Below are 1,128,365 nucleotides of genomic sequence, written 5' to 3'. Positions count from 1 at the left end.
TCCCCTGCCATGATGGTCAATCACCAAACCCAACCCCATTTCTTTTCAACCAAGCCTTGGAAAGGGCTCCCAGCTGCCCAGGATGCAGGCTGGTGACCACACTCTGTCATCCTGGTCCCCCAGCTTGCTGGTGGACCCTGAAGAGGGACTGGGCAGTCAAAGAACGCACTCTGTCATTGGGGATGGGAGACCCCCCCACCTCCCAGGGAGTGCAGACCCCATATGAGGCTGTGGCAGCAGCTGACAAAGCTCTGCAACTGGATGCATCCTCTCTGATGATTACACAGCCCACTCAGCATCATCAGGAAGGACCCAGCTAGAGGGACAGGGGAAGCCCCAGGAAAGACCCTCCTCCTCATTTCTTTCTTCTCATCTTCTATTCCTGCCCTACATGTCCTCCTCATCCTGCCCAGCACATGGAAAAGAGGCACTGGTTTGTGACAGCATGGTCCCATGGCTCCAGCGATGGGATCAGAGCTGCCAGAGAGCATCTGAACCATCCCTGATCTGCCACTCGGTGGGAACACTCCCCTAAAGGAGCTGGCATGGGGGGCAATGCCATTACCCTGAGCTGCCACCTCCTCACACCTCAGCCCCGTGTCCTCACTCTGTTACGCTGTGTTTTGCTCCCCTGCCTTGCCTCACCCTGCCTCAGGCTGTGCCAGCAGCTCACCCCCCGGGCTGCTCGATTCAGCCAAGTGCTGCGGTCTGGGCAAGTGCCAGGGCAGGCGAGTGCCGCGGGGCTGGGAGGAAGCACCACGGGCACCCTGACGCCGTTGGTGTCCCCAGCAGCGCAGCCACAGCTCCTGGGGACTTTCCACTCAGCATCTGACGGTAGCATGGAAAAAACCTTCGCAGAACGTCCAGCCTGCTCCAACAAGCAGGGAGGTGTTTGAGCAACCCCCCGTGACACTCCTGCTTTGATGGTGATGAGAGAAGGAGCCGTCCCACTGTGCTGCCCCGTGCTGCCCTCCCCACCTTGGCAGCACGCAACAGCCAGCTTGTGTTTCACTCTGCAGACATGTGCACCCTGCGGGACTGCCCCAAGCGCAGACAAGGGCTGCATTGCTGGGAGCTGAAGTTTGGCTGTGGTTCCCACAGCTATTGTTCCTCCTTCTGCCCAGCTGGAAGGGACAAAGCTGAGCATCACCCACACCAGCTGTGATAATCTGCCTTATACTTGGGACGTGGCTGTTTGCTGGGTGCAGGGTGCTGGGGACCCCCACAACCCAGAGAAGCAGCCCTATCCCTGCAACCGCCCGATCTCTGCACTGCAGTACGCACGACAGCTGGGGTGCCTTGGGCTGCCCAAAATAGCTGTCCCCTCTCCCCCCACTGCCTGGCCGCTGGCAGCTCTCCCAAGACAGCGCCCTGCGGACCTGGAGCAGCTGGAGACGGCTGCTGCCCCGCTGCTGCACTCAGCTCATCAACCCGCTGCTGGCGGTGGGGCACCCCAGGGTGGGATGGATGAGAATTGTGCTGAGGACTGAGCACCAAGCAAAGCCCTGCCCCAGTGCACCCATGGGTGCTCTGCCCAGGAGGGTGCGTGAATGCCTGGCAAAGATGCAGCCATGGAGGTTGTTCAGCGGTGCAGGTCTCTGATGATGCCCGTCTCCTCTGCATCCTCGAGGCAGCGAGGAGGAATGCTCCTCCCACGGTGCTCCATTCCGCATGACGGAGGGCTTTCACTTCCCCAAGGGACAGGATTAGAAGCAGATACTCACGCAGCCCTCTCTGCCATGTCATGCCTCTGACCTGTGCTGAAATTCCCTGTGGGGAATTCGGCCAAGAGCGCCTGGGGCTGGAGCAAGGTACAGAGCAGGGGGGATTGCAGACACAAAAGGAAGGCTGGGAAGTAGCTTAACTTCCAGTGGTTCTGAAACTCTGCTCCAGAGCATGTGCTGGCATGGTCCTGCCCAGGAGATCTTCATTCCAGGAGTCAGCGACCTGTGTACCAGTTGCCCTGGGCAGGCTCAGGCCCGTGCTGTGGGTTTCCCCTGGCTGTGGGATAGGCCGGGCCACGTAATGGGAACGAGAGCATGCCTTGAGCTCCCTCTCAGCGCCTGCACGTGTGTGCCTCCCTCTGAGCAGTTCTGCGTGAGCATTCTTCCCTTCTGTGGTATAAGTGATAAACAGAGTCGTTATTTATTTCTTCTAAGAAAATTCTGAAACAGCTGAAGTGACCTGAAGCACAGGTCCGGAGGGGCGGTGGGGCTGCAGCGGGGATGTGCGTGGTCACGTCTCTCTGCCAGCCTGATCCCACAGGAGGATTGGGGTCCGTGATCCTCCCGGAGTGGGGACGGATGCCCGGTGCCCCTGGCGCCGGAGGGCAGCGCAGCAGCCGAGCTCCCTCTGCGGACAGCTTCTGCTCACTGCACCTGGTGGACGAGCGGCCGAGCCGGCTTTTTTTCTCCCTTCAGGGCTGGTCACAGCGGATAACATCCAAATGTCCCCACTTTGTGCTGCTGGATGTCCACAAGCATGAAAACAAGTGCCTTTGCCTTGTGCCCAAGGACAAGCACCCTGCGGGGCACGGCCATGCTCTGATCTCTGTGTCCCTCTGGCCAGCCCAGACGATCGGCTTCACAGCTCCTGATGTGACTTGGCAGCAGTAGGCAAACGGGGAACAGAGGGGAACAGCCGAGCTGGGAGGGATGGCCCAGGCTGTGGTTCACCCCCGTTTGCATGGTCCCTGCGGGGTGAGCAAGCAGAGCCCTGTAAGCTGCTCTAGTCTTGAGCTGAGAAAGTGGCACTTTGGGGGGGATTTGGTGAAGGAGGCAGGGATTGTGGGATTGCCTCGTGGCAACCAGACGTTGCCTGCCTAGGATACGGAGTCCGTTTGTGGACGAGGAGCTCGCTTGGTGGAGGCACCGGGAGATGTCCGGCGGGATGCTGGGGCGGTGGCACGGCCGCGGAGCCGGCGCTGCACCAGGTTCTGCGACCAGCAGAGGGGGACAGACACCGGGCTGGGATGCTCCTCGCGGCTCGGCTCGGCTTGGCACCGATCGGTTCTCCCTAAGCATTGCTTCCAGGACGAGCAGGTGAAAGGGACGCAAAGCTTATCTCGAGGTGATTTGGGGTCAAGATAGATGCAGATCTGAAGTCCCTTCCCCTGCTGGCACCCCTGGCAGCCCTGCCTGTACACAATGCCAGCCTCATCCTACTCTCCTCGAGAAGTGCCACTGTCCCCACACCCACACCTTGCACCCTATGGTGTGTGCCGATCCCAGAAGACGGCTGGTGTATGCCCAGTGTCCAGGCTGACACAGGCTGTGCCAGGAGCCCAGCCGCCAACTCTGGATGGTGCTGGGTGTGTCTGCTGCTAAATTTAAAGGACTCTGCAGTATAAATATCCTCAACTATAAATAAACACAAAGGCTAGATGTTTATCAGGGCCTTCCTGGCAGCCTCTCTCCATCCAGCGTGCCGGGCATCCCATGCTGTCACCACGGTCCTCCCCGGGCTATCCCCTCTGCCAGTACGTGGCCAGATCCTGCTGAACCTGATGAGAACCCAAGGATAGGGTCCTGCCCCTTGCCATGGCCCTGTCCTGATCCCACGGGACCCTCAAGGGGAAGGTCAGCAGATGCTGACTCTGGCTGTATGTCAGCAAGGAGCAGAGATGGCCTTGAGCCCTGTGCTGCTCACTGTGGAACTGTCACCCTGGCATTTGCTGTGGCTGGTTCAGGGCACTGCCTGACTGCAGGACCCCCTGGCACAGCCATCCCTGGGGACTTGTGCCACTGCCATGGTAGTGGCTGACCTGCCACAGCTCTCCACTCACCCAGATCCTAGTGCAGCCCTTCTCCAAACCCTCTGCCTGAGCATCCCTTCACGAGAGCCATAGGGGAAGCTCCGATGGGGATGCAGCCTCGAGCAACACCCTCTGTGCCATGCCATGGGGTGGCAGTGGGGAATGCCAGGCACACTTGGCTGCACCTTGCAGAGGTGTGAAGGAAAACTGCTGGTACGTCAGCACCTGGTAAAAGTTCACCAGAATTTGCCTGTAGCCAGTCCTTGGCACTGGAAAACTGTTCCCGGCTGGCTCACTGCTGTCTTCCTTACCATCTGCAGCCCGGGGTTAATGAGTAGCTGCAGGGTACACAACTGGAGGGTCATTAAACAGCAGTTGAACAAGATGGGGCTGCCAGCAGCACTTGAACAAAGGGGGCTGATTCACTGTTTGCCCTGCAACAATATTTACCGTGGACGGGAGTGAGGGAATGTTTGTGTGGGGCAGGACGGCGAGGTGACACGGGGACCTGTGGAGGAAGATGGATGGACATGCTGGGGACAGGGCTGTGTGATGTCCTCAGTCCCAGCCCAGGCTCCAGCAGTGCTTAGCATGGCACCACAGGGGGCTAGGAACTACGTGACATGCTGAGTTCTGCTCTTTGGTACCCATTCTTTGCCTAGGGCATCCTCATCCACCTGCCTCTGCTGGGATCAGGAGCCCAGAGGACATAAACCTGTCATTACCTGTGCCCAGAGCCAGACCTCTGCCCTGCTAATCACACAGCTGGCCACTCTCATTCAGCCCTGCTGAAGGGGAGCAGCAGGGGATCCCATTAGAGCCAAATGATAGGTTGGGGTGGGGGGCCACTCTTCCTGGCTGGCTCCAGGCAAGCTTCAGTTATTATTAAGGTGAGGGCCTTGGTGGGACAATGTGGGAAATCAGATGTAGGCTAGTTGGGGCCCTTATGCCCTGTGCCGGCCTGGTTCCATCCTGACTCTGCCAGCGCATCCAGGCTCACCAGTAGCCCCAAAGTCTTGGTCTCTAACTGCATCCTCATCATCTTGATGTTGGCAAGGAAGGGGTGCCGGGCAGGCCATGGGGGGCTGGGCAGGGAGAGGTTATGGATGCAGTGGGATGCAGTTCCGAGGGCCTTCCCAGCAGGAGTTGGGGCTCATAAACCCCACAGAATGACAGGTATGGGAGAGACAGTGTTTGGAATAGAGAGCTGAACTCGCCTGGGTTCAGACTCCAGGCACCACAGGGCTCTATCCCTCCTCTAGCAAACAGGGTCCATCCTCACTTGCTCAGGAAGAAGACCCCGAGGTAAAGCTTGGCACAGCCTGGGAGGGGACATTCCCAGAACAGCCACCTTGGCTATTGAGGACACTTCCTGTGCGATGCCAGGGGGGTAGCACCAGCCAGGGAAAGAATTTGGCCAAAAGTCCAGAGAACGAGCATTCTTGTGCAGGGCAGCTCACCCGCAGCCATCCCAATCCAGCTCCTAACCCGTCTTCCTTATAGACTTCTCTCCTGTGCTCCAGCACCAGGCAATGCCCATTAAAGAGCAACACAGATCCTCCCAGCACGTCTTCCAGCTGCAGCGGCAAGTAAACGGCACCCGCTGCCCGCCTGGGCCTGACTCGCTGAGCCAGTCTGGCTGCCCCAACCACCCCTTGGAGCAGCAGCGGGTTTCTCCCTGCACCTCCCATGACTCACTGCTTCCCCAGAACCTGTGCTCATGGTCCCATTCCCCTACTGCCTCCCCAGCATCCCCCAGCTGTGGCATCATGCTGGGCAACACGGGCACTAAGATGGGATGCTAGAGCATAGTACACAGCCAGGGAGAGGAGCAGGGGCCAAGTTGATGTGTTGCCACAGGAACTGGCCCATCCGGATGGGGAAGAGGCAGGTGCCAAGCAGCCATCCGGGAAATCACAGCAAGACCCAACACGACTGGCCTGACAGGCTGGGAAACTGCCGGAAAAATGACAGCCTGTGTGTCACGGCTTGGAGCCACCGCTCCTGGGAGAGGCACCAGGAACGACTCGGGGTGCACCCAAGTCACCTGCTTGCACGAGAGCCCGCAAGCTGCTGCAGAGCACACACTGTGCACCAAGAGCAGCCACGAGTGACATTTGCCCCTGCATTCACCCAGAGCAGATGGAAGTGCACCGACAGCTCCTTGCACTGAGCTGTGCACCCCTGTGCACACGTGTGCACACCTCCACATGTCCTTTCCATGCTTACCTGCACATCCCAAGCGCTCTGCACATCCATACATCCCAGCACATGCTCCCCATCTGTGCACACATACCTGCACACCCCTTGCTCAGGTTTGGACATACTACATACACGGATGCTGCATCCCTGCAATGCATACCCCATGGACACCCCTGCGCTCCCACATGTCCCCTGTGCATCTCTTACCCCAGTGTGCTCCATACAGGGCAGTCAGGTGGGAGTTGCTCTCATGCTTGAGGGGTCCCAGTGCCATGCCAGGCCTCAACAATGACTGTGTAGGTTTGCAGGGCAGATTTGGACAAGTGGTGGGAAAGAGCTGCAGGAGCATGTAATGGAGTGCCCCAGGCACCATGCTGGCTTGAGGGAGATCCCCCAGCCCTCAGTCAGGGCACAAGGCAGAGCTGTGGCATCAGAACAGGGCAGAGCTCTGGGAACATCCCCATCTCCCTTGTGACCCCTTTCAGGCATCTGCTCTCTCCGCTCCTCCTCTCTGAGGCCACCATTCGTGCACATCGTGCATGACCACAAGCACTCACCCAGCCCCACTGCCAGGGGCTGAGCCTGCAGCCTATGGGAATGAATTAAGGATGCAGGTGGCCCCAAGCGGGGCTGGGCTGGCTCCCAGCAGGGTGAGGTTGCTGGCAGCACCGCCGTGCTCTTCGAAAGAGTCAGGTGCTGTGAGCCAAGGCAGAAAGTGGCAGCAAGGATGGCAGAGGGTGCAAACCCCATCCCCAGGCTGCTCAGGGCTAAGGGAGCTCCCTTGTTCCCCACAAGGCTCTTGGCATGCATGGCTGTGGGGCGAAGGTCTATTCCATGGGGTAGCAGGATCCCTTCCCTGACCCAAGGCATGGAGCCACATGGGGATGCTGGCATGGCCAAGGCTGGGCGAAGGCTTTGGCAAGGGCCATCTCAGTGACTCAGAGGTGGGAGGAATGTGGAAAATGCAGCTGGGCCACCGGGCCACGTGAGCGGCAGGCAGGGCCGGGCCTGCCAGCGCTGTGTGGCTGCCGTGCCGCGTGCGCCAGGCCATGCAGCCATGCTCAGTGGGCTGTGAGTGCTCTGCTGACGAGGCGGCACTGGGCCTCATTATGTGCGTGGGTCGCTGGGATGGGTTGAGCTTGTCCTCCTCTGCTGCATTGAGCAACTGCATGGCACAGAGTGGCCACCCACGCCGACTGCTGGGGGACTGAGTGGCGGTGGCAGATCCATTGGGGGTCCCTGGTGGCTGAACCAAACCCTCTGGGCTTGTAGAGTGGTGAGGTGTGGGGAGGGAGGACACCAGCTTCAGAACACGCCCTTGCCCTGGTGCCCATGGCCCCACCAGTCTCCAGATCCTGTTCCCAGCTCTCTCCAGCCACCATTTATTCCAAGCACACCTCATGCCACTGGGATCATGAAGGGCCCAATCCTCCCAGTATCCATTTGGAGGTGACACAGCTTCCCAGCTTCCAGCCTGCATAGAACACAGCAGGATGGGCATAGGACAGCCTTTGAGACCAGCAGGAAGCCCTGGAGCACCAGTATTGATGTGTGATGGCGCCTCCAGCCAGGGATGGAAAACACCCCAAGGAGCAGAGCACAGCAACACCGTGGAGCCCTGCCCTTCAAGTGCACCTGCGTGAGTCCCTCTGGGCAGGGTCCTGGAGGAAACAGCCAGGGGATTTAACGCTTCACAGAGAGAAAAAGGCTGTAGAGAGGTGGGTGCGTCTTTCCTGGAACATCCCAGGAGCATGGGGCAGGACCTGGGCTGCCAGCAGAGACAGCAGTAGGGCAGCTGCAATCCAATTAACCACACTGTGCAGTCATCAGGTTAAAATCGGGCTGCTCAAGGCCATCAATGCAATCAGCGGCAGAGGCCAAATTCAGGCTGCGAAACACCAGGAGTTTATTGGCATCTTCCCCTTCTCAAATGTCTGTGCTGAAGGCTGTCTCCTGGGTTGGGGCCACATCCTAGGGGTCCAGAGGGCACTGATGGACATATTTAGTGGGCACAGTGGTGATGGGTTGGGGTTGGACAAGGTGATCTTAGCAGTCTTCTCCAAATCTAATGATTCTATGAAATACTGGGGGAAATGATTGTGAGATGTTCACTTGCTTGACCCCATTCTAGCAAAGGATGATTTGGGGAGTGAAGAGCCTGGGGGAAGAGGGACTCAGACAGCATGGTGCTGAGAGCATCCCCAGCACCACAACAGTGAGGTAGCATGCGGTGGAGCCCTGGGTTACCTCCCAGTTCAGGTGCCTGAAAATCAGGGTGAAAAGCATGAGATGAAACTGTAGTGGGGATCTGGGTGTCCATGAGCAGCGAAAGCCCGGAGCGCAGGAAGCTGCAGGGTCAAAATGAGTCAGGTACAAGTCACTATGAAACAAAAGGTGAGACGCTGGGATAAGAAAGGGGGTGACTCAGAGTTTCCACATCTTCTAGATAGCGACCATGGGGATGGCAAGGGACCACTGGGACCCCTCTCACCTGGAACCAGAGCTGAAAGGGTCAGCAGCGACACTCTGAAGCCTCTGAGTCCCAGCAGCTTGAAGGGGCGATCTGTGCCTGCTGCTGCCTGTGCCTCCCATCCAGTGATGCCTGCAAGGCATCAGGTGCCGAGAGGGGGAGGGGGTCCAGCATCCAACCTGGGAACATGGGCTGAGAGCTCATGCCTTCTTGGAATCTTCTTGGAGTCTGTTTGAATGAAACAGGAGAGATTTCCCCCTTATTAGCAGGCTATTAATCACATTCCTTTTTTTTTCTTTCCTTTTTTTTTTTTCTTCAAATGAAGCTATTGCACAACAGGTTGAGTAACAGCCTAATAACAGGCTGTAAATCTCAGTTTGCTCTCCGGGAGATTACAGATGTTAATAACAGATAATGACCCACAACTCACGAGGAGCTCCTTTCAGCCCTCCCCTTTGATCCCTCTGTTCTGCCCCTCACTTTATTCAGCCCCCAGGAGGGCTGCAGGGAAATCCCCAAAAATGCAAGCAGATAGCAAACATCCCCAAGCCTGTCACTCAGCCCTGCTTGCCGGATCCCAGCTTTTGGGGTCCTCAAATGTGAACACTGATTGATGCGACCCATGGGAGCTGAGCTCCTCTAGCCCCAAATCTGCTGCTGGGGGTGTTCCCTGTCCTGTACAGCTGCTTGCTGCTCAATTGTATTTGCTTTTGGGATTTCTGCAGTCACCCCACAGTGTTGGTTGCCCCACGTCCCCCCTCCATGTGAATAATCCCTTGGAAATGCTCCCATTTTTGGAACCCACCCAGAGCAGACATTCACACCCCACCAGAAGGTGTGATGCCCATTCCATTGCAGGCTGAATACAAGGCTATGACAGGACTGAGGGAGCACCCTGTTAGGGACATGTCCCACCACCATACCAATACCAGCTCAGCCCCAGCACTGCCTTGGGGACAGGAACAGCCATGAACAGAATCCCACTGTCCCACAGATGCTCATCTCCTCTGGGGTGCACTGGTGGGAGCAGAAGGATGGAGAGACTTGTGGGCAGGGGCAGTGAGGGCAGTGAGGGCAGTGAGTCACCACCAGCTTTCCCTGCTGGGGTGGGACCTGTGACTTGCCCAGCACCTAGAAGCCACAAGCATGGCAAAATCCCATCCTCAAGGGCTCCCCATCATGCACAGAGCAGGCAGCATAGGGCACCTGGTTTCTGCCTCCTGCTCCTTGCAGGCCGTGGGGTGCTGGATCCTTCTGACATGAGTGCTCCAGGATTGCTGTGCTTACCTGCACACTGCATACACATCAGACCATATAACAGGCACCGGCACCATGGCAAAGGATGGAGCAGCAGCTGTGTTTGCTGTGAGAGGTGACTGGTGATCAGGAACCACAGGACAGCGCCCAGACGGCGCCGAGGCACAGCAGCCAGCACCCACGAGCTACACACAGGTGCTCCCCTGCACATTGAGCTGGGTCACATTTGCAGGTGGGCATCAGGAGATCATGCCGAAGTCTGGTCTCCAGCCACTGCCTATGGCAAGGATTATAGAGTGACCCAGCAAGGATATGGGGTCTGTAGGGCCACCAGCCTGCAGTGTGAGCACCCGGCTTTGGATGTGGGCATGGCTCAGCTCTGTGCTGCTCGTGGGAACAGTGCAGTGTAATCTGGGACCGTGGGGCACTGTCCTACCCATGCCTGGGGAAAGTGTTCGGTGGGACGCAGGGATGGTGAGCAAGGAGAAAAGCACTTTCCCAAGAGGAGGAGATGCTGGCAGTTCCCAGGGCATGCCTCAGGGATGCAGCAGCCGCAAACTGGCCATCCCATCATGCCAACCATCCATCCAGTCCAGCTTGACACCCCGTTAGGCAGCTGTCTCTGTCGGAATGTGGCACTAGGGCACCAGTCCTTTCCCTAGGGACACCTCGCAGAGGTGGTGAGGACAGTGCCGCTCCCTAGCACGAGGAATGCGGTCCAGTGCTGCCCCAGCCAGTTTCCTTTCGGATGTGGTTATTAGTCCTGCATGCTAATTGCAGTGTATATATGTGTGTGTGTGTGTGCACCTTCCCTGCACCATGCCCAGGTGAGCATGGGTTGGGGTTAGGGGTTTGAGGGCATCCATGGGGCAGGACCCTCACCTGCAGGATGCCCGAGATGCGGGTGACAGCCGCCCGGGCACTGATGAAAGGCGGCCGAGGGGAGCTTTGCTGCTATAAGGGCCCGGGAGCTTTGATGTGCAGAGGTCTCTGATTGCATTAGCGAGTTTAGTGCCCGCTGCTCCCCCGGCCCCGCTATCAGGCGCAGACGAGCTGCTAAAGGGCCCAGCTCGCATTCTACATGCAAATGATCCTGCAATTGTGGACTCGGAGGAGAGAGAATCCCCAAATCAGCCTCGGTGGAAGGAGACCTGGCCGCAGACCAAAAGGTTCCCGGGCGGCTGGAGCGGCCCCTTAATCTGCCCATTGATGCTCCAGCAGCCGCTGCGTTCCCGCAAATGAACCCATTTGTTGAAAGTGCCGATTCCCGGAGGTGACTCCTGCCATCCCCAGCTCTGTCCCCGGCTGGGCTGCCCCCACGTCCCCCATCCTGACGCTAATGTCCCCAGGGCAGGCGGCTTTGAAATGCATCAGATTGCGCTAACGGGAAGGCGCATCCACAAAAGACGCTCCCGGAGGATCTCGGAGAGAAATCTCCCTCCTAAGGCCGGAGAGTGATCGGAGAGCCCCGCTACCCCCCAGTGTCAGCGTACCCCCAAGTCCCCTCACGTCTGTTGTGGCCCTCTTTGCACAGGAAGAGATGGTGCAGGTCAAACCCAAATTTGAGCCAGTGTAGGAGAAATTGGGCTCCCTACATCCTGACAGCTTGGAGTGATGTTGCTGCCCTGCTGATTTGGGAAACCCGTGCTGTTCCGTGGCCCCAACTGCACCAGTCCCTAGCTCAGAATGGAAGAAGAGATGTGGGGCTGTGCATGGGGGGCAGAGGCGGGGACAGCGTGACCTTACCTGTCCAAAGATCTCCCTGAGAACCCCTCTTCTCCACCTCCAAACTTGGCCATGTTCCACTTCATGTGTGTCATGAGCTCAGTCAGATCTCATCCTTCTGACATCTCTGGAAGGGAGGTGTGGAAAAAGCCCCCCAGGTGCACCCTACATTGTAGGGAAGGCAGGAGGGGAGTGGGAGACCTCTGTGTCCCATGTGGTCGCTCATAGTCACGGCCACTTTCCAAAACAAGGAGGCACATGGGCAGGAGTGCCAGCACACAGCCACACTGTGCATCCCCACAAAACCACTTTGCTGTGCTTTGATGTCGGTGGAAAATTCCCTGTTTGGCTGGAAATCTGGGGAACCCAATGTCAGCCACACTCGGTGAGGGACTAAAAGCATGTTTTGCTGGAAAGAATTTTCCTCTCCTGATCAGGGAGGTAACATCCGAACCTTATTTTCCTTTCCAAGGTGGGACACGTGCCAGTGGCACCGAGAGGTCCTGGGTTCCTGGAGAAGCCATGGGATGCAGCAGCTATGCCAAGCCCTTCATTGGCATATGGGAGGTATTGGGGAGACCAGGGCTGGGAAAAATGGCTGGGGCTGGAGGCAGAATTTGGGTTTGGAGCTGTTAGCCTGTAGCCTGAACACACGCTGAGACCAGGGAATGGTGCTCCATGGCTCCATTGCACAGGCAGCCCCAGGGCACGGCATTCTGGGGAGCAAGGAGGGTTCGTGTCCTCTATAGTGCCCTCAGCCCCTTTGGGGTTACGCTACCATGGGGAGTGTTGCACACACATGGATGTTCCCTTTAGAATGGAATAGGGAGAAAAACTCCCGTATCCTGGCTTCGCCCCCAGTAGTGGGATGACCCCTGGCCCTGGAGTGGTTGTCGGCTTTGGGACCACATTGGAAGGATGGCGATTCCCCACTGCCTGCTTTCCACGGGGTGTGAGGTTAAGGCAGGAGAAAGCGGGTGTTCCTCCACCTGGGCCACACACAGAGTGAGGAGGAGAGCTGAGAGTGTTTGCTGGGGGTGGGAAAGCACCGGCTTTCCTCTAACCCTCCCCCACATGGGCGGCCTGCTCACAGTGAACTGCAAGTGCTGGCAAGTGGGTCCCCCTCAGAGGAAAGCCTTGCGAGAGCTTCTCCTGGAGGAACCCTGCCACTCTCCAGCCCCAGAGGAAGCTCTGGGATTGAAGGCTGAGATAAGGATCTCCCTCCATCTTTTTGGCTGTGAACTCTGCCCAGAGATGCCAGTAACCAATGTGGGCAACGTGGGACCTGGCACAAGTGTGGGTGAGCTCCAGGGCTTTCTGGGGACTTTGTGTCTGGAAGCTTTGAAGATTGATGAGCGCTTTGAGGCAACCCCTCTCCATCCCTACACACAACGCCCAGATCTTGCGCAGACCATGGGGATCTCATGCTTCCCTTGCATACGTTGTGGCTGGGCTGCCTGCAGGTGCACTGCACAGAAACCCCTCCTCTTCATCCCCTTTTGCCCAGATTTCTCTCTGCCTATCTTTGGACCAAGAACACTGGAGTTGCCTCCGTCCCCTGTTCACACCAGCACAGTCAGCACGAGCAGGGCAGGGCAGCAGCAGGCTGTGCTTTGGGTGACTCACACTGTGAAGCATGACACGAGGCGTATGTCAGGGTTTTTGGCTCACTGTATCTCAGGGCTTTCCATTTGTGAGAAAGAAAGTTTCTTTGTGAAGCCTTTCTTCCAGCACTGGAAGGGATTCTCTAACCCCATTGGCCAGGCGTTGGGGCAGGGGACAGGGGCACTACGAGTGGCTGCTGTCCCTGTGCAGCTTGCCCCGTGCTTCGTGTCCGCCCCAGCACCGCTGCCTGCCCCGGCGTGGTTTTGCTGCTGCCGCATTTGCTCGCAGGGTTATCTGCTCCACAACTCGTGTTGGTTTTGGCACACAGCGCCGGGACCACACCTACTATTTAAATACCACAGCCAAAAGGCACTGAGGGAGGAAAAAAAAAAAAAGAAAGAAAACGAGTACGAAATATTTGTTGCGGTTTGGAGATACGCACACGCACACACAACACAAACACAGCAGCTCGGCACCAGATCACTGGCAGCCAAGGAAGGAAGGCTTGGGCTAAGATTGTCTTCAAAACCACCCTGGTGGCAGAGTGTGCTGAAGGGAAACCCTTGGGGCCAGCATTAGCCCCTGCTGTGTGCAAAGCCTTCTCCTGGGCCAGGGTTAGGGAAACTGGGGCCAGGCAGGGAGCAGTGCCAGCCCTGGGCCTTGGGGCAGAGGGGGAAGGGCACGTGGGAATCTCCCATGCCGTGAGAGGATTCCCTCTGAGGGGTCCCATCCTAGAAGTGCCCGTTGGGGTGGCTGCACCACCTCCAGCCCGCTCTGAGAATTGTGCTGCAGGAGTGCTTGGTGCTGGCAGGGGAAAAAACGAGCCCCGAGCAGCCTGTGGGGTCTTGGGGACATGGAGGATGGGTGCCTCATGGGAGAGGGCAAGAACCAGCCTGGCTTTGGGCCCAGAGGCCGTAGGGACAGCCTGAACAAAGTGACAGACAGCGGTAGCACCTGCACTCGCCCCTGCCCAGCACACCCTGCCAGGAGCAGGTGGATTATCGCCACGTTCCTTTCCCCGGGCTCCTTCCCGGAGAAGTTTTCCTGATGATCTCATTGGATGCACATTTCTAAATTGTTTGCTTGATTGTTTCATCATCGGAGGTCAATTAAAGAGAAGGCAAGTTCCTGTCGCCCCGCTGCTAACCCCTTCACTGCCAGAGCCCCAGAACAAAGGGAGGAATTGGGCTTGGGCTCAGGCAGCTTGTATTCCCATTTGGATATTTCCAACAAGAGAGCATTCCCAGGAGCTGGGCTCAGCAGTGCAGTACATGGGCTGGGACAAGGAAAAAAAAAAATCCATCCTTTTGTTGTGCATTGCAATGCTACATGGTAACAGGGGGCTCCTTCCACTCAGCACCTGCCATTCCCCTCCACTGCCACTGATGTGCCCCATGCAACACAGCCACACCTGTGCGGAGCTGGGCTGTGAAACACCATGTCCCTGTGTGGAGGAGGGTGGATGAGCACAGGGATGGGCTCTGGTACTTTCCCTGGTTTAATGTGTGTATGGGAAAGGGAGGTTGTACCAACCCGCTGTGAGATGGAGTTAATTGGAGGCTGAATCCCTTTTAGGACTAACAAGAGATGAGGGATGGAGGCTGCTCATGGGAGAACGGCTGAGATTGGATTCTTTGAAGGACATCTCCAGCTTGTGGCATCACCCATGAGGGCTGTGGTGCACTGTGATTCGGGGCACCTTCCAGCATCTCCAGGTGCAACATGTACCCAACGGGGGAAGACCCCATCCATCACAATGCTCACCCCCGCGGGCACGGTGCTTTCAGCTTTCCTGTACCAGTGAAAGTTAAGCAGTGGAGGAAAAACGTTGCTGTGTGTTATAGAGGAAGAGAGGTAAAAAGGGCAGGAAATTTGCACCATGTCCATTTCCCCTTGGCCCCAGGCCGCTGCTCATTCCGGATTTGGGATTTGCGTAGGCAGAGTTAAAAATAACAGGGGTATATAAAGAAAGACTCAGAAGGCTGTGCTGGCCCCATAACAGCCCGGCCGGCAGCCCCAGCAGCGAGGGCACAGCCAGGGCTCGGGCGGAGATCAAAGTGGGATGCGGGATGTGGTCCATGGTGAAGTGTATGATGAGAGCATGGGACACCCAGCTCTGCCTGCTCTGTGTGACATGGCAAAGCACAGGACAGGTGGCTGTGCCACTCCTCAGGGTGCGCTGGCACCTGGGAACACTCATGGGAGACAGGGGCATGTGTGTTCTCCTCATCTGACATCACTCCTGACTGCCGTCCCTATGCAGCGCTGGATATCCACCAGGAGGGACCTGAGCCGGCAGGCCCATCCAAGGGGACCCGCAGCCATTGTGTCGGGGTGCTGCTGCCCTCTGCAGCCCTCAGCCCCATCCGTGCGTCCCGGTGCTCCCCGGGCTCGGGGCAGGCAGGGCGGACACAGCAGCTCGCTTGGCCGGTGCAAACGAATCTGCCCTCTGTGCCCTGATAACATTGTGTTGTTGCCGAGCGGGAAGAGCCTGCCAGCGCACGATAAGAGCAGATGACTTTATTCTGGACCCGCTCCGGATTGAATTATGCTTTAATTTCATTTTCAGTTCCTCTTTTCTTTCCAGGAGGGGAAGGGGCTTGGAGGAGATGGAGGGAGGTCTGCGGTCTCCTTCCTGGACCCTTCCCCACATGAGCCAGCTCTAGGCAGAGATGGACTGGTAGTGTCACCCCACTCCATGCCCCCAGGTGTCCCTCCAGCCTGCGGTGCATCCCTGCGGCACCACCCTGCCGGACCCCCCTGGGGCTCCAGCTGTGTCACCCACTGCAGCCAAATCTCTCTGGGCTGTGATGATATGGCCAATGCTATAGGAGCTCTGAAGTTCCCCAGAGGAGAAGGGACACAGGGAACCAATGCCACCCACAGCAGCGCACACCCCAGCACCTACGAACATGCAGGATAACCATTAACCCTTTCCTCTTGGGCCACCGCCGTGGCGCACAGCCCTTCCCTCCCACTGTTTGCTCTCCCGCTGAGCTGCTGTTTGATCTTGTCTGATGCCATCTACTTTACAGTCTGCTGCAGAGGAGCGGGAGATAATCTGTGTTTCCTAAATGGGCTTCTGTCAACAGCGGGCTGCATGCGTGCCGTCAGACTCCGGCTGAGCCCATTCACATCCACTGGGGCTCCCGGTGCACCAAGTTCTGCCGTGCTCCCCACACAGTGCTGGGAGTGCTGCCCCTCCATGCTGCCCTTCTATAAGCAATTAGGAAGCATTAGGATTTCCCCACATCTACAAGAAACATTGTCTGTAAAAGGGACTCCTATCTACTGGTGATGCCTCTCCTGGAATAAGCTGTGAAAAGTGCCTGGAAAAGGGGAAAGCCAAGTGGGATGAGAACTTATCTCCTGTGGCATCTGCTCTCACTTATCTATAAAAGTTTTGGGCAGGAACTGCCTCGCTATTAATTATTATTTGGATGAGAAACAAATAATGGGATTAGCTGGTGACTTCAACAAGACACTGTGGGGGCCAGGCCAGCAGGGTGCCCACACACCTTGAGCCTTTCCCCACTCAGACTGTGACTTTTTCAGGGGAAGGATGTGGCACCCATACACTTCAACCCGTCGGGCGACACTACCACAGCCATTGGTGGCAGGCATGCAGTGCCAGGCAGAGTCCCAGCGCGTGCTCTGGAAATGAGGGCAGGGATTCTTGGTAAAAGGGGAAGATCTGAATCGTTGTTGTTCCACGGGATTACCGAAATAATTTATTGCAATGCTCCACCCTTATAATTAAAGCACGGTGATGAAAGCAACTGGTAGGGTGGCTTTGGATCCAGCAGCGGCGGTGCGTGTGTGTGTGCGCACCTCGGGTGTTTATGTGTGTTTTTTTTCAAATTGACTCCTCGCTTCTGAGCAGGACGGCAGCAGCCCGAGTTCTTAGAAAGGTATCTTGAGATGGAAAGCCCCAGAAAGCAGGGAGACAAGCTGGGAGAGATAAGGACTATGGCTCCTTGACAAGCGCAACAGAAACCGGGCCATTCCTGGTACTGCCTGGAGGGAGGCCAAGTGGAGTGCTCTCGCAGTGGGATACACACCAAGGCCCAGAGCCCCTGGGTGGCCACCCAGAGCCCCGCATCTCTGTTCCACATCCCCACTTGGTGCACGGAGTGGGGCACGCTGCACATGGGGATGTCACAGCCTACTTGCTGCTGCAGGGAGCTCTCGTGGGGATGGCACTGTGCTGGGGCTCCGTGGGGCGAGCAGAGTGGCACGGCAGACTTAAACCCTCTGCGGTGGGGCGGCTGGAGGCCTTGCCGTGGTGCTGGCCCCCAGGAGAGCAGGCAAATATCTTGTGGGGCTGTGGGGTGCGATGAGGAGAGGCAAGCAGGCTGCCAGCCCCTGGTGTGCTTATCTCTGCTCGCACACATACCCTGCGCTCGGCCTGATGGCAGCTCTGCACTCCGGGCTGCTGATTGCACCGCACAGGGGACGCAGCCTCACATTCACCGTTACAAGAGGTGAGCGGTGTGGACGCATCGGTTTGCAGCACACCTCCGTGCTGGCCCTGCTCACTCCCACTCGTGTCCGTGGACACCAGTGTAGGTCAGGCTCAACGTGCCCCTCTACGCTGGGCTCTGTGATCCACGCTGGCACCCTCTCCACTCGCTCTGTGGGATAGGGCACGGACAGACCCAGCTGTGCGGTGACACTGACGGTGCTGCAGAACTGAGGACCCGGCTCCGCGACCCACGCCGGGACCGCGCACTCCGGGTCGGGGCTCATCGGCCGCCCTCCGTCTGGACCCGTCGAAGGCAGCCCCAAGGAGGCGGGCGTGGCCTGAGAGCAGGGGGCGGGGCTTAACAACTTCAGTTCCCAATGGAAAGCGGTAGCGGCCAACATCAATGTAAATCGGACCAATAGGAACGCAGCCATGCTGTTAACAGCTTAGGGGCGCGGGGCGGCGCAGAGCAGCGCTGCCGCCGCCGCGGGGAGCGGAGCGGAGCGGAGCCGGGCCCCGCGCGCCGCGCTCCCCCCAGCCCCGTGCCCGGTCCCGGCCCGCCATGGCGGCGGCCGTGGACGAGAGCGCGCTGCCCTCCATCTCCACCTTCACCAACCTGCTGCCGCTGGAGGAGCGGTCCGCCGACATGCACGTAAGCAGCGGGCGCTGGGGACGGAGTGCCGAGGGAGGGGATGTTGGGGTCGGGGGTGCCGGGTCCGGTGCTCGGTCCCTTCGCCGTCGGAGGGCGTTGCTGGCGCTGTGCCGTAGCGGTTCGGAGCCGTCGGGTGGGTTGGGAGAGCCGCCGCCCCGGGAAGGGGGTACGAGTGGGGGGAGCTGTGCCCCGCTGTCCCGTTCCTGACGCCGATGTTCCCGCAGAGGATGCTGCAGCAGGATGGCCCCGCCGTGAAGCGAGAGGAGGACGACTTGGGTAAATTCGTGGATTTGGACTTCATCCTGGCGCACACCAGCAGCGGCGGGCAGGGACCGCCCGGCCCCAATTACCCTTTGCCTGAGACCCCCGAGAGCTGCGGCACCACGTACGACAGCGACGGCTCCTACCCCACGCCGGGCAAGTTCCCGGCGCCGTACCCCGACGGCCAGAGCCACAGCTACGTGGCCGAGCTTCTCACCCCGGACCTGCCCGCGCACTGCGACCTGCAGCGGCGGGAGTACACGGAGCTGCGGGTGCCCGGTGGCCCCCACCATCCGCACCACCACCACTCGGCCCTGCACCCGGCCCTGTCCCGCCCGCTGCCCCTGGACCCGTCGCAGCCTTTCGGGCATCGCATCAAGAAGGAGCAGCCGGAGGAGCGCGCCTGCATGCTGGGGGTGCCTGGCGGCGAGTACCTGGGACCGGGAGGTGGTGAACACAAGCCCCCCCGCATGGCGCCGGGCCCGGTGTCGGGGCCACCGCTGCCGTACCCTGGTTTCGCCCACGGCCGCTTGGGCCCTCCCGAGGAACCGCTGCCCGGTGCCGACCCGCACCTGCTGGCCGACCTGCCGCCCCACTATGCCGTGGCCCCGCATCGCTACGCGCCCCACTTCGCCCCCCAGCCGCCCCCTCAGTTTCATGGACACTTCAGTGTTTTCAGGGAGCCGCTAAAGGGGCCGGGTCCGGGTCCGGCGGGGCTGCCCGGGCTGTTGGTCACGCCGCCCAACTCCCCGGTGCTGGAGTATTTCCCGACCGGGGGCCCTCCCGAGGACTGCAAGCCCAAACGCGGCCGCCGCTCGTGGGCGCGCAAGCGGACGGCGACGCACAACTGTGAATACCCGGGCTGCGGCAAGACGTACACCAAGAGCTCCCACCTCAAGGCGCACATGCGGACGCACACGGGTAAGGAAGCCCCGAGGAGGCGGGACGCACGGGGTTACTCACGCCGTCCCCGCGGTGGGGTCGGATAGGGGCGCGTGGAGGGGATGCTCTACCGTCTGTCCACGGTAATAGCCCCAGCCGTGGAGTATGAGGAGGATTCACGGTGTGGGGCCGGGTTGGGGTGAGCTGTGAGAGGCAGGGATGGCCCTATGTGGGGGCCGGGTGTGCTCAAGACCCTGAGATAGGAGGTGTGGCAAATAAGTACCCACAGCTGGGCTGAGGACGCAGGGAGTGGGGTCCCCGTGGTGGAAGTGTTCTGTTGTAGCCCTGTAGCAGAGCTGCGATGCGGCACGTGGCGAGTGAGGTTCCTTGGCAGGGACAGGCGAGGGGGCAGAAGCACGTGGAGGGGTTCTTGCAGTGGGGCAGAGATGGGCCTCGTGCTGAGGCAAACGAGGAAGCGATACGTTAGATGAAGGGCAGGAAGATCGGGATGAAAGAAAGGTGGGTCTGACAATGGCACACAGTCTGTTTCCTCTCTATGAAGGAGCCTAGGAGCGGTGGGCAGGGACTCGGGAGGACTGGGAAGGAGGGGGTGAAGGCATGTGGAGTGCTGTGCCCAACTGACAGCCCCTCTCCCCACAGGTGAGAAGCCCTACCACTGCACCTGGGAAGGCTGCGGCTGGAAGTTCGCCCGCTCCGATGAGCTGACCCGCCACTACCGCAAGCACACCGGGCACCGGCCCTTCCAGTGCCACCTCTGCGAGCGGGCCTTCTCCCGCTCTGACCACCTGGCCCTGCACATGAAGCGGCACATGTGAGCGGGGGCTGCAGGCGCGCTCGGCATCCCCTCTGCTGAGCGACTCCCCGGAGCAGCTCCTGCTGTAAATAGCATTGGGGAGCAGCCCGGCCCTTCTTGCTTGTAGCTGATAACTATTTTCTCCTCCTGCCTCTGCTGTGAGAGCAGGGTTCGGCTGCGTGCTGGGGTGAAGGTGAGGAGCAGGGCTATGTGAAGTCCCTTGGGCTGTTCCTGTTGCTGAGGGCTGGTGCAGCAGGGATCTGTTCCCAGAGCTCCTCGCTTGTATTTGGCATTGGCTTCAAAACCTTCTCCCTAGTCCTGGCACCCTGCAGCTCTGGGGATGGTGGTGGCTGATTCTGGCCGAGCTCCTGCTGGAGATCCATGTCCCACAACTCTGTGTTCCGCTCTTCTCAGTTGCGGCTGTCAGAACAAACGTCCTGGCCCGAAATCCCGGGGAGTGTGGGGTTAAATTAGGACTTAATCATGGGTATAAAGGTTTTGTGGGGGTCGGCAGTGCAGTGTTGCATCACACGGGGAGCTGGATGCCCTCAGAACTAGCCTGGGACCCCCTGGGTGGTCTGATCCTATGCCCACAGTTCTCCTCTTGGGAGCCCAAATGGTTCTCACCAATGGTCTGCTTTAGTTCTTCCCCTCAGGATGACACCAGGTACTGCTGCGGCTGCCTTCCCCATGCTGCTTTTTAAAAACATAGTGTGTAAAGGACAGTGAGTCCAGCTCTGAATGCCCAGGTCTCTGCTATACTTGAAACTTTCTTAGAGGGAAAAAGAGAAAACTCGAAATGAATCTTTTTATGTGCAGCTTCTGCAAAGCAAGATGTAAATTAAACAAAGCAGTAATATATAATGTTTCTGTTTTTTAATATATTTTTTTCTTCCAGCTGGGAACACAGATGAGTCTCAGCTTTGGGAAGTGCACTGTTCCTGTCTGTGTATATTGTTAATTAACATTTCTCTGCTTGGGCACGTTAGGTCTCTCGCACTCTGAAATGTTACTTTTCTTTATATGCAAACTGTTGAAATATTGTGATCTGCTGTATAATAAATAAACAAGATGTAAACATGAAAGAGCCAGGAGAGTTTACTTTAAAGCTGTCTTCTGAGAGGAGTGGGTGAGGCTGGGCTGCTTGTCAGTAAATATTTACATCGATGTTCATTTCTGCTTAAGTTAGCTGCGGAGGATCGATGGGGAACGCCCAACCCTCGGCATCCAAGCGGCATCTCCTGTGCAACAGCTCTTGAGTCACCCCACTTCCCCGTGCCTCAGTTTCCCTAATCTGCAGATGGGGCAATTGCATCTCAGGGATGGTGTGACCGGTCCTACGGTGAGTCACAGCTGAGAGGAACGGCAGCAGAAACCCTCCCGGCAGCCTTGTCAGCCCTATTGCCTTCCCTGAGTGCCCCGTCCCGCTGTCCCCTGCAGCAGGAGCGTGGCACTGGCTGTGTGCTCACCCCAGGAGCTGCGTGTGGCCGCCTGTCCCCGTGTGCTGTTGGGTTCAGGTGCTGAGGTTTCCCTGCATTAATGGGGTGACTCAGCAGCAGCATGCTGGCAGGTCCCAAGCTCAGCAAGCAGGTCTGGCTCCATCCCTCCCTCCCACGGCTGATTACCCATCATGCATACAGCCCTCCAAAAGCTGGGGCTTGTCCAGGCCTGATGCTGTGCTGGGAGCACGTGGTGCCTGGCCCCCAGTATTGCCCTGCCTGTAGTGGTGACTTCTGATGTCCTGCAGGTGGAAATTGCATGGAGTTCTGCTGTGAGCGGGTTTGGGCTGAGCCTGCTCCTTCCCATTTCCTGCTGTGGTGAGCTCAGCTGGAGGAAAGTTGGGAATGGCAGAGCAGGGAATGGCTGTCCTGGGGCCAGTACCCAGCCTGCAGCCCTTGGGTTTGCCCTGGGCAGGAGGGTGGCAGCCAGTTTGGGACTTTGCATCCTGCCTGTGCATATGGGACTCCATCAGCAGGCATTACTAACCCACTGAGTTGTCACTCATCCTTTCTACAGCTGCCTCCGCACTTGGCTTGCCCCAGTTTTGGAGGGGTGTGTTTGTGGGTTGACCACACTGGGACATAGGGGAGCTGTGATGGGCTCCTGGGGTGCTCCAATTCTGGGACCCTGTACCAAAAGATAGGGGTCTGACACCAGCAGGATGGCTCCAGCAAACTTCTGGGACTGCTGCCTCTTCCCCTTCACTCGTTCGAAATGTCACATGGAGGGAGAGGGAAAGGTGTGGGCTGTTTGAATTAGCGATGAGTCAGGCTGGCAAAGCCAGATGGGGAGAGAGTGCGTGCCTCTGTGTTTGTGTGCGTATAAGTAATCTCTGGCTTTGTGTTTTTATTATGATTATTATTTTTATTTCCAGGGGAACGATGAATTTCTCCAACCATCCCGTCCCACTGGAAAGGCTGGCTCTGCTGTCCTCTCCCCGAGCATCTTGGGAGCCGCGGTGACGGTCCGCGGCTGTTTTGAGGCTGGGCTGTGAGATCAGAGCACAAACCAGTTCTTCTTCACCTTTCATCATCGGGGCGGGAGCAGGGCCTAGCTCATACAGTGCTGCTTGGCATTGAGCTGAGGGCAGAGGATTCCATCCCAGGCAGAACTACCCGAGGCATGGCCAGGATCCTCACCAGGGCCAGAAGTGGCTGCAGTGAAAATGGCAATTGCCCCTAATTTGTTGTTAATGAGACTCAGCCTCTCCCCGTGGCCTGGGCCAAGGTGTGCTGATTGCTGGAGAAGGGTGCCTGATCCCTGCCCAGGTAAACTTGCCTGCAAAGCTGTGAAGGCAGTGAGAAAACACCCTCAGAAACACTGAGAAACACTCCATGCCAGATGAGACAAACAACCCATGCCCTTTGGCATGGCCAGCCAGAAAGTACTTTGCTGTGTCCTGGCAGGGCATACAGGGACCCAAAATGCTCCAGCAAAGCAGGTGGGACCCCTCCAGACCTCACGGTGCAGACCCACAGATTTGGAGCGCAGCTGAGGCAGCAGGGAGGGAAGCAGCAAGGCATGGAACAACAGGTCCCAGCAGTGAGGTGAGTCATGGCTGCAGCGGGGCCGGCCCTTTGCAGGCACCTGCCAGCAGGACTGGGGCCCTGGGGGGGACAGGCTTGGAGCTGGGGGCTCTTTCATGGTAAGAGTAGTAGATTTGGAGATGGCAGGAGATGGAGCTAGGATGGGGGTACTGTGGGTGGAATGCTACTCAGGTACTCTGGGGATGGGGTTTTGGGGGCAGCAAGGTGGTGTTGGATCTTGCCTCCCTGGGAATGTAAGTATGGTGATTCCACCAAGGGATGTACTCAGGGCTGGCGTCTGACGCTCACTGTAGGGTGCTGGGCTGTGTCCCGTCCCAGGCACCAGGGAAAATCCAGCAGTCAGCCCCCACATCCCCGCTGCTTGGCCACGGGGTGGGCCAGGCGCCGTGATAGCGGGGCTGTGGCTGTCACCGCACCCTTAGGAAACATTTGGCTTCAGGCACCTGAATCCATGGGGAAGCGATAATTCCCCAGCTCGCTCACCATGCCTGGACCCACACCTGGCGCTATCGTGTCTTAGTCACACACCGAGAGTTTTTCCACTGCTGGGCCCCAGATAACCTCCTCCCGCCCCATGGCCACAATGTTTGCACTTGTCCTCCTCCGCAGGTGCCAGCCTGGGGGACACGCACACCTCTGGCATGGGGCCGTCTGTCATGAACCTGCCTCGTGGCCATCTGCGGGCAGAGCATCCTGCCCTGGGACCAGGCGTGTTCAGGTGACTGACATCTCCAGCTGTGCCCCTTTGCTAACTGTGAAAGCTCCTGGATGAAGCATTGCCCCTCAGAAACAACAGAAATCCCCCGCTCAGAAAAGCAGGTGCTAAAATCATAGCTCAAGGATGCCAAATGGCCATCTGCCTCTGGGCAGATCAAAATTTGTTTTGTTTTCTAGAAGTGCTGTTGTACAGCTTCACAAACAAAGCATGGACGACCTGTGAGCGAGGTGCTAAAAGAGAGGCTGCACTGCAGCCACTGGTGATTGTCCCCCTCTACTGTGCTCTTGTGAGGCCCCATCTGGAGTACTGTGTCCAGGTCTGGAGCCCGCAGTATAAGAAAGAGAGCTGTTGGAGATGGTCCAGAGGAGGGCCACAAAGATGATCAAGGGACTGGAGCACCTCCCCTGCAAAGACAGGCTGAGGGAGCTGGGCTTGTTCAGCCTGGAAAAAAGAAGGCTGCAGGGTGATCTCGTTGCAGCCTTTCATTACCTAAAAAGAACCTACAAACAGGAGTAGAGTCAACTCTTTGAAAGGGTAGACAACAGCAGGACAAGGGAAAATGGTTTTAAGTTGAGGGAGAGAAGATTTAGGTTGGATGTTGGGAAAGTTCTTTACAGACAGAGTGGTGAGGTGCTGGAACAGCTGCCCAGAGAGGTTGTGGATGCCCTGTCCATCCCTGGAGGTGTTCAAGGCCAGGTTGGATGGGGTCCTGGGCAGCCTGGTCTAGTGTTAAATGGGGAGGTTGGTGGCCCTGCCTGTGGTGGGGGGGTTGGAGATTCATGATCCTTGAAGTCCCTTCCAACCCTGGCATTCTGAGTGATTCTGTGTACCAAGTTCTTCAGGGAAAGCAGGGCAGAGGCAGGGCCAGCCTTCCTCTGCACAAAGTGCTGGGGAAGCCTCATTTCTCTCTGTAATAGGGGAATAGTGGAAACCACCTCTGGGCCAAAGGATGAAGAAGGATCATAGAATTATTGAAGATGGAAAAGACCACTGAGGTCATCCAGTCCAAACACCAACCCACTCCCATTGTGTCTGCTAACCGTGTCCCTCAGAAATGAGAAAGCACTGTATGACAACCCAGGACAAACACAGAGGGACACATTGGCAGCACCACGTGGGACCGGCCCTGGCAGCACGAGCTTGGCAGCACGGCTGGAGGAAAGGTGTGCCCAGGCAAGCCCCGGAGCTGCTAAGACCCCGGGAAGCGATACTTGGCTTTGAGCACCCGATCCTGGGCGTTCCACAAGGAAGGAGCTCGCCGAGCGGCCGCCGAGCTGGGCGCACAGCTCGCTGCCCGCAGATCCGAGCCGGGAACGCCACCTGGCGGGAGCGGGGCTCGAACCCGCGATCGAAAAACCTCCTCGCACCGCCCTCCTCCTCCCCCTCAACCTCGCGGTGCGTTCACAAAAGGCTCCGGGCACTTCCGGTCGCGGCGTGGCGGGACCGGAAGTGGTGCTGCCCGGGCCCGTGTGCTGCTTGCACCGTCCCGGTGGCCGCGGAGCTGGAGCGGGTGAGGGCGGGAGGGGTCCGAGAAGCGGGGCTAAGCGGAACTTCCGCGGCTCTCCGCGACCCCGGCAGCCCGCTGCGCCCTCAGCCGGCGCGGGGATGGTGTGCGTGGGTCTCGGGGGAGGTGGGGTGCGAGGGCCCGGTGTTGGGCCTAAGGGGCGGGAGGTGGCTGTGTGTGGGGGTACGTGTGAGTGTAGTGTGTGTGTGGGTACGTGTGTATAGGCGTGCGTGTGCGTGCACTTGGGTCTGTGTGTGTGTATGTGATGTTTGCATGTGCATGTATCTATATGAGCGTGTCTGTGTGTTCCGTATGCGTGTGTAGGTGTGTGTGCATGCACTTAGGTCTGTGTGTATGTATAAATGTGTGTATATATGTGTGTGCATATGCTTAAATGTGTGTATGTATATGTTTGCATGTCTGTGTACCTATATGAGGGTGTGTGTATCTGTATATGTGTACTTGCATCGTGCAGCTCAGTACATATATGCACATGTGTGTTTTTCAGTGGATGTGCCACCACCAGGAGCTGCACAGTGACTCCAGCTCTTTGCTCTCCCCCTCCCTGGAGCTGGACAGGACGGTGGTGGGCAAAGGCAGCAGGCAGGCAGCGAGATGGCAACGGGTGCAGATGTGCGGGACATCCTGGAGCTGGGGGGTGTGGAGTCTGAGAACACAGGCACCATCAACAAGAAGGATATCATCAACTCAGATAAGGTGAACTGCCACAGCTAAATGGCTGCTGCTTTGTTTCCTGGGTTCTGATGGACCTACTGTGTGGTCTCTGGGGTGGATATTTGAGAAAAGATGGAGTAAAGCGCGTTCCTGTCATAGCGTGTTTATTTTCAGATTCCTGTGGTGTACCTAGACATGCCTGCAGGGCTCTGTTCCTGGGTTCCTGTAGTTCTTAGTTACTGGTGCTGTAGCATTTGGGGCAATATTTAAGCTGTAGCTGTGCAGAGAGTGTTCTTGTGAGTTAGGCCTGGACTCAGGATGTTTTCGACTGTCTCCGAAATTCTCTTGTGGGGGGAAGAGAAAAAGATGTTTAGCATCTAGTCCCCAAACATATGTAAGTAATACAAAGCAGCTCTGCTTGAGAAGACAGAGACATTGTCTGACCTGTTTAAATGATAAATACTCTCAAACTGAACAAGCAGGCTGCATGTGGGTGAGCTGTGTGCCTCGTCTTTGGGACAACTGGGAAGTGTTGCCTGTGGGAATGTGGGCAAGCTGGGAAATAGTTAAGAAAGTATGCTGCATTCTCTGTGGTAATATTCTATTGGGTGCTGTTGCCTTTTGTGTTTTAAATTCAGGCAAGATCTTACTGTTCCGTGCTTTGCAAGGTGTTGGGAAGATCAATTCACAGCTAATATTGGGATGTGGAGGTGCTTGGAAAATGGTGCAGGGGATATGAAATCCCCAGGGATCTGTATGTAGCAGAGATGGCCTCATTTGAAGTAAAGCCTGTGTACTGGATGAAAAGAACAGCCACAACAAAACGAAAAACGCCCCCATCTCCCTTCCTTACTGTCTTTGCTTGCTTCCACTGGAATGTTTAGCTCTGAAGTGATTCTGTGACTGCCTTGCTGGGAATAGAGCACATAGTTTATAATTGGGCTAATGGAAAACTGATTACTCTCCCTAATTAGAAGGTTGAAGTGTTACAATCCCTGATAATCATTTGTTATGGTAAAGTGTGTCCAGAAAGCAATTCACTGATTGGATTCAGCCTGTGATGTTGTGCTGCTGAGTGCACAGAGTTGTGAGCTCTTTGGTTGAGATGCACTTGTTTTTTGGCTAGCAGAGAGTGGAAGGAGTACTGAGAATATCTGTCTCCTTTGGAGTGGAAGACAAAATGGGGTTCTTGTCAAATTTGGCTGTCTAATGGAAAGAGAGAGGAAAGGGAAGGAAAGTGGGAGGTTTTGGAAGGAGTGGTGGAGGCTGTGTGCAGCTGGGAGCGAAGCATTTGGAATTTCTATACAGTACAAAAATGAAATCATTCCAAAGGCATAATCCATTATCACAGAGAGAGATAAGCATCAGTAATAACCGTGCAGCACTTGCTCAGGAAATAGTTCTGTTCTCAACTAGAAAAGATTCAGATTGATGTCTTTAAATAACAGGAGAACGATGAAGTACTTTCCAGTCCATTAGTGACTGAGAATGCTTTAGAAAAATTACTGGGCATAAAAAACATTTAAATCAACAGGACCAGGTAATTTGTTCTCAGGTCCTAAAAGAGCTGGCTGAGGTGATCTCTGACTTGCTGACATTAACTTTTAATAAATCTGGAAACGCTGGGGGAATTTTGGAAGCCAGTATTCAAATAGGTCACATGGTGACCCGTGGGGAACTGCCCTGGCTGGCCTTACATTGCTCCTATGCAAAGTGATTGACAAGCACAGAGAAAGATATTTGATTAGGAGTAAAAATGTACTAATATAATGAACGTGTGTAATGAAGTTGTATGGATAGGAGCTGTAGTTCAAGATAATAGCTTTTTTTTTTTTTTTTTTTTTTTTAAATGGGATTTTGAATTTTCTTATTAGAATTGACTGTGTTCAATGCAGTTATGTTATGGAGTTACTTTTACTGTCACAAAATATTCTTATTTAAGAGAGGTAGTGCTGTGGTAAGCACTATTAAAAGTAGTGACATGGTAAGTAATTAAAAAGACCAAATGTTTCGGGCTACTCAGTAAACTTGGCTCACTCAAAGTGTACCTTGATAATGCAGTACTTAATGTTACTTCTTCATAAAATTGTGTAGGTAGTAGAAGATGGATTATGTCTTAGAAACCATCAGCTCTGACAAGCTTTTTAAGGGCTAGATTGATTTGCCTGTCCTGAATTCTCAACATGAGGATAGTACATGGGGAAAAAACAAAAAGCCAACAGCAGCTTTACTGTGCGAATATGACACTTGAGACAGGAGTGAGGGTTTACTTGTACAAGTGATTCTTCTGTTAGTTTTGATGTGGGGCTGCTGTAAGGTCAGCAGATCAAAGTGTTTTCAGAAGCAGGTGTCTGAGCAGCAGTGAGTGCTATCACTGAAAGCAGGCGTGCTTTGTTGTCAGTGTCTTCCACAGGAACTGGCAGTTTTCTGGAGAAATTCAAGGTGTCTACAAACAGATAGAAATGAAGAACGTAACAGAGCTCCAGCTCTTGTAGTTTTATATGTTCCTTTGGGGATTTTGCCATGTCTGAAACTAAAATTCAAATATTTTGTTTCAGAAAAAATCCAAGAAATCTTCAGAGACGTTGACGTTTAAGAGGCCAGAAGGAATGCACAGAGAAGTTTATGCACTCCTCTACTCTGACAAAAAGTAAGAGCTTGAGTTCATCTGTACAGGTTGCAGCCTGGGCTTTTGGTGGCAGGGCAGAATCTGCGTGCGTCTGCAGTCTTGCCTTGCAGAGTCATTGCCCATTGTGCTTGGCCCACTTGCATGCCCCTCTCTTGGACTTCCCTGGGCAGTGCCTTGCCTCTTTTCTAAATGTGAGGGGTTTGCTTTGTGTATGGAGTGAGTTAGGTCCATGTGCAGTAGGCCAGTGCAACCAATGCAGTGTTATTACCTCTCTTTATCTAATGCTCTTCTTTTGTGGCTGGGAATAGCACCTGCTTTTACTTTTGCAAAGAGAGTACTGCTGCATCCTGTATTTGGCTTGCTCTGGGTTGTGCCCTTGCCTCAGAGGGTTCTTGCATAGTTTGCTTTCCAGGTGATTGTGTTCACAATTATCCATGCAGTGCATTCTGTTCTCTGATGCATGCAACTTTCAGCTTATGCAATGAGAATTGTTTCTCTGGCAGTATGTAATCATCTCCGCATCCTTTTTACCTTAGAAGTTGTGAGCTGTGCTTTAGCTTATGTCAGCACTAGAGTTGGCTTAGAGCAATTTAGGGTTAGGTGCTGCTGTATGACCAGCACTGAAGCATCATGGAAGAGCTGAGCATATTAGCATTGCAGTTTGGGAAGCGCAAATCCTGGAATAAAATTGAAATTCAGGTTTTCCCACCCTAGATATTGTGGGAAATCCCACTGTGAGTCTGAGCTCTGGCTTGTCCTGGGCTTCTTCCTGCTTCTCTTCAGCTGGTGCTTGTCTCCACCACAGGGATGCACCTCCACTGCTGCCAAGTGATACAACTCAGGGTTATCGAACAGTCAAAGCAAAGCTGGGGTCGAAGAAAGTCCGACCTTGGAAGTGGATGCCTTTCACCAACCCAGCAAGAAAAGATGGAGCTATGTTCTACCACTGGAGGAGAGCAGCAGAGGAGGGAAAGGACTACCCGTTCGCCAGGTTCAATAAAGTAAGTGGGGTCAATTTCAAACAGAAGTGAATAAATAGCAGCTGCAAACTATCCTTTCATCAGCTGTTTGAGTATCCAGACAGGAAGCTGGTTCTTTCAATGTCTGGAGGCTGAAATAGACTTGACAGTTGCATTTTAAATTGCAGCATGACTGCATGCAGCCTTGTAGCCTCAGACTATGAAGTCTCCAAATCCTCCAAGCTGAGTGGGCTCAGTATGTGGTCAGAGCTTGCCAGAGTATTTCTGTGTTACAGGGGTGCAGTTCCAATTTGGTAAGGAGTCACTGCACCGTCTAATTAGCTGCTTAACCGATGTCCTCTCCCTGATTACAGGCTGTGGGTAGTAAAATGCTCTATTCTGAGTGAGGCATTGAAGTCATAAGTCTTGTTATCTTGCCCAGTATGAAAAAATTCACTTGTAGCTTCTTGGCCAAAACGCTGGCTTGCAGCCTTTTGGCCAGATTCCAACACAGATACTGAATTATATCGCATTCCTCTGAAATTGCTCCTGTGGTATCAGTGCAGTGCAGTACCCTGTTCTTTGCATCTTATATTAAATTATCACAACGTGTTGTTATAATCTCCTGCTGTCTTTTGTCCCAGATGTATCTGCTTTGAGTGGTTAGTGCTTTCATGTGCGTACAGAAAGGAAGCTGCAGCAAGATTTATATTTCAAAGTCAGGACCTCAAAAGTTAGGATGGAGGAGACTTAGTATGCCTCCATTATGTCATTTAACCCCCTTTATGATGCAAACCTCAAGGAGGAAGGAAAAAAAAAAAAAGCATGTGATCCCATGATTCTGCAGAAGCTCTGCTTGTGTGTAACTGTATACAACATTTCAAGTTTGCAACCCGTGGAGCATCAGCACTAACAAAGCCTGGCATCCTGCAGAGTTAAGCAGTTGGTTGACCTTGCATGTTAGAAGGCTCAGACTCTGACTGATGCTTTCTCTTTTGTTGGGACGCTGGTAAGAGCCTCCTGTGGTATCTCTTCTCTGATGTCTAGGGTGGAAGTCTGAAACAGGACTCACTTAGTCAAGGCACCTACCTAGCTGTCTGCATGAAACTTTGGCAGTGCAATTATCTCTAAGACTCTACCTCTCTAACAGTTTTTGGCTGAGTTCAGACAAGTTTATCACAGGGGACCACGCTTGGGTGTTGTAATTACATGATTCTTGTTTCCTTAACTTTATCATGTACTGTGAATTGACAGACAGAAGAGTCTTCAGCAAGGCTGCAACCTACAGATTAGTGGTACAGACCTCTGCCATCTGTGTGCACCCACACAACCATGTAATATTAGGGGCAAATTTATTTGTTTTTCCCTACTTTTCTCCTGGATCCTTCTTGCATATGTGATACCTCTGTCTGTGTCTCTCACCCCTGTTAATGAGCCCACATTCTTGTGCAGACTGTCCTGTTGGTCACTCAAACTCTTTAACTCCATTCCTGCACCACTGCTCAGTTGCTTTGCCTTTTCTCTGTGCTTCCAGTTTCCCCTATGATCCATTGTGAAATGAGAACATAAAAGCAGCTTCGCTGGTGTCAGAACAAAGGCTTGAAAGGCTTGTCTTAGCCAAAATTCTCTTTCTGACTACTGTTCATAAAGGTTTGGAGAAAGAGTAGGAGAAGGGGGCAAATACAGCGCGTGTGTTGCTAGCTTCTGCTGGTGTTTCACTTGGGGATTTCTTAACTTGGAACTTGTTTTTAATAGTGGGTGCATTCAGGGCAGAAATCTGCTTTGTGAACGTTGTACAGCAGTGAGTTCTGCAGGTTCATTTTGTGTAGTGCAAAGAGGTGCTTCTGTGTTGTTCATAATTGTTATCTGTGGATTTCATTTGATGCCTTTGAGCTCTCGAGTTACAAGACAGTAAACTGTCCTTGCTGCATACACTGTTTTCCATGCTTTGACTTGTATCTGCCCTCTGTGCTCAAACATCCTTTCTTTAGAAATGGGTGGACTGTGAGTGCATGTTGCTGTTCTGGAGGTACGGTGGGTTTGTTTCTTTTTTTCTAGTCATTATTACTGTTCAGTTTGTCTTTTCACTGCTGCTTAGCATTGTGCTGGTGTTTTCACAGAACTGTCTCATGGCTCCAGGATCTTTCCTGAGCAGTTGCAGCTAATTTAAAGCCCATCATTGTGTGAGTTTGTAGTGTGAAATGTGTAGGACTGAGAGGGGTTTTCTGGGCCATTGAACCCTTGTCTCTTTCAGGCCCTGCACCATCCAGTCCCTTTCATAAACTGATCAAGTTCCATTTGCTGGATTTCCCTGCCCCTGTGCTTGCTTGGGAAGCTGTTCCAATTACTGTCTGCTCCGGTTCTCATTTCCAGGTTGAATTCTCCATGTTAAATGGGCAATTTTTTTTTTTTCTTGTGAGCCAATTTCTTTGTCTATATCAGTTGTTTTTCTTTTTTTGTTTTTTTTTCTTTTCCCATCCTGTGAGTATTCTTTGCATTCTGTCCAGCATCCTTGAAGCCTGCAGTCAGATCTCTTTCAGGCTTCCTCTACTAGGCTCCTTTCTCATCCAGTCTGAGGAGAGAGCACAAGCTCCCCACCCCATTACTCATCCTTGTTGCTCCTCTCTTTATTTGTTCCCATCTCTGTTCATCTTTTCTGAGCATTGGTCACTTGAGCTGTAGTTGGTATTCCAGACAAGGTCTTGTTATGCAACTGAAGCCCTTTCAGTTTCTGCTGGAAATCCTCTTGGAGGCTCTTGTTTGCATCTTCATGGCTGTATTGCATTTAAACTGATGGTCATCTGATGTTCAGGCTTCCCATCTCATGCGAGCTTGTCCTCTTACAGAAGACTTGCTTCCAACACTGCAGTGCTTAACTGTGTTCCTTGTGCTCAGAAGTCTCTTCCCATTTCTGCTGATCCAGCTTCAAGTTGTTTTACTGCAAATGCAAATTCTGAGTGGCGTGGCCACAAGGTGCTAAAACCTTAAGTGACTTATACAGGCAACCAAAGTAACTCTCATAAGTTATCTCTTTGAAGGAGTCCCCACTGTGTAGACTGTCATAAGTGGGGAAGCCTGTGAGCCACTGAGAGAGAGGCTGAGGAGGTGTCTGAGGACTGCTCTTTGTCTCCTTCCCTTCTATGACCAGGGATCTGTCACCTTCCCTGCTATCTGCTGCACAGGGCTGTGCTCTTTTCATGTATGTATGATACTCTTGAAAAAGAAAATTTTTCTGAAGAAGTATATAGGACATCCTTATGGTGTCTAGTAGGATGGCTTTTCTTTTGATAGAAGTAGTGCTTGAAGGCTGAGGTGTGTGCAGTGTGTCTCCAAGAGATATTCTTCACCTTTATGCTTCCGTGCCTAAGTGCTGGAAGAAAGGCAGGAGAGATCTGAAGAGGCTGTGTGGAGTTGATGAGGATGAGTTTTCTGCTGTAGGACTCAGGAGGGCATGGAGGTTTTGAAGCGTGTGTGCTGCTTACATGCATGTGATGCTTTCTTGTTTCTCTTGCAAGACCTCATCAGGCAGAGCAAAGTTCCACTGCAGGAGTGGTAAAGGAGGGAGTGACTTTAAATATTTTTGTTGTTCCTTTAGTAATCTAAGGGAGCACTATGTGACACCTGTGTTCTGGATAGAGCCTCTGCAGAGCAGTTTTAAGCAGGAAAATGTGATGTGGGTTTGACCTTTTAGGCACCTGGGATGGAGTGCTGTTTGTAGCTCTGCTGAGGAAAAGGGTAGATGAGGAAGGAAAGGCAGAGTTGTTTGCCAGGCTTACAGGTCTCAGTTGTACTGCTCTGGTCTTTCAGATCTTTGTATTTGGTGTGGATTGTGCTCTGAAAGAAGTGGGTTGTGTATCAAAGCAGGAAGTATACTGAGGAATAGGACCCTTTCTTGTCTACACTGTTGCTCCCAGGCAGTAGGCATGTCCCATCTCAATTAGAATCAACTGTCAGAGCAGCTGATGCCAAGGTATTGGTGCTGCTGTGCGAGAGGAAGGGAGGGAAGCTGGCCCAGCCTTGATTTCACTCTCACATTTACGTGGCAGTTTTGCAACCTATTTTCGGGATGTGGGCTGGTGACTCTGCCTATGTGAAGTAGGTTTCAGCCTACCAGGCAGTAGTTTGTGGTGCTGAGATCCCGTGTTGCTCCTTGTGAATTCCTCTGCCTACTTTACACTTTCTATCAGGGCTCATTGCTCAGGATTCTCGCAGTGCCTCCCTGATCCTTCATCCTTCCTGTCAGCCTGCTGCTCTTGCCCTCAGCTCCAGAATTTCGGCTGCTATCAGCTGGCTATGTGAGAAAGGTGGTGTTGTAAGAGAGCTGCCATGTTTTTCTTTTCCCTGCTTAGACAGTGCAGGTACCTGTCTACTCAGAGCAGGAGTACCAGATGTATCTCCATGATGATGCGTGGACCAAAGCAGAGACAGACCACCTCTTCGACTTGGCTCGGCGTTTTGACTTGCGCTTCGTGGTGATTCATGACCGCTATGATCACCAGCAGTTTAAGGTGAGTCCCAAGGGCCAAGGTGTTGCTGGCAGCCTGCTGTTACAGCACATGTAGGGCTTGCTGCGCTGCAAAGAGCAAATTACCCTTTATATCAACTTAATTAGGGGAAAATAATGAATTATTGGCAGCAGGGAATATTGAATTTCCAGCACAGGGCATCGCTGCTTGTTTTGTTTGTAATTAAATCCACTGTGACTTGTGTTCATTCCCTGTTGCATTTTATTAGGAAGTTAGGTTTGTCCCTGCCAGAAGAACGACTCACTCCCTGAAGATGAGGCAGCTGGGGAGTTTGTTTAACTGAGCAGGATAGGTGTTCTCTGTTGTTGTATCAGCCCTGGGAGAAGAATCTTCTCATGTTCCCTTGGAAGACTGGGATTTTTTTCTTGTGCTACTTCTGACTTGAGGTTTGACCTGGGTGCAGGCTTCCGTCATCTCTTTGGAGAAGTAATGACCATCAGTGGTCTGAAGATGCAATCCTGGTGGCATGGTCCTAAATCTCTTGTAACCTGTTGGTGACTTGGCAGTGATGTGATTCCCACAGAAAGCTTTCAAGAGCTGGAGGCTTTTGTTGCCTTCTGACATGCTTGGGTGAAGAGCATGTAACAAAGTGAAATAACAAGAGTCTGCCCAGTTGGGCAGCCCAAACACCTGTAGTGCTTGTGATAGATCATGGTTTAGGTTCCATGTAATGTTGGGCAATGAACTGTTGCAGCTGATGCCTTCTTGGCTATGGCCGCTGCTATGACAGCAGCTCAGAGGAGGCCTCTGGTGTGTCTGTCAGTTTCCTGGTAATCCTCATCCCAGGTGTTCTCTTACACCCCACCTGACATCCTTCAGCTACTGTGTCCTTATCTGGTTACTGTGCAATGTTTTGCTTAGTTCTTTCATAATTCAGTCCTCTTTTGATGTCTTCCTCAGAAAAGATCCGTGGAAGACCTGAAGGAACGGTATTACCACATTTGTGCCAAGCTGGCTAATATTCGTGCAGCTCCAGGCACAGACCTGAAAATCCCAGTTTTTGATGCTGGCCATGAGAGGAGGAGGAAGGAACAACTGGAAAGGCTGTACAATAGGACACCAGAACAGGTAATGGAGAAGAGAGTATTGTTGCCCCCAAAATTTTTATGCCAGGCTTACATCAGTGGGTGGGTAAAATAGGCCGAAAATAGGGAAAGGGAAAAAAAGACTGAACAAGAAAACAGCAACACCTGAGTATTGCTTTTTTGGGGGGGGATTTCTCATTTTTAAAGGATACAAAGGGACAATAACTAAGGAGTCTTACTCTACAGGTGAGAGAGCTGGATAAGCAGAGTTATGTCCTCTGGTAACTGCTAGTACCTTCATTGTGACACTTAACTGTTCCAGTCCTCTGAATAGAAGGAGTTATCAGATCAGTGTCCTTAGATATCAGAAGCATGTATGAAAAAACTTCTTTATTTTGAGTGTTACAGAGCACTGAAACAAGCTCCTCAAAGAGGTTGTGGAGTCTGTTACCTGGTGTAGGGAACCTGCTTTGGCAAGGGGGTTGGACTTGATGATCTCTGGAGGTCCCTTCCAACCCCTACAATTCTGTGATTCTGTTTCTCTGGAGATATTCAAAACCCACCTGGGTGCTTTCCTGTGTAATCTACTCTTGGGAATGTGCTTTAGCAGGGGGTTGGACTAGTCTCCAGAGGTCCCTTCCAACCCTTACTGTTCTGTGATATTTCATAATATCTGAATTCATTCTGGCTCCCATAGGCTCACGGTGAGCACATACCATCTACAGGTCTAAAAAAGATCCTGAGTCCCAACAGGGAGAGAATTATTTCCTTTGGAGTATAAATCTTGTTCAAAGGCTATAAGTTGGCACGCTTAGTTTTCCTCTCTGTTGAAGTGGCATAATGGTTTTGGGATTTAGAGATTAAGGAGCTGTGTGTTCCCCAAAGTTTGGGAAACTCCTTTTCTGTTAGGTGCTCAATCTAGCGATGAGTTTATGTGTGTAACGACTCTGCTTGTCTTTCCCACATGTATTGGTGTGCTGATATTAGATGTAATGTAATTACATGTCTGGGGGGAGTCAGCTTTTCATAGCACTGCATTTGCAGCTATAGCATATTTGAGCTTTTTTACCCTTTCTGTCTGTGCTCGTTCTCCTTTCTGAAGGGGAGACTGATCACTCATGATTGCTGCTGAAGGGTGGACCGTGAATGTTGCCACACAGTACCTGCTAGGTTGTAAGCTGTCTTACCGTGCTCTGCAGAGCGTAATGTGCTCTGTTAATCCGAGCCCTCTGCTTAGGCAGAGGAACTTAAAGTCAGCTGATCCAGAGCGTGGTTGTTATCAGTAGATGGCCCCCTTGCCTTGCTAGGCCTCTTGTACTACTCTGATCGCCTTTCTGTGCTCTGGTCTGCAGGTGGCAGAAGAGGAATATCTCATTCAGGAGCTCCGCAAAATTGAAACCAGAAAGAAGGAGAGAGAGAAGAGAACACAAGATCTGCAGAAACTCATCACAGCTGCTGACACCACCACTGAACAGAGACGCGCTGAACGCAAGGCTCCCAAGAAGAAGCTGCCGCAGAAGAAAGAGACAGAGAAGCCTGTAAACGTTTATCTTTTTTCTTCCTTCTTTGTGATCTGGCTGGGTAACGTGTGTTTGCTTCAGCAATTCTACTGGGATCAGGCTTTCAGCATTTTAGGGGAGAGTGGCTGATAGCTGCTGCATTCTGGCAGATATTCTTTGGATGAATTTTGGAAGTCAGCCGTTTGCAGAGAACTCTAGTATGCTCTCTGTCTCCCATTTGAAAAGTGCTGGTTTAAATAATGTTTTCCTTTCCCTACCTGAGAAACAGGATGAAATGGTGTCAGCCAACCATTCATGCCTCATGGCAGAGAGAAAAACGTCTGTCTCTGCTCTCCTAAGGGTGTTCTGCTTCTGCTGTGCAGAGTTGTCACACAGACCCATCATCTTTCACCTGCCTTCTTTTCCTGGACCGGGTTTTTCATCCCCTCCATGCTCCTGGTTCTCAGGAACGTTTTCTCAAGCTGATTCCACGTCTCTCTCCTGAGCCTCAGCTGTGATCAGAGCAGTCTTGCTGAGATGCTGTGTCCATGGAGAGAGACATGGACACACTGGAAAGAGTCCAACAGAGAGCCGCCAAGATGATAAATGGAGCAGAGCATCTCTGCTATGAGGAGAGGCTGAGGAAGCTGGTACTGTTCAGCTGGGAAGAAAGGAGGCTTGGGACAGGAGGAAAGATGGTGGGTCTTGTCAATGTCCATAGATACCTGTAGGGAAGGTGCACAGAGGGCAAAGCCAGGCTGTTATCAGTTGTGCCCAGTGCTAAGATGAGGTAATGGGCACAAACTGCAACAGAGGAGGTTCTGCATAACATCAGGAAACACTTCTTTACTGTGTGGGTGATAGAGTGCTAGAACAAGTTGTCCAAAATGTTGTGAAGTCTCCCTGCTTCAAAAGCTGTCTGTACATTGGCCTGAACAACCTGCTCTGGGTGTCTCTGCTTAATCAATGACCTCCAGAGGTCCCTTCCTGCCATTCTGTGATACTCCTGCATTATGGGAGCTATTGTGTCTCGTTTCTTTCTGAGCCAAGCTAAAGTCTAAGAAGCCCGGAACACAGATTTTGATTCACATTTGATGTTACCTTAATCTCATTTTCTGGAAAGAGGGCAGTGTGAACTGAACTAAAACCAGCACCTTTGATAGGAAGGGCTGTTACATCTCAGGTATTTCCATCTAATCACTAGTAACTCTTGTCCATCCACACTGTGATCAGGGAACACTTGTCATCATCCCCCAGAAGGTTCTGTGCAGAGAAGGGAGAGAAGAAGTGAATGCTAGAGAGTCATTGCCCAGTGAAGCGTGCCTAATAGCCACCACTACCTTAAAACTTCTCCCCAGCACCCAAGCCAACATAATGAGTACAGCAGTGCTGGGGACATTGTGCAGTGAGTTCCCTTGAGGGCTGATCTGTTAAAGCTTACCCACTTGTCTTCCTCTGAATAAAGTAGCTCATCATTAGTGGTAATGACAAAAAGGTGATGGTGGAGAATAGGACTGGAAGGATGCTGTGGATGCCAAGATGAGGGAATCTAGCACTAACTGCATGTGGGGCTGGAGCCTGTCTGCAGTCATGTACTGGATAGGCACACCGAGGTGGGCAGAGAAGCAGTTTCTGTTGTTGCACTAGCATCATTTCAACCATGACAGAGTCCATTAGGAGTCAATTACCAACCATAGCCGGGAAACGGTAAGAAAAAAATTGCATTTTAACTAAGAATTTGAATCGGGAGCTGCATCAGCATCATTTCAACAAAGGAAAATCATTTACCAAAGAGTCAATTGAGGTTGAAGCGTTTACAGCGTGTACAGGCACGCGAGGCAAAAGAACTCATTTAATTGCTCGTGTTCTGAGTGCAGTCAGAGTTGTCTCAGCCAAGCCAACGGTGCTGATTTACCTTCAGTGCTTGTGTCAGGGTGTTCAGCAACAGACTGGGGAGCAGAGTTTGGGGCATCTGAAAGCCAGCCTTCATCCACAGGAATCAGAGAGTACTGGTTTTTGGTCGCAGCCTTCTTTCTCCCTAATAATGCAGGGAGAGAGGCTGCAACCTGCTGAATCTCAAAGTGATTCCCTAAAAGTGGGTAGTTAGAGATAACTTTTTCCGTCACGGGCACATTTAGAAAATTCTTCCTGGGGCCTCTGATGGTTGGGGTGACCAGAGATAACAAAAATTTGAATGCCTGGCCATGCAGAGTGATTTGCAGGGTGTTGTCTCCGAACGAAGACATACAGGTAGCTGATACAGCAGTGGGAGTCAGTGGCAGGGAACTTGAAGAATTGAGTCACTGTCCTTCAGCATCTTTTGATGGTGGGGTGGCCCTCATTTGTGTCAGCCCTGTGTGGAATGAACAAAGAGCAAGCTGCAGAGCCTCTTGCACAGAAATGATGGAGCAGCAAGGCGAATGCTGTCTCCAGAGAAATTGGGAGATCTGAGATAACTGTTCCTTTTGGAATAATATGATTGAGCATGCATTTTGCAGTGACTGTGGCTATTGTTAGATTCAATCATGAGTATCACTGACCCATCCAGGGGGCCCTGTACTATTCTATGCAAAGGGCCCTGCTGATAGCCTGGTTTAATCACTTAAAAATATGCTCACCTGTGCTCAGCAGCGCAGATGTTTATGGGATTACATTTATTTTTTCCATTTTGCTTAAATGCAGCCGTGTGCTGTGCTGTCAGGCAGCTGTGCTAGAAGTTTACTTTCTCATATTACTATGCTTAAAATTTGAAGTGGGGAAAAGGGAGAACTGTCTAATTAAAGGACAAATGGAAAAATGTGTATGAACAGCAGGCTTCCCTGGAGGGGTGCCGTCCTTATGATCTGCACATCCTCGTTAGTGGGTTCGTATCTGTGCAGATCAGAAGTTTCTCAGCTCTTACATCAGAGAATTTGCAGATTTGGGAAGTCTTGGGCAATTTTGATCAGTGAAACGGGCCAGGTTAGACAGGGATAATAGTGTGCAAATATGCACATGGTGGTACCCACCATTTAGGGTGAGGGTTTATGCTCATTAGATGGGGATAAGGCTTTGTGGAGAGCAGTGCTTTTAAAGCAAACTAACAAAGTGCTTGAGCTCTGCAGAGGTGCCTTTAGCCCCGGTATTTTTCCCTGCGAGTTTGTTTGGGATTTTCCTCTTCCCCCCAGCTCTGACATGTGGCCATGGCAGGTGGTTCTGTCATAGGAAACAGCGTTTCCCCTTCAGATAGTGTCTCTATCAAATGTTGTGTTTTTGTTTCCTCCATCAACACATCCTGTTTCGATCTCTTTCAGGCCGTTCCTGAGACTGCTGGCATCAAGTTTCCTGACTTCAAATCTGCAGGTGTCACGCTGCGAAGCCAGAGGGTAGGCTGTTGTTCTGGTCCCGTGGGACCTCTGTTAATATCTTTCAGTCCGCCTGTTCTCCTTTTATAGCTAAAGAAAGTCAAGATCTTGCCTCTAAAATAAGAAAGGAATGCCACAAATGTGGAGACTCAGAAAATAGGAATGCTGGCTCTGTGGAAGCCAGCACATTGCCTTGCGGGGGCACCTGAGCTTGCTCGTGTTTGTGAGTGGTGTGTCCACTCGGCTGTTGGACACACGTGGCAGACACAAATGGAGCTGTCTGATCCAAACAGCTTGCAGCTAAGTGTCACAGGCCACGTAGAGCACCTGTGTTAGTAGGTGAGAAGGTGCACTTAAGGACTGGATCTTCAGATTATGGCTTGTAAAGAGAGAGGTACATAAATGCATCCAATTTTTAGCCTTTTTATTCCCAGTATGTTGCTTTGGAAAATACGTGTGGGAAAAGCACCTTTGTTCATCCTGTCATTCAGACATCTCTGAGAAAAGAACTTCCTTGCTGTTTAATCTGCAAAATTTGAGATCTGTCTCTTAGCGACACGTTTTGGGATACAAAGTCAGGTAGAGCTGCCTGGCTGGCTGAATGTTTTCAGAGGGGTTTTGATAGCAAAATCCTGTTTGCCCAGGACAAATTTGGTTTCTTTTTCTAACCAAATAAAAAAAATCCTTAGTTGCATTATTGCAGCAAAGGTGGTGAATGAGGTTTCTTGCCCTTCCCCCCCCCACTTTCTAGATCACTTTAAAGAATATTTTATGGGATGCTGCTTTTGTGTCAGAATAGTTTCAGATCTTGTTGGGAATACCCTGGGGCTGCTAATAAGAACACGTTGGGGATGATGCTGCTTTAACTTGCTGGTGTATGTGCACATTAAAGGTGGCATGCCTGTGCAAAGCCACGGCTGGGGGGGAGACCCCTTAGTGCAGAAGTGCCACCACCTACAGGTTACTTGTTTGAAAAGGGGCTGCAGTCTTGAGGAAGAAGAAAAAAAAAACAAAACAAAAACAACAAAATAAAGCCAAACCTCTGCCAAAAAAAAACCAAAAAACAACCCAACCCCCCCCAAAAAAGCACCAACAAAAAATCCAACAAGTTATGGGCCGTACTGCAGTGTGTGCGCTGAGATTTATGGAAGCATGGCAGATGTGTTCTCCAGCACTAAGATAAATAGAGTAATTTATGGAGATTGATTTAGATTTTGAAAACTAGTAAGTGATGGTTGATCTTTCTTACTTTTTTTTCCCCTGAAAGGGAGACTGAGCAATAACCTGTCAGTGATGGAACCATCTGGCAAAGCCAGCAGCCTTTTTGTGTGCCAAACAGCACAGTTCAGATCCCATCCATTGTGAAAATAGGTGCCACAGGCTTCTTCCTGTTCTCTTTAATGCTTAGAAAATGCAGTGGTAAGTTAAGGCATGGTAGTCTGCTTCAGCAACTTTCAGCCTACAGTATCCAGTCTCCTGAGATGATCTGAAGCAGCTTTGTATGCTCTGCTTGCAATTTTTGAGGTAGATGCTGGTATTATAAGGACCAATTGTTTGCAAATTTTAACAGATTGCAAATCACTGGTTTAGATGGAAAAATAGCACTTTGCTGCTTGGAAACATGAATCTTCCCTCCAAGCCAGCAAAACGAATTCATTTGTAGTCTTTAGTCAGTTGCCTGGGTTCTTTATTTAATTCTCCCTCCTGATAGGTTGACTTCCTTCACATATGGATGATGGGGAGAACTGATTGCATAAGATCAGTACCTTGTGAACTGGTGAGAGGTGCTGGAGAGCTGAGTGGTGTAAAGTAAAGCAGACAATCCATGCTAATCCAAATACTTCAGCTGTGGGATTTTCATGACAAACCCTCTCCACACCAGCAGTGTTGGATTGGTAGGAGTTGGGAGCAGGCTAGGGCTAGCAGGGAAAGTGGTGTTCAGGGCTGGAAAGCTGTACTCTGGCAACATTCAGTGCGAGGTCTTTTGTTCTGAGCACACTGGAAAATGATTCCTGAAGGCTTGTGATATCCTGCAGTTCTTTTGCCTGAAGTCTTAAGGGGTTCCTTATCTAACTGCTTCTGTTGTCATCTCTATTTTGTACTTTGCCATCATGCTTTACACCTTTGTGATTAGGTGCAGCTGGATTTTGCACTGAGAACAGGAGCTGAACTTCTGTCACGTGTCAGAAATGTATCGTACCATCCCAAGGCTAATGGCACTTACTCTTTGATTAGAGAGATTCTTTTATTTCCTGAAGATTTACAATTAGTCTGATAAGTTGAGTTAAAATTAATATATAGAAGTGTGTCCTTGAAGAAGGAAGCGGTCTGTATTCAACTTAATTTGTTCCTAGTAGTTTTAATGACGGCAGCTCAGGCTTTTAAAGTTCCCCCTGTTGTTAAAGCTTACAAATATCTTATGCACAGGCTGAATTTGAAGACTTTTTTTTTTCCCCCTAGGATTAATGGTCACTTACAGCCATTATTCTTCATAACTGAAAGTTTCTCCTTCAGCAGACGCTGAAGTGTAATCTTCTCCAGTGAGTTTGACAAGCTGCCTTCTATCACAATGGCTTCAGTCTCCTATTGTTCTCCATAGGGCTGTGGCCACGGGCAAAGAAGGCCACAGCCCCCGTGCCCTTGCTCTGCATGGGATTTCCCTTCTGCCTCCTGACAGCACAGATCGTGAGTTTCTCTAATGGCAGTGGGAAGCTGGGCATTATGAAAAGCTTCATCTTAATTCAAGTCAGCGTATTGCCTTGGTGCACTGAGAACAGGAGGTGGTAGCAGATGTTTGGGAAGGGAGTAAAGCCTTTCATGAGTTCCTTGAAAAGGAATTTTACACCTTTGCCTTTGGTGTTAGTAAAGCTGTTATGAAAATAACACCAGGAATGTATTATTAATTCTAAGTGTTACTTCTAGAAAGCTTCCTGTTATACCAGCTCTGCTCAGCTGGGAGGGCAGATAGCCAAAGAGCCAGAGGAAATGAGAGATGAGTAGGGAATTTGTATGGGGAATGGAGAGGAAGAGACTGAAGGGAAGGCAGGGAGCCACGAGGAAGGCTTTGCTGAGGGCCTGCCTACAGGGAGGGAAAATGAGAGCTGTTAATCTTGAATCCTTACCAGGATGCAGCCAAACCAACAGTGAACGCACGTCTGTGATCTGTGCCATGCATTGCTTCTGCAGGGCAGAGCTGGGCTTGTTTTGAATTCACCACTGTTTCTGTGCCATGTCGTGCTCAGCTGAACTTCAGCTTCATGTTCGGTTTAACCTGAGGCTTCATTTTGTTCAGGGCCTACCTTGGCATACTTCACTTCTCTTTGGAGTTTTACCTTGAGTTGCTCATTTTCTTTCTCAGCTTTGTCTGCAAATTCTAAGTTCTGGTTAGCTAGTGCTGCTGAATGGCAAGGGTGGTGCTTTTATGAAGGAAGGTGATGGATGCAAAAGGATGGACATTTGTCCCTATTCCTGTGTGTTTCTAGTATTGATCTGTGTCCTTGCTCTATTGTCACGGCTTCGGAAACAAAGGAACTGTAGGAAAATCTATTGAGTGATGTCTCATGTGGTAACAAAACAGAACTTGAGGGTGAAAAGGAGTTTGTGGAGATCTCAGCCCACAGGAAGGACTGCAGCGTGGTCATTCAGAGCTGGCCATCTTCTCAGGAAGGGCTTTCAAACAGCAGGGCGGCCCCTTCTGCTAACCAGCATCCTGCAGACAAATTGCCCCTCTAACCAATTAATAAAAGTAGAAGAAGGCAAATTTCAAGTGCAGCTTTAGTACCCATTGATTCAAATATTCACACTCAACAGCTTTTAAATATTTACTAGCCAGCTGAGCATTTTGTTTTTAGCACTGATTAATGAGTAAGAATTTACTGTGGTTGTAGGGGGAATGTGTGTGTGATTTCTTCTCCATCTTTTTTTTTTTCTTGGAGTATGAACTGAGTGCTTACTGCAGCACTGAGATGAATGATACTTGAGGGGAAGATGGGGCTGTGTGTGTGTTTATCCTCCCTATTTGGTCTGCCTCGCAATTAAATGGCCAAGCACAGTGCCTGTTTGCTCTGTAGCAGAGGCTGTTGGCTCTGTTCCTTGCCTGTCATTAATGCAAACCCAGACCTCATCGGCTGTGGCCATGTGAAACATCTGTCTGTCCTGTGATCAATACTGTCCCTTCAGAGGCTTAGCTCTGGAAGCAGTTCCATAAAATATCAGTTTATTTGGATTTGATAAATTTAATTACTTGCAGCAATTAATAATTTATTTGTTTTGTATTGATTGCAGTCTGAGGCATCTCGGTAGGATAGTCTGGTGGCGGTCAGCACGTTCTTGTTAGGTGGGAAAGTATATGTTTCCAGGTCTGAATTTCCCATGTATCAGTTAGCAGAATTGTGCTTGTTGCTTCTGCTAGCAGTTTTTCAGTAGTGAAGTTGTAAATTTTGCACTCTGCAAGAGAGTGGGAGAGAGTAATGTCCATGGGGAGCCTGCCAGAGGCACGAGGGGAGGATGGCGTCCTCGTTTCTGTGAGTAAATGTTATGAACAAATGGTGCAGGCTGGATCAAACTCAGGTTGTGGCATTACCGTGGACATGTTGCATTACGTGCCCTTTAATTAGGGCTAAGTGAGTGCTGCTGTGGTTCCTAATTAAATGCAAGTCTGTGAAGACTCGAATAGGATGAAAATGTGGGGGTGTTTATTTTTTAAGAGAGCAATAGGAGGATGCAACATCTTGAATGAACTGGTGAAGGTGAATCCAACATGTTTCCAACGCTGACGTTATTAACTAACCTGCAGGGCAGTGAATGCTAAATTGCTGGAAGAAAAATGCATCCCTCACCGTTTTCATCCAGCTCTGTGCTGTGCAAGAGCATTGGGCCAGAGCCTTCCTATACTCTCAGGTGGGAAGAGAGCACTCTGGTGCAGTGATGGGGTTTCTAGAATAAGAGGAGGTGTAGTCCTCCAGCGTGTGAAGCCAGGTTAATCTAGCAGGAGGACTGAAGTGTAGGGTTTGTACTTATGCACAATTGATTTGGGAATTTGTGAGGTATGTCTGACTTCTGTCTGAAAACAAAGCCTGAAATAAGCACTTACAAAAGTTAATGTGGACATGCTTTCCTAAAGTATTGTTTTATTTAGCATTGTGCCTCACTGATGGGGTGAGTTGATGGTCCCACGCCTACCCAAAGGGGTTTAATGTTACATTGCATCACAGGGATGGCATGGCACTATGATATATATTTTCTTAATTATCATCTTTCCTAAATCTCAGTCTGGCAGAGCAGCAGGCACTGTTGTAAGACACGGGGTCTGTGGCTGTAAGCTGGGACAGAGGAAGGTGTGTGCATTCATTGAGGTAGAGAACATCTGTGTAATTTCAAACTTTTCCAACTTTTGCATATATCCCTTGTAATTACCCACCCACTTCTCATTGTACCGCTTTAGTTCTGAGCAATTAAGTCCTTTAAATTGCCAGAAATGTGCACATTCATACTTGAAATTGAGTTTATCTGTTGGGGTCTTTTAAATTCCAGAGCTCTGAAGCTAAAATACGTAATATGGTTCTTTCCTTCCTTGAGTCTTAAAACCATGCAAAAGTGGAGGCTGTGTGTTCCTGCAGAGTAGAGCCATAGCAAGGAACAGGTTGACCTTCTTTCCCCATCTTCAGCCAGAAAATGCAGACAGCATTATTCACCTGAAACTTCAGCACTCCGTCTTCCTGGAAACCCACGAAACAACTCAGTACTCTAAAGGCATCCATGAAGAAAGTGCCTAATGAGAAAGTTTTCTTGGAATGCTGCTGAAATCCACAAAGAAGGTGGTTTTCAATGTCAGTGAGCTGTATTATAATGCTGCACAACGGACCTGGTGCGTAAAACCACGGTTTTATAGCTGCAGAGACACAGGTCAGAAGTGTGGAGCTCTTGGCATTAACGGTTTTAGGACAATTTTGTTGGGGGTTGGGGAAGGATGACTTCGAGGAAAAGCCTGTCTTGAATTAAAATGGAGTGCAGCACCAGGGAGGGCGAAATGTCATGTGAGATGTCCAAATAACCACTGGTCAGCCATTTAAAACTCTTGGCTTTTGGTGAGAGACCAAAACAGAAAGTTTGATCATCAGCACAGGATTTTCGGGAGTGCCAAAAATGGAGCTTTGACAAGAGCAGGACATCTGAGGTGGTCATAGAAATACAATCACAAGTGGTGTTTAGCTGAATCTGTTCCTGTAGGTTCTGCAGGCCTGCCCCATTCCCAGCACAGACCCCCGTGCTCATTGCTACCTGCCAGCTGATGATGCTGCAGGACACAACAGGGCGTTGTGTTGCAGGCTCTGCAATTACACAGCCATCATTACTCTTCCGAAATAAATACATTTATGACTGTGCTTAAAAGTATTATCATAAATCATGGAAATTGAGTGGCACACGGATACAAATGGAACGAGTCCGTTTGGGGAGGTTGTATCTTCAGTTATTTCTTACCATGTTTGTTCATTTAATGAGTTTTGCCGATTTGCAATTAATTTGCAGTAGGTCTCCTGGTCATTAGTGTGAATTAGCAAGGTTTTGTTGGCGGGATGTCTCAAGCATTAAATAAAGGCATGGAAAATCCTGTATCATTTGGAAGCTCTGCGCAGTTTCCCTGGAGCAGCAAGGCTTTGCCTCTGTGCAGGGAGGCTCTGGGGCCCCGTGCTGTTGGTCCACGCAATTTTCTGTGACTCTTTATTTATTTTTCTCCTGATACATGTGGTTCATGTGTTTAGTGCGGGTTGTTTATAGCAAGGACAGAGGATTGCAGTCCTTAAATCAAAAGCGACGTTGGTGTAATTATAAGCGCGGGCTGGTGCTGCGAACAGGGCTGTAGGGAGAAGCTGTCAAAGGAGTGGAGCATCCGAAATATAGTAACCTCAAAAATCCCAGCTAATCAGTTTTCTGACTAGAGCAATCTGTTTCCCAGGTATTATTATTATACGGGGACTTTAAAGATAATAAATAACAGTAATAGTCTAGTGTAAGGAAGGAAAGAAAAGGGCAAATGCCATTCACCTCGGAAGCTGTGGTTGCTTGCTGGAGTTCTCTGAGGAATTTCCCTTAGCCTCTGCAGAGGGCTTAGTTCACAACAGTGCCAAGAGCATCCCCAGAGCTGTGGGGTAGGCACTGAGGTTGCCCTGGATGTTGCTTTTTGGTAATGCAGAGAGAGGGCCTTCAGACAGCACCCATCCCAGCGTGCTCATCAGTAGCCAGGGAGCTGTGCTGTGACCTCGTTCCTCAGAGCACTCCAGCACATCTCTGGTGAGCTGCCGAAGGCATCAGAACAAAGAAGACTTGCTGAAGTGAGCTTGGGCCTGTCTGAGCCATACAGGACATGAAGACTTCTCTCCTGCAACAAGGCAGCCCAGCTAACGGACCCTGGCTAACAGATTATCAGCAGCATTTGAGTAATAGACTGCTCATTTAGTTGTAATACATTTTGCATAGAGAGCAATCAGCCTTCATCAGTCTTAGAGATGAATTGGCTTAGCCAGCTAAATTCTAAAGATATTAGTCTGACAGCAGCCACATAAATCATAGCATTTTCTTAATGATGGTAAAATTAAAATATACTCTTGCTTTGAGAAACCAATGAAGCCTTCCTCTTCACAGGACAGATCCTCCTGCCTGAATTGAAAGGAAGTTTAATTGATACATTTGTACACTAAACAAACAGCCCCACTGCTCTTCAGCATCTCTGGTGTTCCATTATTTGTAGTGAAATCGACTTGTGCTGTCTGTGCCTGCCCCATCCTCTGGTCTTTGGGAGCACCACTAAGGACCTTGGCTTGGTGTTTGTTGACCAGACTCCATTGGACAGGAGCAGGTCACACAGTACTTGAAGGTTTTGCCAGAGCAGTGGTTTGTGTTGCTAATAGTTCCTTGAGCTAGTGAAAGCCTCCTCAGGGAAAAGCTTGTGCTCTTCCTCGACACAGCAAACCACGACTGCTGTCTGTGTGCCTAGCCAGGTGTGAACTTTTCTGATTTCTTGTCCTCTGTTGCTGCAGTTGACTTGAAGTCCAGAGTGCTTTTGTCACTGGTGCTTGACCAAAGGGTGTCCTGTCTCTAGCTAGGAAGATGTTGCCCTCAACACCATGATGTAGGTGTTGAAATCGCTCTGAAAATCGTGCTGTCTGGATCTCTTTGATGGTCTTGTGATGCTGGGCTTTCTGTTAATGGCTTGTGCCCTAGACATCAGGGATGGCACAAGCAGAGCTGCACTGCTTGTCTTAAAAGTTTTGGGTGGTTCCTTATGGGGCAGAACAGTTCACTGGACCAAAGTCTCTTGCTCTCAGGATCATTTCACGGTGCTCCAGGCTGGCAGGCTGGCCCAGACACTGAGCCCAGGACTCTCAGGGTATAAAAATGGGACAGGGTGCCCTCTAATCCTTGGCTGCAGGGGTGGGTGGAAAAGCTGGGGCTGTGGAGGTGCAGTAGGACATACCCAGCCATAGCCGGATGGCCAGTAAGGTGTTTGGCACTGTGAATCGCCTTTCTCCTGCTCTGTCTTTGAGCATTGTCGAGGAAAGAATGTTCTTCCAATTGTTAGCGGATGCATCGCAGGGCTTGGAGCCCTGTTGTCCCTGCCATATTGTGCCAGCTGCGTTTGTGCAGCTTGTCATCTAATAAACGCTTGGTCTGAGCAGCTCGCACTCCTGCTAGAGCCCAAATGAATGCAGAGGAAGGACCCTGCTAAGTGTATGCATTCTTCCTCTCCTGGCCAGCTCCAATTCCCTTTCATAGCTCACATCTGATGCTGCCTCTCTCACCTAGCCCCTTAGCTCCGATGTAAATGTGCGTTCACACTTCCGCCAGTCAAGTAACTGTGCTCTCTCTGTCTCTCCCCTTTGTTATAAAGCCCGCTCTGTAAATGAATCCCACAGGTCTGGGGCTCAGCAGGTAAAAGGAGAAGTGAGTCTGTTAGCGCATGAGTCTAATCAGGCCGGCTAAAGCGAATAAAGTAGGGCAGCGTTGCACATTAGCCACTGTGTAAATGAGCCCTTTGATGGGCTGGGCACCGCGGGAGAGGGTTTGAAGCCAAGAAGAACTTTTGTTGTTAATTCAGTGACACATGGAAACTGTAAAACAGCGTGTCTTGCACACACACGAGAGAGAAAATAAAAGCCTTCGCGACCGGGCTTTTCAATACCTGCCCTCGGACCTAGTCTGAAAACTTTCAGCCCCTGTCTCCTTCTCTTACCACTTGATTTTCCTTTCTTTCCCTTTCTTTTTTTGTTCCCCCTGCACTATAAAAAGAAAAGCTCTGTTGCCTTTTGAACTAGACGGCTGTGAGTGAGGGCTATCTCTGAGCTGTGTGGCTCTGTTACCTTTGTGTTCCAGATGAAACTGCCGAGCTCGGTGGGACAGAAGAAGATTAAAGCCCTGGAGCAGATGCTGATGGAACTCGGAGTAGGTGAGTAAAGGGGGCACGCGAGAGAGAAAGAGACACACAGAGCTAGCCTTTGTTCTTGAGATGGGCTATTTTTTCCCCTAGTAATACAGCCAGTTTCTTGAATAACAGTATGTGAATGGTTTTTAAAATATTTTATGTGTTTAAAAAAAAAAAAAAAAAAAAAGAGAAAGAGGGTAAAAGCCAGAACAAGATGCACAGGGCTTTTTTTTTTTCTTTTTTTTTTTCCTCCCAGTAGAAAAATGTTTTAAAAGACCCTTTGTTTCTCTCTTGTTTGGGTCTTTTTAACTATCAAGAGAGGCAGCGCAGTATTAGGAAGGCAAATCTCAGCCTTGCAGGGAGAGGTACTTCTGAGTGCGTTAGTGACCATGGCACACACATTGTTCAGGGCTGCCCTGTCTCGCTTTCAAGCTTCGTTTCCTCTTAATTTACTGCTCGTGGTGGCAAGTCCAAAATGCGTCTGGGACTTTTCATCCCCCCTTTATAGGTGGCGTGCTGTGTGAAAATCTGGAGCATCTCTGCTGAAAGGCGAGTAAACACACAGCCCTCACTCTTGAACTCCAGTGTCTTAGCAGCAGAAAGAAGGGTTCACTTGCCATGGACGGTGCCCGCACGTAGCTGGAGGGGAAGCAGTGCAGCTGCTGCCCTCCATGCAGCAGGGACAGGGCCTGCAGGGCCGTCAGGTCCCGGCACGCGGTGCCCTTTAGTTGGATTCCTGATGGCTCCTTTTCCCCCCGCTGGGTCGGGGGCAATGAAAAATAAAAATCCTTATCGGTGATTTACACAAGCTTACTTACTGAGCCTGCTCCCAGCCCTGACTTCTTTGAACTTTTGTTAGTTTTTTTTTGGGCCAATGGGTCCCTGGCTTGGTACGTTGCCTCAGAGACTGTGTGCGGTTTTGAAAGCCTCCTGCAACTGGTAAAAGCAGCTCAACCCGGCTGATTTCACTTTTCTGCTTTAGAACTGAAGAAGTCACTGGGTTTGTTTGTTTGTTTTCTTTTTTTTCCTTTTTTTTTTTCCCTTTTAGGAGCAGTCCAGGGAAAAAATGGGTATATCTTCTGAATGACATTAAAGGAGAGATAGATGGAAGGAGATTAATTGTGGTATATAAGCATTTAGTAGAATGGTAGGATTGAGGCTGAGTGCCAGCTGAGCCTTGGGGAAGGATCTGAGTGCCTCTTTGAGCTCACTTTCCATGAGGGCAAGGATGGGGTTTCTGCCCTCCCACTCCCGCTTTACAAAGCATATGCATTTCAAGGGCTTTCTGGAGCTCCAGCCATGCTGTGCCTTGGAGTACAGAAAAACACCTGGGCTTCGTGTGGGTGAGCACAGTGCTAGCAGGGAGCAGTCTGTGGCCGAACAGCAGGCCACATGCTGCAACAGGGCAAATATGCAGAGCCTCATCCTTTTCCAGAACACATAGCCGTTCCTAGCAGTCTTGATATGATGAGCCATGTGTGTGACTGGCTGCAGCAGGATGCGTGCTGTAGGGCAGTGGAGGTCTGCCATTGGAACTGGACCTCTGTAGGGATCTTCAGACACAGGGTTGTAGCTCTGGGTGTTTAACAGGGCTCCTTTTTCTCCCTAGATCTCAACCCTATGCCCACGGAGGAGATCGTGCAGATGTTCAACGAGCTGCGGAGCGACCTGGTACTGCTGTATGAGCTGAAGCAAGCCTTTGCCAACTGTGAATACGAGCTTCAGATGTTACGGCATCGCTATGAGGCCCTGGCCAAAGCTGGTAGTATCGGCCCCCTCAGCGTGGAAGGCAGCCATCCAGATGGCCAGACAGGGATCGGCATCGAGGAGGGCAAAGGAGATGCCAAGGACCAGATCATTGACGTAGTAGGAGCACCACTGACCCCCAACTCGGTGAGAAGGAAGGTTGTGGGGGCAGAACAGGGAGCACTCAGGTCTCCGACGCAGATGCCGTGACGAGCACTGGGATGCTGCCCTGCTCTCCCTCCAGGCGTGCGCGTCCAAGGGAGCACAGCACGCCTTTTCCCCCAAGTCCCAGTGCTCTCTGGGCTCGTCTCCTGTGCTGGACAGTGTTCTTGGTGCTATAGGTGGGGTCAGCAGGTCTTTCTTCATCCTGCATGCAGGCAGATGGCTTGATGTGGGTGCCATCGTGGACCAAAGCAGTGAAGCTTTGCCTGACGAGAGCTTGCACCAGGGCAGCGGCAGTGATGCCAGTACAGCTGCAGGCCTGAGGCATTTTCCTCCAAGCCACGTAAGGGCTGCTCAGCAGAGGGAAGCAAGCGGGAAAAGCAGTCTTGATATGATGAGCCATGACCTGCCCAAGTCCCTGGAGTCGAGTGGTATCCTGCCTGGGGCAGAAGGCTTGGGAAGGAGAGAGGTATTTGAAGAGCTGAGCAGTGTTTCCATACTCTGCTTCCAGCGCTGAGGAAGAAAAGCCAGACCTCGGAGTTCTAGAAGCCACTGAAGCTTCGCCACAAGCCCTGCCACAGCAACCTGTGCGTGTCCATCTGCAGGTTGTACATCAGCAGCCCTCTCCTCCCTAACTCTACGAGGGCAAGTTGCCCAGCCCCTCACCCTCAGCCCTGAGGCAGTGGTGTGCTTAGAGGTCAGGCAAGGCTGCTTTCCCCTCTGTGCGCTCCCCTGGAACAGCTGAGCTGAACTGTCTGATAAACAGCTGCCCATCTCCACGCAGTGGCATCCCTGACGCCTCAGATATACTGCCCCCGGTAGCGTCACAGACCTTTATTTTCTAAAATGTATAATGTATTATTGCAGGATATTCAGAACACCTTATCTGTCAACAGCAGAGGTGACGCATTAATCTGGACTTGAGTAATGTCCTGTTCAGTTGTGACAACATGGAGTCATAAGGAAGCGTTCCACCGAGACAGGTTCATGTTCGCAAAGAAGTCTTTTGCATCTTTCTTTCACTGCATTCAATCTCACCCTTCGATGCGGTCCACAGTATCCCGGTTGGTGAACGCTTGGGGCTGCTTCGCATCACGCTGCCTTCCCTCCACAACCCTTGATGGGAAGGAAGGCGCTGGTGGCAGCGGCCGTGGCTGCAGGAGGGAGAGCCCAAACGTGTTCCTGACCACGTTCTTCCTCAGCCCCACCTCTTGGAGATGGAAACAAAGAGGTGGGCCTGGGCAGCGCAGAGAGGGTTAAACTGACCTCGTCTCTGACATATTTGAAAGAAATATAATCAAGTTAATTCACTGCAAGGCAAATTCAGTACCTAAAGGGCCTCCATGTTAAATACAGCACTGACCTTTACCGGCTGATTACACAAAGACGACACAATTAGATTAGTCCAAGACAAAAGGTCAAGCACATTCACACTGTGACCATTTTATGCTACCTTTAGAGGGGGGAAGAAATTACCTCCCAGCTGGAGGGGTATCTGCATGAGGAGGGGAACGGGACCGCTGTGCCGCCTTCTGCGTGGCTCAGGTATGTTTGGGGTGTCAGACAGATGCAGGCACCGTGCTTCCCTCTACCTTCCCTGCACTTCTGGGTGCTCAGGCAGTGTGGGGGACCAGCAGCCCATGGCCCAGAACCTGCTGTGAGCTGGCAGGATGTGAGCAGGTGTGTCCCGCTGCAGTGCTGAGCTAGCAATGCCAGCAGTGCAAGCAGACAGCTGTTTGTTGAGCAGGTGTTTGTCGGGGCATTCCCAGCCTGCCTGCTCAGCAGCACGATGCTGCCTCCCTGCTGCAGCCCTGGCCCTGGGTGTTTGTTGGTGATGCCCTGCCCTTTGCCAGGGCTGCTGCAGGGGTTTAAGCCGGCTGTGCCAAGCTGGCTCTGAGCTCCAGCCTGTGCTTTGCCACTGAACTGCCTCGGGGAGAGTCGAGTGATCTCCCTGCTTACAGATTGCTCCGAGTTAGAGAATCCCTTTGTGCTGCCCGTCCGCGGCACTCCATGTGTTGGATTAAGCATGGATTAGTTCAGTTCCGAGCCAGCTGCTCCCCTGAAGCCAGCTTTGGTTCCCCAGGGAGAAGTATCTCGCTCCAGATGTTGGAGGGAGCGAGTGGCAAAGCAAGGAACAGGACGGCGAGCCCCATGTCCCGTATCGTGCCCCACAAGCCTCAATTCCTTTGCAGGTGTTGGCAGGGCTGGGTGAGGGCGCAGCAGCCTCCCGAGATCCAGGCTGTCAGCGGCTGCCCCGTCCCTCCTCGCGGCGCTGCTGTCGGCGCTGTGTCCCTTTAGGAGCGGCGTCCCCGGGGCCGGCGGGAAGCCCTGCGCCGTGCCGCCTGCCCATGGCCGCCTCGTCCCTGCCGCGGCTGCCATCCCCCCTCCCAGGGGCCGCGGTGCCGGCGCTGACCATGAAAGCCGAGCCGGGATCCCCCTGGTGCTGACCCCGGTAGGGACTGTGCTCGGGGCCTTCGGGAGGTGAAAGGTGAGCCGAACTCGGAACAAATTAGTTCCAAGCAGAAGTTCAGCCAGTTACTCCAGATTGGATCCTTTGATTTCCGCAACTCAGACTCCACTCAGTGATCTGTAATGAGTGACTCTCAGAAATCCTCACATTGCAGCACTTTGTTCCCGAGCTCACAAGTCAGCCCATTAATGGGTAAAGGAAAAGACCTTGAGTCTAAGAAGTCTCGGGTTCAGAGTCAGAATTATTTGACTTTTAAGCTTCCTTTATCTGAACTCCTGCTGACTTCTTGTTTTCTGAGCCTGTTTGAAAGCTAGAAGTTACATTGTTAAGATCAAACATTCTCTCTTTCCAGATGGAGTTACAATATCTGTCTTTTATATATATATATATATATTTTAATATATATATATATATAGTGTATATATACCAGGGTGTATATATATTCCACTCTTTTTTTTTGTTGTTTAATCGCTCTTTCCATTAAAAGAAACTAGACTTGTAGGCTCTTGTAAATTATAATGTAAAACATTTTTTTTAACCAGACAGTTCCCAATTTTGCCCAAGGCGACTGGAATAGCTGCGCCGCAGAAGGCAATAGGAAGGTGATTAATATGAATTTGTGACATATTTGAAAGATGGGTCTTTTGCCATATAAAGATTATCAAACACATGTGCTCTTCCCCATTAATTCCGCAGCCCTCCCAGGAAAGCCACAAAGCCCGGCTCCTTTGTTTCCAGGGTGGGTTTTTGTTTTTAAACGTACCTTTTGGTCCCCTTGATTACCACGTATTTGATTTTTATAGGGCATCTGTTCACACTGCTGCGTGGGTTCTCAGGCCCTTTTATTTCCCCGTTAAGCGGATCCCGTGAAGGCAGCCGTGCCAGGGGCTCTGACCAACCCTGTGTGTGTGCTGTATTTAACTTGTAGCCGTGCAAATTCCACCCTCTGTTTGCCGTCTGCCCGGCACGCAGTGGGGCCGCAGGGCCTCCCACCTCGTGCTGCTCAGAGCACGGGGACCTGCAGGAGGAGAGCAGGGCTGCCTGGCCCGTCCCGGGGTGCTTGGTGGCAGGGCCGGCCTCTGCCTGCAGTACAGAGGGGGTGGTTCAGCGGGGATCCCATCCCAGTGTGGTGCAGATGGCTCCATCTTGCCTTGTGTACCTGGATTCAGCCCTAAAACTTTCCCTACTCTAAGTGATGCTGGCTGTGAAGCCAGCTGCCTTGGTCACCCCATGTTTTACAGCATCCTGGGTGTGCTGCAGCATCTCTACTATCACCAGTAGTGGTGGCTGGGGCTCGGGCACTGCAGGTGCAGGTGGCCCCAGCCGTGTGCTCCCCCTGTGCAGAGCAGGCTGCCCACCCTCTCGACCCCTCTGTGCTGCCTTTCAAGTGTAACTGGCCATCGATCCGCCGTGACAACGTCCTCTGAGTCACATTCTCGCCTGCAGGAGTAAAGGGCAAAGGCCAAGTTCTTAGTTTTCATAGAAAACTAATTAGACGACTCCATCGAAAATAGCTCAATAAAGCTGATTGGGGGCTGCACAGAGGGAGCCATTAAAGCCCCCGTGACCTTTGCTTGGGTTGGGGCTGCCCCTTCCCTCCTGGAGCTGCCCGCTTCCTTCCAGCTGCTTGGCAGGTTCCAGCAGGGACCAGGCTGCAGTGCTGTCCCCAGGGCTGCCAGGTGCCCTGCCAGCAGTGTGACTCTGCGTCACGGTGCTGCACAGCTGGTGGCTCAGTGCAGTGCAGCTCACAATGGCCCTGATTGATGCCCGGGGTTGAAGTTGATGCATGCCGAGGCTGCAGGGCAGGGGAGGTGACAGATGCTGGCGGTAGCTTGGTGACGGCATCACCCTGCTCTGGGCATTGCTGGGACGCAGCTCAGCTGGGATGGGATGGTGGCATCCTTGGGGCTGATCCGTGCAGGGGGCACACAGCACGTGGACAGCTTGTCCAGGCCCTCAAGCGTCCGAGGTGGTGGGAGAAAGGGACGGACACCTCATGGTGGTTGTGCTGGAGATTGTGATGGGGCAGCGCTCCCATCCGCAGCCCCAAAGCCCGCTTTGGCACATGGCACCCATAAAGGGTGAGCTGGGTGCCGTACCCCCAGGGAGGGCAGCGGCTGTCCTGCTGCCCTGTCTCATCCAGCACACCCCGTCCCAGCCCACTCCATCCCGCATTGCACTCACACATGCATGGGCACAGCCTGGGCTCCTTTACCCCCAAACTTTATTCATGTGGCACATTTACAGCAAGGATTGGAATAACTAGACAATGAAAATGCTGGGTTTGCATTATCGGTTGGTTTAACTGGAACACCACACACCATGCAGTCATGTACCGCCAAGTTCAGTGCCTGTATTGCCCTTCTGGCTGCCGTCACCGGCTTCGCTCCAGGCCATGCACGCACGGGCCCGGGGCTGCAGCCTCCCTGCAGGTCAGCACCCGGATGAGGGCTCCATTCAGCAGGGCCCCGGGGCTGGGTGACACTGGGTGACACTGGGGTTGCACGCCCTCAGCCTGCCCCGTGGCTGCCCCCGACTGCGAACCCACCCAGCCAGAGGGGACGCGCTCGGCAACTCTCAGGCAACAAGCCAGCTGCTGCTGAGCATCCGCGGGGACCCGCGAGGGGCACGGGGAGTGCGGGGACCGCGGGCACGCGGGGGCTGAGCCTCAGCATGGGAACCGGGGGAGCGGGAGGGGAGCGGGCCGGGGGACCTGGGCCGATTTACAGATCCCCTGCTCCAGGTACCTGTGGGTCGGGGCCAGCGCGCGCTGGCACGTCCACCGCCGGCAATGGACGCGGTGCTGCGGCACACCTGGCCCCGGCGGAGCTGGGACGGGTCGGTGGTGCTGGGGCAGGGCTGGGCATCCCACCCATCCCCGAGAGGCACGAGCGGACGGGACGGGGGCTCTGCACGCTGTCACCTCCCCCCTGCTGCCCGCCTACCCACCCGCCGGGCCCCTGCCCCACTGAAGGGAGCCCTCCGGGGCCCCGCAGCCCGCACCAGGGCTGCCAGGGGCTCTGCAGCGGAGAATACAGGCACTTCACCTTGAACATAAAGAGACGGATTGCGTTTGTCACATACAGGAGTCAGAGAGGGGTTAGTGTCGATTCAAAAAGAGGGGAGAAAGGCGCTCGGGGAGAGGCTGGGGCTGGCGGGGAGGGCGGGGGCCGTCTCGACACTGCTGAGTCTCTAGGAGCGCGGCGTGGGCACGCGCTGCAGCAGCCGTCAAGGCCTGAAAACATAAAACCAGCAAAAAGAAAGAAGGGAAGGCGGGGACGGCCCATGCCGGGGACGTGGTGGCTACGGGGCGGGAGAGGGAGGAGGCGGGGTGGGGCGCGGAGGGAGGGACGGAAATCGGGAGCCAAAGAAAAGAACAAACTACGAGTCTAAAATGTGGTGCAAGCGCCCTACGCGGCTGTCCGCTAGCATGGCATAATGTCCGGAGCAGCCCAGAGAGGGAGTCACATCAGGTCTACACAGATTTGCCTTCCCATATATACAACCTCTACTGGAGTAACAGCTGAATTGAGATTTGTGTCGGTTCCTCTGGCCTCGGTTGCCGTTTGAATGCTAGAGCCCGTCCTCCCCGCCTCGCCGGCGCCGGGCGCATGCAGCCCTGCCTGGCCTGCCCTGGGGATCAAAAGGGTTTGGAGGTCTGCTTGAAGATGAAGCCTCTATGGGCCAGTGTCTTCATGATGTTGGCGATGTTCTTACAGTCATCTGCGGAGAGAGCACAGAGGCACCGGGTTAGAGAGGGTCTGGCGCAGTGACGTCGCCTGGGCTGCGTCCCCAGCTGGGCTCCAGCTCCCCAGCCGTCTCCCTGCGAGCCCAGCGCCCACACTGCCCCATGGCCGCACCAGGGATGGGGCTGCCCCACTCAGAGCTGTCCCCATCATGGCCTCAGGCTGCCCCGCTCACAGCTGTCCCCATCGTGGCCTCAGGCTGCCCCGGTGCCACGCAGCCGCGGTGCTGACAGACGGCCGGAGCGTGGGGAGGGGGCAGGCGCTGCCGTTATTTACCTGGGACTAAACGCAGGCACCGTTTGCTAAAATAGAAGCCGGGCTTAAATTGATTCCTGGTGTCTATATTTCATGTTGAAAATTGGCTTGTAAATCCATGTTTTGATCTATGAGGGCCGTCTCCTTAAGAAAAAGCAAGAGTAAATGTGTAATTTCTCCCTTGACAGCACACGGCACAGAGGCGATCCTTCTTCCCGCTCCCCTCCGTTTCGGGACAGCTCCACTCGTTCCGATTACCACTCTTTCTTCCTCGCCCCACGCCTTGATGTCTCCATTTCATTACCGCGCGCCCATTTATCAAGCTGTTACCGTAAGGGTGACTTTGCCCACTTGTGTGTGGCAGCGGGGCCCGGCCGGCGCGGGGAGCAGTGCCCGGGGAGGGGGCGCGGGCTGAGCCCCCCTCTCGCCGCCGCCGCCGGATGGATGTTGTGGCGGAGGGAAGGCTGCATCATTACTGATGTGTAAATGATAAAGAAGCCTCCACATCCATCTCCCAACTGTAAATCCAGGGAGTGCTTTATAATCAAGCTACAGCGATAATAATGTGAAATTAGGTCTCTCTATCAACGGGAGGAGGCCTTTTAATCACGGCTTAAAGGGTGCAAACGCTGTTTATCATAATTGAACTGTATCCGGGCTAATTGTGGCCATATTTCACTGTCTAGGAGACAGCAGGCTGCCTGCTGACAGTGCCTCGTGCCGCATTGAGACCCCGCGTGGCCGTGCCGTGCCGCTGCCAGGTGCCGTCAGCCGGACTGTGCCACCCTGCTGTGCTGGTGGCAGGAGCGCTGTCACCTGGCATGGCCACGGGCTGGGGGCACCTCTGTCCCACGGCCCCGGAGCTGCTGAGGATGCTCCTGATACCGGCATCCCAGCCCATGGGTGGAAGATGCGGCGTCCCCGTTAGCTGCACGTGTCCCTGTCACAGCCACCGGGCATCGCGGAGACGCAGGGCACTGCTTGGGAGATCTCACCATCCCACAGCTCAGGGACAAGGTTTGCTCACAGCATCCCCTCCTCCGTGTCCCCGTGTCCCCAGTCCCTCCACCCATGCCCGGTGGGACAGCACGGGGACACAGCGGCTCCCTCCCCCTCCGGGCACCCTGCGGGGTGGCAGCCCCAGAGGCACAGCCACCAACACCATGAGTCATTTTGGGAGCCTCAATCCAAATCAGTGCGAAGGTAAACACGCTTATTATAATTATCCATGTACAAAAAAAATCAACAACAGCAGAACAACTTTCTAATATGCAATTACAGCCATCTATTGATTTTACAATGTAATCCGCTCCGATTGATTTAATAACACAATTATAGGCTGGCTCTCGGGATATTAGAGTGGGAGATTTTCATAAACTCCAAAGCAAAAAACTAAGCGGCTTTTAAAACAACACAGTCAGATGGCTGTTTGGGGAATTATTAGCAATATGAAATCCTCTAAATCTGGCCGTCGTTACCTTGTGGAAGGAATTTCTATTACAAAAATGGCAATCGACAACCTAAAAGAGCACGGACGGGATTGCTTTGCTGCTCTTTCAGTGCTTAATCCATTGCAGGCCACGGGGCTGGGGGCAGGGCCAGGGATGGGCAAGGGGGCAGGGGTGGGGCTGGGGACAGGGGCAGCCCCGTTGTCCAGCTGCCCCCCGGGGGGGCACACAGCCACAGCAGGACCCAGAGCCCCTGCAGTGCCCACACGGCACCGCTCACCGTGTGTCCCGTTGGAGTGACAACACACAGGCCCCAGAGCCTGCTCCCCATTCCCACTGCCCCATCTGCAGCCCTGCGGCACTCACACACATCCCCACACCCACTGCCACCCCCACGGCACTGGGGTGCCCACGTGTCCCCATGCCCAGCACTGGGGAAGGCAGCCCTGCACCACTGTCCCTTGCTCTGCGCAGCCTCCTGCGCCCCGGCTCCCTCCATGTATTCCCGACTTTATGGGCACATTTTTCTTGTCAAGCTGACAGGGTTGCTAAGTGGATTTCTCCCTGATATGCGGACGGATTATCACATTACTCCAATGTCCTACACAAACATATTACTTTATATTCAATAGCTCTAATGAATATAAACTGCTTTTTCTTTTTGGGGGGCGGGGGGTAATCTATAGATTTTTAATGAGGGCACTATTAACTCCCTCCTCTTTAAAACAGACTTAGGTGCAGCCTCTGAGTAGAAAATCAATGGTGTTATTGTAGGAATATTGTATATTGATATTGTAATAATAAGATGCAATTGATTTAGGGGTGTTTCGCGCCGTGTAGGAAGGGGTCAGCACGGGGTTACCCGGCAAACGGAGCGCGGCTGCGCCGTGCTGTCCCACACTGCGCCGTGTCACGTCTTGCCATCACCCACTGTGGGCATGGGATGGCCGGGGCCAAGCTCATCCCGACAGCTCTGCACTGTCCCCACATCCTGGCTGGGATTGCAACTGCTTGGCACCGCAGGGTACAGGGGCCGCTGTGGCCCATCTCCATGCCCCCATCGGGAGCGAGCCCCGCACGCCCGTGCTGCGGCTGGAAGACGGATCACCCCCCGGCCCGAGCTGAGCAGGTCCATATTTAAGCTGTCCCCATGCTTTATGGTCTGTACGAGAACTGATGCTCAGGCGACCGGGGGCCATTTGTCAATGTTCTAATGGCAGATTACTGTTAATGAATAATATCGCCGCTCCCTTTGTACAACAGCTCCCTGCAAAGTGGGAACAGAGACGCGCGACCACCGCCTCCCCGCTGCCGACCCCTGGTGACGGCCAGTGGCCCCGTGACCTGGCAGCCACACGGTCCCCGTGGCCCTAAGGGGACCAGACACTCCCCAGCTCTGGGATCAGCAGGATGCGGGTCCCACCGCAGGGTGACCTTGGCAAACGTCACAGCCCAGCTCTGGGTAAGGGCAGGACATGTAAGGGCAGACGGCCGCAGCAGTGACAAGGACAGGTTAGGGCCACATCACCCTGCACGGTGCGGGGTCGGCGTGCCCCAGCTGCTGGCAGGTGTGTTATGAGGAGCTGACAGCGACGTGCAGAATATTAAGAATAACTTACCTCATTATCTGCAATTACGTTACTGCCACACACCTCATTTCTTCACGAAGAAAAGGAAATTAGCTTTATATTGACTTCATCCCACTGCCTCTCCTGGCTGCCCCGCCGGAGAGCCGCTCAGGATTTGGAGACAATTGGTGCCTCGCTCCATCCATCCCCTACCTGTTGCCATCCCTGTGCTGGGGGATGGGGTGCCCTTCCCCGTCCCAAATCCCACCCACACCACGGGCACCCTACAGCTGCCGGGTCCCTCACCTCCCGTGCCCCAGGGCAGCACAGGGGGCATGCAGGGGATGGGGACATCCCAGTTCTGACGTGGCCAAGGACCTCCATTTGCCCTGCGTCCCCATGAACGGCCCCAGACAAACCACGCGAGCAGCCCTGGGAGGGCTGAGCGATACAGGGAAAAAGCCAATTTCATCTTTATTAGGAGGAGATTTCTCTTTTAGTAATAAGCACACTTCAAATAATTAGCGTGTTTTACGTAATAATGAAATTATGGAAATGCAGGCCACTTATTCAAACAAGTCGCCATTACCATATTTTTAAATATTAGACTTAATTAGAGTTTATCACTTCAGAGAAGTACGAGGAGTGGAGATTTTTTTTCCTTTACAAAAAAAATCCTCATAAAGTGTTTATTAAGAGCGGGTAAGAAGGGGATAATGATCTGTTTGGAAATTAAGGCAATCAAACATTTAATGCTCTGCACTCCTGTAGGCAAAAGCATTCAAATGAGTCAATTATACATCCATTATCCAGGCACGATTAAACAAGGCAGGACGGGGAATTTGTCCTCCCCATCACACGATTGTCGCGAGGACTTATGTCCACTTAAAGGCAGCTAATAAAACACCCAACTTGTGGGAAGAGAGGAGGGAAGGAGCGGGGAAAGGGATGGGGTGGGAAGAAGGGGGACGAGGGAGCGGGTCAGCGGGAGCGCCGAGGGGAGAGGTGGGAGATCCGTAATGATGCGGCGGTGTCTGCATCCCAGCCCGCCATAAATCAAAGTAATTAAGTTAACATGAAAATCAACTTCGCCATCCCGTTAAATTACGGCATTTGCATATTAGGACTCAAATGAAGTAGGTGCTGGCGAGGGGGAGGAGGAAGAGGAGGAAGATTTGGGGGGGGGGGGCGGGGATCCGCGCTCCAAAAAGGCGCCCATTTATTACGGTGAATAACTAATTCCAGAATTTATAGCGCTGGATTTTTGTTCCCGTGCCATTTATATTACAGAAGGAAATTAAGGGGCGGGCAGGAGGCTGGCTGGACATCTTTCTGCGTTATTGCTTGTCTGCCATTTGCAAATCATTATTAATTGTGGCCCGTGTCGCTGGTGCAGCAGGGCAGGGTGCCTGGACAGCCGGAGCAGACACACATATCTCTTCATCAGGACCCCAGCCGCTAGCCCTGGAGAGCCAATTACCCCTCCCTGATTGGTATCAGATAAGGAGGGAATTTTTACAAATTAGGGAATAAATAGAATTTCCACACGTGGAGCAGGGAGGGCTTGAGAGGCAGTAATGAAAAACGATACATCACCATCAGCCAGACAACCCTATTCATACGCCGATGCATTACGCTCACTACTCATAATCCCGCCGGGTGACAGACAGCCCGCGGAGCCGCCGGCCGGCCAGGATGAGGGGCAGCGCCGCCAGGATGGGGCCCCAAACCGGTCCCAAAGCCCCGCAGCTCCCAGCGCCGTGCCAAGGGCCATCGTGGACTCGTTAAGGTTGGGAAGACCAATCGTGTCATCCACTCCGACCCGTGCCCACCAACCACGTCCCGACAGGATGCTGTCGGCGGACCTGGAGCCAGCAGTGCAGAGATGTGGTGCGGCCAGCACGGCACGTGGGGTGCCCAGCCTGTGCCACGTCCCCAGCCCGGAGCTGAGCGCCGCAGGCAGGTAATTAGCTCTCCCTTATGACAAGCACGTCACCAAACAAAATGCTCGGCAGGAGATCAATCTCGCCTGTAAGTCACGCAGCCTTTAATTTATTCAGCATACAATGTCGCTCCACCACTGCCTTCCTGTAATTTATACCGTACACTGTCGTGTATTATTTAACTCATCTGAGTGTTTTACAGCTCGCCTGAAAGTCACGGTGCAAAATAAAGTCACGGCCGGGGCACAGGGCAGGTGCAGCAGTGTACAGCCTGGCCCTTTGCTCCGGGATGGGATGGGATTGTGGTGTGCCTTGGGGATGGGTGCCAACTTCCTGCACAAGTTCACGGCTCCGGGTGGGAATGGGAAGAGCAGGCCGGTGCTGAGAGCAGCCCAGCGAGATTCTGCGGCTCTCCAGGAGCTCCCAGCCCCAGCTGCACCACAGCCAGAGGAAATCCCGGGCACGGGAGGCAGCCAGGACACAGCTGTGGCCACCCACGAGATGTCCCCACACCGTCCCCTCTGCACAGGGACAGGAGCGTGTGGGGACGGTTCACCCGGAGCTCGTCTTTGGCCGTGCAGCCGAATGGAAACAGTCGATGATATAGAGCTGGATATTCTCCGTGGGGAAGGTTAAAACCTCTGTTCAGTGTAAAGTTGCCATATCTAAGCACTTATGATCACGATATTTATGGCCAGTTTATTCCAGGCTGTTAAAGGCAGCAGTAGTTATCCGCAGATAAAGGGAATCGGGCTCCCCTGGTGCCTCCTCTCCATGCACTGAAGGCAGCCAGGTGTCCGTGGGCACCGTGCCTCTATGGGGACACAGGCGGCACGTCCCCCCTGCCACCCCCTGCCCCACACCGTGGTGCCGATATCCCTGCTGGGATTGGGACCCTAATTAGGGCGAAATTTCAAGGGAGAAATAAGCGGGTTTGTGAAGGCGCGTTCCTGCCTGTGAGTGACACGAGATGTCAGAGAAAGGAAATAAAAGGCGAGGATGCAATCCCAGCTCTGCCGAGACTGTGCGGCGAGTCCTAATGGAAAGTTGTGCTGCTCTTTAAAGCTCGGTCAGATGGCCTAGTTATTGCTTTAAAAGGGCCAGAATCAAACCGCCGCGCCGCACTCCAATCCTTCAAATAAAGCGAGCCGTGCTTCTGCGGGTCCGGCAAGCAGAGCCGTGCGATTACACAGAGAAGGGCAGGTCTCTTTATCTTGGAGGGAGACCTACCTATTTTTAAACATTAGCTCCAAATCACCAGCTCACCTCTTTGTCTCTCGCAAACCCTCTCTCGCCTTCTGGAGGAGAGATCAAACGCCAGCCCTGCTGCCATTGTTTCTCTCCCAGCGAGATGGATGCGGGACTGTAATCTTCCCACAAAGCCGTGCGGTTCAAAGGCATCAAAAGTGCTTATTAAAAGTCCTAGGAAACTAATTTAATAACACCCCAAAGGGCCGGAAAAAACAGAGCTGGCAGCTCCCGGAGCAGCCTGGCCTGCCATGCCACGGAGCTGGACACCAGACCTGTGTTCCTACATGGGTCCCACGGAGCGGGGCAGGAGATGGAGAGGAAAGCTCCAGCCTCCCGCTCACCCTGCCCATTAGCGGGGCTGTTTTACTCCGGATCATTAAATATGTATATCTTATTACACGCCTTGTTACAGTATTGAGCTCTATTGACTGATAATAAATTCCAAGCATCATCCCGGTCATAAATTTATCTGGAGATGATGAAGACTCAATAATCTAGTCATGCAGATAATATGATAGGGCCTTAAAAAAGATCATTACATTATATGTCAAAATTAAAAGTGAAATACACTTTATTAACAGTGTTTCCACACTTGGGGCCATTACTTGTTATATCCCCTCCTGCCCTCCCAGCCACCAACCTGCCATGCCTTGGGCGAAGCATGGATGAGCCAAGGCAGCTCTGCGCTGGGCAGGTGCCACCAACGGCCATGCGTTTGGGGACAATGGACACGGCGTGCTTGGGAACCCGCAGGTGTACCCGAGCCACCCTTCTGCCCAGTGCCTCGTGTCCCTTCGCTCCCACTTCCATCCCTTGGCTTCACAAGCAGGTCACAGCCACTGGCACCACTCCGTAGCCCTTCTCCACGGCACACTGCTGCACGGCTCCCGGCTCAGCCTTCCCCCCGGCCCCTGTCCCCCTCCCCAGCCCAACAAGGGGATGGGCAGCGGGGGCACGCGGATCGATGCCGCGACACAGATCAGCTGCTGGGAAAACCAATCGCGGATCAGATTGAAAGCGACTTCTGCGTGTATCTCCCCAGCTCCCGCTACAATAGATTGGCTGGAGAAATCCGATGGAGAGAGGAGACAAAGGGGGAGGAGATGGGGAGAGGAGGAAAGGGCTGATAATGCTCCCTGCCACGGCCGCTCTAATCTGTGACAGCCCGAGGATTTGCTGAAAACCATTATCACATTTCTCTCCCTTCTCTTGTCCCTGATAAAGCCCCGGCTAATCTGTTTGTTGCAGGTATTGAGAAAACGCATTTAGCGAAACAAGGGGTGTGCGTGCGCTCGGTGCGTGCCTATGAAACATTTCCCCCGTGTCTCCAGCAGCAGCGGGGAGCAGGGGGGGCTGCTTCAGGGGCTGATTTAGGCGGCCGCACTGGGTGTTGGCCATGGGCACATGGTGCCTTTTGAAGGTTTGGGGAGTTTTCTCCCACGAGAGCGCCCCATCACCCAGACTCATTCTGACCCCATGCAAAGCCCCAGGACATGGGGACAGAGGACAGCTCTGGGTGCCCCATTTCCATCCAAGCCCTTCCCTGGGGATGGAGGTAATGCAGCGAGAGCCTGGACTAGGGGCTCCCGTCTGTTACAAACAGTTCTCGTGGAACATTAATTACAGTAATTTAGCCGTGGAACACTAACTGCAGCCAGTGCAATAGCATTCAGTACATTAGTGGCTATAACCCACTCCTTAAAAAAGACATTTGGTTACTGACAGCTGATACAATGAGTTGTGAAGCATAACCAAAGGGAAGGGGGGGGGAAAAAAGGTGAACTGGGAGCAACCTGTGTGGTGGTGTGGGCAGGATGGGGCAGCACCCATCAGGGCACCCATCACTCAGGTGGTGGGGAAAAGGGCAGCACTCAGTGCCCGCAGTGCTCTGAGTGCTCCCACTGGAGCCCAGAGCCATCCCCAAGCCCAGCGGGCAGCAGCACAGGGCCGCATCTCGGCACGATGTCAAACAGAAGGACATTTCCTTCTATCTCTCAGTCACCGCCCCAGGGCACAATCCACCTCCATTCAATCTTTACTCCACTACACATGTTTCCTTTCTAGCCTCGGATTATTTTTTATCATCAAATTACTGTGACGATAAGATGGAGGAGATGCGATAGCGAGCAGCAAACCCCCGCCGCCGCCCCTCTCCATCTCCCCCAGCCTTGCTCTGCGTGGGGCTTCGTGCCCCCTCCGTGTGGATATCACGGCTGGGACTGAACCACAGCCAATGGTGCCCGATGGGGCAGCGGTGGCACCCAGGTGGCACCCAGGTGGCACAGGCAGGGGATGCACGGCCACGCTATCAAGACCCTGCAGGCATGATGAATCCTCCCAGTCGCCTTGTTTGCTCTACTCTGCAACAAACGAGCCCCTTCCCGGCCAGGGATAGCTCATCCGGAGGAATGCTCTTTCAGGCCTCTCTCCCTCTAATCCCTATTAATTTAAATAATGCTCAGGCACTCTCCTCCAACTATTTATTATTTATCAGGTTTGTTTATTTGTAGCTAACAGGTAGCGCTCAGCATGCGTCCCTGGTGCGGGGACAGCGGCCGTTCATCACCCCGCTCCCCCGCCATCCACCATCCGTCAATTACTCCTGCTTCCTTTAATTAGTAATGAGGACTAATATCTCTGCCTGGGATGGTGGCTGGAGCGGAACTTCCCTCCGGTGGCATCAGAAGGAATGAAAAATAAATACCTGTGCCGGGCTGCTGCTCCGGGGGGAGCTCCCTGTGCATCCCTATTGGGGGGCAGCTCTGTGACTGCCCCTGCATGCCAGCTCCTGCCCTTGGGTAGAGCACATTATAGAGGACACGGAGGTCCCAGCCTACAGTGTCCCCTCACGGTGTGTCCCCGACACTGAGCTCTGCCCCACCAAAATGAAATGCCCGTGAGATGCTCCAGTGTCTTCTCGCAGACCCAGGGAGCTCTGCATCAGAAAGTACCACCCAGAGCAGCCTAATAGTAAAAGCAGCACGCGATATAAATGGAGCCCCTTTGATTTATTGACTGGGAGAAGTTTTTACACGATAGCCCATTAAGACGGACGGCTCTGTTTACAGCCAGACCATCTAGCTATAGGGACCCTGAGCTGGATGCTGTGTTTTGCTATTGCTCTTCAGGCAGACATCTCATTAAGGGCAACAGCATATGGAGCTCTCTGGATCTATACTTCACGAGCCCTGGGGGAGGTTTTTACCATTTTTAATAAGTGGGCAAGGTTAGCAAACCTGCAACGTGCTGACCTCGCACCATGGATCCCGGAGCAGCGCCGCGAGCGGACGCACCGGGAGCACGCAGGATTCCATAAATCACCACTCCATGGGGGAAACAGAGGGGTCCGGCCCCCAAAGGGGACCCAGGGCCATACTCATCCCACCCAGCTGCAGGGACACTCAGCACGTGGGTGGCTCAGCCACAAAGGTGCTTTAAGGAGAGCGTGTTAACGCAACAGCACAGGAAACGAAACCCACAGGCGGCTGCTCCCCGGGGATTACACTGTATTCAGTAACAAGGCTGTGCAGGAGAACATGTGTCTCTGGCAAAGACCTACAGCTCTTCTGCCACCTGACAGAGCCTGTGGGAGCAGCTGGGTGCCGTGGGCTCAGACAGGCAACAAGCACAGGCTGCCAATGGCTCTGGTACGCAGCCATCACTGCAGGGCAGGGCTTGGGCACACCCTCTGCTCCCAGCTCCATGCAGCAAGCATGGAAAGCCTCCGGATGTCCCCAGGTCAGAGTTGGCTGACATCCACCGAGTGTTCTGAAGCACGGGGATTTGTGTCAGGTCTGGTGCCTGGCTCAGAGCACCATTTGCAACCTGATACAGCAGCACAGCATGGCCCTGAGGTAGCAGTGATTTATGCCAATGCGCTGCCCTCCCCACATTGCCTTCTGGCCGATGGAAGCCTGCAAATGGGACGGTTTCCTTTAGGAAAGTCTGCCTGGGTCTGGTAAGAGGCAGGGAAGGAAGAGAAGGACAAATGGACAGGCAGGGCAGCGTGTTTGGTCTCTTTCTGGCAATTCTCTCACAAACAGTCTGAGCATCTTTGAAATGAAATTTTGTAGGCGATTAGCTCACAATGTGAACTTAATTGCTTTTGGTATTTAAAAAACCCCATTAAATTAAATGGCCGAGATATTGAGGCTTAAGCAGTGGCTGCTTCCAACGCACAGTAACTACCAGCCTCATTACAAGGCCGATTCCAGCCGTGCACGGCGCAGACCCATGCGACGTGACCGCTCCGGGCTCCCTCCCTGCGCCCAGCATGGGAATTGATCTGGTCCCATTTGGTGCAGGTACCCTGCACCTCCCCATTGCAGCTCTGGGAGCGATGACCTGCTCCACACTGAGCTCTGTAATAGGACAGAGCAGCAAACGGCTTTCACCTTACTTTACTTGTTTGTTTAAATTATTTACACTCCTTAGATGCAAGACTGCTGTCCAAAAGGAGCATCCTTTTGGCTGCTGCAGCTTTAAAATGACTTGCATCCATCACTCAATCGCTTTCAGGTCAAACATGCGCTCCCGACTTAATGACCACATTTCCTCAGCAACAAATCTGTCACCGCTGTTTGTTTAAAGCCAACAATCTGTAGGAGCACTGTGTGCAAGGATTGAATTAACTCAGCATCTGAATGACTGCAGCGCCAGATCATTCAAATTGCACCTTTCCTAAGATCTTCCCGCAATGTTAATTAACGCTCCGTGCGCGATGGACAACGTGCACGAGGCTGCGGGGAGAGCAAAGCTCAATCCCTGTGGCCACGGGGCTGTAGGAACCAGGTCCTGGCCTGTGTGCACGTGTGTGCACGGTGGGGTGGTGGGGGGCTCCAACCTACCCCAGTGTTTCCAAAGCACAGTGGTTGCAGGGATTCTCCACGCTGGATGCTTGACTCACGCTGGTTTGTTTTCCCCAGGAAACATCCAACCCAAACTGTTAATACACTGCAATGAACACGAGTGAAAAATATGTGGCTATTTCCTTCAGATTCCAGCTACGTGTTGCTCAGAGGGTATTTGGTACGTGTGCGCTCAGATGCTTTGGAACAAAGCCTTCAAATCTGTCAGGAAGGTGATTTTGGGAGTGTTGGGGATGGATTTTCCATCGGAATGTCAGCAATGTTGGGCACAGCCCTGCCTGCAGCCCCATGCTCCCAGCGGCAGCCCCACTGGCACTCGGACCCAGCACCTGCATGGGGAGCAGGGATGTGTGCTCGATGACTTCCCCAGGAAACAGGAGGGAGGAAACAGCTGTGTTGGAAGACTTTGGGACCAGGAGCTGGGAGAGAGATGAATCCAGAGGAAACCGTGATGGGGAGCTGGTGGGGCTGGTAGAGCTAGGGGACACCACAGCAATGGGGGATGGGATCAGGACAAGAAAACGAGGACAAAGAGCTGAGATACAGGTGGGGAGTGGGGCTCATCCAAACCCAAATGCACAGATGTGTCCCAGCCCTTGCCGACACGGCAGCAGTGCCCTCGGTGCAGGCCTCCTGTGCACGGCAGCCACCATGGCCCTGTGGAGCAGTAGCTGTGGGGTCCTAACCTGGGGGTTTACAGTCCCCCCCAGCCTCACCTCATTGCGCTGCAGTTAATTGGGGCACTGCTCTAATCTCTACCTGCCATTGATTTCAATTCAGCTCCAATTTTCTTCTTTGACCTTCTCTCCTCCAGACCCTGCTCACAAACAGAGCACAAATCCTCAAACATCCCCTTCACTTTTCCCTGAAAAATTCCATTGCTCCCCAACCACCAATGACTGATGTCTGTTTGGATGTGATGTTTGGGGACAAACACCTCTACCCAAATGGACACCCTGCCCAGATGTTCCCATTCTTGGCTTTGGCATGGGAAGGGAAACAGTGATGCCCTGAGACCACCCCAACCTTACACTCCTCACCTTTCATGTACGCACTGGATTGGAAATGGAATGGAAACAGCACCAGCTCCCGAGGTGGCTTCCTGATATCTTCAAGGTGACCGTCTCATGCATGGGGAATGAGCATGAAGAACTGTTGGGTGTCCCTAAGCCACATCAATGCTCATACATGCTGGGAGTCATGCTCCCTTCTTCTCACAGCTGAGACCACCTCAAGGCAAAAAGAGTCCAAGAGACTTCCAGATGGTGACCTTCAGGATGGCTGCCTGCTGTCCACCTAAACATGAACCCCTGAGCCCCAGCCCGGCAGGGTTGAGATGCTTCAAAGGCAAGCTGAAAGGGAAGAGCTAGGGGAAGGCCTCCCCTCCTCCACGTCCCTGGGGCCATGGATGGGACACAGCCACCAGCAGCACCCAGCTCCCCGGTGCCACTCTCTGTGCTGTGATCTGGAATGGGAGCAGCCGCTCAGAAGCGGTTAGGATCAGGTTGCAATGTGCTGGCACTAATGAGCAGGAGACAGGGGGCTGCAGAAAGTGATTGGGAGATGTCCACCAGCGAGACGCTGCCAGTGCCAGGGGCCATGGAGGAGCTGCCACTGGGGGCATGGGATGGGAGAGGCATCATCCTTCAGAGCTCATCCCCTCCTGGCACCCCAAAATGGGTGGGGAACCCCTGCCAAGGCGCTTTTCTCCAGAAATCCTGGCTGCCAGAATTCTAGCCCTCCTGGGGCCCTTCTTTTCCTGGCAGCAATTCACTATGTAAAGAGGCTGGGTATTTATAATTATGCTCAAAGTGGCCACTTTGAAAATCTATATGTCTCTAGGCTCCCTGTACATCATAATGTCAACTCTGCGAATGGAGGCATCCATCAGAGGCCTCACATCACAGACCTCGGAGCTGTGATAAACACTTGGGAAATGCTTGCTGAACCCCTTGTCCCACTGCTGCCCGCTGGGGACCAGAGCTGCTCTTTGTGGGGTGCCAATTGGGCTCCTCCAGGAGGAACAACGCCAGGTGAGACATTGACCAGCGATGGGATGAGCCACCCAGCCAGAGCCTTCCTTCCTCTCTGACCCCACTGGGAAGTGGGACCCAACGGAGCCATCCCCCCGTTCTGTGTCACCTCCTCGAGACGTGGGGCCGGTGTTGGTTCCCACAGAGCAGAACACTGCTCCCTGCTGACCACACAGGCTTCCCTAACACTTTGCCCAGGCTCTTCTTAAAAATTTATTGCTCTGTTGCAACGTGAAAAATAAGACAGAGAAGTAATCATTAGTATAACTATAACTCCCCGTGCAATAGCCCCACTTGTAAATTGAGATTTATGATTGCAGCTGCCGATATTTTAGAGGCCGGTGCAAGCAGCAGTGGCAGCACAGCCCAGCTCCACGCTGCCCCGCCGCAGTTACAGTTTATCACAATCTGCAGAGATTATTGCAATGAATAATACACAACGGGCTGGCAGTGAAGAACTATTCCCGATCAAACGTTTCTGTAAACAACTGAATAAATAATATTGCTCAGCCCCTCTTTAGAGCCCTCGGAGGCCCAGGGAAATCTCTCATTACTCAGCAGGAAGGCGGCGGGGGGCTCAGAAGGGAGGGACGTGGGGTCTCTGGGCACCGTGGTGGCAGCAGTACAGGGGATCCCAGCTGGGTGCCAGCACTGCAATGGGAGCGGGGCTCGGTGTGCTCCAGTAAATGTCAGTAGGTAATGTGACACACGCAGGAGCGTGTGCCAGCGGCTGTGGAAAGGGCATTTCTTACACGGCTGGAAGGACAGGGTTCAGCTTGTAGCCCGGGGTTCCCCCAGGCACACTGAGCTCCGGCTGTGCCCACCCATGTTGCCTCACTGGCACCGTGTCTTCATCCAGTGGGCAGTGTGCATAGATCCCCTTCTGACCCACATCACCCTGGGATGCCTCATGCAATACCCAAACCCTGCGATGCCCGCTCTCAGACCAGCAGTGGGACGAGGACACCCCCAGGCAGGACTGTCCCCCCCAGGACAGATCCCTGCTCCCCGTGCCCAGCTGCAAAGGACAAGGGATGCAAAGCAGTGAAGTTTGCTTCCCTGCAGTGCCTGCTCTGCCCACGCCTGTGGAATAGGCTCCAATTAATCCCCCCTCAGCTTGGCCCGCCCGCTTCATTACCTCCCCTTGATGAGAACCATCAGTGGGGCCTGTATGATTTTGCTAATTAGCCTCACTTCGTTTATCATTTCCATTTTCTCCCAGAGACGCTCGGCTTGCTGGGCGACAGCTTCATCTCCCGCTGAAACAATGCGGCCCCTTCTGTGCCCGTCTCACTTAGCGCTGTCACCGCAGCCATTATGAAATTGGGGTTTCATTTACACACTAATTAAACATTACAGCTTGTTCACAATTACAACACGGGGATGAGGAGGTAACTAATTACTTAAGAAATGAGCTAACATTTATCTCTGGTTCCTCCCCCACAGCCCACCGAGGTTGGAAATTGTTCGGTAGCGACGGCCTCCAGGCCCACGTACCCCTTAGGGCTGTATCCCTTTGAGGCTGTGTCCCCTTGGGGCTGCGTTCCCTTGGGACTGTACCCAAAACCCAGCCCCAAAGGGATACGAACCCTGTTCCAGGGATGATGGGGCCACAGCAGAGCCAATCCTGCTCCAGGAGTATGCAAGGGATGGGGGTCTTCATGGGCAGTGCAGACACCCACATGTCCTCCATGTTCTATCTGGTGATGGGCAACTCATCTTGAAAAAGACATTTTCTTCAGGGAGGAATTAACATTTAAAAACGAGAATCATTAGGGTAAATAAAGCAGGCTGTCACTTGGATCGAAAGGCAACACTGAGTATGGGCTCAGGACGCTGCCATGCACCAGGAATCAGGCGAGGGGAGGAATAAGGAACCCATGCTTGGCCTGAGCCACAGAGCGCAGACAGGAGATGGATATTCAGGTTGGATACTAGGAAAAAATTGTTCCCCTAAAGATCTGTGATGCACTGGCACAGGCTGCCCAGGGGGTTGGTGGGGTCACCGTACATGGAGGTGTCCAAGAGATCATAGAATCATAGAATCATAGAATCACCAAGGTTGGAAAAGACCTTCAAGATCGTCCAGTCGAACCGTTCACCTATTCCCAATAGCTCCCACTAAACCGTGTCCCTCAACACAACATCCAGCCTTTTGATGTGGGGATGTGGCACTGAGCAACGTGGTCAGAAGTCATGGTGGGGTGAGGTGGGCTGGGTTGGATGATCCCAGAGGTCTTTTCCAACCTTGATGATTCTGTAGTTGGATGGAGGCTACAGGCAGGAGATGAGGCTGGAGGCTGAGATGGAGGCTGCAGGCAGGCAATATCCAGAGTCATTCATGAAGGGAAGAGCAGCAGAGAAAGGGGGAGATGACGTGGACTGTCCTGGGACAGCTGGGAGGCAGCAGCTGGGCTGTATGTCCATCTGCAAGCCAGCAAGCAGGCTGGCAGGAAGAGAGGGCAGAATGCGGAAGGCCACCAATGCATTGCCTAGAAGCTTCTGCAGGCACTGTGCTGCTGCTGGGCTTTTGAAACACATGAGAGTCCCCCCACAAACAGCCCTAAGCAGTGGAAATGCTCTCAGAAAAAAAAACCTCGTCCAGCACCAGGCAATTAAGGTTCTTTTGCAACTCTTAACCCGTGATTTTGAGACAAAGAATTTGGCCTTGGCATAATTTGAACTGCTAATTGCTTCCCTGATCCGCAGTCAGAGAACTGAGATGAAGTCTGGGCACCAAAAAAAAAAATAAATCACCTTCCCTGTTCGGGAGAAAATTCAGAGCTGCTCTCTGGGGGGAAGGGGATGCTCTCTTCTTCCCTTGAAACAGCTTAAAAAATAATGATCAGGAAACAGTTAAGCAAAAGGGGGGTGAACTGGTGGTTGGAAAAAAAAAAAATTCACACCACTTTATAATAATAGTAACAACTCATTCCCATAGTTTTATCCTTCCTGTCTTTAGCCCACAAAAAAAAAAAAAAAAAAAAAAGGAAAAAAAAAAAGAAACCCTAAGCTAAACTACTGACACTGGCTGGGAGCTTAGAACTGCTGCATCAAACAGAGCCCTTGAATCTCCTGAACATAATTGTGCTGCCCTCTAACCTCAACCTTCAATCAGTGCAGTTTAACTATCTCATTTTAGCCTACAGGACACACCCCTCTGCTAACTAGCAGCCATATTCTTCTCATTAGGAGACTGCTCTGTACAGGAGCATGGAGGCAAATCCGTTGTCTCTCTTTTTCTCTCTCACTCTGCTGCTCTTGGTTGTTATATGTGTACTTCTGGAGGGAAAGAACACGAGCAGAGGGCTTGGCGGGTGCTGGAGATGGCCCAGCTGCCAAACTCTGGGTCCCATGGGTATGGAAATAAAGCCACACTTGTTCTCGTGTGGAAATGCACAGCGTGCAGGCACGGCCCCACTAACCTCAGTGCCAGGCGCTCGGTGCTGGAGGTGCTCCTGCTTTGCTCCCTGCATGCAGCCAGGGATGGGCCCTGGGGTGGCAGTCCTGGTCCTGCAGGGCCAGGTGGGGACAGGCAGGGGACACGCGTGTTCCTGTGCCAGCACTGTGCCTGGGCAGGCAGGGAGGCATGGGGCAACATGCTGAGCTGGATGGGGCTGTACACTGCAGGAAAACTGTGTCTATGTGGGGAAAACTTGTGGAGGGTTGCCATGTGCTCTCCATCACTGGCGAGCTTTGCATCAAGTCACTGGCAATGGTTTCTTCCATGCCTGAAGGTCAGCTCAAAGCCATGTGGGAATGACTCAAGATGGTTCTGCTAGCTGCCTGACCTGAAGGGCAACACATGCCCTGATGTCACTGGAGTACAGGACACTGCAGCTCGGTGCCTGCAGTGTGGACCAAAGCACCCACCCCAATGGTGGCTGTGACCTTATCCCCTGCCTCCCCACCCAGCCAGCACCCCCAAGCCTGCAGCACCCACCTTATGCCTCTCTGTGGGTTTGGGTGATGCAGAAATCATAGAACCTCAGAACCACTGATACTGGAAAAGATTGCTAAGATCATTCAGTCCAACCCACCCCACCATGCCCACTAACCACATCCCTCAATGCCACATCTCCACAGGTCTTGGACACCTCCAGGGATGGTGACCCCCCCACCTCCATGGGCAGCCTGTGCCACTGCATCACCGCCCTTTGTGAGAAGAACCTCCTTCCTAATATGCAACCTGAAATGGCATGCAGTTTTCAGGCAGAGCAGATCCCTCTGAGCTCACCCAAAAGCTCTAAAGGAGCACGGTCAGTGGGGCCGGGCAGCAGCTGGGCTGGTACAGCTCTGCCTTTGCCTTGAGATTTGGGTGTTGGCATCCTGGAAGCAGGATGTGCACAGGCAGGGACGGATAAGAACACAGCTCTGGATGGATTTAGCTCGGTGTCTGTCCTCCCCGCCCTGCAGCATCCTCCCCATCCACACCTCATCCCTGGGTCCCGCTGAGTTATGCCAGCTATTAACACACTCCAAGTTCGTTATCTTAAAGAGGCCACTCAGGACACGGGGCAGCGATCCTTAAAGCAATTAATGCAATCCTTTGATTTCAGGGGATAATGTAGGAGCCGCCGGGCTGCCTTAAAGAGGGGACTGTCAGCACCAGAGCGAGGAACAGTCACGGGTCAGAGCGTCGCGGTGCAGAGGTACCCGTTAGCTCTTAACAAGACACGGGGGCAGCTGCCTTGGCTGGCTGCTGTCAGAGCCCTCCTCACCCAGCCCAGCTCCCTTCCAGAGAGTGGAAAGTGGCAATGCAGGGCTTCGGCTGCTGCCCGGGGGCGGCCCAACCCGTGGTGATGTGATGCGCCCACCAAAGGCATGAAACTTTCCTTTCTTTCTTTCCTTCCTCGTTTTTCAGAGCACAAGTTCTCTCTTGGTGAAGACTTCTGGGGGAGGTGGAGAGAAGCAGGAAGCCAAAGAGAACCATCTCGCTAGTCAAAGCCTTTAACAACTATTTTTAATATCAGGCAGAGGAACAAGATTTTGAAATGAAACAGCCTGCATCGCTTTGATGGGCGAGCGACAGATCTTGAAACAAGGTCCATTCCCTCCTCCTTCACTAACTAACAGCCATATTTCTCTCATTAAAGACAATCTGGCCGTATTTTCAAACTTCTTAACAAGGCGATCACCGTAATTTGAGATTTCTATTATCCATGCTCCTATTACAGCAGTCTTTTAAGCAGCCTTTTTTTTTTTTTGCTTTCTTTCCCCGATTTTGTCTCTCCCCTCAGACTGCCATCAGTGGTAATGACGTGCAGGAAACAAGAGCACCGAGAACCAGCTCTTTTTTTTTTTTTTTCTTCTCCTTTTTTTCCCCTTCTTTTTGGTACTAGCTCGTGCAGGGGGCAGCAATAAGGAACAGAATAAAAAAGCGAAATGAAGTTTGGTTATCTCTTATCGGGAGTTTGGTTGTTAATCCGCCCAGGAGCTCACTCGGAGCCCACGCACCACCTTATCTCCCCCGTCCACCACAGACCCCCTCCCCGCGGACCCCCGGCTCTCCCCTTCCCGAAGGCGCCCGGCCGCAGCCCTCCCTGCCCCATTAGTCCTTGGCTGGGCTCTGCCAGATGGATGCAATTTGCATAATATCAGCGGCAGAGGCTGGCAGATCAACCGGGGTCAGGCTCTGACATCTCCAGCACAGTCTATCTCCGAGTGCTAATTTGGACTGCATTGATCTCTCTTTCTGATTTCTTTGTCATTTACGTCTGCAACGGTTTGACAGGAGATACAGAGACAGACAAGGGGGGAAAAGAAGGGGAAGGGGGGGGCCAGAACAGGAGAGAAACAAAGATTGTAGTTACAGATGTCTTTAAGGGAAAAAACAGATTAATCCAAGGACTCCTCTGAGGGTCGCGGCTTTGAAACATCCTAATTATCCCCTTCTTATGAATTCCTGCACAGACTTAGAGGGGGGTCTTGTCAGGGAACTCAGGGGAATGGAAACTTGTTAAATTGTGGTGCAGCTCTCCGGCTGGCTGCTACCCCTTCCCTTTGCACCTCGCAGCCGTGTCTCATTAGGAGAAATGGGGTGGTTGCAGGCATCCCTCCGCACCTCGATGGTGGCTCTCGTTAGGGCCAGGAGGAACGGGCACGGAGCTGTGCTCACTGCCCTCAGGATCAGGAGGTGCTCCTGAGTCACCCCCCATCCTGGCAGCCCAAGGGGATGGCAAGGAGGACGCTGCAGAGCAGAGAGAGCCACCAAGTAAGGACCGTCCCAGGGCAGGCCGTACCACCCGGTCCCCAGCAGTGGGTCAGGGACACGCAGCTTGAAGTTCAAAGACGTTTCCATGCTATTAATTGAGATGTTTATGTTCATTAACAGGAAACTCTTCCCCACTCACAGGTAACAGAGGACAAGCTTCGTCTGGGACATGTCGCAGAGAGACACTAAGGCACCAAAGAATCCATGGGGAAATCAAAATGTCACTCAGTGTTTTACGTCTCTACTTTCTACAGAAAAAGCTCTCTGGAAAGTTAATCATCTTCCCAGGCTTCTCACCTACCATATGTCTTCCAGTGCGTGAGGCTGTGGCACAATGCACCAAGTGCTGCTTGTTTCAGAACAAGTGCCTACAGGAGGAATGTTCTGCAGGACAGACAGACAGCCAACAGTGGGGTGGTCCTGAGCCAGCGCATAGGGCTCTCTGCAGTGCAGGTTAATTCAGGCCTGCAAGCTCCTGCTGTTGGGACTGGCTGGTTTGTAACACAGCATCCCTAAATCACACCCTCACCAGCCCCTCCCGCACTCCCAGTATGCCAGCAATGGTTTGGCATGAGACGGCAAGGCACTGCAGAGCATGGCATCACATCACATGGCACTGCATCAGGGCTTGTCCCGAGCAGCCACAGCCCTGTAACTACCTCACCTCCACCAGAACACCAGGACTGCTCCAGCAACATCCAGCACAGCGGGGCCACAGTGCACCGTGCCCCTGTGTGCCATCGACTTTGGGCTGGGTAGGACAGAGGGGTGACTGCAGTCAACACAAACACTCAATCATCCTTCCTTTCTTTCTTCTGTGCCTCCTTTGTTAACTGCAGGAAACAGCTGAAAGACCTTGAGTTTCCCATTGTGGCGTGTATGGGAACAGAGCTGCAGTGATCAGAACATACCCCCCGCTGCTCCTGGGGAAAAAGGGAGAGCAGAATCTTTTCTAAAAAGGGTTTACGATTAGAAGAGTGTTCTGTCACTCTGGCGCGCAGTAATCCACTGCGCCACCAAGTCCCTTCAGAGAGATGTCGAAAACTTAAATGACTGAAAGCAAAAGAGCCCTGGCTCAGGTTCCTAGGCAGCCAGACATCCTAATTATCTTTAGATCCACTCCCACATGGAGGGGAGAGAGCACACAAGAGTAAAAAAAAAAAAAAAAAAAAAAAAAGGAAAGAAAAAGAAAGAAAAAGAAAGGAAAAAAAAAAAAAAAAGAGGACTGTCACATTGCTTTTTTCTTTTTTTAAAAGCCCGTCTCCGCTCCCTGCTTTTCCAGCTGTGACACCTCTCACGGTAGTTAATTAGAACCATGTCAGCACGTTAACGTGCACTGACTGGACACTGACAGACCCTGACCGGCCAGCACGGACTCCTGTCCCTCCCACAGGGCGTGGGACCCCACTGTCCCCATCCCCGTCCCGCTGCGCTCCCTGCAGCACGCTCTGCCAGCCGGGCGCAGTGCCTCACCGCGGCACCTGTTTGGAGCTGCCTGACCTTTACCAGCACTAATTCAGAATGACACCCCTCATTTGATGACATTTCTGTTTATTTTTCCTTAAGTCTCTTTTAATTATTTAACTCCCAGTCTTTTCTCTTTTGCCTCCGGCTGCCTGGCAGAGGGAGCCCCGTTCTGTCCATGGCAGCGGCCCCAGGGCAGCTCCCAGTTCTCTGCTCAGCTCTGCCATCGGTTCCCCTGGCGCGAGGACGATGCCGTGCCCACGGTACTGCACTGGCAGAGCACTGCCTCTGCTGAGAGCCAAAGGACGGGATCTGCCTGCTCTGTCCCCAGAGCCACACTGAGGTTGGGGTGAGAGGTGGCTAAAAGCAGAGGGGAGTGTCACAAAACGCTGCCCTCGTCCCCTTGGTTCATGTGCCAGAGAGAAGCACAGGGTCTTGGAGCATCCCGAGAAGAAAGGAAAAGGCGAAAGGAAAGCAGGCTGAAATGAAGCTGCAGGAGGAGAGTGGGTGCTGACAGCTCCAGGCACCATCCGTGTGCCCGCCCCGCACTTAGCAGGACGCGGGCAGGGCAGGGGCACCGCGGGCGCTGGCAGCCGGCGGCAGTTAATTAGAATCGTGTCACTAAGTAAATGCGCTCTGACTGGACTCTGACAGACGCTCACCTATGACACTGGGGGCCAGGAGACAATCCACATCAAACTACTGCAGTGTGACCCTTTTAACACAAAGAGTAAACTCACTGCACGTCGAGTTGAAGCTCATTAAAACTGTCTACTCTGCGAGCATCCCATTAACCTCACTGTTAAAAACACGCAATTCCTCTTCTTCTATCCGAGGCCTAATTAATGCTCTGGATCAGGAACAATATCACGCCCTAACCTTCCGAGATTTCCAATCAGTAAATGAAAAGAGAAAGTCGGGGTTGGGGAAGCGCGGGTGCCTGCAGGGCTGCGCACGGTAGGGCTGCTGACCCCCGGGCTGTGGGGCTGCTCCCCCAGGCTGGCACGGCCCCATGGCACAGAGCAGTGCTGCGGCCCCAGGACCATGCTGACACCGTCCTGAGCCCATGGGTCCTGAGATTTGAAACGGAAGAATCTGCAGGCTGAATTCTGAACTTTCACCGTGCTTTGCAGGCAGCCAATCCACCACAGGTTAAAGCAGAGAGGGCAAACGAGAAATCAACTTGCACAGCAGCGGCTTCTTCTGCACATTTGGAAACTTCTCCCTTTTCTGAGTGTGTTTTCAGTTCAATAGCTGGCTCGCTCAGAGCCAAGAATCAACAAAGGCTTGTAGAAAAAGAAGAATGTCACCAACAAACATTATTTAAACCACTTATGGTTACTCCAACAGAGCATTCTGATTTTCATCGAAAAGCACTATGGCTGAAATCATGAGCAATCTTTTAATCCTCACTTCTTGAATAACTAACAGTAATGCACCATTTTTCTAACATAATGACAATCTAAAAACTAAGAGTAAAGGCTTACTATGTTACATTATTGATTAAAATAAATGTAGAAAATATACTGCATTAAATGTAAGAAAGAATAACCAGGTTTAATCCCTGGGAGAGCTGAACACAGTCTGATAGGTGCTGGTCAGTAAAACATGACCTTTCTTTAGGGAAACAGTTAAAAACAGTGTGAATATAGAAGAAAATCAATTACTGAAAGCAGGTGCCCTGCTGGCTGATTTAAATCTCAATTAAAACCTGTGATTTTAATCATTCTGATTTATATCAGTCTCTGCAACTCCATAGAGAGACGTCGATGTGAGAGCAAGGCTGCACCACTGCCACTGCAGGGATCTGCTGCCCTAAACTGCACAGAGCTCCCTCCAGCCATCAGGGAAGCCCCAGCCATATTTCCCAAGGGATGTGGCCCTGGATTTCCACCAGGCTTCACCATGAGCTCCCTGCCCGTGCGCGGCAGCTGCACAAGGTGAGGCTCCCATATAGGATCCAGCCCTGAGGTTCCCATACTGGAACCAGAGGGGAAATTATGCATGTCTTTGTTCAGTTCTCAGCCCTCCCTGGTTTGCACACTTTTGTACACCAGCAACCATCAGAGCAGGTGTTGACCCCCACCTAGGGCAGCCCTGGGGACCCCAGTCTGCCCCCCAACTTTCTCAACCCTGCTGCACCCCAGGACCCTACAAAGGAATAATGAGACTCCAGACAACACAGGAGCATTTCCAAAGCCACAGCTAGGTCCAGGCTTGCTGCTATGTAAAGTAACAGGCAAGCAGATGTGCTGAGCTGTTCCTAGCTCTTTTCTTGAGACAGCAGCCCTGGAAAGTGGGCATGGATTGGGCTGTTCCAGGAAGGGAGGGGCAGCCCAGGGCAGGAAATTCTGCAGGACACATGCCTGCTCCAGGACAAGGCAGCAAAGCCTTCCTAAAGGACTGGAGTGGAGAGGCAGGTGAGCAGCACCTTTCAACTCAATCAGACAGAGACATACCTGAGCAAGACAGCACTGAGATAAACACGGGCAGAAACCAAGAGCAGACAGATGATACTCTATAACTAGGGAAGCTTTGTCAGAGTAGGAGATGACAGCAACAGAGCACTCTCACCATAAATAAAACAAAAGATGAGGCATAAAACAACTCTGCATCCCCCAGAGAGTCTCTAGGAAAGATTCAAGCCCCAAAAGAAGGCAGAACACAGCTTCTACAGTCCCAGCTTGCTCCCCATCACCGCCAGTGTGGCACACCAGCAAGGCAACTCTGCTCCCAGGCAAGGAAGCAAATTTTAATGCTACCTCTGTCAATAATGCAACCAGATCCATAGTTCAAAAGGAGCTTGCTAATTAAAAGCTGGTGAGCTTTAAATAATTCATCTCCTTAACTTGGATTGATTGGAGAGTTTAATGGTTAGAGTCTTGAAACAATATTAAACAGCCTCCTCAAGGCCCAGGTAGCAGGTGACTTTTCCAAGTAAATCTTACCTTCTTGCAAACTTTACTTCTCTCAAGTCACACTGGATGAAGGGCTGGGAGGCAGAGGGAAGGCAGACACAAGGCAGGCAAGTGTGATGCAGCCCTCTGAGGCACAGCCTGGTGAACCTGGGCCAGAACCCTGCTGCCCACATATCCCACAGCCTGCACTGCCCCTGCCCCCAAAGACAATTGTAGTCCTCAGAGCATCCCAGAGCAGGGAGAGCTCCCAGCTCAGCACTCATCCCCTCTCAGCTGCAGCACCCCTGGAGCAACTCCCCAGGGGGACTAAGAGCCAGGATGCATTCCCCCTTTCCAATCGTGTTGCAGGCACAACCTGGTGCTTCTTCCCTTCTGCCAGCCAGAGGCCATGCAGCCCTCTGGCTGGCCTTCAGCAGCTCTTGGAGCCATGGAGATGGGCAGAACACAGCACTGGGTCACTTACCTATCCCGCTGTGAGGCCTCCCTATGTGCTGTAGGTTCAGTCCTTTGTTCATGTCTAAGAGTCCGTTCTTTGGCCAACTCCCCATGGCAAAGCTGTACGCCTGCAAGAGAGAAGCAGAAGGTCACAGGTTGCATGGGGCACATGAGATACATTCTGGAGGGCACACGTGTGTTTGTGTCCCCAATATTCAACACAGATCCAGACACTGCCCCTAAAGAAACTTTCCAGGAGGTGGTGCAGGCCTGTCCCACTTCAGAGATGCCCAGGGCCTGACACTGAGGCTAGCACAGGAGTGTCACTGTGGGGGTCCTGAGGCAGCCCCCAGCTCCATGACTGGGTGTTTTGGGACTCCTACAGCCTTTGGGCTCTTCACCTCTAGAAGAAACCCCGCTGGGCCCCATAGAGCCCGTAACCCAGCCAGAATCTGCTCGTGCCCCACAGCTTCTTGCAGCAGCACCCACTGCCCAAGTGGCACAGCCCCACTGGACAATAGCAGTGGGAGAGCAGGCCAGCCCCGCACCATGCATGCAGCCATAATTACAGCCTGAGAGCCCCCTATCTCCTTCATCTTGAGGAATTAAGCTCACAATTGCATTGTGAGCCTTAAGAACAGCACGTGGGCTTAGCACAACTCACACAGTGCTATCTCTGCTGCCGTGAGGGCCATTGTCCCCAGATGAGATCAGGTCAATCCCGCAGCGCCTATCTCCCTCCCGCAGCGGGGATCATCACTGCATACAGTCACTGCATGGAGGAGCAGCAGGACTCCAAAAGTAAAGCCTGCTTTTGGGGCTGCCCCCAGTGCCCCTGCTCCGCTCCCTGCTGCATGGCTGCCCCATGGGAGCCATGGCTTTGGGGCTGGGAATTCACTGCTGGCCTCCGTAACGGTTTACGCTGCCTTGTTGCTCCTGCCTTAGCAAAACAGAGGGCTCCACGGATAATTAATAGACAGCATTGCTAATCCTGTTGGGAGATGATTAGCAATTAAAACTCCTAATTAAGTCTATGCATAATTCACTGAAATTACACTTTGTGTGTACACAACACGTTCAACAAACACGCTCTGATAACTTCATTGCTGGGATTGCTGGTGGCCGTGTGTTGGTCGGGATGCTGTGCCCCATACCCAGTTCTGGGGGTCTGGGTGTCGAACACAGCAGCTCTGCCTGGGGCTCCTGGCTCCCTCTCCTGGGCTGCAGCGGGTGAATGCAGAGCATCAGGCTCCTGGTGAGGAGAACCGTTCCAACATCATCTCAGCAAAGCCACAGCCATGCACAGGGTAAGGCTGCCTTAACACCCATCGGCCAAGCGCCTCACATCCTTCTCACCTCCCTCCTGCTTAAAATTGGGGTTTATTGCTGCGAACAGAACAAGAAGCCCACACCTTAGATCTCCCAGATCAGCACCTCTTTTGCATAGCACTTTTGCTTTGTTAATCAAGGTCATTTGGTACAGCCGCGCTACCTGAGCAAACTAGCTAAGCAGCCCGGCTAGAAGTTGGCCTGACCACTGAAGGTCAAGTGTGCACTTATGCATATTCAAAGCTGTCTGCAGGATCGATTGGGTTTTAATTGTTTTTCCTGGGGTTTTGGAAGGAAGTGCCAGGGGCATTGATCGGTCCGGCTGAGGCCGCTCACACTCGGTGCAGTGACTGCTGTCACCTCGTGGGCAGGCAGAAAGCAGCCGGGCCGGGGGAAGTGCAGCCAGCCTGGCCAGGGAGGAGCTCTGCCAGTGGTGGATTGTATTCGAAAATAAAGTTTTTTAATTAAAATTGGCAATTCTGAGCCGCCTGCCGGCAGCAGCCACACAATCAAGAACGAAGAGCTTTGCTGTTTAATATTTAAAGACAACGTTTAATCTTTAAATAGGAAAGTTCTTCTTCTGACTGTTAAAGTGAGCACCCGACACAAGGTCCCAATGCCAGCACCAGTGGCTTTTTGCCCTTTTTGCCAGGAAATCACACCCATCTGTTCCTCCCTCACTGGAGGGACCAAGCAGAGCCCTATGAGGTGAGAGCAGCACCCCGCAGGATTTTGTTTTCATCTCCATTTGAACTATACAAAAAATATGGGTACCTTTTCCAAAAGGTCTCGTAAAATATTTTGGGTCAGAATTCTGATTCAAATACGAACTCAGCCCCTCTGATTGGCTACCCAACACCAAAACAACATGCCTGCAGAATCATTTTCAAGCACTCTGAACTCAGTTATTTCCATTCCAATCCATTCTCTCCCTTTATTCCTGATTCTGTTTGTAATTCTGTGAAGGCCGCATTTACCTCCCAGCCAATGCTCCTCTGAAGTCAGATGATTATTAATTATATTTATTTACTTACACAATCCCATAGGCATACGCAGCACTTCACAAATACTGCCCTGGGTCACTCCCTGGCGCAGGGATCTCAAAGCAAAGGTAAGCAGATCCTCCTTGATAAATGGGAGCTAAGAGCAGCCCGACATTAGACATCTATTTCCACGCATGCAACCAGCACCACAGATAATCCACATCCCGTTAACAGGACTGGGAATAAGTCCTTGGGTAACTCACACCGTGCATAACTGCAGGATGCTCAAGCTGGGGGGAAGCAAAGCAGGGAGGTGCTATGGGACAGCACTCGGGGTACAGTAGGCTGGGGCATGGAGATGCTGTGTGCTCCCTGTACTGGAACATGCCAAGCTGATGTATGGATCCAAGTGGGCTCAATGATGCCCCATCATTTATTCACAGGAAGCACTCAGCAGCATTCAGCAGACACCTTACAGGGGCTGGCAGTGCCATGTTCCCTGTCCTTTCTGCCATGTCGATGCCATGACCCATCTGGTGTCTTTAAACGTTTAACACGCTAACTGTAATTTTAATATTCATATGTACCACGCAGGGAGAAAGTACTTCCTTTCAGAATAATCCTCCCAGGAGCAAAGACACGGGGTGGGCTGAGGAGATACTGATGGATGGGGATGGGAAGTAGAGGGAGAAGGACCCCTATGCACAGCAGCCCGCGGATTGAGGCTGACCCCTGACATCCTTGCAACAGAGAAAATGACTCTGCGACAGCAAAAGCATCTTCTTCCCCTCGTCATGTCAACCGCATGCCCAACATAAGCATTTCCCTCGAACCCACCTCATTCTGCTGCTTCCATGATGAGATGTCAGGGTTTTATATTACTTTGTGTGTTGGAAGGAAAAAGGAGGTCGAGCCTGCAGCTAAGCGGGATTTGAAACAGAGCTTAAAGTGTCCTTGGTGCCACTCTGTCCTATGGCTTTGGGGCTGAGAGTGCCTTTGGGGCAGTGGGTCCCTGTCCATCCCATATTATTGCTTGCAAGCTACAGGAAGGAGGGGAGCAGGAAATATCTTGCTGGGATTCCTTGCCATGCAAACTCACCAGCGCGATGAAAGGGCAAATGAACACCACCCAGGCCAAACCACACAGCTTGGCTGGGGCTGAAAACACATACATGGGAGTAGGTAAGGAGCAGGAGGGCGAGGAGGAAAGCTGGTCCCCCAGCACTCTGCAGCACAGCATCCCCTGCAGCCTGGCCGAGGCAGGCAAGGAATTTCCCCCATGCCGCACCAGCCCAGGTGCAATGTGTCCCTGTTAAGCAGTTTAGTCAGCAGGGCTGCTGCATTCACAGCTTTTCAAGTGTTTTTAAATCACTTACAAAAGCGGGATTAAACGATCAGGAATTCCATTTAATAGGACAAATAAAGAAATAACAATCTGCTCCATCGGCCCTGTGAAAGGCAGGTTTGATTTAAGGGGAAAAAAAACGTTAAAAAAAAAAGTATAAAAGAGGGAAAGAAAAAAAGGAAAGGGGGGTGGAAAAAAAGGATAATGTGTGTTTACTCAAGCAAAGAAAAAAATATTTAAGTGATGTAGGAGAGAAGATTGCGGTAACTAGTGAAGAATAACATCGTCTGCTTTGCTGTCAAATCACACAAGAATTTCAGTAATAGATTCTCATTCTGACACTCAATTCAATTCGAAGGTGATCCTGCTTTATCCCAACACATCAAATATTAAACACTCGTATTAGCCAGGGTGCCGTCGCTTTTCCCGGCTTAGACGCGGCAGGAAGCTTTTCCCCTACTTTCTCTCACCCGCTATAATATTCTCAATGTTATCTAAACATGCCTTCATACACTGGGGTTCTTTATCAATCCCATTTGGGGAGGGAGGGGGGTACTTAAAACGGTATTAGTTTGGGGGGCTTTTATTATTATTATTTCCAAAGCTTTTCAATTTGGTGTGGAAACAGCTTAGAAAAAAAGGAGGAGGGAGGGGAGGTGGCGAGAGAGGGAGACGGAGCGCGAGAGCGAGGGAAAGTATAAGAAAGGGAAAAGCAGCCAGCAGCTCTTGTTTGACTGATGCCTTTCAACAAGGGCAGTCTAGCTTGTCAAAGCCCGGGCTCGAGATGAATTGGCATATCTATTCAGCCTGCCTCTGGATGTCATGCAATACAGTTTCATATTCCCAGATAAGGCATGATAAGCAATTGCTGCCCTGACACCGACTCCATCCATCCCTGCCTTTCTCTGCGTGCGCCTGGCTGACTTACGGGGCTCTGCGTTGCATTTGCATCAATACAGCAGCAAGAGGGGCTGCAGAACTCACCAGTAACCCCCAGCCAGCACCCTGTATCGATGGGGACTGCTTCCCACAGATCCCAGCCTGCAGCCTGTGTGTTTTCTCCTTGCTGGAGCAAGCAGCCCATGCCATCAGACTGCTGTCCACGAGAGCATCGTAGCACACACACAGTGCACACACCCTGAAACTGTAGTACTGCTGATGTTGCAGCACTGCTTGGACATATAGCCTGGGGAACCTGCAGCTGGGCTCTGACACTGTCCAGGGAGAGCCACCACGGGCCCAAACGCCCTGCAGCACAAGCAGGTAAGGCTTTCCTGCTTCACAAAGGGAAACTGAGGCACATGGGCCTTCCCATCCAGAGGTGTGCCCGAGCAGTCTGTCTGCCCACAACCCAGCAATAGCATGCACATTCACTGCTCTAACTCAGTTTCAGGAGGAGCAGGATGGATCCAACCCACAGCAGGAGCCCTGCAGGATTAGCAGGCGCTGGGGCTTGTGCAAGGCCTGCAAGCCTGGCTCCACCATGTCAAAGTGCCAAGCAGTTTAGGCTTCACGTTCCCATGTGTTTGAACAAGTCTCTGCCTTGCTCCCAGGCTGAGGATTATCCCGGATAAAATGTTCTCAGCTGCTGTGTGCTCTGCGGATGGTGACGTGCTGGGTTAAGGCCTCTGGGACCTGGGTCCAAGCCTTGGGTTGGGGTTCAGGAGAAACAAAGCCACGGCTCTGGGTGACTGCAGGGCTGGGAAATAGGACTGTGCACACAGTCGGGGAGCAGCAATGCTGGAGGTGGGCTAGGTGAGGAATATGACATGAAGCCAAACCCAGCAACGTCTTCACCCACAGTCACATCCCCTTCCAGGTGGCTGAGCAGGGACCAGTCAGATTCTCCTCGGCTGCTCCTGGGAAAATGGGAGCCAAGGCGGGGAAGAAGCCTGCAGTGGGGCTGGGACACAGGCACAGGCTGGCACTACCCTGAAATCAGACCATCAGCTGCTGCAGATGTGAGCACAGAGATGAGTGGGGCACTCTGCACACATATCTCCCTCCATGGATTTCACAGATCACAAGCCACCAAAGAGCTGCTGTTTGGCCGTGTTGCACGAAGCCACTGTTCACCACCTCATTCTCCTCCTCCAGCCCCCAAACACACATCCCCATGATCGAACCCCACACCCTGCCAAAGCAGAGCTGGCTCCAGGTTCACTGTCAAAACACCCAATCCCTTTCGAAGGGGGAATTTTCCCCCCTCGATTTCTATTTTTACACACACGCACGCTCGTCTCTTCCTCGCTCACTGTTTAATTTCCGTGTGAGAGGGAAGCAGGTGCCCGTGCTCCCGTGAGCTCTCCCTTCTCGAGGCTTTTTTTTTCCCTTCTTGGATCCTGCCCCATTAGTTTAGTGCCCAGCCATCTGCGACGTCTCCTGTAATGCTGTCCCCCTTGTGTACCAGGGAGCTTTTCCATTAGCGCCTTTAATATTCTGACACCTTAGCAGAGGCTGCTATTACATTCAAACACTGATCGCCCTGTGAAATTACATCGCAGGGCTTGCTAAAATGGAATTGTGTATAATCAGGCTCCTCCATGCACTGTCAGTCCCATCACAAATACAACGTAAAGCAGGCTTATGGATGGGCTTAGCAGCTGCTACAAGTGTATTTTTTTTTAATAGATGAAGTATCCCTTATTTAAAGCATTTCCTTAAGAAAAAAAAAGAAAAAAAACAACCAAGAAAAAACCAACAAACAGTGAAAGACAAATCAACAGCTGCTGCACTATGTTAACCATATCGCTGGTCTCTTAAAAACATGTTATTTACTAAGGTAGCTATCTGCTTATCTATAACTATATCAAACAGAGAAGGAGGATGAGATAAAGATAGTTAGTTAAACAGACAGCCGAGGAGATATCTGCCACTGGGAAATAATAGCTAAATAAAAAGTGCCATTATGTACTGCTGGGGAGGAGGGGAGGGGGGACCCAGCGCTCTCCCTGCGCTGCTCCACAGCACGGTGCTGCCTTCAGAGGCTCCAGTTTGCAGGGGCAGCCGTGCCCCACACACAGCCCTAAAGCTCCACATGGTTGTGTCTGACAAACGTGGACCGGTTCCCCAGCTGTTTTCTGTTTCAACTAAGGCCATAATGGGTTATGACAAAAGTATTTCAGGTGGATGCAGGAATGGTGCGTCAGAGAAATGAGCTCTCCAGCTCTGAGCTGAAAACACTGCCCCTCACCATGCCCTAAAGGTTATGCTGTCTGTCTGCTGTGAGATGTGACAGCACATCGCCTGAGGGAGATTTCCTGAGGCGCTCTGACCCTTTTGCCATCTCCTCCGAGAAGCTTTTGCAGAAACATGAGGCTGCAGCTCATTTCCACACACCTGGTGGGAGCCAGCCCGGATCAAATGTGGTGGGAGCAGGCGCTGGGAATCGGCCTGGGGTACAAACTAACACTCTGACATTTCCCTTCATCCTAAATCAGGATGGAAAAGCCAAAATATTGTAACATTTCACTGTGTGGGAATGGTTCTGCTTGGGAAACTCAAAGCAAAACCCAGCGACAGAAATGCTGCCCTCTGCAAGGAGCAATCTATTCTGGCGCGAGCACTGATGTGACATTTTGACTCCAGCTTTCCCAGTGCAAAACAAAGCCATTTGTCCACAGCAGACATGCACACAAGTGCTCTGGGTGCTTTCGGAGGGCCATATCCATTGATGGTCATGCTACTGGGCACAAACACGCCAGAAATCATACAATCACAGAATGGTGTGGGTTGCAAGGGACCTTAAAGCCCAGCCAGTTCCAAACTCCCTGCCGTGGACTGGCTGTGACCCACCAGAACAGGCTGCCCACGGCTCCATCCCTCCTGGCCTTGAAATAAGGAAGTCTGGGACTGTGGAGGTCCAAGGACAAGTATTTTGTTCTTACAACTCAGGCCCTGTCAGATGGGAAAGAAGCAGGAGACTGATTGATCCTGCAGGTCCTTCTCACCAGAGGGGCATGGAAACCTGCACCCTGCAGCTCCTTACCTCCTCTTCCCAGACAGCAGACTTGCAGAAACAGAAAGCAGCCTTCACATTTGAAATGAGTTTAAGCTACAAGAGGGTAGATTCAGACTAGATATAAGGAACAAGCTTTGTATAATAAGACTGGTGGTGAGGAACTGGCACAGGCTGCCCAGAGAGGTGTCCCTGGAGACAGCCAAGGTCAGGCTGAGCACCTGATGTAGGTGTCCCTCTTCACTGGCATTGGACTAGATGGCTCTTGAGGGTCCCTTCCAAGTCAAATGATTGTATGATTTGGCCCAGCACCAACTCAACAGAACTATGGGACCTATGAGCTGCAAGGACTGAATGAAGTTTCTCAGCACTCCCCCAGGACATGAAGCCACTCAAAGGAGACAGAGCTAGAACAGCAAGAGAAAGAGGGGAGACTACAAGGCAAAAGGCACCAGGGAAAAGATCAGTAAGGATTAGGAGGGCAGTGGCCACATCCCTTGCCCACGCAGGAGGCCTCATGGCAGTGGGGAGGGAGCACTGAGGTGAGTTAACAAGGCACTGCCTGCGGACGACACCTGTCTGATCAAAGGCAGAACTCACCCTGGATCATCTGCACAGCAGCTCTTCCCGTGTCTGTTGACTCAGGTCAGAGTTACAGCTGGGGAGGTGAAAGCAGAGGTGGCTCTAAGAGCGCTGATGGGTGCAAGCAGCAGGCAGGCGGGGGCCCCGCAGTGTGGGAGGCAGAAACAATGCTCCCTGCTTTCGACAGAACAGCAAACAGCAACAATTTTACTGTTCCACTTTTAACTTGCAACATCTTTTTGTTTTCAGGACAAGGGGTGCAGGATGCAGAGGCGACGTGAGGACGGGGCACAGCCAGGTCCCTCTCACCCCTCCTGAGTGCCAGCAAGCCATGCGAGCACACCCGCCTGCCCTGTGCACCCCAGAGAGCTGGCAAACGAGCTCCAAACCAGCCCACTGCTTGTAATCGCAGCCAGCCAGTGTGTGTGTTACGCTTGAGTTGATGGCTGGTGTTAAATTCAATGCCTTGAGTATTGATTTCCTCGCACATCCAGGACTTTGTTAAAGGGTTAGCCGTGAACTGAGATCAAAGGGAGGTTAACTCGTTTCTCATAAGTGGTAAAGCAGACCTCTAGCAAAACTGGGCTCCAGGTCCCCTCCGCAGAGGATGCTCTCTGCATGTTGTTAGCTCTCCCGGTCGTCTCGAAAGCCAGATAAAGCCACAAAGCTGCCTCAAAGCAGGGAGATAAAATGATCCTGACAACTTCGCATGGAGCCAAAGCTATTATGAGTGCACACTGGGGACCGGCAGCAGGGGTCAGCAGGGGATCTGTCCCCACTCCACAAGGAACCGGTCGCCTCACCTAACCCAAATGGCAAGCCAAATCCCTGCCACTGAGGATCATGAGAAGGGGGAGCACTCTCAGAACTGGAGCTGTCTCACTCTGCAGGCACACAGCACCCTCCTGGCCACAGCCAGGTGACAAGGACACTTCCCCTTGAGCCACTGCTGCCATCTTAACCTCTGGGGCACTCATTTGCTCCATTTTACTTTGCTCCTTTCTAGTTTTTCCCTGCTCATATTCATTCCTTGCACCCACATCATTCTGCTTTGCCAAGGCAGTAAGAGTTAAGTGCACAAATAAGAGGACTGCAATGGGGCTTTGGCTTTTCCTCCTTAATTTTTAAGGTATAGGAGGCAATCTGGAACCGTTATCACTACCACTAATGAATGCCCAGAGGCACCAAGAAAGAAGCACACATTTCAGATCAACATCTGTCAGCACTAAGAGGTGAAATCTCAAAAATACCTGAGCTACTCAAGAGACTGGACTGCACCTCCAGAGAGGCTTAAGCACCCAGGTCACTTGTCCCTTACGTCATCTGGACATCAGTGCTGGCCCTCAGCCCCTCTCCTCTCCCAGCGGTCAAACAGCTTCAGCTGCAGGCAGTGCAGCATGTTCTGCCACCCTTGCCAAAATGAAAAGTGAGCCCCCAAATGGCAATGTTCCTAGTGTCATTTCCTTTGTGCTGCAACATCTATAGGGCAAGAACCCCAACACAGCCTCCCTGGGTGGTGAAATCCTCAGTTTTGTTCCTGAGAACAGAACCACAGAATCAGAATATCCCATGTTGGAAGGGACCCATAAGGAACACCGAGTTCAACTCTTATGGCCAGGGTTCTCTGCGTGAGATAAACACTCATCCACCCCTCCTCCCAGATCCCTGCCACCCAGCACACCCCTGGCAGCTGATTTGTTTTAAAGCGAAAGGTTTATATCAAAGTACTTAGGGAATATCAGTACCCAGCATACCAAGTGCTGAAGATTTCACTTAAACTCTCAGCATCTGTGTATCTCAACTAAATTAAGCTATTTGCTATAAAAGAGCACAATGACAGTAATGGAATAATAACAGCATTAATAAAACACAACAATCCTCGAATGAGAAGCGGACGCATCAGCTAGCTGCAACCAAGAGAAGAAGGCTATTTTAAAATCACACACAAAAATCATCTGGGGGTGGAGAAAACCAACAAAAGCTCCGAAACTCAGAGGTCAGACTGAAATTATGTTTTTAACCTCGAAAGAAAGATGCTTGCCAGAGCCTTCCCAGCCACAGCACTCCCACACCAGCTGGAAATGAATTTCCACAGCTCCTGGCAAAGCAAAGGCTCACAACAGGAACACTGACCATTTCCAGTGGGGCAGAACTGGATGCCTATCTGAAGCAGGAGCGCCCCTGAAGCATCAACAGGGTTTGTAGCCCAGCTCCTGGGACAGATGCAAGGGGCAATGCAGTGCCAAATGCATGAAGCCAGCTGCCTGCACACCATTATGCAAACATCCAGATGTCTCCACGCTGCCATTTCCTTCTCAGTTAGAAAATTCTTTCTCCTTTGTTTTAGATGAGGGTCAGGATAAGCACAGCACCTTGTTAGTTGAGCCCCATTTTGAGGGTTGCACCATTTCAGGGCTAGGCACAAGCCAAGCCCCAAGCGCCCCAACTTCTCTGAAGGTAATGTCCTGTCACTGGAGCCCATTACTGGGGAAGGGGACTTCAATTCCTGCTCATTTCCCAGCTAAGAAGCTCCAGGACCAGCAGCATAGCACAGTGCTGGGTCTTGGTGCTTCCTTTGCTAGGATGTTGTGGCAGCCCACACCGTGTCCCAGCCAAAAGGCAAATATCTCTGTGCCAAGGTCATCCCTGTAGCAGAGCCCACTGCAGCTCCTGCCAAGGACAACGCAGTACAGATATCTGCTGTTCTCTGTGATACCAGAAAAGGCCTCCCCAACACCTGAGTGCAGGTTCCTACAAGTCCTCCTCCCTGTCTCCTTGGCTGCTCTATCAACTGCCCTGTCAACGTGGCTGACCTACCTTCTCCAGCTGCTCCATCACCATGGTCCTAACCTGACCCTTCCTAAATTCCCATGGAGAAAAAGCCAAGGCAGAAGCTGCCTAAAATCTGAGCAGGCTGCAAGATTCTTTGTTTTCATTACGATTTCCTCTCCTGATGCTTTTTTTAAAGGCATTTCTGTTCTACCCCTCAGAGGTGCTCCTGTGATTGAATGAAACACGACCCCAGGCTCCAATAAGTGTATTTCAATTACATCTGTCACCACGTAACAATGTAATGATATATCATGTGATATTAAATCCATGGTAATCATATCAGCGATTTTTTTAATAGTGCACTAATCACATTATTACATCTCAATAATTAACAACAGAAGGCCTAAAAATCTGGATACAAAGAGGGAAGCTCGGAGAGTCCCAGCTCTTGCCTGGAGCAGAGCAGAGCAGGATGGTGAGGGAGATGATGTCAGGGCATGGCATGACCACGGGCAGAGTGCTGGGCACGGGGATCCCGAGCCACTCCATCCCCACTGCGCTTCAGCTCCCTTCCTGTTGCAGCCCGGTCAATCTTGGAGTTTCCACATCACAAGCTGATCTGAAGAGAGCCTCATTACCTGCCTTAAATCTCCAGCCAAGCACTTAGCTCTTAAAGACGGGATTTAAGAAATATTTGACTGATCTTTTCTCTCCTCATTGAGTTGGGCTTCTCTGAACCAATTCAACCTGTGAAGTTGAAATACTGAAAGTGGGAGGGGATGGAAGTGCTGGCGATCACACTGTGCCACATGCAATATCCCTGACTCTCCACTGGCCCTTCCCAAAGGTTCAGATCCTGTCTGACCTCCCCAGCCACCACCTCCTTTCCACTGCAGGAAGGGCATGGGGGGATTATAGTTCTTCAACATTCAGACAGCACTGTCTGCCGTGCCTGGAAGTGCAGACTGATTTCCTCATGTCCTCTTCCATGTACATCTTTCTCCTACCCCACTTTCTACCTCTTCTGTCCCCAGGGCTGTGCAAGACAGGCAGAACTCTGGCTGAAGCAGAGCAGTTGGACTTTCTCTCCTTCCCCCACTCCCTTCCATTTTTTTTTTTAATTTTGTCTCAGAAGCCACGATCCTTTAAAGATGTGCACGTCTCATTAGCTCTACCTTGACAATCATTACCATTGCCGCAAATGCAGGAGGAGAACTCAGCCTGAGCGTGGGGGAGTCCATTACCTCGCAGTTAAAGGAACACGGACAACTCTGGGCTGTCTGCGGCCCCGCTCCCACTTCTGGGCAGGCTCTGTATGGGCAAGACCATACCCCGGTCCTGCAGGCACAAGCAATGTGCCCCTATTCAACACTTTGCATGTAAACGTCATGCAACATCTCACTTCAGCAAAATGCTCCTGTGCTGGACCACAAGAGCCCACCCAGCTGCAAAGCAAGCAGCTAATCCAAATGGGTATGGCAGAAGTCACACACAGGCTGAGGACCACCAGGACGATCCCAGGGCAGGGCACAGCTTCCACGTATGAATGCTTGTCGACACCACTGCAACAGGGACAGGACCAGAGTTGTGAACATTGCATTCATCAACCAGCTTAAAAGTGCAATGTCCCCTTGTAGTGGAAACGCTAAGTCACAGCCTGAACCAGTGATAGAGCACCTGCTGGGAAGGCAGGGCCAACCCAGGGCAGCTCAGGTGTAAGCAATGCACTTGAGTGACTGGAAGGGGTGGATCCTGGCTCCACCCCTTCCCAGCCCTCATTTAAGGGCTGGCAGGGGAGAGGCAGGGGTGGCTTGTTAGAGATCCCTGCTTACCTGGGGTCTTTTAAAGGTATGCAGCCTTTTTCCCTTGTTTTTGTGTCTGTGGTTGCTGTACTTGGGCTTACACTTGTTTGCTGGAGCCTGGGACTCTGCTACTCTACTGTTGTCACTGTGTTTTCCATCACACTACAGTGTTATACTTCTCTACTTGCTGGGTGTGTCCCCAGCTTTGAAGGCTTTGTAGGGTGTCATATGGACCTAAGTGAGGAATGGGCTCCAGTGGGTGAGGGTGACTGTGGTGATGGATCTTCCTGGCTGGAGTTGATGGGTCCTGTTCATTTCTCTGGATGCTGCCCTGGTTCTTTGTGCCTTGCAGGCTGGGAGCTCTTCGTGCTGCTTCCTGCAAAGCCCTGGTAGGATGCAGTAACACAGGGCTGCGCTTCAGAGCTGCGCTATGAAGAAGGATCCTACCTACACACCAATGAGGCTGTCCAAGAACTTGACAGGACTCTGTTTGAAAAAGATGTTGAAAGAAATGATCTCTTTAAGTGCAATGGGAGATATTTGTCTCTGATTTACCCTTGGCTTTTTGCTCTGGTTCAGGTAGGAGCGGTGTGGGATGGCTGGCAGATCTGAGAGCATGGCACGCCCCAGCGGGCAAAGCGAGCAGTGCGGAGGAAGGCGCGAGTCAGTTTGGAGTGCTCCCCATTTATCAAACTCACGCAGCCCGCCAGCAGAGCGAGTCTTTCTATCATTACAGCTCTCAAAATCCGATTCATACCACTAATCCTGCCTTCATTCTCCCAGATTAATAACATCTCTTTCAACCTTCACAGTGTGATAAATAGACAAAGAGAGAACAAAAGGAGAAACAGAAGTGAGAGAAAGAGCCAGAGCAACTCCACATAATAAAGAGAACCAAGAAAGGGGAGAGGAAAAAAAAAAAAAAAAAAAAGGAAAAAGAAAGGGGAAAGAAAGAAGCTGGCACACTTGACTCTGCCATTTACTTTAGCAGATTCTCCCCAAGAGCTCCCTGCAATCTTTAAAGAATGTAAAACATTGCTCAAAGAAAAGGCTCGTTAGCAACTCTGACCAGCCCAGGTTTGCTGGAGATCTTTTTGCTTCCCGCCTGGGCTCAGGCCAGCACCGAGTTTGTTGGTTCCTTTCCTGCTCCTTCTCCAGATTCAAGCACCAGTATGCATCTACTACCTCCTTGCAAAGGCTTCATGGAGGATGCTGGGGGGTACTCAGCAAGCCCAAGATGCTGGCACTGTCACGGGACCCTCACATCTGCAGAATCATTAAGGTTGGAAAAGACCATTAAGATCACTTCGTCCAGCTGTCAACTGATCCTCACCATGTTCGATGGCCATGTCACTCAGTGCCACATTTCCACAGCTCTTAAATACTCCAGGGATGGTGGCCCATCACCTCCTGGAATATTCAGGAGTGAGGCCCATGACCTGGGCTTAGGATGGGGATGAAGAGAAAGCCACAACAGCAAGTCCAGCAGATGTGGCACTTGATGCTATTTATTTACCCAGAGTGTGTCCATCGAGCTGGAGGCAAAGAGGATGATAGCAAGGGAGCAGCCCTACTGCACACGGAACACTGTTGCTTGGGTGCAAGGAACAGGGTGGTGGCAGCAGGTGCCCTCCTAGCACTACCCTCTTTGACAGGAGTCAGCTGAACCCTGGGGCAAGCTCAGCTTGCAGACCCATAACACAGAAAGCTAACTTCTATCCCCCCAAGCAGCACAGCCCACTCTCATTGGTGCCAGCTATGCTTCCCTCACAGTACCAAGTGCAGCCCATGCCACCACACTGAGCACAGAGGAACAACTCCAGACCAGGATGCTGCTCTATTGTGGCTCTGTATTCACAGCCCCCGTGCAGAGGCTGGGCTGGCTTGTTGGTTTTTTTTTTTCCCCCCTTTTCTTTTAAACTGCTCTATATTACTCCAGCTTTGAAGTACAGAAAAAAGCAACACTCAGTGTGGCTTTTTTTTTTAAAGCTACCTTTATCAGAGCAAATCTTTTCCCTCTCTGCTGTGTCGCTGGAGATAGATATCAAGCAAAAAGAAAGTCTCCTCTTCTAACAATGGATTTCCCTTCCCTTCTGAACTTCAAATAGAAAACTCTTATCTACAGCCACAGTTGACCAGAAGAAAAGAAAAGAAAACAGACATATGAACTGAACCCAGGCTCTCTTTCTATTTACTCAAAAAGGTTGTGCTGGGTTCTTCACGGGGAGATGCTCTGAACATGTTTATAGCACATATTTACTCACTTCACTAGCCATCCCACTACCATGGAAATGCACCTGCTTTTTTCCCCAGAATGATTCTCTTCTGAAATCCTTTCTTTGCTTGGTGAGCTGTATGTACCAAGGCCATCCAGCACAACAAAGCCTACACTGAAAGCTGGAGTCCATGAGAGCTCTTCAAACTCAGCTAGGAGCAGCAGCAGTGATGCCCCTGGCTCGTATAAACCATCCCATCCATACAGTGAGAGTTCTTTAAAATGACAGGATGGATGGCAGGTCAGAGCTCGCTGGCTCTGCTCACGCAGGATACCAGCTGAACTCCCATCTAATGTATGTCCAGGAAGCCACTGCAGCCTTAAGCCCTGCCTTTCTCCCTGGGGCAGTTCTGTTTCTGCAAAAGCTGGGCCCTGTGGGGTACAAGGGGGGGATCCATCACACCCCTCCTTCCCCCCGAGCTGCCTGCTGACAGATGCTCAGTGGGATTGGCAGAGCACTGCGGAAGCGCTTTATAATTCCCGCTCCTCTCCTCCCTCCTCAGCATCTCCTGGGAGAGGCACGATGATGGACGGTGACATAAGTGACTGTTCCCAATCAAGGTAATGTAAGTAATGACAGCTGACGTGATTCCTGGAACGCGCAGGTGCCGTGCGCCTTGCCAGAGCTGGCAGAGGCAGGAGGCTGGGGCAGAGCCTTGGCCAGGTGGGGGGAGAGGAGCCCCAGAGTGGCTGCACTGCCTTTGCACCCCCGCCCTTCCCTGTGGGCCACCACAGAATACCCAGAAATGGAAGCGTTAAGTCAATAGCTGGAGCCTGTCCTCTGACCCCAAGGCAGCAGGGCTGCAGCAGCCCCAGCACACGCGCACACACATGGGTTTGCAGAGGCTCACAGAGGGACAGCCTTGTGTGAGCTCCGAGCTGCATCCCTCTCCCAGAGCCTCCAAATTAGTAGGGAAATTTAACATGCAGAGAAGCGACCGATTAATAACCCAGCATTGACTTAAGAAGACCTTGAATAATACATAGCGCTTGTACACGGAAGGGGAAAAAGTCAAGTCCTTCTGCTTGTCAAGTGTATCCGCCTCCCAAGCACCGACACTCCACGAGCAAACCTAGCTGCCAGCAGCTCCAAGCTCCTCTTCACAAATGCCTTTTGCTGAGATTAATGGTCTAACTTTGTGCCAAGTTAGGCTGGCAGTTGGACAGTTCCAAGTACGGTGTTGTTTTAAAGGTAATTAGCACTGCTTGTTAATAGAGTCTCTAAAGCTGCCAAGAAGAGGATGAGCACTTGCAGCCCACAGCGCGGTGCACGCCGCTGGGTGGGTATCTGGAACCCATGAAAAAGGGTCTTACCATGAGGCCACCCCAACCCCATCTGCACCATCCCAGCAGCTCGGCCACATTGAGCTGGCCCCAAGAGATAAGACTGACAGAAGCCCAGCTACAGGCACCAGGCTCCACAGCACCACAACAGCAGATGAAGCCACAAATGATTCCCACCTGCAGCCTGATTTCAGCATCTCTGCACTGCTCCAGCAGTTGAATGGCAGCTGAGTCACCCTTCTGTGCAGCCAGTCCATGAGATGCTGCGTGAATCTAATGCCTGCAAAGCAATTTCAGAACGGAAAGACCTAAAGAAGCACTGGGGCTGAAGCCTATGGCCAGGAGAGATGAGACCTTGTTTTTGTTCCAGTCTCACAGCCGCCTTCTAACCCATCCATGTTGTCACTACACAAAACATGTTGTGTAAGATAAAAGGTCAGCAACCACATACAAAAGCATTTACACCCAGTGTGAAATACAAGGGAGAAGGTGCCAGAAGGAATCAGGATTTGTCTTTTTCAGATGTAAATGAGGGGCAGCTAGAAGCAGAGTTCCAAAGATGCATTTTAGCACTGAAAACTCTTTCTGCCAAGGGAACATGTGATAAACAGGCTCAATTCTTACAGTTTGATTTCCTGAGCAATAAGCACAGAAACTGAGCCCAAAGAAAAGCTCCGTATTAGCAATAAAATCCAACCATTCAAATAAGAAAGAAGAGACACCCAGACCGGTGCAGACCTGTTTCCGGAGAGAATTTTGGCTCCCCAACCCTTTCACACCCCGCAGTGGCTCAATGGAAGAATTCTTAAGAAGTTGCAAGTTTGGTCATAATGTGTAAAAAGCCCCTGAAATGCGACATCATTTACTCTTCTGTGGTATTGCTCAGCAGAGCTAATAAATCTTGCATGAGCAGAGCTGATTCTAATTTTCTAATACGAAAAGGCATTTGGATTGAGAGAGAAGGGAAGATAAAAGTGATTGAATCTCCAATAGCCCAGAGTCAGTGACAGGAAACATCCTGATGCGGACCCTGAGGAAGAATGGCTCCCTCCCACCCCAACATCCCATTCTCCCTGCTTTCTGCTCGCGACTCCCCTATTGACAGGATGTGGTTTTAAACACAGTTACACAAGTTATCATTTCTGCCTTCTGATCAATCTGAATTTTCAGGACGATTACCCTCTTAATCAATGATTGCTATCAGCATCCCCAGTTCCTCGGCGGCGCTGCGGGCAGACGGCGCACAGGCAGTGACGTTGGAGGAGGCTGGGAGCTATGAAGGCCACTTCAAGGAACATCTGATGGGAAAGATAAGTGGAGGGAATTCAAAGGGATGTTGTGCAAGGCACAGCTAGGCAGGAAAGATCGGGATCTGCTGAAGGTACCACTAAATTGGAAAATAAATCTACTGAAACTACAGTATGAGTAGTGAGGCACTGAAATGGGTTGTCCGGAGAGATGGTGGATGTTCCATCATCGAAGGTCAGGATGGATGGGACTCTGAGCACCTGAACAGCAAGAGTTCCTCTTCATTGCAGGGGAACTGGGCTAGAGAGCCTTTAGCAGTCCCTTCTAACTCAAACGACTTTATGATTCTATGAAAACAATGAATTTGCCATCTACCCAAACCAGATACCTAAGAGCTATCTGTTGTGAGCACTCCTGCTCCTGATGAAGCTGATGAGCTCCATTTCCAGAGACTGAAACTATTAAAAGCAAAAGAGAAGTAGGCTTCAGCCATCTCCAAAGATGTGGGATTTTATGCATTTTATTTCCAGAGAGTGTCACCAGAATGCCCCTATCACTTTCACAAAGCAAGCCCTCACCCATGGCAGAAATATCTCCTTCAGCCACCAATGGTTGCTCTCGGAGGATACAGGCACATCCTCAGTACATCATTCCGCCCCAAAAGTCACTTCACCACATCCCTGCATCCCTTCCTCTGGGCACTTGGATCAAGGAAGGGGCTGCTGGGCAAGGAGGGAGCTCTGGGAGAGGGGAAAACAGCTGAGCTCCCGCAGACACAGCAGCATGGTGACAGCGTGGTGGCCTCGTGACTGCGCCCAGCAGCTCGGGCTGGCACTGAGCAGAGGCAACGGGTGAGGCTGGCAGCCAGCTGCCTTTACAGGCTGCTGCTGGCTGGAGGAGCTCTCCGAGAGCACAGTATTTCACCAGCTATTTTACATGGAGAATTGCCGATCAAAGATATCCCCACTGTGTGCTCCAGAGCAATAAAAATAAAAAAAACCCACAAGAAGAATTCTTTAGGCGGGTAATGGGCATTTTATTCCTTTTTATGACACTAAACATAGGCAGCTGGCATAATTACACCACAATAAAGGCATAATGTGCACCTAGCAGAACAAACTCATACTTTTGATAATTAGGCAGAGCAAACACAGTCTGGGGTTCAGTCACACGGATTCACTGTCTCCTGATGCTGCCAGGGCCCCGTCCCTGCGGTGTGCCAGCTCCACACCCATGGTAGGATTTAGAGACCCTATGGGAGAGCTGAGCAAGCAGAGCATTACCTGAGGGCAATCCTGCAAGGAAGGGATGGCCACGGAGCTCTGTTACCTGCAGCCCCACGCACCCATCCTGCACCTCTCCTGCATGTAGCTCCTGGTGATGGAGCCAGGGAGTGAGAGCACCAACTCTACACAGCTTGATCCTAAAGAGTGACCCAACAAAGGATGCAGCAGAGCCAGCTCTGCAGGGCCATACTGTGCCCCGTGTAATGGCAAAAGGAGACTCACAGCACAGAAATGCTGAGCCCCTTTTGGGCTTTGCACCAGGAATGTGTTCTCCAAGGTTCTGTGCACCTGTGAGTCCTGGTGCCAACGTGCAGGGCAGCACACAGCAGGCAGCGAGCACACCCCTCAGGCAGCTGCATGCAGCTCTGACTGAGGAGTCCAGCCAAGGCGGAGATCCTAAATGATCTCTGAAATATTAATAGCATCAATCAGAGCCAAGCCAACAGAGGTTACCACACTGGGAAAGCACCGAGCAGGCTTTCCTGAAGCTGGCACGAGTCCATGCACTAAATATCCAGTTTGTTTAAAAATATAAAATTGATGTCCCTCGCCTCTGCCTTTCAACATCACGTGAGAAGTCTTCAGTGGCCCAGAAGGGAGCCCGGTACCATAGCCTGGCTGTGGGGCTGCGCAGACCACATGCACCGCCATCCCCAGCTCCCACCTATAAAACCACAGAATCATTACAGTTGGAAAGGATTGGTAACATCATCTGAGCCCACTGTCCCATCTCTTCTTTAGAGCTCTATTTCCCCATCTTTTCTCACCTCTAAGTAAGGAGAAAAACACTTGCTATTATACTCCTCCATGACTTTATAGACCACATCAGGCCATGACACTTTGACTCCTGCTCAGGAGCTCCCATGCCCCATGAAGCCAGCAGAATATTCACATCTCTCACCCAAGGGTGTCCTGGTCTTGGAAGGCAGTGCCCAGGCTGTTGGAAAAAAGTTGCAAGACCTCACGGGACTCCCACTGCAGGCAAGCAGAGAATTTAATCTCAACTTGCTTAGAAGCCTTGGGGCTCTAAGAGATTTAATTAATTAATTTGATGAGTATGAAACACTTATTAATATACAAATTCCATCTCCCCTCTCCCAGTTCAGCATATCTCACTGCTTTCATACTGAGCCCAAGGGAGGCAGGGAGGCACATCTCCCTGCAAACAAGGCACAAGCTCCTGCAGCCACACCAGCTGGGCAGGACAGCAAGCACTAAACCATCTGATGTTCTAATCCCCAAAGCTTGCATTAACCTCTCATCCCTGTTCTGGAGAACTCCAGAGGCCATTTTCATGCTCCTCCATGGAGCTTCTGTCCTTTAAATGCACAGAGATGAGTGCACAGCTCTTTGCCCAGGTACCAGGTACCCCTGCTGCACTCCAGCTGTGGGGTTGGGACATAGGAAAGCAGCAAAGGCCACCTTCTGTGCAGTGTACCTTTGCTTTCCAGCTCCTTTGGACCTGCAATGCAGCAGGATGACTGTAAGACATCCCCTGCCTGTAATCCCTTCTCCTCTTGCTCCACTACTGAGTGCATGGGTCAGGCTGCCTGCTGCAACACGAGGGCACACGGAAGGCTCTAGTCGAACCCAATGGTTACAGCTCTGCAGCAGAGCACACAAAGCCAGATGGGAACTGCAGACAGATGTTCACATCCCGCAGCAGGGAGAGGTGCAGCCCTGCAATATGGCACAAGGGCTGCACAGGGGCCTCAGCAGCTGCCACTCCTCCCACCCGCAGGCTCCAGCAATGTGCAGGCAGAACTACAAACACTGACATGCCTTCAGCTGCTTGCATGGTGATGCTTCTGCTTACAGTTCCAGCTAGCTGATGCTCTGCTGAATTCTGAAGTTTCAGCTGTCCATTGCCACCACCCAGAGCAAACTCTTTTCTTCCTCCCTAAGGACTTCCAAAGGACAAGGGAAGCAAGAACTACTAATTTTTATTCAATTTTGTGGGAGTTACAACTTATTTCTGTTCTTTCATGTAGTCACACATTTTATGGCCAAAAGGAATTATTAAAGTCATCCTCTATTTTGCAAGCCAGGAAACTTAGCTCCTTTCCGAGGAACTAAGCCCAAGAAATTACAGTAACCTCTGGGGATCACAGCTTTCCCATCTGTTCCCTGGTAAGTCCACACAGACACATGCTTCATGGAAAACTGCTCCTGAGATTTTAGGATGCAATAGTGGGAAAGAAAAAGAAAGAAAAAAGAAAAGAGTAGGGAAGCACACACAGCCATTCTGAGTTAGACCGAGACGACCACTGCTCTTTTCTACCCCCCTGGGATGGGCACGCGTGCTACCACAAGTCATCCAAAACCAGTGAAGCCTCCAGGCTGTATCTAGAGCCCGCCTCAGCCGTAGCAAGAGCAGCTCCTGAGACTGCAAGGAAAGGAAATGAGATGCGAGGCTGGGATCATTACTTTGAAACTATAAGCTCATGCCACTGAGCCAAAGCCTGTTATCCTGACATGGGTCTGTGCCACCCCAGCAGCACTGATCATTTTCCAGCTCTGGTCCACCCGGGAGCCCAGCTGCAGCCATGGGACCAAAGGGCCAGATCTGCAGACTCTCCCAGATGCCCTTTCCCGTTCAGACAAATATCCTCACTCCCTCCCTTTGATTTAAGAGTTCCTCTCCTGGCCCTGACAGTAAGGTATTTCTGTCCCACAGATTATAACTCACTCTGGGCTATTATTCAACTCCCAAGCCCTGGCCCTGCTGCATTTAGTCCAAACATAATATCCTTCATGCATATATTATCTGTCTCCCTATTATCTGGAATCATTTCGGAATTAAATTTCAGTCCTGCAATATTGGCTTGAAGAGCGGCTCGCTTTATGGGCTAGTCAAAGGTTAGAATACCAATCAAAATAACACTGCCGATGCAGAGAGACATTTTAATATTCCAAAACCCGGTAATTGTAAAAGGACATAATATTTTTTCCCTGATTACCCCAAAGGCAACACATGTTAACAAGGCGAGGGAGAAGAGTGAAAGAAATTTCAGAGTTCAGACAGCCGCACGACAGATTTAAAGGAGAAGTCATGCACGGCGGTGGCTCCAGGCCCGGCAGTGGGAGGCACCCTGCCCACCTCAGCCCCCATCGTCCTCCCAGAGGCAGCCCAGACGCCCTGGATCCACCAAGGGCAGCCTCACGCCACGCAAGAGCTACACTGAGATGGATGCAGCCAACACTCACCAAGCCCAACTTCTGCTCAGGCACTGAGCCTGCCCCACGTTAATCCTTCTGAGCTCGAGAACCTGCCTCAGCCCGCAGTAAGTTGTTCCAACAGTTAATTATTGCTTCTCTAAAATCTGCACCTGAACTATCTCTTGCTTGGATTACAGGCATTGGAGCTGCTTAAGCTGTTGTTCTGCCAGGCTGATGGAGCTTCTCACCACCTTCAGGCTCTCCATGTATTGCCCGGGGACTACAGCCAAGACACTCATACACCCTTCTCTCTGGTATCCTAGACAGCTTCCAGGGCCTTTGATGTACAGAAAGTGTTCTCATGGATGCTGCAGTTCTCATCAAGTCTTCCCATTGCCAGAATCCCTACTTTCTTCTCCATCATTTCTGTGAGTCTCTCAGTGTGGTCCAAGCTGTCCCAAACAAGGAGGTGATCCAGCCCCGCTGCTCCTACTCAGCATGCCCTGCTTTTAAACCCAATGGCATCAATCTTCTGGATGCAGTACCTACACACTTTATAAAAAATGATTTTTAAGTTTTCTTCCAAGGTGTTGATAAAAGTGCTAAATACAAGAGGCCTGAGAAATAGATCCCTATGGGGCCCCACTAGGAAAACAAGAACTCCATGATGATTACCCATTTACAATTAAATGCTAGGAGCTGTCAGTTCGCTCGTTCTTAATCAATGTCATGTGTGCCATGTTGATTTTGTATCACTCTTGTTTCTTCATCAAAATGTCATAAGGTACCAAGTCAAATGCCTTCCAGAAGTATATTACATTGACATGGTTACCTTTATCAACCAAACATGCAGTCTCATAAAAAAAATATCAAGTTAGTTTGAAAAAGATCTAGTTTCCATAAATCCACATTGATTGGCATTATATTACCCTCTTTTCATTCTTTATTAATCATCTATGATATCTGGCTTTTCATTACTTTGCCCAGAATTAATGTCAAGCTGATAGGGCTATAATTACTTCATCGGTCATCCCATTTGCCCTTCTAAATTACTGGTACAACATTAGCTTTCTTCGAGTCCTCTAGAACTTCCCCCATGTTCAAAGACTTATTAAAAGCAACAAGAACAGTTGAGAGGTTCTCAGCCAGCTCTCTGAAAGCTCTTGTAAACCAGCTATGCAAAATGCCAACCTAAAGCAACCACTTATTGTATCGTAACAGCATCTTGCTCACTGATACGCCATCCTCTGCCTTTCAGTAAATACGGAGCAATGCATTTTGCTGTTAGAAGCAATCTTTCCATTCCCTTCCAGCTATGAACCAATGCCATTGCACAGACACTTTTCTTTCCCAATTTTCACAGAAAGGACATCCTTACTTCCCTTACCACTGGAGCTGTGTTTCTACTTTTGCTTCCCTTCACAACACCTAACATTGCTGCCTTCTGAGAGACCTATTTACTGAGGCCAGGAGCTCCAGAGCAAGGGACAGGGGGCTAAGAGAGCACAGCTCCCATGAAGGCAGGCAGGACAGGGTCTCAAGCACCAGGTGCCTGACTACATGCCTAATGCTTCAGTTGTGAAACACTGCCTGAGAAGTCCTTCTCTGTCATTTCTGACCTTCCTAGGCATTTTATATTCCCTATAGCTAGTAACTCAATCAACAGGCAATTGATAGCCATCACACACGCACACACTTAGCCCTCAAGAGGTTAACTTTTGGAAGTAACTTTCAGACATGTGTCAAAAAACAGCCTATTTCTCAACTGCATCCATTTTAATGTTCTTCATCCAAAGCACTCATGGCACTAATACCAAGTGCCTAAGAACTCCTTCCATCCCAAAGGCACAAGGAATTGTTAATTCAGAGAAGAGACAAAGACTTGCTAACAGCTTTTTGTTTGTTTAGAATGTGTTTACTTCCAGTTGCCAAATATTAACAAAAACATCCTATTACATCCTTCCTCTGTTGTATTTCACAAAGCCAGTAGATGACAAAATATTTGTCCATATGTATTAGCTGTTTGCTTCCAAGCTACAGAAACCTGCAGGCCACTAAAAGCTGGGCCTGGAAAACACCAGCCCTGTACTTATCCCAGCATGGACTTTCTGAAGTAACCACCATTTGTGTACCTAAAGACATGTGGACCTCTGTGAACAGAGACAAAAGATGGTCAAACGGGCCTGGATGAGAAAGGGACAGCCCTGGCTCTGCAGTGAGTATGAAGATTGCCTTCTTTTTTTTTTTCCAAGTAAGTATTATTTGAAAAATAAGGAATAAAACAAATCCTTACACGTTCCATAAAATATTCCTCAGTTTTCTTATAACTACATAACCTCCAAAGAAGAAATGGAAGATGACAACACAGATGCTCCCACAACCCAATTCTGGAACCAGGGAACAGCCTGTGGCTCTGTGCCAGCTCCCCACCAACAGTTGTGCTGGGCTGCAAAAGAGACCATGAAGGCAGACTAGGGCAGGGGCCTCGTGTCAACAGTAGGAGAGAAACTGGCACCACTTTTTGCTCTTTCACAGAAGAGAAGGCTGAAGTTCACAAAAATGATAAGGTTTAAAAGAAATGAAAGGACATGCATCTTCACACTACTGTGCATAAGCAGAGTACAATTAATGCATAATTAAATAGCAAAACTCATTGCTGCAGGATGCTCTAGAAACTGAAAGCGTCAGCAGATTCAGAAAAAGAAACAAATGGCAGCAGATGCAGCAAACACAGTGGGTAACAGGCACAGGGTCAGGGACAGCCACCAGTCCCAGTCTGAAGGCAATGGCTGGGAACCAGAGCAGGCTGACCTGACCCACATCTGCATGTTGCACTGACAGCAGTGGCTGCAGCAGAAGCTGGCACAGTGAGCCACATCAGCTCCCAAAAGAGCCAACAGCACAGACAGGAGCTGATCCTGGTGCAGCAGGCATTCACAAACCCATCCCTGTTACCTGAGGGTGCCGGTGGTGTAGCAGCCAGGTGACAGGTGCACAAGGGACACATGCAGGCAGGATGGTGGCTCTCACGTCAGATGGTTTAAGGGGACAGCTAAAATGCTGCGGCATTCACAGAATGGCTCTGCTTCCTGCAGCCCTCCCTCCGTGCTCAGCTCATCGAAGGGAAGAACATGATCAACTCTCTGCCCCGAGTCAGCTCTACCCTGACAGCTCACTAGAGATACACGATCGCTCAGTGACATTAAAAATGTCAGCAAACACCGATCAGGCTTGGCAGCAGGGATGTGCTACCAGGCTGGGGGAGGCACAGGGCAAGGTAAAACTTCTGCAAACTCGGTCAAGTGCATGAGCAGCTTTTCTCCCTTTGTCTTTCACAGGAGGCTCTAGCTCAGATCCAAGACATCACGGCAGCAGGCAGGATGGAGCTCAGCATTACCGGCAAGGCCAGACCAGTTCCAGAAGGTTTCCTGGTGCAATACAAGTGTGCTCCATGTGCATGAGCAGAGGAACATGCAGTACGTTTTGATGCTGCATCACTACACACAGAAACAAACTACGTCTGCCTCATGCACGCACCTGCCCAGCATGTCCCTGGATTCTGATTTGCAGCTCCCAAACTCAGTGGGATTCTCTCATTATCAGTGGTCACAAGCAGAGACCCAAGTAAAAGCCAACAGGATGCAGGTGGGACCGTTCTGCAGGAAGCTGCTTTCAGTCACGCATGCCATTTACACTCAGATGAACCGTTTTCTCAACATCTGGAAGATCCAAGTCTCCACATTATCCATGACCTAGAAATTAGCAGTTTCACACAACCCCCAACATCTTCACTTCATGGATCAGGTCAGAGGCACTAGGAGGTGTTTCTAAGTCAGGAACTTGCCAGAGGGAGGAGAAAAGGGGCCGCCTGAGCTCCAAGGGAGGAGCAGGGGGGCGAGTCACCCGTCCATCCTTATTTGTCTCATGCTGGGAGCTCAGACACAAGAAACTGAGACTGCTGGGTTCTGCTGCTTGCACAGGATTATTTATTCAGGCTGGAAATGCTCTCTGATAAAAACAAACACACCTGCACAAGGACAAGCAGACACAAGCCCCAGCCCGTGTGTCCCATCCTACACTCTTAGTCTGCAACCCCTGCAGCCAGCTGGGCAGGGGAGCATTCCCATGTTTCCCTCTGTCCTTCAGCCCTGTGCTTGGTGCTTCACCAATGCTCGCCAGTCTTCAGCTCACTATCAGAGTTTATGCTGTAGCTCAGTGCATAAACACTTGTCTTGAAGAACGACTGCTTGTCTGGTCTGCATTACAACACATCACAGCCCCTGCTATACTAAATCCTAGAGCCTTGAGCTATGGAAAAGAGCCCTAAGTCATCCATCCATAGACCCAGAGGAGGAGCACAGATGGATCAACCTACTGCTGAGCAAACATCATGGGACACAGGATTATTTTTTTTATTATTATTATTCTGAAGCCATCAACCTGCTGGTTATGTAGCTGCTATCCATTCACCGGAAGTTTAGTGAACTTCAAATGGCGATCATTAATGGTCACTGAACTGCAGAATGCCCCAACGTGCTTTCAGATTTCATTTACCAAGGACCAGCAATCAGCCAAAAGATTTGCTCTGACAGCAGGGAAATACAAGACCCCTTGACAAGTTCAGCCGGGAACGTGCTGCCAGCATCCCTTGTTCAGCTCATGTTCTCCCCCATTTGATGGAACAGATCATGCAAATTGTCCTTCTGTGGCTGCTCAGCCTGTCACTCATGCTTCCATTTAAAACAATAAATAAATAAAAAGAACAAAAGAAAAGCCCATAACTACAACAAGCTGTTTACAGGCAAATTCCACTTACTGAGACCCCTAATTATAAGGAAAAGGCGCAGAAACCCAAATAAAACATGAAATTGGATGGGGGAAGGGAACCCTACTCACTCCAAGGTTTAATCAGAAGGACCACCCCAGATACGCTTTGCACAGATCCCAGCCTCCCCAGCCCTGCCACAGCTGGGTATCACGTTCGTTTTTTCTTTCCACTCCCATTTGCCACTTGGGGCTTCACCATGTTTTTCCATGCTGGTGCATGGCAGGCTGCTCCTTGCCAGTCAGAGATGAAGCACCGCACAGCAAAGTGCAAGGGATTTTGCTCTGCAACTTGATCGCTGGTCTCTTAGGTGGACATGCTGCTGAGACAGCACAGCACAAAGGGAAATGCTCATTTTTATACCAGCATATTTGCCCACTTATCAACCAGAATTTTATCAGAAGGAAACCATGCTCCTTGGAGCCTTATATGGCTGCAGACAAAACAGAGTGAGCAGAACTAGGATCAACAAAACCCTTGCTGGTGAGAGGCCTTGCAGCATCCCACTATTACATGGAGACACTGCACTGTGCTGCCACAATGGGTTTCTCCCCAGCTGCAGAACATATCCCATCAAGTACAGTAAGACTCTATTAGAGGAGATACAATAGGAGTCAGAGGACTCGCTGAGACCAGCTTCTGAGAAAATAACTCATTTCAATGCAAAACAGCAGTAGTTATTAGACACCTCCTTAAGAGGAAAGAAGGAAAAAAAGGGGGGGGGGGGGGGGGAAGACAGAGACCATGGCAGCTTGCACAAAAGTACCTTTTTCAGATTAATCCACTGTTTGAAGTAATCAGCAACCGGCAGCCCTAAGTACTGGCATTGTCCTGGTAACCTGTAAGAGAGAAGAGAGAGCAGGTTTGATTCAATTACTGTCCTGACAACACAAACTCTGTTTTATTAAGCACATTTCACTCTGAGATGGAAGAGCCCCTCCAGCCTGCAGCAGCAGGCTGCACATCAGAAAGGACAGCAGCAAACAAACCTCACGAGAGCACAGCTTGGCTGAAGCCTGACACACACCCAGCCACAGCCAGGCTGAAGATGCAAAGAGCTGCACACTGTCCTACTGCAGGTTTGAGCAGCATTGGCCAGATCTGCAAGCATGAATCTTTAACCTCTGCCAACAGGGCTCACTGTATGGGAACAGAGGGACACCAAAAGCCTGGATTTGGAAAGTGGCTCCTTCTGCACAATGCCAGCCAGGCAGAGAACCCTGCTTTGCCCATGGATGAGGAAGGCTGAGAAGCAAAACCAGGGCTCCAGCTGTGCTAGAGATGAGTTATAGGAGTCCTCTCCAGCCAGTTTGATCCAATCAGGAGTAATTGATGAATCTTGTTCATTCACGTACTGCTGAGCATGCCTGGGGCACTGGTCACAGGATCTTTAACTGAAGCAAAGGAACATCCCAAATAAATATGTCAACTAAATAAATGACTAAATTAGACTCATTTGTGCATGTTAAAAGCCACAACCCCAGGAATTGGCTTTTGCAAACAGAGGGGGTGGGGAGATCTCACAACTTCCTTAAACATGTGGGGACTGCAGGGGAGGAGGGAAGAGCCGCAAGTGCCAGCATCAGCTGCTCCAGCATCTCAGCACACATCTGTCCAGGGCAAAACACAGAGAACCCAGACTGGACTTGAGATTCAGGACTGAAATTCAGGAACAAATTCTGAGCTGAGTGCACCACCAGCCCCTGTACGGTAGCTAAGAGCTCAGCCTATCTCCAAGCCCTCTGATTTCCAGGGCAGCATCCCTTCAGATCTAGAGCAGCTGAACTATGAAGAAACCAAGGGGGGATGCAGACAGCACATCTGTGGGTAACATGAGATTCTGTGTATCACAGTAACCAAAGGAGCGCTGCTACCTAATTCCTAAAGGGAAGAAAAGGACAAAAACTGGCAAATATATTCAAAGGAATCTCCCAGAAATACGTGACCAATGCAGCTGCCAGGCCCAGCCCCAGCAGTGAGCTGCCTTTGTGAGCTTGCTTAGGATGAGGAAGGGAAAGACTGTGCTAAAACCAAGCACCTGGTCCTGTAAAGACATACATAGCCTCATTTAGGAGTGGCAATTTAAGCTATACAGAAACATTTAAATAAAGAGGTCCATAAGAATCTCTTCTGTCAAAAGAATGAGCTTACAGCAGCAGAACCGAGCCGATCTGCAAGGTAAGCAGCACAACATGACAGTGTGCTCTCATCTCTTGGCACAGCTCATCTAATGCCAGTACCATCACAACTGAATGGCCATCACGTAAAAGTCAGCCTGCCCTGTGCCATTACCCATGTCCATGACACCCCAGAGCTAAACAGACATAACCAAGCCCAACCAGCATCCTAGGAAAGCTGCTTTCTATGAGGGCCAAATGAAAAAACATCACAAGAAAAAGGAACTATCTCAAATAAATGATGGGTCTAACAGGGGAATCAGCTCAACCTCTGGGACTGCTCACTTTAGCTGGAGAGGACCACAAGAGCTGTTAGTAAGAAATGTGTTACTAAATGGTTTCCCCTTTCAGCCCAAGAAATCTTCATTAATACAGCCTTCAACCTGGCTCCAGCTAAAGGAATAATTCTCATCTCACCTAACATTTAGACAGGGCTTAGGACAAGCCAGAACAGAACTGTTCTTGTTAGCCACACGAAGTGACAGCTAACCACCCAGTTCAATGAATGACATGAAAGCATTTCCATACCCGTGGGATCAAAAAGGATAGGAAACAGGACAGCTTGGTTCTTCTCCCACCCTGAGACTGATGGCAGTAAGCCCAGGGCGCTGGACAGTGGGACTTTAATTGGAGAAAATAAATGTTCCAAATAAATATGTCAACTAAATAAATGACCCATTTTTGCAAACAAGTAACAACCCCAGAAACTGGCTGTGGAACTGTGTGACCTAAGGACATTCCCCCTCCCCCTCTGTGCTTCTGCTCCCCTCATTTCACATTAGCACCAGAGAGACTTTACCAAATTTTTAAAGCACTGGCAGCTCCATATTCATACCATAACCTGGGCAGGTTGTCAGCCTCCGCTTCCTGAGCTGGAAGATTCAGGTCGGGTGGCCCCAGGCTATCAGGGAGACAGCCCCTGAACACCTTGCCCTTACTGAAGTACAGCCCTGTGTTCTCGGGTAGTCCAGGGCTGCAGAGGTCTCGGCATAGACATGGGGATCTGGGGGCTCTCATTGCACCGAAGGCAGGATCCAGGAAAGCACTCCTAGCTTCAAGGTTGTCACCTACAGTGGGTCCGTGCTCCCCCAACCTAGGGATCAGGCAGCAGTTTCTCCATCACCTTCTCCAGGTTGGAATAGGCATGGCAAACCTGTGACTCTGCTGGGGAATAAAACTGCCAAGGCCTTTAAGAAAGCATCTCCATTTATTAGGATCACTGTTGATTCGAGCAGCTCAGCTGGACCAAGCTGGACCAGGCGGTGAGCAACCTACCTAGCTGTAGGTGACCCTGTTCAATTGTGGAGGAGTCAGACTTAGACAGCCTTTAAAGGTCCCTTCCAACTCAAATTATTCTATCATTTGGCAAACAGGCCTTATGCTCAATATGGCTCCTCATCTGGTAAAATTCAATCTTGATGAGTAGAGCGGCTGTGCTCAAGCAAACAGCTCAGGATACAGAATCACAGAGTCATCAAGGCTGGAGAAGACTTTCAAGACCATCAGGTGCACACGTCAAACCAACTTGCCAAGTCCCATCATTAAACCGTGTTCCTCAGTGTCACATGCATGTATCTCTGAAATACCTCCAGGGATGGAGACTCCTCTGCTTCCCTTGAAATCAAGTGAACAACAAAGATCCCACCATGCTTCCAGCTTCTGAATGAAGTCTCGCTGCTTCCTCTCCACAAACAATCTCACCAGCCAACAACTGCGCTTCAGGCACTTGCCAGCAAGAAGCCTGAAAATGGCTGCAGGATCCTCCAGCCTCCACTGCAGCTCTGCTTAAACCTGCACTTCCATTTTCAAAGAGCCCCCTCATCCCAGGCTGTTTTCCACCCAGCCCTGGTCCTCTTCATGCTGTGAGGTAAACAGGGGCTGGAGAAGAACGGGATGTAAACGGAAAGTGAGGTCACCTGACTGCATTCCTCCCAGTGAAACCAGTGAGAAGCGCACAGCTCAGCGGTGATAAACGGCCTTGCTTTAGTTATCACTTCCCTTAAGTTAAGGAGAGCAGCCTAGTGATGGATGGGCTGGAATTCGGTTATCGGGGAAGGCTGTCAGCCAGAGTTGCCTATCTCCACACACATTTAGCAGGGCATCATTATGCGATGGCATGGAGTTAAAATATGACCAAGGGTATTGAAAGTAAGAGAGAATGGGATTTAAAAAAAAGAAAAAAAGGCAAATTGAGCAACAATAAAGGAGCGTGAGGCAAGAACGTTATCGTACGAGTGACACCTTTTATCTCGGTCTGGTTAGCTAGAGCAGGGCACAAATTGGTCCTTCCTCCACTATTGTATCCTCTTGTACAAACAGAGGCAGATAAAATGTGTCACCGGTGCGATAGCATATCAATTTAACCCTAATTATCTAGGGGGTCAAACTAAGAAATAGGGGTTTCTCATTTCAACAGGTTCCTCCGCCTCTGCTCAGAGCCACCACATTAATATGGAAGGGAGGGTTGGCCATAATTGATTTCCGTCACTCAGGTGGTCCTCGTGTATAAAAAATTAATGCTTGATTCTCCCAACTCATCAGAGCTGGTTAACGTCCATCTGCTTCTGGGTTCAAGATGTCAGGAGACAAAGAAATTGGGCCACTTTCTACACACTGGGTGTATTGATATTGAGGCAGTTTAAAGAATAAGTCCCTCTTTGGGAAAGATAAAGGGACATTAAATCTTGATATTTATAGACCTGGTTGTAGCTTTCAAAAAAAAAAAAAAAAGAAAAAAATCACGCACCGGAGACCTCGAGTTGGAAGAGATGCAGAACATTTTAATTGCGGCCCAGCCAACCTCGCTGCACCAAGCTGCCAAGGAGAGGGCAAGCATGCTTCTGCTCTGGAAGTCCTCTGCTGAAGGAGCATGGGAAGCTTCAGCGGAGATGCTGAGATGTGGCAGCACAGAGCAGAAGCAAGGTGTCACCCAAGGGAGTAGGACAGCTGCCAAGAGCAAGGCTTGGTCAAGGGCTGGATTAGCCCCTGCCAGGTGACTGCCTTCTCTGCGCCTCCATCCCTCTGCCTCCATCATTGCACTTCACAAGCAGCAGCTGTGCCAAGACAATACATTTGGAGAGGGTTTGAGAAGCCCTAGGCTCTTGCAGAAACCCTGAGACAGGTGCCTTCTCTTCTCCTCTCCCCCCCCCCATCTCGCTCTGCCTTCCTTCCACCCTCTCAGTTCTCTCAGCCACCCCCAAACTTGTCACAGCGCAACAAGCCTACGAGCTGCACATCAGCTTTAAATATCAGCGTTCGTGAAGCGGGGACATGAGAGCAGGGAAGTGGGAACAGACAGAGCCAGCCTCCATCGCCTGTCAGTGAGCACTAATGAATTTCAACACCAGCAGCCATTGCTTCAGATGGGCTGGCGAGAGGAGACGGAGTTGCAGTGAGGAGCCTTTGCAGGAGCAGCCTGCCTTGTTTCAAAGCCCCTCTGTTAATAAATGTCAGAGCTGAGCTGGCTGCAGCCCTCATACTGGGATGAGTGGTTTGGGGGTAGGGGGGGACAGGCAGCTGACAGCATGCAAGTACTTGGGCTGGCACGGCTCCTCCTGCTGCACTCCCAGATGGGAGCCAGAAAAAAGCCCCAGAACCCAAGGGGCACACATCCACTGTAGGGAATCAGAAACAACCTCCAAAGGAGCCACAACTGCAACCCCATCATCACCCAATGCCACTTGCTGGGGTTGGAGCTACGGAGAACAGTCCCAGGGTCGGGCAGAGGGGTGCAGAGGCACCCAGGCACTCTGCCTGTACTACTGGCAGCAGCAAAGGCTGATCAGAGCAGTCTGCCCCTCTGCTAGCACAAATGCATTCCTGAGGCAGCAGCAGCATCCAGCACAGGGCACCACATGGCAACCGCACCGATGCACAACATGAAGGTCAATGCAAGTCTTCTTTACAAATGTCAACCTGTCATCTCTGGATATTAATGAGGGCTGACCAGCAGCTAAAATGCATCCATGCTCCATTAGTAATAAGAGAGCCACAATGCAGGAGAAGAGCATACACCGAGGCGTGCGGAGGCTCCGCAGGGCCTGGGGAGGTGTGCTGATGCACAAAGATAACAGAAGCCACTCTAAGTACCCAGTGAGGGAAGCAGGCTGCACACAAACCCCTTCACTGGAGAGCGTGTTAGTTTTTTCCATCAATCTTTAATTGGATTAGGGTAATGAGGCCAAAAAACCCAGGCTAAGCAGCGAGGCTAATACCTGGCACTCTCAGAGCTTCCTGTCTCTTTCTGGCCAGCACTGCTTTCCCTCTGTCCCGCTTACATTTCCACCTAGGAAGCCCCAAAGGCTCACCATCACTTGCTCACCCTGCAAAGTACGGCGTGCCTTGCACTGCCATCAACCTTAATGAAACATGAAGGCATTTAGCACCATGTGAAATCTGGCCCTTTTATGGGTTTCTGTCTGTGCGTCAGCTCGATGCTGGCAGAGATGCTATCTCAACATTAAAAGCAAGGCTGTAACACAGTAGGTATTCAGCCTCCAACAGAAGATGTTCATCAACAATTGCACACACATGATGCTACAATAAATCTATGTGCTACTGCTTAACAGCTTCTCTTAAAAAGATTCATAGCTCTATTTACTGGGCCTGATTCTCCTGCTATACATGTGGGAGTAAATCTGGAGTAACTCTACTGCTGTTAGTAGGCAGCCAGTGGGAATAAGTAGCCATGAAAGTAAGCTACAAATGCAGCCTTTTGATTTTAAATAACCACCTAATTACCATGCAGGAAAGCAGGACTTGCTGGTTTTACAGTTCAACTGAGGTTAGGGGTGCAGCAGGCAGAACCTCCAAGTTCTCCATATCAGCAAAGCAGCATTCAGGGTCAGGGCAAATGCTGCCTTCCAGCAGGGAGGAGGGCTGGGGGGAGTTGCCTTTGGCAACAGAAGGGCACCAAGTTGCTCCCAATGAAAGAGAAATTGGAAAGTCTCCAAGGCTGAGGGTCACCTCCTCAGCCGTGAGAATCTGACACTATATAAAAAACTTTAAAACAGATTTTTACATGCAGGCTTGCTGCAACAGATTGGCCACTTATAACATCACAGAGTACCTTATCAAGAGCAGTGTACAGTCTTAGCATACTGCGCACCTCTGGCACAGGCATGTTCTTGATAGAAGTCACCAGCCACGACCACAAGCTGCAGGTGGGGAGTTTCCCATCTTCACTGTACAGGAGATAAAGCGCTGGGACAGAGAGGTGGGGAACCTCCTCACTGCAAACACACTCAGAAAAGACCCCAAGTGAGCTGTCTGAGCTTGAAGTCAGCCCTTCTTAGAGCAGCAGGCTGGAATAGAGATCTCTATTTAAATGATTCTGTGATTCATGCTGCAGTGGAGGCCAATTAGAAACACAGAGCGTGTCCTTCTTGTATCTATATAGCCTGTTAGGGAGTGTTTCATACAGAGCCTTGTCTCGTAATCGCCTGGTCCTCTGCATACAAGCTGGCTGAAGAGGCTGCACTCAGACTCCTGCTGCAGAGCATCATGTCTACTCCTTGATTAAGGCAGGGCACATGATGCAATGAGTACATCCACAATGCATTGTGTCCAAACCCCCTCAAAACCCAAACAGGCACAAAAAACTGAACTGAAATTAAAGGTGCTTCTCCCCAACTGCACAGTTTCCCACTGGAGTAGCTCCCCAAAAAACTGGAGCATGCAAAACCCAGAGCGAGGTGCTGCTCAAGGGCAGAGCATGCATCCTGTTCCAGCTCCCTTCCCGACAGGCAGGAGAAAGCCTTGTCTCTCCCATCCCTTGCCTGTCCTCACCATTTAGCTCGTACACTCTTCAGGACCAGGGCTTCTCTGCTATGAGTCATAAACTGTTTAGTGCCTAATGGTAAAGCCTATAGACGCTTAACATAATACAATCATGTCACTTAAAGGCCATTAGTCTCCAGTCTGAACAGCATTTTTCCAGTCACGAAGGAGAGCTGCCAGCTTGGGAAGGCAGAATAAGGACGTGGGTGGCCACATGGGTCACCGGATCCACAGACACCCAAATGACTTCTGTGATTACCTCCTCTTTCTCTCCCCACAAAGGGAAAGGAGGCAGTGGGATGGGGGTAACTCCATCCCCTCTGCTGATATATAGCTGAGCATTACATGCATGACAGCTCCGTGTGCTTTCAGCACAGGCTGTGAGCACAGGACGCCCAGCACCCTGAGAAACAGGGGCTGAGCACAGGTTTCTCTGCTGTTACAGATCAGCTCTACACAAGGGGAATCCACTTTGGGTTTCTCCTTCAGGGAGAGAGCCTGCTCCCCACCTCCAAGCACGAGCTGCCATTAGTATTTGCTTCAGCAGAGACAAGGAGCAGTGAATCCTCCAGAGCAAAGGACAAGTGCAGCAATTAGGATGCAGGGGCTGCGGGAGCTGTTTAACAGCCCGACCCAGAGGTCAGTGCCGCCAACTCCCAACCCCTGCATAAATATTGTATGAATCAGGGAGAGGGGCTGTTACAAGCCAGCATCAGCCCTCCCCCCTCCATCACCACTCCGCATCTCACTAGATGTGCCAGCAACATTATTTACAGATGTGACAGTCAGGGAAATCACTTGAGTAACCAGGGGAATGGGGAAGAGGGCTGCTCGGCAGAGAAGGAGCCTGTGGCTGCAGTCTCACCCCCATTCTCCAGCTCCTTGCCTGGGTCAGAGGCTGCCCAGAAAAGCTGTAGATGCCCCATCCCTGGAGGTGTTCAAGGCCAGTTTGGATGGGGCCCTGGGCAGCCCGAGCTGGTAGGGAGCAACCAGCCCATGGCAGGGAGGTTCCAACTATGTGATCTCTGAGACCTCTTCCAAGCCATTCTATGATTCTGTGATCCTTATGGACCCCCTACCAACTTGGGATATTCTATGATTCTTACTGCAGGGCAGCCACAGCTGCTGACGTCTCTGCAGATTCCCCTACCTGCTCTGTTTGGCACCAACCACCTTCTCTAACCATGACCTGCCCACTGTTTGCCCTCTGAAGATCACATTCACCTACAGCTCCAGTCCAGACTGCCACCATCCCTACAGCATCCTGGAAGGTCCTCTCCATCCTATGTGTGTTCTTTTACTGGAGATGGCCATCAGCTGCGTACCTGTTATTATGCTCTGCATAAGTGCAAACCTGCTTTCAGGATCTCTGAACCACTGAAATCAGCAACTGCTGAGGACAAGGACAGGAGCAATTCTCCAAACATACATTAGCAGCACAAAAATTCCTAAGGGCACACAGCTAACACACATCCCTGCCCAGGGCAGTCACAAGGGCTGCAAGATGGGGAGCACAGCCTGGATATACTTCGGTCCCCAACACTCCTCCAGAAATGCTTCTGCTGCTCTGTGGTTGGCTGCTGAATGCAGGGCAGAAGCTCAGACTAATCATTCTCAGCTTTCCTGAGCTCACTGTGCAATTAATGGGCTTAATTATTGATGGCAAAGGCAGGGAAGGAAGGAAAGAAAGAAAAAGCCAACGAGAAGAGAATGACGTGGGGGTGGCGGGCGCCAAAGGTCTCCAAAGCTCCCCTCAGCCTAGAGCAGAGACAGAGCCCCTAGCTGCTCCGCAGCTCCCATGGCCCTGCTCTAATGCTCCCTGACATGCCTCTGAAAGCAGCGAGCTGTTTGCAGTCACCACCGTGATTTGTTAGTAATTATTTTCACGGTGTCACATTGCTGTCACTCTCTTAACAAAGAGACAGGCAGCCCGAGGCTGCCTGCGAGAAAAAAACAGCAGAGAAAAGGAAGTGTCAGGCACCCAGGGATCCTCTTTGCTTCCTGGGTTTCATAACCAGAGTCCCTACCAGCTTCTGAAGGAACTTCTGAGGAAAAGTGGCAAGTGAGAATCATTTCCCATCCAGGTCACAGAAAGAGGAATTAATTACTGAGCCTCCTCCTAATTTCACATTATCTATATAACTGGTGCAAGACCCCGGTGCTTAAACCCGCTTAAGTCACCAATTTCCTACAGCAAATGCAGAAAACTTCAGCAACTGACAACTTTCAGCTTTCTTCTTGCAAGCTCTGAATTCTTTCATACAGTCTTGCCATTGGGCTGAGTTACCCTGCTGGCAAATCTTACCTCCGCCGACCGGCTTTGCATGCGTTAACCCCTCCACACCAGCCTCATTCATTCTGTCACACTGCTGCGCTCCGTGTGTCAGGAACACTCCACTTGGCATTTCCCAGTGCCAGGGATCTTGGCAGCTTCCTCACACCTGAAGCTCACAACCTGATGGCTTGCCAGCTCTGTTTTCTTGCAGACACCACAGGGATTTGACAAGAACCTCCCCTCAACCCACCTCCACCCATCCATCTCCCACCTGCCATGCGACCGCAGCCATCCATCCTTCGGCTAACGTGTCACTCAGATGTAATCACTCCTTTCCCGTAACTGCAGAGCCTGCTCGGGCCCCCGAGGAATGGAAGCTATTTCGGCACCCGAAGTGTCACACAACATAAAGACAGAGAGATGAAAGGATGAAAGGCTCAGACACCTGGCCAGCCAGCCCTTAAAGCACCCTGTGACTCTACGCAGAAAGCAAGTGGGCTTCATTCAGCGCAATCCCGAGTCTGAATTGCATGAGACAAGCATTCTTCCTTGACAGCACACCGAGGTCATTCCCTGTGTCGGCAGAACCTGGGCTATGGAAATATTAAGCCTCACTTTCTAAGCAAAACCCTCCCACAATTAACTGCACAGAAGAGCACTGACTCAGAGGGCAGCTCCTTTTCAGGGGTCCTTTTAATAATCAGAAACGGCACATGCATGCTGTGAAGAATTAGGATCACCATTGGGAAGCTAAATGGCCCATAAAATGTAACCGTTCTCCTCAGCTTGGGGAGTATGGTGAGCTGGAGAAGAGGGGCTGCAGCCTTCCACCTTGCCTGGCCGCACAGCACGTGGCTATGTGCTAAGGATGGAGCTGAGCCCAGCCCTGGCTGACACTGGCACTGACAACAGCCCAATGTGGTGGAAGAACTGAGCAGGGACAGCAGAGATGACCAAAGGCACCTGCAGAAGGAGATGAAGGGTCACTTGGAATGTAAGTGCTGGGCAGATGGAAGGAGGAAGCCCTCAAAGGAGGCAAAGAAAGCTGAAGGGTCCCAGGCAGGACAACAGGTTGGGCAGCATGAGCCTCCCACACAGCACTGCTGGCACGTCACACTGCATCCTCACTCCTCTTCCCCCAAGTCTTCACAAGACGCGCTCTTCAGGGTGACAAACACACAGGAAAAGGGAGCTCCAACATGGAATGGACTTAGCTCAAAAAGTTATCTGCAGCTGTGGTGTCCCACACTCACCCAGACATCCACTCCTCAGGCTACAGAAAGTGGCTGGACAATGCACATGAGAATACGCTGGAGGGAAAATACCAGGGATGACCTCAAGATGGCCCAGTAGGTCTGTGCCAGCCAGGAGCTCCAGGAGGAAAGGGACTGAACCCATCCAGGAAAATGGCTCCCAACAGGAAACAAGCATGCAAACAATTAAAATGCTTTCAAGAAAGCCAGCGAGTTATGCCAAGCTCAACTATAACAAAGAGGCTGCTCCTAGGCTAGCAGTATTTTTCCAAGCAGGGCTCTCCAACCTGAGCAGCCATGATCACACTACTCCCAGCAAAGCCACTGGGAAGGCAGCAGTGATGACAACACACAACCGCCTTGCTTTTGCTGGGAGCTCAGAGGAGCTGAGATCCAAAGGGAGACAGCTGACATTTCAGCCCCAGCATGAAACACTACAGCTGTCTAGTGCTAGAAAAATTAAGCTTTTTGAAGCAATAAGGAAAAGTCACAACCGATGAAGCTACTCTCATGCTGCACACACCTGAACTCAGATGATAGAGTCCTCCAGTGGTGTCTCCTTAACCGTCCTCAAGTCAGCCAGCTTTCTGACCCCTCAGGGCATGGGGTAACCATGAAGTTGAGTTGCTATCAGAGGCCTTTCATATTTGCAGAGAAGGCCAGGGATGCTTTTTACCAAATATTCAGTATGGATCCATTGGTTTTGAAGCTGTTTTGCCTAAATTCATTATAACGCTGGACACAGAATTCACCTTAGAGATTTCTATTGCAGAAGGAATTATTTTTCCCTATATATGATAAGATGATACTGAGACGAATGGCTTGCATTCAGTCCAGTATAACTGTTCAAATAAAGCTTGCATTACTTTATCCAAGTATGGAAAATCCACCTCTCCATTTGTTACCCCACCTCAAGGGTTCATTGCTGGAAATGAAGTATTTCATGCAACGCCTGTCTCATTTTCCCCTACACCATAAATTTATTTCAAGTTTCTCCACCAACTTCTTTGACGCTGATTCCCAAGCAGCAGCATCCATGCTCCACAGTGTGCATCAGGCGTCACAGCTCAATAAATCTTTGGCAACTACAGCCCTGACTATGACAAACATCTCTGCTATGACGCACCAGGCAAGCAGCAGACCCAAAAGTGATAGTCCACTGTATGGCGATCCCTACGCAAAGATTTCATGTCCAAAACTTAACACAAAGGCATTCTCACGGTCACACATCTCAGTGCTGCTCGCAAGAAGCCTCATGCAATCAACACATTTCAAACAAAGGCAGGAACAGGAGACAGGTGGGGAACCGATGCAGAGGGATAACAAAAATCAAGGGTGCAAAACTGATTTTAAATAAGCATTGTACACTCTTATTTTTAAGGGGAAAACCTTAAAAATCCAAGATTTATTTTGCATCACTGATATCATTTCCTTTAAAAACAAAAAGCTGGCCTGCAGGGTCACAGAAGTGAATGGGGTCTGTGCTGCTCCCTGTAAGTGCTAGAAGAGAGCATGCTCATAAGGCTCCCTTGCTCAGCTCCGGCAGTGCACTTTAGGATGTAATTACATGAACAACTCCATCAGCAGAGCTGACTCAAAAGGTTCCTGACCCTGGATATTCAGTCCCATCCCTGCACTGCAGTTCACCATCCTCTTCTTGAGCCAATGTAACCACGTGAAAGGATATACCATAGGCTTGGTCAGCAAAGCAATCTGCATTAAGGTAACAAAAAAGCTAATCCAAAGATTTTAGTTGGAATTACTGTCTTATTTTTAAAGGCAAATTACTACATTTCTGTCACCAGCTCTTCCCTCAAAGCCACTCTCTAAACCTAGCTTCTGCAATGCCGTCACCTAACCAGCTCACCCTATGCCTTCTCCTGCCTCTCCCCACAGCTACCCATGCAGTACCAGGCACCCAACTCAGGGGCTGCCTGCAACTTCTGCTCCATGCAGAGACTGCCGACCCTCTTCTGTTACTGTGATAAAGAAGAGCACACGTAAAGGACACCAACACCATTGATTCTTCATCTTCTTCATGACCTAATGCTGATCCCAAGCCAAGCCATAAGGACAGAAGGACAGAAAGACCTACCTACTGACACGCTCTGAGCTGGTATCAGAAGGCAAGTGTCCTCCCAGTCAGTGCCACTTGCACAGGAAGGGCTAAAAGAGTAACACTGAATTAAGCAGTGGTATAATTAATTGCTCAGAATTTACTAATGTGCAACCTAGGAAGAGCACCAAGGGCTATAAACATTTCAAGATACTTCACAATGTTATATCACCGCATTAGAGAGTACTAGCATTTTAACACTTGTTTAAGAAAATAAAATACAACTGAGCAGTAGCTTCCTGTAAAGAAATAAATTAGCGCATTGTAATCAGCCACAGTAAATGCAGTACAAACATCTTCATACTGCAGGTACACAGAGCCAAGTCTACGCATGTTTTTACTCTTCTGCTGCATTTGCAGAATGATCCAAACCTGGAAGGTTTAATGTGCTCCTGACATTAAGGTGCAGCTCTGAGGTTCACCAGATGTGGCTTCAGCTCCTTTCCCTGCCTCTGCCTATATGTACGATGCACGCGTGACCACAGGCCTATCACCTACCTGCGCTGCGTCTCAGCTCTGTAGCAGGAACACACAGTGAAAACGTTCCTTTGGTTGCCAAGATTAATTCACATTGTGCTTACAGAGCGGGCAAAATGGTTCCACACACACAGAGGGAGGCAATCTGACATTTCAGAAAAGAGAAACCACACTAAAGAGCTTACAACACAAGGGCTCAACCTCGGCAGACTCCGAGTACCCTCTTTTTCCACTAAAATCATCTCCTGCAGACAGCGGCTCCCTCGGCCCTTCAGGGGTACGTTACCTTCACCACTCAATGCCACATCAATGTGATTTGTTTAACCACCAGCAGCAGCTCCACCTGCGCGCAGGATGAGGCTCTGGCACTAAAGCTGGGTCTGAATCTGGCCCTGGAGCTTTTCAACTCGGAGGAGAGCTCCTTGCAACAGGCTGAAGGAATCCTCCCGCTGTGCCCGAGGACCGTGTGCCTAACGAGGCTGTATCCCAACTCATATTTTAGCTTGGCAGGTCTGGTGCTCCTTTCATCTTTTGCTTCAGGTAGCTCTCTTTAATTAATAACATTTCTGTGTCGGCACAGGGAACTTTCCACCCAGAATGAATGGCCTTCTCTCATTAGACCCACGACTGTCATGATGTATTCAAGAGCAGGAGTGTGATTCATTCCCTTGTCTGGGAATGAGGGGTGCTGCTAGGGGGTGGAGGGGAGAAGTCTCTGTAATGAGTGACTGATATTTGCTGAAGCTGAGATGCGACTCTGTCGGCTTGAACTGCCTTGTCAGGACATGCCTTCAGAAAGGTGATGTTCCTACTCAAGAGGTTTTCCTCATTAAAGAAATTGCATCTTAACAAGAGGGAAAGGGAGGGGCGGCAGGAGAGCTGCTGTCTCCCCGACTCCAGCCTGGCTCAGAGCTGAAAGCCGGCAGCCAGCAGCACTCTGTTTCGGAGCCCTCTCTCTAGCAGCAGCAGCCAAATCTTCCAGCAGTGACTTTCCTTTGTGTTTTGCTCCATGACCATGACAAGGCTATGAGTAGCAGGGCAGAGGACCTCAACTGGTGCTCCATGAGCCCTTCCCAGGTGCATGTCCGTTTCCTGGCTCCTTGTGACTGGTGCTCAGAGGGAAGCCACGCAGAAAGAGCTCTGTGATCTACCAGGAAAGCTCAGATGTTCGAGAAAAGTCAAGTGCGCAGCCACAAAGCACCTCATTCTCTGAAGACTCCTAAGACAAGCAGAGGCTTCATGGGTCCTTTAGCAGCTGAGCGTCTATCTTGACTGCTGCTAGATACCCTCATAAGAGCTCTGCACCTTGGCAAATGCTGTTCCTCTTGCGCTTTTCTCTCAGCCGAGTACTATGCATGCTGCAACTCCTGGCTTTGACAGGTTATTTACCCACCTTGTCCCCACATCCACCACTGGATGGTGACAGGCTGGTAGGTCCTCCTCTGTGACCCAGCCAACACCCCAAATTCAATTTGCTCATCTGTGTGCCTCCCGGTGCCCTGGCATCTGCTGGAAGCACCCACAAGCAGACAGGCCTGTCCAGAAGACATCATTCCCCAGCACGTGTAGAACAGCACATGTGGACTGAAGCCAAGCAATGCCCAAGTCATTGCTGGAGAAGCCAGGAACAAAGCTGCACAGTTTTCTACCATCAGCCAAGCTAAGGACAAGGAATTACAAACCGCACAAGAAACTGGTAAGAGGAACACAGCTTGCTCCAGAACTCATCTAGAATCCAGTGGGAGTTTCACCATGCAATGCTTCCAGGAACATGTTCCTCCAAACTTGGACAAGCAGCACCACCTCCCCTCTCTGTCCCAGTACCTTCAGCGCCAAGCGCGTGGACTCCACTTGGTAGAACAGGGCATCAGCACCACTGCAAGTCTTTTAGGGAAGCACAAGGTAACTCCCTGGAATATTTCCTAGATGTTCCAGCTCTCTGAGAATGCATCTCCCTGTCTAAGCAGCCTCGTTTCAGCTCTGCGCCTTCCCTCTTTAAAAAGAGATGCTCAGTTCTGCTTTGCTAAACCCTATTTGGCAATGTGTCTACACACACGCAAACTTAATTAGTTTAGGAGGGAGACTCGGCATTTGTGGTGACGGATAAAAGTAATGGGAAATGAGACAAGTCAGAGCTGGCAGGGAGTCCTCACTCAAGCCTCATTCACTGGCATGGAGCTAATCAGATGTGACGCTGCACGCTGCTGCACCCAATCGGTGGCGGAGCAGTGCGATGCGCTACTCGCTGAACGGCTGCAGCCGGGCTCCCCGTATCTGTGGTTGGAAACATGAAATGTACTTTCTGCTCTGCCCTGGAGACGCTTCAGGATTGAATTCTGAAGTTAATGGTTTAAAACATTTTTTTAAAAGGAAGAGGGAGAAATGAACCACTCACTGCAGCCTCATGGCCAGGAGCGGAGTGTTCTTTTCCAGCTGACTAGTGAGGCACAGTCCATGCAAAAGACTGCTGCAAATGGTGAATCAAGTATCTGGGCTCCAGAGCTGCGTGTCCTGCTGGCTCAGCTCACCCCACAGTCCCCACGGCTCACCAGAAACAGGGCTCATCTTCACTATATTTCCCCACTGTCGGCCTCTGATGAAAGAGAAAAATGCAGAAGGTTGTCTATTTCATACAGACACTGAGTTATGATGCCATTATCTGGAAACCTTGTTAGCCTGGTGTGAAGGGGATGGAAAGATGGGCTTTGAGACATAGCAAACCACAGTTTGTTCCTCACAATCATCACCAAAAGCAGTAAACTGGACTCTCAAAACAACAACAGAGAAGGAAAGCGCCAAGAAAAGAGAAGAGATTGGAAATAGATGTTTAGCACATCCCTGCAGATGTCTTTGTGTTGGACTCTAACAAACGCTTAAGCGCAATTTACAAAGAAAAACACATTAAACCAGTGACAGAAGAATTGGCAATATACTCATGTTCAAGTTCTGGTCATGGCCCCAGCAGAGTCCCAGCAACTTCTGACTCAAAAGAGCATGGCAAATTCCTCATCTCTACTAGCGCCTGAGCTGCTGCTTCGATCCCCGTATCTCATGCCTCACTAATCATACCATGTGGAAGCAAGGAGCTGCCACTCTACAAAGACCACTCTGCAGGGAAGGAACCGGTGCTGATTGCTCCCTGGCTGTGCGCAGTTTATTTAGGCTTCCAGCTTGTGGAAACCAACGTCACAGTGAGCACCAAGTAACACTACTAACGAGTTGTGGATGTCAGCTTAGCTTCGTATGTGTCAAGTCCAGGCTTTACTGATGTGATAACAACAGGAGCCTTAACCCAGCACTCTGAGGAAATGAAAAGCTGAAGCAAGTTTACAGCAATCCAGGTGAATTCAGCGCAGTATGATAATACTCTGCAAATATCTTACAGGTTAGATTAATTTCATTCACTTCTTCAAAATCACTTTCCTGGGTTGCTGGTCTAGCTGTTTACATGGGACAACATGCACATACACCAGCACTTGTAGACCTCAGCGCAGGTCCCCATCTGGAACTCTCTAGATGCCAGCCACCCCACTCAGGAACATGACCTCAGCGATACAAAAGACCAATGAAGCATGTCAGACTTGGCTTGTATTCTTTTCCCAAAGACTACTTTAATTCACATCCAGTTAACGCGCCAAGATGACAGGGACAAAGGATCTGCATGCCAAGTCAGGTAAAAACTACTGCTTGATTTGAGTGTTCAGAAATGGAATTTCATTTGTATGCTTAGGGATGATCATCCCCTTGGAAAACATGTTGGCTAAAAACAGGAAATATCACAAAGCCCCAGTTTAAACCCTTCTCGGGGTTATGAAAGGATTCATTTGCTATAGAGATTATCCTGGGCAATGATCTGGCACTATGCCTAGCACCTACCTGTCTTCTTAAACAACCCTCCACTCCCAATTATGCACGGCGAACAACGATTTCCCTGAAAAATAAAGACTGGGGACAGTCGGAGGCTTGTAAGGACAAAGATATCCACATTACAGGCAAGCATGGAGCAATAAAGCCCAGAAAAACCTCCCTCCCTTTCCATACTCACATCACTTTCAAATCCCAGTCTCCACAGGTCACAAAAATCGACTTGACGCTGGGATCTAAGAGTCCTTCCTTTGCCATCCATTCGTCGACCCTCTGAAAAGAAGGCAAGAAAAGGGGATGAGTTTTGCAGAGACAGGCCGAGCCAGAACAGTTAAACTCAGATAAGCCGCTTGCAATCAAGTGAGAAGAAAATTGTGATCTTATCCACCTCTCTCCCTCTCTCTCTTCTCTTTTTGCTTGCCATCTGAACAACAGCACGTTTGGACCTTTGAAGATTTCTGATAGGAGACATCAGGCAACCAGAGCGGAGATGATCTTATCTGGCACCACAGCTGCTCTGCTCACAGAGGGATGGAAGTTGTGCAGCCTTAACGGGACAATACAGCTGCGCTTTTACCTGGCATTCCTGCACTTCTCCTCTCCCTGCACCAAATGGGCTTGTAGGGACCTCAACCTGTCCCCCTTCAGCCAAGAAGAATGCACTTATTTCTTGAAGCACTCCACTGTGATCTGGGCGAGAGCAGGAGAAGCCAAAGCGGGAGGCTCCACAATGGCCCTCCAGGCATCAGGCTGTAAGCTAAAGGGAATGAGGCAGCCAAACAAATCTGAGCAGGAGCTTCTTACTACCTGTTTGAATATCCAGGATAACACAAGCATCCTGAGACGGTGTCCCTCACTCACAGCATTGCTCACACACTCCACTCCACAGACAGGATATGGGAGAGAGAGAGAGACAAAGAACTGGGTACATCTGAACACTGCAGCAGTCACAGCCAAAGGCAGGCATCCCACCTTCCACTCCCAGGTTTGGTCTCTCCTTGTTCCTTACAATTCATTCAGCTTGGGTTGCAAGTGAGCCCATATTCCCAGTAAACTTCCCACAAGAACATATATTCTGGATCCACTTCACAAATGGGCCACAATGATCTGCAGGATGCACACTCACCTTAGGGAGCAACCAGGCAGAATTAACCTAGGCTAAACCCCCTAAGAAGACATTCATTCCAACTAGGACAGCCCTCCTGGGAGCAACCACCCCAAAGCAGAACACTCCTGGCCCCATGAGCACCTGCACCTCCAGGATCTGGCAGCAAAGCTCCCGCTGCAACCCTGCTGAACTCTTATGTGAGTGCCCATGAAGTGCTGTCTCCATGGAGGATTTTAAAGCCTTTAATTTGATTTCTTCACATAAGCAATTGTTACAATTATTCTGATTAGGAACAATTAGGTAACACAGCAGTGGAAATCCTGACAGAGACAATGCATTGAGCAGCAACCTGCAGCCTGAGAGGGCTCTGCTTGGGGAGGTTTCCTTCATTATTTAACTACCAACAAAAGCTATTGATGGAGAAACACTTCCAAGCTAATTAAGCTCTAAATGCTGTAGGAATTCAACATTAAGCAGATGGCATTATTAGGGCTATATCTGCATTTGCAAATCCTCCAGATTAGATTTTAGAGGCATTTTCCTTCAATGCTACGTGTATTATTTAGCATTTAAATAGGTAGAAAAAAAATAATTTAATAAAATGCTGAGGAAGAGGAAGGAAAAAAGACAGAGCTTCCAGAGCAGTCGTTTCAAGCAACGCCTCGGTCCTTTAAAACTGGCTCAAGGAAGAATCGCCTCTTCTCCTATCTACTGGCAAGAGTTTGGATATCTTGTCAGTACCCTTGACATGAGCAGCTGGAAATGACAGATCAATGGTTCAATACTCTCAGCAGTGTGTCACCGACGTGACAGCAAATGTTATTCTAATGAAGCTGTAATCATAGTCAAATTACGCGGTTCGATTCTCAGCAAGGGGAGGGTGCAGGGAAGGAGATGAAGAGGAGACGACAGGACCAGAGGTCAGAGTTCAGGAAATAAAGGTTACTCTGCTTACCTCAAGCACTTGCTGGAGGCTCGGCTGCCCATCCACCATGCCTTGAATAATCCCAGTCAGCTGAAATGAGAGACAAACAGAGAGCAGCCATCAGAGCAGCACTCAAAAGATCATTAGAAAGGTCTCCTCTGCTGTCCATCTCCCTGCAACCAAAACATGCTCCTGTGACCTGCGTGGGTGCTGTCGAGGGATCAGCCATAGCAGAGCCACGGGCAAGGGCAGAGCTCCATCCCAAACACAGGAAAGTACGGGGCTCCTGCCCACCCACCCCACAGAACAATGAACTCCCAATGGGGCTGGAGGCACTCGGGGAGCAGCAGTGCCACTGCACGGCCTGACATGGTGTCCCAGAGCTGCCCTTTCCCAGTTATTCCTGTTCTGATGAGCTCTACTGGGGGCTCTGGGCATGCCCCTGGTACTGGGATGAGACCACACTATCACTCAGTGGGAGCTGCTCGGAATCCATTCATTCCCTGTGCTGGGCAGTAAAGCATTGCAGCAGGATGGCTTGGCTGCTGAAGGGTAGGCACATGCACAGAGAGATGTGGTCTCATGGGCCCCCACCTGTGATAGCTTGAGGCACACAGAAAGCAGATAATTTTTCTGTCTGTCTTCCAACTGACAAAACCGTCTTTTAACATATTGAATATTGGAGGTCAGTAGCTTGCCATCAATGCACCCAAGTAATTAAAAAAATCATTATTATAACAAGTGCACACTCCAGTATTTCCCTTCATCTGGCACTTTGCAGGAGACCAGCATGGCCTCCTGCACAGATCGTCTCAGCATAAACCACAAGGCTCTGCTACAACATGGCAGCTGGCAGCAGCTCTGCTGCTTTACTTCTCTGTTCCATTGGCTGCTTGGTTTACAGCACTGAACTCAGAAGAAGGGGAACAAGAAAAAAAAAAAAAAAAAAAGATTAAACTTCAATTAAACTGTAATTGCATTTAATGAATACCAAATACCTGACTCGCTGAATAAGCTGCAAGTGAAAAGATTATTTTCTCATCGTGACTTCCGTGGAACGGTAATATATAGCTTTTAGGGAAAGTATTGTAATTTTAAGAATGCAGAGCTCCTCTAGGTGGGTTTCTCAAGTTCATCAAGTCATTATAAGGTGGAATTTTAAGGAAGTGTAAGGACACAGACACTCATATCCTAGAAACTGTTTTCATATTAATCTGTATTTTAATTGTATAACAGCTGCTGCCTGCAGACTCCCCATATTCTAAGAGGCAAATAGATTTAGGAGATTAACATGCAGCTCTTCAAAGTGCTTTTTAAAGCACACTGGCTGGCTTCTTCCTCTCCTCGCTGCCTCTCCCCACACATCTGCCTGGCACAGGAGGACAGAGCCAGCCTGACCGCAGGCAGTGCCTGAAGGATAGGTACAATTCATCACCAAAGGAACTGCTCAAAGGGGACCAGCTTTCTGCTCTCCCATCTTTTGCCATCTTGTCTGGTCTCAGTTACATACATCACCTGCAACACCCACCCAGGTGCATTGGCTTTCTGCAGTATTATCTGATCTCACGCTTCTGATAAAATATAAAAACATCAAATTGCACCACTGTAAAGTTTCACTGGCGATTCCAAGAAGCACATGGTATTTGGGAACATAAACAAGCGATAAGGCATTTATCTTTCTGTACTTTTATTGTCTGTTCCTTCAGGAAAAAAAAAAAAATCAATAAAAATTAATCGTAAAAAGAGAGCAAAGTACCATGAAAAAGCCTGAACAAGCGCCTCATGTGTAGAGGGATCCTGTCATTTCAGCTCCTGGTATGAGCTTTCCTGGGCATCAAACCACCTGTATCTTTCAAAAGGGCAGGAGGAGCTTTTTCTCCCTACTTTCTCTGCCTGACACCAGAACCAAGCCTTATAGTTCGTGTCCTGCCAAGAAATATGGAATCAGAGCAGGGCAACAGAAGAAAGCAGCTTGGAAGGCATGCTCCCAGCAGTGGTGTGGGAGGTTGGAGGAACCTTCTGAAGCTGGGGTTCAGCTCAGCCACCACAAAACCTAAGCAGAGAGATGCCCTGAGGGTGACTGCAAGCCCTTTGTCCTTGCAGACACCCTTTTCATGTTGCTTTCTTCAGCAAGAGGAGTGCGAGAGATGCTCCAGACCAGAAGAATAACGTTGGGTGGCCCTGCTGAGCCTCACACACACACTCCTTACTGAGCAGTGCGATCACCTTCTGGCAAAGCAATGGATAGGGAAAAGGAAAGCAGAAGCAGGGCAGTCAGGTTCCCGTGCAGTGTCAACACTGCTGCTTTTGCACCAGAGTTTATCTGAGAAACCATCGTATTTCTACTCTAAGACAGTTTGCTGATTACCTAAACACTTGTCTCTGGTGTACAATCTGATAATCAGGCCTGGTCTTTCTTTGTAGACAAAGAGGCCAATAAATCTCACCCTTTGTAAGTAGAGGTGCCTAGACAAAGCCCTTTACTGGCATTTAGCAAAATGGATATTTTTCAGGCAACAAAAACCAGCTCAAAGCTGATGGTGAACGCTGGAGCTGTGCAGGCAGGGGCTGAGCTGGAATGGCATATACATCACAGCTGGGGCTGCTGCTGGGGCTGCTTATGTCTCCCAAACCCCAAGCGTCTCTATAGGGCCTCTGCAAAAAGCAGTGCAAGAGATAAATGTATTGGGGTGGGGAAAGTTGCAACAGAGGAATTGCTAGGAAAGGGAATGTCAGTAGGAGCAAATAAGTGAGATGACTTCTCTAGAAATCCAATGACACACAGCACTTACCTTCCAGGCCTTACTCTAGAAGGGAACATTGCTCTTAGGTGCAAACTGTGAGATCTATCACAGCAGACATCTGCCTCAGCACACGTCCAGCAAGTCTCCTGTGCATAGGGGCAGCCCAAGTAGTTGTCCAGCCTTATCATGTTAAAGTTGCAAAAGCACTTCCAATTCAGCTATAAATGTGCGAAAACAGGGCCTTCTGAAAGCCCTTCTCCTGGAATAATGTTCTCTGAGCTTAGTTTTTATTTATTTTTTTGCCTCTTTTAGTTTAAATAAAATACCGTTGGCTGGTTTTTAGCTACAGGAGAAAGAAAAAAAGAAGTGTGTGTGTATGCATATGTTTTAACAACATGCAAATATGGCTGGCTGGTCTTAAGACAGCTCCACTTAACAGACAGGAGTCACTCGGAAACAGACACTACATGTAGGATAAGCTTGTCAAAGGAGAATGCAGTCAAAGAGAATGGAGAAAATACCACAGTGCCAATGGTGCTGGATGACAACAGGAGGGAACAAAAAGCCTGGATACCCTAAGCCCACAGTCAGTGCTTTAGTTGCTGACCTGGATAACATTAAAACAGTAGAGGAACAGGAAAAAAATCCAAAGCAAAAAGAACTTAAAAACTTCTGTGTTGATGCTCTCTGCGACCTCTCCCATCAACATTCAGAACAGCAAGATCCCAAAGAGTTTACATGGAGGCTGCCAGTGTTTTGTAGATTACACAACACAACAGCAATGCTTTTGTTTTGTGGTCACCTAGGAATACGTTCATTAGTTTAAACAGAACCAGTGTCAGCTATCAGGTCATAACTGAATGATCACAACTCACGAACCCAAAGAGAGACCTCTACACGCTGCTACAAAGACATAAGAAGATCCCCTTCTTCATAAGAAGATCCTCAACATGAGGCAGGACACTGTGAGCAGGGGGCCCCAACCCTGGTGCAATGAAAACCTGCTCCCCTTGGGACTCAGAGAACCGGGGAACCTTTGCACTTTACCTCTGTACAGAAGGGCGTAAGCTGGGGATGCACCACAGGCTGAACATACATGTGAAAGGTGGATTCAATTTCCATCGTCCTTCCATTCAGCTTCAGGATAGGGAATTCGATGATCTCCTGAACGGGGCGAGAAGAAGAGAAACTGTTCATGTAAACCAAATAAACAGAACCCCCAGATTTAGCCAAGCCCAACATGAAGCTCCATGCTAGGGTACAGGAGCCCAGGAGAGGTGAAATTAAAGTCACAAGGAACGCTGCAGTGGGAGGAGAGGGACTGGAGCCCCCCCAAACCACCGCCATAGAACACAGCGCAGCAGCATCCCCTGCTTCATTTTCCTCTTTGCAGACAACTTATGCAGATAGGGAAATAAAACCGTTCTTCATCAGAAGAATGTTCAATTATTTGAATAATCAACAATCAAAAATTTACATGGACCTGTTAATAAAAAGTTTAAACAAATCCCGTTACGATGGATTTCACAATCATTAAAAAATATACATGAAATTAAAAAAGCCAACCGCCGAATAAAAGCGATAAAATCCTTTGTGTTTGCAGCCCTCCTTCTTCACTCCCTCTCTTCCTTCCAGTTTAATGCAAGAGGAGAAGCGACAATTTGTTTGGTGTCTTTAAAGAATAATTTGTCTATGTTATTTAATAGAGATGCATGGCACCGAGGTTCTGGAGTGCAAATGAGCCTGCTGAGTGATATCCACGCACCGAGCCTCTCAAATCACTTCTGGGGAGAAACGGAGAGGGGGAGAGAGAATAAAAAAAAATATTGCTTTTTAATATTCAAAAACAGTTTGCAAAATTTAATCAAAGCAGAGCAAAAGCTAACATTTTTACCACTTTGACATTTTTATTAGCGCTTTCATAAATTTTTAAAACATGAATGGAATTAGTTTAACAACAACGAAAAAAAAACCTGCCTGAAAACATCTGGAAGAGACAAATAAGAAATAATACAAAAAAAAAATTATATATATATATATATATACATATATATATAAAAAACTCCTGTGAGTAAAATTAGCATGTAGAAGTGCAGTCACTGCAGAGGAACTAACACCAGTTTGGACCCTGACTGCAACCCCTGTGACCTGCAGAGGGAAATTAATGTGAGGTCATATGTGTGAGTTGATGACATCATGATGCAGCAGTGGGTGGGTAAATGGAAACAGCAAATAATGTAAATAGAGGAAACACCCAGTGTATCCCCGGGAGGAGAGGTATCTGGCCCTAAGCAGGATGTGCTGTGGGGGGCACGTGCCTGTAGGTTGGAGAAATGAATGGAACCAAGTGTATGCAGTGCTGAGTGCACAGAGGGAGGCAGCGGGCGGTCAGACAGCCTCACAGGGGCAGCTGTGCGCACAGAGGAGCTTTGGGAGCATCTCTCCCTGTGCTGTGCTATCCACTAAAGGGTCGGGAGGCCCCAAGGATCCCACTGCTGAGAAGGGACAGCGAGGAAGATGCAGAGAGAAAAGGGCTGAGCGCTGCCTGGCCGCAGCCAAAGGCACTGGCCACAGCCATGTGGCATCCCCCATTGAACTGGAGAGAGTGAGGCTAGATGAAGACACAGCTGAATGGGGCAATGGAGCACCCACAGAGTGTCCCTAACAGCCATGGCGTGGTGGGATGCACAAAGGCACTGCCTTCCAGCGCTGACAGCAGGAAGCACTGCCAGGAGGGTCATGTTAAAATAGGCTGAGGAAATAAAAACTAAATGCTACTAAAAACGTGGAAAATTTAACAACATCCAGCGTTAGCACAGGTCTGGGGAAGCACACAGCCAGGCAGTCGGGGTGGGACCTGCAGAGCAACTCCAGCTTGAGAGAACGAGCAGCAGCTCTTCAGGGCTTATTCGGTGCGTTTTTAAGCAAGTGGTAAAGGACTGTTCCCCAAAGGCTGTTTATCTGCACGCTTCCTATAGTGGAGATTTTTCCAGGCTCTGGCAGTGTTTGCTCCGTCGGTATCTAAGGCAACAGATCCCGGCCCCATGAAATCAGCCCCACTCCTCAGTAACAACGTTAGCCAGTCCTGCAATGAAATTTAACCTGTGACACTGCTGTACTTTTCATTTAAACTTTCATTTGGAGAGAAGCAGTGTTCGGAGACCCTGCAGTTTGTCCTGCTAATAAAGACAAGTGTTGGGACCTTTAAAGGTGCCATTCATCTTTTGCCTTTATTAAATTCAATTTTCTTAAGCCCATGATACATCATGAAATTAAGAGTTGACATTCCTGCAGAAACAAAAATATCTATCAAACATAAACAGAAAGGGAAAGAAAAAGGAGGCCTCTATTACCAAGAATTTATGGCTTCAAGTTGATCTGTTGCCACTTTTCTCCCGTCCTCTCTTTTTTTTTTTTTAACAAGCATATGGTTTGTTTTAGATATCCAAAATGTTATTACAGATCTACGATTTCATTAGTAATTATGATGAAATGGTGAGCCCTAACACATACACACACACCTCCCAGCAGCCTGGTAACCTCCATCCCTACACCCAGTGCTTTGGCCAGGTGAGAAAAGGAACAGAGAGCAGCACAGGGAACCTAAGGCAGAGCCTCGCTGACGTCCCCTCTCCCTCCCATCACTCTGACCATCCCCGTCTGCCTCACACATTACCATCTCCACCACCCAGCACCCTGCTTGTGCTGCAGCAATGCCGGGGGGGCCCACAGCCACGAGCTCCCAGCAGAACAAATGCCCCCATTTGAATTCTGCGAGCGCCGCAATTAAGGGCTTTTATTTACCACTGCGAAGTAACTTGAAAGGAAATCCGGGATTCAAACCGCCGGCAATAAATAAGCAGCTTTTTATTTTCCTTCCCGCGCGGTGAAAAGTTGAATATGGTTTGTGTGGGGAAATTCTGCGCGCGGCGCCCAATTACGGGCATTTGCATTTATATTGTTAGAACACAGCGCTTCCAAAATCAATACTAACGCGCTTACAGAGACACGGGCACCCTGTCCCTCCCTCTGCTGCTCCCCAAACTCTGCAACAATAGAACCTGCAGCGCCGCAGGCTTGCACGGATCCATTACCCAGCCCGCACTCTTTACAACAACCTTGCCTTTATGATTTCGTGGTAATTCAAACAAATCTATGTGACAGCTGGCTCGGATTTGCCTTGTTTCTTTAAACATTCCCTGAGAAGAGGTGCTGGGTGCCAGCAGCGCAGCCCGGCCGTCCGCAGGGCACTACCAGCAGTGCTGGACTTCCCTTTCAAAGGGATCTGAAAAATTCATGAGGCCATGCAGAACCAGTGCTGTAAAACCAGCCTCTCCCTGCCCAGCCGCCTTAAATACAGCTCCCATCCCTGCTGCACCACAGCACAGAGGGCAAGATGCAGCTCTCTCAATTTTCTCGACAACTAAAGCTTTGCACAAGCAGGCAACTACACCTGCTCAGCATCTCCTTAAAGCAACGACACCTCAGCAAAGAAAGCTGCCCTCATCCCACAGCAGAACTTTTGCAAAGCTGCCCTCATCCCACAGCAGAAGTTTTGCTCACCGCTTTGATCCAGCAGGACTCGCACACACTCTGTGCCCTGCTGATCTCCCTGGGCCTCAAAGCCCTCTAACCCACGTCAGCTGAGGACAGGACATACTCTGGGACGCTGATTTATTTATTTGAAGAAGACTGTACGGACAATTCCATCCTAAAACTACCAGGGAATAATTTATCCCTTATACCCACCCCCATCTGTGAAGAAGTTTAATAAACACGAGAATAAAAGATGCCCATAAAAATCAGAGCCTACTATTCAAAACGCAATAAAAACAAGCAGATGTCTTTGAGAGAAGAGGATTTTTTCCGGTAGGGAAAAGCATAAAACATCCTCCCAAAGACCACACTACACCTCCAAAGAGGTGCAGGCAGGACAGACGAGGGGGTCCCACGGAGGGGACACAGGCTCAGCACAGCTCATTTCCTTCAGCCATTTTTTTCTGGTCCCCTCTTGAAAAACAAAAAGTCGTTTTATGCACAAGAAGCTTATTTCTTAAACAAACACTCGTGGTTTTGATTTACACCACGGGCTGCTCCTAAATAATTTATGGCGGGTTAAATTTATTGCACAGCCCTGGCCGGCTGCAAATTCGAATTGCCAAATAATTAGATTTTAGGGCAATGCTTATAAATTATCCGCCGATTTGTCCGGACTTGTTTGTCAGTTGCTTTGTGCTTCGGGTCATCTTTGGCATTTCGCTGTTTGTGTTTTAATTGCTGATTTACACTTTGACAGATGAGAGTTGATGCCTCCAAGATCCGGGTGGGTGCAGGGGGGTGGCGAGGAGCAGGAAGAATCAGAGCTTTTAAAGGCCTGCGATTCTACTTTTTTTTTTTCTCCAAGGCAATTAAAATGGAAAAGGGACACGGTAAGGACAGCACTATCCTTAACAGGTCTGCATCCTCCGATTCCATCCTCTGCCTTAATTATTATTTTAACTAAAGCCCTTTCCAAGTGAGCAGCCTCGCACTGGTCCGCAGGGGCAGTAGTTGAAATGACCTCAGAGGTCTCTTCCCTGCTTCTAAATCTCCATTGAACTGACCAAAGCAAGTGCCACAAAGGTGATGGGGGACAGCGAGGCTTCCGCTGGACCAAGGCTGTGCTGACATCCCAAGGATGCTGACCGAAAATCAAAACACGGGGGCACATGCAGGAGCGTGGAAAGATCATGAAGCACCAGGAGAAGATGTGAGGGCAGCTTCTGCTCCCTGATCATTGGATATATCTAAAGTTTTTTTTTCCTCTCCTTTGTTCTTAGGATAACCTCACCTTCTACCCCCAACATTCAGGCAGCGGACCCTGATACCAAAATGTGGGTTTCCTCAGCTTGGAGCAATCTTTCAAGTCCTCTGCTGACACCAAACCCTGCTCAGATTTGCAGGTGCTTCCTTACAACTGTGAGGGTGAGGGACCATTTCTCTTTCTTTAATAGAAGCTGAAATTTCCATCTAATCACATGCCTCCAGGAGCTTGGGCTTTAAGAGACATCCAGTTCGTGCACCTGCCCGAAGCCATCAGCATCTGCCCCTAAATCACTGCCGACTTTGTCTCGGCTGCTTTTACAGACTCCAATAAGAGAGACTCGCAGTCCCCAGGCACTCCATCCTAGTGCTTCATTAGTCTTATCAATGGAAAGTTTTCCTTAATGCCTAATCTGAATTTCCCTTGCTGTTGTTTAAATTCATGGCTGCTCCTCCTCCCCACAGCAGACGCAGCCCAGAACGCTGCATCTCCCTTTCTTTTAACAGAAGAGCTCGCCATCCACACCCCTGACACAAGCAGAGCCCAACGCGATGCCATTCAGCCTGTGCTCACACGTGTGTTGCAGATCCCTGCTCACACTCACCCTCTCTCTTTGGGATTCTCTTGAAACTGTCTCAAAAAATATGGAGTCCAAATTGAAAATCTCCAGCTGAGGTCCCTCCTTACAGGACCACAAATGGAGCATCTCAAACACAGCATTTCACCTCTCAACTTAGGGCTTGTTCCATTCACGCTGCTGTGCCTGACTTTTTGATAGTGGGCTCACAGCCCTTGTCCTTCCACCCCAAACAAATCTTCAGTGGCCATTTGCTCGCAGACTGCTTCCTGCCTCTCACCATCACCTCACCTGTCAAAAACCACTGGTTTTGATCTTTGTGTTTTTTTTGTGGGTTTTTTTTTTGCTATTATCTCCTCAGCTACATGCCACCATCAAGAATAAAGCAAAATTCCCCCCTCTTACCACACCTGGGATGCAAAATAGAGACACACCAACATTTCAGCTCACCTCTTCGAGCATTGCTGACATATACTTAACCACCCAGAAAATCCCCACTGACAGACAACAATTCAAGACCAAATGGAGGGAAGTCAACACTTGAACCACGCTAAAAACAGCATGTACGAATTTTCAAGTATTATCCATTACAAGTTGACAGCTCCACTATATATCGATATATAAAAACAGATAGATAGATAGATAGGTGGGAGTCCACTCCCTGCTGCTACAGGCAGCTGGCCTGCACATCCCCATTGCAGCATCATCGAATCATTTCAAGCTCCAACCTCTTCACCTGCTATTGAGCAGCACAAGCGATCGATGTTCTCAGCAACACTAAAACATCTGGGCTGGGCAGAAAGGGCATGTTAGTGCATGTAAATGAACAGCCAGGGTTTTACAAACATCACAGCTAACTGCTGGTGACAGCACACTTCTACTTGGCATGGAGAGGAACTAAATTACATAGCTGAGAGCTATGCTGCCATTTGATGAGTGCCCAAGCCCAACAGAGGGGATGAAAGTGGGGGACTTGGGCATCTCCTGCAGTCTCCTATTTATGGGGATGGTTTGCGCAAAGACAGCACAGACCTCAGGACCAGGAACCTGCAGTGCAGCATCCATAGTGCCACACCAGGGAAGAGTAAGCATGGCACCATCCCTTACCTTCAGAAAAGTGGTGCCACGTGGTGGCAGCACCCCTAGCATCCTCCATACCTCCATCAACTGCTTTAGGGCAAAGCAAAGCCACCTTTCAGCACCAGGCAGCTGACTTGCTGGTTCAGGAATGCGCACAGATCTTTTCTTTTCAGGGTGACTGCAGCTCAACTACTTTCCGCTGTAACAACAAACCTACTTAACATGGCAACTTGTCACCCAAACCATGTGAGATGTTTGCACAGCTAAGGATCCAGCCATCAAACAGCACAGGTGGGAGCTACACAAGGGGAAGGGCAGCGTGATGGACAGCTTCAAGGTGGCCGTCCCATTGCTGTCAGTGCCCAACCACGAGCCAAGCAGGTTGGGTCAGGTTGGAACTGCAGCAACCAGCCACCCCAGCATCTGGTATTTGAGGCTCGTTGCTATCACAATGCTGAGTTTGTATCTTTAAGTAAGAAACTGCTTTGAATTTTGTCATACATCAGGTGTCTTGCTTGGTGGTCTGTAGGCTGTGCTCTCTAGGAGATCTGGATTCAGGCACTGTTTTCACGTTATCTAGTTCACCAGGTTTTAAATAAATACAGGTAATTCTGCTGCCCTGTCAGACTCACACGGGTCACAGCAAGGCTGTCCCTACTCACTGCAGGAGTGAGGGAGGTCTCCAAGGCAGGATGGCTGCCCCACAGAACGCAGCTTTTGTGGGTCGCAGACCCATACCAGAACCCTGTCTGCCCTCCTCCGACCCCCACGTCCTTTAAAATAAAGACATCATTCTCAATAGTGGCCAAAATAAGATTTCACAACAGTCCAGTGGAACTGCAATGAGGCACACGACGTATGGAAAATATGATAAAAAGGAACTGCATCTCTTTAATTTCAGATGCACATTGAGTTAGGGATATTTATGTGCTCTTAGCAGAACGTGTAACGGCTCAGATGAGGCAGCTACAAGGCCTCAAAAAGTTTCTTCAAACAACTGCTTGAAAAATTAATGTGAACAGAAAAGCCATCGAAAACAGCTTTTCTATGAACTATTTCCCGATGCTTGGAGAACTTAAAGCATTACAACATAAGAAGAATGGCGTACCAACAGCCATGTAGCTTCATGATATAAAGGGTACAAAGTAAGCCATAATTGGCAAAGAGATGATAAATACATATTTTTTTATTTACTTTTAGTAAAAAAAGAAGAGATTTGAAGCGATTGTGTTATGTGCATCTTTAACGGCATTCCTCTAGAAATAACAGTTAGAGCTGAATTGAGGACTATGTGTTTAAAAGCACACCCAAGCCTAAGCTGCATGAAGACAGGTAATTGCAGATTAATATGCCACTGTAATACTTATACATGAGAGTGCTGAGTTAAAGTTGCCATGGGAAACAAGGCTGAATTTCTTCACTTTTCAGCAATTTGCCATCAACCTCAATACAGGTTTTGGCAGGTGATTTCTAACGCACTGAGCTCAACAGCTACACAAGAACCATGCTAGCAGAAAGTTGCCGCAGGGTGATACCCAGGTAGAACAGGCAGAGACCAACACATCTCCATTATCAGCCCTACCAGGGGATGGGAGCAACCAGCTGCCTCGTGAGCCACCTCTGGCAGTCCTACTCTGCCCTCTGTAAATCACCTCAAAGAAAGACTGGCTCTCATTTGTTCACGTGGTTTTGTGTTGCAATCATACCTTATTTGTACACTTAAAGATAAATTAGTAACTGAACATCTGCATATTCGTAGTCTCGATGATTGCAGTTTATGTTGAAATGGTGAGCAACATTCTGTATTTATTAACAGGTGTGTCCAGTTTCGCTTGACATTTTTAATTAAAAGCACACGCACAAAGAGTCAAACATTAAAGGAACTTAAAACAAATAAGATACACTAAAGAAAACTACTCAGATGTTTTTGTATTTAAACCATGCTGTTTAAGTGAGCGAGGAAGGTTATCATCTGCAATTCATTTATTTCTCTGCCGCTGGTCACAGCCTCCTTTAGCAGAGATCTGACCATGTCATACCTTCAGAGAGAGAGGGAGGGGGGCATTTCTAATTCCCAGCTGATCAGCAAATCTGAGTGAACCCAAGACATGAAGTCAAATACTTGAAAACCTGACCTGAACCAACAGTACCTTCACCACTGCCAAAAGTTCAGCAGTGGAACAGCTTCTACCACCAGCAACTTCCCTCAGGGCAGGGCCTGATGCCCTTCTGCACCACCTGGCAGCAGGCACACAAGCTTAAAAAAATATTCGTTTTTCATGAAAGTGTTTTTATGTATTACAGTAGAGGCTGACATCCCACGTAGGGGCCTAAATTCAAATTCAGGTATGAAAAGCTCTGATTTCTATGATTCTGTCAGACTTTTTTTTTTTTTTTTTTTTTTTTTTAAACCTTTAAGAAAATCATCACTTTTCATCCACTTGGCAGAAGCTGAAGACAAGCTGCAGGGCTTGCTGAGTGAATGGGACACAGCTCCTCAGGGCACTGCCAGCACAAGGGTACAGGCAGCTGCAGATCTGAGCCTGGGCAGCTCCTCAACACAGCACTGAAAGCAGGGGCCAAGATAAACAGCTGCATGTGAGGACAAAGGAACAGAGGAGCAAGCCTCCCACTTATTTGTGCATCTTCACTTGCGTATCTAAAGTACCATACGTACCTACCCTTACGAGCTGACAGCGTACATAAACAGGCACTTAAACTGTTAAACTCTTAGACAGCAGGGGAAAGAGAAAGCAGCAGAGCTGAGGCTGATGGATGAAGCAAGCTGCCACTGCTGCAGGTCCAACTCCTGCTTGACACTGCTAGGCACTGGATCAAGTTCCAAACACGAGGTAAGCTTTGAAGAGATGCAAGGGAGCAGCCATAAACATCTCTTACTGCCAGCCCCTTGCTGACCTTTGGCTGGTTAAAACACTACATGACACAGGCTGTGCCTCTATTATTCCACTTTTCCTACTTATTCATCTGGGGCAATGCAGATAAACTCTCCACCTTCTTTTCTGTCTGGGATGGTCTCATCATTCATAAATAAATCTGTAAGCCAACCCTGCCCTTTTGTGCATTTAAACATGCACTTTGATTTGGGGGCATATCTGCTGAAAGCTATCAAGACAGGGAGATGACAAGGATGCAGGCTGATTGGCACGCTCTGTGCCACCAGCCCTGAGAGCACCTCTCCTCTGCAGACAAAGGGCAGAGACCACAGAAGTGGTGAAGCACAGGGCAGCTGCCACACAGCCAGCAGTCACACCACAGATGGCTTCCCAGGGGAACACTGTTGTCCTTGACTCTCCTTGATCCCCTTTAAAGATGCTGTGCCACAGAACCTTGGAGGGGACCGGACAGCATGAAAGAGGATGGAAACGCAGGAGCTCTGAGTGAGAAGTGAGACGAGGCTGTCAGCTGCAGAGGAGCACATATAAGTAAATACAGAGGAAGGGGGAACAGACGTGGCAGTACATACCTTGGCATAGAGAAAAAGATAGCTCCTGCTGCTAAGGAGCTGGGATGTTTTGAAGAGTAGTCAGTGAGAAATGTGAAGTGTACCGCACAGTACAAGTGTGCTCTGCCAGACTTCCAGGCTGAGCTGGCTAAATTTACAGCTATGACTACCCACTGAATGTAACTTGGATCACGGCTTAGCTCTTTATGCAGCCTCCTCATCAAATTCTAGAGCATTTGGATTTCAATGTATCACTTACCACACTTCTATTTTGCCAGTAAGGAAACAAAAGCAGAAGAACCACGAGGATCACAGCTAAGATCAGAACCTGACCACTCCCAGGTCCGCTCTCATATTGCATCTCCAAAACCTGTGTGCCACTGCTTCACTGGAAAATACAGCCAGGAATACCTTGCACAAAAATCAACATCACTGAAATACACAGTGCCGTTTGCTCACTCAGACATGTAGCCCTGCAACGACCAGAGCAACAGCCACGTCAGTCAGCAAAAAGGTGAAACATAGGTAGGGGCATCAGCTAATAAAGGCTTTTTTCTGTAAAGCTGCCCAATTCCAGCAGGCAAATTCAGCCTTTTCAGTGACACCGATTCCCATGCAGTAAGAGCATTATTTATTTGTCAAACTCATTTGTTTGTGAGGACATGAGGGCCTGACAGCCCTTACAGCACACAAGATATGATACAGACAGGCACAGAACAGAGCAGACAGAAGAAACAACGCTGAAGAACATCTCCACCTTAAAGGTGCAACAAAATATATAGCGGATCTGCATTGGCCCAGGCCATTACTTTCTCTGGCAAGGACTTGGGGACAAAGCTCCTTAAAACAGTAGTAATCATATTCCACTCATGCTCCTTTTTACTGCCAGCTGTAAACTAGCTCCACATGCATCATGGTTTTGCATCAAAATGTGCACGGACCAAGCCCATATCCAAAGGGACAAGGTAGATCCAATTTACAGCCTTGACAGATCTGTGCACCCGAGGCTGAGCGTGCAGGAAATAGCCTTACATCTCACTTGGAGAGCGGTTACAACCACCAGCAGAGCGGGATGCAGAGCCACAACAGCCTCCCACAAAGACCCAGAATACAAGGAGAGAATGTGCAGTCCTTTTTGTCATGAAACAGGAGGGATGGGTGGCACTTGAGAGGCCTACATCTGATCCCAACTCGCAGCCCTCCTTTGGTAGATAAGCTCAAAGGAAGCCACAGCTGCACTGGGAAGCAAACCCATTGCACCAAGCCACCTCAGTAAAGAGATGCCACACTGATTTAGTATGTTTGAAGCAAAGCAAATCCAAGTAAATCTCAGACCTGATGCACGAATTAGCAGTAGCATTAGTATGAGTATTAGTATCAGTACGAGTAGTATTACTTTTTGGTACAGAGGAGGGTACAAAGTCTGAGTTCAGCCTGGACACTAAGAAATTCTGTCCGTTACCAGCCCAATACTTCATCTCTTCTTTTTTGGCATTTTTTTCCCATTTAAGCAGAAAACCTAGGCCCACACTGCTGATAATTGAACATATATTTAACTAACTTACTCTACACTATGATGGAAGAACTGGCTGCAGAAATACATCCAAACCTCACCCAGATCTCTGCGTATCTCAGGAGGCCAGACACTGGCAAACCTTTCTGAGCAGCTCTGTTCCTGTCTCATTACACTCCAGAGTGAACACCCAGGCACGACAATTTCAGCACCACCACACAGCTCAAAACCATTGTTCTCTGTTTAGAAACACCATTATTCTGCACACACTCATATCATCCAAATTGTGTTTTGCTTTTTTTTTTTTTTTAATAAACCATTGGCTAATAATAGACCTTTTCCTTACAGAATCAAAGGTTTCTGAGAGCACTCTACTAATGCAGGTTCCCAGTCAGCAATTTTCAACCCCCCACCACTTCAGGCAGACAACAAGCATACATGACTAAGTAGCGTCTGTGATAACACGTGTTATCACTTCCATGGTGAAAATCAGGCTCCTTCATTTCATTTCCATCACAGCGACCTGGCACTGCTGCTTGAGAAAGCAGGAGCTCTGGGGGAGCAGCAGTAGAAAGAAGGTGGGAGAAAACAAGGAAAGTGAGCTATTCAGTACTGCATCTTTTCTTTCCATCTCTCAGAATGGCAGTATCAGCTTACAAGCACAGAATTAACAGCGTCAACTATTTACCTGAGGATGAATCTGTGGTTTATCACATGTGGCCTCAAAATCCAGCACTAAGAAGTAGTGATATCTCTGTGGAGGGAAGGATGACATTGCTGCCATGGAAGCTCCAAAGCCGTGGGACGCCAGTTTCCTGCTTATGATGGAGCCGTACCCTTTGAGAAGAGCAGCAGGGAGGAGCAGGCACACAGCTTGTCTCGCCCTTGGAAGAAAGTGTTGGGGAAACTTTGCTGCTCCAGTATGGAGGAGTGCTATCATTGAACATCCAGAGGCATCTGAAACTGAAGAGAGATTCGTGTTACTCACGCGCTCACATCTCAGCGCTGTCAGCACCGCTCCATCGCACTCTGCCAGGGGTTTTCCTTGTGCTTCCCCATGTGGCTTCCAGCACTGCCAACTAGAAGCAGCACAGCAGCCTGCACTAAGCACTATGGATGGAGCTCAAGGTAGCCCGAACCACACACACCTCGAGATCAACCCTCTGCAAACAGCTCTAAATGAGAAGCCACAGACAAAACAACAGCCGTGGCTCCAGGCACCACATCACACAAACCTGCTGAGCCTTATCACAGCACAACACAAACTATTAATGCTTGAGAAGCTCAATCCAAAACCCACTGAAATTTCCAAGGAGGCTTTTGCCTTTTTGTATACAACACAACTTCTAATACACAGCAGGAACTGAAGGCAGCAAGCACACCTCAGCACCATGACCCCTCAAAGCAGCCTATCAGTCACACCGAGACCTCCCTGCTCCTACAGATCCAGGACAGAGGAACTGACCGTGACAATGCCACCAGTCCACCCCGCTAAGCCAGCACACGGGCACCCCTCCAGCTCTGCTGGCTGATGGCAGCCACATCATCCCCCACACACAGCACAGCCTCTGTGGGGTCGAGGACACGGGGCACTGGCTCTGGGCACAGCCTGAGGTCCCACCCAGCCACGTGTACTCAATGCACGGAACGGGAAATGGAGCTCGCAGCCTGCGCACAAATGCACTATTTGCACAAAAGACAGCATTTGCTCTTTCCCATCCGTTAGTCCATCAGGTAAATAATGCACGTGCCAAAACACACACTTAATGAGGTAAATAATACGCCTTGAATAGCAGCTAAATCTGTATTTACCTGCGAGACCAGAGAAACTCGGAAGGACCAGATTAGGAGATAATTGCGGCTGAGCAGGTTGTGTGCTTCGGGTAAACACGCGCTCTGCAACCTCCCCTTACAGGGCCGGGGCCAGAGCAGCACCAGGCACAGCACAGCTGGGAAGCAGAGGTGCTGCGGGGCTCCCAGCACTGCCCACACTGCAAGCCCACAGTGTGAGCACTGCCACGCTTCAGAGCTTCCACATTCTGGGGGGCTGCTCGCTGTGTTAGTGGTGTGCCAAGCAGCAGGTACTCAGAAAACTGAAAACTCAAGTTACAAAAGCATAATAAAGAGTTTCCCCACAAGACCAACGTTGTATTTATCCCAAAGGGGCTCAAGCCCGACCTATTGCTTTTCCATCTACAGCTTTTACCATCATTAATAAATGCATTAATGCACAATAGCAGTTAGTCACATTCACTTCTAACCGCCTCAAATAAGAGATACTTAAGGTGTACGTGCTTGAAATTTTCAGGCCTTCAGCTATGAATCTGAAGGTCCATCACTGCAATGTAACATCTCAGAATACAGCAGCATGTAAGTTAGTCATGGCAAAACCCGGCCTGTAGCCTGCTGCATAAAGCAAAATATACAGTTGGGATGGGGGAGGCAGGCAGGCTCCAACCCCTATATCAAGCACAGGCAATAAAGCACACCACGCTGTCCACCTACACAGCAAAATCAGCACTTCCCTCATGCATCTTCACCAGCATGGGCAGGGCATCGAACACGTGCAGTGTGAATCTTCAGGCCAGCCTGCAATGCACAGGCACTGTCAAACAGCTGGCATGGAGAGTCAACCAACACCTTCCCAGGCACTCCGTGCCCATCTGAGAGGGAGCTGAGCACTGAGCAAGGTGTGCAGGTGGAGCATTCCGTGCCGACTGCCCTACGCAGACAGCATATGAACAGGAGCAACCCTGCTGCACAGCCTGCACTCAGAGCCAAATGAAGTTTTAACTGCCTGTTTACCCAGCCATGCTCCTGGTGCCCTGGGAAGACCTTACATCATCTTCTCTGGGAAGGTCAGAGTGCCTCCGAGCACAAGATAGCTGTTGAGCAAACATGCTTTATTAGAAGTCATGTAAAGCATTTATAACTGCTGTGACGATGCGAGGCACGAGTAATTATCCCTTATTTCTCCCCCCTCTAAACAGGCAACAACCCAAGCAGTGCAGCTTCAGAAACCAGAAACCCTGCTCTGCGCACATAAATTCAGGTTGCATGATCCCATTTCCACACCTAAGCAAAAAAGCACGCCTATACTTCTCATGCACAGAGGGTGAGATTATCATCTCAGATAGTGCAAACTGCCACATCTGGCATCCACTCCTACTGGGTTAGTATTTCATATCACACAGCTCCAATTCCTTGCAGATATGTATGAAATATAAGGGGACCGTGAGCTGCAGCTGGACTGCAGGAATTGTTTTGACAGATTGTACACAGCCCTAGGAAAACGTGACAGCACGTTACAGTTGCAACACCCAATAACACAGGAAAGGGCCGTGTCTGGTGGGTTTCAGCTGAAGATAAAGTTAGCATTAGGTGCTGTGGAACACCTATCCACCAACGGTGAGATAGCAATGAACCTCAAGCCTGGGAACTTGAGCTCAACAGGCTCTCTGCAATGAACATGAATTTTTTCTTACAACTAAATCTAATTAAAATCCTGGCAGCAAAAGAAGACATCTCTCCTTGCTTCTAACCCCAAAATATCCCCCACCGTAGTTGGAGAGAAAAGAGGGGAAAAGACAAACTGTGCTTGGGTTGCCCCACCAACCTTAAAGGATGTATTTTAGAAAGCCTCCACTTACAAGCTAAATGTAAAATGATTTTATCACAGCATATATATATATATATGTATATGTATACATATATAATACAAATTTAGAAAGAACTAGAGACCAATGCAAACAAAAATTGGAAAAATAAGAAAGAAAAGTAAGCAAGGAAGCTTTGGGAGTAATATGCGCCAGTTTATTTCCCGAGCAAAGCCCAGGCACAGGCAACGACGACTGCTGCTCTCTGGCAGACAGCTGAACTCAAGGCTAGAGCAACCAAAAGCAGTCCAAGATGCAAGTCAGACTTGTCTTTTATTGCTGACTTATGTTCATAAATATAAAGGATAAAAAGACACAGCTATAAAGATGTATTTTAGAATAACATTGCATACGTTTAGCAACTCCTGGAACAGAGTATGATAAAAAGAAAAAAAGCAGGACTTCCAATTTGGGAGCTGCTCAAATGTGTACTCAGAGGTCAACTGTGAGACCATATTTCAGCTGCATGAAGATGTAACTGAAGAACAATAGAGAGAACTTTATAAAAAACAACAGCATTAACCTAAGAGAAAATATTTCATTGGAGGGACTGGAGTCCAAAAAATGACACCACCTGGCTAGCCTGGGAGACAGGAAAGAAGGCTCAAGCACAAAACCAGCTCAGCTTATCCACTGCTGTCCAAACTCACAAAAAAAATAAAATACAATACATACAGTAATACAAACAACAAAACACAAAGCTTTTACAACCATTTTAATAATGTAACACGATTGTAGACAGGTAAGTTCTCTTCCTTAACGTGTTAACCTCACAGCATCATCCCTTGACCATCACTCCAGCATACCTTCATTACAGCGCTCCATTTCTGGCTGGGTTTGTCTGCAGCACTGCTGGACAACCAAACCCATGTTTCAGAAAACTCATAACGTCACTTTCCCAGAGCACTTGGGATGCTCTGTGTTGTCCCAGCATTACCCATCAATAGCTACAACTTGGTATTAATCATCCTGCTTTGCAGAACTGTGCCCAGACTCTGCCCACTGTGCACACAGAGGTCCCTGTTCTCAAGAACTTACAGTCTAAACCCACATGTGATGCAGTGGAGGATAACAGCAAAGAATGAGGGTTCCAGGGCAAACTACTCATCTGAGAGAGATGCACACCTCAGTGGTTGAATTAAAACCAACCTGCTCATCGCATCACCCTGCCTGAGCATTACAGGAGAAGCAAGTGAATACAGAAGGGCTGATTACGAGATGGAGGGCGTTCCTGGATTAAGAAAGTTCTCTGCCATTCCTCAGCTGCCATGGCAAAGGCCTGAGACACGTCAAAGCACCAGAATCTCTCAGAGTGAGAGATGCAATGGTTTGGGTGATTTGAGGCAAAGGGAAGTCCTTCCTAAGGACACCACAGCCTATGAGGCTGGAAAACCAACCCACCTTGGCAGGTGGTGTGACACGGGGACACCTGCACCACACAGACCACCCAGAAGTGCTCCCGAAGACACACAGTACAATTCCACTTTGATTTTATTAGGCCACCTCTGCCAGGCAACCCACTTTCGTCACCTCCTCGACTGGTCTCTTAAGACAGGTTTTGCTGGGTATTTTTAAACCTTCTCCAAGAGTAAGTGAGGATCGACAACAAGAGCTAAGCTGAAGTTGGAAGAAGCTCTGCTAGGTAAAGGACTGGTCACTTACAATAAACGCAGAAGAGAAAAACGACAAATATTAAAACAAGCAGCAACAGCAGAGATGCATACAACAAAAGATTGGCAAGTCGCAGCAGAAGAGCAGATTCAGCATCAAGGAGTAGAGTTAAGAGATCCAGAACCCTCAAGCCCAGTCTTCCATCTCAGCATAGGAGCCGTAAGAAAATGCCCTGGGGTGAACCTAGACACAGCAGGGTTAACCAGCCCAATAGCTCTCAGAGGCCAGAAGGAGGCAGGCCCATATTCCCTCTCGCTCTTATTCTCCTGCTGATCATCTGACACCAGCCTCGAGCTAGTCAGGCCTCGCTGCGAGCAGATTCAACCACAGGAACCCATAAAATGGCTAATGCAGCCAGAATAAAACACAATTAAAACAAGATAGTTTCCTGCCGGCTTAGTGAGACGAAACAGCCTGGGGATGGGCTGGAAGAGTGCCAAAGCTCTGAGGAGGGGATGCGCCCACACTGGCAGAGGCAGGAGGGAGATGAGCCAGTAGAGCTGCTCAGCCACGCACCTGACCACGTGCTGCCTACAGCTGGGATGGCGTGGCAGGGCACACAACGTGGAGAAGGCATCTTGGCTCTGGTAGCATAAACACATAAAACGCAGAAGTCGGAAAGCCCACTGGGCCATCCTGTCTGAACCTCATGTAATGCAAGTCATAAAGTTCCCACTTCGTTACTTCTGAATTGAGCCCAAAGGCTCGAGCATCCTTCAGAAAAAAGTTTCTGGCCTTGAATGGCAGAATCCAACACAGAGGCTCCCCACTACCTTCAGACTGCTCGTTCCAATGGTCAATCAGTTCACTGTATAAAACAACAATTTTAGTTTTCATCCAAACTTTTCCAGCCCTGGATTTTGGAAAGAGTTCTGAAATTTATGGCATTTCAGTGCTCCCAGTGCCAAAAGTAAGACTTGTAGCTATGCCTGCAGTCAGTAAAAACTACTACTGCTTACTGGCCTAATTTTGAGGAAAGGAGAAACACCAGGCTGGCCTTTGTTTAATGGAATCTAGCACGCACAATTACTTGATTTTCATACACGAGTACCTCAGTTGCTCAAACCACTTAAACAGCTGCACACCTTTCTTAGCTGAGAAAAAATGAATGTGAAAGTTAATATTTAAGAGTGCCAAACGAATCTCAGCCCAGATGCAGGGAGCCAACGCTGCCATCGCTTGGTATACACTCACAGCTGATCTTCATAAATGAACTCTACAAGTGTTTTTATTATTATTGTTAACAATGACAGAAATCTGCAACTCTGCCCAAGGTCTGCCCTGTTGGATGGGCAAATCACAGAATCACACAGAATCACAGAATGGCCCAAGTTGGAAGGGACCTCAAGGATCGTGAATCTCCAACCCTCCTGCCATGCAAGGTAGCAGCTACAAGAGGCTTTCCAAACAGCCCAGTCTCAGCAGCCCCAGAAAACCAGCCAGGGAAGTTGTTAGGAAGATAAAAATTAAAAAAGAAAGCACAACCACAACAAATACAACCAAAGTTATTAATTCAAAAGAAAAAAAGCTATTTGGGAGTGAGGTGTCATTACTTGTGCAATGTGTCTGGAAAAAGCACAACCATTCAGCTGGCACTCAATCAGCATAGGTAGCACTCTTAGGGGAAAGTTGCCAAATAGGATCTGGCAGCAGCAGCCAGCACTGCTGCTCTAGCACACGCTTCATATGCAACAGCTTGTCCTCTTCTCCCCCCATTCTCCTGCTTGCTGTTGCACCATGCTATCAGTCTATTACACTTAGAGTAAAACACCAGCAGTCGCTAGGATGAACGTTTCCAGCCACAACATGTGCTTCAGATCCAGAGACAGGTGAAAGCCACACAGCCGCCACGTGGTCTCCCATGTTCTCCCACAAGCACAGCCACCACAGCCAGCCCTACACCTGAGCACCACCTGCAGCCTCCCTGCCCTTTACTGGGAGGAGGCCAATGGGTCAAATACAGCAGCAAAATCTTCATGCATTTCTGTATCTTCCAGAACTCTACTTCCAAAATTTAAGGGGAAAAAAAAACTAAAACAAAGGGATCCATTTGCAGAGCAGAAACTTAAGGTCACATAAAATCACTTCAGTGTGTACACAACCCAAGGACTTCTTTATTTAGCATCAGACACATCGGCATGTTGGGTTTTTCACTTCTATTTTTTTAAGGCTTTAATGGGTTTCTTCTGGATTTCGGTAATACTCAAATCTGTTTGGCTACATATTCCTTTTTTTTTTTCCCCTTTGGAAAACAACAAACATGCTGTTCACGTAGAGCAACTCGAAATTTGAAAGAAACAAGAAGCATAGAAGGGCCATGCTTTGAAACAAGACAGGAATTGAGTCCACGCAGTAAATTAACATCAACATTCAGCAACAAAAAACAGAACTCAGTACTTCAAAGAGAAACAAAAATATCTGACATCCAACTTCCCAAGCCCACACAATGAAGAGTAACCAACTAGATCTCTAAGGCATTATTTATTTTAAGAACAGTTCATTCTAGGAATAATAACTCATATGCCAACTTTATACTAAAGCGATGAGATGCCACAACGCCTCAAAGAGCAATTCAATGATAAAGTAAAGTCAAGTTACCATTCAAAGTTATACCTATAAACAATTGCCTGGCAGCACCCAGTGGGCCATGGCCTGCTCTGAGCCCTGCACACCTCTCCCAAGGCACAGCACAAGCACTAACCAAGCGGAGAACCCCCTGCTCCCTGTGCCGCAGCTGGAAGAACACTTAAGAGTTCAGGCCAAGCAGCAGCTATCCATTCATCCATCCACCCACTGCCGGGACCAAAGCTCAATAAGAAAGTGGAGCAAATGCAGAAGAGGTAAAATAAGTGCCAGACTTCAGCAAGTAGGCCAGCAACGACCACATAAATCCACAAGACACAGACTTGCAAACGGCATAACACGAGGAAAAAGGGACATCATCATTTCACGTGCCTCACTTTAGAAAAAACACCTGTAATGGGGCAGCAGCAAAGAAAGAACGGGAGAAAAAAATCCTACTGCCAGCAAGGGACGAAGCAAACAGCCCCAGCAGCCCCTCCAAGTTCACTTCAGAGGCTCCGGGTCCGAAAGACGGCCGCTTCTATCCCACCAGAAGAACCTCCACCCTCCCGCCCCCCACCGCCCTACCCGCCCACCCCCACATCCCACCCGGGCTCGCCCTGCAGCGCACGCCGCTTCCCCTCCCGAGGCTCCGGCAGCGGCCGCTCCCACCCGGCCCGGGAGCGCTCGAAGAGCAGCGAGGAGCGGAGCCGGAGCCCGGCCTCGAGCGGCCGACGCTCCGCCACGCCGCCCCACGCTGGCCCCGCGGCCTCCCCGGCCCCGCCGCTTCGCCTCCCCGGCCCCGAGCCGCGCTCCCCGCCCTGCTCCCGGCCGCGGTACCGCCTCATCCCCCCCGCAGGCCTCGCCGCCGTCGCCGCGTAGGACCGGGCCGCGGCTTCCCCGGCAGCCGGGCCTCCACCCCCCGCCCCGGGCCAGGGCGGCCCCACGCCTCCCTCCGGGCCCGCCCGGCCCCCGCGCCGGCCCGGCCCCGCCACCGCCCGCGGCCCGGCGGCGCCGCGCCCCGCTCCCGTCCCCCCGCCCGAGCCGGGGCCGCCCCGGGCCGGCCGTGCCCCCCCGCCCCGCACGCGCTCCGCACCACGAGTCCCCAACGCCGCCGCTCACCTCCGCGCACTCTGACCCCCGACCCCGCTCTGAGCGGCGGCGCCGCCGGCCAACCACAGCGCCGCCTGCCGCCGCCGGGGGCGGGGCTTCCTCCCCACCGCGCCCTTCTGCACAGGCGCAAAGCCGCGGCCGCGGCGCGGGGCACGCCGGGGGTCGTAGTTCGGCGCTGCCGCGCCGCCCCCCTGCCCGGTCCCGCCGCGTGGCTGAGTCTCGGCGCCGCCGTGTCACCGTGCCCGCCCCCCTCTCGGGGACGGCTCCGGCCGCCGCCGGCCTCACCGCCCTCCCCGCCTCCTGATGGCACCGGGGCGCCTCCTCGCACCCCGGGGGTGAGGCGACGCTGCGTCACCAGCCGTCACCCTCCTCCCCAGCGGCCGCTTTCCTCGGGTCCCCAAGTGCCCCCTCCCGTGTCCTCCGCAGGGACCGCCGCGGGACCCTTTTGTCTCGAAGTCCCACGTATTTCCCCATTTTGTCACCAAAAAATGCCTCATGTCCCCACTGCGGGTCCCCAAGTGCCACCTCCCATGTGATATAATCACAGAATCATTAAGGTTGGAAAAGACCTCTCGCATCACCCAGCCCAACCCCAACCCACACGCCCACTGACCACATCCCTCAGTGCCACATCCCCATGGGTGTGGAACAGCTCCAGGGACGGTGACCCCACCCCATCTCCGGGCAGCTGCATCACCGCTCCATGGGAGAACGAATTGTTCCCAGTATCCAGCCTGAACCTCCTGCCCCTGCTGCCTGCACTATTGCTGATACAAGCCGGGATGCTGTTGGCCCTCTTGCCCACCTGGGCAAACTGTTGGCTCGTGTTCAGCCTCTATCAACCGACAACCCCAGATCTTTTTCCTACACACAGCTCGCTGCCACTCTACCCTAAGCACATCTTACATCAGCTTGTTGGCTCTTCAGGCTCAATTTCTCCTTTTTTGCTCTGTCTGCAGGCTTGAACTTCAGAGGCCTGAACCGTGTCACACCATCAGCAAACCATTTAATAATATGAAGAGTTCCTTTAAGTCCTCTTAGATTTGGCATCTCTTAGCCTCCCTCCCACACAAGCAAGCTCTGCTTCTGAGCTCAGCTGTGCTTCTGCGATTTGTCGAGCCTTTGGTGACTGATGTACAGCTTGACAAGGAGCACAGAGGAGCAGATATAGGGCTTTTCCAGTGTGGCGTTCCTTGAGGGATCTGTAAGTGCCCTCTGCCAGTCCTTCCTCGTCAGCGATGGGAGCTGGCAGTGATGTGCTGGAAATGAACCTGCAGCCCCAAGGCTGGAAATTTAGGACTCACAGCCTGCCTGCGAGTGTTGCTAGTAGGATGAGAGAGGAAGCCTTTCATGGCTGACCTCTAGAAGTAGCAGTAAAAAATATTTTTTTCTCTGTCTAGACAAAAAATCAATGGCTCAAAGATGTGTACAGGTCCCTTTTTCATCAGCCAAGCCTGTGCTGTTTCCCAGGCTTGTAGGCAGCGTTTCCCATTGCCCTTTCTGTATAGTGGGAACTTCTTTCCCTCACTGAGGTTTGAAATAAGGGGGGAGGGGCACATCTAGCCCTGCTAACTTCAGTGTCCCCCCTGTATGAGTCTGTATGAGTCGTACCTCAACAGTGTGGGACACCAATGCAATTACCATCACCAATCGCACTTCCAAAGAGTTCCTTTCTCCATCACAGCTCTCAGAATCTGGAGAAGGACCTCTTTGGAAGGTGTGCCAATCCCACTGTCTCAGTGCCAAGGACCAGCATAGCAAGCCTTCCATCAGCCCAAGAAAGGGCAGTAGTTTTTCAGCAGCAGGTCTAGCATCTTAATTGCTTGTCGTACTTTAGAGGTTTTGGGATGGCTACAAGCAGCACAGAGGAAATAGACTGGACCCAATTTGGCAGTCCCAGTCAATTCTTCAAGCTCCAGATGTAAAGGTCAACCCAAAGCCTCCAGCTGTGCACCCCTTTTGCAGATGGATCCCCAGTGCAGCAGCATGGTCCAGAGCTATAACTTTAATTTGCTTTAGGAACCTGACAGCTCCCTAACAAAACATCACTTTGCTCTGCACAGCTGTGCATCCACCTCTGGGCTGACGGATGGACGGGGCTTTGAGAAGAGCAGGGCAGGCGAGGCAGGAAAACGGGACAAATCCCACACACTGTACACTTTTTAACACTGTGGGATTTTATAGGGTTATGGCATTAAAAGCATCGCCTCATTTTAAAGCCAGCTCCTTTAGTTCTGTTCAGTCGCTTGTGCTGAATGCAACTTTAAATGCCTTGCAATACAAATGACAAGTAGTCCTGTATCACTGTTTTCTACTTAACAAGTTAATAATGTGCCAATCCAAATCCTTCAGTTACTAACGCCACCGGTGGGACTCATTAAGCAACGTGAACACATATTTAAGGGAATACTAATATTCACAATGTACATTTTTATATTCATGTTGTCATTCTTGAAACCACAGTGCAGTTCATGTGTTCTGCTAAAACATTTGTTTGCAGAGGATTGCTCTCTCCCCTTTTCTCCAAACACGTTTTCTGCCATTGTGGTGAATGATATTAATGACAGCTTGTCATCATGGAAAGCTATTCCTAGCTGTCAATTAAAGGGTGTTTTGAAAGAAAGCAGCTCGTTCAGCCCCATGGGAGCAAGTGTGTCTCATTGTGTGGCAGTGACCCCCTGATGGATTTGGGAACAGCAGCTCGGTGCGGTCAGGAGGTTCACACACACAGCACAGGGCTCGTGGGTGATAAAGACACAGGTTTTAAAGGTGCTAAGGTCTTCAGCCTAGGAAAGGCAAAATAGGATTTCAGATCATAAAAGCCATCCACACATGGGAATATCAGCCAGAAAAGTTGTCCTAGGGATACTGAGTGCGTTGCTCCACCGTCTAATGTGATTTGCCACCCAGCATCCTAGTCCATTTACCAACATCCCCCTATGGATTCATTGGTTTACTTGTCTGCACTGACCTGGCTGAGCGGTTCCTTCAGGTCTTCTCTTCCTGGAAGATGGAAGACCTTCTCTAATTCCCAAACAACACGCATTCACAGCTAGTTTGCACTCATTTGCTCTGGCAGGATGGGCCTGGCTTTAACCTGGCTTTGCTTCATTTGGTGTATTTCTAGGTAGCTCTCAGATTCTGGTTGTCCTCGTCCTTTTTGTTTCGTGTGGTAACAAAACCTGTTGTTCTCATCTCTCCTTGCCTTCCCATGTCCTACACCACTTCAGCAGACCCCCTCTGCACCTGTTCCAGTTTCAATTAAATTTTCTTGATCACAAGTGCCCAGACTGGAATGTGGTATTCCTGAGCTGGGCTCCAAGGCCTCATACCATATTTGTCACATGATCCTATAAATATATTTCATATAAACAAGCTTGATTTCTGTTTTTCCCCCCTCAACAGGGTGGTCCACTCTCAGGGCTTTCTTGTTTTTTTTATTTTCCTAAGCACTCCTCGCACAGTAATAAAAATGTACAGACTCAGTGGGGATCTGTTTTAACTTCAAATGTGCTGATTCAGTTCAAAAACCATTAATTCAGCCGGAATCAGGGCCGTGGGGTGGAAATCCCTTTCCAGTTAAAACAGAGGTGAGAGGGACAGCCTTTGGCAGGCTGAGAAATAAAGTGCATTGAAAAGCATGGCTCTGAGGGACACGGGTTATGGGCATGGTAGTGATGGGTTGGTCCTTGGACTGGATGACCTTAGAGGTCTTTTCCGAGTTTTGATTCTATGAACATATCAGGGGGTCAGAAAATGGGCGCTGACTGAACTGCATTAGCAGAGCATGAAGCAGCTCTGGGTATCTCAGACCAGCACTGGGTTCTCCAGCCTGTGTTTTGTTGGGTTGGATTAGATGATTGCAGAGGTTTCCACAAGACCCCAGGTTGGCTGAGCAGGCATGATGCTGTATGGAGTTGCCCAGACAAACCGGTCCTTTCTTCAAAACAACCCTGTTATTCACAAGCATCAGAGGATACGCTAAAATGTGACGAGCAAACATGGAGCTGTGCAGTCTGTGGTCTGGATGGATTACAGGAGTTAAAGGGCGTTGGGATGTGACAATGATTTGTAAAACAGATAAACACAGGGTTCTTTGTAGAGGAGGCATGCTGAATAATCCCATCCGGTGATGTGCTGGCACAGGCTGCCAGCAAGGTGGTGGGGTCACCGTTCCTGAAGGCATCCAAGGAAGGTGGAGATGTGGCACTGAGGGACATGATCAGTCGGCATGGTGGCATGCGTTGGGCTTGGTGTTTTTAGAGGTCTTTTCCAGTCTTCATGATTCTGTGGTTCTATGATTCTCTGATCCATTTCCCAGATCCTCGCCATTTCCAAGTCCCAGCTCCATGTGCTTCACTTTTCCTACACATAGCCTGGCGTGAGCTGCTTCCATGCACACTGCAAGCAGTCAGTGCACAGACCCACTTCGTTAGCACGTGGCCTTGTTGAGGTGCTGACGATGTGAGTGTGGGCTGCGTGTGGGTCAGTGTCTGGTGCGACCGCTGCAGGCCACCAGGCATCTGACTAAAGGAACGCTTGGCTGAGCCAGAGCATCAGGAGAAGTTTCTCCAGGCAGCGATGCACTAAACGTTTGGACCCAAGAAGTACAAAGAGGGACAAGCAGTGATGTCAATTTGCTAAAGAAATAAAACCTTTTTACATCATTATTGTGTATCATAAAAGCCTTGTGCTCACGCTGTATACTTAATCTCGATATTCCAGTGCCATCCACAAAAAAATGCAGGCTTAACCCTCACAGTTTATATTGTCACCATAAACGCCGGTAAAAAAAATATTGTACAGTTGGGTGCAGTTTATTCTTTATATTTTAATGGCTATAGCAAAACTCCATCGCTAACTAGTAAAAAATAAAAATAAAAAAAAATAAAAAGCTGAATGTGTTTTACTGCTATGCCGTCATGGGAAAGCTGTATTTCAAAGTGAGGGCATCAGCACCAACGAAACGGGACGTTTTTAAGCATTTTAAACATTTTTAATGGGACGTTAAAAAAAAAAAAAAGCAAAAAAAAAAAGCATTTCAGCAAAATCTTTTTGCCAGTATTTTAGCTAATAGGGTTGCAGTGCATAAAGGACGCCTGCACAGGCCACCCAATACTGAGGGGCTGCTCAAGTGTCTTGAACTCAAAGTGTAAATGGAAAAAACATCGAAAATTAAGCGTTTCTCCTGGAGGAACAAATTGCTGATAAAGCAAATCTCCCCACAGGACGAGCACACCTGCTGGAAGGTAGAGACGTTTTTATGTGGAGGGCTTTAACGTGAGATAAAATGCTTTTCACGGGCCGTCATATGGAAGACAGCTGGCCAAAAATAATAATAAAGGAATTCCTGTCCCTTGGGAAATCCTGCAGTTGCAAAAAATATGGTTTCTGACCTGAGCTGGGGCAGAAACTGCAGCTCTCAAGGTTTGAGGTTCTTTTTGTTTTTTTCATTTGATGACATATTCCAAAATCAAAATAGTGCATTTCTTTTCACTCTACCACTCCAGCATTTCTTATTACATAAATCTGGAAGTCCCAACCATGCATTACACCGCACTGCTACATCTCATTTTATTGCATATTACAGAGGCAGGCGGAACCTCCGCCCTTTTTAAGATCCCTTTGAGAAGGGCTGAGTTTCTCCATGAAATTGAACACCCATGCCTGAAAGGGCTGTCACCCAGCCCTGCTGCCACCTTGTCACTTGGATCCTTGCTGTGATCGGGGAAGTGGAGAAAGAAGGAAATATTGGACCAAAAGAGCTCCTGGCAGCCCTCAGTTCTGGAGACCTCATGTTTTTGGCCAAGCACTTGGACCAAAAGGGGTGCAGAGGGTGAAACAATGCTGTCAGGAGATGAATAAAAAAGGACACAGACGAACACTATGGATGTTTTCTCAGTAAAAGCTTGGATAATATCAACACGTGCTAGGAAATGTTTCCAGTTGCTCTGATCAACATTTTCTGATAGAAAACTGGTCTGCTGGAAAAACATGGACCTGCTCTACCATGAAATCTCTTCTGTTCATTATTTGGACTCGAGCGTGATGTTCAGTGCTAGGCAGCACCTCCTGGATCCAGCCTCCTCCAAACAGCCCCAGAGCAATTAACTAATAACCTGGCCAGCCCTAGCTGCTGCCCTTCCAGCTGTGCTCTCCAGGTCTGTAGGGTATTGCCTAGATTCCTGGCAATTGCCAAGATTCAAGGCATCCCCTGTCCCTCCCACACTCCCAAAGCCCACCTGAGCTCTGCAGAGCATGGTCCCACAAGCCTTACTCTCTTCAGTCTGCACTGCTTTGATTTCCCCATTGCCTTCCCTCTGTTTATTCTATTTTCTGCCTCTTTGTCTTTCCCCTCCAGCGCTTGGCGTCCCTCTTTCCTTTTCCAGCCTCTCTCTTCCTCCCCTCATTTCCCCGCACTCGCTCCGTCCTTCCTTGCTTTCTTCTTTCCTTCCTTCCCAGCCCTGGTGCTGGGCTTTCTATTCTCTCTTCTTTCCTCCCTCTCTTCCTCTGCTGTCACCGGAGGCACCCGCAGGGCCAGGGTAGGAAGGACGGTGCACAGAGGTGGGAATATGCAGAGAGGCATCAAAAAGTGTGGCTGGGACTGCCAAAATGCATCACACACACTGGAGGTAAGAGCAAGCTCTGGTGTATAATGCTCTCCCTTATCTCCAGTGCTACTGACTTTGGTCTATTTAATTTTCACTTTGATTTTAATATAGATTTATTGAAAACAACAGTTATCAAAACAAACTGCACTGGCAAATTGGTGTTCGTCTGTAGCTGTACAAGCACCTATAAAGCTGCCAGCGTATGAAATAAATGGTGCTATATGGGAGGTCAGTTATTGCAATAGAAGTTCCCCAAGGATTTGCACCGGGCAGTTTAATATTTTTCTTATTACCCTCTTCTCTTTTCCACTATTTATGCCTCGGTTTAAATTTAAAACACACAGCCATCTGCTGAGACAAGCCTCTCTGATAAAGCCAACCCTGGTAAATTCTTTCAGCAGTGCTCTCCCCTACTCATGTCAGTAAACACGACGCATCCTGCTCAAAGGCAGGTGAGTGGGGATAGACAAGACAAGTTTTCTTCCCAAAATGTCTCGCCACCCAGGCCAGCTCTTTTTGTCTCTTGTTTTTGGACTGGCTCACCTTTACCACATAATTTTTCATGTAATAATAGAGTGGGTTGGGTTGGAAGGGACCTTAAAGCCCATCCACCCCAAACCGTGGACCACCAGCTCAGGCTGACCAGCTCCCATCCCACCCAGCCTTGGGCATCTCCAGGGATGGGGCACCCACAGCTCTCTGGGCAGTTTGAATAAAAACTCCTTGATAAAACAGTGGTTAAAACCACGTTATTTAACCTCGTTCAAATTCCACCCTACGCAGATCATACCCTCCTATCCACGGGTTCCTCCCTGCAAGGACTGCTAAAAAAGCCAAATCCAATCAAAGCCCAAACCCCTTCATCAGGAGAGATAAAAGGGTTTCTGTACCACTCTCCACACCAGGAGAACACAAATCAAATAGCATAACTGTCAAATGAGGAGACAAGGTGTTTAAATGCCTATAGAAAGAAGAATTCTAATTACGGAAACATCTATAATGTAACTAATATTATTTACATTAGAGAGATGCTAATCCAGACGTGGGTTAATGTCCCTGCTCCTAAAACATTAAGTTTAAATAGACAAGAGACAACGAGAGGGTGGAGGGAAGCATCAGTATGCTCATTCCCTCTTGAAGGCAAGGGGTGGAGGCAAACTCCTCGCTGAGAGAGTGGAAATGAGCCAAGATGTGCAATAAGAAAGGTGAGTTTAGATGGAGCCAGAGAGAGCAAGTGGCTTGCCGAGTCCTACACAGTCTGCCTGGGATGGTGGTGGGTGATGAATGGAAACAGTGGGTGCCACAAAAACATCGTTCTGCAGCAGGCAGTGCTTGGATGTCAATGGGTCAGAATAGGTGGATGTGTGTTGTCCTCATCGAACTGTAAAGGTTAGAAAAGGCCTCTAGGATCATCCAGTCCAATCCCACCCCACCATGCCCACTGACCACGTTCCTCAATGTCACATCTCCACAGCCCTCGGTTTGGGCATGCCCAGTTCAGACCATTTTCCTTTTAGAATCATGAAGGTTGAAAAGACAACTAGGATCACTGTGTCCAAACTAAGATCATCTAGTCCATTTGGTGCAAATTGCTGAAGGGCAGAAAGATCAAGCATGATCTTCTATAGCAGTTGCAATGTCTAATCTAGCTCTGATATCCTTTTAGGGGATATTTCTTAGCCCATTCAGAAACTCTCTATAATGGGTATCAGTCCCAAACAGCTAAAACGAGGTAAAAGCTGCCTGTGTTTGGGGGGAAAGCTTCCACACTATCTGGCACAGGACCCAGCAGATTTTCCAGGTCTCTAGCAACAGTTCAGCACAAAAGGGAAAGCCGACAGACAAGAAGCAGAGCATTAAAAAGTCTGAATGACACGTGCAGCCAGATTGTCTGCTTCGCTGACAATTGATGCCATCCCCATTACCGGGAAAATATTGTAAGCATGCTTCCATGCCTCTCTGCAGCTTATTACTGCAGATAGCCAGTGTTTCTTGTCATGGCTCCTGGCTTTTGTGAGCTGGTGTAAAATGGCTTGCTGTTCCCATGCCCGAATTTACTGGAGGAGACAGCTGAGCGCGTGCCTCGCCAAGCATCCCGTGTGCGTTTGGATGCTCCCAAGTAGGAACTGTGTTATAAATGCCATTCTGACAGCTCAGCTACCCCAAACCTGTAAGCTGGCACTGCTAAAAAGGCCATAGTCACTAGAGAAGCTCACTGAGGTCTCACGGCTGAGGATCAAACCCATACCAAGGGGAGGGCATCCCACCAAGGAGATCTTCTGAGCTTGCAAACGAGAGCGCGTGGAGCTCTGCAGATGCTCCTCTAAATGGGATCATTGGCAGCAAGTGTGTGACACAAGCACGTGGTGGCATATCTTCACATCCCTCTCACAGTTTCCACCTGCATTCAGAAGTACTCCATAAGGAAAGCAGGCAGAACAGGGGATGGGAGAGAGGGAGAATCAAGCAGAACTGGAGGCTGAGGGCGGGCATCACCGTGAATCACAGCAATTTCCTCTGATCCTGTTTTATCATTAGGGGTGGGAATGTAAAAGATGCAGAACCTGTGTGAACAAGGTCAAATTAAATCACATTTCCAGGCTGGGGAAATTACTTTTGCCTGCAGCAAGAGAGGTGCACAGCACCAATGAAGGAGGCGAGGTTCATGCCACCAGGCATGCTGCATCCAGCTGATGCACGACAGAGGGAATTTATAATTAGCCAACTGAAATATATCCCTGCAGGACTATGGGGGAGGGGATGGTCACACCAATTGAATGTGTAAGAGAAAGACCAACAGAGATCCACCTTCAGACGCACTCCTTATGGAAGACAGCTTCTCCATGTCTCCGTGGGCATGCATTTCTGTCTGAAGAGATGACACTACAACCAATGTCCACTACCATGCATTGATGTAAGAGAGACTGGGGATGTCTTCAGGGCAATTCAAACTTGGCTCAGCTTTGAGAACATAAATGAGAGCACTCAAATCCTACCAAAGCTCAAAATTTCCCACAAGAGCGTCTCAGGTCTGTGTGACACCCCTTGATCGAACCTTGAGATTATTTCTCCCTGGCACAAGCTTAAGGGAGGAAGAGCACCTATGATGTGCACAGGAGGCTTGACGGAGTAGAGTACTGGAAGGATGCATGGAAAGGAGTCTGATGAAAACCAGTATAAGAGCAGAGGACTAAAAGAAGCGGACATCTGCAGGGTTCCTATGGACCTCAGCAAGGGGTGTGATATGTGGGGCACTAGGGCTGGATAAGGGAAAAAAAAATACAAGCTAAAGCTACAGCTGGGCCAAGAGAAAGAAATTTTGAGTGTATCAGTTCCTGAACAGATTCATGTCTGACAGAAAGCTCGCTTGTTGCACGCATTTGCCTGCTTTAAATAATTTACTGCTAGAGTAATGTGAGCTGGATTAAAGGACAAGAGAGGGGCAAGAAAAGGGGATTGGAACTGCTGGTGAGAAGTGACTCGTGAAAAAGACTGGCAGAAAGAAGACATGCATTTCTGGGAGGAAGATGGGTAATTTCCCAGGAGGGAAACAGGAGAGTACCAGGCACTGAGTCCTGGAAAGCTGCAGAAGAAGCCTACCGTGGGAGGAAATCAGCCAGTGCTTGGATCTGTACAAAGAGATTGTGGCCATGGCCTCTTCAGCCAGGGGAGATGGAGCTCTGGAGTGCATCACCCTGCAGAGGAACAGAGGGTCCCAAGGAGGAGGGGTTTTTGGGGATATGACAAACTCTGCATCATTGGTAGCTGTGCACAGGGCTGCCGTGTTGGGCTGCCCACCAGAGCAGCTAAGGTTTGTGGGTTTCAATTATACCACAACATGGCAATGGTCCCAGCGTACACCACTGCTGGCACTGATGTCAGGGCTGATGCTGTGCCAGAAGGAAGTGTTTTCCATTGAAAGAAGGCACAGGCATGTCCCACATCACCTATGGCATGTGGCTGATATCTAGTGAAGCTCTTGGGCAAGACTGTCATGATAACCCTCAGCATCCTGAACTACACTGCAGCCCTGTGTTACACAGCATTGTGAGGAATGCACGTAAGGCATGTTTACTTCCAAGAACATCCTGTTTCTATTACTACAGATGTGCAGCTCAGGATTAGCTTCTCGGACAGCATGTTCTTGGGCAAGAGCAACTTGTCTTTCTTTTTGCTGTAAAGCACCGTTTCAGTGTACGTACCTGTAGCAGATATTAATAACAATCATGCTGCACTTGGCTGCTGCAAACTCTGACTGATGAGTGCAGCCCTAACTCACACAAGTTTCCCATTGATTTTAGCTCATGTTAGGCTCAAACTAATCACATGAGCGAGCTGCCTGAACAGCTTCCTAGTCTGTCCTGCTCTGCTGTGATCTCCAGGCCAAGAGCAATGGTGGGGGTCATCCAGCTCCCCATCGAACAGAGCTGGTCCGTCTCCCCAGAACAAACCTCACGCAGTCCTTGTGCAGTCACAGCAACCACAGACATGTGCATATGAGCAAAGCACATTGATGGGTAGGCAGTTGGACTTGATTATCTTAATGTTTTTTTCCAACCCTGGTGATTCTATGATTCTATGATTCTATGATTCTGTGATTCTATGATTCTATGATTCTATGAACACGTTGCTCTGCCCGCGTACTTTCCATAAACCAAAGCCACTGCTCTGAGCTGCTCTGGACACAGCTCCACCTTCTCATGGCTTGCAAGGCACAGTTCAATGCCTTTGCCTTAGTTGTGCTTGATCCCATTAATGACAAAGATGACAAACACATATGCTTTGCCTTTATAGCTATTTCACGCTTTGACATGATCCCGGGCAACTCACCTATGCTGTCAGAGTGATGGATGGAGCACAGAAGGGGGCTTGGACAGGTGTAGCTCCTGTCACAGGGAAATATTTTTCCACACCATTAGCCTGTGGAACTCATAGCAACAGGATATCACTCAGAGAGGGACTCAGAAAAGCCCTGAAAAAGGAGTGAGTGTACACTTGCTTGTATAGAAAGCAAGTGTCCAGGGTGATGGGAGCAAACAATAAGAATAATCAATAGGGAAGGATGTGAAGGGTGCGAATCACACAGGCTTGGCTGCAACAGGTCTGGGGAGAATATGTTCCCCAGCAAAAAAGTCATCCCAAGAGGGCCTCGCTTGTGGCCCTCTACATCTTAAGAAGGGGCTATAAGAAAGAAGGGGACAGACTCTTTAGCAGGGTCTGTTGTGATGGGACAAGGGGAAGTGGTTTCAAACTCAAAGAGAGAGTATTTGGATTGAATATAAGGAAGTTCTTTACAATAAGATGGTGAGGCACAGGTTGCCCAGAGCAGTGGTGGATGCCCCACCTCTGGACACACTCAAGATTAGGCTGGGCAGGGCTCTGAGCGTCTGATGGAGCTGTGGGTGTTACTATTCATTGCAGGGGAGTGGGACTACATGACCCTTATGGATCCCTTACAACTCAAATGATTCTGTGATTCTCTTAAGATGCTCCCAAACCCAAAGCTCCATCCTCACCTTGGACACCCTCACTGGTAGGACCGGAATGAGCCATTACTCCACGCAGAACCTTCCTTCAAGCTCATCTTAGCAGGCGCAGCCACAACTCAGACCGTGGCTTTGAGGAAACAAATGGTCAAATCCAGCTGGGCAGAGGTGGGATGAGCATCCTGGCCCCAGCATGAGGGCAGGGCAGGTGGCACACTGCTGACAGCCTGGCTGTAGCCAGCAGAGGGCATGGAGCTTGCATGGAGCTTACACAGGCACTGCAAGCCATGGGTGCCTCAAAGCACAGCTGAGACAGAATACTTGATTCGGGATAATCCATTCATGCGCCCATTTCCCTTCCTCCGCCCATATTGTGGATGAAAGGTGCAGTGAAAGCCTGAGTCTGGGGATGGTTCCAGAGGCTGCAGGATGTGGTCACACAGCTACCAAATTCCAGTACTTTCTCCTTGCATCGGGCTCCTCTGCAGCAGGGTGGTTGTGGACAGGCAGCAGGATCCCATGCTGGCACATCCATACCCCACACGTTCCCTAGTTGCTGCTAGAATGTATCATATATACCAATTTTGGTTATGAAATGGAAGCTGGAGGACACGATGACAAACGAGGAGTCGTGCTTTACGATTTGTACACTGATGGCCATAAGGAGCCAGCAGGCACCGCTCCCGGCGTGATTTGCACATAGGCTTGACTTTATGTATTATTGGTAATCCTATTGAAATCTGCATGCATAAAGTTAAGTGCATCTAATCAACTCCGTAGCTTCAGATTTGTATATATTAATTTAATTCCGCCGTCAGTATTTAGAGCAGCTCCTGCAAAGAGCAGTTACGGCGCTGCGACGGAGCGTAACGACCTCAAATTTTGTTTTAATATTAAGTGCAGAAAAAATATGAAACGGAGGCACCCCTTATTACTCTTCAAGGCAAACAATGAGCGCGATGTTAAATGAGATGCTCAAAGTTATTTCGGGGTCCAAATGATCAGCACTGAATGTATGTCATTGGAAATTTTTCCTGTGGGCCTCTGTGCATAGCGCAGCTCCATGGCGGTGCGCAAGGCCGTGTTTATGGATCCATTTTCAGGATCAAAGCCCTCATTAGTAATACGGATTAATGGTAATTACAAATATAAATAACTTGAGTGTATCTTCTCGCTTTCCTCTGAAGACGTTTCTCACAGAAGGCAGCTAGATGCCAGGCTTATTCCTTAAATCCAAACTGTATTAAGTTCTCGGGTAATAGTGCGGTAACATAAAGTTACATAAAGCTGTGTTATTATTTTTCAGGCCTCAGAACACAGAGCTTGATTCTCAGCTCGCATTAACTGGAGCTCAGCTCTGGATTCAGATCCTTTTTTCCATACTGAGGAAGTGAAAATTTAAAAAAAAAAAAATCAAATTGCTTTTTGGCTAAGAACAAAAGTAAGAAGTTGAAATTGGAGGGATCGTTTTTCACAATGTTGTAAGTACCAAAAATACAGCCTTATAATAAAAGCACTTTCTTGACCAAGATTCTGTAATTGCTACTATGAAGCTGAAGCTCAAGTTGGACTGCAGTGCTCACAAGCTGAGCATTTTCTCCAAATCCTTGGGAAACAGGGATTGCTTTAATGCATTTTCCTGACATGTGTCGCAACTCTGATGTTATTTAAACATGACCAATCCGTATCAACCTATGGAATATGCACCTCAGTCCTTAGCTGTTTGGTTGTGTCAGGGTGGGGCATGCTGCAGGACCAGTGCCTTAGGAATGTGTGTGGTGCCCATTCCCTGGGCCATGGCCACTAAGGTGATGGCCTTAAGTTGTGCCAGGGGAAGTTCAGGCTGGATATTAGGAATATATAATTCTCCAAAAGAGCAGTGATGCACTGGCACATCTACCCAGGGAGGTGGTGGGGTCACCATCCCTGGAGGTGTTCCAGAACCGTGGGGATGTGGCACAGTGGGCATGGTGGGGTGGGGTGAGATTGGACTGGGTGATCTCAGATGGCTTATCCAACCTCTGTGATTCTGTGATTCTACGAAGATAGAGACAATTTCAGTGAGAAATAAAGGGAAGAGGAGAAAATGGAACACAGAGTGAGGTACGGATGGAGCAGCTTCAGCGCACTGCAGGAGCAACCCTGTATGGGCCTTCCCATGTCCCAGGCGTGGACACCTCTCACCTGGAGGAGCTTTCACACCACAGGGCAGCATTGGGCAGAAACAACCTACATACCTCAGCAGTGGGTTGCTGCTCACCCCACAGCCGTCGGGTGACTGAAGTACATTGTCCCTTCCTCTGCCTCACGCACTGAGGACAGCCCAAGCGGTTGATGATGTTAATGGAGAAGACTTCTATTTGTAGCCTGTGCTACGTAGTATGGTCATATTTTGGAAGTGGCAGTGCAGAATTAGGTAAGAGCTGGCACTGGCTGGATTATTCTATTTTTAAGAACAACCCAAAATTATTTAGCAGTTGGTGAGTAAAAACAAAAAGGTTCCCTCCTGGGTGGAATAAATAAGTCCATCTTCCCAGTCCCCTGTGTGCTTCACGCAAAACAATAAGGCAATAAGGTCTTTCATCTGATCCCCCATTTGAAACTCACTCTTCCATTCCATGCAGCAGGCAGTTTTGCACAGGACAACGCCAGGGAGCATTAAGCCAGTTCTATGCATGCAGCCATAGGGGCAACACTGACAAGTTCACGATCTCGGGGATGCTCGAGGTGGATTTGGAGGTGCTGCTCCCCCGGGTGCCGGGATGCACGGCGGGGGGTGCGGGAAGAAGTTCTGTACCCGAACCCGGGGGGGCTCCCTCGCCTCCCGTTCGAGGCTGGGGCGGGGGGGGTCAGGGCTTCCCGCTGCGGGGGATGCTGATATTCGGGATGCAAAACACAGCGGGTGCCGGGAGCTGGGTAGAGCAGCGCGGAGGGGCCGGGGGGGTCACGGCACGCCGGGAGGGCAGCAGTCCCCCTGCCCTATATTTGAGCAACTTCGGGGGCTGCAGGCGGCAGGCGGGTGGGCTCCCGATGCTGGACTGCATTTCCCATAGTGCCCGAGCGCCCTAATGTATGCAGTGCTGAGCCCGGCTCGGTGTGCGAGTGTGTGTGTGCGTGTGTGCGCGCGTGTGCGCGTGTGTGTGTGTGTGTGCAGCCGGGAGTCCCTCGGAGAGTGGAGGCTCATTCACTGATGAGAGCCGGCACTGAGAGGCAGCACTGCTCCTTCCCTCGCACCCCCGGCGCCTCCCGCTCCGCTCCATGCAGCAGCGGGGCCAGCACGCCCGGGACTGCCCCGCTCCCCGCACCGTGAGTACCGGCACCGGGCAAACTTCGCAGGGCAACTTTCCCCCCTCCCTCCCCGACTCCCCGCTCCTTCTCCCTTTCCCCTTTCTCCTTCCCCGGCCCCGGCGAGCAGGGCTGCTCGGAGGGCCGGGTGGGCGGGTGGGGAGCGGCATGGTAATACCGAAGGGAAAGGCGGATAAAGGCTCCCCCCCCGCCGCCTCGGAGAGCCCCCGGCCGCCCGGATCCGCTCCCCTCCCCCCGGTGCCTTTCGGGGGGGACCGGCAGCCAGCAGGGGGATCAGGTGCCGGGGGCCCGGGGACGGCGCTGGGCGGGGGGACCCGACCCGACCTGGTGCGCGGAGCCCTCGCTCCGAGATCTTTCCCTTTTTAACTCTTCTATTATTATTATTATTTTTCATTTCGAGGGGCAGCGCGGCGAGTTGTTTCCTCGCTGCCCTCCGCTGCGATCTCTCTCTCTCCGCCGTTGCTCCGGCAGCAACGATTTCATTTCCCAGCCGCTGCAAAACAAAAACTTTTTCAAAGGAAATAAGCAGATCTGCTGCCTGTGCCACTCGCAGACCCTTCACTTTTTTTTTTTCCTGATTTTTTTTTTCCTTTTTTTCTCTCCCCCCCCCCCCCCTTCCCTCCCCTTTCTGTTTAAAACACGCGAGCGTTTTTCTTTTGCAATACAAGTGCCCGCAGCACCGCCGGGCTCTCTGCGCGCCGAGCAGCCGGAGGACCTCATTCCCTCCGAAGCTTTCCTTTTTTTTTTTTTTTTTTTTTTTTAAATAATTTATTTTAATTTTAATTTATTTTTTTTTTATCACCGGGCAAACTTTTCTAGTTTTTAAGCCGTCCCCAAAATGCGTGATCCCCGATCGGAAGAGTGATTTGTCCGCCGGTGCCTCTCAGCTTAAATTCGGCCGGGGCTGAAGTTTCGCCCCCAGCTCGGCTCCTCCATCCCCGGCGTTTTTCCTCCCCTTCCCCGACCGCCTCCAGGTAGGAGCCCTCCCGCACCGCTCCGCTCCGCTCGAACAAAGGTAGAGTCGCTTTAAATTGTCGCCGTTCTCCAACGAATGCGCTAAAATTACTCCACGTGTCAATCGCGGAGCGTGGAGAGCCGCAAAGGTGAAGGGATTTGTGCGTGTTTTCGCTTAGAAAACTTTCCGGATCGTCGAGAGCTCGCAGGGTTTTATTTCTTTTCGCCGGCTCTAGAGCAGGGAAGCTGTAAATAGGGGTGGAAGCACGGAAAATAATTCCTCACCTTCAGATCTAAATACATAAAAACCATCTGTTTGACCACAATGAAATCATTAGGAACTGTCTACTTAAAGAGTTGTGTTGAATGCTTATCCTTCCACACAGGAAACGTGGATGGTAAGTGATTGTTGCAATAAATTCAAACAACTCCGCGGTCATCCCCGCGTTTGATGATCTGTGTGACCCGGGGCTTTGAGGAGGGGAAAAAGTGGTAGAAAAAGGAGCACGGAACGGGTAGGGCAGGGCGGGGGGCGGGGGGAGGGTGGGCGAGGGCAGCACGACCGAGCCGTGCCGAGTCGGGCTGTGCCGTGCCGTGCCGCGCCGAGCCGAGTCGGGCCGTGCCGTCCGTGCGGGGCTGTGCCGGGCTGAGCCGTGCCGGGTCGGGCCGTGCCGAGCGGAGCCGTGCCGTACCGGGTCGGGTCGGGCAGTGCCGTCCGTGCAGGGCTGTGCCGTACCGAGCCGTGCCGAACCGTGCCGAGCCACACCGTGCCGTGCCACCAAACACCTGTTTAATTTACCGCCGCCCACATCGGACCCGCGGGGCAATCTCTAGGCTGCAACGTGGGCATCGCCCCTTTTGATTTTATTTTATTTCCTTGTATTGAAAAACCTCTCCGAGGGGCAGCGAATACTGGAGCGGGAGGAGTGGGGCCGGCGGCGGAGTGGGGCCGCTCCGGGCTCCGCGCTCCCCCCGCGGGCGCCGGTGCCGTTCCGGCTGCGGGACGGGGGGGCCGCGCCGCGCACAGCCGTAGGTAGGTGGTTGGTTGCTTTTTTCCCCCCCTTTTCCCTCCTTTTATTCTTTTACAAAACCCCAGGCGCTTCCTCCCCGCAGTCCGCCGCAGGGTATCCCCTCTCCGCCCGGGGGCTTCTTTTTTTTTTTTTTTTTTCTTTCTATTTGTTTGTTTTTTTTTTTTTTCTTTCATTTCTTTCTTTCCTCCTTTCTTTTCTTTCCTCTTTCTTTCTTTCTTTTATTTTTTCCTTGTTTCTTTTTTTTTTTTTTTTTTTTTTTTTCCTCGAAGAACTTTGCAGCCAAACAAACCCCACGGAGGGGCAGAGGCCGCGCTGCCCTCCCAGCCGGTGCCTCCCGGGGCCGGGACCAGCGCTGCCCGCTCCGCTCCACCCGGCCCCTCCGCTCCGCTCTTTCTATTTTATTTTATTTTATTTTATTTTATTTTATTTTTCTTCCCCTCCTCCTCCCCCCAAACCGATATTCACAGCAGTGGACATATCTCACGCGTTGGAAAAAATTAACTGTTTTTCTTTTGTATCTTAATCCAGTGATGAGAGCTCTCCTTTGTTGCCTTTCGAGCTCGCATTTGTTTTATTTATTATAAGGAAATCCAGTTCGGTTCAAATATATAATCCATTTGAGCACTTAAATCCCCAAACAGCTGGCATTATTTTGTTTTATAATCTTTGGCTTTTCTGCTCAGAGCATATTTCTAAATTCCTACTTGACATTTATGGGGAAAAAACTTTTTAATGTAAATGGATATTGCGATTTTTTTCTGGGTCTCTCCTCATTTAAATGCATCATCAATTTTCCCGTGTTTCCTTTTGTTTTTATCTTTCTTCCCACCCACCCACCCCCTTTCCCCCCTGTAACTTGTTAATTAATTTTTTTCCCCCTATGAAAACTTTGTTTCTGGAGGTAGAAAAATGTTAATTCGCCCCATTATTTGTATCTCTGACATTTGGAAATGGTTGAGAGACCACAAAAATGCAACCTGTTGTAGGAACCCAGGGCGGTGCGTTGTGTGTATTTTAATCGATAGCAGAGCAGTGATTTAGGAAGAGGAACTCCGAGTGGCATTTTAGAGTAAGCTTTGCAGAGGTGGTGGCTGTGTATGCGGCGTGCATGTGCCTGCATTTGTGCTCACCGAGGGGGTTATGCTTGCAAGCAGCTCTCCCTCCTCATTTCCTCACTCGCTGGGGTGATGCCTGCGAATTCCGGCTCTGAGCCTTCTACTTTTATCAGACTTAACTAATTCAGAGCGGTGTTACAATCTCCACGCACAGAGGAACCAAAACCGAGGCGGAGAGAACTGATTACAACTCGTTCCTTGCTGGGAGATTTTATTTTTATGGTTCAGAGCCATTCAATTTGTCTTGGTGGTGGAGTGTTATTAGCAACACACACAATTACACAGGTAATTTGTGTACACCTTAACCAGGGCGGCTTTAAAAACCCATAACTATGCAGATAGGTAACCATTAAAATTTTATATATTTATATATATGTGTGTGTTTTCATAACCTTGATACTTGGTGGGCAGTTCATGCGGCTCCATAGATTGATCTCCACCCCCTCCCTCCGCTCCTTGTTTAGTTAATTCAACAAAGACTTTTCGCAATCTGTTTGGAGTTTGTCTGATGCCGTGGAAAAGTAGCTGCTGATTTATTTGGTTGCTTTTCGATTTCTGTCTGCAGCCCGTCTTTTCTCCTCCTTTCAGCGGGGATGTCAGCTGTTATTACTTCCTATTGATCCCTTTGCAAAGTGAGAAGTGAACTAAAATTAATGTCAATTCCACTGCTCGGATCAATAGCCGGAGTTATTTTAATCTGGATTTGCGCGAGGTGCTAAATTAAAAAAAATCAGCATAGAGGCAGAAAAGCAGCAGTCCCTCCCTGTGCCCGCTGCCTGCCCGCCACCCCGCGCTGCAGCCGGCCCATCATCCCGCCATCCAGATTTTCTTAATTAAGGAGGTCGGTTAGTTTTCTTCTTTTGGGTTCCGTATTTAAACCGATGACATTTTGACATCGGGAGTGTATTAACGAGAGATTTTCATAATGACCGCTCTGCCGCGGTCTGATCTGCACACGTTGCTGGGAAAGGGGGGGGTTAGGGGTTGGGGGGAGGCACTGGGGAGAGAAAACGAAAAAGGAAGTGGGGGCTGAAAAAAAAACAACAAGAAAGAAAAAGAAATTTGGCCGGTGAGATATGGTAACGTGTTGATTTATTCCTGGCGTAATGAAGTTTGCAAACGAATAAGCGGCCGCGGTGATTCACAGTATCCTACAGGAGTGTCAAGTGTTGCAGCCAGATTACTAATTTATGAAATACGTTTAACGTAGCGGGGTGGTGGCACAAGTAAAAATAGAAAAGGAGGCAGAGGTGGCTGCTTTGCTTTGTTTCTCTCTTTCTGACTTTCTTTTCTTTTCTTTTTTTTTCCTGGAAATCCATATTTTCCGTGATCGCTCGGTTTCACTTCCACTGTTTATTTCTGAGGGTGGTGGTTCCTTTGCAAGCGTCCCTTTAGATACAGCTCTGTGCATACACGTGTGCACCTACAGGGCCCTGCGAGCCTCCAGCTATGCCAAATTTCCCAGCAGAGGTGGTTTCCTGGCCACGAGCTTCCAGGAGCACTGCATGAAGCGGCAGAGCAGAGGGCTCAGCGCTGAACTGGGTGCACTGGCACCATTCTCCCCATGCTCTCTGTGGCAATGCCTGGGTGGGAAACTTATTTAAAATCTGGAAGAGAGCAGCTTCACTTGTGCAAGATCCATAATGCAGTAATTCAGCACTGAAGTCCGAAGGGGTGCCAAGGAGAGACGATGCCCACTTGTTTTTGCCATCGATACCCATCGCTGGGTGCAGGATGAGGGAGAAGGAGCAGCATTGCCGTGCTGTGCTGAAGGCACGGCTGGCTCCGTGCGCTGTGTTAACTCAGGCTCCCTCATTCACACAGCACAAAAGGCACTCCATTAGGGAGACACTCTTTCAGTAAGTTTTATTTGAGATGTTTGACCCGCTGGATTTAAGAGGCACAATTTGTAACAGCTTTTTATTATTATATGATTTTTCTGGCCCTTTGAGCTCCGGCGGCCGGGATATTGTTTCGGAGTTATGGTCCTTGTGTTTCGAGCCGGGCTGTGGGGCCTGAATGGCAGGCAGCGGAAACTTGAAAGAAAGACACTAGATTGATTGGGGGAGAAAATAACAAAGCAAAAAGCCCGAGTGAACTCAGGGGGACGCAGAGAGGAGCAGCTCTTCCTGGGAGGCTCGACGAGATGCAAGTCAGAAATTTGGTTAACATTTTCCTCTAAATGTTAATGGCACATCCAGGGCAGTTTACAAATCTACTTAAGAGTGAGTGCATTAGGAACTAAAATTACTGATCCATTCTCTCTCGTCCCTGACCCGAAAGGCAGACGTTTGCGGAGATCAGATGGCAGAAGCACCCATTATGATTTTAAACATTGTCAGAGACGCCAGGCATTTTATTGGCGAAGTCTCTTCTTTTGCTAACAGGGAGAGTGCCTGTGCATGTTTGTGATGATGGATCACGCACATGCACCCATACAGACTCATTCATACACCCCATGGCCTGTAGGATCACATTGTAGGATCCTACGGGTGCGAGTATGACCTGCAGTGTATGCTGTCAGAGTGAGGGAAGACACACAGCTGCTGGGTATGGCAGTGGGTACGGCATTAACACGGCTTGTGGTGACACGGGTAACGGTGCACAATAAGTACTGCTATATAGTTACACACGCACACAAGCAAATGAGGGCTGTGTGTATGTGTGGGCATTCTGGAGTGGATGCAATTAGATGTACATGCCACTTTTCCCGTATCAAATTCCAATTATCATTTGGAGTTACCATCCTAATTTCAAACCGAAGCTTGTTTATTAGCGGGTGATTAAATCTGCGTGCTGCTCTCCCTGCTTTGCCTTTCATCTGCCTGCGCTGGATGGCACCCTTAACCTGGAAGGCCAGAGCTGCTCCCAGCAGCGTGTGAAGTTCTCTATTGATTTCCTTGAGCGAGCGGAGTGGTGGGACCCACACCTAACACGTAATCTTCTCTCTTCTGTTTCCTTGCAGCGTCCGGAGGGTGATGACGCTCCAGTAGGTTTTCCAGCCCTCGCTTTGCTTTCCCTCCAGGGAAGGTCGTTCCGCACACGATCCCGCTGAGGAAAGACACTCCGATGGACTTACACCGGGCCGCCTTCAAGATGGAGAACTCACCCTACCTCCCCAACCCGCTGGCCTCCCCGGCGCTGATGGTCCTCGCCTCCACCGCCGAAGCCAGCCGCGACGCCTCCATCCCGTGCCAACAGCCGAGGCCTTTCGGGGTCCCAGTCTCAGCAGACAAGGACGTGCACATCCCCTTTACCAATGGCTCCTACACCTTCGCCTCCATGTACCACCGGCAAGGCGGTGTGCCGGGCGCCTTCGCCAACCGTGACTTTCCTCCCTCTTTGCTTCACCTCCACCCCCAGTTTGCACCCCCCAACCTGGACTGTACCCCGATCAGCATGCTGAATCACAGCGGGGTCGGGGCCTTCCGCCCCTTCGCCTCCAGTGAGGACCGGGAGAGCTACCAGTCGGCCTTCACGCCGGCCAAGCGCCTGAAGAACTGCCATGACACCGACTCGCCCCACCTGCGCTTCTCGGATGCCGACGGGAAGGAGTACGAGTTTGGCACCCAGCTCCCCTCCAGCTCCCCTGGCTCGCTCAAAGTTGACGAGACGGGGAAGAAGATCTTTGCGGTGTCGGGCCTCATTTCAGACCGGGAGACATCGTCCAGTCCTGAAGATCGAAGTGACAGATGTAAGTACCTCCGTTGGCTTGTTGGCGTTCCTCTCGTTGTGCGCGGTTGAGATACCCAGCAGGTGGCTGTCCTTGTGCTGAAGGAGGGGACGAGCAGCCTTTGCTCCCTGCCGCCCCGCAGCATTGCCACGTTTCTTATAAATGGACAGTGACAGGTTGCAAGGGGAGGTGCTCTGGAAGGAAACCTGCCTTTCAGGCAATGCTGACCTGTTGTTATGTGCAAAAAAGTGTCTGAGCCCCAGAGGAGTGATATGGGTGTTATACATCAGTAGGTGTGAGCAAGGCTTCATCTGGAGACTTCCCCAGAGCTTGTAGGATATGCACCTCGAGCTTTGGGGTTTTTATCCCGATCTTTTCTTTACACATACTGTTCTTGTAGCAAATGCATCACCCCCAGGGTTTGTGCCTCAGGTGGGGACACTGAGCATATTCATGGTCACCAAGATCCCTCTTCAAAGCATAAACCCAAGTCTGTTCTTTCAGATCAAAAAACTGCATCGCAAATAGGTTGTGTGTGTTTCCCACATTGGTGGCTTGGAAGGTGAAGCTCTATGGCTGTAGCTCCCCAGTCACCCCTCATCATTCCCTGCTAGCACAGGGACAATGTTCCAGGGATGGGCTCCAGGGCTTTGAGCAAGGCAGGTACCCCAAAAGAAGCACTGAGTTATGGTCAGTTTGCCTCTAAGAAGCAGTGAGTTTGCTGCTATGCGTACGCTCCTTTGTTCTGCTGAATTTTCTTCCTAGAAAACAATTCTTTTTTCTGTTGTTGTTATGATTACTATATTTTTTGTGATGAAACTCTGCTGCCCTGCTTCCCCCTCTCCCTTTCAGGCACGATTTTTCCTCTCCCCTTTATGATGCCGAGGAGGTAATAGAGACGTTGTGGCTCTGCCTCCCCTGTCGGTGCAGCTTCCCCAGCCTGTCTCCTTGCATTAGGCACCGCGCTAACTTACCGCCGCTAAAAGGCATCTGCCTAAACCCCGCGTACCTTTTCAATAAAAGTCATCATAAAATCAACCTGCCTTGTAAATCCATCGCTCTTTGCTTTTGAAATATGCCGCCAGTGTGTCTTTTATGTTCGCGTTCGCAGGGTGATTCCTGCTGAAGGCAGAAGCTCTGTGTTCCGTGCATTATTCTGCATGGGGAAGGCAGGTGGGATCTCAACGGGGACGTTTTATGTCTGCTGCATGGCAGAGCAGAGCAAAGGCGACATCCCCAACCTTCCACCAACATTAAAATTCTTGCGTAACTACTGGGGCAGTTTACACTAAACATGTCTGTTGTCTCTGTATCGTATTTCCATCACATATAGATGCTGCACCATGGAAACTCAGCTCCATTAGCACCACAGGTTTATCTGTCGCCCAATACGCGGGATGGGAGTGTTTGCTGTAGTGCCATTTACACGTGCGTGTGGTTGGCCTTGCTCTCTAAGTGTATACCCAGGGATTGTAGCCTCCGCTTGTTGGGCCATGAGGATCTGGGTGTGCCTGTGTGATGCGGCCGTGTGTCAGAGCAGGTAGGAGACTGTAAGCTTCTGTGCAAGATGCAATAGGGCTCCTACCAGAGATGGCAACTGTTGAACATTGTCTTCAACCAGCATCACCTTGCCATGTCCAGTGGGTGCTGTTCAGGTTTGCAAGCTCAAATTTTCGGTTGTATTTTTCAGATTCCTGAAAGCATTTGTGTTACATGGGTGGTGAGCTACTATGGTTGCACTGCAGAGTCTTCTGTAGCACTGCATAGGAACCTTTTTTGGATAGCTCATTAAAATGTTTATTTTTCTTCATAGCCTAAACGGCGATTTTTAAAAAAATGAATTTATTGCAATGTTTTAATATTCCTGAAAAATAACTTCATGCTTGAGATACTTTGAAACACAACGAGAATCCAAAGCTAGGCATTTCCATCTTGGAATGATGAAGTGGGTCTCTTTAGTCCTGTGCATTGAGGGAGCAGATCTTCATCCTGTTTTCACCCATATGCTGAATTCAGTGAAATGATTTGGGATTTGTCACAACCACTGACACCTGACCCTGTGTGATATACTTGTATTGAAGTGAGAACTCATGCAGCAGCAGTGGACCAGAGCTCGTGTCCATGGGATGCTCTGAGTGCACGGAGGTGAGGTGGTGTTCCTCATCATTCAGCAAACCAGCCTGAGGTTGGTCTGCTCAAGCACAGTGCTGTGAAATGCAGGCACTGAGGGCACCCAAATGATGCACAAAAGCAGAGACTTCCCAGGGAGCAGCGGCCTCACTGTGTGCTGGATGGGGCCCTTCTGCTGGGTGCTTCTGAGAAACGCGATGCCGTTTGTTAGAGTTTGGGGGCTTCTTGTAAAGCATGTGTTAAAGACACCGAGAGACGTATTTTATGGGTTTCCTTTAATAAACCCACGACAGCCGAGATTCCTAGAAGGAGTGGAAATTAATGGTGTGTTTCTTTCTGCTAAAGAGATCTATAGCTCCGTTTTAGAATCAGAAGAAAAAAAAAAAAAAAGCATAAACAAAACACAATAAAAAGACCCTTTTTGCTCCTAATAAAACCCATCCCCATGGCCTTCTGCATGAAGCCACCACCACGTCACCTTTCCACGAGGTGATGGGCAGAAGCCTGCAGCCTTCCCGTTGCTTTCTCCCACTTGCTCTTCATCTTGCATTTGCCATGACCTGCTGGTGTGTCAAAGATTTGCAACCCCTCAGCCACAGCTTCCATCCCATCAGAACCTGCTCCTCCGGTCTCAGCTGCTGCTGTTGGCTCTCACGCAGCTCCAGGAGGGGAGCTCTATGGTGGCATGCCTTGCTGGGACCTCAAATCCTGACCCCAAATCCCAACTCCAAATCCTGACCCACTGCAGCACGGGGATGGCATCGGCTGCTCCATAGGTTTTGACAGAAGGAGCTGCGAAGGGCAAAGTATGAGCATTATTAATACAGTACAGTTAGTAGAATATTATGAACTGTTATAAATCATTACTGCTAAACTACAGTTATTAAAGGAAATGACCAAAGTGCACTTTCTGAGCCAGGATCTCCGACAGTTAAAGCGTTATTTTATTATTTCACTTGCTAACTTGCAAAATTCAGGAGGCAGCGGCAGTTTCCTGGTTGGGCTGTGATGGTTGCATGAGGAATTGGGAGACGCTGGAGGAGTGGGCATGCACAGCAGGAAGCAAGCACGGGATTTAGTCATTGCTTTTCTCTTTCTCTGACAGCTTATAGGTTTTAAAGGAAGCAGACATTCCCCTCATGCAGGTGCCCTGGGCCCACCAAGGCCACCAAGGTCTTTCTGGAGTTCCCATAGAAAACTCAAGCGTGAAGGTGCTTTGGAATTGTCAGCAGTTGTTATCTGTGTGGTATCATTTAGACAAGTCCCATTAAATGCTAGCAGCAGTTCCATTCTCTCCTCTTTGTTTGCCTTCCAAGGAGCAGAAAACAGACATAATTATATTTTACGTGAGACTCTAAGATTTCCTCTCATCTCCTCCTCTGCTTAATATCTGCAGCTATAAAATAAATTCCATTTGTGCATACATGGTGTTAGACAGAGGTAAATAACTGTCATTCGAAATCTGCCTAACCTTAATCTGTACTGGGAGCACTATAGAGCACCGTATCCATTTGTATAATATTAGGCTTTATTTTTATTATGGATTTCTAATGCAAATTCATAGCAGGGACAAAGTTGTTTTCTGCTAATGCTGCACTCCAAGGAAAGCGGCTGCTACGAGTGAATGGTGACAATCTCTATGCAGTGGTTTGTGGTCCTCAATCACATCAGTATACCTGGGGGGCATTTTTCATCCTTGCTCTTCAGGATTAAAAAGCAGATTTGAGGACTTTCGAGGACAATTTTTGGCTATGCAAAACAACTGGGACCAACAGTTGGTGGGACTGGTGTGGCACTGGGTTACACACATGAAGCTTCCCTGGAAGCCAACCTGGAGTCAGAGTGCTCTGATTGAACACTGACAGTGACATTTGGTGCAAATCTGTGGCTGTGATCTTGTTTTTTGTCTTTCCTTTGGAAAACATAGATGGTGGCAGTGATAAACTGAGCGTCCTTTGGCCACCAGCATTGCTTTCTCCTTCAGCCCCTTGCTGGCGTCTTGAAGTGTAGCAGAAAGCAAAGCTGGTAACTTGGAGCTGAGGTCTACTTTCTCACCGCTATTTTAGGGAAGAATGTGTTTTGTACTTTTCCTTGTCAGTGCTGGGCTCGTGGTGCACAGCTGTTTGCAGCGGGAAAAGGAAGGCGCTGCGTGCCTCTGCATCCCTGTAAGAGGAAGAGCTGGAATCCGTGTCCTTGTTTCCCGCAGCAGCATGGATTCTGGGTAACTGGCTCCAGGCAGAGTGACACAGCCCAGGATTTTTTAATTCAGAAAACACAAGAGCCTTGATGCATTTTGCTGGTGCAGTCCTGCACACCCGCGTGTGCCCTGTGCCCTTTTGCAGGGCCAAAAGTGCATCTCAGGTCTGCCACAGTGAGCCCACGTCGCTCTGTTGGGATTTTCAGGAAAAATCACTTTGCTTCTAATTAAGATAGTTTAAATTTTAGAAGTCTCAACCTTTTCATCTGATTTTCGTGTTGTTTCCCTATAGGAAGCAACTTGCAAAGCCATTTAGTATGTGCGACTGTCTGTCCTGTAGCATCCCTCACTATAAGGGAACATAGGATAGCAATCCCTCATCCCAGGCAGCCTGCTCTGACACTGGGAAGGCATACAGAAGGCTCTGCACCAAAACACAGCTCTGCCTTCTCCTCTGGCCTTGCTTCCAGTATGAGAAATATTATGGGGAGCTTCCCCCTAGGGCTTTAGGAGAGGCTCTGCAGAGTGCTGGAGTCCCAGTTCCTCCTCTGGGCTCAGGGCAGGGGCTCACTGAGCTGAATGCCATCCTGGTGTCTGGAAGTCTCTCGTGGGCTGGAGGGCATCTTGTCCCAGTGTCACAGTTGGCAATGTGGATGGCTTGGGAAAATGTGGACAGCAGGTGAGCAGGGTGCAGCATCACTGCCAAGGGGCCTCAAGTGCCCTGCACAGAACCCACTTCCTTGTTGGGTTCTTGCAAACCAGTTTCACTTCCCGCTACCAACCATCGATTGGAGGTGAGCCTCCAGTACAGCCCTCAGCCAGGATGGCTGCTTTCCCCCTGAGCACTTCTCTTAAGGAAGCAGTTTGACCACTGCTCTCTTTTATTTTTTTGGCTTGAAGATGAAGGAGAAGTTGGGTCTGTAAAGGGCTGAGCACTGGGACCAGCATGAAGTGGGGAGCATGCTGGAAGTCTGGGGTGAGGCACAGCAGGACGCAAGCAGTCCGCACACCAGGAGTTAAACATCATCAAGCTCTGCAGAGGGAGTGTGAAATATAAAGGGGCTACAAGTTATTTCTGTCCTCATTTGGCCCAAAACTGAAATAAGTGTGATGGCAGTTGGATCAGGACTGGAATATACTGGAAAAATGGAGCAGTGAGAGCGTGCAGATCTCTGTCTCCATCCGCCAGAAGCACTGTTCCCACTGTCTCATTATGTTCCCTCTTAAAAATGAAAACGCCTTGACTGTGGAAAGAGAGGGAGATGGTGTCAGAGCAAGGCAGGGTGGGGAGAAGGGCTGTGAGCTGGTCTCACTTGGATGTGCCTGAGATGTTGTGCTGCCTGGGGAGCTGTGCAGGGCGCAGCCTGGATCAAGCCTTGGTTTATGCTGTATTTCAAGGAAGAAAGGGCCTTAAACTGGGGAAATGCTTCCTTTTGGGTCCTCTCTTCAGGAGCACCGCAGGGGCACACCATCTTCCCAGGAGTGGGGGGTGCCCTGTGGGGCTGGAGAAGGTCATGGTGTCAGTGAACACCATCGGGGCCGCTGTGTCCGGATGGAGCTGCACCTGGGCAAAGAGGCAAGGGAAGTCCCAGTGTGGTGCGATGGGCTCTGCAGGCGGGGAGGGCAGGAGGGGGCTGTTAGAAGGCACTTGCAGGCGTCACTGTGTACTCAGGTGGCTCAGTGATGTTCGGGTGGTCCCAGAGCCACACTGTTTGCAGCTGAGGAAATGTGCTGCAAGCTGTTCATATGCAGATTGTTTTACTTCTGTTGCTTGATGTTGGGATATGGAACGCAAAGGGCACAGCCGTGCCTCCTTCTCCGTGCCCCACGGAGAAGGAAAAGGGAAGGGCTGCCTGGGCACTTCAGCTTGGGCTCTATTGACCTTGGACAACAGAGCCATTCCTCATGGACAACATGAATGCAAGGGCTGCCACGTTCCTGTGCACTGAAGGTGGTGGCATTCCCATCTCAGAGGTGCTCAGAGCTGCCTGTGTTGCTGCACCAGCACTGGAGGGATGCAGTCTTGTTCAATAAACACATCCCTGGCATTCGTTCTGAATAAACTTTTGCCAGACATATAGCTGTCTTTCTCATGAAATTTGGGTGAACAGCTGAAAACAGTGGCTAGGAGCAGCAGAGAAAGAAACGGGGAAAATTTGGAGTAAGGTAGATAAAAGTGAGAGATAAAAGAAATAATGCAGGGAAGGATGAGTAATCGACATTCTTGGAGTCGAAGCACAGGCTCTGGCTTCCTTCCTGAGCAGTAAAATAAAATTAAAATAAAAAAAAAAAAGTCTTTAGAACAACAAAACTCTGGACGCGCTGGTTTCCTTCCTGACGGGCCCAGCCTCGTGGTGTTTCGATGAGTCCTCATTGGCAACTAGGGCTGATCTAAAGGCCAAAGGCAGAGAGATTGGGGGGGAAGGGAGAAGGGTTTAACTCTTAGAGCCCTGCTGCCAGAGATTTGCAGTGTGTGGGTCCTGGAGCATGAGCAGTGCTGCTGCCATTGGGCTGGTATCAGCTGGCACATCAGCCCAGTGGGCAGTGGGGATGTGTGAGAGGCAGGTCGGGTGCTTTGGGCAACTCGTGTTTTGCTGTGAGCTCTCTGAGGCTCGCCGCTCTCTGCAGGGTTCCCCTCTCTGAAAGGTCGAAGCTACTTCTTAATTCCCAGCAGCTGACAAAATATTTATTTTCAGGTACTTAAAATATTATAATTTGAAGTGGAGTCCAGGGCCCTGGCTGGAGCTGAGCTTTTGTACTAACAGCCCCAGCGAAATGACTTTTTCCTCCTACGACTTGCCAACAAACGCTCGGAAAATAATTGTGGGACAGTCATCCCTTTAGTGAGCAGATCAAGAAGATTTGAGACTTGCCAGAGCCTTTCAAAGGGCAGGCCAAAGGTTCAAGTTGCTGCCAGTTCTATTTGTCTTAGCCTTTATACTTACTTTTGTGTCATTAATTTCATCAAATGCCTGAGGGTAAAAGGCACCCAGCGGGCTGTTGCTTGTGCCGAGTTCTTTGGGTGTGCTTGGACACCTCTTGGGAAATAAGCCCGGCTTTTTGTGCAGAGCGAGATTAAAGCCAGTGCACACTCAGGAGACCCTCACTTACCCCAAACCAGAGTTGTTTCCTTTCTAAGGCCCTTTCAGAGGAGGTTGTGCAGGGAGAAGTATATATGAACGATGCATTGCACCTACAGGACCTATAGGGATCTTCAGAAATAAAGCATTGCAATAAGATTGTGTCAAACCACTGAAATGAGGGCTGAGCACGGAGAGGTGAGCAGAGCATCTCGGGGCTGTTGGCCTGACTTCCCATCGCTGTCTGCATCCCAACAGCTGCTTTCCGACCCTTCCTGCCCCAGCGCAGCCAGCCGAGCACGTTAATTTCTCAGCAGAAGTGTTGTAATCATTAGGCAGCTCGTCGGAGGGATCAGCAGCACTTAACCAGATGTGAAAGACGCAGCTCAGGGTCCCCGTTCCCTCACTGGGTTGCAGCCAGCTGCCTCACTGTGCCTGCTTTGGTGCCTGGAGGGGCTGCAGGAGGTGCCCAAGGCCAGACTGGATGGGGCCCTGGGCAGCCTGACCTGGTGGGGGACAGGGTTTGGAATGGATGGGTGTTAAGGTCCCTTCAACCCAACCCATTCAGCAATTCTGTGACCTTGGGCTGAGTCATCCTGACAATTCTTATATATAGTAAACTTTTATATACACACACTTGCAAAGCGTGTTACGCTTAAAAAAATCCATATACAAGTTATAAATTTATGGTTACAGAGAGAAAAAATCAGCGAGACCGAGGTAGCAGACAAGATTTAAAAGTGATACTGTGTTATGCTGAAAATCCCAATGCATCTTTGTGTGTGTGTGTAAATGGTAAATTCTTCTCTGAATTCTGGGCTTGTTTCTTAATGTGCATCACGTAGCAGAATAGCAGTGTGGACACAGTTGCAAATACGGTATGTGTTTTATTGTGAGCATTACGCTGCATAGCAGAGCGCGGGCGCTGAATACCGCAGCCGGTTATATACAGCTGTAAATGGAGCTACCTGCTGTTCTGCATACAGCAAGCTGCCTATTTATGAGTAAATACCAGCCTAGGTGAAATAACAACAAAACAGGAAGCTGCATTAAAGACTTCAATGTTTAGAACCAGTTTGCTCGAAGCTCCCGGGACTGCGCTGCAGGGAACAGCCCTGCATTTTTTGGCATTAAGTCTTTTCCATCTGATTTTTCTCATTCTGAGAGTTTAAGAGCCTTTGCTTAACTCTGCTGCTCATCGGAGCGTAGGGTAGTAATTCAGATGTGTTTGCAGGCAGGGTGAGAGCGGGGCTTTGGCTGAGGGAAATGCACACGGACTCCTGCCTCGGTGCAGCTTCAGGGTAACGTGTGGGGACACGAGTGCAATCCCCGCGGTGCCACAACTGGAGCTACAGGCACCGGGGCAGAGCGAGAGCTCCAAAATGAGCGATGCCTTCTGAAATACCGGCGTGTTTAACCTAGAGGGAGCTCTCCTACATGAAGAATGCGGCTTTGCCCGAACAGTTTTCACCATGCACACCCTTAGCGAGCTGCTCCGAGCACACCCGGGTACCACACTGACGTGGAGGGACCCACAGGCCACTGCTGCTCTACTGGTAGAAACTGATGGAGATTTCTCCTGGTGATAACATTTCGTCTCTTTTTCCTGCTCCCCGTGACACAGATGAGGCAGGGCTGTGATGTTTTGAGGGTTAGGTGAGCTGGTGTTTCCTTTCCTGGAGGCTAGATGATGCTCAAGGTGACCAGGGTGGATGATGTGACCATACAAGTTCTTCAGCCCTCGTGGGTCCTGTTCCCAGAAGACACAAGAGTGCAGAGCGAGGATTGGCAGTGTTCGAGGTGCTGGAAAAGAGGGCTTGAGAGAGATAAAGCTTGGAGAGATCATGGAATCATAATTGAGTAGGAAGAGACCTTTAAACGCTGTCTAGTCCACCTCCAATGAACAGGGACATCTAAATCCCTATCAGGTGCTTAAAGCCCCATTCAGTCTGACCTTGAATGTCTGCAGAGGCAGAGCATTCACCACCTCTCTGAGCAACCTGTTCCAGCATCTCACCATTTTATTGTAAAAAAAACTTCCTTATATCCAATCTAAATCTCTCCTCTTTCAGTTTGGAACCATTTCCCCTTGTCCTATGTCAAGGATGGGTGCTTTTCTGTGTGTTGTTTTTTGATGAATTTGGGGAAGGAAAGGACAGGCGTGAGCTGAATGAAAAAGATAGTTGGAAAGAACTAAAGCACATTTTTCATCTGATTCTTAAAGAAAGTTAAAGAAAGGCTTTGCACTAACTTTGTGCATGGCTTCAGTTTGTAGTATGTTCTTCATTTTTCCATACAGAGCCAGAAGTGGCATGGGTTTAGTGGGCATAATGATGATGGGTTGCTGGTTGGACTCAATGATCTTAGTGGTCTTTTTAAATCTCAATGCTTCTATGATTCTAAGTGGGAGCAGCAGAAGCAACTTAGACCCAAACCCCTTATTTGATTAAAAAAAAAAAAGAAAGGAACTGAGATTGGAATAAACACATTCCGTGGGGACTTGCACTTCTCTCCATGTTTTGGATGATGCCCATTCCACCTCTCCATCTTGCTGCCTTTGCTGTGTGTAACACTATAATGTGATGGAAAGTACAGCAATAATAGCAGGGTAGCAAAATCTCTGGCTTTGTAAATATAGATGGGCTCAAATGCAGCAGCCACAGACAGAACAGACAGAACAGACAGAACAGACAGAACAGACAGAACAGACAGAACAGACAGAACAGACAGAACAGACAGAACAGACAGAACAGACAGAACAGACAGAACAGACAGAACAGACAGAACAGACAGAACAGACAGAACAGACTTTGGAATGCCTCACATAGGCAGGGATCTCCAGTAAAGTACCATTGCCTCCACTGCCAATGCTTAAATGAGGTCTGGGAAGGAAGGAGTGGACCCTGGCTCCAACCCTCCCAGTCACTCAGGTACATTGCATGCACCTGGGCTCCCCTGATTTGGCCCTGCCTTTCCACCAGGTGCTCAATCACCATTTCAGGCCATGACTTGGCATTTCTACTGCACTGTTCTAATCGAGACATCACACCTGATCTCCCTGTCCATTAATGTGCTGTCCTCCGGTATTGCTTCTCAATAGTAGAGTGGCACAGAAGACCTTGCAAATCCTGCATCCTGCTAGATGCCCAAATCACATATTTAGAAATGATGCCAGTGCTGGTTTGACGTGTGTCCTGTGACCACGGATGGTCACAGCCATTGACTGAAGGTGACAATGCATGGCATGAGGGCATGGGTGTGAGCACAACCCTGCTGCCCAGGTGTGCTGCAGCTTAGAGTGCTGCTCCTCCACCGTTGTATCCACGTCCTGCTTTCCTGAGATGGGTTGTAACCTATGTGAGCATCCTCTTCCTCACACCCATTCCCTCAGTGTTAGTGCTGTGGGTGTACCAAAAAGGCTGATCTGTGTTAAAGGAATTTGTCCAATGGCAGACCTCTGAAGGAGCCTGTAACAGGCAATTAAGGCATAAAAAATATTTCCATCGAGTGAGCCCTAAATAAATGCTTGTCACCGCTGATCAGAGTTGGTTTATTTCCATGTGTGTTTTCCTTCTTTCTTTTTTTGTATAACTTACAGCCCTGTAAATGCTCAGCAGCTGTTAATATGATTCTGTCGATACGTTTACCATGGTGATTTGGCTATATTTGGCGAGCGTGTGAAGAAATCACTCACCGGTGAGAAGGAGGAAAGACAAGCTGTCGATAGCGAGGGAGAAATGCTAATAACCCGGTGACAAATCATTCCTGGGAATCTCGAAGGGTTAAAAAAAAGGGGCCGCGAGGAGTGAAGGTGACTCATTGGGAGCTGCAGACACCAGCTGTCATCTCCAGCTCCTCCTGCGCTTCATCACTTCACTTTTCTAAAGAAATATTTTGTTCTAATTCAAACAGACCCAGGCTTGTTTGTTTTTTATGAATTATTTACTGGGGAGGAGAACCTCTCGAGGTATCCATCTTCGCTCAGGAATAAGTGGACGTTCAGTGCTTTAAAGTGCTCCATCCCCTCCATGATGAGTCTTTTTCATTCAACACCTACTTCCATGCAGAATAAAGGCCAGAAGGCCAACTCCAGCGTTGGGTGTGCAAGGAGGAGCCCAGTAGACATTGGCCTCATCCAACTGATCTCGTGCCATGGGACTGAGACATCCCAGGGAACACTTGTGCCACGGAGACATGAGGGTTCCCTGCCCCTGAGCTGCTTCTTGGTGTGTTCCTGCAGCTCAGTGTGCCCAGATGTGCTCCTTGCACGCCAATAGCTCTTCCAGTGGCTACAGGAGCTTGTCTGATATTTTGCAGTCCCAAAAGATCTGATCCAGCGGCCGTGGAAGTAAATAAATGGAAGAATGTGTGCTACTTGGACTGGGTATCCGATTAGCCCCTAAATGTTAGTTGATCTGCTTTGGGGTTATGACAGACAAATATTGCCCCAAGGTTACTGCTACAGGAATAATCGATCTACCTGTCTCAGCCACATCCAGGCTGCCTGTCATCACTGCAATAACCAGTTACACGTTACATCCTGGGAACATCGTGCCTGACCAGACAAGTTGCCTTTTCTTTCTGTGGTCTGAGGCCAGACAGTACCATTTTCAGCATATTTATGATCATTCCTACTTGACACTTATCTGCTCCACAGGATATTGCTACTTGACTGCAATGTCCTCATTACAACTACTTAGGTTTAATTCATAATTTTTATTTATTTCTTTATTTTTATGGAATAAATAACGCGGCCTGCCGATAAATGGCTTGGTCCTCCAAACAATTTAGACAGACAAAGTGCCTTGAGTGTGATTTAGCTTGAGTGGTGTAAGTCGCACGCTTCTACAAGCTTCAAAATGACAGGAGAGATAATCCCATCAGGCAGTCTGTAAAACAGAACAAGTCTGGAGAGTGGTTTTCTTGTATACAATTACACTTAGAGACACAGAATTAGATGGAAGGGGATTCGGGACCTTGGGAGGCTGAGGAAGGCTGGGTCCTATGTGCAGATAATATAGTGGCACAAAGCACAGCGACTTAGGCACACTTCTTCCCTTCATTCTTCTGCAAAATCTCCTGACTCGGTGTTGATTTTCTTGAGATGGTGTTTATTTAAATCAAGATAATAATCTTCCAAATATACCCTAAAATTATACGGCCTTATAAATCCTGTCATAATATATTCAGTAAAACTGTCAGGTGATCATTCTTAATGTAAGATGAGACCTTTTCATTTCCATCCAGTCAGTTAGCACTAAATTAACTCCTTGGAACAGGCTCAGAGTCATTCATTTGAGTAAATACCCCGGTTATTTATTGAATATACAGAAGTGCTGTCTGTGCCGGGGCTGGGAGCGAGGGCTCCTCTTCCCATCCCAGCTTTGGTGCTGGTCAGCAGGCAGCTTGGAACCAGTTGCCTAACTTGTATGCGTGGAGCTAGAACAGGATTCTGCTATGGGATTGCTGGATGATAACTCAGCATGCATGAAAACTTCAGTGACACCCATAAAAACAGAATCATTTGAGTTGGAAGTGACCCTTAAAGGCCAGCTCGTCCAACTGCCCTGCAGTGAACAGGGACATCCACAGCTCTGTTGCCTGCTCAGAGCCTGGTCCAGCTTAATCTTGGATGTTTCTGGGGATGGGGCAACTAGCACCTCTCCGGGCAACCTGTGTCAGTGCTTCACTACACGTGTTTTGCTCTGAAGTTTGGTGCAGCCATCAGTTGGCTCACAATGATTCATTCCAACCATAGGCAGGGCTGCAAGCACCATTCCTAACCCACTGCTTCAGCAGTGACCCAAGAGTGGGGATTGCTCAAGAGCTCATGGACATTCAGACCTAATATCCTGTATGGAGCGCCATATTCAGCTTACCCAACAGGAGAGCCAAATAAAAATAAATGAATTAATGAATCAAATCCTGATGGTCCGGATCCAGGCCATAAGGAGACACACTCATCCTGCACTTCTGGGAGATCAAATTCACTGCACAGATCAAAGAAAGAAGAGGAAAAGCTCTTCAAAAGTCAGGAAACAAAATCACCTTCACCTTCCTTTAAAGGAGGAAAGTTACTGGACTGCAGCCTGAAAGACCCAGAGCAGCAAGCATTAAAAGGAAGCGCTCAGTCGGACAGGGCTCTGTCAAAGGTGAGGTGCAAAGTGTTGGCAGTTCCACGTGGGAGTCTGGAGCTCAGAGCACAGCTCCCAGAGAGCCATCCCTTACCCTGCCACAGGAGCTCTGTGTCCCCATCCTCTAGAAAAAAACTAAGAATCATAGAATCGTTTGAGTTGAATGGGATCCTTAAAGGTCATCTAGTCCAACTCCCCTGCAATAAGCAGGGACACCTACAGCTCCATCAGGTGCTTCATCCATCCTGATCTTGAATGGTCAACTGGAAAAAGAGAGAAAGCAGCTCCCCACCTAGAAGAAAGAGGAAGAAGTGACACGGGGTGTGTAGGAACACGGGGTCACTCGCACAGGGCACACAAAGCCAACTGTGCATGGGGACCCAGGTGCCAGCAGTACACCAGGGTTTAGACAGAGTGCTCAGCTCTGTCTTTGCAGTCCAGTTGACCTGGGGCTGTTTTCGTGCCTAACAGGGATTTCGTGTAGTTTGTTTTGTTTTAGTCTGACATTGTTTAGTGTTTAAAGGTTACCTGGGTTAGGAATTTTACTGTTGTATTGATTGGCTGGTTTCTTCTGTCGTGTCACTGGAGATGAGAAGGAATTGAGAAAAATGCTCCCGATTCACTCACCAAACATAAGAACTCCACAGACTTTTTCCTTCTCTGCTCTTCCTCCATCTGCTGCCAGGTGCTGTGTGGGGACCAGTGCTGCAGACACCTGGTGACTCCAGAGCTTGCGGCACAGGCTCTGCCACTCACCTCTCGCCCCGTCAGCAGAGCTCTGGAAAGCACAAATTCTGCTGAGATTACGTTATAATTTAAGGCAGTGAACATGTGCTCTGCTGGCAGCTGTAAAGATTCATATCATAAAGTTTTACAGTGGAACGGTTTCTGTAAAAGCATCGTTAGAAAGGGGGAATCGTGCCCTTAATTCTTACAATGTATGGGGCTGCCTGGCTTGATTTGGTTTTAGCAGTGCTTGGTGTGACCCTGTGCTGCCATTTAAAACCTGTCCTTCCTTCCTTCCTTGAGGCTCTGATGCTTCAGTGCCTGGGGAAGAACTAGAGACGCTGAAGAGCTTTTGTGTCCTCCAGGTGACTGGCGAGGTTAGGGATCCTACAGGAGTTAACAGAACCCATCATATCATGATGTCCGTGGTATCTAACTGGGGTTGCATGGACCTCAGCTTTGCATGGTGGTGGGTTCTTTCGGTTTTTTTGGCTCTCAGGGAGAAAGATGTCTTGGTGTGTGCCCTTCTGGTGTCATAGAATATAATCATAGAGTCATGGAATCATTAAGGTTGGAAAAGACCACTCCGTTCATCCATTCACCCCAAACCCCCCCACTATGCCACAAAGCTGGATTGGTTTCATTCTTTCAGGACACGACACCAAGTTCTGTCCCATAATAACAGTTGTGTCCAAAAGGAAACATCACCACAAGTTGCTATGGATTCCAGCACCATGCACCTCCATTAACACAATGGCATTGCTCAGGGTTTGTGTGGGAACCCTTCACCAACCTGAGTTTGGGCTGACACAGCCGGTGAGAATCTGCAGCTGCTGCACGAAAGGGGAATGAATTAAACATAATATGAATAACACAGTCAATACAGCAGCCATGAGTTGTTTATTTTTATGTTAAATTCAATGCATTTTTGTCGCCCTCATATTTTGAGTGATCAATAGGGAAAAGATTTTCATATTAACAATACTCAGCTGTATTGTGGAAGCGGGGGGAAGTGGGAGGTTTTGGCAGCTGGGCCGACATGCAAGGTTTTTGTCATCTCTATGGGACGTGCAGCGAGCAGTTTGAGATTATGACTAAGCATCACAGGTATATGCATTTGCCGAAAGATCAGCAGTGAAATCGTTTCCAGTATTCCCATTCCGATGGTTATCTCCAGCCCTAGCAGTTAGCACCCCACTGGGGAACGGGGCTGCAGCAGAGCTCTGTGCGCTGGTGTTTGCGGCGTTGCAGGAGGAATGCACCGCAAGAACTCCTGGTTCATCTTTCAGTTTTATTTATAAACCAAGCACGGCGCAAACTTAGTGCAAACAAAGAGCCACAGTGCAGAAGGCATGGCATTGTGGGCTTTGATCTGAGATGGAGGGCTGTGTTCTGTTGAGCTTTTCAGCTGCGTGGTTGAAACCAAGAGAGGAATTCAGAAAAGGGGGAATGTTCCAGCTCCAAGTGAGGCTCTGTGAGATATTGGCAATGAGCTTGAGTAGGGTATGGGGAAATCCTTTCAGTATCTAGAGATGGGCTGAAAGAAAGAAGTGGTCAGATTCTTCAGCACTGCTGTGACAGGACAAGGGGAAATGGTTTCAAATCAAGAGAGATTTAGATTCGGTATAAAGAAAAAGTTTTTTACAATAAAGTGGTGAGACAATGGAACAGGTTGCCCCATTCCTTGAGACATCCAAGGTCAGTCTGGACAGGGGTCAGAGCACCTGGTGGAGCTGTAGGTGTTTCTGTTCATTGCAGGGGTGTTGTATCAGACCCTTAGGAGTCCCTTCCAATTCAAATGATTCTGTGGTTCTATGCAATAGGACCCTCTTGGCCTTCGTCTGCAAATGGAGGGACAGACCAGGGTTCTACGAGTGCTCTGGTAAAGGGCACTCCATGTGTTGTGATGCAAGCAATTTTTAGCTCTGCCTGGCCAAATTTCTTTGGAGCCCTATGGTTGGGTTTTGACTGGGACACAATGGCCAAGTCTTGTGATGCCAAACCTCGCCCTCGGTGGGTGCGTAGATGAGCAGGATAGTTCAGCACTGCTGAACTTTGCATATGCATTGGTCCAGGTCTGCAGGGCTCAGCACCAGGCAGCCCCAGCCCTGCTGGCTCGGAGGAGCAGATCGATAGCAGAGGCGGGTGATAGATGAGGAGAGTTAGGGATGGATAATCTGCTGAATTTACATGACCCAGGGTGGTCCGGGAAGGCTGTGAGACTTTCAATAGGAGACAGAAGTTGCCTTAGTTTCCAGCTGCTGACTGCATTTTAAAAACATTGCGGGGTCTGTTTGGGTGGGTGGAGGAAGCTGCCAATTGTGAGCAGAAAATGAAAAGAGGCATGTTTGCTGCCGCGCTCCCGAGGAGGCTGGGGGCTGCCCCCCCATGTGCAGTGCTCCGGCTTCCCTTTGCTCATGCGTTGGGAAATGCTGGTAGGACTGGTAGTGCTTTGCATAGATGGGTGTTGTGCAGAGATGTGGGCTTGCTCCATAGGAAGCATAGGGTCTCAATCCAAAAATCTCTTCATTTTCAGCGCTGAAGTTAGCAGGGATGTTGTGAAAGCATGCACTAGCAGGTAATAAGGAAAGGCAAAAAGCTGCACTTTTAAATTAAAAATAAATAAATAAATAAAACATTTTCCAGTCCCACTGATACAGGAGAGTGGAATTTTAGAGCTTAATCCTGTAAAACATTGCTAAATGCCTTCTGCCAACAGAGCAGAGCATATGCCAGCAACAAGGCTCTGTGAGGAAACTTCCCCTGAATTGAGGCCACCCTCTGACTGTTTACAGTGGTGTCTTCCCTTTGTCTTTTGTCGTTTGATCTCTCCCAGAAGCATCTGGTCTGGTTTTGCTGGAGACACCATGCTGGGCGTGTTGAGCAGAAAGGCTTTTCTGCCCCATGCAATGCCCCAGGGCTCAATGAGGTGCCCCAGACTGCCCTGCCGGACAGGGCACTGTATTGAAGCAGAGATGCTTTGGAAGTGTTTGCAGGTGCCCAGCACTGACCTTCCCACAGTTAAAATAGTCGCCATCCAATGTGTGCAAGCAAAGCAGGCAGTATGATCCCATTGCTACTGTCATTACTGCCACAAGCTGATCCTGCCCCACAAGCGTGGTGTTTCCTTGTTATCAACAGCTCTGGGCAGCAATGGAGATGCCCAGTTGTGCACTGACATATCCGTGTGCAAGCACAGCATGCATGTCACCCATAAAGACGTCAGCAGACAGATATCTGGGCACACGTCGCTAGGCTGGGCTCTTTGTACACTGGTGTTTATTGAATGGGCTTAACACAGGGCAAAGTTCCCTTTGCTTTCTACTTCCCGATGTTTCCGGGAGCAAAATGCCCTGCTGGAGCCTCACTGGAATGGCCAGGTGGATAACTTCAGGAAAAAACCCCAATCTTGCAGCACTGCTCCAGTTAAGGAATTAGCTCCTCTCCCTCTCTCGCTGTCAGTTTGGTGGCACCCTCCATGCTCTGCGTTTTAATTCCAGTCTCTAATCTCAGCCGCTCCTGTGATAAATTAATTGTAATGATAGAGGCCCCAGTTACGAGGTCTGCACCGTTTGCTTGTAATCTGAGCGACAGGTTTAGGGCCTGCTTTATTTAAGATGCAAGGGTAATTACATGGGAGTTAGCATATGCAGGCAGGGAGATATGATTCATTCTCCCAGCGACGGCCATGACACAGCTGTTTGTCGGATAAAATAGAGGAACCGTGTTGTTACAAAATGTTCCCCTTATTATACCTCATTAAAAACAAGGCTGCGATAAGTCAGACCTGGCAATGAATAAAATGTATTGCCCCCTGTAAAAGCTGATAGGAGAGGAAGAGGGGCTTCCAAGCAGCCTCGGGTCATTTATTTATTTTCTGTTCGCTTTCACTCTCTGTGTTCTTTCTTTTCCTTCATATTCCTGCCTGGAAAAAAAAAAAGAAAAAAAAGAAAAAAAAATAAAAGAAAGAACATTCCTTTTCTTTCTTTCTTTCTCTCTTTCTTCCTTTCTTTTTTTTTCCTTTCTCTTTTTCTTTGAACCTGCCCCAGCCCTCCCCTCCTGGGAGCAATAGCAGATAAGGCAGCGAGCGGCCAACGGCAATTAGCAGAGAACAAAAGCAGAGATTCGTTCCCATCGGCCCAACGCTGCCTCTTCACCTTGCCCCAGTGCAACAGGCTGGAGGGTGGCAAAGAGGGCGTTAAAAAAGATAAATTCAGCCAAAATTCCACGTATGCCAGACGCTGTGGGTTGCAGGCGTTTCTCCTGGATTATTTAATATTTTGACTTCAGTTTTAGTTTTTCTTTTAGAGTAATTCCGAATTGGCGTCAACAGCGATCGCTGCCGGTGCTCTGCGGGGCTCTGCTTTGGGCAAAGTCACTGACTTCAGCAGAACTGCAGCCCGGCAGCTGTGGCCTTTTGGAGCTGTTTGTATGGGCTGCATTAAACCAAATGACGTGTGTCTTGTTTTCTCTCCCAATTTTTTTTTGTTGAAATCTGATCAATACGTTCAGCTGCCTCTTCTCAGCCCACTTGCCTCTCTTTTGCGTATGCTGCTTTTTTCCTTCCCACAATGGCTGGGGTGAATGAATAAGGCTGATTGATAGATTGGCCAGTTTATTTTTAACTTAAGCTATTAAAGGAGATTTATAAAAGCATCGTAATCCTCTCTGGATGGACATCTAACTTATAAACACCGTGACGCTGGACTAATGAGACACTGAGCTGTTTTTGAAAGTTTGATTCACTGTCTCAGAAGTAACTTTCTAAAGTCGCAGGCAGCGAATGAGCTACTGGTGCCCAATGAGATCCCAGTGTGTACATGGGATCCTCTCCCATTGCCACACCAACCCAAATTGGTACTGGTGCTGCCAGGTGGTGCCTGTTCTGGGGGCAGATTTTCAGTGTGAAAGTGACTGCTAGGCTAGGGGCAAGCCCAACGTGTGGCAGTAATGGTGGTAGCAGTGGGGTCATGGAGCTGGTGCCTCTTGCATTGCTTGCACACATTGGATGGCCACTGTTTTTAGCCCTCATGCAAGAGTCTATAGAGTTGTCATGGATGTCAGTGATGCTGACATCCAAGTATTGGGATGAGACCAGCACATTTTGAAGGCTAAAGGGAGGAGTAGCATGCAGTGCAGAAGCCCTTGGACAGCTTTTCCTGAGTTTAACACAGTTTTGGAATAATTAAAGGATTTTAAAGATACATTATTTTACCCGAATTTGGATTAACCACACGTTCTCGGTCTGCCTGAATTGTCTTCTAACCTCTCTTTCCCTGCACTGATCTCTACAGTTCTCCAATCCTGAGTAGATTTTATTTCCAGAGCTGTGATGAAGTGTCCTACTTCCAAATAAAATCCCAAACAAACAGGAGTAACAGTTCACAGAATAAGCCTCTTCCCCCTTGTAATTTACTAAAATTAAAACTCAGTCAGGCTGGGCTCACTCTGGATTAGAGTATGTCATTGCTGAGGGATGCGACTGTGTTTTGCAGTCATATCACCACAGAACACCACAGAGCACTTAGTGTTGCTTTGGGACCATGGGGTCACGGTGCTGGTTCATTACTTGCTGCAAGGATCAGGACTCCTTTGCTTTACCATCTCCCCTTCCTAATATCTCCCTTACCAGAGCCTGCTGACGGACTGGGAGGAAAGATTTGTCCCCATGGTGAGTTGGAATTTTTTCCTTATTCCATAACAGCAGTTGCCCTGCTAGACACATGGGGACCTTCAGGGATAGCCCATGTTTATCAACAGCATGAGGCCTTGAAGCCCAACAAGAGCATCATTGCCTTTGAGAAATGCTGCCTTGGCTGGAAGGGATGGGTGGAGGTATCTGCCTACAGAACATGAGAAGGACTCGTGGACAATACATAGGATCATAGAATAGTCTGAGTTGGAAGGGACTCTTAAAGGCCATCTAGTCCAACTCCCCTGCAATGAACAGGAACACCTACGGCTCCATCAGATGTTCAGGTCACAATTCAGTCTGACCGTGAACATCTCCATGGATGGGGAATCCATCTCTGGGCAACCTGTTCCAGTGCTTCACCAATCTCCTTCCTGCCAGAGGAATGCAAGGACCAGGCATGGCTTTAAGAGGGAATTGGCAACTATTGAGCCAGAGAGGGTCTGTTTGCACGGAAAGGGGCTCACCACAGCCGGAGGACCCTGACATGTCCCCTCCAAGGAAAGGCAGCTGGGAGCTCTGCAGGGTGGGAGGGGTTAGAGATCACCCACAAGCTGGCTTGCATAGAAATTCAGGGCAGGGGGCTCTCGGAGAGGCAGGTGAGTAAATCACGAGCCCTTGCTCCATCCTCTCTGGGCCCTTCTTTGTGAGCGGCACAAAGGCTGGGAGTGTTTTAGTTTTGGTGCGTGCGGGAGTGTTTTGGCGTGCGGATGTCCCCCGGCCCAGGGGGAGCAGGGCCCCCGTAGGGCTGGTGCCCCTTGTCGCAGCCTCCAGCAGACAATGCAGGGGGTGGGCGGGGGGAGGCCTTTGTCTCCCTGTTTTATACACTCTCTTTTCAAGGTGGGGAGGAGGGAGAGGGGCTGAAAAGTTTTTGAATTTCAATCAGGTTTGGCTTTGAAAGCCTTTGGCTTTTGTTGCGGGGAAAGGAGGGGAGGTTTACATTTCAGCTGAGCCTGGTGGATGGGCGCTGGGGAGGGGATGGTGGTTTTAATGACATCGGTTTGGCTTCGGGGCTAGTCAGCCAAAATAAAGTGTCATCTCAGCACTGGGAGAGCACGCCGACATGGGGGAGCGATGGGATGTTGCTTTCTCAGGAGCTCCGAGAGGGGCACATCCATCTGAAGTGCTGGGTGTGAAGCTGAATGGTGCGTCCCCGTGTGTCCCCGGCCACCCGTCCCCCCCTCGGTGGCAGCTTTGACTTGCGTAAGCTGGTGAAGAATGGACCCACCCATGCCTAGAAATCCGCCTCCTCCCTCCCTCCCCACCCCTTCTCCCCTTTTCTGAGAGGTGAAATGGAGCAGATCCCACGGGGACCAGCTGCCGCCTGCCCTGTGCTGTAACGTGGGATGCCCGGTACCCTCACACTGCATAGCCAGGTTCTGGTGTTCCCAAGGAGGGAGCAGACTTTGGAGCAGCCTTTGGGAAGTCTCAGTTGGCCAAACACCATGGTTGGTGCCATGAGATTGGAGATATTATGGCACCATGATGGAATGATTCCCATCAGCCAGCTCACACCATTGACACCCCCTTCCTAGCATGGTGTGACCTCATAATGGTCAGCCTTGTCCAGGGGGAGGTCTGGGCGAGAAGAACTCAGTGTGCTGCAGTTTGACATCACCTTGCCATCTCCTTGCCTTCCTGCCCATGGCAAAGCCACATCCCACATCAGCCCGACACCGGGGCTAATCCATACCAGAACCTTGGCTGCATGGGATGGTGCAGATGGCCCTTCTCTTTTGTGTGCTACTACCCTTGGCTCCCCATTCAGCTGCAGAAGAGCTCATTCTCCTTTGTTTTGAGTAGGCTTGTTTAAGAAAAATGCGGTTGTGCACTTCCAAGAGCTATTCTCCAAAGGCAGGTTGTTTGCATGCACACCTCCAATATTAAAAATCAAACGCTGCTCTCTTCTCCTGACTGGGATGATCAGCTCATGGAAAGGAGAAAAAATGGTTTCATGCAATTATTTTCCATATTTGATAGAAATCCTTAATTCTAGATTATCCACCCCAATTCCCAGTTCCCGTAGAGCAGGACACCCCCTGTTTTACAGAAAACAGAACTGGCAACCCTAAGTTTTGAATGAGAAGTGTGACGTGTTCCAAAGATGCATGGGCAGCCCATGCACGATGCGAGACCAATGTGCCCATGGCAGAGAAATACATTATTTCCCTTCAGCATCCCTCAGCAGCCACAGAGCAATGGGAAGAGAGGGTGCCAGGGACAGACTCACCCTTCCCCTCACAGCCTCAAGTCCTCCTGACCAGCACTCAGAGGGCTCAGGTCTCAGAAAGGGAGGGGGAGAAAAAAAGCAAAAAAGAGAAAGCACAGGGGCCAGAAAATTCTCCATTTGACCATGCTTTATGCATAGTGCCAGAACAGAGGACATGTGAGCCTCTTACAAGTGGAGATGTCTGGTACTATAAAAATGTAAAGATCCCATCTTTGTTCCTGAAATGTCAGAAGACCCACAGCTTCAGACCCGCCCCAGGACCTGTTCCTGAGCCTTATTTCTATAATTTGGGAGGAACTTTCACAATATAAAGAACTGTTTGAAATGAACGGCGTTTCATCCAGATTTTTTCTTTCAAAGTTATTTGAGTCTCTTCACAAATTGAGCTGCTGAAGGAGATCCCAGCAGGGAAGAGTCAGGCAAGCTTTCCAGCAGCCCCAGCATTGCTGACGACCAATCGGGTCAGTACGACCTGTATGGGGACGGGTCTTCTGCTGCCTTTCCATGTCATCTTTGAGCATTTCTAGGAGTAATTCTGCTTTTCCCCCAAACAGTACTTCGTGCACAACATAAATAATGTTTTTTTACAGTAGTCATGTGATATTGCTACTTGGAATGGAGTTTACTTGGTTCTTAAAACTGTCAAAGTTCATACTGAGAAATAAAGTGGCTTCTTGGTGTTGTTGTGATGGTTGTTGCAGAGGAGATGATCAAGTTTTTCCTTATTTCAGTCTCTGATGAAAGCTGAACACCTAAGCTGGTGCTTGGTATGGAAGCATCCACGTCCACCGTGCCCATACTGAGCCAAAACAGTGTGGCTTAGGAATCAGTCAGAAAACAGTGGTGGTGGGCAGGAAGGACTGGCTGTCCCTTCCAGGAATCCCTCTGACCATGAGCAACTTTGGGATTGATTGGAGATTCTTGGGAAGATAGCATGAGGCGTCCTGTTTCCAACCCCATCAGGGGGAGAAAGCAACAGATCTGGGGTGAAGCAGCCCATCTATGGAAACGTGTATCAGCATTTAGAACCAGAGCTTTGGGGCCAATGTTGGCTCCCACTGGAGCTGTTTGGGCATAGTGGTGAGAGGCAGAGGAGGATGAGTTCTCTTTGCTCACATACCTGAGCCATGGCAACTTCTGCTACCGTACTTATGTTCCTGTTTGTTTTTCTGTCTATTTATGTTTCAATTTAAGAGAGGTGCCAGAGGATGAGATCCCACTTCTGGCCCCATTATACTCCCAGCTCCCACAGTGTCACGCTGGGGCCAGATGAGGATCTGGCCCCTGCCACCGTACTCCTTCTCATAGGGACTTTGTGCTATAAGGATTGCCCATGATCCCATGCAACTCCGTGCTGCTTTTCTCTTCTTTCTTAAAACCCATCTAATTTTTCACTCTCCAACCCATCCCAATCCCGGAGGTGCCACCCAGAAATAAAAACACATCCTCCTTTCCTCCAGCAAAGTTGTTTTGCTATGCACAGGTTAAGGCAGTGCCAGCTCCAGGCTCGGGAGATCCCCCTGCAACCCCCTCTTGCCTCGCTCCGTCGCCGGCAGCTTTTTCATTATTTATTTAATGTCTTGTACCGTAAATAATGGTGACTTTATGGTTATTAGGAACGGGTTAAGGTACATGCGGGCAGCACCAGGCTGCCTTCAAAAGGAACAGGCCCGGCATAAAATGTTGCGATAATTGCTTTACTGCTGAGTGCTTGGTCTTTATTTTGTGTCCGATTTGTCTCTTAAGCCAGCGTAACATTCTCCCCGCTGCAGGAGAATGCAGAGAGCAAATTGAAGGTCTGAGCGTGAACAATGCAACATGGTGCACTGCTGGGTTTTTCTTTTCTCTCCTCTTTCTTCGTTCCTCTCCCGACCTCCCTCCCGTCATCCCTGATCCCCTCCCCCTCACTCTCCTCTCCCTTGCAGCCCCTCCAGCTCTGGGCCTCCCCGTACCCCACAGGTGAGATCCAGGGGACAAGACACCACATCTTCTGCTAAAGCACAGCATTATATACAAATAAATGCAGATAGATATAAAATGTTGGAAAGTCCCTTAACAGCAGCAGAGGATACTCCTGGGTGCTAAGAAGGAAGTGGAAAGGAAGAGGTTGTGGAGGCAGGTGTGCTTTTAAAGAGGTGATGGAGTGTGGTTATGGTTTGTGTCACCTTCTATACCTGGTAATTACCTCGTTAAGAGTAATTAGATGTGGATATGTGACTATATTGAGGTGGAGCTTCCCAGTCCTTCCAGTTAGCCAGATCAGGCAGCTGTGGTTGTACCACAGGTGATGGGATGATCCTCTGTTGGGTGCATCTCACATCCCACAGATGCACCCACCAGACTTTTCCCACCTATGCATGGAGCCACCTGGATCACTCTCTCATGAGTCTTTATTTTTGGTAGTGCCAGTGTTCTACTGGACTTCAGTTCTCCAGCCCACAAAATGGCCCCATCGACCCAGCACTGAGACCCTTCACAAATACTCATGCAGCACCAGAGGGACAGATCTGCCTGTCACAGAATCATAGACTTGTGAAGGTTGGAAAAGACCACTAAGACCATCCAGTCCAACCATCAACCCACCACCACTGTGCCCACTAAGCTGTGTCACTCTGGATCACTCTGTCCCCTCCCCAGAAGCTGCAGTTTCTCATCTCATCTCTGCTTGTAGAAAAATTCTTGTTCATTGACATGATCTCATGGATCCTCCTGGCTCTGCTTCCTGGGGGTGAAACCTCTGCTTGTGGGAACAGCAGTGTCCTGGGACAGGGTGATGGGCGCTGGTGATAGGTGGCACCCTCCCACTCACTGCTAGTTGTTTGGGGCCAAGGCAATATTTATTTATGAGAGGAAACAGGGCAAGGGAGGCTGAATGCAAAGGAGCTTGCAGCCTCTTCCAGACAGCAGTCCTCTGAGATAGGCTAAATATCTTTTATTTGAGCTCAGACCTTTCTGTTCTGGCTTTGCTACCTGCCTGGTGCATAAAATACAGCCCTAAACACCTCCCAGAGATATGTCACCTTTGAAGAAGTTTTGGTTTGACTTTTGCTCAGGAGTTAAGGTTTGGCCATTGTGCCCAGTGCTAGCAGGCTGAGAAGTTGGTGTGTGCAAAAATTGAACTTCTTGCTCTGCTGCTCTTCCTGCTTTAGCCAGAGGCACTGTGCTTACTGGGAATTAAACAGTTTTGCCTTCCCTGGGCCTCTGCAAAATAGCTTGATTAGTAGAACAAATTATTACACAAAGGAAGGGTTTGCTGGGTTTTTTTTTTCCCTTTTTTTTTTTTTTCCTTTGCAAGGAGAAAGGAGTTATTTTAATCAGAAAGTGCTAATCATCAATTTGAGCTTGGGAATCAATGGGTTGTAGCCCTGGCAAAAAAGAAATCAATGCTGAAAATCTGACCCGTAGACGGGCTTGGGCCCCTTTCTCACACTCCCACCTGCCTCCACCCCCCCAGCAGCACTGGGTAATTAATAAGGCATAAGGGGAAATATGAATGAATTGGGCTGTGCGAGAGAAGGACGAGCAGGAGGAAGGATTTGCTCCGTGTATCTGAACGGCTTTAATTAGCGGTGCCTTAGTCCCTTTAGCAGGGCTAGCCATTGGGGTAATCCAGTTAAAGAGGTGCCTTTCATCTCCACCGGGCTCCGAGGGATGGGCACAGGGCATGGGGAGCCAGGGCAGCACCGAACCCCAAACACGATTGTTCCTACAGCCTGCTGCCTTTAGAAACAACCAACACAGCCCAGCTCCGGCGCAGACCTCTCGCTAGCCGCGAAGTCAGCGGTAAAATGGCCAATGTGCTTCTCCAGGCTTAATGTGTCCTGTTTTCTGACCCCGAAACGTTTTCTTTATGAAAGGATCAAGTTGGGAGCATTGTCCCAGCGCCTTGAAAAGAGCTGCACAGAATGCTCTTTTGTGTTAAGTTGCCTTTTTTTTTTTTTTTTTTTTGAGCCACTGCCTGCTGTGTTTTTTTCCTCCCCCTCCCTTCTGCGTGGTGGGGGGAGAGGCTGGGATGGACAGTGATACAGACAGAGACTGTCTTGATGAACCATCTGTGCCACAGTGTAATCCAGTGGAGCTGAAAAATTAAACAGCATTTTCAATTAACTTTCTCACTCTGGCGCTTTTTTTTTCGCTTTTTTTTTTTTTTTTCCCCCTTCTTCTTCTTCTTCTTGGGTACAAGTTGTACTTTAACCCCTTGGAAGCCATGGGAAGGCAGTAATGAGGGCCAGCTGGGGCAGGGCAAGCTCACACCTGGAATGAAAAGAAGGGGGTCTGCAAAACACAGCGTCCTGCCCAGGTGGGAGAGTGGTGCAGCAAGGCTGTGAACTGGGAATAAATGGGCCACAAGGAACTGCTTGCTTGGTTAAAGGAGCGCGTACTCCTTTAAAAAATGACAATGGCTCTTTTGCTTACTCTTGTTAATGTAAGCAAGGATGTTTCCATCATCCTGTTTAAGTGGTTTTTTTCCTTCGAGTGTGGCAAGGAGTCTCAGGGGTTAACTCTACACCATCTATAACTATTACCTTTTTTATCAGTTTTAAGTTTTTGTTCCATTCATCTTCATTTCATTGCCTCCCACCAAGAAGGAGTTATTTTATTAAAGCTGCTCCAATTCTGCTTCGTGTCCGTTGTCATGACCATTTTTGTTTGTCCTCTACTAAAAACGCATCAAGGTGTGGTTTGGGATGGTGGGGGTCCTCCATGTGAGCACTTCTGTTTGCTGCAGGGCTGGCACAGGACACCATGTCCCTGCTGTAGGGACATGCGTGCTTGATTAATATTGACCCCAAAGCTGTTTGCTCCCTCCAACACCCATTGCTTTGCTGCTCAAAGCTGCTCACAGAATCCTAGAATCACTATGGTTGGAGATGAGCTCTAGGATCACCCAGTCCAACTGTTCACCTACCACCAGTATTACCCACTGACCACGTCCCTTAGTGCTGCATTTCCATGGGACTTGGACACCTCCATGGACGGTGACCCCACCACCTCCCTGGGCGGCCTGTGCCTGCGCATCACCTCATCATGCCTCATGAAGACTTCTCCCAGCTTGCTCGGATGCCTCTCAAATATTTCAGTGGGCTTTAAGAGAGCAGCTCACTGTCAGTCTCCTGCTGTGACTACGGCTGATCCCATGCCTTTGTCAGTGGCAGTCAATAAGTCCTGATAACTTGCTGGCCAGCCCTTGAGCCACCGTTTCACTGGGGCACTGGGGCAATTCCAATAAGGAAGAGAGCACTTGCCTTTGCAGGAGGTGCTCCCTGCTGGTGCAGCAGGGCTTTGCTCACAGGTAGCACCCCACTGCCTGTATTTTACCCTCAGACCTCTGGCTTAGTGGTTGCAATGATACATACACTGCTTGTCTCCTATATGCCACTTTATGCAGCTGTGTGGCTGAAGCAGCCCTTGATTTGATTGAAATAAAAACAAAAGGGGGCTTGGAGGAACGCGGGGCAGTTGGCAGACGCAGGCCCTCCTCTGTGCTGTGCACACAGGATCACATAAGTGACAGCTCAGTGGGCTGCTGTGGGGTGCTTTCATGGCTCTGGCTGAGCCTTTCGCTAGGGAAAGCCAAAGTGTCCGTCACTGCCCTCCCAGCAAGCCCCCCCACGCCTTTTCTTTTGCTTTCCCCTTTCTTTCTCTCCCTCCCTCCGCAGAGGAATGGGCGAGACCTTTGCATTCAAAGGGAGGATGGCTCTGTGAGGTCTTACTGAGGGTGGAAATCACTTTAGCAGAGATGATGTTTCTTTGTTTAGGGGCAAATCGCGCCCCTTCGCCACTGCTGCGGAGCTGCCAGATGCTGTCATCTGCAGGGGGTCCCTGGAGAGGGGTGCAGGCGGCACAAGGGAAGCAGGAGGGCTGGGGATGGGAGGGAGCTGCTGTGTAAATGGGATACAAAAGGAATGTAAAGGGGGATAGGAAGAGATTTGTGGTCGGCGCCTGGGGAACTGTGGGTGAACAAGGGCGTGGGGAAGAAGTGCAGGCAGGAGGACGGAACATGAGCTTCTTCCTTGTGTCTCTGCATCATTGCGGAGAGTTGGCTTTCCCTGGGAGTTTTGGTCCCAGTTTCTGCTTTTATGTGATGCTCTGCCACACACTCATGCTGCTTCCACATCCAGTCTTGACAAAAGTGGAGCCTTAAGTGGTACCCGGGGAGCTGGGATGGGTATGGCATTTCAGTGTCTTTGCTCGTTTGCTTCACTGGAGCTACTCTGACCATATTCATAGAATCAGAGAATCATGTAACCATTAAGGTTGGAAAAGACCTCTCAGAACACCCAGTCCAACCCCACCCCACCATGCCCAATAACCATGTCCCTCAGTGCCACATCCCCATGGTTCTAGGTCACCTCCAGGGATGGTGACTCCCACCACCTCCCTGGGCAGCTGTGCCAGCTCATCATCGCTGTTTCTGAGAAGTTTTTCGTAATATCCAACCTGAATCTCCCCTGGCACAGCTTAAGACCATCACCTCTTTTTCTATGTGATAGGGTTAGGTCTGGGTGACCCACAGAGTCCTCCCTACACCCTGGCTGGGCTGAGCGCTTCCTCTCTGTCCTTTTGGCAACCTCACAGTTAAAAACTTTACCAGTTTCTTTCTCTCTCTTTTTCCCTTCCTTCCTTTTCAGAGTTGACAGGGGCAAAATAAAGGCTTTATTTTTTTTTAAACAATTTTGTTCCTTCTGGGAGTGATGGAGCGAGAGTGAGTGAAGATTATAGCTCTGTGTGCCGAAGACCTTCATAATGGGGGGAGAAGCAGTGACATAATGGGAACCTAATGGCAGTAATTGGCCCTGGTTTTGACAGGGCCTATATCACGGCTCAGGAAAAAAAGAGATGTTTAAAGTAAAAATTTACACAAAATTATACGGTTTGGGGGGTGAAAACGGCTGTTTGGTTTTTATCTCTCATTTTTTTCCCATTCCTCTGGGGATGTTGCCTCGTGCTGTGTTTGTGTCTGTGTGTGTTTTCATGTCCATCACTTAATCAAAGTCAGGATGCGGGTCCCTGGACAAGAGCCGGGTGTGCAAAGCGCGGACTTGGGCAGTGCTGCTGCTGCACTTCCTGCAGTACACTGGAACACAGGGAACACAGGGAGGCTGGTCCCAGGCTCAGAAAGCATGTGCTTGTCCTGGTGTAAGAGGTGCGTGGAGTCACAGAACTGTAGACTCGTGAAGGTTGGAAAAGACCACCAAGATCATTCAGTCCAACCGCCATCCATGCTTATAGCATGCATGGTGCAGCTGCCTAGTGACAAATGGTGTGTTGCTTCACCTGGGTCACAAAGCTCTTCTAAAAGATATTTAGATGTTTCCAGCATGCTCCAAGTTCTAACTTCCTCTGCCTTCAAGCTGCTGGGTTTGGCACAAAGTGCTGCTGAAAGTGTTTGGATGCATGTCCACGTGTTGGCTTGTTGTTTGAAGAGGTCCTAATTATCCCTATTTGGAGCAGTATAGTCAGACAACAAGCTTAGTGCAGGATCAGGGCAAGCGTGCCTGGGGTCTGCTGTTACACCTCCCTGGGAAGGGATCAATACTCATTTGGACAGCTCAGAGAAATGGCTGATGTCAGAAGTTGCCATTCCAGCATGGCTGGGTGAGAAGCCACGTGCTTTGTGCTGTGTGTCATCTGGGTGCTCAGCAAGAGCAGATCGTGGGTGGCCCACTCAGATGTGATGCTTTAGGAACAAATCAGTGTGTCTTTTCTAAGCTATGAGCAGCTGTCTGTTCTTCAAACCAAGCAGCTGGAGAGCAATGACAGAGGCTCTGTGCCTGCCTGTGGAGTCCATGCAGCTGTTTGCTATTCCAACCCAAAGGCAGAGCAATGGTGCATCACCCATTGCTGAGGTCTGCGTTTTGCAGCCCTCTGTGCCCTCACATCTCCCTGAGGAGGAGAAGGTACTGAGCTCTGGGCTGGAGGTGGGAAGCAAAGTCCCAACATCTGAAGTGCCGAGCCTGAAGGCTGAGAGCTGCCATAACCCTTCCCTGCAATCACTGTGCCTCCCTGTGCACCCCACCATCAAGCTCATGTGTGTGTGTATGCACAGGCACCTGACCGACCTTAAACAAGTGTGCAAAACTCGTTTGCCTTCCCGGCTCAAATACAGCGGAGCTGCTGGAGACCTCGGGGGCAGGGGGAAGGCAACATCTGTTCAAACCCAAACAGTGCCTCTTGCTAAATGGGCTAGAAAGCTCCTGCGAGTGGGGTCCTGGGTGGAGGCTCCAATGCTGGGAATGTTTTGTCTGGAGGGGCTGGGATCGGAGGTGAGTGTCCATGGGGGCTCCCACATCCTGCGAGCGAGCCACATCTGGGGAAGTCGTTTGGCTGGTGCTGATGGTTCCCCAAGCGCTCCTGGCTTTAATGACTCGTGATGCCGCAAGAAGTGGCCCTGTAATGGCCATTCCATGCTTGGCCAAGGGGCGTGTGTGCTGGCCCCACATTGGAGTGTTTTCTCATCCCCATTGGGGACCAGCACCTTCCGATCCCCCAGCGCCCCAGGGCAGGGCCACCTGGAGACCTCAGTTCCTTCAGAAATGTCCTGGGGGGTCTGCAGGTTGTGGTGAGGTGTGCTGCTGGTGGAGCCAGGCACTTGTTCTGCTTCTGCTGTACCCATCATCAGCACAGAGGCAGAGATGCAGACCCAGGAGTGTGTACTCTGTAGTCGGTGTTTTGGGGCAATTCCCCTCCAGCTCTTCCCCCACTCACTAATAGGCTTGGGTTTAAATCCCGTCTGCCATGGCAGATGTATGCCAGAACTTGCTGGACTGAACGTTGTCTCCTGCTGCCTGGTGGTGCCCTGTGCCGTGGTGCTCACATGGCCTTTCAGTCCAAGTAGCATCAATATGCATGAAAGGGTTTTGTGGGCCCCAACCCAGTTTCTAATGGCATATGTACACAGTGATGAGTCTCTGCTCTCTCTGTGTTGTCAGCCTTGGCACAGAGACTGAAGCCCCAGAATGGAGTAAGGAGAATGAAGTTGGCACCATGCAGAGGGTGCGTCCTTCAGCCTTGGGGACTGCTGCTGTCCTGCAGGTACGCTGGGCTGTCCTACTGTGCTGCTTCAGTCTCTTAACACTAAATAGCAGAGCACAATGACTGAGCACCCAAAGTCACACTCTGTGCAGTGTTCTCCAGGCCCCAGGTGCAAGAAATAGGATAGAGATGGGGTCATTGATATGCTCCTCTGGTGCTTCCATGGAGCTTCTTCTTGGCTGTGCTGGTTTAGGGTCTGCAGCAAGCTGTTCCCACCCTTGCTGTGGTGACAGTGGCCAGTTGCATGTAAGACAGTAGGGATCAGAGTACGTTTGTATTTCTGGTGCAAGATCCAGCACTACTGTTCCCATCTTCCTCTCCTCCTGTGCAGACCCTGCCCCCTTGCTGGGTTCTCTTGTGCTCTCCCACCCCACCTCTCCAGACCCTAAGAAGAAGGCTGCATTTCACTCTCAACCCAACCCGACCCAATCCGACAAAACACATCCCAGCTCAACCCAACCCAACAAAACACAATCCAACACAACCCAAAGCCCATCACCACGACTGCAACAGGCTCAGAGCCAGGACAGTTCCTGCTCAGCTCTGGGTCGTGGCATCCGGTACCTGGTGCTGGCAGCAGTCTGTCCGCAGTGCCGGGGGGAGCAGGGAATGCCTCCCCCAGCCCCTTCTCAGCGAGCGCTCATAAAGCTGCAGGTGTGGGATGTTTGTTATTTAGTCTACAGCCTGGTATGTGACAGTTTCTTTTCTACTCAGAGTGGTTTCAGATAATTAGTACATTACGATTCCCCCACCTTGAGTGGGGGAGAGGGGAGGGGGGCAGCCCACCCTCAGACTACTTGTAATTTCACATCCTGTGTTTTATGGACCCGAACTGTTCGGGGCGGGGAGTTGTATGGGGGGGATCAGAGAGCAAGCAGAGAGTCCTTCCCCCGCCATCACCATCCACCAAACCCTGGGGTTGTTAGGATAGCCAAATGTTATTTGGTACTGTTGCAACCAACTTCATTCAGCGATGTTTGTTTTCTTTTCTTTTTTTTCTCTTTTTCTTCTTCCTTTAAGCATCGGATGCCTTAGAAAGGGAAGAATGAAAAACAAGATGCTCTTTCTCCCAGCCTGTCCATGCTCCCCTCTCTCCCTTTTTATTACACGCTTATCGCTTCTTTCCCTCCTGCTTTTGAAATTGATTTCCTTTCCTTTCTCCCCTATTCAGGGCCTAAACGCTGAATGTTCGATATTTCATTTGAGGCCGCTAATCGCATTACCACCCTTGACGTTTTACAGATATCATATTATGGGCGCAAATTTGGCAAATTATTAGCGTTGTAATGTATAGCTTGTCAAAGGTATTTAAGACACTAAGAGCCCTGGGCTTATCGGGGTTAGCAGAGAGCTCTCGTTGAGCTTTTGAAATGCAGAGAGCGGGTTATAAAACACACTGTGACTCTCTTTTCAGCTTGTAAAAAAAAAAAAAAAGAGTGCGAGAGAGAGAGAAAGGAGGGGGAAAAATATCATCCGTCTATCAGGGGCTTCCAGGGCTGATAACAAGCAAAATTCTTCTCTGTGGGTTTCACTGGAAATGTGAGAAGCTTTTAAAACATTTCACAAGCTGTCTGGGCAAGAGGAAAAAATCTTTATTGAAAGGATGTAGCAATCTTTTTACTGAGGTCTATTTATCTCCTGGGAACAAGCTGTAAGTTGGAGTTCCCCTCTCGATCACCAGAGTGGTTTGAGAAGAGGGAGGTGGAATGGGGTCCCCTGGTTGCTGTCCCATCCCCTGCGCTGGGGCACTGGGTACAGTGGGAACAGCGGGGTCTGGGAGTGGGTCCCCATCTCTCCTTCACCGCAGTTAGCCGCGATGTTCGCCCTGTGTTCACCCAAGAACATCAGTACATGATGGCTGAGGAGGAGATGGGACGCTGGGTGCTGCACTGGAGAAGTGGCCCTCTTCCCAAATGAGCTGCTTCCTCTCCAATCAGTTTATTAAAATGATTCAAAGTCCCTTGAAAGCCCAGTGGGGGATCTGCGCATTCCCTCTCCGTATGTGCGCGAGCTTCTCCCTCTCCTTTCAGCCAGGGGAGGAGGGGGCATGGCAGCGCTGGGTCACAGTTTGCTCCCAATATTGTGATGCTAACAAGCTGCGGAGTTCGTCAAGGCAAAGCAAGGCTCTGGCAGTCCGGGGAGGGGTGCCAGGGCTGATTCACACCCCGCTGGCAGCAGAATGGATCTCATGCGTCTTGTGATGGAGGGAGACAGGCAGAGCCCCACCACCGAGAGCTGTCATTCCTGCCTCCTCTTGACAAAAACAAGCCATAAATAAGTAAACGCTTCACAGCCAGGGGTTGTGTGTGTGTCTGTGCGTGTGTGTGTGTGTGTGTGTGTGTGTGTGTGTGAAAGAAAGGGTGGGAGAAAAGCTGCGTGTGAAACACCCCTGTTGGGAACCCCATCTCACAAGGGGGAAAATCTGTGTGATTTATGCCGCTGAGTCTCCGTGCAGGGAACGTATGCCTCCCTCTTGGCTGCTCCAAGTGCTGGGAAGCACAGCCAGTGTGTGCTGGGCAGTGCCTGCACAGGGCTGTGTGAGGGCAGGGTGGGATGCTGAGGTTGGCAAAGCTTTAAAAGTGACCGATGCGTATGCTTGATTGCATAAAGATGTGCTGGGAAGGTGCCTCACATCAGAGCAGGATCCCAACCCTGTGCGTCTGCACATGTCCTGGGATGGCTGTGTCATGGATTTGTCATCCACCACTACTGAGCTGAAGTGTGGGTCACTGTGATGTGTGCAGCTCTTAGGCATCCTCTTGGCAGCTTTCAACCTCCTCTTGTTTTGTGGCACTGTGGTGCAGAGCCAACATGCAGAGCACTGGCTGATCCTATTTGCTTTTTTCTTCTCGAGTTCCTGAGTAGCTGAGAAGTAAGATGGGTTGCACATCACTGCTTTCCACTTTTCTCTGACCAGGGGTTTTGTAAGTGTGTCTGTTGGAGAGCAGGACATAGTGTTCTTCCTCTGGACAGTAGAGCAATGAACTACTAGGATTTGGTGATTGCACTACATTGCAGAGCTGCTAAGCTCCTCTGTGCCATGCACAAGTCTGGGGGATTGGAGGGGCAAAAACAGCTGGGGCCAGCAGCACTGGGAGGTGCTGGGCTTGCAGCGTGGGATGCTCGATCGATCGCCAGCAGTGCTGGGGAGGAGCTGCAGTGGGTTTGGGTAGGGCTCTGGGCTGGGTTTGGGTAGGGCTGTGGGCTGGCTTTGTCTCTTCTGACAACTTTGCTTCATTGTGGGCACACGTGCCAGGCAGCCCTTCCTACATCAAATGGAGCTGCTCTTCTATCTCGTATGACTGGTTCCACCTTAGGAGTGCTAGGATAAAGGTGCTGTCTTGTGCTCGGGTGTATTTTTCTGAATGGAAGTCCATCCTGTCATTAGGTCTAAGGCTATGGGAGATTCCTTTTGGCTCCTAAGATTCACTGAAAAGTAATTGTTCACACGTATCCATCTACTGGGAAATTAAGGCTTCCCCCAAGCCTCTGCACCACTAGGAAGGAGAGGGAGGAGGTGATGTTGGCATGCGGATAGAGGTGAGAGCCTCAGATGGGTTTTAGGAAGGGGCTCCTGGATTATGCGCTCTATGCTGTGGTCCTGTCCCAGTGGGGTTGCTCTGGATTTCTCCCACTCCAACCGGCAGGAGGAACTTGCTGGTGCTGGAGAGCTCTGCACCCCGTCTCCCTGATGGGAAGAAGTTTCTTTGATTTGAGCATGGAGCCCCGGGCTCCCTTTCCCTCTCAGCCTCCTGAGGATGCAGCATTCTCCCTCTCTCTCATACGAAATGGCGCATCGGTAAGTGCTACTTAAGAAAACACATGTTCTCCCCCTTGAAAGCAGCCCCTTCACTCCCCCCTCACACCAACACCTTTCTTTATTCGACCCAAACCTCACCAAGGGGAATTTGCAACAACTGCGGTGATAAATCCGCCCGCAGATAATTGGCAAGAAAACAACACTTGTGCAGTATATAACGTTTTATGGTTGTTTCATGTACTTTATTATAATACTAATGAGCAGTTATATATCAGGAGCTAACTGCACGCCGGATTAGCTTGTTAGCATGATATGAAACGGCAGAGCAAATAGTCCAGTCCCCCTCACCCGCACGCCCTCCCCCTACCTCTCGTTCCCATTTGCACTGAGTAATTAGTATGCAAATTAGACCCCGGGACCACACAAGTTCTAGTATATTACAAGGGCTTTATTATGCTCTTGTGAGTAGATGATGGAAGCGGCCCATGACAGTGTTTATCTCACTACCTCTCTCTCTTTTTCTCTCTCACATACATTGGCAGAGAGTAAACACACACTGAGCTGGGCCCCGTACCATTATGATTCCCTGAAGATGCCACCAGCTTGCCTTTATCCCGACGACCGGAGTTAAGAGCCTTCTCTGGAAACACCGTAACAATGATGTTAATAATAATAATAACCCTGATGATGATGGTGGCGGTGCTAAGGACAGCCTTGGCTCTGGCAGTCATGGTGATGGCTGCGGCAGCAAGAAGGATCAGACTGAGCCAGAATGAGCTCTTCATCACCTGGGTTGTGCTGTGGAGTGAGAGGTGGCCTCATCTCCCAGCCCCATGGGGATGTTCAGCCCTCCTGTAAAACATCTCGGGACACAGTATGCTCACTGTGTGATACTCAGATCGAAGCATCCTCCAAATCTTTGGTGGCTTCCAAGCTGTTGAGAGAATAGATCTCAGCTGAATTTTGCCTTGGGGTTCCTTTCCTTTTCTCTTTTCTATATATCTTGTTTTTTGTTCCACTTTCTCTTCTTCCCAGTATTTTTCACTGATATGGTCTCTGTCTTCATAGAATCACAGAATCATTAAGGTTGAAAAATACCTCTAAGATCATCCAGCACAACCCTAATGCAGCCCACCATGCCCACTGAACACCACAGTGCATCACTGCTTTTTCAGAGAAGAAATTTTTCCTAATAACCAACCTAAACCTCCTCTCTTCCAACCATAGATCTGGTGGACAGACAGACCACCTTGGAGACAGGTGCTGCCCGTTTAAATAAGGGTGCATTATACCAGCAGCACCCCCGGTCCGCTCTGCCTGCATGACTCAGACATACACAGACTGAAGTCATTCTATGAGTGCTGTGCTGGGGAACATGGTGCTGAGCCCACCAGTTGGGTGCCCAGCACTCTGTTGAGCCAGCAACTAGTGGTCATTTCTGGTTTACATAACCGTGGCCAATGCCAATCTGGTCACTTGCGTGCGAATGCGTAGCAGGGTCATGTTTCTATCCCTGTTCTCTTCTCCCCACATCTCAGATTTGCTGACATTGAGATAGCCCTTTGGGTTGACGCAGTGAGCTCAACCAGCTGGGGTGAGTAAATGGAGGAGACCTCGGTGAAATCTCAACCCACCACTCAGGCCAGGCATCTCCATAGGCTTACTGAGATCCAGGTCCAAACTCCTGCCTCCTCCCAGTCTTCCTTTCCAGAGGAGAGAGATCCCCAAATCCCAGAGCAAAAAAAATTGGCTGCATTTGTCCTGAGCGTAAGCAAGAAGGGGAAAGTCAGTAGAAGCGGCGGTTTTTGTAAAGCGCTGAAGTGCCCCACACATCACGCCCTGACAGGCCCTGATGTTAGCTCCCGGAATGGATCACAAGAGACTCATTAGAAAAAACAAATATTATCACACGCTGAAATGATTTATGGAGAAAAATGAAAAATTTCGTGTTGTTGCGTTCTCGCTCTCCCGCTCCCCTCTGCTTTCGCTCAGGGAAGTTATTTATGGCAGCGGGCCCTTAACAAGAGAAAGGCGAAGCGCTGAGCCGCCGCTCCTGCAAACTGCCTGCATTTGATTTTTATTAGCGAGTTAAAACTTCCTTCTTTTCACCTCCCCCCTTCCCCTTGCTCTCCTTTATTATCCCGGACTAACTGAAATGCATTTTAATGCCTACTACTTGTGCTTTTAATAGCGATCCCATCACCACCCCAGCAGCAAATAAAGTGACATTGACAGGGAGAGGAAGGCCTGACAGACAGCCCGGCAGACAGGAAGGAGTTACTGGAGTTACGGGTCTGCACGGCGCCTACCTTCCAGTAACCCGAGAGGAGGTTTATTGTCTGCAGAGCGAACGCAGAAGGAACCCGGGCTCCCCGCTATTGGCAGCCAGTGGGCCTGGGGATGGCCGTGTCCCTTGTCCCAGGAGAAGGGTGCAAAGGGGTTCTTGGATGCTCTTGGGGTGCTCAGGGCACCCCATGTGGTTCATCAAGTTTGTATGTTCAGATCTACCCAGCGGCAATGGGGATGCGTCCCTGCTCCTGCTCTCGTGGTCTTGAGTCTCCAGTGCTTTTGTCTCTTGTGGCTTTTGCCATGAGATTCAGGGCACTGTGCTGCATTTCCTTTGAACCCTTGGGCTCAGCATGTGGAGACCCTGTCCCAGCCATGCAGAGTGGGTTTGTGATGGCTTGGTGAGCATGGTGTTCTTCCCTCTTCGCATCTTATTTCCTCACCTCACAGACAGGAGGAGATGCTGCCCTGCTGCTGGTGCTCCCTGAAATCCCATCACTCTCCAGTGGGCTCATGCCTGGAAGTCAGTGCCTGTTTGAGGCAGGGAGAGCCACAGAACAGGCCAGCAGTGCAGGTACAGTACATGTCTGGGAGCTTTCTCCAGTCTCCAGGAGCATCCCTGTACCAGCATCCCAGCAAGAGCTCCTTTACCTACATGGTACAGCTTCCTAAGGGGACCTGGAGCTTGAGGCTCACCATGCTGCCTTGCAGCCTTCCTTTTGGGTTCAGATGGTGTACAATCACCTGCTCAGTCCCACCCCTGCCTTTCTCCTCCTGGCCACATCAGCCTCTTTTTTCCCTCACGCCAATGAGCCATTTTTCCCTCAAGCCAACCCACTCACCTCACCGATGCAGAGCTCTGCTGAGCACCCCCAGTGTCCAAGCCGGGAGGCAGCCTCCCATCCCATACCCGCGTTGCTAAGTGTCCCTGGGGCCGCATCGGCTATGCCCCCCCCCAGAGACTCTCTGGGTGGCTGGACAGCCCATTCTTCCCCTGGCTGCTCCCCGACTAAGAGTCCCCAAAGCAGTGCAATAAGCTTTCCGGAGCGATGGTTATCGCTTGGCCTTTTCCTCTGCTTCCTCTTTGTGCGCAGCCTTCCACGTGCGTCAAGCCCAAGGGACCCCCCAGCCCCGGCGTCCCTCCCCAGTGGGGCCCTTTCAATGGGGCTGGGAGCGAGGCACGGGTTAATGCCCGCTGACACCTGCAGCTCGGCTGGTGCTGCTGGCTGGAGGGGGAGCGCGGGGGGAGAGGGGATCGTTGGTGGCTTTATTATGAAGAGCTCAGCGGGCCTGGGGCCTTCCATTGTCCAAGTGGCAAATAAATAAATAGAAGAAAGCAAGTCTTCCCTATGGCTCGGCAACGGGAGGTTAACAGCTGGACATGACATGACAAATTGGGCGGGTTTTTTTTTCTTCTTTTTTTTTTTTCTTCTGCAGGGGCCAATCGCAACAGCTCTATATGGGGAGGGGGAGGGATGGGACAGGAGGATTGCAGGGTGAGGGTCTGCACGGCTGTCAGAGGGGCTTTGTTTGGGGCTGGCTGCTGACCCGGGTTCCTCACCTGTGGATTTGAGAGGGTTATCCTCCGGGAGAGCATCCCCAGCACATCTGATCCCTGCATTACCCTACATCCAGCCCCCGTCCCCGCAGTGCTGCTCGGCCGCTGATAGCCCCACTCTGAAATCAGCCCTTTAAAGGCCAATAAAACTGGGAATTCTCCAGCAGGAAAAGCAGGGAAATTAATCAAATTGTGGATCTGCTGTGAATTACGCACTCACCTGCCATCTGCCCATTGAGATGGCTCACCTTTCCCTCCCTGCCTGCATCCCCTTCAGCTTGCGGCAGGAGGGAGCCTTTATGGCTATGCCTGGAGCCCTCACCATTTGTCGTGGGCTTAATAGAAAATGTGTTAAACATACAGGAAATGGCCCAAATGTTACCAACGGGTCTAGTTTGCTTGATTTGTTTCTTCTTTTTGGGAGTGATGGGAGATGGTTGGTTTGGTTTCAAGACTGTGGGATGTAATGGCAGCCACCTTGTCCCAGAGGTGGATCTTCACCTGGTAGAAAGGGGCTTGTGAGCCCTGTGTCTCCAGAGAGACAGTACCTATGGCTGAGCATGCTGCTAGTGGCTTCTGTGGATTTCATCCCCACTTGGAGCCCCCAGGAGCTCCCAGAGCATCTCCCACCAGTTGGTGTTCCCAGGAGGGATAATGGCAGCTCTGGAGGAACCCCTTGTGCAAGCAGTGTGCAAATCAGAGCTGCTCTGCAGCCCTTTCTGGGGTGTCTCTGTGGGGCCATGACTTGCTGAAGGCTTTAGGAGGACAGAAGTTTGCTGGGTGTGGTTCAAGGACTCACTCTCACTGGGGCTCAGGTTGCACTGAGCTCCAATGAATGTGGCCATGGAGAAGCCACTCACTCTCTTCCATCCCATCTCTGCTCTTGGTATCAGAGGAAGGCCCTCTAAAGCAGCAAGCATCGCCCAGCAGACATAGCCTGGACAGCGATGGAGCCATCGCCATGACTGTGATATAGAGAGGCCCAAAGGAGCTGGTGCCATGGTGGGTGGTCAGGAGGGAGACTCTACAAACCCCATCAATCTCCTCCTCCAGCTCCCATGCATCTGCTTGCAAAGGGAGGAGGAGGCAATAACCTGGCCATCCGCTCCCCATTGGTGCCGTGGGAGGCAGGAGGGGGAGGAAAGGGGGAAACGCCAGCCCCGATCCCTTGGCAACTGCGGCCTGAAATATTAACTGGAAGAATGCACCCAAGCATTGGCCCCCAGGCTGGCCTGCTCCTGTGCTGCCTCCTGGGGGGCGCGACGAGGGAGCAGCCTGTTTGCACAGCCCAAGTGTCAACTAATTAATAGGACTTCATAAGAACATTTCCCGGGCTGCTGCCTCAGGGGGGGGCTGGGGAAGTGCCCCACATTTCCTGAATCCCCAGCTCTCTTCCCCCTGGTTCAAGGGGATTGCTTTGGTTTGCACTGGGAGCAAAGCAGCGCCCCCAGCCTCTCCCAGGGACCTCTCCATCATGGAGATGTGCTGTTATTTTCCCAGGGCTTTGAAGGCCCATTGTATTTGATGATGCGTGTCCTACAGCCGTTCCATGAACATCCACACTCTGCTGAATTTTTGCAACCTGTTTTTTGTCCTCTGAGGCGTAGTTGAGGATGAGTAGCTCCCATCCTGTGGTTACCTCAGATAATGGGGAAGATGCTCCCAGGGAAATGAACGCACTTCCAGTGCGTATCTGCTGGATAGATACGCATCCCCTCCCAGCATGTGCATGGTTTCCAATAGAGTTGACATCCAATGGTGCAGCCATCAGTGAGAGGTCTTGCTCATGCATCCCTCCTTGTTCTTCAGGGTCATCTTTGCTCCTGTTAGTCACAGAATCATAAAATCAGTAAGGTTGGAAAAGACCACTAAGATCATCCAGTCCAACCATCAACCCATCGCCACCAGCTCACCGCAGTGTTGGCAGAAGGCATCTCTCTGAGGCAGCCCCAGGATCACCAAGGGCTTCATGGAGAAGGGGCTGGAGATCCTTGCTCTGAGCATCCCTGGACTCTGGGCCTACCTGGCTGCGATCTTTGAACAAGCCAATAAATGAAGTGTAATAACCAAAGCGGTGATTGTTTTCCTCGCGGCAGCGGTGGAAATCTCTCCCCAGGGAGCACAGAGCTTCCAGCCTCAGGTTTTAGATCACAGTCCCACTAACCTTCCTATCCCCTGGGCAATAGTTTACCACTGCTGCCCTCGGAGCTAGGCACTATTTATTATATATACTGGCCTCTGTGTGTGGCAGTGTGTTCGTAAAGGCTGATTGAGCTGTAAGGAAAAGTACACTCGAGGGGAAGGAGGAGACAAATGCCTGATGTGGACTGCCCTAAATACAGCTGATAGCCTCCGTGGGTGCTGCCAGAGGGTGCGAGGCGGTCATCCGGACATGGTCCCAGTGACACAGAGCTCACAGTGACATAGCATCACACACATCATAGCTAACCCTAATGCCTCAAGTTGGAAGGAATCCCCAGGGATCGTTAGGTCCAACTCCTGGCCCCACAGCAGTACTCAAACCCAAACCCTATGACTGAGAGTGTTTTCCAAACACTTTTTGAACTCTGGCAGGTGAGGCCATGGCCACTGCCCTGCGCATAATGGTTGGCACAGATGTAGTTGTTCTTCGCTGGGGCAAGGGAGTGCTACAAGATCTTTCATTTTCCAGGAATCTGCTCCCTCCCCCTACGTTTTGCTTTCCTATATAATATTCCATGCTGTAGCCTATAAATGCTGCTCTGAGCCCACAGCCTGATTGAATTTGGAAGCCTTTGTTTACAGATGTCTGGCTGTACAGGGGTATTTATTGAATTTTCCATGAAATGTTGCTCCTCTAATGCTGTAAAGCATAAGCTGCCCACATCAGAGGAGCTGCGTGTTAACGGATTGGGTTACGCAGAGATGATTGCCCTGTTTCCCTGTGAGGAGAGGAAGGTGGGTTCTGGAGCCCATGTGGGATGGACGCTGTGGTCAGAGGGGCTCTAGGGGGACCCCTGGGCCTTGAGAAGAGGAAGACTACCTGTCCTGCACCACTGCGTGCAGCTAGGGGCCGGGATGTGCACTCAGCCCTACAAGCAGAGCGATGTCCCAAGAGTCTCAATAGGCAGAGCAGCCCATTGTAGGTGATAGTCCGCTGATGGTCTGATGCCATGTGTGCTGGTGGAGCTGGAGGTGGTCTGATGTTGGGCTGTTGGAAATGCTGCAAATGGTTCAGAAGATGGATATCCTCAGAAGTTTTTTGTGCTTTTGTTTGAGGCTTGCAACACTGGGGCACAGCCAAAAGAGTGGATAATCTTGTAACATGCCCTTCTGGTTGCCATGTAACCATGCTCCACGTTTCCTTGCTCATCTGATCTATCCATCCAATTGACCCCACAAGCAGAGGACTGACATCAGCAAAAGAAATGGGATTTTTTTTCTTGCAACATTTTGAAGGAGCCCCTCAGAGCATCCTCTGACCTCAGTGCATCACACATAACCTCTGTCCTAGAAGGGAAGTGAGGGAGAGTGTGGTCTGCGGAGGACGTGTCTGGGACCTTGCAGCAGTAGCTGGAGGAATGTGTCTTCCTTCCTCATGGGGGAAGAGTACAAAACCATCTTGCAAAACGCTGGGTCAAGAGCCCCAGGATCTCTGATGTAAAATAAATGGTTCTCGGGAGAGAGCATGTGTTCACCATGTTAGAAAAACAAGCCCCCTGCAAACAGCACATACCAAACTCTGCCCGTAGGAAGGGACTTCAAGGGTGGACAGAAGGAGCAGTCCGAGCATCAGAGCCCAGCCTGCCCCCCTAAACTTGCTGGACTTGCACACAGCCCAGGATGGAGGCAGGAGGCTCGGGGGCTTGTTTTCTCAGATTTGATTGGTTTATTTATCCTTGGTCCAGGCTCCCATCTGGTCCGACTTCAAACAGGAGTTGCCGCGAAGTATGGAAGCCACCAAGAGAGATTCTGCAAACAACGGTTGTGCAAAGTATATAAATATTTCTGGACATAAAAATGACTTTGTCTGAGTGGGGGTGATTTTGGGCTGGGATGAAAGTTCCATGTCCTGAGGAATGGCTGGGGGCAAGAAGTACACACTTATCATGGATTGGTGTATGCAAGGGCAGAACTGAGTGCCACTGCTACCCAGTGCTGCAGGGAGAAAAGAGAGCAGTGGGGAAGGCTGTATGTCTAATCTGTATTTCATGGTGTGCATAAATATGCACTGATTTGGGGTTCCAGACCAGGATCTGGGGTTTGTAACTTACCAGAAAATCCAGCATGGCCCACCTCACAAGGGACCTTCAGAACACAGCTGCTGTGTTTGGAAAGTTCGATGCAGCTGCTGGACGTGAGCTTTAAACTGGAGATACAGGGAAGAGGCAGCAGCCTGTTGCACAGCTTTAACAGCAATAGGTGTGAGGGCCAGAAACCTTAAGCATTGTGGAGCTGCACTGCTGGTGGCTTGAGAACCAATTGATGATTTGTTGATCAAATCACAGTTTGATGGCCTCCCTTCAGGGAAGAGATGAAAGGGAGAAATGCCACCCAAGGTGGTTGCTATCAGGTCAGATAAAGAAGAAGCCTGAAGCAGGTGTTTCTTGGGTTGGGTCCCATTCAGGCTGAATCCTATGGGAACAGACCGATAGATTCAAATCCAGATGGTTGGCAGCCTCACGGATGATTTAACCTCTAGCATGGAGATGTCGTGTCCCCCATGCTGAAGCTCCCCAAAACAGTTGACCTGGAGGGCAAGGGGAAGTTCACTGAGAAGATCCCCCAGAGTCAACCTCATGTTTTTGGGATGGAGAAGGGCTGAAAAACGCCCCGCTTGCACGCAGCCCTCTGCAGCTCCCAGCAGCAGCTCTGCAGCAGCCCTCAGTTAAACCTGATCCTTCGCTTTAAGGGCCTGCCTGGCACTTAGTGGAGACCATAAATAGCGATTTATAAACGATCTTCACGCCGATGCCTCTGCCGCTGCTCAGACATCAAAGTCTATAATTCACGCCCTCCCGCGTCCTGAGCCTCGCAAAAGCAGTGCCTTTGATGTCCCCCCCCTTGGCTACCTGCACGGGGCTGGGCTGCGGGCATCTGCGCGGCTTGCGGCCAGGCGCCAGGCGTGCTCTGCGAGGCATTTTATAAGGTGTCTGCTGTCATTCAGCCTGTTCCTGAGCCTGTTCTCCCCTTCGGCAGGACAGCTGCGGAACAATGGGGGCTGGCTGGGGGGAGCTCGCTGGGGGCAGCGGGCAGAAAGCACCTGGCCTCTCCTTCTCCCTTCCCCCCAGCACCTGCAAATTAATGGAAACTTCTTCCAGTTGTGCTGCCTGTGCTGTTTAACAGGGCTGAGGGAGCAGAGCCAGCCTCACTTCCAGCAATGGAGAATGCTCCCAGGACTCTACATCAGGCCTGCTCCTATGGCAGGGTGTTGGAGTATCCCACCTCTAGCGCTGCAGTGCATCCTGTGCTGCTCCTCCTGAAACCTGGAGCTAGCTGTGCAAATGCTTGCTGCAAGAAAGGCACTTCTCTCTTCCCACTACTTGTGAAACTGCAAAATAAAGGATCCACGTTAATCACTGAGGTCTGCACAGTGCAGGTGTCTGTGGGGACGTTGGCTTTGGGGCAAGTGTCCCTGAGCACATCTCACCAACTTCACAAGGCCCTCCTCTTTCTCCTGCCTCTTATTCTTTGACCCTGTGGTTGTGGGAGGTATTTTCAAGATGTGAAACGAATGCATGTGCAGGTCTGGGACAATGTCTGGAAACCAGTTGCCAAGGGTGCATGATGGTGGTATCAAACCACTGTGAGAGGCTGCCACCTTCATAGAATCATAGAATCATGGAATCACTGAGGTGGGAAAAGACTTCTGAGATCACCCATTCCACCCCACCGTGCCCACTGCCCACATCCCTCAGTGCCACATCTCCACATTCCTAGAGCACCTCTAGGGACGATGACCCCACTGCCTCCCTGGGCAGCTGTGCCACTGCATCACCGCTGTTTTTGAGAAGATTTTTTTCCTAATATCTCTTCTACTTCAGGCCCTCATTCTCCCAACAAGGGCAGCAGGTCAGGCACCAGAGCTGGACATACACTGTTGTAAAGCATAAAGTAAACTGTCCATAATAAAGGCTACTTGGTGCGGTGCAAAATATGATGTCTTACAAGCCAGACATTGAAAAGTTGTTAGAGGTATTTGGGGTGTTGGGAGGATTTCAGAGAATTTTGCAGCTGGGATAGTTGGTTGTTCTTTTTTTTTTTAAGGGAATGTCCGTAGAAATGTATTGAGAGAGTCTTGCAGGTGCTACGGGCTGTGAGTGGTGGAGAAGGAGCATGAATCATGTCACCTGGCTCTGTATTTAATCATACCAAACTGGTTTGGTTCTCCAACAAGTCAACATATATTATCAGTGTAAAAAAAGGCATTTTACAGGGCTGGGAGTCTAAATATCATTTATAAATATTTAATTCTACAAGTGATCTTTGCAAAAGAAGGATAGCTCTTCATTATCATACCTGTGTCTATTGAAATATCACCATTATTTATCATCTACTGTTGGTGCAGCGTCCTGCCTGGGGCCTGAGGAGTTACTTGGTACTGGAGGCCACTGTGGGACATGGTGCCAGCAGCTGTCCCCACCCTAATGCCTGGTGACAGGAGCTCCTGGGAACATTGTGCCTGAGCTGGGGGCAGCCTCATGCCACCAGGCTCCTTCTCTTTACCAAAGCCACCAGAATCATCAAAATCCTCTCTGCTGGAGAGTTTGGTGGAGCACACATCACCCACTGTGCCGCGAAAGTACTCCATAATCCAGCTCCTGCTACAGCTGCGAAGTGACCTGTGAAAAGCAGTGACTGCCTCCCATCCCTGTCCCCATCCCTGTGGCTTTCTGCCTGTTTAATCTCTCTGACATTCAGCCCAGCTTTGCCCTGCTCTGTTTTGACTCCTGACAAGCCTTTCAATTTGCTCTCCTCTCTGAAGAGCTGAGAAGCCATTGATAGCTCTCCCCTTGAATTATTGAATCTCAGAGTCGGGTTTCGGGCCCGGGGGAGCAGCCCCACACACACAGGGCATGGAGGTTGGCCATCGATCGGCAGAGCTCAGCAGCAGCTTGCTGATGGCACACGCCCAGTCCTGGGTCCCTGGGTCCCCAAGCTGATGGCTGTGCAGTCAGAAGCATCCTTGGACCTTGCTCTTCTGCAACATCCCCAGAGGTGTTCAAGAAGCATGGAAATGTGGCATTGAGGGTCATGGTCAGTGGGAATAGTGGGGTGGGTTGGGGTTGGATTTGGTGATCTTAGATGTCTTTTCAAGCTTAATGATTCTATGATCCTATGATTCTTGGAGAAACAACTTCGTGTCCCCTGGAAAAGATGCAGTGCTGGACAGTGTCCCATATAAATCCTGCTGGCACTTTGTCTCTGATGCCAGGACTTTCCTTTAGTCACCATGTCATGGGCTGATTACAGAAGAGATACCCATTTGCACTGCAAGTAGCCTTGGTGTTTTCAGATGTGGATGAACTTTTTTCCTTCCCATTTGTCACTGCCATCCCACATACCGTGAAAGGGAGCTGGGATCCCTCACACACCAACCCCAGCCCTTGACCTCAGGAGAGGGTGGATGATTTCTCCATCCCTTCCTTTCCCACTTAGGGCATTTATCCCTCTGTGGTCCTTCCTAAGAGGCCAGCAGGATGCAAGGGCATGACAAGAGCTGGCCTGAGAGCCAGAGTGCAAATGTGTTTTGGAGCCACGTGGGGGGAAGAGGAAGGGCAAGTGTGGACTTTATTAAGTGATAACACATCTGCAAATGAGATTATGGGAAATTTTCGGGGGCACCGCAGCACTGATTGGCTGGGCAGAGCAGGAGAGGCTATGTGGGAGCATGGTGGAGCACGTGCAACCGGATCCCTTCCATTAGTGTGATCAATAAGCCACCGTGTGGGGGTGGCGGGGGTGTTGGCAAAACTGCATAAATACATATGCGAGAAATCACATTACAGCCAAGAGATCTGAGCACAACATGGGTAACCCTTTCACCCCAGCACCCAGGGTGCAGGGAGCATTAACCCTTTTGGGGCAGGACATTGAACGGGGTGCTGAAGTGGTGGTTGACATGCTTGTGGCTTGGCACAGCAGGAGGAACCACTTCCCACACTCGGCTTCTTGCAGGCTAGATGTTTCTTTGCCTGCAAGGTCTCCACCCCATGGTGATGGGGGTAGTGGCAGAGGCTGCCCAGGGAGGTGGTGGGATCACTGTTCTGGAGGTGTTCCAGAACTGTGGGAATGTGGCGCCGAGCAGGACGTGGTCAGTGGGCATGGTGGGTGGGTTGGGGTTGGACTAGCTGATGTAAGCGGTCTTTTTCAGCCTTAATGATTCTATATTTCTATGATTCTATCTTTCTGCTCCTCCAAGTTCTTGAGAGAGATGCACTTTGGCCCAGAAATATGTCCTCACCTTCACATTCCACATAAATATGCCAGCTGAAGCTCAAGCAGGACTATAGTGCCACTTGCCTGTAGTGTGGTCCCGAGCCCAAGGATCTTGCATCTCTATCTCTGCACAGCCCCTCTTATCATATTTCCAGCCCCCACCCCCCTCGCCCCCAGCCCTTACAGTCCTGTTTTGACACTTCTAATTAGAGGACATTTAACACCTTGTTTTGCTTGGGCCCCTCTTTCGGCCAGACAACACATTGATGGCCTCTGACTTCTCCCCTGACCCCAGCTAACCTGGCAGCTCAGTGCTCTGACACCACTCTGAAGCCATCCATCCCATCCCATCCACTGAGCTCCCCCCCACCCCACTGCCCACCCCTGGGGCCTGGGGTGCAGCAGGGCCAGGATGTGGCATTTCCCTTGGTAAGCGCTTTCCTGGATGTGATTTAGAGCACTGAAGCCAGAAGAGAGAAGGAAAAAAACTACCCTGTAATAAAGTCAGCACTCTGCTTATTAAGGGGAAAAGGCTGTGCTTTACTTATACTAACATTAATTAGACAGATATATAGGGAGCAAGGAGGCCTCCAGGAGATTTATACTGAGCTTCTGAAGATGGATGTGAGGACTGATAGACGGACAGACGGCAGTTCCTGGAGCGTGCCAGCAGTGGGATTTAGGGGAAGTGGCGACAGGGAGCCAAAGGACAGGTGGTATAGGAGATGCAGCAAGAGGCAGGAGGGGATGCCGGAGCTGCCCAAACCATTTGGGGGTGGCATAAAGCTGGAAGAAGGAGCAGGTGGGGAGGAGGTTTCTATGAGCATCCTCACAGAGGAACATCCCTAGGGAGGAGCCTGTCTCCCTGCCCTGCTCCTGGCTGCAGTGGCAGCAGAGGTCTTAGAGCTAGAGTCTGTCCTTCATGGTCCTGACACCTATCATCACCTGCATGCCATTATCTAATTGAGGAGACACTTGAAGCTGCTTATTTTTACTAGGAGACTTTTCCCTATTCCCTTTCTCACTATGTTAGTGCAATACTTTCCTACCTCCCCCAGCACCAGGCAGAGAGAAGTCACCCTGGGTTTCATTACCCCAGAGCAAAAGGTCTCTTTGTTAACATCTGATCAGAGCTCCATCATGAACTCTTAGGCTGAGTCTGCTGCAGGGAGACATCCATGGGCTGCATCCAGCTCCTGTGCCTTCCCTGTGCCCATGGGCTGCATCCAGGCCATCAGCACCTCATTCTGCTGATGCTTTCTGGTCTGGATTTCTTCATCCCACACAGGCAGGGCCCCCTCTGACCTCCTCCTCCCAACCTTGGTTAAATACAGCAGCTGACTTTGTAGGTGATTAGTAATAAAATTTTAACAAGCATCCATATGAACGTCTTTTTGTCACTTTTATGAGGCCATTTACAGCAGGGAGATATAAGAGCACCTTAAATCTCCCCCTAACGGCAAGGGTCATGTTAAGGGGTGACACAGCAGAAGGCCTGGCGTGTCCCATGCCCACTAGTGCAGGAGATTCTCCCTGTGCCTACAACAGGACAAGTGGCTTCTGGTTGTTCTCTTGGCTGAGTGGGGATGCCCATCTCCTTCGGGGGCAGGAAAAGCAAATGGGATGCTCAGGCTACAGCACAGAAGAGGGATGGGCAGGGCAGCAGGAGGGCAGCTCCAGTCTTGCAGTGGATGATGGTCAAACAGTGGGGACAGAAAACAGGGAGAAGTTCCCCAGGTCCCACGCTGGCTTGGTGGCACTGCCCAGAATAGAACCCTGCTGTCCCCACGGCCACCAAACCACACTGCTGCACAGATGCTCCGTGACAGCCCTTTTGTGTGGGCTCTGCTTCCTGTGCCAAGAGGGCTGCATCGAGCACAACCTCACTGAGGCTTTTGATACTAAGAAAAAAAATCTGCAGCTTGCCGACTGAGATCTGGGCAGAAGTTTGGGTTTGTTCCTTTTTTTAGTTTTGGTTCTTCAAAGAGAAAAAGAAACACACCTTGTGTGGTGAAATTGAAAAACAAGGAAGCAAGATGGGTTTCCTCTGTGTTCAAAATGAGTTCTTGTTTGTTGGGAGCAGTGCCTGGTCCTTGCTGGGCAGCCTCTTCCCAGACTGCACAAAAGCTGCAGGAAGAGGCACTTTGACATAAATAGTTGACATCATCACCAACATGCATTGCAGCAAGCATCACCAATATGCATGGCCATGAGCATTATCAGTGTGCATGCCGGTCGTGGCACTGAGCTTGCAGGATTCAGGAAGGGTTTGGACAATGCCCTCAGTCACATGGTCTGATTTTTGGGTGGTCCTGTGTGGAGCCAGGATGATCCTTGGGGGTCTCTTCCAGCTCAGGATGTTGCATGATTCTATGATAGTATGAGCTCTGAGTGTGGCCAGCAAGAGAAAAGAAACAGGATGGAGCCCAGGCCCTGTGCCGTACCGGTATTTGTACGGTATTTGTGCCTGCATCCCTCTGTGCATGGCTGCACGCTGCAGTGTGCTATGGGACAGCCTTAGTACCCAGGTGCTGGAGCGGGGGCAGCAGGGACACAGGGGCAGCCCCGCTCTGGGGTTTGAGCCTGCTCTGGCAGGAGGTCAAAAAGGCAAAGTTTCCTGGGAGGTGAATTATCAGTGGGAGCGATATCGGCAGGTCAAGCACATTGGTGCTGGGGTAATACAGTTAAGGTGCAGAGCCTTGAAGGGAGCCCGGCCAAGGAGTGCAGCATTAAAGCAATGAGCCCAGCTTAATCTGCCCCAAGTGAGGGCAGTGGGGTCTTTAATATTGTGTCAGGCTTGCAGGCCCTTGTTGGCGGGTTATTCTTCACGGCAGCTAATGCCACTGGGCTAACTGAATTAGCCCCTCCTTCCGCGGGGTGAGCGTGGGGTTGCCGGGAGGGCGATCGTGCCTCGCAGCTGCAGGGAGAGCGAATGATGGCCTGGAAATTCAATCAGGTGAGGAGCTGCTGCCATCCCCAAAGGACAGGGAGCAGCCAGATTGGGGAGGAGAGCCCGGGACGGGGACGCTGGTGACCAACTCCATGCTGTGCCCGGGCAGGGGGTCCTCCAGGAGCCAGTCCTCTTTCCGGGCAGCATCACACCTTGCTCAGTGATAGCTGAGCACCCATTGGGTACTGAGACCCATGGGCTGTCTCGGCCAAGGTGGGTGTTCAGGTGCCACTCTTGGCACATTCTCGGTATCTCTGTGTGGTTGGAAAGATCACCAAGAGACTGGCTGGTCTGAGGAAATGACAAGTAGGACTTGGTCTTGGCTTTGATGTTGGGTCAAGCCACCAAGAGCCTGCACTGTCCTCTATGTAAAGCCCTGTGGGATCGTGGGACCACCAAATCATAGAACATCCCAAACTGGAAGGGACCCATAAGGATGAACAGGCAGAAGGACTGCTGAGGGGCTAGGGTGCATCAACATCCACACCAACACTCCCAGGAGCTATTCGCTGTCCTTTACACTAAAAAAACAAAATCAGAACTTTTCAGGCATTAGAATAGAATAGAATAGAATAGAATAGAATAGAATAGAATAGAATAGAATAGAATAGAATAGGAATAGAACAGAACAGAATCATTAAGGTTGGAAAAGAAAACTAAGAACATCTAGTTCAACTACCAACCCATCGTCACTTGGTTGTTGTCTCCAAACCTCTCACCTGGGTGTCAGGGCTGGGGACCACCCTGCCCTGAAGAGCTGGGCTGCTCAGAGCACCCCCCATGGGCACAGCCCCATCTGCCCTGGAGCTGGAGATGCTATCCCTTCATCCTCACTGGTCCCCATTCCTCTCCCAGGTGCTTCTTTGATCTTCAAACCTGCCCCAGCTTCCTCACCCCCCTCCCTTTCGTTGTTATAAATGGGGGCCTTGGCTGCCTTTAAATAGTTACATCTATCAGACAAGCTCATGTCAGCCATAAATCCTGCAGTAATGATGATTTTCTAAGTAGGTCGACTGGAGCTATTTCCGCTTCAGCCTCAAGTTACCGCACATGTCCCCCCTGCCCCCCCAGGGCCTGGCAGCCTCATTTGTTGTCCCCTTAATTGTCATTTCTCCCATGGGCTATGGGAAGGAAAAGGGCTGGGGGACCCCTCTCCCCCCCTGTGTCCTTGCCGTGGAGGGCGCTTCAGAGAAAAGCTTCTGGGGGGAAGATGGGAGATGGAAGATGGAGGAATGGTTGCAGCAGCCCACCATATGGATATCCTTACGCCATGCCCCCGCCACCACCTCCCCAGCTGCACCCAATGTGTGAAAGCTGTAATTGCAGGTAATCCCCCCACACGGTGCATGGTTTGAATTTGGCAACAACAGGAATGTTGAAGGGAGAAGGGGTGCTGCACAGGGCCAACATCTGCGTGAGCCATCAAGGCACATCTGGATGCAGCTGCCTGTGCTTGGCAGCCCCACTTGGCCCATGGGGTCTGAATACTGCCCCCACTAAGGGCAAGGATGGGCCTCCTTTAGGCTGATACCGCTGCAAACTCTTGCTGCTGGTGAGTGCAAGGGGAGGGGTTGCTCTAAGCAGCGTCACATTTCCTCCTAAATGTGCCTGGTGTCTGCTTGGGGCTGACTTAGCAGCATAAGCATCCTCTCCCAGTGACCCACACTACCCCCCAGACCTAGAACAACACCTATGACACCCATAGTGCCCCAGCAGAGCATCCTGACCTCTCTCAGATGCAACTACCCCCCAAGGCTTCAGCTAACCCCATGGCTTCCCTAGGGCAGAGCAGGTGTCATAGGCATTGTCTCTTTGAAAATTAATTTTCCTGTCGATTTCCTTATTTCTCTTAATTGATGAGGGCCACGCATTCGGCGCGTTGCCAGCGGCACCAGCCACAGCCTCCCGTAGGCATCGGTGGAGCCAACAGCACGAGCACAGAGGGCTGGGGAGTGTAATGAACTCTCAGAGGACTCGTTGCAGCTCAGCCCGCGCTCTAGATTAGCTGAGGAATCATCTGGCCCAGCTATTAACTGTCCCATTTAACATCATAAATTATTAACTTAATTTTGAGGAGGGTCGGTGACGGATCGCGTTGATTTTGTCGGCCTCTCCATGCAGGCGATGCCTCTGGCAGGGCCTGGGGCAGTGCCTGTGGGAGGGTATAGGTGGAGGGAGAGCATCCTCGCTGGGGAATGAGCAGCTCTGCCTCAGTTCCCAGCCCAGCAGAGGGGATGGGGACAGTCAGGGCAGGGCAGTGAGTACGCCAGTGTGAGAGATGTCCCTTGAGGAAGAACCCAAGGAGGGAGAAATATGGATTTCTTGGGTAGAAAAGTTTCAAACCATTCATAGCCTTTTTCCAGATAATTGGGCAACAGAAAATTTTAGGATGTCATCTTTTCTTCCCCTTTCTTTAAAAAGAGAGATGCTTGCAGAGCGTGGCAGCGAAGGAACGCCCTCCAACCAGCATCCTTTTTTTAACAGCATGGAAAAAATTCCAAGCCGTTTGGCTTGTCACAAACCAAACAGCCCTCAAGGAGAGCAAGCTCTGAAAACCCTTGTAAAACGCCTCTTTCATTCTGGCTTTTTGGAATGAAAGAAGACAAAAAGAAGGACTTTTTGTTCCCCTGGTGAGCAGCTGTGCCACTCAGCACCGCCTGTCCCTGCGCCCCAACGTGTCCCAAAAGTGCCCCAAACTCACAGCACCACTGCAATTTGAAGTGCCCAGCGCTGCACCCCTGCAGCCTTGCTGCTCCCATCACATCCCTGTGCTGAGCCATTCCCCACGTGCAGAAGCTGCTCTCGCCAGCGGCCACGCGTTGCCCGGTGCACGGATATAAAATACAGCGCCCTGCCATAAAACATGCACTGCTAGTCTATATATTTTGCAATCCCTTTAAAGGTTTTTTTTCTTTAAACCCCTCACCCCAGCCCCCTCCCCATCCTCCCCCCAAAAAATTATTATAAAGAATTATTGCCATTAGTACGTCTTTCCCAGTGAAAGGAGAAAATCGCCTCATTCATAATTTATACCCTCAATTACTATTAATAAAGAAATATTTCAGCAGAAAATCGCCTGGGAAAATTACACGTAACATTGCATTAACATTCTATTTGAACATTTTCATCACATTTGTTATAGAGTTAATAAGAGGGATATGCTCCCCTGACTTCTTCATGAAATTATGGGCTGCCTATGATAGTTTAATCTTTTAGACTTTATATAATATATTCACTTTACTAATTGAGCTATCCAAGGAGCAGTTAGGGATGTTCTTAAACGTGGAAGACAAAGTAATCAGGGCCGTGACTTCCTGACTAGTGGATCTTCTTCCGGAGATGAGGAGCGCGCGTGAGGAGCGCACTCAGGCCCATGTGTGATGTGCAGCTCCATGGCCCTTCCCATGTCGTAGAATCATAGAATCGTTTGAGACAGAAGGGACCCTTAAAGGTCATCTAGCCCAACTCCGGCGCAATGAACAGGGGTGTTTACACCACCTCACCTGAGCTTGGGACGAATGCAAGTGAAAGATGGAGGAGGCTTTCAGGTTGGTGAGGTGTTCCCCAAAAGCCCTGTTTGTGTTCTGGAGCAAGAATGGGTCTGGCAGACATTCCCAAGCTCTTCTTTCACAATGAGAAGTGCCTGACATGTTAGGTTTCTCAGGAGAAATACTTCCTGTGGACAAACTTCAGGGTTAAATTCACCCCACCCACAGCCATCCACAGACTTTATCCAGATGCAGAGCAGGGCTGGGGTGCACAAACCCTCTGCTCCCTGGAAGCTCCTGCCATGCATCGTGTGAGTTGGACTCAATGGTCCTTATGGGTCCCTTCCAACTTGGGATACTCTATCATTCTATGATCTCAGTCTGAGCTCACCCCAAATCTGCTCGTGTGACTCCCAGCCCACGTCAGCAGCAAGCCAAATAGTTGATGGAAAGCCTTCATGCATTTGGATTCATTAGCTGGGGCTCTATGAGCAGCAAAGGGACGCCTGGATGTTGCCAAGTGAGCCCTGCTGAAGGCACTGTGGGGTGAGGCAGCCTGGGAGAGCAGAGTGAGTTGATGGGTTGGTCATTGGGGGAGAGGCTGAGCTCCTGAGAGCCTGGGTGAGCCCTGAGCCCTATACTGGGGAAGAAAATGTGGTGTCCCCTTGTGCCATCACTGGAGCACTGAAGTGGGCAAGCAGCAGCCGGGAGTGCCACTTCTCCCCATAGCCCCCAGTGGCTCTGCCCAAGGACGGGAAGCACAGGCTGTCGGGCTCAGAGTGAGCAGGATGGGCCACGCTGTAAACAGGACAAGGCTTGTAAACAGCTCCAGCTGGGATAAATTTAGCCTATTGGGGCTGCAGCCCCGGTGCAGCAGGACACAGTGTCAGGGCATTGTCGAGGACAGAACGGGAGAAAGAAGCTGAATAAACAAACACAGCTTGTCTTCTTTTTTATTATTTTTCTTTTTGTGTGTGTGTGTGTGTGTGTGTGTGTGTCAGCATTGTTATTTCAGCCAGACAATTGCCCTGCAGATCGAGGGAACAGACTGGAGTTCAAGCAAGCTTGGCTCCCAGTGACTCCCTTCTCACTCTGTGCTTTCATCCTTGTGTTCAGTGTGTCCCGTACCGGTGCGCACCAGCATAAAGATGCTCCATGTACCTCCCTGTGCTGTCTCACAGGGGCCTAAAGGGTGAGACCCCCTAGTCTGACTTTGGCAGTTGTGCAAAGTTTTGCTTCCCCTGCATGCACAGCCCAGCCTAGCGCCAATGGGAATCAAGAGGCATGGCATACTCTGTTCACATTTGTGCATGGCTCCGTGAGCAGCTTTGGAGGTGTGCTCCTGTGCATAGGGGATGCTGCAGAAGTGGATGTCTGTGCAAAACTTGAGAAATGGGGATCAAGACATTTCCCTGACAAAATCACTCATGGCCTCAGGAGCAAAGGGCATGATTGGCTCTGCCAGTGCTGCCCTGCCAGGACCCAAGTCTTCTCTAAAAGCCATAGTTAGAGGTAGCTTTATTTTCACATCTTAATTTTATTTTTCTCACATCTCTCCCTGACACACACACACACATACACACAACGCACTCCTATTGGAAAAACGATTTTAATACCCATGGTGCATTGTCCTGGTGTGATATAAAATCCAATGACATGTGGCATTTGGAAAAGGTCACTTCCCCCATCAGGATTCATTATCCTGCCTCAGCCTGGGAAGCCATGGGGTTGCCCCCGCCTCTGCAGACCCCTTGCCCCCTCCCCAGCTGCAGGGTGTGCAGGATGAGGGGATGGCAGGGCAGCCCCTGGGCTCTGCTTACTGGCATCCCCAGAGCAGGAGCAGCTCCTGCAGTGCCCTCACTGCACACGGCTGCAGAAGGGAAATGTTCCCCTTCCTTGTTTCACTTGTTCAATTTTGGAGCGGGTGGGTTTGGGGAGTGCCCCGCGGTGTCGATGCTCACCACCAGTGAGGCAGAACTGAGAAGAGAAAGTGGAGCAGCCCGGCAAAGCCCAGCTCCTTGTTCACACCAGTCAGCTCCATACTGTCTCACCAGTGTTTGCACTCCCAAGAAAGGTGTCCCCTCTGCCCAGGCTGTGGGGTCTTTGCCCTCTCTCATAGGTCGCTGCTTAAATGTGGTTCCTGGTGAAGGTTACAGGGGATGCAGGGCTGGGGATGCTCACAGTGCTGTCCCATGGTATTCTCAGGCTTTCTTCTTTCCTTGGGCTCATTTCTGTTTCCCCATCCTTATCCAGTACACAGCCACCTCCACGGCCCATTCCCATCCCAGCCCAAAGCAACTCCCTGGGAAGGACATGGGAAGAACGAGCGTGGGGTGGTGCATGGTGGACACAGCCCTTTGCAAGGGGCAAAGCATCCCATGGGGCAGGCAGGAGGACTGGGACTTTGCACCTCCCGTGAGCTCCCTGGGGCCAGACTGTCACCTCTGTCTTCCCATTCCAACCCGCAAGAGAGTGGGGGCTGCAGAAGGGCAGAGGCTGGGGCAGGAGCAGGATTTTGTCCAGGGTTTGTGTGCTTTTTTGCAGCAGGGAGCAGAGCTAGATGCCTGCTGAAGATGACTTTTCAGAGTGCTGAGGGTGATGGTGAGCGTAGCCCCTTCCACCATATAAACACCAATGAGTTATGGGTACCCCAGCCTCTAATTATGCAGTCAGCCCCAAATAGGCTGTGTCTAACGAGGCTGACAGACTAATATCTCAAGAGCCCTTAATGCGTTATCATCTCTTGCTGTATGACCTCATATTTATAACTGCTCTGGTGGGAGGTTGAGAAATGTCCTTCTCTCTCCCCAGCCCCCTCCCCAACTTTCCTCCCCCCCGGAGCAGCAGCTCTTCAGCCTCATCTGTTAGGATCAGGAGGAGAGAGGCGACTTCTCTCCATCCATCATGGGCTGAGTTCGTGCTATTAGATGATTAAAGGCATTTTTTATAATATTTGGAAGAGGCTTTGAAACATCTCTCAAACAGGGTGATGAATGCCCGCTTAACCCTTTCCTGGCCAGCGGAGGGGCGGTTGGGCAGCACAGTGACAAGGTGTGATTCATGGGCACCTGCAGGAAGCAGGGAGGACGTGGTGGTTTCTGAGGCTGCAACGGCTCCAGCAAGAGGAAGCAGTGCCTGTCCTCTCCCTGGTGCTTACACAAGAGGCCCCGGGGGGGCCGTGCACACATGGCAGAGCTCCCTGTCCCATTCTGCACCAGTGCAGCTGTTCCCTTGCCTCCTTCTCTCCATGCCCAATCCCAGTGTCTTGCTCCCATCTGCCAAGTCCCATTCCCATAAGAAATCAAGAGGCATCGAGATCCTTTGCAAGGATGCATCCCTTCCAATTTGGGGTATTCTGTGATTCTATGATGTCATGGCCTTGCTTGGAGTTGGTCAGAAAGACGTATGGGGATGATGGCCATGGGTGACCTAAAGCCTATTCAACACCAGATGGGTGACATTAGCCATGCTGTGTCCCGGTGGGAGTGGAGGTATCACACACTGGGGAAGGAACCCCCTCCTTTACTCACAGGCACAATATTTCATAATCCCCATTTCTTGTCGATTGATTGCCAGATAGAAGCGACAGCCAAAGAGGGCCCCAGGCGTCTGCAACTGCCACTCATCGTATGATTTTAACTCTCCCCCTCTGTAAGTTTGCATTCTTTTCTTGTTGTCGTTTTTACCTAAGTAAGTCTTTTCCTCCCTTCTCCCCCAAAAATGGTGCTGAGAAATCCCTCTGTCCTCCTCAGTTTGATGTTGAATGTACGAGTAGCTGAGAAGGGTTAATGCATGATTAAGAGACGTTTTATTAAAATGGTTAATCTGTCATTAGAGAGTCCAAGAGATCAATAGATTTCTTATAGCCACAGCCTACAATCATCTTTAGCACCGCTGACTGTGGGCTTAAGACCCCAAGCAGCATGCTAGGGACTCCTGCCACCTCTGTGTGCCCCTCTGTGGTCCCATTATCCCAAAGAGAAGCAGTCTGGTCACCTCCCAGCTCCTGTCCCAAGATGCTGATCCAATGGATGTTGCTGGTGATCACAGCTCCGTGTCCCCTTTGGGATGCTCTCCCCCTCCGTGCACCCATTCTGCCCCTGGGGGTGCTTGCTGTGAGCTGTGCTCTGCAGATCCCATGACAAATCCCAGAGCCACCAGGATGCTGACCCCAGCCGCGCTGTTTAGACGGGCTGACAGCAGCACAGCTGAGCCAGAGCAGGCAGGAGGGCATGGGACAGCATCCCAGGATCTGGGAAGCGATGGGTCCTGTTGGGGCCACCAATATAACTCAGTGAGTCTCGTGCTGGGGGTGCTGGTTGCTCTGCTCCCTGTGGACAAGATGGTACATGTGAAATGAAGGTTGAAAATGATGTAAGTTCATCCTGTTATTTTCTGCTTCTCTTTCCTGTGCTCATCCCATTGCCTCGAATAACCCGGTCATAAATCCTAGTGCTCCTGCCTGCCCTGTGTGTGCATGCCCAGTGCTCATCCCTCCCACGTGCTCACCATGGGGTTAGGGGGAGATATTCCAGACCCTCTGGGTCCAGCCCTCTCCTTCCCTGCCTCAGTGCTTATTTCTGGGCCATTATGTTCGACAGGGAGAATTTGTTTCTGTCCAGAGCAGATGCCCGGACAGTCTCAAACCTCTGAGGATTTATCATCCTGAGCTTTTGTTTGTAGGTCCGTGGGACCCCTCTGCCCCATAGCCGAGCCCAGATAGCTTTGCTGTCTCCTCCAGGAGACTCTTGATGAGTGGTGAGGCATTGGTGCAGGCTGCCCAGGGAGGTGGTGGGGTCACTGTCCCTGGAGGCGTTCAAGGGACGTGGCACAGAATTTTAATGGGCATTGGTGGCGATGGGCTGGTGGTTGGATTTAATGGTAAGACTCGATGGTCTTAAAGATTCTATGATTCTATGAGTGGGAATGGTGGGGATGGGTTGGGGTTGGACTGGATGATCTTAGTGACTTTTTCCAATCTCTGATTCTATGATTCTATGAAAGCAGGGCAGTATAAACTGTGTATGGTGATGTCCATTGCACGAGCTGCCTGTGCGATTACACAGGGGTGGTGATAGTGAGGATTTGGGTTCTCCTCCTGCCCTACAGCCACCAGGATGAGGTGTCCCAGCATCGCTCTGGAGGCCATCAGAGAAAAGCAAAGGTGTGCAGGGCTGCTCCACCACAGCCCCACTGCCCCGTCCCCTCCCAGCCACCCACATTCCTCCGCAGCGCCGATGAGGGGGCCAACCTTTGGCACCTTTATTGACACTCCCTGAGTTCATACAGCGACTCTACAATCTTTCCCTGAGATTATTAAGAATTAATTGATCGCTTTTATATTCCCCCCAGTACCCAGTGCTGCTCTGCGACAGGCGGTGGGAGGAGGCAGGGAGCAGGGAGGAGGGCGGGGTGTGTGTAAAAAAACACACTGATAAATGTTAATTACTCTTTTACAGCCCTTGTCAAATTCCAAAGCAAGTCGTAAATTCATTAAACTCTAACGGATTAAGCACATGCAGCTTATTTAGTCGCCATAAACAAGATCATTTGGATGTTGATTTTCCCCTTTTTATTGCTCCAGCAGAAAAGGGGAAAAATCAGATCAGGGAAGCAATTGGTGGTTACCAGGGAGTCAGAAAAGTTTGGATTTATGTAATATCTTGTGTTGTTGTGTTGTCGCTCTCTGGCAGCTCTCGGTATCTCCCAGTCCTCAGGCTGTGCTCCATCTGGCCAAGCCTGCATGGGCAAGGCAGGGAGCATAGAACAGAGTCACGGGATCATTAAGGTTGGAAAAGAGCTCTAAGATGGTCCTGTCCAGCCTTCCACCTACCACCAATGCTGCCCACTGACCACATCCCTCAGTGCCACATCCCCACGGCTCTGAACACCTCCACAGACAGTGACCCCACCACCTCCCTGGGCAGCCTGTGTCACTGCATCACCACTCTTTCTGAGAAGAATGTATTCCTAATATCCAACCTGAACCTCCCTGGTGCAGCTTGAGGCCATCCTCTCGAGTCCTACTGAGGGGCCGCCCCTGAGTGGGGTCAGGCATGGCAGAGATGTGTGCCACGGTGGGGTTGTGCCGGGCTGCCTTGCTGGCATGCCCTAGTGCCAGGTCTCCAGCAGTGGGATGTTCCCAGCTGAGCCCAGCAGCAGACAAAGGCACGTGGGGAGGGACACTTGCTTCCACCAGCAACACGGGGGGAGCCAGACACCCACTGTTCTGAACACAGGGACAGGACCCAAGGTCTGAGCCCTACATTGCTGCCAGCCCACTCTGCACGCTCGCCATCCTGCACTTGCACTTGTTAATAACGCAGGCTGACCTCCTGAGCAGTGAGAGCGGGGAAAGGAGAATGAGAGGAGGGTCATGGAGATTAATTAATACTCAGAGCTCTAATTATGAGTTTCTTCAACACCGGGCTTCTAATGAGGAACAGGCACTGAGACAGCTCTGCATCCTGCTGCCCCACTGCCGGCCCCGCTGAGACATCTCCTGCATCCCAGCAACGCTAGGGGGATGCAGCCAGCCCTGGCCACCTCCAGCACATTGTGGGAACAGGGGCAGGAGGTGGCCCAGAGGGACCCTTACAGCCCTGCAACGTGCAGGTTAGGATGCTTCAGGACCTGGCAGCCCCCCGTGATCCTGCACAGCAGACATGAGCTACAGGCAGCAGAGGGAACTCTACACCCCTCTCTGAGTGCTCTCTAAGCAGTAGCTAACAGCCACTAGCTAATAACTTTATGGCTTCAAAGTAGCTCATTTATCATGCTGAAGTTTGTTTATGCACTAGTTATATGGCGCACTATAGCAGATCTGTGTTTGGCTGATAAATTCCCAATGACAAGCAAGGCTACCAAACAGGACCCACTGAGTCCAAAAGACCAGTAGCTTTTTCCTGAACTCTGCTTTCTGAGATAAGGATGACTTTTCCCTCTTTTGTTTCACAAGGAGAAGGGGGAAAAAAAATGACAACTTGCAAACTCAAAATAAAAAAAAATAAATGAATAAAAATAAAATCCTGTTCCAAATTGAAATTCTTGTTCCAATATAAGTTTCCCATTACTGTGGTTTGTGTTGTCGGTCAGAGGAGGAAGAAGGATGCCTGGGGAGGATGGGGAAAGTGACACACACAAGCCCATACCAGGAGATTTGGGTACATGCAGAGGGAGCACAGGCTCCTAAAGATCTGGATCATAGAATCATAGAAGGCCAGAGTTGGAAGGACCCATGGGCATCGCTGAGCTCCTGGCTATCCTGATGTCCCATGGATGTCCCTGGGAATGGCATAGCTCAGTCCCTTCTGCTTTCAGGAAGCATGTTTTGGGGGCAGTTTGGCAACTTGCTGGTCTTATAATGTTTGCCATTATTTTTTCATTGCTTTTTATTGTACTTGTCAATACTTTGAGGTTGTGTGTGTTTTGTTGCTGAGCACAGCACAGCTGCTCACCTGTACTGGGTTAATCACTTGAATCCTGCTAATAATAATGACCTTCACATTCTGGCTGGCTCTATCACAGGAGCCAAACCCACTTTGCAAACAGTGCTGAGCTCAGTCTTCCAACTCCATGCAAACAGGATGGGTCAGGATTAGTGCTGCTGCAGCAGTGGGGAAACTGAGGCAAAAAGCAGAGAGCGTGTTAGGCTCTGCTCGACCTTTACTTTGACCACCAGGTCTCACCCCGCTCCAGTTCCCATGGCAGCTTCCACAGGTCTCACCTGGGATGCCTCTGCGAGGGATAAATCCAGGACATCCCAGCCTGCAGCATCCCTCTGCCTCTCGGCTGCTACCTGTCGCACCCATACCTGTGCCTGTCCCAACCACGCAGCTGCATCTGTTGCTGCATGTCCCGGTCCCGCAGGCTGTAAATACTGCCAGTGTGTCAGGGAGGTTGAGCGGTTTATGGCTCAAGGTCAGGCCCATGAATCATAAAAAGGTGTCGGAAGGAGCATTAACTCCTAGCCTTCGCTCAGCCGCTGTGTGGTTTCAGGCGGGGCCCCGGAGGCAGTGATTAAAGGGTGCACCTTCCCCTTTCTGTTTTACGGTAAAAGGAAAGCAGTAAATTAGAAGCCCACAGGCTGCGGCAGGCCAAGTCCCAGCAGTGCAGTGCCTATGCAAGGATCAACCCTGAGAGCCCACGGCTGCCCCATGGCACAGCCCTGGGCAGGACCCGGCCCCTCCATGTGCCCAGTGGCTCATCCTCAGCTCATCTCTGTCCCAGTCATGGAATCACAGAATCATTAAGGTTGGGAAAGATCTCTAAGATCACCCAGCCCAACCCCAATCCACCCCACTGACCACATCCCTCAGTGCCACATCTCCACTATTCCTGAACACCTCCAGGGATGGTGACCCCATCACCTCCCTGGATGGCTGTGCCACCGCATCACCGCTCTCTCTGAGAATAAATTGTTCCAAATATCCAACCTGAACCTCCTCTGGTGCAACTTAAATGTCCCTGTCCATGGCAAGGGTTAGAACTAGATGATTTTTACAGAGCCTTCCAACTCAAACCATTTAATGATACCATTGTGGGATTCCTGTTCAGGTCCAGACCATGGGGTGTGCGGGGCTGGGGGGACGTGGGTGACACCCAGAACTGCAGGTCCACCCTGCAGGACCACGGCAGGGGGAGTGAACGTAAGCCTGCCCCCAGATGCTGCCATTTTCTATAGCTCATCCACGGCATCGCTGTGTTGTGTCCCAGTTAGGGTTGCCACCGGTGCGCAGCGGTGTCCGCAGCGCCCAGAGGCTGCGGGGGCCCAGCCGGCCTCGGGTAGGGCTGCCACCGCCTGCCGGCTGCCGGTAATAGCAGCGGCCGCAGGGACGCGGCGGGGCCGTGCCTGCCCTCGGAGCTTGGAGCGGAGCTGGAGGTGAACTGGGTTGCAGGAGAAGCTCCGCGTCCAAAGCTGGGGCGAGGCATCGTTTGTCTTTGCAGAGGGATAGAGGGAAACTAGGAACTTGCGAGGAGAGAAAGTGCTTCTCCCTGCCCTAAAGAACCCAGCGTGCTTTTTCCCCCTGGGGAATGGCATGGCGGAGGCCTGGAATTGACGGTGCTGCCAGCACTGATGGATGGCGCAACGGAGGGAGCAAAGCGGGTCAGCAGAGCAGAAAGGAGCGCAGACAAAGAGGCAGCGTCCCCGGCTCCCAGCCGAGGCGGTGACACCCAGTGCCGGCGCGGTGCCCACAACAGCCCCGGCTCTGTTGCACGACGTGCTGGCACAGCTGGGGTACCTGGGTGCGCCCCGTGCCGCTGCGCTCGCCCCAACAACGGCAGCTTTTCTTCAGCCCCTGCACAAGCTGCCATTGTTCAGACGCTTCCCTGAGGTCCTGCTGCTCCCAGGAGGATTTTCAGCGTCTCGGAGCTGCTGGAGCTCCACTCGTGTTGATAAAATGGCCAGGTTTGTTTTCTTCAGGCAGTTCCACAGCAGGACACCTCCCAGCAGTGCTGCCGTGCCAGCCCATAGCCACCCCTGCCTCAGTTTCCCCACTGGTGGCTGAGGTCCCTTTGCAGATGTGCTGTGAATCCGGAGATGTCAGAGAGCCCTAGTCTCCAAAGCCCCGCTGCTGAGCGTGCTGCCCTGCTGCTCACTGCTCCTGCAGCCACGAGGAGGAGTGCAGGGAAGGGGCTCAGCTTCAAATCAATGTTGAGTGCTGTGATACGAATCTCTTATCGCTATTGTCATTGTAACGGCTGGGACCAAAATGCTGGGCTGAGCGGGAGCCAGATCTCAGCGTGGCTGGGGGTGAGGAGGAGATGGGCACAGCAGGAGATGGAGTCCCAGCCTTGGGAGTGCCCCAGGTCCTTCCCAGCTCCTTTCGAATAAAAAAGTTCCTGATGGCAAGGGTGGCAGCAGAAATACAGGACTAAAGGAATAGGTCCTGCATGCCCAGGCCATGCTCAGGGTGGAGGCACATGCAGAGGGGCAACCCTGAGGGCTGACAGTGCTCACCAGGGACAGGGTGCTCCCACCTCCACTCCTTCCTGCTCCCACCTCCACAGCCTCTGCCCCATCTCCCCCAGCTGTTCAGAAACAACTTGGGCATGCAGTTCTCATAGCTGTGCTGGCATCTGGAGATACAGGAGCAAATGGGCTCTGGACCAGAGCTGGGGCCTTTGTTCCCATCAGAGCCCAAAAGCAGCTTTTCCAGTGGATAAGGCAAAGGGTGCAGGCAACAGCAGCATCCCAGTGCCCTGATGGATGCGCTGAGCAGCAGTGCCATTCCTACTGAGCCAGCAGACAAGCTTTGCATTTAACCCCTCATACTTGTCCCCTATATTTTATTAACAACTGTTGATTGGGATCCCAAGGTCATCCGTCTGTGCAGAGACACAGATAAAATCTAACAGTGCTGCAATCCCCTACATCTCCAGGCCCACCAATCTCTCATCTATCTGCAATCTGTCTTCCACCACACTTGTTTCCAGCTGCTGGGCAGCTCTGAAGCTGTGGTTCTGGATGCAGGTTGCACGGTTGATCAGCCTCGGGGAGCGGATGGTTGGGGTGCTGCCCCATAGAGGTGCCTCAGGGTTTGGGCCATTTAATTCCAGGAAGAGCACCCTGTCAGGGCGAGTGAAATTGGCCTGATGCAGGATTTATTAGTGCTTCTTTCCCTCTGCCTCCTGCTGGGTGCTGTGCTAAGATCCCACGCCGCACAGTCATCTTGCTAAAGCTAAGGGGAGCTTAGTGCTTAAATGGTTTTCTTGCAGCTGCAGAGTTCAGTGCTTGCCAACAAGCTGAGACTCGGCTGAAGTAACAAACAGGGCAGACGGAGGTGGGAAAGCAGTGCTGGGCAGTGGGGAGCCCACGGGTGTCCATGCACCATGTGTGATGCATATGGGCAATGCAGGGGTGTCGCATACCCCTATCCATGGCATGGAGACTAACTCAGCTCCAGTGAGAGGTGCATCTGTCCCAGCTCTAAGTTTAAATCTCTCAGAAATGCTTTCATTAAACAGAACTAACGTGAAATATCAGAGCTTGCCCGTATTTTTAGCCCTTGCTCTTCTGGCTCTGCCAGCAGTAGATCTGTACACGTGAGCACACTTTGGGCTCGGCATTAAGCTGACCGCTCCGGCTGTACGTGCTGCTGGGACACTGCTGCAGTAACCAACCGGCTCTGCAGATGGGGATAGCGGAGCTGGGAAACCAGCCCCGACTCCAGATGGCACCTCGGGAGGAGGCCCTGCGGCAGGAGGGCACCTCGCACCCCAGCACGCTGCAGTGATAGCAGACAGGGCTGCCCCAGGGATCCCATGGGTCGCATGAGTCAAGTGTTCCAGCAGGATCCGGGGGAGAGCAGGGTGGTTTTATGGGTAGTGATGGCATTTGCAGCCCCGCAGGCTGAGGCACTGATCCCCAGCTAATTGCCACAAGATCCTGAGGGCAGCGCTGGCCCCATCCTGTCTTTGCAGCACTCTTGGCTGACCCACGTCCCATGAGTTTGGGGTGGCTCAGCATTCCCTTGCTGGTAAGGTCTTCAGCAGGTGTCACTGTGGATTGAGACTTCCCTTCGTGGGAAGGGCCGGAGATTGTCCCTTTGCCCCGCTCCTTTCTCTCTCCCCCCACTGCAGTATCACAGGCGGCCCTGCAGCACACCCCGCATTTTTTTCCTATCACCTGCCACAGGCCCCGCATGTTTCCATTTAGCCGACATAGTGGAAAGCTGTAAAACATGTGTCTGCTTCCCAAGGAGGGAGAAAAAATGACTTCAACAGCTTGGTCCAGTTAACAGCTCAGGCTCTCGACTCCACTGTTGGCTTGGCAGGGACTTTGCTGCATGCCCTGCACTAGTTGGACCAAGGTGTGCATCTGGAGGGAAGGGTGCATGGAGCAGGATATTTTGGGGATGGGCTGCCCCAGGGAGCGGTCAGCAGCAGTACTTTCCACCCCAGTCTCCATGGGCTCCTCCCAGCGCAGCTCCCCATCCATCCCATACATTTACCTAACGCTAATGAGACGTATTGATTGGAATGATGGGATTTGTAAAGGTCGCAGGGTTAAAGTACATAAAACCAGCCTTTCTGGAGCTGCAATATCAGGGCCGATGGGTCTGGTGGGAGAGATTAAAGGCCTCGTGCTGCAAGAATGGAGAGAGCTGACAGCAATTACATTTCAGATGTGTGCATAGTTATAACTCCTTCCCACAAGACAGGCGGCTGCGTCCCCACACTGCAGAGAGGGTCTGCAGCCCCCAGCTCCCTTCCAAAGGGAAGATTTTGATAGAGCAGGTCAGGGAATGAAAGGGGGAAAAGAGAGGCTGGCGTTCTCTTTGAAGAGGCGGTACCCTGACCCATCCCTGTGGCTGGGCTTGGGTGCCTGTTTTAGTATTCCTAGCTAAGATAGCATAGGGATGCTGTAACAAAATCACATCAGTGACATCTCAACTCCTAAAACACTGCAGTCCCTTTTGTGAGAGCAGGACTCCCACTACTGGTAACGAGCTGGCAGCTCATTAGAGGCACATCTGTCCCCTGGGAAAGGCCCTCCATCCCCAGCAGCTCCTGCATGAGGGCTGGGAGACACACAGCCCTTCACCCCAAACACTGCAGGAGAATGGAATTGGTTGGAGGTCTGCCCCACGTTTGGGTCAGGTGCTTGGCAAGCTCAGTCCCTCTTGCTCAGCCCCAAGCTGCTCCCACCAAAGGGACCTAGCTGCTGGGGACCCCCACTCAGCCCATTGTTCCTTTATAGCAGAGGAAACACCCATCTCCATATAGTTCAGGCATCCCCAAGCTTGCTCTGCCTTTATTTATCCCTCCCACGCACTCTCCTTCGCTCTCTCAGATGGTAATGAGTGGTTTTCACTGGGAACTAAATGAAGTTGATTGCCCACTGGTGTCTGCCATTAGTGGTAATTAGTTAAAACATCAGAGTATAAACAGTAAATTGGCTCTAATAATTAATACTAGCACTCAAGCATATGAGAGACACAGAGACTGGGAGAGAAGCAGCGGCAAGCTTGTAAAATCAGCTGGGGCTGTTTTAATTAAAAAAGAAGGAATGTAAGTAACACAGTATTGGAAAAAGGACAAAAGCCATCAGGATCTCACTTGTTAAGAGCGTGGTGGTGTATCTCCGGGAGCTGAGCTTGGATGAGGGCAATGCAGGAGCTGCTTTGCTCTCCAACATTGGCTTTGACCTCTGGGTTCCTTGGGGAAAGAGGAGCGTGGTGCTGCCAGGGCATGCAGATCCCACAGAGAAAGGTTGGGTTTTCACTTAGAATAATAAGTTTTCTCCCTGTTTTTCCAACGTTTGAGTGCGTCTGCCCTTCTGATTGCGGCTTCCGAAAACCATACTTTGAGGAAAAGCTCACTGCCCACCCCGAAGTGATGAAACACTAGCAGTAATGTTGGGGCTGGTGCTGAGCCCCAGGGTGGCAGCAAGGGGCAGAAGTGTGGGGCAGAGCTCAGGGAGGAGGGGGGCTGTGTGCATATGGCTATTAATCATCCCCGCGTGCGTTAACCATGCTAATGTCGTCAGTGACAATAGCCCATCTTGGCTCTTGATTTAGGGTCTGTGAACGGAAGCCGGGCTCCTGGGAGTAAATGCGTGAATCCTCCGCTGATACTAAACCTTCTAATAAATCTCACGCACACCAAAAAGCCCTGGGCACTAAATCCCAGAATCCGGTAATTGAAACCCTTACAGCTCTCAGAAAAAAATTTAACCGGTGAGTGGAAGCGAGTGGATGTTTGTACAGAATATCCATCCTATCTGCACCTGATTATCTCCGGAGGAGACAAAGGAAACCCCGTGCTCCCTCAGTGTGCACTTCATTCCCTGGGCTTAAATAATCCTTCGGGAAATGGTAGTGTCGGTGTTTGGGGATGCTGTCTGTGTGTCATCACCCCCAAAAGCCACTGGGGTCCAGTTTGCATCCCTGAAGGTGTTCAAGCACTATGGAGGTGTGGTACTGAGGACATGGACTAGGGCAGTCACAGGCATAGGCTGTTACCTGGACTAGATGGTTTTAGTGATCTTTCCAACCTTAATGATTTTCTGGTTTGGGTTGGGGCCTTGAAGAATTCTGCATTGTTGCCACGGCCTGCATAGTTCTGCCTGTATATGGTGGAGTTAGGGTTTGTTTGTTTGTTTTTGCTTAAAAAAAATATTGTGTTGGTGCTTTATTCTGGTTTTAATCTCTGTCACAGACCATGCTTCAGTGCCTTGGCAGGGGACTTAATAAATATAGTCATTTGGATAATGAATGGTGATGATCCAGGTGGGACTCAGAAAAGTCGTAGGGAAGGGATGCAGGGGGGCACATGGCTACCCCTCAGAGGCAGAGGACTGCGTCTGCCATAGGATTGTCCCCACTGGGGCTCAGGGCTGCTCAGCCCTCTCACCAATGAGCGTCCTGCATTGTGGGAAGGAGCCCGTCGCACCGGGGGTCCCTTCGGACTTTTATGAATTATCATCAGAGATCACCTTTGCTGTCCCCTTGCCATCCAGTTGCTCTCCCAAGCCTCAGCAGCATCCCTCCCCACCGCTGTGCACTCTGCATGCCACAAACCCATCACAGCCCTTTTTGGGTGACCCCATGCCAAGCTGTGAAGGACGTAGAGCACGGCCACCCATGTGCCATATCTCCCAACCTATGATGGGCCCAAACACTGGCATCACAGGATTCCCATCACCTCCCTCCTCTTTAGCCATTCCAAACCTGGAGGGAGCCCAAGCACCCTCGTTTCTCAGGTCACCGCTTGGCTAATGGTCTATTAATTTGTTCAATTGTCCCCTGTGAGACAAACTCAATTTCTGCCCGAGATTCCTCCCTGCCTGTCGACGCGGTGATGGATAGGATGAGCGGCTGTCACTGCTGGCCCCAGCGCCCGCTCAGCTCTCTGGGATCTGCATCGCCTTACGCCCACAGATCCATCCTCAGCAATGAAAAATGGCAGAAATATTTAAGGACAAATAAGGTTTACAAACCCAATTTAAAATTATTACGGGAGGCCCCGGCTGCAGATAGGCCCGAGCCGATTCACAGCAGCAATCAAATCGAATTTCCTTATCGTTGTATTATTTTAGGGTGTTATCTGGCCCCATAATGCAGTTATAAATTCAATTTCATCTGCGAGCGTTCATTGTTTACTGTCGCCTGTTTGCTGGGGAAAATGTAAACACTTGGCGGCCCTCGGCTGCAAAATTAATTTCTGGCTGAAAAGAGGAAAAGGGAGAAAAAGTGGAAAGTGAGAGGAAGAATAAAAAAAAGAAAACAACAGATCTGGATGTGGGATGGACGGACAGACATGGACAGATGGACGCGGACAGCCGTCCCCTCAGCTGCAAAAGGAGGAAAAATACGCAGTGACCTGCTAGGGCTGCCAAGGGAAAGTTGAAGGTCTCCCATTAATTCCAGACTAAAAATGACAAATTCATCTTCTACGACAATTAAATGAAGTCAGTAATTGATGCTAATTGATCTTCAGCCGAGAGGGCTCTTACTGCCTGGCTGTGCTCTCCTATGCTCCATCCCCTTCCCATCTCCTCCCTGCTGGGCGCTGTCCCCACTCCATGGCTTTGGATCGCCATTGGGGACATCCCCAACATGCAGTGGCTGTTCCCACCCAACAGCCCCGCACATCCCTAGCTTCAGGGCTTTGCCTTTCACTTTTTCTTTTTGAAGGCAGGTACCAGGCCTGGCTGCCTTAGCGACAAAGGATTTATAGCCTACAGCTGTGTAGGTTTCCACTTAATTTTTATAAGCCCAGCATAAGAGCCAGCGGGGGGTAAAGCACACTTGGATTTTCTCTACTTAAAATATTACAATGTTAGCACTTTTGCTTGAGCCCTGAAAAAGGGGCAGTGGGGGGGCTAGATGCATGCGTGTGTTTGGGTTTTTTGGTGTTTTTTTTCTTTTTTTTTCTTTTTCTTTTTTTTTTTTTTTTACGAGAGCCCTTTAATCTCAAGCCAATATGTCAAAATCAAATTAAGCCTTGGAAGGGGAACGAGCTCAGCGTGCCAAGCGCGCTCGCTTGGTTGTAAATGTGCAATTGTTTCTGGGAGCTGTTATGAAAGCACCGGAGCTGCTGCCCATTAAGGGACTGTGATGTCATGTCCTCCTGGGTAGCAGGGGATGGACCTGCTGCATCCCTGCTTAGGGACAGTGACATCCATGTGGATGGGCTTTGTTGCAAGCCAAGCAATGATAGCACCATTAATGTCGCTGGTCTTCACTCTAGCCCACATGGGATGATGATACAGAGCACAACAGGGATGCTGCGTGCCTGCTGCAGGCTGCTTTTCCCATCCCCTTTGTGGCAGTGCTACCAGGCTGTGCCCCATGGCTCTGGGCGCAGGTGAATGGCAGTAGGTGGAACCAGCATGCAGGAGTTGCTGGAGAGCAACGGCGCTATTCATTCTGTTCTGTGGTCTTTATGGGTCTCACTAAATCCTTTGTAACGTACTGTAAATAACATTTATAGCTGGAATGGGTGTTTTACAGGGGCAAAGCAAAGTCCAGCTGCAGAGATACAAACAGATCTCTGTGTGCTGAGGGGAAGTGGCCACAGGGCCGTGATAAGCCCCCAGTTTTGGGGTAGGAGCATGGCTCTGGTCTCTTCCTTTCTCTTCCTGGCACCAATGCCTCTGTGTACAGTCATGGTTACAAACAGACCCCTGCGTCTCCTCCCCATCAGTGCATTAGTCCATTTTCAAAAAGCAAATAAATGGCTTTCTACACATCATGCAGGGGTCAGCATTCAGGGCACAGGTTAGTGATACATGCAGGGAAGCTGAGGCAAAGAGCCTTGCTTCAGAGCAGGGTACCAATGCTCCAGCAGAGCCAGGAGGAAATGCTGTGTCTGTTGTGATGCTGGCCACAGCAGGCATGGACCTGTCCATGTGGATGGGAAAGCCCAGAGGTACCAGAGCATCCCCTGTGTCATAGAATCATGAAGATTAGAAAAGATCTCTAAGCTCACCCAGTCCAGCCCCAACTCATCCCCACCATGCCCACTGACCACGTCCCTCAGTGCCGCATCTCCACAGTTCTTGGATACCTCCAGGGACCGTGACCCCACCATCTCCCCGGGGCAGCCTGTTCCATGTACTGCTACTGCATCCCACTAGTGCATCCCAGTATCAAATCCCAAGAACTGCATCCCAGTACCGCATCGCAACACCGCGTCCTTCCCCTTATCCCTGCAGCCACCCTTAGCAGGGCTGTGCGTAACAGTGGTCCAGCTGCCCAGCAATTCCCAGACGTGCTGTGCTTGCTGTTTTCCGGGAACCAAGAGGCCTGAGCAGAGATAAATAAGTGATACAGACATCTCCGCACTAAACACACATGACGCTCTCCCTCCGGCTCCCCACCCACCCACACAGTTCTATTAATCCTGACAAATTATGACGTACAGACGTGTAATGCAAACTGATTCATCATACATTCAAATCTGCTGTGCAGGAGCAGCGGGAGGGCAGAGGCAGACAAGTGTATTACACGGATAATGTATTTGACGTATTAATAAAACCAGCCGCATTGCTCAATCTGGAGAGAGGGGGGGATGCCGATACATCATGACAGATCACATATTGATGGAATCCAGATGTTGGGAATCATAGTCTTGGGGCCTTTCTTATATTGACTAAAGGTAAAAAATGCGGGCTGTCAGCACATTAAATCTCCGCTCGGCGCGCGGAGGCTGGGGCAGCGTTATTTATTCCTGGAGCACGAGGACGCTGCCGCCTGCATTCCATATCCCTGCCCTGGGGCATAAGGAGGCAGGAAGCAGCCTGAGCCCTCCTGGCCCGTTTTCTGGATGGTGTTGGCATGATGGAGACCCACCGGTGCAGTTTCAGTGCAGTGTTAGCAGTGATGCTGCTGCTTCCCATGTTTTGCTCCCTTTGGACGGTGATGCTGCTCAGCTTCATCCCTCTTTTAATGCTCAGTCGGAGCCAATCATGAGTGGTTTGGGTGGATGCTGCTGGGGAATGCGAGCATTACACATCTACTTACACGTAAGGGTGTATCCCTGTGATATTTTTGGAATTTTTCAGAGAAAGATACTGTTACTCTTGCTTTCACGGGTAAAGGTCACCATGCCAGTAATATCTTCAACTTCTATTTTACCTCACAATATCCTTTTAAGATGAAATCATCTCATTTCAAGCCTGTTTGGATTGGATTCTTTAAAGGCCACTTGCATTCTTGAAGGCTGACTGACTCCAGCATGCGTGCAGCCAAGTCCACTGGGTGCACATCTACAACACCCACTGTTCATGCTGAGGGAGGCACAGCTCTGCAAGCCCTGGTGTGGTGCCCTCTCTAGCTCTGTGGCACCTTGCTGCAGTGGATAGGGAAGGATGTCTGACCATGATGAGAGATGAAATGATCCAAAATTCATAGAATCATGAAATCATTATGGTTGGGAAAAGCAACTAAGATCATCAGGTCTGACGATATACCTGTCACTGCCATGAGTTCAGATATGTAGAAAGCCATGCAACTACTTGCATGGTATTTCCCCTGTATCAGAAAATTAATCAAAAAGCAGGAAGTGAGTAATTTAGGGAAATACAAAGCAGATGTTGATACATCGATGTCTGCCTGAGGGAAGAAAGCCTCAGCTTCCCCATGAGGAGACAGCAAAGATCTAAGGTGAGAAGTAGCTCTACTAAGAGAAAGGCTCGATCCTTCCACAGGAGTCATTCCAACAGCAAAGCTGTGGGACAAGACCCAGCAAGGTCGTTTTCGAGATGGAGAAAGGCAGCTTAGAAGAAATATAAATTGCAATGAGTGAGCAGGACGTGAAAGCAGGGAGGGCTTCTCAGATGGGGAGCGGGGGAGAATGATGGAAGGAACGTAAGAATGACAAAGCATGTCGTTCCAGTGGAGTGCAAGGCGATTTGCTTTAGCTCATTAAATACTGCAATAAAATATTAATAGTTATTGTCCCTCTATTTTTTGTAATTATCCTTGCAAAGAAGGATCTGCTGCGAGTCACTAATGTATTCCCAGCAGCGGGTTGCTTTTTAATACGGCGGTGGCAGTCAGGGGTGAGGAGGGGGTGGAGTGGAAGCGTTTATGTGTGGCCAGCAAATAGTTGTATGATTGGGGTCATTAGAGAACGGTGCTGTCTGCAGCAGGAAGGGGCAGAGGGGCTGTGGGATGGGACGGGGGCCTGGGGACGCATCCGAGGGGTCTGGAGGCCATGCTGGGTGTGGTGCTGAGGACAGCTCCAGTTCCCCCCATCGCATGGCCGCTTCAACCTCCAGTGCCATGCCATGCGGCGGCAGTCTGTCCCAGCCATCTGCCTGTCTGTCTGCCCAGGCTGGCGGTCTCCAACACCAACAGTGTTGGTGCCCCTGCATCCCACGCCCGTCAGCCGGCCCTGGGGAGGGAAGTGGTGCTGACAGGTATCTAAGCGAGGCAGAATTAAGGGAAATGATAATAAATGTAGATGGTCAGGCGGGGGAATGAAATGATCCATCTTTTGCATGTTAGCAGAGAGGTGTTGGCGGCCCCCCCGCCCCACTCCTGTTCAATCAGGGCCTGTCAGACCTCCAGCGTGCTGGCATTTTTGTGAAGAATCTCTCAGCTAAAAATTGTTGTCATTCCTATTTCCTTGTTATCAGTCGGCAGCACCTCGGCAGAGCCCTGAGATTAACGCGGAATCACCGGCCGAGCATCCATTCCCGAGGAGCCCTATCCATTACGCCGAGCTCGGCGGGTCCCTCCCGCCTCACCTCCCACATTCATCATCTTTAACGCTGACAGCCCGGCGCAGGCCTTTCAAATTTATCTCGCCGCGTCCCGGGCAGGGTCTATCCGTCAAACTGCACGAGAGGGAGCGAGCCGAGCACAGGCTCCTTTCCCCGGTTTGTCGGGGAGGAAGAGGGGGGGACCAACCTGCCCGTGTGAGGGACTCGGTAAAAGATTGGTCCGAGATACACAATTAATCATGGCTCGCATCAATTTGCTTGATTTACTCCCCGGAGGGAGAAGGGGCGTAAACACGGCGTGTGCAGAGGCAGTGTGGAAACATAATGTGTCTGTCTATAGGAAAAACATTAACACATCATCCCCGTTGTGGGTGATTGATGGGGGAACGGGAGAGGGACAGCCTGGAGCTGGCAGGGTGACAGAAAGCTGGGAGCTCATCGGGGGGACGGGGGAACCATGGGACCGTGCCCAGTGCCTGGCTCACCGTGGGCCACAGCTCCAGGTGAGGATGGGCAGAGCATCTCATCCTCATGGTAATGCAGAATCCAAAGCAAAACTGCTGTTGCACACCGAAATCTCCATGCACACTTGACACTCTCAATGGTGTCCCAACATTGCTTGGCTCCTTGGGATTGGGGCTTCATGAGGAACTTTTCCTCCTCACCTGAAAGCCAGAGAATCATAGAATCATAGACTCACAGAATCACCGAAAGGACAGAACCACAGAATGAATAGAATCATAGAATCATAGAATGGTTTCAGTTGGAAGTGACCAAGGTCATCTGGACCAATCACAGTGAGCAGGGACACATAGCACTGTGTCTTGGGGAGATCCATCCACACGCAGCTCATCCACAGTTCCCATTGGTAGCCATGGAAGTCCCTTAAGGCTCAGCCCCAAGCACCACACTGTGCCCTCCTGGATGGCTCAAGCAGAGAGAAGAGGTTGAGTTTTATAGTGAAAGTTACAGCTGCATTTACAATCCAAAAAGATCCTTGTGAGCAGCTGCAGGGCAGAGAAGGAAATGCGGAGAGGGGGGGATGATTTCATGTGTCCTTCCCTCATGCCTTGCAACTAAGGATCTTTCTCCTTCCCTGCATGAAGAGTGCTGGGTCCGTACACTAAAGCCCACTTTAGCTCTTGGGTTAAACATGGTCAGAACATGGGAGCAGGACCCTGGGGTCTCAGCCCCATATCCTCCATGGGGAAGGCTCTGTTGGCATAAGAGACGTCCATGCGGATGCCATCTGCAGTGCATGGGGTGGTGTGTCCAATGAGGTTTTGTTGTTTCATCTCATCTTGTGGAAATTACCCATAATTTTGTGGTGGCTGTTTAATATATATATGTATGTATGTATGTATATGCTGGGTTTTACAGCCCATTTTTATCACCTTTTTATTATCTCGGGTCAAAAGCTTTACTGGGTTGCATTCAGGGAATTATGCAAACTAAGAGAAAATACCATAGCAAAACTATAGATTTTCTCATTAAACTCTGCTTGGACATGTAGTTATTGTAGTAAAACTCTAGTAACTATTACAGGCCCTAATATAAAATTATAGTTTGACACCTCAGTGCGATTGGCCTTGCACTGCAGTTAATTTAACCCCTTTCATCCCACACTAGAGCCTTTTGCTGTCAGTAGGCAAGACAGTTTGGGGACAAGGAGAGACAAAGGGGTGCCAACCAGCACTGCAGCCCTGGGAGGTTTTACTACCAACTCTATGAAATCCATGGCTTTTTCTTCCTCATAGCTCCCTCCAGCTCGGGTGTGGGCAGGATCCCACAGCCCCAGGTGGACAAAGCCATAGAGCAGCATGCCATGGGGTCTTGGCGCCCAGTGGAGCAGCCTGCCTGCTTTGCCCATAAATTGCTCTATTCCTACCAACTGTTATTCTCCCAGTCCTGCTCTGTGAGCAGTGGATTTAAGGAGCGGTAAGCATATTCAGCAACTTAATTATCTCCGACCAGATTTTATTCTCAATTACACTCAAGTAAATCTTGAACGATTTCATTCAAGTGGAGGGCGTTCATCCGCCCTTGTAAGAAATAAAATTGGGGGAAGCATCACCCGTGCACGTCAGCAAATCTCTGCTGCTCGCTCTGCAGCAACAGTGGGAGCTTTTTGGCACAACGAAGGGAGCGCAGCATCGCGCTTCCTGCCAGCGCTGGGGTGAGCACAGCAAAGCCTCGTTGGTAATAACCTGGGGTAGTGTGACACTCCTGCAACTTCATTCGAGGGAAACACTTAATCATATTTATTATGTAAACACAGCTTGCCATGCCCCCATTAAATTATTAATAGTACCATTAACATATTTACATATAAATCTTATAGCAATTGATGGAAACAGCTTGAAGAACCTCGCACTAGCTCTCCTTTTATAATGGATTCTCTCCTGCAAATACCCATTTATTAAAGAGACAAAATATTAATTTTTTGTTCAGTGTTCATGTCAGAAGTGTCACCTTATCCTTTTTGCAAATTGCCATTTACGCAAACCCTACTGACTTTGTATTTTCCCGTCTTAAAGAATGGCCTGTTTAAACAGGAGCAATTAAAGGGGATCAGGGTACAGATATTTCAGTCATCTCAGGATTTTTTGGTTAGCGATCCAGCTGATGGGTTCTGCTACTCATTCTTCTGCAAACTCTTTGTCTTTCCCAAGCAGCCCGGCCCACATGAGCGCTCCCCATTAGGCTGCACTCTGTAATTCCTTAATGCCTTCCAGGTAGCGGTATTCCAGGGTGGTTCGCTCTCAGCACTGCCAATTTTCACAAGTTTATCACAAGGCTCTCAGGGTTTTTTCTCCTAAAGTTTCAGCCTCTGCAGTCAAGCAGTGATATAAGAATCTTGGCTTTCGTTTAAATAAATAGGAACGGCATGCTTCACGCCTGCAGGCAGGGCAGAGAGCTGATGTGTGCTGTGAGCAAAGCCCTCAAAGTGCAGAAACCAGAAGGCAGCGAGGGAGACGATCAGAAAGTTGAGGAGCCACAAGATAATTGAGTTTGAAAGGGACCTCAGGAGGTCATTTTGGCATCGAACCTCCCTTCCTTCCCAAGTATTTCACCATCAGCCCTTCTTATGGTAATACTGAAGCCAAGGAAGGAGGAAAGATGCAAAAAATAGAGCTTTTTCCTTCCTCGTTAAATGAGTGTTCCCCTAACCCACTGCAACCAGCCCTCGTGTGTGCTGTTACAATTGTCTCTACAAACTCCCTCTGATTTTTCAAGCAATTTCTCACGAAACAGGCACTTTCAGAAAAATCATAAGAAAGCAATCATTTCAAATTGGTCATTTGGGACTCAAATTACTAATCTAATACATTTTTTATTGAGGGTTCCTGAAAGGTTCCATAAAACACCATCGGCAGAGCTGCCCAAACTTGCCAGCCTCTGAGTTTGACAAATCGAACCCAACAATCCACTTTGCAGCTCAGCTTTAGGGCCCACGGAGCCACCGCCGCGTTTATATTTCTACATCAATAGTGCCTATTTGGTCAGAGTTTTAAATTCCCTGGGGTGGCGTATTTTGACTTTATTTATTTATTTATTTATTTTGCTTGGGCTTAGGCCGGGTTTTTATTTGGGGAGGACGGGAGAGGAGGCTCAGGGCTGTTCTGGAGGAGACGCCACCACTGCTCTCCACCCCTGACCCTTCCCTGGGCTGCTCTCACCTCTCGGTGTCCCTGCATGGTGTTGTCTTTGCCCCCAGGACACGTCTGGCTGGCTGTTTGCTTTAGTCAGGGGCCGGCAGCATGCCAACACGTCTCCGGGCTTGGATGCGGTGAGGCGCGGTGGTGCCAAAGTCTGGGCTGGCCGGCACACCGTCCATGTACCCAAATAAGATGGGATCACAGCCTGAGGTGTTGGGGCCATCAAAAACATCCACTGCTGAGCAGTGAATGAGGGTCGGGGAGCGGGAAGAGCAGTGGAATGCTTGAGGCAGCATGGGGAAATGGGATGGCTACAGTGACCACCATGAAACCAATGGGGGTAGGTCCCCACCCGTGGCCAAGGGACATTTTCCCATGACAGCCCCATCCCCTGCATGTGGGAAATGCCATTTCCCAGCCTCACACTGTGCACCACTCCCCAGGGAGGGGACACTCTCAGTGTGAATGTCACCTCATGCAGAAGGGTCGGCACAAGGCTCACACGCCACTTCAATCCCACTTAAGCACTGAACACTGGGGTGAAATTAACTCCCTCTGCAGGATAAGCTGAGCTGAAATCCACATTGGGCCACTTCTATTAGCAACTAAAAAAAATATTTTCCCTCCTCAGAGTTAAATGAGCCAATAGTTCAATCACAGAGCAAAAAGGAGCAATAGAGATGGGAATGGTAGGTGCCTTAGTCGGGCATTGACAGTCTATGCAAGGAATTGCAATAACTGGGCTCGCCTGTTTTCCGTGTTTAGCAGCAATGTTATTCAACAACCTATTTGCAAATGCCATCTTCCAAAGTCCTTTTTTCCCCTCGTTAAAGTTGCAGCGATAATAGGGCGATTACAGTGCAATAAGCTAAGCGCGATCCATTAGTAGCATCATGGCTGTTTTTAGATCTTAAAAAAAAACAACACCAAAGCTGTTTAAGTTTTCTTATTATGCACATTAAAGGCAGCGGTTCAGTCTGATCAAAGACAACACCACCCCTGTGCTCCCCCCGGCCTCCAGCCCCGCATCTTGTTCCCCCTCTATTCATTAGTGGCCACAGCTGTGCAGGCGGCCAATTACTTGGGAATAATAAGTACATTTTGCAGTAAATTAAATATTAATTAGTCCTTGGCAAGTTGTTTTTTGTTGTTGTTGTTTTCGTTTTTTCTCCTTATTTCCTTCCCTCCACCTGAAAATAGTAGAAGGGATGTGACAGTACCACTGCCTGCGTTGGCACGTGGGTGACAGTGGGGAAGAGCTGTGGTGTGATGGAACCTTGATCCTATGGACAAGAGCTCAGAGGACAGACTGACTTGTTCATTGGAAGGGGACAGAATTCTGGGAATCTCAAGGAGCCCAGAGCCAGATGGGTGGTTTTGGTGTCCACTTGTCATCATAATTCAAGGTTTAAAGACCTGAGAGCTGCAGAGGTTGGACAGAGCTTGGCACAGAAAGGAAAGGAGAAGATGCTCTGGTTTCCCACTGACCCCTGCCTCTTTGGTCCACTTGCCCAGCTCTGGTATTCCCACTTCACTCACAGCTCCGTGAGCTGTCTTGTGATGCACTGTGCACTATTTCAACCCTTGATGCTCTCAAGTGCCATTAAGTGCTGTTTTTTTTTAAATGCAGTTTGACAATATGCAGGTTAGGTTTGTGTTTTATTTACAGCTTTTACTTGGGGACCAATAAAACCACAGCTGGCTAATGTGAGATCTAAAAACTTGCATCTCACTCTTTGCCTGGGATATCTTTTGTATGGTAAACTATTTATTTGTGTTTCATCTTGTACAAACTCCCCTTTCCACGCTGAGAAGCTGAGAGCTCCAGGGGCTCTTTGAAGACTATTTGCTATAGGATAGCAACTGGAATTCTCTTTAAACATATGCGCCGGCTTTGTCCTACACCCGGCCTCTCAGTGTCAGCACGCGGCTTGGTGCACATTTCCTGTGCAAAGACAACATTTGCACGCTCCCCTGGCAATTGCGCTCACAGATCCCTCTTGTTCAAGCGTATCCCATCATTTATTCCTGCAAGCAAGCGTGAGCAGCGGCCGCTCCACGTGCCAAATTAGAGGCAGCATCAAAGCCTCTTTAGAGCTGTGGATTAGGGATGATGTGCTCAGGTACGGCGAGTGCAATGTGTGGCATTAGAACGGTGTTTTCCTGATCTCTGAGCCCTCAGGTTCTCAGCAAACAGTTAAAACACGACAAACTCTTCCTGGAAAGGGTTATTCGGCAGAAGGGTGAGATGAATGCATGTGAAACCCCAATGCATTTCAATGTCATGCCATTAGACATCTCCACCTATGAGCATCCCCTGGATGCCGACCCCAGTGCCAAGGGTGAGGTGGCATCGGGCGGGTGACACAAATCACACTAAAACGCCAGCAAGCCACCTCGCAAGCATCTGCAACCCTAGGGTCGTGCTCTTGCCATAAAAAGGAAGATGAACCCCAGTGAGATGGAAGCGATGTTCCCAAGGATGCCTCTGGGAGGGAAAGATCAAGAAGCACTGCTGATAATGGCCTCAGCTGCTCAAACAGTCAAAATAATGATGGGGTGGGAGGGTGCTGGGGATATGGATGGGAGTCATGTGGTGGGTGCCGTCCCCTTGTAGCCAGGACATGCGGCTCTTCTCCAAATCCCAGTGGCAGTGTTCTTTGTATGGGTGGGACAAGCTCTAGGATGACAGAGGGAAAACATTTCCTTTCTCTCTGGAGCTTTTTTCCTGCTCTCTCCATTTGCATCCTCCCTCCTCCAGTGCCTCTCTCTACTCACCAGGCTCTTGCTCAAGGTGAATGGAGGGCTTAGGGCAGCAGTGCCGGTGGGGAGGGCTGAGCCAGGAGGGGGCTGCACAACAAGGTGGCCTGATCTAGTGATTAAACAAAGGGATTCAGCCAACATGTGTAAAATTAAGTGATCAAGAGTTGATTACAGAGTGCATTGATTGTGTACTGATGGATTAAACAGAGTCGTGCTTGGGATGCGATTTTCCGAGCCGGGCACGGAGAGTGCAGGCAATTGACATGTTGGCCAGAAGGACCCGCTTCTCCCAAGCCCTGGCTTTTATACATTCTCCGGATAAATCTGCAGAGAGGCCCGTGGAATTATAATCGATTATCCATTTCTCAAAGTCACTTAAGGGCCCTGAGCTACAAGCTAAAGTGCCGGTGCTGCGAAGAGGCATTGGGTATGCGCCGGCATGTGCAGGTGCTGGCGCGAGGGGAAAATGTGGCAATGACCCTGCGTGCTGCAAGCTGATGAATCTATTTTCTTGTAGGAAATAGTTTTGACAGTTCAATATCTGTGTTTTCGATGTGTGCCCCACACACCCCCGAGGGAGGAGAGGAGCTGCAAGCTGGGGGGAGGGAGTGGGTGGGAGGCAGGGAAAATCTCTGCCCCATCGTTGTCTCTTCAAATTGCGGGCATATTGGCGCATTCCCAACCAACTGGCTGCCCTCCAAGCCAAGGGCATGGGAGCTGCATGTGCTGCGGGTATAACTGAGCTAGGTGCTGCATGTCACCAAGAGGCTGGGGCTGTCCCAGGGCTCCTCTGTCACTGCCAACAGTGAGGGTCCCACTTGCAGATTGCTGCTGTCCCCAGGGGTGCTCCCAGCTCCTTCAACAAGGACACAGAGGTGCTCCTGCTCATGGCTGTGCTCTGATTTTGGTACATCGGAAGCAATCAGGGCATGGAGCAGACCCTAAACACTGCCTTGGATAGCACTTCTCAGATCATCTGTGAGCTCCCAGCCGTACACTGGGATGTCCCTGCAAAACTCCCACCTTTTCCGTTTCCCACCATCACTTTTCGTCAGCAGAAGACAGCTCTTTGCTCCAGGTCTTTCCATCCTGAGAACCACTGTGAAGCACGGATTATTGAGGCACACTTTAGCAATGCAGTGGAACACCTCTTCCTCTTCACCTCATCCCACCAAACCAGCAGCCACCCCAGCTCAGTGTTTGAGGGACAACAAGTGCCCCTTGTACCAAATGGCCAGCATGGCAGGATGTCACCAGCCTGCCACCAGGGATGGCATCACCCGTCAGGATTTCCGGTGTGCAGAAGAGACCGACTCTCTGCTACTGCTCCCTGTTGCCCTCATTCCATCCATCTCCAGAGTAACGGGGCTGTCCCCAGCCCTCCTCTTCCTCTCACCCTCCCGAGTCCCTGTCACAATCTCCCTTCCCAGCTCGAGGTGGCCTGCGCTCCTCTCATCGAGGATTCATTGTCTTGTCAGCCTCTAGTTAGCCAGCATGCGTGTGAATCATAAATTACCCCGCCCGGGCCTCTGCTATGCTTCAGCACAGACAAAAAAATTGCACTCCATCACCGTGTCTCCCGGCTTTTAGTGGTATTGATCAATGCTGCTCCCTTCCCGCCCCCCCCCCCGCTTTTCATTTTAACCGAGCCGGTTAAGTGCAGTATCTTATTTTGTGCTGGGACAAATGAAAAGAATATTAGCAAGGGCTGAAATATATCTCTTTTTTATCTCTCTGCTACTTTTTTATTGAATCTTTCTGAGTAGGTGGCTTTCCGCAGGATGACAGCCTCATGACAGGCTCCTCATTAGAGCTGAGACAGTAATTGTGATGCATTTCCCTGCACGGCCTTTTCACTTCTCCCCCCCCTCCTTCCTTTCCTCCTCTCTCCTTTTCCCCTGATTTGTAAAGTGATTGGATGTACAGACTCACTCAGTTTCTTAAATTATTGCCCGGCTCCATCCATCTTTCTCCATCCCGCGGTGGGCAGCCACGTTCCCAGCAGACGAGCATCCAGGGGGGAGGTGGCTTTTGGGGTGGAATCCTGGGATTCTGGGGATGTCCCCAGGAGCCCCCCAGAAGCACGGTGCCCACGAGGACAGGACTGTGCCTCCCTTCCAAGGGCCATCCCTGCGGTGTCACATGGAACAGCTCCCACCAGGTGTCTGGCAGCAGCGCTGTGCAGCGTTGCAGTGTCCAGCTCACAGCTGCAAGAGCCTCTCTTTTCTTCAGAAGGAAATCAATATTTCAGCAAGTTTTCAGCCTTGGATCCTGCCTTAGATTTTTGCTTAGCCTCGGGAGAAGCAGGTGTATTTGCTAAGCTGCTCGGCTGCCCAGCCCCTTACCAGGGACCCTTCAGGGGCTGTTTGGCTCTGTGCTGCACCCCGTTTGCTCATGGGGTCTCTCTGTCCATCTGTGTTCTCCTATCTCCTCCACACAAACCCCTGTCCTTCTCTCTGGAGTTCATAGCAGGAATGGTCCCATGCCATGTGCTGTCCAAAAAACCCAGGTACCTGGTATGGCTCAGAGAGGTGACTCCTGTGTGGCAAGGAGATGCGCAGTTCTCCCCATGCTCCCTCCCTATATGACCAAGTCATTTTTCCTCCCAAAGCCACTCTGTTGCTGTCACCGGTGCTCTTTGCTGACCCAATCCACCCCCACCTTCATCACCACTGCTGTCATCTTCCCCTTCACCGCCACTTGCTGTCATGCCATCGGATGCCATGCAGGCTCGCTGGAGAGGAGCAGGCTTTTGGCTATTTCCAAGCTAATATGGGGCTTTCTTTGAATTATTGTTTTTTGAGCTGGAAGGAAAGGAAGCTTGTCACACGAGATATGTGCTATCAGTACACAAATAACAGCCGGCCCATCATGGAATGGAAAATAATCGCCATGGAAGCTGAGCAGAGGGGGAGCCAGGAGGGATTATTATAGCAGTGGGGCTGTCAAGAAGCCTGTGTCAGCACTTCCATTACCACCCACCTGGCTCCTACATGGCCCCAGAGCAGTGTGCGGGGCCCCAGCGCGGGGTCATTGCTATTCAGGAGGGTTTCAGATCAACCAGCTGTGATGGGTGTTAAATGATGGAGTGGTTAAGAGGGAGAGAGAAAATGGGAGGATGAAATGGAGAGAGGCGTCTCCAAGGAAGAAGAGCTGTGGACTCAGACAAGTGGAAAACAGTCTGAGATATTGGGAAATGAAGAGTTGGGAGGACAGGTCTGATGCTCCTGGGGGCAAGGCAGGAAATGGGAAAGTTTTAGATGCCCATGAGGAAGGACAGGGCAGTGAGAAGATGCTCTGGGACGTAGGCAGGTGGCCTAGGGAAGGGCCTTAGTGGAAGACAAAGCATATCCTCAACAGCAAGTGCGTCCCCATGAGCGTCTCCTGATCTAGGGTCTGTTTGTCCTCTGCCAAGGCTGGGAGCCATTCACACACAGATGCCCTCTGACGGAACCCATGCAGAAATTCCTCCACGCAGGGGTGCGTCTGCACGTCAGGCGTTCGGCTTTAGGAGCAGGAAATATTTGGTTTCAACACTTGGATTTCAACATTTCCACGGAGCCCAGGAGACTGTGCAAGCAGCAGGAGCTGCAGATCTGCCTTTTCATCTCTCTGACACTGGCAAGCAGGGGCTTGGCGGGGGGAGTGCAGCAGAGCCGGGGAGGGTAAACATGTGGAACCAGAGAGCGGTGGGGAGGGAGAGGGGCAGGAAAACAAAAACACAGCTGCCAAAAAGAGAAGCCTGAAAAGAGCCATTCAGGGTCTCCCAGGAGAAGTCTTGGCACAGGGCAGGGCAGGGAGCACTTGCTGCTGGAGCAGGCAGCTTGGGGCCTGCATCTTTCATTTCACCATGGTCAGATGCCCTCTGGTCCAGCTGCATGCACAACACAGTGTCCTTGGCTGTTCCTGAATATCAGGATGCCCAGCACCAGAGAGTGATGCACGGAGTGTTCACATCTCCCTCTGTCTCTGCACTGACAACTGAAACCTGAACACTCCAGATTGCCATTCCACCACCCAGCACCACCAGCATGGAGCAGGGTGCCATGGGATGGGCAGCATGAGCGAGTGTGGGGCCATGGGGCAGAGCTGAGATGGGTTGTGTAGGTGTCCTGCTGGCATGGAGCCATCCCCTCCCCTCTGCTGTCACTGTTACTTAGCCTAGCGCCTGCTAAAGTGCGGCTGTCAACCCTTGGGCCAGGAGCCGGGGCTCCTCTGTCTCCCACTTTAAGCACGAATGTGGCAGGCTGTGTGTCAGGGTCTTGGCTGCATGGCCAGAGCCCAGATCTCCTGCCCCTCTTGAAGCCTTTCCTGTAGCCTGAGCTCCAGCCTCCCACACTTGCTGGAGTCAAAGGACCTTGCCTTGCTATCACAACACCAAGCAGATGCAGGGTGACAGCTGACATGACACAGAGCCATTGCAATATCATTTGTGTAGGTGGTAGAGAAGGCCATTGATGCTTATTTCTCCTGTAGTGGAATGCAGTGAAGATCCTTCCTATAGTCTGAGATCCCCCCCCCAGTTACCCCAGATGTTGAAATCTGAAATCATCTGCTTAGGAACACTTGCCCACCAAAGATCCTTAAACAGTAAGCAGGAGTCCAGCAGCAGGTTCCCAAGTGGAATCCTGGCTGCACATCCCTATCCAAGGCGCCTCCTACCGCTGCCACTGTGCTCCAGGACTGTCCACCATCTCACAGCAATCACGCGAGAGAATACCACAGACACCTGCAGGTCAACCTCTAAGAGCATCCCCATCCCACCAGTGCAAACTGTGGGTGGTAGGGGAGGATGGGAGGGCCCTGTGGTGGTGGCTGGGACAGGGAGTATGGATTCAGGGTAGGAGGACAGAGGGCAGCCACTTCCCTATCCATCTGCACACACCGCAGCGGGAATCCAGCAGGATTTCCCGTCCACTCAAAGGCTGCCTGTTTATTTTGGGAAGGAGGCTCAGACAGTTCCATTGTTTTGCTGTGAAGCTGGGGTTATAAATAGCAGGTGGTCGGGGACGCTCCTGGGCTATTTCAGCCCCTGCTACACAAAAGTGGAAAAGCTCCAGCAGGAAGGTGGAATTACTGAAATGCCGACCTTTCCCGCAAGGGTCAGCAGGAGCTGCTTGTTTGGATTTGGTGATTTCTGGGCATTATTGAAGAGAGGGAGATGCACCAGCTGCACAGCAGCATGTTTCATCCTCCCTTCTCCAGCAGGCATTAGGGATGCAGAGCCAAGGGATGTGCCTTGGGAGCAACTCAAGTCCAACTTGGGCTTTTCCTCTTGGGCCTGCATGTGGGAGAGCTCCCAATGGACAGAGGTGCTGGAGAGGCAGGGGAAGGTCCATGTCACTGAGCTCTGTTCCGTGCCTCAGTTTCCCTCTGTAGGGAGGCCAAAGGAGAGGGTTCTGCCAGGCACGTGCACTATGTCCTGCTGGAAGGCAAGGATGAGCCAAGGTGACTCCAACTCATCTCACACTCTTCCTCTCGTTAAATGCCTGCACCAGGCACTTACAGAGAGCAGCAGGGCCCCAGTAAAGCTGCTCACACCAATGTTTTATACTTCAAGAAGGTCTATTCCTTTAATGGGGATTCATTTAACTGGGCTCTGCCATCGTTAGGAGCCATAAAATGGCACCTTTTGGCTTCTGATTGGAAGGCCACGCTGCACGTAGCCCCTCACATCCAGTGCTGGCTGCTTTATTGTGCATTACTGCCTCTCACTCGGATTTAACCAATTTGATCCATGTCTAATACATAAATAAATAATCCAGCAGGAGGGTGGCGTTGGATGACAACAGGCAGCTATAAAGCATGTTCCTCTGCCACAGCTGAGCCAGGCTCCGCACGCCCTCTCATGAGCAGAGTTGCTAATACAGCTGGGAGAGGGGTGCGGGCACCCCTGAGCTTTCCCCTTTTATTGAAACTTCATTGTTTGCTTTCGAGTTTTATTTTATGTTAAATAAGCGCTCTATATTCCTTACAGAGGAGGTAATAAAGTTTCCAAGCTGAAGGAAATTGGCTATGGAGTGGGGAAACCTGGCAGGGCTGGAGACGAGGAGGGTGGTGGTTGGGGATGAAGAAGGGGACAGCCGTGCCTGCATCTGGGGGCGAACAGCTCTGCTCTTCGGGGTCCTGACCCCCAGCTTCAGGGACATCACAGAGAGTTTAAATACTTCTTCTAAATTAGTTAAGAACAGAGAGAAATGCTGTGGCATTTGGCTCTGAGCTGCGTTGTCTGCTCTGGAAACAGGGGAAGCCAAGGCTGCAGAGGAACAGCCCAGAAATGGGACTGCTCATAGAATCATAGAATCACAGAGTCATTAAGGTAGGAAAAGACTGCTAAGGTCACCTAGCCCAACTGCTGACCATCACCACTATGACCACTAACCACGACTCTCAATGCTAGTTCCTTCCCCTGCTAAGTCACCGGGATGCCCTCATGCCCATCTGCAGGACAGAGCTAGTAACTGCCTGAAAGAGCACGAGAACTGGGGAGAAATGGGGGCACTCCAGAAGAAAACTGGATTCCAGACCATGCCAGTCCCCTCTGTGTCTGCTGCTTAGAAGCAGAAGGGATGATAAAATCTGCCCTAAAGCTGTGCCCAAACCAAATGGAGCTCGGAGCAGGAAATGCTGCTTTTGGCCACTGCTCCAGGACTGAGGCTGCACAGGAGCTAAAGCTTTATCCCCTCTTTTCCTTCCCCACAGGCAAAAAGAAAGCGACATTGTTTGACAGCCAGGCTCCCATCTGCCCCATCTGCCAGGTTCTCCTACGCCCTGGAGAGCTGCAGGAGCACATGGAGCAGGAGCTGGAGAAGCTCACCCAGCTGAACATCAGGTAAGCAGCCTGTGATCATAGAATCATAGAATGGCTTAGGTTGGAAGAGACCTTAAAGATCATCTTGTTCCAAACTCCCTGCCACGGGCAGGATTGCCAGCCACTAGATCAGGCTGCCCAGAGCCCCATCCAGCCATAGCAGAGGAGAAAACGACATGCAAGCAAAGAAAAACAGCGAGAGCTGGTACTTGCAGCATGGCCCCATATTGGCTGCATGGGTGCTGTGACATCTGGGGTGCATCCTGCAATGGAGCAGGGTGGGAGCTGCCTTCTGCTCCTGATGCTTTCCCCTGCATGGCCAAGTCCTCCTTTTATTAAAAATAATAATAATAATAATAATTGCATTTTAACTGCTAGCAGTTATTTAGGAAATGGCTGCAGCCAAGGGTTGTCAGATCCCTGCCCCTGCCTTAATAAAACTCAGCAGCCTTGGAAAAGAGCGTGTTTATTTCAATTATTAATTAATTCCCCGGTCATTAAAAGGTGAGGAAAGGAATCATACCACCAGTGAAAACCTGAGTTACGTCACCAGGTGGTAGGAGAGAAGGGAGGGCTCCTGTACCAATGTGTGTGTGCACACCAGGGCAGGGGGCTTCCCATGGCTATGGGGAGCGTGGAGGAACCTGCCCCAGCTTGGCTGGGCTCTGCCTTGCAGCAAGCCAGAAATGCTCAGAAGGGGGAGAAGCAGAGAGGTCCGAGGGAGCACCCACGCGGCATCATGTTGGATCCTGGCACCACACAGGGAAAGAGGGGGCAGGGAAGAGCCCATTTATCCCCCGCGCCACCCGCTCCCCTCGCGAGCGTAATTTATGGCGTCATTTGGGCCGCATCCAACTTAATAAAGGGCCACTGCAAATTACTGAACAGGTTTAAATGAACAGAAGCAATTAGCGCTCCGAGGAGCCCATCAAAGAAGTTGGGCCAATATCAGAGCAAAACTGAAAGCGCGAGCCAGGCACGGAGGACGGCTGGCGCGAGGCGGTGATGGGAAGGTGGCGTTTAATGGGAAAGGAAAGGAAACCCTAAATCATAAAGCGTGACAAGGGCCATTGTGGGCCAGCTGACAAATGAAAAAGAATGGCATTATTCGTTTAAATAACAGCAGCAGTTAGAGAGAAGACAGCTCTCCCCAGCTTGCCCTCGCTTCTCTCGCCCGCTCCGCTCGGCCATGCAGGCGGTGGCAAAGAATCAGAGGTCTTGATTAATTATTAAATAACGACTCTGCGCTTGGTGACAGATAAGGCTCAATCCAGGCTACGGGCCGTGACTCAGCACAGGGATAGGCTGCCCACTGCAGCAATGGGCAGGATGAAGGTGGTGGGATGCTGGGCTCCATCCCTCAGGTGGCCCCTTCTCCTGCTGCCCCAGCTCTCGCCGGGAGCAAGAACACATCAACAAGAGGAGAGAGAAACTAATAATGATCTCAAATAACCCAATAAACATAAAAATAAAATGTAGGCCTATAAACGTGACGGGCACCGGCAGCCCTGGCCGCTCCCTGCCAATGCTGACTCGTTACCGAAATGGCTGAGCAGCTGTTACTTATCAGTCTGATGGGGAGAAGCGAACCAAGGGGCTGCTTTCCAAGGACCCTTTTTTTCTAGATTTAAAGAGGATGTAGCCAATCGTGGTGCGTGCTGTTAAGTTTTAATAAACCTTAATGATTTGCAACCAAATCATCAATTTCCAGCACTAGGGGTTAGGAAGGCAGATTCCCTCCTACCTGCTGCGCCTGCAGCACTGGGGACTCACAGCTCCAGGGATGCTGCACAGACTGGCATCCCCCAAGGCAGAATGGCCATTGGGTTGCATTGGGTGCAAGCAAGATGCAAGGCTGCCCTGGGGCCAGATGGAAAGGGAAAAGGCTGGTAGGAAAGCAATTTGAGGGCTGCCTTGCACTGTTGTCTCCATTTTGGGGGTTTCAGGGGCATTGCTGGAGCACATGCTGGAGCTCCAGCAATGGTGGAAGAGAAGGAAGGGAATTCCTCCAGGCTGGAGCTGCAGTAGGAGAGAAGTGAAGACCTACCCAAGCGCTGCCCATCCACCCACCTGAGGTGCTCCACACCAAGCTGCAGGAATGCTTTTGCTGTCCCCGGGACACAGGGGCAGCCCTTGGCATGGGCAGCACGGCGGGCACCACCCGGCTGAGCCCCGCACGGCTCGGCCAGGCTCTCTGAATGCAAATTTCATTTCTGAGCCACTGGCGCTGTTTCAAGAGCGGCAGCCTCCGAGCCCTTCTCGGTGTTACATATGTAACAGCCTCATTGAACTTGACATGTCAAATTCAGGCCATTTGTGCAAAATCTCCCTTTAATAATACCGTTTCATTTCGCTCAAATGAGACTTGAATGCATGTAAAATGGAAAAGGATATTTAAGCGCTAACATTAGGCAGATGTCTTGCCAGAGGCCGATTGAATATATGAGATTTTGAAGTGCTTAACACGTTTTCGGTGCTCCCTCTTAGAATATGTCACCTGGCTTTCTTTTTTCTCCCCCTCCTTCCTTTTACCCCCCCTCCCCATTCTTTAAGTGAAGGGTATAAATTGAAAGAAAACAAAACTACAAGCCTCGGTTTTATGGGGTTTAACTCTTGCGGAGCGAGACTGTTGGTATTCCTCCTCCTAAGAGGAATTACCTCCTGGCTCACCTTGGTGGAGCGCAAGCATAGCACAGCAGGGAAGTGGTGGTGGGAGGGATGCAGTGAGGGGAGGGATGCTCTGCTCACTGCATCCATGCAATGGGGAGAGCAGAGGTATTGGTCCCTAACTGAGCAGCTAAGTAACACCAAACTAAAAAATAAGAAATAATGACTGCAACTCTCTGCACACATCACCCCAAATATGTGAATACTCGTGTGCATGAAGCCTGGATGCAGGTCTTCTTGATTCACATCCACCTGTTTTATTCCTCATGCGAGCACCTATAGGTGAAGAAGAGAGGCAGCTTTGGGGTTATGATTTGGGTTTGAGGTGGGAGGGCCACTGGGGATTCCAAAAGGCTAAGAAAGTCACTTTACAAATATTACAGTTGCTGAGTCAACCGCTGGAAGATTGGGACATGTGCCTTTGGGTGAATTCTTTTTCAATAGCCTGATGCGCTGCTCTTGAAAATGCAGTGCTCTTTTAAAAATGTATTTGGCAGGGGGATTTTTATTTCCCTGCATGGTAACTAGCAGGTTCCTCCTTGCATGGCCAGCAGCAAAGTTGTGCCTCAGATCTGTGATTTCCCCTACCCATTTCCACCACTCACTGCCCCTGGCAGCTCTCCTTGCACCTTTTCACCACACTCTATCCACAGGTGACATCCCTGCATGCACCTCAGGAGCTCCTGATTCCTCTGGTGAACTTTCTGGCATGTCCAGGAGTAATTTCTCTTCTGATTCTCTTGAAAGAGCCAAATGTGATCCCAGGCTATGGGACCTGGGGACAGGTCAACCCACTTCCACACAAACCAGTGTCTCTGAGAGACGTCTCCAAGCACCAGGAGATGCAGCCTGGATTTCACTAAAGTTTGGTGGCCTTTTTGATTAAAGTCACCCTATGCCAACACCTGAGGGCGTATGTGATCACATGCCAGCAGCTTTCAGTGTTCCTCCTGGGCAGGTGGGATGCACCCAAGCAGTTCTTACTGGCTCTTGACCCTACTCATGCACAGGGAACCCTGTGCTTATGTTCTGCTGCACCGGATGCACTGAGCACCATGCCATGCAACAAGGCCTTCCCCAAATGGCACAGGGAGGGATGAGCAGCCATACTGCCAAGCCCAGCAGGATGAATAGAGAGCATAAAACCCGAATTAGCTCTGTTGCCATGTGTCACAGCACGGTCATGGCTCTCGCCCCACGTCTCTTCGATTTATGCTGCAGACTTTAACCTGACAGCCAGGTATCTTGTTCAGTGAGCACTGCAGATCCGCCAGTGTCTGAATGGGGAAGATGGTATGCACTTTGTGCTGAGAGGGACTTCTTTCCCAAAGCTCCATTGAACTGCATACTGCATCTCTTCCTTACATCTAGTGGCCACCTGGGAGCACCGGGCCAAGAGAAATGGCACCCAGGAAAAAGCACGCTAAGCCCACGGGCATTTCCCTCCCCCTCCTCAACTTCTGCTGCTCTTCCTGCTTTTCCCCCCTTCTTTTTCTACCTCCTCCTTCTCCTTTCCCTCCTGCTCCCCCTCTGCGTCCCCCTCCCTCTCTCCCCACCCCCCGGTATCAAGGCGACATCTCCAAGCCAAGTACTTTTAATTTCGCCCGTGGCCCTTGCTGACACGGTGGATATGCACAGCAAGTTAAATTCCCGCCTGATCAATAAAGCAGAAGCAGTGTGTCCGACTGGTCGATATTTTTTTATCTGTCTTCAGCCCAGTCCTGCTGATGACAGCCCCCTGCGCTTCAGCAAAGGCACTCAAGGGCATCGGGCTTTGGCAACACAGCTCTTTTTTTTTTTTTTTTTTTTAATTTAAATGAAAAAAAAAAAAAAAAAGCAAAAACTAGATGCCTACCAAAAAAAAAAAAAAAAAAAAAAAAAAAAAAAGTTCACAGAGTTTGGCCTTTCCTTAATAACGTTTTATGATTTATCTTAATTTTTAATTGAAAAAAATTTGCGAATTAATTGATTTCTGGGACTTGCCAATTAACATTGTAATTGGGTGCATGATAAATTTCGAGGGAGCGCCATTTTTCTCCTTCTCCCCCTTGTCACCCAGGAGGGGAATCGCCAGGGCAGCGCTTCCTCCCCATGCACCCCCCTTTTCCCCGTCACTGCCCTCCTCCCCCTGTGCTCCTGTATCTTAAAGAAGGAACAAGAAAGCTAATAAAGTCATGTTATTAGAGTCTCGCCAGAGGTGACCCCTGGAGGCATAAATCCACGCTTGGAGATGCTGGGGACAGGTGCTATTAAGTGCCTGGCCATACTCTGTGCAGTGGGATGGTGCCTCTGGGCTCCTTATCCCCCAGCAAATCACACTGCTGGGATGGGGTCAGTCCATACAGCATGGAAGGTTTGCCTCATCCCCATACGGAGTGTCCCATGCTGCTTATAGAACTGCTCCGTATCAGAGCACAGTTCAGGGATCTGGTAGCCAAATTGGGGATGCAGGCACATCTGTAGGTGCCCGGGAGCAACAGCTGGTGAGTGACGCTTGGACAGGACGTGGGACCAGCTGTCATGCTGTGCCATGGTGAGGCATTTTGTCACCCACCAAATATCCTGCAAGCACCACCTAAAGCTCACATGCTTGGATGGAGTTTTGTCATGCTGTCTACCCACCCCGTGGCTGTCCTTCCTTCCCCACCTTGTGTGTACAGGGGGAAGGATGCCCACCCAGACCCATCTTTTCTGCACCAGAAAGGCTCAGAGCATCCTAGGTCCACACCTACCACTCTCACTGGTGGAGAACCTTGGGAGAAAGGAGGGAATTTATGAGGAGAGAAGGCTGTTTATTAACTAGTGAATGTGTGCTGTTGATGTAGTGGATTTATCTTCTTTCTCCTCCCTCTGATTTGTGTCTCTGCCCCTTGCCAGAGCAGATTGAACACAGGCAGGTGGGGCAGGTGCCTGTCCTGGTCCTGCTTTGGGTTCCCCATCCTAGCACATCCCTTAAGGATGCAGAGCAGCCCCATGACCTGGTGTGAATGCATTTCCATTCTTGTGGACCAGACATCTCCTCATCCAAGCAGCACTCATAAGGCACTCTGAGTGCTCCTGGCAGTGCTGCAGGCTGGCAGCACCCAAAGCCCATGCCCTAACCCCAGTGTCTGAGGGACCCATGGGGAAGAGGAGGAGGCAGAGGGTTGCAGCACTCGACAGGGGGCCCAGCACTGGGGGCTATACACAGAAACCAGAGGTGAGAAATAAATCCTTGGCCGGTGATTTTCCCTTGAGCGATGCATGCCTTCTGCAGAACCTCTTCTGAACTGCCATGTGAGCTGGGAATAATTAAACACTCATTACAGCCATGGTAGCAAAGAGCCCCCCGGATCAATCTCACACATGACCTTTCCCTCCAACTTCTCTCTTTCCAGCCACCTCCTTTTCAAATAGTGAAATGTTTCTCCATCCACCCCTCACTCTGCATCACCCTTTTATTACCCTGCTGAACCCCATGAGCAGGGACAGGGCAGGCAGAGGTACCATGTGCTGGGGTCCCCTGCTCATGGCAGTTTGTGTTCCTGTTGCATTCCTGCTGCAGTGTCACCTCCCAGCTGGGCATTGGGGTTTGCAAATATCGACTGGGAGAGCACTCCAGGGGCTTTGGCTGTTTTTTCCATCGCTCAGCCCCTTTTGCCATAGGATGCAGAGGATGTTTAAATCAGTATTTGGAGCAGGTTAAACACCCCGGTGCCTTCCCCCTGACAGCACAGATCACGTGTAGCAGCTCCGGGGAGCTGTCACCCACGGCTGGGTGAGGGTTTGGCCTCATGTAGTTTAAAAAAATATATAATCAAACCCTCATTTCCTTATTTAGGCTTCAAGTGACACTTCCACTTATTTAAACTGTCGTCCACAAAAATCCAATTCCCTCTCTGCCCAGCTGCTGCTGATTCCCTGCCGGCATCTGCTCTGCACAGCTCTGCTGCTGCTACTCCATCCCGAGGCTGGGAGCCCGAGCTGCTGGAAATAAATTGTGTCCACTGGATTGTTTGTACAGAAATACATCAGCTGGCCGCAGCGTGCTCCTGGCTTTGTGGGATGTCACATGGGAGCTGGCCACGCTGCAGCTGGGGCTGTCACATCCCGGGGGCTGGTGAGGGTGTTTTGGGGATGAGATGCAGGGATGGGAAATAGCAGGTGCGTGCTGGCCTCTATGCAGCGTTGTGAGGCGTGAGCACAAGCATCCCTGCAAAGCCACCAAGCTTCTGCATGCATGGCATCACAGAATTATAGAATTACCAAGGTTGGAAAAGGCCTCTAAGATTATCCCGTCCAACCCCAGCCCACCATGCCCACTGACCACGACCCTCAGTGCCACATCCCCACGTCCCTTGAACACCTCCAGGGATGGTGACCCCACCACCTCCCTGGGCCTCCCTGATGCCAGCACATCACCGCTCTTTCTGAGAAGCTTTTCCTCACGTGCAGGCACATGGGGCAGGAACACGGGCTCCCAGCTGGAGAAGCAAAGCCATCGGGGCAGAGCCAGGCTGCCCGAAGTACTGCCTCTTCCCAGGATGTTGCCTTTCTTATTTGGTAGTTTGGGGGGTGAGGGTCCCTAAAAGGCAAAGAAGTTGTTTTGCTGTAATGAACTAGACAAACAATTCCCCAAATAGATTAAAACTAACTGTAACTTATAAAAGTGGGTAGTAATTATATTTTATTAGCTAGCAAAACACCATTTTTTTATTTCGTAGGATAATTCTGTGTAAATCACCTTAATTAGAAGTGTCAGAAGAGCCTGTGAATATCGTACTTAGTAACTAATTTCCTATGTACAGGTTATAATTTAAAACACATGGATCACTCGCTGAGTGGAAATATGCTAGCCATGAAATAATGTGGGGAGTGTTGGGGTTATTACTATGTAAATGTGTAATCATTTCAGACCACTGCAGCCTGGCTGGGTGATTAAAGAGAATCCCGAGGTCTCCAAAGATTGTGCTCTCTGCGAGAGCCTAGAGCAAAAAACTTTAAAAGGCACCGAAAAGTGTTTGAACTTTAAAGGTCTTGATTTCCCTTTTACCATTTTTAATTTGTCCGCGGTGTTTATGGACGGGAAGGTTCCTCTTTGCTGACGGCCCTTCCACTCACAGCCTCTTCCCAGCACAACTGCTGTGGAGCAGATCTAAAAGTGGTTGTCAGCACTGCTCCTCCCAATGAAGAGCAGTACAAACAGAGCCCTTCCCCATCAGTCCCAATGGCAGACCATTGACTGACCAAAGAATCTCTTCCTGGGAGCTCCACTTTCCTGGCACTACAGCCATTGCTGGGGGGAATTAATGAGATTCTTCCTCTCAGCCTTGGAAAGGAATAATTTTAAACACCTTTAACAAGAAAAGGGAGGAAATGAGTTGTTGTTGTGGGTTGTTGGTTTTTTTTGTTTTTTGTTTTTACTTTAACCCAATGATTGGTTTATAAAAGAAAAAAAGCGTTGTTTCACACTTTGGGCAATTCAGAAAATGGAAACATCGTGGGAGGTGGAGGATTTTAAGCTCAATTTTGGCCATCATCAAGGCTGAACAAGTTCTATCTGGCATGAAGGCAAGAGGGAGCTGAAGATGGCATTTATGTCCCAACAGAAGTCCCAATTGCTCGTATTGGGAACAGAGATGGGAGCGAGCAGCAGGGCTGTGGGACCAGCGATGGCCAGGCTGTGGGATGGGATCGGCAGCACACCATAGGCAGCAGGCACATTGGATGATGGTTGTGATGTCCTCAAAACACGCAGCACTTGTTCATTCTGAGCATCACGCTCTGGGTATGCTCATGCAAAAGCAGCACCTCACTGACCTGAGGGCCTGGAGCAGTGCTCTGCCATTTGGGGTGACTCAGTGGGGAGAGATCACCGCGGGTGTCACCTCACTGTGGGGCGGTGGCACTGGGAGAGGAGGGGACTGTAGCCCCGGGAGAAAACACCTTCCTCCATCCCTTCTCATTTCATAACACCCAGCCATCTGCCAAATCAAGGCAGATTAAAGCCAGCCAAATTCAATTTCTCCCCGCTGCCACTGCAGCTCGGCATCTGGGGCTAAAGTGTCCCCGACAAAGCGAACATGACAGGCACATTGCTTTTTTGTCACATCTAGTACCATGTTGATCTTCTAAAAGTCTCATAAAAATTTATTGATGTCTCCCATATTGCTGTGATTGAGAAGAAAGGAGCGTGTGTGTGCGGCACGGCGCGTGCAGGGGGGGGCACGTGCGTGTATTAATGCTCCTGAAGTAGATCTGATTTGATATGTCTTGTTCTATTGTCAGCATCTGTTTAGCGAGGCTTTTTAATACTTTCTGGCTGCCGATCACTCATCCTTAGCCTGGGATGCAGGCTTGCATACAAATTTTGTTATTAAACACAATTCCATCCCTCCCTTCCCAGCCCCCCCCCCCGCCCACCCATCCATCCATCACCTCCCCAGGCTCAGGGCATCCAGCCTGCGCCGTGAGCACCGGCACTGGGGCTGGCAGCATATTTCAAGCTCCTTTTGCCTGCTGCAGGTGCTTTGCATTGACAAATCGAATCACGGGGAAATCATTTATTTCCTAATGCTGTTTGCAGCATGTTAGCGGGAGAATTTACATGAGAGAGATTACTTTAATAACCAAAAAATTACAGCGCGGGCCTCCCCGCCATGTCGGCTTTGATATGTAATTGTTTCAAGTTTAACCTGTCTGGAGGGGGGAAGGTGTTATTAAATCTGCAGCATCTCCCGCTGGCGAGGGCAGGCAAGGAGGAGCGCTGCTCCGGGGACCTCCTTCCCTGCTAAACGGGGAGCAGACTGGCTTCACAAATCACTCCAGCCTGCGGCGGCAGCGGCAGCAGCGGGGATCTTCGTTCCCCTGCTCTTTATACTGATTTATTCCCCCTCTGCTTCCCATCCTCCTGTTTTATTGTGCCTGGCCCCATGCAGTGCTCACCACCTTCCCTGTGGCTATCATCCCATTGCCCCTATAGGCTCACTCCCCATTTTTCCCCAGGGTGGAAGAGCTCTTTGCTGTTGGAGATGCCTTCCAAGAGCTCCCCACAGTGCCTACTGCAGTGTTTTCATGGCTCTGACCCCATTCTCTTCTCTTTTGGCAGTAAGAACTCCATCCTGAAGGATGCTATGGCTGCAGGCACCCCCAAGGTAAGTGAGTATCTCTTGAAATGTTTTTCCCTGGAGTGATGCACTTTATTTCCCATCACCTTCCCGTCCCACTCCACTTTATGTTCCTTGAGGATGAGACCGTCCCAGGAGCCAGGCTAGCACAGGGAATGCTCTTCCTGTTCCTGCTCCCCACCACATCCCGTGCAGCTGAGGAACGCTGGAGTTGAAGGACCCAGAAGGCTCCAGGATTCCAGATTGTGTCTAATGACAGCTAATGAGAGCTGATCACACGCATACTGAGCTCAAACTGTGAAATCATGCACGGGAGCTAAGGGGCCAGAGCCATATGCCAGCTCTGGAAGAGGGAAGCGGGGCCACCTCTAAGGGATCAAAGCACACCCAAATCACTAAAAGACCATTTCTCAGATGGATTCCCCTCCCAGTACCCTCCTCCCATCCCCTCGGCTCAGCAAGCCCTGCTTGCCAGGAACAAGATGTATCATAGCATCACTGCAAAGGGCATCTGTTAATTAGCTGCCCTTAAGATGATGCTGCAGCAGGAAGGATCAGTGCTTGTGCAGGCAAGTGGCTCCAGGCCTTGCTTGCCTATTTTTTTCTGGATGCTTTGGGTATCTTTTGGAGCAGCTGGAATGCAACATGGGGGTCACTGCCTTGCCAAGCACATAAATACCCTGCAACCCCCCAGGCCAGGGGCTGGGAGACAGCGTGCTCCTGGGATATGTCCCAGGCAAACTCAAACCCAAAGAGAAAATAAAGACCCAGAGGGAGCGTGGTTGCCTTTGGGCATCCTGAAGGAGTGAAAGGCACCTGCAAAATAACGTCTGTGAGGGAGAGGGACGGGAGAAAAGACAAATGAGCTGTTTGGAGGTATATGCACCACATGAGTGGCAGCCAGCAGATAAAGAAGAAGGTCCATCTCTCGGCAGGGCTGGGCTTTTGAAGTTTCCATTGACAAAGAATCCCATTTGCCTTGAGCAAGGGGATTAAACTGGGACTGGAGAGTCGTTCTATGTAAAGGAGATCAATCGTCCCCTGTCACCACATGGATCTTTTCCCTTTGCCCGTCACGTCTGGGCCTAAGAACATTAACTTCAAGAAGCCACGAGAGCAGGGAGGGAGAGGGTGAAATCAGGAAATCTTTCATTCCCTTCTCAGAGAGCTTGAAAGCCTCTCAGCCCAGGAGGATTCATTATTTCTAGGTGGTTTTTGCTGGGAGACAAGTCCTGTGTGGCACGGACAGGTGATGTGCTGACCACCGGGTGAGCTCGGTGTTAAAGTCCTCTCTGTCACCACACAGGGCTCAGAGGATGAGGTGCGAGCCAAGGCTGCTCCTTCCCTTGTGCCCATCGAGCCATTGGGATGCAAATTCCCTTTGAGAAAGCCCATTCCTTCCCCATAGTTACCCCAGCAAACATCTCTCCCTGCCGGTAGCAGTAAGCACACATCCCTCACTTCCTGCTCTCCTGCCCTCAAGAGCTGTCACTCACTGTGCTGGGTCAATTTTCATGGCAATATGTCAAAGAAAATCCAATCACTCAACATGGGATGCGATGAATGCAGGATTATTGTATCAAGTTCTTCTATTATCAGGGCTGACTGAGGCACTGACGGCCAAACAAGGGCTGCGAGATGGGGACTGCAGACAATCCGTCTGCCCATGCAGCAGCAAACTGGGGAGCTCCAAAGTGCTGCCTTCGTCCTCATGTTGTTGAGAGCCCAGATAACTCCCGCATGTGTGTCTGAGCTTTGCAGAAGGCAGAGGTGCAAAAAAAAGTGCTAAAAGACCACCTGCTTTGCTGTAGAAGAGGTCTTCCCCATGCATAGGAATTAGAGAGAGCCCTGGCTTCCCTGTGGCACTCATCTCTGATGACAAGCCTGAGACATCAGGATGGATGGGAAAAGAAATCCCATTCCCCAGCACGAGCTGGGTGTTGGTCAGTAACCTTTCACACCATTTTGGGTCCTCATGGGGAAGTCCAACAGCAGAGCCACTCGGGAGGGCACGTCCTGGAGATGTGTCCCAGTCAGCCATCCCCCAGACCTCTCTGAGCCCAGAGTGTCTATGCAGGACTTCCCCAAAGGCTGACTGTTCTGGCTTGTCCTTGAGAGGTAATGCTGAGAGTCTTGCACCCCCATGTGCTCCCAGTTACCTGAGAATGCTTTTTGCCACTGTCTGGCTATGACTCTCCCTTTGTGGGTATAAAATCAGAGAACTGTTGGAAGGGACCCTTAAAGGCCATTAGTCCAAATCCTCTGCAATGAACAGGGTCACCTACAGCTCTATCAGGTGCCCAGAGTCTTGTCCAGCCTGACTTTGGATGTCTCCAGGGATGGGATCCATTACCACTCTGGCCAACCTGTTCCATCATCTCAGTGGGACATTTAGGGAGATCTCTCTCCCTAAATTTCAGTGACTTCCTCTTGGCCATACATGATGGCAGACTGCCTTTCCCACCAAAGCCCAGCTCGTGTGCCAGCTCCCACCACCAGCAAACACTCCGGGTGCTCCCAGACCTCCGCTGTAATCCCCCACCCACCCTGCAGTTTTACAGCTTGGCTGAGCAGTTTGAGAGAGAATTACAGCACCTAGAGGGAAATTTGACCACTAAAGCCCTCCAAGGAGAAAGAGCTTTGAAACAAGCGAGATTTGGAGCCTGAAACCCTGACAGAACGGCTGTGCTAAGCCCTTGCCAGCTGCCTGACTGGAGATGAAATTTCTAGCACGATCATTTAACTTCTCCATATCATGTCTGGTGGTAGGGGCAGGGGCCAGTGTTGGGGCCCCAGGGCTTTGACTCCTTCTCTTGTGTCATGAGCTCACTGTAGGGGCTTGGGAAAATCACGCTCCTCCCTGTGCAACACCGATTTACGAGGAAGGATTAAAAAGCCAAATCTGAATGCCGTGGCAAGGCTGCAGCCAAGGTGGGGACATGGGAACAGCCTACAGATCTGTGAGGGAGGGGAAATTACCTCGGGTGCGTGCCGGCTGCCAGCTCAGGGTGACGAATACCAGAGCCACTCCAACACAAACCTCCAAGAGGTTATGTGCCATAACACAAATCAGCGCTGAACAAAGCCCCTCGCTTTGCTTGGGCTGAACATCTGTGCTGGAGACACAGCACTGGGCAGGAGGAGCACGCACGGACTTGGTCTGGAGGTCGTGTCCCAGCTCCAGAGCACAGATCTGTCCCCTCCATCCTGGCTGTAGCCACTGGTGGCTCAGTGTGAAGGGGTCCCCTATCCTGTGCAGTCACATCACCGAAATAAATCAGCAGCTCCCTGCTGACACTGTTATTTCTGTTCACTATTCACATCTTTCCCATGTTGAAGCTTTCTATCCCCAGTTCCATCCCACCCAGATAAAAGCCACCACATAATTTCGCCTTTCGCTCGCCTGGCAGCAAATGTGGACCCTCCAAAAGCTTCTAGGAAAGTCAGCTTTAATAGTAGCATCTTTTTGTCAGGGATCCTCCAGCAGCAGCATAACAAATGGTGAGCAGAGGGAAGGAGGAAAATCGCAGCCAGGCCTGGTATCACTCATTGCTTTCGGGTTACAGTTCCCAAGTGATAACAGCTATTAGCAACACTTTGACGGCTTCCCTACCGTGGAGGGGAGGGCAGGAGACAGAAAACATGTCAAGCCATCACCTCCATGTTAAGTGATAAGTACCTATTTAGGCGGCAGAGTTAAAGCTGAATGCATCAAGCAGGGAACACTTTGTGCCAAAATAAAAAAAATAAATAAAAATAAAAATAAAAAAAAGGTTATAGATACATAGAAAGCAGGGTTGGGGTATTTGTTCTGCTGACAGCAGCGGTGATGGATTGTTTAAGAAAAATAGACTCCCCATGTTTTTCCAGGGCTGTCAGAAAGCCGGAGCCCAGCAGTTTAATACCCTCGAATGACCAGACTTGAAAGGGAGCGGCATGTCAGCTGGGCTGGGTCCAGCTTCCATCCCTTTCTGCGTGATGGAGGCAATGCCATGCACCTTTGGTTGGTGCCAAACCTGCCCAGCACCAAACGAGGAGAGGCACAGCAGGAGGGGCCGCAGGAAGGAGCGAGCGCATGGCTTGGACAAGATTGATGGCCTCGTTGCCATTAAGAAAAAAATTAGCCGGTGGCGGCTATCATATTAAAGGGTGAAGAAGCCGTGAATTATTTTCTTAAAGATCTTATCACTTACAATGATAATTTTACCTTCCAAAAGGCCACTTTTAATGAGGCGAGCCAGGCAAAAAGTCATGATTTAATGCCAGATTTTTTTTTCCAAACACATTTTACTGCTTTTTTGTCCATGTTTAAAAAGCGCCGGTGACCTTTTTTTATTTAGCTTGCCCCAGGTGTAATGCTCAGGCTGATCCTCTCAGGGTTTATAACCTCCGCAGAGAGTGCCTTTACCCAATGGAGAGATGATTTAAAGGGGAGGGAGAAATATGAGGCTGCACAGCCGCTCACACATGTGTCCTCAATGCGGGGAGCTGTGGTTTGCCAGGGAAGGGGCAGCAGGAGATGAGGATGCTCTCTCCCAGTAGCTCCAATCTTACACTGGCAACGAAGGCAGCAAGCAGCCCCTGTTTTGGAGTGAAAAGTTGGAAGAGGGCTGGAGGAAAAATGCAAAGCTGCCTTCACCTCTACAACTGTCTTCCCAGATGGTGGTAGTGAGATGGAGCAGGGCTCTAGCACTGCCTCTACTCTGCTCAGTGCTACCAGCTTGGCCACAGCCACTGGGAAACAGCCCCAGTGCAACAGTCTCAGGGGAAAGAGGCCAAAATCAGGAAGGCAGAGAAGCCGGCCAACTGCATTAGTGGACTTGATGCCCTTTAAGGTCCCTTCCAACTTGAACAATTCTGTGAAGTCACCTTTTCCTCCAGCACCTTACCCAATGCCACAGACCTTAGGACTGCCTTTCCCCTGCCCCACGCTGTCCCACCAGCATGGGCCAAAAGGCAGAGTGTGCCACATCGCCAGGAAACAAGAAAAACAGATGAAGTCAAGCCTCCTAACAGCAAAGGGGAAGTGTGACTTGGCATCACTAACGCCGTGTTTAACATGCCGGCGAGGTATTTAGAATTGAAGTGCTTGCACACAATTTAAAAATAGACAGTTTATTAATCTAAACTGCAAGTGTATGTAGAAGAGGCCCCAAGATTGACATCTTTGGGATTAGTTTAGCCCTGCGTTTTTCCAGAGGTCATCGCCATGGTGCTCAGGAGGTTTGTGGAATAAATGGGGCCGGCGTTCTTCCCGGGACCACACGCTAAAAACTAATACATAACGTTTAATTTACTGTCTCCATAGCTAGCCCAACCATTTTTCACATAATAATATTGGATTAGAGCTACCAGGAGGCTGAGGGGGGAGAGGGAGGTGGGAAGGATCTGTCTGTCTGTCGCCAAAGAATGGGGAGGTGGGTGGTTTTTCCCCTTCTCTAGACTACACTGGAAGACAAAATGTATTTAACCCTCCCAGCTCCGCGTGCTTGGTTTATTAGTGGGGAAAGGGCAGCAACACTGCTACAACTGGGACGTTGTTCTGGAGCCCTACTCAATGCCCACACTGCCCTGCTCTCCTCTCCAGGAGGGCTGTCAGAGCCCAGGGATTGCCTCCTGCTGACCAAATGGATTTGTGTGCTGAGTCATCCTTCCACTTGCTCGTATCTTTACCAAAAAAAAGCACATTTTTTCATGTTTCATTTCAGCCCAGAGGCAAATGTTGCTGGAAAGCTTGCCTTTCTCCGAGGTATTATGCTTTTTAATAATGTTGTCACCACACTTGACCTGTCCAATTCAGATGATATCTACACTTCCCTTCGCAAACATACACATCTCCGAGCAGTCATTTATTGTTGGATCTTGCCAGCTGATTCCTGGAAACAAACATCTGGAGAGCCAAGCTTACAGTGTATATCTTTTACAACGTATTGTGCTACATTTAACCTAGTTTAGTTAATTTCGATTTCAAATTAGAATTTTAAATTGGATTTCCCCCTCTAATTCTTCCAATAATAAACTTGACTCACAACTCAGCATACATTTTTTTAAATGCTGTCAAACTCCTGCAGCAATTTCTCCTCTCAGGTTCACTGCATGTAGAATTTGGACTTAGCTACTGTTGACTCGAAGTTTATCAGCGATTTCTTAGGTCTCAAATATCACTGATCTTTTTAACCTTCTAAAAGGCCTTTTTTTTTTTTTTTTTTTCATGTGCTACTTATTAAAATAAATAGCATCGTTACAGAATGAAGGGTGGCTGTGCTGCCGAGGTGCTGAGAGCTTTAATGCAAAGCTGCTGAGAGATTTAGTGCAACTTGCAGAGACAGATGAGCACATGCTGGCACTGCTCCATGCCAGCACAATGCTGCATTGCCATATGGTTTTTGTGGATTTCTGGGGTGTTTTTTTTAACCAGGGGACTCTGCTGGATCCCCCATGGCATCTGCAGGGCAGTGCATGGCTGTGCAGTGCTCTGACACTGCACGTGCAAGATGCTCTCCAGCACAGGAGGGGCACACGTTGAGCAGCACTCACTGGTGTGGCTATTTCATTTCCTACACGGGCTGGGCAACCTCTGTGGTCCAAAGATGCATTCTTGTAGCTCATCTGTCAGATGGGGCAGCGGACGGTTGATAGGAGAGAAAGCAAATTTTTAAGGCAGTTCTCATCCACTGAATCACTTTAAATTGCACATCCAGGCTCAGCTGGCCGTCCCCTTTGGGCTGTGCTTCTAAAACCAGCAGTGCATGTTGCAAATAGCATCAGCTCGACCCTGTTGCTCAGCCAGCAGACCCACCGGCCTCTTCCAATGGGATCACTCATCACTGTCTGAAGGACGGTTGTCCTTTTGTTGCCTGATGTCACTGCACTGGGCTATAGCAGGCCACAGCCCCGCAGCCCAGCCCCAGGCAGGGCAGGCGATGCACAGCATGAGAAGCACAAGGCCAGCCTCACATTGCTCCCCATGCCCTTGAGGGCAGCTTAGTCAGGGGCAGAGCATTGGACGATGCTCACAGCATGAATTTCTCCTTTCTCTCACAGTCAATTTTGTTGTCGGCTTCAATCAAGCGGGAAGGAGATTCTCCAACAGCATCACCCCACTCCTCGGATGACATCCATCACTCAGACAGATACCAGGTAAGTAGGCAGGCACCGTCCTTGCTCTCCGCTGTATATGGGAGCCAGCTCACCCCAGCAGCTCTCCATCAGCTCCGCATGCCTATAGAGCACCTTGTCCCTCACGTGGCCACGCAGGCGTGCTTTTGTCTGCACAGTCCTCCCAATGCTGGCTTTCAGTCATAGCTTTAAATCTTCACAGAGCTTTCTGCTGCGCTACGTTCATCATCTCTGCCGTTGCCATGGCTGTGTTTGTCATTACTTACTCCGTGCTTTGTGAAACTTTCAGAGAAGTGATTTTTTTTTGGAAAGCAGTGAATGATGTCAGCCTGCAGCAGGCCAGAGCTCTCCATTTCACTGGTGTACTGCTGCCCAGCAAACGGACTTGTGATTCCAACTTAAATGTTGGCAGAGCAGTGCCACCATGTTTTATAACCCTGCAGGTTATATAAAATAAATAAATAAATTCTCTACCCAGAGGAGTAGCAGGTTTAGACCTGCTGTGACACACTGAGTAAAAGCTCTGGGAGACAGAGCAAGAAAGGAAGAAGAAGGCAGCAGCCAGAGTGCAGCTCAGCTTGTTGGGGATCTGTCTGTGGTTTGTGGGCAGGCTGGCACACTTGACACCTGCTCAAGACACATCCACACTGTTTGGCTGCAAGCCTGTGCTCAGCCACTAGCTTCAACAAAGCTCTGAAAGGCAACAGGAAAAATAATGGTAGTCTTTAGCACAGTGCCGAGCATGCCTTCAGCTACCATGGGGAGAGGCTGGGTGGGCTACAGCTGTATTTGTGTCAGGCATAAATCCACCACCCTATGTGCCATTCTACCCCTACACCCTGTCCTATGCCCATGGCCCAGTGTCCCTCACAGTGATGTCCTGTGCCCAAGGTCAAGCCGTTATACATCAGCCACTCGACACCAGCCCAGTCTGCATTAGTGTCAGCAGAAAGAGAGCTGATGACCATTCTGTGGGCCTAGCCAGCCCCAACTAAAGCACGTGCTCTAGAAGATAGGTCCTATTAATAGCAGCAAAAAATGTGCGCTTACTGCCCATTATTCTGTCCTCTGACCTATTTATTGGTTATATTACCAAATAAAGACAGATCCTCCATTGTTTGCTACATACTCTAAGGTACCCTTCAGTTCTAATGTTGTGTCATATCACGGTCACTTCACCCTCATATGAGACCTGGTACAAAGTAAGAGCAGCAAACCCCACAGAAGATACAGAAATGCCTAATACAGGCATTCCTGCTCTCTTCCCTGCTTGCTTTTTTAAGGCTAATAAATAAATAATGTTCTTTCCAAAAGGGTGTGCAATTGCCTTTTGCAATGTCCCCCTTTGCTCAGGAGCACCCCTCCCACCCCACTTCTCCAGATTTCAATCTCTGTGAACTTGGCGGTCCCTTGCAGTCCTCTGTTCCTATAAATTTTTATTATGTCATACTTGAGGACAAATATTCTCAGCAAAAGCCCCCTCTATGTGCTGAGTCTAGTGAGTCTCTAATGTGTTTTAAGTTTGTGAGTATATTTTATGGAGGGTTGCAGCCCTTAATGCAAATGCGTAATGGGAGCTGTAAGTCTGCACTGCAGGGAGAAAAGACCTCTGGGGCCTGATTTTCATTTATGCCTATGCTGGCTGCTTTATGCTCCTCAGGCAACGTAAAGGGACCTCAGAGTGGGTGCCAGGATTGTGTAAAGCCTCAGCCTATCCTTAATAAAGCCACAATATGAATGAGAATTCATTCTTCCTGGCTTACCAAGCGAAACATTCAGGAAGCAGAGCAGAAGACTCTCGTGGTGACTTTAAAGCTGCAAAATTTAGCTTTCCGTATGCAGAGGTGTGCTAGTATTATGAATGCCTCTTGTGGGGATTTAATAACAGCAAATATTCATTGTGTTAGTAGCATGCTAAGACGGGAATCATTGGAGTACACATTTTCAGAATCCCTACGGCTTGGTTTTCTTAGTCCTCATGCTTATTTACCACGGGGACACTTGGGGAAGAAGGAGATCTGTGAGTAGGAGCGCTGCAGGAATGCTGGCTTGCTCAGTGCCTTCCTCCACCAAAGCCTCCTGAAAGACAGCTTAATTAACTAAAAGGGTAGAACCCACAATCAGCAGCTTTCATTTTGTAAGTAAGCGCCCTATTGGCTAAGGACCCCTTGAGTCCAGTTGCTCCTGGGCTCTTATTGGCCCTGTAGCACAGGGTGCCAATTGCCCCTGGGTTCTGATTGGCCATTTGCCCTCGGGTTCTACTTGCACCCGATCTCTCATTGGCCACTCACGCCGGAGTCCCACTCGGCCCTCATCTCTAATTGGCCAAACCTCCCTAGTTTCCTACCGCCGCTGAGCTCTGATTGGCCGGGGCTCGCCGAACCTTGCTGCCGCCTGTCGGTTGCCATGGGAACTTCCTCTCCTCTCCCTGCCGTTTTCCCGGTGAACTTTCACCCGCTCGGCGGCGGGTCACATGACCGGGGCCAACATGGCGGCGGCCGCTGGGGGCTGATCGGCGGCGCCTGCCGGGCCGCGCCGTATCCGCCCGCATCCCGGGCCACGCGGGGGGAGCCGCCCCGGGGCCGCCGCCTCGTCGCCCCGCCGGCCGCCCGCGGCTATGCAGAGCGGCAGGAGGGGGCCCGGCGGCGGGGGCCGGGAAGAGGTGGGTGCTGGAGTTGGGCCGAGGGGGGGGGGCGGGCCCGGGGCCGGTGCGTCGTCCCGACGATGCGCGGGGCGGGGGGACCGGGCCTTGTTTACGAGGCGGGGGCGGCTGTTGACATCCGGCGGCCGCGGGCCGGGGGCGCTGACACGTGTCCGCTCTTGTCTCCCCTCTGCAGACCTTCCTGCGGGTGCGAGCGAACCGGCAGACCCGGCTGAACGGTGAGTGCGGGCCCTCCTCCATCATCCCGGAGCGGCCCGGCCCCGCTTTCTGCCGCTGGGGTCCCCGCACGAACCCGCGGCAACCCTGTTCACTCAGGCTCCTGTGGCACTGCCCGGGTCCTGAGGAAACTTTACAAGTTACAGTGTGAGCATTGCTGTATCTGACGTCACCTTCCGTGGTTTTGGGTTCTTGAACTCCCGGTTGCAGCCCGTGCGTTACTTTTATGCTTGAGTTTCTGCGTGTGGATAACAGCAAGTAGACAAGGTTATCTAGTGAAAAGTGCTTTAGTATTTAGAAGTATTTAGAAAAACTTTATTTAGGCTGGAGCTGAAAAGCTTCTCCCAGATTTGGAGGAATTGGAACTTTCCTGTACAAAGTAGCAATAATAGGTCATCTGATTTTTCTATGGCCTATATATGACCCGTGTATCTTGTATGGCCTGTAGCCAACCCAAATTGCAGTGTTCAGATGCTATTCAGGTGCTTAAGCTGCCAGGTGAGGCGTTAATATTGAGCTTCCTGCTGTGGTTGTGTAGGACAGAGTGGGGTTTTAAAAAAACTTAAAAAAAAAAAAAAAAAAAAAAAAAAAAAAACCAACTTCATCTTAACCAAATAACAAAAAGCTTTAGATTGTACCAGTACTGGAATAGTTTGCTTACATTTGAAGTACTGCTTCTTGTATAGTCTTCTTAAACAAGTTGAAGTTTTATTAAGTTACTGACCCAATGTCTTTGATAAGAAATACTGAACTGAATTCAGAGGTGGCTTGGAGAGTTTCAAATACGCACCCTGAGGGCCAGAAGCTCTTGAAGGTCTGTCAAGTCATACAACAAAGAGATGAGTTGCCTTGTATCAATATCACATAATTGTTGGCATGTGTGCTCACATCCACACTGCTAGATGAGCGCAGCGAGCTGCCTGTTTGCAGGCAGTCCCCTTTCCTGACACAGACTTCAGATGACTGAAACACACTCAGGTGTTACTCTGCAATGACTTGTTTTGTGTGACAAAGGTCTCTGGAGTCAGTGATGTCAAACTGTTTCTTTATCATTTTTGGATAGTTCAGTCTAAGCTCACACCTTCTGCCTTTTTTCTGGCCAATAATTTTATTTAACAAAAAAAGTCTGAACGAGGCTTGTGAGGTTCTTGGCATTGTGGAGTCCTCCAGGATGAATGAAAGCTCTTGATGACAGCATGCTCTGCTGAACCAGCTCAGCGGTGCTTTCTGCTTTTGACTTTAGCCTGAAGCAGGACTGCAGCACAGTCAGTATGTGCTGCAGTCTGGGACCTGCTTTGGGTTGTTTTTGTGAACTGAAGGGGCTTGTCAGCTGAAGGGAGGCTGCTACTTCCGCATGGCATTTGCATTGCTCTCGCTGAACCTTCTACTCTTTTTAGGAGTACAGTGAGCAAAACTAACAGTCATCATCCAGATGAGGGCATTTTGATTAAATAATACACTTATAACTGTAATTGTTCTCTTGTGTACCTTAGCAGGACTAGGTCCAGAGCTAGGGAGCTGGATGCAGAAATATTAGCTGCAGTTCTTTGGTCAAGATGGATTAGAGTTGGCTCCTCCTCACCTTATCTTTTTATGACTCTTGATTATTACTATTCCCAGAATGTGCCCATGGTGATACCTGGCTCAGTCCTGAGCAGTTAGATGAGCATTCAGCTGGGTGGCTGGATAGTGTATTCAGCTGCTGTCAGTGCTTATGACCACCAAACTCTGCCTGCTTTCTCATTTGCTCCTCCGCATTTGTACCAAAATAACTTATTCGTAAGCTTCACCATGTTATTGTTAGTTAGTTAACCAATATCGTTCCAGATGGAGAATGCTTGAGTGCTTTGGAAAGAAAAGCTTATTTATCTATATCCTGTATTTTAACAAGCTTCTTATCAATCACACAGTTTTATAGCTTGTTCTGTGAGAATTATTTCCTTATCCCTATTGGTTTGCATGGACAAAAATTGTGTAGGACTTGTCCAAGACATCTGGCATTCTGCTTCATGTTCTTATTAACACATAACATATAGAAAATGCAAACTTATGTTAAAGAAAAACCTACTATTTCACTTTTTTTCTATTATATTTTAAAGGTTCTTCTCAGTGTTGCTGTTACCTGTTTGTCTGGCTGTCTCTGTAAAGTTTCTTACCAGCTGAGCTTTAGGATCACTTTTGGAAACTCCCCCTGTAAAGAGGGATCTGCAGTGTTTGCTGTTCTCCCACATAGACCTTGACTCAGATCTCAGCTGCCCTGGCTCTTTGTGCCTGAGTGGCCTCTCAGATTTTCTGGACATGTTTCATCCCAGTGTGGTCACTTGAGACAGAACAGGAGCTAAGGAAAGAGAAGGTAGAGAAAGGGATGTGTTCTGTGAGCCTGGGTGCAGTGTAAATAAGACCTTATGTGGTTCACATATACTTGGTCCAGAGTTCTGATTCTGTAAGTCAAACCTTTAACTTACCTTGGACTGTACATAAGGTAATTGTAAGCTCTGTGCATAAGGCATTTGTAAGCTCTGGAGCAGCAGATTAATGTTGTCTGTAAGACACTTGGTCGAGTGTTTTTGTATCTGAAGTTCCCTGTCAGCCTCAGTGAGTTAATCCAGCACCTTTCACCTGTGCTAACCTCACTTCATGGGGTTGTGTCCTTGTGAACTCAGGCATATGAGGTGCTGATTCCTGGTGTAGCTATCTGTTAAAGAAAGCATTTTGTTCATTTGCCTTTTTTCCCATGTTGCTAAAGTCAAAACTTGAAGGCACTCTGTAAATTGATGCTGAAGGAGTTTAATGCTGCAGGTCTTCTTAGAGGCACAGTTATGATTAGTGTACCAGAGCATGGATTCAGCAGGTCAAGTCTGTGCCATCCTTGGAGAACAGCGTCAGGTGGAAGATTGCTGAAAATTATCTGTGTCATCGAGACCCTTCTGTGAATTTGGCCTTTAGTGTTCTCTCTCAGGCAGATGAGCAGCAAATCATACACAAGGTCTGAAACAGATTTATTCTTGACCATCTGTTTTCCTGCTTTAGCTTGTTCTTGAGGTGGCTTTTTGTACTCTGTCATAGCTGTCTTTTTTCCCTTGGATCAGATGCTCTTGGGTAAGTCGATCAGCCACAGAAGCTCTTTGTGATGAGTCCAACAAAGTGTAAACACTCCTCAAGACTCTTGTAGTAGATTTGTGGAGAGCAGGTGCTACCTCTCATGCCTAAATATCTCTGATTCACATTTAGGGGTATTTGCAAAGTTGGCATTCTCAGTAGAGCTGCAGAATGGGTCCTCACAATGATCTTTGTGGTTTGTTGCTGCACTCAATTCACCACAAGCACACCAAGTGCTCCAGTAGCTGGTGATGGGTGGGGGAGGGACAAAGCTAGGTGATTTTCACTGGAAAGGAGACCAAAATGTTTCCATTTAATTTGATTGGCCTGCCATTGCAGGAGCTGCTAATGATGTCTGCATGGGACTCGGGGGACCACTCAAACTGGTGGAGGGAATCATAAGAGATATTGCGAGTAACTTAATCATCTCCTTGGATGCTGCAGGAGAGGTTTGTCTCGTGTCCACTGCTGGATGCACTGGAAGAGCACTCTGGGTGTAATTAGACAGCCCCATCCTGAGGGTGGATTTCTGTTTACTGGGAAGCGTGGCGGTGAAAACTAAAACCCATTAGCTTTCCTTCCAGGAAATTTTTCTGAGCCAGAGCATAACCTAATCCTCAAGCATTAATAATTCTTAAGCCTAGATGGGAAGAGCTGTGAGAAAGACACTCGGTCCCTTCCACCTGCGGAGGGTGGCCTGGCTTCCTCTCTCCCCTCCTGTGGGAAGGCAGCAGAGATTTGGAAGCCCAGACTGCTTCTGCCTGTGTTTTTATCTCGCTGATTTACAAGAGGGAATCACGGTTTTTTTTCTTCTTTCTTCTCCCAAGCTCCTGCGACAGGAGTGTAGGGGAGAGGGATTAGTGAGCTAATTAGAAATGATCGCATCTATCAACACTAATTAAGAATCCTGTGGTCTTACTTGCGTGTTCTTTTGAGCGGTTCCCCTTCGGGACAGCACCACAATCACCCCCTGCCTTTGGGGCCGCTCTGTCTCTGCCGTGCTGATTGGAAGTGATGGCAGGGCTGCGTGTCGGGTATGGAAAATGTGGCTTGGGATGGGCTTTTGAGGCTGCAGCAGTCCCTTTGGTTTTCTGCTGTCAGCCAGGGGCACACCGGGCCTCTGTGGGCACCACTAATGACCACAGAATGAAAATGGCAGGGGATTTGGTTTCAACACTTCTTCTGTCCAGTGGCTTTTTCACTTGTGACACTGGAACTACGAGGGCTGCTTCGCCAAGGAGCCACCTGCTGAGACCTACCAGAATATTTTAATGCTCCTTCCTTCCATTTCCCTGCTTAAAAACAGGGTGAGCTGAGGAACAGGTGTCTGTCGCTAGAATAGAGAAGGCTTGCTTTCTGTCTTCCTGCATTTTATTTTTTTCTGGTCAGGTGAGCGTTTACTGGAATACAACTGAGTCAGTTTCCAGCCTGCTCTCTCAGGGAAGAAGCCCTGCTAGGGGTTGTAGGTGCTCCCTGACCCGGAACTTCAGAAAGCTCTTATGCACTGAAGTACAAACCAGATAAGAGTATGGTTAAACACTATCCCTGGTAGTAGTATTATGCCAGCTTGGAGGGGTTGGTTTGGGGGCTTCCAAGTGGGGAGATAAAGCAGAAGACTTTAGGGGTCATTGTTTTAATTAGAAGTGGAGTATAATTCATTTGGGCGCTCTGAAATAACACTTGGTGATTATTGTTTGCTTTTGTATTGACTGGGAGTCATGCAGTTTACTTCTGGAGTAAAAGCTGACGCTGCAGATTAAATAACTGGCTTAAGCAGATAAAGTAGAAGGGAAACTACCAAAACATCCTACCAGAAATACTGAAGTACAGACTGTGAAACTCCAGCACCAGATGAAAGCAGTGTGCATTTACTCAAGAGAGCTGCTGCTGTTCAAAGAACTGGGTCTCTAAAACACTCCTGCTCTGGTTGGAGCTGTCTGTTATTGTAGGAGAGTTGTGTTTGCAGAATCCTTTTTATGATGCCAGGAACACAGGTTTGTTTTGAAGGATTTTTTTTTTATTTTTTATTTTTTTGGCAAATCTGCTTGCTTTCAGTGAGGAAAAGCAGTGCTCCAGATATACGAAGCCTTCTTAATACTGGAGTTTCAGAGCGTAGGGGAAGGTGAATATTCCTAATTCTGAATGGTGGGAAAGCACATCCAAACCCAGAGATTCCTATGTCCAGCAAAGCCAACAATAAAGCCCTGTTTCAAGGCTGGTGGTGTGTTCAGCTCCAGCTTCATCAGTCACACGATGCTGTGAATGCACAAATCTGATGTACCATAGGGGACAGTTGACACAGACTTTCCTGTACCCTGGTGTGGTCCTGGCGTTGCAGCACCTTTCTCGTTGTCTGTGGCTGCAGAGAGCTGTTATCTCACAGGTTTTGTGGACAAGGCTTTCAGAGCACGCTGCAGCACTCACCATGTCAGGAACGATTTCTGCAGCTTTTTGGTGGTGTCATCTCTCATTATCACACGGGCTTTCCTTGGGCTTTTCCTTGTCTCTCATTCAGAATTTTGACCTTCCATATTAATTAAATAGGAACTTTCCTGCAGCCAGTGATTGAGTTATTCAGTAATACCTGCCTAAAGCCATCATAATAAAGGACAGAAGTTCTATTTAATGCAAATGATTTGGTTCCAGATGTTTTGATCACATTAAACGATGGCTCAAATTAACCAGAGATCATATTAAGCAACAGGCTACCTTGGCTGCTTTTTCTAATCAGCGTGATTCCTAACATGTTTGTTTCCCAGAACGTGCCCTGAAGAAGGCAGTTTCTCTATACATTAGAACAGTGAAATAAAAATAACAGGGAGAGACAGAAGCTGTCTGGGGTGGGTGCTGTGTTTTTCACAGCAAGGATCTTTCCATAAATGCTACCTGCTACTAAGATCTGCTTGTGACAGTTTGGGAAGGAATCATTTAGGGCGTGCAGGAGACACTCCTGAAAGTGGCTGTCTTACATAATTTGTCTGAGGCCTTCTGGGCACTGCAGTGGCTTTCTGTGGTCAGAGCAAGTTTCTATGTAAGGAATGGATGGATCTACAAACTTGACATATCTTCCTTTTTCCTTTTTTTTTTTTCTTTCCTTGCTTTGTCCATGCAGCTCGGATTGGAAAAATGAAACGGAGGAAGCAAGACGAAGGGCAGGTATGTCCCCTCTGCAACCGACCTCTGTCAGGATCCGAGGAGGAGATGAGTAGGCATGTGGAACAATGCCTTGCAAAGGTAGAGGCGCAGCAGGATCGCCAGCTGCCATTCCCTTCTCCCTACTCTCAGCTTTGTCTGACTTAACATGGGGCAAACACTAACACTGTTGAGCTTGCAGGCAATGCTAACTGTCTCCCTGAGATCTGTAGTCACTTCCTTTGTCTTGGAAGGTGGATTCTTCTGGATTTTCTCCTGTTTTGCATTAGTTACTCTTTATTTCCTGCACTCTTTCACTAAGTCTAAGTTGTAGAAAGTAAGTGTAGAGCTGTTGAGTGTGTGAAGCCTTTTATAGTGCTGTATGCTTCCTATGCAGCACAGCAAGAAGAGTTCTTTCTGTATGGCGACAGCATTGGAATTACTTTTGTTGGATTCTTTTGTAACAAGCTGGCACTTGTAAATGTTTCGTGACCACCTTACTCCAAAAATTGTGTTCAAGCAGAACTGTTCTCTTGCTGTTTTTTCCAAAGACAGCAAGGAATAAGGAGGAAAAAGCATCAGGGATAAGAGAATTGTCATAGGGCTTTCTGTGCTTGTTTTGCAGGGAAAGCCCATAGCAGAGATAACAAATTCATTCATTCTTGTCATCTCAAGAAGTGCGTGGTGTAAAGACAGGTGTCTTTTGATCAGTGTGCCTCAATAATGCTCTAGGAGAGTATTCCTTGTCAGCTCCTGTAGCCCGGGAGCTTCTCAGTGCTGGGGATCAAAGGAATCTGTTGTTTACATGATAAACAGGGAAACTGTGCTCCAAGTAGGGGAACACATTGAAATGCACACCAGTGTCATAGGAACCAGAGCTGAGTTTTGCTTGTGCAAAACTGATGACCCCCTGCCACTTCTTTTGACTTTAAGGTTGTCATGTTCTTATAGTTCCCATTTACTTCTGAGCTCCGATGGCTGGGAATGGGGAGGGGAGCAAATCCTACCCCAGAACAGCCCAGCTTTCCTTCTCTATCTCACCCTGAGTTGTTAACCCTGTAGTGCTATTTCATGCGTCTCAACGCTCTGTCCCCGCTTTCCCCTGTGCAGAGAGAAGGTTCGTGCATGACCGAGGATGACTCTGTAGACATCGAGAACGAGAACGGCAACCGCTTTGAAGAATACGAATGGTGTGGGCAGAAGAGGATACGGGCCACTACTCTCCTGGAGGGAGGATTTCGAGGTGCGCCGATGTTTTGAGTCCCTTGTAAATCATTCTGCTGTGGTAGGTGACTGTGGCTTGTTGTTAAAGGGAGGGACGTGGAAGTTCTCTCCCAAAGAATGGGACCTTAACCCTTTGCAAGAACGTGAAGCAATTTCAGCTTTCTGCCCCTCTGGAATGGTAAGATTCAAACATTGTGCAAGTCCTGAGCAAACGCATGGTATTATTTCTTGCTCAAGGAATGTGGTTAAAGAGGGGAACGGGTAAAATGGGGAGATCATCTGGGGAAAATAGATTCTTATATGTTACACCTAGTATCATATACGTGGAAATATGTGAAGAGACGGAAATAGAAATGAAATTGTAAAAACTCCCAGCCTGGAGTGACGAAAGCTGGTGTACCAGCCTCTGGTGATGTATTGAAGGTGACAGCTAAGTCGCTTTAGCACCTGCATAAAATATTAAAGGCCCGGTTGTGCATTTATCACTCCATCCCTTTTAAGGGTGATAAATGAGAATCCAGAAACCTGCTCTGCACCTCCAGCACTGCAAGCCCTTAGGGCTCCCAGACAAACACATTTTATTTTTCTCCTTCTTCTGCTCCTTCCCCAGTGACGGGGAAATCAGTTACTGAGGAGAGAGTGAGTTATGGCAAAATTTGACCTCTCATGAGCTTTATTGGTGAATGTAATTTTAGCTAGAAACCTGTCCCCTCTCTTACACTCAGCCTTTTGGCCTCAAGGAGGAGGATTTACTAAACTGCTCTTTGGCACAAACCTCTGGCACTAAGGAGAGTCTCACAAGCAATCCACGTATTGCATACCTAATGAGGGGAGGAATGCTGGCTCCCTCCGTTCAATAAAGAGGGTGGGATGTAATCTCTTCCTATATCAGCTTGGATTTTAATTTAAAATATCTCAAGAGGAAAGGCTGCTAAGTAAGGGACTTGGTCTTAAAAGCCAGTTGTGTACTCAGTGGCAACATGGCACTCCTGATCTGCTCTTACCTTCCTCTGAAATTACATCATATTAGAGCAGGTATCAGGAGCACAGAGGTGAAGGAGCAGCTTCTACTGATTTTAAAGGCTACCCATCGAAGCTCATGTTGTTTGCTTTCTGTGTCTGTGGCCTTCATTTTCATTACTTCTTTCCGGCATGGAGAGTTGAATGATACTGGGTAGCAGTCTGATGAGACCATGCAGGGCCTTAGGCTTGTGTTTAGTGCAGTTATTACAATCAGTAGCAGAGAAGCATGGGATGCCTGTGTGCTTTTGTCTCTACTAGTCCTGATTAGACAGGATACTCAGTTAATTCCTGACAGACCATGCACATACAGAGTGTACTCATGTACTCTGTGCACCGAGCAGCTGAGTTTTGGAAGAGAGCACAGTCTTCCACTTCTTTGGCTGAAGCATTGTGCTGTCTTCACCTGGATCTATTTCCAGTTGTGTCTGAATTAATTCACTGAAGTATGGACTGAAGTTTTCATACGGCTTCAGTCAGGGTGTTCTTCATACAAGGCTCCAGGTTGACAAAGTGTTTGTAACTGATAGGGTTAGGCTATATAAATGCAGAGGGTTTACACCCTGATACTTTTTATTTAAACTGGAATTCTCAAGTGTGTTAGTTTGCATTAAATAAATCAACTACTTTCCTTCACCAGCAAAGATTAAATAGATCGTAACAGCAGTCATGGCTGCAACCTTCTCTTCTAGCTGGCTGTATGTGAATCTCTGAATCTGATGTACAGAAGTAGCCTTGCTTCCATTGAGAATTATGAGGTCTGTCTCTTCTTTCCTTACTGAGATCTGCATGACACTGTCAACAGCATTTAGTTGTGTGAACCGATCCAGTAAAGTATCAGCAAAGAGGTGAGCATGGGTAAACCCTCAGTAATTGCCCTGATGGGAAGGACTTCTAGTTGACTCCTGCTCTTGGTGCAGGATGCTATGCTATAGGCAGGATACTACTTAAAACCAACTTTCTGCATAATGTTTTGGGATGGCTAGATGATATCTGCAGGGTACCTGCATACTATATACAGGTAATCTTCCATAAAATGTGGGAAGTCAAAGCAAAGCTGGAAAGCTCCCCTCGTTAGCTGATTGAATTTCTTTTTAAGGAAGTTATACTTTTCCATGCTCCCTTTAGTGATTCTCCTGTTTTCTCTGGTCTTTGTTGGTCAGATCTGCTTTGTACACTCTCAGGTAAAGCTGACTCTCCTTTTCCTTTCTCAGCCAATGTTGGTTCTTCCCTTGTTCTAGGATAGGAGTCCCTATTGTACAGCCTTGAAGCACAACACGGTGTTCTGGAGATGCTCTCCAGTGCTTAAACATGCTTTGTCTGGAGTTGGTAAGGCCCTCATTAACCCTTGTCACCCGAGGCTTCATGTTTGGCTCTGTTCCCTTTGCTAAAAAGTAGCAGCGATGTGGAAATCAAAGGCCTTTTATAATGCCAGACAGCTTTTGCCAGGCTGCAGGGATGTCAGGGACGTCTGAAGAGTTGACGTGGGGAAATACATAAAACCAGAGGGGAGAATAGACATCCATGTGTCTCATCAGTTTTGGTTTTAATAGTGTGTTGCTGGGAGGAGATGTCACAGCTGGGCGGTGAGTGGAGCAGGATGCTGTGGCCAGCACGTATTGCACGAGTTGGCTCAGACGGTGGGCAGCGTTACAGAAGCAGCTCAAACTTAGCACAGGTTCCTGGCTGCCTGTTCTTATCATCTTTGGTTAATGTGCATGTTTATGTGCCTCTCAAGGTCAGTAAAGCTTTGCTGAAAGATCTTGTCAGTTTTTTCAGGCGAGGGAAGGCTGGGACTCTTTTTTTTTTTTTTTTTTCTTTTTTCCTTGAAAGCAGGTCAGGGACAGTAACAGCCCAGCTCAGATTTTCTGGAAGATGGTTTAATACTTGAGAGCAATCACAGGCTGAAAATCTCACTTGTGTGGTTCCCAGGATGAAGTTTTCTTGATCCCAAAGCTGTTGCAGGGAAGATTTGCTCCTCTCACCTTAGGGGCTGTCTTAAGAAGTCCAGCAGAGCTGAAGTACTCCTTGCTTGCCGTGGTTCAGTGTACTTGACACAGCAGTTGGAAAGAAAAGGAGATAGTAGCAACTAGGAATACAGCCTGGGTGAGAAGTGCTGAGATTAGTATGCTGTCTCTTAAGCAGTTGGGCTTGGTGAAGGCATTCAGTCAGGAGTTATTTAGTACTTCTAGAGGTTCTCCTGCCTTCGCAAAGCATCGTCTGCTATTGCTCCATGTGCTTATCTCAGACTGGATCCGTGCAGGGTATAAATGAAGATTGTTGGCAGTTAGATAGGATTTGGAATGGTTTTGTTTCAGCAGAGGTTCTGTTTGAAGCAGGAATTCATAGTTGAAGATGACTGCAGAAGGCTACCAGCATGAAATACCTACTGCTATTTTAATCAAGCTCTTGCTTCAAAATGTAAAGCCATAGAGAGGAATTCATAAAATATTTCCCTATCTCACAACTGTCACAAGACTGAAATTTCTTTTGAAATTCCTGAACCATCTGTCCCCATGTCCCTGGATCATCCCTTTCTGATGGTCTTTGTTACAGGAGATTATTTCATGCAATCTTTGTCTAATGAGTTTCTCTGTTTAGGAAGCCAACGAGGCTTCACAAGTGAAAGCATCAAGTGGCTCCCTCTCTGATGTTTTTTAGTTGTTTTTTTTTCTACCACTCAACGTATTTGTAGCAATTCTTCTGTTCCTCTCCAGAATGGATGCACGTTACCCTCAGTGTTTACACTGTAAGGTTATCCCTTTAAAGATTTCCTGAGGGAAGTTCAAAAGGGTTTTTTTCTTTGAAAGATTCACTGTCTCTTTTTGTGTGTATGTCTCTTACTTGAAAGAAGGAAAAAGGAGGGGGGGGAGTGAAAAAAAGTGCTTTATCTGAAAAGAATCACATCAGCTTCGCGCTGATAGAAGCTGCTGTCATCTCTTAAACGGCTTAGCACAGTCAAAAGGCAAGAGGACTTAAAACAGTGTCTTACACAGGGATCGATGGGTGGAACATATAACTCGTAACTGGGGAAAAAAAAAATAAAAAGAAGCACGGGGGGAGAGATAACGGTAATGATTGCATTGAGGGAAGCTTGAGGGAGGCTTGTTCTTTGTAACACAGCTTCAAAGGTGTCTGGGCCGATGCCTGAGCAAACTGTCCTGTGAAGTCGCGCCTCTGCAGGGCTGGGAGCAGGGGATGCTTGCACCCTTCTGCTCCCCAGCAGATGGGACAAAGTAGATGAGTAAACACCAGGTTAGCAGCTCCCTTCTGCTGCCTCGTGCTCGACGAGGGGTTCTCCCCACTCCGTCTCCGGCCGCTCTCTCTGGAAGGGGCTGTCCGGGAGGGAGCGGCTGGGGCTGGCGGGGGGACAGGATGTCAGTTTATCGATCGCACCTCAGTCAGGAGAGCTGCAGGCGCAGCGCTCTGAGCACGAGCGGCAGCGTGCTTAATGTGATTGAAAGGCAGTTAAAATGGCGGTGACCTTTTCAGGGGGAATTAGATTGCCTGCCAAGAGTGGTTAGAGGGAGTGATAACGCCAGCTTGAGGAAGCTGTCCAGTCTGCTTCAAAGGGAGGGAGACAGCGACAGGGAACGCAAGCTAGTAGCAAGTACCATTTAAAGCACGAACCACGCGGTCTGATAGAACAGAGATTGCTGTCCTCTTTAGATATGAAAAGATTGAAGAATTGTAGCTACGTTCTCTCCACCCGCACCGTCCTCCTCTCTTCCATCTTCCCCCAGGCAAAGCTTTCCTTTGGACGTGGAAGCAAGATAGTCACCGTTGCTTTTGGGGGTTTCTTCAGCAGGTTGGTTTCCTTGAAAATGACACAGAAGAGAGAAAGGCTTTGAAAGTGTTGATGGTAAACAGGGAATTTTCAGGGACAGATGCCTTCTAAGAAAGATCGCCGTGATGACAACTGATGGATTGTGAATGCTTCTGAAGATGAATTGAGGATTGCTTGACTCAAGCTTCTCTTTCACAGAGTCACTAAGTTTGGAAAAGATCTCTAAGATTCATCTAGTCCAACTGTCTCCATGCTGTTCTGCTCCCAGGCTAGCAAAGGGCTTGTTATCTATTTGTTAATGTATTAAGCAGGAGAAAAGAGCAGCATCAGTTAACGCATAAGAAGAGAGACTTGGTAAGGCTTTATAAGCTGTAACCAAGTGTAGTTATCCCAGGGTACTCATTTGCATTGAATCTCATGTTGTGTACGATTAGGGCAGCTGTGTAGAAAGTGAGACTATATTAAAATGTGTGAAAGTTTACAGCAGATGGCTGCAGTCCCACAGCCAGCTTTATCTCTGCAGAATCAGATGTGCATTGGTTTGAGTAGCAAATGATGTAGAGTGGCCTTCTTCCTCTGTAAGTTAGTTGTCCAAGCAAGCTCTATGGCAATAGTGCATGTTCCTGCATTTGTTTTCTTTCTGAAGACCTCTAACATTAGAAGCACATTCACAAGTGTAAAATCCTGTCCTCAGAATATAAGTAGATGCTCTTCAGTTTTCCTGCCACAGCAGAAGGTTTTGGTGAGTACAGTGACCTTTGTCTGGTAACTACCATGGCAGAAAGAAATAGAAGAGGAAAACTCAGCTGTGCTGCTCAGTGCAATGTAACAATCATCAAACTCTTCCAACAAAATACTGCCTCTTTTTTACATGTATAGGGAAACTGAAGCATGAGGAAACAACTTCTCTAATGCTGTGAAGATAGTGCAGAAGAGGTTGATACAACTAAAACCCCTTAGGAGCCAGATGTGCCTTCTTTTTCAGATAAAATATAATGGGGCATGCAGGAAAGCTTCTGCAGATGGGGCGATTTCCCATTTTTCTGTGTGATGAGCTTCACGCAGCATTTAGGGTCATACCAATAAGAAGGTATAAACTGATATATTCTGGAAAGGAATTTGAGCTGAAACTTGCAGCTTCTCCTGCAAGGCCACGTGGGAAATAAAATGTCATTGGTGTACTGAGGCCTTTTTGGAAGACTGAGTAACCAGAATCGTCTTCCCCATTTCTATGGGATGAGTCAGAATTCATTCATTTTGCCCTGTCATTCTAAAGCAGGCTTCAACTTGGATGCAGAGGAGTCTGTGGTGAGAGTATGGGGAGTCTTTGCCATAATGAAATTCTTGATCTTCCTCCTACTTCGCAAGAATTCAGTTCGTTGCCTTTCTCTGTCACGTTTCCAGCAGAGCTTTCTTCATGGCTTGGTCTGTAAGGTGAATGCAGTACTGCATCTGCATCTGAATGTCCTTCTCACTTTCTCCTTCTTGGCAATTTTGCTTTCCTATGTTCAGCTTTCTACCTACTGCTGGCCACTTCTACCTGTTGTAAGCTTTGAAGTGGGTGAGATGTGTAAATCTGATGTTTCTCAAGTGCTTATTTTATGCCTTAACCTCTCTTTAGAGGGCTGCTTCGTCCCAGAATGCTTGTATGCCTTACCTTAGCCATAGTGTAAAATGGTGGTAATCCCAGTAATCCTTTTGTTGCTGAAGGACAGCACTTTGTACTTGTCTGATGGAGTAGCCCAAGCATTTCTTCATGTTGGCATCTCTCCTTTGAGAGGAAATACTTCTCTGTAAGGTAATACTTGAGCTAAAAACGCTGCGGATCTGCTTGTGTAGTCCTGTAGCTCATGTGATTCCTATATATACCTGACTGTTTCACCATAGCTTATAATGATGTGTAGAATTTGAGGCTATTTGTGACTAATAAATGTCTATTAGGCACTGTGTTGTATATTGATGTCGGACTGACTTTGGTCAGTAGAACAAAGAGGTGAGAATAATCTGATTGGAAATTAAAAAAAAAACCCTACCTTACCTATAAAAACCATCATGAGCCACCACGTAAGTGTTGCTCAATATCGTGTGTGTTTAAAGTTCACACAATGCTTCAAGCAATTGGTTTCATCATTTTGGAACATCATGTGATTAATAGGACTCAGCAAAGTAAAAATCACATTAACTTAGGGGGGGGGGGAAAAAAAAAGAAGAAAAGAAATCGGCGCTTATAGACACTAAAAGTCGTGATTGTTGATACTGCATTTTCATTAACTTTAACGCATGCAAAAATCTGAGAACCTAATTTTTGTGCTCAAACTGCCAGAACGCATTAGCTGAGAGGAGCACAATCAACTAAATCTCTTGCTGTTTGATTTATGTAACAGCAACAGTCATCCTGACCAGAAAAAGAGTTGCTGTGGGATGAAGGGGAATTCTCTCCATTTGACGGCGTTTTGTATATCGCTTGAGGGGGGGAAGGGATGTCTGTCACCCAGCAACAGAGAAAGGAGAAAAAAATTAATTAAAAAGAAAACAGAAGAAGCAGTTGTAAACCCCTGCAAATTGGCAGGGGGAGTAAGGGAGCAGGTAGAGCACCTGAAACTACTCCATTTTTTGAAATTGACTGGATTTCAAGTTGACAGCATCCCCTTAAACTTCAATTTTCCTAGGTTTCAGACATGCCGTGTAAGACCTTCCAGTCCCATCTGCTGTTCTTGCTTAGCTGCTCTCTCCAATCCATTTTTCTAGTGGTCTGTCTGCTTTGGATTTGAAAGTCCTAGGCTTGAAGACGGTCATTTGATAATTTTTATGTTTTCTCCCCAAGCGTCTGCAGTTTTGCCAGAACTGCAACCTTCTTCTGGGAGCCTCGGGTCAAACTTCAGCCCTGAGCACCGCGCAGCTGATTGACGTGATTTTAATAGCATTTTAGAATACAGTTGTTAAGTCAGGGGCAGTGAGATTTTTCTAAAGGAAAAAGGAGCACGGGTCTCAATGGCTTTAAACAGCTCCTGTCTCCACATGTCTCTTCTTACACTCGGTGGTGAAACGCATTATCGAGTAGTGCCCGGAAAGTGGCTAACTGCGTTTGACACACGCCAACTCCCTGCCTCCACACTGGATAATTGCATTGTCAACTGTTCAGCAAAGTGGCAGGTGACACTGCAGCCGGATTGATTGTCCTAGCATGGAGGCTCCGAAGACTGTCAGCTACCCAATCGATAGAGTTTACACAAGGCACCGTGACTGCATCTGTAACTAATTTCAGTTTGGAACTGGCGGGGTGCGGCGGGCCCTGTTTCCTGGCCGGTTGCACTCGTTTGCTCGCATCCTGGAAAGTTGCTTTCCCGCTGAAAGCACGGCTTTATTTCTTGTTTTGGAGCTGGAAGCGAAGAAATCGATGGCGTGTTTTGTGGTTTCAGAGTTGAGGGCATTGCAGCACACGGCTAACTAGCAGCTCCAGTTTTCCGATCAATAGGCTGATCAATTGATTAAATTAACACTGATTTTTCTTTCTTGTTTCCAGCCTGGTAAAGAATTAGTTTGGGGGAAGAGCGCGTGGACTCGGCCTGTGAAATTTTGTTCCTTTCCCCATCTTTCCCTGACAAGTGGAATCTCTGTGCTCATCGTTATTTGAAACAAACTGCGCTGAGCTGGCAGGGCCCACTGTAAGCCAGGGTGCTGCTCCAGCTGCGCGCCAGCCTTGCCGCTTCATGCTCGGCTGCCTTAGAAAAGTCATCCCGCCAGCTCTGCCGTGCTGCTGTGTTATTGGCAAAGTTGCGACATTCCTGTGATCCCTGTCAGTGGTGCTTATTGATCCGGCGATGTGAATCTGCTTAGCGATTCAAGATTACTTTAATTCTCCCTCTTCCTTTTTTGTTTGTTTCCACCCTCTCCCCGGGGGAACAAAAGCTTTCAGATCCACCTTTCTCCGGCTTTGAAAAACGAGTGGCTGCAAAGGCTGTGGCTGTTGCTGCCGCTTTTGTGCTTCAGCTGTGGGTTTTGAAGAGCAGCCTTTGAGATCGAGGCGAGATTGTTCTCACCTTCGAGATTTGTGCTGGTGCAGTGCTCAGGGAGGCAGCTTTGCAGGAGGTGCCACACCAGATCAGATCTTTGCATCCCCATCTATAGCCACGATCTGTACCTGGGAGGTATAGAAGAAACCTACCCCTAGATAGCTCCCCAGTGCCTCTTCCCCGAGCCTCGCAGCAGCTGGCTCTTACCCTTACCCACGGAGCTTGCCTGCCCTTTGTTCAGCGCATTGCTGCAAAATGATGTTAATGGTCATAAAATTATATGGCCCTTTCTTTAAAGGCAGCTGTTCCTCTGATCTGTGAGCAAAAACTGCTGTAAGCATCCGCGATGCTGCTGAGCCGCTGGCTCTCTGGCAGCTTGTTTGTGCTGCCGTGGGAGCTAACAGACGGCCTCCGATTGATGCATCTGCTATTTCAGGTGCACGCTGTGATGACACAGGCGGGTGTCAGTTTTTCAGGTAAATCATCGTTTTGCTTGAAATGGATCTCGCTCCTGAGAAATGAAACCCTTGTCCTGCAAGCAGCTTTTCATGGTTTCCAAATGTCATTTTTCCTGCAACAGGCTGTGAAAGTCGCTAGGAGAAGTGTTCTGTCCCTGTTTGTGTTAGGAAAGATGGGGGAACGATTTGACTGTCCAAAAATATGGCTGGGGAAGTGATATGAATGTAGAGAAGGGCTGAGGTTGGCCTCATTCTCCATCTCGCTCTTTCTTTCGAGAACCCCTGATGGCTTTCTCTTTCTTCCCAAACGCCTTTTAAAACAAAACAGCATCCGTGCCATCTTGTCCTCTTAGTGCTAGTTTGGGATACTTCAGCAGCTGATGAAATAAACCCAGTTTAGAGCCATTCTCAGGAAGTGTGTGTGAGGCCTGGCCGTGTGTCTGCATAAACTACTTTTATTGCCCTCATTGTTTTTACTCTGCAAGAAGCCAACGAGTGACATTTCGTTAAGAAAATAGAGTGAACGTGCTGGAAGGGGAGGTTGTGCAGAAAGGGGTTTCTGCAAGGAGTATAATTAGCGAGGGCTGCAGTTCTGAGATTTATGGGAGACTTTTTCTCTTTCCTGAACATGTGCAAATTACCTGTGAGCAGAATGAATGCCTCTTCCCAGCCAGCACAGGCCCCAATAGAGCTGCATGCTGAGATGGATTTCGATTTAGACCCGCTTACAGAAATTTTTCTTTAAATCCAGAATTTTATGTGTTACCGATATTGATAGGAAGTTTTCATTCCTGAGAGCCAAGCCCAGGTTATTCCTATGAGTTTAATCTTCAGCAAGAGCAGCAGCAAGTAGCTGCTGTCACAACAGTGGTGTGGCTAATACTACCACTAACACTTTAATTTTGTTCCTTGGTTGTGTTTAATGGGATGGCATTGGGGACCAGCTGTTCTCTGTGCATTTATTGACCGTTCTGCCCAGGTAGGAGCTGAGGAGCACAGTAGGCCTGTGTTTTCCCTGCTGTGTTGATGAAATTTGGCTGAGAGATCTGGGTCTACACTGGTCTGGTTGTCCCACCTTTCTGTTCCTTTGTCTGCCAGTCTTCTTGTGAGCATGAGAGACAGCAGTGCCAACACCTGAAGCAGCATATGTTGTCACTGCAACCATCTGCTGCCGAGCGTGATGGAGAAAAGGAGGGACTTGAATGTGAGGTCCTTTTATCTGCTCTGTTCTGTGAATCTGTTTATATATATCATGTTAATGACTCTCTATCTGAGCCAGAGCTGCCATTCAGTGAAGATATGTTGAGATGACCTGTCATCGGGGGGGATTGCACAAAGGAGCTGCGATTTGAGGAGTGGTGCAGAGGTCAGGGAGGATGCTTAGGCATAGGGGACAGCTTAGGAGAAAACAAAGTGCTCTGAAAACTTAGAAAAGAGGGGAAAAAAGGTTTCTGATGAGATTTATCACCAGCCATTATTAATTTGTACGTGGAAGGAAGTGCGAAGTGTTTCCCTGTCTCCTTCAAGCTCAGCTGATTCCTATAGCCTGTCAGTGCCTGCAGCCTGGTGGTGGTGAAGAGGCGTGTGAGTATGTCCTGCTTTTCAGAGCTTGGCCTCTGTATTTCAGAAACATTTTTGCTTCTGTAGATCACCTAAAATTTTCAGAAACCGACTTGAATCGGAGCTCAGGTGGATTGCTCCAAGGCCAGCCCAAGCAAAGCTGTGTACACAGTGCCGGAGGGCAGCGGGCGCTCTAGGTAAGTGATCTTGATAGGTACACTCTGATTGATGGGGGAGTTTGTCTCCCAAACTGTCACAGGGTTTATAGAGGTGCCACTCAATACCAGTGCTGGAATTGCTTGTCAGAGCACCTGGCTGCAAGAGCAATGGGGATTGGAGACAGAGCTGTAACTTTGTTTTTTCTCTGCTTAATGGCCCCAGTGCCTGACCTGCCTGCTCACTCCTGTTTGTCTGGACCTTAAGGAGGCAGCAGGGATTAAGACTGTCAGAGCATTGTGGTGCTTTCGCATCAGGAGGCTAATTGTGTCGGGGATGGCAGCACATGACTAGTGGTTGCCTCCTGCCAAGTGCACAGCAAGAACAAAAAAAAATTCTTCACCAAGATGTAAGAGAGTTTGTGCTTTGGTTTAATCTGTAAGTAGCATTTTCAAATTCACGTGTGGAATTATGTTCTTGAGGCTTTAGGTGACCCTCTGTGTAAGATTCGCAGCTGTTCCTATGAATAACAGCCTCGGGATCACATCTCCTGTGAATTCCTAGGTCAGGCGTACAACTTAACATTCAGTTGTCGGATTTCACTTTATTAACACATTGGGATAAAGTTCTGGTCTTGAGCATTGACCTCTGGATAGCGGCATTGGTTTTAGCAGTGCGCTCTAGGCAGCTCTGCGGATGCAGTGAATTACTGCGTGTCCTTCGGTAGCAAAGCCCTGCCAAGGAACCGGGGGCACGCTGCTGGATTGCAAATCACCCACGTGTGGTGGCTGGGGGTCTTCTGGAAGCTCCCCATCTCCTCCTTTGGGTCTGAAACAGACCCGTTACAGAGCTGGTTTGTTCTGCTCAGTGCCCTCAGTGCTCCGTTTCGCATCTTCCTTGCTTCTGGATGGTACTGTGGAGCTGTCAGCATGAGCTAAAGTTCTGAGCCCTCTTTAGTCTTGGGCTGAGTTACTGAGAAGCAGGTGTGATCCTATCAGGCCTTCCTTGCATTTAGTGGCCCTCTTAATCCATTTATAACAGCACTTGTCCAGAAATCTGTTTTGAATGAGCCTGAGATGAATGAATAATGTCAAGCAGTTCAGACGTCAAATATTTGAACAGCTGTGTGGGTGTTTTCACTGGCTTTGTGCATGGAAGCAACCTCAGGAAGTTAGGCAAGGAGAGTCGGGTTGGAGCTGTGGCACTAAACCCCAGCCCATCAGAACTGGCCTCAGAATCCATCCCTGCTGCAGGTGAAGGCATCAGAATGAGCGGCCTGCCACCAGCCCTCCTGCAGGGGATGCTGGACCAAGCTTGGCATCCTCCTCTTTCACATTCTCAACATGCAGTGGTAGTACTGGGATTTATGGACTTTTAGATTTGCACTAGAATCATGTTTTGTCATTTCCCTGCCCCCCCCCCCCCCACCTTTTTTTTTTGTTGTTTTAAGACAACCTTTGAAGTCTTAACTGATAGCACGACTACACTGAATCTTTCTTGGTACAGAGCTTATTTTGTTTAGTGTACAGTTTCTGAATTAGTTTGTTGGGTTTATTTCTACCATGTTACAATGAATTACACTTATTTAAGAAGAAAAAAAAACCACTCTAAAAAAAATAGTCCATATTTGGCGTAGAGCTCAGAGTTGGATCACCTTATTGTGACTTCTTTTAGGCATTGGTCTGGGAGTCCTTGTTCTATCAGAAGGCAAAATTTGCCCTATTACTACAGCTCAGCTTATTCTGTGAACTACTCTGTTCTGTTCTTCTCCCAGTGCACATCTGTCATCTGAACATGTCTTGTCCAAACCCTTCCCCTATGCATTCCTGTGTACAGTAGGAAAGAAAGCACCCTGTTGGGAATGCAGTCATTTCTACTGCAGAGCTAGATTTAGCAAAAGATCTGTGGAGTATTACCATTACAGACTTAAAAGGGATTTTCTTAAGTGCAAAGGTTTTGAGAGCAAGGACACTGGGATTCTGAAGTCAAGGTGCCTTCATATTTGTAAATTGTTTCACAGTAAGCAGATCTTCTTTTCTTAAGCTCTAACCATAAACCACTAGTCAGCTTAAGTCACTTGGGAACAAAATTGATAGAAAGATGCACGATTTCTGAGTGCTTGGCATTCTTTCAGAGAGAGACGTGCAGGGAGCAGTCTCTCTTTCACTCTTTTGGACCCCTTTCCCTCCCAGCAGTCTCCAAGTATTCGTTGTCTGGCTAACATTCAGATCACCTCTGGGACAGGCCAAGTCACAGCTCTAGCTCTACATGATTTGTGTTTCCCACAGCTACAAAAGAAAAATGAAGACCTGCATGTCCGAAGTTTATGGCCTTTGAGAAGTGATGGGCTAAAGCAATGCCAGGTGCAGGGGATGGTGTTACTGCAGGTTAAATGCCATGCCTGTAAATTACTGCCCCATCACCCCCTGCGACTTCTCAGGCAGCTTTGAAAGACTATCCAGCTTCTTTGACAGGTCTCTCTTAGTACTCTAAATCTTCTCCCAAACATTGTGATGAACTGAAGGTTCCAAGATTTACTAGATGAGCCATTGCAGCAATAGGAGGCAGCTCATGACATATGTTGGCTGGCAATGTGTGGCCACTACACCTATAAAGGCTCTGATGGAAGGAGGCTGCCCTGATGTCACTGCAGAGCTGACCTACGAGCACCTCTTGCACTACCTGACACACAGGGTGGATGTGCATTGTCGATGCTAGCAGCGTTGCTTCTGCTGGAAATTAAGGCTGGCAATTACTTTCAAGTAAAAGGTAGTTTATGCTTCTAGAAAAGGTTAGTCTTAAAATCGTTGTGCTACGGTTATCCCTCGTTAAGGACCTTCTTTATATTCAGGGAAGAGAAATATCAAATCCATATAAACAAATTTTATTGGGGGCTTAATGAATCAGTGAAAGCATCCATTCCTAGAGAGCGACAGTAAAGGGCTCTGTCTGCATGGTGTCCTTGGAAATGAGGCCTTCGCCTTGCCCTGTTCTCTTCACAGATGCAGACTTAAGAATACAGCTCACTCCTCTCAGCTGGGAAAGTACAAGTCTGCAGCTGATCACGTGAGACTGTGGGAGCCCAACTCAAGCCATCATACCACTCGAAAGGCTGACTTAGGTTCTGATAACATCATCTTTCTTCAGAGATGCACCTCATGTTCACCATTCCTACATTAATGATAGCCTGTCTTCTGCACTTAGATTGACAATGCAGAAATCTACCATCTTTGGGACATTCATGCAAAGCCAAAGCCACCTCTACCTTTCTTGTTGGGTGTCAGCAGATAGGATGTGCTTGAAGGCCTGGTCACAGACTTGGGTCAGCACCCATCTGTTTGTGCCCCATCCTTTGCCTTCCACCTAGTGCCATCTGTCCCAGGAGAGTGGGATGGTAAGGGAAGGAGCGTGCTGGAGGCAGCCAGAGTGAGCAGAATTAGGTCTGTATAGTTTATGTCCCAAGACAACCCACCTTAAATCTGCTATAGAATTGAATGCAAATAAGGGCCTTGCACTACCCTAGCAGCAGGAGATCTTTGTTCAGTTTTTCAATTGCATGGGAGAGAGCATGTCCAGTGTTCAAACACATAGAGGGTAAGTATAAGGGTTTCCCTCCTATTACTGATCTTCAGGTAGTAAATAGCAAGTGAAGATCCATCTTCTGTAGGTGCTTGCATTCAGTTAAAAGAAACCTGGTTACAACCAGCTGTAACACAGTCAACAGAATGCTTTGGAACCAAAATAAATCTATATACTGCTAGAAAGGAGTACTTGCACAGCTGGCATCGTTTCCTCTTGCTTGGGACTGGGCTTGTGTGTGATCAACTCTTGCTAGAAGTACAGGACTCCTGTTGACTTGTACTAGAATTTGCTCACGTAGGAAGTGTTCATAAGGGGCTGCTAATGACTGAAGTCTGATGTTTTCTTAGAAGCAGGTTTGCTTTTCTTAAACATTTTAAATAATTTTAAAAAAACCCTGAATGCATTGTTTGCTTGTTTGTTTTAAATGATGATACCTTTTGTGAGCCCGTTCAGAGTAAAGGATGACCTGCAGGCTGGTACCCCTATCCTTAGAAGATCTCCTTTGCTTGGTCTCCACTTCAAATGCTCACCAGCACATTCTGTTGTTCTATTTTCCAGGTTCTGGGTTCATCATGTGCAGCGGCAAAGAGAATCCAGACAGCGACGCAGACCTGGATGTGGATGGGGACGACACACTCGAATACGGGAAACCACAGTATCGTTTTTGAAAGGCTTATAACTGACAGGGAGCCTAGAGATCCATCTTCAGCCAGTGCTTATGTAGCACTGCTCTGGGTAGTGTTGGGCAGTGTGTCCAGCCATACTAGAAAGGGCACCACCTTCCCCAGTTACCCCATTATTTGAGCTAATAGGGATTCTCAGTTTCCTCTCTTTGAGGTCCTTGTATACATGCGGAACTATTTCAGATCTTGTTAGTGAAGTCTGTATGAGATGTTGAAGGAGATCAAAACTACTGTTTCTCCAGTCTGTATTTCGTAAGTGATATTAACTTTTGTGTCTGTCCAAGCATCTTCTGTATAGGTAGCTTTTCCTGCTTTGTGGTTAGAAATGTAGTTTATTTTCCACAAGATGTTTGTTTGATTTCAGGGGTTTTGTGCAGTGAATATTTTGAGCATTATTCACCTGCAGCTGTAACTGTGAGAATAAGTTTTTATTCCTTTTGTTAGATGCTTCATTAGGGGCAGTTTTCTGGAACTCCAGCTGGGAGCCAGACTCTTCAGACACAGCTCCAGAACTTCTGCCCTACAGCAGCTGTGCAGCCATCAAGGAGGACTTCCCACAAGGGTATTAGGCAGACATCGACATAGCTGTGTTGAGAGGGAATATAAATCTACAGAATTAGATTGTGTTCAGATCTGAACTGGTCTTTAACACCAAAGCATCTAGCTTTAGCTGGTTGATCTCCATACTTCAAACAGAAATAGTAGAGTTGTGCAGATTTCACTTTTAGAGGTTGAGGAATTGGTTTTCCTCTTCTGAAAAGCTGTGGTTTTGTTGCTGTCTAAGGACTTGTCTGTATCTTTCCACCTAAAACAAAACTGTTATCCAGAATCTAAAAGCAAGCCTCTCCATAGATACCAGCTGCTGTTCCTTTGAGGTTTGATGTGAATACGTTCTGTACCCAGATAGTGTCCCAGCCATCTCAGAATTCTTTCCATTGTCTGCAGCAAGGCTGTATGTTTCTTAACTCCTTGTGCTCAGGTACACAGAGGCAGACGTTATCCCTTGCACTGGAGAAGAGCCAGGTGAAGCCAAAGAGAGGGAGGCGCTCCGAGGTGCTGTTTTAAAGTAAGTGCTGTGCCTTTCTGATTCGCTTTTGTTACTTCTGTGGAAGGTATCTGTTTGTTTGACCAAAGGACCACCATAAGGGAGTCTTACAAAGAACCACTGTGTAACAGGTGGATCTCCATTTCTGTCTGTGCAGCCTCATAAAGCTTCCCTGCACACACTTCCCCACCTTAACCACTACACTGCCCAGCCACTGCTATCTTCTCCCTGAGCAGTGCTGGACAAAGGGTGGATTCTAGCCATGGGGAACCTGTGCTGTGTCAGGGCTTTGTGCACACCTTGCCATGTATTAGGAGACTGGCACCTAAGGTATGATTTCATCGCATCATATTTGTGTTGCAGGGTATACAGATTAATCCTGCATGCAGGTCTGGGCAGAATGAGTGCTATGCCCACAAGCATGTGTCAAGAATGTAGGCAGACAGCGTTCAGGGCGCTTGGGGAAGCATTTCAGGCAAGTAAAATGAGTCTTAACAGAGAGCTAGGATTGCTTTCTAAGCCCTCTGCCCTGCATAAAGCAGGGCTTAAATTACCCCTCTGTCTCTTTTGCAGAGTGATCCTGTGAGGTCAAGGTTGAAGTGATTGATAGAGCAGTGAAATGAAGTTTTCTTACTGCATAGTCTGTCACAAACACTAGTTCAAAATTAGGTTCCACTCCATAGAAGTGTGTATTTGCCATACTGGATCCAAACCATTGATCCATTCAGTACTTTGCAAACTGTGCTAGACCACAGACGTGCCTGAGAGATGCTAAAGCCCCTTCACAGCTAAGAAAAAGAAGCGCTGTAACAAGATATCAGTGTCCCTTATTAGTGGCTGTGGACATTTAACACTTAAGTGAGACCACTGAGGATGTGAGATGTGGAAACCCAGTTCCTTCATGTGACTTGCACCTAAGATGTTTTGCTGTTTGTATGAAGTCTTTCCACATCTCTCTGTAAAGCAGACGGGGTAATGTTGCTTGTGAAAGCACTTTGAAATTTGGGCAACTTTCTGTAGGAATGCAGTAAATTAGGTAAATTAGCTGATGCCCTGAAGCATAAGCCTGTGTTACCTTTTGAGCACAGCTGTCACAGCTCGTAGAGCTGAAATGTTATACAGCCACAAGTATACAGGCTCCTGGGAAGATTCCTTTCTCTTACTGCCTCTGTTACTGGCTTGCAAATGAATGGATGGGGCCAGGAGCGGTCTGCACTTCAATGCTGTCATTCTTCAAATGGGAAAATGAGAAGGATGGGGCTTGTGATGGCATACAGTTAGTTCTAAAGCAAGAAGCTATTGCAGCATGGAGGATTTCTGTTCACTGGTAGGGTTTTCATCTTTGAAGCTGGGTATTCGAGAACGAGCTTTAGGTCACAGGTGCTATTTGATTCCCAAGCCTTCAGTCAGCATCACAACCCTCGTGTGATTCAGCAGAGGTCTCAGCTAGAAGAGCAGGTTGGGAGTTCACTGGTAGAGATGCGGGCTAACACAAAAACACCTCCTGCAGCAAGCCAGCAGCTCACATTTGATGCTTAGACTGATAGTTAGAAGTGTTGGGAGAGATGTATTTGGATTGGTGGGCGGAAGCACTGGCTTTTCCCAAGCAGCAAAATCTTCCACATTCAACCTTTAACATTCTGCCCTTCTCTCTTTTAGTGGTGGCACACCCAGTACTCGAATAACGCCGGAGTTTTCTAAATGGGCCAGCGATGGTGAGTGTTAAGCATGTCAATAATTCATCTGTTAGCTACAGGAGGGCAGATAGGTATTCTGTATCTTCCAATTACCAGTAATTAGGGAAATGCTAGGTACAGGTGCTCTTGCGCAGTACCAGCAGATGTGTGTGCAATCTATTATGTTATCTTTTTTCTTAATTTATAGCACAGTGAACTGTAGCCAGTGAATTTGGGGAAGTTCCCAAAAATGGAACTGTAAGTGATATGGTGATAGAGACAGGGTTGGATTGACTTGCTGTCTTGTCGCTAAAAGACAAACTGCTATATCACAGAGGGAGCCATCAGAGCTTGACTGTAATGTTGTTGTTCAGCTGTTAGGAGTTTAAACCATATAGGCACCTGTTGCCTTTTGTTTTTTTCCCCTCAGCTGCTTATCATCTTCACATCTTTAAAGGGGTATGCTGGAGGTTCTGGGATCTATGCTACCTTGTGACTTGTTGCAGAGACTCCAGAGCAAGCGAGTGAATGTGAAATTTTAATTCACATTATTAGTAATTCAAATTATTTGGAAGCTCATATGATTAATTGAGGGGTGGAGGGTTAAACCTATTCAGCTGTTGCTTTGTTTTATTTAATGCCAGCAGCACTGGAAGTGTAAGCAGCAACCCAGTGGAAATATGAGAATAATAAAACCTGGCGCTTTCCAGCTGTAGATGCCAAATCCATTTCCAGAGCTGGGCAGTGCTATTCTAGCTCCCTTAGGAAGGGAGCTGAAGCTCAGTGACCTGAAGAGACTTGTCCCAATGATTCTGTTTCCTGTTCTGTTACAGCAGTGCTTTGGGCTTTTGATTCCCAGCTTTTAAAGTACCTACAAGACATAAGAGACTGTCAGTGGAAGAGGGGGTTGGGTTGGAGCAGTTTTGCCAAAGGCATGATGATTAAATGAAGAACATAAGATATCTATCGCAGGCATTTGCTTCTGTGGGGTAGGCAATCACATCTGTTTTCTTTGATGTAGGCTCACTCGCTCGTAGGTGTGTTCAGCTTCAGTAACTGCAGCCACAGCAGTGATGAGGAAGCAGCTCTGATGGTGCTTGCTATGAGCTCTGTTTTCTTCATACCTTTTACATGAGGCAGTGGTGCTGAACCTGCAGCCCAGGGACTGGCCCCAGGATGGTTCATCTGGCTTGTTTCTGACTGTTAGCTTTCCTGGAGGCTCACACCCCTCCTGTGCTGGGAGGAGCCATGGGACTGCTGGTTGAGAAGAGAGCCACAAGCAGACTGTTCTGTCATACTACTGACTGGCATATATTTTTCTTCCTGTCTGTGCCTGAAGGGTCTTGGAAAAAGGGGGAAGTTGAGAGCAGAGTCTGGGCTGGATAAGTTTGCTCTGTAGTCACCTTTCTGGAAGTACTTTTTGGTGCAACAGCTGCATCAAACCTTTCTGAATTACATCCTGGGTTGAACAGCTGGCACATCTGCAAGGGTAGTCAGTTTGTAGTGAAAAGAGGGTACATATTGTACTTTCAGCCTAACTTGTGGAACTGTGCTATGCAGGGAGAGGGCCTCCCTGCCAGACAGGGTTATGTGGTATTGGTCTCCTCTCTTGAAAAATTGACGTGAAAATGTCTCACCAGAGTCCTCTGCTTCTGAAACTGTAACTTAGACTACTTCATCTCAGTGGTAAAATGTCCTGTTCTGTTAATAATTTGTCTGTTCTTCCCTCAACAGAAATGCCCTCAACGAGTAATGGTGAAAGCAGTAAACAGGAAACCATGCAGAAGACCTGTAAGAACAGTGACATTGAAAAGTGAGTGTAAAGTGGATAGCTTTTATTTCTTGTTGTTTAAGAACTACGGAGTCCACTGACTCTCATCTATCTCTGTTTTTGAGGACAGTCCATTGTCTCTGTTCTGTCTTTTCTAATGTACTTGCATGTACCACCCTCCATCTTTCCAACAAGGGGGATCCCAGCAGTCCCATAACTTGGCAGGAGATTCACTGAGAGAATTAAGATCCAGATTATATCTCTGTATGGTTACTAACAAAAATATTTCTCAGTTTCTATGTTTATTCTATGTTTACCAACCCTTCCAGTCGAATCAGAAATTTGACTCTCAGTGTTTGACTGTTCAATAATGCAGGTGCCCCAATCATCTCCTTTCCTTTCCCTCTCTGCTAGCTGGATATCCTCCAGCATAGGAGAGGAAAAAAAAGTGCTTTTTTTCTGCACTTTGTGATTGAGTAACAGCCTCCCTCCTCAGCTTCCTCCCACAAGCTCAGGAGGTGTCCTGCTTAGGCATCATTTGGCAGTCCAGGCATACAAGTGCAGGCTATCCACTGTTGCCATGGGCTGTTAATTATGGGATTTTTTGAGTTGGTAATTGCCTGAAATAAAACGTCCCAAGATCAAGTGAGAGGTAAAGCAGCTTGAATTGAATGGAAGACATGAGAAAAAGCAGGTTTTAAGAAGGGAATATTTACACTTTGGGCTAGATATATTGATAATTTAGGATGGGGAAAAACCTGATGTTGAAATGAAGACTTTAAAGAAAGCTATTCTTTAATGTAGTTAATTAACTTCTTGCCGTGGTCCTGATGCAGAAGCTTGTGTCACTTGCACGTTGTGGGGTGTCTCATAGTTCAGGCAGCCTGGCAAAGCTTTTGTTCACCATCAGGAGTTATAGCTGAGGAAATTCCCTGCTGCAGAGGAAGCTTTAACACTGCTTTGCAGTCTCAGCACTTTTTGCAAGACAATTTTTTGGCATATACCAAACATGGGCTGTGTGCCGTTTGATACTTGGTGAGTGGACTTTGGCCAAAGACCGCAGAGCAGGAGAGCTCGCAGGTCAGTACTGAAACAGTGTTGCCCTTAGCGCAAGCTCGACTATTGTACGTGTTCTGGTGTCCAGGACTCAAGAATACACGCATCCCATTTGCCCTGATCTGTCAGCCTCTGTCTCAGATACTGCTCCAGGCCTCCTGCCTGTCAGACTAGCAGCCCTCCGCCCTCCCAGATCTACTTCTATTGAAAATCTTTAAACTGCAGGAGCTGAAAGGATTTGACATTTTCCAGAACACTTGAGCTCAAGTGATAAAATTGACATAGCTTTAATAATCTGATCAAAGAGGCTTTAGCTAGCACCTTTTGAAGGATCCCAGAATCCTTTCCAAACAACGCGTGTGCCAGCTCTGCTGTGAAGTGGGGGGGTGAGTGAGTGTGTGTGTCTTTGCATGCACGTGTGTGTGCGTGTGTATATATGCACACAATGCCTTGTTCCACAATAGCCTTGTCCTGCTGAAGCTTCAATGCTGCAGAAGGTGTGAAAGGTCAGCAAAACCCAATAGAAATTACAGGAAGGACCTCTGTGTCTTGCTGAGTCTTTCCAATAATGCTGATTTTTAAAGAAGCAAGGAGGGCTTTTTATTTAAGGCCCTTTATTTCACTGAGGTTCAGAAGGCAAGATGGTGTTTCAGGTGGAGAATTTCCTAACTGCTGTTTTTTGTTGTTGTTTCATTGGATTTTTGTTTTTTTTGCTCCTTTCCTTTGAGATTTGTGTGTGATAAATAGTTTCTGTCCTGCCATTTAAGAAGTCTGAATGCTCTGTGTGCTTGTCTATGTAGAGGGGTTCTGTTAAATTAATTGATAACAGGGATCAGAGCTAGAAGCCTGCAGAAGGGGGGGGAAGGGTTTCATACTGTCTGTCTGATTCCCACTCCACTGCTGAGCCATGATATATGACGACCCAACCCAACAGGCTAAATTGATTCATCTCTAGTTCCTGTTTCTTAATCTGGACCTAAATTGGTTTCATTTTTCATGTATTGGGTGGCACTTGCAGGAAGTTTTCGGCAGCATCGCTTTACACTGTTGCTTGTAACTTTAATTTTTGCTTTTAGACCTGCACATTGCTGATAGGCATGGTAAGCACTGTGTAGCATCTGATGAGCATTTTTCAAAGCATTGGGAAGCACATGACCACCTGTCTCAGCCATGCCCTCCGTTCAGGCAGTTGGCAAATAGAATTAGCAGTGATCTGCATATCGATCCTTCCTTCTTACGGGTGATGTTCCTTCCCCCTCCCCTCTGCCAAAAATACATGTAGGCGAGGAGAGCCGTGTTTCTCTGATAGGTCAGCACTGAGAACTGGAGCTCATCAGTGTGAGCTCTGAACTGTGAGTGGCAGCCATGTGCTGGGCACTCTCCTTCCCAGCACTGCAGGCCCACATAACCTCATCTCTGTGCCGATGGAAGGCGTCTGGGCAGCACCACTGGGTGCTTTGTGCTGAAGGCTCCTGGGAGCAGGCAGGCCATGTGGGCCCTCAGCAGATGGGCCGAGCTCAGCTGGCACAAGATGCGGCTCCGGTCAGCAAATCAGTCCCTAATTGCCCAAAAGCCCACCCCACATCTCTGCAACAGACACAGAAGCGCTTTTCCCCACAGAAGTCTTCCTCCTCCTCCGCCCTGGAGCTGCCCGCAGCGGCCTGGCGCCATTTTGAGGCCGAGGTTCCCTGGGGTTAAAAGCCAGCATCTTAATTCAGAGTGCCAATGTTCAATTTTGCTTTCTGCCACCAGACTAGATTGCAGGCCAGCGAGAGAGTCTGGGTTAGTGGCCCACTGGGTCACCTCCCATTTGTTTTCCTCAATTTTGTGTTGTCATAAATTCATTCCAGCCCGTTGTGGTTGATCAGTTTATCTCCGCCGGGGCAGGGAGCGCTGCGAGCATGATGTATGGCACGGAGCATTGTAGCCAGCCTCTCCATGAATCACTCCAGCTGGTTGGTGTCAGCCCCAAAGCAAACAGGCCCCGGCCGCTGAGCGTTGACTACGATGAGCTCAGTATGGGAAGAGACATGACGTATGAATGTTTATTTAATAATTCTCTAATATTTCCAGCGGAGTGTGGCTGTGCCTTCTGGGGGGAGGGAGGGAGGTTGAAGAGGGAAACTCTAATCTGTTGGGGTGGGTCATAAATCAGGAAGACAACATCATTAATCAGGGATGGGACCGAACTGGAAGGAGGTGGGACTGGAGCTGCCATCCTCAGTGGGAAGGGGCTGTGCTCTTTTTCTTTTTTTCTTTTTTCTTTTTTTTTTTTTAAATCTTGTTTCTGATCCCACTTGGCCCCAGCAGTGCTGCCCACGTAATACCAAGCCTGGACACACGGCTGTTTAAGTGAGTACGCTACCTCCATCATAAACCTTGCGATGCAAGCCTGCCAAGCATTAAATCCCTTTATAATTATCTTCTTTATATAACACTTCATGCTCATCATGCTTCATTGGATGAGATGCTTGTTGGGTTAAAAAGAGGGTCTGGGAGACAAAAAGCAATTGTATTCTATTTTTCTGGTCTCCTCTTTCTTCCCCTTCCCCCTCACTTCACTTCTTTCCAGAGCAGCTGTTCAGAAAGCATTGGCTCTAATGTTGGCTGCTGCAGGAGCATGGGGGAGAGAATTAGTTAAAATTAAAGTGTAGGGTGGATTCCACGTGCAAAGAGCAGCAGGTGAGACAGCAGCGTCTGGGTCTCAGGGCCTCTGCTCCTGGGGAGACAGGTTGAGACTGGAGCCTCTGCTCCAGCGTGCAGCCAGAGGATTAGCTCAGGCCTCAGAGGCAAGGAGCCACGCTTAAGCCACTGTGTCACAGGGAAGCAGAAGCTGTCGTGCATTTGCACTGGAGGATAAGCACTCCCCAGCCCTTCTCTGTAATGTCACACCATTAATAGGCTTTGGTGGTAGACAAGAAAATCCTGTAGCAAGGATAAATTTGTTTAGAATTACCTCAAGCCATTAATGACCTAGCCCTTTGTGCTCAGGGGGGAGCGTGGGGCTGAGGATCGGCAGCAGGAGGCTCCAGGCTGAGACCAGCCCACACAGACTGGAGATGAGGTTTGGGAGGCATGGGGTTGTTGAAGCTGGGCTGAGTGCTGCCTGCGTCTCAGGGCTCTTGTCCAGATCTGTTATTTATTTTTTAAGCTTTAGTTCTTCCTGTCAGTAATTTAATAGAATGTAGTATGTGCTGGTGGTCAGAGTTGGAAAGGTGCATGGGCAGATGTTGGGCTTTTTTTATGAAGTGAGACATTCACATTACTTCATCCCCTCAATTGGGTGTTCAGGCTCTGGTGGTGAACAGAGTGCTGGGTTTTCTGCTCCCTCCTTTAACTGTTTGGTAGAAACTAGATGTGCCAGTGATGATCTCAGATGTGATTACCACTGTGCCAGCTGAAATTCTGTCAGTGTCATGGTTCTTCTCGGGCTAGCAGTTAACGAACCGGATCAGCCTCCCAGTTAACTAGTGACAGGATGAAAGGGAATGGCCTTAAATTGCACCGGGGGAGATTCAGGTTGGACATTAGGAAAAGCTTCTCTGAAAAGAGTGTTCAGGCACTGGCACAGGCTGTCCAGGGAGGTGTCAGAATCACCGTCGCTGAAGGTGTTAACGAAACGTGGGGATGTGGCACTGAGATGTGGTTTAGTGGGTGATATTGGTTGCAGGTGGGCAGTTGGATTGGGTGATCTTTGAGGTCTTTTCCAACCTTAATGATTCTGTGATTCTGCAAAGCTCAGCAAGGCAGGCTAACAGGAAGAGTTCGGTTCTGGTGTGACAGTGGTATCCGTTCTACAGTTGTATCCAGAGATAGGGTCTAATACTCATGCTTTGGAGACAGTTCTTGCAGACATGTTGGACATCTTCCTGCAGTGGAAGAGGTGCTTTTGTCTGCAATGTTTTAGAGCTGAAGCCAGGGTGGCTCTTGTGGCAGTAGCATCCTCATCCCACCATGAGCTCAAACCCCAGGAAGGAATTTTCTTCCTATCTTGCGGGTGCAGTTGAGGCATCTTGCCTTTCATGTTTCTTTGCCCTCCTCCTTCTTTTCTTTTTTTTCTTTTCTTTTTTTCTTAGTTTCAGAAATGCTGTTAACTTTAATTTGTGGAGTTGCTTCCTGGGAGTGAAAAATCGATGGGGGGCTATCGCAGTGTGAAATTTGACTGTCACTATTGAGCTATAGAGTTAGCAAGATGTCTCAGAAGGTAAAAAATAAATCGTGGCCCAGCAAGTGCTCAGCTGTGCTATTTCAAAGGGGATATGAGGCTGATGGTCCGTTAGAGGGTACTTCAGTTAGATGGATGATGATTCCCTGTGAAATATTGGAGTTATTCCATAGGTAAGAGAAACTTTAGCTTATAAAACACAACCAGCTGCCTTCTAGCAGACGGATTCTGCCCTGAGATGTGTGAGCAGCTTGTCAGAGAGAGGACTCATCCCTAAAATTAGCCTGTCGTGTTTAACGGTGTCTCTGATGGAGCATTTTAGATCCTACTGTGTCCCTTCTGAAAATACTTTGAGGATGTGACTGTTTGTTCACATCCCTTACCTACGCTGTAAGAATTAACAGTCAGGGACTGGGTTTCCATGTTCTTTTTTTAGGAAATGTTTGCATGGTGCTCAAGAGAAAAGTAAGAATTATTTTTAATGTAGGCTGTGTTCTTTGTTTGGATGGGAATGTTCCCTTGAAGAGCAGAAGAGGGGCCGTGTTGTGCCCCTTCCACTGCCAGTTTGCTGTCTCTCCTGTGCATCTGTTGGAGGGCAGCCCTGGCTGCACAGCTTCTCTGTGTGCTGGCATTAATAGGGCTACTGCTTTCTTTGGCACTTACTGGCTATTACAGCAGGACTCAGTAAGTGTTTGTGCTCTGCCAGCTGCTGTGTGACAACAGGATGATTGGGATTATGGTTCTTGGTAGTTTATGCATTTCTTAGGCTATAGTTAGTAAATATAAATATGAAGTAGTACCAAAAAAAAAAAAACCAAACCTGTTTGTATTACTTCCCAGCTAAACCGTGTCTGGGACACTGTAGAGTGTGTAATTATTTATCTTACACTTGCGTGCACATTTCTGATACAACAGAGGGGAGCTTACTGCTGCAGGAAGCAGTTTTAAGCTGTATTTAGTTTAGGTTGGTGAAGATCTCCCCAGAAAATGTAATTGGTGTTGTACAAGCAATGTAATACCAAGTAATGTGATTAACATTTAAAAACCATGTTGATTTTTGCCTTCACTTCAGCGTTGATGCTTGTCTTTCCCCACTGCCCACCACGGTGGCTACTTCATCTTATTTTACCCATTTGCTTCTCCTTCTTTGTTTCTGACAGTTTCTATCCCTCCAAAGCTCTGTTTCCCACCCAGTTGTGTAAGTGTTCCTGCCCTTCCCTTGGACAGCCAGCTCATGACCTGTCCTTCATCTCCACTGCTGATTTCCTTTTCCAGCTCCGGGACCACAGTTGGTTATGTGATACTAAAGTGCAATGGCCTCTTGTTGCTTTTTGAAGGCGCATTTACCTTAAATGATGCTAATTCTGATCCTTTCTTTCCCCGTGAAAGGAAACGGTTGCGGTGTAAGAGTTCTAGGCCAGGCAGCACAAGTTGTAGGAAGTTGTCTGGAGGATGTGTTATCACGCTGCCCTTGTGCACCTCCAATCAGTGCTCATGAATGGGGTTCTGGAAAGCGTATCACCTCGGCAGTAAAGCCCTTAAAAGGCTGCAGATGAATCCAAGTGGTGCTGTAGTAGCATAGATATTTCCTGTTTATTTTGGCCATTTGGAGGCAGTCCATGGGAGTAGAAGGCGTTTTGTTGTGCACAGGCTCGGCTTAGGAGTCTGCTATTCCCCTTCCACTTCAGGGATATTTTACATTTTTAATGCCCTGATTATCCAGCCAAAGCTACCAATAATCCCAGACTACCCCCAGACCACAGTTGGATGCTGGGTTACAGCAGACCTAAGTCCTTCAGTAGAGAAATAGGCCTGCCTAGCTGTATGTGGAGCTTGGTTGTAATCCAGGCTTGTTTGCTTGTGGATCAAGCAGTCTCGGTAGGCTGGAACCTGCAACCCGTGTTCTTCATTGGGGAGCAGAGCTGCACTTCCCATCTTCACCACCTGCCTTCCCTGGCCCTGATTTGTATTGAGACGGCACAGCGAACCTTCACAGGTCTATTAGGAATGCACTTCTGATCCACCAGGATGAGGGATGCGTTTGAAAAGTGAGTTGGCATATCACTGTACAGGATGTGCAGTAATTTACATTTAGGAATTTTGCTCAGAGAATTGTTTTCTAATTCAGCCGGTGCTGCCCCAGTAAAACCTGCAGCAGAATGCTCGTTGGTAGCGTGGCTTTCTCCTTTATCGCCAAAGCTGCTCCAGTAAAGCGATGGGATTGCATTTATTTCCTCTTTGAAACAGGGGACATCGTCTCTAAATCGAGATCAGAATGACCCATGCATTCTTTCTCCCAGCTTTCATGTCGAACCATAATTGCTCAAATGGCACAGTTAAAATTTTGGCGCAAGCTCAGTCTTTCACTCGCTGCCTTTTTAAATCAGTCCCAGCGGCCGGCAGATACCGTATAGCCCTACAAATGCATCTAAACACACTGACTCCGAGGCTCCTTCCATTCTGAATGATCAGCGGTGCCATCTGTCTCTGTTTTGATTGGGGCTGGGCACATGTGTCCTGGCGAAACCTGGGCCAAAAAGAGAGAGAAAGAGCCAGCCCTGAATTTACTTCCTGCTTCTGTAGAGGCATTGTTGGGCTCTGCGTTGTAGAGGCGGAGGAGATGGGAAAGCATAATGAATTCTTCTGTCGTTAAATTCTTTGGGGAACCTTTACCCAAGTCCCAGCTAAATGCAGCTTAAAATGCAGCAGTAAGCTCCCCTCAGTGGTATTGCGGCGGTGCGTGCAAGTGTAAGAGAAATAATTCTTCTGTGGGGAAAGAAGAGACAACATTGTTGGTTTGCATCGAGATGAAATTAGTCAGAATCAAACTCTGAACTTGGCAAGCAGCTGCCGGCATTAACAAGTTGTGCAGGCAAGTATAAAATAGAGGCACGGCTGGTGGAGGGGGCTCAGCACCGTGTGTGTGCGCGCGCCCTTGCATGCACCCCGCTCCAAATTCACTACTTAGAACACGGAAATTAGAATGGGGAACATTGCATTATTCATAACTTGGCAACCAGAAGCCAGGGCGCTTTGCCAAAATAAACTATTCTCTATAATTACAGGTGAAGCAACATTCTTTAATATCTTACAATACAAAAACATACATTAATCAAGGAAAGAGGGCTTTTTTTTTTTTTTTTTTTTTCCTAGAGGACAATAAATTAGCATCCTTGCCAATTTCCTCAATACACGTGACAATGTTTTACAGGATTATAAGTCAGCCTTTTTAAAGGAGGTTAGTCTGAAAACAAATAAACCCGATAAATGAGATTTTTAGCTAAATAAAGGGGAAGCCAGCTCCTAAAGTGTTGATGTCTTGCCAGCTGATTTGCTTTTAGTGCTGGCATTCTCATGGACAGAGGGTCTAAACTTTGCTTGGTATGATTTGCCACGGCCCTACTGACAGCAGCCTTGCTGTGCAGTTTGCTGCTGTGAGGAATCTGGCCCTGTGGCTGTGTATCCCCCAGCAGAACTCGCACACATCTGCCCCGATGAACCCCCCCATCATTTTAGCAATAGCACGTGCTGCAGGTAGTGCTTGCTGACTTGAAAGGGAGGATGGGTTCTTTCACCAAAGTGGAGACGAAAAGCATCCTTGTCCTGGATGATAGGTAGTGAGTGTGCACTGGTGCTTTGGAGATCATTTGGTTTGAGCAGTCTCAGACATGAGTGCAGACTGGAAGAACTCAGAGAGCAGCTCTGTGGATAAGACTTTTGGAATCCTCGTGGACAAAAAGGTGGACAGGCAGTGGTACAGCTGCCCTGAGAGCTGTGGGTGTCCCATCGTTGGAGATGCACAAGGTCAGGTTGGATGGGGCCCTGGGCAGCCTGATCTGGTGGGGGGCAACCAGCCTGCAGCAGAGGGTTGGAGCTGGGTGGGCTTTGAGGTTCCTTCCAGACCAACTCAATTCTGTGATTTTATCAGATCTTAAAATTCTGTGCCCACACGGTGAGTTGTGCATATTAGCCTTTCTCTTCTGCAATGAAGTAGTGATTATGATAACCATCATCTGGAGGCGTGGTTGGATATGGCCAGAAGCAATTTCTTTGCTCCTGAAATCTCACTTTAGCTTTACACTGCCTTCAAAGCATCAACCAGTCTGTTTCTAGTATTTATGATATGTAAGCTGGTTGCAGCCTGACCTCTGCCCCTGCTGCAGGGAAATGGCAGGTATGCTCTGCCAGGATCAGGTTCTCCACCTTGGACAAGGGGAAATAAGGTCTTTGTTTAAAAATAAAGCCATTGCTGCCAGGTTTGTTACTGCCACTCTGTTTATGGACATACAGAAACAAAAATAAAGGTGTGAGCACAAGGGAGGAAGGTCAGAAGTACCAAGTGTCAGAAGAGGCACATGAAATCTTATTGGTGGTGCGTTTAATCGGTGCTAAGCATTTTTTTTACAGGGACACACAAATAGTGGAACTGTAAAAAATACATGGAATGCTGTGTACAGTGTGACCGTTTATGAAGAAATTAATGTTTATATCCATCAGAGGGAAACCAAAGGGGGATGTTTAACGGAGGCTCCTCAGCAGCGGGGTGCTGCAAATGAGACCTGGTAAGGGTGGATGGGGTTATTCACATGGGCAGATAGACAGGGTTCTAGATGCAGTGATGTATTTCTTGTTTGTCTGTTTGTATGATGGAAAGGAAACAGAGGTGAATAGCTGCTGCTGGTGTCTGGTATGAAGCTTTTGCTCTTGGGCCCCTTCCAGTCAAACAGTTTTTTTCAGCAGCCCTTAATATCCATCTGGGAAGGGTTAACTGAAGCCAATCACTTTGACATCGGTATCTTTTTGTTTCCTTTTTGGTCCAGTATTTTGTTGATGATAAAGCACAGACTTAGTCAATTGAGAGATTCCAGAGCTGCAGAATCAGAGATAATTTAATTAACGGAATTGCTTGTGATTGCCCACTGGGACAGCGGGTAGGAATTGCTCGATTTAATTTGGAGAAACAAAGATCACATGCATGCTAATGTTTGACAAATAACCAGTGTTTGGGTTAAAGTTTTTTGCAAAGGGGAGGCAACCTGTTCCCAGGGGAGATTTCCCAGCAGGTGCATGCTGAGTGCCAGATCAAAGGTACAGATAGGACCTTTTTCTCTTACATGGCACTTTTGTGCCCTTCTCCTGGCCTTTTATGTGAACAAAAGCAAGGATTTGCTCAACAAAAGTAAGTTTGTTCTTTTTTTTTTTCTGTACTGACAAGAGGAAGAACATGCTTTGAACAGTAGAAAAACATGTATTGGGCACGAAGACTGGAACGTGCTGGTCTTCCAGTTCCAATCCCTTCTGTAGATTCTCCCAGTAGACTTGGTCCATGATACCCAGCATCCCCAGCTGTGACTGCCAAGTTTTGGGAGTCCATAGGGAAGTGCAGGACCAAGCTTCTTCTCTGAAGAGCCCTTCCTTCATGTTTCTGTTCTGGTGTCAGTGTTTGTGCTGAGGCTCCCATATGTGTGGTGGAGGTAGGTGTAGCTTCCAGTAAGAATGGGACATGCCTTCTTGAGGCGTCCTCTGCCATGGAGGAGATGGTGAGGCTGCTCTGCTCCCTCCTTCCTGGTTGGAGAAGCAGCAGCCCAGGGCTGGATGCATAAGCTCCTTGCAGCAGTTGTGCTCAGCGTCTCTGTCCTGAGGCTGGTGAATGACGTTATCCAAACATGTGAAATCAGAGTGTTGAGGCACAGAATTGCTAAAATGGTTCTCCCACATCCAGACATGAGGTCAAGGCAAAGCAAGGAGCAGGGCTCTGGAGCCAAATTCCTTCTTCGTTGCCATTCCTTCAGCCTCCCTTGGCATGGTGGCTTGTGGAGTTCGCTGCACTCTGGCCTTTCTAAGCCCTTAAAAACGCAGCACAAGCTGCTCCCAGCTGTCTCCAAGCAAACTCACATTAGGTGTGCATGCAAGAGGGAAGCATCAGGGAATTCCTGAGATTGCTGCTGCAGGAAGAGTAGCTCTGAAGTGATACTTATCTTTAGGATACAAGCAGCAGGTTGACGGTAAAATGTCACTAAATGGAATGGTATGTGTCCCAAGTGTGCTGGCCACCACGGGAGCCAGACACATGGGAAGTGACTCTCGTCTTTATTCCATCCCTGGAGGTAGTTCCAGTTTCCTTTATTTACTAATGTTCTCCCTATTTCCCTTGACCTCATTTCCTCTGGCTTTTCGGAAGCAGCCATGCAATTATCGCTTGCTTTGGGTTGACCCTTGGCCCCCATGTCCCTTGTTGCTGCTGCTCCAGGAGGCTTTCCTGAAAGCTCAAGTGCAAAATACTCACTCGTGGCCAAAAACCTCTCTCTTGGGAGCTGGGAGCTGTGCTTTGGGCAGAGGATTTGTCCTGAGAGCACACTTAGCAACAAGAACATGGAGTTTAAAGTCTGTTACAGCCGAGCTTTGATCAGCGCTGGGAGATACTGCTGTGGCTGAAGCTCCCTCTTACCAATGCACCCCAGTCTTGTTAATAAATGTATATTTAACAATGTCTGGAGCGTATGAAGTGATAATAACTAAATCAATACCTCCCACATTGATTGTCCAGGATCCCTACAGCGTGACGCACGCAGCAGTGCGGTAATTTTCCAGCTAACTAGCACCCTGATCTACAGCCCTCCTATTGATTGGCCATTGTATCAGGCAGCCTCTGAGCATTATTTCTTATACCTCTATTCAGCCTCCTTTTCTGATTCATTCATTTATTAGTGGACAGGTGCGATTATCTCAGAGTCTTTCCAAAATTGGTTGATGGGGGTCAGCCATTTAGGCCTCTATAAACAAGCCATTTTGTATCTCCTCTAGTTGTTGCAGTGGCAAATTCTTCCCTTTCAAGCTTTGACCATTATTGGGTTAGGTCTGGAGATGAATTGGCTTTTGCTCGGATCTGCTCGAGGATTCCTCTTTTCCCTCTCCTTACTGAGTCACTTGCTCTTCAAAGGAGAAAGGGCAGTTCCATAGATGGTAGGGAATTTAGCAAGGGTTGAGGTTCCTGCTTGCTCTCCACTTTGGGCAGGAACCTTGCTTGCTGCCTTCTAAGTTCCAGTAGCCTCACGCATGCAGGAAGAGAGAAACGGATTCCAGAAAGTCAAATTCAGCTGCAGCCTTCATCTAGCATCAGCTTTTTGACAGGGCAGGCTGGAAGGGAAATGATTTTCTCATCCCACAGTAATCTTTAAGTTATAAATAAATAATCCTATTCCTCCCTCAGACAAAACTAACAGCTTTCTACACTTTCTTTGAAAATTCTGACAACTCTCCCCCGAGGGTGAGAACCCAAACTGGGATATGATAATAATTTATACCAACAAGCGGGAGCAAGTGGATGTTTCACAGCAGGGAGCTCTGTTTCCTACTAAAGCTCTTTTATTTTCCTCCAAAGAATATTTGTTGATACCAAGACTTGAACGCACGGTGTCCCTGTCTCCACGTGGTTGCCATCCACCAGGCTACAGTGGGCCCTGTGTTTCTTTGCCTTTTTTCCAGTTTATGAATTTCTGCTATTTTTTAGTAACTCATTTGCAACGAATCTCCTTCTGATAAAAGAGAGCGAGAGCCTTAATGTCAGTGCAATACTCTGCAAACCTTTCCTGGGGAATGCTGGAGGGCCCAGCCTGTGTCTGCACTGTGCAGAAATGTGATTTTGCAGCATGCTGGAGTGACACATCCTTGTCTGTAATGCTCCCTGCATCTCATTTGCTAAGCATTACTGCCTGCCCTTGCTTTTAGCTTGGCAAGTTGCTTTTTTCACCAGCCTTGCAGAGCCATGAAAATACACTTGCCTGCCCTCAGCACAGTGCCTCTGTGACAAAAGAGATAATGCTGCCCATCAAAAATGACCCTAGGAAATGGGAAAGCAGTGGTTGTAAAGCTGCTTTTATAGCCTCCCTGTTGGCACAACGTCTGTTGCTTTTGGTTTTCTCCTTTTCAGTATTAGAAACCAGCAAGCTAGAGCAGCACTGTGTGGATCCTCTGTAATGCAGATCTTGTGTTTTGCAAGTCTGATGGTCAGCAGCGGCCTCCCTTCTTTAAGGGGAAGAGCAGCTCCTGTTGCCCACGCAAAGTTAGCTCACCAGCTTGGAGGAGCGCCCAGAGCCTTGTCCCGTGTGTTTGGTCCCATGGAATCGCTCACAGGAGACAGAAAACAACTAACAGAATCTATTATTTAAGTGTTCACGTCTTGCAGAAACTTGCTTTCTATGCCGTTGGCAGCACTGGTCCTGTTGTGCTGCCGTGGTGTGTTTGGAACTGCTTAGTAGCAGACCTCCAAGAATTCACACTGGGTTTTTCAAGGACTCTTTCAATGCACGTTTGAATCTTGCTCACTTTTTCCTCTGTTGCTCGCCTGTTATGAGATCCTTTTCCCCTGAACTCTTAACAGTGTTGTGTGCTCAGTGATGCTCACTCTCCATCATCTTTTGCAGAATTACAGAAGACTCTGCAGTGACAACATTTGAAGCACTAAAGGCTCGTGTCCGTGAGTTAGAAAGGCAGCTTTCCCGTGGGGACCGCTATAAATGTCTCATTTGCATGGTGAGTAGCACTCCACTTGTGGTAATGAATCAGAAATGCCCTGGTGTCTTTGCCTTATCTTTGCTAAGGAGGAAAGTTTTTTTCCTTTCTCCTTTTTCTGGGGAGGGGAGAAGTCACCCTCATCCCTGTGCGCTATGAAGAATCTCTTTCCTTTTGAGTGTAAGTGCCTGGTTGTTTCAGAAATTGGACTTTCTGTGTCTGTTAGATTGCTCCACTGACTTTTACAGCCAAGAAAACCCCCACTTTGGAAAGCTTTCAGGCTCCCCAGGGAGAATTCCCAGATACCAGTGTTCTCTTCTCTTTCTATACATAAAAGGTACATTCCATGATCTGAGACCCACCCTGCGATTTGAGAACAAGAATGTTGCCTGTTTAAAAGTTGTCCTGCTTCCTCTGTGGTGATGCTGTAGCCTCCGTAGAGAAAGGCAGCAGCTCCCTCTGATGGTCTGAGCTTGCACAGCGTTTCATCTCCTTGTTAGGTCTTCGTTCTGCTGATGGCAGGAGAAAAATCTGCTTGGTAGAGGGCTCCCTCTGCAACTTGAGCTTGATGCATGGCGCTGTCTCTCCCACCTGTGACTTGTGGGTATGGGGATAGCAGTTCCCCTGCCTTGTCCCATGAAAGGCACAAGAGTTCACTGCTGATTTTCAGGGGCTTATTAGCAATCATGGAAAGCACTTGAGCGCTCTGCTGAAGTAGCAGCAGCATTACTGGGATGTAGTTAAGCTGTTGCTGCAGAGTAGAGAGTTGTGATAAGGGTTAATCTTAACCCTGTTGCTGTTTTTTATATGATCTGGTGACCCTTCTGATGGGAATAACAGCAGGTGGCCACGGCAACTTCAGATGCTCTTGCGATAACTGTGCTGAGCCAGGTCACCACTTGAGTGGATTACGGGCTTCCAGCAGGTCTGAGAAGCCAGAGACTTTCTACCTCTGCTGTACAAACATTGCTATCTCTGCTCAGTTCTTAAGTGGAAAGTCAGCAGAAGTTTGTTAACACGAGACCCTCTTAATTCTGCTTTGTTTTTCCTTTGCCTCACGCCTCATGGTAGATCAAGATCAGACCTCTCTTGCTTGGCTAATGGATCATCTGTAGTCTGATCCCCTCCCTACAAAGAACAGTGTTGCAATGGGATTGGGAATGAAGAATCAGTAGATTCCTGCTGTGGAAATAACCTATTTGCTTCTTCTCATTCAGGACTCCTACACAATGCCCCTGACTTCCATTCAGTGCTGGCATGTGCACTGTGAAGAATGCTGGCTGCGGACTCTGGTGAGGCTCTTAGCTACTTTCTCATTGACTAACAGACTTCTCCCTCTCTTTTGGGATACTTTATTTTAAATCACTATGGGGAAAGATGCTTTTTGCTTTATTTTAAACAACCTAAGTGCTGTGCATGCAGGCTTTAATGTCTTTGCCACTTAACACCTCACTCTAGCTTTGATTTCGGTGAGCTTTGTTTGAGTCATCGTTACCAAAGCACAATCCTGCTCACTGCTTGCTCTTCTGCTGCTGTGAGGGCAGCGTTGCCTTCCAGCAGTGCCCTGTGTGGCATCCATGCAGAGGGAAAGCTGTGGGAACGGAGGCCAAATCCACTGAGATGCAAGGAATGCGGAGCTTCTGGGAAACCTAATATTCACCTGAAACAAAGCAAATGGTCTTCAGGATAGACAATAGAGACAGAGGCTTTTATGAATATGAATCAGTGGGTTTTGGATTATTTGAAACAGCGCTGTGCAGTTTCCAAGCTTACACCGTTCTGTTTGGAAGATCGGGGATTACCTTGAACACTGAGTAGGTGACCCAGTGCAGTGGTGATTTATACATGTGCTGAAGGACATCAGGCTGAAATTTAAGGTGTTATTAAATATGGTGTTTTCCTTTCCTTTGTTAAAACTGGGGGCTTTATAATCAGCTTTTCATTTCCCCTGTGCAGCTGATTTTCAGGCTTTCATTTCACTCAGTCAGTTGTGCTTTCTAGTTCTCTTGTTAGCAAGACGATAAGGCGTTGGGCTGCAACAAATGTAAGGGAATGCCACTCCTAAAAAGTGTTCCTGTAAGGCATTACAAAATCTACTTTATAGAACATGTTGTGTTCTTGGAATTACGATTAAGCCAATCTTGCTCCTTTAAATCCTGCCTTTTAAAAATCTTGTCCAAGAAAAGTTACCAGGATGGTGAAGTGCCTGTGGGCTTCAGTACTAATAGCAACTCAATAACTTGGCTATCCCTTGGGCTGTATTTTATAGCTCTTCAGCTACACCCCGTCACTACTTAGATTATACAAGCTTTTGTAAACATTTTAGCAGCATGTTATAAAAGACACATATGTGGCCACGTAGCTGTGAGGTGTTTGGATGAATGTGCGCTCTGCCACCTTTGCTAAGTGAGGACTAATCTTGTTCCTCTGCAGTGCTTCAAGCAGAGGATAAAACACTAATTTCTTTTTACTCGAGTCTCTGCCGTCTCTTCTTTCCAGCAGCTGTAAGTGATGTTTTAAATCTGTCACGCCAATTTCAGATTGTTCTTAGGCTCAGCAACTTCAGCCAGGTCCCTTTCTTTCATGGTCATAAGAACTGGCAAACCTCACTCCAGGTGCTGAGGGGTTGGTGTGTCTGGGTACCTGTGGGGAGCACACGGCTCTTCTGCCGACCGGGCAGGATGGGAGCAGGACAGCAGGACAGCAGGACAGCACATTAGGGCTTGGCACTTGCATAGGGGAAGCAATTAATAAGTGGCTACTCATGTGTTCCCCAGCCTCTCCCTGCAGCCCCCAATTTATTACACCAGGCCTTTTCACAAGGCGTGCTTGCGCTCTTTCCCGTCTCAGAAAAAATCTCCCAGCCTGTGTTCGCATGTTTCTAATGTAACCATTAAAATGTAGCCCGAAGACAGCAATAAAAACCCTGGAACGCCTTGGTGCTTTTGTGTCTTGATCAAAGTCAATGTGTGTAATCTCGTTAAGACTGCCCTCCTTCCCCCCTCCTTTTTTATGAATTTAATGGCATGCAGCAGCTGGGCTCAGTGTTTAATGCCCACCAACCTGCATTGTTCTAATTAAGGTATCTCCTTTTATTTCGGGCACAAAAGAGACTCTTGTTTTTTTTAACAAGCGAGGAGCTGTGGGATAGTGTGTGTAATAATCGCCACTGTTACCTTTCCCTGGGAATAAAGCTGGCTCCCCAGCAGGGCAGGAGGGGGATCGGAGGGAGCCTGCGCGTGTAGCACACATGGAAAGGCTTGGCAGGGGGAGAGGGGCAGCGTTTTTCTTCTGTTGTGCAATAAACAATTCGTTGGAGTTCATGGGAGCTGGGCCTGGTGGGTCGTGCAGGGCTTCCAACACTCTGGAAAGCAGCCATCCCTGCTGCTGCATCCTTCATGTGCCTCTGTTCTGTGCACTGACAAATCTGGTACTGAGTTAGAGAGGAGAGTGGTGCGTTGAGTGTGGCCTTGGAAATGGAGGCTCCACGTGCCTGGGAGCACTTGTTAACCTGAGTGAGATGTTGAGGATGGGATAAAATCTGATGCTGACGTTTGTCACGGAGCAAGGGAGAGAAAAGTGATTTTCAGAGTTTGGGGTTTTGGTATTTTCTAGGATGCAGTACTGGAAGAATCTGAGCATCTCTGGTATCCTCAGGTTGCTGTCATGTCTGAAGGCACTGGTGAGGTCTGTAGAGCACTTAGGCTCCCTGAAAACAGTTCTTGGACTTCAAGTTCTTGCCGTCCAGTTGCAGATTGTTACTGTTCTCTCTCTGGTGGAGGCAGGAGGTGTTTGTAAACACTGCACATGGCTGCTGGGCCCCTCAGCTCAGGTACTGGAGCTCAGTGCACCAGACTGACTCCAAGTCCTGGCCATGAAGCATCCACCAGAGCTGGTTCCTTCTTTCCATCCTGTCGCTCTGGGTTTGCTGCAGAGCAGAAAGGGGCCCTGAAGATGAGTTAGGGGAACAGAGATGGTGGTGCTGGTCAAGTCAGCTAGCACATCAGTACCAGTGGACGTTTGCAGACAGCCCTCCTCTCATGTGGCCTTTGAGGAAGTGAGGATCTGTCTATCCACCCAGCATCAGGAGTAGAGGAGTAAGGAGTTTGCTCTCCTTCCTGAGGGCTGTGGTGTGGAGCTCACAGGCACACAGGAGCACAGGTGTGCCATGCATACCACGTGCACTGAGCAGCTGGCCACAACGCTCTGGTTGTGGCTTGGTCCGTGCTGGTCCTTGCTTGCTGGTTGTCTGTGGCACCTGACATCGTGGTGTACATTCATGTACAGCACTAAGTGCAGACAGAGGGCTAATGATAGCATCAGGTTGCACAGAAACTGGGATTTGAGTCTTGAGTGAGCTCGCTGCCATCCCTTGTGGGAGCTGGGTGCCTGCTCTCAGCTGGCTGTTGGACTGCTTCCACGTGTGTGGCATGAATCTCCCTTTGGAAGATGTTTGGCTGCCCCTTCTCTATCCTTTCCCATTAGCTGAGAGGCCCCCTGCAGCTACTCGGGGGTGAGTCTGTTTTCTTTCTCCCAGGATGAATGCTCTGACAGGAGAGATGGGTGATCTGCTGCACTGCTTTTCTGGGGAGGTTTGGAGCCACTGTCTGCGGTGGTTTGGGAGAGCAAGTTTGATGTGTGTCTGTCAAAAGTAATTCAGGTTGAGGTGATCTTCCCAGGGGAATGGATTCTTGAGTTCTTGAAGGCCCTCGGAGCTGCCCTTCTGTCATCTCCCAAACTCTGGTATCCTTCCTTAGGAAATAAATGGAATTAAGAGTGAAGTCGGGCTGCTGTTGTCCAAGCTCAGAGCTGTTGTGGGTGTGACGTGCAGGGCTGAAGGGGGAGGTTAATTGGAGCAGGTGCACTTGGCTGAGTTCCCTTCTGGCCTGCAGAGCCAGAGCCAGCATTTCCCTTGTGCACCCGCTGGTCCCAGGCTCGTACTTCCCTGTCTCAGGCTTATTGGAAAATGACGACTGCGAGAGCAGGAAAAAATCGCTTTTAGAAAGCCTTCTTCATCACAGAGCGTGCTTTCAGGGGATCCATCAATAGGTGCGCATTCTCTGCAGTTGACACGTTTATATCTTTGCTAGATGACACCGCTGCGTTCTGAGCCTTTCAGCTTTTTCCAGGCTGTAACGCTGCGCGTCCCACGCGGGCTTGGAGCATTTGTCTAAGAAATGGTGCAGATAAAGAGCGGGCCTTCAGGGCCTTACGGGGCCTTACAGGGCCTTACGGGGCCTTACAGGGCCTTACGGGGCCTTCAGGGCCTTACAGGGCCTTACGGGGCCTTCCTGAGCCGGCAGCTGCATGGAGGGCGCTGCGCTCCGTCCTCTGTGGTGCCCAGGTGCTGTGGGGCTGCCCGCTTTCTTACCATGTATTTCAGGTTTGGCCTTCAGCGCCCTGCGGCCGCGAGCTCCGTGCTGTGGGGAGGCTCTGTGGGAAAGGACGCTGTGCCGTTGGCTGTAGCCCTGCACCTGCAGGTGTGTGAGAGGCAGAGGGCCCCGGCTGGATACGTCACCCCAGGGCTCAGCTGCCCTCCTGGCAGAAGCTGGCTCTTGGCTCCCATCAGCTCCGTTTCTCCTTCCTATAAAGCATGGAGCTTTGAGCCCAGGCTTAATGGTGGCACTGCGTAGGCGAGCTGGCTGTGCGCTTCTTTCTTCTCTGTGCCTCTTGGCGCATTCTGTTTGCAAACAGCCCCACAGGACAGCGGGAGGTGCCTGAGCCCTTCCCTTTCGGTGTTGTTCCCATGGTCAATTCACAGCAGACATCACGCAATTATTATTTTTTTTATTTTAAAGAGCAACTTTAAGGCAGAATCCTCCAATCCTTCCTGGCACCGCGTGAGCCCCGACGACTTCTCAACATCTCAGCTCTCGTTAATGTATTTTTCAAACTGCTATCCCAAGTGATTAGCCCGTATTGTGGATCAATCACTTGCCAAATTTTAATTAAGAAAGGAGGAGAAAAAATAAACTCCTTCCCCGTTCCAACCCCTTTGCTTTGCTCTGTAACAGCCCCGGAGCAAACTTCTTGCAGCAGAGCTTTATAAACCCCTCCAAAGTGGGCTTTATAATGGAAAAGCTGAGGTGGCCTTTACTGCAGCACACGCAGCTATAACACATCAAGGCTTTTCCATGAAGCGATGATGAAAGGAGCAGAAGGACCTGGAAAAAAAAAAGAGAAAAAAAAAAAAAAGACCGAAAGAAATGGCCGACAGGTGGGACTTATTATTGCACAGTGTTTTCATTTCAAGGGAAAAGTTTAGTAACCCCAGCTGGCAGGTGAGCAGTGGGGGGGCACACTCATTTTCATTGTGCCTGTGTGTGTGTGTACAAGTTGCTGTGCCTCTCTGCAAGACGGAGGAGCTGAAATGCTGGTGGCAGGGAGTGTTGTGCACTGATATCAGAAGTCAGGTGTAAGGAATGGGGTTCTAAATGATTTCAGTCTAAAAAGGAGTAATCAGGACTCAGTTGTGAATTTAACACACTGCTATGGGGAGAGGATGATAGCTTTGTCTATAAGAAAAAGGGTTCCTCCTGGGTACAAAGTCAGTGTTTTTGCTCAAGCTGTTGAATGCCAGAGAGTTCCAGAGAGACCCAGGGTCTGGGCCTCAGGTGTCCAGGAAGAGCCCTCCCTGCGTGCAGGTAAAAAGCATCCACTGCTCTGTGGTCAGGTCAGGTATTGCAGAGTAACCAAACTGGGTCCGTCTGTGTGTTGCTGGGTCCTGCCTTCTGGTGTGGTTGAAAACGTGGCTCTGAAAGCCCACCTGCAGCTCTCACGTGGGGAGAGTGGAACCCCAAAGCCATCAGCATGTAGTGCAGAAGGGGCTGAGGTCCTGGGGTCGGGCAGGATAAGTCCACCCATCTTCTCTTTCCCTGGGGCCTGAAGGAATTGCAGATGTGACCTTGCTTTGCTGCTGAAGAGGGACCTGGACAGGGCATCTTTTCCTTCCACAATGTCCCGTGTTGAGCTGATTCAGCCTGCACAAGGGAGGCTACCTGGGGCACCGGGATCACACAATCCTCCTCCAGATTCCAATCCTCCTCCAGATCCCAGAATGGAGCAGCGTGGCCCTGTGCAGCATGAGGGGGCGTGGGGCAGTGCTCAGCCCTGGAAGTCAGGGCAGCCCCATTTCCTGCGCTGCTGGTGCTGGAGATGGGCACAGCCCCACGGCAGCTCGCTCTGTCATTTTTCCCACCAGCTGGCTGTCACATCTGCCAATCTGAGGCTGACCCCGATTCTTGTTAACACCCCATTGCTGTCAGGCTCGGTGACAGGCAGCACACCCGCTGCTGGTTCATGTTGTGTACTGCTTGTGTCAGCCTCCCGCTGCCCGGCCCCGCTTGGAGGTCACTGCTCGCAGCTCATTGGGGCATAGCAGGCCCAGCCTCTGCCCCCCTGTGTGCACAGCATGGGGGGAGCAGGGCAGGGATTCCTTGGGCCCCGCAGCCCCACCTGAACCACTTTGGTCACCCGACAGCTGTGCTGCTGGTCTGTGTTCTGCCCTGCTCAGCCCGGCTGGGGGCTCAGGCGGTGGCCGTGCCGCCCCTGCTCTGCTGCGTGAGGCTGAAGGTGAGGTGGTGGGTTGGTTGGTTGGTGCTGTTCCCGCAGCGCATCACGCTCATGCTGTCGTCCCATCTGCTGCCCGCAGGGAGCCAAGAAGCTGTGCCCCCAGTGCAACACCATCACATCCCCCGGAGACCTTCGGCGCATCTACTTATGAAGGACGCAGCAGGAGGGCGGCTCTCGGCTCAGCTCAGCGCACCCACGGGGAGAGGAACGACCAGGAAAAAAGGAAAGAGAAACAAACAAACAAACAAACAAAAAGACGTTTTAAAAACGTAAGGAAACAAAACCAGAGACTCCAGACATGGACTCGAGGACGCGGGAGCAGCGAGAGCCCCGGCTCCCAGCTGCAGAGCCCCTCTGCAGCGGGCGAAGCCGACCCCATTGTTGTGCAACCCCTTTTTTACAGCAGTGTTCCCCACCCGCGGCGGCTCGGAGCCCTCCTCCTTCAGACTGTGTTGTGACCACTCTGCCCCCAGGACGCTGGGGAAGGGACCCTTGGCAGCAATGTTAAATAACCTGTAACTCGTGTCCTTCGGTCGGTTTTCGTTGGGTTGGTTTTTTGATTTGGTTCTGTTCCGTTTGGGTTTGGTTGGTTTGTTTTGTTTTTTTTTTATTGGTTTATTTTTTTATTTTTGTGGTGTTCTAGTGATTAAAAAAAAAAAGGTTTAAAGGAAAAAAAAAAAACCCCACACCCAGGCAGAAATGAAGCACATGTAATATAGATTATATATGTTTACAATGTTGTGTATAAATGGGATAGACTCAAACATTGCATACTAATAAGTTTCCCTTTTGTTTTTCTTTTTTGGGTTGTATTTTTTTTAAAGAAGAAGAAAGAAAAAAAAATGAGCAGAGAACATTAAACCCATATTTTTCTTGGTTCAGCAAAGTTTTGGCATTAAAGTCATTAGTTTAAAAAAAGTATATATATACATATATATAATATAAATGGTTTAATGTTCTGTGGTGTATATTTCCTCATTCAGATATGAAGTTAACAGCTTTTAGTAATGGCTGTAGCATTGCCCATAACTTACAGAACTTATGGGGAGTAGAGGAGGTGGATTTTTGTCATTAGTTGTAGCTAATGGGGCTATTTATAATAGAATCGTTATCCCCGGAACCACGCAGCTCTCAGCTCCCCACAGGGGCCCAGCAGGGCAGCCCCATGGAGCTCTGCCCCAGGCTCTGCTGCACCCCTTCCTCCCCCCTGGGCGCAGGGTTGGCTGGGCTTGGCTTTGCTCTCCTCCCTTCCAGGTCACGTTTTCTGGCTGGAGCTGCTCCATGTGCTGTGGGGCAGGGCTGTGCCAGCCTGAGGTCGCGGGTCGCACAGCCGCAGCTTCTTCCAGGCCGTCCCTCATGTTCATCCCCATCGCCCGTACCCTCAGCCGTAACCAAAGCTGCCATCTGGCCTCTTCTGTTGTTCCTTTTCATTTTCAGGACCCAAGAAGCAGCTGTTGATCCGTTTCCTGTGAATGCGTGCTCCCTGCCTCCGCTCTCCTCTCACCATGGGGTCTGCTGGGGGCTGAGCTCCCCACGGGGGACGCTGCTCTCCCCATACCTGAGGCATCACTCCGGGCACAGCCCTGCGTGGGCAGCACAGCCATGCACTCTTGGTTCTGGGCATGAAGCATCTTGGCTGTGGCTGGTAAAGGGGAGCTGGGACCCCATGGGGTCACTGGAAGATGAAGCACGCCTTGGGCACAGCATGTCCTGTGGGGGCACAGCGTGTCCTCAGGGACCCTTTGCCACCTGCATGCCATGAGCCTGGTGCTTTTTTGCAGAGCTGTTTTCCTCAATGCCTCTTGCAGTGCTTTCAGAAGGATCCCACTGCATCCCCCCAAACCAGGATCTGTGTTCTTTAAGCATCCAGCTCACGGTGTCCGGCTTTCTGTGCTCTCAGCAGCCTTTGCCATGGAGGATTTGCAGCCTTCCCTGCTAGGAAGGGTGATGGGGGGGACCTGCTTTTTCAGGGGGCACCAAGGGTTGGGAAATTCCAACAGAGAAAACAGCTGAGGGCCCAGCTGGGATCACGACCCAGTTGGTGTGCAGTGGGCTGGAGGGCAGATTCCTCCCTCCCCACCCTTCCTTGGAGCCAGGGTTCCTGGTGGGTGTTGCGGACCAGCGCTGTGTACCGATGTGTAAAACCATACGTAACCCATCCTTGCTCCTTCATTTGGGTTCTTTTCCGTTTGGTTTGGTTCTTTTTGGTTTTATGTTTTTATTGTAAAGCCATCCCCTGTTTTCAAGGGGGGAGGGGTAAGGGGGGGGGGGAGAACGGGGGGGAGGCACCGCCTCTCCTGTAACGATTTTAATCCATTTAAAAAGAAGAAGGAAAATAAAAAAAGGACAAAAAAAAAATAGTAAATAAAAGCCCGGAGTTACCTATCTCTGCCCAAAGAACCCAGTTGCACAAAGCGATATTGCGGTGTGTCGATGATTGTGTGTCGGTGTATATTATACAAAGAGGTACTTGTCACTCCCGTTTGTAAACTACATTTGACATTAATTAAACACGTATAAATCTTTGGGGCGTGCCGCCCTGCTCTCTCTGTCTCTCCTTTCGGGGACTGGGGGGGGTGTTGGGGTGGCATCTACCTGCAGTGCTGCATCGCTGCCCCAGCACGGCTGGGACCCCCAGCAGAGGACACATCCCGGGGGGGCCCCCCCTGTGGGCATCCACATCCTTGGGCGCTCTGCTGGGAGGCCCCCAGCCCCAACAGATCCATAGTGCCGCATTTGGGGTCACGGTGTGGGGTTACCGCAGCAGCTGGAGGTGCAGGGGGGGCTGGCGCCGGTGCTGTCGGTGTACAAACATCGCGCAGACGGATCGATGGCTGCGTCCCGCGGGACGGGATCCCCAAGGCCGAAGTGGGGGGAGAGAGGGGGGGGCGTTCTGGTGTTCTCCCATCTGCTCCGGCCCAGAGGGCGCAGTGAGGGCTGGGAGTGCCCATACACACCCCAGCCCACCGCCAGCCCTCCGCCCTCACCGATATTGTATTTGAAATCTCTCTGGGAAGCGGAGGGCGGTGATGTATCGGAGGTGTTATTGAGAAAATGCAAATGCGTAATAGCGGGCGGCGGGGGCCTCGTCCATCACCCTTCTGGGGGATCCATATCTAATTAACGGTAATGAATGAGGGAGCCCACCTAATGACAGCCCGCCGCTTTGTGATGGAAATGAGGCAATCCCATTAGGCAAAACACTTAATTAAACAAACCGCTCGGAGCGCGGCACGGGGCAGGGCCGGCCCTCGGGGTACCGCACGTGGGGACCCCCCGCGGGGCTCTCCTTCCCCAGCGCGATTCCCGGCGGGACGCGCGTCCTCCGCTCCTGCTCCACCGGCACCGCAGCAGGCAGGGCTCGAGGTTAATTCCTTATCAATAGTCCATCGGCAGCTCATCCATCACCGGGAGGGCGGGGCCGGGAGGATCGCGGGGCGCCGCTCCCCGCACGCCGCACCGAGAGCCGCTGCTGCCCCCTGGCGGTCCGCGCTCCGCCGCCGGCCTTGGCCACGAGAGCTGACAGCCCGTTTGCCGTCCCGGGAAGGCAGCCCTCAGACCCCTCACGCAGCTCTCACGTACCCCACACACCCTCTAAAGCCGCACGTTTCAACTCCGGGGCCCCTTCCTGCCCATCTCGGGGCAGGGATTTAGAGCTGGCCGCGATGAGCGCACGGTGCTGACACGGGGAAACCTCTCACCCTGCAGCTGTTCTCTGCCTTTATCCTCCTTCGCCCCCCCCAGTAAACAGCCAAAGCCAACCGTGGCTGAAGGGCAGTGCAAGGAGCTGCATTTGTACTTTGTACCACCAGTACACGGGCAGCAAAGACTGATCATCCAAAGAGAACATTACGGGAAAAACACTGGATTTCACGGTCAGCTGTGGGCTAGCTCCCACAGGAGGTGAGTTAAGGAACACCCAGTACCAACCACAGCTCCAAAAGACAGTTTCATTTTCCTCTGTGGCTCCACCTCTCAGTTTCTGGGATCTTTTGGATTTCAGCTGTGCTGTTTCCCTGCATTTTCAGACTGTAGAATCCCCAAGGTTGGATGCACAATCCAGGCTGCTCAAAGACAAGCAGTAATAAACACTCCTCAGGAAAGCAAAAGTACTGAGAACAACACACAACAAGACAGAGAAGAAACAAGGCACATCCAAAAGGTTAACGATTTTTTTTTTGGTTCAAGAACACAAAAGTTACCACAAACATTTGAGGTCTGCTCCAGGGTGAGGGAGTCAGTGCTTCGGCTGCTCTCAGAGCTTTCATGGAACCAGACAATGCCAAGAGATGAGGGAAATCTTGGAGAGCTACTTCTGTTTGCTCAATGCAAAATGAAAGAAACAGCAGAGAGGGGAAGAAAACAAAGAGACTGCAGAGTGTCTGCTGTATTGCAGAATCAGTACCAGGCCACAGAACATCACACTGGACATGACACACAGATATGGAGAACATCACAAGACAGGAGGAAACAAGCAACACTCCGTGTGAAAAAAACCACCACCTCAGGGCTCAGATTGCAGCACCTTCAGCTGTTTAAATTACTCCAGATCTACTTTTTGCTACGTTGTGGCTGGCTCTCAGACTTGTAACTGATGGGGAAGAAAAGCACAAAGTCTTTGCTTTCCTCCCTTCAACGACATAAAGGCAAAGGGGATGGCATTCCCCACACAATCTGAGCAAGCAGAGGCAAACAAGGGAGGCTGTTACAGCACTAAGGAGGCAAGGCCCTGACGCAGTCAGACAGGAAAGTCGTACAGAGGGTGCTGTAGTAGGTGGGATACACCCGCAGATGGCTGACGTGAGCCGAATCTGTGAAGTCCACAGCCTTCACGGGGACACCAAGCCGCTGCCGCGCGTCAGCCATGTGCTGAACATCACTGGCACTGATGATGGCATCCGCCTGGGAGTAGAGGTAAAGCTCCGGCCACCGGGAGGGCGCCTTCAGCAGGGCGTCGTAGTGGCTCTCGTGGATGAAGCGAGTCAGTGGGTACAGCAGGATCTGCAGCAGGACAACTGCAGTAGCAAAAGTGAGCATAAGGAGATACCTGAGCAGCACGTTCGTGGATGTCAGCACAGTGGCCAAGGCACGAAGGGCTCCTCTCAAATTCCTTCTGCCAGGGGCACTATCAAAAACAGCGCCTGCCACTTTGAGGTTCTTAAAGGGCTGCTGAGTGTGAAGCGCCTCAACGATGTAACGGTAGAGCATGGCACCACCGTTGCTAAAGACGTGGAAAAGCACCGGCCTGTTCTCAATGCTGTAGTCAAAGAGCAGCTCCAGGAGTCTCTTGGCTGGTGTGTGGAGGGATTTGAAGCCAAAGCTCTCAGCGAAGAATATCGTCCTCCACGGAGCTGTGTAGCGGATGACAGTGCACCCCTAAACAGAAAGAGAACCCACACGTATTTGGTTCGGGCTGTAAATCACATGGAGCAGGCGAGCTGCTGTACCACAAACTGACATTTGGAACAGATTTGCAACCGAAATCATGGGGCCAAGAGACTCTTTAGTGCTATTAGCAAAGCATCAGCACGGAAGGAGTTGGACTCAATGATCCTCATGGGTCCTTTCCAACTCAGAATATTCTAAACTCTACGAATGGGATTCTATTAATCATAACAGTGCAAAGACTTATCAAAAGCCTCCTACAACTGCAGCAGGCTTGAATGATGTCCCAGATCCTTTCCAATCTTCTGTTGTCACCTAAACTCAGCGGCATTACGCACTGACAAACACAAGGCCAAGGCACCAATGTGGCCTTCCCTCCCAGAGCTCCCTTGTCACTGAATTAAGCAGAAGAGAAGATATCAAGTTCTTCAAACCAAGCTCTCTATACTGCCTTGCCAGGGTTGCAGCCACTTCCTCATTAAGGCTCTAAGAAAAGCCTTCCTATCCTTTCTCAATATCAGCAACTTTCCAACAGAAAAGTATTTCCACAGCAGCTGGCGTGCTGCCACAGAATGTGACCCTCACCCAATCAGCAGCATCTCTTAGTCGCAATAATTGCTTAACAATTAATTCTTCACCAGAACCAGCCGATCTGTGACTGTCACACTGGATTACACATTAACAATACACTTGTTTATGTACAAATTTAACCACCTGTAGTTGAAACAAGTTTGGATAAACATTCTTGCATGCTGACCAAAAAAAAAAAAAAAAAAACCAAATACCTCCCAATACCACAAGCTGGGGACATTCCAGTAAGATAAATGATTAGAAAGGAAGATACCATAATTTAAAGAACCAGCATCTAGACAGACTTCTAGTTCAAGTTGCTAACAAACAGGTATTTCTGTCACATGGCACCTCTTTCAGACAAGTTACAACACATTTGAATGAACATTTATATGAACTATCAGCAGAGAAAGGAAAAGCAGGAAGAGCAAAAGCTGCTGATACATCTGCCGTGCCCCAGCCTGGCCTTGCAGTCTATGCTGCTGCCCATCAGCAAGCAGTAAATGCATTTCCTTTCCCAACATATTTCCCTGCTTGGACAGCTAATGCAGTTAACTTTAAAAGCCTCAGAACACTCCAGTGATTCACAGAACCACAGAAAACTTCTCCAAGGCAGTATTTTTATCTCAGCTGCATGCACAAAGATGACATCAGCAGCTGTTAGGTAACACTGCTGCTGGACACAAGGATCTTACAAGGACAACAAGAGCTCACCACCTAATGACTTCAGATGCGGAGGGTTTACAGCGATTTCACCAACACGCAGCACGAAGACAGCGCAGAACAGGGACAGTGTCCCCAAGAGCTGTACGACAGTGCCACGAAAGCAGAAGCAAGCTGCTCACCTTCTGACTGTACAATGCGCTGTACTTGGCCAAATGCCTGTCCTGGCAGCCTGCCCAGCCCAGAAGGATCACCACGGGCTGCCCATCTGCGTGCCCTTTCTCCGTGCTGCTCTCTGAAACATTTTAAATTAATTAGCCTCAAGTCTGCTAGGATCTGAAGGTGAAGCAACTTGCCTGGTGACAAAACTGAACGTAACAGGCGGCTCCCCAGCCCGCTGCGAGCTCACGGCTCCTGTCTGGGCGAGCACAGCACTCTCAGGAGCACCACAGGCCTCGCTCCCCCTCTGCACCTCCAAATACCCCTACGGACCCTCTAACCCGGGTCCCACGCTCCCCAACCCCACGAACCCCTCAGGCTCAGCCTTCTCCGCCCCCGGCTCCCCCCCAGATCTCCTCTCGATCCCGGTTCCGCACCGCGGGCCGCCCCCGGCGCCAGCTCCACCGCTGCCTTCAGCCCGCGAACCCCCATCGCTGCCCGCTGCCCGCCTCGCATCCACCCGCTGCTTCCGCTCTCCCCACCGGAAGCTCCGCCCCCTCACGGCTCGCAGCCAATAGGAAGGAAAAGCACCTCCCTCGCGTCATCCTTCTTCCCCTCCCCTCCCCGCCTCCCACTTCCGTGGCAACGCGCCCTTAGCAACAGCGGTGGGTCGGGCGTCCCGCCTACCGGGCGAGAAAGCTCCCTTCTATTGGTCCGATAGGAGGCCGTGGAGTGCGAGGATTGGCTGGACTAGGTGTCGGTTATTCGGCGGGTGCCCGCCCATCACGGGAAGGTGAGGGCCTCGGGGCCGTGAGGGGCCGTGGGGCGGGCGGACTGCGGGGCGGCGACCGTCAAAATGTTTTCAGGATGCGTTGTAGCACGGAATGAAGGAGTATTATGTGGGCAGGGGCTGTTACGGCAGCAGCCAGGACTGATGGACCACAGCACCTCCAGCACACCGGTGCCGTCCTTCCTGAGCTCGTTCTCCTTTGCCGTGCCCTAACGGGCAGCCCTTCGTGCCGCCGCCGCCCTCGCGTCCTCAGGACGGTGCTGCTATTTCTGAATAGCGGCCGTGAGCGCGGCTTTCGAATAGGACAGCGTTATACCGGCGGCTTCTCCAACATAAATATAGAAGCCTTAATTTAGAATCAATTTGGGGACGTCTCAGGCTGTAAAGTTCTCTTAACAAGATCTCTGCCGAGGACAGAGCAGCTCTTTATGGGACTGTAAATTTCGTGCAGACGGTCCCTGTGAAACGCAGGCTCCCTCTGCTCGCTGGCTGTTCTCTCCATATCAATCATGTGCTTTGCAAGTAACGTTTCACAAATATTCTGTAAATCACAGGAAAATGCTTGCAGTAATGTGAAATATGACTTTCACTTGACTGTTTCACCAGAGGCCCCCAGCAGGCCATTCTCCTGTCAGCACTAACATTTGTTATGGCTAATAACACTTTCAATCACAACTATTTTGGGAAAATGGATTTATTTTCAACCTGCTTCCCCGCAAAGGAGATCCTGAGAACGCCCTGCCAAGGACACGGGCTCTTTGCAGAGCACAGGCCGTTAATTCCCAAATGAGATTTCATCTCATCATAGTTCTCAGTCCCCTTAGCCAACTTTCTGAAGTCTTTATTTGTTTGTTTCCCACGGCCGAGATGCATTTCCACCTCTCAGGTACTGTTTTCAGGCAGCTCCTGGTAACAGCAGTAGAAAGATATTTTGGGTGCGTATCATGGGGATGTCAGCCCCCGCTGAGTGCATGCTCACGTTGGGCAGGGTGGGCTGGGGGGGATTTCATACTGAAATAAAAGTGTGGCAAAGTAATTTGGTAAAGTGCAGACTGCTTTATGGGATTGAAGGCAGTGCAGACAAGGGGTGTTTCTGGATCTCCTGCTTTCTTCCACAAAGCTCTTATTAATTCAGATATTCATAGCTTTTTCATGATGCACCATGGAAATCTCAGAATGAGCACGTAGAAATTAGACGACAACAAAACAGAGCTAAAGTCCACCGTGCCGAAGGTCCCCAGGCACTCTCCCTTTGCCAAGGTCAAGCACGTCCTGCTGGAGTGGATTTAGGCCCAGTTCAAACAGCTCAGTGCACTCACAGGAGAGCCACGCTGCACTACCAGGCATTGACCATTGACCCTGTCACTCCCCATGAATCCACACCCATCTGTGCCCTCATGTCACCCTACTTACTTTTGGGTAGGTCAGATATGAGAGGTAGTGTTCTTGTTGTGAAGCTAGCAAGAAACCAAAGAGGGGAGAATTAGTAACATCAAAGGGACTGTATTAACACAGCAGAAAAGAGAATGTATGAGTATAAAGGAAAATGAGACATAATTAATGGCTAGAATTCCAGAGATATTCAATATGATGGTAGTTCCTTAATACAGATTTTTTTTTTCCTACTTTTAAGGCCTTTATTAAACTTCTTTCTCATTTTTATCCAGGCAGAAGAGGTCATGACGTCTGCCAAAGAGCAGGAGGCCATCAGGAAGCTCATGATTTTCCTGCAAGAATGGGACAAAGCTCACAAAGTTGCTCGAAGCCACATCCTAGACAACTTCATTAGAAGCAATAATGGCAAGACAGAACCAGAGCTGGAGCTGGAGTTCTCCCAGGGAGCCAGCTTGTTTCTGGCTCGCCTGGCAGCATGGCTGAGGATGACGTATCTGTTTCCTTGGAAAGCCGAAGGTGGCACATGGTAATGGGATGGAGAGGAAGGGAAAGGTCTCTACTAAAAAAAAAAAAAACTGTATAAAGAATAAGCTTCTGTATAAAAATCCAGCTGCAGGGAAGGAAAAAAAAAACTATCTGAAAATGGAACTAAAGTCACATAGCCTGTCTCTCAGGGACCTAGAATTAGGAACCTGGAATCAGGAACCCCTGCATGCCTTTGAGAGGAAGGTCCATGCTCCCTCTAACAAAGCCCAGGTTCAGACCCCTACATTGCCAGAGTTGCCTGGGGAACACTGAGGCAGTCTGTAATTCTCTCCTTAGCCTTATCAAACAGCTACATGTACAGCACGTGCATCAACAAGCTGCTCAAGTCCATTGGCATCTTCTTATCTGCTGCAAGCGGGTGAGTACAGAATGTCACTGCCTGAGAGGTGCTGTGGGGAAGCAGCATGCAGGCAATGGGGTTGTGGCTTGCTATAAGATGCTCTCAAATCCAAATCCACAGCTTGCCCACATCCAGAACCACTGGGTCATTGGCACAGTGTGGAAAGAGCACGCTGGAAGCCTGAGTGCAGAGATGGGGTTTTCTGTGCCTGTGGTTTAACATCTGAAACGAGCACGGGGTACAGCTGTAGGTGTACACAGGTGAAGCTCTGTCCCAGCTGAGCCTCAGGTGCCTCGTGTTCAGTGTGCAGGTGCCATCGCACTGCTACAGCGAGGTGTGCTCGCTCAGGAAGATGTGCTCCAAAGCAGGTGACGTTTTTGGCTTTGTTCCTCCATCTGTGCAGACGCAGATACATTATTGAATTTCTGGAGACCGGAGGTGTCTTGATGCTCCTGGAAATACTAGGGCTGAACCACCTGAAAGAAGAGGACAAAAGGGAGTCTGTAAAGCTGCTTCAGCTCATTGCAGACGCTGGCAGGAAGTACAAGGAGCTCATTTGTGAAAGCTACGGTAGGCAGTGTGTCCACCTGTGCTTTTTTCCTGATTCAGGTGAGGCTGTTCTCCCTGACCTCTGGTCCCAGGGCTGCTTGCAGCACCAAGCCACTCCTTCTTCTGCTGCCGGACAGCAGATTGCTGCAGCTGTTGGGCTGACTGGAGGGAGCTCAGAGCTCAGCTATTGTTGAGCAGTCATATTTCATCTGCTGCTCCGTTTTTAATGAGCTCACTTTCTTTACAGTCATTTCTTTTGATGCCCTATTGCTGTCCCACTGCTCACAACTGCTACAGCAAAAATCACACAGCAGTTTCTATTCTTACCCACAGTTGCCTACTGCAAACCTTCCCAGCCTTCCCCGCTGGAGGCTGAGGCTTTTGTGGCACGTATCTTTTGAAAGAACAGTAGAATAATTTTTCCTATTCTTTTTTTTTTACTCCTGTATTGTGGAAGCCAAACACCATTTATCGCCCTGTAGTTGGGATTATGGCTCACGTTGCCGGTGGCTATAGGGTGATACCTGCTGTCACAGCTTTCTCCAAGAGAGGTGGAGCAGCAGAGGGACCCTTAGCAGTGCTGCTGGCACGCGACTTAGCGCCTTTTTCTCCATGCAGGTGTGCGATCCCTTGCTGAGCTGCTGGCCACCTGCAGCTCAGCAGAGGCTCAGGAGGAGGTGCAGATCTTGCTGGCCTCTCTGGGCCGCGGCAACCCCAAGTACCAGAACCAAGTGTACAGCGGGCTGCTGGCAGTGTTGCCACGCGGCTCTCCCCGTGCCCAGCAGCTGGCTCTGCAGGCACTGCACAGCATGCAGGTGAGTGGTGGGGGCAAAGGGTGCCTCCCTTGTGCCCCCGGGAGTTGGGAAGCCTACAGTTATGCCAGAGAGAAAGGCCTGGCCCCATTCCCAGCACTAGTTAGGGCTGCCTATGTGGGGACAGCGGGGAGCACTGCGCGAACTGGCCCCCCACCACCCGCCCTTGTCCCGCAGGAGCTGATGGGAGAGACGCCCTCGGCTGTAGTGGCGCCGCTGCTGGCAGTGCTGGGCTCGGCGCACCCCGAGGTGCAGTACGAAGGTACGAGCCGTCCCACGGCCTGGTGGGGGGAGGGCCGCCCCGCGCGGGGCTCCGTAGGCGGTCGTTAGCCTGCGGCTCATTAACATGCGTCCGATTTGTATATCCAGCGTGCACCGCGGCGGCGCGACCCCGACAGCCCTGTGCTGCGCCGCCGCTCCCCCGGGCAACGCGGGGCTTTGCGGAGCCGGGAGTGATGCGGGAGAGCGCGGGGCCGGGAGAGGAGGAGAAGAGAGCGGGACAGGAGGAGATCGCCGTGCGCTGAGAGAGGCGGGCGGGCAGGGGGATGAGGGCCGCGAGAGGGCTGAGTTATACTCTGGTTTCTCTTCAGATCGTATAAATCTTTCGCCTTTTACTAAAGATTTCCGTGGAGAGGAACAAGCACGAGTGTCGTGGAATTTTTTGAGGCTCCGCTTCGGCGGAGCTATCCCTGCTGTGGTTAACGACAGAACAAAGGGTTGTGAGTGCGCTGCGGGAGCTTCCGTTGCTGCTGGGACGTTCCGACTTTGTTTCACCTTCTGCTTCTCAGCCTCATTAGCGCAGTTCCGTGCTGCCAGCCCGCCCGCCCGTACCGCTCCCCGGCACACTCTGAGTCCCACCCGCGCCGCGCTGTGGGCCCGCCCCCGCCGTTCCGTTCGGCGGGACGAGGCACCGTCCTCATATGAGCGTGGGGGGGCGTGGCGCATGCTATTAGCATACAGCTCGTTAGCATACCCAGCGTGCAGCGCGCGGTCCCGTGCGTCCCGCCGGGCTCCGCCGCCCCACGCGTGATCGGCCGCCGAGGACTGACGGTGCGGTGCGGTGCGGCGCGGCGCGGCGCCAAGCTGTGCAACCGGGCGGAGCAGAGCGGGTCGCCGTGTGCTCAGGGAGGCGGGCGGGCAGTGGGCACGGGGCCGGGAAGAGGAGGGGTTATACTCTGGTTTCTCTTCAGATCGTATAAATCTTTCGCCTTTTACTAAAGATTTCCGTGGAGAGGAACAAGCACGAGTGTCGTGGAATTTTTTGAGGCTCCGCTTCGGCGGAGCTATCCCTGCTGTGGTTAACGACAGAGCGAACTTAGGGGCGTTGTTCGGCGCCAGCGTCGCCCCGCGTTGGCGCTCACAGCCGCCTATGTCCCACCAGGCGCACAGCTGCTGCTCGCCCTCGCGGCCCGCCGCGCCCCGCCCGCCCTGCTGCCCGGCCTGGTGGCGCTGCTGACCCCGCCCCGGAGCAAAGCGCGCGCCAAAGGTAAAAGCCGTGCTACGGCAGGCCGCGGCGGCCCGCGCTGTGCGGGCTGTGCTGTGGCGTCGTACGGCCTGCCCTCCCTTCTCGCGTCTTATAAATGTGTCAAAGCATCGTTCTCACTTTCCTCGTCTTCCTCCTGCAGACCCAACGCTGCGCCCGAGGGAGCCGATGCCGGCCCACGTTCAGCAGGCAGCTGCTGCTAAAGCCGTCGGGTAAGAAAAACTGGAGTAAAACCCACAGGAGCGTGCGGGGGGGAGGCAGAGAAACATCTTCCTTTGAGTTGGAGGCGTATAGCAGGATCAAATGCACCCTCCGCGGTTCGCTGATGACACCAGGCTGAGTGGTGCAGTTGACATAATAAAGGGGAGGAAAGTCAGCCAGAGGGAGCTGGACAGACTCAACAGTGGGCACGTGAGAACCTGCCGAGGTTCAGCAGTGCCAAGTGCAGGGTTTTGTACTTGGGTCAGGGCAATCCCAGATACACGTGCAGACTCCTTGAGCACAGCCCAGCAGAGAAGGGCTTGGGGGTCCTGATGGACAGGAAGCAGGACATGAGCCAGCACTGTGCTCCTGCATGCTGGAAGGCCAGCTGTACCCCAGGCTGCATCAACAGGGGTGGCAGCAGGAAGGAGGAGGGGACCATCCCCCTCTGCTCTGCCCTTGTGAGGCCCCATCTGGAGCACTGTGTCCAGGCCTGGGGCCCCCAGCACAGGAGGGGTGCGGAGCTGTTGGATCGGGTCTAGAGGAGGACACAAAGATGGAGCACCTCTTTTAAGAAGAAAGGTTGAGGGAACTGGGCTTGTTTACCCTGGAGGCTCCAGGGACACAATCACAGCCTTCCAGTGCTCAAAGGGAGCTTACAAGTAGGAGGAGTACCATCTTTTTACACAGCGTGATAGTGATAGAACAAGGAGGAATGGCTTTAAGCTAAAAGAGGGGGATTTAGGTCAGATTTTAGGAAAAAAATTTTGATCGGAGGCAGTGAGTCTCTGGCACAGAGACCTCAGCCACCCAATGGAAGAATGTAGTACCTGTGATTGACCACAGAATCCTTACATTTGGCTGCTTGTGCTAAAGTCTATGCATTTATTATGAATTTCCTGCAGTGTCCACAAGATAGTGCTATGAGAACATTTCTACAAAAGCAGATGAGTTTACTGGGTACAGGGACATAGTCTCAAAAGCAGTGACATTGGTGGTGGTTCTGCTTTGAGCCCTGAGTTCTTCACATTCATGCAGGAAGCTTTCTAGAATTTATAATGCACCAGGAAGCTCCTACCAATAACGTAATAACTGTTTCTCAGCCAAAAACAAACAAGCAGAAAAACCACTAAGTGATTGACAATGCATAGTCAGTCAGATGTTTGAGATTCTGTCTTCTGTCCATTGATGCTTCCATGGGGATCACGCCAGATCTGTACCAAGAGGGCCAGGCTCAATTTATTATGTGCCCCTTCCCCTGCACAGGGTAGAGGCTGATGGCCTGTCTTATTGCAGCGTATTAGCCAAGGAGTCAGCAGAAGTGGCTGAAGAGCTGATCCAGCTAAAAGTGGTGCACGGCCTGATGGTTGCAGTGGGGAACCTGGATTATCCACTCAGCCAGAGAAATGCCAGCATCTCCCTGGAGGTGAGTGTGATGGTATGCAATCACAGCGTACAGACAGATGACATCATAGCATGCGGTCTCTTTCCAGAACACTTGAACAGAAATGCTCCATGCACTGTTTTAGTGAGGTTTTTGTTTGTTTCTGAGCACAGCAGACAGACTTCACAAAGGCAGGAGTAGCACTTCATTCTGGAAATAGCTGTACTACTTGTTCTGTTTGCCTTTCTCCTGCCAGCTACCACAAAGAGGGTACTGGGAAGCCAGTGTTCACCCTCACACACCTGTTCTACTCTGCATCTTGCCCTGAGGGCTGGCAACCAAGGTAGTTTCCCTGGATCTAGACACTAGTACAGAATTATAAGCAGGTTACTTTGTCCTGCTGGTGCTGCTTAAAGAGCTTTGGCTGCCTCAGCACAGATCTGTGATGACTAGGAAGAGGAAGGTCCATACTGTGAGCAGTGGGAAAGGCACAGAACGAGGGACAGCTGAGAATCAGCCTACTCAGAGTGACCTGTCTGGTAATGCAGAGGGTCAGTATGCTGTTCACCTGAGAAGACAGCGGAGTGGAATTAGGTAGGGCTCAGAGCAAGGACCAACAAGTTCCTGTACACAGAGTTCTACCTCCATACACACATGCACATCCCTTATCCCCATTCACTAACTCTGTTCCATTGCAGTACTTTGTCCGCACATACCCCTCTGTGGAGGAGCATGTAAGGAAGGCAGTAGGACACATGCTGTTCCAGCTCTTTAAGGTAAGCATGCCTCCCTAACAGAGTTCATCAGTGGCACTAGAAGAGCTTGATCTGTTTTGCAGAGGGGTAGGGACTGTACTCCTCATAGAGAAAAAAATCCTGTCTTGAGTAAGAGCACAGAAATGAACCAAGCCCCCTTTGGAGAAGTTTTCACCTTCAGGCTGTGCTCAAAAAGATCATTTCTCTAGTTCAAACCCTGAAGAGAGCAAGGATGGATCTCAGACACCTGAAGAACTTCTGCAACAGCAAGATCTCTGTCAGAATGTGACAAGAGGTGACTCAAGTTCCTGCAAAATCTGGGCCCTCTTGCCTCTAGCTCCTGGAGTGGTGATACAGAGCACTAAGCCAAAGTAGGTCCAGAGAAGAGCAGAGACAGCACTTTTTTCATTGCACCCAGGTCCCCCGTTTCACCACAAGCTACCTCTGATCAAAACTAGGCATAGCTAAGAGTAGTAACACCAGAAACAGCAGCTTTAATTTAAGCTCAGTAGGGCCCAACAGCCATTTCGCTCACTGTGCTGCTGTCTTAGTATGCTGCACCAGGTACTGCAAGATAACCTAACACTATTGCTGCCTCTTCCAGGACTGTCCTGAGACCTGGTACACAAAAATAGATCCAGTCCAGGCTGAAGAATTGGCCTCCAATCTAGTGGACAGCCCCAAAGACATGACAAAGATGCAATCTGCAGAAGGTAGGCATAGAACTGGCCTCAGTCACTTAAAAGCCCCGGTTGTTTTGGACTAGTATCTCCCTCTGAAATTAAAGGGAATAGTCTGTGGTAGAAGGCAGCCAGGAGACCAGGGCTGGGGTCCAGGGCAATAGTGAGTAATGATAGATTGGTCTTTGTGTACTCTGGTATTTGTATGTCTACACACTGGAGTTCTTGGGGTGATTTTGTCCTTCTGGAGATAACCCCTACAGTGAACAAATAAGAGGCACCCATCAGCATCACCTATCTCCTATTTGTCTATCCTCCATCCTGGCCCCTCTACCTGCTCACCTCCAGAGAATAAGATGTGTGGGGCTATCTGGACCAGGCCACACACACAAGGGTCATGGATCCCGAATTGCTATAGCTGAGCCAGTAGCAGCTTTACTCTTCTGCCCTTGAATACAGGCTTTGATGGACTGCTGAACATGGCTTCTTATGCAACACGTTGACTAGTACATGAATTAACATTCTGGGCCACTCCTGAAGCCCAACTAAACTACTTAGGTGGGAGGGAGTGACAGGGTGTTACCTGCCTGCTGCTGTAAGAGCTGATCCACTCCCTGAAACATATTGAGCTCTACTGAAGTAGAGGAGGCTTGTTTAGAGGCCCTTTTCCCCCCCTTGGGAAGTTCTACGCCACAGGATCTCAATTAAAAGAGAACATTTATTTTAAATTATTTTTATGCAAACATTACAAGTGTAAAGACTTCAAAAATCTACTAAGAAATTAGGGTACCTCTACAGCACTAGACAGTCTGCAGGGACTGGTAAGACTTTAGCAAACATCAGCAAGAAATGTTTTAAGGTTGAAGTTAATTAAATACAGGAACATTTATTTAATTGAAAAAACATCGTAAAATACTGATTATCTTTTTTAAACCATTACATATAGTCCATTTTCTTCCTAGAAAAAGTTCTGCAGTGTTTTCAAGCACATCTGGAATCAAAAATTACATGTACATTAGAAAGTTGTATGTGCGTCTACTTCTCTAATAGAAGTCCATTGTCATTAATAAAGGACCAGATATGAAACATATCTAGCAGACTCTCAGCCCTCCTCCCCCAGGCCTTGAAGGGGGGCTTTCCAGCAGAGTCTCTACAGAGTACCCGATACAAGACATGAAGAGAGATAGGCTGCAATGTTTGCTTCTCTCAGGCACCCTACTGCACTTAGTAGTAGTTACACAAACCACTGACAAACGTCCAAGACATACAGAAGATTGTTTGCAAACCAGGTTTTGCTGTATTTACTGATGCCTCTGCTTTCTTATCTTCTTGCTGGCTTGCTCCTCTAGTTGCATGGCTACTTCCAGAGCATCCAGTGTTTCTGTAAAGGAAGAGAGGAATGACAGGGTTACTGATCTGAAAACTGAACTCCTGGCCCAACTGCTCCACTCAGCAGTTCAGCTGAAGATTTTTACTCTGAAAATGCAGACAGTAAGACCAGTCCAGCCTGGTGATCTAGGAGAGTGACCAGAGGTATAAGATACAGGCTGGTGTTACTTCAGAGTTAAAAAAAAAGATTAGTGGAAGTGCAGATTAAGAACACACCTCCTGAGTAGACACTACCTCGAGAAGCATTAACATACCTCTGGCACTAAGAAAGTTTCTTGAGCTCTCTTCTATGAAGTACTTAGCTCTGCTCACAAATGTCTCAAGGTCATAGTCTGGTTGTTCTGTGATTCCCAGGAGGTAGTCAAGTTCAGTTGTCATTTTCTGTGTTTACAAGAATGAACACAGTAAGAAACTGATTTTCTAGAAAGTCAAGTTTCAATGTATCTGGCACACCAAAGCAACCAAGCTGAGCTTCTACAGACAACTTTGTCAGTCTGTGCTCATTAGCAGCAGATGGAAGTTGCTAGGTGGAAGAAACAGGGACTGGCTGGTCACAAGCACCAGAATTCCCCAGTTTTACCTGTTGGGCAAGAAACCACAGGGGAAAAAACAAAACAAAACACAGCAGTAAGGAAAATGTAATACCATTTAATTACAGCCCACGGCCTACCCAGCAGCACTAGGTTCAGACAAAGCAAGCTGCTGTCAACATGTCAAAGCATCGTGAGCTGGGCTTCCCTCTTTACCTGTCTCAGTTCTCGAAGCTGTTCTACAACCTTCTCCTCCCGTTCACCAATTTGACTCATAGCTTCACGGAAATTAAACAGGTGGGGACAGAGATCTTCCTCCTCATCCTTGGACAGCTGCAAGAAAACAGCTTAAGTAAGAACAGCAAGTTGTTTCCAGCTTTGAGATCTTTTCAGCCCACTGCACACACATACGCTGCGTCGAAGACCTGAGCTTTCTTCCCTCATTTCTGTTTCCTCAATCTCCATTTGATTCTGTGTTTCGCCACCTCCATTATGAGGACTGATCTCTTTCACCCTGCAACAAGAATATTTGCCACTTAGAATCTTTCAGCAATTTCAGGGCTGTGGTATCACAAGGCAGCTGCTGTAATTCATCAGTGCCCAGCAAAAAGCATTTGGCTTTATTAAAAGAAATTCCAAACATTGTCACACCTGGAACAAGCTCACATAGAAACTCCAAAGGGCTGTGAGAAAGAAAGATGAAAGATGTTTGTCTGCACATCCAGTGTAGCCATATCAAGCTAGGACCTCTCCTGGAGAGAAGTGCTGAATGCACAGTACCAAGTGCCAGTAAAGCCTTTCACAGACACGTCAGCTTGGTCTGTCACAATCAACTAAGAGGACTTAGTATGGAAACAACAGGAGTAAGGTGGTTTCCTTCCCTGCCTCAAAGAAAAAAAAAAAAAAAAAAAAGACTCTCCATAAAAAGGAGAGTCCTTATTTTGTAACAAGGACAAAAGTCATGGCTGATGACATGGAGCCAGGTGTCAAGCATCAGCTAGGCACTTCATCCCACTTACCAGTATCAGCTTTGTATTTTCAGTGAGTTTTAGCCTACCTATTCCCTATCCAGTGGCCTGAATTTGCCTTGTGCACCAGCAGTGAAACCAATGGGAGCAAGCAAAGCACAGTGCAAGTGGGCAAGTCAGATGCTTTGTTTTGTCTTGTGCTTTCAGGTGATCAGGAATGACTGTCCACCAAAAGAAAAAAAGCAACTTCAATCCTGAGCCTGAACCAAACCTCTGAAGATTCATTGTGCTGCTGAATGTTCAGACTTTTCTCTTGAGTGTTTTCCTGCTAAGGAGGGGACCAAGAGGCCTTTTGTGACATAAATGAAAGCTACAAGGTCTGAAGTACGCAAGTTTTATCTTGTTAACATAGGACAAAAGTCACAGACTCTGCAGCCACTGTACAGAGCCATGCAACACAGCATCAGCAAGGAAAAATTCAAATACCACTGATCCTGGTGAAAGAGGGAAGGCTTTAGCTGTTTCTTTAGCTGTTGTACTGACATTCAAAATACAAACTGCTTTCTCTGCAACCAGAGTCTGCCTATCCTTTTTCACTCATCATTTCACTGGAGATGTAAAGGCTGCTCTTCACAGGTATTCCAGGGTTCAGCAAGACCCCCAGGGAACTCTAGAGATCTGTTCCTGCAGATCTGTCTTACAGGTGCCCAAGACCAACCACGGAGCATTCAAATTCACACTCCCACCATCTGCTACCAAGCACCTGAGTTCTCTGGGTTCTTTAGATTTCATTCAAGTTGTGTCATACCCTACTAGCTCATATTAAAGTCCACAGTAAACACCTAGTGGTGTTGTGCATAATCTGTAGGGTTATGTCAGGGAACGTAGTACAGCAGCCATATTCTTAATGCACACTATGGGTGGAGGTCACCACTCAGGACACTGCCAACAGGGTATACTTCCTACGAAAAACAGGGCAGTTTGAAGTCTACCATGAGACACTCTTCCTCTGAAGGAAGGACAGTCAAAACATATTCTGCAGTAATAGTAGAACCCTTAAGTCAGAAAGTCATACCTGTCAGCGTATCTCAGTGTGTTTAAGGTGTACTCGCATGAACTCATGCCTGGAGAAATCATTGCTATCTGCAAACAGAAAGCCACAGTGAGTTCCATGTCTGCCTTTTGCTCAAGCTCTTGGCCCTGCAGATCTCAGCAGGCAGCTGGGACACGTTAGGGAAAAGGGTCAGAGTTGAGACATGGCCACGTATGTTTTTCTGTACGGCTCCTATGGAGCAGAGAAAAGTCTGTTTTCCACTGACTTCTTGTGCACCCGTGGTGCTGCACCTTCCCAGGAATTAGGTGTGCTTTGAAAGCACACCACGCACTACTGCAGATCCACTGTATGAAAATGACTTGTGCTGCCTTCTTCCTACTGAGACTGGAGCAGAGTTCACTGCAGATTTGACACCAAAATTCCATCCTAGAAGAGGAGCTTGCAGCTACCTGGTCGAATTGCAACACTTGCAAACAGTGAGTGGGTTTAACTGTATCACAAACATACTTACCATGCAGGTCCTTGAGTTGGTTCCTATGAAAGAGTCCCTCAGCACCTGGGTCAACTTGCTTTCACGGAAAGGAGTGTGAGATTTGTTCTGGCCTAAAGCTCTGATACATTCCTAAGAAAAGACAAGTTTTGTGAGCGTAGTATCTGTATCCCTTTTTAAGCAGCTCTGCAAACTACAGCCACCAGCAGGCTGGAGAAGAATCATCCCTATTGCTCTCCATGTGCTTCCTAGCCTTGTAAGTACACTCCACATATCTGACCACCACAGACACCACATGCCATCATATATAGAAAACAACAGAAACACAAAAACAAGACAACTTGAACGAAGCTTCAAATGGCTGTGACAGTGTTAGACTTGACGAGACTATGCAACTGTACTGCTTTCCTGGACACATACTAAGAGCAAGTATAATACATTAATTTACAGGGTTATTAAAATACAAAACTGAGATCCTTTTGGCTATTCTTTTCCCTTGCACTGGAAAGAAACAGAGTAGATTACCTCAAAGTCAAACAAAATCCCGTGTTGATTAGCACCATTTGCTCTCTGAGCTATAGCTCACCTTCAAGGCCAGCAAGCTTTTATTGATTTCTGCACCTTCCATTCGTGTCTGTCGATCAGCACTAGATGTGTCTGCACCTCTCTCATTTCCTGCCAAATCCACCAAGGAAAATTTGCCAACCAATTTCCCTCTCTGACGTAGTATGATTTGGAAGCAGGCATGTGACCGTGAAGAGCTGGCATTTGCAAAAGTCTGCCCAGATGTCCTACAGCAAAGATGCAAACAAGTGTCAGAGCTGCATCACTGGAAATTCAAAGGTCCCAACAGCATTAAAGAAGGCCTGCAGCCATTTAATTAAGTTCTTCAACCCACACAACAGTACCTCAGGTTTGCATGAATCATGGAATCACTTCTGTTACCATGCTGCCCAGCTCAACTCAGACAGCCTACATAAGAATAACTTTGACTGCTAACACCTCATACACATTCAGAGCTGGAAGAAATACCTTCAGCCCAGCATTTTCCTGCCACTAAACATTAGCTGTGCTAGCACACTGCAGTCATTGTAAATCCCTCTCTCCAGCCAAGCAGGCTTGCTGCTTAGCCTCTGCTGTGCAACTGTTCCTGCCTGTCACTGCTAGGGATTGAGTCTGCCATACCATAAACCTCACTGTGACTTTCACTACCATTTGTTCCCTAAGAGGGCTGGCAGGTTTGTAGTCCCTCCCACATCTCTGCTCGCAGGTGAACAGGGAAGGGGGTTGCCCTGAAATATTGTTGAGGGAGGCAGGAGGCTGAAGCATTAAACAGTTCCTGGCTGAAACATCACCCAAAAAAGGATGCACAGCAGAGCATTAGTGGAGCTTTCAGGATGCACATATCTGCACATGCAATGTAATACAGCTGCCAAGAAGTTCTCGGCCAAGTAATATTTCCATAGCAGGTATATCTTATTAGACAGCTAGGACTTGTTAATACAGAACTCAGCCCCTAATTAAAGACGTACCAGTGCAGTGGTAGCAATGCTCCAGTCATAGTCTGCAGCCAGGCCTGCCAAATTGAGCATCCAAGCCTACAGCAACTCCTATCAAGGACTTCCTAGAGATCTTCAAATGACACGTAGCCTTTTTGCTGCTATCAGAACAGCTCATCTGGCCTGCAGTTAATCCTAAGCACTTTTGCAACTACAGCTTGATGCCAGCTGCTCTTCCTTGATCTCACACACTCTCAGGGAGCAACTTAAGCTCCAGTATACTAGCTGATACTTCTAAACTGGAGTCTGCCTGCTTCCTAGATGTGACATAAGGGAAAGGCTGCTCTGATGCAAATATTTCCTTTCTTCTGGAGATGCGTGAACATGTGGCCACTATGGAAGAAAGACTAAATCCATGCCTACTAGTAGGCACTATGTAATCCCCTTGTTTTCGTGCAGAGGTGCAGAGACAGTGCCTGTCTGCTACTGGGAACAACAGGCTACTTGTTTGAAATCCAAACACCAGCTACAAGCATCACTTTTTGCAGACACAGAGTACAAGACACGATTGCTTTCTTATTGTTTTAAGGCATCAAACCTGCAAGCGCTGCCCATCTCAATCATTCTGATGACATCTTCAGCACAGCTGACTTGTTTCTCTTGCAGACCAACAACCTGAACCTGCTGCTTGCCATCCTCCAGGACTCGAAGCTTTGCCTTCTTATTCAAGAGATCAAACACCTATATTCAGGCAATAAGATTGAGGCAAATATGAACAAAGACTCCTTGCAGGTAGCCTGTACTGGCTTTACAGAGAACATCACATTGAACAGAGGCTTAACAGATACAAAAAAAAAGTATATTTAATTCAGCCACATGTAAAACATACAGCCAGAATCAGGCCAGGATTAAAAGAAAACAAGAAGTCTTACCTTTCCATTATATATTTCAAAGAAAGTCACATAGACTTCCAGGTCCTGACTCCTGTACCTGGGCTGGCTTAGAAGAAAGAAGACATCTTGTGCTGGGGAAGGAAGACAGGAACTTAGTTAACTAGCTTAAAACATGTCCTAGTTGCTGTTGAACTATTGCTGATTATCACTAGCCATAAAGCAGTGACTAGCAGCTTAATGACAGCCATCCTAAGCAAATTCTAATGAAACAATTAGTGACGTGCTACCATCTGAAAACCAGTTTCAGCAGCACTGTCATCCAGAAACCGAAAACAGGGATATGGATGCTTCTACTGCTAACATTACCTGCAGACAGCAACTCATGCTGGTCTACGAAGATCAGCGTAAGTAAAAGCTGCACACACATCCCCCTGACATGGGGAACATCAAGACCTGTTATTGCTTTGGACAGGCCTGCAAAAGCCAAGCATTTGTTTGAAATGCTTCCTGCAGAGAACCTAGACAGCACTTGCATGCTGCTGGAGATGATATACCAGAACAGTTGGCCCTTTGGTTGAACTTAACCGACCTGCTGCACTGACAGTTTCACAATACGCCTTTCTATAAGAAAAGTAGAACTCAGAACAAGCAGTTTGTGACACTTTCTAGGCATTACATCAAGGAGGGGCTTATGAGCAACCTGCTTCCTGCACCTCCTGCTGTTTAAACAGCCCCACTTATGAATCAGAACTTAAGTACTCTATGCATCTTTTACCAGAGACATTTTAAATAATCCTGTAAAAACAAAGCATATCTATTTAGGAAAAGCATGCACAAGTTTGATTTTCATATCTTAAGAATCAACTTACATGCAAAAGCATATATGCCTTTTGAGGCGTTCTGCGCTCTCCCAGAGAAGTCTCCACCCATAGTCTATTAAAAGAAAAAGCCATCAGAAGTAAAGTGCAGCTCAAAAGCAAGGCAGGCAACCTGATTTTAATCCCAAGGACGTACTAGGAAGTTATCATGTACATGGTCTGATGTGAATGAGATGATTACAGCAGTACAGTGAAGTTATTTGCTGTTTCCCTGTCAGTTTAGAGAGGAGATTTGGACCATGCAAAGTGTCAGTTAAATGCCTGTAAGGTTCTGGAGTGCTGGCCGCTGCGTTAGAGTTCAAAGGAGTTGTTCCTCCAGGAGGAGAAAGACATGATTTTCCTCACAACTTCAGAAGAAATACTTAAAGCTACAGAAAAGGAGGATTAACAACTAAAACTATTAACAGTTTAATGACAAAACCCTCAAGACCCAAGTTCCTTGTATAATCCCATGACAAAGAGCTTCAACATACATTATCTAAAGCTATAAAATGATTCTTTGGAGGGGAAAAAAAAAAACCAAACAAACTTACATGCGTCTTGCCACTGCCCGTCTGACCATATGCAAAACATGTTGCCTTTCCACCCTCAAAAATGGTCTGAACAAGAGGCCTAGCAGTGAACCTGGATATTCAGAAGATAAGAGACAGTTAAGGCAAGCATTTCACATCCTGCTTTATCAGCTTTCCTACAGAAGCAAATAAAAGCAAATCCTTAGATAGTTAGCAAGGCCATGCAAAAACTGTGTTAGACTTTTTAGTTGTTTGGTTTCCTCCAGAAAGGAATTTCCTATTTATTTCAGGTAGCAGTTTAGTTTAAGCCAGGCTGACACCCACCTGTAGCTCAACACTTCTTATTGTTCCAGTGAGAAGAAAGCATTACCTGTACACCATTTCATTAGAAGCACTTTCATCAAATGAAAAGTCAAATCTAAATGTTTGGGTTTCAAGGTATTTTGTTAGGTCCACTTTCTGCTTTGGCTCGTGCACCAGAAGGACACACTTGCTTGGAACAGTAATCACATCACATTCCTTTTTGTTAATTTCTGTTGACAGAAAAGAGACTCAGTTTTAACATGAATAAGCCATATCAAACAGCTCCAGAACAGGGCTGCTTCGCCAGCACGCTCACCTTGTTTATTCAGAGGGCGCTTCCTAACACACACACAAATTCTATGTTCTTCTATCTAAGAAAAAATAGGAAAACAAGTAATTATGTTCCTGTTTCACTACTTAGAGTTACAGAGAAAAATTTCATGCTTCCTCACATCAACTTTCACATGCACTGAGTAATTTCTGAGAGGTGCTGAGGCAGAGTACGACTCATGCAGTAAAGTAGGTCTTGAAGTCCATCAAGCACAGAGGGAACACTATGAGCAGCTTGCCTTTGAGTAGCATACTCAACATATCTTGCAGAAATGCTCCTATGCTGAAGTATCCCAAACATTCTGTACTAGGATCAGTAACATTCAGTTGCTGGCCAGCTGTCCAGCAAGATCTGATATTACTACTGCAGCTTATCCTACATTGGACAGGTTAGTGACCTCACATTTACTGCCAGGTGCCTCAGGATCACAACATGCTCAGGATTTCCCAGGAGCTGTGATGCACTGATTTGCTCATATGCTAAAATCCTCAGTACAAAATAAATAAGTCAAATGGTCTGTGCTGCAGTCAGTGGCCTCAATGTTTCCTTACTGGGTCAGACAGGGATATTGGCTGGCAGTCTAACGTTGCTCTGAATTCCCTGATCATCCGTGCAAACTCCCAGTTTGGACAATTGCTGTCAATTTCCTGCATGTAAAAGACAAAATCAGACAAAGGTAATCAGCCCGTTATAGCTATATATATATGAATACATTTTGGTTTTAACTGCCACGATATGCTACCCTATAGCATCTCCTTTCTGGAACAGTACTACCTGTGCACGTTTTATCCTGATTTCACTAAGTTGAGCCCTCTTCTCTTCTCTCTTGTTTTTCATCTTCTCCATCTCTTTCACAATGTTAGATTTTCTTCGAACTAGATAAAAATGAAAGCGTTTGCTTTAATTAAAATTTCACCCTATGTTTTAAACACATTTTATACTGCCCTGTTACTCTAAGGGCAGAATTTCTAAGGAGATATCGCTGTGATAGAATTCCACATTTATCATACAAATACTTCAGACATCCAGTCTTACTGCCAAAGGCACCTTTTCAAAGTGCTAGCCTAGGAGCAGACCAAGTAGCACAGCAATGCACCACTGACTGGTGAACCAGTTCTTAGCCACTGCTCCCTGGTACCCCACTGCTCCCTGGTACCTGGGCTCTGTGAAGAGCTTATTCTAGCAGAAGGCAGATTATCCTCTGTAATGCCATTCCCATTTGGAAGCACATTTTCTGGACCACAGCGCAGCTTACTAGCCCTGGTTTGGCCAGCTGCAGAGAGAAGCCAGACCAAAAGACAATAAGTAGAACCCAAAGATTAAGAACTATTTGTTATTTGTGAAGTCTTACAGACCTCAAGTATTCCTCTGCTCTGATTGTGGATTGGTTCAGAGAACAAGCTTGCATGCAAATAATTATTTTTAAATCCAGATTTTATTCAAAGCTACAAATCAATGCCACATCAGCTAGGCAAGAAGTTAATATCAAACCTCTTATTTGAATATCTTAATTCATGAGGCACGTGCACCACTATTCATGGAGAAGGTCTCATTGAGAGAGAGAACTACAGTTTCACAGTAACTCAAGCAGGCTCAAGTTCTTGCTTTACTCAACCAGCATATGTAGAACTCCTACCAGTGTAGTCAGAGCCTGGTGTGAGTACTAAGGCACTTTGCTTCCTGCTCGCCCTGTGAATGCTACTTGGTGCTGTTAAGCAGGTACCACATTAAAACACAAGACCTGCTGCAGCTGTCTGGTTAAGGAAGCACATTGTTCTTCAACAACACTGTTTCCCATGTCCTTTGATAACTCCTTCAAGCAGAAGCCCCAGATATTTACATAGCATTGGACCTCCCCCTCTTGCTTTATATGTGAAAGGGTAGAGGCTGCTCCTGTTCCTAGATAGGTAGTTTACTTAATTCAATACATACAAAGCACGTTGCTTCATATCAGCAATTCCCTAAGTTCTTTCTGTACTCACCAGGAACTGCCAAGTTGTTTCTTATTTGTGTAGAAGTACAGGGATCCACTCCCATCTCATTTTCCTGGAGGTTGTGCTGAGATTCTGTGATGACAGACATCCTAGAACGGCCCCGCACAGCTTTGGAAACAGAAATTCAAGGTCAGCGCCGCATATCAGACACTCAGGCATTTGAAAATAATTGTGCATTCAGATGTGCAGGCTGTGATTAAAGAGACTGTTCCCAAATTTGAGACATTAGCAAAGTCTAGGATGAAGCAGTGCTGGAAAGATAGGTGGGTGAGAAATGACCACCACAGAAAAACAAACAGTTCATTCCAGATTTGCAGCTTCAGTGAATTTCTTCTCAGATATCACTAGGGATTCACTAACGTGGCTGTTCCAAATCTTAAGACCTAGGAAGGAGGTAGTTACATCACAGACAAATGGAAAAATCCTCTGAAGCTTCACATCTGCAGGCTACAAATTAACTGATGGTGACAGCAGAACTGCAATCTGGCAGCTGCTCAAAATGAATTTATCCAAGGCTGTACCACTAATTTTGCTTTACAGACTACAGATCGAGTTATCTAGGAAAGCCAGGACAAAAATCATTTTTTCCACATCCAAAGATAAAACTGGTCAAGGGCTGGATCAAACCATCACAAACCCAAACCCAGTACAGAGAGCACGGGGTGCCACAGTGGAGTGGCAGCTTAATCACACTAATTTCAGCTAAAGGACTCCACACAGTCACAGTATGAAATCTTCACAAAGTGCCTTTTCAAAGCATGTGGAGATGGAGACTACCTAAGGTTTTGTTCACTGATTGAGAATAAACCACTTGCAGAGCTTCCTAGGGAAGGGATAGATTTGTAAAGAAGCAAATCTGGTATGAAAAATAGAAGTGTGCTATGAAAACCAGAACTAACCTCCAGCAATCACAGGAATTTACCCAGAATCAATCACTATGATTTCAAAGGAAATAATACTTAATGTGAAACAAATCTCAACTTCAATTCTGGATCAAATTCCTTACAATTGTGCACATGAAATTCAGTGCTCATGTGTTAGAATTTTTACCTGCAATCTTCTGCTCAGGTGCAGAGACATTAGATGTCACTGCTGCAACTTTAAGAACAAGAAGAATCAGTTTCATTATACTCTGATGGTACGTTATTCCATTTCCTTTTGTCAAACGTGCCCAGACCTGATTTCATCACAAACTCAGCACTTGTAACAGTGCTCCTGGACAGGCATACCTGCCAGAGGATTTGCTCCACTTCAGTGGTTTGGATTCAAGTCATTTCTGTACAGAGAATATACAGCATCTTCTAAAATTCTGACTGCTTCACAGAACTTAGATCTGTTTTCAAGTTCATCCTAAAAGCGCTGCTTCTCTCCCTTTAATGAGGAGACAGACACCTTCTGATCTTTGATTTGTTTAGTCTAAGGACTGACTCCCGAAGTCAACATTAGCTTCCTAATTGATGCAGCACAGAGTTTGCTATGAGACTTACTTCCTGACACTCATGTAGTGCAACTATAATATAGATAATATTTGATGACTGATCAATTGCTGCCCTCCAGCACTCTGAGCAGTCATCAGGGACAAGACTGTGCCAGAAGCAAAGGCAACAAACACTTCACATTTGTAATTAGATTTTATACATCAGGAAAGCAGCAACCTCTGTGAGGCCATTTGCCCCCCTCCCCCCAGTCAGTCAGTGTCTGAATTCAAACACCTTTATTTTTCCAGCTGGCTGTCCATTAACTGATTTTTCTAGAGATAATCACTACTTTACCACATTCACAAGATCTATGGAGAATTCTCTGCATTTGAGAAACATCAGCATGCTTAGTACAGAACAACTTTTGACTGAGTTTCTTGGACTGCTCCTCTCTCTCAGGTACAAAGGGATTTGTACAGTTGATTTCCAATATTAATTTCCCTTCTCTTGCATTGTATACAGCCAGAAGACCAGACAAATGCAGCCATTCATAGAAAAGCAAAAGTTTTGGCCAGCTATGACGTTAATCTGCAGTCAACTGTATTATAAATAGACCTGTAACACTGTCACTTGCAACTCAAAAACAAGAGCTACCTAAAAAGGTGAAAAACACATGAATCTCCTAACTCCCAACCCCTCAAGAAAATTAATTCCTTAGGAGCCCTGCACTTTCACTTTTTCTCACCTGTCTTTGCTCAGAAAACTGTACAGACAAAAATCATTGAGCTAAGGCACACCAGCTAGCACTTCAGCTGCCTAGTCTGAAATGTCTCCAGGAACAGTTGCTGCCCATGGGGACCGTTTGAAGAGCAGATGCCATTTGGTACTGCTATTTCTTGCACTTTCCGTTGTCATTTTGACACCTTTCTGGCATAATAACTGCCGCTTTACTTCTCTGTTTGCAAAGCTACATCCAAAACTTTAAACCTCACAGCAGCAGGAACTTCCTAGCAACGTTTAAAGCCACGTCAAAGAATAACTACAACAATGCTGCAGAAAAGGGTAGCATAAGAAAATCCCAGCTTACAGGAACAGGAGAGCAATTGGTTGGCAAGGTCCTGCACTCAGGCGCGTGAAGCGTTGGTACAAACTGGTATGCTGTTTTTAGCACTGCCTGAACGAGCAGCCTTGTGCTGCACTAAAATGGAATACCATGGCCACAGTGGAAGACCAGCGTTTCACAGGGATGGAACAGAACAACATTTTCTCACCTTCCCGTGGAGCAGGGATTTTTGAAAGAGTTGATCTACGCTTCTGTTTCTGGAAAACAATGAGAGCTATTAAAAACCAGAATAAGCCAGGAACACAAAGAACAGCACTACAGAACAGCATTAATGCAGCAAGGATTTCTGATTAATGTCTGTGATACAGAACACAAAGTCAGATGTCTCCAACTTGTAAGACCAGCAGTATTATTTATAACAAGGCCTGGTTTTAAGTGTGCTGTGGTCACATTACTAACTGGAGAGGCTAAAGCACTTACCTGCACCGTCACATTCTCTTGCAAAGGAAGGTTCTCTTTCACTTCTGCAGTAGGTAGGTCTTCTGCTAACTCTGGATTTAATGTTATCACATCATCAATCTCAATCTGCAAGAGCAAAGAGAAGATTTGACATTTCCTTTTATTAATGTTGATTTTCAGGACAGGCAAATAAACCTGAATCACTGCTTGCCAAACGTTAAAATTGCCCTTAAGGGCAAGAAAACAGTTGTGATTCTATTTGAGTAGCCGACATGCAGCTGCACTAGAAGAAATGTGCTGGTTATGCCATTTACCCTCATCTGCCAAGCACTGTGCAGCTCTGCAGGTGCCATAGAAGAGCTCTGTGAGCACAAAAGATAGGCAAAGCACATCAAGAGCTTTTAATCTCTTACAGCTAATCTTAGTAAATCTCAGTGACTTCTGTGCTAGCAGAGCATTAAGAGGTGACTGCGCTTACTGAAATAAACTTCAAAGAGCTACTTAGACCCGGGGAAATGAAGGGTTCAGCATTTAATCCACAAGCCAACGCAACTGCATTCTCAGCGACAGCCCCAAGTGAGTCCATGCAGACCCAGCTGTGCCTCCCGCCCGCCCCACCCAGCACAGCCACAATCCGGCGAGCCCGCACAGATCCCGCCCGCCCCATCACAATGCGCAGCGTTCCATAGCGCCCGGGGCAGCGCTGAGGGCCCCGGCCCTCTCGTTTCAGCTGCTCCAACCCCGAAGGACTCTTGTGCAAAAATAGCAGCGCGATCGCGGCGGCCGGCACGGAACGCGCCCACCTGAGCAGCGGCGTGAGGGAGCAGGGCACCGCGGCGCGCAGGAGGCCCTGGAGGCAGGCCGTGACCAGCGCCCGCCTGGCGACACGGGGCCGCGTGCCGCAAACCCGCGGATACGCCGGCCGGCGCGCAGCCCTCACCTCCTTGCCCTTGACGACGCCCGCCTCGTACCACTCCACCGACACGGAGCGCTGCTGCACTTCCACCGTCTTCACCGTCGCTTTGTGGATCAGACCTGAAAGGAGGAAAGTCGGGAAGTAGCCGCGAACGCCGCCGCCCGATCCCGCGGCAGAGACCCCCGCCCGCCCCGGAGCCTCGCTCTGCTGCTCACCGTGGCTGCGCTGAATGTTGACGACGCGCCCGGGACAAATGTGGCGGTAAAGCCGCGGATCCATGGCGCGGCGCTCCGTCCCGGCGGCGGCACGCGCGGACGGGCAACGGCCGCTCGTTTAAACGCCGCGCGCCGCGGGGCCTACCGGGAAAACGCGGCGGGGGGACCACGAGTCCCAGCCTGCCTTGCGCGTGGGGGGGCGGCAGTCGCAGCGAGGGAGGAGGGGCTGCGGCAGCGCGGTGCGGGCCGGGAAGTGCGGTTCAGAGCGAAAGGGCGGCAGCGCGCGTGCGCAAACGCCGCCGGGTGGGACGGAGGGGGGCGTTGTCCGCCAGTCTGAGCTGCGCCGGGAAGCGGGCAGCGCTATAGAGAGCAAGGAGCCTCACGGCATTCTTTGTTCTCTTACTGACCAGCAGAGGGATGGCGCCGCCGAAGTGAAGCCTCAGACTATTCCACGACACTCAGAATTTCCCAAGACATTCGTGTTTGTTCTGCTTTTCACCTACAATGGTGAAAAGGCCCCATCGAAGCAATAGTGAGAGGCACCACAGAAGGGAAGCCACCAAAATTCCACGACACTCGTGCTTGTTCTGCTTTCCACCTGCAATGGTGAGAGGCTCCACTGGAGGGAAGCCTCCAAAAATTCCACGACACTCAAAAATTCCCACGACATTCGTGTTTGTTCTGCTTTTCACCTGCAATGGTGAGAGGCTCCACCGAAGCAATGGTGAGAGGCACCACAGAAGGGAAGCCTCCAAAATTCCACGACACTCAGAAATGCCACAACACTCGTGCTTGTTGTATGTAAGCAGCAGTGGGATAGCTCTGCCGAAGGGAAGCCTCAATCCCACGGCACTCGTGCTCATTCTGTAGCTCAGGCTAAGTGGAGACTCCAGAAGTTCCACGACACTCGTGCTTGTTCTGTTATTAACCACAGCAGGGATAGCTCTGCTGAAGGGAAGCCTGAGAAATTCCACGACACTCAGAGATTCCCATGACATTCGTGCTTGTTTTGCTTTTCACCTACAATGGTGAAAAGGCTCCACTGAAGGAATGGTGAGAGGCACCACAGAAGGGAAGCCACCAAAATTCCATGACTCTCGTGATTGTTCTGCTTTCCACCTGCAATGGTGAGAGGCTCCACCGAAGGGAAGCCTCCAAAATTCCACGACACTCAGAAATGCCACGACACTCGTGCTTGTTCTGTTATTAACCACAGCAGGGATAGCTCTGCTGAAGGGAAGCCTGAGAAATTCCACGACACTCAGAGATTCCCACGACATTCGTGCTTGTTCTGCTTTCCACCTGCAATGGTGAGAGGCTCCACTGGAGGGAAACCTGCAAAAATTCCACGACACTCAGAGATTCCCACGACATTCGTGTTTGTTCTGCTTTTCACCTGTAATGGTGAAAAGGCTCCACTGGAGGGAATCCTTCAAAAATTCCACGACACTCAGAGATTCCCACGACATTCGTGTTTGTTCTGCTTTTCACCTACAATGGTGAAAAGGCTCCACCGAAGCAATGGTGAGAGGCACCACAGAAGGGAAGCCTGCAAAAATTCCACGACACTCGTGCTTGTTCTGCTTTTCACCTCTGATGGTGAAAAGGCTCCACCAAAGCAATGGTGAGAGGTGCCACAGAAGGGAAGCCACCAAAATTCCATGACACTCGTGCTTGTTCTGCTTTCCACCTGCAATGGTGAGAGGCTCCACTGGAGGGAAGCCTCCAAAAATTCCACGACACTCAATAGATCCCATTGACACTCGTGCTTGTTTGCTTTTCACCAAAACGGTGAGACGCTACACGGAAGGGAAGCCTCCAAAACTCCCACAGCACTCCACTCCTGCTGCTCTTAGCCAGCAGCACACTAACACGGCCTAACAGGACACTACAGGAGTCCCACGACACTCGTGCTTGCTCTGTCCTTAACCACAGCAGGGATAGCTCCGCCGAAGCGGAGCCTCAAAAAATTCCACGACACTCGTGCTTGTTCCTCTCCACGGAAATCTTTAGTAAAAGGCGAAAGATTTATACGATCTGAAGAGAAACCAGAGTATAACCCCACCCCTGCCCGGCCCCGTGCCCATTGCCGGCCCGCCGCCCCCAGCACACGGCGTCCTGCCCTCCTCCGCTCCTCCCGGCACAGCCCGGCTCCGCACCGCCCCGTTCCCCGCCGCCCCGTCCGATCCCGCCGGCCGCTCACGCGCGGATCGGCGGAACCCGGCGTGGCGCGCGTGTCCGCCGGTTGCACGCGGGGTATGCTAATAAGTTGTATGCTAATTTGCCGCATGCTAATGAGGAGGCGCCATTGCCTCAGCGCCCAGCGCTCAGGGCGGGGCGGTACTGCCTGGCGCCGAATTGAAACGAAACTGAACGGCGGGAGCGGGGCGGGGCGCGTCTGCTTGCGGAGCGCTGTGCGGCACTATGCTATGGGGGCTGCAGTGCTGAAACTGAACGGAACTCGGGACGTTGCATTGTCAGCGAACAGCACAGCCCAAACGCTCACTGTGATATGAAGCGTCAGTGAGATCGCTCCACTGAAGGGGAGCAGCAACAATTCCACGACTCTCAGAGATCCCACGGCATTTGTGCTTGTTCTGCTTTTCACCTGCAATGGTGAAAACGCTCCACCGAAACAACGGTGGGAGGCGCCACAGAAGAGAAGCCACCAAAATTGCACGACACTCAAAAGATCCCACGACACTCGTGCTTGATCTGCTTTCCACCAGCAATGGTGAGAGGCTCCACCGGAGGGAAGCCTCCAAATATTTCACGATATTCAAAAACCTCACAACACTCTGTTGGATCTGAGCAGCAGTGGGATAGCTCTGCAGAAGAGAAGCCTGCAGAAATCCCACGTCACTTGTGCCCGTTCTATAGCTTGGTCTAAGTGGAGATTCCAAAAGTTCCATGACACTCGTGCTTGTGCTGCTATTCACCTGCAATGGTAAAAAGGCTCCACAAAAGCAATGGTGAGAGGTCCCACTGAAGGGAAGCCTCTAAAATTGCACAACACTCAAAAATTCTTACTGTGTTTCTGCTTGTTCTGCTTTTCACCTACAGTAGTGAAAAGGCTCCACCTGAGGAAAGCCACCAAAAATCCCACAACACTCACAGACGTCACAACACTCGTGCTTGTTGTATCTAAGCAGCAGTGGGCTAGCTCTGCCGGAGGGAAGCCTCAATCCCATGCTTGTGCTCATTCTATTGCTCGTTCTAAGTGGAGATTTCAAAAGGTCCACGACAGTCGTGCTTGTTCTATTACTAACCACGATAGGGATAGCTCTGCCGAAGGGAAGCCTGAGAAATTCCACGACACTCAGAGATTCCCACGACATTCATGCTTGTTCTGCTTTTCACCTACGATGGTGAAAAGGCTCCACCGAAACAACAGTGAGAGGCTCTGCTGAAGGGAAGCCTCCAAAACTCCCACAGCACTCCACCCTGCTGCTCTTAGCCAGCAGCACACTAACACGGCCTAACAGGGCACTACAGGAGTCCCACAACACTCGTGCTTGCTCTGTCCTTAACCACAGCAGGGATAGCTCCGCCGAAGCGGAGCCTCAAAAAATTCCACGACACTCGTGCTTGTTCCTCTCCACGGAAATCTTTAGTAAAAGGCGAAAGATTTATACGATCTGAAGAGAAACCAGAGTATAACCCCACCCCTGCCCGGCCCCGTGCCCACTGCCGACCCGCCGCCCCCAGCACACGGCGTCCTGCCCTCCTCCGTTCCTCCCGGCACAGCCCGGCTCCGCACCGCCCCGTTCCCCGCCGCCCCGTCCGATCCCGCCGGCCGCTCACGCGCGGATCGGCGGAATCCGGCGTGGCGCGCGTGTCCGCCGTCTGCACGCGGGGTATGCTAATAAGTTGTATGCTAATTTGCCGCATGCTAATGAGGAGGCGCCATTGCCTCAGCGCTCAGCGCTCAGATTGGGGCGGTACTGCCTTGCGCCGAATTGAAACGAAACTGAACGGCGGGAGCGGGGCGGGGCGCGTCTGCTTGCGGAGCGCTGTGCGGGACCGTGCTATGGGGGCTGCAGTGCTGAAACTGAACGGAACTCGGGACGTTGCATTGTCAGCGAACAGCACAGCCGAAACGCTCACTGTGATATGAAGCAGCAGTGAGATCGCTCCACTGAAGGGAAGCAGCAACAATTCCACGACTCTCAGAGATCCCACGGCATTCGTGCTTGTTCCGCTTTTCACCTGCAATGGTGAAAACGCTCCACCAAAGCAATAGCGAGAGCCTCCTCAGAAATTAAGCCTCACGATACTCGCGCTTATTGCATGTAACCGGCACTGCGCAACGAGCACGGGCACTCGCTCCGTAACTCGAGCTGCGCGGGGGCCGTACCAGCTCCATCGCGCTCACGCTAGCTCTGTCCTTAACCACAGCAGGGATAGCTCCGCCGAAGCGGAGCCTCAAAAAATTCCACGACACTCGTGCTTGTTCCTCTCCACGGAAATCTTTAGTAAAAGGCGAAAGATTTATACGATCTGAAGAGAAACCAGAGTATAACCCTGCCTATTCGCAGCCCTCATCCCACTGCCCGCCCGCCTGTCTAAGCACACGGCGATCTCTGTCTCTCCCGCTGTGTCCTCCTTTTCCAATCCCCCACTTTCGTACTTCGCTCCCGGCCCCACACACCCCGCGCTATCCCGCGGGAACGGCGGCGCGGCGCAGCGCTGTCGGGGTCGCGCCGCCGCGGTGCACGCTGGGTATGCAAATTAATGAGCCGTACGGTAATGACGGGCGCAGACAGGCAAATCAGCTACAGGGTTCTTGTTGCTGTATTGTCTCTTAGCAACGGCGCCCGCCCGCGGTTCCGGCGCGATGACGTCACGACCTCGCGAGAATTCGCGGCGGCAAACCGCCCCGTGATCCTTTGCACCGCCTCTTTGCGGCGGTGCTGCGCCATGGGTGAGTGGGGTTGGTGCTGGGCCTGGTCGTCATCCGCCGCCATCCGCTCGTTGTGCTGCCGCTGCCTGTCTGTGTTCTTTGCCAAGTGGTGGCTGGGGGTGCCGCCATCCCCTGCTGCTTCTTTTGGGAGAGGCCGCGGCAGCGCCGAGTAATTGGTGGGAGAAGATTGCCCAGGCTCAACATGGCGTCTGGGGGGAGGCGGCCCCGCCGGGCCTCAGTGCGGGGCTTTTTTATAGTGATGTTTTTGCGGGGTGCTTCGGGCCTTCCTGCAGCCCCCAGGAGATGGGATGGATATGCAGGGTGGTGGGGCTAAGGCTGACCGCCTGTAGGACGTTGCAGCCTGGCTCAGAGGAGGATGGGTTGAGGTGCCTTGTTTCCTATAGGGATTTACAGTTTGGTGTAGAGCGTGCTCTGCCAGATTCAGTTGGTGTTTTAAAGCTTCTGTTGTTGTGGACTTAATTGCTCGATATGAGATGCTTCTTGCCGGGGCTTGTAAGGTAAGTTGGGGGGCTGGAACCCAAAGAGAACTAGAGAGCCTTGCAGACATGCTGGATAGAAACAGCCTGGTCTGTGCGGCTGTGCTGGAAGTGATCAAAGTGCCTCTGAGTCTCAATGATGAAGCTTCTCTGACTGCTGCATAAAGCTGAGTGTGCTGTGCGGATGCCAACCTTGGAGAGCTGAGGACTCAGAGGTGTGCCCCGCTGTGGGCAGGTGGGGTCTGTGCACGCTCTGACCACGCTGCTCCATACATTCAGGTATCTCCAGGGACAACTGGCATAAGCGACGCAAGACTGGGGGCAAGAGGAAGCCCTACCACAAGAAGAGGAAGTATGAGCTGGGTCGGCCTCCTGCCAACACTAAGGTGGGTGATTGGTGGAGGGCAGTCAGTTGTTTTTCAGATGTGGTTTGCTGGTTTTAGCAATAAGAGGCAATAGGAGTGATGAAACTTTCACCTTAGGTAGATACAACAGACCGTTTTGGTCATTTACTGTATCTGCCGATGCTGGGGTTTGTCATAGTTACACTGACCGTGCTGCCTTCCAGCTTAGGACTTGACTGGGCTCCTCATGTGCCGCACTGCTTACTGACACCAGCAATGCCGATTATTTTTCTGTCTGCAGATTGGTCCACGCCGAATTCATACAGTGAGGGTTCGTGGTGGTAATAAGAAATACCGTGCCCTTCGATTGGATGTTGGCAACTTCTCTTGGGGCTCTGAATGTAAGTACATCATCAGTGCAATGTGATTTAAATGCATTTTTACAGCTGTGGCAGTCTGCAGTGCTGCTAACGGAGTAGAAGTAAGCATAGATTTTTAGGCTGGGTTTGAATACGTTTTGCAGAGTTGGCTTCGAAGCAGTACGCATGGTGATGATAACTTTGACATTATGTGGCCTTGGGAGACTTGGATGTCTGCTGGGTTCACGGTGATTGGAGTGTCATAGTTACACTGAGGGGCGTGCTTGTATTGGCTGCTTATCAGGGTGATTAGCCTGTGGTGGAAAAAAAAGAATGCCTACAGGTTTTCATCAATGCAGCTTGCATCCTGACCAGTGTATTGACAAGGGAGCACGTGGTTTCTTAGTGATGGCAGAGCGTTGTCTGAAATAAAAAGTGCTGCCATTTTTTGGCAGAATTGCAGTAATGAGGGGATTGAGCTCACCTTGCAGAACACGTGTGAGGTATGTGAGTGAAGAGAGGGAAACCTGTTGTTTTTTTTTAACCTGTCCTTTGTGTGACAACTGCTAAATGCAGTAGCTGAATGCTGAGTGTTTCACGTGGGCCATGAAGAGTGAAAGCCCAGCTTCATCTCCCACTTTATTCAAAATCTCTTCTCCTGTAAAAATGGCTCCCATTCCATACATTCAGCTCAGTTTATTTGGTAATTGTAGGAAGCTGGATTGAACCCTCTGTGTGGTGTTGATTGGCATCTGCTAAGGTATCTTCCACTCCAGAAATCTGCTGTTCACCATTATTTAGTCATCTTAGAGATGAGTTCCTTCAGCGCCACAGGTTTCAGTCTCTCATCTAGGATGGATCTTTTTCCACATACAGACTTGTGTTGTAGGATCAGATTTGGATTGCTGGGATAAAAAAAAGATAAATGTGGGCTAAATTAAAGGCAGTGTCAGGGGGCTGGAGGACATTTGAGGGGGTGATGTGAGCTGAGTTTAGGGTATGCTTGAGATCCCGTGGAGCATGTTGTCAGCTGTCTGATTCCTATAGGTTTGAATTCATGCTCTTCTTTTGAAAGGCTGCACTCGCAAGACCAGGATCATTGATGTTGTCTACAATGCTTCCAACAACGAGCTGGTGCGGACGAAGACCCTGGTGAAGAACTGCATCGTTCTTGTTGACAGCACGCCGTACCGACAGTGGTATGAAGCCCACTATGCCTTGCCCCTTGGACGCAAGAAGGGTGCCAAGCTGGTGTGTATGCCTGGGGTTGCTCGGTTTCTTGGCAGCTAGCTGTTGTGAGTGACCAGCACCTGCCAGCATTGATTGGGTTCCTGACAGCGGTAGCACTGGTGTTGTGGGCTGCATTCCCATCACTTCCCAGAATAGGTCAGGTTCTGTTAATGGAGCATTCGGGACCGCAGAGTTCTGAGACAAGGCGCTCGGTTGTGCACAAGGGTCTGACTGTCCATCTTCTGTCTTCTGATGATGATACTTCTGTCCAGTTCTGCTACTGAAGGGAGAGCGATGACACTTGTGATGCTGAGGAAGACTTTGCAGTCAGGTCCTTGTGCTGAGGAATTGCTGTCCTCTGATTTAAAAGCTAGTGGATTACTAACTTGGCTTTGAACTGTTTTAAAGTGTCTTTATCCAGATTCATTCAGCCTCAAATTTCAACATCCAAACCCCAGGTACTTAAAAGTTTTTTGAACACTTGTGCAGTATTCAGCTTAAGGTAGTCTTGTGTTAAAAATAAAGCTCTCGTTTGCTCACCCACTGTGTGGTTCAGAGCATGGGGAGAGCTTGTAGCTTGTCTGCCAGGAATTGCACCACACCTGTGTGCTCTTATATCTGGAGAAGGAGAGTATTCACTTTCTTGGGGGGATTAGCTAATTGAGGAAGCCTTTGCAGTTTCATCTGTCAGGGGAGTTTCCTGAGGGCACTGTCCTTTGCTGTCAGCAGTGACTCCAGTCAGTAACGTTTCATTTCTTGACCTCAAAAGTAAAACAAACAAACAAAAAAAAAAAATAGCACTTGATTCTGTGAAGTATTTGTGCCTTGAGAAGATGTGATTTGGGACATGACGGTACTTAAAGAAAATCCTTCTATTTTCTGTGAAGATCTCTTGCAAGAAATAACCACGTAGTCAACCTTCAGTTTATGCTGACCTTGTCTTTACATATGGGCTTCATTTTAGACACCTGAGGAAGAAGAAATCTTGAACAAGAAGCGTTCAAAGAAGATCCAGAAGAAATACGACGAGCGAAAGAAGAATGCCAAGATAGCCAGTATTCTTGAGGAGCAGTTCCAGCAAGGGAAGCTACTGGGTGAGTCCCTGGGAGCATTGGTGTGGGTGTGGATGAGGGAGTCAGTCAGCAGTGCCAGAACAGATGCTGTTCTTGCTCCTGGGATCATGTCAGGCTGTGTCTACAAGCTGTGATAAAGTTAACTGCAAGGTGAAAGCAGTGGGAGAGTCCTCCCTATCTGTCTGCAGGTGTTCTGGGTGGTAAGAGTAACTGTTCTTGTACTTTCTCTGGAGATAGCCCAGCCCTGGCAGGAACGTAAAATGTTTCTGCAGCTGAAGCACTGGGAGCGACAGCTAGCAAACCTGCCTTTTTAGCCTTGAGGGAAATGATGGGGCTTGAGACCTGCAAAATGAGTGAAGACATGGGTGGACTGTGTTCCAGGAAAAGCTCAGCATGTACATTAGCAGTTTTAGCAGTGTCAAGTTCTGTTGCAAATAGTTCAGTGTTTTGAAGTCTTCTGGTGATGAGACCTTTGTCCAGTTCTGCTACTGAATTTGGGGGATGACTGTTTGGAGATCTGAAGAGGACTTCTTTGTGGGTGTAGTCCAGCAGAGCAGGTTCAGAGCAAGGTATCGGGGGGGGGGGGTACTTAAGCAAGCACGTAAGTTGGTATGTTACTGGTCCTTGCTCATTCATGCTTTTGCAGAGAGACTGCAAGTAATGTTTCCTTTGATTTGTGTATATGTATATAGAGAATTATTTAACTTAACTGAATGAGTTCTCCTTGCAGCCTGCATTGCCTCCAGACCTGGACAGTGTGGCCGAGCTGATGGTTATGTGTTGGAAGGCAAGGAATTAGAGTTCTACCTGAGGAAGATCAAGGCCAGAAAAGGCAAATGAAAAGCAATGATTCTCCTGAAAGAGCCAATAAACACACGAGTCTCCGGTAATAAATGGGTTTTGTGCTTATTTGTGTGCAGAGGGGCCTTGTAGCTCCTTAGGAGCATGAAAGCAAGAAGGCTCCCCTGCAATCGCCAGGTGCTTTTCTGTCTTGAGGTAAACTCTGATCCTGCTTGCTGTTGATTAACGTCTCGCTGGGTTCTACAGCAGTGACTTAGTGAACCAAGTGAATGTGGAAGAGTCGTCAGCAGGAATTGAGGTTGGCAACTTCAGGAGGTTGTTGTTTATTATTATTACTGCACAGATACTTGTAAAAGACATGGAATGAAGCTCAAATGGCATATTACCAATGCTAGAAAAAACTACTGCAGAGGGAGGGTGTGGATGTTCATTCCTGCTGCAGTTTGGCTTTTTGGGAATAGAGTGGTTCTGGCAGGGCATGTGTTCCCTTCGCCCTCTGGTGCCTTAGGTAAGCACTGACTGCATGGGGCCCTTTGCCAAGCTGCCTCAGGAGGAGGGTGCCCACTTAGCAGCTTCAGAGGTGCAGCACTGAACGTTTGTTAGACTGCATCTGGCTGAAAGCAGATGTCACAGCCCTGGCCCCTGCAGCTGGTATCTCCTGCCTTTTTTCTGTCCTCTGGTTGGCGCCAGCAGTCCTATTTGCCGTGGCCTGGTGCTTTCTGCCTGGCTGCGCGCTCACCTTTAAGGTCCAGGATCATGTTCTAAACCAGCTGTTGGCTGAATGTCTGCACTGGTCGGTGACTAGCTGGTCTTTCCCTGATCTCCTGGTCTCATTCCAGTGCAAGAGAAATCCCTTCTAGCAGAAGGGCCAGGCTCTCTCTGTGGCCTGCCCCTTTCGAAAGCTGGATACAAGCTCCAGCTTTTCACGTTGTCACTTAGAGCAGGATTAGGAAACTGTGATGAGTTTTTTGCCCTTGTTTGGGAGCATCTGGTGACAAGTAACTTTACAAAGTCATTGTAACATCAGGTTTGTAGTTCCCCAGTGCGCTGGGCAGGCTGAATGTTCACACACCTGGTGCCTGCTAAGTGCATGCTCTGCATACCTGACCCACTTGTACATTCTTACAAAAGCCTGTTTGTTCGTGGGAGTGCTCTGGTGAGATGGAGGCTGGCTGTGGCCCAAACCTTGCGCTTAACTCTCAGCTGCAGGAGTCTGTGATCAGCTTGCCCCCAGCAGAGCTGTAGTGAATAAAATGCAACTCCTTCCGTCAGGCAGCTCTTAGTGAAGTCCACTGAGGGTCCCTCGCTGGGTAGGGTGCTGAGCTCCAGCACTTCAACGAGGGCTGCCTGCCCCACAAATAAGGCTGTTCTACTGATTTTCTTGTGTGCCCTGCCCTGACAGCAGACAGCAGGAGGTGCTAGTGGGCACGGATGACCTGAGCTGCAGGGATTCACCCTGCTTTGCTGGTGGGTGCTGGGGGTGGAAGAGACATCAACGATCTGCTAGCGGTGCCACTGCCCTGCAGCCCAGCTTTGTGCTCACTGCAGGGGTGAAATGGGCACCTGGGAGTCTCAGCGCAGGGCCTGGCTGGGTGTGATGTTTGCACAAGCACATTCTTTCTCCATAGTGATCGCATATAAACTTTCCCTGCTTTCTAGCAGCGTGTTCTGCAGAGAGGTGCGGTGGCTGCGATAAAGGGCATTTGGGAGGGATGTGTCACGGCAGCTTCCTCCGCGTTTGCCTCGCGCCGCTCACCCTCTGCAGAGAGCAAACAGGATTCAGGGAGTTCCTGGGGGACTTTGGACAGAGGGAGGAGCTGAGATGAGTGTTAGGGTAAGGGCAGGGATTGTAAACCTTGCCATGATGGGCAGGATTATGACTGATCCATCAATAGCCAGTATTGCTATCGCTGCTGCCAAGGGTGACAGCCCGTGGGAACGGAGCCGGCACCCATAGCTGTGCTGCAGGGACATGGGAACATGGCAGGATGGCAGATAGCCAGGCTGTGTGGCACTGCCAGTACCTGTGGTGACACGGGCACGAGGCCTCGTGCAGCTGGGAAGTAGGAGGCATCACTCCTGGCGTGACTGTGTGCAGTGATTTACAGCAAGCATGCAATGAGCTGAGCCAGATAGGTGCTGGGTTATACTGCTTGAACTTGGAGAGGGTCATGAGTGCCAGTGCCTTTGTCAGGCCTGGATTAATTCTGGGTAAAGTCTTTAGAAAGGGGATTTTTAGCAGCCCTGCTGTTATACTCATGGAGAACATGTCTGGATGGGGGAATTCACCTGCAGAGGCTGAAAGCACCTTTTGCTTTGTAGCATGCAGCTGTGTAACCTGGTCTGAAGCCCCATAGGCATTGCAGTCTGAGCCCATGGGATGGAGTTCACCCACTTTTAGGATGCAGTTGATGTTCCTGCCCCTCACTGCTGGGAGTGACAACAAAGATCCTCAAATCCAAGGTTGGCAAGAACTTTATTAACATTGAGGGTACATTCCAGCACGGTGCTGAACACATTTGCTCTGACCTGGCTCGGTGCTTGGGCTGTCCCCTTGGCAGCAGGCAGTGTGCCTGGCCAGCTGCGAGTGGTGGCATCGCCCCGACCCATCAGCACCTCCCCACCACCCTGGGGACAAACCCTGGTTCAGGACTGGTGAGGTCCTGCTTCTGGCCAGGGGTGCATTGGGACAGGGCTCTTCCACCTCCTCATGGCTCCCCAGCCCCTGGCTGCTCGATTTCAATGCTCTCTGTGGATGGTGCCTCCACCTGGATTAGTGGCAGCTTCTCCTTCTGCTTATTGGAGGTCTTAGGGGAGTGGGGGCTGCCCCTCTGGCTCTCCTCATCCTCCGTCTCCTCCTCCTCGATGCGGCTGACAGCCTCGGGGTCCTCGCTGTGGGCACTGCTGTCCCCCCTGGCACGGCGCAGGTGAGGGGTGGCTCGGCCGCCTCGACCAAAATTTTTGATGCTGATGGCAGGGGATGCGGCGGCGAGGAAACGGCTGAGCAGCGGGGTCTGCGTGCGGGCCATGTTCGGCGAGGCCTCCACCGTCTGGCTCTGCTCCATGTCCTCGGTCATGCTGAGGGGCACAGAGGGGTGATTAGGGTGGCCGCTTGTCCCCAAGGTCCCCACTGAGCCCGCCAGATCAGTGGTAGGGACTCCCTCCATGTTCCAATTGGGATGTCCTGTGCACTCACCGCATGTCAAAGGTGGAGCCCAGGAAGGAGGGCTTCAGAGTCTCGGCGGCAGTGGCTATGGTGTAGGGGGGCTGAGCCACGGACTCGTTCCAGTACTTGTCCTTGGTGGCTGGTGGCAGGTTCTGGTACATGTCATCCACCGACAGCAGGGACACCTAGACGTGGCAGGGACAGAGGACGGCTCCCATTGGCACCTTGCTGGGTGTCCCCATGCCCACCCAACCCGATGACAGCCCAGGGCAGGACCCACCTGCAGGTTTCTGTCTATCAATTGATTGGTCTCAAAGTCATCATCATCTTCCCCAAAAGGGTTAATGATCTGCTCTGCAACCTGGGGAGGGAGGGAGGGAACAGGTGACACAAGGACACAGGGACAATTACGGAGACACCTTCCCACAGGGCTCTCCATCCTTCAGTCCACATAGAAACATAGAACATAATCATAGAATCATTCAGGTTGCAAAAGACCACTGAGATCATCCAGTCCAACCACTGACCCATCGCCACCATGTCCACCAAACTATGAAACACGAAACAGACCGGTGTTCCATGTCCCATCTACCCAGTGCCCTGCTGTGACATGCGCTATGCCGGGAATCCCTTAAGGCACATCCCAGCCATGTGGTCACATCTCACCTTCAGCCAGCCAGCGTAGAAGAAGAACTGGAGGAGGGTAGAGAGGGGGACGTACATATCCAGGTCCCCCTCCTGCCCTGGCTCCAGCGGCTCCAGGAACTGCCTCCCAATGAGGCAGAAGGCAAAGAAGGAGTACACAGCAATGGTAACCACCTGCGTGGGGAACATGGGGACAGAAGGTGACAGTGAAGGGAGGCAATCCCACATTGCTGCTGGGCTGGGGTCACTCACCTGTGTGTACACCAGTGGGATGCTGATCCAGTCGTAGTGGAACAGCATGCTGCACTTGGCCCGGAACAGGTTCAGCTCCTAGCAGGGAGACACAGGTGGGTTTTTCCCTATCCCCCATACTTCTCAGCCCCTTGCACACCTGATGCTGACTCACATCCATCAGCAGACGCAGGGCAACATCATCACGGATGCGGCCATCGCGCCGCGCCTGGGCTGCCAGGTTGGTGAACCAGACACAGGGGATCCAGTACTTGTTGAAGTCCGAGTACAGGCTCTCAAACTGCTTGCGCTCATCCTGCGTCATGAAGCCTGCAGCAAGGCAGAGGATCAGCATGATCATGATTTTGGGGACGGTCCCAACGGGAATCTGATTCTGTATGGAACCTACAGCCATGGGGGACGTTGGTGAGCAGAGAAGACATAGGTGTCTTTGGGGATGAATGCCTATGTAGGGAAATAAGCTCTCCACACCGTGGTTGGGTACAGCATCCAAGGGGCTGGAGATGCGTATTAGCGGGGCATCCCTACTGCAAACTCCCCCAGAGTAACACCTCTAAGGGCCCCACCTCTCCCACCCCATCATCCTGGGGTCTGTCACCCCTCACCAGCTTCCACCACATGGTCCATGGTGGGGAAGCGTTTGAGCACCCTGGTGCTGACGGAGCGTAGGATGAGGACGGCCGACAGGTTGGCGTAGCGCACCAGGGTGCGCCGCAGGATCCGACCCCGCTCGTCCTTGCCGTGGACGTTGCTGGAGATGACACACATGAGCTGGTCAGGCAGCGGGATGCTGGTGTACTGTGCCCACCACCGATTCACAATCAGGGTGACATAAAAACCTGCAGAGAGACGTTCCATTGGGAGCTCTGAGTGGTTGGGTCCGGTGAAGATGAACCAGTTCCCGTTGAATTTCTGGGGTTACTGTTCCCAGGGATGGAGATGGGGATATCCCTGACTCTTTCAGGTTGGATATCAGGAAAAATTTCTTCTCCAAAAGAGTGGTCAGGCACAGGCACAGACTGAGCAGGGAGGTGGTGGTGTCACCATCCCTGGAGGTGTTCAAGAACCAAGGGGATGTGGCACTGAGGGGCAAGGTCAGTGCGCATGGTGCGGTGGGTTGGGGTTGGTGGATGATCATCCCATTGGTATCTCCAAGGACAAGAGTGGCTCCAGGAGCTGAGAGTCACTCCCAGGACTCCTCCAGCCCCCAGCCAGGATGGGCAGGGGGGGCAGCCCCACAGCTGGGAAACAGGAAAGGGACCCATACCTAGGACAAAGGACATGGGGATGAGGTCCGTGGAGCGGTTGCAATACTCAGCCACCTTGGTGTAGAGACGCTTCTGTTCCTCGGTCAGCAGCCGCCTGCAGCAGGCATGAAGCAGGGTCAGGGGCGAGCAGTGGGAACCCCACAAAAAGCCATTGTCTGTGTCCTCTTCTCCTTGTGGAATCCCACCCCAACCCTCCTGGGGGAGTCTCTTGAGGACCAGTGGACCATGATTGATGGACCCCTACACATCCCCACCCCCAGACGAGGCCCCTCACATATGACATTGAAGGCATAGGGAGCAATGCAACCCACTCACCGGTAGATGATGCTGAGCAGTGCATACAGCACCACAAAGACGATGAACTCCTTGTAGAGCAGCTTGTAGATGCTGCCCTTCCAACGGAAAAGCAGCTTGGAGAAGCCCCAAAAACGGGAGTTGGCGACTTTCAGTGTGTAGGAGACTGTCATGGCAGCACAGCCCCACTCCTTGGGGCAGGAGCACCTTTATCTCACTGCCTGGGGAGGAGCAGGGTCCCTGATGCTGGCCAGGACATGCACTCACCCCCACACCAAGCACTGGTGCCCATCAGCCAGATCGCTCTGCAACCTCTGCCCATCCCTACTCATGTCCGTGACTTCCCCTAAATACCCCAGTGTGGACCCATCAGCCCCGCGGTGATGGATTGGGGCTGTCACAGCCAAGGAACAGGGAACTGAGGCTCAGCCACACCTCGCTGTGACCGGAGATGTCGATGGGAGCTGTTGGTGCCAGTGCTGGGAAGCACGGTGCTGGGAAGCACAGTGCCCAGTGGGGTGCTTTGGGAAGTTCCCCTTAAGAGGGGAAAGGACAGCTGGAGGCGGAGGGCTGGAAGGGCAAATCTCAGTGGGACAAAAACCACTGGGAACCATATGCAGGGAGCAACAGGACGTGCAGTGAGATCACCCCATCCTCATCCTCATCCCCTATCTGTCTGCACTGGTACTGGTGCTCCCAGCCCAGCAACCTCAGGGTCGACAGCTCCGTCGCATTGTGGGCTGTGCTGGGCAGGAAACGCCGCTTCCTTTACAGCCTTAACGCCGTGTCCCGCCCTGCCCGGCTCCCTTCCTGCCCGGCACAGCGCCCAGCCCAGCCTGCATCGGCTCCAACCATGGAGGCTTCCAATGCAAGAAATGCCCCTCATACATCCCCCTGCTGCCCCTTGACTTTCTCATGATGCTGAGGCACAGGTACAGGACACGGGGCTGCAGCAGGGCTGGGACACCCGTGGGTGGAGATAATGGAGATAATTTACAGCCCCCCACCAACCCTTCCTGACCCGAACACTGTGCCCACAGCTTCTACCAGTAGGCCATAAATCACAGGCTCAGTCACACAGGTCGGCACCCGCTGCCCCGAATCAAGAGACAGGGTGCAGCCACACTGCCAGGAGTACAATGATTTATTTTGCATTGGGCAGGGAAGGCTGCACCCCATGAGCACTTTGCTATCGTGGCCCCAGTCGAGCCCACCTTTGCCCAGTGCTCACACATGCGTGTGTGCATGTGTACAATGCAGTGGGCACGGCAGGGTGTGCTGGTGGAGCAGGCAGGGCTGTTCCAGGCTGCCCATGTGGGACTCAGTAAGCAGATCTCATTTCTTGTCCCTGGGTCCCATTCTGTGTAGGCTGGGAAGCAGCAGAGCTGTGCTGGATGCAGCTGGATGCAGAGACGACAGAGAACCTGCTCAGAGGGTCTGGTGCACACAGTGCTGTTGTACAGATGGGACAGCCCCACCTCCTCTCCTTGCCTTGTGTCCAAGTATGCCATCAGCCCACAGAAAACCCCCTGTGCCCTGCCCAGTGCAAGCATGGGGCACATGTAGGGGAATGCAGCAGGAGGGGTGGCAATTTGGGGGTGCAGCTCTGCAAACAGCCAGTGCAAGAAATGGCAGACTGGTCTGTGTATCCCCACAGCCACCAGTATGTTCCAGCCAGATCCCAAATCCCAGCCCAGCTACCCATCAGTGTAGCTCGATGTTCTCATACTCCAGGTTGTCCGAGTCCTCCAGCTCGATGCCAGGCACCAGGTTGTAATAGTTGGTCGACTGGTTCATGTAGATCTTCTCGCGGTCAGCGGAGTCCTTCAGCACGTCGGTGACACTCACTGTGTCCCCCTCTGTCTCAGGGCTGTCCCGCTGCTCATCGTAGGTTGGAACATGGGATCCCACCTGGATCTCCACCTCCTCATAGAGGTCCCTGCTGCTCTCCTCGGGGGGCTGCAGCAGCACCCGGCTGCCCCGCAGCACCTTCCCCTCGCTCTTGGAGGGGGCACTGGTTGGCTCATAGGGGACGTAGCGGTGCGGCTCGGGGCACACGGGCACGTTGCCCCTTTCTGTTGGGGAGGTGTGGCTGCTCCCAAGGCTGTAATTGGTTTTCCTTTTCCTCCTGCAGAAGCAGCAGGTGATGGCTGCGAGGATGAGGAGGGGAGGCAGGCAGATGAAGAGGGCGGTGAGGCTTTGGTGCTGCTGGCACAGCTCGTCCCGTGGGATGCTCTGCAGCTCTGCACCACGGTGCCTCTCCGGTGTATGGCAGGTGAGCTGGGCGGGCAGGCTGGGGGTGCCCTGCAGGGCATCCAGCAAAGCACAGCTGCACTCCCAGCTGTTGTTGGAGAGCTGCAGCTGCAGCAGGGATGGATGCAGAAGGGTGGGAGGGAGGGAGGTCAGTGCGTTGAACCCCAGGTGGAGTTCCTGGAGCTGGGTGGAGGCTTTCAGGAAGGATGTGGGCAGCTCCTGGAGCTGGTTCCCATCCAGATAGAGGACCTTCAAATTAGGGGCATCTTCCAGAAAGCCTCTGGGGAGGCTCTCCAACTGGTTGTGACTTAAGTGCAAGACCTCCAAGGCCGGGGGGACTCCCTGGGCGTTGCTGATGGCTGTGATGCTGCAGTGTGAGAAGTAGAGCTGGCGCAGCCCTCGCACCGCTACCAGCGCTCCCCAGTCCAGGTGGGTGACATTGGATCCAGTGAAGTTGAGGCAGCAGCTCTCGGCGAGCGGAGCTGTGCGGAACGCCTGGAAGTCCAGGGGATGGGTGCAGTTGCAACTCTGCGGTGCCGGCTCTAGGGCGAGGCTGGCAGCGAGCAGGAGGCCGCCCCATAACAGGGGCACGGTGCCTGTGGGAGGGCACAGCAGATGGGCACCCCATTGCGGGATCAGCACGGGGAGCGGTCCCTCCGCCCGTAACCGCGTTCTGTCCCCGCACCCCCGTCCCTGCCCCGTCGCGCTGCTCCCTCCCGGTTCTCGGTCCCCCCGCCCCGCAGCCGCCGCCCTCACCTGCCGCCGCCCGCCCCATGCTCCCGGGGCCGCTCCGCGCTCCCCGCCGCTGCACCGCCGCCGCCCGGCTCCGCCTCGCCGCGGGGTGGCCCCGCCGGAACCCGACCGCCCCCGGGCCCGGCCCAGCGGTGCTCGGCCTTCGGTTCCTCTGCTCCGTCCCCTCTCCCCGGGCTCCTAACACTGCGAGCCCTCCGGTAGCGCTGTGCCGCCCCTCCGCCCCTTACATCCCATCCACTCTCCCGCCCACCCCAAAAATCCCATACTCAAACACTCCTCCCCATCCGTTCCCCCTGCAGAACCCTTTCCAACTTCGCCCCATCCCCACAGGCTGTGTGCTCCATCAGCGCCTTCTGTACCCTCAGTTCCTGCGGGACTCTGGCTCTGCCTGATCCCTTTCTCCCAGGGAGGGGGACAGGACCCGTCCCGTCCGGTGCCACCTGTGTGTGGGGTGCAGCCCCCAGTCCTGCCGTGGGTGGACATGTTCATGGGATAAGGACCAAAGGGACAACCTTTCAGGTCCTTACAATTTTCTTCCACCCCTCACAGCTCCCCGGACGGGAAGGAGGTGCCAGACTTGGACACAGCAGCACAACCCACAGGAAAAGCAGTGCTGGAGAGGGAATTCCATACCCCAAAGTGTGTGTGTGCTCAGAGCCCCAAGGAGCTGGGGAAACTGAGGCACATGGCAAACACCGCTGAAGCCTGGGGGCAAGGAGGGTTCTGCTCCTCTTCCCAGTTTGGGCCACATTTGCACAGCCAAGTCCAAGTGCTTCCTTAATTCAATGGGATCTAGGTCCTTTTACATCTCCTTGCAGGAAGGATTTGCAGCTTGCCCTCTGCACACCCCCAGCAGCTCACCCTGCTTCCTTCCCCCGCTCAATCACCTCCTCTTCCTCCTCAGCAGCTGCAGCCCCATCATCTGTCCGGTGAGAGGGACAAGGGAGGAGGAAGACCCTACCCCTGAGAAGGTCACAAACCCTGGGCAGCCCCCCTCTTTCAGGGTCCTTCTTACACCCAGGTGCACTGTGCATCAGCTACACATTTTTGCTTCCCAGTTCCTGCTGCCACTGAGCATATCATCACAGGGGTCCTTGAGGGGGGTGGAGGGAGGGGGAACCTTTCTAAAGAGGTTCTGTTCTTCCCATATCTCCAATCAAAAAGCTGCAGGCAGGCGAGAGGTGGCCTCAGAGCTCCCCTTCTCCAGACTGCTGCCATTACACCATGCTCTCTTCCTACCGGCATGGCAAAACACCCATCTGTGGTGCTTTCCTGCCCTTATGCATCATGCAGGGCTGAGCTGCAAGTGGAAGAGGACCAGATCCTGAGCTCCTTCCATCCTACGGTGGGGGTGTGGAGGGATATGGGGGAATGCAAGCACCCGCTCAAGTCCCTGAGCCCACCTGGAGTTGTTGCTCTCATCAGGAGACCACGCAGTCAATCCCTGCAGGGCCTTGGGGCCTCCCTGCATCCCCAGGTGCCCCCGCCCCCGCGTTGCCACCAAAAGCTCTGCCTGGGGAGCCCCGTGTTGGGGCTTCCGTCAGAAAACCAGAGGTGCCCCGTGACGCCACCGCACACAGAGAGCCCTGGGGGCCCTGGTGGAAACCATCTGTTTCCCCAAAGGGAGAACCTGTGTTTGCTGCCAGGCAGAGCGTGGGCAATGTGTTTCCTCTGCAAAAGGTTGAAACCTGAGAAAAAAGCAAGCAGATTCAGATCACTTCAACTCTCCCCCCAAAACGGGTTTGTTCGGTCTGCCTGCAGCACCCTGAAGGATGCAGGGCGCTGGTTGTACAGAATCAATCGTGTCAAATCTTCAGCATGCCTGGGAGCACAACAAGCATCAGTGAGTGGAGCCCGGAGCTGCCTCAAAGGAGCAGAGGGGAAACTGAGGGACGAGGAACGAGAGACATGCACACAGTCCCCCAGAGCAGGGAGAGGGCAGCAGGATCTGCTTTACAGGGGCTTTTGCAACACTGATGACCCAGGATGGAGGGTACACAGGTTTCTGGCCACTCCTGCTGCCCCACATTCCTCCTTGGCCTATTCTGGATTACACAGGGATGTGTCCTCCTTAGGGTCATTACAGAATAACACCTTGGTGACACACTGCCCTGGCAGTCACCAATGTGCATGGGGTCAGCACTGCCAAACTCAGACCCATGGTGCTGGGGGATCAGCTGGGGGATTGGTGTCCCCAATCCTGAACTGGACATTGTGTGCAGTCACAGGGGACAGCATGAAGGCCCCTGGGGCACAGGGCTGTGCACAGACCAGGGCAAAGCATACCAGAAGGCTGTCTGCCCAAAGGACAGCGTGGCTCACCTCTTCCTTCCACTGTCCCATGTTTCCAGCGCCCTGCCTTGGGTGGGCTGACCCACCACATTCAGTGTGAGGGGGCTTTGGGACCCACGTCCAAGAAGTCAAGACCCGTTGCCAACTTACGGCTCTGTAATCCCACTCAGATCCACATGTGGCTCCGCGCGCCCCGCAACAGCCACACACCTCCCACCTTGTTGCGTGCCGCTGCCCCTTTAAGAGCACGTCGGGGGCGTGGCCGAGACCGGGCGAGGTGGGCGTGGCCGTGCGGGTGACGTCATCGCGCCCATTGATAAAGCCGGGCGGGATCCCCGGCGCGGCAACGACAGCGCGCGGTGGCGGCGGGGCCACGTGTACGGGGCGCGGCGGTGGCGGAGGAGCAGCCATGGAGCACGCCGGCCTCTTCCCCCCGCTCCTCGCCACCTGCCTCCCCGCACAGCCCGCTCCCACCCCGGCACCGCCGTCGGCCCGGCCGGCCGAGCCCACCCGCATCATCACAGACCCGCTCTCCGGCCGCTCCTACTGCAAGGGCCGCCTGCTGGGAAAGGTACCGATCGGGGAGGAGGGTGTCGTGGGGGGGATGTGCCGTGATTCGATGCGGCCGGAAGCCGCCTCCCGGTTCGGAGGGAGAGGGTTGAGCGGGGCCCCTTCGTTTCAGGAACGGCTCTGGGAACGGTGGATCGACCGGCCCGGCCCCCGCCTGTCTATCGCAGCGCACATCGGTTTCGGGTCGCCCCGCGGGGCCGTGCGTGGGCCGCCAGTTCCCACCCCGCTTCCCAGGGCCGCTGCGGCACACGCAACTTTTCCTCCCGCTGCGAGCCGTGTGTGGGAGGCGGCTGCCTGCTCCCGGCCCGGCAGCTGAGTGTGCAGATTCGGGGCTGACATCACGGCAGGAAAAACCTGTCTCCGGCGTGCCGCTCTCGGTAGCCTCCGCTCCCCTCTGCCCTGCGTAGGGCTTTCCGGGTGAGCCGTCATCGGGAAAGATTCCGGAATTCGGTGATGGTGGGAGCGCAAACACTGTGGAGATTTTACAGGAACTGAGTTGAGAAAATCCCTATTTGAGAGCATCACGGTTCAGATCTTAGTGGGTGAGCTGGCAGTGAGGAGGAGGAAGGCTGCCTCTCACCCGTCCTTGTGTGCCTTTCCTCTTGTAGGGCGGCTTTGCACGATGCTATGAGATGACGGACCTCTCCAGCAACAAAACCTATGCCGTGAAGGTCATCCCTCACAGCCGGGTGGCTAAACCCCACCAACGGGAGAAGGTGTGTGTTGACGCCAGTGGGGAGCTGGGGTTGTGTTGGGGTTGCCTTGCATTGCTCACATCTGCTGCTCCCTTCCAGATCACCAATGAGATTGAGCTGCACCGTGACCTGCACCACAAGCACATTGTCAAGTTCTCCCACTATTTTGAGGATGCGGAGAGCATCTACATCTTCTTGGAGCACTGCAGTCGGAAGGTGAGGGCTGCTGCAGCCCCCATGTTCTGGGTCCTGAGGTGCCATGTTAGTGCTCTGCTTCTTTAACATTCCATCACCCACCTGAGCCAACCCCACCCGGTTGCACTGCATGTTTCTCTATCACACTGAGAGCCCCAATGTGGCCCCCATAAATCCAGGAGTTCCCCTGGTGGTGCTGAGCAGCCTCAACCTTACAAAGAGCTCAGTGATCCTAACGCAGTGACTCTGTGCAATTCTTGAAAGAGCTGCCCCTACCTGCTCCTTGTTCCCCTCCCCCCCCCATCACCATGCTGACTTCTTTCCCCTCCACAGTCACTGGCCCACATCTGGAAGGCCCGCCACACTCTGCTGGAGCCTGAAGTGCGCTATTACCTCAAACAAATCATCTCAGGCCTCAAATATCTCCACCTCAAGGGCATCCTGCACCGGGACCTCAAGTTGGGTGAGTGGCATGGCTGGGATGGAATAGTTCAGGGCTGCCCTGAAGGGGCCAGCAGAAATACATTGCCCTTTGTCTCACAGGCAACTTCTTCATCAATGAGAACATGGAGCTGAAAGTGGGGGACTTTGGTCTGGCTGCATACCAGGATGCCTCTGATCAAAAGAAGAAGTAAGTCTGGGGCTTCTGTCATCTTCCTATGGCTCCCTGGGCTATGGGGTAGGGGCAGCCTCAGGGCCCCAGCTGCAGACAAGGAGAGGGGGCTGGGGGCTTTGTGGCTTCTCCAGAGCGTGCCTGCAGCCTGCAGGGAGAACAATGCGCTCGCTATGGCCATTGTGCTGGCCGGGTGCACAGGCTGGGACACAAAGGCCCTGTTCCGTGCTGTGTCTAGGACAAGTTATTCCCCGCAGCTTGCTTGGAGCAGCTGCTGCTGAGCCCTGGGAGCTGGGGGGGAGCTCAAAGTCAGGGGTGGGGGTTGGAAACAAGCTGCCAGCTGGATCTCCCACTCAAGGAAGTGGGAAGATAAGAGCATGCTCTTGATCCGGTGTCTGCCCACAGGACAATATGTGGAACCCCCAACTACCTGGCCCCTGAGGTGCTGTTGCGGCAGGGGCACGGCCCTGAGTCGGATGTGTGGTCGCTGGGCTGTGTCATGTAAGTGCATGGGGAAGGGGCAGGCAGGGCTCTGGGGTGCCCCAAGGAGGAGGTCCCATGGCATTTTTGCCTCTTGGCAAAAGCGAAGAGGGAGGAGAGGGCAGTGCTTGGGGGCTGAGAGCTGCAGGCAGCAGGCTGTGCTGAGCTCTGCTGCAGGGTGTTCACACTCTGAGTGTTGTAAACAACGGAAAGTATTGGTGGTTGGTGGCAGCTGCTGGCTTGTTTGTATGGGGAATGATCACCTCAGCGACTCGAGCCCTTCTCAGCCCGCAGGCTTCCTGCTCAACTTCCCTCAGCGGGGCAGGGCAGCAGAGCTGTCCCCAGCCCCCATGTTCCTCGCCTGTTGTCCCCAAACAGTCGCTAGGAGAGAGCATGGCTGGATGTGCCCAGGCTGGAAGTGGTGTTCCCAGCCAGGTGTGGCAACTGAACGCCAGTAATTTCCTTGCTCCGAGTGCTGCTGAGTCACAAACCCAGAGGGAGAATGACAGTGGCACGTGTGTCCCCTCCCAGGTACACCTTGCTGTGTGGGAACCCTCCCTTTGAGACCCTGGACCTGAAGGAGACCTATAGGTACATCAAGCAAGTGGACTACATCCTGCCCACCTTCCTCTCACTGCCTGCCAGGCACCTCATTGCTGGCATCCTCAAGCGCAACCCCCAGGACCGCCTCACGCTCGATGAGATTTTGGACCATGAGTTCTTCAAGGTGAGTGTGAAGGATTCCAGCTGTGACCCTGGGATGAGGCTTTGGGGCTGGGCTGCTGCTGGCAGGGAGTTTGGGTGATGTCCTTGAGTGCCTTTCAAGAAAGAAAGCAACCGCTGTGCTGCGCAAATGCCAGCGGAGGATTCAAGGGATCTGCTGTGCTCCCTGCTGCCCTATCCCACAGGATATCCCATAGAGCTGATACCCAATACCAGGCCCAGAGCCAAGGCTGGTCGGAAATGCAAGCTGCTGTCAGGAGGGCTGCGGTCAGCCCAGGACAGTTGCTTCATGTGGGTTATGGAAATTAACCCTCTGCTGTGACCTCTCTGCAGGGTTACACACCCGAGAAGCTCCCTCCCAGCAGCTGTGTGATGGCTCCAGAGCTGTGTGCCCCCAACCCAGCCAAGAGTTTGTTTGCTAAAGTCACCAAGACGCTCTTTAGGAAGAAGAAACCTAAGGGTGAGTGTATACAAAAGCCTCCAGATGACCCTTTTACCCATGGAGATGTATGTCCTGTTCTCTAGAGAGGCTTGGGATGGGTCTCTGTCCCCCTGTCTGGGGTCAGCACCTGCTGGCTTGTCCCTGCCCTTCTGGTGCTGGTGGCCTGCTGGGGTGTGCACCCAGTGGGCTGATAATGTGCTGCAACCCATGGGGCAGTTCCTCCTGGGCAGCCTGTGCCCCATGAGAATGGGGAAGTGAAAGTGGGAGACAGCAGCCTGACACCATCCTCACTCCATGGGCTGTACTATGGGGAGGGGTGGCCCAGATGTCCCTATTCCTTGTTCCACTCATTGTGTGCTCTCTCCTCAGCCAAGAAGGGCTCTCTGGAAGACAAGGATGATATCTCCAAGCTGGTCACTGGGCTGGTGAAGACATCCATCTGCCGGCAGATGAGCTGCAAGGCAGTGGAGGGGAATGAGGTGAGAGCAGCCCTGGGTTCTTTCACACTCCTGGAGGGGTCAGCAGCATGGTGCTAATATTGGGTTTTCCCCAGGCCACCCCTGTGTCCTGCCGTAGTGTTGGCTCCAGCCCTGTGGAGACACTGGTGGAAGAGACATCCCACAAGTCCACATCCCCCTCTGTCCGTGGGACCATGGCCAGCAGTTGTGAGGGTGAGCAGCTCCTCCCTGTCCCAGCATGGGCTTCCTGCCCTGCCCTGACTGATAGCGGGGCCAGCTGACTCACAGCCTGTCATCTTCCATTCTGTAGCCTTTGAAGACTGCATCACCACCTCTGCCATCATCGAGTCTGCTGTGCAGCTCCTGCGCACCTGCCTCTCCTGCATGCCTCCAGGTAAACCTGCTGAGCTGGTGGGATACAGGCATGGGTGCTGCTTCGGGTGCCTGACCCTAAGGCAAGGAGCTGGGGAGGGGGGAGGGGTTGCCTGCTCTGCTCACTCTGTTCTTCTCTACCAGCAGAGAGAAACCCGGCTTCCCTGGCCCGACATGAACAGTTTGTCTGGGTGAGCAAGTGGGTGGACTACTCCAACAAGTATGGCTTTGGCTACCAGCTCTCCAACCACAGCATTGGGGTCCTCTTCAACAACGGCACGCACATGATGCTGTCCCCCAACCACAAGTAAGCAGTGCCCTTGTGGGTAGGAGGGAATGGGAGAAAGCTGAGCCTAGGGTGGTTTGGTGCCCAGTGGCCCTGAAACTCATGTTCTGCTCTCCACCAGGACAGTGCATTACAACCCAACCAACAGCAAGCACTTTGCATTCCCTGTGTCTGCTGTCCCTGAGCAGCTGCGTGGACAGATGAGTGTCTTGCGCTATTTTGCATCCTATATGGAGCAGCATCTCATGAAGGTGAGTGCTGAGATGCTGGGTTGGACACTGGGACATGACTGTGCCATGTGAGTATGGCCAGGCAGGCCCCCATGGGGCTGTGTCCTGCTAGCAGAGACCCCAGAGGGTGTTTGCTGTGACATGGCCATGCGCACTGTGGTGACAGTGTGGGACCAATGGCTTATGTAGATGTTTCTCTCTAAGGGAGGTGACTTGCCTAGCATAGATGACCTTGGACAGCCGGCCCTGCTCCTCCTGCAGTGGGTGAAGACTGACCAGGCCTTGCTCATGCTTTTTAGCAATGGCACCCTACAGGTATGTGCAGTGGGGATGCCCCAACCCTTGTGGGGAAGAAGCCAGCCCGGAACTCCTATGCTGGGTTAAATCTTGACTCCTACAGCCTGAATACATAGATCCATCTGGGTGTGAGATGCTGCTCTGGTGTCACAGCCCATCCAGTCCCCTGGGAGGCATGACACTTTGGTCAGGTGCCCCAGTGCATTCCTGATGTGGGACTGCTCCTGGGCAGGTTGGGGAGGAGGAGCAGGTTGAGGCAGGAAGTGTGGTGGGAGCAGGCATGGAGCTGTGCTGCAGGAGGTATGAGCTAAAACTGAGCCCCACCTGTCTCCCAGGTGAACTTCTACAATGACCACACCAAGGTGATCATCAGCAAGCCCGACCATTCATGCCTTGTCACCTACATCAACCGGGAGCGTAACTCCTACACCTACAAGCTGTGCAGCATCCAAGAGCTGGGCTGTTCACCTGAGCTCCAGCACTGCCTCCGATACATCCTCAAGCTCCTCCAGGAGTGGGCTGATGCCTAGCATGGGGCTTTGGAGACCTTCTCAGGACGTAGATGGTCTCCTCTTGCCCTCCCATGGGATGGGAGGTGTTGTGGTGCTCAGCTGGACTTTGATCTAAGACGTGAATGTGGCCCTGGCAGCGGGTCTGGACATCCATGCTGCTCCCTGGCTGTAGGCAATCACTGTCTTTCTCTCTGCATGGCCGTGAGCTCAAGGCTTGGTGCTGCAGGGTAGAGCAGATGCCCTCCAAGGGACCGACGGCTGTAGGGTGATGCCTGCCCTGCCAGGGCTGCATGGATTGACTTGTGCCATTCCACAACCCCTACACTAGGGAGGGGGGCTGAGCTGGGCTCCGGCTGCCCCCCAGTTTTGAATTGTCTGGTACAACTTGAGGTTTGGTAGAGGGCAGGGGGAAGGGATCTGTGGGCTTGCCTCGAGAAACCCTTGTATGGCTGTAAGCTAAGGGCAGATTTCCTGTTTCAAGGCAGTCTCTGCCAGGTGGGATTATTTATGCATCTTATTTATATGGAATTTATTTATTTTCTTCTTGGTCTGTCCATGTGCAGCTCCCCTGTCCCTGACTTACCTCATTAAAACTTTATTTGTGTAAAAGCAATCTGTTCTCATATTGTTTGGTGTTGGGTTTTAGGTCATAAAATGTTTGTGGCTTCTCAAGGCTGTGGAGCAGAGCATCCAGGGCTGCTGCCTAGTGCTGTCAAGGTGAGGGAAATGGAGATGTGGGGGAAGCAGGCAAGGTGATGAGATCTGGTAGAGTGTCTGGATGCTGAGGTAGAAACTGGAAGAAAGACTGCCTCTTGCTGATACGTGATCCCTCAGTGTATCAGTTCTGGGGAAAGCAGGGGGAGTGACTCCCAGCTGAGGGCTGTGGGATGTTCTGCACTGCCTGATGCAATGGGATGTGAACTGGGAGTGAAGCCAGGAAAGAGGAGGGACTTAATCCTGCTCTGCAGCCTTGCTTTGAACATGATCTGTCACCTCCTGCCCTGCTGCTACCTCTTCCTGGGAGCAGCCTGCAGTGTGGGAAAGGTTATGGGCTGCTCCGTGTCCTCCCTGTCCAGCCCTGGGCTGCTGCCTGCACTGACCTCTGGGGGAAAAGGAAGCAGAGTCCGAATTTGGAGTTGTTTACTGTAGTTTGGGTTGTCTTGAAAACTATGGTGGTGAAGGCCACCACACCCTGGGGCATCTCTGCCTGTGCCATCATTGGATCTATGCAATAAAAGTCAGGCGTGATGCAAAGTTATTTATTTGCACTAGTCGTGTAGGGCTGCAGGTTGAGCACAGGTCAGGGCAGGCGACCTTTACTCAAAGTAAACCCCATGCACTATAGCAACAGCAAAGAGTGAGGCATTGTAGAAAGAAGCAGAGGCAAAGCTATCGCTTTCAGGGTCCCAAAGTGCCTGGCTGGCCACCAGCATGCTCTGCTGGCTGTGCTGGCCCAGCAGCACCTGGCACACCAGCTTGTAGCGGGGTGGCACCACCTCCTTTGCCCGGCCCCGCAGCAGCTCAGCCAGGCTCTGCACCAGCACCGTGCTGCCCTGGGGGCTGTAGGCTGTGCCCCCCAGCACCCTGGCTAGGACTCCCTCCAGCACCCGCTGCACCCGCCCTGCGTTGAACCTGCAGCCTTCCTCCGGCCCCATCCTGTACGTGTTTTCCAGGTGGGTTTCTGGAATGGGTTGGAAAAGTGGGAGCCCTGAGAAACTCACACGGCTGTGGAGGAGCCAGGGTCCCATGGAGGGCCTCTTTCCCCCTGGAGCTGCCCCCAGAGAGCTGCGGCGGCTGCCTGGGGGGCCTGGCAGGGTGCTGAGCATGGAGCTGCGGCGGGAGAGCAGCGGTGGGGCTTTGCCTTCCTCTGGGCCCCGTGTTGGGGCTGTGGGGTGGGAGCCACGGTGGATGGCTCGGGGATGAGGGGCTTCAGTGCCGTCTACAGCCATCACCCGCGTGGATGCTGCCAGTTCTAGGGATGGCTGCTCAGCCATACAGGTGGTCTGGAGGGGAGAAGAATCTCTAAGACCCTTGCCCTGGGCAAGAAGCCCCTCCTCCAACCCCCCCTCTTGCCCCCCCCAAATCCTCTACTCCCATTTGCCCCTCAGCTGCCCAGAACCCACCTCTCCCCTGGGTTGCAGCTTGTTGAGCTCCTGGAGCAAGAAGGGTTGCTACGTGACGCTGAAACTCCCCTTGGCACCATAACTCTTTGTTTCCTGCTGCCTGCACTGCCCTATTGTCCCATTTCCCCTACAGCTTGCTGCCAGCTGCAGCCTGGACTGCAGCCAGACTAGGGACACAGTGCCCTGTGATATAGGCTTCTCCTCCTGGGCACCCCAAAAAACACCTCGTGAGCATCCACTGCAACGGATGGAGAAAAGCTGTGTGAACTCTGCTGGGAGCGGCACCAAGGTTTGATGTTTTTGCCCCAGATATCATCCCCAAGTGCCACTTCTCCTAGGACTCCCAGGGCACCCATTGAGCACAACAGTGGGGCAGCTGAGCACCCATGCCCCAAGTTGCAACAGCTCTGCCTGGAAGCCAAGTGGAGTTTTCTCCCTGCATGGAGCCCAGCCCTGCTGGTACGCCCCGGCTGCCCCATCAATGCGCCTTTGTCTGCCCCGACTGCAGATCTATTTAGGGAAAGTGGAGACGGCCTTTGTGTATCTATCTGCTGCTGAAGGTATTTATAGCTCACTGCAGGCTCGTGCTGCCAAGCACGCCGGCAGCTGCACTCTGCTCCTTGGGCTCTGGCTGTCCTTTCCTTCCACTTGCATCCACTGCTTTCCTATGCAGACCCAAGGGCTGCAGAGCAGCTCAAGGGTGGGCTTCCCCCGCTTGCCTCCCCTTTACTCGGCCCCAGTGCCTCTCCCAGCCCAGCTGCCCGCCTGCCTGTTTCCCTAGCAATGGGCCGTGACGCTGCGGCCTCCTCCCCAGGCCGGCCTCCTCCCCGCCTTCCTCCTCCGCCGTCCTCCCCATGGCCCGCTCCTGCTCGGCCCGGCTGCATGGCGAGGCGGCCGCGTTCACCGCTGCCCTCCGCTCCCTGGTCAACAACCCCCAGTTCAGGTGAGGGGGAAGGCTGGCTGCCGCCATCTTCCCCTCCGGCATTCCCCTGGGAAGCTCCTGGCAGCCTATGGGATGTGCATGACTTCTGCACGGCTCTTGGGCCGTTCCCCCCTCCTCTATCTGCTCCTGCTCCATCTTGGCTTCAGCCGCGCTTCCTCTCGCTATCTCTGCTGACACCTCATGGCCATGGAGCAGGGGGCAGCCCCACGGGGGCCCTGGCGGTGTTCCTGCCAGGAGCAGTGCTGGGTGGTCAACGTGTGTGGTCCCCTTTGCCCGTCTCATGCCGAAGCCTGGCAGAAGCATCAGTATTATCACAAGAAATCCTGTGTTGGCCACCCAGAAGAGAAATCCCAGTGAAAACCCCACAAACTCCAGTGCCAGGGAAGTTGCTGTGGAGGTCTGGCCATCCTCAGATCGCATCCTATACCATGCATCCTCCAGCTTTTGTACTGTGAAATTTGCACTCTGCATCTACCGGCGTTCCTTCTGCATTCTGCAACCCAAAATCTGCACCCTGTGCTTGCTGACCTTCATCCTGCACCTAGATCTTGCACTCTGTGGCTTGTAATCTCCATCTCACAGCCTACACCCCACATTCCGTTTCCTCTTTCTTCCCCTGTAAACTGCAACCACGGAGAAGTTTTATTCAGTCCACTTTGCTGTTGGATTTATGGAGGACTCATATGGCGCTGCTCAGATCTCCAGACCTGGGATGGGCCAGGTGTCCTCACCTGCAGTGGGTCACCATGAGGGACAGGTTTGTTGCCCTACTGGGACTGGAGAAGAGCAGAACAGGGGATGAGGAGATAACAGGACTGTAGCCAGCACAACTGCACAAAGACCGTGGGGCTGGGGGAACCAGGGAGGCAGTGGAACCCTATGCCCTACAATAAACCCACCACCTTGTGCCCTGTCCCAGCCCTGGGATTGGTGTTTTCTCTGTCCTTCATGATCCCCTCTCCCCAGCAGTGATGTGACGTTCGTGGTGGGCCGGGAGAAGCAGCAGGTGTTTGCACATCGCTGTGTGCTGGCATGCCGCTGCCAGGCGTTCCGGGGGATGCTGACAAGCAACGAGGATCCTCTCAGCAGCGTTCCAGCCCAGGGACCCTTCATCCTGGGCAATGTGCAGCCAGAAGTCTTCCTAGCCGTCATTGAGTTCCTCTACACTAACAGCGTCACCCTCAACAGCCATACTGTGAGTGGGGATGGGGGAATGCATGGGGAAATTAATGGGTGGAGGGGAGCTTTGTTGCTCCAAGGGATGGATGGCCATCTGTGCAGTGAGTATGTGGAGCCTCAGCACAGCACTGTGAGGTGTCAAGTGTACCCTGTTCCCCAGGTGGCCTGGGACAACCATGAGTGTGCGACAGGGATATCAGAGAGGGGGAGCTCTGTTTTTGTTCTATCTTGCAGCAGCTCCTCTCCCATACATTCATAGCCCAGAACTTTCATAGAGAAAGGGGGGATGCATCCCTGTGCTCCCTGAGCTGCTATGCCTAGTATGTATTGGTATATCAGGAAAACATTCTGCAACAGAGGGCAATGGGCATAGAACAGGCTCCCCATGGCAGTGATCAAGGCCCTATGCTGCCAGAGTTCAAGGGGCATCTGGACAGTGCTCTTAGACATAGAATTTGAGTGGTCTGCTGTGGAGCCAGGAATTGGCTTCTGATCCTTGAGGGTCCTTTCCAGCTTGGGATATTCTATGATTTTGTGCTATAGGTGCTAGAGGTGCTGACCTCATCGGTGGAGTACGGCCTGCAGGACCTTTGCAAGGTATGACCCTGCTTAGACTTGGGGTAGTGAGTCCTCTATGCTGCTATGCTGAGGAGCACGCCAGTACAGCCAGAGCTGGGAAAACCCCATGGCAGGACAGAGGATCACGTATCTCCCACCCCATGAAGGGCAATAGGAAAGCCCCAGTGTCTTCGGGTGCCTTCTGGCTGTGTCAGGAGGATGCTGTTGGGAAAGTCCCACGCTGGGGAGCACTGGGCACCCTTTGGGGCTGCTGCGGGCTGGGAGGCCTTGGGGAGGCAGCAGAAAGCAAAGTGGAGCAGTGGGAGCTGATGGGCTCCGTTAGGGATGCAGTCAGGCAGATGGATGGGAAGTGGGACAAGGGGAGGGAGCTCTTTGGGCAGCTGGGACGCGTCACCAGAGCCATTCCTGGATTACGGCTGGGCCTATCGCGTGACCTGCACCTCACACCCGGACTTCCCCTCCCTCAGCAGTGCAGTGGGGAAGGAGTTTGTTGAGGATGTGAGAGCTGCCAGAGCAGCCCCACGTCTCACAAGGACATGCTCAGCAAGACCCCAGCCATGGCACCAGGTGGACAGAAGTGTGAGGTGTAGAGCTGGGGGTTTGCAATCATCCAGCAAGGGCATCCCCAGAGCAATTCCTTCATCAGTAGATGCGTGTGAAGGTGGGGATCAAGTGACAGCTGGGGAAGCCCCTGGCTCTGTCCCCAGCTGCAGGGTGACTCAGGGCCCTTCTGCTCCAGCAAATGGCTCCTCCCCACAGATCACATCACTTTGGGTTTCCCAGGGCCCTGCCCTCTGTCTCCACATGGCTCGTGTCCCCATGTGGGAGGCATCTGGGGTGGGCAGGAAGGAATCCATCTGGCTGTGTCCCAGCTGCATTCGGACTGCAGCCACAGATGCTCCTCTCCAAGCAGGGAGAGCTGGGGTCACTCAGTATTCACAGCTGGGGACATTGACAGTGTCCTCATGGCAGTACTGGATCATGGCTGGAGTTGGGTCACCTTCCTCAGGATACACAGTTGGCCTGGGTTTGATCATTGCAGGCTCTCACCATAGCTGAATCTCTGCTCACATGCTCTGCCACAAAACTTCTCCCCTCAGCCCATCCAATATGTTACAGAACCCCATGGGGCTCCTCCACCCCTCTCCAATGTTCTGTGTCCGGGGGGCCGAGGGGATGCTGAACATCACAGGGATGGCGGTGGGGTCCCCTGCTCTGGCCACTCACTCTCTCCTGTTCACCTTACAGCTCTGTGTGGAGTTCATTAAGAACACGCTGAGTGTGGAGCAGGTCTGCGAGGCCCTGCAGGTAAGTGGCACCTGGCTCTGATGTGGCCAGCAGGGATGGTGCTCAGGTCCCCCATGTGGGCAATGGGCCACCTGCAGGGCGAGGATCAGCCTGGGGTGCTGGGGAAAAAACAGTGACAACTTCCCAAGGAGCGTCACAGAGAGTAAAAATAACTCTGCTATTTTGGAGTTTGAGTTGGCTGATGGGGCAGGATTTTCCTCCCCTCCCACTCAGCAACTGTCCTGTCCCCTGAGGACATCACACTGGTGTGGGCCACCACAGCCCCAAGACCATGCTCCTCTCCACAGGGTCAGATAGAATTCCCCAGGATGGATTTTGGGGTCATTTCCCAAAACTCTGCTGAGATTTGGGCCACTCAGGAGTAGTTGGGAGGCCCCATGACTGCTTGGTGGGACTGCTGCCTCGTGCTCCTAGGACAAGGATGGGAGATGATTTATATACCCCATGCCCCCAGGACTGACCCTACAGCCATGACCAAAGTGATGCCTCTGGGTGAGATGCTGGCCCTGGTGCAGAAGCTCCCATCCCACGTGGTACCTGACCACCCTGTAAACAGAGCTAAATTGGGCTCAGAGGAAAGAATCAGAAAACCCCAAAACAAAACAAACCTGAAGTAAACATCTCGCTCTGCCCTACTGGCTTGCATTAGCTCCAGTCCCAGTCAAGGCTGCGGGGGAGGTGACACTGTAAGATCTCTTGTACCCCACATGCACAGGCTGTCTCTGCCTGGGGATGAGGGCATGTTACGATGACCTGAGAAGGGTACAATAATGGGCAGAGTCAGCCTAGGGGTAAGTTTTACTCTGGGAGAGGATAAAAGCCCCCCCAGATTCCTTTTGCAGCAGGGAATGGTGACAACAGGGCAGTCTGCGTGGTGGCGCATGGGGTACACCTCAAAGGGCCGCGTGCCAACCTTGCGTCTAGGTGAGAAAAGATGACTGTGGGCAACCTCATGTCCACCCAGAGCCTGGTGATGTCCCTGAGTGGCTGTGAGAGCTTGGATGTTTCTGCTTGTAACTGGGGCTGACTGGAGCCACCAAACCCTTTGCCATGGGCTGGCTAAGAGCGGGTGCCTTGCCCCATGTGCTGGCACCGTGCATGGGGCTGCTCTTCTTACCTGAGTCTGAGAGCACTTCAGGGCTGGTAGCATGGGGAGGAGTCTCAAGAGGGGCTTTGGGAGGGGTCCCTCCTGCCCTGGGGACCCTCACGGGTGTCCCTCATGTTCCACAGGCTGCAGTGACCTACGGGCAGGCAGATCTCCAGAAGCACTGCCTGGCGTTCATTGAGAGCTACACCATGGTATGGCTGCAGGGGGAAACAGGGAGCAAACAGGGACACGGTGTGGGGCAGGGGAATGGGGCCACGAGAATGGTAGGACTGGAGCTGGGGAGGAAATGGGTTTTTTGGGAGAAGGTGCTGGAAGCCAGGCTGGGGATGGGCCGGGGGGGGTGCTGGGGTGCCAGACAGGGTTGGTGTGAGGGCTGTAGGTGGTGTTGGTTCAAGCAGTGCACTCGCAGGCAGTGGTGCAGACACGGGGCTTCCACGAGCTCTCCGACACGGTGCTGGCACGGGTGCTGCGCAGCGACCACCTGGCTGCAGATGAGCTGGACCTGGTGCAAGCTGTGCGGGAGTGGGCGCATGTCAGTTCGGTGAGTGTGGCACGGCGGGGTGGTGCTCTCCCAAAACCCCTCAGTGTCTGCTCCATCTATCCATCCCTAATGTCCTACAGGCAGTCCTGGGGCGCCCGGTACCTGAGGTGGCCGCTCTGCCTGTGCAGGAGCTGCGCCTGCCCTTGCTGGCACCCAGCGAGCTGGCAACGCTGGAAAGCCAAAATCAACGTGACCTGCTCATCCCAGTGAGTTGTGGGGTGCCCCGCTGCTTCTTGGGGATGTCATGGGGCTGGTTTGGGGTACCCACACTGTTGTCCCCGTCTGGGCAGGTCGATAGCATCGCAGCAGCCTGGCGGTCCCATGCACTGCGGTGTGGAAGCGGGGTGCCCCCCCACCTCTGTCGACCCCGGCACGGCACGCGGCCCCGCAACCACCACCGCCACCTGGACCCACACAGCAAGTAGGGCCTGTGCCTCCCTCCTGCCCCCTGGAGCACTGCTGCTCCAGGGGGCAGGAGGGCCTCCCTCCTGCCCCCTGGAGCACTGCTGCTCCAGGGGGCAGGAGGTGCTGAGCACTCCTGGAGCAGCAATAAAGCGCTTTTCCCCCACTTGACAGATTAGGGGCAGGATAGGAGGATCATGCCGGTGCGGGGCTACGGGACATCCGAAGGATGGGATGGGGGCACAGGATGAGCCCCCATTCAACCTTATCCCATCCAGGTCCCATCCTTCTCCGAGGCGGTGCTGCCCTCCGCTGGCAGCAGGACTGTGCTACAGGAGTGCACCAGGGCCCCCGCGTGGCAGAGACGAAGAAGGGCCTCAGCGTGGCATGAGGCAGCTCCCAGACTCAAGCCCAGCACTGCCTGGGCTGCAAAATCCCCATCACCACCCCCGCCCTCTTTGCACAGCCCATTGCACGCACAGCTGTGTATATCTCATCCACCCCCGGAGTTGTGCCCCCCAGGAGACAGGGTCAGACACAGCGGATAATTTATATATAATATATATATTTACTCTTTAAAAATAAACCTTCAGTCCCCACTACCGCCTGTACAAACTACAAAAATAAACCTTTGCTCTCTTTGATATAAATAACTTAGATGGCGTGGTTGGGGGGGAGGAGGGGGGGCTGCCCACCGTGCCCACGCCTGGCACGGGGACGAGGACCCCAGGGCCACCCCAGCACAGCGGCAGTGTCAGGGGGCCAGGGCAGTGGGCACAGCAACACCGCTGGAGTTAAAGTGCTGGGTAACGGCGTGGATGGTGCCCGGGATGGGGAGGGGGGTTGGCAGGGGGAGATGGCCCCATTGCGTGGACATGGGGCAAGAAAGTTGCTTTCCCAGCTGGATGAGCCCAGTGGCAGTGTGAGTGCCCTACACAGGGCAGAGCTGTGACTGTGGGACATCGCAGGGGCTTGGCACAGCGAGGAGCACCCCAAGGACCCCTTCTCCCTCCCCCAAATCCTGCCTGTGTGCTGGCAGCAATAGGCTCCCCAGCACATCCCCCAGCTCTGTCCCTCCTGTGCTCACTGGTAGGGAAACTGAGGCACAGAGAGGATGGGGGAACATGGGGCAGCCCCTCACTACCCCACCCCAAGCAGCCTGACAAGGCCCTTGGCTGAGAAATAAATCTTTTAAAATAAGCTTAAAAATATATATCTCTCTATAGATAGTTTCCCTTTGCAAATAAATAAAGGTGGGGGATGCCTACCCTGGGCCTTGCCCACGGCTCTGGGGTACCTGCCTTATCAGGCAGGGGGGCACCAGGGAAAGGCAGCCCAGCAGGTGGCCGGGGGGGTCCCAGGAGGAGGTGACGGGGAGCAGGCAGTGGCCCCATGAAGGGAGGTGGCAGAGCAGAGGGCTGGGCTCTGCGCCCCTGTGCCAGCAGCTCCAGAAACAGATGGGGAGTTAGTGCTTCCATTTCTGGGGGGCACAGGCACAGGGCGACCCCAAGGCACATAGGGAGACACGGCCCTGTTGGCACAGCACGGCCTGCACATAGCTTGCATAGGAACGCCAGCCTGCCCTGTCAAGCCTGGGTGTGGGGCCGTGGGGGGCCGATCCTCTTCGGCTGAGACCGGAGCATCGCCGCTAGGGCGATTAGCAGCACAACACGGGCGAGCCCGCTCTGCACCTTCTGTTCCATGCTGGGAGTTGCCAGCCTGGGTTCCATCCATGGAGCTGGTGACCTGTGGGGAGACAGCGGGAGTTCAGCTGGGAGTTCAGAACCCAAACTGTATCCCTATGCTATGCAACAGCACCTGCACCCAGTAGCGCTTCTGCAGCATTAGGCCACTGTTTGGGCAGCTGGCAAGAACAAGGAGGGGGATGTGGGCATTGTGCCCCCAGCTCACCTAGCGCCGGGTGCCTGCCCCATGGCGTCCCAGGCTTTGCATCTCAAAGGAGTCAGGCATGGTGCTGGGCTCCTCCACACTGTCCGTTTCGGTGCCAAAGCTGGGGTAGGAGCCAGGCAGCGTGGGGTGCAGGGCCACCGTCACCGAAGCAGTGGCTGTGACTGTGGTGTAGCTGCCGGCGGGGCCCTGCAGGTGGGTGCTGTAGGCTGGCAGGGGGGCCCGAGGGGCTGGCCAGGCACTGGAGGAGCAGGGCTGACCCGGCCGAGGCAGTGCTGTGGGGTGTGGGTAGTCTCTAGCCAGTGTGGGGCACGGCTCCCCGAAAGGCAGTGAAGCTGCAGGCTGGGGGACGGGCTGCTCCTTCTTCCCCTGGACCTCCGGGCTGTCCTTGTAGGGCTTCAGCACCTAAGGAGGAGCACGGTGGGGGTGGCTGAGCATCCCTCTGGCACCACCCTGCCAACCCCCACGTCTCTGCCCCTCGGCTCCATCCGACCACCACACAGACACATGGAGACACTCACAGTGATGCGGGGAAAGCTGGGGTCCTTGCCAGCCTCCAGCAGAATGTGTGCCGGGGCAGGGGGCACAATGAAGGGTCCCTGGGGGCTGCCTGGCCCCACACCGTCGCCATAGCACTCTGTGTCTGAGGTATCAGTGAAGGCAGCGGGCCAGGCGGGGGCACGGCGGATGTACAGACCCCCAGGGCCTAGGCACGGGGGCACCGGCTCTGTTGGGGGCAGGCGGGGGCCATTATCCACAGGAGATGCCTAGGGAGAGAGGAGATAGTGTAAGGGGTGTCAGAGACACACAGAGATGGGGTCAAGCAGGGATAGGACAACTGGATATGGGGCAAAGAAGGAATAGAGTAAAAAGCAAGAGTGAGGCTTAGGTGAGGGGAAGGCTGAGGTAGGTGTGTGTGGGATGACATCAGGACTGGGCTAGGCAGGGATGGATATAGGGCGAAGGTAGGGCACAGAGCAATGGGGCATTAGGACAGGTGGGCATGGGATGGGAGTCATACCTCAGAGGGTGGCCCGATGACTGATAGCAGGACAGGCAGCAGCACCAGCCCATTGAGCAGCCCCAGGAGTGTCAGGATGGTGAGCACCGCAAAGAAGTACCTGCAAGTAGGTGGGCAGAGGGCTGAGTGGGCTCACTGCCCCCCCCAGCCCCACTGTGACCCAGCACTGCCGGATGGGGTGCCCAGCCCTCACCTCATGATGAAGTCAAACTCAGAGCTGGCCAACATGAGGACGCCCAGGAGGGTAGAGACGGCACCGTCCATCACAGGGGCAAAGGTGTGCTCCAAGGCAGCAGCTGAGCGCACGTTCCTGCTCCCAACTGCCGTAAGGAAGCCCTGCGGAAGGTGGGAGGATTACGGAGGGCTCATCCTGATGGGGTGAGGGGGACACTGGGTCCAGGGGTCGAATCGGGGTGCCCCATGGACAGGCAGGGGTCTACCATTGCTCACCAGGGCCACGTGGACAGTGAACTCCACACCGATGCCAACTGAAGCGATGAGGATGACCACAGGGATGGCACTCAGCTTGATGCCCATCAGCCCCATAATGCCGAACAGTTCCACCGCCATCATGGCCAGGATGGAGACCTGGGAGCAGAGGGGTCAGCGAGGGGGTGCTCCAGTGCACACCATGCCCAACCCAACCATAATAGGATGATTGTGTCCTCAACCTATTGTCTCTTCCTGCTCAATTTGGGGTGTCTCTTTTGCCATCTATTGGTTGATGCTCTCCACCCCCTTCACAAGGAATATCCTTACAAATCAGGGTAGATGTGGCGTGTTGAGTAGGCATGGTGGGGATGGGTTGATGGTTGGACTAGATGATCTTAGTGGTCTTTTCCAACCTCAATGATTCTATGATTTTATTTCCGATTCCCGCTACAGGTGTCCTCCACCCACCGCCACCTCCACATGGGCATCCATCCCCAAGAAGCAGGTACCCGGGGCACACACTCACGATGATACCGGCCGTCCAGGGGTTGAGCAGCAGCAGGGCGCAGACGAGAAAGGTGCAGGCCAGCAGGATGCTGATGGCCAACAGGAACCAGTGGCGCAGGCCGATGTATTGCTCCCAGAAGAGGAAGGGGTAGCCGCTGGGGTAGCTCAGCACGCCATGGCGCTGGGCCGCCTCCTGGCAGATGGCTCGCACGCTCTCAATTGCCTCAACGAAGTCGGCTGTGCGACGCAGCCCGCTCAGGTAGAAGGGGAACTGGGCAAACTCCAGTGGCTGGGCTGCTGGGACTGAGGAGGAGAGCATAGGGTAGCGTGGAGGAAATCAACTTCACATGAATGCAGTCAAGATATGTGCCTGGGCACACTCGAGTAGCTGGGCATTGCCCAGGCAGGTGGTGGGGTCACTGTCCCTGCAGGTGTTCAAGAACCATAGAGATGTGGCACTGAGGGACATGGTCAGTGGGCAATATTGGTGGTAGGTGGACAGTTGGACTGAACGACCTTTAAGGTCTTTTCCAACCTTAATGATTCCACTCTATGATTCTATGAGTATCACAAGGCTAGGGACAAGGAGTTGGGGGTACAGAGTGATGCTTGGGGTGTAGGGCAAAGAGAGTGCAGAGCAAGAAGATGCAGGATACATCTCCATCACGGGATGCCCATGCGATGAGGGATGCTGGGGGTTTCTCAAGGGGCAGGGAGCAGCGTCCCCATGCCAGGGGATGCTTGGGGCCACGGGGACCTCGCTAGGCGCTCACTCACTTCGCAGGTTCTCGCCCGTAGTGTCGTACTTGTCATGGATCCACTCAGGCGGCGGTGGGTAGAAGTTGGCCTGAGAGGCAGCGAAGCCCAGGGGGTCGTTGCTGGCCCACACCGTCAGGCAGATGTAGAAGGTGTCTGGGGGGATGATGCCATTCTCATCCACCAACCGCCGTGTGGTCAACTATGGGGGTGGCAGGGATGGTGGTTAGAAGAGTGGTGGGCACAGCTCAGGATACAGCCCCACTGCTCCATCCCCAGCCCCGCTGCTCCATCCCCAGCCCCACTGCTCCATCCCCAGCTCTATCCCCAAGCACCTGGTTGAAGTTGAATGGCTCCTTCTTGTTGCCAGTCTGGATGAGGAGCTTGTAGGCCAGTGCCCCGTCCTCAGAGCCATTGCGATAGCTATCATGGGTGATGCGGCCGGCTTGCCAGTCCCTGTCGAAGGTGGCCTGGAGCCCTAGGGACAAAGCATGGGGTGAGCATCCCTGGGGGCACCATGGGGACACCATGGGATCCTCCCACCCACTGGGGCTCCAGAGGATGCAATGCATTTGGGAAGGTATTTCTTGGCATAAAGGTTGGGGTGGAAGCTCTGGGGATGCCCCTTACCTCGCAGCCAGTCCTGGAAGTAGTGGAGCCACATCTTGGGCAGGTCATGGTTGCCCTCACGCACCACGTACTTGACAGTGCTGAAGGCTTGGTGCAGGCTGAGAAGGGCGGCCTGGGCACCCGGGTAGTGGAAGCCACCCTTGGTGACGATGAACATGTTGTAGAAGGAGAAATACTTGAACTGGGCTGAGATGAAGGCGTGAGCCTTGGTGTCCCGTGGCACAATGTCTGTCAGGTAGAGTCCGTCATGCACCATGGTGGTGCCGTAGAGGCTCAGTCCCAACAGTGCCAAGAAGAGGACCACCACCACCACCTGTGGGGACAACAGGTCAACCAACGTCTCACTCTACCATGCTGCATCACACAACCTCACACCCCCACCCAACTTCACCTTGGTCTGGGTCCGCAGCAGGAGCGGGGCATACTTCTCACGGGCAAAGTCGGAGAGGCTCCAGCGGCACAAGGGCAGCGGCACGCACTCACGCCCACCCTTAGCCTCGTCCAGCTGGGCCAGCAGGTCCCGCGTGGAGCTGGAGGGGGTGAAGACCTGCGAGCCCAACGGGTCGGCAGGCGGCAGCAGCACGGCGGGCGAGGTGCACACCTGGGAGGTGGGTGGCAGGACGGTGACGATGTGGTGGCCCGAGGGGTCGCACTGGGTGAAGGCCTGCACGGTGGTGGTGATCTGAGTGCTGGTGGCCACGCCGGGGTGGCCGTAGGGGGACGGGTGGGAGGCATGGTTGTCGTTGGCATCGGCCAACTCCTGGGGTTGGATCTGGATGACCCGTGAGGAGCAAGGGCTGTGGGAAGAGGAAGGAGGAGGTGGTGAGGAAATGAGCAGGGCTGCCCATGGGGCTGTTTTGGGTGGGACATGAGGGTCCATCCCTGGCAGATATCTGCTACCTGTAGAAGCAGCAGAGGATGTCGAGGCGGCGCTTCTCCCGCCGATACAGGTCCAGGCTCAGTATGGCAGGGAAGACGAACAGCACCATGGCAAAGTTGAACACCACCACCACTGCTGCCTGCGGGCAGAGGGACATGTCAGAACCAGGCTCTTCCCACCCCACAGCATGGGTCACCACTCCCCAGTGGGTGCAGAGCATACCTGGAGTGAGAAGGCACGCAGGGCGGGGATGGGCACCAGGGCAGCCATGAAGAAGGCAATCATGTTGCTGATGGAGGTGAGAGCCACGCTGGTCCCCGTGCGCCGCAAGCACTCTCCTGTCCGCTCCTGCAGGACACAGAGGGACACAGTGACAAGGGACTGTGAGGAACAGTGGGGCATCCCAGGGCTGGGCTGAGTGCTCACCTTGAAGGGGATGTGCTGGCTGGTCTCAGTGAAGGCATGAGCCAGGAGGAACATGTCATCCACACCAATGCCAAGGGCCAGGAAGGGCAGCACCTGCCAGAGAGCAGCCAGTGTCAGCATGGGGACACAGCCACCACTTGGGACAAGGGGACCCACAGCTCTTCCCCCAGCATCTACCTGCGTGGTGGCTGCATTGAAGGAGATACCGAGCAGTGAGCAGAGCCCTAAGCCAGAGGCCACAGAGAGGGCCACCAGCAGGACCCCGGCCAGGCCCACGGCACCCTGTGACTTGGAGCAGTCCCAGCGCAGCATGGTGACACAGGCATAGGCCAGCTGGAGGAGCACAGCAGTTAACAAGGAGGCAGTGGGCAGGGAGGGATGGAGCAGGAGATGGACAGAGGGGAGTATACACACCATGAGGAGGTATCCCCCAGCCACCCGGATGGCACTGACATCAGAGAAGGACTTCATGATGTCGTTGAGTGTGGTGGTGGAGAAGGCATGGATGTTCTGTGTGGCGTTGGGTGGGATGGAGTCCTGCGCCAGCTGCAGGGCATACATCCCATTAGACAGAGCCATGACACGTCACCCCATAACAGGACACAGAGGGCGAGCATTGCCTGGGGACCCGTTGGACCACAAGCATGGCGCTGGCACCCATGGCCATGTGAGACTCAGGCAGCTGTCCCTGGTGCCCACCTCCACGAATTTCCTCTGCCAGGCCTCCAGGATAGCACCTGCCTTCTCCTCACTCCAGCTGATGTCATGGATCTCATAGTCATCCTTGAAGTGCTCAAACAGCTGCCGAGGGCTCATGAGAAGGAACATTGTCTGCAGGGCCTCGGCACTGGGGAGACACACACACATCCTGCTGGGATCAGAGCTGCAGCACCCTGTGTCCTGGGTCCCCCCAGAGTTCCACAGAATTTGTCCCTCTTATCCCCAGCCTCGCTCCAAAGCACTGTTCCCCTTGTCAAAGTGTTCCCTAGGGTGCTGGATGAGAACACCACCACTACAGGACCCCATGCTGTGCCCAGTGATCCTGCACTGCAGCCTTTACCTTAGCAGCTTGCCCTGGGAGTCTTTGGTTGTGCCGCCCAAAATCAGCTCCTCCTGCCAGCGCATGAACTTCCTGGAGAAGCCGTGGCAGCCCCCAGAGAGCTCCGCCGGGATGTCGGGGCTCTGCCGGAGGAGGGAAGGCAGTGTCAGACGTGGGCAGAGAATGGTGAGCCCTCCTGGTTGCACCCCAATCCCAATGGGCTGTCACTCACCTGCTGGCTCTGCTTGTTGGGGGCGCTGGAGGGGCACTGGGGGTCCTGGGGGTCCAGGCAGGGTCGCTCCATATAAGCCTGCCCCACTTCAGCCTTATCCAGCAGCTCCTTGAAACCTTCTAGGGATGTGAACTGCCCCAGCTCCTCCATCAGCTGCAGAGGGTCCAAGTTGCTCCACTGGATATCAGGACGGCCCCTGCGGAGAAAGCAGCACGGGGCGACACTGAAACCCCCCACCCCAGACCTCACTGCATGGGGTCAGCACCCCGACATCCCTGACAGCAGGGCTGGGGGGGAAGCATCGGTCCTTGATGCATCCCGCAGTGTCCCTGAGCTCCGGCGCAGCGGGCCGTGCCCTGAGTCAAGCAGCGTGCCTGATCCTGTTAGGCTGGGACAAAGGGGGGCAGGCGGCCCTGCGCGCCCCGCTCCCTGCAAGCAGTCAGCGCGATTACTGCCCGCGGATAACATCTTGATAGAGCGAGTGGGGAGGGGATGTTGGCCCATTCTACTCTCAGGTTTTGGGGTCTGCTATAGGGTCGGGGTACGGAGCAAGGATGGGAGTTCAGGAAATGGGGCTTTTCTGCTGTCTATGTAGGATGCTCCGCTCCAGGCTCCCAGCCCCAGTAGTTCTTTGAGAGAGGACAGACTAAAAGAAGCCAACTAACCCAATCCAGAGCTGCAAAAAGGGAAAGAGAAAGCCCAGAGCAAGTGCGGGCTCTGGGGAGAAGTGCAGCCCAATGATTCATGAAGGCTGGCTGGGCCGGAGCCGGGTGCTCCAGATTCCCACATACCAACTGGAGCCGCTGCCACTTCCAAAGAGAGCCCCTTTTATCTGCTCTGCTTGCTTCACTGAGCCAGGGCAAATCCTTTTGTCTTTCCACAGATTGCCACGCTTTGTTCTCCCAGCTCCCTCCCTGCTCACCCCTCAGAGCCTTAAAAAGGGGACAGAGTCCCGGGGCTGCCCCATGGGTACCGCTGCAGGGAGGTGCCCTGCTGCCACCCCTTGTCCAGATCCAGATCCTCAAGAATCCCTGATTTGTCCCCAAGCGTAGGGACGATGCCAGTCCCAGCGCAGACAGCGCCACTGGTGCCACGCTCGCTGCCGGCCAGGCTGGGATGCACAGTCCCAGGGTCTAAGGGGGGGCCAAACAGTCCGCCCCCCCGCCCCCCCCCGTGCTGGCTGGGCACGCCAAGGCCCCTTCCCCCTCCTCCGATCCCTGAATAAGGCCACTATTTCATCTGGTTGGCAACGGGCAGCTTTCAGAGCGGCATTAGCATGAGAAAGCGCGGGGCTGCGTTTGCTGACAATGCACAAGGCTGCCCGGGCTCTCCCGGACAAACACGGCTGTAAACAGAAGGAATGCAGGGGGCCTCCCCAGGCCCCACCAAAAAGCACCCAGGGCGGGGAGACGAGCATGGAGCGAGCAGCCCCATGCACCTGCACCTCGCTGTCCCCATGTCCCCATTCCAGGGCTGGGGGTGACGGGGATGTGCCACCAGGGCCCCCACTAGTGTCCCCCATACACTCACGGGAGGTAGGCTGAGCCTCCCTGCAGCTTGGCCCCTTCCCAGAAGCAGTCCAGCGGCGTCAGGATCACGCAGGGGAACAGCTTCTCAATCATCTGCAGGAGGAAGAGTGGCAGTGGTTGGAGGGATGCGCTGTGCCACCGCCCTGTGCACATGCCTGTACCACCACCTCCCATCCCGGCCCCAGTTGCCCTACATGCAGCTGGAGAGCTGCACACTCTCAGCAGGTGGGTTTTTACTATTTGCTGCTCCATTCTCAGTGGGCAGATGGCCAGGGATGGGAGTCCCATGGCACCAGTGCCCCCACTGACCCACTCAGCGCCACGCTCAGGACTCACCCTCTCAATCATTCCATTTTCAATGATGGGGACTCCTGACTTGTAGCAGATCTTGTTCAAATCCCACGATCTGCAACAGGAGGAGAATCTGAGGATGGGTTCAGTGCCACGGGAGGGTGTGAGGGGGACGCAGGGCACAGCAGGAGTCTCTGACACCCCATCTGGAGCAGGACTCACTTTCCGTACAGCGAGACTTGCACTTTGCTGGCAGCCAAGGCCGCCTCGAGGTGGAGCTGCAGGGCCTCCTGCGTCAGGATGTTCTCTCCTTCGCGTTTCGGGGTCTGGATCAGCATCTGGGATGTGTAGACGGACTCCTCGCCCAGCTTCTCCTTCGTGTAGCGGAGCTCCTGGCTGACACGGCTGCCCGCTGCGGGATGGGAGGAGACCATGACACTGGGGCCACCGACACTCTGTCTCAGCACTGCACCCACCGAGAGACACCTAGGGATGTGAACAGTCCCCAGGTGCAACCAAACCCGGGGGACGTCTTGCCATGGGGGTCTCCCAGCTGCTGACCTCCATGCGCTCACACCCCAAAAGCACGCATTCATCCCGTCTGTCCTGCCAGCTCATTGGCTTTGCCTTTCCTGGAAAATCCCCGTGGGCAGCAGGAAGGCGACGTTACACATCCCCTCCACTCCCACCTGGAGCAGAAGACTGACCAACAGAGCTGCTCTGGGAGCACCTGCGGACAGAGGGACAAAAGGGCACCGGGGGCCCTTTTGGCACCTCCAAGGCACAGGAAGCCATCCTTAAATGCTATACAAGAGTTTCAGCAACCAACTTTCCCAGCAGAACACACTGGCTTTTTTTCCAGCCATACACTGCAGACCCCATAGCACTCTGCTCCCAACTCACGGGGTACCCGAGATGAAGCCCCCAGCCCGGTGCCACCCTCTGAGGACACCACACATCCCGGTGCCGGGATGCAGTTCTCATCCATGCCGGGACCAGGACACTCCCTGGGCATGAAGCCGGAGCCCGGCAGGCCTGGACCCCCGCCAGCACTGAGGAGGCCAGAGCAAGACCACAAATAAGCAGCAGAATCTTCCCCTTTTAATGACTTATTATATGGGTTGACTTTTTTGTTGTTGTTGTTTGTTATATTTTCCTTCTTTTTTGGGCGGGGGGTGCCTTTATTGTTCCTGGCCTGGCTGAGGAGCAGCTGGTGTCCATCAGATGCCATTTGCAATGGAGGTTGTGCCAGGACTGGGGGAGCAATGGGAGGAGGGGGTGAGGGGGGGCATGGCTGTGGCCTTTGTGTGCGTGTGACAGAGGGGACGTCGGCGCCCAGGGCTGGGGACATGGGGAGGGAGGGTGCCGCGGGGGGAAGCATCCCTTCCCAGCAGGGTGGGAGGTCGGGGCGGGGGGGGGGGGGGGGGGGGGGGGGTGCACCGCTGCTCTGATCTCAGTTGTGCCACCCACATGGATGGGCGGATGGTGCTGGAAGGGGGGCATGGGGTCCCACAGCCCGGGGGGGGGGGGGGGGGGAATAGAGGATGCCCCCTCCTCCCTTCCACAAAATAAATAAATAAATAAATAAAAATTTAAAAAAAAATCGAGAGAAAATAAAAAGCCGTCCCTTGTAATTAGTGTTAATTTGGAACAGGGCACTGCGAGCCGTCAGCAAGCTTCAAAGGCAGTGAGGAAGCCTCAAATTCCAACACCCTAATTAAGCAAAGAGCAACATGAAAAGACACGGCAGCGTGCGCCGGGCTGCCAGGGACACTTCAAACGGGCACACGGCCGTCCCCAGGCTGGGAACAGAGCAGGACGCCCCACACCGAGCACAGGGGGCCAGAACGCCATGACAGCAACAATGAGCGCGCGGCTATGGGGACCTGGATGTAAATTTTGGAGGTTTTTTTGTTGTTGTTGTTGTTGTTGTTTTAAAAACTCCAATTAACAAAGGGAGCCCTCAGCTCGTTCATGCAAAGGGCCCTCTGGTTCCAATCAGACACCCAGCACTGCGATGAGCATCCCACCCTCCTCCCCCAGAGGGATGGATGTCTCCTGGGGCGCGCTGCATCCCCTGCGCCATGGACGGGGCTTTGGGTACCACGGGATGGGGACGGAGACTGGGGGTGATGGCACACATGGGGGGGACACGGTAGCCAAGTGGGCACCTAGAGGGGTCCCAGCACTGCGGGAGGCCTTGCGCATGGGCCATGCTGTGGGAGCCCTCCCATAATTATGGCATCCACTGCTAGATTATAGGGCAGGGCAGGAGCCTCCCTGCCTCCTCCCTGGCCACCCTGCCTGAGCCACCCACCCTTCCAAGCTCCCCACAGCCCGGTAGTGGTTCACCCACAGCTGGAGGCACCAGTTTGTGCCCCAGGGAGTGACCAGACAGGGAACAGGAACCCAAAGAACTACCGTGGGTGGTGTCTTCCCCCAAACCATGGTGAGCCACAGGTCCAAGCACCCTCCTTAGACATCAGTTGGAAGGTCTGGGGACAGCAGACCCCGTGCCAAGGCCCCAGACAGGCACATCAGCACGGGAACACAGACCCACACTGAACTGCCACAGCCAAAGGGCAGAAAAGCGAGGAAGACGATGGAAAGCACTGCAGAAAGGCAGCGACCCCTCAAAAGATGCACTGCTACAGAGTCCCCAAGGGGACATGCTGTGTCCCCAAGGGTGGGTAGACACTTAGGCACCAGCAGTTTTGGCACCACCACGCTGCAGGTGGGCACTGCCAGAAGCTGTCACTGCTCAGGTGAGCAGGGCAGCAGGCAGCGAGCACATCCTCGCTCAGCCCCCAGAAGAGAGGCCCAGGGCTGTGTGGCACAGGGTCTGGCACAGCTCTGCCCCAGCCATACCACCAGCAAAGGGCTCCCTTATAGGGCAGAGATAGAGAGCAGCACCCGGATGAGGAATATCACACCAAGACCCTCCTCCAGGAACAGCCACCCCCCAACAGCATCCCCATATCCACACCCCCTCTGTGCAACCAGAGGCACTCGCAGTGCCATCACAATAGTATGGACACAACACATCATCATCACCATGCTCCAGATCCATACATGAAACCCCTTCCAAAAAAGAGGGCAAGGGGTATGGGATTCCTCTCCCCCTCCCCCCCCCCCCCCCCCCCGGAGCACTGCCCCACATAACCCCACGGCCGGGGGTCCTGCAGCACGCAGGGAAGGGACGCGCCATCCCCGTGCCGCCAGGCACGCAGCAGCCAGAGGCCACCTTGGGAGTGTTGTGGGGCGGATTAGCTGGATTAGGGAGCTGTGAAAGGACCCATGCTGCTCTGGAGGAAGTCTCGCTCAGGGCGTGCTGAAAGAGCCATTTTTACCTGTCCCGGCCTCCCGAGGAGCCCCGCGGCCCCGTCCTGTCACAACACGGCCCCGTGCCCCCGCGGGGTGGCAGCCCCACTCCGACCCCATAGGAACGCTCCCGAAGTAAACGCAGCAAGGGAGAGGGTTCTGCTACCAAAACCCAGCACAGGGGATGCAAAAATTGAAAGAAAAAAAAAAAAAAAAAATCAGGAGCAAAGGGCCGGTTTGAGGCCACGGATGGAGAGCCGGCTTTGTTTATGGCGCAGCCAAATTAATGTCTTTATTACCCCCAAATCCGTTCCCAGCGCGGCCAGGACTGAGGGGACAGCGCGACCCCCGAAAAGGGGGAGCGGGGATTGAGGCGGGGACCATTCAGCGCTCAGACTCCTGTCAGCATTGACATAAATTTCCACTGGTGTTGGCATTTAGGCATTTGCCATTTCCATATGTATGGGGCTGCCTGTACTAATTATGCTAATCACCCCCTCTGTTGGCTGCTGTGAAAAATGGCCACATTAGGCACTCCACTGCTTGCTAATGTCACTTAATGTGTGGTTGAAACATACATTCATCCCGCGCTGAATGGTGAAATTTTTCCACATTGCTGGCTTCATTCAGGCAAGAAATGAATTTTTTGAACTCGGACCACTTTTCCAGGCCCGAGGGAGAGGCAGAGAATAAAACCCTCTTCTGGGTCCCTCGCGCCGCCCCCTCCCCAACGGGGCAGAGTCCCCTCCGAGCGCCGCGGATACGGACGAGTTTAAAGGAAAAGCCCCCAAACCATCCAGGGCAACAGAAATGTGTAAGTGGAGAAGCGAAGCGAAATGAACGCACGCTGATCACCGCAGCCATCTGAGGTCTCCGGGACTTTTTGGTTAATTAGCAAAAGTTTCCAGACCCAAAAAAATAAAAGCTGAGCGCACCAACAAGAAAGGGGAAGGCAAAGGGAGCTCCCAACAGCGTCCCAAAGGGAAACACACGGAGGCAGCCCCCGCTGAACCGAGAACAGCAAGCCCCCGGGAACGGTGCTTGTAGGGCTGGCTCAGAGCGAGTACACAGAGCCCACTGCTGGATTTTAGGACAGCGGGAGCACCGACCCAGCACCCCACAGCAGCAGTGTGCAGGTCCGAGCACTCGGGGTTGGGGTCCCAAGGCTGCACCCTAACCCCATGCCCAGATGGGGTAGAGGGTCCCAGACCGAGACAGAATGCAGGAGGGACCGCGCAGCTGCAATGGGGACCTCTTCTCAACCCACACACTGACACCAGTGCCACCACCCGGGCACAGAGCAGGGATGTGGGCACCTCCTGCCCCCCAAACCCACCCGGCAGCAGCAGGACCACCCACCTCTCTCCATGCCCACCCAGGCACCACACAGCCCCCACCCCACCCCCCCGGGTCCCACAGCAGCGTGGGAAGCGGGGCTGCAGGCACAGCTCTCTCTGCCGTAGGGCACAGAAGGGTGGGGAGGGCCTTTCATCCCCACTCTCAGCTTTTATTGTGGCTTTCCGCTGCCTGGAGCCAACCCCCCCCTCCTTCCGTGGGTGCCATCTCCCTGGGTGCTGGGGGTGGGGGGACAGCATCCTGTGCCAAACCCTATGGTAGAGGTCAGGGAAGGACGAAAGCCACAAGGGAAGGCTAGGGGAAAAAAATAAAATAAAATACATATATGTATATATGTATGTATAATAATCATCTCATCTTTGTGGAAACAGGGAGGGAAATGCCTTTCACCCCTGTTCCACACATCCACCTCCATCCCTCAGCCCTGCAGCACATTTAGGGTATCCCTGACCCCTCTGGGAAAGGAACGGGGTCTGCTCTGGTGCTGTGGGAGCGCGGGGCTGTTCCGGTTAGGAATTAACCCGGCCTTCCTTTGAACCAGCCCTCAGCCCCATAAATCAGGCAGCGCCATTCACCACCCAGCGCTCTGCCTCCCCGGCCCCACAGCGCCCTGGGAGAGCCGGGAACAGCTGCCAGGTGTCTCGAGGTAACCCAACACTCGCTGCGAGACAGGGATTCAAAGCCTGCGAGCGGCTAATTGCTTCGGAGGAACCTAATTGAACATTTCCACAGCAGAGTCCAATTTATGGGGTGACACACGGCCTTTTCCCATCTCCCAAGTTGGGATGTGGAGCATGCAGCAACCCTGCAGGCACCACCAGCATCTCCCAGCCCACAGGGCTGAGACAGCCCTAAGCCAGGATAAGGGATGCAACGGCCAGGGATGCACCCAGGCTGCAAAATTCCCCTATGGGGGGCACAGCCTCCCCCAGCCCCAAATGGCTGTCCTATCCATCTCTCTGTGGGGACAGTGATGCTGTGTCCCCACAGGTCACAGCTCCATCCACATCCTCCCGCAACAGGAACAGTCCCAGCTGGGCCTTGCCTGGGTGCATCACTGTGCTGCAATCCACCACCTGTCCATAGCGGGCAGGTGAGAAGGTACCAGCAGCTCCCAAAGGGCACTGATCCTCAGCTACCTTACTCCTGAGCTGGGGCACCAGCAATGGGATCAGGACTCCCCACACACACCCTTCTGCCCCTTCAGCGCTGCACAGAACGGGAAGACCGCGTCCCTGCAGACGCCTCTGCGCAGAACCCAGCTCCCAGCATCCCACACCTCCAGCCGCTTTGGGGTCACTCCTCTCCGCCAGCCCCACGCTGCCCACAGCGATCCGGCAGCACAGCAACAAACGCATCCACCCCGCATAACGACCGGGGAAGAGGCTGCAGTGAAATCCCAGCAGCAGTCCAAAAAAAGAAAAAAAAGAAAAAAGAAAAAAGCACAAAAAAAACACCAAAAAAAAAAAAAAAAGCACAAAAAAACCCCACGCAAACAAAACTTAGGATGCAACGACGCAGTGTGCCTTCCTGCACCTGTGACACGCAGCCCACCTGTGGCACGCAGCCCACGGCCTCGGGACAGGGACGGCTGCGGACACACGGAGCGGCGACGGATGGCGAGCTGACACGCGGGGCTGCTGGGAGCTCCCACGCACCGAACCGCTCCGAGCCCGCACCGACGGCACCGGGACGCGCTCCACCGCAAGGAACGAACGCAGCGCCGCCGCCGCCACCCCGGCTCGTTCCCAATCTCAACACGCTCCGAGTTCTGCTCCCCCACGACAGCGGCGAGCCCTCCCCGGCTGCAGCCTCAAAGAAGCACGAAGACCCCCGCGGCCTCAGTGGGAACGGCGGGAGCGCTCCGGGCACCGCCGCACCACGCAGCGAAGGGGGGATCGATGGATGGTGCGGTGCGGGAGGAGCGCCACGCGGGTGCGGGGAGCAGGTGGGGGCTGTGCGGGAGAGCCGAGCGCCGAGGAAGGGGAAAAAAAAAAAAAAAAGGAAAAAAAAAAAGGGGGTGGGAGAGCAAAGTTGCTTCTATTGTTGAACCGAATCCAAGAGGAGCCGAGGACCACACAGGGAGCGGGGCGTGGGGGAGGAGGCAGCTCCGCGCTAAGATGGCTGACACCCTCCGCTCGGCAACATCTGCCCCGGCGCTGCGCCCGCGGGGCCCCCCCGGTGGGACGGGAGCGGGCCGGGCGCCGCGGGGGGCACAAAGGGATGGGAGCGGGGATGTGTTCCGGGCTGAGCCTCCCGCAGCGCTCCGCACCTCGTACCCGACGGCGGGACGTGGAGATGCTCCGCGAGAAAGAGGGGAAAACAGCGAAAGAAAAAATAAAACCAACCAACCGAGAAAGCAAACAGACAAACACGCGTGGGAGCGCGCTCAGCTCCCGGCACACGTGCGCGGATCCCACGCGGGCTCAGCCCCACACTCCGCCCCGCAAGGCAGCTTACCTTCCACCCAGAGGTGCTCGATGTCCGTCTCGACGGAGGCCACCCGCAGCCCCACGGCCAGCGCCCCGAACAGCAGCAGCCCCACGAACAGCACCTTCCCGCAGTGCCGCTGGATCCGGCAGCCCAGCGCGAAGAGCAGCGCCTGGAAGCGGGCCCGCAGCCACAGCGGGGCCCCGCGGCCCTGCGGGGAGCGGCGGCGCTCAGCGGGGGGACCCGCACGGCGCGGTGCGGGGCGGAGCGGGCGATGCTCGCCGCTTACCTCGGGCAGCGCTTTGCGGAGGGCGGCGGCGGCGGCTCGCGGAGGAGCGGAGCGGGGGGGCTCGGCCGGCATGGCGGGGCGGCTGTGCGGGGCGCGCAGCCCCGTTATGTGGGGCCGAGCGAGGCGGCGTCGGCCCCCATGGGCGCGGAGGGCGCGGAGGGCGCGGGTGTGCGGCGGAGCGGCGGTGCCGGTGCGGAGGGCTCTGGGCCGGCGGCCGCCCGCCGCGCCTCTAAAGGGGAGGGCGGGGGCGGGGGGCGCCGGGGCCGCGCCGCCGCCGCCGCTCCCATTGGCCGCCGCCGCCGCGGCAGCGCCCATCGCCGCTGCTAAGCAACGGCAGCGCCCGCCGCCGGCGGCCACACACGGCGGAACCCCCCCGCCGGGTTCTCCCCCCCCTTCCCCCCCATCGCACTCCCCCCCCATCACCGCAACGCACCGCCCGGCCCCGCCGCGGGGAGGGGGGGGGAGCGGAGCGGCGCGGGGTGGGCATCCCCACAGCCGGCCCCACGGCATCGCCCTACGGCAGCCGCCTCTAAGGAGGCGTACGTAGCCCGCGGCTGCCCCCCGCCAAGGGTAGGCGGCCTCCGCACGGGTGCCCCGCGGGATGGGCGTCCTAATAGCGAACCTGACGGCGTCGCCCTATAGCTGCCGCCTCCAAGGATTGGCACGGCCCCCAGAGGTGCCCCCTGCAAGGATGGGTAACGCACACCCCGTAGGGGGTATTGGCAACCCCCACGGGTGCCTCAAGGGATGAGCATTCTCTCCAGGGGCTGCTTATCCCCCAAGTAGCTGCCTTCCAGTCTCTCCCCCATAGTCGCCTATGGGGCCGTGCATCTTCTCATAACCTCTCCCCAAGAAAGGGTGCAGGGGGGCCCCCCATATGCACTGCCCACCTCCGAGGGGCTGCGTGCCCTTCATGTGCACCCCAAGGGGTGGGCATTCCCGCTCCCACCCCCCCCCCCCCAAGGGCTGGGTGCTCCTCCATGGGGGACAGGGGGTACTCTGCTTTTTGGGGTTGCCCAAGAGCATTGCCCAATCCCCAGCTATGCACATCCGACCTCAACGGCCCTGGGCTGGAAGCAGGGCAGATCGCCCCCTATCAGGGGGCAGGGGGGGAAGGGTAAATGCCAGCAGTGATTTGTGGGGCAATAGGGATTTGCACCAGCTTTATGGGATCTCTGCTCATTTTGCACCCTCCCGGGGTCTCCGTTGGAGTGTTGCTCTCACTGGGAACCTGCAGAGCTGCTGGGGGCAAACCCACATAGAACATCATCCCATAAGGGCTGCGGCGTTCCCAACATCTGGGCTCCTCCAGGCATCCCTTTAGTGGCCCAAAATAGGGGGAAACCCCAGCAATAACTCCGGAAAACCCTAACTCCAGGTTCTGGGGCAACCCTACTGCAGCCACAGAGCTGTGCTGGGCACCAGGAGCACAGAAAGGGTTTCTCCCACGTCCCGCGATAGGCCTGTAGCATCTGGCGGTCCCCCAAATACAGAAGGGAAACAGCTATTCAGCACTTCTTGTGCCTGATTGCTATTAACAGCTCCACCATTCCTATTCCTCGGTGGACCGGTACTACTGCTGGGCAGCTGCTTCTTTTTAGAAAGTAAAACAGAGTTCCACTGTTTGGTGTGGCACCACGGTGTCCTCTGATCCCCGTTCTCCATCACCTATTTGTCACTGGTTGTTTCTACCTGGGACCATACTGATGTATGGCACAGATGTGGTTGGCAAACCCTCGGGATGGCCACTGAGCCCATCGGGGATGGCATCCTCAGCCCCATCCAGGCTCACCCACAGCAGCACCGGGGTGCCAAAGCTGAACGGTACAGTGGCATGGATCTGAGCATTGTGGCCTGGGTCCTCTTAGAGCATCTCAAACCCCATACAGGGATGGAACCCAACTGGAAAATGCCTGCAGGCAGGACCGTGCCCTGACGCCGCAGCAATGGTCTCTGGCAGCTCTGGGTCTGCTCAGTGCCGCGAGCTCTGCGTCACCCCTGTGTCCTCCAGAGCCACCCGGAGGGGACGTGGGCTGTGTCCTGAGCCCCATGGGCCACCGGCCTCGGGGGAGAGGCTCACGCATGGGGAGGCTGCGCCTGCCGCTTCGTGCTGACCGGCTGTTTTATATCAAGGCGGGAGGGGGGATTTGCTGTTCTAGATGGTATTTTAATGGGCAGCCAGGCAGCTGGAGCCTGGGAGAAGCCTGCTTTACATTGTTTGGGGTTGTAACAAATAAATTCAATTAAAGGCAAATGGCTCCGCACAGCCCCCACCCTGCGCTGAGGCTCTGCAGCACGGATGGCTGCGGGAGCCCAGCCCTGGGTGTGAGGCGGGGGCCCAGGGCTCCGTCCCCACACTGGGGACACCCTGGAGCCATGCCCCAGTGAGACACTGGGATGCAGTGGGAGGCTGAGCAGGGATGGGAGCGGGGACATCCGGAGAGGGGGTGTCTCCATATGGCTGTTCCACTCTATGGTGCAAATGGGATTGGGGAATCCCAAGGACACCCCAGCAGGCAGCCCTGGAGGTGCGGCTCCAAGGAGCCTGGGGAGAGGGAGGTAGGGAAGGGACAGGGACATGGAGCCTGGGGCAAGGCAGAGGGGACTTAGTGGGGCCATGCCAGAACCTCAGAGCTGTAAACAGCCACAGCAGCAACTCCTCTGCTGGGAGCCAGAGCCGGGCGTTTGTTAGTTGGAAACCAGATGGTGCTCTGCAAAGCCAGCTCAGCCCGCCCGGCTGTGGGCCCCTGCTCAATGCAGGCTCCCAGGGGCCATGGTGGGATGAAGGAGGTGTTGGGGTGTCCTGTGCAGCAGTGAGGGCTGGGAGGAGGTGTCCCCAGGGGTGCTGTGTCCCCCAGGGGTGCCGTGTGCCCAGAGGAAAGGTGTGACCCAAAGGGATGCTGTAGGAGAGCAGGATGAGAGGGGCAGCATCCACAGCCCCCCGCCCTCCAGGCACCTCTGCGTGCTGCACTGTGCCTCAGTTTTCCAGCAGCTCCCTGGCAGCTGGGAGATCTCTGGGATGGAGGGGGTCCCCAGGCCAGAGGCTGACAGGTCCATTCAAACAGGGCAGTGGTGCCAGTGGGGAAGGGATGGAGCCCCATCCCTGAATCCAGGGAAAGCCCTGGGGTGATGCCACAGGACGTGGTGACGGCGCCAGAGCCAGCAGGATCCCAGCCCCCTTCTCCAGTACCTGGCTGTCCCGGGGCAGCAGCACCAATGTGACACAGCCATACCCCTCTCAGCCCCTGTGTTTTTGGGGAGCACAGCATGCGGGCAGACAGCCCTGACTGGGGAGGGGACAGAGGGAGCACCGTAACCCCGTGGGGGTCCCATGGTGTTTACAGAGCTTAAGAACCCCCTAAGCCCCGCCAGGCCACGAGGCACAATAGCGTGTGGATGTGGTGACACCGGCCGTCCCCACACCACCTTGGAAGACAGAGGGCCCTGCCACCCACCGCCAGCACCGGGATTAATTATGATAATGTAGTTCTTTCCCCCTTTGTCACCCTAATGAATGGGCCCCTTTAGGATTTTAAGGCCTTTGTTTGGTGCCTCTTTACTGCGGTATTGTAGGATGGGGACTAGCAGGTGGCAGGTCCCCAAACAGCCCCTTTTGTCTCCTTTGGGGGCTGTTTGGTGGTGGGGTTGGGAGGAGGTGCAGGGGGGCCGCAGGGGGGCTCTGGGAGGGACCGGCCCCGCGCCCCACACCGTGTTGCCATGTCGGGGCCTGCAGGCTTGGCCGGGCCCACACGGCGGGCAGAAGCCAGGAGCCACCGCCTGAGCACCGGCCTTGATCTTTTACTGCCTGGGCAAATCAATTACCCGGCAGAAAAGTCCCTAAATCCCACCATAAAACCCGTTTAGCGGCTGATGTGGCGTGGTGGCCGCTGGTAGCGCTGGCTGGGCCCTGGGCAAAGCCTCAGCTCACGGCCACGGGGTGAGGGCAGGGTGGCCGCTGGGGACACTGGGGACAATCAGGCACAGCGCTCTGGGATGTGGGTCCTGGGGGTCCTGGTCGTGCTCAGCCCCTCCAAGGGCCCACAGCACCTTCCCCTCCGCTCCCATCCTGGGAAATGCCTTTGGGACACCCGGGAGCGCTGTGACAAGGGACGCCTCTTCCTGGGGCGCAGGGCATCCCTGTACCCTGCTGTACTTTCCCGCTCCCCGCGGGACCCCAAGCATCCAATGGTGTACAGGGCAAACTGGGGTGCAGGGAGGCAGACCCTGGCCGGGCACCACAAACAGTGGTGAGCAGCGGGGTGGTAAAACGGTGACAAGTAATTGGTGTCCTGGCCGGTCCTTTCATGCCGACGCCGTTTTATGGGTGAGGAAATTGCTTGTGAGTCAGGAACACAGGAGACAAATTTAGGAAGTGCTCTCTGAATGTGCTGGGGTCAGGCGCCGAGGCCGAGCGCTTGAAACCTGGGTGGCCTCGGCGCTCGCCCCGCGCCCCCCCGGCCCCTCGGCATGGGAACACGGACCTTTTATCTTATCACTGCTCTTCCGCCCGCCCCAGCCTCCCCTCGGCCCCCTCCCAGCACAGCCGCTTGTGCCGCAGACACAATGCCACCCTCTGGGAGCCAGCATGGGGGCTGCTCCCTCTGCCCCAACCCACCATAGGGTCCCCAAGGTAGACCCCGATGAGCCGCCGTGGGGCGAGGGGTCCCCCCCGTTTAGGGTGCTGCCCAGTGTGGGAAGCACTGGGGTGAGGTGCTGAGTGGCCCCATGGCTGGGCACTGTCCTCAGGTATGAGCCAGTTGGACCCCAGCGCTGGCTTCCAGAGCCCCCCAGGAGGAAGGGAGCAGGTTCTCCCATTTGTTTGCTATGGTTTTAACTGGGAGGAAAGGCCACGGCCCCATTAACGCGTGCCCGAACACGGCTGAGGGTACCTTGAGAGCACAGCCCCTTCCCTGGCCACCTCGAACGCATCGAACCAGGCGGGTTGGATGTATTTTTCTTGATCACCGGCCAAGAGCTCTCTCCTGCAAAGCAGCATGTTTCTCATTTTCTGTAGGTTTAACTCCAAATTAATTTGTAAGTGATCTAGGTTTCTTGTTCCCCGAAAGATACCTAATAGCGCAGGGGAGTTCCTGCCAACCGAAACGTCGCAGCAGGGCGAAGGAAAAGCAGTAAAAAGAAACCCAGGAACTGTGACCCCTGGTGGGTATTTAACAAGGTGTCAGGTCGAGGGATTTTCAGAGCCCTCTAAGTGGATGTGACACCGGCCCCACTGCTCGGGCTGGGCCGCAGGAGGGTCCCGCTGTGGGGATGCTCTGCTGTGGCTGCTCGGTCCCATCCTGATGCAGCGATGGAAGATACTGAGAGAGCAGAGAAGGATGGGTTGGGGTCCCAGGGCCAGCGCCCCACTGCATGGGAAGCAGGCATGGTTTAATGGGGCCAGCTGCTGGCAGGAGGACACAGGCACTTTTGTGTGCACTCTCGCTCCCGGCACTGGTTGGGGCTGGCAGGGCCTGCACTGGTTCAGCCACCAAGAGCCGAGCTCGCCACGGGGGCTAGCGGCCAAACCCACCTAACAACCCTGCTGCCTCATTTATGCTGGGGCAGCCTGCAGCAGCAGCAGTGAGACTGCCTTGCTGCTGGCTGCGGAGCAGAGGCAGCAGGATCCCTTCTTGCAGGCACCCGGCACCAAACGTCATCTGCAGAAGGGCCAGAGCAGGGAGGAGACGCTGCTGTTGCTCAATGACCCTGCAAGGGCCCCGGCCCTGGCTCCGTCCCATTGCCACTGGCAATGGCTGAGCGACACGGCCACCAAGCTGTCCCACGCTCTGTGGGCAGCACTGCAGCATTGAGGACATCCCACGGACAACACAACCCAGCCACCATCAGCCCATTCTCTCTCCCCAGCCATTGCCAGGCTTCCCAGCTTTCTCTGCCTGATAATACAGCAGGGAACCATTTTTGGGGATCCCGGAGTTGGAGCGAAACCGATGCAACGAGCTGCTGGGGTCTTTGCAAGGCAGATGGCTGCGTTCCACCAGCTGGCCATCCCAAACATGCCCATCGCACCACCACCAGCCACCCCATCCCCATCCCAACATCACCACTCGCTCCTTTCTCCTCATCCTCTCCAGCTCCCCAGGAGCTGCACCCCACTCCCAGCTGCCAGCCCTGGGGACGGTGCTGGCCGTGGTCTCTGCCACCAGCCCCCCTGCCCCGCCGCAGGGTTAAACCCCCCAACCAAATGACGGAGGAAGATAGGAAAAACAATCACAAGAATTTGTTTCATGCTGCCTGGATCCCTCCTCGCACGCAGCAGTGTTTTTGGACGGCCAATTTATAATCAGCAGTGTGGAATGTTGTAAATTAAATATTTTTAAACAACTTTGCTCTCTCTCTGGTTAAACATTTCAGAGATCGCTCTTTCTTGTCTGTCTCTTGCTGGGTGGTCCCTCCATTCGCCCGTACATCTTCCTCAAACACAATTAACCATTTAGATGTTGCACAAAGGAATAGCTTATGCATACAACACCAGTCGCTCGCTGCTCTGGTGGTGGGGGAGGGAGGCAAATAAGAAGGCAGCTTCTTTTATTTTCCACTAAAAACAAAAACAAGAAAATCCCTTTTTCCTTCCCAAACTATCCCATTTTCCTTGAATTATAAAGGCACTGATCCAAGCTCATCAGCTGTCTCGGTGTTTGGTCCAGGAACCCCTTTGCTTTTCCCCCTCTCCTGAAATTCAACATTAGCATTTTAAAAGCCTTAAACATACAAGTTTATTTAGACCCCAGCTCTCTCAAGCTCTCGCCTTCCATATTTATATATACATGCATTTTATCGTATATAAAATGTCTGTCTATTGGGCCTGGAAGGAAGTTCTCGTCTGCCGGCCCGTCTGGGCGGCACGGTGTGTCTGTGGACCTTGGCTCCTGGGGCACGGAGTGAAAATGGATGCTGCCCTAAAGCAGTCACTCTGCCGGGTCCCAGAGAACCTCAGATGCTGTGCGGCTCAGGGGCAGGCATGCTGGACCTCCTGGACTCCCCTCCAAACTTCCAAGCCCTTGACACCCACAGTTAGCGAGAAGGAGGGGATAAATCCACAAGGGCTGGGGCTAGGCTGGCAGCAACCCGCAGCAGGACAAACAGGAGAGGCCACCACCTTCCCTTGTAGATCTTCCAGGGAGGTCGATGAACCAGGCAGGACAAACCACCAAGCCGGCCACGCTGACCCAAGCAAGACTCAGCACAGCTGTGCCGAAATCAGCACGTGCCAGCTCCCCCAGGCAGAAATGTCCCAGCAGCAGAGGACGGGCAGGGACTGGAGCCAGCCATCAGCCCTCAATGCGCAACCTTCTCATATCCACCCAGCCGCACATCTGCCAGGAGGCTTCAGGCCTGTCCACAAAGCACCGCCGCCTACCAAGCTGGGAAGCTCCATCTTTTCAGAATCAGTGCCCACCGAGCACTGCCCTGGTTCTCATACCTCCGTGATGGCATGGGCTGCAGGGCTCACCTGCTGGGACCCGACCGAGCGAAGCAAGGGCACAAACTGCTCTCAAAGCTGGAGAGCAGCAGCGCAAGTCAGATCTCCGTGAATGCCTGCATGACTTGGGACCAAAGCTGCTCCCCAAACAGCCTGGGAACAGAAATGCATTTCTGAGGTCACCTCTCCATTTCTCCTGAAGACTGTAGCATTTCTCACTCAGTCTGCACGCATTCCTATAGCACACAATCCTTAAGGTTGGAAAAGCCCTTGAAGATCACCCAGTCCAATCCCACCCCACCACACCCGCTGCCCACGTCCCTCAGTGCCACATCCCCACGGTTCTTGAACACCTCCAGGGACGGTGACCCCACCACCTCCCTGCGCAGCCTGTGCCACTGCATCGCTGCTCTTTCTGAGAAGGAACTGTTCCAAATATCCAACCCATCCTCTGCTCATCTGACGATGGCAGCAGCCCGGAGACCAGGTGAGATGAGGAAGGGTTAACCTGGTGCCCATCTTGGGATTCCTGAAGGCCCTATTATCCCGAATTATTTTTCGTAATTACTGCCACACACGTAGACTACATCAAGAGTGAATCTTCACTTTGATAATTTGTGCTGCGAAATCTCACTTTGGGATCTACTTTTATCTCACACCAAACACCTGCAGGTCGTAAAAGGCAAAAAGGAAAAGAAAATGCCTCAAATCCCGGCCAGGTTTTCAAGTGTCAGGGAACACTAAATTAATGCTAAATTCTAACCGACACAGTAATGAGCCCCCCACCCTCTGTTTAAATTACCTAGACAAAAGGATTCGAGTGAGACGTTACCTTGTAATTAAGACACAAGGAGGTAAAGCTCTAGCTGCTAAAGAAGAGGACACTGACATTTCAGAAGTTAAGATGGATCTTAGAAACCAGAAAATAGAATACTTTCTATTCCCATCCAGCCCTTCAGAGTTCGGTTTTTGTTTATGAAACGCTGGGAATGTCTGGATTATAATCCCTCTTCTGTCAAATTAGCTAAGAAACTGTAATTTTTCTCAGGGGATGCTGGTGCCCATGAAGCACACATTTAAAATTTATCACTGCAGTTAATGAAATCTCATTCCAGCCAGTTGCTGTAAGCACCTCTGGATGCCAAACTGCCAGGCTCAGATAAATGTCCCCGTTGAATCCTACCAGATTCCAATAAACAGCTTTTAGGTAGGAACTTGTGTCCAATTTACAAATGTTAAAGAACAGCTTGTGTTTCAATCCCCTCCAGGTGCTTTACAATCCTGGCACAACCCCTGACCACAAGGCTGTGCGTTTCACATTAGCGCTCTCGACCCATCTCACATACATACAGCCTGGACACGGGGACGGACCTCCTGTCCGGGGTTGGGAACGGCAAAGGAACCATCAAAACAAAACACAGTCCCACTGCTTATGCCCTACTTTCCCTCCAGCCCCTTCGCATTGCTTTTGGGCAGCATTTCCAAGTAACGGACCTCACTCAGCCCTGGAGCAAACGGGTGCCGACCTCCTCAGCTGCATCGCAGTGGAGCAGGGCTGCAGCTTCAATGCTTTTGTGCTATGGGGCAGCATTGCAAGAAGAGAGAAGAAGGCTGGCGAAGGGCTACGCAGAGCAGCCCACACTGTGCTTTGCTGCCCACCTGCCGCATTGAGGACGTGCAGGCAGCATCCCGAGTGGTTTCTCCCGGTATCCGGGGCTCGGCCTGTGTCGCAGCGGGGTCGGCAAAGTCATTCTTTCGAGTAGGCACAGTCTGTGTGGTCCCAGCTCCCCTTCTGCTGGAAAAGTACAGTGCGTTCGCCGGGGCAGGGAGCGATATCAGCCGGCACAAACCCCGTGCATCCCAATGAGGGGGGAAGGGCTGGCGGACACACGGCTCTGTAAATACTTCTTTATTAAGACATAAATACAAAGCTGAACAGGAAAGGAGCAGTGACAGGGTAAACCATGCCAGTACTGATCTGCGCGGATGATCTTACGATGCTGAACATCTGGTTCTGCTGCCGGCTTCCATAAAATCATCTTTAAAACCTACTTGGGTTATATCTCCATCAGCTGTTCAGTGCCCACAATGACTTCATTAACATGTTTGGCTGAAAAGAGAGAGAGAGGGAGGAAAAGAAGAGGAATTGAGTTTTGCAGCAGTGTTTCAGACCTTGCATTTTTTAAATCTGCATCTTTAAAATAAATGAGAAAAGCAGATCCTAGGGAACTTGAGCGCAGATTCGCTGCCCTTTTTTGGTCTCCAGCATCTCTCAGACAGCATCCCACACACATGGCAAAAGCCTAAACAACTGACTAAACATTAGGAGGTTTCTCTAATGAGAGTTTTCACATGTATGTGTCACTACCAAACAACAGTGGCCCGACGGAAGTCACAGCTGCTGCTGACAGGTGTACCTCTGGGCCCATGCAAAGAACCATCCACATCCAGCGTGGAGCTACACAGAGCTACAAGGTCACTCCTCTGCCTATTCCCAGCCTTGGCGGACACATTAACGTGCCAGTCCCTGCCCCAGCACTGTTCATGCACTGTACTAAAAGAGCCTTCCGTTTAAAATGCAAAAGCAGCCTGTCAGGGAAAGACTGCAAATAAGCCATCTAGAGCCAAAATAATAAAAACACAAAACTGAAAAGCCTAAAAACCCAAGCATGTGGCCTCAGAGCGTGACACAATGCCTGTGTGCTCCAAGTGGGTGTCCTCGGGGTATGGCCAGAGTTGGTGAATCTGAACCACTCCCTGCGAGTTGGACACCCATTCAAGCGAAGTTCAGGTGCTTTGAACCGTGCCCCAAGGCTCTCCATCCCCCTTTTCCACTTCTGTACATTCAGAATAACAATTGGCTCTGGTATCCAGGGTGCCTGGGGTGAATCATCGAGGCCTGCAAGGTGCTCAGGCACACCGTGTTGTCTCCAACACCTTGCACAGCAGTGGGGGTAGATGGCCAAGGATGAAGGAAATAACCAGTTGTGTTTTATTTACCCACCTAAAATGCCTGCCCTCAGGGGAGCAGATTTTGCAAGAGTGCTGCAAAACAACAGCTACCCTGCCCTCGGCTGCATAAAGCAATTACTGGCAGTTCCCAAAGTGGCCGAGCTAACATGATGCTTCCCGTGGTTTAGAGCTCAAGACATTATCTTTGCACCATGCAAACCGTCACTCCAGAAGTGGTTTGATTAAAAACTGCTCTGCAAACTTCAAGGAGTTATATGGACTGCAGCGAGATAACTTCCTGCTATGGCCCTGACCCCAGCACCATGCGGATCCTGCTGTCTGCTCTGCTTGCAGGACAGAGTTGGGTTAGCCACAAGACTGCCTTCCAGAGATCCTTTGTGAAAATAACAACAAAATAAGAACAAAAAGATGCTTCTTACTTTCAGCATCAGATTGAGTAATTTATTCCTGTGCTCAGGGCATTTAGTGACAACTGATAATTAATCCTGGAGCCTCATGGAAACGTCCTGGGTCTCAAAACTGGAGCTGGAAGTTGAAGCCTGGGCTCCAGCACTGGGCACGATGAACAGAGGTGGATGCAGCTCGGGAAAATGAGGGACTGTCTGAACGCATGCCAGGCACAGGCGTGATGTAGGTAGCACCACACAATCTCCCCAGCACAGCTCTGCCAATAGCCCCAAGTCCAGCCCTCAGCTCCTCTCTCCTCCCGTCTTGGACCCCACACAGCTCTGCCAAGGTACCTCAAATCCAACCTGCAGCACTTCTTGCTGTAACATTCCTCACCCCCAACAACTTTCCCAATATATCTCAAACAGGCCCTGTAGCAACTTCTGTGACTCCATTCCTGAACCTCCTCCAAGCAGACTACCTATCATGTTGATTTCTGTGATGTGAATAAGACTCTGGCTAGCATCCAGCGAGAGTAATTACGTTATGCCTCTGCAGATTAAACATGCCTTCACCTAAGCTCAAGAAGAACCATGTCAATTCATGGTTCAATATATGAGTTATCTGTAGCAATACCTTTTAATAAGGAACTTTCTGCTTCATTTCAGACAGCATCCTGCACTGAACGTGCAGATCTGGGATGGGCCCCGTCGCATACTTTGTTGCAGAGGTGGTACCAACTATCTGTATTTTGCACCGACATGCTTGTAGCCTTCTTCTGGTATCTTGCATTTTCCATCTGATTAACTCAAGATGCTTTTCAAAAGAGGATGAATAAGAGCATTCCGATTTTACAGGTGGGGAAACTGAGGCAGCAGCAAGCTTACTGAGCTGATGCAGCACGTGTTCCCTGATCTCCTATCCTGCCCTTTCCTGATCCACATGGCCCAGATTCTGGCACATGCAGCGTGTCACTGCTACCACCAAACTCATTTCTCCTTGCACGGGCTAAAAGGAAACACATGAATGTGCCTGCCTCAAATCCACGAGAAAGTTTCTAAGTGATAAAGGGAATGGTTTTGCTAGAAACAAAGCCTGATTCCGCACCCCAGGGGGATGTGATAGGCAGATAAGGATTCACCCTGCTTCCCTCTTCCCTTCCCAAAGCCCTGCTTACAGAGGAAAGGGAATTCAGACTCCACCGTGGGTGCCAAGGAGCAGAGCTGTGGATAGCGTTTCATTATCAGCCCTGGCTGCCAGTTGCCAGTGGCTCTGGCTGGTATCAGCAAGCTCAGTTCGTGCAGAAACTCTGCCTGAAACTCAGGGGGGAGGAGGCAGAAGTACCTCCCATGCTCCACTGTTCAGCTCCCTTCTCCTTCCCCAGCTCCCCATTAGGGATTTCTTACCAGGCTGCCTTTTATCTGACACTGGCAGGGTTACAGATGCATTCAGCCCGCAGAGAAAGAAGAGGGATTAGAGAAAGGACTTTCAGAAAGCCTTCAAGTTGGACTCTGCAACCTTAAATCATGTTCAACTAGATCTTCTCAGATTGGGAGCATCTGGTGCTAAGCAAATCCAGAGCTGATCAACACATTCAACCTCCTGATTAGCACTTTGATTCAACTTGCTGACGCAGCCCAGCCCCAAGTCAGCCTGGGTGCTTGAACCCAGCGTCCACGGAGATTTTACTGAGCGTAAATCAAAAACCTGTCACTCGTTATAGATGCATTCCTGCTTAGGAAGACGTGTGTTTACACATACTGTATGCTGAGCCCCTTAAAAACATACGCACAACACGAGGAGAGCTGGGGAGCAGCAGAGCCTTTGGTGCTTGGCTAAAAACAAATTGCAATGCAAATAAACAAAGGGGCGGAAATGACTGCAGAGCCCAGCACAAACCCCACCACCGGGACGGGGGCTGCAGCCCAACGCTGCCCTCCCTGCACGGCACAGCCTTCCTGGCAGGTTCCTGCGAAGCTGCTTACAGAAAGGGGATGCCGGAGCATTCCTTTAAAAGCCATGTGAAAGCATCTCCTTGCTGTTTGCTCAATTAGCCCCAGACAGATTGCTGCTGCTGCTGCTGGTGGCAACGCTGGGTTGTAAAGGAGGAGGGGAGGGAGGGGAAAGGCAGGGAAAAAAAAAAAAAAAAGGAAGAAAAAAAAAGGTTAGGGCCTAGGCCCAGGACCACCACGAAGTTCCAGCCCTCAGGGGCTCCAGAAAACGTTCAGTTTACTCACTCAATTACATACACTGTTTTATAAACCCTTTAAAATAAAATAGAAAACAGTCCCTGGCACAGAATTACTGCTCTATTATACAGCAGTGATGAAAGCCACTGCTGTGTATTTGCTCTCTTTAAAGCAAGAGATAGTTTAACTTAAAAACCGGGCAGGGGGAGGGGTGCCTGCAGAAACGCATGCACGAAAACACACCGTGGGTGGCTCCTACCACATTCACCCAGGACAGAAAGGATCAGAGAGTGGGAGAGAGGAGCAACTTGTCTCTGCAGCGATGGTTGGCCCTGGAAAGGCAGCCAGGTTGGTGGGGGGAGAGGAACTAAAGGGGCTTAAGGGGATGGGAAGCAGCTGAAGCTTGACTCTGGGAGGCTGGAGGGTGTTTTAAATTACATGGAGAGATAAAGAAGGGAAGCAGGTGATGGAGGCTGATTTGTTTGTGTTTATGGAGCACTGGGGCTTTCCAGTCAAGGCCTGCTCTCTTCCCAGCTACGCCACATACTTACATGACCGCTGGTGATTGGGGTGACTGTACTGTGGCCCCAAAGGCCAGCAGCGTCCCACAGATTGCGAGTGTCACATGAGCCTCACACTGAAGCACACAGCTGTGCTTGAGGGGCTCTGGAGTGATGCTCCCTGTAAGCATCCCAGGGAGGGATGTGCAACTCTGCCCAGGGCACTGGGAATGGGACTGGTGAGAGCTTCAGGCACATCAGCTCTGGTGAGCAGCTGGGAGCCCAACCCAGGCTCCAGGCAGAGAACAGATGGAGATCCGCTCTCGGAGATCCCACCCTTGAACACTACTCCCAGCAAACACCCATGTGCAGTGCCTGTGCTCGCGTGGGGCAGCTGAGGCTTCTCTCACCAGTATTGTACACAGAATGGTTTGGGCTGGAAGGGACCTTCAAAGATCATCCAGTCCAATCCCTGGCCACGGGCAGGGCCATCTTGCACTAGATCAGGTATTAACCCCTTCTCCCTCATATCCACCCAGAGAAACGGTTACATCTTGGGATGTAAAGTAAAGGCAACAATGAATTCAGTGTTTGAAGAAAGAAGAGTTTACCACGGCTTCGAGCAGATGGACAGGGTGGGGTGAAGGAACTGGGAAAAGTGATTGCTTGAGGTACGGGAATGTGATTGCTCAGGGTGTTAGGAGACACATTCGTCAGAGAAAAGTGAGACTAAGGACTAGAGATGTGCACAGCAGTGAGCTCCTTGGGGACAGGGAAACACCCACAGCCCCAGCACTGTGTCCTAACCATCACTGAAGAAGGAGACTGGGTTACACTGCTGGATGTGCTCCCACAGGGGCATCACTCTCTCACAGCAAGCACTAGGGATCTCAGAATTGTCAGTCTGAAGGCCTCCATCCACACTTCCCACTAGGATGGCAGCAGTGCCACATCTGCCTGGAGACTGCTGCCCACTGTGCTGGTCACAAGCAGAGGTTCCCTTCCTCTCTCAGGCATCCATTGGGGTGTCCTTCCTGGCTCTTTTATGTGGCTGAGCTCTAGCAGAGCACAAGAGGTTATTTTCTCTGCATGGAGCATGTATAAATATTTCTACACGGTTACAAACTGCTGCCTTATGGGTACACATCACAATCAACACGCTGTGAATACAGGAGTTCCCTTAACCTGTTCAAGCATTCCTGGCTGGGAATGACACAGTGCTCAAGTGACAGTGTGACAGTCGCCAGCAGCAGAGGGAAGGACAAAACATCACTGATGGGTTATTCTAGAGGAGTTTTATGCCACCACGAAGACCAGAACTCACAAACAGTTTTTATACAGCTTGGAAAGCAGGCTTGTTGGGATCACCTAGAAATTGTCACTGATGCAAAAAAGGTGACTTTTTAAGAGATGCCTATTTGAACTGCCAACTGATATCTTTGTCAGAGACATTCAGTAGTTAAACCACTCTAGGGAACAAGTCACAAGGACCTCATAATTTCCCTCTGAATTTATACCATTCCTCCTTTCCAGATCATCCTGCACCTCTGTGCACGACATACATGTGTGCACTGTTTAGTCTGTGTCTGTTCTTTGTGAGCTTTCGTAACTCCCATCTGCACTGCAGCATGCTTTCTGATCCCAAACTTGTGTCATGCTAAGTATTTTCAGTTCCCCAAGATTTCACCAGGAGGTACCCAGCATCTTGCAACAGCAGACACAGCTCTACTTGAACGCAGCAAGGACATCAGAAAGCCCATCAATCCCTTCCTGTCCCTGTCTTGCTCAATCTTGGCTGGAGTGAGGCATCCTTACAAGCAGTCACCCATTCGTATGCAGAGGCTCCACAAACTGTACCTGCCTGCACAGGATGGCATTAAGAGAAAAATGTGCTCTTTGGCCCTCATTAAAATAAAACAATCTTACTCTGTTTCATTGAGAAGTCCTAGGACTGCGAGCTTGGAACAAGACTTGAAAAATGATCTGAAACGGGAGCCAGTCCCTACTGGATATGTGCCTTTTTCTGTTCTTGTGAGAAACCACACACTTTTGGCTATGTGATAAGCCTCTGGAAAAAAATTCTGTTTGCACATGTTCTCAGGAGGGCAGCTAAAAGCTCCAGAGACCACTTCTCCTGAGTGCTCTCAACTAGGGATGTGCAGGGTTGATGCAGGACTTCCCTCAGCTTGTGTCCCAGCTCTGGGACCAGCATTCAGCACAGCACTGCTTCCCTCCAGTGCCCAGAATGATCCCACCTGGGCACAACAGCAGCACAGAAAGAGATCAAAGCAGTCAGGGATGGAGTGCCAGATGGGAAATGGAGCATGGGACTGTTTTGCAGGGGGACTGGAAATAGCATCTACAATGAGAGCACAGGAGACAGGTGTGTGGCTAGGCATAACAAAGTAAGAGATAAAAAACAGAGACCGGAGGAAGAACCAAAGACTGGGAATGAGATGAGACTCGTTCTGGGACAAAGCCATAGTGGGGAGCAGTGAGGCAGGAGTCAGGATCAGATAGGAAATAGGTGCTGTGGTTGGGGCCCAAAGGATGATGCTGCAGGCAGGAGCAGTAAAGCCTACGTTAACTACAGCCTCCTCCCCCTGCACCAGGAGTGAATCTTCAGGCTGCTGACACCCATGGGCATCTGTGAAATCTCCTGGCAAAGTTCCTCTTGCCTCACTCCAAATCCAGCTCCCCTTAAGGAGGATGACCCACTACTGTCAGTTCCCATCAGCTGGAACAGCAGAAGCTCTATAATGGAGTTTTAGTCCCTGGAGCTGCTAACGACCCAAGCACAGGCCAACATGATCACATAAAAAAAACTTTTCTTTTTTCTTTTTTTTTTTCCCCTCAGTAGACTGAATCCTCCATCCCAACATTTACAATGTAAATGCTACGGCTAAAATGTAATTGCTAGGAGATGCTACATGTAACATGCTGCTTCAGCACTTAAGTTGGGCAGTCAGAATGAATGGGCCTACAAACAGCAACTCTGACTCTCAGGCCTTTCTAAAATAGGAGCAAAAATCAGCCATGTCCACGCTGAGGAGGTAAAAATGAGCTTGTTAACAGCTGTGAAGCACTAAGATGACAAATGTTGCAGAAAGGCCACAGAAAGGATCTTGTTTCTTGCACAGTGTACAGTAATTAAGGTTTCAGACTCAAGCTGAAAGAAGGCAGGGATCAGGGCTATGGAACAGCCTTGCGTTCAGCACGCACTCGACAGCACTTTCTGGGTGCTGACTGCATCGTGGCACCAAGGAAAATAAAAATATATGGTTGCACTGAAAATGCACCAGAATAAGCAGAGTGAAGTCTCAGCCTACATCTTGGTCAGGGAGATAATGCTACTAAGTACGCATTGGGATGCCAAGCTAAGATTACATCAGCATCCTGAGAGACTTTTTCCCTTTCTGCAAATACACTTTGTGGCAATAACACTGCTGTAATACCCTTTCTGGGTGTACAATGACTCGAGCTGTCCCTAAATGACATTGGCTCCTGCACAGTCAGCGAACACAAAACATGCCTGCCCAGGGACACCAGAGATGAAAGTGAGGGCTCAGGTGGTGAGTTTTGAGTCCGTTTTGCTAGTTTTATCCTATGAGTGCCTCTCTACCATCTCTGTTCTCTATTTTGCTTTGAAGAAAGCAGGTTCATCAAAAAGGCTGGAGTGCAATTACAGTAACTGTCTTAGAAACAGTGACTGAATGCTCTGTGCAATTAAGCCCTTTCAGAACTGCCGCCTGCCATTTCCTACCCCTTTAATAATTGCCTCCTTTTTCTTAGGTACCAACATGTTTTCCAAACTGCTATCTGGGTGAGGTCGCCTGTCTGTTAATTCTCCACTAGCAAATTTCTTAAATTATCAAAGAGGAAGGGAAGTGGATGCTTCCTAAGCATGGTAATAAAAGCAGTAGGAAGAGAATAGCATGACTCTCAGGAGGCACGGCTTGCAAATCCAGAAGTTTAATAAAACTCCACATCATGACTTTAACAGAGGCACTTAAAAAGTACCGTGTCTGGCCAGTGCTGTGATGGGGCCTGTAGTCATTGCTGACAGCTACCTGCCCCCCCTTGTCTCTAACTCGCTTTTTAGCTTGAAATTAATAGGCTGCATCTGATCTACACCAAAAACCAGTGGTGGAGCACTCACTCCCTTTATTTAGGTGTCCAGAGCTTTGCCAAGCCTATTATTTAGTGATGAGGTCTCCCACCACGTCCCCAGGGAGATTATCCCACAGCCGACCAGACCACATCATTAGGAAAATGTTTCAGATATCCAACCTAAATTGTGTTTAATTCAATCCCATTACTCCCAGCTGTGCCATTTAGACCACCCTAAATATGCCCCTGCCTCTTCCGTAGAAGGAAAAGGGCGAGAGCTGGTTCGAGTTACTTTTGCCTATCATTTGTGGTATCTGTTCTTCTGCCATCCTGCTTCCATGGTTCAGGTTATGAAAGGAGGTCAGTGGCTCAAAGAGCTCTTGTACCCTGAGCTGCCTGGGCAGCGAGACCAGGACTTGTACAGCAGAACTGGGAGCACGCAGCCAGTTCCGCAGCAAAGTCAACTGTGGGATTTGCTTGGGGTGTGCAGGATGATGCGGGGATCTTTGTACCTTTGATGAATCCTGGCTGATGCTTTGGAATAAGGAACTGCTGTTTTTTTTTCTTTTTCTTTAATGTTTCTGGGAAGGTGTATGCAGCTTTGCTGAGGTTTCTAGCATGTAACTCCCAGACTGGGGTCAACAGCCAGCTGCTACTGCTTACGTCTGCTGAGGTGCGATCAGCTTGCAACAAAAGGTGGCTGTGACCCAACAGAACCAGTTTTTCGTAACCTGGCTGTGAAGGCTAGAGTCTGAAGAAGGAAAAGTTACCAAACAGAACAACATAGCCAAAATCTTGATGAAAGTGGGAATATGGAAACAGACTTACGGGGCCACACCAAAAGCTTGGCACAAGATACAGGAAGTCTTGGGCAGGGGAAAGGAAGTCATGGCATGCTTTCACAGTGAAAAAGAGAGGGCCCAGTTTACTGTGGGACCAGGCAAGGTCAGAAGAAACATGCTGGGCTGGAAAGACTCTGCAGTTCAGGAAATAAGTCATGAACTTCACAGACAGATCCCAGACCACCAAGGAGAACCTGACCCCCAGCCCAAATAAATTCCAAAACGGTTAGGAAACTGAGGCAGGGAAATGAACTGAGGCTTTGTTATTATTTTTTCTTGCTTGGCATAATGGCATATTTGTCATTCATAATCTACCTGAGTGTCTTTGCTAACATCAGTCATACGTTCCTGAATAGTTTAACTGGAGGGCCCACAGATTCAATGAGAAGTGCTCTGGAGAGGTGAGCACGTGGCCCTGCGAGAATGAGTAAATGAACCACAGGTTCCAGCTCTGCTCCTCTCCTTCCAAATATGTTATCATAGAATCACAGAATTATGTTGACAGATCCTGAAAAATGTTCAGATAAAGATGATAAGGACAATAATGAAGAAAGAATGGTTTTCATACCAGAATCAACCAGACTGGGACCTGCATGGTGGAAGAGACTACCCAAAAAGATATGAGTGAGGGCAAAGTGCGATATTTCTGTTTGAAATGATCTGCTGAAGAAATTGAGCGTAGTAAATTAGCTAAATCTACACCCTCATAGTTTCCTCATAGTTCAAGTTTTAGATTAATAAACAAACATGACCTGATTTAGCTCTCCTAGTGATTCATGCTCAGAAGGAGGCACGAGCAGAGCATCATGAACAGTATGTATCTTAAGGGATAGGAGGGCAGTGAACCCACAAGGGTCAATGATTACAACTGATGCGATGGACAAAGCCATGGGTAAGCAGAAAGTGTGGGACACAAGGACCAAGACCAGAGCGTGCATAACGCTGACTGGGTGCTTCCTGCAGCATCTGAGACTTGCAATTGCAGGACCAACATTTTGTTTTCATGAGTCTCTTACTTCTAGTTTCAAATGAAAAGAAAAATTTTGCGTATGCATAGCTGGCAATAGGTTACACCATACCACATGAAGTGCAAACTCTGCTCTTCATCAGGACACTCACAATTGGGAAACCACCCATATACTATAAAGACAAAACAAGCAAACAAATCCTGATCTGACTAAATAACTTCACATGGAGCCTGAAAAGGAACTCACTGTTGTCCTCAGTCCACACCCTAGAGCAGGGATCTGCCAAACCCCAACCATAAATATTCATTAAAAAGCCCTCTGCTTGGGATGCAGTCACTGAGACAGCCATTTCCTGCCCATTATCTCTTAGGGCAGGAAATCAACAGTTCCACTTAGGCGGTTACTGAGCTGAGCCTCACCACTCACAGCTTGATTGGATAGCCTAACTTTGCCCAAATTGGGACCGCATAGTGTAACTTCTCTGAAACCCCAAAAAGCATTTCATTTCAGTAAAACAGATCTGAGTCTAACTGCCCTTGTATTTACTACTAAGCACGGCAGCTTCCAGTATGACATTCCATCTTGAGCTCCTGCATGGAGCAGGGTGGATGGGAACACGCTGGCACCTGTGGCTGCTAGCATTCACAAAAAGAAGGATGTCTGTGCCACCACTTACTGACTGCATCACCCCTAACACTGACAAAAACTACTTGTCAAAATGACAGTTCCTTCTGCCGAGGACAACTCCAAGCTGACCTAATTGTGGCCTCTGGGAAAAGACTGTCTCAGCACCCAGTCTTGTTCTTTATAGTAACAACAGAGTTTTTCTGCCAACTTCTGAAGAGCAAGTCCCTGAACTACTCTCATGCCAGCAAGCTGCACTTTCCATGAAAAACAAATCTTAACCTTAAGGGACACCACACTGCAAAACTGTCACTGTTTACTGGCTGGAAAATCTCGAGGAGGAAATTCTAAAAACTAATTACAAATGCATCATAAAAACAGCTTTTCTACTTACCTTTGGTTTCCAGCCTCTGATCACTTCCAATCAAACAGTCTTTGATGTCTGCACCCTTCTCTATCACAGCGTTATTACAAATAACACTGCCCTGAAGACAACACCTATAACACAAGCACAAGGTAGAACAAGAAAATGATTAAAATGATAGGTACAAAACAAAGGTATCCACTGGGATAGCTAATAAACCTCTGACATGATTTGATCATCCAGTTAGGAAGGAAATTCAGAGTCCAGATGTTGGCTCCATAACTCCTCTACAAAGATATGGAGAGATGTAAGTGAGTTATTGCACCGGTCTTTGCCTCTCCAGGCAGTAAAACTGTAATTGTGCATCTTAACTAATATCCATGATGTGTGCTCACTCAGCACCATGAGTGATGTTAAATAGTACAAACAATTTATTGCAAAGCTATGGAGAAAAAACAGCTATGCTGCAAATTATTTGTTTCCTCACGTTTACATGTGCAAAGATGGGTAGAAATCATCGAAGGACAGAGAATATGAAGGCATTCAGCTAACAAGTGCCTAAAAGTAGTAAGTATTGCACACCTTGAAATCGGTTGGTGGAGAGAAAGCCGTGAGTGAGATACATAACAGAGATGGAGGTACCTGTCCCATTTCATATTTCCTCCCCAGCACTTCTGCTAATGTATATTACAACAGTTGTGGTTATTTGTGCTACCCTCAGTCAAACAGCTGATTTCTTTCTCAAGTTTTTGTCTTCAGTGACTTTCTGCATTGAGCTCTGCAGTTCAATCCCTCCTGTGACACCCACAGCCATGGCCATGGGTCTCACCATTGCTCACTGCACCAGCAAAACGCTGCCGTGCTGCACCACCAAGCTGGCCCATCAACAGAAGAGCTATTTTGGAGTTTGAACTAATAGCACAGAGGGCTATTGGTACCGAGAGCCCCCCGAGCCTCAATTTTGTATTGAGCAGAGCCAGCTGTGCTCCTCAAAGCAAAGAGGAGGTCAGTCCTCACTCCAGACTGCCAATCCTAACATTAATTCCTCCTTCTTTTCCTACTCACACGTTGCCACTATCTGGTACACAGAATTTGCCATTAAATATATAACAATTCTGTTGCTCATGTGAGTCAGAGCAGAAACCACCTGCATCACAAACACGGCATTAATTCCGCAGGAGTAAAAGCAATAAAACCGGACCTCAGCCACGGTGGTTAGCAGTTATGACTTCCCTTGAGCAGACTGTCCCCTCTGAACAATCATTCTTTTAACTCGCTTCAACTCCCCCTCCCCTGACCTATAAGGAGGCAATATGAGCAATTATGCTCCAAGTAACCAGCTCAGGTTGCCTTGGCAAGGTTTTTACTAACATATTAATAAGATAAAAAGCGGCAAAGATACACAGCAGACCCCTGTCTGCCTTTGCTCTCACACTGTCACCAGCTGCTTCTTTCCAATAGCTCCATGTACTCCAGCCATCATCCTGTGCAACAGCATTTGCTGGGAGAACGCTCAGCGTCGACGACTGGGCTGGAAAATGAACTGGTAGAGGGAGGACTGCCCATCACTGCTGCCACTGTGCTGGTGCCATCCAAGCAAAGGCGACAGGAGAGATTACTCACTGCCCACTGAAAGTGCCCCTATCCAAAAAGTACGCTCCAAAGGGCCTTCTTTGATCACTTAGAACCATTTCCCTGCGATCTGTAGGTTCCCACCATCTACCACTGCTTCCAAGCACAAGAACCGTGGCGATGTGGCACTGAGTGACATGGCGTAAGTGGGCATGGTAGGGATAGGGTGGCGGATGGACAAAATGATCTCAGTGGTCTTTTCCAATCGGAATGATTCTATGATACTAAGAGCCTTGGGTGTGCTAAGATCTCTGACTTTAAGCTGTTTTCTGGAGCTCAGGCTGGAGCACGTTGTACGTCCCAAGCCTTCTTGGGATCATTTTTCAACTCTTGGGGAAAGAACAGCATTGTAACCAAGAAAGTGCTGATGACATTAACATCAAAGATAAGGGGCTTTCCTGCCAAACCATTTGTTGGAAGGACAGCCCAGGGAACCAAGGCAAACGTGGCCGTGCCAGGTGCTTGCAAACCTACCCTTCCCCAGTGCCAGCGTCAAGCAAAAACAAAAGACTCCGCCACCCCAGGAGTTTCTTCAAACTTATAAACACAACCAAATGCACAAGTTTTAGAGCCATGCTCAGCGCTAGGATTACCCCAGTCGCACACACCAGCAGTGAATCTGGCTTTTATTGCTCAAGTGGAACAAAACTTCATGAGATAAAAACACAATTTGTGGGTGTTCCCTTTACCCGCTGACAGATGTAACACAGCCATTTTGAAACCACTTGTAAATGCCTTTTTTTTTCCCGAAAAAGTATGTTATAAAGTCTGCCAAGATAAGTATTTTGTGTGTTTATTTAATTTTTACTATTTTTTTTTATTTAAATTGAAGAGTAAGGGATAAACTTTTATTCTCTTAGAGGATAAATATCACATCTCAAGACAATCTTCCGCATCCTCCTTGGATAAACAGCCACCGTGTTTCCTGCCTCGCTTAACAATTAGGTGCTATTAGTCCTCAAAGGTGCTCTGACAGCATTCAACTTCACTGACCACGCTGTGTGTGCGCATACGCACATATTTGATGTACTGCTTTATAATGCAAACCATATTTATTTCTTCTCCTAAAACGTAGTATATTTTTAAACTTTTCAGCACCGTGAAAACGGATATCTTCTGACCTTAAAATCCAAAGAGCATGTTCAAACCCACAAGAGGAACTAATTTGGGGCATTTGATTTATGGCTGAAATTTCAATTTGAATTTGTTTTAAGTGCAATCACAAGCTGAAAGTCTGGCAGCTGAGCGTTTTTCAGAAAATAAATAAAAATATTCGGTGTGTGTGTCTGCATTCTAGAGAGAGCATTTTACAAGCCCAGTCCTGTAGTGGTAACAGATGTAGATGTCGGCTAGCTGAGACATTAATTTGTTATACAGGTACAACGTGCGAATGGAAGCATATGAGAGTGAGTGTGTGAGTACGGCTGTGCATGTGCGTACGTTATGCACAGCCTGCATCTGAGAGACACAGAGGCCGACTCGGGTTCGGGCTTTTTCTTTCTTTTTTTTTTCTGAAAGTGAGAGAACAAGAGCAAAAGGAGTAGTGGCCAAGGAGGCATGGGGGGATTACAAGGATTTAGGTCTTTAAACTGCAGACCACCTAACAAGATCACTCTGAAATGCCACTAATTTCAGTTAAGGCCACAGACCTCCCTTCCTCTGCCCTCCCTCTCTCTCCCATTGTAAACAACTAATCCCAGCAGAAAACAACAGAGAGCAAAATATACACACATTCTGCAACATTCCAGGTCCTTCTTTATCTTCTATTTATTTTTCTAAAAGGTCAGAGTATGTATGCAGGGAGGGGGGAGGGGAAGAAAGCCAAAAAAACCTCAAGTCCATCTCTTGTGTGGGCTTGAAGGAAGCTGGGAGAAAGCAAAGTCCAAGAGCATACAATATGGAGCTTTTATAGCATAGCAATTCCTGGACCGGGCTTACTTTCCCCTCCCTCTATTTGTGGCAAAGTCACATAGCTTTAAACCAAAGGACAGGGTGGTCGATTACATCTGAAAGAAATGTAAAGAATTGAGAAAGAATTCCATCTCCTGTCGAAATTATAAATAAGGAAGTATTAGTCCCTGAGACAGGCTGATTTATGCAGTCCTGGAGCTGCTGACTTTCAGCCTGAGTATCAGTCTATAAATCTAACTCTTAAATCAAATGTGTCAATCGCTGCAGAACTGAGACACTTAAGAAAAGAAAGGCACCTACCACTGAAAGCAGGAAGGCTGCCAGGGGACGGAGGTACTGTACCCTTCTTAATTTTCTGAAGTGTAAATCTGAGATCAAACATCCTTTGGGGAAACGGGAAATCAAAATCCGCAGTGCTCAGCACACCGGGAGCAGGCTGCAGGAGTCCAGGACACAACCCCTAATTACAGGCTACCCACTGATTATTTAGGACTCTGTGATTAAAGTGATGAACGCTCCTGGGAGAAAGGGGCTTAAGTAACTGAGGTCAGGACCCCAACTGCAGCTCTCGCCCTGGTTGTGCAAGCTTAGGAAGGTACAAATGTCACAGGTTTGCCTTACAGCAAATCTCCTGAAATGCCAATGGAAGCTATCCAGGTCTGCTAGTTTAATCCAATTGTGCCAAAAAAACGACATAATCTCTGTTGGGCAGCAAAGCAAATGAGGTGTCTAAAATGCAACACTTAAAACCACAGGCTGGAGAGGAAGAAAGAGCTTGGAGCAGAGTTTAGGACGGCCGTGGGTAACGCTGTGCCATGCCAAGCAGTCAGGAGTCCTGCTGCTCCAGATGAGCTAGGAAGCAGAGATGGGATGGGGAGCTAAAAGCCAAGGGTGACATGCCTCAGCAGCTACTCTGCTGACTGAGGGGTAACAGCTGTGGATTCCCCTGGGAGCAACATCCCACTCTGCCTTGACCAAGGAAATAACGGCCACAGCAGGCAGCTCAGTAACGGTGAGAGGTGGCAAGGGGGGAGCGCCAAACCCTACCAGCAGCCCCTCAAAGAATCCCTCTATAGGTGGTGCCTGGGACACATGGTCACAGGATGAGGCACAAAGCCAGGGGAAAACAGAGAAGAGGCAACACTGCTATTAGGAAACTTGAGAATCTGCAATGTTGCCTTCACCAACATTTATTTTTACACACTAACAAGCCAAATCCGGGTACTGTGAATTCACAGTATACACTCAAGTAAATACCAAAGACTACAATAGATGCCAGCAGTATGTGCTATAATTTATAGATACATTTCAAAGAAAGCATTCTTAAGTGAATTTGGGCTTTGATCTCCTGTTTTTCCCCTTGGGGGTAACAAAAACATTCTACCAATCCCCTAAATTCTTAACCCATCTCCCAGGGTGTTTTTGCTGAGGAACTTGTTTCAAGTCTCTTTGCTAGCCAAGCTCATCACTGTGGTATGGCTCCTTTACACTTCTTCCCCACACCCTAAACATTTTGCATTACATATTGCATATACTTGCCAGCACTCGTATTTTCCAGTGAAAGTTCAACTGACCTTAAAGGATTGCCTCAAACCTTCCTTAACTTGTTTTATTAAGTGAAACGTAGGCTGTCGGGGAGGTCGCCTGGAAGGTTGTGCCTCACCTCTGAAACTACAGATAAATGCAGCTGATCTTGGAACAAACCAATTGGTGGCCTTTCGTTTAGCTGGAAATCTGATTCTGCACACTTCAGCAAAAGCACACACTGAAACGGGTCTTACATCAGGAAACCCTTACGCGTGAGGAGGCTGACCTCCTGGATTCTCACTCTCCACTGGACGTTATTAGTTAAATCAGTTGCTGTATGGGCTAGATGTACAAGGAAAAGAGGATGTTCTCAATGCCATCCTTAAAAACAGAGACTGGTTTTCTGGAGTTAAGCTGAACTTGTTCAACCCCAGCGTCCCCTTAGAAACCCAGAGGAGCAATTCTGAAACAACATGAAAATTTCTTCCTTTTACTTACTCAGGCTGGAGAAGATTTTTCAGGAGCACCAATGGCACTTACACACAGACTCCCACCAAAACCTGACAGAAATCAGTAGCTTTTGAAAATCTGCATACACCTCTTCAATTAGACCCATGTGGCTAGCAGGCAGAAGCTTATTTATAGCTCTGACTCTGGCCACCTGAAGAAGCAGATCAGCAGAACAAGAGGAGCTGTTTTAAAACGCTGCTTTTCAGAGCTGACCTGTGCTTTAAGTTCAACATTTGATGTACAAGATGTTTGGAAAATTGGGAAGAGCTCCATGCTCTACCAGGAAAACATATGTATCTGAGTATAAAGAGCAGGTGATTTATTCAAGATGGATTGATGTACCAGGAAGCTAGCCAGAAGAAAATGTTCTTTGAGGAGCTGCAAGTAATAATGGTTCAGAGATTCACAAGATAACAGGTACTATATGAGAAGTATCCTAAATACAACAGATACAGCAGAATTCAAATGCCCAAACATGAACCAGCTATGGAAGTAGCTCAGCTACTTTCTGCTCATTGCTTTCCAGGTTTGTCCTCTCTTCCTCAATTTACCTTCCTGAAAGCAAACTCTGCTGAGAAGTAAGAATTCTAGTTACGGGCAAGCACTATACCTAGCTTATTCATATGTTCATGCTTATCCATACCCACAATATACTTCATACATACATACACTTGTACATACTACATAAGCTTCTTCTGAATTAAGCTCTCGCTTTTCACACGCTTTCTGCAATGCCTATTCTGAACTTGTTATCCTTTCCAAGGTTAGCACAGGGCAGGGGTGCAACTGGCATCACAAGACAGCAGCCAGAAGACAAGACCCATCTTATAAACTGGCTCAAGATATAAAACATTTGGAAATCCCAGCACAAGCAAAACTTTTACTTCCAGCTTTGTAAGCTATGGTGCTGGAAACAACTTCATCTCTCCTCATTCCTTCTCATGAGGGAATGTGCTGTAAAATATATTTTACAATTTCAACAAATGTTGCTTTGGCAATTGGATCATTCCTATGTACTGCTCTTATCCAACAGGAAAAAGACCACTTACGTGCTGAACCCCTATAAATGCTCAATTCCATCCTGGTTTTAATTAGAATTTTTTCAAACCGCTCACTGTTTCTACATCAGGTGCTGATTTGGCACTATTGAGGAAACAACCAATAAACTTCACAATCAATCTGCACTTAGTAGCCAATCCAGCTCAGCTTGCTTGTTGTTTTCTTCCTTTGTACATTTTCTCATAGAAAGTAGCAATAAATTGGAGACATGTGGTAAACTAGAGTAGTGTTTAACTAGTCGCACGTGGTCTCACTACAGTCCACTGAGTAACAGCACAGTGTCTGCACCACTGACTTTACACTGGTAGCAAGGACACCATCAACAAAACCCAACACAACTTACTGCCTTTGTCATTGGCTCGGCACGTAAGATTTTCTGGTTGGCGCCATGCAGGTGACCAGAGATTCCATTTATCTTTTCCATCTTAAAAAATGATCATCCTCAATAAGCCCTTATTTCTGCTAAAACTGCAGGTGACACAAGCCAAACTTCCTGTGTTGTTCTGTGAAGACCTAGTGCTTCCTAGCTGTGGAACTGAGATTTTGATGCTAATCTCGGCAGCTGTGTCTTGCTGCCCTCCTGTCTGATAACCACAGCATTGTATTAATGGCTTCCATAAGAACAGCTACCACATGGTGGCGACGGGTTGGTGGTTGCACTAGACAATCTTGGAGGTCTTTTCCAACCTTCACGATTCTACCACCATTGGAAGCATATTGCTTTGCAGTATCTCCTTGAATAAAGCACAGGAGCAAAATACTTCATATAAGAGACTAAATCTGCCACAGAGCTCCTAGGGTACTGGCTACCAGCATGCTGAAAGGCTATTTTCAGAGCATGGCTTTCCATGGACCTTTCATCTTGATATTTATCTGAGCTTTTCATGCTTGCCTCCTCAAACACCAGCAAGTCCAAAGTAAGTAATCCAAAGATCAGTTTTTTAATTTGCTTTTTTGTTTTTCCTATTATATTCCCATCTCTTCAATCTTTCCCAGGGAAACATCCTGCTCCCACAACCAAGGCACAAGGATACACCGTGCACATGACATGGCAAAGATCCTTTCGTTAAGTGTATACACTCACAAAGTTTTATTAACAAACGAGATTTCAAAATCTTTATCTGCTAGCATGGAATAAAGGGTTTAGCACGGTTTTCCTGTCAATATTATCTACAATGCTCAGAGCACTTCAGCACAGGGTCCTCTATGAATTCCTCCATCAATATCTAGATCTCATTTCAAGGAAGTTAAGTGTGCCTAATCTGAATTTAGGGACCCTGTTGTACAGCACTACACATAATGCAAACAGAACTAACAAAAGGGTCATCCCCAAGACACAACAGACACTGTGGGCACGTACAGCTACTGCGGGAGCATTCAGATGCACAAAGTTTTCAAGTGATCTACACTTTCAGCTCGATTAGTAGGTTTTCTCCAAGTATGTAAGTCAGTGCAGTCATTTGTCACTGAGCTCAAGGGAGCAGTGCAGAGAGAAATAAGAACCATTTCCCGCTGCAGCCTGTCACCTGGATAGTCAACATCTCTCAGCACTTGCACTGCTGTATAAATTACATCCCTCCCAGCCTGGTCAAGTATGTCCATCACTCTGCACATATGTAATCTTCGCTATTTTATTATCTCATTGATGGAAGAATTAGCTCACAGTGGGAAACACATTAAGAGAGGACTGCCAATTATTTTGCCTGTGTTACTAACTTCTTTAATCCCCTGTAATCTCATCTAAGGGGGATTCATATCTACTCAAATCACTTCACAAGAGACACGTATAGCATAACAGAAGTCCTACACACCAGGGCTAGAAAAACGGAAAACTCTGCTACTGGTCCTCCAGAATATCAAACACAGCCATCACTGGAGAATGGATTGTAACTTGGAAACAGGATGAAATGGCACTATCCAAGTGAAACCAGGTCCTTGATCCTTGGTTCAGGAATGAACCAACCACAGCCTAACAATAAGAACCTTGTTTTGTAATAAATCCCTCGTGGTTTTTCCCTCTGCCCAGAAACAATCTGTTTATTCATTTTAGAAGCTCGCATCAAATGTTGCAAGGTTCTTTGAAACCTTTTCTGGTTTGGAGATGTAATTTGTGGGTCCTCAAGCCAGAAGAACCATGGCAGGTCCAACAGCATCCTCAATTCACATTACAGGACATCAAGAGACAAAACAATTTTCACGCTTTCCTCTGTACTGACACATGAGCATTTATCCAGTTAAGATGTAGAAAAAAACAAAGACAGTGAGATTCAAACCAGAGAAACTAGAGGTAATTACCAGGGCAGTGGCATGCATAATCACAACTCTTGAGCATTTTTGCATTTAGTTGTTCCCAGCCTTCCCACTTTCAGAAATGATTTAACTGATCTTTCTTTCTTCCCTGGGTTACCAAAAAGCTTTGTCTTCTCCAAAGTGTGCCCTATAGCAGCCCCTCCAGCCTACTCCTTCAGCTGGTGTTGCTGCAATGAACAGTGCTGGGCCCAGCCTGCAGTTATCACTCACACGTGATGACTGCACAACACAGTGGTCCATGAGTTCAGTGGAGCTTCACGTCAACATTATGATGTATGTTCATTAGATGACACCATTTATCTGCTCCTCAGTGCAATTCCACAAGTTTCTAATGTGCAGTACTTCAGACGATGCTAAAACTGGCTCATGTTTGAAACATTCACAATGCAACAAAAAAAGATAAATTGGACCTGCTAAGGCATTTTATTATGATCATTTTGACTCAGACCAGCCAACATAAGCTGACTTTCTAACTAAAGTGGAAGACACTTTCTGAAGTTGGTGATTAGGTAGAGCCTGAGTTACTCAGACACGCTTGGGAGAAGAGCTGTTTGGAAAGCAAAGCTGTCCACTGTGGGCAGTTTAAAGAAAAATCACATATAATTTATTCACCTGTTGCAAATGGATCCATCAGCGTGTTTCAGAATCATTAACATTATAACAAAAAACTATCAGATTTAATCAAATACGTGAAAGAAGGTCAAAATACACAGAAACTGTTTTTACTAAGTTACAAGCAATACTTCTTTCAACAGAACTTAGCAGTTGGATATTCCTGTACCTCATCACCTGTGTATGCATGGCTTCACATCTCTCTAATCTTAAGGATTACGGTGATGCAATAAGTAACACTTTATCAATACGGTATCTGTGCAGATCCATGCAACATTAATTACAGTATGTTTTTAAGTAAATCTTAATGCATGTAAGATTAATTTGGACTGGAGAGGAAAGATTACAAATTTCACCCCAGTGCATCAGTGTGCAATGTCTATGGAGCAGCTAAGGGTGAAACTCCGAGGAGTGCAAGATTTACCACCTATTGGTGACGACACTGTTCTCACCGCGTGTGAGCAGTGATGAAACTGGTTTCCAGAAATTCAGGAAATACTGCCCAAAAAGCCATTTTTATCATCTGAACATCTTTATAATGGCTGTGGAATTTTGCGGTACGCTTGATTTAGGATTTGGAAAACAGCACTATGTAACAGTGCAGATAAACACAAGCTAACCTGGGGCTCTTCATAAGAACACCACTATTTATACACTTAGCTGCCTCCATGGTAGAGCTGCTCACCTCGTATGCAAAGCCATACTATTATGACTGCGGCATCAATTCATGAATCAAAATGACAGAGGGTCTCATGATCAAACAAGAGAGGCTCTGGTGCTTCTTACGACAGTAGCATTTGTGATGCAGCCATACTGGATCCATTTGCAACTGAACTGGAAACCAGCTATTTTCTATACTCAAAAGAATTCTGATTTATGATGTGCTTGAAATTACTGCGGATTTCTATTAAAGACAAACACTTGGCAGTAAGGTACCATACTTACCTGTAATTTAGTTATGTAACAGTAGTATCCTCCATAGACCCCACATCCTTTGGGGTTTTTTGTTTTTCAGATATGCAACTTTCAGAGCCAACTTGGCATTTTTTTTAAGATTTTGGCCTTTTTCCTGAGGCCCTAAGCAAACCTCAAGCCATGAAGTAGCAGGGAATTTATACAGGCCTGCACAGACTCAATCAGCAGTTTCCTTTCCACTGACATCCACAGGAAGCTAGCTTGTATGGAAAGATGGGGGCACGCAGACATCAACAATTACAGATAGGCCACTTATCCCACATTTGGAAATGAACAGCTCAAGGCTACCTATTTAGTTTGTGTCTTTAATGCGTGGGAAACCTCCACTAGCTGGCAAATTTTTTCTTTGAAAAGTTTACTATTGATTCTATTACTAAGCATAAGACAATAATAAAGTAAAGATGTAAGATGACAGAAATGAAAAAAAGAAAATCACATTTTAGGGAAAGTTATTTAAAGGTGATAACATCTGTAGTTAGTAAGAGTACCACTTTCAAATATATGTCCTGACTCAAATGTTTTAGGTATACTCACAGACCTAGGCACTAAAACAGAATTTGGAAAGATGACACACAAGCTCCTACAGACATACATCCACTTAACTGAATTCCACATTCTGAAGAGGCTACAATCTCCTCTAAAAAGAAGAAATTATATTTCAATTTTGCAGTACCCTCATTAAACCATTTCACTTGCATTCGTAGCCTGTTAATTTGTTTATAGAGACATTTCTGATTTAGTCCTTAGAAACACCTTCCTAGCAATCAACAGCTTTGACTGAGGATCAGTTACAAGACAAAAAGCTAAGAATCTATCTGGAAAAGGAAATAGCAAATTTAGAGGTCCAAAATACAAAGAGGTGACATACCCTTCCTCAATTGTAACAGAATTCATGATGATGCAGTTTGTTATCTTAACTTTGTCTTTTATGGTACATGCGCTGCCAATGATGGAGTGTTTAATGGATGTCTTCTCCCCAATCTGTGTGGATGACCCAATGATGCTGTCTGATCCAACCTAAGGAGGAAAAGAATGGAAACTGAAATAGGACCTGGAACTCTGATACACGTTCTCCATACATGTGCTCCAAACAGCATGTCTCAAGCACTCATACACAAAGCATGCTTTGCTCTACCTTTGGGCAATCTTGGCAGAGGAAAGATTTTTGGGAGGAAAATGGCTCAAATATCACAAATTGCCAAAAGGGAACAAGAGATTGCAGTGTTTGACTTGGGGATAAGGAAAATTTTTTATCAAATATGGTTAAAGATAGAGATTGAAAGGCAGGAACACATGGGAGAATCTGCAAGCAGACTCTTGGCTGTATCATTCATCTTGTAATTCTATACTTCAGAACTCAGTTTCATATCCAGCAGTGGGACAGAATTTTAGGAAGCAGTTCTTGAGGCAAAGGGCATGCAGACTGCATTAGAAGAGCAGAGATGGGGAAAGGAAACACCTACCATGCTTCTGTCAGTGATCTGTGCAGTCCCATGGACAAGTGGTTCTTCCAGACCCAGATTAAGCAATAGTTTGGGAACCTGGATGGAGGAACCGACATTACAAGTTAACAGGACAGTGCTATATCTGTATATCAGATAAACATGGGCGGCTATGATTTCTATTGTGCTTGTATCATAAACTCATTAACTTATAGAAGAACGTAAGTTCTTACATTTTAAATCTGCGACTGGTTTATCACCTTCCCATTTTGTAAAGGAGCGAGGTATACTTCCACGTGTGCTACATGTCTCCCTCTCAACTCAGCTTCCCACCAGTGGAGAAGCAATGGATGATCATCAGCAAGCAGACTGGTGCCAGCAGGACACAGTGACATCCCATATACTACTTTACAGGCTTGTCTATCATCTGCCATTCCAAATGCAACTCAAAATGTTCTGTATCATTCAGTAATGCAAGAGAGAAGGAAGTAGCATCAAATATAAATGGCATAAAATGACAACTACGTTCATCCCACTAAGGTAGTGTGCTGAGATACAGGCAATGAAAAAGTCTTTCAGATGTTTCAGAAGAAAGAATCTGAAGTTGATTGAGTAGCTATTCCAGATGGTAGAAAGCTGCAGAAGAAAAGGCGCCTAATAGGGAGAAGACAGGTGTTAGATAAGCAGACAAAGCAGCAATGGTAACAGAGAGACTCGTGGTCCATGAGGTAGCCAAGAACAAGTCCACAGAGAGAAATTCCGAGCTGGCTCCCGAAAAGAAGGGGGAGCCACTGCTGTCAGAGGATGGGATATCACTTTATAATTCCCCCTTTTCTGGGTGAAGGAACAGGCTGAGGCATTCTGCAACTCCTGGCGTCAGGCCGGGGCCAAGGTCACACACCGCAGAGAAGGTGATGACAGCCTGGATGACGATACAAGGCGAGGCAGAAGGCTCACAGCACAGCACTGACAGTGCTGCGTGGAGTCACGGAGCAGTGATGCAGCGTACGGTGCAGCTCCGTATGACAGAGGCAGCAGGCAAAGAAACACAGAAGATATGGAAGGTGACAAGTTGACTTGTGAGTGCCAAAAGGTCTGTGTCATGGCAGATTGCATGCCAGAGTGAGAAGCAGGGCATGCTGGGGCTGCTGTAGAGCTCTGCACATGTTGTTTGGACAGCCAGGATGAGGGTGTATGGCAGTGGGTGTATGGTACAGCTGGGATTACCCAAAGGGAGAGGAAAGACCACTCATTAAGTCTCCCTTCTCTCACCTAGGCACCTATTTTGACAAAACTCTTAGGAAAACTCTATTTTGGAGATCTCTGCTGCTGAGAGTTGGTAGTAATTCCCACACTTGCTCTGAAGGAACTGCCATACAGTAAGGCTGTGTAAAATGGCTTCCTTGGAAATGTGGGATAACAAGAGCTGATAGCTATGAAGTGAACCTCCAGAAGCAGATCCCATACATCTGAAGAAGTTGGGATCAGATCAGAAAAGTATATCATAAGATCTCAAAATGAGATACTTCAGGAAATTGCTCAGATATTCATAACATGATCAACCCATTTCCCTTCCAGCATGCAAGGATGGGTAAACAGTTCTGTTTTCATACAGTAAGAATTTTCATAGTTGATACTTCATTTGGATGAGTGTGATGAGCCCAGACGAGCTCACACCTCCCAGCTACCTTTTCAAGCTGCCTGCTGTCCCCAGTAGACATTATCATAGTATCAATAAAGTTGGAAAAGACCACTAAGATCATCCAGTCCAACCCCAATCCACCCCACCTTGCCCACTGACCGTGTCCCTCAGTGCCACATCTCCAGGGATGGTGACTCCACCTCCCAGTAGGGCAGCCTGTTCCAATGCACCGCCACTCTTTCTGAGAAGAAATTATTTTTAAAATCCAACTTGAATATTCTACCCCTGTAACTCTTCACATCTTGGAGATGGTTCTTCCCACTAGATTTGTTTTTGTTTCTTTCTTTCTTTCTTCTTAAACAAAGCAGGTTAAGTCCTCTGGTCCAAGATGCAGATGCTACAGAAAACGACCAGCTTACCAAAACCCAACACTCTAGGCCAACCCAGTTGGATTACACACTGGCTTGTGAAGGGACACCGACCTCACCTGACACACAGCAGGGCTGCCACAACAGATAGAGCTGGAAGAGGAATCCACACCAAGTCACACCTACAGCGTAGGCTGGAAAGATTCCTACTGTCTAGTGTTACCCTGTGGGAAGGGAAAGGAACGAGGAAAGGATCCTGCCCTTCTCAGTAGAAAGGTGGTGTGGTGAAATAAATAAAAGATTTTACTGGCCAGAGCAAAACTCTTATTAGAATCAGTCAGTGGTAGTGCAGCCTGAGGGGTGAACCAAGAAAGCTACCAGCTCAAGCATTTAACTCTGAAAAGGAAGGTTAGATAGGGGGCAGGAGTCAGAGGGAGTGCCTGGGTCAAGGGAAGGTTTAAGATGTGTTTGGATTTAATTCATCTTACAAAGAAACTATTTCCTGCTATTGAAGATAACTCCCTCCTGAACCCACCTGCCCACACACAGGCTGCAGGCATCCAGAAACCCAGCTGGAAGTGAAATGATGTGAGTAAAGTGTTTCCTCACCAGAAGGGCAATGGGTTAGGATGCCATTCCTTCCCACGGCTACTGGACTGGACTGCTACTGCTTTGGGAGCCTGTCCTCTTGGACAGCAGAATTACAGGTCCAGGCTTTGCAGCCAGTGAATCAAAATCTGGTCTGTGAGGACCAAGAGCCAGTAAGACACCAAAAGTCTTTGTTAAAGACCAATAAAACAAGAAGAAGAAGGAAAAAAAAAAAAGAACATGAAAAGAAATGTTTATATTTTATCAGAATTAACAAGAGAAACAAAATACAGTGGCACCGAAAAAAAGAACTCCTTTCTCACAACCTCTCATTAAACTCTGTTTTATGCTTTACTTCCACATAGTTTCCTTAGAAATTTTACCATTCTGGATAAGTTATAAATTCAAAGAAAATCTTATCCAATGTTGAAGGCCTCAGTGTGATTTCAAAACACTAATTCTATTTCTATGTACCACCCAGGAGCAAACACATTTCCTGAACTGACCAAAATGTAGAATATTTAGGTTAAGGGAAAAAAAAAAAAAAAAAAAAAGAACAACAAAAAAAACCCACATGGAGTCTGACTGGCTCAACTCAATAACTTTTTACTGAAGTGGCTGCTGCCAAATGTACACGCACACTTCCCTAGCAAGTGATATTCTCTCTTAACCCTTTGGGCACACTGATGTTCCTGAGGAAATTTTTCTCTTTCTGACAGCAGTGTTGCCACCCCCTTCACTTCCTCACATCCTTAAGAGCAAATAACAAACAAACAAACAAACAAACCCAAATGACTTTATTTCTGTGCTCATCTACAGGAACCAAGGATAAAGAGCTCTGGTGTGTGAATTCATTCTGCCACACTGCAATTTAAGTTTGCATAAATTCATTCACTAATTTTAGTGAAAAAGAAACCAACTCAAAGGCAAGGAAGTGACCACCTCCAGGACTCCCAGTACAACTGCACTGTTCTACCAGCACTGCTTCACCGAGCTTCACCCTACTGCACTCCCTGTCAGTTTTTCAGAACTAGAGGAAACTGTCCCCATCTCACAGCACAAAGCTCATCACTTCGAGAGTGAAATGAGAACTTCTAAGTTGCATCAGCAGTGCAGTAAAAAAATCCTCACACTAGGAATAAAAGCTATCAATCATCAGCTTGTTAGCTAGGATTTTTCTATGCCTCTCTTTGATCTTTTCTATTATGAATTCTCACTAACGTGACAGTAACTGAAGGCTGCAACAGATCAACATTTCACCTCTACGTATACCTGGAGTGCAACTGTAGAGAAGCCTGTTCACAAAATAATTCTTTCATAATAGAAAGCATTAGGCAATCTGAATGTATGGGTAGTTTTCAGACTTCCTGCAAAACACTAAAAACCTCTGTCATTATCACTTCGATAAACATCTGCCAGGAAGAGTCCAGCCAGAACTGATCTTGCCTTCAGGACACGGATGATGCTGACTACACGAACTACTGAAGCTACTTCCAACCTTATTTTCCACACTTCTTGGCTCTTTGGCTGCAAGTTTTGTCACTCCCCAAAATCAGCAGAATATCTGTGGTAGTTTTCTAGGCTAAATCAAAGCTGTGGAGGAAATTAGTGACAGAAGTGCTTCCTTGTCTCATGTCCCTGTGCAGCAATCAGGAGGGTGATGCACCTAGATAACACGGCACCGATTCAATTCCCACACACTGCTCAGCAGTACCACAGGGAGCCACTCACACAGGGAGACTAAAATGTCCCATAAACTGCTGCATTCCCACGACAGTTCACTGTTCTCACCTGTCGATTAGCTTCAATATACAACGCAAGCGTATTGACTCGGCAGCACAGCCCCTCTTTCATTATATGGACGTAGCAGCGTATTTTTCCTTCATGGAGAGTTTCGTTCATATCTCCTCTGTGATCATTCCAACAGGAGTTATCTGGAGCAGGTTTCAGCAAGCTATTATCTTCCTTTATGAAACTATAAATGTCTGGAGAACACACACATGCATGAAGTTAGACAGGATTTAATGAAATGCTTTCTGAAGAGGAGTACTATTAAAATACTGTTGGTGAGGGGAGATCTTTGCCCCACATCACCCGAATGGTTAGATACTGAGCAATCATTAACAGATTTTATCACGTGCAGTGAGTAAGTGTTATTTTTATTCTGCAGGTGGGAATCAAGGGATTGGGACAGATGCGATCTTTTGCCCAAGGTCACACAAGGAGACTGTGGAAATGCTAAAAATAAATGTCAAGATCTGAGATCTCATCAAGTTCCTGGTTATGGCTTTGTCTGTTGCTCTACACAATAGAACTTCCTCCTGAAGTTACGTTTTCAAAAGTGCATTTACATATACTGTATTTTGGAAAAATAAATACGGAGCACCTGGCTGATTGATGCTTGATTTACACTAAAAATATTTATTAAATGCACAATACCGTCTGAAAAGGAAAATTACTAGAACCTTTGCCATCAGAAAGTACAAGAAAAAATAATTAATATTTCTATACAATAATTCATTTGCAGCATAGGTGATTTAAGCATTCACCACATTTTTGATACTCATACTGACCTAGAGGTGCTTGTTCTTTTTTCTTTCGGCCCTCTTCTTTGTTGTCCTGTCCCTGCTGCAATGATGTAGGAGCAGAGAACTGTTTCCTAACCAGATGTGGGATCAGCTCACTCCGGAGTGATGTGATTGTCCTGGGGAAGGAGATGCACTCATTAAGTCCACAAACACTACAATTCCAGCGCCTTCTTCCTTTTTTTTTGCATAACAATAACAGATACTTGGCAGGTTTTTCATGAGGATGGATAAAAATGCCTGGTAGTTCAACATACACACATAACATAGTGGCACTAAGGCAATGCTCATTACTCACGTGCTTCCTTAACGCATTAAATTGTAAAGGAAGACTGCAAATAAGGAAAAAGTTTCATCTTCAGAAGTAATTCCCCTGTATCTTAACAGAGATGCCTATAATTTAATAAGGCACCACTCTGCAATTCGTGCTTGTGTGCAGCTGGAATGTAGAACAGTGCCAATATCGTAATGGCCACAACTGCAATCCATTTTATGTGGCTTAAAAATGGCATCTGTTTACAGGAAAAGAGAGAATAAAGTGCCTATAGGGAAAAACCCACAGAAGCTCATTTTGTTTATGATCAAAATGTGGAAATGCTCAAAGTTATCTGAAATATCTGATTCCTAAATGAAGATATTTATGGTACAGACATTAATGATGTCCTCCTGCTCACACAAAATGTGAAAAACATTTTAAAGACTCAGTATTTTAGCAAACAAAATCAACACATTTTAATCAGTTCCAAGAGCTTCATACTCTTTAGGTGGCCCGATCCAAAATACATCATAATCAATAGGAAAGATTCCCAATACCTCAGCTGGCTCATTTTCCTTGTGTACAGACTTCAGTTTTTCTTTCTGACACCCCAATACCAAGGTCAGGGAAATTATGAAAGGTTTGTGATCAAGGAAGAACTTCAATCCAAGCCATCTATGCATCACAATAAATCAAGAGAAACCTCCCCCAACAGACAAATATCAGTGTAGAAACCTTACAGTACAATGGGATTATAACTTTTATAATTTAATTTTGACTATTAGAAGGTAGTTTTATTTTTCAATAAAGTATTTGGAAAAAAACCCACAACAAATGAATAGCTTTTACAGTTGCAGTGCATGAGCTGCAGTCTTAAAAGAGTTTTATTGTTGTTGTTCCATTATTTTAACAATCTGCATTTGTTACTGAATTGCGGATTATTGAAAGTAGTGCTTGGGAAAATCATGTGGAAAATAAACTCAAACTTGGCACATATAACAGGAAGTGCTAAACTTCAGAGGAGGGACTGGGAGAACTAAACAGAGAGCTTGGCTACGTAACTCATCAAAAGATACTGTGTAAAAAAGAGGAGCTATTTACAAAGGAAATAGCAAAAATAGGCACAAATACCAGGTTAATTTAAAAGAGGAAAGTGCTAGAATGAGCTTCCTGAAGAGATTTAAGTTGGCGAAAACTCCAGCAAAGCGGAATTTTAAACAGCTCACTGCTAGAGGAACACAGCTCACCCCCTCTCAGGTCCCTGCTCAGGTGAACGACAGTGAAACACAACTAAAGAGCGAGACAGTCTTCGCTGTCTGTAACTTGGAGGGGAAGATCCAGATGTGATCGCTGGTTCAGGACTAAGAAGAAACACAGCGTTTTCCTTCTCTACAAACTGTGGAGTTCAGTCCTTCACTGTAGGCTGTCACATCTTCCAGCTGCCACAACAGGATCATCTGAGCCACCCTGGATCTGTGATTCTTCTCTAGTCTGCAACCTCCCTTCCTCCTTCCAAACCTTACAGTCATCTCCAGACAGCAGCATTTCAGGGACTAACGAAGCAGACCCCCATTTGTTAATCACAGCATCTCCCAGCACCAACCACTGGCAGCCGCACACCACGGCTGTCCCAGCACACGTGTGGCTGTGCAGATGGGCAGTTTACTAGCCCGAAATGTTTGTCTGCAGCTGTGCCATTCGGCAATGATTTCCTGCTCAGGTTTTATACTCCATCCAAAACCGACAATCCCGTGTTTCCCTCAGAGGCAGGCCATGGCATTTGTAAGATATATTACCTATAAAATATCCAAGTATTTGGCAGTCTCAAATAGTCTGATGCAGAGGACAACACAACACGGTAGGAAATGAAAGCAGTGGAAAGGGGGGAAAGACAAAGTTTGGACTGTTTTTGGATGTTTTACTCTTTCCTGGCTGAATACCGAAAGTGTTCCTGCAATTCTCTGAAGCGTTAACCACATTCCTGCAGCAAAGGTAGAGAAAATCTTTGGGTCACCCGTAAGATGTGGCTCAGGAACACACTCTTCTTACTGGAAAAGGAAAACTGGGAATGTTTGCCTTTGCTTGCTTTTTGAACAGAATATATTTGCAACGTTAAAGGAATTTGCCTTTGGAAAGAATTAAAACATTTACAGAAAGGCTCTCAGTGACAAAAATCCAGGATTTTTTTGTGACAGATCTTGCAATCGTGGAAATATGAAGTGATAGCGTGAGAATATTATCTGTCAACAACCGGGCAAAGCAAACATCTGGCTGGGACTAGGAGAGGAATTCAAATCAAAGCAGGAATAGCTCTGAAGAAATTTCGTCAAAGAAAAATTATCGAGACTTTGGAAGCAGCAGTTTGCCTGTAATCAAGGGTAAGGAGAAAACAAACCAAAAAGGATCCGGAGTGTTAAAATCTCTCATAACAAAATCCTGAACTACACAGGCATATACTGAGAAGTGCGAGACTGCACGTTCTGAAGAAAGCAATCTTCTGTATTCTCTTCAAATGGCAAAACTTGGCATCACAGAGGTTTCTAAGCTTGTTTTCTTCTGTCGCACCAAGAAGTAGGAATGAAATACCCATAAAGAGAAATCTGACCGTATCCAGGAGAAAGAAAGTGAACGGATGGGCAGAGCAGAGGAGGGCATACAAAACTTTGGCATGAACCCAACAATAAGCCAAATGTGAGTAAGCATGGTCTGACACCTCAGAGGCAAATCCAGACGGTGTAGACGACAAAAATGAACCTGCTTTTGAGGAACATCTGCCAAAACAAACATGCTTCCATAAACTCAGCCAAAGCGACAAGCCTTTTTTGTGGTCCTTCATTCCCTAACATTTTATTTTTGAAGTGACATCTGCCTGTTTTCACCTCAGCAAAAAGTAGCAGGTTTTCAGTTTTCAAATGCCAAAGACTGACAGTGCCAATAAACTGTTTCTTGTGAAGGAAGAGTACTAACCTTGCAGCACCTGGGGGCTTCAGTTCATTGAGAATAATGGGAGATGGGGCAGCAGTTTTGGAAGGGGTCAATTAGAAAAACATTTTAAGCATAGAAAAGGAATAACTACAGGATGGAATCTTCTGTTCAAGTAATAGGTCACAACTAAATGGGAAATTAGCATCAAGTGGCAGTGTGTACACAGGGGGAATGAAGACAGCATGGCAGATGAACTCATACACAAGAAACAGCTGGAAATCCAAGAGATTTTTTTTTATATATAAAAAACAAAGGAATCCTGGCAAATTGTATATCTAATGTTAGCTCAGAGCACATCATCCATTTACACTCAGCTGTCCTGCACTGACCTGGTAACTCTCCTCACAATGAAGAATTACAAACCTAGAATATACAAAGTTAAACTTATTTAAAATGTAAAACATGAAGATACTTGGTCAAACTACTTTACTAAGTACTTTACTAAGTACTGCCGCCATGGGAGAAAGAAGTGCCATGCTTTTAGAACTCCTTTACGTCTGGTCCCTGTGCAGTGGATCCTCCTGGCATTGCTGCATGACAGAAAAGGCAGAGTTCAGCTTTGTGCTGAAGTCAGAATTTTAACTCATTAAGAACATTTGGTGAAAATATCCTACATCCTTCAATTTCATATTTAAACACAACTATGCAGAATTTTTCACTGAGTTTCACCCACAAACAGAACGGTCTGTGATACAGCAGAATTAAGTTTCTTTGGATGCTTGAAGCTCATACCTCTCTGCATTGCATACATTACATTGCATCCATTATGGCCCACAGGGAGCCAGATTAAACTTGTTGCTGAAATGCAGCTGCCTCTGGGATGCAGGCAAGTTTATTGAAACTTCTGTGGGAAACGAAGAATAATGAAGCCAACTGAACCCAGCAAACAAACAGACACAAAAGATGTAAAAAAAAAGCCTAAAACAAAACAAAACAAACAAAACCAAAACCAACAACAACAAAAAGCCAAAGGTATATCACAATTATGTTTCAATGAGCTGTTATTTCTGCTCTAGGTGTTTATATTGCTGAAGACTGTCTTTCAGATGACACAGAATAACAGCCCTCTGGCCAATGCTGGTAAAGAAAAATTCTCAACAAGTACTTTACAGCAATAAAACAGTCTACTTAAGTCCAAATGTAAGTTATCTTGCAGAAATCTCAGTACTAGGAGATGCTGCTTGGCATGACTCAATGCAGAAATGGGGATCACACAGCTTTTATTTCCTGCAGCTATTTCTTACAGCCCTGAGCAGGACTGTCAGTTCCATTTACCAGCTGTCATTCATTTTCATTTTCCATGTTTCACGTTAAACCCATAAAAGAGTATTAATGAGTATTAGCATTTTAATATCTTCCCTTTCTTATTAATCTGTGACAAAGTGTGAAAACTACCATTGCTGTCAGCACCCACCTGTGAAATCCACTGCTCACCTCCCTAGGCTGGTTCCAGGGGGTCTCACTTGCTGTCATTATTAGCACAACCACTATTACTACAGGTGCAGATACTGCTTGCGAACCACAGCCACAAGCAAGCAGAACGTGAGCTCTTCTGATACCTGGTTTTGTCTCTTTTATTTTTCAACAGTCCAATGTTAGCCCTGGACTATTCTGCAAGCATACAGTGCGTTGGGCTCTAATTGTAGCTCAGTGTCTTTCCATAAAGATTCTTCAGATCACATCAAAAGGAAACATGAGTCTGTATTTCAGACTGGTGCTCGTAATTAATGTTAGAAACGTATACATAAATACAACTAAACAAATCCTAAGGCACTCATAGTTTTGGCCAAAAAAGTTGCACGGTTACTCAGAACAATAAAGATGTAAGAAAAAGGGAGAGAGAAAGGGGGAAAAAAAAGGAGGGTGTGTTGGAAGAAAGAGAAAAGTTAATTCTGAACGCTGTAGGTACATAGTTCATGGTTCTCATCGCTTAAAGGATAAAGCCAAATAACATTTAAAAATTCCATGTAAGCTGGGAGCTCTCTTGTTGAATCTCCACGTTATTTTCTCCTGATCCTTTGATGGAGATTAAAAATTTCCATGTGAATACAAAGAAAGAAACAACAGTTACTCTGAGATTTTTTTCCCCAGCATTTAATGCTCCAAACTAGAGCAGCCAGCCACCATTCCCATCTCCTCCCCCCTCCTTATGAAAAAAAAAGTCAACTCACTTTGAAGAAAAGACAAAACAGGGTCAGGGCAAGGGGGATTAGGGAAATGATATTTGTATCATGGACCAAATTAAAATGTCAATGCAAGAGGCAGGCAAACATCCCTTGCCACGTATATACAGCAGGCATGTTTCCTCAAGGAAACAGGAAAGAGATTTGAAAAGAGTTAATGCAGTCCTGAGTTAATAGCACCTGCCTCAGACTCAACACCACTTAAAAGACAGTGTTTGGGTCCATTTCCCACAATGTGGTTTTAACAAGCACAATGGAAAAAGCAATTACAGTCCTTTTCCCCTTCTTTTCACTGATTCACTACTAAAAATGCTGGAATTTCTGAGACATGCTAAGAATGTGGAGAAAGCCGACAAGGACTGTATACAAAAGGAAGAAGTATCAGATGATAAATTTATTGGGTGTGCCACATCCATGCAGAAGGCGAATTCTCCTCCTGTATCTTCCAATAATCTTTTTGCCTTTTTTTGGTATTCCCCAGGCTAATTATAACAAAGGAAATCTCCAAGGTAATCAGGCAAGCCAATAAATCACCAAGCAGCTCCTCGTGTCTGATTCAAAAACCTCCAGCACCACTCGTAGCATCAAACAGATGTTATTTCCTGCTGTACTGTCCTCTTCTACTCCCAAAATTTCTACTACAAAAGGAGTAAATCTCTTTGACACCCTTCCCAAATTTCGTATTAATTAAGATTTTTCTCAGTGTCTTATTATTTGTGGAGCTACAGTGAACACAAGCAAACTTTGAGAAATGTTCTACGAGAAGGCAATTCCACATGACTGCATTTGTGCTTCATTTGTCTTTCCATATTATTTTCTAAACCAAACTTTCAATTCTGACCCATTTCTGCACCGTTAGCAGCCATTGCAGAGCGAGCCCATATAACCACACAGATTATGAATGACTTCCTAAAGCAACAGAATCACCAGTGGAATCCTTGCATTCTGGATGATGGAGGGAAAGCAGACGGCAGCACACCAGTGCCAGTCAGAGACACCATAACACAGAGAAGATCGAGATCAAAGTGAGGAAAGGGATGGTATGGATGCAAACCACATACATAAAAGCTGCTCTCAAGTTCCACCAAGTCTGGATGCACTTGAAGGAGAAGGGATCTACTTCCACTTCTGCCAAAAAACCCTTTGGAAACAAGACAGCTTTTTCAAAAACTGACCACAGAAGGTAAAACTCCTCAACTTCATAGTTAAATCCTTTGAAAGCATGCACACAATTAGTTCAGATCATCTGCGTAACCTTAACTCTGCCCACTCCCAAAACAGCCCGGAACACCACACAGCTCCAGACTAACGCATCTTTTGCAGGGGAATGCCAGCAAGCTTGGACATTTTTAGAAATCTCTGACCAACGGCTGTGGCCGTCAGAGGCCACCCAGGGTGTCTGGAAGGTTGCATGAGCTGCTGAGGAATGGCTCTCATTCATTCCCAGACAGCATCCCATTCTTCTCAAACAAGCGCACCTGCACCCAATGCGCTTCCTTGCCAGAACTCATCTCTCCCCATTCTCTCCCACCTCCGCCTTTATGGCCATCTGTGTCTGAGTTATCAGTTCTGTTCTAAATGCCTTTGAAATCAGGCTCCCTTCCTGAAAAGCGCATCAAACAGAAGCTTTCTGATAACGTGCCTAAATAAACACATGCATCTGATGCATTAGTCAAGTCGACTTGTATCCATAAAACTGAAACTATGTAAACTTCAGCTGTATACGTTTAGATAGATTTAAGCACTTCATCACTTGCCTGTATAAAGCACTTCAGTATCAAAAAACGTAGATGCATCTCCATCTTCATGCTAAGATCTTTCACCTTGCTCCACTGAGGACGCACTAAAGGCACTGAAGATTCTCACATCACTTTGCCCTTTTTCTCCATGCAGATGCTATGCTTGCTGTTCTGCACTCCAATGGATGCGCTCTTGACCAGCCTTAACAACATGTCCAGCATTCCAGCAGTCTGGGAGAACACCTGGAAGCTCTGGTGCTTCATTCTTTCAGTCTTGCTATCACCTGTACAATTCCCACTTCCCACTGTTTGTCCGAACAAACATTCTACCTTAATTCCCCCCCTCATTATTGATGATTAATCCTTGCTCCACCTCTCCCTATAGAACAATTCTGCTGTCTTTATTAGGGCATGTGCAACGTGTTTTACTCCCCCATGAAAAGATCAAAATGCTTTTTGCTTCTGTGTCAATTTTCACTTTATCCTTTCCTGAAGAACTTCAGTTTGAAGTTTTTTGGCCGACGAATTCCACCTCTGTTCAAAATGTTATGTATATATACATGTATATATATATATATACATACACACACATATATATTTAATTTCTTACTCCTTATTGTAAATGAGGCATTCTGTGGTTGCTCCATTTTAATTGAAGACAATGTGCTTTGACCAGTCCTTACTGCACACTCTATCATCATATTCAAACTGGAACTCAAAAAAAATCACCTACAGATAGTTCACTGCCTGCTGAAAACACCTCTGTTCAGACATGAGGGCTCTATCAGCATTAGCAGCACATATTCTCCTTCCCATATGCAGAAAGTTAAAGTCTCCAACCATGATGATTCAACGAAATAATGGAATCAGCAACAGTACTATGGGCACTGTTATTTCTTATTGCTCACATTTCATTTGCCTTGGTTGAGGCACAATGAAATTTGATGTGGAACTAACACCTAGAACACAATAACTCTGAGAAGTAGAATGGGAGGGAAACAATTACTGTCTGCTCTCTTTTTCAAAAATTCAAGTCTTGAGTAGAAGCTTAGCATTTCAGAAAGTGGTATGGAAGAGATTTAGAAACAAACCAGAACAGGAGAAGTGAAAACATTACCTTGAAAATTCTTTAAAGCTGCAAAATCTTGGGGAGGAGTTCAGGCCATGTGAACAGAAAATGTAAGAGAATTATGCCTTCCACCACGAGTGAAATATGCCATGACATCACATGGAAGGACTGTATCCTCACAGGAAAACATCTAACAAAACAAGATAATCTGTTCACCTCAAGTATTAGCTTACATGCAAGTACTGCTTTGTGGAAGAGAATGTACTGCACTGATGAAAGAATGCTTAGGATAACACTGTCCAAGCGGTGATGACTTACAAATAAACAAACAAACAAACCCAACTCAGAAGTAGATGAAAGAATTATCATTCACCAGCAGTTCAAATCCCTGCTCTCATACAAAGATAAAAGGCAGACTGAGTGAAGGCTATACCCAAGGAAACCACAACTGCGTGGAACAGTGGAAAAAATAGTTAATTTTTAATGTTTATTATCAGATCAGAGCAAGCCCAGCTGAGGCCACCAAGAGGGCCAGGAGCACATGATGCACGAGGAGAAGCTGGGGGAGTGGGGTTTGTGCATCCTGGAGAAGAAAAGGCTGCGGAGAAATCTGATCAGAGTTTTCCACTACCAGAAGTCAATTAACATAGAAGACTACCAGACTTTTCTCAGAGCTGCACAATAAAATGGTAAGAGACAACAGACACAAGCTGCAACACTGGAAATTCCAGTTGGGATGTAAGGAAAACAGAATTTCCAGTGAGTGGTACAGTCCTGGGACAAGGCCCAGACTCCATCCTTCAGATTTTCTAAACAACTGCAAAAAGCCCAGAGCAACAGAGAAATCAGCTCTCTTTTGAGCAGAAGGATGGATTAGAGGACTGCAAGAAGTCCCTCACAATCGACATTTTCCTGTAATGCCTGCACTGCCATTTGAATAGCCTTTTGCGTGTCCTTCACGTATTTACTTTTCACAGGGAACTCAAAGGGTCACTATCTGACGCTGTAAGTCATGCTTGGAGGACAAATTAACAGATTTTAACACTTTCTTTACAAAAACTTGCATTGGGAGCTGCCTGCACGAACCGAATGTTGTGCTAACTGTAACTCAGGAGGCTCCGGCGCGTGGCCAATAGGGCATATTGTGGTCTCAAAGACAGATCCACAGTTATTCATAAAGATAAGCAGCTCCAATTCTGCACATCCAAAGATATGTCTGTTCCCAGGTAGTTCACTAACAGGAAGAAAAAATATATTTATTACAGAAATGGTTTGCTGAAAAATCCTAATTTCTTTAAATCTACTGTGAATCATTAGGCTTTTTTCCCCCCTGAGGTTACAGGAGTGAGCACAAGGGGTATCAAGGGAAGGTGATAAAAGCAATGACACTCCGCAAGAAGATGACAACATCAACAAATTCAATTCCTGGCATTTCGAGTAAGAAACAGAGAAAGCTCCAACAGCTGGATGTGTTTGACAAGGAAAGGAAATGGAAAAGATAAATTGCTATTTCACATTCTAATAGATTAAATGCACTAAGAAGGAGCTTGTTTTCTTTTTCTTTTTTTTTTTTTTTTTCATCTTCTTTTCCTTGTTTGGAGAGCTACAATCTATTTGCCCTATCCGTACACAGTACACTTCCTGTAGGAGCTATTTGTTTATTTACCCATTTAAATCACAAGGAAAGTATTCATTATAAAATCTCTCTTTTCAGCAAAGGAGAAACCTTCCAGCCACACGGCTGACACATGTTAACTCGCAGGTATTCACAGAGCAGGTTCTGTTTTAAGCCATCTTTCAGGCAGCCACACAAAGACCACCAAGCTGGGTGTTCAGCTCTGCCAGACCTCCCCCAGCCAGCAGTCCTTGCCAGGAAACACAGGTGACAGCCTGAATGATAAAAAGGCATTTCGAGAGGGAAAAGAAAAAATGTACTGGTTTAGTCTGGGCAGTACCTTAACATAAACCTGCAGGGGCCTTTGTGTACAGCATAGCACACAGCCATCGAAGCAGGAGCTTCAGCACAAGTCACTCGCACCTTCAGCATTCAGAGATGCTCTGCTTTCCTCATACCACCCTTATCATTTATGGCGGAGAAGGGATGCCATCCAAAGGGCATACTCACATCGTCCCAGATGTAAGTATTGGACCGGGAGAAGAAGAACTTGAGAGAAACCCTGAGGAGAACTTGGGGGTCCCGATGGGCGGGAAGCAGGACATGAGCCAGCACTGTGCTCCTGCATGCTGGAAGGCCAGCTGTACCCCGGGCTGCATCAACAGGGGTGGCAGCAGGAAGGAGGAGGGGACCATCCCCCTCTGCTCTGCCCTTGTGAGGCCCCATCTGGAGCGCCGTGTCCAGGCCTGGGGCCCCCAGCACAGGAGGGATGCGGAGCTGTTGGATCGGGTCCAGAGGAGGACACAAAGATGCTCAGAGCACCCCTCCTATGAAGAAAAGTTGAGGTAGATGGGCTTGTTCAGTTTGAAGAAGAGAATTCACTGAGAGAACTCAGTGCAGCCTTTCAGTATTTAAAGGGAGCTTATAAACCAGATAGAGACCGAGCTTTTACACGGTCTGATAGTGATAGGACAAGGGGGAACTGTTTTAAGCTGAAAGAGGGGAGATTCAGGTTAGGTGGCAGGAGGAAATTCTTTACTCAGATGGTGGTAAGGCTTTGGCACAGGCTGCCCTGAGAGCTGTGGGTGCCCCATCCCTGGAGGTGTTCAAGGCCAGGTTGGATAGGATTCTGGGCAGCCTGGTCTGGAGGGCAGCAAAAGACTACTGGATTGGAACTGGATGAGCTTTAAGGTCCCTTCCAACCCCAGCCATTCTGCGACTCCACTTCAGCTCTTCCCACAGCCACAGATGTCAGAACACTGAGCACAGACAGCAAGCCTTCCTCTCCCTTTCCAGTGGAGGCTTTCAGGACAGGGCAGAGGGGAGCAGAGAAGAGCAGCCTGCTCTGGGATCACAGCTGAAGCAGCTTGGAAAGACAGAGCAAAATGACCTCACGCGATTTGTTCTTATGTATTTCAGCAGTTCAGAAAAACAGCGTTTGACTCTGCAAACAAGTCATGCTGACTTTGGCTATAAAGTTTACTGCAAATTCGTCATGTTGAAAAAACAGCTTCTCTACCAGCACATCCTGGCAGGCAGCACTTCTGCCATCTCGCAGCACAGAGCTGCCTCGCTCCCTTAGCTCCAGCACCCCACAAGACAGGAGTCCCAGGAACAGTGCATTTCCCAGGGGCTCGATATCTGCACTCAGCATGGCCAGGACCAGGCACTGTGAATGCTTACTCGGAGCTTCCAAAGCAACTACAGGGCCACTGTTTATCATTCTTGCCCTTCCAGCAACATACATCATTCCTCCTGGCCACAGAGCTGCCCAGTTCCCAAGTGACTCTGCACTCGAACCAGGTTCTTCTGAACTCAGAATCTCCTTACGTTAGGAAACTCAATTGCCACCCATGTGCACGATGGAGAAGCTGTAACATCTGAGCAAACAAGAAAATGGCATCTGTTTTTAGAAAAAAAGCAACAAAATGCAAGACAAATAGCTTTTGGAGGTGGTACAACCTGGGTGCCTATAGATGAATTGCCTATCATTTCCTATTGGAAGTTTCTGTTCTCATCTGTTTATAAACTTTGCCAAAATTTAACTGTTTTGGCTGAAATTACCCATGCCAGGTGTTTGCCTCAAGCTGATTTTTGTTGGACAGCTTCATCAAAAATGTCTCCGCTATTTCCAAGAACAAAATTATGGAAAAATACTTTGTTTTGTCCATGCTAAAAATATTTCAGCTACTCTGCTGAAAAGCTCTTGCACTTCCATGCTTGCAATTTGGCACAGAGTCATCTTTTTGTCAGGGTGTTACATTCATAAACATAAGAAGTGCCCATACTACATCAAACTCACTCTGAAAAACCACTGTAGGCACACACTTGGAGAAGACCTCTTCTGCAGCTAAATTTTCTTAGTCCTTCTACGTTGGGCATGCTCATTCTTTGAGTCCCATCCTACAAGGTACTTGGGCTGCTTTATGCACTGCTCCTCAGAGTAACAGAGCAAATTCCAGCCAAGCTGGATAAATTCAGAGCATCAGATCTCGTTCTGCTGGCCGACCTGACAGGTGATAAATCTGTGCTGATAACAGCTACTCCACTAGCAGGAGTCACAGTAGCCTCATTGAACATATATATGAATCTCATTCTTAGAACTGATACATGTATCTTCCATATACATATATATACACACACATTTAAACACAATTTTAAATGAACATCAGGGTAACAGTTTGGGCACACAAATTAAGAAAAGCCAGACCTATGTTGCTTATACAACCCTAATTAAGACCTTGTGTGTACAGATTATGACACAAGCCTTAAAAACGTATTCACCTACTTCTCTCTCCCCAGTCTCCATTTCTTCTTCACTCAATGTAAAGATGCACTATGCCCTGGGGATAAATGAAGGTTGTGTAATGAGGCAGAAGAATGCTTGCCTCATTTGTTAGAACATGTGTGTTAAATATACAAGGCAGAGAGCTGCAAGAGAACTGCTAATATTTAAAGCAAATGAATGATGCCTGAAAAACTATTTTTCTTTTAATTCCCTTCTGTCACAGGAATCTACAGAAGCTGCTGAATGCAGATCACAAATCCAACTTCTGCAGGTTGCTACTGGTTAAGTGCTTTTGATTTGCTCAGAATCACCTTGCAACTGTCATCAATAGAAAAGATTCTTCCAGCATTTCAAGAACTCCATACGATAGTAAGGACTGAAAAACAGCATACTGAAGATATAGAGGCTTCAAACTTCAACTGATGTGTGCCTTAGCTTCCCTTTTGAGTATGGAGAAAGACTTCTTTAACAGAAGTGCTGGAAAGACATTTAATGAAATGCATACAGACTATTCTAGTAGCAGCAATGAACATCTGAATCTGACGGGAAAGCATTTACCCTATCCTCAGAACACATTTAAACAATGAGAAGAAAGAAATCTTAACTACAGAAATTAAATATAATGTTAAACAGTATCTCCTTCACTGAACATCTCAGGTGCCAAATGATGCAATGTCACAGAGGAGAAGAAAAAAGAACAGAGTTATGTAACTGGAAACTGCACTGTAATGTGTGGCACATACAGAATCACAATGCTGCACAGGAATCCTCAGCTGTGGCACTTCCTAACTGCCAGGAGTTTGACTTGTGAAGTAAGCATTTAATAACAATAACTTGCAGAGGTAACTTAAGAAGTATGACCCCATACTTCCTTGTTTTAAGCAGCCTCAATCTGGCCTCCGATTTTCTGGTATCCCTCAGTAAGAGGTGGAAATGGCAGACTGCACACGGCTACTGCTTTCAGCTGTGAGCAAGACGAGATCTGAACACATGTAACAGATGTGCACATACAGGTAACAAATGACTGGGTACAATATCACTTATGTACATGTGTATCATAAAAGCATATTGCTTATATACTTCTAAACATCTAGGCAAGATAGAAAGAGAGATTCACCTTTAAAACTTAAATTTTCAAAACAAAGGATTGCTTTATTTTTACCCTCCCTTCCCCCTATCAGGTACATTATTTCACCAGGCTACAGCTTTAGAAATAACCTAAAAAACAGAATGCAACAAGACAACTTCACTTTTGATCACATTTCCTTTGCTAGCAGCTCTGACAGCATTGTTAGCAAGCAAACTGCCAGCACGTAGTAAAGAAGTCTGGGTGCATGTCTGTGCAACGCTCTGTGTTCACAAAGCCAGAATCTGCCCTCCGCTACAGATGAAGTTCACAAGGAAAAAAGGAATAAGGACTCTCTTCTTCCATCTGCCCTGAATGCAGCAACAAGGCAGGATTCCAACCTAGCACTCAGAAGAGTGCCAAAAAGGGGACTGGCTACTGTGCTGGCTGCCACCCCAGGGCCCCAGGGGTGTGAGGCCCGCCAGCTGTGGGGTGGAGCCATGCCCCCAGCCAGCTACAGCCTCTGCTGCTGTCTTGCCTGCTGGCTGGACCTGCCTAATGATCTTTTTAAGAAAAGCAATATTGTGCAGTTCATCACGCAGTGCAGGTGTTCACCTTCAGCTGTCGCTGCCCTGTGCTGGCAGGGTAGCTCCAGCAGCCAGCACTTGTCTGCCTTCCCCGTTGCATGCAGAGCAGCACCTACGGCCAAATGAAAGCATCCAAGGCCAGCTTTATTCTGAAAAATGAAATGTTTAGGAAAGAAAAGCTCCTGCCTGAGTGCAGGGAGAACAGATTTTTAACTGTGCAAAGCCGTGGTGCAGTTGAGCAGAGTAGAGCTTCGAGTCACAGCAAGGAGGATGAGGGAGGATGGGTCCACCCTGGTGGTGCAGTGGAGCAGAGAGAGAGGAAGGAGTCAATTCCAGCTGCAAGGAAGGACAAACTGCTTGGGGCAGTAATTTCTTCGGCTGTTCCCCAGGTCATCGTGGAACCACCTGTGTTTCACTTTGGCAGATTAAGGGTAGGTCTGTCACATGCCTGAAGCCTCAATTTCACAAAGATGCGTGTTAAACTGGAGGCTGAGAGATAAATGGAGATGGAGACATTAACTACCAAACTCCATTTTTTCCTCGACAAGGAAAGAAAAAGCAGTTTATTTCCCAGGTGTAAAGACTCTTAGGCCCGTGATGTCTTTCATTTTTGTCAGGATGTACAGATTTGAGGGGTTTCTAATAGACAGCCCATTTCCTCTGACTTTCATTCAAAGGCAGTACAGATTTCTGCTTTTAGAACTCAGCAACTTGTATGGTTTCCTAAAGCACAATAAGACTTCAGGCAAGAGAATCTGTTATTCAGGCCTTTTAAAATAGTTCATAAAGATGTATTAAAGGACTACGAACTGAATTACCAACTCCTGAACAGTGTTTTGACCTCTCCAAGCATCCCCCAAGGTACAGTCTCAGTGTTGCCAAACACACACTGATTATTCTCCAAACAATCCCACACAGAAGATGAAACAAGTGCACAGACACATTAAGGGGTTTGTCCAGCAACACAAAGACAGCGGCCGTGCTGATAATAAAACCTCTGTATAATGCTCCATTTGGGAACTGAACAATAAACGGAGCCTTTTTCTATGGGTGTCATATTACAGAGTTGTCCCAAATCCTAGCATCAGATTCACGTGTGTGGACAAAACAAGATGTCAGCCAGTTCACCCCCCCGTCCCCATTTTCCTAGTAGTTGCTAGCGATTTCTGACTTTACATACAACGCATATATTAACCTGATCAAAGCAGAGGAATGCAATTTATTCTTACAGGTGCAGCTATATGCAAACTACATTCTCGGTGGGAGAGCTGGTTGCCATTTTAACCACATCTCAGCAGCTAAACTCGGAGTACACTGGGCTTTTATCCCACTTGAGCAACAGATCCCACACACACAACCACAATAGTTTGCATGCAATTCTTTGACCTGGAAGTAATCATAACTTTCCTCTGTAGAATGGTGAGCAGTGACCAGTTGTAGGACCTGATATTTTTGCTGCTGGGCAGGATTTTTTCTGCTCTCGTAAGTCAAAATACAATTTGAATTAAATACAGCAAAAAACAAAAAACAAAAACAAAAACAAAACCAACCCCAACGCTTTGCAAAACTACAAACAATGAAAAAAGGTGTTCTGCCTGCCATCAAGCCTCGCTGTTAAAATATTAACACAATGTAAATATTGTAATATTGAGGAAGTACGCTGTGTCAGTACTTCCTGGCACCACACAAGAGCTTCACTGTTCACTTCAATCCCTGCTGTTAGTTTTAAACACGCACAACTTAAACAAGGCATCTGAGCTTCTCCAGTCCTGGGGCAAAATTGCAGAGAGGCAAAGTCTTACTGTACGCTTTCTCTAGACTAAAACCCAAAGTATTAAAAAGATTCCCCAAACCCAAACAATTATGTCGATGTCAGGACTTTTGAGGGAAAAATATTATGCAGGGTCTTTCAAAAGTCCTGGCTTATTGCTGCCAAACAAGGAAAGATCTCTGGGTATGCACTGTCCTCCCCTTCCTTAGCAAAGAAAAACAAGCTACAAATGCCCACCGATGCCAGAAGCCTGAAAGCCCAACTTATTCATCATGGCAAAAGGCCCATTCTCCAGATCTGCCAGTTAAACACATTACTAGCAATTGATTCTCTCCCTCTCAGTTCAAAGGATTAGCAGCATATATGTAATGAAGTGAACGAGGCAGCTACCTGCTGTTTAAGTAAGGCAAATGTGGCAGTCAGACCTGAGGAGCACAGGATCACAGCAGCTAGACAGTATTTGTAATGAAGGCTTATGTAAAATAAAGACAGCTTCATAAAACAAAACAGACAAAATGATCTCTGGAAAATAGCCCTGAATAAACCTGCAAAAATCCAGAAGACTTGATCTGGAGGCAACTTGAGGAATGCAGAGCAGAATTTCACTCCGCTGGCTTTGGTTAATAGAGTTTAGGCAAAATCATGCCACTCATAAAAGCAAAGATTTTGCCAGCTTGAATGGAAACAGGATAAAGCCTTGAAATCTGAAATGACCAATGTTTATGTTTAGGGGCCTCATGCACTGTGACATGTCAGACAAAGACTGTCCTTGTTCCCCAAACACAACGACCCAAATTCAAAAGAGAATGAAGTATACCAAGAAAAAAACTGAATGTGTGAAGTGTTTCCACATATTCAAGCAGTGCCTAATCCCAGCAAAACTGCATGGCTGAGATTTCCAGGCATTAATTCTACATGTTGTATTATGACAAAAGAGATGCATACACACTGCTTCATGCTTCCACAGAACCCACAGAGTCCAAGATGTCAGCGACTTTTTAAAATATAGGTAATAAAAGGCTTATTTCAGATTTAAAATGCCTTCTCCTGAAGCCTTCTCACCTTTCAGGCATTCTCACACACCAATGGGATCTAAAATGACTTGCACAATGCTCCCACGTGCCAGTCACAGCAGCAGATAAGCTTTATTCTTATGCATGGTAAGAAATTGCCCTGAGGGTTAACACAGATTTTCCACTTAATTTTAGCTCACTCCCAGAACCTTATTCAAAGAGCTCCTTTGAACACATACACAACTGCATCACCAGATTTGTATATGGTCAAGGCTACCACAAATCCCCTTACTTACCCACCCACAATGTTTTCTCACATCAATTTATCTACTAAGAAAAGCACCAGGAACACAACACTTACTCAACCCCTTTATCTTTCATCTTACTTAAAAGGGAGAAAAACTCTTGAGAAGTCAGCGAGCATTCAATATATGTGTTGTACATGATGAGAGAGCTGCAAAAATTCTCGGAACAAGACATCAATTCCAAAACCAAACTACTTACTGTGAGGAGAGTTGTTCATTTGTTTGTTTTTTTAAAGATAAACAAGGGTGGGTTTTTTTTTTGTCCATTTCATGAAATATTATAGCTAAGATCCTTCTGCACTTCCATAAATGGATGTTTTTCTTGCTCTCAGTGGGTGGTCTCAGAGTTTTGACAGAGGAACATCACAAGCTAAAAACATAGGATGCTGCAGAGATAGCCCACCTGCAGCGGTGTTGGATGTGAGGGGGGAGAGGAAAGGTGATTTCAAAGGCCAAAACAGACTGTGGTGGGGGAAACCAAAGGTCAGAAATGTATTCACAGCCCTAACAATGGGGGAGCCCTGGCAAAGTGAGCAGCCAAGAAACACAGCTACATTAGGATAAAAAGAGATGCAGAACGAAGCAAAAATTTTAGCTTTTATTTTGCCATTACTAGATTAAAAGAGAAGCCTGAGCAAGAAAGCCAGGCATAATGCTTAGCATTTTCATGACATTGAAGCTGTTTGTTTGTTTTTAATTAGCTTATTTTCCATTGGCAGCCAATTTAATGAAGCAAACCTCCCTTTAAAAGCTCCAGTCTGAAGTACCTGTCAGTGCAAACACCTGCTGTGACTTTACACTGTGTTTGGTTTCTTACCTGTTTTCTACAAGGAAGTCTACCACATATTTCTTCAGACAGTAGAGATGGGCATCCATCAGCCCTGTTCTGATGTGCATCCTGGGGTGCCTAGAAGAGGAAAAAAAATGATAATCATGGAGCTTTGCATGCCTGTTTGCAAGACTTTGGCTTTGCAATGAAGTCAGTGGATTGTGAGAGGTTTGCAAAGGTAGATCTGCTTCTTTCTTCCCACTGCTGGATTATCAGACAGGAAAATAGTGCAGGCTGCCATTACTGGACTCTGTCTGCAAACTTACACCTGCTGGCCCTGGGCTGATTTGCTGCGAAAGAAAACACCTCCTCCAAGGAGTCATTACTCCTGCTACATCTTCTTATGTAAGTGGAAATTGCACATTACTGGGCAGGAAGCCAAAGTAATGGGCCCAGAGTGCTAAAAGTTACAGTGGGTAATGTCAGGGTACAATAATTCAAAGCTTCTGGCTAAGTGCCTGCCTTAATATGCAAGGCTGTGCATGTTCCACTAGCAAACACAACACTACTGTGTTTTTTTCCAGCTCTTCCTGGAGGCAAATAGGGGAAGGAGATGGGGTCTGCCCACCTTCCCAGCACTACACATTACAAATGACTGCCATAGCTCGATTACTAAGCATTTGCACCTCCAGTCCAATAAGATGGAAAACATCAGGAAAACTCCCTCTCATCATCAGCCAAACAATGGCAAACAGGGAATTCTTACTTTTCAAACCAGGGGCACATTAGCATCTCAGTAACTCAGAAGTCTCTATCAGATCCACTGTTTCAAGAACAAAGCCAACAGTCCAATTACACTGGAATGGTTCAAGATGTCGTGGGGCTATTAAGGAAGGAAATCACAACCTATACCTGAAAGGACCTATATTTTCATTTTTTCTCCTTTGACACCCAGATTTTGTAATGGAGTCTGAATGAATACATCTTACCAGCATCTTCCAGCCAACTTTGTTCTCTTATTCCAGGACACACTAAAGTCAGATGTTTACGATCAAGATCACTTTTACTAATTAGCTAAGTAAAGGGATCACTCAACTTAGGCTAGTACATGGATAAATAAACCAATACTAACACACCGAATGCTTGCTAATACCAAACTTATCTAGTATACCAAGGCATTCTAGTATTCTAGCCATTTTTTCAGAGCATATCTTGATTAACACTGAACAACCAAAGGTCTTAAGATTTCATGAATTCAGATGGCATTTCTCAAGCACGTCATTCAAATCAAACCAAGGGTATTATTAACTAGTGATACATTCTGTAAGGCCTGCTTGTAAGGAAAAGTTCCTGTACATGAGTTGTGTGGCACTTTGGAGTAAGTATTTGGTACTAAGAAGTGATAGATATACCTCATTAACAAAACATGAGCTCACCTAGCAGTGCTCCAGTACTGATGTTATCAGTGGCCCAGATGTTGCTGTGGAAGTCAGCCCAAATAGCAATGTTCTTTATGCAAGGAAAGGGAATCTACTGAGTTTAATGAGGCCTTGCATTTGCAAATTCGCAAACTTGCTACTGTTCTGCATCCAGAGGATGGTTTCCTCATTGGGGATTTATGGGACAGAGAATTTTTCCATCTTCCCTGAGAAAAAAAGATCTCTTGTACTTATAAAATGAATATATTAACTAATATATTTATAGAGAGAGAGAACAGGAAAAGAACAGTTCTTAATTTGAAGATGACACAGCTTCAGTGCCAGTATGCCATTTTTTTTCTCTCTATTCAAGCTTCCTTTAAGTACAAGGCAGGAGAAGGTAACAAGGCTATAAGCAGAACAGCATAAGCCAGGAATTCCTCAGTAAGTGCCAGCTCCGCTGCCAGTGTCTGAGCAGCTTTCACACATCCAGTCTCCCCACCTGCAAACTGAAATGACACTGTTTGGCTACACCTCAGTGCATTGAGGATGTGTAACTACATGCCAGCATTAAACAAAAGTAGCTAAGCAACTTTACAACAGAGTTACTTAAAATCTGTGTAAGCAGACAGAGCAGCACAGCGCTGTCCTTTCAGCAGCTTCATCACACCTCGAGTGCTGAAAGTCCAGCCAGATCACAAGAAGAACTGGAGCACCACTCTAAGTTGGCTTTCAGTGTAGAATATATGAACAATAAGGGAATGTCGTGCTGAACAAGAGGGAGGTCCCACAGTGAAAATCCTCTGAAACACAGACCACCTAAGAGATGCGCAACAGAATAGTCCCATAGATTAATATTATAATCACATCTCAGAGGTCAAACAGGCAAGTTTGGGCATATGCATAAACAAAACTGTGATTTCTGTAAACCAGACTCGAGGAGAAAATAGCCACGCTAACCCGGGCTGATAAGAGCACTGTCTCATAACAAGCCACTAAGGATGATACCAATTTTCACTGACTAACACTTAAACCAGTTTATCCTCAGGTAAAAGAACAGGAGTCAAATAATCTAATAGATAACAGCAAACTCCATCACCATTTCAAATGAGCATCTGGCTACTAATATGGAAAGCCACACTCCCTCCCCACGCCTCTGATCTCCCCCGCCATCAGCTAATCTTTACAACATATGAAAAATGAGCGAGTCAGAAGAACAGCTGATACGGAGAGAATCGAATAACAAACAATGCAGGACTGAGAGCTGGCGCACCTACACTTATCGCTCAGAAGGAGATAATGCACAGCACTTTTAATTATATCATCAAAGCAACAGAGAAGGTAGTGGGAGGGGCTGGCTGCAGACGGGTACGTGTTAATGCATGCAGGGCTGGGTAGTTTATCAAAAGAGAAAGGCTGGATATATATCTGAGAGGGTCACCGGAGAGATGAAAGTTGCAACAGCCATTGTTGGAGCTCTTTAATGAGCGAGGGACGTCAAATGTGAAGCCCCTAGGAATCACACCAATTACTACGCGAACTTCAGTTCAATCTAGCAAATGTAATCAAGCACGAGTCATTAAAATACATGGTAAAACTCCCATTGGCGCTGCCACTATAGCATCTATTATGGCCTGTGCTCCCATGCAAGGGAGGGGGCTGCTCCCCGTTGTAAGCGCTGTGTGTTATGTTAAGCGATGGCAGATTTCAGCCCTAATGATGCGGCACAGAGGGCTCCCTGGCAGAAAGTTGACAATGAGGAAGCTCGCAGAGATCTGCTGAGAAGTGAGGAAAAGATCGGCAATTAAAAGAGCAATTTCAAAGAATGCAATTTAATGTGTAAAATTAGCTTTTATCAGCACCTAATTCCACAAAATCCTGACTCGGGATGAGAGCGCACAAAGGTCTGCAAGAGGCCTTAAAAAGGCCTGTGCCCGTCATTCCTCACGCGCCATTGTGAAATAATAAGCAGTACTAACAGGATTGATGCATGCTTCGTACATGGCATTGCTTTGAAAGCGGAGCCCAGAGCTTTTTTCTCCCTGATAACCTCGCTTGGGATTTCCTCCCTCGGGGAAGTCAAGCACTGATAGCGCAACCTTCCCTTGTTAAAGGCAAAAAGATGGACAATTGTTTCAACTGTAAACTAATTAAGAGCGATTACCACCGAGAGCTGGAGGTTCCAAGCAGCCCCGCACTCCCACTGACAGTGTGATAATGCCACGCTGGGGTCAAAATCATAAATCTGAAGAGAGCGCACACAATGCTTAAAGCCAAAAAGCTTCTCTACTAAGCATGGGATATTGCCACATTAACCTCAGCACCTCACAAATAAACTAGCTGAGAAAGAGAAATCCCATGGCCTCCTTCCCTTTAACTTCATACAGCTGTTGGTGGAAAATATGAAGGCCTTTAAATAGTCTCAAGGACCCGGGGCTATCTGTACTCCAACACTAATCCGAGCAGTGACACAATAAGAAGGCAATCACAGCTACTATTAACCTGGCTTCCGAGCTGATATGTGAATTACATCCACCGTGGGCTTATGGAGTATTAGTTCATCTCCCTGCTATCCCTCAAAGAAAAAGAAATAAATTAAAAGCACTCTAAGTGAAAATGATGGATTCTGTGCATTTATTTTGTAAGTAATTGCAAGTAGCTCACAGTCTGTGTAGCCAAAGCCTATCCCTTCTTTCCCCTCCCACAACACACACTGTATTCTTGCAAGAAGTGCACCGTCCGCTTCCATCACACCGTGCTGACCCTGCCTGTCTGCATTGGAGGTGGTGCTCTCCTGTTGACACAAAACCTGTGTACAGACTCACACTAAGAGAAGCCTTACAGCAAAAGCTGCCAGACCACCTTTCATGTCTCGAGCATTCCTACTTTTAAAGGGAAAAAAAAAAATCCCTAAAATGCACTGCTCATTTACGGGACAGCTCTTGGCTGTAAACTCGCTAATAATAAAAGACCACTGTTACACTGGCTCTTCAAAAATCCCAGACACCTTATGACCTTAATTTTTACACAGTGCTTTTGGCCAAAAGGATCCCAAAGCACTTAGCAAAATGAATGTCCCCACTGTACGGCGGGCCCGCGTTGCCCACCAGTGAAATGCTGCCATCTCTGGGCTGAACAGCAGCAGCTGTGGTGCACGGCTCTGCTCCCTGTCCTGGGTTGTCCTGCAAAACTGGGCCGGGCCACCCGCCTTCTGCCAGCTCTGCAGGAGGGCTGAGCAAAGTTTAATTAGAGGAATCACATCATCTATCATAGAATGGCTCTGGCTGGCAGTAAGCTGTTTCTCAGGTGGAAGAACTGGTTCAGCTGTGTTCTGAGGAACACCTGGGTGATGTAAGGCAGCTGGCACAGCGAGGAGCAGGGCACAGTCTTGGCAGAAATACCATCACCAAGCCTGGATTTAAAGGTGGCACGGATTGCTGCTGCCTGATGGACTGTGCCATGGCCCCCCCAGAGACCCTGCCTCCCAAGCTCAGTCACCCCAAGTTCTTGGTGTTGCTCTTCCTTCAATTTTCTAACAACCTTATTTACAAAAACAAGAGGGCATCACGCAACACTCTTTGGTCCCTTGAGGGTCTAGCAGGGAAGGATGTAGCATGTTCACAGCACAGCTCTCCCATCAGACACCCCAGCACCTGCCTGCAGACAGCCTGCAGACACCCAGGAACGTAACACTTCATCCTCCCAAAGCTGCTTCTGCAGAGGCCCTGCACCAAGAATGGCAAGTAGTTCAAAATCCAAATGTTTTATTGATCTAATGACCCAGAGTTGCTTGAAAGCCTTCCGAATAATAAATATTTTTCATTTATAACCTTCATCATGTGCCATTTTTCTTTGTTGTATTATATTATTAATATGCTCATGAGACTCTAATACAAATTATGAACCTACTTCTGACAAGAAGATGTTGAAAACTTTTTGGTAAAGAAACGTGCTTTCATTGAAAGCCAAAGATTAAGTCATTTTCTCTAGAATAAAGAGTATAGGTTAGCAGGCAGAGCTCAGGATTAATATTTGTTCAAGGTCAGTAATGGTTTACAATAAGCCAGCATGACCTTCCATACACAACGACTCATTATCTTGGCACCAGCGCCACAACTGAACATTTACATCTCTCTGACTTCAGCGCTGAGCAGTGAAGGTGCTGACGGCTGCAGGGCCAACTCATCATACAGCCCTGCACAGAATGTTTTTCCTCACCCTGCTCCAGCTTCCTCTTAGGAAAGTGAGAGCGGCAGCAATTCCTCGCCCACTCCAAGAGGGTGAACGCTTCCTGGGTGCACGAGCATCCCCTGGGAGCACGCCGACACAGCTGCTGGGGTCAGCAGTTTCCCTAAGCTTGGTTCAAGGGGCTGCTCTGCCACACTGAGTGCTAACAGCTGTAAGGAACAACGCGAGGGCTGGGGCTCCCCGCAGTCTCCCTACCCCCTTCTCCTTTCCCTGCCCTATACTGAAATCCAGGCCGTGCACATCTTTTACACGAGGTGCTTTTCTATTAGGTGCTGGTCTGCGAGAACACCCACGTGCTTCACTGGGGAAACAAAAGAGGGACCAACGTGATAATAAGGATGGAGTTTGGTATGAAGAGAGGAGAATACACTGAAGGAGGGCAGGGACTGCCAGAGACATTATTAATAGGTTCTATCCTTGAGCTCCAGCAGCTACTTGTTCTGCACACAGAGAAAAAGGATTAATCAAGCCTTGCACGTAAAGTTTCTTTCTCTGGTGTGCCAAAATATTTAAAGCAGTACACACGAAGTGAAAGCCTTTTTATTATATACATTCAGTGTAATAATCTTATGCTACAGTTAAGGCTGGGATGACAATGAAGTAGATTACTGTGCACTATAACCAATTCAATTCCAACACAACAGGACACGGCTTAGTCACTTCGTTCAGATTTGGTATTTGAGCTTATTTTTCTTATGCTGAGCTAAACTGTGATTTAAGAGATTTAATCAAGCTTTGGGAAATGCCTTCTTTGCTAAAGGAGGAGAAAGAACTAAAAGTCTGCACCTGGCAACCCTAATGATTTCCAATTTTCAGCTCATTTTGCTTCCTGCTTAGTGGAAATTTACCTTAGCAAATAATTGTTCCCTAAGATCACCAGGGCTGAAAGGGATGACAACACATAAGAGGAACAAGTTTTAAGCAAACAAGCGAAGCTGGAGGATTGAGTGGAGGCTACTGAAGAACAGCAGTTCCTGCTGATCCCTCCTACATCAGTTCCCAAAGGGCTGAGCAGCAGACATATGATATATTTTCTTAAATCAAATAATTACAGTAAATGCATGGGAAACAGTGAAACTGAATACTGGGTCAAAGCTGTAGGTCACTAGCAATATATAGCTTAAACACAGGAAGGTTGCCACAGTTTCTTTATGTCACTGCCCTAGACTCAAAGGCAAACAGAACCAGACCCAGCACGACACCTCGCCCAACAGAGCTTTGCTTCTGAGGGCTCCAAGGGTGTTCTGTGCCTCTCGGGCACAGAGGGGCATTTTCCTCACAGATAGAACTTACGGCGTAGGATCTGCAAAATGCAGGTACCTCATGAGAGCCTTCTTCACTATGAGTTGCTTACAATTAAAAATCTCTTTTGAAATGTGTTACTGTGCACAGGCCACACCTGATCACTCACTCTCCTTTGATAGTATAGTACTGGGACAAATCTGCCTCCCTAAAGGAAAACAGAGCTCAAGCTATGACTCAGCCCCTGCACTGAGGTACACCTCAGGCACACGGCAGCCTGGAGGTAGGGCTACATCAGTTTTGGGTCATGAGATCTCAGGGCACTGAAAGCCAGCAGGGCTCAGGACAGCATCAGCATCCAAATGCTCCATTCTCTGCAGAGCCAGGCAGTTAAGTGGTATAAATTCCACACAAGTAAAAGAGATGCTTCCATGCTTTGCCATTTTGAAAGACACTACAGTATTTGTCAGCATATATTTTAGAATTATATAACATGCAGTCATTAAAACAAAGCCTTAAGAATAGAGAAAGCATCATTCTTTGTGCAGAATGACAACAGGATTTAAAACCAAAAGAGAGTTAAAGTCCCTCTGAAGCCAACTGCAGCCTCCTCTTCCTTTTCCATCCAAAAGGAACTCTATGAGTAATTCTTCTAATACGTAACTTGCATTTTACAAAACATCATCAGAAACACCAGGGGATGATGAACATAAAGATCAGGGGGAAAAAAACGACATAGGAACATTTGCTACCGCAAGAAGAGTTTAACATCCACCCAAAGTCCAAGTATGCATTTTTTAAACAAGTAATTACAGCAGTTAGAACCACACTGCTTTAGTCTCTGATTAGACCAGATTACTCATAACTTAAAATTTCCAGATTTGTTAATGGCCATAACAGAAGTTACTGCAGCACATTACTGTAAGGCTCTGAGCTCACACATAAAATGCTTTCAGGAGGACACCGAGGTTGGAGTGCTACAGCATAAAGCATAAAGCTCCAGCATAAAGACCCACTGAACATAAACATACACTGCACTGAGGACAGGGCGTAATTTCCAGCATTTTTCCTCATTTTTCACCCATTGCTACACCTGAATAACAGCTTAAGATTCAGCACGGGGAATTTCACTCCTTTTGCACAATGATAATATGGCTGTTAGAAAACTGCAGTGGGCAAGAGAAAATCCTGGCCAACTCAACGCACTGAAATGATATTTTTGAGCTGTAAGTTAACTCCAGCCCTTGGATAATTACTGCTGAATGAGAAACCTCTCACAAACAAGAGCTCTGTGCAGCATGTGCTAACTCAATATAGCATGTGGGAACTACTTGAATTAGAAGATATGGGCAGTATTCACTTTAAAAAGTCTTGAAGAAAAAATTATCTTGACACTTAATGAGACACTGCTCAGTGTATTTTCATAGTCTAAATACTGATATAATTTGGTCTTTTTTTGTAGATGTCATTACAAAGTCCAGTTCCAGGCCAAAATTAGCAAGCATTTTATCACTGTGATGCAGGACATTGGCACACCTGTAGTCTCAAGACAGCTTGACTTCAGTAATTAAATAGATAGGAGAAAAGTCATTAATCTAGATTCAGCAGTCCCTAATGATGAAAGCAATAATACAGAGCCATTTTCACCACTGATCACAAGCCAAGGTTGAAAAGCAAAAGGAGAAAGACAGCAGCTGAAGCCTCTGCTATCTGCCATGCAGACTTGAGGCAATGAGACGCCTGTGGTGGGTAAGAGCATTTAGATGCCTCCACGATTTGCTCTTCAAATACTTCTCTATACCAAAACCAGAGAGGCAACAAATGCAGTCCTTCTCCTTTACAAGGCTAAATCCATAGCAGGGCAATCTCCTCATCTTGAAACACTTAGCTTCACAAAAAGAAAAAGAAAACACATAGTAGATGACCTGAAGATTATCATTTACAGTTTTATGGCAACCTCAAATACTATTAAAATGAAACAACTTCTATTCCCTTCCTTCTATTCCCTTCTTGCTTGGAAGAGACTGGGACCATTCCATCTGTGGTTGTGGACTGCTTCAGTATTATCCAACTGCATAAACGAAACTAGTGTCAAAATTAAGTTTTAAATGGCTTGAGGTTTATAGGAATTAAAGAAGGAAAAATTAAATTTGAAACTCTGCTTGTTTACTAGCACTAATTAAATATGCCAGATTTCTGGGCAAGCTTCCGAGCCTGTGGCTACTACGTTACTGGCTTGTAAAACAGTCAACAAGTACAAGAGTACAAAGCACAAATACAATAACAGAGATCTCGTGTGCAGTCCTGCCCATAGTTTGTAAAGAAAAAATGTATTGGAAACAATCTGTAACTATAAAGACCTGTGCTAAGCCTCTAGACTCTACTAGTAAAATAAAAAGGGACCAAGTCTACAAAGGCTGCTTTTGCAGAGAAGAGTACTTAAATATATATATATATATCAGAGAGAGGTAAGAAAAGCAGTAAGCACAACCAAAATGAACAGGAAGCTTTAAAAGATGTGTTACGTTTCCTTCTTCCAATGTGAGCTTCTGGGCTCCGTTCTGGAAGTATTTTGCTATTAAAAATAAAAGGGAGGCTTTGTACTTAACAGAAGCAGTGGGTCTGATTATTCACACTCACCGAATATAAACTCCTCACAAACAGTAGATTTTCTGATTACATTGGAATTTATTAAAAATACATTGATAATAAAAAGCCCCAAATTCACATCTGACGCATGGCAAGGACAATATCACACTAGGATGCCTTTTTACATTATAAACTCTTAAGGCAGGTACTATCTTCGCACTAGTTTGTTTAAAATGTAGAAAACCAAGAGCTCACAGCCTATAAGCAAACTGTAAAGCCTTAAGAAGGAACAAACTGAAGCCAACTTCAGCTGAAAGGCAGGCTCTGGCAGCTGCTCAGCCAGCCATGCAGGTGAAACAAAGCAGAACAGAACGTAAGGGTACCTGTCCCAGCCACAGGTGGGGCAGGAGATGGGGGGACAGAAGATCCGAGGCCTACAAAGCTGTTCTTTGCACATCCTTCTTTCAGGAAATGCTTCCAATTTATTTTCAGGATCTCCAGAGAAATGGCAAACAACTTTTAATGAGGAGACACTGGAGAACGATTTGCTGCCTCAACAGCTTCAAACTGAACGGCCTTACACAGCGACTGGAGTTAATGTATGTTCCCACTGTACAGTAGCCTTGCTCAACTGCAAGGAAACCAGGAATTATGCTTCAATAAAAACTCAGCCACACAAAAATTCTGCTATAAAAACAAGGCATAAACATACAACTCTCCAACTTCCAGAATCGCATACATGAGGCAGAGGGAAATGATATAAAAGTAACCAGGTTTTTGTTTATATCTCGGATTTACAAGAGGAATTCCAGAAACGAAGTTCTTCCACAGAGGCACTGATTTAATTAGCCTACAGAGCTCACTTTATTTGTATTTGGATCTCTGACGTACATTGATTAAAAAACCAAAAAGAACAACTACACAACGGATACACAGAAAACCATTTGCTAAGCCTTCTCTACGCCCAGGTGCAGCTTAAAAACTTCCAAACACACTCTCCCAGGCTCCTCCTCACATACAAATGATACTTCATAGTATATACAAAGTATGTGTGTTTTCAATTTAAAACATGACCAGATCGATTGAATCATACAATCTTGCAAACCAGCCAAAAATCAAATACAAACTGAAGCCTCAAAGCAATTTCTGGAAGTATAAACTGTACAGCGTAGCCGTTCTATTTCTGGTAAGAAGAATCACCTCTCCTTTCACAGCGCCTCTGGAAGTGACGGCAGTGCTTAAAAACACATTGTCAGGTCAGCAGGGAAACGGTTCCATTAATAAAAGACACTCCAAAATCATTCAGAAATGTTCTCTGGGGAAAATCTTGGCTTATCAAGTCAGCATTTAATGATCATGTCACAGGAGAACACTTGCTCCTTACCGTTTGAAACTTTTAATCCCAATTTTGGGCCTTCCTCAACTAACTGGCTGACATAATTAATTCCTCAGAGGTGTGAATGTAGGATTGATTCTGATCACAGCAAACAGTAACAGCGAGGGAGATGTTGCTTAGAGTCATGAACAAGACTACTAAGAACTGTTTCTCATACACTTTCTCATACACAAATGGTCTCTGGCTGTCCTTCATCCCATCAGACTGAAACCCCAGAGTACTCTAGAATTTTGAGCTTCAGTACTTTCTGTGATTTGAAGATTTTTGCTTAGGATTCAACACCTTTCTCCGAGATGCACGAATTCATATCCTTGTATCAAACTACCAATGCTTTCAAGGTGGTAAAACGATCTTTCATGACTTCAAAAATAGAAATGAGGAAACGGATAAAGGGACAAACCTGTTTGCAGCAGGTTACTCACCTGTTATTCAGCCCTGATGTCTGGCATTTCTGCTGTTCACTGCATTCTTGCCTTACGTTACAGTTATGAATCATTTAAGCTGGAAAAGACCTCCAAGATAACCAAATCCAACCACCAACCTGACCTACAGTGTCCCATTCCTTAGTGCCACATCTGCACGTCTCTGAAATACTGCCAAGGTTGGGGATTCACCACTGCCAGGGCAGCCAGTTCCATCACTCCCACTGAGAAGAAAATCCTCCTGACACTCAATCTAAACCTCTTCTGAAACAACTGGAGACCGTTTCCTCATGTCCTACATATTCATTTATGATCTTTGAGGTCAGTATTTAACAGAGCAGTATCACCTTTTATATCACCACAATCCACGGTTCAGAAACAATCAAGTCTTCACATGTAAAGCATGCATTAAGAACTGAATAAGCAGATCACACATGGCTACCCAAATCAGCCCAAAAGCATTTTTTAAAGCAGATCACCATACAAAATTTTAAAAGCATTGAGACAAATGAAAGCAATTAGTCTTTGGAGTGATAGCTTTCTAGAGGGCATTACTTTTCTAATAAAGAAAGAAAGCTATATATGAAGAACTGTAAAAGACTAAGTGTTGGATATTTGCATTTCGGCAGAGCCTCAAAGTGATGACCAAAGCTGTAAATGTGGATAGAAAAAGGCAATTCTTTTCTTGGAATTTTGAAGCTGCTGTCAGATGGCCAAACTGGAAGTGGCCATCAGCAAAGCAAACTCAGGGATTGACAAACAAAAGCATCATCTTTCCTCCTTTATCCTGGGTGATACAGACCTGAGGAAGCCCTGGCAGCACTACTGCCCTGGCTCCAAGGCTGGCTCCCACCGAGTGCCCCCGGCTCCTCCTTGCGTGGGAGCTGCACCAACGCCCACTGCACGCTGCCAGCCGGCCCTGGCAGCAGCACAGATGCTTGTATGTTAGCTCAGGTGCAGTGCCAGACTCAAGGCAGTATTTGTAAAACCAGGTCACATGCAGGCAAGGAACCACCTATCCGCAAATTTCACAGCGTGCGCTCAGGAATAGTGGCTTGTTAAGAGGAAACAAATCGTATTTCATTTTTCACTCCATGTCCAATGCTTTCCTATGAAAAACTGGAGAACGAGTAGTATTATACACAGTATTACATTTGAGCATTACTGGGATCTGAGGGATGAAACAACGTGAGTGCTGAAACTGAAAATCTAGGGATAAACATGATCTAAACATGAGCTCACGCTGCATGCAATGTTACACCAGCTGCTTCCTGCAGATTGTTTTAGCAAGAACTAAATGCAGGAAAGGCAACAGTTCATACCCCATACCCAGAGTAGCATTTTACATTTACGTTACTGACATAAACATTCATGAGTTATGAGGCTGGAGAAGTAATGTTGTGTTTATTTTAAAAAGTGAAGAAATTATGAGAGACAAATATGAAGCAGACTTCTTGAGGCCACAAAGGCAAGTAGAAGTGAGATCTCTGGACATTATTTACAAGATATTTGTAACGCAAACAGGTGATAGCACATCAATTGACATGGTATCTTTCAACCTTTCCAGCATCAGATCACCAAGAAGACAAGAGTACTATACTGCTGTGAACAGAAAGGTAGCTCATTTCAGTGGTTTTCTACAACTACCAAACTTCAACATTTTAATATTTTACTTTTTTTACCTCAAAGACAAGTGCAGATCAGTGAGAAGTAAGGTCAGACAACATTTCTGCAAACCCTTCAGGTCAACAGATGTCCAGAACGTGAGAAGTCATTTTAAACCCCACACACAAGGTTACACCTCACACACACATGAAGGCCCATCATCTATATGAACAACTCCAGCATCATAACCCCTTCCTCTGACAAATACTAAGAAAAAATGCCAAAGTTTAGGGTTTTCTTGTTTTTGCTTTTTGTTTTTTCCAGGTTGTTTCCTTCACATAACACAGCAAATCAGAACACACACAGAATCCTGCATTCTAGAGCTATGCTACTACGGCACAGATCTAAAACGAACACATTCAGTTGATGTATTCCTTAAATCTTAAACATATACTATTTTCCCAAATGGTAGGATATAGAAAAACAAAACAGCAAGTATTAATTTGGCTCAGTGATCCATTCCCTCAATAACCAGAGGCTACCTTTAACCACATCGATCTAACAAAGGAATCTAAATTGTATAAATCCACGTCTCAATTAACATTTTGTTTAGGAAGAGTTATGGAACAGAAACAGAATGTAATCATTTGCTAGCACAGCGGCTCCAGAGGTCTGGGAGGGAGCTCATGAAGAGTGAAACTGAATGTGGGAATGGTCCATTATTCTTTCAATAGCGTCTGGTGCTGCAAATTGTGTGTGTGCATACTTTCCTACTTGAAAAGCTTAAGTCTTCAGTAGCTTCTTGGTCTGGGAAAATGGCAGGCACCCAAATGCTAACACAGGGATCTAGGAAAGAAATCTACCTGAAGAACAATATTTTTCAAGTGGCTTTAGAAGTGAAAAATGGTCATAAAGAGAAGTCTCACACTCAAGGGATTTTATTCCTTCTGTCTGGCTGCAGTTAGTCAGGTGCCATTCCCTGCATACATCCCCAGCACATTCTAATGCAAGAATGGAGAGGGCCTCTCTGAAAATAATCACACTTGCTGAAAGACCTGCCCTGCATAAATATCTCTAACAACAGTACAAACAGAAATCAGCCTTCTTACCCAATACTTCAGTTGAAATTTATGGCACCGCTGGCTGTGATTCTGTTATTGCTGTTCTACCTGGCCAAGGCTCAAAGTCACAGAACTGGGAATTTCAGAGGTATTTTCAGCAATGCAGTGCTCATTTGGGGAACAAAAAAACCAACAAAAATACATACCTAGTTCTATAAATGCTGTACCAATGTGTGAGTGAACAAAGCTATATAATACACGCATCTGCAGACATGTGTTTGCACACACCATAGAGACAGGACAGCGAGAAGTTAGGGACAGGCATGGCCTCCGAAATGATATTTAATGCTACAGCTTGGGAATAATAAAGCAAGAAAAAAAATCAAAGGGAATACTGAAAAACACTCTCTTGTGCTCTTGCAAATATCACCAGCTGCTGGAAGATTTATATGCAGAAAAACTAGAAGTTCAGCTTTAACTTGAATTTCCCTCGTTTTCTTACTGATTTGCTTCCAGGCCTTGGAGTTTAATTAAAGTCCATCGGCCAATTTTTTTTTATTTTTTATTTTTTTCCATTTGAAGGCCACAAATTGTTTCTTTTAAAATCCTATTCATATCGACTGACTCAGATTTGAAAAGCACAGATTATGAATATTCCCCAGGACCCCCCTCTTTAAAAAGAAAAAAAAAATAAATAAATTAGACAAAGGATTTCAAGATCATTCACCAAAGCAGAAGAAACAGTGATTGCTGGCCAATGCACAGGTAGCCAATGCACAACGCAGCTACATGCAAGTGACACTTAAAATGAGTAACTGTGCTACGTACAGCATTCTGCATTGACAGTTTGCATATCAAGGACCAATTGCCACTCTCTCATAATTCCTAACATGACAAGTGTACATTTGATGACTGAGGAAGCAGAGGGTCTTATAAGAAGTCTCCACGACAACTGGCTAAGAAGTTTTACTGCTTGTAAAAGGGATCTCTATCTAATCTTCTTTAGTCGGAGAAATGGTGCAATAAATTCGCTGAAGAGAAAAGAAGGATTTAAAGCCAGAGAAAATCAGGATTTTTCAAAGCTGAAATGTAGAGGACATGGTGCCCTTAGGAATAGATCCCTGCTATTTACTCGATCTACTGGAAGAACTCCTGTGGAGCATGTCTTAGCAAGAGAAAGGAAAGTTTGCTATGCTCTTCATTTCCTGTGTAATTCCAGAAACTGCCAGCACAATGCTGTTTGGGGAGAACCACACAACGGCTATTCAAGAGGGAATTCAGCATTGTATTCTGAATGAATGGAAACATTTTGAAAGATATATACTTGCTGCAAGTAAAGTAAGAAGGCAAACCCAGTAAAGATCCCGGGCACACACACACCTCCAAGTAGCTCACTGATATCCTCACTCTTTCCGCTGTGACTTCCACAACATTCTTAGAATTGCTAATTGCAATAAATCATCCAAGCTAGAGTTCACAGGAGCTACGAGTAAACGTAATAAAACAGCACTAAAAAAATTATGCAACTAAAGTTCGACTGACACCAAGTATAGCCATTTGCACAGAGAGATGATCACTTGTATGACCAGAATGAAGGGAAGGCTCTTCTAAGCCCGGGCTTTCTCACATGATCTAGATGAATAGTTCTTTATGAAATTTCTAAGGGTATTTGCCTCCAGCCCACTGCAGAAATCTTCTGCTGAACATGACAACATAAAGGATTAAAACACAGACAAAAAAACAAAAACCAGCAATGCAGCACGGTAAGCAAACCACGACCATAAGCACTGGCTGAGCTCAGGAATCAGGGCCTTAGCCCCACGCAGAATCAGATCTTTTAACTGAAGAGGAACAGTCACATGCCTCATTTCACCCTTACTTTGCTTTAAACTAGGCTGTTTCCTCCCCCCAGTATTCCACATTGGCTGATAAATTCCCCAACGGCGGGTGTTAACTAACTCCGCATTCCAGTCTGCTCTGCGTCATGGAGTTCCACATCCCGCTGATGAGGAACACATGGCTGACATGTGGTGGGGAGAGCCTGACAGCACTCACACAAGTAGGGATAACTCCTCTGACCTTTGGCTTTTCTTCTCTGTACCATCCCAGCCACACAATAAGGAGTCTGTGCCCCTCTGTGGCTTCCTGGTCATTCTGGGGATGTTGGACACAAGGTGAAATCCTAAGATTTCAACAAGCAGCTACACAGTGCCTCTCCAAATATACACTGTGGCTGAAAACATATGTCGAGAGCAAAACACGGATCATTCTGTGCCTCTCCTCTAGCCAGACCATCCATAGGAACCTCTACACCATACAGATAACATCTAGATCAACGGGGGTAAAAACGCCACTAAAACAACCAGCAATGGCTACATTTCCTGCCTTTGTGCACTGCACTGCTAAAACTGCACAGTGGCAACTGTATTGAAATATTAAGCTTTTGGGTTTGTTTTTTTTTTCCTTTTTAAATGAACAGAATATTTGTCATCTTTTCAAGATCCAAGCCTCTTTTGGAGTAACAGTGAGATGCAACTTCAGTATTATCCAACCTGATGACTCACACAAAGCACTGCACTTACGGAGTCACACGCACCCTGCAGCGTCCAAACAACACGGTCATCTCTTCCTCCTTTGAAACCTTCAAAAAGTAAAACTGAGTCATGGGCTAAATGCTGCTCCGAGACCTCAGCTTCAGACAGATGACTAATGACAAGCCACACAACATGCATTTACTGACATTTAGAAACCAAATGCTGAGCCTCGTGCTCTCTGCTTTTAGTCCTATGCTTAGCGTAAAGCTGGCAAGAATCTTGCAGTAAAATTTAACCCATTGCCAATAACTCTTTCAACAGCTAAATTCAACAAAGTCCTTGCTAATATTTCCAGACTCCAAAGATCCGTGACCTCTTACCTGTACAAGTTGTCAAGACATGTTATGATCTTTCTTTTACAAACAAGATCTGGGTATATTACACATCCCTTCTGTCTCTCAGTGAATGAATAAAATAATATGGCAGCAGCAACACACAATACAGTCCAGTGGAAGCAACTGCATTAAAATCAGTTATAGCAGCACATTATTTAAAATGTAGGGGTTGATGTCTTGTGAACAGAATTTAATAGAATATTCCTGTTTGTATAACAAGCATTAGCAAATAAAAGCACCAAATCAAATGTTTCTCTTGTGTTTGGATAAATCCATTATAGAAACAATGCATAATTTCAAAAACACTTGCTTCCTGAAGTTGAAGGCTATACTCATCCCCAACATACTTGCAGAAAAAGCAGAGCAAGCTGGCCAAAGTTTAAAGGCATAATAATAAAGGCCAACTTTCCACGAAAATGAATGCTTTTTAGGTTACAGCAGTTACTTTTAGTGACCAGAGAAACTTTTCAACAGGCAAGCAGGACCTCTAAGGGAATCTTTTGAGCATCTACTCTCAGCTCACGTCTCAGAAACTCAAGGGCCAATATTTTTTCTGAAGCATTCAGCAAAGTCTTCTTTCGTAAAGAAATAAGATTGAAGCTACAGCATTTTTTAAAGCACAGTTATAGTCTGAGAAGTCAGTGTGTAAAACTCACACTCTCTTATTCAATAGAGCTAGTTCTCCTGTTTTGACTCAGAGTCAGATCTGCTTGCTTTACTGGCGAAAGTAACTTTTTACAACTTTTAAAAGTCCTACTAGTACTGTGAAACCAATTCAGTTCTGAAAAGGAGAGCCAGATTCTAATCAGGCTTGTGCATCTGCAGGACGATTATCCAAATGGACACATGCAATTCCTGTTTCTCTGTTGGAGGAGCCAAAAGCAAACCCGACTTATTTTCTGATTATTAGCATTAATCAGAAAAAAATATATTATTTATGAAAAGAGCAGATCTGAAATAACTGCAAAAATAGATTAACAGCAAAGACATTAAGATCCACACATCACTTTCAGAAAGTGACTTTTCAGAGAAAAGAGAAACACCCAGCATCTTTCCACACACAGTGAAACATCAGTTGAACGCAGAGAAAACCTTCAAGTTTTCTACTAGTGAAAACTATCATTTTTTTTCCCAGCACAGGAGCAACACCAAAGCTACCATACACATCATAGCCTTGTAGACAGCCAAGCCCAGCTAAGAGTTATTGCTCCCTGCTCTGCCCTGACTTGCTCCTCTGGGTTTCCCTACTGAGCTGGGTTATCATCACCCTCCTTTCAGATCTGCCAGAGGTACTGCTTGTGGGACCGCTCCCTACAGCACAGCGCAGAACCGACCAGGTTATCAAAGTCTTGCTTTTCCATCTATTAGAGGTAATGCACCTCATTCTGACACGTGGCTGATGAAGTACTCTATCTAGAAGAACATCTGTCCACGATCTTGCTTAGGATGCTTTACACAATGGAAAATCAGCCTCTATCTATGTCATTCCCATCCTTTCTCATGGAACTGCATTTCACAAAAGAAAAACAAATGAGCCCCCCCAAGGGCAGCAGAGAATTTCGGAGATGTCATTTTCCCAAAGAGGGCAGCTGCAGAACAGAAAGGGAACTTAGGAAGCTGCTGAGTTTATGTATGATCTGCTTATTTAAGGCAAATTATCAGCAGAAAAGGAGGCAATATCCCAAGGCGGCTGAAAGGAAATCAAGTGTATCAAAGCTATTTCAGAACTCCCATTACCTACACACTTGGCAACGCAGACATTCAGAGCTATACCACACTGTTCATTTTTAGCCTCCTGATACAAGGGGAAAGGGAAGAGAAGACTCTCTCCCGTCTTACCCTCTCTCCCCCCTTTTTACTAAAATATCTTAAAAACAGATCTGCATTGTTACTTCAAGGTTACTAATGTTAGTACTGCATATATTTATAGATGAGGTATTCCTTTCTGTCTGCAGCGCATGAGGTAATAAGTAGCTGGAATTGTCACGGTGATTTATTAACATATTCTCTAGGAGAAGCTCTGCACCTGCGTCTGTGCAGATGGAACACCCACGAAGACTGAACTCACCCTTACACAGCCCACAGTATCTTAAAAGGAAATGCTCCAAATTTAGACCTGCTCCAACAGGTGTCTTTTACTGTCTCGCTTTGCACGACCATAAATATCAGAGGTGGAGCAAAAAGTTCCCGTCCATTGTAACCGTGCTTTGAAAACAAATACTTTTGCCCCATCTCTCTCTGAAAACAAAAAAGGCAGCTATGGAATTCTCATCATTTCCTCACTCCTTCATTCTGCCAAGCCTTAAGTCAAAGATGTCACCGGCAACACCGGGCTCCAGGGATGAGCACATAGCTTTCTTTTTTCCTCTTCAAAGAGCCCTCAACTGGCTCTGAAACCTCCCCATACTGTATTTCTTTCACTCTCATCTTGCAGCTATTTGCCTGAATGAATGACATGCACAGGCTGTTCAGGGCTTTTTATAAGCTCTCATTACCCAAACAGGAACCATTTCCTTCACAAAGCCTTCCCCAGCAGCGTTAGTCTCTCTAGGCACTGTCGATAAATGTGTCTCTCAGCCCATCCTAATGGACACCAAAATGTGCCTGAACGGACGTATCTGATGCTGCTCTGCACTTGTATACTACAGGAAGGATGCTACCTGTAGGACCTGTCATCAAGATGATGGTAAGAATGGAGAAATAAATAAGTAAATGATGAACAGAAAGCTTCTGCCAAATTTTCTCTGACAATCAAAGGAGAAAAACCAAACCTCCTTTCTCTGCAATAACAATAAGAATCATTTCTCAAAACCAAAGCTGCTATCCACAACTCACAAAAAAACCCAAACAAATAAACAAAAAACCCAACAAACGAAACCAAAGCAACAAATCCTGAAAAGAAATTCTAATCGAATTGAGAAACAGAGCCACACATTACACCCTGAACTCAGAAATCCTATTGTTTCCTTCTGTAACACTTTTTATTATTATAAGAATGCCCAAGTCAAGAGCAAATAAATATTTAATACTCAACAGGTACTCAAGAGAATGTGTATTTTCCCCTGTCCCTCCTCACCAGCTGCTCTTTTATGGCAGGAAAGTGAAGAGCGTGAAATCCAATGATAGGAAGAAGGCAAAGGTCAGGAAAAAGGTTTTTCTTCAAGGATTTAAATTAGTGTTCTACAGCTTTGGATGTTTTGTCAACAGGACTTCCCTCCTGTGAGAAGGGGAAACCAAAGGTCCTTTGAACCACTTCTGTACGGGATCTAGATCTTTACCAGTGACAAGAGTCTTAGCTTTAAAGAAAATCTCATCCTCTCTCTTCCCAGTCCTTCCACCACTCCTCTCCCTGCTCCTTAAAAGCAAGGAGGGGTGGAAGAGTAAAACAAAACAAAATGAAAAGGATCTGAAAAGCAAACCAGGCACTGACGGAGTTCTAGAGTTCATGTAACAAGACCACCACAACCCTTCAAAGAGACCATTAAAAGCAAAACAAACAAAAGCAATACCCTCAAGATGTCTATTGTATTTTACAGAGGAATGAATTGAGTGCACTGGAAATTCTCCCATCTTGCCACAACGTCTGTTATTTCATTAAAACAAAGTCCAGAGATCAAGAAACGGCCAACATGGTAGCTGAAAGTCAGTCACATCAAGTGATCCATGAAGACAAACGAGATCGGGCTTGCTCTTTTTTTCTCCTTGCTTTACTATGATGTTTAAAAAAAGACTTCAAAGATAGTTTTAAGCATTGCCTTTGTTTCTCACATGAGAAAGCCAGAGCTTGAGCAGGTCTAGACAACACGGTGGTTAAAACTTCATTATCTGCCAACACTTTGTCTTCCTAGAGCTCCCACAGTTGTTGCTACCCTGGAATTGCCTCACCAGAAAATATCTGAGGATATCCATATAGTATTTTTCTTCCCTCAGAACTTCTCCAAGATGGCAGCTGTAGAACAGAGCACATGCTAGCACCCACAGCACAGCACCCACAACAGGCAGTTTCAGAGGGGAGCAACATCAGAGGCTCTGCCAAGTAGGTCGTGGCCCAATGATTTCAAGCTACCAGGTTGTTTGAGATGTTATCCTTTGAATCTTAACACAAAATCAAGGTCTTGGCTACTTCTATACTTCGCCTGAGAATTTTCACAGTATGTGCCTATATTTTATTTTCATGTAACTTTTTTCTAAACTTACCACATCTTCTCTCCTTGTGCTTCTGGACTATCATCTGTGAGTTTCACCTGGAGGATGGTTAACACTTTGCATTATATTTACATATGCACAGCTATCAAAGCTAACTAAGACAGAGATACAGATTTTATCGCATCCACTTATCATCAACATTACATTTACCAGATCCCAAACTGCCACACCGAAGAAGGTCTGCTGAAGACAACGTAACAGAACAGGTGTTCCTGAAGGCAAAGTTTGGCTTGCAGGATAAAGCCTGATTAATTTAGCTATAGGGCAACAGGAATGAAAAACCTCTGCTGAGATGAACCTGTAAAATCAGAGGTCAGCTAAGCTCACATGTGTTACAGCAATTTCTGGGTTGCTACTGCTAGAAAGCCATAAAGAAAAGCCTAAGTAGATAAAACATTCCTCCCTCGCTCAGAATAGACCCATGAGTGTTTGTTTATTCAAAACTACAGAATGCAACAGTGTTGAATTTCCTGCACTGTGCAGATAAGTGCCATGTATGAACAGAACACACACCTGCAGCTCAATCCTTGTCATGTCCAAGAAAAAACAAAATAGCAGAGAGACACTGAGGAATCCTGGGACAGACTCTTTCCATCACAGCAGTTAACGTGGCTCTCTCTTGGCCACCATCATCAAGGGTAATCCTTCAATTTTGGCAGAAGAGGAGTCATTTTTCCATGGGCACATAGCATCCCCCTCGCATCTGGTAGCAGGATGTTAAAGGAAAGATTACACCTAGCAGTGAATTGTTGAAGCCCAAATATTTCATATGGCCTACAGCGTACACCAGAGGCATTTTCACAGGAGAGATTATCTGGGAGCAGACCCCAGATGTCTGTATCCTTGACTTACAAGGTCCACATGGACGAATTTTCAGCTCTTAGATGGCTGCCCCACAGGTGTCTAATCTCAGAGGTGAAAGCCTGACTGTCAGCCTGGGACAGACTACAAAGGCTGGCCTCTGAAGGAGCCAGCAGAGCTTTCCACAGAAGATGTCAGACACCATGCATCTTAGAGAGCTAAAGTCGCCGTATAGAAGAGTATAGAGAGCAACAAACCATCCCTCATTTCTCTAATAATGGATATGAATTATACTGCACAGGAACCTCAGCTAAATCTGACATCTTTAATAAATTTATCCCAATCCTCAGTGCAATTTAATGCTGGACATAACACAGATTTTCTAATGAATCTTTTTAGGGCTGGAAATGCAGCTGAAGTTTTGTGCCTTATATGCAGAAAGAGTTTCATGAAATCCTGAGAGCCCTTCTCAGATTCTCTGAATTTTGGTCTATCACTTCTGAATAGCAGAATCTAAATCCCACCTGAGCTCTGTCACAGCACTGGATTCATTTCACGGACAGTTGTTTTTTCATCCATATGCTTACCCTGGAATTTTTCACAACAAAGGTACTGGACAAGCTTATTAACTGGTTGTAGTGCTGTAACAAGTAATAAGGTATTGTTCACTCCCTATTCCAAAAGGTCGTCTTCCTCCTCCCATCTGAACCTTTCCTTAAGAGTGAAGTAGGAACATTCCCAGTTCTGTTTCTATTACAGCTTACTTCTGCAGGATGGATCTTTTAATGACAAGTTCTTCATCTAGGTCAGCTTCATTAGCCATGAAGAGCAATCTTTTTCCCGTGTCATCCACTCCAATGAAGTCCCGCTGCTCCACTGAAGTTAAAATAAACAAACAAACAATCATTATTGAACCCTGTCTTAATGTAGGCTGGACAGACAAACGGATCACCAACCACCCTTGAAATATAAAACACCAGGTTTCAGACTCACACAGAAAATCAGTGGATGCACAATAAATGTTAAAAAATTATTATTTTTATTAATTTTTTTACTTCTTTTCAGACAGAGTAGCTGATATACATCTATTCTGACACTGGAAACACTTTCCTTTCTGCATCTTTCTTATGGAGATGCCAAATACAGGTCATGACATGCAACACTCTGTATTGAGCTATGAAGAAACTGTGCTTTCCTTCTCTTTCTGTCTTTGAAATGCTACCTGAATTTACACAACAAGTCCACAGGAATCAGAGAGCTCTTCAAAATCCAACTTCTTCCTCCTCATCTTAAATCAAACCACATTAGAATTCAGTAGTCTGGAGAGGATTATGATTTCAGGTAAGATGTTTGCAACTGATCCGCAACTTAAGATTTCTATTTCTGTCTGTATTTATCTGAAACCACACACACAGATATAAAGGTAGGTTGTGAAACTTGTGTTTCCAAGAAGGTCTTCTGTTTATAAAACGGCCACGCAAGAGACTACTGAATTGTTACCTGCACTGCCAGGGCAATTCCCGTCAGCTGCAACCACTGACAGCACATCGACTGTGACTTATTTTCGAATGGTTTTCTACAGCTTCTGAATAACAGTGGTGGAGCTTATCCCCACCTGGCCCAAACTGCATTTTTAACTCCATTTTCACCAGTTCAACCCTGTCCCTTGTTTTCTTATTTTCTCCTTCAGAGTTACCATAGTAATAACCGCTATCAAAATGAAGTCAAATCAACACAGATGTTGGAAGCTGTCCTACGGGCAGCCTTTGATCCAAGTGATCAAGCAAGCCCTCTTCTCAGAACTCAATCACATAGCAAAGAAGTTCAAAAGTAGGCCTGAACACGCAACACTGGCAAATCAAGTGCCATCAAGGATAAAACTCATTTGATGCAGAACATCAGAAATAAGCCTTCAAAGCCATCCTCATTTTAAGGAGAGCAATGAAGTTAGAGAGCAAGGGTAGCACTGCTACAACAAGTGTTTAGCAACACTTGTAATTTAGAAAAGACAACGTTTATTGCTAAGATCTATTAGCTAGAGATAGAAGAGCCCTTCACACTGGCAGTGCTCAGTAAGGAAAGACAAAGGGAAGAATGAACACATAACTAGCTTACTGAATCCCTGGGAGGGAAGAATGAGAAAAATGTTAAACCTGCACTGACGTTAACTAAAAACATGGTTTAAAGTATTAAAAAAAAAAGAACACAGGATGTGTTTTGCCTCTTCCTGGTAGTTAAATAAGGATTTGACACAGTATTGCAATTTGTTAATTACACTAAAAATTAGATCCCATCAATTTTGAGGGTTTTAATGACCTAATGAAATCACAATATCACAAGAGAATAGAAATGAAGTAATTCAGTAAAGAGCAGAAAGTTTTCAGTCTGGTTTTCTAAAGCGCTTTTTAATCACATAATTAATTGAGATTTGGGAAAAATACACCTTTGTTAAAGATTCAGAATCTCCACCCTTTCAATTAAGGGAAGAGGATTCACACGACGCAGCCTGCAAGACCACCAAGAGGTCTTCTGGCAAACACAGAGAATACCAGTGACGACATGCCTGCTGCTTTCAAGACAAGAAAAACAAGCAGGAGAGTCACCAACCCCATCTCTTCTGCCTTCCTTGATACACAGGAAAGTTCACCCTCTTTTTCCCCCACCCCACAAACCCTTGCACATCACCTTTAAGCACATGGCCCCGTTCCAGGTGCAAGAGCTCCTGACACATTTTGTTTATTTGGGTTAGCACCCTTCCCTAACATTCTTTTTTTTTTCTATGCCTCTTATTAATCAATTCTGAAAGCCAATGAGACAATTATAATCAACAGATGATCCTCTTAGTGTGCAGAAGCCAACAAACTTCTTCCTGTAACGTGCACCTGAATTACATCAAGCACTGCAGTGAACTATCAGTATCAATTTATGACTGATTAATACTGTGATTCCTGATACTTTAAAAACTGTTCCTTTATCACACATCTTCCACGTTTAATAATATCCTACAAGTAAGGACTCTGCATCAGGTTCTGAGACATGGTTCCTTCTCAAAAGTTTAATGAATTTGTAGGAAAAGAAACAATAAATAAAGTCAGAAATATATTTAGTGGCTTATTTCCCAATAATAACACTTCACAGTACAGTACAGTACAGGTACACAGAACCGTGTATGTGCCATGAATCAGAGAAGAAGCTAATAGTGCCACATCCTATGAAAGACTGCCTTCCACTTCCACACAAATATCCAGCCTTCAGCTGCCGATGAGCTTTCTTAAATGCTCATTGTTTGGAATGAAACTTCTAACATCAGGTGCCTGCCTGCAGAGCAGGAAAGCTTCAGTGAAAACAGCTTCAGTGAAAACTGCTTCTAATGTTAAATTAAAAATAAAAGAGTGGTTAACCTAAGCTTAAACAGTTGGGTGGCAATTGTCTTGAGAAGCTCTGGTATTCCAGCTCCTCAGGAGGAAATACGACATTCCTAAGTGCTGCTGATTTGTGTCTCAGGAGCGTACCTTCTACCATCTCACTCCACAGTATATCTTTGAAAAACATGCACTTTCACACATTTTCAAGTCCTCTATTTTTTTTTGCAAAAAAATTCCATATACTTTATTCTTAAGGAAAAGCTGTTTTGAAGGCTCAGTTCCTAGACCTGATCAAATATCAGGTGCCACCTGAAGTCTTCTGTACCACCAAGAGGTGCACAAACAGGGCATACAAGCCACAGGAGGCTCCACAGCCACGCTTGATCTGCTGTGGTTTTGCAACCTATTTTTTTGATATAAAAAAATAATGTAAAAAGCTCACAAGGGGGAGGGGAAAGAAAAGCATAGAAAAAGGGATTCTACAAGTTAGGCTGGAAGGAGGAGAAAGCAGTTCCTGAGCACTAGTGGAGACAGGAACTGGGAAAGAACAACGGACCACAGATAAATGAAGGATGCTGATGGGAGAAGTCAGAAGAGAACTAAGGGGATGGGACTATTGGTGAAAGGAGATGAGAGTAAGATATGAGAAAGAGAAGCTGGACTCTTGACAGGGATCCTGAAAGGCAAGACTAAGCAAAGAGACTGACTAGGATAAGCAGGGGAGGTAGGCAGTGGCAAGAAGCCAGCATGGAAAGACAGGGATAAGTTAGGACAATAGTGACAGCAATAGGATTCACTCAATCAAATAGAATGAAAGGCAGGAGGGTTCTGTACTCCCTAAAATATACCATCCCTATCCAGAGACTAGAGAAGAAACCAAAATTCTCCAGTCTCACCACTCCCCTGCTGCTAGAAAAAGACTGGAAAAGGCCTAGTAGGGTCTGTGTCTCATCTGAGGCAGTTCACACACAGAGAAAACAACTTACTAGTGTTATCCATGACAGCTCGAGTAGCTGTGAGTGGGAGACCTTTACATCTAGCTCCCACAGATAAACACTGTGGGTGTTAAAATGCTTCCACATGATGGAATTTCAGTGTTTTCAAGTTCAGCCTTTTACAAGACCTGAGAAATCATACACAACATTTAACAGTAATGCAGGAGGAGTACTGCTGCAAAGTCAAACACACAGACATGCAAAAATAAGTAAATTAAGAAAGCATGTGCGACTCAGTGTGTTTATACTTGCTAAGTCTTCAGAGGATCTTGTTTATCCTCATATACCTCATCACCCCTGCCCTGCATGCTCAGTTGAGCTTCCTGGGCTAATGATGTTTAACCATAGATCCATACATTTATATCTTCTGACCACTCAGCTTCACAATTTAGTAATTCTCTCGACAGTGTTTTATGTGCCATTCTCACTATGACTGCCTTTAAAAGACAAGGGCGTTTAGAGCCGCCTAAGAGTCCAAGTCCAAAATGCTCTCAGCCTTGTTATCCTTGTATTTTGCTCCAGAAAATCTTTGTCCAAGCAGCTTTCTTTTAAAAACACATTTCCTCCACTTTCAGACACACACGTAGTCCAACTGCTGGCTTGCGTTTCACTCCTCTCAAACAGTTTGAAGCTGTGCTTTCTTATTTGTATTACCGTAATGCCTCTGAGCTTTAATCACAGACTAGGGCCCACTAACCTGGCAGTAATCAAGCTTCAGCAATTTAGCAGATATCATTAAAAGAAAATGAGAGGTACGGTATGGAAACAACCATATGGTATTTAGTACTTTTAGCACATAAGTAAAACAGGGATAATAACCCTGCCCTGCCTTACAGCACTGTTGTGAGAATAGATACATTACAGATTACATGAGATATTATGGTAAGAGGGACCAGATAATGATCTAACCAAATCCTTGAAATCAGTGGGAGTTTTGCCTTGTGAAAGGCTCCTGGATGTGATCTCAGAATAATTCGCTACATACGACGAGAGTGGAGAATTTCTAGAAGTATTTGCTGTCCATTTAACACTGGTCCCTGCAGTCAATGGTAAAATTCCCAGCTACAATCTGACTGATGTAGAGTGCTCTTGAAGAAATGCTTTTAATGCTCATATGTAGCAAAAATTTACGGTTTGGTCCAAAACTCACTGAAGTCACCTGGAGCTTTTCCCTTAGCTCTTGTGAGCTTTGGACCTCGGCCTGCACGATTACACCACTGTAATACTTAATTCTGAGCTGGAAAAAAAATAAGTCACACCCCCACCAGGGAATCTGAGGAAAAACAAGGTATCTTACCTTTTTATTCCTTTCACTTTCTGATTGATTAATATACATATCATAGATATATAATATGTACCAAAAGATAGTGCTCTCATTATTATTACTCTATATACTCTTATCTACATACCGGGTTTTTTTTTCCCTTTCTGTCCTGGGGCCAATTCTGTGGGTTCATGAGCTTTCTTCATCAACATGGAGAGAGTAGCATCGTGTGTCCGAAACAGATCCACAACTTTATATAAATCGACATCTGTGATCAGATCGCAGCTCAATACCAAAACGTCAGTCTGCCAAGGAAGAAAGAAAAAGGAAACCCTCAGAAATACAAATGACCACATATGGATCAGCATTTGATGACTTGGCTCCAGGTCGTAGAGAATGTGAGCATGAAAATTGCCATCATCAGCCCCTAGCAGGAGGAACTGGGAAACAGTACCCACGGATTTCAAGACTGCCATGGAAATCTGCTGCATTTACGATCACTACTTCCAGTTGCATAATGATGTAGAAAAGAAAGCTTCCTGAAGAAATCTTTTTAGCTGACTTTGCATCTGGCTACAAATCACTGGAAAAGATATTTAAACTATGTTATTTTATCAGGAAAAAAAATCAAAGACTACGTAGGATGTGATTTACTCGGTAATTGCAGTGTGATGGTGGGCTCAGTTTAGAAACACACTTCCTAAAAGCAGCAATATCCCATATAAAAAACAACAAGGAAGCTTGGTTCTATTTAATAACAGGCTCGTATTTAATTTTGATCTCAAAGGATTCCAAAGCGCCGTACAAAGTAATTAAGGGAAGTGCTGCACATATCACAGAAATGCAGTCACACAGTAGTGAGGCGTATCAGCTTCGTTAAGCACGCAGGCTGTCGAGGCACTCTGACTAAAATCCCTCACTTCAAAAACATTTTCTACATTTCCCATGGGCTGCAGAACACGCTGCCAAAAATCTACTAGTTTGGCAATTATCTTCATTTAAATTAATCCTAATACAGCATCTCAGCAGTACGACCTACAAATAACCAGCAAGTCTCTGCTTTATTTTTTGTTAATGAATAACCTTTTTTGTTAATGACAGCGTTTCTTTCTCGACATCACTGTTTTCACTTTGAGTGCTACCATTCACTATGGTAAGCTTCCTTGCACAGGAGAACATGGCACCCGACTTTCATCTTTTATAAAGGGCATTAGCAAAGACTTGCTGCAATCACAGTTGCTCTCTTCATAAAGGATCAAGTTCTGCCTTACAAACTATCTCATATTAGGAGATTCTGCACGGTAGGTGAAGATAAAGGAGGTCTGGTATTTCCATTATTTGACAGGTTCTCCTACAAATGCTAGGCAGCTTCACATGTTTACCAATAAGTCACTGGAATTCGTTGTGTCACAAACTATGGGAGCTGCTGATTTGGCATGCTGCACAGAAGGTCAAGCTCTTTGGTTTTCATTTGCTTTCCCCCTCCCTCACTGAGTAACACCTGGACGCTTTACAACAAGCAGTAATATTCAGGTTAAGAAACTTCACACATTCAAAACCTAACTTGTATCTCCCCTTTTAATATATTTGCAAAATATGTATTCTATATTATGGTTTTGCCCAAGAGAAGTGTTTTAATTATCACTTCTCTAAAACAAGCAACACACACACATTGGAACAAAATCCAACCAACCACAAATGCAAGCTGCCTAGCATCCTGGAAACAGACCTGCATTGACATCCCTGGGTGTACAAAGAAAGGAAAATAGATCTGACTTGCTGTAGAAGGATATCTTCCATTTTATACCTGTACATTGTGGAGAAGCATATACTGAACAACCTGAAAAATCCTACAAAAACGTTCAGATATTGCATTTTTACACAAGCATGAATGAGTTACAATACCTTCAGAAGAGGTCAAAATGTATGTGAGAGCCATTGAAAGAGACCCACGCTTTTCAAACTCAGTTTGCAGAGGGAATAGCTCTCTGCCTCCAGATCTAAATGCATCCACTCTAACGGTGTAAAAAAGGAATAATAATATAAGAGACGTTCAGAGGCACATCGATGGATGTACTTTAAGGAGTTGGACTTGTAAGGCAAATTTTATAATTGTTTCACAATCTACCAAATGCTCGAATCTGTCACTGCAGCAAAATCCCAACAAGCGCTTCATAGCTGCGAACAGGCTCCTGTTTCTTTTCTCCTCACTATAGGACAAGCTTTTTGCAAAAACTGAATGCAAGACCCCTGAGGAGCATACGGGAACAGAACCACCAAATGTCTGGTTGCCATCTGTTCTACCCATTTACTCTCCCAATATGTAAATAAACGTCAGTGAGCACAGGGACCAGTGAAACACACAGTTGCTCTGTAAAGCCCACATTTCTGCCTCTCCTCCTGATGAGCAGAGCAGCGGCCTCAGAAGCATGCTGAGAATACACCATGAAAGGCTCTTTTGGGACTTGACAGCCTCCCCCTTGAAACACCACCACCCTCATAAATAAAGCCCTCACTGTCTAATGGATGCACTTTTTTCCAGTGTACAACTCCTGAACGAATAAACTAATGGCTGAATGAAAAAATAAACTATCCTAGAACCCTAGCAGAAGTGTGTGTTTTTCTTTACTTTCTTTCTTCTACGCCCACCCTGAAAAAATAAATGGTGGAGCTTGTGGTTTTTTTTAACTATCAGCTTCTATCCATACCATATAAGTACGGTGCACCTTCCCAATGCCCTGCTGATACAAAGAGGTATGTGCTCACCGCCTGCTCTCCTGTGCTAACAAAGGGGGATGTGAACATACTTGACTTCATGAATTATGCAAACACCTCAGTACACACACATACACACATCCCTTAATGAAATACATCTCACGATGATTACATCAACCCTCAACTATTATACAAACAGACGATAAGAATCAACATGAGCTGATTAAAAAAAGCAGCAAGTCCACACCCCGAGCAGAACCACTGCAGAGGAAGAATAAGGCACACACAGATCTTTACTAACTGCGCTCTGCCACTTGTTACAACCTGGGGGGAGGACAAAGCAGCGCTCTTAAATCAAGAAGGACCGTCTGACGGACGGGGCATGAAAGCAATGCTTGAAATTTCTGTCATGTTTCAGATCTGCCAACGTTGATAGGTAACCTCTTGTTTACTACTGATTTATTCAGGTTTGCACTTCATGCACTCAAGGTCGGAATTCAGACTCGGCATCCAATCAATAGAGAGGAACGAGCTCCTGCAGGGGTCATTCCATCCCACCCACGATGTGAGCTGCGAGGTGCTTTACCACCCAGCCCTGGTGCCCCTGGTAGGAGCCCCGGGCCCAGCTCAGCCCACACTGCACACTCTGCTCAGTCAGTAAGCAACCTGGAGCTCAGCTCTGCCTTCTTAACACTGGGTAATGGCACAGCACTGTCAGGAGTGCCCAGAATGCGAGGTGAGATAGCTTACGGACTGGGCCTAACATAAAACATCAAGAGAGTCACATAAAACAGAGCAAAGCTGTGCAGAGAAAGAACTCGGAGCCAACGTGTCAACAATTATACAAAGCCCAGCACAATATGGAACATCGACACAAAAACAAAACCAAAAGGCAGAATGTTTCAAGAGCTCAGTTCAAGATGACCGATTTAAAAATAGAAAACATGCTTTCAATGGAGCTAATTCATACCACAGATCAAAAGATGGATGCAATTATATGCTGTAATATACAGCACAAATAAAAAGCCTTGGACTTTCTCACACCCTGCATACAAAGGCAGCATGAAAAACGTTTATGTTCAGTTATGATTGCTGGACCCCTTCTGTTCAAACAGGAGATATCAGGGTTACCACAGCTAGCTGGCAGCAAATGCTGACTTTTTAAATGGTATTCACTCTGCCTTTTCTGTCAAGTATAGACAAGGGCAGGACCTTGTAGCCTCAACTGCTGAGGCCTCAAAAACTGCAGACTAGAAAAATGAGGAAACATGTGTTGCAAGGAAATCTCTAATTTGAACAAAATCAGCCTCAAGAAAAAGAGGAAAACAAATGTCAGATTGCATTATAAACAGAAAAGAAGCAAAGTATCCGCAAAGCAGTGGAACCACATTCTAACAGAACCAAACATGGACAAAGCACTGAAGTCAAATGCTAGCAGCTTCCAATTGCACAGTGTTATATGTCGAAGTTTTGACAGGAGAAGAAGAAAATAAAGAGATTAGATAGACTTTGTGCCTGCGCTCAGCCTAAGTTAACACACGCACAGAGAACTCTGCATCATTTCCTGTGGTGTTCACCATACAGCAAGCGGGAGAGGAACGAGTTATAATTACTGCTGGAATCGAGACTGAGAATTCTCAACACAATAGCCTGGAACTTCACCCATATGTTGCAGTAACAGTGGGGTTTGTGTGTAATGCTTTTATTATTCTAAAGACTGGAAAGGGAAAGAACAGTTTGGCTGTGGGCAAACATTTTGATTGCTTGTTAGCACGCTCCCAGGCAAAGCCAGGGGTACCTCGGAGCAATTGCATTACTCACCGCTCTTCAGATCAGAAAACGCACATCCAAGGCTTCAGAGAATCCCTTTTTATCTCAGCCTCCATTAAGAGTCCTCCAATTTCCACACCTGTGACCTCTTTGAAGCTCTATGGCTGCTCCTGTAACTGGAGCAGGGAACCTCTTTTCTTTTTTTTATTTGGATGTCTGTAGGATCTTGTTAAGCACCAACAGAAATGACCGCCTTTGGCTGGGAATTCCCACTCTGCTTTTGTAATGCCCTTGATAGCAAGATTCAGAAGAAAAGCATGATTTAGTGCTTTCTTAACAGACATGAAGTGTTTCCCTTCAGCACACTCACCCTACAACAGCAAGCTTGCTGCAGGCTAGCACCTTCCTAACTCTGCTAAAGACATGGAGCAGGGGAAGCACAGCATCCTTCAGCCTGAAATCCAGCAGTAATCTCTCCTCAGAAAAAGAAGGAATAAAGCTTTTTTTTTTTTCTTTGAAAGATGGTGGTAAGGTGGAAGAGGCTTTAAAGAGGGAAAAAAAAAACCAACAAAAACAACCAACACAAAAACAAGCCACACCAAAACCAAAAATAAACATAAAATAAAAACCAATTTGGGAGCCAAGGGAGTCTCTTCTTGTTTCTTGGATGGCCCTGAATTCATCAGGTGAGGATATCTTAAGGCAATGTGAATGCCTTCACACACACAACCTGTCAGCATCACTGTTTATCTTCTCAAAGAAAGCTGGAAGAAAGATGCCAGGAGCTGGGGAGGAGACATAACCCCAGTCCTATCACATGGCTCATCCTATGCATTATATCAGATGGGATCTTACAACAAAAACACCCATTTTACGTTATCTTTGCATCTCAAGAGCTACCATCCAAAATCAATATTTTTTAATTTACATATATATAAGGTAGGAACAGGAAAGATATTCAAGCCCTCGAGGCATCCTGTCTCCTCCCAGGAGGAAGTCTCCTTCTCTGTTGCTGAAACTGACACGTGGGGTGGAAAAGGGTAATTTACAGTTATCAGGAACCAAAAGCAGAAGTTTAGAGATGAACGCAAGTTCATGAGCTTATTAAGAATGTTTTCAAAGCAGGACTTTGATACTGTGATGCTTACTGAACAGCACACCTTCTGGTCTAGGTGCAAGCTTTGCAATCTGTCTTTCCTTTGGTTCCATGCATTGCAGTTTTGAGTAGTCAAAAAATCATTTTCCCCACTTCCTCCTCCAACCATGTTACCTTTCTTCACTGGTTCCCCTTTTCTGTCACACCAAGCAAAAATTGTTTGCCTTTTTTTTTTTTAATAACTTATTCCTTCCATCACCAGTCATTTACCAAGCATACTTCTGCCTTAGATCAACAGAGGATGCCAGCTCTACTACCTGCATTCTCTAAAGGAGAAGATTTTATGCTCAGCAAAGCTGTCCATTACACCTCAGACACATGCCATATTCACCTGCAGGCTATCACAGCATTTGTCATGGAAATCTTTTGTTAGAAGTCTGCTATCATTGTACCTGCAGAGATCTGGCCATCATCAGATCAGTGTGCATGACTGACACAAAATTTGAGCTCATTTGCTGGAGGGCAGGTATCCTCTCCTGTGTCTATGTCCAAAATCCAAGTGTGCACAGAAAAGATTGGTTTTCCCCATCTAAAACAAGGCATCCAGAACACGTGCACTGTAACTCACGAGAACCACATGCTGAAGCTCAGGGAAACATCCCAAAAGCCAGGCCCCGAATTCACCAGTTCACAGAGGGTGAGCCTGGCAAGCCGACTTCTCCCCTGGCTCAACGTATTGCACTAACAGATCCCTTCTTCCCAGGCAGGAGCACTCCAGAAAGAAATGGCACTCTCCTCATCGCTCGCGTTCCTGGAAGGAAGGTTTCCAGGACTACCTGGCCGGCAGCACGACCAGACCTGCTGTGCGGCTGCTCTTGGACTCTGCCTCCCACAGACAGAAAGGAGAACGCCGCAGCCGGGCTCCCATCTCAGCGGCGCAGCAGGCTTGCTGCCAAAGCCCAGAGCTCAAGCCCAGGCTTAACGCTTAATGCGAGCAGAGCCTTAGGCAGTCAGGTGCTGTAGTCACACAAACAATAATAATAAAAAGTAGTCCTAATGGAGCTCAACTGGCTCAAGTTATTGAAGAGAAAGATGGCCTTTGCCCACAGCCCGCAATTACCCAAACAGCAGAAGATCGCTCAGCACCACAACAAAAGGCAGAAACAGCAGGCATCAGTGGCTCAAATGCAGGAATAAAAAGAAAGGTATTTTAAGTATCACCTGGAATAAGTGACCAGCTGGTACAACAGACTCATCATCAGTGAGAACGCATGAATGAAGACTTGCCTTGAACCAAATATCCACATGCAGTTCAAATCTTACTTGCTTCGTTCAAATGCGTTTTTTTCCTCTGTAAAAACAAGGTATACTATGGTATCTAAAAATGCTGTTCTGAATCCTATATTTCTATAGGATACCCTCTTCAATACTATTTTCTCCACTAGCAGCTATGCAATTTTTCCACTGATACTTGTGCAGCAAGTGGCATAAAAAACATACAATGAAAAGTCTGAGATCTCTGCTTTTCCCACTACCAATCTCCATCCAGAACATTAACCACCTTCCCAAAGGAGATGACAGAAGTTACATTACAGAAGAATTTCCAAATTTGCTTCAAGAAAATTTGAACACCATTATTTTTCCTTTTTCAGCACAGAACCAAAGAAAAACTACATAACCTAAGCGGGTTTCCCAGTTAACATGGTAAGACAAAAATGCAAAACGAAGCTTCAGACATCCTACAAGTCCACCAATCTTCACCATGGCTTTCAACAAACTGTAGCAAAAAAAAAAAAAAGCTTAGCATAGCAAGAGTGCCTGTCTCTGGGAAAGGAGGTGCTGCTCCTGTTACCAAGATTATGGTTCTGCACCAGGCTGCGAAAACAGACAGGGAAAAACCCTTCAAAAGTAACTCCATGGGTTGACATGTAGCATCTGTTTCCTCCCATGCTTGCCAATAAGTAGAACATGCACCCAGGTGAACACATGAATCTGTGTTTTATCTAAGCAATTTTATACCCTCTTCTGGAGGATGAATGCTCACTAATGAACATCACCTTCAGTAGAGAAATTGTGACCGCTGTACAGTCCACCCTTGCCATGAAAAGACCCAAGCACTCACGAAGGAAGGGCTGTTAAGATCCTAACCAAGAAGACTCCACGCCACTGAAACCATCAAGGCTTGAAACAAAGGGGAAAGGTTGCAGAAAACAAGGAGTGAATGTTATTCCAGAATGGTAAGAGAACATATACTTGGAAGTACGAAACCGGAGCAGCCTCTCTCATGAGGAAGGGCTGAGGAGAGTGGAAACAACATCAAAAATGACTAAAACATCAGATCAGATGGCAACTTAACACACAGACAGCACAGGGCTGTCACCAGACAAAGCTCTATGCAACTCCTCCTTGCTCTGCTCCAGGGTGACACCGACAGCACCAAAGCCGTCGTGCCTGCAGCCAAGCACAGGGGACATCTCACCTTCGAGGCTCAGACATGGAGAGGTGCTGGCTTCTCCACTGACAGCACCAAGGACAGGCAGCAGCTGAAGGAAGCCTGCAGACTTCCCACTTGCAATACTTCATTCTCTCTTTGGAAATCAAACACAATGTGCACAAGTTCATTTCTCACAGACTCATCGTTTCTTTGAGTATTCATCACAGAACAACTTGTGAAAACTATAAACTTGAGTTTATCAATGTAGAAGGCTTCCTATGCCTGATAAAGCAAGCTGATAATAAAGGACTTTAATAGGCACATCAATGCATATGAAAAGTGTCAAGTATAAAAAGCGCAAAACAGTGTTTTACCAGAATGCTTTTAAATTATTTCAGTTGTACACACGTGCAAGAAGGTTCCCATGTCTACAACTAAAATACGTTCACCGCGTGTAATTCATCAGAAACCACAGAGGGTCTGAATGAAAACATATTCTGTAACACAGGAAAAATGCTGACAATGGATCTCCACTGGGAAGTAAGAAATACTGGTCAATGTGATGAGCATGGGCCTAGAAGACAGGAGGAACAGAGAGAGATACAACGATGGAAACTGACAGGTATCTCAGGCTGGTCAGCCACTCCTGCTGCAAAACACATAAGGTCTTCATGTATTTTTGTCTGCCTCTGCATATAACAGAAGGCATCCTCATGGGCTGACGGCGTACAAGAGAGCAAACAGCCCAATGACCACTGCTGAGCCTAACCTTCAGAGCTAACTGCCTCATTCAGACTTTTGGTGTTTAAACCCTGTTCCAGTAAACCCTGGCAGCAAAATAATTAATTTAATTAGCTACGTACTTCTCAACCTGAGTAACTTTAAAAAGAAAAGAAAAAGCCAAAAAACCCCCGACAACTGTTGAATCCTCTGCCTCTCATCCTGCCAGGAAAAATAAAGATCAGAACAAAGTCCCGAGCACATCCATCAAGCACACAGTCAGGCAGCACTGTATCACCCCCCCAGCACCAGCGCCAGCCTGAGCACCTGCCAGTACAGCTGTTTGATTTTGTTTTTACTAAGACAATCAGCTGTGCTTTGGGAATGGGACTCGGGCGTGCAATCCATAATTAATTTTGCCCAGCACTGCAACGCTGGTAGCTTTCAATCACACTCCTTGCCTGCGTCGGAGGTAGGGATGGAAACAAGATGCTGCACACTCTGCGAGCTGCCATCCGATTCAGCTGCTTTTCTCACGCAGCACTGACACCATTGTAAAAGGCAGAATCAGAAAAGCATCAAGAGGGCGGCTTTTATTTGCATTTCAGACAGTATTCTGAACAGTGAACAGTATTCCCTGTCAGGTCTGCCAAAAAAAAGATGCAATTCTTTTTACTACTTCAAAACAGATAAACAGAACATTCAACTGAGTCTTGGGGAGAGAGAGATTATTATTTTATTTCCACTCGCAGTACAAAAAGTACATAGCTATGTATTATGGGCACTGAGGTCTTTCTTTCCGTGCTCAAACACTCTGCTCAGCTGTACCAAAAGGATTCAGATTCCACCTTCCAGCCGTTACAGCAAGCTTACTTACATCATGTGTTTGGAAAGGAGATTTTTCAACAGAGGAAGTGAAGCGCTGAGCCATGCCGTCCAAGACTACACGGATCAGTGACCCTCAACAGCAGACAGACCACCACCGTGACATCACACTTTCCACAACATGGCTCCCAAAGATGCACATACCGAGAGAATCTGGAGTTTCGATCTTTATTTGTTCAAACAAAGTTGGTTTTTACCTTCTTCACCTTGGTAGCTTTACAGAATTTGCTTTGTTTTTTAAGAGCTGCGCTACTTTCAAATCTTACTTTTTGAAACTAGGAAAACCAGGTGGACCACCTGAGATGAAACATGTCACATGCAAGCACTCACCAGCGATAGCAGTAGAAGGCATGCTGATTAGCTCACAGCGTGTTAGTCAGGGCTTCCATTAACACAACCGAGGGCTCATCAAGGAAGGAAAATGTGAAATTGTTCCATTGCTGTCGCCCTGCTGGAATGCCACAGTTTAATCACTGGCTGGAGTCCAGCTGAGTGACACGAGGAAGAGAAATGCTTAACAGAGGATGAAAATAATACAGATTCAGAGAAGACAAATGCTTGATCCAGGCACACCTCCCGCCTCAGCTGGAAGTGCAGCTCCATGATTTAACCAGGTTTCCCAACCTGCTGCCTGGAGAGGCCCCTGCCCAAGAGGTGGTGCCAGACAGCAGCTGTGAGGGTCTGGAAAATTTGGCACAGAAATAAAAAGGCTAAATATTAAAGATGCCTAAAGAACGCATTTTTAAACTGCACTGACACCCCCTCTGTCTTATTATTACTTTTTTGTCACCAATAACCTGCAAGTCGCAAAAGGGCCCCAGTAGTTTGATGAATAGCACAAAGAGAAGGTCACAGAAATAGAGTTCTCACAGAGGTTTCCTGAGTCAGAGAATCGCCTCCTGCCATCCCAGGTGTCACATTACTTTCTTTGTTCTTAACTAAACTAAGACTTCTCATTCCAGTATAAAACTAGGGGGGTTGTCTTGATTACCCCTTCAGCCCCTCAGCCTTCTCTTGTGGCACATTTAAACACAGAACATTCAAACTGAGATGTGACTATCTCCCTTTCTAGCGTCTGCTCTACATTTGACACAGAAGTTCCACAACCTGTGCAGTATTCCAGTCAAAAATCTTCCCACTGCCTTCAGCAATTAATTTCTCATTGCAACTGAAAAATACCTGATACATTCTGCTCTTGCACTTACCTCCTCTAACACCGTAGCTGCTCACTGTCATCTTAACTCAACTAGTACATTCTGAGACATCATAAATCTACTTCTAGTCAAATTTCTTGTTACCAATCCCCCAAATCCTGAGTTCTGTGCTACCAAGTTCTTGACACTGTTGCTGTGCTGTAACATGGCAGGCCATGGCATTGTGCTCTGCATAGCGATCCTGTGAATCACCCAAAGGAGGGCTACTAAACTGTGAGAGAAGCCCTTCAAGAAGTGCAGTCGAAGCCAAATAAACAGAGACATAAAATTGGAGTGAAGAAGTCACAGAGCAACGTTCTGGGGAGAATGATCCCAAGGGAGGCCTTGACAGACACAACAGAAGACTTCACATTACAACTTGGAAAAAAGCGTGTTCACTGACACCAGGTACAGAGGAAAAGCCCTCCTAAGTGAGCGAGGGGATTACATTACGTGCGATGTAGTGAGACATCAAAAGCATCAAAAGCCTTTGTAACGGGCAGACTATTCTCAAAATATTTCAAAAATAAAAATCATCACTGAGAGATAAGCTGCCTATACAAAACAGCATCGTTATCCACTGCATGCAGCAGATAGCACAAAGACATCTCTTCTAGCTAGGCAGCGTATCAGAATGTCACTGAAACAGGATTTCTTACTAATTTCCCTACTGTTCAGATTGAACAACTCATCTGAACGTCTCAGGCAGTGCTGCTTGCCAATGAAAACCAGAACCAAGGACTGGAGACAGTTACCGAGGGGAAAGCAATTATGCATGACTGAAAAAAAAAGAAACAAAACAAAACCCACATTTCTTCATTTCTTACAGACTCTCCCCACCTTCCACTCTGTCCCTGGCAGTCGCCAAGCTTTGGATGCTCAGTAAAAACAAACAGGAACATGGAAGCTATCACGTCACACCTTTACTCCTGCTGTCACACCTGCAGCGCCATTCCCAGTTTGCAGCAGTGTGCTGAAAAGTTATACTGATTTACTCAACTTCATTAACATGGATCTCATTTAAAAACATGAAACATCGTGAGTGAGGAAAGTTAAATTGAAAGCCATAGTCAGTTTGGTGTTTTCTCACCACCTGTAGAAGAGGCATTCTGTTATTCCCTAGCAAAGACTGTCAAGGCTACGCGCTTCCCATGCAGTGATGGATGAAACAGCAATTAACAGCCTGTGTGAGTGATGGAAGCAAGAAAGGTAACCAGGAGAGCAGAGCCAGGAAGTGACAAGAGTAAAGGATGTGGAAAAGCTGATCTCCTGAAGGAGGGAGTTTGCTTTACATTTCATGTGAAAATAACTTGTCACAAAGGATATTTTTTAATGCAAATAATCAATGAAGACAAGCTTCCAACAGAAGCACAGACAACACACGCCTTCCAGAGGCAGAGGAAAGCGCAGATACTGCCTAAAGACTTCAGAGTCTACTTCTACTAACAAACACTGCATAAGGTGGTATTTACTTAATACAGAATTCAGTGATTTGACTTTGTTAGCATATCCACAAAAATAACATTCTGAAATTTCAAAGTCATTGCTGATGCTGATTGTCAGAAAAAGGCATGAGCATACAGCAACATTTCCTTCACACAGCTTTTCAAAGCCAGACAGGCAGACAGCAGGCATCTATTGTAATGCCACCCTCTACACCCTACAAGTCTTGCTGGACTTGCTTACTTCCATGCTGTGGGTAAGGCAATAGCTCCCAAAGTACTGAAGTTTCCACTAAATAAATTACTTCAGAATTACTCTGGCACACTTGCATGTGCAAACATTTGCAAGAAAAATGGAAGTCAGAAGGCATAGAAATCAATGTTCCTGTCACTAATTTACTCAGTGGTACAGGCAAACCCAAATCTTACTTACAATTATTCTATACACCATTCTTTTGCCAAGGCAGCAAAGCTCCCTTCACTCTTTGTGATCAAACAAGGTCATCAATCTGTCACCCAAACCAGAAGCGTGGAAAGGTAGTTTGTTTCTTTGTTTAACTTGCTCAGGCTCTCCCACCAGCACAGATTGTGAGCTGACAGAGACCTGTAAACACCCCCATGGTAGTAAAACTGCAGTTTCAACACAAGCATTATTATAATACCACCAAGCAAGTCTACACAGTCTGTGTTCTACCCTTCCCAACTCTCTATATAAACAAGAAAATAATTAAGCCTTTACAGTTTCACCATCATCTCCATATTTTGAACAGGTACCCGTTAGCATTCTGGCAAAAGATTAGTAGAAAACTAAGGATTTAAAGGGTGCAAATGAATAAAAGTAACAATAATATGAAACATGTTAAAAAAAAAGCCACAAAAGTGTGGACATTAAAACGGCAGCCCTGGAAACTGTCACAATGTACAACTACTGTAGGAGGATCCTGAAGCCAAGGGCATCCTAAGGAAAGGCTGAGATTGTCTACAGGGAAGCAAGGGAAGGAACAGATGGATTGTTATCACAAAGATCTCACACAAACTGCTCCGTACCCTTACACAACAGGACAGTGCTGTGTGTTAATTCTCAAAGAAGCCACTGAAGGGATCAATTTCAGCATGTTGTCTTTATTTTGGGAAGGACGCAAGAAGAAGATACGTTCAGACTGATAATATCAAATGCCTAATAAAGCTGGTACCTCACCCATCTGATATTGGCTGAGACAATCAAAAACAACAGGAGGAGTTCCAGAACAGCAAAGGGTACTCATCTACTGTATCAGCTCCTGAAGTTAAGATCTGCACAGAGTAGGTGAACAGCAAAAAAAGCTTGATTGGTTTCCTTGTGATTGAATGCAACCACTGAACAACAGGAAAGAGTAAGACTGGTGCAGCCAGTTGCTTGCTTCCATGCACAGGACAGTCTTACCCACCTCCCAGAATGCCAGCACTGAGAAAGCAACAGAACAACGAAAACCACCTCCTCTGAGCCGTTACAGGCTTTGCACACATGCATTCTTACGTTACATCTGAATGCAATTCTATCAATCTAATTTTGACAATTAAACTTCACAGCATCAAACCTTATTAGCGAAGGTGTAGCACAGCAAAAAGACCGGCTGCAGCAGGCACAGCAAGCAGCAACACTCCGTGGTGGAACTCAGCCCAAGGCCAGACAAGGCAGCACATCATGACACCTCATGCTTCAGAGTGGCCCAACGTTTCCATGCTCGGGATTTGTTCAGCTAGCCTTAGGCCTATTTCTCACAGAGCACTGATAATTCTGGCTTCACCGCACGTCACTCGCACTGCACACAGGCAAGCTGTCCGTGTTGTGCCACGTTACCTCATTTTTATTGAGCATACTTGCTCTTCTGTCTGTGGGCAATTAACTCAATTTGCGACAAATAAAAGTTTCAGCAACCAGTTTAAACTCCTCATCAGGCTTTTGGCACGGGCTGCAAAAAGCCTGCCAGCAAACTATGGCCACAAGCAGCAGTTGTTTCCCTGATTAAAACTAATTCTGCAGCGAGATCCCTCTCCTGCCACACCACAGACTGCAGCTTTTCATGGCAGCTACCCCTGCCACGCAGCTCCCTCACCTCTGCTGCATAGGAGAGGGCACATCCTGTAGAGGTAAAGGGCCCGTATGTATTTGCTTGAGGAATGACTCCAAAATACACAGTGCAGCAATCTGCTCAAGAACTTAGTACAGACTTACTTCAAATAAGAGACCACTATGTCCTCTCTCTGGCCAGTCGAGCTAGACTTAGGAAAAAAAAGGGGAGAAGCAATTGCTGCCATTCACACACAGAAGTTTACTGAAGCAAATGGCTGGTTTTGAATGTTGCCTCCCTTCTTCTCTAACCCCTAACACAACACTGCCTCCTCCAACAACACAGTCTATGTTCTCACCTCCGCACACTTTCCTACTGTCTCTCAGACTTCCCCTAACAGAACTGCCTGCATTGCCAAAAACCCAGCCTGCTGGGCTGACTGCTCTGATCAGGCAATAAAACTGGAAGGCCTGGGTCAAAATTTGCCATGCAGAGAGACTTCCTTACTGCACACACACGTGGAAAAATAGTAGCCGAGTTATTATGGAGTGCAGCTCTCCACATGACAGAAATCTTCAGTTAAACTACAATTCTATTAATTTTGTTTTACCCCTTTACACCTCATTTGCAGTTTGATTTGTTACAGTCTGTACATTGATACCTTACAAAACCTCTCTCACTGTGCCACCTGGACACCCGTATTTGTCTGGAAAGTTTCTTCTTATCTTGACTGGAGTTTACCTTGAAAGCATACAGCCTGCTATACTGCAGTTTATTACCTTCAACAGAGCCTGAAGAAGACAAAAGACATCTCAGGACTTTAAATGGTCCATTGATGTTCTGTTGCAACCTCTGTTTAAGTAGACAATTTGGCTAAGATGGCCTAAACAGACAGGGAACAAATCAGAAAGATTAAGCATATGACAACCACATAAACAAAATTCCATCCCAGATCCTGGTATGAGCTCCAAGTAGCATTTCTGCCTTATACTGCAGCATTTTTATTTCTGCAGTCAGAAATTAAAACTCAAAAAATAATCATTTTTATTAGAACAGCATCCAACTGCAGTAAGTAGCCCTTTACCACAGTTGGGCACTGTTTATCTAAGAGCTCATCACATGACCAAGCTGCTACAAGCAGAAAACTGAAGCTTAATGGAAAGGACCAAGCCCAAGCTTCCTCACATATCAGTGCATTGCCTAAGCTGACTGCACCGCTCCAGAAATGCTTTCCCAGGCACAAACTGGACAGCAGCTAACACACACCATATAAAAAATGATATGAGCAAATACAACCTCTTTATTAACCTGCCAGAAAGCTAACAAGGACTAAAATGCATCGAGTGCCCAGCCTGGATTTGCTCAGGCCTTCCTAACTATCATTTCTACTCAAGTTCTTGTCTGGGTTCCCCTGTGAGGTGACCTCACAGCAGTCAGAGCTTCCGCAGATTGGGAAATGCAGCTACCTGCAATAGCATTACGTGGCACAGCTCTCAGGGTATTAAAGTGTAATGGGGAAAAAAAGAAAGAAAAAAAAAAAAGGGGTGAGTTTAAACAAATGTGTTCTAGTCAAGGTCAATAAAGCACAAGAATACCTTTATTTTCTGGTGAATATGCCTCAGCGAATCTGCTGTACCCATGTCCGCGTTGTCACTGATGTACACAAAGTCCAGCTTCATTTTTGTGTCCAAGTTTAGCATTTTTTGGATCTCCTTTCTTGTAATCACAATGACCTCTAAAAGAGGAAAGCAGGATGAGATCAAGCAGCAGCAATACTCTGGAGCTTTGCCTTTCACCCTACCCAATGCTGTATAGCTCTCTGGACACCACCACCAAGCACAGCATCGCAATGCATTGGTTAAACTATTGCCATCACCAGCTTGGCAAAGAAATGGAGTCGTTTGTGAACAACAAACTCATTGCACCTAGAAAAGAGAAGGTAAAAGTGTATTTGAAGAACATCGATGGTGGCATGACAGCAAATTTTCAAAAACAAAGAATTTGAGAACAGAAGCTTTGCAGGAAGAAAAATGAATGAGAAAACAAAAAAGTGAGAAATCTTTTCCCTTGGCCTCAAAGAAAAAGCAGCAGGCACAAACTCAAGTTAAAAAGAAAATAACAAAAATTAAAAAATCACCACCCACCCATTGCATTCTCCACAGGATTTTAAACAAAGTGCAGCAAACAGTACAGCCCTTTGCCTAAGAAGTTCCTACCATGCAACAAAACCATGGTAAGAATATACCTGCATGGGTCAAAAATGATGTCCTCCTGAAACTGTTAACAGAAAAAGAACTGTAAACAGGAGAGCTGTATGGGAGTTGTGTGACAGTTTGGTACCAGAGCTACTGGAGGGCTCTCCTCTCACTCCTGTGCAGGATGCCAGCTAGAACTGGGGCAAGAAGTAACCAGTGGAAAAGGAACTGGTGTCAGGTGGAGGCTGTAAGCCCACATTTCAGCATAAATTTGGCGAGGAGGACAAAGGCCTAAATATTAGGAAGGATGACGTGCTTGCAGTTGGGACAAAAGGGAAGCAGTGAATCAGACTGGGGAATACCTATTTGTTAGCACAAGCAAGTAGTAAGAACCAAATTGCCACCTAACAAATAATAAAAATTACGATCCAGGGAAGGAATCCATACTACTGCACAATTTACACAAGAATGTGCTGTTTGGGCAGGGAGCAGAAGCAAGAAAAGCAAGGAGGTGGTTAGTTGCTTACTGAAGCTGCATGTGCAACCTCACGTGGCCAAGTTTTCAAAGGACATATGAAGGTTCTCAAGGATTTCTTAACAAGACAAAATAAAGGCAAAGGCCTACATTTATTTTTCCCTTTGTTCTCAGACACCAAAACAGTAATAAGCTAACGTGAATACATCGTGCATGCTAACTGGTACATCTCCAAAGAAAAGAGCATTGGTTTGGAAAAAAGTCACATTCTCAACACAGAGCACAGAACGTCTTAGAGATGCTCTGCGATGCAGTCACTGAAGAGAAACGAAAGAAGCAGCAAAAAAGCAAAGTACAAAAGCAAGCATTACAAGGCTGCCAGCTCCACCTGTGCTGCTCTGCCTGAAGCCCAGCACTGAGCTCCCCTCTGCAGCAATGACTAAATGCCTCACACAGGGCAGATAACCCTGAACTTCAGGCCAAACTGGAACAACACACCAGGAGCCATCCAAGAGAGCTGACGTGCAGCTCACACCACTGTTATTAATGACTCACAGAAATAAATGCAGAGAAGACTTCTGATTAACAACATCAGCAAAGACACCAAAGTTAGGAAAAGTGTATGGATGAGGAGAGCCTTGGTGGGGGGCCAGAGAGGGATGACAAGGGGTGAGAAGGGAGCATGCACAGGAACGTAGCCTGTAGCTAAAAGGCACGACGCTGGGAACAGCGGCTCCAGTCGCAGGTGGAAGAACGACTGACGGAGGTGGTGCCAGGAAGGCAGCAGGGCCGCCTGCCCTCTTCCCCACCCCGGGCTCCGCCTCACCTTCGAAGCCGGCGCGCTCCAAGAGGTTCAGCGGGTACCAGAGCAGGGGGCGGTTGCCCACCGGCAGCAGCGGTTTCGGGACGCTGGAGGTGAGGTCCGTCATGCGGGAGCCGCCTCCAGCCGCCATCACCACGGCCTGGAACTCCATCTGCCACACAGAAACGGCATCACTCACCCACGGCAGCACCGGACCGAGCCGGGGTTACACCGGTTCGCTTCAGCCCGGCCCGATTGTACCCCTCTCGGCTGCTCGGAAGCGTGCGCGGCCTCCCCTTCTCTCCCGCCGCCGCACCGCTCCCGCCCGGCCCCGCCGTTACCTCCGCTCCGCCGGCGCCCAGCACCTCTCTGACAGAACCACAATGGCGGCGCCGGCGCGCAGTGCGCATGCGTCCGGAGAGCCGAGCGCATCGATGTCGGAGAGCGGCGGGAGAGCGCCGATCGGATCGATCACCTCCCAGCCTGGCGGCCGGGTCAGCAAAAGGAGCACCGAGGGGAGGAACGCGGGATCACGGAGCCGTGGATTGCCGTTTGGCTACGGGGAGGCACAGCGCCTCCGTGCGGCCTGGAGTGGAACTGCACAGTAGGGAGGCTGCGGGATGCAATGCAGGGAGTGGTCTGTAGGGGGACAATTTCCGGGAGGGGAGAGGAGGAGGGGGGGGGGGTTATCTCCAGCCGGGCAGCCGGAAACCACAATCTGGTTGCATTGAGATGGGAGGGAACCAGTGAACCCAAAGGATCACGGAGACAAGAGGATAAGAATTAAGAATGGGGGTGCTCCCATGGCCGGGAAAAGGACAACACACACAGCCCCCACAAGGCGCCCTCCACACCAAGGACACAACTGTGACCAATTAGTGGTTTTATTGCCACTAGTCCCAGGTGTTCTTGTCAGTGTCGATGGACATGCAGTTATACACGGCGAAGCGCAGCAGCTCCTCACATATCTTGACCCTGAGGGCAAGACACCGGGTTAGGGCTGGGGCTGTCCCCGAACTCTCCCACCACCCCCCATGGTGGGGAGGCTGAGCGTCCTCATCCCCAGGCAAACTCACGAGGAATATTTGGGCAAGAACAAGGAGCAGGAGCATGTGGAGGCCTCAGGCATCATGTCCAACCGCTCAGGGCTTGGGAGAAAGGAGAGATGGGTCAGGGGTCCGCATGGCAGGACCACAGCCTGCAGGACAGCCAGACTCACATGGACCGGTCTGGGTAGATGGTGAGCTGAACAGGGAGGCGGCTGCGGCCAGTGATGAACTTGAGGAATCGGCTGAGGTCCTCTGAGAAAGGACAGGGAACAGAGCTGGGGTCACCTTCAGAGCTGGGAAAGCCAAGGGACACTCCCAGGGGAAAAAGTGACCCTGCAGGCCCGGCCCAGTGGGTAAAGAGCAGAACAGTGGTCGCTCACCACTGGTGAAGTTCTTGAGGGCATCCCAGAATTGCTGGATGCGGGTGCTGTCAAAGTCCTCAAAGGTGACTGTATCAAGGAACACAAAGGGGCTTTGTGAGTAGAGCTCCAAAAGGACAGCAAGGTGGGATGCCAGGGTGCAGGATGACTACTTGTCTCCACACAGGACAGGACGCAGGTGGAGGACGAGCAGCAGCCATGAGCACAGCTTAATGCTGCCCGCTACTTACTGAACTTCTTCAGCTCATCCACCGTCACCTCAGGGTTCCCACAGACCTTCCTCTCCAGCTGCTGCCAGGTGAGCAGGTCCAGCACAGCCTGGGGCACCACACGGAGCAGCCCGGCACGAATAGCTGCCACCTGAGGAGAGCCATGTCACCGCAGCAGGCCCCCAACCCACTGTGAACAACCAGGCCAAACAGAGAGTACCTGGAGGACCTGACAAGCGATCCCTCCCCTTGCATGACCGGGACCGTGGCGTTACCTGCTCCTTGCTCTCCTCCAGCCGAGCCTTCTGCACCAGATGGATGAACTCTTTGCGGTCCTCAAAGCGCACCACGGTGCTGCTACCCTTTGGGATCAGCTCCACCACATGCTGGTCGCTCCGTACCGTTGTGTAGGTCAGCTCCTTGCCAAACATGAAGTTGAAGGCCTCCCTGTCCACTTCCTCCAGCATCTCCAGCAGCTTCACCTGCCAGCCAACGGGACAACGCTGTCACAGCAGAGCTGCAGGCAGCCATGGGAGCACAGGCACGGTCCCAACCCTGCTCACCAGCTCCACATCCACAGCAGCAAAGTCCTTGCTCCAGATGACCTCCTCTCCTGACAGCTGCTTCCACACCAGACTGGGCAGAGCCAGGACCTGCAGAGGGGTTGGAGATGTGCCCACCCCAGCACCAGCTGAGGATGATCCAGCCGAGGGACATGGTGGCAGGGGAACCGGTGGCATGGATTTGACCCACATCAAAACTGTTTGCCAGCCAGGCAGGCAGTGCCACGCTCACCAGAATCTCCTTGCTTCTCAGGGCTGCTCCCATGAGCTGTCCAATCCACTCGTACTTAGGGAAGTCCTTGCAGGAGGGGTTGGGGACGTACATGTCCCTGGTGTCGCTGCTGCTGTTACCCTGTGGGGGGGGAGGCACTGAGATCTAATTCAGCCTCTGCCCAGAGTCTGCTGTAAGGATGCTGCTGCGCTGGGGTGCCAAACCTGGTTGGATGTGCGCACAAAGAAGGGCAGTGGCACGGGGACATCACCAGAGCTGGGACACAGCTCCTCTGAGATGTCTGTCAGGCAGTCCCGAAAACCCCCGCCTGCAAGGGAGACAGAGGTTGCAGTGTGGGACACAGTGAGCCTGCAGGATTTGACTACCTGCACCTCTACCATGGGGCATATGTGCAGAGCAGGGCACCATTACAACAGAGACCCCCAAACTCTGCTCAGGGAGGGACAGGAGAGCTCTCACCGTTATCAATGACGCCCTCCGTGGTGAAGTCACACTCCCACCACTGGCTGTGGGTCTGAGGCCACCTGTGGGGAAGCAACAGCCCTGTGCAAACCTCCTCCGAGAGGAACAGAAGCACTGATCACCTGCATCCTGCTCCAGGGAGGTGACACGAAGCTGAAAACCCACCTGTAGTTTAGGAGATGATTGTTGGTTTTAGAAGGCTTCAGGTTTTCATACACCTGCAGAAGAACACGATGGAGGAGGATGGAGAGGCAGCGATGCTGAAAGATGCCAAATTATCAAGCACTCGATTTGATGCTGCTGTACCTGGGTGAAGACTGTGTTCCGGCCACTAGGGTCCAGCTCAGGGTGAGCCCGGTGCTCACGGGCCAGCTGCCGGTTGATGAGCAGCTTTGGCAGCATGCAAGGTGGGCTGCTCTCCGAGCTCTGCAGGCAATGGGTGACGAGGGTTTTGCCCAGCTTGCACAGCTGCAGGAACGGCTTCATGCCCTAACGGAGAATACGCAACGGGGTGAGAGGCCTGATCCTGCCCCACGTGCCCCCTTTTTCCCTCCTCAGCATCACAGGGGATGCTCAGCTCCCCCATCCCTCCAGCAACAGCTGAAGTACAGAACAGCAGAGTGAGCCCTGGTCTGTCTTCCTTGGCTCAAAGAAAAGTGCAGAGAAAATGGGGACATGTCCCAGGGCACCCAGCCCAGCCCAGGATGCTATGGTCCTACCAACATCATCTCAAAGGAGCCCAGAGAATGCTCACCCTCAGCACACTGAAGCTGCTGTCACTCTCATCGGAGATGGGGATCAGGTACCCCAGGACACTGTCCAGGAGCTGGATGAACCTGAAGACCAGGGAGGAGAAGTTGAGGATGCTGTGTAGGGTCTCCAAGCCCCACAACAAGCACAGTACCCCCAGGCACTGAAAGCAGCTATGCTTGAATGGGGAACCACAAGGCAAAGTCTATATCACACACACAGGAAAGGAGCCAGCAGGTTTTAAGCATGACACATGCTGGAGGCCAGAGCATTGTTCTTCCTGTTGCTGTCCCCATGCTGTACCTCTGGATAACTATGGCCCTGTGGTACAGTACATCCGCGTCCACCCCTTCCAGCAGCGGGTAGCGCACCAGCTGGGCCGCCTGAAACATGTCTGCGTTGAGGCTCAAGTCCCTCTCCCAGAAGGACTTGAACTTAATCCCTCGCAGCCGGACGTTGTATCCTTGTTCTGCCAGGGAAGGACAGCAGTGCTGTAGGTGCATGCCAGCTTTTCCTCCCATGGCCCCACAAAGCAGCTGGTGGGGCAGGGAAAAAGCCAGAGGTGGCTTCACCCCACGCGTGAGCTCACCTCGGCACTCCAAGATGCGGATCTCCAGTACTGGCATGTGGGTCTTCATGTCACGTAGGATGCATACATCCTGATAGCTGTTCCTGCAGGCAGCACAGATTAATGGCAAGACTGCAGGGCACAGCCCTGGTGAAGACAAAGCTGGGTTTCCCACCAAGGGCATGCCAGCATCCTAAAGTCCTCAGTGGCGAAAGCCCCTAAGGCTCACCAGGGCTGCAGCAGGAGGGGATGGAGCAGAGAGGAGTGGCTGCCCACGACATAGAGGACGTCCTGAAGGAGGTGGGAACCGCATCCAGAGAAGAGCCAGGAAAGAGCACAGAGTCAGCAAAGACAAAGCAGGGCAGGAAGGCAAAGTGGCCATGAGCGGCTGCTTCAGCACAGACGTTGGAGCAGAGCTGGCCACATAAATAAGAGAGGCACAGTGAGGGTGGTCCGTTTTTGGAGGAAGCAGTGATTTGAGAGAACGAGTGAGTCGGTTTGTGATTCACTGGTGTTTCCGAAGCCTCTGCCAAGGTCCCTGCAAAGACCGATGGGTATGCAGGGAAAAACAACTGCGGCTGCCGGCATGCAGAGTGGAGACAGCTCCTGCTGCCAGGAAAGGGACCTCGATGGTCTCACAGGTGTTTCTTCAAACAGAAATCATCCAAAAAGTACAAACAGGCGAGTCATGGGGGAGGAGGAGAAGGAAACATTCACACTTCTGGGTGCCCATCTCAAGAAAGACACTATGAGGATGCAGGGCAGATGGGGAGGTAAAGCACTGCAGCTACAGCATGGCAGAGGTGCTCAGAAAGCACTCAGGCAGCAGCAGCGGTGCACCCCCAGAGGCAAGAAAGAGGAGGAATGCCCTCCAAAACCCCTAGCTGGGAGGAAGCTGCAGCTCAGCTGACACAGCATAGATGAAGTTCAGAAGCAGAAATGAAGGTGCTGGGCTGGCAGGTGTAGTTGGGCTGAGGCTGCTCCTCTCTCGTTACTCACTCATTGATTAAGACAGTTCTCAGGTGCTGCAGCCTGTTGGCTGGCCCTCCATACACAGCCACCCGCCTGGGGACGTAGGAGTTGATGCATGCATTTAGCATCAGCCACAGCTTCCTGGGGACAAGAGCACAATGCAGCATTGTCCTCCCATCCCGAGCTGCTCAGAGATGCCCCCAGAGGCGTCCCAGGGGCTGTGTCCTCCAGGAGCCTCCACCTCGAGCTGCAGCCCAGGGAAAGCTGCGCTCGAGAGGAAGACTATGTCCCTGCCACAACCACCACCAGGGAAGGGACATCCTCAGGTCTCACTTGATGACGCTGCCTTTTTTCATGTGGAGCCGCACCCAGTGCTGCCCAGGGGACCCGTTGCTCTCCCAGTAGGTGTCTCCCTGGTTGTCTGTCAGGTGGGTTACTTTGAAGTCATCCTGGAAGAGCGCAACGAGCAGAGGGAGGAAGCTGAGCACCTTTGGGCAAACCACAGCCATGCCCAGGATGGTTTCTCTGCAGATGCCCATCTCCTAGCAGCTTCACTAAAACAGCAGAGACCACCACTGTCCCTTCCTCTCATGGAGGTGATTCTCCCTGCAGCTGTGGGATGCTTGGGCAAACTGTGCCACAGCAGAGTGTAGGGGACAATGGAGCCCCACAACGCACCAGCTGTGAGGAGACCTCTATGCTGTTGAGGTGGTCCTTAAAGCAGTCCTTGCAGTGTTGATCCCTCTCGGTGATGTCATACAGGAAGCGCCCCAGCTCCATGTCCTGCTCATAGCTCCAATTTGGAGGCATCGACCTATGGGGAATCCATGCTAACAGAATGAGAAGACCACGCTGTGCCCCAAACCCACCCATCAGCGCCGTGGCCCAAAGCAAGGCAGCCCCAGCATCCTGCTGTCAGCACACAGGATGGCCCCGAGCAGCTGCATCTCCACTACTATGCCAGGTGTTTATGGCCACCCCAGTCCAGCAGGAATAGTACTACGCAGTTGCTCCAACAGGCCCTGGAGCAAAGGCCATCGCGGGGCAGCACTGATGCAGAAGGCATCAGCCATCACCCGCCCTCCCAGCCCTGCAGACATGGTCTCCCCCAGGGCACTGTGGTACCACTCCGCGAGCTGTGCTTGTACCGAAGCTTCTGCACCACAGCCTCGTCCGGCTCGACTGACACGGGCTTCTCTCCCAACTGCATGGTGTATGTCAGGTCCACCACTTGTTCCCAGCTAAATGAAGGGATCACGTAAAGGAAAATGGAGGGTCAGTGCTTGGTTTACCTATGTGATTCCTGCCTTAGCCCGGTGTAGAGGTGCCAGCAGTGCCCAAGGGCTGTGGGAACAGCACTGGGAGGACTGGTGTCACTCCATAGACTAATGGGATAGCAGGGATGGCTGTCTGGGGGAGCCAAGGGGTTGGAATGGTTGGGTCCCTCTCTAGGTCTCACTGCACGGCAGCGGGATGCAGCTGTGTGGGCCTTACCTAGCCACAGGTTTGTAATCCGTTCCAAAGGTCTGGTGTTGCTGCTGGATCTTCTCCACCGGATCCACCGGCACCAACTTATCTCCCCCATCTCCAAACCGCTGCGCCAGGACCCAGCCCTCCTCCAGCTCATGACAGACCCCGTTCTCCTCCAGGTGCTCCTAAAGCACACCCGGCCCGAAGTGACACATCCCGCCCCCGAAGCGGGCACGGAACCGACAGCGGTGCCCCCGGCCGCCGCCCCGCCGTTACCTTGCGGAGCTTCACCCACAGCCCCGCGCTGTTTCGGTACTCCTCGCCCGTAGCGCGGAGGCAGCCGCCCTTCCGCACCTCGATGGTGGCCCGCTTGGAGCCCCGCGCCGGCCCGGGGCCGTCCCAGACGCTGAGCAGGCTGCGGGACGAGGCGGCGGCCGCGGGGTCCTTGCAGATCTTGTACTGCACCTCGCGGGGCACGTAGCACAGCGCGGCGGGCAGCGGCCGGGCGCGGCGGAAGCACTCGCTGCACTGCAGCAGGAACCGCAGCCGGCCCAGCACCTGGTGCGTGGCCTCCTCGCCCGCCCGCATCGCGCTCCGCACCTGCGAGCCGCGCACCGCACAGCTCCCGCACCGCAACACCGCCTCCGCCCGGCTCCGGGAACCCCAGCCACCGCCGCCGCCTCCGCCCGCTGCCGCCCTCGGCTCCGCCTCCGGTCCCCGGGGCCGCCGTCATCGCCCCACCCGCGGCCGCCGTGCCGGGAAGCGGCCGCGTTCCTCCCGTCGCCCCCGCACCGCCCGGCCCCGAGCCCGACAAGCAGGCCGGACGCCGGGAAAAGCTCCGTCTCGTCGGGGAAGAGAGGCTGCTGGGGTCACGCTACAGGGGAAAGTAAGGGGTGGGCACGGCGCTGCCCACGGAGGCTCGTACCACGGAATCCCGCCCGGGGGCAGCTTTAGCTCTGAACTCGGTCACCTCGCGATGATTCACATCGTGGTTCAGGCGCTTGTCACATACCGGGGTGAGGTGGTGGGGAGCTATCAGCCCCACCCTGCGCTGCACGGAGCTCCCTGGGCTGGGCACACAACATCTGCGTTCAGCAGAGGCTGGCAGAGCTCAAAGGTCTCCCCCTGAGCTGCCTACTATCACAGCAGGGCATAGTCCAGCTCCATCCCTGCCTGCGATAACATCAGCCCTGGTGCGTCACCCAATAGCAGCTGCCCCAGGGCCGGGCTCTTCTGGCCCCAGGACCACAATCTGCTTCTCTTCCAGCTCATGACATCCCCCTCCAGCACCGTATAACACAACAGCACTACACAGATCCCACAGCAGACACATCAATAGAAGCAGCACCGGGGTTGGTTAGTTCAATTTATTTTAGTAGGGACAGACAGCTCCCATCTGCCTATTTATAGCTTGTCATACTTCAGGGTAGCAGTGGAAGAACAAGAACAGCTAGTCTACACGTGCGTATTAATCACCTGAAGCTATCCTAGGACAATTCAGCAAGCTGAAATCTGGGGGAAGAGAGGGGTTCCTCAGAGATGTCACAGCACTGATCCCCCCCTGCTCTTTCTTCCCTGCACACCTATTAGCCAGCTGTAAACATAGCCTCTGCCCAGTAACAGCTGAGGATGTTCCTGGCCCAGACACCGACCTCAACCAAATCCAGTCTCAGCAATAGAAGAGGAACGCGCTGGCTCTGGCTCCTGCTCACAGCTCTCTGTGCTACTCATGAAAGCACCCCTGGCCTCCTGCTGCAATGGGCACACTGCCATAGCACAGGGCCTGTCCATCCCCACAGATGTCACCTCACTGTCAAGTCCTCCAAAATAAAAACCAAGATGCACCTGTCCACGCCCTGCAATAAAGTACTAGAGTTCATCTTTCCTTCTTCAAGTTCCCTAGGTAAACGACCCACCCTCCTCCAGGCCTCTCTCACTGCTAAGCAGGCAAAGTCAGAGAAAGCAGCATGGATTCCACCCCATCAGCATCCAGAAAGGACTTAGGATGGCCCACTTCAAACCCCATCTCACCCTGCTGCTCTCTTAGTGTGATGCTGAAGATTTCTTCTCCAGCACTCCTGCCCGTGGCCAAAGCAGCAGGTCAGAGCCTTTCCACCAGCTCACTCACGATGACTTAAAAGCAAACACGCTGGGCTGTGACTCAGCCACCAAAGCAGAAGGGTATCACACACTGCCCTGTCCCTGTGCATACTTTACTGCTGCAGTCAGCTGCAAAGTCATAGAGCTCAGTTTTGAGATAACTCTAGGATTTACAAAAAAACCCCTCCAGCAGACAGGGCTTAGCACCCAGCACATCATGTGTGGAAGGCTCTGCCGCAGGCCAGGGCTGCCAAAAGGGAATTTCCTACTCACCCTACGCTCTTTCCACTCACTGCAATGCAAGGAGACCTCAAGCCTGGGCTCTGCTGATCCTACATTCCTTTCAGTGCAGCCCCTCAGCAGTTCTGGGAATAATGGCAGTTTCCAAGAAAACTGGTAAGTGGAATGACTTCATTTACAACCAGGAGCAATTTCTGAATGACAGATTCCAACAGAAGAGAGTAAGGCATGATGTGCTCAGACACGATAAATCCTAACTCACAGCGCTGGCCCCACTCCAGCACAAGTGACTCAGTGGCTCTCACTAGCGATGGACCAGCAGCTCTCAGACTGAAGATGAAGCTGGGGTGTAAAAGCAGACTGTCATGGGCAGCTCACAGTGCTAGGCAAGCACCAGCCCTGCCCAGGGCTGGAAAAATCCAAGAATGGTTTGATGTCGTAAAGCTTTCGTTGCCCATTGCCTGGTCACATACTGACCTGCTCCAAACTCAGAAACACACAGAGCTTCTCTTCTTCTCCCTGGGGTGAAGGCTGTCTCCCTCAACACCTCCACCTCTCCTCCCATGGCAGACAGGAGCAGAGGCCAGTGCTGCTCTGCCTGATACTGCTCCCACCTCTGCTGTCTGGAAGAGCTTGGCCCTGCCTGCACATCTCCATGAGAACCGTAACAGATTAATTGTAACACAGGCTTTTAGGCTCAAAGAGCCTGGGAGAACAGCTGCTAGGCTACCAGCATGCCCTGGGCAGAATGCAGAATCAGAAGACTATAGAGAGGGAGAAAAGCAAATCATTCCCATCTCCTGCAGGGGAGCAGCTCCCCCAGCAGTTGCTGCTGTGCAATGGTGCAGAGAACCATGGGTGGTCACAGGTTCTGTGTGACATAATAGCACCCCACAGCACCCACATTCTCACTGTGCAAGCCTGTCGTGACACCTGGTGGCCAAAGGCACCCCTGCAGCACCCACCACCAGTCTGCTTCACTTCTCAAGCGTACATGAATGATCTCATGTCCATGACCTCATGGGAAAGCAGGAACAAAGCAAAGGAATGCAGTCAGGACACTTGGGCTAGGGCACAGTGACCTCTGTACACCAAATGCTCTCAGCTGCAGCTCACAGTTCTTTGTCCCATACCACAACCTGCCATGCAACTCTGTAGCCCTACCCACTTCTGTTTGGAGCAGAGCACAGCACAGCCCGGAAAGAGCAAGAGCAAGTTATGGAGCTGCAATGGGAACCACTGGGAGAAGAAACTCATTGCAAAAGCCTACCCGGCCTTTCTGATGAATGAGGGCTGGGAACAGGGTTTCATTACTGCAATAACATTTACACTCCAAGCCAGTTCCAAATGTCTGTGTCCAAAGTGGTACTGGTTACCACTGCAGGAAGCCAGGCTTCAGACCTAGATGTTTATTATATATACATAACCTGGGGGAACAAGGGAGCTCTTCCCATTGTATGGTTTTGTCAAGTGATTGTCCATGCTGCTTGGTCAGGCTGCAACATCACTCCTCCCATGGACTCATGTCTGTGTCAATGGCCACGCAGTTGTAGGCCGCATAGCGTAACTTCTCTTCACATACCTTGGCTCTAGGGAGGGATGAGGGGAAAGAAAGAAAGAAAAAAGACAAGAAGGAGTTGCCATTTCTGCATCTGAGATGACAAGATGAAGGCTATGCTTCAAAAGCTGCTCACAAAAAAAATAAAAAAAATATCACAGTAGCCACATGATGCTGTTGCATAGTAAAGCAATGGGGCTCTGTGGGTCAGCATAGAGGCTGAGAGCCCAGACACAGAATCCCCCAGTGGCAGAGAAGCTGCAACACTTACGTGGCATAGTTGGGCAAAAAGAGGGTACTGGAGCAGGTGGATGACTCTGGCAATGCATCTGTTGTCTCAGAGCTTGAGGAAAGGTGACAAACTGGTTAGAATCAACAAACCAACAAGGAAGAAAAGAGCAGGCCACAGATTCGTTTGGTCTGCTAGCCTTGCAGTCTGAAAAAGAAACAGACTCACCCTAGTTTGTCAGGATAGATGTAGATCCGTGCTGGGAGGCGGCTTCTGCCAGTAACAAACCTGAGAAAGCGACTGCGATCCTCTGTGAAGGGAGAACAAAGGTATCAACAGATGCCAGGGCAATATGAGATCAAGCACAGCCACTTGCAGGTATCTCCTTTGTCCCAGCAGCTTGCTCCTGCTTGGCTCCCATCTGTTCCAGGCAGCAACGAGGGTGGTTTCAATCCCTCAGTTCCCAGCCAGCACTTAGGGGTTGTCACAGCATCAGATGTGCAGTGGCAGAGCAAATCACTCACCATTGGTGAAGTTGTTGAGTGCTTCCCAGAAGTACTGAACGCGGGTGTCCAGTGGCTCAAAGTCCTCAAAGCGAGCTGCCAGAGGATACAGAAAAGGAGTTTTAGAGATCTCAGCTCCTCCAGGACAAACTAGAGCATGGCATCCCGTGCATATCCATGGACCCTTCCTGATCCTGTTAGTACTCAACTAAGGGCAAGAAGACCACAGACCCACTCTGTCATCATAATAAAAGCCACTATGTGCATCCCACAGCCCCCTTGGCCCAGCATGGAACGAAGACAGTCATTCTGCTTTCAGGGAATGAGCTTTCAGCAGAGGACTTCCACTTACTGAGTTTCTTCAGGGCATCAACTGTGACTTCAGGGTCTCCACAGACTTTCTTTTCCAGCTCCTGCCAAGTGAGGAGGTCAAGAACAGCTTGGGGTACTACCTTCAACAGCCCAGCTTGCATAGCCATGATCTGAAAAAGAACCAAGGCAGTTGAGCAGTGTGTCTTGCCTACTTTCCTGGCTCAGGGTTGAGCCCAAGTACTACTGAACTGAAGCCAAGTGACCGCTCCCATGCTCCATGGGACCAGCAGAGGGGAATAGGATCCCAGAGAAACGCATTCCAGTTCAATTAGGAAGCCTGTATTGGAGCTGGAAATAAAATTCTGTTTCTTATGTTGCCATCCACCACCCTAAAGGACTGTGTGCTATCGCACTAACGAGCACAGGGACATTAAGCACTACACACACTGGCCGTCACTGGAAATTCAGTGGCCACTCACACTATGGAAGAGCATTACCTGCTCCTTGCTCTCCTCCAGTCGAGCTTTCTGTACCAGACGGATGAACTCCTTACGGTCCTCATAGCGGACCACGGTGTTGCTGCCATTGGGAATCAGCTCCACCATGCGCTGGTCACTCAGCACTGTTGTGTAGGTCAGCTCATTCCCAAATTTGAACTCAAAAGTGTCTTTGTCCATCACTTCCATCACCTCCAGGAGTTTCACCTGCCCAGATGAGTGCTTGTTAGAGAGATGCCCAGTGGGCAGAAATATACCTGGTCCCTCATCATCTGCTTTCCCCAGACAGGGACTAGAATGACTGAGACAACAGTGCAGCATGAGATATGCTGCCCTACAGCTGCACTTGCTGCTTTAGCAGACCTTGGGGCACTGTATGTGCTGAAAGCGAGTCAGCACTGCTTTGTCTGTATCAGCTGTGAGATGTATTAAATGCTAATAATGCCCTCTCTGTGCATTTTTCGTCAACGCATCACTGGAAAATGCAAGTACAACACAGGAGCAAGTACACAAAACACAGTCTTGCAGAGCGTCACAAGGAATAGGCACAGGCACAGCCTTTCACCAGCCTCTCACCAGCACCGAGTCCACCGCAGCAAAGTCTTTGCTCCAGCTGACCTCCTCCCCTGTTAATTGTTTCCATACAAAGCCAGGAAGAGCCAAGACCTGAAGGAGAACGGCAGTTCTGCTGAGTTTGTGAGAAAGGAGATAGCCCCAGGATAGAGATGGGGTTCAACCACGGTGGAGGTTCCACCACATTCCCTGTCTACATGCAGGGCTCATCAGGTACCTTGGCCTACACAGAACTGAGCAGAGACAAGACCCCCTCCCTCAGGTTCCCTGCAGCATCTCACGAAATTCAGGCTGTGAGCTCTCAGCCCCAAACCCTGACAGACACCTTTTGTCCCAGTGCATGATCACAGGGACCTTCCCATGTTCCTGCTGAACAAGTGGCACAAGAGGACTGGCAATTCCCTTTGTGGCAAACCTCCACACAGAGATGGGGTTTAAAACTCACCAGAAACTCCTTGCCCCTCAGAGCTGCTCCCATGATCTGCCCAATCCACTCATACTTTGGGAAGTCTTTACAGGAGGGGTTGGGGACATACATGTCCCTGGCTTCTCCAGTGCTGTTACCCTACAAGCATAAGAGTCAACACTCAGCCCAGCATGAAGCACTACAAGCAGCTCTTGCAGTGACACTGGGAATTTTCCACAACAGAAGAGGGCTAGACCCCATAATCTCCGTGGCAATGTTCCTAGTAAGGCACTTATCAAATTATCCTAAAACCAGATGTCACAAAGCAACATACTCAGTCCTTTGTAGTTAATGAGAATAGGCTTTGGACTAGCAAAGATATACATCTCAGGCATGAAGGGGGATACGAACAGTTTTGCTTTGACAGGCACAATTTTGGGCACTTTCCACTTTCTGCCTCAAGCATCCCAATCCACAGCACCTGGTTAGATGTGCGCACAAAGAAGGGCAGGGGCACAGGAGTGTCTGCTGAGCTGGGACACAGCTCCTCCGACATGTCTGCCAGGCTGTCCCGAAAACCACCACCTGCAATCCCAGAAGAATGGCATTTTTAGTGATAAAACTGCTTGTGTGCTGACTCTCAGGAGCACAGAAGCAAGATTAGGGGTTTTGATCCAACAAAGTCCAGAGCTAAATAGCAGACTCCTGTCACAGCCCTAAGGCACCAGGGGAAACAAGACAATAGAAGCAACACCACTGCCTGGCCCATGTAGGACAGCCACTGTCAAAGCTGCTGCTAGTGACTAATAGAGGTCTGACACCAGTGTCAGCACGCAGTACTCCTCATGCACAGCACTGCAGAGGGTGGCAGGACAAGGTGACCTGCCTTCCCTTTCTCCTCCAGCAGCAATAACACCAGGAGCAAATGAGAGCCCCTGCAGCAATAACTGCACCATCAACCTCCAAGTCTGCCCCTTTGCCCACACATCCCCTACCTTGGTCAATGATTCCCTCTGCGATGAATTTGCACTCCCACCACTGGTCGTAACGCAGCGGCCACCTGTAGAAAACCAGGCAGGCCTGAATTGCTGGGGGTGCTCCGTGCACTCAGATCCAAGGAGAAACTGAGGAGGCAGCAGGCAGAGCAGGGAAGCCAGAGGCCTAGGGCATAGCAGCCTGGGCTTAAGACAACCTCAGTCTCAAGTCAGCAATCTCAGAAGGGAGGAAACACCTTGGGAGAACAGGCCCTTGTCCCGTGTCTGAGCTGGCTCCTGACCTAGCAAACCCTCTCCAGAGGGCACAAAGGGCACACAGGTGCTTGCCAAACACCCTGCTGTTAAAGAGGACATGCTCCCAGTACTGATCCCCTCCCTACACCCAGTGTGGCTTACCTATAATCTAGAGGCTTTTCAAACTTGTCAGAGGGCTTCAGGCCTTCATATACCTGCAACAAGTAGAGATCAAAGCTGGTATCCCCTCTCCAGAAGAAATGGTGCCAAGTGAAGACTGGAAATTGGAAGGAATCTCGTTTGTTTCAAACCCTTAAATATTGACTGAAACTGACCCCTAAGTGGCCTAGGGGCCCTTCACTTTTGAAAACATGACATAATTACAGTATTTTACACCACTTGCAGCTTCCTAGCTTCAGAGGTACACTAAATGCATTTGCACACTGAAAACTGTTTGTGCACACATTGAGCAATAGATCTTTTGGAGACAGAGGGAGAACTACAAGAGGAATATTAGAATTGCTGTAATACCACAGGACTGTGTGCAGCTGCGTTATTATTGTCACAGAATTCTCTACTGTCCTTTCAGTGTAATAAGATCGTTATGCTCTGCATTAGCAACGTGTCAACAACAAAGCCTAATACAGAACAAAGACATCAGCTCTGATATTCAGATATTCCTGGATAAGAGATCATCAGCCCATGTAATTGTAGAGCCTAGGAGTCATGTAAAGAAGCCCTGAAGTCACCAGGTAACTCTAGCTCCCAAGCTCTTCCCTCCACCCACGTCCCCCTGGTTCATTTTGGTTTTAGGATGCTCCACTCTCCTCAAAGCATGAGCTCCTCTCCAGGAGGAGAAATACCTGAGTGAAGACAGCATTCTTGCAGCTGGGATCCAAGGCAGGGTTGTCTCGGTGCTCCATAGCCAGACGTCGGTTGATGTAGAGCCGTGGCATGAAGTTGGGCTTGCTTGTCTCTGAATCCTTCAGACACTGTGTAATGAGAGCCGTGCGCCTCTTGGACAGCAACAAGAACTGCTTGATATGCTGCCAACAGGTAAGTTCTAAACGTCAGAAGTGTCCAGCGCCCAAAGCACATTACCTACTTCCTAGGTTCTCCCCAGAACCACAACCTCCCACACACAGCCACATTCTCCTCAACAGTATTTTCTCTAGCTGATCTTCTGTCTCCAAAGACTTTCCTTTCTGGCTTAAGAGACAGACCGAGCCCAATTCTCCCTCCATCAGCAGTCATCTGATACTCACACTCTAATGTTGCTTGGACTCTCCCTCACTTTCACCAGAACAAGAGTCTTACTATTCCTCCTACTTGTAATGAAACCAAGCTCTGCTAGACAAACAAGAATCCTTAAACACTCTGGGTTTTAGGCTAAGCTGGCACAGGGATTACAGTGTTCTATAGCACTAGGCCTGGAAGCACACAGAGTTGGACTACCCTAGCAGTGCCCGGCACATTCTGGGAGAGAATGTGAGGAAAACAGACAACTGGAAGGATGATTGAGTCTTACGAGAAAGACACGAATCAAAAGCCAGAAAGTAGTTATTGGTAAGAAGCCCTGCCATCCAGACACAGCCAGTTCAAAACTGCTGGCAGCAAGTGCAGGAACAGAGTGTGCTGGGCTGGGATCTACGAGGGGACGTATGCCCAGCTCACACACCCAGTGCAGCTACGCTCTGAGTCCTTTTTTGGGTGATGTGCTCTCACCCCCAGAGCCTTGGTTTCATTCTTCTTTTTACTGCATAGCTACAACATTTCCACATCAATGTTCTAGCAGGAAAACAGTCTCAAAACAATATCGCCTTTCACAGCTTTAATGAAAGGAGCTCAGCCAGGTATTTCCCTTGAGCTGCTTTAAAAGCAACAAGCGCTGCCTGTCTCCCTTGCCACAGCCCAAGTGCAATTGCTCTGCCTCACTGAGGCCCCACAAGACACAGAGGAACTCACCTTGAGTTTGCTGAATGTGCCTACAGTGTGGTCCCAGGCTGGCACCAAGTGATGCAAGACACTATCCAGGAGCTTGATGAACCTAAATCCCAAAGAAGAAGGTACTGCAACACCCTGAAGGGAAAGGGGCCTTCACAAACCTATTCCAGGCCAGGCACTCCAGACACAAATAGAAAAGTAACAACTGATCCAAATACAAGTCACTGATGTTTTAAATCTCAGAGCCTGTAGCACTAAATTCCCATTGCAGCAACTACACACCCCTTGCAAGGGACTCTGTGTGCATCTGCCCCCCTATTTCCCCCACAACACAGATATGCTGCACCTGCAACACACAGAACGTTGAACTTGAGCTGCAAGAGTCCTCTTAAAAACGTATGGAAGCTACCCAAGAAAACCTCTGCTATTTTCTCCAAGGCCCAGGATGCCCATTCCAGGTGGAGTCACTGAGCTTTGAGCTCCCAGCCATTACTTGCACTGCAGAGGGCACCAATCACTGCAGACAGCACCACCCCTGCACTCCCATACAGTACCTCTGAATGAGCACTGCCCTCCGGTACAGCAGGTCAGGGTCTGTCCCTTCCAGGCGGGGGTAGCGTACTAAATTGGCCAGCTGGAACATGTCAGCACTGAGCCCCAAGTCCCTCTGTCGGGAGGATTTGATTTTGATGCCACGAAGGCGAACATCAATCCCATCATCTGCCAAAGGAAGACCACAGATAATACGCTAAGCCTACAAGAAAGTAAGCCTTCCAGCTGCAGCACGTCAGTACCATCTCCAAGTAGAAGCACTAGGAGCATGACCAGCTTCACCAGCTCTGGGGCTGAGCACTGAGTTAGAAAGACTTTTGTGCGGAAATGAGGAATTTAAAGAAGAGGAAAAAAAACCAACAAAATCAGAGGCAAGGAAAAGAAAAACAGGCTGAAAGCACAAGGCTCGCAAATCCTCAAGTTGCCCTGGAGTACTTGGCCAAGTACAAGCTGCAGAAATAAGCTCACTGTACAGTATCTCACAGGTGCATTATAGATGTGGCCATAACTCCTAGCCCTACCTCTGCACTCCACAATCCGGATCTCGATGACAGGCAGGTGTGTTGTCATGTCCTCAAGGACGCACACATCCCCAATGTAACTCCTGCAAGCACAGCACAGACAGAGGCTGCAGAGCTGTTCCCTTGCCCAACCTGTCAAAATTCACTCGGCTGCTTGTAAGGAAAAAGTTGCATCCTTTAGAATGGGAGGCTGCAGGAGAAACCCAGACCAGCAGTGCCACACAGCTCACACGAATATCCAAACCTCCTGCTACCTCAGGCGTAGGCAATGTCTTGTTCAATAAGACAGCACAGCTCTCTGAATTAACCCAGCCGTGCCAGTTGCTAACCGTCAGCAAGTCCCCCCATATGAAAGGCCAGGATTGCAGGAACTGGGAATGGGGTTTCAAAGTGTTAGACTGGAGAGATGGAAAATGCCTCTCCCAAGACCCTGAGCCGCTAAAGTGAGGCTGCAGTTGGCATGACAACTTGTAGTTGGGATGCCCAGTGCCTCAAGCCCTCGGAAGGGCCACACTACACTTCCCACCTCCATCCACTCACTCATCAATGCCAACATCGTTCAGTTTCTTCAGATTGTCCCCCTCACCCCCGTACACGGCGACGCGCTTGGGCATGAAGTTCTCATCAGTGGTATCAACAGTCAGCAGGAGCTTCCTGCAAAAGGAAACAAGAAATGAAGAGAGAGCTCTGCTTCTGAACAACTACCACTGCTCCTCCCTCACGGCCTGGCCACACCTGTACCAAGCACATGCAGATGGCACTGAGACCCCCAGGTACCTGTGACAACACTGGCTAAGAGCTGCTCAAACCCACAGCCAGAGCACAGGACAAGGAGCAGGGAGGGCACGGTAACTTAGGGCCACGATGGACTCATGCACAGCACAGGGGCTGCAGTGCCCATCCCAGCAGTGAGCCAGCACACAAGGGAGAGATGCCTCACTTGACAATGGTGCCTTTCTTCATGTTGAGCCGCACCCAGTGCTGGCCCTGCGACCCATCGCTCTCCCAGTACGTGTCAGCATGGCTGTCCGTCAGACACGACACATTGAAGTCTTCCTGGAAAAGGACAGTGAATGAGGAGCAAGTCAGAGAGGGATAGGATTGTTTCTCCTTAGTGGCTACTTTTGCCATGAATCATAGAGCCAGAGGGTATCAAACTGGCCCGTTCCTATTTGCTGGCCTCAGGGTAGACACGGGGAGCACAGACAGCACAAGACACTGGGACTGGCCTGCTAAGGTGCTATGATGTCACACGCACAAGAGCATGAAACTCTCCCTAAAATCAGCTTAGCAGCTAGCATTAGTATTTACTTACCAGACCACAGCTTGCACAGTTCATCCAGGGGCTGCATTCCCCTTCCAAGACTCCACCTTATCCCCCACATCCACATAACACAGACCAGACCATCCCAGAGTAGGACAGCACACCCACCATGCACAATCCCCAGCCCCATGGCACAGCAGGGTTGATCGAGCCCTGTCCCTTTACCCTACAAACTACTCACCGTGTAGGATGAGACATCAATACTGTCCACATACTGCTTGACGCTGCCCAAGTTCTCATCCTCCTTCCCAATATGATCATACAAGAAATGCACTAGGTCTTCATCGCATTCGTAAGTCCATGTTGGAGGCACAAACCTACCAGGACAAAGAGGTTAATGATCTTAGAGACCCAGGGACAGCAAGGCTGTATCAACCCCTGCCAGGTGAATGGGTCAGGACATGGGTAGGCCCATGTCTGCCTTGATCTTCATCTTGTTTTCTGGTTCATGCTGACTTATCTAGGACAAGACTGTGTTAAGCAGAGCTCAGCTTCTCCACTGCCTGTCTTGCTCCACACCTCAGTTTACAAGAGATGGCTGTCTGAGCAGCAAGGGAGAGAAAGCAGCTTGTACCCACCCACAGCTGAAGTGTGCAGACACCATGAAACAGCTCCTACCGAAGCTTCTCTACTGCAGCTTCATCCTGGTCCATGGGCTTGGGTTTTGCTCCCAGGCGCAGGGAGTAAGTCAGATCCACCACTTGCTCCCACCTGAAACAAGATGGAATGAGAGAATCCCAGGGGAAAAAAAGCAGGTACTCGAAAAGTAGCTGGAAGGGGAAGATTCGGGTTTAAAGCCACACCACATTTCATCCTCCATATCTTTATCACACGCCTGTTCTGTTCAGACAGTCTTTACTTCTTCCAGCCAATAACCCCAGCTGCATTGGTGAAAATGACCGAGCAGAACTGAGTAACTCCATGTCTGGGTTCCCTATTGCGTCACTTTAATATAAGAAACGGCCAAGCAGGCTGGGACTTTTCAGTCCAAAACACAAAGAACCAAGGGAAAATACATAAAAATCTCAAGCAGCACAATATGAGCAGATGAGAACTTCTCTGCTCTCACACATGCAAGGAACCGAGACATCAAATAAAGACAGTAGGCTCAGATTACAAATAAGCTCAAGGCTCTAAAATAGGGATCTCAGGTTTAAGGCTTCTCCAGCTTCTCACTGTGGGCAGCAAACCTTAATTTCTTTTCTAAGTCAGACTAAGTCAGACTCTGGAGACAGATTTTGAGGTTTCCTGCATATTGCACCTTTCCCAGCTACAAGGAATGCAAGATGCTAGACACGTGCTTATAAAGCAGCCTGGGAATCATATCACTTTCCACAACCTATGTGGAAGGGTAGATGTGAGCCACAACCCCATACCTGATCACAGGTTTGTAATCAACCCCAAACAACTGCTGCTGCCTCTGGATCCTCTCTGTGGACTCAACTGGGACCAGCCTGTCCCCTCCTTCTGCATGCTTACACACCAGGACCCAGCCTTCCTCCAGATCACAGCCGCTCTTGTACTCTTCCAGCTGCTCCTGTAGGGGAAAATACATCCTGTAAGGAACCCCTGGATGTCTACAACTCCTTGAAGGAGGTTGTGGTAAGGCGGAGGTTGGGCTCTCCTGCCAGGTAACAGCAATTAGATGAAAGGCAGTAGCCTTAAGTCTCCCCAGGAAAGGTTCAGGCTGGATATTAAGAACAATTTCTGCTCTTAAAGAGCAGCAATGCAGCGGCACAGCTGCACAGGGAGGTGATGGGGTCACCGTACCCAGAGGCGTTCCACAACCGTGGGGATGCGCTCACTGGGCACGAAGGGGTGGGGTCGGACTGGGAGATCTCAGAGATCGTTTCCATCCTGAATGACGGCACGATTCCACAGGCACGAACCCGCATGCAAGGCCCCGGGCCTCACGGCGTCGCCAAGGCCTGCGCCCGAAAGGGACGGGGGCACGGGGCAGCGACAGGAGCGACGAGGCAGGGAGGGAGGCGGCCGGAGGACAACCGGAGGCGGCGGGGGTGGGGGGTGAAGCGAGGCGCCCACAGGGGTCGGCCCTCCACCCCAGCTCCGGGCGCCGGGCCCCTCCGCAGCCACCGCGGGCCCCAAGCTGCCCTCCGCCCCGCGTTCGGCCCGGCGCCCCGCCACGCAGCGCGGGGCCGTTACCTTGCTGAGCTTCACCCACAGCCCCGCGCCGTTGCAGTACTCCTCGCCCGTAGCGCGGAGGCAGCCGCCCTTCCGCACCTCGATGGTGGCTCGCGCCGCCCGCTTGGAGCCCCGCGCCGGCCCGGGGCCGTCCCAGACGCTGAGCAGGCTGCGGGACGAGGCGGCGGCCGCGGGGTCCTTGCAGATCTTGTACTGCACCTCGCGGGGCACGTAGCACAGCGCGGCGGGCAGCGGCCGGGCGCTGCGGAAGCACTCGCTGCACTGCAGCAGGAACCGCAGCCGGCCCAGCACCTGGTGCGGAGCCTCTCCGCCCGCCCGCATCACGCTCCGCACCTCCGGGCCGCGCACCGGCGTCAGGAGTGAGGGAAGGTGGGGGGGTGGTCGGTGCTCGCGGCTTTACGGCAAACCCCGCCCGCCGCCGAGGCAAGATGGCGGCGCCCGCGGGCAAGATGGCGGCGCCCACGAACTGTACGGAAAAGCGGGGAGCGAAGCAAGATGGCGGCGCACAGAGGGATGAGGGCGGGGCAAGATGGCGGCGCCCGTGCGGCGTACGGAGGGGTGGGGTTACGGTGAGATGGCGGCGACCGCGGGGCGGGGCGAGGCGGGGCGGGGACGAGGGCGGGGCGGGAAGCGACGCGGGATGGACGGCGGCGAGCGGCTCCTGTAAGTTACCGGGCGCGGGGTCACCCCGTGGTGCCTGCGCGTGGGGCTCGGGCGCCTGTCACCGGGGTGGCCCCGGGGTCCCTCGCGCGGTCAGCTGTGCGCGGCACTGCGATCCCGCGCTGCGGACAGAGGGGTGGCACCGGGATCAGCGACCCTGAGCGCCGTGCTGCGGCACCGAGCTGGAGACACCCGGGGCGGCCCTGAGGGCGCTGATCCCAGCACCGCTGCGGCCCCGCTCTGGAGGTGTTGGGGTCTGTCCTCTGGCTGCCTCCCATCGCGGCAGGGCTGAGCCCTGCACGACCCCCACTTGCGTCCCCTCCTTGGGGCCCAGCTCAGGAGCAGGCTGGGGACGTGTGGCGTGTGAGCCCAGATAGCGCCGGGCCCTGCAGGCCCCCAGCCTCCCCCTACGGGAGCAGCTGCTGCCAGTGATAACGTAATCTCGCAGAGCCCCGGGCCAGGCATCGCCTGTCCCCTAGCAGGGCCCTGCTGCCCCGGAAGAGGCCCTGGCGGGTGACAGAGTCAGCGTTTGTCACCATGGTCCCAGCTTGGAGCAAACTCTTCCCTGCAGCCGTTGGCTGGGGAGCCACCGGCCCTGCCCCAGGGACCTTCTGGGGTGCCCAGCGCCCTTCATGATGACGAGCCCTGTCTGCTGTCCCTCCTGCAGCCCCAAGGGCTTCCCCAAGCTGAAGAATGACACGTTCCTGCGTGCGGCACGCGGCGAAGAGACGGAGCACACCCCAGTGTGGTGCATGCGGCAGGCGGGACGCTACCTGCCTGGTGAGTGAGGGGTGGTGTACAGGGCTGGGGGCTGGGGGCAATGGAAAGCCAGCACACTGCTTGTCACCATGGCTGGTTCCTTGCAGAGTTTCGGGAGACCCGGGCCGCTCAGGATTTCTTTGACACTTGCCGGAGTCCCAAATTGTGCTGTGAGCTGACATTGCAGGTGATTGTTCTCTGGAGGGGCTGTGTCCCATTTCCTCTCTTGGGATAGAGGTGGAAGAAACTTTAGGCCTGGCCCTTAGCCTCAAGTGACTCAGTAAGTTGTGCAGCCCAAAACCTGACTCAAGGTCCCCAAGTTGATCCATGGAGCGACCCCCAGCATCAGATAGGGCCCTGCCCCACCCTGGGGATCCCACTGCACCCCACGTGTGTGCCCAGCCCTCACAGGGAGAGGGACTCAAACCCTCACCCACTCTGCATTTTTCTCTCCACTATCCACAGCCACTCAGACGATTCCCCCTGGATGCTGCTATCATTTTCTCTGACATCTTGGTGGTGCCCCAGGTGAGTCACAGTCAGTGGTGGGGAGCAATGACTGGGTATGGGGCTGGATCCAGAACTGCCATATTCCTGCCTCTTCCATTCTACCTTGTCGCCAGGCACTGGGCATGGAGGTTGTCATGGTCCCCGGCAAAGGACCCATGTTTCCAGAGCCCCTGAAGGAGGTGGAGGATCTACTGAAACTACGGCAGAAAGTGGACGTGACTGCAGAACTGGGTTACGTCTTCCAGGCTATCACACTGACACGGCACAGCCTGGAGGGCAAGGTGCCCCTCATCGGCTTCTCCGGGGCACCTGTAAGTGATATGGGTCTGCAAAGTGGGCTTTCCTGCTCTTCCCTCTGGAGTAATGCTGGTCTTGGCACCTCCAGAGCTGCAAGGACCAGCTTGTAGGCAGGGAACGCGTAGGGCTGCTGTTCGTGTACACAAGTCCTTCTTCAGCACCGATCCCACAACCAACCCTTTCACATGTTTTCCATCTCACCCTGCTCCTCTCCTTCCTGCAGTGGACGCTTATGTCCTACATGGTTGAAGGGGGTGGCTCTGCTACAATGGCAAAGGCCAAAAGCTGGCTGTACCGTCACCCTGAAGCAAGCCACCGACTGCTACGGCTGCTGACTGATGTTGTCACTGACTACCTCGTGGGGCAGGTGGCTGCTGGAGCACAGGTGTGTCCTGGGGCGTGGGGACAGGTCCTAGCAGGAGGGCAGGGACTGGGGACAAGAAACAGAGGGGTCCAGCTTGTGGGATGAGGGACCGAGGCGCTGCATGGTACCTGCAGCTCACCCGGCCCTTTTTATCCAACAGGCGCTCCAACTGTTTGAGTCCCATGCAGGGCATTTAGGCCCAGAACAGTTTCAGGAGTTCGCCCTGCCATACATCCGAGACATCGCCCGGGATGTTAAGAGCAAGCTGAAAGCAGAGGCACTGCCACTGGTGCCCATGGTAAATCCAAGCTGCCTGGGATGTCCCTGTTTCCTGGGAGTGCATGGAGGATTATGGCTGAGGGGGAGGCTGGGAGAGGGTACAAAGGGCTGCTACCAAGGTAGCAGTGTGACAGTGTCTGTACCTGTGTCTCTCATTGTCCCTGGCATCTGGATTCCATCCCCTGGAGTTACTGCCCATCTCCTCCTTCCCCAGATTGTCTTTGCGAAGGATGCACACTACGCACTGCGTGATTTGGCACAAGCTGGCTACGAGGTTGTTGGTCTTGACTGGACCATCCAGCCCCAGGAAGCTCGGTAAGAGTCTGGCACAGCACTCTTACTTTGTCTGGCTGCCCTGCTGCATCGCAGGCCTGGAATTTTCTGGTGCAGAGGAGGGGATGCCAAGCTCCAGTGCTGTGTGAAGCTCACAGCATCCAGGAGCTGCTCTAGGGGTCCTACAGTTGCCCCTGATCTCTGCATCACACACAGCAACTCACCTGTTTCCTCCCTGCTCCAGTGCACAGGTAGGGAAAGGTGTCACCCTGCAAGGAAACCTGGATCCCTGTGCTCTCTATGCACCCAAGGTGAGCCATGGGCCTCCTGCCCCCATTTCCCCTCTTGTGACCTTGGCTGATGTCCCAGGCTGATGGGGGCAGGACTGGTGGGGACAGGTATATCAACCTGCTGAGACTGATACATGGTCTCCTGTGACATCTACAGGAGAAGATTGGCGAGCTGGTGAAGAAAATGCTGGAGAGCTTTGGAACCCAACGCTACATTGCCAACCTGGGTCACGGCCTCTACCCAGACATGAACCCTGAGCATGTGGGTGCCTTTGTGGAGGCTGTGCATGCTCATTCCCGCCACATCAATAAACATGGCTGAGCCTGGGGACAGGACTTCAGGTTGTGCACAACTACCCTGAATATGTTTTTGTCACAGGGTAGCTTGCTCCAGGTTGTGATGCAGCATTAAACTAGCACCTTCTCCACAGCACCTGCATGGCTCTAGCTGGGAGTAGGGAATTGGCCTTGGAAAAGATTAGCATGTGAGGCCAAGGAGACCCTGATCCCCATCCTGCTGGTGAGGGGACACTGATGGGGAAGCAGGGATACCAGGGAAGCAGGGTCGCTGTTCCTTTGCAGTCTATGCATTGTTATGCTATGTACCTGCAAGAGGGGATGTGCTCAGAATGCAATGGCCATCTCCTGGCACTGGGGATGCACTCACCCCTGCCAGGGGAGAAGGGGTACCTAAAGCTGGCACTTTCATGGGGAGCTCAGGGCTTATATCCCATGCCACCCTGGGCTCAGCATGAGCACTGCCAAAGCCCTCAACAACCAATGCCACAGCCCTGCTCAGGTGGAAATGGGCAGCATGACCGTGATTCAGGTTGTTATGAAGTTGGTGGTCCACCTGGCAGGACTCACCTGGAGACAGCCAGCACCCTCCAGGCACCAGCACCACCAGATGCTGCCATGCTGGCTGCAATAGCAGTTGATAGCATAGTGTTAGCAAGGCCATCACATAGCCTTTCTTGGACCATCCCCCAGCCACACATCTCATCTCCTCTGTTCCCCACGAGCAGTTGTGCCTGGGGCTCAGCACCGACTGCAAAAAGCAAAGCTGGGTGTTGGCAGTATCCTGAGCCTGGGGATACAACAACACATCCCACAGCACACAGGGCAGCTGTAGAGTGGATTGAGCACAGTGAGGAATCACATCCTGGATTGGACATGATTCTCTGTGAGCCTTCTTAGGGTGCTGGGTACCACAGGGGGGATTGAGATGCTGCATACACTGGGGATGTGCCATGCTTGCATTGCACTCAACATGAGGCTGTCTGGAGATCCCTCTGGCTTCAGAGAAACACGGTACATACGCATGGTAATGTTCATCCCTTTTATTATTAAACATCAGATGAAGAGGTCGCACACACACATACACACACGCACACAAACAAAACAAAACAAAAAAAAAAGAAGAAAAACAGACTGGTTGAAGAATGCTATTTCGGTGGCGACAGATACTGAGTACAATTGGTTTCCTGGCCGGAGCGCAGACAAAAGTCACTTTCCAAAAATTAAAGTCAAACCAGACAGCAGATAACTAGCCCATGTTCCTAACTACAAGTCACTGTCCAGACTGGCCCCGGCCCTCCCAGCCCTCCCAACCCGTCGGAAAAATAACGAAGCAAAACCTCAGAGCTGCCGGCCGGGGGCCGAAGGCTCCGCTGCGGGCTCGGGGCGAGCATCCATCCCTGCCTTCCCAGTGGGACGGGATGGGAGAGTCCAGCCGCCCCCAGGCAGCCCCATTCCCCCCCAAGATGAAGGCATGCACGCACCCACGCACCTCGCACTCACACATGGGCGCCCGTGGGGCACAGGCGAAGAGCTGGGCGATGTCCACTGGGTGCCCGCGTCGCTCCCGCGCCGTCCTCTGCCACTCGGGAGCCGGAGTCTGTGCACATCCCAGCAGAGTCCTTCATCCTTTCCTTCGCTGTCCTCAAGCGCTAGGCTGCTGCTCCTCCCTCCATCTGTCCGTCCGTCCCGGTGCTCCCAGCTGAGTGCGGACATCCGCCTCCCCCCACACCCTTCTTGCTGCCGACGATGCCGTGGAAACCTGAGAATGTTTGCGTGCTTCCTCCTCTTTTTGTCTGTGGTTGTGGTGGTTTTTGTTTGTTTGTTTTTAAATAATAGTTATAATAATAATAATAATAATAATAATAGCAATAATAAAAATAATCCCCCCAGCCCACGACAATTTCAAGTATCCCCCAAATAAAAGACAGAATTATAAATAATTATAACTTTACAATTTAATAATTGACACATATACTATAGTATTTACAGTATCATAAATGCTTTTTTTTTTCTTTTTTTTTCTTTTTTTTTTTGTGTGTGTGTTACTTTTAGTAAGCAATCCCTGAGAACAGTTACTTTAACTTGTTTTTATTGAAGTATCTTCACAAATAGAGGAGTTTGCATGTCTCGGGCGGGCGGGAGAAGCGCTCTGCAAAGCCATCGCTTTTGGTGACGCATGAGGTTCTAGTGTTGCAGGTTCCTTTGCTCTTTGTCTCTTTCATCCTTCTCTTTCATTTTCTTTCCCTCTTTCTTTCTTTTCTTTTTTTTTTTTCCCCTTCCTTTTTTTTTTTTTTTCATTTTTTTTTTCCCCCAACATATTATAAAGATTTTTGCACTTTGCAACCTTCCGATCCCTCCAGCGACCGCTTTCTTCAGGAAAGAGGTATTAGATTTCCAGGTTAGCTTTTGGTATTGGCAAGGGAGGGCAGGGGCTGAGCAAACCATCCTTTTTCCTGGTTGCCTTTTGGTTTGTGCCCAAAGAATCTCTGGATCCTCTCAGCGTGTGAAATGGTTAAATCCGAGAAAGAAAATAACATTAAAAAAAAAAAATAATAAAATAAAATAAAAAAGAAACAGAAGAACGGAACGGAGCAGCCTCTGCCGATGGGGGGAAGGTCTTCTCCGCTCTCCTTCCTTCTTCTCTCCCGAGTCCCCGTGCTGCGGCCGGACCCTGCCCAAACCACTGGCTCACCCAAACCGCTCCCGCACCAGCAGCATCAGTTTTTTCTTGCCTTTGTAGATTTGTTTGAGATTGTCAATGAACTGGGCGAACTGTATGTGCCCGTCCTGCGCCAGGAGGAAGGTCTCCCTGGCCTTGCTGAGGAACTCGATGAACTCCCCGTAGTGCCGCGGGCTGATGTGGGTGAGCCGCGAGTGGGTGGTGTTGATGTAGGCGCTTATCGTGGCGTCCAGCAGCTGCCGCAGGGGTGCTTTGTCGGTGGACATCAGCTTGCCCGAGTTCCTGCGGCCGGGGATGCCGGCCAGCCCTGGGGCCGTCATGGTGCAGCGGCGGAGGATGTCCGACAGCACCGTGGCACAGTGCACGCTCTTCACCACCAGTGGGATGATGGCCGCCAGCTCGTTTTTGCCCAGGGAGTGGCTCAAGGCGCAGGCCCAGAGCACGTCGTTGATGGCCGGGTGCGTGTCCTGGTTGTAGGCCAGGTTGAGGTGCGTCATGGCCAGCGAGGCCAGCTTGAAGGCCCGCAGCGGGTAGCCCCGGTGCTCCATGTAGCGGGCGATGGTGAAGAGCTGGGTGTAGGTCATGCCAGTGGAGGCGGCGTCGATGACGATCTGGTAGGCGGTCTCGAAGGCAATGTGGTCCTTCTCGCAGAGGGTGAGGGCGGACAGGGCGCAGTTCTGCGGGTCCTTCATGGCACACTGCAGGGCCAGCGTGCGGGCGCAGCTGGCCAGCTCCTCCCGCTGCGGGTAGTCCAGGCTCAGGCGCAGGATGGTGTTGTGGGACATCACCGTGGCCGCCACGATGCTGGTGGCTTCCGTGGGGGTGAACAGCGAGTACCAGCTCTGCAGGATGCTCACCAGAGCTCTCACTCCTGCGAGAGACACAGGGGTCAGGAGAGCTCAGAAACTTAAAACCCAGGGCCACAAGTGGCTTTAGGGATCCCTGTGCCCGTTCTTCTTCCACCACATGTGGGCCAGACACTCACCCACTTCCGTAGCACATGTCACCAGCCACCTCACCATCTCCCGCCGCCGCCAGTTGAGGGTGGACAGGGTCATGCGCATCACCTGCGAGACAAACACAGGGTGACCCTCTACCCTATGGGGATCCACTGAGGCCACTTAACACCACGGTGCTCCCCCAAATTCTCCATGACCCTGCTCACTATCGACTCCCCGTGAGGCTTTCAAGGGCTGCCTCACCCAAAACTGCCCCCAGACCTCAGCAGAGGCTGAGCTCTACCCTCTCTAGGCCATGCAATGATGAATGTACCCCTTTCACGAGACCCCTGCGTGCCATGGGCGACCATGTGCTTGGTAGAAGACCATCACCAGAGTTAGTAGGGCAAAATGGCCACCAGCATCACGCGTGCAATCCTATACCTGGAGCCCCAGCTCCAGCGCAACATTGAGGAGTGTTGTGTCTGAGTTGCTGTCGGCTGGTGTGGCAATCTTGAATGCGTCCTGGGCCAGCTTGAAGATCAAGGAGGAGGAGTGGATGTTCTTCTGGATGGCTTCCAGCACCGTGCGCAGACGTAGCATGTCCCCTGGATGCAGGCAAGGATGGTCAGATGGCTCAGCCTCCCCCCGGTAACATCCAGCTTTACTGTATCACCCAACATGTGCTGTCTATCCATGCCTTTACTGGCCATAGCATCATGATGCTTCCCTGGAAACCACTTGACCCCTGCACAGGTTCCTGACTTGACCCCAAGCCTGAACCCCCAGCTCAGCCTTGTGGGGGACATCAGCCCCTCCTGGACACAGGATGGGGAGGGGGCCTCTGGTGCGAGCACAGACCAGAGATGCTGACGCGCCCCATCACCCTGTCTTGTTCCAGATTTGTGTTTCTACTCCCATAGCCACCAACGGAGCAGATGAATCTCATGCAAAGAAAACTGAAAAAAAACACACAGCAATGTGAAAACCCTAGCACTGCACCTGGGTACACACAGACATCTCAGATGACTAATAGCTAAATATATCGCCTGCCTCCCACAGCAGCCGCCTGCACCACCACCAGCATCCAAATCTCCCAAAAATGGCTAGCGGGGGCGTGGGTGAGAAACGCTCTGAGGACACAGGATCGCATTGGGACATGCTGTGGCGGGGGAACACCCAGGGAAAGACACAGCGGGAGAAACAGATGTAATCCACCAGCTCTACAGCCCCAGCATAAAGCTCTCATCCCCACAAGGGGCTGAGAAACTAAGGATAAGCCACTTCCATCCAGGTACCTGCAAGGAGAGGCATGATGCTATCAGCCCCGGACAAGCAGAGAGGTGGAGGAGGACAGGATGGAGACAGTCATACAATGGGTTAGGTTGCAAGAGACCTTAGAGCCCATCCATTCCAACCCCTGCTGTGGGCTTTGCCCCCCACCAGCTCAAGCTGCCCAGGTCCCATTCCACCTGGCCTTGGGCACTTCCAGGGATGGGGCAAGGAGGCTCTGCTGCTGTCTGTCAGACTTGAGCAAAGGGAAAGTTGTCTCCAGTAAAATCCTTTCTGTGCAGCCACATCTCATCGCTCACATCCTACAGGATTCAAAAGGGCTTCCCAATTCTGGAGAGGCTGCTGAGTGCTTCCCACACCAAGCACTCCAGCACTCTTAGACCGCCTCCCTATCACTCCTGCAATATTGCTCCCCACCAAATCCCTCCCCAGCCTCTGGGCAGCTACCTGTCCATCACCCCTGGTCCCACACCAACCTTTGGCCGCCGTGAGCATGGTGGATGCCAGCTCGCACTGCTGTGACTCCAGATGCCCCAGGGTGAACCAGCGTGGGTACCTGCTGGGGACCACCGACACCAGGTGGTGGGGGTGAGTCACATCACCGGACGGTGCTGTGGTTTCCAGCACTGGCAACCTGAAGGACAAACAGAGGAGACAATGTCAGATCAGCCCCAGGATGTGGTGATGGGGAGCGAGGAGGGGGCTGTATCCTGCAGTGCCTCTGAAAGCCTCCTGCTGCCATGCACGTGCAGAGGCTGCTGGGCTGCATGCACGCCACATGGGCATGGGGATCAATCTCAGATCGACTTGAAAAGAGGAGAATGATCCGTGAAGTGATTTATAAACTTGGAAGGAAAAACACAAGCATCAGGGGAAAAAAAAAAAAACACAACAAAAAGGCAAGAAAAAAAAGAAAAAGAGAAAATCCTCCTCCCTCTGTGCTCCTTTTATGTCAAAGAGCCCGACAGCACTCCTGTCTGCATCATCTGGTTCTCCTTAAGATGCCCAGTTATGATCAGAAGCAGCAGTACATTTCCCCAGGGCCTCTGCAGTGGTTTTTGGTTACCTGCCTGAGTGGTGATATTCCAAAGCCTGAAAATCTCAGGAAGTCAAGGGAAAGAGCAGGAGCCCAGCTTCACTTGCTGCAGTGGAAGAACCATGTCAGCCCTTCCACACTCTCATTTCCTGACCTGAGCATCATCAATCCCAGGTCTTACAGAAAGGAAACGTCCCCACGGATAAAGGGAGCATCAGACGTCTGTCTTCCCCACAACAAAAATCAGAACAAGTCATGCACCAACCTCATGGCCCGCAAAGCCAGCTTGTACGCTAGGTCGGCATCATGGGGCAGCAGGGCAGAGAACAGGTATTTGGCAAAGGTGTGCATAGGGACACTCTCACGGTGGATCACCTCTCCCAAGCCGCTGAAGGGGCCACCTAGAAGCAAAGCCCATTGGCCATTGTTATTACGAGTACATCACTAGCACCAGTACACGGCTACCCCAAAGCTGTCTTTGCTACCCCAAAGAGAAGCCCTCACCTTCCAGCAGCAGGATGCACTGCTTCCTCAGGGTCTGCACCAGCACTGGGTCCAGCTCCAGGTCCTGCAGACGGGCTATGATCTGCTCCTCGTTGCGGCACACCTTGTCCTGGGCATAGAGGCCTTCAGGCATCACTCTCTGCTGGCCCATCCCCATCAGGGCCACCTCCAAGGCCAGGGACAGGTAGGACTCGCCACTATCTTGGCTGCCGGTTGTGACGGGCACATGCTGGTAGACAGGGGGTTTGCTGTCCCCGGTGTCTGGAAGAAGGGAGAGGTACACAAGAGTTAGAGGAGCCTCTTAGAGGGCTGAGAAAAAAACCTTTCCAATTCAGAAGCAAGACCCAACACTTCCTTTGCTGCCTGCCTTTGGTTACCCAAAGATGATGGAAATGTGAGGTTTCACCCTTCTCCTTGCTCTCGACTGTGAGACATAGGAACCCTGAGACACATGCAAGAGGACACACAGCTGATAACAAAGCCTTTCCCAGATGAGCATATCTTGGCTCAGCTCTGCCAAACAGCTGCCCTGCTCTGCTGCAAACCCCAGGGCTGGGGACAGGAAGTGTGGGGCTCAGGAGCCCTGAGGCCAAGCACTGCACCCAGGACCAGCTGGAGTTGCCTGGCAGAGAGTGAGAGAGCACTCAGTACCTGAGATTTCAAGGCAATTTTCCTCTTCTAATCTACAAGCTTCGGTCAGTGTGAGAAAGAGGCAGCCGATGGGGTTCAGAGGGTGGCCTACCCAGCCCTCCAGGTTGGTGATGGTTGTTGCACCTCGCTGCAGCAGCTCTGAAAAAGAAGAGGGAAAAAAAAACAAAAAGAAATTAATAGTGAGGATTTTATGATGGGTTCTCCACCCAGAGAGGTCTCCAAGACCAGAGGCTTTTTCTTACCCCATGGGCTAGGGACACAGGTACCTCCAGGGGCCATGGGAAATTTCCAACGGCCACGAGCAGCTCAGAGCAGCCACCACAAGGGCACTCAGACAATAGGAAGAGCAGGAACCCAGTACAAAAAGGTGCCCCAAAAGGCTGGAGGAGATGCAGTGGCTCAACCTCAGTCCCCAGGAGCACACAGGAATGTCCATAAAGCAGTGGTTGCCTGAATGATTTGGAAGGCACGCTCTCAAACTGGCTGAGCTAGCAAGGCCCAGAGGAGTTACCAAACCACTATCAGCAATGCAGCAACCAGCCCCAACTCTCTGCCAACTGCAAATGCAAAATAAGCGATGCTGGTCTAGTCTCCTGTCCATGTTACTCAGCAAATGTAAACGCAGTGTGGAGGTAGCACAAGCAGCCAGCTACCGCAGTGCTGCGGGCAAGCAGCATCACCTGCTATCACCCGTGCAATCCGCGCACGCAACCAGACAGCAGGAACAGCTTGTGTCCCTGGGCATCTCTGCGTCCTTGATGTATGGGTATAGCGGCACTTTGGCTCAAGCAACTGGACTCAAGCAAATGGACAGTTTGTCATTTCGGGTGCACATAGTCCCACATGGTGCTCCCCCACCTCTGAGCTCTGAGAGTCTTCCCCACCACCTGGGACACCCCGGCCAGCACTTGCGGGCCCCTTCTCAAGCCCCTCTGCTCCTACCTTTCTTCTGATGCTTGTAAATTTCCAGCTGCCTCTGCTGCTGCAGTCGCAGGGTGTTGATGATGGCAACGGTTAAGCGCAGAGCCTCCCGGGGGTAGCCATGGGAGCGCAGGGCGTCCACCCGGGCGCAGGCTGTCGGGACGTGTTCTACAAGGCAAGGGCAGACACAGGGCGGGCTGAGCCAAGGGAGAGCAGAAATCCAGGGGATGATAGGGAAGAAAACCTGACAGCACCAGGCTTCAGGGCATCTTCTACTCGTCTGCCCCACACCCCAGCTGCAAGCCTGTATGTCCTCACTCTCCCACTGCACCTGGCTGGGATGCCTACTGGGAATACTCATGGGACTTCTCCCCACGTCCAGCCTGCAGCAGCCCCTAAATCCTGACCCCCCACAAACTGTATCTAGGGGAAGCAGTGGCAAAGTGCGTTCATCTCTGTGTTGGGGACACTGGCAGATTTGGGATGACATTCTGAACTGCTTCTATGACTGCTGCACGGAGTGAACTCCATAGAGACCTCATCTCTTCCACAGCCCTCCTACCTGGTGTTTTATTATTAGGAACAGTTGCGTGAAACCCCCAAGACTCAAAGTTGCTTAGAAATTCATCTGCTCCTGCTGCTCATTGCTCACCTGAAATCACAAGCAACTGTGGAGAGGATTATGACTGAGTGAGAAATTAGCAGGAGCAGATGACATGACATGCCGCATAACAAGCAGCAAAAATCCCATTTTCTTGCAGAATGTCCTACCAAGGGGAAAAAGAAAAAAAAAGGCAAGCACAGAAGATCTAAAGTTATGGCAGAAGGATCCTTTCTATTCCTGGAAAAGACCAGAGAGCTTTGGAAATGCAGACAGCCACCTCCACAAATGAGGTTTCCACATCCCAGAGGTCACTAGCAAGGAACATGAGGAAGAGGTTTAAGAACAAACACATCTATGAGAGACCTTCTTGTTGTTCACTCCTTTCGCTAAATGGATGAAACACTCAGCTTCTCACTGAATTCATCATGCAAGCTGCTGACAAACCTCACTCCTGTCCCAGCACAAGTTCCCTGAAGGGGCACCAAGGAAGCAAAAGCACTAAAGCCAAAATCAAGGTGATTGTGTCAACCAGCTATGCCTAAAGGCTCACCAGAGTCTGTGCCACAGAAATGGAGATGTGTTCATCACATCTATTCTAGATCCAGTCCATGGAAGCACCAGCCCCATGCCACCACCTACAGCTGCTAAGGGAAATCCATCCCAGAGTAGAAATGCCCTCTCCTGCTCTACCTATGCCAGCAAAGGACAGAGCAGTGGTGGGCTCTGGCCTTTCAATATCTGTACATTCTCCTTTGCTGTGCAGATGAGGCGTCTACACTCCCAGAAATGCGAGGGCTCACATCTTTTCTGGGGTCAGTCTGAGTGGTGATGGTTACAAGGAACCCATAAGCCTCCCGTCTCACCTGCTCTCATCCTGACATACTTAGTTACTGAGGTTTTAAAGTTTAGGTTGCCGAGATATTTTCAATTTATAACGCTGAACCTTGCAAGGATGCAGGGTAGTAAAACTCCTTTGATGCTTCGGGTGGTTCTTTTCCATGAGCAAGCCAACCCATCCACCCAGGCCACGCTGGAGCTGCTGCTTGGATGCTTACCGAGCCACAGCGGCTGCCCCTGGGAGTTGAAGAGCAGACTCTCGCCTTCCCGCTGGTAGGCAGGGGACACGTAGAAGTCACTGCTGATGATGCGCTGCAGGTGGCTGTCCTGCCAGTGCAGGTCACAGCCCTCAATGGCACGGGTGAACACGGTTCGTCTGGGCCTGGCCAGTGAGTCTGCAAAGAGAAAAATCGTCAGAGCCATGGGGCAGCGGTGGGACCCTCCTGCACCTTATGGAATCATTAAGGTTGGAAAAGACCTCCAAGGTCATCGATTCAATCACCAACCCATCGCCACCATGCCCACCAAACCACGTCCCCTTCCTCGGCCCCAGGGTCACCTTGCACCTTGACAGGCTTGAAAGGAAGCCCTGAGCATGTCACTGGCATCGGGGCAAATTGGGGTGACCATCACCCCTCCCAGTAAACACCACAGTATGTGCAAGAGAACTGGGAAGGAAGGAGAGGGCATCCATTGTCTTGAACCCCACTGCTTCCCTGCAGCAATGGTTGTGCTCCTTCACACAGCTGCTCTGCAACCAAAATGTCATTTTCAAAGCTATTGAATGCTTGTATGCAACCCAAAACAATAAAGCTCGTTACGTATTAATGCATTAATGAGGCGTGCTGTGTATTAATGGAAGAAAAAAACCAGAACAGCCTGCTTGCTAGACTTATGCCCATGCATGTGACCCCTCTCTACACAGAGGTTTGCCCATACAACGGGGCTGAGGCTTGCAACAAATCCAGCTGCTGCTTATTGCTCTCTGATGTATCTAGCAGTTGCATGGTCTGGCTCATCTAGCTGACATTTCTGCTGGGCTATTGTTCTCCTGTTGGGCTATTGTTTCTCGCAGACAGTGGGAGCAGGTAGCGCTCGCTTCCCGTCTGGGAGCTGCAGGGCAGGAGGAGGTTTTCACCCCATCCAGACAGAGCAGCCGGGTGCTTTGTTGGGCTGTCTGCAGCCCTCCTGCTATCGCCCAGCCACGCTGGAACAGGAGGGCAAAAAGCAGCCGTGCGTTGCAAAACAGGGAGCCTCGATCGCAGTGCAACGCGGAACGCGAGGTCCTGCAGATAGACGCGTCAGGGAGGGGAAAACAAAGGGCTCCGCTCAGTGCTGAGCCAGGAGGTTGGGTAAACACGCTCTGGAAGCGATGGTAACAAGCAATTAGCCTGAATGCTGCAGGCACCCCGAGGTGGATAGAAATTAAACAGGTGTTTGTGCATAGAGCACCGACCCTCCGCCAGGTTGAGTTGGGCAGGAAGGATTTCGGCAATCAGCCGTTGCCTGACAGTAATAAAGGAGGCTGGCAGCAATTCACTGCGTTATTTGCATACCCATAACCACCAGCCCTAGGATACATCCCAGCTCTGTTTTCATCCTAGGCACTCTGGAAACACCGTGCACACATCCCAGAATGTGACCAGCCCCGAAGAGCAGCGGGGCTGGGAGCACTAGGCAATCCTGGCCATGTAGAGCTGGAGCGAGGCCAGCTGTAAGGCGAGCTGCTCCCGGCCTGCGATGTGCACATGGGATGCCCGGCGTGCGGCCAGGGACAGCAGCAGTTTGCTCCATGGCTATGTGTAACAAACCCACAGCCAATTCTCATGCAGCAGATGGAGGCACTGCGAGAGCAGTGAGTTTCAATTAATGTCTATCTCGGGCCAAAGGAAGGGGCTCTGCTCCACCTCGCTTCTTGCTTTCATAGAATCACAGAGTCCGTTAAGGTTGGAAAAGACCACTAAGATCACCTAATCCAACTGCCAGTCCATTGCCACCATGCCCACTAACCATGTCCCTCAGTGCCACTTCCATCTTTTAGCACGGGCTTCAAAGTTCAGCTCCGCAACAATTCAAGCAGTGCCAGTGACCAGGAAAACCCAGGATGCCATTCTGCTCAGGGCTGACACCATCACAGGAAGCAGAACCAGGAGCCACGTGTATGCCCCCAAACCAGCTTCAGAATGGACGGCCCAGCTGATGGCCCCATAGCTCCCCAGAGCCCTGTGCTGGGATTTATTCTGGGGGGTGGAGGGGATTTTTCAAAGCATTAATCACGGTCCAACTGCTCCCAGGGTGAGATTCCCATTGACGTCAGTGGGAGCAGCCCTGAGCCAGCACTCGGTGCCTGCTCAGCCCATGTGCCAGCACCCAGCAGCACGCCGAGTTGGGTCTCTATGAGCACAGCACCAAGCATGAGCTGTCCTCCTCCAAGCAGCACCACTCAGAACCTTGCGAGAAGCAAACTTCTGAAAACACAACCCCATTCCCCTCAAACCAAAGAATCTCTCCCTTACAGAAATGCATTTTTTTGGCAGATTCCCGAACTCACCTTGGCTGTGGCTGGAGCTCTGCGTGAGCGCATTGGTGATGTTGGGAAGCTCGTTGCCATAATTGCCATCTTCGAGGGGACACACGTCCATCTCGCCCCACTTGCGCAGCTGCCGAAGCCAGGAGGATTTCTCTTCCAGCTTGCAGTGAGGGTTCAGCACGACGCACACCCACAGCGCCCCTAAACAAAGCCGAGAGGTGAGGGATGTGCTGTGCTCCCCTGCACCGCCCGGCCGCTGCCTTCCCACCGCCTGCAACGTTTTCTCAGCATCCATAAACTCACAGCAGCACAATGCACAGACCCAGGAGGGGGATTTAGACAGCTTTCAAATAAAAGTAAAACTCCTCTGTAATGAAGCTAAATTATAATCTCATGAGATGGGGGACAGTGGGGAGGAGGGAAGAGGAGACCGGCTGTGTATGAATTTGTGAGTGCTTCTGTCTGCCAGGACAAATCTACTGTTTGAACTACACATCAAAGCGTGCTTAAAAACATCCTGGCAAGCTGCAGAGTCTGTATCTCCAAAGACTAACCTGATTTTGATCCTACCCACGTTCCCAGCGCTTTAAAGCCCGCTCAGAATGCTATTTCATCTGCCATTGTTCTTCGGGCCATTTGCATTCAACTATTTATAAAGGAGATTTGGTGTATTTTCTTCCTTTCTCTCTCTTTTTTTCTCTCTCTCTTTTTTTTTTTTTTAAATCCCCAGCAGCCCCCCAGACCGCAGCAGAGGAACCCAGAGCTCGGTGTGATGCCTGGCAGCCAGAGCTCTTCTTGGCACAAGCAAAGGTGCCCAATGGCAGATCCACCACAGCACCATCAGGCTTTGGCCGTGGCAATGCCCTGCCCTGTGCTCTGGGCCCCGCAGAGCTCTGGGGTACACGAGCAGTGGTACAACATCTTGCACAGTTGTCTCTCAGTTGTTTCTCAGCCTGGGGAGGCAGCGAGGTTTAGTGATGGGGCTTGGTGACCCTGCTCTGTCGCAGCCAAGAACACGATGCGGCCGGTGAGTTTTGGCTCCTGTTGCTGCACTGGGACAATCCCCTATAGGGATCCTCATGTCTTCACAGGCTATTTTTGTGAACCCTCCAAGGTACCCTTTGGCTGCCAAAATAGCGTGCCCCCAGGCTCTCCTGTAGAAGGGAAGATGGGATGGGGACAAGCTGGGGAGAGGGATTCACATCTGTCTCAGGAGAGAAGCACTGAGGTAGCAGTCTGGGAAATGGAAAAGTTGGGTTTTGGAAGTCCTTTGGCCAAGTGAGAGCATGACTGACTCCTGTCCTGAGCCGATACGCTGAGCTGGGTCAGACTTGGTGTCTCACATGCTGCAGAGAACCTTCATCTGAACTTTCCGACAGCAGAAGGTTAAGTGGGGAACAAAAAGGCAGATCACGATTAAGCTAAGCCTCTGAACAAAAATGCTTTTTGATTGCAGGGCTGGGTAGAAAGGGGGGGTCACAGGAGCCTTCCCACCCCAGCGTCCCTGCTGCTGGCCCCAGGGAGGGCAGGCACTCGGATCCTGCACTGAAGTTTCCAAGCCATCAAAGAAATTCTCCCGTTTCCCACAGGGTCGCTCCCTGGCCTAATCTCCTGAAATTCCCCACTGTAAACAAGTGGCTGAGATAAATAAACCCGTCTCCAGGCAGATTAAGGTCAGGCTGCACTTCAGCTGGTTTTTCGTCTATTTTTTGTAATTAGGCTTTAATCATAAGTAGTAATGCGCCAGGGCAAATACTCCCACGCCGCACAGCTCCCTATCCAGCGGGTCTTCCCTTGGCTCCCCAGCAGACGGGGCAATAGATGCTCAGTTGGCAGCACACACACATGCAAACGACGCCTTTTATTTCTTTTTTTAAAACTCTGAAATCCTGCAAAATCCTTTACATTTTACCCGGTATAAATCCACAATCTTCTTTAGGGCTGATCTTCCAATCCCACACAAGTTGGTGATGCAGTCTTTGTTAAAATCGATGATTCGTTATTAAATGCTTGCCCAAAATAATGTCTGGGGCTGGTTGCAGCATCTGGCATAGGTTATCTCCCCTCCTGCCCTCTCCATTTGATAATGTTCAGCAGTGCTGGTGCAGCTTTGGCATCCCTGACATGGAGTTGATCACTTGTCCCTGAGCACCGTGCCGACACCATCTCAATCATCTGCAGTTCAGGGCAAACTGCTGCATCCAGGCCTGCCTAGACACCCATACAACCACGTTTCACAGATGTGTTTGCTTTCCTCCATGTGGAAATTCTGGCGTGGTGCATTTGGCCACCTCTCTAGGATTCTTGAGTATCTAGCCATTCCAAATCCTGGAAATATCTTTCTGGCAGGCAGGCCAGGATCAGCTCTGCAGAGCTCGTGTGTTTATTTCCATCCAGGGAACCGCAGGCAGGAGCAAGGCATCCCTCCTCGCCCAGCCCCTCGTCTGTGCCATTCCTGCACTGCTGCCGTGAGGAGGCTTCCAACCCCAGCCCACCACGCAGACAGACTGTGCCAAGGACATTTTGAAAGCCAAAGCAGCCTGGCAGCCGACTGCCGGTTATCAACTATTTTGCAGACAAGACCATGTAGGGCAGTGTGAATTTCGGGAGGGAATTCTTGAGCTACATCAGAAAAACAATGGCTTCACCACACTACTGCTCTGACAGCATGGCAACTGATGAACTCCAGAAGTTTCTGCTCCAGCCACTGAGACCTCCTACCTGGCTTCTTGTTTCCCACAGCAGGGACAGGCGTATAAGGAAAACCATAAGAGCAGGCAAATTTGCAGAGATACTCCACTGTCCACCCTCCCACAATCTGTGACTCAAGAACTTCTTGAAAGAGAAGTGGCATCTATACTCAACAGCCCTTTTCTCTCCTTTTTTTCCAAATAATTTTCATCCTCCTCCAAGCTTTCAGCCTCAGAGATTCCCATCACATTAGCTTCACCATGCCACAAAGTCAATTTCTATCACGCTGATAAGAAACGCCTTCTGCCTGATTCAAACACCTCCACTTGCCCTGTGCTCACCTCCTTGGCAATTTCATGAGCCATTCCTGATTTTACATGTGCAGTACACCTTCCCTGAGTCTCCCCTGCACACTGAAGCACATTGACCCACAGAGGTCTTCCTCGTACAGGTGTGGCTCCAGACCATGGACCACCCTCATCCTTCTAGCTCTATAACATCTCTTTGGTCCCAGCCCGTGAGCTGGTCCAGCCCTTTACACAGCATTTCCCACCACCAGGCAGCAGAACAGCTCAGACTCACAGTGAATCCATGGCACAAGTCAAACTATTCCCCATACATCCAGGAGAGCCCATGACTGTTGGGTCAACTCCACCACACAGCCATCCCCTCCAGGCTCACGTCATCTTAATGTTTTATTCTAATAATATTACATCATCAGCCAGTTGAGCTGGTGTCTAAGGTGCTTAGTTAGAATTATCCAGAGTTGTATTTCTCTTAAAGCCAGGCTCTGCACTGCCCATCCCTCCCACTCACTCTGGAAACCATTTGTTTGCTAGGACAAGACATCCTCTTTCTGAAGCACAGAAACACAAGGGGCTTCTTCTGGCACCAAGGCATTGCCATTTCTATGTCTTACTACAGCACATGCTTCAAGATGCTGCAAACATGGCACAAGCCACCCTGCAAACATATCAACCCTGGCTCCTTTGCAGGAGAGGAGCTGGTTTGTTTAAGGTGCTGAAATGTGCAGTTTGGTCCTGATCCAGCTGTCCCACCAGGATTTGGCTGGGAAACTAGGGTGAGCTCTGGATGAGCTCCAAAATCTAATAGAACAAGGCGTGCAGTCTCAGCAGCCCCGCTCATCCCGCTGCTGCTCCTGGTGGCCCTTACCCAGCTCATCCCAGAGCTGCCGACACTTCTCTGTTATGCCCGTCCCCTGCTGCCTCCAGAGGGAGAGCCGAGGGTCGGCCATGAACTGCTCCGTTATCAGTGTCAGCATCCTGGCCCCGTTGGAGTCCCTCATGCGCAGCATCTCCCGGACCTGGAAAGGACAGAGAGAAGGCTCTTTGTGAGACAAGCCATGATCCCCTGGAGGTGTCTAAGACAGTCACAGAATATCCCAAGTTGGAAGGGACCCATAAGGATCATCAGGTCCAACTCCTGGATGAGGTCACCTAGATGCCAACTCCCTCACTCTAGCTGGATGGCCATAGTGGATTTCCCTCCACCATGCTAACAAAGAGATGGGGGGAAAAGCCCTGATTCATGAAGAACCACTGTGTGAGAAGCAGGGACTCTGCCTGACCCTGAGCCAGGATTACAACTGCCAGCTCAGTGGCCAGGAGAGAAGGCACTGGAGCAGAGATTCCCAGCTGTGATGGGCACTGTGCCAGGGCAGCCAGCGGGCTGCCTGCTACGTGACGCGCCATGCAGAGTGCAGCAGGAAAGGGAGCAGGGCTGGCTCCTCCTCACCTTGGCGAACATGGAGTTGAGCTGTTTCCCCGAGCCGTAGTACCCTCCCTGAGATAGGAACAGCTTCACCTGTTCTCGGACCTGCTCTTCATCCAGGTGCCAGCAGTTCTCATCGTCAATGCTGGCCCCAGCAGTAGGGTCAGGAGCGCCTGGGGGACAGGGAAAGAGGAAAAAGAGACAATGAGGTTTGTAGCAGCAGAGCTAGCAATCATGGAGAGCACGAAATGGCCCATCTCTTTTATCAGCTCAAGTGAGAGCAAACCAACCCTCCCACCAACAACATCAGGCTCCCCTCCCATGGTGGTGGCAGCAGCAGCAACCATGAAGAGAGATCTTGAGCACAGCATTAATGCCTACAACTCCGCTCATCCCTCCTAATGAGTCTAGGGTAGCACCAAGCAACGTCTATTCTGGCCCAGCTTTCACCACCAGTGAAAGACACAGTGGGTGATGCTTGGGAGGACAACAGTGAAGGCCATTCCTCTCCTACTGCTATACCCCATGCTGAGGCACAGCAGCTGCACAGCCCTGAGCCTTCTGCGTCCCCTTGGATTGTCTGTGGTTCTCCTCTTGCTGCACATTGTGGATTTGTTTCAGCATCCATAAAGCTGATCCTGTAAACCTTTCCTATCTCTTGGAAGCAATCTCACAGAGGTATTCTTGGATGAAGGATGCATGGATCCTTCCTGAGCCTTCCTTGCCCCTTTTAATTCCCATTTTTCCCAAGGGCTTTTCTACCTCCTAGCAACACCTTCAGCTTCATGAGCACAAGGGGCAGGCAGAAATACGGCTCCAGGAGGGGCCAGGAGCCCAGCCCAAAGTGCTACAAGGACACTTCAGTGGGCCCCAGTTGGGGAGCAGCCATCTCTTCTTCCACCACTCCTTGCTGCTTTGGGTACACACCCCAGCACTGGCTGAGAGATGTGGAGCCAAGAGCTGAAGTGCAGCTCATGGAAAGGCAGCTCCACACTGCTCAGCGAGGCGACTGTCTCTTCTTGGCTTATAAATGAGAGGACATCAACCGGAGGGGTTTTGCTCCTCCGGCAAAGGCTGAGAGTGCTCCTGACCCAAAAAGATACAGCTATTTGTATTTAATGTCCTTTACAAAATTCCTTTAATTTCTGCTAATAATCGCTGCCTGAGAGCTGTTCCAGCAGGCCCCAGGCGCTGCCCGTACCGCGCTGGAGGGAGAGGATGCTGCTGCTGCTCCCTCTGCGGAATAACTTATAGTTGACAGAACAACGTAATTGGGACAGGATCTGAAGCAGCAGAAAGGAAACCGCTTTCGCCCACAGCCCTGTGCTGGGAAGGAGGGAACCAGCTCCACGTGACCCAGCCCTGCTCCCCGCTGTCATAAGGCAGCACAACAGCGCATCTCAGCTTCTCTGTGTCTCTTCTTTCCCTCCCCCAAGTCCGTCCTTATCTTCGCTCCCCCTTGCAGATAAAGAGCAGACAAGCCAGTGATTATCCCGTATCAGGAACCGATGACTAATCTGTCTGCCACGAATGCTTATCCGGCCCCCATCACCGGGGTTGCTGAGATGCTTGTGCTCTTAATATCCTCCTCCAAGCAGCCTGCCCGCTCCTCCCAGCTATCCAGATCAGCCAGGTCGCCTCATCAGCCTCCACGGGGTCATCTGTCCATAGCTACAGGGTGCAGACACCTGACGACCCATGCACAAATTCTCAGCTCGCTCCTCATCAAGGGCACTGGGACAGCTCAAAGCAGAGGCTCAGTGAGATGCACAAAGAAGCAGTGTTTCTGCAGGGTTCCCAGGCTAACCCCAGTGTTAGCATGCAGCGGAAAGCGCAGACTGCACGGAAAGAAGCGTGGAGCTAAATAAAATCTCCTCCTCCCACACAACACATTGAGCACTTCTCACGTTTGGGTTCTGACCACAGCTAAATTAGCAACACAGCTCTCGTCACTCCAAATAAAACCCACGTTTACTCGTAAATTTATTTTGCTCTCCCATAAAAGATTCATACAGAGGGTTGTAATATCAGATTCCCACACACGCCGCACAAACAGGCAGATAATGGGCTACCCAATTACACCGGGGAGCTGGATCAACATTTAAGAGCAAACAAGAGGATTTGCGTGGCGTTTAAATATTCATGGCAGGATTTGCCCACTTCCCATTGCCAACGTTTGCACCGTGGTGGCGTCCCCATGGCATGCCATGACGTAGCTGATGAGCAATTCCATGTCTCTGCTCCAAACTAGCAGGGAACGGCATGTAACACAGCCCCCAGCCTGCGTAACACGTTTCTCATATAGCAGCATTCCTGCTCCAAAGAGCCTGTTTCAGATGCGCTTGATCTTTGTCCTGCGGGATTCAGATTTAAGGAAACACCAGCATACATCCTGAGTGGAAAGAGTGTTTCACAAACCCATTTGCACAGGCTGTAGAAACACAGATAAAAATGCCATCAATCAGGGCAGCTAGGACCTCTCCCTCGTCATGGGCTCAGCACTTAACTATTTGGCACCCAAGAGAAACCCAGCCAGAGGGGATGCGAAGAGTGGAAAATAAGGGCTGGAAAAAATCAACGGGGGAGAAAGCGGAACAAAGGCAGACATGGAAAATCTAACACCTTGCTCAGAAGTTAGCTGTGGAAGGTGAAGAAAAGCAAAGCTCCTGGAGGGGGGCATGTTTCTGGGGCTGAAGAAGCACTGGGATGCCCATGGCTCACACTGAGGTCTCCCAGGTCTGGGCAGAAGAGCCAAACGCACCCATCCTGGTCCTGGTGAGCTTCTGGACCATGGAGCAGTTCACAGAAGCCGTCTCATGACTGCATGTGGCGCTGCCAAAAGCCTCCAGGCTGTGTCTCCAGCATTTGGATAGAAACCAGGAGTGAAGGAAGAGCCACCCAGAACGGAGAGGGAGCAGAGGGGGAGGATACGGACAAATAAACAAACAACAGAAACCTCAAAGAGAAAATAACCAGGCACCAGAAAGGAAATGAACTCTAACAAGGGGTAAAAATAGCGGCGAAGCGAGGGAGAAAGGAACCAAGCTCCACTGAGCCTCCCAAGCCTCCCGTTCCATTTTTAAGTGGAGGCAGATTGAATGGAGGCAGCCTGAAGAGGCAGAGACATCTGACAGCAATCGAGGGAGTGAAACCCCTCAGCTCCTGGGACCAAAGTAGCTGCCAGCAGTGGCACTGTGCCCATCACAGCTGTGGTCCCACTGTGGGCCATGGGGACGCGATGGCACGGCTCTGCAGACTTCTAATGCCCATCATTTCCATTGGAGTAAAGTCTTGAAGCTGCCCTGGAGATCCTGGTTAAACCTCCCAGCACCTCTTATGGCTGCCATGCAACTCCCAGACCAAACCCAATTCATTCTGGAGTTTAACTCCTTGTTCTTCAGCTTTCCCCACACACCTCACCTGCAAGTGCATGACTGTCCAGGACAGAGGCTGAACTCGCCCAGGCAGGCAATGAGCTTTCATAACACTGCTGGTGAGAGCAATGAAAACAGGCTTGAGAGCACACTGCTAACTGCGGGGGTCTGGCTGCCCCTAGGAAAGGCCAGAGCATTTTGCTGGTGTAATGACAGCCCTCAGCCTTGTGGTGAGCCAGAAAGCCATGCAGAAACAAGGGAGGAAGCAGCACTGTGGTCTCATTTCGAGCTGCCACTTCAGAGGCCGCGAGCGGAGGAGGGCGATACGTGAGACGCGCGCTCTGAGTGCGCTGCCCTTTGCAGTGATCTGCCAGAACAGAAACGTGACCTACTTCAGCACGCAGAGGTCAAGTGGGAAGCAGACAGCCAGGCACACCTAGCCTTGCTGCTCCAACTGAACCCTGAGAGAACGAGCGAGCACTTTGGCTGCGCTCCGAGGCTGCATCGTTACTGGATAGTTTGCATTTCCTTCTAGGAAGGCAGCCCAGGAGAGCAGCACGTGCGTGCACACTCCTGCAAGGAGCAAAGGTCTCATACCCTACTGCGAGCCTTGTGGGCGGCTGCCTGCAGCCTTCTGTGCTGCTCGGGCACTACAGAAGGAGCAAAGAGCAGCTCTGAACGGAGAGGGCAGCACTGTTTCTGAAGCAGACACGATACAACAGGGACGTTCATAGAAGCATTGAGGTTGGAAAGACCTCTAAGATCACCCAGTCCAACCCCACCCCACCGTGCCCACTGACCACATCCCCCAGTGCCACATCTCCGTGCTCCTTGAACACCTCCAGGGACGGTGAACCCACCACCTCCCTAGGCAGCCTGTGCCACTGCATCACTGCTCTTTCTGAATAGAAATTTCTCATAATATCCAACTGAACTTCCATAGATGCCCCTGTGCTGCAGCATCTGCTCCCCCACCCCTCATCCCAACCACCAACACAGAAGGAGCAGCCCTGTGTTCACCAGACTGAAACCCAAACCAAAACTGAAAGACCTTTCCTTAGAAGAAATGAAAGAAGTTAAAAATAATTTCTAGAGAGGGCTGCTCTTGCTTCATGGTGCAGTAACCTCAGTTGCTGGGCACATGCTGGGTTAGTTCATGTTGCAGAGCTGCAGCCAAAAGACACCCTGGCCTCAACCCAGAGGTGAACAAAGCTGTGACCCCAAGAGCCTGACCCAGTCAAGACCAAGAAACATGCACGTAAGCACATAAAGCACTATTTAAAGCATCTAAAAGATTTCAAATCCCAGGATCAGGGACCTTCACTGAAAGCGTAAACTGCAGCTAGGAAAGGCGAGATGTGGGGTAGGCTTGGATCCCATCCAGTGGGAGCCCCAGCAGAGCTGCTGGATTGCTCTGACATCCAGAGCCCCATGCACAGCAATCCTCTACCACATGGTTGGGGCTTTATTGGCAGGACGGGGAGGGAAAAGCTGGCAACATCTGGAGTCAAGAGCCAAAGCCACACTCTGAACCTGAAGGTGGGGCTTTTTTGAGCCTTTCTTTCCATGGGTTGGGACATCTGATGGACATGGCTTGAGGGGCATGGTCCTGTTGGCTTTGATGGTTGGACTAGATGATCATACAGGTCTTTTCCACCCTTAATGGTTCTATGACTCTATAATCCAATAGTTTTATATCACTCTAGTGTGCATCTACCACATCCCTCCCCAGGCTGAGGTCAGGGTGCGCTTCTGCTCACAGAGGAGCTGGCTTGCTGGTGGGGCTGCCACACAGCTGTCAGACCTTCCCCATAGGGTGAGGCGCATGTGGCTCTGCCGGTTCAAAACTGCATGCTGGAGGGCACGAAGCCACACGAGTCTGAAAGGACAGAGAATTTTTGCTTTGTTTTTTAAAACCACTTGTAAAAACAAGAGGCAGATATTGAACCAGAGCCAACATCTGTATCTTTGTAAGGCCTTCAATCACCAGCCTTTTGCTGACTCCAGAACAATAAATATTCAGGGTCTTAAAAGCTTTTCTTCATTCTGCTTGGGAGAATGCAGCCTCAAAATATGGCGAAGGCGGGATCTTGCCCAATCTCAGCTTCAGTGAGGGAATGGACCTCACCAGATTCTTGCTCTTCTTTTTTTTTTAACACCAAAAAATGAGGAAACGTCTCCAAACCATTAATTTCAGAGCACAACCACACACACAGCAGATGTGGCCCAGTGGAGGATACAAAAGCCTCTCCCAAGGTATAAGCAAGAGGGAGGTAAGGGAAAACATTTGAGATCAGAGCTGCCATCACCAGGAGGATGGAAATGGACCCCTGGCCTCACTGCTACATGTGGATGCAACCAGTTCAGATCCTATTTTAGGCTGCATATGGGGCTTTTCATCTTCAGAGCAGCTAACAGGCATGTGTTAATCCCCACAACGCCCTTCCGTGGCAGATAAGTATTCATTATCTCCGCTTTACAGCTGGAGGGACAGGCGCGGTGCAGACCGGCTCATTGTTGGAGGCCCTGGGTAACTTCAGTTCCAGGGCTCCTCAGAAGGACACAGCAGGAGCACTGCCTTGTGCTGGCCAAGGGACCCCAGGGGGACTCACCATATCCTAGGCTGGGATGGACACCAACTCCCAGCTGGTGACTTCTAGAGGAGGAAGTTCAAAAGCACCCTTTAAACACAAAGCCCCAGGAAACATCCTTCATTGCCTTTGTGCAGTAGGTCAGGGCAGCAGCACTCATTTATTACGGGCAAATTAGCGCCCATGGAGATTAAAGCTTTATCTCCCGCCAGCTCGGTCACATCTGACTTAGCAAGATGCAGGGCCAGGCTGACACAGCGTCACCACGTGCTGGAGGAGCCATGTCCCCACTGTCCTCTTACTCCCCATTGCCCTGACACTGCATTCCCACAGAGGGCAGAACCGGGACACGTGGCCAACACCAGAGTGGTACCTCAGCCCACTTCTACCACCAGTTTGACACTGCCAGTAACAAACATGGCAAAACAACGGCCACCACCACCACTGTAAGACCACCAGCCCCAGCTCCAAACAAGTGGATTAGTGCTGAGCCAGCAAGGAAGGAACAAGGAATTACCATGCACTTGGTTGATTTCCGAGTTGGAGGACAGGATCTCATCAGCCAACTTCTGGGCAGTGGGCAACACCTCAGTGTGGTGTGCTGTGATCAAATACTGAACAAACTTCTGGAGCTGGTCCCTGTTCATCTGGAAAAGGGTCTCTGAGATGGGAAGACGGAGTTTGACCTGGTCCGGCTTGCGGATCCTGTACAGTGAAAGCGCCACGACGTGGGCGCAGTAAAAAATGTCCTTGTTCCCGCAGCCACATGTCACCGATGTGATTTTGCAGCGGTCGAAGCTGATGGCCACCTTGTAGGTCATCTCTGGTTCTGTCGCAGTCGCTGGCTCTGTCACCGTCCCACTGAGGTGGAAACCTAGCAAGGGAAAAGGAAAATAGGGAAAGGTGACATTAGCTGTGCTCTGACCACAACCACTCATGCAAGCTCTAGAAAGTGCGCACAGCCAGCGTGAAGGCCACTTCTGCATCACTCTTTCAAGGAGCACATCACCCCAGGATGAAATCCCTGCACCCTCCATCTGTCTTCTGGGAAAGAGAGGTCAGCACCCACTCAGGCTCCTCTGTTCTCGTGCATTAGCTAGCATTTGCTGTCTTCAGCCGAAATCAACCAGGCAGACATCCAAGTATGACCACTGACTGTGCAGCGGACTTGTGAGCTGCACTGGCTTCACTACCATCCAGAACCCAGCCCACATACAAACACACTCCTGTACCAGCACGCGCATGCAGCCAGCCTCCTCGGTGAGTTTATTTAACAGCCAAACCACAAGGGAAGAGCAAAGCCGCTCGGTTCTCGTTTGTTTAAGAGTCTCTCAGCCTCCTTCCCTCCTGGGAGCAATCCTCACCCGCACCTCCCCCTCACTGAATTCGCACCACAACTCACGTGAGCAAGAGGGGGCAGAGAAAGGCCAGGTTTTCTTTTCTTTGATGAAGCAAACAACATAAAATTAAATACAACACAGCTCCAGCTTCATTCCCTCGACCAGGCACAGAGCTCCAGGGCACGACCACAGCTTTAAGCTCTTCTGCACAGTGAGAACAAAAAGCAGAGATGGGAGCGACCCCTGCGAACCCTCTGTGACACGTGAGCTTTCTCCAAAATACAGCTGGCAGGGAGCTGCTTGTCAGCAAGATCTATGCACTGGGCCCAGGGACTGCCCAAATTGTTGGCACAAAATGTCATCGTCCTTCAGCCGTGCTCCTGACAGCCCCTGCCATGCTGCGAGGGGCTGCAGCGCCTTCAGGCACAAACTGTGAAAAATGTCCCGACAATTCTCCAAGGTGGATGAAGGGCGAGAAATAGGCTCAGATGGAAGGGAAAGTCCTCTGGGCCCAAAGAAGGTGGACGCATTGAACAAAAGAGGGTTAAAGTTGGAGAGAAAAGACTGAACGTCCACTGTTCTCACGCTGGAGCCAAGGCTAGGTGAATCATGGAATCATAAAGGTTGGAAAAGACCTCTCCAATCATCTGTTTCAACCATCCACCTACCACCAATATTGCCCCCTAAGCCACACGCCTAAAACCTACATCTCCTTGAACACCTCCAGGAACTGTGACTCCACCACCTCCCTGGGCAGTGAAGACACCCCAGACCTTCCCAAGGAGACTATTCCACAAGCATGCTACTGAGGAGGTCAAAGATCAACATTTCGCATCCGTCCGCCCTCTTCTCTCTCCCGATGAGGATGAGGACAAGGGGGGTCAGTGGAGACACCTCTGTGTGGAGCCTTACGTGGTGCCCATGCAGCCTGGCCTTCCTCCTCGCAAGGGAAGCCCACTTTCCTCCATGCCCCTGGAACCTCATTTAGGCCACGTTTGAACAGAGGTTTCTGTGGAGCTTACCACCACCCTAGAAAAGGCAGCAGACAGCTGAGAGGCCCACAGTTAACAACAGACGAGAAGAAGGGGTGCGGGAGAGATTAAAATACATTAACTGCATCAAACCCTTGCGCGTTTGCCAGCTTGCACAAAAGCTTTCTGAGACAAATTCTACCAGAGGTTTTTAATAAATGGCATCAAAACTAGCTATTCACTGCCAGTCTCTTTAAAGCCACGCCAAAAACCACATTCAAATCTGATTAAGTGTCAAGGAGGTCTGCTTTCACTTTAGCGCACGGGATGGGGGAAGCAGACCTGTTCCGCAGCCATTGACCAAAGCTCAGACTGTGCAGCCAACAGAGCATCCAACACAGGTTGTTTAACCTTGGGAGGGCAGGGGCAGACGGACAGACAGCCCCACACTCCCTCTTGCTCACACACGGCCAGCAGTAGAAGCGCTGCTGGGGAGGTGCAGCCCTCAGCAGCCACGCCGTGTAAATCTTGAGGATAAACTCCAAAGTGTTTATGTTTTACCACTTCTCTGGTCTGCAATGCTTGGCAGGCTGCACCGACTCGCTGCCAGTTTCTCCCTAGTTTGCTTTCTGAACAAGTTGAAAGGATTGGAAACAACGTTCCTGAGCAATAATGTATGGATACACACGCATGGACACCCATATGTACATATATATAAAACCCTTCGAGACAAATTACAAGCCATAAACACTGCCTTAAAGAGTTACTCCACCAGGATCCCAAGCCAGACCCTACTTGAGGCTAACCAGGCTGGAGGAACTCAGCCCTTATAACCAATCAACCTGCTTCAGACAGGTGTCAGCCTGAAAATCACAGAATCACAGAATAACCTGAGTGGCAAGAGACCCACAAAGATCACCAAGTCCAACTCCAGCATCAACTGTAGTCTGAAATCAACATTTGTCCAGAACCTTGACTCGTGCTGCTCTGTGGCATGGACACAGCTCTGTCTGGCACCAGAGGCACGCGACATTGTGGGACATCCCAAAAGCTGTACTCTCCCACAACTGGTCCTCACCATGTGTAGTCTGGGTTTTTGCACTGACCAGAGCCATTCAACACGCCTGTGACAGCAAAGTTCATCTGGCATCTGGGCCGTAAGTCTAGCCTCAGTTTAGATGTGAGTTGTCACAGCAGCAGGTCTAGTTAAGATAAACTAGAAACTCTACACAAAACATTTAACAAAAGCTTAGTCAGAACTTAAACATGGCAAGGGGGGAGAGAGAGGAACCCACAGGAGCAACAGCATTGTTTGGGAATATTTACATTAACGCCAGGTCAGCTTATAGCTACCACACCCAGCCCTGCTCTGCAGCCCAGAGCTGATTCTGTAGTCTGCACAAACCTCTGACACTACAGTCCCCAACAGGTGATGGCCACCTGCAGAAGGACAGCTGTCACCGTGCCACCAGCTCACATCCCACAGAGCATATGGGGCCCTCCAGCAAAGTGGAACACAGCCCCACATACAGACACGGGGTCTGGATAGCGCTGGGAGCAAAAACAAACGCCCTGCCCTGCGTCCCCCCTGCTCAGTTCAATTTAAGAAGTTCCTACAGCCCAGTGCTTATCTAGGACTTCATCTTCTGTTCCTAGCACACAGTTAACATAAGCTAACTCGGTGTTTGATTTGCTGCCAGCAAAGTGACAGTGCCAGGGCTTCAATGCTACGAAAAAGAAATAATTAAGTATCATCTTGGTAACTACAGGCTCATTAAACCCCAGATTAGTCCCAAGAAAAAGGCTCAGGCTCCTCCCTTCCCCAAAAGAACTCCTACCATGGATGCTTCCCAGTAGATGCCCCTTTGATCCAGGGTACAGAAGGAGCTGAGCATGGACAGCTGCTCCAGTGAGCTGCAGAGAGAGCACTGCAAATCAGCATAAACACCACACTAAGCACAGCCACACACTGCACCACTAGCATATCTCCTTCCTAATTCCATTTCTCCGTCCAGCGTGGACAAACACCTGAACAAAGACCTTTTCCCTGCCGTGGCACATTTGCCCCCAGAGTCCCCGTTCTGACATTGCATTAGTGTTGCAGGATATCGTGCCTCTGCCTCAAATTAAAACAATCCTTAGGGATATATGCTGGGAGTTTGTGAGCTCCACGCTGGTGTCACTTCTAAACTCATTAGCAGGGCAGCATTTTCCCTTTGGGGTATATAAACCCCACAGGCTGGGAGGAGCTGGATGCTCCAACCCCCCTGGGCTCTGAAAGCCCTACAAAGCACCAAGCTGACCAGCAGCTTCAGCACCCAGAGCTTTGCTGTTACGATAGGATCACCAAGGCCTCGACCAGAGTACCTTTAACCAAGATGGAAAATGCTTAGATCTCTAAATCTACTCAATCAAAAGGAGCTTTGCAAATTCTTCCAACTCTATCAGAGCAGCCAGAGCTATGTATTTATAACCCAGGTGTCCATAAGCTACCTGCAAGGAAAGACTCCCAGACCTTCTGCCTGCACCTTGAGGAGCAGCTCAGCCCTCCTAGAGCAGAGATCATCTCTGAAAAAAAAGATGGAGAAGACAGTTTTTGCTTCAGAGGACAAAACTGCCGCAGACAAAGCCTCCTTGAAATGCACCCCTGGCCTTGGGTCCTGCAGCAGACACCAAGAGTCTGCAGAGCCAGCATACAAGCTGGCTGCACCAAAGCACCTGTGATTCAGAGACAGGCAGGCCAGAGTCACTGCCATAACAGATTAACCAATTTTGCTCAGCCTTTCCAAAACAACATCACCTACAGATATCGTCATAGACCACAGACCCCAGGAACCAGCAAAACCCTGGCATGATCCACTCCCTTCTTGTAACTGTGACCTCCAGACCATTCAAGCACTATGAGGAGGATGAGGAGCATCCTGCAGCTATACCACCAGACAGGAACTCAGCTCCGTTTCCTCCAGCAGTTGCTGCTCACAGCCATCCCCCAGATTTCACACCCCAGCTCAGGCAGAACTCACAGTTGACATTCTCAGAGTTGCACCACTTAGAAAAAACAAGCTCGCTCATCCCAGGCACGGCATGTGCCCGCCTTGCACGGAGCTGGCACAGTCCCCCATAGACCTTCTCATGGGACCAGACATCCCAGGAGTTAACCCTGGACCAGCAGAAACAACCTGAGGCTGCTGCACCAGCATTAACATTGGTGACGCACTGGAAGAGGCTGCCCAAGAAGGTGGTGAAGTCACCATTCGTGGAGGTGGCAAGAATCATGAAGAACAATCATAGAAGAACAATCAAGAATCGTAGAACAAGGTTAGGGGGCATGGTGGGGATCGCTTTGGTTGGAGGTCTTTCAAACCTTTATTTTACTATGACTGCTGCACAAGAGGACCAGGAGCAATCCTTTTACTCTTCTCCTTTCACAGGCTCAAAGGTCTTTGCCTACAGCGAAGACCTTTCAAGAAGACCTTCTACCATGAAGGAGGACAAGGAATGGCTCTACAGAGAGAACAAGGCAGCCACATCCACTCTGCTGAGGAAGCTGGGTGCAACCAAACATTGGGCTCCATTAAGACCAGCAAGAGCTGCCAGGCACAGTGAGCCCTGAAAGAACAGACAGGAAAGGCTACACAGATGTTTATGGGGCTCTGCAGATGTAGACAACGTAAACCAAAATTTTCAGTGCAAGGCATATACACTAGGTTACCATGACCCAAATATTTTTAAAATTCTCAAACCACAGCGGAAAGGTATTTTAAACTAAAGCGATTCCAAGCCCTTCAGTGATTAAATGGACTGCAGCTCCAGCTTGTAGTGGAAAAACCATTTGTTTTTCCACTGTGTGAAAGCCATAACTAGCAATGAATAATAATTGCTGCGCCTAGTGTTATTTATAAGTCATTCTTGGTCACATTTCCGAGCCTAGAAACAGCAGCTTTCCAAACGTGAACTTAAAATCAGTCAATATTTGTAATGTAGACAACACCCATGGGAGGAAGGTGTCTGTGTGCTTACGCGGTAGGAAGCGGAGGTTAGTAAAATCTCCGCAAGCTTTCCAGCTAATAGATCAATTCCTCCAGCCGGCTGATCCTGACAATTGCTCAGTCTCTGACCTTGCAGTTGGAAAGGAGATGGGCTCATGAACTCATTTGCACATGACAATGCTCCGGCAAAGTGAATCATCTGCCTCTGATAGTAATGGAGAGTACTGCTCACTCCAGCCCTCCCAGGCTCCATTCAAATAGCGCAGGGCTGGCCTTTTGTGCTGTAAGTGCAAGAAAGACTCCGCTGAAGATGTGTGCAATTAAACCCACTTTTCTTGTTGCTCTTTTGATTCAGCGGAGCTCAATGAGAGGCACCCTAGGCAGGTGTTGTCACACACAGATAAAATGTGCCTTTTCAGAGCGCTCACAGACAAAAAGAAAGAGGTAAAGGCTGAATCAATTGCAATTTCTCCCTTGCAAAAGAGGCAATCCATGCTTCGAGCAATTCAATGAGGAGAGAGCTCATTCGGATTTACACGTCTGCCCCCTCTCCCCTCCACAAAGCAATTTCTTTTTGTGACAAATGGATGCCACATGCAAAGGTGCTGCCCTGCAGCCGGACCTCTGCGGGGCAGGGAACCTCTGCGGGGTAGGGAACGGGGCAGGACATAAATCTGAAGGGCTGGGGCCCTCCTCCCAACCCCTCCACACTGCTTTTCCCTTTCCCGGCCATACCACCCAAGAAAAGCAATGTGGTTTGGCAGAGCTAATGAGGACAATTAACAAACTGATGCCGTAACAAAGGGATGTGGCTGAGATGGGACAACCATATCCTTCGGGAGCCAATGGAAAGCCACGGGCAGGAGATGAGCTGCCCTACAAGCTCATGGTCAGACATGAGACATCAGCAACCAGAGGTCTGCCAGCAAAGCCATGTGTGTGGGTAGGCTGGGAAGAAGCTGCAGCTTTAACAAGAGGGGATGCGAGTGCAGTTGTTTGTGTTGGAGGTAGCCATAAGCTCCTCTGAGCAGCTGAGTAAGCTGGAGGGACGCTCTCGCTGCCATCTGCTCTGATCCCAGAACACCTCCTGCAAATGAAGAGTCAATCCGCGGGTTTCTATTCCTGTTAACCTCTAATCAGCCGCAAGGACCGGCCTCTGCTCTGTTCTTTATCTGAGCCAGCTAATGCGTGAAGTGCACCGCGCTCCCCATCTGTTCCAGCATTAGTAGAGTTAAAGGACAATGCCGTTTCCCTGTCCCAAGCATTCACTTACACAGATGCCCTTGTATTAACTCAATTTCCCAGTGATTTCCATTATTACCCTTACGAGATTTCTGCTGTTTGTTTATCCAGAAGCCTGACGGAGTTTTTTTTCCTCTCCCTGCCCAACTCCAGGGGTGGGCTCCAGCAGACTGCTTCTGCTCTGCGACATCTCCCCCCAGACACCCCCAATTGCTCCCATTCTCTCCCCAGGCCTCAAGAACTCTTTGTTGCCTATTCAGACCCCAAAATCCCCAATGCTGAGGATGCCCCTCCCCACACCACCTTCCACATCCTTCCGCTGCCTACCGGCAAATGGGTTTTTAATCTACCCAGATGCGCAACCCTTGCTCTGAAGTCATATGGTTTGGGGGAAGAAGGGGGAAAAAAAAACCAACACAGCAACCCTCATTCTGAAGCTCTGACCGATTTCCTCTGCTAATTTGCAGCCCTGCAAGCTGAATGCCTGTGCTGGCAGCTCAGAGCTAATGCAAACGGAGCTGAATGGCGATTGTGCAGCAGCATAAACAATAGAGAGGGTTTGAAGAGAGGGAGAGTTCACCATGGCTCTGCTGACACGTACTGCCTGCGTAATAACTGGTGGCAAAACACTGTCCAGTCTCTGCTCTTTGCTGCTCTTGTGTACCTCATGGCAAGCTTGAATGTAAAGAACTTGCTTAAAACAAAGAGAAGGTTAGAAAGATGAGTGTGTGCACTAAATTAATGGACAGAGATGGTGAATGCAACACCTCCACATCAAGAGAGAAAGGAAACAACTGTGGTGATCCCCAAAGTATCCATGTTTCTGCATTCCTTAAGAGCTCTATCTAAAAATAGAGCAAGGTGGCTCCTTGTCATAGCCTAGGTGCCTTCTCAAAAAAGTGTGCAATCACAGAATGGGGTGGGTTGGAAGGGAGCTTAAAGCCCCCCCAGCCCCACTCCCTGCCATGGGCTGGTGCCCTCACCAGATCAGGCTGCCCAGGACCCCATCCAGCCTGTCCCTGAATGCCTCCAAGAATGGGGCACCCACCACTTCTGTGGGCGGCCCGATGCAGAATATTTTCAAGCATGAAAGCAAATATCCATGGGGACCAAATTCCTTTTCTGTTGGAGTTTCTGAACCCAGGAGTCCCATCAAACCAGGCTGCCCTTGGAGCCAGCCTAGCCCAGAGCTGTGCGTTGAGGAGACCCACCTGAGATGCCGGAGCCTGCATGCAAGGCTGGATTACAGAATCAGCGACTAGGATAATCGCTGATTATGATTAGAATAATTAGGATCCTCCTAGCTGGGCTCACCCAGATTTCCAACAGCTGAGAATCTCAGAATAGAATCATGGAATCATTAGGATAGGAAAATACCACTGAGACCACCCAGTCCAACCCCAAACCACCACCAAGGACATAAAAGTGAGGAAGCGCCTCTTGTCCAGCCATAGAAGCGCCGCTGCGATGGAAGCACCGATTTCACTGCACGTAGAAATGCAGAGCAGCTCGCTGCCTCTACAGTCCTCTTTATGTGGCGATCCCTGCAAGCCCTCAGCCCCACAAACAAAACAAGCCCTGCCACTTTCACAAAGTGTAGGCCCTGCCAGAACCCTTTTGTACTGCCATTGTTTGCACGGAGGCGCCCTGCGAGTGGCGGCTCTGCTCCTTTGTTCCACCCTGCAAACCTGGGCTGTCCGAGATAGCAGGAATTTCCAATCCAGATCCAATTAGCACAGCGCTTTCACTTTATTCTCTATGGTAGAAAACAACTGAACCCGAAGCGGCTGTGCGGCTTGCACCTGCAGTGCGCAGACACAGTGCGTTGTGCTCGAGGTGCCCCAAAGCCAGCCCACTGCAGGTCTGCAGGGGAAAAGCCTCGGGGTCAGCAACTTGGCCTGAATAAAAATTGAGTTATGTCTGCCTAATCCTGTTAAATCGGTCAGAGTCTCCTTGTACCCATTGTTCTGGCTCCTGGTTTAAGCGCTCATCCCTGGGTACCTGCTGGCAGGGGATGAAGTTACTCCAGAGCCACAGGCATCCTTTTCTTTATCTGTTCCCATTGCTGTTCTGCTTTTCTAAGACACAGCCTCACTCCCGGGTTGGCAACTTATCCAAGCTTCCGTTTTTCTGAGATGGGAAGGAGGAGAAAGGCAGAGCTCATGATAGCGATGTGAGAAAGGGAGACCCACTACCACTGAAACCCTCTAGGAAACAATTCATGGCATATTTTGCAACTGGAGCCACCTCCAGAGCGTACAACTAAAGCCACGGCCAAACAGAGAACAAATTCAACTGACCAATATCGAAAATCAAAAGCAAAAGTGAGAGCCTCACGCCTTGCTCTGCTCACCAGTCTCTGTTCCTTGGGACCAGCCAGGCTAGCAGCAGCACCCCTGGCGAAGCACCAGCATCAAACCAGGGCAGCACGGAGCAATGGAGGGAAATGGCACACAGCCCTGATCCTCCCTGAGACATCAGACCTTAAAATAGCAGCTCGATGATTTCTAGGGAAGTTATTAGTTATAATTTTCCTGGCCCTCAAAAGCCTTCTGAGGGAATGAAGCAGCCTAGATTCAGTACAAGAACCTGCTCCAAATTCTTCCAAAAAAGAAAGACGCTTTTTCCATTAAAAACAGTTTTATACTGGGAGCATGAAGTCTGACTTTCTAAGTTACTGGCAACGTTGTTAAATGAGCATCACATTTATGAAGTGTTTGTGGTAATGGCCTCAGTAACCATTTACTGAAAAGGTCAATTAACTTCCTTCACAAAACCTTGCTTTCAAGCACAGAAAAGGGCTCTGTGTTCAAACTGCTCTCCAGAAGTGGAAAACCCTTTGCAATGTCACCGTTCCCCCATTGCTGCTCTCCACCACCCATCCCTCAGCCAGGCACAGCCCCTACAGCAGTGCTCCCAAAGATGCACAGTTCCATCCCGACCACTCCCCAACTCTTCCCCCTCTTTTGTCCTTGTTGGACAACAAGGACAGGCAGGTCCTTTGGGAAGGTCACTCTGATGGCCAGACACACCATCCCCAAGGAAGCAGTCATCCCAGCGTGGAAACTCGTGCTCCTCGCACGCACCTGCAGCAGTTGGTTGCCAAGTGCCACAGCCCCAACTCATAACAAGCCTATCCTCTCTCTTTTTTATTGCTATTGAATTTCATTGAGGAGACCACAGCCAAACATTTTTACATTGCAGAAATATTATTGTTCTTGAACGGCTTAGCTCACTTCAGTAGTTTCACTAAAAGTTAGCGGTTTCCACCTTTTTTCCCCCTCTAAACCAATAAAGCTTAAATTTTTGAGCCTGTTAGGGCTGCTCCATATTGGGAAATTAACCAGTCATTGAAGAAGAAATTATTCAGCATTTGCTATTCCAGATCAGCTTCACCTTGTGAACTTTTTATTCCAGAATAATTTTGGAATACTTTGCAAGGGTATTAATTACTCAATGAGGATAGGACTTAATTCCAGGACAGGGAGTTGTTCAGATAACTACAAGTACCCCACAGCAGCTGGGCTGGTCGCTGACACCAACATAAAAGTGATGAACTTCTTCTGGTTATCTGTGTCGTTAGCTTGGGCTGGGAGCTTCTGCAGGAAGACAGACACAATCCCAAGCAGAGCGATCGCAGAAAAGGAGGTGGAGAAATGACAAACATGGCAGCCACAAAGGTCAACAGCATCGTGGCTTGTAACAGAAAGAGTAGCAGGACAAGGAGTAATGGCTTCAAGTTGTGCCAGGAGATATTAGGAACAATTCCTTCTCCTAAGGAGCGGTGATGCAGTGGCACAGCTGCACAGGGAGGTTGGTGGGTCACCATCCCTGGAGGTGTTCAAAGAACGTGGAGATGCGGCACTGAGGGATGTGGTCAGTGGGCATGGTGGGGTGGGCTGGATGATCTTAGAGGCCTTCTGCAACACTGATGATTGTATGAAACAGTTTTTCCAATCTTCTTTTGATCTGAGAGCTGAAAATATAAGGTGTGAGGAGTGGCCTAATGAAAAGGTTGCAGGACATTGCATCATGAGATTAAATATGCACCACATAGCGCTGGGAAAAGCAGAAAATAGCTTCCGCCCTTGGGATCTCTGCAATGAGCCCAACTGGGAAAGGCCAGCATAGCTGCCTGGGGACATCTAGCACTGTATATGCATTCTGTGGCAGATCCCAAACCCAACCAAACCGTCTGCTGGAAGAATTTGCCACCTTGCCCACCAGGACCTTGTTGGACGCCCTCCAGTTCCACCAACCTATAGATTGCACCCAAAGTCACTACAACAACTACAGAGTCAAATCCACAGGCTGTACCACAGCAGTTGGATTACGTGGCATCTCCTGGACAAGACAACCTCTCAGTGGCCCCAAGAAAGGTCCGTGTCAAACACTACCTGCAAACCCCAAAGCATAACCAAAGGGCGGCAGCAGAGTGCCCAGGCACTATTTCTAATGGGGATACAGGAACACATAAGAGGGACAAGACCAATCCACAAAAGGATGTGACAAACACATCTTCGTATCTCCTTCTTGGCAAGCCCACGCAGCCACATTTGGGGTTGTGCCTGACGAGCACTCAAATTGCCTCATGCTGCACAATGAAAACCCCGTGCAGAGCAGTCATTGCACTTGAAATAAAAGAACATTTTTAAAAAGAAACGCTTTGATGGCATTGTTTTCACACGACCCTGCTGAAAAGTCAGGAAGGCAGCGGGAGGTCTGCGGAGTTAAGACTTCCCTTGCAGCCTCCCTTGCATGAAAGGAAGACGGTTGGGAGGCAGATGCCTGACAAGGATGCTCAGCTCCTCCACATCAGCAGTTTGCAACATCTTTAGGACACAGCCCCTCTCAGAAGCAGATTCCTGTGGGGTGACTTTAAAACCCTCAACAGCACGCCTGCTTATCGTGCATCCCCACAGCAGCTGTCCTGGTTACCCACCACATCCCCAGTGCTCCCCAACTCCACATCAGGAGCTTCAGGGAGCAGCCCAAAATGGAAAAGCTGCCCTAGAGAACGCAAAGCAGAGCATCTCCTATTTTCCAAACTCAAGATGTCTCCAAAGCTTAACAGCCTTTGGAAATCTAAATGGCCACAAACAGCGATAACAAGCGAAAGATGAGCCTACAACTCATGGTTCTGGTTTAAAAACTTAACAGATCTCTTTTTGCTGGAAAGACATTGTTATTCAATACGCAGGCTAGACTGCAGGCTCCTTCGTTTGCTTTCGGAGCAGTGCAAACATCTAAAATGACACCGCATAATGACAAGATCTGTCATCAGGATGGCTGGTGCTACAATATACAGAAAGAAGGCGCAGACGCATAAGGAAGGAAAGACCCATTCACTCTCTTTGGAATTGGTTGAAATTAAAACAAAAGGAAACCTACACTGTGCAGTTAACACTAAGTACACAGAAGCAAAGGGAAAGAGGAAAATTGCAAAGCGAGGCATTTCACTGTGGTTTTCTGTCATTATGTGGCGCGAAGCCCTCTTGGTGTCAGATGGAGAGCCTCCGACTCCCCTAACCACAGACGTATTTTAGTAATTAAGCCCCTCTGTGAAGGAAAAGGGGAAAAAAGGAAGGGGAAATCCTGCAGTATCCCAGCCAGCAACCTGCTGAAACCCAACACCAAAGCCAAGCAGCCTGCCCCACCTCCCACTCACAGCCACTGGGGCTGCCACGCGTGCTGCATGGCTATCAGTGATTTCATTTCCATTTGGGGCTGGAAGCAACCATAAGGCAGTGAGCTCAGCGTAACGGGACAGAAATGAAGGAAAAAGCAAAACCAGATGAGTGGCACAAGAGCCTGCTCCTCTCTTCCCTTTGAACAGGAAAGGCGGTAATTTGAGACAGCGCCGTTTATAGGAGTTTTACCCGCAACCTCAGCAAAGGTTTTCAGGAATTGTCCTATATCAGCACATAATGTGAGCATTACATGGTGCTCACACAGTAGAGAGGGAAATCTCCCACAGACCCCCAGGGAAGCATCACAGGGATGCAAAAAGGGACAGACTTCAGGGAGAGGTGAGGAGGAATAACTGCAGCTGGGGACACTGGGGACATTTTCAGTAGCATCCGGGGGTCAGTTTTGCAGGAAGGCCTGCAATGGAAAGGGTAGAGGAGCACCAGCCTTGCCTGGGTCCCAACTGCACGTAGGTCTCTGCGGTCTCATCCCGATGCTGCTCCTCAGTTTTCCTGCAGTTGCTTAGCGACAAGGACAGCTCACTGCACTGCCGCGCCAGGCATTAAATACCCTCACACTTCATTTTTGCAGATGAGGAGCAGCCAGGAGATAGAACGAAGAGGCCATTTTCTCCTCTGAGAGGCAGAGATGCCATCTCATCACCTAGCAGAATGACTGCCACAGCACAAAGATGACCGAAACACTTGAGGTGAAAAAAGCCCAACTCGCTCTCTATCAAAGCCAGAGCAGTGAAGATGCCACAGGCAAGCCATGGCTCCACACAGCTGCAAACAGAGATGCTCCTGGATCAATGCTGACACCCTATTGTCTTTAAATCTCCAAGTTCCGGAGTTTTGTGACTGGCTGGCACAGGCACTTCAGGGAGCCAGGAGAATGAGCTTGAAATCACAAAGAAAGGTGCAGAAACTAAACTCAATTTCCTTTCCAAAGCTCCTAACCCTTTAAGCGGATCTGATGGTTCTTGACATGGCTTAAGGCTTCCCAGCACCTGAGTTCAGCTGTTCTGTGACTTGCTAGAGAAGCTCACACCGCATTTTGCTACACCTGGAATCTGCCCAGCTCCAGGCAGCCCGCAAACCTGGCATGGCTCCAGCTCCAGCAGTGCTGGAAATAGGTTTCTCGTGTACAGAGAGGGCTGAGACATGCCAGCACCATGCACCTGACAGTGATGCACCACTGGAAGATACTCATCTGAACTTGCCTTGTCCAAGAGCCCTGAACCAGCCCAGCTAAACGCCTCACTGTGCCAACAGCTACGAGCATTCTTGTTCAGAGACCTACTTGCAAGATTTCATACCACATGTTTGCATGTACAGGGACAGTCACGTTTTACCAGCTGACATCTACAGACTCACCTGAACAAAGTCTCTGGTGTGCATGGGGCAGTGAGCTTAATTTCCTACTTTTGGAGCTTTTTCATCTCAATGAAAATAAAGAAAGCCAGAGGCTGCAAGGAGCTTCTCCTCCTCCTCACCTGTGCTCATTCAGCCCTTGGGTGTCTCTGGCTTTCCCCCAGCACAGAGGACATCAGGACCAACCAGACTCATCCACTTGCATGGGTGCCCGTCCTCCCTGACCTGCACTGTCCTCTCCATCTCCCTCAGGGCCTTATTTACACCCAGCATAAGCAGCACAGAACTGCTGCTGCAAAGCACTGCAAAACTTCCATCTGAGCAAAGCTTCCATCCCACAGCATGCCCAAGACAACAGGCAGATGTCAAATTAAAACGACTCCAGCCCTCTGCAGCCTCTCTCTCTGAAGAGCAATTGCTATTATTAATTTGCTTCCTCCAGATAAACAAGAAACGTATTAAAATCTGAAATAGATCGGGAGCACAGGGGGCAGCAGAGGGACAGGAGGTTGCCACTTGTCTTTAAAAAATAAATACTTCCATGCTGGATGACACTTCCCACTTGCTGGCTCCCCAGGAGCCAATTTCCGCACCGCGCGTTTCCTCTGCAGGAGACAGAAACATCACTGCTGCTGAGGCAGCTCGAGGGCTCGTCCGTCTTTGAGGGGAGGATGTACCCGAGCTGGGACCTAGTAGGTGAAATGCATCTAAAAATAGATATTTAGAATATAAAATCAAGTTCATCTTAGCATGGAACACAAGAAGCTCTTCCATTAAACCTAGAAACAATCTCATCATGGACAAAGAGACCAACACCTCACCCTCTCCATCCACCCAACAGGAAGGTGATGTATGTGGAACCACCTCACTGGTGGCATCAATCTCTTCCTGCTTCCTCCATCCTCTGCAGTGAGGAGAAGTGGTTTGAAGCACAATGAGCAGCAGAGTTCCCATTGCCCTCACAATGCACATTTGCAAAGGATCTTACAGCCGTGCTTTCATAGATCCCCCCCTTGTTTCTCCAGCCATAAAGAAAGGATTTAAGTGGCTGTTGCTAGCACAATGCAAGTTATCAACCGTATCAGTACACAGAGCCAAGGCAGAAGCAAATTGCGTTCGCTGTACACTCTGCATTTGTGCAGGCAGGGGTGTTTGGGAGATAAGAGGAAAAGGAAACACACAGCAGACAATCAGGACACCTAAAATGCAAGCAGTGAGTTCACAGTCACAGCTGCCTTTGGTCAGGGGGGTTTCCTATAGCTTGACCACCTTCTTCAATGAGCAACAACAACTTTGGACAACTGTAACCCTTCTGCTCTTCAGAAACCTCCCTAGGATGCAATAAAGCCTTCATTCTGTCTTCTCCTCGATGAAGGTATGGAAATTGCAGCATGCTCATCACCTCCAATCACATAATGTCAAGAGCTCTGGGCCATAAGGAGATTTTGCTAGATTTGAGCAGGGGCATGAAGCATGCTGGGGACAACACCGTTAGGCTCATTAAACTGAGTAAACCAAACTAAACTCAAAAGAAATTAAAACCAAAGACCATTGCGAGCTGCGAGCTTTACAACCTTTCGAAGGCAGAGGTTGTTGAACTTCCACTTCAGACATGAATTAAACTCACCTTTAAATTTTCAGCAGCCGCTGAGTGGATATTGAAGCCAGCCACCGACACTTTTGCACGTTCACTTTGTCTGATGCCAACAGATCCATCTGCCTCAAATACAGGAGATCTCTTTTTAACACTCAAAAGCTAATGAAAAAAATCCCCTCTGGTGAAAGGACAACACTGGATCAGAGAAGTTTTATTAGCCCTTAACCATGCAAAGTTGGATGGTTGTCCCCTGTTTAATTCTAATACTCTGACTCTGTTAAACATTAACTGTATAAATAATCAAATACTTCACATGACAGAGCCATACTTCCAATCTGGGGCCAATAACCCAGAGGGTAATGAAGGGTGTAGTCTTCTGGGCTCAAGGATTTCCAGCACTCTCCAAACACCAGAACAAAGGCTTTCCCTTCCCCCTCCACAGGCTTCAAAGCAAAAGCTTTGATTCACTCAGCGAGACCACATCAAGCCAGAGCACAGGCATGCGAATCTTATATATCTCATTGCACACCCTCTGCTCCAGAGACACATGTGAAACCAGCAACCATTGTGTGGTCTGAGCTCTGTCAAATTGCCTGGGCCCCCTCCACATTAAAATAAAAAAAAAAAACAACCCACCTCCCCATCCCCAATTCAGTACAAGATGCTCAAGGACAGGGTCTCCTCGCACTGGTCTCATTCACCCATCCATTCAACCCATGTACACAGAGCGACCCCAACCACTGCAGTCATGGTCTTCAACTCATGGTTCCACTGTCCCCTGCTGCTCCTCCAAGACATTCTCCTGGTGAAATATTATGGGATGGATGAGAGAGGAGAACAGCTGCATGCTGCCAAAAACTGCAGTTTCCATTGCTTGTAACGAGGATTGCGGCTGTGTGGCACCTCTGAAACGGAGCTCTTGCCCTCCTTGGGCTTTGTTTTCCCCAAGTACAAGGCTGGGAGAATGCCCTTTCTGGGCCCCACATGGGTATTTTAAGACACAGGCTGGAATTGTTTGGCTTGTTAGGAAATGACTGGTGCCTTTACAAAGCAGAGGAATGCAAAACGCTACGGAAAGAAAGATCTATAAAGGAAAAAAAAAAAGAAAAAGAAAAAAAAAAAAAGGCCTGTTTGAAAGAAGTTAAAAATTAAAAGCTGCATTAAAAATATATGAATCTGATATTGGCTGTCCCCTTCCTCCAAGGTCAAACTGAGACAATTTTTTGGAAAATGTAATCATCTAATGTCCAGGACTTCACTGTTTCAGATTGATGCTTTCCCTTTAATGCTGACTGAAAAGCTTAAAGTGATTTTTGACAATCAAAGTAGCAGGAGCCAAATGGAGAAACAGTCAACCCATAGCTCTGCCTAAAACCGTGCTTTCAATACTTCTGAGCTGACTTTGGAAAATTAGTATTGGCTTTGCCAGAACCCAGGAGAGCAATTCTGCATTAATTATCACTCTTGCGCTGCAGACAGACATACAACACATAAAGACAACTGCAAGGCTTGTTCAGAACAGGGGATCCAGCGCCGGCACGCCGCACAAACATTTTCTCCTTCAAGTGTTATTCAACCACACAGCTCCTGGGGAGAGCCCTGGGCTGTGCCAGGTAAAGCACCGACTCAGCACAGCCCACACCGCTGCTGTCCACATTGATGAATTCAGTTCAGCATGCGGCATCTGAGCCGGACAAAATGCATTCTAAGAACACATTTCTCTGGTCAGTCCACCCTCTCTAGCTTCTTTGAGGGCAAATAAGAGAAGTAAATACACCCAATCTACGTTGCTGCAGCCATTATTGCCATTATTGGCAAATGTACCAAAGCAGAGCAGTCTTCCAGCATGACAGCGGGCCCAGGCTGAAGGGACGGAGCTGCCACCACCCATGCCCATACGACACCCACTCCAGCATCACCAGCAACACATGGTCCATACGTGGGAGGAAAAGCCAGGAACTGCAGCAGGAGAAGGGCAGAGCGAAGCCAGGAGAGCCAAGGAACCACCTCCAGAGTTCCTCCTTTCTGACTTGCATTTCCACACGCTACAGAAAACACAAAGCTGTTTTACTCCTGACTTGCAGATTCTGGGCAAGAGGGAAAGAGAACACCGGCCATCTGCTCAGGTCCCCGCAGCAGAGGAGAAGGCTGCACAAGGCAATTCCCCACAAAAAGCCATTCTACAGCACAGGGGGAGGCTTTCAGGTTGACTTGGCTGTTGGATTTCTTTAATGCAATTTTGGACCCAGATGTTTTATAACACACGCTACCAAGGGCGTACATGAGAGGAAAGTAACTCTGATTTGAATATCCCTTAGAGCACATTGCTCTTATTAAACACACTCTACAGAGCTATTGCTCCATGCAGTATTAGACAGTACAAGACGTTCTGGTAGACTGCAAAAATTGGCCCATAAAAAATAAACACTTCTGCCTCACTGAGGGCATGTGGGATTGACCCAGAGAGCTTGTCTATTTTCATTGGTAGCATTTTCATACAGCAGAATAAAAACTCAGTCCTGGATATATAGCAAATGTGCCTCAAAGGCTTACAAGGAATCCTTCTCAAAGCCATCGGCAGGCATGCCAGCCACCTGACTCCCCAAGAGAGCACCGGAAGATTACTGTGCAGTCCCACTTTGCACAGGCATTTATCCACAAACTCTCCTTCCTGGTCCCTCTGTTAATCCTTGTATCTTCAAGGAACAAGGCATGTCCCATAGGACGTAGGAATCAACATGTTAAGGAAAAGACCACCATGACCATCCAGTCCAACTCCAACCCACCCCACCACACCCAATAACAACATCCTTCAGTGCCACATCTCCACAGTCCCTGAACACCTCCAGGGACAGTGACCCCACCACCTCCCTGGATGTCCTGTGCCCATGAGTACAACTGGAAGCACAAGGCTTGCACCCTTCAGAACTTCTTGGGTTGAAAGTGATCTTAAAAATCATCTAACAAGGCTTTCACTCTGCTGGAGAAAGGAACAAGAAGCCCTGACATCCATCAGTGACCAGGACCCAGAAGAGCAGACAGGAATAAACAACAAAGTGACAGCATCATCTTGAACAACCTCTTGTCTGGAGCCACACTGCTGGTGACTGGTTTCTTAGGGCTCTCCAAATTCCTGCTCCAAGCCAGGCAGAGCGGAAACAGGAACCGATGGCTCCCCCATCCCAGATCCTACCCAGGGACAGCTCTGCTGGCTGTCTGGCTCCTTCCTTCTCAACAAAACATTCCAAAAATGAACAAAAACAAACTATCGTTGTGACACTTTTCACAAGGCAGACTCCTGGCTCTGCAGCCCTGCCCAACTGCAGACGCTACCAAAGTATATTTATGTTAAAGTAACTATTTGAGCTGGAGCTTGAAAGAGGAATAATCCTTTTTCTAAGTGCTTGTGGTTGCTGTAAAAACAAGTTTTAGCAACAGCCACATTTCAGGCACTCTTCAGAGAAACCCTGCGCCGACCGCTCAAACACGGCGCCGGCATCTCCACAGACCCACATAGCAATGGAGGAACAGCGGCCAGCAAAGGGCCAGTCCTTGAGGCACACACAGGAAATACTGGAGCAAGACAAACGGACCTGGTGCACTGGTGTTACACAACGCCATGCTTTCCACCTGCCCTAGAAGGTCATTCCTGCTCTTCCTCTTCTGGTCACTGTCCAAACCCCTTCCCTTGTTCAGGTCACCTCCACTTTATCTGTGCTCCCTGCTCGTCCCGCTCCCACTAGGACTGGGAACAAGCTCCCTGCTCCCCAGCAGCTATCTCAGAGCTGCACTGATGCAGCCAGCACCATAGTTGGATATGAGGAACAATTCCTTCTCCTAAAGAGTGGTGATATGCTGGCACAGCTGCCCAGGGAGGTGGTGGGGTCACCACCCCTGGAGGTGTTCAAGGGACATGGAGATGTGGCACTGAGGGACGTGGTCAGCAGGCACAGTGGGGTGGGGTTGGACTGGGTGATCATAGTGGCCTTTTCCAACCTTAATGGTTCTACGAGCCTGTGATTCTGTAGCATGTCGGGAAGGCCGGCATCCAGCCTGGCCTCCCTGGAGAGCTGTGTGGGATGGAGCTGTATCCATTGTGAAGCCGCTCTGGTAATCACCAGCTGCTGGAATCAAAAAGGCTCTGCTGAGCACATGCAAATTCCAACTTTTCATCGGTTTGGCCACATTTTCAGAGGGATGGCAGAGGCGGCTCACAAAGTGGGCACCCCCTCCCCCTTGCTCTTCCGCTAAGCTTTGCTGCAAGCTCCAAGAAAAGCTCCCCAGACTTCTTCAGAAGGGCAAAACCAACATTTGTCTTTGTGCCTGCTCTCCAAAACAGCAGGACCGTTTTACACTCATCTTTCCCTAAAATAAAACAGTTTGAGGCAGACATCCAGCATGGAAATTGAGAGCACGGATGGTTAAAACCCTGACAAAATTACAAGCAAAACTGAAAACAGGGTCTTATCTTGAGAACTGTTGGGCAAACCTTAATAATAGATGGTGCCACCAGCCCCGCCTCCAGTAATCCTTATCCCTAGGCAAAGTGCTTCCAGACCCCTGCTCGGCAGCACAACAGCACCCATCACAGCTCGCCCCTCGCCTGTGCAGACGATGAAACTGGAACAGACTGACAGCAGGATAGTTTAGGGAAAATTACATTTTCTATACAACTCTCCTACGTGACTATATTTAGCAGATGGAGAAACAAAGTACATGCATTCAGTAAATATATATTTTTATATCCGTAACATTATAAACACATATGTATGCACGGAGTTTATTTTAAGATGCTCTTCAGATGTGGACCATTAAAGTCTGCATTATAGCTCCTTTACCATATTATAATAAATATGGAAAGTGAATAATCCCTTTCCAACTCTTGTAGGTCACGAGAGACCTAAAGATGATCTCCTTCACTTCTGGTTGCCCTCCTTAGTGCCGTTTCAGAGGTAAATTGGTTTCATATGTGGGCTGACTGTACCTCGCAGCACCATGTTGCCTGCAAACCTAATTTAGCGAGCTGCCAAAGCACTATAACGTGGACAAGCTTCAGTTCCAGCCCTTCAAAATCCATAGGGTCAACATCGGAAACAAACTGCCTGCATGATGGACTGCAAGCTTTGCAGGAAGGCAGAACCAGTGTCGTTCCACCTTTGGCATTCAGGAGGCAGTAATCATACTTCAGCTATTGGAATTTCTGATCGAAGCTGATTAATTTCCTCCCTGTGCCCATTTCAGGTCTGGGATGTGCCTCTGGGGAGGGATGCTGAGCTCCTCTTCCTGCTTCCCAAGTCAGGAAACACACCACCTTTCTCCACCGCACTTCCTCTGACTTCTGTCCCTAGGGAGGGCACGAGGTTTTAATCAGCACCTGGCACCATATCTATCAGATATGCTAATGAGGCACCTCACCTTAACAAACACCGTCAAGAGCAGACTCATCCATCTTAATTGGTAAACGCTTCATTAATAATGCAGCTGAGGAGTCTCAGAGCTAGAAGTATAAATAGTAAGTTCTGCTGCAAGGGCTTTTTTTGTTCTGCTGGGATGGATTGGGAAGGAGACAGAGGAGCCCTTTGCAGAGCGCACACAAAGCCCCTTTCTGCCCATCCCACCAAAGGGAGCAGAGGCACGTGGGAAGGCTGGAAGGCACGGAGGAGCACAGGAACCCAAGAGGTCAGTATGACAAGGCTACCAGGAGCGTGGCTCCCAGCCCCGCTGATCGATTACAGGAAAAGCATTAAAACGCCTCTTTGGTTAAGTCACGAATTCCAGTCCCATGATTAACGCCGCTCTTAGCCAGGGAGCAAAGCAAAGGCTCCAACAGACGGCCCTTCTGCTTGCCATGAAGAAAAAGGTCTTGTGTGTCTGAGACGATGTATTCTGCGGCAAGATGACCCCAGGCCCACCATGCTAATCTCCAGCTTTCCATTCCAAGGACGTAGCCAAAACAAGACAGAGAAGCTCTGAAACCCAGCGCTCATGAATTCCAGGGGTGTCGAAATAGTAGGTTGGGTTCTCCTTTTTCTTATAAATTCATCCCGCAGACAAAAAGCCAGACAATTAGGGATTTTAGGCATTCTCAGTCCAGCTGCAGGCTTGATCTTGCTGATCTCATCAGGTTTCTTGCAGTGATGGCCATTACTTGTGCACAGGACCGTTTCTATCACTCTTTTTGCAAGGCTCTGCCTATCAGCCCATATGGGCATGACTAGGGGGTCAAAACCAAACATGAAAGAAATTACTGGAGTTAGGGGAGTCTGGGTAAAACCATTGCTGGTAAATACCTTCTGCCTAATGGCAGCATTTAAATAAGTCAAGCGTCAGATCAAATCCCAGATAACTGATTTCTGGCAAAAAATTAAATATTGCAAGCAGGGAGGTTTCAGCCACTTTTCTTGGGGAAACACTGCCAAATTGGTTTTGTTCCAGAATCCACTATCATGTCCGCATCATCTTCTTATCTAAGCAATCCCTTGCTGACCCAACTCCAACAATTCACCAGACTCTTTCTGCATTATTTATGGCATCTTCCCACAGCAACTGGCTCTTCCCAACAGTCAAAGGTTTCTAAATGCGGTTCCAGCACCGGGCTTAGAAAACAAGGCTTCTGGAAAAGTCCTGCTCTTACAAAACTGCAGTGTGACTTCAGGTCCTGCAATTAGATCTCATTTGGAAATAGCTCCTGGGCACATGTGAAAGCTCCGAATTGGAGCAAAATGCCAGCCAGAGGTTATGGCCAAGGGATCAGAAAGAGTCCCACCTGGAATTGCTGTTTTTTTCTACAAGCTCTCTTTCAAACCCAATCAGTGCTTGTGGGAGGACAGCAGTAAACACTCATCAGGTGCTCTCCAGAGGGAATAAGGTGCTTTTCTGCCCACGTCAGGCCAGCAACAGCAGAATGGGATTTTGCAAAGCAAAGCCAAGAGGTCTGTGTGGACGAGAGCAAAGGGGCTCAGCACTCCACATCGCAACTGGTGCCTCTGGCTGGAGTCGTCTCGTACCAGACAAATGCATCATTGTGCAGGAAGCCCTGCAGCGGGCCAGCCCGGCAGGACATCAAGGACATTGGAAACTGATTTCTCCGGCCAGCTCCAGCTCCCCAGACACTGCCCCTTACCGCCTCCCGCCCCACTGATTAATGGCTCTCTGCAACAGTGGTTAATAGGATCCTCTTTGAAATCCAAATAACTAGCATTAGTGACCTCAGCGCCCTGCCTGCTCTCTCTGGACGTACTGCCTGCTTTTAATTCTCTTTGTTTTCTCTTGCAGCTCTTCTACCAAAGATCGCTTTCCCTCCCCACCATCCCACAACCCAGCACATCCCATTCATCACAGACCCCATATAGGGAAGGCTCAGGTCAGCTGCAGCAGCCCCATCCGTGGCCATGAACTTCCTTCCCCGGGCCAAGGACTCACAGCAAACACTCATTGCCACCAAGCCTGCCCCAGGGCTAATTCACAGCAGCCAACAATTGAAAGCCAAAATTTATCAGGGTCCCTTGCTGCTCCCATATCCAGCTCAGGAAAAGCCTGTCTGTAAGAGACTAACATTTAGGCAACTAGCTCCAACTACAGCAAATCTCCTTCTTCCTTTTTTTTTTTTTTTTTTTTTAATCCACAACCACCAGCTTTAAAGCTTTAAATCAATATCCCCTCTTGCGATCTGCATTCAGCGAGGAATTATTCACATTGAGAGCTTTAAAAATTAAGCTAAACCCTGCAGGGCCCAGGCCAAACTTAAATCACAGCAAAGCTTTAAACACTGGATCAGGGGCACAGCATGAGCCATGTCCAGGTCTTAGATGCAAACTAAATGTAGAAAACAAAGCCAGCGTTACTCTGTTGAAAGGAAAAGCCATAAACAGTCCACAGTGCAGCTTCTCCCGAGGACACAAGAGACGCAGGGCATCCTTCCACCAAGAGAGGTCAGCCAATTCCATCCTGACTTCTTGCAAAGGAAAGAAACTAATTGTCCCTGCAAGGGGAACAGACTCACAGTAACCATTTGAAGAAGAAAACAGCATCTGATCCATCTACTGTTTGAGAGAAGTGATGGCAAGTAAAGCGGGGCCACACACTTGGGTGGACGTGGCACCCATATCTATGGGAACCTCAGCACCACGTCAACACTCATCGCCAGCCACTGCCAGCCCCATACCAGGCAGAACAGGCTAGGCACCGAGCAGAGCCCACAGCATCCCCAGGAGCGCTGGTTGTAGTGGTGTAAAAGCAAAGGGGGAAAACAACTCAACCTGAAACAGCCCTTGGGGAACATCGAGGATGGATGAAGGAGAAAGGTTCACTGATAAGAGAAATTTCCTTCTTTCATGGGGTCTAAGTTGCTCAGCTACAAGGTGGAAACCTGCTTGCTCCTCCATGTCTCCTCTCACAGCAGGGTTGAAAGAACCAGGCTCCATACTAAGACCCCTCTCTCCCTTCTCCATCGCCCATGCAATGCTGGGATGATGGCAGGTCTACAGTTCGAGAGGCAGAATGAAAGCAGAGCCCAGGAAACATAAACTGGATTTCCACCCTCTCAGTGGTATCTAAATGCATGCTAAAAGCTTTCACTCTCCCCTGCTTGAGGGGCTGCACAGAGCACTCTCTATCCCACAGCTACCAGCCCAAAGACTTAACAAGATTGTGCTGAAGGAGCTGGAACAAGGCTGGGGAGTGGGTACAAAGTGGAGCAAACCAAGAGGATTCTCCCACCCTCAGATTCACAGAATCATTAAGGTTGGAAAGACCATCAAGATCACCCAGTCCAACCCCAACCCACCCCACCATGCCCACTGACCACATCCCCACGATACTGGATCACCCCTAGGGACAGTGACTCCCCCACCTCCCCTGGGCAGCTGTGCCAGTGAATCACCGCTCTGAGAAGAATTTGCTCCTAATATCCAACCTGAACCTCCCCTGGCACAACTTAAAGCCATTACCTCTTGTTCTACAGATTCTCCCATTCCTCATGTGCCTTGGTAGGAAAGAAGGGCTTAGGGGGCCTCAAAACTTGAAAGCACACTAGCAGAGAGGTTATGTCCCACGTTCAACCCTTCCAGTGCCCGCACACAGCCACTTCTCCAGCTCTCAGTCACAAGGGTGAATGCCCAGGCCTTAATATTTGTAAAGTCCTTAGGAAATCCTTGGAGGGGAAGAACAGAGTATTATTATTTCATAATAGCTTTTTATTCTGCTCCATCTGAAAGCAGCGGTTCTTTGTTCGGCCCTGCGCTGTCTAAGCCAAGGGTTAAAACTTAACTTGCTCAGATGTAAGAAGGCTATCCCCTGCGGTGGGGGAGAGGCAAGCTTCTGAAGATCTGAAGAACAAGATGTCTTTCTAACCTGTTTGGACTCCAATAAGCAGCTTTAGATCTAACAATAGGGGGCTGAAAACCCAAATGCCCCAAAGCCTGGAGGCAATCAGCACTGTTTAAGCATCCACAACTGACATTTCTAACACCACCTGAAATGTGTATTTTCCTTTCTGTTTCAAAGCCTTATTTTCCAATCAGATTATGTGCAGGATAAATACCCTTATACGGTGACAGCAGGCACTGCACAAGAAAATTGGGGATAATGGTAAATGCAAAGATTTACAGATACTTATCTCAGCATCTGCAAGACGTATTAGCTTTGAATGCGGTGTTCAAACACAATGTCAATCACCAGAACCCAGAGAAACTGCAAACGTGCTTTGTGGAAATCAGCCCTAAAATAAATAATAATAACAAAAATAAATAACAGAACTAGGTCTTCAGAGACCATCTCTTGACTGGGATGTAGCAGCTGCACACACTAAATGCCAGGCTGGCCTGGGCTGACAAAGCATGAGCACAGCTGAGCGACCAAGAGGAACGACCCTGGAGCACTGGGAGCACGCATGGAGGTGAGAGCTCTCACTGGGGACCATGAGGTGCTGAGCTGCCATGAGGAATCCTGCAATTGACCACCACCTAGAGGTGGATCCAGAAGAAATGAGTGTGCGATCAGGTCCCTAAACCCTAATGATCCACCTCTGGAAAAAAGCAACAATCACCAGCTGAAAAACATACTGGCATTAGCAAGACCGATGGAGAGATGAGAATGCCTCGAGCTGGGCCAGAGGTGGTTCAAGTTGGATATCAGAAAAGATTTCTCTGAAAGAGGGGTCAGGCACTGTAACAGGCTGCCCAGGGAGGTGGTGGAGTCACCATTCCTAGAGGTGTTCAAGAAATGTGGAGATGTGGGACTTAGGGACATGGTTAAGCAGGCAATATTAGTTGTGTGGTCGGTTGGACTGGATGATCTAAGAGGTGTTTTCCAACCTTAACAGTTGTACGATTCTATGTCACTTCAACAGTCCAGATCTTATCACCATTTGGGGTCCAACGCATATTGGTATCTCCAAAGGCATGGCTGGACCTTATTGAGCTGGTCAGCTGTGCCACGAAAGCATGGGAACCTCTCGGACCCACTGACCATCAGCTCCTTCCCATGCATTTGCTTTCACACACATCCTTCACACCCCTGATGTCAGCTGTGCACGCAAGTGATCCTTGAGATAAACAACCTGACGCCTAACAGCAAGACTAGAGCTACAGCCATAGATCGTCAACTGAAAAAGCAAAGCTGTGATCTGAAATCTTATCTGGTCGCTGCAGAAACACAGCAGAGAAGGTCAGCTTTCCATCATTCAGCAAAGAGACTCAGCGCCAGCACAAAAAGAAACACTAAAAAATATCACTGTTAAGACAACTTTGGGGTTTCTGCTTTGCAGCCAAATATCACTCAGCGACCATTAAACAGATTTTTTAGCCATCAGTGGAACATTAGAAATTCCACGAATTTGAAGTTTATTATTTCCACGATACAGTTTATATTTTTTTTAGGATTTATACTCCTTGGCTTCACTCTTTCAGCTATAAATAAAGCCATTTGCTAAGTTGGCTGATACACCACAGCCCATGACTGGCACATTTATGCAAGTTGGCAGAAAAACAAAACAGTTCAAGGAATCGCCAGAAACACTAAATCCAGTTATTTCAAATCCATTTTGAAACATCTAATAAATCTGCAGGGATCACTTGATATACAGAACTGGCTAAACTCAAGTAGTCGTGCTTCTGCTCAGCATCTCCGACGTTTATGGAGTGGCTGATGTGTGTTTTACAGCTTTCAATCTCAAGTCCTTCACAGTCCATCCCAAAAATATTTGTGCCTTTGAATAACGTTTGGAAAGGCAGCTAAGAGAAAGAAACAGCAAAAGATTCAGCAATGGAAAATGAGACCTGCATGCATGGCTTCCCATTTGGGTAGAAACATCAGAGTAGAATAGGATGGAGTACACAGGGGTCTTCACACTCTGACACAGCTCCAACACGGCTGAGCAGCCCCCAGCACTACCTAACTCAGCCAGAGGGGCTGCTGTCTGCCAGCAACGTGCCACCAACCACCACAAAACACAGGTCAACCTCTTAACCTCTACCAAACTCCAGTCAAAGCCAGTGCTGCACTTCTCTGACCCAGCCATGTCCTGGTTCTTAAGCGATGAATTCAGCAAGGGTTGCTTTATCTGCTCCCACATTAAGCATCCCAAACAAGAAGACAGTCTCCATAGCACTCAGGGTCTCCACTCCCTCACTGAAGAGGCTTTCATTGATAGAGAAGATCCAGGGAGAACACAGAAGTCTCTTTTGTCAGCTTTACCCCTGCAACGAATTTATTTCACAGGGCTGTGTTGCACCCAGGACTTGGTCACTTTGTACACTCAAGACATATTCTCACTATATGTTACAGCAGCAGTGAGTGGGTGCTAGGAGGGAAAAAATAATAAAGAGGACTACAACTCTGGTGTTGCTTGAGACCAATGGAAATGCAGGCTCATTGCAAGCAAAAAGCAGATCTGGAAGCTGCTCTGGTCCATCAATGACCCTGCACACCTACTCTCCACATCAAAGGGAGCTGGAGAGCATTAAGTCTCACATGGTTGTGCCAATGGCAAACACTGCCTTGGCCTGAAGTTGCACAGATTCTGAGGTAGAGGGAAATCCTGAAGTTTGCCCAACTCTCAGAGCTTCAGGGTTAGTATGAGGCAAACAATGTAAGATCTGATCACAGAAAGCAAAAATAGAGTTATCTGACTTAATGTTTTGGGGTTGTTTTTTTTTTTTTTTTAATAGTACTCATAATTTGTGCCCTGGGAACTACTTGGCAAAAGAAAGCATCTCTAGCCTCAGGATACATCAGCAGATCTTTCAGCAGCACACAAGGGACTGACAGCAGATTTGCTTCTCCACTAAGATGAGCAAACCAAAGGAGAAGGCACTAGAGTCACCTCACAGGAAACCCTGAGCTGCAAAGACTGAATATTTAGCAGGAACTTCTGGATGCTTACTTTCTGAATAAAAGAACATGCAAAACTGCTCAGACGGGTGGTGATCAGTATTGCAAAAGCAAGGCCCTCCAGGAACAAACTCAAGTTGTGTGGTGTGGCACCCTCAACCGCAGGAGAGCAAGTCGGATCCTTGGGGAACCTGCAAAAGTTTGAGTCTTGATTAATCCAAGAGAGATGAGAGAGAATAAATGAGAGTACTAATACATCAGAGTCACAGTACATCAGCTGCTGCTACACAGTTTCCTTCCCTGCTCCCACCAGCTCTTACAGGATAATGCTGCAGACCAACATGGCCATGCACTGCACCCAAGGCTTTGCAAGCCAATACTACAAATATCTTTTCTTTCTCTGCTCCTGCTGCTGGGAGCCAAAAAGCAATCATTTCCTGCTGCTCCCTGGTGCAATGGCTCAGAAACTGCTGAGTTCGACCTTACTTATCGCTGGATGTAATGCAGTTCTGCTTTCTAATCCCCTACATCTGCATTTCGTGCAGCCCTTTTCCAAGGCTCTTCAGATTTGTGTTACAGTTTATCACACTGCTCAGGCAAGATGACGCATCTTCAAACTTTCCACTCAAACAGGCACTGAGGAATAAAACCATTCACAACCCAAGAAGTTGCCACAGAAAATGGTCCCCACCGAATACAGACAGCAGAACTGTTCAAAGGCTTAAAGATAGATCATTTTTATGTTTTAGTGGGCATAGTGGTGATGAGTTGACAGTTGGGCTTGATCTCAGAAGTCTTTTCCAACCTTAAATGATTCTATGATTTTAAGTGCTGAGTTTCAAGAGTGAAAAAAACCACATTTCTGTTCACCTACCTGGAGAGAATAAGAACACTTCCCAGCACGGGATCTAACCAACAGACTCTTCTCCTCTGCTTTAGCCCAGGAAGTCTCCATCCAACTCCAATTTAGGCAATCCTAGTGCAGCCTAGATCCTACAGGCCGAAGCTGAAGTTTCCTCACCAATTGCATCCCAGCAGTCAGAAAGGATTTTTCACAGTCTCTAGAAGTTCAAATAGACTCCAGAAGTTTTAAGGTCCCTGGATCCAAACTGGAATAAAACCAGTCTATCCTGGCAACTATTTTTGGTGCAAAAGCCCAAGAGGAGCCAGGCAACACACACTCCAAACAGAACAAGATCTAGGAGCCTCCAGTCCTCCTATGGGCTCAACCTTTATACTCTTTTCCCCTTTATAAGGCCCTCAGTGTCACATCCACTGATGGGTCCCTGGAGATCCCACCACACAAGAGAGAGCATTTAGACTCTTACAGTCATTATGCTTAGAAAAGACCTCTATGATCATCCAGTCCAACCCCAATCTATCCCACCATGCCCACTGACTGTGTCCTTCAGAGCCACATCTTCACCTCCCTCGAACACCTTCAGGGACAGTGACCCCACCACCCGCCTGGGCAGCCTGTGCCAATGCATCACTATCACAAATCTGTGCCGATTTGTTCCAATTTGCCCAGGCTTTGAGGGGTCTTCAGGGTCCCCTCAGTACACACGTACCAACCTAAACAACAAGGATGAAAGAAACCTCATTCTGTCCTTCTATCGGGGCTGCCCTAATGTGTCCAGTCCTATTTTCGTGCATCAACACTACTTTTTGAAACCTTGGCTTCTCTGCCAAATCTCACTGAAACTTGACATGGGCTTTAAAGTGGCTAGACAGAGGCAAAGAACCATTTCTACAGGTTCTTAAGGCACAGCCAGCTCTGCTCCTTTACCCCCCAGGCTGCAGGAAGCCTCTGATCCCAGCCATCCCCTAAGCACCAACCCTATCGCCTCACAGTTCAATGGGGGTTCTCCACAGGGGCTCGGGCTGAGTTTCAAAGACAAAGCATTGCCAGAACAGGAAAACCTTGGATAAAAAAACAAAGGAGCAGCCCTACTGTCTCCATCATGCCTGCAGGAAGCTGAGGATGCCTTCGAACACACAACTGACAGGGCCCCCCAGCAAGGGCACAAAGCCGGGAGCCACATGGCCTGGCAGTCCCGGAGAGCATAAGTTGTCTCCCACATCAGAGGGGAGCCTTGAAGGTCTACTGGGACGTGAAGCTGTACTGAATTAAGGCAGAGATACTGCTGTGGCTCCTATTGGGAATATACACATGGCCTCTCCTCGTGATGGAAATAGCTTGACCAGCCAGAGAAGGGGCATCCATAATGTCTCTGGGCAACCTCTTCCATTTCTTCAATTCAACCTCTTCAATTTCTTTCTAATATCTAGTCCAAATCTACTCTCTTCCAGTTTTAAGCCATTTCCCCTTGTCCAAATGCTACATGCAGTCCAATCCCAACCCACCCCACCATGCCCACTGACCGTGTCTCTCAGTGCCACATCTTCACAGTTCTGGTACACCTCCTGGGATGGTGACCCCAGCACCTCCCTGGGCACCCTACTGCCAGTGCATCACCACTCTCTGAGAAGAAACTGTTCCTAATATCCAACCTGAACCTCTCCAGCGCATCTTAAAGCCATTCTCTCTCATCCTATCAGTATTACCTGGAAGAAGAGGCCAATCCCCACCACACCAAAATGTCCTTTTAGGTTGTTACAGAGAACAATAACATCTCCCCTGAGCCTCCTCTTCTCCAGACTGAACAATCCCAGTTCCTTCAGCAGCTTCCCATAAGACTTGTGCTCCAGGCCCTACAGAACTCTGCAGCCCATCTTTGGATACACTCTAAGGCCTCAAATGTCATTCTTTCATGCAACTGGGCCTAACCTTTGCTCAGTCAGGATCAGAGAAAACACTGGCTAACCCAGGGGAATATCTGTCAGCCTTTTGTGCTTGGTTTATCATCTGGACAAGGCAGGACCCTCCACAGTGCAGACAGATGCTACAATCACTCCAATTCCAGAAGGAAGCTTCTGCCACGACACGTGCAACCACTTTCGCAAACTCTGCTGCAGTGATGTTCCCACATTCAAGAGAAAAAAAAAAAAAAAGTTTCCTTTGTTTAGATTAAGGTACTCATTTTTACTGTAATAGCCAAGCTGAAAAGGCAGAAAAGCTCACGTTGGCATTGGCTTCCTCAGACCTGAATTTGTTGTCTTAAGATCTACAGAGAGCACCATCATCAATATCCAAACATGAACCAAGTTGCCTCAACTTCACACCAGTCCAGCAGCACTAGAGAAGGGACAGCCATTCCACTGCTGGGGTGAATTGCAATCAAACACAAATGCTCATTTCTCCTCTAGGTCAGTCCTGCCTTCCTCCCGCCAGTGGCTACTAAGCAGCAAAGCGATCCCTTCGCATTACCGTGACAACTCAAGGATGTGTTACAGCAGCAGCAAAGCTGCTGAATGGCGGAGTTTCAGTGCTTGACATGCTACAATAGGATACGCTTGCCTTTTCTCAGAAACCAGAGGCTGACATTGTGAGGCAGTTAAAGCCAGACATCCAAGCGAGGCCATCGCCACACACGGGCTCAGAAGGCTTTGTCTGCCCTTCTAAGAGAAATTTCATAATATGCAAGTGTGAGCAGTCAGCAAAAGACTCGGATCTCTCTCCTTATAATCATCCATGGTTTCCTCACGACGGGCCTGAATGCATCTTTGATTGGTTATGTATTAGAGGAACTGTCCCCAGCGTGGTGCCAGACATATGCGACGCAGGCCCGGGTCAGACTCTTGAGCAGAAAGAAGAATTCAATTCAGCAGCCAGGCTTGAAGAAAAATAATAATAATAATGTAAAAATGCAGCAATTATTTCATCCCAAATGGTTTCAAGCTATTACTGCTTCAATAAAGGCTTGCCTGCAAATTAAAGGCTAGAGCACTTGGGTCGTTCCCCCCTGCAGCCGAGGCTAACAGCGAATTCCCAGGTTGTTCCTTTGACCAAGAGGGCATTTCCAGCCTTTGCTCCTCACCAAAGCACGGCCAGCCCCTCAGAGCTGCCCGGAGCATCCTGCCCAGAGCGCGGCCATCTCGATGGCTAGGAGGATCCCAGCACGGGGGCGAGGAGGAGAGGGGGCTCAGATCTCCTCCGTGGCACAAGCGGCTCCGCCGTTGTTCTGCGCAAACAAAAGAAGAGCGAGCGGCACAGTGGGCCCCGAGAAGGGTGCCTTCCCTTTAATGAACGCGATTCCAATCCCAGTGAATATTCATAAAATTACCCCCGCTCTAATTTGTATAAAATGACAGCCTGCAAACCGGGGATGATTGAAGAGGCCCAAAATCATTTTGTTTGATTACAATCTCCCCTCCCTCCCACCCCTCCTTCATTATCTTTTATGTCTATTTAAACTCTGGACACTGCATATTCATCTCAATTCTCCCTCCATCTCTCCTTCTGTTTATGGGTTGCTGCTTTCCCCACCCCCTCCCATCTCTCCTCTTTTCATTGTAATTTTCTTCTTGCTTCTGTTGTGCATTCAGGGATTTGAGGAGGTTTTCTGGGGGGTAGGGGTGGATTTAAAAAAAATAAAAAATAAAGTGTGTTGTCTGGATAGAAAATTACATTTGCATGCTTGAGGGGCCTGAGGGCTTCTCTGTGGGCTTGGCAGAGATCCTGCCTCAGGGGGGAGGGAGGTGGAAGATGCTGATTTGATTTCCTCCTCTTCCCACCCCTTCCCCCTTTGCTTTCCATATTATAAATGTCTGCCTGATTTTTCTTTTCTTTTTCTGCATGTGCAAACCACTTGAAGAACAATGGCACAGATTAGAGGCCTTCCTTAGGGCTGTTTATGAATGCAGTTGTGGAGTTCAGCAAAGCAGAAACATTACATACAGTAATTGGACATTTAATTACTAATGAAGCTAGCAACTGAGTTGTTGCTTTTTTTTTTTCCAAGGGTCTGAAGCAATGTGACAGACCCTCCAACTGCAGGTTTAATTATGGCTGGAGATGGGCTTAATATTCAATCTTACACTCTATTACCCTCTTGAAAGCCCTTGTCCCTTTTATTTGTAATTTTTATGCCCCTGCCTCCTCCAAGAAGGGAAACATTGCAGCATTCAGGCCATTGGACACAATTACATTTCCACTGCTTCTCTCAATCACCATAAAGCCACTCCCTTGGCTTCTTAAGGAGCCAGCTCTCCCAGTGACAAGGAGGGAATTGATGCATTTTGGTGGCCCAGAAGATACAGAACCAAAACCTGCATTGGGCCAGGATCAACACGGAATCATAGAATCATTAAAGTTGAAAAAGAGCTCTAAGGTCATCCAATCCAAACATCCACATGCCACTGATACTGTCCACTAAACCACGTCCCTAAGTACCACACTTCTACAGTTCTTGAATACCTCCACAGATGGTGACTCCACCACCACACATCTCAGATGTAGGTTTATATCCTTCCTTTTGAGAAACCAAATACTCAGACCATTGGGCCATCTGATTTAATACCACCATATGACATCGAGATTGGAACAGGGTTAATAAACAAGCAAGAAGTTTTTTGATCCATTCATTCACTGTTGCTCCTATTTCTTTTTCAGGTGAAAGGAGAAGTGCCAGGCAATCCCACCTCCTTGTGCAGAGTGTTAAGCTCCAGGGAGCAGAACCTCCAGCTTCTGCTGATCAGAAACCTTCTAATTGATTACAGATGAACACTGCGCAGCAAAATTGTTGGATTTTAAGAGCACAGAGAGCACTTTTGTAAAATGTCATATGCATATTGGGATTCTTCTTTCCTGGTTTTAATGACAAGTGCAAATTTTGGAGAGAAATGACAAGAAGGCAGAGTAACAGATGTTAGGAGATTAAAAAAATGTTCTCAAAGAGAAAGTCATCCATTTCTTTCTTCAAATTTTCCACCACATTCCTGTGCCTTTGTAAGACTGTATGCTCTTGAGGTTCACTCATACTAATGCTCATGTCTTGTACAGACCATATGATCAATTCATAGATAGGAGCCACTGATGTAAATTGCCTACACAGTCCTTCTGCAACAGGGCCATCTCCTCTGGTCTCAGGGTGTCAAACCAGTGGGAAGGGCTCCTGTCAGCAGGAAGCTTATGCCAGTACAGCTAAATCCATTGCAAAACGGAGTAGTTGGTTTCACACAACCCACTCACACAGTTGATGGTGGGATTAATCTCCTAACCACTGAGCATCTTAGCTGGTGAACAAGGCTCTTCTACCATCAAGTGCAAGAAAATAAAGCATGCACCCCGGAGTACTGGTTAGCATTGCCCCCAGGCAGCACTGCTCTCCCTCCAGTGACTAACAGATCTTGGAGGACCATATGAAAACAGACACCTAACTTTTAGCCAGCAGACAGCAAGCAAGAGGAATCCCTCTGAAAGAACACTTGCTTGTGTAATAGATGCAATTTCCCCCCAGGATTTGCCTTCAAAGTGTGGGATTCAGCCAGTAAGGATATCAGAAGTTCACTGGCACCAGTTAGAAGCCCTGCTGTTCTGCCTCCGCCTTGGATCCCAGACAATTCGCCCCTGGCTGTTTTCAGAAGCAGACACCATGCTCCCTGGATTAGGAACAAGAGTCTGCACTGAATCTCTTTCTAAACTTTGCCCAGTTTCTCAGCTGTGACTGAATTCAAGATGGTTTTGGTGCATGGATGCACCCCAAGAGTGCAGTGGATCTTGGGATGCCACAGCCCTGCCAGTTATCACTAGGGGAGAGGCTGTAGGCAGCCCCCATGAGAATACTGCAGCAACCATAAACCCATCTGCATTTAGAGCAGTTTGTCTGCCATGCTAAGAGGATGCACACTCTGTTTAAAGCATCTGGAGCTGAGGAACTGCTCCACTGTGTTTGCGTCCCCCAGTTTTCTCAGTGTGAAATCGATCTCTTCCACCACCTTCTCCTGTGGAAGTATCCAAACTAGAACTATTTCAATGGCCTTTTAGATGATTTCCAGGCTGCCATCTGCTCACTGATGGGCTCAATGAGGTCTTTCCAGATCCCTTCTTAATCAGACTAAACAAGAGGGGACCACCACAAAGTGGGGCAGCTTGGGACAGGGGAGGACTCCTTTCAGAAAGGACAAACAAGATCCTGTCCATGCCCTCATGGACATCCTGCTATCAGGACTGCAGTCAGATCATCTGGACTGTGCTCTGCCCTCCCCTTCTGCCACTTATTTTAGCACAACAGCCACCTTGCTGTTCAAAGGAATATGAGCCATCACCCAGAGCCACTTCTGGGTGCAGCTTGAGCACCACCAGCTTGCTGGCAGCTGGCCCTGCCCTTGGGGAGCCAACCATTGCCTGTTGAGTGCTACAGAAATACACGTGGCCAGACTCATCTGCTTCTCTGCATGCCAAAAAACAAACCCATTGACACATATCAGTACTTTCACCTCAAAAAACTCCTGGAACTGAGAATATCTCCTTGCAGTCACCAAGACCCAAACCTCCCATCAACTTCTATCACCATCAGCTCTATTTTAAAGCTACTTTAAAGCAATGACAGTGAATGCAAATGCAACTTAATACAGGTCAGATGACAGAGCTTAGTCATGACAAGAGTTGCCTTTGGCCAGCACAGCTCCACATAGTCCCCCTATAAGAAATATTTTGTCCAAACTCGGCAACCACCTGAAAATTTTCAGATGGGACCCGCTTTGAGAAAACGCTGCATGCCCCCCAGTTAAGTCCAGGCCCCTTCAAGATGTCACAAATCAGACGTTCAAAGTTCAACTGCCTTGGAAGACCAAGGAGCCCCTCACCATTCTCCTTCCACATGTTTATTTTCTGCAGAAGTCAGCTGCTGAGCTTGCAGGAGAAAGATCAAATAACAACAAAATGAAGTTTTAAGTTGCACACCCGCTGCCACTTACCATATTTGAAACATTGCTCCTCGTTAAGTCTTAAAAATGCTTGTTTCCAGAACTCAGCCAGCCCATTCCCTACAAACACAGGTACAGTGCCCACCGGGGAAACTACATGGAAAAAATAAGTCAACAAATATGAAGAATCATTTCCTGGCCCAACAAAGCCATCAGCTCAGGGCAAGTGTGCCAGAAGGAAAGCAGAGCGAAGCAATGGTTCAGTCCTGCCCAGATTGGCACTGAGATTGGAAGAGAAAGGAAGGCAAGAGCCTACCCTGGCCCTCAGACCATGAGAAAGGCTTCTGGTTGGGGACTTGGCCCCTCCAGCCACGTGGGGGCTCATTTAGTGCCCTTGTGCTGAAGCTGAGCTCACCCTGAGATCTTGGTGAGGTTTCGGGACCCTTCACAGCTAGATAGACAAAGCATCTGCCTTCAGAAGGCATTTTCCTTCTTTGAGGGCCAGCATATCCTTCAAGGCACTTCAAAGAGGACACATGTACCCAGTAATAGTCTCTTCTCCAGCTGTCCCATTGTCCAAACAATCCATCACCTTCCAACACAACGCCACATGCCTTAACAAGGACGCTCCAAACTCCCCAGATCCCACTTGCAGATGGAGCAATGCTGGGCTGGCTGGCACATGTCACAGCCTCACCCCAAAACCACAGAATCATTGAGATTGGAAAAGACCTCTAAGATCATCCAACCCAACCCCAGCCCTCCCCACCACACCCACTGCCCATGTCCCTCAGTGCCACATCTCCACCTATAAGGATGGTGTTCTTGAACACCTATAAGGATGGTAACCCCACCACTTCCCTGTGCAGCTGTGCCACAGCATCACCACTCTTTTGGAGAAGATTTTCCTAATATCCAAACCTGAGCTGACACCAGCAGGGAGCCCTTATGTGAACAAACCTGCCGGCCTCCATAGCCTCACAGCTCATTTCACCCCCTCTAAATATGGAGGACAGAGGAAAAGCAGAGCTTAAGAGCCCACGCCAAGGAGACCTGGTCTCCAGCAAACAGCAAGCACACAACACGGTGTTGCTTGACATGATCAGGCCGGAGGCAGAGGGGCCCTTCCTGTTATTGCTGCAAGCAGTACAGCTGGACACAATGCCAAGACCTTGGCCAGGGCTTGGAGCCATCTTCTCCTGAGGGTAATCATCCTGCACCAAACCACAGTGGTAGGGCAGCAAGATGCCCCTTCCAGCCCCATTGAAGACCTACTTGGAGACATCTGCTGTTTGCCAATAGTGGGCTGCCATGACAGGAGAGCACAAAGCACTGAAGTTGGACTCCATTTCAACATCCCTAACTTGCTACAGCCGCTGACTTCAACTGCTAAAAGCCAGCGTAAGCTGATTTGCAAAGAGCCTGTAGATGTAAACTACACCTTTTCTCCAACATAAATAGTACAATTCTGGTTTATAATTTCATCAGCATGATGTTTTCTTGGCCAAGAGCATGCCAAAGGAACTGGAGATGGAAACAGCTTTACAAAGCCTGGCCAACCACACAATGCAATCTGAAAAGGTCCCAAAAGGGATGGACCTCAACCACAGGACCACATATGCTGGTGGTGCTGGCCTCGCCTGGATGAAGCACAGACCTGGATTCAGGCAGAACCTCTACCACACACTGCACTTCCTGAAGGACACAGGGATCTGCACACACCCCTCCACAGCAAGACTCTGCCATGCAGTCTGTGTGCTGTATGTAAAGCAGCCTTTCAATCCACGTACCCTACTAAAGCACTGCTTTTTCTTTGTTCCCTGGTGCAGAAAACATCCTTTTGAGCTAACTAGATTTCAAAGCTCTCCACTCCTCACTGCAGCCAGAGATAAATGCATTAGGATGCAAGGAATTAATAACTTAAGACAACAATTCTGAATTTAATAGAAAATGTTCCTCCCACCTCTCGCTCTGAAGAGGAGGATGGCTGTTAAACCTGTGCAAAACTTGCATTAATTCACCAACTGTTTCCATGGCAGAAACTGGTGATGCGGTGAAGTCAGTGACTTCATTTCCTGAGGACATCAGATCTTGCTCTACATCAAAAATATGGTTCTGTATTTTAAGGTCCATAAAGGGATCACAGAATCACAGAATTGTAGGGGTTGGAAGGGGCCTCCAGAGATCATCAAGTCCACCCCCCTGCCAAAGCAGGTTCCCTACACCAGGTCACACAAGTAGGCATCCAGGCAGGTCTTGAGCATCTCCAGAGAAGGAGACTCCACCACCTTCCTGGGCAGCCTGTTCCAGTGCTCCGTCATGCTGGGTTTTAAGCTTTTGGGGAAATCTTCTGGAAGGCACGAGAATCAGGAGACCAAATCCTTTACAGATGCTCCATCCCTGGCAGCACCCAAGGCCAGATTGGATGGGATTCTCGAGAGAGTGATCAGGTGGGGGCAACCAGCCCACAGCAGGGGTTTGGAATGAGATGATCATTAAGGTCCCCTCCAACTTAAGCCGATCTATGACCTGCAGAATAGTTTTTCACCCTGCATCAGCAACGTTGACATCAGCAAACCTAGCATGGTTTGCTGCTTGGAGACAGCCAGACAGAAGCAGTTTGTCAAGAAAACCATTCCTTGCTCCCCTCACTGCCTTTCAGAAGAAAATACGATGCCCACACTGACTGCTTTGATACCGAAAGCAAGGAGATATTAATACAGCTCAGAGAGATGAGCAGAAGTCTCAGAAGAGAAATCTGCCATACATGCAAAATGCCCATCTGTAAGAGGCAGAGGAGATGACAAGGGCATTCAACACAACCGAGAAATTCACAGCTTTATTTCTAGGGCAAACAGCAATGAGACGGAGTAGCCATTTCACACACCTGAGCTATTTCAGCAGCTGCTGACACTCACCTCCCTCCTCCCCCAGCTATACAATTTATTTTCATAGTTAATTACAAAGAGAGACTGACATCGACCTGCTGAAATCAGACAGCATCTTGGCTATTTTTGGAACAAAAAGCACAGAACAGAAAGTGATCTCCTTTGATGGGTAGAGACGATACCCAAAATAAATGATCTTGTATACTTCTCCATAATTTCTTTCCCTTTTGTTTTCATTTAGCATCTTTGATATTTTTAAACAAGACCCACTCTCGTGAATCCTCTCCTAATTAAATGTTCTAATTAAAATGCACCACAGTCCATAAATTCACTCTGATTTTAAAAGCTGGCTTTTAATCTAGAGGGCAAATAACTCTGATCTCAGCACTGAAAGAATAAATCAATCAGTCGATAAATGCATCCAACTGATCCAACAGTTCTAAAATACTGAAAAGCTCCCACAAGAACCAGCACGTAAATAGGAACGTTCGCCTCCACTGACACCGTGGAGGTGACAATGGAAGGCGACATCCGCTCTTCCTAAGTCTGCACATCACCTGGCATAATGGCAGGGTCTGTCCTTACACAAATATTTACACTGATTTCTACTTATGTAAATACCTGGCAGGCAAGGTGACGTTTACGGATCACTACGATCAATTTAACTGAGTCCTGTCTGCCCTGCTTGCCAGTAAACCTCCGCATACTCTTCAGGAAATTCAGCATCACACACAGGCAGAGCCTCTCCCTCCACTCATTTTTCATTCCAGCACCTAAATTGGCTCGAGGATGTGTCCTCACAGGAACCAAATCGCCAGGAAAGAAGACATTAGCTGAGCGTTAGGACACATGATCTACATCTCTGCCGAACAGCATGCTTTCTCATAGCCTGAAATAGCTCAGAAATTGATTTTGTATGGATGGGCTTCAGAAGAAAATTATTTATATGCAACCAAGCCTGGCATATCTCATCCCAAAAAGTGCTTCTCTCCTCCCGCCCCCAGGACATCATGGTCACATAACCCAGGCATTACGAAGAGTGCTGATGGTGAGGCAGCTAGCAACTCAGTGGCAAACGAGCACTAGTGATCTCTGCCTCCCAATGAAAATTTGCTGCAAATGTTGCACCAGTTCAGTGCTTCACCACAGCTTCACTATCAGATGAAAATGGGTTTTGAGGGAGGAAAAAAAAACTTACTTTAATCACAGATCTTCAAGATGACAGCCACACTGCAAAAATGAAATGCATTCAAGAGGCCCCACAGGAAAGATCAATGGTTTTATGTTTCAGGGAGATTAGACTTTGTATTTTTAAAGTTCTCCAATATGAATTTGGTTTAGACAAAGAAAAAAGTGGGGGAGAACTGTAATCTATAACACTTGTTCTTTTGGAGTTTGAAAGCCATTTATTATTTTGGAGACGTTTCTGCAGCACAATTCCCAAGTGACCGAGAACATGATTTTTACAGCAGAATTAACCCTTACAAGCAGAAAGCCAGGCTCCTGGCATCCTGAGAAAGGGAACAACCTGATGCCTGGAAACAAGGAGCCAGTATCTTCCACTTCATTCCCATAAAGGCTTTGCCACCTTCCTAAAGCAAGTGGCCACCACAGGCACAACCCAACCTGTTGAGGCTACCCACGAGCCACCCCAGAGAACTCAGTTCCTTGTAGCCCCTCATCTCTGCTGGAGACCAGGAGAGGCATGTCTCACTGGCAACAATCCCTTTTAGTGACATCAGGCCATTAAGCAACACGATGGAACTATCTGACACCATGGTAAGCTCAAGAGATAAGAGCACATCTTCAACCCGTTACTATCTGCAAACTTCTACACATTTTCCCAGTAGGAATGCAACCCCACAACATGATCATAAGCTTCCTGACAACAGGCTGAACTTTCTTACCATGACTAGTTTGGAGATGCTTTTGAGTAATCCTCTAAACCTGAGGCCTTTGGACCAGAGCCCAAAACCCACCAGGACAGGAAGAAATGTTTTAATCAGGGGCAGTGAGGCCCTGGCACAGCTGCCCAGAGAGCTGTGGGTGCCCCATCCGTGGAGGTGCCCAAGGCCAGGCTGGATGGGGCCTGGGCAGCCTGAGTTGGTGGAGGCACCCAGCCCATGGCAGCAGGTTGGGACTGGATGATCTGTAAGGTCTCCCCCAGCCAAAGACATTCTGTGATTTTACAGAAATGCAAATGAACATCAGCAAGATGTGCTTGCATTCCTCTGATATTCCATTCCTCAATGGTTGAGAAGCCAAGCTAATGGGTACTGCAGAGGGCTGATGTTGGAGGCACTTGCAACTCCTTGCCTTGAAATATTCCTGCTTGGTGCAGATTTTGCTCAAATTAATGTGTCACAGCAAGGTTGCACAATTATAGGCAAGATCTCAAGAACAGCAAGAGACTAATACTTCATTTAGCAATTGTGTCAGCTCTTTCTTTATTGAGCGGCACAGGGCGTAATTCCAGAGTGAAACCCATTGATTATGGATTGTGGGGAACAGGCTGCCTCCTCATCCCATCTACTCACCAGACAGGGAAGAAAGCAGCTTGGACACATACAAGGAGGCAATGCTCCGCCTGTGCAAAGGAATTAATCCCCACAGCATAAACATCCAAATACCAGGGAACAGAGCCCCCCCTTCCCCCCGCTCTTTGGTTGCTGCAATTAATAATACACATTTGAACATCAAATGAGCATTAAATCAGAAAGGAGCCCATTTTCTACTGCACTACAAGCCCTGATAACCCCCACTAATTTCAGCAAGGTGCCCTCCCAAAGCAGCAGGGCACTGAGCTCCGCCATGCCCAGCAATTCATCCTGCACCACGCTGCTAGCAGGAGATTCACTTGAGCAAAGAGGCAAGTGCTAAGGAAAGCAAACGGCCAGGTTCTGCCATTGCCTGAGCTCCTGGGACGCCAGGCAAGCAGGGACATCATCAAAACAGATCTCATTGCAATGAAGGGTCATGACAGCTAGAGAGGCTCAGTGGGGAACCCAAAGACTGATGCCAAAGCGCAGGGAGTCAGAAGGACAAACATTCACAGAGCATTCCCAAATGTATCAAGTTGTTCAGAGATAGGCAGAAGGTTTAAAGAAGAAGAAAAAAAAAAAGAGAAAGAGAACCCTTAGAATATGCGATTAGGGAAAACAGAGGACAGTTCCCTAAAGAAAGCATTCCTCTCCCCTTATCAAGCTTTAAGTGGGGCAGAGCACCTTGTCCTTCGCCTGAGTGCTGCAACAGCAAGAAAAGGAGCAAGGGTCCAGCTACAAATAGGCGGCATTCAGCCAGCTCTCCCAAGGAAGTCAGCTCTAGGTTACCTCCCTAAGCACAGCAAGGGCCTCTCTTGATAGACAAAATGGAGAAGGGCTCATTTATGTTAGCTACTGTGGAATGTCTGGATGCTTAAGTTGTTTGGAGTAAGGAGGCATCTCAGCTAGTTAGTCTGCTACTCAGCAAAGGGTGAAACATCCGCTCTGCTTGGCCTCCCGGTAGTAAGCTGCCCAGGCACCATCTAATTGTCACTCTAGTTTACGAGCTGAAGATCTGTGTTAAGATAACACTGGATGAATTTTTGGCGGTGTGCTTAGAGCAGATGGAAGCCCCTGACCTAAAGAAAAACTCATTCAATTCACCTTCCCTGTCTGAAGGGCCCTCCTGCCCAACAGCAGCAGGAGCTCTAGAGAAAAGGGATAGTACAGCAAGGAGTGTTACGGGTCCAAGCAGATCACCCAGCCCCAAAGATCAAAAGCCTGCTCACTTTGAAATAAGTGCACTTGTTTAAAGTGCCAGACAGACCTCACACGCTGAGTTCTTCCCAAAGCAACAAAGGCTACCTCAGCATACTGTTAGGCTTAGCCTGGGGCAGATAGAAAAGCGAATGGTAAACCCATTCTACAGAAAGGAGATTCCTTAGCCTACCTAGAAACATCCTTATTGCACCCCGAACCACTGGTTCCAACTGAAGATCACAGGGTGTGATCACTGAATGGAGTTGAAATGGATCCTTGAGCCTTCATAGGTCATCCAGATGGAAACAGTCTTCTGTGTCCAACCACCTTGAGCCATCTCTGCTGGGAGTCGTCTTGTCCTTCTCTGGATTAAAACACCACATATCTGCGTTCTAGCTGCTCACCCACTCTCCTTCCCCAGACACAGGACCCCAACATGCTCAACTGTTCTCCCAGCAAAGGGAAGGAGGACGGGGCAGGTCTCCAGCCTGCTCATGGAACCCGCCATGAAAACAAGCATCCCCTTGCACAGCCACCCACTCACCCCCATCCTGCTGCCAAGCTCCTGCAGAGCAGCACATTCCAGGGCTCCTCCAGCTCACTGCCACCTCACAGACCAGCCACAGCATACGGCTGCTCTCCCCTACAGAAAGGCACTGAAGGGTCGCACAGGGTAAGGTCGCAAGCAAGAGAAACTTCTACTTTCACTGCATTTGGAAACAGCAATGCCATCAAAGTTTAAAATTAGAAATCAAGCAAATCAGACTGCAGCGTATTTGTGTTTTAGCTCAAATTAGACTTAAAAAGCAAATAAAACCTGTGCCTGTACAGTGCCCCAGCACCCCCACTCCATCCCAAACTTAGCAGGCATTTTTTTCCTACGTCACAAATTCCAAAGGCAGCTAATTAGCCAAGACTCAGCAAACTCAGGTTAAAAAAAGCAGCGGCTTCAGCTCCGCCAGGGAGGCAGATGGCAGCGGCGCGTTGCAGACGCGGCAGCCTGCATCAGCACTTTCCCCAGCCCATGTCTGAACAGCAGAGCACTGCGCTTCGGCTGCCAGCAGGCCACCAACAGGTGACTCCTGAGCAGGAAGAAGCCTTGCCCAGCTCTGCCACGGAGATGGAGTGCCAGCCAATGGAACTCCTCACTCACTGCTGGTTGGACCTCGTGCTCCCAATCTCATACAGAGAGCCTGGGTGTATCTCGTGGTTTTCAGCAAGCAACACATTTCATCTTGCCTTTCCCCAGATCTGCTTTCCACCTCACCCATGAGGATGCAGGAAAAGATAGGGGCTACTGGCAATAATGGAGGAGTGAAAACATATAATGGGAAAAATCTATGCTAGATAGAAAAAGCAGCTAGATTATTGCTTAGGTGGCCCAGCTGACTCTTCAGAATAATCCCTTACGCCAGCAGGAACCCAGCCAGGTAGACACAATCTAATTAAAATACATCAGCCCAACACAGGAGTTGGAGGTACCTCTGGACACGGTGCCCAGTGCTCAGATGTGAGCAGAGATGAAGAAAGGTCAAACTTCCTTGGACTCCATCCAGGCTCCTGCTTTTCTCTCTTCCTGGTTTTAAGTAGGTGTTGACTTCAGACACCCTTGTGTGTGCTCTTCCCAATGCCCTGAGCTCCTGCTAACACCATCAGTCATTAGGCTGCATGGGGAGCAGCAGGTCCTAATCAGCATTTCCTGTCCCATCTCACCAGGACCTCACATACACCTCAGCTGCAGGTGCAACAGAAGTGTTTCTAACCTACAGGAATGTCAATGCGGATGCCATTCATGAGTTTGGTGCTACTGAAAAGGTGCAAAGTGCAGCAGTTTCAGAGACATAGAGGACACAACACAACCCACCAAATGGATGCCAAAGCCCCATGAGAGTTGGATGGTCTCAGCACTGCTTTGTCAATTCTCCCTTATGGCTTTCCTTCCCCCCCTTTATCAACTCCATCCTAATCTGACTACAGTGAAAGGATCCAAGACCCTCAGAGGAGACACAGACTGCCTTCATCTCTCCCTGAAACTGTTCAGTTCACATTGCACTCTAACTACAAGGAATAGCAATCCAGGGGATTTGGGGCAGCCCCATCCCCTTGGTGAACATCCGCTGCCCTCAGCTCCTGACTTAGGGGCTGGACAGGGTCTGGGCTCCTTACCCGCAAGCTGCAAAGGACAGCAGGGGGCTGGCTGCCCTGTAAGCAATATTAAAGCCTCTTCAAAACATTCAGCCCATGCTCAGGGACTGATCGATAGCAATCAATTCTTGCACATCAGCGGATTTTGCAAATGCCTAGCATGCTGCTGAACGAGGCCATTAGCACCTACAATCTCAAACTAATAGCCTGTAATGATGGGATTTTACCTATGTTAATAGCAGGCCAGATGATAAACAGCAATTTCACTATCAATGTTCATTGGGGTGAGTGGATCTTAATCTTGTCACAGCAGAGATGACAAGGCAAAGACTGCAGTGGCACACTGGGACACAGGTGATTTGAGGGACAGCAAAGGAGCAGGTGTTAGAACAGTCAAAGTGAAAGAAATAAGAAGAGGGGCCAGGAAAGACTTAGACAAAGCTAAATGACTAACATGGGCACTGTTACGCTGCAGCACAAAGCACAGACTCACCAGGAGCATGCCAACCTCAATCCCACTGCCTGCATGAGCAGGTAGCTGGCAGCCTGCAAGTCCCATCCCAAGGCCATGTGCCCTGCAGGAGTTAACATCATGCCGGATCCAGCTCCTTTCTCATGGGCTTAATACACTCAGAGCTGTAGCAAGGGTGTTAAACTCCTACACTTCCAGTTCAAAGGCAGCTTTGCAGAGCTGAGCAGTCTTAAAATGCACAGCTTTTCCAAAGCGTGACCTTTTCACAAGGTTTCCAATTCAGCAGAGATTTGTTTCTTCCTTCTTCAAGCACATAACTAATGACAGTCATGAAACACCTCCTCCACCAGCAGCATGCAGGCCGGCCAGGCTCTCTGCCAAGCTGGGAACATCAGAACCAGTTCCCTTTGGTTACGGCGATGATGTCTTTGCAAAGTGTGGAATGCACTGACAGCCAGATATCCAGGCAGTGGGCAATGGATGCAGACTCCCCCTCCTTGGTGAGATGTAGGACCAGCACTGACCCCAAGCCAATGCCTGCTACCTGCAGCAGAAATGCCTGGTGCTTTCAGAAAGCTGCTCAAATCCCTAACGCCCTCCCCAGCAGTGCCACACCTGGCCTAGGGATGTGATTCAAGGTCAGGTTGATGATGAATGTCTTTACCAGCATAAACAATTCTATGATTCTAATCATTGGCTACTTCCTGTCAATATTAGCCTGAGACCTCTTTCCAGTTCTCTCAATGGTCAGATCCTCTTTGCTCTTGCATACTTTGAGGGCTCTCAGGGGAAAAAAAGAAGCATTTGTGCCAATAAATTTTATAGCATTCTGATGAATAAACACCTGTTTGCCCCATAGCATGTAAAACTCCCTTCTCATCCCATCCTCTTCCTTCCTTGCTCACACTCTGGGAAGCCTTTTCCCTTCCCTGCACCGACTGGGAGGTCTGCAGGGCACAGACCTGTTGCCACACACCTGGAAGTGCCATTATGTGCCATGCAGAATAAAACCATTCAATGGCAGCATATCAGACAACTCCTTTTCAGCTGCGTTTACGTCCTTGCCTTCAAGCTCAGGAGACTTGTGTTATTTTAAAGTACCCAGGAGCAGTCACCTGAGCAGGCACGGCACACTCTCACCAGGAGGGCTTCAAGTGCTGTAAGAACAGGTCTCATAGGAGCTGAGTGGAAGTCCAGCACGATGACAGTGTCAGGAGTCCCCAGCACTGACGTGCCAGTATTTCGTATTTCTAAGCCAGCTGACGGGATGCTCCACGGTTCCTGCAGCTCACCAATTACCATCAACAACACAACTGATGTTAGCAAGGAACACATGATTTCTATGTCGACCAAATTTCCCCAAACGCAGGGCACATCATCCCACAGAGTTTAGAGCCCAGGTTATGAACTTCCCAGAACAATTCTGGCCCAAATGAGGGGGAACTCCAGGCTTACGTGCAGTTCCCGAACGAAACGGTGGCCAATCTTCCTTCAGGCATTTTCTCTTCCTGTTGTATATTTACTGCATGGATTTGTTTGGATGTGTTCTGCTCATGACTTGTTCTTTGGAGAAACTCCAAATCTGCCTCCCTCTTAAGGTTTGCTACAATGTAGTCATTCAAACTGATTGCAAACATCAGAAGCTTTGTTTGATTTCTTTATGCTCACTAATTCTATACTAGGTCACCAAACTATTTTCATAGTTGTGTCAGCACTGTCTAGACAAACCATTAAAAACAGGATGCAATGATCATCAGAAATGCAACATCAAGTTCATGGCCAGAGATACTCCCCACGGGGGGAAAAAAGAAGAAGGCCAAATCTGTCATTACACGGCCCATTCACACAGCTTGGCCGGAGCTGGCTCTGCTGTCACTTCTTTTGCTCAAGAGGACTTCACCAAAGCTCACCAGAAAAACATGTATTTAACATCAATTCAAAAAAATATATATGCTGACATCAACAAGCACAGAGCACAGCAGGATCTTTGGAAGGGCTTGTCCAAAAGCAGCAAGCCTACCCAAAGGCAGCTCCTTCAGCTACTGGATACCCAGCACCAGCTCCTCACCAGGGGGCAAGCAGCCATCTCACCGTTACTGTCACCATCACTGTCGCCATATGGGATGACCTGCAGCACGAGCCCCACCACCCGCATCACCAAACCCGCAGCCTCGGCACTCACAGCGCTGTGCATCAGAAGCACAGCTTCCCATTCCTTGCCACTTCTCGGCATGGAGCTCTTCCAAACTCCAAGAGCACGGACTGCAATCTTGGCAGAAAGGGACTCGCAGACAGAAATCAGCGCTCTGTCAAAACAGGGGAATAATGCAGGAGCTGATCTGTGCACATTAATCCGCCGCAGTCAATGAGGAGACAATTTCCCTGGAGAAAGTCATACATTAAAAAGGAAAAAAAAAAAAAAAAAGAAAAAAAAAAGAAAGAAAAAGAAAAGATTAATGTGACTTTGAAATATCACAAGCACCGTTTATCTTCCTCCTGCCACCCCAGGTTTTTGTCCTTTTTTTCTTTTTAAATACAAAGAGCACCTTAAAATTCACAGGGAATACAGGCCTTCTGCCTCAGATGTGCAAACATTGCTGCATCACAGTGTACTAAAAATACAAATACAGTACCACCTGCCCTCTCAGTGCCCAACCTTCACGTTTTTAATTAATTTAATAAAAAAAACCATAATTGCTTTTCAGTGGCATAACCTCCTCATTAGGCTCGGAGCAGACACGTGCTCCTCACAGCTCCTGGTTACACCGGCAGTGCAGGCACACACTGAGTGCAGCCCTCAGTGCTCCCAATGTAAAACACAGCTCCCTGATGTACGTACATCACAACCACCCAGCAGAGTTAACCACCTCACTCTGCAGAATACAAAGAAAGATGCACTTGAAGTTGAGGCGAACTGCTTGAACCCAGTTTTGGCAATTCTGGAACAAATGAGCTCACCACAGCGTTTATATCCCCATTTTCCTCCTACGTGTATCCCATAGATCATAAATATACATTAATAACTGTAACACTCAAAGTTTACACTCAGCTGTAACATTTAGGATCAATACTCTTCAAATGACCTTTAATAGTAATGAGCTACCATAACACTGTCTCGAGGACATTAAATTTTTATTAGAAATACTTTATTACAAATGTTCAAACCCATCTCTGTGCACTTGCACGCCTGCACAGACACACTCCCAACATGATATTTTTCCCTAACAAAAAGCAAGGTCTTCCAAGGTGGGTCAAGTCCGATGCGGAATCACGTCTGTGTCTCCCTACATTCATAGGGTGGATGGTTTGTGACAGTTTCTTTCTTCATCCTGGACTCACTCTACAGAGAAAACTGATTTTAACAGAATGACAAAACCAAATGATGGAGGTGAAGCCAAACAAAGGAATCTCGAGAAAAAAGGGAAAACATTTCCCTGCACTGTCGTTAGATGATGCCTCCGAAAGTCGCAAACCATGGAACACAATGATGCAGAAGAACAGGAACACACCCCAAACCTGACCAGTCAATATTTCCACTCCCTAACCATCTCCCCCCACCCCCATTTTTAGGGAGATGCTCTGAAACTACAGCACCAAGCACCTTCCTGAGCCTTTTGGAGAAGATGCTCCTTCCCCCGCACAGCACCATGACAGCAGGCACCACCTGAAGGCACACTGCGCCCCAAGCCCTGATCTGGGCCCCCAGACCAGCAGCCCCTCACTCAGCCCCACTCTTCCACCAGCTGCTTCATTAGGGCCCAGGTAGCAAAAGGCACTGTCCCTGTGGGCTCGTCTGGGCCCATCAGCAGCAGGTAATTCCCAGTGCTTAATGACCTGAGACCAGCCAAGTCGGCGGCAAATGGCAACGGGAATCTTCTCATTTGTTACCCATCCCCACGTCCTGATAAAAAGAATGATTACACTTTTAAGTTCGAACAATTCCCTGCAGTTGTAGCCATGTCATATCTAGATTGTCTAATTTACATGCATATTCATAATCCCTGTGTATTTAATTAAATTCTTCAATCCCTGGAGTGTCTTCCCTAAACAATAGTAATTTATCTTGCACAGATAAGGGTGCCCTCGATTTATTCCATTCTGTAGCTAACAGCATTTCCTTCTGATCAAGGATAGGAAGCAAACTCGAACAGAAGGAATCTTTAAATATATTTAAATTGCAAGATTAGCCAGCTTCTCTTTCTCTCTCACCCCAAGTTACCCTTTTAAACAATAAATTCATTCTCCTGAGCTCCAAGTAGAACCTTTCACCCAACGTTTGATAACAGCGGCATGCCCACATCCCCCCAAACCCAAAAACCCTATCCAAACTGGGTTGGGCAGAAGGCATCTCACAGAACAGAGCTACCAGAAGCTTCATCCAGCACGGCCCATGGGACAGCTTCCATAAGCTGCAAACTCTTCCATCACAGCCAAGCTCTGCAGTAAAATGGCATAGGAGGAGCTCCAGGTAGACCAAGCCCTTTGGTTTTATAGCAAGAATCCCCTGTAGGGATACTACAATAGGGATGCTGGCTTTCATGGGGTTGTCACTCAGCTGACAACCTCAGGCACCTCAAACAAGGAGGGATGAGAGTCCAGCGAGAGCCCTTCAGAGAGATGCCTCCTCCTCCAGAACACAGACCCTGTTCAAATATTAGCAGGAATTTAATTTGGTTGGACTAGATGATCTTGCAGATCCTTTCCAACCTTGTGATTCTATGATTCTAATTGAGGCTGCAATTAGAAAAGCATTAAAATATTTAGCAAAGTCAAAGTGTTGGGAGCATCACGATTGGGGAGAGGAAAAAGGTTTGGAAAAAAAAAAAAATCTGATGCCATAATGCCTTTTTTTTTTTTTTTTTTTAATTACACAATTGTTGGTACCAGTCTGGAGCTTTGAGCACCAACGCAGAGTGCAGAAGTACCATTTTCCCCCCCAAAAAAATTTCCATAGGAACACCCTAAGGAATGGGACTGCTAGGACTCCCATTCCCACAGCACCACAGCTCCACTCCATCACCACATCACAGCTGTGGCAAAACCACCACTGGTTGAGTCAACAGACAGTCACCACCTTTTAAATATAGCTGCTTTCCCTCCAGGGCAACAATCCCTTCCCAGAAGTACTGGGCAAGGAGGGTAGCGGTATCCCTCAGCCTGGGCTGCACACCACGCTGCCCCATTAAACCCAGGCTCGACACGCACACAGCAGAGCAAACAGGACAGCGAGCATACAAAGGTGCTGCCCTTCTCCAGCAATGCTGAGCCTACCCGCCGATACAGCCTGCGACTGCCAAATCCTCTTCCCCAGGAATTCAGAGTTGGATGCAGACGTCCCCAGTCTGTTGCTGATTCCAGTGCTTTCAGCTCTCTGAAGCACAGGGACATCCTGTCTCAAACCTGCCGAGCCTCATGCCAAGAGGACATCTGCTCAGAGGGCTGACGGGGCCAGGAGGGCTGCCTTCCCATCCCTGCAGGAGCCCAAGCACGTCCTTGTGGCCACGAAGTTCTCAGCGGAGCCAGAAGCAAGGAAAGCCACCCAGGCAAACCACAGCTCCCAATCCCACTTCAGAGGCTCTGCTGAATTTTTAGACCTTGGAAATAATTCTTCCCGCTCGGGGCATTTTTAGGTTAACGGTTCATCAAACCTCACAGTCCAGGAAACCTTAAGAGTGGCTGACCAACGTGTGGGTGTGGGGATGGGTGGGGGAAAAACAACAACCCTCAGACATCAGCACTTCCCACAGCGCTCGAACCACAGGCTGAGTGCGAAGCCAGGAGCCACCAGAGAGGAGCCAAGAACCAGGCAGACAGGCAGCGCCAAAAGGGAAAGCCTCACTGATGCTTTGCACCAACTCCAAATATGGTGAGGACAGATAGCAAACAATTGCCCTGGGAAAGCATCAGCCTCATTTTCAGGATGCTCTCCAGAAGACAGCATTTCCATATGAGAAGCAGCCGTGCTCGCTAAGCCCTTCTGCAAAACCTCATGGGTGCCACACTGCACCAGCAGCGATGTCAGCAGAGGGAGCACACAGCACTGGACCCCTCTGCCAGCCCAGGAACAGATTCCCCTGTGCAACACAACAGTGACCCCCTGCACTGCCTTCATTTGGCTTGGTATCTTTTCCCCAAGCCTTACTGCACCTGCATTATTCAAATGCAAAAGAATCGTGAAGCACTGGTCGATTCAGTCCCCCATACGAAGAATCTCACCTTGCTTAAAAAAAAAAAACAACACAGTTCTTTCAAGCAGCTCCCTCAAACATGGGCAATTCCCATCAATTCATTCCCCCCACATCAACCACCCTCTTTTTCTATAGACAAAGTTGAGGATCTGAGCCACAGCTAAGAACATCTGATAATTCATCTTCATCCTGCCCAGTTTCTGTGAGTTTTTAAGATTTTACAGGGTCTAAGTAGCTGCAGATTCTTATCACAATGCAGAGATTTCTATCACAAAGGCAACAGAGCAAATTTCCTCTGCTCTCTCTCTCCCAGCAAGCACAGCATCTTTTCTAACATGCTTCCAACAAGCGCACAAGCTCCCATTCTACCCGTAGAGTACCCCACTGGGCAGCAGCACACTGAGCCACCTCCAGCTCCAGAAAGGCACAGGGCATGCAAACCTTTCCACTGAGTCGAACCCGAGAGACAAGGGCAGCTTGCACGTAGAACCAGTAAGGCTGGAAAGACCCCTAAGGTCACCCAGTCCCACCATGCCTGCTGACCACATCCCTCAGTGCCACATCCCTACAGTTCTGGAACACCTTCAGGGACAGTGACCCCACCACCTCCCTGGGCAGCTGTGCCAGCTCATCTCCACTCCTTTGGATGTTGGGAGCAGTTTCTTCTCCAACCTGAACCTCTTTAGGGCTACTTAAAGCCATCACCTCTCATCCTACTGCTATTAATCAGAAGAGACCAACTCCCACCTCGCCACAACCTCCTTTCAGGGCACTGAAGAGAACAACAAGGATTCCCCCTGAGCATCCTCTTCTCCAGACTGAACCATCCCAGTTCCATCAGCTCCTCCCCACAGGAACTGTGCTCCAGACCCTTCACATCTCCATTGCCCTTCAGAATGCCTTGTCCTTGTGTTGCTTTGAGGTTTCAACGGCAAAAAAACTGAAAAGAATAGTATGAAAGAGCAGCTTCATACGCCAGCACCTGAGTGCCTCCTAGACCTCAAAGCACCAGCTGTCAGCAAGGACACCTGACGAGGGCTGAGCTGACAAACACGACTTATGCAGTGGCACAGAGCACACATAGGTGACGTGCACTAAGTGAAACTCAAAAGATGGAGACAGCCTAAGGATGGCAGGCAGTGCACGTTGCCATGCTTTCTGCTGAGCTCCAGCACCCAGAGCTCCCCTCAGCACTGCAGCCCGGCTCCTCGTGCAGCACAGGCAGTGGCATGGACCGGGCCAGCCAGCAGAGCCCTTCCAGCACAGCTTCAACCAAATCAGCTTCTTGCAATCAGCACTTGGCAACCCCACGGTGCCTTAAACTGCTAAAAGCATCTGCTAACGATGCCGGCTGACCTCAGACGCAGCCAGCCTGCTGAGACCATTGCCCTCTCTCAGTGCAACTCTTCAGAGAGCTCAGCCCAACTCAGCAACTTCCCAAAAATACAAAATAGCACTTCAGAAGCAGAGCCTACAGCCTGATTTTTCAACTTTCAGGCCAGATTCCCCTTAATTTAGTAACTGTGTCAAGTATGTCTCCTCCACAATTTATGGATCAAGTAAGAAAAGCTTAAAGAGGAGTGGAGGGAGAAGAGACTTTGCAACAGGAAAAAAAGAAATGAAACATAAGATTTGCCTCAAAATGCAACAGAAATGCAGCAGACCGAGGGGACAAATTAAAAAGGAAACTGTAAAATGCTTGCCCAACTCCTTTTTTAATTCTTACATCTGTTACTTTACAGTAAAGTTTCATCTACTGTGTATAATTAGATAACTGTGTATATGTACATACAGATTTCTCTGAGATGTGTGGACGGTTTTTAACCCTAAAGAAATTCTTAACCATACTCACTGGGGAAAAAAAAAACAAACCCACACAACAAAAAAACCACTGCAATAAAAGTAACTGTGGAAGGAAGGAACAGCAATCACACAAAGGTCTGAGGGATGCTGCAGTGTGAGCAGGCAGAAGCTTCATCCCACACTCTGCAAACCAACTCCAGAAATGGGATGAAGAGCTACGGTTTGGTTAATTGAGTGCAATTCCCCGACCCAAAGGCATTCACCAGGACTCAGGGGCAGCAGTACAAATTCTGTATCCCACCACTGTACCTACTTTGCAGCCACCTGGACACATCATGCTCCCAGATGGCAAAGCTGCTGCAGAGGGATTGCTGCAGACAAAGTGGCAGTGCTACCCTGGGGGCCTGGGGACAAGCCCTTCATCCCGGCCTGACTCCTCCTGTAAAACACAAAGCAGTCTTTTCCTAGCAAAACAAAAAAGATGAAGGTTGCTGGGGGTTTCTTGATCCATTAGAGTGTTATTTACCTGGAGATGGGAAACAAAACAGAAAGAAATAAGGCCACCAACTCCAGTGCTAAAAATCCAGCAATGCAATCATTACAGAATCAATGCAATCACAGAATCATTAAGGTTGGAAAAGAGCTCTAAGATCATCCAGTGCAACAATCAACCCATCCCCACCATGCCCACTAACCACGTCCCTCAGTGCCACATCCACCCGCATCCTGAACACGGCCCATGACTCCACAGCTTCCCTGGGCAGCTGTGCCATGTGTCCCTACAGACCCTAAGGTCCCCCACGAGAAGAACATCCGGGCCCTAAACACGGCCCAGGCTCCCAGAAGCCAGCAGATGATGGGAATAGAAAGGAAGACCAGTAGACATACAAAGAGATGCCCTCTGCCTGCAGTCACGTGCCAAAACAGTGAGCACAGGGCTATCAGTGATCCCAGACTCATTTAGATCACAGTGCACCTCCCAAAATCCCATCAAATGCCATCACACCTCACAATTCAGCACTGAAAACAGGAATGAGGAAGGAAGGAAATTGCGGCCACTCCTATGGGAAGGAGCAGGCAACCCATCAGGGCACGCAGAAAGGAGCAACATGACTGCAAGCCCCCCAGCATCAGGACCACTGCCAAGACACACGGCCCTGCTGGGAGGGGCAGCTCTGCCCAAGCCTCCTCCGAGCAGGAGGCAAAGCAAGGCGCGAGGAACAGCAGCAGCTCGAGGATGAAGTATTCCTCTGGAAACAATCAGCCTCAAATAACAGGGCTGCAGTGTGTGAAAGGGAAGGAGGAGGAGCAGGCGGGGAGCGAGGGACTCGCTGGATATTTATCCCATCCTCATCTTTGTGTTATCAGTGCCCCGGTATCAGCATTGTTCAAAATGGCTGCTTAGATGGTTGCCAGCAGCAACAACAGAATCAGTCCATCTGCTGGCATTCTCTCTAATCCATCTCAAACACTCTTCTTCTTTTTAAATGCACACAGGGGAAAAAAAAAAAAAAAAGAAAAAAAAAAGTCCGCCTTGTACAAAGAAACAGAATCCTCCTATAACAGAGCCTTTTAACTAGATTTTATGCCACCCCTGTTTCCAGGACACACAGACAAAAGTTAATTTTACGATAAAAGAACCAGTGTAAGGTGCTTTTTTGTTATGAGATCAGAAAGCAAATGGAATTTGAATTGTCTGCAGTGGCATGTATCTGACAAAGATTAATTTAAACAGATATTGTCTCTGAAACCAAAGTCCATTGAGCGGCTTCACAGCCCATCAACCATGCGAAAGCGGCTCCTCCAGCAGCACTGCTGACTCCACCACTTTCTTTAAAAATGGCTTAACCTATTTCTTGTAAGATAAAAAGGTCACATATAGTTCTATTTTACAAACCCATAATAGCCAACGCCACACCACGCAAGGACAATTGGGAGAAAATAAGAAAGGGAGGGGTGGATTTCCTCCCCCTTTGCAGGCAGATGCTCGACGCTCGCAGTGCACTTTCCCAATGTGTGGGCCCAGCACCAATGGGACATTTCAGCATGGAAACCCCACGGCTCTGTGGGCCATTGACGGAGCCCAGGCAGCTCCATGCAAAGGGAACGGGACGCTGCCTCCAAAGGATAAAGCAGTGTGGGTTGGGGCAGCTGCTCAGGCTTCAATGGGACGAGCACAAAAAGCCACAGAAATCCAAATCCTGCCATCGCTGCCCGTTTTTCTTTCCAGTTTAGACGGAGCACCGCAGGGAAAACGCTGCCAGACAGTGCTGGGGTATTTGATACAGCAACGGCCCAGCTTTGGGAAAAGAATGAAGGAGAAGAGAAATAAAAGATGACAGCCAAAAGCACTTTTAATATAGTTTCAGTGCTTTCAAGAGAAAGCTGCTGTACACAGAGCAGTGGGTGAACTGTTACCAAAATAAACACAACTGGCTTTAAAAAAAAATCTAAAGCATTCCTTATCATCAGAAAGAAAATCGAAAGCGATGAGAAACAGCCAACGGAAGACAAAAAAAAAAATTAATTTTTCATTCTCCAGATCTGCTCCTTTTAACTTGACATCCAAAGCCACTGTCACTCATTCATGCAAATAGTGTTTATCTCGGGGACCCATTTGTTGCTCTGCCACTCCCCTGACAGGGCTCTCATCTTCATCAAGGGAGCTGAGCAGCGGGGATTCAATGGGGAGCACAGCAGCAGTGGCTGTCATTGGTGTCCCAGCAGGAGGAAGGCCTGGGCTTGCAGGGGAAGCACTGTGTCCTTGCAGAGGTCCCCAAGCAGGGCACAGGGATAGGGCAGCAGTGGTGCCCACCTCCAGGCATCCACAGCCAGGCTGATGCATCACCATGCTGCCCACAGGCTGGCATCTCAACACATCACCTCCTAAGCACATCTGGGGCTTCGTTTTGAACAAAGCCAGCAAAAAAAAAAAAAAAAAAAAAAAAAAAAAAAAAAAAAGGGGGGGGGGGAAAAACCCAACTGGCAGCGTGTGCCCAGAACACAACATTTCATTAATTTGCGCATTACTGGAAACGCAGCATTTTATCAGGGCTAACCCCAATCCTGCGCAAAATCCTAAGCCTAAGAGCTTGAGACAAAAAGCCAATGCTCTTACAGCGCTGGGATGAGGCAGCTCACCAAAGCCTGCCCAAAGTTGGATCCGAGGTCAGAAGGAACGGCCACAGAGCGCCCACACCACAGCGAGCACCCAGCGACAGCAAGGTGTGCTCCCTCATGCTAAGCCTCAGAACACAGCACACAGACACACGTGTGCAGCACAGCTCAATGGCACCCATGAGACACTTCCTCTGTGTGGCCAAAATCCAGGTCTGCCGTAGCAGCAGACAGCCCCTGCCTGGCACAGGTAAGCTCCTGTCCCACATCCCACACCCCTGCCTTCCTCCCAGTGAACACCTCAGGCCTGTTTACTCTTCAAAGCCACAACTAAATATTTCCTTTCTCACCTCTTACATTCTTACCCTTCCCTCAGCCCAGCATCCTTTTGCCTGAAGGGAGGAGGTCATCCCAGCTTCAGAGGGTCTGTTTATACGCTTCAAAGCCAAACAAACCCAACACCGAGTTACAATTCCAGCTGTCAGAGCATCCCCAGCCCTCCCCGCAGGAACCTCCACTGTTTTCCATTCCTCTCTCTGTAATACAGCCCAGACTGCGCTCAATAAATACCTCCCCTATGAGAGAGCAGCTATAAGCCAACTAGCAAACCGTAAGATTTAATGCCCAGCAATCCGCTGCTATAATTAGGCAAGTTAACAAAAAAATAATTAGAAATGTAAAGAGCACAATATATATGCAAAGCACTCGTTGCGATGGGACGGGTGAAGCTCTGCCAACCCCTTTTATGCGGTCTAAAGCATTTTTAAGCCACGTGGTAGGATAAAATAAACACCTGAAAAGCGATGAATTAATTAGTAAACATCTCATACATCAGCCAGCCCTCCCAAAAACCGAGAGCAGGGAGGGAACGGCTCCAAAATGTGAACTCCTCACCCCCAGCGCATCACTGGGGCATCGCACCCACCTCGCCCAGCACCCATGCTCCCATCGTAACCATCACAGCCACACAGAGAGGAGATCTGCCCCCGGCCCCCCCCAGCCCCTCGCCCACCCATACGCAGCCACCACGGCTCAAGGGCGCGCTGCATTCTACTATATTAGGAAGCAGCGGCTGGGAGCGTGGATTTGTTATGCTGGATAATGGCCCACTGTCAAAATCCACCAAAGGTCTTTTCTCTCTCCAAGAACCCCAGAGATAATGGTGTAAAACTTTTGTTCATAAATATTTATGCGAGGGAACTTGTTAAAAATTAACCGCCACCGTTAAAGGTTTTGTATCCTTTAGGATTCCCGGCATGCAGCGCAGCCGCATGCTTTATATTAAGCCTGGCATTTCTGCATTCCTTTCCTGCATGCTTTTGTCATTTGTCTAAAAATTAAAAGGGGGGGGGGAGCCACCCCACACACCACACACACACAAAGCCAGGATCTGTACACATCATAATAAAGCAGTTTTGAGGAAGACAAAGATGCCTGTGTTCGACATCCCAGATCTTTCTTTGAGCGGGGAAAAAAATATATCTATATCGCAGTAATGACTCCAGCGAGATGAGGGCTTAAGTTTTACTCAGCATAAAGGAATTATTGGTGGCTAACGCAGCACACGCAGCCCTTCTCAGAGCCGCACAGAGGGGCGGCCGTGGGAGCACAGCCGTCGCCCCCAGGAAGGCCGATCCCACCCCCTCCCCGGCTCGGAGATCCGTCCCAGAGACTTTCCGACCACAGAGCGGAGGAATTTCACGTCCGCGCAATTCTGGGTTTTTCACAGCTCTGAGTCACAGAGCAGAGCCGGCGCAAACATCTGATCCCCATCGCGGGCCGGCAAACCTCAGGTCGTGACGCCGCGCTTTCGGGGCCGTCCGTTCCGGGAGCGTCGGGGGGGCGGCAGCAGTGATGGAGCGCTCCGAGCACCGGGCCGCTCTCCCGAGGCGTCATGGTTCCCACGTCCGCCGACAACAGTTCCCGTCTTCATTCCAAACGCGCGCAGCCACCAGGCGCCCGCAGCTCCCGCACGTCCCCTCCGACCGCATCCCCGGCTGCGCGCAGGGACCTCCCTGGGGGGCGGCCGCACGGCCCCCATAGAAACCCCCATAGAAACCCCCACAGACGCCCCACGAGGACGCGGCCACCCCGCCTGACCCCACCGCCCACCGGGGTCACGCACAGCGCCAGCACTCCCAGAAACGCGCACACACACAAAAAAAAAATCCCGGTCGCAGCCAAAATGAAGACATTCCTTTGTGTCCCGGTTGGCGGCGACCTCCCCGGCTGTGCCATCCCACCCCATCCCGGGCAGCGCTCCGCCGCGGCGCTGCCCATCCTCTACCCGACCCTTTTTTCTGCCCTTCGCAATTGTTAAGTTCCCGGAGCTGTTCCTCTCCTCCTAAAGAAAACCCTTTTGTTTTTGCCGTTTCCGAGCAGACTTGGGATAATTAATCATCTCAAAGCAGCCCTTAGAAAATATTAATTCACCAAAAAAAAAAAAACAAAAAAAAAAACCGCAACAAAAGGGTATAATTATATCCTCGGAGAAAACCCTTTTGTGCTCCGTGAATTCTCCCCATGTCTCCTCAGAGGTGGGAGCAGAATTCTTCCGCTGCTTTCTATTTTCGTGTCTCAACTGGAAAATGTTTTGATAATGCTCTTTTGAATGTAAACTGTACCCAATGGGATTGTTTTTTCCTTTCTTTTTTCCCCCCCAAAAGGAAGAGAGGGGCTCTTCAAAGCAGCGCGGCCCCACCACAGCCCCCCCCTCCCCCCCGCACCATCCGGGATGGATTTCCATCCCACATTTGCCAAACAAATCCCAGCGTCATGTCACCGGAATGAGAACGCGCATCGGTAACAGCCGGGAGCGGATTGTTTTGTGCCAAACGCCGCGTTTCGGTCCCCTTGGCGCAGGGACACGGCGGGGACAGCGACCGGAGAAAGGATGGGGGACAACGGAGCGGCACCCCCTGCGCAAGCGGACACAAAAGACACCTCCCCCACCCCCCCACCCCCCCGCCACTAAATACGAGGACGCAGAGCACAATGCCACCGTCCCCGCATCGCGTTCCCACCCCCGTGGCACCGCGCGTGGGGGGGTTGGGGGGGGGGGGGGACACGGGGTCGTGGGACACACGCGGGGGGTGGGGCAAAGCGCGTCGTTCCCCCACGGGGAGCGGGGGGAGGACTTCCCCGTCCAACAACAAGCAGACAAAAGGCTGAGCCGCTCGCGGGGCGATGCGGGAGGAGGAGCGGGGGTTGGGGACGGGGGGGGGCACTCACCCACTTGCAGCACGTTGTCCACCGCGCCGCTCTCCAGCAGGCGGATGCCGCGGCGGAAGGGCAGCCCCTCGCCGTGCGGTGCGGAGGGGGCGGCGGGGGCGCCGGGCGGGGGCTGCGGGGGCCCGGCGGCGGGGCTCTCCTCTCCGGCCGTAGCGCCCGCGGCAGGGGCGGCGGTGCCCGCGGATCCCCCCCCGGTGACGGCCGCGCCAGAGCCGGAGGCGGCGGAGGGAGAGGCGGTGCCGGCGGCGGCGCGGCCGGGCTGGAAGCTGGAGTACATGCAGATCTGGCGCTCGCTGCGGGGGAAGCTCCAATACACGATGCGGCGTTGGACGGGCTCCGGGATGCGCTGGAAGCGGCCCTCCACCCTCTCGAAGGCCCAACTCCCCGCCACCCGCTTGGCCGCCGCGTCCAGCAGCGACTCCGGCTGCAGCAGGCAGCCCCCCGCCCCGACGCCGCCGCCCCCCGACGCCGCAGCCGCCGCCGCCGCCCCCGACGCCGCCGCTCCCGCCGGCCCCGCCGCAGCCCCCGCCGCGGGGCAGCAGCCGGCCGACGCCGCCGGGGCTCCGCTGCCCCCCGCGCCCGGCCCCGCGCCGGCCCCCGCCGCTCCGGGCCGGGGGTGCGCGGCCCCGGTGCCCCCCGCCGGGCACGTCCGGGAGCACAGGCGCTTGGGGCCCGGAGCGCCGGCGGGCAGCGGCGGGCGGAGCAGCTCCTCTCCCTCTCCTCCCTCCGCCATGGCTGCGACCGACTGAGCCGGGCGAGGGGAGGAGAGACGGGGAGGAGGCGAGGGGGAACCGGGGGTGGAGACTGGAGGGGGTGGTCCCGCCGGCCCCGAGCCGGCCTCCGACGGGGCGGGCCCCGCCGCAGCCCCCCGCAGCCCCGCCGGCCGCCCGGGGGAGGGCCGTTGCCAGCGGCGGGGCCGGCGCAGCGCTTTGCCCTTCCTGGGCGGCTGGGTCTGCTTGTGGGAAAGATGCGCGTCCCGCACGTCCCTGCAGCATCTTTGCGCGCTGTCGTTCCCCGAGAGTGGCACGGGTCGTTCCTGTGTCCGGTGGGACACCGTCCCTTGAATCCCCCAGAAATACTCTCCCCATAAATCCTTTGTCCCATCTAATTCCAAGTGACAGCCCCTTCGGCAGCAGTGGATATCGGAAACCTCCGTTTCTTCCCTCTGCCATTCTCCAGTGCCCAAGGTCCCCTTCCCAGGGCTGGGAGGGAAGCAGCCAGCTCTCGGCAGGGACTGCAGCAGCTCCCACTGCTCCGTTTCAGAGCAGCCACACTGCGACTGATGAAGGTCTGGAGGTGTTCCCTGAAGGCTGAAGCTCACAGGCCACCTCACCCATCTCGTCCCAGGCAATGCTGGTCGAGAGGATTCCTGACCAAGTGCTGCCTTTCCCTGTGTGCTTTTCCCTCCCTAGGGTGCTCCCATGCCTCTCTGACATTCTTTCACAGCCGGGTGCCCAGGGGCTGTTGGATTCGATATTTGTCCCTCAGTGGATCTGATGTCCAGGGAGGAGCTGAGACCTTCCTTTACAAAACAATTGGCTTTATAAGCAAGGGGAGTGATGCCTTGGGGTGATTGCCCGTAGGACTGAGCCCTATTTTTAGGTTCTCCATTGCCTGGTGAGGCCCCCAGCAAAGTGTCGGATGGAGCTGGAACCTTTTGCCATCAAACTGTTGGAATCCTACGTGGCTTCTCTGCTGACTCATTAGCACTGAGTTATTGCTGCACTCCTCTTCCAGCAGGACTCCAACACAGTCAGTTTTCACCATCCAGCTGTTTTGTGACACCTCCCGACACCCGCAACCTCAGGGACCTCCTTCAGATGTGACTGCCGCTGTCTGCGCGCTCTGGAAAGAAATTCCTGCACAGAAGGCCCCTCTCCTCTGCCTGCAGGTGTGCTGAGGTCCCAGGCCAGCTGTGGGCTTCTGGCTCTCACACCACCTGCACTCAGGTCTCTCTGCACCTGTCCCGACTCCTGGTGCAGCACCACATGAGATGAGCACAAGCCCACCCACCCACCGAGCCCATCACCACCCCAGCTCCCATCCCAGGCAGACTCGCATGGCTGCCCTGCCCTGTGCAGCACCCAGAAGCAATGGAAGCCAGGCTGGGCTGGACTTGGGGGGGGGGGGGGGGGGGGGGGCAGAAACGCAGCCGCCTGCATTTATTTTGCCTAACAACAGCGATCTCTCTGTGTATTTTCATTCTGTTTTCCTCGGCTCAGCTGCCTCCTCAATGAAATGTTTCCAAAGCAGCCTGGCTTGGCGGCGTGCCAGCCCCCGGCTGCCAGATGAATGGGCGGAGGAGGAGGGACCCATTCCTCTTCTTGACACAGCATCGCTGCACAAGAGGCCTCTGTTGACATTAGGACTGGCTGTTCCCACTCTTCCTGAGAGGATCTGCCTGGATCAGCACACGGGGTCGAGGCAGTGGGTTGACCCGGTGACCAGCCATGGACAGCAGGGTACAGCGGTGCGTCCTCCTCTGGGGTGGCGGCACAGCTATGGGCTCCAGGGGACCGCAGCATCAACCCCAAGATGTCACCAATGTAAAGAGCCCGTTGAGCCCTTCCAAAACACCCTGTTCCCAGCCCAAAGCTCGACAGGAAGAGAGCTTCGTTGCTGCCTGGGATGTCTGCAGTGAGGAAAAGGCTCTGCCTGGCTCTAGAGGAAAAGAGGCCGAGCAGCATCGATAAGATGAATTGGTTGTCTCAGCAGCACCGGCAAAATGAGCGAGAGAAGCGGAGCCCGTGAGGCTCGGCCTGCTTTGTTTCAATTACAGCAGCTGCCAGAAGAAGAAAATAACCCTGATACTGATGGCGGAGCAGCAGACAGAGGTGCCCTTGTGGGTGCTGGGAGCAGGTAGAGGAGGAAGGGTGAGGAGGAGAAGAGAGAGATGGAGCCAGGGAGCAGGGTCCTGTGGGACCTCACACACTGATCCCAACCAACCTGACCCAACTCATCCCCATGGGGAGCTTCTGACCCCCACATGGAGCCACGTCAGTGGACAAGCCATCCCTTTGCTCCCAGCTCAGGCAGAGGGGGAGTGGACAGGTGGTGGTTCTGTGCAGAGCAGTGCAGGATTGGATGGACTGTGGGGCTGGGGCAGGCGGGGGGCAAGGTGCAGGGCTGGGGGAATGCAAATCTCCACTGGGCGCTGCCTTATGGGGCCTGTGTAGAACCCCAAACCCCTTCCTAAGTCCCAAAGCAGGTATTGTACTAAGGGACATGGCTTAGTGTGGAAATTTTGGTGGTAGGTGGGCAGGTGGACTGGATTCCAGCATTGTTGATTCTACAATTCTTGTGCTGGTAGGAAGCCCCACAGACCTCCACCCTCTTGGGGAAAGGACACCCCAAAGGCCAGGACAGGTAGGGTTCACTTCACAGAGGCTTTATTCATCATCTGGACGTCCAATTCACCCCATGACCCCCACCCACATCCTCCTCCTAGGGCTGCGGGCTCTGAAGGCAGCCCGTTTTCTGAGAGGGGACACGGCCACCATCTTGCGGCCACCCACCACCACTGCACATACCCGTGCACAGGGTGGGAAGGTTGGGACGCAGGGAGCGACGACCCCCGTCAGCACTCCCCTTCTCCAGGCTCACCCATGGGTCCCAGTTCTGCCCCTTCAATCTCTGCCCCGCTGCTCTGTGCGGTGTCAGCCTGCGGTGACCAAGGAAATCCTGGTTTGCACCACGGGTATCATTGAGCGCAGAGAGGCAGCAGCAGAGGAAGAAGGGGTAGAACTGACTCTTAGGGCCAAAAGGTCAGCACCTCTGGGTGCCAGAGGGGGATTTTCATCCCTGGACACTGGGTGGAAGCATGACCCACGTGGAGGGGGCTGCATACCAACACTGCTTGTGGCCAGCAGCACAAAGCAAGCCTTTCGATGCCTCTGAGAAGTGAGCCAGCGTGGTGTGCACGCTATGGGTTCTGCACAGATTAGGGATCGTGTCCCTCTGGCGTCTGCCCCTTGGGATGGAGTTGGCCACGGGCTCCATGGTGGTGGTGAGTGTGGGCAGGTCTGTGGTCCCCGCTGGGCTCTGGGGCTGTCCTGCTGCCAACCGCATGGTGGTGAGGATGGAGACGGTTGGGTTGGTGGTGGGTGGGGGTCTCAGACTCCTCCTCCTCCTGTTTGGGAAGCGGGGTCAGGGTCGTAGGGACCTCCGTGGTACTGTTGGCCTAGGAAAAACAACACAAGGACCGGTGTGTTATGGCTATCCACCAGGACCCTCGGCAGGGACGTCACAGTCCCAGCACGAAGCCAAGTGATGCAGAGCCCAACCCACGGCCCCTGCAGCCCCGTACCTCCTGGGTGCTGTTGGTGTAGAGGGAGCAGTTCCCACAGAAGTCCTTGCGGTGGGTGAAGCGGATGGCAGACTCGACGTAGGGCAGGTGCAGGAAGCTGTAGGGCAGCTGGATGTGGAAGGCCAGGCGGCCGCAGCTAGGGCAGAGCGAGGACGGGCTGCAGGGGCGGCCGGCTGCCTCAACCCCACATCGCCCTCCCAGCAGAGACCCCTCCGGCACCACGTCACCTGCCAGCATCCACCCCAGGGACAGGAGCTCACCGGTCATAGACAAGGAAGTCATCTTTGTCACCCCCCAGCAGCTGCCACACATCAGGCTCATGTGGCTGCTGCTGGAAGACGGGGACACCCGGCGGGGCATGGCGCTGCAGCTCCCCAAACATGGCACGGGACAGCGGGGCCTGCTCGTTGACAATCATATAGCGGACATCGCTCACGCCCTGCTGCCCCAGCCGCTCCCGCAAGGCCCCGAGGCTGTGGGGAAGGACGCACTGAGTGTGGCCGCCGTGCCGTGGCCCAAGATGGCGGCGGGGCGGAGCGGGGCAGGCCTCACCTGCGGGCCTGCTGCAGGCAGAAGTGTCAGCTGGCCTTCAGCAGGGCCACCACTGTCACCTGCCCCGCCGTGCCCTCCATGGGGCTGGAGCCGTTGATCCGCCATGCCGGGGCCTCGCGGCACAGACGGCTGCCGTCGGCGGCCCCCTCGGAGGCCATGGCCAGCCCCAGGCAGGAGGCCAGCGCCAGCAGCAGTGGCCCCATCCCAGCACCGGGGGGGTGCTGCAGGGAGTGGAGGTCAGTGCCCCCATGCCCTGCCTCCCCCAGGGACCCACGCTGCATTGCTGACCCCAGAACCCCAGGTTGGTTATGGGAGCCCTGTCACCGTGGCCACAGGGGCAGGGACGGTTTAACCTTGAGGCCACCTTGAAGGTTCTCTTGTCCTACCAAGAGCTTTGAGGGGCGCAGACCCTTAGCCCCGATACCCCCAGGGTCCACCCAATGCCCCTTTCGTCCCACCGCCCCACAGCCCTTCCCACCCCACGGAGTGCCCCCTCCCTGCAAATTCAATGGGCAGGGGGGACACAGGGCAGGGGAACAACCCGTCGGTGAGCTGGTAGGAAGGATGACCCCAAAGCCAGCCCTCTCCCCCATGAGAAAGAGCCCTCAATACCGCACTCCTCACTGCTGTCCTCCGGCCGGACCCCGCTCTGCTCCGGGCAGCACCCAGCTGGCCCCTGCCTCCCTTTTATCTGCTGACCACTCTCTCCGCCCAGGAGGAGGAGGAGGAGAAGCGCTCCCCATTCACCACCGCCTGCCTGGGGACAGCAACAAGGCCGCCTCTGTCCCCATTGAGGCTCCGAGCTGTGCTGGGACAAAGCGGTGCCTGGTGCTCGGGGAAGAGCTGGGCACACAGCCCTGCAGCCACGTCAAGCCAGGCAGGGGTGGGTAGCAGTGCCAAGGGTCTGGCTCTCCCATCTGCGACCACGGCATCCCCAAAATCCTTGCCCTGCATCCTGGGGTGCCACCCAGCTGTGCAGTGCCACGTTTTGCACCCGGGGCCGCCAGGGTCCCTCGTCCTCCTGCCCAGCCCCGCACCGATGGGCTGCGATGGCCTAAAGAGCCGGGGGACCTTCCCCCCCAAAACACTACATTGGCCCCACACGGACATCTCCACAAATATTTGAGCAGTTTATCGCCTCGGGGATCTGTACAAAAACATGATAAGCCGAGGAAGGGCAGCAGCCATAAACAGAGCGGGGACAGCAGTGTGGGAACAGGACATCGAGAACGGGGCCGGAACGGGGCCCCAAACAAGGGCAGGGGGGTAACGGGCTGCCGGGGCACCGCGGGGCCGGGGGGAGGTACAGCCGAGCGGTCCCGCCCGCCGCGCCGCTCCGCACCGCCCCCAGCGCTGCCCGGGGCGGGCCCGGCCCGGCGTGCCCTGCGCTCGGCGTGCGCGGAGCCCGGTGAGCCGGGGAGAGGCGGTGGGAGCGGGCCGGGGGGGCTCATCCCGGGGCTGCGGGCTGCCATCCCCGCAGCGCTCCCTGCCCGTCACCCCGCGTGGCTTTAGGACGAGGTCAGCACGGCCCCCTGCCGCTGCGGGGGCTCTGCGCTGGCCTCGGCGGGGGTTACTGCGGTCACCGCTGGCGGGCAGCGGGGCAGTGCGGGACCATTTCGGATGCAGAGCCACCCCGTGCTCCCCAGTCTGCCCGATGCATGCAGGATCGCCCATCCCTGTTGCAAAAATCACCTCGAAGACAGTACGGGAGCATGCTGGGCTGCACCCAAGGCTGAGGGTTGTGTTAAGGGGCAGGGGAGCAAAGTGAGCCCCAAAGGGTTACGGGGATGGCAGTGTGCTCGGGCAGCCCATTGCAGCCGGAAAGCGTCTCAGAGACAGTGATTTAAAACACGTGTTTGAGTGCACGCACTGGGGTCTGCGCAGAATGGGGACACAGCTCCTTCCCGCAGACAGCGAGCTCTCCCTTGACCTCACTGTCTCCCCTACAGGATGCCCGGCCATGGCCGCCTCGCTGAGCCGCCTGTGCTTCCTGTCCCTCCACGTGCCCTACGGGCAGGGCTGCGCACAGGACCTGGCTGCCGCTTTCCGCTTCCAGCCCGTGGCCGTGAGGGAGACACCGCGTGTGAGGCAGCTGGCGCTGCGCCGCGGCGCTGCCGTCTTCCTCCTCAACGAGCGCCTGGCGCCGGCCGGCATCTCCAGCGGCGATTTCCTCTACGACGTGGACCCCCGTCCCACCCTGGGCACGGCCTCCAACGTCTGCCTGGAGGTGGATGATGTGCCGAGGCTGTGCGCGCAGCTGCAGAGCCGGGGTTGCACCCTGCCAGTGCCCCCAACTGAGGTGAGAGATGAGCGCGGCTCCATCACCTACGGCGTGGTGAGCTCCACCGTGGGCAACGTCAGCCACACGCTGCTGGACCGCTCCCGCTACCGGGGGCCCTTCCTGCCCGGCTTCCAGCCTATACAGGGAGCACCCCCTGGGGACGGTGTGGAGATCTCCCACTTCGACCACATCACCTACGTGTGCCCGCGGGGCGGCACGCAGGCAGCTCTAGAGTGGTACCAGCACTGCTTCGGCTTTCGGCACTTCTCGCTGAGCCCGCGGCAGCAGCCGGCGCGGGGCTTTGTGCTGGGTGGGCACGGGGCCGGCATGCTCCTCCGCGCCCTGCAGAGCTCCCAGGGTTCCGGCTGCAAGCTCGTCCTTGCCGAGTCGCTGTCTGAATCCGTCCCGAACCAGGTGGACACCTTCCTGGAGCAGCACGGCGGGGCCGGCATTCAGCACGTGGGTCTGCGCACGCCTGACATCGTGTCAGCCACCAGAGCCCTGCAGAGGGCGGGCGTGCGGTTCTTCACCCCCCCTGCTGCCTATTACAGTCAGGGGGGCAAGGAGGAGGAGGTGCGGGGTGCCGGGCAGGATCCCTGCACGCTGGCAGAGCTGGGCATCCTGCTGGACACTGCCGTGCATGGGGACAACGGGCAGCTGGGCAGCAGTGCTGGGGTAAGCCCTGCGCAGAGTTACTTGATGCAGATCTTTACCCATCCCCTCTTCTCCGAGGAGACTTTCTTCCTGGAGCTCATAGAGCGACACGGAGCTCCTGGCTTTGGAGAAGGCAACATACGGGCGCTGTGGAAAGCTGTGCAGGTCTACATGGACCAGAGGCAGTAGAGGCCGGCAGCGTCCCTTCTCTCTGTCCCAACCCTGGGGCAGTACACTGCAGAAATACCAACCGATAGCCATGGCATGGCTCTGAGCAACATGGTCCAAGGCACTCAACCCAGACACACTCCAATGCTGCAGCACCGTGCTCAGAGATAGGTTCTGGGAGCTCTGAGCAGCCCCCAGGGGAAATGGAGAGGGGTTTCTCCCCCTTAACCAGAGGTGAAGGACCTTCTGCCTCAATTTCACCTCAATCTAATGAAAGTTGTGCCTGCAGCATACGGCTGAGGACACAGCTGGCACTGCCACAACCTCATTGTGGGGGACAAGGAGGGCATTACAGACACGGCTGCTTACCAGCAGACATCATCCAAAGCACCACAGGGCAAGTGGCTGCCCCTTCATCACCTAAATTAAAGAATTAACCTGGAATAACTGATGTGGGATTTTTTCTCCTCCTGCTTAAGATTTGCCAGGGTGAGGACAAACGGACCCTTTCCACTGCCACTGCCCAGGGTGGATCATCGCCTAGGCTGGGGCCATCTACCCTTCAGAGCACCCCAAGGCTATAGGGCATCTCAGATAGCAGGGCTGGCACCTGCTGTTGGCACTGAGCCATATGCATGGGTGCAGTAACACAGAGGCCACTGCATTGCTTTCCCAGTCCAGGCACAAGCAACCTGCTGGCCATCCTCATGTTCAACCACTGGCAGCCCCAGCTTAGTGCTGTGCTGCAACGGAGGCAGAGTCACTTCAAGAAAAAAGATAATAATTAAAAAAAAGAGGCCCTTAGGAGATTTATTACAAAAAACATGGCTCACACTCAGCAAAAAGAAACATAAAAAGGGCTATGGGAATATGGATGTGAGGGTACAACAGCACCACAGTCACTGGCTGCTGGCCCATGCTCAGGCATGTGTGAATGATGGGAACGTGGCCACATCCTTCTTGCTTTCTTCTTGCCAGAGAAACCCCATGGCCAGGGCAGGGGAGTGAGCCCAGCTCTGGGTCACATCCAGCATTGCACCGGCCCCTTGTACAGCACGTATCCACAGGTGCACTGGAGAAGGTGGTGATGTGCTGATGGCTGTGGGGCTGGAAGAAAGCACAGTGATCGCTATAGGGGCACGGGGAGACCTGCAGCTGTCCCACACAGGACTCACCACAGCACAGGACCTGCTGGCATCAGCTGCCAAAGGTTTGATCACAGAGCGCTCTGTGCCCGGAGGAAGGCGCGCAGGGAGAGCTGAATCCCTGTGGGGGCGCTGCCTGCTGCCCCCAGCTTTGACTCCCGCTTCCGTTTGGAGGCCTGCAGGACAGATGCTGCAGCTGAGCCAAGCCGCAAAGGTGCCCAGGGACACCTCTGAAACATCAACGGTGGGGGAAGGTGGGTCTAAAATTAGGGGAACCACGGACGGAGCTGGCCAGGCATATCTCCCTGCTCCAGGCTGGGGAGTTCCCAGCACAGCCCCAAGTCCTTGTGCTCCAGCACAGCACAGGGCAGCACTGCACACACTGCTGCATGGCCCACCTTGGCACGGCCGCTCTGCACCCCACGCTGTGTCTCCCGTGCCTTCAGCACCTAAAGAAAGCATGAGAGTGCCCAGAAACAGATGGGACTCATCCCCAAGCTGGGACTGCCCCACAGCAGCTAGGGGGATGCCAGGGGCACACTCAGCACCTCATGAAGAGAATGGAACATCCCAGGTCCCCCCGGTACCTTCTTCATGGCAGTGGACACAGCCGAGGCACAGAATTCCTCCTCTGTCACCCAGCGGGATGGGGATGAGGCAGTGTCCAGGACCACATCCCCATCCAGGCACAGAGAGTAGACCACATATGTCTGGTGAATGTGAGAGAAGATGTGGACAACCTGTGAGGGGACAAGAATATGATAAGCAGCATGCAAGGAGGGCTTGAGAACGGTGACATCAGGGAACGGGGATCCTCCCTCCGTGTTGCATGCCCCATAGCACAGCACACAGTGCCTGGCCCCATGCTCACTTCTCCAATGAAGCACAAACTCTCTGTCTGCACAGGCTGCCTTGTCCATGCCTGCAGGTGGTCAGCCAGCACCTCCTTCTGCTGCTCCTCCTGCAGGCCCAGAGCCAGTGGGAAGCTAGGGAACTCCCAGAGCCCAGCCAGGAGCCCTGTGAGAGGGCAAAACAGGGTGTGAACTGAGGGTGCTGAGGCCCATCACAGCCCAGGAGGCTCTTTTCTGCACCCCAGGAGAAAGTGCCATCCCACAACTCCATCCCAGCACCATTCACTGCCAGTGCCCTGCTCCTGCCTGGCCCCATACCTGAGCTGGGTCTCTGCACAATGAGGTACTCGGGGGCCCCAAGGTGGCCCCTCCGCTCCAGCACACACGTGGCTGTCCGCTCCACTCGCAGCTGCTTCTTTGCTGCTTTGCGGGGGAAGTTGGTGACCCCCAAGCTGCTGTCCCACAGCTCGGCAGCAGGAAGGCACAACAGACAGTCCCCAGTCCCTGTAAACATCAATGCAACAGTCAAAGCACAGCCCAAATGCAAATGCAGAGCTGCCACAGCAACCAACCCAGGTGCTCACCACAGTCCTCAACATCAGGCACCAGGGTGGTCTTTCCAAACAGCTTCTGAGAGGCAGAGGCCAGATCCTTCTCCACCTGTATGGGACAACAGCATGTCCAACCCCATCTCCACATATAGTGACTCCCCAGGGCTGGCTCAGGTAAGAATGCAGGACTCAGTATTCAGCCAAGTCTTGCTTGATGCTTCAGAGGAGGTGTGGGGAACCTTCTGTCACCCTTACAGGGATAGCTAGAGGCCTCTGCCACTCACAGACTGTCAAGGGATGGTTTTGGGGGCCATTCTTACCCTACGCCAGGCATGGCAGTGCTCCTTCACTGGGCACTCCCCACACAGTGGGGATTTGGGTGTGCATACAGTTGCCCCCAGCTCCATCAGAGCTTGGTTGAAGTCCCCCGGGCGGCTCCTATCCACCAGGGTGTTGGCCATGTTCCTAGGAGAGATGACTGTGAGTGATGTGTGGTTCTGCGTGCAGGAACCCCGTGACTTCCTGAGCCCCTGACCCCCACACGAGTCCCTAACGCTCCTGCTCCTCCAGCATCTCCCTTTCAGCTCAGCTCCCCATGGCTCCTAAACGATCCTGCCCTCAGCCACCAACACACAACCACAGCCGCCATCAGCACAGCTCTCCTCACCAGAGGCAGTCAATGACAGCCAGGCTGCTGGTGTCAGCACCGATGCACCGCAGGCGGCACAGCACGCGGATCACATTCCCATCCACGACACCGGTAGCCTGAAGTAGGAGTAGGGATCAGCAAACTGCAAGGTGCTGTTCAGGTAAGCGGCGGGGAGACAGCAATAACAGGAGTTACGTTCCCTCCAGACAGCTCTCACCTGTCCGAATGAGATGGAAGCAATGGCTCCTGCTGTGTATCGACCCACTCCTGGCAGCAGCCTCTGCAGGTCTTCAGCTGTCCTGGGCATGCGGCCGGCCAGCTCCAACACCACCTGCAACAGGGCAGCCAACGTCAGCTGAGCAGACACAATCTGTACATGTGATAAGGAGGGTGCCCAGCCTCCATGGCCCTGTGCAATGAGCTCAGCTCCAGTAAGGCAGAGCAGGCATGAACCAGCAGCCACCCACGGGGCACAGATTGCTTAGGAAATGCCTTCAGCACCTTCTTTGCTGCCTCCTGCAGGCGCTTTCCTCGTGAGTAGTAGCCGAGTCCTGCCCACAGCTCATTCACCTCCTGCCCCACAAGATGCAGCATTAGGGGGATGCGGGGAGAGCAATGAGGGCTGCACTCGGCACCACAGTGCTCACCTCCAGTGATGCTGCTGCCAGTGCTTGCAGTGTTGGCCACTTCTACAAGAGGGAAGTGACGAGTTCAGGATGAGGACAGCCAAGTGCTGCAGATGGGAGTCTGCCACAGGCAGAGAGTAGAGCCTCCGAAGCAGGAGGTTTGGGGGGACTGCATGAGGAACAGTCACCTGCATCCAGCGGTTGTAGTAGTCAATCACTGTGGCCACTTGTGTCTGCTGAAGCATGATCTCAGACACCCACACTGCCAGGAGCACAGAGGGATCAGTGCAGAGGTGCCAACATCACTTCTCCCAGCACGTGCCCCAGTCACCATGGTGCTGATTCCAAGAACTGCAGCAGCAACCAACCCAGCAGCCCCCCTCCCCAACTACATCCCCAGAGGATCTCTCTCAGGCCCAAAGTTGCCTCTCAGACGCCACCAGGGGTCCAAGCAGCTGTTTACAGGAACAGCACTAAAGCCACAGCCTTCACTAGGCTACGTTGTACCCCGTGTCAGGCAGCAAAACATGGGATACAGCCACCCCCGTTCCTCACCTGCATACGCCCGCCTATCGGCATCCGGCTCAACTGCAGCCTAAAAGGGAACGAAGTGGACTGTGAGAGACAAGGGAACACAGCATTTGCTGCAAGGAGACCCGCATACAACATAAAATGGTTCACGCTGCCCTTACCAGCGCCCTCCAAGGAAGGTCCCGCCGGCTTTTGTCATACCAGGTGAGCAGGCGGCCACGTAGGGCATCGACCTCGACGGGGTCGCCGAAGAGATGCAGCGCATGTGGTCGAGCGGGAGCCCCTGTCGGGAGAGCGGAACGGGGGTCGGGTCCCAGCTGGGGCCGCGGGGCTACCCAGGCCCGGCCCTACGCGTTCCCCGCCCGCCCGCACCTTCACGGAGCGACGCGCCCTTCCTGCTGCCCTCCCCAGTCGGGGCCGCGCTGCCGCTTCCCCGCCGCCTCAGCCCCCGGGCGGCCGCCGCTCGCAGGCGGCTCATGGCTGGGAGCCGCGGGACACACGCGCGCTTTTCCCGGGAAAATGTTTCCCTTCCCTTCCCTTCCCGCGCCCCGCCCCGCCCCGTCGCTTCTAGGGGACAAATCAGAGCGGGCGGCGCGGACCCGCCTTCCACGCTTGAGCCAATCGCAGCGCGGTGTGAGGGCAGCGCGTTCGCCCCTCCCTTCGGGTGAGCCCGGGAAAGGGCGGGTCCTGGCCGCGCAACGGAGCCAACCAGTTTTCCCCGCCCGTTCTCCCGCCAGTCACAGCGGCGGCATCAAGGCCCCGGAGGAGCCGCCCTCGCTAAACGCCCGTTGGCTTAAAAATGGAAATTCCATCAGAAACCGGGCTTCGAGCAGCAGAAAAAAACGTAATAAGCTACCAGATTTCGAGGCCGCCTCCGCAGGCCGCCAGTGCGGGGCTCGGGGCCGAGCGGGGTGCGCGGTGGAAGCGGGCGGGCGCGTGGGGCAGCCCGGTGAGGAAGGCCCCGGGGCGGCGCGTGGGGGAGCCGCGGCCATGGCGCGGGGACAGGTGCCGGTGGTGGACGTGCAGAGCGACAACTTCACGGAGCTGTGGCCCTCCATGGTGCTGGCGCTGCGCACCGCCACCTTCATCGCCGTGGACACGGTGAGATGGGCGCGGCGGGGGTTGCAGTAAGCGGCTGCGCGGCCGGGCCGCGCCGCTGAGCGTCGTTTTCCCGCAGGAGCTGAGCGGCCTGGGGACCAGGAAGGCGCTGCTGAGCCCGTGAGTGCCCGCAGGTTGAGGGGCGGGTGGGGTGCCGGGTCCCCGCTCTCCGGTTGTCGTTGTGGAGAGCGTGGAGGGGGGTCGGTTCCGCGAACTCGGGACGCCTCAGCGGTTGTGTCTCCGGTAGGTGCATCGACGAGCGCTACAAAGCCGTCTGCAACGCCGCCCGGACGCGCTCAGTCCTGTCTCTCGGCGTCGCTTGCTTCAAACAACTCCCGGAGAAGGTAACGGCAGCTCCCCAGGGCTCGGCCCGGTTCCTGTCATCCCCGGCTCTGAGGGCCCGGTTCTGATCTCGTTCCGCAGTCCGAGAACACGTTCCTCTGCCAGATCTACAACCTGACGCTGCTCTGCACGGAGGATTACGTCGTCGAGCCGCAGTCGGTGCAGTTCCTGGTGCAGCACGGCTTTGACTTCAATAAGCAGTACTCCCAGGGGATCCCCTACCACAAGGGCAACGACAAGGTACAGAGTCACTCCCTCGTCCTGCCTGTGAATTCATGCTCCAGGGCTGATGCCCTCATTCATCGCAGCTTGCTCTGCTATGAGCTGCGCTCCCCTGCAGCCTCCGGCTCCCAGCTGCTACGTGGGAACAGGAGTGCAACTCAGCCCTTTCTCCTCCCTGTTGTTTTTCATCACTTGTTGCAGCTGCTTCTCCAACTATGTGCGCATTTCCTTGGTCAGAGCACAGCATAGTTCTATGTGGTGTTCTGCTGTAACAAGCTCTGACTTGCCATTGCACCAGAAGTCCTCAGTGCATTAAGACTTGATGACTAATTCTTCTTCTAGGGCAATGAGAGCCAGATCCAGAGCGTTCGGACTTTTTTCCTGGAACTCATACGAGCAAAGAAGCCTCTCATCCTCCATAACGGCCTGATTGATCTCGTCTTCTTGTACCAGTGCTTCTATGCTCATCTCCCAGACAATCTTGGCACCTTCACCTCTGATCTCTCAGAAATGTTCCCAGCAGGAATATATGACACTAAATATGCTTCAGAGTTTGAGACCCGCTTTGTTGCATCCTACTTGGAATACGCTTACAAGAAATGGTGAGTGGCACACTGCTATTTAAAGCTCTGGGACAAAAAGACAAGGGAGTCAGTTTGGTTTCTCTTTCCAGACACAGGACGTAGGTCTTTGTATTGTTCCAGTGCTGAAAAAGGTGTTTATTGCCTCCCAGTTGTAGGCTGGGTAGGTAGGGGTGCATCTTGTAATTTGCTCTGTACAGAGGGCAGCAGCAGAAAAATTTGTCTTCTGCTGGCAGCAGTTTAACGTCATTTAACTGGAAATTGATTCACTGCATGGTTATGGTCCAGCACTGCCACAGGGATACAAGCAGGAATACGTGCTGGCTTGAGAGCAGGGCTGTACCTGCAGAATCTGCCAGCTGTGACAGCTTTGTAAGGGATGATGCAGTTGAAGAGTGGGTGCACATCCAGATGCTGACCAGCTCCGCACATATGACCCTTGCTTGCCCAGCAGTAACTCCCAGCTGAAGGTTGTGCTCTTGTTCCTCGGCCTCCTGTCTTGCTTCCTGTCCTCAGCACCTCGAGGGTGTCTTTCAGCAGCTGTGTCAGTCTGGCTTCTGATTCTGCTCTTGCTGCACAATCTAAACAAGACCTGGGCGGTGATACGGCCACCTGAATCTATCAAGCTGAAGTCACACTCTGTGCAGAAATGGTATTTTTAGTGACTGTTTTACATCAATAAATCCTATTTTGATATGCCTGAAAACGTTCAAGATGGCTGGCTGTTCTCAGGCACGAGAATATTTTATTCTGACAGGATGAGGATACTTTTAACTGACCTAAGGTTTGAACCCACAGTTCTGGTTATGTTGTCTTCTGAAGCAGTTGGGACAAAACAATCCTTGCTTCTTCTTGAGATAGAAAGCATTTCTTTGTTGTCTGCATTGCCCAGGTTTGCTCTGTCTGGGTGGTGGTTGCTAGGTACACAATGACACCTCACCTCAGGCATTTCCTCTTTGTCCAGTAGTATTATCAGAACTAACACACATCTTAGCTTGGTGTTAAATATGAAGGGCACCGCGTGTCTCTTTCTTCCATAACATCACAAAACACACTGCTGTCTCTGCCTGTATTTAGGCATACAAGAAACCAACACTTAAATCAGCATAAAAACAATTGCTTCTTAAAGTTCTATTCCCTGCACCGTCTTTGCAGCAGGCTGTTAAACTGAAGCTCAAGAACAAGAAATAAGAGGAGCTGAGAGTTGGCTCAAAGCAGCATGTTTGTACCAGCTCTGCGCTGGGTGCTTTTGGCAAATTAACCACAGTAACTGCATCCTCTTGTGTGTTCCAGCAAGCGAGAGAACAGCAAGCTGAAGGACTCCAGCAGCCAGCACATCTCTGTGGAGTTCTGCAGCTACCCTGCCAACATGTCACGCTACATCGACTATCGCCACTGCTCTCTGGAAGAAGCAAGCCACAGCGAGGGAGAGGCAAATAAGGTGCCTGTATGTGAGAAATTCTCGGTAAGTAACACAAATCCCTGCTTCCTACCTGGCCCCACGGCAAAAGCCACACATGGGCAGAGCAGGAAGTAGAAGGAAGGAACCTCCCAGGTGCTATTTGTTTGCTTCACAATACAGGGAAGACTTTCAAGCTTCAGGTGACTTTGAAACTGAAAAGGCAACAACATGCTCTGCTCTGAGGTAGCACATTTCGCAGTTTGCATTTGAGGCCAAGGTTCAAAGAACAGATAATATAGCCCTAAAAGAGAACTAGTGTGTATTAACAATATACATTGCTGTCTTGGCTAGGCTTTTTTATTGCTTTCTTGGAAGGGCTTTAAGTTCTAAGTGTCCTTGGTTTGTCTTCTAAGCAAGAAGTGCTTCCTCTTTCCTCCCCCGTAGCTCAATTAGATATAGAAAATATTACCTGTCTGCAGCTCCTGGAATCGTAGTGTGGTGTGATCCACAGCATCTCAAGTTCTGGCACTGCTACAGAGGTTATCAAGGAGCCTGATCCCAGCTGGTTTCACATGCTTCATGTGAATTTCAGAAAAGGAGTTCTTCTAGATGATGCCGCACATTATTTTCACAGAACAACATCCGTTAGGAAAACATCAGGAACTTTCTCAGCAAACCACCAACTCAGAGTTACTCAGAGCCTTGGTTGGTGACTTTTGAGTAGGACCAAGGACAATGACTGCAAAATCCCCTCGGGCCCCGATTCCAGTGGTTGAGCACTCATTGTGAGAAATACCCTCTTGGATGTTTAGTCAGAATTTCCCATTAACATTTCACCTGCGCTCTTCTCAAAAAGTGTTTGGCTCTGTTTTTTTCCATAACCTCTACTGTAGGTAGCTGGAGTCCAGCTATTAGCTCTGCCCCATGCCTTTAGGCTCATCTATTCCAGGTGGGAACAAACCCAAAGACTTCCTTAGCCTTTCACTGCATGCACTATATTTCGTCAGCTCACTTCTGCACCCAGTGCAGTTTGTCAATGCCTTTCCTGTGGTCTGGTGCCATAACTGGACACAGTGCTCCAGCTACAGCCTCACACAAGCCCTCAGTTGAGGGCAATTATTAACTCTGCTCCGAGTTGCAGTGATAGGCTGCTCTAACTGGGAGGCTCATGGTGACAGACTTCTCTTTTTCTCCCTAGGCCTATGGCTGGTGTCCAAATGGAGTGAAGTGTCCACAGTCTCATAACATTGACCTCATAATTGATGAGGATGATAAGCTTTGTGAGAAAGTGAAGAAACGGAAACACAGGCGGAAGCGTCGGAAAAATGCAGAAGAACCTGAAAAGACATTAGAACAGGAAAGCTCAGGGAAAGAAATGGAGCTAATTCAGAATGGGGAAGAGGAACCACCACGAAAACAGAGCTGCTATGACACTGATGGCAGGCCACTAGAGGAGGAAAACTCCACTGCTATGGAACCAGAGGGCAGCTCAGACACCAGTACACATGGTGGAAGGCAGGAAGAGGATCTGAGGAGCACTGAAGAAACTGCTGCAGTGAGCCCTTCTGCCAAGGGAAATGCCCATGGCAGTGACCAAGTGGAAGGGAAGTCAGAGGTCCTCGCTGGAATGGTCTCCCCCAGTCACCCAGACATCCCTGAGACTGAAGCAGCATGTGCTGCCAGAAAGCAAAATGCATCCCAGGGGCCATGTTCACAAGTGGGAACCCACCGAGCTGGCTTTGATGCCTTCATGACTGGCTATATCATGGCTTACGTCTGGATGCTTAAGAAACGAAAAAGCACAGGCACTGATGCAGAGCCATGGTGTCCGGACTGTCATAATAAGCTGTACCTCAGTGGGAAATCAGTGCCACTGCAGATAGTGAAAAGCTCGTTTTCTAAGTCTTCCACAGCTCACAACCAGAAGATGAAGTTGGTCTGGGCCACTGGATAGAGCTACGAGACTCCTCACTGAACTGGGTGTTTTTCCCCCACAGTTATTAAAGGGGAACAAGTTTCTTGTCCTCCATTTTAACCTCTGACCAATTAAATTGCTCTCAGTTGGAGTTCCTTCTGGTGTTTCTTAGCTGGACTGAAAGCATGGGTAAGGTTGGAGGGGGGAAACATGCACTTCTCCAACTGCATGCAGGGCAGCAAGTTCTGTTGAGTGCTCTAACCTGACAGTGTTTTGAAATAAAAAAACAAAAAACAGACCAGGTTTGTATTTCTAGAAAGACCACATAACAGCTGCTTTAGCATGGGTGTCTCTTCTTGAAGGTGATGAATAGGGTAATTCTTTGATTAAACATAAGAGGAGACAGAGGCCACATCCTCCCCCTCCTCGTGTCTTTATCCTTACCTCTGTATATCAGAGCCTTACTACCTGCTGCCACCTACCCTAGTGGTTTAAGAGGGGACAGATCTTTTCCAAAATGAAAAAGGTCAAACCTGCCTTACAGAAACATGCTCAGCAGAAGCAGGCTGTTTCTTCAGCATACGCTATGATTAACGTTCAATCAAGTGTTAGTCTCTCAATCATCGCTGGTAGGGAAATTCCTTATGACTAATTACTTCCTGTCTTTCTAAAGAACTTGAAGGGGGACAAGAGTGTCTTTTTGTTTTAAAATAAGGCACTGAACACATCCCTCCTTGAGAGAGTTGTCCTGCCTTATATTTGTACTTCACCTTAATTTTGGTTACAACTTAAGCCTTTGCTCCTGTAGTTAAAAAAGGAGAAAGAAATGCTGGGCTAGCAGATTCTAGTGAAGGGTAACTGCATGCAGAACCAAGCTATAGCAGGTCTGTAAACTTCTAAATAAGGGAGTATCAATGGGGCTTGCAGCCAGGTGTGGTTCTTTTAAATCCTGGTGCATTGCTTCCTGTGCTTCCCGAAGCTACTTTGCAGAGCTAGAACACAGCAGTCACAATGGCAAGCTCCCTGCAGGCTGAGTGCTATCAAAAGCATCTTGCCTTGTTAGTCACAAGTTATGCCTGCTCTTCTGAACGCTGTAAGGCAGAGCAGAAAAAAAGGCATTGAGTCATGAATTGAACAGCCTAGCATTTCAATAAGATGCAGGGGAGAAATAAGACCAAATAAGGATGGCAGTTTTCCTTATTTATAACTCAGCACCAAGTAATAAAGGTATGATCCCAAGACGGGTCAGTATCATCCATAGCTCAAGTGTGTGTTTTAATCAGCTTTTTCTTTTTTTTTTAACCCAAAGTTGTCATCTTAATCACAAGACTCAACCCTTGATTTTAATTTTATTTTGAAAGCAAGTTGGGAAAGTTTACAAAACCTGACCAAGAAAAAATTATGAAAATATTTAACTGGATTCATCTTTGGTTACTTCTTATTGCAGTTCCAATAAAACATACACCATTTCTACAGCTCAAAAAAAGTCCAAAGGTCAATCAACATAAAAACAAGACGTGCTTTCTTTACATATTCATAAATATCCACAATATTAGAAAAACTGTTTTGCAAAGATTTTTCTTTTCTGGCAGTGTTAACTTACTATTATACACAGGCTACAAACTTCCTCCTAAGCCTTTAATTACAAGTTGAGCTATTTACAGTCTGCAAAATATTAAGACGTAAAACTCCTTCATAAATATGAAAATAGATCATCTTGCAAAGATCTTTAAACTTACTTAATCAAATATCTGGCTGCCCCTCCTCCCAAAAAAAGGGTTATTTGTTTTGCATAGAAATGTAGTGACATGCAATATAAACAATAGCATTAAGTGCAAACAGGAATTATTCAAGTGTCTTTAGTTGTACTGGCAAAAAATACCAATGTTCTGTTACACAATACATTGATGCTTTTCCAGCAAGTGTAAGTCTACTAAAGCCCCTTGTCTGCACTGCTTTTGAGGGGCAGCAATTCACATGCATTCTCTTAGTTGCATTTTATCAACCTGCAACCACAACAAAAATAGCTTATAACAGACATTTCAATGAACTCAACACAGAAAGATTTAAAGTGAATTAAAAACATCTTTGATCTCTTTAGGGAACCTAGCAACGTGTAGAAAGTCTTTTAAAAGAGCAATTGCTCCTCCAAGAAAGTCAAAAACCACGATAAAATCCAGTCACAAGAAAAAACTTTGTCACATCACTATAAAAACAAGGAGTTTGCTGACTGCATATTCAGATTCACGTTCATCAGTAGCCGTCAGAAAATGGCCCCCACTAGAAAAGTGCCCTCAGATGGGCAGAAAACCTAGGAGTATTTGCTAGGTGCAACCTAGATTCAGCTTTGCACAACCAAAGGGATAAGACAGTGTGTGCCAACTGCACCCAAACCCTTGGAAACGCAGGGTTTCAGCAAGCACTTAGCTATTTTAAGACAGCCTTTTACTCCAGTTCACATGCACGTCATCCTTTTTCCCCGCGCACACCAAGAATGCAGGGAAGGCCTGAGTTGTTATTCCTTGGTATTTTCCTTCCCAACATCTCCATCTCAGAACAAAGAGCTAGCAGAGTTGATAGATGTGCCCCGTGCATGTCAGCTGGCTGTGCAAAGAGTAGACATTTAAGAAAATCAAATTTTAACCATGCTGCTTCGTAAAAGCCACTGAGGGTAGGGAAACATTTAAGAGCCAGTGGTGTGAGAGAACACTCGAGGTCACTGTGATGGGTTCTTAGAGATATCCCATACCAGACTACACAGATTTTGCAGTCTGTCAGAGAGGCTACAGGCTTCACGAGGTGTCAGTGCTGACAAGCAGGGTAACACAAGTCACACAGAGCAGCCAGAGGCACACACCTATGCTGCTGAGGCTGCGGGACAGCTTCCTTGCAGCCCGGTGATCCAAAATAAACTATTCCTTATTATTGCTTGTTTGTCTGAAGTCACACACCTAAATGCATCTTGTGACAACAGAAGCTGGTGCTGATGATTTCTCTCCTGAAAGATTACAGTTTGATAAAAGAAAAATATATATATATGAGGGGTTGGGAAAAAAAAAAAGCAGGCACCAGACAGGCAGGCAGTGGAGTTCTGTTGACTGGTTCCCTGTCCTCAAAGGAATTGACACAATGCAGTGCCAGCCCTTCCAGCTGCTCAGCACACTGCAGACACCAGCACAGAAAACAGGACACCCAACACAAGCTACTCTACAGATCAGCACCTTTGACAGGCAGAGAGGTGTGGGCCAAAAAGGGCAATCTTGGTCAGGATGGGCCTTTTTCAAACTAATAGCTGTGTAACACAGCATGAACTGTGCAAAGAAGTCAAAGATATTGTGTTTCTCATTTAATTATCTGCAGCCATTGCAAACAGATAACTGCTGCTTGGGCTGAGACGTATTTCACAAGACAAAGTCACAGTTATAGCAGAATAGTTACCTACACCTCTGAAAAGCTGAGTAACTCAGCCAAGAAAACACACACAGAAAAACATAAGCTTTCTCCTTCATCTTTTCCTTGAGATGGGAGAAGAGTAAGAAAACCTTGCTTTCATCAGGGAGTACCAGCTTACATTTTCCATCCTTGCACAAGAGCAGAAATAACAGACTACCTGGATGAAATCCTGGACTCCAAATCCCCCACAGCTCCTGCATCACCTGCTCAGTGAGCACGCAATGCATACCTCAGATAGGAATGATAATATAGGTTAAAAATACAAAAATCAAACCAAAAAAACCACGTAACTGTGTACAACAATAGTAGAAAGGGCAGGATTGTTGCACAAATATCACCACAGAACAAGAATCACATCCCTACATCACATCCCAGACTGGGGATCTCTGATGCTGGTTCCAGCAAGCAGCTTTAAAGCAGATGCTGCTGCTTCTTTTACATCTATCTGTTGGTAGAATGAAGAAAAACATTAAAAAAAATCCTATTCAGGAGTGACAGGAGAAACCAAAGGAGATAACAGCTTCTTTCTGTAGAATTAAAAAAAAAAAAAAAAAAAAAAAAAAAGAGGATAAATTACTCTTCTTCAGTTTGACAACTCAAAAGCCCATCTGTGAGTTTCTATCTATCCTTACCCAAAAGCTCTCATGTTGCTGCAACACTGCTGGTGGCTTCTCTGGAACAGGGGATTCTTGTCCCCCATCCAACAGTCTGCTTTTTCACAAGTCATTACTACTACATTAGTGCAGTGGCACCAATGAGATGGATGTCCTGCTAGAGAGGGGTCTGAACGCAACCTTCCTACCACAGTGATAGCTGTTCATCTAGAATTTATATTTAACTATTCTGCAGAAATAGATTATGGTACCTTAAAAGAGGAGAGCCCAAAAGCTTAGTACAACTGGCAGCTCCTCAAAAAGGCCAGAAATGACAGTGCCTGGAATCTGGCTCCATTTTTGCTCCCTGGGCAAATCTTCCTCCCACATCTGGGTCGAGGTATATTAAGAGCTGTGCAAGAAAGAAAGTGGTGCTCACTGCATCTTGCTTCCCCATACTAATGCGTTACACATCACTAACAAATCCCAGGGCAAAATGAAACACCAGGGCACAGATTCCTCTTGTTAATTGGAAAGTACTTATCATGTGACTCCGCCCACAGACTGCAACCAACATCAGGGGTTTTGTTTTTGCTGCTTTTGAAAGAAGAGCTTGTTTAATGCTGTAACAGCATTCACAGCAGCTCTGGGACAAGAAAGCATTGCTATCTGCTTAACGCAGCTCTGAAAGATCTGTGCCCATTTCTGGAACAGAGGCTCTGATTCACATACACTGCTTGCAGAATGCTAATGCAAAATCTGCAGCAGTTCAGAGCAGCTGGTCAGTCAGAGGAAGAGGGAAAACCTGTGCGTCGCTCTTTCCACTCAACCTGAACTTAAGGCCTCAAAATGCTCCATGCTGGAATCCAAGTCAAACTGTTTGTGTGGTGCCTACTTCTGGATACTACCTCTATAAAGTATGGGGCTCACATGGAAATTCTGGCTGGAGAAGTTTCCCCTCCTAAAGCAAATCAAGGGAGGAAATAAGCATAGCTTGAAAATAGTTAAAATCATTAGTCTCTTCAGATGCTGTCCACAGCTACCTGTTTGACAGCCCATTTTCACCATCTGCTGGATCTCTTTGGAGCACAAAACACAGCGCTACTGAAGAGCAGAGTTTAAGTGACTGGGAACAACGGCTCCCCTCGAGGACGTGCTCCATCTGAGTCCTCTCTTCATATGTCACAAGTTGGCTGTGTGCTGCCACTTGCTGAGATGTTGGAGGACGTCTGAGACAACGGGGCAGTGCTGTCCCCATCGTGCTCCCTGAATGGCTGTGCATCTGTCCTCAGCTCCGTGGAAGGATGGACACTGAACAGAGGCTTTGTAGACTCCAGCAGTGTATTTTTCAGCAGGTTGTCTTCCACCTCCATCTCTTCAGAAGGGAGACAACCAGCAAACACCTGTGAGGAGTTTTCCTCAGAGTTCAATGAATTCTCAACTAGGAGCCCTTTGTAAGATAATGGCTCAGACTGGGCCAGCACTAATGGTTGATTACGTGCTGGATTCTCACATGTCTTCTCAGAGTAAAATCCATTTTCCTCCTGGAACACCGGCCCATCCGAACAGTCCATATCCTCCTCTTGTCCTGGTACAGAAAGAAATTCTGGCCTGTGAGGCTTGGCTTGAAAGGGGGGAATCTCTGACACACCATATTTACTGCTACTCAGGAGCTTTTGCCGAACCTCTGCACTTAGCTGGGCTGGATCACATCTACTGATGGTTGAAGACAGTCCACTAAACAGGCCGTATTCTTTGTGTGCCAATTCAGGAGAGACTGGAAGTGATCTGCATCTCCTCCCAGGAAGGAGGGAAAATTCCTGCCAGTCTGTGCTATATGCCTGCCGGAATTGGGACTGGCTGGCTTTCAGGCAACCACCTGTCTCTGGAGAATGCAAGTCAAACACAAGAGAGATCACGGACTTGCTTGGCATGTCAAAGAATTTTATCTTTCCACCCTTGAGATCCTCCCGGGCACTGAAGGGATTCACTTTCCGGCCCAGTCCTTTGTTTGGTGTGTAGTAGGGGTCCTGCACATTGATCTTCCTGGAAGGCTTGCGAGAGAAGATATCCGACTGGCTACGTGACAACCAGATATTGCGACGTGGACGGGGTGACTTGGGTGGAATCTTATCGTCCAGGGAACTCAAACGCTTTACTCCTGGTCCTTTTTCAATTGACCCTGAGTGGAAGAAAAGAAATACCCTTAGCTTAAAGGAGCTGCATGCCTGAACGTTTGCTCACTCACAGAGTCTTCGTAATGCAAAGAAAAAGGCGCATTTCTGAGTTTCCAAAGTACCCACTGACACTTTTGCTGGTTACATACAAGTTCCCACATGCACACAAGGTCACGCTACTCTTCTTGCTGGTGCAGTATTGATTTCAAACTAGGAGATGAGCAGCCCTGTCCACAGCACCTTTTACATGCAAAGGCAGTCAAAACTGTATTTTAAATATTCTCTCCTCTTTACTCATACCTCAGAGTAATTAAAAGTCATCTTGAAGAACTGCGCAAATGCAAACACAGTCAGTGTCATCTCACTTCCATAGGCAGTGAAACTGTACTGCTTCAGTATTATTTTATCTTCAAATTTGCTACTCATATTATGGGGGATGCTGATTTGGTAAGACAATACTGTCTTCAGAAAAATAAAAAAGAAAAGGAAAGGAAATTATAAAAAATCTGATAGGAAGGAAGAAATTTTTGCACTCTTCTATGTATTTTTGGGCTCCTTCAAACCTCCTCATTGCTGTTATACTGACACAGTAGAAAGAACGGAGTGATCTTGGAGAACGATTTGCATGCTTTTACATTTACCATCCTGGCTTCCAGCAGAGGTTGCCCAAGATCTGTTGATGATGCCGACCATAGAAGAGAGCAAGTATAAAAGGAATGGTAAGCACATTTTCACCCTGAATGGAGACTTTAATAATTCCATTCCAGCTTCGGTTACGTTGTCCAGTATAGAATCTAAGGATATAGATCTTTAACTCTATTGAGTAGGAGTTTAATTTTATGTTTGTTTGTTGTTTGTTTGGTTTTTTTTGTTGTTGTTGTTGTTTTTTTGTTGTTTTTTGTTTTTAAGTGTGCATATCTATTTGAATGCACAAACATACACAAATAAATGAAAACAAAAGCTTTATCACTAGAATAGGATAGGAAAATTGTAGTTCTTTAGGAAAAAAAATGCTAACTTCTTGAGTGTTTGGAACACGTAGCTGCCACCAGCTCTCAAGGTGCCTCTGAAAAGCTGTGGTAGAGCAAGAACAAGAGAGAATATCAGGAAACAATCTCGTGACAGTTTTCAGAACAAGGACATACGGATTTCTTCTCTTCCCTTTAAATATTACCATAGTTCACACTGCATGTGCCTTGAAGTTAAGTTGAAGAACTGCACATAGCACTTCTCCAGAAAGATGCAAAATTAAGATGTGCTCTAGAGAAAGAATGCCAGGAAATTGAAAGAGCATTTTTCCTTTTTAACTTATGTCTCTCAGATGCCTCCCACATAGGAGAGAATTATCACAGTTATGTGCTCCACGCGATTTCACATACAAAGGTTATTTTAATATATATACAGTTTATACACACGCACACACACACACAAAATACACACATACATATTTTTACTATACTTCAAAGTTGCCAACACCAAAATCTGCTAATATAGAAGAAATCTAAGTCAGAACATCTACCACAAGAATTGCTTGCAGTTTGCTCCCCACACCAGGTGGCACTAGACAGCTTTAGAGAAAGCCCTTCGAGGCCAGCATTCCCAAGAAAATTGGCTTCCCCAGCTCTAAAGTACTTTGTAATACTCTTGCATCTTCTCTGCTCTTCTTCCTGCAGAAATCTAAGTAGCTCCCAAGCATTACATGTATATCAAAGAAACTGCGTATATATGCTCTAAGAGTAGCAGGGATAAAGCAAAATTTATGAATTTTAATGTACTTTCAGCAGCTTACGTTCCCAAATGAACCTGTTTCCCTCCAAGAGCTTGTGGGCACAGCCTTTTGATGAATCTTAAGAAATAGCTGCTCTTTCCCAAAGGACACTCAGTGCACAGTGTGCACCACTGTTCCAGAATCATTTCCAGACTTTGGGTAAAACAATTCACAACATGTACATAATGCCACACATCTGAAATCATAGTCCTCAAAATACAAAACGCTGCACTCCTTTGCTATTAGCCTGCAGCAATCTTTGTGCAAATGCAGACATTTACCTTTGGGTTTTCTTTCGTTGTTGTCAAGATTCAGAAACTTTCTGTCTCTCTCAGAGTCCTCGTTTCTCAGGCGGTTTAAAATCTCCTCCAGTGTTTTGACAATATCAGCAAATGAAGGACGCAACTTGGGATCCATCTGTGAACACACAGAAATCAGATTGTTTCATGTGGGCTCATCCATGCTATTCTATCTACGGAGTTGACAAGGAGAAGAATAACTTGAAGGAACTGGGGAAATTCAAGACTGTTTTTAGGAGTGTGCTGTCATTTCAAAAAAACCCACTAAATAAAGCAAGAGGAAAAGCAGTGCTCTGTTCTAGTTCATGTCTATTACGCTTCTCACAGAACTATCAAGATGAAAACTTTCTATCATTCTATGATGGAGACAGTTGAAAAAGAAAAGGTGGCAACCTGTTAGATTCAGGGCTTATGAGAGGGGTTTTGTTTGTTTTCCCATGTATTATATATTTGTTTATTTTAGATGGTTAAATACAGTAGGTAGCACTGTCTAATTCGGCCGTTGAGAGTTAACCTCATTACACTATTAAAGAGATTCCACTTGACCCGATTCTTGCCTCCAGCCCTCCAAAGGCTTTTTCAGAGTGGACAAGCTCAGACATCACTGCTAGTCAAGGAAACAGTGATGCTTTGTAAGCAAGAAACCCCAGAAGCCTCCCTGATACTACCTTGCAGGTCCCTATGAGATGGATCTTTCTGAAAAGAACTGGTATGACTGGCAATGACAGAAGACCTTCTAGTAACACGGGGTGAAGGGCTGAAAATTTACAGATACGTTGATAAACAAAACAGCAACAACAAAAATCACACTTGCTTTGAGGAACTCAAAAACAGAAATGAAGTTGTCCTAATGCAGCAGATGGAAATGCCTGGCATAAAAACCCATCATTTCCTGCTTTCCCAGTTTCACTGAAAAGGTAGGGCAAGAGAAAACACTAAAGCATATATTCTTTACTCTGACAAATGTAGATTTGTCTAATCTTTAGAAAGATTAGACAGTTGCTGCAAGCTGCAGAAAGAAAGAACAGGTCTCTATTTTAATAGTGCGAGGGAAGATCCGAACAGCAGCAGCAATGGAAAAGTGACTCAAAGCAAATTTGCCTTTTCCATTCCAAGCACTCAGCTGCTGATCAAATGGACTAGAAGGTTCTTCCTCACGGCTGCAGTTCTCCAGAGCTTAGCTCATGCTGGTAAGCCTTCTGCATGTTCTTGCAGGATTCATGCAAGTAGGCTTACAGTTGCTGGAGGAGCCATAAGTTTCAGACTTCCTTGCATATTCTTCTTCTAAAAAACACTCTTTATCAGCAAATTAAAAGAACTCCAAAGAACTCTAAAGTTCTAAAGAACTCACTACTCACACACATCTATTTTCACTGGTTTTCCTAGGTTGCCCTAAAATGTGTTTCCTTGCTCCAAGACTTTCCACATTAGCTCAGCTTATCAGGTTACACTAATTGTTCACCTAGTAAATAATGAAAATCTATACAAATATCTTTATCTAAGAGCAAATCATCACACAGATCACCTGTTACTGGAACACAACATGCTTCAGAAAATATAAGATGTAAGCCTTATTTATTTGCCACCTTTTCCTTCCTCTAGGCAAGTGGAAAGTGAGTTACAGTATGTCCCACACTGAAATTAGCATACTAATGTCTTGATCACAAGACTGTCATTTCCAGGGCAAGGGACATTTATTAAGAAGGAGATAGCATTGGATGATAATCAGTAGGAGAAAGTCCCTTTTCTCATGAGAACGTAGGACTCATTCCTCTTTTCTTCATTAGTACAGTTGAACTCTGGATTTCATCTGTGGTGGAAAACTGCTTTGGATTGTGTGTTGGATGCTGTAAGATTTCTGGGGAATACAATTGGGAGTTCAGATTTCCACAATTAAACTCCACTTCTACCTAAGCCCTTTACTGCTTACATAGTCACAGCACTTTAGAAACATGAGTCAGGCATCCCAACGTCCTGGTGAAATAAGCTCCACTGTACTAAGGTGAAATTAGAGGGGTGAAGCAATTGGTTCAGAGCAAGTTCCACAAACATGTTCAACATTAATTTATGCTCTTCCACAATACACGTTCTCAGCCTTACTCCACTTGCCACTTCAGTATGCACATGTGTACTAATGCATGTAAAAAGAGAGCTTGGGACAAAAATAATTATTAAAATCATGGATAGTGGGGACTGCTTCTCTCAGCAGCAGCAGCACTGACATAAAAACAAAGTCTGAAAAACAGCAACAGAAATTAAAAAACAACCTGCTCTGAGAGTTTTCTTGCAAACACTCACTAGGACACAGTGCTATTATTAGTTCCAACAAAGCCTGGTTTTGGAGTCCTGAGCAGAGTTTTGTGCAATAAACGTTCTAGAAGGTGTCTCAACTTCAGGTGAGACAACTGGACATTCCCAGCTTCAGCTGAATTCAGTGGAAGCTCATGTTCTCTTACTTCAAAAGGAATAGTAACACTGTTACGAAATAACCCACACAAAGAGATGTACTTCCCTGTAATTTTCATGCTGAGGAGTCATGAAGGTATTCAGCACTATCACAACATTACTCCAATAACCAGCAGAAAATTTGCTCTAGACTGGACATTACCTTACTGGGTCCAAGCTTGGAGATTTCTTTGGAACACAGGCTAGACAGTTGGGGGTTATCTCTCTTTTTATAAAGCAGCAGAAAAACTTCCCATTAATTTAGAGCCTGTTCTTTGTTTGCCTGTCCCCATTTTGTCCTCTCTGTTTATGAGTGCAACCCAAAATTCTTTCTTCACAGCTCAGTAGGCCTGTGCACAATAACAGCTGGAGTTTGTCAGCCCGATGGCCAGCCAGTGTCAATAACACACAACTGGTTACGATCAGCCTGAGCAGCCTGCAAGAAGCTGTTCAGTGTGCCAGACCTGTTTGTTTGGTATGACAGAACATAGAACAGCAAAAGCACGAGTCAGACCCTTTTGCAAGGGGAAAGAAAAGGGTATAAAGACTGTAAGGGACATTGTGTTATATACGTACACTGCTTTCATAGGCAAATCTGTCTTGTAAACCCCTTAAGCACAATCTTAGAAAGTCAGAGGGATTTAGGAAACTCCATTTTGGGCCTCTCCCCTTCGAGATACTCACATTACAGCAGTTGAAGGCCAGCTGGAGGAAGTCAGGGGGACAGTCTCCCACCATGTGCTGGAAGGCATCGTAATCTAATCCAAAATTCTGTACAAACAAGAACACAGCACGGAGAGCTGACATAAATCAGGACTGCCATCTGGCCCAAGGCATCCTCTTTTCAGGGGGTCCCCTTCATTGGGTTATCAGGAGTCATTATGAACACCATCTCTGAGTAGACTCAGAGAATTCTGAGAAAACTTCATGCACACTCTATACTGCAATCCCCAGTGGGGATTATTTGATACCAGATACCTGTAAGAGAATGAGCTGACTTCAAAGCCTAACTTTCTTCCTGGATTCATCTGCAGTTCACTGAAATGTTGCCCCATGTGGATCTGGAAGCGATATCCTATACTATGATGTTTCACCATGGTGATTTTCAGTGTAAATTAACAGCCTTCTATAAAACCACAAAATTCACAGTATCGAAAATTCACCAATTAAAACATTTTTTCAGTGGATGGTGCTACTAGGCTGGTGATCCAAGTTAGGCAGTTCTTCAGAAGCACTTCTCTGAGAAGGTCTGAAGGGCAGATGAACAAAAGGATCTCTTATACACCATTGTTCAAGACGTAAGCATTTTCAGAACTGGAGGTGGGTAAACAATTCAGAGAACTTCTATGGAAGGCAAAAAGCTGCCTTGCAGATGGGACTAAGCCAAAAGGCAAGTGAAGAAAATAGAAGTATCTCCTTCAATTAGCTCATTTTAATTTAGATGGACAATGCTTAGCACAGCATGTAAAAATAAGGATGAACTTATTTTAGCTCCTGCTAACATCACAAGGCAGGGCTACTTCAAGGATGCAACGTTCCAGAAGTGCTCTGTTTGTAAACTGGGAAGAAGTTGATGTGAGCTATCACTACAAAAGGTCACTCCAACACCCCTCAACGTTCAGCCACTTTGGGGCAGGTCTGGAGTTTCTGAAAGGATTTCCAATAATGACTGTAGCTCTATAAAGTCTGTATGTTGAAATGTCTTCACTGGAACTTCTTCCAATAACAGCACAAAAGAAAAAAAGCCTTTTACAAGCTCTTTTTAATGTAACATCACACACATCACATCTTTGGCAGCAGTGCTATAAATTCTAAAGGCCAGCCATTACTACAGCATATTTATCACCTCCCACCAAATGTATAAAGGTAGCAACTTACCTCTGTGCGAGGGAGATAGTCTGGATCTGCCTGTATTCTTGCTATTATCTCACACAGAATTATACCATAAGAGAACACATCTGCCTAAAAGGAAAAAATGAATAGCCATATGGTTCAGCTATGAATGCTCACCATTTTTATCTGCCACTGAGTTTCTTTTTACCCCAAATGCTTATCAGAACAACTAGACCAACACCACAGCCTTACAACCACTGCATTATAACTAACATTTTCCATGTAAAGAAACATATCCTCACAACAAATTTCCATGAGGCTTAGTAACCATTTATCTGAGCATACCTGGAGACACACAGTTCCTCAGATTTCCACTCACCTGAATTTACCAAGCAATAAAATCTAGGGAAACACAGAATAAAGGTTTACAGAGCAGAAGCCTGCATCCCTTACCCCTTGGATATCAGGCAGGCTCATGCATTACTTTTACACTGACTTGATTCCTCCTTCATTCCCCATTACTGCAGGGTTAGCAAAGAACCTGAGTACTTTATTATTAATTTAGGTCAATTGGAACTCTTAGCAAAGCTTTTGAAACAGTAATTATTAGATTTATTACTGAGATAGTTACTGCTTTACTCTAAGTTTTAAATATCACCAATTAAACAGATACTGACTTCTAGCTTAAAAAAAAAAAGGTACAGGATGTGGGCTTTATCATGAGAAGTCACAGCTGCAGTGCCAAACTACACTGTTCTAGATGGCTTTGCACGCAGCAGAAAAAAAAAAAAAAAAAAAAAAAAACACTATGTCAAGAGCAACTTTGCTGAAAAACACTTTTTCTAAAAAATCTAGTGTGATCTGATGTTCCCCTGCAAGAAGCACCAATGTCACAAACAGAAAGAACAACTGCCTTTGGAGAACAGTTTGTATCCAGGTGCATCACCTCTGAAAACTGTTGTTGTTTTTAACTAAATTGTTAAAGTATACATGCAGATTTTACTTCCATATAAATTTCACTACACCATTGTCAGGGAAATAGCCTCAATGTTGTATAGAAAAAAAACAAGCATCACTGGACATTTCTCAGATCTGGTTAAATCAAGCTGCGTCAGGCAGACAAGCTATTATCATGCTTCAGCACATGGGGCATTTCAGAGTAGAAGCAGTGTAACAGTGAATTATGTGAAAGGTACTTCAATTTGGCATGAAAACCATGCCATGAGTTAACATTACTAGTTGTTCAACTCACACCATTCCTTCTGAATGACCCACCAAGGACAGAAATGTCACAAAAAAATATTACACAAATCTAAAATATCGTATACATATATTGCAGAGAAACACTTGACAGCTAAAGTGCATTTACATGTACCTACCTTCTCATTGTAAGGTTCATCTCTGAGAACTTCTGGCGCCATCCAGAAAGGTGACCCCACCACTGGTAACTTCTCGCTGCGCACAGACATGGATATCAGAGAGGGTAGCAGGAAGAGAGGGAACAACCATTAATGAATGGCTCTCATTCAGACATTGCTATAAACTTTCCATAACTGCAAGCATCTACAGAAACTTCAACCATGGTGAAGTCTATACAGGTGCCTTCCATCACACTGTATTTCACTCTGATTTCTTACTGGAACATTTGATAACAGGAGGAGAAAGTGAAAGCAACACAAGATTTTGGACTATTGATCAAAATATTGTATTTCCAGTTCCAAAGTGTCTGAATATATATATATTTTTAAATAATTATTGTTAAATAACTATTGTTTTATCTTTAAGTCACAGATTTCAAGCTTTCATTTCTGAACTCTTGGTGGAATGAGCTCCTTCAACTACATTTACAAAGCCTTGTACAGATCAGTTTCTGACTGGATGGCAAGCACTCTGCTCAGCAGAAAATGCAATTATCCCTACACGCGTATCCATAAGCAGTTCTGAAGCATTCAGCACAGCCTGCTTGCAAATATACTTCACCAACAGGAATGCAAGCCTTCAGACCTCCCAGGCTGTAGTTTTAGGATATGTGCAGTTTAATAACAGTGCGTTTCTTGGATCATCTTTGTTGTTCTCTTTGCAGTCTGAAGAGCTGGAAGGCTTTTATTTATTTTTACGTGGAAGCACACACCGAAGAAAATTTGACTGCATATTTACCAGTCAGAATAGTCCGAAATATACGGGTCAATATACAGATGAGAGAACTATTAAACCCTCGACCTCCCTAACAGAGGGATGACAAAAGGACTATTTCCAATTGTGACAATAGCTTGTGACAGTTACCTGTACGCCCCTCAAATGAGTTAAGATTACAGCTTCATTCTACAGAGAGCAAAGTGATGAGTTGCTATTATATTAGCATCTCTCCTTTATAAAATTCAATCTTTAACATTGAAGTTACAGAGAAAAAAAATAGTGGAATCCCACTGACTGTTGTTTACAAGGTTGGAGAGGAGCTAATTATAGTTAATTTGGAATCAATAGAGAATATTTATTATAAACTCAGCCCAATCCAAAATGCTGGACAGTACTTATTTGTTAATAGAATATATACTTCTTTTTTTTTTTTTAAACAAAAATTCCCAAATACCTGCCTGGAAGTTCTGCTGAAAAACATGGGCAAATCCTTTATTCATTGAAGCACTTTTAGAGAATAAATTACACCACTAAACCAGAATGGACAATCACTAGACATGGAACACCAGTGGTCACCCAGTCTGCAGTTCTAGGCTGAAGACTGAGGGCACTCATCACAAATTTTGCAAAAATGGCCTCAGGGATCCAGCTTAACACACCTTCTGATCTGCAACAACACTGCAGCTCTCACTGTATTTTTGATTAGTTCATGTACCTGTGATCTGGAATTTTCTCTGCTAAACCAAAGTCTCCCACTATTGCTGAGTATCCATTCTCATCGTGTTTTATTAAGCAGTTCTGGAGAAGAAAAAAAGAAGAAAACAGAGTTATTATCTGGGCATGAAACTCATATACTATTTGTTTCATTTTGTTTAAGTCTGGCATGAGATCACGAGAGATAATTTGGAGGACATTCATTCAAGGAAAAGAGCTTTTCTCTGAAAGCACCCACCCTGTTCCCCTACTCTCCGCTCTGTACTGTCACATATCTGTCAATCTTATGATGCTGCAAACAGCCTTATACTTCGTTAATAATCCACTTAAAAATTTGCTGAAAAAGCCAGCAGCCATCAGCAGCACGTACCAGCTAGGTTCTAGTGAGATTTCAGATGATTTAATTCCCTTACTACTCAAGTATGCAATCCATGCAGCTCATCTTCACATCTTAAATTTCCCTTCAGGTCCAGTTTGCCTGGGCCTGACCAGAATACAAGAGCAGAACGATGCCTTTGTACATCTTGCTATATTGACTACTTAAAAGGAATCAACTGCTTTGCAACAAAATTCCATCAGAAAACACAAGATGTGGCAAAGCTACACGTGCTTTGTGAGTCTCAAATAAAATTCTTTACTCTACATTGCATCACCAAGGAAAAGGACCTGGGGGTGCTGGTAGATGACAGGTTGGCCACGAGCCAGCAGCGTGCCCTGCTGGCCAAGAAGGCCAATGGAATCCTGGGGTGCGTTACAAGGAGCGTGGCCAGCAAGTCGAGGGAGGTGATCCACCCCTCCTCTACTCTGCCCTGGTCAGGCCTCACCTGGAATACTGTATCCAGTTCTGGGATCCCTGGTACAAAAAAAAGACAGGGATCTCCTGGAGAGAGCCCAGCAGAGGGCCACAAAGATGATAAAGGGCCTGGAGCATCTCCCCTGTGAGGAAAGGCTGAGCGACCTGGGTCTGTTCAGCCTTGAGAAAAGAAGACTCAGAGGTGATCTTATTAATGTTTATAAATATCTTAAGTGTGGGAGTCAAAGGGACATGGCCGACCTCTTTTCAGCAGTCTGTGGGGACAAGACAAGAGGAAATGGCCACAAATGGAACACAGGCAGTTTTGCACCAATATGCAAAGGAACTTTTTCACAGTGAGGGTAATGGAGCACTGGAACAGGCTGCCCAAGAAGGTTGTGGATTCTCCTTCTCTGGAGATAGTCAAGACTCACCTGGATCCCTACTTGTGCAGCTTGCTGTTGGGAGCCTGCTTTGCAGGGGGGCTGGACCTGAAGATCCCTAGAGGTCCCTTCCAACCTCTACAATTCTGTGATCAAACATGATTTAAGGGAAAAGGCTATAGTAGGAAAAAGCTGTCCATCTCTTCCTTTGGAACGCCCCTCCCTCAGGTAACTCTGGTCTGGCAGCATCACATCACATACAAGGCATTACCCACTTATTATTTATTTATTTACAACTCTGCAAAACATGCTTTGACTATTCCACATCTTTTCCCTTCCAATCAAATAAATTAATAGTCGACTTCCTGAAACCTTTTTTCTATCTTACAGTAGGTGGGGCAAGACGGCACTCATTCCCTCAGCGCACGCATCCTCCTGCAGGCAGCACAAAGCAGCGACAGGCAGCAAAGCCACTGCCGGAGCGGCACCCTGCATTCATTAGCTGAACAGCAGGAACCGCTTTCCAGCTTTATTGTGCCGGGACGTACAAAAGCCCCTCGCTGACCCCAGAGGATTAGCTTGTCTGTATAATGAAGCTACCAAAAAAAGTGAGTTCCTTGTCTAAAAGATCAAGTTCGGGTCATTACTGTTTACATATTCAGAGCTGACTGTGGCTCAGGCCACGAATTGAGTTTTCTTCCTGCCAATTACAACGTGAAGTGAGACGCTCACAACCACGTAAAACACATCTCAGCCCCGAGGTGCAAAGTTCTGTTTGTTCAGCATGACTCGAGTACAATAAGAACAGTTACTCTGGGGATTCATAAACATGTACAAAGTTAAACCAACCATGCTTGTCCAAAGAGCAGTAAAGCTTCTCAGTTATGGGCTTTGTTATCTTTTATCAAAGAGCACATTCATTCGGTTTGCTCTGTTCAAACATTTGCTTGCTGTAAGTGGACTTAAAAGAGAAGGATAAAACTTTCCTGAAAAATCTTACCCAAATGATTCAGCCGTAGGGAATTTCATTGTGTGCCACAGAAACAAGCCCACAAGGACAGCAGAGGTCTGACAGTGCACACGAATGCTGATAGTCTACTACATGAACCTGTATTGAGTTGTTTTCTGACAGATTTTTCGGTGATCAAAGATGTTTCATAATTTTATATTTTCAAAAACGATTTATAATTCAAAATATTTGTTTTTGAAATGTATGTTCCCCTCTCGCATTAACTTTGTTTACATGTTGCTTATTTTGAGTAGCAAAACCACAGTAGCTCATTCTATAATCTGGGTTTGTGTATTAGGGCTATTCACCATTAACCCTCAAACAGCAAACATTTCAGACAAATATTTCAATTCAGACCACAAACTATTCTCAGCGTACCTGAAAACTTGCAGAAACAGTTCTATACTGAGCTTTGGATTTGCAATGATCTACAGGGCTGCTCTGATAACGAAAGGATGCTAAAACACAACGTAAATGTGACAGAAATTTTTCCTTCAGCTTCTCACCGTTACAGAATCCCATCCCATTTGACAGTAACACATTACTGTGGATGGAACAACCCTATTCCCACAGTGAGCCCCAGGCAGTCTCAACTCTCAGGTGCAGCATTATTCCCAGATAAATCATAAATTAAACCAGCAGAGCATGCAACGCAGCTGCCAGATAATGTTATCTGACAGCCCTGAGCTCCTTCCCAGCTGAGCTGAGGTGAAGTCGGGCTCCCCTTCAGCACGAGCTTTTTGAGATGGTGAACAGGAGTGACATCCCACTCCACCTGCCGACCCATCAGCTCCAGAGAGAACAGGACGGCACCACCAGGAACAGAGGAGAGCTCAGGGTTACATTTCTGACACAAAACGCTCAACAAATGCTCCACTGTGGGGGCTGCACAGTGTTAAATGACGTAAATAAGGCTAAGCTGTTCTCTATCACTAATGGGAGTCTGTCTTTTTTCTGCATTTCTAAAGTATCTGAATTCACTAACACGTGTTCCAGTACAGTAAGAATGAAAGCCTATTCCTACAGAAATCAGTAGGTAAGGCCCTGCTGAGGATACCAGTGAGACCAGATGTCACTTTTAAAGCCCACCCTGCTCATTACTGTTTAGCAGACAGTGATGCTTCGCTCTGTATGTTCCAGGAAGCAGTACCAGCACACTCCTCCTGCGGCCTTCCCACCTTTATAAAACCATTACATAACACTGCACCAAATTCACAGCATGGACAGTTTAGTTACCAGATCTAAGATGCAATTCATGGAAAGGTCACTCAGAGCCTACGGTAAGTAGTAACTGGCTGTTCATGCGCACTCGGCAAAAGGCATTTCTCACCACTCACATTCTGCTACCAAGATAAATCAGGATCAAAAATGAGACAAAGCTTCATTAGAGACTGAAAGGTTGTAGGGAAGTTTTAAATTTAAGCTAGTTTGTATTCGAGTAGGGAAAGCACTGCCTCGCATGCTGCATCCTTTCTACTATGTGATACTCCTCAGTTTCTACCAAAAAACAACACATATCAATTGGCTAAGAAGTTTAATTACTAGAATTGAGCACGGAGACACAAGAGTTCAATCTCCCCTCTAGTGTAAAAGCCCATGAGATAAAATGTCAAGCAGCTTTACAACATGGACTTTAAGAAAACTTGTTTGACTTTACTATTGTGCTGTTTGTATAAGCTGCAAGGCAATAAAACACAAAGACCTTCTCAAGCTCTCTTTGGAGCTCAGCATAAAGAAGGATATTCTTTCCCTGGGCAGCTCACACGATCAGAGACGGCAGCATTTGACTTCAGTTGGGTTCCTGAGGCTTTTTCCCCTGAAATGGTGACCACATCAGTTCTTCCTGAGGCAATCTCTGAACACAAGCTGGGAGGACTCTGTACATGAGTCCGAAAGAGTTAACAGAGCTGTTTATGTAGAGACAGATGTGAAAGAATATAAAGCCCCCTTTGTGTGTTACAGGAGCTTAACATCTGCTTTGTACAGCATAATCCTGCTAAGATGAATGCAATATTCTACTCTCCCTTTTACACAAACAAAACCAAAAATAGACTGAAAAGTTTTGGAGTTAAAAATAAGTTTAGCTGAAGAAACCCCATTGTTTTATTTTAAGATATGACATACAAGCTTAACTCTGAGATTTTACTGCATGCCAGAAAACACGGAAATACTACCAACATGTCATTTCCAAAGCTCTGATGAATGTTACTGAATTAAAACACTTCAATGTATCACCTGTTTTTTTTAAAGAGCCGTCCCTTAGCAGAAACATCACTGACAATTAAATGTGCAAAAGGAAGTTTACAACACCATACACATTTTTAAACAAAACCAGTATGTTTTGGAGACAGTCTCCAGTTGGGCCCCAAAGTACCAGTAAAAGTTCAGTATTATTGTAGAAGTAATCCTCTGCAACAGCTAATTTTTCCACTGCAAACCCTCTCCTGCAGTGCAAAATACCCAGGCGACAGCTTACTGGAGCACAAAGGGGACCTCACAACAGCAGCAGCAAGTATAAGACTCATCAGACAAAGGTCCTGTTCATTGCCTGGATTTTGTTTTGAGCAAGAAAATGGCATACAACATAGGAAGTCACGGTAAGTCACTTTCAAGGCCAAAGGCAATGAATTTATCTTACACCAGATGGTCCACAGAAACTGCATACACACATTTCTCTCCTATAGGAACTGAGATCACTCCTCTCTCAGCAAGAGAAGGGTAAACTATTACACATTTACTGGGAAGTGAAAGCATATCTTGGCAAAAATAACCACACACATACCCTGGCCTAGAGATTACAATTCCTTCACAGATTTTATCACTCATGGAGCTTACCCAAACTGCTCACAACTTACTATTGATTATAAGAGCTTGTTTTCAGCTAAGGCATTTGTTTGGGAAGTTCTCAACAAAATATTAGCCTATGGTATTAGACTCAGATTTGACATGCTCTCAACTTCAACAAGACCTCTGCATGCCAAAAGTAGACTGGAACAGGTTATGTTCAGTGTAGGGAATGGGAAAGAGGGAATTAGGTGACAAGACCAACTAGAAGTCCAAGCTAGAGGCTGGCAGGGACCAACTGAGGGTCTTCAGTTAGGTTCTTGGAGCAGGAGATAATGAGCAAAGGCTTTTACTAAGACATAAGAGAGGTGGAAATGGCAAAGAAGTAAGGAGAAGGAACAGAGCTCACTTGGAGCAGAACAGTGGGAGACTTAGAAATAGCTAAACATACTGAAGACCAGAATGTAGAGAGATGGCTTAGATAAAGCTTCAAGCAGGAACACTAAGAGGAGAGCAACTACAGGCAGCTGAACAAGGAGACTGAACCATAGGGCTGGGAGAAAAAAGAAAAAGAAAGGAAAAACCTGTGAATAAGGATGAAGAGCCTGAATATTGGCTGATACTGTATGCTAACAGGAAAGAAGTGATAGTTACAGAGTAGATATGATGCCCCAGAAAGGGCAGACAGCTAGATGTTAGCTTCTCACTGCCAGGGAGAATTCCTGCTCCTCCCTCTACTCCTGCTCTGTAGCAGAACCATGTATTAATAATACTAATTCACAATAGCACTAAATATTTCTAAAAACAGTAACTAATGCGTGAAGATTGTTAACTAAAGTAACTAAAAGACACCTCTGCCATGCATCTCAGACTTCTAACCTTGTAAAATAATTTAATAATGTCACTGTTTGTTTGTTTTTCCAGTTCGGGTTTTGTGTTGTACGTTTTATCACAGGCAGCTGTACATAAATTAAACTGCATTAAAAAAAGCAACGTTATATGAAAGACAAGATATGAGAACTTTCATCCTTCCCCTTCTGTACATGAATTAAGGTAAAAGCCTTTAATTACAGGATCATACAGCCCATTTTCCAACTGGCATACTTGTTTTCTAGTGCGTACAATAGGTTCAATTAGATGAGTTTGGATTGTACATAGAACACTTGGGTCTGTTGTTTTCAGGAACCCAATCACTCTTGCAATGGAAACAGGAGGATGAGAGAAAGGTTGGGAAGAGGTGAAAAAGAAAGGCTGTGTTAGAAATGAAGGTCTTCAGTCTCGTGGTTAAGGACACTGTGTTGTTGCTCCAGGATTTGGATTCTGTCCCTCCTTGGCACCACTGGAGGATTCTGCAATGAAATCTAGTTTAACAAAAATATTTCAGGGACCGATGCTAATCTATCACTTTCATTGCTGCAAGAAGCAAAACCTGACTATTTTATAAGTATTGCATACATCCAACTGTCCCTGAGGCAAGCACACTGTCTTGAACTTACATAAGTCTAAAATACCAAATACCCCAAACGGTCTCAAAACACCAAATATTGACCAATATACTTGCCTTTCATCTCAGTATAACTGAGTTTATTCATCTCTCTTATCTCAGAGATACTGCAGGTATGAATTCTCTGACAATCAAGCAATCACTGCTGTAAGCTTCCAAAGAAATTAACAATGCTTGAGAGCAAGATTTGTCTATGAAAAAAAAAATAGTGTAAACAAGGTGCTGAAAGAACTCTGTGTGGTGAAAAGGTATTTATTTGAAGGGGCAAGGATTTCGCTGCATTCTTTTTGTGGACTGAATATTCTTCCCCATAATTTCTCAAACACGATATTTTAATGGCAGGTAACAGCAGACAGAAAGCTGAGAAACTAAGTTGGATTAAGTAAAGCTTTGTTACAATTCACTGACTCTTATCACTATATTCCCAGTGTTTCACATTATGATTTCGCTTTACCGACAGCATCTCCTATGACTGTCAGAGTCTTCAGAATCTAGAAATCTAAAGAACTAAAAGACGAAGAAAAGCCTCATGATTCCAGGACACAAATCCTCTGCAGAATAAGAAATGATTCACAGGGCTTGCAACAATACGGACAGGGAACAAGCCAAAGAGGCTGGCTGCCATAACCCATCTATGGCTGCACGCTTAATCTTCGCATCAATCTTTTCATGACAAGTGAAAAGTGAGGACACCATATTGGCTTACAAAACCCTGCCTTGGCTTACAAGTCACCCTGCCCACACACCTACCATCTGCAGGCTGGGAGCAGCCAATCCAACTGCCCAGCTCCTGGCAGACCCAAGCTAGGCTGTTGCTGTCGATCAGGGCAGATCAACCTGATCAGCTAGAGGGCTACAGCCCAGCACTGCTCACAACATGGCGCTGCCCAGACAGCTGGTATTTCCCCCTCCCCTAACAAGACTCCCACTCTGACAAAAGGGCAACAGGAAGGGCACAAACAGCATGGCAGGCATGACATCCCCTGTGGGCTGCCACATTGACTACGCTGACCTACATCTACTCCTTGCTACCATTCTTTCCCTCTGGCTTTCTGCAATGCTATTAACTCTGTGCTGCTACTGTCCACATGGAGCAATTAGGAACAGAGATCATCCTGCCATAAACTCATTGTCAAAAACAATTATTTTTTCAATCCTAGATTGACAGGGAACATGGACTGTCCTTTCTAAGCCTCTGTGGATCCAGTTCTTATACACATGTAATGCTACAGCCAGAGCAAGACAACTCTGCTGCTGTAACTGACAGAACAAACTTCATGCATTCACACAACCTCTTACAGGGAGCTGCAGGAATTCTAAGTGCTGCCAGAAACAGGAAGAAAGGCAGAAGTACAGGTCAACTAATAGAGAATATTTATTTAAGCAAAATTCATATTGGAGAGATAATTTCCAGTGGATAAAAGTGCACCATGTAAATCAAAAAGACACTCCCACATAGCAAATCCAGTTCATATTTCAGTTAAGGTCCTTACGTTTTTAGAAAAATACCTTCCTCTTCACTTCAAACTCGTGTTTGTTCTGAGTTCTTTACATGTCTGAATCGTTAATCACATGAGGGCAAAGACAAGGAAGTCATCACACCAATTACTGAAGCTCAGTGAAGAAGGAAGCTCAATACAGGACACTATTCAATCTACCCTCGGCCAATCCAAATCACAAGCTCTCCCCCACGGAAGAAGCCTCTCAAATCTGCTTCCACTTCACTCACACGCTGTTTAGTAGAAAGAACGGAAGACAATTTATCCCACCAGCTGCACAAACCTGGTAAAACACAAAATCTGTTTCCTCCAACAGCAGCCAAAAGCCAAAGCTGAAAATTTCTTAGGATTTCTTACTTCCTGTGGCCACTGATGTGCTTGCTGGTGCACTCAGACCGCGCACTCTGCCCAGCAAACAATGACCTGCACCATCTCAGCAATGGATAACACTGAAGCAATTGTTAGGGCAGCTCCAGAGAACTATATACAATCACACAAAGCCCTGAACAAAGGCATTCACTGAGGTCTCAGGAAATGGATTTTCATATGACTAGCCACCACAGTATGCATTTATGATAAATATTACAGGCAATCTCCTTAGTTCTCCTTGGCACTTTGGTTCCTCGCAGCAACTCTTCTTCCCCACTCTAAAGTGCTCCATATAATTCATCATGAACTGGGAACAAAAGGAAACACCACTTCATCTTTTCAATTATTGTTACACATTTCTTACCTGCACACTCCAAGGTGACTTAAATGGAGCTGTCGGAGTCTATCACATCAAAGTGACATGACATCAAGTCTGGGCATTTTGCATGAATTTGATGTTCTTGAATTCAACACCCTTCATTTGAAAGGCCATCCAAAGAAGCACTCTACAGTTTCAGTTAAACTGGTATGTGAAATAAGTGTTTCACTTTTTTTGTGTTTGGTTTTGTGTTTTGTTTTTTTTTTTTTCTCTTTTCTAAATGCAATCCTTCATTTGTTTAACAATGCACTGAGATAGATTTAAGAAAACTAGATGAAAGACTAGCAGTCACTTCAAGCTTGAAACACACTGTACTTAATTTTTGTTTGTAAAATGTGTCTCTAGTCTTAAAAAAAAAGTTCCCCTTTAGCTAGGATAGCATTTTTCTGGATGCTTTTGGTTGAAGTGGCATTATAAAGTTTTTACAAGAACAATTCTGGAATACTTTCACATTGTAAGTCTTAAGTAAGCTTAAATAGGACAGCAAAGCCCTCAATCACAGGCTGCAATGGTCCAGTGTGAATACTGGAGCAACTGGTTCATAGGGCTTAGTACTTGAACTAGCTAACCACCTCAGCCAACTAAACCCATACAAGTTGTCATGAAAGCAGTATAAGCAATGCTTTTGAGGAAGATTTTAAATTTGAATTTGTTTCTTCCAATGTTTACAACTACTTAATATATAACAGTGCTTCTCTTCAGGAAGAAGAAAGAACCACACAATGAGTTATAGCACCTCCATTTCAAGTCCTCTTCATTTTACATACAGTACCTTGGATGTAAGGTCTCGATGGAAAATGCCTTTGTAGTGAAGATAACTGATTCCCATAGCGATGTCGTATGCCAATTTCACCCTCACTGTCCAAGGCAGATGCTGGTTGCTGTCTAATAGCTGTTCCAGGTTTCCATAGTTGATGTACTGAAAAGACAAAACAACACTTGTATTAACTACAGATATTGTCAGAAATGTAGAATTCATCATTACACAATTGCCTTCAGCTTGGCTACACATAAAAACATTTTTTTTTTCTTAATTGCCAAGCAAGCAGGAAGTTTTCCAACCAACAGAGGCAGAAAATGTCTCCCTTCCCCATCTCTACCAATGCGTTCATGTTAAAGATGCACACAACAGCCGCCACCACCACATTAACTCAGCGGTATTTAAATACTTGTATTTAATTAGACCCCTAAGAAACTCCTACAGTATAACACTACCCTCTCATTTCTGTGTATGGAAAATAAATGATGAAGAACTGGCTCTCAGGCAGAATAAAACAATGAGAGGGTTAAGTATCCAAATGTAGGCCACAGAACCTGATGAAGTTTTCAGATTATCAATTCCCTGAACTGAAGCAACATCAAAGAAAAATATTACAATGTATTATGTAAGTCCAATTTTTTCATTCCTGTATCTATGTGCCTTCATCAGCACAATTTGATTCCCAATGTGTTCAGTACATCGACTCCGTCAGATGGAAGCCCCTATGAAAAAGAACCTGCACTAAGTATAAGATAAATGTTACAGGGGACTGCAAAAGAAACCAGCACGCAAACAAATGCTACACAGTATGCACCAGGGCTAAGCCACAGCAACTCCACTGCCTCTCAAATCATCATTACAGCAATGGTGGACTTGTGCTTTATTCACCTTATACCATACTAACAGCTACACTGTGTTTGAGCAGCTTCTTATTGCACTTCTTCTCCACGTGCAACACATACAGACAAGCAGGCAACAAAAACCCTGCTGCCCAGCGTTTGTTTTACTCCTTTTAAATTCAAACCTTTGGCTCGATCGCTGTGCTGTGCCCTTGAGCAACCACTCAGACAAAAGGTGAGCAGAAGAGTTACTTTATGGCAATCAGAGACTCTTCAGAGACAGCTGATTGACAGCTCCTACCTGGGCCAGATTTTAGAGGAGGTGTCAACTACCTGCTCTATCAGAGGCAACCTGAAATAAGGGGCCTGGGTATAGGAAATACTCCAATATTCAAGAGTTACAAGTTCTTGCAGCCGTTTCAAGACATGCTGCCACATCCTTTGCAGGAGAAAAAGGACAGTGGTATACAAGATAGAATTTCAAAATAGTGTATACAGTTAACAGAATTGGGTGAGCCAAAAATTACTTGTATCTTACACTTAGGCAAGGGAAGCTCCTGAATTTAAAAGAATCTGACTGGTAGTTTAAAATGCACTGTCCTGTTTTTAAATAGTACCATCTTTTAATCAAACTATTGCCTTTTGAGCTAGTATCAAGATGACTGTGCAGATAATTGTGCTTAGTGCACATCATTTTGCAAAATAAAATGCCTAATGGTCCTTCTCCAAAAATCTAAGTCAACAAGAGTTAACACACATGATGAAAATCAAATGTTTAGCACAGCTACAGCCCAAGCACTGCAGCCTGAGGGAGGGAGGGAAGGGCACTGATCAGATGGGTACCCTGAAAACAAGAAACAGCAGGCTGGTTCAAGTCAGAGATCAGAAACAACCTGGCTCTCATGCTGCAAGGTCACACATCAGGAGGGCAGCAGCTCTGGAACAGGCTGCTCAGGGGCTGTGCAATCACCTTCCTCAGAGTTTTTCAAGACACAACTTGACAGAGCCTCAGCCAACCTGACCTGGCATTGGAAATAATGCTGCTTTCAGCTTCTGCAACTTTGATCTTTCTTACAGCTTTTGCTTTGATCCCTATGGGAGCCAGATGAGTGATACTACAGCACTCAAAAAAAAAAAAAAAAAAAAAAAACCAACCCATTGTTCAATATAATTTGTTTTTTAATTTTAATTTATTTCTAAATCACAAGATGATAGCAAGCTTAAGGAAAAGAATAGCAATGTACATATTTTTCCATTAATTTACTGTATATTCCCAGCACAAGCTCTAGTTCTCATCCAGTTATGTTCAAATCAGAACAATATTGACTGGCCTGGAATAGAAAGCACAGAAAACCTAGCTCAGTTACCACAGTTACAGACTAACAGTTAGCAACTGCTTTGGACTGCTCCCCCTCTCTGACTGGACAATAACAGATCTTACACACAGAACTGCTGCACTTGATTTCATTGACAAGTGAGTGGAAGAGGAAGGGAATTGCTGACCTGGCTTCCTGCTCTGTTTAGGACTAAATTGTGCCATACCAGAATGATAATTGCTCCAGAAACACTAATAAATAAAACAAGCACTTGGTTAAGAGTACTGAAATATTGAAAAGTGGCAGTGAAAGCTGTCTGCTATTTTGTGCGTCATTATGTCCTCCTGAAATGAAAAGCTAAGTTGCCTACTGATTTGATGATTCATTGCTTCCATGCTAGTGAAGTACATCTCCTGTACCTATTCTCTCAGCACCTCTGCAGCCAAATTAGCTTGCAAAGTCACTCACCCATCTTACTGCAAGGGCATCCTAGCACAGACTGAGCCAAAACAACAGATACGCAGAGGACACGGCATGCGTGAGCTACACAAGAATCAAACCTGACTCTGGAACACAGAAAAAAAACACAAGGCCTCCTATCAGCAATTGTCACCTGAGTAAACATCAGATCTCATTTACTAGACATGAGAGTTCCAGTTTCGGCTTTAATTTCTACTGTACTTCTTTGAAGCATAGCAAGCTAATCAAGTGAACAACTCAACTAAGATTTCCCTATATCCATCGGTAAGGCTCTAGCTGATGTCAGATTTTGGCTGGCCAGAAGATAACCTTTATGTGTAGAGTCCTTACTTGTCCCCAAGGCAAGTATCACACAGAGTTCAGTGTTCTCTCAGTGTCACAGAAGTAATCTAATTCTTCGGATCATTCAGGCTGATAATGCAAACAGTCAGCCTGATGGCCTGATTTATTCAGAGCCCTTCAACAATGCCTTTTTGGTGCAGACACAAAATTACTAAGATTGTTTCCTATTTGCCAATGAAACTGGAAGAAAAATACTTGTTCTCAATCTTGTAATAGCACAAACCAGCTCTGTGTGGTAACAATATCCTAGAGGATGGTAAATTCACCTCTCCCATAGAGAATACTGGATACATATATATTTTTTGTCCCTGAAACACTTCAGGGCTGGCATTTTCAAACAAAGACCAATAAGGCTACAGCACACACCATCTCAAAGCATTATTTCACTATAGCAACAACAGGCATTGCATAAGCATACAAGCAATTGGAGGAGAGATCTGATCAGGCTACAAGAATGAAAGCAAAGGACACTATTTTATGGAGACCTCACAGCTAAATGGAGCAGTGTTCAGACCTTTTCAAACTCTGTATCATCAAGTTGCAGTGACACAGCTACCCATTATTCCTACTGCTAGCTTTTTGTCATGTAACAGGAGACCAATAGGCAGTGCATCTGGTTGCCAGAATCTAAAAGTAACCATCCTGGGATGCTTACCTTTGCATTTACTAGAATTCTACACAGCAAATTGAACGTTAGCATGAAAGACCTTGGCATTTTGGCTCACAAAAATACCCTATAACTACAAATTTATCCGTAATAACAGTTACTCTAGCTTCTGCTACTAGAACAGAAGGTCAGCAAAACCCAATGTCACATCTCTCCCAAATCTGAGGAAAGAGGTCAGTAGCTTCTTTGAAGGACAAGCTACCCAGAACTCCAGCCAAATACAGGTGCTGCTCTCTAGATCAGAGAGCTTTGGAGAAGCTTCTGGTAGAACTGCTGCTTTTGCAGCATTAAGCGTATAGCTTAAACTCTTTCCCACACAACAGGCAGGGCACAAGGAAATGTCATTTTAATCTAAGAACAGGATAACAGGATTGTTTCCTTGCAAGTACTTGCAGTCACATTATCAGACTCAAGCATCTGAAATGAGGAATGGAATGAAATTCACCATATCATAGTACTTGCATGTGGCACAAGGTGATTAATTTCAAGAAACTCATACTGAACCTTCAGCTTTCAGGTTTTAGCCTTAAGATTCAAGAAGTCTTGAATGCATTCATAGGAAAACAAGAAGCTTTCAAAGCAAAAGCACACTGGATTTACACAAGTCCAGCAGCTAGAGCTCAAAAACAAAGACTGTAAGCATCACCAAGTCTGGAGAAGAGAGAATGGAAAAGAGAGCTTTCAACACTATTTTGAAAATCAATATTGTTTCAACATGTAGGTCTAATAGAAATAAGTCACCAGATACTACAACACAGGAAAGCCAGTAAAAAGTTGGCCTACTATTTACTCTGCTTTACACATCAGTGCTTCACAGTGACACAAAGCAAATAACTACAAGACAACTCTGTATGGTGGCCCAAACGTTGTCAAAGGCAGCGCATTGGGTGGTGAAGAAAAGTAGGTGTGGAGAGAGTATTTAAAACAGCAGCCCAAATGTGGTAAGTAAAAAACATGAGCTCTGGGACCCAGGAACACTGCAAAACACTGAGATACTAAGGGATGAATATCCTGGAGAAACACAGAGAAGAATGGAAAAAGGAGAAGCAGGAACATACAGAAAATACAGCCATGGCTGTAACGCCTTCATGTGTGGAAGACAGAGAGATGTCAGAGCAAAGGCCAGACTTTGCAAACACAACAGCAACCTATTTGAATCACCTCTAATGCTGGAAGTAAAAGATAACTCTCATGGCTAATTAAGAAAAGTGGAGATCTTGTCACTCAGCTTTACGCAGAAGTTTTCAATCACACGTTTCAAGGAGGACACAACTGAAGTTCTCATGTTTGAACAGCCATCCGTCACACCCAGCAGTGACTACTTGGAAGGTTTCTGGCTGTAAGACAACAAGCTGATGTACCCTTCTGCCCCAGCTGGCATCATTAGCAGCAGTGGGAGGACTGGAAATTTCCTAGTTCCCCCTATCTGTTCTCATTAGCTTCAACCAAACTGAACCAAAATGAAAGACAGCATTAGTATGTTCAGAACTATTACACGAGATACTACAAGCTGACATGCTGAGATTGCCTACCAGACTAAATGCAATTGTTCTTGAAGTCTGTTCATAGACCTCTGCTTGTTAAGAAAAATGCACAGTTTAAAAGTCTGCAAACCACCTCACCCAAGTATCTTTGAACAGTAACCTTCCAATTACATTGAACACCAACACATCGATGGCACCAAACCAAACAAATTAAGCAGTAAATCAGAACAAGTTGGCTGTTTAATTTGGGCTGTACAAATACATTCTTGGTCAGCAGGTGAACTGATGTTGCCAAGGAGAAAACCACAGCAGTGACCATCAGAACATGCAGGAGAAGGAAGCACATTTCAGTACAAAGCTCTGATTTTTCCATGAGGCCAGAAGGGGGCAAAACAGCCTGATTGAAGGAATAAAAAAAAGCCACAAGTCTTTCTCTAAAGGCCACTTTTCTTTCCTGCTCCTTGGTTGCTGAAAATACGGTCTTCCAACCAATACAATTTTGTTGTTTAATTAAAAAAACGTTTGTTTGGTTAAAAAAAAACAAAAAACAAAAAACCAAAACTAATCATTACTGACAAAAATAATGTTGCTTTAAAAAGTGTCAGTTACTCATAGGAGAGAAGGCAAGCTTTCCAATGCAATTGCCATAGCATAATTACCATTGGAACACAGGACCACCTGCCAGGAGCCACAACAGACCTACCTTCAAGTCTTCTACTGTGTCAGGTGTTGCACCAATCAATTCACTGTCTCTTCCTTCTAAGAAGGCATGTACAAGCACAGCTTATTTCATAAGGGCAAACAAGAATTAACATGTACTGCTCAGAAAAGAGCTTTAGTGAAAGCCATTTGTCGCATTCCAAACATTTAAGTGCTGGCAGGGAAAAGAACATGGCAAGATTTGCCTTCCTTTAATTCTCTACACCCAACAGCTCTCATGGGCAGCAAGCACAATTCATCCCTTTCCTGCCACTCCATTCAATTAAAATGGAATGCTCAGTTGCTTGCCTGCTGCCTGAAGCAGATTAGTGTAATTGAGATTCCAACTGCAGGCACACAGCAACAATGCACTGCAACCTGTATGTAAGAAATAAGGTTTACGGATGGTGCTTACTCATAGCCAGGTTTGACAGATTGCAGGAAGTTCATTTTGTTGGAACCGGAAAACACTCCCAGTATATCTGTGCAAACTGACCTTGATAACCACTTTTTCCTGTAATTTTATTAGTAGGAAAAACAGAAAGCTAAAAAGGCCTAGCGCAAAACTACATCTATAATCTGAAGTCACACCACGTGGGTTCTAAGCGAAGTCTAGTTTCAGTGCCAGTAAGAATCTGTGATATGGCAAGACAGCAACAGCATAAATCATCACACAGGCACAGAAGAGAAAGTACCTCATTGGTGAGACAGGCAAGAGAAACAGCATCTCCACAGTAACACTTCTGTTAGAGAGCAGAAAGCTCGCTCCATACTGACAGCATTCTGAGCACACTGTTCACTCATTTCTGTCCAGAAGCAAGCTGCAGCTGCTGACATGGAGCCCTTTTTAATAAGCTCTTTCTCACCTTCTCCACAAAGATACCTGCTGCAGCAGCCCATGGATTATATGCTCACAAGATTCCAGATAAATAACCTGTTAGCTTTAAGTGAGACTATAAATACAGCTATAAGGACCTACTGAGTCCAAAAGTTACAGTACACAACTGCACACAGAGCAAACATTGTTTGAATTCTGCACAAGGAATACTGCTCTTGAGCTTTCCCAAGCCTCAAAACTCCAGCTGTGCCACAATGTCCATTTACATCTGAGGGTGCTTAAATGCTGTATTGATTACAAAATTGTAATTGTAATTACAATTACAAAATGCACCAAGATCCCCTATAATCAGCACTGTGCAAAGCAAATGTTAACAGAATTTTCTCAAATAACAGTTTCTGAGTGGTTTGAATGGCTGATAAACGAAGTGAAAGGAAGAAAGTGAAACTACAGACCATTTGTTAATTTATGAGTGGACCAGGGTGAGAGAAGAGGAAAAGGAAGAGAAACCTCTACATACTTACAGTAAATTATAAGGAAAAAGGGCCAGCATCACAGTGTTTAACTGAACTTCATCTTTATATGCACACAGAACAGGAAAATCCAGTCCTCAAGACAACATTCAGTTTTCTTCCCTTCCCTGCCCCCATATCACAGTAGCTGAAGTTTGCATCTTCTCATTTATTGATCTAGACCTATTTCCAGGATATCAGAAAGCAACAGAAAGAGAACTGAAGGGGTTATGGTTCAAGAATGTTTTTTGTTTTTTCCTTTTTTTTCCTTAAGTTCCCCTGTATGGTCCAGTAGGATTAAAGTTAGTGTCAAAACACTGATACTAAAATAAACAAAATAAAACAATTTTCCTCACCCACCAACACACCTGCATGTGATGTTCAGGGAAGGTAGCAAAAGAATAAGATGACAAAGCTTGCTGGATGCTGTTTTCAGTTTAATATTTATTTGCCTTTTATCTTATTTTCTCCTATCCTTGAGACATTCTAAGAAGGAGGAAGAGATTACATCAGCATGACATTAGCAAGCCTTCCTCAGAACACAAAATATTTAGATACATTTGTCTCAAAATAATAAAGAAAAAAGGCTCCTCATGCACTGGCTCAGAAGAAACAAAAGTCAGTCATCCTCCTCCGAGGGGGGAAAAAATTATTGAATCCACAATGCAGCCTGCACTGCCGAGAGTAAGAAAGCATTTCACCATGTCTGCGCTTTTAAGCTCATACACAAGCATTTAAGAAAATGACTAGAATTTAAAAGCCTGCATATCCAGAAGTTCTCACAGGAACAACTGGTTGCTCATCACTTTTGATCTAGCCACCTGCAAGCATAAATACAGTCTGTGCAACTAAATTTAGGCTCATCTTTTCAAAGTCTTGGCCTTTGTCTTTACATGAGAATTCCTTTAGAGTCTGATTATAGTACTTGCACTGCTGAACTTCTGTGAGAATCCACCCTTCCCTCCTTGCTTCGCCAAAGACTGCAAACAAGTCTAGAGTTTTCCTCTGCCTTCAGCACAACGCTGTGCTCACACAGGTCCCACAGCTTGTCTCCTGGTGAAAGGAAGCCATTCCACACACAGTTGCCCTCAATGTTCTTAAGCTTAACTGGACACCAACTGCAGCAGGTTTTTACTTAACCAACCTAGCAGCACTTCCCTCCAGAAGCAGAGTTCAGAAGGTCAGCTTGCATCTTGCAGAAGCCAGAGTTTTTGTCAGCTTTTTTTTTTTCCCCACACTGAGCTTTTTAGTGCAGCTTTCTGAGAATTCCACCCTTTGATAAAGCAAGGACCTACTTGAACTTCTGCTACTCATTCTTATCTATTATTATCATTCTTATCTATATTCTTATCTGCTCATCTACGTGATGGAAGCTGACTCTCTAAAATACGCACCTCCAACCGCAGCAGGCCTGCAGCCACAGGAAAATGCACAAATTCATTAACTAAAGCCTTCTCCAGTGTAAAATCAATAGCAGTCTTCCTCCTGTTCTCAGAGGGAGTGCTGCGACCAACTATGGCACCACTGAACTTCCAATCAAAGTGAAACTCACAACAGGAGATTCTTTGGGGTATGTGACCAACCCAAAAATGAAGGTAAGAAATTCCTCTGTCGGTTGGTGTTTTTCTGGAAATGCAAAGTCTTTATCACTGCAATCAGACAAGATGGTTAGCTTTCAGTCATAAAAAGGTAAACAGCCAACTGATGCAGGAAAAGAGGAGAAGATCAGCTAATTTAAATAAGGCTCTTTACATGTTTCCCAAGAACCTGACTTAGCTGAAACTCCTGTGGAGGCCTGGATCAATTTTGATGGAGAAAGAATGAAAGGGTCAAGCACACCATGTGTACCACAACATCAGGATGCAAGAGTATGAACAGGAGATGGAACTTCAGCCAGAACACTAAGCTTCCTGCCTCTTGCCACTGAGAGCAAGGCCCTCTTGTGTGATTTTAAACTGACTTTTTTGGTATGTGCGGCACATCAGGCTGCGTTTGGGACTGAAGTCTTTTTTCTTCTGAACTAATTCATAAAAATATTTGGTTCCCAAGGAAAATAACATAAACAAAGTAAAGAATATGTACTTTGTGCAATAACTTCAGACTTTCAGACACTTTTTTTGTTACAAAAGAATTCATGGAGTTCCAGCATGAGGTTTAAGTGGCACAACATTTTCCAAATACCAGCACTACCCTCTCTAGACTTTTAAACTCCTACTTTGAAAAGTCTACCGATTAATTTATTACATATACTGTGTTCAGATTTAATTTTCATCCAGTGGTGCATACAAAGGAGTCAAGTTTACTTCTGCCTTTAATCAGCCAAACTCCAAACTCACATAGAAACTACAACGATGGGTACCAGTGTCTGCAGTTCTTAAGCTGTTGGAACGAGCAGTCATGAGGACTTGGCATGTGGGCCTACAGCATTATTTCATCAGTCAACAAAGTGAGACATCTCCAGCTAATCAAGCAGCACGACTCGACTCACATTCTTCTGACCCTCACTCAGGTCTCTTAAGGCTGATCACCCAGAGAGAATCCATAATGGAAAAGGTTGGGTTTTTCCCCCTCTTTTCCATGCATCTTCTCCAGAGAACACAGTTTGGGCAGACGCCTCTCCCCCCACCCAAAACAGTTGGTTTTCTAGCACCCTCCATATACATTTCATACTACAAAAGAATATGGTTCCTTAAGGAGATATCCATACTTCTTGCCAAAGACCTTGCAAGGAATAGGTCTCAGCAACTCTACAAGCTGTGAAGTGCCAAATTTATTCAGCCTTTCATATGCGAATCTCCCAAACTGAAGGAGATGAGCTGTTACTCCTCTTAATATTACTGATCCACAGGAAGAAGGACCCAGTTTGAAGGTGAAACAGAATGAAACCTTGTATAGTATAGGAAAGGTAGAGCTGGCCAACAAGCATCAATCCACATCGGCCAAAAGCAATTTCAGCAACATTGTGTAAATTAAACTGAGAGCTTAAGTGAACTGTTACAGCAAAACTGAAATTGACAGTTCATGTGCTGTGAAGACTGAGAAATTAAGACCAAATATAGCTCATGTGTTGACAAGTATTTCTAAAACTCGGTTGTGAACAACCAAAACAGATGAAGGGAGGCCCCTGCACTAAAGCAAGTTTTTAAAATAACTGCATTTCAAAAGTATCAAAGATATACTAGGAATGATTTTGCAAGCTGCACAAGGACAAGCAAAAGTACCAGGTCTACCTGTGGCCCTGAACAAAGCTAGTAGAATAACATACGTGCATATGTATGTGAAATACAAGTACCTAATTGTCACATTTGTACATTTTTTTTAATTGCCCCTTTAAAAATTTCTTTGATACAAGAAGTGTGAAGCACACCCCAGGGTTTAGGATGTAAAGATTCAGGGTCTTTAAAGTTTCAGGAAGGCATTGCTAGAGGCTTGGTTTGCCAGGTTATAAACACATTCATCTCAGAATATAAACAGAAACTTCCTAACTTTTTGGCTCTAAGAAAACTCCCCATTACCTATGCCTGCTTCCTCTCAGCCAGACAGCTGCTGAATGACAAAGGCAATACTTCCATTTCTTCATAACCAAGCTCTGGTGTCCACGCACAGTGAAGCACAGAGCGCAGCCAACAAACTTGCCTTTCTATAAACAATCTGTTTTTGGGGGACCAGTTTAACCTCAAAAGATTGAGCCCATATTCACAGGCACACACAAACAGTTCTTGCATCTTGTATGTTCACTTTAAAACTATTCCTCAAAGTGAAATGTAAAGTACTCCACAGTTCTATACATTTTGAAATGGATTGATAGCAGAAGGAGCAAAATATTTCAAGGTAACTGTTACCCTGCAACAATTTTTTGTAATGAGATAATGAGGGTTTTTTCCCCAAGAACAGAAACATAAAGTACTATGCAGACAGTGGACAGTCCTAACAGACATACTCTATGATGCACTCATTCTATTTTAGTGCTGGAAAAAGCAGTTGCAATGAAATGGAATGATTTCTCACCTTATATATTACAGTCTAGCATAGTCTTCTTAACACCTGAGTTGTTTCCTGCTTCATTTTAACCCCTATTTGTGCTGCCGTGGCCCTTTTTCTTTTCCTTGGGTCCTACAGAACTTCACCCAGTCCCCAGCCATTAAGGGGGAATGGAACTACTACTGCATCAGACAAGGTTACCACTACTTTTTTCCGCAGGTCAAGTCCCTAGAGGCCAGATGAATGATTTTCTCTTGACCCCAAAGCAAGTATGTGCTTAATGACTCCTGAAGGGAAAAGCTAATGAACCCAAACAACCAAATTAGCTGAGGAAATAACACAGATGTGTGCTGCTTGGACTTCCAGTCCTACACTGAAAGGAGCAAAAGAAGCAAGGAAATATCACCAACAGATACTCCAGTTTAATCCCACATAACCATTCCTGTCTTTAAAACAGATCTTCCTGAAATTAAATATACTCAGTCCTGACAACAAAATCCACTCCACGGAGGGTGCAAAGTAATCGCAGTCTAACAGAGGACCTGAGGCTTCTGAAGCACTTCTGTTAAGGCTTCACTTATTTTTGGTTCTTGGCTTATATAACTCCACAGGCCCAGATGGCTGCTATGTTCTGCACCTCCCAGCGCTGGCCTCAGCACAGTACCACTGTCATGGCTGTTCTGTTCATATGGAGAAGTACATCAAACAGAACTGTGGCTATAAATGAATGCTACAGGAAGTATCTGAACTAAGGACAAAAATAATGAGGCATGCAAGTAGAGATTTAGTACAGTATTAATCCACAGCCCATGCTATTCATTGGTTTAGAGATCATAAGGATCAATTTAATCTGCAGAATTTTACACATACTTGGAGTTCTTAGGAAGTTGAAACAACAGACCTTCTGCAGCATCGTAGAGCTGGGAGGCATTTAAAATGTCAGCTGTTGGCTACTGAGAGTCAGCTGAAAGATACCCTTCGTCATCACAGCACGTTCATCTTTTTCCTTATCTATTTTTTTTTTAAATCCCATCTTTTTATAGTAATTCCTCCAAAACAAAGGCTCTTTGAATTAGCAGGTATATTCTTGTGATGTCAGTAAAAACATCCAAGAGAAAACTTGCACAGTTGCTCCTTTCAGAAAGTTGCAGCGGTTGCCAGTTTCATAAGGCCACAAAGTCAGTAACACAACCCACTGCCTGAAGCCCCCACTGCACTGAAACAAGATGCTTTAAGTAGGCGCCTATGGTAAATTTCAGTAAGCAAAGGTAGCTAACAGAAAGCACAGGGCACAAGGGAATACAAGGTGATCTGGAAGCTTTTTATCCGTATGGCTCAGCTGTACATATCCTCAGCAGTGAAAATACTGCACAACATGTGTGAAGTGACAAAATTCTTCTGCCAGCTGCAGATTCCTCTTTCTCTAATAGTTTGGGCAGCTACTAGAAATAACTGTAGCCTAGGTGCAGGAGTATATCTAGGAACCTATTTACTCTGTATTATTTTAATATAGTAATGCCACGACTATATTATTTTCTAACAGTATGAAATTTTGAGTCTTATTACTTCAATTTTCTACTTGGTGCAACCTGTAACACATTTTCATCTTCTTTGCAGTCGTATGAAAGCTCACACTCACCAACTGCTCCCTGCAGCGATTCCCTTGTTGGAGGGACACTGAGACACGAAGTTCCCTGGAGCTGGTGGGCTAGGCCCACTGTGAACACCAGAGTTCAATATTTACAGCACTACAGGTGTAAAACTGAAGTTAATCAGGCAGTTTGAGTCACATTCATGTAACAGCACGATTTAGCATGTGCTGTAGGAGATGGTGAAAGGAGGAAGCAGAGAAGGAATGGTGTGCCCGGGCCCTTTAAAACTCTTCAGTGTGCAGCCTCTACCTAGAAGGAACTGTACACCTTTCATCTTTGGTTTAGAGGAAGATACCCAAGGGATGTCTGTCATGGTTTCTCCATTTCAGAAACAAAAGCTCTCCACAAAAAGAGAAGGAAGAAATAAGGAAGGGATAGGACAATGTTTCAACAAAACATTCTTAATGCTAGATGCTGCTTGTGAAAGTTTTAATTCAGAAGGACCCTTCCTCTTAAAGAACTTCTTTTCCCTTCCTTGTAGAAGAATAATTCAGCACAACTGTAACAATTTGGAGAATTTTATGCTGTTAATGTCCTTCTTCCCAGTTAGTACCATCACCAAGAGCAAAAGAATACTACAGATAGGAAGGTGTCCAAGTGCCTGAAACCCCATTTACTGCATTTACAGTTTGCCTAAACTGTCACTTCAGCTTTTGCCTAAGCAGAGAGTTTTCAGTTATCACAGAAGTACTTACTAAAAAAAACCAAAAAAAAAACCAAAAAAACCAAAACCCTCTGTCCCAAAGCCACCATTTGTCTCATTATGATGTGCTCTAGGAGTACAAAAGGGATGCACTGTGCAAGGAGGGCAAAAGAGAGAAACAAATGAGCTATGAATTGTGGTTGATGGTAAAAACAGCAGTGTGAGATTCAGCAAGCCATTACAGAACACATCAAAATTGTCCAATAGCAATTATCTTGCCCCAGATGAAAATTAAGACGTCTGGAAGGATTTCTGCAGTAAATATTTCCCAGGGTTTCTGACACAGAAATTAATTGAGCTGAAAATGTGCATCAGTTCAAATAATTTTTTCTCTTCTTCTTTTTTTAGTAAAAAAGCAGACAAGCAGCATGTCAAGGCCTTCTTCTTACATCAGTTCTTGGCATGTATATCTGCATTAAAACTGCACTGCTGTTTGCTGCAGACATCAACATTCTGAGCATATAGATGATACAGACATTTTAGAGTTCAAGGCACCTTCATGCATGCAGCCTCTGAAAGATGCACCACACAAGGCTGTTGCTAAGGACTCACCAAATGGGGTATGGAAGCCACTGAAGGAGCCACGTGCCCGGAATGGCTGGCTGGTCCCTTACAATCATTTCATAATCATTCACATGCCACACACACACAGCTTCTTAAAACAAAGGCTGCTCACGTAGATCGTTGGACTCGGGAAACATCAATAGTGCACCAGATGTTGGGATAGAAGCAGGAGGACTGACTCGGGAGGATGTCAAGGAGAAAAACTGAAACAGTGCTGGAGTGGTGTGTTAGGCAGACAGCACAGCCAGCTGCTGGCTGAAGTAACAGTGCCCAGCCCTCAGCTGCTGCCCTTGTGCTCCCATCACAGCACCACAGCCCTGCAGCCGGTCTGAAAAAGCTCCAATGCACGTCAGATCCTGCACCGAGCAAACGCAGCTAAAGCTTCAAATTGTGGCAGCAGAACACTTGTGCCTTATTTTCCTAGTTTTTCTAGTAACAATTAGCTGTTGTTTGTAAGGCACTGCAATTTCAAGATAACTCAATCAACACATTAGCTCTCCCTTGCCCATTTTCTACACACACAGCTGTCAGGACTTGTATTTTCTTGATGAAGGAATTACCTTGCTGTGTGACTCTGTGCACATACATCCACATACATCCAGCTCTAATGATATTTATGCGTGATCTCTCTCAGCAATTCAAATAAATGTACTTAACAGAGTTCAACAAAGAATTTAAGCTCAGCAAAAAGGCACTGAGTAGCTGCTATATGCTAGACCATAAACTACATTACCTGCCTTTGTGTAATAGCATGAGCCTATACAACATGCAATGCAAAAATGTGTTTTATAATCTCCTGGTAGTGGCTCCAAACTGGTGCCTGAAAGCTCAGCAATGCCTCATGCCAACTGATGCCACTGTACCTCTCTACAAAATTCTCAACATCTGAGGATGCTGTGTGCCAGGAGATGAAGAAGCAGTAGGTAATAAAGCTGTTAGATTAAGGAAGTGGACAGAAAACACCAAGAAGCTTGAAAGAGAGACTGAACTTAGGTTGGAGAGGCATGCAAGTGCATGCAGGAAGCACTGCAGGCTCACAGCCTTGGAACCAAACCATTAGCCACAGATTAGAGGTGAATATTAACAAATATTCAGTTCCTAGTTTTACAGAAAGTGAGCACAGTAAATCTATGCCCATCAGTTTGATGTTCGTGAGACAATCTAAAACCTGCTAACTCATCTGAGCTCTACTTCCATTGAATGTTTAATGCTATGCTTTCAATGACAGAGGTCCAAATTATTCTGTGTCTCCATGGATATTGAACTACTTCAACAGCAGCATATGCCACGGTTTCTGGTTCAAGTAGAACTTCAAAATAATATTGCATTTTCAAAACTGGTATGATTGTAGATTTAGAAAAAGGCCAAAATCCTAGGACAACCTATAATTAAACAAATTTTTGTTGTTGGGAAAAAAATCTGCTTCAGTAACAGTCATGTAAGACAAAAGACAATTAAAGCAATGCAAAATGCTGCCAATGGGGAAAAAACCCAAGGCCTATATACTGAGGTCCCTCAGGCAAAAAACCTGCTCTGCATGTGTTGCATTGCTAGTTAAAGGGCTGTAGTAGTAGCATGCAGTACTTCGTTATTGGAAGACAGTCTGCTGTGTTATAGATTTCTCTTCTTGTGTCTTTAATCACATGGAGAGCTAAACACAAGATGCTACTACTACAGCCCCTTAACTAGCTTATAAAATGCTCAATGCTCCTCTAACGTTTGGGCCTGCTGCCTTGCCTGCTAATAGCACAGGGGCTACTAAGCACAAGTCATCTAAATCCATTCACCAGTCACTTGTAACAAGAGCTCAACTTCTTATATCATGAAAACATACACATGCAGACAAATATGATTTCCTACCGCCCCCTCAGACATGAGCTCTAAGTGATGCTGTATCTCTTCTACTTAGAAATATCATCAGCCATACTACCATAGCACAACATTTCTTACTAAGCATAATCCAAGACAAAAATGATAGTTAAGCTCCTTTCAAAACAGATCCAGGGTAGGCTAGTGAGAGAAAGGATTCTCCCTGTAACTGAGCTATCTACTGAGGAACGGGCTGCTGAATCAATAGCTCATCTCCACAGAAGTAATACCATGGGAGAAGTTCTACGTGCTGGCAGTGTCAGGCTAGTATCAATTATGTTAAGCTGTGGAAGGTAGGAGAACCACAAGCTGAAAGAAGCCACAAGATGGTGGATAATTTGTTTATCCTGCTGGGCTATATTTGAGCTGGTGACTCACCATGTACATCTTGCTAGTTACACCTTCAGCTGCTCATTTCAGCCCCCTTCCCTAACCTTCACAAGTCATCAGCGCTGAATCATTACTGTACACACACTGCAAGACAAAGAGCACCTCAACCAGCAGAACACACAACTATTTCATACACCCTATAAAACTGAAGAACTACTGGATGGGAAAAAACAACGTGTGGATTCCCTACACATCAACTTGCCCTTAGGTTGTAGTTTTTCCTATCAAAGGGATTGTGTGTGTCCATTTTGGTCCACACAAGACAAGCTACACACAAGTAATCGCTACGCATATTTTTATAGCATGCTATGAGAGCTAATCTGGTTTTCAAAACTCTGCAGGGATCTTTAATGTAAAATTTTTTAAGTAATTCTTAGGCAAATGCACCAGGAATCCCCTGTAATGGATAAGTAACAACATACGTGTTACCACTTGTCTTACTTTCAGGTAGGAGAGAAAAGGGTTAATTTTTTTAATTAAGCAGTTCCTACAAAATAAATGTAAACAAGAACCACAAACTTTACAAAAAAGGAGCATCTCCTCAATCTGTACTGAAACTAAAACAGCAGAACAAACATCGGATTGATTTTTGACACAAAATAGCTAACACTATTCACAGCAAGAGAACCCTCCCTTCTGTTTGGTGTGGGATTTTTTTGTTTGCTTTTTCTGAGGGAGATTAAACACAATCCAGTGAAACCTGGTGGGAAGGCCCACGTGAACTAAAATTTCTGTTTCTTATTTGATAATTAGACCTTGGCCAGGAAATACAGGCAGTGGAATAGTTCCCCTTCACAGAATTCAGATTAAGCTGTAAGAAGATAGCAGGGACTGAATATACTGATATTACCCAGCTGAAGTATCCCTGATTCATCTGTGAAATGCATATGAAATATGCATATCAGAGAATAGTAAATGAGACTTAAATGCAATGCAACGTTTCCAGAACAAGTATGACTTAGGAGCACCTCGATGGCAACCCAAATCTCCAATTCAGAATATTATCAGTGGAACTTTATGTTCCTACTGTGATTTTTTTCATCTTAATGATAAAACACATCCAAGGGCTATCAGTGAATGCAGTTCTAAGGCCTGACACTACAAGCTTACCTCTGCATAGCAAGCAGTGCATGGTTATCTATTAAGGCCCCATAAAAGAAACTATGACTGTAGGTGAAGAACAATTGCAGAATCTGGCCTGTGAGCAATTTCATATTGAGTGCATATATCATGAAATAGCCTTACCTCAGTAAGTGCGTGCAGCTGTCCTTGATGCACACAGACACCCATAAACCTACAAGAAACAAAAAAAAAGAGAAGTGGTTTGGGTTTTCTTTCCCCCCCTCCACTTTTTTTTTTCTTCTTTGTTTTCTAGAAAGAAACAACGATAATAGAAAGTAGTGGCTATCACAAGAAAGAAGGAAAAAGGGGAAAAAAAAAAATCAGCCTCAGACAATGCATACCTCAAGGTCAATTATTTAAAAGTCTCAGCACAAAACAAAATTATATGCCTACACTGCAATATGTGTTCCAAGAGAGCACAGGAAACTGCTCAAACAAGATGGAAAGTTACTAACTTAACTACAAGCAAAGGCCAGCATATAATGTTTTTGCAGAAGGGAACAGTCTCAGAGCTCCCTGCTCCAATGAAGCCAAGTGTAATCCACTGTTGGTCTGCATAAAGTGCAAATTACTTCCCTTCTCATTGTGCTGCATAAGCATGAAGATGTTCCTTTCTACCCCATTCCTAACCACAGAGGACTGTGAGGGCATGTGCATGCAGCATACTTCTCTTTTCCCCCGTGCCTCCCTTTTGTTTTCAACACTCGTATTAAAGCAAGTTTTGATGGTATCTGGTACATCCCTCTGTGCAAGGTTCAGAGTCCTGCTAAAAGAAAAGACCATCAATCCCTTGACTTTTCTGCATAATGACAGAGAAAGTGTCATATTTGAATTTAAGAGGAATAATGAAAAGCTTGTCATTCTACAATACAAGCTGAACTTCTAAGTAACAAAATGCAAATTAACAGTAACAATAAACATCTCCTGTGAGAAAGCTCAGTACAACTTAACCTGTAGGCACCTTGCAGTCCTCCCTGCACTGCCAAGATTTTGGTTATTTTTAGATGAGCCAATTGTCAACTTCATCACATAGATTTTTTTTTTTTGTCTCTATGGGCAAAAACACATTGCCTGTCATTTCACAGCGTTCAGAAACCTCCACTTCACAGGAGGTAGAAAGGCACAATGCCATTAAATGTGATGGGAACCCTGCAGAGATCAAGTTGAAGGAAAAGGCCCTTTTATAGCCTCAAAACTTTCTGAATTTAAAACCAAAATGATGCAAGACACAGCACTAGTTCAGCTAAGCTGCTTGTGAACAAATGAATGATCCTTACTGTTCTCTTGCCTAACAGCTGACTGGTAAATTACAAACAGCCAAAGAGAAATAACATAAGTAAGGTTCTTTGCATAAGCTGAGCTGTGGAAATCTGTTTTTATAACCAAAAAAAAAAAGTAGCAGGACTCTTACTTTAAAGTCTGCTCTTACCTCAAATATTACTTTCTCCAAATGAAATACGCTTTTTTCTTTTGTTTGAGAGTGAAAACAATTCCTCTCGCTTAAGGAAGAGCAATAGTGCACAACAGGTGTTTGGAGGACGGGGAAGAAGAGCTGTTTTAGATACATCATCTACACAAACACTGCTCTGAGTTTCACTTCACACAGCGACTGCATATGAACTCTTCTGTAAATGTGTTCACAAACCAAGTTCCTACAACTAAGAAACGTGGACCTCTCCAAAGCAGGAATCTGCTTCTACTTCCACGCATTCTGCAAGGTCTATAAAGTACGGTGTTAACAGCTTCACTTAATCCAAGATAACACTTAAAATTTGGAACCGGTATTTTCTCTTTTCTGAAACACACCAACGAGGTTAATCCTGGATGCTGCAGTACTTTCATTCAACAAAAACTGAGGTTAGATAAATAGAAATAAGAGCATTTCATCTGATTATCAACTCTTCCTTTGTAAAGGCATATTACTTTACTTCCAATTAGGCTTTCACTGTATTTGACTTAATTCTAATGTATAAACGCAATTAAGAATTCTGTTACACGTGTCGACTCCACCAAACAGGAGAAATGTCTCTCATCAAAATACTGGCAGACCCTTTTCTGATAACCTGTTTGCTCAAAGGAAGTCTCAATGGAAACATATTCATAGCCTCAGTGAACCTACACTTTGAGCAGGAAAGGCACACCAGCTCAAGTTACCGAGAGTAAGAGCTCAGCAATTCTTCAGCATCCTGCATTTCTATGAGGAAACAGACTAACATTTCTAACCTTAAACCAGAAATTAAAGCACAGTTCCATATCATGTTCCATATCATGACTGCACGAAAAATGCAGGACAAAATTATATTTGTAAAGCCCACATCTTTGGAAAATATTAGCCAGGAAAAGAGAAACCAGATACACTGATAAAACAGGCTTAATGAGCTTACAGGCAACACAATGAAACCATCAATAGATTGTGTCGAGAATCTCATTTTCCAGGCTCTGGAAAATACATCTATAGAACAGACCTCTAGCGATTCAAATTCCTGGAAAACATCATCTTAACTGCTGTATCAAGCAATACTAAGTCTCCTGGTTAAGCCAAGTACTGCTACAAAATACTACAGAAAAGCTTTCTCACTAGAAAGTAATATATGCAGCAGCTATCAGGAAATACAATTACCAAGTTGAACATAAGATTCCAATTTCTGAGATCGGCCCACAGGAGATTCCAAACCCTGTGGATAGGAAGCTGACATGCTGGCCCAGTTCAGCTGAGATGATTCCTGCTGGCGAGACGCCCCGTCTGCAGAGCCAAAATGCACTCGTAGGTGAACTTCAGCAGAATGTCTCAGCAGCCAAGGGTTACACTTCCTATAAACATTTCTAGTTGGAAGAAGCTTCAGTGAGTAAGTCATCCACAGCAGAGGTGACTACTTGCAGATATAAGGAAGTTTATTTCTCAAGACAGTACATCCAGCCTTATCAGGAAGGCTGAATCACTTCCAAAATTGAAACCAGCAGCTGGAAAATCTTCCCCAGAGGCTGCAAGTCTAAGGGATGCCATTTGAGTCCACGCTGCTAAGTACAGTGCAGAACATCTCCACAGTCTGTATCACCTGTCCTCCTAAAGAAGAGGAGAAAGAAGTATTTGCACATTTTTGAACCTTTCAGGGCAGTTACCCAAAGCGCTTTCATTCAGTTCAGTCAGACCGCAGGGGAGAAAGTTCTGGACAGGACTGGGGACTAAGAACCCTAGTGCCCAACCTTGGCATCTTTGTTAGATTACACAGAACTAATATCCAGATTAAACAGCCATTGTGGACATCCAGATATTGGATCCATGCTTTCCATTGAAAGAACTTCACTAGAACGTCTCTGCTCTACAGACAAAGCGAGGGCAGCTAGATGGAGGCAGACAGACCTCTGAAATCCACTGCTTGCTTCTATAAAAGAATTTAGGAGATTGAGGATAACTTTAAAAATAAGCAGCAAACCAAACTTACCAATACAAAAAACTTATACAGCTCACTAATACACAGAGAAATGAGTTCAAATGACAGGTAGATGCTTATTTCATTGCACTGGCTATTGCTGGAAAGGGAGGAGAGCATAAATCTGCATTAGAACCCTTCCTGATGTCTTAGGCACCATTCTAAAAACCTACTTAGTTTTCTACACTTGCTTTTTGATTCAAGAGAGAGGCAAAACGTTTCATCTATCCACTCTGTAACATATTACACACAACACATCCTATCTTCTGCTGCTTTGCACACAGCATTTATAAGATAGTCCTACTAGATAACTGCATTACATACAGAGAAGTTTAAAATAAAAGTTTTCCTTTCTTTTAAGCTATCACTCAATGCAAGAGAAATGATGTTAAAAGACAAAAGCCATCCTTCTACCTGGTGGCTCAAAGTCAATCACAATTACACAAGAAGGAAAGTTTAACAAGAGAAAATGCATTTAAAAAATTGTATTGTCTTTCCAGGGTGCTGGATGTGTCCAAAAGCAGCTGAAGGAAAATTCTCCTTAAAGTCCACAGAGTAAGAAAGTAGTGTGCACGTTATGTTTTGGTGTGTATGCACAGCAAAGCAGATTTAATCAACGAGTCAATCTGCCTACACACTCACTGCCAAACACAGCAATATCTCCAAGGGCTCCCATGAGAGCACTTAAGCCATAATTTAAGGTTTTCTGTGTACAGGATGTTTTAAATGAAGTCCCTGAGGTACAGATTAAATAAAGAAGTATTTTTCATGAAAACAGTAGTGATATTAAAAACTGAAATTCTATCTCAAAATTGAAGATATACTAATTTAAGAGACAGCACAAGGAATAGATTATCTGTGTTAGCACACCACTTCATTTCTCAAAATAGGAAAAACACACCTGTAAGACATTTCCAGAATGTAAAGGTATCAGAACCAGAACGAGAAGGTATCAGATCTCCAAGGCTGGGAGCTGTAGAGCTCCAGACTCTGAGACAACAACAGCCTCCTTGAGCTCTTTCCAGCTCCATTTTCTTCTTTTGACTTAGGCAAAAACTCATGACTGCAGCATAACATCAGCATTCAGAGAAGCATCAAAGTGCTGAAAAACACTTTGAAGCATACACCAGACCTGGTAGCAGATCTAACCTAAACCTTGAACAGCACTGTACTTAAGTGTGACTTAATTTAATAAGGGAGTGAAGAAATGTTCCAAACCTCTGGCTCTCCAAGTCCCAGCTATTTGTCTTACCATGTATCAGCCACCCCATATTAACATGACTGCAGTAAACACTATATGGTGCAAACCAGAAGCCCAACTCACCTTTCCACTCCTGCTCTTACCATCTGCTTTGAGGTAAGATGTGATAAGCCAGCAGGCAGCAGCATCTCATGCTCACAGGAAGCAGAAGCATCAAGCCAAGACAGAAAAGCATTTTAGTCCTCCAGTTTGCATGCAAGGATGAGATGGAGATAGGAGATGATGCAGTTGACAGTAGAAAGTGCTGAGCACCACTAGTCTGCTTTCACTCCTGAAACATCCCTAATCTGATCCTTGATGTAAACAAAGAACAAGAAAAGCAGCTCTTTCTTATGATCACCAAAACAGCAACTGAATAAATTACTACACCACAGTTAACATCTTCTCTGCCTCTGGAATCACGTTTGCTAACAGAAATAGGAAGCAAGAGAGAGGGAGACAAAAGATCACAATCCCCTTGTCACCATTCAGTGCAGCTGCAAGAACTTCTATTCCAAAACATCCTTAACCAAGAGGTTCCATTTTAGCCAAAATAAACCCTTAGTGGAGGATAGTTTCTCACTTTTCCTAATGAATTTTCCATCAAGATTTTTTTAACAGGTATTTTTATATATGTATATATTTGACCACTGGAATCTTTGTAATGCTACCACAGAGATTACGTACTTACTGGAAACTTGGTAAGTGAAAACTAAGCTCTTCAGTGTCTTCTGCTTAAGATAGATATCTACATGGCTGGCCAAATGCAGAATTTGAGCACAAAAACATTGAAATGAGAGTGGGGGTATATAAAACTAGCCTTACAACCCCATGCCAAAAAAACCAAATTATTTTTAAAGCCTAAAAAACCAAACTGCTACTTCACGACTTATTAGAAACAGAGAAATTGGAACATTGACACAACTCTGTGCACAAAAGTGTCTAAGGTCACTTAGACACTTGGTGGTTGTAGGTTGGAATAGAAACCTTAAAAGGCTTCTGTAAGTGTGAAAATGAGTCGATACAGACAGCAGAGAAGCAAAAGTAGTCTCAAATAATCTACAACAGTCGTTGCTCACTAAATTCATAAGTGCAATTAATGGTAAAGAGGCAAGAATCTTCACACTACCATCTTAAAATTAACTGTAGGCATGTTGGAATGGATAGCTTGTAAAAAGGTGTGATACATTCTAGAGCACTGGCAAAGAAAAATTTTAATTCTTTTATTCCCAATTAGCCAAGGGTCATTATTATCCACTGGATACCAGATACACCAGGAAGTGCATCTCCAAACATTTCAGAAGAGAAACAGTATACCTTAGGATGTTTGGATGTGAGAGTCTATTCATAAGTTGAACCTCTTTCAGCATGTTCGCTCTGTTGCTGTTCAGCGTGTTCATCTTCAAAGCCATTACCTGGTCTGAAGTTCTGTGTCTTACCTACAGGATACAAGCAAAAAGCAGTAAGGACATATCCTAGTAACATGAAACAAGGCTGAAAAACCAGTAAAGTTGTAGAACAGGTTAAATATACTTTATGACAACTGACTTGATGTATATTCTGATTTCTCTCATCTTTATCACACAATTACTTTCAATAGGCACAGCATCCAAATGAAGGAAGGTGTTTTGCACTTCCCATGCAACTGATGATCAAGTTTGAGAAGCTGAAAAAAATTATCAGCTTCTGGGTACAAGTGAAAGTAGTCACTTATTTGTTCAGGGAGAGAAAGCTCCCTACTCTGAGTCTATGAAACTCAATTGCTTTTCACCCATCCCTCTTCCTTTCCCAGGGCAGTGGTCGGTTTTAAGGATCCATAGAATGTGTTATGAGAGGCTCTGCATTATACAGCTATGGGCAAATTTCACAGGCAGCCCAGGTTTCCTTTTTGACTAGAGGCACAAGACTGATGATACACTCAGCAGAGAGAAAGCATTTGTTCAAATTCACACTGCGAAGCAGAGTTACAACAACAACAGCTGAACTCCAGATAAGTGGAAGTAAGAAGAAAGCTGGACATCTCTTCCAGCAATGATGCCCACTAGTATGCTGAAGGCATCAGGTGATAGCTATTTTCAGGTTTCATTTGCCCACTGTCTACAAGAACAAGAGGAGCATTTCGCCTAAACAAGAAGCACCACAAATTCAGCACAGGGAAGTACTGGAGGGAACAGTGTCATGTTTTAGATGTGTGTCTGTCTTGATGCTTGAGACACCTGCCTACTCCCCATCCTAGTGAGAAGTGCAGGGCAGTACGGGAAGCAGTGCAGCTAAGAGTGGCAAACATCATCAGACTGAGCAAGTTGAAAAATAGCTCTCAGGCATTTTCTCCTGCTCCTCCCCTGTCCATGCATGAGCTTCTCAATTGGCTAACTCACACTCACTCAGTAATGCCACTGTGAAAAGGGTTAGAGAAAGGAGGTGGAGAAGGGTGTAGAGACACCATGGATAGCAGAAACTAGCAGTAAGTTGGTGAGCTGAGACTTCCCTTTTCAGTGGTAATCCTGGCTTTAAAAAGAAACAAACAAAACTGGTCAAACTACAGCTTTGGTGTTATAACAAGATAATCCAGAGTTGCTCCATGTTTAACCTGTTTTGCCTGTTTGGCATGCTTATTACTTTTAAGTGGGATGATTGCATGTTAAGTTGACGAGGTTTACTGTTACTTGCCAGGTTTCCTGTGTCTATTGTCTGCTTTCATTAACTCTTAATTTTAGGCAGCTTTTGCATACCTAGCCAATTTGAATGAACAAGCTGAGATGGACAAGTCTATTTCCATATGCATGTATTTTTAAATATGCATTTTATTTAGATTTCAGTTTTATTTGTGTCAACTCTTTGGCTGGGGAGCCAAAATTAAGAAAAGCTTTCATAGATATAAGGGAAATTTGTTTGACCAATGCAAATTAAGAATAAGAACAATTTTAAAACTTTCCATCTATACATAACAGCACAAGAAACACCTCCTCTGGGAGAAGGGTGAGGAATCCTGGCTGTTATGATGGAGTCATTTGGGCTTTACAAGGAATGGCAAAGAATTTGAAGCTTAAGACATACAGGCAAAGATCTATTCTCAACAGAAATCAGCTTTCCACTGACACAGAAGCTTCAAGGTCTGCCAACAGGGAAGGAACAGAGATAGAAGGTGAGCAGAAACTTGGATGAAATACCATCCTGAGCAGTACTAGCTGGTCATTAACTCTGCTACCTTTTGGCCATTTATCTAATTCACTTCACTCCACGCCAAAATTTCAAGTTCTTTTGCCTCAGCTTTTAGGTAAAATTAGAGACCCACCATAGGACCTTCTTCCTTGTTCTTTGCCTTTTCCTTGTTCTGGTCTCTATTCTTGAGCTATGTAAACTTCTGAAGGTGTTTTTGAAGCAACTATCCTGTGTGCTTCCTGGATTTTCAGGTCTGACAGGCAAAAGGAAGAGGTTAACAACTACTTCTCAAAGGTTGGACTGCCCACAGTACTAACTCCATGAACAGAAAGAAATGAGCAGTCTTTGCAAAGAATATTTCTCATCCTCCATTTCAGGATATTCCTGCAATCTCTTTGAAAGGCTGCCATGGGTTGTGCGGTGAGCTTTGGGGCCTTTTTGTTTTGTAAAATCCACTTGATAACAGTTAGAAATAGCTCAATTTCTAGCATCTGGGCCTGTTAACAGGTGTCTAAAAGGCACCTGGCACTGTGCTGCTTTCTGTTTCAATTAAGGGGACACTGTAAGCTAATACCAGTCATTTTATTTGAGCTTCTGTTTACTGTTCTGATGTTGGAGGACATATTCTCCCTGAATCTGATAGAACAGCAAATTACCAAATCAAACCAAAGCAGAGGTGAGAGGACAGGGACTTGTTCTGACACAAGAGAACGAGTTAAGAGTTGAGTTAGGAGGGAAAAGCAGACCTGAAGCCTGAAAGTCATCTTCTCAAGAGGTAAGTAGCCAATATTGAGAATAAAGACCAGATATTAGCCTATATATTACAAAACACAATACCAATCACTTAGAGTATACATAAAGCTAATTGTGGTCTGTCCTCTGAAGCACTGTTGACAAAAAGCATTTCCACAGTAAGAATGGACTGCCAAGAGGGAACAGACGGGTCCTGCTTTCAAGGTCTCAGTCAAGCTCCAGACCATCTGAGCTGTCAGCTCTTCCTTACAGCCACAGCTATCAGTTACACACCTTGTGCACCTACTTAGCTGTCATTCACAGCCTAAACTGAACTGGGCTCTGTGCTGGTATTCCTTGCCAAAACTCTGCCTTTCTAAACTTTCTCTGCTTTTCTAAACCTTTATCTCCTTTCAGGCTACTAATGTGCACATAAGACAACAGCTCCAGAAGCTAACAGTAGATTTTAGAAATATTATTGGTCAAAAGCAGTATTTGCTTATAGGACATTTTGCCTCAGCACATGCCCATATGCTCAAGATATAAACAAGGATCCCTAGCAGATGGCTGTGAAACTACCAAAGCTGTTGACGTTGTTATTAATTAGAGTTCCTTGCATATGAGATCAAGTAACCTTTCAGTGATGTCTGGCTGATCAGGTCTGTGCTTGGAAATATTTTGACAATCCTACAGCTGCCTTCCCATGCTGCTTTGCACACTCTTCTGACTCTCAGTCTGCTTACCTATGTGTCTCTAACTCAGAGGTCACAGTAACCAGATATTGCCTCCCTGTTTTATTGCTGGCAGGCAGTTAAAGTGTCCCTTTGCACTCTGGTTCTTCTAGGATCAAAGTACTTTGTAAGTGCTTTGACCTGGCTATGGCTAGCTGCATGACCTGCCTGGCCAGGGTCTTCAGACCATGCTCTGGTCCCAGACCTTCTTACCTACTGAAATAAGAGGTATGCAGTGAAGTGATGGAACCAGGCACAGAAACAGTAACATTTTGAAAGAAAACTTGTAATAGCAATTGAGGGAGCTCACATTCAAAATAACTAGCCAATATGTAAACATTATACTCAGCTCATACAAGAAATGGCCAGGAAAATTGCTGCTTTTAATTTTTAACTTACTGCTTGCAAAAGTTTTTTCTTTGTTTTATTATTGAAAGACTAAATATCACTTAAATAACTGTTCATTTGGTCATAGGTATGCCATAGCTTCCTAAATATCCAAACATTAATTCTACTGTTTGCCTGTACTGAAGATGAAGGGAAAGACTGATGTGATTTCATCTTCCACACGGCCCATCTAATCTTTGCTATTAACTGCACCTTTCCAGGTGTCCTTAAAATGAGCATTTGAAGGACACTGATGTTACAGATCTGCCAATATAGCTTTCAGCTTTGCCTTTAGTTTTCCATTGTATTTTCATTGTGTTCCAGCCATGGAACATTGATTTCAAAGTAATTTGTTGTGGTTATCTTTCAAAACTGCACAGGGTTAGGGTCAGCTGCATTCTGTTCAAGTCTCACAGTCAAGCCATCAAGTCCCCATGCTCACATGGACATATATTCATACCCTGGGGATGAATATCTTCAAAGAATGCCTAAACTCTGATTGAAGAAAGCTCCCTTTAATTAAGGAGACAAACTTGTTCCTTTGGTTGTAAATCCAGTTCTACAAACTGTTCATCTCAAATGTTTTTCTAAGCACTAAAAGTGCCCCATAGTCAGATGCACACATCCTCAGTGGTGAAGCTGATATCGCATCAAAAGTGCCACGTCACTAGGAAAATCACTAGTGACTAATGGAAGCTTAAAGAAATACATCCATGCAGATAACATTAAGCTGCTACCTTGATGCTGAGGAGTGAGTCTGAGTTGGGGTTGTTTTGGGAGCAGTAGTGTATATAATGTCACTACACCAACTTGTAGCAAGAGAGAAACATGCCAAACCTAACAAAGCCTTGCCAAACAAAACCAGTCAACGTGTGTTACAAGAGCTTGCACACGGGTTCAGAAGATACATGGGAAATTTTTCAACCCCCCAAAAGATCAATACCTTTTAAAAGCCTGACAGTAATTGTGATACACTAATTTCTGTTGCATTAAATAAATAATAATAATAATAATAATAATAATAATAATAATAAAAACAAACACCACAGTGAGAAATACAAAAAACGTTGGAGCTTTTATCATTTCTCTTTAGTGCAAAGGTATGGCATTGGTCATAAGGCAAAGATCCAACTTTAGTAACTTCTAACGTCACCAATGTAGCAAAGTAACACATTCAGCTACTACAGCATATTCCACACCTACCACCAGTCTCCAGTTTTCTGCAAAAACCCCTATAATTAGTAAGCAGTACAGTTGTTACTTTAGAAACCCATTTGCGTGTGCCAAAAAAAACTCATTTTTCTTTTGCATTTTGTTTTTCTTCATTGCCCTCTGTAATGTAGAACCAGGGCCCAGAATACAGCAGCCATTTATTTTAAACAAACCATTCTCCGATAGGAATCTGCGCACAGCTCTGCCACCAACTTGATCTCCATTAAATCAAAGGCAAAAAGAGACCACAGTCTTATTTTGAGAGAAAGCACAAATGAATCAGAGGACCATTGTTCCACTGCTTGAGATCAGATATAAACAGGCACAGCCAGGGTGGGGAAGTTGACTTCTTTTGTTGCCAGTTCAGAAGAACGTAACCCTGTAAAATTCCCTCTGCAATACAGAAGGCTCAAAGCAGACCCACCACTTAAGGGCTGGATAACAAAACGCAGCAGAGCCTCGCACTTTTTGTTATGGCACAAGCTGAGGGTACAGCCCAGGTGTGTACTTTATACCCAAGCACAAAGTCACAGTCAGAAAACATTGAGCCAGAATTACAGAACTGAGCACTACTCTTCATTCTTACTGGGAGCTGTTCATGAGCTCTGAGCAGCCCTGAGCAGCCCTGAGCAGGCTCCTTCAGTTCCAAGCATCTGCTCTCTAAGTCTATAAAATGGAGGCGATAACACTATTTATCAGTCATGGAAATCTGACATCTGCAAATGACTACTGTGACACCCAAAGATACACAATGCAGTACCCTACCTGTGTCCTTACTTCCTTTTTTTTTTAAGTTTAATATTTACAGTTAAATATTTCCAGTGTTACCATGCTTTTATCCTGTGTGAAAGACTGTGATAATTACATAACCTGCAGATGCTTTAAGCAAAACACTCCAGGTTGACTTTTCCTATCATCTTCAGTCTTTTACTAATGTACTAACACAGGGTGGTATTAAGCATGGAACCCCACACCATATCAGTGATGCCATTATAACTATTCACCACACAGACATGATGACTTTGTTTTTAAAATCTGTATGGCAGCCTTGAGATATCTGTTTTGGTCAGAAACAATTTCCTTAAGTTTCCTACATAAATCTGTCAAATAAACGTTACTCATGCACGAGGGAGGAAATCAGCCTCCCCTTTGTGCAGAGCCCACTGGCACAAAAGCTGTTGCTACCATAATTACAGTTAGCAGTATGGAGGAGCTGCATTTTGCCTACATGGAAGTTACTGTGTTACACACATGGTCTGCTATGGGTCGGTTAACAAAGCAACACTTCTCCACATTGATTTCTCAAAGGAAAGTTCCACAGCTCTGTCCTCTCTTCAACCCTTAATCCCTTCCAGTAAAACCAGCACCCAGAAGGTGCCAAAGCACTGCAGCGGCGCCACTGCAGCCCCAAACAGAGGAAGCTCACAAGGACAGGAGAAAGCAGTCTCTCCAATTTGGACATGGCCTCAGCACCCACTGAAAGAAAGACATTTTGGATGCTCCTCATACAGAACAGCTGGAGCAGCAGACTAACCATATCACAGAGGTCTTGGATTTCCTTTCTTTAACTCCAGTGGCTATTAAGGAGCTGCAAAGAAGCATTCCCCAGCGATCCGAGGCTGTGAACAATACACCTGTCCTGTTATTGCTATGAATATAACCATTTGCATTTCTCATCTTTAAATTTCAAATTACTCAGCGGCACAGACGTGCACTACAATCACAGCCTCTGACAAAAGCAGCAACAATTGTCACTGAAATACATTTAACTCTACCCCACCCAATGCTGAGTGTGTTCACAGAGGTGTGCCACGAAGATCTTCAGGGATGTATTCTGTTCTCCAGGCTCAGTCGTGTTCATGCCAACACCGTTATTTGAAGAACAGTAAATCAGCACCTGTTGCTCAGTATCAGCAATGAATGAGCTTACACAAATGTGCATGTTTGCCAGCTGGCAAAACAGAAAATCCTGGAGCTGCCAACCCTGTACATCTCTATCCAGAACAGAAAACTAAGCAGACCTTTTAACTGCGCTTGAGAAATTATTATGGAAAATGAGACAGAAAAACCACAGATGTTCCTGTGCCAAGGGAATCTTGCCACCTGCTTTGCCCCTGGGAAACTGCACAGTGATACTCAGATAGGCACAGTTTCTCTTCCAGAAGAGAAGAAAGGGCCCAAAGGACCCGGAACAACAGAAGGCACTGTACCGCACACAAAATCCAGCCAGAGGTTACCTGTTATTTCAAGGCCCCACTTGTCACAGTATTAGAGTGCTTTTCTTACTGATTTGCAAGCATGCTCTGCTTACCTCAGCCATTTAGCATACCAGCTGCTCAATGGGAGTTAGAGGAGGCCACGTTTCTAAACAAGTGATAAGGACATTTTGAAATGGAAAATTTTACATCATCTTCTTTTCTGATGGAGTATTCTTTCAGTATTTCAGCATCACGCTTATTCAACTCAGATTGCTCTGGCTTCTTACTAAAGAAGCAAATCTTTCACTTTCAAAGTATATTGACAGTTCTGCAGTATTTTTCAGTGATTCTTCTCTTCAGTGGAGAAGCTAGCTGACCAAACCAGGTGAAGTGAAATGCACAGCATGCAAAACCCTTTTTAGCTTGTTTTGTTAATTTTAGATCTTACTTAGAGTGATGTCTGCGAGACGGTAGGCAACAATAAAATCTAGAAATTGTGTTTCTGTATTTTTTCTTTCAGTTTTTGCAACACCACTACAACAGGCAAAGGTTTGCAGAAGAGCTACTTACCTGGTGACAGCTTTTAAGTCAGTCCCAGAGTTTCCTCAACCGATGCTATGTGATAATTGCTACATACACAGCCAGCCACAAAATAAATCAAAGCAGGACTTATGTCAGATAAGTCAAATACGAATTAGTTCTCCATTCTACACTGTCTTTCAAAGCAATTTCAATTCCAAAAGATGTGGGAGCATAAGTGCCTCGCGAGCGTGGCAGGTAGTTCTGAATTTAATGACACTCACATCTGACTGGGGATTAAAGCTCATGAGAATTTTATAATCCTGAGGGAATAATTACACCAAAGAGGTTTTTAAGTCATATTAACGATCCACCAGAGTAAGGCCTATGTGCTAAAAGCACTGCCTAATTGAGTGAGGAGGACGAGGATGACAGCATCTTGGCACCTAAATAATCAGAAAGTCACTAGGAAGAAAAAGGAACTGATTGTCTGAAGGGTTGCCATACAAGGCATCTTGGCAGTTGCTAAAAGGTTTCCAAAAGGCTGATCCACACAGCATGAGACAAGTAATCCTGCTTAGTATTTATGCCTCATCTCTGTTCCAGAATGGTGCTTCTTCCTATTCCTGACAAATATCAGAGTAAAAAGAGATTAGAGCCACTTAGCTGACATAACTCAATGGCTTGGGGTTTTCAAGTTACTCTAGCCATCTTGGCCAGTTCATGTAATACAGAGTGACTATTCCAAGCTAACAATTAATGATGGTTTTTAAACATCATAGCTTCACATAAGAGGCCTTCAGCTCCACATTTTTTGCTTCTGCCATTTTCAATGAGGTGAAAGTAGGTGTCAAAAAGGGAAGATTTTAAGCTTAAAAATAATTTCCCTTGAAAAAAAAGAAGACCATAATGCATGTGTAGAGACAAGATCCACTGCCAGTCACAGCACCAAATCACCCTGGGAGGAAAGAACACTGCAATGTCTCTATTCAACAGTAAAAGAAGGGAAGAATAAATTGAGAAGTGGAACAACACATCACACTTAGCTGAAGGAAGGCACTCACTGCACAAATGGATGTCACTTAAAAACTTACTAGATATATTCCCCATGCCTACAAAACCAAGGGTAACCAACAGGTTGAGTTTCCTGCTCACTACCCTACTTCTATACTCACTCCCTAACCCATTTGGACTTCTGGCACTATGGCACAAACAGAACCTGACGTAATAATGCCAACCTCAGGGAGAACCAGCAGCCACACTCTCCTTTTCATATAAACTGGCATTCCCTTCTCTACATCCTCACTTATAAAATGATTCAAATAGCTCCTTTCCTCCTTCCACATACCCACAGACATTTCAGTCTTGGAAGAATGCTTCTGTTGACATGATAAACCATTAAATGCCACAGGAAAACTGAGCCCTCTGTCAGTAAGGGGTTGCTTTTAGAGCCAATAAGCAAATAGACACGACCAGCTGTAGAAACAACCAAAACTGGAAAGTTCTAGCTATAAAAGCACAGTTTAATAATAAATAATAATAAAAAGAAAATCACATCTTGGCTACATCAAAGAATCTCCAATAATGGAAGTTTTAAGGACAGACTGAAAATATCTGCCAAAAACAGATCTCACATTCCTGAGCCTGGCTCAGCTAAGGAGGCTACAGTAGTTCTTACAAACGTAAAGCTGAAATGGGATGTTATTTTAAAATTTGGTGATGAGATTCAAGGTCATTGTATAAGATTACACTAGTTTTACAGCAGCTGTATGCAAACATAAACACACAGACTTCTGTAAGACATCTGACTTCATGCCATAACAGACCATAACTAGGTTAAGAACTGACCAGTGACAGCTCAAGACAGAATTATGCATGACAAAGCAGCATGAAAGAGAAATTTCTGCTGAGGCTCCAGAGGAACAGAGCTAGGCCTGGTGTTACTCAGTGCTCTGCTGTGCTCACTTCCAGCTCACTGATCCCAGTTACCACTCAGAAAAGCTCAAAGTCTGTTGCATCTGCTCTCATTATTTCTCTACGTAGGGAAGGCCATGCTGTACCTGAGGAACATCAGAGCCAAAATTAACACATCCAAATGAAAAACTTCACTGTAAACAGAGATTTTATCTACAGGAGACATACCTCCTGCAAGCAGCAATGTGACAATGTATTTAGGAGTCCCCCTAAGCAAAAAAAGCAACATAAATTAAGCGTGTTACAGTAACAAGTGCTGCTTAATGCAGAAAGAGCATGGCAAAGCAAAAAGAGAGTCCTTACAAGTCACTGTTAAGAACAAAACTGGGATGCTGCAAGTTGGGGTGTCTGCTTTAAAAACATAAAGATGATGGAGATGATGATGGAAAGGCTTTAACCTATACTGAAAAAGTGAGGTAGATAGCAGTTATTGCTGAAGTGTAGTGGCCTTAAGATCATCTAATATCCCTTCCAAGCTTTAACTGCTTGAAAAGTTCATAATTCATTTATTTTCAAGCATCTAGTAAGATACAATGGGCAAAGTCTAACATGATCAACATGAGTATCTATTTTCAAGATAGACTTTCTGTCAAATGGCCTGTATAGCCTCATAGCCCTTCTGCCTGAAGCCCTCCAAATTATTCTGTCACTCACTCTCTTGCACAGTTCTTTCTCTGCATTGTTTATTTTAGATAGCAAGTACTGTCATACTTAGTTCAAAGGCCAAAAGAGGAAAGTGATTACTGCTCAGCATCAAGCATTTCTGCACTAGACTCCTCAAAGCCCACGAAGTTACAGGCAGAGAGAAATATTAATCAAGAGAAGTGGTAACAAAGTCATAAGGTACAAAAAGAGACAACTCTGAATCGCAGAATCATAGGATGGCCCAGGTTGAAAAGGACCATAATGATAACCTAGCTTCAATCCCCCTGCAGGGTCGCCAACCACCAGCCCTCTTGGCTTCTACAAAATTAAATGCACAGTTCAAAGCAGCCAGAATTGCGGCCCAGCCGACCTGAGCTCTGGCCCCAGCTCTGCCTCAACGCTCGTGTCAGAACACGTTCCCCAACAAAACGATTCTCCCTGTTCTACACCCAACTCCCAGCTGTGGGATGGGGGAGCTTCGAATAGTTGCACTCATCACCACAACAGCAGTGAGGCAGCCCTGCATACACAACCACCAAAACAAGTTATTTTCCTTCTGCTGAATCATCTTGTGAGGATTCTCTTCTAACAGTCACACCTTCAAACTCCCAGTGACCACATCTGCACAGAAACACAAACTTCCCAACGTACAAATACAATGTTGAACTTGTACAGTCCATATTGGATCTATACTCCTTGTTTTCATAAATAATAAACAGCAAAAAACATTTTTCCTCCTTTAAAGGTCAAGTGTCCAAGTATTTCCAGGCTCTCTCAGAAGTTCAGCTACAGAACACAGTGCCAACAAGAAGCCCTTAAGAAATATGTTGGGAACTTGAATGTTTTGTACTGGCTTTGAACCAGAACATGTATTTGAATAGAGGAGGATCACAGACTTCAGTTTGACTTCTGCTCCATCACGTGTATTATAGGATGTACCTGCCTCCTAATACAGTTTCACTACGATGTTCATCTCCCCCCCAGTTACTTCTACTTCCACCAGTTCTTATTGGTCTTCCCAGCTAAGAATTAAGAAGTTCAGGACAATGGCTGATTACCTTTCACTTACAAAAAAACCCCTTTGTCTAGCTCAATTGAAGAGCAAATGTCAAGCCTATACTTGCCAATGAAAATTACAACAGGAACTCATCACTCAGCTGCTTCAAACTACACTGCTGCTGGTTTCATAGAGTTCCATTTTTCAAAACTAATTTCTACAACATTTAGCATTCAAGTGAGTTTGAATTGCTGTAATGACAGCTGACAAAAACCAAAATGCTAACTTAATATTTAATGCTGAATAAACCACAAAGCTTAATTTGTATGAGTTAAAGTGCCCTAGAAATGCAAGACAACCGTTCCTAGCACACATTACGTACTCACGTTCATGCTGTAACGTATTCATAGAGAGCATTTCTATCCACTGTGAAGGATCATATTAATCAAGGAGGCTCCACAGAATTGATGGAAGGGAACAAATCAGTGAAAACAGTTGTGAGTTACATAGCAAAACAGAGACTTCAAATCCTCAAAATAGGGCAAGTACTCTTTGATAAACTACCTGAGTGAACCTGATGCATGATATTCACAAAACAGGCAAACGAATAACTTAAAAAGCTCTGGAGATACAAGGGTTTTGTTTTGTTTTTTTAAATACCTGTTACCAATTTAAAAGGAAAGCCTCATTGCTTTTCTAAGTTACTCACGCAGTAAATCTAGAACTATCCTGGATTGTTCTCAAGTTCAAATGTTTACCTGGAAGCCTGCAGATCAGACTGAACTTTTACTGTGTCAAACCATGAGGCCCTCCTTCCTGGAAGCACATCAAGGTTCTTGAAAGAAATCTGATCAGCTCAGTGAGATTAATGAAAGAGGTGGTCATGCTGATAAACTAGCAGAACAGAAACTTGCCTAAGTGAGTATGGAACCACATCTAAGACAAGGTCATAATGCGCTCTTGCCACTTTATGCCAAAACTGCAGAGAGATCTCTCTTAAATTGATCTGAAAAGTATCAACATTGTTTCCCTGCAGAAGGTCTGCAGTTGTTTCTGGAAAGAACAGACACCAGATACCCAGACTACAAGCACGTCTGTGGTAATGGTGCTGATTGCAGACTTACACAAGAGGACGTCCAGCTCAGTTCTGCTGTAAGGAGAAAGGCAGGGAAAGGTGTTCTAAAGTTAGCAGACTTCTTTGTGCACACAAAGGTAAGTCAGGTTTTTTTTTTTGAGGATTTTTCCTCAATCAATAGAAGTTCTCAAACACGTTTATGTAAACCTCTGTATGTCACCACTTGTGTAAAGCAAGTGCTCCCAAAATAAGTTATTCTTAATGAAATCAGTAACTGCATATCCTGGAAATTTACATTTGCTTTTAACCACCTTTTTTTCCCCCACCTACTTCTGTTTCCTAACTATTCTAATTACCTTACTTTTCTGCTGGGCATGCAGTCATCTTGCCCCAGGGTGCTTCACCACGGTGTTTCTCACCAAGCCATGACAGAGTACCATAGTTATTTCACCTAGGACATATGTTCACACAGCATGCAGCTGTCTGACTGCAACACCTCAATCTGAAGTCTCAACATACAAAACTTTGATGTCCCTCTTCTCTTTATTTTGAAAGAAATAAAAATTGGAGTTAGTGTAAACTGAGTTGCACGTGTCTAGCAAAAGAAAAAACAATTAACAACTTGCCTTCACACAAGAGGAGAGAGAGGTACATATGAAGATAGGAATGTCTTCTGGGAAATAAAGTAACATAACATACATTTTCTAATTCACATATCTATTCACAGCAGGAAAGCAGGATAAAAGGTTTCTTGGCTTTAATTCTTAAAGAAAAGATGACATTAAGTACCACGGAATAGACAGCATATGCAGCAGGATAGCTTTCTGGCATTTCACTGAAATGGAAACGATCTGGAGAGCGAGTTCATTTGAAGCCAGGAACTAAGACAAGGAAACAAGTGATTTCTGCAATGCCTGGAAGCCTAGAAGAAACTCAGTATCCCATTCCTCTACAATAGGCCTTACCACAATCGTCAGGACAGCACAAGTACAATAAGCACTTCAAAACTGCCTTCCAATGGCCTCAATCATTTTGCAAATACTCTAACAGCAAGTCACCGACAATCTCAGACTTTCTTGCTCATTGTACACACTGCAAAATCAATCTCACATTATTTGGGTTAGAGATACAGCATAACAAGAAGCAAAGGGAACAGAGAAGAGCAGCTAACTCTACTAACTTCAGTACAATAAGTTCTGTAGTTTCAAATTCAGAAATCACTCACCGATTCAGAGGTGCATCTAGTGCTGGGAAGCAAAAGACTGGCAAAAGGAATGGGTACAATCCCACAGCGCTAAGAATCAAGGTAAACTAAAGACATGCAGACTTACACATGAGGGAATCAGTCATTTGAGTTTAATAAGGAGGTTGGGACTAGATGACCTTTAAGGTCCCTTTGCACCCAAGCCATTTCATGATTCTGTAACACGCTACACTATGGGGAACAAAAGTTAGACCAATAGTTTTGCAGCTTGAATTCCCAAATACCCTCTGCAACTCCCCAGCTAACTCACAGGTGATGCAAAACAGCTGAGGAAGTATTTGAGAGTTGCAAATTCTTCATCACTCACTTAGCTAGAGTAATGCAAATATAGGAATGGTTGACTTCAGTGAAAGAAGTACTCTCACACGTTCTCAGCACCAAACAGGAAGCAATCAACATGGGCAGAAGAACTGAACACACACCTTGAACACCTCAGAGAAGAAACCAGAGCCAATTTTCTCACACGTGAAGTCATCGAGACGGGTAAGTCTGGAAAAGGCACTTATCAGGGCTCTGTACGAAGAGGTCCAAACTCTCCCTATCTGGGATGTAGTCCCATCTCCTCCAGTGCCACCATCAAAGTCCTCAGCACGCTCCAAGCGAGGTGGAAATCCAGCTATTGAATTCCTTTTACTTCGGTCCATTTTGAAAACAAGGTTTTCTTTCGCTAAGGGAGGACTTCTCACATCTTAGGGACTTTGCTGTCTTCTCACCTCTTGTTGGGTGCTGAAATGCAAGAAATTGAGGTTATTACAAACACATCTAATGAAGTTTGATAGGACTCCAACACAATCTAACCAGTGTGAGGGAACACAGAAAAAGCAGAAGACACTCAAGTAGAGCTTAAAAAAAAAAGAAATACACCCCCACCCCCACAACATCATTAGAAAATACAATCCAATTAACTTTTCTTTTGGCTTCCTGAAAATACTTTATGTTCCGGCTGCAAATAAATCGATAGGTGTAGAGCTCAGATCTGTAAGTGACAACAAAGGACTTTCACCCAACCATCCCCCACTCCACTTTTTTTTTTGGTGGGTTTTTTTTTTTCCCCAAGTTCTGGTTGCTAAAGCAAACAACTAAGCAGAAGGAAACCCACAAACTCTTACACTCTATTCTGCTTCAACAGCAGCTGGTGACCAGTGCAGTGCTATTACAAGAACTCATTTCACACGAGGGGCTGGACAAAGGATCACTAACAATAAAAAACAGATCAACTTCCAGTTGCCTTAAGGAAAACTATTAGCTGTCAATAACAGTAGCTGGAGAACCAAAACCTCTGTTTTCCAAAGCTTCCACCTATGCATGTTCCAAGACCAATTCCTTAACTGGTAAGAACACAGATTTGTATCCACCAAGGATCAAGTCCACAAATGTATAAAACCCATCAGCAATCCTGCAACAAAAACAAAGTCTTCTTATAAGAAACTGCCAGAACAATTCTCCCCAAGCACACTTTTTAAAGCTCTATTAATTTCAGCTCAACTGAAAACACAGGAAATAAGATACATTTGCCAAAGTACAAGGGAAGAAAAAAAAAAATAACAGTGAGGGAATTTTTTTCTCTGTAAGAGGATGATGAAGTAATCAGGATGACTGGAGCCCATCAAATCCAACTTGGACTGGCAAACCTGACAGGTGGCCTACTTTTTTTCCCCCCCTTTAAACCTTACAGTCAGGAGGTTATCCATCTTTCCCATGCTGAACTGTTCACTTACAGCAACCCAGCACAGCACACACAACACCTGAAGGAAGCAGGGAGCAGACCAGGCAGCGAGCAGACTTGTATTACACAGAGGCAAGAAGCTGAGTAATACACTCGATGTGAGGAGCTGCTCACACACAAAGAGGCACAGGCACCAGCTGTCCCCTGAACGCACAGCAGTTCTGCTACACACATCCTACGTACCATCCATCTTTCAGAGATGCTCTGTGCCAGCACGTCAGAAAGTCCTTCCCTGCCTTCAGAAGTAAGCTCTGTTGAGCTGCATGAAATTAATTTCAGGCTGTCCTCTCCGAAAAGGAAAAAGAAATATTTCCAAGGTGTGTGACGGCGTTTATTTCAAGTATCTTATCATTTATCTATCTAAATGAGTCAGGATGAAGGCTGTGATAAAGAGCCTTACCAGAGCCTGTTTACAAAAATGTAATCTATCCAGTCCCACGTTGTGGTATTCCTACAGCATTTTACGTGCAGAGTCCCACATGCGTGAGCTCACTGAGCTCTGCAGATGACAGCACAACGTATCTAATGTTCTGGCGTGGCTGACTGCCACTGAGAAGATCAGTTTCCAATTTCTGACCTCATATTCTTGCCCCGAGAGCCCTGAAGGTCTGGAAGTGGTACAGAAGCACCATGGGAAGATCAAGTCTCATATCTCCCCAGCTGAGAAGAAATAGCCCCAAGAACCTCCTCAACTACACAGAAGATGCCCAGGAATTTCCAAAGCATACTTAAATAATTCCTTTTGATCCATACACAGTGAACTAACACTTGGTTACTCTTCCAGGGGATGAAGAATTATCTGTGGAAGCAGGACAGGCAAGAAAGAACGGTGTTAACCGTTCCTTGTCTGGAACAAAGCATGCAAGTATGTTTGGAGACTGATGAAAACAGAGGAGCAAGAGTTAGTCCAGCAATGCCCAGTGTGACACCTGGTATCTGTCCTCCTACAAGGCAGGCCCTGAGGCTCGCAGACACCCCCAGAACACCCAGAGAGGCACACATCTGCACTGCAGCCCAGCAAGCAGCAACGCAGGGCAGCGAGCTTTGAGACAAAGCAACAGATCCAGAAACAAAAGGAAGAAGACTGGCGTTTTCTAACAGGAGGAAGACACCAAGTTAGGTTAGTGCTATTAAGCAGGAAGAACAGCCTAACTCTGTCTTAAGCATCCAGATACCGCGAACAAAAGCTCAGCTCTCCATTTACATCCTTTTGATTGAAATCACATGGTGAACTTTGCAAAACTCTACACAAATCTCACAGTGAAAGAAGAGATTCAAAGCACTTTGCACAACATAAACCCCAAAAGGTTTTGCCATCTGGATTCTTAAGTAACCCATTCCTTCATTTCTACCTGCCCAAGTTTGCCTTACTTCCAGACAGCTACACAGAATCCTTGGAAATTATGAGGATAGAGTCCCATTTGCCCAGCTTCCTGCCCAGGACTGCATACACAGAATTAGAGGAAAATTTCAAGTGGGCACAATTCCAAGACGGCCTCCTGTCATTTTGGCCAATTACACTAATGATCACATTCTCAGTCAAATCAACCAGGGTTTAATTGACTGTCAAGTCAGTCTGAGGTACTTTAATTTACTACCTTGTATGATTAATTAAAGTGAGCCGAGCAGAACCCAGGGCTGTCCTGCTGCAGCACGAAGCGCTGCTGGATGGCCGCTTTTCTGTTTGTTTTTAAGATTGATTTAGCTGAAAGATTCCTGAGCTGTGCTCAACTCCCAGCTAAGAAATGACATGGAGCACTCTACAAACACTTCCCAATAAAGTCTCAGCTTCCAGACCACTTTTTCTGACATCCATAGCCCAACAAAAACGCACAGCGCCATGCCAAGCCAAAACATTTTACAAACACAGATCCCCAGATGCATGCCTGCCCTACTCGGCCACGTTACAGGACTGAAAAAGCACAATTTTAGGCAGTTTCCTCCTCTCCAGCATTTCAATGTATTGATCTAAAGAACAAACAAAAAAAGTGAATGTTATATTAAGATCAGTTTCTGCACTGCGTGAACCCATTGGTTTTTGAACTGTAGAAATGATTATAACTACAGACACCATTGGCAGTTATTTGGTTAGGTAGGGCTTGGCTCTCAAAACCGATGTCTGAGCTGGCAAACAGTTAAAGATGGAAACCCCAGAAAAGCACATCAAGTTCTACCCTGCACACTGGCACTGAATGAATGAGATACATCCACCAGGGCTTCCAATTTTACACTTCTTATAGGCACAAAAACGGGTCAGGCTTCTCGACTTCCACAGCACCCCTTTCACGCCCCAGGGCACAACATGAGATCCCTCCAGAACCATTACAACTCAGTACAAACACTTCGTGCCCCCGGTATCTTCATAAGGCGCGCACACTTGCACTTAAAAGCCAAACTCCAAGTTTCCTAAAAGATGGCCTTAACAACAACACCAGCCATTTTTAGACACAGAAGACTGTCGCTAGGCAGTCGGCCTGGAAAGCAATAAATCTGGTGGATGCGTGTTATTAATTTGAAAAGGTTTTCTGAAGAGCAGGATGCCAAAGCTTTGACATAAGACATTTGCCAAGAGTTAACTATTTAAACTCATCTCCAACGCAGTTTAAAACCCAGCACTACAAAAACATGGAGGAATTAGCCTGGCAAGTGCCACGTGGGAAAACAGCCTGGGGGAAATAGAAAAGGAAAAAAAAGAATTCACTGCAGTAACGTGCAAATTGCAGAAAAGCTTTGAACGATCAGAAAGAACCAAATCTTCCAGCGACTGAATTGACTTTGAGGTCATTAACCTAGAGCAGAGGGGAAAAACTGCTTTGGAAAGGAAACATGAGAAATCCCATTCAATAGGTAAAGAGAAGCAAGCGTTACACAACTTTGTTCCTATGTACTCTTATCCGTTCCTCTAACAGAGGAGCAGTAACCAGGCTGGCTGTAACTTGGCCTCCAGTGTTTGGAAGAAGCACGCACAGGCAGGGCAGCTATGAGTACCTGAGCTGTGCAGCCCAGCTCACTCAGAAACTGCTGTGCTCAGGTAAGTCACTACACTTGAAAGAGAAAAACCCAACCTTTTCTATTTCCATTTTGTGAACATTTTGCTTTAATTGTATCTCCCCTGCTGGGAGAAATTCCCAGCTCCAGCAGGTATGTACACAGCACACAGCGTTGCTGATGCTGCTCAGAGGAGACCCGTGCTGGCCCAGGAATGGTTACACAGCCACGGGACCGGCGGCCGCAGAGCTGCGCCACGGGTTTGTAATGCAAACAAACCTCTGCGAGAGCCCGAGCCGAAACAAACAGTTCATTTCTTTTGTGCCTGCCGCCAAGTTTGAAGCCAAAATGAGACAAGCCATTAACCTGGTGCAGGATTCAGGACTGAGGTGGTCGGTTTAAAAACACCCACACAAAGCGCAGGTATAAAGGCTGGCATGTGTTTAAAAGGCAAAAAAACAGACAAACAAAAAACACTTGATCACAGTAAGGAACTGTGATCACTTTCTCAGGTCCAAATATAATGCAAAACTGAGCTTGTGCAAAAAACAAAAACATATTTATTTCCTAGCCTGGCTGCAGCCACACCCCACCACGGTGCACACAGACTATGAGCCAGACGGGAAACATCGTTACAGTCAAACCATCACTCAAGTAGATCACATTCAGCACAGCTGCTGCTTTAGATGGATAATTTCAATACATCCCGTTTACCCAATAAAGCAGGAAAATGGCAATATATGGCAAAAATAAAGCAGCAGCATTCCCTATGCTTCTGCAGAGCTCAGTAAGGATGCTGACGAGCTGCTCCAGCCATCCAGTGTCAGCAGGCTGGCACTGGGAAAAACAAAGTGCATCAAAGCCTTCCTGTACCAGCAGTGCTGGAAAACCTCCATAATCAAGGAACTCCCCCTCAGCCTCTCCACCAGCTGTACACCGAGGGCTGACAGCTCTCTAGCACCCAGGGGTTCTCACTGTGGAAGGAAGCAACCTGCAGTTGTTTCAATGCAGCCACGAGATAACTTGCTACAGCAAAGGCAAGGAAAGAGAACAGCAGTGACTGAGAGTGGAGAAAAATAAAGTAAGCCGGCTCCGTTTCATGCCCAACTGACCCTTCATAGTCATACAAGATGGTCAGTATTTGAACATTTTCCATCTAAAAGCCCCATCTCCACAGATACTTAAAAAGCATTCTATAATCTACCATTAAAATACAGCTGGAACACCAGTCCGTGTCCGAGGGCTCAAGTTACTGTGAAACACCCAGTCCTGCACTTACGTCAGATACCGGCTGCACAAATGGAACAGTAACATGGTCTCAACTAACTTATTTATGAATCTTTGCAGTGAGAACTGCAAACAGCTCTGCTGCTGTTACAGTGCTGGAGATCCTGCAGTCTGGTGGTCTTTACACAATCACGAGCACCCCGGGTACCAGGACTAGTCTCAGACCTGGAGCGTATGACATCAGGTTTCAAAAGCAAAGTTATTTCAACTCATGTGCCGGCTGCTTGCAAGAGCTGTGACTGTACCCCAGTGCAACTGATGGGACAATCACATTAAAATAAAAGTGGCCTAGGCACTACCAGAAGTGTGTTCAACTTAAGAAAAAGTGACAGGGCCATATGAAAAGAAGCTTACTAACTAAGTCAAAAAGAGGACTTGGCTGCAGACAACAGATGGAGCCACTGGGATACAGCAGCTGATTATCAGATGTACTTACTGATAAATGCACAACTTCAAATGGACATGGTAGGGTACTAATAAGCAGTAAAACAGCTAGGAATTAATTGTCAATTTTGACTGGTTTTGATCTTGCCCAGAAGAGTGCAAGGATAAAATAAAAAGCTCTGCCATAGTGCAAATGCAAGGTTCTTGGCTAGCGTAATAGTACAGAAAGGAAACCTATGATGCAAGGGAACCACAAGCTTCACTCTTCCGCAGCAGGCACAGGAACAGACCCCTCCTTTAACCCTACATTTCTTCCAGGAATTTATGAAGTCATTTGTGTAAAGAATCACAATGGCAAAAGCATATATATAGAATTGGAAGGTGTTACAACATCTCATCTGGACCAACCGTCTCATTCTGCAGTCCCAAATATATTAAGTGCTGTAGCAAGGATTGCTCTGTCCCTACCGTCTGCTCTGCCCCCTCTCTCCCCCTCCCCCCCCCACCAGCTGCTCACCCTAACAGAACAGCACAGAAGTTAATAAAACAAAATGAAAACCAGGATAGCACACACTGCCAGCAGGTATAGGCACACACCCAGCTACCTACAGCTCCAGTTGATCATGAAGCAAAACGAAATGGACAGTGGAATAACAGCCGTGTCTACAGCTGCACAGTGCAGTCCCACTCAAGTCAGAAAATGACGCTTTTATTGGCCTGTCAGGATATGGTATGCAACAGTAATTTCCACAAATGATGACTAAATAGAAAGGTTTACGACTGTTCCACTGGGCATATCAGAGTTTCTCATAAAACATCTTATCTGAGGTTGTAAATTCCACTGCCTAATTAAGTCCATGGAACTGTAAGGCTGTTGATTTTGCACACAATAAAAATATCCTAGAACTCTGACCTCTATTTAAAGTTGTTGGTTATTTTTTTTTTTTTTCCAGCTGAAGCATAAAGACTGCTCACAGATTGGTGTAAATATCAGCACTCGGTCATTTTAAGAGGGCAAACCAGAAAGCAAAAGCATAAATAAAGCTGCAGGCAGCACTCCTGACGTTTCAGCTTTCACCTAACTGCCGGGGTACCTGTCAGAATATGCAAGAGGAAAGTCCTCAGCACTTAAAGCAAAAGCAGTCCTCACCCTCAAAGAAACGCACCATTAGGAGCGATCTCCCACATGTATACACCGCCCTTCATCCGAGGGCCACCACGCAAACACATATGTGCACACACCTGAACGTTCCAGCCTGTCATTAACCCATGATTCACGTAGGGCAGCGCTTAAAATAGCAAAACCGGAGCCAAGCTCGCACCTCCCGGCTCGGCAACCATTTCGCAGGCGATCCCCGCGTGCCTGGGCACCGACCCGCACGCCAAGTCCCTCACCGTGGGACGGGAACGCAGTTTCCTCGCGGCCCCCCCGCCTCCCGCCTGCACCTGCCCGCCCCGAGAGCAGCCTTCAGGCGGTGCCACCCAGGCAGCCCGTCTTCCCGGTGCTGCCGGACTCCGCTCCCTCACGAGACCGGGATCCCTCCTGCCTGCCGCCCGCCGCGGCGCTCAGCTCAGCTCAACTCAACTCTGCTCCCCCCCGCCCCTCTCGCGCGGCCCCGTCCGTTACCTGAGCAGCAGCGGCGGCGGCGCAAGCGGGGCCTGCGGGCGGCGCGGGCACTCATGGCGACCTGTTCGTCTCCCAGCGACTTGGTGAGGGTCTGCCCAGCCGCTGCGGTAAGCGAGGGGGCCCCATGTGAGGACGGAACCCAGCTGCGGGACCCGCGACCGCCACGGCTCCGCCCTCGCTCTCCACCGCCTCCGCCTCCTCCTCACGCGCCCGGCCCCGCCGCCAGCCTCACGGCCGCTGAGCCGCCCACAGAGAGGGGCGGAGCCCAGCCGCTAGCCGCCTTCTGAAACAACCAATCGACGTCGGGAAGGCTTTGATGGACGGTGGCGTTTGGCCAATGGAGAAGGGAAAGGCAGGCGGAGGGACTCGCAGGTAATCCACGTGAGTACCGGCTTCTAATTGGTCAAGATACACTTGAAAGGCAGGAGGCTGGATCAATAGGAGCAGAGACAACGACTCCCAAGACAATCGCGGGAGTCAGTGACAGGGAAGGGAGAGGGGCGTTGCTAGGGGCGCCTCGCTCTCATTGGCCAGACTTTGAAGGCGGGTTATAAATAAGAGAGTTAGCCAATAGCAACGTGGCTCAAGTGCTGACGGACGGGCAAGAAAGCCAATCCGCGTGTGTTTATTGGCGGCGGTGGGCGGGAAGCTGTCAGCGGGCGCCGCAGGCCCGTTCCCGGGGCGCTGTGTCCGGCGCCGTGCGGTCGGTCCCGTGCTCTGTCCAGCTCCGTGCCTTCAGCGTTTGGCCGCGGCGCTTCCCTCGTGCTCCGGGCCACCTGCTCCTTGCTCCCGAGCGTCCGCTCTGAGGCATGCGGGGAAGAGAGCAGCGCAATACACGTGGGGGTTCCTTCGTTCGCTGACCCCATCCTTGCTAAAGCTTGAGGATCGGAAGTCCCGGGGCGGATCATTCCATTTTCCTTGTGGATTTCCTTTGCTGGCAGCAATTTTCCCACGCCTCCAATTGCTAAACATCGAGTACGCATGCAAGCCCATATTCTAATGACGGCCCAGGGTGCAGCACAGCTGTTGTAATGAAGCCGTTAAGCAACGCTGAGCGCACGCACCGCGTTCCGCTCCGTGCCACAACAGGCGGAGCCGCTCAGCTCTGCCAGCACCTCAGCACCCAACGCCCCGCTCGGCGAGGCGATGTTAGGCAGACAGAATTTCCACAGCTTGCGTCTTACTGTGACATTTCGGCGCTGCACGTTTTGCGGCAGTCTGCCCGGAGTCGAAAAGATTTTACGAAGCACGCTCCGAAGTATCTCGGTGTCTGCGGTCATTAGCCAGCCCCCAGCTGTCCCTCGGCTCCATCTCTGTACCCTGCCGGCCTGGAAGCTATTAGTTAGCTTCGAGGTGACACCTGGTGGCAGCTTTTCATTACTTCTTCTTTTGGAAGCCAATCCCAGAGCTAAAGCAAGCGAACGCGCCTTGCCTCGATTCGCCATCACAACTTTCACCTTGTCTGCTTTCCAGCCAACGTGCCAACGTTTCCAGCCAAACTCTGCTTGTGGCCTGCAGACGTCTTGCTGGTAACATCCAGTTCTGAAAGCAGAAAGGCATGGTTGGCCACACGTGTGTGTACAACAACAGCAGAAACTCCACGTGAGAACATCCCCCCCCGGCCCCTCCTTACAGGTGGCAGAAATACTCCAGCAAATTCACAGAATTAAAATCTCCAGAAGATGGATGGCTTTTTAGTTTCCATTTCCTGGAGAGAGGAAAATGAACATTGAAAGGGGTGTACCCTGCAGATGTCACAGCGTGCTTTGGGCTTGGGGTCCATCGCTGGCACTGAGCAGGGGTCCTGCAGCCCAGGAGCTGGGCTGATATTCCTCTGCTGTCCCACACGAGGATCAGCTGCACCAAAAGCACTCCTGTGGTTTGTGGTTTGCTCCGACACTTCCCCAGACAGATCACTTCAGCTTTGTAAATGTAACCGGTTTGGCAAATGCACAGCCAAGGATTTCATTGCCATTCATGGGGCGGCAATAAAAACAGACATCAGAGGAGGTGGGTGAGAGCATGGGAGGGGGAATTCTTTTTCCCTGGGCTTTGGAAATGCCCCAGAGGCAGAGAAGTTCGGAGATTTCTGCTTCCCAAGGAGAAAGATGCTGTGATGTAGCCACGCAAGTTTTACTCCGCAGCAGCAGAGCAGGGGTTGCCCTCAGCAGGGATGGAATTAAAGCAGTGCCTAGAAAAGGGGATGGTCTTTATCCTCTTCTGGAGGATGAAGGCAGTGGATCAACTTCACAGCACTGCTGTAACAACAGGCATCCCAGAGATTGAGGCCATGAGGTACTTCATGTGAGGAAACCCCCCAAGGAAAAACACCCTCGTTAAACAGCACTGGTCAAACTCTGCTCCAGTTTACACCAGTGGAGGTCCTGAGTCATTTTGTGGAGCAGAGAGTGGGACCCCAGTGGGACTGCCTGGAATTTGTCTAACATCAACACTGTCCCTTTTCCAGCCCTGTCATAGGTGGACATTTCATAAGGTGCCGTGAGATCCTTGCAGGCTTTCCGTCATGCTTCAAACCCTTTAGGATCTCAACAAGCATTCCTGGGATGCTGTTCTCTCCTCAGCAGTCCCCTGGACACACTCAGCTCTCTCAATCCCATAATTTTTCCAGCTTCAGAGCAAGTGAAAGCCTGATGTTTATCATTCCTCTTCCCAAACAATTCACTATCCCTAGAGCTGTGCTCTCCAATTTACTTTTTTTGGACCCATTTCGCTTCCCTCTTCTTCATTTGCTGGGTCACGGAGCAGCGCAGGGCCCTCACAGAGGAAGATGAGTCAGGACAGATGCATGGGGAGACAGCGAGCTCCCAGCTTGAGGCCAGGCTCACTGCCTGCGTCACCGATATTAAAAATAGATGGATGCAGCTTTCTCTGCATTGAGGAGCAGCAAAGATGTCCTATCTGGGGCTGCTGAGCCAGTCTCCTTCTACCCACCTGCAAGCCACCCAGCAGCACCCTCTGCTCCAACAAATACTCTTTCCTCAGCTCTGACTTGTGAGATTTAATTTGCCTTTGATATAACACAGTTTTAATGCTGCAGGCTTGGACAAGGAGGATGACTCACCTTGGCTTCTCCCTTCTGCTCCACTTAGCTCCCAGCCTGCTTTCTGCTGAGGATCCCTTCTGCCGATGACCAGCCCCATGCTGATCAACACCATTCATCCCAAAAACGTGGGTCTGCCAGTAGCACGGCACAGGAGCTGCCAAGCCCTGCAGGACCAGCAATGCTCCATGGAGACACAATTCCAGCACCAAGCCTGTCCTCACAGGCCCTTTGCTGCCACTATATTCCACCCACTTTTCTATTACCTGCTTCTTCCTATTAAATTAGAACAATCAACATTGCCATTCCCTGCTGCTCCCTGTGCTGGCTGCCAGCCAGGAGCCACGGGATGGGAGCTAAATAAAGCACTGAGAGAAGCAGAAGTCGATGCTGCATTTCCCAAGTATGAAACTTTATTTCAGGAATTGTTCCCACTCCTCTGCTCTCTTCAGTGCTGAAATCTGTCTGGTCCATGTGCTGATCAGGTGTGCCCCATCTGCTCCCTTCTGCTGTGCACCACCCCGGGCACAATCACAGCCAGGCTGCTCTGCAGCTTCTCTCAGTGTACCAAAATGCTATAAAGACATGTAAAATAATTCCCCTTATGAACTGGAAAGCTTTCAAAGGTCTAGTTACTTCTTTAATGGGATGCCAGAAAACAGTACATCTTCTTTTGGTGGCAGTAAGTGGCCAGAAACAAATTTCTGAGGAAGAGAATGAGATCTTATGGGTACGGTCCCACAACCACTGCTCCCTTCCACCTGACCCTGATGGGGGCAGAGCTGCCGAGACTTCCAAGCTGGAGGATGGTGCAAAAGGAGCAAGCGCTCAGTGCACAAAGTCCCCATTTCCACCTTCCTCCTCTGTGCCATGGGATGGAAGGGACCCAGCCCGAGGCGGGCTCAGCCACAACTCCCATAGGCAGAGGGTTGTACAGGAGGAGCCTCAAACCAAGAGTGGTGGGGGCAGGTTGGAGCTCACGGCAGCTGCACACAGGGCACTGGGGCTGGAGAGGAAGCAGTGGGGCCAAGGGGATTGAACGGGGATTTTGGGGCCTTCCAGAGAATAGCACAGGCTGTAGGGGACTGGCCATGGGCAGTTTTGCAGTGGGGCTGCTTCTTCAGAAATGCCACCAGAGGAAGGAAGGGACAACCTGGTGGCCATCTGGGTTTGCTATCGGGCTGGGATTTCCTTCACCCAGCAAATATCTGGGGAAAGGCCTTCACAGTGCCTGGAAGGGTCTGCCCAGAGCCCAGGAGGGACACAAGGCCAGGGGTGCCTCCGGGAGCCCGAGCACCCTGAATACCCAGAGTAGGGATACGGGAGCACCCCGCTCCCAGCCTTGCCCACAGCTGAGGGCATCCCAAAGCAGCGCAGGGCTACAGCGGGATGCCACTTTGCATCACCCCCATCCCTCCGTGGGGTGGAAGCGTAGTTCTGGGTGCGCCAGAAGCGACGCGGGACCGGCTCGGGAGATGCTGACGGACCGCGCCGGGGGGTACCAGGACCGGGGATGCCCGGGGCAGGGAAGGACCGCACCGCGGGTGCCGGAGGCCGAGCGGGGACCGGACGGGCCGGGGGCGCTGGGAGTGGCGGCGGCTCCCGCCCCGCGCGTCCGTGCCCGGGGCCGCCCCCACGTGCCGCCCGCCCCGCCCCAGTCCCGCCCCGGTGCCGCCGGCGGAGGCAGCGCGGATCGGCCCAGCATGGAGGGGACGCGGCGCGCCCTGCTCCGCCTCGCCGCCGCCTGCTGCCTGCTCTGCGCCCTGCCAGGTACCGCGATGAGCCGGGAGGGGTGGGGGATCCCGCCGCTTTCGCGGCACCGGAGCTGGAGCAGCTCTTTAACCGGAGATGCGAACCGCGGGCCCCGAAAGTTGGGCAGAGCACCGCGCGCTGCGGGGATGCTGCGGGACAAAGCGGCGGGACAAAGCGGCAGCCCCGCGTCCCGGCGGCCGCTCCCGGGCCGGAGCTCCGCGGCTCCACGTGGGCCCGTGCCGGCGGCCACGCGGTGGGAGCGCGCCCCGAGCTGGGGGTGGGGGGCACCGCCGGCGGTCCCGGTAAGCGGGGCAGCGACAAAGCGTGGGGCTCGGCGGGAAGCGGGCGTGCTCCTCTTCTCGGCTGCCGGGAAAACAAGAAACAGAATAAAGCAAAGAGCTCCCAGCCAGCCCCCCTGGGGAACGGGGGGAGGGGGTCACAGCACGGCGAGGGCAGCGCTGGGGGCGAAGGCGTGAACCCAACTTTGTCTCTGGCAACCATCCGTGGGGCTGGGGCACGAACCCTTCGGTGCTGCCCGCGGGGCTGTGGCTCTGAGCCCCGGATGGCGTTTAGCGTGGGGCTAGGGTTGAGCGCGGGGAAGTGGCCCCAGACCCACCTGTTATGTGGGGAAGGCACATAACAGAAGGCTCCTGGCTGCCGGCAATGCGGCTGCAGTGCGTGGCTGCGGGGTTCCCAGCAGCTGAGAGCCGTTCTGCTCCACGCTCACCCCATCTCACGGCTCCGAGCACGTCGGGGTACCCAGGGAGCTGCCTTCAGGGGGCTCCTGAGAGCCCCTGGCTGCCGTATCCCAGACGCAGGGATTTGGCCGAACTAAATTTGTGCTCGACTCCTCCTGTGTTGCCTCGTGCTCAGTGCCCCAGTCCCGGCATCCCTTTGTGGCCCCAGGAAATGGCACCCGTACAGTTTGGCTCTCACAGCTCTTGGATCCGCTACCTCACCCCAGACCCAGTTGAGAGAGAAAAGATTTTGTGAAATAGGCGGCATGGGAGAGCTGCCACCAATAAAGAAAAGCCACATGGCGAAACACCAGAGAACCCCACCAGCTCAGCAGAGTTGGAAGGGGTCCCCCAGCACCTGGCCCCAAAGCCAAAACTGCCTGGAACTGGGCTCATCCCAGCCCCACAGATGTGTCTCTGCCCTGCGCCTGGTGCTGGTCCTCATTGGCCCTGCTCTATGTTTGCTGTGGGGCCAAACACCACTGCATCCCCCGCACTCTGCCCACCCCAGCTCTCAATGTAGCCTTTCTTCACTGCCTACGGAAATCCACTTCCTCCAGCACCATCAGTCTTAAAAATAAAATCCCAGGGTAATCTTGGGCTGGGTGCTGCACTGCCTCCCCTCTCCTCTACTGAGCAAGCAGAGGAGACAGCTCAGGGTAGGGAGCAACATCAGCATATGAACCCCATCTGCATGTCCACAGATCTAACAGTGGGTTTACCACTTTTTACTAGAGGGAGGGAAGTAGGCAGCCCCAGCCTGGCTGGCTCCAGCTCCCAGCACTGAGCCACAGCTTGGTCCTCAACCTGAGGTGGTGCTCCCCCCCCCCACCTCCACCAGGACACCAACAGCGCAGGGCTGCAGCACTCACCTCCCCTGGCCACATTCCTCCATGCCATGGGGAGAGAGGCAGAGCACAAAAGACAGACACAGTTGGTACCCATGGACAGGAAGGTCCTGGAGCAGGGCAGGATTCCTGGTGCCTAGGTTCCCCCAGCTCACGCCACACTGCCTGGGTTCCCTGCTGACATGGGGCTGCTGTTAAGGCAACTGGCTAATTAATTTTCTCCTAATGACATGAGTGCTTCCTCCCCTGCAGCTGTGGCTCCTGTGGTAATCATGGCCGGGGCTGGCTGATTCCAGATCTCCTCCTGCTGTGGTGGTTACTGGGGTTACACACAGACCTGGATGAGGCTCTGAGGATGTGTGCCCCCAAATGTCCAGGCAGTCTCTGGGCAGAGGTGTCTTCATCACAGCTCAGTCCTCAACTGAGGCACAAAGTGAACAGCATGGGAGCATTGGCACCTCCCTGCCAGGCAGGCTGGGGAAGTGGTAGCGGCCATGCAGACAGCCCAGGCTGCCCTGTCTGGGGAACCTGGGGTAAGCCCCCCTTTCTGAATGGGGGAGCAGAGGAGGAGCTCCATGCAGACCTGTAGCATGGCTTCACACCTTTCTCCCCATCCTGGCACGGTGCGTGCACCCCTGGGCTGCTGGGTCCTGCAGATGGCTGCTACCCCACATCCCAACACCTCCCAGCACCACCACCCGCCCCAGGCGTGTCTGTGCTGCTCTTTGGCTTCTCTTGGCATGAAGAGCCCATGCTTGGCATTCACAGCACTGTTTCCAGGGCTGCTCCTTTCTGCTCACAACTCCCTCTCTGCCACCCATCCCAAACGCAGCTCTACCAAACAAGATGGTGGCACTGACATTTTCCTGCCCCCCCTTCCCCTCCCCCCGTTTTGCTTTCCAGGGGCTCACACCTGAGGCCTGGCATCTGCACCACCCTGGGGAGGTGTCCCGCTGCCTGCCTGGGCAGGTTGGGTGCTGGGCTGTCCTTTGCCAGCGCTGCACTCGCTCAGCACCCCGTATCTAATCGGAGCCCCGTCCCGTGCTCAGCTCGAGGCCTCCTGCCCCGCTGTGCTGGAAGGAGCTCCTGGGTCAGGAGACCTTTCTATTCCTGTATCTTACCACAGCCCTTTGCAGCGTGCCTGGCCTGGCTGGTTCCCAGAGCCGTGCTGGGCACTTGACACCTATGCTTCAACTCCCCTGGTTCACTGCTCATACCTGGACCCCTAGCAACAGATAGAGCCTGTTCAGCCCCTGTCTGCCAGAATGGGCATGGAGACAATCCTGGCATCAGCCCTGGTAGGGAAAACGCTGCAGCCTGCCGCAAACACAGCCTTGTGGCATCCCACCTCCATTGAGGTCTCACAAGGTATCGACCAGGGAGGAGGATCCCAAAGCAGTTGGGAGTTTGCGTTATGGTGTCCCTGTCGCCCTACCTGAAAGGTAGACCTGCGCCTCTGCTGCTCAGGCCCTATAATTCTGGTCTCTGAGTTACAGTGTAAAGGTCAGGGCTGGCTGCTGTCTGATCAGCAGCTATTCCAGCTCTGCTTCTCAATGAAATGGAGAGCCTTGGGTTTAAATCCCACTGTCTGGCTTTGTTTGCATTTATACTTTAGCTCTCTTTCCTTGAAGAGGTTTTTTTAATTACCCTTGGTTGGTAACCATCAAAATATAATAACTGGCAACAAAAGATAATTTCTACACCTAATGGGGTACTTTGCTAAGGAAGAGGATGTAATTGCTGAGATGCAAGGTTACTTTTTAATCATTGCATTAATTTTGCATTTTGCTGTATTGTTTGTGAGTTGTTACACTTCAATGGGAACTGAATTCAGTTAGTGCACAAAAATAGCACTTGGGGAGGTGCAGCTGGATGTGCTCTGCGCAGGCAGCTGGTTGCAGGGAGTACAGGCGGTGATGTCCCGTGTGGGAGCCATTGCAGGCACCAGGGATCCCTGATCCTACAGCACCTTGCAAAATTGTGGGTGGATCCTTTCCCTTCTTTGTGCTCAGCTCTTCTGGGGGGCCCTGTGAGCCTCTTGCAGCAGTGGCTGCAGGCTGCACCCCACGCTCTGCTCTCTTCCAGCCCTTAGCCAGGCTGCCACTGCCTTCCCTTTTAGAGCATGTGGCTCTAGTGCCTCTCACCCTAGGCTTACTACAAAAGGGACTTTGGAAATGGTGGTGAATTGGGGTCAGATTTGTGTTGGCTCCTGGGAAGCCACTGTTTCTGGCTGAGATATGAAGGAGGGTGCAGAGGACACTGTACATCCACATACAGACCTTCTGTAGCCCCTTGCTTGGCCCCAGCCCTGCAGCCTGGGCAGGGAGAACACAGCAGGAACAGCCCTGTCTCCTGCAGAGCTGGCTTCCTTCACTCTGGCATATTTATACCACGTCTGCTCCAGAGCTGGTGGGAGCACAGGCTGATGTGTGGGGGTCCATCAGCAATGCCTGGAGCCTCCCCTGCCCCACAAGTGGGAGCGTATCCCTCTCTCATCCAATGCAGGGGCTTCTCAGACAGCCGCATCCCTTCTTCCCAAAGGCTGCTGACTTCCTTCCCCTCCTGTTTCCCAGACAGAGGTCACTGCAGTCAGAGATGTCTGCTGGGAGCCGCACACCCTCCTGCCCTGCCCCGGCGTGCTCTGAGATCCTTGCTTCCCAGCAAGTTGGCAGCTGGCCTGGCTCCTTCACTCGCACCATGGCTGTTGCTGCTTTGTTATGATCCAAGGGTGACCACTGTTGTGCCTTGGAAGGTGAAACATCCTCTCTGAGTCCTTTCCTTCCTTTCCTACCTGAGGCAGAGGGGCCTAGTTCCCTCCTGTCTGCAGGAGATGGAGAGGATGATGCCTCAGGCAGTGCAGCCACAGCCTCCCTGGCACCTGGTGCAGGAAGCAGAGCTGCTCCAGGAGGATGCCAGAGTGACGAGCTCCGACCTGCACCTCTGCAAGTAGCTGATAAATAGCTGAAGTCATCCATTGCTCAGCGATGGAGCAGCAGCATCTGGGCTGGAGGGTGTGATTTTCAGAGCTGCTGGGTACCAAAGAAACAGGGCTGGCTTCTGCCCCGCTGCTTTGCAGGGCTTGCACCAAACTGGGTGGGTGCGGGCTGCAGCTGGTGCCCACTGTCACTACAAAACGGTGGGAATCAAAGCAGCAGCAGAACGCATCCCAATGCGAACTGTGGAGAGGCATTTTTATTTTAAAGCTGAAGGAAAACCCATTGGTGCTTGTGCTCTTTAGCATCCAGAGCTGACACCAGAGCGCATAAAGGTGCTTCCCTGGTGCTCCACAAGGCCGGGCTGGTGGCTTTGGGTGTGCCCTCACTCCTGGGAGGGGGCACGCAGTGATGGTGATCTTTTGTCTGTCTGCCTCAGAGCGATTGGTGTTTACTCACTGTCCTTCATCTCTTTGTCCATCCTGTGTGTCTTGTCTCTTTCTCCATATTCTCACCATCACCTCCTAATGGCTGGAGGTTTTGTGTGAGCTCGGCCTCATTGCCGGCTCTCCTCTGTTTCCTGAGCTGGGATGGTGGGCTCAGTGACACGCTAATCAGGTGCCATCTACTGCAGTGCTCAAGGCACTTGAGTGAGTTCCCGTGCCCAACCTGTCCATACTTGCCAGTTTTAACATCTCTACCAGTGCTAGTGGAGTGAGGGGAGCTGCTTCTTTCCACAAACCTCCCTGCCCCACAGCACCTCCTGGCAGGGATGCTAGCTCCTCTGCAGGGCTCACTCTGTTTCCCTCTGGTTTTCTGTTCCTAGCCAAAAAAAGTGGCACAAGGATTTCAGTGCTGTTCAGCCCTTCGTGCCACACATCTTCTCCCAAATCTTCTCCCAGCGTTACCCCAGTTACAGCTTACCAGCCCATGGGAGGCAGCCCCAGCACAGGCCAGCTATTCAGAGCAGCACATCAGCAGGCTTGCTGCTGGCTGGGCACCTGGCCACCGCCTTTCCTGTTTATCCTGCAACAACAGCGTGGCTCTGTGTGCGTTGCTGCATAGGGGCAGGTAGCGGCATATTTACGGAGCACCCACCTCTGCCCAGCTCAGATCCTGGGCACTGCCCAGCATGGGCTCTGGAGCTGTGGGGTTGGCAGCACATTGCATGGCACGTCCTGGCCACAGCCAGCCAGGTCCTGGACACATTGAAGGGAGAAGTGCTAAACTTTTGGTCTTTAAGGGCTGAGCTGCTTGTGCTCTCATGGGACTGGGGCCCTGGGATAGGGAATCATGCCTCTGTCACTCAGCTCCGGGGTTTGGAATCCTGCAGCTGGTTGGGGTACTGCAAAGGGCTCTGGAGAGAGATGTATTGTGTCTTTTTTTAGGCCTCAGTAAGTGCTGGAGCTGGAGAAGAGCTCTGATAAGTGTGTCCATTCCAAAACTGAGTTTTTCATCAAAGCCTTTGTACCAGAGTGAGCTGCTTTGCCGATGGGTGAATGTTTCTTGGCTAAGGCACTCACCTCGGGTGCTTCTCCACTATGGACAGAACGGGCACAGAGATTGATTTTCTTCAGTACTTTTATTTTCTTCTGTGGTTAGCTGTCATGTCTCTGGGGCGTAGATAGAAACTTGGGATACATATATCAAAAATATTGACCATGCCATGTTTCCAAATGCTTGTGAGAGTCCAACCTGGTGTGGCAACATTTCTCTGTTTGTTTTTCTGTTTACACCCTACAAAAACCTAAATGGGATCCATGTCTGTCAATTGGCAGTGTGAGGGCTTTGTAGCTTCCCTCCTGTGTGCTGTCACACTGCTGAATGCATCCAAGGAGGGGGACCTGCTCACAGCCCTGCCTGCTCCAGTGGGAGGCGGAGTGGCTCTCCATTCCTCCAGTCACACTTGATGGTGATGATGTGCTCATAAATAGCTCATGAAGGCAGCTGCCAAAGTATACCACCAGCTTCTGTACAGCTCGGCTCACATTAGTTACAATTCCTCTGGCCAGGGCAGATAATGATTTAGCTTAGGTGGTAAGGGGAAATTATTTTCTCAGAGGACGGTGAGGCCCTGGCACAGCTGCCCAGAGAGCTGTGGGTGCCCCATCCCTGGAGGTGCCCAAGGCCAGGTTGGATGGGGCCTGGGCAGCCTGAGTTGGTGGGAGCACCCAGCCCATGGTAGAGGTTGGGTCTGAGGTGGCTTTAAGGTCCCTTCCAACCCAACCATGCTGTGGTTCTATGATAGAGAAGGAGGAGGCTCCCCATAGCAGGTCCCTGCCAAGATAGCAGAGAAGTTATTTGAACTTTTCCCCCAGGTGTGAACTTGTGCTGGGTTTGGAGTCAGCAGGTTGGGTAGATTCAGCTCCTGGCCTGTCTTGCTGTTTCATCTCCCAGTGTGGGATTTCTGAAACATTTCTCAGCACTTCAAAACTCTCTTCTGTAGGAGAGGGACAGAAGACAACAGAGACTGCGGTGCTGTCACCTCTTCTTAACACCGTGCCAACCTCTCATCAGCTCAGGGAAGCCTCTGACCTCAGCCCAGACACTACTGCTGTTCCAGAGACAAGTTTGGAGATAAACGTGACTGCTGCAGCACTCAATGCCACTGGAGTTCACTCTACAGAGGTGGAGGATGTCTTCATCTCTGCCACCCCTGTGGTTGGCACCAAGACAGAGAGACTGCAGGCTTCCACGGCTGCCAGCCCCACAGGCATCACAGTCATACAACGTGAGCACCACAACATGAGCTTGTCAGCTAACAGCACTGAAATCCCCTCCCCTGCCTCAACAGTGAGTACTCTGGAAAAAAACCCGTCTGACCACGAAGTCACAGAGCCCTTCAGTGCAACTGAAGAAATGGATGATGCCAGCAGTGCCACCCCAACACCTCCTCCGAACAGCGTGCCCGGTGAGGTTCTGCCTTTCATGACTGCACAACCTGGGGTCTTTGGGTGCTGAATGGCTCTGCACCCACAAACTCTTGTGGGAATCAGAGATGGGGGGAAGTAGAAATATCCCTTTCAGTGGGACTGAGCTGCAGAGGTGCTCTTAGTTCAGCATCCTCCCTGCAAATCCCGTTAGTCGTGGCATTAATTCTCTTGCCTGCTTGCTTAGACATTGATTCATATGTGCAGGCCACATATGAAAAATAAGTGGGCTTTTTAGCACCTACAGTGTGTCTCAGCTGTGCCTGTGCTATAGTACTCTTGCTAGCCAAAGTGTTGTCAGTAAGCTGCTATTCTTATAGTCCCCCAAAGTCTTCTTTACAACCTTGCTTCCATCTTATCCAGTCCTACAGCACAATGCACTTGCACTTTATCCTTTTAAATAATTGTTTGTCCCTATTCTGCAGCAACAATCAACAGATCTCAGCTAGAGCCGACTGATGGGCAGACCACCATGCCCACAGCAGCAAGAGCTGAAACCAGGCCAGGAACGAGCCCTGCAGTGGCCACAGAGGTGGAGCCCTCTGCTCCCATTTCCACTGTAGGGAGCACATCCCCTGCCAGCACCTCCAGTACTGTTATGATGAGACTTCCTGTGAGCAGCTCTCCTGCTGCCAGCACAGCCGCCATCCCAACCAGCACATCTCCAGTGGGGCAGCAATTGGAGCCCATGCATGAGAAAGCTTCTGTGTTGGATGTTGGTGATGATGAAAATCCAGGTAAATGCTCTGCACTTGTCCCTGCTCTCGCAAAACACTGCGAAGGGTTGGGGGTACCTCAAATTTCCTCTTAGTTGTACTGAGCAGAACAACTGTGAAGACTGTCACCTGGCCCCATTCCTTTGCAGAGCTCCCGAGTTCTCCTGCAGTGAGGGCTGACCCCTTGGTAATCGCAGTGATCTCTGTCTTCGTTGTCATGGTGGGCATCCTGGGCTTGGTGGGCTTCCTGAGATACCGCCAGCACAACAGCCGCATGGAGTTCCGACGCCTGCAGGACCTGCCCATGGTGAGCGATGCCTCAGCACTGCCTTGCTCCTGGTTTTCAGCTGCCTGGCAATTCTCTTTCTACTGAATTGGCCATGTTTGGGGTATTTGTAGAAGAAGGATGCCAGTCACAAATCCTGCTCCCTCTTAGGTCTCTCTCCATCCATCCAGGGTTTGCATTGAGATGGCAAGTCTCATGGATGGCCACTGAAGCTCTCTGCCTTCCCCTCATTCTACAAGGGACACTAAGAGGTTAAAGAGAGAGAAAGAGGGGAGTGCCATCCAAATTTTCCCTCAAACACCACCTTGCTAATCTGTTCTCTTGGATTCCAATGTATTTGCTTTGTGACTGTGACAAAGCAAATTTAATGCTCTGTTCCAGGGGAGGTTGTCTGTCTGTCTGTCTGTCTGCATTTGACCCTTCGGTGATATAAAAAGATACGAAGGGCGCAGAGGTGGGGAGGCAGCAACCTGCAGAGGTGCACTGACGCCCTCCTGCAGCTAACTGCAAGCATGTGGATGTTGTCACAACCTGAGTGGTGTTCTCCACAGCCACGCACACAACTCTTCTCTCCAAAACACACAGCAGGACAGGAGAGCGAGTGTCCAAAGATGCACTGCAAAGGAGTGATGTTGATGGTTGGGCAAACGGTCACGCTGCGACAGAGGGGATGGTGAGGCTGGGGCTGTACATTATGCAGGCGTCCCATTAAAACATACTCTTTTCTGCTTCTAGGATGACATGATGGAGGACACCCCCCTCTCACTCTACAGCTACTAGGCAGCCAGGCTGCCTCTGCTTGGTGGGCTGAACTTCCCAGAGGAGAAAGCCTTGAGGCCTTGGTCCCAGACAATCTGCTGACAAATGAGGGGGCTCTGACTTGCACACAACTGAAAGATTGTTTTCAGACGGCTTTTGGTTTTTAGATATTTTAAATAGTTCAGTTTTGAAATTTTTATGCTGGAAATCAGAGCCCAGGTCTGGCTTATTCCTCCGGGCTCTTCTAGAAAAGATATCCCAAAGAGGTGCCTCCTCCTTTTAGCATGGTGACCAGTTAGCAAAGACAACCCTTACCGTCGTTCTGCATGGAGCTCTTCTGTCCATCTTGACAGCTGCTGCTTTCAGAGGGGATGGACGAGTGAGCCATGCAAAAGCTGTTACACTGGTGGAGTCAGCACAGGAGACTGCTGTTTGCTGAGGGAGCCAAGGATGTGGAGATTTGTTCTCTTATGCTCCCTCTTGTTCTCTTGGTTGGTTTTTTTTAAGTTCTGTTTTTTTTTCCCTTGCACTTTTTTGTTGTTATTGTTTCTGTTTCAGCTTTAGTCCTGGGCTTGGCACTGCCTATCCTGAAACACCTCCCGGGATGATGACAGACTGCCCTGCTTCCTTCCTACACGTACACCTTTCCTCATTAAGGGAAAACAGTTATGTGACTACTCAAGAAGTACTGCTTAGAAATTGCTGGAAGGACACTGGCATGATTTTAGCTCAACAGGGCTTGTCAGAACTCACTCAATTGCCAACCAGACACACTAACTTAGTCTCACCACAATTAGAAAACTGGGTCTGCCATACTTGCTGCTTTCAGTGTAAGCTATTGCCCAGGCTTTAAAAATGCTTTAGTCCACATTTCTGTTGGGATTTACACATCTTTCTTCAGATACCTCCCATTTTGCTGCTGGGATCTGGTTTCTGAAAGCTGTTATATAAAACTAATACTGCACTGTCCCTCCTCCCAGCACAAGGTCAAAGCTCCTTTGTAACGTTTGCCTTTGAGCCAGTTAGTGTCCTGTTCTGAGGACAGAACCTGGTTGTAGTGCCTTCCTCCCTTCCCTTTCTAGGTGTTAGACTGATTAGATTCTGCACTTTTGCCTCAAAATATCACTGGTGTAAACTGCAAGGCTTTAAGGTCCTGCAAGGAAACCCACAGACCAGATCCTCTGAGTGCAAGTCTGAGGGTTTTCAGGTGCCCTTCCTTCAGACAGACCGGTCAGTGCGTGGCATGGAAGTCCTCATGTCATGAATACTGACTCCTGTTTTCTAATTCACATTTGATTGCGGGTAAAGAGAGGCATGTGCCTTCTCAAGAGCACTGGGTTTCTGACTCAGTTGCTCCCGCAGGACACAGCAAAGGCTAGAAATTACATACAGTTATCTCCCACACTGCTCCTAGAAGCCTCTGTTTCTCCTTCTTCAGTAGCAGTGCTCACAGAGCCCACAGACAATGCATAATAAGACTCACTACCAAAAGTATCTCTCTTTTTTCCAGTGCTGTTACTATTCTTTTTAGCGGGGAAAGGGGAAATTCCCCTTGAAATGATTTACAAAGCCCAAAGATGGAGCAGAAGTGGTCAAATGGATGAACCAAGTAAGGCAGCAGTTCCTCCTTGCAAAGGGCTGACAAGTGGCTGCCATGCAGTTCGGGTTCAGCTGTTGGCTTTGGCCTTGCGTCTGTTTATTGTAAGGGTGCCCAGTACAAGAGGGAAGGACGGTTGGTTCTCTCCTCCTATTGCATGAAAACTGAAGGGCAATTGTCACAACTCCAAAGCTTTTGTATCAAGCATTGTCTGCACAGAGCAATCTCCTTAGCTACAGGCTTGTTCCCCCGCCGCAGGGCAGGGTGCTGCTGGTTTTTTGGCACAAAGGGAGGCAAGTTCATGGTGGAAAAAAAAAACTCCATCCTGGCTGGAACTGGTGTAGGCTGGCAGAGCTTGAAAACCATCTCTGGACCAAACAAAAAGGGCAGGGGCTGGCTGTTCTGGGTTCCCATTTGCTGTCCAGGGAAAAGGGGTGAGGGAGGAAACTCGCCCGACACCAAAGTGCAACTCTCTTTGTAAGATATGTTAATAGTGGATTTTTTTTTCCGCAATAAAGTTACAAATTCCAAAGGCGTGCTCCACATCCTCATATTTTGCTATGGTTGAATTAGATGAAATCTGTCTTAGAGAGCCACGTTAATCTAATGTACCTTCAGACTCTCCTTTGTTTCCAATTGAAGCTGTCTTTATTGCCATCTGTTGTCAACTGTAACCCTCTATTTACACAAATGTCCTCAGAGCCAGTCTAATCCAAGCCTAGGTAGCATTAGCACTGGTTGGACTAGATGGTCTTAGTGGTCTTTCCAACTTCACCAACCTTAACAATTCTGTGATCTGCCTTGCTTCTTTCTATAGTACAAACTGACAAGCAAATTGAAATGAATACAGATTTACAGCTGAGGTGAGGCTGCCAGGTTTGGAGATGGACCACAGACTGGTTCCATGGGCTTCTTCTCTCTGCCCTTCTCTCCTTCCCTCCCCTGGTTCGTGGTTGGAAGGGTGGATAACAGCCCTGTTCTTACCACCCCTTAGAGCAGAGTGCAAGTGTTGCATTGACTCGAAGCAGGAGTGCAGCAGCAAGGCAGGGAGGCACAGCAGTACACTGCGGTAATGAAGGCTATGAAATGATGCACAACCTGGGGAGCTTTCAGCCCATGGCCAAGCAACATTCTCCTTGTGTTTCAGGGAGAACAGAAAATGCCTACTGCCTAATCCAAATACTGAGGAAGGAAGCAGGAGGCTGCATGCCTCCACGTTATTTATATTCAATTTCCATAACGAAATTCAGTAAAAATGCAGATTTCTCATGGGGGAAGAGAGATGAGTTTTAATGTGTGCCTACTGAACCCCTGCCGGAGATGTTCCCATCCAACTGCTGCTCTGCTTTGCTGCAGAATGAGATCTTCAGTCCTCCCTTCCACTCCCCACAAAGCCAAAAGAAATCATATTGTTCCTGATCATGAAACAGCCAAATATGTGGTCCTGCTCATTTGTCACCAAGCAGTAAGCAAAGCTGGAAGACCATGACTACTAACGTAAGAGTTCCTGTCAATATTAGGCTTCCTAAACTGTGGGGTTTTTTTGTTTTATTGGTAATTCTCCAGAACTCTGTAAGATGATCAAAGTCTTCAAACTTCCCCATACAACCATATTTGAATGGTTATACTTCCATGCACAAATGCTGTTTCCTCACAGATCTGAGAAAACCAACTCTTCCCCAAAGCACAGCTTGAGGACAGTGTCAGAATGCAGAGCAGCAGCAGCAGCCAGAATGGGACATTTCCATTGTGGCTGGGGATACACAGCTTGCAAACTACATCCTCTGCCACAGCAGATCTAACATTAATAAGCTTTTGTAAGCAATCATTAACACAAGGGAAACATAGGATGCCAGACGGTGTCAAACTTGACAGATATGTGCGTTTTGAAGACAAAGTGATCAATGCACTGATCTGCAGGCAGCCTGCACAGCCTTCTGCGTGCTTATTCCTACTTCCTGCCTAATAAATACACTTGAAAGACATCCTTAGCCCAGGTCTGCTCCTCATGCACCAGCAGTTCAACAATGGTTAGCCTCAGTTCCTCTGCAATAATTTTTCTTTTGAAAGACCCATCAGCCAAATAACTCCCTGAACCACAAAACCAGCATGATCTTGATCAGACGAGCAGTGGTCACAGCTGCAAGAAAATAAGCGTGTTTCTGTTCCTACTGTTCAGCTCCTTCTCTGTTTACAGGTAGGCCCAATCCCCCACCCACAGTTCAAATAAAGAAAGAGCACAGTAAGTTACCACAGGTATCCTCCCAACCATAAAACAGGTCTCCCTGTGATGAACTGCCCAGAATTAATACATCCCTGCAGCAGAAGCCTTTTGCTAAGGCTCTTTGAACTATAATGGAACATCTGTTGACAATCTCCCGCAGGGGAACTTCTCCCCTCCCCTGTTTTAATCCTCTCTCCTTCAGAAGTACTTCTGCTCTGAAATTAGACACACCACTTGCCACAGATTGACATGGAAAGGCATGGAAAGGTCTTCTTCAAATTGGTTTTTCCTGGGAGCTGCAGGAAGGATGACGAGCAGTCACAGCCCTCTTTGGGATACTCCTACAAACTGCTGCTATGTCTGAATTGCAGAATTCTAGGCTCTGCTTGGAACAAGGCAAGGCTCCTGGTTTGTGGAGCATGCCTTTCAGCTGGGCTTGGGGATTCATTTGATTCTGACTCGGAAGAGTTTTACCAGGGACAACTGCGAATGCTGGCTGTGCCTTCTGGTCTTACGTGGGGACACAGGGAACACGCCACTGGCCTCATTGCTTCCATTTCCTCATTGATAACCTTGGGGAATGGAAAATCATTTTCACTTTTTTTTTTAAAGGATCTCAAACCTTTCATGCAGTAGGTGGTTGGGCACAAGGCTGTTTGTGGCTGGCTAGCAGAAAGGATACCTGTTTCCTTTTTAACAAGAGGCTGAGAGGCATTGGCACAACGGCTCACTTTCTTCTGCCTTTCTACCTGGTGCCCACAGCGAGTGACAGAACTGTCCTGACATTCCAGCCACCCAAGCTGCCCTTGATATCCTCACCATGTCCTGCTAACAGCTGCTCACATACTCAGGTCCACTGTAAGAAGCAGAGTTGAACTCTGGGAAGCAGCTGTTCCCTGGTGAGAGAAAACTAACTGATCTCAGACAGCTTCAAAGCAAAAGCCACTGTTGGTGTAACTGAGTGAGATGTAGGCCACAGAAGCAGCTGCTGCCTCTGCACCCAGGCTTGTGTGTGCTCTGGTTCCAACCTGTTATCTGCTGCGCTCAGATTAGCAGCACCAACCTCTGCTTTTCTAACCAGTTTTAACTAAGCTCTGCTGTGCCCACTTCACTTTCCTCAATCTGTGCCACATTCCCATGCCTTTCATACTGACTGGGAAGTTGGCACCAAAGGGAACGCCACAGATCTGTCTCCTGCACTGTCCCATGTGCCAGAGACAACCTTCCCCACTGAAGAGGCAGTTCTCTCCATCCTCTGCATTAAAGAAGGCTTTTTCGGATCAATATTAAAGGCCACACAGATGTAGTTCAAGCAAGGCAGGTCACTGCTGAGGTCATTTGCTCCAGTGTATTTCTGGCCCCTTTTCCTGCACACTCACCTCCAGCTCAAGATGCAGTATGGAGATATCTCTACAGCTTACAGCACCAGAACAAGGAATGGGCCTTCCTCAGACTCCTTACCCCATGTGCCCCAAGAACAAATGCTGACTCGGTGTGGACTGCAACCTCTGTCAAATTCTAATACAAAAAACATCCTCATTCACCTTCTACTGAAACAAAGAAATGCCAAATATCATCCCCAAATACTATGCGAGTTCAAACTAAAATAGATGTCCATGTATCAACACAGCTACAGGGTGCTCCTACTGTAATACTGGTCGGGGTTTCTACTGATACAATGGCAGAGAAGCGTTATTAAAGGAAGGATGGTGCTTCAGCATCTGATTGGCAAAGAGCTGCACAGGAGTCCATACCTGGCACGTGCCTCAGAATAAATGCTAGAAGGAAAAAATCTGACCCCTTGATATGACATGGCAGCTCCTTAGGTGCTGTCCTCACAACAACCTGACATCCAGAGATGTCAGATTACAACTGCAGCTACAAAGCAGTTAATTGTTGCTGGTTTGCTAGTGAAGTCTGAGTCAGCAGGATTAGTAAAACGGGAAAACAGAACACAAGGCAGTTTAATATGCCTTACAGCCTCCATTCACAAGAATCTTAAGCATCTTACTAAAGTAGGGCATGAATTTTTTCTTTTAAAGGAACATTAGCCCTTTGTTCCCGATTTCCTTTAATGCTGAACGTTAATGAAAACACAAGGAGGTTTTATATCCTAAAAGCAAGGCAGGAATCCAAAAGGATAAAGAGGCTGAGAGATGAACCTTTATGAAGCAAGCTATTTCCACCTTCCTAATCTCACTGGCTGCATATCAGCACCAAAACAAAGATGGAGCCACATTAAAGAGTGGTACCTTGGAGCTGCCGGAGGAAGTGATAAGCATCACAATTGGCCCTCACACGCAGCTTTACATTGCCCTGACACTAGATGGGGGGAGGATGAAAGGAGACACAGGCGCACACACGTTACCTCCGTCCTTGGCAGAGCTCAGAGCAAAGGTTTAGCTGTGACCTGAATGCTAGTCTGCAACTCCAAACCCCGCTGCCTTCATGGCTTTACGTGCCTAATGCTCACCCCCAGCAGTAGTACTGGACACAGCAAGTGCCTTCGTCAAATCATCTGTATGAACTCTGGAGTGTCCTGAATAGCAGACATAAAAAGCTTCTGTAGACCCCACCATTTGCATTATTGTGACAAACATCTGTAAGCCTTGAGAGTGCAGGCACTTCACTCACCTTCAAGCACGTCAGTCTCTGCAGTGCTGGAAAGCCCACAGGAGCTGAGGTCTTTGAACTTGAATTCTGAGATAGAATTTCCACCCAAAGATGGAGAAAACCACTTTGCCTCTCAGCAAGTTCCTGTTTCTCCCTAAGAAGAAAAAAAAGGAAGCAGCAGTTCAAGGATTAAGCTGCTGAACCTAAGTCTCCACTGCCCACCTTTTCTGACAGCTCTTATCATATGGAGAAACTGCTGCCATTCTCATTTAATTGCATTTTTTTATTGCACAAGCACAAGCAATGGCATAAAGCAGATGGCAAATCCCATGATACACAAACCTTGGCAGGAAAAATGTACAGGGACCAGATTTCATCTGTCTCTGACACCAGTGGCCCCAACCAACTCAATCATGCAGGAGTAAAACACAAAGCCTAGGCCAGCTCATTTCTGCTCAAAGCCACAGTCACAATGGCAAACACTTCCAGTGCAGGATCCAGACCGTGTTGGGAAGGAACAGGACACCTCACCTGACAAGTTCACTAAACCAGAAGGTTAAAATATCACATCCCAGATGTTCTGTTTTCAGCAGAAGAAGCATCTGGCAGCAGAACACCTCCCTCCTCGCTTAGCCCCGCTATCTCTATTGTACCAATCCTGTTATCTTAGTTGTGCCAGCCCTGGGAAACGCATTACAACAAAACAAAGCAAAACCAACAATGATACATTGGTTAGAAGCAGCTCAGCTCTCTGATCAGATTCACAGCACAACGGCAGCGGCAGAAGCTCCTGAGGCAGTGTGCCATGAGGCCAGGGCAGGAAACAGCAGAGGGGTGGGCACATTTCATGCTGGTATTGGCAGCAAAAATTCATCCCAGGAAATCACAGCATGACAGTGTGACATAACATGGGAAGGCCTTAGGCTCCTCTAGAAAGAAAGAGGGAAGAGATATTTAACCATGAGAACTGCAGTGAAGTTCCGTTAGTGCATTAAACATCCCACCAAATTGATCCAATATCCTTTATCGAAGAAAACCTAATAATAGAGCTGCACTGACCTCCACGCTCAGTGTGCACTGATGCTTCTCTACTAATAAAGACAGGCAGTCACACGCTTATGGTCACGAGCAAGAAAGATCAGAAGAGCAAACAAGGAAGTAAGATACTCTGTAACTCCATCTCAGTCACCAAACTGCCACGATTTGTGCCCTGTGTTCCTGCCTAATGCAGGGCAACAGCCCCTTCACTCGGTCAGCAAGAGGTTTCAAAAGCTTTGGAAGGAAAGCAGAAGGAAAATCCCTTATGCTACAGGCAATACAGCGTTGTGGCTTGGTGATATTTATTTACTGTCCTGGAGAATACAGAGAATAAAAGCTCCTTTTGTGTGAACACTACATGACGACACCCAGTCACGCTATTGCCCATGCAATGGCAGCCCAGCCTGAGGGAGATGAATGGGTGTGTTGTGGTTTTACTAAAAATAAAATGTATATATATACACACCTGTGACATAGATCCTTCCAAATGACATCACTGCTTCCCCTCCTCCCCGAGTACTGAGACTTGTTCTCTGGATGCTTTTTTACCATAACATGAGGCTGCATGAGAAAGCAAACTCTGGGGGCAATGACATGAATCTCTACCTCGACCTGTGACCGCTCAGACGGCTGATAGCTCTCCCAGGGCAGCTGGGGTCAGGCAGAGAAGGGTACAATTAAACAGGGTCAGAAAGATCTAAAGATCTTCAACAAGGAAGCTCAGACATTGCTCTTATCTCCAGGGAGCAGTCAGGGCCCTGGGGTAGGGGCTGGGGGAGCAGGGCCCAAGCTAGGAGAGGTCAGCAGCACAAGTTTAGTTCCCACCAGCAGAGCATGTGAGGGAGGAGTGAGATGGTTAGGGGAACCAGTGAGCCAACTCAGATCTTGTCAGCTCAGCTCTAAGGACAGCCAGGAAGGGAACAGCAAGTGCTCACAACACCCACACAGAATTAGCTGAAGGTGCTAACTCTCAGGGTATGTCTATTAGTCTGCCATTCAACCTCCTTGCTGCCAGTCTCAGGGCTGAACGTTTGCCTGCACCCAGCCAGGAGTCCTGCACCAGACAGGACACACACTCAAGCCATACCCACGTGGAGCTCTTCCAGTTCAGAATTTAAAAAGAACACCTCGCCTCACAAGGCTGACGAATCTACAACCTTCAGCATCAGCAAAAACAGAACCATGCCAGCCACAGAGATTACCTGTGCCCCACAGGATAAATACTCTCCTCAGGCAGGTACAAAGTGCACCATATGGGAAGCTGGCAAACAATGGCTGTGAGATGAGAGACCAGACCCCAGCACCTCTGAGCTTGCCAGCACAGGGCCCATGAGAGCTGGCTGAGGCAGTGGCTGTGCTGCCGGAGCTGGGAGCAGCCAGCTGTGGCACAGTCCTGCAGCTCCCAGGCAGATATTCTCCTTGAAGTCCAGGAGCTGCACAGACTTGGGATTGTATCCTCATATCTTCAGCTTTCTTCTTTCCCTATTCTTCTATCAAATCTTTTCCAATTCTCCCTTTTGCAAAGATCATCCACTTTCTGCAACGACTCAAAAAATCACCTACTCCATTTTGGCTGCTATATCAGGACATTTACATTATTCCTCACTGATACATGTGCTGAAAACACCTAACTGCCCTCTTCACCAAGACCCCCAAAAAGGCTCTGGCTAAGCTATACTCTGCATCTGATTTTCCATCTCTGCTGCCAGGCAAAACCTAACAAAACAAAATCCGCCCACAGCTCTCCCAAAGGCGAGGGATGGATGCAGAGCCTGCAGGCAAGCTGCACGCATGCTGTCCTCCCACAGTTCTCCCAGAGCACAGCGTGGAGTCACAGCAGACTTCTGCTTGAGAATCAGCGCAGGAAAGAACACAGCCAGAAAGCTGGAAATACAGGAAAACATGGAGAAGAAGAATTAATTCTAAACAAGATAGATGTAACCCTTCAGTCCTCCTCCTACATAGGGCATAGTTACAAGAAACAGCTCCTGGAGCTCTAGCATAAGGGAGCCCCATGAAGGACATCTGTATATCTGAAGACCATCCCAGAGATCCGGCAGATCTGAAGCAGAACTCAGGACTAACAGCAGGAAAAGGCTGCACTAGAACTAATGATGAAGGTTATGGGAAGCTGCTATGGAGATGACAGTAAGAAGCACAGATCTCAGGCTGGGTATGCTGGTAGAGAACCAGGCAGCTGCAGAGGATACATAGATTCAGATAGAAAGAGAAAAAGGCGTAACACAGAGCAGCTGCCCACACAGCCAGGCAGGGCTTTGTTACAGAGTAAGAGAAATACTATAATATAGAGCAATATATGTAGGTTGCTCCGAAAGTGATGCCTCCTATTTATTTCCATAGAAAATACGTCAGCTCTAAAGAACACAAGAATGCTATTTGATAGAGCAAATACTCAGCTACAACACAGTCTTTTCCCACCACAGTCTCCACCAGCAGCTGTGCATTTCCACCAGAAACGACGCACCACGCCATTCTGTCAGACCGCCCCTCTACTGCCATCTGTTGTACGGTAACGACACGGAACTGGACACGGGTGGGAAGTTCAGCCTGTGCTGCCGTACCACCGGCACCCGCCTCCAGGTGTGCGCCGGCATCGCTTGTGGAGCAGCCCTCATAGCACGGGTGGGCGCACCGGAGAGCAAGAGCAACAGCCATTGGTAAGGGCTGCAAAGAGGGAAAGCAGACAGTCTGCGCCGCTGCAGAACCCACCTCAGGCAGCGCCTACAGCTGTACAAAGGACACTTGCATCTTTTGGACGCGAAATGAGACTCCCCGCTCGAACTATAAAGCGCACACGGGTTGCAAATGGCGGCGCTCCCACGGGCAGCGCACTACAACTCCCATGGTGCCTCGGGGCGGCCGTCTCCTAGGAGACGCGGCTCCGCCCCTCCCGCTGCTGGCGGGCCGAACTACCCTTCCCGCGGTGCTCCGCGCGACATGGAGGAGCGCGTGGCGGAGCGGCTTCGCGGCGCGCTGGGCCCGCTCGGCTTTGAGGTGCACGCCTTCAAGGTACTGACGTCACGCAGGCGTGCGGTCGTCGTGACGTCACCCTCGCTGGCGTCATGCAGGGAAATGCCGCCGTCCCGGGGCGCGGGGTGCTCGGCGAGGTCGGGAGGGAGTCCGGGGCGCGGGGACGTGCGGGCGGTCGCCCCCGGTGAAGGTCAGCCGGCAGCTGCCGCGCTCCTCCCGGCCGACAGCAGGCGGCAGTGCCGGCACGGTGCGGGGATGGGGATGGGAGCCCGTGTCGTGACCCCGCGGAGCGCAGCAGCTCGGGGCCTCCCTGCTGGCCCTGTGCTGCCGGGGGAGGGCACGAGAGTGCTTCCAAATCGACGGGGTTAAAGTCCTCCGAGCAGGTTTAAAATTTAATCTAAATTCAGCACCGTACCGCTGTGTAAGTGCCGACTGCTGCGTGGGTTCGTGAATGCAGATTCGTGTGTGCACTGTATCGCTGTCTGCCTCTTGCACTGCCCGTGTGCTGAGCTCCGTGCTGGGCTTACAGCACTGTATCTCTTTCTAGGTGTAACTGTCACACGCTTTGCCCTGATGCAGTCAGTAGTGTGAACTGGGAAATGAGCAAACCTTGGATTCACATCTCTGCGATTCCTTTAGCATCTGAATTCAGCTTCTTGAACAAGAGCCACAAAACTGAGTCAGCACTGAGGCCGATGTGAAAATGCATCTTTATAGTGAACTGAGTTTGCATTCGTGTTTATGTATGTGCAGGACTGGCTGCTCGCGTCACCTCTATGTCTCTTTCAAATTCACACCACTGATACGCAGAGGTGAGCAGTGTCCTGCAGCTTAAGGCTTCATACCACAGCCACGTCACTGAATGTCAGACCTGGTCTTTGTGGTATCCCAAGGGTGCAGGCACTGTAACCCACAAACAGATGGTGCTGTGAGGCAGCCGCTGCCCTGAGCCCTGTCCTCTCACATCCTCCTGCCACCTCCTCCTGGCCTGACCCCTCGTTGTGGGCTGTGCTAAATCCAGGCCCGCAAAGAAATTTCCAGATGCTCTGTGTCACAGTGTGTGCACAGCTGGTGTGCTGGCACTGCTGGGAGCTTCACTGCCTTTCCTTTCAAACGTAAATGCTTCCCGGTGAAGAAATACGCAGTGCCCCTCCTATAGTGGACACAGCTAATTGCAACTCGTACCATCTCACTACAGTTCGTTGGCTTTAAGCAGAAAAGGACTTTGGAAGCTTCAGCTCTTGAGCTGATTATAAACTATAGCCCCGTGCTTTATTTCCTAGGAGGTCTCCTGCTGTTAAAAGCCCTTTGAGGTCTTTTGGAAATCAGCTATTCAGAGAGGACTGCTTTTGTGGGATAGAGGTTCTGTGAGATTTTTCCTACAGGCAGGGATGTGTGCATGCCGGATTTGAATTCAGGATGAATCTGCTTCTGCTGGCACAGTGGGTGTGTGCTGTGAAAGTGAGTCCTGTTCAAACAGATGGCTGAGCTTTCAGGTCACAGACAGGCTAAGAAGCTGGACAAGCAGTAGGAAATGTGTCCAAGTCGGGATCCAAGTAAGGGAGAAAACAGCTGTAGAAGTTATCTAAACCAAAGCATCTGATTAACCATGGAGAGAGTGGTTGCTCAGTCTTCCACCTATGGTTTCTGAGCAGAGCTGGATAGAAGGGGCAGTCATGAGCTGGATGCAGCAGATCCTTCACATCAAGGTACAACGTCCAGAAACCAAATCCCAGTATGCAGAAGCACTCAGTGTGAAGGGAGGGCCCAGGGCCGGCTGCATATCTGGGTTGCAAATTAAAGTGGCTTTTTTTTTCTTTTTTAAAATTCTTGCATATCCACTTGCAAAAGAATGGTGTCCCTGTTTTAATGGAGATTTGCTTTTCTTTGCTAAAGGTTGGATGGTACAATGCAGTTCTCCAGCCAGCCTTCCATCTCTCCTACCCGGATGACACACTGGCCTTTGTTGTCCTCAGCACGCCCTCAATGTTCGACAAAGCCCTTAAGCCTTTTGTGAATAAAGAACGGTTAAAAATAATCAGAGACCCTGTGGATCAGTGTGTGTCTCATCATTTATCAAGTGTGAAGGAGGTAAGAGCCTGAAAAGCTGACTCCTTTTAATATTGTGGCACATAACCACCAGCTGGTTTGAACAGTAAACAAAGCCTTCTAGGTTCCTGCCCTTGCTCTTGAAAAGGGCAAAGCATCATTCACATTCTGTCTCTGCCAGTACAACCTGTAGTTATGCAGGATGCTTTACAGTCAGAGTTCAACACCCAAAGGTGTGACCATGCTGATAGAGTTCAATATCAGGATGTGGAATGTGCAGGCCTCTCACTGTGCCTGATTTGCTAGTATCCAGTGCTTCTGTAACGACAAATCTTTTTCTATGGGTCTGTGCTGATGTTTTTTTCTTTTTCCCCAGATATTCCCTGACCAGAAAGTGGATGTCATTTTTGATTACGAGATACTGCCAAGCCGAAGGCCCAAGTTCTTGGCACAAACAGCTGCTCATGTTGCTGGAGCTGCATATTACTACCAGAGGAAGGATGTGAAGCTTGATCCCTGGGGGAAGAAGGTGAGGCAAAGACACAATCTGAGAAGAAGAGACACCAAACGTCTATCACCAAATCATAGAACTATTTTTACTGATGAGTTGTTCTTGCAGGAAAATACAAAGTCCAGATCCACATAGCTGTGTAGCTAAATGAACAGTTTCAGGCTGGAGTCAGAGGCAGCCAAAACTCTGTGGTGTGTTAGAGGGATGTGTAAATGGAGAAGAATATTTATTTCTTAAGCCTACTTAGAATACACTTCAGTGTTAAAGACCTGCTGACTGTAGCATTGTAAAGAGCAAAAAATAGCACTAGTCAATCTCTGTTACATTTTCAGAGACCTCTCCCTACATTACATTATGGTTTGTGTGTGGGCATAGGAAAATGGAAATCAAGTGCCATGTGCTCAGGGAAGGGTTTTCTTCCCTGAATAACTTTCCAACAGGGAGCCAGAAGCGTAAGAAATTGCTTGACCTCTAACCATTACCAGAGACAGAGTGAGACATCCTAGATCTTTTTTTTTTTTCACTTCCAGAAGATCTTTGGCGTATGTATCCATCCCAAGTATGGTGGTTGGTTTGCTATCCGGGGTCTCCTGCTGTTCCCAGATGTTCAGGTACCATTCCTGGCACAGCCTGCTCCAGTTGACTGTGTGAGCACGGAGCAGAAAAGAACAGAGTTGCTGGAGTTGTTCAATTTCCACTGGCAGGACGGTCGCTACAGGGATATCATTGAAGTGAAGGAAAGGTACTCTGAGGAGCAGAAAACCTACTTTTCCACTCCTCCAGCAGAAAGATTCAGGCTGCTGGGGCTGACACATTTCACAGAGTAATGTGGTTCCATGAAGGTGCTGGGCACAGGTGAAGTGGAACTCACCAGCACCTCTTCCGTGCTGCTGAGGAGGAAGACGTGCTGATAGGGACTGAAAATCCAAGCGTTGCGTACAGCATCTCAATCCAAACTTCAGCTTGTCAGATATAGAAGGAACACTGCATCACGGCACTTACGGTCTGGGGGAAGGTGGAAGCAGTCAGTTCCCTTGCTGATGCTGATCTTTGGGAATCCCATTAAGATACCCATTTATCTGCCTGGGCAAAGTTGAGACACCCTGGCAATGGGAAAACTTGTGCTGCTTTTTGCAAAAGTGACGTTCTTCCCTCAAGAATGTCTTCTCCCACTGTTTTTGTTTTATGTAAGAGTTAAAAAGTTATTTATTGCTGTTGCATTCTGAAATAATTTTTGTTCGAACTCAAGGCCGATACTTTTCAGATGTATCCAGCATTTCATTGCCCTGTGTTGTAACTCTCTAGGGAATGGATGTTTTCAGTCCTCAGAAGAACATTTTTCTGCATTCCCTCACTTCTCATGAAGCTGGCTTATTTTAAACAAGAAATCTTGTAACATCTCCATTCCTTAACCCCAAAAGGAAATTCTCCAGAGACTGTTTCATTAGTTTGCCTGGTCCTGTGCAGGAAATGGGAGCGAGCAAAAGACAGCAAACAGCAGCAGCCTCCTTCTCCAGGGTAGTTGTGGAAGGCAAAGGGACAGAGTGAAGGTCACAGCTCAAGTCTGATACATTTCCTATTCACCCACGGTCAGCTTCTGCTACAGTCTTGGGGAAGATGCTGCATAATGCCTGTCTTTTACACTAAGATGAATAACAAAAAAGTCAATTCTTGTTATCTTTTTCAAAGGTGGATGAGAATTTGAAGTACTTTCCCATGCCATGTCAGTAATACCACAGCTATAATACTGTAGCTTCCTGTTGTAATTTCTAGATGAAGGAGATCATGAAGTTGCATGCGTGTAAAAACCATTACATGAAGTGTTGCAGTGAGACACAAGCAGAGAAAAAAAAACAAGGAAAAATTCAGCCAAAATGCACCTCACATTGCTGGTTAATACATTTCCAGAGAAACTTTTGGGTTTTGTTTTTTTGAAGATTACTGTTGTGTTAGATTTGTTCATAGGTCACAGTGGCAGGGGAATGAAGAATTAATTTACCTTGGAGTTAAAATGACAGTACGGTACAAGAATGTACGCTGCTGATGTTGAACGATGGAGGTTCACTGCAGAGCGCTGAGCACTTTTCCCCCTTTGGTACCAACATGGCCATGCAGAACTGAGCCCTTCAGTTTGTCTTGTGGCTCTCCTTCCCTCTTGGAGACCCAGGCACTAAAGCTGCCCTCACAGTAAGTCAACGCTTGATGGACTTTTTTGTAGTCTGTATAGTGAATCAGCAAAATCCAAACTCAGCATAACTAGCCTGTTATTCCTGTAAACAGAGCAGCAAGCCTGCGATCACTGACTTTGTTCAGTGTTTGCTGTTACAGAAACGTGCTTGTTACTTTCATGCCTTGTCCAGCACACAGCTGACAATAATAATCATTTTTAAGCTAAACAAAATAATTAAATTCAATTGTGTAAATGCTGCTTGTTACAGATCTACTTCTGGTTGAAATGTTGGTTAACCTTCCTGAGGCTCCCAAGTCAGCTGGAATTTAACAGGGACTTGAGCTGATGGTTCATAGTAGTCATGTACATAAAATACTGACTCTCTTAGAAGGACAAACAGTGATGTTCTTAGAAGGATAAACAGTGATTCTCTGAGAAGGATATATAGAGAATGGAACTTGATTTATAGTTTTACATAATGGTTTAAGATTAAAAAAATGCTTTTGGTTGATTTCTTACAAATATTTAATATTTTGTCTTATTTCACTCACTAAAGAGATTACTGTAGCAATTTCTTTGTAATTTTTTGTAATTTATTTCCCATACGTGGTATTTTGGTTAATAAAATGTACAAAGGTGCAATAATCCTGAGAATTGAGTGTTTTTAAGCTATGCAGTGATTGACTTGTGGAGTCCTAAGGATGTTAAAGTAAAAATTGATCGCCGTGTATTTAACCACACAAATAATACTGAACTACATCAGACATTCAAAAGTCAGCATCTGAGAAGAAAAACAGAGAGATCTTAAGATGCTGTGAACTGTTAAGGCCAGCTCACCTGGGACACTGAAACACAGCACATCAGGAATGAAGCCTAATAAGCACTGATCTTTACAAGGTTGTTGAAGTCAGATGGTTTCACAAGCAGCACATGACAAGGCACCTTCATTTTCTTCCTGTGTTCTGGCAGTAACAAAAGATCAGATCAGGGTGTTCAGCAGTAACTCAGCTGAGGGGTTTTCCTCTCAGTAACTAAGAAGCAGTACCTGTAATTACTGGAATTCATTTAAAAACATATTAGTGATGTATCAGGTAAGGGCAAATCTGTGTTCTTGATGCTTCAGGCAATACAATTATGTCAGGCAGAACAGAGCACAAATACTTAACTCCATATTCAATCCTGCCATAGTAGTTTTGGAGTGAATTCTGTTTGTTCCTACTGCCTTTCAGCCAACTCTCAGCACCACAGCTGCAATTGCTCTCCTTGCTGGGCTGTGCCTTGTAAAAGCAGAGTCTGAGAACCTGTTTGACTTCTCACCTCTTTGACAAGACCAGACCTGGTGAGGAACAGATCATTTTGGATCCTGAGGCAGCATAAAGACATTCTTATCTGAGGCAGTTGCAAATGTCAAACAAGTCATTGCAAATGTTTAGCCAGATGATTTAGCTACCGCATTTTACATAAGGGGGGTTGGACACGATCTCTGGAGGTCCCTTCCAACCCCTACAATTCTGTGTGAAGTTTTCACTAAATTCTCATTTTTAAAATATTTAAGTTCTTTCTCACTATAAGCAGCAGGGGGAGCATTTAAGACCTGAGCAGTAAAGAAAAGTAAGAAGATATCGGACTTTCAATTCACATTTCACAAGATATTCCATATGTTTCAAAGTAATCAAATATTTTGTCATTTCTCCATGTGCATAGCATTAATAATTTACCTGCTCCATCAGTGGAGGTTAATGATGAAGTCAGAAATGAAGAAAAAAATGGTGAGATTTTAATTAAGATTAAATCTGTGACAGACAATACTGATTAAATGCAAAGCACTGTCTAATCTGGTGACAAGCAGTCATGGTGATTATTCCTCAGAAACAAGAAAACACTCCAGGGCCTATTTTTTTTCCCCCCCACCAGTTAAACCAATTACTCTTATCTCAGTAGTGCAAGAATAAACACTCTGGATTGACTAAGGACTGCACTGAGGACTGTGTTGCAGAGCTGCTTCCTGATGCTGCTGTCTGAACCATAGGCAGCAAGCAGTCAGTGTGGCCATCAGCACGCTGTTCAGTTCCAAGCAAAACATGCATTGAAGAAGCCTGCTTTCAGGTGCAGTGGTTCTAAAGCCGTTCTTGAAGAGGAAGTGGGTGTTGCTATTTATTACAGCAGAGAGCCAGCTTTAACTCTCCAACCTTAACCATCACATTCATCTACCAAAATGGACAAGTATATTTTGGCTTCCCACCATACCACATATCTCACCACAGATCATCAATATGTTTGCTGCAGAATGCAAACAGAGCACTTTCCCTTTATGTTTTCAGGGAAGGAATACAAATGCTTTTCTTCTTTCTGCACCTGAGAACAGGTATACAGTGATAATGCTTGGAAGAACAGCCCTATAAAGGGGAAAACAGGAGTAGTAATTTCTCTCCAATGACTGGCATAGTCAAGGGAAATATGTAGGAAGTGCAACAAAAATGAGGTTTTGCTGAAGATTGAAAAATTATTGGAACATCTGAAATCTCTCCAAAAATATACACCACAACCCTTGAAAATGTGACTTTCTATCTGTGAGTATTCGACCTTCCACCTTCATGAAGAATACATGTAATTCCAATGAAGGGGAATTATATCCACAATACATTTCTCATGAGAATTTTGATATTTTGATATTCAAGCACAGCTTGGCAAACAATTTCATTTTTAATAACAGGGTATTGATTGAGAATCAGATGTCTCACACCACCAAAATTTCTGGAGGCCATTTTTCTCCCATGCAAAATAAAGGATGGGGTGGGCAAGTCCCTGCAGCTCAATTAAAGCAGGAGGAGGCGTGGCTACATAGGTTGAAAAATCTTAATAGAATCTTAAATTAATGCAGAATCATTAGTTTCTCTATTAACACATTTAAAAAAATCTATTATATTGCTTTAGATTCTCATTTCATGCTGTCACCTTTTTTCTAGTACTACTCAGAAAAGTCTCCCTGCATTCCTCCATTGCTTCAATCATCTCAGCAGGCTCTTTCCCTAGCTAGAAACAGTATTTGTGAAAAAGTGAATTTTGATCAGTTTTATCTTTCCTTGACTTCAGTTGTAGATAAAAGGCTTTTCTCTCAGAAGACATTTCTCTGTCAGCATGGATATTTCAAGACTTCATGTAGATATGTAGTCAGTATCTGTTACAGAAACACTATAAACCACAGTACACTCACACGGTGATATAAGTTTCAGCTCAAAGAGCCAAGTTTCGTGTTGAAGTCCAAAGCCATCATCACTAGGTGTGGTGGGATGAGCTTACCTCAGCAGGAACTGCCAGCAATGCAGCGCTGCCACAGCTCTGCAGCCGCCCAGCTGCACGGGCTTGTCCATTCACAGCACACACTGAGCAGAGCTGCCTGCCCAGCCCACCTATGGCCTCACACAGCCCCCCGGCACTTCTTATTGTTCCCTTGCAAAGCTGAATCACAAAGTTTCCATTGTAAGCCCTCTGCAGCTTAATCTGTCCAAGATACTTCAGAACTAACACAGGCTGTCACTGCTGAACAGCAGAGTAACTGAGAGTTTTCATAGAGTACATTTCTCAAACCATGAATGCAGTAAGACCCACTGCTCTTCTGGGTCTATATTAAGGAGTACAACTGCCAGAGTTCACATCCTTTTCTAACCAAACGGCATCATTTCACAATAGTTGTGTTATGTAACCCACCTGCTTTTGTTCTTAGAACTGCACTGATTTGTTGGAAAAGCCAATAAAAGAAAATCCAAAGGTCCCACAGGAAGGCTGGAGTGCTTGTCAAGGAATCGACTGTTAAGATTTTCTAAAGGAGTGTTTTTCAGAAACAGATGGAAACTCCTTCTGTCAAAGTGGCCCTTTTCATCTACGTAAGGAAAATGCTTAGTGATACCAAAACAAGTGTTCCATTGCCAATTTGAAATAACCTGCAGAAAGCCTAGCATCTCACATGGCCGAGGGATGAAGAGAATCTTCAGTTGTATGGATTTAACTGCATTTGCTCCCACGTTTAGCTGGCTATCTGGCACAAACACGTAGCAGTACAAACACAAGGCAAGCTCCTGCCCCACATGTGTTCAGGGCTTTGAGCTCTTGCACTGGCCGCAGCTTGCTGCACTGGGTGAACGCACTGCGGAGCGCCTCAGCCCGCCCACCACACGGCGGTGTTCAAAGGAAGCCCCGCTCGCCAGAGGAGCCGTTAGGCGAGCGAAGGCGGCAGGCGTTTATCGGGACTTCCCACACCGGCCCGCCCACCGAGGCGCCCCGCACCCGCAGCCACACAGCGACCCGACTGCGGGGAAATGGCGGGCGGCGCCTCCCGGCGGGGCGGGAACAATTCCGCCGCCTGAGGGAGGAGGGCGGCCCAGGAGCAGGGACTGCCCACGTCCTGTGGGCTGCACTAGACGTCATTTTAGTTATATCAGAGAAATTAAAAACACAACACGTTCCAATAGCCTGAAGCACACAAGAGCCATCCCAAGGCCTGCTGTTACCAATTCCCTCATACTTTAAAGTTTACTTTACTTAAAGTAAACAGAGCACAACACAACTGAAGTTTGACACCAGACCAGCTCTGACCTCCCCCATTTCCCTTTCACCAACAGGGCAGAACTTCATGTTCAGTATTGCTTCAGTACTGTTCACTTACCTTGAACCTCATCAAGCATCTATACACAACTCCCATACAACTACAGCTTTAAATGCAGGCGTTTGGTTAGACCCTGCAGCCATTACTTCAACAATCTATGGATGTTAAGATGCTCTGATGTCTCCATGGGAAGAGTCATGTGGGCTCTAAACACTAAGCAAAGTAATGCAACTGAGAATCATTTCACTTGAGAGTTGGATCTTCACAGGTACATAAACATCACAAGGCTCTAACCCACTTGCACTGCAAAGCAATAGTTCCTGCTGATCTGAACATCATTACAAGGCACCTTTAACCATGAAGCCACATGGCCAACGCAGCTGTAATTAAGTTTAAGTTAATCAAGGCATATGACTATGGCCTTATGTGCACATTATAAAATTCATTTCTGGTACAAAGATTAAAGGTGAAGCTGAGCCAATCCAAGTTTATAGCATCACCCTTTTGATCTTCAGCACCTTGTAGTCATATGATCAACTAGCATGTTCTCAGTCCTGTCAACTCCACGTTGTGTATCCAAAGAAGCCACATCATATCCAAGGAAATTTGTTTTCTAGGAAGCCCAGTATTCCACTCCTCTATTGTCTTCAAACAGGACATTAAGATTCCCAGAGTTTTTGCCTATGCAATCAAATTTAACCAAAATAAATGCAGAAATAAGTTTACACCGCACATTAAGACTTGCCTGGCCTCTGTCAGCCACAACAGGGCTTCACACTCCAGGCACTGTAGCATTTCTTAACCCTGACAGATCCAGGTCAAACTGTGCTGCTCTACATTCCAGATTTTTCTTCTGCCAAGAACTTTCCTATAGAAACACAGAACTGAGGTGTTAGTATCTCCATTGCAATGCAGCTGCAGAAGGCCTCCAGGAATTAAACTGTCTACAGACAGTTCAAAAGACTGAGCTGCGAGACCATGATCTTTCACCGCTATTTAGAAGCTGTCTTACTGAACCAGGGCATCACACCATACCCCATATGCTATGAAGGAGTACAGTTCCCTCTAGAGAGGAAAAAAAAAAAAACTTTCTGTATTTTCTAGTGAATTAATTTTGCCAGTACTTGTCAGTGAAACAGAAGCACAGCCTGCGCCACTCTTGAAGCCCTTGACTACATAAGACCAGTACACGATGTGCTCTTTCCACAAGTTTAATAGTTACAAAAGGATACCATTGTTCTATATGCAACACATGGCTAACCACATATACTGCATTGTCACTAAAGTCAATAGGCCCTGATGTACAGATATTGATCATTAGGGTCTTCTATGAAGTTACTGTCAACAGGACAAACTTTCCTTCAAGTAAAAAAAAAAAGTTACTGTTTATACCTATAGCATGATCCCTTGACTCAAACGCAATTATTTAGTCAAAGTTCGGTAACTGGTACTTGCTCTTTATGTAAGGCATACTAGTTTCCACTCAACGAAAGTTTACTTCTGCTTGGAGAAATACTCTTTGCTTTTCTGAACATCAGGCTTGATTGTATCACTGCCGGGCTTCCAGCCAGCTGGGCACACTGAAACAATAAGAACATGTGAGCCTTCCTAGCCACTCCTGCTCAATGTTTTATACAGACAAAGCACGCTAGCAACAACACAGCTTTTAAGATTTGTGCAACACATAGAACATACATTAATCAATTCAGCACCATCTTCAGCTCTCAGCTTCTGAGTACTGCTGTATACCTCATCCTAGCCTAGACTTCAGTCTTAGCTCTGTAAGAGGAGCTTCTGCCAGATTTTGACTACTCCAGGGCACAGTAAACCTCAAAAGGCTTCATTTGCAAGACATGTGACTGCCCCATCAACATATATTAGGGATACCTCCTCAGTTGAAAAAGAACCTAGAACATGGCATCCAAGTTCAGAAACACTGACGCTCTTGGGGCTGGGCACAAGTACAACAGCAACTGGTTTTATTAAAGTGCAACACGGATCTACCAGTTCTGAAGCAAGTTAAGCATGACCAATAGCAATACCTGCAATTAATTAATGACAGCTAAACATATTAACACCTATATGTCAATTTTGGCTTTAAATAAACCACATCAAAGCTTTCATATGCAGTGGTTTTTTTTTTCTTCTTCTTCTCTTCTTTACGAAAAGCAACCAGCCTCAAGCACCTTTGAACCACTACTACAGGCACAAGAACTCTTTGCCATTTTCCCCTTTGCTATTTTCCCCTTTGCCTGGCCTCAATATTCACAAATACAAATCAGAAAATTTAAATGCTTCAACAGACTGCTTAATAAACTTATCATCAGTATCAATTGCATCAGTTTATCACACCTGAGAGCTGAGTCTAAGTTAGTTTTGCCTGTAGAGGCAAGCATAAGACATGTTCTTCAGCATTTGAGTATTTTCTAATTGAAAAAGGGTATTACAGAGCGTTGTCTAATTGAAGACAGACCACTTCTACATACTTGCCAAGATGCCCAGCGCTTCGTTTAAGTGATTTCAACACCAGGCAAATACTTGATGGACTATTAGCTGGAATAAGGTTGTATGGCATTAAGGTGTGCTTCAAACCGCTTCACAGGAGCAGCTTCATTACAAGAAGCACAATTCTATATACATACTTACTATCTTTTAGCAAACCTATTCTAGTTAATACTGTTCTCTAGAGAATCAGAGTGAACCCTTACCTTCTCCATGTTTATCTGTAAACTGGAAGGCCTGCACAAGCCTGAGGGTCTCATCAACAGAACGGCCAACGGGAAGATCATTGATTGTGATCTGCCTCAAGATCCCCTTCTCATCGATTATGAACAGACCCCTACAAAGACAGACCTGAAGTTAAACACTGATTCTGACAGATTTGTCTGAAGCGAGTTTCAGAAACATTCCATCACAAAACTTAATGGCATGGTACAGCATTATTGACCTCTTCCTTTCTCAAAAAGAAGAGCCCTCTGTTTACATGCTAATACAACACCATGATAAATAAACACAGCCAAGAGGAGCTAAGAGAGATAGCAGATAAATATGAAGTAAAAATGCTACTTTAATGTGTTTATTTTGGTTTAAGGAATACCAGTGGAATGAAAATAAAAGAAGAAAAGAAGGGAATTCTTTCTAAAGAAAAAAGAACTATGCAATTCTTTGAAATACAGCTCTGGCCAATCACCGATCAGTTAGCTCTCTAAAGTCACATGAAGAATTAACAGTTCAGCTCCCTCAGCAACTTCAACTGCTCAGCTGACTAAAAGATAAAGCATAGCTTTTAATCCCTCACTAAATACCTCTAATCACTTTCATAACTAACACCTTGTGTTAGCCATATTTGCATAAGCTCACCTGCACCATGCAGATAGGTAGCGCTCTAAGTAATGCTGTTATCAAAGGAAAGCAGCAGACATTTATCTAGCTTACCAAAACCATAAGGCTAAACAAGTAACGTCTCTCCTTGTAGAAGCAATAGCTTAAAGCAGCTTACCTCTTGAATAGCTAAGAACTTCAGTTTGCTACAGGTGTTCAAGTACATGCAAGTTCTGCACTAAAGCTGTATGTTGCAATAACAACAGGTTTACCTTATTGCTCATTACCTGTATGCAATACCTTCATCCTCTTTAAGTACTCCGTAGTCTCGGGCAATGACACGCTTTGTGTCAGAGACCAGTGGGATTTTCATAGTGCCCAAACCACCTTGTTTCTTAGGAGTGTTGATCCTAAAAGCAAGAAGGTCAGCTCATAAGGTACAGAGGCTCACCCTAAGTGCACTCAGGATGCATGAAGGGTGCCACAAGGTAACAGAGGAACTGACCAGTATTCCCATTCTGTTTAGAAGCACTTGGAATGACAGTACTTCCTACATGCCTTTGATACACCAGTAAATTAAGTCTGAATACTCTGAATCCAGTTCCTGTAAGAACTGAGGCCAGGCACAATACTGTATGAGGTTCAAAGGCCGATTCTTACCAGGCAAGGTGACAGAAGTGAGAGTCAACAGAAGCTCCAATTATTTCACAGTTAATTTTCTTGAATTCATCAGCTCTGTCACTGTATGCGATAATTTCAGTCGGACAAACAAAAGTGAAGTCCAGGGGGTAGAAAAAGAACACAACGTATTTTCCTAGAAGAGCAATGTCACCAGTTAATCTCTTAGGTTCTATAGCAGTACCAGCCTTGCAAGCAGTGAGAGAAGAGAATAGCTTTCTAGTACTTCAGTAGAAAGAAGCTTCATTAGTTAGAGGGAGTTCTACTTTCCACCAACAGATAAACCTACAAGATTTTGTAGCTCCACCTAATGTTTTGAAGATGTTGTATCAGACTCAAACTGACTGAATCTAGGATAAGACTTAAGTGTCCTATTTTAGAGGAATTTTATGCTGATAACCAACAATCATCATAATTAGGGCATTCAGCCATGCTGTCAACATCCTCCCAAACATACTCCAGTCAGCAATGAACAAAATCACTGTAGATTGTTTACAGTCAAGTGGTCACTGTTACTTGGAAACCAAATTCAAGGCTTAATTAGATGCTCCCCCACCCCAACTCCTGCACATGGGGAGATATCATTTGTGTAATTAGATGCACATAGGCCTACCTTTATAGTCAGAGAGCTTGATATCTTTGAATTGCCCATCTGGCATTACAGCTGTGGCAGTAAACTCAGGGGCTGGTTTTCCAATGAAAGCCTTTCCTGAAGACATCTTGATTCAATCTAGAAAAGAATTAACAGAGCAGTTTAGATAGTTGTATGTTTGAATATATCTTATTTCCAGGTGCATCACATCAGTTCATGCATCAAGGGGTAGTTAATCAGCATTTGATCTTGCAGCAAGGCTTAAAGTAAAATTCACGTTAATCTCATCATCTGGGTAGTCAGGTATCCAGATGGAACTACTAAGCAGATTCCTTATGGCACATCAGTTCCCTAACAATACAATTGTTATCTTTGACCAGTAACAGCTCATTAGGCAGTTAACTCTCTCCCAGCCTGTAGAGTTTTAGCTGTATTCACACTACGTCTTCCAGCTCCAATAGGTGGATGAATTAGAAAACCTTCCTTCCAAACTACTGATGAGGAGACTCTTGCTCAAGTTCACAAGGGAATTAAGACCCCAAACCTTGTCTCCAAGCAGAGTTTTATTAATCTCTAGGAGAACAATGCTCTCCATAACTACTCTCCAGCCTCACAAACAAAGAAACCTTGTTTTATTTACAAACAAGAGACTCATGATGTATTTTGGTTCACATCTTACATTAACAACTTAAGTTCCACAAAGTCTTGAACCAGTGAAGCCAGGCTGGTTCCCCTGAACATTTCAGTCCATTGAAAAAGAGTAGGAGTGTACATGAGGCCAAGAGAAGTTTACTTCTGGCCACCAGCCCTAGGTCTAGTCCTCTGTAACATGTTCTGCACAGCACTTTTGCTCAGTCTACAGATGCAGCACTTCAGAATTCAGCACTTCACAACTCCAGTTACTTCCAGAGCACTATCCTTCAAATGGACAACTTCATAACCTAGTTCCTTCAGCTCGGTCTTCAAGTGATCTCACTGAAGTCATTTTACATGTAAAAGAATTACCTGGCATGGAGACACAGGCCCCTGAAAGGTTAGTATTACCGAGTCTCACATTGCTACAGAAAGCTGAGATTCAAAGACCTTTATAAACCCTGCTTGCATGGCACAAAGTCCATTCCAGAACGAGTCAGATGCACTTAATTTCTTGGCTCCTTCTCCCTTACCACAGCTCCTGCAGAATTACCTCAGATGTCATAAGGATTTAATTTTGATTCAAGTTTAAACGGATCAATTTAGAGCTTCTACAAAGAGTTTAACGTCTGAAGGCTCCTCTTACATGCAGAGAAGACAGACAATAACCCCGTCCTTCATTTCGCTTTGCAAAATGCCACCTGACTCAGCATGTTTAACTGCCACATACAAAAAGTTCCACATTCCCAGTTCATCTGAGGGATTCATCTTCAAATGCAGCAAATCAGGACATAATCTTATGAACCAAGGCAGCCAGAACTGCAAAGCATTCGTAAGATGGTACTGAAACAGTCTAGCATGATGACATTAATAAGCCCTCTGATCGCTTCACGGAGCCATAAATGCAGATACTATTCTAAAAACTACCATCACACAACAGTTCTGAGACACCTTCTACCAGAAAGTTCTGTCTTTTAAGCAATACCTATTTTATCTGGAGTACACGACCCTGTGCTCTACCATGGAATTCCATTATTTCCCTGTACTCAAGCTCAAGGTCATCCTTTTGCTCAGCACTATGCCAGACCTATATTTGCTCCATCAGCACTTCCCTGGAGCATAATACTAGGGATACAGTGTCAAATAAAGGCAGTCAGACGCTCTCTGATACTTCTGAGAGAGGAATTATTGTCCCTTTTTAGATAGCCTGCAAGTCTTTAACATCAGGTTAGGAGATGTAGCGGTATCCTATTGCAAGAGCTGTGCTCTGAAGCAAGCAGATGCGATTTGCCACCGCCTGCTCTCCCAGGTAGGGGCAGCACGCAGCCATACGTTCTGCTTGGATTTCCAGCCACAGCGTTTCCTAATCCGCCGAGGAACAGAGCACACAGCCACAGCGTTTCCTAATCCGCCGAGGAACAGAGCACAGACTGCGTGCGAGCTCCCTTCATTCTGGAAGCACGGCGCTGCAAACGAAGCGCAGCTCCGGCAGCTCAGAGCGCCTCGGCTGCTCACAGCCTCGCTTACCGCCAGGCTGCAATTACAACAAGGCGGGCCTGCATTCCAACTGGAAATTCACACCTTTAGGATACTCCAACGGGCGCGAAAGGCCATTCCAAAACACGGCAGCCTTCCCCTTCACCACCCCAGCAGCGCGGTTAAGGCATCGAGCTGCGGACGGAGAAGGGCGGTACGGCCATCCAGCTCCCGGCGGGGCCGCTCCGCAGCCGGACCGCTCCGCGCGCGCCGCCCGAGGCCCGGTCCGGTCCGGCCCCGCTTCGAGCTGCCCCCGCCGCGCAGCTCCCGCCGCTCCCCCACGCGCAGCGCCGGCGGAGGGCCGGGAGGCGGCGCGCAGGGAGCGGTGCCCGGCTTCTCTCAGCCCCATAGCCCTTTAAAGAAAGGGGGGAAAAAAATACACGCCAAACGGCTGCAGAAAGCAGCATCTCCAGCAGAACCCTCCCCAGAGAGCAGCGTGCCCAGCGCGCTTCGCTCGACCCCTTCCGCGGACACGGAAAAAGAGAAAGGGGACGGGACGTAAGCCATAAGCGAAAGCAACGTGCAACCCCGACCCCCAAGCGACCCCCACCCCGAGCACTGCGCGCTGCACGCACGATCCGATCCCATCCCGCACCCCGCCCCCACTCACACAAAGAGCCGCGCACCGCACAAGCTGCGCCCCGCGCTCCAGCAGGAAGCCGCCAACTGCCGCAGCCCCCGCCGCGCCGCCCCTTTATAGCGGCCCCGATCTCGCGAGGAGACGGGCGCGGCGCTCCCGGTCCGTTCCTCCCGTCCCGCCTTCCCGGGCCGCCCGCTGGGGCAGCATGACTCGGCACAACGCGGCCGCGCCCGATAGCCGCCCCGCGCCTTATCTGCCCCGCGCTGCACGGCGGCTGCAGAGCGGCAGCGCTCGTCGCTTGGATGGCGGCTGGGTGGCGTCGGGGAAACAGCCGGCGGAATGGTTGGAAGCGGTTCACGGCGAGATGAGTCAGGTGGCTCGTTACGAGAAATGGCTTTAATACCTCAATAGAACCAAGCCGCAATAATTAGGAGTCATCGGAGACGGAGAGGAAGAATGAGATCCAGCTGGCGTTTGCCATTTAGGTGAATGGGAGTTTGTCACTGACTTCAGTAAAGTCAGATCTATTAACAAAGCACTGTGCATTCAGTGCGCGTTCAGTGCCATACAGGTGTGGGGTCAAATCTGCCTGCTGTTACTTTCTTAACTTCGTGTGGTAAGGAGAACTGAGGTCTATAAACTGAGATACTGCTGCAGCTCAGGCACACGGGAAGGGGTTACCCTGGAAGGCCGGGCGGTCCTAATTAACAGCTCTACAACAAGGCAGTCTCCCACAACTCCAGCATATTGCCAGCACACAAAGCAATATTGGCTTTCTTGTGCTCATTGTGCTCATTTGTCACACTTCCATGCATAACACCCATTTTGTAGGGCTACCACGATACACTTTGCTTTGGGTTTGTGCCTTTAGCATGCCCTGAAGCAGACGCACAGCTCTTGTACAGCAGAGCTGATCCCTGCATGCCTGTAAATGCTCTGCAGGGCTCGTCTCCACCTATACATAAAGCCTGATGAATTCTGAGCACACTGACCTCACTGTACACACAATATTCCTGGAGCCCAGTATGACTAAACTCCTGTATGTGTGGGGACATTTTAACATAATACATGCAAAAATTCGTAAGGCAACAGATAGGTGTTCCCAGGCCTCTGGGCATTCATGCACAAGCAGCTGCTGCGCGCTACTTGTAATGAAAACAATTACCTATCATTCAACATACAAGGCACGTATTTCATTTTCCTTGTTTTGCCCAAGCAAAGACTGTGTTTCTAGGTCAAAATGTCCTGCTCAGCCTCTTCCTTCCTACACAGCTCTCTTAAAATTTGGTTATTAACATACTTTATTACCACATGTCTTGATGGTGTCTGCTTTTTGATGGCAAGCCATTTTACCCTCCATTACCTTTTCTATTCTATTTCCAGTTACTGGAAGCTGAGGTTTGGTAAAATTTCATATGTGATGTTAATAGAATTCAGGAATTTTTGATTTTATTAAGATTTTCCAATGGATTCCTGATTGGCAAAGTCTCAAAAAATAAATGAAATCCATCAGTTTTCCCTTCCCATTTTATTCTTCCCCAATGTTCCACTTCCTCTCTTGTCTTGTCTTTTCTGTGTCCTCCTTCCACCTCCTGCATTATGTCAGGACAGGCTGCGCCAGGGAAGTCTGGTCATGTGAGTGCCCAAGAGATTAATTAACCTTCGTGCTTTTAAGTCTCCCGAGCAGTTGAAGTCAGAAACAATCTGCAGCAGGACAATCTTTCTAGAAAAGCAGCAGGCTCCTCAGAGCCTTGTTAGATGTATACTTTGCCTTACTCTGATACAATCTCACTATTCTTTTTGAACTATTCACATATATAGTTTATAAACTGCAAAAATGGAAGCCTGGAGTAAACGCCAAAGCTGGTTCTAGTATTCCTTAGAGGTGTTTAGGATGCTGCAAGCCTAGAGCAGCCATCAGCCACAGACCCAATTCTGTTCCTGTTGAAATCACTGCAAGTTGTGACTGCACCAGCAGGGCTGCACATACGCAGATGTAGTCATTCTGCTTCAATTTTGCTTGCAGCCTTCTTGTGCAAATAAGGAAGTGCATTCTTGTGCACCTGCAGCAGGAGCCTGAAGTCTCCTCAGGAAATGGCACTTCTTTATGCACCTTTGAGTACGAAAGCTAAAATCAAATGCTTGTAAATCACAGAATCACAGAATTGTAGGGGTTGGAAGGGTTGGAAGAGATCATCGAGTCCAACCCCCATGCCACCGTGCGTTCCCTGAATCCTTGATAATTAGGACTGCCCATAAAACAAACACCAGCACAGACTATCAGAGCGGGAAGGGATCACCAAGCCCCGCTCCCGGCCGCGCACGGGCCCCACAAACGCTGTCTGAGAGCAGCGCCCCGCACAGCGCCGGCCCGCGCTGCCCGCTGGCGGCCGGAAGCGGAAGCGCAGAGCGGCGTCGGCGGCCGATCGTGCGGCGGTGCGGTGAGTGCGGCGCGCTGCCCCGAGGCGCCTCCCGCCGCTCCACACGCTGCGCCCACCGGGCATGGCTGCGGGGGAGCCGAGCGCGGGGCTGCCCCCGGGCTGGGGGGCGGGGCGGGGCCGGGCAGGGGACGTTGTTGCGGTTTTAGCGATACACGTCCGTGTGCGCTGCTGCCGTAGTACGCGCTGTTTTGCAGGCAGAAGGCTCGTGGCTTCGGTTAACGGCGAGCTGTGAGTGTGGGTGGATGGACGGGCGTAGTTTGCGCTTCCCGTGTTACGAATGCAGCCTCCTGCACGCATTGCTTTGTGTTATTCTCTTTCGTGTCAGTGTGTGGGAATAGGAGAGATGAGTGATGAAGCTGTATCTCACTTGTACCAGCTGTACCTTCTTTTTTTTGTATTTGCTTGTATTTTCTCCCTTCTTAAAAGCCCCTCGCTGCCTTATAATGAGCAGACTGACAACGGGTCATGGACACTTTGTGTCTCCTCATTAGGGGAAGAATCTGAGTGGAAACTATTAATGAGTGTTTTCTTGTAGCGTTTGCATTCTTCCCGAGTCCGCAGCTCTGCTCTCACTGCAGTTTAATGTACAACGATATTACATGAAGCGAATGGTTCCACAGAACACGCTGATGTTAGTTAGCAATTAAACACGTGCACCTTGTCTTCTGGGTGAAGTGTTGCGTTTAAGATGATTGCACAACACGGCAGTGTGGAGCACATGCCTGGTGTATGGTGCTGCAGGGCAGCATGCATGTGAAAGCCCCCAGGCCTTGGTTGCATTGCGTGATGTCAGAATCATGCAGGCAGCTTAATCCAGGTAAGGTGGACCCAGCTGTGCACAGCTGGCAACAAAATGGCTGTGCAAATCTTCAGCACAGAAGAGAATGTTAGTGTCCTATTCTGACTTTTCTATAGCCCCTCCCCAGAATGGACACACACCAGCAGTCTGATGACTGCCTCTATACCACCATTCGGACTGAATGTATCCCAGTGCAAATCCAGGCTGATTTGTCCCACTATTCTGTACCAGAAAGTGTTGGGCCATTGCAATCCCAATAGGAAAGGCACTCAGACTCAGCAAAGTAGTATCTCAAGTGCTGTTTATCGCATTTATAGCCCTATAAAGAAGGCAAATTGTGTGGGTAATGAGACATTCCTTCACCTGGTGGGCACCCTGTGTGCACAGCATCAAGCAGCTGTCCATGGCACATGCAGTGTGCTGTGTAGGCCCGTTGTTTTGGTTACTGGAGCTGTTACAGGATTCTCTTACAAGAAAACAACTCACTTGTACTGCCAAACAGAGAAGATGCTCACGTGAGAACTTCCTGCTCTGTGAGATAAAGGCAAGGCCATGCAGGTGGCCTAATGACAGGTACCAAGTGGGAGCTGCCTGCGTGCTGCTCTGTTCTGCTGAGCATGTCCTGCATCTGTGAGGTGTGTGCAGCATGAAGGCCATGCTGTGTGCGAGGCACAATGCTGCTTGAGCCTGGACCTACATAGGCTAACAGTGCTGGGGACCTCCATCTCAAAACACGTAGCTTGAGAAGCTGAGTGAGAAATTGAAAATATAAACTTTCTGTGTGAGGGCATCCATCAGTAGGTGCTTATTTGTAGGAGAAAGGTGGTAACAGCATTATGGAGAAGGCTGTTTTGGAGCAGTATTCTGTGTGAAGGCTTCTCTTTGAAGATATACATTCCTCCTGCATAGTCAGCCATTTAGCCAGCATTGTGTTCTTCCACTCTTGTTCTTGTCTGTGTGTTTTTAAGTAAATAGCATTCAGGAGTTTGGACACAGCTACACTTGAGAAGTAACTTCCTCATCTTCTGCTGAAGTCAGCTGGCTGACTTTGGAGCTCATCCTGAATGTGGTTTGTTTTTAACAGTTCGGCCAGAAAGATAGATTGGGAGGATGTTGGGACACAGTATAAAAGCTTCCTCCTTGATAAAATCTATGAGCAGATTACTGTCTGCAGCAGCTATAACGCCAGCAACAGGTAATGGAAGGTCCTGCTGGGGTGTATTGCATTTCACATGGAAAATGCATGCATGTCCTGGTGTTAAGCATGACAGAAGCCCAAGCCCAAAGTGATGTTTACCTTGTGCAGTATTTTCATATTCTCCCTTTAGTAATAGAAGAATGCTACTCCCCTGTGAATTTGTGATAAATCAGTATTACTATTACCTTCTGTGATAGCAATACTAGTTGTTATATTGTCTGTACTTGAACTGCATCTTAGGTAAGTTGAGTTCTTGTTGTCAAATTGCCAGCAGAGTCCACAGGCAGATTTCCACAGTATGGGAACAGGAGACTTTTCAGCTCTTTAAAAGATAGCATCCCTTACCACTTGAGCAAGGAGATGGAAAAGAGCAGGATGACAAAGCCATTTTGGGGTTCAAAATGTGTAAACACATAAAGACCTACTGCTTTTTTGCACATGGCTGTTTATATTGATGTGTCAGAATTACTTAAAAATGTGTTTATCACCAACTGCAGCAGTAATCAGAGCTTTTTCCTCAGTCAGTCAGTAGGGAGTTGGTAAAAGAGAAAGACTTTGTGCAGAAGTCCCATGGCCTTGCTTCTTTCTGTATCATCAATGCTTACAGCTGATTTGGAAGGGAGAGATTGTATGTACTTCTCAAGTGGGAGAAAACTCACAGCTGTGCACTGAGAAAGAGATAAAAAAATAGGAATAAAGAGCCTTTCTTTCTGGTCTCTTTTATAGCTATAAGGTTATAGGTCTGGTTTGTACCACTAGAAGTTGTGAAGACCTTGCTTCAGCTTTGTTCCAGTGTAATAACTAAAGCATTATCAAGACCTGTGTGATTTTATTTATTTACTCTTGTATAGAAAAGGACATTTTATGTAATCTACTGAATTGCTGCAAAAACTCAATTTGCTCTTTTTCTTCTTGAAGCAAAAATGTCTGCAGGATGTGACTTTGCTGCACTCTACAATGGGCAGAAGATCCCTCTCATAGGACTGGGAACCTGGAAAAGTGAACCTGGCCAAGTAAGTAGGGAACAAAGCACACATTAGCATCGTGTGCTCTCACCTGCTGTTTGCATTTTGTACACTTCTTCTGAAGATCCTGGGTCTGAGACCTGGATCCTGTACTTGCATGGTTTAGTCATAGGTCCACAGAAGCATGACTGAGATGCATGTGAGAGGCTTTAAGACAGCAGCAGCAGCAGTAGATCCCTTAAGACTCATTAAACCAGACCTCAGGCAGTGGTGCTCTGGGAGATGAATCCAGGAAGAGACCAATTAGTGCTGTAGTTACAGTATGGTGCCTGCCTTTGTAATCGTTAGGCTGCAGTCTGACCAGGCATCCCTCTGGCTTGATCTGGTGACTCAGTTGAAAGGATTATTTTGGGAGGCAAGAGCTCTAGTTGTTGCATTAAGTCTTATTTGTGTGGTCTGTCTGTGTTTAGCAGCAGAACTCAGAACTTGTTTGGGTCACCTTCCTTTTAGGCTGTGATGGCTAACGTGTCATTAGGGAGCCACTGTGTTTCTAAATTCAATGAAATGGCAAATGGCAGACTTGGAAACAAGTCTGTGTTTTATTGCAGACTGTCTGTAGGAATGTTTGCATGCTGTGGACTGTGCCTCCTGTTGTAATACTTTCCCTTGTCTGTCTTTTCCTTTCTTTTTAATTTAGTTAAAAGATAAATTCCGAGGGCAGACCTTGCCTTTCACAGCAGGTATACACAGAGTCCAGCAGGACTGTCGTCTTCTTTGGAGGATTTCTTAATTGGTATTCTTCTTTTAATGCCTTTTGGACTTTGTGTACCACTGCATGTCAGTAAACATGTATCTTGCTTATGCCTTCATGTTAGCTTCATGATAGTTACAGGAGTGAGTCAGGTGAAACCGTGCCTGTGACAGATGGAAAGTTCAGAAGGCCTTCTTGAGATGAGCCCTTGTGCTATTCTTTCTTGCCAGCTGGAGGAAAAGGTGGGAAACAAGCTATAAAAATTACACCTATTCAGAGTCACCTTCTTACTATGTTTCCTGCCCAAACAATTGTCAGGACAGTGGTTCTGTTTGGAACGGAAGCTGTCATGATGTGGAACCCAAGGCAGTGTGAGCTCTCTGTCAGCTTGCTAAATGAGGATGAGAATGAACGTTCAGCTCTGTCACATCAGCTGCATTGCATTTATTAATAAGCAGGAATGTAGTGGATGAATTTCTGCAGACCCAAGGTAGTTCAATGTGCATTGTACTAAAACAAATGCCTGAAACTAAACAAACAAAATATCAGCGTGTTACTTTGTGCACTAACTGTCCTGAGGAAAGTGCAGTCTTACAGCCAAGAAAGATCCTGCTTGTGCTTAATATAAGCCTATCTCAGGTAGATTTTGCAGTCGTAAGCAGCACTGCCAGCAGCTGAAGCCAGCAGGGATCTGCTACTTAGATCTACCTGGGGTCCAACGGAAGTGAATGGGGGTCACGACTGTGGAACAATTACTGCCTTCAAAGATGTGTTCCTTGAGTGTATTGAAGGCATAATCTAGAAAATGTATAAAATAGCCAGAGTTAGAGAAGATGCTGCTATTCCTATGGAATAAATAAGTTCCTGTTTATCACTCTTGGAAATTGTTTGCATCCTTTTCATTTTTAATGGACATTTATCAGATTCAGAAGCAGTAGCAATTTGGCAGAGCATCCGAATGGTTTACTTCTGAAAGGGCGTGATGTAGTACAGGGAGAGAACTGATTGTGAATTAAAGACCAAGGGCCAAAGACCCACACAGGCAGAATCATCTTTGTATTTGATGCAGCCAACTCCCAAATACACCCTACTTATCAAAGTCCCTTTTGTACAAGGGCTTAATTAGGAGCAACAGTGGAAGCAGATTGCTTTTAAATTATTTCAAGTAAATATTTTGCAGGTTGCAGTTATTTTCTTTGCCAAGCTGTTTTTCAGTCTTGACCTCACTCTATTGATTAATTTCTTTATCATTGCCATTATAATTCCTGATCCTAAAGAATCCTTCAACTTGAAGCCAGATCTCAGCAATCCAGGACAAAGGTACCATTGCAGCCCCAGTTTCATAGAAGGTGAGGTCAGAGGGTAAAAGAACTAGTGAATCTATTAGAGATTATTTAGAATAACAGGAGATAATTTAGAATAGCATTAAGTTTTTTTGCTTTACATGATCGAATGCTAAGAAGAGAAATTTGTTTCAGATGTTACCATAGGAACATGATGGAGAGTTATTGAGTGGAAGTGAATACAGTACAAAAGCTTCTGAGCAGTAGCATGAATGGGTCCAAAGACAAAAGTCCTTTGAGACTGGAGCATCAGGAATATCAGTGGCACGGACTATTAGCACTGGAGCTGTAGTCCTTTAATGTTTTCTTCTCACAAGTGGGCCACACTTCCAGCCTGGAGGATGGAACGGCCTCATGTGCTGTGACAGAGGCTGGCTCTGTTGGGACAGGAGATGTGGGGCTGAGGGGGGCTGTATTTCTGTGTGAAAGTTCAGGAAAGCCAGAAGAGGAAATGCATACCTCAGAAAACCAGTCAGGCTGGGCATCTTGTGACAGCACTGCAGTTGTGGAGGAGACTGCTTAGGTCCTGAAAACCTTGCCAGAGTATCTAGAGAATCCTATCCTGCACGTGGGAGCACAAATTCTCTACTACTGGGATATATTGAGGGAAGAACTTGGATTATATATCCGAAGTATAGGAGGCATAACTTGCTGCTTTGGGGAACTGCAAGCTACCATTCATATGGTGGTCTGAGTTCCTTCCTTTGCAGCAAACTGTTTGGTCATGCTGCACCTGAATATCACGTGGCCTGATGATCTGTTTTTACTTAAGCTGTCTGACTCAACCAACGAAAGGAAAATTAATTCAGTAATTGCTCCTTCCACAGGCTGCACTAAAGGAAAGCTGAAAGGATCCTCTGGCTGTTATTACCATACAACACAAAATATCCTGAGGCATTTGAATCTCAGCATTATGCTGAGTCTTCCCCACCCCAGGAAATGCATGTACCTGCATGTCAAGAATACAAAAACTTTCTCTTGAAACCACGTACTCTTCTTACACTCACATCCTTCTATTAGTTAATTGCCTCAAAGAAGCTCTTATTTGTACACTTGCTCTTGATTATTTGCCTTTTGCATGGAACGGGACTTCTCAGTTCAGATGGGAATGTCTGAGTAGACTGAGAATAGTTTGCACGAGTGAAAACTGTGCCCAGAACCAAACCGTAGTTATGTGAGTGGTTCTAGTTTTTCAATGCTAGAAGTAGATGAAAATGCTGATACTGAAATATGGCCTCTATTTTTATTACTTCCCAGAGGCATTTGGAGTGCCTTGCCCCTGGTTTTCTGCAAGTGGTGCCATAAAGTTTTATGGCAAATTTTGTTCCTGCTCGGATTTATAAAATAAAAACCAATACGTGATAGAGGAAATGAGAGATTAGTTCAGAAAAACCCCATGCTGGTTTCACTTTCCTTTCTGCTATGCTTTCAAAAATAAAAAGGAGGGTGGGCACACCCCAAATTAAACAGAGCGTGCTTCTTCCCCTTGACTTCCGCCTTTATGGAGGGGGGATATTCAGCTTTAAAAGCCTTTAGTCTGTCCCAAGTGATTTCAGAGTTCTTGTGACCTTGACTTCCCAGTAACCTTCTGAGAAATGTCAAAGCGAAAGAAGGACTGTAAATACATCCTGCCGGAGAAAGGAAGAGCTGATTTCACTGCTGTAGTAGAAGTGCTTTGTCATTCTGGCTAAGGGCAACTAGTCTGAGTTCCACTTTTCCTCTCAAAATGCCAAAGAATGTAGTCGGAATATCCTGTGTCTGCTTTTACTGCAGTTCTTGACAGGAAAAGCAAATGAAATTCACCAGCAGAAGAGAGATCTCTTTTACATTTCATTCTCCCCTTTCTAGTTGTATCTGAAAGCAAGAGTCTGTACTTGATTTTAATCACTTTGTTAGCTTTAAAATTGAAAATGCTGGTACTTGAGCTGAAAGAAAGCAATCAGGCTCCAGCCCTTGTTGACATGTTTTTAATATCTCTAACTAGGTTAGTGCCCTATCGCATCAAGCCTCAGACAAAGAGCAACTTAATCTCCATCAGTCTCATGAGACTGGAGACAGGTCTGGGAAGAGCAGTGTATAGAATCCTTGTACAGAGGTGTGCTCTGACTGTAGCACTTAAGAGGTGAACAGAGAATGTGTGCATACCGACCACTGGAAGTTAAATAGAATGGATTTCACTTAATGCTCTGTCTGTTTAAAGGGAGATGGTGACACAAGAGTAATTTCTTCATGCTTACACAATCAGATATTTACAATTTTCATTGAAAACCTCTACTCAAAAGCCACTTACACATCCTGGATGAGATGCCATTCTGTGTTTCCCTCTTTGTTTTCTAGCCTTGCTCTGTATCTAATGCCAGCATGTGACTATATACCTTGTACTTGTGCTTCGTTAGAGCTTTCAACAGCAGAAACACATGCAAAGTATGGTGCCTTGGTTCCAGCCATTCTGGCTGGTGGCAGCACCTTCTTTGTCAGAAGTGTGTAAATCAAAATGTGAAGTTGAGCACCAGCAGGAGATTCGTGCAGGCCATGGGTTAATAACCACCAGTGTAGTGACTGCTGTTGCTCAATCAGTGAGAACAAGACACAGAAGAAAAATGTGCCATAAAGTGGCCTTATCTTAGAAGGTAAATAGTTGAACCAAGCCTGAGCTCTGGAAATTACAAAATTAGAAACCTGGCTTTCCTTTTACTAGGGGAGAGCTCGTACCTTTCAAGCTTGGCTAACGTTGATTGATTGGCCGCTTAGTTCCACTGCGACTGTCTTGATAAATATCTGTTTGAAAATTGTTTCTTACAGCTCCTCTCATATGTAACAAACGTGTGGCAGCTATAGCCAAGAATGAATTTCCATTCTGTGCAGTAAGTTCTTCCATGCTTGCCCTGCATGCATGGTCCATTCTCACCTTACTCTTGGAGTGTCTGCTAGCACCTGGCTCTTTGCTCACAAAGGCTGTGCCACAGGGCACTCTCACCTATCCTGCTTGGGCTTCTGTAGCTCTGTACTTTGGCAGTGTTCCTCAGCAATTTGTTTCCGTTGTGTTCCTTGCCACTGGTCGTACTTGTTTTTGTGATTACAGGTGAAAGCAGCAGTGAAATATGCCCTAAGTGTGGGTTATCGCCACATTGACTGTGCAGCAGCTTACAGCAATGAAGCAGAGGTCGGCGATGCTTTCCAGGAATGCCTCGGGCCCAACAAGGTAAAAACACAACAACCCCGTGACTGTATGTTGTATCAGAATTTACAGATGTGACCCGAAAGAGCAGACTGTGAATGTCTGTGGCTTTTCCTTCTGGTCCCAGCTGTTTGTTATTAACCAGGGCAGGCATGAAAGAGGGCTTTCTCTACTCTGGAACCATCCTGGCTGTCGGGAGGAGGAATGATTGCCTGGAATACTTGCAGGGAAGCTTAGAGAAAATGCCTTTTTTGAATTCCCAGATAAACACCTCCCCATCCAACAGCTAATTCATGGATTCAAAAATGAGAGGTTGCCAGAATCAACAGTTATAGCAGAAAATAAGTGAGAATTTACTTCACCAGCTCAGAGTGTTGTGCAGTGCTGGGTAGCTGCAGCAAATTCAGTGACTGCTGATTTTTTTAAACAGTGGCTGCATCTGAAGGCTTGGTAGCCGTGACTCTAGGGCCTGCACTGAGCTTCATGGCCGTAATGGAATGTAACTGACATTCCTATGAATTATCTCAGGTGAAATCTTCAAGTCATCCTTTTGCTCCTGTTTGCCCGAGGGCCCAGAAGAATTATGTGTATGGCCTCAGAGCCCCTGGAATGAAAGTTCTTGTGTTCCTTCTCTGGTCCTCTGCCCATTGCTGTGGGGCAATCTCTTTGTTAGGTGCTTAGCTGCAGAGAGGCTGCTTTCAGCTTGCCCCAGGGATTCCTTTGCACCCTTTAGATACTGGCAGCTACTATGGAGAAGCATAGGACTATTTTTACTCAGTTTGTATTAGCTAACTAAAGAACTTTTAGAACGCTTTGCTTGTTGAACACAAGAGCTGATACGTGATCCACAAATAACTGAATGGCTGGAGGAGAGAAATGAAGGAATTAATCATTCCTACATACAGTCAACTTGAGTGTAATTTGGTCAATAAGAGATGCCTTCTGATGACTTCAGCGTGTCAGACGTGATCTCCATTTCACATTTCACGCTTCCTAAATACCCATATTTCTATTTGATTCAATTTCTGGGTCTTATCCTTCTGATATGAGACATCCAGTTCTTGCTGCATTCCTCCCGGAACTTAGAAATTCAGGTGCAGAGGTTTGGGGAAACTGCTTGTTTATTTTCCCACGTCCTTCCTTTGAGAAACATTCTCAGTTCATAATGTGATGAACGTGGCAAGTGTGCTGCTTGTGCCTTGACTGTGAATTGTTTAACAGAAATTGCAAAACGTACACGTGAATAAACCAGTAATCTTTCATTTATGCTGAGTAGTGGCTTTAACTCTGGAATTTGCATCCAGTGTGTAGAGGGGTTGCTTTGTTGTGTCAGAACTTGTAGGGAATTGCTCAGCGTTTGATGTATTTGGGGATGGGCTCACATATGTGTGTATTTCCCTTTTCTCCATCTAGCATGTTTCTGAAAGGTTTAATTTGTAGGTTCCACACGTTAACTTATTTAAACTTGTAAAGATATTTGGGGAATTGCTGCTGTTTTGTCTCAGCTCTCTCTGGTAAATTGTGCTCTCCTCCCTTTCTTAAAGGTTATTAAAAGGGAGGACGTGTTTGTAACATCAAAGCTGTGGAATACCAAGCACCACCCAGAAGATGTTGAGCCAGCACTAAGAAAAACACTTGCAGATTTGAAACTGGATTACCTGGATCTGTACCTCATGCACTGGCCCCATGCCTTTGAGTAAGTTCAGCCTGCAAAGGGCGCAGGATGCAGAAGCCCCAGTTTTACATAAGTGGTTGGCATTCTGTCCTAAGCAGCTTCTTTCTGATTTGTGTCTTCCTTCCAGTGTAAGCTACCTGCAGGATGCTTTTGTGGGTGGTTTATATTGTAGCCCAACAGATGGATACAGACCCCTCTCTACCTGCAACCAGTGCATTCATTCGTATTTGACACATTCATCCACAGAAATTATTGTTCCTATTTAATCATTCTTCTTTGAGTTGGCTGGGAATTTGTTGTACTTATCTATGAAATGAAGTACTTTGTAAAGAGGACAACGCCTTTCACTGATAGTTATTAACTGTACTGGAACTGAGCACATGCAATGTCATGGAGTCTGTAAGAAGGAAATGAAAATGGCCTCTTATGACTCTTGAACTGCAGTCACCCTAAGATTTGAGGAAATAGGGGAAATTAAATGCTAGTTCCGTGTATCCTACAATCCTGCCAGAAGCAGTGATCATTGCTTTGTTTTCTTGTAGTCATGGATACTGTTTTTTGTTTTTTTTTTCCTGTTTCGACAATCAGTAAAAAGAAGAGAAAAAAAATTCCTTCCCAGCTGTTTGCATGGACCCTTCACTTACCAGGAGAAACCCTGTCAGACTCGGAGGGCTTCAGCCTATTTTACAACCTTAAAACATTTTTCCCCTTCTAGTCATATGAACTGAATTTTTCCAAGCATACAACATTCATGAAAGACACTCCAGTTCTAAATGTGTCCCTCATCACAACAGAATGAGGAAGTGTTTTCTAGCAGGGCTGGTCTGGAGGAAGAACTGCTATGAAAAATTCCCCCTATTTTGAAATAGGTTTGTTTTACAGTTGTTTGGACAAAAACATTTGAAGGTTGCTTTGATAATAGCACGGAACACGAGTAATGATGTCTGTGTAGGTATTGTTATTTGAACTGCTGCTGTTGTGGCAAATGTTGGCAAAACTAATGTTCAGATCTTCACCCTTTCTCATTGATAGAAGTGCACTCTCAGTTTTCTGTTAGCTCTACTTGTACTATTTTAGTGCCTGATTACCTGCAGTGCCTACTGAGCTGGGAATGTTGCAGAAGATGTTATTTAAATGGAAATCAACATGGACTTCCAGATGGGAATCACAGTACCCTAGGTCTCGTGTATTAAGTGAGAGATACATTTTCTACTCTTGACATATGAGACTACTTTTCAAGGTTGAGGGCTCATATGATTATCAGATGGATAGATGTACAAACAAAAATGATGTGCACAAGAGCGGGGTCCCCAGCTGCTGTTGCACGACATTCACTGCTTAGCTAGAGCAACATGAGACAGTCTCAAGACCTGGGCTGGCAGTGCTGTGCAGTGGCCATGAGGCAGCACTGGCACCTCTCTGAGCATGAGCTGCTCAGAGGCCTCACAGGCCTCAGGTAGTGTGCTGCTGTCACCTGACACAACCAGCTCCTTCCTGTGTGTGGCTCTGGGTGCTTAGTTGGTTTGTCTTTTATTGAGTTGGTATGACTAACTGGAAGCACACCCATCCTACAAGCAACATGTACGTGTTTAGACTTCTCTGAAAACCAGAGCTTGCACCAGTGCTGACACTGCTGCAGAATCCAAAGAGTGGGAATACCAGGCTGCTTTGCACTCAGTCTCTGCTACATAGCTCTTAAACCAAGATCCCTTTGGTAACAGCTCCAAACAGGCTATCGGTCCTTCCTCAAAAACAAACTGAACAACCAAACTACTTTCTGGGTTGCAGCTCTAATCAACCTCACTGCGATCAAAGGGTTGTTGTTACACAGGCAGTGGCTGAACTTTTTTGTGTAGTCACTGCAGGCAAGCAGTGTGCTATAGGTAAGAGGTTTCAAGTACTATATCACAAGTTTACATAGGAAAGACTGTGTGTAAAATAATTTCTTGTAGGCTGAGTCTTCATTGTGGAATTTAGGAGTGAAATTTGCTCAGTTTGTACTCCAGCTTCCAAACTGTGCATAAGCTTAGGTGTTCTTCCGAGTACTTTGAATAAAGTTTCTTTAAGTGAAGATCTACTATAATAGAGATCGCGTGCCTTGCGTATTTACACTTTGCCTTTCATGCTGCAGACGAGGGGACAATCTCTTCCCAAAGAATCCTGATGGCACAATGCGTTATGACTACACTGACTACAAGGATACCTGGAAGGCTATGGAGAAGCTGGTAGAAAAAGGTCTTGTGAAAGCCATTGGGCTGTCCAACTTCAACAGTCGTCAGATTGATGATGTATTAAGCGTGGCTACTGTCAAACCAGCTGTGCTTCAGGTAAGATGAATAGAGGAGATGAGGACGAGGTGTACCTTCCTGGTTTTCCATGGGAGTGAAGAAAACCAATGCTGCCTGGTTAGTACAAGGAGTGCAGCTTCTGTTCTACAGGGAGGAGTATATCCATGCGTGCAGGAGTCACACAGAGAGTCCTTCCAGACAGGTGAATTAAATGGGAAAAAGGCCTGTATCCATGATCGTGGCCATTACACCTATTTAGTTGACAACTCTTCTGCAGAAAAGTTTGTTTCTTCCTCTAATGATCAATTTAGTCTACAGGAAAAAAAAAGATTGAGGGACTAACTTAAATCCCTCCTATAGAGCTCCCTTGCTCGCTGGATGATGTGCTGGATACATGGAGATAAATCCAGCATTCTAAGGTTAAGCAATCTGTTTTTCTTTTACTAGAATCTTAGGCTACCATGCCATTTTTCATCTTCCTTGTAGTTACAGCCTCATAAGGTTTTCCGTAAGGTTTTCCAGAACCTGCAATGACCTGTCATGTGTTTGATCCTGCTGAGCTTTTCACCTCCTGTTTATTTAGAGCTCTGTATTGATAATTTTTCTTTGGCCATTCTTTGTCGGTCATTTTAATAGGTAGAATGTCATCCTTACCTAGCCCAGAATGAGCTGATAGCTCACTGCCAGAAACGAGGGCTGGTTGTTACTGCCTACAGTCCCCTGGGTTCTGCTGATCGCGTGTGGAAACACCCAGATGAGCCTGTGCTTCTGGAGGAACCTGGGATCAAAAAACTGGCAGAAAAATACAAGAAGTCACCTGCACAGATCGTCCTCAGGTAACATTTGAGAGAGGGTGGCATCTGGGACCTGGCCTTAAATAAAGCAGAATACAAAAGTTTGAAGGCATCTACTTTAGAATACGTGTTTTTTCCCGTTAAGTGGGGAGCTAGAATCAGAAAGTGCTAAAGCCCAAAAGCAAACCCAACTGCTGCTTGTTTTAGATTTGCATGTGGCCAGTTGCTTGAACCTTACAGCTCCTGCTACTGCATTTAAAAGAGCTCTAAGGAAGAGACTGTGGAAGGGGCTTACCTTCCTTCACAGTGAAGAACTGTTTGCTGCTTTGTGCTCAAGTAACAGAAGCTGTACTGAGAAACAAGGTGGTTGAGTGATATGCAGAATGTGATCAGCACTTTGTCAAGTAGCATTGGGTTTCTATCCTCATTATTTTGTTTGGCTTTGTATCTAGAACAATCTTGGGCAGCAGTAAGTTACCCTGCCAGCCGAACACGCTGAAGGCTTTGTTCTCAAGTCACCAGAAAATCACTTGGGGGGTTGTGTGTTTTACTATTTTTTGGTGGTCATGATAGAGTTGATGTAAAACTGTTATGTACATTTTTCTATTTCTTGGGTTTGTGGCTCAACACCTGAAAACTGTTTGCTTGTTCAAAGGAATGGACATCTTCCTTTCATCAGTTGTCTGGTGGCCGCTCTTTTGCTACATCCTAATACAATACTATGTTGGTCTTCTTCAGGGTATTTTGTTTGCAGAAACCATAAGTGCCATCTCTGCTGCCACTGATAATTGTTGAGCCAAAATAAATGTCAGGATTCTTGGGCAGCATGCATAGAAAATCTCGCTCTTCCCTCCCCACAGATGGCAAACGCAGCGTGGAGTGGTGACGATTCCCAAAAGCGTCACTCCTGCTCGCATCCTGCAGAATCTCCAGGTAAGCTCAGACAGAGATGGGGAGTCTCAGCAATGTCCTTTCATGCGAGTAACATACTGTCCTGCTACAACGGTCTGAGACACGTGCTTTATACCACTCAAAAGGATGTGTGTGCATAGGAGGGAAGTTAAAGATGCTAGGAAAACAAAAAAGTTTCAAGCAACATCGTGCATTTGTGTACAGAAATTATTGGAACACTGACTTGCAGTAATTCGGTGGGTTTCTGAATCACCTCCTGTGATTTTTTTTCATCCCTTAGTCAGACAGACTGGCAGGTTGCATGCTTGTTTTTAAGCAAGGATTTGTTTCTGCAGCTGTTAATTCCATTAAACCAAAGTCTGAGATGCAGTATGCTGCTAGAAAGTGCAAAAAACTCCAGTGAACGCCACAGTCAGGCAAGGTTTAGAGGGAACATTTGGAAGAACAGTCCCACTGCTCTTCATTTTTGTGGAAGAGAGCTGTGCAGTATTGGTGGTGGTTTAGAATTGGCAAGGATATGAACACTTCCATTTTTAAGCTTTTTGTTTCAGCGTTTCTGGTGAAATTTATTTACTTGCAACTTCATATTTATAAACTGAACACAAAGTAATGCTGTTAGAAGCCAGAGTTTTTACAGGTGCACAACTTCCACTGTTCAGAGCTGTGTGTAAATTCCTTCTGCTCAAGGCCAGGACTTTTACCAAAGTCAAAGATTCTTAAGGTGTCTGAAATGTAACAACTGGCAGTACTTTTCATTGGGTTTTAACACTAGGATCTTGCAATTCTAATATGGCTTGTAGGTTGTATTTTTTGAAAACAAAAAAGAAACATTATGCAACTGCAGCTTAATTTGATGGTGTGCATGTTGCCTCTGGTTCTTAACTGTCACCTGAAATTAAATGCTGAAATAGTTCACTGTGTCACTGCTGCTGATACGTTCTGTCCTGGATTGCTGAGGGGTGGAATTTCACTCTGCAGAAATTCATGACCCAGGGGGATGTTTGTGGCTTCTAAAGGAAACAAAACCAAGAGGCAAAATTCAACAGAATTCAATATGAAAAGTTATACTGAACTAAGGCTCTTGCTTTTGTTCTTAGGTGTTTGATTTCAGTCTCACAGAAGAGGAGATGAGCCATATTGGAAGCCTGAACAAAAAATGGCGTTACATTGTGCCAATGCTTACGGTAAAATCCTCACTCTCTATTACTTCTGACTATGTGCATGTGGCCACAATGTGGGTTTTCTGTAGTTTTCTTTTTCTATATCCTCTCAGAACTACGTATGAGTTACAGCATTACCTCTGTTTAGGGTATCTAAGCTGAAATAATTTTTCAAAAGAAAAGCTTACGAGAGCTTCAAGGCCATGCTTTTACCTGTAGGACGACTTGTGTGTGTGTAAATATAAATTCCCACATCCCTCCAATCAAAATTCTCTTTGCTCATGGGTTGGGAGTTTGTACCAAATTGCCAGCTTAGCTGCTCGTGTGTGAATGTGGTAGTGACAAACACACCCGCTGCTGACAGGATGTTTCTTTCAAGAGTTTTCCTACTTGTGCTGCAAACAAAGTTGTTTTTTGGTAACAAAGCTGCAAAAAGCATTTGAACATAGCCTGACTTGGACTATCCAGGAACAATGCGTGTGGTTTTGTTAGATGGGAGATGTGATCAGATCAATGACACACAGACAAGAGATGAAATGCAGTTCAAAGTGCTAGCTCATCCAGCTAGATAAAGGTGTGAGTGTGATGCAGCTGGGCTTCAAAGATGTTGCCATACTGACAGATAGTAAGACAGGAAGAGGCGAGATGAGAAGAGAAATGTTACGCTAGCTGTAAGATCTCAAGCGGAGCCTTTTGTCTCCAGCCCATCCCTTCCAGGCGCATCAGAGAGAATTTTCATCATCTGTGAATTAAAATGCCTGTCTAACCTTTCATGCCTGTTTCCTTTATGAATCTAATTTATAGTGTCTGGATTTCAAAGTGTGATGTGGCAGTGTCATAACTGATGAGATGGTTTTCCCTTGCTTTACCTCGCTGGTACATGACCACAGAGTTTCGTAGCTGTGCCACTCCTCTTCACCTTGTTGTTTTGCTCTAAGTTTGGTGTGAATCTATTATATTGCATGTAGGCAGTTCAAGACGTTTTACATTTGAACAGATCATACCAGGATAGAGGCTGGAAATTGTTTAGCCATACCTGGTATCAGCCTGACATCCAAACTTCTGGAAACACAAGCTAAGAAATACACATAAGCAAAATTGAATGACTAGCAAGCCAGAACAGGAGGAGAGGTGGTGCTGTACACATAATCTGTCCTTTCCTGATAGCTGCTGTTGATCTACAGTGTCTTCGCTGCTGATTTACTCCCTTTGTCCTTCAGATTCCTGGGGTAGTCTGGAAACAGCTGTATACAGCATTGCTTCTGGCAGCTGCTGTTTTGACATGCAAACAAATACAGATACCTGAAGAGCTGATCCGAGTAGGGAAAATATGCAGGAGAAAGTAACTGGGACAGGAGGAGGTGGGAGAGATAAGAAACGTGAATTCTAGGAACTTGCAGTTGTTGGCTCTCAGAAGCATATGAAAAAACATGAAGATAGTTTTGTCTATAGTTTTAAGTACTGCCTTCAGCTGACAGTTTCATTTCACCTTAACTTTATTTTAAACTGAGCACCAGCCGAATATTAAACCGTAGCATCCTGGTTTTGTGCTCTCGAGTGCCCCCAGGTGACTATTTTCACACTCCCGTGGTTCTTGTAAATAAGGATTCCAGTCGCTTTGAAATGTGGGATTTAATCTGAAAGCTAATAGAGGGACTTGCTAGAAGATACTTGATGTGAAAGTACCTGTGATTGCCTCTGCCCCCATCACATTTTGAGTGATATCGAACATCACAGTAGTGTAAAAATCACACGTATAAAAATCAATCATGTGTCTAACAGGACTTTTACTCAGCCATTATGTGCTTCGTATAAGTTTTAGCTGAATGATGCTACTCACTTGTGGAGATGCATCTCCTTGCTGATGCTGCACATAAATTTCCACAAACATCACAGATTAGGAGCAAGGTTTTACTCCAGCTCCCAGTAAATAGGGATTTTGCAGTGGACTTCATACACCTAGGAATGCAATTTGTGTGTGTGTGCTCAGTGTTGGGACATAGAAACTGAGACTTCTGTGTGCCAACATCTGCATTGGGCCACGCAAAGTCTTTGTTTCATTATCAACAAATGTTAGTTTCAGTATTTCCATTTTACAGCTGGAAAAAACTGGTTAGTCATGAAAATGTTCTTATAGTTAGTGTGTTATTAAAAAGTGCGAGGAAAGAGTTCAGTGACACTGGTGTTTCAGAGTATGATCCATGTGTTAAACTGGCAGTCCATCAGCTCCGTCATGAAAAGATGGGCAAAAGTGCTGACTTCTGCAAAGTGCTGTGAAGCATGCACACTGCAGCAGTTATTCAGTCATGGCTACCAGGCAAAATGCTTAACTACTCTTCATTTGGTTCTTCAGTCCTAAGAAGCTGGAAGAGAGACTCTTGCTATAGGCTACCAAAAAATATTTCTTTCTAGAATTGCTAAGAGGACTTAGGAGTAGAGGGAACAACTCTTGATTAAGCTCAAGAAGATCTCCCAGATATTTGACATATGAAGATTTACCAGTTGAAACCATTAGAATTTGAAAGAGAGAAAGAATGGATCTTTATCTTTCTGACACGTGTCTGTCTGCTTACTTCACAGGTGAATGGAAAGCCAGTACCAAGAGATGCGGGACACCCCCATTATCCCTTCCACGATCCCTATTAACTACTTGAAAATAAGGTGCTAGAATAACATGCTCCTCTATATACTTTTCCTACACAGTAATTAGTGCCATAATTTGTCCAAGAAACACTCAGCCCCATCTATACAAAACCTTTCTTCCCGAGTAGGCTTTCTTACAATGTACTGCTTTTGATTAACCTTCTTTCTGGAGATCCTGTAGCTTCCATGTCAGAGTTTGTGGATTTATTACAATGACTACAAGCTTGTCCTGGGGAGCATCAAATCTTTTGGCATTAGATAAAGAGTGGGAGAGTCTAAATTGAGTTCCAAACATCGTTATCAGGCAAGGGCAGTGCTTTGGGTCTGCCTGCTGAACGGTTTTGAAATCTTTATTACCATAAGTGGGGAAAAAAAAAGGAAAAGCATTTTCAGACTAAACAACTGCTATCAGCTTCAGTATCTTCATTAATACTTTATAAAAGGAATACGGTGAAATGTGCTGCAGTTGCACTTTGTCCATAAAACATTGGTTAAAACCCAAGTTGCCAGCCATGCTGTGTGCTTTTTATCCTCTTTGGAATACCTGTGGGACTTAAAACTCTCTCCTCTTTTCTTTCTCTTTTAATTTGTCTGTTGATTTGAGGAGAATAAATGCGTGCCCTTGGAGCAGGCCTTCAGGGCAAGCATCTCCATTGCTTGCAGCATGGATAGCTCTCAGACCTTCCTCTCCCAACAGCCTCAATACTATTAAGCCTTACAGAAATCCATCCTACCTTTCCCATGAAGCTGTCCTGTGTCTCTTTACCAAAGATATGCAGTCTGAGTTCTGGGAGGTGGCGCGGCTCTTTCCTGCATGTACGGTTATAAATGAAGAAATAAACTGTCGGAGCAGCCCTTCGTGTCAGTGTACCTGACGTCTGCCTGGGTGCCACAACAGGGCCCTTACCTGCTCCCCTGCTTTCCTGCCTGCTGTGTTGCTGATTTTCTGAGTGCTGCTCAGGGCCGAGCAGGGCTGGAAGGCTGCATCGAAGGTGTTTTGTTCCGTTTCAGCCCTTCACGACCAGCCCTGCCATCGGAGTACGAACAAGCTGAGCTCTGAGAATACACGCAGCTGCACGGTGATCCCACCTGCGGCCTTAGCAGAGGAACCGATACTTTATTTTGGTTTTCTCCGCTTGTTAGACGATCGGTGCCGGCTTGCTTTGGCACGGGCACGGCCGCGGGGTTTCTTAGGGCCTTTCGTAAGGAACTCAGCCCCGACGCCGTTCGCAGACGGCCATAGCCGCGCACTGCCTCGCCTCACGGCCGCGCTCCGGGACTGCAGTTCCCAGCAGGCAGTGCGGCGGAGCGACATTTCCCGCCGGAACGGCATTTCCCTGCGCTCCGCCTCACCCGCACTACACTTCCCAGCGCGCCGCGCGGCCTCGCGACGGCGACTCCCCCGTGGGACTACAGTTCCCAGCGGCCCTCGCGCGGCGGCGCCCTGAGAGCCCCGCAGAGTGCGGGTGCGCGGCATGCTGGGAGCGGTAGTCCCCCTACGGCGTGCGCGCGCCGCCAGGCGGGCCGGGGCGTGTCCTGGGGGGTATATAGGCAGCCGGAGGGGTAGGGGGCTGCACTCTGCCGCCGCCGCCCCTCTCTCCCGTTGCTTCCATGCAATCTTCGGCCGCCGCACGCTGCGTTGAACCCGCGTCGGTCGCCTCGGATAGGTAGGGCCGCGCGGGGAGGCCCGGGCGCGTCCAGGCGGGCGGCGAGGGGAAAGGGGCCGCTTCGACTCCGTGCGGGCGACCGCGGAGGCGGCGGCGGGCGGCCGGCGGGCTCCCCCGCGGCGGGGAGGGGAGCGGGGCCGGGGGTGCCGGGCGGGCCGGCCGCCCTCTTCCCGTCGCCCTCCCCCGCGCGGGGGTTCGCGCCGCCCCGCTTCGCCGGGGCCAGCCGGGCCCGCTCGGCTCGCGCGGAGCCACCACGTGATCCCTGCGCGGCCGCTGCCATCTTTTTTGGGGGCAGCCGACGCCGCCCGACCCGCCCGGGCGGGGTGGACCGGAGGGGAGGGCGGTGGGAGGGCGCGGTCACGTGGCGCGGGGCCCTCAGCCCGTCAGGAGCCGCCGTGGGGTTTGGCGCCAACGGTGGGGGCGGGGCGACGGGAAGGCGGGAAGCGCCCATTGTCTGAGAGGGGCGGCCGGGCCGGGGCGGCCCGTCAGCACCCGGCCCTCTTCCGGCCCTGTTGCGGCCGTCGGCGCCGTTCCGAGGCCGGCCCTCGCGCGTCCCGTCCCGCTCACAGCTCGCTCCGCCCGCGCAGGATGGAAGAGGACCTGGCCGCCCCCTCCACGTCCGCGGACGGAACGGACAGGTGAGGCTCCGCTCCGGGCTGCGCCGTGCGGCTCCCGCGGATCCGGCCGAGCTGCGTCAGCCCGCCCGGCGCCTCTCGTACCCGTAGAAGCTCACAGGGCCCCCCGTTGGGCTCCTTTTTGCAGCGTGGACGTGGACGCGGAATCCAAGAAGCTGCTTGGGCTGGGACAGAAGCATCTGGTGATGGGGAACATCCCGGCTGCCGTGAACGCCTTCCAGGAAGCTGCCAGTTTGCTGTGAGTAGCGGAGCGCCTGGTGTTTGTACCTGCGCTGCCGGGCGTGGGGAAGGCTGAGCTGGTTGCGGTGCTGCTGTGGTTACGGCGCCGAGGGGAGCACAGGCTTGTGAAGTTAATTCAGGTGTGGGACAGCGTGATGGTGGGTGTGCCGTCTTGTGCTGCAGTCCCCGAGGGAGGAAAAGGGATCTGATGTCGTCTTTCTCCTGGCGAGGCTCTGATGTGATCTGTTCATGTGGGAGCAATGCAGTTGTGTCACTTGCTCAGTCAGTCAGTCTCTGAGGGTGATGCTTCTTGGATTCTTAATTAACTTGCTCTGCTGGACGCTTCTGAGAGCCAACTCTGTGTAAGCAAGTGGGGCTTTCATCCTTCCTTCGCGGTGCTGAGTGAACCATGAAACTACTGCTGTCCAGAAGCTTTTGTCTGTACAGCTCAGGTATCAAATCCTCCCAATGAAGCACAGGCAAACAATGCTTTGTTACTTTTGTAGGGGTAAAAAGTATGGTGAGACAGCGGATGAGTGTGCAGAAGCTTTTTTTTATTATGGAAAATCGCTCCTGGAGTTGGCAAGGTATGCTAATGGTTGTTTGTTTACAGTGGCTGTCCTTGAATGCATGGTGTGCTTCCTTCAGGGGGTTGGTTTGTAGCTGAGCAGTGACTGTATGCTTCTTCCTGTAGGGACTGGTTTAAAGCTTGGTAACTGAGAATGAAAAATGCTGCTAGGAATAATGCTTCTGGTGGAAAACAGCTATGCTGCTTTGAAATCTGATAACATACTGTGGTTTGTTCTCTGCTATTTAAGCAGCGTTTCTTGGTAGCAGTGCTCTTCCATGACACAGAAGACAGTGATGGTTTTTCTCCAGAGCAGTATGAACATCTGCAACATTAATAAATAGCTTCATCTAATAAGCACCTGGTGTGTCAGGGAAGCACGTAACACTCAGGCGCCCAGAGCCTGGCTGGGGCAGTGGGGCTTTGTCCCTTGGTGGGCAGGGTTATGCTGGGTGGAATGTGCTGTGGTGGTGCAGCTTCCACAGTTAAAGTGATGTAGTTACGAGAGCCAAGTGATAATGATCTCTTCCTTCTTTTAGAATGGAAAATGGTGTATTGGGAAATGCCTTAGAAGGGGTGCAGGTTGAAGAGGAAGGAGAAAAAGCTGAAGATGATTCCGCGTTGCCGGCTGTTGATGGTATGTAAAGTTGTCAGCTGTGTCACAGAGGTACAAGCTGTGCTTTTGTCTGACTGGTCTAAGTCAGTACATGGTGTCCTGGGTAGTCAGAATCATTCTGTTGAAACTTCTGCAGCCAAAATGGATTTTTTTGGTCTTCTTATCTTGCTTAAAGATGAACAAAACTCCTGCAATGAACTTATTGCTTAAGCATGTGTCAGGGGTCACCAGATGTCTGTGTTCTGAAACGCTGCATTCAAGCTTGCTTTCTTAAGCTTCAGGGTCAACTTGAACTGCTTTGTAACCTTGTAGCAGTACAGTGTGTGTAGCAGGACAGGTCAGTATTGAAAATATCCAAGAACGATACTTGCTTTGTGCTGGGCAGCTGGAGATAATGCAGGAATTCCTGTAATCCAGACTATTAAAACACTGGCATCTCTTGCTTAGCTGCGACTAAAATCGCTAGCGCAAACTGCACACTGCTTGAGCAGCTGCTTGCAATAATGCAGTCTGGGGAAGGGGTTTGCTTAGTTTGAGTTACGTTGGTTGCATCCCATCCTAATTCCTTGTGTTCTGAAAAAAGAGCTTTTAGGAATGGAATGCCATCTAACCTGATGACAAACCAACACACTGGAGGGTCGGAGGGTGGTATTATCAGTGCCCGTTAATGTCTTTATCACTAAACTCGAAGAAATGTTTATGCTTCCTCAATCATGTAGAAGAAGCAAGGGAGGAGTTAAGAGAACAGGTATATAATGCCATGGGGGAGAAAGAAGAGGTGAAGTCTTCAGTGCTAACTGAGAAGGAAATCAAAGGAGAGGACGTTGAAATGGAAGATGTTACAGAAGAAAAGCTAAAAGAAGACGCAGTTACAGATACGGAGGTAAAGCTTGAAGGGTCTGAAGAGAAGACAGGGACTTCTGTGGAGAAAGGAAATTCAGAAGAGCGTGACAAGCAGACAGCTGTGGAAAAGAATACAGAAGCAGCAGCTGTGGAAGAGAAGGCAGTGGAAAAAGAGCAGAACACACGTGAAGAAGCAGAGGCAACTGAGGGGAAGAACAGCATGAAGGAAGTGTTGGATGAGGAGGTGAAGGCAGCTGTGGAAGAGGATGAAGCTGCAGAAGCATCTGCAGAAAAGAAGGGAGGGGCAGGAGAGCAGCCGGCAGAAACAACAGAAACTGAGACAGCTGTGGAAAAGGGAGAGTCTATAGAAGGGCAGACAGAAGTGGCTGTGGAGGAGAAGGCAATGTCACAAGAAGGGGCAGCAGAAGGGCAGGCAGCAGTCATGGAGGAGCAGAAAGAAGCTGCAGAAGAACAAGCAGAAGCAGCTGAAAAGAAGGTGGAGGAGAAGGGGTCAGTGGAGGCGGCTCCGGAACAGAAACCAGGTGAATCTAAAGAGATGGATTCCTCAAAAGAGCCTGTGTCTGAAGTGGGTGAAGATCCAGCTAATGTTACAGGAGAAAAAGCTGAAGTGGCTGCTAAGGTAGAGAAAGAGGAAAAGAAAGATGACCTGATGGAAGAGAATGAAGGTGCTAAGGTAGAAAAAGAAGAGAAAGATGACCAGATGGAAGAGGGAGAAGGTAACAGTGAGAAGAAAAGTACTTGTGGGTGGATGACTTGCTGGATTTGGCTAACCGTGGGTAAAATGTTCCATTCAGAATTTTCTGTTTGCCTTAAAACGAGGAAAAAGGGGATTTAGAAGGATTTTATATCTGAGTAACTGGTTTCAGTAAAGTTTCAAGAAATAGAGAATCATCTCAGTTTCTTTAGACTAACGCTTAACTAACTGCAAAGCAAATCTGTAAAGCAAACTTACAGCGCTGTGAAATGTGTAAGTAAAGGCTAGGCTGGTGGAGAATACTGAATGGATGTTCCTTGCATGTCTGGGTTTAATGCACTAACCTTCAAATAACTCACGAGTTGCTTCTGGTTGTAACCATACTTTAAAACAGTGGAGCAGAAAAATAAGAAGTGCTGAATATATAATGAAGTGATAAATTTGCTTTCCAGAGGGCAGGGAGTAACTTTCTATGCGAGTCTTCCTAGCAGTAATTGAAAGTGAGAATTTGGCTGATGAACCTAAATCTAATTTGCCTTGGAACCTGCAGATTCACTGCTTCCATCTAGTGCAGTTCTGCAGGTACCTGGCTTTTTCTGCCATTCTGCTTCCCCGCATCATTATGGCTGTTGACAGGGTTAAAGTTGCCTGGTAAAACCTGTATCTTTGCTGCAGTAGTATCTGCATGGCCTTAGTAGGCCATGGATTTCTGTTGGACAAGTTAATCAATAGGCTGCTAATTGAAACTTGGCTTATCATTAGCTCAGCTGCACAGGAAGAGCCTTGTTGGAGAGAGGCAGGTCTGCAGATCAAGTAGCTCTGGATACTGGAAGGACTTGTACTGCCCAGTGCAGTGAGCACAGCATTGAAGCAGCTGCCTAGGAAGGTGTCTGACCAGAGTGTGACTGAATGTGAACTCAGAACAGTTACCCACCCTTCCTCATCCTATGTAGGACTGTTTATGTACACACTGCTTCCTTTTGCTCAAACTCTTGTTGGTATGAGGACCCCCTTGAACATCCTAGTCTGGTGTATGGCCAGCATCTGTTCTGTTTTACATTTGGTCAGGCTGTCCATGTACTTAATTATTTTGGCCCTCTCTGGCTGATGTGTACTCCTTGGCAGTTGGACTGAGCAGCTCACAGGTTCTCTAATCACCATAACAAGCTCCTGTTATTCTAGAATTGGTCAGTGGTCACAGTGAATTGGTTGACTTGAAGCTAAAGTCACACAAATTAGGTGTTCTTCAAGTAATTAGATTCCTTAGGGGCACACCTCAAAGATTCCTGGTAGAGCAGATGATGCAAAAGTCCCACGATATCAAAGCCAATTACCACTGTATGACAGCAGGTTCATCAATACCATTGTAAACATCTGAAGTGAGGAACCTGAATTCAGAAAGACTTATCTGTACACAGCTTGGCAGTTATCTTGCTGAAAATGCTTGTTATCTGTAGCATGAAGTCCCAGCAACTGACCAGCACCTCTAGGGCTGCTCAGGATTCCATGGCTTCAGTGGGAATTCACCACGTGTTAGTGAGAGCAATTTTAGGTAAGTTTCCATGCTGGCATTATGAAGTTGAATTTTAAAATGTAAGCTGAGGTTGCCTGGAGCTACCTGAGTTCACAGAGCCCAACGTTTTCAGCAAGATGGCTGTTGCTGAGAATAATTTTACCTGTGCTGTTCTTAATCACACTTCTAACCTCTCACTGGAAGGATAAGGGCCGGATAAAATACTCTGCCTGGCTCCGTGTGAAGCAGCACAGTGACAACAAGTGTTCTCATTCATCTGCTTTCCTCCCAGAAACAGAAGAATCTGAAGACGAAGATAAAGAAAATGAGAAAGCTGAAGATGACAAGGAGAACGAATTGGCAGCAGAAGACAAGGTGAGGTTGCTGAGCTCTGCTGTTGGTGCTCCTGAATGCAATGTGTGTCTAAATGTCATGTGAATATCATTAAGTTTATAAAAGCTCACGTGTATTTTGTTAAGTCCTGTACAGGAAATAAGTTCTGTGTGGTGAAACCAATGTTAGCTACCAGGGCCGTCAGGGTCGTTGGATTTTTGTCTGTAAACTGGTGCTTATTCAGCTGCACTGAAACAAATGCTTGTGCTCTGTAGGTCATTGAGGCAGCCTGGTGGAGGGGAGGCCGGCCTTGGTTTCTCACTGAAGTTAATTATAACAGTTCTTTGTCAGTTCTTGCTGTCTGGTTACTTAGTTTGAGTGCACTCAGTCCAGTAAGTGGTGACAGAGACTGGGAATCCAGTGGCAAATGTAACATTGCTTAAATCTGGTGAATTATCTTGGCGTAGCAGTTCACACTGGAAAACTCGCTGATAGGAGAATATTGCTGCTTAGTATCCTGTTATTTCTGGGGGCAGGAGGAGAGAGAGGAGCCCATATCAACTGACAATGTAAATTTAAGTTCCACTTAAACACCTTCATACCAACATGCAAAGTGTGAGCTGATATAATGAACTCTTACACATTTTTCCTTTTATCAGCAAAGCGTTCATCTCTTGGTTAAATGCATTCTGCTTAAAAGCATAAAGTTGTTTAATGTGGTATGTATCCAAGTAGCTTAATATTTCGTGCATTTCTGATCTTTACAGGAAAGTGAGGAGGAAGAAATTGGAAATCTTGAGCTAGCCTGGGACATGCTGGAGTTGGCCAAAGTCATCTATAAGAGGTAAAATCTAAGGCTGTAATTTGAACGTTTGCTAGAGAAACTCCCTCAGCTGGGAGGTGGTGTAGCATGATGCTGCATATTCTGAAGACTTGAAAACAGCTTTTTCCCCTTGATTTAGGCAAGAAACAAAAGAAGCTCAGCTTCATGCAGCTCAAGCTCATCTAAAGCTAGGAGAAGTCAGCATTGAATCTGGTAAGTAGTGCTAATTGTTGTGAAGTGCTAAGTTAAATCTTGCCATGTTTAATTTCATACTCAAAAATGAGTGGAGGTGACTTAAGGCTGAGAAGGTTGGGGAGTGGTTAAAAATGAAAACAGCTCAACTTTGTCTAATTACAACAGTACAGCCATAGGATAAACTTCTTAATGGGGGACCCAAGGAAGTTTCTTAAAGAGGCTGTACCGTGCTTCCCTGGAGCAGCAAAAGAAAGCTTTGTGTTAGAAGTGGTGTACTGTCAGGCTAAAGCAGAACACAGCATTGTTTCATGGAGATTTGGTTAGCTTCAGAAACTGGGAAAGCCTCCTTAGGTTACTGTGTTGTAAATACACAGAGCCCCCTTGAGAGGAGCAGGGGAAGTGGACCCTAAGCAGTGTTGGATTGTGAGCGCTGTCGTTTGACGACAGGAAAGCATCCTGTTACTGAGCTCAGCCCGTATTCCACAGTAGTTCTCTTTTCAGACCACATCAGGTGGAATGAAATATGTAAAATATGTTCTTTGTAAAGACTTTGTGTCTTGCTTCTATAGAGAACTATGTGCAAGCTATAGAGGAGTTTCAGGCCTGTCTGGCCCTGCAGCAGAAATACCTGGAAGCTCATGACCGCTTGCTGGCTGAAAGCCACTACCAGCTGGCCCTGGCCTACCACTACAACAGCCAGTTTGATGAGGCAGTCCAGCAGTTTGGTAAATCCGTAGAAGTCATTGACAAGAGAATGGGTGAGTTCTCCAAAATGGCCTCGCTAACTAAAGGGCTTTTGTGGGTCAGCACTGCCTTTAAATTGCCCTAAAACCAGTCTGCGATGCAAATGTTCACTAACAGGCCATACCAACATCAGCATCTGTTGGTGGGCACTTGCCTCTGTGGTGTTTGTAATGAGACAGCTGCTTTGCCTTCAGGCTTTTTTTGCCATGGTAACTTTGTCGTTTCAGCAATGCTTACTGAACGAATAAAGAAGGCAGAAAGTGGTTCCCCTGAAGATGAGAAGGAGATTGAAGAACTGAAGGGACTCCTCCCTGAAATCAAAGAAAAGATAGAGGATTCAAAGGAGTCTCAAAAGAGTGCAAGGGTAGCTGAGCTGGCATTGAAAGCAACTCTGGTTAGTGTGCATCCTGTGTTCTCCTTTGAACCAAACGTTCTTCTAGCGAGGCTTGAAGTAAACCAGTAATGGGAGAAGCTGAGACTTCACATAGAGCAAGAAGTTAACTAATGCAGTTAAAATCTAACGATAGGATTAATAGCAAATATATTGAAATTAATTGTTCCAACCTAAACTTGAATTTGTTGGGGTTCTAAGCAATAAGTCTGAGTCAAATGTGAGACTTGAGTGTTACACCGCTACACGAGCTTTTGTTCTGTCTCTGCTGTATGTAAGTGCAGAAGTAGAATGCAGTAAGACACAGTTGGATTTCCTGCCACTTCCTAAACTGTGTACTGGCCTTTTGTAAATAGGTGGCAATAGGTGCTTGTTAACTATTTCTCTGCTGTTCTAGGTTGGAACTACATCTGGTTTTGCACAAAGTGAAGGCAGCGGCTCTGTTTCTACAGTAAGTTGGGCAGAGAAAGTTGCTGAGAATTCATGTCTGCTTTAAGGATTATGGCTTGCTGTTATTGACATGTCAGTGTCTGTTCCTTAATAGATTCCAGTAAGAAAAGCTGCTGATGGAGCATCTCAGTGTGTTACAGACATCTCTCACCTGGTCAGGAAAAAGGTGAGTCCAGCAATGACCAGGAGAATAAACAGCTTGTCAGAGCATCGGCGTTTTGCCCTCTATAGTTGGATTTCTTGGCTTAGAGCTTTTACTATGGAGCCTGGAAGAACACTTAAAAGTAGTAACAAAAACTGTGTAAAACTCCTTTCCACTGGGAGGTGATCAGTGTGGGAACCACCCAGCTCCAGATGTGTTGGTGATGGTTCAGCACCGTGCCTGACCACAGTGATGTAATTGCAGGCTGAATTGTTTGCCCTCTGGAGATGCCCCCTGAGCAAATGCCCTGCTCTGGAGGAACTGCAGGAGGAGCGGGGCAGCCTGTAGATACTGAACAATTAAGATGAAGACACAACCAGGCTGAGTTGGGTTCCCTTCTTTCCAAGTGGAAATGGAGAATTGAACTTGAAAAATAGCAAAGCCAGCCCTAGTGTGTAGCCATGCTGTCTCTTACTCAGAGAACAGGATATGCTGAATACAAGGTTCCTTTTAGAGTATAGGGATTTTCCAGAGTTGTTCATAGTGCTAATTATCCTGTATGGGCTCTTAGTTTTCATATTACAAACCGTTATGACACAGCCTGCCTTGTGTTACACTGCCTGCTTTGAGCTCAAGTCTGTCAGCAGCAGCTTTGATCTGCTTTACACAGGTGATTGTAAATAGCCTCTATTCACTTAGCTGTTACCTAGCTCAACAGTACAACAGTAACTCATTTCCCTGTCAAAGTATAAGGATAATTCAGCACTGTAGCTACTGGCACTTGCATAATCCTTCTGGTTATATGTTGAGATGTTTGTGCTTCAGAGCTTTGGTTAAATCCTAACAATTAAGTTCTTGAACCTGGCAAGTAGAGCTTAAGTAAGTAATGTACAATGACATCTAGATGCTAACTTTCTAAAAATACTTCAATCTGTACATAGTGAAGACTAAACAATTTTGTCTTCAGAGGAAACCAGAGGAGGAGACCCACCAGGGAGACAACGAAGCTAAGAAATCTAAAGCAGAACCGGCTGTCAATGGTGGCGGTGGTGACGCTGCCCCCAGTGGAAATGAGGTTGCAGAAAAAATGGAAGAGGAGGTGGGCAGTTGAGTCAGGACTCTGTGCATATATATACATATTTTTTTCTTCCCCCTCTGTTCAGGCATGGTTTTGTGCATGGTTTCATCTGTTGCTGATATACTTTATTGCCTGTTGGTCTTCAGAGGCTTCCCACAAGATGGGGAATATTCCCAAGCTGCATGTTGTACTGAGGTGTCTGACACTGAGTGAGCTGGGAAGATGCCAGCTTTGGCAACCTGCAGCCAAAGGGTGGGACAGAAACGTGCTGGGGCCCTGCATGTGTGATTCAGGTTAAACAACAGCACGAAGCCCTTCTCCAGAGCATTTCTGTAGTAGAATGTTTAAAGGTTTTGAAATCCTTAACTTGGCCTACAATTTTTCCTGTTTCAGAGTAGTTCTGGGCTCTGGCGATGAGCAAAGCATGCATGGTTACGTCTTGAAATTAAAGAAGCTGACTGCTGCATGAGTTGGTGCTGTAATGCAGTGTTTGATTTTTAAAAATCAAATACTTCTCTTTCCTTTTAGACAGAGAAAAGGCCACAAGCAGAACCAGGGGCTGCAGTTGAAAGCACAGTATGATAATTCTTTAGCTTTGGACACTCCTCTCCTTCAAAGGAAAATGGTTTTGTATATAGTGTATTTTTTCACTTTTTGGCAACTTTTGTATGACTTCAATAAAGATTGTAAGCAAATGTTCCTTGTTCTGACCCTGTTTCTCTCTCAAGCTCCTTCCTCCCTGCTTTTGTGCTGCAGCCTTGCTTTTCTACATAGAGCTGCAAAAGGGTTGAGCTGGGGCAAGAGGAGGCAATGTAAGCCCTGGGCCTGGCGGAAGGTGCAGGGGAGGCAAGGCTGTCAGCATCTCTCTGGCCAGTTACTGTGGTGTGGTACCTTCCCTGCTCCTGTGTGCTGCAGCGGCAGAAGGCTGCAGTCGCTGTGTGCTCCCTCCCTGTACTCCTGGCTTGCTATGACTGAACTGCATTTTGCAAAGTTGGTGCTGGTTCTGTGTCATCTGACTTGGCAGCTGTAGTACAGCTCTGTTCTTCAGGATATGATGCAAACAGTGAACTTCACAGTCTGTACGCTGGAAAAGGCCAGGAGGTGAAGAGCTGTAGGTAGAAGCCATTTATTTCACACACCCACCACGAGCCCCAGGCTGATAGAGGAAATCTTGCATGGGTTTTGCTGCTCCTTGGTTTGAGCCTTGAACGCCTCCTGTTAAGCTTTTCCTAAATGTACCTTGAGACATGTCTTAATGGAATGAGCAGTTAGGGGAGGGGGAAAAAGAATGGGAGTGAGCATCGTCACAAAAAAAGTCCCTTATCAAAAGTCAGGGTGAGCAGCTCTGTGGCCTGAGCAATGGGACAGGGCACAGCTCATCCTGACCTCACCTCTCAGGACTTTTGTGCTGAGCTGGTGCCTCCTGAGTAGGAGGGGGGTCATCCAGGGCTCCAAAGAAGATGCCGGGGAGGTTGGAGGGTGCAAGTGGGCGGCTGGAGGCTGTGGGGCTGCTTGTCCTTAGCGGCTCCTGGGGAAGGAAAAAGGTAGCTTTAATGGGGGCGGGCCCCCTGGGCACCGGGAGCAAATCACACTTGCAGTTTGGCGCTTACACAGGGAATGCCCCCCAGTGCAGCCAGGGAGCAAGTACCAAGTCAGCACCCTGGAAAGGCCCTCACAAGGTGAGAGTTACCCTGCAACACGAGGACCAGACTCACCGCCAGAGCTAAGGCTGGAGGGAGTGGAGGGGCCACGGGCGGTGGGAGGACGGCTGGGGGCAGGCGCGGCCCCATCCCCTCTGCCTGGTGTCGCAGCAACATCTCTACATTTGCCTTCAGCTGAGCCAGCTCTGCATTCTGCCGGGCTGCCAGCGATCCTGGGGAACAGCAGCTCAGACACGCTCAGCTGCCGCCTCACAGACAAATGGGCATTGCTCCATTCCCCAGTCACCCACCAACATCAGCTCGCATCTCCCTCCGGACCTTCAATGCCAGGAGCTCATCCTCGAGCCGCTGGTTCTCCAGCTCCACAGCCATCAGCGCCGCATCGAGGCCCCGTGCCGCCTCAACAGTGATGGTATCCCGTCCCTGGGCTCTGTGCTGGGGCTGGTACTTGCTCATCTTCTGTGCAGCCTTTTTCTCTAGTGCCATGGCCTCCAGCTGGAGGTCTAACATCTGTGCCAAGGTGGCCTCGTCACGGCCACCAGCACGCAGGTAGGAGAGCCGCAGAGCCCTGCCATGACGCTGGCATGAGCGTCTGCTGGGTTCTGCTGGGCTCCTGCCCCACCCTCAGCTCTCACCTGGCCTCAGCTGCCAGCGGCCCAGAGGGTGGCAGGAGGGCGTCGAGGTGAAGGGCATCCCTGAGGAGGATATGAGCAAACTGGGGCCCAGCAGGCAAAGGGCCCTTTCTGGGCAGCATGCAGCAGGGCTCACCCTTGGTGCTGGTGTCCAGCTTTGTCTGGCAGCAGCTCTGCAGCCCAACTCATTTCTGGTGACAGTTGCTTGTTGCACAGCAATGCCAGCTGCTGGCACAGCTCTGTGGGACGCACAGCTTGGTCACTCCAGAACCACAACCATCGCCCCGCACCCCGTGCTGGTGCCTACGCTCTCTGTGCCGCTCTAGCTGCTGTGTCCTGGCCCGGATTTCAGCCACGTGGCGCTGATGAGCCTCCAGCAGCTCCGGTGCCCGTGGGTCCCCTCGCGGCGGGCCGGGCTCTCCCTGGGGCACAGAGGCAGCCACGGCTGTAGGGGCCGAGCCCACGAGACGGGGGCGACCCCGCACTACGCTGCAGACGAGTGGGGCCGGTGGGGCGGTCTCACCCGCTCTGCTGGCCGGCTGGCAGCGGGGGCACGGAGCAGCGCCCGCTCGCGGGGCGTGAGAACGTCACCCAGCGGTGCGCCGCGGGCTCGCCCCGGGCCCTCACGTCCCACAGAGAACCGAGGGAGCCCGGAGAGCGGGAGCAGACGGCGGTGCTTGGGGCGATCCTCGTGCCGGGACACCGCGACCTTGAAGAGGCAAACGGGACGGGAGGGCGGGAACTGCTCAACAACAGACGGACGGGCGGCACGGCTGCTCTCGGAGGAGCCGCGGCCGCAGCCCGCGTTCTCGCCCGCGGACGCGTCCCTGCCCCGCGCCCAAGCCCGGCCCCGCTCTACCGAGGGGTCCCGCAGTCCCTCCGTCCTTCCCGGCTCTTCCCCCGGCCCGCCGAGGCACAGCCGCTCGCGGTGCGCCCTTAGCAGCGCACGGGAGCCGAAGGCCATGCGGCAGCGCGGGCAGACGAAGGCTCCGGCGGCCGCCATCGGACTCCTGCAAAACACCCGCGCCCCTCGGCCCGGCTCGGCGGCCCTCCCTCCTCCGGGCCGTCCGCGCCGACCCGCTCGGGGACGCGCCTGCAGTGTTTGAGGCCGCCGTTGCTACGGGCGCCGAGCCCCGCTCCGCCCCAGGCGCACGGCCCGTCCCGGCTCTGTTCTGCGGGCCGCCCTCCCGGCGCTCACCTCCACCGCGCGGTTCCTCGGGGCTCCTCTCTCAGCTCCCCCCGCGGCGCTCCTCCGGTCCCCGTCTCTACCCGGTGCGCCCGGGCCGGGGCAGCTGGCGGAGGCCGCGTTCCGCCTCGCGCTGCCCGCCCGCCATTTCGGGCTGAGGCTCTCCTCTTCTTCTCCTTCTCTCCTTCTTTCTCCTTCCCCTCAGCGCAGGGCATAACGCCTCATTGGCTTCACCTGCGCTCACAGCGCTCCCCGCTGAGCAGTGAGGGCTCCCGCCTCAGGCACGGCCCGTTTCCACACAGCGCTGCTCACGAGCGGCTGTCAGCGCGGATACACGCTCACGGACTTCTAAACTTACCCAGTTTCTTGGCTTTTGTAGCGCTTTTCCTCACGACTTTCCCCATCGATGGGTGAAGGCAGACAGCTGCCACAGACAGAAGCGATCTAACGGCGCGGATCGGCGCTGGGGAGCTCTCCTCACGGCAGCCCAGCTCCGCGGGCCCGGCTCCCATTACACACGCACACAGCCGCACTCTCCTCTCTCCGTGGAGCAGCAGCAGCTCCACACAACCCAGCCGTGCTGCCCCCCGACGCCCAGCTCCCCCGCTGAGGCGCGACCCCGGCCCGCCCACCGGCCGCAACCGCGCACCTGCCTTCGGCCCCGCGGGTTGTGTTCCCAGCTGAACGGACACTGAAATAGCTTAGGCCACACCTGAGTTGTTTGTAAAATCCTTTTTAATCTAATAGAAATGTTTTCATGATTTTTTAAAAAAGATTTCAATGAAAACAGCTTTGGATTCAGACATTCCCTTGCCACGTTGTGAACACAGACAGCAGCATTGCACCAGGAACAGGCAGTGACACCGACCGGTCGAGCTCCACTATTTTGTATGAAGCGGAAAACAAAGCAAACTGCTTGAGTGGAAGATAATTCAAATTATTGTCTTTAATTTCTTTAAAAAAAAAACACCAACCAAAACCAACGAACACGGGCTGCCATCTCTCCATTGTTCTCTCCCTCTCCCTTTGTAAAGGAAGAGTTCAGCTCCTGCAGTCCCAGCACTACAGCAATGTTTGCCAAGTGGAAAAAACACAGTGGGAGAAGCAGCTCTTTATCCCCAGTGCTATTTGAACCCCAAAGTTGCACATCCCTTTAGAGGAAAGGTTTTCTTACATAAGAAAGACAATTAGAATTGGCAAACTGATGCAAAATATTTATTCCAAGTTAGTTATTTTTGATGCAGTAGTTTTTCCCCCTCATACAGACTCAATGTGATAGTCACTTTTTTAAATCTGTAAATAATGTTATCAAAATAATCTTAATCTTTGAAATCTCACAAAAAATTTATATTTTACAATCCACCCTGAATATCAAGGCTGCAAGAAGAAGAACACAAACAATTCCTATATCCAAATATTTTACAGCTGTACCCAAAAAAAGAAAACCACAAACGCCTGGTTAAGTGATGAAGCTCCCCGAGCCGCCAAAAAAAAAAATAAAATAAAATAAAAAATTCATGTTATTAGCATTAATTTAACATAATTAGAACTTCAATAGCCATTTTGTCATTGACAATGATTGTTTTAGCACATGTTACCGCACAACATTGTGTAATGCGGGCGGCACTGTTAGAAGCTTGTTGTTGCAAAGATCAGTCAGCCACTCGTATCCTGCTTACCAGACTGAACTTGTGCACTGCCCCACAAGGGATTTCTGTCAAAATTTGCTAGCTGCACAAACTTCTATTAAGCATTAGGGCAAAACCAAAAGAAAAAGCTAAAGAAGCCAATTTCTCTCTTCTTTGGGATACAATTATTTCCCTTGTGCATGAAGTATCAACAGAAGAAAAAACTGAACAGACTGGAGACAGAATAAACTCTGTTTAGTTTATACAACCCCCAAACACATGTTGAACTACGAACTGAGTTTATTGGGTTGGTTTTATTTATTTTAATTTTCTTGTGCCCACTCTCAGGCATCGTCATCTGAAGTCTCGCTGCTACTGGTTTCTGTTTCCGAGTCCTCAATCTTTGTCTTAAAAGTGCTTCTCCAGTGGAACAGGCTGGAGCTGCGGCCCTGAAGAAATCCATTCTTCCCAAATCCGTTTCTTCTTCGCTGTGGGAATGAAAGTAAGCTTTAAAATAAGCACAACTATGGAGAGCAACTGTCACCAGCCACCTGGGGATGCTGTTCTACGGCCACTTGTATATTCACGTGCTCTCTGTGGATAATGCAGGGTCACCAACCACCATCCAGTTTCATTTCTGCTCTTAGTCTTCTAAACATCCTAGGCACTGCACTACAGAGGACTTAGGCAGCAGTGGCAAGAGTCATGAACATACCTGCTCTGATTTAATTTGGAACTCTTTGAGCTCATCCTCTGTGAGGGGAAGGTAATTCTCATCATTTTCAGGATATTCCTGCCATCCCATTTCTTTCAATAACCTGATTCATGAAAAAAAGAAAAAAGAAAAGAAAAAAAGGGCACAGGAATTAAAGCAATGGAACAAAGGCAAAGGTGAGAACAGCCTGTCCATGAAACACAAGGTTTTGTATTAAATTACTTTGAGTTCACCAGGGAATCTTCTGCACTACACACCACTTAATGTTTAGCATTTACCCAATATTTTTCTTACTCAATGTCTTCTACAAACATTTAATCATCAGCATTTCTGTACACTGGGTAAATAACTAGTCTGGCAGAAGGACAAAAACCAAACAGATCTGAAGTTCTACCCAAGGACACTGAAGAAGGATGTGAGATAAACTAGCAACTCAGCTCAAGATCTTCTAGAAGTTACTGCCCGCTGACAGCAGATGCTCACAGGTCACTCACTAAAATAAGATACAAACTGAGACATAAAGTAAGAATTTTCTTAACTTTCTGCAGAATTTTTTCACAGAATTTAAGAGTATTCCAAGGGCAGATAGAGAGGAACCAGTGAGTATGAGTATGCAAGTACCTGATTCATAACCCAGATCATTACCTTTAGGACACCCAGTAATAAATTAATTGAATTGCCCTAGGTTTATGTTGCCTCACCACGTGGGCAGGTAAATCCTAGGCAGCATTAACGCACAAGGATGTGGCACGAGGGAAGTGCAGGAATTTAATTACAGACCTTGGCAAAGTCTTGGCTCAGCTGTCATCAGTGTTTGTTTTACTTGAAACTCCACCACCCAGTCCAGCACATAGAAATGGAACCCACACCTCCAGTTCAGCTTTGTGTACTTCCCAGAAAGTTCTTTGGAATAGTTTCCAGCTTGCACAGTCCGAGGACATGCCGTCTTTTACTCCAGACACCTTACTTGGTTATTTTCTTACCTGTGTTCTGCTTCCAATGAATGAGAGAGGTTTTCCCCCTCCTCTGGCAAGGGGAGAGAAAGGCCATTTTGATGGCAATTCTCTTCCCAGTTTTCCTTTGGTTCTGGTGTGCTGTTGCTCTCCATCTGAAGAAAAATAAAAGCAAAGTGCACAAAGAACACCATGATATCACACTTCCAAGTTTAACTTTCTGCTCTTGGGAGTAAACCAAAGCCTTCTGAGTCAGGCTTTCAACAGAGCCTGGACTGACAATAACTTGGAAAGCAGCTTCTACCTAGTTGTGACAGGACAATGTGATATGGATGACATTTTGATGCGCTGCACTTTGATGTCAGGGGAGTAAGTGCTGGCATTGCTAAGCCATCATCAGTGCCTCCACGGTGTAAGAAAACCATGAAAACCCCACTCTTAAGGTTGCAGTTTACACACACATTAAGCCACAGACTTATGCATTTAGGATTCTGGTCCAAGCCTGAGCCTTAAGCCTCTATTCTACACATTTTACAAGCACTGAATTCAACTTCCCTGTGAATGTAGTTTAACATGGAGTTTGAAATCAAAGACAGTATTGTTCCATCCCTGAGAGAATTCCTACAAAGACCCAGATTATCTTCATCATCTGTTACACCTTCACTTCCACCTCATTTATCACTTATCCTTTTGCATTTCATCGTGTCACGCATCTCCTTTCATCACACTGCTGCTCACTACCTCTGCTGGCATGCATGTCAGACCAAGGGAAGTCATTCATTTCCACGTCCACAGCCCCAGTCACATACACTGCTTTTTTCAGTACCCAACTCCTTAAAAACAGCCATCAGTAAGGACAGTGATCTTACATCATCCAGCTTGTCACATTCTCTGCTCTCTGTTATCTCCCCATTCCGATCATCCTTCAGTGCCTTCAGGAATTCGCTCTTCTTATCAGTGGTGCGACGCATCAGCTTTGTCAAGCGTGAAGAGCAGATCTCGATAGGAGGGGTGGTGCTGGAAGGACTCTAGACAAAGCAAGCAGAATATGGACACTTGAAGGTGTACCCTCTTGTGAAGATCAGGCCCTTTTAGGATCTGCACTATTAAATGCTCATCAGCTCCTGGACTGGTTCTGAACTCCTTAAGGAATCTAGTTGCAGATGTCCACCAAAACAGTGACTGGTGTTGTGCTGGTAAGGGAAGAACTGGCTATACATTATGCTCCCACCTATCACTACCAATTTTGTTTTGTTTTTTTTTTCTTCCAAATTTCCCTAGGCATCACCGTGGCCAGGAATACATTTGTTTCATTCCTTGGCAATGTAACTCTCACACATGTAATGCTGAATACTACAACAGAAAACGTGGGCAGAGAGCTTCATGTGGGACTCAGTCCACAAAGATTATAAAATCAGGGAGCTCAGACTCTGTTCTAATTTGTGTCTTAAGACATCCTGGCTGCCTCTACCCTGAAATTAAGCTTTGGGCTGGGAATCTCTTTTCAGGGAGCAGCACATCTTCAACCAACTGGACACTGAACAGCCACAGCCTCTGCCTCCTCCCCTAGAGAGCACACTGCTGATTCCTGCCTATGGACACCCAAGGAAACCCAGGTCCTGTGCACGGCCAGGCACAGACAGCCCTTGAGCTGTAGGAAATCTGCTCAGCTGAATTCCTGAATCCAAGGTAACCTCACACACTCTTCCCCAGTGCTTTGCTTTCGTAATTACCTTCAATCTCTGGGCCAGGCGTAAGGCACAACAGCTTGCATGTTGGCAGTGGCCCAGCCATGACAGTGCAATTAAAACAGCGATAAGCAAGATGAGCTTTCAATTTCATGTTTCATCATTTTGACTGGCCGTGCAAAGAGAATTTAAAACATCATGAAAAACCTTCCTGTATCCTAACCTTCTGTTCATACATGGACTTCATGGCTGCCTACTGGTAAGGAATCTAGCTTCTTGTGTGGATACCTGACACTAGAACTTCATATGCAAAGACATTCTTTTCCTTTATTTACTGGCTTTGATTTTTATCTTTTTCTCAATTGAAAAGAAAAAAGCACAATTTCCTAAAGCATGTGGCTTCTCCCCTCCCTTTTTTTTTTTATTTAAGCTGAGGTGGGAGGGTTGTAAATTCAGGCTCTCAAAAATAAATCTCCTTTATAAAGAAGTTGTTATCATACCACACGGTGCTCTGAGCAAAGATCAAGGAAACTAAAATATTTAGCAAACATAACCAAGCAGCAACAGCTGCTTACATTTCTCATGCCTGCTGCACGTAAAACACTGGTGTGCAATAATGCCATTGAGAGAAGCGTGCTGAACGTAACGCCTCACTCTTCTCAGGTAGCCTTCTTTATTTTGCCCTGTTTAACACTGTATTGAACAAATCAACAATGGTAAAGGACACAAATGACCAAATGTTAGGATGAGAAGCTACTATAGTCCTTAAAGCTCTCAACACAGTACTTAGTTTGACTGCAAGTGATGGAAGGTAGCAGTGAGCAAAGGAAAATGAAAACTAGGATCTGTGGGTAGTTCTGAATGCTCTGCTGAAGCATTTGAGCTTTTTCCTACAACGTTACTGAAAGTGAACTGACTTTCATTTCTCTTCTCATTTTATACAGATTCTCTACAAGGCTTTTAACACTAGAAGAGACTGTTACGTAAATTTGCACAAGTAGTTGGTTTTTGGCATCTTTTCTAAAGGTAGGTTTAGCCATTTGAAAGAAATATCAGGGCATCTCTCAGATATTCTAAATGAGAACAATGCACAACATCCAGTCTGTTCAGACACCAGTCTATGAACAATCACTCACACACAAAAGTCATCCTACGCCATCTTAAAGTTTCAGATGGTCTTGAATCTGTTGTCGAGCACTGGCTAAGACACAGCGCCAGTGCTGCCCAGTACCTTCTAGCTTACAAGACGCTGTGGTCTCTTACAACCAGAGGTCTATCTTCAACACTTCTGCAGGACAGACTTTATCCCTATCTCAGAAATAAAAGGACAGATTGGTAGTCCTGCAGAGCTGGGATTACTGGATTATTTGCTGGCCACAGCCCTGTGTTTCCACACTGCCAGTCTCCAATAGATTCATAGAAAAACACATTGCAAGTGTTCAATTTCATCTGTGATGAATTGTAGCCCTTTTTGTTCAGCTGACTAATGCTGGTAACAGAAGTATTAAAGGAAGTACTGCTCTGAGAAAAAGCCCAGCTGCACTCCTCCTGTCAGAGCAGTACAGTATCCAACAGCTTTGCTGACTAAAGTTTCAGCCACAACTTTCTTAGAAAGAATGAAAAACACAGCCAGACCACTTGTGCCACCAGTGTATGGTACAAAGTGCATGTTTCATTGGTATCTACTTGAGGTAAAAGCCTACATGGCTTATGTGTTTATACTGTAAAGGTGTCTGTACTCTACTGCATATTACACAAAAAGGAAGGCTGTCAGTAGCACAGAGCCTAAGGACAGACAAAAGGTAAGGAGAAGGGATACAGCACCAGATCTATTTCTCCAAGTGACAGATGCAGGCTTTTTAACCACTGCTTTTATACTCAGGAACAGCTATAGCAGAAAAGCACAGGTTGTTTTAGAGTACAGCCCACAAAGCAGAGAACCATAAACACGACAAAGAAGGTTTTTGTAAAGGACAAAGTCAGATGCACAACTAAAAAAAAAACCAAAAGCAAACACTTCAACCCTCCCCCCATAAGCTATTACACTTGAAATGCAAACCACACAAATTACACATTTCCTGAATTAGTCAATTATTGATTTTAATACTTTTTAATTATGACCACCAACTTTTGGTTCATGATGGCGAAAAGTTATTCAATGTCACTTTTCTATTAAGCTTCATTGAATTTCAAGATTCAGAAGAGCATTTTGCATACAAGCTATGAAGTGAACCATAGGATGCTGGCCAAACACATGAAGTTACAGTTGCCACTGAAGTATTAAGTAATTTACATTTGGAGATTCTCTCCACACATCTGACCAAAACCAGAGGTAAGCCAGCCTCAGGCTCAGCAGATCACCTCCTACCAATGTTAAAAGCAGACACTAAGCTGAAAGCTTACAGGCTGAACCCCTCAAAGCTCACTGCCTGTGCTGTTGCTTTTCTAGAGAAAAGCAGCGAGGCAGATCACTTTCACTTTATAGGAAAAGAAAGTATTGAAGAACAGCATGGAATCAGTTTATCTCTCAGTGCACATCTTTTCTTGCTATCTGCAATTTCTAAGTCCATGTGTGTCCAACAACACAAGGCTATTAAGTGTGAGGTTGTCTGTTTATTTTTAAATTGCAAAGAAATTTTAGTATGTTTGGGCAAACCCCAAATGGTGATAGCTTTACAACCAGATCTCTTAATTTAGCATATCAAAGATGCACTAAAGCTGTGCTAAGAACGCACAAGTGAGTTATCCAGGGTACAAAGCCAGGTATCACACACAGGAGAGATCTTATTTTGTTGCAGCTACAGTAGGTGACAGTGATAAAGTTCCTTTCCTACACCCAAACCCAATTTCTTACCTCTTTGGGAGAGGTGAGGACTGAGCCACTTGCCAGTACCGCTGGTTTGGTTACAGACACTGGACTGGTAAAGGCAGAGTCACGGCTGGAGGAAAGCGAGCCTGGCTTGTGTTCGTTTCTGTTGGCTTTCCATGGACTTGGCTACATTGAAAAGAACACACAAGACAGTAAGTGGTAAGACACTCCAATGGGTTGCTTGCAAGCAGTAAAGCAAAAACTGCATTGATAGAAATTGTCTCTTGTGTGGAGTTTTCTCCTCCCTCTCCAAGAACATTCCCAGCAAGTTCACATCTAAATACATTTTTTTTCCCCCATTATCATCTCCTTTTTCCTCCAAGTCACAGCAAGTTCTGCTTCACAGGCACAACCCTGTAACAAAAAAATGCAGTTGGAGCCTAAGGAGAAAATCCAGTGCGGCTCTTCATTAACTGGAATAACCACTGAGGGAATCAGTGCATCCTGCAGCTAGGCACAGATAGGAAGCAAAGATCCCAATTAAATCCACATTTCATATAGGAACACTGTATGCCTCAAAGAAAAGGTTTGCCTCGCTTGACAGGAGTTTCCCCTGTGCAAGAAAGAAGCACCTCAAGGAATCTTTCTGTCCAAGCCAAGAATGTAAATTTCCTAGGGCTCTGGAAGTGTCCATCACTGCACTGATTTAGCCAATGTGGATGAGCACCTACTGTTCTGCTCTGGATACTCTGCAGTGTTCCTTAGATACAATGGCAATCTGGCTGAAAAGCAGACTTCAAGATAACTTTTTGTTACTTGGAAGATTTTTCTTGGGCCTGTCTTGTCAACCAAGGACAAACACCGAAGTGGCAGCTCTTACTGCAATGATTCTAACAAATGACTTGTATCAAGCAGCGTAAAAAATACATTTGTCAAAGCGTTAAGGCATAACGGTTCCTTTGAACCATTACACTTCTGAAGCCAACTTGATAGCAAAATAATTCATGCACAGTGTGATTAAGTTGTATCTGACATAAAATAGACCTTGTATTCCGGGAGCAATGAAAGCAGAAGCCATAATTCCCCTATGATCTCTCTCTCCATTGGGCTGTTTTATTCCTTTTAAAATAAATGCATCGCCATCATTCTGGTCTCATTAGCAGCCTTCCACACCAACCTTAGAAGTAGTCCACAGTGCTGAATAAATAATTCAGCACTCATACTAGATTCTAAACATCCCTTTCAAACCCCAAAAAGACCCTGGTCTCCACAATATTGCCTGTAGTAAGTTTCTTAGGAGTGGAGAACTAGTTTGAGAGGAAGCTTCCCTCTGCATACTCACATGGATGCACTTGTTCAGGCACCTGGCTCTTGGCTGCTAATTGTTATTCTCCCACCTTCCACAAAGTGGCAGCTTACGCAAATTCAAACACTGATCACTGTTACTTTCTTAGACTGCTGGATTCAAGGACAACAGCCACAGCTGAGCACCAAAAGGAATCGCTCGCATATTATGCCCTTCACTCACCGCTCAACTGTGAACAACTCAGCCACATCTAAAGGAAGAATGTGCCTCTATCACTGCCACTGTGTTCTCCTCCTTCGGTACAGCTAACAAGCATACTTCATCCCGTTTGCCTCTGACAGCTTTCCAGTACTGCTGACTTCACCAAAAGGAGCGTTCTGACTCTAATGCTTTATGCACTACAACTTTCTGGAGTCTTCAGAATGACGTATCCTACCACAGCTTCCTTCTGTCTCTACCTTTAGAACAAGGCATCATGCATACAGGTTTTCTACCTAAGGACATGCAGATCTCCATCTCTCCTATCAGTGGCCATCATTCACTAACACACAAGATGAGACAGCACACAACTCCTAGCTGTTGCAATCCCCACCAGTGAGCAGCACCACACTCCCTCTACAATCCCAGCACCGTTTCAATGCATACACACTTAATGACTAGAAAACATGTTTATATCACAATTAACACGATGGTGATCTGCTGGGAGCTGCCACGCATCACGAGTCAATACCTGCTCCAGCAGCACAATAGCCTTAATGTGTTATCAGTATTGTCACATCTACAGCATGAATCCAGGTGTAACCCACACCTAGTAACTGTTCTGAACAGAATATCCTTCACCAAAAGGAAGGTGAGGCAGCTACCATAACATATGGCCACAATTCTGAATTAAATATAGATGTATAAGCTGGAACACAAGTGAGAAAGATGTCAAAACTCAAAATCCCCCCAAAAACAAACCCTGCACTTTTAACATTAGTTGAACTTCCAAACCACAGTCGCAAGACTGCCTCCAAAAGCCTGATCATACTTTCTAAATAATCTATGAAAATTAAAGGGTTTATTCCAAGTGTGAGCACAGATTCATGCTTTTTTTGTTTGTTTCAATAAAAAATGAAAATTTAAAGGGTAATTTCAGAGAACAGTTTGGAAAAGCCTTAAGAGCAGCTCTTCTAGATTGAATTAACAGAAAAACTTCTGCAAAGGGTTTTAGAAGTAATGAAAACAAGTGCAATGGCAACAACACGGCAAGGACTAACAGCTATGAAAATATTTATGTTTGACTTCCACAATTCCAAGGCAATGGGTACACATGTAGCAGCACAGCAGACCTTTATACAGCTTTCAGAAGCACTTTCCAATCTCTTGAGCTCTAGTGCCAGTACAGCACTAGTTTTCAAACCTCACAATTATCTTTACACACAAAAACATCAGCAAAGTTTGAAAAGCTGTTTGCACTCCTTTTCACTCTTTGAAGCAATCCAAGAGACAATGCAATGGTTTGGACAAACAACACCTTTGGCTTTTTGTTTCAAACACCATTTAAAACATCCAGATGAAAAACTACTAAGGCTGTCTGGATACTTTTATCATCCAAGCTGCACAAGGACAAGTGACAGCTGCATTACTCACTGCACTACGACTGCATCTTGTTCAGCTATTCTGAACAAGTATGGATATGGACTGAGATACATAATGGGTTGATTCAGTGAACAGAAAACTCTTCTACTGATAACTTCATGTTAGCCCAATTTATCCCATGTAAAGGAATAAAGGTTTAGATTACCTCACTTGATAATCATTTTAACTATTAGAATTCTTCCTCAAGTTGGCAGAATTTGGTCTGAATCAAAAAGAACTTAGGAAAGGGTAGGAAATTCTGGATTTGCTTCACATAGAAAGAGTTGTTACACTTTCATCTTTGAAGAGTGTAACACCTTCTACACTCATCACAGAGGTTCTGCAGCAATGCAGCAGCCAGCATTAGCAATTAACATATTTTAGAACTCCAGCATCTGCACACTGTTTTTAAAAAACAAACTAATAATTTTCCTTAACTTCTTAAATACTTGTAATATCAATCCTACAAAATTTCTAGAGCATCTGTAGTTCCCATGTCCAGTGAGAGAATTTTCCCTTGATCCACAGTTAACTTGGCTGGAAACTCTTGTACCTTGGAAGGAGGAGCTGCAGGTTTAGGAACCAGATTTTTGTAGACACTTGGGACAATGGTGGTGGCTTTGTTGCCATTTGCCAGGTGAGAAACAGGTGATGTAAATGCAGCTGAGAAGGCAGCAGCAGGATCCTCTTTTGAAACCTTTTTGATGACCAGCATCTTGGTAGGTTGCTTGGCACTAGGGGGGTTTTCTGTCAAAACAAAACAAAGGATTTGAAATACAAATGTTCTGTTTCATAACAGCTTCAGTATAACGCTCCAGTTCCTCCCTTCCAAACCTCAGACATTACAGCTGATACTCCTTTGTTTCAGTTTTAAGAAAAGAGATAAGGACATTAAAGTCCAATCTTTTTTCACTTAACCACAACAGCTCCCTTGACTCCTAAGTGAAAAGCCAACAGTGATGCCAGCTAACAACCTCCCACTATAAAGCAGAGATCAGAACAGATTAATACTTTTTTGAGCAACCATGGATCAGCTGTTAACTCACCAAAAAATATTTTGTGTAACTTGCACCTTACAAGGTGCAGCACTTACACAAACAAGCAATTAGTACTTCTCAGGTCAAACACATTTTCTAGAGCAGAATTATTTATACAGTCAATAATATTTATCACTTTCTGCTTTGATATCAGCATTGCAGACAGCAATGCAGACAACTTTACCTACCCCAAACTCCGGAAGGTGTCCCTAAAGGTTTGTTCTGGTTGTTGTGTCTTCCTGCCTCTGGATTCAAAGATGGCTGTAAACACACAGAACATGCAAGTGAGTATATTCATTATATTGCACATAACAAATAAAGCTTTTGTATTAACATAACACGCTTCTAGGAAACCACAGTCTATTTCTCTTGAGCAGCACCCGAGTTAGAGGAGCGCTCTGTCAGAAGACACCTAAAAAGCTCATATTCTCATTTGCTTTTGCAGTATTTCCAACAGAACCATTAGAAAATTGAGGAGAGGCCCTTCAGCATTCTACTACACAATAAACTGATATACCCATAAAAGGTTCAGGCATTTAATCATCAGCCTGGCAATATTAGATTCCTAAGAAAAAGAAAAATGAAAAAAATCTATATATTTATAGACAAAAAAGCTAAACTATTCACTTTGAGCTTTAGAATCCACTTTTCAGGGCAACTGCATTCAGACCCACTATTCTCTGCAGACTTACCTTTGGTTCAGTATCAGAACTCAATGGAACAACTAAGGACATGTTCAAGCTCAAAGAAGAGCACAGAAAATCCAAGCATTCAATGACAAGTGCTCCCAATCAGCTATTCCTCTTCCCCTGTACCAAATAAGTTCAGTAAAAAGAAAAAAGCCACTGTTTCCTCTTTGTTATGTATCCTTCACCTTAGTTACTACAGCTACAGACTAAGTCTCCAATGACGAGATTCTGAAGCAGTAGCCATTCCTGTTCTATAAGAATTAGGAACAAATGTTACACCATAGCATGAATGCCTTCCTCAGACCCTAGAATTCCTGTTCCAGCTCTTCACTTTTTCGTTACAGGGCAGTTTTATAGCAGTGCTGCTCACACCACAGAACTCAGAACAGCAGCCTGTTTTATGGGGTCAGGGTCTGTCAGCCACACAGGCCTAAAAGCTGCACACTTAACCACGGTGTACCTTAGTGTCACACCATAGCAAAGGCAACAGGAGAGCTGCCTAGCAAAGTTTGCTTCTAGACAGCAGATGCAAGGTATTATCTTCTTCAGAGAAAAAAAGAAGGAAAACATATTTACAGAAGAAACAGCCACGTGGTTGGAAAAAGACACTTCTCAAGGTACTGAAGAGAATGAAGAAAGATTTAGATTGACTACAACAGTGTGGCTGCAATCATTACAGTAACTTTCTACATTTCAAGAGGCTTTTGTCTGCCTAAAGAACCAGCTTATAGCATGCTTGAGAAATCAGATTAACAGAAATCTACAGGTAAGCTTTATCATTGATCTCCAGGTGTTAACTAAGCTCTCATGCAGGCTACCACTCCTACAGCAGAAGCAGCTGAACAAGAGCATGCAATCACTCCCTGGGCACTCCAGTGAAAAACCCAGCAGTTTAAATCTAACTTGGGTCTTGGAGCAATTTAAGCTGAGACACTAGATTCTGTCCTGAAGCATCTGCATGGCATTCATATATTTCACTCCAACTTCTAACCTTCCAAACAGCAGCAGTAACATCAAACTGCCATGAGAATTTCAGATATAAACAACCTTCCAAAAATAAAAACTGAAGAAGGAAGCAAAAAGCTCAAGATGATCTACGTAAGTGTGCACACTATCACTAGAAACTCTCTTGACTGGAAGCAGCAATGGCTTGAGCACTGAAGATGCAGTTAGAGGAATCACAGGAGGAGGAGAGACTGAGTTACCAGAAAGGTACAGATAACACTGGCCTCATTACACTGATCAACGAGAGCCTGGAGAAAAGTGAAAAACAAGATGCAAAAAGCAAAAATCAAGGTCTGATAAAAATAAGATCTTTTTAAGGGGTGACAAAAGGACAAGAAGAAACTGAATTGGAAAGCAAGAGCAGAAATGGTGCTTACATCTTCATACTTGGAGCAGTTTCGAAAACTAAAGGTATTCCAGTTAAAAACAGAGCCAGGATAAAAGAGACTGTTACAACTAACAATACCACGGGGATCAGAACGCTGGAAAAAGGTGGAGGAACTGTAGACACTGATGGAAGAGATGGCTGAAGAAACAATGATTCACAGAGATTAGAAAATATCTCAGACAAAAAAATGCTATTCCAGAGGTTCTAAAAAAGATGGTTGCAAAGGTCTGGGCACGCATCATGATCAAGCTGGGGGAGGTTATCACACACACCAGCATGTACCAGAACAGGAGACAGGAACAGCAAGAAGACTGAAGATAAGCTATACAGATGTTCTTAGGAGCAAAAAGGGCTTTGTAAGCAAAGCCACAAGGGCAAAAACATAGCTACCATTCCTGTAGGCAGATCAAAGCGTCATCTTCTGAGTTCTAACGAAGATCTGACTTAATGCTTGAGTTACAAAGCTGTCTTCAAGTTCAAAACTACCACAAAATCCAATACTGTGCCAAAACCAATGCAACAAGGTCATCGAGTCCCCAGGTCTCTGGGTATCAATTAGTGTCCTGCAAGCACTGGAACCACTGTTAAATCTGTAGGGATCTCAGGCATGGAATGGAATGCAACTCTAGATCCTAGCCATCTATCGATGATGATAAAAAATGAAATCCGAAAAGCCAACTTCTCACAGCTGCCACTTGTAGTGAGAAGCTACACACTTACAAAATCTTCTTCCTCAAATTGCAAATGCTCTTTGTCTTCCTTCTTCTCTTCCCTGGCTTCAACAGGCAGCTTTTCTTGAAAGGCAGAACTTTTCCGCGAATGGAAGTTGCCATTCCAGTGGCGATGAACTCCAGTTCCTCCTCCACCACGCTGGTTCACGCCATCATGGCCCCGCGAGGGACCATGCCAGCCAGGCTGACTGCCAGAAAGCCCAACATGAGCTCCTTTAGAAACACCAGAATCTACAGAATCGTGGCGGAGAAGGGATGGCTGATGCCAGCAGTCTAAACAAAAGGAGATAAGTATTCAAATAATAAAACGTCAACACCACATGCAGAATGTTTTTCTTGTTAAGTTAGCGTTCACTAAGTAACTCCTAGGCCCAGCTTATTCAACGACTGTGACCATCCCCCAAAAAATCAACCAAGCCATACAATGCACATACAGCTTCCACAGAAACCCCTAAAGGAAGGCATGTGTCATGGGAGAACAGAACAGTGCAAATTTCTCATGGGATGTTTTGAAAGATAGTTTTGAGAAACATTTCTATCCCACAGAACTCTAAATTCCATAAAATACTCCAAAATAGCTGCTCTCAGACTGCACTCCAATCCAATATTTACCTCCTGCAGTTCGGAGGGGCCCATTATTGAAAAATCCATCAGAAGAGTTGTGTCTCCTTCGGCTCACCCCAAAGCGTCCTTCTCCCCGTGGAAGATGCTCTCCATGTTTCTCAAAGGTGGCTGCAGGGGACTGTATAAAGAAAAAGATGATGTAATAAAACACTCCCAAGCCCACATTCCTGTTCTACTTCTCAATATAGCATGCATATCTGTACAGCTTAGCCAACACCATTAACAACCACCTGGTCCATCATGACCTGATTAACCATTAAAATATTTTTCACCATTGTCATTTGCAAGTAATGTAAAAGTCACTGAAGAAAAGAGACCTGAAAAGAGAACTCCTGGGTCAACCGAAGCTTTTTCTGGAATCAGAAGATACCCCCACATTAAAAATGTAAAAAACAAAAACAATAAACCAAACAAAAAAAAAGCCCTGAATAAACCAGTGAGTATTTCTGAATTTGGACTTGGAGTCCAAGGCACATCAGTGTACTGCACAGCAATGGCCACTTTCATAAATGAAATCCAAAGAATTGTATCATGAGTGCCAGCTCAAGTCTTGACCACTCCACATTATTGGGGGAAGGGAGGGTTCTTAATCATTTTCTATTTGGGATTCCACTCAATTCTCAGCACAGTAACACTGAACTTCTTCCATGTCTGAACGCAAAGGATATTTCCTCCTCTGAAACAGAAGGGATACATTTGTGGAAACAAACAAAAAAAGACTTCCACCTTAATGTTTCCAAAAGACTTCCCTAAAAATCAAAAAAGTAGTTAAAAAAACAACAACAAACATTTTAAGTTCAATCTAACACTGGGACAAGTGTACAAACATTACCATAGCTCTGAGAGCAAGCAATCTGTAACTGAGTTACCTTGGTTGACTGTGGTGTTGAGAAGTTAAGCCAGGCAGGAACAAAGTCATGCTGCGCCATTTAGGTCCAGTGTCTCCCTTCAATAAAATGAGGCATCAAACCTCATGGCCAGGATCTGTAAATGAAGAGAACATTCCCTGACTCACATCTCTTCCAGAACCTCAAACCTGCTCTACACTACTAAGAGGGGAAAAAGCACCCTAATTTTTTGTACTGCGCTTGAAAATGACTTTTTTCCTGCTGACTTTGTTCCTCTGAACAAAACAGGTAAGAACTTAAAACATTCCCACCTACTTCCTGTTTATAATTCCATTCTAAAGCCACACCCATGAAATCCATGATAGGATAGGTCTGGAGATGGAGGAAGACAGAACAAACAGCAAACGTCAGTGATCTGTAAAACTGAAATGGGCCAGAATTTGGTACATTCCTTCACTGCTTTTTGTCTCACAGCCCACACAAGAGTGATCACTTCCTATTTTATTGCAAAGGTTGTGCATTGAACACGATCAAGCCCACAATGCTGACAGAGACACTGAGAGAAGATCAGTCCTGAAGGATCCACCGCAGCCCAGCTCCTGCACCCCAGCTTAAGACTGTAGCCCAGCACACCAATTTCCACAGTCCACAGAACGTCTTATGTCTGAACTGCTTTCATAGCAAAGAAACCAAGTGCCCAGGAGCAGAACACAAGCTGGCTGAAAGCTCTATATCTTAACGGAAGTTCCACCAAAGAGCAGCAGATGTGTCTCCCACTGAGGAACCCAAAACCAAATTTTCTTTCCAGCTTGTCACAGCAACTTTCTCTGCTTAAAGCAAACATAACTCCACTACTACTCTACATAACTGAATTTCGTCCTTTAATAGAAGGCTCCCCGGTTTACAGCGTTAGTTGATTTTTACAACCTTCAGTTCAGCCACAAACAAGTCAATACTACATAAGCAAAGGAAAAAAAATAAATATGATAACTCACCCAGAGTTTGGCCTCTCCAGTCCAATGTCCTCACTTTTCCTTTGCTTCAACAACCTTCTGGTTCCTTTCTTCTCCAGTATACTCTAAGGCCAGCCTTGAGGCAATAGTGCGTCTCAAAGCAGAGCACGAGAGGCCGCACTTCGTGCCAACTGTACCCTCCACCCCCTCAGCTGCTCATTTTAACCTCTTTTTGCACTCTCACTACAAAAAAAAAAACCAACCTAAGAAGGTAATTTATATTTTAAAAAAAGCCACGACCACGTTCACCTCATTAAATATCCTCTAGTTGTGCTACTACAGAAGTCAGTTACATTACAAAAAGGTTTGCCAAGCCTGAATGACAGCATTCAGAACAGCGCCATGGTTAACACTGAACACGTACACCCAAGTCTGCTGGGCAGCTCATGGTCTGCAGCAGATCAGCCCAAACACTCTGAAGAAAGGATCACAACGTATGAAAAAGCTTGCCCCAACTGCTGAGATCTAAATAAGAAGCATCCGCCAAAGTGCTCTTAAAAGATAGACTTCATTTTTACCAGATACATTTGCTAAAAAAAAAAAAAAGTATAGTTGTTTTTTTTTTTTTTAAATGAATGTTAGGATATACTCTAGACTTCACGTAGCTTGGTTAATGCTCCACAAAGCTAAGCACTACTTGATGTAAAAGCTCAAAAGCAGGCACAAATGTTTATATTCCTGTTTTTCACCATTTACATGCTGAAATATAGGTCATATGAACAGAAAAATGCTAGGTCAAAAAATAATCTCTTCTACTCTATTTTTTCTAGACTGGGTACTGCTTTTAAAGGGAGACAAATTATTCCACAAGAGCTTCTTGTTCTACAGTAGAGAGTTCACTTCTGGGTCATAGTCCTCTTCCATCAAAGAGGTGAGACAGGAACTGTAGTCACTGAAAAAAAATACAAAAACACAACCATCAATACAAGTGGCAGAAACACGATAAATAATGACTAGAGAGAAGAACAAAAAGAGAAACAGAGCAACTACTGCGTAAGTGCCAAAAGCTATTTGATCTCTGATCACAACCAAGGCAGAAATAATTTAATCATCTAAAACCAAACCATAAAAAAGTTAAACCCCTTTACCCACGCTCTCCATCTTCAATGCCTCAAGAGGCACCGAAGTACTAAGACAGGATAGGAAAGCTTCGTCTACAAACTCAAAGTCGCCTCACAAACCATCAGGTTATTAAATAAAATCATCCCCGATATTTATGTCTCAGCAAAAGCTGAGAGAAACAAAACCAGCATTTGTAAGGAATGTGAAGGATGGATGTACTGCTAAGACTGGAGATCCATCCAGCCTCCACTCAGAGCAGAATGAAAGGATATTCAATGGCAATCCTTGCCATTTTTCCCCACACCTATGAACTCAATCCTTCCAAGACATCAGGCCTTTATGGAAGGTTCAAGAGGGGGTATACCATGGGTTTCTAACATAAAACACCACGCTTTGCTCTTTTCTTATTCATTTTTAACATGGTTTAATGAGAACAGAACAAATAACGAGATGCTTGTACAGAAGGGTCCCACAGGCACCCCAGTGTCTCTGCCCCCAGTAACACAGCTCCCCTGAAGCTTTTCCCTTTGGTTTCCAGCCTGACAAATGCCACATGACACCAGTAATTTTTTGCTATTGATTTTATCAATTCTTCTGCATGTCTAAACATCAGTTTGATGGAACTCAACTTCATGGTAAGGTGAGCCTCCACACTGGGGAGCAGCACAACAAAACTATTTTTCTTGTCATGGCTTTTTTCCCTTCAACCATCCTACCTAACCAGCAGAAAACTGACAGGTCTACCACTCCCAAAACATTTGAAATGATTTCTCACTGTTTTCAAGCCATTCCATTTCTCAGGATCCCTTCAGGCAGGCCTCATTCTGCCTTTATAATTGACTTATCAGTGTTTGTTTTCCTTGCCTGGGTATGGTTCCATTCTTTGAACAATTCTGGTTTTCGTTGCATTTGCTATGCCATTCTTTACTCTGCTGAGCATGCAGAGTATGCCTTTTTTGTGCGTGCGAGTGTAAGGCTGTTTTGATAGAAGCTGAACATAAACAAAGAAAAGGGATACTGTAAGAATCATCACATTTTTATCCTCTAGGTAATTCCTTTTAATAGAACAGAAAACAATGATATGAGAATGAGGGGATCTATCTGAAACAAGATGTTGTTGTTGATGGAAGAACAGAGTTCTGGCACACGCAATACAGACCTGGAAGCTCCGTGAGCACCACATCCACTGCCACAATCTCCTAAGCGTCACAACACTGCAAACAACACAAGTGCCACCCTATCAAGAGCTGTTTTTATATTAACAGGTAATTTTTCAGTGTGCACAGTGCAGCATGGAACGTCTGCTGCAGACAAAACAATTTGCCTTCTGTGCTGAACTCAGCACGGGTCCGACTCCTTCAGATGTGACCTTCCGAGGCTGCTACCACACAATTCAGCGTAAGTGGAGGATAAAACAGGGACAGACAGTGCACAGTTGAATATATTTATGTAAGATTAATTACTTCACCCTCTGAATAAATATGCTTTACAAACAACCTGCATAGCAATTAAGCCTTGTCAAATTATTGACAGAGGCAAGTAATATCATTTAAAGATGTTGATTTAATGTACCTCAAGAATGATTCACACTGAAGTGAAGAATGGACCAAGCAGCAAAACCCATACAAAACTGTTCCTTGTCTTTAAAGGGAGCCAGATAAACCAAGGCTACAGAATTCTGTATCCATGCCGTAGCAGGAAGGAGGTCTGAGTTCAGAAGTAAAACCACAACTGAATTACACCGACCAGGTTTCACTTCAGAGAAAGGCTTCCAGGACTTTCCAGAAATGAAAGAGCCTATCAGCAGTCAGCAAAACAGGCGGCTTTGTATCTCAGCGCAGCCAGAAGCATGGTGAAACTCCATGCAAAACTCCGACCACCAACACGCATGCAGACCTCTTAACGTGCTATTTTGGTAGCCCTGGGATTACCAGTGATCAGAGCAGTTCACTAAGGAGCAATCTCTCACATGCACGCAGACAGGCCAGCACAACTCACAGACGTGATACTTTGAACTGCTGTTTAAGTCCTACAAGCGTCGTGCTTTTGCTATTCCCATGAACCACCAAACCAAAATACTTCACTGAACCAAAATACTTCACTCTTGTTACAGGAAGGACCTCCGCATCCTCTCCAACTTTCTAAGCAAGTATTTTGGTACTTATGTAACTTCTACTGGGAAACAATCTCACTCGTGGGTGTCACCATTACAGGAGGGTTTACAAAGATCTGCATGAAAGGAGCTGCAAATTAAAGCAAGATGCTTAAGCTCATCTCCACCCTTTTCAAGTAGCATACAGACGATAGGTTTCAAATTGGAAATTCAGAGTTGTGCCTGAGTTTATTTCCTGGCCTGAGCAGAGCAGGGAAGGCTGTGTGCCAATGCAGCCTGCAGATGGCTCCTAATTCCATCAGACAAACAAACTGCTCTTCGGTTATCACCTTCCTCTGCATGCAGCATCACAAAAAGTAAGGTATGTGACACATGAAAACACAATGCCTGCTTTCAGTTAAAGCAAAAGCTTGCCATTAGATGAATTGCTGTAGATAATACTGCTGAAGCACTTCAATCTCTGGTATTAATCCATAGGTTTCTCTCACACACACTGAATCCTGACCAACATTACTCCTTCCACACATCCACAGAGCACTCCTATAACCTACTGTACCACTGGCAGCACCAGTACCACTAAATCACAACAAGCAAGGCCAAGAGTCTATCAATAACCTTCTCTGACAGCAACTTACAGTAAATCATTAATAAAAAACTGCAAGAACAAGCACGAATAGCAGCTGAAATCCCAGCATACCTTCTCAGCTGTGTAGAATTTAAGCCAGACGGTACTACAGTTTATTATCAGTGCTTCTGTGTAAAACTGTTTCCTTTTCATCTATTCATCTATTTCATCTATTTGTGTGTCAGACGAGAGGGGGCAGAGCTCACTTGTGCTTTGTGTGGAAGTCCATTTGGGGCAATACAACCGTCAGCCTGGCTTCAAGCAGCCGTTCCCTGGTGTTCCCAGCGCCCAACCACACCCTGCTCTCTTCTACACCACACTCTCAACCTCAGCAAAAAAACGCACCAAGTGCTCACAGTCTGAACATCTATAGTCACAATTCTGCATTTCTCAAATCTTTCTTCCCAATACACCACGTCCTGTTTGTTTGATTACCACGCAGAACTGAGGTGACCTCTGCCAGCCAGCAGAGAGCCTCCACGCAGCGGTGGGTCTGTGTGCGGTGCAAACACGCACAGCCCAAGGAGTTCTGCCATCCTGCACTCACAGCTCAGCCAATCTGCTCTTTAACTGCTTCACTGTATGGAAAGCAGCAAGGACAAAGATCAGCCCTGATGGCCACTCCCAATTCCAGGCAAAAAAAAATAAATAAAAGTCGACCAACAGTGCTTGTCAATGCAAGTTTAACCCATTCGCTCTTCCACGTGCTCGTGGTTGACTTATTTCTGGAAATGCGAAGCAGAGTACCATCAAATGAGGCACTCTGAAGTCTCACCTCCTCTCAGAACAATTATATTCACTGTAGGGAGCTCTGGTGGAAAAAATAAAAAAGGCTGTCATGCACCTCAAAATACTCTTTCACTGATCAAAAGGCAGACTTTTTTGACAAGAGAAGGACATAAAATAGTTACTCTGTATGAGCACTTGGGTTCAACTTGCTAACAGTTCTAATCTCTTGAAAAATGATTTAAATGATCATTATTCACACGTTACACAAGAAATCTTTCAACTAAAAGCTACATCTTTTCCCAAGGTTTTGTTGCTACAGAAATACTTCTAACACTGGAGTCAGAAAGAAGTGAATGAAAAAGAAACCAAATGCTATTTTATATAATTAAATGTCATTGTGTATTTGTCTAAGTAAATATTAAAGGCTTAACGTGAAAATGGAAGGAACTCACAGGCATTTAAAAGTGACACAGATTAAGGTAAGTACACACAGTTCAGGTCAAAATACCCCCAATACGCCACCCATGAAGTTCCCTTCTGTGCTACAGTTCCCAACAGCTGTCCAGGCACTGCAACCCTTCCCTCTTCGTTAGTCTCTGAAACTTTGATTCCCAAGCTGAGCCTTCCATATAAACCTAACAGTAGGAACCAGGGAAGCATTCAGTAAGCCAAGAACACCAGACGAGAGAAACAAGCTGAAGACAACGAGAAAAGGATGAAGATGTTCCTAAAGCCGTAAGGAAACGCAGAGATTGGCACGACCAGCCGTGCATTGTTCCTGTGCTTCCTCTCCCACCTCCCACCTCCTCCTCCCAGGCAGAAGAGCTGCCCTGAGCGACCGACCAGATCCGAGGCCGCCAGCTGTGCCGTGCCCTTCTGGCCTTTGCTCACATTACATATTCCAGCACATTTCCAAGTTTTACTGGATGCTTTTCCTGCTTCAGGTTTCTCTGCGAGCCTCCTCAGGTCCCTTCAAATCTATTTAGGTAGAATCCTATCAAACATAGCACCTAATTCAATCTCTCCTCTCCCACGGCAGCAAATGCAAGTCTTGGAGCCTCTACTGAAAACAACTGGACAAACTTTTACCCTTCATTATACATTTATCAATACAGCACACAGCAGCTGTAATAGGTCAGAGACAGTATCTGTCTATCCCTGCCACAATTTCAGTCCACCTCACTGCCTTCCTATGTATTCCTCCAACTAGAACGCATTTGCTTAAAAAGATCTGTTTTCCTAACTGGTCATCTTTATAAACTCAACTGGGATTTCAACAGTATTCCTAACGATCAGATGTCAGCTGGGTTGCAAATGCATTCAGAAAAATTAGTGAGCAATTTAATGGATGCATAAGGCAGAACAGAATTTACTTCCCTCATCAGTTTTCTTTCTGTGCAGCTCTTTTAAAGTTATTCAATCAAGCAGACACGCCTAAACATACATAAAAGAACTTCCTACTTAGCTACTCTTTAGAGCATAGTGTCATTTCCAGGTGTAAGTTAGCTGGCAAACAAAAAAACTCAGAGAGAACACAGCTTGGTATTAATAGAAACTTTTTCTTTTCAATAAGATAATCATATTTGTGCACGTAGTTATTTTAAAATAACATAATTACAAATCTTGCTCCAACCTTGCATATATTATTGAGCCTTACTATAAAAGACAACTGCAGCATTACGAGTTCAAGAGCTGTCACAACAACTGCTGAGCTGAATCGTCTCCAGTTGAGATGGGTTATTTGTACCTACACAAAGTGTCTGCAAAACAAACTTACTTTCATTCTGCCTTCAGCTCCCATTAAGACAACCATGCAGACACACCTGCAGTCCATCCTGCTGCTGAAACATGGCTGCACTTGGAGAGGACCAGCGGAGGTGTTGCAGAACGACATGAACAACCAGCAGTGCTCCCCGTGCCGTGGTGCGCCGCAGAACACGGAGCTGCCACCCTTCTTTGTCTGTGGCACCACACAACCACAGCCCCAAAGGGTTATCTGAACACAACTGACAATTAGACAAATAAAAATACCACTCAGAAGCGTTGTTTGAATTGTACCTATTGGCTGAAAAAAAGTACCATCTAAAAACGCACAGCATCACCCAACTTGGATTTACAGAATCAAGGAACTACGAGCCTGTTAAAACCATACATAACGTGCTAAAATGCTCATAATGCATCCAAAAATGCACAGAAATGCAGATATTAAAATTCTTTTTTTGTGTGTGAAAACCATCTGTTGCTGAAAGATTAACAGCTTACTTTTCAAATTCAAAGCAAATTAACCTGTCCTGCAGCACCACCAGAGCTGTGCTGTGCTCCAGAAGCGGCGCTGCACCTGTGTGTGCTCCAAGACAAAATCACCAGCTTAACAATACAGATGGCTTTGCAGAGTAACAGGTAGGGCTGGGGGAAGATCCCCACCTGTTATCCATCTGACCTCTCTTGCAAAGCAGATGACTAATTTCAATGATGTGAAAACAGGTTGAGAAAGGTCTACGAGGTCACATCTATACCTTAAAGTCCTTTGCAGTACCCGCACGCCTCCCGAGGCAGGCGCCTGGTACAGAGCTGCCTCACAAACAGCTCTCCACTCACGGCTTTCTTCCCATTTCTAAGGTCACGCTGACCAAATCCTACCTGCTTCTGAACTCCTCAAACAAATACATGCATCCACCCAACCACACACCTTGCACCGCCTGGGCTTGTGAGTAATTACTGACAGCAAGGTCTGAGGAAAGGTCATTTCGTTCTTACCAGCAAAGACACAAGGATGCACGAGAGTAACAGAACCAAATCATACAAAAGTGACTTCTAGGTTTACAACAACAGAAAGATTCTCCATCAAGCAAGGAAACACCACTGACAAACAACTCAGCTTTAGCAATGCTCCTGGATGCACCAAGCAGAACACAGCCCCCAGAGGCAGCACGTCTGCCTACAAAAGCAAGCTGCGTTTTGTACAAAAGCCCAAAGCACACTTTGGAAAAGACTGCTTCTGGGCAGCCTTTACAACAGCCTGCGTGAGGTGATGAGGCTCAGAACCTCAGCAAGCGTGAACTTTACAACTGAATCATACCAGTGGGATCTGAAGAGTTTACACCGAGTCCAAAGATGGCACTATTTTAACAGAGAAACAAGACGACTCAGCACCTACCAGGCACACACTGGGACGTGGGTACTGCGCCTACAATTATTCCCTCAGCCTGCACAACCTACAGTTAGTGGTGACAGTGTCACCCCTTATGCACCTCTCCTGTGCCACTTATGACTCCATTCCTGTTCAGTGGCCCTTTACAGCCCTCAGTGCTGCTGATACTGGAGAACAGCAAGTTACCCGGCACACTGAAGCCTGCTCACTGCTGTCCCCTACTGCATGGAGGGGAGCCCTGGGTGTTCTATACATATCTGCTGTTAAACAAGCGTGGCCACTGACATTACTGATAACAAAATAACACCCCACACCCAGTGCTATGCTAATTTAAATAGTGTTATGCTTTAAAATTGAATTGAATGTTCTGAACTTTCAAACAGTTTTAGCATTTTGCACTGTAAGATATTTTAAAAACCAAAGAAGCCATTCTGCTAGTTTTCATCAGATCCAAAGGTCTCTTTAGCTTTTGAAGAGCAAAAAAACACCAAAAAACCATCTTACAGCACACTTTCATCTACAGACCATTGGAAAACACCTGAGGTCAGCACAGAGCAGAACATTACAAAGCAGAAAACCTTGTGGCATTGAATGGTGTATCTGCACAGCCTGCCCAGAGCCTGACGGACAGCCCCTTCTGACTCTCAGTAATGTACACTGGGGTAATGCTCTTCATCATAAAGAAGGAATTGCAAATATGTAATTACTGCCTTATCCCTGCTGCATGCTACATAACTCCTGCCTACCTGCCTTCTAGAGACGTTGATGGCAAACAAATGAAACAAAAAGTTCTCCAATACCTTGAAAGAACGGGATGAGTGTTGCTCACCACAGGTATTTTGTAACTCAGTATTTTACCAGTGTTATTTAAACTATCGTAGCACATTTACATTTAAATATATTCAGTTCAGAGCAGAGAAAAACCATATTTCCTTTGGAAAAGAACATTAAATACGGGCAGAGTATATCAAATATTTGTGTCAAGGCAAGCCAGACCATAGATCTCGTACAGGGGAGTACAGAGCTGCATTCCAGATGAAGGATAAGAAAAGAACAGAAGGCACGTCACTTGCAAAGAGAAAAAGCAGCCAATGAAGAGAACAGAGAAGGACATCCAGAAGTCAAAGACTGTTCTCCCAAAGGGTATTACAGTAATTCTTCCCCTCAAACCATTTCCCCAGCACTGCAGACTGGCAGGGCAGCGCATTCCAGTTGTTGTTACTTCCTGCCCCACTAACACAATCTCTACCCCTCCCTTATTATAGGATTATTCCCAAACCTTTCTACCTCAAGTCCAGGACCATTCAAAGAAACATAGTATCTATTCATCTGTGGCTATGATATGACAAAAACACGCTCACTCAGCACTTCTCAGCACACACACAGCACCCGCATTATCGAAGTTTATGCTCTCTGCTACGTTTTTCCTTCCAGTAAGGAAGCTTAAAATTTTCAGTGCACTCTCTAATAAAATACTATCAAAAGGTGCAGAAATACCACCAAAGACAGCCCTGTTTAAAATGAGTCCTACACATATAAAATAAACTGCAATAATATTCCACTTGTTTGGTTTTGGCCTTGAAAATTTAGAAGAGGAACGAGCTGTGCTGACCTGCTGCATCGGGCAGGGAGCTCCTCTCTGGGTGAGAGCTCTGTGAGCTGGGCAGCGAAGCTCTGACAGACTTCCACAAAATAAACCAAGGAGATACTGACAACATATTGTTCAGCTGGTTGGAGTTGGTCTTTAAGGCTGCTTCTATTGCAGACAATTACTGCCTTGCTATTCTGCATGTACACTGTGTGAGTCAAAAGTTAAGCAATGTCATTCTTCTACCCCTGTGCCCTACAGTAAGCTAGGGAATACCAGGAAAGTGCCTAGGAAGGACCCTGAGAGGTTTCATAGATCATCTTCTTCTCCCGGGGCTTAAAAGACCTTCTACTCTCTCACACTGGATGTCTTTGAAAATAAATTAAACAGTGTCTCCCTAAAGAATCTGTACAGTCACCTTCAGACTGCAGAGGTCCAAAAAATAATCCTAAAATTAATCTTAAAATGTCTCAAAAAAATCACCAGAAAAACAAGTTTACTATCAGTGGACTAGAATTCATTATGCAGGTTTTCACACCCACACTGGAGTATTTTTTTAGGAGCCATACATCACAGATTACCACATCAGCACTCTCCAGAGCATCTCTACAATTCGTTTTGGCTGTTCCTACAGCTTGGAAGCCTGTCCCTGCAGCCAGTGCCCAACTGAACACCTCCAGCTGCCTCCTCAGCCCCTGACTACCTGCTCTGCTCACCAGGGACACGGCAAGCTCACCTCTCTTTACAGCCACCTCTGAAGACATCTCTCCATGTCGGTATTTATCCCAGCAGAAAAAGGATGTAACAGTGCATTATAGGATTGAACACAGTCACATTTCTTTCTTAATAAATGAATACATGTCACGACCACTCCAATTTTACTGCTGAAGCTATTTAGGTTCAAAGTACTGATGGTGATAACAACGAATGTGACCCACCTAGCACACCTGACAGCTTGCAGACAGCTGGCTCCCACTTCCACCTGCGCGTAACTTTAACCTGCTGATGTCTGATGAGCCACCAGTGGTACAAAACCATGCCAGAGCTCAACAGCTTTTCAATCCTCACTCAGAGGTTCTCTTTTCAGGCCTTCGTTACAGTTCTTCTCACCCAGCTATAACCTTTCTTAAAGTTTGACAAACCGAACAAAACATTTTTGCTGGAGACCTACAGCTCCTCAGAGGAACGGAAAAACTGCCTCATGACCTCATTTATGATGCTTCGATGTATTCCAGTACGACAAGTGAATTTTCATGACAGCAATGCTGCTGATTCATGGTAATTTAGGAACCACTACAAACCCCAAATACTCTCTCACAGAACTGCTGCCTCGCCAGCTGCTATGTGTCTGCATGAGGTAATATTCCTAAACTTTACAATTTGAACCTCACCTATGCTAAACAGGATTGACTTCACACTATTTCTTGAATTTCCCAAGATCATACCATCTGCGTTCAGCAACAAAATCATTTCAAAACAGAAAAACAAAACACCAAGCAGTACATGACCCAGCAGAGGTTCCTGATACGAGCACTCATCACTTGTCTCCCTGTGACAAGATGAGTTGAACAGACAGGCTCCTGTCCTGTCTTTTTCCAAATGCTGGGAGTGGATTTGCTCCCCACCACTCCTCAGCTGGAACTTCTCCCATCCCCACAGACTCTCAGCTCCCGAAGTACTGTGGGATACATTCCATAAGGCCCAGCCAATCTGAAGTCATTTAAGGCATCCTTAACCCAATTCTTCTACTTAAATGGAGTTCAATATATAGAAAAGACAGTTTTCCAGAACCAAAAGTCAAAAGCATAATATATTTAACATTTGCAGGGTACAAGAATTCCCCCACCAAGCTTTTAAAGATTAGCACTGAAAAACTTTTCAGACCACCTCATGTGAATACTGATTAATCTCCGGGTGATGGATGGCGCACTGGAACACAATGGCAGAACGCTCTTTCTGGAGTGTTTACTGCCAGAAGTCTGCTGATAACTTGACTATAAATTCACCCACAACTTTCTGGGTATCGATAATCTGCATCCAAAAGAACAGCAGATGCCCCACAGCAGACTCAGCCCTTTGTTTACAAGAGAGCTGCTCATTAGGAACTAAGGATGACAAAGCACCAGAGCACTATGGTCACTGTCACATGCTGTGTGCTATGTGGGTCACAGAGATACCCAGGAAAGCAGCCCCTGCCACACTGAGCCTCTGTCCCCAGCATCACCCACCCAGCCACACCATTACTGTCCTCTGACACTATCTACCTAAACCTGCTGCACATGCTGAAAATAAAAGTGCTCCATGGGAAATCCATTAAAATATTTGGCCACTTCTTGTATTAGAAAAAGTAGATTCCAAAAAAACAAGGACATGAAGCTAGACCCTGGGCGCACACACCTCTGCTTATCAGGAGGCACCAACACCGCACCACACAGCTGTGATGTTCCTTTCAAGGTGGAGGATAAGGCAATGAAAGCCCCAAACAGAAATGGAGCACAAGATTCAAGGATGGAATTAAAAATACATAGAAAGCTGCTGGTAGTGCTGCTAGAATGGCCCTATTGCTAGGACTTCAGCAGCTCCTGGTGAGCCCAGCAGTCCCAGAGGCTCTGGGTCATATCCCACAAACTATTTGGGCCTGATCATCACTTCTTGTACACAGCCTCAGTTACATCTGGATGCACCGCTTCAAAGGGTTTGTCCTAAGCCAGACCTTGGAGTGCAACCATTTCACATTAGTCATTTTAGGGAACTGCACACACTGACATCCTACAAAGTCTTTTTGCTGCTTAATTACAGAAAAGCCTGAGAAGTATAAGGCATTGAAGTTCTTCTCTTTGCCAAACACTTTTGGAGCCCAGCTAGAGAAGGCAGGAACTGAACAATGTTAAGCACGCTTTAATTAAGAAATCCCAATTTGTAGTCATGTAGTCCAATTGCTAATATATATGATTAATGTAGCTGATAGGCTTTCCCCCCGCCTTACCACCACATTAGCAGCCTTTACGTGACCTAAACTTCTCAGCCTGCACAGTGTTTGCACATACAGGACAGTGAGCATTTGGCTGCTATCGGCCCATCTAAATCTACTCCCAAAAATGTAAATTTACCCTCTGACCATACAATAACTCGTTCAAGTTTGGCACACTGTCACAGGAACATGTTACCTTCCAGAACACCAGTGAAACAACACGCTGGCGTTTGGGAGGCGTGCTGAGCAGAACCACATTTCTGCCAACTTCGCTGCCTTTCGTCAAACCTGACAAGTAAGGAGAACCCAAACTGGTGCGACTCTGCAAAAGACAGATGTGCACCACTTACTCAGAATGCCAGGCGCTGCACAAGTGACGCTGCAGCAGCTCCTTACCCCGCCATGTTAGAAGGACAACATCTAAAACAGAGAGAAAGCACTCGATGCCAAATAAGTTAGCACAGGACTTACAAACCCCAAAGAAACTCCTCTGCACGCAGAGCGCCTCACCAGCTGGAGAGCTCGCTAGCAATGACCTTGCTCACTGTAACCTACAGCAACAACCAGCCCACGTCTGTGCCTTCACAGACAAAGCCGTACCGGTGCAGGAACCACCAGCACTTTGCTGAGAAGAGTGCTTTGTGTTTTGGCCCTGCTTAACATAACCAATCTGCTCACATGAATGAATACAGCACGCCCTGAAGTGCACCCTGCAACCAAACCATTCAGCAGCTTCAAAAATCCCCTAATGCTGAAACTACGTTAAAAAAAAATGCAACTTGAGCTCTTGATCCAGTGAAGTGTTTGTTCTCTTGTGGCACTCTTGTCGTTGCTATCCGACATCCCACACTCCCAAAGAAATTCACAGTTTCATCCACAGCACTGCTTTCTTAAAAAAAAAAAAAAAAAAAAAAAAAAAAGATAACCCACAGCTCTCAAAGTATTTTTAACATTTCCCAAAGCTGTTTGTGAAGATCAGTTCCCTTTCGTGACTTCATCCCCTCATTTAAAACACCGATTTGAAGAGGCACTCAAGCCAAGCACCAAGCAGTGCTATCAGCAAGACAAGGTGACAGCAACCTGAAACACATCTCCAAGGAAGGCACTTCTCCCAGCAGTCGGCACAGCGTGCACATCCATTCAGTTTGTGATACGTATCACATCTGCACGCTGCTCCTTCCTTATTTCAGAAACATTCATAGAAAAGAAAACAACAACCAACAAACAGGACTTCTTTTTTTTCTAAATGCCATCTGTTCCCTGCATATTTTCACTCCAAGTCCAAGCAGAATATCTGCAATGGAAACTTCAGTGCCACGCAAGATTAAGACTACAAACCAGATGTATAAAATATGCAAAGGTCGTGCTTCCTTAGAAGCAGCTTTAAGTAAATGAGGAAAATGCCAACAAATGCTTTCTCTAGGAAAAAAAAAACCAAACTTTTAGAAGTTCTCATAAGGCAGTTTTCTCTATAAGCGATCTGAAGTAACGTTAAAAAACAGGGTTATTTTTGTTGAACGGCGATGTTTTCTCTCCCCCCGCCCCACACCTGACGTTTCCAGCCCCGCTCGGCAGACACAAGAGCCGAGCACAGCGCTCCCACCCCCGCGCCCGGCGCTCCCAGCAGCGCTGCGGGCCGCAGCCGGGATGCAGGCAGGCGGCGCCGGGCCCCGCCGCAGCCCCACCCGCTCCGAGCCGCCCAGGTGCGCTCCCAGCCCGTGTTTACGTCCCTGCCTCGGCCGCTTCCAACCTCCCGGAATATTATCGGCATTACTAACGCCTGTGTCACTAGAAGCTCGAGGGCGGCGCCAGCTGACCTGGTCAGCTTATCCGAGGCGATTTGCAGCCGATGTTTTTAAGAAATTCCGCCACGGCCGGAAGGATTTCGGCAGCGGCCGCTCGCCTCGAGCCGCTGAAAAGCTCTCGGCCGCACGAACAGCCGCTCCGAAGTTGCCGCGGGAACCAAAACTCAAAGCCCTCAGCGGCGGCCCGGAGCCCGGCGCGCTCCCGGCAGCTCGGCCGTCACCGCCCGCGGCCGCCACCGCCCCACACGGCGCAGCACCCGGAGCCGCACGCGGCCGGGCGGCACCCGGGGGCTCCGGCCTCCTTCCGCCAGGCCGGGCACGCGTGTCGCCGCCGATCTCCTCCCCCCCCCAGCCGACCAACCACCGCGGAACGGCGGCGGATCGGCCCTCGGCCCGACTCTCCCACTTTCGTTTCCAACTCGCGCTCGCGGCGCCGCCGCGCAGAAGCCCGGCGCGGCCCCGGGGACTTTACCCCGGCCTCTGCCCCCGCGCCCCTCACTGACACGGCGCGCCGCCAGCGGAGCGGCGTAGAGCTCGGCAAACTTTCCGCCGAGGCAGGAAACAATAAGCGCGGAGCTCGGCCCCGGCCGCCCCCCCCCCCAACCCCTCGGCCCGGAGCCCCCCGGGAGCGCGGCTCCCCCCGCCGCGGCGGAAGGGCCGGGGCCGCGCGGGCAGCAGGTCCGGAGTGCCGAGCTCCCCCCGGCGGCCGCCCCGCTCCCCCCGCCGCCGCCGCCAGAGGGGTCCCGGCCTGGCGGGAGGCCCATCCCGGGCCGCTCCGAGGCCGCGGGGCCGGTGATCGGAGAGTGGAAGGCGGGAAGCCGGCGCCGAGCCCGGCGGAGCGGCGGACGGAGACGCCGCGAAGCGCGGGGAACGGAGGTGGGCGCCGCACTCACCGGCCAGGCCTCTCCCGCTGCCTCCTGCGGCCCCAGAACCATAACAAAGCTCTGCCCAAAATGGCTGCCCGGCCCTGCCCGGCCGGGGGCCGGAGGGGGCGGGGCCTGCGAGCGAGGGGGGCGGGGCCGGGAGGCGGAAGGGCCACGCCCACTTGGCTCCGCCGGCGGCCACGCGGAGCGCACCCCCCACCCCCGGCGCCCGCCGCCCAGAGCAGGGATAAGGGTGCGCGCGCGCCCCCCGCCCCGCCAATCGGCGCCGTCCTCGCGGTCTCTGGGGCGCCGCGGAGAACTACTACGAGTCCCAGAAAGCCCCGCGCCGCGGGGTAGCCTGGGAATCGTATTCCGCTATGGCGTCTCGCGGCCGTCCGCGTGCGCAAGCTTGAGAAAATACCGGGCCGGGCCCGGCCAGCTCAGGAGCCCGCGGCGCTTGGGCCGGGCGCGGCCGGGCTGTCAGGCGGCACGACGGCTGCGCGCCGCGCGGTGCTCTTCTGGCACGTATCGGGCTGCGTATTGGGTGCCGCGCACGGCTGCGTTCTTCCCTGTGCGGCGGAACCAGAGGCGCCGTGCACGTTCCCGCCCGGACCGCCGAGGCGGAGCCCAGCCGGAGCGCTGCCCGGTACGCAGGAAGCGCCGCGTCCCGCACGGCCGGCCTTCCTCCTCGCCTGGCCTGCAACGTCGGTTCCTGGAACGACCTGCAGCAAAACATCCCGCGGTGGATAAATAATTACAGAGCGCGTCGAGGCTTTACCTCTCAGTACAGCACGGTGAGAAGCGCACGTCTGAATGCTGAGCGCGGCCTGCGGCACGAGCTGAGCTACTCGCGGTTCGGCCAGCCACCCGCTTGGCTGCTGTTTCAGGACCCGGACAAAGCAAGCATGTTCCATCTCATACAGCGGTGCTGCTCCCGCACGCCTCTTCAAGTAAGTTCCTGCAGGCTTTAAGCTCCGTTTTTCTTTAAACGTGCCATTGGAGCGTTGGGAAGCAGTGCCTCACAAGCGAAAGTAGGCTTGCATTCATTGCAGCTATTCTGAGCACGTCCCTTATTTTTACAGCCGCCTTTGGCCAAAGCTCTGATTCCTTTTCTTTTAAATCACGTTCTGATGTTTACATTCTTTTTCTTTCCTATAATTATCGTCACGGATGCCGTTAAACAATGATGGGATAGTAGCTGCTTTCGGGGATGGCACTGTTCAGTGATCATGCTGTGTTCCTTTCTGGTCAGGCCTGATGCATGCTCCCTTAGCCTTTGGGTGGGTGGGAGAAGAGGTGGCTGCAGAAAGTGTTTTCACAGTGAGCAACGTCTGCTTGCTCACTGGGAAGAGCTGAGCAGCTGTGCCAGCTTAATTGCTTAGATCAAAACATGAGAAAGCCTTGAGGAAGGGCAGCTGTGGGGTTATCCAGCCAAGAAAACTCTTCAGTTCAATATTTTATAGATACTCCAGGTAACTGTAGGACAATAACGTCTGTGTTGTAAGGTGCTCAAAAGAACAAACTTTTTAATTGCAGCTGCAGAAGCTAACTGGTCCCAGACTACTCCTGCATGGAAAGAATAAGACAAGGTGCTCCTCTCCCTGTCTCTCCCTGCAGAGAAATGTTTGTCTTCTCTCAAGACCTCTGAGCCTCAGCAGACTATCGGTGTGTGCAGTCAAACTCCAGGCTTTTCACACGTCTTTCCCACTCTTAAAGAAAAAGCCTCCCCAAGAACCTCCTCGAGAGCCAGGCCTGTTGCGACAGAGTATGAAATCACTGAAGGATTCTCCAAAGCCAGCCCTTTACTTAAGCCTTGCAGGGCTAATTCCACTTGTTTCTATGCCGCTATTAATGGTTTTCCAAAGGACCTACCACCCAGAGCTGGCATTTGTTCAGGTTACGTATGGTGCTGTCATCGTCTCTTTCATAGGGGGAATGAGGTGGGGATTTGCTGTCCCAGAAAACAGCCCAGCCAAGCCAGACTGGCTGAACCTGGCCAACAGCACCATTCTTCCTCTGCTCGCCTGGCAAGCCTTGCTTTTTAAAGATATCGCTAGCAGTGCAGTAATGATTGTACTGAGCTTAGGGATAGCATTACACTACGACCTTTCCCTTCTTCCTACCTATCCTCTTTGGTTTAAAGGACTGAGGATAGTGGTAACAGTGGTGGCAGTATTATCACTGTTAGCTACTTTAGCCGTGAAGATGGTTTCTGATCATGAGAATTTAATTAACAGCAGACCCGAAAAGCAGAACACAAAACAATAAAGCAAGGGGAAAAAGCTGTTTATTTGTTAATAATGTATTTGCATTGAGGTCATATGGAAATAAAGACTTATTTGTGCTCAGAAGTCATAAGAGGGCATTGATCAAGATGCTTATTCTTGGAGCAAGTAAGTTCATAGCAGCTTTAGAAGGGAAGCACTCTAAATACTGATTGTGTCCAAGACAGGCCAGAATCTGCCATTATCTGTGGAACAAAGCATCGTTCCTGAGTGAGATTAGATGAATTTAAAAGGGAGATTCACGTGTCGTGGGTATGAATTGCTGTGTTCTGAATTATCGAAGTATCTGGTTTGACTATAATGTTATAACATTCTGTGGGAGGGAGAACAATGATGTAGTGGTGTGTGCTCTAAATGATGTCAAGGTGAAAGCAGTACGTTTATCACTGAAAGAAATAGAGAATTGTGCAGAAGTACATACACCTTCAGTTCCTGTTTTGTGGAAGTGTGAAAAAAACCCACCAAGAACTCAACCTTATTTCAAATTGAGGAGATGTCCAGAGCTTAATCACATAGAACTTAAAGTGGAAAGAAGGGGTAGGTGAGGTTTGTTCGCAGTGGCAAGCTGAGGTCAGAGTTCACCTGAAGTATATCATTAAGCTGCCATGGGGAAGGCTGGAAGGGGCAACTTTTTATCTTCAATGAAGTGCTACAAAAGAAGATCATCTTACTATTTAGACTTAAATGGAAAGGAGAGCCAGCCCATCTGCTCCTAGATTTTGCTTGGTCTTAAGCAGTGAAGCTGCTTGCAACACGTAATCATAAAGGACCATTATATTCCTAAGTTAAAGTACCATCGCTTGCTGCTTGGTAGAACACAGATCTACTGCTAACACGGAAGGATCAGGCAGTAGAATTGAAAGAAGTTTGTCTTCTCCCTCCTCAAGAGTAGTTTTATTTGTGCACCCTGGGAAGGTACAAACGCAGTTGTGGCCTGCACGCTCTCCCTGAGTAGCTGGTTCTTGACACAGCTTTGCATGTAAGTCTCCTTCCTAACGAAATCTCAAAGAAGAAACAAGAGCCCATCACACAGATTTTCTTTTCTATCCTCAGCTACCTGAGGAAGCTTAATACATTGCATATGAGCGTAGTTACTATAGGCTTTTTATCTTAAGATGCAAGAAGAAAGGCAATGTTTGATATCCATGTACCCTCAGGACCAATTTATGTGATCCTCATAGTACACATAAAGCACTGTTGGTTAGTGAAGAACAAAGCACCCACCATAACTTCAGTTTTATCTGCTCATTCTGCAAAGAACAATTTAGGAAACCTGCCTAAAGATGATGCCATCTTCTTCTATGGTGTTGCTGAAACAGCAGCTATGTCCATGAATCTCTCCTTCTCTTACCCCATTACCTTTTATGCATTAACAGCACCATATCCCCAAATCAGCAGTATACTTGATGCTCTCCGAATATAAAATAAATAGAAACTTTATTTGTAAACACAGTGTTATTCTTTTTTAAATATGACAGTTTTTAAGTGGATCCAGATTTTGGTCTGCGTCAGGGAAAGATTGCTGAGTAGCTGGGAGCAGTTGATTACAGCCTCCAAGCTCAAACATCAAAATCAACCACAGGAACTGGAGAAGGCAGCTTTAGACCAACAGCAGACGCCCTCAAGATAATCTGAACCAGAAAGCTTATGGGAAGGAGAAGTGAGTGCATAGAATTCCCAAATGAATAAAATATAGTGAAGACGGTGTTTCTCGTGTGTCTCAAGAAGGTTCCTCAACAAATAACAAAACTTAAGAAATATTACCTATAATTTCATTTCAGAGAGGGCTGCATGGAGCTGATAAGGCAGCCACACTTGCAGTGACTTTATACTGAAGAGAAATTAATGAGAATTTTACTACAGAAGTGTGGTATTTGCAGCTTGAAGCAGGCAAAATGTATCATCACTCTCTCCCAGCGTCCTACCAGGAACAGGACTTCAGTTAAAGAACAGGACAACTCACTAGATGAAAACAGCAACAATACAAGACATTATGGTAGGAAAACACCCTATTCAAGAGTATTCCATATTCAGTTATGAAAGTATATTTTATTACAAAAACTGCTTAAAACAAGTTCAAACTTGAAAAAAGACAAATAGACATAATTAAGAAATAATTTTGAAGTAAAACATATACAATGATTGAGTGATCAGAGAAAACAAATGCTCAATCATCTAGCACATTTTAACCTGGCAATCTCTCAGTCCTGTGTTAGAATGCAAAACCTGGATTCCTAATGTACCTGCAACACTGACTCTGGGGGCTTTTACTCATCGGTTAATTTGTTAGCTGCATGAAAGAGATGTGGGCTTGGTACGAGTGCCCCCTTGTCTCATAATGCAGGCTTCCTGTTCTCTGCCATTCCAGTTGTGATTTTACGGTCTAGGGTAACACTGTATCTCATATTCAAGCAGCTTTATTTCAGACTCCTATCTGAGTCATCCACAGCTGTGCAGACAATGCAATTGCAGTGTGCAAAAAGCAACTTCAAGTACAACACTCATTTGATGAAGCTAGAAATAACTCCAAACTCCTGGCGAGTATTCTAGGAGTGTATCCAAGCTAAATATGAATTCCTTAAGGAAAGACACACTAACAGCATCACCTCAATGCTGAACACAGCTATTTCCACTACAAAAGGCTCTGTCCACACTAATTTGGAAGAGGCAAGGTATAAAATGCAGCAAGGATGAACGTGTGAACCTTGTATAAGAGCATGTATTCAGATGCCAAATCACAGCACGTGTCACACAGCATAAAACACAGTTAACAAAAAAAGGAAAAAAAAAAAAATGGGCAAAAGGTTTTCCTTAGGTTTTTAGTCTAAGAGCTGTCCTTACTGCAAAAACAACTCATCTAACTAATGCCGCTTCCATTTAAAATAATCAGTTTATACAGAAAAGGAGCTCTATTGCCATCGCTGACTCCACTGAGTAAAAAAAGCCTGTGCTGAAGTGGAATGACGTTATTAGAACTGCAAGAATAGCTTTCCATAATAGGAAGTCCTCAGCCACTTACCATCAAAGTTGGGGGGGTGGCAGGAAAGTAAACATCTAATTAATATTTAGTGCCCATGTCCTGCAGCAGCAGAGAGGCTCAAATGCATCTAGGTCCTAAGTGGAGGTACCAAGTCTCTCCCATCTCTTCTTTTTCTTGTTTTCTATCAGCAAAGGACAACTAATGCCAGTCAAGTAGCCAGCCTGCTTTTATCGGCAGGGAACTCCTAGCCATCCATAGCAACCTTCTTCCAGAGTGTAAGGCCAGCTGAAGATACTGACTGACACATCTGAGATCTAACACCTCTAGTGTGCTGGAATGATTTCTTCAGATCGGTACAGGGCAAGTTTGGCATTTAATAAATCTTAATCCAGTCATAAGAGGCATTCCTACTCTGGGATAAGCCCATTTACTTTGAAGGGCAAGAGTTTTAATATTTCCTTTTGCTTCGGAAAAGCCCTCTGATCTAAGCCCCTGTTTCTACTGAAGGTTCTGCTGATAGAAGAGGTTTCTAGCCAATGAAACCGGAAACCAGAGGAGGCAGATACTCATTCCTTGGATGAGTTTTCTTCCTTGCACTTTACAGCACAGCTACACCTCCTTCACAGCGGCTGGTGATCATGTTGGCAGTTTCAGTCCAACTGTCCATGTGAGGGTTATAAACTTCAACAGAGTCAGAGGTTACCGGAGCAGCAAAGTCATGACTGGGAGCACGGCCTCCCAAGGCATAAAGAAATCCATTCACAGTCACAACACAGACACCAGCTCTTGGCATCTTCATTGGTGCAACTTCGACCCACTTTTCCTAATGAGAACATGAAGAAAAAAAAAAATAAAATAAAAAAAATAAAAATAAAAATCAACAAGTAGTTTTAGGATATGGCCCAATTCTGATAAAAGCAGCTTTTTAGCCTTAAAGACTGAAACACGTTAACTATGCAAACATCACAATTCAAACACTATGCTATGTGCATAGTAGCAAGTGTGTTATTGATACTGTAATGCCAGCACTTTCACAGGAGGTCCATGCGGTAGCAGTCTCTAAAGAACAGATCACACCCTGTCTACACAACACCCCTTCCTTTCTTCAGTCACCGTGTGATGCAGCCCGTCTCCAGATCAGAGAACCATATGCACTTTGAGATGGGAAACAAGGAGAACAGTGCAGAACAGAATGCCACCATGGAATACATGCTGCTTTCAGCAACTTTCTGTTGCAAAGAGCATCATATAAACATGAGCAGTAATAGCCAGGACTAATACTGCATTCAAAGCAATCTTTCTAGTTGCATTGAAACAACCACCACATTTTTATGCAGAAGAGAGATTCTCAAGTCACGCAGCAAAGGGCAACTCTTACTTGTTCTCTCTGGAGAGTGTAATTCATTCTATCGCAGAAGGAGAAGGGGAAATTTATTCCACTACCTCTACTTTGACAAGTATTTACCTAAGTATGAAGTATCTGAGCTTGGTTAGCTTCCAGTTTCCCAAAAGCATGCATACAGTTTTCATAAACATACGGGTTAGATCAGCAGAATGCTACAAGCTGGTTAGGACAGACAGACTCAGATATCACCGGAACTCCTTCCACCCCCAACTTGGATTACCAGCCAGTAGGAAAAGCAGAGCTGGAAATTATTTGTTTTTTTCTTTTTAAAGGAAGGAAGCAGGCTACTTCCACAGCATTTTACACAAAGTCCACGCAGTCTACATTTCTGAAAGGAAGGGACTCCACCATACCTCTTCAAAGGAGTATCTTTCTACAGTAGCAAGCGCATCTTGAGATTCATTCCAGCCTCCAACAGCATAGATACAATCATTGAGAGCAGCTACACCGAGATACGCTCTTCGGGTGCCCATGGGAGGAAGCTCAGACCAACATTTAGATAGCGGGTCGTAGACTTCAACAGAACGCAGCTCTACTCCCTCATGGCTGATACCACCAACAACATAAATTAGACCTGTAGAAATATAGTTTTTCCTATGTGAGGTTTCACAATACAAAGTCTTGAAAGACAGAAAATGCTTCTCATGGCATCCATTTCAGCTTGCCACTAAGATGATTCAAGAATACCAAATAGAATCCTTTATTTGTCCAGAATTAGCACACAAAGTTTTCAGGTAAGTAACCCTGTGCTCAAGCACTAGAAGCTGTGATGAAAGCAACCGTCAATCAAGTGAAGGGTGGAGAATTCAGAAGGCTGGAGCTTCTGTCAATACTTGGATCAGATGCATAAAAAGCACACATACAGCTTAAACCTTCAGACACAACTGTCCCGAAATAATCTGAAGAATTGCCACAGGTTGTCAAAAAGACATGCACATGAACCCAAAAGCTGGAGATACATAAAAGCAATAGCAGGAAGGATAATCAACTTAATAGGTTAGCTGGATAATCATACCAACAGCCATATATAAACTACTTTCATGACATAAAAGGCAGCAGACAGAGAAAGACCTCTATAGTATAATTTCTGTAGAAACACGTTAGGAGGACAAAAAAGCAAGGCACAATCTTCTGCAAATGACAGGACAAGACAAAAGTAAGAACTCGTGACTGAAACATAACTGTTTCTGAAGAGTTCCAAGAGCCCAAGAGGGTTTTGGAAGCAAGCTTAACAATCCTCACCTTGTATTTCACAACATCCGAAGTAATAACGGGGCACAGCCATGCTTCCCACCACATCCCAACTATTTTCTTCAGGATCAAATCTTTCAATTGTGTTGCCGATCTCTGCCCCAACCCAACCTCCTGCAAATGCCAACAAACACAGGAAAGCATTTAATGGTATGAAGCAGTGCCTAAATTGCAGGTAACACTGTGTGTCCTGCAACAGAACAACATCAATTCTGCTAGGGAAATAAGTTAGAGCTGAACAATAACTAATCCACAGAGACCTGGTGTACTAATGCTCATTTGAACAGGTCTTTTTCAAAGCTGCAGATAGGTAACATTAAGCCATAATATTAAAAACCAAAAAAACTTACAGGTCCCATGAATTAACACCTCTAAGATTAACGTCACCTAGTGGAAAAAAGAATTACCTAAAGCATAGATAGCACCACGGCATGTGCACACTCCCAGTCCACAGCGAGGATGGTTCATGGAAGCCACAATCGTCCACTGCTTACTGACAGGATCGTAACATTCAGTACAGTCAAAAATCATTGAGTCCTTCTCACCTGCGTAATAAGAGAAAGCACAGAGACACGGGAACTACAGATCTGCACTGCAGATGCAAATTTTTCAACTCTTCCTAGGACAAAAGAGTGTAAGAACACAAGATTTTCCTTTCAGCTAGCCAAACAGCCAGAACAGCAAAAGCTTCATTGATACCCAGAACTGAATCATCACTTGAAACAGCATTCATCAACAGTTCCCTGAAACATTACTGAAAACATCAGGAATGAACAACCAGTGCTATACACATTTTATTTTGCAGCACAACACAATTTTCAAGGCTAAAGAATGCATTCTGTGGTAACATGAATGCATATGCATTCCTTAAGGACTGGCAGGTAGAGGTACTCATCACATCCTTGTGCAAACATACCTAACAAGCCCTTCCAGGTAGGCAGACAAGCAGATGTCTTGCCTCTCATTCTGTGCGCTTCTACAAGATTAGAAGTGAAAGAAGAGACGCAATTACCCATAGCACACAAGACTGCAGAGTACCTAACACCTCTCAGTGTATCTGAACACTGATATATGCTTACCTCAGAGTTGCTATACCACAAGAGGAAAGAATGGCCACTAAGAATCACAGAATCACAGAACTGTAGGGGTTGGAAGGGACCTCCAGAGATCATCGAGTCCAACCCCCTGCCAAAGCAGGTTCCCTACAGTAGGTCGCACAGGCAGGCATCCAGGCAGGTCTTGAACATCTCCAGAGAAGGAGACTCCACCACCTCCCTGGGCAGCCTGTTCCAGTGCTCCGTCACCTCACTGTAAAGAAGTTCTTGCGCATGTTTGTGCAGAACTTCCTATGCTGCAGTTTCCAGCCGTTTCCCCTTGTCCTGTCTCCACTCACCACTGAAAACAGTCCGGCCTCGCCATTCTGCCCCCCACACCTTAGATATTTGTAGACCTGGATCAGGTCCCCTCTCAGTCTTCTTTTCTCAAGGCTGAACAGACCCAGTTCACTCAGCCTTTCCTCATAGCAGAGATGCTCCAGGCCCTTCACCATCTTCGTGGCCCTCCGCTGGACTCTTTCCAAGAGATCCCTGTCTTTTTTGTACTGGGGAGCCCAGAACTGGATGCAGTACTCCAGATGAGGTCTTACCAGGGCAGAGTAGAGGGGGAGGATCACCTCTCTCGACCTGCTGGCCACGCTCTTTTTAATGCACCCCAGGATGCCATTGGCCTTTTTGGCCACAAGGGCACAATGCTGGCTCATGGCCAACCTGTCATCCACCAGGACACCCAGGTCCCCTTCCGCAGAGCTCCCCTCCAGCAGGTCATCCCCCAACCAATTGCTGACCAAGTTGACCAAGAAATGGCCAACATTGGAACCCTAACCAGTACACTCACAGCAGCAACAATAGAGAAGCAAGATACCCTAAATTCAGCTATTACTGAAGCTACAATTTATATTACCTACTGCTGGCTTCCTCAGTACTATTTCGAGGAAAAATAGTTTTTAAAACCTCTACCCATGATTTCTCCAGTATCTTTTTAACAGAAGACTCTACATCCCTGAAGGACTTAAATTCAGTCAGGAAAACTGGAAGTACTGGACTTTAGACTGTGCAGTGTTAGGCCTATGCAATACTGCAGGCTTACTTTTGAAGAAAACGTCCATCTCCAAGAGTAAACATGTCCACAAACAAAGCACAAAGCACCAATCCCTATCAAGTTAGTAAGTCAGTGCAGGACCCAGCACCAATAATGTACTGGCTACTTAACCACTCATTTGTGAGGAAATGAACTTCTGCATCTATCAATTCTAGCCTAAGAATGATCAAAATATAACAAAATTGATATTCTTACATTGCAGTTAAGGAACAGGAGTTTACTGTACCACTACAGGGCACATACTCCTAAAATAAACACAATCTATTCAGCTTTCTGAAATCATAGCAAGATGACAATGTCTCTCTCTGATGCATATCAGCTCTTCAGTTAATTTCATTGGGTATTCTCTTTCAAAAGAACATGCATACTTCATATAACAGACACTTATTTAACATTTATATTACCATTAGCATTAGGAATGTGCCCAAAGTGCGTGCTTGTTTCAGGTTTTACCTCCAATGGCATAGACCATTCCTCCAACAACAGCCACACCCAGCCCACTACGGGCCTGGCGGAGGGAAGACACCGTAGTCCAGTAGTGGCTGAAAGTGTCGAATCGCTCCACACAGCTGAGGGCTCTGCTGTCACTCCAACGTCCTCCTTGCAGTCGGGTGTACCCTCCTAGAAAGCAAATGGAAAGGTCACAGCTGAGTAAGAGCTTCCTGCTCAACCCCATGATCTTAACATGTAAAACGCAGAAGAAAAGCCAACAGAAAATCCATAGCAACAGCACTCTACTGTTAGTAGGAATCAGGCTTTTCCAAACTGCATTAGTTCTCCATCACATACAGAAGAAAGGTCACCTTGAAGGTCAGGTAACTTGTGCTACTGCACTTCATTGTATCACTACAGATATTCATATTCTTGGTAAAAGGCACAGACCAGCTTTTGCTATCTTACAATTATTACTTCTCACAGGGTGGAGGAAAAAGTATTTATTTTCAATACAGTGCTGTAGCTCTGGTGAAAACTTGAGATCGCAAGTATCCCATCAAATAAATATCCTGTACTGAGAAAACATCAGCTTTCAGAAAAAAAAAAAAGTGCAGGGAATCTGTATATGCCAGTATGCATTTCCTCTAGTGAACCATGCTGATTTGCAGCTTTCCACCCAAGGCAAATAACTTTTAAAAGGCAGATCTAGGCTTTGAATGCCACGTCATAACAATACAAAATATGAATGCTCCCCCACTGTGCAATTTTAAGTAGAAAGCAGCCAAGACTGCAAATCAGCCAGATGAAGCATACTGCTCTTTTTGTGTCTTCCCATTGAATAAAAAGTAGTCCAGCATTTCTGTCAGTACTGTAATAGAAGATACTACTTCATCATTTGTTTTATAAGTTTCAAAGAGCCACATTCTAACCTACTGCATAAAGGTACTTCCTGGCTTTCCTCCGTGGACGACCTTTAGAAGCTTGCAGAAAACTGCTGACCTTGTTTTCTTTAGGAGATTTACAGACTTCACAGTATTCTTTCAGCAGAGTTTGCAGAGCCACCCGAAGGCTGAAATCTGGAACACCTTGACGAAAGAAACAGATTAGAAAAGACTTGGTTAAAACGGCTTGTCTGAAAACAAACATCTGATACTCCTGGCTTTTTTGCGCTCACCTTCTATGTACTTTAAGAGCCTTTGTGCCGGCAACAGAGGGAATCGCACAGGCTCCAGCACTTCCACCACGTGCTTCCTTCTTTTTCCCAGATCCTTCAAAATCCATTGCATAGCAGCCAGGAACACCTGGTACTCGTCCTCAATGCTCAGGTCCTCACTCCGCAAGATCTTCACCAGCTGCTCCTTGCTCAGCGCCAGGAACTCCTCCCCAGCCTGCACCTCCAGGAAGTGCGCGTGGATGTAGCCCTCTGTGAACTCCAGCAGGTCGTGGCAGGCGATCTGCTCGGAGAACTGGAAGAAGCCGATGCAGTTCAGTGGGTCGATCTGGCCCTTCAGGAACTCGCAGCACAGCTCCACCACCTCGCTGAGCTGCAACATGTCCGCGGCGACGATCAGCTCCTGCACGTTGTGCTCGCCGATGCTCACCACGCCTGCGGGTGGGCACAGGACGGCGGAGCTCCGCTGTAAGCCGTGCGCGAGCAACGGAGCGCTGGCAGAGCCCGCCACCCCACGGCCGGACCCCTCACAGAGACCGCCCGCCCCTCTCACAGACGGGACCACCGCCCTCCCCCCTCACGGACGGGACCCCCAGCCCCACCGTTACCCGTGTAGATGAAGTCCAGTAGCGTGTGGAAGATGCCCGCCTCGACGCCCGCGATCCGCACCACGTCCCGCCCCGATTCCTTCATGCCGCCCGCAAAGAGCGCCGCGAAGTACGGGCTGCTGGCCGCCAGCACCAGGCGGTGCACGGAGAACGTCTCGCGGCCCACCTCCAGCCGCACGTCGCAGAAGCTCTGCCCGACGCGCAGCCGGTTGATCTGAGCCAGCAGGAGGCGAGCGTGGCGGTCCGAAAATGAGCTCCCGCCGGCGATGCCCGCCGCGACACACGCCATGACGCTCACTGAGGCGCGACCGCCCCTCTCGCCCTCTGACCGCCCTGAGGGGCGGAGCTCGCGCACGCGCAGCTCCCCCCACCCGCGCCTGCAACGGGCGGTGCTCGCGCCTTTCCGCAGCGCATGCGCGGTGCGGGTGGTGGGAGTGCGTGCCTTCGTCTGTGAGGCGTGCGGCGAGGAGGGCGCGTGGCGGCGGCGGCGGCGGCCTCGAGCGGCTTCGCAGCGCGCCTGTCTTGGCAGTGCTTGATCCTTTGTCCGTGTGCCTGCCTGGTCGCTTGCCCCTGTGGAGCCTGTTTGCTCGCAGCTCTGGCCAACGTTCCCATGGACCCTTCTCTGTAAGGTGCTTTTTTAATGTGAATTTCAATCATTCTCCTGATAGATGACATTACTGCCTGCGGTGCTGAGGGCGATCAGCAGGTGGAACAGGCTTCCTATGGCACAGAGCCCGTTGGAGACGTGGAAGCATTTAGAAAATGCTCTCAGAAATATGGTTTGGTTTTTGGGTGGGCCTGTGTGAAGCCAGGAGTTGGACTCTGTGATACCTGCGAGTCCCTTTCAATAACGGGTGCAGTGTGATTCTCTGTGTGGTGACAGTGGCCTTCTGCACTGCCTTACAGACTCAGTCATACTCCTCTCAGGCTTACCTCTGCAAGCTGTGATCCCAGACACTGTAATGTGTTTGTGAGGGGGAAACTGACTGCCCCTCGTGGTAGGATAGACATGGAAGCCCTGGAGTGTGTCCAGAGAAGGGCAATGGAGCTATGAGGAGTCTGGACCACAGGTGTTACGGGGAGCAGCTGAAGGAGCTGGTATTGTTCTGTCTGAAACAAAAGGAGGTTCAGGGAGGACCTCATTGCTCTCTACAACTCTCTGGAAGGAGGTTATGGTGAGGTGAGGGTCGGCTTCTTCTCCTTGTAGCTGTGATAATGAGAAGTGATGTCCTTAAGTTGCACCAGAGGAGGTTCAGGTTGGATATTAGGAACAATTTCTTCTTCCAACGAGCAGTGATGCACAGGCTGCCAGGGGAGGTGATGGTGTTACCATCCCTGGAGGTGTTCAAGAACTGCAGAGATGTGGCACTGAGGGACGTGGTCAGTGGGCATGGTGGAGTGGAGTTGAACTAGATGTTTTGGTGATCTTTTCCAGCCCTAATGATTCTGTGATTATATTACATTCTTTTCTGAGGAGAAATGACAGCTAACCTCTGCCTGAGGCAGTCCTAGAGAATGGGATGATGGGGGCTGTATATCCTCGGTGTGGCATCATGGTCAGCACTGCCTGAAGGATGGCCAGCCCACACACCTCAGTATGGCATCATGCTGCATTTGGGTCTTCCTCTTCATTCCAGTATGGATGCTTCACCACAGTGCCCTGTAGTACTTTGAGGGTGCCTGGGGTCAGAGCTGGTCCCGAGGCAGGGCCGTCTTTGTGTGATTCACTGAGTCACTGCATGTCTGGGCACTGACCAAGGGAAGAGCTTCGCATACTGAGTTACACCTCTCATTCCTTGGGTCTGAAAAAGCCAGCGCTGATACAAAAGCATCCCTGCTGAATTTTCCATGATAATTTCAGCAACATGACATGCAGCCAAATTTTAAATAAATAAATAAGCCTCTTGGACCACTTCCATATCTATTTACTGTGAGTATGGGAAAAGAGAAACATGTCTGCTTACAGTTACAATGGTCATGGCCCCTCAGGCTTTTCTTATGATTCAATATTTCATTGTAATAACTTTTAAATGTGCTTCCAGAAAAGAAATCTGAATTGTGATACTCTCTGGGGACTGTTGCTTTCTCCATTCATCAGCATTTTGTTCTTGACATTAGAATGGTAAAACGATCTTCTGAGCCGGTCTTAAAAAAACATCCATAGAAAATACATACTTAAATAGAAAAGTAAGGTTCCTGCAGTTGCATGCGTTGGGTGCATGCTGATATGGCTCAATATATATTTTAGGCCAGGCTGATAAATTCTTTGAGAATTTTCTTTCATTGATGAATCAGGAAAAGAATCCAGAGCTGTCTTTGTGCTGACATTTTATTCATTGGAAGTGGCCTGTGAGTAAAAGGCTTAGAATTCCTCTCAGTGCTCAGGCGCAGGCTGATGTCAGCTGGTAGACGCTTGGCCAGCATTAGGATTTCACACCATAGTGCCAAATTTACAGGCACAGAATAGCATTGTTGAGACTGCTAATTTTGCCCTGAAGGCCTGTCCTGCACTGTGTTAATGTGGCTGACTAGTTGTGTGTACAGAAGAGGGCACTGCTTCAGCATGTTTCTTTTATAACCACGCGGAGGCCATACAAGATGGAGTTAATGCTCCCATATGCTGTTGTGCATCTCCTAAAGCAGACTAGGGTTTTTTTTTTTGTAATAAGTCTGTAAGTACATTTGACAGTGAAATTGTACTGTGTAACAAGAAGCCTTTTGATTAATACCAAGAATGACAACACATCACAGTGAAGGAATTAAAGATGATTTCAGTTTTAATTTAATAGGTTCCTAACATGGTGTTTGCCGGAAGCCAGCTGAGCGCTTACTGACCCATAGGACAGGTGTCAAAAAAGGCATGGCAGGTATTCCTCCGTGTTCCCCACTGGCCACACCTGCACAGAAGTGCTGCTATTGCAATACCAAGACCTCTCAGTGAGAGCAATCTGACAAATAACATTTTTAGGCTTTCTCCTGAAAAAGCCCTGTGCTGTGCCAGGGGGCCGAAGAACTGCAGTCTTCCTTGGGATATTTCATGGAGTTCCCTGCCTGCTCAGATTTCTCTGGTTGAGGGCTTCTATAGGAAACCTGTCCAGACACCTGGGTGGTGCTCTGCTGGGTGAGGTGTCTGCTTCCACTCTCAAATCCTGCAGGTGGTGCTGTCTGAACAGGATGATATTTTCTGAACATGCAGCAAGAATGGGTGGCTAATATATGTTACTTGTCTGGGTATTGTAGTTCTCTATTATAGGAAGGTCTTAGATTTTTTTTTTTCCTGAGCTCCATAAAATGAAGGGCTTTTAGTCTCAAAAAACCTACAAGAACAATAATTGATTTGAAAGTTGCAGTTGTGCTGTACTGTCTCCTGTACCTGTAGCTTTGGGGATCGTTTTGACATAATAATCAAAGAATAATCCCAAAGTGTTTCTTATGATACTTCATTGCTAAAGTTCTCTGTTGCAGAGGAGATGTGAAACTCAGACCTTGGCTGTTTGTAGGTATGACAAACCTTATGGAATGTTTTGTGATAGAGAATCACTTTTCAGTTGCTGTTTTTCAGCTCTTCTCTCATTACCTGCTGTAGCTACCATTTGTATTTCAGTACACGTGACCTACCAGATGGGTGTTGAATGGCCTCACCAAAAAGGAAAGGAGCTTCTATCATGCTTTGGTGTCCAGCTCATAAAACTCCCATAGGATGCAACCATTCTTGCTCAATTTCCCTACATTTTGTAAGAACTTGAAGTAAAACTTCTAGGGAAGCTGAAACTGGAGAAGTGCAGAACCACTTTATGAGAGGTGATGCGGATTAGAAATACCTGTAGTGCACTGAACTATGCTCTTTACACTTCCAAGCTACCCTTCTTTTTTCTAAGGCCTCCACGTGTCATGTGAGTACCATTGCATGCATAAAGCAGTGGTGCAGATCATCAGTCTCAGCCGTGCGTGTTTTCTTAGTGAAGTGGTGGAGCTGTGTGATGAGTCCCTATGGAGCTGGTAATCATGTTGTCTGCTCTCAGTCAAAAGCCTCTAATGAGCTGGGGGCACTAGATTCTAATTAGATACCACACAAACTTCCTGTTGGCTCAGGTGTACTGAAGCCTTAGTGGCTGAAGAAGCTTTCCTTCAGGGTCTGGATGTTTCCCATCTTAGTAGGAAAATTCATTGTGCTTTACAGTGAAATAACAGGTTTTCTAGACTTAGGCCAGATACGAGAAGGCTCTCTTGGCAGGATTGGGCCAGACCCATGAGCAAGATGAGCTTTATTCCTGCAAGAAATAACGCATCTTAACAATTATGCATGTGTGTGTAGGGTAAAGATCTGAACTGGAGTTGGTCAAAGATGGAGAACAAGAGGGGTCTTCAAAGCTAGCTTTTCTGCATAGGCAGCCTCAGCACACATGGTTTGCATGAAAACTTGAGGTTTTCTTCCCCCGCCCTGTCTTCCTGCCCTCAGCTTTTCTCAACGTTTTTGTCTACTTTGGAATTAATTGATAAAGTGACTAAGTACTTTCATTGCTCTCACTGTAATATGGCTTCAGGTAAGGATAACATTCAGGTAACTGCCTGATAAGAGAGTTGTCAGTTCAAACAGGTTTAGCATTCTTAAACTTGTTACTGAGAAACTCTCCTGAGCATCCACTTAGCACTGAGAAGCAGGCTGTGCTGGAGTCCAGCTGAAGGGCACCATGTCCTGCAATGGCACCCAGACCCATCAGAGCCACCTGGCAGGCAGCACAGCTGGGGAGAGTCTGAGCTGTGAGAGCCTCCAGACAGAACGTGATGTTCACAGCTAATGGTGTGATTTCAGGAGCACTGGTAGCGTTTCAGCACTTGCTGTAAGCTGCACTTTTACAGCTAGTCTTGGTTAGAGAGCTGGTGGGTGTACAGTACAAAACAGTCAGGAAAAGAAAGGTCTTTCAGGTGTGTTCCAGCAATTCAGGTGTTGTCTTCTGACTTACTTGTGTGGAGAGGTTTATGTTCAGGGTACATTTACCTAGCAGGAAGTTTGTTGAAATTCCAGTGAAATAGGAACGTTGTGCAACATGTGGCTGCAGTTCCCCACTGGTTGGAAGATTCTTGTTTAAGCCGAAGGTCTGGAGCAATTCCAAGCAACTTGATTTAAAGTAAACATCCTGGATGCAGTGTGTCAAATACTAACACAATATTGTTTTAGTTTTTCTCATTTCTCTTGTGGGAATAATCATTCCATGAAGAAGGAAAGTGATCTAATGAGAGAATTAACTCAAGAGCTTGAATATGGAATTAATCACAGCTGTCTGAGAGGGGAACCAAGGCAAACTCCACAGAGAGCTCACTGCATTTCCAAGGAAGGAGGTCAAAAGAATGCTAAGACTCAGATAGCAGTTGGTGATCAAAACAGAGATGCTTTTAGTAGCTAAAGGAAGCAAAAATGTGCAGCAGGATGAGTTTCCTCCTTTCATTTCTGTGAGATGTCACATCTCAGTAGGAAGGGATCGCTGCAACCTTTTCTTGGGGGTGTGAGAAAGTGACAGATGGTTTGGGTCTGATCCTCATTGCGTCTTCATGCTTAGCTGAAGCAGGTGATTGATTTCCTCGGCTGGCTCTTCTATTCACTGTTTGTTGGGAGTGGTCTTGCAGCTTCAACTGACCTGCTCCCTATGTAGTGTTACATCAATACTGGGATCGTTGTCTTTCTCTCAGAAAGTATTGCACTTGTGTTTACAGAACGTGTGAGCTGATTTTACTGAGAAGATGGATGGAGTTTAATCTCAGTGTGCAGGGATCTCTGCCTGATACCCACCACATTCCACAGCCTGTGCGTGTAGTGGGGTCATTCCACAAGCACAGCCTCTGTGGAATGTGAGGTCTGTCATGAAGGCCGTGAGTAATTGCTGGTGGGATGTCTGTGAGCTCTGTGTCTGCGTGCTCTGTGAGTCAGGGCATCCAGGGTTCTGTATATACTGAAGACTGAAAGGATTAAAACTTCCACAGTATAATGTTTTGACTGTAAATGGCATCGGCAACTAATACCCATCCCAGCTCTGTGGCTGCTCTGCTGTTCCTTTGCTGTGTATCTCCCTGCTTTTTTTTTCCCCCTTGATTTACCTTTCTGCAGTGCAAGCATTTTTCATTTCCCTTTGTAGAGCTTCACCTTTGGGGGCTGAGATGATGCCTGCTTAATTGACTAGAATAGGAGCAAACCCTTTGGGATTCCTAACAAAAGACCTGTCTGAATTTAATGACGACATAAAGGTAGTGGTGTTGTAATTCGTTTGTAAGCAGTTCTGAACCTCTGTTGCAGTGTTTTTGTTTGCACTTCAGTTTTCTCCGTTTCCTTATCACAATGTCACATCAAATGTTACCAAAATCCTTCAGAGGCCCTCATCTACAGCTTTCTTTTTTTTCCAGCAGGCTGGTTGTATCTCAGTTAGGAAAATCAACCCGTTGTGATGTTGTTTGTTTGAAATAAGCTAACAGTGATAGCATTTATCATTTTGTTATTCAAGGTGATGGAAATGCATTGTTTAATGACTTCTTATTCTGTGTTTTATTGTATGAGCTTTTTTTTTTTTTCCTTGATGTTCAGGTTTCTGCAAGTTTTAACATTTGTCCAAGGTTTACCTTGCAAAGCACAACTTCATTTCCAGGGTGAAATGAGTCTCTGAAAGAGGACTTGTTTGTGCTAGTCCTCCTTCTGCAACACTTGCAGCAATCAGATAAGTTTCTTACTGACTCCATCCCACTGACTCAGTTTGCTCACTCTTCCTCTCGGGTGTATTTTGAAGATTAATTAATACTTATAAAATACTCTTAGTAAAACCTGCCTGTGAAAAATGCAGCACTGGTTGAAAATGCCGCCATTATTGGTATTTATTATTTTGCAAAAGGGAAGCTATTTTGCAATCAATATCAGTGTGGAATTAGGAACTATAAAAATAGATTAGGGCTCTAGAGATACTGGAGAAAATTGTGACTGGCACAACTAAACTGAAGGTGAGAACTGTTGAGTAACCTGATGAAGAAAGCCTTCCAGTGGCACAAGGCACAGGAAGCAAGTTTTGGTAATAACACTTGGTAGTGAAATATACGTAGAATTAAGTATTTGTATTGCAGAAGGACGATGAAGGCCTTTTCAGTCTGTGAGTGTTCAAACTGAGGTTCATCATCATAAGTGATGTCAATAATTCCCAAGCAGCAGGCTCAGCTCACCTATCCTAACCAGCTCTAGGGAACTGCCGAGAGAGATCTGGTTGGGAATGGCTCCTGGCAGTGCACAGATCTGGTTGGGAATGGCTCCTGGCAGTGCACAGATCTGGTTGGGAATGGCTCCTGGCAGTGCAGTGGGGTTTTGGAAGACTCACACTGCTGTGCCAATATTTAAGGAAAGAAAACTAAATAAGCAGACCAGGCAGAGTGACCCAGCTAGCTGTGTTATGGTTAACATGACATCAGCGCCAGGCAGCGTGGTACGAGAGCTGATGCTTAGTCATATAGTAAATAAGTCAATAACTGGCACAATTTTTTTATTTTTATCAAATTTATCTTGTTGGAAAATCCAAGTTAACTTATTAATAAAGATTGTAAGTCTGGTTCCTACAGGTTAGTGTAGAAATACATTTCACAACATGTTTCACACAGCGTTTCATCTACCATTGTGACATTCTGATAAAGATCTTGGTGGCATTAAATACAGAGACACTTCAGTTGTCCTGGTCCCTTGGTTTTGCTGTAGGACCCAGTGCTGTTCGGGAGCATGTGTCACCAGTCTCGTGGCTTGTTCTGAAAGTAAGCATCAAAGAACTTAGTTGAAAATGTTTTCTAGGGTGATTTGGTGAGCTAGAGCAAAGAGAGTAAGGGCAGATGGGAAAAATAGAGCAGAGATGCAGGCGGAGACAAATGTGCTAAATTTAGCAAAGAACATAAAGGAAATGTTTGGCAGTGGCTGTGCAGAATAAGCTGCTGTTATGCTAGTGAAAGGGAATGATTAATTAGTGAATTAATGTTGCATAGCAAAATAAAAAGCAGGAAACTTTCTGCTCTGATTCAGGTGTCTCTGCAATCAAGAATGACAGCAAAGAAAACAGATCAGGGTGAAAAAAAAACTAGCAGAGCTTCACAGAAGTGCATTTTCTGTAAGAATTGGCTGGCTGTTCTTTTCAGAATGTAGAAGCAGCAGGTTGAGTAGCCATGAAGTACAGACCTGACGGCGTATCATTCCAAAAGCAGTTCAGTACCTGTAGGAATTATGTTACTGTTAGCTATAGTGAGAGGCAGAGCTTGACCTGATGGATCTAGCATTACTATTGCAGCTGTGTGAAACCACTGAAGTAAACAAGCAGTCTAGGGAAGAGTGGGATGGATTTTTAACATTGTCCTGGTGTAAGGCGGTGTGCCGAGTCATTGTTTCAGCTGGAGGCCGGATCCTTCCATGTTGTAAGGTGCCGAGCTCCATTGCAAGCACTGAGAGGATGTGGATTTTCGCTTGATGATAATGTGAGTCCCAAAATTAAATCCTTTCATGGTTGCCCTGGTGATACAACTGTGAAAGGCTGTACGGAATGGCATGGAACTCTCTGCTCTCCAGTGATGTCGGAGGAAGGATGCAAGCCTAAGTAAAACCAGCATTTGATTAATCTTTACCTGATGAGTTCCTGTGGGACTGGTGCAGACTTTGGTTTTACTTTGATGGTAGCAGTGATGCTGCAAGCAGAAATACCGATGGGGAAACCCCTCATGTGTCCTCCCTGATGCAGAGATCATTCTGTCTGTAGTCATTCCAAGGGATTCATTGCATTCACAATTATTCTTCACATTCATGGTGTAGGAGACTTTTGTGCTACTGTAGTTTAAAGTAGAAGCCCAGAGCAGCAGCCTTTGCATTTTGTATACTGGTCATATATGGATCCAGGGATTTATCTAATACACCACAATCCCCTGATATAGAAGTATGTTTTTGGGATACAAAATAGGTACATTTTCAGTTGTCAGTAGCCAGACCTACTGACCTATTTCTGCCTGCAACATTTCTCCCTTGTCTGAGCAGAGTGTGGCACACAGGAACTTGTGACACGAGTGATGATACCTGTGCTAATGAAGGATCTGTGTTGAAGGTTTGGTGCATTACTGGCATGGCCTTCCAGAGTCTCTCACTGTTCCACCTTAAATCAGCAACCACTGCCTGTGCTTCTTGTCTTTGAAAATCAAGCCTGGAAGTTACCTTCAGGCTTCTGATTCAAGTCACAAGGTTACACCTGTGCTAACTTGCCTGGGAGCTTTGTGATGCAGATGCAGAAAAACTCAGAGAAGGATTAATATAGCCAACCATTGATTTATTGAGTTCTCAGTAGTGAGGGATAAGACAGGCTGCTGTGATGCCCTGAGCCCAACCTCCACAATGATTTCTCTCCTCCTGACGTTCACCCACCAAAATTCATCTCGTCTCTTCCCCTTCTTCTTGCTGCAGTGCCTCAAACTTCAGGAGTCTCTTTTGGCAGGAATGCTCCTCACTGCTGCTGATACTGGAGCTTTCCTCTGAGCTTTCAGAGAGGAGATGCTTGATTGCCACCATGTCCTTCTTGTTCATTTGCAAGCAGAGGCAGGAGGATTCGCTGACCTTAAATGATTCCCCCCACATGCTCTGGCACATGTCGGTCCCATTTGCATACATCTGTGTGTAAAACAGGAAACATACATCAAACACATTTTAAAAAGAATGGAGTTAAAACCGAGTTGTATTAATTTGAGAAACATCACTTTTTTTAGAAATGGTACAAAATTATGAAACAGTCTGCAGTCCTCCACTGTCCTGTACAGCTCTGCGCTGTACTTCATCCCTTTGCAATGTTATTTAGTTCCACCACTGGCAGAAGAGCTTTGCCAGTTGTGAGAGCAAGCGATTACACAAAGTGCAGTGTGATGAACAGCCAGCCCTTTGTTTCCACCCCGGGGCTGACAGAGTAAAGCTGTGTGCAAGAGGCTGCACGACTTGCAGCATGTCAGGGCACTCTGACACGTCTCTGGGTTTGAGTACTGCTGAAAGTGCCAAACCGAGTGTTTTGAAAACTGGACTCTATTGGCAAGCTAGAGGCAGTCCAGTGGAGTCACAGCCTGCTGCAGTGCACATCATGACCAGGCAGAACCTTGCTAAGAGAAGAGGCATAACTCAGAAACTGCTTGATGAAAAGAAGACTTACAGCTGTGGGCCCCGGCCTGCCTCCAAAGAGCTTTATTGATTGCCTCGAGAAATTGCGAGCTGCAGCAACTCTCTGCAGGTGAATTTGGCCTGTTCTTGGTGCTGTGTCGCTTTGTTAGTCCTCTGTCACAGGACCTGTGCAGCCAAACAACAAAAATATTTCTTGTTTGCCAGGCGTACATTGTGACAATCTTCTGTCCTCCCAGCTTGAGTTTTCCTAAAGAGTGTAAGCTTAGCAATTACCATGTTCAGCCACAGAGTGGGCAAGATGTATACTTTATCTTGCCTGCATTTCTCCTGTGTGTTTGTTGTTGAAGTTTGGTCTTTCCTGTTTCTGGAAGGAACTTGAGGTACTTCCCAAGTAATGCTAAAAATGGATTTGGGGGTGGGAGTGATGACAGGAGCAGAAGCCTTAGGAATTAAGGAGAAGAAACTGCTAATGACTGAAACAGAATTAGGGAGCTGGACTGCTGGTCTTGTTGCCAACTGTGTCCCTGAGTCGCTTTGTGAGGATCTCTCAGAAGGAAGCCGTGTTTCAGCTGTGATATCACACGCAGTCCTTGCCTGTGACCTTGGTTCACTATTCCCTTGGCATTCCCTTTTGTGCTGTGATTTCTGCGTTCTGAGCTGGTTTGCCAGTCGCAGCAGCACATATAAAGATCTGTGAATCTTGGAGACAGTGATCTGTCTTCATGGACTTCTGCATGGAAGGCGTTCTGTGTGCCAACAGTTAGTGATTATAGACTTAAATCTATTCTATGGAAGTGGGACTGGGCATCTGTAGTCCTGCGGCTGCTTCTGCTCCACATATTTTCCACAAGTTCTCCTTATGAGATGTATCCTTGTCTCCTTGTCTCCTCACGTGCTAAACGACCCTGGCTGGGTTTTGTGCAGAAGGCAGGTGAGATGATATGCATTAATCAGAGTTGATTTAGAAATCTATCCAGTGCAAATAATGGAGAATCCATTCTAAATAGCTCCAAAGGCTCTGGTCTGTAATACAGCTTTTTACATCTCACCAGCTTGCTCTATGGATGCTGCGGTTGCTGGAGGACTGTGAAGGTTGGTCAGTGCACTGGGAGAGATGCGGGCTCAGAAACAGACAAGTCGCTGCATCTGGTTCTCCCCTTGCTCTCCTTTGGGCAGCCAGATCTTAGCTGTTTCTTTCCAGCTATTCCTGTACTTTCAAGCAGCATGAGACATTTTCTTCCAGCTCCTGTACAGATCCTGCTTTTATCGGGTCATGTGAGAAAATATTTAAAAGCTGTTATGAGTTTTCTTAGGTCCATATGCAGGAGTCATGGCTACGTCCTATTAGGTTCCACAGGTTCTGTAGCACACATTCGTGCTCTGATACTTGTTAAATTAGCCATTTAATTTTGACATTCCTCCAAACTTTGCTTAAAAATCATGGCATGGCCAGAATGCTGCAGCAAACAAAATGTGCCCATTTAACAAAAGCGTACTTAAATTACTGCTTCTGATTGTTCAGCTTCTTGGCCGCTGTTCTGGTCTGTGCATTAACATCACTTGGGAAGCACTCTGCTGGGAGAAAAATGATAAAATGTGCAGACCAACACTGGCTACGATCCACGTACATTCTTAATACTCCTCACTTGTTCCAAGTAGTCCTTGCAAACACTTGCATACGTCACGCGTAGGACTGCTCATTGCTTCTCTCCATGTGCTGAGGGCATCAGATGAAAGCCTCTGCCCACAGTGCCCTGACGTGGGAGAACCTTTGGGGCCTTCCAGACGGCCGTAACTTTCCTTTCCAGGAGTTGAGTGCAAAGCAAGTGACTCCAGTGTTTGCGTGTAATTTCATTTTCATACGGGAAATATGTTTTTGTAATCGCTCTGAAGAAAATAAATATTTATTCATACTTACCATGCGGGCCTATTTTTGGTAAAAAACATGGGCAGTGTTGGGTGTGGTTCTGCTTAGTTTAGCAATAGCTGCATCTGCCTTCCAGTGATAAGACCTCTGGATTTGCTGCATGGCTTTTTTCCCAGCTGATGGTATATTTTCTTTAAGAAATATTTACGTGGGGGTTTAAGTTTGAACCTTCTACCTCTGGACTAGGAACAGTTTAAACAGGGACTGAAGATTGTTTATGGCAATTATCATTTTGCTTTCATTTCATCTGGAGCTACTGATGATTTAGCATATCTGCAAAGGCTAAGCTGCGAGTTTCCACAGCCTATTTGGTTTTTGGCCATCTTCCTGGCCCTGCTGATCAGTGTCACTGCAGAGCAGACACAAATCCCGGACTGTGACTTACATCAGTTGCTGAACAAACTTCTGGATGTACACGAATTTGTACAGATTTGAAAACAATCCATTTGGGATCTGTGCAAGATGTGCTACCAGTCTCTAAGAACTGCACTTAAGTTCTGTTCACTTCTCTAGTTTGGACTGGATTTATAGACTCAGTGAGGTTTAACTGTTAATAATATTCCAATAAGTGTTGTGGTTTTGAGCTGTATAATCTAGCCTTGATCCTAGACATACTTGAGTCACTTGAGAGAAATCCCCCCCTGACTCTTGAAGGCCTGTGAATCAGGTTCCAGGCAACTTTGGTCCCGTAAGTCTTTTAATTTCACATTTTATGCACTTTTCTTCATAAAATCAGTTATCCCAACCACCAGAAAGTCGGGATGGGCTCCCAGAAGGCTTCTCAGTGCTGCTTTTTGACTAACAGATTTGAAGAGAAAAAAGCTAGCTGTGTCTAGCAATTGGCAGACACAAAGGAGAGCAGCAGAATTATGGTAGGTCTATGGAGAGTAAAAGGGAGACAATTAGAAGACTGCAAGGACTTAGGGACTTGAAGTATGGAGGACTCAAATGTGACAACGTCAGATAGAGAGGAGGGCAAGGATGCCTAATAAGTAAGAAAACCTTGGAAGTTCCTTAGTGACCTGGGAACCTGCTTCTCAGTGTAAAAAGGCAGAGGTGTGTAAAGCTCTACACCGTGTGAGAAGTCTTATAAGATAAATTCATTGCCTCTTTCTGTTACATGATCCAGGTTCCTTTATCTTTTACTTTCTGACCTCTGCTGTGGTTAATGTATCAGTTCTGCTGGAACATCTTCTGTTTCACAAGTGGTATGAATAGTGATTAATTACAAGTGTGTTTATTTAGTGAGAGATCTACATAAAATGCTTTGGAAACGATATATTTGAGAAATCTGGTGGTAGGTATAGGTGTAGCTTGAAATTGTTGAAATAGAAAATAATTCAGATATTGCATTTTAAGCCCACGTATTCAGGAAAAAGAAAGTACTCAGATTATTTATTTAGTGCCCCAACGGGCCGTGTTTTCTTACCTCCCTGTATGGCATGCATTTACTCTTACAGTGGTTTTCTCCTCTTTCATCCCGTTCCCAGTCCGTCAGCCAGTTATGGGCACAAATGGAATCATCTTTGCAGGCTTCGTACCTTCATGGAGATCAGTGTGGAAGATACAATTATTTTCCTTAGTGTTTTCCAGTGAACTACAGGGATTCAACTTGAAAAGCCCCTGGGCTGCGCTAGTAATGTGTGCGGTCACACAGCGCTCTGTATCAACTGATCTTCAAGAAAGGTGCACATGATCTTAGCTTGAATGTACATAAACTGAACCAGATGGGAAGGCCTAAATCCCAACGAAAACTAAGCAGATGAGCCATGACATTTCATGCTCACAGGTTTAAGGAGGTGGTCTGTGTTCCGGGAAGCAGCGTTCATTCGTGGTGATCTGTTCTGCTTGGTGAAGTTTGCTGACGTTACTGGGGAGAGGGAATGCTGTGTGCAGGGAGTTCAGTGAGTGCTGACCATCAGCGCTGTGGTGTAGCACAGGTATCCTAAGTGTGAATTGGCACTTGAGAGAGAAGTGGGGGAGATTTATGAATTACTGTGGGAAAGGATGGATGGTAATTCCTGAGCATGGGACAGCTATGAGAACTGCTCAGTGAAACAAGGAAGACCTATAAGCAATAAAATCGGATAAGCTAAGGCCGTCAGCCTCAGAATGTTTTCAAAGAAGTTAAGCTTGAAGTGCAGGAGCAAAGATAAATGCTCTGTGAGGTGTAGGGTCTACGATTTTAAATTTAAAGTGATTTTTCAGTTGTAAGCAATAAGGTGAAGAGAAGCTTGTAAGTGGGCTGGAATCACTAAGGTATGCAACTGGCTGTTCTATGTGATGAGAGATCTCATGACCTACCCATCGCCTTATACCATTTCCTTTTGGCTCTTTGGCTCAAATCCTTAATTTGTTAAGGATCTCTTTCTGCAGATCAATTAACATCTACTCAGACTTTGTCTCCATGGCTTGGGGCAGTCTATTCACACCAGAAACTGGGAGTGCCAAAAGCATGAGGCATAGCTTTCAAAAAGTGCAAGTAGCGTTCATTATAATTAATGCTTTGGGGTATATTTTCTGTTTGTTTTTTTAGTCTTCAGGGTCACGTTTCCAAAATGACTTTGATGTCACAAGGACAGCAGACTTATGTTGTAAAATGAAACACGAGGCTGTCACGTAGTCACAGAACTGCAGGATCTGGACATTGTAATACATTTGAATGTGCAAGGTAAGAAGGTGCACATCTGCAGAACTGTCACTGCACAATGCCTGGAAAATGAGCTCACAGGCAGCACACGGGCTCTAAGTTGTTGCTCAAGTACAAGCAGGAATTACAAGTGAGTAGACTACGTGCATTTGAGCCTAACCTTTTGTACTTCTTATTGCAGTGGCAGACAAAGTGATTTTAAATATATTTGCAGTGCACACAGAAACATTGCAGTAGGACTGAAAAGTTCCTGCTTCTCATTTTCACATTAAAATCAATGTTTGAAGGTCAAGACCTTTGCTGAAGCTTAGATCAGGTGAGAAGCTGTGATTCAGTGACCCAGCCCAACGTGTTCCCTGACTGGGATGCTTCATGGCTGCTCCACAGCGCTGCTGGCAGGTGGGACAGGTGCAGGAATGGAGGAGCAAGGTTGGAGTTGAGGGGAGGGCAGAACTGCTTTTATTGTTTGGTTTGTAAATTAGTGTCACCTGCAGTTATACTTTTCAAACTGAAGAGTGTGTATTTCAGAGTTTGACTGAACTGGGGTATCCATGTTATATCTCTGGCTTGGGAATCTGAATTAAATATGATTATTAAAATATTTATATTTTTATTCACTGTTACCTATTGAATTGTTGGGTGAGAGGTTTCCTAATTACAATTATTTCCTGACCCTGTGGCTCGCTACACAAGAAGGTAGCAAGGCATAATTCTATTTTATGGGTTTTTCTTTCCCTATGGAAGTAATTAGGAAGCTAAGTTCATGGCAAATCATGACTTCTGATAAGTTTGATTTTTCTGCAGCCCAGAAACCCAAAAGTAGTTTCTTCAGACATTAATCATAACCTGTGAGAATCTTGAACATGAATATTTAAAATACCCGCTCCAAATATACCAGCTCCCTGTGCACTCTGGGTGGGGTATTTTTCTTTTGAAGCTTTTGTCTTTTAATTCTATTTATAATTAGCTGTTTCTCTGTGAAATGGCGTGGGGTCACCTCACAGGTGGGTCAGACAAGGGCACGGATAGGGGCTCATTCAGAAGCAATAGGTTTAGAGCTAGTGGGAGGAAGCAATTCTAAGACAATAGGAAGAAAAGGAAGGCCCCAAGCCAGTCAGATGAATTTCTTTTAAATGAAGCCACTGCTCATCAGAGCCCTGGGCACATTGCTGGCCACAAAGCCGTCTGTCCGGCATGCAGCAGGCACACTGAGGCACTGGGGAAAGTAGGTCACATCACCAGCAGTGCTGAGCGCACTCGGATGAATGGAGCACACACAGAATGTTACTTTAGATCACCAGAAAGGATCGGAATTCTGGCCAAGCTCTTCTCTGGCCTCGGGCCTTAAGCAGGGTGAGGGAATGGGTTTGACATTGGGTCAGGCAGGCATACAAAGCAGCCTGCACAGTGATGGCTCGTCTTCACGTGTTTGATTCAGGCCAAGCATCTGTGACGCCGACAGGGGCAACGGATCATTGTTCAGTGTTTGCTTAGAGCTGAGCCTTTTCCCTACCAGGAAAAGGGACTGGTTCTTTGTCCCTGTGCAGCAGCTCTCAATCACATACACGAATACTTTAAAAGTTAAAAATGCTGTTTACCTGGAGGTTCTGGTAGTACCCAAGCAATACTGAGGGTTTTGTGATGTAATATTGATCCACCGTGTGCACGGGTATAAATCTCATAGGTGCTCAGACTGGTTTAAACCAATTCATCCTTGTGAGAAGGATTTGAAGTGCGTGCAAAGTAAAATTAAGTCCCTTTCCTTTCGTTGCTACATTTTCTCTGAATGTAGCAATTTGCTTTGTGTGCTGTTACTGATGTAGATTCTATACTTACATTGTTTTGGGGTACATTTGCCTTAGATGTCGGTATTCAATTACTTTGCCTGCATTTTAAGGCCCACTGAGAACTCTGTTACTTTAGTATCCAAATGTTTTCACCTTTCAGAAATATTTAGTTTGGAGGTTTGAGATTCTGAGTGCTGAGATACAATGTTCCTACTCCAAGACTAAGGACAAATAGGTGCTGCTACATCTTTTGCACTCAAAAAGTAATCTGATTCCATAATGCTGTATTTTGGGAAACGAAGTCAAATGCTGCTCTGCTTGCTGGTTACTGTTCTTGTTTCTCTGAAGCTCGGGCTTCAGAAGTGTTGTTAGAGACAGGGAGACAGAAGGAAAGAGTGAAGGGTAAGGATGAAAAACTTAGAAATGAAGCTAATTTGTTATATCTATTAATTGAGAACCACATTGCAAGCGGCTGCTTCCATGATTTCACAATGCCTTTTTAATACACATAGATGTGCTGTATCATAATCAAGTATTTAGACTTAAAATCTCACCTGCACAAAGCTGAGCTGTGGAGGCGGGTGTTTGAGCAGCAGTGCAGTGCCCTCGTGGAGAGCAGCGTGGTGCTGCCGAGTCCCTGGACTGGGACAGAGAATGACTCCATCCTGCTTTCGGCTTGGGACATTATTATTGTACAGGGCAGCAGCTTAGCAGAGGAAAAGGTAGAGATGGCAAACTAGAAAGGAGCAGGAGGAACAGGCGAAAAGCTTTACAAGTGATACAGCACTATGGAATCTTGTTGCTCATTGTTTGGGAAGGCCGTGCTCCGTCCACCTGCTCTCTCTGACTCCTGAGTACCGGCCTATTAAAGCTAAATAAAGACATTTTGATAACGATTAGAACCTACCAGTCATCACAGAAGCTTTGGCACAGTGGAACAGACTGAATAGCAGCAGTATATCTGGGATTGATCCAGTGAGCAGCGTGCGGAGAACACCGGTAAAAGCACTCGATTTTCTTTGTGAAATCTTCACAGCTGTTGTGGGTGAGAAAAGCCTCAAATAAACATGTTGCTCAGTGTTAAGGCTACAACTTCAATTTTCTAGACCTGCTTTGATGTGGATGCAGTACTACAGACTAGGAGAAAAGCAGAAAAGTTTCATTTTGCCCTGTTTGTATCATTCTTTTGCTATTGTGTACAGACTCTGGCTGCAATTACCACAGCCAACTAAAGAGTGCACAAATGTTCCCATGCGTATTTCAGCCCTATTTGTGTAGCTTTTCCATAAACTTTTGGGGCCTTGAGTTTTCCTGGCAGAAATGACTCAAGACAGCAATAAAACGTAGTTTAGAATTGTAGTATAAAATATTTTCTAAGCTGTAGTCTAACAGTTTCACCAATCTTTATATTTTCCCACAGCCCAGCTGAAATTGCTTAAAAACAGTGTTGCTGCTCTTCTGGGAGTGGCAGGCAATAGCTGTGACTTCCACACATCTGTTTTTGCTTAATTGTTTTGTACTTTCATTCCTTTATTTCTCTAACTTGCCCTGTTCCACAGCTCTAGCATCTAACAGGGTATTAAAAACCTGAATTATGAAGACATTCTCCGATTCTCCATGGTTACCAAATGGAGTACAAGACTACAAGATTTTTTATTCTAAATAATCAGATATTTTTATTTCTGGCCTCTTGTGCATTTTGTTTGGAAGATGTAATCATCTGGTGGATCTGCTTACTCAACAGAGAGGAAGAAGCTGATCTTTTTGACTGGGGTTTGCAGGGTGTGCACTCACTGGGATGTGATGGTTGCTGTACAGAGGTGCAGCACAGTCACTACCTGCTGGGTTTATGACTGCTTCACACTGCCAGATGTGGTTCTATATTGAAAGCAAACTTTAACAAGGATAACTCTTCCTTGAGAAAAAGGCATAAATCTCTCTGCACAAAATGTCTGTACTTAATGATTCATGGGCTTTTGTGAGGGGGGAAAAAGAAGAGCCAGATGTTGCTCTGGTGTGGAGGAGAGATGATGGGGAGCGGAGCGGGCGGCGTAGGGCCAGCCCATCTGCGGGCAGTTAGTGCTAGCCGTGTGGCTGCTACAGCATAGCTCCAGAGAAGCAGGACACAGACAACATCAAAGCTGACTTACGATTTACTGAGCTGCCCACATCTGTTCCAGTAGCTGTTGCTTACTTTAATTACTGGGGAATGAGCCAATTGCTCTGTGAAGTTTGCATAGCAACAGGAAGCTGTTAGGAATGAAACAAAGATCTTACAGTAAGGATTTTTTTGAACACTCTGGAAGGCTTAAAATATAAGGTGAATCTCTTTGGTCCATAACGTGATGAAGTCTTTTGATACTAAGCAAAAGATGCGGCCGAGCTCGGATGTTTTAGTTTTTGGAAGAGCAGTGTGAATGCTAAGTGGGAAAGACTGGCATGAACACTGCTTTGTAAAGGTGTGTCCAGGAAGCCCCGTGAGGTTTACTGCTGCTCTGCTGGATGTTATATGCTGATGGGTGGTAATTTTATAAGTTACCAAGCAGGAAAAGAGAACTGAAGAACTGTAAAAAATATTGCTATAATTTGCTCAGTATGAAAGTTTAACCTTCTGCAGTTTGTGTGGGAAACGACAGGCAATTGCAATCTGCTACAATTAATTCAACACTGCTATTTTTAATAATTTACTGGGGACAATAGTTAATTCACCAGTACTATCAAGAGAGAAATATGTTTTAAATATTTTTATACTTCATGACAATGGGCTGAGTCCATCTTTTCTGTAAACCTTTTAAAGCAGATAGAGATTCCAGAAGAGTAAACTGTGTAGGCTTTTTAAACAGACAGTGGATAAAGCCAGTGGGAGTTCTGCAGCTGACTTTGTTAAGGACCAGAGTTTACTCTTGAGTTGCATGCAGCAAAATGACATTGAGGGAGGTTTTTCAAATGCAACTTATACTGCATCTAACGTATCTCTCAGAAGCTTAAGAATGGCCAGAACAATCAGTGTGTACAGAACTGGACTTCTAAACTAGCTGCAGCAAAAGCTAAACCACTCTTACATTCAGAATACAGAGTGCATTCATGCATGTTTGGCTCTGGACTTGGCTTCGCTTTGTGGGTGTCCCCTTCCAGACATCCATACTGCTGGCAGGTAGATGATGTGATGACAGCAAGGAGGGTGATGGCAAACCTCAGCATTGTTGTTCAGTTCTTTTCCTGTATGGAGAGAAGTCTTTACTGATATCCTTTAATTATAGGAAAAGTCTTGATAGTAAGAAGAGCTGCTGTAAAAAAGCTACATACATATATGACTAAAATATGCTCAGGAGATGTATACATGTAAATATTAGAACACTCATTCTCCCTTTCTTTGCTTATGTCTAAACACTTACTCTTCTGCCACGTATTTCCAATCTTTGGTGGCCTGTGAAAAAGCATTCCTTCAGGCTGTATGTTACAGTTTTCAGTATTTAAGAAAATTTACCATCCCACTGCTGCACAGATTTGAAGATAAGATTGATCAGCTCCTAAACTTACTGAGTTCTTCTCTGCACTGGGAAATGACCCATTTAATTCCAATGCTTCTGTTTACAGAATTGACAAGCTAATAGTAGGATGTATAGTATATATAGTATAAGGAAACACTTGAGCTGGATAAATTGTGTAGATAAGATGCCTTCATGGGGGTTATGCTCACTTGTACCTAATAATCTGATTGATTGTTTTCTGTCTCTTTTGTAGAGTTCAGTCAAAAATGCAAGATAAAAACCATTTTATCTGCGAGAATAGAGCTTCTGTAAGTACAGATTACATATCAGTGAGTTATGCAGATAAATCTAGAACCTCCTACATAAATAAATGCGTAATTCTTTATGGTGTAATTAATTTAACCTTTAATTCTTTAGTTAAATATTCCTGATGCCTTTTTGGAAGAGGTTTGCCTGAACAAGAACTGCAGCTCCTCTCCTTACCTAAACTTTTCGGAGGCAAAGAAAGCAACATGTTACAGAAGAAAACCGCCTGTACGATTTCTCAGTAGTTTCTCACCTCTTTTGCTGCCTTCTGGGTGAAACTTCTCCCTAGAACAGAAGCACAGTGCATTGCTCTGCTCGCTTTCCACTTTATATACCCGCCATCTGGCATCAGCACTCCAGAATTTGTTTGCCCTGCAGAGTTCCTTGACCCTTTGAAATGCTAACATAGATTTATCTCAAAAGCAGATGGAGTGACCAGCACATAATGCCCTTTTATTGCTTGCAAATGTGGACATAATGACCAGGAAAGTACATAAACTAGAATTAGAAAAACAACAGCTCTCCAGTGTACCAAATACAACTACCTCCCATCCCCTGCCTGATTTTGCAATGATTCCTTTTGCAATAATTATTAGATTCATTTCTACCACAGCTCAATTGGGCTCTTATCACAGATGTCACTGAATTACAGACATTAAAAACGACACTTCGTATTTCAGCCTGACTGGCTTAATCTTAACTGAAAATACATCAGTTTGCTTTGTGTTACTCAGTAATTTTACTGCAGCCCCTGAAAGAGAATTGGTCTCCTGATTCTCAGGCCTTTGCTCTTTGTCCAGAAGATTCCTTTTTCAACCAGCTGATGTTTGCCCTTCTTGCTCTACCTGCCGTATTTGTGCTTCCCAATGGGTGTCTCAAGCACAAGGAAAAACTGTTGTGTGAACCACTGACAGCAGCTGCAGACTGGATTTCCTTACAGGGTGTGCTTTCTGCAGAGGGGATTCTGCATCTGAACATGAACCATCACAGGAGGCAGATGTGGTGATTACAGATAGGTGCACTTATTTTGATAGGTTAAATCTCACCAAGCTCCCTAACTAGCCACGCACCACTGATTACCTTGCAATTATTTAGGTGCAAATGGAAAATAGCATCTCTTGTTTCTGTTTTAAAACACAACAGTGGTTTGTCAAGTAGTAACTGTGGGTCAGTAATTACGAACCTTTTTTGCTTGAATAAAGCAAACATTGGCACAGTGGAAGTGTGGAATGAATCTCACTGAGCAAACTCACAGTGAGATAATGATCTCTGCTGAGCTGTAAGCACCAATTCCTACTCTGGCTGGAGCCTTCCTTGAGGCAAAAGTGCTGCTGCCTTTAAAACTGATTTTCAGATCAGTTGAAATCCCAGTGTTTTCCATTTTCCAGAATGAATCTAAATAAGACAAATACAAAGAGACTTAAGTATAGGAGAAATTGTAGTAAATGTAATACCTTACTGCCTGTGCCTTCGCTTCATGTGGCTTGATCTTGTGCTGGTTGAAATTAATGGGGCTCCTTGCTGATTTGTAACCTAAAGGACTTGTGCATAGTGCTTGGTACTGAAATCAGTGTATTTGTACCAAACAAAGACCACTGTGCCATATCAACATTCCATTTCAACCTGAGGATGAGTAGCTGTGCTAGCCAGCCTGGTGAAAAGCACGTTCTGCTCCTTACTGCTTGCTCTGTATGAAATGTATTCATGCTTGTAAAGGTGTTAGCAGCCAGGAGGTTTCTTGTAATGCCTCTGTTTGTGGAACTGACATACAAATTATATTAAGCTATAGGAGACTGGGATCTTTTTCAAGCTTTGAATATGAGCCAAATGGGACCACTTGCTGGGAGATTAGGCAGAATTTCTAGCAGCAGGAAGGAAAATTGTCATATGTTTGTGATTTCTCAGACTTGGCTTTGGTTAACAATAGATGTAAGCAGACTCAGGCACAGGAGCTTCTAGAGATCTCAGCCATACATCATCTTGATCCTTTTTTTTCTTATTCTGAGTAAGAAAAAGGCTCAGTATAAGACTGTGAGTCATGTATGGAGAAATTTATCATAGAATGTTTCTTATTGCTTTCCGTACTTGAATGGATTATTATCTTCATTTGTTAATGCTGAACTTATTTTCAAGCACTCACTAATATTCTTGTACTTATAAAAGTCCTGTTACTATTTAATTTTAACATTAATATCATTGCCTTATGAACTTATACTGATCTTCTCAAAGTTTTTATACAGCGTTAAAGCATGCATGATGCTAAAGGTAGCCACAGACAGTAATTCTGGTGCTGTTACATTAAATTATCATTATCACATTATCATCTGATGATCTGATAATGGCCAGCAGAAGGATGTATCCATTCTGAAATCACAGGCACAGCCATGTGAGCTCTCAGCTTGCCTGCATAAATTCCTCCTGCAAGAGCCACCATTGGGTAATGAGGGAAAAAAAGGGAAAAGAAGCAGAGGAACTCTAGCTAGTTGCTAACTTCACAGCTTCTGGCCATTGAGTTAGTATCCATGTCAAACTGACATCTTCTGACTCAACACAGTGATCCCTTTTGAGTGAGTCAGAGCTCTTTAATGAGTGAAGTAAGCTTTCATGGTTTTATATTTTTGTTAACTCTACAAAGCTGTAGTGCTGAAGGGAAAAATTGTTTGTACTTCTTCCCTGTGACAGCTGCCAGATCTGTTTCCCTCCTTGGCTTCACGAAGGTGTAACAACACTGTGGCTGGAGAGAGATGGAGTTTCACGAGTGTAAATTGGAGCATTTGGCCTACTGCAGCTTTATTACATATGGTGATGCGTGCTAATGAAATTAATCTGCTGCTTCCTCACATCTCAGTGGGAGTCTGCAAACTTGGAAGTGTTTTTCTTGTTAACTAGCAGGAAATGCAATGAAGAGCACAGGTTGTTTCCTAACTTCGTGTCATTCCTGAAGCTCCTTTGCAGAACTGCACTTCATGTTGCATTAAGTGCCATATTATTTGCCAACTAGTGAAGAATATATCTTGACTTTTATTTTGTTAGACTTCAGAACCATGGGTTCATATCCACCAGTCTACTGAACGCATCCTGTCTCAAGTCAAGCTGAATGCCAGAGGAGAGGCTCCAGATGGACTCAGTCTGGCACTCCTGGCTCCAGGAAAAAAAAGGCTGAGATCAAATCTTAACGCTACCAAATTTAAGGTGCAACTTGTTCCTGTTCATTTCAGCAGGGCCAGTGTTTTTCCTTTTATTTTGTTTGTGTAAGAAATATAGCACAGCATGAAGTCAGGCTTACTTGCTTTATTTCGAGTACATGAATGTTGCTGTGCAAGTTCCCCAAAAGAGCACAGGAATGACAAAATCACCAGTACTTTTATATAACCAGGAGAATGAGTCAGTGGAAAAACAAAAACAAAAAGCAAACCCACAGGTTTTAATGCATAGTGTGTTTAAAAAACACTCACAACCCAAACAACAAAATTATCACTGTAAAAATGTTACATCAAGCCCTTACGTTAGTTTTTTTTCAGAATGAAAGGGGACAAAAACCTACTTATTTTAGCTTATTGCTAAGTTGCAAGAACCTCTTGAAAGCATAACTGAATGCTCTTCCTTTGCCTTACTCTTTCATTTGCCTTTCACGTTCTGTTGGCCTGTTACTGCGGGGTTCCTGGATCCACAAGCAGTTGTTGCAGCTTTTTACATCTCTTTATTCTTTTGTTCCAAAGAACAATCTCCGGCTTGGATAGCTACTGACTGACTGTGTGCTGTGCTGTGATCTCTCCCAAGTGACAAAGAAAACGCAGTCCAGTTTGGCCAATGCTCCAGAAGTAACCAATTGCAGTGCTGTCCCTGATTTAGAATGTTAATATTGGACTGAATTTTCTACAGCTACTTGTATGGTGAATTTATTTTTAGGGGAATATTTTTTAATTTAGTCTTAATTGCAGGTGCTTTTATTATTGTGAAGAGGTAATGCTGGCTGGCCCTGTAAAGCAGCGGCGTGGTGTTGTGAAATGTTTGGTGCCAGTGCTGGATTATGGGTGCCCGCATCCCACAGCCCCATTTTGTGCCTTCGTTCTTTACTGCTCCTTTCTGGGCACTGTGCTGGCACAGCCCAGTGGGGTTGTGCTCCCAACCAGGTGGGGAACTGATCCAGCAATAGAAATGTAGCAATTATCCCGCCTCCAGTGCTGCTAGCCAAATCAATTTCCCAGTCCACTTTATAGCGCAGCTGTGGAAACAGTTTGTTGCTGCGAGGAAAAGGGCGGTATATCACAGTGAGGGAGACAAATAGTGGTGGGTAGGACTGGCAGTACTTCAGTACTTTTGGTGGAACTGCCAGCCTCTAAGCCCCATTGTGTTACTGTCCTGTATTTTTCTTGATTGGTACATTGAACACCTTGTAATCAAAACGTAGAGCCAACAGGTCTACAAAGGAAACAGTGCAAACACAAGGTAACAGTGAGATCATACTGGTCAGCATGTTAAAAGGCAGTGACAGGAAACCACAGGATTAATCACTGCTGAGCTTTTCCTGTTAACATCAGAGCAGGGATGAGTTTTAAGTAGGACACGGTTGAGGTCAGTGGGGTGTTTCTGCAGATTTCTGTGAGGAATGACTCCCATGCATGACTTATTAGTTCTAGAAAGCTTTACTCATTGCCCTGTGCATCTGTCCTTAGAAAACTGACCACAGCACTCTTGGAAAAGGTATTTTTTCCCAATGCCTTTCTTTACATTTGCACTTCTCTCTGCAACTCTCGAATGGCACCTCTCTCTGGTGTATCGCTCAAAACCTTTCTTTTCCAATCCCTTTGTAGTTTATGGACACCCTTTTTATCTCTTCTCTTTCAGTAGAGACAGGTTAAGTCTCTAGAAGTGTTGCAATTCAAGCTTCCACTGCACACCTGCTGGATTTCAGTGGCTTGCTTTCCTGTGTATGGCATCTCATATCTGCAAGGTTATTTCCTTAAGTAGCAGTGAAATTATGTGTAATTCTCCCCTGGCCCCCCTTAAAACTCATCTTTGTTTGGGTGCCCAAAGAGGGTGACAGCAGTTAGAATCTGATGCTGCTCCTGCTGGCCAGCATCTCTGTCCCCCACACGCTTCTCTTTCTGAACCTTTTAGAAATACACAAAATATGCATGTTTATACACATGTAATTGGTATTCTGTTAGCCCTAGAGATAACAGCTCGACTGTGGCAATTGCTGTAAAATCAAGTCCAAGCTGTCTGTGAAGGCAGCGTATTCACTGATCTCTTTCTGTCTCTTTAAAGCTATGATGTTTGATGAGTTTTTGTTGCTAAGAAATGCTGTTAACTTAGAGAGGGCTTAGTGCAGTAGCTAAATCTCTTGATTTAGCTTTTAACTAAAATTAATGAGCTTTTAACTCATTGTATATATTTGTATATTTACATCTTCTACTCTATATCAGATGTAAAATGGTATCTAGAACAAGATGCAACAGAACAAAGCTGTCACTAATGACAAATTGCATCACTGCAAACAAGTATAGATGTTCTTCACAGTATATAATGAAGGAAAATAACAATTGGAAAAGAAATCATATCCTCTTATGACTGGTCTTTTGTTAGATACAGATCTTGAAATTGCCATCCTGGACCTGGTTGTCAGTTTGTTTACTCCATTTGTCAGTACTGGGGACAGAGTAATGCTCTTGGTTTCCAGTGAACACACAAAATCTGTACAGCATACTCTTACTGAGTGATAAGCCTTTAAGAAATTCCTTCCTAACCTTTCTTAATTCAGTGATTAACTTGTGCCCTGAAACGTGTATATCTTTTCTATAATAGGTGTTCTCCTGTAACTAGGAGTGTTTTTATTAATTACACAAATGCCTAATATAGGACTTCTCAAATAGCACACCTCACTAGATTCAGATCATTAGTAAATCTGGCTTGGGTTGTGTCAAAGCCTCAGATTTAAAAATTCTCCTGCATTGTTTTGGAAAACCCTGTCTTTCTTACCATTTGTCTTACCATTGCTTAGGTAGCCTGGCAGAGCTGGGATTGGTGTCTTGCTTTTTGCTCAAGAAGTGATGCATCATTCTATGAAGATTATTTGATTAGTCTTAGTTAAACCTTTCCTAGCAAATCTTACTCCTCCTGCAGTTTATGTAACTCCTTTTTTACCCTTATTTCTTGGTTTGTTCACAACTGGAAAAAAAAAAGGTGTATGAGGAGAGCCAGCATGTCTTCACTAAGGGCAAATCGTGCCTTACAAATTTGGTGCCCTGCTATGATGATTGGTGGGTAGGGGGAGAGCAACTGACATCATCTACTTGGACTTCAGCAAAGTATTTGACACCATCCCACATGATATCCTTGTCTGTAAGTGGAAGAGACGTGGATCTGATGGATGAGCAACTCAGTGCATAAGGAGTGGCCTGGATGGCTGTGCTCACACAGTTGTGGTCAGTGGCTCAGTGTCCAGGTGGAGACCAGTGATGAGTAGTGATGCAGGGATTGATGCTGGGACCAGCACTGCTTAACATCTTTGCTGGTGGCACAGACAGTGGGGTGGAGTGCACCGTAAGCAAGTTAGCTGGTAACACTGAGCTGTCTGCTGTGGTGGCCATATTGCCAAACCTTGACAGGACTGAGGTGGGCCTGTGCTTACCTCATTTTCTTCAGTTGTATCCTGCTGCTTTTAAGTGAATCTTGAAAAAAGAATGTTACAGAGGTGGTTAGAAAACCAGACGGGAGTCATCTTAACGACGTGTAGCGTACATAATTACTTGTCATTACTGACATTCTATGCAGCTATAGTACAGCATATCCCAAAGTACTGTGCTGTCTTACTGCCACTGCCAAGCATTGGTATTGCAGTGTAAAGACCTCTCTGTGAATGCCGTATCACTATCAGAAGGTGTGTGATGGTTTAAGGTGCAGAGCAGCTACAGCCATTTCCTCCACCTCACACAGAACAGAAATACTGAGTGAAGGGAATGCTTCCTGGATAACGCAATTCTATCTAACTTCTGGATTGGAAAGGCATGGTTAGACATCTTAATGCGGAGAAAAAGGAAGGTGGAAGCCAGGGAAATTTAGTATCTGGAACAGCAAAGAGAAACAGAATTAATTACTAGCTGAGTATCTGTAAGTGTGCCATGTAGGCTCTCTGTGATCCCTTGCTTTTGTGCTGTCAGTCAGTCTTGGTAATGTGAAGAATCAGCCCCTTCAGAAATATGTATTAATTACTCTTCTACTTTTTTAAAGCATTATGGAGCATCTCTGGAGACAAGGCTTTGAGCACAGGTGTGGCTCTGCCTCATTCACCCTTATTCTAGGCTAAGCCTCTCACAGTTACGCTCAGTTGAGAAAAAAGGCTCAGGAAATGGCTCCTATGGAGAAGTCAGGCAGTCGGGTTGGTTTGTGGATCTGGAGTTTAAATAGGAAAAATAGAAGAGAAGCAGTAAGATGAACGTTTTTTTCCTATTCATTCAGCACGAAAAAGCGCTCATTTCCTTTTGTTTCCAAAATCTTGGAAAGGCATCTTGAGTCCAAAGCGCTCCCCAGGGATGAAGCTGAGAAATAAGGAGTCTGAAGCAAAGTGACCACAAACCTCCCAAGCAAAATGAGAGCCCAGATGGCTTCTTGATGTAGGGTGGTTGTTTCCCAGCAGTGTGAGGATGCCGACTGCTTAATATGAAAGGGAAAAGAAAGGGGATGATTTTGAAGTTGCTTTTGTGAAGCACAATGCAGAAAGTGCACTGTGACTTACACCCTGGGGAAATAACCTGTAAAGGCAAGAACACAGAACGGGTGTGAATTATTGAGACGAAACGCGATGTGATGACAGGCACTGATGGCTGCTGCACGTAATGAATCTCTGCACGCTTGTGTTCGCTGCTGAGATGATGAGCTGTCTGCTCCCTGCCGCCATCTCACTCTAAATGCTGGAGTGCAGAAGGCAGGCTCACAGCCCCGTGCTCCCGTGGCGGTGGTGCTGCGTCTACAGACCACGGCCCGACTTAGGCGAGCGATGCCATCGCCTGCCGCGCCCGCCGCCGCTCCCCCGGCCTCGCGCCTTCCCGCCCGCCCCTCGTGCCAAGTCTCGCGCTCTCCCCTTTCGCCCTTCTCAAGTCTCGCGCCTCTTCCCGTCGCGAGGCCGGCGCTCTCGCGATAGCAGCGGCCGGCGGGAGGGCGGGCGAGCGGATGGGGGGGCGGCGCCGCGGCGGCCGCAGCGCCCGCGCTCTCTGACAGGCGGGCGGCGGGAGCGGCGGCGGGCGGGCATGTCCCTCCGCCCCGCGCGCAGGTGGCGGCGGTGGTGGCGGCGGCGCCGGTGGCGCCGCCCCGGCTCTCCGTGAGTCCATGGCCGGCTCCGAGCCGCGGGAGCCCCGGTCGCGCCGCTGAGCCGAGGAGCTGCCGCCGAGATGAGGAAGGGCCGCTCCCGGGGGGACAAAGCGGCGCCGCCGCCGCCTCCGCCGCGGAGAGAAGCCGGGCGGGCGGTGGCCGCCAGCGCGGCGGAGCGGAGAGCCGGCCTGCCGGGGGGCGGCGGCAGGAAGGAGCCCGAGGACGCCAGGGCCGCGGGGGCGCCCGGCCGGGAGGCGCCGGAGAGGGTAAAGTCGGCGGCGGGGCCGGGCGGGGGGCTGCCGGGTGCCGAGCCGTCGCCGTGCCGACGGCCGCCCCGCGTGGTGCTGCCGCCCTCCGGCGCCGCGGCTGCCGCGGGGTGCGGGGCCGGCCGGGAGCGGGGGCTCCGTGCTGCCTGCGGGGAGCCCCGCCGGCGTCCTCGTCGCGCTGCGGTGGACGTCCGCGGGACGGGAGGGTGGAGCCCGGGTCGGAATTGGGGCTGGGTGGGCGAGCGGTGCGGGGGGCGGTTGGCGGGGCGAGGCGAGGCTGTGCTGACAGCTCGGCTGGGCGCTGTGCTGTGCCGGCTGCTGTATCGGTGATAGGTCCTTCCTCGGCACCTCCTGTCGGTTGCTTCTGATCATCTCTTCAGTGATGATGCGGTTTTTTTCGTGCGTATCTGTCATTTAACGTCTTTATTTTTAACATGAAAAGTGATTTATTTAATACAGGTAGAGAAAAATGCGAACATTTACACAGAATCATAGGTCAATACACGCACTGTCATAGGTTTCACCCCCACCAAAAAATGTCAGTTCCCTATTTAAGGTTTTGGGGATGAGAGACCCAGCAGAGCTTGAACTTTGCTTTGGACGCGTTTTGATGTTCCTGGTTTTATAGGGGAGAGAAATAAAGGTGAGATTTATCAGTTGAAAAATGTAGTTGGCAACTGATGAAGAAATTAACACAAAAGTAAAAATTCCCTCGTTGCTTTATTTTGCCTTTTTTTTTTTTTTTTTTTTTTGGAGCAAGATGAAGGCCTATTCTTGGACACCTTTGGTGGAGGAGGAGTCTTAAATTTACATTGTTATGGCAGATGTAGCTCCAGGCTGAAACAGGAATACCTCTACAGTTGTGTTTGAAAGCCCCATTTGTCAGTTGTTCAGTTGTGAGCCTTCCTCCCCCAGATGTAGCTGCTTGGCAGGACTCTGCTTACTGCAGGGCTGTGCCCATGGCAGGCTGCTCTGGAAGCCCCAGTGATGGAACACAGTTTGCCATGCTCAGAATCAGTCCTGATGTTGCAGAAGAAAAAAAACTGTTAGGATTCTTAAAAACCAAATGCTGCCTTCAATTATAGCAGGCTGGTATTTCAGCTTTGACTAGTGGGTGCCTTTTGAATATAGGCTCTTCTCAGACTGGGCTCTGGGAGCAACCAACAAAAGGAATAAGTAAAAACTGAAGAGGTGACAGCCTTCTGCTCCAGTCGTATAACGGTTGGTGGAACTGCTGTACACAACAGCAAGGTGTTTGCTGTATTGTTGTGACCCTGGGTGTGATATTGACATGGAAGTTGACTTAGAGTGTTTACAAACTGTATGCAGAGTGCACTGCATCGTGTTGTGTGGAATGCTCAGGAGGCTTCATCAGAACGGCATTAATGTGAAACAGGAAAGGCTGCAAATTCAGAAGTGCCAGTGTTTGAGACACACAAACTTATTGAAGGGAGAAACTGGCAGTATGCTCTTAGCTCAGGTGCTCTGACTGAGGGCTGATTTGACTTGTAGGAACAGATTGCTGTTCTGGCAGATAGCTGGTGTGATGGGAGGTACCATTTGGAAACCTAGTCAGCCTGTGCAAGAACCCCGCAAACTCTAGAGGATGCCCTCTCATCTTTTCTCCCCTTATTTATTCTATTTGAAGTGGTAGAGGTTCTGTAAGTGCACTGAGCAACTTGCAGTAAATGGATGTGTTGAGCAACATCAATAAACAGGTCAAAGAAGCCTTCTCGCAGAGTCTTGTCTTTAATCTCAGCAGCTCAGTATGTAAAGGTCAGGAGTTGCTGGTGCAGAGGGTGCTGGAAAGACCTTCCGAGATGCAAAAGATAGCGATGTTTTATTTCCATCGATGCAACTAGACAAAGCTTTCCTTTGGGGCCACTTTCAAGCAGCTGTTGTGTCCCAGGCCCACAGCAGTGCACGTGGCTGCAGGGAGCTGCTGGTGGCGAAGGCAGGTTTTGCTGCGTGTTCACCATGCAGTTTCACACGTTTGTGGTTGGGAAACACTAAGCTACTCTCAGCATTGGAAAAAGTACTTATCAGACTGTGACCATGGTAGTTAATCGCTGCGCTGACCTTCTGGGCCTTTCAACAGCCGATCCCTTAATGTGCTGTGCTTATAGATCCGGCCCGTACGCACAGTTAACGTTTTCCCTTTTTCCTTTTTGACTCACTTACGAACGCTCTGCTGGCCGTACTCGGTCACATTACAGAGCCCGCTAACCTGTCTTTCTGAGCTGCCAAAAGCAGATGCTTAGAGAAGAGCACAGTGTGTATTGAGGAAATACCTTTCCCAGCCTCCAGCAATTTGTGGCTCTCAGATTTCCGGGACTAGAGGTGAGATTTGTTTTTAGTGCCCCCAGTGGGTTTTTTCTTCTGTGAGTTTCTCCAATCGGTGTTTGAAGCCGTGTGTACTTGTAGTGTCCGCAACATCCTGCAGCTGAGTGTTGTATGGCATAAGCACGACCTAAGTGGAAAAATCTCCTCCTCTTGTTTGTTTTTCAATTTCCCACCCCTTTGTTTCATCCTTGTGTAGTTTCACCACTGGAAGAAGCGGTGAAAAAGAGAATCTACGTTCTTCTGTTTTGCTTATGCACTGATAACTCTTATTTACCGATCCATCACTCGTGTGACATGCTGAGGAGGTTTTGCAAGAAGTGACTCTCTTCTTTCCATTGTCCTTACTGGTTATTTTGCATCTTTTACAGCTCTTCTTAGAGACAGTGATGCAGGGATCAGAGGAACACAGTTGGGGTTTGCTACGTTTCATTCTTTACTCTTTTAAGTTCAGAGTTCATAATTGTGTATATGAATTCAGGTGCTTTTTTTTTTTTATTACATCTGCATAGCTGCACTGATCTACATCTAATCTTATCTGCTGTTTTACATCATGATACTTAAGAACTATCGTTAAGGTTGACTTCAGATCCTTGGCCATCACTTCTGCAACCTTGGAAAACTGAGTAAACTGTGCTGTAAATGTTACACTTCTTTGCTACGTCTTCCTTTACAATACTGAAGGTATTGATCCCAGAACAGATCCTCGTGGGGTTCTGCTAACAATCCTCCTTTTTTATGGAAAGGCCGTTTGCTCCAACCTCTTATTTCCTATCTGGTAATCAGCCAATTAGTAATTGAGTTGTGCTTCTCATCCCATGGCAGTTAGGTATCATTGCCTGGTGGCGTCTTTGTCAAACACAGCCCACCTGGATTTCTGTAAAGGATCAACTTCATCCTCATGTATTTGCCAACTGCACTGAAGGAGAAAGATGGAGTTGAGGTGAAAGTTAACAATGGTTGAGATGGATGACAGTTGCCCTCATCCATGGCATTAAATGGTATTTAATAAGTATTTAAACATTATAAGCGTTAAATTGTTTCTATACCAGGCTTCCATAGTTTGATACTTTGTGATATTTGCCATGAGAGATCCTGCATGCAATATAGTGCTTGGCAGAGTTGCTTTTATGGTTGTTTTCTACTTCAAGTAGAAGTCAAGGATCAAAGTTCTCTTAGAGAGGAATATTTAATGTTCAGAAGACACGACTCAAGGGGCTTCTGATGAAGGTACATGAGACCACGTTTGGTATGGAGAGGGCGGGTAGCAAACAGCAGCTGAGTGTTTCCATTAGTATTGAGTTAATCAGACTTAAAAAGAGATGGGCCTTCTTGCAAAAGGCAGTGAGCAAAACCATTGTTTTGCCTCTGGAAATTATGGATGGAGAAAACATTCGGAGTTCAGGTACTGTATGGGGAATATGGTTAAGATTACTGAGGAAAACTGAACTGAAATGAATTGGCTGAGGGACTGCAAGTTGTAGAGGCAGCGTTCTGGGTGGAACCTTGATTTTGTATAAAGCTGAACTCGGCTGCTGCTGACCAGGAGTTGGGCTGAAATGTTCTAACAGTCAGGACTCTTCTGCTACGTGTGTTCGTTGTATGGGAGATGTTCAGTTGAAGCCAGCAGGTAAGCTATATACAGAATATAGAGTAAGGTGGAAAACCTCTTCCGTCCTGTTTAGTTTGATATCACCATGCTCCTTCCTGTGGCACAGTTGTCTGTCTCCAGCTGTACATGTTGGCGTGGCTAAAGAGGTTGAGACCTTACCTGTTCCTCAGCCTGCACACTTTCAATGTTACAGTCATTTGGAACTGTAGTGCTACACACTTTTAGAGTGTAGCAGAAGTATTCCTTTCTCTTCCTGTCTTTGCAACTGTAGTTGTGTAGGTCCTGCAGCCACAGTGGGTTGTTGTGGCCATCAGTTGTGATTCCTCCATTTGCTTGGGCTGTGCAGCTTTCCTGAAAGAGAAATTAAAACAACTTAGAAATTGATCTTATCTTAAGGTTAGATCATGGTGTATCTGTCACCTCTTCTAGAAAGTTCTGCCAATGTTTAATTATTCCTGCAGTTAGGAAACTAAACCACATCTTATTTCAAAGCTTGTTTTGTCTGACATCCAACTTTCAGCTGTGGAAATATGCCTGTGCTAGCATAGGCATTAAAAACTCTATTATCTGACATATTTTCCATGTATTAACTATTTGAAATGTAAAATCTGGCTTCAGTTGGAACAGAAGACGATGAGTTCCTTTGCTTTAAGCTCTTTGCACTTTTCCCCCAGTTGTTCTTGGAGTGGGTGCACCAAAAGCGGGCAACATTCCGCTGGCAGCCTCCAATATCCAATGCTCACAGACAGGTTACTTCTCAACTGTTTGATATCTGTCTTCTTACATTTCCAGGGATTGCATTGCCACAGCTGGGTGTATCATATGGGAGACAGTTTGGTAATGTCTACGTGGATATTTTTAATGCCTGTTTTCAGGAACTTGCACAAATCATTCCAAGACTACTTTTAAACATTAAGTTAGGAAGCTTCTCTACCGCTTTCACGTTGTCTTTTAGGGAACAGCAGAGTATCTTTTCCACTGTCTTCTCATCCTGTTCATTTTTTTGGAAAGCAGTCAGTAACCAGCAGGGAGAAAGAAACTGGCCAAACTCCGAGTCCTATTCAGATTTGTTTTGCCTCCACAGCTGCAGATGAGCTGTTACCATGCTTTCCTTGTTGTGGGGCAAGCCTGAGAATTGAAGACATCTTTCTTTTTTGTCTTACTCAGAAATGATGCTTCAAATGTAGTAAGTGTTCGTGCTCTCTTTTTTTCTTTTCCATCTAGGTATCTTCAGGGCTATTGAAGGCAATACCTCTGTTGTGATGAGCTCTGTATACACTGCCTGTCAGTTTGGGATTCATTGGTTATATCTGCTGTGAGTTGTTCCTTTTGCATGATAGGTGAAGAAGCAACTTTCTGGGGATGGTTGGTGCTTTGCTTCTGAGCTTTCTGTACCCTTCTGTTTCTTGGGCTGCTGCTGAGAGCTCTGCTGCAGCTGCTGTTGTGCTGTCAGCGTGGGCCCTGCAGTTAACAGCTCACAATGCTCTGCATTCTGCCTTTGTGTCAAAGCACAGAAACTGGGATGAAATTTAAGAAGGTGAAAGTTCTGTTTTTTTCCTCAGAATTTGGTTAAACAACCAAATGGACCTATCATGAGAATGCAGGTTTTAGTATTCAAATTAGAAATTCCTTAAAGGCAAATATAGATTAAAAATAGCCTAATATGTTTCATCTACATTTTTGCTCCATCTTATCAATAGAGGGGAGGACTTCCGCTGAGTTCTGGGAGATCAGGAACCATCTGAGATCCTCCCAGCCTCGTATTTTGGGGTCTTCCTGCTATTTAGGGCTGATTATAAGACAGCTCTGTCCTGTGACTGTTTCATCAAAGGAGCTAAAGAAAATACTTGTGGAAGACATTGCTGAAGACTTATCAAATCATGAGCTGCCACTATGACTTACCATTAAAAATTCAGAGCTGCTGCTTCTAGACCTCAGACTTCCCCTCCCCTTCTTCCTTTCTTTGCCATCTTATAGCTCTTTTTCTAATTTCAGTAAGAAGGCAGAACAATTTTGTTTTTCTGAGAAGGTACCAAGTTCTGGCCCATTTAGCTTCTGATATGGTGATCCAGAGTGCATCTTCTTTCTGTGTTTGATTGACATGCATTCTTAATTTAGCTTGGAGTTTAATTTCTTGTACTGATCCTTTTCTTCCTTGGTTTAAAAAAAAGCACCAAAAAGGTAGCGAAGATGCCAGAGCATTGCAAGTGAAGAAGGAACTGCTCCCTGTGATGTATATGATTCTGTTTTCTTTTCATTTTCCTGAGGAAGTAAGAACAGAAGGTAAAGAGCAAACCCCTTCGGTTCTGTAGGTATGCCTCACTGCCTTCTCCAGATTCATGTTGATGCCACAGCTACTCTGTTCAGTGCCTTCGTTAGTCTGGGTTTTGCTTTTTTGTATGTTGGTCAGGCAGCAGTGGCAGCTGCTGGTAACGTATTGCTTGGTCTGAATTCACCTGTGTGCTTCTACTGATGTCCAGAAGTAAGGGAAAAAAAATCACTGAGGAAAAGGCTCATCTAAAATCAGGCAAAGGGGAATGGAGTCAAGTGACCAATTCTGTAATGGGTTTGTTAGCAAAATAGAGCCAAAGGGCGTATGGCTCTTTTCTGGTCTTATGCCATAAAAACATAATGTTTCTCAAAGTTAAATATTAATGGAAAAACCTATGATATGTTTCTATAATCGATATATAAGTAGGTGTTTCATCTCTGCATAGATGATTTGGCTTGGCCACGTGAGATTTAAATTTTCCGTCACTAGTGAAGAAAAAGAGCAAATCTTGTGCTTTAGGCACACGAATATCTTGCATATTAGAACAGCTAAGTGAGAGTGGAGGGATGATGAATATGTAGGTGTTCACATTGCTGACGGTTTGCCTCTGGCTTCAGCAGCGCCCTGTGTTTGCTGTCTGAGAGGAGCATACGAATCAGTGAGCCAGGAGAAGCCTTCTGTCAGAAGGGGATGGATTTGCTGTGGGAGTATTTGTTGTTACCATCATACACCACTATGAACTGGTACAGAGCAGTAGAAGATCCAGGGCTTGGGTTAGGCATCTGCAAAAGCCTGAAAGATTGTGTAGGAAATATTCATGACTGTATGCTTTGAGAAACCAAATAACACCTATGTCGTACAGTCTTACACTGCTTGATTTCCACATCAGATTATGTCATGCTGTGGTGTCTTTCTTGTGGTGATGTGGTACTGTTTGAAGCCTGATCAAACTGCTGCTTGCTGGAGGAAGAAATTGGGTCCCTGGCTTCTCAATGCTGTGTCTTTTTGCAAGTCACTACAAAACCTGTTTCAGCTGAGCAGAGAGAACTGACACATTTTTACTTCTTATTTTTTTTGGGTATGGTGACAGGTGTTGCTTTTTGGCTGTAGGAAATTGATGTTTTCTGCTATCTCAGTGTATTAAAAACATCTGAAGCTTTATTTAATTGAATTAGCTGTATTATTGCCTTTGAAACCTGCTTTAAAACCTGCTCGCTTTTTACTATTTGCTATTAGCTACTTTGCTATTTCTCTAGGCTGTGTTTCTGTGTGACAGCAGGCTATCTAACTAAGCTGAGGTCTCATGAACCCTAAATCTAATAGTCTTTAAGAAATTAGTTTCAAATGTTCTGTTAAAAACACAGATTACAGTGCAGTGTGGGAAGGGATCTCAAGGCTGAAAGCCCAAGAGTAATTGGAAAAAAAAATCTAGCTGTCTTGCTTGTAAGATTATGGAATTGCTCTAGTGTTAATGGGAGTCCATTATTTCTGTGGAAATACAATGCACTGTTTATTTCCAGAAAAAAATGTTTCTGCTATTAGAATTGCATAATAAATACTTGTTGTTATGCTATATGCACGTAATGTAGGTATATGCTGTAATGGATACAATAAAAACATTGACAACTGCAGCAGAAATGCAGAGTCAGGGCCTGAAGCAGTGATGGAGCACCTGGAGGGAAGGCAGGGCCAACCCAGGGGAGATCAGGTGTGTGCAATGCAGCTGGAAGGGTTGGAGCTGGGATCCAGCCCTTCCCAGCCTTCATTTAAGGGCTGGCAGTGAAGGCAGGGGGGATTGCTGGAGATCCCTGTGTACTTGAGGCCTTCTGGAGGTAAGCAGCTTTGTTCCTTTCTTTCTGTGCCCGTAGCTGCTGCTGCATTTGGGCAAATCCTCACTTGCTGCTTTACTGCTATTGCTGTGCTTTCTGTTGTGTTACAACAACAAAAAGTTTTCTGAAGACAATTAGCTGGTGTGGATTTTCAGAGATGTAAAAGCAAGGCAGTGCTTTCAGACATTGCATGATGTGCTTACGTTTCCAGGAGCAGGTAGCACACTGATCCCATTGGTGGTGAAGTAACTGGTGCACTGTGGGAAGTTTGAGGTTTTGTAACTTGATCTGTGACTTGTTTTCAGAACACACATCTTTGTGAATGATCTCTACAGGAATATTTGCTGTAATGTTTTTGTCAGTATGTGCTGTCACGTGTTAAGCACCATAATCATTTTCTAACAGTATCAAGGCAAAATAAGTAATTGAAGCACCTGGTGTAGTGATGTTTGGATAAGTTTGAACCCAGTGGTCAGAACTGATGCTAAGTGTGCAAATAAATAAATGAAGGTCAGTATTTTAGGGGAGAACCTACCCAGGAGCTGGATAGTTAACACAGTGACAGCAGGCAGTTAGGTGTAGTTGGCTGCAGTGACACAGAACAAAGGATAAGGCTGCTGATTAGTCAAGTGACTGATACTGAACCTGCATTGAGACCATGGCAAAAATACATGACTGTGAAATCTCAGTTATGCATTCAATTAGTTATTGGGATGTTCTTTGGTCCTTGCATTGATCCTTGGTTTTAGGATGGGGAGAATCTGTTTACAGCACTGCTCTGCCAATGTAGCAGGCACTGAAGACTCTGCTGACTGTGAGCTTTCAGTGTGAACTTGACTCGTGTTGATGTGCACAACCTGACAATCGAGCATTGTTTTTGTTCTCAAGCAGAAGGGAAGAAACACTCAGCTTGTCCTTGGAACAAAATTTGGCTCTTGTTTCTTTGGGGTGGAACTTGATGAGGAGGAGCTTTTGTCCAACTGTGGAAACTGAATTTCTGTGTGCAGGTGTTGATAAGAATTATGAATCAGTATCTTTGCCTGATGTTTCATGTGATTTCTGTTAAGAAAAGGTAAGGATTAAGTACTTGCTATGTTTATCATAGAATCTGAAGGTTAACTTCATTTCCACAGTTCCAGTGTCCTGTCTCCTTTGGTTCTAAGGTTATTGGTCATTTTATGTACAGTCTTGTAATCGAAGGATGATTTTTTCCCCCGTGTATCATATGTGCAGCTCTGCTGTTGAGTTTCAGGGAGATTTTCCTCAGGAAGGCTTTGCATGGTGCTTTTTCTGTTTGCTGTGGATTGAGGTGCTTCTCATCTGTGCAAAGAAGTGAGAAGATTCCAGGTTATTCATGGCAACAATAGTGATGCCAGCAGATTGGAGCGTAGACTCTTGCAGACCAGAAAGAGCATTTCATTTTCTTTCCTGATGTAAACAATGCCCCTCCTTAGTGATGAGAACACATTAAAATTAATCATTGTCTGTTTTCAGCACATATACAACATTTTCCCCTGTGCAGTCTGTATTATTTAAATAAGTTCAGTAAATTAAGGTTAGGCCTTAAAATTGCATTACTCATCATCTGTAGTAATTGAATTGCTGGTGCCCAAGTTTACTCACGAGTTACTGCCTTCTTTCTCTGCAGGCAGCTTCATTTGAAAGAGGGCCCACAGCAGCAGTTGGGTTTGGTCTCTTTCCTCTGTGCCCCTCTGTGTTGGGATGGTTTTCAAGGGCTCTGTCTCAGACCAACAGAGACTTTTGTTTGAAGCTGCATTGAAACTTAAGCCTTCTATCATTTTTTCCTTTGGAAAGTGCCATTCATTTTCTGAAGAAGATTGAAAATGTAGCCAATATTGTACCTGAGGCCTGGAATTCCATAACTGCACTGTCCTTCATACGGAGCTCCTAAGCTGTGGGATCAAACGCGTGGTGTGAATCATGGCGCTGCGTATTGCCATGTTAGCACCAAACGTTCAGGCTGATAGAACTGAATCACAAATCACTCTGTCTTCCAGGCTGTGGTGTTAGGAACAAAATGATTCTGCCTCTTAATGATCTTCAAAAAGGGTGTGATGGTGCACATAGTTGTAAATATTTACTTCTGCTTTTTAAGAAGGCTTTGAATGCATTCCTACAGCTGGGAGCACTTGGCACCGAAGTTAACAACTTGAACTTCCCTGGTGAAAGGACATGAAAGCTTCCAATTCATTAGTTGTAATCAAGCAAGCCTTGGAGTTGTTTCCTGAGGAGTTAACAAGGGAAAAATCTTGCCATCGGAGGAGCGAGATGAGGGTGTACCTCACAGTGTCAGTTTGTGATGCATTTCCATTTGCTTTCAGCTGTTTTTCTTGTCACTCCTCTGTAATCTGCACTGTAAGTGTGGATGAGTGCAGGCAGAAGCTGGAGGTACTCATCAGTTAGGGCTGTGTGCTGTGTAACTGTGTCACTGCAGCAATAATGCTCAGCTCCCTGATGTTCTGAAAACATCGCAGTGGTAATGAATAAAGCTTATATATTTACCTTTGGAGATGGTGGGATTTGTTGCACAGGGTGCTGTATCCTTGCTAGTTTTGCTAAGGATGTGTGCATTTATTATGTAAAACAAAGGGGAAAGGCTGAGAAGAAAATGCTTTTCAGATACTGGCACGCAGTCCTGAATCAATTGGCTCTTATTTAATGACAAACTGTACCTGATTTTAAGTTTCTCTGTTTTTAATGGTAGCAGTTTTTTACTGCTTAAAAAATCGTCTTCAGTTATACTTGATTGGCATTACTGATTTCTTGCCTTCCTTACAAAACAGGGTCATATTAATGTATTTTTGGCAAACTTGTCATCTTTTTCATTTCTTTCTTTCAGCAGTTTGTGAGAATTCATTTCACCCTGGGCTATTGTGCTTGCTGGCCATGAAAAACCTTTCATTTGTGACTAGGTAAAGCATTTTGGCCTATGGATTTGTGTGTTCAGTAGTCAAAGCTAAATGTTCTTCATTTCTTCTAGAGGTTTACTTTTAAGGAAGGTTAATGGTCATACATCATCATCTGCTTCCAAAATACATTCTGAATTAGAACACAGAGTAAGCGTAACAAATGTGTGACGTTAGAGCTTCAGTGCAGGCCCTACAGTGGTGTGTTGCCCTACTGTCTGCCTGCTGCTGTTTGGGTCTCACCAGCTGTGTGATTCATCACTTCATCTGTTGGTTCAGGGAAGCTGATCACCAAGTAGCACAGCATGGCCACAACATGGCCACGCTTCCTGCATTCTCGTGCTGTTTGCAGGTGAAGGATCTGTGCTGTGCTGCATGCTCTTACCTGCCAGAAGAAACATCTGGTTTCTTGTCTTCGGTCTTACAGCTACTGCTGCAATGTCTGATTCTCCTTGCTGAGCACAATGCAGCCCTACTGAGAGATGTCAGGAAGCAGCAGAAGATATGTGTGCCTTTCCAGTGCCACAGCTGTGCTGAGTTTCTGTTCAAGTGTGCGCAGTGTCTGATGTGAAGAAAGCAGGGCTCCTCACTGTTCAAGAAAATCCTTTCCTCTTCTTCGTATCTTCCTGCTTCAAGTTATGTGAACAAACATCTTTGTGTACTGTTGAAAGAACTGATAGGAATAATCTCAGCCTGGCAAATGAAGATTGTGATGCTCTTACCCAGAGCCCTGCCCTTTAAAGGATGGAAAGCGCTTCTCAAGCCTGACTTCTGTCTTCAGGCAAGAGCCACAAGGCCAAAGAAAATTCGTACGCATCTTTTCTATTGTCTTTGAGAAGAAATTGAAGGAATCCTTTTCACTTTGCTTTGTGAGCAAAGTGTTTCTGTTGGGTGTTTGCTGATTTTTCTGAAGCTGCAAATCTTTTTTGCAACTCAAGAGTAGAAGTAGAGCCCTTAAAATTGTGGCAGCTTGTGCCACGTAAGGAGTGCTTCAGCCACTGCTCCGTTTAGTAACCAGAAACAGAACTGGAACCACAAGAAACCAAACTGCGTTAGCACTGCAAAGACTTGTCCTTACCATGGATTTGGGATGTTGCTTAAGATCTTTGCCCTTCATGCCTATTACATCTTGCTTTGGGACAAGGACATGGGAAGAGCACTTCTTGTGTGGGTTTTTTTTTTTCCCCGTTGGCTTTATTAGGGCTGTTACTGTAATACTGCTATACTTCATTTGTGAACTGCAATGCCAGAGCTGCATTTTGATGGATATGTGAAATAAATTACAGTCTCATGAAAGACAACTATTGTGGAGTTGAAACTTTCCCTCTTCTTTGTTTTTCTGACAAAGTTATGCGTGTCTCTTTGAAACTGAAGTTTGAAAGTGCTGCTTTTTAGTTCTGCATTTTGAAAACTGAGAACAGTACACTGGATTTTTTTTTTTTTTTTATAAAATTATTACTGGATGAGTTTAAGAGGTATATACCTGCAGTGTGTGACTGGGGTCCCTTTCTTTAGCATACTTGGCAATTATATAGTCTTTCTGACAGCAAGGACTTTCTCCCTTGGGCCTCTGTTGCTCTCAGAGGTGTGCTGGGAGGCTGCAAGGACCACAGTTTGAAGGCACTTTGCTTAGTCCAAAGTGCAGCTGAAACACGTGGTAGAGTGAATGCAGAAGTATTGGCTTCTGGGAATGAGGGTCTTCAGTGCCTCTGTGGGGAGGTTCAGAACTGAATGAGAAATTAAGCGTCTACTCTGTGGTGTGTGGGGAGCTGTAAGGTGACATTAAAGCAGCTTCCAAGCAGTTTACCAGTGCTAGGATAGGAGTAGGGCTAGGTGGTGAGGAGCTGGTGGTAAGTGTGCTGAATTACTTTGTTACCAGGTCTCATTTTTGATTTGGTGTAGGCGGTGTGGCAGCTGAATGTCTAATGGTAAGCAGAGGAAGAAATGGTGTTAGGGCAGTGGCTCTCAATCTATAAAACGTGCACCTCTAAAGCAAACGTGGAGCGGTGTGTTCTTGTTCCCCAGACAAACAGTGAAGTTACTGTTATGTTGTGCTAGAAAGAGATGGGGTTTGGGAAGGCTAAGAATGATTCAATTTCAAATCCACACTTTCTTTTTCACATAAAGCCACTTTGTGTCTTTTTTCCCTCTCCAGAAAGTACCTTGAAGTTTTTAGAGTGTGCTGTCCTGGTCTGCGTTTGACAGTTAGAGGCATAACATTGTAGGCTGAATAGATTTGCATTAATGACTTCAGAAATAGATTTTTGACTGCGATCTGCAAATCTTAATTAACAGCCACTGATGATAGATGACTTTTTTTCTTATTTAAACGTAATTTAGAAGACACGATTTAAAGTTATGTTAAGCTACGTAGTAATGTATCACGTAGGGAAACTGCTTGCAGCTTATTCTCTGCCTCAGATAAGATTTTGTATGGGTAAGCTTGGCTCGAAGCAGCTAATGAGAGGCATTAATAATAAAGTGGAGGAATCCATTAAGATATGCAGAGCTTACTGCACAGCTGCAGAGAAGGGAGGCTGCCCAAGTGCATCTCTGCAGGCACATACATGATAGCTGTGCTCGTCGTTTTTCTTCGGGCACTCGGTGAGAGTTACTGTGACACCTCCAGAACCACTGAATGTAGCTGGAAAAAGCTGTGGTTGTGTTCAGTGCTCTTCTGTTCCCTACTTTTGTTTTGCTTGAAGGTTTGCTGCGTGCTGTGAAAAGAATTTGTCTCTTTTCCTACACCCTGTAATAGGAAATAATTGCTGTAGCTGTTCAGGAACCATTTTTGACTGGGCTCTTGTGATGTGTGTTCTGCACAGATTGGTGACACATAGAGGGGGGCTTACATTTTTTAAGTAAACATCAGGTCTCTCTTGTAGTCAGTTAATGCCTTTCAGAGAAGAGAGACCTGAACTGTCACTAACAACCTTTTTCTTGTTTTCTGTGTACAGGAACCAATAACAGAGTCCGCTCCGTTACGCTGCAGGAAGCTCAGCAATCCTGACATCTTTTCATCTGCTGGGAAAACTAAACTCCATCGGCAGCTGAGCCAAGATGACTGCAAGCTGCGCAGAGGCAGTTTGGCAAGTTCTTTGTCAGGTATGGCAATTGGTGGGAAGCATGTGACAATTCATCGGAATTAAGAGATACTCCTATGTTATTTCTTTTAAACTAGAGATGGTTTCTTGTTGGGAAGGCATACAAGATTTTATATATGAGAAAAATGCAGAAAGAAACCTTAGAAAAGAGAGGAAAAGAGTGGATTTGGAGTGAAATTCTGTAGGTTGTCCAGAGTGAAAAGTTAAAAGCTAAAACTTGATGTGCAAAATTAAAGGACTAGTTGGAGCTTCAGGCAACACAGTGATACATTCTTGTCTCTTTTAAAGTCACCACTGACTGTAAACTTACCTACTTTTCTGTGTTGTTTCTTACGAGGAACCTGAGTTTTATAGCATGCTCAAATTGTTGGCTTTTTTTTAAATCCAAGTGTTCTAAAGCAAACATTTGTGATTCAATACAGGAATGCTGCTTGAAAAACCAAGATAGTTTTTCAGTTTGTGTAAAGATTTCTCTTCTAAACATAATTGTCAGTTCTGTCAGAGAATTTAGTTCGTTTCTACTGTAGAACCACACAGTGAGCATAATCTGGTAATGAGTCAAAAAATGGAGAGCAGCATTTCAGTAGTTTTCTTTCTGAAAGTCTTAATGCACAGGACGGGAGAAGATTTCACAATAGTTTAAAGCTTGTGTTAAAGTCTGTGATGTTGGCATGAGACCATAAAGAGCTGCATGGTCAGTCTAGAATGAAATGGCTGATCTGCCTAAATATGCTGTTGTTCTGTGCAGTTAACTTTCAGCACGTTTCCTCTCTAATTAGGCTCACTGTTTGAGTATTTGCATGTTAGAGCAAGAATGAGAAGTGCTGGAAACTCTCAGGTGGGAGGAGAAGAGGAAGAAAGCGAACATTTCATTTTGGCAGCAGCGTGGGCTTGACTTAAACAATTGAAAATACAACCAGTCTTATTCTCTCCTTCCTTTACCTGGAAAAAGATAAACACACTGATGTTTGAGGTTAAACTACGTAACTGTTGGCTGAGTACAATGGCTGAAGATAGTAGTGGTCTTTTTTTTTCCTCTTGAACAGAAGTATGCCAGGGAAAGCAAACAGGAGGAAATGGGAAAATGAGGAGGGTATTCTTCTGTTTGGATATAATGCTCTGTAAATCTTCAGTCTGAAATTGTAATGTCTTCCATAACTTGTTGCTGCATCTTAGTGACTTTTCAGTCTGCTATAACCTGATACAGGAGGGAGAAAAGAGCTCCATTCAGAGTATTTTGACTCCATTGGGTAGATGAAGTGTAGATCATAGAATCACCGAGTTGGAGGAAAAGACCTACAAGATCATCCAGTCCCACCGTCCACCTATCAGCAGTAGTTCTCAGTGTTGCCATGTTTAGACAGATATTTTAAATGCAGGTTGGGAACATATATAGGATTTGAGGCATGGTAGGAAAAGGCTTTAGCATCAAACTCCATCGTGAAAACAATTCTACTTCAATGAGAGAAACAGGTTTCAGAGAAATAATAGTGACTGTAGATGACAGAAGATTGTGCATGCAAACTGCGTGGTTCAGTTTGCCTCTCAGTGGAGATCTGTTGTCTTGAATTCAGGCTGTGCAGTTGGTGGCTCCTTGATTTCCTGGAAAAGGTTCTGTTTAAATGCTAGCTGCTTTGTGGAACTAAAAGGGAATATTGACAGCTGTGTCTTACAGAGAATTAAAGGTTAATCTAGTTCTTGTGCACCAGCATTTTGAATAGTTAGGTAATTCCGTGCCTAGAATTGCTGTAGTGAGGTATCTTTGCTAGTGCTTTACTGAGATAAATACAGCAATGTGTGTTTCTGTAGTTCTACAGCTCTGCAGACAACAGTAAGTGCTGTATTTACATGTAGTCTTGAAAATGAGCAAGCCATACAAACCATGCCTGCAGCTGTAAGCAGCTTTGAATGGGACTGAGAGTGAGGTACCAATAAGCTGTGTCTGCTAACTGGCACTGGGGCTTTTCATCTCTCTCCCTGTGATTCATTCCATTAATGTGTACTTGGTGCATTGCTTGTAGTTCTTACAGAAAAATAACATAAACAAAATTACAACAGAAAAATCACACCCCCCACATGGAATTGTGGATAACCACACTGAGTTCTGCAAATACTGTAGCAGCTTTAATTAGTGAATGTAATATTTTGTATTTAATTCTAAAGCCAGGTGAAGTATTTGCAGAAAAATAGCCTGCTGCAAAGGGGGGTTTGTGCAGTACGTGTGGTTAAAGATGGAGGCTTCTTCCTGCTACTGAGTGCAGCAAATGCCTTACGGCCCCCTGCGATTCCTCCCGGAGAACCTGAGCGTGTGATCATCTGTCAGATGCAGCCCTGTTCACTGGGCCTGGGAGGGAGGGGCAGGGAATCAGTCTGTCTTTTTGCCCTGTGTGAATAAGTGCCTCTAAAATGTCATGCGCTGTTTTAGTGTGGGAGATGATGTCTAAGGTAGTGTACCATCAACAGCCCGCGTTTCATCTCTGGGCTGTGCAAATAGAAATTAATTTAGTCTGCCAATCTTAATTTTAAGGAAAATTTTGCAGACTGTAAAACTGAAGCAGAGTGTGACTGACCAGAGTTGCAGAGGAGGTCATTTGGAAGCTAAGAATGGAAACCCAATTTAAATACTTTTTCACTTGTGTTTTAACCACTAGTCTCTGTCTTCCTATTGTGAATAACAGTGCATGTAAGAGGACACTTCAGGCTTGGTGCAGTCAGGACTTTGACTTTGCTTCTCTCTTGTTCTGGAAATTTACTGTTTGTTGCTTTTAAAAACAGAGTTATATTGACTAGAGAAAATACACTGAGCAGATCCTTTTAATTGATTCCTGTACTTCCTGCAGCAAGGTGCAATGACGTGAGCCTCTGTGCAATGATAGGAGCTGCTCTTCTGCTGTGTGCACAGCATGGGAGATAAGCATCTACATTAATCAGATGTAAAGGAGGCTTGGGAAGGTGACAGAACGTTTTGCTTTTGGGATGATGTGATGCTGCTGACCGATGAATTTTCTGTTGGAAAATATTGATCCCTGATCCAGAATGAAACGGTGATTAAATATACACTGATTTCTGTTCACAGCTGAATGAAATCTGCTGCTGAATGTTGCAGTGGTGGGGAAAGGGTTGTCTGGTTGGCTAGGTTATCTAGGAGAGGTAATATTTTAAATTAGGAATATATTGTCTTCAGATTTTTTTAAAGTTGCATTTAAAGGACTTTGCAGTGTGAGCATTCTCTCTGTAGGGCAGCAAAATGTTCAACTGGCAGCAAATGATGTTTCCTTTTTAAGCTGCGTGAGGTATAGAAAGGCATAAAAGATAGAAGTCTGTTTCTAAAAGGTTTTGAATTTGCCCATTGCCTAACAATGAAAGTAGACTATTTAAAAAAAATACTAGCAGAGGTAATGAGCTCACAGGTAACGTTGTTTTACGAGTTCTAGCTTATTGAAACTTTGAATCCATTTTCTATTTACTGGTTGTTTTCCACATGCAGTATTTGCTTTCTGCATTGTATTGTGGAATTGGGAATTTTTTTGAGAGCAAGTTGATGGTATTTTGCTTTTGTTTCTAAAGGAAAGCAGCTGCTTCCCTTATCGAATAGTGTCCACAGTGGAGTGGGACAGACGATCTGGCAGCCGCCTGGAGACACCTCTAACCTGGTCCGCATGAGAAACCAGTCTCTGGGACAGTCTGCTCCTTCACTTACTGCTGGTCTGGTGAGTAAGGCTGCGTAGACTTGATGATTTTGTGTTGTAAATCAAAAGTAGTGTGATCCTGTGCTTTGCTTTATTTACCTCCCTCTCTTTATGTCTCATTCATGTTACGTACGCTTTTTTAGGTTGGAGATGAATTAGAGAGAGAGTGTATTCTTTTTTTTTTTTTTTTTGACAAAAAGCTGGAAAGAGAAAAAATGTATGTGTGAAGAACAACTTCTTTGTGAGGAATCTCCTTGATGCTTCTTAAGCTGTCTGATTCCTGAAAGAGAGATGGGAGCATGAGAACCTGACCATTTAAAACAGCTTTAATTGGGAAACAGCTTTCTGAGTAGCTGCCTTGATTTATTTCCCTGGAGAGCAGCTAGGGGGCTGAAGCTGCAAGGGATAACTGTCCATGGAATGGACAAATCTGGAGCTGACATCTGCTTTGCTGCATGGTTTCTGTCAAAGGCGTTTGGTAGAAATGAAGAATGCTGAAGAAAGCTACGTCTGTTCAATTAGCATTCTCTAAGAGCAGAGCATTCTGTGTGGGAAGGAAATTCAACTGGTTGTAGTCATGATTTCGCTGCAAACCAAAAGCAACATAACTTTTGTTTTCAGATGTTCCTTATTTCCTCTAATTATTTTACATTCTGAAGTGTGAGAAGAAAAGCACAGGAGTAGGAAAAGGCATCCGTCAGCTTCTTGTGAGCAGTCATATATGCAACATGAGGTGTTGATAAACAGTAAATGTAAAGCAAAGCTAGAAGCTTTTTCTGTTGAATTTCCATGCCTTGTCTGTGTAACAAGTGTTACTGAAATGAAGAAGTGGTCTGTCAGTTGCACTGCCTTCCAGGGCTGTGTAAGTAATTTGGTAAACATCTCTTATTCTGTAAGACTGTTGAGAAGCAACGATTCCTTAAGTAAAAGGGTGTACCTCATATTTAGCCCTAAGACTGTGACCCCTCAAACTTTTGGGGGGAATCCTAGGCAGTTTGGTACCACCGTGGGTTTGAAAAGAAACTTAAATCTTTACAATTAAAAAAGCCATGCATTTGTGTTGCTTAAAACTAATTTTGATTTTACAGTGACATATTAGCACTTAGATTTTTTTAGGTGAGCTACTGTGCTGATTTGATTTAGTTGTATTACGTTTTAGTTTGGTGCCTGTCAGTAGGTACTGTTCTATCAGTCTTTGCCTCAAATATCTGTTCTTAGCAGTGGTCCTTATTGCACTGTACGAATAGAAAATACAAATTCTCACATGAACATCGAAGTATTTCTCTGATGGGGACTTAAGGATGAAAAAAACAACGCATTAAAGCACAGACTTGTTCTCTAGTGGTAGGCAAATGCCTTGAAGCTTTATAGCTCAAGTTAATGAAAATAGCTGTGCTTTAAAACAAAGCTCTGTTCTCATTTGTATAATTTGGTGTAGTACGTTGTTATTTAACAGCTCTGCACAATTCAGTGAGCTGCAGATGTGTTTGCATTGAATGCTGCATATTAGTAAGTTGTATTCTCAGTTTACCATGGCAGAATTTGTGCTGTCCATCAAATGCTCTGATATGATACGCAGTGTCCATGATTTATTTTAAAATAATAATCTATCTAATGAAAGCAGACAAATTCTGCTATAAATCCAGTGTTTGTCCCTCTGTGTTATTGCTAGGAACTGAAGTCTGCGGCCATTTTCCTAGTTCTGTATACTTTATGGTGGGCTGTATGTTAATTACAGTTGTAGTTAATTAAGCCTCGAATTTTTTTTGTATGGAATGGGCTTCTGAAGCAATGAATAAAGAGCTGATCATAAGATGAACTCCTAATTAAATGCAGCGAGTCCTGGGATTTTGGTGCTGCTTGTATGTTTGCAGCTCTTTTAATATGCTTGTGGTATTGAAGTATGTTTCACAAATTAGAACAGCAAAAGGTTTCTTGCCAGTATAATTAATCTTCTTAGAAGAATAGCTCTATTAGGAGATGAATAGGTTCAGTAATGCAGAGTGTCATTTTAATGTGCCAGCCCTGATTGTTGGAGCATTTAATTCTCTTATTATTTGTTACTAATACAATAGATGGATGCTAGGGAGAAACTGGGAGTGTGGTACTGGGAATGCACAGTGCTCAAAGCTGTGTGCATTGCGTCCCCACTTCATAGCCCTGTAGATATCAGTTTTCCTTTGCTAAATGGCTTTGCTGGCACGCAGTAGCATTTTTTGTTTTTTCTTCCAAGCACTAATAATCCAACACATTGTTTGCTGTGTTTCAATAGCATTTTCTTCAAATTTAAAGTATTTGCAAAGTGGAACAATGAATTGAAGATAGTAGCTATGGAAATAGTTTGCAACTTCAGAAACAAGAGTGGTAGCTGGATTACTTATTAGCAACAGCTCAAGAACTGGAAATCGCATTTTAACATGCTAAATTTTGTAAGCACAATTTATTGTTAGAACCTTTCAGCTCTTTGCATGTGTGATGGTCTGGATCAATGTGTCTGCACAGCATAGTTGATTCTTGACTGAAGGAAGCCTGCAGAGACTGAATGCTGAGCATTGGTGCTGTGGAGTGACAGATGATGAACGTTTCTCTGTGCCTTGTAAGTATGTGGGTGAGGATTTTGGAGGATGACCTTCAAAGCTCATCACTACTATAAGACAGATGGCTCTCATTGTAGTAGAATGACATTTGGTGGGGAACATCCTGTGATTCTTATTCCATATTTAAGACTTTTAAATCCCTGAGATATCCAAGGAAGTAAATGGAGGGAGGGAGAGAATGCTTGGGCATTGTCTGCTCTCAAGACCCAGATGCAGTAAAAACCAAACGGAAGAATGGTGATGGGTGGGAAAATGTGTGTAAAGTGTGTATATATGAAACAGATAATGTGGAAAATAGTTTGGGGATTCATTTGTCTGAAATTCTGGCTTGAAGACATTGTGCCTTGAAAGGAGTTAGAACTTGGCCTATGCTTAGGTTGACAGAGAATCATTGGAAATAAGGATGCATTCCCTTATGAAGAAAAGCATAAAAAGCATCAAGATCTACTAATTTCAGAAAGGATAAAGTTTGTGAGGACAGATTGGGAGGGTCTTTATTGCAAACACTTACTTTGACAAAACTCAATGAATGGCTTTTGCCAACAGCAGTTTATTTCAATGCTGTAAGGTATTAATATTCCAGAGTTGGGGAGTGTGTGTGTGTGTGTGTGGATGGACAAAGGGTGGGTTTCCTTTCCTTTATATGTTGAAGATCATGGAATTGTAGAATGGCCCGGGTTGAAAAGGACCACAACGATCATCTAGTTTCAACCCCCTGCCATAGGCAGGGTCACCAGGCCAGGCTGCCCAGAGCCACATCCAACCTGGCCTTGAATGCCTCCAGGATGGGGCATCCACAGCCTCCTTGGGCGACCTGCTGCAGTGTGTCACCTCTGGATGTGCTGCTGATGCACCGCACTGATGTCAAATAGATATTGACAGTTGTGATTAGAAAGGCTTTTCTGACGTGTGGTTTCTGCACCCTTGCCTACCAACATCTTATTAGAGAGCAGCTCAAGCACTTGTGAAGGAATCTGATAGTGTGCTACCATGAATTACAGTCATAGAATCACAGAATATCCCAAGTTGGAAGGGACATCTTTCATGCATTGCTCACAGTCTGGTGCTTGGAAAAATTAGAGATGTTCCAAGAATAAGAAACCACACGTGTTACTTTTGCCAACTGTGGTGATGAGAAAACACTTGAGAGAAGCCTGTCATTGGAAAATGTGATACTTCCCTGAAAAATGTTGGGCCTTTTTCTCCTCCTCTTACAAACTGTGGTTTTCTAAACTTCTCCCTGCACACAACTGAAGTTTCCTGTGCCCCTTGAACAGGGAAACTGATCAACAAAATGATGCAGTTGTGTTTTCCGTGCTGTTGTAGTGTGTCGCTTTGCCTTCCCCCGTTTTGTTCATTAAGGAGTAATTTATCAAAATAAAAGCCTCTTGGATTTTGAATCTGGAGGACAGAAAGTCTCACATGCAAGGGCTTGATGTTACACCAGAGAACTTCCTGTGTTGAATACCACTGAGCCTGTGATGCTCCCTGCTCAGCTGTGTCTGTTCTGAATGCTCACTTACTGAAAGCCTTGTGGATTTGGCAGTACTCATTGAAAGGGGCCAAGTGGTCCTCAGGGCAGTGAGGAGTTCTGCTGGCAGTGAGGTAACTGGGACTTTGCCCCATGGCATCTTAACGTTGGTGTCCAAGATGAGGTAAGCCCAGTAGATGGAGGAGAGAATAGTCAATGTTGATTTTCTAGATTTTTTTTTTTTAACTCCTTTAAGGTGTTTTAGATAATTCCCATTAAATTCATTTTAGGGCTGAAACCAATTGTTAATATCTGTAAAGCCTCGTGAGGTTTTTTTAGTCCTGTTCTGCCATCTGCTGGTGGGCATGTGGCAAATAAAAGAAATTAAACCCCAAGATTTAAGAAACTATTGCTAAAATGTTCTTAGAGATGCTGGTAAGTGTTGGTGATACTGAAGCACTGCAGTGTTATTCATGGGATTGTGTTCAGCAGTAACTTCTTGCTAGTAATCTGGCTTTTCTATATATATATTTTTTGGCTGGAGTATGAATTAGTTTTGTATTTCAAAATACCATGGCTTGCAGTGTTGTTTTTCTGTTACCAGAAAATTGGTGGTTGGGACAGGTAAGAACAAGATACGATGTTTTTATTTTGTGGTTACATAAGTCATTGTTTTTTGTGTATTTTTTGGGTCAGAATCTGCATTGCCAGGCTGTGTTTTGGCGTGTGAACTGCTAGGTGGTGCTGAAGTGCTGGAGGTTCCATCTCATCCCAGTGAGCTGCAATTTCAGCACAAAATGACATCATTGTTATCTAAAGAAGTGCAGTAGCTGTTTTCCAGTGTACTGTAGCTCCTGTTGCTGTAATATCACTGTAAAGGCTAGCAACTGATAAATCCCGGCAAAGTGCAATGTGATGTGAAGTTCCATCTTTTTATACTGTTTCGAAAGAAAATTGCAGAACACATTTGAGAAACTGAATGAAAAATGCTCATTCATGTTTACAGCTCATGAAGACTGCGTACTTGATCTAAGGAGTAAAGAACTTTCAACACTTGATCGCAGAAGTGGGATTTAAGTTTCATATTGTTGACAAAGTGGAAGATAGCAGAAACCCATGGTTATATGAACGCATGGATATTTTTTTTACTTTGTGAATTCATGGGAATTGCATTTCAAAATAGTAGTTGAGGGAGAAAATGTAAAAATGTGAGATTGGAAGTAAGTGGGTTTCCAAATTAAGGTCATGTTAAGACTAAGTTTATGGATACTAATGAAAAATTTGCATTTGCTTACACTATGAAGTCTCTGATGAGTAATTGAGAGAGGGTAAGTTTTGTAAACGTTGGCAGATGTGGCTGTGAGGAGGTGAGATAGAATGTAAGTGTTGCTTGAGGAACTAAAGCGATGTCTAAGCTTGTTTCTTGGTTTGAAGGAACTGGATTTGAGGGAGAAGTGGGGAGGAAGTTCCAGCTAGGGAGGGGTTGAACGTGTTGTGATGAACTGAATGGTAAGACTCAGAGCGAGGACAAGAAACTTGAATCTGACAATGCAGAGCAGTGAAGAGTGAGGACTTTGCAGAGGAGCAGACAATACTACGAGCAAATTGCAGAAGAGCTTTTTTGAACATACTTAAGAATTCAGAGCACTGGGCAGCGCTTAGAATGCTTGTGGAGATTTATCTTTGTCACAGCTTTAAGGCAGCCCTGGTGGGAAAACTGAAGTGCGTATCTGCTATAATTCTGCATATTTTCATGACCAATTCAGGAACGTGTGCTTCACAGTGGCATTCAGAACTGATAATCCTTACAGGTTTTTCACCAGTAAATGTCATTCTAAAGAACTCATGTGCATCTGAGTGAAAAACAGCAAATAATTGCGATAAATTCTGACCCAAAGTTATACTTAATGTACAGTGCACACATCTCACTGTGAACAAACTTCAGTCTTTTCAGGTCAGCTTTTTTTATTTTTTACTCCTTTCTGTTAAGTGAATTTCATTTTGGAGTGAACTCATTGGCTCAAAGGAGATCTTCATACTCAGAAGAAAAATTTGAACGCTCTTCTGTGTAACCTGAGGCTTGGCATCATAGGAAACTATGAATTCATAAAACTTGCCTTGTGATAATTGTTAGGCACTGGACTGTCAGTTTGAATGATTGCAGTTCTCATTATCTTCAGATGCTGTGTGTTACTTTTTGTCTATGAATATGGTGAATTGATTTTTGGCACACGCAGCCAGTTCTGCTCCTGACAGCAGCGCTATTGTAGGTGTGAAGTGAGAAACTGCTGTAGCGTGTGTGGAAAATGAGCTTTGTTGTTTGCAGAGCTCTGGGGGGCTTGAGACAAAATACAGGGAGTAATTCAGACCATTTTGAATATACTTGTCACTGGAATGGTGCCTTGTTCCAGAAGTGTTACGTGATTCTTTCTGACCTTTACGCAAGAACATAGCAGTGCAAGCAGCAAGAATCTCTTCTTAAATTTAAAATATTCTGAAGTAGCTTCATGTATTTTGGTGATTTTTTGTTTGTTTGTTTTAAGTAGATACTGCTATGGAAAGAGCGTGAGTGAGCTGTCTGCATTTAGTGTTTTAATATAACTACCTTTTCTATCTGGTAACTGTTTCCTAGGGTGTGGTAGGGGATAGGAGGGTCTGTCTTCAAGCATGCAATAGTTTGGTTGTCTGAGTTTCAAAGTGCTTCGTTCCAGTAGTGCAAATGGTTTTGAGCTTGAAGATGTTGATAAATGCCCCCTCAGTCCTTGACTTAAAAAACAAAAACAAAAACAAACAAACAAACAAAAAACAACAAAAAAAGCTTTGGAAATGCTGTAAAAAGGAGCATACTCTGCTGTGTTTGGCTGCCACTTTTTTGTTCAGCGTGTTTTGCTCCAGTGTCTTATTTTAGTTTCTCCAAGGCGTGCAGTGCTGTCCCAAGCAAACAGTTCCAGCTCCAGAAGCACAGTGAGGGCTCATCTGACTGCTTTGAGGAGCATGGAGTGTGGTTGTTTCTCTGCCTCACCTCTGCCCAGCTGTAGCTCAGAATCTTGCCCAAGAGCTGATCTGCAGCCCTGTCTGCCTTGTAATTCCTGGAGGGGAAGAGGTGATATCTCTTGGCAGAGGTTGGTTTGGCCTTGCAACTGAAGCAGAGCACCAAAGTCTGAGACTTATGCAACTGTTCTGATACCTGACCTTTGATAACCTAGGATACAGGGAGCTTAAATCATTTGGTCGTCAGTAACGCTGGGAATAAATTGTAGCTCACAGACTTCCTATGAAGCTCAGGTTAATAATGCTTGGAGAACTCAAACGGACAGGGCTTTCTGTGTAGTGTACCTGCATCACTCATTTCTGATTCTGTTACAGTTATTGCTTAGATTCAGAAATCAGTCGTTGAAAGCAGGAAACACCTTGGTCTTTTTCAGGTCTTCTACTGCTGTTGCCAATCCGGGCATTTCTGTGGGCCTCAACTCTTCAAAGGTGGGAACTGCAAAGTCCTTCTGTGTGAGATGTGCATGCAGGCAGAAAGCTGTCACGCTAGCAAGCTTGATTTGAAGGCAGGACCTGTAGCTCTTCCCTTTGCTGGCTGACACTTTGTCTGAAACAAAGCAGTCTACCTGAGCTGCCTGACCAGCAAATAATGTGGAATGACTGATAGAGGTGCTTCTTGCTTTTGTTATTTATTGCAGAGACCAAGTTTCCATTGGGGGTAAAAATAAAAAGAGATTCTGTGTACATCATGAATGTAAAATGGTGTCGTGTTGAGATGGTATTGCTGGTATGCAACAGTGTGTGCCAGAGTTACTTTAAGTTACTTTAAGTTACTGGCAAGGGGAAAATGTTTATAACAGAGGGTTGAAAAAGTACTGAGTTCCAGATCTGTCATAAAGGAATGTAAAATGTAATTAACCTAAAATAACCTTTAAAAAATTCTTGAGCCCAGTAAATTAAATGAGCTGTGGGGATAACTTAATGAGAGATTTTAATTTTGTATCTTAAATAATATCCTCTTAAAATCCCCCAATTTTGCTTTGTAATGGAATCCGCTGAGACTCGCTCGTTCTCACAATGACCTCATGATTGAGTAACATTGTTAATATAGTTGGTGCCTGTTGGAGGGGTAAGGTCTGGGTTAATGGCAGCATTTGTTCTTCAGCTGCTTGAAGCCACAGAGCCCCAGTTGAAGATATGAATGTTTGAACTTCATTATTTTAATGTGCTAATGTGGTACAGCAGCAGTAAAAAGTAGTCAGATGATGAACTCTTGTTGCAGAGTTGCACAATTTGTCCATGAAAATGAATCATTGTGTGAAGCTTGAAATTAAAATTCTCTGCCTTGGATTTTAAATAAAATGTGCAACTTGAAGCCTAAGGTGGGTTCAGCTCAAAAGTAGAGGTATTTGGGTCCCTGTAACAAAGAGCAGTGCTGGAGGATTTGTTTGCACAGATCTGGTTGTAGCACACACCATAGGTTCCACATTGCCTTTTAGAAGAGGCATCGTTACCTGTTTGTTACAGACAGCTAACTGTGGAGGTGCTTCTGGACAATTCGCATCTTGGCTCTTCCAAATATTGATAATAGAACTAATTTACATGAGGAGCATTGCCAAGGAAAGTGTATGGTGTGTTTAGTATTGTGTCAAGAATCCAAAGGTTGAAGACAAAGGTCAGGCGATCTGCTCTCATTTCATCAGTGCTGTCGGCCTTGGCTGCCAGTTTGCAGCTCTGCATACTGTGCTGTGTGTGGTGTGAGCTAGAACCCATGTAGGACTCCTGCCTGTGCTGAGGTCCTTTAGTTCTCGTGCTCCTACTGTGTTCTTCTAAAAGCTCTTGGTTTTGTTTTTCCCATTCCTTCCCCTGTCTCCAGAGAGCAGGAACAAAACTCCCCACAGTGAAAATCCATTCTCTCCATGCAAGAGTAACTAGAAGAGCTGTGAATTCAAAGTGCTTTGTGCACCAGTTTGCTTCTGCTGTGACCTCCTTAGTGCTTTTTCACTCTAGCTTCTTTGTGCTGTCATCAACTAATCTGGAAATGTTCAGGTAAAAGCTATAGTGTTGCATCTTGTATCACAGTTTTTGCTTAAAATTTGCATCTAGCTTTTTTTATCCCACAGTAAGTGGGTCTCATGCAACGTCTATTTCTGTAGTATCTCCTCGCTATAAATGAACAGTGTTCTGAATCATGAGCTTTCGACCCATAAGCTCTTTGATTCTGCTCAAATGACAGTTTGCAATATAAAATTACATAACTGGTTGTTTTAGGGCAATTTTGTTGTTTTAATTCACTCAAAACATGTGGCTTTCAAAATCAAGTAAAAATAGTGTTCTGAGTTGAAAACATATCTAAGATTTCCTTTAGAAGTGATGTATCTAATTAGAACAAAGCAGGCTAATGAAATAAAGAAGTTTAGCAGAATAAACTGAATGTTCTTAAAAGAAACAGTTTATATGAGTGTGTATCAGTTCAGGTGCATCTGAACAGAGAGGAAAAGTACCATGCCAGCATTGTCAGATCATATTGATTAGGCATCAGCATCAATCCTGTTTGAACAGGAAGCTGTTTAAAATGATGTACTTTCCAATGACATCTTATTTTCTAGTGGATGATTTGTCTGCTGACATATTTATTTTCTTGATGCAGTTTACATACTGTGCTGAAGTTGTTGCAGACTGAGAAATATTTGACTTACGCCAGACATAGAATAGGAGGAAAATCAGATCTCATGGCTGATGTGAGTGTGTAGAAATATCAGGTAACATTTACAAGCAAAGCATTGGTCATTTAAACACCAGCTTCATTCCAGGAAGACAGTCTAGCAAATGTAATAGAATGTTTCTCTTCTTTTGTGCTAAAGATTATCTGGCAACCAGTTACATTTGGGTTAGTTTTAAAAAGAAAATGGCAGCAGAACTTTGTGTACATGAGGCACTGAGAAGATTGAAGGATCTTGTTCCATGTGGGTTATTGTCAGATCTGTGTACCAGCTTCCCCCATAAAGTGTCAAGAATAGATTAAAGCCTACTTAATTGGAAGGGTATTTGGGCATTAAAATCAGCTCCACAATGAGGTTGTGGATTTCTGTAATCGTTCTGGCTGCTGAGTTCCTCTGGTCGGTTTTACCTAAAAGTGAAACTGCTCTCGTTCCTGGCTTTCTCTTAAAATTACTACAACTTGTAGTGAAGTATTGTGGTGCCTGTCTTCTTTAATTAACCACTGCATTAATGATGCACACCCTTCTATCTGCTCTCTGATTTCCTTTTTAGTCCTACTATCAGTGAGTCTTGTATGTCAGGCTTTGCTTGTGTTATATGGAATCTCCATCTGAGAATGGCTGTAGGCAACCTTAAGTAATTTTTTTAGCTTTGCTTTTCTTTGCACATCAGGAAACTTCCCTAGCAGGTTCCTGAGGTTTAAAAGTAGGTGGTTGCAATTTCACATTCTGGAGCACGTAGTGAAAGGTTGGTTAAACTCCATTTTGTGCTAACTAAAATGGATGAAGTTCTATTAAACTCCATTTCATCCAAGCTGCATAATTGAGCTCACCCTTTTTGTTAGAAGCTGGCATTTTCTGCTGAATCCCTCAGTCCAACGTAGTGAGAAGTATATAATATTATCCACCAGCCACAGGTATAACTAATTTGTTTGCTATGTTTTTCAGATAATTACTTCAATCATATAAAATGCTTGAATTCTGACCTAATTCTGGCTGTCTCGTTTACAGCTAGTTCTTGTGTTCTAGCATTTTGTCTTCAGAAAGAAAAAAAATATGAGATTGTAGCTGTGTGCTGCAGCATTTTTAGGGAGCCCTCTGACCTCAGCTGGATCCAATTAAGTAGCAGTAACCTGGGGTCTGTGTTACCCACTGGGGACCAGGGGAAGTGATGCTGACTGCAGTGTGTTGAGGAAGCTCAGCCTCTGTAGAATGAAATTAGTGGGAGTTTTCAGTTACTTATACGTAGACTTTGAGACACTGGCAACATTGCTTTCAGTCTTAGCTGTGCTCAGTTCTAGCTCAAAATGTAAGTCAAAAAGCCAGCTTTTAGTAGCAGCTAAAATATAAGCTCTTCCTGCATATAAGCAAATTAAAAACGCACACAAAAAAAGACCACACTGAGGTTTCGTTCAAATTCGAGTAAGCAACCTGGTTTAGGATGAAAAAGCATTGTTGGGGGGCAAGGAACCTCAGCAGAGGCCTGCATCTCTATAGTCCCCAGGGAACCGAGTTAAGGATCTCCTGTTAGAGACACAGAAGTGCTGAGTTCCTCCTTCCCACCTGCAAATGAGAGTTAAGAATGGTTAAAGGGAAAGTGCTTACAAACAGGATAAAGGAGGTTGACACAGCTTTAAAAACAATTCAGGAGTGAAATGCGAACTACTAATTGTGCTGTGTAACCTATTGTTTAACATAATTTCAGTAGACAAGAACTGAAAACTGGCAAAGGCAGTACTGGTATTTCCAAAAGCAGAAAAGGAGATCCAGAAGAGATCTGTGGAATCGGCCGTGTGGCTGTTTGTGCTGCAGTTGCCTGACTCCCAGTTCTTAGCAGTGTAACCACTGGGTTGTGGTAAACAAAATGTGAATAGAGCAGCCTTACAGTCATTCACATAGCCCTGACAGTGCTGATCTCACAGTTTATATTTTGCTCTTACAGTAAGTTTGTCATCAGTGGTTTTATATTTATTTCTAGGTCATCAATTAAAATGCTGAATAATCTTATATGCATGACTGTTCTCTTGACACAAAATGGTCCTATTCAGTAGTGATTCATCTTCTGACAGCTACTTTTTAAAATCCAATGGAATGACTGGTTCTTAATCAGACAGTTTTGCTGTTTCACAGAGATTTTTTTTTTTAATGGAGTTGGCAGCAGCAGAGGCAGTATTTTAACACACACAGACACCATCCAAAAGCACCTAAGAACTCTTCTCAGAAATTGCAGTGATGTATTTGGAACCTTATTTTCCATAACAACCTCAACAACTGATGTTACTTCTACTTTTGTGCTTTAATTGGAAATGTTGATACGGGATTAAAATAATTATTTTGCCTGGGATTGACATCATATGGGCTTTGCTGAAACCTCCTGGATAATCTGCTTTCTGCTTAACTCTTGCTTGGCAGGGCAGGAATGTGCTTTTTTTAGACATTTCCCTTGTGCTGCTTGTTGCAGGAGTGTTACAGGTGGTACTAAGAAGGAAAGTGGGCTGCTAGTGTGGGGAATTCAGGAGTGAGGCTTCTCCTGCTGGCACAAAACAGAGCAGACTTCTACAATAGATTGATGCTGATGTCAGAGAGCTTTGTGGTTTATTTAGAACCATGCTGTTGTTGCATCCTTCCGTCTTAGCTTCTGTTCAGTTGTGTTATACTTCATTGACTTCAGATGGAAACCTTAAGAGAACGAGGCTTCTTCAGCTTCATTGCCTCTTTTGGAAAGTGTCTCCCTCGATTCCACGTGGCTGTGAAGATTTGCATTTGATATGAGATCATTCTGCCAATATAGTGTTTTTTTACTTGGCGATGTTGGCAACTCCAGAAGATTCCTTTCAATATTAAGCCTTTTGCCTTAGCGGATGATTTTTCAGCATATCACTGTGGATTGCCATTGGTGATGGCCTGTTTTCTTCTGTGAAGACCTAATGTTTTGGTAGAATTGAATTCTGTTTTTTAATTTATTTTTTTGCTATCGTAACTTTGTCCTGTATCCTGTCAGACTCAGTATGTTACCAGCTTTCTGAGAAGCTGCTTTTGTTGATGTGTATGAAAAGGACTCCACTTTCACAGAAAGAATTTCCTCTAGTGATGATGCCAAGACTCACAAGACCAGGCAGTGTTATGGCTTTGTATTTGGTTGTAATCAAACTGCCTCTCACCATCATTTTGTCTCATTAGAGCTGGAACAGCTCTGTGGGTGCACATGGCACGCTTTGGCATTGCTTACAAATTTCCCTGAAGCCAGCGGTGCGCGTGGTCACGGCTGCAAGAAACATTGAGCAGTGGAAACCAAAGTTTAAGCAATTGTTCTTTCTTTCCTGGTAACTTGCAAGCTGCTGGCTGTTTTTAGCCAGGCTTAAGGAGGGGAAGAAATGTCAAAAATAATTGCGATTGCAATTTCATAAGAGTTGGAGCAGAGCAGGAGCCACCTCCGTGCGTTCTCTCTGAGTTTTGTGGTTCTGCTTGTTGAGGTTTGACAGCGCTGGCTGACGCAAATGTCACAGAGCGCGCGGCCCTGCGGTCAGCTGGGGATGTGCTGCCCCAGAGCGTGCAGGTGAAGTTGGAGAGCTGACCTTGCATCTGACAGGGCATGGGAGGAAGCAAGGTAACAAAAAACAAAATGGAGCCTGCAGGAAACCTGGTGTTCTTAATTCTGCTGCTTGAGAAGCAACTCGTAAGTATTGAAGTATTGAAAGAATTTTATATCCTTCTGTCTCTAAAAACATTGATGTTAGTGACCTGACTTTGGGCAGTGTTGGAAGGACAGCTTTGTAAACACTTCTTGTAATGCTTGCCCTCAGTTTGCTAGAGGGAATGCCGGAAAGCTGATGCAGCTAATGGAAGATCTTTCCATGTGCCTTTTTTTGCAGCGTTCTGTGGTTGCCCCACCCTGAGCTGCACTGAAAGGTTTGTGCAGGGAAGTGACAAGGGGCTTCCCTGGGCTGTAAATCCAGAAAGCAGGGAGAAGAGGAACCCTCAGATTTGGCTGTGAGTGCAAAGCACGCTTTTGGCATCATCTGCATTTGATTTCTTTGCTTTTCAGGACTTAAGGCATTAAAAAAAGAAAAAAAAAGAAAAAAGTATTCTACAAGCTTGAAAGAGAGACTGTTATCTAATTGGCTTTTGGTTAGGAGGATACTGATTTCTAGGTCAATGTAAAACAAATGAGCATTTAAATTGAAGAGGAGCAGCTGTTCCAAAGCCCCTTTCCACAGTGCCTGGTTTTGTTAAGGATAATTATGTCTAATTTTAAATTATGATAGCTTTGAGTATTGAGCTTTGCCTTGTTACATCCACTAGCTCATTCTCCTTCATCTTTAAGAATGTTCCATCATGGAGCTAGGTTTCTAATTTGATTTATTTTCTAGCCTCTTGAATTGTGAAGAGAAATACAGCTTTAAAGGTTTTTTCAGTGCTTTTATGCAACTGTTGCCATGCTTCCACTTTCTTTTTTGGGATCACAAAACAGATACAGTATTGTCTAGTGGGAAGATACTGCTGAGAAAATACATATTTGTGTAAATGTGCAACATTTTTGTTTGCATTTTTAGCTTGAAAATGGAAACCTTAGGTTCTAGTTGGAAAATTCAAGAAAGCTCTTCAGTTATTATAAGGAAACATATGCTAAAGATGTCCTGGGGATTGCATAGTGCTTGTTTCAATTAACACATTGATATTTCCTGTCAGTTCTTGAGACAAAAGCCAAGATGACAATTCAAATGACAAATGAATATTGTATTTTAACTTCATACTGGGGAGCTTAGATTTATTTTCTTTTTTTTTTTTCTTCCCCAGAAAGATTTCAACTTTGAAGTTCAGTGTTGTCTGAGTAATTTGGCCACAGGTCTGAACTCTCTAAATGGCACGTGCTGTAAATACGTAACCAAGCACATCTGTTCTTATCCAGTGGATGTTGCTGGACATGGCCGTGTTGTAATGGCATGGAAATGACTGTGCATGAATTGAATTTGTAGTAAGATGTAATTATAATTTGCAGGAAATGTGATTGATGTGTTTTTCTGTTTAATATGAAATCCAGACGTTTCATACTGCTTTTACCTGCTGCTTTTATGGAAAGAGGTTGCTTTCATATACCTTGCATTCGATGGGCAATCCATCCATATTTTGTAGCTTTTGTAGAACCAGTTTCTGTGTCTGGCTTCACAGTGTCTTTTCTATGAGATTCTTGAAACTCCCAGTTTTGTTGTTTCTATGAACTTTTCAGTAAATGTGAATAGCTTTTACTGGCAAAATGGGACAAGAATTGGTGTTGGGTCCTTGAGCTTTGGTTCTTTCACATCATCAGGTATTCATCGGTGATGTTAAAGTCCATGTCTGTAAAGCATGAGGGCTGTGATAGAATCTAGTAAAGGAGCCCTGATGTTGGCTGTGTCATTGGAGCACTTACTGAACAGGAATTCCATTTCCTAACGCTCAAATTTGCAGTGATAACTTCTCCACCAATCGTGCAATGTTTCATTTTAAAATAGGAACTGTATTTGAAATGTAACATCAGAGCAGCTAGTTTCCATTTTGTTCTAATGCCAGTTTAACTCCAGAACGAGAACGTTTACATAGTGAGTATAACATCTTATGTAAATATTAAAGTTTAGTTGAAGATTCCTTTCCAAAGATGTTAGCTTTCCAGGGGGCTTCAGCCAAGGATCTTCCTTCTGTCTGGAAGCTTGTGTCTCTTCTGCATATACCGTCTATGGTACAGGATGAGAGCAGTTGGGCTGTAGCTGAGTGAACCATTTCCTCCACCCTTGTCGACAGCAAATTTACATTTGTATGGCAGATGAGTGGTGCTGCCTTCCGTGGTGGATCGAGTGGGGGAGGGGGCAGTTCTGCACGGGAGTCCAAGCCTAAGGATCTGAAATCATGTAAAAGCGTGATGATGGTGTAAACCTTGCGGGTTTCAGGCGGGTTTTTTCCTTCATTTCTTCTTCCTATAACCAAGCCTCATAACGGAGTTTATTGTGGTTCAGAATGATTTCCTATTACCATTCATTGTTAATGCAGGGCTTTGCTCCAGAGGTCTTAGTTTCTCAAATTGCCTCTTGTAAATAGGCAGGAAATCCAGGAGCAATTCAGACAAGCTGTCAGGCGAGTTTCCTTTGGTTGACTGCCAAGTTTTTTTTTTTTTTTTTTTTTTTTTTAAAAGTTACCTCATCAACCAACCTTGTTTTGGTAGCCTGTCAGCTTGTCTCAAAGGGATACGTTCATAAATCTCCAGATAAACATAGCTTGATCAAATGAAATAAATAAAAACCCCAGAATACTTAAGCTTCATATTGGCAGTCAAACCTTTGGCTCATTTTGGTTGCACAGACAGACATCGCCAAAGATTTAAGGGAAAGATTCCATTGAAATTGACAGCTGATAATCTTCTGGAAAGTGATCTTTCACAGCAGGCAGTGTGTGGTGTGCGGAAATGTTATGTCTTTAAGGATTGCCACTGCTTGGTGTCCGGTTGTTTTTAGTTTTTACTGAGGAAAAAGAAGAGTTTTGAATCATGAAAAATGTGTATTTTTAATCTGAATGTGCTAGATTGGGAAATTGTTCTTCCAAAGTTTTCTTGATGATAAAAGCCTACAATAAAAAGCATTGTATAGATAACCAAAATCTATGCTTATTGTGATCTGGTTTTGCTCTTTGTGTGGCAAGTGATCCATGAATGGATGGTTCTTCTTCATTGGATCATCTTGTGTGCTGTTGACTTCCTCCACACCACATCTCCAGGTTACAGGGTCCAAGTTGTATTGAGAGGATTTCTGCAGCAAATATTGAATATCACGAGTGGCTGAATGTGTCACCTGGGTGAGCTGTCAATTGTCACTGGTTTTAGAACTTGGGAGTTGTGAGTTTAAGGTGTGCAGCTGTTGAATTCATTTAAACTAGGAAGTACATGAAGCTTTGGTGCACAGTATAATGATCTGATTGCTAAGGGAGCATTGACTGGTTTTGCTTTTGTAGTAGTTGCAGGTTTCCTTTCTGATACAGTGGTACAGACCTCAGAAGATAGCAGGATGCAGTGACCTGAAAGGGCTACAAAGTCACAACAAAACAAATTGCTCTTCATATTTTAGTTCTTAATAAGCTGGGTGAAACATTTTCTGCAAGTATTGAGTGGATGCTACTAAAATGCGTTGTGTAAATCTGTATAGAAGCTTGGAAGTGCACGTGTATATACACACGCTAATGTAGTAGATACAGATTCCTCTGTTATTATCTCCCTCCTTTGTAGTTTCTTTGGTGATTAGAAAATGTGAGTAATAGGTTAATAGCTCCACAGCTTCTCAGTTGTTGTAAGATTCATTGCACATCAGAACGACTTCATAGCGTCTTCCTGTGGTCATTACTATCCTGTGAAATTGGTATGCCTTTAGTTGTCTTTCACTGCTATTCAAAAACCCTTGGGCTATAGAATAAACTGAAAGAACAGTTTCTTTGATTATACTGCAGTTATCAGATGGAAAACTTTGGTCATCTTCAGACATAGTTATTGGAACTGTTCTAAACTTTCAGTTTGTTCTGTAAGATGAAGATCTGTTCAATGCTTATGTGAGTTGTCATAGCTATCACCCCCATTTCAGAACTATTTTTCAATTCACCCCTTTTCTGCTACCCCTAGTTCCTTTGTGGGGTTTGTCATTTAGGATGCAGTTCTCACTAGATACCACTTAAACACCTTCCATGTGAGTAAGAGTGTAGAATCATGGAACGGCTCAGATTGGAGGGTACCTTAAAAATCATCCAGGTCCAACCCCCTTTCTGTGGGCAGGGCTGCCGCCCACCAGACCAGGCTGCCAAGGGCCCCGTCCAACCTGGCCTTGAATGCCTCCAGGGCTGGGGCACGCACAGCTTCTGTGGCCTGGAACAGTTACACTGGGTTAGCGCATTAACTTGTCTCCAACAGACACCTGCAATCAGCTGCTAAGGCAGAATCCTTTCCCAGGATACTTGTAGCTGTTTGTGGCTTTCTATCTTCAGCATATTTTTCTGTTTTGAGAGTTCTTGGCGATTTCTTCAATGACTTTGTCGGAAGGCTTTTAGCCCCGCTGCTGAACTTTTTGTGCTTTTTATGGCAAGAAATGCTACAATGTGGCTATTGTGTGAAGCATTACTTCCTTTTGTTTGTTTGGAAAGGGCTGATGGCTTCATTTAATTCACCTGGTATTGGAAAGTTGATAAGCTGTCCTTGCCTACTCATCGAGCTAGCCATTACAGGAACATGTTTGCTGGAAGGTCAAGGCTCTTTCCATTTTTTGATGTCTTCGAGTCAGGAGCGAATAGCTTTTTTCAGAGAATGCTGCAGCCAAACACTATTTATCTGGGGCTCTGTACAGAAGGTCACTGGAAAAAAACTTATTTTCTGCTTATACAGAAAGTCACATGATGTCCATTTCAGACTGTGGTAGAAAATAATTGTGTGTATGTTGGTTTTCTTTTTTTTTGGCACTTTTTTTTTTCTTCATTAGTTGAAAAAGTGCTGAGAATTAAGCCTTTGGCACAGCTCTGCCTTTCCTTCCTGATGCACAACAGGGGAATACAAGTACATCTGCCTTATAGTTTCTCAAAGAATGTAAATTGTCCTACATTGACTTTTTGTTGTCTTTTTTCAGTTGTGCCCTACTTAAGATTTCAGTGGGAAGTGAGGAAGATCAGCTCTGGAATTGGTTAATGATGTCCAGGTGATCCTGGTACTTCACTGCCTTTACTCCTCATCTTCTCTCCTTGGTGCAAAATCTTCCCCATATTTCAGTTAGTGCAATAGAGGAAGGAAGCATTGAGTTAGGAGCTTGTCAAAGATTATTCACCAGTAACTTCAGAAAGACTGCCAAAAAGAGGGAGGCTAATATATTTTTTTTTCCCTTGAGTGAGGTTGAATGCTAAGTAGATACTTTAATTCTTAAAGGGTTGGAAGATTACATGAGTCCTCTCTTCTGATAAGCAGATATGATATTGGACACTTCATAAATTGTGCCAGCATCTGGAAACTGTTGGAGAAATTTGTTGTATGACTTCTTATATAAATGATAAAGTTCTTTTTTATGTACTTCGGTTTCTTTAATATCCTTTAGTAATACTTATCTTAGTGAAATCTTTTCTGCAGGTATATTTTCATCTTTGATTGGAAACTCATCTGCAGATCTCTTAATATGTTCAAATGATTGTCAAAGGATGGCACCGAATCTCCTCTCCCACCCTTTTTCCTGATTGCTTTTGTGGGTTTTCTTCCTTTTGTGGAAGGAAGAAGAGGGGAAAAGGGGTGACTGTCAATAGTTAAAGAGGAGGGAAGCAAAAGGTAGTCACCACACTTAAGGTTTTCTTGTGGAGGTTTTTGATCTGCCATTTACAATCAGAATTGTTTGCTCTGAGGAAAGGAAGGGGAGAAGAAGCTGGAGGAGAAACCATGCCTGCTTCTTCACAGCAGTTCTGATTGGGATCCCTGCCGCAGGAGCTGGGTAAGTGTGGCAGGCAGCCAACTTGAAAGCATTCTCCTCAAGAAAGCCTGAAACTTGGAAGAGAACAGATGATTCTCATGGTATTTTGAGACCCGTGCCAGCCTCAATCAATTATCAGTCACTTGTGAAGACATTCTGAGAATTGGCAGTGCCTGAGTATTAAGGTAAATAATCCAGGAAGGATTAGATATTTATGTGCTAGCCAGAATGTTTCCAATTTTATTGTAGAAATAAGTGGAACCTATTTGTATTAGATATAGTTATATGTATATAAAGGAACTATAAATATACACTATTGTGTTACCAGCCTTACAGTGTTTGATTTAATGGTTGGTTTGGGAAGAAAATACCATGTGAAAGGTATCGTGTAATTGTTCAGATTGCTTGATTTCCCCTCCCAGTATATTTTCTTTAGTGCAGGTGGCCTCAGACAAGAAGGAAAATCAATGATCCAGCTAATCTAATGGCCTACCATAAATACTCATAAAATTTATTACAGACAAACGTAAACAGCAAAATGCATGTAATGGATGTGACTGCGCGTGCCAAAATATTTCTGTGGGATTTTATGTGAAAACAGAATCTATTTGATGCTGATTTCTGCAAAGTGCAGTCATGGTCATAGGATTAGTTTTCTGAAGAAGCTTATTTGATGGCAGAATGCAGGAAGTAACACTGAAATCCCTCACAAATATTATCAGAGTCGAGAAATCCGATCACCTCAGGTTTCAGCCTCTTTTCTTCGGGGCTTGAGCTGCATTTTCCCGCTGCTGTTCTTCCTGATGCCACGTTCTCAAGTTCGCATGCGGAGCTCTGTGTCTGGCACCACGCTTCCCACTTGGATTTGCAAAAGCAGATCCTGTGCCTTTAAAAGCAAGTGGCTCACCGAGTTGTTTGCAGCACAGCTTTTTATCCCGTACAGTATACTCCATGCAAATGAGCTCCCGCTCAGCCCTGCGTGGCTGCCTGCCCTGCTGGGGAGCTCACAAAGGCTCGGCAGACCTCATTCAGCATTCGCCTGTTTAAATCGGCAGATGGAAGGAGGTATCTGCGAGATGAGGATTTATTAGCTGCTCACAATAAAAGACCACACTGGCTCTGCAGAGGATCAGAGAAAGCCTGGTGAATGGGATTGAGTTGTATCTGCTTTCAGCTGACTTTACAATGATGCGTTTAGCTCATGTGACTCGGTCACTTAGCGTGAAGATCAGCTAAAGATTTCCATGTAAATATCTACTCCGTTAAGCACCAGCAACCTGTGTGCTTTTATGGAGACGTTTTTGGTTTGCAGCTGTCACAACTGTGGGAGCAGCAGCGTCTCATCGAGCCGTGCTCGGCAGCCGCCGCTCCGGGCGCATTGTTGGTGCGTTTGCTGAAAGCCCCTCGTAAACACAGCTCTTGGTGAAGTTTGGTTTCTTGCGTGTGCCTGCTGAAATCCTGCAGAGGCTGAAGTTGGGCTGCTTTTAAATACAGTATTTATATTCAGAAGCTATAAATAGGCTCTTCTGAAGCTTTTATCTGGTGATGAAATCTGTTGCTTTAGCTTTCCGCTAAGAAATTGTAGGTCATTGCGGCGCTTGGCGATATTTGCAGCATTTCCTTTTTTCCCTCTCTGCCAGAGGAAGGACAGGGGTAGCACAAAGATTCCATGAGATGCTCAGCGATTGGGATGAATGCATCTAGGTTTTTGTTTATTCCAGGGCTGTTTGCAATAGCTGCAGCTCCTAACACCTTTTCTTTTTCAACACAGCTCCTATTTTAATACGCGAATGTAGATAATGTACAGCAAGGGAGAAAGTCTCTTTTGACCTTGCTGGAGTTGAAGGTACAGGCAAACAGAAACTGCAGGGCAGGCTGCAGAATTCTCAGCTGAGGGCTGCTTTTCTTTTTTTTTTTTTTTTTGCCTTTCCGCCATGGATGACGAAGAGGGAAGGCTTTCTTAAGACAGCTCTGTCAGTGATGAATAGGTGAATGAATTCTTACGTGTTCAGAACTTGCAACATGTGTTCCCGAGCCTTCAGCACCTAAGAGAGGCAAGATCTCAGCAAGAAGCTCAAGAATGCGCCGTGCCTGCTGCGTGTGAGAAGGAGAGCAGCATACCTCAGAGATAGCAGAAACAAAAGAGGGTGCGATGGTATCTCTGACATGGGCTTTGTCATACAAAGGAGCAGAGGAATTCAGAATTGGGAAAATTAAATTTATTATTGTTTCATTGTGATTTTTTTTTCCTAATTTTAAATAGCTCCGTTCCCTCTCCGTCCACAGAATGAATTTTTTAGCTGTGTGAATGTGCAGGTTTTTCAGGTTTTTTTTAATGAAATGTGACCTGGATTTTGTGAGCTTATTATGATCGGTAACTGAAGGCAGCTGTTGCAGTTTGCGGATCCCTTATGTAGCTGAAGTACATGGAAAGAAAGCAGAAATAAGTGTGTGGGGGATCTGAATTAAATTCCACTCTTCGGCCTTATGTGGAGCTGTGGATTATTATGCATTTCTGGACAGTTGTGTATATGAAGGGAAAGAGACATCCAACCTTGGAAAGACTTAGGGAAGTCAAACAGATTTTTTTCCAATGCGACCTGCTAAATCTGTCACAAAAGGGGCAGGCAAACTGACAGACAAATAGTCAGAGACCCTGGCTGCAGTTCTTCATGACAGGGGAGCGAAAGACCGCGTCCTATTTTTAGAGAGTGGATGGAGGAGGGGCGGAGAGGGAGAAAAAGTTTGAAAATAATGGACTTCTCTAACAGTTAGGGAGCAAAACTGGCCAGCAGCAAGGGAGGCAGCGCCGCGGGGATATGGATGACTCCAGTATTCTGCGGAGGAGAGGGCTGCAGGTAAGTGCAACTTGTCTGTTTTGTCCAGCTGCCTGCAGCGTCAGCGTTCTCAGAAATGATGACAGTCTTTCATGGTAAATCAAGTCAGTATGTGTGCAGTGCTAGCATTTAAGCTTGCTTGTTTTCACCTAGTACACGTATACTCATCAGTAGAAGTAAGATTTTTGCATGAAGTTATAAAATACATTTTGTTAACTTGCTTTAAATTTCAGTCTTGTAAAGCCTTTTGAAAAACATTCTTATGGAAAGAGGCAACGTCTGAACTGTAAGGCTTACCTCTATTTGAAACTTTGATTTTTGGAGGTATTTTAAACCTTGCAAAGTGACTTTTCTGACTTGCCTCAGAATAGCCATTTTAGCTGAGCGTTACTTAGAAATTAAATGAGAAAGCAGAGTGAGTATTTTTAATCTATTAGAGCTATGCTTATTTATTACTTCAGATGCGTAGCAATCCAAATACAGATGCAGTGCTACAGAAAAGCAGTTCTTCAATATCTATTTTTTATCTATTTTTTCAACGTAACTGTCATTACATTGACACAGATTCTCCTGCATTTTGTTTTAAGCTTCAACATCCCAGTGAAGTTTTGTGAAATTGCAGTGCTGTGACAAATGTGGTGATCTGTGTCAGTGTCAATGGGGTGTGACAGCAGAGCCGATTCTCTCTGAGTAAAACAGCTGGAAGTGAGAGAGCTCCCAAATCTGGTGTGAACTGGAAATGGAATCAATTTTTGCTTGAAAGCACCATATTCCTTTTTTTTGCATTGTAATGTGATATAGCCTATTACATACATGCTGGCATAAATAATTGTTTATAGACCATGAAGCTTGTCCATTAAACAATAAACAAAACAGCTGACAGGCACAGTTAATTTCACTTCCTTTGAGGCAAGTGAATTCACCATTTTGAAATGCTACCATTCATAGTTTAGGGACGCTTTAAAGTAATCAGGGTGTTACTGTTGCACTACCTGCATGTGCTTTGTCTCACCATTTTAGTTACTGTACGTTTTGATTTTTCTTTGTGCCAGCCTATTAATTTTTCTGAGATTTAGTTTCACGTAATGTGCTGCATCAATCACAGCACTGCTATGATGTGCTAGTTCATTTGCTCAGCATAAAACATCTTGCATTCCATTTTTCTTTAACTGAAGTATATAGGATTGGGACTATTGTTTTCAGTGATGATGTGTTCATTACTTGGGACTTTGTGAAGAAAATTGTTCCTGACCAGAGAAAATCTAAATGGTTCCCTATGTGTTGATTGTTCAGAGCCTAGAATGTGAGCTTAGAATGTCTGAGATGTTGCATCTGTGGGGGCGTGGTTATTATATTTAGTAGGAAAAATTATAGTAAAATATTTCATACCTTCCTTAATAGTAAATGCTATCTAAGAAGTTGGTTCAACTCTGGAAATAAAATTAAAAAAAAAAAATTCTAATATGTTTTTTCTTCATTTTTATTCTTTATGGTATCACAGATTTGGGATGGGATATTTCTATAACGAAAGTCTGTTTTGACAATGTAGATGGAGGTTTAACTGGAGAATAACATTAATTGCACTGGTAAAGATTTCACTCAAGAAGTCTTACAGTTTTGAAGCATGGTGAGAAACACATTAAAGTTGAGTAAATATGCTAAGTGTTTTCAGGAAAGCCAGGGCAGCTTGTTACACCAATGGAGTGAACTGCTACGTCGGGGCAGACCCTGTGGTTATTTCTGTGATCAGCAACAGGCCTGGAACTGACCCATGGATGTTGCAAGTTTAATGAAGAATTTGAGTTAATATGCCTCTCCTCTGTTTCTCTGCACCTCTGATGGGACAGAAAAAGCTCCCCAGCTTTCCTAAGGTCTCAGCAACCCAAACTGTTTTCTCTGTTGCTCTGGAAGACGTTACTTTGCTGTTGAGCTGGAAACGATCATGGCAGGTCATGGGAAGGGAATAACACCATTAGACTTGAGATCCCCATGGCTTCTGTGGAGTGTCTCATGGTAAATGTGCTTCTGGTGATGTTTAGCTTTGCCTGCTGTCAGCACTTCAAGCGTGTGGTTGAGGTTAAAGCCTGCGTACTGTGAAGGAAGAGAAGAGAAAAGTTAATTCGGTGTGCTCTTGTGCCACGCAGGATTGGCACACTAACACCTCATTGGCCAAAGCAGTCATCTTCATAATAACAATGAGGGATAAGTGTATTGCAATGGTTTTCATCCCACATCAATGATTGTGCTAATTAATTCCAAAAATAATCTTAAAAGCTTCACAGAGAAGCTTCTAAAAAAATAATAATAAAAATAAAAATAAAAAAAAAAAAACGGGGGGGGGGGGGAAGGAGGGGAAGGAGAATAAGAAATCCTTGTGCTAGTAGATCTTAAAGCAGTTCACGTGATGAATGCCAGGTGAGGCACCCTGCAGCCTGAGCACTGCATCTCTCCTCCTTGTGAGTGTGACAGCTGGGGAGGCGATGCTCTTCCTCAGTGAAATTCATCAGGGTGCTTCAGGCGAGCACTGATCAGCACTGTGAGGCTGGAGGGGCCCAAATGTCTGCTGGTGACAGCAATAGACGTGCTGGGACTGGTTTAACACGTGCAGCGTGGTGGAATTGATAATTTTAGTAGCCTTCCATGTTTACAGTCTCTGAGGGCTGTTGTCTGTACGTGCTTGTGTAGGTACGTGTAAATGACGTGTGCTTATGTAGGTGTAATTCACAGCTCCACCAAGAATGCTTCAGACAATGCACTCACAGGACAGCAGGTAGTAGGGCAGATGTGCAAGACCAAGAGTAAGGTAATGCTGGATTTATTTTCCATCTTGGACTGCTGGGGGTGTTTTTAGGAGAAATTGTGGCTCACAAAAGTGACTCTTGAAAAGATTCCCTGGGAAAAATTACAAAACCACTGACTTGTGTTGGCTCTGCTGAGGCAATGCATTTTAATTACTTTTTTGGGAGTCAGGGTGCTGGTGGTTTGGTGGTAGAAAGTCACCGGTGAAAACAAATTACTTCCCCATTCCAATCAGGATGTTGGTGACTTTTGAAATAAACATCCCAGCCTAAATTGGGCCCTCTAATCCAACCCCTGCACTCAAAGCCCTGCTAATTCCAAAGTGAGATCGGGTTGCCCAAGGTCTTGTTCAGACTGGTTTGGAGTATTTCGAGGGATGGAGAATTTGCAGCTTTTCTTGGCACCTGTTCTGGTACTTACCCACTTGTGCTGTGAAAAATCTCATTTCCTTTATATTTAGTTGATAGAGAAGAATGTGTTGGTCAGCCTGCTGGTACTATTTCACATCTAAGTTGACTTTTGCAGATTAATGGAAACAAACAGATGAATTATTTTCAGCAGAACTGTGTGACCACAGTGTTTCTGCCTTATCTCAATAACCTGAGATTCTTTATTTTTAAACTGAGTGGATTTAGACTTGTGCTACTCTGGTTTTCCCAAGGTTTCAATGTTTTAGGGTTTTGTTTTGCTTTTGTATCTTCCTGCCCATTGGACATCTTAGTGGACTCCTGCTTATTGCTGGTGATGTTTCAGTCTTTCTCTGGCTTCCTGCAACTGAGTCCTCAGCCTAAATGTGATGAAATGCTTATTTTGTGTGTTATTCCTGCTGCCTAACAAAAGCAAACAGAGATTTTGTTTCCCTTTTCTCTGTCACTGCTGAGAGCTGTACAGGAGCCTGCAATCAGAAGGAGCAGGAGCCTTTCCTGTCTCCCAACTCTTTGTTCAAACAACAGAAATTTCAAATGAGGCTGTTACTTCTTTTCAGCAGCGTTTCTGAAGTTCCTCTCGCTTTGTTCTTTCCAGTTGTTTTGAAAATACCCTGGATCTGTTCCTTTCTCATTTTCAGTGGCTACCTGTTGAAGGACCTGCGGTGCATGACTTTCAGGTTCCCTTGTGTTCTTCCCTCACAGGCAGCGTTTTTTGTTCAAATCCAGTTCTTTTTGCCCTATTAAAATAAGCCATTAGCCGTCACCACTTCATCCAGTTCCCTAACAAATGTATGTGCGCTTTTTCCTCATGCTTCTGTTACCTCTATTACCTGAAAGACACTCGAGATCACTGCTGTGTACTTTCTCTTCTCTGGGGGCCTTCTTCTGCTGTGATCCATGCTGTAAATGGCCTCGTGTGGTGTAAGCAAATAACCTAAAGAAGCTGCAATTGTTCCTATAGGCTAAATCAGTATATTTGTATGACCTGTATATATCACCTTCCTTGTTTGTTCAGTCTGTTTTCAGTGCATTCTGTTTGGTCTCAAACAGTGAGTGCTGACTGCTCATAAGAAATAGCAAAATAGTGGAAATGAAGATCCAGAACAAACCAGATTTTCTCGGGATGTATTTCTGTGTGTGTGTGTGTGTGTGTGTGTGTGTGTGTGTGTGTACACAAACATGCTGCGCCCCCAGTTTGACATAGCTGTGTGGTAGTATTGATGGAGGACCAAGAAAGTGCTTCTGATAATGGAACGTTCTTTTAATTTGTGGACTTCCTTTTTGGCTAATGAACTTGGACTACTGACACAAGTTACTCCCTAGGGACAAGTGGTAATGCAGACGTGGAGCTGCTTCTACGGTACTGGGCAGAGAGCTGTGCGTGTGGTTCTATTTATTTATTTTTTATGTATCACAATGTAAATTATATTGTGAAGGTGGCTATGAATGTTTGAGGCTATCTGGGTTTGTTGTTGCTCATACGTGTAGAGAAATAGTAGGGAAAAAAATGTTTGGGGATGTTTGAGTCCCTGTGAAAATGAACTTGTATTTTGAACGTCATCTCAGAGTGAAAATGGGCAGAGAATTGCTTTACAATAGCTGCTGTATGTTTGCTTTTACTCTTCTCACATATGTAAGAAATTAGAGTTTCTGTCCGAAAAATCTTACTTGTAAGTGCAAATAAGGAAAGTAATGGAGAGTGTGGTGTGTCAAATTTCAGATGCTTGTCAGTCATTATCTGCAGCACTTGTGGTATTTGAGCTGCACTCAGATGTGGTCAGGCCTTCTCAACACCAGCGTTCTCTGCATCAGTGTTTTCCTACATAGTGCTGAAATTCGAGTTAAGTTCAACTATTTAAATTACTTTGTTGGAGCCTTTTTTTACTGGCTTCGGTGCCGATGTGAAACACAGAGCACATCACATTACTTGATGTGTTTATCTTGGCTGGTGTTTTCCACTCCACAGCACGTTCGGCTAAAATAGAACCAAATGTAAAACCAGCAGAGGGATGTTTCTCATTCTAAAGATAAATCCTAATGCTTTCTTCGCAGAGAGTAAAAATCAGGCGTGGGGGAGGTCTGGGGAACACAGACTGCTGATTCAAGGCTGCTGGGATTCATTGGCTGGTTGTATCATAAGCAGCTTCTGTCACGCAGCTCCACTGTCATGGTGCTGTACTTTATACCATACGTAACTACAGGGCGTTGGAGGACTGATGGCTGGTGAGAAGCACTGCTGCTGTCGTGGTGCCTGCCTGGCACAAGCTGGCACACTGGCTGGCTTTTCCAGACCTGCTGCTTGTGGTTTCCTCACAGTGGAGCAGGAAATGGCGCCGCGTTTGGGCAGCACATGCTTCTGGCATCTGCTCTGAAGACATAGGAAATGTACCGAGGGGAAAATGTGAAAGCTTGTCAGAATAAAATGTCCTTGAGATATGGGCAAGGATAAAAGGTTAAATGGTTTGCTCAGACGGAAAAGATACTATTTAGCTGCTGTCTTCAGGGTGTTGTTAAATTGGTCTGATAATTTGCTATCGTTATGCTTAAATAACTGCTTTCAGTTTGTCAGCAAGGACTTCGTGAATGCTTGTATAGCTGAACGAAACTTTTTATTTTCTGCTTGTGTGAAAAGATAAAATACCAGTAATTAATTTTTCTGCTTCAGGAAGAAAGGTTTTGTTAGCAAATGACTGCAAGAAAGAATGGCTGTGTGTGCATCTGCCTACAAGGAGGTGCTGGACAAAGGGGTTCTTCCCAAAGATAAACTGTAAAATCTTTTTCCAACATTTGGCTTGAAGGCATCTTCGTGGTGAACTTTCACACTGCCATGCTGTCTGTGCTGCTGCTGGTAGTCACAGGGCTTGCCATGTGGAGCTTTTGCTTCCTTTCCTAGCCATTAGCTGCTGGGGTGCTTCACGTGGGTCAGTATAGTTTCTTTTTGCTCTTGCTTAGTGACAGAAATCCCAAATCTTTAAAAAACAGAACAAAACAAAAAACCTGTTCTCCAGCATGGCAACAGAACGTGCTGCTGCTGTGCTGTTTCATCTGCTTATCTTTAATAGCCTTCACTGCTTACGCAGACCCGCTTACCTCTTTAATGAGAAGCTATGTCCTGCAGCGAGGCAGCATGGATTTTGCTTCTAGGCTTATGTCATCAGGCTGCAAGTTGAAATTGGTTAAAGCACTTTTTGTTATTTTCCTGTCAGTTCTGCTGCTGATGGTTGCCTCTTCAGTTTCTCTCATGTGCTAAAGGGCAGTGGTTGTTGTAGAAAGAAACCCGAATAAAACATGCCGAGTGGAAATCTAATTTTGAAAAGCTATCAGGATTGATTGGGGGCAGGTAGTAGCCTTGTATTTTCAAGGGATAAAGATGAAATATCTCAGCATTTTGAATACTTGTAAATCCTGGCTACTAGACAAATAAATGCCAAAAGTATATGATGAGTTGTGATGTTTTAACAACACCTAGGAAACGCTATCTTAAATGTCAGGAGGCATTGACAGCCAGCTGTAAATACGTGGCAGCATTTCCTGTATGGCTTAGTTGTTGTTTCTATTGTACTTCAAATTGCTCTATGCAAACTGTTGGTATTTATGGGACTTCTGTGAGTTGGTGGGATTTGGGCATTTCTGGAGGCAGAACACGATAGGCTTTGGGAGGTTGTTTTGTTTTTAAATATTTAGAAGCTACTATTAAAAAACAAACAACCAGAGTAACTGATAGACACCAAAATGGCTGTGTGGAATGTCTCGGTGGTATTTAGTTGTTATTCTCTCAAGTATGTCATACTGAATCCTCAAATAGGGTCTGTTTTGAAGAGCTGCATCTCCTGGATGTTTCTGGTGTGTGTGCTTGGCACGGCAGGGAGAGGAGGTAGGCATCTGGATTGCTTCATTCAGCAGCTGTGTGAGGAACAGTCTTTGTGCCCACCAGGGCACCGCAGTGCAGCTGTGGTGCTTTCAACTCAGGCAGTTCAGGTACTGCTCTTGGTTGGTGTTCAGCTGTCTGGATATTCTCTGAATTGTCAGCTCTGTGAATATACTTCAGAGGCCATTTCACTTACAGGAGCAAACTGTTGAAGGTTTACGTACTGCTTCAGGAATCAGAGAGATGAGGTTGGTTGTTGGTGGCCCTACTCAGACCTTGCTGGCTGTGAGTGGTCACGTTTCACCTTGTTTTTCTTGACTGTCAAGTGGGTAAATAATGTAACTTCATTGCTGCATGAAACAAAAGCCACCAAAATACACAAAATTCAGGTGTATGGAAATGATTTATTTGACTAGTTTTACAAATAGGCATTTTCACTTTACTCATATTTGTGAAAAAAATTGTATTCATATCACAAAGAATGCAGTGCAGACTTCCTTAATAGTGGCTTATGGGCTTTGAAATCATTTTCTCTTTTCGGAAAACAAAGCACTTCTTGTGATTCAGAGTTTAAAAAATGACTGCTACATTTCTGCATCTTTTCATGTGAATTTGTTAGAAAACAGAATATTAGAAAGCTAATTTCAGTCTGAGGTTAATTGTTGTATGTATCGTAACTACACAGTAAATGGCAATTTATGTAAATATTTCTATATGAGTAAACTCTGAAGTTTCTCCCATTGCTTTAAGGATCAAGAACGTTACCCAGTAAAGAAAAAAAAAAAGTGTTGTTTTACATTTTGGTGGTCTGTGTTCTAACACTCAACCTCACTGTCCTTGTCAATACAACTGCTGCAGTGGACAGCTGTGTCTGGAAGGTAACAGTCCGTTCTTCCCCCCTCCCAGTCTGCTGCAGGTATTTGAATGGAGCGTTCTACTACAGGTTTTTATGTAACATAGTGAATAAATATTCAATTCCTCCACCTCCCTTCCACTTCTAGCAATAGTCAATTAAGGATTCTTATTCTTTATGAAGTGATTGCAATTATTTATTTATTCTTGTTTGTCTTTGGGGATTTGTCATTAAAATGGCGGCTTTGGAATTAGCGGCATTTTTCCTACAAATGCTGACAAAGAGTTTTCAGGATGGAAAGTGGTTCAACTTTGTGTTGTTTTTTGTTGTTTTTTTTTTTTAACCTATCTTTAGTCAAATCTGTAAATGGCTCATTTTGCTAATGGCAATGCTCTTTAACAATCAGATTGTTTCAGCACAACAGATGCGTTTGTAGCTGGAGATTTCTCTTTCCAAAATGTTCTTGGATATTAGCATGATAAAATCATGTTTGGAATGAGGATGAATATAATTACTGCCTCTTGTATGGCATAGCTTAAACCTCATATAATTACTTTTAAAGTCCTTTCATCAAAATAAGAACATATTAATTGACTTTGACATTTATCACTTGTTTTATATCAGCATAGGCTAATAAACGTCGCTTGTACTGGCAGCCAAAAAAATGCGATGATATCAGATGTCATTGAGGTAGGTTACTGTAGTCCATGCAAAAGGTCCTTTCTGCTTCATTTGTCTCACGATCTGTGACTTTCAAATCCTGGGTCTGACTGTGGGCTGCATGAATAGAGCAAGCCAAGCCCCTGCTCTTCTTCCCGGAAACATGGGGGGACGCAGCCTATTAGGAAGGATTTCCAACTCCATGCTGTTTGTTTTTTGTTTTTTTTTTAAAGTAGCTTTGGGGTACATAGTGATCTCCTTCTCTGTAACATATGTGTAATTTAACTTTGTTTTTGATAATTGTAGAAGAATGTGTACTGACTGGAAGAGAGATTCCCCCTCTGGGGGCAATGTTTGGATACCTGTTAGAAGGGGATTGGGATCTTAAACAGCCAGAACAAAATTTAAAGGCCAGAAGAGTGGATTGTGGGCGAGGTAAGGGTGAGAAGAAGATTGGGCACGACTTAAACAGGAGTGTAAGTGATTTTGCATTTTGGACTGGTGTGAGAATTATTCTCTCTAATGGCTTCAAGTTATTAAGTATTTATTTTTCTGGCTTTTGTCTTCTCTCCCTTTAAGTGTGAATGCTCTGCGCCTTCATTTTCTCCACTTGTTGACTCTTTTGGCTGTAAATCTCTGAGAGCTACATTTAACCCTGGCAGTTCTGTAGCACTCTGTATCTCAAAACATTTAACACCCAAAACCTGTTGTTTTGAAGTGGGCAAAAAAGTTTTCATTTTTTTTAACAACTGCATATGAGGGAACAATTTTGCTGTGCTGGTGACTGCTTGCTTGTAAATGTTAATAGTTTGACAGTGCTGAGCTGATATTTTTCTTCTAAAGTGGCTACCATGAAGAAAGCCCCTCAGGGATACGGGACTCCTGTGGAGTTTCAGAAAGCAATGTTGTGCTTGATTAAGTTTAGACAGATGATGGAGTGATGTAGTAAAATCATTTCTGTTAAGGCATAATATAACTTAGAATGCAATGCTGTACCGTTGGGACTGATAAAAATGAAATACTAAAGAAAAAACATGGCCTTACGTAGAGCTTTCAGCAGCAGATGCAATAGATGTAATTCAGTTGTGTGGTGCTGGAAACATAACATTGATTTACCATGAATCAAGAGAAATAGCTTGTATCTTGCCTGCTTGAATGGTCACAGCAATCTTAGTGAAATGAGCTACCTAAAAATGGGATGGTAGGAGAGTTCCTCCTTTTTGAGAGGGCTGGGAGATGGCTGTAGGTAGGTGAAAGCAAAATAAGATTAAAAAATGAATAAAATCCTGAGAGATACTTCATGTGTAACTGCTGGGAATTGCCAACTTTCCCTGTACCTGAATTGTACTTGAAAAAACAGAATCACAGAATTGTACGGGTTGGAAGGGACCTCCAGAGATCATCGAGTCCAGCCCCCCTGCCAAAGCAGGTTCCCTACACCAGGTGAATACAGAATACCTTCGAAGTTAGTTCTCCATAACCTGCATGAAACTGAAGCAGAGGTTTAATAGAATGATAGCTCCTTGTATTATTTGCAACACAAATGACTTGATCTCTTTGCGTAGCGTCTGCGTATCACATGATAACTGCTATTTTTTCCTGTTAAAAAATAAAAGACAAGATAGCACTTATGGTACAGCAGGACTTGCAGTAACTTTCTGGGCGGTTAACTCTGTTCCTGTGTGGCCTGTGACTGCTTTCTAGCTTTGACTTTTCTGAGATGCAGCAGTTCTCCTGCTTTGTACCAGGTCAGTTACGGGACGAAGTGATTTCTGTTTCTTTATTGCATTTTTGGAGCTGATTTGAGGCTGACAAACAGGTTTACTACCTTCACCTTACAACTAGAAACGGATACGTTTTTCTAATGTCTAAAAAAATCAGCGTATGGCTTTTATTCCTCTCCTTAACTTTCAGATGACTCAGGTTTCTGCCTAAAGTACAATTGATCTTGAATACCACTAATGTAGACACCAATACTTTAAACAAAACATCACAGTACCTTTTGTTCTTGTAACCTGTGTTGTCCTGCTTCTCTCTATGTGCCGCTCAGTAGCATCGGGTAAAACTCAGTATGTCAGGAAATGTGTATTTATTTATTTTCAAATTTACAGAAATTCTGCTATTTAGGCAAAAAGCCTTTTCATGGGGGCTGCATCTCCCTTCAATACTGTACATTTAAGCTACAGTGTGCAGGTGCAAGTGTTGCGCAGGTGAGATTGAACAACATATCAGAATAGCGCCTGTTGTAGAACAAGGCTTGAAGAGGGGCTCTGCACTTGTTTGTCCTATTGCCTGAAGTGCTAAGGCCTGCAAACTGTGGAGTTTAGCAGCAATAACTCAAAGTATTGGCAGCAGGGTGCAGTGAGCAAGTGAAGTCTGACCGCTGGGGGAGAAGTGATGCTTTAAATGGAGCTGTTGCATATTTGTTTATTCTCAGCTAGTCAGCTCAATTTCTCCCCGATATTCTTGGTGAAAGATTGCTGCTCCTGGGAGGCAAATTTGAGAAAGCAATCAAATAAGTCTGTTATGTATTTCGAGAGCCCCCCTGCTCTCCTGAAGGGGGAAAAGAAATAGAGCAAGATATTTAGCTCTGAAAATAAAAATAAGCTCCCCTGGTATGTGAGCTGGGTTTCTGGATGTTTGGAAAGTGTTTTTATGGAATTCATTGATTGGGCTCTTTTTTATTTTATGAAAGGAGAAAGGAAAAAAGCCACAACAGTATTTGTTTTCATGAACCAAAAACTGGCATACACTTATTGTCATCTTGTGAGAAATAAATGGTTATGTGGGGTCACCCACCCTTCTTCCCCATCCTTTGTATGTGAGAGCAGTAAATGCTCACACGGCTGCAGGTGCTGAGTCAGCATTCTCTAGTAGAACTCCTGTAAACAAATGGAATTCCTATTTGATGGCTGTGTTACAAGCAGGTAAAAGGATCGTATCGTCCTGTATGAGTACAGGAAATAAAATCAGCAACTCTTGGCTTTCCTAAATGTCAGCCCCCATTCTCTGCCACTTTGCTTGGTGTGTGTCAGATGTAAAAAAGAAAAAATGGAATGGAACCTTTTCATTGGCGTAACAGTGGTTGATGTTACAGCTAAAAACTGCTTTTAGATCCAGTATTTTGGAAGAATGCAGAGCAGAACTGTATGGTTTTACTGGTCTGTTACAGATCTTCTCATTTATACCCTTTCTCACAGTCTTCTAACTAGGCAAGCAGATGCACGAAATCATGCTAACTTTTAAAATCAGTTTGAAATAACATTCATTTTACTATTGAACATTTATTTTCTTCTCCCTTCTGAATCTTATGTTTGGGATGTGTCTTGTTGATACATGCCGTCCCTAGAGGCGTTCAGGGCCAGGTTGGATGGGGCCCTGGGCAGCCTGGTCTAGCATTAAATGTGGAGGTTGGTGGCCCTGCATGTGGTGGGGGGGGTTGGAGATCCATGATCCTTGAGGTCCCTTCCAACCCGGGCCATTCTGTGATTCCTTCTGTAGCACTTCATAGTGGCCAAAAGAGTGCATGGGAGCAGAAAATGAGAAATGATGCAAAGAATAAAAGTACATGTAAATATATACTAAGCTGTAGCAGGAGACCCCTCTTAATTCCTTGAATGGAGTAAAGGTTTTCCAAACAGGGCATAACTTAAAGGCTCCTGCTTGGAAAGTGCAAACAAGGGAGTCAAAGTGACTCTGAAGATCATAAAATACAGCAGAGGGATCAGTAAAAGTGGAGATAAACACCCACAGAACTGAACGTGGCACTGGTTTTCAAAGGTTAAAATTTTAAACAAAATTCAGAGGAAGTCTGTTTTAAGTAAAGCAATGAGTTAATAGAATAATGAGAATATTGAAAAGGTAAACCAAGGGAGGGAGCTTTAGGAACAGAGAGACCACCCACCCACTGCCAGCCCTGAATCGTTACCTTTCTTTGTGCTGTATGGTTAAAAACTGTTGTCTGGATTTTCTAGCAAAACCAACAGGAAATCACATTTTAATTAAACACAACGAGCAGAAGGTAAACCAAACTCAAGCAAAACATTAGCAAAATTGAAAATAAACATATTCTGCCAGACCTTGGTTTTGGCATATGTGCCTCTAAATGGAGTATAGTGAAGGAGAATTCTAGTAAATGTAGCGTTAAGCAGCAGTGCGTGTTGGAAGCTGTGTTCTGATATTGGCCAGGTGATAGAAGAACTTGTGATAAGCAGCAGGAGGTTTCTGCAGGCTGGAAGATGGGTCCTGAGGTCTGGGAGGCTGGTGGTAGGTGCTGTAAGGGCTCAGAAGGACACTGAACAGCAGTGTCTGTCACCTCCCTGTTTCACACTGATGAGTTCTTTCTTGGGTCAATGGTACGTAAACTGAGCAGTTTGAAACCCAAAATAAGGTGTTTGTCAAATCTGCTAGGCAGTTTTCATCAATAAACTGAGCAAAAATCAAAGTAACAGTACAGTGTTTAGAGGTTGTTCACCACTAGCACTGAGAATTAAGGTGATGGATTACTGAATTGTTGTTCAATAAAAATGGGTGTAGAAATTAGATGCTCAACTGCTAAGATCAGGCTGCCTAAACCATTTGTGTTCAAAGTCAAATTACTGAGTAGCAGGCAAGTTCTTGGGCAGAGGTTCAAAGTAAAGGTAAGAAAAATCATAGGAACTTCTAAATCATTTTATATTTTTTTATGTGAAAAACACTTAAAGGGATTTACTGAGAAATGTTTTTCTTGTCTTTTATTTGCTTCACCAGAAAATTAAGATCTAGTGAAGTTCTGTTTCGCATTTTTAAAATCCATGTTTGAGCCTTCAAAATGCTTCTGTGGGCTATTTGCATTATCTTTTTACCTTCCAAGATGATTTATAAATTGGCTTCAAATGGAAGAAAGGTTGCAATAAAAGTTGAAGCTGATCGTATGGATATACTGTCTTTTGAACGTTTCTGGAAGCAAATCTTATTTTGCTGCTTTAATATGTTTGAAGTCCAAATTAATCTTACACCTAGATTAGCATTACTGGGATGTGATAATGGATTAAGTACTGATCTTTCTTGCCCCCTGTTTCATCAGCTGCTTTCTTCTGCAGGAGTGGTAATTGCTTTGGAATGGAAATCTTCAAATACTGCTTTAGTTGATAAAGGTCTGTGCAATATCCATGCAGATACTCTTTTTAATTTGGAAGGATTTTTCTACTATTTATTTTGACATATGTTAAATAGCGTAAGAAAGACCAGAATGTGAATCATAATGCCTTAAAGAACTTGTGTAAGAGCTATTTGAGTAGGAATATGAAATCGTCACGTGGAGCTCAGCTCATGAAAATTTCCTACTAAGAATGTGATTGTCAAGCAAGCACTAAAGCATTTATCATGCTTAAAGCTCCCCAGGATTGACTGTAAACAGAGTAAAACTATCACAAGGGATCAGTAGCCAGTATTGGATCGAGATGAAAAATACAAACATTAATACTATTAACGTTAGAAGAAAAGTGCTAGTGCTACTAATGTGAGTGAGGTCTTCTGATTCAGGTAAAAATTCATCTGTACTATTTTGATCTGGAAGATGAAAGACATAGCTGCAAATCTGATGGAATTGCAACCTGAGAACAAATAGCAACAGAAATCAGCTTTCAACATCAGATGAATTCACCAGAGCAGGAGAGTGTTGACAAAGTTAATGAGTGTAATGTAAGTAAGGCTTGTAAAAGACATGCAGCTGTGCATCTAGCTAGCTTCTGCCTCTGAACTGAGAGGCTGCTTTGTTTCTTGTCCTTACCTGATCCTTGCAATGGTTTGACTGCAGCCTCAATTACAGAATCAAGAAAGTTTGGGATTTAATTGAGAAAGAAGACTGTTATTCTTCAGTGACAATCTCAATGCAAAAAAGTTCATTGCACTTTGTAAGGGCAGCCAATATTCCCTTTGTTTTATGATGGTAACTTTGGCTTCACATAAAGCATTAGAACTTTACTGGCAGCAAAATATTCAACAAGAGTACTATTTAAGCACAATTTAAGCTTATAACAGAGAAAACCAAAGCAGAAGGCAACCAGCTATCAACAAGCAATATCAATTTACAAGAAATTGCTTTTTTCTTCTAAGTGTGTGGTTACATTCTGGTGCTCAATACATAACAAGCTGATACTGAAAGAGTAGCCAAAGACTGTATAGACTCTCTTTGTCCCCTGGTGGTGAACAACATAGAATTTCTAAGTATACAAAGTTTTAATTTTTGGGAGTGCTACAAGGTTCTGATTCATTGAAAATACATCCCACAGTCGGTGTAGATGATCTGAGGTGATCCTTCCTCAGTTCATAAAGCTTGCGTCTTCAGAACTGAGCTGATCGTGAGAGATCTGCCACTTTCTTTTCATTGCATTATTAATGGTAGAGATTAATCACCCAGTGTATTTCCAAAGTCTGCATCATAAATGTGTAAAGTGAAGTTTAATAATAACCAAGTTAAAATTTAAATATTTTCATAATTGACATTAAGGTGCTCATCCTTTTTTCTTTCTTTTTTTTTTTTTAAATAGTGGAAGCTTTACTGTTTAGAGTTGCAAAACCCCTAAATAACCACTGACAGTAACAGCCAGTGGAATTAGAGTCAGATTAACAAAGAAAACCTTTGGATTCTTGGCAGGCTCCTCCTGTAGTCTTCACTCAGTGAAAACTGGAGCTGGTACTTGTGCAGCATCTCTCTCGTAAGATAAGTTGAAGTGCATTAAGAGTGGAGCTGAAAAGCCAAGAAGGTTGTACATAACTAGAGAGGGTTCACTGGCGATGAACCACAAAGCAAACAACAAAGCATCCCGACAGAAAATGGCAATGGCAGCCGTAAAATCAGATGATAAAATGATCCTACCATGAGGGCAAAAAAGAAAAAAAAATAATTAATCCCCCCAGAGAATCAGAGTGAACAGAAAACAAAAAATAAACAGTCTTAGTGCAGAGAAACACAGGCATACAGCAGCAGCCACGTTGCCGCTGAAATATCGTGTTCTTAAGGAGATTAGGAAAATTCCTCTTGTACTAAGCTCTAGCAGTTTGCCTGCTAAATATATTGCAGGCTGGTTTTGGACGCCTCCATAGATTGCATATCTAGAAAACACATTCCAGAAACCTGTGGCTTTTAAACCTTTTGTTTTCCAAAGAAAGAATTCTGTTGTAAGAGAAGGTGTGTTTCAAATAATACAAGAGTCTGTGCTTTCTCAGTGCATTGAAACAAGATTTGCTCTTCTGTTTTCTTTGAAGCTTGGATGTGTCCACGTTAAAATGTGTGAACTTCCTACATGTTTGTAGGAAATGAAATTTCACTATGTGCATGTGTGTCGCTGTTGTGCATGGTGTGTACATACACGAGTGGATTAATGCGTATGCTCTCTTCAGCTGGATGTCTTGAGGATCACAGGGAGCGTAGGTGCTTCATAATCCATGTTGCAGTGGTTTCAGAAATGTGGTCAGCTGAGAATTAGAAACTTTTTACTTCAGTTTCCAGCACTTTTATATGCACCCGTTTTGTGAATCAGTTCTTGTGCCAGCATTGTCCTTTGTTCTGAACAGCCCTCTTTCCATGGGAATTTTCCGATGATTTTACTCAATGAATCCAAGAGGCTGTCATCGCTTGCAGCCAGTCTCCTTTTGCTGAGATGATGGCTGCCAGCCTTTGAAAGTTACTTTCTTTCTGTAGCATTGGGAATACTCCTGCTCTGGACGTAGGCTGCACAGCTTTTGTGCCCGCACTGCCATGCTGCAAACCTCTGGAGATACTTCTGTTCTTTTAGCTAGAAGGACTAATTATTTGCTCTCTTTTAAAAACTTGCTCCTTAGATTTAGTGCCCAGAGTCCAGATGATAGTTTTGTCCCTTTTTTTTTCCCCTCAAGTTTCCAGGCACGTATTACATAGGAAAATTAATTTTAAGCACAGTAGCACTATCTCAGCGAGGGACCTGGGATGTGTCTGTGTGAATGGCATGGCCAGGGCCTGGCCTGGCATCATAGCAGCAGATATGTTTCTGACTGAGCTAATGGTATTATAGTAATTTCCATATTAAGTTCCATCCTGTCCTTGATGCTGCCTATCAACTTGCTTGCCTTTTTTCCAGCTTCCAGCTGTACATTGTCATCAGTTGCAGCCTTTCAGTACCTAAAGGGAGCCTATAAACAGGAGGGGGTCAGCTATTCAAAAGGGTAGATAACAGGAGGATGAGGGGAAATGGTTTTAAGTGGAAGGAGGGAAGATTTAGGTTGAAGTCAGGGGGAAGTTCTTTACTGTGAGAGTGGTGAGGTGCTCGAACAGCTGCCCAGAGAGGCTGTGGATGCCCCGTCCATCCCTGGAGGTGTTCAAAGCCAGGTTGGATGGGGCCCTGGTCAGCCTGGTCTGGTATTAGATATGGAGGTTGGTGGCCCTGCATGTGGTGGGGGGGGGTTGGAGATTCGTGATCCTTGAGGTCCCTTCCAGCCCGGACCATTCTGTGATTCTTTTATGTTTAAAATTTGTGTTAGTTTGGCTTTATTGTGGAGTACGAGTAGTTAGAGGTGTATGTATCAGTTCTGGCATTGTGTTGACTCCTCACCTAATGAATTCCTCACATTTTTAGAGATGTTTGCTCTTGTGCAGTATAGACTAATGTACTGCGTGCTGGACTTAACAGTAAACACTGAAGTCTCATCTAGCATTTTGCTATAATAAAATCAATTATTTATCTCTGATCTGCTTTTTTTTTTTTCTTTTGGTCCTTAATGCACCATATGTTGCACACTGAAAGCGTTACCCAGCTTTCTGTGTGAGCATGAGGGATGCTGAGAATGCTTAGCCTGCTCAGGAATAGAAGAGTTGGAGTAATTGTATAATTCGTACAGTGAACAAGAGAACCAAAAGCGAGGATTTGAATAGATGTTGCTTATTTCTGATTTGCTCAATGAGAGCAGAATGGGCCAGGAAGAGGTTAATCTTACTCATAGAATCATTCATGGTGGAAAAGACCCCTCAAGATCATCCAGTCTAACCATCAGCCTGGCTGACCAACTCCCATCGCTAACCCGTGTCCTCAGTGCCTTCTTCACACATTTCTGAAAGGCCTGCAGGGACTCCCCCACCCCCTATGTCAGTGCCTGACCATATCCTCTGAAGAAGTTCTTGAGATCCAGAGTGAACCTCCCCTGGTACGAATGTTTGGAAATATTACTTTATTTTTGTCAGTCGTTTGCTTCATTAGTTTTATGTCCTGTACATTATCTCTTTAAAACTGAATAGGCAGTGGAATGCTATTCAATATAATAAAAATTAACAAGACTCAAAGTATTTAGTCTTAAAAGTAAGACTTAGCACTGTTTGTTAGATGTTTTGCACATGATGCTCCATAGTTTGTTTTGCAGTATACGTTCTGCTTTGTAGAATCAGCGTGCATTGAAATGCTGCGTACATCTGCATTTATGGTTAAACTTGGGTAGAAGGAGGCTTATAAGTACTCTGTTAGAATTACTGGGAAAATTAAAATAATATTGTATTCATCTGTGATGCCTGTTAGTTTTTAAGCAAGCAGTGCAGGCAGAGTAGGCACAAACACTGGCTGGATTCTGGCAGCCTCAGCATAGAGAGAGATTATTATTTCTGGTTGCTTTACCTCCTGCTGAAATTTTTCCAGCAGGGCACTTGCACTGGGAGATGAGCCCTGTGGTGCAGAGCTACACCAGAGAAGATAGTGGTTTTCCCTCTGAGGATATGTATTTTTTTTGCCAGACCTCTGTTAGGTCCCATCCCTGGGAGCCATCTCAGTTTTTCTCCTAAACATCCAGCTGATGTTTTTTAGAACAGTTGAAAACAATGATGAAAATAAATGATGGGCAGAAAAAAAGTCTGATTTGTTACTTAAGAAGATGGTGGAGAACTGATAGAAGTGGAAAAGCATCTTTGTAAATGTGTTACTTGTAACCTGTGGGTTTTTTGTCACATAAGAGAAAAGACTCTTTAAGATGTTGAGAATGCTGCTTACCATGTATGTAAATCTGCAATAACCCCAGAAACGACACTAGGATTATTTTGGGGTTATTATAGATGATGCTTAAATCTTCCTACTACCAGCCATCCGTAATTTCTGGGTTAGACAGTGGTCTTGCTTTCTGCTATCAGAATTTTGAATTCAGCAAATACCAGATCCACGTTAGAAGTAAACCTTAAAGCCAGAAATTTTTTGACGGAGGGTGTACCATTCAATGAATAAACTGACATGCTGAAAATACTGAGCTGGATTTGGAGTAATGTTTTATCCTGAAGAAGGAGATTAAATGGGAATCATCCTCCTTGCTTTTCTTTGCTGAGCCTTTAGTTTGTGAGAAATTACACAGTGAAAACATTCCAAGAGCTTTGAACCTGTTGCAGTCAGAGTATGGGGAAACTACTGTATCTAAACTGTTTATAGAAATGAAACACATTGGTGAACACAGTGCTAAATCTAGAAGTAAATGGCTGAATTGAATCCAGGTGTGCTTTTGTAGGCAGTGAATGGTTTTACAGGATCGGCCACAGCGGCTGAGAGAACGCATTCATGTCTGAGCGTGGATTAAGGAGTCAAACACTGAAACAAAATAAACCAAGGTTTTCCTTGATGGAGAAGACAGTGTGTTACAGCACACTACGTAGAAGGTTGCTCTTGGAAAGGCTTTCTTTGTAAGTTACTCGGGTTATTTCTTCACAGATGGTCATTAAACTGAATGAGCATTTTGGCTTTTTCTTCGTAGTCCAGTCCCTCTCGAACAAAAATACTAACACTTCAGTGAGTATTCTTATTTTATTAACAGTTACCTTGACAATCAAGAGTTTTAACAGCTACTACAAATGCTTTTTATATAAAAAAAAAATCCTCTGACACTCCTGGTAAGCACATCAAAACTCACTTCTGCTCTGAGAAATGCTTCTGGATGGGGCTGATTGTTAGAGTGGGATGGGCAGATGAAAATTGCAACAAAACTGTTGAAGAAACAGCTGTGAGCAACTTTGCCTAGAGATATATAGCATGCGTTTTGTTTTTATTTCTTTGTGATTGCACCATTCTGGTACTTTGTTTTGCCTATATTGAGGTTTATGTGCTACTTTTTCCACCTTTGGCTTTTTGTAGGCTGTGTGAGATGCGTATGGGCTTCGGTTCTGGCATTCCAGTGCCTTCAAAGTACTTGAAGACATTCAGTTGAAAACAGTGTGTTAACGACTTTTGAAATGAAGCCACTGTGCTCGTTACCCAGGAGCCAATGTGAGCTGAGTGCTGTGAGCAGGTTTGGAATTGAACCTCCAACTATGAACAAAGACACTGATCAGCGTGCTGCTGTGTGATCTGTCAGCTCCAGCAATAGCCACTTTCTAAACCCTGCTCATAGAGAAGAGCTGTTGAATGGCAAATTCTGATGAATGTGCACATCTTGTAAATTTCTTCTGTAGGTACAAAGTGGAATATTCCTTAAAATATGCCTTTGAAGCCAACACCTGGATGAGCCCAAACCTCGCAGTTCCTTCCTGAGGGCCGGAAGGTGTGGAGGATGAAGAGACCTGAATGCTTTGTAGTACGGAAGAATAATGGCTGTGCAGACAGTTCTGAATGTTTGAAAGTCTTTTCCCAGTGATGAAGTCATTGTTTGTTCTAATTTGAAGTATTATAGAAGACAGAAGGCAGAAGTTTTAGAGATTGATTCCTATCTTTTGTCTCCATATATTTTCAAGAGAGTACATATTTATAATTTAAGTGCAACAGAGAGAAAATTCTGGCCAGAACATGTCCTTGTAATAGAATCAGCTGTTTCTGTCAGTCCATTACAGAGCACACTAATCACCCATCAGAACTAAAGTCATTAGGCACAGTCTGCAGTTTCTCAAATCTGCTTTGAGAGCGCGTCTGCATTTTACTTGTTCTGTAATTGGGGATGAATTTTCCTTTGCTCTGAAACAGATCTCTTGGCACCAAGGAAGTCTGAATTATCCAACTGTATTAAATGTGAGGTTGTTCAGAAATAAATCTGTGAAAGATCCCGTGCTTCTTCATATGGGAAATCACAGAGAGCTGAAAAACCTTAATTCACTTGACATTTGCACAGTTTATAATATACCTGAAAAACAGCATGGCTGTGGCTGATTAAAAATATGCCCAGGGATGAGGTCAGGCCGTGCCTGCAATTCCCAGCCCTGCAGACTTTCATTTCGAAAGCAATAGATGTTGCTTTCCCAAGATAGGCTCTGCCCCCTCCGAGCCCAAAATTGTCCTGTGTACATCGGTATAAACCTGTCACCACGCTCAGTTTGATCTGTACATTAATCTTGGGTTTGGCCTAGCACTGCTTTGCAGTTTTGCATTCTATTTTCCACCTTCTTGTCCCATGTGAACATGGCAGGGAGCAGTGTTCCCATGAGATGAAGGTAGCCCAAGACTGTCATTCTACAGTAAGGATGGGGTTGGTGTTGTTACAGTTCTTCTACGTGATCAAAACCGAGGAGAACATTTAATTGCCAGGTGTTTCTAATTGTTATGATCATTTAGGTATTTCAAAGCAAATAAAGCATCTCTTTAAGAGTATACGTGTAAGAGCTGGTGGGAGATCTTGCTTCACTTTAATGTTTGCTTTACTATTTTCTAGAGTGAATTCTAAGCAGGTAGCTGTAGAAATACTTAGTGCATAACTTGGGTGAGTCGCACCTTGTATTTCCAGGGGATCAGTCGCTCCCTGTGCTCGTAACACGACTACAGACTTTCTGTAGCTCTTTGCTTTTGCTGTAAATATTATCTGGGAATGAAGCAGTAAAGCCCTTTCTTCCTTTACTTGTATGGAGGATTTAGGTTTCAGCTTGGCTACGATTTGAAGCCCGGTGCGCGTGAACAGTATTGCACCATTCACTAATGAGGACAGAAAGAAGTTAAGAGTTCTGCTGGTTGCTCACAGAGATACAAGTGCTGGTGGGTACCTGCTTGTTCCAGACTTTCATACGGTGCCCAGCACATGGAGGTCCTCATAAAGCACAGACTGTCTGTATTCCTTTGCAAAACCAACCACCTTCCTCCTGTCCCTGCTGCCCTGAGGCTGCTGAGAAGCAGAGATTGGAGAGGGGTGAGCTGGAGTGCCTCGTGCAGATTAGCAAAGCAATGAGAAATTACATCTGCTTATTCTCTAAATAACGTCCGTTCAGAGCAGATGTAATTAACTACTGAACTTAATGGATGCCTCGTGAGGTTACAGATGCTATCAGTCATAAACGGGATGAAGGCAAGGGAGCTTTATATGCTTGGAATCCCTTTTAGGGCTAATGACTAAATATCTTTAAAATTGATTGCTTATGCTTTCAATTTCTGAGAGTGTTCTCATGTGATCTATGTGGAAGGGACGTGGTGCAGCTTTTGGGCAGGGTGGGGGACGCCTGCAGTGTGGGGGCTGTTTGAGGAGCAGTGCTGTTCCTCTGCCGTGGGGCTTTTTCTCAGAGATCTGATATTAACAAACTTGGTTTTATTTCAGGGGCTGCTCAGAGGTCTGATGCAGATGTTCTTGGTACCTAAATTATTTGAGAAATACGTGGTTGCAAAGATCCCTGGGGCAGCGGCACGGCCCCAATCGGCTGGAGCTCAAGGAGCTCAGCTGTGGGGTTGGGGTGTGGGTGGTGCTGTGCAGAGCCTGGAGTTGGACTCGGTGATCCCTGGGGGTTGCTTCCAACTCAGAATGTTCTGTGATTCTGTGTCAAATGTCTCAGCTTAATGTGGAGGGAAAAAGGCCACAACTGACTTCATTCCTGCCTGTTGGCTTCCCAAATAGCGCATGACTGAGGCCTTGGTGAGAGGCAAAGCTGACAACAACCAGGACCCTTCTGGATGTCATGAGATGCCTGATGATGGTGTTAATGTTGAGCTGACGGTGAACCTTTCTGGGTCCATCTTCACTATCAGAGTTCTCTCAAACTACAAATTTCAGTGCAGTTCTCTTTGTAACCACTGATCCTTGCTCACGCTTGCATCACCAATGCACTGAATGGATGTGAGCTGGTGAGCAGCCCCAGAAGTTTTCACATGAGATACCCACTGTTTTATAGAACTTCTGTGCAAGGTAAGCCACGTGAGTGCTGGGCTTGAGTACTCAGTTATAAATTGAACAGAAGATACTTGATGATTTCTGTAAATAAAACAAGTGGTCAGGTAGTACTGAAGCTGACTGTCAATTCGTTTGGAAACAGCTTTTTAAGGAGTAGATGTGTGTGTTGTAGAAATGACAACCGACTTAATCATAGATTAATATTAGTACGAGCCAATGGGAGAGGGAATAAAATGGGGTTTATTTGTAACGCTCTTGGCATCCTTAGCAGCTGTGACCGTTTCCTTGGGGTCACTGCATGCCCAGTCTTGAAGGAATTTTTGGTGCAAGTCAAGACAGGATAGTTTACAGAGCAGTGTCTAACAATAGTGTGCTCCTGTATGTCTCTGAGATGACGCTCCTTTCTGCATCTTCCAAACTTTTGCACAGCATGACCTTCGGACTTAAATTTCTCAGGCTGGCGTGGCCTGGCAGAATGAGTGAGCATTGTGAATGCTGCTCCTGTTGTTTGGGTGGCAGTTAGAGCTGGCAGCCTGCTCTGCACACAGCCTGGATCAGTGATCTGCTTTGTGGCCTTGTAAAGCTAGAATTAGGTAATGAGAAAGATTAATGAGCTGTCTAAGCTGTGCACGTTATTCCTCCCAGTATTCCTCTCCCGCAGGCTAATCTGTGCAGAAATATAATGTATGTAATAAAGATTTGGAGTTGGTTAAGTATGTTAGTTCTCAGATTTTAAGCTATAGCCTGCCTAAATAAAAGGCAGAAGTCTACCATGCATCTCAGCTTGTGTGTAGTTGGTCCATACATTTGGACTGCTACTTTGTTTTGGGAGTCAGTTATCTGACAGCCTGCTGAAGCTATTGCTGTTGTGTTTTATATATCGACTGTTATGAGAGCAAGTCTTTTCTGCTGCTTGTTCTGTGCTTCTGCGCCACATCTACAACTCTTGGGGCTGCAATGTGTAAGTTGGAATCTTCAAATGAAGTTATATCTGCGATCTTTTATGTGCTATGTATTAAAAGTAAGTTTGGCAAATGTATCTGAAGAGAGCTGCTGCTATACAATTGCTCTTTTTTTTTTTTTTTAGCCTTGGGGAAGACAATCAAGCTGATGGCAAATTAGTTTGCTGACATCCAGGATTGAACAGCTGAGTTACTGTACCTGCTCTTCTTAATGTGACTGGGGTTCTCAGGGGTTGGCTTTAATTTTCAGAAACCATTCACTGTTTAACCTCAGTTGAAAAGCCTGGGATCAAATATGAAGGTAGCTATTTTCTTTACCGTGAATGAAAGACTGCTGCTTTACCGATAGCATGGAATTAGACTGACCCTGGGCTCTCAGTGCCGAATAAGAGATAGGAATGAATGCTGCGGAGGAAATGAGACTTGGAGAATTGCAAGTCATTCACCATGCTGTTAGTGAGCCTTGGCTGCGAGCGCCCATGCAGACCCACAGCTCAGCTGCAGCTGCTGTGGGCCTGGGCTCGGGCAGCTCTCTGCTCACCCACTTGGAAATGTGGTTTGCATACGCTGTTCGTGTTGTCATCTGTCTGCTCAAGCTATGATGTGTGACTTCAGTTGCATCTGTTGACATGGATGGGTTTGGTTGGGCCCATGGTGTGCTGCATCGTGTTGTACTGTGGGCTTCAAAATGTGATGTGGTATTCAGAACATGGAGATCTGACTCCAGCTTATATTAAAAAGAAAACAATATTTATCTGTCTGTACGTACACATAGGAACATGCATATATATACTTTTAAAGTCTAGCTATCTATATGATATGCACATTTATGGAAGTGGAGCCTACTCAGAATATTATGTGAAAAGTGGAAATTCTCATTGGTTTTGAGATGTATTCTGTAATTACTTTAGGTCAAGTCACCAGTAGCCTTAGTCCTATGACTGGCCCAGAGGTTAAGTGGTACAAAAGGTTAGTGGGCAACTTGCAGAGCCATATATTGTTGAGAGGTTAATGTGCAGATGTGGCCCAGATCCTTCACTTTGCTACAAAGGGGGAACTTTGTGTTGCTCAGGCAGAAGGGCTCGGGGGGGACAAGGAAATAATTGGCTGTGATTGAGAATTTTGTTTAAAGTTGAAAGGGCTTTTGGCTTTATTTTCTTCTTTGCCATTATTTGAAATAAACCCAAGGCTTTTTTTTTTTTTTGCAGAAGAGTACAAAAAGGCCAGAGGATGCTAGAAACATTAAATGCATCATTGGCTGATTCTTGACCCACTGGTTTCAGGACTGATATAAACTGTTTATTTAGAGAAATGGGGTCATCTGTCAGCCCAACAGCTGTCTTTTTTTTTTTCTTTTTTCCCCACCGTTGCTTTTATGCGTTAGTGCACTTTGCAAATGATGTTTCTACAGGCAGACAACTTCTGCTGAGGCAGGGAACTAATCCAAAGAATGTGTTTTGTTTGCTTTGGGTGTGTAGGGTTATTTAGGATAGCACCAGCTGAACAGGTGTACTGCAGACCATCGTAGTGCCATGCATGTGGTCCTGAAGGACCTGACACCCGCAGCCACGAAGGTGAGAGTGCTGAGGAGGGTGCTTTGGGGAACAGGAGCACCTCTGGGTTTGGCAGTTCAGGATGCGTGCGACTGATTGCAGGTATAAATTCGGTACAGGGCTCAGTAAGGTCTGGGAGTGAAGCTCGGTGTCCTCCCTGTGCTTTGAATGACAGCAGAAAGATTTGGGTATTTGTTTTCTGAATTTTAAGCGTCACTGTAGTTAAGCAGATGATGTAACCATATGATTCTGAATTTAATTTCTAAAAAGACAGTATATGATATAAAACAGCATCTGCAGTATATTCCATAGGCTAATCTGGCATTCAGTACAGCTAATAAATGGTTTGTGTTGCTGTTTAAAATTCTTTGCTGATGAGTTTGGCAAACAATTTCAGATGTAATCATCACCTGAGAGAGAAATTGAGAAGTATTGTTTTAATAACCATTTACAATGATATGGTGAGAAGAAGGAAATTATTTTTCTTGATAGATTCTGATAGAAAAAGAGGAGCTTAGTGTGGTGTGTTTTTTTTCTTAATCACCATGAAAAATTCTTTTCTGTTAATCTGATGGATGGATTACAGTTTGTCCTTGCCTGGCCAGGTTGTATTTTCCATCAGAACTGGAGATTCTAACCCTCGTTATATCATTTCTGTAATGCAAATGGTTATGTATAGAAAGAGATTTAATTAATCCCCTGCTGGTCGGTGGATACCCTAAGGCAAACGTAGTCAGCAAAGGAAAAAAATTAAAACACGAGTGCACGGTACTAGGTCAATGAGCGCCAGTGGAGTTTCATCATCTGTGAAATATTAACTTATTAACTGGAATGTATTTACTGGTATAGCTGTAAAAATATTTGTCCATTGTCCCAACTGGTATGATAGAGAGCTGCCATGCAGGAAGCCGAGGTCACAGGCAACCTCAGGAATCACACTGGCTGCTCTGGCAAAGGTGTGAGGCATCCTGAAGGCAGCCATGGTTCTCCCTTCAGTCTGAAAGGGCTGCATTTAAACTGCCATCAGTGCGGCTGCAGCATCCAACTTTGCCTGTGGGTCTGTGCCATATGTGCAGCTCCACATTGAAGGGCAAATTACGGGGTTGAGATCAAGTGACAATTGTGAGCGATGGGCTCCTGTTCTCTCCACACTTCTAGAACATCACGTATCAGTTTAAAGGATGTGGGTTGTCGCGTAGGTCAGTGAACAAATAGACTTTATTTCCATTCCATTTAGCGTGCATATGTGCATACAGAAGATAGCACTCTTTCTGTTCTGTGAAACAATTATGTTTTATGGCAATTTTTGTGTACGAGGGGTCACTATAGAATATGTTTTCAGTATGTACGTAGAAAACCATGTACTATAGAAACCAAAAATTATAATGACCATATATAATGTTTTCTGTTTTGACTTCATGAATAATGATGGGGCTGGTGAGGATCTGTTGTGTTGTGAGATCAGAACTGTAGTGTGTTATTAGAGCATGATTTTATATCTGCATTATTTGAGATGATAAGATAGAGGGAAACAAATTTAAGGTACTGCTTTGAAGAAAGGGCTCAGAACCAGCTTTGATAAGTGCTATGGTGCTGGAGTTCTTTCCCCAAATTCATTTTTCGCTTCTTGTCTGCAAACCTGCTGCCGCTTTTGTCATGTGGAGCACAGGCTGCATGTTTAATAACTGTGCCTTGAAACATGGATCTGATACAAAAGATTAACTTTCAGAGCAGTCTGTTGCTGCCATTTGTGTGGGGTTGTGCAGGGTTTAATTTGCTTCTTATTTTTTTCTGACGTAGGATCTGTGAAAGAGGTTCATTGTTTCCACTTCCAGAATTTCCTGGTGAATAATGTGCAGCAGTCACTTAAAGTATGCAACGTTTAGTGTAAACCAAATATAAGATGTAAGCCTCTGTGTGAGGTTTGCTGTTACCCTACAGAGCAGATAGCAGGGAGGATGGCTGTAGGATGATGGAGGTGTCTGCAGGTAGGGGCAGCAGAAGTGCTGGGATGACAGATGTGCCTTTGGGTGAGGCCATCCGAAATCCCGAGCATCCACAGCTTGTCCTCGTTGGAAAGGTGGTCAATGCGAAAATAGCACTTCTGCATGAAGGGTTACAGCTGCACCCTGTAAATAGTGCTTCAGACCAAGCAGTTGCAGCTGAACACTCTTCTAGGAGTTATGCTAGCTCTTTAAATGTGATTTATTTTGAAAGGCTGGGTGGATGTGTAATGGCATGCTCAGCTGTGGAGTGGGTGGGCGCCAGTCAAATCACACCTCCCTCATCTTTTAGTATCTGAAACATTTAATCTCCACAATAAAACTGATTCTGAGCAGTTTTCACTTTCAGAGGGTATTTGTGAAATGCTGTTGTACTTCTCAGTTATGTTTCACAGTCATTTAATCAGCATTTTTGTAGTGCTGCTGCGTGTTTGAAATTATCCTATCATTTGTAGGACCCGCTCTTAATGGGTCCCACTGCGCACACAACTCCTAAGCCAGCATGAACTCCAGCTGAGCGTCTGCCCTGTGATCACATCCCCACTCAGGTGTTTGCTGGCACCGTGTCCCTTGGGGCTCTGCAGCTTTCAATGGGAGTGTCCTGAGATGGGCATCAGTTCTGCCTGCTGCCTGCTCCCTCCTTGCTTCCATCCGCAGCCATTGCGTGTTGCCTTTTTCTCTGAGATGGAACTTCTTTAGGTGACGCCAAAGAGGCAGAGCTCCTGGTTCTGCTGCTCGCTGCTATCTCCAGTGGCCATAGCACTGCTGGGTTAACTGGAAGCCTATTGATCCCACAGCCACGCGATGCTTGTCAGGGCTGAAAAGGATCACTGCATGGACAGGGCAGCAGTTCAGCTGCATTGAGATGTTATCTGCTTGTATGTTTCCTTCTTTATTTGGAAACTCAGTTGATGACAGATTTCGAAAGATGATTTCATGAACAATGCTCAAATCCTTCTTTTAACCTTGGGTGTGTTTGATCCTGAAATAGCTAATAGTGTAGGAAGCATTAAGGCTTTCATCATGTGAGTAAAACAAGTGTCCAGCAGAGGAAAGGAAGAGGTTTGGCTGCTGCTATTGCTGGATCATGATTCCTGCAGTAGTTTATGGCAGAATCTCAATGACAGGAAGTGTTAGAGCTATTCTACTGCCCTCGTGCCTGGAGCAAAGCAACGTGTGAGCCTCACAATCTCAAAAAAGAGAAGATAGATGAAGAGATCTAAGGACCACTGCTTTCCTTTTCCAGCCAGTGCCATGACATGTCAGTGCTTCATATGTCTGTGTGGGCCAATTCTGGGATGGGTTGTTTTGGGAGAAGTAGATCATCATTTAGGTGGAGGAGGCACCTTTGTTCTGTTGGGTCTGCTGTACCATGGGTTAATTGGTTGTACATAGATCGCTTGCGTGGTGCAAGAGATGCATTACACATACAATCATAGAATCATTTGGGTTGGCAGGGAGCCTTGAGTCTCATCCAGTCCAACTCCCCTGCAATGAACTGGGACACCCACAGCTCCATCAGGTGCTTGGAGCCCAGTCCAACTTGACCCTGGGTGTCTCCAGGGATGGGGCATCCACCGCTTCTCTGGGCAGCCTGTGCCAGTGTATGTGTGTATGTATATATGCATATACATTGCACACAAACGTGGAACAGTGCGAGGTATATGATAATTACACCCTACCTACTTACCTACTTGCATTGGCAAAGAGCACTCATTGATATGCAGACTTCACAGTTGGAAGCTTTTAATTCTTCCAAATAAATGAGAGCAGACGAAATACCTTTCCAGAATATAAAACATACAACCTGTTATAGATGCTCACGATTTATTATCTTACACTTGAAATGTTTTGATTAGATCTTGACAAGTTTGCCTGATGGCAGGAATTTATTCCTCGATGCTGGGAGCTGTCAGGTCTGCGAGAATTCGTACATGAAATCTGCTCAGTGCTGTGAAACAGTAATGAAATTCCAAACTTTAGAGAATTCATACTTGAAAATAATAAATGTATTTGTGCTTTCACTTGTTAGCTCCAGCAGCTGCAGCTCTCCCCTGAGCTCGGCTGGCTGCTGCCACCTGGCGGCCCCAGCCCTTAGAGGCTGCTCTGCTGCTGCTGAGAAATAAGGGAGGAATACAGAAACAAGTGAAATTAACTCTGCTTTTTAATTCTGTTTGTTTTCCAGAAGGAGCTCAGCCTCCCCCGAAGAGGAAGCTTGTAAGTAGAACTGTTCTTTATTCATGATGTGGTTTGATTTGAACGTGTATAGCATTCAGTTGTGGAAGCCATATAAATAGGCAGATGTCCTGTTTTCTCTGTCGGTGTTTTCAAGAATCTGTCGGGCACTTGGAAGCAGCCAGCTTGCATTTCTCTGAGGTTAAATTTCTATTCATTTCCTTACGTGTAGTAGGATAGTTAGCAGTAGCATAGGCTTACTGCTAATGGTCAGCTGCAGCTGATCCTGCCATGGAAGGAGCGGCGGTGTTGAGTGTTACTTGCTGTGACATCCCCAGAACAATTCGGCTGCCATCTCTGGTTATTGATGTGCTTTGGACTGCTCTGATGACTGCTCTTCAGTCTGTGCTGGCAGAAATCTCTGTGCACAGATCCTGGGCTGTGCAGTCAGGTGCATGCAGAGCATTCTGTGTCACAGAGATATTCCAACCAAGCAGCAGATGTTGGGATAAGCAGGCTTCTAAAATGAAGTTTAAACAAGTAACAGACTTCTAGTATTGTGTTAAAAAATCGTAGTGAATTAACAGTTACAGTAAGAGAATTAAGCTTCTGCTATGCTTACAGATTTACTGTGCAAGAGATGGCACTGTTGATTGCATTGTATGAAAGGGAAAGCATGTGAACTAGCTGCTGTTGCGCTGTGATTTGAAATGGCTTCCCATGCCACAGACGTGAAGCTCACAAAAGCACATAACCTTTCTTCCTCGGGGTTTACTGAGAAATAACTTTGAACCATTTAATGCAAGCTCTCTCCTTTGTATAAGAGGAGAAAATGCTGCGTGGTGCTACTGATTCAGTCCTGAGCAATGCAGTGAAACAAAAGGCTTTTTTTAAATGGGATATGATCAAAACTTTTTATTTAGTTCACATGACAGCAGTCAACTGCTCAATGAGTCATGAAAATAAGAATGTGAAACTGTTAGTATTTGTATTTTTTTGCCAGCATTCCTTGAAGGCAAACTTCACTACATTTGTTGGATGTGTAGGAATGGTGGTGCTGATAAGTTGGAGATAGTGAAGATTCTTTGAACATTTGGTGGAACAGAGAATTACCAGTAGGGTTTGTGTTTGTTTGTTTAACACAACATTATTTTTGTAGCAAAAAATGTGAGTTTGCAATTGAGGATGCCAGAGATTTTCCCTTCCTTCAAGTACGGTGATGGGCATGGCACAGAACTATTCATACATTTCCATTTGGAATACTTGAGATAGAAATGAAATCCTTCAAGTGTGTAATGTTGTATTTGATTATGACTAAACAATGACTGTTTTATTTCTACGCTGATTTAACACCTTCAGTTTTTATTACTTGATGTTAGTTTTCTGCCATCATAGCAATTTATGTCAAGACAACCCAGGTAATAAATTTAAAGCAAAAACTCGCAGCTACTGGTGAGACTAAAGCCTGGGAGGAATTGAAATGTGTTCAATTAGTTGCATTTGTTACGTAGTTGATTACTTGTATTTTCTGGAATTACAGATTCTGTTGTCAGTTCTACCAAATGACTTTTCTTTCCTTGAGAAGTGTAAGTGCTTAAGAACTCAGTGGTGCATTATGGCTTATGTATGTTTATGTTGATGCCATACTGATAAGCATATGGGATCACTGAAGAAGGTACTATGGAGCTGAGGCATCTGATTTGAATATCCCAATATCAGAGTGCTTATTTGATGTAAAATTAAAAAAAATAATAATCCACTGTTAGTCTTTAAATCAGGAATTAGAGAAGTTTTTATCAAGAACAGCAATAATAATAATGTGTATGTATATGTATAGTATATATGTTACATTTATAAATTTACTTATTCTGTCAAAAGGAATGCCCTAAGAATGTGCACTGAGATATATGCTGTAGGCAGTAGATATCTCAGTTCTTCTGGAGGCTTTTCTTCCACCTGCATCAACTTACCAGCGAACACAATACGCAGAAAGAAATGCATTCTGCAAAGGCACTGTACTGTGGCTGAGGAGTAGGGGTGGTTATGGATGTAGTGAGGCCCTGAGTCACTGGCTGTCGTTCACTGACTTTTGTTTGCTGGCAGGAGGGAAGCAGGAATTGACAGATGGATGAAGCCTCTGGCTCGGAGCCAGGAATCCTCAGGAGGTGCATCCATTTTCTGTACAGACTCCAGCCTTTGTCACAGTTCAGGGTCAACTGTGTTATACAGAAATATATAGCCACTCAGCATTTTCTCTGCTGGTCAGGAGGCTGGGGTGCATTAACTGCTGTAAAACAACAGCATCATGGCAGCTAGTCATTATTTGCCAGCAAGCCAGAGGTAAAAGGAAGACTTGATTATTCACAGAATGGCTGAGGTGAGAAGGCATCTCCGGGATCACATGGCCCAACCCCTGCTCCAGCAGCAGTACCTACAGCAGTGTGCCCAGGCCCATGGCCAGATGGCTTCTGGAGGTCTCCCAAGATGGAGATTCAACAACCTCTCTGGGCAGCCTGTGCAGAGAAGTGCTTCCTCGTGTTCAGACAGAGCCTTCTGCGCTCCAGTTTGTGCTTGCTAGGTCATTGTGTTGGTTGACTGTTAAGTTAGAAAGGTTTTAGACTGAAATAGAGAGATTACTTGTCATTGTTGAATGGAGAAGGGAGAGCCCTCTCTGACAACACTTCTAACTTAGTCTTTATCTGACTCGTTGCTTCATATTTGCCTTTGTCTGCATTATTGACTCTATTTTTATGCAGGAACTGATTGTAGGCATGAACAACTGTTGCTTCCCTTCCTTGTGCTGAGGAAAAGAAGTGGAGTTATGTGTCTCAGTACTGAGAGCATGAGCAATTTTGCTGCCTAAAGAAGGTCTTGTACAGAAGTTGAACTAAAGGAGTGGTGGAATGGAGCGTGGGAAGTCTGTTATCTGCTCTTCTACGTCAGTAGAAGGGAACACAAGCTCACCGTAATGGCTTTGCCCTTGGAGGTCTGGCAGTCTAATCTTAAACAGAGAGTAAGTAGGCACCTGAAACAGGTGGGGGAGTTGTGTGCAGGGCATCATTAAGATAAATGGCTCAATTAATGAGATACCATTTTGTTGTCATTGTGGTTGAAGTCTGTGTGCTCCTATGGAGGGTTCAGTTCAGTACACTCAAAGAAATCTCACTCAGCTGAGTTGTATGTTGTAAAGAGGTTGAATAACACAAGTATTAGTGGAGGAAAGGGTAGTGGCATTCTGTCTCTAGTGTGGCTCAATAATCAGAGTTCAAAGTTTTCCTTGAATAAATTATGCATATAAATGTATTGGATATGTTGTTCTCGTATTTTGTTCACAAAAATAATTACCATTCATGAATATTTTCTTTAATATCAAACAGCAAATGCCGAGTGATAGACCCAAACTTTCATCTTTTTATTGGTGGAAGCGGGCCGTTACCCTGTTCTCTCCTTTCAGTGCTAGAGATTGTTTTTGTACTGCTGCCTTCAGCTGCCAGGTGCTCTGGATGTGCACCTGCATCTGCAGTGCACCAGGGATGCTCCAGGCCTGGAAGGACAGAGGCTCGTGTCCGTGTGTGTGACACAGTGCTGGGTGGTGGCTGTGGGGGTTCACTGTTGCTTACATTGCTGCCTTGGCTGCCCAGCGGTCACTGGATCTGGCTGGAGGTGCATTGGGACCAACCAACCAGTTTCCTGTTTGCTGTCTCAGTATTGATGAACGCAGTTGTTCATAACACAAACTTTATTGACATGTTCAGGTTTTTTATGAACTTTGTGAGTTTGTTTGAACTCCCCATGTTTTCTTGGGCAGTTGACCAGCTTGGATTGCTGTAATCTTTGCAGTGTCTAAAGGTAATGTTTTATTAGAAAGAAAATACCATTTTTCCAAATTGTATCTAAATTTGAAAAGAGTAATTTCCTCTGCAAACTAAATTTGCAACACCAGCTTTTAATTTCAGATGCAAATTTTGGTACTAATTCTTCCCTGCTGTCAGACATCTGTACCAAATGTACCTTTATAGTGCATGTCTGGGGGAGAATGAGCCTGGAGACATAAGAAACATTAAAAATAATGATTATCCAGAGTATATTCAGTAAAAACGGTTTTTTTTTCCACCCCAAAATAGCATATTTTGATGTCTGTAAAGATTTCAGAAATGCTGGCCTTGTTGTGTGAGATTAATTGCAGTTAGATATGGGGAGGGAGGAGGGGTGGGACAACAGTAAAAGATTTGAATAATTCAGATATTACCAACTGCTGTTTTGATGGTGGTAGGTGCTGACAGGAGATGGTATGAACCGTGAAGTTGTATGTCTGTCTGTATGAAATATGGTGAGCAAGGTAACCATGTATGATAAAGACACGTGCCAGGCTCTTACTGTGGACTTTATGCCTTTCAATGTATTTTAAAGGGAATATTCCCCCTACTCAAAGCTATGAACCTCTGCAGCCCTAGGAGCTTCACAGGGTATTTCATTAAACAACAGTTTACCTTATCCCTGGCTTCTTGACAAAATAACACTTAAACACACCAAGGCATCTCTTGGGAGGATGTGCCGGATGCCAGTTTATATTGGCCTCTACTTCTGTTCTTTTTAAACTGTAATGCTTATACCTTGGAAATAACAAATTTGATGGCAGGAATAAAAAACGTGAGCTTTAGTGCTGCCTGATGTCTTTATCCTGTTCGGCCCAAGTGCTTTATCTACAGAGGAGTGGAGGACATTTGGTTGCTGCCCATCTCGGAGGGTGGGTGTTTCTGCTGGGGGTCTGTGCTGGGCCTCAATGCAGAGAAGCCAAAGGAGAAAGGAGCAGTTCTGGGAAGGGGTGAGAAGTTCTGCTGTGTTTGTGCCCTGGCTTGGGTCTGGAAGCACCATAAGGGATGGTGCCTTCCTGAGCGCTTCCTGCTGTGATATTTTTGTAGCTGGGGAGGTGGCATGCACTGCCTGCTCCATCCTTCTGCATGGGGCACGGGCTGCAAAAATAACCCAGAGCTCTCAGCTGTCCGTGGCGCTGGCCCTGGGGGAGGGATCTGCTGAGTCCTTCCTGCGGGGTTCTGTGGGATGCTGCTGCTCGTACCTTTTGTACCTTTAAGAGTGGTTTTGGAGCTTTGTTCTCATCAAAGAAGCAGAGCCCCCCCCCAAGAAGGGATGCACTCCAGACACCCCGGGCTAGTGGTCTGTGTTCCTGATCGGACTGGACTGCAGGGGCTCGATCTGTGCCTGCCACTGCCTGCAGATAAGGGCTGTAATTGGGAATCTGCTGTGATTGATGACAGCTTGTGACAGCAGCAGCTTCCTATGCCTAAATATGGGTTTCAAGAAAATTGGCATAATGCTTTAAAATCTACCAAAGATACATATTTGGAAATTTTATTTGGAAAGCTGACTTCTTACAGAGGACGCTTTTTAGGAGTAGTTGAAGCTTTCCGCAGTACATGACACTGCTGTAGAGCTGATAGCAGCCACCATCTGCACACAGAGTGCCGGCGTGCGCGGTGCAGGGGAGCACTGTGCCCTGCTGAAGGACATACATCCCTGTGCCCTGCTGCTCCTGGGTCAGTGCTGGCAGCCACGGGAGCTGCAGCTGAACAGAGCCGCACAGGGACTGTTTGAGTACAGAGTCGTGCACGTGCTGAAGGGGGTTGATTCTGATGGGACAGGTTCATATGTTTGCTCGCCAGCAGAGAACAGCTGCTCTTTGCACCGCGGATGACTCTGCAAAGGCTGTGGGTGCACGTGGGGACTCTGTTCCTATCGCGGTGTGAGTCTGCAAGCTGGCATGTGGGATTTGTGCCAACACCCTTTGGAGTGTGCCTTCACGTCGTGCCTGCCATGTGATTTGGGGAGAGCTGCCCCATGCAGTCCAGGAGAAGTTTGGTGATTTGCTGAGCACCAAATTGGGCTTGCTGCTGTCAGCCCAGCAGCTCAGGTCGGCGTGTGTCTGACTCTCCTGTGCCTTCCTGTCGTAAACCAGTGGGCTTTGTTGCCTTTCTCTGGATCGGTCGATTCACAGAAGATTTTTTTTTAATAATTACATGTTGGATGTGAGCCATGTGACTAATCTGGACTGCTACTGAACTCCTGAGGTCTCTGTGGCACTGGGGCACACGCAGCACTCAGGATCGCACTGAGCGCTTGTGCCCTGCGCTCTTCTCCTTGAAGCCTCTGGTTGGGGGCAGAACCACAGAGCACCGCGATGAAGCGGAGGAAGCAGAGGCTGGGAGCCCCGTCGCTGCGGATCCAGTAAGGGCTGCTGTGAGAAATGAGTTGCACTTAAACATTTCAAGTGGAGATGGTGAAGAAGATAAGGCAGGGTATTCTGTGCTAAGAAACGTTGCTTTTTGTTGCTAAAATTTATCCATCTTGCTTATTTCGCTGTATGCAAAATTTCACTTTGAGAATTTTATTCACTTTGAGCATTTTATTTCTGTATACCATGTACCACAAAGTATAGCCAGAAAAAAGAGCAGTATTTAAGTGTTTATGTACATTGTGCACTGTGTTTAAGTTTTGCACCTGGTGTTGATTAATGTAGTGCAGCCAAATGTTCGGAACTCTCTTTCTAATTAGATTGCTCTTCCAAACCTAATAAGTATTTCAAAGAAAGCTGTCACAGGGCTCTAATCTAGAGAAATTTTTGCTACCTTTGTTGTCTTCTTAAACTAAGGCGACATATGAAAACTTCTAAATTTGAAGGGAAAAAAAATAATTATTATTAAAAAAAAAAAATTGACATTGTCATGTGCTATTTCTGCAAATTAAAATGAATGCTTTTCAATACTTTACAAGCACTTTGAAATCTACTGGTGAGAATGGCAGTTTATTGATAGCGACGTTATTATTCCCATGGGTTATGGGAAGGAAGTCATCTATTTAGTGCTGTGTGTGTAAGCAGCAGGGCTAATGGAGCTGCCCAGGGATGGGAGGAGCGGGCAGGAGGCGGCTTAACCTCAGTCTGCAGCCTGCAGAGCCCACCAGCTGTTTAAGCAGAGATTGCTCCTGGGGAAGTTTGCCTGTACCTAAAGGTTGCTGACTGATAACAACTATTCGGATTCAGTAGGGAGTTAAAAGCACTGAACATTCACAGCAAACGTGCTCGGCTCCAGGACTTCTCATGGAGAATGTCTGAATACCCAACAAAAGCTGGAGCACGTCCCAGATTTCCTTCTTGCTAGGCGTTATGTCTAAGGACAGCAAATAGAAACTTCCTTCATCCCTCAGTGATAGTTGTAACCATATGGCAGCACCGGTTTGTTCTAACGCTGGAGCACACTGAGCGCTGCCCAGCACTGCCCACATTTTAAAAAGGAAAAGGCCAAACGTACAGTGATAGCAGAGAGCAGCTGTGGCTGGTACTCTGTGTGCTGTGCTCCCTTGTGCAGGAGGGATTGCATGGTTTTGAGGAGGAGGTAGTAGAGAACTTGCATTTTTCTAGTAATGAGCACAGGTGAATCGTAACACTGAATTCCACTGTTTAGATATTAAATGTTTAATAACAGTTCTTTTGTAACTTTACTTGATTGTGTGTAGTTACACACAGTTATGTGCAAAAAAACCCCCCACATATTCCAACCAGTGATGATTTATTTTTGGGTTAAACTGAAGGTTCCATTTGGATTCCCTACACTGAAGAGTTAAGAGTGGTTGTATCGCTGCTTATGAAAGAAAACAGGTTAGAAGTAAGGTAGCAAGTTGTATAAATTTCCCAGACTAAAGCACTTAGTTTCATTATTGTCAGTTACCCCCATGAGGGGTCCAGCTGAGCGGCCATTCCACACTGCCCTGACACCAGGTGACAGCCATCCTGTCCCGAACTTACAGCCGATATGTTCACCGTGTAAGGATTCAACACAGGAACAAGTGCAGTATATTGTTGCCTTTTTTCAGATAACTGAAAGTTCAAAACATGTTATCTTGTCACTTTATGGGAATCTGGGCAGAAGGCTCTCATCATTTAAGTGTATTTCACAATACTTTTTTTGGTTAACCAGGATTTCTTTATAATATCATTATTTGTAAGGTAACTTTTCCTTTATTTCCAGTGAAGGACATCTCATCGTGTGTAGTTCAATAAAGTAGGTCTTAAAGCTTTTTCATGTTGATGCAGAAGTCTGTTTGCAGCTTCCTGAAAAGCAGCTACTTAGTGAAACGTTCTGTGCTCTCTGCTTACAGGAATACTTGTTGGCTGCTAACTCTGGGCACGGTGTAATAGTTCAGTTTGCAGTACAGTTTGCAGAACTGGGCACAGAGCTGGGGATCGGCCTTCTTAGCTGCAATCCTAATGCTGCTGTGGCTGTGCTGTGAACGAGTCACGTAACCTCTCTGTGCCTCAGTTTCTCCAGTGCTCAGTTAGAACAAACTCATTTTGCAGTGCTGCTCTCAGGCTTAACTAGCTGTTTTAAAACATTGTCAGTGCTAAACGTCCTCAAGGTAATGGTTTGTGTAATTCATGTTTTCACTGTTGACTGTTTCTATCGTTGCCATAGCTGTGCTGTAGAACCACGGCTCCCAGATTGCAGCCTACAAAGGCTGTGCTGCAAATGGCCCGTGTCTGTCACTGGTGCCATTGCCATCTTGGTTGATTTTTTCCCAGCTAAAATTTGACATTAACAGAACGGACAGCAGTGTGTGATCCAGAAAACCTGGGAATCACTCAAAAACAGGATTTGGGTAATTCCAGATCAGAAGATTTTCGAAGTGGAAAAATAATATGGATTAGATACTATGTATTGACTGACAAGTACATTTTGGTTTGGATGACAATTGGCTGACTTTGACCACTGAGTTTATTATACTGATAGATAGAAGATAGAACATGTGTTTTGAAAGTCTTATTTTTTCTCTTCCTTTTTATTGATGTGATAAACAGAAGATGTGGTATTGACCCTGATTTATTTTCTTTTCTACCGTGGCACCTTGTCAGAATCTCCTCTCCTTTGTACTCCCACTGCCGAGGAAGTGATGTTCATCAGCACACGTTCTCTCCTACATCTGCTCCAGGTCTGCAGCACCTTAAATTCCCATTTAGTGCTGACTGTGCACTTGTCACTTCTCCTCTTGTATTTTACCTGAACTCTCAAGCCCAGAGCAATCCGTCTAGCCCATGCTACAGCCATCCATTTCAGTGGAGGTAAGGAGAGGTATCAACTAGGAATTTCTAACCGTTTGGTGTTGCTGTAACCACTTATGAACTTAACAGCTTTTTTGTTTGAGAAAATAAAACCTAACAGAAGGGCAGAGCCTGGTGATGTGTAATTTGCTTTCAGCCTTGTAGTGTATAGGTTTACGTTGCATTTCTACACATTTTTTAATTAATTTGTAGTTTAAGGCCGGAAGATAAAATGAATGGAGCCCTGTCTGCCTGAGTGTGCACGCAATTTCCTGAGTGTACCTTTTGCTGCCTTACATGTGCCTCTTCAGCTTGTGTGAAACAGCAGAGGAACCCCCACAGGTATCACTGATGTCAAGAAAAGCAACCTCAAAATGCAGCAGCCTGGAGTGTGGCCCTTAAGAAGCCCTGCCTGGAGACGTGGGTCTGTGCTAACCTACTGCACTCTGTTCTGTTCACTGTAAATCCTTGTTAGCTTCTATGAGAAGTCAGCACTCTGAGGTCTATCTGCAGTACAATGTCTGAAGAGGATAATGAGTGAAATGAATCCTGCTGTGTCAGTAAACTTAAATATGGGTAAGGAGTTTGTAAACTGGGGGGAAAAAAAAAAAGCCAAAACAATTCAGTTTATATTGAGGTGCTTGGGAGCTTGGCTGACGTGTTTCACATTCGGGATTAGCTCTTGCTCTATACTGTGCTGTTACAGGACGTGCAAGACCCCAGTAGAAACCTCTGGCTCCCTTACTAATGATACCTAGTGGGATTGCCCCAGACAAAGGCTAACATGATCTAGAGATCTTTGTGTGTGCAATTATGAAATTGGAGCTAAGTGGTACCTGCTTAAAACTTGAGCCAGCAGAGAGCTGGTTTTGAAGCTCACATACTGCGCTGTGGAGGTAGCTGGTCAAATTTCAGCTGCTCATCAGGTGGTAATGCAATAGCCTCTAAACCTAGCCTGTTATTTCAGAGGGAGAATGCTCCTGCTGGCTGGCTCTGGGAGGAGTAACAAGAAAATGTGAAGTTCAGCTATTTTAAGTATCTGTCCCTCTAATGGAGAGAAATGTATATTGCATCTGTTGGGTGAAAGTGGGGCTGTCAGCAAAGGATGGAGACGTTGTTCATGTCTGTTCTTGGCTCGTTGTGCACTGCCATGAGGAGAGGTGGCTGCCCACCCTGCTGCTGTTACAGAATGGGAGCAGCTCTCCATGCTGTTCTGGAAGCAGTGATGGAAGAGTTCTCTTATTGTTTTAATGTCTTTGTCACCAATATGATTGGGAATGAATTCTTGTTACATAAAAGCTGTTGGCAGTTCCTTCGTAAGGGTGCTTAAAGGTGGCTGAAAGCTGTTTAGAATTGAGGCTAATTAACAGTCTGGTAATAAGTAATTAAATTAGATTATTAAAATAGGTTGAGAACTGCTCCTTCTGTGAGGATATATAATGATTATTTATTGATTCCTAAAGCCTTTTTGGTGCTTACTGCTCTTTTTCCTCCAAGTGCTCTACTCTTCAGGCTTCTGGCATGGATCAATGTTATCATTAAGAATAATTCATAGAAAAATCACAGTATCAAGTTATATTTCACTGTTACTATGGTCTCTTCTTGTTGGTAATATTTTTCACATATGGGGACCTTCCAGCCATCTGCTCTTTAAATGATGAGTGGTTGATGATTCACAGAGACATGGCTCTGTGTAAGAGCTTAGGTCTTCTATAATAACTTTTTATTTTTGTCCTTGTTGCTTTCACCTGTGCAGCTCTTGATCCAGCTTTATCCTGCCTTTGTTTGTTGTAGTTCTGTTTACTTGGTTACAGTGCCTGTGATAGCCATTGCTGCTTGCTTGGAGCAAAGGTTCATCCTGGCAAGTTATTGCTGTCATTGATCTGCACAGCTTAACACCCCCAGGTTAGCCAGGCAGTGGCTCATTTCCATCTCTGTGCAAATAATACTGGGAACTAGTGGAAAATGTAACTGAAAGGTGTATGGCTTCATGTTAAATGTTCTTATTTTTTACCATCATACTGCATTTGCAAGTAGCCGTATAGTTTTCCCCTCTTTGTGTGGCACCTTTGGTGTTTCTACGTGGACAAATGAACAATTGTTAGTTCATTTAGCATGTCAGTTAGCATGGAAGTGGCTTCCTGGCTTCAGGAAGAATCAATTGAGCTGAGAACAGAAGTACTTGATACGCATAGCCTTTGGACAACTGAAAATAATGTAAAGCTTTTAAAGAGTAAAGGATGTGAAAGTGGCATGATTACAATACAAATAAATAGATGGTAGATGAAGTAAGACTGCTATTGTTGAGGCAGTCGTGGGTTGGAATTCAGATCATGTGTCTTTAGGAAGAAAAGGGAATGGTGTCCAAAACTGAACTGAAACTGTGGGCCTCGTGTTTGCATTCTGCCTTGTGCTCATTTAGGGGTAGCCAGGAAGTCTAGTTAGCCGTGTTTCTCAGCTTGTCTTCTTTATGAGTTGGTGAGTCTTTGTGCACTCACAGTAGCCCTTTAGTTCAATCTAAAGGTGGATTTACTGCAGTTCTTGATACTGAGTTGCTTTCAAGATGCAGTGAATTTAATTGTTCTTGGAGGTGAGGAGCCTTGAGACTAAAGCAGCACGCGCTTCCCTCTGTTCTGAGGAGCACTGCACCCTGTAAATTCCTCAGCAAGAGAGAAGTTACTTTCAGTACTTCCAGAAAGGGCCTCGTTGGGCTGTGGTGCCCTGGTTCTGCTACTTGGCTCTGCAGGTGAGGTGGAATCTCAGTGGGAATTTCATTATCCTTTATCAAGGAAAGAGGTGGATTCCACTGTATTACTCCAGGGACACTTTCTTGGGCTATGTTGCCTTCGTGAGCTCATGCCAACTGTGGGACATGTTCTTACAGAGCTACATAGTTGAGATTGCTCTTCTTTTCATTGAGACATTTTAGCCTTATTATGTTTTGTTGAGGCATTTTAGCCTTTCTGAAGTTTATTGATAATAGCTATTGATTTTTTATAACTCTGAGGAATAGTTTTAAAGATTTTTGTTTGTAGCCTATGCAAGATGTGGTCACCATCTCATATCCTTGCTGTAACACATGAAGCAAAACAGGAAACCTAACTTTGCTCCAGAACACTTCATTTCTGAGCCTCCCTTGATGTAAAGCCTTTCTTGTGTAGGCTGTCACAGGGCTGAGGGCACAGCCGGGTCTGAGGGTCGCATGTAGCACAGCGAGCCCTCAGCTCAGCTGCACCCACCTTGCTGAGACTCCTTGGGACTGGATGTCTCTTTTCTTTAAAATGTCTCTGTGCCTCTTGGTGAGGGTTGAGTAACTAAAGACCCCCATCGCTGTAATTTCATTGTCACAGAGTTTCTTAGAAAAACAGAATTTCTACAACAGTCACAGGAAGCTGTTGGTTTGAGGAGTGCATGCGCTTTACAACAACAGGGCAGCACCTGCAAACAGAAGTTCTGTTTTTCTAGGTAAGGTGAAAAACATTTCAGAATTCAAATTTGATGAGATTCTTCATGTTTTTGTTTTGAAATACCTCAAGGTGCGTCAAGAATTGATGATAAGTTTCCTTTCTCTACTTAAACTTCATCTTAGTTTAAAGTCACTGATACAGCTTCTTAGTAAGTTTGTTTTAGTTAGTATCCTATTTGACAAATGTCTGAGCATTAATGAAAAGGGCTGTGTTCAGCTGCAATGACATTTGGGAATTGTTCTGGTTTGGCAATAGGTTACACCTTCCTGGATTAGTGCTTGATTTGTGCAGGTTCTGTTTTCCTAACTGTGCTAAATAACGGGTCAGCATTTACTGCATAGCAGCGTAAGGAAGCGGTGTAGATGAGAACTCAGTAACAAGTAATGGAACAACTCTGGCTGTGTCATGATGCCTTATATGAAATGGTGAATTCTGAGTTTATCATCTTTTTGCAGCTGGACTGTAATGCACACCTCACTTTTAATGAATGAGTTTCCCAGAGTTCGTTTATTTTTAATAAATAAACTTTTAAAATGTATTTTCTTTTGTACCAATTGTTATTCTTGGAAGTAGCAGATGGAGACTGAGACTACAAGCAGGAGATGGCAACAATGGGGAGTCTTGTGCCTTGTATTGAAGGAGTTCATGTACCTTGCCAGTAGCTCCGTAGCCTTGTTGGCTTACACCAGTGTGCAGCCGAGAGCTGAACTGGGAAACTGGTGATTCCGGCAGGTTGTCACACGCTGCACGGTGATGTTGGTAACAGCATCAGCAACTTGGTAAAGCTGTAGGGTCTGAGATACAGGCTGTGAGCGCCCCAGTGAAACCCGTGGGTTTTCTGCCCTGTCATTTAACCACACACGGTTGCTCTCTCCTCTTGCACCCTGGGGGTTGTGTTGTGGGTGTCCAATCAGGAGGTGCTCACCTGACCTTACCATCCTCAGGGGCAGCATTATGCAGTTTTTTCCATGTTGGGCTGCATAATTTTTTCAAGCAGAGGCACTGTAAATGCTGAAGTCCCCATGTCCCCCCTGGGGCTGCAGCAGTGGAAGCGTTAAAGCCCAGGCTCGGAGCAGGAGGTGTGAATTCCTTGCTGCAGGCTGCCTTCTGCAACCACTGAGGAAGCACCAGCTGCAGGTCTGTGAGGCCAGAAGCTCTGGGAGGGGAGCACGTCCCTCTGCCTTGGCGAGCTAGAGTGAATTTCACTGATAAGCTGAGTGATTCGTACCTGTTGTTTGTGACTGTGCTATGAGGTGACCAGGCACTACTTCTGGCTTTGTCTTGGAAACCTTTGAGTGTGCAAACAGGCTCACAGTGCTAACAGAGAAGTACTAATCCCCAGCACCCAGTGCCAATATAACAGACCTGAATCAGGCAGGAGCAGTGATTGCATGACACAGCTGCTTGCGTTTGCGCAGGATTTCTTCTCAGAAGGAGCAGTTGATGCAGTGACACAGCTGCCCAGGGAGGTGGTAGGGTCACCTGGAGGTGCTCCAGAACCATGGAGATGTGGCACTGAGGAATGTGGTCAGCAGGCATGGTGGAGTGGGGTTGGACTGGGTGATCTTGAAAGTCTGTTCCAACCTTAATGAGTCTGTGATTCTGTATTCTTTTTTCAGTCTCTCTTTTCTCCTGTTGGTGTTTTTTTTTTCATCTAAAATATGTTTATCGTTGTCTGCCAGATTCTCCTGCAGTCCCATCTCCCCATATCTCCTAAAATTTTGCTGCTTTGGCCAGTGTTTATTCTTCTGTCATTCAATCCCTGGTGTGGTACTTGAGAGTGCAATCTTCTAGCCTAGTTTACATTACACTGTCAGTATGAATTATTAATGTCCTAAAATAAAATCTTCGAACCATAATCTTTGCAGTGGTGAAAAAGCTCCATGTGCTTCGTGTTCCTTCATACCCTGCCCTCGCCTTGCTTTGGAGCCTCGTCCCTAGGGCAGGGATGTCACCGACCTGTGGTCAGGAGGGCATCGGAGCAGTGCCACCTCTCTGGGTTGGAACAGGGATTTGTTTGCATTTTAAAAAAAGGAAGGGAAAGAAGTTATGGAAGCAGTACTTGGGTTCTTTTAGAAAACCACCCAATCTTCCACATGAATCACCGCAAACGTTTAGTGGAAGCATTCCTTTAAGTCACAAGTGTCAGCATTTCACTCGCAGGGAACTCTCGATTAGTTTGGACAAAATGGAGTTGGTTGCAGCTGCACCCTTGGCATGGAGGAGCTGCCCTGGGGACGTGTCCCAGCCTGCAGCCTGGGTCCGTGCGCAGCCTCCTGGCACCGCCATGGAGCGCAGCACCGGGACCTGTCGCTTCTGCAACTTCTCCCTCCTGCTTAGGAGTAAGGGCAGCCGCAGGACGCCGCCGTCCACTGTGTGCGTACTGCTGCTGTAAGTGACCGCTGCTGGAAGGACTTCGCTTTGTCGTTTCGCAAGTCATGTTTGCTCTGCGGAAAGTGCCTTCTGTGGGCAAGCAGGTGGTGCTCCTTTACGGGTGTGATCAGTGGTTGTGTAACAGTATTTGGAGAGCTGAAAATATTACTTGGGTTTATTTCTAGTTTCATTTTTATGGGTAGCACAGAAGCCCATGTTTGTATCAAAAGTCCAGAAGGTGTTTGTTTTTTTTGTCTACCAGGTCTGCACAGTGCTTGCTTTGCTGGTCAGAGCCCAGGGAACAAGTAAGGAAATGTGAGATGGAGATACTTCTTTAGCTATATTTTCTTTTTTCCTTAGATCTGAGATATTTTAAAGGTTGGTTGGTGAAGGGAGGGGGGCTGTATTTGTTTTAAAAGTGTCTGAGCAGTGCTCTTATATACTTGTGTTGTATTTTTACTAATTGTATCATTTGTTTATGCCATTTTGTAATGTGCTACAATACAGTACAATAAAATCTAGAATTGCAAAATTTTAAATACTGTTTGCAGTATTTTGAAAGGAGGTTTTCATTGGAGGCTGCAGAAGTCCTTGAGTTCCATATCTGTCTGTTCTGCACTTCATTTCCAAGCGAGGAATTAACCCTGGACAAATTTATTGCAAGTTATTAAATCTGTCTCAGTGTTTCAAACTTCTGACATGTATGGCCCTATTTACTTTTGTTTTTACATACCTATATAAATAAATATGTATCAAATGAGGTTCTAAATATCGTGTAAATTTTAAGAAATGTCGCTTTACTAATATATCACCTTTGTGGATTCCCCAGAGTTACTGTAAACCAGCTTATAGAGATGTATTGATCTGTAATTATACAGAAATCAGTGTTCCATGCTTGTTCTTGTGTTCATCTGCCTTGCACATTGTGCATTTCTCAGAGGCTCGCGACCTCGAGTAGTTTGTTTGCCTGCTGGTAGATGATATGTTATCACTGCTTTCCCAGACTTTCAGATTAAAGCTAAGCTTTTGCTGTGAAGATAGATATTATTCCAAAGGAATAACTAAAATAGGGACCGATTTCTGTTAAAAATTCATGGCCAAATTAGGATGCAGTTCTGCCTTAGAACTGGGTGAACTTTTTATCCTTTCTTTTTTTCCTATACCAGTACTCATGATGTTCCCTCGCATGGTTTTGATTTCTCATGTATCATCTGCACCATGGCTTATTTTGTAAGGTCTATTCTTATCCCATGCTCTAACTTCATTAAGAATTTATGCTTGAAAATGTAAAATTCATCCTCTTAGTCTGTTCGCTGCATTAGCATTCCTCTTGCTCCCAGAATAACTCTTCCTAGCCAACATCCTACAAAATAAGCCTTTTGTTTCAGAAAAGCCATGGTAAATACGAGGGCTTTACAGTATCCTTACCCTTTGAGCCTCAGTGTGTTAAACAAGCAGCAAGGAAATGAGCTGCAGGGTGGAAGTGCTGGCACTGAACAACAGATAGGTGGATCTGTACCCAGAAACAAATCAGGTGGTAGCACTGCGTTGGGAGTTCAGGCTTGATTTGCCTCTGTGTGATGTGCGGTCCAAAGGAGCAGCTCTCCTTCAGGCTGGCTGCCAGCCGTGCTGTGTTGGTCTTTGTCCTTTGTGGGCATGGCTTGTGGGTGATGCTTTGGTGGTTGGACTGGATGATCTTAGTGGTCTTTTCCAACCTTAATGATTCTGGGATTTGATATGGTGCTGCGGGGGATGAGTGTTACACGTTGGGCTCTTGTGTGAGTGATGGGAGCCCTATTTGGTATTGGAAGCTGATGGCTGTGGTCTTGAGTAACAAAATCTGTCTGATTCACTCACTTATATAGCTATGTTGTTTCCCCATCCTTACCATTTGCTTCTTTCACTTACCCAGGTTGTGTTGTCTCTGGTTCTAACCAACCACTGGTAAGTTCTTCACCCCTCCATCCCTACACAGCACAAAGTACCTTTGTTGCTGCATTTTCTCTTAATTTGTCCTTTCAATTCTGTACTGTAGTTTCCCCATAAAGTAGAGGATAGCAAACACCTGCTTTACAAATCTGCTCTGCTGAGGTCTTTTTGGAATGGTTTATGGCAGCATCTGTCAAGGACAGATATACAAGACCCCATTGGGCAGGGAATCAGTGCTGGAGGAGCTCTGCAGAGAACAGGCAGAGATGTTGGTGCTGAGCTGCTTAGTGGAGGGGCTGACATGAAGATGCCAGGGTACAGCGTGATGGGTTTGGTTAGGCTTGATCATCTTAGAGGTCTTTTCCAACCTTAATGATTCTGTGATTCCTGTTTGCAAATATGGTTGCACAGTTAATTCAGTAACAGAGTCTTACAGGTTAGAAATAAATGTTTTAAGCACATCTTTTAAGCGCATCATGATAAATTATTCATGATTAGGATGATAAAATGCCACGGTGGCAACAGGAAGATCAATTTGTGTTTTCTTCTGACTGAGTTTTCGCTGGCAGAGAGGGGGGAAAATCTTTGCAAGAGGGTTTGGAGGTCAGAACAGAACTGAGGTGCTCAGTGGTCACCAGGTGTCTTCAAGAACATTTTGGATAAAACAAGAGGAGGTTTCTGTCTAAAAATGAAGTGAAGTTTTCAAAACCAATGCTCGGTATTGTTATTTTCCAAGTGGCTCCTCGTTTCTTATGGCATTTGAATTGCATGTTGAGGGTGCATTTGATTAAATAAGATAACTGACATTTGAATCACACATGAAGAAAACAGCCTAGGAAAAGAATGCTAGTTCTAGTAACGCATTTAAAGAGACTAATTGACCTTTCCATGGCATTTGAGCCCACTCATCAATTTGCTGAGCTGGAAATCGCATTAAATGAATGTTTTATTGCAATAGCCAATATCTTGCTAATGCAGTTTGTGACTGGAGTAAGGAATTCTAGCAAATTAGAAAGTGGTATTTTTGTTAATAGGAATCCAAAGAGAGAATCTGAATAAACATTTGTAGAATTTGGGGCACAATTAAGTTTGTGTTTTGGTGAAAAGTCTTTGTTATCAATCTTTAACGGTGCTTTAACAGGGCTGCTGCTGTGCTGGGACACTGAAATGCATTAGCTAGCATTTCAGGCTATTGCTATGATGACAACCCCAGTTAGTTCAGTAACAGCGCCAGATTAAAGTTACATGAGAAGCTGGCAGCTTTTATTCTGGTATATGGGCATACAGTGCCTTATAGCTAATTCTGCCGCAGCTCAGCAAACGTTTCTGATCCTTTGAATCAGTATCTAAACTAATGGAGGCTGTTATCTGCATGGGAAATGCACACCAGAGAGCAGTTTGGTTATTTTTCAGCCCAGGAAACCTGGTTGGTTTAATTTTGAGCAGCGCAGGTCCTTTGGAGTCCTCCTGTATGGAGCTGGGGCTTGAAATCTGGGCGCAGGTCTTTGGTTCTGTATTGGTTGTAGTTGGGGTGCATGGAGCTCGGCTGATTTCTGCCAAAAAATGAAGAAAGAGGAGCTTGTGTGAGCTAGCAAGTAACAATAGAGACGTGGGCCCTAAAGATTGATCCGACTTCGTGTCCTCTGCCCGACTGCTGCTTACATGGCTCGAGATGGCAGCCTGCTCGGCACTCAGTAGGTCGCTGTTCAAATAATAATGATGCTCCAAATAGATCAGCACACGTCTTCCATGTATTTCTTTTTTTTTCTTTTTAAAGGAACTGTGCTCTGATTTTTTTTTTTTTTTTTTCCCCAGATTTTTATATTTTAGAGGTATATAAGGAAGAACTTCTTTCCTTTCTTCACACTGAAGTTCAAAGTTCAAACTCAAAACTGGAGTTGTTACATATTGCAAGGTTTTGGCAACACCACAGCAATATACAGCGGCGATCTCTTCAGATCTTCATCAGTTTTATTTCTGTTAATTAATATTAGTTGCAGTGCTTTTCTTCTCTTGCTAAATATGCCATTTGAAGATTCAAATGAAGTTGAACAGTGTATCTTTTGTTTTTGATGCCTCCAAACAATCCAGCTTTTGCTAGTAAAACAGTTTTAGTTTTTAGATATTTCTAGTGCCTAATTTGTGCATTTGAGGTATACAGCTATTCAAAAATGTCAACTGTGAGATTACCACTTGTTTTTGTGACACTCAATACAATGTAACTGTTCAAGTGATTGAATAATTAGGTAGGTTTTCCCAAGTAGTGTTGCAGCTGGTTTCTGTTACACCGTTTTCCTTTATTGCATGACTCAAGTTACTTCCACCTGAAATTTTGGGTACTTCAAGTTTCATTCCATTTGAAATACTTCAAAAATTCAGCGAAAAAATGCTGTGGGAACCATTGCCTGATGAATGGTTCACCTAAAATCTGTCCAGTTACAAGAGGTTTGACTTCTGTGATTCTCTTTTTAACATGACATCAATGATCTCCTTGGTAAGTTCAGCTTACTTTTACAAGGACAGTTGTTATTTAAGATGGTCTTATTCTATGTGAACTTAAGATCTGTAAGTCAGAAGTGTGGCTGCTATGAAAGAAGCCTGGGGAGCAATGGGTTTCACATGGACTGTTTGCCTAATTGTAATCCCACGTAATATCAGGCTTAATTTGTGTCCTACCCAGGTAATGAGAAAGGTGAGAAACTGGGGAAGTCTTTGATGTGTGATATCCAATGGATTCCATGTCAGGAGGGCCCTGGATGTGACAGATGTGATCAGCAGGGAAGCTCTCCTACATTGCAGGAGCTGCTGAACCTCTGGTCTTTCCTGAGGATAATTTGGGCGTGAATTGGGTGAAGGAGATGAATGGAAAATAAACACCCTGAACGGCAAGTGGGAGTGTTCCATAAGGAAGGCTGTTTCTTCAGGCTGGGAATAGCTCATGTTTGGGAATTCACAGAGACATATTATCTCATTTATGAGTTTAATGAAGTAGAAAGCTCATCTGGTAACATGTTTGTGGTTGTGGTATTTTTGTTGGCATGCAGAAGGCTGTGATTTTGAACCAGTGAGAAGTCTCTAGACTTCTGCAAAATGTTTTGCTTATCATACAGAGACAAGAGTATAGTTACTTGAAAGGATTTCATTTATTATTAGCAAATGCTTACACTTTTAACTTTTTTATTACTAGAGTGCATTGTTCAAATGTTGACACTGTAATACTTTAGGATAGGGCATATTTTTGATAGTTTCAGTGTGTTCTGCTATTCTAGTAAGAATGCTGCATCTCATAGCACTCATCACTGCTTACCTGTATTTTTCAGTCTGTTCTGACCCTCTCTGTATGAACCACTTGGGAACTGTCCCAAAATGCACACTTCGCTGATGCCAATTTGCAAGGTGAGGTTTTTTATTGGTACGTGGAACACACGTTGTGAAAAGCAGGGAAGAGAAGTGTTAAAGAAATTCCTGCTCTTTGCAAACCATGCTATGTAATTTGCAAAGTGTTTGTTGCAATTCGTGGGCTCTGCAGAACCATGCAGATAGCATCACTGTTGCTGCTTCCCCTGCCCAGCTGGGGGCCCTGGGTGCCCCCTGAACACTGAGAGTGGAGCAGAGTTTCAGCTGATTGATGCTGCCATTGGTGTTCACAGGGAATATTCTCCTAAAATGGCTTCTCCTTTATATGCCTTTTCTGTAGGGAATGTAAAAATGTTGTGTGGTATGTCTCCAGTTGCTGTTTTTCCAGTCACTTTTTGGAGAAAAAGATGTAATGAATATGAATTTAGGGGGATTTAGCTGGTTTTAGGTTATTTGCTGTCTGTAAGCGTTCTGGAATTTCTTTTTGCTGTCAGGTCTACTTTGTTGGTTAATAAAGAGCTTTTTGTCTTCGTTACTGCTTGGAAATTTCAATTCACATTTCAGCTGATGGTGTGAATCTGACTATTTGTAAACCTTTTGGAAAACAAGTTTGTTGGAGTTGGAAGGTCATGTGGTGCCCTGAGTGTAATGCCGTGATGCTGTCTTTGGTTTCTAGACCTGAGTGGTATATGTTATTTCTTGGAGTGGTGATGCACTTGCATGGGCTGCCCAGGGAGTGGTGGGGTCACGGGTGTTTGAGACACGTAGGGATGTGGCTCTGAGGGACTTGGTCAGTGGGCATGGGGGGGTGGGCTGAGGTTGGGTTATGTGATCTTAGAGGTCTTTTCCCACCTTAATGATTCTATGATCCATAAATTATTGTGCTGCTGCTTTCTGATCAGCAATAGATAGGGGCAGAGCTTTACCTGGTCACACTCTAAATGAAATCAAAGTAAAAGGTGATGGAGATCCTTTTGATGCAAGTGTCTAAAACAGGCTGGAAGGGATGGCCATGTTGGACATAGCTCTGCTTTCTGCAGCATGCAAAGTTGCATTTTGTGTTCTGAAGCTCAGATGGAAGGAGATGCTTTGCTGAATCTGCTGGTGTGAGTTTTGATATATGTGTGTATTAAAAACCATGCATTTTTATGCGTTAGTTAGGAAGGTCATTTAATTCTTTCATGCAATTCTGTGGAAAGTTAATGAGAGCCTACTGGGATTCCTTCCTCCCAGCCATTTCCATGTGTTTTTAAGGGGTGCATTGTGCACGGAAGGCAGTGCCAGCTGTTGATTGTCATCTTCCTCATGTCTGTGATAAAAAGCCACTCAAGAAGGCTGAAATATGAGAATGTCATTAGCTTTCCTATTGGCAGAAGTGCTTAAAAAAGCCACAACAGAAAGAAAAAAGATTGCGCATTGAAATTAAAAAACAAACAAAAAGCCCAGCAGCTACAGTGAGGTTTTGTGCAGCCCCTGGAAAAAGCAAAAACGTGGCAAGGAGCACAAAGGGGACAATGTGAACCTGCTGTGCAGGAGTGTGTGTGGGAAACCTCTGATGTGCATCACTCATGGCTCTCCTCTCCTTGCAGTTGAAATTCAGCTGGCGGAGCTGTTTGGTGGCACCAGGAGTTGTGCTTGCTGTTGCCTGACGTGTGCATGGGTGGGTGGCTTACTTCTTATTTATTGATTTTTTATTTATTTAAAATCCACTTGGGGCATGTAAACACAGAACATAGGGTTCATTTGAAGATGGAAGGTTAATTAAAAAAATAAGCAAAAAGCCCCTCTCCTTGCTACAAAGCAGGAGGGCCTCCATTTCAAAATAAAACCCCGAAGTCAGCAGTGAGTGGTGCTGTGTGTGCAGCCACAGCCTGGAAGCAGCATGTTATTCAGCATTACCAACAGATCCCCGCTCGTGGCTTTGCTTGAAAATGTTTTGATTGCAATTGGAGGAACAGGCAGAGATGTATATAAATAATGTTTGTTGTGTATACAAGCAGCTCCGGTTCTAAAGTGCACACGATGGGAAGGGAATAAATATCTCATTTTGCACTGCCTCCTAAGGTAGAGAGCGGCAGGCAGGGATGGAGGCGGTGGGAGCAGCAGCATGCACGCCTGCCTGCCTGTCTCGCATTAATGGAACAGCTTGCGAGGTCTACAGGGAATTTGCATTGGCTCTGTCACTGGTATTATTTAGTTCCTTATTTATTGCTAGTGGCTTGATTGTGCTGTATTTTCCCAGCAATGAAAGCTTTTAAAGATCATGTCTGACTCCTTTTGGACTGTGCTGTCCAATTTCTCTCTGCCTGCTACCAGCATGTTGAGACGATCCAAAAGGTAATCCAAGGATTTTGCAAGTAATTCTTACGATGTTTTTCCAAGCTTCTTGTTTTAATGCTGTTTAGGCTTGCTTTCTTCCTTTATGAACAGATTAAATCATGTATGTTGGGCGTAATTTCTTCGTGATTTGTAGCTGTATTCATTGTAAAAATCATACCGTTCAGATCCACGGTTTGTTCTTTTTATAGGTATTTATTTAAATGCATCGTTCCTCGCGTCTCATAGTATGTGAATGTGACGTGGGTATGTTTCTACAAAATGATGGATTGATGCCTTACTGAGAACAAGCTGCCTCAGTATTCAAAGTAGCAAAACAGTATTATGATGATATAGGCAGCACTGGGCAGGGCTTGGAAATGTTTTGACGTATAGTTCACGATTTTCTTAGCGATATGCATCACCTTGAATTTTAAACCATCCTTGCTAGGTTTTTTTTTCTTCTTGGAGATGTTAATATGTTGCTGTAGTAGTAAATAGGATGCGTGCTCTTAGTCACACGTTACTCTTTGGATTTTGATAAAATCCCATTGAATTGTGTGCACTAACAGCTCTGATGCAGTACAGTGGTACCCCTTCAAGACTGGGAAATAGCGACGTAATTATTACTGATCAGGTGTTCTGTGGAGCTTAATGCACATAGCCCAAAAACTTACTGCAGGAATGGGCTTGGTGAGTGAGGTAGGTGCTAATCCTGACCAACACAATAGATACAGGTTTATGAGTAAACGGCTGCCATGAGCATCATAATTTCTCATTGGTTGATAGGCTGTTAGAGTTAAAATCTATGTAAGATTTGGAATATAAGCTTTGACTTGATTTTGGGATGAATTTTGTTCATGAGCTGTCAAAAATGAAATTAATCTATTTTAGGACATAGAAACATACTGAATGAGGGGAGAGGGGTTACTCTGTTTCCTGATTCTGTTTTTACAGTTTGAATTTTATCAGTTTGCTTCTGTGCTCACAGTGACTTTTAGAAATTTTACTGGGAACAAAGAAAGATTTTGCTTTAAAAAAATAAAATATAGATTTTGGTCACAAAGAGTTGCGTTAGAAGCTTTATTAACAAATACAAGCCTTATTGTCTTTTTATTTTTTTGAGAAGAAAAAGCTCCTGGAGTTTCCAGTTGTTGATGGGTCTGCCTTTCAAACTCATGGAGCAGTGTCAGTAGGAATGTGAAGGACGAACAGAAGTGTAAGAGCTGAAGCTCATTATTTCCGTATACGTTTCTTGAGCTTGACTCTGGAGAGGAAAGGGAGGTAAATTACTGTCCTGTGCCTGTTTGCAAAGGATGAGGCAGGTAGGATGTGGCTTCCATGCCAAGCTGGGTTGATGTGGGTGATGTCCGTAGGAACATCGCCTCTGTGGGACCACTGCAACTGGAGCAGCCTTATTCCTCCTGTTTGCAGAACTTGAATTTTGTAAAGCTCACTCTGTTCTGAACTGTGTTCTGCATGCAAAAAGGTCGACTTCTTTGTGCAGGTTCAACAGTCATGGACTTCCATGCAGAATGGGTGTCTGTAGTGCTTTTGCACAACAAGCATGAGGTATGTTTATCTTGGAAAGCCTTGTCGATGTGCCATTATGAATTTTGAAATTGGTCATCAAGAACTGACACAATTTTGGGAATGCTAACAAACTTTCTGATACAATTACTTTGTTAGAAAACTTCCACTTGAAATTTTCAATTCCATTTATTTGTTAGTATTTGAAGAAAAGAAAGAAAGAAATAGATCTGTAAACCTGCTGCACATCTTAATGGAAAAAAGAGTACTTTTCATTGATTTAACCAGATAAATGAATATTGGACATTTGAAAGTGATCAAACAGCTATATGAGATGCCCTAGCAGAGAGCAGCTGCATCAAGCCGGGCAGTGGAAATCCTATTTCGCACAGCACCGAAGCCACAGTCTTCAATCAACCCTGGAAATAAAATATTTGAGCACATGTGACAGTTTGCTGGGAATATCACCTTCTGCCATGTCTGCTGGCAGCCTGCCCGGCTCGGGGCAGGGGGAGATGGGCAGTCAGGTTGGATTGTTGTGATGTGCGTCGTAATAAACGAGTTGGTTCATCTGACATCATGTTGTGCTGGGATTCATGTTGGGGCATTGGTCCCAAGGACACACGAGCACACTGCTACTCCTAGCAGTAGCTGGCTGTGGGATAAGCCATTGCACGTCTTGGTCCTTGAGGCAGCAGCACCAGGGCATCCTTGGGTGCCAGCATTCCCAGCATCATGACACGTCTGCACTTTGAATGAAGTATCATATTGTTAACTGGGTAACATCTGTTTTCATTGCTTCCCTTTCAAAGTGTAATGTGTGGTACTTTTTAGTACGTTTATTACTTTTTAGAAGTTGTTATTGCAATATAAATTTATTATATGGAGTTGAAACTGTTGGTGGCAGAGATTATTTTGCTGTATGAAATATTTGACAAAGTTTTCCCATGAGCATACGGAAAACTTTTGCATGCAGTCTCATTGCACTACTGGTGCGTTGTGTGCCCTGAATTCTGGGCCACTGGCGGCATTCTGACCACTGTGCTGTGACATACATCTCTATAACAACGGCGACTGATCCCTGGTAAACATCCTACAGGGCTCTGCTCCCATATGGCCTCTCTGCATTAGGATGTTGTGCAGGGCAGCTCTTCCTCTGCGATGCATTATGCTGAAATGAGCTGTCTGGTGCAGCTGGGGGCTTCTCAGCACCACTAATGGCAGTGGGAAAGCGAGCCATCTGCTCCTCTGGTCAGGGATGGGGCCATTTCTTCTTGAGCGTATTCCCGGAAGGATAGGAGAAGTCAAGAGCAACGCTGAGGAGATTGTCATGGGAGGGGTGACATAAACGTAAATCAGATTTACCTGTCTAACTGGTTCTCTATAAATATTTATAATTCTAAGCTGCGGAATAAATAAGGGAATTTCTTGGTACAAAGCTCACGCAGAGCAGTATTGTCGTACTGCTGTACTCAGACATTGCCTGTTGGATTTGAGCTGTGCAGAGATTAAGCATGATTTTGACATATTTAAATTAAATGTCTTTGTTTTCAAATCTTTTGTCTCTTGTGCTTTGGGCATGACTTCTCTTGGATATGCTCTAAGTTGTGCTGTGCAGTAACAGCAGTGTGTCGTTGTACAAGTGGCCATGTGTTGGTTTTCAGAGATTGGCTTAGAGTGATGTTTTCTGCTGTTACCTCATTTTTGTTCTAGCAATGTTTAGCCCTGTCTGGAGGAACAGGCTGTGACTTTTAGGAATTTTGAGTATTTTGTATGGATTTTAGGAAGTTGACTTTGTTTAATGAGTGTTTTTGATGCAGTTTAGGCAGGGAAGATTTGTTTGTACATTGAGAAAGATAACTCCGGGGGGACCACAAAGGTGGGGTTCTGTTAGGAAGGATGTACTGCTTCAGTCTCCAGGATTAGCACCAGCCACTGGTGCTCTGAATTTCCTTCCTCTTCTTTTTGGTGAAAGGCCATTAGTGATGCATTAGTTCCATAACTGTCAAAACCATTGGGATGAACTACCATGCGAGTGTGAAAAGTAGCAAGCCACCTCTATAGGTCAGTGATTCTACGTAAATCGTTATAAATATTTCCTATAATCACTTCCTTGATAACTAACTAAATGTTCTTTCCCATTTAAATATCCACAAAAACAGAAGAAACCACCTTTTGCTGGGTATGAAGCAGTGATTGGGAATAGCTGGGTGCTCGGAGCACATCATGGGTACTTTCTTGGTGTGCTCCTGGCAGCTGTAACTGCTGCAACAGGGCTGTGTGAGATGGGGAGCTGCACGCAGTGTTGTCTTATGCTGATTCATCCAGATAGACATTCAAGGCTGTGTGTGTCAGGAGGATGCTGCCTTCTATATGTACGTTGCCCCTGAGGAAGAAGGCAAAGCAGAATACTTTTGTGATAACATAAAGCTAAATTTAAAAATGTGTGTTTGTGCTATAATTAACTTTAAAGTGACAGCTGTCACGCCGCACATATCCTTGCTTAAATGGGAAGAGTAAGAAATGTTTTCACTCCGTTGAGAAGGATGAGAAAGATCTGGAAATTTGATGCTTTTGATAACGCTTAGATCCAATTTTCACTTAGCACAGCATAATAAACGGTCTCCAACTGACACCCCTAATTGGAGAGGAAATTTCATTTCAATTACTTCTGCTAGGAATTCAACCTTGGGACAAAAGCACTGACTGTTGGGGGGAAAAAGAAGTTCCTACCTCATCTTCTGAAAAGCTCATTATGAGAATTGTGTGTTTTGTGTTGAGTGAGCTGCAGTGGGTATTGTTATAGAATCACAGAATCATTAAGATTGGAAAAGACTGCTAAAATCTTTGTCTGATGGCATCCCATCCCACCATGCCCTCTGACACATCCTTCAGTGCCACAGCTCCACGGTTCTTGAACTCTTCCATGGACGGTGACCCCACCGGCTTCCTGGGCAGCAGTGCCAGCACATCACTGCTAGGTGAGAAACCCGCCTGTGGTACAGCTGAGAGATGAGAGTGGTGGTGGAGGAGTACTGGGAGCTGTCAGTGGGTTCTCTACGTGTGATGTTTATGCTACTTAACTACAATGGAAGAGGCTGCTGTGCCAAGAATGGGAAGATGGTCCTCCTAATATACAGAATAAGGGCAAGGATTCAGGGAACGTTGCCTGTACTGTTTGTAATTTCTAGTTGATCAGGGATTGTCTGTGTACGGTAGATTTTAAATTTATTATGAATGCTTTTGTGGTCTTGCTTCTCTTCAGACCAAAATCCAAAGTGTCCTATAGAGTTAATGCTGAGGTTTTGAGCCTGGGAAGCAATTTGTTCTGGTGGAAACCCTCTTGTTCAACCAGCTGGCTATTGCCCAGGCCAAACCAGTTTTTCGAGTCAGAACTTCTGCAGAGTGGAAACTGAGCAACATGCAGATCGTCGATGATTTTATGAATTGCTGGGATCTTTGGGAAGAGATGGCTGAGTGTAACATGATTTTACATTAAAAATGGCTGTTGGGGCAAGAGTCTGGTTTCAGAAGGGAGGGGATGCTGTGAGTGGGGCAGCGGGCAGTCGGGGGCCGGGCCTTCTGAGGATTGAGAGCACGACATGAACATTGCATGTGGGCACGCGCCTGGCCTGAGATGTGCAGGGCTTGTGGTTAATTCAAGTAGACACATTTGGGTTTAGGAATCCTCCCTGTGTCTGTGCATCTGCTTATTTCAACTGCTGTTTGTCTCCGACAAGTGCATTTTAAATGCAGAGTGTCTGTCAGCGTGGTGTCTGGTGATTAAGCACTGCAGAGTGATGTTTCGGTGGGGCTGGGTCACCATAATGTTGTGGGGAGCCTCACCCTTGGCTCCTCAAGTCTTGTGTCTGTGGTGGTAACAGACTGTGCTAGGGAAGGGCCGATGCGAGATCAGCTCGATATGTTGGCACTTAAACACTGTGGGTACATCCAGTTGTGAGGGACTTTTACCTGCGCAGTGATGTTCCTCTCTGCAGGCCCACGTGTGTGCCCTCTGTAGGACTGGACAAGGAGCACACCAAGCAGTATGCCCTCCAGGATGCTTGGGATTCCCGTTACCTCAATGGCAATTGAATGCTGACATGAACTAGGAATTGTAAAACACCTTCAGGCAAAATGTTCCTATAAAAAACAGACTTCATTGGAAGAACTGTGAGGAACATTATGTGGTACGTCATCTTCTATCACCGTGCACCTGGAGGCCAAAAACCTCAGCCAGGTGCAGAATGCTTTTTGTACTGACCACCTCACCATGAAACTGCATCGCTGTGTGTGTTGTGTGTTGTGTTTTTTTTTTTTCTAAGCATGAAGGAAAACACTTCTTAAGCATTTTGATTCTACACTTAGACCTAATTACTGGATGTTCCCTGAGTAGTTTTTCCCACTCCATAGCCTGACCTATTTTTGATTTTTTGCTATTATTTCCAGGACTGCAGAGTAATACCTTTTGCAGTAGATGTATAGTTAGAATAATAAGCAGTTCAGCAACGAAAACTCCCAGCTTTATTCCAAGGGTCTTAAAAGCTGCTTTTGGTTTTGGTGACACAGAATATGCCAATCTTATCAAGCTATGTGTATTGCTTCTGTATTAAATTCTGCAGCTCGACTAGGGCTGCATGAACTCTGCTGTTCTGTCTCTACTCTTCCAGCTGTTCAGTAGCAGGAGAGGCCTGCAGAGAGGTGCTACATTTTCTTCTTTTTATCTGAATACTTCTCAGTTATTTTCTCTTCCATCTTCTATTTCTACTTCCTTTTGATTTAATCACTTCTATTTTTCTTCTTTCTGTGGCTAGGCAGAAAATGGTTAAACAAACAAACAAACACAACAACAAACATTCTTGGTTCCAGTTTCAGTGCACCCCTCTGCCTGTTTTTACTTATGCAGAGCACAACCATACTGCTGTGTGTAAATCTGTGTTCTGTATAGAAAAGGCCACTGAGACACTGGTATGGAGATTATTTCCAGAATAATGTACTATTGGAACAGTTTTTAAGTTAGATATGTGATTTATTGTCACTATGCAGTTTGAAACTACAATTAACTGATACAGAGCTAATTTCAAACATCTTTTGATGCTTAAATGAAGAAAATGCTCTGAAACAAAAAGAACTGTTCATGTTAAGTGCTATGTAGCAGCAGGACTGCTCATATCCTGGTGCAGAAGATTGCTATTAAATCTCTGACTTTGGAATTGTGAATAATGGTTTCTTTTCATTTTGGCTCACATATTTGTTTTCAGGATGCATCTTTGGAGACCGTGTTTAGAATGGGTCTGTTTTATTACGTGCCTCTATATCCTTATATTTATGGGGTAAAAAAAAGCTTTCAAACACTATAAATGCACTTTGTCATTTTGTTCTTGAATTTGTTTGCTCAAATTTTTGCAAGCAAAAGAAGTGTGATAATCTGTCTTCTATGACTACTGAGACACCCGTTGAAAAAGCAGTCATGCTAGGTGAAGCATTTAATAATAGAGTTGGTGGAAACGGGAAATGAAAGTATGTAGTTATGTTTAGTTTTCGTTAAATTGTCCTTTCACACTTTGCGATGTAACTTCAAGGCAGCATAGTGCATAACACAACTGAAGAGGGAGATAGTAATGCTTGAGGTGGTCCGTGTACGTTTTCTCCCATTAAATACTGTCTGTTTTCATTCTGTCATCTCTCTTCTGTAATCAGAGATTTTTTTTTTTCTCATCATATAAGGATGAATATAGCTTTGAAACATGCTTGTGAGGGAGGAGTGTTTCAGAATAGAGTGGTTTGATTTAGTTGGGAATGGCTGTGCCAGTCATGGTAATTTGTTGTGACATTTCATTTTGTTTGGCTTTGCAGTTGCTCCTGTGTTCCTCTGTTGTTAATAATGCAAAAGGCCTGGACTACACAGCACGATGCAGGCAGGTGTACAGCAACCACACATATTAGGCAAATTAAACACAAATTAGACACTAACTGGCAATTTCAGCCATTTCTTCACAATTTCTTAACATGAGGTTGTATCATTTCTTAAATTTGAGCTATAAATGAAGAACTAGAAGGGTTTATCTAACAAACAGCTTGTTTGAGATGAAACGAAATTACTTTTGTGCATTAATACTTAGATGTCAGTTTTCTTTAAACAAAAGAACCAGTCTACATCCAACTTCACGCATGCATTGCTTGGCACCTTGTTCCCTTCAGCTTCTGTGTTTGCTAGCAGGCTGAAACATACCATCCCGGCAGATGTTCTACACATTTACTGTCCATGTTCTCCCTGGATATCTGTACTGAAGTGCAGCCCACACCTTACAGTTGATAGAAGCCCTCTCTTTTATCTCCATGCTCCTTGCCACACAGGTGAGCAAGAAGGGATCCACCCCAAAGGTGGGTTGTGCAGATGGCTGCAATAGCTTGTAGGTGACAGGGAGGAGGGAATCATAGAATCATAAAATGGCTTGGGTTGAAAAGGACCACAGTGATCATCTAGTTTCAGCCCCCTTGCTGAGTGTGTCATGATGGAGGATCTGTGGTATCTAAAGATGGCCCCGTACTTCCATCCTTCATATATTTAATGAGTATAATGCTTTTTCCTTAAGAGAAGATAAGTGGTTATTGTAGGAATCTGCAAACCAGACCTCTACCATGAATAATAATGTGTTTTTTTTCAAGTTATTCTAGGATGAAAAAATTTTAAACCATTCTGAATGTAGAAAAAATAATTCATTGTACCAGATGCTTACTTATTGTTATCTATTTTAGAGAACTAATTATTCCTGTTGTTGGTAGTGCTAAAGCTTACAAAATTGCTTCCATCCTTGAATTACTATAATTAAGACGATAACTTCCACATCTAGTTAACATTGCTGTGCAGCTGGTGCATTCATTGACATGCAGATTTCAGATTTTGTAAATTTTCTGTCATTGTGAATAAAAATTTTAAATACTTATTTTCATTTCCAAAATCTCTGTTTCTCATAAAGAAGTCTTTGTAAATCAAATCAACTGAAACTAAACTCCTGTAACATCAGAGGAAAATCTAGTTAAATTTGGTTAAGTGCTCATAGAGTCATTAAGGTTGGAGAAGACCTCTAAGTTCACCCATTCCAACCCCGGCCCACCCCACCGTGCCCCCTGCCCACGTCCCTCAGTGCCACATCTCCACATCCTTTGGACACCTCCAGGGATGGGGACCCCACCACCTCCCTGGGCAGCTGTGCCACTGCATCACTGCTCTTTCTGAGCAGTGACAAAATATTGACAAAATACCTCATTGTTCATTCCTCATGACCAGCACTGCAGTGATATTACTGGAGATCAGTCCCAAATTGCCTTCTGGTGGAGGCTTGTTGGCTGGGGACAAGGTGTGCTGGGGCTGTACACAGCTCCCAGGTACCACACATCCTGCTTGGCACTGCTGCACGAGGTTGCTGCTGGCTGCCGAGCGCATTGCAGCGGGTCCAAAACTAGTGTCCAGTTACCAGACCCACGTCTGATGTCCTGCAGTGTTCAGTTTCAAGAACACATCTTGGAACGCTCCACTGCACGTAACAAATGTTATTTTTACTGTGGGGAGAGATTTCAACTCACAAATAGTAGAGCCACCATTTCCGTGGTGATGGCAGAGGCATTGTTTCACCTCTCTCCACGTAAACTCCCGTCTTGCTGTGCTTGTTCTGAATAAAATCAGGCAGCTCTCATGCTCCCCTGGGCTTGCAGGTTCCTGGAGTTTGGCAGTGGCCCTGCAGGGCATGCAGCAGGAGTTGGCTCTTTCCAAGTTATGGAGTGGGATCTGGGAAAAGCCTTAATGAGTCCCACACCAAACTGTGAGGAGAGGAGGGTCGGGGACCTTGCATGTAATGAAAGTAGGAAAGCTTTGGCTTACAAGCACGTAGTAGTGCTCAGTCTCTCTGCACTGGTTCAGAACTATAATTTTTTTCTTGTCAGTGTACTCTGAGTTGTATAGTTAACCTTTTCCCTTTCTACTCTCTCCTTCTATTCCTGGTTTTTATGCAGATTGGATTGTTTTTAGAGGGTTTCTTGCAGAATTCATGTACAGTAATGAGCAGTGATGTAGTGTAAGAGTTCAATAATACGATCTCCTCATTATTGGCCATGTAGCCCCGTGCTGAGCCCCGTCTGTCTGGCTGAAGTGCATCTTCCAGGAAAGCATTTTGTCTTCATGTGAACTGTGCCAGCACTTAAATTGACTCGCTCAAATTTCTTTGGCACAAATTCCTGGTTAAAGCTAGCTTTACTTCTTTAATATTCAGCTGTTCTTCTTTAGAAGGTGCTTAAATGCTGTCGTATGAATTCCTGAGGTTAGCTGCCCAACTGGAGGCTGCACGTTAGCTCTTCATAGAATTACAGGATGGTTTGAGTTGGAAGGGACCCTTGAAGACCATCTGGTCCAACTCCCCTGCAAGGCACAGGGGCACCTACAGCTCCACTTCTCCCTTTTTATTTTCTTCATTTTTGTGACTATGAGGGCTTTATTGCTGCTTTTCTGTAATTTCTCGTTGATTCCAAGTTCTCTTAGAAGTTATATCTATCTATGTATCTATCCACAGAGCTCTCTTCAACCAGTCGAGAGTGCATTTGTGGCTGTGTGCGTGTATTTTTCCCATCATATAACATGAATTCAAGAAATTGGAAGTTCTGTTCTTAGCCTTTATGTCTGAGCTTTGCCTTACTGCCAGCACATGCGGATCGTGTAAATGGCTGAATGGGCCCCAGTGATGTTCCTCCTTCCCTGGTGAGAGATCCAGCGAAATGGAAAGTTACCAAATTTTGGGGGTATAAAAAGAATATTCTTTATTCCTAACTTGGGCAGCTCAAAAACCATTCCTCCCCTGGGTGCATTGGTGCAAACCTGACCTGTTTTAATGGGTCTCAGCTGTGCTTTGCTCTCCAGCTTAACCCTCTGTCTTTTGAGTCGTCCTCTCTGCAGCGATGGCAGAGAAAATGGGTTTGTAAAACCTGGTCCAGTCTGGCAGATGCAGCCATCAGTTAAATAGCTCTGAGCTTGAGACAGCTCTTATTCCCCATTATGCTGTGATTTAAATACACCAACTTTCCAGAGGACGCTCTGGGCTGTGATGATGAGTGTTTTAGTGACTCCTCTTAGCAAAAGGATGCAGCCACGGAGGACGGAGCTCTCTGTTCTCATGACACTGGTGTTCTGTATTGAGCAAGATCTGCAGTTTTTACATGGTAATTTGCATTAGAATGCTCAAGGTTTTTTTTATTTCTCACATAGTCATCTACGTTACATTAGAATACTCAGCACTTTGGTGTTGTGAGAGATTTTCATCGTGATGTAAACATAGTGATTATCTGCTACTAATGTTGGAATTGAGTATTCTGTTTTTTTTCAACAGTTACTGGAATAGACTGACTGAACACATTAAAAAAAAAATCCATAAACTGAGATTTTAAGCCTCTTAACATCAGGTCGTTCGTTTGTCTGTATGATGTACACAATGGCAATCAGTTTTTGGATGGAGTGTTGTTGAATAATACATGAATGTAAATGAAGATTGTATGGAATCAGTTGGACAATTTTGAGGAATGCTTTAAGTACACTAAAGAGCCTGAATAGCAGTTAATGGCGCTTCAACTTTATTACTGTTTATTATGGTTGGCAGTTCCCTTGTGCTTTTTTCTGCTTCGAGTTCTCCAGTTTCCTACAGAATAACAATAAGAGGTCTTACAAATAATAACAGTCAGATATACTGTATCCTGTGGCAGCAAAGCAGTTCTGCATTAAATTGTGGTTTTGGCAGACTGAGCGCATTTATCGGGGCTGCTCCAGGTGGGATGGGGGCAGGTCACAGAATCACAGAATGGCCAGGGTTGGAAGGGACCTCAAGGATCATGAATCTCCAACCCCCCTGCCACATGCAGGGCCACCAACCTCCACGTTTAATGCTAAACCAGGCTGCCCAGGGCCCCATCCAACCTGGCCTTGAACACCTCCAAGGACGGGGCATCCACAACCTCTCTGGGCAGCTGTTCCAGTGCCTTACAACTCTCTGGGTAAAGAATTTCCCCTAAGGATGTCAGCCCTGGAGCCACCGTGGAGCTCTGCTGGGCAACCTAAGTGTGTGTTGCGTATGCACTGTATGTATTCCTATATGCCACAGGAAAATGGATGAACAGCAAGGGAGTTAAATATCCAGTAGGCTTTGTTCAGGACTGGGTGAAATGAGAATGTTTCACTTGCCCATTATGATTACTTCCATCACCTTTAGAGCTAAATTGGGCAGAGGGCTGTTGGAAGCTCACCTTGCGTGCTTTTCAGTAGGCATTGAAAATTCATTGGGCATTCAGTAGGCATGTTTGTGCTGCTTCTAGCACATTAAAACGTATATTGCTGACAAAGTACCTTTTGGCCCTGTATGTTTGTTTCCCAGCAGTCAATACCAAAATCGAGTGAGAGAAGAAATATCGACCCGAATCTGAGAGATTATTTCTCCTTAGCTAAAGGCTGTTCTTTAGGACCAGCCTTCGGGTGCTTTGATTACTCTGGTTTTGCCTCATCATCTGTATCTCTTTCTTCCAGCTGTCGGACAAGCAACAGAAAGAGTTTGATTGTAACGTCCAGCACATCCCCGACTCTCCCGCGGCCGCATTCCCCCCTCCATGGACATGCAGGTAACTCCGAGGGCTGCCATGCTGGGAATCGTTAGGAAAAATGTCGGTGCTCATTGCATTGAATTTGAACACAGAATCATAGAATGGCTTAGGTTGGAGGGGACCTCAAAGATCACCTTGCTCCAACACCCTGCCATGAGCTGGGTTGCCTAAAGTGTTGATATTCCCCATCAGTGTGCCATCTGCGGTCTCTATCTGCTACTCTGAGCAACACGAGATGTTTGAAAATTGCTTTATGCATTGCTGCCAGTTTTATCACTTCAGCAATGGTGAAATGCTCATTTCCAGGCAAATGGGCAACTGCTTGTTAGTCATCAGAGTGAAGTGTGGAGAGATGTTCTTTCTAAAGAAGAAGTGTTTATTCAGTCTGCGGTCACCACAGAGTTTTAGAAGGGGGTGGGTTCAGCAGCAGTGGGTTCAGCAGTGGGTTCAGCAGCTTGCCTGAACAGCGTGTTCCCTTGTTACCTTTATTGGGAGAGAGACAGGTGATGCACACCTGCATTGCTTTCAGTATTTCAGAATGCCAGAGAAAGCAGTTGGGCTTCAGGTGTGGCCCTAATGGGTACAAGTTTAACTTAAAACAGCCCAAACGTTGCCACACATATTCACCCACTGTTGAGCCAATGTGGAGCACATCACAGTTGTGTGTAAGTAATTGTTTTCATTACAGTCAGACTTCTCTCATCCTACATGGCAGTATGTCCTGAAAGTACTTTCTGGAGATTGAAACAAAGGAAATGCTGAGAAAGGACAGCAAAGTGGTGGTGGCTCAGGGAGAAGGAGCCATCTGCTTCTTCTTGCAGAGCATTGTGCCTTGCGAGGGACATTCAGCCAGCTGGAAGGACAGAAGTTCTTGTCCAGGCATACCCGTGAAAGCCTCAAAAAGTCAGATTTTCATACAGATTTGCTGAGTAAAGCCCTGTCATGAATGGCTGGGAAGTTGCTGTACTCACACTGTTTTTTAAATGACCCATGATTTTCATTTTCCAATCTTAAAAGTAGCATATTAAGGCTATTTTCTTTTTCCTTCAGAATCTCGGATAACTCAGATAAAGTATTTTCAAATGTAACTTGTTGAATTCATTACTGCACCAAAAGCTTGCATTTGCTAGAGGAATTCCACTTCACTCCAAACTCCCTTGGCTCTCTTATGGGTGATTATGGTAGTGATAGCTTTGTAAAATGTGATGTTTCTCCTGGTAGGGATTCTCTGCTTAGTTATGTTGTGCTCCTTACTTTATATTAAGAATCTATATGTATGTTGAATTTAATAAATTCTATGTCAGCTATATAAGCATTTAAGTAAAACGATGGAGAAAAGTGCTCCTCAGAATATGAAAGAAGCAAGATGCTTTTGCTTTTCAGATTGCAATAAGATGTTGATCTGATCATTGCTCAGAAGACGAAGGCAGAGATGTTCACACCTGTATTTTCTTTTCTCCTATCTTTCAAATGAAAAATTGGTCTTAGTGTTTTTGATGCTGTCTTGGGCTTTGCAGGCTTATCTTTTATTACATATGTGACTGTCTGGAAAACTAGAGTAGCTACTCAGTGGTAGGTCATCTTTCTTTAGCAGAAATTGTCAAATACTTCTATTTCTTGTTCTAATGTTGCATATGGGATTTGAAACTATTAATTAAAAAGGACATCCTATGTGACCTCCAAGAGTTGCAAGCAGAGAACAAGGAGATGAATTACTGGTAGCCTCAGTTCCCTCCCATTACTGTGCTTAGGAGTTTTAGCTGAGTCAAGTAATTTATTCAAGAGACAAAAGTAGATGAAATTTAGAGTAGATTCACAAATATTTTCTTAAGAAATATCATATATGAGATGTGAATTTGAGAACAGGCTGTGATATTTGTTTAGTATTTGAACAGAATCGATCAATCTGTTTGTTCAGACACACACTGATAAGTCACTAAGAAAAGCTGGAGCCTCTCCCATCCCTCTTGCGTTGTGAACACGCAGCCTCTTATTCGCGTCCATTCTGCACCTCTTCCACAAATGAAAGGAGTGACAAGCATACAGGGGAATAAGGAAGACTTTCTAAAAAAGTTCTGTTCAGAAAATGGAGTTCTTTATGGCATTAACTGCAGGAGTTTCTCTTTTGTATGTTGTGTACATGAAGGTGGGGTGTGATGTTGCACAATCCTTCCTCCTAATGAACACTGGCCTGCAAACTACACATTTTAATGTACAGAGCAGCTTAAGATGGGATGTCAGGCAATTCCATATCCCCCAAAATGGAGAGGAAAAGTAATACTTAACAGGTCTAAAGATGAAAGTAAATCTGAACAATTTTTAACTCTGCCATGGGAACATTTTGGAAAAAATAGCTCTTAATGGATTTGAGGTGCACTAGTTCAGTTTTCAAACTTTATGAAATAATCTGTTCCAAAATTACATGGAGCCTTGTTATTAAACAGCTACAACTTGTTAATGTCATGGGAAAGCCACCCTTATTTACTCCCCCATATCTTGACTGAAGTGCAGTTTTGGGAAGACGGGTTTGAAAATCTTCCTTGTATTTCTTTCAAATCAGAGGAAGGAAGGTGTCCACACACTTTCCCTGTGTTTGTATTTCTTCAAAATGTTTTTTTTATCTAACATACACCTATTACAGTGTACACATTCTAAGGCAGATTAATACATTACCCTTAGACTGTATCTTACAATGAAAAGCTTGAAATAAATCAGAGAAACAGCATCATCTTTATAGTAAGAATGAGAGATTCTTGAAGGTGGATGAGGGAGGTTCATGCTGCTGTAAACTGCTTCCTGTGCTGCCAGATTACAAGTGGATACACTTGTCCCTGTTCCTGTCTGTAGTAATGTGTGAAGGGAGCTGCTCACAGGCAGTGTGATAATACTGAATTCAATCATTCAGTCTCTCACTGTAAGTTCAGTTCCTTCTTCTGGCTTTAAAAAAGGAAAGAGAGAAAGAGAGAGAGAGAAAGAAAGAAAGAGAGAGAGAAAGAGAGAGAAAGAAAAGAAAGAAAGAAAGAGAGAAAGAAAGAAAGAAAGAGAAAGAGGGAGAGAAAGAAAGAGAGAGAGAAAGAAAAGAAAGAGAGAAAGAGAAAGAAAAGAAAGAGAGAAAGAGAAAGAAAGAAAAGAGAGAAAGAAAGAAAGAGAGAAAGAGAGAGAGAAAGAAAGAGAGAAAGAAAGAGAGAGAAAGAAAGAAAAGAAAGAAAGAAAGAAAAAGAAAGAAAAGAGAGAAAGAAAGAAAAGAAAGAAAGAGAGAAAGAGAGAAAAGAGAGAAAGAGAGAGGGAGAGAAAGAGAGAAAGAAAAGAAAGAAAGAAAAGAAAGAAAAGAAAGAAAAGAAAGAAAAGAAAGAAAGAAAGAAAGAAAGAAAGAAAGAAAGAAAGAAAGAAAGAAAGAAAGAAGAGATTATTTTTAAGTCTTCTATACACTTCTTTTTCATGTATCAGTGCTGTACAAAAGTGCACGATGCTCCTGCTTCTTGATCCCAGATATCCTTGGATCCAAGGGCATGAACAGTGTATCTGCGCAGTGGTCAAACAGTAAAACTTGTGCAGGGTGTGTTGTGTGCAGCTCTGGATCCTGTCCTGGTCATCAGAGCTGCAGTTCATTTGCACTGTGTGCATGTGATCCCTGGATGCCAGACGGAAGCCAGGATATTCGCTTTGAGCTGGGTGGTGCATGGGACACTGAAGTGATTGGAGTCATCCTAACATTGGGATGTGCTAGAATGAGGGAAGTTCTGTGACGTGCAGTAGGATGTGTTCTGCTTCTGTTACTATTCAGCAAATAGCATTAGTATGTAGATGGCCACCACAATTGGACCTTTGTATTTATTGTATTTCTCAGAATCTCAGGAGCAAGCACTACAAAAAGGTTCTAGTTTGAGCTTTTGGACTTGTTAACCTGTGCGATGTCATCATATTTGTAGATGGCAGCTGAGGCTTTTGCCTGTCTCCTCCCTGTAAGGTCTGTTTTCCTAGTTTCAGAGCAGTACAGGTTCTTTAGCTACCTCCTTCTCCACGTGTCCAGGAAATGTAAAAGTTCATGCCTGAATTATTAACATTGATGTAACTGCGTTGATTTACCTAATGGGTAATCATTCTGCGTAACAGCCTCCCCTGAGACAGTCATTCCAGGTTCAAAAGGAGCCAACTATAACCCCTGAGCAACAGGGGAATTTACCTTTGCTAACAGAATAAATAGAGTTTCGATCAGCCTCGGTGAACGAGAGCATTGCAGTAAGGCTTTTCTTATTAAAATTCCTCCATCTAGAGCAGATGCAGCAGTACTGGGAAATTTTAGGGAAAGTAGTAATTCCCCTTCTCCCTGTTGTTGTTTTAAAAGCTTCACCCAGACTTGAATTGAGTAGAAAAACTAATTGCTTTTCATTTTAAAACTTGAAGCAACTCACAGGGGATCTAATTAAAATTCCAGTGTCTGGGAGGAAATATGCTATATAAATCTGAAAAAGTTGTTACTTAAAAATTAATAGTATCTCCGTACCAGATTGTGCAGGCTCAGAAGGCTTCGAACACCCACATAGTTAATTTCAGAAGTTAAAAACTGTCATTACCCAATTTGCTCAGTTACTCTGAAATCCTATTTTGATCATAATGTGGAGAGTTTACAAAAGATTGATGAAGATATTAAACAGACGATGACAGTTCACTGCCTGTTTGTAACAGCAGTGGGCTTTTTGTTTCGAGAAAGATCATCTCGATGCCAGCAAAAGCAGCAAATCTGTGGTGGGTATGTGAACACCCAGGCTCCTACCAGGACAGGCTCCTTTGCTTTGCTGGGATGCCTGCACTGCTTCCTGCAGGACTCATTCTGCCACATCTCCTGATCTTAGCTGCTCTTTCAGCTTTCTGTTCTCCTAGCAAATACGTGGCAACCCCAGCCCTAGCCTTGTGCTGCTGCAGGAACATGTGCTTCTGCACCTTGAGTTGGTCATTTTGTTGCTATTGTAGCTTTTTTCACTGTTCTTGTAAGCTTGCAGTGCCATCTAGACTCTGAAAACTAGTCTTAGCCCAGCAGTAAAACGGCTCTGTTTTTTCAGTGTGCCCATAAGGAGCCAAGTGAGTGCAAGCTTAATAAGAAGTGCCAGTATTTGTCATCTTATTGATTTCTGGTGGTGTTTCTCTCCTTGCTGCCCACGATACACTGGGAATGGGTTTGGGGCCAGTCGGTTTTGGGTGAAGGCATGCACTGTGTCCTATTACACTGAGCTGTCGTTAGTTCTTAACTAATATTTTACAACACATTGAACTCAAACCAAACCGACCCACAGGAAAACAAGTTTGTTGCCCACACCCTTTGTTTTTCATTCCGTTTGCTCTCGGTGAAGCAGATTGTGCTGGATCATGCTTCCCTCCCCAGCTCTCCCATCACCCCTTGGCACACACCACATCAGCCCGAGGCTGCTGTAATCCCGACCAGCTGCTCTTGTCCCCGTGCACATGTAGGCCAGATGGAGCTGCCCGGCACTGGGACACCATCACGGCCTGGAAGCGTCGGCTCCTTCCCCTTCCCCCTTCCTACCTGCATGTGTGTGTTAGGTGGGAGTGACTGCAGACCTTCCAGTGAGCACAGTGCTCGTCTTCGCCTTCTGCTCAGCATAACACTTAAGGTACACGAGTAACTTTTTGGGGATTAGCCCATTGATGATGCTCACTTTTAACATGACTTTTTTATACTACACCTGAAGACCTTTCTGATGACCATGTAGCTTGCAGAACATTGCTTGTCCTGTATCCATTTGTTTTCCTGCCCATGTTTTAATGTTGTTTTTACTCAGAGAAATTGCTGCTGGCATATGCTTACTATGGGTAGTTTCTCTTTTGTGCTTGTATTAAGGACCTGAAAGAGCAAACCACTTAAGAATATGCCTGATACAAAGAGTGCACTCGCTGACATGAAGCTACTAATTCATCTTCTAAATTTCAAAGGTTTCTGCAGTCTGTAAATGATTCTGGCTTTCAGAAGGGCTTCTGTAAGTGGCTGCTTTTTTCTTTGAAGACACTGCAGAGCGCTGCTTACCAACTGTATGCCTACACATCATACGACAAAGCTGGGAAAAAAGATTCTTGTGCCAATTGAAAATCTAATGTTATTTTTTCTTCAGTGTATGAAGTCGCTGGCTCTTTCATTTTCATTGTATTTTTTTGATGAAGTGGTGGTTAGGGTGAATGTTAATACTTTCTTGCTTGAGCATCTTCTGTGAGTCTGTAGTCCTTTTATTACATGTAGCTCCTGTGGCGTTTTTTTCCCCCTCAGTGAATTTTACATTCAGCAGCAATAAACACAGTAAGTATGAAGATATTTTCTTCCTACTTATTATTCCTGAAAGTGTCATCAATATCATTTCTAACCCAGGTTTTTCATTGAGAAACGTTGGGTTTCTATAGGATTGTATATTGTATAAGGATTGTTACATCACACTGAGAGACTATATTGTGTATATATGATGTACTACCTATTTAAGAACAAGTATGAAAGTGTGCATCTTAAATTACTTCAAAAGGAGGTAAGATTCTGATCAAATCGTATTTCTTTGGCAAACTAATGCTCAAATGATCAAGAGCACAAAGCTCAATCATTTGCAGGTACAACTTGGGATTGAAGGTGTCTCTGCTCAGTGAGAAGTTCCTCTGTTGCAAATGTGACTGAATTTGTTTGCTCTCTCAAACAGGTGGCAGCCCTTTGGACAGCCCGAGAAACTTCTCTCCAAATGCTCCTGCTCATTTTTCCTTTGTTCCTGCCCGAAGGTAAGTCAGGATACATTCGCCTGGATTGGCAGACAAATAGGGTTTCTAAGCTTAAGTTTAGAAGTTGCCTACAGGTTACAAGTATTTTTTTTGTCATGGTTTTCTTTCTCTGATATTTGTAGTTCTATTTTATTCTCCTTTTGTTTAGGCCTTGGCAATACTGAGAATGTATTAGGTGCTTTTGAGACATAGAAATGATCAAAAGTGATAAAGCCGTAAATAGAGCCTGGGGAGGAGGCAGTGTTCTCCCAGGAGGATGACATATAGGCTGTGTGAGATAACAAGCCATTTAGTCACAATGCCTAAGTTGTGAATAGAATAACTCTGTCTCAGTGGTAATCCTAGCTCCTCTTCACTCTGAGTAACGGAGGTGCTTTGTATGTCTGCCCTTCTGTTCTGTCTGCACAAAGACACAGACATACCAAAATCAGGCATGCACTCTGCATTCATTCACTGCCTTCTGAGGGGCAGCAACTTTTTAGCTCTCTCTACTGTCTTGGGCATTGGTGTCAGGAATATGTTATTGCTCTGACAAGGAAGACAGCTGATAATTGAAATCACAAGTCTACAGGAACTGCTGAAAGAAGAACAGTGTTGAAAGACTTGAATGCAAAGCTATCATCTGTCCTGTAGTGAGTGCTAGACAAATGCTTGTTACACTGTAGATCAAACTGTTGAAAAGAAATCTGATACTATTAGTGATCAATTTAGTGTAAGGAGCAGGACAGGAAGAATAAAGACATCTGGGAGAAGCAGACAAATGGAGTATTGAATTTCGTATCTCATCAGGAAGGCAGAAATGGATCACAATGCAGAAAGTTAAATTTGGTTGAGAAAGAAAAAAGCAGCAACAAAAAAATAATAAAGGAGATCCCAAGCAAAATTTAGGCAGGGAAGCTGGGTTGCTTGATTCATGTGTGAGGAGGATATTTTTAATTTGCTAAACGCTTCAACTTCAGCTTCTCATCTGTGTTAGGGTGACCTGAAAACAGGAAAGGTGTGATCATTCTGAGAGGCAGCAAGTTTTCTGACAAAGAGAGATCAGCTTGAGGACTAGATGGGAAAAGGTTAGGTATCAAAACATCAAACGAGAGTGGAGGGTTGGGATTTGGAAACAGGCTGAGTTTAGAGAAGCTGGAGGCATACCTTTTATCTGGGCATTGGGTAAATCCTGGAGTGCTTTTTTTTCCAGTGAAGAGGCTTGCTAGAAGACCAGGTGTCCCTGAATACTGCTTGAAGTAGATTTTGATCTTAATATGATAGAGAAACTTTATAAAATCCTGTGAAATGTGATGAGCTGGATATGTATTTTCATATTCCCTTAGAGGGAAAAAATAAAGTTTTACCTGGTGGTAAAACAATTAAAATGGACTCATGCATCCATATCTATTTTTATAGAGGGATCTGAGCTTAATTTGAATGTATTTCATATGTTCTGTTGAAGTCAACTGGAACTTTACCAGTTTTCAGAATATCTGGATTTTGGATCACAGGAGGAAAGTTGCAGCTGAAACCATTGTCAAAGCTCAACATCAGCTGTTGGCTGTTCCAGCCACCTTAGCAGAATTGCTTTCCAAATTTCCAAACAGAAAATAAGTTTTAATACTAAAACTCAGAAATGTGTTCTTTCCTACTTTCCTTTCTTCTTTATTTTTAAAGAAATAGACAAACAAAAGTTAGGTCTGTCCTATTGTATGCTGTGGTTCATTTTACAGCATGCATGCTGCTCTGCATACTTTCTCAGTCACTGAAAAGAACACTTAAGCTCAGCTTGTTTTAGAAGTTTGTTTCTATTTTCTACTTGTATTACACCCTGAATAGCTATGCCAGCAGTACCACATGTATGTATTATATTATCAAGCAGAGTATCACAATAACATCTGTGGGAAGTATGGTGTTAAGTAATTCAAAATGTTGTTCACTGTTACCTCAGACAGATGGATATGTCACTGCACCCTTTTGTTCAGCCTTGTTTGGGTCTCAAGGGAGAGTTCATACCTGATTTTTTCCCATGGTCGTCACAGAAGCTACTTCTTGCTCTTTTCCTGCATTTTATATTTGATACAATTTCTTCATTTATTGTTCTGTTTGGACATTGTTTGTGATTTTCCTTCTTTGCTTATTGCCTTGTGATGAGTGGGTTCTTGGGTTGGAGTAGGGAGCACATTCAAATAAGTTCAAATAAGTAAAACCAAATTCACTACAATAGACTGCAAGATTGTCCTTAATTTGACTAGTGCTTAATCAAAAATCTCTCACTAGGTGCCATTTCAATGGCTACTTCACACCCATGAAGTCAGTGTGTTCCGAAATTCTCTTGTATGAGTAAGAAAACGTGGTAATTTTGTCTGTATTCAGTAAAAATGATGGTAGTGGAATATCAGTAACACAGAGCACGAAGGTTTGTTGTTGTTTTTCCCCTCAAATGACATGTATGTCTTTGACTTCTCTGTCCCTCATTACCACTGTATGATTTCTTCCGTACAGCCATGGACACAGAGCAGACAGGTAATGCATCGTACTGCTGTTGTGTGTGTGTATGAACCATGCTTCTGTGCAGCCAGGCACCAGCCTGTGTCCCTAACAAGTTCACGCTATGAAAACCCCATTTAGGCATTCAGCTTTTGATTACCAAAGAATAAAAGTTTGCATTTTGACCTAAAATGTTAAAGCGGCAGTGCTTTGTGAGAAGATGCTTTGTTCTTCTAACACCTCATTTTGAAATTCATCTGTGCTCATGAAATAGCATTGTAACTGCCATAAAAAAACCCTCCTAATTAATTTAACAAAATGACATTTAAAAGGCAAAACTCATTGCTTCCATGTCCTAGTTAAGTTTATTTTGCAATAAAAGACCTAAACATTACTTTCCAAGTATCTTTTCCTGAAGGAATATTGCATGAAGTCTCTCTGAAAATAAATTTTTATTAACAGAGCACTGAAGCAACTTTGAAATGCTTTGCATAAATGAGAGAGCAAATTTCTATTAAAGTCTTGGTTCCCACTGCCTTCAATTTGGAAGTTTTCTTTCCTGTCTCACCTCTTTCTGTTAGATGTAGAGCTGATACCTGCTGTCCTGATGGCTTGGCATATTTCTTGCCTAGATTGCATCAGTAGAAAATAGCCCAAGCATAAGGAGGTATCCTGTAACTTTCTAATGAAGAAGAATTTGTTTTAACGTTGTCAAAATGAAAATACTAAAGTTATTTCAATGCCCAATTTAAGCTAATCACTAGAAGAAGAGTTAGGCTTTCCTTTTGCAAAAAATGGAGTTATTCATTCCTATCTACTCTTTGGGAAGATAGGAAGATATTCTCCTTCTTTGGGGCTGAGGGTCCAAACTGAGATCAAATCATTGGCCTGCAGGTCCCACCAGCACCCATGTGCTCTAGGGGAAGCTGAATGATGATCTCTGCAGCTGACTCGTGGTGCCCATTTGCTGCCACACGGCACAGTGACTTTGCACTGCTGACACTGATGGTTTCTCAGGGTTAAGAGAAGAATTTCTCCTGGCCTTTTCCATATTTGTCTTGCCAAGGAGAACTTGTGACTTGTGGCTAAATGGGGTTTAGCTATAATGTATGCATGTATAGAAGTCTGCATTACAGCTTGAGTATTTTTATGCATGAAGCATGAATCCTTTTAAAAACTCTCTTGATATAATACTACTTCTTCAGTAATATGGAACAGCGGGTTTATTTCCCTCTTGTTCTAAAGTAGATGGCAAAGTACCTGAAAATAAACAGATCTTTATGTCTGGGTGTGCACTGAAGTTTTCTCTGTAGATTGAGGCATTGTATATTCGTAGCGGGATGAGAAATATTGCTGCAGAGACAGCAATTGAGCTTTTATAAGCAGTATTTCAGATCCATAAGAGGCATCTTATTTTACAGTGTGCCTGCAGAAATGCACTGTATCAATGTGCATCCAAAACCACAAAGTCTTTCCAAAGTCAGTTAGAATGAGGAACTGCTCTAATTCAGTTTCCCTTTATGAGCAGCTACTGATTGTCTGCCATAGCAAAGCAAACGAGTGAGCTGAAACTGATGTGAGGGAGACTTCTTTAGCACTTATCCCAAAATGCAACAAGACACACTTGTAATTACAGGAATCAAAATGCCTTCAAGAGTGAGATGAAATTAGAGGCAGAAAAGGCACAGTGAGCTGGGATGAATTGAGTTTGGGTTCCAAGCTCACTGAGGTGGGTTTTAGTGGGAGAAGAGGGTTTCAAGAAGGGCAGTTCTGATTATTCTCCAAGAAGAGCCATCTTTAGTTCTGACATTGGTAAGGACAAAAACTGTCTGACAGTATTTTCAGGGTATTTTGTCTATTTTCCATGGGAACCGCGTTTATTGGCTATGACAAAGTAAGCAAACAAGACTACTTTCACTAAGCTCATGATTTAAAACATTTTTTCCCCCCCAACTTTCAGCATTAGTTGAAAGACGAGGAACTGTATAACAGCTTTAGGCAAGACGGCCTTTTTCAAATAAGTCCGTTTTATTTGTTCATTCCTGGGACGCCAATTTTTGCACAGCTGGCAGTATTTAAAAAGCAACTACTTAATGTAATGCAGGAATCTGATGCCCATTTGCTTTATCTTTTCCAAGGTCACTTATTTGTTTCTCTTGAAACGTACCTTTGCTGTTTTTTCACAAAGATACCTGGTCTACTTGAACAACTCAAGACTTTAGAAAACCCGTACGGTTAAGAGATTTGGGGGTAGATGTTTATTTCCTCCAAGTGTTGACCATAGTACATCTATCACAGTAATTTCCTTTGCTTCTTTCCTCAGAACGGATGGACGCCGCTGGTCCTTGGCCTCCCTTCCCTCATCAGGATATGGAACAAACACTCCCAGTTCAACAGTTTCAGTAAGTGACCCAGACTTCTCCAAGCAATTCGGATTGTACAAACACACCCTAACAAATCTGCTTCTGAGTCTTTACTAAAATATCTGATCTTCCTTCATTTTTTTTGCTAACATTATTAAATATACTAATTATTTTTTAAAAATTGTTTTAGTTATTGGTTCCACTGCTTCTTCCTCCATTTCCCAGCTCCTTTCATCTTGCACTTTGCCTTTACTACTGGTGAAATCCCAGTGTAGCACTTGGCTTGACTGCTCGGTTGAGAGGCACAGTGTGTCAGAAATGGCAGGGCTCTGAGACAGCGCGTAATTGCCAGCAAGACCTCAGCTCTTTTTAACTGGGAAATAATCTGCTTTCATGTGCTTAGTGTTAAAATCTGCTAGCAGAAGGAAAAACTGATAATCCACATCTGTTAACTCCACTTCAATAATTTGAGTCTCCTAATGTAGCTTTTAATTTCTTACTTATCGTTAGAAAGGTTGTCTGCAGTTTGCTTGAATTCTTCTGTACTTTCAAAAGGCTGATATGTCGTTAACATCAGTAAGGCACCAACACCACTTTAACCCTTATAGCTCTCAGATACTTCATACAATTAATCTTATTCTTTAGTATGTGAATATAAATTGTGTTTATCTACCTGACAATCTGACAATGCCCTGCATAGAAAGACTGGAAATGCTAAGTCTACCTTGAGTTAACATGCTTTTGTGTATGTGTTAATGGTGAGTACCTTAACAGCGTGGTCACGTATCATTCCTTCTTTCTATAATACTTACACTGATTGCTTTGTTTTATATGTACTGTTTAGAATGTGTTCCTAGTAATTGTAATACTTGTGTTAGCTAGGACTCAGTACTCCATGAATATTAATCTTACTAAGTAATTAATCTTAATGAGTAATAATCTTACTCTGAGTGCAGTATCATTATTTTCTTTCTGAAATGTTCTAGTAAGTTCATCCATAAACCCTCTCAAGTACAAATTGATCTTCATAAGTCCTTGGAACACGAGTGTTAAATTCATTCCATATATTAGGAGAAGAGATTGGGGTCAAAATTTTCCTTTTAGCTATGAGTTAACATTATTAAAACTTGATTTTTTGTCATTAATATCATCTGATTGCTTGAGACACGTTCAGACACATTCCTGCAGACTCTAGTTTGCACTACTTCTACACTTTGTTATCTTTAGTCCTTCAGGACTTTTACAATTTTTTTTTATTTTTTATTTTATTTTTTTATCTTTTCCTCTCCTTAGAAGGAGACTAGACTTGATTTTGCTTTCCCAATGGACAAGAAGTGTGTGTGCAGGTATATAGAGAGGAGCACAGAGAAATGTGGAAAAAGATGGTCCTGGTTTCATTGCCAAGCAGAACAAAATACTATTTTGTATTAATGTACCAGAAGGCAGCTTTTAAAAAGGAGCTTTGCTTTTGCTTCTGTTGTCTTAAAATAAACCTTTATCACTACAAGCCCTCGCTGTGCCCTCTTCAGCAGACAGGTGACAGTTTATTGGAGCGTGGAACATATGTAGTTACTTTATGTAGTGGTGGCATAAATAGTCAGATCATTGATAATCACTGAGAACGCTTCCAGGATGCATGTGAAGTTGGACCAAACTGTCTGCAGTGTCTTAAGTCCTTATTTTCTGGTGTGATAAGCAGTTTTCCCAAGAAATTATAGTTTGACCAGCCTTGGGGTAGTTATTCATGGAGAGAGCAAAAGTAGCAAGATAAATCTGTGGTTGTGTCAGTATTTGTTTTGAAAAAGGAACATGAAAGCTACTTTTAGAATGTTACCAGTTGTCTGACACAGGGAAGAAAGAATATTCCTGTCTTGCTATGTTCCCTGAAACAGCTAGATCATTTTGATTGAAACTTTTCCATAAAAGAGAGATAGATATGTCACGTAGAAAGCATCAGTCTAAATAGTGTAAGTATCGTAGCTGTAAGCAATGGAAGACAGAATGGTACAGTGCAAAGCAAGTGGGGATCGTCATGTGTAGATCTGAGTTCACCGTCCTGCAGGAAATAGATTGAAACCTTTACTTCCAATTTTTTTTTTCTTTTTTCTATGTAGCTGAGTCTTTCTTCTCTTGTCTTCCTTCTGATCCAGTTTTACAATCCCAGAAAGACATTGAAACATGATGTTTAGTAAGTACTGAAGCAGTCTTGGAGCCATTAAACTTAGTACCACGTTTCTAAGGCAATCCTCCTTACTACTCATCAGCGACAACACTATTGTCATAGTATTTTGTAGATTAGAATTAATTTGAACTGATCTGAATAACACCTCTGGAGTTGATAAGCAGCATTATGCCTGTGTAGAATTTAAAACTGAAGTAAGAAGATTTTAAGAGGTTTGTCAGAAGAGCACGACAAATTAATCCCATGGATAAAGACATAACAGAATGGTGTGCTTCCATTTGGTGTGATCAGTCCTGTAGATTGTATTTTCAAGCAAGAGAGAAGGATGGCAGCAGACCTTCCTTCTGGTGTGCATATCAGTAGGAAATGAAATATCAAGAAGAAAAATGTCACTGTGTTCTGCTGGGCCTGAGTTTCTGCATAGCTCAGAGCTGTCATATATCTCTATGATCATAGATCTGCTTTCTACCAAGCAACAAATTGAACAAACTGAGGCAATTACCTGTTCTAAGGTCAATGAAAACCTGTCGATTCTGCTTGAATTTTTGATTCCAGTTAATGGACAACACTTAATAAACCCCATTATATTTATCTTTTTCATAACAGTAGTGAAGACTTCATCAGACCAACACTGAAAGAGCTGGAGAAGATCTTTCAAGTTACATGGGTAGAATAGTCAGCTGAATGGGCCAATGCACAATTATTTTTAAGCATCTAACTTGCTATTCATTTTCTAGATGCAGAGTTTGTGTGCAGTACTGTGTAATTAGTTTGATTTTTTAAAATAATTTATTTATTGAAGAGTTGAACAATTCTGCATCTGTAATTAAGACACCAGGGGAATGCTTGTGTTAAGCTGCTGCAAGTATTGAGTACAGTGCTATGATTACTTAAAAATCAATATTTCAGAAGTGTTTCACTTTGTGCTTTTTTACTGAGAAAGCTGCATGCCCTAAGGCTGCTAGAAAGGCAGAGGAAAGTTCATTTCTCATCATGGTCTTTATCTCCAGAGCTGTCCTTAGTTATTCTCTGGAACTACAAACTTTATGATCTGTTTTCTTTTAAAGAGAGGAAGGAATTTGGAGTGCCCTCCATGAGCTCACTACCACAGCTTTGCCAGTGGCTTTGCAGTTAGGATACATGTTTTCTTCTGGAATTTCAGTTTTGATTTTTCTTTTCTAACTCCAGTAACTTGATATGTGCAAGTTTTTTAATGTAGCAGTTTTAGTTTAATTTTGTTTTGAATAAGAGATGCATTTCTAGTGCCAGAGCTCGAGTACCTGTTAATGCAGCACTTCATAAGCCTGTGCTTTTAGTCTTCCTGCCCTTTTGCAGACTTGGTGTTCTTCATCATGAATGACAAACACCTTTAGTTTGAAAAGAGTTGCTGTTTTTGCATAAGCAGATGCTTCTTACTCTTTGTATGCTGTAAGACAGGTGATCAAAGAAGGCTCCTGAAGTCAAAGAATGTTTGCATCATTCTGTAATGAAGAGAATCTTTCCTGTGTTTGGCATAAGCAGTGTGCAGAGCAGAATAGCTGTGAGGAGAGGGGCTGTCAGATACTCAGACTCTGCTGTGACTTCAACGTAGACCAGGGCAGTGTAAGCTTTTACACCATCTGCATAGTTGTCTCTAGATGGACATGGCTGGATGGGACTTCCTAACGTGATCTGTGCACCTAGGCTGCCTGAAGGAAGACGTGGGAATTGATGGTTCCCTGTTCCAGCCATCCTTGATGATTTCATTCACACCCTAAAACTTTCAGATGGATTCTTTTCTCTGCAATGTGTTGGGCACTGCATAGTTTCTTTGTTATCAAAGGAAAAGAACTTCAGGTTTGGAAGTGCTCACGTTCAGTTCTTCATCTATTGGTTCTGCAGCAGTCTGCTTAGTTTTTCTTCAGTTCAAGAGTCGCTGTTTCTCTCTTGGCAAATTTGGATGCACCTAATTTAAGTGATCTCAGAATATTTTCTTTATCAGCGTTATAGGCATGCTGAAGTCAGTGAGCAGCCTTGGTAGCATTTGGCTTTCACTGCTCAGCCATATTTGTTAGCTTTCTATTTCCAGAACCACTGTCTAGAACAGCATGCTAGGTGAGTTAAAACTTTGGTCATATGCATCAGATCGTGTGTTAGTCCTTAAAACACATTCTTCTGGTGCTAGGATGCTCTGCTTTCCTGTTGGGGTGAGGGCCAACGTAGCAAAAGGAGAACATCTTCCACCAGAAATGTGTGCACAATTAAATTTCATCAGATCAGTAAGGAGTCTCAGAACTTAGGTTAGTGTTGTATTTTCCATAAGCCCCACTGGTGTTACTCAGTGCTGCTCTGGCACTTCAGAGGTTTTTATAATCTGTCCTTACGTAATACGTTTCCTTATTTTTGTAAATGGAAAGGATGTTGAAACAAATCACACAAGAAGAAGTGCAGCCCTTCGTTGCCTACAGCTTTTTCCCCTCATCCAACATTTGATGTTACCAACACTTTTTTTTCTGAGTTCGAGTTCATACAGGTTCAAGAATTAAATCTGTTTCACATCTATCCTTATCACAAGACATGTCATATAAGTTTATTAACTTATTTAAACACAGATGAACTGCTTTAGTGTTTGTAACAGGAAACTATTAATCCTACAGCTCTGCAAAGTCAGCTACTTCCATTTTATTATTTCCTACTTGGCTAGAAAGGAAGTGTGATGGGTAAAGAAAGGGAGAAATTAAATGGAGATTATGGAGAAGTAAAAGACAGGCTACTTAATGCAGCAATTTCCAAGGAGAGCCAGTGATCAGTGAAAACTCTTGCGTCTACACAGCTCCATAGCATTCTGCATGCCAGTGAAACTCCTGAGCTAAGAGAGCATGAGGGAAAAGGAAAGTTGCTCACCACTCCAGGAACCTCCTTGTCCTTTCCAGGGTAGCACTGGTGTTAATGTGCATTCCTTTCTGTCTCCTAACAGTAATTACCTTCACAACGGTTCCAGAATCATATGTATTCCTTTCCTAGCCTGTTCCCAAAGTTGTCCTGGTCTCACCAGCTCTGTCATTGTACAGAAGGTTTGGCTTAGCCTACTGAGAATGTTAAAAAGAGGCACCTGGTCTGATAAGTAGCTTTCTTTTCCGCTGGAGTGTGCAGTGTCTGGCAGAATCCGTTCCTCTTCCATTCATTAGCTGACCCTATGCATGCGTTTAGTGCATTTCTTTTCTGTATTTTTTTCTGTACTCAGTCATCATGCTCATCTCAGGAGAAGCTGCACCAGCTGCCCTTTCAGCCCACGGCAGACGAACTTCATTTCCTGACAAAGCATTTCAGTACTGAGAGCATCACTGATGAGGAAGGGCGTCACTCTCCAGCCCTGCGGCCTCGATCACGCAGTCTCAGGTGAGTTCAGGTGGTGTTTATTGCATTTTTAAAATGTTGGGCACAAGTATTGCATTTCACATGTGTGTTTTCAGTTCTAAGAACAGTAAGAGAAAGCTGTTTCTTTCTTTGTTGTTGTTGCATGGTTTTGAAATTAATGAGCTTATACCCCACCTCGCCTAATCAGGAAATAATAATTTTTATTATTTGTTTTAACATTTGACACTGAAGTTTTGAGTTGTGACATGCTTTGCATAGTCTGCTTTTGTATCTCCATCGTAACTAGGAAAATGTGATCCAAAAGCATCTCAGAGTAACCCTAGAGGATGTAGATTTCCTTTAGTGAAGTTTCTTCTCAATTTCTGCTGCAGTCATATAGGGAAGCCATTACAGTCACCCTTAATAACTTTTCCAGCAGAGCTTCTAAAGTGGAATGAAAACTAGAGTAGATGAAGTCAAAACCTTAAATAGAATTGCACCCACGAGCAATTTTATAATAGCACAGAAAACTGCATTAGCAGTTGGGTAATTTTTACTGTTGCTTCAGAGAATCAGCTCTTCAGGAGACAGCTATCCAGGGGTTGTTTCCTTCTGTAGTTGATTTTTTTTTTCCCCCCATACTTAAAAATAGAAGCAACTAAGACTTGATCTTTCACAGAATTACAGAATGATAGAAGTTGGAAAGGACTTCTGGAGGTCCTCTTGTCCAAACCTCTGCTCAAGCAGATTGCCTTGGGACCACGTCCAGACAGGTCTTGAATTTTCCACAGACTCTCTGGGCAGTCTTTCTTGCAGCTCTCTAACAATCTTAAAAAAATACAAAAACAAATTCACCAACATTTTATATCATAGCAAAAGCCTTGAGTTTCGCTATGAATTTACTGCTGGACCAAGTGAATGAAAGTTGAGAGACACATATCTTCTACAGCGTCTGCATAACCTTTTGTTATGAAACAAGAAGGATTCATGCAAGCAGGGGATGAAGAGGTGAAATCTCCCTCATGTTGTTCATCTGAGGGTATCAGAGGTAATACTGCTTTTAAATCATTGTCAGCTGGAAATGCTGAATCACTGTGCCCCAGCTCAGGACGTCGACTGGAGTTTGTAGTAGAAGGAAGTGAAATAGGTAAAGTTAACAAGAAAATGTGTGGTGAATATCATGTTATGGCAGAAGGGACAGTTAATGATTATTTGTAATTATTTGTATGTTCTAAACCACAGTGCAGGCTGCATGATAATTGCATACGGAACTGCTAAGTGTAGTTACTCAGCTATCTACAAGAGCTGGTAAGTCCTGTAGGTAGCAGCACACTTAGTCTCTACCAAATGCCATGTAGTAAGAGATTAGTGATGTGATTTGGACTAACTGTTCAAGCCTCTTTGAATGATAGTCCTACTTCAGTCCTGTTGCTGTCACTCCTAACACCAGCTGTCGCTGCCCAGTGTAGCTGTAGCAGTACTAATTTGTTGTAGGTAGGACAGTTACTGTAGGTAGACAACCATCACTAAAGTAATTATTGTCCTTTCTAACACGGACATACCGCTGTCGGCATCAAGAAGCACAAAACACTATTCTTGATGCCAGGAAGATGTAAATAAAATAAAGACCCAAATTCTGTTTTTTCTTGTTAATATGAATTACAAGTTTGCTGTGAATTTGATCTCTGTAAGCCCATTTAAAAGCAGAGTTATCATATCATAGCCTTATGATCTGTGACAAGACTAGATTAATCCAGTGTGTCATGACTGTGTGCTCAATATTCATTTCTGAAATACTTTCTCTAGCTCTCTGGTTTTCGGTGTGATAGTAGCCAGCCTGATTGGTATTCCAAATCTTAGAGCAAAGCAACATTTTTTTTTAAACTTACTGTTTCTGATTTGGTTTTCATTTTGCTTATGGCTAGCACTGTTAAGCTGTGTGGCTCTAAAGCACCCTTACTGCTAACAAACATCCCTCCTGGCCCTCACTCCTCGAGAAAACTGCTCCAATTGTTTGTATTGATGTATCAGTGTTTGTAGGAGTTAGCACTCTGTTTGGCAGGGGGTAGCACATCCTTGTAAACAACAAGTGTTGACATATGTGAAGACCAGACCCTATGCAGTGCACAGCTTGCTTATTTGTTTGCCCACATAAGAATTTGCTCACTTGCTGAGAGGACATTTTTACTTAATTAAAAAATTAAAAAATAAAATCTGAGCAGTTACTGTGTTGAAAGTCAGGCAGGAAATCCCTACAAATGTAATGTTTTAAAAGGTACTTTATGGTTCTGTTTGATCAGCTTTAATGAAAAGGTGATGAACAAAATACATCAGATGGGCAGTCGTATCTTTGTAATTAAAAGATGGCCTGATGTTTATTACTGATTGTTAACATTTATTCAGTATACCCTTAATGACTTTGATATGCAGGGGAAGGAGGTGGCCTGTCACTGCAGTGGGGTTCAAAAGAGTGATGTTTGTAGAGCTGGTCACTGAAGGCAGGTGTTCTCCCATCTGTCTGCAAGTGATTCAGACTCACCTGTAAAATGAAAGGCTGAATCTTCACGTGATGCATCCTTTTCTGTGCTTTAGTAGAAGAGTGTATTTCTTTATTGTCCAGACAGGTACTTCTTAACTACCATCTCTCAACTGTTTTGTTTTTATGTAATGTGACCTTCAAATCCTTCAAGTTACTGATTACAGAGAGCTGCCTGGGCTGCAATCACTTCTCTTGCAACAGTCCTGGGCTTTACCCAAAGGAGGTCTTCTCTGCCAGGTGTAAAAATGCATGGAGAGCATGTATTCTCATGCAAAACCTGAGCTGCTGCCCTCCATCATTCCCTGGTTTTCTTCTCTTGTCATCCTTCAGCTGACGAGTGGAAGATGCTGGAGATAACAGTAGGGCTAACTAGCAGTGGCTTCTTCAACAGCTGCCATTGTGCATGTGCTCTGCCCACCAGTCTTCCCAGTTTTCTTGATCTCTTTGCATATTACAGGAAAAGATTGTCTAGATAGAAAGCATTGAAGATTGCAGCAGTGAATCTTTATATTGCTGAAGTAGATGAGATCATCCTCAGTCAAGCGTGCTGCTTCATCAGTTTGCTGAGCAGTGCTGCTTTAATACAGTCCTCTACTGTGACTTCCCAGGTGCTAGACCCTGCCACTAAGAATGTACAGAGGTAATTCCTAGAAAATGCCTGTTATCAGAAGAAATTGATCATGAAAAGCATCCAAGATGGGACCAAAGATTAGATAGCGCACAATAGTGGCCCACGCAGTCCAATTTTATCTCAAAAATTGATCCTGCTCTGCTAAGCTCAGTTTTCTTTTAGCCATTGGCTTGTCCAGAAACAGAACTAGGCCCAAGGTGTGATTGCTGTGGTCCATGTGTAGTGCTGGATCTGGTGTTTCTGCATTACCTTCTCTTTATCAGTGGGAGCTTTCTGACACCCAGTAATGATGTGATTTCTACGAGGCCGAGTATTTAGAAAATGAATTTTTGAGGAGGAGGAAGGCCAGCACTCTGCTCACCTTCAGGACATGTATGGTTTGTATTTTATGTAACCATAGCTCTATAGTTTTAAAATTTGTTCTTTTCTGTGTCTGGAAGTGACACAGAGCATTTAAATTCTCTGCATTTTTCTAATTACAGCTGTCAAAGAGAAAAAAATGCAGATTCATAAACAGCTCAGTTACATGTAGTCACTGTTCAGCTAAATTTTTTTAAGGTTAAATTTATGAATATGCTACTCCTTGAAATAGCTGTCTGTGAGCTACAGTGTCAGATAAAGAGACCTGAGTTGTGACAAGCTAAAAACCTTTGTGGGAGAAAGATGTCGCTGAAAGTCTACAACATAATTTCATGAAGTGGAGGGAAGGGCAAGAAGAGAGCGGTTTTTCATTCTGCTGTTAAGCTTAAGGGGACAGGTATTATTCTTCTAATGTCTGCTCTGCTGAGATGAAAAACTCCCTGACAATAATCATTTCTTTGACCTGCCTGTCTGCACCAGGAAGAGAGAAGCAGCCTGCTTTTTGTCTTGAGATGTTATGCACATGCACAGTATGTGTCCTGTTTTACAGAAAATAATCTGTTCCTTTGTAAGGCTTGAAATGTTAGACTGTTTCTGTACCGTGTGTGAAATCTTGTGTGTGCTGTATAGATGTGCAGAGCTTTTGCATTTGAAAAGCTGTCATGCCTGCACAATATATCTGAACTTCTTTCTTTTCCTTACAAATTCTCTTCCATTCTCCGACAGTAGCATTCATTACTTGCCTGGTCCTGGCTTCTTTTTCTCCTGGTTGTACCTCCACAATGCTGTAGAATAACCAGCAGTGCCTGGCAGCCAGCCTTGGTTAGTCACTTACCCATAGAGTCATTTCTGTAGTTTCTTGGCTCAAGCTCAACATGAGGCAGTGTATAGATATACTGCAGTCTTGCTGTAGTCAGCTAGACATTTAGTTTGACATGTTATATTGGGAGAATTTCATTTAGAATGAGAGTTTGAAGCTTCCTCCTGGCTTTTATCCTCAATTGCTTAAGTGTTCACCATTCCAGGTGGGCTAGTGGGAAAAATGGGTGGTAGATGGATGGTTGGACTGCATGATCTTGGAGATCTCTTCCAACCTTGCTGATTCTATGATTTTATGAAAAAGTTGTATTAATCAGCTGCCAAAAATGAGAGAGAAATCTGCCAGTACCCAAGGAAGCTAAGGAGATTTCAGTTTTTACTTTCTGCATATCAGTAGACTCTTGTGCAAAGAAAATAAGAATTACAGTGTTTTAGAGTTGTAAGAAACAGCCCCGTAGTTCCTCTTACCACTGTGGCCACTCTTAAGGAAATGCTACAACTGCTGCCAAGAAGCATGATGTCCACAGAGCACTTAAATTCCTATATTCATATGAATAAAATGTCTTGAAAACAAGGAAAAAAAAAAAAAAAAAGTCATGTATTGTAGCTGTAGGACAGCAAATAGTTCAGCATGCACAGATTTTAGTAGTACTGCTTCAGCATTGAGATGGCATATGTATGCGCCTACATATTTCTGTAGTATCAAAGGATTTATATGTCCTTGTAATGTATACCTCACTCAAATCACACAGAAACAGTTCATTACATAAAAATAAATTCTTCCTGGAATGTGTTCACCAAAATGTTTTGCTCCAGATGAACTTCCAGGAGACATGTGTGTGTTTTTGCTGGTGTGTTTGAGCTTAGAGAAAGAAGAATAAATGTGTTGGGCTAGATGTGTGGGGAAATTTGCTTCCAAATAAGGTGTGTATATATATATATATATATATATATATATATATATATATATATATATATATATATATATAATATATGTATGTATGTATGTACGTATAAACTACTTTTTAAAAGCTCTTACCCTTTATTATCTTGCATAGTCTCTATGAATGTAAACGTAGGCTTCTTCAGAAAGAAAATGTTTCTTTATAAAAAACAGCTATCTACGAAGCTAAGACGTGCCTTCTCTTAAAAGTATATATTAATGAGTAACATTTGAGCACCCACATCGAGTTTTCTCTTGTAGCATACGTGTTAGTGAGGTATTTAGGCCAAACTGCATTTTCTCAAGCTGAGGAATGAAACTTAATGAACCCAAGGCACAACGTAATTCATGGAATTCCAGCACCGGGCATGAAACGAGATTTGTATTGCTATATTCTGTGAACCAGTGAGTTAAATTTTCTCTGAATTGTAAATATCTATTCCCGAAAGAATGTTTTTCCTCTAAATAGGTTAGCAGCAAGGTAGGAACTGTAATGCATTCAGAATTTAAAATGCATTTATTCCATGTAGGGAGATTCATCGTTCACGAGTTTATAATGTTTGAACTGATTCAGATAGTCTTGTTGTTGGGTGCTTTTACGTAGAGAAAATATGTTTGGCAGTATGCACGACTCTTAAAATCGTGAGGGCAGCAGTCATATAATATGCCAAATAACGGAATCCTTCTCTCATCCCAATTGCTAAAGCGACGTCACCAGGAAAACGCAGCGCTGCAGGCGATCCTGTGGCTGGGGATTATCTGCATTACCTCACTCGGCTGCCCTCAGCAGTGGGATGAGTCAGAGCGTTGCGTACCATCACGTGTGATGAAATGAGATGCAACTGTTCTTTAAGAAACACCCAAACAGTCATATAAAAACAGTGGGCCAAGATTCACCATCCTTTTATTTTTTTTTATGTGCCTTGGGAGTTGCTTGTTAACCTATGCATACATGCATATGCATCTGTTGTGTACTGTGCCTCAAGGGAGTGCAGTTTTCCTATAAGTGTTCTATTCCTATTGCATTGGTATTTATATGTGGGATTTAGCTGAATAGCACTGTTCATGCATCCCTGCTGCAGCAGACAAAGGACAGGAAAGGCATCTCAGGGTCCTTCTGCACTTCCTCTATGCCTTCCTGGCGCTGCAGACTGGAGATATCAGGGACTTCTGTGCAGCCCTGGTGCCATCGCCAAGAAGGCAATGAGACAGCAAGCAATGGCAGATGTGCCTGTAACATGTGTCCCACTCTGTCTGTGCCCATGTGTTAGGGCTTGTGTTCACTGCAAGGAGCTGATTGTCTGCCCCCCGCAGACAGGGTGAGCGATGTTTGTGATGCCTGTAAATGATGATGTATTTTCTTTTCTCCTCTAGCCCGGGTCGCTCGCCAATTTCCTTTGACAGTGAAATAATAATGATGAACCATGTGTACAAAGAAAGGTTTCCAAAGGTAAGGAATCACTTTTTGAATAATGCAGTCAATGAACTTGTGACAAAGCTGAGTTAATTTGTAATACTGTGACGGACCCCTTGTCTTACCTCTGATTTCTGAGCAGTGCAGTTTGGAAGCTGCTTTCCATAAATCTCTGTATTAATTCTGCAGTGGAAAAAAAAAATAGATGAAGTATATTCAGATAGAAAAGTATGAAAGGCTTTGTGTATTATGTATGTACTTTGTATTTACCGAATTTCTCATTTTGGCATTTTCATGTGAATTTTCTCACAATTGGCAAGATAAATGAGCATGGGAATGAGGAGAATGGCCATGCTGTGGCTACTCGATCCGTTTCACTTGTTTGAGGCCAGCATCTCCATGTATTATCATAGAGTCATTTGAGTTGGAAGGAACCTCTAAGGGCCATCCAGTCCAACTCCAGTGAACAGGACACCTACAGATCCATCAGATGCTCAGAGCCCCATCCAGCCTGACCCTGAATGTCTGCAAGGCATTCTCCAACCCGCTGGGCAAACTAACCCTCAGCTTCTGCTTTGAATTCTGACTCTGCTGGAAGAAGGATGCTTAGCTTACTTCTGTGCATACTTTAAACAAACTATTTTGGACAGTAATTTAAAAATACTTTGAGTAACATTCTCCCAACATTCTCTGTATAATAACATTAAGTTTGCTTTATACCAATCCAAACTTTTTGGTCTTGGTAGGCTTTACATTTACATATTGGAAAAGCATGTTTTCTTTTATAGTCATTCCAAATTACGCGAGAGATTTTGACAAAAGCAAAGCTTGCCACTGGGGCCTTTGGTACCAGAGAAGCAATGAAGTTAAACTTGAGTTTTCAGAAAAGCAAATTATTTCGGTACTGAAGTGATTGCAATGAAAATAAAACGGAGGGTTTTTTGCTTATTTCTTTTAAAGCTGAATATTGAAATCCATGGAATCAAGTTTTCAGAGTTAATGCCTCACTGAAATGAGTGCAGACATTCATCTATCCCAGAGCTGTCAATATGACCATTCCCTTTCTGCTTTACCAATAGTAAAAATAGATGTTGCTCTGGTGACAGAATATCGAGGCCTGAAGTGAAAGAGATGCTGTCTGTCTGTTGCTTGGGGCAATGATTTTCAGATTTCATGCTCTTGCCTACAATTTCTGAGAGCTGCCTTGTATCTCACATCCTTGTTTTGGAGACCTGGGAGGAAAGCAGCCTCAGAAGCAGGATATTTTTATAGTCATTTCCATTTTCAAGTAGCATGTCCTGATTAAATGTTGTTGTTTCTTCTTGTGAACGCAGCTTTTGCCTACAGAATAATATTTTTATTCAAAGCAAAACACCGTCATTGTATTTTGGACAGTTTTTTAAGCCTGGTGCGTTTTGGGATTGAGGATGTGACTGTAGAACCCTACTTGTCTATGTTTAGATTTCGGGATAGTCAGATTTTAAGAATAATTTGTTTATTCTGTACTCTTAGGCCACAGCGCAGATGGAAGAGCGGCTGGCGGAGTTTATTGCTTCCAATGCTCCAGAGAACGTGCTGCAATTAGCAGATGGGGTCCTAAGTTTCATCCACCATCAAGTTATTGAGCTGGCTAGAGACTGCCTGGATAAGTCACGTGAAGGTCTCATTACTTCTCGCTATTTCTATGAGCTGCAGGAAAACTTGGAGAAACTTCTCCAGGATGTAAGTGCTCTTGAGAAGTAGAATATGTTATGGTGATGGAAGCTGTAGACAATAAGGCAGAGCTTTGATTGCAGGAGAGAGGAAGGGCAGTGGGGAGGGGTGTCAGGAGACGTGGGGCGTTCCAAAGCGCTGTTGATGCACCATGGGCGGATTTAAGCAGGTCACTTCACCTGTGTACATCTTTGTACGAAGGCTAAATATGCATATGAGTAAGTCAAAGGCAGTCTTCACAATTTATGAAAATCGGGTTCATGCAGATGAAGGAAATTACTGAACTTTTCTTTCATGTACTTCAGGACTGTGAATGACTTATTAATTACAATAGTGCCTTCAAGGAGTGAAAGCACCACAGTTTGTAGTGTTGCTATAAATTTTTCATAAAAGATTTTCCTGAGTTGAACTTAATTCAGTTGTGAGTAATTTTTTTACTACTTCGATGTGTTTTGTGGTGTTCAAAGCATTTGAAAATACACAAGGGGGCACAATTTTAATGTGTGCTCAGTATGCTTCAGCTGCTCATTAAAATTGCTCTTTTCCTTTAAGATAAATTCTGAGGGATTTTTTGAAGTTAATATTATGCTGTAGCTGTTGTGAGCAGTCAGTGCTATTACTTATTGCAGGGTTTGGACCTCTGTTTGGGAACATCTTTCTAATTCTCTGCTTTGATTTAAGGAGATAGCGAGCTGCAAGTACAGGATTTGCAAAAATCACAGGTTCAGATATTGACTGTCACTGGGAGACCTAGAATCAGTTGTATGCTATAGAAATAAGATCAAGTAGAATCTCAAAAAAAACAAAAAAACAAAAAAACAACCCCAAAAGTCCTTCACTTGGTGGTCTGTGCAGTAGGATATATAGTTTTATGGTATATTTTTATAAAATGTGAAAGATTGAGAAGGTGGCTGCTTGATCAGTAAGGAAATGAGTAGTGGTAGCTCAGGAACTATCAGAAAGGCCCACAGATTTTCATAGAATTTTACTGTGAAATTCACACAGTAATTTCAAGCCACAGAAAGAACACTCCATTTAATAGGTTGCAGGTTGAGGCTACTTTATGTTGTGAAAATGTATCCGTAGCATAGAGTAATTGGATATGTAAATAATGAGCTGTTTAAATACACCAAGCCAGAAAGCTTTTAAGGTTTCTAGATCTTGGCTTTTGTAATAAAATGCCAACAAATCTCATTAGTTATGGCAAATGAGATACTTTCTCGTTTGGAGCGTGAAATACTGTCTTTTAGTCATTGCTATTGCTTATTGCATCACTGAAACGATCCTGAAGTAGAAAATGAAATAGCTTTTCTTTGCTTTGGGAAACATGAACTTGGATGCCATCCTTTACATTTAAAATAGTTACTGAAAAAAAAGAGGACGTCTGGTTATTTATATATTGTGTTGAAGAAATGTTTAGATGATGTACTAAGGGACCTGAAGTTTAGGGGGGAGGTATTGGTGATAGGTGGACGGCTGGACTGGATGATCTTGGATGGCTTTTCCAACCTTGTTGATTCTGTGATTCCATTAGCATGGGGAGTTGCTTAGGGGATGGAACAGGAGCTCAGGTTCCTTCGATGAAAAAGGTGATAGGAGTTGTTGTCTTGGTTGAAGTGCCTCCATGCCAAAGAACAAGGAACACTACCCAAAAGTTCCATGGCTTTATGGAGGCTCAGCCACTGGGAGGAGGGAATGAAGGACTGCAGGTATTTCTGTGCATTCAACAAAAGGAAAAGAGGAAGGTAGTGATATTACACTATGTTCAGTGATACTGCACACTGGAAAATTGATACTCTGATTGGAATTGCTTTCTTAATATAAGCCTAAGTGTAAATTTATTGTTTCTTGGCACTGCAGGTCTATTGTTTTGGTTTCCATCTGTATATTAGCTCAATTACAGCGTTGTGACTTGCATATCCCGGTTACTGGTCCCGTGAAACCCCAGGGGAGGATGGTGATTTTAATTTCATGCCCCAGTGGCTACAGTTAGTGACGGATGGGTCTTTCAGATAAGGGAATCGGTTTGTAAATTACCCCTCACTTCCTCCTGTACACGTGTCACTGGCAATGTGTGCAGGAATGGCATCAGCCTCTCCCACAGCCCCTCAGCTCCTCTCCCCTCCCCTCGAGAGGCGGGGGGGGACCCTGAAATGACACTGCCAACCTTCAGACAAGCGTGTCGTCATTGGGAGCTGCTAATGAGGTGTCCCGCATCACACCAAGACACATGGAGGCAGCAGCACTATATAACCCTGCCTGCTTTGGGGACACTGCTGGGACAGCTGCTAAACAAGACGTCTGTAGGGATGTCAGAGCTGTCCTGGGGGAGAAGGAAGCAAGAAGAGGCAGTGCTGCTGCGGATCTTGGACGAGCAGCGCTGTGCGGAGATGAAGGCTGAGTGGCTGTTCCAAGTTGTGTTTCATTTTTGCTATCCTCTACTCTGTTGTGGTGTTGTTTTTTTCCCTTTTCTTTCTTGTTTGGCAGTCATGGTCTGGCTTCTCATTTTCATCACAGACACCTGATTACATTAGTTACATTTTTAAATTATTTTGCCTAAGCTGGGGAAGATGAGAAAGAGAGAAAACAAAAGGACTTGATTAAAAAGAATAAGTTTGCTTCAGCACCATAAGCAGATGCCATAAATGTATATACATCTATTTTCATAATATGCAAGGGGGGAAAGGATATTCCAATTGCATGTCTCATGTTTCATATAATACAAAGTTGTTGATGTTTTATTTATTCATTCCAAAGCAGCTAACCCCTGGTGATCTGGAGTGGCTTTTCAGCTATGAAAGCATTAATTTCTTTATAGAATTCATATTGTAACTTACGAGTTTGGATATTGCATTAAGGGGCACTGAGTGAATACTAAGCACCTTCATTTTGGTTATTCTCTGTTTTATAATTAGAAAATATCGTTTAAAAAAAATCTCAATTTATTTCAGTGCTTTCAAAATATTTTTTTGTAAGACTCTTATTACCAGGAAGCATCTCTGATGCTGTTTTCAGATGATGAACTAGCAATTATGTGGTTTTTCTAGCTATGAATTTCTATCTCCCTGTGTTTTATTGTTCTTCCAGGTGATTTCATGTGTGTTTTGGCTTCTTAGCCATATATGTCTTTTTCTTAGGTGGTTTTAATGAACGATGCTAAACAAACCTTTTCATTTCTTGCTGCACGTTGATAAAATATCACTCCTATAAGCAGCTACTGGCTCATTGCCAGCATAAGAACATTGGTTAAGTTCTGGACTTTGGATTTGTGAGTGTGCTAAAGCCTGTTTTTTGACCTTGGAAAGAAAAACCTATACTTCATTTCAGAGGTTTTTTCATGTCCCTGGAACCATCTTTTGTCACCCTACAGTGAAATATTCTGTTATTTGTGTTTCAGGACTCCATATGTAGCCACAAAGGTTTTGAGCAAAAGAAGAGTTAATTGGGTTGCATGGGTATTGGTGCTCAAATTTGTCTTTGCTTTCTACTTTACCCATTTTAATGTATTTACTGTTGTAAAAAGGCATCTCCCTCCTTCCCTTGAAACTAAACACTGAGTTCATACTCAAGTCCCGCAAATCAAAAGGAGAGGACAGGAGTAAAATCTCTGAGTTAGGTTTCTGTATGTTCTTTGTTGGTGTGCTTCGTACACCACAGCATGCTGTACAGTGCTGGAGTTGTTAGGCAGGGTTTATGAAATGGAACTGAGAGAAAACAAAGTTCAGGTTTTCCGTGATGATGAACAGAAGTAGTTGGAATTCCAGCTGAATGCACAGCCTGAAAATAGGTGTAGCTGTTGGGCATTGTCTAGATTTCAGCATTGTGTGGAAGGTAAAATTGAAAAAGTCATTAATCCTGTTTTCATTACCAAAAAAAAAAAGACCACATCATATCAAATACAACTTAAAGGTGATATAATGCAAGTAAAGCCTTCGAAATAGCTCTTCCATGATAAAAGGAGTCAGTTGGAATGGGAAAGCTGTATGTAACTTGGCATCCTTGAGTGAGCTGAGATCATTGCCTGGCCTGACTCCGTCATGACTTTGCTGCCGAATTACAGCGACTGAGCTTTGCCATATATAAATGAGGAGTTCTCTGCTAGGACACAATGTGATGTGCTGCTCTCCACAGGCCCACGAGCGATCCGAGAGCTCCGAGGTTGCCTTTGTTACCCAACTGGTAAAGAAGCTGATGATCATCATAGCGCGACCAGCTCGGCTGCTGGAGTGCCTGGTGAGTCTGGGCCTTGGGAGAGACACCTGAGGAGATAAGGAACACAAGAGAAGGCTTTACATTCTCATGGAAATTAAATCGATTTTCCTTTTTTTGGGGGGGGGTAATTCGTTAACATTTCACTAAAAAATTTTGGAAGAATCTTCCTTCCTCATTGCTCCCAAATGATGAATGATGTGGTTTGTAGGGGCAGAACTACAGTAATTTTGTGATCTTGCAGCAGTGCTTTTGCACCCAAATGTTGTTGTAGATTTCCAACTATATCTATTGGTGCAGTAAAAGAGATCACACCTGCTCATAATCTTTGCTTTCCAAGTATACCAAACCTGAGCTGATAGGATAATCCACCATCTACCCTGTAACGGTATTTCTTATACAGAGGTTGAAATATTCTGCTGGTAGATTAGTAATTTTATTAACAATTCTATTAGTGATTTCTAATATTGGGACTGTTACAAAATGAGGTGAATGGGTTTATGGTTTGATTAGAAGTGATATTTGAAAGTAGGAGAGCTTCACATTGGCTTATCTCACCTGTCAGAGAGGGCAAAAGATACCTCAGCCCTCTTTAGACCTCTCATTAGGACATCTCAATGGCAAAGGTAAACTGGGGGTCCAGGTTAACACTTGCATTATGATGACCATATTATCTGATAGTTTGGTTTTCATTAACAATTCCTGCTGTCCTTGTCATGTTTTGAATGGCAGATACACAGCCAGCAGACTATAGATGTGCACTATTTTTGCAGAGCAGGATGAAATGCTTGCTGAGCCCAGAATTAGCTTTGAGTGTTTCTGAGGAATCCAGATAATGCAACCCACTCTCCCTCTCTCTCTCTCTCTCTCCTGTATAGCAATCTTGTAATTGTAAAGCTGAATCATGTGCCCCTCTTTCTGTCTGTCTCACCACCTTGCTTTAGGAGTTTGATCCTGAAGAGTTCTACCACTTGTTAGAAGCAGCAGAAGGCCATGCCAAGGAAGGACAAGGAATTAAGTGCGATATTCCTCGATACATTATCAGCCAGCTGGGACTCACCAGGGATCCCCTGGAGGGTGAGAGCTCCAATTCTGTACTCACCACACTACTGAGTTCTTTACTTATTCTTTACTTTACTAGTTCTTTACTTATGGTGTTAATAATGTCTGCCTGTATTATAGCTAAAAAAAATGATAGAAAATGGCTTTATGATGTAACTGTTTTCTCTGGGCTATTGGTCACTAAAATTAAACATATTATTTCTGTTCTGCCACTGCTGGAGTGCTACTGAGTTGGATTCAGTCATTTGTTCAGTTCATTTGTTGTCCTCTCTGGGAGAAGTTGAGGTTTTCCATGAGAAGCCAGGATTAGTGCAGATTTTTGAGTGGAACGTTTGTATTTCTACATCTTAAATAGCAGTGAAACCAAAAAGACTAGATTATATCCAACACGGTGCGTCACCAGAGTAGGAGGAAGAGTGCCTCGCTGGATTGTCTGATAACTGAATACTTCATGTGAGAATAGCAGCAATATCGATGCATGATTCAGTGGAGAGTTGATATATTCTGAATTTTCTAAAGTAGGTCTGTTATAAACATAACGTCAGTTAATTGGGAGTTCTCTTGGATATAAAAGTGTTTATTTCTGTTCCCAAAAGATATTTTCCCAGACAGTTCATGATAATTAACATGAATTTATATTCAGAGTAAGTCTAGTTTGTGATGGAGATGATTTATTTTACTCCTTCCAGCTTTAAGAAATGTTGGATATTGTGCTTCAACATTTCATACACTTCTAAGAAGCCATACAAATTTGCTTTTTACCTGTTACATCCAGGTTTGATCAGGTCTGTGAGATTACAGTGCTTTTCAGGTTCCTGTATGAGTGATGTTTCAGAAGAAAGTAACAGCTTTTCTGCTAGGTCCCAGAATTGCAAACAGTAACTTGAATATGTTGTAAATGTAGATGGCCCCAGAAGATCCTGACTTTGGAATTTGTGAGTTAATATTTCTGTCTGGCACTTTGCTAACTGACTTTCTCCTATGACAAGTTTTACGAGCACGCATGGCTTGCTCAGCAACAATAGAAAGTGTGACAGAGACTGGAGATTGCTGCAGAATATTTCAGCGATTGAACCGTACTTTTTGTTTCCTCAAGAGAGCATAATTTTAGCATAAATTAGTAGTCTGGATAGGTCTAGTTTAACTTGTACGGTGTTTACCCGAATGACAGTGACAGGTTGACTTCAAGTGAAGAGCTCTTCGGGAAAATTTATACCAAAGATTGCTAAATGCAATTTAATAGCATTTGTTGAAATCTGACATTAAAGAGAAATTTTCTTTGATCCCTGTCATGGGAGAGAACCTTTCCATCACTAATTCCCCTTACTAAAGTCAAATTTTCTTTAGAAATGTGTGGAGATGTCAAGGTGCCTTATTTCCTTTCTGTAAGGAGGGCACCCAGAAATGTCAGTGATGTCTGTTCAGAGACCAGTAGTTAATGTAGGATTTAGTTCTGCAAAGTTTATAGCATCTCCTAAGACAGCTGAGTTGCCTAAACTAACTGCATTTCTCACAGTTAGCTGCTACTCAGCGTTTTGCAAACTCAGACACATTTCATGGAGAGAGGTTGTATGAAATGTAATTCTCTTTCTTTTCTGGAGGACAGAGGTGCCACGGGGCAATATGTTTGGAATAGGTTTAACGTTACCTAGCCAGCAGTTTCCCCTAACTTGCATTTGTTGCTTATTTTAGAAACCATGTAGAATAAGTGATGCTGAGATTAGGGCAATTAATTATATTAACCTCTATATAAAAGATTGCCTACAGTTTACAGGATGTTAAAGGTTAGCAGTGTATAATTGGGGTGACTTTTTATGGAGGGGGGGAAGTGTGTCCTTCATAATCTACAAGCACCCATTGAAATCCTGTTTGTCTTGTACAAACAAAGAGAATAGTGTTTGATTGAGATCATTAGGAGTAATCTCTCCTCTTTCTTTTCAGAAATGGCCCAGCTGAATAGCTATGACAGCCCAGACACTCCTGAGACAGATGATTCAGTCGAGGTAAAGCAGTAATACACTCAATACTGTCTGGCGCTCTTTTTTTTCTCTGCAAAGAGGTAGTCTGCAATAAAGGATGAATGATAATGCAAAGTAATTTTAATTAAAAGAGGAGAAAAGTGCTGACATTCAAAAGTGCACATTAGAACTAAAGTATACACTTATAAAAACGTGCAAATCTCAGTAGTGTGGAGGTGAAATCATTGAAGATGCAAACAGGCATTAGCATCAGATTTTGTTGATGTTTCTTCAATTTGCGCATAAGAATCATTTGGAGAAACTTTATTTGCATTTGTAAAGCATGATGAGAATTGAAGAGAGATGACATTAGTATAACTGGTGGAAAAACCTAGTTATATCACTCATTAATTTTCAAACGTCTGATTAGTTTTTTAGTTTATTTGTACTTAAATAATATTGGAAAAGGTCCAAGCCCTCTGATTTACCATGCTAATGCTTGTGGGGTGAATGTGCAGGGCTGCTGGGAGTACTGACAGTTATCCCAAAGCTGAGGGCTCCTGAGCTTTAGAGATGGATTGAGATTGGATGAATGATACTCAAAGAAGAAATGGACAGAAAGAAGTGGCATATAGAATGAAGTTGTTCCTGCACTCCTCATTTCTTTGTCTTTGTCTTCTTTCCCCAGAGCCGTGGAGCCTCCGTCCAGTCAAAGAAAACTCCATCCGAAGAGGAGTTTGAAACTATTAAACTGATCAGTAATGGTGCTTATGGGTAAGACGTTCTAGGTTTTGTTTTAGAGGAAAATACTGCTGTCATTCTACCCAGCAAGGCATTGTAGGAAAGCTAAGGAAGTGAATGGATTTTGTTGGGCCCAAAGCATAAATGAATTTTGCCGAGGTCTTGAGCTCCACACTTGCGATGTCTTCTGCGTTCTTGGTTGAGATGCCACTGTACTGATCTGATAGTTCACCCACCCCCCTAGTTTACTGTGGGATTTCCTAAACAATGGGTGGTGGTAGTTTTTGGGTTTTTTTTTTAAGGGAGTTTTAAGAGTCTGAGAAAATTATTTTGTACCCATTTCTTTACTGCTTATCAAGGCCTCCCTGCCTGAATTTCCTTCAGTGCTGAGTATTGAAGTCCTGTGATTTCTGTTTGTATGAAGGCTACCTCAGTGGGTGTGGGTAACATTCTGTAGTTAAATGTTATTAGTGACTCAGTCAAACAGCAGGAACATTGAGGAAGGCTTTGTTTATAGTTTTCCATTCTTCCATTTATGATTATGTTTTTGTGGCTGTTTGTGAGCTTTTCAAATACATTGGGGCGAATCTGCTGAAATCTGTCATACTGTAAGAGTGCTGTTAGATTTTGTTGTTCATTAAAGAATCAAGGATGAAGCTGCTGGTCAGTTAAAATCTGAACTAGTTGTACAGTCTATCCAGAATTTGAAAGATTCCTGACTCTTTATCATTACCAGGGATATTCATTAGGCCATAACTAAGAGCAGTGATTCAGTAGGTAATAACCAACAAAACTTAAGCATGTGCTTGAGTATTTTGTTGAAGTGAGTGCATATTTAACAGCAAATTTAAAAAAAAAAACAGTGGAAAAAGTGCATTTTTTGGTCTTTGAAGACATGATGGAGCATGTTGAAGCTCCATATTGTCAGATAAGAAGCTTTTGCATGTTTTCAGTTGTATATCTGCTTAGCCTCCATGGTTTAAACATAAATTTTCAAAAAGTGGGGAGAGGTGTAGTTCTGCTGTTACTTATTCCTGTCTCCATGCTGGGTGTGTTTTATAGTCAGCTGCTTGTGAGACAAAATACCATGTTAAATGTAATATACTCTAGAGAAAAGGAAGCAAGTACTGATTCAATCAGGCAGGGAAACTGGATGAAAATTTTATTTGCAAACTGTATTATTAATGTGCAGGAATCTAATGATCTGCAAATGATAGAAATGTAAGAGATACTGAAGGAAATCCCTGGTGACAGTGTTGCATCAAGTTCATTTTATGGAGTTTGGAAAGCAATCATGCTGATTTCATACTTTTTTTGGACTTTTTTCTTTCTTTTTTTTTTTAGTGAAATGGTGACTGTAGTGTTGAAAAATATAAGCCCCATCGCACTGATACTTGAAGAAATTTGTGATATTTGTGCCTGAAATATAGAATTTTCCTTTTTAGCCACATCAACAAAAATGTTCCGTAATTCTCAAAGGCAGAATAGGTTTTGAAGGGCAGCATTGTGGCGTTGCTCATTTTCTAGGGGAGAAGATAGGCAATGAGATGAGATTTTATGGAATCACAGATAGTCCATCAGAATCCATCCGAAAGAGTTATCATCCACTGTTTTTTTAAATAGTTCAAACAGAAAATGGAACTTTTTTCTTGGTATGTGATTTTCCAGAGCGGTGTATTTGGTGCGCCACAAGACCACCCGTCAACGTTTTGCCATGAAGAAGATCAACAAACAGAACCTAATTTTGAGGAACCAGATCCAGCAGGCATTTGTTGAGAGAGATATCTTGACGTTTGCTGAGAACCCCTTTGTAGTCAGCATGTTCTGCTCCTTTGAGACCAAGCGCCATCTGTGCATGGTTATGGAGTACGTGGAAGGTATGTTTGTCATAACCTGCAAAGAGCAAATGGCTCTTAGGATGTACACGTAGCATGTATACAGCGTGTTTCATCTTAAGGGATGCTGTTTCCAAGTGATTTATAAGAAATGTACTTTTGGATGTGATACTGATGAGCACACTGCTCTGATTGCAGAAAATGGGAAGAATATCTTAGGTGTGTGCTGTTTCTTTCTTCAAGTAGAGTGAGGTCAGTCAACCCTGCAGCTACAAGGGAGGTGATGATATCCTTTTAAGTGAGAGTATATGGACTGCTTTGGCTGGAGAAGTGAGTCATTCTACCCCTAGTATAGCTTGGCATAAGAAGATACTCCATTTGTGAATCCCAGTGACTAATCCAACATGATCACAGTGGAGATGAGGAATTATAAAGCCACATGTAGAAAAGCTGTTGGGGTCAGAAGTCAGTATGAACTTTCCAGTCCTCACTGGAAAGAGATCCTCCTGCTCTCTTAGGGGATGGTATGGCTGAATCCATAACACTAAGATTTTTGTATTTATTTGAAGTTCAAGAGGGAGTTTTGAGTTCCATATAACAAGGTTGAAGGAGATGGATTTTGGGAAGCTCTCTGTAGTTATCTAGTACTGTTGTGCTGTAGCCATTCTTTTTTGTTGCTGACACTTGCCATTTCACTGTGCTGTATTTGGAACTTGTTTCCAGGGGGTGACTGTGCGACACTTCTCAAGAACATCGGTGCCCTGCCTGTTGATATGGCGAGGATGTATTTTGCTGAGACTGTTCTAGCGTTGGAGTACCTACACAATTATGGGATTGTTCACCGTGACCTAAAACCTGACAAGTAAGTCTTGAACTCTTCCAAAGCTTTACGATGAGAGCCAGTTCTTCAGAGACTTTCTTCACATGCAAGAGCATGAGATGGCTAGAGACAGTACTGATTCTTGATGACATCTAATATGCAGGAGGTTTTAGGGAGTCTCTTGCTACTGATGTGTAGAACCAAGCAGACACAGAGGGAATAGGATGAACATCTTCAAATATTACCTTAGAGCTGTTGCTCCACTGCTGAAATATGGCAGAAAGCAGCCTGAATTCTGCCTGCCTTAGCTGCTCCACGATGTTCTGTTTCATAGGAGGTTTATTCCAGGAGTTTATGAGAACACTGGGAACATGCTTAGCATTGCCTTGTGTTCTTCTGTTTTTAATTCATTTTGGGAAACAATTAATTGAATGTTGGATTATTTTGCTTCTGTTTCTTCTAGTCTCCTGATAACTTCCATGGGTCACATTAAACTTACAGACTTTGGACTGTCTAAAATTGGGTTAATGAGTCTTACAACTAACCTTTATGAGGGACACATTGAAAAGGATACCAGGGAATTTCTGGACAAGCAGGTAAGCTTGAGCTTACTGTTTTTACAATGGGAGGAAAAGATATGAGTCCTTTCTTCTACCAGTTTGTATTGTTTTTTGTTTCAGTTCCTTGTTTTAAAGTGATGTGCTTCAGCTCTTAGTTCAGGACATCAAAGGTGTGCTCTGGGCTACAATAGTTCTTTTAGGGATGTAATACAGCTTTTGCTGGAAGGTTGTTTCGCAGTCTCCCCCTTCTGGTGCTTGGAAAGTTTGTGGCAAGTTCCTATAGGCTCTTGTAATTTTGTCTGATGGCTTAATAATTGATTTTCATTGCCATGGTGTTTGCTAGGGGTCTCTTTCCCCCTTAGCTTTTATTTTGCTAGGCTTAACCAGCCAAGTTCTTTCAGATAATGGGATAGATTTTCCTTTGATTAATTAATAGCTCTTCCATGCACCTGTTTCAGCTTGATTTCCTGGGCATCTTTAACAGGAACTATATAATATATTCTGGATACAGTTTTCTGGTGCCATGTATAATGGGATTAAAAAGTGCTTATCTCTTCTGAAAATACCTAGGATCACAGCAGAATTTTCTTGTTTTTCTGTGCCTAGTGTTAATTCATAATCATCCTGTGGTAAACTAAGAGCACACCCGGGACCATGTCTCCTTTTGCTTCTGAATCATGGTATTTTTTGTAGCAGGTGTTCTCTGGTCACTAGTTCATGGTCTTGCATTTTGCAGTATTATGTTTTTTTACAGCTGTTTTGCTTCTGTTGTTGATTTGAAGCCCAAGGCAACCTGGCACTTCCAACATGAAGTCCTTAGCGGTTGTGCCAACTGTACGTCCCAAGTTTAAATGATGACGTTTATCACCACGCTGAGTTGCTAATTCTGCACCAGTGGGACTAAATTCTGCTGATGCAGAGAAGTGGGAGTTGTGTCAAAAATTCAGTCCCTGATAAATATAGTCATACCAGTAGCAATCCGTCAAGCAGACAGACATATGCAGACAGAATATGATTTGAATTTGGCAATCTGAAGGTGATTGCTTTCTTGTGTGTTTCCCTCGAGGTCTGTGGGACTCCGGAATACATTGCCCCAGAAGTGATCCTCCGGCAGGGCTACGGGAAGCCGGTGGACTGGTGGGCCATGGGAGTCATCCTGTACGAGTTTCTGGTTGGCTGCGTTCCTTTCTTTGGTGACACACCTGAGGAGCTGTTTGGACAAGTGATCAGTGGTATGTTTCTGTTCTGCTCCTGTTCTGCTGCAAAGTAAATGCTTGAAAATATTGAGGTTCAATAGTTTGCTCAGGAAAGACTGGATGTAAAGCAAAGGCTTTTTAATTTGCGAGCATTTATCTTTGTGTCAAAGTAACATCTGTCTTGATTCCAGCTATTGAAAATTGTCGAGTACTATCTAGCTTAATAGCTCTGTCATTTCTCAATGAATATGCCACTGAAAACATTTCCTATTGGGAGTGCTTTCTGAAGCAGTACATTTTTAACACACTTGGCAAATATCCTTTGTAAGAAGTGAATTTCAGTGAAGAAATAAACTTAATGTATGAAATGCTTACCTGCAAATTGTTCGCTCTGTTCCAAGTCTAACTAGTGTGGAATGTGTGGGCATGAGGTACAGCCACAGTATTGTCAGTGTCATTGTTTATGGATTGTCATGGAAGTCCCATTTCATACTTTATTAATAGAGTTCTTAATGCTTTTTTCTCCTCCACAAGCAGTGCTTGGATTGACAGCAGCTCTAGCTGAGGCTGGATTTTATGCATTTTGGAAAATGTCAATGCTTGAATTATGTTAAGTATGCAAGCTGCTGAATTCAAGGTATTTGCAATTCTGGGGAAGTACTGAGCACTGCATTTTACGGTGTAGGAATGTGAATGGTTATTCAAATTGGTCATGAAGCAGGTAGAAAATGTCAAGTCTTTTTTTGTCCCCAGATGAAATTGCCTGGCCAGAAGGTGATGATGCACTGCCGCCAGATGCCCAGGACCTCATTTCTAAGCTCCTCCGCCAGAATCCTCTGGAAAGAATGGGGACAGGTAGGGGCCTAGCGTATAGGAAATGCCAGAAGCATGAAAAGAAGCTACTGTGTCTGTGAGGCACACCAATCCGTGTTGAAAAATCCTGGTATAGAGCTGGGGAAAGCTTTATGCTGGATTTGATGAAGCTCTGAAAAGTAATGTGCACACAGTTCAGGAAGGCTGCCCAGAGAATGTGGTGCCCCATCCCTGGAGGTGCCCAAGGCTGGGCTGGATGGTGCCCTGGGCAGCCTCATCTGGTGGGGGCAGCCAGCCCAAGGCAGGGGGTTGGAGCTCAATGATCTTGAAGGTCCTCTCCAAGCCAACCTTCCTATGATTCTAAGAAATATTACTGATTTGTCTGGAAAACAAGGAAAGGGCACCATCAAGTTCGCAATGTAACTTCTCAAATCTCTACTGTTCTAGTTCAGGCTTGAGGATTTTGCCTCAATTTGAGCAGTGCATGATCAGATTTCTTTGCAATTCCTTCAACTGGGGGCTTAATCCCCTACACTGAAGTGAGCTCATGGGCGTAATAAAATAAATGAAAACTCACGTGTTCTTAGAGGGCTACTGGAGAATCCTCCAAACATGCAACAAAGTCTGATAATCTGTTTGGCAAAGTCAGATACGTACGTTAATCTTTTTGTATTATAATATCAGATTTGAAGTTTTACGAGCCAATGCTTCTCATTTCCTGGTAGTAAAGAAATACCAACAAACTTCAACAGCCCACTTGTTTTAAAATCATTTGTCCAACGTGGGTTGGACAGGTTGTCTGTTTTGTTGACTTGATTTGTCTGATTTAATTTTGGATTTTTGATTGGAAAACCACAATTTAAGGATAAAAAAAAACAAAAATGTATAGCAATTACAACAGGCATGTATTCAGCAGACCTAACCCATGTGCATATGAGGGTGATGAATAGGTCATGAATTAATAATATAATCAGATGATTTTCACATGTTTTTTTTCTACTTGAAATCTGTGTACTTGAAAGGTTTTTCTGTCTCAGAAAAGATGTAGAGTTTCTTGCCTTACAACATGAGTTGATGGACTGATTTTCTGATTTCTTATATACCTGTAATGCTGAGATTGCTGTTCCACTTGGCATCTCTTACTGCCACTGGCACTCAGCAAACCTTTCATCTCCTTTCCTCTGCTATTCTCTTTTTAAAAAAGACAGTGGCATCTTTTATGAATATTAATTTCATCTGGAAAAGAATAAGCCCGCATGCTAGCATGCAGATAATCCTTCTTAGTTTTTCCTTTTGTGTGCTTACGAGGTTAATAACTCAGAAGATAGTAGTTAAAAGATACTAATTCAGGAAGATACGTAAGCCCTGCCTTGATTTAAGCAAATGGATGAGTTTGTGAAAGTGGAGCTACTCGCATGCTAAGTACCTTTTAGTTTGTTCTTTTTATTTAGCTATGAGCAAGGCGGTATTTAGAGTTTGGAAAATTCAAATTAATATGTTAATTAGTTCTTAATCTTGCAATTTTCTGTAGAATGTAACAACAGATGCTGTCTTCCTGCCCGTTTAGTCATGTGTTGTCATTAAATATGAAGAGGAGGTAGGAAGGGAGAAATATCATTCAGATTTTACCCTGTATAACCACTCTGGTAAAAGGATGAGTTGTTTCTCAAAATTCCTGGAAAAAGCAGGACTTAAATGTACTCAGGTACATTGTTGCAGACTCTTGATATTTCTAGGGTTTGTTTTTCTTGTTATGCAAATGCTGAAAGAAATAGCCTGCAATAAAAGATTCTTCTTTCAGGTAGTGCCTTTGAAGTGAAACAGCATCGGTTCTTTAAGGATTTGGACTGGAATGGATTACTTCGGCAGAAAGCTGAATTCATCCCCCAGTTGGAGTCCGAGGATGACACAAGCTATTTTGACAGTAAGACTGAAGATTAGGCATAAACTGCATCATACTTTTTGTGCCTACTTCATTTCTGAAATTGTCCAAGATAAGACATTGTTAGAAATTGAATAGAGCGCTGGATGGAAATTACTTCAGAAAGTTTCTGTGGAATGCCAAGGAAGGCTTCTTTGAAAGCAGATGAGTTTTAAATGAAAAAACGTCGCTGTTGAAGTCAATTGGCCTTTCAGTGGTGCCTGTGAACTTGCCAGCCGTGGCCCAGCAGAGAGATGCTGTGTTTGTTGTGCTCGATTTATCACAGTACTTCCAAAGTGTTTGGTGTATCCAACTTCCCTGAGTTTTTCAGTTATATGTTTTTTTCCCTATCAGCTGTTTTCAGCTAACCCAACAAAAAACCACAACCCTGTTTGGGGGACAGGCTTTTAGCCTAGGGGTACAGGTAGGGGAGGGGACGTGCTCAGCAGGTTATCAGGATGACTTTGATGCAATCACTGTATAAAGGCTGGGAGCCTCACATCAAGAAGTATCTCACACAAACATTGATAAAAGCTGGCACTGCTGTTACAAACCCTAATGCAGAAAATTTTAGAATTTATAAAAGTAGCTTTCTGGCTGATACAGTGCAGTAAATTTGGCTCAGTACAGCTATCAGCTTTCTGTAGCCAAACTTATTAACGTCCCCCTCTGCAAAATCTAATGTGGCTGGCTTAGAATTACAGTGCTGCAAATCTCATAGCACAAAATCTCTTTGGAGGCAGTTTAGATTTTTTGCATTAAAAATAGCTTTGCATATTGGCTGCTTGCCCATTTTCTTTCATAAAATCTAATCCTTTTCTAGTTCTGGAAGGGAGGAGAGGAAATATTTTGAGGGGTAAATATTTTTATTTTTTAAAGAAGGCTTGCATCTATGTATGCAGGGTAGGCTTCTTGCGATCATAAAGCTGTTGATTGGAAACTGGGGCAATGAATTATTTCCTTGTTTCTTTCCATAGGATTGTGTGCCTTAGGGAAGAAATATTCTTACTACAAAGGGTCTGCAGGATTAGACACACAGAGAATTTGTGCTGAGTATCAGCATTTCAAGCATAATATAGCTGATGATATAAGATAAATTCAGTAGGAAGGAGGTATTCTTCCTTGCTATGTGTACAGGGTGAACAAAACTGCCTGAATATGTTTCACTGTTACAGAGAATACACATCATGGCATAAGAACACTTAGAGTTCTTTGTAAGTAGACAAGTAGGAATTGATACAAAGGCCGTTCTGGGGTAAGCACATATTGCTTGAGGTATATCAATGCTCCATGCACTGATGAAATCTGCCATGCCTGGTTTGCAGCCCGTTCTGAACGGTACCAACACCTGGATTCAGAAGAGGAGGAGGACACTAATGATGATGATCATGTGGAAATTCGGCAGTTTTCCTCGTGCTCACCAAGGTTTAGCAAGGTAGGAGCATGCTGCCTTGTAGAAAACACAAATCTAGAGAGGAACACTGTTTTTGAGGCTTTGGTGCTTCGTATGAGGTTGGTTTTAATCACGTAGATCATATGTGGGAATCACACAGTGTTTAGTATTTGCTGAGGAGAGAAAGAAATCTGTATGTGTTTGTTAGCTCTGTGGTAGTTTGTGGCCTGCTGGAAGGTGGGTGAAAGGCTAATTGGTGAATGACATTTTGTGTTTCTTAGTGTTTTGCTAATATGCGGGGCATTGCAGAGGTCTGTTGTGTATCTGAGTGATGTTTTTACTATGACTTGGATGCTGGCGTAGGGAGTGTCCAAAGCTTGTTTGCTTTGAACAGTGCTGTTCTAAAAAGGGTGTTCTAATAGGTGACAAGGTGGCATTAGGATGAGGACTGATGTTGACATTTTGGAATAGTGGTCTAATATTGAAGGGATCCCATGCAGTAAGAGTAAATGCAAAGTTCTACACCTATGCTATTCATTGTTTTGAACAAAAGGTGAGGTGACAGTTTGAAAGAAAAGGATCGTGTGTTAAATATGCCAGGCTGTTGAGGCAAAAAGCAGCTATTATAAGGAGCGGGAAAGAACGTTTTCTGCAAGGCAAATGAAGTAATCCTTTCTATGTGCTTAGTAGTAGGTGCAGCTCAGCTAGAGTGCTTTGTCCTGGGAAATGTTCTCAAAAATAAATGTGGACTGGTAAAGAGAGTCCGGAGGAAAGCAAAAAGAATTATCCAGGGTCTACAAAGGATCAAACCTAAAATGTTCTAGAAGAAAGGGGGTACATTATTCTTCCTGTTCTACCCAAAATAGGTATGGATACATGGGTGCAAAGGAGTTGTGCAATAGATGGTAAGAAGAAGTTTCCAATGTTGAAAATTAATTAAGCACTGGATTGCCTGGGGAGCTGCTAGAATTTCCATCACTGGTGGCTTTTGAGAACAGGTTGGAAAAACATCTGCCAGGTGATTGAAAGAGAGTGGTTCTGTTCTGAGGCAGGGGAATGGACAGGATGCCCTGGGGATGCTCCTTCTCACCATTCTTTCTGGATTCAATATGCCTTGCTCAGGCCTGTGCAGTTCTCTCATTCTGCTTCGGATGATCTGAAATAAAAAACTGCTGTCCCAGATATTTCAAAGTAGTAAAACTCCACTTAGCTTGGATAAAACAAATTATGTTTGGGAGAGACAGAAAGGAGAAGAAATGCTCTTTTAAGCCTGCCCTACGAACAGTATTCCAACTTCTTGGGGAGGCGGAAGTAGCATTTTATTTAGGGACACTGAAAGATTTCAGTTTTTCATGACAGTTCCTCCAGATTTCCACTGTTGAAGTCAATTTTGAAGCACTATTGCATTCTCCTTTGTCTTCGGATGGGCTACAGTAGCTTAAGTAGCAGTTAACATTAATTTTATGGAGCTGCTCCTGATTTGCCTGACCAAAAGTGTGTTTAAAATTGGACCTGAGGATTAGTTGGGATTTTGGAAAAGTTCTCGTGAGCGTGTAAGAGTTTCTTTTTTCTGACTTTTCTCACCACAAGTATTATTCTTCTGTTAGAATGAAGCTTTTCTTTAGGGTTCGATGTTTTTGCCACAAAGAGAAAAAGTTCACTTTTAATGAAATTATTTTAAGACCTGGAAAATTATACAGCATTTGTAATGTGGGAGGCATAAAAGGCTCATTATATTTTGAAATTCTTGTCTGACAATTCAGCCATATGATTTATTAATAGTTATCTTGTTGATGCTCTGAATTTTTAATAACATTATTTTCATTAATCTCTTCTTATGTAAATTAGGTCCACAGTCAAGTGTAGTTTTAAAAGGATGGCTTTTTTTTGCTTAATCATTTAATTATTTAAAGACGGCTGTAAAACCAAGAAAGGCACTTTCATTAAGCTGTCAGCATTATAGTAGATTCCTTGAGGAGGGCAGGACTTTTTTGTTCTGAAAGAAGCTCGGGGCAATGCTGATAGACTGCTGATAATGAAATGGGGTCATGAGCGTGATGCCTATCACTGAATTGAATTTGTGTAGTAAGATTTCAAGATGCAGATGCCAGCCTTCCAGGCTGGAGGGGTCTGCTTGTGGAATTTTTCTCCGTGGATTTGAGAGCTGCTATAAGCAAACATCAATGAGTTTCCATAAAAATCTTGGTGTTTCTGTGGCGTGCTGGGCTGCTTTCAGAGGACAGGTGTTGGGTGCCATTGTAGAAAAGCACATTTATTCAACGTTTCTGAAGGTTGCCTTTTTCCTTTTCTCCCTGGCACGCTTTGAGCATGTCACACCTGCACTGCATTATTTAGTCCAAGAGCGTTGCCACGGTCATACTGCCAGGGAATGTCTTCCATTGGGAGGAAAGATTGCGCCCCTTGATCAGAAGAGGGCCAGGTAAGGTAAATATGCTTTCTCTGGGCTCTTCTGCTTTGTGCAGGTATACAGCAGCATGGAGCGCCTCTCCATCCACGAAGAGAGGAAAACTCCACCACCAACTAAACGGAGTCTGAGTGAAGAAAAGGACGACCGGCTGGACAGCCTGGGTGGCTTGAAGAGTCGGGACCGCAGCTGGGTGATCGGGTCTCCTGAAATGTAAGTCCAGCACGGCTCAGTACTTGAGTATATGAGAAAGACTGACCTGTGCCAAAACTCTGTGTCCTCTGTTAGGTCAGGAATGCTTCACGTGATACATTTCCACAGGTGAAACCCAGTGAGTGGAATAAATAGTTGAAAACAAATGTCTGTATATGTATCCATTTAAGCACCAATCTTTCCTAAATCTATAGCAAATACTTTAAGTGAATTTAAAGGAATTCTAACTTTCAGTGGAGTTTTCATTTGTGAAAATACTCATTATGTTGGAGATGTACCAACAGCAGATTTTTCTTCAACATCAAAGAATCCAAAGTCTGTTCTTTTTTTGTCATTTATCATACATTAGAGAAACTGTTAGTCAAAGAGCATTAGTTAGAACTGTCCAAAGTTTCCAAAGTTCAGAATATCCCCCCCAAAATCTTTTGTTCTAATAAAAAACATCAGGAAAATACACAAATGCCCAGAATTTGGATGGCCACCACGTTTCCAGCATAACTGAAAAAATTGTCAAACTTGTCCTCAAAAAGGACTCTGTCATTTTGTACAACTTCTGTAAAGCTTTTACACTGAAATTTGGCATTGGAAAGATCATAGAATGTGGTTGTGATCTAGTCTGTATGACTCCATTCAAAAAACGTTTTATAGATTATGCTTTTAACTGGTGTTCTTGAATCAAGCCTTCCTGGCTTGAAGTTCACAGCCGCTTTGAAAGAAAAATTAATGTAATACCAAAAGGAACATGGACGGTGACTGGTATTTTGCCATTGTGAATTTTGTAGTATTTGTTATCATATTTATTGCATTATATTTTTCTTCACTTTTATTCCTTGTTTGCTTAGAAGCTGAACAGTGGAATATACTGGAAATCTAAATTCGGGCGATACCTTCAAAGCTTTGCTGTTTTAAGTCCTAATGGCGCAGCTCAGTCTCGTAACTTCACCTCAAATTGACTTCAGAGGTGTGAGCTGGGTCTGTGCACCCTTTTGTCCTTTAAAATTCACTATCCCACTGCTGTAACGGAGGGGCTCTGCCTTGTGTTCTCCCTCAGACTGCGTAAGCGCCTGTCGATGTCCGAATCCTCGCACACAGAGAGTGACTCCAGCCCGCCCCTGACCGTGCGCCGGCGCTGCTCGGGGCTCCTGGACATGCCCCGCTTCGCCATCTCTGCTGAGGACGAGGGAGCCGTGCTCAAAAGGCCTCAGTCAGAGGGGATGCTGCTGTCGGCCGTGCAGTCGCCGGTGCCCATCCCAGAGCAGCCCGTGGAGCACGAGCTGCAGCTGGAGGGCGATGCTGGGCCCACCACCCCCTGCATGGCTGTCAGCAGCACCACGGCGCTGACAGGTTCGTACCCTGCGTGATGGTGTCACGCTCTGCCAGAGCGCTGTGTTAGCTTACAGGTGCTAACTGCACGAAACTGGATGTAGGTGTTGGGTGAAATGCATGTCTCAGGCTATGGCACGGTTGGCAGCCCTGCCTGTGGCAGAGGCTTGGAACTGCATGATTTTGAGGTCTCTTCCAACCCAAGCCATTCTATCCCAGTATAGTTTCATTGCTGTGCTTCCCTTTAATATAACATCAGTCTAATCTCTTCAAAATTACATCTTTTATTTTAGTCCTTCACTTAAAGATCTTCCCATGCTGAGACCCATATAATCAGTGCCTGCTTAAAATGATGTGGTGCATGAGTCAGAGCAGATGACTGCTGAGTTGGGGCTGCAGAAATATGGGTGTTTGGCCATACTGAAAGATCCTCACTTCCTATGATTATTTATCTGAACGTTTTGAGTAGAGGCTTGAACTAACAATAGCACAAGAGCTAATGACTTTAAGTTGCCCTAGGGGAGATTCTGGTTGGATTTTAGGAACAATTTCTTCTCATAAAGAGCAGTAATGCACTGGCACAGGCTGCCCAGAGAGGTGATAGGATCACTGTTCCTGAATGTGTTAGAGACCTGTGGAGATGTGGCACTGAGGGACGTAGCATGGTGGGATGGGTTGGGGTCGGACTGGGTGATCTTAGAGGTCTTTTCCAACCTCAGTGATTCTGTGATTCTGTAATTCTGTGAAATTTGCTGGGGACGTGGGGTTTGCATGCTACTTGCTGTCTCAGCCAAATACACCTAAATTTAATCAAGTTGCAGTCTTAAAAAATGCATCTTGCATAGGTAAAGTGGTGTTAGAAATCAGTATGTGACTTCTCTGAAGCTTTGTCTTTCCTGGAGCCATATCCCAGTGCTGGGCTGAACAGAACTTTGGACAAACCAGTTGCTGGGAGAGGCTGAGAGCAAGCAGGCAAAGAGGTTGTGGGTAGGTTGTAAATGGAGGGGTGACTGAGCATGGAGTCAGAGTGGCAGCAGGACTAGGCAAGGACAAGCTGAGGGGCACTGGGAGGATGTGATGCTGGGTTGTTAGGAGGTGGAGAGACCTGAAAGCACATTTGCCTCCAGTCTGGAGTGAGGCCCAAGATTATCATTTCTCATTATCCCTCTTCTGCAATCCAGTCTGTTAAAATTACTCCAGAGTTGTCCCATTGGTCTCTACAGCTCATCCTCCCAGAAAAGACCATCACTTTCTCCATTAACTCATGTGAGAAGGTGTAGGGATGAATGGAGGAAGTAAGCCACCACGTGCTTGAATGACATTCTGAAACCCGTTGTGACTCCCATAGCGAAACCATGGGATGGGAACCTTAGCTTTCTAACTCTGGCTGTTAGATGTAGAACTGGCATTGAGTAATCTTTGGGACTGCTGCTCCAAATTGTTATTTTCATGGTACTTTCTGCTTTACTTGGTATGCAGAGCAGCGGTGCCCACTTAAAGAGCAATGATCAATGTTTTGTTCTGTCCTCATTGTTCAAAATGTGCCCCTTAGGCTTTATTTATTGCACGCTGTTCAAAACTTGCTTTTGAAGACAGAATGATTAATTTCCCTTGTGAACTAGCAGTGATGCTCACCCCTTTAATTTCCGAGCACCTTGTAAATTCTAATTAATGTCTTTTCACAGTGCCCCTTGAAGTATCGGATGGGGAACTGAGGCACAGAGCTCATGTACACCCCCAGCATCTGCTGATGCTGCATGCCTAGGCTGACGTTCAAGATTATTTTGTGTTTTATACATAATTATAGAAGGTTAAGTAACTCGAGACTAAATTGCAGTGGTACGCAGAAGGGGGCAAATTAAGGTTGTCTTTCCAACCACATTTTTGCTTTCCCTGGCTTTAGTACCTTCATATTCTCTTAAAGTGGCTTTTTTATGTGCAAGCTCCAATAAAACCTGGTTCTGCTATTACAGGCAGGTTTTAACTTAAGGATTGACGGTTCTTGCTGATTGTAAAAATGGAGCACTTTCCATAAACCTGTTTACATCTCTGAACAATTCCATCCAAATGGCTTGCTTGCAGAACTGCAGCACGGATTTAGGATTCGTGCAGCTCCGCCGCTGAGCAACGTGATTTCATTCGCAAGCTTTTCCAGCAGAATAGAAGCCTCTAATTTTCTGTGTTCAGAATAACACCATTTCTGTAAATAAAAATTCAAGCCCTGGGGTTTCTTCTTAGGAAAATTTACTCTTGGACTACATGTAAACATGACTTTGATTTAATGTATTTTGCCTGTAGGAGAATAGACCGTTAGGAATTCCCTGTGGTTCTAATCTGTTTTAATTTAAACTGTAGCTGGGAGCACTGCAGACTTCTCTGATCCACGCGCTCGCAGCAACAGCAACGAAGGCCCAGACTTCACCACTCCTAAAGCCATCAGCGACTTGGCAGTGCGGCGCGCGCGGCACAGGTTGCTCTCCGGGGAATCGGGCGAGAAACGCGCCTCCAGACCAGTCAATAAAGTGATTAAATCAGCGTCTGCCACTGCCTTGTCTCTCATGATTCCCTCAGGTAAGAAGTGCCTCGGGCTGGGCGTTGTGAGAATCTGCCCGCACACTCAACAGATCCGCAGGCTGGTCCTTCCCCTTGCGCTCTCCTGGAGCAGTGCCTTCGCTGGCAGGAGGGAAGCGATCCGACCCGTGCTGTTGGTGGCTCACTGCTCACTGGGACAGCAGTGCTGCTTTGCCACAAAGTGCTGTGTGTGGTCTGAGCGCAGCTTCTGCACGCGGCAGCTTTCCATGAGCCGGTCCATCAGCAGCAGCTCCTGGAGCAGCAGAAGCTGTGCAGCATGAAGTGTGTTGGTGTGGAACGGCTTTTAACCCTCAGGGTGTTATTCTTTATTCTGTGGGGGGGACAGCCTGCTCGGGAACTGTGTGTCTGTGCCTTGTGCGTGCCTCAGGGGAGTTTCAGTGATTCACATAACTGAGCATTCAGGAATTTGGTGGTGTAAATAAGTCACAGTGTAAGCTGGTGTTGCTGTCCTGGCTCTGTCTCCACATGAAGCCATGCCTTGATGATTCCTAACGCCAGGCACCAACTTCTGGTGTGCAGCATGTGGAGACAGCACTCCCACAGACCACTCTGACAGCCCCCTCCCCCTGTAAGGACTTTATCCCTCTTTCTGGAGGATAAGGCCTTGCTGCATTCCCAGGGCAGTATCTGCCTTAGATTAGGAGGCTGGGCTCCAGTGGGCCCGCTGTGCCAAAGCAGCAGAGCCTGCTGGCAGAGCAGTGCCTGCCCGTCTTGCTGGGAGCTGGAGACAGATACAGAAATGCTTCTGGGCACCTCGTGGTGGTGCACATTTCATTCCTTATGGGCTGAGCACTGGTTGCTTTCTGATCCAGAAACTCACGAAAATCTCTAAGATATGTGTTTAATCTCCCAGCAAAAGTCCTTCCAAAGCTGTGCTCATCTGCCAGATAAAAAATGTGCTGGGTAATTCAGCAGGTGTTTCTTAGTGAGTTTGGGATTACCCTTTACAGCTGCATTTAATAATCCTACCATTTGGGATTTTTTTTTTTACTGATATTGACCAGCTTCGCTCTGAAGTGAGAACTCTGTATTTGCTTTGTATTTTCGGAAGAGGATGTTGTTGTACAGCCAGGTGCTTTAGCCTGGCTAAGCCACTTAAGTGGCACATTTAGGCAGCTGAGCCACATAAGTGAGAATTCAACTCGTCAGCTGTGTGGGAAATGTACTCTGACATACACCTGTGATGTTGTTTTCTAGTAGCAAAGTCCTGCAATGGCTGCTTCGTAGAGCTAAGTATTTTTGCCCCTAAGAATTTAAAACACTACCAGAAATTAGCTGCACATAGTCAGGTCATATTGTCATATTCAAAACTGATTTTTCTTGTGAAATTACTGATTTTAACTGAGCACAGCACCAATGTGTTATTTGCACCAAAATCTAGAAACGATCTGATCTCTTTGGGAAGGGGGGGGTAATAAATCATACCTTTGGGCTAGAGTATTCCAGCACTGCATCTAGAGTCATTAACTATGACAGGTTGTAAATCCAGGAAACAGGAAAATTAAATGCTGTGACCCAGCTGTAATTGCAGGCAAGCACACTACACGTTACTAAACATGCTGTCTGGAAACTTCACTGGGTTTTGTATTTTGAAACATGAATTAGTTGAGGTCGCAGGAAAAAACATGACCAGCTCTAAGAGCGTTGGGAGAGGTGATTTCCTAGCTGTTCTCTAACAAGAATTTTCTCTCTTTTGGAGGCCTGCTTTCCTAATTTTTGCACACCTTTGTGTCATCACTGTAGATCACCACACGTGTTCCCCATTGGCTAGTCCAATGTCACCTCATTCTCTATCCTCAAACCCATCTTCGAGGGACTCCTCACCCAGCCGCGACTTTTCTCCTGCTATCGCAAACCTGAAACCACCAATCATCATCCATCGGGCTGGAAAGAAATACGGTTTCACTCTGCGTGCCATTCGCGTCTATATGGGTGACAGTGATATCTACACTGTGCATCACATGGTCTGGGTATGTCTCTGCTTTTCTAAGGAGTGCCCTTGGGTCTGGAAATGTAGTTAGCTGGGAGCGTGGGATTTAGCTTTATGAATTTCATTTTGCCACCCTGTTTTCTTTCTCCTTCCGTGGACCCAAAGTTATCATTTGTTGGGTGGGGGAAACCTTTATGACTGTAGCAGGTTTCAAGCCCGTCACAGAACCATAGCAACCTTTCTTCTTTCTTTCTTCCCTGGTTACATGTATTCACTTCCTTTCACTTGTAGCACATACTTTGAAGCATGTTTCTATGTACATACTGTCTTTCTCTTTAGTGAGGTTGTTGCATGAGGGTGAGTTACGGCTAATTTGGTCAGACTTGCGTTAGCAATTGTAGCCTGCTTTGGATCAGCTCACTCTGCTGGGATTTTCCAAGCAGTCACTTGGAATTGATTACAAGCCTTGAAGCATCACTGCTGCTATGCTGACTGCCGAGGGATTTAGCTCTTGGCGTAGCTGCATGCTATGCTAAAAGGTCTGGTTTCCATGTCTGTATTTATTTCTCCCCGTTACTGCTGGTGCTTGATCTCTGTTCCTCTTTTGTTAACGTGTATGACTTCTAGGAATGTCCTGTTCCCTGACATGGGGTGATTTGACTTTTGCAGTTAGAAAGAGTAAAGGTGGTTCGTCCTTTTTCCTTGTATGTCTGCTCATTAGACAATCCAGGCTTCATGTATTTTGGTCATCGTTTAACACTCATTCTTAGCTAGCAAAATAATCTGGAGCTGTGTTTTTCCCTTGCTCCTCTTGGCTGTCCTGGGAAAATGCTGAATTTACCAAGATTCTGATACTGTTTTGCTGCTAGAGGGAGAGTTGCAGAATTCTTGAGCATGAATGTCACCTCACTGTAAAGGAGGTTTGCCTTTTTGAACTGTGATGGGGAAAGGCAATGAGCTGGATAGGTCAGTAGAGGGTGGAAAGTGGAAAAAGACACTCTGTTTGGGATTAAATGTAATACGGGCAGCCTAAACACATGGCAGAGTCCTATTTAAAAGTCTGTCAGCCTTGGATTCCAGCATGTACCTGGTAGAATGACAACGAAATTGAAAAAGATTGAAGTCTTGCCTGGAAATCAAGAGTATCTGGTTAACATTCCTGAGTGCTGAAAAGTTTGGGAAGAGTATTGACTCTTGCTTTGGCAGGAGCTGGTTTCTTGACCAGGTTAACCATCCTGGCTGTCAGTCTTGGATCAGGAGAGACTGTTGGGAAGCTGGGAGGAATGGCAGAGTGGGCCGTGCCAGTCAGTGGTTCCCTTTACCCTCCATTGAAGCAGCTAATGCGAAGGATGAGCTGGGTTGGCGTTGCGTTAGATGGGCCAGCAGCTTTGTGCATTCCTCTCAAAGCAGTCATCCCCCCCCTTCTCATTGCCAGCACGTGGAGGAAGGTGGTCCAGCGAACGAAGCAGGGCTGCGTGAAGGGGATCTGATAACCCACGTCAATGGGGAGCCGGTCCATGGGCTGGTGCACACTGAAGTGGTGGAGCTGATCCTGAAGGTAGGGACTCGGCGCTGATAGATAGTGGAAAATAAACAAGCTGCCTCGTATTTTGCATATTACCTAAAGCACTGCAGATACCTAATTGGCATTGTCTGAAATACAAGCGTGTACACCGCGCCTGGCCTTTGTTTTGCAAAAACTCTTTGCTGAAGCTTGATCCCTAAATCTCCAAAATTGACTGTGCATTGCTTAAGCTGAACTCAGGTATTCTCTTTGACATTAAGAACCTGTCAAATGTGTCTGACGGCGCTGGGGACGAAGGTTACTAAGATTCAAGTGTACCTTTCCTCAACACTTCATGAAACAAGTATCTTAAAAAAAATCCCAGTTTACTTTTAGTTTTTTTCTGCCTTTAGGCTGTGCTAATGTTATTAGCTCTTAATACTGCTTTCTCAAGGATTATTCCCAGTGGTATTTAAAAGCAGCTTTGTAATGGTTGGTCTTAAAATTATCCACTTAAATGACTTGCTTTTTGATACCTCCTCTGGGCTGAATCCATTTATGGAAATAAAACCCAAAGTTTTGGACTGTTCCGAGAGACAGAATTCTTTGGGAGGAGCAATCAGGATTTTTTTATTTTTAAGGGTGAGACAAACCATGCTCTGTGCTGCAGCTTCGGCATGATGGATGCCTGCTGTGCTCACACCTGCCTTCGGTCAGAGCACAGGGAATAGGATTGGTGGCAGAATATCACTTTGTTCAACTTCCCAAGGATAACAAGTATTAAGCAGTGGGAGAGGTCAGGTGCTGTGTTCCCTCTGCTCTGGAAAGCTTTACCAGCTCCCAGCTGGGATCTGAGCTAATCATTTGTGAAAGCCTGACTAAAGAGGGCCTCTCTCAGCAGTTCCTTAATAAATGATAAGTGGAAATGCAAAGGGGGAAATGGAGTTTGACAACAATTACAAAATGGCAGGCAGTAATGAACTAACAGCCTACCTGCTTGGCCTGCAGATGTGCTTCATAAAGCTGTGTTTTCAGCTGTGTTCATGGCTTGTTTCTGACAGAGTGGAAACAAAGTGTCCATCTCCACTACGCCATTTGAGAACACATCCATCAAAGTTGGGCCAGCTCGAAAGGCCAGCTACAAATCCAAGATGGCACGTAGGAACAAGAAGAGCAAAACTAAGGATGGTCAGGAAAGGTTTGTTGCGTTGGCTCTCCTTTGGACGTAAAATCGACCAAAATTTGACAACAGAGGTAAATAAATACTTAGGGCTTGTAAACAACTTTTGATATTTTCCACAGTAAGAAGAAGAGTTCTTTGCTGAGGAAGATCACCAAACAGGCATCACTGCTTCACACCAGCCGTAGTTTATCCTCACTGAACCGCTCTCTGTCCTCTGGGGAAAGTGTGCCTGGCTCTCCAACTCACAACCTGTCGCCCCGGTCACCCACACAGAGCTACAGATCCACTCCTGAGTCTGTACATTCAGGTAAAAAAAAACAAAACAAAACACAAAACTCAGGGAAGAATTTTGCATTGATAAATTTTTGAAGTAAAATACCCAGCAGCAGGTAGCAAATCTGTTTCTAAAGTAAAGTGACAGCTGTGGTTTCCTCAAGAATGAATGTGTTCTCATTCGCTTAGTCATTTAAAAATGAAAATCCATACACTCTTTTAAGAATGCACTTGCTGAACTATAGCATCCTTTCACTTTGATGCAAACGTATTGTAAGCTGCAGTGGTTTTGTAGCCGTTTGACACATTTTCTGTATTATTTTGGGAAAAAAAGGAAATAAATTGGTGTTCATATTTTGAGCCTACTGACAGTGAAGAGATTTACATCACATGAATAGCACTGGAACATGTGGCTTATCTATTTAGAGGGGGTTTTTTTACAGAAAAACATTCTGATAGCATGATGTTTTTGGCTATATTCTGGTGTTGTGACAATGGTGTAAATTTTCATTCAGAAACCGTGGAATATTATCTCATAATATTACTGCACTGCTCGATAATAACATGACACTTTGTCTTGACTTTGCACATCTTACTTTCAGTAACTTCTTTGAATGATCAGATACGTATTAATCTTTTGGTCTTGTTTTGTTGGTTTTCTTTTTCTCTCTAAAGTTGGTGGCAATTCTTCCCAGAGCAGCTCTCCCAGTTCCAGTGTTCCCAATTCTCCAGCCAGCTCTGGGCACATCCGACCAAGTTCACTGCATGGACTGGCACCAAAGCTCCAAAGGCAGTACAGATCTCCAAGACGTAAGTCTGCAGGAAATATCCCTCTGTCACCACTGGCCCACACTCCATCACCAACCCCACAGTCCACATCACCGCAGCGCTCCCCATCTCCTTTACCAGGACACTCGATTGGCAGCTCCAGTATTATTCAGTCTTTTCCAGTAAAACTACACTCCTCTCCACCACTGGTGAGACAGATTTCTCGCCCCAAAAGTGCTGAGCCCCCTCGATCTCCTTTGCTGAAGAGAGTGCAGTCAGCTGAGAAACTAGCTGCCTCGCTGTCCTCTTCTGAGAAGAAGCTGACGTCCTCACGGAAGCACAGCTTGGATATCTCTCACTCTGAGTTCAAGAAGGAGATGCTGCAGAGGGATCCGAGTCTACAGAGCTTACAGGAATCTGTGAATGAAACAACAGGTGGCAAACTCGGGCTAGCAGAAAAAGGGATGTTGCAGAAGCCGGGTTCCCGAAAGTTGGGTGCAATCCGACAGGACAGAGTGGAGAGAAGGGAGTCTCTGCAGAAGCAGGAGGCCATAAGAGAAGTAGATTCTTCTGAAGATGAAACAGACGATGGTTCGGAGGATAGTCAGGATGGAAGAAGATTGGACAAGCCCCCAGAGAGCGGAGACCAAGGCTCAGATTCTTACAACGGGGATAATAAGTTTTCCTCTAAATTGGAAAGCAAGGATAGTATGGAAGATGATGCCTTCCTACCTGAAGATCCGAAAGGTACAGAAGATTTGCAGAAAGGAAACAGTCAACAAACCAAGGCTGTTTCTGAGCTGCTGCAAGTTGGTGTGCACCCTTCCCCATCAGAGGTCCTCCCACGAACCTCTCCAGAAAACGTAGCTGGTTCAGAAAAGCCACTCCTAAGGCCAGAAACCACTTCAGAGGAGCATAAATTGGTAGAAAACAAAACCTTTGAGCATTTTGGTCCAAAAGGCAAATCTTCTGAAGCAGTCAGAGATCTAGGGGGAACTACCAGTACTCAAAAACCAGTGGACTGCACGGAAAGTATAAAGTGCCCACCTGTCAAACTCCCTGACCTTGTACAGGATGAATCTGCAGGGGCCTCGTGTGGTAAATTTGACCTGAAGGACCCCTTGCTGTCAGAAATCAGTCAGAAAACCCAAGATCCCAAACCTCTGCTAGCACTTTCATCTTGTTGCACAGCAAGTGTGAGCTCTCCTTGCTCAGTAAGCCCTGCGGATCGTGGTGAGAAGGACCACAAGGGCACACTTCCATCTGCAGAACAAGACAGCACCTCATTTCGGCATCCTGCAAGTGAAACATCTGAAAGAAGTCCCAGCTCATCCCAGGCAGAGAGCGCTCCATCTGCCAGCAAAGCGAGCCAGGGCATGGCAGCAGGCACCGTGAGCTCCACGCTGCTCGTCCCCTGCGCTATCGAGAAGGCACTCTCTGTGTCTCAGCTGGTGCCGCTGGCACAGAGCGTTTTGGGCCCCTTAAAGCTCAGTATGGCTGGTTCTGGAGAGATGGAAAAGAGAAAGGATTTCCCCCATTTGGGTGCCTCGTGTAAAGAAGAGAGAGATGGGAAGCAAAAAAAGCAGGAAGCTTCACAAGCAGGAGCGTGCCAGGAGGCCAAACCAGCCAGCGCCGACGGTTTGACCACGAGGAGTGCATCCTGCACAGAGTCACTGAGCTCAGCTAAACCTTGGGAGGCAGCGTGTCCCGTGGTGGCCAAAAAAGAGGCAGTTTCCTGCAGCACTAAAGCATCGGAAGCACTGGCAGGTAGCAGCAAAGTGGCCCCAGCAAAGGAGCTGCCGCTTGCTCTGGGACAGGCAGCTCTGAGAGCCTCTCCTGTGCCAGATGGCAGCAGCAGGCCCTGCAGAGAAGGGACTGTCATGCCGGTGAGGGGCAGAGAGGTTGGAAGTCAGCTAAAAACACAAGACTTTCCCCTGTCACATGATGGTGCTGTAAAGAAAACATAGCAGCATCCCCGGTACACATGGACTGGAGCGTTCTGCATCCAAAATAGAGACTGCATGTTTGAATTTTGTAATATACACTAATATAAAATAGAACTTGTGTACATCTATTTTTGGGAGGGTTTTTTTCATACTGTTTTTTGTGTTTTTTCATCCTTGCTATTCTATTTTTGTACACAGTAATGCTTGCTGTTTGAGGTCTCTTTAGAACAGGGTATCGTTAAAGCAGGGCTAAAGAAACAGTTTGCTGGTTTTCCCCTCCTGCCCTTTCGTTTTGCCTTGTTGTGCTCTTCCTTCCAATTCTGCCTTGGAGTCCCCAAAATTCTGAACCCAAAAAAGGCAGTTTACTTCAAAAATCTCCTGCTTTTCAGTTTTCCCATTCAAATTCCATTGACGTTCCCAGGTACTGAATTTTTTTCTTCAGATTTACAGTCTGGTTTTCTTCAACAAGGAGAAGAAAATACAATCTGTCCATGAGTTACTCTGGAGCAAGAAATCCTCTCCAGAGCAAGAGCTCTGTCACTGTGTGCATACATTCATCCTTACAGGATATGGAGGCAATGGATGGAGGAGCTGGATGGAGAGTTAGCTCTGTCTTCTCTTTAAACCAAATGAAAGTGTTTTATTCTTTTTTTTTCCCCCCAATGGAATTATCAGAGAGAAATCTGTAAGCTGCTTTGGAAGGGAGATGTTTTTATTTATCCTTTGCAGGACACATGGCAACTTCTCCTTGTTTTTAACATTTTAATGACGTTTCACCTTCTTTTGTTTTCTGCCTTCGATTTGTACCTTGCCCTGCCTCGGAAGAGGGACCCCAGGACAGGGCTGCCTCACTGGCTGATTTTAAAGTAGGGAAATTTGTAGACCAGTATGTTTTGGGCAAAGGTATCACGATGATAAATGAGCTTTCAAGACTTTTCCTTCTCTTGATGAGTCTCCATAGGTTGGGATTTAAGGTGTGCCTTGCCATTTCTGAACTGGGGCATAGGAAATTTGCAGAGTTTTTCAAATCTGCCCATTTTAGAAAGAAAGAAACTACAAAGGAGGTCTGACTCCTTGAGTTCTGTGGACAAGCTGCAAGCAGACTTCAAGACACATGTTCTGATTTCAGCTTTGATAGCTGGATCATTTCCACTCGGTTCCATTAAACATCACTCTTGGCCCTTAGGTTTAGGCATTGCTTTGCTTTAAGCGTGACTGACTCTGGATAACAGTGCTCTTTGCTGAGGATTAGATCCATAATTATACACCAGTAATGTGGACGTCGACACCTCCAGCACTGTGAGCCATTTCCTCATCCAATTCAAGGTTGCTGTCACTGAACACTCCCGTCATTTGTCCCAGATTGTGCTCAGCTTTTACCCCAGTCGTGTCTGAGTGTATCTGCAGATCTAGCACCCTGCTCACTGGCTTTCTCTGTTAGAAGTTGAATGACTGCAACAGTATTTCAAGCTGAAGCCGGCACCTCGTGGTCTGACTTCATCGTGCACTGCCTTCTTCTTTGTCTTGGCCTTTTCTGAGCTTGAAGTTTTGATTCACTTTCCCTAAATGTAAATATGTTTTTATATGGGAATGTATTTTCTCCATCTCTTTCAACTTGATTTCAGCCCAATCCACAAAACTCTGAAATCTCGCCCTGCTTCTTTCTGCATAACCGTATTTTTCCCATCATATATGAAATTTTGGCTGCTTGGATTTCATTTCTGGACCAACTTTTGGTTTGGTTTGAGTTTTGTTGTTTTTTTTTAACATTTTAAATGAGTGTTTACTCTGTGTGTCTGTGTGAACATGTATGGTGTTGTTAATACACTAGCCAAAGCCTCAGAGCTCCCACGTAACACGTGAATAAATCTTGCTGTGACAGTATTGAGAGCAGAGCCTGTTCTATCTGTTGGCTCTTTTTGCTGGAGGTGGTGGGCTGCTCGTGTGCTCTTGGTCACCGATTACAAGGGAAAGGCAAGCTATTGCAACCAGGGAGCTTTGCGACTCAGGTCGTTCCGAGCACCCAGCCCAGGCCCTGAGCTGGCATAGCTCAAATGGGCAAAAAAGCAGATGAAAAATGCATCTGCTGGGCTGTGCCAGCCTGAGCAGCTCTGAAGTGGCCGTGGCAGGCCCTAGCTGTGCTTGCTGCTGTCTTTATTCCACAGCTGCAGTGCCTGGTGGCACAGTTACCCTTACGCATCTGAAAAGGCGTGGACCGCTTTGGTGTCACAGCTTTTGCTGCTTTAGCCCAAACCAGCCGAAGAGGAGGTGAGGGGTGCGTGTAGCCGCCTTGTTTGAGGCTGTGGTACGGAGTGATCGATGCGATGGAAAAGCTACAGCCATCCTGGTGACAGCCGGGTCCCTGCTCCCTGCCCACCCTGCAGCTCCCCTCGGTGCAGCATTGGTCCGGTTTACATCGAGGCACCTTAGCACAAAAGTTTGGGCAAAAAAGATACTTCCTCTGAAACTGTGATGGAAAAGTAAGTGGAGACAGCAAGATTTATTCCTTGCTACTTGCTTAAATACCTTCTCAGACTGCAAAATTCCCGTGCTGCAGAGGGGAGAGGTGCAGTGCCCCGAGATGCGCAGCAGCAGGGGGTTGGCCAGGAGGGAGGCGGCAGTGTGAGCGCTGTGTGAGCGCTGTGTGAGCGCTGTGTGAGCGCTGTGTGCTGTCCGAGCCCTGCGGGCAGCCACGAGACCCGACGTTTGCTGGTTAATTTTCCCATTTGTTTGGTGGGTTTGGGTGTTTCCTGCCTTGCTGACTGTGGGGTTGCAGCGCAGGAGCTGCTCCCCATCGGCACGTCAGTGTTACTCTTCCCTTTGTCTCTGACTGTTGCAAGCTAAGAGGAATGGATGGTATTTATTGTAAATATTAGACGTTAGCATTGTCACGGCCACTCCTGGGTCTGAATGTTGGAGGCCTTTGGCTGCTCGTATCGCTGCGGGACAGAGTGGGATGACCGTGGTTTGGCTGCCACACTTTTGCATTAAGGTGTGATTTGAAGTATTTTATCCTTTTGTTCCGTAGAGGGGAAGATAAAGCCTTTCTCTGGTTTTCTCTTGCTGGCCTTGAAGGATAATGCTGTACTTCTGGTGGGAGGTTGGACAGCAGTGTGCGTTGTGTCGGTACCATATCAGGTGGCCGTGGGAGCACCCCAGGTGGGCCCCGCCGCGCCGCCTCGTTCAGCACTTAGATAAGAGGAAGTGTGGAATCTCTGTGTTCTTAGAAACTTGAACAATTGCCACATAATAGCGGTGCAATAATTTTTATCCATGTTGTACCTGCATGTCGATGTTCAAATCCTCCTCCAAAATAAATTTTTTTTTTTTACATAAATTCAAAGCTGCGTTGCTCTCTTTATTTCCTCCCCCTGCAGAGCTGTGTGTGCCGTGGCACCGGGCTTACGTTGAGTCGGGCCGTGTTGGGCTGAGTTGGCTTGACCCGATGGAGCCAAATGCTGTCGGTGAGGGCTGTGACAGCTGGCTGCCCCCAGTTGCCACCTCTGCAGTGCTGAGGGTGGATGGGGATGGGGCTCAGGCACGTCCTCACATTCCTGGCCCTGGAAACCCCCAGGGCTGCCCACAGCTGCCCCCACCTTCATCCCGTGCCGGCGGGCTTTGGATTTGAAACACTGATTAGGGCTGACCTCATATTCCAGAGCTTACTTCGCAGTCGCTAATGAAGGATTAAGAATGTTAAGCTAATTAGCAATCAGCCAACGAGGGCTCGGTCGGTTCTCAGCTTGGTGCGCTGTCAATGAAGCGGTCACCTGGTGGTGGGCACAAACCGCTCCCAGGGGCCTGGTGACACTGCTGGGGTGACAGAGCTCGCTGCTGCCACATGGAGCCGGGACTGTAAATAGAAATGTGGTATTTTCCACCTGAATTTCTCTGGGATCAGCTCCACCCCAGTGCCCGTATTGCCCTGAGGCTGAGGTTGACAGGAAGCTGTGAGCTGGGGCTGCCCTTAGGATTTGGTGCTCGCTGCATCTCGCGCTTTGCTTTGTGCTGCTGTGCTGTGCTCGCAGCCTGGGCAGCCACGATGGGCTGCTCTGAGCTGGCAAAGGGATAAAACTGTGTGAAAGGTAGAGATAATGGGCTCAGATCCACCCTGCTGCCATCAGCCCTGGTGACAGCCCCGTTGTCACATCTCTCTGCTCATTAATCCCTGAGCTGCGTCTGTCAGCAGCTGCCCTGAGCCTCCTCCTGCTGAGCTCAGCCGTGGGACATCCCCGCTGCTGGTGGGGGTTTGGAGTCTGCTTTGGGGTCTGATTGCTCCTAGGGATGTCAGTAGGACCAGGCCCTGAACCACAGCCCTGCCTCCACTCTCACTGTGAGGTAGGTGTGGATATGATGGGTGCTGGCATCCATCCTTACTCTTCTATCAGCCTAGTGTAGGAAAGAGCCACTCACTCCTCCTAGGGGAACATCACCTGGTGAGGAGCACCCCGTGCTCCAGAAGCACCAACCTTCTTCTTTGGGGAGAAGCCCCTGGATGCTTTCTGGGCCCTGCGCATTTTTTCAGCAGCTGCAAGAGGGTCCCATCCAAAGCCAACATCCGCCGGGCCAGGAGGAGGACGAGGAGGAGGAGGAGGAGGAGGAGCAGGAGGTTGATCCTCAGCTGCCGGCTCACTCCAGACGCTGACTCTCTTTCTCCACGTCCCCTCCCATTCCCACTGGCAGCGGTGAGGCCGTGCTTCCTGCCGGAAAATATTCGGGATGTGGGCAGAGGGCTTCGCCCTGCGGGGGTGGGGGGTCCCATATGCACCCCGTTGTATGGGTATGGGTGGGTTTGGGGTGACGGCAGTCGGAGCCTTTGGGGCGAAGGCACTGCGCAGCCCCGTGGGCTTTGAGTGCCCACAGCCCCCGTGGGGGATCTGGCTCTGATCCCAGCTGTGAGAAATTCCTCTTAGAAATTACAAGCGTGAAGGAAAATTACGCCTTGAAGGAGGAAGAAAAAAAAAAATAAGTGTGACACAGCGGGAGAAGAAAACAGCCCCAGCCCCACGATCAAAGCCCCGCGCAGCTGGAAGCGCTCCGGCAGGAATATTCCCGGCTGTGTTTGCCCAGTGGCAGTGAAAGGCCGCTTTGTTCTCGGCCTCGCCTTCGCCCCCATGGGATCGGGTCTCTGGGGCCGACATCGCCGCCGGGTGCCGCAGGTGCGGGGTGCTGCTCTCAGTGATGCTTCGGTCCCTGCAGCCAATCCCAAAGGATGTGTGTCCCAGTGCCCTGCTGTCCCTGTTCGCCTCCTCTTCCTCACCTCGATTTTGCTGTCTTCTCATCTCTTCCCAAACTTCAGGCCAAAGTTATGTGCTTTTTTAGGTGGTTTTTTTTTGTTGTTTTGTTTTGTTTTGTTTTTTTAAGAGCTATTTTTGTTGCCTTGTTTCACAAGGTACACCTTGTTTCACAAGGCCACTCCACGGAAGAGGAATTTCCCTCTGATAGCTTCTTCCAGGCATAGGGGGGCACGGGATCTGCTTTGCTGGAACAGCTGGGTCTGGACAAAGGTCCTCCTGACCAAATCCTAGAGATCTGGAATCCTGCATCCTCCAAGTCCCACATCCCAAGGTCCCAAATCTCCTGGATCCTGCATCCTCCAGGTGCTATATCCCTCAGTCTCTCATCCACCAGGTCCCCCATCCCCAGCTCTGGTTCCCAGGGCACAGGGACTCTCAGGCCAAGCTCCAGCCCTCTAGCATCTCCCATGGGGTCAACTGAAGTCCCCCCCCAGCCCCTAAGGCATTCCCTCTGCCGGTTTTGGGCTGGGAAGGTTGGCTCTGGCTGAGTCCCAGCCCGGAAATCTCGGTAGGGCTTTGGCTCAGTGTAGCAGGGAAGGCTGCCGAGAACAGACCGGCCCTGTGCAAAAATGGGAACTGTGTTGTCGATGAAAAGTGCTTTCTTTGGGTAGGATGTTTGTGTTTCCCTTGGCTCGGCAGCGGCAGGAGTGTGCACAGCACCTGCCTGGGGCAGTGGGGTTCTGCCTGCTACACACCACAGCCCCTCGAGCTTTTAGAGTGGGAAGAGGTGGGGGAAGAGACCCAGAGCTCCCCATCCAACTCCTGATCCCTTTCTGGTTGGTTCTGTTTGCAGGAGCCCCGGGGGGAGAAAACTGGGAACAAGGGGCGGGCTTGGCCCTGTTGATTGGGAGTGGTGTGAAGCTGGGGGCTCAGTTACTCCATTCCATACATCCATATTTCCATTCCAGCTGTGTGTGAGGGTGTTTGTGAAGCCCACTCTGCGCTGCTCCCATGCCATGCGTGGGCTCCAGGCTCAGCACCAGCCCTGCCTCCTGGTCCCCAGCCCTGAGCTGGGAGCACAGAGGGAACACAGAGCAGCTCGGTTGTGGCAACAAACTGTGGCTTTCAAAGCAAACCCTGATGGTTTGAGCTTAACCCCGATGGGCTGAACCAAATCCTGATGGTTTGAACCAAATCCTGAAGGTCTGAGCCAAATCCCAGTATTTGTATCAGGCTGTTGGCTGGAGAAGGGCCGTCTATTGACATATTTGTTTTCAGCCTCCTTTCCCCCATAGGGAAGGGCCTTGCCATTAATCTGTCACTGCACTGGTCCCAACCCTGGGGGGACATCCTGTGTCAGCATCCTGTGACCATCTGTCTGTCCATCTGTCTGTCTGTCCGACCCTCCATCCCACGCCCCTGCCCTGCAGGGCCCCATGCCCTCGGCTCCTGCCTGCTCTCAGGGTGAAGCCGGGGACCTGCAGGAAGCGCCGCGGTGCTGCTGGGGATGGAAAAACCCCAGGATCTGCCCTTTCTCCGGGTGCTGTTTTTCTTTCCATCCACTCAGCACAGCCGCTTGGAAATTTCCTATGCTGGCTCCCGGCTGCAATGTTTTCCTAAATGAAAAGACTGAGAAACGATTCGCCCATCAGTGACTTACATCCGTCCTGCAACGCTGCCTTATTAGCCCTTATAAAATAAAATACAACAAAATGAAACAGAGATTCCCCAGGAGCGCCTCGTACTTCTCCTCGGTGTTTCCCATGGCTGTGCCCCTCCCTGCCCTCCAGCCCCTTCTGCTGCTGGTGCCCCCCATAGAGAGCTGATGGAGTGCAGAAACGCTGACTCAGCGCTTCGGAAAAATGCCAGCACAGCATTTTTAGGAAATGGTTGACTCAGCTGTCAGTAAAAATGCTGAGTCATGGGCTCAAAGAAACCCCGAGGAAGCAGTCTGCAAACCGTTCATGCACCCGGATGTACAGGGCCGGGCACTGAGCCCTCAGCTGCTCAGGCGTCTTCTGTTTGTCACCAGGTTTCTCCCCATGTCCCCCACTGGAGCAATGCAGGGTGGAAGCCAGCTCAGCTCCAGCAGATCCCTGTCCTGTCCCAGGGAGCCCCGGCAGCACAGCGTGCAGACACGAGCCCAGCCAACAGCACCACATCCCAACCACGCTGCATTTCTGCGTTTATTAGAAACAGCCGTCAGTACATCCTTCTAAAACATTACATGTCAATGTGCTTTATTGCAATTCTTTATTGCATTTTGATCTAGAGCAAGTAGGCCCAGGATGCTTAGTGTCTGGGATTTAAAAGCCCAACCATCTATTGAAAGAAAGTACAGCAAAATCGTAACACATCTGGTGACAAGTACAGTGTTGCATTACTGATCTAGAAACTACAGTATGACTTGTCCGAAAACACTAACATACAATTGGTTTCCTTATGAAGCAGTTTGTTTCTTTTTTTAAAGTTAAACTACATGAATTCCTTTTTTTTTTTTCTTTTTCTTTTTTTTTTTCTTTCTGACTACACCATAAACGACAGAAGAACAGGTTTTACACAAAGAACAAACAAGAGTACCAAAGTTACATGCTGGAATTCATACGGAAAGAAAATAAGCCGACAGCTTCTGGGGAAGCAGGTTCCTAACAGAGGCGGTTTCCCTTAAAGAAAATCCAAGTCAAATAATAACGAGAAAGGATAAAAGCGAAGGCTGCACCCAGCAGCGCTGCTGCTGCAGCCCCGCACACAAAGCGCCGCTGCCCCTCGTGGAGCACGGAGGGTTTCCTTCCCCACACCTTTGCTTTCGGAGGATTTCAGTGCTGCGTCCCAGAGCGCAGCTGGGAGCCGCGTTCAGCTCAGCTCGCAAACAGAGGCACTTCCCCCAGGAAACCCATCCTGCGGGACTTCAGGAGCACGGATCGGAGGTGGTGAGGACCAGCTCCTTGTCGTCTGTGGCAATAAGCCCAGCTTTGCCCAAGCAGGATGTGCTAGCGGTGAGTTCTGCCTTAGTTCCAGGGGCAGTGCCACTTACAGCTAATGCATACCGATGCGTATGGGAATATATTTTACATATATCTATATACATACAGTACAGATACACACGCACACACACGCACACGCACAGATGATGCAGACCATTACAATCCCGTGGTGCAATTAACAGCCAGATATACAAAATTAACAGGTTTAGTCAAAACTATCTCTGCCTGACACTCAGGAACACAACCCAGCCTCAAACCCATCCACACAGCTGCACTGCAGCCAAGCCCTGGGGGCCCAAACAGCCTGGCCGCCCCTGCTGTCCCCATCTCTGGACATGATCCTCTTTATCCAAACAACCCCAAAGCCCCTTCCCTGGCCTGGTGCAGGGACAGCACTGCAGGGTTGGGGTAAGCAGTCACCAGCCCTACAGAAGTGATATGGAACTGACGATGGGGAAGGGTCAGATTAAAGCTGCTGTGTCGAACACTGACTCTTGATTGGGATTTATATTTTCTCTCTGAAGCTCACGTTACGTATTTGTAAAGGCAAATTTCCGAACAAATACCATCATTTTAAAGCACGGTGACTCTATGCCAATAGCAAACAAACCTGCAAATTCTGCACCGGTTGTATGGAGCCAGCCCCCAAGCCCGCACCTGGAGCACCGCCATCGTCTGAACAGTTAACAGGCACGGTGCTTTCTGCCCCTGTGAACAAACAGGAAGGAATTGAAAAGATTTCAAAAGAAATTTTTTCCCTTCCCGTTCGGTGGAAAATATTTCTGCCCACAGAATGCAAGATTCACAAAAATGTTGGCCAAACTTCCCCTAACCCCAGCAGAACGCGCTCCTCGCGCAGCATCGGCCGGCCCAGCTGTACGGCCGGCCTTCCTTCGGGCCAGCAGCTCCACTCCCCGCTGCTGGCAGCACGAGCCGTGCCAAAGGAAACCAGGGATCAGCAGCCGCGTTTCCTTCCAGAGCAGAGGAGCAGTCCTTCAAAACTTCTATTAATTTCCTGACTGCTTCTTGCAGTGCACGCACAGAGGACAACAAAGCACCCCAAGCTTTCGGCCCGCGCTGCTCGAGTGGCTCTGCTCTGCATCCCGTTTCTTTCACGGCTGAAGACAGAGCTCCCACAGCAGCACCTGCTGCTGCTCCACCACAGCACAAGCAGGAAAGCTTTGGGATGCTGACCCTTCCCCTTTTTAAAGCCATTCGGGGCTGTTTGCATGCTAAGTTGAAGTAAGTGTAACCCGCTCCCCTCCCTGCTTCGTTCTTTGGGAACGTATTTTGACTTTGCTGATTCAAAAGCAGATGTTGCAAATTAACAGAAGGAAACTATGCATACAAAAGTCTGATTTGAAAGATGATCTGAACAAAACAACCCCTGACTCATCCTAACGCTTTGTCAAACTGCATTTTGAACCTGTCTCACACCCCTCCCGCCCCACAAGCAGTACCTGTTTTATGTCTGCACAATGCAGCAAACATACGAGACTCACTAACATTTCAGATTTTTATTCCCTGTTAGTGTGACAAAAATAAAAATAAACAAGACATTCAAAAACAGAAGAGAGGTTGTTCAAGTACCAAATAAGGGGCTTTTCCAACCCGAAGCTGTGACGCTCCTGCAGCTACTCTGCACTCAATGTGGGCTCGGGGACACGCAGCCCTCGCTCCCTGTCCTCCCCAGAGCTGCACCAAGTGCCACCCTGCATTTCCACAGTCCCCATTACAGTTGCCTGGCTTTGCAAAAGACAAACTTTGGTTTTTGCCTCGCTATGACTTGGATTCAGATATGATGAAGTACAAGCTCTTCTCTTGGACATGGCTTTCTGTTGTGGGACTCTTGCTTACACGAGTGTCAATGAGAAAAGAATCAGGCCCATCACACTAAATGGAAAACTTCTTGATGTTCTGCCACATCAAGAGAGACGAGCGTGGAAAGAGCGGTTTGTTTTTGGCAAGAGACAGAAGGCTGTACTGGATCTACACTCTGGATTGCAACCACCCAGCGGTGCAAAGCAGCTGAGAGTTACAACAACACCCAACACAAGAGGAGCCCTGGCTGTGGAACAACCCAGCTGGGGGTGGGCACAGGCTGCTCCTGCTCCGCACACCCTGAGCTGAACCTCTGCTCCTGGGTCGGTTAGTTCCACGCTAAGATTACTCACAAGCAGTACAGAAACGAGTGGGAAGAGATCGTAACTTACTAACTTCAAAAACATGGCACTCTTGGCTGATGTAACGGGGCCAATGGCAACTGTGGAAGTCGGCCTCATTTCCCATCCATCCGAATACAAAATACTGAATCACCCCTGATCCCTGCAAATATACTTCAAAACAGATTAGAAGAAACTGTGCATATCAGAGTTTCAACGTTCCCACCCCACCCCCCGCCCCCATTTAACACTGTGCAAAAGTTATTTATTTAACCCTACGTATATATTTAATACAACATGGGTCAATGAAATCAATACTCCTCGGACTGCAGCCCGACACGAGGCTGCTGCCACACCAGTGAGACCTTCCCCCTCCTTCCTCCTGACATTTTGACTCTTGAAACCAAAGCTTTCTTGCATTTTACTGCTTTAAAAGAACTCGAGTTCCTTTGTTTTGCCTTTATGTTCACATTTCCTGTATTTGTTTTAGGCTTAACAGCTGTTCCATTGTACGAGGGTTTAATCCTGTACCTCACTGGCCCAGTTCTGATTTCTCAGCCACACAAGTTCACAACTACTGGATGCAAAGGTTCGTCTCCCCGCTCCAATGCTGCTGAGCAAACAGAAGCAGGCTGAGGGCACAAAGGCAGCAGGACAAGCCCTTGCTCAGCTGATGGTGGCAGCTCCCCGTGCCAGTTGGTTCGTACCCAGTTTTTCACTTGCCACATGAGTGCAAATTTGATGAGAAAAGAATCTGTGCAATGGCACGTGAGGGTCACAGGGCACTTACGCCAGCAGCGTGGCTTCAGGTGCCTAAAGCAAATACAAAAAGACACAGTGGCAAAACATAGGGAGGAGCTGAATACAAGCAGCACGGCCCTGATCTGCCCACAGACCTCTTCCAAAGGTTCGGGCCAAAGAGAATTTCAAAGAATGCTTCGAGATGGCTTTCGGCTCTGAGCACAGCGCTCACAGCCAAGGCATCACCTGTGATTAGCAAAGAGATCTTGGAGAGAGACGAGCCAGCATCTGAACTCGCTCACACCACTGCAAAGCCAAGATCCTGCCAGAGACGCCAGTGGGATTACACGGTGTTTGCGTTGGCATGGCCGGGGGAGCCTGGACCAAGACCTCACAGGATCAGTGAGATTCCACTACAGGGAAACTTCAGACAACCCCACTTTTCTACCCTGCTGCTGTCAGTACTGAGAGAGCGTGCCAGGACTCGTGGGCTGAAAGCAGACCCGTGCTTTTTTAAAACAAAAGCAAGCCCAAGCGCTATCTAAGAAGGTAGCAGACATCCATTGGACAAAAACAGCGATGGGAACGATGTGTCTCAGCAGCTCCGAATGGTAACACTGTAAGGGGAGAGCCCAGAGATCAGGGGGCATGGAAAACGCCCACAAACTCCCGTAGCAAAGGTTTTTCCACAGGCATGAGGCACCTGGCTGTCATTTGTGCCTTTGAAACTGATTTCCCTCGTAATGCATTTGGACTGAATCCAGCACTGAGGGAACATCAGATGCACAAGAGGTGTGAGAACACGGCTCTACAGCTACCAGATTAGAACTACTAATTACCCAAGAGGTGGGGCAAGGCCCTTAAAAAAGAAAAATTTCCACATCCATAAACAACAGAGGATTCCACTCCAGATTTTCACACACAGCAAAGGCTACGTCAGCTTTTTTCCTTCTCTTGGGGAAGTGGGACAGAAGGAACACAAGCGCAGACGTGGGGCACGTTGATAGAACAGCTTACAAGGACTTTCCTCTCTGTTTCCCAGCTTTGGTTAAGTTTCATAACGTTTCATTGAATTAGAAAAGTGGAATCTGCAGAATTCTTTGCCAGAAGATTACACTCTCTGGCTGATTAGAAAGTGCCTGGGACACATCAGGGTCATTAGTGCAAAATAAAACATCTCACGGGCACGCCAGGCAACCAGACTGCCTTCCTTGCAAGGGCTGTCAGTGCTTCAGACCTGTCATTTCCCTGCTTGCAAATTCACAACATTCAGTTCAATAATACTTATCGTGTAAACATTGAATATCAACAGGCCTGGCATTCCTCCCCACGCATTACAGAAAACCCACATTTAAACAGGAAATCAGCCCCAGGGTCAGAAACAGGTCTACAGCATTCCCAGATCTGCATGACTGTCTGCTTCCTGTCCTGTACAATGGGTGCATTTCAAGGGAACCATTTCCAGTAATAGGAACAAAAGTAACTTTCAAGGTTGCACACTAAACAATTAATTTGCCGGTTATGCTTTGATGCCAAATGGCTCAGTTTGCCAAACTTAGCTCTTTTTCATTTTAGAAGCTTAGGGAATGGAAATAAGCTGCTTTGTATGGTGTCCAAGGAGGGGATTTATGGGATGATTGCTACACTTGACAAAGCCCAGGACTACCTTCTCCAGTATTTGACAGCAGCCTTTGCCAAGCGATGGTACCAGACACGCAATAACTGAGGAGAACATCTCCCTTCCCTTCCTGTGTTTTGCCCAATGTCCAAAATAACTGTGAGGGAATTTAATTATACCACTGTAAAAATCTTGCTTGGCAGCAGTGGTGCGAAAGTTCAGAATCTAGCTTGAAAATTGTAATTAGCATGCTCACTTCTGTACAGACCTAAGTGGCTACTCGTCAAGAAATCATTTGGTACAATAAGCCATCCAGAAGCATGAGATTGCACCTGCCTCTTCTATATCAAAACCAAGCATGACAAGAGTCTGTCTTGTTCAGCAAGAGAACTGCAACGTGTGAGTGCAAGCTTCATTCTAGTTTACATTCTGAAGCACGTATCTTTAACAACCGAAAACAGAGTCCCAAGCTGAGGAGTGGGAGGAAAGGAGGGGTGAAAAAAGAGAGGAGTGAGCAGTTACATCAGATCAGACAAATTTAGTGTTTTGAAGCCACACAACATTTTAGCTTTTCCTTTTATTTGTTTCAAGTTTTGGTGTAGAAATTATGTGCAGATGCTAACGCAACCTTCCCCGTAAGTGCTCAATCTAGCAACAAAGTTTTGGTGCGTTCAATTTGGTTATAAGTGTTTCCTTTAAGTGAAGACCTGTAGTGCCATTGAAACCAAAACTTCATCACTGTTGGCAAAAAAATAAAGCAACTTTTCTTTACAAGCATTTTCCATTTAAATAAAAACCTGAAGCTTTCCCGTTATTCCTTTGGTCTTCTCTCACCAAATTCCATGCTACCTCAAGACAAGCCCTCTTCGGAAGTTCGTCTGAATCGCAGTGAAGCTGCTAAAATTAACAGAGAAGAATTGCTGTGGTAGAGTTTCCTCCCCAGTTTCTCGGGAGTTTAAGACTGAAAGACATTACTGATGCCTCAAACAGAGGCTTCAAATTGTCTCTACTAGAACAAGAGAAAACAAACTCCAATTAGAAGTTCCATTGAAGGTGCCTGGCCAAAAATCATCTCCAGAAAACAATGTTTTGCTTCCAGTATTTCTGTATGGGTTTTGTTGAGTCTATTCCCCTCATAAGGAAACAAAAGTATCAGTGTAAAAGCACAGCTGAGCTTTTAAGGTAGCACCAGGACACCTACACCCAAGTTGTCGTCTTGTTGCTGCTAGGCCTCTTTTTGATTCACATTCACAGAATCACTTCTTGTGCAAAACAAGCAGTCTAAGGAGAAAGAATGCCCTCCAAGTTCTAATAAAAATTGTAGAAAAGAATCCAAGATAGCCAACACTTTCCTCCTCCCCAAAATTTATCTGCAAAGAGAAGGGGGCATCTGTGCGTAGACAGGATAGGCAAGCCTGACATTGAGGGAATCGTTGTGTTGAACAAGGGATGTCTGCTGGTAATGAAGAACCAAATCTTTAAGTGTGCTGTACAGATTATATGGTTCTGCAAACCCATAACCTCTTGGAGTGCTGTAGATCACACAGTGCTTCACTTCTCCATCAGCTCTGCAAGGAAAGAAAACAGGAGAGCTTGACATCAAAGAACAAACCCGAAGTGACAGTCTATTAACAATTAACTAATGCAGCAACACTGCCAGTCACTAAATTACATAATGGAGGACTCAGTAGATGCAAGCAGAGGAGATTAATAGTCTGCAAAGAAACAGTGCTTCAGGGTGTGTGATTAAATACTCTTGCATAATAATCCACCTAAGAAGCCTCTTCTATCCCAGCAGCACGATTCCCTCCTGCATTGCTCCCAAACATTTCTTGGTGAAATCAGCAAACACAAACTCAGCTTTTTTGGAAACCTTTCCATTAAGTAGGTGCACAAGCCAAAACCCACATGTTCTTATTCTACTCCTACAGAACATTTCATGAAATACAGCTCTAATTTCCAGTGTGCATTTTCTAATGTTGAGCATGGCATAGGTTCAAGTTGGTTCATTATCTGAAGTCATAGCTACAGAGTCCCTAACTTGGCAATGCACTTACTGGAACACTGTATTTCCAAGGCTGCTAGAATAACTCATCTGCCAGAAAGATCAAGTATTATGTAATCCCTGCACTGAAGTCTTTTACAATCCAAGTCACATGTAGGAACAGGTTATGTTAAGCCATTCCTTTGCTATAGTGCAGTATGATACCAACCAAGTGAAAGTATCTGATGTCACTTCATTGACTGTGACAAACAGGCATCTTGAATGCAGCAGATACTACAGTCTTTGGTTACCTTGAGGTGATATACCTTCACATATTCATTTCCCAGACTTGCTTTCAGATGCAATTAACCTCATGTGAAATAAATCAGTGAAAGCCATTTTGCACTCGAGAACAGGCTTGAAGGATTTTTAGATAATGGAATCAGAGTTTTTCTGACCTCCATTACACCAGCATAAAACAAAGTGAAACACAAGAAATCAATGCAAGGCTGTGTGAATGTCAAAAATTACTGCTCACAAATTATGCCTCCTCTGAAGCATCACTGTTATCTTAAGCACAGAAGAGAAAGCACCACAAATTTGGCACGTCTAACAATGAGAACAGAAGATGCTGCAGCTTTACATCTCATTTTGATTCTTCTCATGTGTTCCTTGGCAAGGAAGAATATTGGAGAATTTGGCTTTGATTTGCTTATGACTGTACAGCTTCAAGCCGGGATACTTCAGAATTTTGTACTGGTAATTGTGGTGACTGAAGAGACTGCTTGGACTACAGTTACTGCACTTTGAAAACAGATTTCTGCAACAAAGCTTCAACCATGCTAGACTGCCTGCAAACAGGCAACGCATTTCAATGGCAGGTGTAGGATATGCCTAGCTTTTGTTCTCCTGAATAAAGAACTGTTGTAGAGATTCACAAATTGAACAGTTATAACAAGAAGAAAATACACTTACACCACAGAACAAGCATAACATCCTTTCTTGCTACTCTCTCGAATTAAAAATGCCCCATCAGGTTTCCCACAGAGCAAGTCTTCTGCTTGGATGCGGTTGAGATCTCCAACAAACCAAGTTTTCTCATCATGATGTGGCAGGTTTTCCTCTTCTTCATTCACAAAATAAGTGCTGAGAGAGAGTAAGTTTGTTAACTGAGCCAGCACTTAGTGAAGAGTTAAAAAAAGCTCAAGTGATTTTTGCAGAAATATAAAAAAAAACCAGCTCACAAAAATAGGGAGTTCAGATTCTTAACAGTCATTTGGTATCTGCTGACAGCCCTCAATATCACAAGTTTCAACTCAGTACTTAATTGTTCCAATTCAGATGTAATCCTAACCGTTTCAGCAGACTTGCTGCCTCAAGTGACATGCAGCTCCCTACCGAATTCCCTCCTTTGTTTGTACTCCTCCACTTAGAAATCGGTGCTTTGTGTTACCACCCTCCACAAAAGGCATGGTTTATCAATGGAACACTTCTCAATAAATCCTTATGCATGACACTTACTCATCAATATTTTCATTTTTGATCCCCAGCCAGTCGTTTATTCGCTTCTGCCTCACCCCTTTGTGATTGAGCCATCTGCCAGAAGAAGAGCACATCAGTATCACACTTCAGAGTACGCACGGGGGTTTACACACTGAGCAAGCTTAAGTTCAGACACAAAATCCCACAAACAAACACTTTACAGCTTCGTTTGCTCTCCATTAGCAAAAGACACAGAAGGACCATAGATTTCATAAGCATGCTTCTGCTTCCTTGCATAATCTTCTGCAATGCCCTCTTTTCTGGTACAGTAAAGTACCTTAGCACTCTCGGAACTTTAGTTAAGAAAAGAAAATATAATTCACATTACCCTGATGAAAACAATCATTAATCAGGTTCATCAGAGACACTGTTCTGAGGAACAGGTCAGCCTTACTTACACAAGATACTGATCTCTGATTTTGCGGAGCTGAATTAGGTCAGGCTTGATACTATTCATTTTCTTATCAGTCTCCCTGTTGTCCAGAGCTTGTTTCTTCAAATCTTGTTCCAGACGCATTTTACTGTCATGGATCTCACCCAGGCGTGATTTTAATTTTTCATAGTTCATCATAATCCTACAAACAAGTGTAGTGTTTGAGAGGTGAGGTCAACCCAGTCAGAATGAAGCACCACCATGGCACAATACAACTGTTACTGGTAAGCGTTTTCAGCTCCTCTACCGTGATTCATTAAGCACTGTGTCAAGTCAGGCACTGTATTTGGCATTCCTTCAAAGGTACACATACACTTTCTTCTAGTAACTTTACAGAAAAGCAAATTCAAATGAGGCCCTTCTTTCTGATAATCGGTATCTGCTACTAAGTAGTGGCTATTAAATATGAATCTCCTTTGAACGTGACCAAAACTGATTATGAACTATGAGATTTATTGGAGCTGTGTCCATTTCCACTGCACAGTTTTCTTCTAAAGATTTTTCTCAATAATATTCTAAGCAAGTTCAAATGGAAGTGGGCAAGTAAATGAAATTACTTCCTGGTCTTCATCCCTGTATCTTCATTTACATGAAGTCAGAGACAGAATAATCTGCAAATCTCTCATCTCTTCTGTCTGCAATGCGATTTCCAACAGAAGAGGGCTTTACTGAAGGTTCAGATACTTTGGAAAAGGTCTCAGTGGAAATACTTAGTTTAAAAGTGCTTTATATAATGCAATATAGGACTTCACAGGAGTGCCAGTGTGGACACTAGTTCTTCCTCAGAAAGAAACATGACTTGAGAACCTACCGTTCAATTTCTTTCTCATTTCCCTCTCTGCGAAATCGCTCAATGTATTCTTTGCTGTATCGCTCTTGTGAGTGGCACTGCTCCTCAAATATCTTAATAGTTTCATTAAACGCTTCAATTGCAGTCCTCTTCATCTGGATTTCCTATGTGAGGAAAGAGTCCTCGATCACTTTTCATAATGGAGACAACGCATGACTCTATTACGTTCCCTGAACTGAACGAAAGGACGAACTCCTCTCTCCCCCAGGTCAAAAAGCACTTACTCAGGTTTAAGTTTAGACAAACGTTTGAGTAGTGTCACAGAAGCACAGGGCAGACTTACTCCCTGCAAGTCTAACTCTCTCCCTCAGATGATGCTCTCTATTAGGCCGCAAGCCCCTGAGAAATATTTTAGTCATATTTTCCATCTTAGCATGCAGTAGGACTGCCAGCAAACCTCCTACCCCTGGACAAACTATTTTACATTACAAGAATCAGTCCAAATTCTGTATTCACACTTCCTTAATGCATAATATCTGAAATCTTATTTGAACTTGACTTCTTACAGAACTTGGACAAACCCTTCTACAATTCCCACTGCCGCATACAGCATCTGGAAGTATTCAACAGCAAAGGAAGAAGTCTGCAGTATGAAGCTTGTAGGTAATGGCCATTGCCCTACCTTATACTGGGAAGTTTGGCTCCTATTCCTTCCTTGCCCCACACCATAGCTCTATGACCATCAGCCATACGTAATATTCATTGTTTCCATTCAGCTTGAAGCCACTTTGCTCTATTTCACAATTTATAAAGGTTTTTTCCCTGTATTTTCTGACCTTGGGTTGACTTTGCTAGCCACAGCAGGTTAAAACCATTTTCATTATTCCTTATGTAACTGGAAGGAGTCTCTATAGATAGCTGAAGCGGAACCAACCTGTGATGTTCTGGTATATTCTTCATACAATTTGTCATACTCTTTACTCTTTTCCTGGTACTGAGCGTGGTATTCTTGAAGCTTTTTACCTACTGCATCTATATTATCTTCTTTCACCAACTGATCCTGTACATACAAAAATCTATTTAGACTTCAAACAAAGCAGTCTTTCCCTTATAAGTGTTCATTTGTCACTTGTACACATTTGCATTTTTTTTGCTATTGCAGCATTTTTATAATCACATTTCCACAAAACACACAAACTCCCCATCTAAATCCCTTCATCCACACAGCAAATTCCACAGTCTACAGGCAGCGGGAACTGGAACTGTGGGCATTGCCAAATGCAGTTCTTTCCCCTTAAAACAGAGCAATGTCTCAGGCTACTGAATAAAACATTAAAACATTTTTGAAAAATCTACATAGCTACGCACAGAGCAAGCAGCTGCATGGCTCGTATGTGCCTCAAGATCAACACTATCTAGAACAATATTGTTTGGGTCCATCTGGGCTTAAGGGGAAAAATAAAATGCTTCTCAGAGACTCAAACATGCTACATGCTAGGGTTTCACTTCTCTGCTGGACTGCTTAGATGGAGACTGGAAGCTTGATAGGAGCAACAGCTTAAGTGGCTAGACAATTTGAAAGACCAGTTACAATGAGCAAAGTGAGGTCAAATGTGAAAACTCGTATTTTTGCAAGATTTCAAGAAAAGAATCTTATATGAAACAAAAAAAAAAGTCAGGCTCCACGTACAGCAAATGGAGTTATATACAAGTTCCACTCTTCTTTCTTGTCTGCAATAATGGTTACTGGGCTTCAGTGAAAACCTTACCTGCTGGTATCGGGATACTGGATACATCAACTTCACATCAAGCTTCGGGTTGTACTGAGCAAGAGACTCGTTGCGGTAGTGGTTAATCAGTTCCACAACGGAATTAAATGTCAGTGGGTCAGAAAAGCCGTATTTTCCATCCCGATGATAGATCTTTATCAGTTTATTGTTGCCACCCTTCCTGTAAAGCAGTACAGTCATTCAGAAGTTTTACTGCATACCTCTTATCCTCCTCAACACTGGGGCTGCTAACAAAGACACCAGTGAAGTTGCTGGGTAAGTCTTTGAAGTCAAACAGATTAACATACACCTTTATAATGGTTCTTTATATATTAGCAGATATTCGGGAGCTTAAGAGTCAACAGACTCAGAATTATCATCAGCTATTATTTGAATAGGAGCAAAGACCAAAGTAATTATCTTATTGTGTGTTCGTTCTGGAGTCACCTTAAGACATAACTCAGCCAAAAGTTTCGTAAGGAAAAGACAGATGCCAAAAGGCTGAGTAAAAGTGCCATACTGAACCCAAACCAAACCTTCCTGCAACTTGGACTCACTAATAACATGCAACTGCATGTACAGCCATACAGCAAATAACAAGTCTCCTGAGTTACGGATGCTAACACAGGATACATGAACCTAAACAAAATCTCCCAAGGATTACAATATGGTTGTAAGTTTAGGACTTCACATTATCCAGATTTATACATTCCAGCAGTTTCTTCTTTTTTTTTTTTTTTTTTTCTTTCTTTTAAACCAACAGACTGTTTAGACAATATTCTGTGCTTCCTGCACTCTCCTTGGTTTCCAAAGACACATGCATTCACAGTAAAATAACCAACTCATGCCAGACCTTAGCACAAAAGTCTTGGATGTCAAAGCAGAATTTAAATGACACTCTTGGGGTCAAACCTGCCATAATACAAACTGAATTTCAAAGCAAGAACAAATATCTGCCACATCACAGAAACTCCCAGAGGTGTGCTGCAGCAGCAATGGTGTATGCATCTCGCCCATTTGTCTCTAACAACCAGTCCTGAGAGCCTGGCAGAGTCAAGTGGCTGGACAGGCTGGGCAAGGACAGGCTGGGCAAGGCCCCAGCAACTTGTTACGTGACATACACCACCTAACTGCAGAAGAAATTTTAATGAAGAAAGGAACATGGCTCTAGTTCAATATTTCCTAAACTTCAGATCAGAAAGCACAAGACACTCCTTCTACAAAGACATTGTGTTCAGTTCTCCAGAGCTGCATGCTGATGAGATATTCAACACACTCCCATTAATTTAAGTCCTAGTTTATAAATACCTTTTCCTTTAGGAGTTCTGAAACTATGAAGCCCTACTGAGTGTCACTCTTCCCGAGTCCAATCTCATTTACAAAGAGATATTTACAGTAGCACTTAGTGAGGGACAAGATCCCATGCACAGAACAGACTATCTGGTTATCCACGTGCTCATTCTGTGATCTGCAGCATCTCAGGAACATCTCTCAACTTGATCCATGTCAGTGCTACGCAGCCCTGTACTGCTGCCCCTGGAACCACAGCTAGCTATCTGGGGTCTTGCTGTGTGGGATACGAGGACTCAGCGCGTACCGTAACGTCAGAGTGTAGTCTCCCTGCATCTTGGTCGATGCATCACGCACCAGGAATGTTCCATCTGGCATGTCTCGTAATTTGTCATTTACTTCTTCCCTAGAGAATGGAAAGGAAGGTAAAATTAGAAGCGTTCAGGACATGACCATCGTTGCCACTGGGGGCCAGTAACATCAGTACGCATGAGGAGTTCAGTCTTCAAAGTATCAGGCAATCTTTCTCTGGTCTTCTGGTCTTCTAGGCCTTCTAAAAGAAGTTGGAACTGGTGTAGCTATAAGAAAAAATAGCAGCAGGAGTGAAGTGCTGCTTAGGAAGGAGTCTGTTTTTGAGCAACAGTAGCAGCTGTGTCTCAGAGTTCACAACCTTTCACTGTAATCTGCTCAGGTCTTAGAATCCACACAGCAAACAGGTGCCCTTTGAGAAGGCAGACCTGACCTCTTAAGAAATGGGCTCTACCATCATCTCTCAAAGGTGCCCAGAGTTTAGCACAGTTCTTGTCTCAAGAGACTCATTACTGGCTTAACTCTGATCTTATTTACAGTAGTTTTAAACCACTGCAACCCTGCTAGCTTTGGTGCAACTTTTACTTTTCTACAACTGAAGCAAAAGGAATACTCAGTGCAGAGCTTTAAGCTAAATCATGAAACCCGCTAGCAAAAGCGAATAACTGCAAGCATTAAGAAAATGCTTTCAGTTAAAGAGTTAAGCTTCCAGACAGGCTTGAGCATTTCACCCAGACTGCATATCACACTGTATAACAGCTCCCTTACAGGTTCTTTTTAATACACTTTTTAATACAATCGTTCGGAAACTCAACTTTATCAGGTAGCCTCCACATTATCTAAGTGGAGTAGAAACTCTGTTTGAATTTGAAAAAGAAAAATCAACAGTGGCTTTTTTGTTCAAATAATAAAGAACAAAAGCATTCTTACCAAAATGCCTTAGTTTTGATTTGGCCTCCTGCAGAAAGTTAGTAAGACTGATTCCTACTAACTATCACTTCATGATCAGCCTACTTCACTCAGATTGGGCCTAGTTAACTCAAAAGGCTTTTTCCTTTTGGAAAAGATAGATACAGTTCGAGAGCTTGGGCTTCTGCCTCCAAGATGCACCCAGGAGCTCACAACGAAATTTTCAATGCAGTTCTTGATTGAAGAACATGGTTCCTGACCTGGCAGCCCAACGCAGCCTGTACCTGACAGCTTGCCAAGTTAAGGCCATTAACAATACCAGCTTTATGTGTGTGCATATCACGTTTTAATCCAATAGTCACTGCAATGTGATTTGTACTCCCTTAGCTCCCACCATCACGTGCATTAGTAGTAAACAGGGAACAAATCCACAGTCAATAAACTACCAGTATTGAGCTGTTTTAAACAAACCCTGCCTGGTGGGTAGTGTGATCAGGTATCGCCACTCTGCTTTGATTTAGTATTAACAGAAAAATATCACTGCTTAGGCGCTTCAAAAACAAGATCTACGCAGGTTTGCTTTATAGAGATAAGGGAGGTACAATAAAGATATGAAAACTTTATTTCCCCTCTCAGAAGTTCAGTGAATGACTGCGGCAAATCTGCCGTTCTTGCCTTTATCTGACACAGCGTTTCAAAGCACGGTGTGCAGAAGTTGGAACAATTTCTGATCGCACTCCCAGCACAATCATGTCTCCCCTTGCAGCTCCAAGCTCGAGTTTTTCAGAAGCACCTTAAGGCAGAAAGAGATGACTTAATCCTTTCGATTTTTTATGCACTTAACTACATGAATGCCCAAACCAAAATGGTTTCTTTAGGAGGCAGAAGTTAATTTATTTGGTATGTGCCTGTATCATTGACTCCACATAACTGGTGATGGTTAGCACTTGGAAGAGCTATTTATATACCACCACTTAATAGAAATTAGTACACATGCAATTTTAACCAAATATTCAAGAAACCAAATATAAAAATGCAACTTCTTTTCTTCTGAACAAGTTTGCTGAACTGCATGCATCCCAGCACGGCGTGCTTACAAAACCTTATTATTAGCCAGCACGCTCAGAAGCACTTTCTTCTTTTTATTCTTTTGTATATCTGGAGGAAGTTAAAAACCCAAAATAACTGTCAGCAGGGCTGACACTATCTATATCAGAATAACAGTAACTTAAACACGAGCCTTGAATCCAGTTGAACACCAGCATTTAGGTGCTTTGCCAGGCATAATCCTGAAGCACCTCCATCCTCTAAAATGCTGTCTGAAATAGATATATATATTTTTTTCTCCTGAAGTCTAACAGGATCATTTTATTTTTAGGAAAAAATATTGCTTACCTTGAGATGTCCCCCCAGTACCACTCCGCTTCCTGCAGAGAGAAACTGGAATTGTCCTTTATCCCATTCGTATTCACTGGAGTCATTGGTTTGGAGGGCTTTGGAGGAAGAGCTGAAAATTAAGAACAGATTAGAGAGGCAAGTAGGGGAAAGCAATCACTAGAAGGTTAAAAAACACGATGGTGAACATGATGGTGAAAAAGTGAGAAGAAAATGCACCTTCAATTTGGAATTTTTAAAGAAATTTGAAGTCAACAGCTGTGCTGTGATACTATGTTTTCCAGTACTTTAACCAAACATGCTAGAGGAAGTATGGCAAGAAGTAAGGGAAAGCAAGAGTTATTCTAAAGGAAGTCTGGCTCAGGTGAGAGTACAAATGCTATTATTGCTTAAACCTTCAAAAACAAGCTACAAAGGTGCACTGTGTCTGAAAGCTGCAGTCTGCAAGACATTGTGCACAGCTATGGAAAAGCTGTAGTTGCTAAGGCATCACAAATCCTTATGGCAACCCACGAGAGCAAACAGGTGAGTGTTCCTTCAGAGGGAAATACGAGATGCTAGCAAGAGCTGGGCAGCAGCACATCCATCACAGGCCCTAGGTTCATGTTCTCCACTAGGAACAAAAGCTACGACTCTCTGAATAGACAGTTATGGGGAAAAGGGACATCAGCTCATCACCAGTGTCAGATCTTCTTCATACAGCTGAGACATTTACCATAAGAAAGGGGCTGCTACAAATCCCCCAAAGAGAGGCACACATATAGGCACAGTGCAAGACTGCCTGGAATGCCCCATTCCAAGTTCAGCACAAAGCGGCTTTTACTTCTGTGCTCAAAATACGTTGTGCAGCATAACAGCATACAATCCATTGATGCTCTGTCTGGTCACTTCTTGCAGTTAAGCAAACAAGCTCTTCATGATCCTGAATGTTAAATTCTCTGTCAGGAGTAAGTCAGCAGCCACAGGCATGGCAACAGATTGGCAGAGATGTATCTGTGTAACACAGAAACGCCTTACACTTACTCTCTTTGTGAAAGATGTCTCGAGTGCTCTCCCCTGCTTTGCAGAGACTGAGGTTCCCCTCACAACACCACCAACGAACCGAAGCATTTTTCAGGCATTTCATGAGACTACAGAGTGTTTTACAGAGACATCTGAATTTAGAGCAGGAAAGCAGCTACACACAGGTCTGCCAGCACATTTTCGAGTCAGACCCTGAACATCTGTGCTCCCGGATCTGTGCTCTCACCATCAGATTACACAAGCATCAGAGAGCAGGGCCGATATGTGCTGACAATAGCTAGCTTTCAGATGCCCACAAGTCTGGTGCACAAGCAGAAATACAAATAAAATGAGTAGAAAGGAGAGTTTGATCTCTAGCTCCAGCGCAGAGTGGCTTAACACTGAGAGGTGTGCTACTTGGCACCAGCCATCTGCTCACCTCCGAGCCACACCTCCCACATTAAAGAAGAGAAAACACCGTTTCAACTGCAGTTCCAAATACCATTTCATCTTGAATATCCAACACAGTAAGTTCAGTGTTCTCAGACAAACCAGCAGATACTTTAATCGAGCCAATCTAAACTAAACCTGAACCTTGACCCAGACATTTGCACCCTGGGGTTGCTGACCAAACACCTGATTCAGATAGCAGCATTCATGCTGCGGTATTGGGCATTTACAGCCAAGCATACAGGTTCTTTTTATGGGGTGAGCTGGGAACTTTCAGGTGTGTGCCTATCTAGCGAGGCAATAACAGGGTTTGTTATAACAGGAAGGTGAAAACCTTCGGAATCAGTGAAGTAGCTTCCTGGTTAGGAGGCTTCATTTACTCCCAGCTCAACTACCACAGTTGTTTTGTTTGTACAGCACATAAGCACTTTATAAAGTACCATTGAGAGTAAGACACGGCTCTAGCCCTACTTTGCTTGAAGCCCTGAGCCTGCGCAAGCAACTTCATTTGTGGAGCCCTGTGTTAGCCCATCTTCCTCATTCAAAGCTCACAAATCAAAAATGAGCTTCATGTTGTTCTTCTTCCCCTTTGGGCTTTGCTACCCCACGTACTCTATGCAAGCAACAAGACAGAAGCAGCGGTTCTGAGTCTCATTAGTATCTGCACATGGCAATAAATATGAGCTCAAAAACCTGTTTTGTATTTATTCCAGAATCTTTTGTAGATTCTGGATGATCAGCAAGTTCATGAAAAGTAATGTGAAAAAATGCACGACAGCGTGGAGAATTCTTAACAAACAGTATCAGAACCAGCAATGATTTCATGGGGTCTTGCAAATTAAAGCTTGGACCCAAAACTTCAAGGCATTCTACAGTGTAAGAGCCTGTTTTATGCTGGCAGTAGGGGCTTTCCAGAAGAAGCTTTCAAGTATTCTCCAGAGTACTTGAAAACTTCTCTAGCCCTTCTCCTAAGATTAAACCTTGCTCCCTTGTATACTGTGGAATAATTTAGCAGCTTTGTCAGGCCTCACTCCAAACACTGGTCACAGAAAAGCAAACCAACAAAGCCCAGAAAGGTAAGGAACAAGCGCTTGCACACAGACACAGAGCTCCAGACATTAAACAAGAGCCCTCACTACAGGTGGGGCCTTTCCTCTTTTTCCTTAATAGGTGGTAGCAGTTGTTGCTATCAGGGCTGAGCGCAGAACTTTATTCTGTGTGAGGAAATTGGAAGGAAATTCTCCTAGGGAGAAGAATAAGGCTTGGACCAGTTCCTGTAAAACCTGACTCATGGAAGCCAGTCTCCTTCTCACAATAGACTTTTAAAAATGCTCTTTAATAGCTTGCACATTTTAAAAATAAAAAGAAGTATTCGCAAGGGCGGATACTTTGTTTCCAAAGAGCTATGGATCCAATTCTTTACTTTGAGCTCTTTGAATAGTAATAGATTTCTCCCTGTCCTGGCTACAGACGCAGGCCCTTGCCAACAAGATAATATGCCCATCTATTTCAGTGGTTTCTGCCTCCATCTCAGCCTGATATGACTGTGGGCTGTACGAACAGATAAGGCAGGAAGGCAGTTTAAACTCTGCAGCCCAGAACCTGTGATGACAAGAGGAGAACTTGGCAGTCTGACAAGGCTGCTGTAGCAGGGCAGCACCCAGGCACTGGTGCAATGGGTCGTTATGAGAGGCAGCCTAGCATAGCGTTTACTGGTACCTACATAGTCCTAATAACTGTGCTAGGAGAGATCATGTCATGTTTCTGTGAGAAATGATGAAGAGCCTTCAAGATCTACACATTTTGATTTAAATTTTAAAAATGCAGCTTGATGTACTTTGCTTGATGAACATTAGAGCGTTAAAATCTTGCAGCAAAGAAGAGTCAGGCTGCCCTGAAGTCAACAGAAACGCCTTTGAGAGCAGCTGTGTTTCTTTCCGTGTCGTTGGGTCCAATTCTGATCTAGTCCCAGACACAATCTCGATGCATCTCATAACAATCTCTGATTTGATCCATCCTGATGGTTCCCTTTCCTCCTTTCTCTTGGGAGAGAAAGAACATTGACCAGAAGTGATTAACAGCACAATGGATCTATTTGTTCTAATAAAGAACTTATTGTGAGCACCAGATAGAGAAACATCACGCCAGCGCCCACATCTCTAGGACAGCTTTACCACGTGGACCTTTCCAAAACGCGAAGGGAAGAGCCAACTGGGACACCTGCTCCTGGGTGCTCCCAAGGGCTGGCGTGCAGCCACGGCACGAGACTGGGCCCCTCATGTAGAAGCCAGCACCTCTGCTTTTTCTTTCCTTAGCATCCCTAGCCCCTCTCCCCAACTTCCCCAAGCAACCTCGCTCGAGCTGAATCCCAATCTCAGATCAGGGTTACCTAGAAGGGGGAAATAAAGAGCTGACGGCTGGATGGAGACAGCGGAGTGGCCAATGCCGGCGGGGCCCGGGATCGGATGTTGCTGACGTCAGGCCCAGATGGCTGCCGTGCCCTCTCCTCAGGTAGCTTCAGCCAAGCCGCTCTGCAGCGCCGAGATGCAGCTCCTCAGAGAGACAAGCTATCGATTGGCCTGTGCCAAGGGAATGTTTTTCATGCTTTCTTGACTGCGTGGAATTGCTTTTCTTTTCAAAAGGCTGCTCGAGATTTAACAGACACGATTCCCTGAAATTCAGCTCACCTCCAACACCGAGGCAACAAAGAATACTGGCAAGGGTCTGAGGATTAGCGCCCACGTTTATTTTTATTTTTAAATGAGGACTCTTGTAGAAAACAATGGGCTACGCTAATCCCAAATTTAACCTCAGTAAAGCACACTGGGACTTCCGTGAGATACATACTTTTCCCAGTTAGGCTTTTAATCAAAATTTTCACAGCTTTACGTGATTTAAGAGCCAGTGAGCCCTACATGTGAGAGTTTTCAATGGCAGTAATTCAGGAGGAATGAAAAAGAAGAATGCCTCGGGTCTCCAAGAGCTACATCCCAAATAGCACCCAGACAGGCAGTATTTGTGTACAAGATGAACCTGCCAGTTAATAAAGCTCTCATACGCAGTTCTAAGGCAGATGCCACTCAGCCCAAGAATGCCTCCCGAATGCAAGTCTTCTAGAATTTTCCGAGGGCTGCAGGTCAGATAAGTAAAAACAAAGCAAGTTCAAGTGTGGGATTAACTCTATCTTACCGTTACAAACAATTACAACTACCAGACGCTGTGATAAGGTCAACTTTAAGTCACTCAGCACTTCCATGAGTTTGTTTAGTAAACTTCTTTCTGAAGTGTTCAATCTCCTCTCCCTGCACATTCTGACAAGCAGACAGCAGATCAGAAGATTTCTGAAGACAGCCACTCAGATTCAGGAAGGCTGACAAACAGTAAGTACCCTACAGACTGTAATACTGAGCTCCAGAAAGTATCAGTGCCATGGAAATGTGTGAGTAATCCATGGTTAGACCAGCTAACACTTTAATGATACAGTCCTCAAGGACAAAGATTTTCTCTTTGGAGGTATAGATAAGGACTTGGAATGAAACAAAAGCTAAGACCTCCCGATCTTGAACTGTTCTCTTTAGTTTTACTCAATTTCTCAACCTCTTTTTTCAATTTCTCAGACACTTTTAAGGCAAATACTCAAAATCTCTCATTCCCTCAATAGCCCTGTACCTGTCACAACTGCACAAGGTCCCCTCAGGGCAGTCACAACTTCAGAAAAAAGCCTATGCTGAACAAAGGTGCACTTGGCCTTGGTGGAAGTGCGTACCCAGTGCAAGCAGGAGCAGTGATGCACTACACTTCTGCTGAGATCTGCAGCTACAAAGAGGAGCACTGAGCGCACCTGCGGACAGCAGCTCAGCCTGCACTGCTGTCAGGTATGTTACCTTGGCAGCCGCACATCCTCCTGTGTCAGTTCTCCTGCCAAGACCCCTCTCTCTGAGCCCCAAACATCAGTCCCTTCTCAGCTGCCCTTCCCCAAAAGGCAGCTAACACGCACTGGAAAGTCCACAGGGACACAGAAGGAAGCTACTTGATCACATTACTGCTGGCCACAGAATCTCACATGCTCACATTTTTGCTCTACTCCCTTAAAAACAGGCAAGACGCCAAAGGCTAAAACATATTCAGAGAATTGAAGTCTTTCAATATCTCATTACAGAAAACAGCAGACAAGTTGGCAGGAAGCCAGGCAGGTTTCCAACAAAAACACTCCTATTATAGCTCTGCTTGTGTTTCTATGAACTTTCATAAAAACCAACACCTTTAAGAAATATTTCAGTTTTGATTAATTGACTTTTTTGATAAAGATCTGTTTTGTTTGAAAACTTCCCAACCATCCAGTCCGCTCCCACACCTCCCAGCCACAGCTCTTCCTCCTGCAGTCAGCCAAATTTCTGGTGCGCTCAGCTCTTCACCAACATCCACAGCTACTGCCCAGGTTAAAGGTTACTCAGTCCTGGACACCTGCAGACAACACCGCAGTGTGAAGGAAAGGAGCTGGCTCACATTCACAGCTCTCTCTGGGCATCTGACAAGAACCCATCGCTACCCCACAAGACTTGTTCCTTCACCGGCTGAGTTGGAAGATGCGCGCTGTCGGACACATGACTTCAGGATCTTTTCCTGTATTGTAAAGTAATATGGTATTTCCTTTGCATTTCACTCTTCGCATGAAACGGCAAAGCAAAAAAGGCCCAACTTCCCAATTTCCACTGCTTGATGAAAAATTGTTTGCCTTCCAACCCAGCTCACAGTAACAGCTGCAAAGCTCCAGCAGTGCCAGTTTCCATGACCAACAGCATTGAGGTAGCTGCCCCAAAGTCAGCACAAGGAAGATGAAAAGTCAGCACAAGGAAGATGAAAAGGACAAGCTCTCTTTCATATAGCAAGGATAATTAGCACATTATCAACATCTAGATACCAAATCAATAATAATTCTTTAGAAATTTTGCCATGTTTCATGGATTGCTGCTCCCTCACCGTCACATTTGACTCACCCCAGAGAAGAACAGCTTTATCTGCTGACCAGTAAGAGTCTCTCTGGAGTTACTCTTTGGGGCAGCCTCTTTGGCCACTACGTAGAGATAGATGTTGGATAAGAGTAAGGAAAGCACAATGACTTGCATAAGCATAGAGAGGTTCAGTGATAGAGAATGAAGTAGTCTTCATTGTGGAAGATGGACAGTGAAGCCAGCATGCAGTGCCACCACCATGCAGTTAGGAGATATACCAAAGCCAAGAGGAAAAAAAAGTAACTTCAAATGAAAGAGAAGCTTAAGGCTGCTATTCCCAGCTACTTCAAAGACTAATCATCTATCCAGATGGCAGGTACAAAGACAAAAACCAGCTCTCATTGGAGAGCAGAAATAATTTGGTGCTAGTGAGAACTTAAAATAATAATAATACAGCTGTAAATACATGTGACTCTTGCTGCTCCAAGCAGCACTTTTTTTCAGTTTACCACTAGTTTAGATCTTTGACAGCAGTATGTGAAAAGCTTCTCATACAGTACCTGTCCTTGCCATATGTCAAATATTTTCTACAGTTACTGAAGTAGATATATTTCAACACCACCTAAATTGCTGACAGAGAGCCATTTTAATCTAGATCAGAAGATGCAAATCAAACCAAACCTGAAGTTAGAAAAGTATTCACACATCATTATTCCTATGAACCTTGTTCCAGAAGGACACTGTATCAAAGCAGAAGTGCCAATCCATGCAGTCGCATGCAAGGTTTTAAATTTGGGTTTTTTTTTTTTGAGAGGGTAGATGAAAGGAAGGAAAGAATTCCTCCAAAAGCAAAGACAATATGGTGTAACATCAGATCTCAGTGCCTACAGAGGCTGAGACACAGGGTAATGCTATGGAAAATAAACATTAAAAAAAAAACAAAAACAAACTAGCTCCTGTAGATTTTTTCTTTCATGAAGAAGATGTGGAAAGAAACCATGAGTGGTAACCAGCAGAAGGAAACAGGAGGTTTATGCTTTGAAAGAGAAATCCAACCTGAAGTACAAGAGTCCCATAGTGATGCCAACGCAAAACTGAAGTTATTTTGCAGTGAAAGAACAAACAGATGAAGGGAATACAGATTGATGCTTTTGATTTCCCCAAACCCACACATTTTTGTGCTGAGAAACATGTTTTTTCCTAAACAACCAGGTGTCAGTTTTAAGGGTTATCTGACTTTAGAAGCAGTAACATATATATATGAACTATCATTAAAATAACATTTTTCCAGTTCATGAAAACTGGATGAATGTTGGAAGCAGTCACAGGTTGAAGCATGTGAAGTATTTTGTCTCCTCTTACAAAAAGATAGCTGGATGGAAGGTAGCCATCTCGAGTGTGTGGCTGAACTCAAAGCCAGAGAAGAGCTGGGATCCTGTTCAGCCACAGGAAAGCTTCAGAGCACATTATGCTTTGGCATCAGGGTTCACCAGGCAGCTGGTGGACATCCAGCAAAGCAGCCGGAGGCCTGTTGGAAAAGGCACCACTTGCTCTTTGCTTTTTTTTGAACTGTATGAATTTTTCCTAAAAAACCTCCCTGGGTGCAGCTACTTCTCTACAGAAGTGCACTAGAATCACTTAAAGTACAGGCATATATTCACTGAAGCACTGCAAAACCTTTGTCTTTTGATTGGAGGACACAGCAAAGATGAAGGACAATTAAAACAATCTCTTCAGAGGAGGTAACATCCACGCTCATTGAGCTGGGACTCATCACCAGCTCATATGCTGTAGTTTAGATTATGTGCAGAAAAGAGTTCTTGCTTACTTAGCTATTGTGCACACTGTCACAAGAAATGAGATAAAAAGCAGAAGAGAAAAGAAAACCTGACTCATGTCCACAGGGGCGTTCAGTACGCAAGCAGAGTCTGCTCTTTAAGCTTTACTCACCAACATACTTCACAAAAACAAGTTTCCAAAAAACAAAAAAAAAAACCAGCTAGAATGCACCAATTGCTTCCATGGAGCCCAAGCTTTAGGGCAACCTGTTACTGCAGTCTAACAGTCCTTTTGATGATAATAAAACCTAACCATTAAAATACACGAGGAAATGCTGATAAAAGTTTTCTTTATGCTGCTGTTTCTAGCGTTCTCCAGCTCTCTGCCCAAAAAAATGACTCACTAAACAATCAGCATGAGATGATGTAAGGCACCCAACTGCTCTCAGTAACGGGCGCAGATGTGTACGACCAGCTATGCCTCTCAGTTTTCCCAAGCTGTAGAGCAAAGATAAGCCTGAATAGCTTCATTCTGGAGTAAGATATCACACAGGCAATGGCAAAGACAGAAGTCAACTCTGCTGCTTGGGAAAATGATATTCCCCAAAGGAAACTCCAAGAATCTTCTTCTTTTAAGCAGGTGAGTTAGTAGGAAACACCACAGCAATTAACTTCTGTTAGGTTTCATAATGAGATACAGAACTGTTCAGAGCAATGCAGAAATAACGTTTGCTGGGATTAGAACAGGCTCTGATTACAAACAAGCATGCTTTCTTCCATGTTTTACTTTGCATAAGCATACACCTTTTCAGAACATGCAGTCAAACAACTCCCTTCAGTAACCTTCCCCTCTCCACCTACTTCTACGCTATCTGAAAGCCTACAGACAAACGTGAGCCTTTTAAAGCAAGCCCTCCCATCTCAAGCAAAGTATCGTTTTACTTTATATTAACGATGCTATTTTTTGCATTTGTGTATTTAATTGAAAGCTGATGAGTGATACACTTTAACAGTTAGAGCCATCAAAATGAAAACCATGCACAAGGAATGCAAAAGCAAGTCTGAAAATGCAATTAGAAGTTTAGAAATTAAAAATGCTTACAGCAGTCGTTAAGCAAAAAGGCCGGTAGAGAAATGTAGGTATAAAAAATGGAATATGTGCATTTTATGTCATGTTCTGTACAGGAGCTGAGACTCCATTTCAAGCCGTTTTTCAAGGATCACCAAGACTGTAAGTGATAGAACTTTATCTATTTCCTCCTCTACCCTAAGATCAGTCTGCACAAACTCCCTTTACACAGTAAAGAAACTCTCATCCCCCAGCACCTACATTTTGGAAACTGAACTTCCAGCAAAACTCCAATTTGCAATGAAGACGCAGCTGCTGCAGTGCTGTGCTGTTGATGACATGTACCAGTAGAACTACTCCCATTTTTTAAGATGTCCAAGAGCAGAATTTTTCTTTGATAAGCTTCTGGAGTCAGCTCAGATAAGCTGAAGGACAATACTGACAACGCTATTAAAATCTGCATCTGTTCTCCCACTGGAAAAGCAGTCAGGCATAGACATGCAGCATTCACCTACATCTGGCTACTGTATACCACAAACCCAATTTGAGAAGCCACATTCAGTTTCCACAATAACATTGATAATGATACAGTACGACTTGTATCCAAGTAAACACTGCCCTTCAGATCAGAATCCCATGTTTTCCAAGTTACAATTATAGTATCACTCCCCTAAAACAAGGGTTGTCAAATTGTATATGAGAAGAAAATAGAAAGTATAATGAATAAATACATGTTCTCTCTTGGATACTTGTCTCACTTACACAATGGCAGAGCTGCTTTAGCAGAGCAGATGAACCAGAGCAGTCTATAGATAATTCTTTGCCCTTCTCCATCTTCACTATTAAGAGATGTTGTAATAAGAAAATTGATACAGGTGGTTTTAAGCTGTAATAGGAGACAAGGAAAAGTAATATTCTTGAAAAAGTTGTTTGAGTGAAAGTATGAACACAGTCAGCCATACTTGGCCCAACAGCCTTAGAAAAGGTAGCTCTTACACAGCTCCAGGACACCCATTCTGTTACCTGCTCATGAACACATTCTGCATTGGTAAGCCAACTTCAAACTTGTGGTTTTCTTCATAATCCACACAAGTGAAACTAACCTCTAATTTGTAGTTGAGCCAAATATCTTTGCTGACATCTGTATCTGAAATCCCAGTGGAACACTCTCACTGATTCTCATCCAAGTGTGATAAAATGTATTCAGTGATTACACATTTTATCATCAACACAACTGATAATGTATCCCAGACCTACAGAGGAAAAGGCACAATTCAGTCCTACTAATTGGAAGTGAGGTAATGCACAGCTAGTTATGGTTTTGGTACTCTGGTAACTTTGCAGTCAATGCTCTGTTCAAAAACTGCACTTCTGGCAGTAAATACCATTTGTAGATCTGAAGAGATGTCACAAAACAAACAAACAAACAAACAAACAACTAAACTCAATCCAGTAACCTATTTTCTTGTCTTTCCAGACACATCTTGTAGCAAGAACAAACACGAATGAACCACAGACACAGTCAGTTTTCTAATGCCAGTGCACAATGCTGTTATGGCTGTATTATTTCATAGTAATCCTGACAGAAAGTTCAGAAGCTGCATTAGCCATTTGCAATTCATGATTCCAATTTTCTTAGTAGACTCTGAAAATTATTTAGTTGCGCCTAGCATTATTTGCTACCTACAGCTACTACCTTTTACCAGCAATGCCATTTATTATGCCAAAAGACAAGCAAGAAGAAGAAGAAAGTATCAAGTACTTCAAAGGAAACAGCAGTCACCCTGCTGGCTGTCACTGCTTTTGCTACTGTGTTAGCTGTACTGCTCTAAGGAGCATTTTGTAAGGCTGGCAGGACTGCATCTGCAATCCCACTCCTGTGTCTAAGATGGATTGAGAGCTAGAAATCCATAAAGGCCTTGGTTTTTACGTTTTGGAGGCTTTTCACTCTCTACTTTTATTGCTTTTTTTTCCCACAGTAGCTCATATGGTGCTATGTTTTGGATTTGTGATGAAAAATAGTGCTGATAACACACCGATGTGCTAGTTGTTGCTGAGCAGCACTCGCACAGCGTGAAGGTCCTTCCTGTTTCTCACACTGCCCTCGTATCTACGAGGCTGGGACACACAAGAAGCTGGGACAGGGCTCAGGCCAGACAGTTGGCCAAACCGATATTCCATGCCATGTGACGTTGCACTCAGCAATAAAGGCTGGGAGGACATTCAGAGTCGCTGCATTTGCCTTCCTCGGTAAAAGCTACTTGTGATGGAGCCCTACCTTCCTAGAAATGGCCGTCCATCTGCCTGCCAATGTGAAACAGTGAATGATTCACTACCCGACGACCAGCAAGGCAGTTTGGAACTGGAAACTCCCCATGGAAGCGGTCACAGCCCCAAGACCGGCAATGTTCAAGAAGCACTGGGACAGTGTTCCCAGATGCATGGTTAACTCTTACTTTTCCCTCTGGCGAAAAGTGGAGTTTGGAGTTGGGCTCCATAATCCTTATGGGTCTTTTCCAACTCACGGTATTCTCCGATTTTGTGAATCCCCTATTTTGCTTTGCTAGCATGCACAGCTTTTGGAGGGAGAGAGAGAACAGCTGTGTGATGTTGAGCTGCCAGCCGTGGTTGATCCATAACATCCCTTTTTGTCACCCAGTGTGGGGCTCAAAGGGTTCCAGATAACAATAAATTTGATTGGAACGTGCTAGACTGAAATTGTAGATGTTATATCTACTTAGCTATTAATTGGCAGGCTCCTGCACTTGCTGCAGGGCTTGCCTACCTTACGATATACTGGACTGCAGTCCATGTTAGTGGCTGCTTGTTGTTTTTCCTATAGTTTTTACCACTTTACTCTGCTGTGCCTGGGAACGTTTTCATATCAGCAATGGCCATGCACCTGGGCTGACAGATGGCCAGGGCACTGCTGCTGTTCAAGGCAGGCTGGAATGCCAATGGAAACTCAAGTCAAAAGGACTGGGGCTGCAGACAAATCCAAGCAGGAAAACGTACATCCCAAAGCATCTCTGTGGATAAGGCAATGCTGAAACACCTCAAAGCAACTGTGGGTAAGCCCACAAAACAAGAGGTACATCTGTGGCACATGGTAAAGCTGCAGAGGAGCAGGGCCACCCCTAAGGGACTGTGGCACACGCAGCAGCTTTCCCCTGTGAGCATGGAATCTTCTGATACGAGTAAGCAATCTTCCTCCCTTCCTTTATAGCACCTTGCTGTTGTGCTGATCCTTCTCTCATTACACCTCTGGTGAAACACCTTTTCCCATCATATTGATCTCTCCAATTGTTACACCCTGCTAGCTCATAGGCTGGGGTGCACAATAAGCTGGGAGGGAATGCAGCCAGGACAGCTTATCCCAACAGGCCCAAGGGAGGTCCTCCGTGCCCTATGACATTGTGCTCAGCAATAAAAGCTGGGGAGGGGCATTCAGAGCTGTCACTTGTCTTCCCAAAAAACAGTTATATGTGATGGATGCCTTCCTAGAAATGCCCACACATCTGTCTACCAATAGGCTACTGTGAATTAATTCCTGATTTTGCTTTGCTTGCACACACAGCTTTTGTATTAGCTATTAAGCTGTCTTTATCTCTACCCATGAATTTTCCCACTTTTATCCTTCTGATTATCTCCCCCATCTCATGTGAGGAGAGTGAGGGAGCAGCTGCATGGTGCTGAGCTGCCTGCTGGAGTCAACAACACACATTCACTGCCTGACCCCACATTTGTGGGAGCTGGAGAAAACTCCTGTGCAGGAGAAGTATCAACTTGATTGTTTTTAAACTTCTGAGCAAGCCTTTGAGCAACCATGCTTCAGGACTTGCTCTGAGCATCCATTTACACCTCCAACATCTGACCAAAAGCAGGAGCAAGGTGATAAGCTGCTGCAGGTGCACTGAGGTCTGACAGGAACGACTCCAGACTGCCTGCTATCACAGGGTTTAATTTCTGCATTGTTATCATGCAACACTAAGGTGGGTATTCAGACAGCCTGCCAAGATAAATTAAAGGTCTACTGGCTCTTAACAAGAAACAGTATCCCCATCCTTGACTTAGAGGTTACAGGTGACACCGCACATTAGGCTCACCTTGCTTTTGTCTTCTGCCTGCAGCTGAGATACTAAAACGTAATCACGAGCAGTCATGCGTGATTTGAGACATTTGGCTCCTGGCATCAGTAAATGCCCAGTATTGCAGCATAAAGACCAGCTGGGGAACTCTTCACGCAAGTTCTGTGAACAAAAGAACGCGCTGCCTTCCTTTGGCAGCAGGTAATTCACTGCATGTTGTTAGTTTGCGTGCTGTTGAGAAAACATATTGCCACCGTTCAGCTGCTCAGGAGCTCCAGTCACTGCACAAGGGAATTCTATACTGAAAACCTTCACCAATTTTTCTTGGAGGTGGGCCAAACAGAGCTGTGGTTGTTACTGGGTGCAAATGCAGCGACTTTATCCCAAGGTATGCAGTGTCTGAGTCCTCCAAACAAATTCCTCTATGCTCCCCTTAGGGATGACCTATCAGCCCAGACCAGAGAATGCTTTTCCACCTTACCTCTGGAGGAGGCCACACTTTCTTTCCCTCCCTCTGCAATTTAAAAAAGTTATACTTCTGTCAAATCAGGACATACACATGGGGACCATCCCACGCATCATTTCCAGCTCTGACTTTTCTCGTTTAAAAAACACGAAGTACAGAGTTACTGAATTCACTGGGGGATCTGCACGTAACACTACGTCCTTTCACAAGCTGCTGTTTGGAACATGTAGAGTCTCAGCCCCCAACAACGTTTCAACAATGCAAATATTGGCATTATTAATGACAGAAGCACTGTTTCTGCTTTTCACTTTCCCCAGGCTGCATGGCACTTCTGCAGGAATACTGACAAGTGTTTTCTGTGCAGTTCAGTTAGATCAATTCCTTACAGCAGCCTCCTCACACCAAGCTTTTTTTTTTTTTAATTAAGAAAGCCCAACACCAATTGTTTGAAGTCACTTACAACTGAACTCCTTTTTTCTTCTTCCTTTTTTTTTTTTGCTCAATACGAGTAGAAACAAATATTAACTGTGTAAACAGTTAAAAGCATTTACAAAAAAGATAGCCTTTGAAATTCATAGAAGCAAGAAAACGGATTTGACTGAACTTCACGCTTTCAGGAGAAGCATCTAAAAATAGGTAGTGTCAGCTATGCAAGAATTTAATGAGCAGTGGCCAGCACTGAGAGATCTGTCCAATTTTTACAGCGTCAGAGTTAGCAGAGGAAATGACTGCAGGTCCAGAGATCCAGAAAGCTGAAGATGATCCTCCCCCACCCCTTTTGATTCAAGTACGCACATACCTATGGAGAAAAAGAGCTCTCTGAGCTGAAGCAGACTGAATACATAGGAGACAGACGCCACAATTCAAGCACAGGTTGAAAAGCACATTTTGAAGCTCTGACAGTGCACGCTATGCAGATCATTCCACTTACAAGTGCTTATTTAGGATTTCTGATGCCTATTTTACCGAAACATACAGATGAGAGAGCTGAGAACACAGGGACTCTTTGGTTACCTTCCTGCTTGCAGTCACTTCCACTCTTTGAGGCACAGAGATTGTCGTGTGTCGTCCCCCCCCCCCCCCCCCATCCACATATGCATTTTTTAACTCATTACCAAAGACAGAATCACACCGTTCTCCCTGCACTTGTAAACCTTCCTCTGGCAGAAAGGAAACTTTCCACCCCAACTAAAAACTTCAGGCAAGTAGAAGACGATGCATTTCTCTGCTTTCAGCGCTGGCAACCAATGAAAAAAAGTTGCACCGAAGCCTTCTGAATGAGGCTATAAAGTGTTATGAAAATAACGCTGCCTCAAGGAAAGTCTTCCAACCTATTTGCAAGCTTTCCCCAGCCACAAGAACAGAACCCAGAAACAACACACACTTAATCTGTCAGTGCTGGAGAGAGAAAAAGGGTCTCAGAAAGCGTAAAAACTATTAAACTGAAAGTGAATGGAGCTAGGTAAATTACCCCCATCAAAGTGTTACGGGCACATAAAAGCACACAGGTGAAGAGGCTAATAAAAGCACCTCTCCAGCAACGAACGCAGATATACAGTTTTCAATAAAAGGTGGTTTTCCTGACAAAAAGCAGCCCAGGAACACAGAGCAGCTCTCCCACTGCCCCATCCACGGCAGCCCACACCCCAATCCCAGCACCGGGGCACCCACAGACAGCGGGCTCTCATGGCTCTGAAGTTCAAACCACTTTCAGCCCAATTTGCACCCACCCCTCCCGCTCCCTGGATGCGCCCAGACGGCTCAGCTCCGTACCTGGAGGGTCCATCTCAATGTAAAAGATGAGCTCAGTGGAATAGGGCATCATCACCTCCCTCCAGTCCGTGTCATCGCGGTCCATATCCCACACCGTGTTGTACATCGCGGCAGCGCGCCTCTCTTTGCAGTTAATTATTTAAAATGCAATAATAATTTTTTTTTTAAAAGAAAAGGTGGGAAAAGGCTTCCGACAACAACCCACCTGCTCTAAAACAACGCTTCGGAAAAAAAGAAAAAAAAAAAGAAAAAAAAAAAAGGACAAAAGATGTCTAAATTAAAGTTAATTAAAAAAAATGAAGCCACACAAGACACCTCAGGGCTGCCCTGCAGGACCTCAGACAGGCAGCCGTACGATAGATATATACGATATATATAAATCGCCTCTCGCTGTTTGTTTAAAAAGACACCTTTCCACAGAAAAGCCACTTTCCTGAATTCTCTCTAAAAATCGCCATTTTCGGGGTATTTTTAAAAACACCTGGCGGACGGCAAGACAAAAACCCGGCACAAAAGGGGGCACAGCGGCGGCTCGGGAGGAGGCGACTGCGCTGCCGGATGGAGCCCGAGCCGCAGCCCGAGGAGAAAGGAGGGGGCGGCGGGAACAATACCGGCAGCCGAGCCCGGCCGGGCAGCGCTCAGCCCCGAGATCAGCGCCGGGCGAGCAGCCCGCGGCGGTGCCCGCCGTGCCCTGCGTGCAGCCCTGCGTGCAGCCCGGCCTGGCTCAGCCGGCGGCTCCGAGCGGCTGCGGCGGGCGCTGCTGCTGATGCTACTGCTGCTGGCGGCGGCGACCCCTCGCTCTGCGCGCCGCCGCCGGCCCCGCTAGGTTTCATTTTAAGAGGCTCTGAGGGGCCCAACCGTCGCCAACCGCCTCTTGCCGAGCGCGAGGCCACGCCCCCCCCGGCGCCGCGCGGGTGGGGCGAGGGGGCGGGGCCTCGAGGCGCCTTTATAAGCGCGTCGGGGAGCCGGCGCTACCACGGGAGAGCAGAGGGGGGGACCAAGCCGAGAGAAAGGGCGAGCGGCCGTCTTTGCTCCGTCAAAATGCACCCGACAGAAACCTTTCCAAAAACACATTCCAATGTCTCTTCGCTTTATTCTTTTTTTACCGGCTCCCAGTTGCCTCTCCGGCCGCTTTTTCAGCCCGCTTTTCACAGAGGTGCCCCCTGTTCTGAGGGGACGGGGGCGAGTGGCGCGTCCCGCGGCTGGCCCGTCGCCAAGGGGCTGCCGCCGCGGAGCACGCGCGAGAGACGGGGGGAGCGGAGCCCAGTTGCCGGAGCTGCTGCCTTTGTCTGAGGGAGCAGCGAGCGCCGGGATTGGTGGAGCGTTCCGAACGGCTCGTCCAATCAGATGGCGGCGAAGCCGGCCGGCTCGATGGTGGTTGGCCGGCAACCCCGGTTACTAAGCGGGACAAAGGGAGGCGAGCGCCGAGGGGGAGAGGGGGACAAAGGGGTGCGGGCGCTTCGGGGCTGCGGTGCCGGGGTCGGAGCTGCTGTGCCGGGGTCAGGGTTGGAGCCCCGTGAGCCGGCCGGGGGGTGCCGGTGTGGGACGTAGCAGCGCCTGGGGGCCGGTGAGGTTCCCCCAGTGCCTCCCCAGCACCAAAAAGGCCGGGCGCAGCGCTGCGGGGGGCGTGAAGGCGGCCATCTCGGCCCGGGCCTGAAGCGGCCTGAGGAGCGGCAGAGCGAGAGCCCTCAGGCGTGGGGAAAGCGGAAAGCGGAAGCGGCACAAAAAAGCACCGAGCTTGGGTGCTCTCCTTGCACTATAAACGTGGACAGTGCGGTTATTAGCGATGCCCTGAGCGGCACGCAGCCCCCGGCAGGGCTCCCGAGCGGGGCCGAGCCTGGCGTGGCGCCCAGCCGGCCTGTGGTTTGCCCACGGCCTCAGCGCTGCTCCCACGGCAGCTCAGCACGGTGTTCAGCACTGAGCCTCACGCAGCCCTCTGCAGATAAATTAATTTCATATCCCCGTCCGCACGCTGATTAATCTATGATAAGCAGCTACCATTCCTTCTTCTAATTTTTAAATTAAATGTTTGTGCTAATGCAAGACAGCATCTCGAGCTTGATCGCAGTGAATTGCCCTCCTGTCAGCAGCCTCCCTCCTGCCCAGTGATGCTGCAGAAGGTGCAGGTGGAGGTGGGGCTGAGCTGCTTCAGTCCCATCTGAGCTGAGGAGAGGGGCTGCTGGCCCTGCTGCCGCCCCCAAACTTTGATAAGCAGCTCCTGGGGAGGTTGAGGCTGAAATTTGTTCCCCCCCCCCGACACTCCTTCCTGCACCTCGTTATGAGTTCCACCCACATAAGACCTAATTACTTGGCTTTTATGCCGGCAAAGTGGATTTCATTCTTGCCGTTTCCCATGATGGTTGCCTTCATTTTCATGGCGGCACTGATGGTTACAGCTTATTGATGTTTTCACTTTAGTGATTTAAAGCAGAATACATTTTGTTATTAGCACTGGTTCCTCTCATTGCTGCTTTAATCAAAGACGCAATTTAAGGCGAAGGATTGCATGTAATGGTAAACAGTAGGATAATGCCTTGAGAGAACAGAATATTAATGTGTTTTTATTTCTCAAAACTGAGCTTATAATATATCCAGGATTGCTTGGCTCCCAACACAGACACATGGGGCTCTCCCTTTCCCAGCACTGGGGGCAAGCGGCTGTGTGTGTGCTGGGACAGAGGGACACATGCGTGTCACATCACAGCAGTGCCTTTGGAGTGAATGAGCAAGATGAGGGGAGTGCTGAGCGCACAGAGGTGCTCTGGCTGAACCAGAGGTCACCCCACATCTGGAAAAGCTATGACCAAACACTGAAATAACACAATACATGTCTTTTCCAAAAGGTCTGCATTGCAAAGAAAGACTGAAAGCAAGATCTGAGAGCAGTGCACTGTCCCTCCAACATATCTCCCATCCCAGGGTCAGTGGCTCCTTTCCAGTGGACCTGACAGTTTGCATCTCAAGTCAAAATTAAATATTGAAGTTTTGGGCACTTGCCTGTGCTTCAGGCGGTGCCGAATGGCTCTGCGCTGAAAGGCACCAGACACAGAAAAGCCATTTGTGCCAAACTGCTTGGTTTCCTCTTTACTGAGCCACGATCGTGTGATCTCTGACAGCTGAATGTGGGCCACAACAGGCTGTTATAGCTGGAGGACCGTGAGAGGAAGGGGGGCTGAGCCCACGGTGCTGCCAGCCCAACTCACTCAAAGATGAGAGATTTTGGGGTGGGCTGAGTACTCCTGAGAGCTGAATACAATTGCCACTATTAGTAGAAGCTCCGACCCTGCTAGAGGTTTGTTGGCACAAAGCAGAGCCTTGACCATGCACCATTCCATTACCAGCCTTGCACTGTGCAAGCACTGGGATCTGTGAACTACTGAACCTATGGCTGCATCCCGCACAGGATGGAGCAGACTGCATCTTCCCCTGCAATTACACAGTCCCAGCCCCTGAAATACCACAGAGACTGCAAAGCATTTGCCACCAGATTAAGGGTATTAACCCCTGTGCTATGCTGAGGTGACGGGGTGAAGTGACAGCAGGTTTCCTCCCCATGTTTCCTTCTGCTTCTAGCAGGGACTGTGCCTCCTCCTCGATGATTTAAAGCTTTGGTTTGTACCCTTGTAGGCTGCAAAAGTGTTGCCTTGCTCCACCCCAGCTGTGGCCACATTTCTGTGGTGAGGAAAAGCTCGGCAAGCATCCCCAAGTAGGGTGCTTTGGTTTGAAAATTATATATTGCATGAAAAACCTGTATTAAAGAATAATATGTGGTTACAAAAGCATCTAAATGAAACACTTCTATGTTAGGAAGTGTCTTATTTACAACTGGCTGGGCAGCCTGCATCCCCTTCTCTGGTGCTGGGCACGCTGCAATGAGAGGGGCCAAAATACGGGCTCACGTACACAGGGATTGCAGTACAATGCATGCACAGAGCTGGACTTGCAAGAAATCATACATTTGGCATTTCCTAACTTAAAAGCACTTGGCTTTGCATTGTAAACAACATTCTTTTAACATTAAAAAAAAAAAAAAAAAAAAGCATAAGGTCTTTTAAATCAATTAGTACAATATAGGTTAGGAGAGGGGTACCCAGGATGGGGGCAAGAGGGGTGGGCAGGGGGTGAGGGAAAGGACACGGTGCTCCAGAGTGCTGCTTTGGCAAGCAGTGCTGGGCCAGCTCTTCAGAAAGTTCACGTTCAGTTATTGTGTTGACAGGCTGCCAAAGTTTTCCTGAGGAATGCAGGCAGCAGAAGGGAAATGGCGATTTTCAAACTTTTCTTTCTTTTTTTTTTTTTTTTAATAACTCAGCCAAACCAGAGTGGAATTTCATGGGAAAAGCGAAAGGTACATCTCTAGCCTCAGGGCATCATTGCTGCCAAACTTCAGAGGAGTGGAGGTGTCCGAACATCTCCGGAGCAGCACACGCTCATGTGCTCATATCCACCCCCAGCATCCCCTCTGCAGGACAGTGCTCCCACCCGGCTCCCCCAGAACACTCACACTCTTACATAAACCAAACCTCCGCAGCGCCAAAGCAGAATGCAAATCCTGTTCAAAAGGATTGCAACTTGGACACTTGGATCGTCCCCATCCCAGTGCCAGCCCGCAGCTATGCACAGTGCTCCAGGACCCATGGCCCTACAGTGGGCACTTTTCTCCCCACACACTGCCAGCACTTAGGGTCCTTTGCAGAGGGGCAGGGCTGCCCACACCCTGGGCTATGGCACTCCGGGGTCCGTGGGGCCATGGAGCTGCCATTCACCTTCTATCTCCGCCTACACTAATTCCTCCTGTCATTTCACCAGCAAACAGAGTTAAACGGAGCAATCCGTTACAGGAGAACCCTGGCAGACCGACTGTGGAGGGTTTCAGCCATCCCCATTTACACTGGCTTGAAAAAAAAAAAATTGCCTCGGGCAGCTCCAGTTACAGAATGATCAGACCACACTCCGGTCCCTTTGTGCACTTCACATCTCTGTCACCGTGCCAGGGCCTCGCCTGGAAATGGTGAGCAAAATGGAAGGAGACTTGTAACAAGTTCAGAGAAATTAGGGAGAAAAGAGCCACCTTCCCCCAGTTCTGCAACCAGGACATTTTTGAAATGTAACACTGTATAGGAATTTTAAATATTTTTCACTTCCTTTATTCATTACTTTAATGCACTGGCACTGCTCGCTCGGATTTTTTTTTTTTTTTTTTTTTTTTGCAAGGAATGTACAATAACCACTCTGTAAATTCCTCAGGTCTGATTTTAAGAGGAACTGTAGAACTTTATTCATGGAGGAGAGAAATAATCCCAATCCCTTCCTGCCATAACTCTTTCTTTTAATAAACAGAGCAGCTCATAGTTTAATCACACTGCGAGCATTGGAGAGAAGAATGCAGCAGCAAATCTGGGGACACAGAGATGTCCCTGTACTGCTGCCACCCCTGGGACCTGAGGGTCCCCAGGTCTGGAGGTGGCACAGCACAGCACCTCTCGCTGCTGTTGGATAGACCCAGAGCAGGGACTCCTGGGGGTGTGAGAAGCCATCCATCTGGCCTTCCATCCAGGCCAGGAATTCAGCGCAGGCGGCGCATTGGCTGCTGCTCTCCTCGCAGTTGCACGCATGCAATCCATCGTGTGCTGCTCCTTGCTCCATGCGCTTTCCCTGTCACTTTTCCCAAATGGAAACATGGCTCTGTTTGCTTTGGAGATCATTCTCCCTGGCTTTCTCTGCTTAGCAGTAAATAAGTGCAAGAAAGAATGGCCTCTGAATGCCGAGTGGAGAAATAAAACAAACAGCCCTATGTAGGGTTAGTGCTTATAAACCACTGCATGGATGTGATGCCTTCACTGGGCAACCAGAGATTGGGACACCATGATTTGGTTGCATAATTCTGAGTTCCCAAGTGAAGAGCATCAGTTCAGGTTGGATATTAGGACAAATTTCTTCTCAGAAGGAGCAGTGATGCGCTGGCACAGCTGCCCAGGGGGGTGGAGGTGTCACCATCCCTGGAGGTGATCCAGAACCATGGCGTTGTGGCACTGAGGGATGCGGTCAGTGGGCATGGTGGGCTGGGGTTGGACTGGGTGATATCAGAAGACTTTTCTAGCCTCAGTGATTCTGTGACTCTAATTTCTTGGAGGCTAGGTGGGATAAAGTAAAGAAACAGATACTGATGGATGGCCCTAACATGTCTTGTTTTGGAAAGCCCATCCAGTTCCAACCCTAACTACCATGGGCAGGGACATGTCCCACCAGGTCAGCTGCCCAAGGCCCCATCCAGCCTATCCTTGAGCATCTCCAGGGATGGGGAATATCCCTTCAGCAAGGGCTGTTTCCTTATCAAGTGCTACCTTCAGTCCCCAGCCATTTGGGTGAAAGCTCTTCATAAAAGGAGGGGGAAGATTAATATTAAGATTAAGATTAATGGGAGGTTTCCACTCCCAAAGTACTTCGGAGCCATTTTTGCACAAAGCCAGAAAAATTTATCCCCGAAGGAGAGAGAAAAAGAAAAACATATCAGACAGAGTTATGAGTGCCTGAATGAAGGGTTGGTGGGAATGGAAACTTCCACATCACTGTCGCCCTGGGCTGCTGTGGTGTGATGCTCTGGGGTGGGAAGGCTGTTGGGGTCTCAGCAGTGTCTGCAGCCCCAAGATTCATGTGCACCGATGACATGAGACTCTCGGTGCTTTCCAGTTAACAGTAAGATGGGGAAAAAAATCCTTTTGATAACGGACAAATAAATGCAAAATATGATCCCAAAGGCTTCTCAAGGGCTCAGAGGAACTCTTCTTTGAGCCAGCTCTTGGCATTTCTAAGTGCTTGGGGTTACCCATCCAAGAAAAGGGATGGAGCACATGTGTTCCTCACCTACCTCCCACTGCTGCCTTTAAAGGATAGCTAGAGTGACACCTCAGCAAGGCACTGATCTCACACTCATCCAAGAAAGAAGAAATCCCCACAGTCCTTCTGATGGAGATTGCAACCTATGGAAGCTACAGTGGGACAAGGAAGCTGCCCAAACAACTCATTCATTGTTGTGATGAATGAGATGGTGAATGGAGATGGGGATGGCAATGTGGGGATAGCACAGAACAACCTGAGCTTGTGATTGGCCAAGAATTGGGACCGGAGGGCCTTAGGGATGCCTGTGGGCATCCCTGCTTAGCCCCACACCGGCAGCAGGGACAGGGAGCCCTTCACTTCAACCAACACTGCAGCAAATCCCATAGGATAAGTATTCATAACTCCTTTGGCTGGGGCAGCCCACATTTCCCATAGCTACTGCTTCCCAGAAGCCAGACGACGTCTCAGCCCTGGCTCTGCTGCCTCGGCTCATGCTTCCTTCCCATCCCAGCCTGCAGACCTGGCACAGAATTACTGCCTGCTTTGCATCGTGCTGGGCTCCCGCCTCCCTGCCAGCCCCCATGCTTGTCCCTGGCAGCAGCCCCTTGCTGCCCCCGCTGTCCCACGCCGGCTGCGAATGTTTTCTGTTCCTACAGAAATCCAGCTGAACATAAGACCGCCTTCGCTTGCCAAACAGCCAGAGCTCTTCTCTTGCTTTTTAGTTGAGAGCAACAATGAGTTTTGCTCAGCAAAGTCCAGATGAGAGAACCTCAGTGCCTTGTGACAGAGACACTCCGGGGGTGACCCGGGCTACCCCCTGTCCTGGCCTTTTGCAGGTCATAGCTGGCATCATTGTCCAACCCTGCATTTTGAGAAAGGCCTGTCAAAGTGTGAGGTGGCAAAGCTGTATCAAGCCTGTTCCTAAGAGCAGGGATGGATTTGTGCCTCCAGCACTGACCCACTTGTGTTAGGGCTTTGAGGACCTCACCAATCCAGGGGCCAGGTCATCCCATATGGCACCACCTGAGCCCTATGGAAAATCCACCAGAGTGACAAGCAGCAACAGCCTGTGGCTATGCTGACAACAAATAGCCATTCATCTTAAGCATCACTGAAGTGATGCTTAACCTGGAGCAAAAGCATGGGAAAAATGAGGAAAGTGCCCACTCCTATAGGAGTCCCCCGAGAGGGCATTGGGTGCTCAGGGAACATAGACAGCATGAAGAGTTCAAGCCTTCCAGTTAAATACGGGAAGGAGTTAGCAAGTCTTTGTGGAGGCGGATTAAAGGCAGAGGTAAATGCTCCTGCTAAGTGTAATCTGCCTGGTTAAAAGCTCAGCTCAGCCACTATCCCAGCATCTTCTTTGCTTCTTACAAATATAGGAGACACAACTTCGGACAGCATTTTTTGGTTCCTTTTGCCTATTTATAGACCCCAGAGATGGGGCAGAGCCTCTCTTCCTCTCCCTCCTCCCCAGTCTAGGTGCTGTTTGTGTTCCCCTCATCCAGTGCCCCCTTCTCTATGGGATGGGCTTACTGCTGGCAGCCTGGGACTGGCACAAGTGGGAGCTCAGTCATCCTGCTTCCTCAGCAGAGGATGTTCCTGTTCCTCATCCCTTGTCCTCCAGCCATCAGCCACCAGCCCTGTGCTGGCCTCAGCTCACCCAGCCGGGACCAGCTGCTGAGACAACTCATCTGCATGCTGCGGGTGCAGCAGGAGGGGGATTATGGCTCGTGGGTCAGGGCAGGTGAAGGCAACTCCTGGTGATATGGAATTAGGCTGGTGACAGGAACAGGGTGCTCTGCTGCCCCGCATGCCAGGGAGCAGCCATATCCATACCCCCCTAATCAGTGAGACAATGCGTGAGAGGATCAGGGGCTATGATGGGTGTGATACATATAGGAATCACATAGAAATAGCAAAATACATGACTATATAGAAACATTTCACCTCTGCTCTCTCTAAAAGCCCTGTTCTCAAAAGGGTTAGCAATAGGTGGACACAAGAGGGAGGCAGCTCTGCTTAGACCATCCTGCTCCATGGCAGTAGCATCTTCAGTACCCTGTCCTCCCTATCTCCACAGGTTGTATACCCCTGGGTCTTAAGTCTGGAGTAGGGGGCTCTGGGGGCAGCACCATGAGGATCATGGGTTTACTGGGATTAAGATATTTTCCGTGCATTCAAACGAGCTGTCATGAGTCCAGACCTATCTAGAGACCAGAGGATGAGAAGAAATGGGGGAGAGCCCGAGGCCCCTCTGTCTCCATCCTCATTCTCACCCTCAACCCCATTCTCACCCCTAGCCTGAACACTATCCCCATCCCCAACCCCATCCCTACCTCTTGGGCTTGCAGGAATACTGAGGGCACCGTGCCCTCTCTGGGGCCAGGACACATCAGTCCGCCTGTGCAGGCACGAGGGCTAGGTGGCTCCAGGAGCTTGTTAACCTTAATCCTCTCCTGGATTAATACTGAGGGGAGCTGGGGACAGTTGTTAAACCCAGAGGAGTACAGCACAGGAGCACAGAGCAGGGGTGATGAGGGGACAGAGGGCGCAAGAGAAGGGCAAAGAGAGGAGCAGGTGGTCCCATAGCCTAATCAGACGTGGCCATGGATTTTGTGGGCATGGTGCTGGACCCAAAGGGACAGGCAGTATGATGGCTGGGGCATCATGAGTGACAGGGGTACTGCACGGTCTGCCTTCATGGCTCGAAGCCCTGAGATCAGTCTAGAGGTGTGGGACTATGAGCCCAGGATGGAAATCTGCTGTTGGAAGGATGCTCTTTTGGGAAATGCCTCTTCCTGGGGCTGAGCTTTCAGTTTGACTTGGAGGAGCAATGCAGGGATGCTCAGAGCCTACAAATCTGCTGGGGTTCTGCATGCCAACTGAGAACCTACCAGCTCTTAGCATCAGTGGTCTATCCCTAGGTATGCTAATGCAACTTGCATGCCCACACTGGGGAAAAGCATTATCATCTGTTTCCCCATTTCCCCATTAATCAGAGAGAAGTACCAACAATCCCATGTAGCCCCTGACATCCATCTCTGGGCATCTCCAGCCCCAGCAGAGTCACAGGTGCCCATGGATGAGGTTGGCATCCCCCAGCAGCACAGGTACGGTTCTCCTCTGGGCATTCCCAACACCGTTTCACCATGCTTGAATGTGTGGGGCTCAGCATCACCCATAGAGGGGTTGAATCCTCTGTGCATCCCAGGAAAATGCCATGGGATATCGTCACCCATCTCAGCATCACCAGTGTCACCTTGGACACATCCTGGTGGGCTACCTTGTGAGGCTGCAGGACCATGTGCCTGTCCCCTGTGGCAGCAAAGCAGGACAGGATGTGCTGTACTAAGTGGCATCTTCACCAGATCTGATCCAGCCTTGCAAAGCTACAGCGCCTTCAATTCCCTTAGCACTCCAAATCTGCTACTGTGCATCTAAGCGGATTATTTTAAATACCCCATGATGGACTGCTCCTTTGTAATATAATCCAGCCTCATGTGTCCCATTCCCCTCCTATTTGCTGTGATTTAGCTGCAGCTGTGACAGCCAAAATCTCCCCAGCTCCCCTTGTTCTGTAGGAATCATCCTTCATGCCAACCCTGTCCCCAGATTCTGCTCAGCTCCATGCTGTGGAACCCTGGGAATGCTCCTGTTGCCTCTTGTGTGCCCCTATAATGCATCCAGGGCTAGATCCCAAGCCCTTCACCCAAAGAAGACCTGTGCAGAAGCACTTTCTGGATGGATTTTGCCTGCTCAAAGTCTTCAAACCTTAGCACATCCCAAACCCGTATTTTAGGGATTGGAGCAGGATGGGATATCAGAGCCCTCCAGCTCTGCTTGTGGAGATGGCAGAGATGCTGCTGCTTTTCCAAGCACTCCCCTCTGGGGCTTGTCTGATTAATAAGGGCTTGTTATTTCCAAACTGTTTGAAATCGTGTTTATTTTATCCGCCGCCGGATCCCTGTGACTCAGGGCTTCATCGTTAACTGCCAAAGATGAGTGACAGATCCTGCTAATTACGGCTAATGATGGCCTTAAAGGATTCTCCACGCACACACGTGCGCTTGTGTGCACACATGCTGAGGGCCATTTATAATTTAAAGTGGGGAGACTCGTTAATGTAAAGCATGCCCAGATTAATTGCTGAAAGGCAGCACTGTGGGGCCATGGGCGAGCAGGAGGCGCCCAGAAGGAATCCGGATGGCAAAACCCCTTATTCTGCATCCACCCTTCTTGAAGTTAAGGGACCCTTCAGCTCTAGGGAGGGATGTGCTGCACACATGGGGGTTTTTCTATTTCTTTCTGCAAGGGAAAAGTCAGAGCTGGATGCTCCACTAGCAGCAGGGATGAAGACACTTGGATAGGCTTCTGGCTGGAAAGAGCAAGCTCAGGTTGAGCCTGGTGGCTTGGGAATTTGTCTTGAATCATCCATGCTGTTCCGGACCCCAGAACACTTGGGTTTCTCATGCTGAGACACTCCAGATGTTTCAGTTTAATGCTTTTATGGCAAGAGCTGGTGGAGGCAGTGGAGCGGAACTGCGCTGATAAATGTGCAGAAGACGGATGGTTATGGCTGATCATGGCCATAACACAGAGTGAGGTTGGCCAGGTGGGGCATTATCAAAACCCCCACCACTGCAGAAACCCTTCCAGTGTTTCTTCAAATGAAAGAAGTCAGCCAACAGAGCAGAAGATGAGCAGCCAACACTGAGGACCTTTGGGCCGCTGGACCAAAAGGCCATCAGGGCTGTTTGGATGTTCTGCAATGCCCTAAACTATGACTTCAGCTTTTACCAAGATCCAGAAAGCTCCAAACTTTGTTTCTAGTTGACTTCTAGCAGATCAAGGCTGGCACAGCTGCCCAGAGAGCTGTGAATGCCCCATCCCTGGAGATGCCGAAAGCCAGGCTGGATGGGCTGTCCATGGCAGGATTTGGAACTTCAGGGGCTTTAACTTCCCTTTCAACCCAACCCATTCTGTGATTCTATGATTATATGATTTTTCTGCTCAGGGACCCAAAAGCATGTCCAGGACTTGCTGGAGAGTACCAAGCTCAATGCACCTGAGCCTCTGGTTATCTCCAGCATCAGCTGTCCTAGGAGCATTGCAGGGCTGTCGGGCGATGTCCCCTCTGCCATGTCTGTTCCCCCCTAGGAAGCTGCTTTTCTTCCCCAGGGAGCACAGGGAAAGCGTTTTCCACCATGCCAGATAAAAATGGATTCGCAATCCAATTTTACCCGAGTACCACTTCAGTGATTTTGATGGAGCCGCTCTCAATGTGCACTGGTTTGAGCCAGAGGACAGCTGTCGTGGTTTCATAGAGCAGAGGTTCCTTATCTGTGTCACCTTTGATTACTGTAATTGAAATCCTGCTCTGATCTGATCTGTGCCCCAGCATTTCAGCTGCCTGTGCAGCTCCCGGCTCGATCGGCCAAGTGACGTTAATAGATTTTAAAGCCGGGCAGGCCTGGAGAATAACCGTGTCACCAGCAGCCACCAGCCACTGCCACCCCCCTGACACCACCAGGATCGCACTGGGCTCAGCCCCAAACCAGAAGGGTGATACTTGCTGGAGCCATCCCAAAACGTTGGACAGAAAGTGGGGAATTATTTCCAGAAAGCACGTGGAGGGGCTCAGTCCTCACCCCAGCCCCCTGCTTCCTCCCAGCCGTGATTCCTCCCTGTGATTATTGTTTGGCAGCACAATACTCTGGGTTTCCCTAGCCCCTTATCAGCCCTGGCCACATGGCTGAGGAGGAAAAGGGCTTCAATCTGAGTGGAGAGATGCTTCCGCTGGTAGCTGGTCCTGCTGTCGCACACCACGTCCCTGCACGTTGCCCCCATTCCTCTAGCAGCAGGCAGGGGCTGGGCTCACTGTCTTGCTGCTACCCTCCTCGCTCCATCATTAATTAAACACGGGCTAAAATTAGCCACGAAGGCAGCACCACTGGGGTCTCCCACTGCCATCTGACTGAAGAATGCAGCAAGTGGGTCAGGCACGCCTGCCAGCCAAGGGTATCCTGCGTGCTTGGGATACCCCATCCTCTGCTGCATCCTTAGGGATGCTGGCAGAGCTTGGGCTCCGTTCACATTGTGAGGATACTGGGAGCAGCGTGATAATCTGATCTGAGATGGAGGAGAGGGAGTGCTGACAGAGACCTCAACTCAGCTCAGCCACCAAAATGACGGCACTGATGTCTTCCCCCAGCTCAGCTTCTCAGGGTAGTGAGCAGAAATCCCTTGCTTCATCCCCAGCACTAGTGGGAAGCACTGCTCCCAGTGCACGGTTTGGCCATTCCCTGGGCTCAGCCATTCCATAGGTTTGGCCATCTCTTAGGCTCGGCCAACCCAGAGGCTTTCCCCTCTTTTCTCGCTGCCTCATCTTCATTTGGGCCAGAGCAGCTGGAGAGGCGAGAGGCTCCTTCTGGGATTGCAAGTGTGCACATCCTTGTCGTGTTTCTCCCCGCGCCCTGGGGGATCTGTTATTTTTAGCTGCTCTCCCTATCTCATGTTGCTAGCTAGGCTCTTGCTCTCTTTTTTCCCCCCTCCCCAGCGTTAATTTGTTTGCATTGTATTATTTTCAGATGAGGGGAGCCAGAACCAGACATCTGCACAGGGGACCACTTGCCTCCATTTGCCCACTCCATGCAGTTTTCAGATGAGTTTTCCCCATTTTTTAACACTGCTCAGGGGGCTCTCCAGCGCCAACCCCAGGGGAGGAAATATGGGAAGGGGCAGTGGAGGGGCAATGCAGCCTAGACATGCTCTGGCCAGGGGAAGGCTCACCCCCTTCCTTTTGGCTGTCTCACAGGCACTCTGGGGCTGATTTCCCAAGCCAAATGCTGGCTGCTCATGGCTGCATCCCAAAATACCGCCTGAAAGGAAAGTGTCCCCGCTGCCATCCGCATACTGCCCTGCCACCACTCGGTCACACGCTCGGGGACAGCAGGAGATGCCCCCACATTATTTATAACTCCAATCCCTTTTCCTGCTCGTTGCACCTCTCCCCTTCCTGGCACTCAGAGGAGCACATCGCGGCAGCAGGACTGGCACACAGACAGTGACGCAGGGGTGACTGCCGCGCACTGGGACAGCTGGCTCTGTCCCCTGCCAGCAGCACAGCCCCAAGCAGGACCTGGGCTTGGGAACTACCCAGGCTGCACTCTGCCAAAACCCTGCTCTGGAATGGGGACACCTCATCCCTGCTTTTTCTCACAAAGGAGCTGAAGAGGTCACATTTTCTCCCCAACCTGGGGCAAGGAATGGCAGTGCTCCTGCCCGCAGTGCTCTGCCTCCTGCCCCAATGTTTGGCTTTTCTATGTCTGTGGAATTTTTTTTTTGTTTGTTTGCTTTTTGTGTGTGTGTGTGTTTAGTCGTTTTTTTTTTCACAAGTCTTTGCTGCATGGTGAGTAAAGGCATCCTGCTGTCTGAGGGCTAACGGCTTGCTGGAGAGATAATAAAGCAAAGGGGAGTAAATTAAAGTGCCTATAAATAGCAGCAGGAGAGGAAAAGGAGATGAAGTCATCTTCCTTCAGCTGAGCTGGTATTTACATCACTGCTTCCCTCTGCCTTCCCTCCCCCTCACCCAAACTGGGAACCAGCCCCGGGGCTGGGGGTCCTGCACCAGGTTCTGTGTGCCCCTCAGACCCCAAAACATCTCCATGTCCCTGCACCAGGTGTGGCTTTGGGGACGCGCTGGAGGGCACAGCGGAGAGCTCAGGATGCAGCCCCAGATCATGCACTGGTGGAGCCCCCAGGGTCACCCACCCCACTAGTGACCTCACTGCCACTGTCCCCATACCCACGGGGCTCCGTGCCCCGCTGCCACCAGGTATATTTATGCCTGAGTCAGGATGAGGTCACAGTGCGGTTTCCTCCGTGTCAGCTCCCGGCTCCTATTCCCGGGCTGTTTTCACACACCGCCGTGTTATTGCTGGGTATTTATAGCTATTTGACAGCAAGAATTAGAAAGCGGCGGCTCCACATGCACCCCAAAATAATATTGGTGCCGGGACGTGGGGGAGAGGCCAGGGCCTGGGCCAAGGCACGCGTCCCCTGCCTAATAATAATTCTTTGCACTTTATATATAGCACCTTAGCTTCCCAAAGTGCTTTGCAGGCATTTAATTAAGCTTCCCAACATCCTAATGTGATGACAGTTGGGTAATGACCTCCTCCTTTTGGATATGGAGAGCAGCAGGACCTGTCCGGTGGCACGCAGTGCAGTTCCATGGCTGTCCTGGCTCATGGTGACATGTCCCCAGTGGACCCAAAAAGGGGATGGGGATCCATTGAATCTCAGTCACCCCCTGCTCAGTGCAGGGTAGGGATGACCAGTGTCACCTCAGGGTGCGGGGACGGCAATGGAGACGTCACTACTGCACAGAGAGCAGGGACAGCCACAGCTGTCCAACATCTGGATCAGCAGGGAAGAGATCAGCTGACAAGTCTGAAGGGCTGATTTATGAGCAATATTAGGAGCCGTAATCCTGCCTGCCCTGGCCACCCTGCAGGGACCTGAGGCGATGACAGGGACCAGATATATTACAGGGCAGGCAGGCTGGAAGCAGCTGCATCTCCTGGGTGGCTCGGTGTGGGGACATGGATCCCACAGGGATGGACCTCTGTGGTCCTCAGGTTCTGCAGTTTGGGCCACCAGCACTCTTCCTCCCTACTGCATCCATCCACGCTGTACCAGTACTGGCGGCACCTGCTGCGGTCTGGCAATGATGGGCACAAAGTGCCACTAGGCAGGATAGTCACAGCACTGGGACATGGCCAGACGAGGGCTGGAGCTTAAACCTCCAAAGGAGAAGTTCCAAACCACAACCAGACAAGCAGCACACTGAGCCCCTTCCTTCCCGCAAACCCACAGAGGATGGGACCATGCGAGACTGTCCCCAGGCAGTGCCACCAGTTCCATCCCCTCATCCAGGTATCACTTACCGGGGGCTGCTGGCACCTCGGCCGTCTCGCTAGCCATGATGAGTGACTCAATGATCCTTGCACAGAGCTCAGGGTTTGCCTCAGTGCTGCGAGGACAACAGGGTGAGCGTGAGGATGGCAGCAGCTTGGTGTCCCCAAAGGTCCCTGAGTTGACCACCCCAAATCATGTAAGGAGTGACACATGGAGAGATAACGCACTCAAGTTGCACTAGGGGCGGTTCAGATTGGATTTTAGGAAAAATTCATTCTCTGAAAGCACAATGTTGGCACAGAGTGCTTAGGGAGGCGGGGGGATCACTGTCCCCAGAGGTGTTCAGGAGCCATGGAGATGTGGCACTGAGGGACGTGGTGAGTGTGCATGATGAGGTGGGTTGGGCTGGGTGATATCAGCGGTCTTTTCCAACCTTAATGATTCTAGGAAATTGCCTCCCAACCCACACATTTCCATACAGCATCCCCAACAGCTGTGGGACACGGGTGGCCGATGGGTCTCACCTGGAGGAGGCAGGGCGGAGGAGCAGCTCCCCAAAGAGCTCCCCAAGCAGCTGTGCTGACAGCCGGTTCTTGCAGGCAGCCTGGCAGAGGTGGCTGAAGTGCCGGATGAGCTCCCGTAGCAGCAGCATGTGGGGCTGTGGCAGGGCTGGGGCTGCCAGCAGGGCTAGGGCACGCTGCCCACAGTCCTCCACGCTCAGGGTCTCTGCAGCAGAGGGAAGACATCCTGTCATTGCCATGAGGGATGCAAGATATTGCACGATGAATGGACCTTCCCACTCGTCGTGTTTTGGGGCTGGATCCTGGAGAGCTCAGGACTCATCTCCCAGAAGTTTTGCTTTTTGGTATTTTTTCTGAAAGCCCTGGGGTTTTGCCTCTGCTCCTTGCAGGACTGGACTATAAGGGGAAGGACTGGGCTGCGAGGCAAGGTGCTTCCCTTTGAAGTTGCTTAATGAGGCAATCCAGCTAATTGCTTCCTAATTGCTTCTTTATCCTTGGAAAGGAGGCAGCCTTTGATTTCTCCTCTCCAAAGGGGAATGGGAAGGCAGTGTCCCCGTGCCCCCAGCCCAGCAGTATTTCTGCTGGCACCATTCCTGCATGGGGCTGTGCCATCCATTCACTTCCTCACTCGGGCAGAGCAGTCCCCATGATCCCTTCTGCCCTCACAAACACCTCCCCCACTCAGGACACAGGAGTCATGGCATGTATTAGTGTCATAGATACGTGGCCCCACAACTTAGGTTATTCTCTCTTGGGGATCCTGTGCCTACTGCTCTCCCTTTGCTTCCCCAAAATTTGCCATGTGGAGCATGGGATGCTGCCAGCTGACCACCTTTGGGACGTGCTCCTGATGCAGTATCTCCAGAGAATGAGGAGAGGAAATGATAGGGATTTCTCAAAACTCCTCCACCCCACAAAACATGGGGGAAGCCTGTCTCTGCTTACCTTGAGCCATACAGAGCAGGTCGGTGCAGAGTGTGGGAGGGACAAGGGGAACTGGCAGCTCCTGCAGGTACCACTTCAGGGTCTCTGCCAATGTCTGGGCATCGTACACCTCCATATCCACGTCTGAGGCATCTGCAAGAGACCCAGCAGGAGCCCTGAGTTTCCCACCATGGGATAGCACCCATACTATGGGCTGAGCCCCTGTCCAGGTCCACTACAGACATCAGGCACCAGTGGTTGTGATGGATCAACGGTTGGACTTGATTATCATAGAGTTCTCTTCCAACTTTTAATGATTCTATGATTCTATGGGTCTGTGTGTGGGCACAGTGGGGATGGGTTGGTGGTTGGACTGGATGACCTTACAGGTCTTTTCCAACCGTAATGATTCTGTGATTCTATGGAATGATGCAATGCGCAACCCCATGACTGCGGCAAAGCATGTGAGGAAGGCTGAGATCATCCCAAAATGGGGTCAGCCCTTGGGAAACACGTCCCATGCTCCATTGGAGTCCCATGGCCAGGCTTGCCAAGGGGACACATTACTTCAGCTGTCCGTCGAGGCATTGCCTCATGCGTTTGTCTTGGAGGTCCCAGCCCAGCCAGCTGCTGGGGGGACGCATCCCCTTTGGCGAAGATGTTGAAGTTTCAAAATCTGGCTCTGATCCGAAGTGGAGCCAAACATGAAGGTTTTGAAATTTTCCTTGCAGAAGAAATGTTGGAAGGGGGGGTGGGGAGGAAGTCCCAAGGTATTTGAGACCGACTGAGACGGTGCATTTATAGAAACTGAATTTCTCTCCTCTAAAGGAGAATATCGGAAAATGGACCAGGCTTTGCATTTTCTTGATGGTGATGTTTCAGGCCCTACGTGGCTGTGGTCTAGAAGCAAGGCATTGGGTTTGCCATGTCCTGAACACCCTTCCTTTCCCCTCTCTCTGCATTTTTATCCCCAAATGCAGCTTTACTGAAAGCAAGAGTATTTGGGGAGGTGCTCCATCTCTCCAAACCCACAGCATTTTTCAGCAAAAAATGCTTTGAGCCTCCAACCACTTCAACTGGCCATAGAGACTGTAAGCCTCAAATGATGGAAAACCATATTCCTTAAGGGCAGGCCATGGAGCACCCAAACTCTCATCAGGATTTGGACACTCTGAGCTGGGTCTTCTCTTCCCATCCACCCTCTTGCTGTGTGCTTGGAGAGCAGCTCCCCCAGAACATCCCCACCAGGATAGTGCCCATCTCCCTGTCCAGCTCCTCCAGGACCACAGTCCATGGCAAGTCCCTTACCAACAGGACTACAGTGCCCGGCTCTTGGCTCAGTGACCAGAAAACAAACAGATTGAACAATCCCAAGGCAAAGCCTTTAACCCAGAGGCTGGAGACACTACCTCATCTTCAGGAGTGAGCACCCTGCTAGCCACAAACCAGCCTTGAGCCTGACAGGATGGCTGTGACAAAAGCCACTGTACCACCATGACCCAGGTCAAAGGAGCATGGGGATGTGCAGGATGCCAGCAGGGAGAGGAGAAATGGAGAGATGTGGAAAAGTGCCCATGGGAAGAGTTCATCTGTCATGTTCCCATCACCAAAATGCACAATTGGAGCCTCCCAACCAGCCGCCAGTGTCCCATGAGATGCTCTAACCCCTGCATTTGGCTGAAACTCTCCAGCTTTGGAGATGATGAGAAAATGGGCAGCAACAGCCAAACCCCAAACCTGTTTTAACCCTCCAGTTGGTTATAGCTTGCTCTCAGACATCGTTTCTATGCCAGAAACCCTCCTGCATCTGCCCTTGCTGGGCACATCCCACCACGGGGGTTTCACTGGGGATCCATCAAATGATGCTCATGCAGATTGGGGAGAGCAGCCGCCGCCTGTTCTGTGCAAGGAAGGGGATGCCAATGGGTGCTGCCCGAGGCAATTAGCCTGCGGCTCTGCTGTGGCCTAATTAGCTCATTTGCATAACTGGGCATAGGCTTAGGGGCGTGTTCAAAGGGAAGGCTCAGCCGATATCAAAGCAAGACTGGAAAACATCCTTGCACCCAGAGAGAGCTGCGGTGGGGAGACCGGAGGGGGGTTACCCTGCTGCCAACAATTAATTTCAGGTGGGACTGCTTCCATGCAGTCTCAGTTGCTCAGATAGAAATGGCCCTACCCTGGTGTCCCCATCATCCTGGGCATGTCCCCTGCCCTAACTCTCCTCCCTGGTGCTGGCTTTGGGGTGCTTGGAGCTGTGCCCCATGAGATGTTTGTTAGCAGCTGGGAAGGGTTAAAGGGAAGAGTGGGCAGGGAGCTGCCCCCGCTCTGCTATCACAGGGAGATGATAACCCCGTAAGAAGCTAATGATGCTGCAGAATGAGTCACTGTCCCCCACGCTCTCCAGATGTTCCAGCCCTTTTCTGGAGATCCCTGTCCTCTCCCCAGCCCACGTGCAAGGACAGAGGGACCCCATCCAGTGCCACAAAGCAGGAAAACACCTCCTATGCCCCCCCAAACCCTCCTCAGCCCCATACCAACTCCCTAAGCACAGAGCATGGGGAGTACATGCACGTGGGGGTGCCCCAGAGAGGGAGAAAGGTTAGGGGCTCCCTTTTCTTCCCTGTGGGAGTTGAGACCCTGCAAAGCAGAACACGGGAAGCCTCCTGGGGGGCAGGGGCTGAGGCTGAGTCAGGTGGGGTGGGAAATGATAGGATATCTCCCGGCAGCTGCAGCAAGGAGCTGTGAGTAAGACAGCCCCATGGTGTGTGCCTAAACTGCGGCAAAAGGAAAGTAGGAGGATGCTTGGCATGGCCCAGAAAAGGCTGGGGGTTTTGGGAACAAGAGGATTGACTGGAGCCTGGGAAGCAGCCATTCTGCTCCATTTGTGCCATGCACATGGACAGAGGTGATGGCTGCATCCCATATCCCACAGCCAGCTCAGGGGTCCCGTGTGCCCAACATCTGCAAAGAATGGCATGGGCTGAGCTGCGGTGTGATGCCTCTGGGTCTGAGGTCCCCATGGCACAGTGGTACCCCAAACTTTGACATCCAGTGCTGAAGGAAGATTAAATCAGGACCTTTCTTCCCATCCATGCCTGCTGAAGGACCTGATCTCGGAGCCTCCCAGATATACATCCCACTTGGGGGATTTCCCTGTGGAATTTCCCTGCCTTTGACTCAGCCTTATTGTCACGTCTCTGTGCCAGCCCTGCGGTCACCCTGAGCTTGGTGACTGCGGCACAGCCCTGCCCTGAGCTCCTGCAGCCCTGGCTGGGATTTTCCCCACCGTGCACCCTGGTTTGGAGCGCTGGGACCCCTCCCTGGAGCCAAGATGGGGAAGGCGTGAGGCATGAGTCACAGGCGGCCACTGCCACTAATTCACCCTTCTTTCATCCCCACCAAATATAACAGATGAACTCATGCATCCTCCCAGGCTCTGACCGCTGCGGGGTTTATTTACAGGTACAAATGAAGAGTAGAGCCGCAGACATTGGGGTGCATGGAGTAAAGTCATTGTGACGGGGCTGATGGCATGGCGTGGGGACACCGGAGTTCTTGGAGGCTCCATCCCCTTGAGAAGAGGATGGGGGGGACACAGCCCCCACCATGCACTGATGCTGGGGGCGACGCGAGCACCCTGCTCCGACCCACTGCATTCTGCCCAGCAGCAGCTCACAGAGCCCACCGCCACCGCTAATCCCCACCGAGCCCTGACCTAATTCCCGGGCACGTGAGCGTGTCTCCAGGCAGACTGTGCTGCGCTGGGGCCGGAGATCAAAGCAGGGAGGATGGCAGTATGGCACCGCACGGCACCGCTCGCCTGGAGACAGCGGCTCCAATCCACTCTGCTGCTGCGGGATTCTCCCTGGCACCCGGCAGCTCCTGCCAAGTGGCTGCTTCAGCGCAGTCACGAGGAGAAGGCAGCTCCAGACTGGGACCCGGAGACAGTGCAGGGGGAGAGGACATCACCTATCAAAGCAGGAGGGGCTTGCACGTTTCATGCCAACGGGCAGTGGCATCAAACAGTGGCTCCAATCACTCCAACCCCGGTGTGCAGCTCTGATCTAAAAGCTGTACTAAAGTCATCCTCTTAGCGGTGCTCAGATGTCCCCCCTCCTGCAGGACACTGCCCTGTTCCTGTGGCAACGGGGACAGCACCTGACTGAGTTCCACTATCCCAAATTTCAATGCGTTGGAGTAATGGAGCAGCTCTGGGGCTGGGGGACCCATTTTCCCCCCCATCCCACCTGCACTTGCAGCTTTGACCCATCCCATCCCCATCACTGTCCCCATCCCCAGAACCGCAGCCACCACCAGTCCCCATGGGAGCCATTCTGGGGGAGGCGTAGGGGCAGTCATGAGGCCATGGGTACACAACCAGAGGAGCCTCCTACTCCCTATCAAAATGTGAGATGCTCTTGTAGTGTAGGGAATGCTTCATTTTCTCAGACATGTTCAGATCTGGGAGTTTGAAAACCAACTACTTCAGCCCCTTCTCCTTTTTCTTGTGTTTTCTAGAAGTTTTTCCTCTCCATCTGCCAAACAGCAGCATGAATAGGGCATTCACTGGCACCCCAATGCCTCTTCCCCAGACCTGCTTTTCTCCCCAGCTGAGGCAGGATTCAGTTCCCATATCTGATTTCTCCCCATTCTCTGAAATTGACCTTGACTTTTGCCAGCAGAGATGGGGTCCTGGCCATGGGGATGGAGACTACAGGGAGAACGGGGCCAAGTGTGACCCTCACACGCAGATTGTGCCCATTCCCAACCCCCTTTTCCAGCACTGATGTTTTACAGCCCAAATGCTACAAAACCCTGCAGGAAGATGCAGGGGGAGTGATGTCTGCATCCTGCACAGGGCTGAACATCACCCCCAGCTCAGAGCTGGGGGACCCCCACACTTCCCCTTGTGCAGTCGCTCCCTATGGGAAGCACTGGGGGGGCACACGGTGCCTGTTCCCCAGCCCGGCGGGGACTCTGCAGCCGGCGAGCAGAGAGCAGGGAAACGATGAGGTCATGTTGCTTAATATAGAGATTTCATCACAGCCCTTCTCCCCAGCAACACGGTCCGGCTGCTGCCGGCTCGGGCACTGCAGGGCTGTGCCTGGAGCCTGAGTGCCGCCCTCAGGTGCAGGGCACGGGGTGCCTCGGTGCACCCCACTTCCAGCAGTGAACCCTGTGTCCCCCATCTCCCAAATAGGAGCTTCGTTTTCCTCCTTCCTTTTTCTCTATTGCACTCACACGCTGTTTCTCAAATAGAAGCCTCAGAAGTTTGCAAAACAGATTTTTTTGGGTTTTTTTTTTCTGAAAAAAAAAAAACACCCAGCTTCTAATAAAGGGCTGTAGCCAAAACCAACAATCTTTTACTTTCTGCCACTGACACTGTGTGCCAGCGCCCTGCAGTCTGTCCCATCCCCACTGTTGCACCCGTATGGGCAGCATCCCAGCAGGACCAGACGAGTGCAGGGGGGCTCAGTGTGGTCAGTGCCTTACTGATTCATACATAGGGCCATAAAAAGGTTGGAGACTAACCCAGCCCATGCTGATGGTGGCAAGAACCCGAGGGATGCAAGGAAGGATGCAAGCATGGACTCACCTGCCAGAAGAGCCTCCTTCAGCTCAGTGTCAGCCAGCACACCAGGCTCTGATCGGTAGAGCAGCTCACTGTCGAGACCTGTAGAACAGCAGGGAGACAGGGATCAGTCCTAGAGCCTCAAATCCTGCCTCTGACATGCCTGTGATAGAATCAAGCAGGGACCCACACTGCAGGATCCCTCACTCTGCCCATGCTGCATGGATACCAGCAAGCTCAGGGCGAGGGACAGCTGTGGCAGTGCTCCAGGAGCACCAGTGACCATGGGCCGAGTGGGTGCTGCCTCTTGGCTGCCCATACCTTGCTTTTCGAGTGCCTCGATGAGCCTGGCCACGGTCAGCAGTGCCTGCTCAGGGAGGGCTGGCTGCTCGGCGTGCTCTGCCTGCCCCGAGAGCCCTGTTGGGGAGAGATGGGGAGAAGGGCTTGAAGCATGCTTCCTCCATTCCCAGTTTGTTGTGTGCATTGCTTCCCTCTATCCCGCTTTCCTTTCCCCCTTTCTTTTTTCTTCCCTTCCCTTCTTCCTTCTCTCCTTTCTTCTGTCATTTCTTTCTTCCTTCCACCTTTTTTTTTTCCCTTCCTTCCATCCAAATTTATTTTCCCTGTTGGTTGCCCCAGTAATCCTTTAATGAGAATTTAAATGCCTTTTTGTACTCACTACAGACATTTTGGAGATATCTGAGACTGCTTTAAACATTAAGGCTTTGTTCCTCAATCAGTATTCAAGAAATGGAGTCCTTAGGTAATACAAGAACCATAACCCCATCTGTACATGTGTTGACACAGTGTTTCACAGTACCACCTCCCAGAGAGAAGGTGAGTCCGTAACAACTACCTTCATAGTCCATTTTACTTCCTTTTCTGTTTTTAGTAATCTCTCACTTCCAACCAGTGATGTAATTAATATTTCTCAAGAGGACACATCAGTCTGTTTGTGGATGCTCCATCCATCTATCCACCACCCATCCGTTCATCCATCTCTCTCCCCTCCAGGCTCCTTGGTTTGGGATCAGTCCTTCTGATGAACCTGTGCAGGTTATGCACCTGAGGTTGCCAGAGAGAGTGCCTCGAAGGGATATCAGTGATGGCACAGAGGGTGCTGCTGTCACCCCTGGCTTGGCCATGCCTTCTGAGATCACCATAGCACCGCTGGGGAATATACAACATCTGGAGAAGCTGATGTCTCAAAAGCTCTTCTGCCTGCTTTGTGCAGCCAGCTGATCTGTTTTAGTGGAATTGTATTAAAAAATAATGGTTAATTAAATAAAGGTGCTGTGCTTTCCACAAAAGCTGAGTTCAGTGTGACCAGCTTGCTCCCTATGTTTGTTCCCTCTTCCATTCAGAAGACTGAGAGGTCCTGGAGGTGATGCTCATGGGAGGTGATGTTCATGGGACAACCAGTCAGGGACACAATAGCCTCCAAGCTCCTAGGAAGACCCCATGCAGCAAACAGCACTTGGCTCCATACCAAAGCCATTTTTAGGAAGTTATTTAATTTTTAAAAGACCATTCCTTCCTGTGGTTCCAGCCCTGGCTCTGGGGCATGTCTTGGAAATGCATTTCTTTCCTTGTGGGCTGAGCCCTTCCTCTGGCTGGAGAAAACCCAGGTCACCCTGTTTGGGGTCCCAGGGGCCCCAGCTGGCCCTGCAGCTCAGCAGATGCTGTTCTTTTCCAAAAAAAACCTCCAAAGTTTGGAAGTTTTCATTATAGGGAAAATCCCATCAGCTAGAGGATTTTAATTCAAACCAACTTTTAGTTCAAAACCACTCATCATCCAGCAGAGAGATGTCTCCTGTCGCAGTGTCCCTGTGCCAGCTGACAGTGCTCACATCCCCATGCAGTGGCACTGGCCGAGGGGACAGGGACAGAGCATGCCCATAGGTGGCAGCACCCCTGCCCCAAACCTTGCTGGTAGCAGGTCAAAATCATCTTGGTTTTACCTATTTTGTTCATTTTATTTGATTTTCCACTTGCCCAAGCCTTGATACATGCAGTGTGGGAGAGGGTCTGTGGGGAGGTTGAGGACATGCTGGGGCCTGGGGGGTCAGTGGGAGACCCCCACTTCACATGTGAAGCAATGATTTTTTGGGGTAGAAGCTGCTGTTTTGGATTCCCTGATGTACAGCCAAGCCCCTGCTTGCTGTTTCCCTGTGGGCTGGCAGCTCTCATTACCCAGAGGCTGGTGATGGATGGCCACGGACACACGGTCTGCATGACCGGGGTTGATCCCAAGATATCTGCCCTTCGGCACTGAGTTTGATAGGGCTCTGCCCTCTGAATAGCTCGGGGAAGAAGGCTGCTGGTGTGCCTCTGGGCTTAGCTGGGCAGAGGACACAGTATTCACCCATCCAGGATGGCTGCACACAGCTGCTCGCTCCTTCTTACCAGTGCCGCAGGAGCAGCAGGACTGTGGCTGCCTTGGTGCATTCAGGGCATGAACTGGGTGCATTCATGGGCAAACACTGTGTCACCCACATTTTGGCAAGGGAAGACGGAGGTAGCTCCCAGCCTCCCTGCTTGCAGGGAGCTGCAGGAGCTGCATGGCAAAGTCCATGGGCAGCAGGGTGGCAGCTGGCATCAGGGGATGTCGTCACCGGCAGCACTGCTGTGAGGGGGAGGGATGGGGACAGCCAGGAGATGCTCTGTGCCCAGATCTCAGGCTGGATCCCACACAACTGGGAACAGCTGCAAAGCAGAGCCTGGAAACCTGCAGTAGATGCTATCCCTGCTCCCATCTCTCTGCTTCAGACAGCTCCCAGAGCAGAAAAGCAGCTCCCAGCATCTTATTGGGGTCCATCTGGGCCCTTCTAGCGGGCACAGCCCCAGACCCATGTTCTGCTCAATCCAAGGACTGAGCGGTCCCAATGCTGCTGTCTGGAACCATATTTTGGAGGGGACTCCTCACCAGCAAGTGCCCATTCTGCTCCTCCAGCCCTGCACAGCAGCGATTTCTCCTCTGTCACATCTCACAGGAAAAGAGGATCATAGTGTGCAGGAGTTGGAACTAGACGATCTTTGAGATCCCTTCTAAGCCAAGCCATTCTACGATTCACCCTAGGATTCCCCCATCCCCACACTCACCCCAGGGCTGGCCGGCGGGCACAGGGGTCCCGGCGGGCGGCGGGGGCAATGGCCGTGTCTTGGCCTTGGTGGTGCTGATGCACACGGGGCCCAGGTACTCCACGTAGGTGCCGGGGAAGTGTCCGCGCTCCTTGGTGCGCTCGTTGAGGCCGTGCAGCCAGCCCTTGGGGCTGCGCTCGTCCCCGTCCTTGTAGTTGGGGGCAGAGAGTAGTGCAGCCCTGCTGACAGTCAGCACGTCCCCAGGGCTCAGCGCCAGGTCCTCCTCCCGGTCCTTCTGGTATTCATAGAGCGCACGGTACTGCAGCCCCTCTGAGGAGGCCATGGAGGGGATGCAGCAGGGAATGGCAGCGAGGAAGAAGAGATTGTTGCCTTGGAGAGGGTACCCTGACTCCTCCAGTCCCCAAATTCCACACTGATGCTCAGTGAGGTTGGCTCAGGGATCACTGTGGTGTGAGCAAACACCGCAGACCCACGCGCTGTCCCCTTCTCAGCCAGGTCTCCTTCCACCCTTCATCCTCCTGGTGCTGGGCTGCTCTGCTGGGGAAAAATGCAGCTCATCGGTGCCCCCAGCCCATGCCGTGCCCCCACCCAGCACTGGGCAAAACCATAGCCGGGCCAGCACTGCTGCTGTCGCGCACCGAGAAAGTACGGCAAGTCCGGAAAGTAGGGCAAGAGATCAAGCAACGTGCTTTTAAAATAGACACACGGGCTGAGCAGCCGCCCTGCAGCCCCGGAACAGCACACGGGGTTGTGCAAAAATACAGGATTTTAGTGATTTCTTTTGTTGTTGTCGTTGTTGTTAATTTTATTTTATTTTTTTTCCTTAATGGCTTTTAAATATCTCTGACATATAACGGCAGGGAAAGGACCCCTTCTGCCTCTAGGATTGAAGTTAATTTGTTTGTTCATATATTTATGGACTAATTTTTATTTATTTATTTATTTATAAATATCCCTCGGGCAGATAACAGCAGGGAAATCCCCCCCCCCCCCCCCCCCCCTTATTTCCCTACGGGGAGATGGATGCAGGCGGCTGCTGAGCTCTCTGCCCGTCCATCCATCCATCCATCCGTCCACCCATCCGCCCGCTGCCCCCCCCCCCCCCCCCCCCCCCGCCTTACCGGGCTCTGAGGCTGCCCCGGCCCCGGGGGGTGGAAGCGGGGAGCGGGGAGCAGGAGCGGAGCCGGCCCGGCCCCGGCGAGCAGCGCCGGGCGGTGATGTCAGCGTCCCCTCCTCCCGCCCGCCGGCACCGCAGCGCGGGGGGGGGGGGGCGGCCTGCCTGTGAAGGGGGGGGGGGGCATGCCGCCTGCCTGCCTGGTGAAGGGAGGAGGTGATCGTGGGGATGGGGTGAGCCGGAGGGTCCCGTCGGGATTGGCTGGAGCTGATGGCAGCTCTAATATTGGAGCAAGGGGAGCAATGTGGTGTTGGGGGAATAGGGGTGATGGGCTGCAGGTCTCATGCCTCAGCATCCAACCCATGCTCTGGGTACCCATCCCTTGGGAACCCATCCCTTAGACACCATCCCTTGGGCAATTATCCTTCAAGCACCCATAATTGGACACCCACTGTTGGGCATCTAAGCCTTGGACACTGATGCCATTGGTACCTGCTCCTTGAACGCTCATCCCTTGGGTACCCACGCTGTGGCACCCACCCCTTGGGCACCCGTCCTTCAGACATCCTCCCCATGGACATCCATCCCTTGGACATCCATCTTTTGGGCAACTCCTTCGAGCACCCAACATTGGTCACCCATGGTTGGATATTCATCCCTTGGACACCTATTCCTTGGACACCCACCCTTTGGGAACCCACTCCTTTGGACACCCACCCCTTTGGACATGCATTCCCGTGGCACTCATCCTTTGGACTCCACCCTTTGGACCCCATCCTTTGGGCAGTCATCTCTCAGCCATGCAGGGGCCATGGGGAGCTGCCATAGAGAACCACAGCCCAGGGATGCTCCGCTTCCTCTCTCTCATTTACCCAGAAATGTTTCCCAGTCCAGGGTAAGGGTCAGGCACCCCATGAAACAACACAAGGCAGCACTCCTGCATGCAGAGAGGCTCCTTAAAAATGTACGAGGCAGTGATTAAGATTTAATAGGGCAGAACTTAATGGAGGGGGCTGGAACAGCAAAGCTCCTGGCTCAGTCATGCAGGGCTGTGCCCACCAGCAGCCTGTACCCAGGGTACTGCAGCTACATGCAACGAAAGCACCAGATCTCAGCTCTGTGTGCCTGGGAACCTCAGCAGAGCTGTTTCATTCGGGTATGGCTGAGATATCCAAATATTTGGCTGCCAGGAGGACACATCCCATCTATTTCTGCACTTTCTTCCCTGGAGCTATACCTACAGGACAGGAATTAGTGCAGCCAAAGGGCAGCCCTTGGTGTGAGCATCTCCAGGGGATGCCCTCAAGGCAACCACCTCAGCTCTCCCTGTTCCCCACTTCACTTTGGGAAACCCTGGTGTGATCCCAGACATGGCTGTAGCTAAATGGAGCATAAATGCATGGCTTCTAATGTGGTGGGGTGAGTGAGGCTGCAAACATGGAGCTGAGTGTTCCCAGCTGGAGAAATTGAGAAATAGGGTTTGATTGCCACTGTACACCAGCTGGTGCCACTCCTGATCCCTGTCCTCCCAGCACCCCAGGTACTGGGACAGATGGGCAGATGTTCCCAGCCGCAAACTGATGCTCACTGAGCTGGGGCCACCCCAAAATCCCACCATGCCCAGGCTGCATGCCCTGCTCTCCATGTCCCCACATGGGGTTTGTTACCCTGTGCTTCCCAGGGAGGGAAACTGAGGCACAGCTCAGTCAGTGTCCCCATGGACATTAATCAAAGCAAGCCTCGCTGGTTGGGATGGACACGGGAATGCCACCGGGCTTGTCCTACTGTGGGCAGGCCAGGAGAGCCAGAAAATCCAGCCCTGGTTCCTAATAGGACAGTGGGGAGCACGCATCTCCAGGTGCGTGGGCAGGTGGGGGTGGGAAGCAGCCACAGCAGCACGTCCTGGGATTTTCCCCGGGGCTGTGAATGGAACTCCTTCATTGCAAATATTTATGAAATTGCCACAATTATTTGTGTGCCAGCAACATTCTGCTCCCCGAGCAGCACTTAGCGATGGCTCCAACTCCCCCCCAACCCAACCCAGCTCCCAGAGGAGGTGGTGATGGACGCAGGCAGCAGGCGGGCAGGGTGGCTCGGGCAGCAGAGGGCAGCAAGGCACCGAGCACCTCGTCGAGGGCCCTCGTGGCTTTGCCAGCCCCAGGGGGTGGCCCTATGGTGGTGGGGGGAGCTCTATCGGAGGAGGCGGGCGCTGCTCGGGCGTCCCCCGCTTAAAGGGCGGCGGGGCGGCGTGGGGGTGGCAGAGTCGTAGCGTTGGGTTGGGATTGCTGGGGCTGTTCACTGCTCAGGTAGGAGGGGGAGGGCGTTGTGGGGGGGGGAAGCTGCTCTGAGGATGGGCTCTGGGAGGGGGCTCGGTGGGGTTCTCTGTGCCCTAAACCCCAAGGAGGGAGGTTGGTGCTGGGTGTGGGATCCCGCTGGTAACGTCCATCTGCTCTCTCCAGGTGCAAACATGGGGTGCTTCACGTTCATCAAGGTCATGATGATCCTCTTCAACCTGATCATATTTGTAAGTGCTCTGGTGGTTGTCCCTTTCCAGAGTGACCTGGGCCCATGCAGCTGGGATGGGGATACTGTGTGACTGGATGATTGTAGTTGTCTTTTCCAGCCTTAATGATTCCATGTGTGCCCTAATATTGTGGGGTCTCCTGCTCCCATGGTCTGTCTAAAGCTCGGTGAGGGAAAGCAGAGGACAGTGCAGGGCTTTGGGGACAGTGTTTGTTGCATCAGCCAACCTGAGTTTGAGTCTGTCTGTGTGCTAAGCTCTGGTGGGGTGCCCAGGAGCCACAGTGTTGTTGGGTCCCACCTGCTGGGCTCTATGTAGGGCAGCAGTGATTGCGGCTCAGGTGATGGAGGGCTCTGTGGGTCTGGTGAGGAGGATGAGCCTGGTGGGGGGAGATGGGATGGGATGGAAGCAGCCCCTGTGAGGAATGTGAGTTAAAATGGGAGCTGCTGAGATGTGCAAAACACACCTGGCTGATGCAAATCAACTGCTTGAAGTCCCCCAAAATAACATCATGGAGCAACAAGGCTGTTCCTCTCATCAAGAACCCCCCCCCCAACTCCTCAACCTCAGAAGCTGACACCTCTCTCTTCTCCCCAGCTCGGTGGTGGGACCCTCCTGGGCATTGGTATCTGGGTCACAGTGGATGGCAAGTCCTTCTTGGATATATTTGGGTCGCTTTCATCTAGCGTCATGCAGGTTGTGAATGTGAGCTACTTCCTCATCGTCATTGGGTGCATCTTGGTGGTGATCGGCTTCCTTGGGTGCTGCAGTGCCCAGAAGGAGAGCAAATGTCTTCTGATGACGGTAAGGATCTGTCAGTGCTTAGTTATGCTTTACCAATCCTTGTTGGATGGGGGTTGCTGGTGTGGGAGGTCTGGGAGATAGACTTCTCCACGGTAATGCCCTCCTGGGGTGTTCCCATATCATGGAGAGTTGGGTGAGCCTTGCAAAGACAATGCTGAGCTCGAACTCTGCCCTGGAAAGGGTGGTATTGGTCACTGGGAAATGGGTGGGTTTCTGGGAGGGGCACCTGTTGTTCTGACCTCCTTCCCCTTGCTGTATCCTAGTTTTTCTCAGTGGTGCTGATCATCTTCATTGCTGAAATTGCTGCTGCTGTGGTGGCTCTGGTCTACACAAGTGTTGTGAGTGGCATACCTAATTCTTGGGCTGGGCTGCTTTGGGAAAACAAGAGGGACGTCAGCCACCTGCCTATGTGGACAGGTGGGGATGGCCTGGCCATGTGGAGGGGCCGTCCAAGGAGCAGGGAGTGGGGGTTCCCATTGCCCTAAAGAAACAGGGGCTATCGTATAAGTTTTACCCATTTCTTTCTTTCAAACACCTCAGTCTAACATCAGCCAAGGCTGGATATCTCATGGTAGGAGTCACACAGGAGAAGTCCCTAATGCTTCGTGCTAAGCAAACCAACCCCTTATTATGCACTGGAAAATCCACCTGGGGAGAAAAGTGACTACTGCCAACCCATGTGCTCTGCTTCATTAGACACAGGAGAAGTCAACCGCAGGGCAAACGTCATTCCTGGCTCCCTGGGTTGTGTGACTCACCGTGCGTGGCCTCGCTGCCAAAACGTGCGGTTAGGGAGGTTGTCCAGCTGCCGTCGGGCTGATGCGGTGTGATGTGCTCTGGGTCCGATTGGCCTCGTCCCTATGGGCTGAAACCAGTAGGGGCATGGGCGGCTCTTGGCTTCACGGAGCTCACTGGGATCTTCTCTGATGGTGTTTCTGTGCCTCTTCCTGCAGGCAGAGACGCTCCTGTCAGAATTGGTGACTCCTGTCCTGAAGGAGAAGTATGGGAAGGATGATGCTCTCACACAGATCTGGAACGTCACCATGACTGAGGTGCGCTGAGCCCAGGAGCCTGCACCCCTGGGTCGGGGCCGTGATGCTTCCAGCACAGGCCTGGTGGTGTCCCAGATGGGCTTATGGGGTAGAGATGGGGTTCTGCTCTGACCCTGCTTGGGGTCCAGAGGTCCCACGGCTGGGGCAAGAGCTGTTCCAGAATGTGGGGTGTTGCTCCTTGAACCCCCAGTGAGCTGGGGGTGATCTCCTCCACGGGGCAAAGAGGGCCTAGGAGGAGCATCTGGTGGGAGCATGAGCACAGAGACTTGTTGGAAACTCTCACCATCCCTCTCTCTCTTTCTCCCTTTTAGTTCCACTGCTGTGGCCTAAATAACTACACAGACTTTGAGAACTCCCCATGGTATTTAGAGAACAACAACAACTTCCCAAGTCCCTGCTGCAACTTTGCGTCGCTGTGCACCAGTGTAGATGCAGCACAAGCCAACGTCTCGGTATGAACACATGAGCAGCTCTGACCTTCCAGCAGCACCCAATTTGGGTGGGCATGGGGGGAGGAATCCATCCTTCACCTCCAGCCTGAGTCCTGTTGTTTTTGTGGTGGGTCCCTCGGGGATGTGGTGGCTTTGGCCTGTTCGCAGTGGAGATGAACGTGTTGCTCTCATTGCCTGGTTCTAAATCCCCCAATTTCCTCATCCCAGGGGGATGAGATGAATTGTCCTCTGGAACCTCCAGGCCATCTCCATGGTCATGAAGTTCTGGGCTTGGGAACCTGCTGTATCTCCCTGGGACAGTGGGTCTCTGTGGCTGGGGGATCGCAGCCACTTGCTCACGCTCACCACTTGGTTGCCTTCCTCAGGGTTGTTTTGATAAGATCCTAGAAGAAATCAGGACAAACGCAGACGTGGTGGGTGGTGTGGCTGCTGGCATTGCTGCCCTGGAGGTGAGTCCCCAGGCCTTGCCATACTGCTCCCTCTTTATTCCTTGGGGGCTGGTGCAGCCCCGTGGGCCACCATCTGCCCTAGGGTGGCTACTGAGCCTTCCTCCCTCTGCACACCTGCCTCTTCCTCCTCATGGGTGCTTCGACTGGGTGCTGTGGGCTTGTGTCCCCATGCTGGAGGCACAGCTGGGACTCTGACTCTCCTTTTTCCTTCCAGCTTGCAGCCATGGTGGTCTCTATGTACCTGTACTGCTACCTGGACAAGAAGTGACCCTGCGAGGCAGCAAGAATCCATACCCTCCCCTGCCCTGTGTTGGGGTGCTCCTGAGGGCCCCGCTGCTCCCCGGGCCTGATGCTGTCCCATGCACTGTGATTTATAGCTGTGGTTTGATCTACTGAGCTGGGATCTGTAGAGTTTATACATTGTACATTTTTGTACTGATACGCATCTGTACATAGAGATTTTTGTTGTTTTGGAGGGAGGAGCGCTGGATCTGATCTGCTGAGGCCAGCAGGAGGTAGGGCACAGGCTGAGCTCAGGGCTGTGAAACAGGCGCTGGCCTGGCCCTGCCCAACCCCTGTGGGCAGGTGGCCTTGGTGCTTCTGCCATGCTGGCACCTCCCTGTCCCCAGCCCTGTGCATGGGGCTGGTGCTTGCCCAGGGGCTGACACCTGCACGCTGCTGGCCCGAACCCTGCTCTGTGCTGCCCCTGCCCTGACATGAAGCGTAGCTCTGCTCCTGCACCCTGCTGTGATTTCAGCGTGAATTTGTGCTGTAAAGGAAAAGAAGAAATGATAATAAAAATCATCTTGGATATAAATCAATTTCTGCTGTGTTCAATAAACTCCTGTTCCTGCAGCTTCCTTCTACCTGTACCTGCTCTGCCTTCTCAGTGCTGAAACCCAACAGGGCTGTGTTTGCACAACAGTTATGGTTGGGAGCTGTGCAGCTCGCTTGCCCTCTGCCAGAGTCCTTCTGTGTTCTAAGCAGGACTGGAGCTGCAGGGGATTTTTCCTGGTGTCTGTGTAACCCAGTCCCCCCTGCAAACAGCCTTGGTACAACCCTGCTCCTGGGAGCTGAGCCCAGTGGGATGGGGGGGTGTCTGGCATTCCTGAAGCAGAAGCAGCCTGTCCTCTTGCAAATGCCCCCCTATTGGGATTTCAACCCGTTTTCAACTGCCATCCCATGAGGCTTTAATGCTGCATTCTGCCAGCCCTGTCCCCACAGCAGGGCCGGTTGTGGGACAGGTGCAGGACCTACTCCCACCCTGGGTGACTCAGCCTGGGGCTGTGCCCCATGGGAAGGGCTGCCATTCTTCCTCCTCTTTCTCAGCAATGGTACCGGTCCCAGTTTCACCACAACCCGTGACCTCAGGGCTGACGTCAGCACTTTTTATTCATAGTGTCCCATGCCGAGCAATGGAAGTGCTGGCACTGCCTCAACCCTTCCTGGAGGTGCAGGTGTTGCCCGTCCCCATGCTGGTGCAGGAGGTTTCTGCGGGCGATGCAGTTTCTGTGGCACTGTGTGATCCCCTCTGCCCGCAGGAACTTGAAAGACCAGTCTCTCCTTCCGGATGCGGATGGAGGCAAGGAGGAGACCAGTTCCTCCCTTCACTCTTCGGGGCTCAGCTCCTCCCACATCTGAGGGGCAGCCATGGAGCAGAAGGTGTGAACCTGCCACAGGGGTGAGTGTCCCTGGTGGAAGGAGGACTCCATCCCTATGGGTTGGAAGCCCTGGCCCTGTGTATGGTGTTTTCATAGAATCACTTTTTCATAGAATCACATAATCATTGAGGTTGGAAAAGACCATGTAGATCACACAGTCCAATTCCAACCCACCCTACTGCACCCACTGCAATTGTCCCTCAGTGTCACATCCCCACGGTTCTCAAACACTTCCAGGAATGGGAATTCCCCCACCTCCCTGGGCAGCTGTGCCAGTGCCCGGTAGTGCTGTGACATCAGCAGGTAAGGCCAAACACCTTGGGTGCATGTGACAACAGCAGACTCTTCCTTATTGTCCATGGTGATGTTCTTGGCCTTGCGTTCCAGACAGCTGATGGGATGTGCGTGCATCTGGGTGCGAGTGCTGCCAGTAGCATTGCCTTGCACAGGGCTGAACCATGGGGTACAGCAACCTCCAGTCTCATATCCACCAGCCACGTATCTTCCAGCCCCTCTGGCCACTTGGCTTTGCTCTGACCAGTGAGCTGGTGGTGGGGACATGAGCAGGGTTTGCTTTTTGCAAAGAAATCATAGAATCATTAAGATTGGAAAAGGCCTGTCAGATCGCCCAGGCCAGCCTCACCCCACCTCACCATGCCCACTGACCACATCCCTCAGCGTCACAGCTCCACCTGTGGTTCCTGAACACCAAGGATGATGACCCCACCACCTCTCTGGGCAGCTCGTGCATCACAATTCTTTCTGAATAGAATTTTTTTCCTAATATCCAACCCAAACCAGTTGTGTTTGCTGCTGCCTTCTCCCATCTGCTGCCACACCCCAAGCTCTCAAGCAATAGAGACCATCCTCTGATGCTCTCTTTGCCCCTGGTATCTGCTTTATGGGCTCAAATGGAAAATTCGACCCTACTTGAAAAGCAAGACAGAATCTATTGGGACAGGGGCAGAACTGCTTTCACACCTGGGAGCCCCAGAGTGGGGCTGGTGCACCTGGTGAGATAGGTGCCACACACCAGCCAAAAACCCTGGATGCGTTTGCTACCAACATCATGTGCATTGGGGCATGGTGCCAGGCAGGGCTTGGCTCTGGAGGAAACGAGCTTACCGCTTCTTTTTAGTTACCTTTGGTGGGGGCCAGTGACAATTGTCAGGAGGAGGAAGAATTGCAGCTGTTACACATTGTGCCCATAAAGGATGCAAATGAAAAACAAAGCAAACTCATCCATACTGCCTGTCCCAGAAGTGCCAGCTGTGAAGACATCCCCTCCTAATGTTCCCATTGGAGAGCAGAGGACACCCTCGAAGGGCATGGGAGAAGTGAGGTATTGCCACCTTCACCTGCTCCTTCTTCCTCCTTCTCACCCCACGATAACCCCCTGGGGCTGCTGCAGGTGTGGGTGCTTCCAGGCAGCTCCATGCCCAGATTTATGGCAGGGCTATCAGATAAGACAGGGATAGCAGAAATGCAGGGTGTTAGAGCTGATATCAAAGCTGCTGGGTTAATCGTTAACGCTGTGCTGGGCAGGACGCAGCATAATAAAGTTCCAGTAACAATCCTCAATGCCCCGTTGAAGATTAATTTGCTGCCAGGCTTTGTTGTATATGGATGGGAGGTGGCCCATGGGAGGGGCACGACCATGCCGGGCACTTGGGGACAGTCCACTGCCACTGGGACCAATGGAAAAAGTCTTTTCTTGGGGGCAGTTTAGGCACCTTGCCGTCCCTCGACACCTTGGTGCCAGGGCTCTCTGTGAAGCAGAGGGTGTAAAAATGGGAAATCTGCTCTCCAAGTTGGGATAAACTTGGTTTCAATGCCTCTCTTGCAAGAACAGGGACAGGGCCAGCGTGTCCCAGGCACTGGCACCCCTATAGCATGGAGAAGTCTTTACCTATGAGGATCAGGACATCATCCCATCCTCCTGTCTTTGCCTTGAGGACACCTCCCTCCATCCATGGAGCCATATTGATCAGCATTGCACTGAGGGCACTTCATGCTCCTCCAGCACCTGTGGGTACTGAGATGCCTACAGAACAAACATGATGCAAGAAGAAAAGCCACCAGAAATTATGCAAAATTACTCTTTCCCTCCCACCCCCAAGTTCTGGAAAGGTCAGATTTCATGCCAAGACTATTTTGCTTTTGTTTAATTATCAGCCAGCTCCTGGGACATGGAGCAGCCTGGACAGGTTCTCCTTTGTAAGGCTGCACAAAGGCAGTGGGGCCGGGCTGCGGGGGGGCTGTGGGGCTCAGACCTGGGAACCAGGATTTGGATGACACCAGGGCCGAGGGGGGGGGGGGGGTTGGGATACAGGAGCTGGTACATCCCTGCCTCACTCCTGTAAACGGAGCTCTGAGGAAACTAATAGCCCCTTGGGTTTTGATGTGTGTGGAAGGGAGGGGGAGGTCTCACCCCCACCTGCCTACCTTCCCAAGGGTCTGGGAGCTGGTACCCTATAACCCCATGGGCCTCTGCTGCTTCCACAGCACTGAGCTGGCAGAGTCCCAGCACTGCAAGGATTGGTCTCTGGAGGAGGTGGATGCAATGGAGAGGTGATGGCTCTTCTCTGTCCCAGAACTGCCACGCAGCTGGGGAAAAGCCTCTAGTATCTAGCTGCGCCTAGACCCTGGGAGGCAATGGGAGTAGGCTGGGCCTCACCCTGGGGAGTGGGTCTGGGCTGGTTGGGACTGATGGCTGCTACCTCCACAGCCCAGTTTCATTTGGATCCTGCTGACAACAGCCACTTTTGTGCCCTGCTCTTCTCAGAGCACAGGTCCCACCCCAGCCCTTGCCAGACCCCTACTCTATAGGATGCACTGCTGGGACAGGGCTCCAAGCACCTCCTTTTTATTTTGTCCTTACAAACACACTTGGGTTTAACAGCCCAGGCTGAGGCTGGCCTCATGTCCCCTCCTGCTGCCACTTCCTTGTGCTGTGACCTTGAGCAGAAGTTGGACATGGAACAACAACAACAACAAAAAAAATCCCTCGTAGCCTATTTCACCAAGAGGAAAGAAGCCCAAAAGTCAGAAAGAACTGAGACCTGTTCTGGCTGCTCACTGCCCCCACCCCAGGGACACAGAGCTGCGAACCAAGGGTAAAGCAGGGGATGAGGGTGGTAGTGGGCAGCACAGCGGCTCATTATACACGAGAGCCCATAGGCAGAGTTTCCGTGGGTTACTGAACTGCACATAATAAAAAAAAGCTTGAGGAGGAAGCAGCAAACCTGCAGCAGCCACCCTGGCAGCGGGCAGGGCTTGGAGGACCTCTGCTGGCACCAGAGCTGCAACAGCTCCAGCGATGCTCAGTCAGAGATCTCACACTGGATTGCTCCCAGGACATCACCATGTATGCTATGGGCAGAAGAGGGGAAAAAAAAACCCAACAGGACAGCCTCCTCTATGCCAAACCTACATCCCTTTCCTTGCTATGGTTCAGGGTTCAGCACACCATGCAGAAGGTAACCAGGCTCTGTGCCAGCTCTCCCAGGACATACCAGAAGGCACAGAGCCCTTAAGGGCTGTTCCTTAGGAAATACATACCCAAAGCAGGATATCTGGACCAACAGCTCTGAGTGCAGGCTCCTGGCTGTCGCAGAGTCCTGTAGGTGGCACAGAGGATGTGGATCTGTCCTTTCCAGGCAGACTGGCCGGGGCTGGGGATTTGAACCCAAGGTACACGAAACCAGATATGAAACACACCCAGCTCAACAGCTGTGCAATGTTTATTCTTGAAAAAATAATTCAATTCAGAAAGCGGCGAGCCCTGGGGATGCCCTTGCCCCCAGCACTACCACAGCTGCCAAACGGGAGCCTCACGTAGGGAATGGGGATGGACGGAGAAGAGCACCCAGCAGCTCAAGGTGGCAAGCAGAGAGGGAGGGGATGAGGAGCTCCAAGCCCATGGGGAGAGCCCTGCTGTTTTCCCTGGTAGCTGCGGGATGGGGAGCAGCACACAGGGGAGCAGAGCATCCTGCCCATGGCACTGCCATCCCCTTAGCCCAGGGGTGAGAAGCAGGCCCAGCCTGAGCTCCACCAAATGAGAGGGGAAGGGGGCACTGGGTCAGGGAAGGGATATGGGGACTTGGGGAACTGAGATGCCAAGGGCATCACAGCAGAGAGTCGCAGAGGTTCCTCCAAAGCCGTGCCCTGGGGAGCAACTGGCTTTCCCACTGAGGAGGCAAAGTCCCTTTCCCATAACAAGTAAATGACCTATTTTTTAATACTTACAAAATAAAAATAAAAGCCTGGCGATCCACCACCTGTGGGTTGCCGCACCAGAGCCCCTGAGAAGTGCAGCACTGGGGGGTGGCAGAGCAGGGAAGGGTTGAACCTGAGCCCCAGGGCTGGTACCGCAAAGCCTGAAGGGTGCCACCACCACCCTGCACCCTCAGGACAGATGTGCCACCTGGCAGTCCTCTCCTGCACCTGCCCTGTCCCAGGCACTGCATGTCCAGCAGCACTGACCCTACTGCTGGTGGAGCAGATTTGCTGGGTTCAACATTTATTTTCCCTATCCTGGGCAAGGAAGTGAAGGAAATGGAGCCAGGGTAACAAGACACACCTTCCTGGACTGCCTCCTTGCAGGCTGAGGGCTGCTGGCTCTCCACACTACTTTCCTGCTATCCTCCCTTTTCCACAAGCAATAAATAAAGAAATGAGTGTAGTGTAGACCCCAGCAGGTGCTGGGGTTTGTGCTCCCAGGAGACCCTGATGCTCAGTTCACAGTGAGAAAATGAAGAGGGTGAGCTCCTGGCCCAGAGTGCTGCACCCTAGGGGACAGCCCTCACATACATTAATCTCTGTGACCACAGGGAAAGGGCTGAGCAGCAAACCCTGCTCACAGGGACAAGCCAGAGCACCCATGCCTGAGGATGCAGGACCTGGGCAGGGAACTGATCTCTCGCTGCACAGATGAGATGGGAAGGTGCACTGAGCAAGGGACTAAGACAGGTCCTAGTTGGGAGGAGAGCATTAGTACCAAGTAGATGGGGGTGAGAGGGGGCCTGGGGTGCTTCCTAAGGCACAGGAAGGAAGATTAGGACCCCCTCCCTTTCCACAGAGGGCGTACCAACTTAGGAGAGCCAGGCTACCCATCCTGACTCAGCTCACAGCTTCCTTGCTAGCTTCGTACCACAGTAAGGGTGGAGATTGAGAACAAATGCTCCCGCTCCACTGTTAGTGCTAGGGTTACCCAGATGGGGAGGAGGGAGAGGTAGGGCTACAGTACCACAGGCAAGGAGCATGCCAGGATGCAGCACCTCTCTCTACAGTACCAGCTGCTGAAGAGCCCAGGTCCAACTGGACTCTGCAGCTGCGGGATCCCCGCTCACTGCTCCCACCTCGCTCTACAAGGCACTTTCATCCCCTACTCCTATGACTTGGGAAGCAGAGCTGCTCCCCATGGAGAAAGTGGGTGAGGGCAGTCTGAGCAGCACCACACAGCCTGGTCCTCCTCCGTCGAGTCATCTCCAGCTCCCAGAACTGCAGGGAAAGGGGAACCTGACTGCCCTCCAGATGGGGACAGGGTATCCTCGATGCTTCCACAGCAAATCCAGCTCATCCTCAGTGTTCCCTTTTAACTATGAGCTAGGCTGCATCAGCTGTGGTGGTCCAGAGTGAGATGTCCAACCTAGTACAGTCTTCAAGGTGCATCCATTGTACGGGAGGAAAAAAAAAAAAAAGAGCTGGAAGATCCCCTCTTTACCACTGTGCTCACCACTGGGCAAGGATCCAGCTGGGCAAGAGTTAATAACACCCAGCTAGAGGGCTGCAGCACTTGTACATGAGCATGCTGCCTTCTTGGAACTTTGGGGGCAAAAAAAGGGGAGCAGAGGTGTTTCTAAAAGCCTCCTCCAGCCCCCAGCCGAGCATCTCCTTCCTCCAACCTTGCCCAGCCAGGGAGCAATGGGAGCAGCATTAGTAAAGAGTCTGTGTTAAAAAAAAAAAGTTCCTTGGATGGGAAGGTGGCATATCTACAGGGAAGGACTCTGCCCCCATGCGAGGGAGAGGGAGACCACAACAGGGGGCTGAAGGCAGCCCAAGATCTCATTCTGCAGCCTGAAATAAATGTCCATGTTAAGTCACCAGCCTCCAAGAGCTGCTGCCAACTCGGTTTCTGCACCATGGGTGTCTCTGTCTTCTCCAGCCCCATTCACTTCCCAGCTACCAGCCTCACGTCTGCTCTGCTGCAGCAACTGCTGGTACTGCCACCGCCCCCTCCTCCTTGGCAGGGGGCTCCATGTAGACTGGCATCACTGATGGGGGTTTCTTGGACCTGCAGGTAAGAAGGCTGGATGGGAGATGGCACTAGTAGTACCACAAAGTCCCAAGAGCAAGCTGGGACAGAAGCAGAAGACACAGTGTCCTGGGCAGGGGGCAGTGCCATGAGGATGTAGGGCAAATGTGTAGCAAATTGCTATGCCCCTGATACTCACGAGTAGGGGGAAGCAGGGACCCCCACCACGAGGAAGTGGTTTTTCTTTCGGAAGAGCCGCCACAGCCCCTTGTGGTTCCCACGGACATCCAGATCCCAGATGTGGAGGCACTAGGATGGTAGAGAGGGAAGAAGAATCAGGGCTGGGATAAACAACAGTTGAGTGTCCTCCAGCAAGTAAAGAACCATCACCCCTGTCCTCACAGCAGAGAGAGAACATCAGTTTGATGAGGGCAGCTGAGGGAAACACACCTCCACCCACCATCATCAGCAAGAGTAGATGGGGAGCCTGCTCCACTCCCATCCCTGCTTCAGGGCAATGTGTCTGACCAGCACCTCCAGGCAAATGATTCTAAACAGCTCAGGCCATGAGCTCCTACACAGGGAGGCCATAAGCTTTATCACCACAGAGCCAAGAATCAACCTAAAAATGACCCACTGTCCTCTGTAAACACAGCTTAAACATCACCCAAGATAAGCATGAATCCGTTTGCTGAGCTCTGTCTATACCATGGACACAACAAAGAAAAGCAGCCAGATGTTTCCCAGCAATGCCAAGATCAGTGAAGAGGATGAGCCATGTCAGGGCCTTACCTTGGCGAGCTGAGTCCAGGTGGTGAAATCTGCTTCCTGCTCCATCTTGATGAACATGACATAGACCTTGCCCTCCGTGTCAGGCACAAAGGAGTCCTCACAGGGGTTCTTGCTGTGGTCCAAGACTTCAGCCTCACTGTGGAAACAGAATGAGGAGAGGCAAGCAGTGGACAGGGCCACCTCTATTCCTTCTGCTGTCCTACTTGATCCATCCAGGAAGTTCTGTGGACTCCCATCCTTCTTGCTGGCACTTACCCCAGGAGCCGATGAATTTCAGCCTCATAAGCATCCTTCCTCAAGCTGTTGGAGGAAAGAGCACAGAGATCAGGGCACAGTTAGTGCAGTAAATTTCAGTTATCATGGGATGATCCTTGCTTAAGGCTACCCCACTGTAACACTAACAGACAAGTTGGAGACCGTGGACAGAGAGCAGAGACCATCATATCTCTTAGCAGGATGCTGCAGCAAAAAAATGACTGTTTACACTTGCCAGACCAATTTTGAACTGCCCCTTACAAAGACTCCATGTCTTCAGAAGAAAATAACAATAAACCACAGGGCTAGTTGCATGCAACTTGAGAGCTCTAAGAGCCAGCTTGGAGGATCAGGCAGTGAACAGTGAAATGGAGTAATAGAGACAGATGTCTGTCCTCCAATGTTAATGGAGTCTTACAAACAAGAATGAGGGATGCTTTGTGCTCAGGCTGCTTTCGGACTTCCTGGAAGATGGGTTAGCTACATGCAACCTCCCAGAAAGCACCGTAAGGATTCCCACAGTGGAGCACAAGTGCTGTGAATAGAGGTGACTGATGGCTGTTGTTTGGGAAGGAATCTCCATCCTTCCATCTCCAGTATAAGGAAAAATGATCGGGTCATGCAGCTGCTTTACCCAAATCTCCTTCCAACTAGCACTTACCTCTCCACATTTTTAAGCTGAACATTTGGAACAGTGTTGAACTTGTGCTTTTTGAAATAAGCTTCCTGGTAGGAAGAGAGGAAGGAGACAAAGAAAACAAGGTTCAGCCAAGAGTGAACGGTGCTTGAAGGTCACCTCAAGTATCTTTGCCACCTGGAGAGGTGTGCGGGTCAGTGTTTGACACCATGACAGGGTCTGGGAGAGCTGCTGGCTGAGGGAAGTCACTCACATGAAAGTAGCCATTCATGTTGAGGCCCACAATGCCGAAGTGGTAGGAACGCGAGATGTCAGGGATGATGCACTCCCGGCCCTTCCTCTGCTCAGGCATCCGCATCCACATGTCCCAGTCCCAGAGCTGGGGAGGAGAAACTGCTGCTTGCACTCAAGTTTGAGGATATCATTCAGCACTGTGGCTGTTCAGGGACTTTCTGCATGCCCCCTCAACCTCTAGCTGACACAGTCCCAGCTTGCCTGAGCTTTTGCAGCCAACTCTATGGCTGGTTACATAGTCCTCAAGTTAACGCCTATCCTAAATCCATTCTGCTTGGGCATCTACCCAGGTGAAGCTCAGGAAGAGCCAGGGCTCCTCCAAGAGCTCTGTTCATGACAATCAAGTGATGATCAGGGACTGCCGATGCACAGAGATGTGCTGCTGAAGACAGGACCCCTCTAGGATACTCACCTTCTCTGGGGTTGGCCACTTTGGTTCCAGCTCATCCTTGTATAGGCTCTTCCGAAGAACCCAGCCCAGGCCTGGCATGGTCTCCACACGGTACAAGAGTGAGGGGTCCTCAGCTGTGTGCTCATAGCCCTGCAACATTATGGGAAGCATTCAGCACCCCAAGTGCACTCCATGCCCCTCCAAAGCAACTTGCCCTATCGTATGCTGGCTCCCAGCTTGCAAAGCAGAGACAGTCACTGAGAAGCACAAGGCAGCAATAGGATGGCAGTTTGCAGGAGTATTTCCAGGGCTGGAGAAACACAGTCACCCAGGTTGATAGGACTGGGGGCAACCCTGCTTTACAGAAAGCACTCAGACCTCACCCTGACTGCGTTGGGAACAACACAGGGCAGAGCTGTCTCTCTTCCACCATCCTCTTTGACCCACCTGGTCATTCCATGCTGAGATGCAGTACAGGCTCTCATCTTCCTCCAGCAGGTGTATTGACTGGCTCAGAAAGCTGAGGAAAGAGTTTCCCAGTTCCTGGTTAAATATCCTTCCCACAGACCAGTTCCCTGGTTAAATATCCTTTCCCACAATGCAAATTCTCCACCAAGGGATGAGCCATCCACAACTACTAGGACTGTTTAACCCATCTCTTGGACTGAGGTGGCACATCTTGGCATAAGCACGTGTGCAAAACAGATCAGTAGCTCCAAAAATGAAAAAAAGGACAGGATCCACAAAATCCCAGATGCCCAACCCAAACAGAAGCTCAGTGATCCAACAGCTTTACCTGAAGAAGTCAACAGAAATGTCAAGATCTTCCTCCAGAACCACAGCAAATTTGGCATCCTGTAGGGCAGAGGGAAGCATCAGAAGGACGAGAGGGCCAGAAGAGTGCAGAGACACCAGAGAGCATCCTCTAGGTGTGCTGCTCCCTGCCCCATAGGACAGATTCCACATCCCGTGAGACAGGCTGTCAAACACCACTATCCCACAGACACCCTGCGCTGTCTCACTCCCAAGGGCCCAGGTAGAGGTCTCACTTACTGGGAACAGGTTGAAGGTTGCAGTCAGACTGGCTTTGTAGTGCTACAAGAATAGACACATAATTGCCTGTGTTAGCATCAACTCCCAGACCACAGGGAGGGGCTGTCTGGCACCGCTGTGGGGCTAAGCCTGCCTCCCTCAAACACTATCACAGGAAATTACTCCCCCAGGGGCTGGTAAGGGTCTCTCACCTGAGAAACTCTGGCATTTTTAATGCTGATGGGAGTGTGCTGGATTCCCGAGAGGCCAAACAGCTCCACAACATCCATTGGCTCCTGTAATGGGAATGTACAGAGCTCAAATACGTGGTTTAGGACATGTTCTCCCTACCCTCTGCCACAGCATCAGCTCCCTGGAACACCAACAACATGTCTATAGGATTTCCTTTGCATGGCTGTCCTCTTGAGTGCAGGTGGGGCTCCAACCAGTACTCTGCTGAAGGCCTCATGGCAAGGAGCTCACCAAATCATCTTGGCCCTTCCAGCTTCTAAATATCTCTAACCTTGGCCATAACCTCGCTAGCCCCACTGATTTCTGTACCCAGACTTGTATCCAAAGAGGCCTCAAAGTTTCTAGTCCCCCATGGACAGTGCAGAAGGAAAATAGGTGTATCTAGGAATATCTTGAGCTGCTTAGTATCAGGATCACAAACAACTAAATTTTCTTTGACAACTGCCAAGAAGAACCTCTGTCCAAGCACAACCTCATCGTTTCTGGGGTAAGAAATAATCTTAGAACCATCAAAAACTCATACAATGGCTTGGGTTGGAAAGGACCTTATAGATCACCTAGTTCCAATCCCCCCTGCCATAATAATCCATGTCTGGGCTAAAAATCCCCTGCTCCAAGATGGTCTCACCAAGGCCTTCTCCATCTTCATCTTGCCCATCCTACCCCCTAGTTGCAACTGAGGGAAGGAGCTCCCATTACTCCAACAGTTCCCCCTTTTCTTTTTATCCATCATGGCAGCACAAACATCCAAGCTGCCCCCTCACAGATGAGGGATACTGCTCTAGTTGCTATGGCAATGGATGCTACTATCTTTAACAACTCTGATGCACTGCAGTAAGAGCCTGCATAAACACACCAGCTGCCCCAGTCTGACAGTAGTGGGAAAGGCCTGCAAGGGAATGAGCCTGTTCTCTTCCCCAACTTCATCACAGGGTAACTGGACAATACTTTACAGGCTACTGCACAGATGAGCTAGAAAGCTCCTTAGGCTCACTGGGATCCCAAAGGCCTGACCTGAAGCTCACTGTGCTGTCAAAGCTGTGGGAACAAGGACCTGGTTACAGGGACCCCCGGGAGCGCTCTCACCTCATAGTACCCATCGATGAAGACAGTGATCATCTGAGGATTGACGCCCTGAGCTGACAGCAAGGAACGCAGCATCCTGAGGAGAGACAAGGGGGCCTGAGCATAGCACAGTCCCAGTGAGTCCAGGCCACCCTACACAGGAGTATGGATCCCTTGGGTTGAGGTAAGGGCACACAGTGAGGGAACAGAAACTGGTGCCCTGGGCTTTTCCCTTGTCCATGGCCAGGGGCACCAGGACTTGTGCCAGGTGGTCTGCCCGCATTGCTTGCACAGCCATAGGATAAGGCTGATCCTATCAGCAGGATGCAACAGAAGGCTTAATCATGTATGGTCTCATGGCCCAGAGCAGAGAAACCGTGACCCCTGCAGTGGTTACCTGTACAGGTAGTTGGGGCGGTTCCCTGCAATAACAGCTACAGGCACATCGAAGACTTTATTGTCTTTGAGCTGGAAGAGAAAATATGCGAGTGAGGCTGGGTGAGACTATGCCACACCAACCATGTGGTCCACTCAGCAATGCTGGAGACCCTGCCAGCCTCCTCCCAGTGCCTTCCAGGTCCTTTGTCTCGGTACTCACAGGATCAGGGTTGAACTCAATGGGCGTGGGGTCTTTGCAGCTGCAGACGCTGCCATAACCTTCCACTTTGCTGCAGAATCTTCTCCGGCGGCGGTTCAGCTCTGTATCAGGCCAGTGACACTCAGCATCTACAGACACCAAGGAGAAAAAATTACAGACTGCTCATTCCATGGCCTCACGTTGTGTACTCGTGGCTGCCATGCAGACGGCCCATTGTGGGCTCAGCTGTAAGTAAGCCAGCTCTTATTGCCATGAACAAGCATCACTGCAGGATATAGAACAGAACCACAAGAGCCATTTAGAAACCATCCCCTCTGCATAGCCTCTCTAAGCAGCAGCGGTCCTTGCTCAAGATAACAGTCACAGTGATTGGACCAGGCCTAATTTGAAGAGATGATGAATGGCCAGACCATGTCCTCAGTTCCTCATCCTCACCTCTCTCTATTACGTCTGGAATTGCCATGGAAGCAGGAAGAAGGAAAGCTGGGGTCATTTTAAGTCAGCATCTCATCACAAACAGCCTTAAATCAATCCCAGGATGCTACTAGCAGACCTGTGGCTCCAACTCAAAAGCATCGAGAGCTGCGGGCAGACATCCCCCAGAGACATCCAGCAACACAGAGGAAATCTAACTTCCTTACCTTCCACAGATGTCAGATGAACTTCTGTCTTTAGTAGTACAGGGTCACCCCATGTTGAGAGGGCAGGTGACTTGGCATGCTTCTCTCCGTATACTTCCCCTGGAATAGGGACACAAGGTCAGAACTGCCTGGTAGGGCTCATCTGAACTGTGCAAAGAAATGACTAGAGGCTGCAGATCAGGGGAGTGGCTTAGCATCTTCTCTCCACTTCAGGGCCTCCGGGGAGCTGCTGAAGGGGCATGCTCTGCTTTCACTCCTTTCCCTTATCCCCAAGAACAGAGCAGCTTACTCTTTGTGACTTGGTGCTCATACAGTGTGTTGAGAATGGACTGCGACTTTCTACCTTCATTCTCTCCCCAAAAGGGGCTAAGAACCATCTCCCAAGTAGTGCTAGACTCATACTTACCTCCCTTCTTCCCCACAAATGTCCACATGTCTCTCCAGCTTAAGAATGGTGCAACTTGGCTCCCCAGGCTTTTCAGGACATTCTTGGCTGTGTCCTTGAGGTGAAAAGAGCCTTCATCCTGCAATAAAACAACCCCTCAGTTGAGGTCTGCATACAAGGAGAGCCTACCATCAATACCAAAGAGGTACGGGACCCATTTCCTGAAATCAGCTCAGCCAGAGACCTTCAACAGCAGGTTCCCAAGATCTCCATGCCACTAAACCTGCTGTTTTTTTTCCCAACCATGACCTGTGGGCAGGCCAAAGGAGTCAGAGTTCTGTTTCGTTGAGGGGAAAGCGGGGACAGAATGTATCTACCAATACTTTACACATGTGAACCCACAGCCTTAAAGTGCACCGTTGCTCACACAGTAGCCTAGAGCCAATAGTCTACAGCTCCTGCCAAAACAGCCTGGAACTGGCATAGTTTAGGACTGGCACAGAGCATCTCCTGGCCAGGTCTCAATACATCCTTACATTTCTTCGTGTTCATTCTCCACCTTATTTATAGCTGCAAGCTCTGATACTTGTTTGTTCTTGCCCTGCAGTCTTGCTGGGCACACAGCAATAACAAGGAAGAATGAAAAGACAAGGCAGGTGATCCAACCAGGGAGACACAGCATAGCTAGAAATGTGACAGTTAGCCTTAGAAATGCTCAATAACATTCAGGAGTTGAGCCTGATGGTGTCCTGACTTGAAGCAACTTCTCTTCTGACACTAAAGTCACATCTACCTTAATGGTGAAGATCAGGATCCGGCCCCGGGCAACCATATTGAGGAAAAGTACCATAGCTTCATCTTCATGAGGAGAATAGGTGTCAAAGACCCTCTTGGCCATCACATGACCCTGTTGGTATTCAAACATCAGATGTATCTTAAATTCCATATGACCAGGACAAGTAGAATTACAGAAATCTGCCTCGGAAGCCTCAACCCAAAAACAACATGAATTCCTTTTTTAGTAGGTCCACTGCAGGAACCTTTTGGGTGATTCATGTCACACTCTGGCAACTGAAAGCAAACACTCTCAGGGACTTTGTCTCATACATCAAACAGATAAACAGGAAGGACAAAAACAGCTCAGGAAGGAAGAGACACATAGATGTGCAGGGATGCTTTACCGTAGCCTGATTTAAGACAATGACATGGATCCCTCTTCCTTGCTCCCGAGCCTCATCTTCCAGGACCTGCAAGTGGAGAATTGACAAGAGCCTAAGCTAGCATCCCTTATTCCCTGCACATCCAGCAGGGCCCCTAAACAAAAGGTTAGTATCTCCCCTGTTGAGATTTTGGCTTTGCTCACAGTATTCATGAATGCCAGGGTAGAAGATAGTGCAGGACAGGACAGCATCTCCAGTCCTCTAGGATTTTTTTTTTTTGTTAAACCAACTACAGAGTTTCTTCTCACTGCCCACAGTTCAAGGCTTTACCCATTCAACCCCAATCCATCATTTGCTCACAGGAACAGCAAGCAACCATCACTTACTGTTGTCCCATCCACAGCAACGTAGACCTTTGATCGGCTGGAGTACACCTCAACATCCAAGACCTTCTTGTTGCTCACAGGGTGCCTAGGGGCCTCCACATTCAGCATCTCATCATCTACAGGAGAGGAATTTCCAGTCTCAACCAGCCCAAACACCTCTGGTTTGTCTCTGCTTGTCCCTAGCCCAACCAAACCTCTAGGATCTGATGCCTATCAGGCATTCCAGTCCGTTTGACCATGGGTCACAGTCTAAGGGGAAAGCAAGTAAAGGAAATCCAAACTAGCAGCAGGTCTGGTCCCAGCTATCCCCATGTATCTATCTATCTTCTGAAGCTATACATGCTAAAGCCTTGAGTAGACAGACCAATAAACATCCTTTTCTTATCATTTTTGTTAAACACATAGGCACAAACCTGTCTTCCATACTGTAGCTCACCACAAGTTTTACTTGACTTAAAGAAATTACTCTTTTCCCTCTGATTTCCATCCCTTCAATGAAATGCCCCTCACCATAGTCCTGTGCAGACTCCTCTTCCTCCTCATAAGCAGCTCTCCTGGTGTCCAAGATCAGCTTGATGTTCACAATCACAGTTACAAGCAAGAAGAGGACAGCACCTGTCTGCAATGCAGGATGCTTTGTGTTAGCAACTTGTAAGTAACAACCCCAAGATCAAGCCTCTTCCCTGCCATAGTCTGCAGGGCACCCCAAGGGGATCTTGCTAGGAATCTTCAGTACCTGGCATTCCCCTCTTTCTTCTAGGGGAAGAGAAAGAGAAGGAAATACAGATGACAGTTTTAGGCTGAGCTGCATCTTCAGCTGGAGAGCACTGAGCATTTGATACATGAGAATTAACTCACTTCCAATGTGCTCCTGTTTCCAGATATGCAAGCAGATTGCTACTAAAATACTAAGGCTGAAGGTCTCCAAATGCATAGAATTTGCTAATTTGAGTTGCAACTCTCACAGTAACCTCAGCTTCTGCCCCTACTGCAGCATCACTAAACTTGCCTCTCCCTCTGAAATCACAGGAGGTATCCAGGATATTCACAAGGAGGAAGAAATGCTGTGTGACCAAAACACAGCAAAAGCCAAAAACTCAGATCTAACTTCAGGAAACTGCACTGTGTGTGAGAACAGCTCACAGCCTTACAGTCTGCAGCAAACTACACAGCAGTTCACAAGGATGCAGATGGTGTAGTGATGGGAAGGACTGGGGCTATGGAGCAGTCCACAGAAACCCCCAATGGCAGCATTGCCACTTCCCATGGCCCTGTGCATACATTTGCAGTATTTTCCCTTGTATTCAGAGCCAGAGTAAAGTAGAAATGATTCCATGCCATAAGGATCTCTTTTTGAGACAGGAAGACTTGGATCACAAACATCCAGTGGTGGGAAGCAATCAGCACACATGTGAAAGCTGCAAGAGCAGCACTGGCCACACCAAGAGAATGGTCTTAGAGTTGCAGTGCTGGCCTGGGATGTACAATCTTGATTGGTTTTGGAAGTCTCTCTCCCATTGCCCACCAAACACCCACTAACTTTATTCCTAAGGATCCTTGTAAGAACACCTTCTCCTCAGGCTCTCTGAGGCCTGGTATGGGGGTGAGATCACACACACTGGTCTGCTACCTTGTCATCTACTGCCTCAAAGCTGCATGCTGCTGCTATCACTGCCGTGCAGCCAAACGGGTTCAAAAGTAATTGAGGAAAATGAAAAAACAGCAATAAAACAACAGATGGACATGTAGATAATGTGACAATATAAACACCACTACAGCATTTTAGCTCAGTAGCTTGTTGTTGACTCAGAACTATGATCACCTTTCAGGATCAGAGCACAAAAAGCTTTTAATTGGCCAAGAACAGAGCTTGGGCTTGTTGCTAGGAGCAGGCTGTGTGCAGTAGCCAGTAGAGAGGTCTTTGTTAATAGACATGTTAATACCAGGGGAGCAGTCTGTGCTCCCAGAGCTGGCAGGCTGAAGGAGGCAGCATCAAGCAGGACCAGCAGCCAGGTGTAGCGTGGTTGATTCAGCCAGGGATGCTGATAGAGACCCTGCAGCTGCAGACTTATAACAGCAGCTCTGGTTTACACATTTTGAGCTCAATTTTCATCTGTGTCTTAATTCCTATCAGTACCACAACAGAGCTCAGGGCAGACAGGCTCTAGCTCACTGCGCCCACCACAATGAGCAGTACTGGCCTGAGCAATTGGGTCCATTCCCAAGCACTCCAGGGGATGCAGGACCGAGCAGTCTGCTTCCCCAGGGAGTCCCTGTGAGCCTACCCTGCACCATCTGCCTATTTTCACCAAGTCCTGCTCATCTCAAGAACAGCTCCTTTTCTGCAGCGCACTACTCAGTGGTCAAACCCACCCTGTCCTTACACCCTTTAGGATGCCAGCTTGGCTGAAGATTAGCTGTTTTACAGCACAGTCAAGTAGGCCTGGAGTTCCCCCAGACACCAGCTGCCTCTGGGGCACAAGATCCCATACCTCAGCCTATTTTATTTGTTCACTTATAGTGAATGACACCAGACTTGATTTGCAAATCATATTTGTCAGGGATGGTCCTTCATTGCAGGCAGAATCCTGCTGCACAGAACACAGGTTTAGAACTAGGCACATTTTCATCTGAAAGTCTCCCAGGAAAGCCTGAATAATTGTATCTCCAGTTGTAACCAGTCCATTTGCAGATAAAAGGAGCTGGTAGATATGGCAGACCCTGCCACACACGAGCACGAAGCTAGCAAGATGGCTTTTCTAGGGACAAGTTATACATCCCTGATACGTTAGGTCACACAGGACTCCTAGCAGACCCACCTCCACCCCCACTTCTGCTCCATAAGCTTGTAAACCCCAGATTATCCTCCCTAATCCACCACAGGCTTGTGAATGAATCACCTGGCACAGCTTCCTCAGCGCCCGCTGGTTCATCAGCTTGTACTTCCAGGCCAGGTACCAGCTCCGCTTCTTGTGGGACTTGATGATGGGGTTGTGCTTCCACTCGTCCATAGTCACAAGGGCCGCATGGGGTGAGGGTCAGGATGCGCTCAGCTCCGCTCGTGTGTCCATCGGGGCTCCCTGCCCAGATGGGGTAGATACAGGATGAGGTGCAGAACCTCTGCCCAGCACAGCCAAAGCCTGTCACTGAGGGTGGCTGTGAACGAGGACGCGACACGGAAGCTGCACAAAACTTCCCTCCCCACCAGCCCCTCAGGGACACAGGGCTTTGCTGGAAGACCCCATAAGGGAGGGCAACGTGAAGCCCTCGATCTCAAGGCCTAGAGAGGACCTCTGCCAAAGCGCCGGGGAGGGGTTTTCCTTCTGGAAAGCGCACAGGTACGTTGCGGGACACCGGGCTGGCAGGTGCCAGGGCCAGCAGGGGCTGCGCAGCTGCTCCGCCCGGGTAGCGCTGGGTAGCTGGTAGCCCAGGCCTCCCCCGCATACAGTGGGAAGAGGAGGCCGGAGGAACGGGGAGCACAGGACACAGGGGGCCACGGGGAGGACGTAGGGGCGTACCGCACAGCTCAGGGCGGCACAGAAGCTGCGCTCCGGCCGCGCTACTCACGGTGAGTGCCGGCAGGCGGTGAGCGGGGCTGGGCCGAGCCCGGCTGGGCGCCGCCGCAGCCCCTCAGCACCGGCGGGGCCGCGCCGCTTCCGGCGCCGCAGAGACGCGAGGGGGCGTGGCCTCCCCTAACTCCTCCCACTGAGCGCCGCTCTGCGCTGCTTGGAGGACTTCGCTGGTACGTGGGCAGGTGGCGGGGCGGGGCTGGGAGGGCGGTCGGTACGGGGGCGTGGCCAAGAGGTTATGGGCGTGGCCGGAGCGCAGGGGGCGTGGCCGGGGTGACAGCGCCGCCGCCTCCGCCCCGCGCGGTGCCGCTGCCGCCCCACCCGCATGGAGGGCGGTGGGGATGCGCTGCCCGCGGACCTGCGGGAGCTGGCGGGCAAGGTGGGCCGCCGCCCGCCCGCCGGGCTGCTGAGGGGGCTCCGCGCCGAGCCCGTCCCCGCCCCGCCGTCCCCGCTGCCGGCTCCGGTTCGCGGCGCCCGTCCGCCGATCGCCGATCGCCTCCGTGCGCTCCGCTTGGAGCTGGTGAGTGCCGGGGCCCGGAGAGTGCCGGGGCTGGGGACACGGGGCTGTCCCGGGGCTCGCCGTGCACTGAGGCAGCGGACCTCCGCTTTGCCGCTCGCCCCCGGGAGCCGCAGGGTGCACCGCTCCCACGCACGGGCACCGAACGCGGCGTTTCCATAGGGAAACGGCCTCACTGCAGCTGCGGGAGCGCTGCCGCGGGGCGGTGAGGTGGCTGCCCGTCCTTGGCCGTTGGCTGTCCCCGCGTCGACTCCATCCCCGCTTCCCGGCCGCACTCCTGACCGCGGAAGGAAGGTGCGGAGCTCGGGCTGCTGGGAGGAGGAGGAGGGAGAGAAGGAAGAAGGCCGCCTGCCCCGCACCTTTGGGCCCCGACTTTAAATGACGGCCGAATGTTAGGGGCTAAAATGCCATTCGGACCCGAAGTGTGGCACAGCACCGCACCCGGCTTCGCGCAGCCGCGTCCCCGCAGCGGCACTTCGCCCCGCGTGGGCGGCGCGGGGAGGGGACGGCGCGTTCCCACTCGCTTTCCCTGACCGAGGGAGGATATTGCGTCCCCGAGGGCAAATTCCTCTCTGCGGGAAGGGAAGCATGAATGGGGCGGGGGAGTGGATTCTGCCCCCGTGCAGGGCAAAGAGCCTTTAGTGCCCTTGGGGACTGAGCAGGGATGGAGGGCATGGGCAGAGGTGTTGTGAAGGTGGAAATCCCGATTCCAACTTTGTCCTCGGACACTTTGGCTCATTTTTCACCCCATTACCCCAAAACTGCCAGTCTTCAAGGGAAAAAAAAAGTGCCAATGGGTTTCGTGGGTGCTGAGCAGGGATAGGAGACTGCAGCGCTGGGAGGATGGGATGGAACAGGGAAACTGAGGCACGATGCGGTGCCCTGAGAGCAGAGAGCCCTGGTGGGTCTCCCTGGGAAAGATCCTGGGAAGGATGCTTTGTGGGGAGGAGATGTGCAAGTGACACTTTCCAGCAATGGGAACCAAAAGCAGGGAGCGTGTTCCCATTGGCATCTAATCCCTAACATCTGACCCCAGAGCCTTGCTCCTTCCCTGCCCTCTGGCAGCACCACTCAGTGAGCTGGGGAAAAATGACACTGCTCAGGGCCTGGAGACAATGTCAGGAGGTCCCAGACTTCCTCCGTGCCAGGGCCAATGTTTCATTGGAGCGTGTGGAGAAGCCTGCTGGAGCAGTTTGTGAAATAACTTGCCTAGAAAGGAAGTTTCTGCAGCTCAGAGCTGGCTGCTGCCCCAATCTGGGCTGTCAGCAGCTCTCCCATCTCTTCTTTTTTTTTTCAGTCCAGCCTGGTGGCTTTGAGGAGGGTCAAGGAGGTTTGTTTTCAGATCCCCGCAAGTGTCTGCTCGTTTTCTCTGCACCCTCTGACTCAAGAGGCATCCCATGCTGAGACCTTGACATAACTTTCCCAGGCTCCATCCTTCTCCCAGTGTCCTTTTCCTGGTGCCAGCTGTGAGATGCAGATGGGGCTCCCAGGAGACCTGTTGAGGGGATGCTGTGGTTTCCCATTGGGCTCGGCCGGAGTGATGCTCAGGGTTGCGTCCAGTGAGCTCCCAAAGCATGACTGCTGCATGCAGCTAGGGTTGTGTTTGGAGATATGGTGCCCACAGCAGCCAATGGGCTGTGCCCTCATCTCCCATCACCTGTACCTGTCCCCCTGTGTGCTTCTTTCTCTCTCATCCCACTGCCCTTTTGTTCCCTTTCCCGGTGAAATATTTTCCTCCTGTGCAGGGGAAATCCAGTGGCTTTCGGCGGCGAGCATCATACAGACAGGAATGTCTTGGCACGCTGAGCTTTCCATTAGGAAAACAGATGTTTGTGCAGCAGCTGTAGTTCTGCAGAGAGCTTCTCCCGGCCTTGCAGGGCAGGAACTGGCTGTGCAGGGAGGGAGTGCTGATGGGGACCCCAGACCCTGTCCAGGTTTGCTCCATGATGGGCTCAAGCAAAGGGCAGAATGGGCAGGCACTTTGTGCCACCACTGTTTTTTCTCACCTAGAAAGTCTGGGAGCTTTGAGAGTGACTGGGATCTTAGGCTCCAAAGACTTCCATGATGTGTCCACCAGGATCAGAGCCCTCATTTGTCCAATGGGGGAAAGTGAATGCATGGAGGAGATCTGGAATCACTTGGGAAGTACCCACACTACAGAGGTGGGACTGGTCCTTACCCTGGGGGTTGTCCTACTGCATCCCTGCTCGATGCTACCAAGGTCTAGGGGTATATCTGGGCTCAGATCTGGACCCAGTGCCTGCAACTATCCCCTTGTTCCTGTTCCTGTGGGGATGGCTGTGGATGGGGATGGCTGTGTGAATGCTGAAAGTCCCTGATGGTGTTGTCTGCAAGTCTCACATAGCACTCCTGGAGGGGAACGTGGCTCTCAGTGGGAACCTGGAGCTGGAGGTGGGCAGCACATCCCCGGGTCTTACCCCTTCTTCATACAGCTGGCACTTCAGGGATGGAGGGCACAGCACATCCATCTCGCTGAGCCACGCTCTCTGTCTCCCCACCAGGCATACTTACGCGCAGTGGACGTGAAGATCCTACAGCAGCTGGTGGCAGTCAACGAGGGCATCGAGGCAGTGAAATGGCTGCTGGAGGAGAAGAGCACACTGACCAGCCGCTGCAGCAGCCTGGCCAGCAGCCAGTACAGCCTGGCGGGCAGCCAGACGGCCTCACGGCGGGGCAGCTGGGACAGCCTGCAGGATCCCCCGGACAAGCTGGACAGCATCTCCATTGGCAGCTATCTGGACACGTTGGCTGACGACATGGATGAGTATTCCCAAAATGCTGGCGAGCTCCCCAGAGCGCTGGGAAGGGCTGAGCAGGACTGGGGCAGGCTGGACCCCGAGAGGGGTTTCACGAAGCAGGAGAAGGGCAGAGCAGAGCATGAGTGGCCCCACACAGACCTCAGCCCAAATCGGAGCTGCCCAGACCTGCAGCGCTTTGCTAAGGAGCCCCAGGTGGCCAATGGCTACTCAGGCAAAGAGCCCAAATCGGGGCCTGGAGAAAAGCTGGAGAAGGAGAATGTGGGTGGGAAGGCTCGGAAAGCTGAGGCCAGCTTGGAGAACTGCAAACTCAACAGCGAACTGCACCTGGAGTACGATGCCCACTGGCTCTGGCTGCAGTCCCAGGACGACGTGACGTTCTTGTAGCCCATGGCTCTGTGTTTCCCGCATCGCCCTCTCTGCTTCATTGGGCTCTGCTCGGGATTGTGGTGTGGTTGGGAATGGGAGCCACTCCTACATGTCCCATTTGGTGGCACCAGCAGTGTGAGCCATGGGGCAGGGCCATGGGCTGGGCATCCCAACTCAGCACCTCCATTGTATTTTTCCAAGCAGTGCCCACCAAGGGTATATGGAGCCGGGAGGAGCTGGAGCTTGGTTGGTTGTCAGCGTGGAAAGCCCTTCCTGGAGCTGAAGGTGGTTGAGATGCCTCTGTGAAGCCACTCAGTGGGACATGGAGCTCCAAGTTCCCTGGGTTTGTTCGAGGACTGTCCCACCATGTGACCAAGCCCTGCGTGGTGGAGTGGCCCAAGACATATGGCTCCTCTGCTGGTGTGGATCTGCAGCCTGGAGATGTCCTCTCTGCCCTCCGAGCCTTGGCTTCTCACTGTGCCTTTGACTGCCTGCCCCCTATGTACCCAGCACCACCAGCTTGCAGAGCATGGCTTGCACTGAGCTGTACACTCACTTGGGCAGCATCTGCGCCCTTCTTGGGATGTTGCACGGAAGGACAGTGGCATTCCACAGCTTCAAGGAAGGGTTCTTCCACACACACAGCAGAGCTGAATCCTGGCTCTGCCCCTGTTGGAGTGATGGAATTTGGTTCATCATCCCTTGGAGCTAGTGGGAAACCAATACTTTCCTGGAGCGGCTGCAGAGTGAGATGGATGTGGCCAGGAGGGTGGTTGGGTGCACCCTGGCTGCACATGCACTTCCCTGCATTTGTGGGCAAGTACAGGACAGTGTCCAAATCATGGGAGGTGGCATCTGCTGAGGACTTGGGAGCATCCCAAATCCACCCCATCCCATCTGCCTGCCAGCAGCTCATGTCTCTATGCATGGCCACCATGTCCCCAAGGCTTCGCTTCTAGCTCTGCATGAGAGTCCCCAGGGGGATAGGGTAAGTCCTCCAGTGCTGCTAAAATTGCTGTCGGCAACAATAGCTGTGGCTTAATAAATTGTAACTTTTCTTCAAAGCCATGCTGTCGGTGCTTTGTTGAGTCGGCAGAGGTTTAGGGGCAGAAGAGTGCTGGAGCTGCCACCCCTGAGAACGATAGCCTGTCCAACGCAAGCATGAGCCACTGATCCAGACTCTTTAGCAAGGTATGTTGTGATAGGATAAGAGGAAGTTTTCAACTAAAAGAGAGGAGATTAAGACTGGATATAGGGAAAAATTTTTTTACAATAGGACAGAGAAGCACTGGTACAGGTTGCTCAGAGAGGTGGTGGATGCTCCACCCCTGGAGGCATTCAAACTCAGACTGGATCAGGCTCTGAGCACCTGGTCAAGCTGTGAGTGTTCCTGTTCATTTCAGGGGAGTTGGACCAGATGACCTTTAAGAGACCTATCCAACTCAAATTATTCTATGATCCACAGACCTTGGCATCTGCTCAACCCTGAGCTCTCGAGGCAGACGCTGAAGACAGCAGGATGGGGAAAGGTTTCCCCATGTACTTCTGGGTTTAGGTAAAAAATAAAACAAAAAAAAGAAAACCCATAGAAGTAAAATGTCCAGCCCATTCTTCAGCCCAGCTTTTCTGTCCCTGTAGGTTGCCCAAAGAAGCTGTGGGTGTTCCATCCCTGGAGGTGCTCAAGGCCAGGCTGGATGGGACCCTGGGCAGCCTGATCTATGGAGGACAACTAGCCCACAGCCTGGGGTTGGAGCTGGATGGGTTTTAAGGTCCCTTTCAACCCAACCATTCTATGTTTCTGTGCCCCCAGAATAGAACATTGCCTCAAATCCAGACCTTGGAGCTGGATCTGGAGAAATGAGAGCTGTTGTAACAGAGCTTCCCTGTGGAAATGCCCTGGGGGGATGTCTGTCTGCTGGTGGATGATAGTTTAGGGTTAGCAATGGGTGCAAAGCTGCTGCCCCTGCTGTGTCACAGGGCTGTTGGGTGCTGGGATTGGGCAGGAAAACAAGCAGATAAAGCAGCTGAGCAGTGCCAGAAAACGCCCACTGCTGCTACAACAACACTGCCTGCCAATTCTTCCTCTTAGATATACACAGAGATTAGACTGTATTAATGAGGCAGTAAAACACTTTAATAACTGGCAAGGGGAGCTATTGGAAAGTCCCCTGGGCTCTCCCCTCCCTGCATGCCCTGAGAGGGCCTGTCCCTGGAGGGCTGCAGCCATATAACAGCTCCTATCCAACAACCTTTTCCCAGGGAGGGGGAGAGCCCGCTGCCAGGTCCTATGTTCACCTTCACACTCCCCATGCTTGCTGCTACCGTTTTGCTCCTCTGGGGGTTACACACCAGATATGTATGCCACCTTATTCTCCTCTGTGACCCATTGCCTAGGAGATGTCCCACTGCGTTCCTGGGGACACCTCGCTCTGTGCCATCGTAGGTGTGACACTGCTGCTCACCCCACTGGGGATCACCCTGTCGCTGTCTTCTGCCCGCCAGCCCTGCTCAGGTCTCTCTTGGGGTGAGGAGGAGGAGAAATCAGAATCACTCTTCTGAAAAATCAATCTGCTTTTATCGTGTTAGCCCAGCCTGACCTCACAGAACCCCTTTGTTGTTTTTTCCATGGGGTGTTTAGAAGGAAAATCACAGTAAATACTTTGCAAAGAGGCCGTGGGAGATAAGGGCTGGATTGTCAGCAGGGAAAAATTGGCACAGCCAGCTCTGCACAGCCACTGGCAGGATTTCCCATGCTGCCCGGCTCCTGGGACCCGGAGAAAAGGGCATCATCATGAGCAGCACAAGGTCTCAGAAGCAGCCAAAGGTTAAAACACATTGGGTGCTGCTGACAGGCTCCAGCCTGGGGACTTTTGGCTGGAGAGAAGAACTGAGTTGCTTATGAGAGAAATGGCGTGGTAGCTGGGGCTGGGGAGGGACTGATCTGGGAAATACCAGGGAATTTGGGGTGTCAAGTCCCCCTACCCACCCAGAGCCCATGTCCCTGTCCTGCATGGCCTCCTCTCATGGTGACATCCGGTCATGTCCCTGCGTGGGCCCGCTGATACACTTTTCCCAATCACTCTTTAGCACCACCTGGAGCCTCTTGCTGCCCCATTTCATGTCCTTCATCCCCAGGACATGCCCTTGCAGTGCTGGCATGAGACATGCAGTGAGGAGCCCACAGATGACCACAGTATAACTACAGTCCCACATCCTGCAGTGGCAGTTTGGGACTGGTGGCTGATTTTGGCCAAATAAAACACCAAAGCTCAGGTCTTGGTGTTAAATCCAGATGTGAAGTGTGGAGCTCCACCAGCACCTAAAGCCCGTGGGAAAGGGCACATCTCCCCTGCCAAGAGTTTCCCTCTGATTACAGGAGGTATTAGGAAGGAAGGAACCCACCACCCTCAGCCAGCGTGGGTGTCGTGTCTCCCCCTAGGTATTTTGCTCATCCTCTGCACATCTCTCTACTGGGAACCATGGGGATTTGAGGCCATTTTAGGGTTTGGAAACCTCCCACTTGTGAGGCTGTGCTTCATGCAAGAAGAGCAGTGTGGATTACGGCTGCTATAAAAAGTGCTGGCACCTCTCACCCTGCACCCTAAGGCGCTTATGGGAGGAAAGCAGGACTTAGGGAGCTATGCTGAGGCCCTTCCCAGCCTCTAGGGAGGCTGGATTGCAAAAAAGCACTGCTTTTTTGGGGAACTATTTCCAGCCAAAAGCCTTGCACAGCTCCAGGCTGCCCCAGGTACCCCCCTTCAGCACCTGGAGGGGATCTGTGCTTCACCAAACCTGCATGCGTGGGAGGTCAGTGGTGGCATCACCGGGAGCTGCAGAGCTCTGCGCATCCCTGCTGCCATCAGTTGCTGATGATGTGACGATTTGTGCTCCGTGCTCTTGCAGTACCGCTTTGCAGCTGTGCCACTCTGCAGGACGAGCCCTTCCTTTTTCTCTCCTGCCACATTCTGGGGTTTCGGCCACGTCCCACCACCCTGCGACGTTCGCACGGGGAGGGGTTAAGGTTGCAGGAGGCCCGGGAAGAGCGGCCACAGGAGGGAGCCGTGTCCCTTCCAGGACAGCGGGTGACAAAGGGACACTGTCGCTGAGAGCCCTGGAGAACCCGATGCTCAGCCCCGGATGCTGAGAAGTCAGGGCAATGAGGAGACCCGCAACTCCCAGGAAAGCTTCTGTCCCCCAGGAACTGAGATCTTCCCAAATTTCCCCAGTTCCATCACTGCAGCCCTGCTCCAAGGTTCCAAAATTGCAGGCATTGCCCCTGGCCCCCCAAACAAAGCATTCGTCCAGCTCAGTGCAGTGGGCCAGAGCTGTAACAGTGCAGCCTCAGTGGTGGGATCAGCAGAAGTGCCCCCACCTTGCCAGACAGGGACATACACACATATACACAGGGAATTAACGGGGATTCACGTCACCCTCAGGCTCTGTACACCCATATAGAACTGCTCCCCATCCCCTGGCATTCCCCGTTACAGCACCACTTCCCTTGACAACCACAGCCCCATGCTTTTGGGAGTCAGATGATGCTCCAACCCCTGCTATGGCTACCCTGGGGCTTGGGCAATTGACTCTGCTTGGGATCAGCCCCTCTGGCCTTTTTTGAATTTGGAAAAGATGTAGAGAGCTGTGCTGTACAGAGAAGTGGTGGATCCTGCTTCAAACATCACACGTGTGGCTGTGGTGACCCCAGCACACCCTCAGGGAGTCACCCAGCTTGGAGGTGACAAAGGGAACCCAAAGGGGATGAGCCAGGGATGCAGCTAAATGGGGACCCAAAGAGCTGCATTCACTGCCGGTGGGTCCCTGCCCTCCCCTCCAGCATCATCTCTCCAACTGCATGGGTGTGCTGGGAGAGATTTGTAGGCACATGTATTTGTTGTACATCTTTCTTGTCTCCCCACTTTGCCCTTCCCACCACCCCATTCCCATGACACAGGACAGCCGCATGCTAAAGGACCACCCTTCTCTCTGCCTCGCCTCTGCTTGCTGTATTTCTCCATTTGCTCTTTCGTTATTCATGGGGAAAAAAAGGAAGCTGATAGACCCACAATCCCGTGGCCCTGGCAATGTCCTTGGAACCTGGAGGGCTCTGCCCTGCAGGCTCTGCTCATCCCGCAGCCCCTTTCCCTTTGCCCCCATCCCTGCAGTGCCGGTTGCTCAGCAGCAGACAGTCCTCTGTCGGTGGTAGAGGCGAACAAGGAGACTTCCCCTGGTCCTTCCCTGCCATGCCCATCCCATCACGCTGCTCACGTCTGCTGTGGCAGGTGGCAGGTCTCGCCGATGGCGATGACCACGTCCTGGGGCTGGCGGTCGTGGTGGCGCGGCACCTCGGGCATCTCACTCATCTCATTGACGCTGCTGGTGATGCAGTTGACGTCGCTTTTGTTGCTGTTGTCATCTGGGTTGGGGCCGAAGATCCAATCTGGGAGTGAAGGAGGAAAAAATACAGTTATCTCTGGTTGTTCCCAGATCCAAAACCCAGGTGGGAAATTCTCCATTCCCATCCTCCATTGAATCTTGAGCTCTGAGTATGAGGTCCCAGGAGCGTCCCCTGCCCTCTCTATCCCTGTCCCCATCCCTGTCCCATCCCCACCACTCCATCCCATCACCACAGTGCTGTGCCACAGCCTGTGCTTTTCCCTCTTCTTTTTCCCATTTCTCAGGTTGCTGCTTTCTGGAGGCCCTCCTGGCTCAGGCAAATGAAATCATGCTGCTAATCCTGAAAATTAAAATTAAGTGTCTCCGAAGCGAGTCGTGCATCTGGGCTCTCCAGCAAGCAGTGTGTTCTGTGCCATGGCTTTTTGCTGTCAGGAATGGAGAGGACGATTAAGTAACCGTGTGACATCCCAATGCATCTGCTGCTGGAATAAGGAAAAATGGCCTGAGCTGGTGGCTGGGGATACATCTGCTGTGAGAATGCACTGCAGCCATGTGGGGCTTGGGACCCTCCTTGGGCTGCTCTGAGGAGTTGGGAATGAGAAATGAGAAAAGCAACGAGAAAAAAATGAGATAGAGAAATCCAGGTGAGAGGAGAGTTGTTCCTGGGGTCGGAGGCAATGGAAACCTCTTCAAGTAGCACAGGAACCCTCTCTGGGGTGGGTTTTGGTCTGCAGTGCCTGACCTGACCAAGTGGGGGTGAAAGGGGATCAACATGTCACTGCCATGCAGGGAAAAATGGAAAAGTCTACTGGAAGATATCAGTTTGATGCAGTTATCATAGAATCATAAAGTCACAGAATATCCCAAACTGGAAGGGACACATTCAGATCAAGAGTCCAATTTGCCTGTTGCAATGCAATTATTTAACTTTTCTCTCCAGGCTGAACCAGATGGCCATGTCACCCCGAAGGTCATGGTGCCCATAGGCACCCAGGCTGGTTGGTACTCCTCATGCAGCATCTTGCTGTGACGTGGAATCAGAAGGCAGTAAAGAGATCACCCCTACAAATACTATTAAAGCCCTCGGCTGGCTTTTTCCTTGACGTCAGCACTAAAACTCCCATGGGAGATGGTCTGGTTGGGAAAAGGGGGAATAACCTGGAGGATGCAGAAAGATGGGCAATGGGACTTCATATATCAACCTAGGAGTTGGACTCGATGATCCTTATGGGTCCATTTCAACTTGGGATATTCTATGATTCTTCGATTCCACATCCCAGGAGTGGTTGGATGAGAGCTGCAGTGTGCAGAGGGCACAAAGAATGGGAAGATGAGACAACATGTTTGAGCAAGGGGAGGTGGCAATTGGTGGCCAGATGGAGAGTCCTTTGGGATGCATTCTTGGAGAAGCAAGAGGACGACATGGCAAGGCAGCGGTAAAGGAAGAAGTGCAGAAGTTAATCATTGGGGAGAGCACTGGAGAGCTCAGCAAAAGCCATTTCCTTGAGAAAATGTCACATCTAGGAGGATATTGCCTGGTTTTCAGGGTTGGCTGCTGGCTGCTTCTCGAGTGCGTGCGGACTGGATTGTGCGCGCTAATCCCAACCACTGTTTCCCTGGGAATTATTGCTGGAGCCTGCTGGATCTAATTACCTGGTAATCTGCAGGAAGATGTAATTAGGTTGTCATTAGAGGGTATTTACTGCGATGCCTTTATGATTTGACTGTGTTAGTAAGGAGTGAAGTAATTACGCAATTACACGTTATTTGTGGCCATTTATGGCCTGTAACTGCAGTGTGGTTCTGTATGTGGATGAAGGGAGGCATGGAGTGCAGAGAGGCCCCACATGGAACCAGCAGAGGATTTTCTGCCAGCAGGTCCATGAAGATACAGCCATAAAGATGTTGATGTCCTTATCTCCTGCCAGCCCCCGTCGTGCATCTTTGGCAGTGGTTGTCTGCTCTGGGATGGGATGTGGGGTCTGAATCACAGCAGGGGAGAAAATGGGGTCCCTCAGGATGTCCCTTAAGCAGGGACCAGGCAGGGGACAGAATGAATGTCTTTGGCCCCCCTGCAATGATAACTTGCTCTGATGAGGGAGAAACTTTGCAGGGGATGGAGACGAGGATGAGGATGGGGATGGGATGGAATAGAGATGGGAATGGGATGGGATAGGTATGGAACTGGGATGGGATGGGGATAGAGATGGATATGGATGAGGATAGCGACAGGTATGTGGGGCTGCATTTCACATCATACTGAAGCACAAGTTAGAAACATCCAGTGCCAAATGCTACAGGAGAATTTGTAACCAGCTAATGGAGGTGAGAGCAGCCAGGAGAAGAGGAACAGTGGTTACTAGCTGAAAGCAGATAAAGCCCTTAACATCATGATGGGTATTTCTCTCTCCATCTAGTAAATCTGACAGGCAGGCACACAAGCAACATAAAATGGACACAACTGCTACCAAGAGGAGAATGAAATCTTGTTATGGAGCAAAGAAGAGCCCAACTGCCAGGAAAACGGATCTGGTTGCGACCTCGAAAGAGCAGGGATTTGTCTTCAGGAGTGAGAATTGCGGTCATGAGAGGGGCAGAGGGAGCAGTGAAGGGCTGGGATTTAAATGCGGCCCAGTGAGCGAGATGTTCACACTCCCTGCAGAGCTGGCAACAAGCAGCGGAAGGGGAAATGTGTTAGATGAACAACCACCCTCGTGCTCGTGCTTTATTTGCTTCAAATGGAGCCAGGTGTGAAAAGGGCTGCTAAAAAAGCCCTTGTCCCAGCAGCAGGAGCAGAAGCACTTCGTGTGAAGCAGGTCCTGACCCACAGGTCTGCAGATATCTCCCAGATTTTTCCACTTCAAAGGGCTTCTCTGCACCAGCACAGCCAGCCCCAAAGGGAAACTGAGGCGGGGGAGGTCAGCAACTGAGATGGGGACACAGAGGGGAGCCTGACATAGTCTATTCTTTTCCAACAACCTTGATAGGCAAATGAATCATCCGGAAAGCAGACCCTGAAAAGAAGACATGAGTCTTCTCTGATGGGGCTGACACCATTTGCAGTCCCTGCCTCCCGACACAGCCACGGGATGCAGCATCCAAAGGCCCTGCAGTTCTGCGTGGGAGCAATTAAAGCAGATCCCAGCTCCCTGCAGGATCACCCAGCAGCTATTTTCAGCAATACATTCATGCACAGTTTCTTTGTTCAAGGAGATGACGGCTCCTTGAAAGAAACCCAAAATGTGGTGGATGGAGATAAGGCTGAAAAATAAAAATACAGCCAATGGGGTGAAAGGGTGAAGAGAAGAAAGACCCCACTGCAAGGACAGATCGGGGCTTTGAGCAGCCCCAAAGCCAGCACCCAGCTCTGTCCCACCAGAGCCTGCCTTGCATGGGACCGTTCCAAGGGGGGATATGAGGAAGGGCACTGTGAATCACTGATGTGAGGAGACCTGGGCTGCCCTGGGGACACTGTGGAGCATCAGCTCCCATGCAGACAACAGCTCCTTCCCACATGGGTCCCTTGCAGACAGCCCGGTGCATCCCCTGGGCATCACCCACAGCACACATCCCCATGGCAACTGCTTTGTTTTGAATCAAACTTTTCTTATATTTCATTCCTAACCCCTTTTTCCCCCCTCTTTCTTTTACTTTGTGCTTAAATAAGGGCAATTTGCAGTGAACTGGGGAGGGAGGAGGAAGGGCAGGCTGATTCCCCAGGATTGCAGTAATTAGGCACTTCCTACGTTGGTGACAGGCTGCTCATCTGCCAAGGCAGCACCTGCTGTCTCCAGCAGCGCTCCGAGTTAAGCCTCTTTCTGAACACTTCATTCCAATTTGTCTTAGCCGGCTCTGATCCTCACCCAGCATGCAGCCTTCCTCCCATCTCCAGGCGCTCACCTCCATCCTTGTTTGGTGTGGATTCTTGGATGAACCCCCAGCTGCTGGGGCTGCTGTTGCCCTGGCAGGGATTTTGCCCTGTGCTTATCCTCCGTGGGCACTCTGTTGGCCAGGATTATGGGAAGAGCATCATTTCCCCCCTTGGGGCTGCCTGCCCACCAGGTCCACGCTCTCACTGAGTTCTTAAAAAGCAGCAGCAAAGGGCTTAACTGCCCATTCGGATTCAGCATGGGAAAGGAGCAGTGAGCCCCTTGGCCAACTCAAACCTCTGCCCGCCGTGCGCAGTCCCGGTGAGCTGTGCCCTACAGGCAGGTATTGGGGAGTCAAAATCCTCTCTGCCGTCGCTGAGGGAATGTTTAAGGCAGTGATTAACTATTCATACTTTAATCTCTCCGAAACAGGCTCCAGCCCTTTGGCATCTTATTTCCATCTGTCTCTGTATCCTTCTAAATATGATTAGCACAGAAATGCTGATAGGGGAGGTTTGAGCTGCTGCTGAGCGTATAAATCCGGTCATTGTGTTTGAGCAGCTAATAGAGCAGCTTCTTATTTACTGCCCCAGTCCTTCCGCCCTGTCCCTGGAGTCATTTGGAGCACACTCATTGGAATGCAGCCCTCTCTGTACAGGCTGGAGTTGGGCTCGGAAGGAGGGGATTGTCCAACCTGAAGAAGGGCTGATCCTGGAGAGACACAACGTGCTGTCTCTGTGCCCATCCAGCTCTGGGATGGCCCTAGAACATCCAAAGGAAATCTCTCTGTGAAGGGCTTTGCAGATGACAGAGTTCAACAGAATTCACCTTGTGGGGACGGCACATAGGGTGCTGGGCTGACCCGGTCCTAGGGCAGCAGTGTATTTATAGGTGCTGCCCCTGCTGCCCACCTCTGCTGGGAAGGCAATGCAATGTAAGATGAGTGCCAGAGCGAAAAAACATTACAACCCCAGCAAGCTGCTGATTAAGTGTTAGATTTAACACTTGAAGGCTGTTTTTGTTCCCCCAGCTGGGATGAGGGCAGCCCTCAGCAGCAGCTCCATGCCCTCACCATAGCTAAGCCTCACATGAGCCCCTGAAGCCCTTGCCAGGGGTTTTTCCCCTTTTTGTCTCAAACGTCTGGGGACTACCTGCCCCAGGGGCTTTGAAAAAGGAAAATAAAGGGAAATAAGGAGAAATTAAGGGAACATTAAGGGACCAGCTAAACAAATCTGGGGGCAAAACCCAACAGTATTGGTGAGGGCTCACCACAACCAGCCAAATGCAGCTGCCTTCCCACAGTGGCAGCAGCCAGCAGTGTCCAGCTCATGTGGCTAATGCCAAGGGACCTCATGTATCATCAACAGGAGGATGTGAAGCAGCCGGGAGGTCACATCTCACAGTAATATTCACTCTCTGTACTGTCATCTCACAGAGTTGTCGCAGCAGCTCCAGAGGTTGTGATCACTGTGCTGGGTGCTGTGTAGGGCAGCAAGGTGGCTGAGCTGTATTTCCTAGGAGGTTTGCTGGTGTCTAATAACCGTGGAGTTGGACCAGATGACCTTTAAGGGCCCTTTCCAACTCCAGGGATTCAATGATTCAATGACAATGAGGTGCTAAGTTGATAATGCAGGTTTTCTTGTTGGGTTGCTACCCTGTGCTCAGGTGTCTGTTGCCGTGAAACTTTTTGTGTCAGAGACCTTTAATTAAAGCTCAGATGAAGCTGGCAAATGGGTTTAAAAGCATTTGGCAGCACAGACGTATGCACACACACACATTTATACACACGCACACGCACGCACAAGCCTCACTTCTTTAAGAAGAGACTAAGCCCAAGGATTTACTCTGGAAAGCTGATCAATCTACAGCTCAGTACAGAGAACCCAGTGCATGGGCTACATTCACACACAAAAACACAAAGGGGTCAGGGCTTGGTCTAACATCCACCCACACCCAAGAAAGTGGTTTGCATGATCTTTTTGAGCACACGATGCCCACACTCACCTATAAAGTCATGAATGAGGTCCTTGATGAGGTGCCCAACGATGGCGTACGCCACTGCCACCACCACCAGGGCTGCCATGAGAAGGTAGAGGACAGCTTTGGGCAGAGGGATGGCGTCACGAGGAGGGGGTTTGTACTCCTTGTACAGCTGGTCATTGTCAGAGTAAGAGTACTGAAACAAGTGGTCTAGGCCAGCTGTGAAGTTGCTGGAGTTCATGGGCTGGCTGTTGGCCAGGTAGCTGTCCTGCTCGGGGTCCTGCAGGACGCTCACCACTGAGCTGGTAGTGGCTTCCACTTGCTGCACCAAGTTCAGGGTCTTGTTCACGCTGGGGAGGATCTGGGAGAGGAAAGTGCTCCAATCTTTGATGGCACTGATGTTGCAAATGAGCATAGTTGCAATGAGGGCAGAGATCTCCGAGCCCAAGAGATGTAAAAGGGAGAGAAATAGGCAAAAATTGCTGTGCTTACACCGAACCATATACTTCAGGCAGAGAAAGTCTCACTGGGGTGGGTTTCTCAGTATCAAATTCTTACATGATCCAGTTGGGATGCATCTGTGGTACCGTTGTCCTCACTGCTGGATATGCATGCAGCAAACCCCTATGGGCATGGAGTCCCTTGGGAAAAAGTAGATGCTGGGATGAATTGGAGCAACATCATTTCCATTCCTCAGCTGCCTCTCCCTAATGCCACTTGCTGATGGAAAGCAGAGAGGCACGATCCTGTCGGTATTTTCAGTCATCTGGAAAAGAAAGACGAATTGCCCTTCCCCAGCTCTTTACACAGGTGTCCGTCCTTGGCGAGAGAGGAACCCCTCAGTGTCGCTCCAGCACCGGGTGCTGCAGCGCTTGGTGTGCGGTGATGCGCTGTGGTCGTCCCCAAAGTGTTTACGGAGGAGAAATGGATTTTCCCCAGCGCCAAAGTTCAGCTGCTCCCGGTGTGCTCCGGAGGTGCACAGCTCCCGGCCCCAGCAGCAGCAACAATTTCTGCCCACATCTCCCGATCGATGCCTTTAAAAACAAAATCCCGGGGGGAAAAAAAAAAAATGAAAAAAAAATTAAGAACAAGAACCCAGAGCCCTGTGCTATCCGGAAGGCACCAATCGTCGGCTTTTACCTTGGGGGCTTCTGCGAGGCAGCGGCTATGCGACGCCCCGCCTGGCTTAATGCCGTGCTCCCTGCGGAGCTCCCTTCGAGCTCTGCGTGGGTGCCCCCGTCCCGCGCGGCCCCGTGCTTCGGCGGAGTTAATCCCCAACGCTGCGCTCGGCTCGGGCTCCCGGCTGGAGGAGAAGACGCGGCGACGAGCAGCCCGAGGGCGCGCGTGGGCGCGGATGCACGCTTGGGCGCGGAGCCGGCGGCAGCTGGGGGTGCCCCGGTGTCCCCAGGGCCGGGGCCGAGCCCCGCCGCCCGCCCGCAGCCGGGGCTGAGCGATGCCGGGCTCCGAGCACTGCGCTGCCGGCGGGCGGGATCACATGGCGGGCGCTATCGGGAGGAGGGCAGCCGATCCCATCCCCATCCCCATCCCCATCCCCATCCCCATCCCCATCCCCATCCCCATTCCCATCCCCATCCCCATCCCCATCCCCGGCTGTAGTGCTCCCCACAGAACCCCAGCTCATCCAAGTTTTGGATGCCCGGCTTGCAGCAATTGAGCTCTTCCCACACTGTGAAAGCTGGTAAGAGACACCTTGATGCTGGTTTTAAACCGGTCCAGAGTACATCACCTTTATCCACTTCGGCAATGGGATTTTGCTGGGTGCTGGCTCTTTTGGGATTTATTTAAAGGAGGAAGAAGGAACCTTAGAGAGGGGGAGATTGTCTTGCTATATTTGGAGGAGAAAATAAATTACAGCTCCATTTCTCACATCTACTTTTCTGTGTGTGTGTGCAGTTTCCCCATGTAAGAAATAGCTCTTATAAGGGCAAAGAAATCACCATGTTAGGCTGAATGCAGACTAACAGATCTTCTGAGGAATTATAGCAAAAGACTCACATTTTTTCTTGTGCCAGCAGCCAGCAGCAGCCCTACCAGCTGCCTTTAGGATGGGAGGAAAGTAAACAAATTGAAACATCTCACCCTCACGAGGGAATCCCTGGGGCTCAGGTAGGTGATGGACAGACTGTCCAGCACCAGTAGCAAAGGAAATGTGGAGGAAAATGGTTTTGTGCCCCATCCTTGCAGCGTACATACAGCACACTGCAGTGACTTGTCTGTCCAAGAGGAAAAATGTGGCAACATTTATTTATTTTTAACAGAACTCTTCAATGCCAGGCAAGTTTTGAGCTCTTGCAGTGGCACTGTGGTGCAGCCTGGCTTTTCCCCATTTGGACACAATATTCAGTGGGGTCCCCACGGGGAGAGAATGACCCCAGGGTATTCCCATTGATCCTGAGGGACTGCAGCTGCTCTGAAGCCCTGTGTTCACCAGTTGCCATGGCACCACCAGCATCAACCCAAGGGAAAGGGAGAGCATCCTGCTGGGCTGAGCCAAACCTGTGCTGCCTGCTGCCTGGGGCTCTGGGTGTCACTGTCCCATGTCCAGGAGGAAATGGAGCAGAGTGATCTGGGGCAAATTATTTGCATGGGGGTGTGTGCATAGAAAGGGCAGAGAGGGATGCTTAATATCCTATACCTGTAAAGCTGGGTTGGAGGCCCATATGGTTGAGGCAGAGGCTCTGCCCTATGCCATATGGGGCAAAACAACCATGACACAGCGAGCCATCAGCTGTTGGACGTCCAACCCTGGAGACAGGTGGTGACAGCTGCAGTGGGATGGGGAGCAATCCCTGAGGCTTCCCAGATATCATGGAGCTGTTCTCCAAGGTCTGCTGCAGGCACTGAAGTCTTTATCGGGCTCAAAGTAACACCCAAGCCCTCTTCCTCTTCTATTTCCTTGCAATGGAAGTGAAGTTGGCCTCTTTCATTTACACTAAGGCCCATACTGGCTCAAATTGATGGAATAGATGCTTAACTGTTCATTTTACACCTTCTGCCACTCTTGTCTGAAGGGGAGGCTTTATTTCCATGATTATCATTTCCATCCCATTACAGGGGGAGAGAGCAGGGAGAAATATAAAAGTGGAGGCTTTAATAACCTGATATTTCAAACTCTCTGTTATTAAAAAAAATGTTTGCATTTGCGGTGATGGTGGGAAGATTAAAAGGATTGCTGTGGATTCCATTTAGGGAACATTACTAATGATATCAATAAATCACCTTAAATAAAAATCACAGTCTCCACAGTTCCACCCAAATGCTGTTTGGCAGAGGGGTTGATTATGGCAGCAGAATGAATTTCAGAATTAGCTGCTTGTCCTAATGCAATTGGAGAAATTAAATTTAGGGATACACACATACACAGTGACACACACATCTCGTGCAGAAGCGCGGTGTTTTGGCCCCAGGGAACAGGAACAAATCACATGTAAAGGGGTCAAGAAAGATGTTATGCCTTGTGATGGATGTTCAGTGTTTATTTCAGCTATTTCCATGGCATTTTTACTTTATGGCTTATTCTCTCTGCAGCTACAGTCATAGAATGATGTTTTATTTCCATATGGGTAGAATCACACTGACACATCTATGATGCTGTTGCGTCTTTCTTGAGCTGGCTGCCAACAGAGAGAATCATGGAACCATTAAGGTTGGAAAAGACCACTGAGATCGTCCTCTTCAACCATCAGCTCATCACCACCTTGCCCACTCACAAATCACAGGCTCATTGTGGTCAGAAAAGACCTTTAAGGTCATCCAGTCCAACCACCATCCCGTCACCACCATGCCCGCTAACCATGGCCCAAAGAACACCCAGCCCTCATCCCCAGCAGAGCTGCCACCTGCTTGAAACAAACAAACAAACACGGAGCAGTGGCAGATTTTACAAGATGAATCAGAACAAGCTATCTTTATCTATCTACAAAAATACCTTTTAATTTTTTTTTTTAATGCTGCGTTATTCATGCTGCCAAAGCTGAAGTCATCCAGATTTGAATAATAAATGCCAGAATGAACATACCATTGCAGTGCCTGGGAAGGAGCTTCCCTATCTGCTGTCTCTGGTAAACAAAGTGAGGTTTTAACTGCATGTGGCAATGTATCTGGGCCAGTTCTGCTTATTCTACAGCACTTCCCCACCTTAGAACATGCCACTGGATTTGGAGACTGAGGACATTCACAGAAATACCTGGTGTGAAAAGGATCGCAAAGGAAAGAGAAACATTTCCCAAGTAACCAGACCTGGGGTGATGGTGAAGGTGAGGTGGGAGGAGTGAGATATGTGTGCTTTTTGCAGCCTCAAAAAGTGCTGCTTGGCCACAGCGCAGATAAAAATAGCTGGAAATTATTTGTAGGACCTATTTATGGGCAAATCTGATACCCAGAGGCAGCAGAACAGACGGGCTCCATCACAGTAGGTGAAAGAGCAATGGATTTTCCATGTCCTCTCCCACTCTGCTCACAGATTCATCATTCCTTGCAAAGTCTTTGCTCCTGTGTTCTCCTCCCAGAGCAGGACCTGCTTGTGTTCAGACCCATGTTCCAAGTGTGGAGGAAGATTTCTGTGGGGTGAACTGCACCTGGGATGCCAGGCAGGTTACAAACACCCTCTGTGACTCGTGATCAATCTGCTGCTGCATCCAAGTGGTGATGCAGTGCTCTCTTCTGCATTGCAGATGGTGCCCTTTCCCCATCACCTTCCGTAACCCTGACCTGCTGCTTTGCAGTGCAGTACCCTGTACATGCCAGGTATGCTCACATTGCAGGAGCTGATGGTGGAGGGAGGGGACTGCAGCTTTACCCTGTGTTCGTCTTCTAGTGGGTACCACAGGACATAAAATCATAGAATGTCTTGAGTTGAAAGGGACACATAAGGATCGTTGAGTCCAACTTGTGCTCCAAAGCAATGAGTGCAAATAGCGGGCCATGATGAGATCTTCCACTGGCTATAGGAATGTGGTCCTGGAACCCAGGGAAGATGTAAACACAGCCCTTCTGGAGGAAAGCTTGGGATGGGATGGCAATGCCCCATTTCCTCATTCAGACCAGGCAAGATGAAATGCAGCAGCCCCAGACTGAGTGACAGCAGCATGACGGAGCTCCAGACTGGACTGAGCTCTGCAATCTCAGCAGGGACATTGCCTGGAGCACCCCGTGGTGCTCCACCTCTAGCAGCAATGTTTCCCTTGTCAGCAGCAGGCAGCTGTGATTGGCAGTGGCAGCAAAACACCTGATGACTTTGAGATAGAACAAACTCAGGAGCAGACCCAGCAGAAGACAAAAATGTGTATTTAACAAGTACTGAAATAGCTTTCAGCCTGTCTGCAACCAGAGGTGGGATTGCATCCCTTATGCCTTATTTTGTGACTACAGTGCTGCATGTTGTATTTTCCAGTCTGCCTGACTGATACCACCAAATGAACATTCCCTTACAGGAGCTGAAACCCCAGAAGAGAGCTAAATTAAGAATAAAACTGAAATTCATCGTCACAGGGCACTATTTTGTTTAGTAGGCTGTTAACCATACATAGAAGAGACATAGAATCATAGAAAACCCCAAGTTGGAAGGGACCCATAACGATCACTGAGTCCAAATCCTGTCAATTCCTGACATAGTCCTTGGGCTCTAGCGTGTTATTGCTGGGAGGGCATTCAATGTCCTCCAGTGTTTTTAATAGCTCACCAAAGGACCTTGGCCATCAGACAGCATACATAGACCTATACAGGCCTATAGGTCTGTAGCTCCCATCCTACTCAACACCTGCTTTTTCTGTTGCTTGTATAGAGTGCAGACAGCTATCACCTCCCCACGCCAGCAAAGACAAACTTCTCACTTGAACACACTTTGCTTCCCTGTGTGTCTCATTCTGCTCCCAGCCCTGTTCTCCTGCCCCAGGGCATGCTGCAGTCTGACTTCGTGGCCTCAGATTTGTTTTGCTGTCGCGTTCTGCCTGCACCAGCCTCCAGGCAGTGAGAAGCACATGGGCCTCCATCCGCAGCTGCTTCTGATTTATCACTCTGTCAAAAGCCCCAAGGCTCCCTGCCATGCTATGGGTTAACGGTTGCCACCTAGGGAAGACCTTGCAATTTTAGGCTTGCTTAAACAGGTGTCCAACAAGCGCCCGAAATGTAAGTGGCTTTGATCGTTCTTTTGTGTGGCTCATTCCAAGGTCAAAGCGAAGAACAATACGGGTGAGCCACTGTAAAACACAGAAAGCCTTCTGCAAACATCCACGCAGGGTCCTGCAGCATAAGAGCACTTTTATTTTCCCATTAATAGACAGAAGCCAGAACACCATCCCCCTGCTACAGATGGGGAAACTGAGGCATGTGGCAATTGAGCAGCAGGTCCCGAGCTTATACAAAACAGGGACTGGTTTGCTCCTTGGCTTCATTGGGCTTTAATTTGATCTCATAAATCCAGGTGAACTGCTCAACTCATCCCTTTTCTAAGCAAAACCTTCTCTACCAAAAGAGAGAAGCAGTACTAGAGGGAAGGAAGTGTGGATGCCGAGGGAGGGGGAGGGGGGAAATAGAGAGATCTCATATCTGAGACCCCAGCATTAATTCATATGTTGATGAATGCCATAA

General features: G+C 47.8%; 41 protein-coding genes, 2 long non-coding RNA genes and 10 other non-coding genes across 106 annotated transcripts; 27 read left to right on the top strand and 26 right to left on the bottom strand.

Annotated features, from left to right (window-relative positions):
- The first annotated feature begins 17,784 nt into the window (after positions 1-17,784).
- Positions 17,785-21,196, top strand: LOC125693017 (Krueppel-like factor 2). The gene is made up of 3 exons (XM_048944375.1): positions 17,785-18,130; positions 18,355-19,312; positions 19,934-21,196. The coding sequence occupies exons 1-3, from the start codon at positions 18,041-18,043 to the stop codon at positions 20,107-20,109; spliced, it is 1,224 nt and encodes a 407-aa protein (XP_048800332.1). The 5' UTR covers positions 17,785-18,040; the 3' UTR covers positions 20,110-21,196.
- An 86-nt stretch (positions 21,197-21,282) lies between these two features.
- On the top strand, positions 21,283-54,652 carry DMAP1 (DNA methyltransferase 1 associated protein 1). 5 transcript variants are annotated; one of them, XM_048944362.1, is made up of 13 exons: positions 21,283-21,429; positions 22,462-23,134; positions 23,744-23,852; positions 24,770-25,015; positions 25,865-26,073; positions 28,590-28,681; positions 29,466-29,661; positions 33,969-34,127; positions 35,046-35,213; positions 36,523-36,708; positions 39,963-40,034; positions 49,383-49,455; positions 51,041-54,652. In XM_048944362.1, exons 5-13 carry the CDS (start codon positions 25,972-25,974, stop codon positions 51,385-51,387), a joined length of 1,395 nt encoding a protein of 464 aa, XP_048800319.1. In that variant the 5' UTR covers positions 21,283-21,429; positions 22,462-23,134; positions 23,744-23,852; positions 24,770-25,015; positions 25,865-25,971; the 3' UTR covers positions 51,388-54,652. The 5 variants fall into 5 exon arrangements, with proteins under 5 accessions (XP_048800319.1, XP_048800320.1, XP_048800318.1 ...); XM_048944363.1 differs by lacking the exons at positions 21,283-21,429; positions 22,462-23,134; positions 23,744-23,852; positions 24,770-25,015 and adding an exon at positions 25,075-25,247; XM_048944361.1 differs by lacking the exons at positions 21,283-21,429; positions 22,462-23,134; positions 23,744-23,852; positions 24,770-25,015 and adding an exon at positions 25,293-25,362.
- A 1,364-nt stretch (positions 54,653-56,016) lies between these two features.
- Positions 56,017-153,059, bottom strand: ERI3 (ERI1 exoribonuclease family member 3). 4 transcript variants are annotated; one of them, XM_048944381.1, is made up of 8 exons: positions 152,965-153,059; positions 144,642-144,916; positions 132,565-132,681; positions 128,804-128,863; positions 126,922-127,013; positions 109,567-109,639; positions 81,981-82,080; positions 56,017-57,532 (listed from the first exon to the last, which is right to left on the bottom strand). In XM_048944381.1, the coding sequence occupies exons 2-8, from the start codon at positions 144,891-144,893 to the stop codon at positions 57,450-57,452; spliced, it is 777 nt and encodes a 258-aa protein (XP_048800338.1). In that variant the 5' UTR covers positions 144,894-144,916; positions 152,965-153,059; the 3' UTR covers positions 56,017-57,449. The 4 variants fall into 4 exon arrangements, with proteins under 4 accessions (XP_048800338.1, XP_048800339.1, XP_048800340.1 ...); XM_048944382.1 differs by having other exon boundaries at positions 152,939-152,974; XM_048944383.1 differs by lacking the exon at positions 152,965-153,059 and adding an exon at positions 152,683-152,784.
- Positions 94,645-95,665, top strand: LOC125693025 (uncharacterized). Its single transcript, XR_007376966.1, has 2 exons — positions 94,645-94,769; positions 95,076-95,665. It is a non-coding gene; the product is annotated as an uncharacterized LOC125693025 (long non-coding RNA).
- A 15,200-nt stretch (positions 153,060-168,259) lies between the features above and the next one.
- Positions 168,260-330,827, top strand: RNF220 (ring finger protein 220). 4 transcript variants are annotated; one of them, XM_048944356.1, is made up of 16 exons: positions 168,260-168,358; positions 174,424-175,152; positions 232,393-232,467; positions 261,619-261,748; positions 271,482-271,527; positions 278,545-278,640; positions 281,457-281,499; positions 287,709-287,830; positions 288,839-288,971; positions 304,087-304,183; positions 305,191-305,277; positions 306,916-306,971; positions 308,667-308,745; positions 322,348-322,456; positions 323,653-323,727; positions 330,087-330,827. In XM_048944356.1, exons 2-16 carry the CDS (start codon positions 174,528-174,530, stop codon positions 330,156-330,158), a joined length of 1,845 nt encoding a protein of 614 aa, XP_048800313.1. In that variant the 5' UTR covers positions 168,260-168,358; positions 174,424-174,527; the 3' UTR covers positions 330,159-330,827. The 4 variants fall into 4 exon arrangements, with proteins under 4 accessions (XP_048800313.1, XP_048800315.1, XP_048800314.1 ...); XM_048944358.1 differs by lacking the exons at positions 168,260-168,358; positions 232,393-232,467 and having other exon boundaries at positions 287,709-287,752; XM_048944357.1 differs by lacking the exons at positions 168,260-168,358; positions 232,393-232,467.
- Positions 330,828-333,574: 2,747 nt separating this feature from the next.
- Positions 333,575-337,338, bottom strand: TMEM53 (transmembrane protein 53). Its single transcript, XM_048944318.1, has 3 exons — positions 337,222-337,338; positions 336,808-336,920; positions 333,575-335,383 (listed from the first exon to the last, which is right to left on the bottom strand). The coding sequence occupies exons 1-3, from the start codon at positions 337,298-337,300 to the stop codon at positions 334,721-334,723; spliced, it is 855 nt and encodes a 284-aa protein (XP_048800275.1). The 5' UTR covers positions 337,301-337,338; the 3' UTR covers positions 333,575-334,720.
- Positions 337,339-337,508: 170 nt separating this feature from the next.
- Positions 337,509-349,178, top strand: ARMH1 (armadillo like helical domain containing 1). 6 transcript variants are annotated; one of them, XM_048946045.1, is made up of 12 exons: positions 337,509-337,577; positions 339,242-339,465; positions 339,805-339,873; positions 340,259-340,425; positions 341,023-341,219; positions 341,394-341,478; positions 342,598-342,702; positions 342,842-342,911; positions 344,197-344,326; positions 344,983-345,060; positions 345,644-345,752; positions 348,814-349,178. In XM_048946045.1, exons 2-12 carry the CDS (start codon positions 339,254-339,256, stop codon positions 348,825-348,827), a joined length of 1,236 nt encoding a protein of 411 aa, XP_048802002.1. In that variant the 5' UTR covers positions 337,509-337,577; positions 339,242-339,253; the 3' UTR covers positions 348,828-349,178. The 6 variants fall into 6 exon arrangements, with proteins under 6 accessions (XP_048802002.1, XP_048802004.1, XP_048801999.1 ...); XM_048946047.1 differs by lacking the exon at positions 337,509-337,577 and adding an exon at positions 338,394-338,460; XM_048946042.1 differs by lacking the exon at positions 337,509-337,577 and adding an exon at positions 338,916-338,993.
- Positions 341,787-341,901, top strand: LOC125694287 (U5 spliceosomal RNA). Its single transcript, XR_007377495.1, has one exon. It is a non-coding gene; the product is annotated as a U5 spliceosomal RNA (small nuclear RNA).
- Positions 342,387-342,501, top strand: LOC125694286 (U5 spliceosomal RNA). Its single transcript, XR_007377494.1, has one exon. It is a non-coding gene; the product is annotated as a U5 spliceosomal RNA (small nuclear RNA).
- KIF2C (kinesin family member 2C) lies at positions 346,420-360,776 on the bottom strand. Of its 5 annotated transcripts, none has more exons than XM_048946036.1 (22): positions 360,632-360,774; positions 360,441-360,535; positions 359,522-359,626; positions 359,250-359,298; positions 357,611-357,658; positions 356,549-356,668; positions 355,723-355,839; positions 355,341-355,441; positions 355,118-355,213; positions 354,552-354,606; positions 354,303-354,465; positions 353,954-354,044; positions 353,412-353,475; positions 352,582-352,673; positions 352,248-352,390; positions 350,737-350,941; positions 350,172-350,282; positions 349,682-349,749; positions 348,050-348,152; positions 347,855-347,971; positions 347,363-347,489; positions 346,420-347,100 (listed from the first exon to the last, which is right to left on the bottom strand). In XM_048946036.1, exons 1-22 carry the CDS (start codon positions 360,693-360,695, stop codon positions 347,021-347,023), a joined length of 2,214 nt encoding a protein of 737 aa, XP_048801993.1. In that variant the 5' UTR covers positions 360,696-360,774; the 3' UTR covers positions 346,420-347,020. The 5 variants fall into 5 exon arrangements, with proteins under 5 accessions (XP_048801993.1, XP_048801994.1, XP_048801996.1 ...); XM_048946037.1 differs by having other exon boundaries at positions 357,611-357,652; XM_048946039.1 differs by lacking the exon at positions 355,723-355,839 and having other exon boundaries at positions 360,632-360,776.
- Positions 360,777-362,573: 1,797 nt separating this feature from the next.
- On the bottom strand, positions 362,574-362,688 carry LOC125694283 (U5 spliceosomal RNA). Its single transcript, XR_007377491.1, has one exon. It is a non-coding gene; the product is annotated as a U5 spliceosomal RNA (small nuclear RNA).
- Positions 362,689-364,174: 1,486 nt separating this feature from the next.
- On the bottom strand, positions 364,175-364,289 carry LOC125694273 (U5 spliceosomal RNA). The gene has a single exon (XR_007377481.1). It is a non-coding gene; the product is annotated as a U5 spliceosomal RNA (small nuclear RNA).
- A 747-nt stretch (positions 364,290-365,036) lies between these two features.
- LOC125694262 (U5 spliceosomal RNA) lies at positions 365,037-365,151 on the bottom strand. Its single transcript, XR_007377470.1, has one exon. It is a non-coding gene; the product is annotated as a U5 spliceosomal RNA (small nuclear RNA).
- A 281-nt stretch (positions 365,152-365,432) lies between these two features.
- On the top strand, positions 365,433-369,930 carry RPS8 (ribosomal protein S8). The gene is made up of 6 exons (XM_048946587.1): positions 365,433-365,555; positions 366,311-366,417; positions 366,677-366,776; positions 367,810-367,985; positions 368,929-369,058; positions 369,768-369,930. The coding sequence occupies exons 1-6, from the start codon at positions 365,552-365,554 to the stop codon at positions 369,875-369,877; spliced, it is 627 nt and encodes a 208-aa protein (XP_048802544.1). The 5' UTR covers positions 365,433-365,551; the 3' UTR covers positions 369,878-369,930.
- Positions 366,159-366,243, top strand: LOC125694266 (small nucleolar RNA SNORD55/SNORD39). Its single transcript, XR_007377474.1, has one exon. It is a non-coding gene; the product is annotated as a small nucleolar RNA SNORD55/SNORD39 (small nucleolar RNA).
- On the top strand, positions 366,486-366,589 carry LOC125694269 (small nucleolar RNA SNORD46). Its single transcript, XR_007377477.1, has one exon. It is a non-coding gene; the product is annotated as a small nucleolar RNA SNORD46 (small nucleolar RNA).
- LOC125694267 (small nucleolar RNA SNORD38) lies at positions 368,211-368,282 on the top strand. The gene has a single exon (XR_007377475.1). It is a non-coding gene; the product is annotated as a small nucleolar RNA SNORD38 (small nucleolar RNA).
- Positions 369,492-369,563, top strand: LOC125694268 (small nucleolar RNA SNORD38). The gene has a single exon (XR_007377476.1). It is a non-coding gene; the product is annotated as a small nucleolar RNA SNORD38 (small nucleolar RNA).
- Positions 369,931-370,623: 693 nt separating the features above from the next.
- LOC125694280 (small nucleolar RNA SNORA35) lies at positions 370,624-370,752 on the top strand. The gene has a single exon (XR_007377488.1). It is a non-coding gene; the product is annotated as a small nucleolar RNA SNORA35 (small nucleolar RNA).
- Positions 370,753-372,167: 1,415 nt separating this feature from the next.
- Positions 372,168-375,702, bottom strand: BEST4 (bestrophin 4). The gene is made up of 9 exons (XM_048946297.1): positions 375,485-375,702; positions 375,169-375,263; positions 374,507-374,740; positions 374,056-374,210; positions 373,902-373,979; positions 373,671-373,823; positions 373,285-373,365; positions 373,035-373,189; positions 372,168-372,916 (listed from the first exon to the last, which is right to left on the bottom strand). Exons 1-9 carry the CDS (start codon positions 375,634-375,636, stop codon positions 372,547-372,549), a joined length of 1,473 nt encoding a protein of 490 aa, XP_048802254.1. The 5' UTR covers positions 375,637-375,702; the 3' UTR covers positions 372,168-372,546.
- A 5-nt stretch (positions 375,703-375,707) lies between these two features.
- Positions 375,708-378,564, bottom strand: LOC125693881 (SLIT and NTRK-like protein 6). Its single transcript, XM_048946298.1, has 2 exons — positions 378,473-378,564; positions 375,708-378,312 (listed from the first exon to the last, which is right to left on the bottom strand). Exons 1-2 carry the CDS (start codon positions 378,489-378,491, stop codon positions 377,168-377,170), a joined length of 1,164 nt encoding a protein of 387 aa, XP_048802255.1. The 5' UTR covers positions 378,492-378,564; the 3' UTR covers positions 375,708-377,167.
- LOC125693882 (uncharacterized) lies at positions 378,032-381,001 on the top strand. Its single transcript, XM_048946299.1, has 2 exons — positions 378,032-378,145; positions 379,019-381,001. Exon 2 carries the CDS (start codon positions 379,713-379,715, stop codon positions 380,859-380,861), a length of 1,149 nt encoding a protein of 382 aa, XP_048802256.1. The 5' UTR covers positions 378,032-378,145; positions 379,019-379,712; the 3' UTR covers positions 380,862-381,001.
- Positions 381,002-381,091: 90 nt separating this feature from the next.
- PLK3 (polo like kinase 3) lies at positions 381,092-387,240 on the top strand. Of its 2 annotated transcripts, none has more exons than XM_048946296.1 (15): positions 381,092-381,332; positions 381,940-382,047; positions 382,126-382,242; positions 382,555-382,684; positions 382,765-382,852; positions 383,240-383,335; positions 383,846-384,041; positions 384,371-384,497; positions 384,849-384,958; positions 385,033-385,150; positions 385,248-385,331; positions 385,457-385,616; positions 385,717-385,846; positions 386,030-386,140; positions 386,458-387,240. In XM_048946296.1, exons 1-15 carry the CDS (start codon positions 381,171-381,173, stop codon positions 386,650-386,652), a joined length of 1,932 nt encoding a protein of 643 aa, XP_048802253.1. In that variant the 5' UTR covers positions 381,092-381,170; the 3' UTR covers positions 386,653-387,240. The 2 variants fall into 2 exon arrangements, with proteins under 2 accessions (XP_048802253.1, XP_048802251.1); XM_048946294.1 differs by having other exon boundaries at positions 385,454-385,616.
- Positions 387,241-387,950: 710 nt separating this feature from the next.
- Positions 387,951-388,897, bottom strand: DYNLT4 (dynein light chain Tctex-type 4). The gene is made up of 2 exons (XM_048945010.1): positions 388,758-388,897; positions 387,951-388,637 (listed from the first exon to the last, which is right to left on the bottom strand). Exon 2 carries the CDS (start codon positions 388,626-388,628, stop codon positions 387,951-387,953), a length of 678 nt encoding a protein of 225 aa, XP_048800967.1. The 5' UTR covers positions 388,629-388,637; positions 388,758-388,897.
- A 401-nt stretch (positions 388,898-389,298) lies between these two features.
- On the top strand, positions 389,299-395,085 carry BTBD19 (BTB domain containing 19). Of its 2 annotated transcripts, none has more exons than XM_048945004.1 (9): positions 389,299-389,317; positions 390,667-390,895; positions 391,423-391,476; positions 392,707-392,766; positions 393,997-394,065; positions 394,284-394,415; positions 394,496-394,621; positions 394,706-394,836; positions 394,992-395,085. In XM_048945004.1, the coding sequence occupies exons 2-9, from the start codon at positions 390,758-390,760 to the stop codon at positions 395,005-395,007; spliced, it is 726 nt and encodes a 241-aa protein (XP_048800961.1). In that variant the 5' UTR covers positions 389,299-389,317; positions 390,667-390,757; the 3' UTR covers positions 395,008-395,085. The 2 variants fall into 2 exon arrangements, with proteins under 2 accessions (XP_048800961.1, XP_048800960.1); XM_048945003.1 differs by lacking the exon at positions 389,299-389,317 and adding an exon at positions 389,381-389,700 and having other exon boundaries at positions 390,670-390,895.
- Positions 395,086-396,448: 1,363 nt separating this feature from the next.
- PTCH2 (patched 2) lies at positions 396,449-412,179 on the bottom strand. Of its 3 annotated transcripts, none has more exons than XM_048944973.1 (24): positions 411,865-412,015; positions 411,606-411,786; positions 404,691-404,880; positions 404,514-404,583; positions 404,179-404,270; positions 402,649-402,844; positions 402,438-402,559; positions 402,077-402,224; positions 401,792-401,923; positions 401,555-401,710; positions 401,378-401,470; positions 401,174-401,299; positions 400,969-401,090; positions 400,463-400,868; positions 400,072-400,384; positions 399,777-399,919; positions 399,463-399,643; positions 398,705-398,988; positions 398,197-398,334; positions 397,940-398,082; positions 397,747-397,846; positions 397,247-397,492; positions 396,729-397,130; positions 396,449-396,563 (listed from the first exon to the last, which is right to left on the bottom strand). In XM_048944973.1, the coding sequence occupies exons 1-23, from the start codon at positions 411,934-411,936 to the stop codon at positions 396,729-396,731; spliced, it is 4,056 nt and encodes a 1,351-aa protein (XP_048800930.1). In that variant the 5' UTR covers positions 411,937-412,015; the 3' UTR covers positions 396,449-396,563. The 3 variants fall into 3 exon arrangements, with proteins under 3 accessions (XP_048800930.1, XP_048800931.1, XP_048800927.1); XM_048944974.1 differs by having other exon boundaries at positions 400,972-401,090; XM_048944970.1 differs by having other exon boundaries at positions 400,972-401,090; positions 411,606-412,179.
- Positions 412,048-769,659, top strand: AKR1A1 (aldo-keto reductase family 1 member A1). 3 transcript variants are annotated; one of them, XM_048945002.1, is made up of 9 exons: positions 412,048-412,052; positions 754,014-754,109; positions 759,238-759,357; positions 760,878-761,029; positions 763,140-763,335; positions 763,933-764,132; positions 764,951-765,023; positions 766,100-766,186; positions 768,743-769,659. In XM_048945002.1, the coding sequence occupies exons 2-9, from the start codon at positions 754,020-754,022 to the stop codon at positions 768,806-768,808; spliced, it is 984 nt and encodes a 327-aa protein (XP_048800959.1). In that variant the 5' UTR covers positions 412,048-412,052; positions 754,014-754,019; the 3' UTR covers positions 768,809-769,659. The 3 variants fall into 3 exon arrangements, with proteins under 3 accessions (XP_048800959.1, XP_048800957.1, XP_048800958.1); XM_048945000.1 differs by lacking the exon at positions 412,048-412,052 and adding an exon at positions 750,971-751,099 and having other exon boundaries at positions 754,015-754,109; XM_048945001.1 differs by lacking the exon at positions 412,048-412,052 and adding an exon at positions 751,211-751,327 and having other exon boundaries at positions 754,015-754,109.
- EIF2B3 (eukaryotic translation initiation factor 2B subunit gamma) lies at positions 421,199-513,373 on the bottom strand. The gene is made up of 12 exons (XM_048944993.1): positions 513,230-513,373; positions 512,913-513,060; positions 511,012-511,151; positions 495,256-495,415; positions 490,251-490,362; positions 467,618-467,707; positions 449,412-449,542; positions 448,630-448,823; positions 444,262-444,339; positions 443,667-443,815; positions 432,293-432,396; positions 421,199-421,415 (listed from the first exon to the last, which is right to left on the bottom strand). The coding sequence occupies exons 1-12, from the start codon at positions 513,296-513,298 to the stop codon at positions 421,363-421,365; spliced, it is 1,428 nt and encodes a 475-aa protein (XP_048800950.1). The 5' UTR covers positions 513,299-513,373; the 3' UTR covers positions 421,199-421,362.
- Positions 513,757-523,167, bottom strand: LOC125693276 (E3 ubiquitin-protein ligase HECTD3-like). The gene is made up of 21 exons (XM_048944977.1): positions 519,820-523,167; positions 519,568-519,728; positions 519,222-519,314; positions 518,752-518,887; positions 518,407-518,522; positions 518,101-518,214; positions 517,123-517,205; positions 516,837-517,002; positions 516,538-516,619; positions 516,090-516,272; positions 515,949-516,001; positions 515,781-515,845; positions 515,525-515,628; positions 515,322-515,441; positions 515,090-515,179; positions 514,802-515,008; positions 514,548-514,677; positions 514,318-514,386; positions 514,108-514,189; positions 513,965-514,036; positions 513,757-513,863 (listed from the first exon to the last, which is right to left on the bottom strand). The coding sequence occupies exons 1-21, from the start codon at positions 520,129-520,131 to the stop codon at positions 513,782-513,784; spliced, it is 2,520 nt and encodes an 839-aa protein (XP_048800934.1). The 5' UTR covers positions 520,132-523,167; the 3' UTR covers positions 513,757-513,781.
- On the bottom strand, positions 523,278-534,137 carry HECTD3 (HECT domain E3 ubiquitin protein ligase 3). The gene is made up of 21 exons (XM_048944976.1): positions 533,695-534,137; positions 532,908-533,068; positions 532,150-532,242; positions 531,713-531,848; positions 531,148-531,263; positions 530,748-530,861; positions 530,208-530,290; positions 529,689-529,854; positions 529,156-529,237; positions 528,054-528,236; positions 527,353-527,405; positions 526,957-527,021; positions 526,443-526,546; positions 526,001-526,120; positions 525,559-525,648; positions 524,983-525,189; positions 524,526-524,655; positions 524,195-524,269; positions 523,899-523,980; positions 523,713-523,784; positions 523,278-523,472 (listed from the first exon to the last, which is right to left on the bottom strand). The coding sequence occupies exons 1-21, from the start codon at positions 534,013-534,015 to the stop codon at positions 523,388-523,390; spliced, it is 2,538 nt and encodes an 845-aa protein (XP_048800933.1). The 5' UTR covers positions 534,016-534,137; the 3' UTR covers positions 523,278-523,387.
- Positions 534,075-538,590, top strand: UROD (uroporphyrinogen decarboxylase). The gene is given in 12 exon segments (XM_048944996.1): positions 534,075-534,247; positions 534,250-534,299; positions 534,302-534,357; positions 535,022-535,134; positions 535,221-535,300; positions 535,579-535,641; positions 535,737-535,934; positions 536,144-536,305; positions 536,445-536,582; positions 536,778-536,878; positions 537,081-537,147; positions 537,284-538,590. Coding segments are annotated over 12 exon segments (1,251 nt in total). The 5' UTR covers positions 534,075-534,189; the 3' UTR covers positions 537,449-538,590.
- Positions 539,752-621,581, bottom strand: ZSWIM5 (zinc finger SWIM-type containing 5). The gene is given in 15 exon segments (XM_048944975.1): positions 539,752-540,977; positions 541,092-541,173; positions 541,489-541,652; positions 542,814-542,971; positions 543,639-543,774; positions 543,878-544,138; positions 544,529-544,666; positions 545,471-545,617; positions 547,109-547,285; positions 549,442-549,621; positions 553,285-553,435; positions 553,867-554,015; positions 560,325-560,681; positions 619,692-620,575; positions 620,577-621,581. Coding segments are annotated over 15 exon segments (4,134 nt in total). The 5' UTR covers positions 620,864-621,581; the 3' UTR covers positions 539,752-540,114.
- Positions 623,067-625,320, bottom strand: LOC125693292 (selenoprotein Pb-like). 2 transcript variants are annotated; one of them, XM_048945009.1, is made up of 5 exons: positions 625,167-625,320; positions 624,550-624,770; positions 624,258-624,470; positions 623,998-624,133; positions 623,067-623,871 (listed from the first exon to the last, which is right to left on the bottom strand). In XM_048945009.1, the coding sequence occupies exons 2-5, from the start codon at positions 624,750-624,752 to the stop codon at positions 623,632-623,634; spliced, it is 792 nt and encodes a 263-aa protein (XP_048800966.1). In that variant the 5' UTR covers positions 624,753-624,770; positions 625,167-625,320; the 3' UTR covers positions 623,067-623,631. The 2 variants fall into 2 exon arrangements, with proteins under 2 accessions (XP_048800966.1, XP_048800965.1); XM_048945008.1 differs by having other exon boundaries at positions 625,162-625,317.
- Positions 625,924-628,089, top strand: HPDL (4-hydroxyphenylpyruvate dioxygenase like). Its single transcript, XM_048944998.1, has 2 exons — positions 625,924-625,957; positions 626,499-628,089. Exon 2 carries the CDS (start codon positions 626,510-626,512, stop codon positions 627,671-627,673), a length of 1,164 nt encoding a protein of 387 aa, XP_048800955.1. The 5' UTR covers positions 625,924-625,957; positions 626,499-626,509; the 3' UTR covers positions 627,674-628,089.
- On the bottom strand, positions 628,366-632,550 carry MUTYH (mutY DNA glycosylase). 9 transcript variants are annotated; one of them, XM_048944988.1, is made up of 16 exons: positions 632,378-632,550; positions 632,167-632,288; positions 632,030-632,069; positions 631,663-631,736; positions 631,496-631,537; positions 631,350-631,421; positions 631,066-631,179; positions 630,867-630,964; positions 630,520-630,664; positions 630,233-630,308; positions 629,967-630,152; positions 629,669-629,814; positions 629,385-629,537; positions 629,196-629,246; positions 628,828-629,027; positions 628,648-628,759 (listed from the first exon to the last, which is right to left on the bottom strand). In XM_048944988.1, exons 1-15 carry the CDS (start codon positions 632,481-632,483, stop codon positions 628,869-628,871), a joined length of 1,584 nt encoding a protein of 527 aa, XP_048800945.1. In that variant the 5' UTR covers positions 632,484-632,550; the 3' UTR covers positions 628,648-628,759; positions 628,828-628,868. The 9 variants fall into 9 exon arrangements, with proteins under 9 accessions (XP_048800941.1, XP_048800938.1, XP_048800943.1 ...); XM_048944981.1 differs by lacking the exon at positions 629,669-629,814 and having other exon boundaries at positions 628,369-628,759; XM_048944983.1 differs by lacking the exon at positions 629,669-629,814 and having other exon boundaries at positions 628,374-628,759; positions 628,828-628,973.
- On the top strand, positions 632,748-637,863 carry TOE1 (target of EGR1, exonuclease). 2 transcript variants are annotated; one of them, XM_048944992.1, is made up of 7 exons: positions 632,748-632,849; positions 633,183-633,223; positions 633,351-633,447; positions 633,527-633,685; positions 634,010-634,269; positions 635,542-635,713; positions 636,849-637,863. In XM_048944992.1, exons 1-7 carry the CDS (start codon positions 632,805-632,807, stop codon positions 637,602-637,604), a joined length of 1,530 nt encoding a protein of 509 aa, XP_048800949.1. In that variant the 5' UTR covers positions 632,748-632,804; the 3' UTR covers positions 637,605-637,863. The 2 variants fall into 2 exon arrangements, with proteins under 2 accessions (XP_048800949.1, XP_048800948.1); XM_048944991.1 differs by lacking the exon at positions 632,748-632,849 and adding an exon at positions 632,944-633,106.
- On the bottom strand, positions 641,355-707,756 carry TESK2 (testis associated actin remodelling kinase 2). 2 transcript variants are annotated; one of them, XM_048944979.1, is made up of 11 exons: positions 707,501-707,756; positions 699,911-700,214; positions 685,910-686,031; positions 680,045-680,093; positions 662,476-662,622; positions 652,985-653,067; positions 651,513-651,588; positions 650,179-650,262; positions 648,985-649,071; positions 645,838-645,973; positions 641,355-643,793 (listed from the first exon to the last, which is right to left on the bottom strand). In XM_048944979.1, the coding sequence occupies exons 2-11, from the start codon at positions 700,130-700,132 to the stop codon at positions 642,787-642,789; spliced, it is 2,013 nt and encodes a 670-aa protein (XP_048800936.1). In that variant the 5' UTR covers positions 700,133-700,214; positions 707,501-707,756; the 3' UTR covers positions 641,355-642,786. The 2 variants fall into 2 exon arrangements, with proteins under 2 accessions (XP_048800936.1, XP_048800937.1); XM_048944980.1 differs by lacking the exons at positions 685,910-686,031; positions 699,911-700,214; positions 707,501-707,756 and adding an exon at positions 682,542-682,859.
- LOC125693287 (uncharacterized) lies at positions 712,225-723,612 on the top strand. The gene is made up of 5 exons (XM_048944999.1): positions 712,225-712,331; positions 719,278-719,742; positions 720,187-720,498; positions 720,627-720,784; positions 721,499-723,612. Exons 1-5 carry the CDS (start codon positions 712,265-712,267, stop codon positions 721,541-721,543), a joined length of 1,047 nt encoding a protein of 348 aa, XP_048800956.1. The 5' UTR covers positions 712,225-712,264; the 3' UTR covers positions 721,544-723,612.
- LOC125693295 (uncharacterized) lies at positions 723,813-731,827 on the bottom strand. The gene is made up of 3 exons (XR_007377040.1): positions 731,725-731,827; positions 727,978-728,110; positions 723,813-725,259 (listed from the first exon to the last, which is right to left on the bottom strand). It is a non-coding gene; the product is annotated as an uncharacterized LOC125693295 (long non-coding RNA).
- MMACHC (metabolism of cobalamin associated C) lies at positions 731,781-737,534 on the top strand. 2 transcript variants are annotated; one of them, XM_048945006.1, is made up of 4 exons: positions 731,781-732,024; positions 733,882-734,076; positions 734,411-734,563; positions 735,079-737,534. In XM_048945006.1, exons 1-4 carry the CDS (start codon positions 731,821-731,823, stop codon positions 735,370-735,372), a joined length of 846 nt encoding a protein of 281 aa, XP_048800963.1. In that variant the 5' UTR covers positions 731,781-731,820; the 3' UTR covers positions 735,373-737,534. The 2 variants fall into 2 exon arrangements, with proteins under 2 accessions (XP_048800963.1, XP_048800962.1); XM_048945005.1 differs by having other exon boundaries at positions 731,844-732,024; positions 735,076-737,534.
- PRDX1 (peroxiredoxin 1) lies at positions 742,514-748,822 on the bottom strand. Its single transcript, XM_048945011.1, has 6 exons — positions 748,689-748,822; positions 745,931-746,047; positions 745,300-745,453; positions 744,927-745,049; positions 744,027-744,157; positions 742,514-742,898 (listed from the first exon to the last, which is right to left on the bottom strand). The coding sequence occupies exons 2-6, from the start codon at positions 746,034-746,036 to the stop codon at positions 742,813-742,815; spliced, it is 600 nt and encodes a 199-aa protein (XP_048800968.1). The 5' UTR covers positions 746,037-746,047; positions 748,689-748,822; the 3' UTR covers positions 742,514-742,812.
- Positions 769,660-770,337: 678 nt separating the features above from the next.
- On the top strand, positions 770,338-780,426 carry LOC125693277 (nuclear autoantigenic sperm protein). The gene is made up of 15 exons (XM_048944978.1): positions 770,338-770,472; positions 771,060-771,110; positions 771,235-771,345; positions 771,833-771,913; positions 772,434-772,531; positions 773,230-774,090; positions 775,874-775,956; positions 776,682-776,758; positions 776,877-776,950; positions 777,502-777,690; positions 777,904-778,070; positions 778,465-778,518; positions 778,612-778,683; positions 779,627-779,758; positions 780,266-780,426. The coding sequence occupies exons 1-15, from the start codon at positions 770,417-770,419 to the stop codon at positions 780,317-780,319; spliced, it is 2,160 nt and encodes a 719-aa protein (XP_048800935.1). The 5' UTR covers positions 770,338-770,416; the 3' UTR covers positions 780,320-780,426.
- Positions 780,427-780,533: 107 nt separating this feature from the next.
- CCDC17 (coiled-coil domain containing 17) lies at positions 780,534-784,287 on the bottom strand. Its single transcript, XM_048944997.1, has 9 exons — positions 782,890-784,287; positions 782,554-782,739; positions 782,338-782,452; positions 782,167-782,269; positions 782,034-782,093; positions 781,689-781,966; positions 781,453-781,610; positions 781,129-781,265; positions 780,534-780,988 (listed from the first exon to the last, which is right to left on the bottom strand). Exons 1-9 carry the CDS (start codon positions 783,031-783,033, stop codon positions 780,967-780,969), a joined length of 1,203 nt encoding a protein of 400 aa, XP_048800954.1. The 5' UTR covers positions 783,034-784,287; the 3' UTR covers positions 780,534-780,966.
- A 122-nt stretch (positions 784,288-784,409) lies between these two features.
- On the bottom strand, positions 784,410-815,324 carry GPBP1L1 (GC-rich promoter binding protein 1 like 1). The gene is made up of 12 exons (XM_048944995.1): positions 815,208-815,324; positions 800,253-801,162; positions 799,279-799,393; positions 798,398-798,527; positions 797,775-798,058; positions 795,161-795,233; positions 794,489-794,682; positions 791,055-791,195; positions 787,382-787,540; positions 786,543-786,667; positions 785,560-785,662; positions 784,410-785,332 (listed from the first exon to the last, which is right to left on the bottom strand). Exons 3-12 carry the CDS (start codon positions 799,336-799,338, stop codon positions 785,189-785,191), a joined length of 1,413 nt encoding a protein of 470 aa, XP_048800952.1. The 5' UTR covers positions 799,339-799,393; positions 800,253-801,162; positions 815,208-815,324; the 3' UTR covers positions 784,410-785,188.
- A 176-nt stretch (positions 815,325-815,500) lies between these two features.
- Positions 815,501-817,535, top strand: TMEM69 (transmembrane protein 69). The gene is made up of 2 exons (XM_048946200.1): positions 815,501-816,127; positions 816,714-817,535. The coding sequence occupies exons 1-2, from the start codon at positions 816,083-816,085 to the stop codon at positions 817,443-817,445; spliced, it is 777 nt and encodes a 258-aa protein (XP_048802157.1). The 5' UTR covers positions 815,501-816,082; the 3' UTR covers positions 817,446-817,535.
- Positions 817,536-818,882: 1,347 nt separating this feature from the next.
- On the bottom strand, positions 818,883-829,448 carry LOC125693044 (intracisternal A particle-promoted polypeptide). The gene is made up of 9 exons (XM_048944426.1): positions 829,434-829,448; positions 827,470-828,091; positions 826,865-827,296; positions 826,620-826,775; positions 825,709-825,876; positions 823,506-823,643; positions 823,090-823,212; positions 822,201-822,421; positions 818,883-821,265 (listed from the first exon to the last, which is right to left on the bottom strand). The coding sequence occupies exons 1-9, from the start codon at positions 829,446-829,448 to the stop codon at positions 821,041-821,043; spliced, it is 2,100 nt and encodes a 699-aa protein (XP_048800383.1). The 3' UTR covers positions 818,883-821,040.
- Positions 829,449-836,801: 7,353 nt separating this feature from the next.
- LOC125694123 (riboflavin-binding protein) lies at positions 836,802-850,374 on the bottom strand. Its single transcript, XM_048946873.1, has 6 exons — positions 848,034-850,374; positions 847,046-847,202; positions 846,134-846,233; positions 844,891-845,019; positions 840,976-841,087; positions 836,802-837,124 (listed from the first exon to the last, which is right to left on the bottom strand). Exons 2-6 carry the CDS (start codon positions 847,182-847,184, stop codon positions 836,888-836,890), a joined length of 717 nt encoding a protein of 238 aa, XP_048802830.1. The 5' UTR covers positions 847,185-847,202; positions 848,034-850,374; the 3' UTR covers positions 836,802-836,887.
- A 5,635-nt stretch (positions 850,375-856,009) lies between these two features.
- Positions 856,010-1,019,797, top strand: MAST2 (microtubule associated serine/threonine kinase 2). 12 transcript variants are annotated; one of them, XM_048946855.1, is made up of 32 exons: positions 856,010-856,356; positions 870,294-870,441; positions 874,008-874,150; positions 896,129-896,215; positions 925,558-925,589; positions 934,471-934,677; positions 960,190-960,281; positions 966,956-967,031; positions 969,519-969,539; positions 971,827-971,905; positions 977,272-977,426; positions 984,051-984,126; positions 985,603-985,812; positions 989,935-990,036; positions 990,957-991,089; positions 993,016-993,077; positions 993,721-993,806; positions 995,442-995,650; positions 996,332-996,470; positions 996,892-997,024; positions 998,055-998,220; positions 998,938-999,039; positions 1,000,799-1,000,921; positions 1,002,244-1,002,353; positions 1,004,795-1,004,949; positions 1,006,001-1,006,293; positions 1,008,628-1,008,843; positions 1,010,608-1,010,834; positions 1,012,230-1,012,352; positions 1,013,360-1,013,496; positions 1,013,601-1,013,788; positions 1,014,430-1,019,797. In XM_048946855.1, the coding sequence occupies exons 1-32, from the start codon at positions 856,171-856,173 to the stop codon at positions 1,016,487-1,016,489; spliced, it is 6,276 nt and encodes a 2,091-aa protein (XP_048802812.1). In that variant the 5' UTR covers positions 856,010-856,170; the 3' UTR covers positions 1,016,490-1,019,797. The 12 variants fall into 12 exon arrangements, with proteins under 12 accessions (XP_048802812.1, XP_048802814.1, XP_048802815.1 ...); XM_048946862.1 differs by lacking the exon at positions 856,010-856,356 and adding an exon at positions 864,342-864,412; XM_048946857.1 differs by lacking the exon at positions 896,129-896,215.
- A 4,392-nt stretch (positions 1,019,798-1,024,189) lies between these two features.
- PIK3R3 (phosphoinositide-3-kinase regulatory subunit 3) lies at positions 1,024,190-1,082,318 on the bottom strand. 4 transcript variants are annotated; one of them, XM_048946869.1, is made up of 16 exons: positions 1,082,206-1,082,318; positions 1,081,085-1,081,618; positions 1,078,307-1,078,402; positions 1,078,010-1,078,087; positions 1,072,435-1,072,566; positions 1,071,493-1,071,694; positions 1,070,998-1,071,083; positions 1,039,632-1,039,743; positions 1,037,326-1,037,424; positions 1,035,729-1,035,909; positions 1,034,894-1,035,019; positions 1,033,981-1,034,123; positions 1,033,135-1,033,311; positions 1,032,716-1,032,790; positions 1,032,170-1,032,340; positions 1,024,190-1,030,778 (listed from the first exon to the last, which is right to left on the bottom strand). In XM_048946869.1, the coding sequence occupies exons 2-16, from the start codon at positions 1,081,404-1,081,406 to the stop codon at positions 1,030,577-1,030,579; spliced, it is 2,202 nt and encodes a 733-aa protein (XP_048802826.1). In that variant the 5' UTR covers positions 1,081,407-1,081,618; positions 1,082,206-1,082,318; the 3' UTR covers positions 1,024,190-1,030,576. The 4 variants fall into 4 exon arrangements, with proteins under 4 accessions (XP_048802826.1, XP_048802825.1, XP_048802828.1 ...); XM_048946868.1 differs by having other exon boundaries at positions 1,081,085-1,081,621; positions 1,082,206-1,082,287; XM_048946871.1 differs by lacking the exon at positions 1,078,307-1,078,402 and having other exon boundaries at positions 1,081,085-1,081,621; positions 1,082,206-1,082,286.
- Positions 1,082,319-1,084,402: 2,084 nt separating this feature from the next.
- TSPAN1 (tetraspanin 1) lies at positions 1,084,403-1,088,308 on the top strand. Its single transcript, XM_048945426.1, has 8 exons — positions 1,084,403-1,084,504; positions 1,084,658-1,084,722; positions 1,085,317-1,085,523; positions 1,085,787-1,085,861; positions 1,086,477-1,086,575; positions 1,086,887-1,087,027; positions 1,087,393-1,087,476; positions 1,087,691-1,088,308. Exons 2-8 carry the CDS (start codon positions 1,084,666-1,084,668, stop codon positions 1,087,742-1,087,744), a joined length of 717 nt encoding a protein of 238 aa, XP_048801383.1. The 5' UTR covers positions 1,084,403-1,084,504; positions 1,084,658-1,084,665; the 3' UTR covers positions 1,087,745-1,088,308.
- Positions 1,088,309-1,092,862: 4,554 nt separating this feature from the next.
- Positions 1,092,863-1,106,956, bottom strand: POMGNT1 (protein O-linked mannose N-acetylglucosaminyltransferase 1 (beta 1,2-)). The gene is made up of 22 exons (XM_048946218.1): positions 1,106,849-1,106,956; positions 1,106,182-1,106,361; positions 1,103,792-1,103,900; positions 1,103,282-1,103,397; positions 1,102,917-1,102,982; positions 1,102,529-1,102,642; positions 1,101,757-1,101,874; positions 1,101,351-1,101,449; positions 1,100,710-1,100,837; positions 1,100,509-1,100,579; positions 1,100,133-1,100,208; positions 1,099,007-1,099,090; positions 1,098,816-1,098,857; positions 1,098,559-1,098,617; positions 1,098,210-1,098,282; positions 1,097,784-1,097,912; positions 1,097,331-1,097,456; positions 1,097,102-1,097,166; positions 1,096,441-1,096,485; positions 1,096,186-1,096,321; positions 1,095,593-1,095,702; positions 1,092,863-1,095,432 (listed from the first exon to the last, which is right to left on the bottom strand). The coding sequence occupies exons 2-22, from the start codon at positions 1,106,290-1,106,292 to the stop codon at positions 1,095,330-1,095,332; spliced, it is 1,980 nt and encodes a 659-aa protein (XP_048802175.1). The 5' UTR covers positions 1,106,293-1,106,361; positions 1,106,849-1,106,956; the 3' UTR covers positions 1,092,863-1,095,329.
- A 190-nt stretch (positions 1,106,957-1,107,146) lies between these two features.
- Positions 1,107,147-1,111,581, top strand: LURAP1 (leucine rich adaptor protein 1). Its single transcript, XM_048946793.1, has 2 exons — positions 1,107,147-1,107,370; positions 1,109,890-1,111,581. The coding sequence occupies exons 1-2, from the start codon at positions 1,107,176-1,107,178 to the stop codon at positions 1,110,529-1,110,531; spliced, it is 837 nt and encodes a 278-aa protein (XP_048802750.1). The 5' UTR covers positions 1,107,147-1,107,175; the 3' UTR covers positions 1,110,532-1,111,581.
- Positions 1,111,582-1,115,464: 3,883 nt separating this feature from the next.
- On the bottom strand, positions 1,115,465-1,123,541 carry LOC125693570 (uncharacterized). 3 transcript variants are annotated; one of them, XM_048945700.1, is made up of 3 exons: positions 1,123,504-1,123,541; positions 1,121,781-1,122,790; positions 1,115,465-1,115,950 (listed from the first exon to the last, which is right to left on the bottom strand). In XM_048945700.1, exons 2-3 carry the CDS (start codon positions 1,122,256-1,122,258, stop codon positions 1,115,775-1,115,777), a joined length of 654 nt encoding a protein of 217 aa, XP_048801657.1. In that variant the 5' UTR covers positions 1,122,259-1,122,790; positions 1,123,504-1,123,541; the 3' UTR covers positions 1,115,465-1,115,774. The 3 variants fall into 3 exon arrangements, with proteins under 3 accessions (XP_048801657.1, XP_048801655.1, XP_048801654.1); XM_048945698.1 differs by lacking the exon at positions 1,123,504-1,123,541 and adding an exon at positions 1,122,897-1,123,188; XM_048945697.1 differs by lacking the exon at positions 1,123,504-1,123,541 and having other exon boundaries at positions 1,121,781-1,123,188.
- Between the last annotated feature and the right edge of the window lie 4,824 nt (positions 1,123,542-1,128,365).

Source organism: Lagopus muta, chromosome 5 (genome assembly GCF_023343835.1).
Source record: "Lagopus muta isolate bLagMut1 chromosome 5, bLagMut1 primary, whole genome shotgun sequence".
Lineage (NCBI taxonomy): Eukaryota > Metazoa > Chordata > Aves > Galliformes > Phasianidae > Lagopus > Lagopus muta.
The sequence above is the reverse complement of the archived record's forward strand: the minus strand, read 5'-3'. Positions and strand labels throughout refer to the sequence as shown.

What these genes read in the sequence shown, in the direction of transcription:
- LOC125693017 (XM_048944375.1), top strand. Translation starts at nt 18,041, where the DNA reads ATGGCGGCGGCCGTGGACGAGAGCGCGCTGCCCTCCATCTCCACCTTC. An exon ending in AGCGGTCCGCCGACATGCAC is followed by an intron (nt 18,131 to 18,354) that starts GTAAGCAGCGGG and finishes ATGTTCCCGCAG; the next exon opens with AGGATGCTGCAGCAGGATGG. An exon ending in GCACATGCGGACGCACACGG is followed by an intron (nt 19,313 to 19,933) that starts GTAAGGAAGCCC and finishes CTCTCCCCACAG; the next exon opens with GTGAGAAGCCCTACCACTGC.
- DMAP1 (XM_048944362.1), top strand. Translation starts at nt 25,972, where the DNA reads ATGGCAACGGGTGCAGATGTGCGGGACATCCTGGAGCTGGGGGGTGTG. An exon ending in CTCCTCTACTCTGACAAAAA is followed by an intron (nt 28,682 to 29,465) that starts GTAAGAGCTTGA and finishes TCTCCACCACAG; the next exon opens with GGATGCACCTCCACTGCTGC. An exon ending in CGTTCGCCAGGTTCAATAAA is followed by an intron (nt 29,662 to 33,968) that starts GTAAGTGGGGTC and finishes TTCCCTGCTTAG; the next exon opens with ACAGTGCAGGTACCTGTCTA.
- ERI3 (XM_048944381.1), bottom strand. Translation starts at nt 144,893, where the DNA reads ATGATAGCACTCCTCCATACTGGAGCAGCAAAGTTTCCCCAACACTTT. An exon ending in TTACGCCCTTCTGTACAGAG is followed by an intron (nt 128,864 to 132,564) that starts GTAAAGTGCAAA and finishes CTCTCATTTCAG; the next exon opens with CTGACTGGGATTATTCAAGG. An exon ending in GAGGCCTCACAGCGGGATAG is followed by an intron (nt 57,533 to 81,980) that starts GTAAGTGACCCA and finishes CTCTCTCCGCAG; the next exon opens with ATGACTGTAAGAACATCGCC.
- RNF220 (XM_048944356.1), top strand. Translation starts at nt 174,528, where the DNA reads ATGGACTTACACCGGGCCGCCTTCAAGATGGAGAACTCACCCTACCTC. An exon ending in TGGCTGCAGGCACCCCCAAG is followed by an intron (nt 271,528 to 278,544) that starts GTAAGTGAGTAT and finishes TTTCTCTCACAG; the next exon opens with TCAATTTTGTTGTCGGCTTC. An exon ending in CCTGGAGGGAGGATTTCGAG is followed by an intron (nt 288,972 to 304,086) that starts GTGCGCCGATGT and finishes TCTATTTTCCAG; the next exon opens with GTTCTGGGTTCATCATGTGC.
- TMEM53 (XM_048944318.1), bottom strand. Translation starts at nt 337,300, where the DNA reads ATGCGAGGCGGGCAGCGGGCAGCGATGGGGGTTCGCGGGCTGAAGGCA. An exon ending in GGCGCCGGGGGCGGCCCGCG is followed by an intron (nt 336,921 to 337,221) that starts GTGCGGAACCGG and finishes AAAATGTTTCAG; the next exon opens with AGAGCAGCACGGAGAAAGGG. An exon ending in GCGCATTGTACAGTCAGAAG is followed by an intron (nt 335,384 to 336,807) that starts GTGAGCAGCTTG and finishes CTTTCTGTTTAG; the next exon opens with GGGTGCACTGTCATCCGCTA.
- ARMH1 (XM_048946042.1), top strand. Translation starts at nt 338,946, where the DNA reads ATGAATCCACACCCATCTGTGCCCTCATGTCACCCTACTTACTTTTGG. An exon ending in CCCCGAGGTGCAGTACGAAG is followed by an intron (nt 341,479 to 342,597) that starts GTACGAGCCGTC and finishes ATGTCCCACCAG; the next exon opens with GCGCACAGCTGCTGCTCGCC. An exon ending in GCTGCTGCTAAAGCCGTCGG is followed by an intron (nt 342,912 to 344,196) that starts GTAAGAAAAACT and finishes GTCTTATTGCAG; the next exon opens with CGTATTAGCCAAGGAGTCAG.
- KIF2C (XM_048946036.1), bottom strand. Translation starts at nt 360,695, where the DNA reads ATGGATCCGCGGCTTTACCGCCACATTTGTCCCGGGCGCGTCGTCAAC. An exon ending in CAATATCCCTGTCTGACCCA is followed by an intron (nt 354,607 to 355,117) that starts GTAAGGAAACAT and finishes ATTTTTTCTTAG; the next exon opens with ATAGAAGAACATAGAATTTG. An exon ending in ACACTGAGATACGCTGACAG is followed by an intron (nt 348,153 to 349,681) that starts GTATGACTTTCT and finishes TTCTTGTTGCAG; the next exon opens with GGTGAAAGAGATCAGTCCTC.
- RPS8 (XM_048946587.1), top strand. An exon ending in CTTCTCTTGGGGCTCTGAAT is followed by an intron (nt 366,777 to 367,809) that starts GTAAGTACATCA and finishes TTCTTTTGAAAG; the next exon opens with GCTGCACTCGCAAGACCAGG. An exon ending in GCAAGAAGGGTGCCAAGCTG is followed by an intron (nt 367,986 to 368,928) that starts GTGTGTATGCCT and finishes GCTTCATTTTAG; the next exon opens with ACACCTGAGGAAGAAGAAAT.
- BEST4 (XM_048946297.1), bottom strand. Translation starts at nt 375,636, where the DNA reads ATGACAGTCTCCTACACACTGAAAGTCGCCAACTCCCGTTTTTGGGGC. An exon ending in TGATAGACAGAAACCTGCAG is followed by an intron (nt 373,190 to 373,284) that starts GTGGGTCCTGCC and finishes TGCCACGTCTAG; the next exon opens with GTGTCCCTGCTGTCGGTGGA. An exon ending in GGCTCCACCTTTGACATGCG is followed by an intron (nt 372,917 to 373,034) that starts GTGAGTGCACAG and finishes TGTGCCCCTCAG; the next exon opens with CATGACCGAGGACATGGAGC.
- LOC125693882 (XM_048946299.1), top strand. Translation starts at nt 379,713, where the DNA reads ATGGCAAAACACCCATCTGTGGTGCTTTCCTGCCCTTATGCATCATGC.
- PLK3 (XM_048946294.1), top strand. Translation starts at nt 381,171, where the DNA reads ATGGAGCACGCCGGCCTCTTCCCCCCGCTCCTCGCCACCTGCCTCCCC. An exon ending in TGGACCATGAGTTCTTCAAG is followed by an intron (nt 384,042 to 384,370) that starts GTGAGTGTGAAG and finishes ACCTCTCTGCAG; the next exon opens with GGTTACACACCCGAGAAGCT. An exon ending in CATGGCCAGCAGTTGTGAGG is followed by an intron (nt 385,151 to 385,247) that starts GTGAGCAGCTCC and finishes TCCATTCTGTAG; the next exon opens with CCTTTGAAGACTGCATCACC.
- DYNLT4 (XM_048945010.1), bottom strand. Translation starts at nt 388,628, where the DNA reads ATGGCTGAGCAGCCATCCCTAGAACTGGCAGCATCCACGCGGGTGATG.
- BTBD19 (XM_048945003.1), top strand. Translation starts at nt 389,612, where the DNA reads ATGGCCCGCTCCTGCTCGGCCCGGCTGCATGGCGAGGCGGCCGCGTTC. An exon ending in GTCAACAACCCCCAGTTCAG is followed by an intron (nt 389,701 to 390,669) that starts GTGAGGGGGAAG and finishes TCTCCCCAGCAG; the next exon opens with TGATGTGACGTTCGTGGTGG. An exon ending in AGTGGGCGCATGTCAGTTCG is followed by an intron (nt 394,416 to 394,495) that starts GTGAGTGTGGCA and finishes AATGTCCTACAG; the next exon opens with GCAGTCCTGGGGCGCCCGGT.
- PTCH2 (XM_048944970.1), bottom strand. Translation starts at nt 412,179, where the DNA reads ATGGGCGCTGCCGCGGCGGCGGCGGCCAATGGGAGCGGCGGCGGCGGC. An exon ending in GGAGGCTCAGCCTACCTCCC is followed by an intron (nt 402,845 to 404,178) that starts GTGAGTGTATGG and finishes CTTTCTCCGCAG; the next exon opens with GGGCCGTCCTGATATCCAGT. An exon ending in CTGGGGGATACCTCCTCATG is followed by an intron (nt 401,711 to 401,791) that starts GTGTGTATACTC and finishes GTGCTCCTCCAG; the next exon opens with CTGGCCTATGCCTGTGTCAC.
- EIF2B3 (XM_048944993.1), bottom strand. Translation starts at nt 513,298, where the DNA reads ATGCGCACTGCGCGCCGGCGCCGCCATTGTGGTTCTGTCAGAGAGGTG. An exon ending in GACTTCCTTGTAGAAAACAG is followed by an intron (nt 449,543 to 467,617) that starts GTAAGAAACCAA and finishes CTCCTTCCCCAG; the next exon opens with GACAATCACATCACTCCGGA. An exon ending in ATATTGAAGCTAATCGACAG is followed by an intron (nt 444,340 to 448,629) that starts GTGAGAACAGTG and finishes TCCTCCATCCAG; the next exon opens with GTTCCCAAACTATTGCTTAA.
- LOC125693276 (XM_048944977.1), bottom strand. Translation starts at nt 520,131, where the DNA reads ATGCGGGCGGGCGAGGAGGCCACGCACCAGGTGCTGGGCCGGCTGCGG. An exon ending in CTGCTGTGGATGTGGAGCTG is followed by an intron (nt 515,009 to 515,089) that starts GTGAGCAGGGTT and finishes GTTGGCTGGCAG; the next exon opens with GTGAAGCTGCTGGAGATGCT. An exon ending in TGGAGGAGAGCAAGGAGCAG is followed by an intron (nt 514,678 to 514,801) that starts GTAACGCCACGG and finishes GGCTCTCCTCAG; the next exon opens with GTGGCAGCTATTCGTGCCGG.
- HECTD3 (XM_048944976.1), bottom strand. Translation starts at nt 534,015, where the DNA reads ATGCGGGCGGGCGGAGAGGCTCCGCACCAGGTGCTGGGCCGGCTGCGG. An exon ending in CCGGATTGTGGAGTGCAGAG is followed by an intron (nt 529,855 to 530,207) that starts GTAGGGCTAGGA and finishes TTCCTTTGGCAG; the next exon opens with ATGATGGGATTGATGTTCGC. An exon ending in ACTCAACAACTTCACCAATG is followed by an intron (nt 523,981 to 524,194) that starts GTGAGTGATTTG and finishes CTCCCTTCACAG; the next exon opens with AGGATCGCAGTCGCTTTCTC.
- HPDL (XM_048944998.1), top strand. Translation starts at nt 626,510, where the DNA reads ATGGCCGCCTCGCTGAGCCGCCTGTGCTTCCTGTCCCTCCACGTGCCC.
- MUTYH (XM_048944981.1), bottom strand. Translation starts at nt 632,483, where the DNA reads ATGAGCCGCCTGCGAGCGGCGGCCGCCCGGGGGCTGAGGCGGCGGGGA. An exon ending in ACCTTCCTTGGAGGGCGCTG is followed by an intron (nt 632,070 to 632,166) that starts GTAAGGGCAGCG and finishes GTTCCCTTTTAG; the next exon opens with GCTGCAGTTGAGCCGGATGC. An exon ending in GCCTGATGTTGAGGACTGTG is followed by an intron (nt 630,153 to 630,232) that starts GTGAGCACCTGG and finishes TGATGTTTACAG; the next exon opens with GGACTGGGGACTGTCTGTTG.
- TOE1 (XM_048944991.1), top strand. Translation starts at nt 632,996, where the DNA reads ATGGCGCGGGGACAGGTGCCGGTGGTGGACGTGCAGAGCGACAACTTC. An exon ending in AGGAAGGCGCTGCTGAGCCC is followed by an intron (nt 633,224 to 633,350) that starts GTGAGTGCCCGC and finishes TGTCTCCGGTAG; the next exon opens with GTGCATCGACGAGCGCTACA. An exon ending in GAATACGCTTACAAGAAATG is followed by an intron (nt 634,270 to 635,541) that starts GTGAGTGGCACA and finishes TGTGTGTTCCAG; the next exon opens with CAAGCGAGAGAACAGCAAGC.
- TESK2 (XM_048944979.1), bottom strand. Translation starts at nt 700,132, where the DNA reads ATGGACCGAAGTAAAAGGAATTCAATAGCTGGATTTCCACCTCGCTTG. An exon ending in TCACATCCAAACATCCTAAG is followed by an intron (nt 680,094 to 685,909) that starts GTATACTGTTTC and finishes TGTTTCTTGTAG; the next exon opens with GTTTATGGGTGTCTGTGTGC. An exon ending in ATCGAGACCTTACATCCAAG is followed by an intron (nt 653,068 to 662,475) that starts GTACTGTATGTA and finishes TTTCTTCTCCAG; the next exon opens with AACTGCTTAATAAAACACGA.
- LOC125693287 (XM_048944999.1), top strand. Translation starts at nt 712,265, where the DNA reads ATGGAGGGGACGCGGCGCGCCCTGCTCCGCCTCGCCGCCGCCTGCTGC. An exon ending in CCTGCTCTGCGCCCTGCCAG is followed by an intron (nt 712,332 to 719,277) that starts GTACCGCGATGA and finishes TCTCTTCTGTAG; the next exon opens with GAGAGGGACAGAAGACAACA. An exon ending in TCCTCCGAACAGCGTGCCCG is followed by an intron (nt 719,743 to 720,186) that starts GTGAGGTTCTGC and finishes CCTATTCTGCAG; the next exon opens with CAACAATCAACAGATCTCAG.
- MMACHC (XM_048945006.1), top strand. Translation starts at nt 731,821, where the DNA reads ATGGCGGCGCTCCCACGGGCAGCGCACTACAACTCCCATGGTGCCTCG. An exon ending in TTGAGGTGCACGCCTTCAAG is followed by an intron (nt 732,025 to 733,881) that starts GTACTGACGTCA and finishes TCTTTGCTAAAG; the next exon opens with GTTGGATGGTACAATGCAGT. An exon ending in TTGATCCCTGGGGGAAGAAG is followed by an intron (nt 734,564 to 735,078) that starts GTGAGGCAAAGA and finishes CACTTCCAGAAG; the next exon opens with ATCTTTGGCGTATGTATCCA.
- PRDX1 (XM_048945011.1), bottom strand. Translation starts at nt 746,036, where the DNA reads ATGTCTTCAGGAAAGGCTTTCATTGGAAAACCAGCCCCTGAGTTTACT. An exon ending in CAAGCTCTCTGACTATAAAG is followed by an intron (nt 745,454 to 745,930) that starts GTAGGCCTATGT and finishes TTGCTCTTCTAG; the next exon opens with GAAAATACGTTGTGTTCTTT. An exon ending in CACTTCTGTCACCTTGCCTG is followed by an intron (nt 745,050 to 745,299) that starts GTAAGAATCGGC and finishes TCTTGCTTTTAG; the next exon opens with GATCAACACTCCTAAGAAAC.
- AKR1A1 (XM_048945002.1), top strand. Translation starts at nt 754,020, where the DNA reads ATGTCTGCAGGATGTGACTTTGCTGCACTCTACAATGGGCAGAAGATC. An exon ending in CACTGGCCCCATGCCTTTGA is followed by an intron (nt 761,030 to 763,139) that starts GTAAGTTCAGCC and finishes TTCATGCTGCAG; the next exon opens with ACGAGGGGACAATCTCTTCC. An exon ending in CCTGCACAGATCGTCCTCAG is followed by an intron (nt 764,133 to 764,950) that starts GTAACATTTGAG and finishes CCCTCCCCACAG; the next exon opens with ATGGCAAACGCAGCGTGGAG.
- LOC125693277 (XM_048944978.1), top strand. Translation starts at nt 770,417, where the DNA reads ATGCAATCTTCGGCCGCCGCACGCTGCGTTGAACCCGCGTCGGTCGCC. An exon ending in CGCGTTGCCGGCTGTTGATG is followed by an intron (nt 772,532 to 773,229) that starts GTATGTAAAGTT and finishes TCAATCATGTAG; the next exon opens with AAGAAGCAAGGGAGGAGTTA. An exon ending in CAGAAAAAATGGAAGAGGAG is followed by an intron (nt 779,759 to 780,265) that starts GTGGGCAGTTGA and finishes CTTTCCTTTTAG; the next exon opens with ACAGAGAAAAGGCCACAAGC.
- CCDC17 (XM_048944997.1), bottom strand. Translation starts at nt 783,033, where the DNA reads ATGGCGGCCGCCGGAGCCTTCGTCTGCCCGCGCTGCCGCATGGCCTTC. An exon ending in CCGCTGGCAGCTGAGGCCAG is followed by an intron (nt 781,967 to 782,033) that starts GTGAGAGCTGAG and finishes GCGTCATGGCAG; the next exon opens with GGCTCTGCGGCTCTCCTACC. An exon ending in CTCCAGCCTTAGCTCTGGCG is followed by an intron (nt 781,266 to 781,452) that starts GTGAGTCTGGTC and finishes TTCCTTCCCCAG; the next exon opens with GAGCCGCTAAGGACAAGCAG.
- GPBP1L1 (XM_048944995.1), bottom strand. Translation starts at nt 799,338, where the DNA reads ATGGCGCAGCATGACTTTGTTCCTGCCTGGCTTAACTTCTCAACACCA. An exon ending in CTGCAGCTCCTCCTTCCAAG is followed by an intron (nt 791,196 to 794,488) that starts GTACAAGAGTTT and finishes TTTTCAATGTAG; the next exon opens with CCAAGTCCATGGAAAGCCAA. An exon ending in TCCAAATTAAATCAGAGCAG is followed by an intron (nt 785,333 to 785,559) that starts GTATGTTCATGA and finishes TCATTCCCACAG; the next exon opens with CGAAGAAGAAACGGATTTGG.
- TMEM69 (XM_048946200.1), top strand. Translation starts at nt 816,083, where the DNA reads ATGTTCCATCTCATACAGCGGTGCTGCTCCCGCACGCCTCTTCAA. An exon ending in GCTCCCGCACGCCTCTTCAA is followed by an intron (nt 816,128 to 816,713) that starts GTAAGTTCCTGC and finishes TTTTAATTGCAG; the next exon opens with CTGCAGAAGCTAACTGGTCC.
- LOC125693044 (XM_048944426.1), bottom strand. An exon ending in ACTGGACTTCATCTACACGG is followed by an intron (nt 827,297 to 827,469) that starts GTAACGGTGGGG and finishes GCCCACCCGCAG; the next exon opens with GCGTGGTGAGCATCGGCGAG. An exon ending in GCTCTTAAAGTACATAGAAG is followed by an intron (nt 826,776 to 826,864) that starts GTGAGCGCAAAA and finishes TCTTTCGTCAAG; the next exon opens with GTGTTCCAGATTTCAGCCTT.
- LOC125694123 (XM_048946873.1), bottom strand. Translation starts at nt 847,184, where the DNA reads ATGCTGAGGTTTGCCATCACCCTCCTTGCTGTCATCACATCATCTACC. An exon ending in TGTGGGCAGCTCAGTAAATC is followed by an intron (nt 845,020 to 846,133) that starts GTAAGTCAGCTT and finishes CACCCACAACAG; the next exon opens with CTGTGAAGATTTCACAAAGA. An exon ending in CAAAGCTTCTGTGATGACTG is followed by an intron (nt 841,088 to 844,890) that starts GTAGGTTCTAAT and finishes ATCTCCATGAAG; the next exon opens with GTACGAAGCCTGCAAAGATG.
- MAST2 (XM_048946855.1), top strand. Translation starts at nt 856,171, where the DNA reads ATGAGGAAGGGCCGCTCCCGGGGGGACAAAGCGGCGCCGCCGCCGCCT. An exon ending in CACCAGGGATCCCCTGGAGG is followed by an intron (nt 991,090 to 993,015) that starts GTGAGAGCTCCA and finishes CTTTCTTTTCAG; the next exon opens with AAATGGCCCAGCTGAATAGC. An exon ending in ATCAGTAATGGTGCTTATGG is followed by an intron (nt 993,807 to 995,441) that starts GTAAGACGTTCT and finishes GTGATTTTCCAG; the next exon opens with AGCGGTGTATTTGGTGCGCC.
- PIK3R3 (XM_048946869.1), bottom strand. Translation starts at nt 1,081,406, where the DNA reads ATGGCCTCCTCAGAGGGGCTGCAGTACCGTGCGCTCTATGAATACCAG. An exon ending in GCCCGCCGGCCAGCCCTGGG is followed by an intron (nt 1,078,403 to 1,081,084) that starts GTGAGTGTGGGG and finishes TCTCCCCAACAG; the next exon opens with GGCTCTCGGGGCAGGCAGAG. An exon ending in ATCAGAGATCAGTATCTTGT is followed by an intron (nt 1,032,791 to 1,033,134) that starts GTAAGTAAGGCT and finishes TTCTTCTGGCAG; the next exon opens with ATGGCTCAATCACAAAGGGG.
- TSPAN1 (XM_048945426.1), top strand. Translation starts at nt 1,084,666, where the DNA reads ATGGGGTGCTTCACGTTCATCAAGGTCATGATGATCCTCTTCAACCTG. An exon ending in TCTTCAACCTGATCATATTT is followed by an intron (nt 1,084,723 to 1,085,316) that starts GTAAGTGCTCTG and finishes TCTTCTCCCCAG; the next exon opens with CTCGGTGGTGGGACCCTCCT. An exon ending in GGAACGTCACCATGACTGAG is followed by an intron (nt 1,086,576 to 1,086,886) that starts GTGCGCTGAGCC and finishes TCTCCCTTTTAG; the next exon opens with TTCCACTGCTGTGGCCTAAA.
- POMGNT1 (XM_048946218.1), bottom strand. Translation starts at nt 1,106,292, where the DNA reads ATGGACGAGTGGAAGCACAACCCCATCATCAAGTCCCACAAGAAGCGG. An exon ending in CAACCTTCAACCTGTTCCCA is followed by an intron (nt 1,098,618 to 1,098,815) that starts GTAAGTGAGACC and finishes TCTGCCCTACAG; the next exon opens with GATGCCAAATTTGCTGTGGT. An exon ending in CAGCTTAAAAATGTGGAGAG is followed by an intron (nt 1,096,486 to 1,097,101) that starts GTAAGTGCTAGT and finishes TTCCTCCAACAG; the next exon opens with CTTGAGGAAGGATGCTTATG.
- LURAP1 (XM_048946793.1), top strand. Translation starts at nt 1,107,176, where the DNA reads ATGGAGGGCGGTGGGGATGCGCTGCCCGCGGACCTGCGGGAGCTGGCG. An exon ending in GTGCGCTCCGCTTGGAGCTG is followed by an intron (nt 1,107,371 to 1,109,889) that starts GTGAGTGCCGGG and finishes TCTCCCCACCAG; the next exon opens with GCATACTTACGCGCAGTGGA.
- LOC125693570 (XM_048945700.1), bottom strand. Translation starts at nt 1,122,258, where the DNA reads ATGGTTCGGTGTAAGCACAGCAATTTTTGCCTATTTCTCTCCCTTTTA. An exon ending in CCTCATTCATGACTTTATAG is followed by an intron (nt 1,115,951 to 1,121,780) that starts GTGAGTGTGGGC and finishes CTTCACTCCCAG; the next exon opens with ATTGGATCTTCGGCCCCAAC.